This window comes from Podarcis bocagei (assembly GCF_964188305.1).
Source record: "Podarcis bocagei genome assembly, chromosome: 1".
Lineage (NCBI taxonomy): Eukaryota > Metazoa > Chordata > Lepidosauria > Squamata > Lacertidae > Podarcis > Podarcis bocagei.
This window is the reverse complement of record NC_138125.1, coordinates 61186604-62229621: the sequence shown is the minus strand read 5'-3', so window position 1 is coordinate 62229621 and position 1043018 is coordinate 61186604. Positions and strand designations below refer to the sequence as shown.

The following is a 1043018-nucleotide window of genomic DNA, read 5'->3' as shown; positions in this document are numbered from 1 at the left end:
TAAATAGATTTTTAAAATAACAATTTTAGAGTTTCTTTCCAGAATCCACTGTGTGCAAAAAGGACATTTTAAAATATAGACAATGACATTAGTTCTTGGCGTTTCTGAAAACATCTTTCATCAGCTCCAGTCCTGCAAGCTTGGCTGCTCTGTTCATTGGGCCTTTTCCTGCACTCGGGTAAAGTTATTATCCTTTTTTTATATACTGCACTTCGTGCCCTTATGAACCTGTTGAAAAGTAGTGAAAGAGAGTTGAAAAGTACCACTGGCTCCTAAAAATAGTGCTGACTATGAGGCAGAAAAGGGGAACTCCGGTTTTATTCAGTGCTAAAGATAACACCATACAGAATGATAGACTCCTCTGAATTGTTTGTTCCCCTTCAGCTATTGTTTCTCCGTCACTGAATGAGCCTCTTAGCCGCACTTGAGGGCCTGTCACAGGTAGGCAACCAACAGAGATAATTCCCAGCCTATGCTTGATTGCCCCCTTATAGACACTCACTCATGATTCTGAAAAGCCTCAGACACTGTTGAATAAACTCCTACTCGCTTCCATAAACTTTTTCTCCCACTGAATTTTCCGGGGATGTGAGCAGCTCCCAGCCAAGCCTGAGGATGCTGCTGAATGCACTCCTGTTCTGAATCAAAGTTTGACAACCCCAGCCTCTTTATAAAAGCAAGAGAAGAAATGGGGCCATCCTTCTGGAGGAATTTGCTTTCTTCTGCAGGTGAAGGCAGAGCCTCTGTAACTTTTGTTTTTGCACTCTTCTGCTCGGCACTTGAATATTTGCAAATTTACTTTCTGCAGCGTATCCTTCCAGAAGTGTCTGGATGGAAAGATGCTTTGCAATTCTAGTGTTTTGGGTGATCAACCGCAATGAACAACACTAGCATGTGGGTGTTCATCGGAACAAATGCCTGTCTCTTTCGCTTGTTCACTTTTGCTGCTGTAGCATGGGTGTGACTGATAGAATCCGTGCCACATCTGATGCCTGGTGGCAGATGTTTGAGGCCGCAGAGCCTTTTAAGTCGGCCTTTTGGAAATTTGTGAAAAGAATCAGTGTTACGGCACAGGTTTGAGGAGGGAATGCAGCTCAGTGGCAGCGTTCATGCTTTGCATGCAGCCAACCCTGGGTTTAATCCCTGGGCATCTGCAGGTAGGGCTAGGAAAATACTCCTGCCTGAAACCCTGGTCAATATAGACAATACTGAGATGGAAGTACCAAAGGTCTGACTTGGTACATGGCAGCACCAGCATGTATGTTTTAAAACATACATTGGTTTAAAACAGTGAATTTGGCGCTTGTTTTACAAGTAACATACAAAGTACAAAAGATGTTGCATGCCACAATACTACTACTGCTACTATTCAAGCACATGTACAAAAATAAAAGCATGTTCATAGCTGGCATAGTCTCAGTGATTTATTGATTTCATTAAATGTATACACTGCTTGACTGCAACAACAACAACAACCTTCAAGGCAGTTTACAAAAAGTATCGCATTGACTGAACTGTTGGATAATGTGCAAAAGATGGTTTTGAGTCAATAACAGAAACTAGTGATACAGAAATATTTTGGATCTAATGGCATATCATTGATTGTACCAGCCTAAGAATAAATGTATAGTAAACATATGCTACTCATGCTGCTTGTTTTCTGAATATTTGATATTGGGAGATTCTTAGAGATGGGTTTCGATTTATAGAAGCTAAGGATTTCCAGGATACAGTAGTTACATAATTGTTTCATCTTGCAGAACTAGCTTCTTCATTCTGCCTTATATTATCCTGAAGAGATGTGAGAGGAGCCTGAAGGTATGGAGCCTGACCCCATGAAGATTTATTCTGAAGTAATTTCTACTGAAATCAAATAAACATGCACAGGATTTTAGCCTTGGGTTGTATATATAGACAACTTTTTTTAAAAAAAAGAATAAGATCAGATTATACTATTTCTGGGACTCCAGGCTTCTCCCCTCCAGATACTCCTGCAAAGCCCTCATGTAAATAGGATTCCCTTTTCACTTCAGTGGAAAGAGACTTCCACATGTTCGCTCCTTTGCAGACCCCACCCAGTGAAGCGAATAGATGATACGTATTGTGGCTTGCTTGTAAAGCTTTTCTGATTAATTTTTAAGAGCTGTTTGCACAGGGTTGTGTTCTTTGTGAACAAAAGTTGTGTGCTGCATTATTTATCTTTAGCCAGTATGCTGGCTAGGCAGTAGCTTGCCTTGTACAGTGGCAGAATGGTGGGACAAACTTTTGCTTCATTCCTCTGAAGGGTTTGTTGTGGGTTTTTGGCATCTGTTTAGTGTGCTAAACTGTGACAAGCATCAAGTTTGTTTGTTTGTTTGCTTGTTTGCTTGCTTGCTTTTAACAACCAATTATCTATGTTTGTACTGTGCACAGAACTGCAAGAGGCAGGTACTATGAGGCAGGGACTTGCAAAAACAGTTTGCTCTTCCTCAAACAACTGAAGCTGTTTTCCCCTAACTTGGCAGTTACCTGACTCCACAGAAAAGAAATGACATGGAGAAGTAGTGGTGGGAAGCATTTACGTATAAGCACTCCATGTGCCTTCTCTGCTTCCAATTAGGCTCTGCATTTATCCTCCTCTATGCAGCTGGTGGCTATAAGATGTCATTTAATTGTTGAACTGTTAACCGGAGACAGCTAGTGGGGCATAGTGGCCAGAGATTTGACTGGGCCAGGTTCAAATCTCACTCAGCCATGAGGCACACTGGGCCAGTCACTCTCTCAGGCTATACCCACAGGGTTGCTGGAATGCTGAAATATACAGCACATGAGGAACTTGTAGGAAAGGCTGGATAGAAATGTTAATGATATTGTTGCTGTTACTAGGCACTTTTCTATGGGGTTCATCTACAGAAAGGCCTACAACCACTTGGTTGGACTAGTCATGTAGACCTTTGCCCTGGAATCAGCACTTCACCAGAGCTGCAGGTTTTTAAAAATTACCAATGCCCTTCATTGAACCCACAAAAGAATGCCTACCACACTATAATTTTTAAATGGCACTTGAGGAAGCAGTACTAACTCCCCACAATCTTCACTCCTGGAGGGGGTTATGATCCAGTGGATGTCGTCTACAGGCCTCCCTCCTTTGGCCTCCACTGGTGTAGGTGATTCATTGCCACAAATGTATTCATTGTATTCAAGGGAAGCACAGTGGAAATAATGTAAGACATGTCAGGGGTACAGCTGGCCCAGCCAAGGATCCTCTGTATCCTAGGCTAGTTCAACTCTCAAAGAGGCTACCTGTCCCTACCCGGACACCTTACTATGGACCACAAATGTTTTTCTAAAAGTCACACAGTGATGGAAGCAAAAAAAGTGGCACTGCTCTTGTAGACCTTGTTTGCACAGAGCATTAAGCCAAACTATGTCTAAGCATGAATGAGCCAGCATGCAGGTACTCAGAACAAAAATCTTAGCTGCTTTGCTTCTTCCCTAGTCTTGCTGCTGCCACACTACCCCAAACTAAGCCATGGTTTGGCTTAGCATTATGCCTGAACTTTAATGTAGTTAATCTTCACATATACACTCAGTTAGGAAAACTCTGTATTATGTATGAACATTATAACACAAAGATTATGGTCAATCAGAAACAGAAATGCTAATATCCTGAAATGTAGTTTAGCAGTCTAACCAAATGGCATTTCTTGAATACAATGTCCATATTTTGCACTGGTTTTTGTACCTTTGAAATGAAACCATAGTTTTCTTAAAGTAGCTCTACATGCTGCTCTGTTTAAATTTGCAGTGTTTCCAGGCTATGTAGTAGCATTAAAGCATAACAAATAAAATCTTATAATCACTTCAGTGCTATGGATACAGGCATAGTGAATATATGTGGTAATGACACACAAGCAGTGTCTCTTTACTTGGTGCAAGGTTGCCTCGAAAATTTCAGCAAGCTATTGTGCATCTTGTGAAAAACCTAGTCATTTGGGGTGGCGCTTATGCCAAACATAGACTAGATAAACTCTAGTCATCACCTCACAATTCCTTTTTATTATTATTAATCTTTAAAAGGACAGGCTGCTGGTTAACTGAGAAGTCCCTTGCTTGATTGACAGTATCTGTCAGAGGCAATGAACTCCACTTGAACATTGCCTTTATGTTGCTGTGTAAAGTTGTTCAACTGTGACCCTTCCATCTGTTCCAGCTAATCTGAAAGTCATTTAGACCCGCTTTACCATTCATCCTAAACATAGCGCATTCTCCTGTTAACACACATATGCAAAGTTGGGCTGTCAGCAATGCAAGGGATTTTTTTTCCTCCATAAAAGTCTCATTTATGGTATGTATGTAAACATTTAGTTTACGAATTCATGAAAAAAACTGTTCACTTGAATCCACTTCATATCGGGTCAATTTTTATTTATTTGTGTTCATGACTCAACCAGTTTCCTAGTTATCAGTCCTTAAAACTGATGTATTTTGAGATACATATGCAACTTTTAAAAGATGTAAACAGATATAAATTTCTGCCGTTTTAAATGTGTGTCGCTCTGGTTTTTAATAGTGATTTAATCTCTTATATTATAGCAGTTTACATCATAGATCGATAGGTAGTTTTCTGCTTTAGCTTACTGAAGCTGATCATATGATTTTGAAGAGCAGGTTTCAAATTCACAGACTTGAGGTTGAATATTCATTTCATTTGATGAGCATTTGAATTTGCATTATGTGAATGCAAACAAATTGTTTAATTCAGCATTTACAATAAAGCTTTGTCTCAGTGCTAATTTACATGTCTAAGCATTGCTTTCATAAAAGCAGTAAACAGCTTGGGTGTTGCAGACCTCAGAAACTGCCTTCTCCCTTATGTCTTATTGCAATCCTTAGAGGCCACTAAGAGCTGCTCTCCAGTCATGGCATTTGTTGGGAAGCCAACTCTCCTGATTTTGTCTGGGCAAGCCAGTAAAATCATTATCATTCTAAAGAAAAAAGTCTTCCCTTTCAGGAAAGGGAAATATCCTGGATTAAAAACAACATGCAGGAACAGAAAATAATACTTAGCTTGATTCAATCTCTCTTTTAGTACACTTTTTGTAAGGTACATATAAAGTGCTTAGTTATGAAAGGGCTTCTGTGTTTATTGCAGTGATGGGGGTGAGAGCAGCATTGTGCAGGAACCCTTGCCTGGATAGAGTTTCTTTACCACCAAAGGGGGTAGGGAAGTGATCTCATGTTGGAACTTCTTAGAACTGTGCATGTGTTGCTTACGCATAGATTCAATTTATAACACAATAATCTGGCTCCACCCTTCTGCTATGAGTGTTCAGTATAGTGACAGCGCAGTATATGTGTGTTCAAAGTGTAAACACATTTGCAAGGCATTTCAAAAATAAATACACTCATATTTGTTCTAATCTTGATGTCACATTTGGTAGTTTCTGGTGAGCCATCCAGAACTCAGGTTGTTTGGGATTGGTTTCAATTACTGTGGCCTGGGGATTTGGACAAGAGGTTAGATGGAGTCTGGCCTACTACTTGTTCTCTTGACCCTTGACTTTTAAAAAGTAGTCAAAGAGGTTGATTATGTGGGTCTAGGAAGTAGTGAATGTCACACTCCAGTGTGCATGTGTTGTTCCTTCCACCTTAAAAGTGATGGTGATTCCCTCTCTGGACACCGAGGTTTTTGTAGCACCTACCATCCAATAACAAATATTCCTTTTATAGTGAAAGTTCTTGAGAGGGTTGTTGACCAGGCAACTTCCGGCATGTGCAGATGAAGCAGAATTTCTTGATACATTTCAATACTGTTTCAGCACTAAGATAGCTTGGGTCACTCTGGTTGGTTTGGAATTCTGCATCATAGAATCATAGAATCATAGAGTTGGAATAGACCACAAGGGCCATCGAGTCCAACACCCTGCCAAGCAGGAAACACCATCAGAGCACTCCTGACATATGGTTGTCAAGCCTCTGCTTAAAGACCTCCAAAGTAGGAGACTCCACCACACTCCTTGGCAGTAAATTCCACTGTCAAACAGCTCTTACTGTCAGGAAGCTCTTCCTAATGTTTAGGTGGAATCTTCTTTCTTGTAGTTTGGATCCATTGCTCCGTATCCGCTTCTCTGGAGCAGCAGAAAACATTTCTCCCTCCTCTATATGACATCCTTTTATATATTTGAACATGGCTATCATATCACCCCTTAACCTCCTCTTCTCCAGGCTAAACATGCCCAGCTCCCTTAGCCGTTCCTCATAAGGCATCGTTTCCAGACTTTTGACCATTTTGGTTGCCCTCCTCTGGACACGTTCCAGTTTGTCAGTGTCCTTCTTGAACTGTGGTGCCCAGAACTGGACACAGTACTCCAGGTGAGGTCTGACCAGAGCAGAATACAGTGGCACTATTACTTCCCTTGATCTAGATGCTATACTCCTATTGATGCAGCCCAGAATTGCATTGGCTTTTTTAGCTGCCGCGTCACACTTTTGGCTCATGTCAAGTTTGTGGTCAACCAAGACTGTTGTGCGTCACCAATATGCAGATGACACCTGGTCCCCACCCTTGTCATTTCACCTGAACCAAATGAGGCTATGTTGATGATGAACTAGTGCCTGGAGGCAGTAGTGAGTTGAATGAGGGCTGACAAAATGAAGCTGAATTCTGGCGAAATGAGGACTCTGCTGGTGAGAGGGTCCCATGTTCAGAAATTAGGTGTGGGGCCTGTTCTTGAAGGGGCTGCCCTTCCCCTAAAGGAGCATGTCTGTAGTCTTGGGGTGGGGTCAGCGGTACCCCTGGATCAGTGCTGGAACTTGAGGCCCAGTTGACTTCATGGGTGAAAAGTACCTACCTGTTCTGTCTGGTGCTCCAGCTACAACCATTCCTAGATTAGGATAACCTGGCCATTGTGGTGCATGTTTTTGTAATCTCACATCTAGACTACTGCAATGTGCTCTCCTTTTGGCCTCCTTCAGATATGATCCAGAGATCTGTTGTATTGACGGATGCATTGGCACTTAGTTTTACAACATTCAGTTCCCCATTCTGTGAGAACTGCAATGGCTGTCAATTTAAGGTATTTAGTGTCGACTTTTACAGCTCTAAATAACCTGGGACCCAGTTATTTGTCTGAGTGACTCCTCCCTTATCAACCAGCCCTGACCCTACAGGACAGGGCTTTCTCTGCAGCTGTGTCCTGACCAGGGCATGAATGATGACAATTTTGTTGCAATGCTTCTGTCAAGTTCAAGCTTATCTGTTCCCCTGGACCTTTGGTGGAAATTGGGTCATTTAGCTGTATAAGGTCTCATGTTTTAATCTGCGCTGCTATGCTTTTATTGTAGATTAGTTTTAATTACTGTATTTTACTGTTGTTTTTATGGGATATGATATTGTTTTACAATATGTTGGAAACCACCCTTGGTCACTATTTGTGATTAAGAGTGGTCTAGATATTTTGTAAATAAGTATTCCTAAGTAACATCTGCACAGTCCTCTTCTGTGCATCAGGAAACCAAGAAACCATTGGAACAGGAAAAAAACATTTGTACTGTTAAAATAAATTATTTACTCTCTTCCTATATTCAGGCTATGAGTTTCATTTCTTATGTAGCCAAAATGATACCATCCATGCACAAGAAGAAGGTGCCAACATGTTTGGGGAAACCAAGGGTTTCCGAAGGACCAAAAACCACCCAAAACAATATTTACCAAAAAGAAACCCCCCCACTAACGTTTTGTAGGGACTTGGAAAATAGCTGAATTATGAGTGAGTGTGCTCAGGGCCACTGGCCATGAAATACTGAGGGGCCATCTGCTCTATATACTTTTAAAACACCGTTTTACCATTTTAAACAGCCATGGTTTTCCCCAAAGAATCCTGGGAACTGGAGTTTGTTAAAGGGGCACTACTGAGATTTGTTAGGGGACTCCTATTCCCTTCACAGAGCTACAATCCTCTGAGTTCTTAGATTGTAAGAATCCACTCAGTAGCAAAGGTCTCTTTTCTAATGCAATTTTTTTTAAAAAAAAAAAAAAATCATGTAGTATCAAGGTCTGTGGTTTTGTAGTGTCTGCAAACTATTCTGGATTGATGCTTTTCCAGTTTTAGAAATTAATTTTCCTGGGCATCCCTGTTCTGGGACTGCTAATGGAGTTATCATGTTTATATGGTCTTTGGGGAGGGGGGCGCAGGAAGGCAGGAGATTGGAGCATCAACCTGCTTTCCACAATCCCATTTCATTCCAGCTCTTCTATTCTCACCCAATGATCTGTTCCAGTGACCTTCTTAGATAATGAAAATATGTTTTAAAATGCAAACATTCAAGTCTACATACTAGCAAAAAATCCATATTTGACCACCCATTCAGATCCACTAATAACTACCAAAGCAGATGAGAGCTTTGAAGATTTGCATTTGCTATGAAAAAGCATCTCCATCTAGGTCACAAGTTCTTCTTTAACCCACCACTTCACACCCAAATGAGCAACATCGTAGCTGAATGTACTGCAAGCCACAAATAAAAAATTAGGACATTAAAAAGCAGTCTAGCTAAGGCAACATTATTTTGATGTATTTGTATATTTGTGATTTATGCCTGTTGTTGTTGTTGTTGGACAGTTTACAGCATAAAATACAAAATGAAAAACAGAATTCCTATCACAACAACAACTACTACAAATAACCACCCTCCCACAAACACATTTAAAAGGCCACAGATTGTTTATTTAGCCATTAATATCATTACTGTCATTATTAATATGCCTTAATGAAAACAAATGCTTTCAAACATTTCAACAAACGTTTACAACAAATGTAAACAAATGCTTTCAAACTCGAATACCATACCGATTTCTGGTTCTCTGAAACAGACATGTACTTATGCAACTATTGTTTACAAAGTATATGTCTGAACCCACATGCATGGGTACCACTCATGTGTATTCACACACACTATTAAGAGGTTAAGGGCTTGATACACATAACTCAGGCATACTTTCAATGAGTTCTTTTTGTCTAATGACTGTTGGCCAACTCCTTAAATGTTAGGTTTGATATTGCAGTTTATCCTTGGTCTTTGTCACTGTTTGCCTCCTTGTTGGCTTCTCTGCTTGACTTTGTCACTAGGAGGGCCATGAACCGCTGCGTCCCTGATGGAATCAGAGGCATGCCAAGAGTATGTCAAGAGGAGTTGGCAGCAACCGGGAGGTAGCCCAGATGGCTGCTTCTTCTTAATCTGTGATCAAGTCGTAATCAGTTAATCAAACCAATTAACTGATTATTGCTTTGCTCTGGGCAGAAATCAGATCATCTAATGAATCATTTGAAAACTGAAAAAGGATTGATTAACCTGATAATTCATCCACACACTGAATAATTTAACCAATTTTATATGGGGAATATCTTGTGTTAAAGAAAATTCAGCGTCTTGATTTGGTGAGATGTTGAACAGCAAGACTCAAAGAAATATTCTATCCAATTAGTTCCCTTGCAAGCCGGAACTGGAAAGCAAGTATCACTGTACCAATGTCACGGTTTAGAATCTGATAGCTTCACACTAATAACTGCAGTTTATTTGTGTCTGTGTATGACATAAAATAGCTTCATGGCATGAAAATGAAGACATTAAAAGTGCATGCTCAATGGAATAGAGAAATAATTGGCCTGCCCATTGGAAAGGTTCAGTATAAAAGCTTTAAATTAGGTTTACAAAACAACAGCATTTGTCATTTTCATGCCATTGCATAGAGTGGTGCATTTAGTTGCAATCCACACCAACAGTCATTTAGGTTGGCTTGCTGATTCACATTACCCTAAATGTCAATTGATTAGACTATGTGCTAAGAATAGAATTCTGAAGCAGAAGGCATCCCAGTTGGAAATATAGATGCTGACTCACCCCAATTTTAAAGGGGAGAAAGGAGTTATTACCTTTTGTTTAACTTCCACTGCCAAGGTCATTGGTATAACCTGGTCTAAAATCATGGGATAAGTAAGAGATATTTTAAAACAAATGATATATTATGTATCATTATATTTCTCTGAAAATTTGTCTTGATATTGAAGCCAAAATTAACTTGGATTTAATCCTAAAATAGATCATAAGCATGCTTACCCTCACTAATTCACATATATATTACTAGATACTACACTCTGGCTTCTGTCACGGTGTTCCATTGCACCAGAAGCAGTTTAGTCATGCTGGCCACATGACCCGGAAAGCTGTCTGTGGACAAACGCTGGCTCCCTCGGCCTGAAAGCAAGATGAGCACCAAAACCCCAGAGTCGTCTGTGACTGGACTTAACCATCTAGGGGTCATTTACCTATTACCTGTCTTATCTAAGTAGCTTGGGTGATATCTATTGCATTTGGATGGTTAAATTTAGATGAAAATGAACATTTAGGTTTCTCATGGAACTATGGAGATGATGACCCACTTAATAGCAACTTTCCCACATGATATAAATCTTGGAATGGGAAACAGTGACTGCAAATCCAACCTCCATGCATGCATAACCATGTCTAAAAGCAGCTCATGTGCCCTCCTAGTCTTGTCTTTCTTACAATCATATGATTTATGAAAGGGGGTAATGAATTTTCATAATAAGAACTGCATATTATTAGCAAAGATGCTCAATGGAGGTGAAAGGATTTAGTGATGATAATAATGCCAAAAGGGTATTGATGTTTCTACAGCAACCAGAAATGTACACCATTGTTTCAAAATCATTATGTGTAATTCCGTTAACAGCTTTTTCAGCAACTACAGTTGTAATGTGAAAACCAATGTAAAAGGTAGCACAGCCAAACATAAGGCAAGTCGACTGAGCTACTGAATGAAAACGTGTGTTTGTATCCCACCCCCCATCCCCCGGCTTCATTACATTAGCAGGGCCTATGTTAAAAAAAAGTACGATTGAAACTTCATTTCGAGATGATTTTTCTGTTTTGCAGAAGACTAGAAATACCTCAGATATGCAGATGACACAACCTTGATGGCAGAAAGTGAAGAGGAATTAAAGAACCTTTTAATGAGGGTGAAAGAGGAGAGCGCAAAATATGGTCTGAAGCTCAACATCAAAAAAACGAAGATCATGGCCACTGGGCCCATCACCTCCTGGCAAATAGAAGGAGAAGAAATGGAGGCAGTGAGAGATTTTACTTTCTTGGGCTCCATGATCAGTGCAGATGGTGACAGCAGTCACGAAATTAAAAGACGCCTGCTCCTTGGGAGAAAGGCGATGGCAAACCTAGACAACATCTTAAAAAGCAGAGACATCACCTTGCCAACAAAGGTCCGTATAGTAAAAGCCATGGTTTTCCCAGTAGTGATGTATGGAAGTGAGAGCTGGACCATAAAGAAGGCTGATTGCCGAAGAATTGATGCTTTTGAATTATGGTGCTGGAGGAAACTCTTGAGAGTCCCATGGACTGCAAGAAGATCAAACCTCTCCATTCTGAAGGAAATCAGCCCTGAGCGCTCACTGGAAGGACAGATCGTGAAGCTGAGGCTCCAATACTTTGGCCACCTCATGAGAAGAGAAGACTCCCTGGAAAAGACCCTGATGTTGGGAAAGATGGAGGGCACAAGGAGAAGGGGACGACAGAGAATGAGATGGTTGGATGGTGTTCTTGAAGCTACCAGCATGAGTTTGATCAAACTGCGGGAGGCAGTGGAGGACAGAAGTGCCTGGCGTGCTCTGGTCCATGGGGTCACGAAGAGTCGGACACGACTAAACGACTAAACAACAACAGAAATGCCTATTCAGTCTTTTCACACTCCTTCAGCTGTTGCTTTGCTGCCTCCCTAACTCAGTATTTTTGGTCAACTCTGAGAGCATTTGCACTCGCTCTCACCAGTGGACATGGAGTCTATGAAAAGTTTTGTCTGTTTTGCCTTTCTTCATTATTTCAGAACATGACTGCAACAACACTAAACGAATATCAGCTGCCTACGCTGTAAAACATCTTACTGTGCTGCAAAGGCTCTTCACTGCCTTAAAGTCTCTAATTTTCCAGCCCTGGTCCCAGGAAATATGTCTATGTGGTCCTTACGACATCATTTCTGGGTGACATGCCAAGCAGATGAGCAATAGGGTGGGAAACATTGAACTTCATCCATTAAGAAGTATTAAAAGGCAACTTTATTAAACTTAACATTTTTTTATTTTTTATTTTTTGCAGTGAGGTAACAGCTTATAGTGTCTTGCAAAGAGATATGAGAAAGGGCAGGTTTTTCTTATCTTTTGTTATTGGAATTGACCCTCAGGATCTTTAGGCCTCAGCGAGAGCTTAAGCAAGCTTAGATCAAGGAAGGATTTTGAAATTGAATTTATTCAGATTAGCAAAACCTTCCATGACAGGATTTACTCTCAACAAGCTGTTGCCAAGTTGGAGCATACAAAGCGCAACCCATTTTGCTGGTATACAATCAACTCGTTCTAGGGAGGGAGGGAAGGAGGGAGAAAAGAAAGCTGCTGGCTGGCATCAATAAAAACATATAACTGAAATGTAAATATAGGTACTGGAGGAAAATGTTTTCTATTTGATCTTCCCTTTTCTGTGTGTGTGTTTTTAATTTAAAAATGTATTGTATATTTTCTTCAAAGAAACACTAGACCAAAAATCAAAATCATAGCTGAACACTGTCTTCAGTTAAGAAGGATCTTAACAAAATTAACAAACATACAAAAATTATACAGAAATGAGGGATGCAGCACCTATATACACACTTGCCTAGAAGGAAACCCCAGTGAGCTCAATGAGACCTATTTCTTCTGAGAAGACATGTAGGACTGAAGCCTTCAAAAAAGATAGGCATAGATTTAAGAAATGCTCTATTGAAGAATTATTGTTGAACTAAGAAATAATCATAAACCATTTACCAGAAAACAGTTTGCTTAGGGATGGAATAGTAGAGCTTCTTTCCATGTTTTGTTATACTGTATTATCTTAAAGTAGGGACGCGGGTGGCACTGTGGTCTATACCACAGAGCCTAGGGCTTGCCGATCAGAAGGTCGGCATTTCGAATCCCCACAACGGGGTGAGCTCCCGTTGTTTGGTCCCAGCTCCTGTCCACCTAGCAGTTCAAAAGCACATCAAGTGCAAGTAGATAAACAGGAAGGTAAACGGCATTTCCGTGCGCTGCTCTGCTTTGCCAGAAGTGGCTTAGACATGCTGGCCACATGATCCAGAAGCTGTCTGCAGACGAAAGCTGGTTCCTTCGGCCTATAGAGCGAGAGTCGTCCGCAACTGGACCTAGTGGTCAGGGGTAACTTTACCTTTGTTATCTTAAAAATAAGGTTACCATATTTCAAAAAGTAAAAACCAGGACAGCTTGAAAGCCAAAATGGGGCCTAAACCCCAATTCAAATGGCTCTTGAAAATCAGTTTCCTCCAAGAGCACCTGAATCTAGTCCAACTGGGTATGCAGCAGCTGAGGTGCACTTGCAGAGTCCTGTTAGAAATGCAGCAACTGCTTTCCAGCCTTGCCAAATAGACTGGTGCAAGAAGAATTAAATTGGGTAGACCTTTTTCCCCATCCCAAAGAGCTGATCAGCATGATCATTGATTTTCTAATGCACTTCAGCATCCACAGCACAGGTAGCTGAATTGGAGAGAGAAGCAGCATATAGCAGCCATTTGTGTGCCTGCTTCCTCATCCAGCAAGTGATAGCTGTACTCCCATGGATCATGGGAATATAGGAAGCTGCCTTATACCATTGGTCCATGGGGCTCAGCATCATCACTTCTGACTGACAATGGCTCTCCAAGGTTTCAGGCTGGAGTCTTTACCAGCCGCACCTAGAGACTCTACCAAAGATTGAACCTGGGTCCTTCTGGGTGCTAAGCATGTTCTCCATCACTGAGCTACAGTGCTTCCTCAAAAGCACAAATCATATCAACTGGATCAAGTCATAAAGATTTAGCTGGCTAATACTAATTAATACTTTGCATGTCTTAAATTTTCATGATAATCAGTACTGGGCTTCACAGAAGAAGTTTGGGGGCCTCTGTTCAGTCACACATGATGTTTCAAAGCCCTTATCTGTGCTTGAGATTGTCCATGGAGGACTCACTCTGGTACTCCTACCCTCAGAGGTTAAGTAAGGACAGAATCTGTCATGGCACCCAATCATGGAATTTCCCCCAGAATCGTTGCTTGTGACCTAAGCACTCTTCATACACACATACTGTATCTGAAGAAGTGTGCATGCACACGAAAGCTCATACCAAGAACTAACTTAGTTGGTCTTTAAGGTGCTACTAGAAGGATTTTTTTTTAATTTTTGACTATGGCAGACCAACACGGCTACCTATCTGTAACTGACACATACTGTATGTTAGAGTGAAAAAGAACTTTATTTCAGAAGTTAGCTCTAAACATATGAAGGCCTGGGCAGAGCCATGTGACCTTGGGGGCAGGACTTAATTGGCCCTGCACCTGCTTTGTATACATATTGCTCCTTCATGTGGGTAGTATGGGGAGTGGGCTTACTTTATTATCATTTAGGCATCTGGTGGAAACTGTTTTGGGCTGTTATTCTGTCTGCATACTTATTTAAGAGTAGACATGTAAAATACTGTCTTGTTATTCTTGTTTCCTGCTTGGCAGGGGGTTGGACTCAATGGCCCTTGTGGTCTATTCCAACTCTATGATTCTATGAGTCTATTGTTCCAACCTTTGCAGTGCTATATTTAATTGTGATCTTTTGGGTTTTATTGCCATGGTGCTGTAATTTTGATTTTTAGCTGTTAAGTGATTTTAAATTGTTATTTTTTTATTCTATTTGCATACCCTTAGGACGTCCTAAGGAAAAGTGGGACATTCTGGGATCAAATCAGAAACTGGGATGACATCTCTTAATCAGGGATGTCCCTGGAAAATAAGGACACATGGAGGGTGTGTATTTGTATTATTGTTCTTAATTTCTGTTTGTAACCTGCCACAAAAGCTATGTGCAGAAAATAGGGAGATATCTTACTCTGCAATCTAATGCATACTTACTCAGGAGTACCACTGTGTTCACTGGGGCTTATTCCCAAGAAAATGTGCACAAGAAGCTTATATAAAAATAATAACTCAGCTCCCAAAGAGTTTAGTTTCTTTCATACCTAGAAATTAGCAATAAATATTTAATTTTTAAAATTTAATGTGACTTCTGAATAGAAATGAATAGAATAGAAAATATACACTCATTTATTTTATTTAGAATCATTTATTTTTTATTGTTTTAATTTATGAATTGCCTTCTTCATGTGTGTCAAACAATTTACAAGTTATAGTTGTAGAGTAAGAATATCGCACCATATGTATTAAGTATTCTAAAGCCCAATAATGTTTATTTTACAATGTTTATCTTCTTTTTATTTTTATATTCATGTAAAGCCTAAAGTTTATTCAGCTCAGATGGTAGATCCATTCCTGGGAAATCTAGAGACTTTTTTCTTGTTTCGTTTCATCCTTTCCTATTAATTCATGCTTTTCAAACCCTGTTTAGGACAAATTGGATTTTCTTTTGATTTGTAAAACCTGTTACTTCATATATTTAATGAAAGGCTAATTTCCATCCGTAAATGAAATGTTTTTAAAAGAAAATGGTTTCCCTTACCATTAACACATACTTTATAAGTTATTTCTGTGTGGGGGTTTTTAATACCCATGAAATACTTGTGCCTTGAATAGCCCTTTTAAATTTAACCAGAATATCTTTTTTTATAATTGATTTTAGCATTGAGTACTATTTGGCGCTACTTCAATCAGCTTCTCTTTTAAAACAAAATAACTAATTCTCCTGCTTTTAAGAGCAATTGGATTATTGCTCATTCAAAGTCTATTATACTCTCCAACCCCATTTTTGTTCATAAATGAGCTGGAAGTATATGACATATTTTGAATGAGTTAAAACTGGATGGGTATTCAGCAGTGGTACAGTATAAAATTATTAATAAATTTAGAATATTAAAGACAAACAATGTTCCATGCTAAAACAGAGAACTTCTGCGGGGGTTTGTTTTCAAATGTTTCAACATCTGTTAAGTTCTACTAACAATACAATGCTTGGATACAAACCTTCCAACTAAAATAAAATGCTTGCTTCATGCAAATACAATAACCTTGCTTTTAAATTTGAAAAAAAAAGAAACCTGAAAGGCGCTATTTTCACAGACTGCTTTATGTATACAAAATTGAAACCAGAGAATTAATATTAAACCGACCGTAATTATTAACCTTGGATTAAATTTTATCTTTTATAGAGAGCCAGAGCAACTGCCACCAAAATACACTGGAACAGTATTTTATATATGAGCTCACATAACTTTCTTGCTTCCCTGCTGGAGTATACGTATGCATAGATTGCAAATTATTAATTTGTATACATGCCTAGTTACGATTCCATTGGCTCTGACATTAGGCTTGTTTCTCATAATAAAGGCCACTGTTGTATGTATACTATCTTAAATGGTCTTTTTGTGACCTTGGTCTGTACCCTCCAACAAATGAGCAGGATTTTTTTTTTCCTGATGGACATTGGGAGGGGGGGGGGGGAATCATCATTATCCATGCGGTGCACCAAGGCATACAAACTTCCTTGTGACCGTATTTAAAGAAACGGACACAAAGAAATAGTCATTGCAGTTACAATAGGGGAAATCTAGTATGCATTTCCAAGGAATCACATTTTGGGGAGAATTACAGAATAATTACACATATGCTTAGATCACGAGCATTCAATGAAGCGGACAATATTTTGGGGATTTAAGATGTTGGTGTTGTGGTCGTCTCTAAGAAACCAGGATAATTCAGACATTCAAATGCAAAAATGCACCATTTGGAGAGTGTAATGCGGTCTGTTCTGGTCAGTGTTACAAATTCGGAAAGGATTCCCTGGCTGCAGACATTAGCCACTTAATACTTAAATCTGTTTCCAAATGTAAAGCATAGAACAAAAGTGCTTTGCATTAATGAAATGTATCCTAACACTAGGTGTAGTGACACATTTCATTAATGTGTCACACTGGTGACATAAAATATAATTACAAAAGATATGCCTGTCGCAGAGACTGATAGAATCTTTGGATTGTACCAAAAATAGATAGAAATGTCTGAAGAACTTTAAATAAAAGCCAGGATGTGCAAACTGTTAACAGGAGTTTTGAGAGCCATGAATATGTGCATTGACTTTATTTGGGTTATAGGATCAAACCATGAAAAATAGTCCAGAGCAAAACAAATAAGGGGGAAAATAGAAGTAGGCAATAATAAAATATTTCTAAATTATTACAATGTAATTGGCACCCTGTACTTAACTCCGAGCTCTCTGAATTTTGCCTTCTAATTCCCATTCTTTCTCCCTAGCAGATGATTGGTGATTTTTGCATACAACCTGATCAGAGCTAGCTCTGCATGTGCAACCCTGACTCCTCAATCAAACGTCCAATCCCTGGGAAATGTGAGCACATAGCTGTTTGTGCGTACATTTCCTGCTGTTGGATCAGGGCCAACAAGTGCAGCAGCCTTGAGAGTATAACAATAAGCAGCATTGAGTTATGAAAAGTGCATTTGTGGTAACTGGTATTCAGAAGTGACCAGCTTATTTTTTTCCATAAGGAGGGATATTAACAGCAATATTGATTGTGTAATAGAAGGGAGCTCATGTAATGTTAAAAATGGTTGGCTAATTTCAGCATGTAAGTAGGGCTTTCAGAAGGATCACAGCATTTCTAAACCATTGTTTTTTAACACATTGAATTATATACATAGAAGGAAGTTAACTGGCTTCCTTGGAGTTCTGAAACAGAGAGAATTTAGTAGTTAGGTAAAAATAGCAGTGCTGATAAGCAGTCCAATCCAACTTATTGAAGAGTTATTAATTCTCTCTGATCACCGAGAATGTTAATACCAATGTTAACACCATCACCATATTTAATTAATTACTTTTAGGTGGATTCAAGTTACAAGCAAGGAGATTCCAACTAAACATCAGGAAGAATTTTCTGATGGTAAGATCTGTTTGACAGTGGAACGGACTCTCTTGGAAGCTGATGGACTCTCCTTCCTTGGAGGTTTTTAAGCAGAGGTTTGATAGTCATCTGTCACAAATGCTTTAGTTGAGATTCCTGCATCACAGGGGGTTCGACTAGGGGCTAGATGATCTTCAGGGTCTCATCCAACTCTACAATTCTATGATTGTATGTGCTGTTGGAGGGAGAGATTGAGAGAGAGCTTAGTTTGGGCTTTGTAAGCATCTTAGGGTGCTGACTTTCCCTAGAGATCTGATATGTTTGAGCAGTGATTCTGGTCATCTGTGAAGTGTTCAAGCTGCGTGTTTCCACTTTTGCTCAACCTGTATATCTATAAAGAAACATCAGTATTGCAAAATGGCAATAAGCCTCCAACAACTTCCTTCCAAACAGAACCAAACCCGAGTTATTGCTGCAATCCTGAAACGTCTTACCTCAGTGGGATGAGCATGACAATATCATTACAGGTTTGCAAAGTACAGTAAGAGTAAACAAATGGACCTAATTCGTAAACAACTAAATGCCAACCATAATTCATAAGAAAGAAAAAGCAAGTGTGAATATATAAAAGCACTTGTATAGCAAGTTTTGTTCAGGTGTAATATTTAGTTACAGCAGGTTGCAACCTTAATTTTTTAAGCCTTGTCATTCCTGCTGCTTTTCAGTTTGTCAAGAGGACTGAAGCTTAAACATTTAATTATTTTGATCCCACTCTCCACACATTAGTCTTAAATGCTCTTAATTTATTCTACTTGGAGTTGATAACTGTTTTTTCCATTGCACTAGTTGATCATGAGTGTGTGCATTTGTGCATCTTTTTGCATTTTGTTCTAGTTCAGATTCAGGTTCTGTTCCATTTTTTATTTTGTCTCAGGCTCAAGTTCAGTTTGAATCCCTGCTCAAAGGAACTGATACACACGGGGAAATTTTCTTTTGTGTACTCTTGCCCCTGTGTATTGAATGTGAAGCTGAATGCCAGTAAGTTCAGGAGTTATAACAGGAAATTGATCATTCCAGCATACATATGAAATGTGCAGTCATAAGTTTAAGGTATTCTTTAGGGAACTGGATAAATTCATGGAATATGGCTCTGTCAACAACTATTAGCTAAATGCAAGCCACCGAATACTAAATTCTGAGGAGCAACAGCAGGAAACATCCCTTTTTGTGACCATACTGGCCTTCGTTGACTGCTATTAAAAACAGGTTAAGTTCTACAGGTTTCAGTGGTGCTTACTCCCAGGTAAGTGGAAATAAGATTGCAGCCTTAGTTTGATTTAGCAATACAAGACCTATAACCTCCTTGCCTCTGTCACCAGATGGCAATGCCAAGATCTTGTTGACTTGATCGTATATCCTGATAACCTCTTACCAAACAAACAGATAACAAAAAGGGATGCTCTTGGCACCATCATTTGCTCTTCCTTTGCCTTTGTTTTCGCCTCAAGAATAATTAACAATGTCCTTTCCTCAGGTAGGCTCCTTTAAATGTCACGGAAAGAGCACATCAACCAAGACACCAAGCAGGGGAGGAGTGTGATTCTCTTTTTGTCTAAAGAAGTAAGACCATTGATTCAGAATGATTAACCTTTGAATCACACATATTCTGGCTCCAGGAACATAATAAACATATCTTAAAAGAGTCTGGTGGGAGCAGATGCATGTAAATGCAGCAAGCATAATCAGTGCTCACTTCTTTGCCCTGCAGATGGCTCCAAATACAAAGGGAGCCAGACACAGGAACACAGGAAGCGGACTCAGTATGAGGCCCATTGGTCCATCCAACTCAGTATTGTCTACACTGACTGGCAGTGGCTCTCCAGGATTTCAGGCCGGAAATCATTCCCAGCCCTATGCTGGGGATTGAACCTGTGACCATCTGCATTGCATGCTAGGCAGCTGCCCAACCATTGAGCCACAGCTCTTCATAGCTACTAGCCATGATCTCATGGACTCATATGTCAGCGGAATAGTTTAGATGTGCAGAACACATATATCCATATACAGTGATACCTTGGGTTATGAACTTAATTTGTTCCGGAGGTCCGTTCTTAACTCGAAACTGTTCTTAACCTGAGGTGCGCTTTTGCTAATAGGGCCTCCTGCCGCTGTGTGATTTCCGTTCTCATCCTGGGGCAAGGTTCTCAACCCGAGGTACTACTTCCAGGTTAGCGAAGTCTGTAACCCAAAGCGTTTGTAACCCAAAGCATTTGTAACCCCAGGTACCACTGTACCTGCATAAGAAAAAGGCTAAGAAAAAGAAAAAGGCTCAGGATTTGCATCTGGTACCCTTGCTAATTAAGAAGGGAAATATGAAATCTGCTCCATACTTTGGGGTAGATTTTTGTGCTCCTTATTCTTCTAGTGAAAAATTAAGTCACTTAATTTTTTGTTTTGTTTTTGTTTGTTTTTCTGCTAGTCTAGACATGGTAATGCCAAGCATTCATACCCAAAAGCATGGAAAAAATCTATGAAACTTCTGTCTTCTCAGAGAAATAAAGCAGCAATCAGAAAGAAGTCTCCATTTGTGCCAGTATCCTGGTGGCAACACTTTAAACAGGTTTATGAATGTGCTGAACAAAGGTCAAACCGAAAGACACACAAATAATTAAGTAGCTGAAGGCTGCATTTGGGTAGTTCTGAGTGTAGTATTTCTGTGATTTCTGTGATTGATAGCTCTGAACTATACCTGGGGGTTTCAGCAGTATCACTTTATTCCAAAACAAATTCACAGCTATTTGTTTACAGTTGATTCAGCCATTTTTCCTGAGGGCAGAGTCTCTGCTGTAAAGGTACCAGAGTTTCCCTTCCTTCAAGCTGCAATATTTTATTGCTTGAAAAATGACGCCTCCTATTTTGTTAGGGCAATCTGTGCTAAAACAGTTGTTGAGTGGTATGTGAGTGTGTGAAACTGTCATGGACCTACCGTATATGTGGTGTGAGTGAAATTATAGGACACAGTATCCATTCTGCTGTAGGCTGACCCTGCCAGTCACATTGAGCTGTACCAGACTAAACATTTGATGAAGTTCAGTCTATTTCAGGTGCATCAAGGAAGCCACTACCATCCTAAAAGAAAACATTACATAGGAACTCTGTATAGATCATGTGTCCCCCCCCCTTGTCTTTTTCTCGAAATGAAATAGCCCCATATGTTGTAATCTTTTATCATTGGGTAGTTGTTCCAGCCCATTGATAAAAACTATGCCAACTCCACCATATCCTTTTAGAGATGCCCTTTGGAACCAAGATCATACCCTTAGCATATGCCTGTCATCAAATGAAAAGCTAATGGACATAGAAATAGAAAAGCAGATAGCTGAAGTGATGGAGGTATGGTATCTTGGGGACACCAGGGTCTAGCAAATTTGTCATTTATGGTTATACCCTCCTCCCAATGGTTATCTTACTTAGAATCATAGAGTTGGAAGGGACCCAAGAGTCATCTAGTCCAACCCCCTGCAATGCAGGAATCTCCGCTAAAGCATCCATGACAGATGGCCATCCAACCTCTGCTTAAAAACCTCCAAGGAAGGAGAGTCCACCACTTCCCAAGGGAGACCGTTCCACTGTTGATCAGCTCTTACTGTCAGAAAGTGCTTGTAACTTGAAGCCATTGGTTCAAGTCCTACCCTCCTGCTCTTCCTTAGTTGCTGCCTACTTCCCCTGGTTGTGGGAAAGAGTGGGAACAACTTTTTAGTTTGGCTATGGTAGTAACTTGAATCACACCACCATTATCAGTAATATATAAAACAGTGAAAAATGTAAATTGGTGGCATGTCCATGGTACAGGTATATAAACAACCAGAAAATAAGGTGAGTTTTTGTTGGTTATTTTATTTTTATTTTTATTGTCCTTGTTGAAAGATTAGTGTAGTAAGTTGTGGCCAATTTAGTGCACCATATAAGAACAAAAGGGGGAAGAGGGAAATGGAGCATTTTGCAGTGGAATCCTTTCCAGTGCTATATTTCTAGAAAAAGAAGCGCCAGAGCTTAACATGAACTTCTCCCTTGTTTTTTTGAATGACAATGGTGCCCACCTGAGAGGTGCCAGAGCTGAGCTCCAATGAGCTTCAGCTGGGGGGGGGGCAAATCTTTCTATGAGTATTGTATACTCCTATGGCTGTTACTTGCATTGGGAAGAAATTTCCTATTGGCATCAACATGTCTTTTCCCTTCTATGCAAATAGCATGGGGGGAGGTGAACAATACTGGGACCATGCTGAAGGAAAGGGTTACATCCCCCCCCCCAGGCCATGGTTCTGATCTGGATCCCCCCCTTTCCACTCAACAGTCTGAAATTCAGAACAGAGAGCAGAATCTAAACAATTAGATGATGTCTGGGACATCCCCTTGGCTGTGGCCTTACTCTTAGGAATACTTAACATAATGGATAATCAAGCCCTGCTTCAGCTGCACTTCTGCAATGAGACAATCTGTAATAGCAACAGCTTAGACAAATTGTGACCGGAAGATTAATGCTACTTGATATAATATATGGCAGCACTGAGCAGAACTGAAGGAATACATTTATTTAAATTTGTTTATTATCATCTTGCCAATTAAGGCAATGTGCAGTTTGCCAAAATATGTATCAAGCCACCTCTCTCCTTGATTGTGACTAATCTCATCCTGTTCATTTTTATTGTTTGGTCCAGATATACATCATACAATGCCCAAGGGCCATTCATATTTGGAAGCTGATCAGCTGCGACTGATTGTAAAAGAAAATAAAAATAAATGCAATCTGAGGTCATCATAAATACTTATGTTCTGCATTTGTAAGAAATCAATCATTTAGCATGGCAACACCTACACTCTAAGGGACGCGGGTGGCGCTGTGGGTAAAACCTCAGCGCCTAGGGCTTGCCGATCAGAAGGTCAGCAGTTCGAATCCCCGCGGCGGGGTGAGCTCCCGTCTTTCGGTCCCAGCTCCTGCCCACCTAGCAGTTCGAAAGCACCCCTAAGTGCAAGTAGATAAATAGGTACCGCTTTATAGCGGGAAGGTAAACGGCGTTTCCGTATGCTGCGCTGGTGCTGGCTCGCCAGAGCAGCGATGTCACACTGGCCACGTGACCCGGAAGTGTCTCCAGACAGCGCTGGCCCCCGGCCTCTTAAGTGAGATGGGCGAACAACCCTAGAGTCGGACACGACTGGCCCGTACGGGCAGGAGTACCTTTACCTTTAACCTACACTCTAGAACTCACTTCCTTATTCACATCAGGCAGGAGGTGCCTAAAAGCATTTCTGTTCAGGCAAGCCTATCCAGACATGCAGAAGTCAACATGTGTTTGAAACTATTTCTAGCTTTTTGTAGATTTTCATTATTATTACTTGTTTTGTGTTTTTTGTGTTTGTTTGTTTTTTGTACATTGTTTAGAGGTTCTGTTTACAATCAAGTATTATATACGTTATGATAAATGAATGAATGAATGAAATTTTATAATCTGCTTTAGTTACAAATTTAGCCCATGCAGTCCTTCTGAAGTTAAGAGTAACCTTTCCCAGTCAAGCCACCATTCACCAATGGTCCCAGGGTAGGTGGCTTATTTTGTAAAACTGATTAAAATACGGCATACCACTTAATGGTGAATGGCATGGTGGGGCGGCAGCTGCTTCAATGTGAAGAGTGTGCATGTATTTCTGTGGAGCTACTCAAAGCTATCCGGAACCTCTAGGAGGTTCATGTTTTGAAAATAGTTGGGCTTAAAGTGCATAACTAGGTTTAATCTTGCCTTTATGGGCATCGAAAATCTCATTCTTTCCAGCAATTGATGCAATTACTGCTACACAAAAAGAAAATGACAAAATGTTATATAGCACTATTGCCACAAATAGACCATGGACAACATCCTACTGATCCCTACCTCCACTTACCTCCCTTATCTGCTGTTCTTCCATAGCTGTCAACTTTTCCCTTTTCTTGCGAGGAATCCTATTCGGAATAAGGGAATTTCCTTTTAAAAAAGGGAAAAGTTGATAGCTATGTGTTCTTCCTGTGCTGAATTTTACCTTAAGGCTCCTTCTGGCAGGGGCCTGTCATATTCTATATGCTCTTATGCTCTATGCACACTGTCAGCGTTGTATAAAATATTGTGATTGCCTCATGTTATTTTACATGGTAGCATTATATTCTCTGCATAATAACACTTCCAGCTTGAGTTATTCTAGCATTCCATAGAAGCAGACTACCTCAATATGACAGGCCAGAAGAAGGACACCAAACAGCCTATGCACACCAAGTAGCTCATGGCTTTTCAGGCCTGGATGAGTAGCACTTAAGGATTGGTGCAGTTCTTCCCAACATGGAATGACCAGGGAATGGAACGTTCTTACCTTCCTGCTCTCTCTCTCTCTCCCCATGTAACAAGGAATAATACTCAAGTCAAAGCTTCTCTGTGTACTCTTCAGTATCGGACCCAACCTTGAATGTGCCTTGATTGAACTAATTATACCGCTAGGGGGTAGGAGGTTGCAGTTCATTGCAAATGCACATGGCAAAATAGAGATAATAAAAAAGGCTTTTATATCTCTAATCTCCAACACAGCAGAATCATTTTATGAGGCTTTAGAATACACTCTTGGTCTTGGTGATGCATAGAGGGGGGAAAGCAAATATTTTAGCCAACTTTCAATAGGCAAAACCAATTATAATGTAGCAAACAGTCTTACAATATGCAAGTTCACTGGAATTCTTATTCCATCCCTCCTCCTTTTTTGCTTCTGTTCTTCAAAGCCTGTAGATCACTCCCACACACTGACGGAAGGGAAAGCTGAAATTGTGAACAAGTCACTTTTCTTCTTTGCCTCTATTTCCTTTTCAACCCTTTCTTTCTTTTCGGTGTAAGTTGTAAGCTCTTTGGAACCAAAGCTGTCCTTTTCTATAAATATATGCCATGTCTAACACAATGGCCCCCATGATCTCGCTTGTTGCCTCTCAGTGCTGCAATAATACAAATAATCATGTCTTTCTACTAGCTGTTCTAAACCTACATGCTTCACACCCTCTTCCTTACGGTGTCCGCTTCCATTTGTCAGGGAGTGAATGCATGGGTTTGATTTATGCGGAGAAAGCATGATATAGACAGCATCACTTATGCTGAAACTTCATCTGTGGCTCCTTGCAGCTTAAACCTACAAGACCCAGTCAAGAAATAGACAGGTGGATTTCATCTCCTGTGCTGAGCACAAATGTTCCTTCTCTGCAGTTGCAGTTTTCGTAGAATTAGATTTAGATTTTGCCTTCAGGGCTGATCCACATGGAGCTCAGCTTTGGTACACTTTTCTAAACATGATGTAAATGTATGCTTCCCAGCTAGTAAATCTGATCACTCTGACATCATAGATTGAGAGTTCTGTTGCATCACTTCAGATTCAAATGCATGCTTTCAAGATGTGCAGTGTGCTTCAGATCATGCTGGTCCTCTCCCCACTAACCTGAGTCAGTATAAAGAGTCTAATCCATATATATCTTGTTGCACTAATTATGGCAAGGAAACTGAAAAAACAAACATCCATATTTTGCTAGGACAATTCTGCATTGTGTGTTGTATGCTCACAGGAGGAGACCTGGTAGCCACAAATCTTTCCAGGACTGTGGAAACGAATTATGTAGTGAGTTCAATTCACAAAAGGTGAGCACTTGATAGGTGCCACATAGTAGGAAAATGATCTGTGCAGTCAGGAAAAGTTATTTCAGATTCAGAGCACTTCATCATTCACGTTCAGGATATACACAAGAATGTAAATGCTCATCTAGTTCCTCTGAAAAAGAATTCAACTTGACATTTTCAAAATTAAACAGAATATCTACCTACCTACCTACCTACCTATCTACCTACCTACCTACCTACCTATCTATCTATCTCTGGGGCTCAAACACTGACAATGTAATCGTTAAGAGATTTTAATGGCATTGTCATTTTGGCTATTGACACAGTTTTTTAACCTGTTCAAAAGTCCTTTGTGAAACCTCCAGCTTGCCTGGGTTACATTGCCCTTTCAGTTTCCAAACCCCTTTAAAGAGAAGCAAAATTGGTTTCATTTAATAGGTGATGTTAAAAGACTTCCCCAGTGAACTCGATAGAAAGGAGGAATAGGGAAACCCAACTTTTTGCCCTCTCTGACAGAAATCATTCCAGTTTGACCACCTGATGGGCTCTTGGGGTTAATTAGAAAATCCCCATCAAGAGCTCAGAGGCCAATATCAGCTGTCAAAATCCCACATTCCCCTTCTTTCAAGTGCAAAACAACCTGTGTCTGAAGATGTGCCAGAGTATAAAAGGGCACGCCACCACCACTGTGGGCTCTGACTTAGCTCTATTCACAGCCTCACTACTATGAATACAGCAAAATCTCAAATGAAAGTTTTAATCTCCCCAATGCATTCATCCCAAAGAGAAAAGGGTTTCCCTTTTAACAATTTTCCTCCTTAAACCTTTTGTGTTGGTCCGCTTTGGTGCGTGGGGGGAGAGGTTTTTACTCTGACCCAGCAAGGGCTTTTGCTATAGAAAGCACTGCACCTCACCCTTTTATGCTGGAATCAGAGTAAAGGTCTCCTCAGACCAAAAGTAACTAACGCAAAAGGGCTTAAATGCAGACTGAACATGGCCAGAATGGTTTTTTAAAAAACACACACACACACCCCAAGAAAGAGGCACCTGATTTCAGTAAACTTACCTATTTGTGCCTTTCCACCTTTCTCCCATCAATCTATTAGCAGCCAACGTGCTGGATAGGAATTCCTGTGTAAAGAGTGAGAGACCTTGATGGAAAAAATAGTTGGGGGGAAATGGACAGCAGTATACCTCTCCACAGAATGCAAGTCTGAAGCCTGCAGCCCCTCTGCAGAAGAGGCAAATCTGTAAATAGTAAACCTAATTTAATTATTATCAGAGCTACACAGAGCATGACCAAAGCCATTCCGATATCAAATTTACTAATGGTTAATTTCACCTTTCCACATCACGAGAAGTTAAGTTTATTGCATTTTAGCTTTTCTTTACATACTGCAAGTTATCTTAGCTATATAATGTTTACATTACAGTGGTACCTCTGGTTACATACTTAATTCGTTCTGAAGGTCCGTTCTTAACCTGAAACTGTTCTTAACCTGAAGGACCACTTTAGCTAATGGGGCCTCCTGCTGCCGCCGCGCCGCCGGAGCCCAATTTCTGTTCTTATCCTGAAGCAAAGTTCTTAACCCGAGGTACTATTTCTGGGTTAGTGGAGTCTGTAACCTGAAGCGTATGTAACCTGAAGCGTATGTAACCTGAGGGAACACTGTATATAAGAGAGAAGAAAAAGAAAGGCCAGCTTACAAAAATGCCCCTAGCTTGCATTGCATCCTTTTGACACTGAGTGACTTATTTTAAACAAATTTTCCCTTAAGTTCAGCATCTAGATACAGAAAATAGCATAATTAAAAAAAAATATGGGTTAACCAAAACATCCAACTTCACTTATTAATCCTTATTCAGGATTGAGAACAACCTCTTCTGCCTAATCTATGGAATGGAATATTAACAAATAATGTGAAAGATCTTGAAGATTCAGATTCACATAAATAACATTATTATTGGGGGGACAGGGCAGAAATGTGCCTCATTCTACATGCAGCACACTCATTTTAACTATTTTTTTTTAAAAAAAAAACTAGCTATAGGCCACTGCTTATATATGTCACCACTTTGCCCACATTTATACATTTATGGCAAACAAAATTTATCTGTGCTAACATGTCCTGTTATAAAAGAAGCACCTACTATATATCATAAGACCCCAGCGTTTGCATTATTATGGCAGAGAAGTGTGTGTGTGTGTGTGTGTGTGTGTGTGTGAGAGAGAGAGAGAGAGAGAGAGAGAGAGAGAGAGAGAGAGAGAAATCCCATAGCCCACATTCGTTATTTTAAAAGGCATTTGTAGAGATGTTAATGGTGGATATCCACGCAGGCAGGCAGGCGTAGTGGAAGGGGTCTTTGTATTAAAATGCATCTCCTCTGTGCATCTTTAGAAGTGCTACTTGGTCTTTTTGAGGGTTATTTCACTGTAAAATGCCCACCGATTGACTCACAAAACCAAGGCAGATGCTATTCCAATCTCATTTAGAATAGCTCGGTGCTTTCAAAGAGCTCTCCCGACCCCCTGAAAGTACCATTCGAAGTCACCTTTTGTACCATGTCCCTCTTACTGATATGAAGGAGGCATGATTTTATGAGTGAGTGAGAACACTGCCCTCCCCTCCGCAGGACTGAGCTCCCTTCAAGTGATTATTGTTTTGTTTCTTTCCCTCAGAGCAGTAACACCTACATTGTATGAGGAGAGACAGAAAGCATTCATACCCTTCAGAAAACCATTCACTTAAAGGCAGCTGGACGGACTAAAGTGTTCAGCTTGCCCCCTTCACTCTTGGATGAGTTTTGTGCAAAGCCCGGGCTTGGAGGCCTTCCCTTCACAGATCCGAGCAATTAATGAGAGAATGATTGTATTAAAATAAAAAAAGGGGGAAAGGAAAATGTTGTAGTGTTTGGTCTGCCTCGATCATTTGGGTTTGTAATTAAATTATACTCCTGAAGTCCCCCACCATTATGGGGAAATGGCTGGTCTTTTCCTTTCTTTCTTTTTTAATGCCCGATGAAAAAGTAATGCTGTTTACGTAATTAATAGCCATGTGTGGCTTTTCTTTCATATTAAAGGGCTAATAAGGGTTTGAATATAGGGCCTACTGTTAATCCAGCAGCAATTGGAATTAATACTTCCCCAGCCAGATTCTTAGTCAAACAAGATGCAGGGGGAGGGCATTAATTTAGCATCACTCCCCCCTTAATTCTGACAGGCTAGTGAATCAGTTCCTTTCAAAGGAAGTTTTTGTAGCATGAACAGAGTTCAAAAGGTCCTAACGGAATGTTAAGGACCTCTCTGCCCCGAGGTCTGTGTGTTACTGACCAGGATCACATTCCCTAGAAACACTGTGGCTGTTCACTTCTTAAAAGTCCATTAAAAAGACAACAATCCTTTCTCTCCTCCTGCTCATCTCCCTGTCTCCCCGCTTTCATTTTCAAGCTAGTTATTCCTGGCAAGACATACTGCTTGTTTTTTACTTTTCACAATGCAGTCGGTATATAAGACATCCTACCATCAGATCACTTGACAATATTTGACCATTTTTGTAAGCTAGTTTGCACTCTGGCTTCTCTTTCATCTGTCAGCTTCATGAGATTTATTTTGGCTTCTTCCATATGTTGGATTGTCGGGTCACCACCAGTTCGTAGTTTCAGTATAATTCTACCAATAAGGAAATAATAACAATAGTAATAGTAGTAGTAGTAATAGTAATGAATAGAATATATTTCTGCCATTTCTATATGGTGGAACTGTGTGTCTGAACTATCAGTTCTGCTTTTACTAATATAATAATGACTATGATGCATGCTGGAGAGAAATGGACTTCCAGATGCAGCAAACAACAGATGTACATTCTAAACTCTGCCTCAAATATCACTATGGGAAAGGAACATGGCTCAGTGGTTGATCACATGATTTGCAGGCATAAGGTCCCAGGTTCAATCCCTGGCTTCTTCAAGTAGGAGTGGGAAATACTCTTGTCTGAAACCCTGGAGAACCACCATCAGTCAGTGTAGACCAGGAGTAGCCAACACGGTGACCTCTAGAAATCTTAGACTGCAAATCCGATCTGCTCCAGCCAGCATGGCCAGTGGTCATAGATAATGGGGAGCTGCCCTCTGCAACATTATTTGTTTTTTGGTGTGGGGGGGTACCCAAATGGTATAGGCAATACCGAGTTATAAGGTTGGATTTGGTATAAGCTATCTTCCTTTGTTTCTAATAAGGGTAAATTATTTGATAGACATATAATACATAATGTTATTTTTTCCATATTTTGAAAAATGGCATTGCTCTATAGGAAAATAAGGGGGGATTGTGGCCAGTTGGAACTGTGACCAGTTTTCCAGGGCCATATGACATGTGATACTGGAGAAAAATGGAAGATCACACCAAACAGGCCTCCATGGAATAGTTGAGGTGGTTCAGTTGACATGAGAGCAAACTGTGTGATACTCCTCCCAGTCACTGTATGCACCGTAACTAATTCTGCCTTCTATTGAAACTTCTGGTTGCAAGTAGTAGATATCATGGCCCACTTTGCTGTGATGGTTCCAAATCGCACCAGCCTGGATGCCTCTGAAGATATGATCACCCAATTTGGAGTGACAGTTCCGAAGAGTGAGGAGTGGGTTTTGGTCTACACTTGAATACTGTTGACTCCAGGTGGTGGACTGAACCATTCCAAAAAGATGACTGTTCTGAACTATGCCAATTTGGATGCTTCTGAAAACATCATGGCCCAATTTGGCATCACATAACCCAATTTGGCATGATGGTTCCAAACTCTGCCAGTTTAAAATGCTCTGAAGATATCATCATTCCAATTGGATGTGATGGTTCCTGAGATTAAGGTACAGGTTTTGGTTTATTGTTTAGATACCATTGGATGCCTTTTTGAATCAAGGTGGCAGACTGAACTGTTCCAAACCGCAGTGATTTGGACATCTCTGAGGATAATGTTGCCCAGTTTGGCATAATGTTTTTCTGGACATGAAGAAGCGGTTCTTCATGAGCAGCCTCACCACCAAATTATTAATGACAATTGAATTTTTTGCCTTTCACAAAGAGATGTTTGTTATCTTCTAGATTCAGCTGGTCAACCCACTTTTGCTAGTCAAGAAGGACAATGGTCAAGAAGACATATAGCAGGCCACATTCATTCAAGCCCCCTCTTCACAGCCCAAAGCTGCAAAAACAAAAATGCATCCCATAACCCCATAACTTAATGGTGCCATAGATACATCCACTGTCTGAAGTTCTGAACAAGTCCAGGTCAAGGTAAATGCAAAAGCCTTTATTTTCAAAGTACTTAGCAAACTTATCTTAGTGACTCTCCAAAGTTTCTCTAATGCCACCAATTTGCCCAAGTTGAAGTAGGCCCTGAACAACTTGGAAAAGCGCCACTGGGTGGCACCCCGAGGATGCAATGGTGGCTTGACAAGTCATGCTTTTTCACTGCAATCCAGGGCCAGCTGCCTTAGGTGGCATTTCTGTCGCATTGTCTTCTGCCCCTTAAGCTAGCCTACTGCTCTCAGATACCATGGAAGATGCTGTTGGGTCACCAGTGTTGAAGGAACATTAAGCTGCTAGCTTTATTAGCCATCATACATGGACTGGGTGAGACACTATATTTTTCATTGCCTCAAGCAGCAAAGGACTTAAAATGGCTTTGTCACCATCACTGTCACTCAGTAGGCTCAGTAATGAGCTCTTTTCTGGCTTCAGTCAAATTCACTTTGAGACTTTCACCATTAATATTGTACTCATCTCTTAGAAAGCTTCACTGCTTGGAGCTCCTCAGAAAGCCAATGAGAAGACTGAGCTCTGCAAAGTGGGAGAGGCACTTGGGAGTGATGGTGACTACCACTGCTATTCCAGAGAGGAACCATGACTTCAACAGGCATTCTGAGGGCAGTGAGGAGAGAGAGAAGAAATACAAATCTTTCTGCAACCAGGTGTTCTCCTACAACTCCCATCATCCATGACTATTGGCCATGCTGGCTAGGGTGGATGGGAATTGTTGTCCAAAACATTTGGAGTACACTAGTTTAAGGAAGGCTGCTATAGGCTATAATGCTCTCTCACCAACCAATTCTCATGCATATATTAGTGTTATAGGGAAACTCAGCTGACCCTAGGCAAACACCGCTGCTGAGAAATCAGTTTCTCCCAGCTTACACACCCACATCTCAGTAATACACAGTATGTCAGTTCCCTTACTCATGATTAAGTCATGGGTGGTAGGTATATAGCCCTGAAATCAAACAACAATTCTCCAGGGGCCTTATGACAAGTTGGGAGGGAAATTTATGTTACGGTGGCTGGAGGAATAGTGGATGGACCTCAAATGTTGATCCTAAATATCTTAACACAGATTTAGTTATCACAGACAAGGTTTCTTTATAGCACTAATTCGGGGGATGCCAATGGAAGCCAGCACAGTGGTAAACATATCACAATAGCTGCCACTTCAGTTATCACATTAATTAGCTATTTGCTTCTTTATAAAATGTCCTGTGCAAAATCTGAGATGCAACTTTGCAGAATAAGGTGGCTTGCTTGCTTAAAATGGATTAATTTATATCCTCCGAGATTAAGGTCATATCGATATCATGCATGATCTCTATCAGCTTTACGGATTCCTGAACTTAATGTTCAGGCTCACTAAGGCCTATTCATACTTGGCAGATTGATATAGGAACTGACAATTCATTGCCACCCAAGTGTATCTTAGCCTACAAAGCTCACATAAATATTGCTGAACATATCCCATTGTAGAATGGCTAGTTAGTTATGCTAGTCATTCAGCTTCCTGCAACTCTGAGTAAAAGAGCATTTTCCTCAATGATTCACCTAAAAGAACTAAATGTACTATTGTTCTTTTGCTGTTTTTTTTTCTTCACCAATTAATAGCACTTAAGAAAATAGATTTATCTGTCAATCAGCGGAAAATTGAAGGAAGACGTGGAACAGGACCTGAAACTGGATCGAGGGGGGGGGATGATGGGAGTAAGATGGAAGCATAGTAATAATAATAATAATAACAACAACAACTATTACTAATGGTTCACTGAGCATTCTAGTCAAGCACTTTCTAGTTTGGCAGGTAGCAGTTCTCTAAGGCATCAGACTATGTCTCAACTTTCCTGAGATCCTTTTTATAGCTGGCCTGGGTGCTGAATCTTGGACATGAGTCACAGTACATCTGATGATATGGACTAGAAGAAGAAGAAGAAGAAGAGTTTGGATTTGATATCCCGCTTTTCACTCCCTTTTTAAGGAGTCTCAAAGCGGCTAACATTCTCCTTTCCCTTCCTCCCCCACAACAAACACTCTGTGACGTGAGTGGGGCTGAGAGACTTCAGAGAAGTGTGACTGGCCCAAGGTCGCCCAGCAGCTGCATGTGGAGGAGTGGAGACGCGAACCCGGTTCCCCAGATTACGAGACTACCGCTCTTAACCACTACACCACACTGGCTCTACAAAAGGTTATGCCTCAATAACGCTTTCTTCTACAGGATACTTATTGGTGGTTAATACTAATGGTTGGGTCACCTTCCTAAATCAGTGAAAGCTGGACTGCTTTAATTCCAGGCAAAACCAAGTGAGCCAAAATCAATCATTTTTGGTACAAAAGTAACTGGCTAATTGGGCTAGAAAGTGGTCACAGGAAGAAGATGGGCTTCTGTTTGGGAAGCAGATGTCTTAGTGTTTGCCTCAGTATTGTTTGCTGATGACAAACACCACAGCAAATCAGCAGGGCCACCATTATCCTGTGACAATGTTCTATTAATTAGGCATGCCATTCTAACTTTTAAGTATACAGTCAAAAGGCAGCTGTTCTATAAGCACTGTTATGAGGCAGTGAATTGGAGGGACCACACCTGGTAGCCAGAGCCTTAAGTGTCATCAAGTCCTGCCCTGAAGAGATCGCTCTCCCCCCGCCCCCCTACACGCACCAGAAACTTCAATTTGTGAGGAAAATCTGAGCTCACCACCAGTTCCCTCAAGGCTAATTCAAGCACCATACTCATGTCAGATTCACTTCAAAAGTCCCTCAGTTACTTCACTAATAGCCCCCCCAAAAAGAGAAGGAAATCCCAAAATGCTGAACAAACCATGAAGAACATTGGTGGTGCCTAACACATTTTGGTTATATAATGGCTGTGTACACACCATACATTTAAAGCACATTTAAAGCATATGACTTCCCTCAAAGTATCCTGGGAACTGTAGTTTGTCAAGAGTGCTGGGAACTATGGGTCTGTAAAGTACATTTTCCAAGATTCTATGGTGTGCTCACAGTAATTTACCCACCTTCAGAGTTCTGCCCCAGTCCTTCAGAGATTAGTTGTTTTTCCTTCTGGGTTAATTTTTTTTTTTTTTTTAGAATAATGAAGGTAATGTGAGATTCCCACTTTAACAAAGTTCCTTAAATCTTCTGAATCTATCTATCTACCTACTGCATTTATATCCCACCTTATTCTCCAAGGAGCTCAAGGTGACATAGATGGTCCTCCCCCTCCTCATTTAATCGCCACAACAATCCTGTGGGGTAGGATTAGACTGAGAGGCAGCGACTCGCCCATCTTCACCCAGTGGGCTTCATGCCTGAGTGGGGATTTAAACCCCAGACTCCCAGTCTGGCACACTAATGACTAGCCACTCCACCACACTGACTTTTGCATCTGGAGAGAAAGCAGCTCTTGCACCTTGTGTTTACTCCCTTCCCTATCTGCCATCCCTCCCACCAGACACAAGCATTCTTTGTGCCATAGAGCAAAGGAGTAAATGGAGGCTGATACTACAACTGACAAGAGAAACAGCAAGAAAAAGAAACTGCTTTCATTTTGTTTTGGGAAGTTTAAAGGAACCAGCCTATTGTCCCATTTGTAAGGTAATACTATGTAAGTAAGAGTCAAGGGCAGAAGGTAAGAGTTAAAGGATAGTAGCTCTCCAGCTGCGAGAAGAAACTTTTCACCGTATTGGTCCTTGTGTGTAGTATATCCTTTCTGTCAGTGACCAATACCTTTCCTTGTCTAACCAACACATGAAAATTGGTAGCAGCCATGTAATAGTCAAGAATGAATAAATATTCAGAGAAGAAATTAGGCACGTATTCATTTTCTGGTACGCAGTATAATCCAATGTAAATAGCACCCCATTTAGCTAATCTTCTGATGACCCACAACTATTTAATAACTTCAGGCCCATTTAGCTTAATGAGATTATACTGTACATTATTCTGAGGCAATCAGGTTTGATAAATCATACTAAATTGCTCTGGAGTTGCAATTTTGTCCTTCCCTCCTTCCTTCCTTCCTTCCTTCATGCATTCTCTCTCCAGAATAATGTCACTGTAAAGGATACTAGAAGCCAAAGCAAATGCTTCTCCTTTATTTTTTTTTTAAAAATTAAATTTTGCAAATGGTAGGTGCAGTAAATTCTATATATTTTAAGGGACAGGGGAAGGTCACATTCCAGTCTTTACACATGACAGAAACAGAAATCAACAAATGTTATGCAGGCTAGTTGATTCCAGAAGATAAAAGCAAATCCCTATATTCAAATCATAGACTATAGGGAAAGTAAAATACAATGCATGCATATGTAGCAGGAGGCAACATCTGCTTCTGTAGAAGCATGAGTCTCCAGTCTGTAAAATATAACAGCAGTGTCACCTAAAAAACTAAGGCTGCTTCATACTATACCTTTAATGCACATTCAAACCATAATCTTTCCCTCAAAGAATTCTGGGCATTGTAGTTTACCTCTCACAGAATTACAATTCCCAGCAAGCCTTAAACTACAGTGCTCAGAATTATTTGAGGGGTCAAAATGTGCTTCAGATGTCCTTTAGAGGTACAGTGTGTGCACAGTCTAAGGTTGCAGTCCTCTGGTCTCTCAGAGGGCATCCCAGAGGCTGTTAGACTATTTTGCTTCTCTCTCTCTCCAAGAATGGAGAAAGAGGTCCCTGGAGATAGTTGGTGCTCTACCAACACCAGATCTTAGACTCCAGAAACGGCAAAAATAAGGCATTCTGGGAGAAACTGGATCCCAAGCTATCTTGTTTCCCCAAAACACTCATGGAATTGGGGAATAGCATCATTTATTTCCCAGAAGAGAAGCCTATGGCTACCTTGGGTTTGGATATGAAGCTTCCTCTGCCTTTGATTCCTCCTATTCCTACCCCAAAGGATTGCTCTATAATTCCTGTACTGTATTTTGGAATGAGCTACTGCATCAGATGCTTGTCTTGTAAGCATCTGTGGGTGTGGAGTAGAACAATGACCCATTTACACCGGCCGACAAAAAAACTGCAGCAACAAAAAACCAATGACCCATTCCTTATTTTTATGTAGGAATCACTATTTAATGTATACTTGCATTAGTACTACTAGTGAGAATTCCTAATTCTTATTTATCCATTAATCATGTGCTTATAACGCCAATCATCCTGAAGAGGGGTGACCTGTCTGGACATGTATTATTGCATCAAAAGCGTTGCTGTGGTAAATGGCCCAATATGCCTTCAGCCTATCTTAGTATATGGTCCATGAAAGAAAGAAAAATGGTGGGAATGGAGCACACTTTTGAAAGCAAAGGACACACAACAGACATAAAGGAGACAAAAATGCAGCCCTTTTTTGGTGCAACCAAATTCAGACACCCTTAGAATTTAGCCCATCGGCCTCTTTCTAAAAATGGCTTCAGAAGCCCTATAGAGGTAGTTCAGCTTCTCTGACTTCTCACACAATATTCTTTTAAATGAATTTAAAGCTTTTCAGAATCCCTGCAAAATAACCATGGTGCAGTTCCCCTCGTACTATTATGCAAATAGATTAATCAGCCAATGCTTCAGTAGAATTAATTTATATTTGAATCAAATGAGCCCTAGACGCTTTATAATTGAACCCTTAGGCCAAGGCCTGGGCTAGGTAGCAACCCCATATTATTCATTTGACGAAACGTGAACTGACATAAATACTATGGCTAACTTTCAATCCGATTACTCCGTTACCTCACATCAATGCTATCCCAGCCATCAGACTCTGGCGTCCCTCCTTTCATTGGCTTTGCTAACAACTGACAACTCCTGCCTGATAAACAAGCACCCACGCTGCCATCTCGTACCCCCTCTCTTAACCCATAATTCCTGCTCAATGGGCCCTATTCGACAAGGTACTTTATTTTGTTTGTAGGAATCAAGGACTAAACAGGGTGTGTTTTGTGCTTTTTTTAAATTTTTAAAAAAAGTTCTGTTGGTGTGGCTACAATTCAGAACTTCTCACTCACAGCTGCTAACTATTTTGAGTCCTAACAACCAAAAAGCATGGGTGCTCAGCTCTTAATTTTAACAGTTATCCAAATTTATTATGGTCTTTTAAAGTCTTCCCACACCTTCCTTTATATGCCATTTTTTGATAACTGTGAGTAAAGGTCAACGTAAAGTGAACCCACATTTAAACAGCACCCGTATACCAAACTCATGTTGACAACCACCACATTCTTTCAATTGCATTGCACAGGAACTTGTATGGGGTGTATGTTTTAAGGAAAAAAGTTTTCCCCCTGTAAAGCCACAGGCATTTAAAAAGATTGACCAAACAATCCACCAGGTGTGAGAAAAGCCTCCCCCCGCCACTCTCTGTAGGCAGCTCTCTGGCAGAGAACTTACACTCTCTAATTAGATTATCAGGCCAGCTTTGAAACTCTTATCAAAACATTTTCTCTGCTGTACTGTTCATTGTGCATAGTTGATAACTAAGCTTCTCAAAAGCTCCAGTTAAAAACCTGTTTTCAAATAAGTTGAAGGAAGTATGGAGAAGAAAAAGAAAACAAGACTTCCATTTACTTGAAAAAGCATGGGTCGCTAGGGATTATTTTACAAGGCATGTTCTAAACATATCATATGATTTGTAGTTCAGCCTTTAGGGTGCACATTACATAGGGAAGGTTAAACACAGCCATTCAAAGCTCTCTTAAAGTTGGCCCCATGCTACCATTTGTGGTGAAGAGAGGTCATCTTTGTGCGTGGTACTATGCAAAGAGGTAGGCGAGGTTGCAGTGAGCACCAAAATACTTGGGACTGTGAAATTTCAAGCAGACTGTGAATCATTCCAAAAGGATTTATTCACACTATATTCAATGCTGCTCACATTTTTCAGTCATATATGTTAAGGGGGTATAAATTGTCTTCACCCCACCAGAAATAAACCAGAGCTGAAAACTCAGTGAAACTGAGGAATTGAAAATTTTAAAAACCAAGTGTTTTAATATTACTCACTTGCATAAAGCTTACATAATGTCTATATACAGCACGGCCATTGTTGTTGTTGTTTAGTCATTGAGTCATGTCCGACTCTTCATGACCCCATGGACCAGAGCACGCCGGGCACTCCTGTCTTCCACTGCTTCCCGCAGTTTGGTCAGACTCATGTTTGTAGCTTCAAGAACACTGTCCAACCAACTGGTCCTCTGCCGTCCCCTTCTCCTTGTGCCCTCAATCTTTCCCAACATCAGGGTCTTTTCCAGGGAGTCTTCTCTTCTCATGAGGTGGCCCAATATTGGAGCCTCAGCTTCAGGATCTGTCCTTCCAGTGAGCACTCAGGGCTGATTTCCTTAAGAATGGATAGGTTTGATCTGCTTGCAGTCCATAGGACTCTCAAGAGTCTCCTCCAGCACCATCATTCAAAAACATCAATTCTTCAGCGATCAGCCTTCTTTATGGTCCCGCTCTCACTTCCATACATCACTACTGGGAAAACCATAGCTTTAACTATACGGGCCTTCTGGTTTGGTTGTCTAGGATATTATTGAATGAAGGGAAACTGAATATGGTTATTAGTGATCAGCTGGGTTGAAGCACCATTATTACGAAGAAAAGCTTAAGAAATTATGTATTTATATATTTCTAGAATATCTGTATACCACTTTTCAACAGTATGTTCTCAACATGGCTTAGATAGTACAAAGTAGCTTATGAATGTTTTAATAGCATTTACAGTCTCAGCATTAACATAATTCCATGTGTAGATTGTCCACCCTAGAACAGTTTCACTCTCATTAGGATTTAACCAGTATCCAGAGATGGTACATATACCTGACATATACTGGGTCTCAACTGGTATTAGAGTGAATTGTATCAATGCTGTGCAACAAAGGTAAGGGCCGTATTGAGTGCTGGACTAGATGATCCTTTGGCAAGCATTTATTATGTTCTTCTAGTCCAGACTTCAGTTACTGTAATCATTGATTGACCTTGTAAATGTGGTGCAGGAAATCACAGCAAGGATTGCAAGAGCTTCCTAAAACTTAGCATTCAAGATTATGCTTGTTCTTGTGTTAGTATGTATCATACAGAAGGATTAAGTCTTGCTTCTTACTTCTGTGTAACTTACTGTGTGATCAAGTTCTTCAGTGCTGATGGAGCTGTAGTCCTAAACATCTAGAGAGCATCAGGTTGGGGAAGGCTGGCATAGGCTGTTGATGTGCTCATCTGACACATTAGAAACTGAAACTGGATGAGCAGGACTAGGTGATGGACTCCCAATGAAGCTGATGAGCTTGAAGCCCTATGCTCCGTCTACTTGTGGACCACAGTCATGACTGCTCAGCTGTTTGCAGGGGGAAGGCTTGGACGATGCTTAATCTCTGCTTGATTGCTTTGCGTGGCTTAAAAGCTGAGGAAAATATATGTAGAGATAGAGATCGAATTAATACCAACAATAACCAGACACATGACAAATGGGAAAATAAAATTCAAAGTAGACAAGAGAAACACATTAAGAAGAGAAGGGACAAATTAACTAGCCTCACAGTTGGCCTGGCAAAGAAACAGGGACAAAACTCCAGTGAATTACTTTTGACCTGATCACATCCTTCGTCTGTGTATTTGAGAACATGGTCGTTCAGGGTTGGCCAGTCTGAATGGAAGGGGTGGAAGCATGTAACTCTCGCCTCCAGGTTCCTTTGCCAAGTCTCGTCTCTGCTGTTTTATCCGAGATCCCTTCTTTCTTTGGGGCAGGGAGAGAAAAAGAAGAGAAAAAGGGGGGGAAACACCACACAGTTAACCACCTGTCAGGGCTGAGGACACAATAAGACAGCCCCCAAAAGAGCTTTTCATGCATGCGTAATATATTTGTTCAGCTATTCACTTAATGAAGCTGATAAATGTGATGCAAAACAATAGTCAAGTTAATCTATTTAGTAAAATGTTTTGAGACTTTCAGGCGATGTTAAGGAGGGTAGTGTATGCAAGCCATTTTCATTTCAATGCACTCATCTCTCCCCCCTCTTTGGGGGAATAGAGGGAGGAGGGGGGTAGATTCAGACAACCTATGTGAATATAATTTCTTATAAATGTGTCTTTAATGGGTTTAATTCACCCTTGCCAGCTGTTTTTGGAGCTGGTTTGAAAGAGCAAAACAAACGTGCCAGGTTTGGAAAGCTAGTTAAAATTAGTTTCGGTCATTGGGGCCAAGCTATATTTCCTGCAAACCATCTGCTTGATTGGCACAATAGAGGGATTTTCAAGGGGGGAAAAACAGGGAGGGAGGGAGGAGGGAGGAGGAGGTGGTGGGGGAAAGACCAGCAAAGCTTTGAAGGACCCAACAGTTACTGTTCCTTGTGCTGAATTCTAAAGGTGAACGTCTTAGGTGTCTTAATACAGCATGTCCCATTCAGGTATTCAGCAAGGCCAATGAGCATCAATAAGGGCACCTAGAAAGGTATTAAAACTCCACACAGAGAACCTTCATCCTTACCTGCCCCCCTCTAGAAAGAAACAAAAATAGAGAAATCTCTCTGTGTGTTTTAGATAGCCTAGAATTGAGCGAGAAGGGCATTAGCCAAAGGCGCCCGGGTGGAGAAGCCTGGCCACCAGCAGGAAAGGCATTCAGGTCCAAATGATTTCCTAGCCTCTCTTGTTCCATCAGATGCTAACGTGTTTGGAATATGAGTTATCACAGGAAGGCAAAACAAGCAAAATGTGCCAAGCAGTTGCTTCTTCCCCTGCCCCTAAACTAAACTTCCCCTGCCCCTAAACATTGCAAAAGGGTTGCCATCAAGAGCAGTCTTATTTAAATGGATGATGCTTCCTGATTTGGACTTGGGTTCTAAGCTCCCTTACCTGCCCAACCTAAACATAAATTAAATGACACACATCAGCTTACCGGAATCGCTGCATAAATGAGTTCCCATAGTGGTCTGTGCTAAGCTGCCAAGGTGAGCCCATTCACAGCTATTTCTGCATATAGTGAATGTCATACAGCAGACGGGTAATTGTTGATGTTTTTACTGCTCTTGCATGCTGAGGGACCAGGCATTGTTTGGATTGACCCTGCACAAGTGTAACCATTCACAGGACTGGGCTTGTGTCACACCACTGTCAACCCACAATTGCTTAGTGCCTTTTAAAACAAATTGTTAGCAGTAGGGCTTCTAGGTACCCAGGTTTGATGGGGGTGTATGCACAACACTGGCTCCCTAGGAAAAGTTATGTGCAGCAATTGCAAGGGAACTTCCAGCAGCCTTCATATGCCTGTATGTCCATGTAGTAGGGCTCAATTTGAACTCTCTGTAATGTAAGCAAACGAAAGATAAATAATGGAATGTACTTCCATTAAAATTATGCATAAATCGTTCCATGCCAGTTTACAATAGGATGATAGACTACAATCCAAAACTTAGTTCTGTAGTAGTAAATGTATCGTATCTATTTTCATTGATGAATTATTATTTACAAGCGAACCTTTTCAATGTTTCAGCCAACCAGCCATGCCCTCCTGCATATTCCATTCCGTTTATCCAGCCTCCAGTTTTCTGCCCCACCATAAATCATAGAATTATAGAAATAGAACTGTAGAATTGGAAGGAACCCTGAGGATCATCTACTCCAACCCCCTGGAGACACACAGCTTGAACACTTACTAGATGGCCAGAAGCACAGCTCAGCATATATCAGATCTCTAGGGCAGGCATGGCCAAACTTGGCCCTCCAGCTGTTTTGGGACTACAGCTCCCATCATCCCTAGCTAGCAGGACCAGTGGTCGGGGATGATGGGAGTTGTAGTCCCAAAACAGCTGGAGGGCCAAGTTTGGCCATGCCTGCTCTAGAGACACTCAGCACCCCAAGATGCTTACAAAGCCCAAACTAAGCTTCCTCTCAGTCTCTCCCCCCTCCCAACAGGACATAGAATCATAGAATTGTAGAGTTGGAAGGGACCCCGAAGGTAATAAAGTCCAACCCAACTAAAGCATCCATGATAGATGGGCATTCAACCTCTGCTTGAAGACCTCCAAGGAAGGAGAGCCCACCACTCTCTGAGGGAGTCTGTTCTGCTGTCAAACATACCTTACCATCAGAAAGCTCTTCCAAATGTTTAGTCAGAATCTCCTTTCTTGTAACTTGAATCTGTTGGTTCAGGTCCTACCCTCTAGAGCAGTGTTTCCCAACCTTTTTTGGGCAAAGGCACACTTGTTTCATGAAAAAAATCTCGAGGCAAGCCACGCCCCCTCCAGCCAGCCGATTGGCTGGCCAGGAGGCGTGGCCTTTGATTCCCCTGCTCTCACGGGGGCTGAGATGGGATTCCCCGCTCACGTGGGGGCGGATGGGATTCCCCGCTCACGTGGGGAAGGGCGTGATGCCCGCAACCCCACCTCCTGGGGCAGGCCCAGTAGCGAGCGGATGCGCAGGCCAAGTAGCGAGCGGCGATGGGATGTGGGAGCTCGCTCGCTCGTCGCCCCGCGTGTGCTCGCCGCCGCCGCCCCGCCTCTCACCGCCCGACTCGCCCGCCTCCACGGAACACAAGGCAAAGTTCCACGGCACACTACTGTGCCGTGGAACACCGGTTGGGAAACACTGCTCTAGAGCAGGAGAAAACAAGCCTGCTCCATCTTCCATGTGACAGCCCTTGAGCTATTTGGAGATGGCTATTATATCTCCTCTCGGTCTCCTCTCATCCAGGCTAAACATACCCAACTCCTTCAACTATTCCTCATGAGGTTTGGTTTCCGGAGCCTTGACCATCTTAGTCACCTCCTCTGTACACATTTCAGCTTGTCAATATCCCTCTTAAATTGTGGTGCCCAGACCTGTATTCCAGGTGAGGTTTGACAAAGGCAGAATAGAGTGGTACTATTACTTCCCTTGATCAGGACACTATACATCTGTCAATGCAGCCTAGAATAGAATCTGCTCTTTTTGCTGTGGCATCACACGGTTGACTCATGCTAAGCTTGTGGTCCACCGAGACTCCAAGATCCTTTTCACATGTACTGCTGGCAATCCAGGTGTCTCCCATCTTATATTTGTGCAGCTGGTTCTTCCTACCTAAGTGTAAAACCTTACATTCATCCCTATTGAAATTCATTTTTTTAGTTTTGACCCAGTTGGTCAATCTGTTAATGTCATCTTGAATCCTGATTCTGTCCTCTGCAGCATTAACTACTCTTCCCAGTTTGAAATCTGCAGATTTCATTGTCATCCTCTCAGTTACTTCATCTAAGTCGTTTATAAAGATGCTGAACAACAAAGGACCCAGGACAGAAGTCTGTGGCACCCGTTTGTCACTTTCCCCAAGGATTTGGAACCATTAGTGAACACTCTTTGGGTTAGGTCAAATAGCTACAAATCCAGTTAACAGGTACCTCATCCAGCCCACATTTTACCAGTTTCTCTGCAAGAATTATCATGGGGAACTTTGTCTTACAGAAATCAATATAGACTATTTCCACAGTTTTCCCCTGATCCACCAAGCCTGTAACTTTATCAAAATTTCATCTAGCATGACTTGTTTTTAAGAAACCCATGTTGGGTCTTAGGTAATCACAGTATCATTTTTTAAGTGCTCACAGACTGACCATTTAATTATCTGTTCTATGACATTTCCTGGTATCGACATCAAGCTGACCAGTCAATAGTTACCTGGCTTTTCTTTTTCCTCCTTTTTGAAGATGGGGACAACATTTGTCCATCTTCAGGGACCTTATCTGCAGGTCCAAGATAATAATCCCCTTGTTGCTTCTTTCCCCTTCTGGGAAATGAAATTGTCAGCGGAGCAATTGAAAAATTCGTTGCATATTACATTATTGGCAGAGTTTGAGTTCCAAGAGATATCAGGGTAGTTGAAGTCTCCCATGACTGCTATATCTCTCCTTTTTTAATGTTTGGTGTTCTGCTGCAGGAAGGCTTCATCCAAGTCTTCAGTCTGGCATGGTGGTCTTTAGCAGACACCCAAAGTAATGTCTCTGTTGTTTCCCTCTCCTACATTTTTACCCATATGCTGTCTTCCATGCTCATGGATCTCTTTACAAGTGTATACATCCTTTATATATAATGCTGCTACTCCTCACTTCCTGTTTGAGCTATTCCTTTTGAACAGGTTATATCCCTCAGTTTCTGCATTCCAGTCATGAATCTCATCCCAGTAATGCCCATTAGGTAATATTTACCATCCTGTATTAAGAGCTTAAATTTGTCTTGCTTGTTTCCCATACTCTGTGCATTAGTATAGAGACAACTGAAACCATGAGTCATTCCCTCCAGCTGCTTCCTTCTTGTAGTTTCCTGCCCTTTAGCATGTTTCTGTAGCACTACCTCAGTTTCCTGTGCATCAATGAAGCTATTATACCCAGTACCAGGTGTTCCCCTGCAATCTGTAATATTGTCTCCTCCCCCCTCAGCATTTAGTTTAAAAATCTCCTGATCAGGTTCACAAGACTCTAAGCAAACAGATTGTTGCCAACTACTGTGAGGTGTAACCCATTTCTTGCCAGAAGTTCTTCCTATATTTTGCTATACCAGTGAAACAGCATGGATCCTGATTGTTCTGCTTCTATGTGTCACGCTCCTCCAGGGTTTCATCTCCTGCAGTGGATGATCTTCCTTCTCTCTAGGGGCAACCCATCTGCCTCACTGTTCAAGGACAGTCCACTCTGCTCTATCAAGAAATTCGTCATCTTACCTAGTAGCTCAAAGTGTGGATAGACAAGCCTCAAGTTGCTGTACCTTCTCTACTCTTAGACCCTGTGCTCTAGCAGAGGCCACACACAAACAAACTTACAATCAAACCTCCAAACAGCTCAAGCAACCAGCCTTAATCCAAAAGACACAAGCTCATTCTCTTCCTTCTCCTTCACCAATCCCTGACAAACATCCAAGATGGATGTAGTAATGGAGGTGAAACTCAGGAAATTAATGTGGTAATAAAGAACTCTGAGGAGACTGGTTCCAGAAGAACCATGGATCTAGGCGAATTCTAAGAAACTGACTAGTACATGCTATCAAACGTCCTACCAGGGATGTCCAACAGGTTGATCGTGATCGACTGGTCAATCCCTGGGAGGTTCTGGTTGATCACTGGCTCCTTTTCCTTTGCGGTGGCATAAGAGCATCTGGTCCCGCCCCCTCACCCCGTCCTCCATTTTTGCATGAACGCTGGAACGGAAGATGCAGATAGTTTCTCCTTAGCTGAACCCAAAAAACCCAGGAAATTCCTCCCTTAAAAAAGCTCAACAACTTTGACCTGAAACACCCCCCCCCAAAAAAAAGGGGTAGATCACTGCCAGTTTTTTATCCTGTGAGTAGATCACAGTCTCTTGGGAGTTGGATGTCCCTGGACTAGGACAACTAACTTGGCATTTTGGGTCAGGAACGGCTATCACCCACAGTGCCCTTTTGGTTAGTAGTTTCCATCAACCTTGCATAACAGCTGGCCCTGTAGATCCATTGAAATTGAAAAACTTGAAGTTGTTCTACTCCATTCTTTCCACAGGTCTATGCTGTGTATAACTGACATTGGGTCCAGGAACTCTCAGCTGGCCTCCAAGCAGCAGCTTTACTGCCTGGAGGGTACAGGCAGGATCAGAGCCTGGGTGAGGTTGGGGTAGCAGCAGAGCACAGACAGAGCCCATCTGGCGTCTCACCAGACTGTCCTGGTAAGTGGCAGGGATGTTGCTACTGAAGCACTGGTCGGTGGCACCAATCTGTTGTGACTGGCTGTTCACTGCCTGGAAGTGGAAGAGGTGATTGTGGGCTTTGGGGACCTGGAGCCTTAATGGGAGGGGTGAAAGATGCTTAGTCCCAGGCAACAATATGTTTTTGGGGCCGGGCCCTGCCTGGATCCCTCCATCCCTCTGTGCATGTTCCAAGTTCCACCAGCAACACCCCCCAATTTGATATTTTTTTTAGCCATAAAGGGGAAGGAGAGGCGGACAACGGCAACAAAGCCGCCGAGTGACAGTTAAGGAAGAAAGTTGGGAGATCAGGACATGGAAATGAATGGTAGGACGCAGCACCCCGCCCTCTCCCCGCGCCGCCGATCCCAGGTCAAGCGGCATTCGTCACAGGTTTTAGAGGGAGAAGTCCCTTCCCTTCCACCCCCAGCGCCTTTGAAAAGACACTTCCAAAGGAATCGCTGAAAAGGAAGATCCTTTCCCTCCGATTTCTGGGCTTCTTGGGCGGCGGCCTTCCCTTCTCAATAGCTCCTCGGGCCCCTTTCGCCGCGCTGCTTAAGAGAAGTCTCCTGCGCGCCCCAGAAACATAGCCCGGGACCCGGGGCCACGTGGGCGCCGCCGCGGGCGGCGGACCCAGATAAGAGACAATGCAAAGGTTCGCCTCCCGGCAGCCCGACGGGGCCATGGCAGCTCCCACGAAAGGGCATGCGCCTGCCTGCCTGCCTGGGACGCAATTCCGCCTTTCGCCTCCGGTTCCCTGAAGCCCGGGCAAGTCGCTGGAGCTGCAGTGGCGCGTCACCGGATCTGCGCTGATTCAGAAGCCCGTCCTTCTCCCTGGGGGCTCCGCGGGTCTTTCCGTCGGACTGCAGCCTCGAACGTCACATATTTTCGGGGTTGTGAATGGGGCTGGCAGACACGCCAGACCTGTCTCAGAAAGTTATGGCCGTCACCTGTTGCCTCCAGGTACCCCAGCGTCGGTGGGACTGTGGATTGCGCTCCGATTCTTGGGATGTGGCGCCTGCTCGCTCACTGCGTTTACACGCGTTATGACCAAAGCGAATTATAAACAGAAAGGTTTCTAAGGATAACAGCGCGTAAATACTTTCCCATTTTAATCACCTCCCCACCCGAAACAATGGGTTGTGGCAATCTGCATCCTCCTAGCGGCAACCAGATCCTTCAAATGTCCCTATTTTCCAGGGACATCCCTGATTTAGAGAAGCCATCCCGGTTTCTGATTTGCTCCCGGAATGTCCCACTTTTCCTTAGGATGGCCCTGTTTTCATTGGAGAAATGTTGGAGGTATGGAGTTATCCGACCCCTGAGCTGTCGGATAGGAGGGTTTTTTAAATGTTTTATTATGCTTATATATATATGCCCAGATTTGCTGGGGCAACCCAGTAAGATGTGTGGGGGTATAAACAGTAAAATTATCATTATGGAATGGGACGTCCTTCTTTTCATCGGAGAAATGTTGGAGGGTATGCAAAACATGAATGGCCAAGGGGTTCGGGTTTTCTGAAACTCTTGCGCTTAGAAGTCTGCTCACTTCAAGAAGGTCGGGGGCCTAAGTCGGACTAAAGCCTATTGGGTCGGCGTCCCAAATTTGCTTCAAAATGCGGTCGCTACCCATTCAGCTTTATCCCAGGAACGTCTGTTCTCACTGGCTTGATTTCTTGACATGAGTTGAAATAACAGAAATATCGTAAACCGTATCCCCCCCTCTCCATTTCCTCGAGGTATGGCATTAAATAATGGCAAACCTTTAGTAGCCCAGCGTGAGGAACCACAAATGCTCTTCCTTCTTTCCAGTGCTAGAAATAAAATAAGCGCAACCTGAAAGTGAACATGCCCTAAAGGGCTAGTAGTTACGCACTACAGCATGGGCGTAGCCAAGGGGGGGCAGCTGCCCCCCATTAAGTAAAACAATAGAAATACTTAAGTAACTGACCAATCACATCTGCCCCCCCTAACAAAAGTCCTGTTCCCCCCAACAAAAATCATGGCTCCGCCCATGCGCACTAGTGACTCCTCAAGCACATTTAACCAGCTTTGTCTTATTCATTACCCGCGCGTAAAGGATGGTAAGGATCCCCTCCCTTCTTGTGCTTATGAATGACCTGGTGATTTCTCATTCGTATCAGGAAGTACAAAGCCGGAGTATTTGTTTCTGATCAGTTGCTTCATGTCTGAACTTGAGGAAGGATCATTTCCTTAGGTTCAGCCTAATTCTGAGCAGCCCTTTCTCTTCCAACAAAGATAACCTCATATCCTTTAGATCCGTCTTAATTATTACACCTAAATAACAGCCGCTATATAATTATTGCACCTGAATAACAGCTGCTATGTGCAGCCTGTGCCTTTCCATGACTTAATAGGACGTACTACTAAGCAAATGTCCTCAGCGCAAACACGAATAACTTTCCAGTCTCCAGAAGCGCGACTGGATGCCAAAGATCGAATAAATCTTCTGCAGCTTCCAAATGCTAACCTCCAAAGACTTCCAAGATTTATTTATTTTTAAAAGTCATGGTTCTAGTGGTCTTCGGTGTCCTCTCTCATTTACTTACATTGAATCGGTCTCTGCAAAATTGTTGCAAAAAAGGAACCACACTAGAAACAAATCCGAATGCTATTAAGAACTCTGCAGCAGCTTTTGACTTCTCATTTAGAACTGCTCCGGAGTCAGTGGGTGCCAGGAGCTAGCCTGGTCCGTTACTACCTGGAAATATGCGCCACTGGATTCAGTGGGATGAACTTGTACACCATCCCATCCCCACCCCGTCAATTAGCCATACTCAGTCCTGTCCATTAATTTCAATGGGTCTCCTCTAACTTAGGTCTCCCCACCCACAAATGCCCCTACCCAACTGGGAGTAAGTAAGCACTGGCCCGAGGTCCATTGATTTAGTGGGTCTTTACTGAGTATAGCCAACGTTGGACACCACTCAAAGGGGACTTCTCCCCGCCCATCAGTGCAGCTTTCCAAATATGTCCCCTTGGCATCTGCGCTATGGGACTTAATTCGAAGTCACTGCGCTTGAAGCTTCGGAGAGCATTTGCTCCCTCCCTCCCCCCTTGCAGTTTACGATCAAGCTGCTAGTTAGAATAGTAGATGGAGCAGTGGAACTTCCTGCCGCAGGAGCACAAAAGAGCTGCGGAGCCACAGCGAGAGCCAGCCCACTGCGAGCATTGGAAAGTGAGGATTATTTATATTCAGAGCCCAAACTCTGCTCTTTTTGCAAGAGATATCCGTTGTCCCCCTGTTCCATATCTTAGGCTTTTTTCTTTGTTTTCACCAAAATACATAGTAATGCGTGGAAATCGCGCCTTAAACCACTCGATTTGCTGTCAGCTCGGGCCAATGCTTACTTACTCCCAGTTGGGTAGGGGTATTTGTGGGTGGGGAGACCTCGGTGGGAGCAGGAGGGGCTTCTAACACCACCATATTATTTCGTAGACTAATCCCCTTCGCCTTCCCTCAAATAACTTTTTGATTTGTATCGAGGGAGAGGTTGAACAGACGTTCTTTCTTCGCTAATGTGATATAAATCACAGATGCACTTTCTCCCCCCCCCTCCGAATGGTTAAAGCATGGAGACATGGAGATCATGAGCGCACGCACGCACACCCCCAAGAAAGAAAGGAAAAGACGAAGGCCCGGACCCCAAAGGAAAACCACCGAAAGAAAGTAAAGCTGGTTAATAAGATTTTTTTGGAAGGAAGAAAGCTTTGTGTCCCCAAGTTAAAAAAAAGAGGGGTGTTGAAACAGCTGAAGGTGACAGTTAGTTCATGCTTAATAGGATCAGGGCTGCCTGCCTCGGGCTGCACGCTTTTGCCGGCTAAAAGTTCAGCACCAAAAGGCTGAATAGGGTGCTTTTAAAACATACGACGATTTAACACATCTGTTAGAGATTCTGCAACGGAGAGGTTCAAAAAGAGAAAAGAAAAGAAAAGGGAAAGAAAGCCTTTGCAACGACCTCTTTGCAGTGTTAACTGCCCTCAATTTTCGACTGCCCAGCACGTTTGGGTTGGTTTTTCTTTTATGCATTCACCCACCAACGATTTTTCTTGAATACCAGAATATGGCTTTTTTTCCAGTGAGTTGGGGTAGGGGCTTTGTGCTAAATTTCCCATTCGATAGCCAGGGCAGACTTCCCTGTTCGCAGTCTTGCCTCTCTCCCAGACACCTGCAATTCAGCATAACGATGCATCTTGAGGAAGTGCGCTGCAGCACGCGGAATTTCTGCCATAATAAATGTGTCAGTCTTCAGGACTCTTCGGTCTCGCTCCGAGCCTAGTCCTACTGCCCCTCCAGAGAGGTGTTTTCAGAAAGTCTGCTAAAAAGCCGCTTAGAGGCTAGAGGGCTGAAACATCAAGCAAATAGTTATGCGATCAGCCTGTACAGGGAGCGACAGTGGCAGTGCAGTCTTGTCCACTGTTCCTCGGAAGCCAAGTCCCATCGCATTACATATTGGGCATACGCCTGGGGCTTACCTTGGTGTGCCTTGCAGCGTGGGTCTGTTTGAAAAGAAAGCGCCGTTGAGATGCACAACCCAGTACGATGGCAGCAGCCCTTGCGGCTGACGCCGATTTTGGTCGCCTCCAAATGGAGGCGAATCCGCTTGAAATCAAGCAATGGAACTTCGACGTGAGTTGAAATAGGAACTTACCTTCCATAACAGCAAATAAATGGTTTTGTTTCCAAGGAACATATTTAGGATCGCAGCGCAAATCGGCTAAAGTCTTTTTTTTTAAAAAAAGCGATGCTTTATTTTATTGCCCAAAATAAAACATTAAATTTAAAAATCGGTACATAATATGAATTAGTAATCGTATGCGATGTAAGGCTGTTTCCCAAAATGGGTAAGATTTTGTCTTCAGCAAATTGTTTTTTAATAAAGAAAGCTACATTTTTGCTTTCCAGGATGTCTCAAAGCCAGGCACAAAGTGGTTACGACGAACATGTAGTTCTAATTTCCATTATATACAGACCTATATATAGTTTTGCTTTGGATAAGTTTAAAATACACACCAAAACACTCCATCCCAGAACGCTGATTTATGACTAGGTCTTTAACCGCAGCAATCGTGGGAGCCCGTTTAAACCTTAGCAACTGGAAACTTGTTCCGAGACGCAGACACTCTGGGGAGCAGCCCAATTTAAGTTTAGCAAGTAACACCCCCCACAACAAAGCCCCCGCAAATGCACAGCGGATCATATATCATATATATATATAAACCTTTTCATCTGCGGCAAAGATTTCACTTCACGTTGCCTCATTTGTATTTTCTATTCTGCAGAAAGCTCCGTGATAAGTTTATATGAATATTTATTGCTTTATTTCCTGAGAGCCAGCGGGGGTGGGGGTGAGAGACACAGAGAGAGCGCGCGCAAATAAATTTAATGCTTTTCTTAAAATAATTCCCCCCTTTTTCCCTTAGGAGTGTGGGGGAGAAAATGTCCCTGGAAACTTTTTGTAAATATATAAATAAATAAGAAATACGCATTTAATTATCCGTCCCGTGTGCGCGCGCCTTGCATCGGAACAAAACCCCGCTGGTCGCCCTCGGAGCGACGCCTTTCCCCCAAGAGGCGGTCAATATGCAAAATTGATGCCTGCCCCTTCTTTGTGGCGGGCCCATTGTGCGGGGCTTGCAGATGAAGCCTAATCCAATCCTAAATTGCGCCCCCGGACCAATCAGGGAGCCCCGAGTGCCCGATGAATGAAACTCAAGGGGAGAACCCCATTGTGGGAGCTGTCACTTCGGGAAGCGCCTGAGCGGCCTGGACCCCTATAAAACCCCATTGCGCCAGAGAAAGGCCGAGGAGAAGAAGCCTGCCAGTCTCGCTTAGGTGGATCTCGAGAGAAAAGGAGACAGAGCAAGACCATTTGTTTAAAAAATAAAAAAGCGGGAGGGGGGAGGAAAAAGGAAGCGGGGCGAAGACTACTTTGGGAAAGCAACAGCCAGCCCTTCCAAGTTGAGGCTTGGACCCTTGGCCAGGCGGGCGCTTCCTCTGCCTCCCTCCCCGTCTCCTGCCATGATGTTCCCCAGCCTGATCGCGCCTCCCGCCGTCTACCCGAGTCTGCTGCGGCCCACGCCGACCCTCACGCTGCCGCAGTCACTGCAGTCCGCCTTCTCCGGCCACTCCAGCTTCCTGGTGGAAGACCTCATCCGCATCAGCCGGCCCGCCGCTTACCTGCCTCGCGGCGGTGGCGCCCCGCCGCCGGCCAGCCTGTCCCCACCGCCACCGCCTCTGTCGGGCGCCAGCCCCGCCCGGACGGGCCCGCCAGGACCCTCGTCGGCCGAGCCGGCCAACTCCGACGGCGCTGCGCGACGGGGCTGCTCGGCGCCCGCCTCCGCCTCGCCCGCCAGCGACGCGCCCTTCCTCAAGTTCGGCGTGCACGCCATCCTGTCGTCGGCGCCCCGGACAGGTGAGCGCGCTGCGCCGTCGGGGGGAAGCTGAGGGAGGGAGCCTCCGCTCGGGTTGGCTCAGGGAAGGAGGCCTTGCCAATGGGAGGAGCGGGGAGGTGCCAGGTGTGTGTGTGTAAGAGAGAGACTTGACGAGAGGGGCAGGAGCTTCCTCCTTTGCGCACCCATTCAGGCGAGAAGGAGCTGGGGGGGGGGGACAGACACTCGTATAGCAGTAGGGAGGATCGCGCCACAAACCAGGTGTGGGGAGAGTTAAAAGGGGGGACGATTCTCGGGGGCTGGGTTGGGAGAGAGCCTGCATTTGCTCCTTTAGCACCACCGACGTGACAAAAAAGAGAGAGATGTCACTTCTAGTAATGCTTTGTCAATGTGATTCATTAGTTGCACAGGAAGCTAGGTGGAGGAGGACCACTGTCCCAGCATCGTGACATTGTCTCTCCGGGGTTTCAGGCTTGGGAGGGGAGAGGCGTCTCTTTCGATCCTGCTACCTGGAGATGACAAGAACTGAACAATCGGAAACCCTTAGCATTTTAGTGCCTGCGCTCTAACCACTAAGCCGCAGCCCTTCCTTGCCTTCAACCCGTCCTTACTAATGTGCATTTTCTCTGCTCTCCCCAGAAACCTCCCACGCGCTGATGCAGAACGTCCCTCCCAAGACTTTCACTTTCCCGTATTTCGAAGGATCCTTCCAACCTTTCATCAGGTCTTCTTATTTTCCAGGTAGGTCTGGGGTCCTCCTCCTCGGCGCTCGCCCCCCCCCCCCCGCCACCCACTGCTCCTTCATTGTTGCAGGCATCAAAAGCGAATTATATCTTTCGGAGGGTCCGGGAGGTGGTGGCGGTGGATGGGTGGTGGTTGGGGGAGGGGGGAGGCCGTTGCTCGTCCTCCAGTTCAGAGGTTGGACGGGATACAACATTCAAGAATCCGTCGCGCCAATTTGATGCCCTATTTAGCACAAGCGCGGTGGCTGCTTGACATTTTCGTTCCCAATTTCTCTTCTCTCCCCCCCCCACGCCCCTCCCCTGCTCGACAAATTAGCTGGGATTGTCACGGTCCGAATGCGAGGCGGTTCAATTCTGACACAGAAATGCTGTCCGGCCTCCTCTTCAGGGCGGCAGTTTTCCCACAGAGCCGGTGATCGGCAACAAAAGTTTCAGCACCATGACCAATTTGGTCAGCTCCCTCCGGGCAACCACACACAGACCAAGCGCTGACTCCGCCGTGCTGCTGATAGACATTTACCAGCCATGGGCTAATTTCCCTTTAAAGGTCATTCGCTTTGCCAACGTTTTCACAAGGCCACATGGAGCGCTCCCTTGTTTGGGAATTCGGTGTGGCCGAAGCCAAACCCCCACCTCCAAATCTTTTGCTCTGAGAAAGTTATTACCTACCTCCATCTCAAAGGGACCTCAGAAGCAGGTGGGTCCCAGACTCTGCAGAATCAGGCTGGGAGGCCAGGACCAATTCACACCCTACTACCTTGATGATTGCCAACTTTCCTGCTAAATGATGTTACTTGACCATTGCAACCTCTGCCACCCAAAGTATTAAAACTCAACATATAGCGCCTGGTGTGAGCCTGGGATCACCTGGTGCTACAGCATTGCTACAGTTAGGCAGGTGGTTTGGAAAGGAGATCAATAGAGCCTTTCCCCAGGTAAGCTCCCCCAAGTTTTCAAAAGAAAGAGAGGCACAAAAGAAGCACCTATAGATACCACATTTCCACACTGAAGTTATGTTCCACCGCCAGTTTGGGTTTTCAACTTTTTCTATGGAGTGTGTAGAATCCTACACAGAGGATACCTCTCACATTACACATCTATAATCCTCTACTGGTGTCGAACTGAAATTAAATATGTTTAGAAGAATATGCCCCAAAATTATCACACACAGATCTACTCTAATCCGCTGTTGGTGTTCAACTGATTTGGAGCATATTCTTTTAAACATTTTCAAGTTAGGAATGCCTAGGCAAGTTAACTCCAAATCTTAATTTTGAAGCTGAGAAAAGTGACGGTTAAGAAGAATGACTCTCAAAAATATCACTCTACCAACAAGCTGCTAATATACTTTGTACCAAAAGCCAAGAGCTCCTTCATTCACTCTCCTGATAATGGAATTTGCTTCCTTTCTCCAGCATTTGAATGGCCCAACAAAAACAACTTGAGCCTTATATATAGCTTTTCATGTCCATTTAATGAAAATGATTTGGGGAAAGAGAAGGCTGTGTCATCAGTATTCTCTCCAAGGAGCTTGGCATGCAGTTGTGTTTAGTTTGAAAGTGTAAATCTCTTTTGTTCCAATAATATATGGCTTTAGCTGCTTGTCCTCAGTCTTTTTCTGTTAGTTCATTACTACACAATTACCATTCACGCTTCATTAGAATCTCTGTTTCTCTTTGGGAGTTTTTCTTTCCGCTTAAAGGCGAAACTCTGCCCTTTTTATCATACCAATTCCATTGGGAACCAGTCAATGTGCTAATTAGCTGTTACTTTTCATGTCTCCAGAGTGAATTCTGCAAGTTTTGTAAGGAAGAGGTGGGGGCAGGGGAGGAAAGATTCATATATTAAAAAGATGAATACTGATTGATCAAAACTTGCCACTTAAAAGGACTTTTTTGTTCCTGTAAGAAAAGTCCCTTATTTTAATCTGGGGTAAAATAAAGTTCCTGCAATGGGGGGTGGGGGCGGGGGACTTCTGAACATTTAAATACTCAGACAAGAGAGAGAGAGAGAGTTCTTACCCCCTTCCCTCCCCCCCCCCCTTTTAAAAGTATACCTCTATCTTCCTGGCCTTTTCTTTTGAAAGTTAAGATCTTTGAATCTGGTAACAAAACAAACCAACTATAGATACATTCACTTGGTGTATCTAATCAAATCTGGTTACCATTGGCTGAAAAGGACAGTTAAGTTAAGCGTAAACTCCCTTTCACAAAACCAGGTTCATAGGTGCTGATCTGCTTAATTCAGCCGAGAGTACAGAAAGGAAAAAAGAGATGGCAAGAAAGAGAAAGAAGAGAGAAATCTATGGGCATGCAAATGAAAGGGAGATTTGCTCCTTGACTTCAGTGGGATGGGGATTCTATCTTTTGGAGCAGGACTTTTGGAACCAAGCTTGTCTTTCTTTAAAAAAAAAAAAGCTGATCCAGCCTGTTTCAGTGCTTTCTTTTTTCCTTTTCTCACAGCTTCATCTGTGGTGCCTATTCCTGGCACTTTCTCTTGGCCTCTGGCTGCCCGGGGGAAACCACGCAGAGGTATGCTCCGCAGGGCTGTCTTCTCAGATGTGCAGCGCAAAGCCCTGGAGAAAATGTTCCAGAAGCAGAAGTACATCAGCAAACCAGACAGGAAGAAACTGGCAGCCAAGCTGGGCTTGAAGGACTCCCAGGTAAACTCCTCTTCTTTCTCCCCCTAGACAATCACAGAGAATGTGAAGCCACAGGTTGGAAAGAGGTTGGCGGTGGTGGCGTTAGACATTTAACCTTCACTTCTCAAAAACAAGACCACTCCTCCTCAAAGAGAAGTGTGAGTATAAGGAGACTTTCTGAACAGGAGCCAAAGACTCCATCCAGATAATGTTGGCGGCAGTTAAGAGCAATAGACATGACCCCCTGGCTCTGTGGTAGGAGGAACTTTGAACCTGACAATCTGAAAGTTGCTCAGTGTGGTATTGTACTCCCACTGACTTCAGTGAGATGTAAGCATGACAGTCTTTTGATTACTGGCACTTTTTAAAATGAACAAATTTATTATAGTTATATCAGGCATCCCCAAACCCAGCCCTCCAGATGTTTTGGGACTACAACTCCCATCATCCTTGACCACTGGGCCTGTTAGCTAGGGATGATGGGAGTTGTAGTCCCAAGACATCTGGAGGGCTGAGTTTGCCTATGCCTGGCATAGCACTATACTGTTTACCTGCAAGTAGGCCCCACTGAAATAAATGGGACTTAGTTTTGAGTATGCATGCATGGCTACCTCTAAGTATTATTATTTCTTAAATGGGGCCATGGAGAGTTTTGCATGAATAGGTTAGTCTCAATCAAATCAATGCGACTAATTTCTCAAGTTGATCCCTGGCTTGGGCTTGGGGAGGAGAGGAAGGGGAAGTCTCCTTCCTTGTGTGAATGAAAGGTCATTCTGCAAGTAGACTGTTAGGTGTCATACAATTAGTTGCTGAAAACAAATAAACAAAAAACACTATATTATCCTTTATTGCATTTCTTGGTTGCTTTCCACCAGAAAATGGTCTCAAAGCAGCTTGACAGAATAGAAATGTTTATTGCAGCCCAATGCGCATCACCCTCAGGTTTATTTTCACAGTCCCCTTTGAGAATTTCATGAGGTCTCCTTGGGCTAGTCCAACATATTAACTTGCATTTCTGGCACAAGGGTGGGGAATGAGATCTTCACCAAGGAAAAACCTGAAAATTGGTAAAATTTGGAAGTGCTGGCTGCCACCAGATATATGAGCTTTCCTGAGTTGCTGCCCTGAATGCAGACCTGGAGCACCTTAGAATGGTAGTGTCTATTATGCATACTTTAAAAAAATGCAAAAACTCCCACTTTCTTGCAACAGCGAGGCATTAGCTCATGAAACTTGACTTTCCCTTCTCTCCACCCCCTTGCATCCCTCCACTATGCCCCCCAAATCTGCTTTGGAGGCCCCCAACCTTTAGAGCAGATTTTGAGGGTGCACAAGGGGCTGCAGGGAGGAGGGAAGGAAAGTCCCATTGTGCAAATGCATGCTTCTTCTACTGCCACCACATTGGGACAGGATATAACCCATTTTGTTTTTGGACAACCCAAGTAATTTTCAAAGAATTGTACGACTGTTTCTTTGTGGAGTCATCTTTGATGCTTAGTGCAGCTCACTTAGGGAGTGGCCCTTGAGGATCTTGTGCGGGGTGGGTAGAGGTAAGGATTCTGCTCTTCAAATGTGTCTCCGCATGTGTACTTGATGGTTGGTGTTAGTCATGTAGCAGTTGCCTTAATGCTGCAAAACCTTATTTGTGTACCCTTGAAAACTCTAGGTGAAGATCTGGTTTCAAAACAGGAGGATGAAGTGGAGAAACTCCAAAGAGAGAGAGCTGCTGTCATCTGGCGGCTGCCGGGAGCAGACTTTACCCACCAAGTTCAACCCTCACCCAGATCTCAGTGACGTAGGCAAGAAAGGTTCTGGAGAGGAGGAGGAAGAAGCAGCCTCACCCCGGTGCCCAGCCAGCCCCAGGCATTCCTTAACATATCACCAGTCCACAGATGACCCACGCCTGAGAGACAGGTTGGACTCCCACATGCTCCCTTCCCCCACCCATTCCAGCAGCCCCAGCAAACCGTCAGACTTCTCAGACTCTGAGGAAGAGGATGAAGAGGGGGAGGAGGATGAAGAAGAGATCACGGTCTCATAGAGACCCTTCTTGCTATCATGAAAGGGGACATTGCAAAGATGTAAATAAACTAAGGGCTATCTAATTGAAGAGGTGGTGTCCTTCCACACCCACATGGTTCAAACAGACAATGTACCGATCATCATGCAACCTTGGGGTTTCTGTATGACATATTCCAGAACTACCCTGATTAGGAACCCCTTGCCTCAATATCCTCCTGTTGTGATCACTGACTAATCACCCAGCCTTGCACTTTTCAATTGAAAACTATAGACTAGAAAGCCATTAAAACATACACACCCCTTTGGTATTAAGATCATGTTGATTTAGAAGCAGAATAACTAGCCTAATTCAGTTGTGATTCGCTTAGCTAATTCCAGGATGTGTTAATTTCTCTGAAAATAACAGCAATCTTTTTCCCATAAGCCCTAATCTGTTGCGATGCTGATGCGATGCTGCAAAATCCAAGTGGTTGTTAATGATTTGAGACCAGCCTCGTGTGCTGAGCTCTAAAATGCAGCCAGTGTGAATTGGGGTGGTGCTGGTGGGTTGCTATTCCAGAGAGCACACTTACTGAGTGTGGGTATGTGAACTGGAGCTGCCCCTGAAACCATCCATGTGCACCCACAAGAACCATGGCCCCTGGCTTGGTTCCAGTGTTGAACATCTCTGTGTTAATTTATGCATCTGTCTGCTTCATACCATTTCCACATTTGTCCCCAGCTCTTTGGCCATCTCCTTGTTTTGTGACTGATGCAGGTGCAATGTGTGGATGCAGGGAACTGGACCTGCCTCTTTGATTGTTGACTGAACTTTGCTGTCTTTGCACAGCTTCTATGATCTGTACACTATTTTGTACTCTTACACTGTATGGATATTTTATACCAAGGCAATTGCAAGTATGCAGATGGAAGAATATTATATTTTGTCTGGGTTGTCTTTTTTTTTTGGTGTGATTTTTCTTTGGGGGGGGGTTAACTCAAAGAGAAGCTTAGCTTCTAACTGTGTAACTTATAAAAAAACATTGTCTATTTTGTATTTTTACTTTGTACATATTTTAAATATGTATATATAACAAATGAAGCAAATGCCAAATTAAAAAAAAAAAAAGGTGTGCAAGGCCTATCATTTCTGAAGCTTGGGGATTACATTTCATGCATTCCTAGTCATGCATTAACAACCATAGCCTGGCTAGAGTGGTGCATATTCTAAGCTGAAGTGGGTCGTGATTCAGAACACACTTTATGTAGAAGTAACTTCTGTTGATATCAGATGTGCTTAAAAGCCTCCTGTCGGTGGAACTCCTGCATGTTGATACTGCCCCAGTGGCTTTCCTATGCATGTGCAAATAGCTGGATTAGTGGTGCTAAGCCATCTGGAAACAGCACAGGATCACAGGACATGGACCCTTTGGAGGCAGCAAAAAATGAAGATGAGCAATTATAATGTCCCAGAAGAAGAGGGGTGTACCTGCATGTTCCACTTGGCTGTAGCAATTCCTAGGATGCAGCTGCATTTTGCACACATGGACAAATGTCCTTCAACAGATAAAGATGTTAAATGATCAGCAGTGCTGGTAGGGAATTTTAAACTCTGGACTTTATGGTCTTGAAAGGCACGCCCCTTGCTTTGGATGGTCATGTATATTACTTCACTTACTTCAACATTTACTTATTCAGGACATTTATTTATCACTTGATTCCCCCCCCCCAAAAAAAAAACCCCTCCCTCCCCTCCAAGCCTTACTCCATTGGGGGCCCTGGGTGTCTATTTCAAAGTCTTGTCCTGATAGCACCACTGAAAACAGTTCTTCCTTTCCTATGGGGGAGTCTGTGCAGGCAAGAAGAATTTGGAGTGGAAGGGTGACAAGTTAACAGGGCTTGCTGACAGCTACTTCCCACTGACTTGGGAGCTGCATCAGCTTTAAAGGTTGTTTGTAGTTTTAACAACAATCCTTTCTTTGAAATGCCTCACCTGCATTGATCCTGCTAATCTCCCGGCCCTCTATTTCCACCAGGGATGATGCTCCATACAAAAATATAAAAATTGCACAGTCTGAAAGGGAAGCATGAAGATCCTGCATGCAGGGTTACGTATTCAGATGCATATTGCTCTTGCAGCCTGCAATCTTCAGGTATCTTCAGGAGGAAAGTGTGAGATCTACAGTATTACTTGCAAACAAAGGAAGTAATTAAATACCCACATGACATATAGAAAACATAAAATTCCAAGGTGTATTAAAAACAAAACGAAATTCAGGAGGGTTTTTCTCTCTGCCACTTTGTCTCATTATACCTTGCACTAGTGTAAACTTTGTGTGTGTCTGCAGAAGTGCAGGTAAATGTCAGGTGTGACTCATAACCAATTCTCACATTAGTTATCATTCATCCTGTGATGGAAAAAGCAATGCAAGAAACAAATCTTCAGACAAGCCCTTGCTACCCAACTATGTTGTAATATTGAATTAACAACCACTGTGGGGGGAAATGGTCCCTGGATAAATTATGAATTTGGTCTGAAAAGCGAATGAATCAGAAAAGAGTACATAAAATAAGCACAATTAAAAATGTATAATTATGCCATAACACACACTTCTCATCTGTAAAAAGATAAATAATTTTCATTTTATAATGCTGTCAGGGGTTTAGGAGCAGAGGCACGGGCAAGGGAGGAAACAGAGAGCGAAGGGGAGGAGGCAGAAGAAAAGATGAGTGATGACGACGACCCGAGATCTCCTAGTCTTTCCAGTGAATCAGAGGATTCACAGAAAGGAGCACCAGTGGCCAGGGCAAGGGGGGAGTCAAGGGGGGCACCCCAGGAAGATAGAGCCAGAAGGGACTCAGGGGGGAGCAGCTGGAAATCGGGACCAGCGTCACCGCCAGGAAGCAGGGAAGAGGAAGGGAGCCAGGGGGGAAGCGCTGGCAGCTCACCACAGGAGGGAGGGCATGAGTCAGGAGTGGCCACACCTCCATCGGGGAGCGAAGAAACGGTTAAGAGGAAGGTGGAAGGTTGGGCGCGCGCGCCAAGTTCAAATGCAGAGGAAGGCGGCGCAGTAAGCAGCCCCGAAAGGGAACCAGGTCCTAAAGCCCGGCGCAAGGAGGCAGGAGGGTCCGGGTCAGCGTCAGAAGAATCCCGGAAGGAAGAAGCCCCGGGGGGTAGAGGGACCCAGAGGAGGACAGTCAGGCGGAAAAGGTGGAGCAAGGCTAGGATATTAAGTTGGTGCACACGGGGCGGAGACTCAGACGGAGCTTCGCCGATCTAGCTACTAGACGTAGAGTTTGCGCGCAGCAGCGTGAGAATGGAAACTGTAATTCAATAAAGACTTTTACTTAATGATCGCTGGCTAGCGTGATCCTCTGTGAGCTAGGATCTTCAAGCAGCTCTGACAGTAAGCTCCGTCTCACCATTGTGGGCATCTACAGCCTCGAGGAGGGGAGAGAAACAGGTGCCTACTAGCGAGCTCACGAACGGCAGACGACATGACGGCTGAGCAGCAGATAGAGGACCTCAGAAAAGCAGTGGCACAACTGAACGCCGAGGTTCTCGCATCCAGGAAGAGAGAGGAGGAGGCAGCTGCCGCCTGCAGGGATCTCCAGGTCAGGTTAGACGTGCTGACAAAGCAGACACCCCGGCAGGAGGGAATTGGGTTGGCGAGACGGACAGGCGGGCTGGTCTCTCACTTCGATGGGAACCTGCAACAGTATCCCAACTTTAGAGCCGACGTACTGTGTGCACTGCAACTGCTGCATAAAGACTTTAGAGATGAACAAGAGAGAGTGGGGTTCATCATGTCCCATCTGCATGGGGATGCGAAAGCATGGCTACGCAATTTATGGAGAGATAAGGATCCGGCGCTCCAGAATGCGGATGCCTTTATTAAAGCGATGGATGGGTGCTTTTTATCAAGTATTGACGTGGATCTTGCACGGAAGGAGGTGCATGGGCTGGGACAAGGGAGGGCCAGCGTCAGGCAGTATCATGCCCGCTTTTTCGCCTTGGTCAGTGCCCTGGAATGGGACAGAGATTCGGCTCCTGTAAGAGACCTCTTTTGGGAGGGGCTGCACAACTCGATTAAAGATGAGATCGCGAGGGGGGAGAGACCCCGAACCACCCAGGAGGTCGTTCAGAGGGCACTGGCAGTGGGGGTGAGGCTGGAAGGACGTCCGTGGAGCAAGGACGAAGGGCGTGGAGGGCGCGAACCAGCCGGGGGCCCCTCCTTCCTTCCCAGAGAAGCAGCGCGGGCGCAATCCACGCCTCCGCCAGGAGGAGGAGCCGAACCTATGGAGGTTGGAGGTGCAAGGGCTCAGTCAGCAACCAGAGCCCTAGCACCGGCAGCAGTGAAAGCGAAGCCTCCTAGAGGGAACAGGAAGTGTTACGTCTGTGAGGAACCAGGGCATATGGCAAAAGAGTGTCCCCAGAGGCCCCACAAGCTCACTGCAGCCTCAGCAATGGTGACTGCAGCAACGCAGCAAGGAGGACCACAGCAGGGAAACGACGCAGTCTGGCTGGAGGAAGAGGCACTGGGGCCCAGCCAGACGTGTTAGTGACGCAGTCCCCAGAGATTTTACAGCCCGTGAACCCCCTCCCGCCCAAACCAGTAGTGAGGCTCACAGCATCTCTCCAGCTGCCCAATGGAATCACCATAGACGTGCCAATCACCATTGACTCAGGCAGCAATGCGGACTTTATAGGGCAGGACTTTGTCGACAGGCACGCTGTGCAGTTGCTGCCGGCCACACTGCCCCTGCAGGTTGTCACGGTGGATGGTAGGGAGCTGCTCGGGGGGCAAGTGGTGAAGCAGACGCCACCAATGGTGATGCGCCTTGGGAATCACAGAGAAATCATCAGCTTCAACGTCACTCAACTATCTGACACGCCCGTTGTATTGGGCATGAGTTGGCTGGACAAGCACAGCCCAACGATGGCTTGGTACCAGAGGCAGCTGACCTTCGGCTCTTCCTTTTGTGCTGAACACTGCATCGTGCCCAGGCAGGAAGGAGAGGAAGAGGAGTCACAGCTGCTGCTAGGCACGCTGCAAGCGATTCCCCACAAGTACGCTGAATTTTTGGAAGTTTTCTGCGAGAAGGAGGCAGACAGGCTACCCCCTCACAGACCATATGACTGCAAAATTGACCTGCTGCCGGGGGCGGCGCTGCCTAAAGGGAGACTGTATTCCATGTCAGAGGACGAACTGCAAGAACTCAAGGAGTTCATTGATCATAATTTGCAGCGCGGCTTCATCCGGGAGTCCAAGGCAGTGGGGGGCAGTCCCGTATTCTTTGTTAAGAAGCGGGACACGCCCCAAAAGAGACTCGTAGTGGATTACAGGATTTTGAACAGTGTGACTAGGCCATCGGACTTCCCCATGCCCCGAATTGACGACCTCCTCGCAAAGGTACGGAAGGGCAGAGTGTTCACCAAGTTGGACCTGCGGGGGGCGTACAACCTCATTCGCATGCGGGAGGGGGATGAGTGGAAGACGGCCATGTTCACGCCACTGGGGACCTACGAATATAGAGTTATGCCTTTTGGATTGCAAAATGGCTCCCACGTTTTTCAAGCATTTATGCATCACGTGTTGGCGGGACTTCTCTACAAGACGTGCGTCTGTTTCTTAGATGACATCCTGATCTTTTCGGAGTCGCAGCAGGAGCATGACAAACACGTCAAGGAAGTGCTGAGCAGGCTAAAGCAACATAGGCTCTACGCCAAGCTGGAGAAGTGCCAATTTGACGTGACGGAGGTGGATTTTCTGGGCTACAAGCTGTCTGACAAGGGGCTCGCCATGGACAGCGCCAAGGTTCGAGCGGTGTTGGATTGGAAGAGCCCGCGCAACCGGAAGGAGGTCCAACGGTTTGTCGGCTTTGCGAACTTCTATCGCAAGTTTATCAAGGGCTTCGCGATGCAGACGGCGGCCATCACTGACACGCTTAGCTCCAAGAAAAAGAAGTTCATTTGGACAGAGCAGGCGGAGCAGTCCTTTCAGGCACTCAAGCGTCTCTTCGCGTCGGAAGAGCAGCTGCTTCATGTCAACCCCAGCAAGCCGATGAGGGTGGAGACAGACGCTTCGGACAGAGCCGTGGGGGCGGTCCTGCTGCAGAAAGACCCGCAGGGGGTGTGGCGACCGGGAGCGTTTTACTCCAGGAAGCTCAGCAAGTCCGAGCAGAACTACACCATATGGGACAGGGAGTTGCTGGCCATTCACGCAGCGTTCAAGGCGTGGAGGCACTTTCTGATCGGCGCCAAGCACACGGTGCAGGTTTGCACGGACCACAAGAATCTAGAGCACTGGCGCACGGCACAGTTCCTGAACCAAAGGCAGATACGTTGGGCTGAGTTCTTTGCGAACTTCGACTTCCGAATAGAGTATGTCCCGGGGGACACCAACATCATGGCAGACGCTCTCTCCCATAAGCCACAGTATCTGGAGGACGCAACACCAGCGGCCGCCATGCACATCTTCGCACCGACAGTGTGGGCGTGCGCCGCGGCGACCGTGGACCTAGAGGCGGTGCGACGAGCGTTGCAGGATGACTCCTTCGCGCAAGCAAAGATGGCAGAGGTGCAAAGGGGCAAGGCAGCGGCCGACGGTTTCCAGCTAAGAGATGGATTGCTCATCCGTAAAGGGGCCATCTACGTGCCGGGAGACGAACTTCGAGCCAAGGTGCTGCAGCAGCTGCACGACGCGCCCACGGCCGGGCACTTTGGCAAGGAGAAGACGGTGGAATTAGTAGCCAGGGATTTCTGGTGGCCTGGAATGAGAGGGGAGGTCGCAGACTACGTGGCGAGGTGTGACACCTGCCAGAGGGCCAAACCAGTGCACAAACCGCCGGCCGGACTGTTGGAACCCCTGCAAACTCCGGTCGAACCTTGGGAAAGGGTGGCCCTGGACTTTGTCACGGGTCTGCCCAGCTCAAGGGGCAAGACGGCAGTGCTGGTGGTGGTGGACCTGTTTTCCAAGATGGCCCATTTCATTCCGTGTGCTAAGGTGGCCACGGCGGAGCAAACCGCCAAACTGTTCATAGACCACGTGTTCAAGGTTCACGGTCTGCCACGGTCTATTCTGTCCGACCGGGGGCGGCAGTTCATCTCGAATTTCTGGCAGAAGCTGATGGGCTTCCTGAACGTCAAGATCAACCTGGCGTCGGCGAGACACCCGCAGACCAACGGGCAAGCGGAGCGGGTCAATGCCATCATGCAGCAGTACCTGAGATGTTATGCAAATCAACAGCCTGCGACGTGGGTGGATTACCTGCCGCTTGCCGAGTTCGCCTACAACAACACGAAGCACGTGTCCACGGGGGTCACGCCGTTCTTCGCCAACAACGGAAGGCACCCCAGAACCTTCCCGGGACTGGAAAGAATGGGGGAGGGGGAGCCGCAGACAGCAGATGCGTTCGCGTCGGAGCTGCAGGAAGTCCACGATCAGCTGAGGCGCCACCTGGAGCTGGCCAAGCACGCATACAAGGTACAAGCAGACAAGCACAGAAGGGTTGGAGAAGAGCTCCACGTGGGAGACTGGGTTTGGTTAGCAGCCAACGCAGTGCCGGCCAGGTCGTTGGCCAAGAAGAAACTAGGGCATAAGCAACTGGGGCCCTACCAAGTCGAAGAGCAAGTCAACCCGGTAGCTTTCAGACTGGCACTTCCGGAGGGTTCCAGAATGCATCCGGTATTCCACAGATCGGTGCTCACTCCCTACAAGGCACCGCACAGGTTCCAGGAACCCGGAACGGCGCCGAGTCCGGCCAGAGACAGAACAGGGCACGCGGGAGTGGCACAGAAGGAGCGCATCAACGAAGTCACGGAGATTTTGGACTCCAGATGGGGGGAAGAGGGGGTAGAATACTTTCTCGCCAAGGAGGGCACCCCGGCCAGTGCGAACAGCTGGGTGCCGGGCTACGCCTTAGACGAACCTCTGCTCAAAGACGAGTTTCATGCCCTCTTCCCACATAGACCTATGCCAGCAGACTTTTTCGACGACTGGCTTTTCACGCCCACGCTTTCGGCCAGCACGTTCCGGGGGTTCGACTCGGACGAGGAACCGACACGAGACGTCCGTTCCCCGGAGGGGTCACCCTCGGGATCCGCCTCAGAACCCTCGTATTGGTGGGACGATAGGCCAGAGGAGCAGTTCCGCAGAAAGTGGCTGGAATGCTCAAGACGAGCAACGCCGCCAGGAGGAAGTGAGGGAGAGACGGACATGGACATTTTCGGGGACGACCCTGGTTTCGAGCACGGCGGCACAGAGATGGAAGCGGAGGTGACCGTCGTCGACGAGAGCAGGGAGGAAGAACCGGAAGACTTCAGATGGAGGCCCGCCACGGGAAGCGACCGATATCCGACGTTCGTCCCTTTGCAACAGCAGCCCCCAGCTCCAGCACTGGAAGGAGGGGAGGGGGGAATGGGGGGCTTCGAGGGGGGGATGGATGTCAGGGGTTTAGGAGCAGAGGCACGGGCAAGGGAGGAAACAGAGAGCGAAGGGGAGGAGGCAGAAGAAAAGATGAGTGATGACGACGACCCGAGATCTCCTAGTCTTTCCAGTGAATCAGAGGATTCACAGAAAGGAGCACCAGTGGCCAGGGCAAGGGGGGAGTCAAGGGGGGCACCCCAGGAAGATAGAGCCAGAAGGGACTCAGGGGGGAGCAGCTGGAAATCGGGACCAGCGTCACCGCCAGGAAGCAGGGAAGAGGAAGGGAGCCAGGGGGGAAGCGCTGGCAGCTCACCACAGGAGGGAGGGCATGAGTCAGGAGTGGCCACACCTCCATCGGGGAGCGAAGAAACGGTTAAGAGGAAGGTGGAAGGTTGGGCGCGCGCGCCAAGTTCAAATGCAGAGGAAGGCGGCGCAGTAAGCAGCCCCGAAAGGGAACCAGGTCCTAAAGCCCGGCGCAAGGAGGCAGGAGGGTCCGGGTCAGCGTCAGAAGAATCCCGGAAGGAAGAAGCCCCGGGGGGTAGAGGGACCCAGAGGAGGACAGTCAGGCGGAAAAGGTGGAGCAAGGCTAGGATATTAAGTTGGTGCACACGGGGCGGAGACTCAGACGGAGCTTCGCCGATCTAGCTACTAGACGTAGAGTTTGCGCGCAGCAGCGTGAGAATGGAAACTGTAATTCAATAAAGACTTTTACTTAATGATCGCTGGCTAGCGTGATCCTCTGTGAGCTAGGATCTTCAAGCAGCTCTGACAAATGCATATAAATCAGAGAGAACAATTACGTGCAGCTAAAAATAAGGTCCTACATTTCAGTCTTCATTGCTACTGTCACTCAACCTGTGAGTGAGAAAGTGCCAAGAAGCTGATGACCTAAGAGACTGATGAAAAGCAGGGTAGTAAGAAGTGGGAACAGAGTTGCTATTTAGTGCCATCAAGAAAGAAAGAAAGAAAGAAAGAAAGAAAGAAAGAAGGAAGGAAGGAAGGAAGGAAGGAAGGAAGGAAGGAAGGAAGGAAGGAAGGAAGGAAGGAAGGAAGGAAGGAGCACCCAACTCTGGGGTTGTACTGTGTGGGGGAGCTAACAACCACCAAATGACATGAATGCTTCTCCACAAAAATATTAAAGGAGTGAGATGGTAAACTATGCTGTTTGCAGTGTGGTAAGTGTTACAAATGCCATCTACTTCACTCCTGCCACTATGTTCCATACAACCATCAAACAGGATGTGTCATCAAGGGGAAAAAAATCAGACACTGCACTTTAGCAGGTTCAACAAACTCAACAAAGCACTAAGCAGATTTCTCTCCTAGCACAAGCATTTCTGCTTGTGTGCTGTTCTGGGGGTTTCCCCCACTAACTCAGAGCCAATTTGGGGAGGGGGGCACGCAGTGGGCTAGCGGAGAGGGGATGAAAGCCCCATTGTGCTAGCAGAAGACTTGCATAAGCTTCTGCTGGGTGGGGCTCATTAGTTAAATCTCACCCTATATATGTTTAATTATGGATCAATGCGACCCCCCCCCCATTCCCCTGACACAGCTACCAAGTTCCCTGGGAGCTGTAGCTCTGTGAGGGGAATGGGGAGTGGGGGTTCCTCAACACTTTCCCATAATTTTGGGGGTGAAGCCATGGCTGTTTAAAGTGCTGCAATATTGCTTTAAATGTGTGGTGCAGGCAGGGCCTCAGTGATTTCTAGAACTCATTCCAGCCATGCAACAGAGGTGTAGCCAAAGCAATCTTGAGCAGTGTTTTAGCAGTGCATTGCATTTATTATTGTTATTATTATCCTTCCCTTCATCTCAGAGGAGCCCATACTGTAGTTTTATTGTGGTTTCTCAGTTTCATTGTTATGATGTACTTGTTATTTTGTAAATTACTTCGAGAGACTGCCTTAAGTATTAAGCAGTATATTTGTTGTTGTTTAGTCGTTTAGTCGAGTCCGACTCTTCGTGTCCCCATGGACCAGAGCACACCAGGCACTCCTGTCTTCCACTGCCTCCCGCAGTTTGGTCAGACTCATGTTTGTAGCTTCGAGAACACTGTCCAACCATCTCGTCCTCTGTCATCCCCTTCTCCTTGTGCCCTCAATCTTTCCCAACATCAGGGTCTTTTCCAGGGAGTCTTCTCTTCTCATGAGGTGGCCAAAGTGTTGGAGCCTCAGCTTCATGATCTGTCCTTCCAGTGAGCACTCAGGGCTGATTTCCTTCAGAATGGATAGGTTTGATCTTCTTGCAGTCCATGGGACTCTCAAGAGTCTCCTCCAGCACCATAATTCAAAAGCATCAATTCTTCAGCGAGCAGTATATTACTATGTAAAAATAAATTATGGTCAGCCTGTGTAAGGCATCTTCCCATGTTCTAAAGGTATACAAAATGTGCCCCCAAATCTCTTATTTTGAAACTTTTAAATGCAAGTGCTGGGAGTGTACATTTTCTTTTTTTGTGCACTTCTAAATGCTTTAGTGTTTTCAATGCAGTTTTTAATAGAGTTTTTTGTTTTGTGTTTTTTACACTGCTTGTGTATTTTTAGTTGCATTTGTTTCCATTCTTGTTGTGAGCCACATTGGGACCTGCACTGGGAGAAAGGAGGGAGGGAGGGAGCGAGCGAGAGCGAGCTTGAGTTTATATGAAGATTTGGTCACTTAAGCAACCAAGCAAAGCCCAATTTCAGTTAGCTTGAGTTTGCTGCCATCTGGTGGTCAGGTTGAGATAATTACAAGAGCTGAGAGCTCTTCATATCCTAATGTGTGTGTTTTGGAGGGTGTCAGTCTGGCTGCTGTCCTGAGTCCATTTCAACTATTGCAAGGCTGCAATAAACCAGTTCCTTTGTTGAAGTAATGATTTGGGCTAGCTAGTAAAGTCACAACAATTAGCAGAACCGGAGATGTTGCTCTGTGCCATGGAACAAATGGATAGGCTTTATCCCCACCCCAAACTAGCTGTCAGAGTGACTGAGTTGAGCTGGAAGCAGACTGGAAGCTGGAGACACAGGGACATGCTTGCTCTGTGCTGGAGCCAAAGCTGTGATTAATGGAGAAGCAAGATCATTGGGGATGTTAATGCTGTGAATCCCTCTCTCATATGTGCAGGTTGTATATATGTGTAAACAAACCATATATCCTATAAAAATCCCAGTCTTACTAACCTTCATTCCAAAGACTCCAAACCCGGGGCAAACACTGGAACCCCTGGATTCTCTCACCACTCAGAGACAGGGACGGTGTACATAACAATACTAAATAATTTTGGGATCAAACCAGACAAGGCTAAGCAGTTTTATAATCCTATTCATTAATGCTTAAATCACTATAGCTTACACCAATGAGATTTAAGGCAGCTTATTTTCTGGATCACACGTCTCATTCACATTGTAAATGACTGGATTCTATGCTATCTCTAGGTTTGCTGATAAAATGCTGCCTACAAACATTTGAACGCCTCTACCTCACCTTTCTCCACTAGTTGTTTCCCGAGGACAGTTATGGCAGAAAAACATGTTTGATCATTTAGGGTGCAATCTTGGACTCAGTTACCAAGAAGAAAAGTCCCATTGAACTCAAAGAGGCTGCCTTAACAACATAAGAACCTTGCTGGTTCAGATATAAGACTCATCTAGTCCAGCATCTGCAGAGTGGTCAACCACTCAGTACTCTACTGCCTGATACTAGAGGTAATGTAGACACCATGACTAGTAGACATGTTTCTCCATGAATTTACTCTTTTGGCAGCAAATTTGTAACTTGCTCTATGTGCTATGTGAAGAAGTACAGTGCTTCCTTTTTTCTTTGTATCCACTGTTTCCCACCATTCAACTAGGGTGGTGCTGTGGTCTAAACCACTGGGCCTCTTGGGCTTGACGATCGGAAGGTCGGTAGTTCGAATCCCCATGATGGGGTGAGCTCCTGTTGCTCTGTCCCAGCTCCTGCCAACCTAGCAGTTCGAAAGCACGCCAGTGCAAGTAGATAAATAGGTACCAATGCGGTGAGAAGGTAAATGGCATTTCCATCTGCTCTGGCTTCCATCACGGTGTTCCGTTGTGCCAGTAGCGGTTTAGTCATGCTGGCCACATGACCCAGAAAGCTGTCTGTGGACAAACACCGGCTACCTCGGCCTGAAAGCAAGGTGAGAGCCGCAACCCCATAGTCACCTTTGACTGGACTTAACCCTCCAGGAGTCCTTAACCTCTTTTCTTTTTTTTTAAACCATTCAGCTTTATTGGATTACAAATGGTTCTAGTTCTTATGAGGGAGAAACACTTCTCATGACCCACTTTCTTCAGCCCATGCGTAACTTTACACACTCCTACAACATGTCCCCTTTTCACTTGGCACTTTAAAATGTTTTTACAGGAACACTAGTAATGTTTGTATACTTGCAGATCCCATGTGGGCAAGTGGGAGACCCATGCATTGTCCACCTGAGTGGACACTGCAAACCTTGTTTAGGGTGTGCATCCCTTGGCTTGTGACTCTGCACAGTTAAAACACTCTGATTCATCAAGTATCTGTTCTTAAAGTTCTGTGGGCTTGAAATGAGCCTTGAACATTCTCTTCGGCAGCATGTGCAGATTGTTGTTGCTGGGAGTATGGCAACGTGGCTTTAATAATAAAGAAGATGAAAGGATCTGAATCCAAAACACACAGATAATTGGACTGGTGAATGCGGCACATCACCTAACTACTGCTGCTATTATAGTTTATATGGCATATGAACTATGGGGAATTTTGCTCCAACCCTTACAGCAGTAAAAACGGCAGTAAGACCAACCAATCTGAATAAATAATCATCAAATTTATTGAATCATGAATAATTTAAGACTGGTACAATCATTAGCTTTATTCTCCATGACACAGGACAGGGGTGAGAAGGGCAGGCCAGAGGGAGGCATGGTCCAGAACAGACCAACGGCAGATTCCAATCCTAAATGGTAACAGAAAATTAAATAGGGATGGTAGGGCGGAGGTAAACATCATACTGTACACAAAATACTCAATTCCTAGTTTTTCTCTTTAAAAATGGCTAGAAAAAATTCATCAAAATGCAGCACTTGTAATCAAATATTTACAGTTCTATGTTACAATGAAAAAAAATGTACATCTTAAAAGAGAACTTTTCTCATAAATGGTTCCACTGGAAACAACTAGATCAAAACAGCAACCTTCCATTTAATCTCCACAATTCTTTTCCATGTGTTTCCCCCCCCCCTCGTTCTCTCCTTTTCCTTAAAAGGGAATTGTCATATTTAGACAAGTTTCAAGACACAGAATATCAAAAATGTCAGCATCACCAATGCAATATTGTAAGGGGTTTATTTGTCTCTCCAAAATATACCAAAAAGGAGGAGGAACTAACCAACCCCTCCCTGTTTCTGCACCATCACCCTAAAAAAAAAAAAGAAATCCAATATATGACTTGTACAATTCTTGACAGTTATGAAGGAAAGAAATATTTTGCATGCTTCCAATTTATAACAAAACACGACTGTTGCATAGAGTCTTGCACTAAAAACCAAGAAGTAATTCCAATTTGTGGGGTGGGTTGAGGGAAGGCAAAACTGGAAGCAACTCAGATGAATTATTTCATCATTCTAAAAAGGGAAGGAATTTTTAGTTATCGATGTTGAAAAGAAGAGCTAGGTAAGAAATGTGCACAACAGGTAACCCCGAATCCCGAAGTTTCAGAAAGGATACTGAAGTTGTCTGATCATCCAAAAGGATGAAGTTGCTCAATGTAAATTATTTTTCAGTGACACAAACTATGGTAATAAGAAGATAGAATTCATTTCCTGTTCATGGCAACAGGATATGCAGGAGAGGGGAAAAACCTGAATACCCAGCATAAGAGATTTTGTAAAGGGAGTCAAATAGGCTATATATCTGATGTCAGTCGAGATCCCACATACTGCTTTCCCCAGCCACATCATTCCTGTAAATAATTCTTGTGTGTCTTGATGCTTGTGAAATCTCAATGCTCCCAATTCAGTCTGGCTGGACAACAAAGCCTTCAGCTAAATAAAATTTCTCCACACATTTCACTGGAGAGATCAGCTCCATACGTGGTTTTTGCTTTCTACATATGAAGAGTTGCTCTTTCCTTTGAAATGGACCAGACAGCAGAAACATGCATGGAATCACTGCATCAGGATAAATTTGTGGCACTTTTATAAGAAAGTTTCTGGATTTACGCAACAGGGTAAAGTTGTTAATGTACCTTCACAGAAACCACTTTTCAGAGGAGGCAACTTGACTGGAAATGACAAATAGCAAACTTTAAATGTCAATTCCAAACAGATACAAGGGGTGGTGGTGGTGGTTGGGAATCAAATTGTATAATTTAACCACTGGGGCACAACTGTAATAAACATTGTTTACCCAGATTTATACACAATACATTTATTCCTCAGGCCAGTTTCTATATTGGGTAAGGTGAGCAGAATCCTTGAATGTTTCTTATGAGCCTATGCATACACACATCAAGAACCCGATTCCACAGTTCCCTTAGGAAAAAAGTCCCCACTGGCTGGGAAAAAAACCCCTCATTGGTTGGTTTACTTTAAACAGGATCCCTCTGTTTTTAGCAGAGAAAAGGCAGGAGATGATGGGAACCCTTCTAGGGCATACTTTTCTTGGCACTATTAACTATGTGGCAATGATGCTTTCAGCAAGACTTTAAAATGTTGCATGCTAAACACATGGCAGCTGGGAATCACTCATGCTACACAGTTCCATGCAGATCTTGCCATACAGGTACAATGCCTGACTCCAACCTGCACTATATCATCACTTGGGGTGGACTTCCAACACTGTGCTAACTGGGGTACACACGCAGGGAACAAGGTCTGCTTGCACAATGAGTTTTCTTCTTCTCTCCCCTGTACCCCCCAAACCTGTTCTATGGTCTCCCTCAACCCTCCAGAACAGATTTATGGGATGCAGAGGGAGGAAGGTCCCATTGCATGAGCAGACCTCATTCATTGTACACAGCAACTTAGGTGAATCTTCCCCTAGTTTGTAAATCCCAGACTTGGGGGAAAGCCTCACATATACAACAAAATATATTGCCCGTAAGACGTGCACCTCCTTCTAGGCAAGCTCTGGGTTCCAGGTAGGGTGTGTGGTTGCTACTGAATCATGCAAGTCAGGGTATGAATTTAGGAACTCTGCAAGACTCCAGACGTATGGGTCGCCAACTACAACATCCATGGGGTGCGAAACAGAAACTGCTTAAAAACATGCAATGTAGAAACCAATCTCCAATGGGACACAGATGGGTCTTTCCCAATGCAAGTGGTTTTCCTCTAAACTTCTTTTTCCTTCAAAATTATTTCAACGGAGAACACATATTCCTATGAAGGAAAGTGCTATGCTGAAATAAGTCCAGACTGTGTTCAATGTTGGGTATGATGAATCTATTCAAACATTTATAAAAGGCATGCAGTACAAATTTCCTGGGACTATACCATTCAAAATGTACATGGATCTCCTATTTTAATGCTGGTTCTTGGTTTGTTTGTTTTTTTTAAAAAAACCTGCAAGTGTAAAGATAGCACTTCAGGGAGAAGGCAAAGAAAGAATCATTTTCTAGGATGATGATTTCCATATGAAGGGAACTTTTGACCTGGGAGAACCTTTCAAATCTGTCCCACAAGAGGTTCTAAGAAGCAGGGAGCTAAAAAACTAGCTTTCTCCAGCATGTTAGACGGATCTGCTTAGGGCTGTGGATCACTGTGGCCCATTATCAGCAACCAGGTGAGAATTAAGAAGGTTAGCTAAGTACCCTCCTTCTATCTTGTTATGATGAAACACTCAAGCAATTCTGGTTCAACAGTTCAACAGGCCATTAGTTCTAGAAAAACATAATGGGAGCAAGTTCACAAAAAACTCCAAAACACAACAGATTAAATTCACACGTCACCAAAAGCAGAAAGTTATGAGGTATAATAAAAAAACCCTTACTCTTTCATGAGACATGGTAGCATAACCATAGTCCTCTTCAGGCATTACAAAGTTAGAATCACAGGTGATAATTAGAAACATAGAATTGTAGAGATGGAAGGGACTCTGAATGTCATCTAGTCTGACCCACTTCATTGCAGGAATCTCAACACATGGTCTCCCATTCAATTTGAAATCATAGCAGATCATGCTTAGCTTTGCAAATCTGCTAGCAGTTTCATTGCTGCACCACCAGGTTCTGGATGTTTCGGAGGCAGGGAACACTGTATAGTGTTCCTGCTCCCCTCCACCCGACTTTGCTGTGTTGAATGGTAAGAATTGAAGTGGGATTGTAAGTTTGCTCACCTGAACATGCTGACAAACCTCTGCACAACTGGGGTTCCTGATTGCAGAGAGGCTTGTAAATATGCCCAGGGGTGTCCATTTACAAGCCCCCTATACACCTTGCTGCTCAACACAACAAGGTTGGAAGTGGGGCAAGAGCTCTTACGTTGCCCTTTGCCAGCCTGGTGCCCTCTAAAACTTCTGGAAGGCACCAGGTTGCTGAAGACTGTCTTATACGCTTTGACATTTATAATGTCTGAAGAGGGCTCTTGTGTCTGTTGCATCATATTAACCCTACAAAGATTTAACACTTTCTTTTCAAAATGGTGACAAACATCTAACCTGCATGTTCTAAAACAAAACAAAAGATTCTAGCAATGATGCTGCACAGCATCCTAGAATATTTGTTTTTGCCTCCATTAGATAAACATCTGTCCAATGAACTGTTAGCTGTAAGTTGATATGGACATTCTGAAAAGCCCTCTCCCTCTCTTATTTTTTCACTCTCTTAGTTATTGTCACATTTTTTAAAAAAACAACAGAAGAAATCTCAATTATCTTATTACAAACAGTACTCACAGCAACTCACATAATTGTACTCCAAGAGATGACTCCTATAGCCCTGTTTTGTTTAAATAAAAAACCCCCATCATATGCAGCACTAATGGAATTCAAACACAATTAGTAGAAAGTAGGTAAGGCATCACTTTAAAAAAAATCAGCACCCAAAGATAGCTGAAAAGGCGTGTGTGTGTGTGTGTGTGTGTTTTGACTGTGGCTCTAGCTGTGGTACAGCCTGAGACAGCTGACTAGTTGTTGTATATTTCAAACAGAAAAACACAAACCAGAATGCAATTCTTTGTGAGGTGTTCTTGTTCCCCAGCAGAAGCACCAAGATTAAAAAAAAAAAAACAATTCAAAAAACACGAATCTTTACTTTGTGCGTTTGGCCAAGGAGGAAAAGGAGAATCTGAGAACCAGATAGGTTCAAAAACATGACCCTTCAAAGAAACAAACAAAATATTTAAAGACACAGTTCTCCTTTACGCAAGACCTGGCTTAATAAAAATGATTTTAAAAGTTCCAGGAGTCCAAATAGGCTTTAGAGTTTTTGTACTGAAAAACAGTGGATTCTCATTCCTCATGACAAGTGGCTTTTGAAAATGAGGGCGTTTCAAAAATAGTTTATTTTGAGGCATGAGGATGAAGTGTTAAAAAACTGTACTTGGGCAGCGTGAAGGCTAAACAATTGCTGCCTCAAAACTTTTGGTAAATGTTTGTGTTAAGTAACAGTGTAACTAAAACCGGAAGTGTTCATTAAGGGTGTTTTCACCCTTCAGGTATGGGCAGCTATGCAAAGAACAGATGTGCATCCATGGGTGATGAAATCCACACTGGAGTTTTGCTTCCAGTCTTCCCTGATGCAGATCCTATTCCTGAAGAGACAAGCTGCAATCTAGTTTTAAAAGCCACTTGCCTTTTCAGTGGTGACAACTGCTGAAGCAAAAAGTGGAAGTAAAACACAGGTTGTGGGTATGTTTGTTTTCTTACGCATTACTTTGAATCCTGGCCAAAATGGTCGTAGTCCACAACATGCTGCTGTGGCTCAAAGGTTCATGGCTCCATTGAAAAGTAGCAAATGATGTGCAACATCTGTGTTCGGGGTGGATTAAGCCTCACATCTGCAGCTATATAAAGAAAACTAAATACATAAACATAAAAAGCCAGATCTCTAACTAGAGAACACCCATAAGTGTGTGTGTGTGTGTGTGTGTGTGTGTGTGTGTTTATGTGTGTGTGTGTGTTTGTGTTTGTGTGTGTATGTGTTTTCCCTGTTTCTCAGCTCTTTGCCTTTTGTGGAACATTATCAAGGCAAGCAAATATTTTATAGCACCAGAACTATCTGTAGATGAGGTTAGACTGAAAGATGATGTTTAAGTTCAGCGAATACTGAATGAGTTTGGTCAGAAGCAGCATAGGCAAGATCCACTCCCTTTTCTCCCTTTCTGGACAGTACATGGCACAAAGCTCTTTTGCTTCATAGCTTTGTAGGTGAGTATTTTTTGTTCCTTCTTCCCCCACGCCCACCACAAATTACTATGACTAATGTAATTGTTGGTATGGAAAAAAAATATGTATTCAGTGTCTTAGGCATGTGAGCTCACAGCAATGTCGAAAAAAACAAAAACATAGTAGTGCAGTTCTAATTATCAAGGAAAATAAAAACACAATTCAAAAACATCAACTGGGTTGCCTGCACCCATATTTGAGACTGAAAAGGGGGTGGTTGGGGGAGAAACAGAAGGGGCGGAATAGTGTCTCTATTGTTCTTGCAGCTCTAATACTGAGATGTCCAGCTGGACTAAAGACCAGTGATCTTCATGGTTTGGTGATTATGTCTTCTAATCAAGGCAGGAGATGGACCATGGGAAATAACCCACTTCTGCTATTGTCACATCATAATGTTGATTCCAGAGATGAATCGAGGATGTCGTCGTGATGGCTATTGCTGTTGGAGTCACTGTCGTAACTCTGTGGGCTTGAATAGTTAGCTGCCTCCTGCAATCTCATCAGCATGTTCATCTGAGGAAATATCACAAGAGGACAAGCGGTGTTACTTGAATGTTGGCTCTATTTCCACATTTATTTATTGGCCTGTTTAAGCACTTGCTCTGCTTGCTGCATAAGACCCACAATTAGCATTCAATGCCACAAGAAGTCCAGCACCTATACAAGCAGGGTAGACCCGGCAACCAATTCCTCCTTGGTGTTTATGGACTACTGGCAGTAGCTATGAGGTGGAAACAGAATTGGAGTTAGGCTGGGCGGGGTGGAACTAGCTTGCTGGACAAGCTAGAAAAACCCTTCTGTCCTAGTAGCAGATCATGCCAAACATTTCAACCTTTCTCTGGAGGTTATAAATTACCCATCTCCATCACATCATGCAATGCAGGGTCAGGGAACACTTGGATCTGTTGCGGCTCACATGCCAATGTTGGGCAGGGCGAAAAACAGTGTTTGTCAAGGGTCCACCCCTTCCTTTCCCTTCTCAGTGGGCTGCCAGGGAAGGGTTTGATTGCTCTTGCTGGAAGTGTGAACTGACTGCTTGCAAACACCCTCCTTCCATCACTTTGTTTATTTTTATGTTCTCCTGGGTCCGTCCCCCTGCCCCCGCCCATCTCCTCTCTCTTGGCTCCTCAGACTTGCATCAAGTTAGGGATGCATGCAGTCTCAGGGGATTAGATTCCCCACCCCTCATCTAAGTCCCTTTTGCAAGTCACATGTAATGTCATTGATGCTGAAGTGGTGTTTTTTTGCAGCCAGTTGAGAGTATAAGAGATTTTGGGTCCCACGTGATTGGTCCTGCCCATTTGTTTGTAATGGGCAAGACCACTCACATAACAGTGCCATCTGATGAATCCATGGAAAAAGCAGCTTCTGTGGTGCTGTTGTAACATGAAAAGGGCACCATTCCCATAGTGTGCTCAGTGAAAGAATTTGCAGACGGCATGGCCTTGAGAGAAGTTTCCAAGCTGGTTTGTAATCACTGTTTTACTCCCTCCAAAACTTAAGAGATGCTTCTCAAAGAACATGTTTACGGTCAGGACAGCATACACAAAGCAATCACACAGACATTGCAAGCCAAGTAGACACCATCACATCTGCAACACAATTCTAAACTTCTAGGATGAGCCACAAACCACACATGGTGCTAGACTGGAGTCATCTGTGTGTACATTATACAGACCACCTGTGCCTTCCTGGACCAAGTCTCAATGCTTTCAAATAATACAACATTCAACACAATAAAATTTGTGCTGCTGACTAGCTGAGAAATCTCACCAGAGGATCTCCTTCGGCATCACTAGGTGGAACTTGCTTGCTGGTTGAACCTTCCCGAGGCATGGAGTACCCATCAAATCCAACATCTTCTGGCCGCAGTTGCAGCAAAGGAGGCCATTCGTGGTGTTGTGGGGTGGCTGCCCACGGGTAAGTGTCCATTACCCATTTGGCAGGGTCTTCCCATGGTGCTCTTCTTCCATACAACTGCAAGCAAGAACAAGACATGGTCCCTCATTAAAATATAATTTTTTTTCAATATACAGGTCCTTTAAAAAAAAACAAAAACAAATTTCTATTAAAGATTTCCTAGTTTTCAAAAATATGTGCATTGTCTCATTTTTAAGTTGTGATTTCTACAGATCAGTTTTCTTTGTTGCGAGGAATTAGTGCTGCATGCAGTATAAAGTTGGAAAGAAAAGAGGCGGAGGGGTGGAGGATGGTGAGTGCGGTGGGGATATATAGGCCTTTAAGGTATAGCCTCTTGGTTTGTCATGACATTTCACAAGAGGAATCTCCCATTGTGTAAAAAATGTCTGGGCCAAGAACAGCCAGAGCTCTGTGTGCTTCCTCCTTTAAGCACCAAGCTCTAACTGTTCCTGGGTTGCCTGTTCATTGCAACTGATGTGGAATGGTGATTCCCAAGCATTTGGAGGTGTCCGAGCATCTAGATTTCTAGGTACCTAGGATGAACTCTTAGTACATGTGAATTGAAAGTAAGGACTAATGGGGCATGTGCAACGAGTCAAGAAAAAGAAGAATGCACATGGAAGTGCGGGATAACATTTGGTTTCACATAATGTCATCAGCGCCTCCCCCCCACAACCCCTCAATTCATAATGAATGGTCTTTAAATAGTCTCCCTGCAAACAAATCAAGATGAATGCTCAATAAACAGGTTGTCTGGAAGCACTCAGGGATAGACAACCGTCTCCTCTGAGAATTTGTAAACAACATAAGAGGTATGAAGCTTCTCTGATCTCCTGTCCTTTTAGACCAAATGTGTTTAAAGCTTCAGAAGTGCCCTTGCCAAACTGTTTGCTTGAATGTTTGGCTTCAAAGTCATCAAAGAACTACAGTTCAGTGTTTGGCAAGCTTCCCCAGCTTTGGTGCCAAAAAGCTTCCAAGGAACAGGTGATTCCACACATTTTAGTCTTTGACTTCAAACACGCATGCCCTCGCCACTTTGAAGAGGCGGTTTGATTTGACTGTAGCTTGCAAAAAGACACCACAAACCCTGCTCTGTGGAGCCATGGCTTTTTGTGAATGTATTTACATGAAGCGTCTTGGGCCAGCCAAAACCATTTGAGCAAGATGAAAGCTGAAGTTACAGAAAGTGGTTTCTAGAGGAAAATGAATGCTCATGTTTTCATGCTTGTAATACAGTTTAAGGTGGCTGCCCTTTTGGGGATTGTTTTTCACTTGCTATGCTTCTCTGTTCTGACAGCTTACATGGTGGAACATTAAGCAGACCCACCCCACGGGGAGCAAAGATACATTATGAGAACATCAGAATGTCATTAGCGTTCCAGGCATAAAGATTTCAAGAGCAACCCATGACTGCAGTGGGTTACATGACAAAAAAAAAGTCCTATTCCTATTCATCTCTTTCATAACCTAAGTGTTAAATTTTAACTTAAGTTTTAAAATAAAATACTGGAGAGCTCTCAACAGTCTTCCTTCGAACCAGTCAATTAGTTAAAACAAAAATCGGGTGGTACATTTATTCATTTGGCCATTACAGTCTCTCTCTCTCTCTCTCTCTCTCTCTCTCTCTCTCTCTCTCTCTCTCTCTATATATATATATATATATATATATTATGGTGAACATTCTCTTGCCCAAGGCATTTAGAAACACAAGAGGGGGAAATACTGAACCATACACTTGAGGTAGACGGAATCTCTGTCTACGTATTTCGCTACCTTTGGATTCTGACAGTTTGAAGCTTCTGTAGGACATATCTGATTTGACAACATTTAGGAACCTATATAGCATGGTGTTGCTACAAAGTATATTCTTCCTCTATCCAGAATTGTTCTACAAACATTACGGTATGTATGAAATAAAACAATTCTATATACAGTGAAATATGCTTTGTAGAGATTTCTCAGAAAGCAGGGTGTGTGTTTAAATAATTAACAGAATTCACGCTTTACTCTGAGAGCACGCCAAATGGTTACTGAGCAAATTTGTCCGCTAGGTGGTGCCATGTAATCCAAAATCAGGGACTCTCACCCAAACAAATGGTATGTCAGAAGAACCCACCATGAAGCACAGGACACCAGGTGGAACAAGGAGAGAAGAGGATATCTACTCCAAAGACAGAGATTCAACCTGGCAAATGGATGCTTATAAAATTCCAGTTCCACTTTCAAGTCTCCTTTCCCAAAAATGTGGAATAATATCTTAAATCTTAAAGTTAAGGTTATAAACTTATCACACTATTTCCCCTTTTCTTCTTCTTTATTCAAGGCCATTTAAGTGTCTGAAATATGCTTTCAGATCACCGTGCATCCAGCAAGTTATGACACTGAAAAACCACAGGAATCCCCATACATTCCTATGGGAAACAATCAGCAGCAAATGGTGTCCTTTCTTACAAGACTGAGATGGTTACTGACTTGTTGAGGATGGGAACATGAAACACAAAATAGATTAAGATGCAGAGTCACCAGCAGTTATCATGTCTGTTTCACAGATATGCTGGCTGAGATAACAATAGCAGTGTTGTCTGAGCTGATTGAAACTGCTGAACAATTAGAACTTGTAATAAGATACTAAGCACTATCAGTTCAATCAGTCCTAAAAGACTCCTAAATCACTTTAATGACTCCTAAAGCACCATAAAGGAATTTAATATATATTTCTTTTTTTAAAAAAAAACCTCTACAAAAATGTTACAACTAGTTTAATTACATTGCTTTTGCTTTGTTCTTCTGAATGATAAGACAAACAAAACTACCTGAATTACGGAGAGAAGTGTCCTTTCCCCACATCTTACTCCAATGCAAAGAATACTGTGTTGTTAAAAAGATAGTAACAAATGGAGTGAGATAGCTCCAGACATGTGCTTGCATGAAAAGAAAAGCTAATTTAGTTAGCAGAATCTGATCCAGTGGAGGCTCCAACACTGTGAGTGTCGCCCAACAGAGCATAGAGAGGGCTGCAGGAGGAATTGGTGAAAATCGCTTTCCTCCAGTAGATGAGTCCCATTAACAGAGTTGTGTTCCCACCAAGTCTAGGTCTAACCCACTGGGTATTGGTGCAATTCCTTTCCAAGCTAAAGAAAGCATTAATGCAAGTCTGCCTAACTCGTGACTCCAAAAGCCAAACAATGTCAAAAGTGGGGGAAGGAAATACTCTTCTTTTCAATGCCTGTCAGGGACTTGTTGCTGAGTGAGTTTGCCCAACATTAATGCTCTCATAGGTCTGTGACTGGCTTGAAGGAGAGACAGTGTGGTGTAGTGGTTAGAGGGTTGGGCTGGTACCTGGGAGACCAGGGTTCAAATCTGAGCAAATAAAACACACCTGGGGGCGGGGGAGCAGATCTTGGGCCGGTCATGGCCTCTCAGCCTAAGCTACCTCCCAGGGTTGTTGTGAGGATAAAACAGGGAGGAAGAGAACCATCTACACCACCTTGAGCTCCTTGAAGGAAAGGTGGGGTATAAACAGAGTAAAACAAAACAAATAAATGAGACGTGAAGACCTAGGTTGTGCTGTATCTGCTATTCCCCCATGCCCACACTCTTTGAGTAGGTGTAGTTCATATGCAAGCTCCTTACCTGTAGCCCTTCTCTGACAGCCTCAAGAAGATAGGGAACAATAGAGTAGTTCCACAGGTCAGTAAACCAAACCCTAGAACCGTCGACATCTATAGGGCAGGAGAGAAAGAGTCTTGGACCTGTGAGAAAAAAGGAGAAGGTTACATATGCCAAGCATCTTTGGTGAATATGGATTTAATTACAGCCACAACATCAAGCAAAAAATGACAAGAGAGGAGAAACACTTAGGATAAAGCACTGCACCAACAAAGGAGCCAGTTAACCCATAATAATAGACTAGGATTTATCTACAAGTTGAACATTTGCTATGGCATCTTTAGTGAGCAGGCATTTAAAATCAAGCTCCCTCAATAGTTGGGCACAGCCTATTTTTATAGGGTTCACATTATAACAAAAAGCGTAATGTACCTGATTCCATGCTTCATAAAGCTCTCATTTTTAATGTAATTAGGACACTAAGGAAAAAGTAAACTATTATCTTATGTAGAGATGAAATCTATGTTCTCGACCAAGTGTTTAGAAATGCGTCAAGAGCTCTAACAGATAATTCTGAGTTCTCACCAATAGTAACATCTGAAGAGCTGTGGGCCTCTAAGAACTTGTTGAGATGCTGCCAGACTTTGGGAATCCAGTCTATAATTTTAATTAGTTCCGCATTTCTCATACGGCCACCAATCTCCGTTTCAATGAGCTTTCTTCTCAAGAAACGGCCAAGGAAGCCCTTGACTGGCTCAGTGTGGTTGGCACACAGCACCCATCTGAAGTTGTGGTGGAGCTGAAGGTTTGGTGTAGAGGAAGTTGCCTGGTTCATAGTTCCAATAATGTAGGGGCTGTGGGAAACAGATCAGTCAGTATTAACGTCTAGAAAACACAGTATGTAAAAAAAAGAAAAGAAAATCTTTAAGTAATCACATTATCTACTTTTTTGCTACTACCACTGGCATGTGAAGGAAAACTATCTGAGCCTAAACAACAATGATCAGACCTCTCCATCCCTCACACAGTATTGGCTGAGAGTATCTGTGATTTTACAGAACATTTCAGAATATTTCATCTGCTTAAGAAACAGAAGGTACAGAATCTGTGAATGAATAATGGGGGGTGGGGGGAGAATACTGCACAGGGTGGATAAATTCCACATTTTAATATCAACTAACCCACCAGCCTACTAAATCTTTGGTTGCAGGTCTTATACATTTTATTTATTCTGGGTTGGACCAAGATGGGCAGAAAAAATCAGCCCCCATGCCAGGCTGGGGTGGTGGTTTGGATTAGGCAGAGATGTCTCTCCACAAGCTTTCCTGGCTCAACTAGGCTCCTGCTGAACATGCCGGTGGTCAGGAAGCCCCATTACTGGGGTCTTCACTGGCATGAACCACCAGAAAGCCTCAGAACTGGGTGTTCCAAGGGTGAGGCTGAGCAAGCGCAGGAACCACTGGATCCCAAGCAAATCTTAATGTCATTGAAAACAGCATGGCCTCGAATTATCCTGAACCCTGCACCTTCTGCTGCCATGACTGATAGGGCTGAGGATGAGACAGTGGCCTTGCTGCTCTGCAAAGCCACACTACTGGTGGTATTGGGGAGTTTGCATTACGCCCTAAAAAAGGTCACTTCAGTTAAATCCCACTGATTTCAATGGGAACTAAGCCATGGCTAATTTTTCACGTTTGATTTCAATAGTATCACGAGCAACTAATGAGTTGGATCCAGCCAGGTCAAGTCTCAAGGAATGCTCCTGGAGCAAACACACTTTCCTTTCATGAAAGTTTGAGGCAGAACATGCTGTTACCATTTGTGGTACTTGCAGTTCAAGAGCCCATTGAAGATCTCTCCCAGGGAGCTGACATGGTGCAAGTTGTCCAGGATGATCACAAGAGGCATCTCCACATCATTGTTTTCACTATTGCATTGGTCGGCAAGGTTGGAGAGGTATTGGCGGAGTTCCTGTGATGCAGATGCAAAAGAGAAAATTGGCTTTCAGACATTTCTTTTGAAGATCTTGAAAGAAATGAAAGTGGCTGGATTCAGTGGTAGAACAGTCTTCTGTTAAGGGTGTGATAGCAAACTACACAGCGCCAACATTCTCCCAAGAGAAATAAGCTTTTGAATAGAGTGTATAATAGCTCAGATAAATTTGACATCTTGCTTAGAATCTTAATTGAAAAGCTGACTATGATCCCACTAAATGCTATTTCACACGAGACAGGAAAAGGTGGTCCTCTTTCATTCTGGGGCAGTTCACAGATGTCCCCTGATACCCCTAAAGAATTGAGATTGCCTCTGTAGACATTAACAGATCTCTCTTGAAGTGATCATGTAATGAGGGGTGGTGTCTGGGGACAGGGTGAAGCCAGGACCATGAAAAGCATGCATTACATGACAGGATGAGGGTAACAAAATTGGGGCTGCCAGCTTTGGCCAGGTAAAGTCACCAAGGTATCAACTAGTTTTCTGCACAAAGCCTTCTACAGAAAGCTACCAGGTCCAAGAATGTCATTGCACAGGACACAGGCTCAGAATTACAAAATGGAGGACTCCTAGGAGGACATTAATTAGTAACTGAATACTATTCTTCACTAGACAGAAAAAGTGGTCCTCTTGCAGGCCTTTTTCCACATGGCCTGGGAGGGCAGGGCCCTGACTGATTCCAGCTACAAAAGCTAAGGCTGCTGAACAGAATCTTAGGCTGAGGTATTGTTGAGGGCTTTTTGTTGGGGTGTGGTTGTTGCTGCTGTTATTTTTTTGTATCTTTATTTCAGATCTTGTGATTTAGGTGGAAATCTGGCTCCATTTGTTATGTTTGTAGTTATGTAACTTTTTATACGTTGTAAACCGCCTTGAACATGGTCTTAAAGTTGGAAAGGCAGCATACAAACAAAATGACTGACTGGTTGATTTCATGCTGGGGAGTTCACGGGTGTCTCCTAAGATTACAGTCCTTCAGATCCCACCTAGAAGAAACATCAGCTCACCCTACAAGAATAGTGTCACCTGCATGCCTGCAAGGCAGGCAAATGCATCAGAGCCTTTATTGCACCAATCAGCTGCTCAGGAACAAATTATTTTGATTTGTAAATAGTAAACTTGGGGGGGGGGGAGTCAATTATATGAATACTCACCTTACTGGACTTGTGATCCACATTAAATGTTGCAATAGCACCATCAGCCAGCTCCCTGCCCTCTCTAAGGACCATGTACTCTGACAGACGATTGGCTAGGTAGGTCTTTCCTGTGCCGCTTGGGCCAGATAAGATGATTCTCCTGTGCTCCATCAGGAGTGACACATAGCGCTGCAGAATAGGCTTGGGGATCAGGGACTCAAACACCAGGCAGTCCAAACTATTCTCTGCAATCCCTGTAACAACAGAAGACATGGCATTCAAAACTTAAGAACTAAAAGTTATCTCCAGAAGATTTTATTTAACAAAATTTATAGACCACTTTATTGTAGCACAATCTCTAAGTGGTTTACAACAACTATTTAAATTATAAGAAAAACCATTTAAATATAATTTAAACCAACCATAAAATAGATTAAAACACTTCAGCATCTACATGTCTGGATAGGCTTTCCTAAACTTGCTCACTTCAGGGGAGTGCAACTCTGTCCAGAACAAGCTGCCTTCCCACCTCTCAAACTGAGGATACTTAATACACCTGTCTGATAAGGATTCAGCTTTAATGTATTCCACCATGGCCAGAACACACTTGAAGTCCTGTGATTATCAAGGGGCTGGAAATCAAGCTTATGAGGAATGGTTGAGGGAGTTTAGCCTGGTTAAGAGGGGAGGAGATCCGATAGCCATCTTCAAATATCTAAAGCAGGCATAGGCAAACTCGGCCCTCCAGATGTTTTGAGACTACAATTCCCATCATTCCTGACCAGCTAGGGATGATGGGAGCTGTAGTCCCAAAACATCTGGAGGGCCGAGTTTGCCTATGCCTGATCTAAAGGACTCTTGTATGGAAGATAGAGCAAGCTTGTTTTCTCCTGCTCCAAAGGCTAGGACCCGAAGCAACGGCTTCAAATTACAAGAAAGGAGATTCCAACTAAACATCAGGAAGAACTTTCTGACGGTAAGAGCTGTTGAACAATGGAATGAACTCCCTTGGAAGCTGATGGACTCTCCTTCTTAGGAAGTCTTTAAGCAGAGGTTGGACGGCCATCTGTCATGGGTGCTTTAGCTGAGATTCCTGCATTGGGGTTGGACCAGATGACCCTTGGGGTCTCTTCCAACTCGATATTTCTGTGCTTCTAGATAATTGTTATGTACTTCTAGGTTTACAGGAGGGAACACACCAGTGCCTCCATCAAGGTGGATGGTACTTCCAATGAAGCACTGATCACTTCCTGGACCCACACAGTAGTCACTCCCCTTAGACTAGCTCTAAGAAGCCAAGGCTCAAGAGGGTAGATTCATGCTTCCAGATTCTACACATTTACGATGATTGTCATGTAAATATGCCACATTTTGCTCACTTTAAAACAGCATCCCCGCCTCCACCCCATAAAAACTTCCTCTGAATTCAAAATACTTCTCTTTCCCCTGAAAAACCAAGTGATATGTTGAATCTTGTTTTGTACATTATGGGATAAACAAGGGAGACTACAATGAAACATTGCAGTGTGGATTTTTTCTGTTCAGAATTCCAACTAGCCAGCTAGCCATGGCAGGGTTCTCATTAGCCACGACAATTTGTTCCATTGCCCCTTGCCCCTTTTCTGTGGGTTCCCCCTCCCTCCAACTGATATTCAATATTTCATGGTTACCCCAGGGTGGTGGTGGTTCTCTCTTAGCTTTAAAAATATTTTCTTCCTCCATATTTTTTTGTTTAGAAATGTATCTGCACACATATTTTTGTAAACCAAGGCATTCTTCTAAGCATATTGATACTTCCCTTCTGTTTCTTAGTGGCTGTGTTTTGACTACATAGCTGTTGGCACTCGATGCCAAAGTTTAATATTAGAGGGAATGTTATGTTTTCTGGCAGAAAAACTTCCACCGGGGGGGTGGGGTGGGGGGAGAGAATACAAGCAATGTCAGCAGGGAGAATTGACTGTGAAAAAGGTCAGCAATTCTTAGAATCCCGCAGATGGAACTTCAGCTGGGAGAATACATAGGGATGGAATGTTTATCACCTGCTAAAAATTATCAAGCTTAAACATTTGTATGAACAGCTGTATATCTGGAAGGTAGAAATGTTACCATGAAACGACTTAAAAAGCACTTTGATCGTATAAAAATATATGTACTATAACCTGATTCTTAAAATCCAGCATTAGCATAGTTCTTGAAATGCCTAAATAAACAACTTGAAATATACATAAATATACATAAAGTCGAAGCTTGCCTGATAGTCAACAATTACAAACAAGCAAAAATACTGGCTGAAATTCCATCTTCTATACAGCAGTTCCAAGGTGTAAGATCCCTGTTCCTTTTTTTTATGCAACCACCCTAACGTCAGTGAACATGAATGCTTCTTCATTTGGAACTTTTCACTCAAAGAAAGACATGAAAAGGATAGGAAGAAGAAAGAAACTCATGAAAATGTCTCTTGCTCCTCTGAGGTTTCTCCAACGCCTGGCAAAACCTGTAATTACAAAGAACAGTAACAAATGGATCACCTATAATTTACCTTTGATAGTCACCGATATGGTATTGTTTTCACCAACCAGATAGCCACAGGGAAGCAGCTCAGGTGTCTCCATGCTATTTGTGCGAACGATTTCCCCAATGCTGTATCCCAGGACGCTGTCTGAGTTCAACCCTAGCTGACTCGCAGGATCAACATGAATGATGTATTCCTGTGAAAGGGAAGTAGAAAAGAATAATAACAATACATCAACCTTATCTTCAAGGGTCTTGGTTCCCTAATATTGAAATTTCACAACTGCATTTTTCATTTTGAAAATGAACTAATTTGTGCAATGAAGAAAGGCAAACCCAAAGTCTACTTTAATCAAAGAGTAAAGAGAGGGAAAGGGTAACAGATATATGCAAAAACCACATAGCATATCAGCAGACCCACTAGAGATTTCAGTACTTGTTGCACCATCACACTCAGTTTCCATGTAAGAGAGTTAATATAGGACTTTTCTGTCTATGTGAAATGTATTGTATATGCACTGTATATTTAAATTAAGAGGTGCAGACACATATGAAGCCCTGTATACATTATGAAAAGAGGCCAGGTGCTGGACAAAAACAACAGCAACAGGGGGTGTTGCCATCTCCCTACACTGGTTGTGAACTTTCAGAGGCATCTGGCAGGCTACTTTTGGACAAGGTGTTTCCCGGATGTTGAGTCCTTGAATGTTCTTGGACTCCCAGCTCCTATCAGCTCCAGCCAGCAAAAGCTTTAGAGATGATGGGAGGAGTGGTTCAACAACATAGGTGGGGAAGAATGAATTAGGTGGAATTTTGACCTCACCCAGCAAGGTATTTCTTACAGTCCTCCATTTCAGGCTATGGCATAATGCATGAAACCTCTTCCTTCAGTGAGATCACAAGTATCAGAGGAAAAGTGTCAGTTGCCACACTGCATATTACAATGGAAGTACAGTGGTACCTCGGGTAAAGTACTTAATTCATTCTGGAGGTCCGTTCTTAACCTGAAACTGTTCTTAACCTGAAGCACCACTTTAGCTAATGGGGCCTTCCACTGCTGCCCCGCCGCTGGAGCATGATTTCTGTTCTCATCCTGAAGCAAAGTTCTTAACCCGAGGTAATATTTCTGGGTTAGCAGAGTCTGTAACCTGAAGCATATGTAACCTGAAGTGTATGTAACCCGAGGTACCACTCTACAGGTCTTGAATATCCTCAGTTGGCATTTATTTGAACCTCTGGAGCTGGGAGGCTGCAGTGGTCAAGAAGGATGTACCATATGACCAGATATACATTGTGCATTTGGTCTTCTCTTTTGCCTTTTTTTGTTTTAAAGATAGGAATGTTGAAATAAAGTAAGATTATTTAGCACACACTGCAGCCAGTACTTAATGACTTTTCAGAAGCCTACATTATATACGGTGTAAAAAAAATAATGTATACAACATAAAGAGAAATACGATGCTCCAGTTAGTATGTTTTGCAGGCTGCGGTACATCAGGCCTTGGGGAAGCCTCACTTTAAACTGATGAAGCAAAGGAACCTGTCAGAAGAGTTTTCTGCCTAAATAAAAAATAATAGCTTTCAAAGCTATCCAAGTTGTTAGAAGTAACAAAAATAACAATGTTCACCTTAAACAGCCTTCTAACAACGCCATCAAGAACATCCCATTTGGTCTTTCCACTGACGCCTATGCAGCCGATAAGGAAGAGGCGAGGCCTGGAATCCTAAAGGCATACAAATATGTTAAAAGAAAGGCAAATATGGTGCTGTTGCAGCACTATATAAATTATTTCACCATCATCCAAGCTACTTTGGTGTACATCCCTGGGCCGAGACATAACCCCTACATGTGTGCCATTGCAGACCTGATCTATTCTTTGACTAGGAAAGCATGTACGCTGGGGATTTCTCACGCAAATAGGGCACAAAGAATTCTGTATGCTCACTGGCACCTTGTCAAATTATGTGCCAAGTTCCTAAACACTATTGCAGTCAATTTAACCACTTTGCTAACTGAAATATATGGGGGGGGGGGTTGTGAAATGATTTATTGAATTATGACCAGAATTAAATTATATCCAGAGAATTTCCATAATCCACTAATTTAGGAATCCAATCTAAAAACACAGGTAGGATTAGTCTGGAAGGAACCATTTGTGTCAAACCTGTGCTGACTTCTGCAAATCATTCTTACCATGAAGCTTACAACAGATCCCTTTAGAAGTCAAAAAATGTGCTCCCATGTGACATTACAAGCCTTCTAAACCTAGGAGGCGAGTTCTGCAGATAAACAGGTGCCTCTCTCATTACCCTGCACCTGATCTAGGTCTTGGATCACTCGTCACTAGTAATGTTTATTTTAAAAGTTAATTTAAAACCAGTGAACAGGAGAAAGGGCATGTTTCAGCTTATACAAGACAGATCTTGAAAACTTCCTCCAAGCTAAGCATGTTTGGTTCAATTCCTCTTTTATTCATGCCAAGTTCCTAGGGTACTAGCAGGTCTGGACTTCACAACATCCATGGCTGCTGGCACTGTGTCTAGACTAGAACTCCAAGCATATTCATCCCATTAGAAGCCGTGATAAAGGAAAAGTCCTAGTGGGAACCAGGCCAAAGCTGATCTTTTGAGAATGGAAGTACTTCTGAGGGCGGGGTTGGAGAGTCCTTTTTTTCTTAGTCTTTGAAAACTAAGGAAATAGTTGGATGCAACCCACTAAAATAAAGTTTCAACAGAGCAGACCCACTGAAATGAATTGACCTAGGTTAATCATGTCCATTCATTTCAATGGGATTACTCAAGAGTATGACTAATATTGCATACAACTTATTTCTGTAGATTTTCCACTGGAGTATTCCGTAGTTCTGCTCTCCCCACAAGGGGAACTTTTTTATGCAGCTGATCAAAGGATTACAGCAAAGCCCTGAAGGGATTGTCTTTGAAGTTGTTTCACCTGAAATCAGGTGAGTAACAGGTGGTCAGCCAAAATTGGTCTCCAGGGGTTGGAGGAGTTCAGGATCTGGCCCACTGGCCAGATCCTCATTTTTGTTCCTGCATTAAACCCTTTTTTGTATGCTTCAATAACCTTCCATTCATTTAAGCATAACATTATTCTTATGATCAGCCATTGGGTCATTAGTCATTTCCTAGAAGCAAACTTCTAGGGACGCGGGTGGCGCTGTGGGTAAAACCTCAGCGCCTAGGACTTGCCGATCGCATGGTTGGCAGTTCGAATCCCCGCGGCGGGGTGCGCTCCCGCTGCTCGGTCCCAGCGCCTGCCAACCTAGCAGTTTGATAGCACCCCCGGGTGCAAGTAGATAAATAGGGACCGCTTACTAGCGGGAAGGTAAACGGCGTTTCCGTGTGCGGCTCTGGCTCGCCAGAGCAGCTTCGTCACGCTGGCCACGTGACCCGGAAGTGTCTGCAGACAGCGCTGGCTCCCGGCCTATAGAGTGAGATGAGTGCACAACCCTAGAGTCGGACACGACTGGCCCGTATGGGCAGGGGTACCTTTACCTAGAAGCAAACTAGTGACAAAACCTGAGTCTTGACTGCATTGCTTCAGACTACAGATAGGACTTCAAGTGACAAAAATACTTAAAATAGTGAACGATGTGGGTTTCCTCGCAAAAACTTCAGTCTACGTAGCATGCCAACAGACCTAGTCTCTGATAACGTGTAATGGAAAAAGGTGAAAAGCAAACTCCACACATAACTCACTTCTCTCCATTTAACTTCATCCTGAAAACTGACAACTATTTTAACATGCCTGCCACCTTCTTTTCGAGAAGAACCATCGCTGGGGTCATCCAGCAGCATGTCTGTTGACAGGAAACACAAATTCTTTTTTAGTTACAAATGGTGAGCTGGGAAAATACGCTCATATGGTTATTTATTTCATTTATAAAATAATTTACGAGTTGGCTTTCAGCTCAAAAAGGGTCCCCGAGCTACTTAAAGGTTTTAAATTTGTAACTTTTTTTTTTAACATACAACCCTATCTAATTCTACTAAGAGTGGACCCACTGAAATTAATAAGACATGAGTCTATTAATTTCAGTGGGTCTTCTCTGAGTAGGACTAGCATTGGATACAACCCAAGACAATGACAAACAGATTCAGAACAAAGGTGGGGGTGAGAATCACCTTTGAAGAGAGAGAGTAAAATGAGTGACATTCAAAAGCTGTGTGTGGACCAAATAAGTTTTAAGGACCCACCCACAACTAAAGAAAGATGAAGTCAACCTAACCTCTCCTAGTGGTGAGACAAATAGCAGGACTTCTGAAGCAGATATTAATTTGTGAACTTAAAGGGCAGGTTCATAGTCTTGATTTACCCTGCTACAAAAAAATAAAAAATACCCTACAGTATTACTCTTTTTGTGAATATATGCAAGGCTGTGTTTACTCCAGCCCTTACAGATAGATGAAAATTATGCACCAAGAAAAGTGTAGGTGCAAGTGTTTATATTACACAAACTTTCAAACAGTTGCTTGCTTTGGATAATTAGGTTTTTAATTGCTTGATTCTGTGAACACTGCCAGGTTTGGTGCTTTCGAAATTGTGAAGCGCACACTTCTTGGAATGTACGTAAGACCTGAAATAATGGAAAGACATTCCTCTCGCAATCTGGAACAGACATGGAAGAAATGAGGGAAGACCACAGAAAAATTAACAGCGTTTTCTCTCGAAAGAAATTTTATTTTGGCAAATCGGTGCAATTAAACCGACTCCCAACATGATTTTGCACAGCTGAAGTCATAGCTGGAATGCTACGCTTCAAAGTGAAACAGAGCTGCCAATGATATTGTAATGGAAGGGTTTGTCCCAGCCCTTCCACCTTCACACCTTAGCCACCAGCGATTATTTACAGCTATTATTTATTTACGGCTACAGGATAAAACCTGTTGGCTGCCCTACTCACCAAGACTCGCTGACTCTGTGAGGTTCAGGCTGTGCTGGGAAAGACCCATGGACTGCCTTGGAGAGGATGAAATGGAAACCTGAGATTGGGCCCTGCTGCAGCTGCCTTGATTTTCTGACTTCAGCCGGTCATTTTCTGCTTTTAGTTTCTCGATCTCACTCTACATTAGAACAAGAAAACAGCCAGTAAAGGGAATGGAAGGTGGATGCCCTTTCAGCTTTTTTTATACACAAAGAGAGATAAAAATCTCTTACACACACAAAACAAACAAACAAACAAACAAACAAACAAACAAACAAACAAACAAACAAGAGATACAGCTTACCAGCTGGTTAACTGTCTCTCACTATCCCCAACAGCTTTCAATCAAAGTCGTTTCCTTTTCAAGCTTTGCTAGTAGACCAGGCTTCCCCACTTTATCCATCCCCTCACCTTGGCCTTCCCAAAGTCAATCTTCCCCCAATCAGGCAGAATTACACATGAGAGCTGATAAAATTTTCATGGCAATCTTCTTTGAATTGTAATGAGACCTGCAGGGATCTCTGCACTTTTTGTAGCTGTCCTGTTTTTTCTTTCTGAATGATGTGGTGGCTGTTGTGCCCTCTCTCTCTCTCTCGAGTAGCCACTGAACCTCAAGGCTGAATGGGGATCTGAACTCTGGCCTCCCAGGTCCTAGTCCAGCACTCTAACCACTACACCACACTGGCTCTCACATTTCCATGTAACAAGGCCCAAAAGCACAACAGAGATGCACCAAAAGAGAAGCTAACTTCAGAGAAACACATTTTTCAAGTCTTGCTTTAAATGGGCTTTCTGACAATGGGTGTGGTTCTACTCTGCTGCATATATGGTTTTTTGGTATTATCGTTTTCAGAACATTTTCTAGGTTTTAATATATGTTTGGATGTCACTTTGAACACCCATGTTGAATAAATAACAAAGCCATAAACTGCAAGTAAAATAAATGAATTATAATTAAAACGGTGGGATCGAAGAGCCAGATTTATGAAGCGGAAATGACAGACACGTGGGGATGTATAATATCTATATATTCATGGCAGAATGTAGCCAAAGAGTGACCACCTTGCCTCGCCCTATGGCTCATCCACACACTTTGGTGACAATTAGTGGCCACTTTAATGAGCATGGCTCAAGGGTCTTGCCTTGGCATTTGCTCTGGAATGAAAAATATAGTGTTACGTAAAATCTTTACAGAGAAGCTCTAATTTTAGGTTTGGCGTGTAGATGTGTGTGTTGATATGGATCAGTAACAACTGAATAAACAATAGGAATCACAGAGTAAAAATAAACGGACAGTTTTCCCAATGGAGATATATATATATATAGGTAGTGTAGTTCCCTGAGGTTCAGTTTTGGGAATTGTGCTTTTTAACTTTCCACAGATTATATGGAGTTAGGAGAGAGCAGTGAGGTAACCAAGTTTTGTTGGTGATACCTAACTGTTCAGGGCAGTTAAAACAAAAGGTCGTAGTGAGATGCTTGGAAAGGATCTCTCCTAACTAGGTAAGTGGAGAGGAAAATGGCAAATGCATTTCAATGTAAGCAAGTGTAGAGTGATGCGGGGGGGGGGGGACTAAATTTCACATATTTGCTCATGGGGTCTGAACTGACAGTGACTGACCAAGGAAGAGACTCTGGGGTTGTAGTGCACAGCTCGATGAAGGCGATGACCCAGCGTGCTGCTGCTGTGTAAAAGGCAAATGCCACGCTAGGGAATTATTAGGAAAGGGACTGAAAATAAAACTTCCGATATCACCTTTAAAAAAGGGAGACCTGATAGAGGTTCGTAACATGATGCAAAGTGTGGGGAAAGTGGATATAGAAATGTTTTTCTCCTTCTCTCATAAAAGCAGAGCAATGAAGGACAGTTCAGGAGGGACAAAATAATGCTTTGGGAGTCAGTATGCCTCTGAACGCCATCTGCTGAGAATCACAAGCAGGGAGAGTGATGTTGCACTCAGGTCCTGCTTGGGGGGGGGGGTTCCCACAGGCATCTGTTTGCCCCTGTTTGTGAGAATGCTGGGCTAAGCAAGCCCAGCAGGGCTTTTCTAAAGTTTGCATGTGTGTTGCTGCAGTTCCTTCCTACCTGCATTCTGTTCATAGCTTCCCGAAGTTGGTCAAGTTGGTGGGCGGAGCTGAGGGCCTCCAAACGGATATCAGTTAGCTTCATCTCTTTGTCTCTCAGCTCATTTCGCAACTGCATGACTGTTTCCGCTTCACTATCGATACATTCTGAAATTCTGGGAAAAGATAATAACGAGCCGTTCACCGAAGAGCTTGAGAAGCAAAAATTCTGAACGTCAGCAAAAATCAAAAGTGTCATTGCTCTGCTTTCAACCAGATTTTTGTTTGTTCGGGGGGACTTGGCAAAAATGGTGAGATGAAGGGGACCCTATCATTAGGAATGGTCTCAGCCTGCCCAAGGAAAAAAAGTATGATGACAGCCAGCGGAATGAGGGCAGAGAAACTACCATTTTGGTTGTGACCTATACAGAGTTTGTTAAGCTGCTGTTAAACGTACAGTTGTTCATTGGGAAATCTATTCAGCTTGAAAATCTCAGGTAAATTAAGGAGGCATAGTAGCAGCAGTCATTTGGAGATTGATGGCCTCAAAGAAAGATTTAGTACTCAGCAGGTGTAGTGCACAGCTGGGCGCCCCGTATGATTCTGGAGGGCTTTGGAATCCTATACCTTTTCAGCTTACTCTGAACTGTTCAGGCTTTTTTTAAAAAAGAAAGAAAGAAGTACCGTATTTTTCGCCCCATAAGACGCACTTTTTCCCCTCCAAAAATGAAGGGGAAATCGGGGTGCGTCTTATGGGGCGAATGCCTGCAAGCCTCGCACGCCCGGCAGGAGGTCCCACCGGGTGCGCGAGGCTTGGGGCGGCAGCCTGTCGCCCGAAGCACAGGGAGCCCTCGGGAGGGCTCCCCCTGCTTCGGGCGAGTGTCTGCAAGCCTCGCGCACCCGGCAGGAGGTCCCACCGGGTGCGCGAGGCTTGGGGCGGCAGCCTGTCGCCCGAAGCACGGGGAGCCCTCGGGAGGGCTCCCCCTGCTTCGGGCGAGTGTCTGCAAGCCTCGCGCACCCGGCAGGAGGTCCCACCGGGTGCGCGAGGCTTGGGGCGGCAGCCTGTCACCCGAAGCACGGGGAGCCCTCGGGAGCTGCGCTGCGCTGGGCGGCCGCTGCGCTGTCCCTCCCCCAGATAGTCCCTCGCTCTCTCTCCGCACCGCACGCCTGGCACCCACCCCCTCCACGGTGGGCGGCGACCCAGCGGCTCGGATCGGATTCGCACAGCCAGCACTGCAGTGAGAGAGAGTGAGTGAGCCAGGTAGGGGCAGAGAGCTGCGAGTGCGAGCGCCCCCCCAGATGTTGCGGCCGGCCCCCCCTGCACCCCCCACGCTACGCCACTGCCTAAGCCAGTGCCACAGCGGGCTCCCTCTGTGCCCCTTGACCCATGTGCTATTTAGATACTGCCATATTAGGGATGCTTCCCAAGTTCTTTCAGTTCAGGCTAAGAAACTAACTTTGAGGGCCTGCCTCGAATGCAAGGATTTTTTTTAAAGTTTGAGGTTCTTTTGTTCCAAAGTTGTTGAAGCTGGAGAATTCCTAGCTTCTCCTTGGCTGTTTCTGCTAGCCTTCCCCTTCTCCAAAGATCATCCTTGCCTGCTGACATCCTTCAAACCATATCCCCCCATCCTTTTCCTGCCTTGAAGCTGCTGCAGTAGTAGCAGCAATGGTGCATGGTGAGGGGAAGAGGAGGGTGGTTCCCTCCCCTCTCTTTCAGTCTCCCAGACTTTCTGGGTAACAGTGAGGTGTAAGACCATGGAGCACTATGGAAAATATTGCTTCTAACTACTTTCCAGTCCAATGAATATTTTTAAAAAATCCCTTAGTTTGGGAATTCTGTGTTCACAATGGAGTACTTGCCAACTTTTGGTTTTGTTAAGACTGACAAAACTGATGACAGAAACATAAAGTGCCGAGGACTAAGTGATATCAGCAAAGTGCAACCAACTCAAGAAATTCAACTATATAAAGAAACTTTGGATTTCAAGCATTGATACAATACATCTTGATAAAATACAGTCTTTGCTTACATGACTGTCAGGCTGAAAATATTATGTAGGCTGAATCTGGGTAACATTAACACTACATATATCTATTCATAGTGCTCTTCTGCTTTCTAATAAAGGGTACACTCAGAAGCCAAATAAATCAGTGCTGAAGCCCTAGGCAGCCTAGTGCTCTGCTTTTCTCCTCCTTAATTCTGTAGGCCTGTTTATTCCTCAGGTACTTGGTACTTGTCAAGACACGTCACATGCATACTTTGACTGATGACAGGCACCATCATAAAAGACATGATGGATTACATGGCTTTAAGCTTTTGCTCACCATTCAGTACTACAGGGATAGGATAGGCTAGTTTCAGAGTGATGAAAATGAGATAACATAGATAAGTGAGAATTTTAAAAATAAAAATATATGATTCTATGATATCTTAATCTACAGGGCTTTTAATTTCAGGAATGCAAATTTTAGTAATGCCTGATTTTCTCAGAGTCAAGTATTCCCTGTTTTCTAATCTCTACTAAATTCTGTATCTTACCATCACACAGTGATGCAGTGGAAAATCATCTTAACCAAAATCATCTTAACCATGGAGGTTGCATGGAAGAAGAATATTCAACCTTTGCAACACTGTTTACATTCACCATTTCCTGAACCCCTTCAACAACTTTTGACAGCTTCTCCTGAGCCTTATAGTCTTCCTCAAAGCTACAATCTAGAGTGGACGTTTAAAAAATGTCCTCTCAAGATCACTTTGGTGACTTCTGGGTCTGATTTAGCAATTTAAGGTATACTGTGGATAAGTAAGTTTCACTGTATAAATGAACAGCCAAAAGCAAGCAAGAAAAAAGATAAAGCAAATACCCACATTATAGTTGGCCCTGGCTTCAGGTATCTGACTAAATAAACCTCAGCTGAAGAAAATCTACTTAATCCTTAGTGTCTTGTTCTTTTATAGAGTCCACAGAAAAACGGACTCCAATTCCAGCATAAAACAACAGCAACATATCAACAGGAACTCTTTTTTAACATGCAAACTCAACTCACAGTGAATTAGAATGGGACGTTCTCAGTAATGGCGTAGAGACAACTGAACCATTGTGATGCAGTTTTGGCGATGAAGGCAGGGAACAATCCGTCATCTCCTCAATATCTGAATGAGAAGATGCTGATTTGGGGGACTTCTTTTTACCAAATGCTTGTTTGAAGGAACTACGCAGCTGAAAGAAAAAGAGCAGAACAAGAAAGATTATACATAAAACAAACTCTGCTTTATGACGATAAGTAAGGAACAGGAGAAAATAGTTAGCATGCAACACTTTAAAAAATGGTTACAAAAGTCCATTTTGGGCAGTACAAATTGACAATGGAAGTACAGATTGCCACCTTTCTGTTCTGGAAATCTTTACACTGTGTTTAAGAAGGACATTGTCTGAGACACTGCAAAAGTGCTGGCTGTTGACAAGCCCTGTTCTGAAGCACACCTTTCCACTCTGAGACATTGCAAATTCTTTTCGGCTCAAGGACAATTTTATTACGGTGTTATCACAGGTTGCAGTTATGAAATGACATGGCTCAGATGAGGTTATTGATGCTGACAGAGTTAATCATGTAAATGGATTAGTTAGCTTTGTATTTTAAAATTTAAAATACATCTTTCTTACCTCGTTGACCTGCCAGAGGAAGTACAAGCAAAAAGGGAAGCGGGAAGGAAAAAAAGACAAGTTTTAACAGATAAAGCCTGTGACAGGGAAAGTGCCGGATTTCTCAGACAAACATGAACCCCACCCATCCACAAAAGCACACACACACACACAAAACAAATCATTTTACCATGGAAAATAATATTGTAAAGCATGTCATCTTATGATCAGAATAGGCCTGGGACATTTCACAGAGCTGAAAGGATGATGTACAGAGTTCAATATAAATTCACATTGGATGGGATTCACCTAGCCAGTACTGTCAGCAGAAGCCCTGTGTAAGGAGTTCTGCTTGCACAATTGTGCTCTGCCTCCCTGTGCCCCACCTGAAATTGGCTTGGCTGGGGTCAAGGTAACCCCCAGGACAGCATGTGGCGGAGAAGAGGGGGTATTGTTCCATCAGGGAAGCTGCAACGCTTATGCAGACAGAATGATTAGAAGAGCATTATGATGAATTCCACCCATTATATTTTGCAAGTCACCCAAATTATTTCCTACCAACCCAACAAAGGATCTCACATAATCCTTCAAAATGACTTTGCACAAAAGCACCATTCTCAACTTCTCCAACATACATTTGGTCAAGTGCACATTTGTCGGATCTGAACATAATCCCTCAGAATTACTGTACACAAAAACTCTATGCTCATATTGTCTGCCACACATTCTGGTAAGTATATATTTGTAGGGCCTGTACACATGACCATAATCTCTCAGAATCACTGTGCACAAAAGCCCTGTACACAATCCATCAAAGTTACTGACCATAATAACCCTATTCTCATTTTTTCAAGCACATGTTTTGTCAACTATACATTTGTAGAACCTCCTGCACACAACCAGGTCTCCAATCCTGAACACATGCCCTGCATGTATAAAACTGTACATGCGTAGAGACCCTTTCCACTCTTGGTCGGAGGTGCAGAGGTCAGGGAGCCTCAAGGGGAGACAATTCCTCTCCATGTGCTGATTAAAAGAATGCAGGAGGTGAGACTCTGTAAAGTTTCATTGTTGCAGGGGTGGGGAAGTCAACCTTTTCCAAGGAAAAAACCTTAGTGGGCTGAATAGGATCTACAAGTCTTATGTTAGCTAACCCTTTTTATAGGGATAGGAGGCAACATCTCTTTATTTGCTTACAACACACAAAATCCAAAGATGCAAAGGGACTACAGGAACTAAGTTCATCTGTTCAAACTACGATAAAAGCAACGTCACGATGGCAGAGGTAGTATCACAAAAAACGGGATTCGATATCAGATACCTTTCCTCCAGCACATGGGACCTTGCATACAATAAGCGGCGAGCAATGAAGAAATGGGAAGTGAAAATGGTTATTTTGAAGGCTTCTACCACAAATTAAGTTTAAAGACTGATACACGTAGGTCTCACTTTCCGAACGCAATGCATTCCCAGGAAATCATTCATTAGGTTTGCATAGTGAGTTGTTTCCTATGGGAACACTTCTATTCAGTGCTTTCTCCTGCCATGCTTTTTTGCCCGAAATTGCAGCCACCAATCAGCAAAAGCCAAACAAAGGAAAAGCTGATTTGTCCAATCACTCCTGCTCCCTGATTGTACCAAACTCTCTCCCTCTGCCTGTAATGGTTGCCACCGACCAGCAAAAAAACAAGGACGGGTTGGACAAACTCTGGCTATTTGGATATCTGAATCAGCCAATTGTATAGCAAGGTTTGGGTATAATTCTTTGCATTTGGACAACTGAGATTTTGGATAACAAATGTTCTGGTTGCAGGACCTGTGTGTATTTTTGTTTTGCCAAGGCAATAGTCAAAAGAGGGTCCAAGCTATAATGAACATAATACTTTTACTAAGACTACTCAAGAGAGTGGAGCTTTTCCTTATGCAGACAGCTTACACACACATTTATCATGGACACAAATACTAATTACTATGTGACTGCTAGATTTTAGCAACTGATTTCTATTTAAAGTAAAATCCACCACTTCCAACTCCCTGTGCAGATGAACAGCATAACACTCAGTCATAGAATTACTTTATGCTATACTTGATCTTAGCCAAAAGGCTGGTGATTACTTTTTGATGTGAATTCTTAACAAGTATTGTACTGAAATTCACATTTCCACACCTATGGCATGAAAAATTCATCTGGAGGAGCAGTGTGTGTGTGTGTGTGTGTGTGTGTGTGTGTGTGAGAGAGAGAGAGAGAGAGAGAGAGAGAGAGAGAGAGAAACTAATTCTTCCCTTGCATACCATTTTTCCAGTCAGAATTCTTTCCCCTTCTAGGCTGCTGTTGGCCCCATTATATTAAAAATACACCAATTTTGGTGACCATAAGCTGAGACAGAGTCCATACTTCACTGAACAGCACAGTGTAAGGGGTTAAACCACCACTTCAGCTGCTCTGAAATTAGAAACCTTGTAGATGCATTTCAGGGAGGAGGGGGGGGGGGAATTGAGAGATCCATTCACAGATCTCCTGTGGTACATGTTGTCTGGATGTCAACCACTTCCAGCCAAAACTTTGTCAAGTCCTAAAAATGGGCATAAGTTAATATTTATTCACTGGATGTCCATCATACTCATTTTAGTTCAAGGCAGTGCATTTACACAGACTACTTGGCTCATGTACTGTGTTTTCTGTAATGCTGATAAGACACACACACTTCAGTTCATTTGATCTGCTCTGTTGAAGCATACATACCCAGTTCTTTCTTTTCTTTTTCTTGGAGTCACATTCTATGTTGCTTCCCACACTGGAATGGCTGGTTGCGCTGTTAATGCTAGAGACACTGTCCGAGGAGTGCTGCCTCCGGATCCGCAAATCAGTGGTTTGCGCAGTCCCACTTCCTACATGGTAATTAAACCTAGTTAAATGCATTCAGAAATGGCATCTTCCTTTTTCTTCCTATACATGGACATTCTCCCTTGCTGCCCCTTGCTATCACATGCAATCAAAATTGCCTGCCCCACCTTCTTCAGAGCCAGCCCAGAGAACTATAATAGTCCTGTGCTGGTACTGGCTGGGGCACATGATACCGTATTTTTTCGTGTATAAGACTAATATAAGACTAGGTTTCCCCCCTAAAAAATAATGTCAAAATTAGGGGGTGTCTTATAGACGGATACATCCCCCCACTTTCTTAAATCCGAGTCCCCCAAAATAGGGGACGTCTTATACATGGGGGTGTCTTATAGACGGAAAAATACGGTAGTTGTAGCCAAAATATCTGGAGAGTTTAATCACTGAAACTCTGTTCCTCCTACCATACTATATCCTAGCATGGATCCAGAATTGGCCTCCATAGTCACTTACGGACACATCATTAAGACAGTGTTCATGGAAGACAACCTTACTTGGCCATGATTGATTGCCAAAGAAGAAGAAAGAAGACTATCCTAGCATGGCAGAATAACATCACTATGTGGGTGATGGAGCAGGAAGTGAATCTTGACTGCTGAAACAACAGAGCAGCGGTGGTTATGTTAGATGGAAGAGGCAAAGCAATGCTGACTACTGGGTATGGGGACTGTGGCACTGGAAAAGAAACTGCTAGGGAGATGTGGGTTGCAGCAAGGGACTCTACTGTAATATTGTGGGGATTCCTAAGCTACAAGTCTATAAACAGTATTAGTAACAATAGACCTACCACTGCAAGAAATAAAGTTCAGTTTGATGATTAAACACATAGCCTATCTCTGGAAAAAGAACTCTGCAAAACTTTGCATCAGCTATTACCAAGGGGATGAATGCCCTCAGAGCGTTACACTGTTATTGAAAGGGAAGGCTGAAATCTTTCCTTTACCTTTGCAGGTGAGCTCAGGTGTGTTAATTACACCATTTATGGCAGCCTGAGCAGCAGCGTTTTGTTTTTTCAGTAGTTCAATAGTTTTTCTTAACTCATTCAGTTCTGAATCCTGCAACACACAAAAAAACAAACAAACAGAATGAATGAATGAATGTTGCCTCTGGATTTTCTCCAAAGAGTGGCCAAGCAGCCTGTACAGCACTAAAAGTTGAGACCATGCAGTCAAGCTGGATGGATGTTTAATGGGGACTCTAAGGTGAGTCTGAATCTAGTACCTGAGCAGTGGTCAGCATTCGTAACCTGAGGTGTGACTGCACAAGATAAAATTCATAGAAAATGCATTATTTGTAGTTTGCATATATATTACAAACACATGCAAAAAAGCTAAATTAATAGTAATAAAATACTAAGGGAGTGTAATATTAGCCCAGAATACAGCCTGAAGACATCAGTTGGTGTTCTACTGCTGGAACTAAGCAGGTCTGGTCCTGTAAACTCTCTTGAGAATGAAAGACCACCTGGGAACCAGAGGGAAGCTGCTTAGGGCTCTTTGGAGGAAAAACAGGATACAACTGAAATAAGTATTTATTGCTTCCAGTCATTGCATAATTGGTCTCTGCGACCCCTCTAATGTACAGGCACTGACATGCTCATTTTGTGAAAACGATGAGAGACAGGATGAATGTCAGGTTTAAAACATGGACTCAAGAAAGTGCAGGGAATAGGAACTAGTGTCACCAGATAACGTTTAGTTGCTAGTGCAAATGGTCTAATACCTCATTTTCACCCCACCACTAACCAGAGAGAAAGTTTATACTCAGTTGTCACTGGAACGTCAGCAGCACATAGATGCCTGAGAAGTTTTGCTTTATTCTGCAGCCCAATCCCAAAGACATCACTTTACTGCGAACCCAGTTTTAAAAGTTCTACTATGGAATCTATGCTCATGAAAAATGTACAAGGGAGCTTCAGACTTGCCTTCTGTTCTGCTGTCATGGTAAGGCTTTGTAGTCTAATGGTCATATTTCCTAAGCTCTGTTCAAATGCTGCCACGAGGTGAGCCTGTAAGTTGAATTGCATTACACAATCAAGACTGTACCTTTGTAGACTGTTTGCAGAATAATGCAGAAGATAACATGCATGCAGAATGTAATCCACAACCAGCTAGTCAAGAAAGAACAGCACAGACAATTGAAACCTGGCAAACCTAACATTCCTGAGATGACAAAACCATCAAACTAAGTACAGTGGTGCCTCGCAAGACGAAATTAATTCGTTCCGCAAGTCTCTTCGTCTTGCGGGTTTTTCGTCTTGCGATGCACGGTTTCCCATAGGAATGCAGTGAAAATCAATTAATGCGTTCCTAGGGAAACCGCCTTCAGACCAGGTCCGGGGACAGTCTGTCCCCGGACCTCTTCTGAAGGCTGGGGGGGGGACAAGGGCTTTTCTTCCCACCCCCAGCATTTTAAAAAACCCCGGGACAGCGGAGGACTTCTCCGCTGTCCGGGCGATCTTAAAATGCTGGCGGGCGGCATTTTAAAATCGCCCCGGGACAGCGGAGGACTTCTCCGCTGTCCGGGGCGATGTAAAAGCCCCTGGGAAGGCAGGCAGGGGGGACAAAGACTTTCGCCCCCCGCCCGCCTTCAGATGGTGTTCCCGCCCCCCCGCCCGGCTTCGGAGCAGCGTTCCAAAGCGGGGCGGCGGGGGCAGGTGTTCCCGCCCCCCCGCCCGGCTTCGGAGCAGCGTTCCAAAGCGGGGCGGCGGGGGCAGGCGTTCCCGCCCCCCCGCCCGGCTTCGGAGCAGCGTTCTGAAGCGGGGCGGCGGGGGCAGGTGTTCCCGCCCCACCGCCCGGCTTCGGAGCAGCGTTCCGAAGCGGGGCGGCGGGGGCAGGTGTTCCCGCCCCACCGCCCGGCTTCGGAGGAGGTCCGAGGACAGTGGGGAAGACACGATGCGCTTCCCCGCTGTCCTGGATATTTCCCTATGGGCTGTCGTCTTGCGAAGCAAGCCCATAGGGAAATTCGTCTTGCGAAGCGCCTCCAAAACGGAAAACCCTTTCGTCTAGCGGGTTTTCCATCTTGCGAGGCGTTCGTCTTGCGAGGTACCACTGTAGCCACAAAATAACCACTGATGCTTCTGCATCTGGGTCTAAGTGTCACCTGCCATGAGCTTGCAGTTCCTGGCTTGGAGCTGTGGTAACTGCTCCAATCAGTCATAGCAAAGTGTCATAAACTGACCTATGAAGTCTCTTCTGGCCTCAGGTATGTTTATACATGGTGAATCAGCTTAGGATGGCAACTTTATAACCACTTCCTCCAAGCTAAGGAAAAGCCATGACAAATATTTATCCCGTATCAATGTGGTACAGTAAAGCCTTGTGCAGTCATTCCAGCATTGTTCATCATCAGCACATAGTTGCCTTAACCTAACTAACTGTTCTCACATTCACCGTGAAAACAACCATGAAGAGTATGATAACACTGGGATATGTGGCTCTTGCTCCCTCTGGCCCCTATAAAAACAAGCCTGGCTGAACAAGTGAGAAAAAAATGGGAGAAAATAAAACAAGCTTAGAATTGACTACATGTGTTATGAAGCTAAAATGTTTACTTAAAAAATACTGGAGCGAGTAATTCCCGCTTGAAAAGATCTGCCAACAATTCAAAGAACCAGCGAAGAGTCTCAATTCAAATATTAGTAGGAAAAGAGGCATTTAAAGGGGGAACAGTTAGTACATTCCAGAGTGCTGATTAAGGTGATCTCTCTGTTAGATTTGGATAGTTGATGTGAAACCAGCCCAAAGGATCAAAAGATGTTGCTCTTTGACAATTGTTCCAAGGATAATATCTTAGTGGGTGTTAATTAGTACTGTATTAATTAATTGATCAACACAACCACCCCACCCTATGCCCCCCCAGATCTACTAGAGGGCTTGGGGAGCCCCTAGAACAGTTTTAGGGGGACACAGGGAGAGGAGGGGGGAGAGACTCTGCTGCACAAGCGTAAATACTCACAGTAATGGGACACATTATTTGGATACCACCCAGTTAGTCTAAAATGTGTTATGTTTAATAGTTAATGTATTTTTGATACCAAACTATATCCGAAATTCTTATAAACCAGCTCACTGTTTATCACCAGATTGCTTCTGTCTGTCTGTCTGTCTGTCTGTCTGTCTATCTATCTATCTATCTATCTATCTATCTATCTATCTGTATTGTACTCACATTGGCAGTCAACTGTGTTGTCAGAGCCGAGACTTTCTCTTGGGATGCATCCAACTCCCTCCTTAGCTTGCGAATCTAAGTATTATATTTCAAAGGAATATTTTGTTTGATGAAACAATTTTCAAAATTAAGTTACACAAAAATGAGAAAACGTATCTACCTGCTTTTGAAAAAGATGAGAGAGGAAAATGTAAACAGGAATCCATATCCAGACCAAACTTGAAATGACAATATTCATAAACTAGTAGGCAGAGGTTGGGAATGACTTTTTGGCAGAGGGCTGGATCAAATAGTGCCCAACCCTCCACGAAAGCAGCTGGATTTGCATTTGGCTCCAAATTTAAACAGCGATTAATGTGAGCTGAGGTTGCAAAGGAACAACTGGGCTTGTGTGGCTTAAGGCTGTGCTTCTGATTGTTCCTTTGCAGCCATGCCTTGCATTTGGTGTTTTTAAAATCTGGTGCCAAATGGAAACTGTGCTGATTTTGGCAGGGATCAGATTCATTTGGGAAGTGTGACTGGGAGCTCTTGAGCACAATCAATCCCACCTGACAGAAGTGTGGCTTGAATTTGGTGCCAAACTGAAATGGCACACCACTGCTGCAAAAGAACTCTTGGGCCTCCACACTGTTTTTTAAAACACAAAGGAAGCAGCTATACCCACACCATGCAAATTAGATGATAAGGTCTGTAGAAAACTGAGATAAGCACTAAAAAAGAAACCCAACAAGGAAATTCAAACAACACACACTTAACAGTGTGAAGAATACTGCAAAGCATACACACTGGTGGGTTTTCTCTCTCCAGCAGGAACTGGTAAGTACTGATCCCATGCCCAGTTCTTTGCTGAGGCAGGGCCAGAGATTCCTAAGGTATGTTGTTTGACCATGACTGAAGGATTGCTTGAACTGAAGTGATGGTTTGAACTCCATCATTTTTCTAGTCTTCCCCCAGCTCTTGTCACTGAAACAAAAGTTTACACTTGAAGATGGGGAGTAATATTACTGTACAGATGCCTAGCCAGGCTGTTCAGTGCCTTTAATTCCAGTGTGTCTAGTCTAGTTTTGGTCTGGAAAATGAACAGCCTGAAACTTGGAAAAGGAGACACAAAATAATGGGTGCCAAACTGAGTCTGAAAACATCTAAGACCAGTGATGAACTGCGGACATCAATAAGTACAATAGCCTTTTCTTAGCCTACGAACTTAATGTAACTCTCAAGGCCAAGAAATACAAATATGCAAGAACCTTTTTTTTGTATGAGCCAGTCTGTGTACCATTTATGACACTGGGTACATACAGCCCTCTTACATGCACAGTTCTGCATATAGGAGGGAGCCTGACAGAGTTGGCAAGAAGAGATTTACTCATGTGGGAAAAACATATGGGAAAGGGCAGGATACTGCAAGACACTGTCTTAGGGTCATTGATTTTACAAAAGCTGAGACTATTGCCACCATGAATGCCAGACATGTTATTTTTTAAGTGTGCCTGCCACTGAAGGTGGAAAGGTTACTAATATGAAAGACAAGGAACTCTTCCTTACCTCTGACTGACATTTCTCTTCAGGCTGGAAAAAAGAATTAAAAATGCTTTGTTAAAGTCATATGGATTATTTATTTGATACCAAATAATATTGTCCAAAAACAAAGGGAGGAAATTAGATGATTTCACATGCTTACGTATCATAGAAAGTAACAGGATGTAAGGGCACTGCTAAGCACAGAAATTCTTTTGGTGCAATTTAAGTACCGTATTTTTCGCACCATAGGGCGCACCGGACCATAGGGCGCACCCAGTTTTTAGGGGGGGAATTCAAGAAAAAAAATCTTTTTCCCCCCCGCAGCCCCAAAGAGCAGCGTACAGGCTGCACACAACCTCTCCCTGCCGGAGGGGTTGCGTGCAGCTATGGATCAAGCCAAGGCAGCGAGCGGGATGGATCCCGCTCGCTGTTTTGGCTTCCCCTAGCCCCGTGCAGCCTCTCCCTCTCTCCTTGGCAGAGGGGTTGCGCGCAGCTATGGAGGAAGCCAAGGCAGCGAGCGGGATGGATCCCGCTCGCTGTTTTGGCTTCCCCTTTAGCCCCGTGCAGCCTCTCCTTGGCGGAGGGGCTGCACAGGGCTTTCCTGGCTTTACTGGGAGGTGGGGGGATTCCCTCACCTCTCCCAAAAGCTCGCAGAAGCCGTGCAAACCCTTTAAAGAGATCGCGGCTTCTCCTGGCTTTCCTGGGAGGCGGGGGGATTCCGCCGCCTCCCGCAAAACCGGCAGAAGCCGCGCGCCTTTTAAAAGGGCTGCACGGCTTCTCCTGGATTTCCTGGGAGGCAGGGGGATTCCCCCGCCTCCCGCAAAACCGGCAGAAGCCGCGCCCCTTTTAAAAGGGCTGCACGGCTTCTCCTGGATTTCCTGGGAGGCGGGGGGATTCCCCCGCCTCCCGCAAAACCGGCAGAAGCCGCGCGCCTTTTAAAAGGGCTGCATGGCTTCTCCTGGATTTCCTGGGAGGCGGGGGGATTCCCCCACCTCCCGCGAAACCGGCAGAAGCCGCGCGCCTTTTAAAAGGGCTGCACGGCTTCTCCTGGATTTCCTGGGAGGCGGGGGGATTCCCCCACCTCCCGCGAAACCGGCAGAAGCCGCGCGCCTTTTAAAAGGGCTGCACGGCTTCTCCTGGATTTCCTGGGAGGCGGGGGGATTCCCCCACCTCCCGCGAAACCGGCAGAAGCCGCGCGCCTTTTAAAAGGGCTGCACGGCTTCTCCTGGATTTCCTGGGTGGCGGGGGGATTCCCCCACCTCCCGCGAAACCGGCAGAAGCCGCACGCCTTTTAAAAGGGCTGCACGGCTTCTCCTGGCTTTCCTGGGAGGCGGGGGGATTCCCCCGCCTCCCGCAAAACCAGGCTCCCCCCCCGCCAGCCTTCTAACCAAGTCGGGGGACAGCGGGAAGGGCGCGCTGCGCCCCTGCCGCTTTCTCCCGAGTTTGCGGGGCTGGCGACGGGGAGGAGCAGGCTTCTCCCCCCGCCAGCCTTCTAGCCAAGTCAGGGGACAGCGGGAATGGCGCGCTGCGCCTCTCCCGCTGTCTCCCGAGTTTGCGGGGCTGGCGACGGGGAGGAGCAGGCTTCTCCCCCCGCCAGCCTTCTAACCAAGTCGGGGGACAGCGGGAAGGGCGCGCTGCGCCTCTCCCGCTGTCCCCCGAGCTTGTGGGGCTGGCGGTGGGGCTCTCCTGAAGCCTGGAGAGCGAGAGGGGTCAGTGCGCACCGACCCCTCTCGCTCTCCAGGCTTCAGCGAAAGCCTGCATTCGCACCATAGGACGCACACACATTTCCCCTTCAGTTTTGGAGGGGAAAAAGTGCGTCCTATAGTGCGAAAAATACGGTATGTTTAACATTTTGTGTGCCCAGTTCTGAGCATTAAGATAGTCATTTCCGTTTTATGACACTCACCGTTGAGTAAATAGATGATGTGCTTGAAACCAAAGAGAGAGAGGATCCATGCACTAAAGGAAACATAAAATAAGCAAATTGCTCAACTGATTCCTTGTGTACAACACAGTAAATGACAGCAGATAATTCACTGTGGATGCTGCTAGCAGGTTTAACATTTCATCAGCAGCCTATTAAAAAATTGCATCACCAGTCATAAACATATTTACTCAAAAAAATCTTTGCAGAAGTGTCAAGAAGTAAGCTGAAATAAATGGAAGCATTATACAGAGCATACCCAAAAATGATCTCAAAATAAAGCTTTTTTTAAATTTAAAAAATCATTATTGGGATGTAAACATTTGCCTGCCTCTTATGTTTCATACATTACAAAGTTATGATAGTGCATGAAAAATGAAACAGAAGATGATGAGAAGCAGACAAAGTAAAGGTTAAACTGACCAGTCCAGTTTCACCATATGGTTGGCCTGAAGCATAAACAGCAAAAGGGAGTTAAAAGGTTTTATAAATAAAGAAGGCTGAATATTTAGGTGTTAATATAGGTAAAGACTCATATTAAGACAGCAAAGAGGAAAAAATGAATATATTTTGACATTTTCTCTAGTGCGGGTTTCCCCATTCTGGTGCCTTCCAGATGATGCTTTAGCCGAGATTCCTGCACTGCAGGGGGTTGGACTAGATGTCCCTTGGGGTCCCTTCCAACTCTACAATTCTATGATTCTAGGGACACAATATTAACATCTGGAGGGCACCAAGTTGGGGAAGTCTTTTCAAGGGGGATAAAAGTGGGGGAAATACAAAAAATATGCTATTGCAAAATAAACAATTCAACTGGTTTAGAAACAGATTTTGCTGTAAAAAGTAAGTTTCTTCTAATGCTATGAGTACGCAATAAAGCTGTGTTATGCAAAATGCAATTGCCTTAAGCATGTCTAGATATGTGGCTGAAAATCTGCCATCAGCAATAACTAGTACAGAGGCCACGAGACAAGCTGCTTCATTATTGGCCATCCCACTTCTCTCCCTTGCAACAAGACAGAACCTATAGATCCTGTTTCTTTTACACAGGATCCCCTTAACCTCCCTCCCGCCTCTGTACCAGAAAAGACGTTTCAAACCAAGGTCCCAGCATGTTGCTTTTCTTATAAAACACATTAATAGCCTGTGCTACTTCAGAGACCGCTGAACTCACATCAGTCCAAAGAGCACAACCAATGTTCAAGGATGATGAAGTTGCAGTCCAACACCATCTGGAGGGCCACAAGTTCCCCATCCCTGCAGTAGAACATTAAAACACCCACCCACCCACCCACCCACCCACCCACAGGCTTTGGGCTAATTAAGCAATTTATGCCTTTTAAACCATAAAGTATTGTTTTTGTTTGTTACTTATGTTATGTATTTTTTGTGCTTTTTCTATCGTGAACTGGCCTGTGATCCTTGGATGAAGGACAGTATAGAAATTTAATAAGCAAAATAGTAAAATAGCAAATCAAAAAGAGCTTCCCTGAGGCAAGACTTAACAACTGCGTGTTTATTGCACTAAAGAAAATAAATAAATAAAAATCTGGAAGTGCCAATAAACAAACAACAAACAAAAGGGGGGAAAGCCCCAAGAACCAATCTGTATTATTAAAAACGATTTCCACAATGACAAAGAAAGAAGTTTAATATGCAATTTACATCATGGGTTGAATCAAGTTTAGAGTACACAAACTAAAATCAATGGAACTTTAAACTGGAAGTGGTTCTATGCGCATGATACAAATTTAGCCCAGTTCAGGAGCTTAGTCCCCATGGGACTATTGAAAAGATGCAGGCTAGCTCTACCTGAAGGCACATGATCAATTTTAAACTGAAGTGGGCTTGGTTGTATGGTCATTCTACATGGATGGGAATCGAAATCCCAATTGCCGTCCTTGCTGAAGGAGCATCACCTGTGTGCATCCATAGCTCTGCTGTCCTTCAGAATGATGCTGACCACATGTCATCTGGATGTGTGGCTGGCATATGTCTCAGTGTCAAAGGGGCACAGCTAGCCTGTGCGTTCTCAATATAGTGGTACCTCGGGTTAAGAACTGAATTTGTTCCAGAGGTCTGTTCTTAACCTGAAACAGTTCTTAACCTGAGGCGTGCTTTCATTAATGGGGCCTCCCACTGCCGCTGCACCGCTGGCACGCAATTTCCGTTCTTGTCCTGGGCCAAAGTTCTTAACCTGGAGCAACCACTTCCTGGTTAGCAGAGTTTGTAACCCGAAGCATCTGTAACCAAGCGTCTGTAACCCGAGGTACCACTGTAGAGAGTACCTGATTCGGGCTACAGTAATATTACATTTCACAAGCCCAGTAACCATATATCATTAAGTTCTTTCTTTCAGTAGCAGCTCCATTCTGCTATGTCTGGCTTCTTTGGAATTTTTTCTTGTAAATTTGAAATAAGATTGTGTTAGACATTTCCAACTATTTGTAAGGGGACCTTTCCAGGAAAATAAATTCTATGGTGTGCTCATAATCCCCAAGTAAGAAAATGATTCTGTCTTAAGTAATTTAATTTTAAATTAATCAAATACAACTAATATTTTGGTAGCTTCTTAGTAGACCTAAATGTGTGTGTGTGTGTATAAATATATATGAAAATCTGAATACTGATTGTGATTTTCTCTTGCTTCAGAACTGTATATTAAATTACTCTACTTTTGGACTTATATTAATCTTGGCATGCCAAGCATTTTGCATATTTCATTCTGTATTGTGATGGGATGATTAGCTGCTTGTGCGTAAAATCGTGGTCCCTCTGAGTTTGTGCAACTCCACAAACCGCTGTGTGTGACAGAGCTCCTCAAACATGTCTGCCCTAGTCACTTGTAGATTCCGACAGTGGTTTTTTTCGGAATCGTCTCCAGCATAAGAGCTCCTTAACGGAAACCCGCCTTCTGGACTCACGGCGTGACAGTTTCCGGCGAGGCGTGGGTCTCCCTATGGGAGCTTCAGATACCTCCCCACTGTTCTCGCTGGAAGCGTCTCTGAGCCCTCCCTCCTGCTCGCATTCCCTCAGAGATCCACTCCTCCCCCTGCTGGTTCCTGCTTCGGCTGTTGAGTCTCTTCCTTCCTCCCTGAGCCCCTCCACCACCTGTTCCTCCGATGGCAGTTCCCTGACATCCACCTCCCCTCCAGGGCCCCCCTCACCCCTCCCATTTCCTCTCCTCTGGGAGGTGAAGAGGTAAAACCCCGAAAAGAATCTTCTTCATCTTCCGACGTCTCGAACAATTCCCTCCATCGATCGCCGTCCTGGCTCGCTGAATCCTCCTCCTCCTCGGAATCTGTGAACCCCTCCAACTCCTCTTCTTCGTCGGTGGTGGCAAAGTATTCCCTCCGGAACCTCGCTACAGGCTGAGGTTTACGTGGGAACCTCTGATGAAAAGTTTCTATTAAAACTTCGTCATTGACATCCTCTGCCCTAACCCAGGTGTTTTCCGACTCCGGTTCCCCTTCCCACATTACCAAATACTCTACTTGATCTCCCTTCCACCTGGAATCGAGGATCTCCGCTACATTGTAGCTTTGTTCCCTTTCCTCCATTGCTGGTCCCCGAGTGACCCTCCCTTCTCTGTCCCCTTTATACAGTGACAGCAATGACCTGTGGAAAACTGGGTGCAGCTTCATGTGGTTCGGTAACCGGAGTCTGAAAGCCACTGGATTGACCTGTTGTGTGATTTCAAATGGGCCCAGTCTTTTGGGTCTTAACTTCTTACAACCCCCTTTGAAGGGTAACCCTTGGGTTGACAGCCACACTTGGTCCCCCACCCTAATGGTTTCACCTTCTCTCCTGTGTTTGTCTGCCTGCCTCTTATATTCCTCCTTGGCCCTGTCTAAGTTAAGTTGGAGCTGGCGATGGATAGCTTCCATTTCTTCTACGAACTGTTCGGCAGCTGGAACGCTCCATCTCTCCCCTTCCCCCCCTGGGAAAGCCCTGGGATGGCACCCGTAATTTGCCAAAAAGGGGCTCATCCCCGTGGACACGTTCTCCGCATTGTTGTAGGCAAATTCCGCCAATGCCAACTTCTCCACCCAATCATTCTCTCTGTCATTGACGTAACACCTCAAATATTGTTGGAGGATGCCATTGGCTCTTTCCGCCTGCCCATTGGTTTCAGGATGCCGGGCAGTCGAGAAATTTACCTCTACATGCAGTAAGCTCATGAGCTTCCTCCAGAACCTGGAAGTAAATTGTTTCCCCCGGTCTGAAACCACCCTCAAGGGGGCGCCATGCAACCTAAACACATTTTCTACAAACAATTTAGCGGTTTCTTCTGCCGTGACCGCATGCGAGCAGGCTATAAAGTGTGCCATTTTGGTTAACAGGTCAACCACAACCATGATGGCTGTTTTCCCTCTGGACCTTGGCAGATCAGTCATGAAATCTATAGCCACTGCTTCCCATGGTCTTTCTGGTGTGGGTAGCGGTTCTAATAACCCTGCCAGCGCCCGCCTTTACCCTTTGGCTCGCTGGCATTGGTCACAACTCCTCACATACTCCCGCACGTCTTCCCTGACCTTAGGCCACCAAAATTCCCTGGTCACCAGCCACATGGTTCTGTGTTGCCCAAAATGCCCCGCTGTGGGGCTATCGTGCAGCTGCTTGAGTACCTTCCCCCTCAACTCTCCTTCAGGTATATATAACGCTCCCTTGTAGTACAACGCCCCGTTTCTCTCCTCAAAACCTCCGGGTTTATCTCCCTCCCTCCTGAGTCCCCTGAGTTTGTCCTGTGCGTATTCATCGTTCTCCGTTCCCTCTACCAGTTCTCTTTGCCCCACCAATGCCGCCCCACACACCCAGCGGTCCTCTGGAATGACATGTCTCTCTTCGGGTGCTCCCTCCCCCTCCAAATATTCAGGTTTACGTGAGAGAGCGTCCGCCCTAACGTTCTCTGGGCCTGGCACATAACAAATCTCAAAGTTAAATCTGGAGAACTCCTGGGCCCATCTCAACTGCCGTTGGTTGAGCACTCGTGCCGTTCTCCAATACTCTAGGTTCTTGTGGTCAGTGCACACTTGCACCTTATGTTGTGCGCCAATTAGCAGGTGCCTCCATCTCCGAAAAGCCTCATGGATAGCAAGAAGTTCTCGATCGTACACCGTGTAGTTCCTCTCGGATTTGTTCAGTTTTCGTGAAAAAAAAGCACACGGTCTCCACTCTGACTCCTCCCCCCCTGGCTGCAGGAGAAGCACCGCCCCAATGGCTCTGTCTGATGCGTCTGTTTCGACTCTCATCTTTTTTTGTAAATCCACATGCAGAAGTTGTTCTTCAGAGGCGAAGGCCCTTTTTAGCTCCTCAAAAGCTCGCTCCGCCTCCTCAGTCCAAACAAATTTCTTCTTACTGCTGAGACAGTCCGTTATGGGCGCCGTCAGGTGGGCAAAGTTTCGGATGAACTTACGGTAAAAGTTCCCAAACCCTAGGAACCTCTGCACATCCTTCTTTGTTTTGGGAGTTTTCCATTCCAGCACTGCCTGGACCTTGCCGGGATCCATAGCCAATCCCTTGTCTGACAGGCGGTATCCCAGGAACTCTACCTCCTTGGTATGAAACTGACACTTCTCCAGTTTCACCCACAGCCGGTTGTCTAGCAGCCTGCGCAACACTTCTCTGACGTCCCTCACATGCTGCTCCTCATTCTCAGAATACACCAACACGTCATCCAGGAAGGCCACGCAATTCTTGTAAAGCAAAGGCCCTAGTACGTGGTTCATCAGCGATTGAAAGCACGCTGAGCCTGCTTGTAATCCAAATGGCATAACGAGATATTCAAATGCCCCCAAAGGGGTGAACATGGTGGTTTTCCATTCATCCCCTTTCCTTATACGTATCAGATTGTACGCCCCCCTTAGGTCCAGCTTGGTAAAAATCTTTCCCTTCCGCACCCTGTTCAAAATGTCATCTATTCTAGGCATGGGAAAGGCCAATGGTTCTTACACTGCGTTTAAGGCCCTAAAGTCACACACAAGTCTCGGCTTGTCCGTGTTTTTTTTATCCACAAAAAACACTGGGCTACCTCCCACTGCCCTTGACTCTCTGATGAAACCCCTCTTCAGGTTCTTGTCAATGAATTCTCGTAACTCCTGCATTTCTCTGTCTGACATGGCATACAACTTGCCTGCGGGGAGCTGCGCCCCAGGCAGTAAATTGATTTGACAATCAAAGGGTCTATGCGGGGGTAGTTGGTCAGCTTCCCTTTCGCTGAACACATCGCTGAGATCTGCGTATTGTCGTGGTACCATCACCTTCTCCGTTACTTCCGTCCCTGCTAGGGTAGCTTGGGCTCCTGCTGAACCCTTTCCCTCCCTGCAGTGTTCTAAGCAATGTGCGGAACCAAAGGAAACCACTCTCTGATGCCAGCCCACCCGTGGATCATGTAACGCCAGCCAGCTCATCCCCAAAATAATGGGAGCCCCTCCCAAGGTGGCCACATTAAACGCTATCAGTTCTGTGTGCCTTGCCACCTTCATTATCATTGGGACGGTCTGCAAGCTGACTTCCCCTCCCAACAGCTCCCTGCCATCGATCATAGTCACCTGTAGGGGGTTGCTTAAAGGGATCGTCTGTATCTGGTGCTCAGCTGCAAACTCTTTGCTCATGAAATTGCAGGAGCTGCCTGAGTCCAACAGCGCCTTAATCTTCAGAGGGTATCCGTTTTGCAACTCTAGTGACACTTCTATCACTAGGGCAGGTTTGGGAGGTTCTGGCGTGGGCACTTTCACTGCTCTTTGGCCTGGCTGCTGTGCCCCGACGGTGGCAGCCAGGCGTTGGCTTTTACTTGCTCCGATATCTCTTCCACTCCTCCCTCAACAGCTCCCACCATTCCTTGCCATTCCTTCCTCTGGGGGCAGACTCTGGCAAAGTGACCTGGCTGTTGGCAGAGATAGCATTTCCGGGCGCCTTTTCCCTCCTTCCTACCCCCTTCGCTGGGCTTTGAAACTGCGCGCGCGCTGTTCCGATTTCCATCGGCTCTGCCGGCGGGAAAGCTGGCTCAGGAATGTCTGGAATGCGGAACTCCTTCCAACGTTCCCCTTTACCTTCCCGCCTCTCCAAGGCTCTCGCCTCCTGGCGCGCTCCTATGGTCAGCGCAGATTTGGTCAGCTGATCCATAGACACCGCCCTGGGGCTCCGGGACAGTTCGTCTTTCACAGCCGAAGAAAGACCTTCTTCAAATAGCATCTGAATGGGTGCCGCCGATAAGTCCCACCCCAATCTGTGAACCAGCATGGTGAACTCAGTCCAGTACTCACGGACAGATCGGCTTCCCTGCTTGCAAGCCATTAGCTGTCTGCGCACCACTCCCTCCTCAATATCGCTGGAAAACATGAGATCCATTGCACGAAAGAACTTCATGGTGTCCTTTAGGACGTCATTGTGTGTTGCCATCAGGGGTCGAACCCAGTCCCTCGCTCCCCTCTCAAGATGCCCAATCACGAAAGCAACTCGCGATTCCTCGTCAGGGAATTCATCAAACTGCACATTGAGGGCATATTGCATCTCTGTCCTAAAGGCATGGTAGTCCTTCGGGTCCCCCCCAAACTTCTGCACCAATCCTGGTACCTTTCTGGTGAACTGGGTGGCTCTCCCCTTCTTGTCTGCATCCTGAGCCCTTCTCTCCTCCAGCCTAGCCGTCTGCAGCGCCAATTGGATTTCCAACACTCGGTACCTTTCTTCCAAGCTTGGACCAGCTCCAACCCCTGCTCCTTCGGTTCCGGCTGGGTCGCTCATGATGCCTTCTCCTGCACAGGCAGCGTACAGAGACTGTCAGAATGCTGTGATGGGATGATTAGCTGCTTGTGCGTAAAATCGTGGTCCCTCTGAGTTTGTGCAACTCCACAAACCTCTGTGTGTGACAGAGCTCCTCAAACATGTCTGCCCTAGTCACTTGTAGATTCCGACAGTGGTTTTTTTTGGAATCGTCTCCAGCATAAGAGCTCCTTAACGGAAACCCGCCTTCTGGACTCACGGCGTGACAGTTTCCGGCGAGGCGTGGGTCTCCCTATGGGAGCTTCAGATACCTCCCCACTGTTCTCGCTGGAAGCGTCTCTGAGCCCTCCCTCCTGCTCGCATTCCCTCAGAGATCCACTCCTCCCCCTGCTGGTTCCTGCTTCGGCTGTTGAGTCTCTTCCTTCCTCCCTGAGCCCCTCCACCACCTGTTCCTCCGATGGCAGTTCCCTGACATGTATGCTCTCAATTTCTCCTTTATTACAGGTTATAATTCTCATAGCGTGCCATAGCCAAAGGAATGAAAATAGTTTTAAATGCTATTATGAATTAAACTAAAAATACATTCATTGCCACTGTTGCATTGTCCACATAATTTGTGGGAAAGGGCAAATCAGAATATCATATTGGCCTATTGATGATTTAATAGTTTGACATGAAAGTCAAGAAGCAAAGGAATTTTTTTGTCTTAACTCATGCCCTTAAAACAACTATTTGTTTTGCTTTCTTCCATGGCATTCATAATAATTTTATAACATGTATTGCAATACATACAAGGACACAGCAAATTCTAACTTTGGCTGGGAAATTTGGCAGTGTGAAATGGAGCGGTAGAGCCACCACCATATTCGAAGCCCTGACACTAATGCTGACCAAGTAAGGAGGAGGGGGCACTGTTTTTAATTTTTTCACTGTACCAATTCCAGGCTGATGCAGCAAACATGATTAGAGAGCTCTTTGAGAGCCAGAAACCAGCAGTTCCTTGAACGGTCCACCTTCACCCGACTGCCACCTATTAGGGCCTAGAACTGCAGCACGAAATAGCCAACTGATTGATCTCTCTCAGCAAGACAATGCTTAAACTAGGTGAACAGGTTATGAATCCAAACCAGCACTTCAGCTTTTGAAAAATAGCTGGTTTCTAGGCAACATTGCAACTTCAAAGGAAAATCCTGAAAATATGATGTTGCATGTGCCATAACTGAACTTTCTCAGGTGAAATCATTATCCACAACGACAGGCACTCACAATCGACATCTGACAGACAGTATGAGAAAGAAGCCTGAACTATGGAAGACAAAGATCTACACTGTTCAAGTTGGGAAATTGCTACTTGGAACATCTTGAACTGAAAGGTAAAGGAAATGAATTTTAGAGGCTCTTAAAAGGTACAGAAAATGGCACCATTCACATTTATATACAGAGGGAAACAATAAGCAGTTGATTATGAAATGTTGTGCATCTTAAAATGCAAGGACACAAATATTTATGCAAGGATATTATTTAGTAAGAACCATTAGGATTTTACGAGGTATTTGACAGAATGTGTTGACATCTGAAAGCAAAGGTTAAATGTTTTAGTGGTCTTAGGCAAATTAGTATCACATTAGGACTCAAGTAAAACATTCCCATCACCTCTGTTTACCTCAATTAACAATTTTTTTAAAAAAAAAACACCTAGATTTTATATTTGCAATTTTACTTAAATATAAACAAGTCAATGTTAATCAACATTATGGTTAAACACTTGAGAAACTTTAATAATGTTTGATTCAGTTTATCCCCCAGCAAATTTCAATCGGAAACTTGATCCAACTTTTGAAAAAGATTTTCAGCTCACTTACCCTCTTCAAAGCCATCCCGGAATGACCCCGAACGGCTCATTGTCCTGCTCTTTTCATCCAGTGACATTGAGCTGTTCCGGAACCGGGTGTCACTGTAAGGATCATAAGGGCCATCCGCATTAGAAAGACTGTGCGTCCGTAGCATGGTTGGGTTTGACAAGCTCATCTGGGCTGCTGTGGTGGGGCTTGCTAGAAAGCAAGGCAGACACAGAAAGTTCAAAAATCTATGCACATGCAACTACCAAAAGCAGCAACTCTATCACTACAAAAAGGTATCAGTCTCTGTCTACATCTAATTAACTGAAAAGCTATACAAAGCCGACAATGGTACACAGTTGATTTCAACACATGACATTGAGCTCATTGAGCAATCTTCTAATCACAGACATTCATATTCCACACAGCCTTTCATGTTTCCTCCTCCCCTCACTCCCATGTCCCCTTGAATTTTGGAGTTAGCTTGGTTTGGGTTACTCCTGCATCAGCATCAAGACTAATTATGATTTGTCAAAATGTTGCTATAGCACTAGCTTTGAGCAGTGATCAAGGCAGAGGGAAGGCAAGCAAAGGTCCCCAAGAACTCTGGGGTGCAGAGACAAGGATTGCAGATGCCTAGGTACAGGCCCCAACACAACTCCAGACCTCACCTGAGATGGGTCCTTCTGAGTCAAAACCCCTAGAACAACACTCCTGAGTCAGAACATATTTAAAAGAACCACTACTGTCATCACTAAGGGCCTTTCTATCTTCAGTCTGCCACCTGGCAAAGAAGCTAATGCACCTGGGCATATATAACTGAGCAGCAAAAGAGTGCAAAGACGCCGCTTTAAACATTTTTAGATACTAATGGCATACGGGAGTGGGTGGCGCTGTGGTCTAAACCACTGAGCCTCTTGGGTCTGCCAATCAGAAGGTCGGCAGTTCAAATCTGTGCAACGGGGTCAGCTCCCATTGCTCTGTCCCAGTTCCTGCCAACCTAGCAGTTCGAAAGCATACCAGTGTGAGTAGATAAATAAGTACCACTGTGGCGGGAAGGTAAACACCATTTCTATGCACTCTGGTTTCCATCACAGTGTTCCGTTGTGCCAGAAGCGGTTTAGACATGCTAGCCGCATGACCCAGAAAGCTGTCTGTGAACAAATGCCAGCTCCCTCGGCCTGAAACGAGATGAGTGCCTCACCCCATAGTTGCCTTTGACTGAACTTAACGATCCAGGGGTCCTTTACCTTTTACCTTACTAATGACATATGTGGGTCTTGTTTGAGCAAGGTGTCTTGCTTGGAGCTGTCCATGGTACTGCTGTCCCTACACATTCTGACTGATTAATAGTTGCCATCCCTTTGACTTCCTAACACCGTGTCTGTTTCCTACCATCTACTGAAACCCTATTCTACCTACAGCTGCACACTCTAGCTTGGAGCTAATCCAGATCAGTGAAAATACTGGTGAAAGCATAATACTAATTATGGTTAGCTCCAAAAACCTTAAAGAAGGGAATTTTACATGCAAGAGCAGGGCAGAGAAAAGAGTGCAAGTCCATGGGGCACTCAAGTACAGTTAGAAGACTGGATGGCATTATACCTACACTGGTCTTCATTGGTAAGCTACATCAAACAAATGTCTCCTCATTTCTGTCTCCGCATCAATTCTGTAATCATCAGTGGAATAATTTTCTATCAGACAAAATCCATCACCCAAAGTAACGAAAATGATGATTTGTACAGAGAATGAGTGCTGCTTGTAATTCATTCTAGTTCCAAGAATTAAAGCTCCACTTCCCATTTCATATAGAGTTAGCACTAGCTTAGAATAAAATGGACTCAAGTTTTCCCATCATACTAGCAAATCTGATGGGACGAGAGAAACAAAAAGCAATCCCTGCAAAAGGCATGAATCCTAAGTTGTTCACTGCAGGTGTGGTCTGGCTTATTTCTTCTATCCTTTCAAGAAAGCACAAGTTCTAAACAAGCAGTAAAAGCTCCAGGAACAGGCAATATAGGCTTGCATCTCTTACAACATGTGTTTTAATCAGATTTTATTGCAGTGTCTTGGCATTTTATTGTATGTCATTACTGTTGGTAGCTATGTTAGGCACTGGTTGATGGAAAGGTGGGGTACAAATTTAACAAAGAAATAAATTATATGGTAAATATATAATCTTAATCAAGAACTTTGACACTTTATTAACAGGATTCCTTGAAATACACTTTTTAAAAAAGCTCCTTAAAGATGGAACTACATCAATGCAGAAATCATTAAATTACAAGGATAGGCAACAGGTTTCTGCAAGTCACAAAGCAATGCCCCATGGGTGTACACTTAGCTTTTTCATATACTTTATAGTCATTCTTGTAAACTGGTGAATGTATTTAAACAGTCAAACAAGAGCAAAGTACTCCAGGGTTTGTTTTTAGGGAGATATCAAAAATGGAAACGTACAATATTTCATAATTAGTATCTGGAATTAAGACGGGTATATATGTATGGAGTTTTCCTTCTTGAGGTAAGGCATTTACAGGACTGTGTTCCCAGGATGAAGACTGTGTTAATATAGCTGGAGCTCAGGCTATAGTCCAAGTGAGCTTTAAAGGACAGGAAGAGTATGGGGTTTGAGAAACCTGAATGCGAATGATATGGCTGTTAAGCCACACACTGATAGGGGAGGTTCCTTACTGGTTTGTCAAATAACACTTTTTTAATATTCAAGTTCATAAGTTTACTGTTCTAACCCAATGTCATGACAAACTTATAGAATTAGTGCTAATACAATAATACAGAACATACATCACCAAAATAAGCCAACTTCCATGATGAAAGACAGGGAAGATATCATAGACACCAACAACCTCAAATCTAGCTTGATTTCAGATTATACCTCCAAATCTCCAAAACAACTTATAGCGATTTTTCCCATCTTCTTTTTTTGCAGCCACTGCATAGAGGGCCATTCAAGATTACTTATTTTGAAAGAAACCTTCAGGTTTTGTTCTAAGATTAGCTATAATGTTCCTTTTTATAACACTTCACTTCTATTGTTACTTATTGTGGCAGATCATAAAAAATCTTAATAAACTGTTGAATATTAAGTATCTATATATGCATTAAAGGTAAAGGTAAAGGTACCCCTGCCCATACGGGCCAGTCTTGCCAGACTCTAGGGTTGTGCACTCATCTCACTCTAGAGGCCGGGAGCCAGTGCTGTCCGCAGACACTTCCGGGTCACGTGGCCAGCGTGACAAGCTGCATCTGGCGAGCCAGCGCAGCACACGGAACGCCGTTTACCTTCTCGCTAGTAAGTGGTCCCTATTTATCTACTTGCACCCGGGGGTGCTTTCGAACTGCTAGGTTGGCAGGCGCTGGGACCGAACGACGGGAGCACACCCCGCCGCGGGAATTCGAACCCCCGACCATGCGATCGGCAAGTCCTAGGCGCTGAGGTTTTACCCACAGCGCCACCCGCGTCCCATGTATGCATTAAATAACCTCTATTTTTTATATCAGCAGCAATGCCATACACATCCACAGGGGAAAAAATGCCTAATTAACTACCCTTCCTACTTTTCTTCTCCTGGAATTTCCTGACAACTGGTTTTGTACTTCACTCTTATTTTAGTGATTTACTTGGCAACCTTGGCAGCAAATTTTCTTAGCATCTCAGTTATTTGGTCTCTGGACCAAATAACACTGTGGCAACATGACTACACAAACAGGGCAGTAGTATCTTTTGCTAGCATTAGATGTCATCAGGCAAGAGCAATTAATGCCATATATGGAGTACCATCAGTGTGAAGATCTCCTTGGTCATGGAGCATGGATAAATTGCAATTAAGTGTGATTAGGACTGTTGTGTAGCAGAATCCTCTGCTCGCAGAAGAGAAGGGCGTGAACTGAATATCACCCACAAGAGATGGCAGCTACTTCCCTTCCCAAGCTCTGAAGCTGGAATGGCCATTGCTATTCAGGCCCTTTTCGCCATGTTTGGTTAAATTATAGTCTCTTTGTTTGAGATGATAGTGCTACAGCGCCTACTTTTGCCTCTTGCCTTACTGACCACCATTGTGTGGCCCTCAGATGGCTGTCCAGAAGGAACTCTGGCCCTTGTTTCCCACCCCGGGAAACATCCCATGCTAATATACCCTTAAGGACATGACAAAACTGCCTATTTTCCCTCTGGCACTCTCCTCTCTCAGATTGCTAGGCCAGTTACTGCTGGCCTTCTTAAGGCCTCCTTTGCAGATACATCTGTCCTGGGTTTTAAAATCTTTGTGTTTGGCTTCTCTCATGCCTAACTCTCTGTACTTGCCTACGGACTTCCTAGCTTGACCTTTTTCCTCTGATTACGGTATACCTCATAATGTAGCCTGCCATATTGAAAGGCCTAGAGAGTTGCTAAGCATTCCATTCTGGGCGATGAAATGATAAATAAAACATTACAGTGATGTAGAGGAGGGGAACAACTGAATTTAAATAAAATTATTTTTAGAAAATATTTGATTCTGAGTACTATCACCATACAGTTGTGCAGGCAGAGATCCCACTTTAGTTTGTGGCGAGGAAAAAAATCAATGCACTATCTGCTACTTTGCAAAGGTAAGCATGCTAAACATGTTCCAGTTATGAAAAGCAAAGAGTTCACTCACCCAGTTGGGAGAAGTTAAATCTAGTTCCAGAAGGTGATGTGATGCTGGAACCAGAGGAAAATGGAGAACTGACAACTGTATCCTGAAGTCCTCCTGCAGAGTGGGAACGCAGCCACTCTTTTGCTTCTTCTTGACTGCGAAGTTGTGATGAAGGAGTATACCTGTGCAGACAAAATAAGCTTTAGCATTTGCTCAAAAAATGTTTCGTTTACCGAAAATCCATAAGCACGTGTACAGGAAAACAGGCAGCGAGCCTGAAAGAAGTCTCCTGCCTACCAGAGGCCTTTTCTTTTCTTTTCTACATTGGATTGTGCCAGAAGGAAGTTAAATGGGGTGGGTGGGGGAGACTTTGGGAGTCTTAAAAATGGCTTTTCTTATATTCAAGCCATGTAAATGATCAGAATTTCACTTTTCACAAGACAAAATGTTTTAATTTCATTTTACAAATGTTGGCCGAGTATCCAATCTCATGTGAAATGCTACTTTTCAGCACAGGACAAACATGTTGTTGGAAAGGTGGGTGAAGGATCTGTAGAAAGAGGACATAGTGAAGCAAAATGAGATGCATATAAGCATCCATGAAAAGAAATAGTGTGAATTGAGAGGAAGCTTTCACATGGCTAGAGATTAACAAAGCAATCGCTTCCTGGGGCTGCCCAGCCACAGGGATAATTGGAGTGGAGAAATCACAACTGCATCCTAAGCTTCAGACTGGTGTGGCAGAGGAAACCACTCAGAGGAGCCCAGTTCCCGCTCAATGGGCTGGCTCAGGTCCCAGCAGATCTTTAGCCTGCCCTGCTCTGCTTCACTTTGAAAGACCTCATTGAAAGGCCTTGTGTTGGCTTCTGCTGATGGCAAGATTTCTGGCAGCAGCTCCCAAACAGCCAGCATTTCCTGTGGCGGCGAAGCCTCCTTGACTACAAAACCTGGCAGAGTTGGTCAGAAGGACACCTTCACCTAATCATAAACCCTATCAGGGGTGTAGATGTATCCCTAAGAAAGCTACACCAAGCTTGTAAATAGGCACTTACATAAGGTGCACATAAAAGTACAAACTGTCTCCAGACAACTGGGCAAAGATGTTAGCTCTTCCCTGCTTTTCGGGCTGCTGGTTAGAGTATAGGATAGGGTTGCCATACATCCAGAATTTCTCAGATATAGCTAGAATACGGCAGTCGGAAGCAGTGTCTAGGCAGAAATCACTGTAATGTCCAGATGTATGGCAACCCATGTCAGAAGTCTAGATTTTCAGATTTTGTAAAAAAAAGAAAGCAAGCTCAACAACTTTTTGTGTGTCCGGATTTTCACTTTTTGAAATATGCCAACCCTAGTATAGGACCAGGAACGGAAAGACTAGATTAAAATTCCCACTTAATCATGAAAGTCAGTGGTAAGCCACTGTCATTATTGCTCAGTTTAGCTAACCTCACATGATAGTTGTATAGGTAATGTGGGGCTTGAGTGAGGGTGGCGGGGTAACATCCTCCCCATTCAGGGAGAAAAGAATATAGAGCTAATAAATTTTAAAACACACAACAGAGGTCTACTGGTATTTGCAAGACTGGGATTACTGGTCCTTACAAAACAAAAAGCAACAAAAAACAAAAAATGGGGAGGAGGAACCCAGGTAAAGCCTATTTATATGCAAATATAAATTTTGTGCATGGCAGGTTCTGGATCACAGTGATCATCATCACATCCTCAGTTATTTTTTAGTCTTTGAAGTAAATGAGAATGCACAACTTTTAAAAGGGTACTGGCAACACCACTGTCTTCCTGCCATTAGCCTTGAATTTTGAGTATTGGTTTCAGATACTGACGATAAAAGTCATTCATGTGTATAGATCTTTCAGGGATTGAAGCCATAAACAGGCACACAAAATTTAGCACAATATGCTAAAGAACAAACATATAAATACCTACCTCTTTGACATTCAAATACTTTAAACTTAAAAGATGTCATTCATTATTTAGCTGGAGACATTTGACAGGCACAGAAAACAATTCAGACCGACCAATCTCTCCCCACCATCACCCCACAAATTAGCAAAATGCTTTTAGCACCTAGCTCAGTGTGACAATCAAAGCTGCTGCAAAGAACAATGTCTTTGTAGTGCAGAATAAATTGCAGCTCTAATGTAAAGCCATCATTTCTGTTATCTAAAAAAGTATTTATAATACAGTCTGAAATTGAACTGTTTTGCCAGATACTTTCCACTGAGTGAATTCAGCACTTTCATTTTGTTGTATTCAAGTTAATGAACCTAGTAAACCTAGTAAACATGTTTAAAGTCTACTTTCTTTACAAAAGAAACATATTCTTCTGTGTAATTTCTCTTAATGTCAAATCACATGTATTATATGTTTTGGAAGCAGACATTTATGGAGCACCTGATTGGTTTGATACTTTTTTGTATTTAAAGTACTAGTACAGCTCCAACTGTTGTATTGTAAAATGTGCATTTTTAATGACCTCTAAATTCCTCTTGATCCGCATTTCAGAACTTACACTGTGAGAATATCATCAACTAGTTACTACTTTGGTCGTAAAAGCTGCAAATTATTGCTTGCAAATCAAGCTCAGTGATGGTTTGTGAGATGCACTTTTCGAAGAGCCAGCCAGCTACTGTTGAAGTCCCTGCTCAAGCTGAGACGTTATCAGATGGAAAGAAGCATGTAGGGTAAAGGAAAGGGGGCAATGACCTGCTTCAAAGAGGCTGAGGGAGAAAGGAGGAAGAGATTGCAGCCAGGCACTGCAAAAGCTGAGACCACCACCACCACCAGCACTACTGACGGCCACAAGAGACACACAAAGCAAAGCTCCAAAAACCACATGGAAAACTGCTTATGCTATGTGGAAACACCAATACCTGAGTCCTTTCTTAGGCAAAGTGTTCCTATCAAGATGAGGGTCGCTGTAGAAAAGTTAAAAGAAAAGAACTTCAGAAGAAAAGAACGAAAAGAGGAGGATTAAAGATCAGCTTGAAAGAGAGGAGAATTTACTATTAAACAGCTGCACCATGGTACTGGAAAAGATAACGAGAGCCCCTGCCAAGCTGACATGCAAAAAACCTTCTTACCACGTGTGGGTTGTGTTATATACAGAACATGCACAAGGGACCATGCAAGATGAAGACTTTGGACCCTCAAACCACTTAACTCCGTGTAAGCACCATTTTACTTTTATATGACTTTTTATGGTCATTTGAAGGTAGGGATCACACAGTGACCTCCCTGTTTCTGGATGTGGCTGGAAGAAGCTAGCTTTTAATATGAAGTGTACATGCCTAAGATGAATGCATTTAGGACACAGATGGCCACAATCTTTTTTTCTATCTCTAACAAATGCACATCACTGAAAATGGCGACTAGGCAAATGACCAACCAACAGGGATCCGAGTTTCCACTTTCAGGAGACCAGGGTACTACTGTGGTGCAGATCACATGTGATTGTTCCTGGCATCCTATACATAGTAGGAACGGCTACTGTTATAAATTCTCACAAGGGCCACCAATAGCAACAAATACATTTGCTTTAAATAAGGTGTGACAGGTGGGTGTTGATAATGCCACTGTATGATACATTTAAAAAGCAGTTGCAACAAATGCTCTTAAAATATACTGCTTTAAACAAACTAATAATAACAATCTTGGATTCTCCAATCACAAGACTTTCAATCTAGCTGAAAAGGTTTCCCCACCTACTGAAATCTGAAATGGTACCCGTGCAGGAGACATAGAAGCATTAGAATTAATTCTCTATCAGTTACTGGTGTCAGATGAACAAAGCACAGATGACAGCAACAGCACTTCTGACATACCTTGCTTCCTTGCATTTACAAGGACACACACACACCCCTACGATCCTCCCTCTCCCACCCCACAAGCTAAAATGGGTGAGCATCTTGTAACAGGAAATATATTTCAGCCACGGTGGGAGGTTGGGGGATAGAGGGATCAAGACAAAAAGGTGATACGGCCTGAAACGTGAGGGAAAGCAGCATGCCACCAGAATGCCGAAATGCTAGTGAGAGTTTACGCTGGCAAATAAAATTATGGAACTTTAAAGAGATTGTTCATTTTGTTCTTGGAAAAACTGCCTCTCCCCAGAGTAAACTGGGACACAGTGCTGTAAAATGGTCTCTCACTGGCATGTCTTTTGAGTGACGGTTTACACATCCCAGTGAAACACACACACTCTTCACTGAGCACAGTCTTGCACAATACACTTTTGGCTTCTCAAGTGTGAAAATGAACCTTCTCGGCTGTTTGTGCATTCTACTGCCCTGAGACAGCATTACCTGTCCTGCCTCCTGGGTAAAGTATTTCTGCAGAATTTGGGACTAGCAGCAGGGGAAGAGAGAGGGCTAGAAGAATAAAGTCCAACAAGACAAAAACAAAAACAACAAAAAGAGAGAGGAATATTAGCACAAAAGGAAGAAAGGGAAAGAGTTTTTGTATGTTACGATGCCACAGCAAATTAGAATGTTCTAAGTGGGAAAATGGTCTACAACGGGGTTAGACAGCTTCAAAATTTCTTTCAACTCCTGTGGTTTTCACTGGAGAAACATTTAACATCAGTTCCAACTTCTTTGTTTTGTGGTTTCTTATCCATACAATGGTTGCATGAGAACCATTTTCCATAGGAATGCAAACTGACAAGGATCTTGAACAAATGGGTAAGTTGGCATGCCGTTGCAGATCCATGACCATAAAACGAAGTTGATAGGTGCCATTCCCAAGCCAAAACAATCTGAGGAACTGCAGATACTAGAACCCAACTTTTGCTTTGAGTGGTGAACCAACCATTGAAATGGATCTGGGAAAGATCTAAATACATGGGTCTGCCTATTTCTGGGGTGGATATGGAGGGCAGAGAACAAGTGAGAGCATTCTGGTGAAAATGCTTTTATTTAGGACAACAAACCTCCCCAGCTGCCATAGCCCAAGGTGGGTAGGAATCGTATCATTCCTATGTTCTGTAGAAGGCTCAGCACATCTCTTTTGCAAGAAAAGGTAAATGTAGCAATATAGCTACAGCAGCAGTAGCATAGCACAAAAGCTCATACTATCATCAATTATACAAGAAAAAGTGACATATCCAATTTGTCTTTGTTTAGCTCCTGGTGCCTACCTTCTAACTTGCCCTTACTCATCAGATCAAAATTGTGGTAGTAAGTAAGATCAATGAAAATAGCTCACTTTTGCAATCAAAATAAATATAGGGTGACAAAATTAAACTGGATTACTTAGTCATCATAACTGTGATGGCTATGTCCAGAAAGGAACAACAGATACTAAATCTTAGGGCCAAACTACACGTGAGGTTAAGAACATCATTAAATGCATCTTTGCAGCTAATGTCCAGGTTTCTAAAAATACAAATTACACCATATTGATAATTAATGGGAACAGAATAGATATGAAGAGGGAATTTAAGTCTTTCATCTTCTGCAATCCTAAAGAAAATCTCTCTTCTGAAGTTGGTATTTGCTTTGGGTAAAACCTCCATGGGCATTAATGGAATAGTTTCTTCCACATCAAATACCAGCAACACAGGAAGGATTTTTCTCAGGACTGCAGCAGAGGCTTAAATTCCATATTCTGGTCTGTCCTGGTCCAGTTAATTATTTGTTAATTAAACCAGATAATGCAATCTGCATTTATTTTAATGGCACATTAAATGTCGTATGTAGTTTGGCCCCTAGTATTTCAAAGTACTTAACATTCATTATCTCAGTAATTACCAATAGGCCAGTATTACTGTCCACATGTTAAAAAGGAAAGAATAAAGTGGATTGATAATGGCTTGCCTAAGATTATCTAGCAAATTTGTGGCTGAGCTGAGATTTGAACTAAATCCTTCCCAACTCACATCTCTCCCTATGTCTCGGGCACTATGCTTTATGTTGAGTTTTTATGCCTTGATCTATGAAATTATAACCTACACTGATTTATTGGCCTAATACAGTACTGAAAAGTAATGTACTGATGTGATCCTAGCTGAGATCTAAATGGCAGAACAGGATGCCCATCGAATGGATGGACACGACAAGGCATGCTGCTCTTTTCAAGCATTGTCTGACAGGAAATAAAGCATGTTCTTCATGGTTGCCACACTATGTCAAGGTGTATGCCAAGCCTTACTCATGGCTGTAGTTCTCACTGGTGAAATCTGACTTGTGACGATACAGTTCATATATGAGGTGGTTTGTTATTACCCGTCTGAAAATCTAGGCACTTTTCATCATACATGTTTGGGAGCCCAGAGTTAACAGAGATTTTTTAAAGGATGACAGGCACAGTGGGCACAGTGATCACAGCCATCTGTTGAACACCCTAGATTAATTCATGCTTGCACAACAACTTCTCCATCAATCCTTATTTACCTCATAGGAATGTCAAACTGAACAAAAATAAGTTATCCTGAATGACACTTGAACTCAGTGGGAATAATTCACAGTGAAACATGTCATGATTAAGCTACCGATTACATAAACCACAGTATGTATCACAAAGGTCTTCGGGGGGGGGGGCGGAATCTCACCTCTCTGACAATGTTGTCTTTACACTGTTGGTTCTAACAAAGGGAGTCAGCGAGTCATCTTTAGAAGCTGCAATCAAGCCACTGGACGAGTTGTGGCTCAGGCCGCCTCCACTGCTGAGTGAAATATCTATGGATTCACAACTGGTGTGCAGGCTGCTAACAGACTGGTATCCAATCCCATCCTTGCTAACAGCAGAAGAACTACTGGCATTAGTGCCCCAGGTTAAGCTGTTGGAAGGAGCCGAATGAGCTGAACTGGGACTAGAAGCTAATGGAGACTGGTTCATGTCTGCATTCTTGCTATAAAGGGGACTACTACCACCACTGCTCAGTATGCCACTGCCAGGAGAATCCAGGTTCCCCTGTTGGTTCATGGTTGCATGTGGGTTGGAGATGACCACTGAGTTTTTCATGCTTTCTGCAGTAGTGATGGGAGCTTGTTTACTTGGCTTTCCACCAAAAAGTCTGAAGAAGGGAAGAAAAGGAAAGAAAGTCAGGAAACATACTAAGAACCTTTGAGTTTAAACTTTTTTTTCATATTTTACTTGGCTCAAACACATTTGAGAGAAATCCTTATTTGTCAGATTAATGGGATACATTAGAGATTATTTCGTTCTGATCTATACTGTGTGTAGATGGACATCCACAGAGTATAACTTGCACTCAAAATAGGCAAATTGGTGTCAGTGCACCAATGAGTGAGGCATACTAATGCTGACTTGGATCTGAATGAAGTGTGATAGCTTCCCCCTTTCCTCTATGTTCACCTCTGTCACTAAATGCTGGATCAAATAAGGTCATTCTAGGATTTCCCTCTGCCCATGCACACCTCTAATTATTCTGCCATTGTGTAAATACGTAAGTATTCATATTAACATACTTTTCAGGATGTGCATCATGTACTTTCTCCTAGATTCATGTTGGGCAAGCTACTGTCCCACTTAATATTGGGGGGGAAGGGGGAGGAAATGGGCACCAAGCTCACCTATAAAGTATATGCAATCTTGGCTAGGATCACCAGAATGACTGTTTCTAGCTATGAACAGGTCTGCAATGACGGTGTTTTAGCAAATCTGGCATGCAAAACATGTATTCTTTACAAAAGGAAAGGAAAATTTCATTTTCAGAAGAGGTGATCTTTTGGATTTCATCCAGAATGGCAGTGTAACAGAGGATTTATTGTGGCTAACGTCGTTCCCAGAGAATATTTCATTCAGTGTTTCACTCTGTTTTTACTTTATACACTGCTTTTATGGCTTTATGCCATGAAGCTGTCTATACATCATCATCATCATCATCATCATCATCATCATCATCATCATCATCAATTTCTGTTTAAAGAATGTCAAAGTCAGAATATAACCCTCCAAAGCGTCTGAACTCCTTTCAGGCACTGCACAATTGAACAAGCTCTACATACCTGCGCAAGGTAGGGGAGGCTACATCTGGGTACTTGACTCCTTGCTGGTGAGCACTCTGGGATGCACTTGAAACCGGCTGAGATGCTGGGTTCATTTTAACAGAATTACAAGAGATTACACTTTCGTTGTCCGATGAGATCCCTTTCTCTTTATCCGTTTGGTTGACTAAACCTGGCAGAGAGCTCCCAAGGGCAACTTTGGCTGGCTCTCTCATTTTAGGAACAGGCAAGCCTGCTGACTTACTACTTATGTTGGAATCTATGCTACTGGTGCTAGATCTATTGCCAGCTCCGCTTCTGCTGCTGGATTTGCTGGGCCTGGGTAAACTCCGGTACTGAAGATTGCTTCGAGTACTAATGGCTAAGTAACCATCGTCCTGATTCTGTGAGCCATCAACACTAGTCTTCCGACCAGTAGACCGTCCCATAAGTCCAGATGACTTAGGGATTTTGCCCAGGGTAGCTGATCTACTAGTGATAGCTGCCCCACTAGCTGTTATTATGGTCATGCCTACAGCTGACCCACTCTGTTTTTTAAATCCAAATGCATTTGTGTTAGCAGCAGCTGTTCTAGAGTTATTTGCAGAAGGTTTCTTTGATTCATCACCACTGCTCCGTCCTGCATCTGATGGGGAACGTTTAATGTGTCCGGATTTGGGAGAAATTCTACCCTTTTCCGATACCTTGGCATCATCAGTTTTTCCTAGGAAAAAAGGAAAGTAAGTTCAAATATTGGATGGTACCAAACACTGTGCACATTAGTATAACGAAGTGATGAAAAAGCTTAAAACACATGAAAAACAAGAGTATGTGGAAGCATTCTAATTTTGCTTAATTTCTAGAAATCAATAGCACTATGCACAGGAATGACAGGATAATATAACTGCTCTGTTTAAAAGTGAAATTTGAGCACATGGGCCCAATGATTCAAACCAAGTGAACACGATATCCTTAGGGCAGATGTGGCAAAACTTTGGCTCTCAGGTGTTGCTGAACTACAACTCCCATTGGCCCCAGCAAGTACAGCCAATGGCCAAGGATGATAGGAACGGTAGTCCAAAGGTTCCCCACACTTACCCAAGGGCAGTGCTATTTTTCTAGAAAATGAGGTGCCGGAACTAACCATGAATACCTCCACCTGAGAGGTGCCAGAACTGAGTATCATTGAGTTCCAGGTGAAAAAAAGCCCTGCCCTAGGGTATGAAAAATTGGGGCAACTGGAGGTGGTTGTGCAAGAATGAGGCAAGGCAGTGCATCAACCACAGTGGTCGCCTCCAGCCACACCCCTCCTCTCCTCACCCCCATCTCTTAGTTTAAAGTTCTTCTGTCCATACTAACATGCCAGCAGCCCTGGTACTCTCACTCTCCCTTGCTCTGAACAGGGGGTGCATCCTAAGTGCAAGGCCTTCTGGGTGATGTAGGCCACAGAGAGCCTGTGCTGCTATTGTTTCACAGTGGTAGTTAGAAAATACTTTTTTGCACTTAGTTTTGAACAGGGGGCAGCAAACTACGACCCGCGGGCCAGACATGGCCCATGGGGGTCGTTAAATCGGCCCCTTGCCCTTGCCGCCCGCTCAGTCAGTCCCCGCGTGGAGCTAAACCAGCGCAGTGCGTTGGTTTAGGTCTGCGTGGGAACTGACTTCCAGGACGCAGCCACGGCTTCCTATTGGCTGCAGGAAGCTTCTGCAGCCAATAGGAAGCCGCAGACGCCACCTCCTCCCTCGCCATGGCTCCGAAAGCCCGCGGGGAAAGAGCAGTGGGCTGACACACATTTGCACGGGTGCGCACACTCCCATGCACGGGTGATCCGGCCCACCGGCGGAAAAGTTTGCCAACCCCTGGTTTAGAACCTCAAAGTTACTTTAAAATTAAGGGTACCTATAAACCAGGCTAAAGGTGCCTACACACTCAGTTTCTCTTGCTATATTTCATTTGCAATGGCATGCAGTGTTAAGAAATGTGCAGGGACAATTAGTTATCACAGCTGGATATGATGCTTGCAAGGCGATAGGTTGCATATGCAACTTAGACACATTTTCTAATTAAGTAGATTGTTATTTTAAAAAAAGAACAAGCTGGTCTTAACTAAGCATTCAAAGGTGCCTTCAGATTTATTTACACTTTCAAGAAAACACATGAGTTCTACTGCTTAGCACATACATCATCCATTCAATTTCACCCCAGTTACAAGACACTATTGAGTCGACATCATTGTTGGCAGGACCTCTTCAGTTTGGCACTGGTACACAACGGCAGAGATTTATTGCACAGTTCTCCATCAAAGACAAGCAGAGATCAAAATGCAGTTGAAATCCTGACAGAGGAAATTTTCTTCTAACTGCACAAATTCTTGGCCTGCATTGCTTGTCTGTTGGCTGTGCATTCCTCACCTGTTCCAGGTGTCTTCAAAGTTCCTGAGGTGGCTGCCGTTTTTGTCCTTGGTGTGGTAATGCCAACCTGAGCTGACATGCCCCGTCTCCAGGAACCCGTCTGCGAAATGACTGTGTTCTTCCTCCCAGAATTGCTTTTATCAGATTCATCAGACACATCAGAGGGATTCCTTCTCCATTTAGACCCAGGCTCCATCTTCACACCACTGTCTGAGCCACCATCGGATTTCTTGATTTCGTCGCCAGACCACAAGGAATTCCGCTCCACTTGGGAATGCTTTTCAGCATCAGTCTGAAGAGAAAAAGGAAATCATAAACTTGTAAACTTTTTCTTCCCCCAGCATCAAAAATCTAACCCTTGAAAACTTCACTAATTATTTAAAGACCTCACTAAGGACTTTTTACTTAAGTTATTTTTTCTCCTTTACAATATTTTTTTTTTTAAAAAATCAGTTCTAAATACAAACAATAATTAAACTGAATCACATTTTCTGTAAATTCATTTCTAATGCACTTAAGCAAAAAAAGTCACTAAATAAAAGACATAAAAACAAGATTTATAAAGGTGAGAAATCAACTGATTCATCCTGAGCTTCCTCACAATATCTTTTACTACAAGACAGGAACCCACTTCAAATCTGTGTTGTGAGCTTCTTCCTTTGTTCTGCTTTCCTATCCCCTTACTGGCAATGTGATCTGTGGAGTATGAAGAAGCAGCTTTTCGCAAGACTGAAATGTGTGCTTCCCGCACACCCACAGCCTCACTCTAACTTTATCATCAACTGAGGTGAGAAATTTTCAGAAGTGGCAATGCTTCACATCTGATGACTAAATTTAAATTTGTGATTACCTAGAATCTCCTAAAAGCCTGGTTTATTTATTCCTCACAATTAATTCTCTCCCCTTTTCCTCCAAATGAATGCTACAAGGCAGCCCTGTTTCGGGAAGCTTTTAATGTTTGATGTATTATAGTATTTTAATATTCTTTTGGAAGCCGCCCAGAGTGGCTGGGGAAGCCCAGCCAGATGGGGGGGTATAAAAAATAAATTATTATTATTATTATTATCATTATTATTATTATTATTATTATTATTATTATTATTATTATTACAAGCTAGGACCCTTCAAGTACAATATTATTATTTTTTCTTCATATGATAACCAAGGGAAGGGACCCTTTTCTGGGATGTATTCTTTATCTGCACTCTTTTGTTTCACTTGCACTGGCTTCACCATCCATCCGAAATGATTTGCAATTCAAATCCCCCACATGGAGACTGACAGCCACAAATGCCAAAATAGCTGAAAAAGCTGTGAACCTGCTACACATATGGGAACCCAAAATTGCAGGCGCTGGGGGAATCTGTGTCTTTGGGCACTCTATTTATTCCTTATCCTGCTGAGTGGGTCCTTTTATTTCCTGCCCTGTTTACATAAATAAAACATTTCAAAATGCAAAATAGGCAACATTTTTCTTCAGACATGAGGCATGATCTTACAAACTAAAGGTGACCTGGGCTCATGTTTCATGGGTGGGGGAGCATTTTAGGCCATTTTCAGATGTGGAAGGAGAGCAACTGCCACATTTTCAGAGGGGTGGAATGGCAGAGGCTTCTATTTTCCTTTTTTAAATAAAACATTTTTTAAAAATAATTCTGCCACAGCAGCTACACTCCTCCAAACAGCCTGTGAGGAGCATCCCTGTAATGTATCACCTGAAAACATGACATCATGGTGTATGATTGTTCTGAGTGCACTGGTGAGGGGAAATATTCTTTTGACCAAGGAACAGCAGCCATTTCCATTCAAGGAAGAGAAGCTGCACTCACAGAAGGACTCATTCAGTTGAGTGCAATTCTTGAAAATACAGTGGTACCTCGGGTTAGATACACTTCAGGTTACAGACTCCGCTAACCCAGAAATAGTACCTCGGGTTAAGAACTTTGCTTCAGGATGAGAACAGAAATCATGCTCCGGCGGCATGGTGGCAGCAGGAGGCCCCATTAACTAAATTGGTGCTTCAGGTTAAGAACAGTTTCAGGTTAAGAACTGACCTCCGGAACGAATTAAGTACTTAACCCAAGGTACCACTGTATAATGAAAATGCTAGATGCAACCCACAGTCCTACTGATGCTAAACCTCACAGTGTAATCATACAAATTCGGCAAACTGAGTGAAGGTGCACATGCCCTGAGGTGAGGCAAGAGGCTTCCCTCCAGAAACTTAGCTTACTTCAGCAGCCCTTACTCCGCTGGATTGGTTTTTATTCTGCAGGTCTTCAAACTGTTGTATTTTAATAAACATGACCTTGCCCTGACACGCTGTGGCTTGTTTCCTCTTTTGGGGTGTGGGGGCAATGGTGCTTCTGCCTTTAGCAGGCATGGGTTTGGCCCACCCACCCCTCACCTAGGAAGAGACATGATTTGTTTTCTCCTGGGGTTAAGGGTTGCTAGCTCACCTGGGCTGGAATGCTCAGTTAGGAAAGGCAAGACTGACTGGATTCACCAATGTCATTCTTCCCCCTGCTCATTCTTAAATAATTGATTAACCTTTATATGCCACTTAAGGAGCTCCAGGTGCTGTACATGGTTCCGCTTCTTCCCTTTTCCCTTCACAAAAATCCCTGTGAGGTATGTTAAGCTGAGAGGCAGTGGCTGGTCCAGTGAGCTTCACGGCTGAGTGAGGAGTCGAACCCTGGTCTCCCGGGTCATAGTTCAATGCTCTAACCATTACACCAAACTAGCTTTCCTTTATTTTCATGGTGCGTGGCCTCCTGCCCTCTTTTTCACAGCCTGGGCTTGTGCTAGCTGCTTTTCTAGAGGAACTGCATAGGAATTTTGTGGGGAGCCCCTGATTGGCATCTGGGACTCCTCTTCTTATTGTTACATTTCCTCAACTTGTCATGTATCAATTCTTCTGGGGTGTGGGGGCAACTAGGCACCACCAATTTAAAACACACATGAAAACTCTTGATGCACAACTAGAGGCAAAACTCTTTAACGCAGCCACAGCTATGCACTTCATGGCAAGAGAACGAAGAGTAACACTTCATGGCAACCGAACTGTTATATTAAAAACTGCTATTAAAATATTTTCACGTTTCAATTAAAAGAAAAGAAAAGAAGTGAAATAATAGCAGCACAGAAATATTTACGAAACAGCAACGGTTAGAAAGCATGAACAAATTGCCTTTGACTTGTGAAAACCCCTAAATTATTGCATTCTTCAAAGAAGTTTTAGATGTAATCAGGTTGTATCCACTTTGGAAAGCAAAAGAGAATGCAAATTCTTACAGCTCATCTTGGGGACAGAAAATTTCCAAATTGCATACTGATGCAAAATTCTTTACTGTTTTTGGGTCTGTTGGCTAGGAACACTGGAAGCTCCTAGAATGCCACCTACAGACATTAAATATAAATTTCTTGTGAAACGCTGCCAAAAGACTGGATAGCTAGTAACAACATGCAACCTTGGAAAATAATAGTGCATTTCATTAAGTAGACAGGTTTACATTTCCGCTGAAAGTGTAATCATCTTTACACTTTTATTTGAACTAAATTAAAAATCTATTCCTTAATTAATAGTAGATTATACAGTTTCAGTGTCAAAGAAAGAAAAAGAACTATTTGTTAGATGTGTGTGGTCTTACTCTTTTTTCAAGTTCAGCACCTAATTGTTACATTTCTGTGGAAGCTGAAAAGCCACTGATCCTCAGCACAGACAAAGGTTGCTGTGTCTTTCAACTCTCAATGCTGGGACACTGCCTTGAGACAGACTGCAATAGGTGAAGTGTGTTTTTATTTTAAAATAGTTGGCCTTGGATGTAACCTCCGTTTGTGACAACGTGAGAAAAGGATGTCTGTGTATATTTCACACTTGGTATGTATGAGTGAAGTCTCCATGAAAAGAAAAGAAAAGTTTCTAATCTTGAATGTGGACCTTTGGCATGTTCAGTTGTATATGTGTAGATAACACATGGGTTTGGGGGGCAGAGGTAGGCAGAATGGTCTAGTCTTACTCCCCCCCCCCCAATATGTTTGGTCAACAGTCAATACTCTCTTAACCACACAGTTTAAGGCAATTATTTCATTCATCCAGACCAATGTAAGATCATTCAGGGAAAGGAAGAATCGGCATATCAAATATTACTGAAAGCCACCTACTGTAGCGCAACATAGGCAACATATAAAATAAGCAAACATAAAAAATATTGTATCAATTTTTAAAAGCACATGACAATCACCAAAACATATAGGGGCATCAACAATTCATTATTCTAGCCTGGTCGTGTCTCTGCTCTGATCTCTAGGAGCAGTCAGGAAACATCAGAATCTGGAAACTGATCTATGTTTTCTTAGAAGTAGGTCCCATTGTATGGAATGGGGTATACTCTTTAGGACGGCAGCCTTGAAATGCAGAAGCTTCAAATGAAATAAGTCCTTAATTCTCTTTTGGTAAAGCAACAATATACACAGGCTCATGAGGCACTGAAGGTAATGAATATCTCCAACACTATTAAAACATGTCTGATATAGAAAGGAAACCTTACCTGGGAATCTATATTCTTACGAGAGGATGCAGGTGTGTTGGCATAGGAGCTGATGGAGGAGCTTGTGTTAATGTCATCGGTGCTGAGGTTATCTATGGTGTCACTGATCCCACTGCTGACAGAACTGCTGTCATCCCAGCTGAGGGGAGGAAAAAAAGCCACAAAAACTTCATAACTCAAACAAACAATAGCCACAGCTACACCAAGAAGCCAGGTGACACACAAGGGAGCTTTAAAACATCTCAGGGTCTCACAGCAATTATTGATTTAGGCCTCTAGAAACAGTTTCAAACAGAATCAAATATCAATTCAGGCAACTTCCCTAAGTGCTTTTTTTTAAAGAACGCTGACATTATTGCTGTTGTAGCTTTCTTACTTTTACACAACACAAAATCATGCTAGCAGATTTTAACACAGAAAGTGAGAGAAAAGATGGCAATTTGGAGGAAGGTGGGCAATGAACTTCATTCTGGATTTTTGCTAAAGTGAAATGAACCACTTGGAGCTTGGTATTTCTTTACAATGTTCTGGCATAGACTTACTTCTATTACCTACCGGTTATTTTATCATTTTGTTTTACAGTGATTTACAGTGGTTTGTCTGTTGGGAATCCTGTGAGGCAGACAATTACTAGTTACAAGTTACAGAAGGGGCAAAGAGCTAGGGGCTTGCTCCTGACCACACAACTGAGGTGGACCAATGGCCTGACTCTGTGTGAGGCCACGGCCTATATAGCCCTCAGGAAGAGCTTCTGGAAAAAGTAACACATGAAGCAAATCTTTACCGGTTCAAAGACAAATGTGATCTCATACAGAAGGCCTCTCTGTGCAAGTCACAGGGTGCTCTTATTAAGTGTACCTGACAGGATGATATGCCCTTTCATCAACCTCTCAAGAGCTAGATATGCAGTATCACTTCTAAACTCAGTTGGGGTTGGCGGGGGGAAGGCGGAGATGAAGCAGAAATTCATTCAGGAGCTGCCAGCTGGATTCAGTTTCTAAAGTTACACCATGCGCAAAAACAAAGACTTACTATGTAAGACTTGCCTCTTCAAGCAAGAGACAATAGTGTGTTTTTTAAATCCTCCGAGCATGGAATGCAACATAGAATAAAAGCACATATGCAAAAGTTGTAACTGATAACACATGAACTGATTTAAATATGAACTACTAGTGGAGAGATTTGTAAACAGGAATATAATATTTAAAAAGTCTTCAGAGAAGGCCCTAGAGAATTATTAGGCAGTGGCCCAGCTGTTTGCAATATGTTTTGGGACATATCGCATAAAGGACAGCTGGGATAGGCACACTCTAAACTCATCCCCCTGGGGTTAAGTTTCACCAATTTCAATGGAAGTTGTGCCAGACTAAGGTCTGGTTCTGATACTGTATCTTTTATCTCCAAATCATGGCTTGGAAATGGGACATGAGCTACTGTCTTGCAGACTCCTCATTGCTCTCAGAAAAATGCCCCCTGCCTTCCAGTTTGCTTTAGCCACTCTTCCAACATGTTATTTCAGTTCTGGTTCACAGTGAATGCAAAAACTGGGCCCCTGATTAGCGTTAACCATGTTTATTTTTGTTATTAACCTTGCATTGAGCTAAACTGTGTCAGTCAGCAATAAATAATAGGATCACTATCTCCTGAACAGACAGACACAGACACACAATTTGGAGAGGGAGAGAGATTAACAACTAACCATAGTTAAAACCATCAGTGACTTCTGCATGCAAGGGGGGGAAAGACTGGAGGAAAAGGACTCTACTTCCATGGTTCACATCCTTAATCATGGTGAAAGAACTGGCAGTGTTCTTTACTTTTTACTTAGATAGCAGCCAATTAACATATTAGCTGCTGCAGAACTAGAGAAAGGTATAAACATAGTACACAGTAGTTGCTTCATAATATTTCTGTGTTATTACACCATTAATATTCCTTTCCTTCCAGCAAACATAGTCTTCCTAATGAACTGTAAACAGCATATAATCTAACCAATAGAAGAACAAGCTCATGAAAATTATGGACAGCAAAATGTTTGATAGATCTAAGAATGCACGCAAGCACTCTTTTCCTCAGTAGAAACCAACTCCAGAATGTAGTTTTATACCAATTTTATACCACTTCATTACACATATTGTTTTAAAATTTTGCCCATGCTTCAGTTTCTCAGTGGTTGCATTCAAACGCAAATGGAAAGGAAGGGAAATGTAACAGCCCTCCTAATTACAGCATTCTATGCTCGGTGAACAATGATAAAATCTTCGTAATTTAGCTGGGGCAATCAATAACTTCTGATGCCAACAAAAGTCCACTCAGCCATAACTTGAGACCCTGTCTTATTTCCTTTTAGTCACTTGATCAATCAAATGAAATCTACTTTCAATGCTGGAAAATTATGTGAGTGCTGAGAGACAAAGTCATTTTCCTTCCTGTTGTGGAAAGCCATTTTAAAACTGAAAATAAAGCTGAAATTCAATCAGACAGGTAAGACATTACAATTTGAAAGAGAAGAAATGAAGCCTCATAAGATGACTGAGGTAAGTCCTCATATAGGACTGAACTTGTTTAAGAACGCAAATCTTCCCTACTCCAGCCTACAATTAAATAAAAATTGCAGGTGCCAAGTGAAGAATGAAGGATTCTGTCAAATAGCACGGGCTCAATCCCAGAAGGGAGGGGAGATTTGTCTAAATATCCAAATCTTAACCAAAACCTTTTAAGACCTCAAATATTAACCAAGAATCTGTTCTGTTTCAGCCAAAATACTAGTTTCCTGTGAACTTTGGGAGCCCCCCAAAAACAATCTCAACTGGTCCTTAACAAACATTTCACTGCCAGATTCCTAGTACACAACACGCAGCCACAAAAAATGGAAAGAACATTACCAGAAGGATAAAAGACATGTTTAAACATGCAGATTAGTGTAGCAATCAAAGGTTAAAAGCACTATCACTGGCTAGTACATCGTTAACCAGAAGCCTTTAGCCAAGTTAGTCTTCTGCCTGCCTTACCTCTAAGACACTTAAAATTATTTGGGTCTCCAACATCATAACTGATTCTTTACATTTACGTATTAATCAAGTCTCAAGCCCATGCTTCTTTCAATAGTAGGTTGAGTCATTTATCTTCACTGAAATCCTGTAAGTTAGGTGTACCTGAAAAACTGTGATTTCCAAAAGCTATCCAGTCAGTGAGGTTTTGAACCTAGGATTCCCCAGTCAAACTCAACACTGTAAACACTACAACCAGAAAACTTAAATCTGTAGAGGTAGTAGCTTCTCTGAGCCATTAGCTTTTACTTTTCCCAAGTTTCAATTTACAACAAAGAGTAGCTCTTCATTGGCTATACACAGGGCAATGCCGCATACGCAATGGTTAAAGTCCATCGCATTTGCCATAAAAAAGTACCATATGCAAGTCGCATATTTTTTGTGACATGCTCAGAAGTAACGCTCAACTGAAAATCTGACCTCAGTTAAAGGTTCTTGTGTAGTGTTGGCAAGTGCACCACTGTATTTTGCTCATACTATCATATTCCTCCCATGCCAAATTGACTGTTTACAAACTTTGCTAGATTTTGAATGCTCACTGCAGCCAACCGCAGGAATCCAGCCTCTTCAGAAAAGGAATATAACAAATTGGATCCTTTTAAATACCAGTTGGTGGAAGAAACAAACTTGATTCCCAACAGACAAACTATTCAAAGCTCTGCAAATACCAAAACCACATGTGTATACACAACTGAAAAAGGTAACTTTAATATGGTACAGTCCATCATCATTTTACCGGGATGCATAATTACTACCTTTCGTTTGTTTGTTTGTTTGCATGGCTTGTCTACTGGGAACATGAAGGTGTATTTATTCTCCCACAAACAGAAATTCTCCATGTCTCTTCTATTTCAAGCAAGAGGAATAAGAGTAATATACAGGTGCTTTTTGGATGTTTACTGACCTGGAGAAAGGTGTGACATATTTACACATGTATCACCAACCAAGTCAGATATTAATAGTCCAAGTTTAATATGGAACTCTCCTATTAGTACCAAAAGAAGGCTATTTTACACTACATGGGCATGCAACATTTCAACTGGAAACTTAGTGATTCTTCCTAAAACATTAGCTATTCATTTGTTCAATGACAGATACAAGACATCACAGCCTAAAAGAGAAATTCTTCTGAGAAAAGAAAAACCACAAAGCGTCTTAAACTGTACTATAAAACAAAGTGAGAATAGCTGTTTCCATTGTTTTTCTTTGGGACACCCATCAGATGCTGACATCACGGCACGAGGAATTCTAGGAACGATAACAATGACTGCATGGGGTTTATATCAAAATGTTGAATCATCCGTCTGAAGAATAAATGATGGCATGATTTCAGCTCCAAAACAGTTGCACAGAATGAATACACAAACATACACTCATGGCAGAGCTTGGGGTGTGTGTGTGTGTGTGTGTGTGTAGTTAATATGATTATCAAAGCCAACTCAAATGGAAACGTCCATAAATAGAAGGCAAAATATGAACATGACAGGGTTTAATAATTATGGTTTATTTCAAGGTTGTTGGAAACTGTATCCCAATTTGACTATGTAACAGGTACATGGTTTACCACTCCAGTACAGTGGTACCTTGGGTTAAGTACTTAATTCGTTCCAGAGGTCTGTTCTTAACCTGAAACTGTTCTTAACCTGAAGCACCACTTTAGCTAATGGGGCCTCCTGCTGCTGCCGTGCCGCCAGAGAATGATTTCTGTTCTCATCCTGAAGCAAAGTTCTTAACCCGAGGTACTATTTATGGGTTAGAAGAATCTGTAACCTGAAGCGTATGTAACCTGAAGTGTATGTAACCTGAGCTACCACTGTAATCATGATTTTTTCTCTTATCTACACGCTGATGATGGTCAGGGGTGTAATGGGCAACACTGGTCTCTGTCCTTCTTTCCTTTCCTCCCTCCTCTAGCATCTCTGCCTCCCAAAAGCTTGAACAACTGTTTGTTGCAGCAGCCCTGGCTACAAGCTCCCCAGGCAAATGGTGTCTCTGGTGCTGACCAGGGGGTGCTTCCCAGGCCGTTGTGGGGCAGTGGGAGAGGGGACCTCTCTTTGGGGCAGGGGGGCAGCTCAGAGACCAGGGGAGGCAGCTGTGGATGGCCAGAGCACTCCCAAGGAGAGGGGAGAAGAGAGGGGCTGAGGGAACACTCCACAAGGGTGTTCAAAAAAGGGTGAGGGGCTTCTCACAGTTGGCAGGGGGGTTGGGGATTTGCTGCAGTGTAGGCACAACCTCTCCCCAAGCTAGCTGTAAGCAGCCTTCCCACTGGCAGAATATAGCAAGAAACCCCAAAGTGAGTCATTTTGGGGCAGGGTTGGAGTGGGATCCCCCAAGGGACCCAATCGTCAGTTCCTAATCTGCAACAACCCTTGATTTGATGCAACAAAAATGGGCACATGCACCCTTTTCTTTCCTGATTGACAGTAGCCGGGGTGTGTGTGGATACAGTGGCTCTGCTGTTTCAGTTGTCCCAGGCCCATTCAGACAGCTCTGCCCATTCTCATCTTGCTGACATGTGAGTCTGCACCAGTTCCTCTTCTATACACACTGTCAGGTATGCAGAGGTACACACTGGGAGGGGCAGGGGGAGAGAATGTTGCATTCAGAGTCTGCAACATCCATATGGTTTTCAGTCTAAATACTTTCATACCTACTGCTTTCTCAGTCTTCCTAAGCATGTGATGAAAAAGATACTTAAGTTGATTGTGGCACGAGTTTTCACATGCAGCATCAGCCTAAGGTTAGTTTCAGCTGGGTTAAGGGTTCTGCACTGAATTGTGTAAACTTTTTTGCTACTAAAATCTATTACTGATATTATTCCAAGACCAAGGGTGTACAGATTTGATTAAGAATTCACTAAGCAACTACCAGCATAACAGAATACTTCAAAGAAATTAAAATACATGTTAAAAGAAGATTTGGCAATGATAAGATTTTTTGTTTAGGCGAAGGCATTGCTCAAGAACTGAAAATGCTGAGGAGAAACAGGCTCTCTGCCTCCCTTATCACAGCCCGTTTATTGGTTCTTAAATACACTGCCCCTCCTCTCTCTTCTGCTCTTTTCAATCTTCACTATGCTGTTAACCACCAACATTACTATCAGCTGATTTAAGTTATAAACTCCACTATCAAAAGATCACAGTAGAGAATAATAGAAGTGCATTTTTAGAGAGATTGGGATATTTCTCAAATTGAAAATGAAAACTCAGTGTAATAGGATAAGCTTTTTCTCTTCAGCTTGCACTTATGCTTGGAGAATAATTCGTAACTAGTGGAACTTGTTTTCTGGGAATCATTCAACACAAAGCTTTCCGAAATGCCTTAAGGGACAGGAGATAAATCAGGAAGTAGTAAAGTGTCAAACCCAAAGGTAGGATTAACACTAACCTGCAGAAAAGAGATCAGAATACTATGCAAAGATTTCATTCAGACATATTATGGGTAGGTGTGTTGAATTCATGTTTTAATTCTAAATATTTGTGTGAGTCTCCTGACTGGAATGAACATCAAGGATTCACTGAAACCGTGAAAGGGTCTCACTGAAACTGTTGGGATTTAAATGTGCTTACCATTCAGCTGGTTCAAGACTATGTACATCTGGTCTATTCCTAAATCTCCGGGCAGAAAGTGCTGAGCATCACAGACAACTGAAAGTCTTGCTGCTACAGACTGAACAATTTTAAAGTTGTACAGAAGTATGGGACATAAATAGCTCAGTTTATTACTGCCAAGACTGCTCCCATTTTATACTATATACAGCAGGGGACTGCACATTCTTTTCAGTGACCTGGCCTTTTTAGATTTTCTCTTCACAAAATCACCTCCCTCCCCCTTATATGAGGTCCAGGTCTCATGTTCATTTTTGCCATGCAAAATCACTGCAGTGGTGGCTTTTAGTCACTTATTTTTGAGTTAATATATGTACTGTCAATTATTGTGATAGATGTGTTATGTCTACTGTTTTTAAGGTCTGGTTTTATTGCTATTTTAGTTTATCATATGATATGCAACATGCTTATGTTTTTAGAATTAAGTGGTGTGTACACACACACACACACACACACACGTATATCCATAATGTTTGCAGTTCCCACCCTACCCTGAGGTGGTTGCTGAGAGGCAGTGCATACGGGCTGAAAGGGGACTTGGCAAAGATTGACTCCCGCTCCCTTTCTCAAATGTGCTTCCTCTCCTGGATCTCTGTGTAAATGGAAGAGGACTTGCCATCCATGGAACAGACCATTTCGAACCAGCCCTATGCTTCTAATGTGTCATGAATGATGACTCCAACATTAAAATAAAAGAACTAAATAAAAGAGCACACAAAACTTATTACAGTAATTTATACACTGGCCCACAGCCTCCTAGGAGACTAAGGATGACATCATCAATTGTCTGCTTAAAATAAATGGCATAGTGAAGTGTTTTATCAGGCAATGCCCTATTTCCATTCCACCAAGCCTCCAATGACGCTTCTCCTCATAGCAGACCTTTAATATCTTATTTCCATAGTCAGTCCCCCCCCCCCGAGAAAGGGTACCAGATTTGCCTTAAGGCATCATTTATAACTCTGGGCTCAAGTGCACAATTACCGGTACTTCTTAACAATAGTGGGGGAGGCAGCTGTAAGCTTCCAGCCTACCTATAACCTAAGCAACATCCCAGAGAGAAAATATTTCAGAGATAAAAATACAAGAGCCTGGTCTGTTGGGAGTTGTTAGGAATGGAAGAAATCACCAAAAAGAGCATTTTATGAAGAAAAGAGAAAGACTGCAGAACTATATCAGCACTTACGTTACAATGTGAAAAAATGCCAGAATACCTAAGAATTCCTGAGCTTCCCTCACTGTAATAAAGCCCTGCCAAGTTGTTTGCTAGGCTGGATTTCTGCTGGTTTAATATAAATAAAAAGAGAAGCCTATTAATTATTGAAGTCATTTCTGCACCATGCTGCAGTTCAAAAATTTTCAAAGTAGTTTGCAATAACTCATAAAACAAAGAATAGTAAAAGTTGGATCATACACACACACACTCCACTCATGAACCGTATTGACATATATATATATATAATATATATATATATATATATATATATATATATATATATATATGTGTGTGTGTGTGTGTGTGTGTGTGTGTGTGTGTGTGTGTGTGTGTGGATGTAGAAATGATGAGATGGAAGGTGCATGGACATAGCCAGCAGTGATTTCCATGATCACAACATGATCTAAAAGCAAATATTTGATGTATATATAGTGATTTTGCTTCATATACAGATCCGGGACATATGCAGCTACGTTTATCAGAGGCTTTCCTCAGATTATGTAAAATAGGCTACATCAGCCCAAGATAGGAAAAGAGGTAGTAAGGGAACACCTAGCTACTTTAAATGCATTCAAATCTTCAGGGCCTCGTGAGCTGCATCCAAGGGTACTAAAGGAGCTTGTGCATGTTATTTCAGAGCCTTTGATAATTATCTTTGAGAATTCTTAGAGAACAGGTGAAGTCCCTACAGACTGGAGATGGGCAAATGCTGTCCCCATCTTCAAAGGGGGGGAGACCCAGGTGAGTTTGACATTGATACCAGGAAAGGTCCTAGAACAGATCATTCAACAGTCGGTCTGTGAGCATTTAGAAAAGGATGCTGTGATTACAAAGACCCAGCATGAGTTTTTCAAAAATAAGTCATGGCATACCAATCTCTTTTTTGATGGAATTACAAACTTGTCCACCATGATATTCTGGCGAGGAAGCTGGTAAAATGTGGGTTGAATGAGGTAACTGTTAGGTGGATTTGTAGCTGGTTGACTGACCAAACCCCAAGAGTACTCATTAATGGTTCCTCGTCATCCTGGGAAAAGTGACAAGTGGGGTGCTGCAGGGTTCTGTCCTTGGTCCACTGTTGTTTAACATCTCTACAAATGACTTGGACAAAGGAATTGAGGGGATGCTCATCAAATTTGCAAGTGATACCAAACCGGGGGGGGGGGGGTTTGCTAATGCTGCAGAAGACAAGCAGAATTCAAAATGACATGAACAGATTGGAGAACTTGGCACAAGCTAACAAAATGAACTTCAATAGGGACAAATGTAAAGGTCTGCACTTAGTCAGGAAGAACCAGATGCACAAATATAAGATGGGAGACGCCTGGCTTACTAGCAGTACATGTGAAAAGAATCTAGGGGTCTTGGTGGACCACAAGCTGAACATGAGTAAAAAATGTGATGCAGCCGCCCCCCCCCCAAAAAAGCTAATGCTATTCTAGGCTGCATCAATAAAAGTATAGTGTCCAGATCAAGGGAAATAATAGTACCACTCTATTCTGCCTTAGACCACACTTGGAATACTGTGTCCAAATCTGGGCACCACAATTTCAGAAAGATGTTGACAAGCTGGAAAGTGTACAGGAGGGCCACCAAGATGATCAAGGGTCTGGAAACTAAGCCTTATGAGGAGTGCTTGAAGGAGCTGGGTATGTTTAGCCTGGAAAAAGAGAGACTGAAAAAAGATATGATAGCTATCTTCAAAAATCTTAAGGACTTTTACATGCAGGAGGGAGCATGCTTGTTTTCTCCTGCTCTTGAGGGTAGGACTCCAATGGCTTCAAGCTGCAAGAAAGGAGATTCTGACTAAACATTTGCGAAAACTTTATGACAGTTAGAGCTGTTTGGCAGTGGAACAGACTCCCGTGAGAGGTGGTGGACTCTCTTTCCTTGGAGGTTTTTAAGCAGAGGTTGGATGGCCATCTGTCACGGATGCTTTAGCTGAGATTCCTCATTGCAGGGGGCTGGGCTAGATGGCCCTTGGGATCCCTTCCAACTCTATGATTCTAAATTCTATAAAACTGCAATATCATGATGAAGTATACAGAAAACTATCAAGTTGCCAACGGATCTTAAGTTTATGGCTACCTACTTTTGAAGAGGAAAAAAATGTTAAACATAGCATCATCATCATCTGTTAATAATTACTTTACATTACTTCTTATTTTGTCTTGATGTTGCTTGTTGTTCTTTAAAAAAAATCTCCAAACAAACAACTGTACAAGAACTAACAACTGCCACCTGATTTCAGAGCTTTTTGCTGGCTATATCAAAGTAGTGACTGTCTCACACATTTCTCTACATGATAACAAGCACACCCAAAGCAATGCAAACACCCAGCTGAAATCATTCTCCTGGGGTTGCCTGGAAGCAAATGTTTGGTTTGGGAAAGGGACTGCTGCACAATTCCCCCACCCAGCTGTTCCTAGATGTGTAGCCAGTACACAGCAGATGCCTGCCACTGCCTCCTGCACTTATTGCAGAGTTTTCTTTTAAAATGCACTGAACCTGCATTATACAGTACCACCCAGTTTGTTAACAGCCACATAGAGACCAACACCAAATACGCACATATTTTATATGGAAGACTGAAGTGTCGCAGCTGTGACAGAGTGAGAGCCAGGAGTCATTATGAAGCTGCTAGTGGGCAGCAGCTGGGATCCAAATCCCATACATATTTGCAGACAGTTTCTGGAATTGCGATCAAATTGGTCTCAGTCAGTCAGGCCTATCTGAGTATACCCTGAAGCAGTATGCAGAAACTCAGTGACTGTCCATCAAGCAAGGTAAAAGTTACATCAAGATGAGAGAGGGAACGAACAGGTAGGGGACACTGCTCCAGATTTTTGTAGCATGGCTGCTCACGTTGTCCACCACCGGCTGGGCCACCCAGGTTATTTATTCATTTAAGATCATTTCTATACCACTTGATTGTAAAAAACCTCAAAGTGGCAAAAGAAGAAAATCAGGGGGTGGGGTGGGGAAATCACAATAATACTTTAAGATGTAGGTAAAGGTAAACGGACCCCTGACCATTAGGTCTAGTCATGACCGACTCTGGGGTTGTGGCGCTCATCTCGCTTTATTGGCCGAGGTGAGGGAGCCAACATACAGCTTCCGGGTCATGTGGCCAGCATGACTAAGCTGCTTCTGGTGAAGCAGAGCACCGCATGGAAACGCCGTTTACCTTCCCGCCAGAGCGGTACCTATTTATCTACTTGCACTTTGGTGTGCTTTCGAACTGCAAGGTTGGCAGGAGCAAGGACTGAGCAACGTGAGCTCACCCCGTCGTGGGGATTCATAGAATCATAGAATCATAGAATCATAGAATCATAGAGTTGGAAGAGACCACAAGGGCCATCGAGTCCAACCCCCTGCCAAGCAGGAAACACCATCAGAGCACTCCTGACATATGGTTGTCAAGCCTCTGCTTAAAGACCTCCAAAGTAGGAGACTCCACCACACTCCTTGGCAGCAAATTCCACTGTCGAACAGCTCTTACTGTCAGGAAGTTCTTCCTAATGTTTAGGTGGAATCTTCTTTCTTGTAGTTTGGATCCATTGCTCCGTGTCCGCTTCTCTGGAGCAGCAGAAAACAACCTTTCTCCCTCCTCTATGTGACATCCTTTTATATATTTGAACATGGCTATCATATCACCCCTTAACCTCCTCTTCTCCAGGCTAAACATGCCCAGCTCCCTTAGCCGTTCCTCATAAGGCATCGTTTCCAGGCCTTTGACCATTTTGGTTGCCCTCCTCTGGACACGTTCCAGTTTGTCAGTGTCCTTCTTGAATTGTGGTGCCCAGAACTGGACACAGTACTCCAGGTGTGGTCTGACCAGAGCAGAATACAGTGGCACTATTACTTCCCTTGATCTAGATGCTATACTCCTATTGATGCAGCCCAGAATTGCATTGGCTTTTTTAGCTGCCGCGTCACACTGTTGGCTCATGTCAAGTTTGTGGTCAACCAAGACTCCTAGATCCTTTTCACATGTACTGCTCTCAAGCCAGGTGTCACCCATCTTGTATTTGTGCCTCTCATTTTTTTTGCCCAAGTGCAATACTTTACATTTCTCCCTGTTAAAATTCATTTTGTTTGTTTTTGCCCAGTTCTCTAATCTGTCAAGGTCGTTTTGAAGTGTGATCCTGTCCTCTGGGGTGTTAGCCACCCCTCCCAGTTTGGTGTCATCTGCAAATTTGATCAGGATGCCCTTGAGTCCATCATCCAAGTCGTTGATAAAGATGTTAAATAAGACCGGGCCCAAGACAGAACCCTGTGGCACCCCACTAGTCACTCTTCTCCAGGATGAAGAGGAACCATTGATGAGCACCCTTTGGGTTCGGTCAGTCAGCCAGTTACAACCTTCTGATCGGCAAGTCCTAGGCTCTATGGTTTAACCCACAGCACCACCTGTGTCCCATACTTTAAGATGTACAAAAGTTTAAATACAAAAATGGATTAAAATTACCTCAACTTTCTAAACCTCTGGGTAGGCTTGTCTAAACACGAATGATTTTTAGCAGGTGTCAAAAGGAGTACAGTGAAGGTGCTTGCTTGATCTCAATAGGCTGGGAGTTCCAGTGTGCAGCTGCTGCCACAGTAAACAACTGAGTTCTTACAAATGTGGAATGGGTATAATGTGGCACCTGTATGATGTTTTCTGACCACCTGAAAACTTAAACTAGTTGATATATTCATCTGAGTCTGGTTTAGCACAAGTTTGCATATGTGGCCAAGAGTCTACTATAAATGAAACAATGCAGTTTAACTGGTCTATCATATGTTGGGATGTTGTCTTTCTTGCATCAAATTTACAAGACCTGCTCCCACTGAAAGGTAACTCGACTCTTGCACTCAAAACAGCAACAAGCAAAACAAAAGGCAATGTGCTTCACCTGTAGATTGGGTACAAGTCAGGCACAGAGTCCAGCAAAAAGCCGCCTAACAACAGGATACCCATTTTGTGAGGTGTCATCATCATTACCATCATTTTTAATAAAAGAATTTAGATACTGCCTTTCATTTTGAGAATGCCAAGGTGGTTCACAAGCAAATAAAAGCAAGCAAGAATAAAAGGAACATACTTGGGGATTCCAAGTGTACAACAATTTTAAAAGCTTTTCAGAATGTTTTGTGGTCTGCCTCCCTGGCTTCTTTGGGAGGAAAGGGAGAATAGAAATGTAACAAACAAACATGCCACAATAGCCAGCCTCCACTAGGGCACATTTTCATCTAGATTTACATACAGGAATAAGGTACATTGCTAATTTTACAATGTAAGGCTTTCCTGGTGGCCTGTCCTCATATAGGGGATACCAGTGTGGATACAAGACTTATCTGCCTAGCTGTCTAAAACTATCACAAGTCCAGTTTCAAGCACTTGGATTGGGACACAATATGATTGCATTTGCTATGGGAAACTGGAGAATCTGAACAGATTTCAGCCAGGTAGACAAAGCAAACTGTAGAGGAGACCGCAGGTTTTTATCCTAGGGAACAGGAGCATGGGCAGAGAAACTTCAAAGAAAGTCTCCACCTGCAGGATAGGGAAGGGAAAGCATTTGGAACATCAAGCAAAAGAAGTCTGGAATTGCTGGAACATTATTCTTTGACTTGCAAAGTCTTTGCTGTGTTTGCCATCACAACAATCCCTCTGAGATAGTTACTGTTCCCGTTTTTGTACGCAATACTTGCTGCAGACCACACAGCAATGTGGGTTTGAAACTAGTCCCAATTTACAGTCATTGAACAATAACTCTGTTGTTACACACACATACATGGGGGGGGGGAGATGTTTTAAAAACCTGACTACGTTCCAAATATCCTTATTGTTAGATGTTTTGACTAATAAGTGAATATAATTGTAGTAAGTTGCACAAGAAAAGCATTTTTAAAAAAACATTCTCACTCTCTACTTCCATAGTAGAGAGCAATTTTAATTGTGTATTTAGATTATTATTTTCATTTATATACTGCCATTCTTCCTAAGGACCCCAAGGTTTCCATCTGTCAACTGCACACATCCACCCCCTAAAATGCGTTTATTACATTGAAAATCAAAGTAATAAAAGTCAGATTTCATTCATTGTTCCAACTTCAATTCGGTGCCGTAGCTTACGGCATTTCAGCAAGGAGAATTCTTACGCCAGTGCTGCAAAGATTCAGTCACCTACTCAAATAAAATCTCAACATTCCTCCTTTGCTACTCTCCCTTTACCCACCACATGAAGACCATCCTTATTCGAAGTGCAAAAAAGAAGTAGAATATTCCTACCTTGCCAGGTCCCTAGGCCAAAGCATTTCTCCACTTTGCTGCCCATGAAGAACTCTAGAGAAAGGGGCCAGATTTATTTTACAGGTTGACACCTTCATTTGGCTGCCATCAAAACACTCCAGCAGGAAGGGGTAAAAAAAAAGAGTTTACGATCTTGGGATGCCCGGTGACACACAGGAGAAAACAAGGCTGCTTCTCTCAAACAGCACACACAGTGGCTCCGCACGAGGCTGGGAAAGAAGCAAGCTAGCTAGAAGGTGGATACTATAAACGGCCCTAGAAAGTAATCTGATCCCTCTGTGAAATTAACCTCTGAAATGCTGGGGGAGAATGAGACCGAGCCATTTCCCGGGACTAGGTCGGCTGCGGAAGAGTTTCGACACGCCTGGCTTTCAAGAAGCAGACAAGGTTGTGCAAAGCCTTCAGATCAGATACAGTAACTCTGTTACCCTCATGTGGGCAGCACAATCTGATCACAGCCAGCAGACCTCAGTCTGCAGAGAACAAACAAACCAGACCACATAATCCTAACCTAGTCTGATTTAAAACAGGTCTGATACACTTCTCAACATTTCCAGTGGATTTTATCAGGCTGCGCCCAATGTAACCTTTCTTTGTTTCTCCGTAGAGAAAAAGCTGTAGAGAAACATTATTTTGGATTTTGAAGAAAAGGTCTCAAAAGCAGAGATTCTTGCCTTCTTGGAACTTCTGTGAAGGGCAAACAATACAATCAGAACTGGCCCTCTCAAACACTGAAATCACTGTACAAACACTTGCATTTGAATACACTAAATTCCTTTAATATTTTCGTTTGTTAGAACATAACTGATATGTTGCCCAGTTGCCTTGCACAATACCATACATCTGGCCTTTTATGGACACAACGCACAGAGAACACATACTTGATTGCTATAATTTGAGTGAGCGATATAAACCGTACTGGAAAAACCACAAGGTAGTACAGCATCAGGCTGAAGCATTGGTTTGATCCGAGTCAGAATACGTATTATTATTGGCTCATGCAAGCAAAGTCCCCGGTTTAATTTGCTAGTTTCACATTCTGCTTCACATTTTGCGGGCCACAGACCCCGCTAGCCACAGGTATGGCCGCAATAAGAATGGGCCCTGTGTGTGTGCATCTATTGAAGTTCTCTAGAATTGTCCTGACTGGTGTAGAGGATCCTTCCTTACATGAAGGAACTCAACACACATCTCTTTCATGGTCACCCAACAAGTGGAGGAAGTGTGACCATTGCATGAGAGGATTGATTTGAACTCTTCTGTTATTGACTGCAACACATTCAACAATTTTCCTTGAAAACTGAGACACTGGGATGAAAAAGTGAGCACATTCATGACAAAGTTCTTTATCATAATCATAATTAAGGCATTTGAAGTGTGGATTGTTGAACACTGTGCTGTTCATCAGAATTGACATTAATTCCTTTTTACAAATAGCCAAAAGCAGGCCTGAATCACCTGTGACACAGCAGCCTGACTGCAGCTGACCAGACTTGTAATTATGGTGTTGAGGTGCTTGAAAACCTCCCTGTGGCTGCCATATGCAATTGGTGAGTTTTGTTTGGCTTGTCAGGTTGCAAGGCCTGACTTAGCCAACACCTTGAACCTGAGATGAATACACCTGAGGTATGCCAAGCTTATTAATACACAGATTTTGGAGTGCTTTGCATCCTTTTTTTGTAACATTTGGTTTCCAAGTGAAAATTGGTGGAGAATAATTCAAAACCCGTAACCTTTAGAAAACCAAAAATAGAGAACACAGGTCATTAAAAGCCCTTCACAATTCTCATTTTTATTTCCATACTTAGGCAGTAATGGCTGGTTCTTTTCCTAGGGTTGCTTGGCTCAGAACTATTTCTCCAAAGACTGAGAAATAGCTTGGTTTATTCCCCAAGTGATCTGAATTGTGTTTTTGCCCACCCTCACCGCTTCTACACAGTCACTTCTACCCCCTCCATCGACCAGTTCTCCAAACTTCTTCCACCTTTCCTCTGAGTCCACTTACTTTGCAGTGGCAAGAAGCAACAAGCAGGAGGAAAAGAAGCCATCTCTCCCCTCTGGCATCTGTTATTTAATACCACAGGTGCAAACAGCCTCTGGAAAATGTAGTTTCCCCCAGGTACGGTACCTGTATTGTCACGTGTGAAAGGGGGACAGATCTCCCTCCCTTTCCTTCTGCTGTCCGAAAATAAGTGGGGTAAGGAAGACAATAGGGCCTTGGGGGTGGGGTGGTTCAAATTGAAAGGGGGAAATTTAGATTAAAATCAAACCTGTACAATAATGCAGAGGGTCGTAATGATTACCTCATATCTGAGGAATGCAGTACAAGCTTGCAAGCTTAATATTTCCGAGCCAAATACAAGTTTCGATAGTGTCATTAGCTTACTTGCTAGCACAGGAGCAAGAATTCCCCATCCCCTGCAAAAAAGGATGGGGGGAATTTGGCAGCTTTGGGCAAATAATGGCGCATTCTAATAATTCAGGAGGAAGGTTGCATTTGAATTCTTATAATTGGAGAGACACTGTGGATGAGGTGCCTGACAGTTTTTTCTTTTCTTTTTTTTTACACACACACACACACACACACACAATTTGCTGCCACTGGCAATGCTGATAGTAGCCTTCCTAATTAAAAAAACAGATTGTGTCAATGGGAATGACACTGCATCATGATGTAAAGCAATTCCCAGGGGCACTGGCTGCTCCCATACACCCCCAATATAATAATAATAATAATAATAATAATAATAATAATAATAATAATAATAATAATAATAATAATGGCATCATGGTGGCAGTTGTCATTTCCAGTTGATTATACACTTATCAAGTTCACCTCTGTGTAATGTGTGCCATGCACTTAAATCACACCTAAAAGGTTAATTGTTTCCAGGCTACGTAGTTTGCCATGATGTAAAACACACAACCTAATAAATCCTAAAGACTTTCACTGTTTTAATGGGTTAAAACTGTATGTTCTCCAAAGAGTTATAAAAATACCGACTTCAGGAAACAAAGAACTGCAAATCTAATTCAATATATATGCCTGCACTTGCCTCTTCTTTCCTCAGTCTATGGTTTAGTGGCTATTGTGTCACTATGGCAACATGAAAGACTGCTTATTTAGAGGTTGCATGTGACAATTTGCTATTTTTAAATAAACAAAAAAAATCACAGCCGTTCAGAAAAGCCGAGTTTAAAAAAACCAGATGATTGTGTTTTTAGGATGAAAAGAAAGAGTGTTAATGAAATTCCTTCCTGCAGCTGGACCATTATCGCATTAAACTAGATTAGCTATGAATATAAAAAGACAGGAGCGCTCTAGTCTCTCGCCACATATTTGTATAATGACAGAGCTAGGGACTGTCTTAGCTGGGTGGATGCTAGATGAGTAGATATCAAAGGCAGACTGTGAACTGAATGAAATAGCTGCTCCTTCATACAAGGGAGCGTCTACCACCGAGATTGATTTCTCTGTGCAAGAAAAATAATGTCTGGTGTAACCTCTGAAGTGTGACACTAGAATTTTTTTCTCCCTAGATTATACAAACTGGGCAGCCACTGCGTACGTTGGTTGCCTGATCAGTATACCTCCGGCAGCAAAGTAAAACAGAAAACAGAAAACAACAACCATATTTTGGCAGTGACATGCTAGCAAATGAAGTCCAGGGCCAATTCCTGCTTGCTGAGGGGTGACATCTGCTTCCCTCTCTGTCCAGCTACCAAACTAGATGCAAGAGAAATCTGTGAAAGGAGGAGTGCTGGCTGGGGGTGGGGGGAGCTTTGGTCCACCATTCTTCACTGCCTCTTCAAAGCTGACCCCACAGTCACTGAGGATGGACTTCATTAAGGAAATTCCAAAATATTAATCAGTTTATGTACAGAGGTACAGTCGAACCTTGGATCCCAAACGCCTTGGTACTTGGACGTTTTAGCTCCCGAACGCCGTAAAACCAGAAGTCAGTGTTCCAGTTTGCGAACGTCCTTTGGAACCTGAACATCCGATGGGGCTCCCACAGCTTCCAATGGGCTGCAGGAAGCTCCTGCAGCCAATCAGAAGCCATGTTTTGGTTTCCGAACATTTTGGAAGTCGAACGGACTTCTGGAATGGATTCTGTTCGACTTCCAAGGTACGAATGTACTTTGAAATCCTGGATTATAACACGCATGCTGCCTGAAAAGTCTCAAACCCCTGAGAGATAGATTTTTTTTATCTTGATTTTTTATTTTTATCATTCAAAAAAAAAAAAAGTTGAGACTGGTCAAAACTGTCCACTCATATTCCATATACACTGAATCACAGTACCAACAATAGCATGTTCTAAATGTAGTGCAGTCTGTACAACTAGAAACTCATTGGCTCCTTCCAGTGACAAGGCAAACGAAAAACAGCATCTTGCTTAATAAAAATAACTGCACTGCCTGATTTGTCCCAGTCCATGAAGCCCCCAAACAAAAGCATAGCCTATGAGCTTCAATGAGTTTTAATTTTCTTGAGCTCCTCTGAAGTCAGATGAATTTGCTGCATTTATTCAGTGAATGGAGAATGAACATGTATTTATTTTACTTAATAACCTGTGTGAGATTAGTTGTGAATCAGTTTATAAGGATTTGGTTTATAACAAGTGTGTTTGAAAATTATAATTAAAAAAAAAATCCAAATAGCAAACCGGTGAGTAAGTTTTACATTAAAGGTCTGTTCCAGTAGTTAAAATTGTGGATAGAAGTAAAGAGGCCCCAGGTATTAATTTACCTAAAGAGCAGCTGTTAGAAAACACACTGCATTGTGTCATACATGCCTAGTGTAATGAAACCACAGACAAATAAGCCAAAGAATCACTGGTTTAGGGTTTAAGCCTCCTGCCTAAGCATGTGTTCAGCTCCTTTATAAATTAATGGGAACTGGATCCAGCCTGCACTGAAAGGGGATTGTGGCACATTACCACAGTAATGTAAAAAGTCAACTTAATACTTTTATTTCCTGTCTTGAAGTGCAAAGTTTGGTGTCCATATTGAACCCACATGAAGTTGGAAATCATTTCTCAGAGAGCAGGAGAGAGACTTAACACACATTTATTTTAAATTTCTTATATATATTTCCTGCCATAACTTGTTTCAAATTATCCAGCTTGACTTTATCATTCCTTTGGACTAATTCAGAACATGACCCTACTAAGTATCATTAAATTTATTTTAAAATGTATTTGTTGGGGTTTTTTTCTATAAAGCACATGAAGAAAATTAAGAAAACAGTTAAAAGTATATGTGGTGTTTTTAGACATAGCACCATATATACAGCTTAATTCATCTTAAAATAGGTGATTGGCATGCCTTTTCCCAGCTCATTCTCATTTACCACTTGCTGGGGCAGAGGAAGGAGGTGCGGTGGGTGTGGACCACCCCAGATGTCACCACTGAGGGGGGTGACAAAATGTTGGGTGTCTCTCACCATGGGACCTGCAGCTCGCCTGAGCTACATGTCTCTCTTGGGAGAGACACTGTGGCTTGGGCGCGTGCAGGCTCCGCGCTGCCCAAATGGTCCGCCTGCTGCCTCCTCACCAGCTGTAGGGCAGCTGAGTGGAAGAGGCGGGCAGACTCCAGAGGCCCTGCGGTGCACCCTATCCCTCTGGCAGGTGACAGAGCGGCTTCCTCTGCTGCTGCCACTTGCAACCCTTTCTAGAAAAAGCAGGTTTTGCCTCCTAGCGCACCCTGGCTACATCCAAAATAAACTACTGCAACAAGCTCCAAGTGGGTCTGCCTTTAAATAGGATTCAGAAACTTTGCATGGTAAAGAATACAGCTGTTAGGATGCTTGTGGCAATAAGTATCCAGATCATGTAATATCAGTCAGTACCAGCTGCACATGACTAATTTAGGCCCATTTATTTCAAGGGGTCTACTCTGAGTAAAACTTAGTTGAATATCATTCTTTGGAACCAGGTTATTTCAAGGACTCCCTGCACCCTCAAGTTCAAGTCTCTGTTCACAGCCATACTTTCAAGATCCATCAGACAGATGGGCACGAAAGAAGAGTTTTTTAGTTGTGGCCCCATAATCCAAGCAATACGTATGACCTAATCTTTCTTAGTTTTTTGGGCAGACCTCAATAATTTACGGTATTTGCTTCGGCCTGGAGTCTGTTAAAAGTGTAGTGAGTTTAGTTTTTAGCTTTTGTTACTGGATCGCTTCATGTGTAGTTTACGGAACTCTCACTTTTTGAAAAAGTCTTTAAAATCTTGTCCCTTCTCTAAAGCTTTTATTAATATGTAATAGGTGAAGGCGTCTTACTGGGACATGATTAAGTTGCTGCTGTTCTCAGGCTTGTTTTATTTTATTGTGGTTACTCGCATGTGGTTCCTTTACTTACATGTGGTCCGTTTGAAATATGCGGCTTTGTGAAGGAACACCTCAAAAAGCTGTGTATTATTTTTTTAAAAAAAATATTTATTAAGTTTCTATACCACCCTTCATCCGAGGATCACAGGGAGGTTTAATGCAGTAACACAAAAATGCATAAAATAGTTATTAACAAAAACAATAACCCCACTCCCAGTTTAAAAGGCCATAGATTGTTTAATTAGCCAGAGGCTTGGGAGAAGGGGAACATTTGATGATTGAAGTTAGGCTATCCCTGTGCAAGCAGGACCAGCAGCCAAAATTGATAGAAGACACTCTGCATGGGCACGGCCACTTGAGCCTCAAGTGACAGTAATGAATCCAGAAGTCCCCGCAAGTTGCGTACCCGCTACTTCAGAGAGTGTAACCCCATCAAGAGCAGGACACTTCCCATCCATCCAGTCTAGGGAACCGCCCACTAACAGTGCCTCTGTCTTATCCGGATTGAGCCTCAGTTTATTGGCTCTCATCCAGTCCATTACCGAGGCAAAACACTGGCCCAGCACATCCACTGCCTCACCTGCAGATGTCCAGGAGAAGTAGAGCTGTGTGTCAGCATATTGCTGACGTTATACTCCAAAACTCCAGATGACTCCACTCAGCAGTTTCATGTAGATGTTAAACAGCATGTGAAATAAGACTGAACCCTGAAGAACCCCACACTGATAGCTCCACAGGGCTGAAGAGCATGCCACAAGCATCACTCCTTTGGAAACGACATCCAAGTAGATCTGAAACCACTGCAAAGCAGTGCCACCAACCCTTAATTTGGACAGTTGCTCCAGAATGATACCAATGTTGACAGTATCAAACGCTGCTGAGGTTAAGGAGAATTAGCAAGGACACAGTCCCCCTGTCTCTCTCCTGACATAGGTAATCATACAGGGTGACCTTTTAAAACTTGTTTATTTGGTTTTAAAAATAATTGTTTCAGTTACCATGTGTAAGCCACCTTGGGGAGGCTTTACACTGAAGGGAAGCACACAAGTACTTTAAATAAATAAATATCATCCAGAAGATTGCACCCCTAATATTTATTTTCATTTATTACATTCATATCTCACCTTTTCTCCAAAGAGCTCAAGGTTCTTCCCCTTCCACCATTTCATCCTCAGAACAACTACACAAAGGTTAGGTTGAGAGAGAATTATGCCCTCTCTTTCCAAATTATGTCTTTTATTGTAATTTGTTCCACCTAAAATGGATTTTTCCATCTAACTTTGATTTTAACCTAAATTCGATTCCTATAGCATTACACAATGTAAACTGTGAAGGATAACTTTCCAGATTAATTTCCTTGGTTAAGGAAGAAAATTCCATTATTTTAGGTTAATGCAACAGACCAGAATATTACTTTGCTTTCTTATCCTACAATACCCCCTTGTCTTTTGCAGCTGTTAATATTTGACTAGGTCCTCTGGACTACAAAAAGGGTTATCAAAACAACTGAATTCTCTCCCCCTCCCTACTGCCCTAGTTTCAATAGTAGTAAAGTATGAGGAACTATGATCAATACGGTAGATTATGTAGAATAGTATTTAAATAAACAATCCACCTGAATCTGAGTAAACAATTGTGATTGTTAGTGTTTGGGATTCAGTCTGGTTAATTAAAGCTCTGAATTACAAAAGAAATTGGCTAGAGAACAGTCCTAAAGTATTTCTGAGCCTAACACTATTCAACAACTAACACTAACACGTCTTGGAGTCAATGGGTGCTTCTATCCAGGGCTTTCTTTTAGAATTGGACAGTCCTTTTTTTAAGAATTGGACAGTCCTCAGTGCATCCAATCACAACAGTAAAAGGCCTTGTGGCTACAGTTACAGGATCAATTCCTGATATCTCCAGACTAGGCTGAGACAGACTCTTGTCTGAAACCCAGCTGTCAGTCAATGCAGACAGTACTGAGCTAGATGGACCAATGGTCTGACTCAGTATAAGGCAGCTTTCTATGTTCCTAAGTAGCAGCCAAGCCATGAACACTATCCACTGTCTTTTCTTATACGTGTACATGTGCATGACAGAAGGAAATAATGACAGATCTAACAGGGGTTCAAATATTCAAGCCATAATGCATGAAGTATCAGCGCACCATTTATTACTGAATCTGCCAAAGGTCCTACCTGGACATGACATGATTCCCGGTTTCTTTTCTGCCTCTCCAAGCTGTTTTTATTGATTTATATCCCTTCATGGGCTCAAATAATAGATTATAAAAAGGTAAAAATAAAGGACCCCTGGACGGTTAAGTCCAGTCAAAGGCGACTATGGGGTTGCGGCGCTCATCTCGCTTTCAAGCCGAGGGAGTCAGCGTTTGTCCACAGACATCTTTCCAGGTCATGTGGCCAGCATGACTAAACCACTTCTGGCTCAATGGAACACAGTGACAGAAACCAGAGTGCACGTAAATACCGTTTACCTTCCCGCCGCAGTGGTACCTTCGAACTGCTAGGTTGGCAGGAGCTGGGACAGAGCAACGGGAGCTCACCCTGTCGCAGGGATTCGAACCGCCAAACTTCTGATCTGCAAGCCCAAGAGGCTTAGTGGTTTAGACCACAGCACCAAGGAGATTGTGGAGTTAGGATGCATAATAGCCCTGCCCACTGCTGCCAATGTTTGTGCAGTCCATTGTGCAGTGCAGTGACATACGCAGACATTGGTATACATGCAGAGTTCATTCAAATGGCTGCCAAATGACCACCTGATTGGAGTTCTGGACAGTGCATATTGTCATGACATGAAATCATGTGAGCATGATCCTGCAACCCTCTCACACTTTCTTGTAACACATGATATTTAACAATGGAATCATTTTCTATTCACATATAAATCTCAGGCAGGAATTTTTGTTCATGCAAGGGGGGTGATTTCAAACTATCTTGGGAGTTTGTATATTCTTCCCCCTTTAAGTCTTTCCATGCAACAGGTTTCATACCTACAATAGACTAGTTGGCCCTCAGGGTCCCTTCCAACTCTTCAATTCTATGCAGTGGAACTTCAATACATATGTTACTTAAGACTTCAGATAACTTCATTTCCTCTGTCTTGCAAAATTCCATCATGCCCGTACACGAGCTTGATGTTTTCCTCTCATTCTCAGTGAAAGAATAGCTTATCAGAAATATGACAAGCATTATTTCTTCCCAACAGTAGTTGTCTCACAAGTGAACACATTTGAAAAGGAAACCCCTTTTCAGACTGTCATTGTTGGAGCTTTAGCTCATAACACTAGAACTCGGGGACATCCAATGAATCTGAACGCTAGAAGATTCAGAAGAGACAAAAGAAAGGACGTACTTCTTCACACAGAGCATAGTTAAAACTATGAAATTCACTTCCCCAAGATGTGGTGATGCTCACCAACTTGGATGGCTTTAAGAGGATTAAACAAATTCATGAAGGGTAAGCTTATCAGCAGCTACTAGATGCAAAGGCTTTCTTCTTCCTCCATGCCCCTGGATGCCAGCTACTAAGAACCACTAGTGGGGAGAGTGCTGTTGCATTCAAGTCCTGCTTACGGGCTTCCCATAGGTTGTCCACTGTAAGAACAGGAAGCAGGACTAGACAGGCCATTGCTCTGATCCAGTACGCTATTTGTATGTTTTTATTAACGAATATAACAATTCCATGCCTGTCCCCATCTAGATGACATACATCCTTATAATGAAGCAGGAAGAGATTCCTAAGCTTCCTAAACTAAGTAAAGCTTTGAAAATTCCGCAAGAATTCAAGCCACTGAATTGAAATATGCCCTAAATGAAATCTATTCAGCCTTACACGACCACTTACACATTAACAAACTGTTACAGAGAACTATTGTGTAATAAAATATCTGGTCAAGCCCTTTCTGTTATTTGAGAATATTAACAGTCTTACAAGGCAAGGTATGACTAAGCGTATCAGCTTCAATGAGTTTTATTGGAAAGAAACCACAGCCCACAAAAAATGCAAAGATCAAATGGCTCAAATTTTCACTTCACGGTCAGTAAGCTCTTTATTGATAGCTTTGCACCGAGAATTAATGCCTCCTCTCAATTCTTGACAAGCCCTTTTTTGGCGCCCAAATGGTATGGTTGCTGTACATATAATGGGGGGAATGATACCTAATGGTAAATTATGCAAAAGCTACCCATAAGGCTTTCATTTTTCCAAATCATCCCGTTTTCCATGTAACACATAAACATTTTCTGAGATTGTCAGGCTTCTAGAACTTTTAAGTGTGCAAAGTACGGTATCGCTTGACTCACTACCATCAAATTCCTACTGGTTCTATTTTTCTATTCCTATTTTTTGTGCTATTTGCCTTTCTGCAAGTGACTTCAGGTATTATGTTAAGGTGTTTAGTAAATATGTGAGGGGGTGGGGGAAAGCAGGGACAAGTGTACTAACTCTACCTTTCAGAGTAATAGATTCACTGAAGTAGAGAGACCCTTGAACGTCTAGAGGCTCCCTATACATTTTAGAACTCTGTTTATAAAACATACATGTAATCTCCAGGAGTATAGGAAGCCCTCCACCTCAGATGGCTGCCCTCTTACAAATATGGCAAGCAGAGCTAGAGAGCTCCTCCCTGGTGCCTCCTTGTGTGTTTACTGAACTGAAGAGGGCTTATCGCTAAGTAAGATTTTAGCTGGTACACTGGTATTAGAAAATTTATACAATGGATTCAGAAGCTTGTCAGGGAGCTTCCAGTGTATTCTGGATGTGCAGTGACAGTTGCCTTCCAGTCTCAATGCAATACACTATCTGTGTAACAAAGCTCAGTACCGTATGTAAAATTTCTTGCACTCAAGCACATCAATGACTTCTGTGGTGCAAAGTAACTTAATCAGGGCCGATTTACCTGCCAATCTCACCGAGTGGTAATGCAAATATAGAGTTGCTTCAGGAGATGAAAAACTTTACCATGAGTGCTCCCTGGCAATAGAAAGTGCATCTCATGTCATTATTATCAGACTGACAGCTCTGGCTCGATATGGAGAAAGGGTTCAACAAATGCAGTTACAGTGGTACCTCTGGATGCGAACAGAATCCGTTCCGGAGCCCCGCTCGCATCCTGAGTAGAACGTAACACGCGACTGCGCATGTGCAGGTCGCGTTTCGCCACTTCTGCACGTGACGTCATTTTGAGCGTCTGCGCATGCGGCGAAACCCGGAAGTAACGTGTTCCGTTACTTCTGGGTCACCACGGAGCGTAACCTGAAAACGCTCAACCCGAAGCTACTTTAACCCAAGGCATGACTGTATTAAGGTGGTGATATTTTCTTTACTGAAGAGTGCCTGGTTATAGGTAGCAGAAACACTGTAAGAAGAAAAGCTACTAGTTTGTTGGTAACATGAACTATAATTGTTTTGGCCCAACTAATACCTTTGGCTTTGTGTATTTAACAGTTCTGCTTATTCACATTTTTTATTTTTTTTATTTACAAGATCACTTCACCAGCATCTCATCAGAGATCTAGATTTGTTAACGTGATTCATGTAATGTCATCTGACAATGATCTGCAAAACTATTTTCTTTTAGCTGCCTATAAAGTAAATGTCTCCATTATGTACCTTATAAACGGAGTTAAATATTTACTTTGGATCGCCATAAGACAAATGTCCGTCTGTAAGAAACTCTTCCTCTTACCCCTCATTAAAATTGTTCACTCAAGCTTTTAATGAGTGTCACCAACTTAGTCATTGGAAGCAAGATACTATCTGGGAATGAAAACTCCAGTAAATATTTAAGCAGACAAGGTAACATAGAACTAAATAAAGACCTAAAAATGACTATTAGCTCCATCTTCTAAGGTAGTATACCTTGGAATACCAGATACTGTAGAAGAACAACCATGAACATAACTCTGTGTGTTATATTCTAGAGACATCTCAAACGCTAGATAGCTATTTGATATAGTAATGATTCAGTAAGGCAACTCTGAGGTTCAGTGGGAGATTACATGTTTTTAGTGTGAAAATGGCAGTTTCAACTGCACCTTCCTTTGTACTGAATAAAGTAGTTGTAATAAGGCCTCTACAACAGGAATTCCAGCTATGCCAACTCTTTTGCTTGCCTGCTATGAGCAGGCCATGATTCTTCACACAAGTGAGGAAGTTGCAGTGCTTCTACAAAAGCCTAATAACCCTGCTATTGGCAGCATTATGGTAAATAACCAGGTCAAAGAGGAGAGATTATTGCAGCTCCCTATTAGCAGCTATCTGCTTAAGTGGAAATCATAGGCAGGCCAGTCTTGTGTATCTGATGGATGGTATTCTTGCAAAATTGGAATCTTTAGAAATATCACATTATACATGACACTGTACTGTACTGTACCTAGAGGAATTCTGGTATCATTCAAATTTGTGGTTCTGCTCTGTAATAGACCCAGGATTATTCCAATAAGGTTCCTACCTTTCCTGTGCTCCTGGGCCTGCCATTTCCTGTAACGAACTGCGTTTCCAACACTGCTCCCTCTATGGGATTAAGGGGAGGTACATTTCTCTTGCCTGAGCCTTAACAGACATAAACTGCTCCTGAAAGCTTTAATGGGCCTTGCTCTTAATTATTAACACTCAAGATATTGACATGTGTTGGTACATCTTATATGCTATATGTATTTAGGAGGCAGGTCTCAAGTGACCAAGGAGAGAGAAGGAACAACCCATTGCCTTATGCCCTCCATTGTTCCACTGTTGCCAGCTTCATTGCTTTCCACATGTTGGGAGGGATGATACGGGGTGTGTGGCACAGGGGAACTGGAGAATTGGTGAAAGATGTCTTTCGCCTCCACCAGCTGGGTGGAAAAAGCAAGAAGGGAAAAGCATTTCCATTCATAGAACACAAAGTAAGTCTGGATCTAATTTTATGAAAATGGTTAAATAACAGAACATGAATATATTAGTTATAAATGTATGGGGGTGGGTGGGAATCAGGCATAAAGGAAAACATGTACAGAAGCTAGACCCAGCTTACTCCTTCCATTGTCTCCATCCAAAGTACTGCTAACTAGCTGAACAGAAAATAATTCAGAACCTAGTATTATTAAAGAAGATAAAACTGACTCCAGCTACAAAAGCTGAGGCTGCTGAAGAGGCCAGAGATCATCTTGGCTGTGAGTCCTGGAAGACCTGCTCCCTGCCTTGCAGGCCTTTCCCCACCTGGCCTGGGGAGTCAAGGCCCTGACTGATGACTGGCTAACTATAGCTACAAAAGCTGAGGCTGCCAAACAGACTCTTGGGCTGGAGTATTGTTTAGGACTTTTTGTTTGGGGTTGTTGCTGCTGTTATTGATACTAATCTTTATTTGAGATCTTACTATGATTTATGTGGAAATTGTTTCATTTGGTTGTGCATTTTTTAAAGTTTTATTTATTGTTCATGACTACTTTTGTTGTCTTTTTTTCATGTTGCAAGTGGGCTTGAGCATTGGTGAACTATGGAAATAAAATGATGTATGCTTGAATAGTTAGACTAAGAAAACAAAAGGTAGACAACAGTGTGAAGTGACAACACATTGAGCTGAATGCCCCACCTGATCCATTAGAGATTTTTAAAGTGTTGACCAAAATAATTTAAAGCTTAAATCTTTACTCAGATAGACTCAAGTGCTCACTTGTCACCATTTCAAGCTATTCATTGACTGTTCAAATCCTGATATACATCAGTGCAGCCTTCAGCAATGTGATAATTTCCAGAAGGTCAGTAGGTCTTAGTTCCCAAAGCACGTACATCAATCACATGAGAAGTGATATTCCTTTCAAAAACATCACCATACTTGCTTTTCTTGCAGTTTCTATCAGTGGATCCAAGAACTCAGCACATCACCCGCCGAGGTCAACAATGATGCAAAACAACATGAAAAACTGACGTAAGGACAGTCCTTGGGGTGAGACTGTACAGATTAGTCCGATACATGTTTATTTGGAAGTCCCACTGGTGCTACATAATAATTCTCACTAAATCTACTGCACCTTAACTTCCAGCCAAGTGTAGTTATGCAGCCTTAGCTTATCACTGTTACTTGAGAGCGCACAATTCACTGACAACTAATTATATTGCATGCCTTCATCCACAAAAGTAGAGTTCATAAGGGTTGAAAATTAGGCACACCCTTCCCCAGTGATTTATCATATATTTGCTTGAATGCTCAAAAGTGCACTTGCTTGTTGTTTGATTGCCTTTACATATGACCTTATTGCCTCACAAGATACCCAAGTCCGAATGAAAGCTCCAAATGTATGAAAACAGTGTTTGCACTTTGGAAGCTGAACAGATAACCTCAACAACAGGGAAATCCCAGGATCAGAGGTTACTGAAGCAGCTGTCTGGAGACTTTTGTTGATGTTGTTGCCATTAGATGTGAAAAGCCAAATAACAGTTTCTGCTCTGTGTCATCCTTCAGCTTGTCTTGCAAAGCACAAAGGACCTGCCTACTGTGCTTAATTTTGGATAGCAAACCTACTTTGCCCACTTGCTCTGCTGAGTTTGAAAAGCCACTATATGTTAATATTTGCAGTGATCTGGTAACTTCCTGACTAGATTACTATAATGCATTGTACAAGGTGCTGTCCTTGAAAACGACTCATAGGCTTTAATTAGCGTAGAATGCGACTGCCAGAATTTTAAGTGGGGCAGTCAGATGGAATCACAGTGCTTATTTTTCCTGTTTTCAAGTAGGATACATAGAAGAGGATGGCCATAGTTGGATGGAAGGCAGATATAGTTGTACTGTACTAGGAATGTCTTTAGTACAAGCCTAATTTCAATGCTCCTTACAAAAAAAAGATAGTATTGGAATATTGTGCCCTGTCCATGTCTTTGTAAATGTGCATATATTTTAACTCAACTTTTTGACACAAAGGTTAACGCTGTTGAAAAGGCTGCACTTAAACCTTTATGCTTGACAGAATAGTGCTATCCTATCCACCTTATTGGGCTCTAAAGGAGAAAAAACGGGTCTATAATTTTGGCAGCTAATCCAAACATTGTGGTTGTCAGGATTCTAGCCCTTCACCAGTTTAGAACCAGAAAAGGTTGGCAGGGAGCTTGGAGCACCACAGCATCCAAACAGCTCTTCCTCCAAATCTTGAAGCTGAAGGAAGTTAGGGAATCACTGTCCAGTTGCGAGGATGATCCCCTGCCCCTTCTGTAGTTTTGGCTTTGGGGGGGATGCTGGGGTTCTTCATGCTCCTCAAAGGGTAACTCTGGGGCGGGCATACTGAGTTAAGGCATACGAAAAATCTCACCTATAAAATGAAGGCCTTTTCTATTGTTATTGCTAGTCATTGTAACCAGACAATCATCTTTCTAGAATGCAAGAGTTCAAAAGAACTCTTGATGGGAATTCCCTTTGTTCTTCTTTTTGCATCTGATTTACAAGATAAAAGTTGTCTTTCTAAGGCAGAGGGAGATTATCTCTCCATGCACTCAAGTATAACTTTACTTTGAGAGCAGGGTTGTTTTGAGCCAGCTGATAAAACCAAACCAGACAGCTACATGAGGAGTGGGGTTTTCTGGGTTGAAGGTTTAAGTGGTCCTTTGATTTCTCTGTTACAGCAGCTATAAATATTCATATATTACAGTCTAGGTGGCTAAACTGGGATACATGATCACTTCCAAGGGCCAGGGTGTCAACAAATACCCAGAGATGAAAGCCAGAGAAGAGTAGTGATGCTGCTCTGTAGTAGCAAAATTACAGAGTGTTCTGCCTTGCTGTCTCATAATGCAGCAGCTGAACCAGGCTACGATCTACAGTAAAATGACTTTAGTTTTACCTGTCTGACTTTTGTGTTCTTTTGAGCTCAGACATAATCCAATATCCTTCAGTCTTGCTGAATTCAGTGAGATAAACACACCACTAAAAGTTTATATGCCAACATGTTCTGGCTTAACTTTGTGGCTGCTTATTTGATGTGTTCAGTATACTTGTATCAGTAATGAATCAGTGATGGGACACCTGTGTCCTTCCAGGTATTGTTGGAGTTCAATTTCCATCAGCCCCAGCCATCCTGGACAGGGATGATGGGTGTTTAGGTACAACACTATCTGGAGGGCCACAGGTTCCCCATTTCTGATTTATATCCTGTATTCCTTCATCATGAAACTCAAGGCAGCATAAGTAATGTTCCCTGGCAGTTTCCCATCCAGGCACTGATCACACCATGACCCACTTAGCATTAGCAAGACACTGCATCACTTTCCTTAAGATCATGCATCTGAACAAAACTGTTCTTTATTACATTTGATAATGCCCTTCACCAAAATAGCTCAGGTCAATGGACGTTGTCCTCCTCTGGTCTCATTTTACCATCACAACATCCCTGTGAAGTAGGTTAGGCTGAAAGAACGATGGAATAGCTGGCTCATACAGAGCGGAGAGTTGAATTTGTGTCTTATTTGGTCCTAGTTTGGCACTCAAACCACAGTGGCTTCTTTTGTGAAATGAAAGCCAGGAAAGTGCTATTTGCAGCGGAAAAGCTATAAACAAGAAGAGGACACTTATCCTTCCACTTGCTTCTGCACCTCCACCCAGCTCAGATCTAGACTCGTGTTACTTTTAAAGGAGCCACAAGTCTTTTATAGTGTGTTTGGGATATAAGAACAGTATACCCCTCTTTTATCAAAGATTGGGTATCATGCCCTAGAGGGAACAATAAAGAATAGACTTATTAGTTACATATCATATTTTTTCCCTGCAAGGTATATCCACTAGCTCCATCAACTGACTTGTTTGTACTTTGCAGGAAACAATGCTTGATTTCTTTATGTGCACTTACAAGATATCAAAAGATATTACACGATTTGTCAGCTACAAGAAATACTGCTTTTCACAAGAACATTCAGAAACATGTGTTAAGAGATGGTGGATTAAAATATGGGGGCATGAATGAGAGTTGTGTAGGTGGACCCTACATGCCACACATATATTTAGAGTTAAAGATATACTACTAAAATAAAATTTCCCACACATTGACTTTGAAAGCAGCTGCCCATGTATCCTCTAAGCTTATAAAAGCATGGACAACTTTAACGGTTAAATTAAATTATAGCCCAACAGTTAGCATAATGAATTATAAACACTCCCTGTCATGATATAGGCCTATAATTGCCATGGTTTCTCAGGTCTGGCCAGCTTCCATTTTACAAAAAGTGGAAACTCTACTGTGGAAGTTAACAATGCTAGCAAAGCAGTTAGTCCGACCAGTTTGAACGCAGTATGTTCCATTCCTTTGTCTGAATCCTGTTGTCACCTACAGGGATTCAGGTTGTGGATTGTCCTCTGCCTGGCCTCATGTTTTTGCAATGTAAATACTAATTAAAGCTGCTGCTAGGCAGAACTCATTTGTCCTGCTCTAGTGCATGATGTCCTGCATGCCTTCCTCTGTCTAACTGGCTACAGGCCTTTCCTCCAGCCTATTTCAACTGTACATTTCAGAAGAGTATTTTATCAAAATTTTGTACAGGCGTCCCCCCTGCCCCCACTTACTTACGCACGATTGATGTGTATGTGTGACCATATATATGTGCAGGGCTGGGTTCTTATTGAAGAAGGTTTAACAACAACAATGCAGCTATAAAACCCCCCCAAAAAGATGAAAGGCCTTTTAAAATAAGAATGTTTTACTAGCCTCCTAAAAGAAGAAAGAGATGAGGCCTGGAGATCCTCAGTGGGCAGAAAATTCCACCAGAAGAAGACAGAAGAATAAGAAAGAAAACAGCGAAGATTCGGAATTTCTTCCTATCCTGACAACCTTTCCCTGTTAAAGGGTGGCACCTGGGAGGTGTGCAGATCTGGCAGCTGGTGTTTTTCCAACCTTCTTGCACATTCACTTTTGTAACAAACAAAGGCCTTGGGATCTAGATTTGGAAAACAGAGTTTAATTCCTAGAACTCTGTACCTACACCTATGTCTCAGGGGTGATGTATCCCGTTTTGCCACTTGAGGCAAAAGGGGGAAATGCTGCCCTGCTCCACTGCCTCTGGCGGTCAGCGCTGGTTTCTGGCCAAATATCACCAATTTCCAGTGAGATTTTGCCGGATATTGGCGCTGCTGCTGCTATTTCTCCAGTAGTGATGGGGTGGGTTGCCGTCGCCTGAGGCAGTGGCTTCACTCTACCTCTTAGGAGGGCCGGACCTGGTATGTCTAGTCTCTTTTACCATTCTGTGACCAAAAAAAGAGAGAGAAGTCTTTGGCTTGCACAGGTGTTGAAATTAATTAATAACTCCCAGAACCAGGTGGGTAAACCCAACACAGTAAATAAAGAAAAGCTGAAACTATTTTTGTCTGTTTTACATCCTTTTAAAATAAACAAAACAAATCTAAATTAAAGGGGGCTTTCAGATGCTATTCATTGTGAGTGGCGTGTATGCCTGTGCACACAAAAATACAAATAAACTGGTAAGCTCAGCTGTTATTAAGGTAATCCCCATTAACCTAGCAATCAGACATTAAATTAATTTTCCACATCCAGATCTGCTGGTCTGCTGCAAGGGGAAATGTATCTTGTAAGGGCCATGTTTGATGCTAATACAGTTAATATGGAGAAATCTTCATTCTATCTACAACTAATGAGATAGCACAAGTAAGCTGAGCAGCTGGAAACGAAAAAGCTCCACTGGGGATATCTTAGCAATAAGCCATTTTACTGTGACATTCAAGTCCAGTGTTGGATTGGCTCAGTCTTGGGACATTCAGCTTTATACAGTTTCAAAGGGAAATAAATCCAGTCTCTAGAATATTCTTTCATAAATCATGATTAAGAGCAAGTTAATAATGTTTTAATTATAGCTAGGGCTGAGTGGAAATGCCTCTCCAACAAATTTGCCAGCCCTGTTCGCAAATTATGTGAACTGGAATGGCAATTTTGGCAGTTTTCGGAGTTGGGATTAAGTATTAAAAATTATTTTGCAGGCCGTGCTGTTTCCTTTCCCCTCCCCTCATCTTTCTAACAGTAATGCTAAATATGCTGTCTACTGCTACCCCCCTCCACCCTTTATGTTTGAAAGTCTAGCAAAAGTGCCACTTCCCACTACTGTGATGTGGCCAGTTGCCACCATTTTTCTCTCAAATGCCTTACAGAGTAAAACAGCATAACACTACTAGCATTATAATTAGAGGGGTTGAGATTCAAGATGGGGGAAAATATGGTGGCAGACAGAGTAAGGGTTGTTTTTTCCACGCTTTAAAAATCTGTTGACATCACAAGAAGAAGAAGAAGAGTTTGGATTTGATATCCCGCCTTTCAGTCCCTTTAAGGAGTCTCAAAGCGGCTAACATTCTCCTTTCCCTTCCTCCCCCACAACAAACACTCTGTGAGGTGAGTGAGGCTGAGAGACTTTAAAGAAGTGTGACTGGCCCAAGGTCACCCAGCAGCTGCATGTGGAGGAGCGGAGACGCGAACCCGGTTCACCAGATTACGAGACTACCGCTCTTAACCACTACACCATCACAAGTGAAATTCAATCCAGACACAAAAGTTGTTGAGCCAAAATCTACACTTCTGACATGGGTTGCCATACGTCCTGATTCTCCCAGACATTTAAGCTGTTTCCGCCCAGGCACTTTTTCCGATGGCCAAATCATGGCTATGTCCAGGAAATTCCAGACATATGGCAACCCTATCATAGGTTGACTTTGGGTATTGGGAAGGATAGAGCTGACTTTGAATAATAAGCAAGTTATCTCTTGGTGTGGCTCAGGAAAAGAGTTTGCTTTTTGGTCTCCAGGTCTTATGGACTGGCATGAGGTCAGAAAAATACGTTCCCACAGTTTGACTGAAGACTCTGGGGCAGGGTGAGAACTTGCATGGCCTTCTTCAATTGGTTCAGCCATACGGCTTTGTTTTCAGTCAACGTCTCTACACTGCAGACACCATTTATTTATTTATTTATTTATTTCATTTCATTTCATTTCATTCTGAGGTCACACAGTGCAGGGGAAACAGGGTAGATGAAATCTCACCTCTGCCACAAACTCTTCAACAAGCTACTGTGTCTCAGTTTTATTCCATTACCAATTAACCATCAAAATAACTGTCCAGATGTGCTGTCATAGAAAATGTGCCTAATTTCCACTCCACTTAAATACCTTAACTCAAGTATCCTCAGAAGATCCCACTCAAAATCACAACGGCCAAATTCCACTTCCTTGCAATATATTCGCAGGCTATTCAAAAGGCACAAGTTTTCCTTTGTGCTTGCAGTGGAAGACAGTTCATAAGAGTGTAAAAATACAGAATGTAAAAATAAAGAATGGCAGGTGCAGGCCTACCTGTCTGCATCGCCCTGGCCCAGCGAGGTGTTGCGTTGCAGAGTTTCCCGTACAGCAGCCATCCCATCCGGAAGTCGGTTTAGCCTTCGAGTGTAAAGGCCCAATCCACCATCTGTCATGTACCTTTGAAAACACCAGAAATACATTTGTGTTGCAAGTTTACCAGATCAGTCAACCTAGCTAGCTAGCAATTCATTTTTATATTATCCTTCACCAAAAAAGTCAAAGGGTAACAATAGGATAGAAAAATGCATGCACATCATATAATCACTAAATTCAACACTGAGAGATGTAAAGTTGGAGCACATTTACTTGAAACTAAATTTTGCCAAGGAATAAAACACAAGAGCTTTTTTACACGTTACATTTAGCATGAATTCTGTTAAAAGTCAGTTTTAGGGGGGAATGTGGCATGTTAGAAGCTACCTTGATGTACTGAGCTCTGCAGGTGAGGGCCTCTTGCAAATACCATCTTATCAGGAGGTCCATTCTGCACAATATAGGAACCAAGCATATAGTATTTTAACATCTACCCTTCAGAATTCCCTTCCCTTGAATATTAGATGACATATCTGCTGTCTTTTTTGTGCCTACTGTAGACTTTCCCATATCGTTCTCAGTTTACATGTGTACGGGAATTGCTTTTAAGTTGTTTTTATTGTATGGACACTTCTTGTTTGCTGCCCTGGGCTCCTTTGGAAGGAGAGGTAGGATATCAATGTAATTAATTGATTGAGTAATAATGTCTTCCAACTAGGAATGGGCTGGTAATATTGTGAGGTTATCTTCATAAGTAAATGGGTAAGAAAACTTATTTTTCAGGCAGGATTATCCTTCCAGTATCTTCATATAATTGGGAATACAGGGTAAAAAGGAAATTATTCCAGTGGTAGCAGGGGCTGGTAATATCAGCAATAGACTTCTCATTGCCACTGGGTGTCATACAGCTTGCATAACATTTTGGAATTGAGAGGCTCTTGCTTGAAAATGTTGGAATTACTACTGCATATTTTCTGTCATCAAAACACCCACTTCCATGTCTGCAGTATGCAATCACACTCACACATGAACTCTTCAGTATATTAGCCGGCTATAGCATCACTATGTTCATTTCATGGAGTTTAACAGAGTGTAAATTTGTCACACTTAAGAACTTAAAACAAGTTATGAATATAGTTTATCTCTTTGGAAAAGACAGGATAAAATAAAACACTGGCATTGAAATAAAAGGAGCATCTCTGACAAACAACATTAAAAATGCTTTATAATGGTTTAAAATGATAAAGTAAGTGTTATTACCATCCTTTACCCCTAAAGAATAAATATCTATATCAAACCAGTCCAGCTGAAATTAAAATATATCTATTAAGCTGAATATATTAAAAGTAAAATAAATGCAAATAATTCATCCAAACACATACACATGTAAAATATGCTTGGCTATAAGATAGAGATTGATGCATATATTGTTGTTTTTTGCAAACAGGAGTATGAATGAATAAGCTTATGAACACTGGAGAAAAAACTCTAAATGCATGGTATATGTGCACTTTCCCCCTTCTTCTAGATTGTTTCCAAATTGGCAATACAATCCAAATCTACATCAAATAAACAATAGGAAAACCAACAAACTGATAAGCTTGGTAAACTTCCAATAAAATAACATACTTGACTAAACTGTAACCTGAAGAGCTATTTCCTTCCAATGCAGTTCTGGAAACAGTGACCAAATTATCTGAAGAGGCTGAAGACGTCCTTTAGTTTTGCAAAGTTCATTGCCACTCACTGATTTTTCTTCTAGAGACTTATCTTTGCTCGTGAGTAAGAGAAAAAGAAGCCTTCCCCCATCACACGGCCAGTCCAAATGCTGTTAAAGTTGATAATCTTGAAGTGACTAACAGAAAACAACCCTTAGTCCACAGAAGCACTAACCCATTTTTTGAAACCCTAGTGTTATAATGTCAACATTAAGAGACAAAACCTGACTGTGCTGCCTAACTCAATTATTAAACTTCTCATGCAACAGGAAGGCAAGAAAAAAAGTGCAATGGATGTAAGTTAGCTTTGTGAGTCTCTACTGGGTTCAAGAACAAAAGACAATTGCCCCTCTGGGGTTTCACAAAGAGGTTGCTAAGCTAGTTAAACTAGGGACAGGGCTATTCTCAGTTCTGCTTTGTCCATGGGGACAAGACACAATACTTTCTCTCAACTGCATAAACAAGGAGTCCAGTTTCAATGGCACTAATAGAAGCTAGCTTGCCACTAGTCCTCCATTCATTTATTTGTCAGGAGCTTACAAAAATCAACCTTTAAAGTGGAAGAAGAAAACTCAGCAGTTATGTAACAGACCAAGTTAAAAGTGCTCGTATTTAAGGACATTTCATTCAACATGGAATAAGTGCCACAGAGAACATATACACAAATATAAACAAATACACACATATATTCCACAGTAACTAACAGGTTTGCCACCAAGGCAGTATTTAACAGAATACTGCAGCCATCCTAATGGTCTGACCAATGTCTTTCTTCCATGCACATTAAAACACCTTTTTGTTGCGTTCAAACTTAATGTATTTAGATGTATACAGTTTTAAAATCTCAGGTGCACATACAAAATGTGTACTAGACAAGTCAATCAAATCTGAGAACACTGAAACCCTGATGATGTCAGTGGGGCAGGAAAGCACATGCTTAAATCTCTCCACTGATATCAATCGGATTTTGGCCAACAATCTATGAGGCTAGACTTTGTCCAATCAGTTAATATACATTTTAGAAATAAACAAAAGCATGAGTGAACTCCATTTCTGTTATTCCAGCTGCTGCTTACCCCTCCCCTCAACAGAGTTAGCTTCTCTTGCCTAATAGGCAGATCCTTTCTTGTTTATAGACATTTCCATCTTATCCTTCCAGTTCCTATTCACTTAAAACCACTTAAAAACACTAATATAACCACAAGCCTCTTTTCCTGCACCAGCAACGTTTGCTACGGCGCTACATTGCATTGAAAAAACGAAACACTGAATGAACTTTGACTTTCCCACATGTCACAATGACAGGGCATTCCATCCCCAACCCCCCTTTAGGTAGTTGGTGCCTATTTATCACCACCTTTCTGGACATACGTGTTGGAACAGGAAAGGAAACAGAACCTCATGAGTGTAGCTCAAATCAGTGGAATATCTGCATGTGTGTGTGTGTGTGTGTGTGTGAGAGAGAGAGAGAGAGAGAGAGAGGGAGAGAGAGAGAGAGAGAGGCCATCTTTTTAGTTTTCATTATTTTAAGTGAAACACGTGTGCCTCTTTTGGCAGACCTATGCAGACAGAGCACATGAATAAGAAAAATGGCTTTCCAAATGTATGCATGTTTATGGTGTAATCTTTGTGCTTGTCCGAAAACAGCAGCAGCCACCATTCTTCACTATCAGGACATATTTTGTACCCAAATATTTGATTAAAAATAACAGTGTGAATAGCTATGAATAATGTGCTGTTCTGCTTCCTTCAACAATAACACCCCCCTCACCAAGATACATTGTGTGTATTTGTGTGTAGGCATCTTAGATTTTGCAATTAGCAAAACTATTGGGAAAACAGAGCAAATGGACTTCTCATACCCAATAAAGCTCTCTTTCTTAAGGTTGTCATAAATGAAGAAGCTATTGATTTGGGGTTAGGGCCAGTGTGCCAGAGGAATTGTAAATAACAAATTCCCCCATTTGCTCTGCTGAATTATTGCTCCACAGAAGCACAGCTTTTGAGGGGGAAGTTTACTTAACTTTAGCAGGCAGGTTACGACAAAGTCTGTGACCCTCTGGCACAACAAGAAGTTGCAACATGTATTGGAGATATAAACAGAGATTTGAATGATTGGTTATCCAAAATGTATTTCACTGGGATATGTATTGAACTCATCTGTGGAATCCTCATACAATCATGAATACAAACAACCAGTAGATGAAAATAGATTATGGACATATTTAATGATTGCTACCTGGTTATCTATCTATCTATCTATCTATCTATTTATTTATTTATTTATTTATTTATTTATTTATTTATTTATTTAATCTCACTATTCTAGTGCAAAAACACCAATTTTTTTTAATAACACATAACATTACCATTTCATAAAACAATTGCAAGAAAGAGGTAGTAATTAAGCACTGTGATGCTTAGATGCTTCTGTTTCAGAACTTCCCTAACAATCAAAAACCACCTTAGAGAACCAGTATGATATAATGAACAAAATGCACCAGTTTTTCAGTCAGCCTCAGTAACTGTGTCTTTAACAGCAGCAGCATGCAATAATAGGTGCCTTCTTTTAACCAAATGTAGAAAAAGATTATCACTTGTGGATGGTTACATAGGAAGCTGCAGTTAAAATAATGTCTACAGAGGCCTGGTTCCCACAGTCATGCTAAGCCAATTCACTTTGTTCCTTTCCAGTCATTTTGCTGCTACACTGAGCACTGGGTCATGGCTTAGCTCTCCCAGACAAAGCCCAAACTGTAAACTCTACAGGACAAATCTCGGGTTACAGTTTGTGGTCAGACTCTGGAGAGAACTGAACCATGAGCCAGGGTTCAGAGAGCACATTAAGTCAAACCATGGCTTACCTCAGCACAGTACAGCAGCAACAGCAGCAGAGGTGCAAAGTGGCTGCAATTTCCTCTTCCAGAGCCTACGTGCTCATTTAGGCTAAGCCATGGTTTGCCTTAGCATAAAGTACAAATTAGGCCAATGTAGATTGAAACGTTGATAGCTTTAGGATTGGACTGGAGAAGTATCGGTTAAAATCCGGATCAGCTGTCAAGCTCACTGGGTGAATTTAGGCTATTCAACCTAACCTACCCCACAGGGTTCCTCTGAAGATAAAGCATGATGGCTATATTCTACTTCCAGAGTCAGAAGCAATATGTCTCTGCATACCATTCACTGGCAGATACAAGTGGGGAAGAGTGCTGTTGTACTAAGATCCTGCTTGCAGGGTTTCCATAGGCATCTGATTGACCGCTGTAAGAACAGGATGATGGGCTAGATGGACCTTTGATCTGATGGCTTTTGTGTTCTTAAAGTAACTCAACACACACTGCCTAAACCCATTTGAATAATGGAAAGTGCAAATGACACACTGAGGCATTTTGGTTTTACAGTGGTGCCTCGCAAGACGAACGCCTCGCAAAACAAAAAACTCGCAAGACGAAAGAGCTTTCCGTTTTTGAGTCGTTCCGCAAGACGAATTTCCCTATGGGCTTGCTTCGCAAGACGAAAGCCCATAGGGAAATCTCCGGGGACCTCTTTTAAAATGCTGGCAGTCGGGAGCAAAGACTTTCGCTCACCGCCGGCCTTCAGAAGAGGTCCAGGACCTCTTCTGAAGGCTGACGGGGGGCAAAAGTCTTTTCTCCCCCCCCCCGCCTGCCTTCCCGGGACAGCGGAGACTTCTCCGCTGTCCCGGGCGATCTTAAAATGCTGGCGGGCGGCAGCGAAGCCTTTGCTGGCGTGCGGCAGCGAAGCCTGTGCTGCCGCCCGCCAGCATTTTAAAATCGCCCCGGGACAGCGGAGGCTTCGCTGCCGCCCGCCAGCATTTTAAAATCGCCCCGGGACAGCGGGGGCTTTTAAAATGCTGGCGGTCGGCAGCAAAGCCCTCCTGTCCCCGGAGCTTGCGGGGCGGGAGGTGGGGAGAAGGGCTTTTCCTCCCACCACCAGCCTTCAGAACAGCCTTCTGAAGGCTGGCGGTGGGAAGAAAAGCCCTTGTCCCCCCCCCCAGCCTTCAGAAGAGGTCGGGGGACAGACTGTCCCCGGACCTGGTCTGAAGGCGGTTTCCATAGGAACGCATTGATTGATTTTAAATGCATTCCTATGGGAAACCGTGCTTCGCAAGACGAAAAACTCGCAAGAAGAAAAAACTTGCGGAACGAATTAATTTCGTCTTGCGAGGCACCACTGTATTGCATTTGGGGAGCTAACCCAGAGAAGCCCTTCAACTTTTGTGATTTCTATGCAAATTATTAAATTTCAGCACTTTCTCAAAACATCTAAAGGGTGTTTAGCATAGCTTAAAAGTGGCAGATGGGAATGACAGAAATTAATTAATGAATTAAGCATAAACTACGAAAATAATTCTCTGATTCATTTCCTTGATTATCTCAGGATTTTTCTCAATGACAGTGCTATTCTACAACTAGTAATGGGTCATAAAATTCATTTTCTACAGTCGCATTCAGTGTACAACCTTTATTTATCCAACTGTTATTAATAGAGCATTAAAAGGACTTACCGCAAATGGAAATTCAACCTCATACATATATTTATATATGCTTTTCTAGGCAAAAAAGGGGGGTGCTTCCCCCCTCCTCTGTTCCTAATTTACTGGCATAAACCAACTGCTTCTGAGTTCCCTTGGCAACTTAAACTCTTGAACTTTTCTCTCCTTTTGCCAGCTGCTTGCGCCTCAAACATTTTGTTTGGTACAGCAAAGTCATTCCAAGTCATTGTTTGTTTTTGTTTTTTAAAAAGATGCCTTAAGTAATGCTTTTCACTCCTACTTCCATTCACTGAATGAGATCAAGTACAGTAGGTTTCAGTTTAGCAATCTAAATCTTGCCTATTTTTCAGTTGCCAATTTACAGGAGCACCTGACATTATCTAATGCAGAATCAAACCTGTTGAAAACATTTTACAAAGAGATGACAACAGCTGGAGGAATTGACTAGACCTTCTCTGTTATGGAGCCAACATTCTGGGATGGGCTTTTGGGGGAGGTATATAAATGATGGCTTACGCTTTCAGATAGGATGGAAGATAGTTTGAGGGAAAGTGCATCAAACAGCAGTATTTCTCCAAATAACTGCAGGATAGGTACAGATTGTGGCTAAGGTCATGTGTACACAGCTTCAAACACCAACACTGGGAGTGTGCTGGAGCCTGAATAACTGGCAATGTGTACACAGCCTAAGTTTTTATTACTATTTTGTCATCACTTCTCTCCTGTCCCCTCCTCCTCTGGTGGTTTTATGTTTGACTTGTGTTTTAAGTAATTTTCTTCTATTTATAAATATAATTCCTATTAAGGTGAACAAAGAAAGTTGAATGTTTGAACCCATGTTTACTTTGTTCTAGTCTGCCTGGGTTAAATCCAGTGCTGACATGCTGGTTGAAGAATGGCTTTTGATCCAGCACAGACGTCGGTTGACATAAAAAATGAGAGGTGGTTTTCTGTGAATTCATCTTCCCTCTGCAGTGCTACCTTTCATTATGGAGGGTCCTCCAAACCTAGGACATTTGTCACATGGATTTTTTACTCAGCAAAATTTATATACTGCTCTCTCTTATTTTTAATAAACAGCGTATATAAAATAATGACACCACAGATAAAATCAGCAATTTTTAAAAAACAAGTATATGTAACTAAATTATATGTCTGAGTAGGATTGCTGAAATAATATTTTTTATTAAGCAGGCGTCTAGCAAGGGTGCCCACCACATGAAAAGATACGACTTCTAACTGTGGAATGAACATTATATGGAACTTGTAGAAGTGCAAGTTCCACAGCTTGAAGTGGTCAAGTGGGCAAGTATGGAGCAAGGCAATCCGTGAGACAAGCTGGTCCCAAGCTGGTATGGGCTTTAAATACAAATAGGAAAACTCTGATTTGGGCAAAATTTTGGAGGAGGTCAGGGGGGTCCACACAAAAGTACAGAGAAGATTCCCCTTTCTCTTATGCCCTCCTTTGATTTTTGGCCTCCTACAGGGTGCCACTGAAATTTGAAAGACCAAAATCCTGATGACGCCCACCTGCTGTCAAGTGAGGTGAGGTACAAACACAACTACAAAGGAAAAACTAGGAGCTTAGAGTGTGCTCCTAATTGTTCCTTTGCAAGCAGGGATGCTTATTTAATATGCTGTGGCTTTGGGTGGGTTATCCATTAAATCACAATTGGCTTCCCAACTGGAATGCAGCAGGAGTTGGATTTGGAAGTCCATGTGGTAACTTTAAAGTAAGAACCTATGCTGGCCCACAAGGATTGCTGTGCCAAAAGATGGGCAGCAGCGCTCAAAAAAATGAGAGAGCAAAGCCCCATAATTTCTCTAGAACTACTGGAAACCTGACACGTCAGTTCAGAATAGTTTTGTTTTTCTTTCTTTTTTTCTTGGCTAAATTTCTGTGCCAAACCATATTTTATTCCCTTAGTCTGTCAACCCATCAGTCTTAACTGACCACCATCTCCTTTCAACTTGATCTTTCTGGACAAAGAGTAGTATGTGAAGTCTGCCCACAAGTTTTGTCAATGTGAAAACTAAGAAATATATAGCCAGATGGCTAGGGTCAATTCAAGTTTTAGTCTACAAAACTTGAACTGATGAATGAAGTCAGGCAGAGTGTAGTTTGGTCATGAACTTGTCCATGGCTTTGTCGTCATAAGGCCACAGTGTTTAGTCAACTCCAAAGACCTTCTTTGAGTACATATCCACGACGAAGAGTGAGGCCGAGGAGGGGCTGGCGCTGCCGTATTAAGGCTGCTGTACACGCCCCCTCGGAGGCACCTGGTTGGGTGCCTGCCGATGGGCATGGGCACCAGCCAGGTGAGTGGGAAGCAGGGGGCTAATGCCCCCTGCTAGAGGCGGGGCTCGGGCTCCCGCCCACAACCACTCCCCTCCCTTCAGGAGGAGAGCCTTTGTCACAAGGCCACAGTGTTTAGTCAACTCCAAAGACCTTCTTTGAGTACATAGCCACTCAACATACTCTAAGCATTAGCTTTTAATCTAATAGTACAATCTAGCCTTGCTATGTGGTATCTTAGATGAGCTTCAAACTGCATAAGAAATTGTTTTGTAAGTGGCATAGTCTGAAAAATAAGCTTATAGGAAGGGAAGACCTATGAGGAAAACAACCAAGACAAACAGAGGTCACTGAATATTATGACAGGGATGTGCAACAGTCCCTTGTCCTGGCAGAGCCCCCACAGAAAAGATCACTGAGTCACAAATCTTCAGGAGGCACCATCACATGCCTAGAACATGAATGAAGGATATCTCTTTGGAGAAACGTTGAGACATTCATGTCCCAGTCCTCCATTGCTCTTTGAGCTCCGCTTCACAAGCACACCCAGCTGTATGGGAGCTGTTTCACTGTGACATGATCCCCCACAGGTGGAGAAAGTGTGTGAATATTAACAATCATGATGGTGGGGTTTATCCCACCCAGTCAGCATCCTGCTAAGATCGATGGTGACAACTGGGCTGTTCTTTCACATTGCTGGAATAGGAAATGGGATAGTGAGTATGAAACATAACAAAGTACAGTGGTACCTCGGGTTAAGTACTTAATTCGTTCCAGAAACTGTTCTTAACCTGAAACTGTTCTTAACCTGAAGCACTATTTCTGGGTTAGCGGAGTGTGTAACCTGAAGCGTATGTAACCTGAAGCGTATGTAACCCGAGGTACCACTGTACAATGCCACTTTCATTTTATTTGTTTATTAGATTTCTATTGCACCTTTTCTCCAAGGAGCTCAAGGTGGTGGTATACATGCCGCCCCAATAAATGAATGCCATACAAAAGTTATTACTGTTATTGTAAAAAAATAATACTTCTACAACGTGTGTGTTTGTGTATGTATATACCCAAAAAAACCTAATTAAAAATAGAACCCAGGGTCCTAAAACCACATGATACCTATTATCCATTAGTGCTATGTTGGCTTGTGGTTTCAAGGTAGGAATTTCAATACAAAGGATATCAAAACATAACAAACTTTAAGAACTTGGTGCTTCTTAAAATATATGTTCACTGGATTGTATAACAATAGATGCCATTGGGATTGAATGAGACATATATTAGGTCAAACAGAGCTTCAAAATTTATCTCCATAATAATGAGGTTATAATGTGTTGCCCACCTGCACCCCCCCTTTAAAAAAAATATTCAGCTGAGGAAGGTTAAGAACAAAGCGACTTTTGCCTAGAGTCGGTTTTCAGGCCTAGTATCGCCCAGCTTGTTTGAAATGAACAGAGATGAAACTGCGTGCACCCATTTTTCTGTATGGCCAGGGGCAAATAAACTTCCAATGACCTCACGGTGGGGAGAGATTTGAATTAAAATTGAAAGCTCAGGTATGCTAAAAATGAAATAACCAGCCTGTTTTTCTGTTATCCCTTTTCAGGCTTAAGCCAGAAAACAAGTACTGAAGAGACAATATTGGTTTTACTACCTTGAGGAATAAAACAATGGAAAATCTCAAACAAAATATGCAGTCCGTTGAATTCCACTGACTTGCTGTTCTTGATCACATTTCCCTCTAGTGGACACATCCAATGTACAGTATTGTAACAGGCAGCAAGCCTTTCACTGAAATGGCAGCAGCATGGACTCATTAATTTATTGCCTATATATTTACAGTGGTACCTCGGGTTAAGTACTTAATTCATTCCAGAGGTCCGTTCTTAACCTGAAACTGTTCTTAACCTGAAGCACCACTTTAGCTGGGGCCTCCTGCTGCCACTGCCGCCCTGCCGCTGGAGCACGATTTCTGTTCTCATCCTGAAGCAAAGTTCTTAACCCAAGGTAATATTTCTGGGTTAGCGGATTCTGTAACCTAAAGCGTATGTAACCTGAAGCATATGTAACCCAAGGTACCACTGTATCTCACTTTTCATTACACAAGGAGACACGCCCGCCCCCCGGACTATTTATGCGTAGCATTGAGAACAATCTCCTGCTTATCACAAATACGGATCTAGCTCTGATCTTGCAACAGCACCAGTATCTTGAGAGCTGTCTCAAACCCTAGCCCTCAGAGCTGACGCAATGTAATGGAGTGTATGGAGGTGAAAAGGGAAGTATGTGCACTGACATTCTGGAGAAGAGTTAGCAGAAACTCCCAAAGCCAGCCTTTCTGTCCCACTGTGTATTTAGTTGCAATGCTTCAATATTTAACAAAATCAGCAGAAAGCCTGCTCCAACAGAAAGCAATTCAAACAAACACCACATTCAGAAAAGATAACATAAATGACATTGTAATTATTATGAATCACGTTGAAATCATACAGCCATATACGGTATATAAGTAGAGTTTTCAGCTCTCTTCATTAGTCAGCAAGATCAAGTCCTGTTCCTCTAAGCCAAGCTGTTTAATGTTACTGTGCCTTTTGAACTGACCAAGTTGCGCTAATTTATTTTTAACACTGTTGAGGGGCCCCGGTATGAAATGCTGGAAAGGTTACAAAGTTCAAATTGCACTTGAGTTTGATTACACTGCAGTTCAGCCTTCACCAAGTGAGATTTGTTAGCATTAGGATCTAAGCCAATTGCTTCAGAGTTTTGGACCCTGAAAATCTTCCACACACGTCTCAAGGCAACAGACAAAATGCAATAAAACAAACCCACAGAAAACAGCAGATAAAATGTAAAAGCAGTACCTAGTAGACACCCGTGGCAGAGACCTATTCATCCAGCTCAGAAAGCTCGTCAGAACAAATATATCTTCACTTGATTACAGAAAGTGCAGAGATCTTTGGAACTTGCAGGAGAAGCTCTCCTGCAGACCACAGTGACTTACTGGATATATAAGGAATACGGCAGTCTCTCAAGTAACCTGGTCCTCAGTGACATAGGACCTTATATATTGGTGCCAAACCAATTTGAATTTGGCCCATAGCAGATTGCCAGTCAGTGCAAATCCTACAAGCAAGGTGTTCTATGCCAGTGGTAGTTTGCCACTACAAATAATCTGTTCTACACCAGCTGCAGTCTCTGGATCATCCTCAATGGTAGCCCCACATATAGAACACACTGCAGTAATCCAATCTTGGGGTTACCAATGCATGGCAATTGTGGTAAAACTATCCTGGTTGCAGCTTTCTTCCCAATTGATGTTGAGAACAAGACACCTGTGCCTCCAATGACAGATCTGAATCCAGGAGCACCCCCAAACAACACACTCGCACCTTCAGTGAGAGTGTGACCCCATCCAGGGCAGGCAAGTTAACTACTGTACCTCCTAAACCCGGAAACCACTCACCCACAAAGGCTCCATCTTGCCAGGATTCAGCTTATTAGCCCTCATCCAGCCTACCACTGCACCCAGACCTGAGCCTTCTCTGCCATTCCCAGTTCAGCTGTTACAGAGAAATAGAGTTGGGTATCATTGGCATACCAATGATACCTCACTCCCGATGACCACCCACAACAGCTCCATGCAGATGTTAAATAGCACTTGAAACAGTAGTGCTGTGTGACACCCTGTAAGAAGATAAAGAGAGCCTGCTGGCTCAGGCCAATGGCCCATCTAGTCCAGAATCCTGTTCTCGCTGTGGGAAGCCAGCCAGCAGTATTCAAGCACAGGATCGCTCTCCCCTGCTGTGGTTTCCAGCACTGTATCCAGAAGCATTTCCGCCTCCATATGTGGGGGCAAAGCAAGCATAGTCATCATGGTTAATAGCCATTGATAGCTGTCTCCTCTATGAAGCTGTTTAATCCTCCTTTAAAGCCAATATTACAAGGTTAGCTCAGAGGGAGGAGGCTGAGAAACACTCAGCCAATGCTACCTTCTGGAGCCATGGTAGACGGTAACAAAGACCAAAAAGATGTCTCGTAAGAGCAACAGGATCACATTCCCCACATCCCTCTTCTGATAACAGTTCATTCATCAGGGCAAGCAAGTCAGATTCACTCCTGAGCCCAGAGTGGAATGGGCCTATATAATCATTTTCACTCAGGAATGTCTGTGGCTGCATCGCCATGGCTTTTTGAGTATCTTGCCTGAAAGAGGGGGGTGGTATATGTGATCAGGTTGTAGTTGTTAAATACCATTAGGTTAGGCACTTATTTTTTTGGCTTACTAAACTCTATAGAATGTCATACACATTCATGGACAGGTAGGTGGTATGGTATCGTTATTATTTATATTCCTCCCCTTTTAAAAACCCCTAAGCTTCAGCTACCCAACATTTACAGCATGATGAGTACAAGGGGAAAAGGGAGGGAAAGAGCATGATGAGTCAATGTATAGAGATGAATATAAAAGGCATTCACCCTAAGCAAAGATTAAATAAACTCTCAATCTAAAGTGGCAGGTGGAAATGTACAGCTGATGCTTTCCAGACAATATTGACATGAACAATGAGACTGATATGAAGCATCCATCACAAGGGGCACCAGACACACATCAGAATATTGCTCATGTTACTCAACACTCAAGCAAATCCACGCTCTATCTTGCTTCACAAGCACTGCTACATTCTTATCTCCACCCAAACAAATCTAACATATTCAAACTCAACTTATGACCTACTTCAACAACCATATATTCAGTATGGGCTTTCATCCTCTAGATCAGTGGTTCCCGATTAGCTAATTACTGAGGACCCCCTATTTTTCAAAAGTAAAGTCACAGACCCCCTACTTTTGAATTTTTTTGATAACTCTATGGTAGTTACCTCTGCAAAGCATTTATTTAAAAAACAAAATGTGGGGTAGCCTCTAATAAGCATTGGACTTTTGGTATACTAAAAAACAGACTAGGGCTGAGCAATATCTGGTTTTCAGCATCATGATATACCAGCAGCTAAACACTGCATATCATGATGTCTGAAACTGGAGATCAGGCGTGCGGATGAGGGAAGGAGCAGTCACAGAAATAGCATTTACCACCATTGATGCAATGCAGCAGTGGCACAGGCATTCTCTGGGGCCAGCTTACCTGCAATGCCTTATTCTGAGGAGGGGCCCCCAGTTGTGGTGGTCTGAAGAGCACAACTGCCAGCTGCTTTCCATTATCAGTAGAAAGACTCTAGGGTGAATGAGGGCGAGTCACAGTTGCTGCCACCACTGCTGCCACCGCAACATTAATCACAGTAGGCAGAAAAGTAGGCTGCCAGCCAACCATGCTGGTGACAACAACAGGCAGCTTCACAGACAGCAGATGGAAAGTGCAATTTGCCAAGACGCACACCTCATTATATGGTTGGCCTTGCTCACAAATCCTTGAATTTTTAAGGGGGAAGGGACATCAACTGATAGCTGCGTGATGTTGCTCCTTTAAAGTTCTCTTGTAAATGCAAGCAATTGGGAAGCACCTCCTAGTGTTTACATTCAGAAACCTGTACCCTCTGGCCCAGAGTGTAATTAAGGAGCTCATACATATTTTCCAATGTCCTGTGAATCATCAGATGTTCACACGCATACTTAGGTGGAGACAGAGTTGAACTGGTTGTAAAATTTATGTGATTACATTTGTAAAAAACAGAAATTAGCACTGCTGTGAAAAGTCAGGTGCCCTGTGCTGGGCTTAGGAACTACAGTCAAACATTGCACATCCAAAAGAAGATGTAGTCTGAGCTGCACTGTGCGAATGGGATGTGCTTTCTGATATGCATCCCAATCCACTTTTTTTTTAATGCATCACTAGTTGCACATTTACAGCTTGTGTTACACATGAGTAGGGCTGGATTTGGCATACTCTAAAGAGAAGATAGAGATACACAAGGATCTTGTTTATATCCCCTCTCTACATTGCTTGGCTGTGTTGATTTCTGGTATCTATGGCAAAGCAACTCCCCTGGGTGGGTCAACCAGTTTCAGAACAAGCACCTGTGGCCTCCTAAAGTTTGCAGAGGCATACAAGGTCATAGATATATTCAGATATTTACAAACCAAGAGGAATTCAATTCCTTCTAACCTCAAGATACCAAAATTGCTGCCTGCCAGAACTTTGCTTGGACAGACCTGTAAGTGAGGCCTCACAAAATTTCCCATGACCCAAGATAGATCAGCGAGGGATCTGAGAACATGTGGCTGCAATGGTTTATCTTGGCCACTGGGTTTGTTTTGGCTGTAACAAATATTTTGGCTCACTTTCCTATCTAGTTGCCAGTAAAAACACAGATACTTGCCATTCTGAGAATGACAGTGGAGCACATGCCAGCTGACAAAAGGGCATTCGTACTGTAATTTTTTTTCAAGCCTCCTGTTATTATCTGTACCCCAAGACACAGCAAAGAATTTGTACACATTTGTTCTGCTGCTTCTCTCAAGCTGTTTTCATACTAGTCCCTCTTCTCACTTTTAAGTGCCCTTGTGGGGAGGAAGAAACCTTTTTTGAAACCTACTTAATTAATCCTGGAAGCAACTGTTCTTTGCTCCTCAGTTTAAATCAGAGCAACATGCTTCTGCCAATTAACCAAGGCTAGTGTGCAACTCCTGTTTGTCTGATATATCAGTGGTTTTTGCTCCACCCTCTCGTTTCACAAGATTTCTTGCAAAAGACAACCACAATTTTTCTCCCATTTCAGAAAGTGAGCAGCGGCCAAGCAAGAAAAGACTGTTATAGGGGTTACATGAGTAGAATGAGGGTGTTGCAACATTTGTATACAGGAATTAATAGCAAGCCTCATCATTGCTCTTTTCCAAAGAAGTGCTGCTCCACATTTTGTGGGGTAGAGGCACTTTCAGCATGGACACCATGAGTGATGCTCAGAAGTGGGGTGTATACCTGGAAACAAATGAGAGATGTGCAACTGACATGCTTTAGGAACCACTATTGAAAATACCTGGCCAAATAAACAAAAGTTCACCTAGTTTAGCATTATGGCCACATTAACACTATACATTTAAAGTGCTATGATACCCCTTTAAACAATCATACCCCCACCCCTGAATTCTGGGAACAGTAGTTCGTTAAAGTTGCTGAGAGTTGTTAGCAGACCCCTTTCTTGCAGAGCAACGATTCTCCGAGTTCTTTGTGGAGAAGAGTTGATTGTTAAACTACTTTGCAAACTGTAGTTCTATAAGGGGAATAGGGGTCTCCTAACAACTCTCAGCAACCTTAACAAACCACAACTCCCAGAATTCTTGGGGGGAAGCTATGACTGTTCAATTTGTATAGTGGTGCTTTCAGTGTAGGATGTGAATGTGGCCTATGTTTCCCTCAGTAGCCAGCCATCTCTTCTGGATACTCTCAAAGAGGGCATGAAGCAAATTGTCCCCATCATCTGGTACTCTGAGACACGCTGTTTTCAACATATGAAAACCAAAGCTACCTGGCATGGGGAGAAGGTTGTGTGATAGGGAAGAGCCATGGAGCTGTCCTCTTTACACCAGTATTCTTGCAGCTTACCCAGACAGTGCTGGCGGGAGTAGGGTGGCGGATATGCCAGCAGAACCAACCTGGAGGCACTCCCACCTGTCCGTGCATCTACACAGTTACAGCCCTGACCTTGCTGCCACCCTGTTCTACCCCAGTACTGTCCAAGCTGCGGTGATGCTATGCAGTGCTACCCAACCACACCAGCTGCTACTGCATGCTTTCCCCCTGCAAGCCACATGATGGGTACATTGAAAATACACCTGAGTGAAACACCCAGGATTGTTTCCTGGGGCACATCTAATTGTGCAGATGTGCACAGCGGCATTATTTCTCTCGCAGTGAGAAATATGGCTTCCTCGTTTTCTCTTGTCGTGTGTTGCGGATGTCCAAAAGCCATGTCTCATGAAACTGATGCTACAGAAACATCTGTTTGCACTGCAGACAACCCTCTTCCAGCAGTTTTAGGTGCCTGCATTGTTCGCTAAGGTAACACCCTTCCCCTAGAGGCGGAAGAGTTTATGTCCCATAACAGTTTTTGAGATGTTATCCAGTTGCGTCATTGCAACACGGTACTGGAATGCTGCCTTCCTCTGGGGCAAACATGAATATGAGCTTATATATCAAATTAAAAAGTCCAAAATCAACACTGCTGGGATTGAGTTTCCCTGCCCCACCGCTACAATTTCTTGATTTCAATTGCTTCTAAGCAAATATGGCATTTGCTTATCCCCAAAACACCAACAAGCTCATATTCAGTCATTAATCTAACAGTCCAAGGGGCTTGCCAATGGATATGAGTAACTATCAATCTGTCATTTTATTAGGCACAGAGCCAGAGAGAGGGAGTCTAGCTTGGCTGGCTGCTGGTAGAGAAGGAGTATTGGACTATACAGACCTTTGGCCCAATCCAGGAAACCAATACAATTGTGGAGTATAATTATTTCTCTGCGTCTGTTAATGTTTAACCCAGAAACTCTTTCATGAGCACCAAGATAATTGCTGAAACATATACCGTCTACTTAACACTGGAATTGTTTACAAAAACAAAACCCACACAATGAAATAATATGTGTTATTCCAGTCACATAAGTAAGGATGCACATATAGAGTAGTATTATTAGCTAGAGTGTCAAACAGATGCTTATGGGCGCTGCTTGGAAAAACCAAGATCGACTGACTGCCTTTCCATTTTTTCACACTATATTGGTTTTATTTCTGTCCAGTAAACTGCATAACACACTGTTCACGCTAGATACATCTGTTTATTTACTCAGAGATTTATATTCTGTCCTGTTACTGCATTCACAGCAGTTTACAGCAATTAAAATAGTTAATAAGAACTACAATATATGAAACAAACAGTAGAAAAATGCAAACATTTTAAGTGGTAGTAGCTACAGTTCAGTAATTGCAGTCAGCATTTGCTATGTTGGATTTACTAGTTATAATTATGCTCTGCAGGCAAGCCACAAGTTAGGAAACTACCAGTCTGTGGTAGAAACAGTGATGCTGAATTTTTCATCTATTTTTGCTCCTGAGGGTTTCACATTCAAGAATAGGAAACTGCAATGCTACCTGACAGTAACAGGTTTGCTGTACAACACTTGAGTTTCACAGGCATATGCAAATATATTAACGAAATCATCCACCACTAGATGGAGCTACAAACAAACAAAAAAACCAAAACTTGTACAAAGCATAGGCATCTGTCTCTGCAAGTGCATGTGCAAAGGTATCCTAAGAAATAAGACAACCATCTATAGGAAGCCTATAATTTTCCCCAATTCAATTGAATGTGCATATGCATATATTTTATTGACCAAAGACATTCCTTTGATGAAAGGATTCACAATCATTTAAAATAAACTCTCTTGGAAATAAAATGCATTCCAAATGCAGTTTCAGGTAAAGGTCATTTGCTTTGCAAATATTAGCACAAGAAACACTGAAAAACAAAGTCTTGCACTACTTTATTTGCAGAAACATGGGGTGGGCAAGCCGTGTGTTTGCTAGACCACTGCTTGCTAAAGGGTTCTTTTGATAATCATTTCCTAAACCTTTTGCAGGATAGAATTTTTATTTGTGTGCGTGTCCGTTTTTTTTTACAATGTGCTTTTGAAACTGTCAGAGTAAAAATCAGCAGCCTCAAATTCAAGATGTTTCAGGTAAGGACCAAACTAGACAAGATGCCAGGAGATCCATGATTACATTTCCTATGGACTTGAAGTTGTTTTTAGTTCAAAACAGTCAGAGGGATGATTTGATCAGGGAGCCAATGCTGGACCAGGGCACTAAATCCATTCCCCTCCACTTTTTACCTTGGTGTACCTGCAACAGTTTACATTTATATGGGACTGACACACCTAAAACCCATGGACAAGACAGTAATTTCAACACAAAAGTCACTTCCATGAAGGCACCAGCCAAACTGTGATCCTAGTGTATGTGGTTTGTACCATATACTGAGACTAGCCAACTGGCAAACAGGTAGTACTTGGTGGGAATTTTATGTCCCTTAAATCTGGCAAGAGATCCTAAGGAATCTCTACTACTTCTTTTTATCTTGGCCGATTAATTTGATCCATAAAAACTGTTATAAACCATTTCTTGAATCAAACACACATTTCATTTGCACCTGCTCTCTACTTAATGACATCAGATTGCGATAGGTACATCTGTATTTAGGGGGGCAAGGAAGGAGAGACAAATAAGGATGGGGTCCATAATGTTCAATGTGTGGAGAGCCCAGATTTTGTAACTGAAGTTTTTTAGAGGTTCTCCTGGTCCGACACACCTTTTAAAAAAGCACCAGCCTTTTTAATTCTGTTTTCTTGAAGTAATTATTTTCCTATAAAGATGTGTGTTTAAATAAATAACATTATTTGGTTTCATAAAACGGATTTGTATACCATGTATACAATACTAAAAGTGATCATTTTCTGATCAATGTTTCCTTCCTTCCTTCCTTCCTTTTCTGTAGGAATACTTCCACATTATTAATGTTTTTTGATAAATCATTTCACTGAAGGCCCATCAAGTGTATTCAAAATCTTCACCTACAAGCAGTATATGTTGCATAACAAACATAATATCCACGTAATGATAATCTCCTGTATTAACTTGCCAGCATCTAGATTTTTAAAATAATTCTGAAAAAGCTCTTGTTGAACTAAGAGTAGAAATATGCACCCCCTTGTGGTGTCAGGGAATGGTGCAGCAATTCTTTTTTAAGGAAAAGGTAAAGGTACCCCTGCCCGTACGGGCCAGTCATGACTGACTCTGGGGTTGCGTGCTCATCTCGCTTAAGAGGCCTGGAGCCAGCGCTGTCTGAAGACACTTCCGGGTCACGTGGCCAGCATGACGAAGCTGCTCTGGCGAGTCAGCACCAGAGCAGCGCACGGAAACGCCGTTTACCTTCCCGCTATAAAGCGGTACCTATTTATCTACTTGCACTTAAGGGTGCTTTCAAACTGCTAGGTGACCAGGAGCTGGGACCGAACGGCAGGAGCTCACCCCACCGTGGGGATTCGAACCGCTGACCATACGATTGGCAAGTCCTGGGCACTGAGGTTTTACCCACAGCGCCACCCGCGTCCCTCTTTTAGACACCCACTAAAATACAACACACCCCTTCACTATAATCTGCTTGAGTGCAGGAAGCTTTTGCAACCAATCGGAACCGTGCGTCAGTTGTCAAACATTTCGGAAGCCAAACAGGCTTCCGGAATGGATTACATTTGACAACCGAGGTTTGACTGTATAGTTAAGGCAGAGGTGTTAAATTTAATTCTACCATTATAGGCTGTGAGCATTCTAAAATGTTTCTAAAATGCAAACTATTTGTACAAATTTTCTGAAGAATGGTGGCAAGAAAACATATCCCCCCAAGAATTTGAAACTTTATAGTAGTCAATAATTCAACATGCTGCTTCAGTGTCCTACCATGCCACAATATACTAGGGAGGAGTGGCGTGTTTGCTGTGGGGTGTCCCATTAACCTGAAAAAACCAAATACAGTGGTACCTCAGGTTACATACGCTTCAGGTTACATATGCTTCAGGTTACAGACTCCGCTAACCCATAAATAGTACCTCGGGTTAAGAACTTTGCTTCAGGATGAGAATAGAAATCGTGCAGCAGCGGTGTGGCAGCAGCGGGAGGCCCCATTAGCTAAAGTGGTACCTCAGGTTAAGAACAGTTTCAGGTTAAGAACGGACTTCCAGAACGAATTAAGTTCTTAACCCAAGGTACCACTATAACTCAACCAACTGCTTTACAGATCCTTGTAATAGACTGTAGTGTTCTTAAGAGACATATCACTATAAAAGTGTCTGCATCAGTCATGCATAACAGGAACAAAATCTACATTCTTATGGAAGTGCTTGAACATCTGCATCCTGTGTCAAGCAAACAAAGTACATCTGATAATTTATTAGTCCTGATGCCTTTATGGCCACCTGCAGCTCTTCTTGCTCCTCCCTTCTCCTGTAGGGAAGAGCCTAAAATCTAGACTTGGATCATCAGCTTCATGGAACCAGTTGAAGCTACCATAAACACACACGTCCATGTATCTTTAATACTACGTATTTTCATAAAGTATTGTAATGGTTATAAAATGCTCTGTGAGCCAATTCTGGCTTAAAGGAAGATTATACAATTATTATTATTATTATTATTATTATTATTATTATTATTATTATTAATAATAATATTATTATATCAGTAAACTTGAATGTACTCACCCACTTGTAATATCATCAGTCCTTATATTTTTCCCCAGAACGTCTCCATCACTCATGTAACCCGTGGCATCCATGTTGATTCCTTCAAGATCTATTTCATCACCTCCTTTGTCGGTGATATCCACATGACAAACGTTACTGCCCCGCGATGCTAGCTGTCTTCTTAAGGGAGCTGAATACATATAACGCCCTGATTCTGCATTGATGAACCGGCTGGCATTGGCTCTTGGAGGATATCCATTGCCAACTGATGGAGCATCACCTGCCTGAAGGCGGGGACTAGACTGCCCAAGTCTCCATGATAAGGGTGTTGGCCTTCCGGTCATACTGAGAATACTGCGTCCGCTTATTTCAGTGGTGACATTGGTATCAAAGGTGGTCTCCAAGGTGCTTGAAAGAATAAGAAATCAAAATTATGAAAGAAATTAAAACTGGGAAACTTTTAATCAAAATGCATTGCATTTGTAGTGAATAACAAGCCCCCCCCATTGTTACAAATACAGCTGATTGTTTGTACTTGCAATGTGCTACACTTTGAAGACCCTATCAGCTGATAGTTAGGACTCCAAAATGTCTTGCAAACCCCCTTTTGGGCCAAATGGGGCTGCTTGGAAGGCCTAATCAGGCCTTTGGGAAGGAGGTTTCCCATGCCTGTTATAAAGGGATTTAATAGAAACACAATTGTATTTTTAAAATACTGGATTCATTTCAAACCTCTTTTGCTGAAATTATGCTTAGATACATTGAACTCTAGCCTAACTCTTAAAAAAACCAAAAACCTAAGGGTTAAGTTAATATTCACTATTCTGGTCTCCCTCATTCCAATTTTAACCTGCAGCCTTGTTTTGTGTTAAGACCTCTATGACCTACAACACTGAAAGGACAGAAATATATTTGCATATACTGTGAATATGGAGGTAGGCACTTAATTAAAAATCTTCATCCTTGCTGAAGGAATCCTACAGGGAACATATTTGAGCAACACATGCTTCATCACTGTGACTAAGTGAAAGCTTTACACCTCTCAAGACAAGAAATACTTTAAAAATACAATTTAGGCTATTGCATTTTTTCCTTGGAGGTTGAAAAGGGAGCTTGGATTCCTAATGTTATAATATGGTGTGCTGGGTGATTTAACAGCTGCAAATCACAGAATGTCACATTCTTGTGGTTTTATTAGCTTCCTTTAACAGTTAGCTGAAATGCTAATTTGATCATCAAAAAATTGGATTAAGTGTATACAATGGCCTGGATTCAGTGATATTGCGAATGAATTTTATGTTTGATTTCATTTCCCCATCTGCAGTGCCCTATGTCCCCTGAAAATCTGCGCTGGAATATTGAAGGACCCTCCAGACCTGTGTGGTAGGTGATCCTGGAAGATGCAGAGAAAGGATGGGAGGAAATTGCCTTCACTATATTGCCAGCCCTTTTGAAAATGGAAGGACCACTCTCGTCCCAAGGCAGTGTTTTAAGGTTTCTTGCAGTAAGATCCAAGTATTCTTCCAGATTTTATATTTGTTTGTGGATGTGTACTGGGAGCAGCCTTTCTTTGATTAACAAGAAACATTGTACACTATTCTTCAATCATTTCCTACAGTTACTGCTTGAAAAGAGGAACTTGGGAATCTGAGTTATACCATGTCAAACCATTGATCCATCAAACTCCATGTCATTGAATGGTGCCAGGTGTCCAGGATTTCAGGCAGGAGTCTTTCCCAGCCCTACCTAGAGATACTGAGGCACATTTTGCATGCAAAGCATTTGCTCTACCATTGAACTATATGGGTCTTCATTATTTCTTTTGTGGCTGATTTTATTTCCTAGTTACATAACGTATACTATAAGAACGGGCACTGAAACATGCAAAATGCCTCCATTCTGACTATCTGCCAGAACAATAAGTATTCTACAGGGTTCTGAGCAAGTCTAATGACTCCATAGTAATTGTCATTAATCACACTGAGCCACTGTATTAATTTAAACTTCAAAAGGAAAACTGATGTGCTGGAAGTTCCTAAGTGCAGGAACTAAATTAATTGAATTTTCCAGGCAAACTTTCAAATGTTGAATTCATTTGAGATCTTATGCTAAGAGGTATCCAACCGCTTAACAGTCAAATTAAACTAGCTCTTGAATGTCTTTGCACGTCATATTCCTTCCAAAACCTTTTGTTAAAAACTTAAGTTGGCAATCTAACTGAGTATTGGCTTAACAACAGACATTTTGTTTTATCTCTGAAATGTTACTGGAGAGTCCTAAAAGTTGCTTTTCTCTTAAAAATCATATACATGTACATCACTTAAAAAAATTATAAGGCTTTGTTTGACCAAAGAGCAGGTAGGAATTCAAGCTATGCACCTTATCAAACAGGTCACGTAAAGTTCAGCTGCTTGTTTAAACACAATATTGTAAATCTGGTAAAAATGCATTGAAGTCTCTCGTAAGTAACATTTTAAGTAGTAACCTTTGCACATTTTTATTCAAACATCACCTAAAGTATGTAACAAGCATTTATTGAGGGTTAGGCTTCTATATACAGTCTGGTTTTCTCCACTAGCAAAATTTACTCCATCACCTTTAGACAGTTTAGAACCTGGGCTTTTAGTTTTAAAAAAGAATAAAGCACAATACATACTTAGTTTAGTCAATGCTTGTCATTACCAGTCTTAAATCGTTTCTCGGGGCAAAAACTGAGTCAAGGACAGGAAAAACAGGCCCCCACAGTTCTTCTTCTATTTGAACAGAGAAGCAATTCATTCCTCCCACCTGTGAGAAACCTGGGTCCCGCGTAAGCTTGACATGGTCTCCTCCAAGTTTTGTCGAAGATCAGCGATATTCTTGACAGTTCGCAATCGTCGAGCTTCTGGATCTTCCCCTATGAAAAAATATAATTGTTAGAGAGGAAAACAACTAGATTTTATTACCAACAGAAATTGTCATCTTTTTATGGCTCCAGCCCAAATGTAGTTTCCTTCTTTTACAGTTAATGCACACTGGCATCAGTTTTATATGGAATGGGTACCTACTGTTGATGTACAATAGCACATTAATGACATTAGGAGGATCCCTTCCACAACGACCAGTATCAAATGCTTAATATACCAAAATATTATTGTTGCTTCTGACAAGGTCTTTTTCCTAAGCCATATTCTTGATCACTTAATTGTTAAAGCAAATAGTGCATTTCAGAAGAATATAGTACAGCACAATAAAGACTGTAGTTTGAAAGCGCTGATAACTGGAATACTTCAGTCACTTTTGAACATAAGATGCTTACCTTTTTAAAAAATAAAATAAAAAATGCTGCTTATAGGAGCCTGAACAGACTTAGTTGACCAAACAGTTCTTTAGCTTGAAAAATTATGAATTTTCTCGCTCAACACATCCTTGCATCGTATCAGTTATCATGCTGGCTGACTGAAAGGGAAACAACTAAACCCTCACCAGTATGAGGACTGTAACAAAGGATCATATTCCAAAAATCTACTTTTATGAGTCTTGATTTAAAATGAACTACAGAGTAGCTTTTGCAATCCTGTAAGTTTTAGTGATCCAGGTTTTTTTGGGTGTGTGTGTGTTAAAGACACTACGAGGACTCCTCAGTCTTGCAAAACTGTTATTCTCTTTTATAATATGAATTCTTGTGCAAGAAATTAAAGTAGACATCTTCTTGGCATACTTTCCTCACATTTTGAATTTTGTAGGAAAATGTGGAAGTTGCATAATATTTGAGGAATTTTTAACAATGATCTTTTGTACAACAAATACTTGTCTTGCAAAACGGAAAGGAGAACTCTGTTAATTCATGGAATGAATCACAGATTCAAAGTGAAAAATCATTTTCATGTGTTCATTAACCTAAGTGAACCCTGAGTTTTTAATACATTACTTATTTGATCTGATGAGGGTACCCTAGGAAGAGATGAGAAAGCTTGTCCTAAAGTGGTTTTTATTAACTATACAGATTCAGAAGCTCATTCATTCTTTATCTCCATACTGCTTCTTCCTCACCCTAATTTATTTTGCTAGCGGCCTACAATTTATAAGACTATCTGCTGAATGCCACTAACCATCTGTCTTTGCGAAACTGTTGTCCCACTTCTCATGGTGCTTGATCAAAAGTTACAGTGTGCTAAAATAAAACATTTCCAGTTTTGATGACAAAGGACCAATACGAGTTAGCTATTATTTGCTTTTTGTAGATGTGTAACTCAGGTCTGGAAGATTTCCTGAGGCACCACTACATGGGAAATGCATATCTTTCCTTACTGGTTATGCTGATATGTGTTTCTATATACCTTAGGTAGCCAATCTCTCACTAGAAGCCCAGATGGCAACAGTTGCTTGGCTTGCCCATTGTCATTTCAGTTGGTTCAACAGCTATGATCACTCCCAGACAAGAGCAGCCTCGCCACAGTTGGCCATGCACTTGTAACCCTCTCTAGATTACTGTAATGTGCAGTATGTGGAGCTACCCTTCTGCCTAGTTCACCAGCATAATCTAGTACAAAGTGGGACACCCAGCTTTGCACAATTGCACTGGTGTTGAAAGATCCTGGCTACAGAGCCAGGTTCGATGCTTTGTTGTTGATATTTAAGACCCTGAACAATTGCTTAGAAGCCATATTGGCAAGTAAGTGGTATATAAATTAATAAATAATAACAGCAGACTGCCTCCTCCAGCATAGACCAAGATGAGCCTCGAAATCTTCTGCTGAAGCTCTGCTAGCAATTTCTTAACCAACATACTATCACTTGGTTCCAGCACAGAAGTGGACTTTCTTGGTGATAGATCCACCATTTGGAATGCCCTTCAGTTAGTTCAAGCAGCAGAGTAAAGTAACCAGCCTTAATCACCTCTTTAAGTTATGTATGTCTAGTCAAGCTTTCCAGGGCTCTATGCACTGCTAAGTATTATATATGGTATATAGTATTGCTCTGCTTGTATTTCGCTTTCAAAAAGTCTTATTCGAATATTGTTATTCTACTTTTATACTGATACCTTCATGGTTATATTTTATGTAAACCATATAGAGATTTATTTTTACATCAACTAACAAACGTATTGAATAAATAAACAGGACTCCCACTGTTTGCCATGGTGGCAAAAAGGAGTAATAAAATAATAAATTTAATGAAGACAGAGAATGTTCTCTACTGGTCATGCAATGTGAATCTCCCAGCCCCTAAATTTTAAGGATTTATCCAGCCCATCCTGGAAAAGTGGTCCCCACATTTGCAGCCAAAGAACAGGACTGGGAAGGTTAGGCAGGGCCTTTTCACCCAGAATCAGAATAAAAATGCACACTAATCTCCTTCCCATCACAGAAGGGAGATAGTGGTAACTAATGATGTCATTTAGCCCCATCCTTTTTTCCTCTGTATTAACAAAGTCAACACATGTAAGTCTTACCAGAAAGATCTTCTAAAATAGGCTGTGTAGTTTTAGTGTAAGGAGCAGAATCCATGCTCGTGCTCATCCCTCCAGTGCTGGGCTCAGCCGTTACATTCCCTTCATTGTCTGTCTGGGATCTTAAGTTCAAAATATGAGAGAGAGAGAGAGAGAGAGAGAGAGAGAGAGAGAGAGAGAGAGAGAAATGTAGTCATTCATATGGCAAAAAAGAATTCCAGCACCAATACAAGTACACTTGCCATCTCGCATTGTGTCCTCTCCCCAGGATATACTAGCAGACTGACTTTACATAATTCATTAGTCCCATGTTGAGCTATGTCCTAGAAATGGAAACAAGCACTCAACTGTAAAAAATATATGAAATATTCACTGTCAAATACAGGCTTTGCAGGCCCACAGACTGGCTATACAAATACCTTCACATTTTTAAATTAAGCGTTCAGCCTGGTCAACAACCTTTATTGCTGTTTTATGATCCAGCCATCACTGATGACAACTTTAGGCAATGTGATGCAGGCTGTTTGTGTCAGTTTCTTTTTTTATTTAAAGTATTTGTTCCATTTGTATACCACCTTTCCTCTAAGAGGCATAGTGTTTTAGATCTATCATATTAAAGCAGCATATAACTTCCTAGTGCTTTAAAAAAAATCTCTGTTAATTTTTATTCTAGAATTTAGGGGCTGGTTTACTTGTGATGGTGACCACATGACAGCTGCTATAACATGGTTCACTCTTTGTGTGAAGTGGCTCAGCATGTGGTTTGGATGATTTTCTTAATGCTTGTGCAAGGTTGGTATAGAAGAAGAAATCAACTCCTCGGCTGGGTTGGGTATGAGCCACAATGTGTGAATAGTTTACTCTTGACTAACAATCAGTGCATGTCAATCTATGCTGACTTTCATGTTGGAACTATACAGAAGGTGCCTTTCTTTACATATCCCACTGCCATGTGAGAGATGCTAAAACAGATAGGAATCCTTTTGATGCAAAGTTAAGCAGATGGCTTATTTCCATGGGCTCATTCACTACAGAATGACATATGCTGGGAAGGAGTATTCTTATTATGAGCATTCCTATTTATTCTTATTTTTAGAAGGATTGAATATATCTTATGTTCTCAAATGAACACAAAGTATCAGAAAATCCAGTCTAGATATTGCTTCATTTATGACCCTCTAAGTACATTACACACTTTGTCAGAGTCCTCAGAAATAAATCAAAGATGTTCCCAATACTGCAAGAAGAAATTTAAAGTCATCAGCAACGTCCAGACATTACAAGAAACTACGTTTTCTCATGACAGCAACCAGCTAATTTCCCTTAAGCTTGTGCACTCCCTAGTCTGCTCTCCTCCTCCAGTGAAGCCACAAGGAGGAGTTGGGAAGCTTTCACTTCTGACTGCAGCTAACCACGGTTTAGCTTATGTCCAAACACAAAACTGTAGTTAATCTTAACTATAGGTTGTTGAAGCAAGCTAGCTTCATAAAACACAGTTTGAAATTGGCTTGTTTTAAACAAATCACAGTTTGGTGGGTTCAGACAACCTGATAAGATGCAGTGAAAGCTTCTGAGAGCCTCATCACAGTTGCATTGGAAGAACCTGCTGGATCAGACCAATGACCATCTAGTCCAGCACACTGTGACAACCCACCAGATGCCTGTGGGAAACCCACAAGCACGACCCAAACCCAAGAGCACAACCCCCTCCTATGGTTTCCCTCAACTGGCATTCAGGAGCATTGCTGCCTCCAACTGTGGAGAGGGGCAGGGGAGTGTACAAGCCTGGGGGGTACTATATGTGCAGTTTATCATGATAGTGGGATGTAGCCATTAACTGATTAGTCTGTTAACCTTGAATTAAATGTTTGTGCATTTAAAAAAGCATTTCAGCCAGAGTCAGTTGATTAACTTTATGAATTGCCACAGCAATACAGTAGAAAATATATAAACCTATTAAAAATATAATAAGAGAAAATGCCCAGGTGAAAAAATCTTTGTCTGGTACCAAAACAATGCCAGGTTGACACCAGGCTGTCCTGGGGAGAGCATTCCATAGATGAGGAGCTCCTACAGGAAAGGCCTGCTCTTTCACTGTCACTCTCCAAACCTCCCCTGAAGGTGGCACACAGAGAAAGGTCTCACATGATGATCTCAGGTTCTGGACAGATTTATATGGGGAAATGCAGTCCTTTAGGCATAGGAGTCCTGATTTGTATATGACAGTAAAGGTGAAAACCTGCACTTTGAATTTGGCCCAGAAACAAATCAGCAGCCAGCACAATTGGGTTAGAACTATATGGTAATGCCTTTCTCTCCCAGTTAACAACTGAGCTCCCATAGTTTTGCGCTAATTGTAGTTTCCAAACCAACTTCAAAGGCAGCCCCATGTACAATGCACTGCACTAGTCTAACTTGGAGGTTACCAGAACATAGGCAGCCAAAGCCAGCTGGGCTTCCAGCCAAAGCTAGTAGGAGGTGCTTCATACCACTGAGACCCCTTTTGCATCCAATGACAATGCCAGATCCAACAGTATCCCCAAGTTACACAGCTACTCCTTCAAGGGGAGTGTCATTCCATCCAGAACAGGATGTAATTTACTCATCTAGGCTGAGAAACCTACCACTAACAGCATCTGTGTCTTATCTGGATTCAGCAATCTGCTTTAAACATTTCTGCCAATTTCCAAACATCTCTATAATCGCTATATAGTTGTGGTGAGGGATTTTTCATTTTGTACCTTGAACAGCCCCGTGTTATTAAGGTTTGGCACAAAATGTAACCAAACCATAATCTTACCATTATTATTATTATTATTACAGTTGTATTTCTTCTTTTGTGTCGCTTTCACTGTTAACTTGAGACACAAATAAAAAGAAGCTCTGTCCTACGCACACCACAAGTCTGCTGCTTATTAGGATCTGGAACGCTCGTTTGGGGTGGAAACCAAACTCAAGTTGTTATTGTAGGTTTTTTCCTACTTCTAGAGAAAGCATGCCACAGAAGAAGCAGACTAGGCTAAGCGAGTCAGACTTGACACACCCTGCTTAAAAAGTTACTCCTACCTGTACATGAATGGTGCTACTGTGGCAGTATTCGGGTGGCTGTATTGCTGTTGCGGATGAGGTAGCTGAACACTCACAGTATTGCTTCCTGTGGTCTGTGTGGTACTGCCTGTGGGCCCATTGACAGCCTGGGTACTGCTACTAGTACTCAGAGCAGGCACCCCTCCAATGCCTCTCCCTTCAGAGGAGGCCAAACTTGACGTGGAACTGGAATTCCTGCCGTCCAGCTGGGGCTTCTGATGAGAGAGGCCTGAGGCAGGCTTCCCACTGCGGCTTCTCTCGCCATCCTTTGCCGAACAGCTTGGGGCACTTGAGGATTTCCCTGTGGCGGTTTTCAACCCTGGTTTTGGTATTCCACTGTGCGAAGGGGCAGGTGCCTCCTTCTTGGCACTGTTTAGCTTTCCTCCTTTAGGGATAAAGCTTGCGATCTTGGAGGATTTTTTTGGCATCTCGGTTGTAGCTGGTGGGATCTGTTCTTCTTTCGGCTCCTCTTTCACGTCTGCTTTCTCGGTTACGGATATTCTCTTGGCAACGTCTTTGCCCTTTTCCTTTTCTTTATCCTTCTGCTTCTCTTTTTCTTTCTCATTGCCCTTTGGGGAACTCTTCTTATTGGTCAGTGCCCGACTGAACGTTCTTTGTGCAATTCCCTTGAGTGCAATTTTGGGACTGTTTGATGGGGGGTTGTTTGCGTTCCGATTCGCAGCTTCAATCTCTTCACTTTCCTCAAAGCTAGGGAGGGCCTCTAGCCTTTCACAACTAGTGTCCCGAGACCCCGGACATTCAAGGGATGACCCTCCTGCTTTGGAGCCCCCTTTTGTATTAAAAAGTTTCAGCTTTTCCAGCATGGATTTCTGACCGTTGGGAGTTGGTTTGACCATCTCTGGAGAGGGTTTCGGAGGTTCCTGGACCTGCTGTTTTACTGATAATATGGAAGACGTAGCTGTGTGCTTGGCACTGAGTGACTTGCTGCGCCAGGGTTTAACGGCAGAGTTGGGCTGAGGGATGGCTGAGGAGTTATTGCAACCGGCAATGTTGTTGCTACTGCTGCTTTGGGTTGAAGGTGGTGCATTTTCATTCATTCCTGTGGGCGGAGAGGCTAAATTGTCTGCTGGCTCTGGAGACAGAGAACAAAAAGAAAAGAAAATCATGATGCCTTGGTTTTTGGAAAGTCTTCAGGTGAACACAGCTTGCTTTCACAAAATGCTGACATCTAACAGCAGCTATGAAATACTGAGGTAACGTTTTATATGACCTGAACACAACACTATGTCATTCAAAACAAAATCTGTTTTATTTTTGTTTTGGTCGTGGGGGGGGGGCAGTAAAATAATAGCATGATCAAATCATCAACAATTAAAATTGTTAAGTTTTGTTTTTTTAAGCCTTCTGGCAGGGACCTTCTGTTTCTTATTGCTATGAATCACCTTGTCTACTTTTAGTTGCTTACCAAATAATAGAGAATAATGTATTTTAGATGTTACCTAACAGCAATTACATTCAAATAAATGCACATGGTCAGTGTGTGTCAGAGTATCCTGATCAGACACTAACAGCATACTATCAGAAAATTAAAAAATATTAAAACTTTATAACCCAAACTGTCTGCTTTATACTGAGCAGAATTAGCTCTGCTGAAGTTTGCGACTTGGCAAAAATCCAACTGTAACATGGATCAAACAGCACAACACACACATGCACACTCTATCAGAAGATCCTTCTGATAACTGCAAGCTCAGTTTCTAGTCCAGTAAAACACTGAATCAAACCCAAATCCACAAAACCGAAACTCATCATATCCTTATTCACGCAGCAACAATAAACGATACTTCTTTATCTCATAATTGAAACCAGCTGGAGTAAAAAGAGCTAGCTGAAAATGCTTCCTTGGCAAGTCCAAATCTCTTATTGATTCTGTCTGTTTGAAAGCGTCTCATTCAATGAATACGAGAGCATAAGAACCACACTTGCTTACCCACCTCTTGAGAGCCACTTCTTTTCTAAAGTTACTCTTTGCAAACTCTCTCTTCTGGAGACATTACATCCCAATTACTGCAAATATGTCTTCTGTTATGCTGCTCATGTTTCCAATTAACTTTTGTCATCTCTGACTGTTAGTCTGCCCAGGAGCTTGCTGGGGATTAACGGCTTTTACCTGCCGTCCCAGATCCTCTAGCAATAAACGGCATATAGCGCTTCTCAAGCTGGTTTTTTTATAAAAAGAAAAAAAGAAAAAATTTGAACTTAAAAATAAACAACGGCTGAGAGTGAATGTTTGCAGCAGTTTGTGGGGGGGAAACTGTGAATGCTGTTCTGTGAATCACTAACTGCTGCTGCAGCCACACAGAGGCTGTTTTGCTTCACTTTTGGCTGCTCACTGAAGATAAAGCTCTGTTAACCTCCCTCGCATGATCCATACCAGACCACCTCAAATTTCCAAGCACACCCATCTTCCTTACGTAGCAGGGATGTGAATTTCCAGGAGAACCCTCTTGTAATAAGCCCATGGTCATTTCACACTGTTACGTCCTAACTAGAAGAGCAGATGTGTACGCTTGTTTTATAGAAAGAAGGCATTGCTAGGATGTGGGAAGATTTCCAGTGTGTTGGATTATTAACCACAACCCGTTAAAACTGGACGGTCTCTGCTGCAGTTTCCTCCCCAGAAAGCGTTATGCCAGGAGCCACAAAAAGGCATGGCACAGGAGAAATTTTATTAACAGACCCAGATGCAGGGAGAAGAGCCTTTCGTGGATTAATTAGCACACACATTAAATTGGTGAATTGTCAACCCATATGGGCTCTTTCACAAGTTATGCTAAATGCACCTAAAAAGGCAGAGCTCAAGGGTACCATTGACTGTAAACCAACATACAGTGGTGCCTCGCAAGACGAAATTAATCCGTTCTGCAAGTCTCTTCGTCTTGCGGTTTTTTCGTCTTGCGAAGCATGGCTATTAGCAGCTATTAGCGGCTTAGCGGCTATTAACGGCTTAGCGGCTTTAAGAAAAAGGAAACAAACTCGCAAGAACTCGCAAGACGTTTCGTCTTGCAAAGCAAGCCCATAGGGAAATTCGTCTTGCGGAACGACTCAAAAAACGGAAAACTCTTTCGTCTTGCGCGTTTTTCATCTTGCGAGGCATTCGTCTTGCAAGGTACCACTGTAGTATGTGCACAGACCTCAGATCTGTCTTAATGCCGAAGTGTCAATTAAGCCTTTAAGCCACTAAGGATTTATTGATATGTTTCAGTAAAAGATGCATTCTTACTATGTTTTTCATGTAGTTGCCTCTGATAAGAAAGAATCAAATCTAGGTAGGGCTAAATGCTTTTCGGTCCTCTCAACATCTAGCAATGAATGAGCAGCAGGCTAGTAAAAGTTCCTGTTCACTTGTAAATTTGTAAAATTTATTTGCAAAAGCTGCTGTGGTGTTTAAAGGAGAGATTTTTGGAAACTTTTTTGTAATTTATTAAGTAGCCCTGAACTGTGCAAAGCTATTCTTCATCCATCCCACCCATAACTTGTTGTCTCCTGTACCATTCCCTGATCCTCATTTTCTCTCTCCCTACTTACTCTCAATTCTTATCCTCTTCTCCCATCTCCCACTCTTATTTTATCTCTCTAGTCTTCCTTTTCCTCACAACTATAAACTGCAGCCATCACACATTGCCTTCTCAATTAAAAATAAACAATGCCCTCATCCTTAAATCTGTTATATCTGTATCTGTATGATGAGAATTGTATCACCTCATCATAAAACCTAATGGGGATTGCTTTTATGTATACATTATGTTTTATTCTCTGAAGAAACTTCTAGTGGTCAGAGAGCGGAATATGGGAAACTTTAAGCCACAACTTTGTTATGGATGGACTTGTCTTGCTCATCATCAGCTCCCAATATGGAGTTTCTGGAAGAAGATGCACTTGCCTGAGGACTTTACCACATGCCTGCCTCCATCTCTTGGTCAGTTTTTACTTAAAAAAATTTGCTGCTCAGTGTGGTAAATTGTTTTGGCCCTATCTCAACAATACATCATAAAAAAATTCACTTCCTAAAGAAAGTTTCATTTCAATTAGCTCTGACTTTGTCCTGCTGAACACTCAACTGATTTTATGATGAGTTAAAATCCCATTTGTCTTATTTTGTGAAGCTGTATTCTTTTTGCAGAACCATTGCTGACTTTTAGCGACAACAAATGAAATGTCTTCAAATTCAAAATACAGCTAGGCTGAATAACCACTCACTTTGCCTCTTTCATAGACAAGTGCTGTGCCTAGAGTTTATTTAATTCCAAGTGTTTCTGTTACACAGATGATGGTGGTCTTGTTTGAATGCCAATATACACTGCAGTACAGCTAGGTTGGATTTCATCCGCTCCTGTAATGTCTTCACTGCAAACGCAAGCCTAACCATTTGCAATGAGAAGATGCATATGGTTTGAATTGTTCTGTGAAATGCTAGAGAGATTGCACTATAATAAATGCCACAGAAAATATATGCAATTTCCCATCATTTGTCAAACACAAGCTGCTCTCTCACTATCTATGTAACTTTGCTAGAAGTAACCAAAAATGCCTCTAAATATTACCAAACATAGTTCTAGGCAGACTCACAGTGAGTACCCAAAAAGAAACATAAATATAAGAGATTTTCATAAAGCAAATATAGTTAAATGGTGTCTGGAATTTATCAACACAAGAAAGCAGAAACTAAAGAAAATACAGCAGAAAATAAAATTAGATCAGTTTAACAATTCTTTAATGCATATGACTATCTGGTCTATTCGCCAAACACCACTCAGAGCATGCTGGGTTGTGCACATAAAGTAACCTGGGCCAATTTCATTCACACACAGCAGATTGTGTGAAGCCAGACACCATATGACACAGTTCAGGTCTTAGTTAAAACACATAAAGGGAATCTTCAGCAACAACTTTACATTTTAGTCTACAAAAATAAATATACCCAGAGATGGAAATACAGTAGTCATGTTACTAATTCAGAGAAAAAAGCAGTGCATTTCAACAGAGATCTGGGTGAGGCAGGGGGAAATAGAAGCATGACTGATTCATGCTTCTGATTAGCTACATCTGCAGTAACATTTAGTAACATAGGTGCCATCTTGCACTGAAGATTGTGGGTGTCTGCAACATAATGCAGATGTTTAATGTCACACAAACATCCTGCATGTAGTACATGTGATGTCACACACACCGACCAGCAGTTGCGGCTCCTCTTCTTCCTCCTCCCTCACTGACCAGAGCCAGACACAGCAGTCCCTCCTCTCTCACGTTGAAGAGATGGGGACAGTGGGGAAGGGCTTCAACTTTGCCATTGATTTTTTTGGGGGGGCAGCCCCCACATGTATAGTATTGTGGGTGCCAAAGCACCCACGGCCCCCTGGATTTAGCTCCAGAGTTTAATATGGAGATCTTAGATGAGCCATAATGAGATGCATGAACACCACCTTCCCTCAGGATCTCCCTGTAGCTACTACGTCAAAGTCATACTTCGAATGCCACTGCAGAAGGGAATATTCAGTCAGCTGGATCAGTCATGAGGTTCCAACTTACTGAAGGACATTTGGATAGGTAGATGGAAAGATAGCCACCCAACATTTCCACCCTGGCTTTTGTCCTATTGCTCAAGGCGGTTGGTTGGCTTACAGTAAGAAGCAAAAACAATGCACAATAATTAAACAAAAATACAGCAAAAATGACAATCGGAATCACAGATTTAAATGACAAAACAGACTTTTAAAAGGCAGTAAATGATGGACACATTTATTCAAGGATCTATGACCTAATTTATTTTGATAGTTCAGTTCTGAAAACGAAACCCAAAATGTGTCAGTCAAAAATACCTATAAAGAAGCACATTTCCCTCTTGGATCTAAAGCAGAACTACACCAAACTAACTATCCCTTGATAGTCGCCATTCCATCAGGGAACAATGTGAAGCAAGGCTGTTCCATCAGCTCTGCTGTGAGACCAGCTTAATTTGGCTCCTTTTGTCCCTCAACCATTTCCATTCCAGCTGAGAATCAAGAACTAATATGTTAAGAATTGGTCCTTGGGCCTACTTGTTTCCCTCCTTCCTCCTCATCCCCCCCTTTTTTTTTGCTTCTCTGCGATTTATTTTCCACTGCAAGCCTGTAAAAAAAAAGAGACTCCCTTGTTTTTATTTGTTCGTTTTATTCACTTTGGAAATCCTTTTGGCTAAAAAGCAGGGTAAAAACACTTTAAATTGACTAATAAATAAGCAAACTTTAACTGTTTGCTTACCATATTTTTCACCCTATAGGACGCTCTTTTTCCCCTCCAAAAATGAAGGGGAAATCTGTGTGCGTCCTATGGGGCGAATACAGGCTTTCACTAAAGCTTGGAGAGCGAGAGGGGTCGGTGCGCACCGACCCCTCTCGCTCTCCAGGCTTCAGGAAGCTATCAGCAAGCCTGGGGAGCCTCCGGGAGTTCCCACAGGGCTCCCTAGGCTGCAGATAGCAGCCTGCCACCCGGCGCGCGGGGCGCCCTGAAGCAGAGCGCCGTGCGCACCGGGCAAACATCCGCAGCGTGGGGAGTCCTGCGGGAGTTCCAGGCAGACATCGGCCAGCCCCACAAACTCGGGGGACAGCAGGGAGGCGCAGCACCGCCATCCCGCTGTTCCCCGACCTGGTTTTGGGGGGGAAATAAAGGAAATTTCCCCCCCTTTATTTCCCCCCCCAAAAAACTAGGTGCGTCCTATGGGACGGAGCATCCTATGGGACGAAAAATACGGTATTTCATTAACGTTTCATTGTTCCACCAAGCTGTTTCCACCGCTAAAAAGCATCTTGTTTCTACACATAATTCTGGCCCTCTATATATTATCACAGGCAGAAACTCATATTATGTTTCAGTAAATATGTCACCCCATGGTGCTTCCGAGAAGAAACACCATGGCTGGGGAGATCTGCCAAATTGAAAAGATGTGAACTGCCACTGTACAGTAAATATTTCCCAGCCCCTCTTAAACCTGTGCTCTTTTACTGTAGCTCACTTGCTTAAGACATTGAGTAGTAACAGAGAGTTTTTAGTCATACGATATTGTCTATACCCTTAAGAGACAGTGTGGTGCTGAAGATGGGACTTCAACCATGGAGAGCAGATGTCAACTCCCTGCTCTGCAGGGTCCTTGGGCTACTCAGTGCCTCGCAGTGATAGCTGAACCTTCCTCACAATATTGTTGACAGAATGAAATGAGGGGAGGATGCAGCCCTGAGCTTCCAAGAGGATGGGTGGGGTGGGGGAATATAAATGCAATAAATAAAATGGAACTGTGCTTACACAGAGAAGAAAGGGGCTTCTGGCTGTGAGAACTACCTTTGAAAGGTGAGGAGGGAACCCCACAATGCTACAATACAGGCATATTTATTTCCTTGTCTGGCCTTAAGTGACTACAATTTCTTATTGTCTTTGTTTAAACACTGTATAAGTACTTGAAATGCTAGAGGCACTCCTATCATCCCATTATGCAACAATAGAAGATGTGAGGTGCTTTTAAAAACTGAACAAGACTTGCCCCTCCATGTAGTCTTTCAGGATTTAAGTCATTTGTAATAACAAACACTGACAGGTTTGAGATGACAGAGCCCTCCAAAGAGCCCTTGGAAGGCTGATTCTCCTTGGACCCTGACTGAATGTTTTAATGAAACTCCACAGAGAGAGGTCTGGCATACAATCTATAAGGCACTAGAAAGACTTGAAACAATCATGGAAACCTGTCAGTCATGGGCATCAAGTTAGACAACATTTTTGTCACTGAAGAATAACCAGGAAATGAAAGCATGCTATAATAATCCAGATGCAAAAAGAGAAAAGAGTAATCAAAATGTTTGCTTCAAATGGCATTGAAATATTAAAAACAGCAGGGGTTTAACAAAGCTTTTATTCCTAGATACAACCAACCCAGCAAATACCCACACTTTGCTTTTCTTTCAGTTCTTACACCTGCATTCTTTGCTGTGTTCAACCACACACATCCTTATTACATCCCTCCATACACATTCATCTGTGTTAGCCTCTATTTTTAGTATTCTTCAGCTAGCTTCTTCTTCCTGTTGTTTCCTTCTATACACATCCCTCTCTGCTCTCGTGGACGCAATCATACCTTCTTCCATAGCTCAATACCAAAGTATCTCACACTGTAGGACATAAAATTTTGAGTGCCATTGCTGCTTCATAGAGTCATAGAGAGTCAGCAGCTTCATAGTTCCTTGGGTCACCTGACCACTACTGATCTGGAAGTGATAGTATGACTGAGTTGCCTTCTGCTGCCCTTTCCTGGAGAACACTGACCAGATCCCTATTCCACACCAGTTGGTCACTTCAGGATTGGATTACTAGAGATGAAATACTCCAGGGAGCAATAAAGTTATGGCCATTTCCTACCCCTCTGTAAAGATACCACCATAAAGAACTCTTCAAGGCTTCCTACGTGGATTCTACCATGCTTTTCACTAATTTGGATAGCTTTAAACAACAATAGACAAATTTGTGGAGGCTGCAAATGCCTACAAGCCATAATGGCTATATGCTACCTTGACTGTTTGAAGCAGCATGTCAGAAGCAGCTTCTGAATACTAGCTATCAGGGATCACAAATGGTGAGAGAGCTTAGGTCCTGCTTGTGAGGTTTCCACAGGCATCTGGTTGGCCACTGTGAGAACAGAATAACAGACTAGATGGGCTCCTGATCCAGCAGAATTCTCCTTATGTTCTTAGACCTTTAAAAAGGCCCATAGGTGGGGTCCCATTATGAAGGTTTAGTTTTAAATCTGTTTTGTGGCCTTTTTAAAAGGGTGGGAATTAAGAAACCTACATCAACTATATTCCTTGGCTCTTGTCAGTTCATTGAAGTGTATTTAAATATAGTTTTATTTTACTCTAATATTTCAACAAGTTTATACCAAGTATGGCAAAGCTTTCACTATTTCAGCTGCTATTGAAACTTTAGCCTCTTTATGTTTAAATAAAAGAACTGGGTATGTTTCAAAATGCCAAAAAAGGGCCAAATTTAGCTTGTTAAAAGAGACATAAGATTAAACAGCATGATTTACGGCCTGCTTGTATCTTGTCCTCTAACTGCATTGGGCCTTGGATTTGCTGTGCCCCATGGCACATCTCCAATATAAATAAGCTGTCAAGACTGACTCAGACAAGCCAGTTGTATTCTTAAGATAATGTTAATAAGTCACATCAAATAATAATAGTATAACGGCTGTAAGAAAACTGAAGTATCAATAGAAACAATTGAACAAAAAAGGGCAAGATTCACATTCCTGTCTCAACTGCTTAATTCTAGTGACTATAATGGAGGAAGGAGAATATTAGCCAGCCGCTCCTATCTAATAAATATTTTACAGAATTGTAGAGTTGGAAGGGACCCAAAGGGTCATCTAGTCCAACCCCCCTGCAATGCACGAATCTCAGCTAAAGCATCGAACAATTTCATCACAGTTTTTCAAAAACTGTCCACCCTCCCAGCTAAACACCATCTAAAACACTAGGTGTCCTTACTGAGACTAACTATTGAAGGGCAGCATCCAAAAGACTAGTCACAGGGCAGCCATCTTCAGATATCTAAAGGTCTGTGACATGGAAGATGGAACAAGCTTGTGTTCTCCTACTCTGGAGGCTAGGACGCAAACCAGTGGCCTCAGGTTACAAGAAAGAAGATTCCGACTAAACACCAGGAAGAACTTTCTGATGGTAAGAGCTGTTCAACAGTGGAGCAGGCTCCCTCCAAAGGTGGTGGATTCTCCTTCCTCGGAGGTTTTTAAGCGGAGGTTGGATGGTCATCTGTCATGTATTATCTAGCTGAGATTCCCGCATAGCGGGGGGTTGGGCTAGATGACCTTTGGGATGCCTTCCAACTCTACAATTCTATGATTCTATAAGAGGGGCTTGTAGTTTCCCAAACAGAATTTATCTTACTGCAATTGTTCTGCAGCCTGTGTTTTATGCTCAGTTGGGCTAATGGGACAGAAACTGGGAATGTAATGATTACAAAAAAGAATCCCAATGTGTGCTTCATAATGAGGAGAGGAACTGAATGCACTAGTTTATAAATATGTTGTCTATGCCATTTTTCTATAAATTGCTATGACCTATTCACTGTGCTGTATTTGCTATAGTGTTCACTTTTTTAGAGCAGGAGCTTCTGCAGTGATTGGACTGCAGTGATATCGACTTCTAAGTATGATAATGTAATGCTTGCTTAGCACCCAACTGGGATATAGCACTTTAGACAGTTATTCGGCACATGGACACATAAAAGCAAGCCTGCAACTCTGATATGCACACTGGTGCTGCTGCAGTTTTACTAGACAGAAACCCAGCACTGGACTCGATGCCGCACCATAGTTTCAAACTCCATGTTCTTGACTGAAAATGCAGGAGAGGTTTTCAGCTTCAGTTTAGCTGGCATTATTTTTCAGCTTGGGTTTTTAGTGCTTTGTGATACTAAACATGTGTTTCTGTGGCTACAAACCCTTATAAATAAAATGCAAAAATATTAATACTAAAAGCAAGCATTTAGGAAGCAGAATCCCATTAAAAACAGAAAGCATGGTGAAATTTTTATAATAAGATGAAAAACTTACCACAGCACTTTAAGAAGTAAACACCGAGAAAGATCAAAGTAAATCGCCCACCGTTTTCCAAGTGTATGAAATAGTAAAGCATTCATCCTTTTATCATGAAGGAAGCTAAACATATTTAACTTACTGCTTTGGAGTGTTTGAGCCAAACTATTTCGTTCTATAATTGCTGCTGCTGGTTTCCCTCTGCATGCACTAATGCAGCATTCACCAACAACTAAAACGATCTCTACCTAAAAACCTCTACTTAAGTTTTGCAGCTGAGCAAACTGCTGTTAATCCCGTTCAGTTTCTGAAAATTTATCATCATTCCCCTCTCACCCCTCCTCCCTTGTCCAGCTAACACACTTGGATTCAATGCTACAGGGAATTTGGCACAGTCCAAAATCAATTTCACTGATGATCTGGCAGTTGTCCAGAAAGGGTCACTGGCTTTTCAAGATCAATTAAAGTATCTCAGAGTTCTCATTGGCAAATGACAATAATGTGTACAGTTCACAAAAGAGGCCAGTACAGATATCTGTTTCCACAGTTATACTTTTCTTTCATATATCAGATGCAAATTTATTTATAGTGGTAAAGAACACCAAAAAACCTTTCTGGAGATAACGAAGCTGGTTAATAGTACTTTCTCCAATGAATATATAGATTAGCTAAGAAATATTGACAAAACAAATACTGATGAAGCAAATAAAAGGAAAGTTTTTATTCACAAATTTAATAAGGAAAAAAAGAGACAGATGAGAAGCCCCTCTCAACATAATAATAATTTACAAAAGTACTAATAATAGCACTGTATCTCCAGTGTGAACTGATGGTGGTCTACTGTTATTATTGATTAAAGAAACTTTAAATAAATACATCCAGAAGATTGTCAAAATTATTATTATTATTATTATTATTATTATTATTATTATTATTATTATTATTAATACTCCGCCCATCTGGCTGGGTTTCCACAGCCACTCTGGGCAGCTTCCAACAAAATATTTAAAATACAATAAATCATCAAACACTAAAAACTTCCCTAAACAGGGCTGCCTTCAGATGTCTTCTAAAAGTCACATAGTTGTTTATTTCCTAGATGTCTGATGGGAGGGTGTTCCACAGAGTTTTGGCTAGCCTCCATGGTAGGAAGTTTCATTGTTGTGAACAAGTCACTGAAATTATTTTTAATAAATTCTATCTGTACATGGGTGCGATCATCAAATACCAGGAAACCCAGGTATTCTATCCGATATTCAAACGTACTTTTAATAGAACCTCACAGAAACAATTACTTTTTTATTGACATTTAATGAATACTCATAAGAGAGAGAACATTTTTAGTATGTAACAGAGTAATGGTCACCTCTGTTTTTATTAAATATACCACACATCCTACATTAACATTTAATTCTCACTGAAATGAAAATGATTTTTGGTTTCATCTGCATTTCTGCTGCCACCTGCAGGATTATTTTCAAGTCAGTATTTTATAACAAAGTGAAGCATTTCAAAGAAAACAGTGTTCTTTTGTTACAGAGCACTGCACAGGCGTGCTAAGACAGATTTACAGAGCATAGCTTTGTGGTCAAGTAAAGGTTGGGGCACAACCAAGACAACCAAACAATGCAGTTAAGCAAGTGCATTGACCAGTCAGAACAAGCTCATAGCACTGAAGTTTGCTAGTCCATATGAACAAGACATATGAGCACTGCTGTTTTTCTTAGCTGTTTCTTGCAATTCAAACTATAAAAGAAACATCCATTTTTAATGGGAATATACCTCTGGATACTGAACATGGATTGGAACAACTGTACTGTTATTTAAATGACAATATATAATGAGAAATATCTATAGGAATATGAAATGCAAAGAAATATATGTACCTCAAGGGACAAAGCGCAGACTGATGAATGAAAAGGCTTGCATGTAGTGCATGTTTGTTTAGACTGCACAGAAATGTCTCAAGTAATTAAGAAGAATCCAACAATGACCTTGTCCAGAGGGCACATGTTTCTTATGCTGTGGTTTATTCACAGTCTGTCTTGTAAAAGAGACAAACCAGACAGGGGGTACATTTGGATAAGCAATGGGTAAGTGACAGTGACAATTCAGATGTGGATTACAAGGTTTTAATTACACAGAAGCGAGTGGGTGACATCAGAAATCACAACCTTGAATGCTTCATCACTTTCTTTGTAACCCTAAGTTATAATTACAGCTCTGCTCAGCTGCTTGACCATTAAAAAATAAACAAACCCAACCCTTCACCAGGCCAAGTAGTGCAACAATTCACATCAAAATGCAGTGTCTAAACTGTGGATTGCTAATTAAAATGCTATTGAGCACAGTGAAAATGAACGGAAAAAATTAAACTAAGGAAGGTTATGGCATAATTATGCTGTGTAAGGAATTTTCACTTTCAATTTCTATTCATAGAGGTCTGTGCTTTAACACAAGGAGTTATGAAATAACATGTGGAGCACACAGGACACCAGTGGAGCTTTTCTTCTAGGTGGATTTCAATTTCTGATAAATGTTAGCAATGCGGTGTTATCAAGGCCACTGGTACTACCATGTTTAAATAGATGTCCGTATCGTAAAGGGGCTTGAGATACAGTATAGTCTTTTCAATTTACTTGCACAATTTTAGGTCATTTGTACCTTTAAAAAATGCTTGGGCTGATAGAGCATTCAACCTATGCTTGCCATTCTCCTTCGGAGGGCTGTGCTCCAATAGTCTTGGTGGATCAACTTCCACTGATTACATGCACCTTATATATATTCAGAGTGTAGTGGAGTTCTTACTTTGTGCTATATTTCTTCTCCAACTTCCTAGTATTTATAACTTTTATTTTATCATTACTGAATTACTTCTTATGAAATACAGTATTACTGGGAGTGTATGTCAGGATCGTCCTACTCGCGTGTAGGACCCTGGCAGAGACACATGCCCGACTGGCATGTTCTCTCCCTCCTGGTCAGTCGTTAGGGAGCTTCAAAAGCTTTCTCCAGCCCAAACATCACAGTGACTGATACCAAAGGGCATCAGCACGCTTACGGAACCTGCAGAGTATTAGCGGTTTGCATAACAAACTCAGCAGCACAGCAGTTCGGCTAATCTACTTTTATTTACATATAATACACTCGGAGCATTCTGACTTAGCTCCTTCCTCTTTCTCATCAGACAGCAAAGAGAAAGAACAAAGGACAATAGTCCCACAACACAGAAACACAGTAACACAAACATCCTCTCTCCATCACTTCCCACTATGTGGAATGAAAACATACACCGTCATGTGACATAAAACAATCCCATGACTGCAAGCACAGAGCAAAAATCCTAACATGGGGAGGGGGGGGAATGGAAAGACTTGGAGACTGTGGTTGGCTACTTCCCACAGCTATATTTGTGATTGTTACACTTTTATCAGCACCTTGAAAATGTTCTGCAGTAGTTTGTAAGGGCTCATATGAAATTGACCACTTCTAGAAAACAAGAGGAAGGCCTCTTTGTGTAAAGGAGGCATTACTGAATATGGCATGTGGCTTTGGCAGAGAACCTAACTTGGAGCTGTAGGATGGCTAGAGGCGAAGAGGACACATTTTCTGAAATATGGTTTCCGTTTACTGCGTATGTTCACTTCAGTGGCAATGTGCCGTGGTCCCCAGCCTCTCAGGTGTATTTCTGGATAGATTCGCTCATGAGATAAATTACTGCTAGTGCTAACCTGTTATGGACTATATCGCTCCTTACCTGCTTTTTCTGCAGGCAAAAAACTGCAGACATGTACTGTTTGTTTACTGTTTCTGTTTGTTGTTAAAAGTCAATAACAAGTCAGGTTTTTTTTAAAAGGAAGCACATGTTGCTATGAGCTAAAGAATGGTAAAAGGTAACAAAACTGGACAGAATCTAATCATGCGCTTCCCAGTATTTTTGAATGCACAAATATTGATAGACTTCATCAAGCACAACTATCAAGCTTTTGCTGATCTTATGTGAATGTGCAGCCTCATTCTGTGAAGTTGCTTGAAAATACAAGCTCTGGTAAACATTTTGAAAATATAATAATGTACAGAGAAAAAATACACCATATGGTAAAAGTTACTTATGCTATGCAAGTACACGAAAACTGCAGCTGTATCTTAAATAAAATCAACCATGTTACATACACAGTATTGGTATACCGAAAGGATGGGTAACCTGTGGCCCTCCAAGTGTTGTTCAACTCCAACTTCCATCAGCCCTAGCCATCATGGCCAATGGTCAAGGATGATGGGACTTACAGTCCAAAAAATGTCTGGAGGGTCTTGGCTTCCCCATTCCTGAGCTAAAGTATCAAATCTATATTTTAGTCCCTGGAGAAGTTATATCAGTCTCTCTCACTAGGGGGCAGCAACATTTCAAACAGGTATGTTCTCTCACTTTCTTCTACACCATCTTTTCTACATATGGCCACCAGATGCAGGCAGTAGCTGATTTTTGCTAAGCATCCAGTGACAGAAGAGCAGACAACAATTCTTTATCTAACCACTTTTTTTAAAAAGTACATGAGGAGATGAAAGAGACATTTGCCTGCCGGCCAGTCACATCATAGTATTCCAAGTTGCTTACGGCAGTTCACATGGGATTTTTATCCTCACAAAATGCCTAGAATGTAAGTTAAGCTTCCAGATCATGATTAGGCCAAAGTCACCAAGGGAGTTTCATGGCTGAGCAGGCATTGGTCAAATGCTATAACCCTATGTGAGTAGGCCCCACTGAATTCAGTAGGATGTCAGCATGGGCATAGCCAGGATTTTTGTGGGGGAGGCAAGCTTTTGCTAGGGGTGGGCAGAACCTCAGATTTGTATTGATTTCTATTGATGTTTATTGATGGGGGGCAGATGTCCCCCTCCCTCCCCCCTTGGCTACGTCCATGTATGTCAGATACTCTGCCCACCATATCTCACTGGTACAGTGGTACCTTGGGTTACAGACGCTTCAGGTTACCGACTCCGCTAACCCAGAAATAGTACCTCAGGTTAAGAACTTTGCTTCAGGATGAGAACAGAAATCGCGCAGCGGCAGCGTGAGGCCCCATTAGCTAAAGTGGTGCTTCAGGTTAAGAACAGTTTCAGGTTAAGAACAGACCTCCAGAACGAATTAAGTTCTTAACCTGAGGTACCACTGTACTCATGTGCTGCTGGTGATTAGAAGCTCCTCCAAGGATTACAAGACAAAGAAGCAGCATCCCAAATACAAACAGCCAGATAATTGCAGAACTGTAATTGTCAAATGGGAAAGAAAAGCTGGCCCTGATAACATTCAAGCAGAGTGAAGTTATGAATAGAGACAGCCCAGCTTTGTGTGGAACAAACAAGTTTTTACAGAGTTTTCAACTCTTGCTGAAGGTTTTTTAAAATATGTTTAGCTCTTCTGCTTTATTTTCCATTCTTAGTTTTACCTGACCTTAGTTTGGAGCTTGTTTTAATTATGCTGTATCACATTTATTATACTATTCTATTACTGTTGTTGTTGTTTACCTGTTTGCCCTTTTTGTGTAAGTGGACCTGAGAATTTTTTTTTTATTTGGTGGCCTATGCACTTTTAAAATACTATTATACTACAGATCCAGGCGCAGCAATCCAAAGCCCCAGCCAGGAGCCATTGGGTGGAATGGGGTGGGGGGCAGATTCACTGCCGAATGAGATTCATTTGAAACCAGGTAACAGCCAGGCAGATGGTAGGAGGAGGAGGAGGAGGTTACTTTATCTTTATTACTGCACTTGCTCCAGGATGCCTGGCTTTCACTAAGAGCAGAGGAAGCCTCCACAGGGCCAAAGGAATACCTTTTTCTGTTCATAAACCCCCAGATTGAGGGCTAGTGCTGTACTGTAAGACACCAGTTCAGGTTCTGAATATCTTATCAAGTTATTTAAGTTTGGTGAAACAACCATTTGCGGCGGGGGCGGGGGGGGGGGCGACCATATTCTCTTAGGGAAACACTGTATTTGGCATTCATGATGAGCTGCCTCATTTCTCTGTAACATTTATAAAGCTATAGCACATCTTCAGCTATCTAGCCTGTATCCAATGATCCTTGAAATTAAATTTAAATCAGGTACATTTGGTACTTTTTACCCTTGCTGTAGAAAGTGGAGGAGAGGAGAGGGTGGAGGCAACAGGCTTATTTGTCATAGAAAAAGTCTGAGGATGTCTCCACTGGTTATTTTTCAATTCCTGTTAATCAAATATATCTATCTATATATTTATTTTTTACTTCCCATTTGCCTCCACTTTTAAAAAAACCAAAGTAAAAATCACAGGGCAATAGGAGTCATTGGCAGGATTTGCAGGCACATATATGCTGATGAGGAAGGTTGTTTAACAATAAGGAGATTTGCTTCAATTATGCTGAACCACAAATATATACACTTTGCGGCTGAAGTCGCCAGCTGGTTTTAAATGGTAAATGCTATACACATACCATTCAATTTATCTTTTTCTCTAGCAGCTAAGAACTATGGTACAGAGCAGGGTTCAGATAGTCAGCAGGAGTAAGAGTAGGAGAAATTCATTTGCAGGTGCTTGAATGTCATCTACAAAGAACTTTCTAATAATTGAAGTGACCTTCCTCCTTTCAGCACAAGGACTAGAGATTAAGCATAAATGGCTCTGTTTTCTGATAGCAGAAGGGCAATATGAAACAGAAAAGCAGCAGTGGGTGGGTGAGGGTGTGCTTAATGCTTTTCCCAACTAGCATGTTTCTGTTCTATATTCCTGCTGGAACTGCATTTCCTTCTGAGGCCCCAAGCATGTATTTATCCCTGCAAATGTTCCTTTGGAAATCTGCTGTGGTGTTGGGAAGTTCTTGGAAGAAATGATTTGGAGAAGTGCTATAATGGATCACAAGCAGAAAGCAGACACAAGCGTAGCGCACTGTTTCAAGGTGCCCACAAAATAGATGACAAGCTTCAAGGGGGGAAGGGAGGACAACCTAGCTGAAATTCCATGCCAGTCTCTGATACAACAAACAACTTGACTAGATAGCCAAATCCAACCATCAACTTCCTCTGATTTTGGGGTCAAGATTTCCTGTTTATTGAAGCCACTCTTTTCCTGACCTCCAAGTATTTGTGGAGCCATAACTGTTCCCTCCCACCACATGGCAACAAATCTAAAAATATCAGTGTCAAAAATTTAATCCAAGCTCACTTCCTAAATGTTATGAATAGTGTTATTTTGTATCATTTGCTTACATATGGAAATTTATCAAATTTTCTAAGCAGGAAACAAATGAGACCAGAAAACCATCTGAACTCTGCTAGATCCAGAAACACATACAAAAGTTAAAATAAACTCCATGTATGGTAATTTCTGTGGAGATTCATTAGACTACGAACTGTATTATGGGAGAGTCTGTGAGAACACTCCAGTCAAAGTAAAGTGCATTTGAAGTTGATTTGATTTCAATAAGACAAATGCACATGTTTTAAATGCTTACTTTTGAATACATCACACCCTGTATTTCCAACTGTTTTTAAAAGCTAGATAGATATTCTACTTTTGAGAGTACAATACAGATCAGAATAACATATACTTCACATACCTTTCTCATTGCTATTTGATAGAAGGGATGGTGGGCTTGTGGGTTTGGATTTGTCGTAGTTGTTAAAGCTCTGGCTGCGCCGGTTGTTGGCATTAACTGAACCACGAGTTTTTGCTTCGCTGCCTGCAGCTGAAACCCTCGTAGGACCTGGAAGTCTGTTTTTGAGGTTGAAAAAAAGAAGAATAAGCAAATGTTTCCCTAAAGCACATGAATGAATTCAAGTTAAACACAGTCAAATTGGAGGAATGTTTACCTCCCGTAAAAGACAACTTGCCAGGTGAAGAGCTCCGTGTGTGCCCTTTTGTTTACATGGAGCTCCAATGAAAGGACTTTCCTGGTTACTTTAGTGGAGAGAGCAGTTCTGTGCATGCAAATAATCTGTCCATGGAACTTGAGTATTGAGTCAATGGAACTTGAGCTCTTGAGTATTGGAGCATCCACTAAAATGTAGCCCAGAATGACTAGGTATCCAGTCTATGTCATTTTGGAAGCTTGACTAACTGCAAATGATTTTTGAAAAGTTATGCTATAAGGTTGCCTCAGTGGATTCAGTTATCTTAGTGGATTCAGGTGCCAGTCAATTTCCAGTTGATCTTCATGCCCACTGCCTAGTTGATTTTAATGCCCCCCAAAGGTCACCATATTAGACTTGGTGTTTCCCAGTTGGAACCTGGATAGTGTGCCTAACTGAATGTTGCAGAGGTCATCTACAGTGGTGCCCCGCAAGACGAATGCCTCGCAAGACGGAAAACTCGCTAGACGAAAGAGTTTTCCATTTTGGAGGTGCTTCGCAAAACGAATCTCCTATGGGCTTGCTTTGCAAGACGAAAATGTCTTGCGAGATCCTGCGGGGTTTTTCCCCTCCCCCCTTTTTTCTAAGCCGCTAAGCCGCTTATCAGCTGATCCGATAAGCCGCTAAAAGCCACTAATAGTGCTAATAGCGCTAATCTGCTAATCCGTCAATGGGCTTGCTTCGCAAGACGAAAAAACCGCTAGACGAAGAGAATCACAGAATGGATTCTTTTCGTCTTGCGAGGCACCACTGTACTTATGAAAATGCTTGATACATTAGTTGGGAAACATTTTTTCTTAGCTGAATTTCACAAACTCTGAGATGTCAAAATAAACCGTTAGCCTGTATGGGTCTAGATACACTGGCTGTAACATTGCACATGGTTGCATTGCCCTAAATCACATTGGGTGATATCCAGTTGTGCCCATTGCTAGTGGAGCAGACTTTTGCTCATGCAGTGAGATGTCCCTTCCTATCTTATCCCCAAAAGTCTCTCTGAGTCTGCACCCACCAATTCTGTTTGAGAGGGGTAGGAGATCCTCTGGGCCATATTTGGGGAAATGTGGAGGCTGCAGGAGAAGGAGAGGAAGGGGAAACCAGCTTGTACAACACTGGATATAACCCATTGATTTCTACCAGGTATAACTACTATATGTGCTTGATTACAGCCCTAGGCTACAATTCAGAGAATCAAATCCTTGCATAAGCCCATTGACAAGTATGCGCATGAAACACGAGCTAGCAAGGCTCTTTTAGCTAGCAATATGCATTCCATTCCAAAGGTCCAGAGCACAGAGTTTCCATGCAGGGCCCCAGATTGTAGCCATGCAACATAATCCAAAACCTCTCAATTCAGAAATCAGTATGCTTAGAATTTCTGCCAAATTTTTGAAGCGGTCATTTGATCAAATCTATACAGTGCAGTAAAACTCAAAATGCAAAACAGTGCACTAGATGGAATGTTGCAGAATTTTTTGAACATAATACTGTGTGGTGGTCCTTTTTGTTCTAAGGCTTAAAAAATAAAAATAGCTCACTTTGGTACAAACTGCCTAGATTTCCCCCCACCCTGCACATCATACAGGTTGTTATCACAATGGCTTGTGCAGGAGTTCCCAGTGGCCAAAGGCTTTAATTTATAGTAGCAAATTATTTACCCCATTGTTTTAATGAATTATAATATTATTCAATAGCTTACTTTTTTCCTTTTACTTGCTCAATACAGAAGTAAACCATAAAACCAATAGGCAGCATTGATTCGTATACAGTTTCCTGAAGGCAGAATTCCCATCTGATTAGCAACATTACAAACCTTTGGTACTTGAATGGCACTTTTAGAGCTGGGAAGAAAAGAGGATTAGTGATTTCTTCCCAACAAATTCATAAGATTGATCAGAAGGAGGATAGATGGGGAGAAGAAAAGAAGCACATAAGTCTCAGCAAATACATGCACATGCTTTCAAAGCTTAAAGCTGGCAAGTTTGCACGCAACCCATTTAGTTCCACATCACCACAGACCACTAAAACATAGAACTGTGTAAAGTTTGCTTCCTTGCTTTCCCAAAGGCAGACTCTTCTGCTCTCAAGTGCATGTGAAATAAACCTAGGAAACCAAAGCAAGAGGAACGCTAGAAAGTTTCACATAGCAGTCATCACAAAGACACAACCAACCAACCCTGGATACAGAAACAGCCCACAGAAAGGCTACAGAGGAAGGCACAGAGGAACCCAGGGTGAAAGGCTAGGGAAAAATAAGGTTCTTTTTCACTTTCCATGCTTTTGTGTAAGATTTGACACTGACATGGCAATGACATTCATGCAGAGCTCATGCTGGTTGAAAGGTAAAGAGAAAAAGTGTTGAAGCATAATCTTTTCACACAAAAGGGACATTTCCCCCTAGTCTTTATCTCCCCACCCTGGCTTCTAGGATATTTGTTTGTCTTCCTAAAAAAACATATAAAGTGTTCTCCCACTAGGAGAACCCAGACATGGACATTAAGTATGTGGCCAAACTTTGTAAATGTGTAGGAATTACAAGCAAAAGAAGAGATTGACTACAGCAATGATGGAGAACTGAGATGTCAATCAAAGTAGAGTGGAAGTGTTGACAATTCTCAAATATTCACCTGGTAAGGATAGTTTTGTTTTGCTTTTTGAACATCTCGCTTTTTGTGACATCTCTCTAAGTACCCCATCATTCAATGTTTTAAAGTGGAGGGACTATAGGAAGTTGCAGATATATCCCTGTGAATTCTCAATAAAATAAAATTATCAGTAAAAGAAACCTGTATATCTCCTTTGCAAGGAGAAAAAAAGCTTGGAGAGATCAATTTGATCAGAAAAAAATAGACTGCACAAGGAGTTAAGTGCACAGCATCAGTAAAATTTGGCTCCCATCACTTCTACTTCTCTATCTCAGTCTTAAAATAAGTCAGTAGGTTACTCCTGCAAGGACTCATGTCTTGTCCAGTTTCTCTCTAAAACTGTGAAAGAAGTTGTTGACTGAAATGCTGAAATAGGTGAAAAGGCATGAATTGGTAAATAATTGAGATGAAGGAAGATTAAAAATCAGTGAAGGAGAGGGGATCCTATACTAGTACCAAGGCAAAATTATGGAACAAAGAATGATTTAGAATAAAGGAATCTAAATCACAAAGTAAAAATATTATAGTATAGTTTGCGCACAAAACAGGATAAACCGTGGTGCCTTATATAGAGAGAGGTGTTAGGGGTATTTCTAATGCAGCACAGCATGGTAAAAGTAGCATTCATCTCAAGAAAACCTAGGATGAATATCACAGGTATTAATAAAGATTAGAGCTGCATTTTTGAAGTGCTGCAGTGAGGTGCTCGTAGGAGTCAGAATGCATGTCAAGCTGTGGCTTAGAGCAAGATAAATGGGCTGAAACACCTATTATTCATTCTCAGAGAGATTAGATGTTCCCCAGTACAGGACACGGAGGAATCCAGAATAGAGACGACACACCTATCTACGCTGCTGTGTTATATTATCTGATAGTAGTCATACTCATTACTCTTTTTCACCCATGAGAAAATAAGTTGGACCTTACAAGCGTGATCTATAAACAGAAATTAACAAGGAAGTTAGAGCAAGGGGAAGGAGAGAGTGTCCAAACACATTCATGTATTTATTTTTTCAAGACGGAAAATTCACAGGAATTGAGTCCCCTTCACACGTGAATTGCCAGAAGGGAATATAATGCTGTTAACTACGGAACGCACTGCATTGTTGCCCCAACCTAAGATGTCAACGAACGGCATGGACAACTGAACTGCCAGTGCTCATGCATTAGCTTCCTGGTGTTCAGCACTCAGATCACATGGAAGCCTCCAAACAAATAGCTGCTCATGCACAAGCTTTGTCAGTTCAGTCATCCAGGGACAGGGGCAGCACTGTGCAGCACAGAATGAAGATCACGTGATGCGCTCATCATGTGATTCACCTATGAAGGGGGCTATTATGCTACTATCCCCCAAACTAGCAATATGAAGTACAGATTTTAATTGTGAGTCATTTCAGGACATATACTGATGACATTGTTGTTAAAAAAAACCACCATCCTCAGCCCCAAAGACAGGGAGGGGTATGATCAGGGGTCGGCAAGGTTTACCGGCCATGGTCTGGATCACTCCCATGGAGATCATCCATGGGCTGGACTGGTGAAGTGCGACACCGGAAACCGTGTCTGTGCATGTCCGCAGCGCCGGAAATCGTGTCTGCACATGCCCAGATGCCGAAAATCGCTTCTGCACAGGCGTGGTTTTTGGCATCTGAGCATGCGCAGAAAATTTCCGGTGCTGTGGACATGAGCAGACGCAATTTCCGGCGTCACTCGGCGAGTCCCCGCGCCGTGATGCGCTGGTTTAGCACAGCGCACGGGGGACTCGTCAAGTGGGTAGCTCAGTTCAGGGGCAGCTTATAGGCTGGTAAAACAGTCTTCATGGGCCACATCCGGCCCTTGGGCTGCATGTTGCCGACCCCTGGGTATAATACAGAATAAAATAGCTCTCTTTGCTTTGGTTTTTTCTTAAATGTTTGGTTTGAAACCAACAGGTAAGCAGTGGTAAGGTGAGCCTTGAGACATGCAAACTGGGGTTCTTGCAAGGAGGGTTTTCCATGCTTTGCATTAGAGGAAGAAACGCTAACCTAGAAGCCTTTTTCTGACCGAGAGTGAATCGGATGATTTTGCTTTGAGATGAGTCCCTGGGTGATGCACTGCACAACAAGAAAGAAAAAAAAGTGGAAGATGTGAGTGAGTAAAGAAGATACATTCGCACATGAACCCACTGAGCTGACAAAGGTGTGGGGGGTTTTTTGGAACGAGATTAATCCAAGTGTTTCAGAAGGGAAAAACAATCCCTCTCAGCCAAATAAAACATTCAGGTGTAGTATCTTTGGATTTATCAAAGCAGCAATAGTAAGAGAGGCAACAGTATGCATGCAAGCAAATTTACTTCAGGGTCATGTGAATGAACTTTCATAAAAAAATGCTGTCTATATGCACATTTCTGAATTTGAAAAATATCCATGGTATGATCTGATGTTCACCATGTCGAAGAGCACATTTTGGTCAAGCAGACTTTCCTTTAGTTTAGTTTTTGTCGTGGTGATAAATACCATATTTCACCACATGAGGGTGTGTTCCAATGAAAGCTTTCACCTTGTAAAAGGGATGAAATTATTTATTTTCAAATACCATGAAAAGGATACAAAAAGTAATGCAAGACTCAAGCTTAAATGGTACATTATAGTTCAACATTTATGATCTCCACATTCAAAATGTATATAAAATATTTATCATCTGGGTTTTAATTCTGAGGAAAACAAAATTCAACCAGCCAAGATTCAGTGATAGCAATTTTGTTACAAAATGAAAAAGTAAGCATTCAAAAAGTTTTGATTTTTGAGTCAGCTATATAATTGGGTTGAATTTAAGTCTGCAAATAATTTGTAAGGGCTATAAAAGGGTTTTATAGCTCAGTTTGAAATTCGACAGAGATCATATATACTGTTATGTTGAAAAATATGCAAACTGTGTGTCATGTATGGATATATTAAGATTTCTATATGAACACATGCTTTGAAGGTATTATGGAAGGTTATTCTGCAGAGAGGCTATTTCAAATAAACCAGAAAATATTATGTTCCCCAATTCATTAGGGCTGATCAAAAGAACTGAGGTCTGGATCTGATTTAACCACAATCTCTGTACTGGATCACAAGAAAAAACAAAAGAGAGACAGCAGAAGGCATCTATTTAAGAGCAGCTTTTTGGGGTGTGCGTGCATGAATTGGCTCAAGGGAAGGATCTGACCAGTATCATTTTTTTTCAAAAATCCACCTTGCCAGAGTTGCTATTAAAAGACAGGTGCTTGTTTCTCCTAAATAGTAAAGCTAACAGGAATGGGGAGGGCAGGAGGAGGATTTCAAGTAGGAGGTGGCATGTAGGAGAAAGATTAAATTGCTCCTCCCTTGAGCCAATTTGCCCCTGTGCTGCTTTTACGCTTTAAAGGAGACCCAGTCATGGATCTCCCACATCAAATGTATTTTGGGTCTACAAGTACATTGGTACACCTTAAGCATCACAAATGGAGTATAGCACATGTAGCTGAATGGAGACTGAAGAATCAGAATATGAACTCTCCAATCAATCATTAGCCTGCAACCACACTGAATTTACACATAGCCAATCCAATCCAGCTGGGGGTCATGTGGTTCTGGAAGAAGGATTCAGCACCTGTATCCCAAGGAATGAGGAAATCTGTGTGCACAGGGCTGCTGCAGACACAGTTCCTTTAATAAAACAGGAATTGCACAGCTAGCTGTTTAAGAGGAGGAGTGCAGGGACTCGATTGAGCAACGCCTGCTCCCACATCCACACCAAAGCACTCAGCAGTGTACACTGGCCTTTCTAACTTCTATTTTTAGGATGTTTTCTTTTGTTCCACCTCTATCTGATGCATGCATTTTAAAAAATTGACCGACATTCCAAATCCATTACCCAGGTGAAAAAGAAATAGAGCTACTTCATGTTAGCTACAGTTATTTCCAGGCGCAAAGATTTCAAAGTAAGATGCTATTTTAGCATCCGTGAAACACTTGACATTTTAAAACAAAAAGAAGATTTTGAAAAGGAACACCCACCTGGACTGCATTTCTGGTTGTGCTTTTAACTGAGGATGTGGTGCTTGCTGGGGTTGTTGGCACTGAGACTGGGGTGATGCTGGCACAGATTGTGGTGGTTGCTGCTGCTGCTGCTGCTGTTCTTGTTGGATTTGCTGTTCTTGCAGCCCAAATTGGCACTGGGATGGAGGCCTTACTTGCTGGGGTGATGTGGGAGGTTGCTGGGATGGGTGGGGCTGTGAATATTGTTTAGGGGGCTGCTGTTGCTGCTGCTTATATCGTGACAGACTGAAGAAAAGGCCTAAGATAGCCTTTAAATTTCCATTCCTGATTTCTGCAAGACAAATCACAAGTCATTTATATCAGCATCCAATGCACTTTATACATTCAGTAGAGTTGCTTGTTTAAGCCTTAACACTATTCATAGTACTACTGACAGCTCCCTGAAAACCTAATTGCTGTCACAATTGATTAAAACTGGGCATCATCCGCTGAGCAAATTAGTTATTTCTCCCCTGCAGAAACTAAATGCAGACAGGGAGCTTGGTACTATGGCAGAGAAGATTTAGTGAGCTAGGCATCCATCAGCACTAAAGTGCACAATGGAACCTGCCATGCCTATGGCAGATCCATTCCTTAATCCAGACCAGGATTCCAGAATGCTCTGGGCTAAACATAGTCTACTTCATTCCAGGACTTTCAGAGAATTATGCAAGGAAGAATCGTAGTTTGCATGTAACCATAAGAAAAGAACTCTGAAATAAACCTTTCCGTCTAGCAAGCATAGTCTGAGTCCAGGTTCTTATTTCTAAGACTCCCAGGCCTCTAAGCACAATATGACCTACTGCAGGGGAAGGGGGAGATATATATTTCACTTTCCTTGGCTCCTTCTGAAGACATGTCAATCCCCATGCAAGCACATTTCAGGATCATGGCAAACACTTCTCAATTAAAGAAAAACCAAGAAGAATATACTGTTAGGCTGCATTCACATGGCAGTTTATTCCATTTTCATGATGTTTTGCTAACTTAATTTTCACATTCTATTTGAGCTTTCACATGATGTAAAAGCCACTTCCAGAACAATAGTGGAAATGGAGTGGAGTGGAGAATGCAATGCTAATAACCAATACCAAGGATGAAGGTCTACCAGGCTTGCATGTTGAGCATGCTGCTTTATGGAAGAGAGTCATGGGTAATTTACACCTGCCAGGACTGATGCCTCAATACCTTTCATATGTGCTGCATCATGAAGAATTTGGACATCCCATGGCAGGACAGTCTCACACAAAGATGTGCTCTCCCAAGTCCACATTCCCAGCATGTTTGTACTTGAGTCTCAGAAATGTCCTGGTCATGCCCATAGAATGGAAGATGCAGGATCCCCAAGGCTGTGCTCTACAGGGAGCTGGCTTTAGGCACCAGACCCATTGGCAGGCTAGCTCTGCATTACAAAGATGTCTGCAAACGTGGCATGAAGACTGACAACATTAATCGTGCCGTGTGGGAACCCCTTGCAGATAACCTATCAGTGCCCATGGCAGCTGTGGATATAGCGAATGGCCATGTGAAGTGGCCTTTTCTTGCCACAGGGTCAATCAGGATTCGTAATTTGCATGAGGGAAGACTGCATAATTCACATAGCCACCAAACACTTGGCTGGTGAGAGAGGCAAGATTATCCTATTGGTTTAGCATGCACAGGGCTAGCTAGCTGGTGAGACTCCACAAACCCTCTCGTGTGCTTTCAGTGAGGAAGTTCATGTGGACCCACCCTATGACATTGTGGCCAGAATAACTAGATGAGTGCCAATTAAGTTCTAATACAATTCATGTCCCAGTAACATGCATCTTCTGATAAGCGATACAGGTAACACACCCTAAAAATTAAGCCCAAGCCCAACGAACGGCGTAGCAAAATATTACAGTGGTGCCTCGCAAGACGAACGCCTCGCAAAACGAAAAACTCGCAAGACGAAAAAGTTTTCCGTTTTTGACTCGTTCCGCAAGACGAATTTCCCTATGGGTTTGCTTTGCAAGAAGAAAGCCCATAGGGAAATCTCTGGGGACCTCTTTTAAAATGCTGGCGGTCGGGAGCAAAGACTTTCGCCCACCGCCGGCCTTCAGAAGAGGTCCTGGACCTCTTCTGAAGGCCGGCGGGGGGCAAAAGTCTTTGCTCCCCCCCCGCCTGCCTTCCCAGCATCGGAGACTTCTCCGCTGTCCCGGGCGATCTTAAAATGCTGGCGGGCGGCAGTGAAGCCTTCGCTGCCGACCCCCAGCATTTTAAAAGCCCCTGGGGCAGCGGAGACTTCTCCGCTGTCCCGGGTGATCTTAAAATGCTGGGGGGCGGCAGCGAAGCCTTCGCTGCCGCCCTCCAGCATTTTAAAATCGCCCCGGGACAGCGGAGGCTTCGCTGCCGCCCGCCAGCATTTTAAAATCGCCCCGGGACAGCGGGGGCTTTTAAAATGCTGGCGGTCGGCAGCAAAGCGCTCCTGTCGCCGGAGCTTGCGGGGCGGGAGGTGGGGAGAAGGGCTTTTCTTCCCACCGCCAGCCTTCAGAACAGCCTTCTGAAGGCTGGCGGTGGGAAGAAAAGCCCTTGTCCCCCCCAGCCTTCAGAAGAGGTCGGGGGACAGACTGTCCCCAGACCTGGTCTGAAGGCGGTTTCCATAGGAACGCATTGATTGATTTTCAATGTATTCCTATGGGAAACCGTGCTTCGCAAGATGAAAAACTCGCAAGAAGAAAAAACTTGCGGAACGAATTAATTTCGTCTTGCGAGGCACCACTGTACTGGACTTTGTAGAGTGCTGGTTTAAAAGTAAGCCATAAACTAGGTTTCAAATAATCGCTACAGATGCATTTCCTGTTAAGTTATCTCAGGAGATGGACTGAGGTAATTCACCTGGCACTATGCCACTGGACTTTGCACATAGAGGGCACATCAACCTCTTTGTTTTTTGCCGACTAGTACAGTCTGAATTACTTCCTCTTGCTGCTCCCTTCTGTCCTGTGTGTCTGTTTAAATATATACACATAGGTTTTGTCGGTGTGAGTCTGTAGCCCAGTCATTTCCATTTTGGCCACACAAAAGGGTATTTTTAAAAACTGAAAACAAAATACTGCCAGATGTTCTGGGGTTTTTTAGGGCAGGGAGGGTTTCTTTTTTCAGTCTGGTGTTTGGAAGCTTCCATGCTGTGAGGTTTCTGTTGTCTTGGATGCCTTGATCTCCTTTACTTCAGTTTTTTATATTATTTCTCGTCTTCTTTTCCCCTTGTGACACAAACCACTCAAATCACAATTGGGAACAAAAGAAGCCACACAGAAAGTTAGCTGAAGAGGCTCAGTACTAAGCAAGGAGGAGGAGGAGGAGGAGGAGGAAGAGAAGAAGAAGTAGCAGCAGCATGGAGGAACAGACTTGCATGTGAAAATGTGCTTTCCTGGGAGGACTTTCATATAATTTTATATCAACAACATAATGCTTTTCAATGGAGTCACTCAGCTGCGATTCAACAAATTTTGATGGTGTAAAGGCATGTGTGAACCAGCCCTTAACTGGAAGAAACCCTTTCCTGAAAAACTCGAAAGCTATCATGTCCTTGTACAGGGAAAAACAAAAAAATGACTTGTTGAATTTCTAGGCTCCCCTTGTTTTGGATTTGAAAGTTATATTTTGTATGTACAGTACTTGTCTGCCACTTAGTGCTCTTACTTTAAACATAAACATAATTCAGCCTGAGAGTGGAAGACAGAAAGAAAAAGTATAATTATCCCATTGGCATAAGCAGCTGGGATTCCCTCCATGCTCAGTGTTCTTGTTTAGAGCCAGGAGATTCCATTTGCTGGCAACCGGGATTCTCCTACCCAGGGAATGAGGGAATCTTTCCCATGTCAGCCGAGAGTTGATCTGTTGATCTTCCATTTAAGCATTCTGGCAGCTGACATGTATAAATGTGCTCTCAAAGCAGCAGTGTGAACTCAAGGAAATTGTGGCAGCTTTTGCTGTCAAGGTAAACCTTATTCGCAAGTAAAAATGCATACAAAACTCACACAATCTGTCTTTCACATAAATGACCAAGAATAAAACAGGCTCACCTGTATTTGCAAATCCAACTGCTAATTTTGAGAATAGTGAGGAGGGGTAAGAGAAAGCGTTCAGCGGCAGATTTAACTGCCATTTATTGAAGTGGCTCACTCCTGCTTCCGCTTGCAAACATGCAAGTGAAAGTAAAATAGCAACTCAGAGCTGTGATGAACATACAAATAGCTTCGCCACGCAGCCCAATCAAGGATCACCTTTTGTGTGCACAATGACTCTGATGCAAACAAGAGTTTCCCTATTGACCTCATAGCACCAGGAACAGCTCAACGTGTCTATCCCAAGTGAATATCAGGAGTTGCCCACAGAGCTTGGATAAGAGCCAGACAACATACAGCTTGTTTTTAATTAAGCAGGCATGAAACATACCTAATTCATGATTATGCCATGAAGGAGTTTAAACAATTACAGTCTGAGCATTGGATTATTTTATATCAGCACCTTTAAGACATATGACCTCTATAGAAAAATTAACCACAAAGCACAATTCATTGCCTGAATCTGGTTTGGCCAACTGAGTGCACACAAATCAGTCAAAGTCAAAATTGTGTCACCGTTACAATGATAAACAAGCTAACTTCTATTTATACTGTACACCTAGTATTAGGTGAAACAGATACACTGCTATCTTGAACTCTAATAGACATGAATGCAGGTTACGATATAAAATATTTATTCACACTGACAGTGGTTATTATTATTATTTTGTCATCATCGTAATCTATAAGACTGTCCTGTAGCTCCACTAATCTTGTTGCTATATAAATACTACAAATACGGACTCACCTTCTGCAGACAGTCCCTGTATGTTTATTCCTTTGGCAGCCAAAAAACTCAGGCACGCATCTATATTTTCAATCTTAAAAAGAGAAAAAGAGGGAGAAAGAGAGAGGGAATGAGAGATAAATGAAAATGCATTACTGCACCCTTTGGACTTCATTCTACTATTCATGTGAAATCAACTTGTCAGGCAGAAGTTCGTGTCAAAATCCTCTGCTTAATACTTTACGTTACTATTTATTACAATTATAATCCTCCTTTTCTCCCAAGGAGCTACACCAACATGACACCTTCTGAACAGGCCATAGTGAATTGCTTATGTTTGTCACAATACCTTATGCTCTTATCACTCACATAATAGAAAGACAATGCAGACCTGCCCTTAACTTGTATTAGATACCACAGGGAGAATAAGCCCCATGGGAAGTGGTTTGTGTGACACAGTTCCACATGTGGTTCGGGTGGTTCAGGTAACAAAATCTTTATTTGGGGGAACCTTTTTATGACACAGTTAAGACTGCCTCAACCAAATAAGGATCTCTCTCTCAGACACGCATATGCCTGCCAACTGATTTAGAGCCAGTTTGTTCCCAGCTGTGCCACGCTACCAGCCCAATATACAAATGGGTCCCAAGAGTAACTTTTCCAATGTTTCTTGTCACTGTCTGCTGAAAATAAACACGGGGCACCATATTTGTTTGATGTGAGGAAAGTTTCTCATTTACTCCTAAGTGGGACAGCTGGCAGAAATTTCCAGTCATGGAGGCAGTAGAATTCAAAAATGGAAAATAGAAACCTCAACTGGAATCCAGAGCATGTTTACTCACATCATTCTCTAAATGGTATGAATAGCAGCTGATTACTGAAGGCAACGGCTGTTTCTCATGGTGAGTCTCTTCTTCATTTAAAATAAAGAGAACTACAATATGGGATATGCAGATACAGTGGTACCTCGGGTTACATACGCTTCAGGTTACATACGCTTCAGGTTACACACTCCACTAACCCAGAAATAGTGCTTCAGGTTAAGAACTTTGCTTCAGGATGAGAACAGAAATTGTGCTCTGGTGGTGCGGCAGCGGCAGGAGGCCCCATTAGCTAAAGTGGTGCTTCAGGTTAAGAACAGTTTCAGGTTAAGTACGGACCTCCAGAAGGAATTAAGTACTTAACCCGAGGTACCACTGTATTTCTCTCTGTCCTCTTATTTAAAGGCACACCAGCTCCAAGTTCAATTACCACCAGGTATCTAAACAGAAACTGAAAGTATTGCTTTTGAGACTAAAGAAGAGCTATCCCTCTCTCCTCTCCCCCAGCAAAAAATATCTCTGGGTTTTCTAATTTATATGACCTGGTCAAGACACGCAGAAGAAGGAAATAGTAGAATCCTGAGGTGATAAAGTGAGCTATGCCACTTCAGGCTGAAGAAGGGGAGCACCATTTTTAATGCTCCTGCATGGAAACCAACAACCCTCCAGAGCAAAACCCAAGACCCTATTATTAATGTTTTTAACCTAGCCTGTTCCTATTGTGCTGGATTTCTTTTTGCAGGAGGTTTTTGTTTTCTTAACACAAGAAATGTGATTGCCTAACTGCAGTTGGTATAATCCATTCTACCAGGTGAGAATTCTGCTACCTTATTCTTACCTCATTATGCTGTGTGTGTAAACCAGGCCTATATTATGCAAGAGAAACTTCCGCAACTTCTAACTGCAAGTAAGGGAACCGGTTTTGAAACTAATCCTCCATATAAAAAGCTCATTATGTACAGTAAAATAGCACACACAATAAAAATGTTTACCCTAATATTATAAAACATTTTAGTATATGACCACAATATGGATAGTATCATATAGTTTAATCAGTAGGTGGTACTGGAGTTATATCTGGGTGGAGTGTGAAGTTTCCTGTAAATGTTCTTGTTTAATGCACAAAAGAGTTATTGGCTATGTACACACTTCAGTTTACTCTGCATCCTGTATGCTACCACTGCTGGTTTGGGAAGCAGTGTACACGCAACATTAGCCACAATCCATATCTATCCTGTTTTTTACTTATGAAACACTGCATATTGATGAATTTCCCCCAAAACCAGCTTTGATCCAAATTAAGAAAAGGAATGTCTGAGCGGCATTTTACGCCTGTAATGTGACTCAGTCCTTGCCTTGCTATGTGACAGTCTTCATCCAAATCTTCAATGACAAACACCATACATCTGTAGTCCATCATTTATTCTGCACATTCATACTAAAACACACACTTTCAATTTTACTATACAGGGCTTAATGTTTTACTGTACACACACACAGTGCTTTTTTCTGGGGGGGACACACGGGTACATATACCCCTAAACATTTTGTGGATCTAAGTTTGGCCTCACTGAGGGACAGTATTTCAATATGAATAGGAAAATGAGAGTACCCCTAAACATTTATTTAAGAAAAAAACACTGTGTGTGTGTGTGTGTGTGTGTGTGTGTGTGTGTGTGTGTGTGTGTGAGAGAGAGAGAGAGAGAGAGAGAGAGAGAGAGAGAGAGAGAGAGAGAGAGAGAGCTACAACTAAAACTATATTTGGTCACATATCGTTTAATAGCAAACCTGCCTTGCTGCAAAGTGCACATAATGTAGGCTTAAACAGCAGCCAATAAAGATCTGAGCTGGAAAAAGCATAAGTAGTAAAATCTTTCTAGCTTAGTAAGCATGTCTGGTAAATGTCACTAATCACAGCAGAGAGAAGACTTAAAAAACGGTTTGTGTAGCCTCTTCTTGGCCATCAGTTAGCACATCTAGAGTTAAGATACACTGTTCAATCTATTCTTTCACCTCAGTTACCATTGTCTAAGTCTGACAAATATGAAAAGTGAAGAAACCAGGAAGAGAGTGTGCAGAAGGTTGCATATGTTTCAAGTAATGGGTGTTAAACAAAGTATCCACATGGGAGTCCGGAAATGCAACTAGGCATGCCCTATTTCCTTGCACAGTCACAGCTGATTTCAGGGCATCAAAATTGTTATTAAGACCCAAAATCCACTATGAAGCATGAAGGAACCAGAAAGGTTCGTTCTGTAGTGGCTTCCTGCATCCTGCAACCCTCCATTGTCAGAATCCTATGCAGCTGATATACAAGTCCCATCCTCTAGCTTCCAAGTGCCCAGCATGAAATCTAGTAAGTTGCATACCCTTAACAAATGATGTAGGACACTGTGGACCATCTTGGGTGTGAGTCCTGAAAGACCTGGCTCCCTGCCTTGCAGGCCTTTTCCACCTGGCCTGAGACAGCGGGGACCTTGACTGACTTCAGCTACGAAAACTGAGGCTGTTGAACAGACACTTGGGTTGGGGTATTATTTAAGGAGTTTCTGTTGAGAGGAGGGTTGTTGCTGTTATTGAAAATATTTTTTTGGTATTTTTATTTTTAGATCTTATTATGATTTAGTGCGGAAATTGTTGATTTGGTTGTGTACCTTTTGATGCGTTGTTTTTATTTTTTATGACTATTTTTGTTATATTTGCAAATTATGAGATTTTTTTCATGTTATGCATGATCTGAATTATGGAAAGGTGGCGTGCAAAGAAAAGGTGTGTGTGTGTGTGTGTGTGTGTGTGTGTGTGTGTGTGTGTGAGAGAGAGAGAGAGAGAGAGAGAGAGAGAGAGAGAGAGATCCTAACCCAACAGGACACCATCATGTGCACTTGGTCCTCTGACCCAAAGTTTTTTTTAAAAAAGAACTTTTTGTACTCATTTCAGAAAGCAACTAGAGCTAGTTCACAAACCCTGCCAGTAGCCATTTATTAAAGACTTGATGTCAGATCAGACAGAAAATAAGCCAGCACCCATAGAAGAAAGGGAAGGATTCATCCCTTTTACCCTCTTCAAATATATGATTGGTTCTACCATTGCTGAATACAGTACTGTGCATGTTTCACCAATCCAACAAGAGGAACATGCTTGCAGTTGTAGATATTTGGCAGGAATACAACAAAGAACACCCCGAATATATATCCTGCTGGAGATAAAGGAACCCAGAGAGATGCAGCCTTTGATGAATTGGGGAGATCATACTTTTAAAATGTGTGTGAAAGAGTTTGCCCCATGATACATATGAAAGATCTTAACATTAAAAAAAACAAAACCCTAAACTTTAAACATCATTCAACTTGGCTGGAAGCCAAAATGAAGCACTAAAAATTCAGGTGGGTTATTTACTAAGGCAAGCATCTTGACAGTGCAGATATTTCTATTAAAAACAAAAGTATTGAGGTTAAAAGTTTACTGATGTTAAGTGCAATTTTAAATAAGGCCCACAAGACTCATTGTCCTCCTACATAATTCTATTTTGATGCCCCTTTATTAATACAACTTGAATGCTAGTTCCTGACGGCCACCAGCATGTTTCTTCCAGGAAATCTGTTTTGATTCATAACATTTGAGTGGAGCCCCAAAATATTTTACAAATCACAAAAGGGCAGGACATCACTGAATGTTTGTTCCGTATCTTAGAGACAAGAAAAATACCATCTGTTGTGGCAGTTGTCATGGTATCATTTTCCTAGGAATACTTAACACGACAACTTCATGTAAATTATCCATGCTAGCAGGATAGGACGTGGAGAGAGAGAGAGAGAGCCATACCATTGTCTCAAGCTACATCCAGCATTTCAGGTACAACAGTGAAAATGCAAAGTATATAAAAAGACTTGAAATCATAACAACAGCACTAAAGTGTAGGTGCCTGGAATATTAGTTTTCTTTGGACACCTTTACTTTTTACCAATAAAACCAACAAAAAACATTAAACAGATTGTCCATTAGCAAGTTCTTTACCGATCACTTCTTAAAACATTGTTGATACAGCTTTTTTAAAACCTGAGTGCCACTTTAAGGTACAACAAAGAACACAACTCAGATTTGCTGAAACAAATATGGAGTTTTACACCTGGGTAAAAGCTGGTTTGGCAAGCTCCTTTTGGACTGGATTCTACAGAGAAGGTGCCATTATGGAGTAGGCCAAATTCTCTGCCACAACTTCATGGCAGCGACACTCAGAAAAAAGGCCTCCATAGTGAAAGGAATTCAAGCAGAACTGAAGTTCCTAACAACTTTGCAGGACTGTGAAGCCAAACCTTTCAACCTATGTGTGTTCTATATGGTCCCTATTCCTGATAAGGCTTAGTTTCCAGACCCTTCATCATCTTGGTTGCCCTCCTCTGCACACATTCCAGCTTGTCAATATCCTTCCTAAATTGTGGTGCCCAGAATTGGACACAGTACTCCAGGTGTGGTCTGATCAAGGCAGAATTGAGTGGGACTATTCCTTTCCTTTATCAGGACACTAAACTTCTATTGATGCAGCCTAGAATAACATTAGCTTTCTTTGCTGCTGCACCACACTGTTGATTCATGTTAAGCTTGTCATTCCCCATCTTCTGTTTGTGCAGCTGGTTATTCCTTCCTAAATGTAGAATTTTACATTTGTTCCTATCAAAATTCATTTTGATAGCTTTGGCCCAGTTCTCCAAACTGTACTCATGCAAGATTGTATGTGCATCTAGGCAGCCTTAAAGAGTTGCTTGGCTGTGCAAGAAAGTCTCTGCAGGGATGCAGCTTGCACAGGTGTGGGAACCATTCATGAACTTTTTGGACCAAGGGTTTGCCTTATTTACCCTTCTACAACACTCCACAGGCTGCATGCCAGTTGCAGGTGTGGCCACCTTGTACTCGTGCATGCACACACACACAACACACACACATAGGCAAGCAGATCACCCGAGTGGGGAGGATTACTGCCCCTCCCTGCTCATCAAATTATTGGTCTGATAAATCTGTGACAGGTGTCTTGCATCACTATCAGGGTACTGAACTGGGCAGAGAGTTTAGATCAAAGTGCTGGTTTTGACCTATAAAGCTTTTAACAACTCAATACCGCTATACCTCAAGGACCGCCCTTCCCCATATAAACTGCCCCAGACTCTGCATTCATCATCCGAGGCCCTTCTTCACGTACCTCCTCCATGTGAAGTCTGGAGGATGGCAACACAAGAACGGGCTTTTTCTGCAGTGGCTCCCCATTTGTGGAATGCTCTCCCCAAGGAAGTTTGCCTGGCGCCATCATTATATATATATTTAAGCGCCAGGCGAAAACACTCCTCTTCAACCAGGCCTTTTAACCCACAGCCTTTTAAATGTATCTGTGGGAAGGGGAGGTGTTCTTGTTTTGTTGACTTTAATTATTTACTTGTGTTTTATCTTGTATTTTATTATGTGAACTGCCCTGAGATCTTTTGATGAAGGGTGCTATATAAATTTAATTAAAAATAATAATAATAATAAAATAATAAATCCAACACCCCAGCGCTATGTCTTTGTAAAACAACAACAACACATATTTTCCTCCCACTGTCAAACAGTGGCAGGGGAGGGGTGGCTGCAGGGGGGGGAATGCTTAGTGGGGTTGAATCAGGCCTCCAAACAGAGGACTAGTCACTCCTGCATCAAATGCTTTATTGTACAGTGGTACCTCGGGTTACATACTGTCAGGAAACTGACATCGGAGCAACAGGAGAAGGAGAGGCTCTCCGATTCTGCAGGAGAAGGTACCAGCACAAGGGGGAGACGCAGCTTGATAGAGGGGGAAGGAAATCAGCGTAACACCAAGGATCCAGGAGAGCAAATGGGGGAAGAGGGGAAAGGGCTCCGGGATTCTTCCCTGGATGTCAGTGAAGAGAGCACTGGTCCTCCACTACCCACGCCCTCCCTGCGCAGAAGACTTCCGCGCAATGAGAGGCGGAGACGATTGGGTGTCAAACAGCTTTTATGCTGGCAAAGGTTTAAGAAACGCCCACAGACAGATTCTGCTAGCGACTGAGACAGCGGAGATGGGCTGTGCAGTCAAGACGGTTTACCCAGGCCGTTAAGCTCCCAAACAGGGACAGTTTACGCACGAGTAACTCCAAACCACTACACATACGCTTCAGGTTACATACGCTTCAGGTTACACACTCCACTAACCCAGAAATAGTGCTTCAGGTTAAGAACTTTGCTTCAGGATAAGAACAGAAATTATGCCCCGGCGGCGTGGCGGCAGCAGGAGGCCCCATTAGCTAAAGTGGTGCTTCAGGTTAAGAACAGTTTCAGGTTAAGAACAGACCTCCGGAACGCATTAAGTACTTAACCCGAGGTACCACTATATGTGTAGGCAGTGCTTATGTGATGGAGGCTTTTCTGAGTCTCCTTAGTGACCTCCTGGCTGGCTCAAGCAAGTTTCAAGCAGTGGCTTCTTTGCTCACCCTCTTAGCCATGTCATTGCAGCAGTTTGTAACTTCATGGTAAAGGAGTGTATTTTCGTGTGTTGTATGTTTTTGGAGAAATGCAAATGTGGAAAGCAATCCTATAGTTACACAGCTATGGGCAGGGGTGTGGGGAGTGATGTGTGAATCAGCTCCCAGTTGGGAAGGCCTATACCAGGGGTCAGCAACCTTTTTCAGCCGTGGGCCGCTCTACCGCCCCTCAGAACATGTGGGGGCCGGACTATATATTTTTTTTGGGGGGGGGGGATGAATGAATTCCTATGCCCCACAAATAACCCAGAGATGCATTTTAAATAAAAGCCCACATTCTACTGATTCCCGGACCGTCCGCAGGCCGGATTAAGAAGGCGATTGGCCTTAGGTTTCCTAGCCCTGGCCTATACTTAAACCTTTCATTTCTTAAGTTTTCTGCCCTGGGCCAAGGCTGCACACTATCCAAAACAAACACAACAAAGTCTGTTGATTTGCCAAAATGAGATTCTGTGTTTTCTTTTACTTTTTGAACAAATCTGGCATCCAGTTCTGATTTTCAACAGTCCTGCACCTCCTCCTCATTTTGAGGGCCACTTTATAGTACAGCAAAGAAAAAGAGGTAGAGATGAGCACTGGAACACTCCCTTTCTAAACACATGGGCAGAATCAGCACCAGAGAATTGAAGGGGGGCAGATTGAAAAATGGCACATCCAGAACAATGTTGCTTTGAAGATGAACATCTGTAAACAGTTCAAAATACCTCAAGATAAAGCGCAAGAACATGGTGTCTGGGTGCTATTATATTTCTTCTTAAGACTCTGCAACATTGTTTGAAGAGCTTTGCTATTTATTTGCATGAACTCATATCCTGATTTGACCTGGAGGCTTGTCCATTGACTTCACTTGGTCTACTCTGAGCTCTACTCTACATCACTCCAAATGCCAGCCAAAAAAGAAAGTTCTTATGATCTTTAACATTCATATTGTAATGTGGAATAATCTTTGCAGGTATTTCTGCACAGCACCTGGTGGTTTCCAGTCAGATGGGTGGCATATAAATGATGCTGATGCTGAATAATGTCCACAGTTTTCCTTCTATCCATCATGTCTGTCTAGAGAAGCATAATGGCTGTAATAGCAAAAATGAAATACTTCCTGGCAAATCTGGTATGTGGTAAGAACTGAGATGGTGAACCTGTAGCACTCCAGATATTGTTAGACTATGGGAGGGATTCACCTAATGAATCCTGTTGTGCAAGGTCTTCCACTTGAACATTCCCCCTGTCTTCTCCCCATGCACCCCCTGCAGGTGCATAGTTGGGGGTCAGGAAACCCCAAAACAGCATGCATGGGAAACCCAGCCAGATGGGTGGGGTATAAATAATATATTATTATTATTATTATTATTATTATTATTATTATTATTATTATTATTATTGAAATCCTTCCAACTGACAAGCTGAAAAGCTTGCGCTGATGGAATGCTCAACATAGTGCAACATTGAATTTCATCCTCTGAGTCCCATTATTTCTGAAAATTGGCCAGGTGGCTGCAGCTGAGGCGAGTTGAAGGCCAGCAGCATCTGGAAGACCACAGGTTCCCCAGACCTGGTGTAGTCTCGGTGAGCCAGCAGAATTGCCCTAACCTACATGTTGCCGCAACCCCAGAGTCGTCCACGACTGGACCTAACGGTCAGGGGTACCTTTACCTTTACCTTTACATGTTGCTGTTAGTCCATACAGTGAGGCTTCTGGTCTATACAGTGAAGGAACCTGATATATGCAGGTTGAACTTAGCACCTGCATTCTGACTAGCTTACAACACAAAGCTAAAATTCTATCTCTGCGCACGCCAGAGTAGGCATACAATCATGCCTTCTTCTCCCAGCATATGAATGGCTATCCCCAGATATGCTATTGTGCCCATGTCTAGCTTGCAGGCTTCTCACAGACATCTGGTTGGCCACCGTGAGAACTGGATGCTGGACTAAGTGGTGGGCCATTGGCCTGATCCAACAGGCTCATCTTATACTCTTACATGTTCCAGTGGGTTTGTGCACAGGTCCTTACCCTCTTTATAAAATGTTTTCTTTACTAACCAGTAAAGAGGAAGAAAGCTCAGAAAGGTGGACCAGTTACTGAGATCCATCCCAGCCAGATTTATTCCAGTTCATTTTGTGTTTATACACTCCACCCTGGGGAGAAGAAGCAGTCTTTCTTCACTCCCTTTTGTGGCCACCCTTTTGCTCTCTGCCAGGATCCATTTCCCATATCTGTTTAAAGTAGAGAAACTATTGTCTCACAACAAATATAACTGATCTGTAGAAAACATAACCTGAAAATAGAGACAGTGCGTGTGCTTTTGTAAATGAGAAAAATATTTAATAAAAAGTATCCTTTAAAAAGGTAGAGAAACAATTTAAAAGTATATTTAAAATGAGAATGTCAGCATCTTACATTTTAAAAATGTGAGCTGGATTTATATGCAATACCAGAATCATCACTAGAAATGAATATGAAAAATACCAAACAGGAAATGGAAAAGTCTGGCTGAATGTGCTGAAATCACTGGGCTCAGATCTTTCAGCTGGATACATGCATCCCATGTATGCTTTTCTTCCAATTCCCATCTGTGTCCATTCCACTACAACTTGGAAGAAGTCTCTGTCTCGGTTTTGATTTTTATACTCCCTGCTATGCATTTCTAAGATTTTGTACTAAAACAGCCCCACAGGATTTTGTTGGCCACACAACTGACAAACCTGCTGTGTTAGAAAGACAATGGAAACACACTCAGGCTTATACAAGAAAGTAGGAAAATTTGACTCTTTAACTCATGGGTAGGCAAACTAAGGCCCGGGGGCCGGATCTGGCCCAATCACCTTCTAAATCCAGCCCGCGGACAGTCCGGGAATCAGCATGTTTTTACATGAGTAGAATGTGCCCTTTTATTTAAAATGCATCTCTGGGTTTTTTGCGGGGCATATGAATTCATTCATTTCCCCCCTTCAAAATATAGTCTGGCTTTCCACAAGGTCTGAGGGACAGTGGATGTCCCCCCTGCTGAAAAAGTTTGCTGACCCCTGCTTTAGCCCTTCACAAGCTATAGCACATAGAATTATGGGGTTGAAAGGTAAAAGCAAAGTCTGAAGCTAAAATAGACAGGAACCTATAAACTGCCTTATGCTGTGTTAGACCATGGACCCTCAAGTCCGTAATTGTCTACTCTGAGTTGAAGAAGCTCTTCAAGATCTCAGCACAGGTCTTTTCCCATCACCCACTGCCTGGTCCTTTCAACGGTTTGAGCCCAGGACACAGAGCACACAAAGCTTGTGCCCTGCCACTGAGTTGTGAACCATTTGTGCAACCATGCAAGAGAGCCACACGCCTCCCAAGGGGTTGCAAACACATTTCCCTCCCAGATCACAGGTGTTTTCTGCAACACACACTAGTGTAACACTTGGAGCCAGTTCAGACTATCATAGTTCATATCAACACAGGCCTTCAAACTGTGGTTTAATATCCTGGTTTGTTCTGAAGCTGGTAACCATCGTTTCCTCTTTTGAATGAAAGGGGGAACTATGGTTATTTAGAAGCTTCCTGGTTTTACTGCAGCTCATATTACAAGGGCAGGGGTTACAAGGGCAGGGAAACTGCTTATGCATATCTTGGTTTTGCAAGCTAAGATAGACTTGTCCAAATGCTTGATGTAGCTTGAATACCAAATAAAGTGTGAAGCATTTCAAATTTAGAATGTAGCTCAGAACGTTTGTGACATGCAGAGGAATCCTACACTTGTGTACATTACTGGTCTTCTAAGGAGCATTAGTTTGCATAGGATGGCAGCCTTGGATATATGTAAAATTCTGAACCATTCTAAATTTTTAACAAAACATTCTAGAAAAATATGTAAAATAATCAATGCAGGAAGACCCTTACTGCAAAGTTGAGGAGATCTCTATTTCTCAGCACAGCAACAGAACAGGACAATGCTACTAAATTGTGGCCAAAAGTGTTAAAAGTAAATTGCAAAGTAGTAGTAGAATAAGAAGACTCCTTCCATTCAGAGGATTTAGGAGTTTGGAAATATAGAGAAAGGATATTACTTCTGCCTTCAATAGAATGCCAATTTCAGGTGTGAAAACCTCAGTAGTAGGTACTCTATAAATAGAGGCATATTTAAATAGTCAGAGCAGCCTAGGTGGAAGCAGTTGTATAAAGAGTTCTGCCATAAAATTAAATCCCTGTCAAGGTTCCCCCCTCACATTCTGATGTGGCACGAAGAATTGCAGGCTGCCTCACTGTATATTGTTTAACAGACTATAGAAATAATAGGGTTCTATTAATATAATCCAGAAACCAGAGCACACATTTGGAATTAGAAAAAGGCATTTTGGACTATGCAAGCATAAGCATTGTGGATCCGTCTAAATTACAAAGCGCTGTAGCCTCCACATTTTTACTTGGGAAATGCTGTGTACAGGGATAACACTTTCCTTTCCACACAAACAATGGATGGAATTCAACATAGCACTAAGTGGGATGAAAGCATCCCAAATGCTAGGTGAAGGGTTATAGCATTCCAATACAGTACTCTGATGTCATACACCTTCTGCCAGAGACAGTTATGGCAGTTGGTACAGTTATGGCAGTTATTAACGGTCTTTTTGAGCAGCTGAGAAGTAGGTCTGTTCTGTTGTGCTGCTGTCTGCTTCAGAGTTAATCTGCAACAGTTTTTGTCTTAGATACCACTCTATGTAATATGTATTAGTAACATAAGTAACACCTGCCTGTCTTGTATCTTTAAACCGACAAGTGCAAGTACACTGAGTAAAAGTTATTTGTTATTTGAACTTTAAAAGAGAGTTTCCTGTGTATTTTTTAGGGAGGGAAAAGGGAACTAATTAAAGGGTGAAACTACCCGCTCTCTTCCTTTTGCATAGCTCTGTAAATGGGAACTAGAATCAAATTCCCACAGGGAATACCTATGGGGAACAAGGTCTGCTCGCACAATGGGACTTCCCTCACTGCCCTCCCCAATGCCCTTGTAGCTGTTCCACAAATCTCCAGAGCAGATTTAAGAGGTGCAGAGAGAACAGGAGGAGGGTCTCATTCTGTGAGTGGACCGCATTCCATGAATGCCACAATTTAGTGGAATCCCACCTCTAAGGCTGTAGGAGTTGCTAGGAGACCCCTGTTTCTCTCGCAGAGCTACAATTCCCAAGATCCTGGGCAGAGGGATTAGTGCTGAATATCGTAACTCTGTGAGGGGAACAGTACCCTTAACAAACTACACTTCCCAGCGTTCTTTGGTAGTTAAACCATGATAGTTTAAAGTGGTATGATATTGCATTAAATGTGTAGGTCAGATGGAGCCTTTTAAAACAGGGATTAAATCACAGACCCACGGTTCCCAGCACCCTCAACAAGCTACAGTTCTTGGATTCTCCATGAGGTGAAAGTGGTATAAGGGTGCTTTAAAATATGATGTAAATGTGACTTCAGGCACTTAGCAGCAACTGTGTCATCTGAATTATGTTTGAAGCAGGTCTAGGTGTAACGCAGGTGGCTTATATTCTTGTAATATTCAGAATGCCCCTTCTCCTTTCAAAGAGTATATAGATGTACTTCGAAGGGTATTTTAACGTCCCTACTGTAGCTAAAGATGCTATGACCATACTAAAAACTTGGAGCCCCTAAAGCAAGTCCCATTGAGTTAAATATGGCTTATTTCCAATTAAGTTTGCATAGGTTGCAATTTTACAACAGCTGCTTGGTTCAGAATACTACTGCCAGTCTCTTGGCAGGGGCTAGTCATTTGGAGTATGTGACTCCACTGCTATTTAATCTGTGTTGGCTTTTGGTATGCTCAATTCAAAGTGATGGCTGTTACTTTTAATATTCTATATAGTTTCAGTCTGGAATATTTGAAAGACTACCTTCCCCCACATTACTCTCCCACCTGTGGAGACTATGCTCTCATCTTTCTCCTATCTGAGATATGTTTAGTGCATTCATTGGGACAGGGTCTTCTCAGTGGTGGTGCCTACACTCTAGATCTCGCTCCTCAGAAGGCTCATTTAGCACTTCCCCTCCCAGCCGTCAAGAAGATTGGCAAAGCAGTCTTGTTCAGTCATGCTTTTTTGTGCTGTTTGAGAACCAGAGTTTTATTTATGATGCTGCAGTGTTGCTCATTTTAAAAACTGAGGTTACTGTTATTGTTTTCTTATATTTACAAACTGCTTTGAGAGGACATGCTGGGGTGAAAGGCAGCATATAAATATTTATATTAATAAATAAATATACATTTGCAAATATATATGAAGTAAATGAGAAAGTTTAACTGAGGATGTTTTTTTCTGGGCAGGGGGCGGTTGGTTACTACAGCTATACTATTGCTAATGCTTCTAAATACATTCCTGTCTGGAATTTGCAGGGCAAAAAAATTGTCTCTAATGCTTTTGAACTTTTTGTTGCCCCCTCTGTGATTCCCCTGTAACAGTTTTCAAAGCCAACTAAACCCTTGGTGTTAGAAAGATGAATTTTATTCTCAATCTTAAAATTCTCCTGGGAGGGTTTCATTGTAATAGTTAGTACAGCTGGCTACATTCATTCAAACTGCCTCTTGAAGTCTTTAGGGTGTGATATTTCAGTAATCCCAAATTGAGATTAAATGAAACAAAAATTGGTGAGAATGTACAGCCACAGAGAAGCCAAAGGCACCCTCTCTATGAACATCTAGGCTCAGCTCTGCACACTTTAGATTCACCACTTTACCACAAGCACCACACAGTCACCACAGTTATTTCCTGTTCTTATTATAAGATAAATTTGTGGTTTCTTTGTCAAGGCTGCATTTCTTTCTGCCTGTCTGATATTACTGCTTGGATGTTCCACAGCTTCTTTCACTTTCCTCTGGCTACATCTCTCTTTCCTATCTTTTGGTTCAATTGTTCTGCTTTCTCCATCTTTCATGCTGGCCTGATACAGAAGTAGTGTTAAACTATGTGCTCTAATGAACGTTCTGTCAACTTTAAAAGCAAGTTTTACATCATTTTCACTCTAGGTATCATTCGGCCTGTTTTATCACCTGTAACTCCTCAGAGTACTAAGGAGTATCACAGGTCCTAAGCACAAGAAGGGGCACTGGGGAACAATTGTGTCAATGGCCTATCACATTTCACCATTCCAAGGTGACATTAGAACCTCAACAGATTATTTATTCACTTATTTACCACTTAAATGCCATTCATGTCAAAAAAATTCCTAGGGTATTTAGGAATCCAACAGATTTCATATGTCTCCAGAGGTGGACCATCTTAATGGAGCCACAACTTAGTGGAGGAACTGCCATTGTTGACCAGGAAATTGTCTGACTATGACAATGGGATTATCTCACCTCCTCCTATCTCCACACCATCACATTCATATCAGATGATTCAAAGACTAAGGGCAGGCAACAAAGTCCCATGGTTGTCATGAAGGCCATGAAATCTTGAGCTGGATCATTAACGGCAGTCTCAGTGTGAATGTTGAAGTTCCCCAAGACAATGGTCCTGAAGTTCTTCAGCATCATGCCAGAGACCACCTCAACCAGCTTCACTTTCCTAGGGTTAAGAATAACACCCAATGCTTTCTGGCTGTGTTAGCCTTTTAGAAATGGTACCTGCATCTTTTTCAAAACTTAATCATTATTATTTTTATTTTAAAAAAACACTTTCATTTTATTAGCAGAACTTAAAAACCATCATAAAAACCATTAACCCCAAAGTCCTAGCTCCATATATTGAACACATAGTTCATTTATTTGAAATAGTTTTAATCCAGCCTTTATCAATACATGATAATAGGGTGGGGTGCAATCACTTAAAAATCAAACATACAATCAGCATGCACCAAGATAAAGGGACCAGACAAAATCATAACCAGATTGGCAGTAGCAGAAAAGTTAACAAACAACAACAAAACTGGTCAATTTATTTTATCATCATAAAAGCCCACTGGAATAAGTTGCTGTTCAACCGTCACCTGAAACTACTCAAGAGATGGCACCAAAAACTACTCAGGATTGGCACCAGTCATATACCTGGGGGGCGGCATTCCATAATCAGGGTGCCATTGCAGAGTAATCCTAGTCTCTGGTTGCCACATAACAGATGTCCTTTGGGTGCAGAACAACTTAACTTTAATGCCATTAACTAAAGACAGGGCCTTCATTGAACATACAAGGGATAGGATAAAGCACTTTTTGAATCAGCCTTTAAGATAAAGGAGGTTATTAATGTTATGTTTTTGATGGCTCAGCCAGCTGTACCATGTCATATAGTAATGTGACTTTAGTTCATCAATGAAAACTTCCCAGCCCTGGATGGAATTCAACATCACAGTATTACAAGCATTCCATTTGCATAAGGATATAAGCTTGCCAGACAGAATGATTCCCCTTTCCCTCCCATCATGTGCTGTTTTTTTGAGTTATTCCCCCCCCCCCCGAGTCTACTTCAGAGGGAATAGGGGGTGCACACAGGGGAAGGAGAGGGGGGAAAGCTCTATTGTGCAAGCATATAGCATAGGAAAAATGTATAACTTTTAAGCGAACGGTTCACATAACAAATATCAATGTAATAAATGCATTACATTGATGTATATTAAATGTTTGCATACTTTCCCCATACTATTTTTAAATATTCTATAAAATGAATTAAAAACTCTACGTCCAATACACTTGCATTAATATTCTAAACTGTGCTGCTAAACAAGCCTATACAGTAGGGGTTGCAGCTAAGATTCAATCACAATGTGTGAATAACAAGTTAATAAACAGAAGATGCAATTATTGTAATTAATTTAATGATTTCCATGTGATCTGATTTGATATATTGTATGGCTGTGCAATAAAGCAATATTGGTTGATTGATTAAATGTTAAATATGCCATCATGTCTGCAGCTAAACCCAAACAGGTTTCTTCAGAAGTAAGTCCCACTGAGCTCAAAGAAACTCACTTCCTCTTAAGTATGCCTAGAGGAAAACACAGTGAAGACAAAACACATTTAATTTTTCACTTACCATTTGAGATCTATTCTTTGGACAGCCATTGATGTCTTCGATTTTCTCATTTGCTAAAAATGAACAGACAGAATTATTTCAAAACAAAACCTATTGTAAAGACACCTGGTGCAGTTATTCTCAGAGCACTTGTTGCAACTAAATCAAACAGCCTAGAGCTATGGTTGCCCAATCAAAACAAATGTGTGAAACACCCAGAGCCATCCGGTGAAATTCTTCTTCTGAGCCATTCCTCTAGAGACAGCTGGAGAAGGTCACCACCATTTCAAAAAGAGACAACTGGGCTGACAGCAATTCTTAAAGTGATGGGTAATCTTTGCCAGACCGATTGTTTCAAATCTGGAAGCCACATCACTCTTTATGCATGAGTGCATGGCTGGTTTGCTTAATAAGCCATGCAGATGTACAAGTCAGATGTAAATAAATTACATTTTTTAAAATTCTCATTTACTTTACAAGCAGTGGGTGAAGTCTGTTGTTGATGACACATTTCCAAGATCTAGCAACTAACCTGAACCTACAAAGTATAAATGCACATGGTGCAAATATATTCCGCTACTGTGCAATTTAGTCCAGAGGTGTTGATGATACTCAATATTCTGATTCACAGGATTCCACAATTCCTTGACTCAATCATCTTTCTCTCCCAATTCTTTCAAAGTATTTTGTGCCATCATAGTTGTTGGGACAGTGGCAGCATATGAATTAAAGGAGTTGGGAGGCCAAGACTCTGAGGCCTACCCAGTTGATCCTATGAATTGTCATAAGGAACTGAAAGGCTGTGGGCTGGTAACTGAAGAAGTGTTAACATATTAAGATAAATCAGGAATGCTCCCACTGGCTACACCCCAGATGCTGATGTCCACCTGAACATGCCTCCAGGTGGCTACATATCTGATTTTAGTGAGAAAGTGGCCTTGCATATGTGTGGCATATGGCTCCTCCATAACTCTGGCCTGTGCAGCAAATCTAGTTTACCAGAAAGTTGTAACCCCTAGTACGTTGTACATGTTGGGATACTGCCAGGGAGACATCATCCATCAAAGCCCCACATCGATTCCGGATGATCCATCGGTCTCCCGTAGACACGCAGTATCATTCAATTAGCGACACGGGCCCCAGAAATAGCTTCCCACATTCCAGAGCTCTTGCACGCTCTATCAGCAGATAAGGCACAGCGAAAGATGCACGCAGGAGAGCATTATTTACAATTTTATTCAGCGTTGGTCAGAACAAAGAAAACATGACTGCCTGCTTTGGTGTCTCAGGCACAGAGAGAGAAACGAAAGCATAGACACAACAGAAACATCCTGTGAACAGGAAATACGCAGGCTGTGACTCACAACAGCCTGTCCCGTTTTTAAGGTGGAACGGAAATATCCTAACAGTACATGCAGAAGGGCCCTCTTCCATTACTGCCAGATGTGCAGCCACTGAGAGCCCAGAGAACATGCTGGCATCAGGAGGGGTGGCCAGTGGGCACACTCCCACTCACATGGACATCCAGTGACTCAACTCACAAGTTTCACACAGGCCATTAGTGACAAAACATTGGCTTCATTCACACATCATAGTAAGCCGCAGTCTAAGAAAAACTATGGTTTACCACAGTGTGATGTGCACGCTGGTCAATCGTGGCCACTTTGCTCCTCTCCGGAGACAGCTCAAAAACAAACTGTGGAGTGGCTGGCTTACTGTTCTGTGTGAACCAGCACTTGAGGCTTGTTTCTCTTGAAGTCAAAGTTTGTTCTTGGCTTCGTGTTGTGTGGGTTCACACGTAGTGGTAAGCCAAACACTGTACAGTGGTACCTCGGGTTACATACGCTTCAGGTTACATACGCTTCAGGTTACAGACTCTGCTAACCCAGAAATAGTGCTTCAGGTTAAGCACTTTGCTTCAGGATGAGAACAGAAATCGGGCTCCGGCAGCACGGCAGCACCAGGAAGCCCCATTAGCTAAAGTGGTGCTTCAGGTTAAGAACAGTTTCAGGTTAAGTACGGACCTCCAGAACGAATTAAGTACTTAACCTGAGGTACCACTGTATTATTTGTTTTCTGGCTCTGGTCAGGGTAGACCAAAGCAAGCATGGTTCGGAACCATGCACCAGCACTCCACTCATTCGTGGTAAGCCACAGGTTATTTCTAGCCATGGCTTACTGTTACAAGGAAAGAGGGCAGTACGTTAGCCAACGGCTTCAAAGTGGGAGAGAAAGCAGAGAAAGAAATAGTAAGAGTGGTAGACAATTATTTTAATATTCCAGATGGCTCGAGAGATATATCTTGCTCAAACAACTTCATCTAAACAATGTATCTTCAACCTTTTCAGACCCAGGACCCACATTTAACCCAAACATGCATTTGGGACCCATTTCTCAATCTTTTACCATATAGCTGTATGGTGGTAGCCTTCTGTGACCCACCTTGCATCAGGGTACATGATCCACCAGTTGAAGACCAGTGATTTACACTATAGGTATAGGTTTGGATTTTAACTGCAGTCTTTCAGACACAAGTACAGCATATCATCCAGTAGAACACACTAGTCCCCTACTTTTAGGGCAAAAAACTATCAGTTTAAGCAGCATACTATACAGATATTAAACAGATCTCTGTGCATCCGCTCTCTAGCATAACAAGAACAAAATAATTGCATGGCAGAAATATCTACATTCGCAAACAATATTTCTGTTTTCTCCCACTATGCTACATGCTACACATACATAAATATGGCAACTGGGTGAAAACATGCCTTAAATAAAATAATGGTCTTTTTAAGTACTCATTCCATACATTCTCAGAAGATGAATTATGGCTTCTTTCTTCTTCATGTCAAAAGAGCAAATTAAATGGCTTAACTCCACATTAAAGCAGACTGTGGATTGGCCTAACTTTTGCTTCTCGTACACTGAGCGGATCAAAAACTGGAAGGCAGCCTAAAAGAGTGCTTTTCTTCAACTCTTTGGTGACAGGCACATTCCAAGACTACTAGCTTCTACATGGAGACGCAGAGTATTAAATGTATATGGCAACATCTCCTCTATGCTATAAGCGACAGCGAAGTATTCCTGAAATAGCTTTGCTGGGCAGCTGCTGGTTTCTCCAAACTTATATATAGAAATGAAAAGTCACCAGCAAACAAAATCCCTTACATCTGCCAGCAGCATTTTGCAGGCTGTCTGTAGGTAGGATGAACCTTGTTTGGTCCTGCTTTTGCATGGATCATACCATATTCACAACTAGATAAGTACATGTAGGAGGGTGTCTATCCATAGTTAGCAGAAAGTTTTATCAGACTACCATGCTCTCCACTTCCCTTCAATCATAAAATACAACCATATGCCATGAAAGGAGGGGCTTTCAAACACTAATGTCGTGTTCAATCTGTTCCTTTCCCATGTAGGAGTCGGGGGTGGAATCCAAAGGAGTGAGAGGATGGAGTACGAGTAGTGAAAGCACTAAGACCAGCCAGTCAAAACCATGGCTCTCCTCTCACAAAAAGAAAGGGAGGGGACATGAGCTGTGCAGTGTAGGACCTGGAAACTCACACAAGAGGTACTGATGCATATGAGCCATGATTAATGCTCCCCTGCTGGTCTCAGCAAAGCCTGATGATAACGCATGCTGATGGCTTTGAGATGTGGTAGCAGCTGAAAGCTGTCTTTTGGGTGTTCACAATTCAAAATGATAATCACACTAATAGGGTGTGTTAGGGCCTTTTAAAAAAATGCTCATTCCAGTGAATTTCTTCCAAAATTATTATGACTCTGGCAAGTCCTGGAACTGTGTGTGTGTGCGTGCGTGTGCGTGCACACGTACGCGCGCACACACTTGCATAAACTGCCTGTTGACTTGGGAGATATAGCTTGAGCAAGAGATTTGTCATGCTGTTCTGATCCATCTACACAGTTCTTATATTCTTCTGGAGGTCATTTTGCTTCTTTATAAAGTGCCCTCATTCATAAAGAGCTGCATTATACATTTCATTCACATTAAAAGTAAATTTCCTTTATAGGTTTTTCTTATTTTCCCCCCAATATGCAGTCTGTATGAAAGTGGATCTTTTCTGTACTGATTAAAAATCCACTTCAAGTTTTCCACAAGCTCTAGTATATCAGAATCTGGAGATGTTCCAATCCAGGTTTTATTGTGGACTGAGTCTTTCCATTGACTATTAACAACATTCATTTACAGAAGAGCTAAAATATGAATTTAGGGTCATGTGTGGAAAGGTTCTAAGTGGTAATTTTGACTGGTATGAAGTGCAACAGTACTAAGGATGTTGGTGAACATGGAGCATACAGTAGTGTGTCAATAGCAGTCTTCTCAAAATCTTGGAAAATATGAAGACATACTGAAAGTTTATGTTCGTGCTGCCCCTGCCAGTTTAATCCTTGCACGTCTCTAGTCATCGTAGAATTGTCCAAGAAAAACAAAACAGTTCTGATTGTCTTTTTTAAAAGAATAACAATACTAGAGACAGGGTAACACCCCCTCCTCCCCAAGAAACTTGAACAAGAAGTAAGCTGTTCTCTCTTCTTTCCATTCATCACAAAACTGGCAGCAAACAAGTATATTTTCCCTCTTCAGATTGCCTACAATGGATTAAGTATTGCGAAGTACCTTCGCCAGGACTCCTGAACAAATTCCAGACAAACCATGTTTGTCTGTAGCAAGAAAATTCCAGACAAACCACGTTTGTAGCAAGAAAAAAGGCAACACACACAAACACACACACCACCACCACCACTAAGTAACCCATGGTATTTTAGGTCATGTTCATATATACAGGTGGGGGTTATGTTCTGGGCCCCGACATGCATAAGTGAAATTGCATAAAGAGGGGAGCAGCCTCTAAATGCCTATTTCACCCTGCTCTCCAGCTCTCTCTCCTGCTATCTCTCCAATCCAGACCAATATATCTAGAGCTCTGGGGTTATCTTTCTGGATGAGTTGTGATGTTGTAGCTTCCATTTCATTAGCTATACTGAAACTGTGATCACAATCACTATAGGTGCTTATTATCACCTCAGATGTGACAATGATATTCACTTTGACTACAGCTAGTACTGTATATGGGATACAAAGGACTACAATTTTTTAGTGTCAAATTGAGAGATTAAAATAGGAGCAGGTGTGCTTAAAGATGAGTTTTCTTTTTAATGGAAATGGGTGGTGGTAGAATCTTATGTATTAACAATTCAGTGTTCTTAAACAACTGAACCCAAAGGTATTAAAGCAATGGGAAGAGGAAATGGAAAAAGTGAATCAAGTCAATTGTTCCTACTCTTGAAAATATACAACTTTCTTTCCTGTCTATATTGTATTTTTCATGGGTAAAAACTATTGGTCTGCACGGAAGGCAAGATTTGGTTTGCATTCTGTTTTGGAAAATGGGTCAGTTCACAAACCCCTCAGACAGCTTTGAGTACCACTTTGCTTTGCCTTGGGTCTGAAGCCTTGCTTTAGAAAATCAAAGGTTTCAGATGTATATGCATTGAATAACATGAATAAATACACAGGGGAAACCTTTTTACTTTCTTTTCAGAACTAGGTGAACTTTTCAGGAACAGGAACAGTTTCTGAGTTATAGAGGCTGCCAAATTGCATATAAATATGTGTAGGAGGTTTTTTGTTGTCGAAATTTACAGTTTGAGGGTTTGTTTTTAAAGTGAAACTTATAACAGAAAAGATATAGGAAGAATTGGATGGAATTTGCAGACATAGCCACCCCTTCTGAAGGGATGAAGCTTGCTAAATTTCAGGCAAAAGGGTTTTTATGCAAAAGTCTTGGGGAAGTGGATTTTCATACCTAACCCATATGTGATTCTGGGGGCACTTTTTATGAAAATGGCATACATAGCACAGGTAACACTAGGTTAGTAACTTCCAAAATTTCAGAAAGATAGGTGCAGGGGTTATGGAATTATGATGAATGAAAACCCATGTGAGGCTGTGCTTTTGCTTTATGTTCATTTAACAGTAAGTGGTAAATTCCTTCCACATTCTCTCCTGTTCTGCTGGGACTGGGGCCCTTGGGGATACATGGTAATGAATACCAGAGCCTCTTCCATCCCAGGTCTGGTTTGGTGGAAGGCAAAGCAAATCAGGACCCTGGGCAGCTCCTGGTAGGCCCTGCTAGTTGAGTTCGGGAACTGATGCATTAGTTGAACTGATGCATTAGTTGAAATATTCTTGTTGAAGTTAGGAAACAAGAATTGTACACCGTGTTCAAAGTTTAGTCACACCATAGATTTGTATAACAGCAGGTAAAGGTAAAGGACCCCTGGACGGTTAAGTCCAGTCAAATTCGATTATTAGGTTCACTTTCTTTTCTTTTTTTAAATAATTTTTATTAACCGGCCAATCACATCAAATCAAATCACATCACATAAATTCTGAATTACAAAGCCGAATTTTAAATTTTGTTGAGGGAACCCATATTTCAAGATCCGAAGGGGGATTCTGATCATCTTCTTGCTACTGCGTTAATGTCCAAATCAGTCCAAACAAAGTTCATAATTCTATCCAGACTTATCTTGTTCATATATTTTCTCTTTTTTCTTTATGATCTCTTCTGATAGTCTCCTTAAGCCGATAAACACCAATAATAATCCTGTGTGAATTTTTCCGTTCTTCCAGTCCTCAAATCAAGATGGTTTCCATATATCATCGCCTTCATAGATAACAGCGCTCTTTCCATCATTAATTACAGAACTGTCATTCTTAAGTCCCACTGAGGAGTTTCATCCACAATATAAAAACAGCTCTATTTCTCTATTTCTCCTCTCAGACTTAAGTCCTCCAACAGAACTTCCCAATATGGCGACGGTATTTTTAACTGCGTCATTCCAAAGCCCTTATACATTTCACGCTCTTGTTAAAACATGCTCTGGTTCAAAAGTTTATCTCCACACAGCCTTAAATCCACAGCTTAAGTCCTTAAAACGACATTTCTGACTTGTGGGTGGGAGGGATTCTTGTTTAATCACATAAAGGAAAGAAAGGAAAGTTTTTTCCCCCTCCCCCATCAGTCCCTTTGCCATACCGAGTCTTGGCGTATCTTCTCATGATCTATACTTATTCCTCCGACTCGTCTTGTTTTATCAGAGATCTCTTCTGTTAGCAGTCTTTACTCCCCCCTTCTTCCTTGAAATATGTGCATTAGCTTCATCCAAATTATTTCTTTTGAAGTTCTTGCAGCTAGTGGCGCAGAACAGAGACGGCGTCCAGGAGTGCCGAAATCCCACAGGAGGGCATTGTGCCTAGTGCCCCCATCCCCACAAATTCGGGGGTGGTATAGGGCACAGCAGGCAAGGGCAGTCCCCCACCACAATCCTGGGGGGTAGGGAGGCTATTTACTCCCATCACAGCCTCCAATTTACCTCGTGTGGGTCGGAGAGATGTTATTGTCAGCCATCTTCTGATGCGCCCCTAGTGGTCCCTTATTAGGTTCACTTTCAGGCTGAGGGAGCAGACAGTTTTCCCGGGTCACGTGGCCAGTGCACAGAACACTGTGATGAGTGCCAGAGTGCTCAGAAATGCCATTTACCTTCCCACCGCAGCAGTCCCTATTTATCTCCTGTGCTGCTTTGCCTTCAGACTGCTAGGTTGGCGGGAGCTGGGACAAAGCAAGAGGAGCTTACCCTGCTGCACGGATTCGAACTGCTGACCTTAGCAGTTTTATTTTCAGTTCCTTTCCTAATTATCACTAACCTGGAATTCACCTTTTTCACAGCTGCCACAGCTGGGTTGTCATCTTCATCCAGCTATGCACTATGAGCCCAACGTCTCATTCTTGGTCAGTCACCATCAGTTTAGACTCCAATAACCTATTTGTGAAGTTAGGATTCCCCCTCTCCAATATGCATCACTTTACTCTTGCCTGCATTGAATTACAGCTGCCATTTTAATGCTCATTTAGTATGACAAGAGCATTTGGTGTTCCTCAGAACCCCATTTTTGGGGTTTTGGCGGCTTCATTGATCACCCCTAACTCTAGATCATTTAGGAGGAAGTTAAAAACCAGAAAATGCTGCTGAGATTCTCATTTTAAAGTCTTCTTTTGACAATGTGTATCTGTATTTTTGTGTGTGCTTAAATTTCGGGGTTAACTTTTAAAATTGGGTTAGGAATGTGTAAATTAATCAGATATTAATATATTAAAAAGTTGTTGGTGAAAGGAACAGACTAGCTAAAGCACAATGGATGTTGATGAAATTGCATATATGTCACCCATGTCCAGGCAATGTGAGAGAAAAGAAGTGAATGAGGTCAAAGATGGACCACCCCTGAAGCCTCTCGCTAGTGAAGACCCACTATGTCTCTTTTAGTGCTTTTGGCAGAAAATGTCAAATGTCAAAGTTCTTCTCTTGTTCATTCTAATTTGTGCTAATGGACTTCTTGAGTGTTCAGCTCACTGCTATTTCATCCATGTGGGCAACAAGACCATATGGATGGATCACTAAAGGAAATAATTAACTTGACAAACTGGCAAAAGTGGAAGAAGAGCAGGAAACACTACAGTGCTGTGAGCTGCAGTACATCCCTAGTTTCTGCAGATCGCAACCTGAGCTGATGATGCCAGCAACATATGGAGCTTTTATCACTACAGTACTGAGAAAATAAATATACCCAGCTTATTCAGTTGCAATAATCTTCAAGGTTGACGAGGCCCATGCTATTTAACAAACAAGTGGGGGCTGGTTTATGCAACCAAGTACATCATTTGATTTCTCTAGAGTTGCTCACTGTGCTCCTCATATAGGCAGACTGAAAGCTGCATGTACAAACTGGGGCTCAAAAACAACACAGTATGCTGAGTGCATAGCAAGCAGTTATGTGTCTTGCTTTTCTTAAATTAATTGCAGCTGTAGAGAATCCCTGATTGTTATCAAGATCACAGCATCCACAGAGAGGAGGTTTATCTCCCCCCCCCCCCAGTTCCCCAAGAAAATCTACTCTGGACAGCTATGGGTTATAGTAAAAAGTTTTTTTATTTCATTAAAATTATATACCACTTGATTGTCTAAAAACAAAACCTCAAAGTGGTTTGCAGAAAGAATAAAACAACAAAATTATCAAGAAAAACTGTTAAAAGTAACAATTTTAAAGCTTCAAAAATATTGACAATCAATAATGAGCCTGATTAAACTGATTAAAACTGATTAAAACATGTCAACTTTCTGAATGTCTGCATAAAAAAGGTAAAAGTACAGACAGTTAAGTCCAGTCGCGAACGACTCTGGGGTTGCAGCGCTCATCTCGCTTTACTGGCCGAGGGAGCTGGCATTTGTCCGCAGACAGTTTTTCCGGGTCATGTGTCCAGCATGACTAAGCCGCTTCTGGCAAAACCAGAGCAGCGCATGGAAACGCTGTTTACCTTCCCACCGAAGCAGTACCTATTTATCTACTTGCCGTGCTTTCAGACTGCTAGGTTGGCAGGAGCTGGGAATGAACAACAGGAGCTCACCCCATCATGGGGATTCAAACCACCGACCTTCTGATCGGCAAGCCCTAGGCTCAGTGGTTTACACACAGCGCCACCCATGTCCCAAGTCTGCATAGACTTGCTTAATTAAAAATGTTGTTGGCAGGCACTGAAAAGAGCTGGTGTGTCTTCCTGGAGCCAACAGGCAGGGAGTTCCAAAGTTTTGGTGCTGCCATGCTAAAAGGCTGGTTTCTTACAAATACAGAATGAGTATTATGTGGTACCTGTAACATTCCAGATCTGCAGATCAGAGTGGTTGAGTCTGAAAATATCTTGCAGGTAAACTAGTCCCAAACTGTTAAGGAGTTTAAATACTAGTATTAGCACCTTGAACTTGACCTAGTGACCAATCAGCAAATAGTGCAGATTTCTGAGTGCAGGAATTATATGCTGACAAGGTCTTACTCCTGTCAACAGCTGTGCTGCAGCATTCTGCACTAACACCAGTTTTTGGGTCAAATGCAAGGGAAGCCCAACATAGAGAGCACTGTGGTGATCCATTAGTTCCCATCACTGTTAATAAGAACTACTTCTTCATCTTTTACTAAAACTCATAGCTGGACAGAGGGGATTTCTTTTGGGGGGGACAGCAAGAGAGACAAAGGATAAACTTCCTCTCCCTGCATGCTGCAATCTCAAAACCAAACAAACAATCACCACTGCTGCAATTAATTTAAGAAAAAGAAGAAACATAGCGTCAAGTATAACAGCTACCGTACTTTGGCCCTGACTCTATGAGGAAAAAACTTTGTATTTGAAGTGATATGAAATTTCTATCTTATATTGATTCTGTGATTGAAGGTGTAATTACCAAGTGATGAACTTGAATTTGTGAACCAGAACTTAAGAGTGCGATCCTATGCATGTCTGCTCAGTTGTGCCACTGAATTCAATGGGACATCCCCAGGCAACTGTATAGGATTGTAACATTAGAAACTTACAGTATTTTCAAGGATCTGCTAGTTCTTGCAGTTAGATCTCTGCTTTGATTCATATAACCTCTCAGATTTAAGTTTATTTTTTGTAAAACTGAAATAATAATAATTTAATTTATGAATTGCTTCTTATGAAGCATCTCAAAGCAATTTCACAATCCAGAATAGAAATGTTAAGAACTCTGTGCATAAACACTACCATCTAATACCCACTTCTGAAGCCAAAACTATAGCAGACGGCTAGCTAACTCATCAATTATTTCAATATTAATCAAAAAGAAAAGAGGAAATAATAAAAAATGGAATGCTCAGTAGCAGTTATTTAAAAATCCAATGTGACTATTATAAAGTGTGTCATCAGCTTCTTTTTGGCTTTAGTTGTGTGCATGATATACTGCTTTGACAGATCATTTCAGCAACAAATAATTACCACAAACCATTCCAATGACTTTTTTAAAAATCCAACTAATAATTACAGCATGCATGCCCATAGCACTATCTATATGATTTTAGAAAGATTTCCCCCCGATAATTATTATTATTATGAACATTATATCTGACTTTCTAAGCTATTGTGCTATGAATATATGTGTGCACTGCCTTTAAAGGGCTGTTTTGGCCCTGCAAAGCAGCACAAAAATATTTCATTAAACATATTTGCTTTTTCACAGAAAAAATGCTCCTGATGAGAGAATTGTGGCTGTGATATAACAAAAGGCAAACTTACTTACCTACTACCTGGATGATTTCAGCCAGTAAAACTCCGTCAGTCACATCTTGTTGCAGATCTTTTATCAAACGTTTATGACCAGATTTTGCTAGATAGTGATTGGCCCAGTCTGTATAAATCTGTAAAAAGCAGAGAGGGGATTAAAAGATACGTATTAATCACATTGTCTAATTGGCTTTTTAAACCATAATTTTATCAAGCAAACTAGCTAAAGCCAACCACCAAGGTTTGCAATCCCTGGACTATAACGTTTCTCTTCTTTTTCCCTGAGCTGATTGAAACAAAGTTAGCAACATTAAAATTCAAGGCATTGTGCTAATCAAGTATTCAGCTTATTATAGCAGGTCTTTCTTGTATAGAGAAATTTGACATCAGAGCTGGAGGAAACTAAAGAAAGCTTCTAAACATGCTAAAGCCTGAATGGGTTATCAGACATGGAACTAAACAGTCTGCAAGAGAGACTGGGCTGAATTTCTCTATTTATGCTAAAGAATTCAATGTCCTAGTACTGAAAAAGCTGAAGCATATTTTTTGCAGCAAACGTTAGACATTTTTACATTTAAAAAAATTCTGTAAATGATCCACAGTATTTTTAAATCAGTTAGGTTTATTTAAATTGCTAAAGTCTTTTTGGATGCAGATAGCAAGAAACCTAAATGATATTGCTATTCACTTTACATGTGAAACATTCTCCTTACACATTACCAGCTCACAGTTCCAAAGCTGGTATCCCAAATTAGATTTGTGAAACATATATCCTATTCATACTAAAATATCCTCATATATCTATGAATATCCTCACTGGTAACATCTAATATTGTTTCTAAAGCATTTATATATTAGTCCTGAATATACTTTGCGATCTTTCTGTGTAAGGACTTCAGAAAGAAATTGGAAAAGTTCCTACTTTGATAACATTCATATCCAAGTTATATTCCATTTTTTAAAAAATATCCTATGTATTAAAGATATAGCCTTTTTTCAAATGGCTGACAGTACTGCGCTAATTGGTGACATAACCTGAATAACCTTTGTATGGTAATTCTATCCTGCACATAAAATATAAGACATTTGCTTGCATTATTTTTAAGAATGCAAAAGCACATATAGACCAGAGATGAGATATCTGATCGTTGCAGAGTTGTATTGCATGTTGCAAAAACATTCTTAGGAAACAAGCTCTTTTAGTCAAGAAAGAATATTGTGTTTAAACACAATTCTTCAAAGAAAAAGTCAGCCATCTTCACACATCAGAAAGAACCATGTGGCAGGGGGCAGACTGTGGTTACATGGCACCCTGAGTGTTGCAAAATTTGGTGCTCCCCAATATTTCTTATTTTCATGCCCTCCTTCCTCTCGCCTTCCATTCTGCACCCCCTTGTCTTGGCACCCTGGGGGGGGGGGAACCACCAGCACCACCCTAAATCCAGTGTTGCATGGATACACTGGCAACTATCTGCATGTAATAGTAAAATGTGCTTTGGAACATTTATAATGACATCAAAGAATTCATTGGTAAATGCTGTCCAAATAACAGTAATTCATCAGATCTAGGCAGACAGGATGAATGATGTTTAGCAGGTCATTTCATTTTGTCACTGCTATGATTTTCATATTTTTAATCAAAGCCGCCCCCACCCCCTTCATGCAAACCTTCCTCTTGTCATATCACTTTTACATCACTGTTGGAAACCTAGTTCTTTAATGCACTGGAAAGATTAACTAAACGCAATACCAAAAAAAACTGCTACTAATAAAGCAGTTGATAGAATTACAATGAACAACCTTGTTATTTAGTTACAAACTCAGATAGACACAGAATGCTCAGCATATTTGCCAAAAAGAAAATAGTTTAGATATGAGCTGATACAGTCTAGAAAAGGACAGGGATAAAGCTACATCTTGACACATTTGAAAATGAGAATTGTTATTAATATCATCCATTTGCTGAATACAAAATTATTCAACCATATGCATATTTGAATCTAATAGAATTATTTGTAGTGGAAGGAAGAGATGTTGCCTGTGTTTTTGCTTTACAGCACAATTCTATGAATGCTAAATTACCAAGGACACAGCTCATTTTAAGCAACACCTTACTTTACATGAATTGCAAGGTCTTCTTGCATGCATTAAGCTAATTATGGAAGCATTGCAGAATACAGGCAAGAGATTGCTTGAGTTTGCAGCTTCCTCCAGTTTTGCAAGACCCTAGGAATTTCATCAATCTAACCCTAGCTCAGTTATTGCAGAAGATAGCATCATGTGATGCCCAGCATTTCCCCATTGTCCATTGATAAACCAAAATCTGCATTGCAATTAACATGTTCAAGTGGCTGAAAAGATCAACAAATAGATAGACACAGTGACAGAACTGGGAATATTATGCTTATTACTGTTTATAACAACAACAACAATCTATGTATCAATTTTTAACAAGACATTAAGTAACTGAATCTAGTCAAAAACTCTGAAGCATTGCACAGAGTTCTGAAAAAGTGTTATAATGAATCAAACCATGAGTTCATCAACCCTGGAACTGTCCTCTCATGACTGGCAGTGCAGTCCAAAGTCTCAAGTCCAGACTTTCTCCAGTTCTTCTACCAGAGATTCTTTTAACTGGATATGCAAGAAATTAAAATTGTGACTTTCTGAAGGCAAAGCAAGTGCCTTGCCAGCAAGGGACAAGCAAGATTTGAGAGTGGCAGTTTCCATCTCTAGCTTACTCTTCCCATAGTTTCTGTCTACCACCTCAAGTGCTTTCCTCCATCCCAGTCAAGCTTTCAGGTAGGGCTGTAGCTTATTGATAGAGCATCTGTGTTTGCTGTTCCATGCTTTCCAGATTCAATCCTTGGAATTTCTAGGTAAGGCTAGGGTAGACTCCTGTCTGAAATCCTGGAGAGCTAGATGTTGCTGAACTACAACTCTCATCACACCCAACAAGCATGGCCAATGACCAGGAATGATGGGAGTTGTAATTCAACAACATATGGATAGCCAAAGGTACCCTGCACCTTCTGTAGACTAGTGGTCTGGCTCAGCAAAAGGCACCTTTCAATGTTTCCCTTGTTCCTCGGATAATGAAAGTGGCTTAGGCTGGCGGGGGTGGGAGGACAGGGATGGAGAAGTACTTGGGGAGAGGAGCTATAATTGGCAAGGAAGGACAATAGTTTACTTTTGGTCCAATTCTGGCTGTTCAGAACTGAACCCTGTGCATCTCATTCTGCATGATTGCTGCCATCCAATATGGACCTTCTGTTCCCTGTAGATTTTTTTCAAATGATGCTAAAAACATGTATTCATGGATTAAAAAAAACTACTATTAAATCACAACAGTTGCCTCTAACACATATATGATGAAAGAGCTATATGTGAAAAAGAGTTCCACACACACCCTTTTCATACTCTGGGTTTGAATTAGGGATGTGCCAGGTCAATATTGTTTTTCCAAATATAACCCAGCATTTTTCAGTTCACTGCTGAAAGACTAAAGACAGAGCAATCAAAGTTCTGACAGATGACCTCATAAAGTCAATATAAACAGGACACTGCCTGTAAGAAAACAAGAGTAAGACCTAAGGAAACAACTATATTCTAAAATTCGGAAGCTTAAAGACACAAGTTGGGGAAAATATGTAAGGGTGGCTGTCAAACATGTGGCCTTGTCAAATGCTTTGACTGTCACACACCCACAACTTTTGGAGGGCCCAGAACAATGAACTGGTTATGACAGGTGAACTGGATTTATTCAGTAGACAAAAGACTCTTCTATCATGTGCACAAAAGTTCCCATGGAAATTTTGTTAAAAACTAAGCACATTTATTTACCCTTAGTTTCATCAAGCTGACAAACTCATTAATCAAGCGCTGAGCTGAACTTCAATTTCTTAAAAGCTTAAAAGAGTGACATGATAAATGAGCAAGAGGCCCACTCAGGAAATATGCTTTACTTGACGAGAGAAGGGGTGGGGTGGGGAAAGAAACCTACCAAACCATGGTTTCACTTGAGTAAACCTCCACTGGGATCCTAGTCACTGGGACTTTTCATTTTAGAGAAAAGGTGAGTAAGAGGCAGGATGACAGAAATGTATAAAATAATACAGGTAAGGAGGCAGGGGATAGACAGAAGCTTTTCTTCATCTTTCTAGAACTTGTGGACATTCAGTGAAGCTAAATGCTGGAAGACTCAGAGCAGACGCAAGAAAGTATTTCTTCACAGAGTGTACGGTTAAACTATGGATTCTGCTTCTATGAGAGGTAATGATGGCCAGCAGTGTGGGTAGCTTTAAAAGAGGATTAGACAAACTCATGGAGGATAAAGCTATGAATTGCTACAAGTCATGATGGCTATGCTTTGCCTCCACTTTCAGGCTATTATGCACCTGAATAGCTGCTGCTGGAAAGTACAGGAGGGGAGAGTTCTCAGGTCCTGCTTGCAAACTTGTCACAGACATCTAGTTTTCCACTATGAGAACAAGATGATGAACTAGATGGGCCTTTGGCCTCATCCAGCAAGCTATTATTTTGTCTTTGTTCATACAGATGAGGGCTGCGTTATAAATATTTTTAATTAAAAAATAAATCAAGAACAAATAAGAATGGTTTACACATACATAAGTGCAGATCAAATGTGCATTTGGAAGCTCCCTTGGAAATTTTTATTTGTCACACACAACTACTTTCTGTAATGAAATGCCTGTGTTCCTGACTTTGCTTCTCATTGCCAGTTACTAACAATGAAATGCATTTTCTTCTGCTGTCCCTCTGAACATTTTCCTTTGAAGAGATGTGTGTGAATCAGACACTCATGAGTATGACTCAAGGAGATACCACAGTAACAGCTGAGCACTGTATTTTTGATAGCAAATACCATAATTAGAACTGACTAAAGAGTGTGCTCTGCTCCTTGATGGCTGACAAGGTTAGTCACAGAAAAAAAGCCCCGCAAAAGAAAAGAAAAACATGTGTTAAAATGCAGTGCCTCTCATGGTGCTATCTAAAACCACAAGGGACTGTTGAGATTCACACTATGCTTAAACTTAGCATCAGCACTCTGAGGTGATCCTCACAGGAACATTCACATTTCCTGCTTGTCACAATCCCAAGTGCAAAATAAAGTGTAAAACACAGCCCTGGTCAAAACTTAATTTACCTAAAGGGTAATTTTAAATTGGGAGTGAGAGAAGATGCCTCTGCCTTAAACTCCCACTCCCTGTTGCCATCAAATTCTGAAGCTACAAGATGCCACGCCTGTCTCAACTCTTTTCACTCTCAGTTGGCGATAAATAATCCTCAAGGGGCTGAACTTGGCTTAGGAACTTCCAGTTACTTGACTCCTATTTTAAAGTATTGTCAACTGGTACTTTTGCTTTTGAATACCTTGCTGCTGAATCATATTTTAATGTCAATGTTCTCTCAGCTGGCCTCTTAGTTGAATAATGTAGTGCTTAAAGTGCTGGATTAGGACGTGGTATGCCAGTGTTGGATGGTATATCAAATTCTCACAGAGGCATGATGAAGTTCATTGAGTGATCTTGGGCCAATCACTACCTTGCAGCCTAACCTGCTTCACAGGGTTACTGTGAAGAAAAACAGGAAGGGGAGAGGTGGGAATTCTGGTCTTTTGAGTCTGTTTGTTCAACTTGAGGGAAAGTTGTCTACTCCTGGGCTAGGAGCACAATCCAGGATTCCTCTTAACCCCCTGCCAGAGCTTGTTCCCCTCTCACAAGTCATCTGGGGAACGAAGGGATGGGCCCCTTCTTCTGAAATTCCATTAGGAGACTTTCCCCATGCTAAGTGTCCTCTCCCACTTGAGTAAACAAAACAACCGCTGAGGAATAATGGAATAACAATATAACAAGTAACTGTGCTACATTTTTTTATTAGTTCTTAATTTTTAACATTTATTTAAACTTACTTAACTAATACGCTTTTAATTAAACTTGGGGGGGGGGGAGAAGCCAAGTGACAGTATTGTCATGCTTCAAAAAATGATATAGGCTTGCATAATTTACAGTCTAACCGTTTTTGTCATACGGAAACACTGGCAAAATCTTATGATCAAATTGCACTGGTTGTGTTACCCCCAAGCCACTCCCAGAAGTCAGCATAACATTTCTAGGTATTTGGGCAAAAAATCCCCATACATATGAAGGTATTAGATTCACCTCTGAACTAATTTCAAACTTCTGTGCAGATGTGTGCTTATGAAACCAAAAATTATTCCATACACTTTAACACAGTTCAGAAATGTGAACTTTCTTACTGCAATGCATCTTGTGTCTTAATTTATGTCCTCAAAAAATAGGACTCTCGTATGTATTTCCATTATTCTTAATACTCAAGACTACTGCCTGAGCATCCTCCTCTCCCCACAAACCAGGTACTTTATGCCTTCCATATACCTCATTGATTTATTTGACTCTGCAATTGCCTTCCTTGCACAGGCTTCTGAAGCATGGGTGTATAAAGAAATAGCAGTTACCCCTTTTTAAATCTTACTCATTTTTTTAAATTATATCTTTTTTGCCTCCAGGAATTTGAGTTCCTTTAAAAATTTATGATATTTAACAGTGTACATATTCTTGCTATATGCTGCTTGTATTTGTTATAGGAAAAAGTGCAATTCAAACATGTGTAGCAACCTTCACTATCAGAATAAGCACTTCCGGGTATATGTGCATGCAATCATCTTTTTTTTTTTTTTAAAGGGTATCAGAAATAGAAACTTGTCTGTATAGATGGAACACATGCCTTGGGTGAGTAGCAGCAATACTTTTAACTGCCTGAAGGATTTTTTCTGCCTCCAGAAAATGATTTTTTTCTGACCTCAGAGCCAGTCCAAGACATTTAGCAGCCTGAGGCAAAATAAATAGTGCTTCCCTTTACATCAAGGTACATGGTAATAATCAAAGCCAGCCAAGTTATTTTGACATCTGAGGCAGAAAATCCCACAAATGCCACTCCCGCTGTAAAGATACAACCACCACACCAATTAAATAACTAACAATATGTGACATTTCTCAAGGCTCCAAATCAGCTGCCTGAAGCAGCTGCCTCCCTCTGCCTAATGGTAGGGCTGGCCCTGGAAGCCTCTTCTCACATACTGTAATTCCCTTACAATACAGCTTGCATGCATTAAGCTGGCTTTAGAGTCCTCAGGTATTACTCCTTTAAAACAAACAAACAAATCTGAAAAACTTATCTGAAACAGGCCACAGACAGGAATTCACAATAAACATGGAAACTGAATTTCAGAATCTCAAACAGACAACATCAACCTCAGGGTAACACCACAGTAATGAGAACAAAACCAATCTACGAACTGCTTACTCTTTTATAGTGATCATAGGAAAATTTACTTCGCTCACAAGCTGGGACCCGGAAATTCATACTTATTGGCATAATATTTAAAAGGAAGGTAGAATATCCATTTACAATGCAGCCTGCTCTTCTTTGTCAAAGGATGTACAGTGGAGGGTGAAATATATGCTGGCATGTGAAGCCTCAGTAGTTAATTTTAGTGGAGGTCATGAATGCACCCTGATCAGATATTCTTACACAGGAATGTTTGTTGCATTAGTATACCCACCCTGACACAGCTCATGCATGTCTCTCAGCCCCTATAACCCTGTCACTGCCTCCTTTTCTTTTCAGTCTTCTTCTGCATAATCCTGAGCACCTTTTAAAATATCCTTACTCTATCATTTCATAACATGTATATACTGCTTGATTGTAGGAAAAAACCTCAAAGCAATTTTTTTACAAAAAAAGCTAGAACAAAATTTTTTCCATTAAAACAATTACAACCATAATTTACAACATCCAAAAGGCTAAAACTGCAATAGAATAGATCTAAACAAATGAAAACTTGTACAAACATTCTAAGCACTGGATAGGCTTATCTAAATAAGAATGTCTTCAACAGGCACCAAAACAATACATGAAACACCTACTGTTTTGAGGAGAATATATCCAAGCCAGTAAGCATTTCATAGCTGTGAAACAGCACAGCACATGCCAGCCCCAATATATTACATTAAGAAGTACCGTATATGAAGTTGTTATATCCAATAGTGTGCCAATTATCAGTTATTTGCCTTTGATTTTAATGGGGTGGTGGTATGCACAGATTAGATATACAGTAATAAACTAGCACAGCTTGCAATTGTTTTACATTTAAACAACATAAGTAAATGTGACTTTAAAGGCAATAATTCAGCTTTTGCACAATTTAAGACAACTGTCCCTTCTTCTCACTAGCCCCACCCAAGTGTGAGTTACAAATCCTACTAATTATGTGAAGATGGGCTAGAGTAGGCCATTTTTTTCAGAACATGACAACAACAAAAGTATTAAAACCAAACACCAAAAGTCCCTTATTGCTGAAATGTTCATCTAACTGTGAGCAGACAAAAGAAGTTGAAATGTATATAGAACTTTGATCTGGGGATGTGCCTATGTTGTATTACCAAAAAGATGGCATATTGCCATCTTCAAGTCGTAACTCGTTCTCTAACATCTTGGATGATATTCAACATCACATTGGTGAACATCACATTGCTCATGCAATGGAACTTCCTCTTCCTCTCCTTCCCAATCTGTTCTGGAGGTCCCCCATACTCTAGAGCACAGATTGAGGAGTCACGTGGAGGTTACAGGAGGGAGGAGTGGAAGATGAAGCCCTGTTGCATGAGGAAAACCCATGGACACAATAAGATGCCACCCTTTTTGCACTTTACAAGTGTGCTCTATTAGAGACACTGTCCAACTTCCACTGTCCAATTTCCATTAATTTTATTGTAGCTGAATTTAATGAAGCTCAATTCATTGCAGAGTCTCTCAGATACCGTATTCTAATAGGAGCACAGCAGAGGAAATTTTATCATGTTGTGCAACACAAGTTTGACTGAACTGACGGAAACAACATTCAGTGGAGATGAATTCTACAGAATGTACTGTTGAGATATAAAAAGAAATTCAAAAGTTTGCAATACCCATTCACATATGCTACTCTGTACTTGGAAAAGCAAAAGATAGGCCCTGTAATGGTACAAAACTTCTACAGCTCAGTGTTTAAATAACATAAATGTTTAAAAATAGGAATTTTCATTTTCTCCCTAGACAGTTTGATTGTATGGCTTTGAGCTCCATTAAATAGCATACATATATTAGTTTTGCACTGCTCTACTACACAGTTTGTAATCAGGTGTCCTTTGTTTTGGGTATATAGTCCTCCATTTATCTACCTTACATTGCAATACAGTGAGGACAGGAATTGCATTTGAAATCCCACCAACTCAAGTTAATACTGCCATCAAATATTTCCAGCTAAATGCCTGCTGCTAAATAAGAGGTATTTGATATTGCAACAGACTGTCAGTTGATATGGCTACCTTCCCACCTGTTTTCACCCACCCTTTCTATAATACTTCATCCTCATTTTTCTCTTCTATAGTTCTCTTACTCCCCCTTCTCAGTGGGAAAGTCCTTTATAGCTGTCCTTAAAAGAGACAGGAAATTCCCTCTTAATCAGGATAGATCCCTTCTGCCTCAACAATCACAGCCTGTTGCACAATCTAACTCCCTCACACAGCCTCCTTGCTCCCCAAGGAATGCATGTTTCAAAGAAGAAAGGGGGAGACAACGTTGTACCTGAAGAAATGTTTCAATCTGAAATTAGTGCTCTGTACTGTACTTTAAGACAGCCCAATAAAACCAGCCACCACATTTCTTGCTATCTGTCTCTACCTGTTTAGACTGTAGCTTCAAAGAATTTGGAGCACAAAAGCATTTCAAAATCAATGTTATCCTGTTAAAGCAGAAGTCTGCAGCCAATAAAGCCTTAGCAGGCAGTGAGGCTCATGAAGGATTGGAGTCTGATTCAACTCCATCCCCCAATGAGACTCACTGACCTGTGGCATCAGGATTTGTCAACTCAAGTCCTGGGGGATCTGTATCAAAGGAAAATGGGAAAATTTCCCTGGGATTTGTGTTCCAGTGGCTCAGAAAATGTACCAGGTTGGAAATAGACAAGTCAATACAACTTTAGAAAGTTGTACCCCCAACCCACTTCCTTCCTTCTTATTCTCTATTTTCGGATTAGAAGGCTAGATGGGATGTAAATCAGGAATTCTTCTCCAGCTCAGATTTGAATTCAATCCAAAGAAGAATTCAGGGTGTCCTTAATGATTTCCTCAAAAAGGAGTTGAGTATTTATAACCCCCTGAGCTGGTAACTGGTTCTGATCCTGGTGAAATTTGCTGCCAGTGCTTTCAGCTGAGCTGGTCTAACCTTAAGGTATAAATAGCATACAGTATATAGTAGAGAAATCATTTTGCTTTAGTGCAGAAGACGGGACTGGTTGGGCCTTCTAGCTCTAGAAGTTCATATATTTTGTAAATATTATATAATCAGATTGCTTTTGTCCTCTTTTCCAAAATATAAACCACCTTACTCTACTCTGCCCTCTCAAATACTTGTAACTATCAGCAGAACAGCAGAACTTTCTTGCTTAGAATCAGATATTTCCCAGTGACAGCAAAACGATGCTACTTAAGAGTAAAGAAAGTAGCCACTTCAGTTGTTGATAGCCAGAGTACATTGCGTCCTCTGCAAAATGCATTATATTTTTGTAACATATTCCTCACCCAGTTAGGAAGTTGGGGGAAAGCCTCTAGAACGTTTCTAAAGAGGGAATTAATTCAGACTCATGTGGGCAGATCAAATTATTTACTTTTCATGAAGCAGTTAAAACAGCTGTAAAGCGTTACTGAGTTCCTTCATAAAATAAACAGTCAAACTGTCATGCTCCTATCCTTTGGTTTGGAAAGCAAAGAGGAGAGACTGTTGCAATGTGTGTATCATTTAGGTATGAAATTCAAGCAAGCTTGGGTTACAAGAAGGTAGTGTCTCTCCATAACGGGACGTGGGTGGCTCTGTGGTCTAAACCACCGAGTCTCTCTCCTAGTTTCAAATGGAGCCAGGAACTCTTTCTAAGCAAGTTTCATGTGTTCCAATGGGCTTGTGCAAGACTTTCTGCTGATGCACCCATAGAGAAGTCCATAAATTGATTGTTTAAAGGAAAACATAAATTGGGATAAGAAAATGTGCATGGTCTACCCCATGAACTGCAGTGCAGTTAGAACTTTTCAGTTTTGGACTGCATTTTAAGGATGAGCCAAATGTCCTATGTGGCCAGCAGAAAAGTAACTAGTAGATCTTGGCAGAATAAGAGTCAGGTGCTCAACAACTTAAAATAGAAACACGCGGAGAAGTTATATTGGAGAATTTGGTCTAGAGTACTTCAATGAGGAGCAAGTAATTGTTGCAAGTGCTTTGTAATGACAGATTAGAGTAAAATAAGATAATGGTTGAAAAAAACAGTAGCTATCATACATCAATAGATGGCAGCATTTATATTGGTGTATTGTCATACCTCATATACTTGGCAGTCACCAGATGCATAATTTAATATGTTCTGGGAGTTTCCCAATTTCACATCAAAGAACAATGTTGCTGCCATAAATCTCCTTAGTTAGATTGTGTTAAGTATATCACACAAGTTTTTTCAAATAATACGGTGCTGAATAAATTTCAAACAGGCATAAAAGATCTAATCAAATAATCTTGTATTTGGCCATCTGTTTCACAGATGTAAACAAAAGCAAATTTTCTACTGACTGATAACTTTCTAAATTAATTGTCTGTTGTGAACCTGCTGTCAGCTTGGTTGCTCTGGCTTCTATTTAGAGGTTTCTGGGTCAAAATACATTTTTTCATTACAAATTGACACTCTTTAAACTGTCTAGATTGTTGCTGAAAAACAAAACTAGAGCCACGAGGAAGGTGAGGAGGGTATCACGTTTTTCAAATTTGCCAGATTTCCAAATTTGCCCAGTAGGAAATGGGAAAGAGCTTTTGAAGAGTAATTACTTCTGTCTTCATTCAGTAATTTCATTCATTAATGGCTTAGCCCATACTGGCAACGTATTATTTAGAAGGCATACAGAGAGAGAGAGAGAGAGAGAGAGAGAGAGAGAGAGAGAGAATGGAGAAGATAAAGAATAAGGTTTCTTACTTCCCTAGTGATTAAAGGTGTTCAGAGCATTACAATTAATTTTACAGTATTGTTGTTGTTTAGTCATTCAGTCATGTCTGACTCTTTGTGACCTCATGGACCAGAGCACACCAGGCACTCCTGTTTTCTACTGCCTTCCAGAGTTTCGTCAAATTCATGTTCTATAACACTGTCCAACCATCTCGTCCTCTGTCGTCCCCTTCTCCTTGTGCCCTCCATCTTTCCCAGCAACAGGGTCTTTTCCGGGGAGTCTCCTCTTCTCATGAGGTGGCCAAAGTATTGGAGCCTCAGCTTCAGGATTTGTCCTTCCAGTGAGCACTCAGGGCTGATTTCCTTCAGAATGGATAGGTTTGGTCTTCTTGCAGTCCATGGGACTCTCAAGAATCTCCTCCAGCACCATAATTCAAAAGTATCAATTCTTCAGCAATCAGCCTACTTTATGGTCCAGCTCTCACTTCCATGCATCACTAATGGGAAAACCATAGCTTTAACTATACGGACCTTTGTCAGCAAGGTGGTATCTCTGCTTTTTAAGATGCTGGTCACAGTATTACTATCCCTAAATTGCAGGCATGGGGAAAGGAGCTGAAAGTGACAGTGGTTTGACTAAAGCTACCTGATGAGTTCACGGTTCAGCTGAGGCCGTCACCAGTACCCCAGGGGCAGAGAGGAGGGGCCATGCTGGAGTTGGATCCAAAGTCCTCCCATTTACCTAACATGCCCCTGAGATGGCATACTCCATTTCTTTCCAGCTGGTTGCCCACCATACACACACATCCACCTTGGCAGCAAGACCAGCAGGTTTCATGTTAGCCAATTGCTCTGCCAATGATCGATTGGGTCAACTTAAGTCTCTTGATTTCCGAAGGTACAGCCAAAGAAATTAGGTATTAGTTTGACACTCCCATTGCCACAGACAACCCAGTAATGCTCTTAACCAGATGGAAGCAGAAGATGACAACTAAAGGATGTTTGGATTGCTCCAGCAATTAAAACTGATGTTACTGTTGGAGAATTGTTCTAAAGTAGGGGTAGCCAACTCCCAAGAGACTGCAATCTACTCACAAAGTTAAAAACTGGCGGTGATCTATCCCCTTTTTTGGGTTCAGGTCAAAATTGTTTTTTTAGGAAAGAGGAAGACCACTTTTCTTGGGGTGCAAGGCTTCTGGGGAGCAGTGATCTACCAGTAGATCTCAATCTACCTGTTGGACGTGCCTGTTCTAAAGTATAAGGAACCAAGAATTAAAATGCACATAACTAAAATGCTATGCAGGATTTTAAAAAGAAGCTAAAAGGAACATTTGAATGTGAAACCGGTACAAGTATAGAAAACAAGCACTCAGCCCATTAAGCATTTAAGAGCCTGTACTGATGACAACACTTAAGGGCTTTTTGCTGGCACTTTGTACTGAGGTGTAATTTGCTTTGAATGAACAGGACTCTTTGTGCATTAAATGATGCTTGAGATTGACATTGGTTATAAGTAAACTGCATATATAACAATGGCTTGGAGCCAGACATGGAGTAATACAGTTGGCATAAGCATGAAGAAACCCATCCTATTCCATTATTTGTGTCACATGTCTCCATTGCTTAATTCATAAGATGACAGGTGCATGAACTCAAATGAAGCCTTGCATACATTTCATTAAAAGTGTAGCATATGTAAATATTGGTTTCCTGGGAGCTGTAGTTTAAGGCTGCTGGGAATTATAGTTATGTGAGGGATGAATGTTCTAAGGATTATCTGGGGGTGGGGAGAATGCTTTTAGTGTGTATGCAGTCCTAATTGTTGTATGGCACACTCTCTCATTTACAAAAACAACGTAATAATAATCACTAGCCTGTGTGTGTGAGAGAGAGAGAGAGAGTGTATGTGTGTTTTTTTAAAAAAACATTTTAAATTTACAATAAAAGGTAGTTTATTTGGATAAAGTCTAGGTTTTCTCCGCTCACAAAATGTAAATTTCTGACTTCCGGGTTGGCGCGATCGGGAAATGGCGGATTCCCTCCGAGCTCCGGAGGGAATCGGCTCAGCGGTGGATGGGTCTTTGCCGTGCCGGCGACACGGGGACCCTTAAAAACCGCAGGCGCGGAAGCCTGCGGACTGAAGACTCGGCGGGTGCCTTAAGCGCCCCCCCTGATTCGCAATGAGCCTTTTTAAAGGCTACGGAGGGGATACAGGGGACGGCGTGGCACTGAGAGTCGACCGCTACCGCCGCTGAGCGAAGCCGCGAGCCATAACTGGAGAGCGCTGACTTCCTTCCTTGAAATTCGGACTGAAAAAAGAACCCGTGAGTAATTTGGAACTGAACTTTAAAACTTTTACCTTTTGAATTTGAGACGACCGGGGGGTGTGCTAAAAGGAAGTCCCCACACCCCCCCTTGCAGACGATCCAGAGCAACGAAATAAGAACTAAGCTGGAGTGCCTACCCTGTAAAGGGTGAGTTTTAAAAAGACAGTAACTTCCAAGATTTAGAAAGGTAAATCTGAGCAGGAGAGTGGAGTGTTGGAAGAGTCTTTGTTTTATGGTAAACAACCCTCCCTCCCGGGCCCGGGAGCGACCTGCTTTGGAGCCTGTATAGAGGAGCAGAATTTGACAGCTGTCAAAAGCTGTCAAATGGACTATTAATAGTGAAAAAAATTGCTGTTTAAGACCTCTCCGGATTAAAAGGAGTTACAATTGAACTAAAATTTTGAGAAACAAAGAAACAATAATAGGACAGAGGATTGTTGGAGAAAAGGTTACTCAGTAACCAGATTCCCTCTAGGGGGAATTCTGTGGAATTACAATGGCTGTGGGTGGAAAGATACTGAGAGAAATTGAAAGAATGTTCTCACTGGTGGGAACCCTACAGGAGCAGACTACAGCTATGAGTAAACAATTGACGACCTTGGATTTGGGAACAAGTAGTTCTGCTGAAAGTAATGAGGGCCTGAGTGAGAAAGAACCCACAGCTGAATTTGAAACAATAAACAAAGAAGAGGAGAAGACAAAACAAGAAAGAGAACAAGTTATCTGGGAAAGTACTAACCAGAAGCCGACATCTGGAGAACACAAGCAAGGAGACTATTGGATTAAATCCACTCTAAGCCTACGAAAGATACAGAAGATGAAAGTGGAGGCCCTGGGACTTTATGGAATTCAGGAGTTCGAAATAAAGAAGTACAATTGGGGCCTCCACATAGACTTTGATTTTGACTATCAGCAAGACTTAGGCCTTGTGGAAATTCCTCAGCAGTTGCCTTTAAATATGGGAAGAGACTATGGACTGATTGGATTGATTCTTAAGGAAATCTTTCGAGACTCGATGATAGACAAAAAGGACTACCAACAAAACCGGCGGAGAGGGACTAAAAGAGAATTGAGAGCCTCGGATATCCGGAATCCAGGCTAAAAACTGTTAATTTGGACATGTCTCGGGAAAGGACGCAAAGCGGGGAGGGGAGGGAGGGAAGAATCAAATTTAAACAACACTCAAGACCAGGGGGTTTAGTATTAAGAAAATTATGTAAGAAAAAATGAGAAATCGAGGGAAGAGAATTGGGGTCCAACTTAGGGAAAATTTACTTTTGTTTTTTATAAAAGGACTAATATTAAGATGGAAGAAATGCCAACTTGCTGACATAAGTTTGGGAATAGGGATGCAGGGGAGGGGGTGGGGGGAAGTCAAGGACTAGGGTTAGAAAATAAGATTTTCGGGAACTATTCATGTTCGTTGTTTTTTATGTTTGTTTTGGTGTGTTGTTTGTGTTTATATAAAATGTGAAAACCCAATAAAAATATTTAAAAAAAAAAAAACAAAATGTAAATTTCTAGTTAGCCACATTAACCTATGGTTCAGTGCTGAACTTCACTTTTCAACACAGCAGAGCATGATTCCAGTCAATGCACCAGGACTATTTCCTGCAGCATTAACACTTTAGTTTGATTCAAAGAGTTTTATCAGCACAGTGTCCAGTTTATTTATTTATTTAAAAAGGTCAATCAAGCAAATGTTTTTGATAGGCAGTGGTTTTTGATGTGATTAGATGTCTCATGGAAGCATGACAGAATAACAAGAAATGGGTAAAGGAAGATAATACTGTCTTGAAGTCCAAACTGCTATAGTTCATAATTTCTCCTAGCTGACATAGGTAATCTGGCAACCTGGTCAGATTAAACAGAGAGACATGAAATCAAGTCATGTGTGACACATCTGGAGGTTTTTATAACTGGGAAAATGATATAGAGAATTAGTAGGTTTGCAACAATCCCTGCTGTAGAACACCGTGTGTTGGTTGTGCATAAGGGGCTGAAAGTGCTTTTTCTTCTTGCCTGTGGTATGGCAAGTTGCTTTTGAATGGCACACAGCGGTGACCAAAGCTGAAAATCTTTTGAACCACCTCTCCTTTCAACTTTTAGATTGATATCAGATGGTTTCTCTAAGATAAAATCTGTTAGGGATGATGACAGCAAAACCATGATTATCCCAATGAAATATAATTAAATGGTCAATTTTCACATAAAATTGAGATAGCATATTTAACTGAAACCAGTTTCAAAGCTAACAGAAGCCATTAGAAAGAAAGATAAGTTTTTTTGCTTGTGTGAAATGGAAGTGTATATATGATAAGACTACACCAGTCAGATCAAAAGCAGAAGCTTTGGCAAAGTCACCCTTTGTATGCTCTATAAATATAGTTCTACTAAATGTTTTGCGAAGCCTACTTTGGATGTTATTATTTATGTGGACTCCAGGCTTGTCTATGCCCAAGGGATCAGGGCAGGTAACCAAGATTTAGCCTTTAATATTAAAAACAGGGACAAGACAAATAAATTGATTTATGTCTCAAAAGGGTTCAAAATCTAGTTTGTCTGGACAGGAAAAAAATTGAAAAATATTTAGGCATAACAAAAGAGCCAACTGGAGAAGTCATACAAATTAGCAAACTATCTGGTAGCCACATCAAGAGTTGCAGTATTCTTTACCATCCTCCAACCTAACCCACCATGCATATTGGAATAGGTATTTCATCTTTTGCCAACCAGCCAGAATTGGCTTCAGCACTCCTTGGGCAGTTGCCAGGACCCCAGTGCACCAGTAGGGCCCATCACCAACCTCACCCCTTTCCTGTGCTCTGCTGAGCAGTGGGGCAGCTTAGAGATGCTATTTACATTTCTGACAGTGTCCAAAAGCTGCCCCCCCTCAATATAGCATTGCTCTCAGGATGCAGGAAATTCTGTCCTGACTTACTGCCAGTTAAGTCCACTGGGGTTAATTGGGGACTCTCCATGTAAAAGAAGCCCACTAAAGGCCCCATCAAACCATGATTTGTCCTTCTGCCCAACAGTTGAGTTTTTGAACAAGGCTGTTTCAAAAAACAACACCTTCAACGCATCCTCCCATCCATTATTCCTGATTAAAATCTGCCTTATATTTTAATCAGATCATTGATCCCTCTGGCCCAGTACTGTCTGATTTCCTTGGCTGTTTCTCTCCATGGTCTGAAACAGAGATTTTTCAGGACTTTTTCATAGCCCTTAGAGAGCAAAGCTGAACTGTTTCCATCCTGGGCTATCATTTTAAGAACAGTAGTTTTAAGAACTAAGACCCACATTTGCCTTTCTCCCCTTCCTTCCTTCTTCATTTCTTTTTTTCCTTTTATGTCTTGTAGACTGAGACCCTGATGACAGGACTCTCTTGTTTTTATTAATCAGAAAGCCACTCTGGAAGCTTTTCAAGAGAAGAGCTAGGTAAAAATGCTACAATATTTCTTTTCTAGGCTATATTTTAAACATTTCTGTTACGAGAAACTTGGAAAGACCCAATTATTTCATTGAGTTCTGCAATCTCCGGAGAGAAAATAAATGACCAGATTAATGGAAGCTGCTACTGCTGTGCATCCAACTATGACTTACAGGCTTCATAAACAGTGCTTATTGGCAGTTGGGCCAACTGATTCCTTATGAGAGGATTATGCACAATTAGCATTAGTTGTTTCTAAATGGGTAAGACAGCTGTCTGACAACCACCAATTTCACAGTGGCAAATGGCCCAGCCTCTTCTTCCTAACACTTAGTGAACAAAACACTAATTGTTTGGGGGTTCGTCTTGAGAATTCCTCATTTTCCAATCAGCCGCATTGCCCAAGATGTCTTGTCAGCAATGAAAGAGACTTTCATAACATCCTCCAGTGAATGTTATATTAACCAAATTTAAGAACAAGAACAAATTTAAGAAATGGGCACAAATTCATGGTCTCACTCACACTGCTATTAAATGCAAGGAGACAAGCCCCCACAGTGGCCCCCCTTCAAAGTGACCCCAATTTAGGTCTTAAAAGGGCTTAGTGGAAATATCTGCAGCCACCATTCAGTATTAAGGATATCATAAGATTATCCTGAAGAAGTGAAAGTCAGCCCAGTATTTAGAACTATTTATATGGTCTAAAGCTACAAAGGCGGCATTCTGTCATAAGGATTTAAGGGGCTATTAATATAAGTAGAATATCTACAGAATTAATGCAAATATTTTATATGTGTGTATTTAACAAAAATATAATAGGCAGGGCTCATGCCTTCAGAAAGAAAGTAAGTGACACTGGGAGCAGCCGTGACTTCCACTTTGATTAACCAATTCACAGTTTCAGAGGGAGGGGGAAAGGAAAGAGTTCTGTTTTCTCAGAAGAATCTGTACTGAAAGCAAGGAAGGACACTCTGCTCTCGTTTTAAAAACCTTGGTCCTCACTCATGTTCTTTGAACAACACTTGGACTGGGGAATAAGAGGTGCCCCTGCCAATTTTTCTTCCCTCCCAACACCAAATGGCTAACCAGCAACACCTTTTCCTTTTTCCATTCCCTTCTTTTGCCTTAGATTATTAGTAACTGGTGGGCCAAGAGATGTTCACTCAGGGGCCAGATTGCTGACTTTTTACAACATTGGGAGCTGGATTTGGATCTGTTGTAAAGGGTATAAATACCCAAGTACCTTACCTCAAGTCTGTGCATTGATGAATGCTGATGTTTCTCTCTTCCTAGCTGACCACGAGCAGCAAAGGCATTAAGACTGTTAAATTGGGGGTATCTTTAGGCACCATCTTCACTGTAGTTCCCCATGTTGTTCCATTCACAGTATTGCCCATTCATTTGAAAACAGATCTCCAGCAGCGCAGTCCACTGAGTGTATGTGTAGGCCGTTGCCATGAGTTGAAACCTGGAGAGCTCAGGGTTCCACTTCACAGAAGCAACCTACTCATATACAGCAGACTGCTCTGCTGTAGGTAAAGGTAAAGGGACCCCTGACCGTTAGGTCCAGTCGTGGCCGACTCCAGAGTTGCAGTGCTCATCTCGCTTTATTGGCTGAGGGAGCCGGCGTACAGCTTCCGGGTCATGTGGCCAGTATGACTAAGCCGCTTCTGGCGAACCAGAGCATGGCAAGAAAATGCCGTTTACCTTCCCGCCGGAGCGGTACCTATTTATCTACTTGCACTTTGATGTGCTTTCAAACTGCTAGGTTGGCAGGAGCTGGGACGAAGCAACGAGAGCTCACCCCGTCGCAGGGATTCGAACCGCTGACCTTCTGATCAGCAAGCCCAAGGCTCTGTGGTTTAACCCACAGCGCCACCCACGCCCCTGCTCTGCTGTAGACATGAGGGTTGTGTTTGAGGGGCTGTCAGGGATGCTGGTGGTGCAGGACAAGCAGGCATGGCCCATCTCTCCTGCCTCACATAATTACCATTGCATGTAAGCTGCAGGAACTATACAGTGACACAGAATTAGTTCTTAGGATCAGGTAGTTCTTTCACTCTAGGGGATGATCTTCCTCTCAAATAACTGTCAAGCTGAAGCCACAGGACAGAACAGGAAGCACAATGGTCAGTGTTAAACTAAGGCAGCTTGCTATGGCATGAATTGTTCTACAGTGGAGCTGCATGACTGGGTGTCTTCTCCCCAGCAGGCTCCAGCACTGTTGTACAGGAACTTGATCCAGTCTCCCCAATACCTTGTGGGACCACATGACAAACCAGATGAGGCTTCTAAAGAGTTGGTGAAGTTGCTGGTGCATTACTGAGCCCTCTTTAAAGTGCTTTTTGACCTTCAAAGCCTTAAATGAATTGGGTCTGAGTTACCTGAAAGACCAGCGATGGAAGCCCTTTTCCAAGAACAGTTAAGTTGGCAGAGACAAGAAAAACAGCATGTAATGTAGTGGCCTTGCAGCTCTGAAACACGTAACCAACTGACCTTTTCCAAGACACAGCACTTCAAGCAGTGCCGCATTTAGGGTGGTGCAGGCGTGCAACATTCAGAAGATCCATAATTGAGAAGATCCATTTGGAGGCACAAAATTTTGGCCTTGCACAGGGCACCATATTATGAAAGATTACCAAAGTCCACCCGTTTCAAGGGGAGGAATTCAACAGCACACTAAGGTGATAGTTCCATTTCAGCTTGCTCCTGCCCCTGTCCCATGGATTCTTCTGACCCCTAAGCCAATTTGGGGGCGAGGAGAGAGAGGGAAAAGTCCCATTGCGCAAGTGGAAAGCCTTGCAAAGTCTTCTGCTTACAGAACTCATTAATTTGACCCTTTCCTGGGTGTTTAAGAAAGCATCAAAGCCTTGCCTGTTTTCATTAACCTTTTCTTGAACAGTGCTCTATTATGTTATTATACTATGTTCTTCTACTGCTGGTAGGTTTTCTTAAGAACTTAAGGAGAGCCCTGCTGGATCAGAGCACAAGCCCATCTACCCCAGACACGTGTTTCACAGTGGCCAACCAGATGCCTATTGGATACACACAAGCAGAACCTGAGCACAAGAGTCCCAGGAACTAGAGATATAGATATAGATATAGATATAGATATAGATATAGATATAGATATAGATATAGATATAGATATAGATATAGATATAGATATAGATATAGATCTTCTTAAAGTTATACAGTATTTATTTAAGTTTGGGGCTGCTTGGTTTTACCATTGCCAGTTTTATTGGAGTCTGGATTTTTTTGTGGTATTGTATTACCGTATTTTTCGCTCCATAGGACGCACTTTTTCCCCTCCAAAAATGAAGGGAAAATGTGTGTGCGTCCTATGGAGCGAATGCAGGATCCTCAGCTTCGCCGCGAGGCGCCTGACCTGGAAGCCGGAGGAGGAACAGAAGGGACTCCTTCTGTTCCTTCTCCAGCTTCGCTGAAGGGGTGCTGTGCCTTCTCCCTCTCTGCGCAGCACCTTTCCTGTGAAGGAGGGGCGCTGCACAGAGAGGGAGAAGGCTCAGCGCCCCTTGAGCGGCGCGCCTGCCATGCGAAGCCGGAGGAGGAACAGAAGGGTCTCCTTCTGTTCCTTCTCCAGCTTCGCTGATGGGCGCTGCGCCTTCTCCCTCTCTGCGCAGCACCTCTCCTTTGAAGGAGAGGCGCTGAGCAGAGAGAGAGAGAGAGAAGGCGCAGTGCCCTTCAGACGCGCGCCTGTCATGCGAAGCCGGAGGGGACACAGAAGGGTCTCCTGTTCCTTCTCCCGCTTCGCAGCGACGCGCCTTTCCAGCGAAGCTGGAGGAGGAATAGAAGGGTCTCCTTCTGTTCCTTCTCCAGCTTCGCTGAAGGGCACTGCGCCTTCTCCCTCTCTGCGCAGAGAGAGAAGGCACAGTGCCCCTTCAGCGACGCGCCTGTCCTGGCTTCTGCTTTAGCCCTGCGCAGCCTCTTCGGGCAGGGGGAACCTTCATCCCGCTGCCCTGAAGAGGCTTGGCGCGGTTATCCCAGAAGCCAGAACAGCCACAAGGTATCCCAGAAGCCAGATCCCTCTTGCTGTTCTGGCTTCTGGGGTTCAGAATAAGTTTTTCTTGTTTTCCGCCTCCCAAAACTAGGTGCGCCCTATGGTCCGGTGCGCCCTATGGAGCGAAAAATACGGTATATTGTACTGTATTTTACTGTGTTCAATTATGGAGGACATCTCGAGTTTTACTCTCAAAGGTGACCTACAAATGTTTTAAATAAATGAACAGAAGGATTATATGGCACAGCAGCAAACAAAGTTTTTGCAAAATAGCTTGTAGTTGTTGGCCACACTTCTGCTCTCTTGTACATATTTCAAGGACATGCACCCATTTTGTCTTGGCAGTAAAGGAGAATCAAGACTGCCACACAAGTCTGTAAAAATCAGCTCAGTTTTCTTTGGGTTTTGAAGTAATCACTCAAAAAAGCTATTTACAAAGGTGATTATGGTTATTATCATTGGCAGCAACATTAGTGTAGCACAATAAGGAAGACAGCAAATTATCTTCTTGCAATTCAGGCCAAGAGTGATTTGTCATAAAATAGGAGCAAATCAGACTAGGAGCATGAAGTATGACAGACAAATAAGGCAAAACCATATTACAGGAGATAAACTTGCATATTTATCTTCAGAGGAAAACTCTTTGACACAAGCAATGTATCTTTTTCCGACCAACTGCTCTAAGTTCAGCAAAGTGTATTTATTTACCGTAACTCCCTACTTGTAATAGCACTAGCTAATATTGACTGAAAACATTTCTAGAACTTTCCAAAAGTTCAATTGCACTATATTAAAACCAAAATAAAATAAAGACAAAAGGCAGTATTCAACTAAACAATTGCATGAGTCAAATGATTTCCACTTGAGAAACGGGACTTCCCTTTTGCCCTGTGATGTGTCCAAATCTGTTCCAGAGGATTGGGGGAACCCCTAAAATAGATTTAGGGGACACGGAAGGGGAGAAAGGGGGTGAAACATTCCATTGTACAAGGAATATTCCATTGTCCTTGTGCTAATGGAACTTTTGCTTCAGCACTGCCTTTAATTCCATCCAAAAGCCTTATTGCAACACCAGTAATGACACCCTCTGCCTCTCATAAGACACTATAAAATAAAATAACCTCTCTTTAATTGATCTTAATGCCTAAATTGTACCCTGCTGAGAAGTCATTCCAGAATCCCGAGACTACAACTGAAAAAAACTCTGTTATTTCCTGCAGATGATTTAATCTCCCAAACTCATTGCAATAGGATGGGGATCCCAACAGGTTGGTGATTCATATTGTGACTGACTGACCCCAGTTTGGGGTTGTGAGTGTTGGACCATGAAGCTAGCTGGATGACCACTATCTCCTCAGCCTAACCTACTTCACAGGGTTGCTGTGAGTTTAAAAAGCGGAGGAAGAGAACAATGAACACCATACTGAGCTCCTTGTAGAAATGGTAGAATATAAATGTAATTACGTTTAATAATATGCATTTCCCATGCATATTATTAAACGTAATTACATTTATATACTCTACCTAGTCAGATCATTGTGCCATTTAGCTGATTTACTGGAAGTTGCTCTCCAAGGTTTCAGACGGGACATTCCCAACCCAAACTAGAGGTGCCAGGGATTGAACCTGACCAGTGCTATTTTCCTAGAAAAAGAGGTGCCAGAACTCACCATGAACACCTCACTCATTCACTTAGAATGGAAATGATGCCCACCTGAGAGGTGCCAGAAATGAGTTCCAGAGAGTTCTGGCTGAAAAATAGCCCTGAACGTGACACCTTCTTCATGAAAAGTGGATGCTCTACTAAGGAGCTATGGCCCTTCTTATTCAAATGAAACAGTTTTAATAAAATCTGATTCTAATGAATAGTTTTGTTCTATCATACAGAGAAAGGAAAAACTTTTGAGACTGTAATATTATTTCTTAAAATTGCAGCTATACTTTGCACATATGTGTGCGAGTGAAATACAATAGGTGTTAAAATAGCTAACAAATGTATGTCAGGCGGAGGACTCTGCTGGAGAAAAATTGGTTGATCAAATCCTAATTCTCCAAACTCCATAATCTCTTATCCTCTTGAATCAGTTCCTCCCTTGCAGTTTTAAACTTCAGCATGCAAGAGTCTTTCCAAATGTAATTACTATCCCTAAATAAGCATTCCGTCTTTGGCAAATTCTCCTCAAGAACCCAGAAGGCACATAGTGATAAGAGCATTAAAGACATATTTTGAGCAGAAAGTGAAATCATGTAGAACAGATATCCGAGCCTCAGTGATATAAACCTTTTTGCACTCTTCAGAGGGAGCATTCTAAATTAGTTCAAAATTTACATGAGCAGAAGTTAAAACTTTTTGAAACACAAGCCAAAATTCACTGCTAAAAGGCAGTCTAGAGATTCAGGGTTAGTTCAAATGAAAGTTTTTGGAGGGGGTAGTTATTTCTAGGTTCAAAAGATACACATTGCATGCTTTAATCCGAACTACACACACACATTTGCAGCTGCTTGCCTCTTGAGAAATACACATTTGTGAGGGTCTAATTCTTTCCAAATAGCTGTTGGACTGGAGCTAAATATACCCATGAGCGCATCTCAAAATTAGATTTTAGGCCTGTACTTTGTATTATGGGAATCACACCCATCATCACACCTGTACTTTGTATTATGGGAATACAAAAATGCCTTGGTTGAAGTGCCCTGAGGCTTAAATGAGATGTACTGTACCCGAATCCCATTATAAGAATGCTGATCCTTTTCAGTACAAAATTGCGTGACCAATTCAGGACTGATTTAATATATGCCCTTACCTTTCTTGATTTTTCTACATTTGATGGCTGGCAGAGCAATATATGGCATGATTCCACCAAAAACACTAAAGGTGATGTTGGGAAATGCTGGTTAATATACTCAATGGCCCACTCATTCGAGGAAGTCATCACTTGATGATGCAGATTGAGTACTGGATATGCCTGTCTGAACAAGCCCATAATGGATTTACAAAGCTAATTTCCCAGTCATTCTCTGCACACAGTTTGTGGTAGAGGACCCATTATTTCCCCAGACTTTTCATTATTTTAGTGCTTACTAGTTTCCTCCCCGTTTCAAGATTTGGAGGGGGAGGTATACTGCTGTGAGATTTGCTCTGTTACTTGTTTTATTCTGTTTTAGAGTTCATGTGTTATGGTTTTATCCAAGTATTTGATTGTCTTCAACTTTAATTCTAAGTCACAAAGAGAACTTCTCTTGTTGAATGGCATATATATACTGCAATCAAACACATAGGAAAGCTGTGTAACCCAGTTTTTTTAACAGTTCTTCCTCTCACCTCTCAATACCACATTACAGTGGTACCTCGGGTTACATACGCTTCAGGTTATATACGCTTCAGGTTACAGACTCTGCTAACCCAGAAATAGTACCTCGGGTTAAGAACTTTGCTTCAGGATGAGAATAGAAATCGGGCTCCGGCGGCGCGGCGGCAGTAGGAGGCCCCATTAGCTAAAGTGGTGCTTCAGGTTAAGAACAGTTTCAGGTTAAGAACGGACCTCTGGAATGAATTAAGTACGTAACCAGAGGTACCACTGTACTAAACACCCAATCACAAGGCCAGAAAATTGACATACAGATCACCTATTTGCTAGAATATAAATCAGAACCAATTAGTCACATGGAACAAGTAGAAATTACAACTGAAATACATCAGGTTGGCTGTAGCAGGGTAAAGTCTGCACTATCTGCTTCCTATTCTTTTTTTTTTAGGCAAAAGAAACTCTGTGCCCTTGTTGCACCATCTACATTTCTACTAAAACTGTTGGCCTGACTCACACGTCTCCCACTTGCAGCCAGAAAGTCAATGCTATATGAGTGGTTCTCATCGTCCAAATATTTCAGGGAATTTTCTGGGTCCAGTAGTCACGTATGCAACTTTGTTTGGAAGGCTCACAACAGATGTGGCAAGTTTTTACTGGCACTAATGTGCCAGTAATTTTTTTAAAATTTATTTATTTATTTTGAGAGAAAGAACCATGGGGGGAGGGGTATTGCTGTGGGTTATGGGTCACACAACAATGCCCATAAATTTTCCAGTGCACAAAGTTACTCCACAAACAATTGTTGGCTATCACTACAATACAATGTGCCAGTCACGTCTAATGGCATTTTATCACTTCAAAAGTAATGATATGTTTCATTCTATAGTTATCTATCTGGATTCCCGTTACAGATAGGTATACATAGGAGCCAGCTCCTAGGGGCTAAGGTTCCTTTGGACCCCAATTAAAATATTTGAGGGGGTTGGGGGTTGCAAAGTTGATGGGCATTGCCATTCAAATGGTGTGCATGCACACATCTATGTGGAGCAGGACTTACCTGGCGTCCCCAATATTTTATTTGAGTTGGCACCCCTGTATGTAAACAAGACTGAGACAGTAAAGCACAGAAGGCCACATGGTGAAAATGTAGATGAGTAGAGATTTGAACCCCATTTTCCTATGTCCAGATCTAGCATTTTTACTTTATGGCCCATTCTGCTACAGAGGAAGGGAGGGAGGGAAATAGGTTATACTCACTTGGCTTCAACCAGCGAAATGTTATCACTCACATCCAAAACTCTGCTTCACACCTACATACATCCCAGCCTGCCAGGCACTGTAAGGGCCCTGCTCAGTTATTAAGGTTAATCTCTGAGTGTCTGAGTTGGGGTGATAGTGGCAGGTTCCACTTGCTGCCATATGTGCACTGCAATGTAGATTTGCAGTGTGCTTTGGTGCATATGCATGGTTGTGGGGAACCACAGGATCTGTAGCTTTGTTTTCTCAGGGTTCTCAGCTGTGGTGAGTCCTGCCTTTACACCTATGTTGCAGACGTGTATTTCTAAACATGGATGGTGGGGAGTAGAACCTGCTGCTAACCATCACCTGTACGTTCCACATTGTCCCTCGTAACAAGGGTATGTAACGCATGCAAGGGACAGAATGGGGAGTAATGACACATGATTGTAACCATTTATGTCCCGAAATTAGCCTTAGCCAACCATATGTTCTAGACTGCAACTCCCACCAGCCTCACCCAGCCACGTAGTTGTGGGGTAAAGAATAAAAGATAGACAAAGTTCAATTCTCTACTGCTAGTATTTCAGCAGCTTGTGAGTCAACAGCCTCGGAGATTCTGTTTGTACAGGACAGAAGTGAGTGAGTCCTTCCACAAAAACAAACAGAAATCCCCAAAAGAAAAATATGACCAGGGCATAAATGTTTTCATCTCACAACTGTTCTTAAAAATATGTCCGTGTTTGCAAGGATATCCCTGCTGCAATGATAAGAATCCAATTTTGTGCCAAGAATGTTCACAGCTAAACAAGTTTCAACCTTTCCTTGAAAAGAATATACTGTAGATCAACATCAAACACATTATTTCCTTGTTGGTTGGCAACAATTTTTATTGGCGGACCATCTAAAATGTGGGGGCTCAAGGAAGCCTGATGTGTTCCTGGCAAAGACAGCTATCACTCTCCTCTTTCCAGGAGAAGCAAAAAGCAAGAGGACATCAGCAGACAGAGGGACCCTTCTCCTCTCCCTTAGCTCATTTTGGTCTCAGTCTCCCTTTCCCATGACCTTTCTAGGAGACAAACTCATAAGGAGCTGCTTCCACGTTGTTGTTGTTGGTGGTGTTGTGGGCCCCAGAGTTCTATTTCTTTATGTTATTGTATACTGTCTTTCCACCAAATGATGCTCAAGTTAGATAACAATAAAACACAAATATAATTGTGCAAGGCTTCAGCTGATGGGGCTCATCTACTCAATAAAAATATATAATGAAAATTGCAATTGGTTTCCAGTTCATTCCTGGGCCCCATTCAAGGAGCTCATATTAGTGTTTAAAGCCCTAAACAGCTCAAGCTCCAAGTACAGTGGTACCTCAGGTTAAGTACTTAATTCGTTCCGGAGGTCCATTATTAACCTGAAACTGTTCTTAACCTGAGGCACCACTTTAGCTAATGGGGCCTCCTGCTGCCACTGCGCCACCGGAGCACGATTTCTGTTCTCATCCTGAAGCAAAGTTCTTAACCCGAGGTACTATTTATAGGTTAGCAGAGTCTGTAACCTGAAGTGTAGGTAACCCAAAGTACCACTGTATCTGAAAGACTGCTTCCTTCCCTACAAACCCTGTGTGAAGATCAGCATAGGGTAGTTTCTCCACCCTCAAAAGCTTGGATTTGTCATGACCCTGGAGAGGGCATTCTTTGTTGCAGGCCCTAACTTGTGAAACTCCCTCCCCACAGGGAGCCCTCATTATGTAGTTTCTGCCACATACTGAACATCAACCTTATTTATGTTGGATTCTCTCTCTCTTTCACACACACACACACACACACACACGTATAGACCCATCTTATTACATTTATTGTAAACTGTTGTATTTTAAATTGCTGTAACCCGCCCTGAGACCTTGTGGCAAAGGGTGAGTAAGAAACTGAAATAATAAACTTAAGAACAAATCAAGCAATAACATAGTAGAAACAACCAATTGAAAAAAACACTTTCAACTGTCTAAGTCAGCTTACAGGCCAAAGGACTCTCTAAATAAAAAATGTCTTTGCCTGCCTGCAGGTCATCAGAAAGGGGGATAAACCGTTGTCCTTTGGTAAGGAGGTCCAGAGTCTGAGAGAAGTTGCTGACTGAAAATGCTGCTTACACTTATGCAAATGTGTTGAGGATTGCCCTGCTTCCTTCTTGAAATGTTCTCAGTTTCTTCACTTGGCCTTTCCTTGGCAGATTCAAACAGATTAGAAAAACAAAGCAGGAAGGGTTATCTGACGCCTATTAGATCCAGTTACATTAGTCATCATTCTTTTACTGATGTAATGGCAAAAGGTTAATCTAAAAAGGAGCAGGATGGATCTCAGGTTTCATACACGTACTAAGCTGGCCGCATGGAGTGTTAAAATCCTTGTGTCAAGAGAATTCAGATCAAAAGTTATTTGTGGCAGTATCTTGCATTCAGAGCCTTAAAAACAACAACACCTGAACGGCACGTCATTCTCTGCAAATATACAAAGCAGGCGGTAGCAAAGAGGTCATAGTAACCTTGCTGTGGTTATGATAAAAACAGAAGGTGTTGCTAAGAGACATGCAGCCTACGTGGAGTTTCTGATGGAGGGGGAGAAGTGTCAGATTTGGGGTTGTCAAAAATGTAGGTTGCTGGCATTACTTTCAATAGCTGTAAGGAGCTGGGAAGTTTACACCATGGTGCTAAGACAGCCTTCCAAGCACACATTCTAGGGTCAGGTCTGTGTTCTGACACCTGCATAAACAGGCTATTGTGAGGGAAATGGGAGCATGAAAATGCAATCCTGGGCTGGCAATCCTCCAGCAAGAGATTACATCTCAATGAAATCTATTATGCAGGCTGTTTGTGCAACAGCATTGTGGCTGAGTGTAAAAATTACAATGTCGGCCTTAGGGTGGTCACAGAAGAGAAGACTATTGTGGCAAGCAGAGCATTACCAACAGGAAAGGTCCAGGAAAAATTGCACCATCCTTTTTTAAGTACAGTTGCAACACTCGTCTTCTATTTCCTTTTAGGTTGTTTGCATAGGCGCCGACTCCATGGGGCTTGAGGGGGCTCGAGCCCCCTCAAAAAAATTTTTTGGGGGGCTCAGCCCCCCCAATAATCTCGGGCGGGCGCCCTTTCAGCAGAGCGCCGCCGCCGTCCCCCGCCTCCTCCTCACCTGCTCCTTCGCCAGCCAGCCAGCCGCGCGCCCTAATCGGAGGCACTGCCGGAAATCCCGCGAGAACAGGGGAATCCCGACTGGCCACACCTCCCAGCCAGCCAATCGGCTGGCTGGGGGGGCGTGGCTTGCCCTATTTAGGGCCGGAGCCACTTTATTTGCATATTCATGAGCTTATTTATTATTCATGAGCTTTCCCGGGGCCCCCCCAATATTTTTTCTAAGTCCGCGTCCCTGGTTGTTTGCACAGGTCACATTTAAGTCACTGTCAGATAGTTGTGCTGATGCCCACTATTAGCATTGCAACGTTTCTTGAATGAATGAATTTCTATTCTGCTTTTGTGCTAGATCCACAAAGCACTTACAATATTACTACGAGTTTGTGGGGAGGCAAATTATCCTGAAAGTCCTGGGTACCAGATTCCCAACTCCCTAATTTTTAGACTTAGTAAATGTAGGAGATTACTAAATGCTTGAAGTCTTCACCTGTGTGCGAGACAGCTTAGCAGTGTAAAAAGGCAGGCTGAGTCAGCTTTCTGACCAGGAACTGCATGGCAAGAAGAACCATGGGCGATTGACACAAACGGTTACCATGTGCTGAACAGCAGAGAAGTGTGAGCCCCTCCTCCCATGAGGGGATGGTGATCAGAGGCCAGGTTTAGGATTTCAGTGTTTGATGATATAAGCTGGGAGGGGAAGTTCCAGGTGGGCAGTAGGTGGGGATGTAGGCTGGAGGAAAAAATTTGGCATTAAAAAAAAAAAGTTTGGAAATGGAGGGCAGGGGAAGAACTTTGGGCAGGCTGGCAAGTTGAAGGAGAGACACGGAGATGGCACTCAGGATGCCTTTGAATCCAATGCTACACTCCTGCAGGAATGCTGTGAACTCCAGTAGACTCAGGTGTAAACATGTGTAAATAAACCATATTTCACAAAGACACTACAGTCTCCACTGTGCCTCAATTCTGAGGGAAACACAAACCCTGGTTACGTGCCAAGACCCCCTGGAATCTCGTGCACCACTTGGCAGAGATTGGGGTAGCCCATAACAATATATAAAAAGTGCTAAAATGCTTTTGGCTTGCCCCTCTGGGTATTTTTGAAAAAGTCCCACTAAGTTCAGTAGATCGTACTGCAAAGTAAGACCATATCACAGCCTTTATTGAAATACTACAGGCACCGTTGCTTTTAAGAACTCGCTGTACCTGGACGAGGGAAGAATTCTCATAGCCACTCCCCTCAAGTCAATTGACCCCGTCTCCCCTCAGTGCTTGGGACAATCTAAATTTGTGGCAAATGTATGCAATGCCTAAATCTATTGCCATAAGAAGAAGTTACCAGTCAACCCACATGTTACTTTTTGTCTCATGCCTAGCCAAATAGCAGCTTCCCTTCATCTAGCAAACCTGTTCATTGCTAGCATAGATTGCACAGCGGTGCTGGTGGGAGAGGAATATTGCATAAGTCATGTCAAACTTTAGATACTATTTATTGGACTTATTATTCTCTTGTTGCTTAGAGAACTACTTAAAATAACTACATCCAAGCACAAGTATATTCAGAGTCATTCTGCCCTTTCTCTCTCCTTTCAAACATTTTTTTCTTAGAACATTCCTGTGGCAAAAAACCCCCACAATATCCTGGCCTCTTAGTGGAAGGTCAGACATACAGTTTTGAATCAGTGCTGCCCTCCCTCATTCTTCTCCTAGCTGCAAGTGAATGAGATGGGGGCAAATCACATTAGATGCTCTAACACTCCAAACAGTAGCCTGAAGAACTTTAAACAGGCAATAAATAAATACAAATCAAACTTGTTTTCCCACTAATTTTGATTAATGTTAACACACTCACTTGCCTTTGATCTTTGTTCTTTCCATGGTACTACTTGGCTTCTGAATATTGAATGAGTCACAGAGATGCTTTCTGTTACATTGATCTCAGACACAGACACCACACGCAAGTGATGTTGCATGCAAATCAACCCATTCTGAGCCCACACAAATCCATAAAAGGGTTTTCTCCAGTTACACTTTAGCTTCCAAATCAGAAATATGTCTTTTTTGGAAAACAGACTTTCCTGTTGGGATTTTAAGAAAGCTTCCTCCCTGCACCCGCCTTCTATCATAATTCTAGAACTCAGGGGCACCCAAGGAAACAGAATGTTGGAAAGTTCAAGACAAAAGAAAGTACTAATTCACTTGCCACATAGATCCAATGCTAAATTAGCACAAGATGCAGATGGCCACCAACCTTCCAATGCTCAAACCACACTTTTGCCAGCTGGGCTTTTTGCTGAGAGATCCCAGGCATTTGTCACTTTGAGATCTACCTGGGAACTATTACATACTCCTTCCATGAGCATGGTATGTGGTTCTGAGAATGTGAAAAACATTCCACTCAACAGTCTTCTAACATAAGGGTATGTTTCAATCTATGCAATTGCTTACAGGTTGTTACTCCTGTGTACCATGTGGCTGTCAACAGTAAAGCTGAAGTCAAAAGCCCACTGAAACCAATGGAAAACATTTCCATGGAATAGCCTACAAATATGTGATATGCACACCAATATTCGTTGTGTTGTTATGAGGTGCTGTGTTGCCTCCACAGGATGTTTTGTGGTTGATCTTGCAGTTGTTTTCAGGAATGTTATCATCTGCTCTGTTACTTTGTTGGATTGCTTATATTTTAGTTCAATTGTAACCTGCTCTGACATTGTAAGATGAAAGTGGGGTAAAAATATACTTAATAAATAAAATTAGAAATTCCTTCCAGTAGCACCTTAGAGACCAACTAAGTTTGTTATTGGTATGAACTTTCGTGTATTTTGTTTTGACTATGGCAGACCAACACGGCTGCCTACCTGTTAATAAATAAAGCTATTATTGCTATTGTAATAGCTGTAGTGTTTTATTCAGTCTTTGATGCATTCAGCCCTGTTAGCCATTGATCATTCCTATAAAAGTGCACCTTACTAGGCTGGAATTAGTAGTGAATTGGAATCAGAAACAAATATTCCCTTGTTGAGAAACAGCAAAACATTCCCACAGTTGCAGGGGGTAGGGGGAAGGGAGCAGGCAAAACTCTACAGCGAAAGTGCTACAGAGTACGCAACTGATGGAGGGGGGATGTTAACACTGAAGTGGTACTTCTGCAACAGAAGCAGTTCAGAGGTAAGCCACCTGTTCAGTTCCTGCCTGCCTCCCGATTCCCAACAGCAACCCTATAGAATTCTAGGGTTTATGCCAGTGTTGGATAAAGAGATTCTAGACATGAAGAGGAAAGCTTGCCGTGCTTATTTGCATGTCAATAAAAGAAGAGTGCTTTTTCTTCAGCTCACAGCTAGCAGAGTCTTGGGAACAAACAGAAAGTGGGGGTCTCTCACTTCTGCCGCTGCCTTGATCTTTGCCAGAGTGAGGTTTCAATGGCAAAATAGTGGGTCAGTTTGCACATATTCCCATCATACTCTGTGGAGCATGCAGTGCTATTAGCAGTCGGGAAGCAAATGCAAGCAGTAATTGCGTTTCAGAGAGAAACATAAATGTGGTGCTTTCTCGGAAAATAGCAGGTTATCAGTATGATTAAAGGTCAGGTCCCCTTTTAAAGGCATAAAAAGATCATTATGTTTGCCTTGTCTAGAATTTCACATAAACATTTTTTCCATGCAAGGCTTATCTTCCTACATGTAAACTGATAGCAGATGGTAACATAAACCTTGATCATGTTTCAAAGGAAGCATGGTTTCTCTATAAAGGAATTGGATTAATCACTTCTGTATTTTAATTGTCTTATATTTGTCTTAATTGCACTTTTTTTAAAAAGGGGGGAGAAGAAGAAAGATTTACAATATTAATATGTAACAATATATTTCAGAAGCAGAAATAGTAACAGCATCACTAAAGCTGCTAGCAAGCAGCTTATATAGCAGCCAGAGTCAGAAAAGAAGGCATGATACACAAGAACAAGCTGAGAATGAGAAAGAAAGGGCATGTATGTAAAATAAATAAGAGTTATGAAAGTGGGAGGTGGAGAGAGAGAGAGAGAGAGATAGGCTAACAAAGCTTTAAAAGGGGGCAGGCAAAATCGTAGAGGATAAGCCTATCAATGGCTATTAGTCATGATGGCAATATATGCAAGCATTGCATTCAGAGGCATTATGCCCCTGAATACTAGCTTCTGGGGAGCAATGCTGGGAGAGAGCTGGCTATGCAGTTGTAACTGATCGCAGCTCGTGCAAAGGTGTGCTCTCTTTTTTGGAAGCTGCTAGAGCCCAATATAACAGTGGTGCAGAAGCACATGTAAAAAAGGGGGGGGGGAGGGCAGGATAGTTCCACATGGCCATCCTCGTGCTTCAGAAACTGAGTTACAGTTTCCTATGCATGGATAAGTGCACATTGCACTGGTGCCCTAACAGAGTCAACAACACAATCTAAACAGTGCCATTTGCCATATGGAGCCTCACATGGGGACTCTTGGGGTTTTGTTTTAATACCCACAACCACTTCTGTATTGAGTTTCCATGCTATGCAAAGACAGTGAGAGGGGCTCATGCTCCAACCCTTTACTATTGCTTTGAGCAGGGTGGCTAGCCTTTTGGACCAGAGAGATGCATTCAGGGTTGGCCAATCCTTCAAGGAGTCAGTGCTTCTTATGGCCAAAACAGTTGTGACCACAAAACTCCCCTCTGCCCACCATGAATTCCTACTTATATATGCTTTTATACTATTGTTTTTCTGGTTTTATGTCATATTTTTGTTTTAATGATATTGTTTATTTTTGAAATAAGCCATTTATAAATGTTTTAAGTAAATAAATGAATGTGCACACAGAAGTACACAGGTCACGCTTGCAGACCACACATACACACTCTCCGCATATACACTCACTTTCTCCTCCACACCTGCACAAAAACAGACATACATTCAGGTACACATCACATGCATGCACACCCACCCACATGGGTGCATAAACATGCACATTCATACACATAGGAGGAAGATTGGAAATAGATGTGATGGAGAGAAAAAAAATTCTTTCTTTGCTTCAAAGATTGCTGTTGAAAGAGTAGAGACAGTGATTTTTATCTCCCCATCAGTACTAAGTGGGGAGGAATATGTGATGAACCCGACCAAGTCTTGATTTTGATTCAGTAACTCATTCCATTTTTAGCCCTCTAGCCATTTAGAAAGATCAAGTCATAGTTGATGATGTACTTGTTAGCACCTGGAAACCTTTCTTGCAATGGGCAATCTCCAGGTGTTGAAAGACTGATATAATCATCTACACATATATTTATATACCTTGTAAAACTCCTGTCCTCACAGCCCTTAGAGTAGAAAGAAGCGACAACTAAATATCATCTAACTGGAATCTTGCAATTAACAACAGCCCTCAGCACAATAAATAATTTCAGCATCTGTTTCGGTCGGAATGGAATATCCACAAAGTGTTAACCTCTGCTTTTCTCTCTATAGCAGTGTGGGTCAGCATGGGCCATGAAAGAGAATCAAGCCTTTTATGGAAGCACAAGCTTTTCACCTGTTCCTCATAACAATGCTAGAGGATGAGAGGGGTTGGGGAAACACACATGCACTCTGGCTTGCACATGCAATGCTAAACCATAGTTTAGCATTATAGGAGAACTAGGCCATCTCCACTGGAGGCTGGTCCATTAAGGCAAATTGAGTGCTGCCTCACCAATCTCATTCTGTCTTCAGCCAGCCCCTTCTTGCCTGCCCAGCCCACAAGGTTGCCCTGCCAGCTTCCTCAATCTCAGTTTTGCCCTTGTGGAACCAAGAATGGAAGATGAGGTTGAAACTAGAAATAGTTTACTTTGGCTGCCTCTCATTGACTCTGGCTCCACCTTTTGTTGGTTCCATGCCTAAGTAGTTTTGCCCCCATCTTCCTCTGCAGAGTTGCACAGTGATGATACTGAGATTGAGAAGAAAGCTGATAGGCAGTGCTACCTCTTGGGTTGGTTATAAATAAGAAGGCAGGCAGGTGGAGGCTGGCAGCAGGAAGACTAAGGTTGGTGAGGCAGCATCCCACTTGCCCCTGAAGGACCAGCCTCCATTGATTTGTCATCTGTCTTTGAGACATAACATCCAAACTTGTTGTTTTCAATAAAGCAGGCAGCTCATCTGTTGCAGCAGAAACAGAGGCATTCCACATAGCTTCAGCCTTATTCCCTGGACAAAATGACTACAAAAAATGGATACCGGGGGAGAAGAAATTCCCTGAGGACAGCCACTAAATATTTAAGACATATAGTAAATCATCCAAGAGGAACACCATGACATGCACACCAGGTGCAACAAAGTGTAGAAAGCATTTCAGTGCTCTTCTACGCTCTGTGCTATCTGTAATAAAGCAAGAGAAAAGTGTTTACAACATATACAGAGCACTGCCACCATGAAAGAGGAGAGAAGGAAGCAATTAGGTTTCATGGAGTCCAATAAAACCATGACAAGCAGGCAGATTTGCCTACACAAGGCAGGAGTGGCTGTAAAGCCACTCAGAAGAAACTTCTGAGCGCTATTTGATCCATGAACCAGAACTACAATGTTGCTGCTGCTTTCTAAAGTGAACTGCCAGCCCTCACTAGCTGACTTCAGGATTGTCACCGATGCTTATTGGGCTGATATGTCATGCAACATCGTCAAACTTTGTCATTTTGGAGCCAAACTGGGACATTGCACACAGATGCATGTAGCTTTCTCTCTCCCCCCCCCCTTTCCTAATGTGAAAATAAGGTTTCAGAGACTGCCATCGGGACTAGAGGAATGGTGATGGGGAAGAGCGCTCTTAATCCTTTCCATGTAGCCCCTCTGTATCTCTTAGCCCATAGAAGAAAAGCAGCTTGGTAGGTGTCAGGGATTTGAGGACAAAAGCCACTAGATCCATCCTATGAAGGGCTCCTACTTTTTGAGGGGAAATCCTAGCGGATACAGGTTCTCCCTTCATTCTAACACAATGACAACAACAACAACAAAAAAGTCACAATATGTAAAATTATCTTTTCTATGCAAATGCATACAGAAGCTCTTTCAAGACATGGACCTGCAAAGCTAAGAGGTAGTGAATTCCAACAGGCAGAGAAGAGAGGAGACTGATCCCAGCTCACCAACAATGGAAAGAGAAAGGTAGGTCCAGCAAGCTCCCTCTAGTGGACATGGAGGTAACATGGACCTGGGCAGGGTTCCATATCCCACATCAGCTCATGGTTGTGACATCTGTGCCTTTCAGAGGTCAGACCTTTATTTACCGAGTACTGCTGCCCATGAGCTGGTGTGGGATATGGAACCCTGCCCAGGTCCATGTTACCTCCATTGCACTTTCTGGGCATTGGGCCTTTAGCCTATTATGTGTGGCTGTAAGCTTTCACTGCCAGAGCTTAGCACATCATTGAGCTAAATAAATATTAAACAGCATTAGTTGTATCTGATTATCACTAAAGCCCACAGAGGAGCCCATTGTACCTACTGGATTCTCAAAAGCCCATATAAAGGCCAGAGACAGTCAGTGTTTCTCAGATATCCTCAGCATTCATAGGTAATTTGTAAGCACAGCACTGTGCCTTGCTGTCTGTCCTGACAGAACCTATTTTTTAAAGTCAGCAACCACAATAAAGGAAAAATAATCACTGAATCACCTGAAGTAGTTTATGTCTATCTATCCAGTAAAATGGGAGGGAATTTTCTTGCTTGTCTCAATTTGCTTTAGATCTTTTTATATCATAAATACAAACCTATCAGTTATTCTAGACTTTGTATCTTAATTTTACCTCTGTGACCCCCATGAGATATGATCTCACGGATCTGCTTGTTGAACCAAGTGTTCTCGGCTATTTGGCAAAATATCAAGTGCTAAAATTGCTGGCATACCCCGCCTTGCATTTTTAAAGCTTCTTTCCCCTCTTTATTTTTTAAAGCTGGCTCAGTTTCCCCATGCATTTAGTTCCTCCTCTTTGTTTGGGAGGCCCACTCCAAAGTGGCTCAGATGTTTATGTTTAAAGAAAGGGCTTTTGCTACACCTGCGTAGCCCATTCTCTTAGCTTCCTGATTTCCGGAGCATAAAAAGGCAGGCTGCTGGAACAGGAGCCACCTCTCATCTCAACATGCCTGGCAGCAGCTCAAGCCATGCTTGGGCAACCCCTGTGCTTAACATGCACCCTTTCCTGCCAATTCAAAAACAATAATAATTCAATTTTCTAAGAGGCACTCACGCATGCCAAATCGGAAACCATCCTGATCTCCCAACCAAGAATGGCTTTTGTATCCAGTTAGATCATCCATAAACTGATTATGACTGCACAAACAGTCCTTCAAATGTAAATAATTTTTTAAAAGATGGGAAGTAATTTTGAATGACAGCCATAGAGATATGGGTTTCAATTAATGCTCCATGCGAGTGATGCTCTTAAGGCACTTTCTACACTACTGTACCAATTTCCCAGGCATACATACACTGGTTTGGGGCCCCTTGACACTTGGAACAAACCCTTGGTATTGAATTCTAAACTTCATAGGAAACATATTTAAAGTGAAATGTGCACAGGAGTGCAATTTCCATTGTTTAATATAATCCAATAGATGGAATAAAGAATAACACTCTTTAAAAAGAGCAGTTGCTGGCTCAGGTTTGGAAGCAGATTTCCAAAAGCCGCTAATGTGCAGACTCCCTAAGTTTTTTAACCCACAGTTCCAATCTTGGCACGGGGAGTAATTGGAAAAGACAGGCAGACGTTTGGGTTTCCTGATCTCATTTGCGCTGGGGGAAATGGGAAACCCACAAACTTTCTCTTTGCAAACAAGGAGCTGCGGTTTCTTTTTAACTCTCTTGGGGAAATTAATGGGGAGGTTTTTTTTTTTTTTAGAAAAACGAAGCGATCAGCAAACCTAGCGCCCAAATGCCTGCGCTTGAGGAATCCTTATTACAGCAAAGGGCACTGAGGCAATCCAGAGAAGCGGGGAGGGAGAGGAGGAAGTAGCTGAAGAACAAAGTATAAGCACCATCGATTTCTATTTTTCTGCTTTGAAAGAAGCTTAAGCTAGGAAAGATCAAACTACAGGCGCAGCCATGCGTTGAGAGAGAGAGAGAGAGAGAGAGAGAGAGAGAGAGAGAGAGAGAGAGAGAGAGAGAGAGGAGGATCTGTGGGGAGATCGGCCTCTGCTTCTGCACTCCTGCTTTGCTTAACAACTTTATTCTGAACGCTGCGCCGCTTGGAGCCAAACTCCAGCAATGATGCCCAGAAAACAGCACACACAAAAATGCCATCCACACGAAATGCCCAAGGCACATGGCGAGAGGGTCTCCAGCAGACTTCCTCTTCACAGTTATCACCAGCGTGCAATCGGAAATCCTTACCAACTTCATGGTCATGTTGTTCTGTTCCCAGCGCCATAGCATCACACTCATTTTCCTCGGCCAGCGCACCCAGCCAGCAGCACCTGCCCAGAGGAGCCAGCACCCAGCCAGGCTACGCGTCCATCTCACGCGTGCTTCCAGTACCTTAACATCCCGCCGCTACAGAGAGCTTCATTCCCCTCTGTTGGGTTAAGGAAAGCCTCTCTCATCTTGACGGTGTTCTCTGCAAACTTAGCTCTCTAGTCGTGCACGGAGCTGAGCTAAGACCATGATGCATCAACTCCTCTCTCTTTCTCTTTCTCTCTCTCAAGCCAAATCAAACAACTCCTCAAATGAGCTGGAGGAGGCAGCTGGGGCTGCAGGAGTGAAAGAAGGACAAGGAAGTCTCCCTCCCCGCTCCCCCCCCTCCCCGCAACCATAAGCACTTCGCAGATTGGGCATTCCTGGTTCAATGGGCCGTTCATCGTTTCTGAAGAGAATCCCGTTTAACCCCTTCGGGGCGAGAGTTTGATCCGTGAACCGGGGAAGAATGGGAGCAGCGCGCAGAACAACGGGCCCGCATGCGAGGAGGGAGCGAGGGCAGGGCAGGCGGGGAGTTAAAACGCCCAGAATTGCTTGCTCCCTGCTTCAGCCGATTTTGCAAACGGAGCTGGCGATTTCAAGAGGTTTTGTGTTTGATTAAAGAAGAAGAAGAAACTAGGATATAAGCCATCAGCTGGAAAGGTAGCACATGCTCTAGGGTGACCTGGTGCAATGGGACTTTTATTTTCCTTTCAAATTTGGACAGGTGTACATCCAGGGGGAGCGGCACTGGATGACATTTTCTCTTTTGCAAAACTGCAAGAGGAATCCTATCTCAATCAAATCACAGAGGTGGAAAGGGAGCTCGAAGTCCAGCCCTCTGCCTCTGCAGGGAATCAGTTGTTCCAGCATCCTTGGGACATATGAAGCTACTGGATGCTATCAGACATTGATCTATGCAGCATACTCTCTCTGGCAATGGTTTTCTAGGGGGGCCATCAGGGATAGCAGTTTGGGGCAGAAGTTTGGGCCCTCTCAGCAGGATAATCAAGAGGACCCTTAAATGCAGCAGAGCAGGCTTACACATTGTGAAGCAGCCTGCCAGCCCACCCCAACCCATAGGAATGGCTGAGCTTTTCTTAGGATGGAGTGCAGGCAGAGTAGGGTTGGCGACCAGGTACACTTGCCCCAACTCTCGGAGGGCTAAGCAGGGACCAGCTGCTTTTTTTGTTCTTTATTTTAACAAGACTCCCACCCTGAGCCTCAGACAAGCTCTGTACGGGCCTGAGGATAGGTGTCTCCTGGCCAGGAACTGCTGGGGGCAGGGGAGTGTCCTTGCAGTGGGAAGAATAGAATGGTAGAATTGGAAGGGACGACAAGGGTCATCTAGTCCAACCCCTGTAAATGCAGAAATCTTTTGCGAAACATGGAGCTCGAACCTGTGACCATGAAATTAAGAGTCCCATGCTCTACTGACTGAATAAAAAAATTCCTTCCAGTAGCACCTTAAAGACCAACTAAGTTAGTTCTTGGTATGAGCTTTCGTGTGCATGCACACTTCTTGGTATCTGAAGAAGTGTGCATGCACACGAAAGCTCATACCAAGAACTAACTTAGTTGGTCTTTAAGGTGCTACTGGAAGGAATTTTTTTATTTTGACTATGGCAGACCAACACGGCTACCTATCTACTACTGGAACCATGGAAGGCACCACATTGAGCCGTATCTGAAGAAGTGTGCATGCACACGAAAGCTCATACCAAGAACTAACTTAGTTGGTCTTTAAGGTGCTACTGGAAGGAATTTTTTTATTTTGACTATGGCAGACCAACACGGCTACCTATCTTCTACTGACTGAGTTATTGCTGGTGGTTCTCCTGACAGTGATAGCACAACCCCCTCTGCTTTTTTTTTTTTTTTACATGCAAAGCAGCCTTTGTAGTAATGACAGAAATTCTGAGATAATTTGCTTCTTTTTTAATATACAAGCCCCCAATCTTGTTCCTTCTTTCAGGCAATGTTTCTTCCCACCTGCCTTCAAACAGTGTTGTTGTTTAGTTGTGTCCGACTCTTTGTGACCCCATGGACCAGAGCACACCAGGCACTCCTGTCTTCCACTGCCTCCCGCAGTTTGGTCAAACTCATGTTCGAGAACACTGTCCAACCATCTCGTCCTCTGTCATCCCCTTCTCCTTGTGCCCTCAATCTTTCCCAACATCAGGGTCTTTTCCAGGGAGTCTTCTCTTCTCATGATGTGGCCAAAGTATTGGAGCCTCAGCTTCAGGATCTGCCCTTCCTGTGAGCACTCAGGGCTGATTTCCTTAAGAATGGACAGGTTTGATCTTCTTGCAGTCTATGGGACTCTCAAGAGTCTCCTCCAGCACCACAATTCAAAAGCTGGAGGAGACTCTTGAGAGTCCCATGGACTGCAAGAAGATCAAACAGTGTAAGACAGCCTAAAGGATGCTGCCGATGAGCCAGTTAAAGTTACAACACAACCAATGGTCAAGCGGCATGCACTGCTTTCATCTGTTAAGGGCCACATATCCTTGGGGAAATGCCAGCAGCTGCATGCCAGTGGTGAGTTGAACCAAGCCCAGCAGTGGGTGGGACACCTGCTTTCTCTATTCCTTCCTTCCACCACCTTTTTCTCTCTCTTTCTGATACATGCATCTCCTTCTCTCTTCCACCCCACCCAGCCAGGCTACAGCTGTATGGACAAGTTGCTCTTGCAAGAACTGATTCCTTGCAATGGGCTTTTCTCCTTCCTCCTTCCACTGCTCCAACAGTTAGGGCTTTTCCTGTTCCTCCCCCCTTCCCCTTCTGTTATCCTCCCCACCCATATATGCACTGAAAATAAGCAGTGGGCCATGTATGGCCCATGGGTCAGCCACTCCTGCCCCAGGGGGATGCACACATCCCCATTCTTGTCAAACAGTCTTCTGGTCAGTTCAATAAGCTGTGACCAAGCATGTCCGTGCAGATGAGGATGCACATCCACATCAGATGCAGGAAGGGAATCCTTCTTCCACATGCAGATCTGCCTTGTGGATTAGGCAGCTGGGTTCAGGAAATCAGTATTGTACAGCCACCCACACTCATTAAAACATCTGCCAATATCTGAAACTGGCTTCTGTGTATGTGCAGCCATTGTAGGTACACATCTATATGCATTGTCATTGCAACACTGAACCGGGCTCCACTGAATTCACTGGGTGCACATTTTCATGGTGAATTGTCTGGATATTCATGCCCATTCAGGGCCACTATCCACTGCTCACAACTAGAGTCTGATCAGAAGAAGCTGCTATATCTAATAAAGATAAAGATATTGCCCAACTTTGGAATCCAGAGGGGTTTTTCCCCCTTATGGACCAACACAGCTACCCTTGGTTTTGAGGAGTTTGGGGTGGGTTTCTTTTTTATATTTAACATAGATTCTTCTGGGCTGGTGGTAGTGCAGTATGCAGTATAAGGTCACCATATCAGATATCCAATCAATGGAATCTAAGGAAATTAAGGATATGTCCAGCTAGCAGATTTCTATGCTTTAGCCCAGGACTAATCCAGGAGCACGCAAAGCACATTCTCTTTCTTATCCCATAACATGCTATTGTACTCTTGAAAGGATTTTCTGATCTGCTTGGCAAGCAAAACTTTTGCCAGCCTCAGAGACCAACAAAGAAGTCAAAAGGTTTCCCTGAGCTACAGTTTTAAAGCAGATGAGGACAGACACCTGCACAGTTATATCAACCTTTAAATTCATCAGGTTCATTTGGCCATTATAGAACGAGCTTTTAATTCTTTCTCAAAGGTATAAAGGACTCTTCTTCATTTGCTTTTGTGGCAGCAAAATACCTTGCACTGCAAAACCTTCTGAACTAGCCGGAGTGAGTGCCCCGCTGAAAGGTCACCTCCAGGAGGTTGGAAATCTGAGGGAGAAGGTCGCAGCCTGTTGGCGGGCTTTGGAAATTAGATGCACGATTTGCAGGGGGGGTCAAAGGCAGCTACAATGAGCCAATGACAAATGAATAGAGAAATGAATATGAGGAGAGGGGGAGAGAACCTTGGATGTGAGGCCAAAGGGATTTCTATGGGAATTACATAAGTCTTCTTAAGCACAGTGCTCACGCAAACTGCCAGGCCCTTCAGAGCTTTCCTTTTAACTGAATTTAATTTGTCCCTTCCGTGCTGCTGCTGACCCAGTGGAAGCACTACACAGCCTGCCACTTAGGATGTTGTCACCCAGCTTCCCAACTGTGCCTCAAGGAGGTTCAGGCCAGAACGTGCAGCTCAGGGAAGGATATGGAAGAAGGCTCTGGGCCATATCTGTATTTTCAGTGCTTCCCTGTGGTTTTCAGCAGCTCCTTGAACTAAATGGATGTGACCCAGGGTTGCTCTGACTTAGAGGGGAAGAATTAGAATGGCCTCCTAAACAGAAGCCAATTAAGATCCAATAGGGCCCAGCTGGCTGATCGACAATGAACCAATAAGCAGCTCTTATTTCCTCAATTATTTCACCATCCGTTCATATAGCTTGCTTGCTCTCTTGTTTTCAGTCACATGATTCCTTACCCACCTCCCTCCTGTCTTATTTTGTTTTCCTTACCGCCCCCTACTTCTGATAGCCCCAATACTCTTTCCCCCCAAACCCCTGCAATGACTGCTGTTCCCCCTCCATAGCCTTTAGAACATAGGAACATAGTAAGAGATTGCTGGACCAGGCTAGTGGCCCGTCTAGTCCAGCCTCCCGTTCTCACAGTGACCTACCAGATGCCCTAAAGCAGGCTTGGCCACACTTGGCCCTCCAGCTGTTTTGGGACTACAACTCCCATCATCCCTAGCTAACAGGACCAGTGGTCAGAGATGATGGGAATTGTAGTGCCAAAACTAAAGAGAAGCCTGCAAGCAGGACCTGAGCCCAAGAGCACTCACTCTCTTCTTGTGGTTTCCAGCAACAGGTATTCAGAGGCATTACTGTGCCCAGCTGGGGAGGCAGAGCGTAGCCATCATGGCTTGTAGTCATCAACAGCCTTATCCTCCACAAATTTCTCCTCTGTCCTCTCTGACCCCTGTCACTCCTTCCTTTGCAATGATTGTGCTGCTGCCCCTGCCTGTCTTAACAGTGTTACAGCATGACAGTTTATTGAAGTCTACCCACTTGACATTATTATGGAGGCCTGTTATGGAGACCTGATGTCAGCCCGCCCCAGAATCTCAGACAGTCCTAACATAAAATCCTTGCCAACTACCTTTGGTGCATTTTCTACTTCTGGTGACTTTGTTTGCTATATCAACTTGAATCTCTTGGAACCTGTTCAAATCTCCACTTAGCTATGAGGTTCACTGGGTCCTTTACTGTTCCTTCTTCTCCTTCTTTTTTACTTTCACTGGGTGACCTTGGGCCAGACACTATCTCTCAGCCTAACCTACCTTGCAGGGTTGTTGAGACCATAAAATGGAGGGTGAAGGATAACTATGTACACTGCTTTGAACTCCATAAAGCATGGTGAGATATAAATGGAGTAAACAATTAAATGAATATGCAAAAGGCCAAAAAGTTATTGGGGGCCCATGGTAGATAAACTGCTTTATCACTTCCACAATCATTTTCACCATTCCTTCAAAGCAGAACTTTTTCTACAATGATTTTCCAGAGATTCAATTCACAATTTCAGCTACAAGTCACCAAATGTTGGGTAATCTGTTCATGCATGGATGAACCATCCCATAACTTCTACATGTCAAACTCTAAGAATGCTCCTACAGTAACAGATTGTGACTATTATGCTGTACAATATACAAAGCATACAAGATATACAAAGTATGCTAGAACTTCCTATGATAGAAAACACAGGGACTTTGATCAGCTTAGAAACACAACAGAATGCAGTGTTACTAGAAAAAAATAAACCAGAAATCCTATTTTGTTCCCATCATTTTCTAAAATACAGCCCATTTTGGACACATTCATTTAATTGAGCTTTTTTGAACTCAAGATGTATTTTGCCTCCAGAAGAAATCCTGATAGCATTGCCAGGTGTAATTGACACTTGTTTCTTTCCCTTTTAAAATAAAAAATAAAAAAGCAGTAAGGCTTTGGAGTTTCTTTCATCCTCTTGCAGAACTTCCCTAATAAGGAGCTCCTTGAACAAAATGGAAGAGATAAGATTGGAAGTGGAGTTGGCAAAATCCTTGCTATGACCTTTTCCCTCCTCCCACAAGCAACCTTTAGATAGCTCATCCTCCAGTGCTGCGTGTTTGACTCCACAGAGACATGCGGCTCACACATTCTGCCTTAATTTAAAAGGGTAGGATGGCAAGGGTACATCCATACAATTCCTTTAAAAAATAGCATTTATCAGGATTTCACAAACCCTTTTCTTGAAACTACTGACATTTAGCAAGGAAGGATGGAGGTGGGGGTGGCCAAGGAGCTTTTTACCAGTACATGAAATGCATGTCAGACTAAAAAGCTTGTTAGCAGCCCTAATGGGATGTTAATGGGCACTTAAGCATCCCAATTAATGTGCAAAATAATGCTCTTGTTATTCATTGATGATTCTTCAATGACACAGAAAACAGGTATGAGTCCTGCATTCAGCCCCCTAATGAATATAATTCTAACTCCCAGGACACAAAGGATACTGTTGGGAAAACAAGAGGAAACAGATGTTGGGAAAATTATGAATGAATTCAGAACACATAAACATTGTCAATACATCAGTTACTAGAGGGAAAGAAAAACCCATTAACTACTTACCCATTGTGTTGCCATGAAAACTATGCATAACAACAACTGGCTAGCTAGCATTTAAGATTCATTACAATTACTTTGGCTTTTTATTTCTGAGTTCTCTAACTCAGTTACAACTATTCATTAATTAATGCATGAAGCCTACTAATAGAACACTTTGCCATTTACACTTGCTGTTTTCTTGAGTTATAACATCAGGCCTAACCAAGCCAACTCAGAAATAAGCCCTGGTAATCTCTCTCTCTCCCCCCCCCCCAGTTTGTTAGTGTTTAAAGTGCCATAAGGCTTTTTGTTGTTTTTACTGCAACAGCTACACATCTGGACTTTGTTCTGGAGTGACTTCACACATGTTTTCTGAGTCTTGTAACTGCAATTTTATTGTGGTATGAGTCTTTGTAGACAAGAGCCTGTGTCATCAGATGCAGATAAATGCCAGGTTACGAAAGCTACTGCCTATAAAGCAAAATGTTTTTGCATGGGATTTTCTGATGGAAGTTTTCCGGAGAATAATGAATAAGATCACAGTGACAATTACTGATGCGATTGAAAATATAAAACTCTTCCCTCTACAGCAGAATCTATGGCCGAATCTTTTCAAAATAAAGATGTTTCCATCAGGATTTCCGATTTACTGTATATGCTGAATTGTATTTTTATTTTATCTATTCATAGAACTTGTTAGTTGCTTTATCCTGCCCAGGGCAGCCTAAAGCAACTTACAACCAATTAAACAGACAGACAAAACCCCTCACATTAGAACCTGGGAGGGGGTGTTGTTGTTGTTGTCGCTGTTGTTTAGTCGGGTCCGACTCTTCATGACCCCATGGACCAGAGCACACCAGGCACACCTATCTTCCACTGCCTCCCACAGTTTCCTGCCTACTTCCAAAAGGCCACAGATAGTTAAAGGCCAAAGGCTAGTTATAGAGGGAAGTTTTTGCCTGGCAGCTGAAGATATTTAACAATGGCAACAGGAAAGCCTCCCTGGAGAGCGTTCGTTCCACAAATGGGGAGCCACCGCAGAAAAGGTCCTTTTACATGTTGCCACTCTCTGGACCTCCCATGGATCCATACCCCTTAGAGAAAAGATACAAATCTATCTATCTATCTATCTATCTATCTATCTATCTATCTATCATCTATCTATCTATCATCTATTTATTTATTTCATATATATTTTTAATGTTGCTTGACTGTAAGGGAAAAACTTCAAAGCAGTTTACAAAACAGATAAAACAATAAAATGATCACTATGAAATTTACAACCATAATTTAAAACATAGGAAAGTTAAAACTGCAACAGAATTAGCTGAAACAAATTAAACTTCATACAAACACCTGGGTAGACTTGTCTAAATAAGGTTTTCAGCCTCCGCCAAAAAGAATACTGTGAGGGTGCCCACCTGAGATCAATAGGCAAGGAGTTCCAAAGTATCAATGCTACCACACTAAACCATTGAGTTCTTACAGATGCAGTGCTTAAGACACTAATATTTGTATTTTAATGCACTACATGCATATTAAGCCAATGGGCCAATTTTATTCTTGTTATTTTTCTGTTGGTTGCTATTTGTTCTTTGTGAAACATCTTGGTATTTCTTTAAGCTAACAGCAATAACAATGGACAGAATTCAATGTAGTCCTAAGTGGAGGATGCATACATGGAACAAGGTCTGCTCATGTGACTGGGTATTCCTCCTTCTCATCACCCTGTTCACCCCCTAAATCTGTAATGGGGTTTCTTCCAAGCAGATTTAGGGAGTGCAGGGGATGAAGGGTGAGGAGGGGGGAAGTCCCATTGTGAAGGTGAAATTCCCTCCCTACACTTGGTCCCTCCAACGACTTTCTGGCATCAACTAAAGACATACCTGTTTACTCAGGTTTTGGGGTGATAAAAATGATAAAGACCCTCAGATTGCATGATGGAAATGGTTTGGACTGATATATATGATATTTAATTTTTACATGTTTTGATTTTCGTTAACTGCTTGCATTTTATGTGATTGTGCTGTATACCAGCCTAAGTTCCCAGGGCAGAAAAGGCAGTCTAGAAATAAAATAAAACAACACAGCACATGACCCTCAACAAAATCTGTATGACAGAGAAAAAAGCTTAACTGATGACATGCATTCTTTATTTCTCTTGCAGAAGAGGACAAGTGGTGCTTGCTAATCCTTTTCAGGAAGTTGAAAAATCTCTCTTGGTTTCCCTAATAGTGCTTCCTGGATCAATATGCCCAGAAGCAATGACTGAAGAAGATATAATTGATCATGTTGATTTCGAGGGGTGGGTAAGTAAGTCTTGCCACCTGCTTTAGAGGGACACACAGGAACACATCTGAGGATGGATTTTACATGCAATAAAATTGAGATCAATGCAAATAAATTATTTATCAAATTATTTATCATTTGCAGAAGCATTAGGAAATGTCTTTGAACAACATTTTAAACTGTAACAATGAACATTAATTTGCAGGGTGTTTTGAAGCAAGAAGTAGGGTGGATAAAATGAAATGAAAGTCCAACTCATTTTTATTTTTTTACAGGCCAAGAATCTAACATACATCCCTTGTATAACTAAGTAAGAGATGAGATTGTCTGAAATCTTGGCAAGTTTGAGTGCAAATGTTGTAGGGAACATAAGCTGTGACAAGAAAGCAGCTGTGGAAATGGATGCCCTTGTATATTGACAAAGCTTCTGTGGCTGCTTCATCAGCCCTTGAAAACCAAAGGCCACTTCTAATGAGTCAACAGTATTCCACATTTGCTTTTATGTTCCATCATGACTGCATCAGATTGTGTTGCTTTGATGGATTTACAGCCCTGTCCATTTAATTTTGGCTGTTTATTACAGCATTATCTTTGAAAGCATTCAGGGTTTCCCTGCAGCAGTGACTCACCAGATTTACTGAGGCTTATCATTCAATGATCCCTGGGATGACATCAGCATCCCCAAAGCTGGACAGTTCCACTCACTTCAAAGATTTTCTCCCTTGCTCTTCTCCCACCACCTCCCATGCTCAGAGAGATTACTCAGAGTAGCTGCTAAATGACAGTGTATTATTCACATAGTTTTCTCTATAGTTTGGAGCAGCTCTTCATGGAGCTTCATATTTATCCCATCCCAAATCATAATGAGGCTAAAACTCCAAGAGGAGCACAAAAAGTTCTGGTTTGGAGAGATTTAATCTATACACATTCTAATAAAGCAGCTGCCTCAAAATACCTGGGTGTATGGAGAATATAAATGGGACTGAGATTTCAGTTGGCGCATGAGAAGTTTAAGTGCCAAACTGAAGAGTGGGGGGCGGGTGGCATATCATCTGATTGTCTTGCAGCTTTGCAGTACTGTCAGGATCTGGTTTGGGTCAGCAAGCTCTGATGGAGGAAGAGGTAGAAGAAGCAGAAGAGGGCTGAATTGTGGGAACCTGGGTTGGAGGAGGGTGGGGCCTCCCCTTTCCATCCCAACTTCATTTGGAAGGGGAAACAGGGATGCCCACTATCCCCTTTGATCTTCCTGGAGATAGGAGAACCTCAATGGAGGCTGGGGAGGGATTTGATCAGCTAAGGAGGAGGCTGAGCAGGAGATGGCAGTGACTGAGCAGGAGGGTACAGTCTTGTCACCTAGAACAGCATCCACCCAACCCAACGAAGAACATGTTTGCAATCTCAATATTCCTACACATGAGTGTAGCTGGCGGGGCAGCTCCCCCCAATCCACAAAAATTATTGAAAAGCATTGAAAGTACTTAAATAACTGAGGTTCTGTCCCTCTAGCAGAAACCTTTGGCTACCCCTTACAAAAATCCTGGCTATGCCCATGTTCCCAGAAAATGAGCGAGTCTTATGAAGGAGTATGCCATGCCTTGTCTTTAAAAGCTTGATTGGAGGGATGGAGAAACTCATTGGGACATCTTCACTACCTCTATCCAGTTATGAACTTCTTGCCCTACTCCTGAACTTCTGAACTGTGACTCCTGTGAACTGTGTCTGCTGCTGAGTCTGTACGGTTACCTGCCTGAAATAATATCTCTCTCTTATTTAGCAGTAAAAGTCTCTGACTGTGCATGTTGGGTGGAGGCCAGATCATTCATATCTTTTTGACAATTATTTCATGATTTATAGCCTCATTTATTACAATGTGATTTAAGTGCAACTATCTCTCTCTGGATTTGGACCTTTTTGCAAAAAGCCCTTGATATAATTAACAAAGTGAAAAATGCTTTAAAAGAAAAAGAAAGTTTTGTATTCTATGGCTCTGATCCAAAGAGTTTCCTGCATGAGTGGAAAACACTTCCTGCTTGTATAATGGTGAGTTACTGATTCCACTGATTTTCTTGTCTAGTGGGACTCCCTCTCTGTGTGCTACTTCCTACACCATTCTGGATGGTTTCCTGAGTACCAGGAGCTGCTTTTCAGTTTGGGCACATGAAGATGCAGGGCCAGGAATTCACCTGTTTCTCGATGAATTCGAGCCAAAGTAATTAAGCAAAATCATCTCTCTCTCTCTTTCTTATTATGATCTAGACAGTTTTAGAAAGGATTATTATGATTTACCTGTTGGGTGGGGTTCGCTTTATTTATGCACAACTTTTATCAGGATTCTTTCAGAAGTCAGCATTGCAACTTCCTGCTTACATTTGATGAAATGAAATATTACTTTGTTGGATACAGAGCTTTCAGAGATGCCTTCCATGAATTATCTCCAAATGTCACTGACAGACCTCTATGGAGAGAGAGACAGTGCAATGAACTCTGCTTATTCCCATTTCTGCTCAGGTTAGACCATTTAATTTTGAAAACTGGTTGCAACCTCATTAGCCTGATTTTTAAAAACCCAAAACCCAACAACCTTGAGTTAAAATAGTCTTGAAAGAAATATTATTTCCCCCTTTCTGAAACAATTTGTTCAATTACCCGATTATCACCTCCTCTTCATTTTCCTTTACTTTGATTATATTCTGACATGGTGAAGCAATTAAGTCCTGGCAAGACTGGAGAGGTTTTAGGTTACAGTGTTAAAGCAGTTTCAAACTGTATAAGCTGCCCATGACCTTCCGAGAAGAAACTTTACACATAGAAGCCTACCTCTGAAATAATGATTTAGAATGAAACTAACAGGAAAAATGACCGGAATGTTTTCAGCGGGCAAAGTGAGGTGTGGTCAAGCAGGGCAGCCAACACAGACCTGCTCAAAGATCATTGCACTGGAGACGGAAGTTGCAGGATGCAGACTGAAGCATGGCATGGTTTCTATCCAAAAACAGCAAGCAAAACTGAAATAGCTTATCTTTTATAGAAAGGGCACACTGCGCACTGTCTGTATATCTAGTCTTGAACATATTTTAACTTTTAATATTTAGTAGTCTAAAGTAGTAGCCCAAGAAAGGATTACATAAAGCTGGTACATGCAGGCTAGATTTCCTAGGTGCCTTTAATGCTTGCTTAGGGTGGAGAATTTTGGCAGGCACATCTTCTCATCTAACTGATCTTTAAGAACATTCCCTTTTTTCTGGGAATACATTACAGCAGGACTTTGGGGGGTGGGTTCTCTTCTGATTGCAACATCCCCTTGCTGCATGAAGAGTTAGTTGGGAACCTACAGGGGACTTTATGTGAAGTAGCTCCACTTTGACTAGGATGTTGGGTAATCACACAAAACTGCCTGGGTGTAGAAAGAGAACACTTTGGATCCCTGCCATTGGTTAAGGTAAGTTTCTACAAGGTAGTTCCAGCATGGGAGAGTGTAGCTCTAAAGACTGCACCAAAAAGAAAATTCCTTGCAAAAATTCCCAAAGCAGCACTCTGGTAGTAAATGACAAAGTGGGGTAAATTTTCCTGCAGTTCTTAAAGGTATGTACTACAATACTCTACAAGTCATGATCTAGGAACTTTAATTGAGTGTAGGTGGTGGGGGAGCTATTCACTGATACTTGAGAATGTCAATGAATTCAGATGTCTGATGGGAGTCTCCACCCCCATCGTGCACACTGAGGTCCAGCTCTTAGGACCTTCTGGCAGTTCCCTCAATGTGAGAAGTGAGGTTACAGGGAACCAGGTAGAGGGCCTTCTTGGACGTGGCGCCTCCCCTGTGAAACGTCCTCCCATCAGATGGCAAGGAAATAAACCACTTTTAGAAGAGACCTGGAGGCAGCCATGTATCGGGAAATATTTAAAGTCTGATGTATTACAATTCTTTATATATGCTGTAAGCTACACAGAGTGGCTAGGGAAACTTCTTCTTCTTCTTCTTCTACTACTACTACTACTATTAAATGTTACAACATTTGATCCCCATATTACTTTGACTATAACATCTGTCAGCAACCTCTACTATAAATGTTTGTTTTGCAATTGCTACAAAGGATGTATTTCTTATAATATCAAACACATTTTAATAACTGTTCTAATTCCAATTATGCATGAACAGATCTTTCCCCCCTTCTTTTTCCGTCTCTAAAATTTCTCTGTCTCAAATAAAATCTTGACGACTTCCCCACCCCTCCATTAACCTGGTGCACCCTGGATTTTGCTTGTGGCCAGACCCATGGATCACAATGTTTAAAGCTCGAGGGATGTTGAAATATAAACTAGACACAAACATCTGTTAGGAAGTGAAAGGGCTATTTCAGGCTGCCCTGGAATATAAAAGAAAAGGCACACAAAAGGTCAAAAGATGGTATAAGAGCCCCAGGAGGTACCTCCTGGTAGAGAAAAAAAGATTGCAAGGTGGTGCATTCCTTGTAATAAAACAAGAAAATTCAACAAAGATACAAAATTGAGATAAATGGCTTTTACAAGGTTTGGCTGGAAGCAAATGCAGCTCTTTTTGCTTCAGTCACACAAAAAAAGTAGAGCCTGCAACCACTCATTTTTTCATCCAAATTACAAATTGGGAGGAAATGATTGTATCCTTGATGATCGTGATAAAAGCAACTCAGCAAAAAGAAATGAGTAAACGTTCTTTTTAATAAATCCATAATAGTGCTTTTGAGACTGCAATCCAAGAACACTTGGATAGGGAACAAGCCCCACTGAACGCTGCAGGACTTACTTCTGAGTAAACAAGATGCATAGGCTTGTATTGCACATGCCTACACAACCTTATTCCTGAGCCTCAGGCTCAGGCTCTTTCCCTTCCCATCTCTTCTTTCAAAGTGGCTGCAAGGAGATCAGAAGCTAGAAGGAAGAGTTCAGAGAGTGTTCTCAGTTGTGACACTCTGACTGTGGAATGCCTCCATCTCACCAATTTGATGGGCATCAACTCTGATGGGTTAAATAGGTTGTGGAGGGGGAACAACATCTCCTCATTAGACTTCTCAATTCATTATATTTGCTGCCGAGTTTTAATGTTGTGATTGGTTTATATATATTGGCTTATTTTTTATTATATTTTGCTGTGCCTGTATAAATATTTGTGGGAAGCCCCCACCTCCAGCAATAAATTGGGTTAGGCTGAAGGTCAGATCTCTCTTCTCAGTGTGCAGAGATAAAGCAAAAAATGCTGAAGGGGAGGGACCAGCTTGATGAGGAATCAGAAAGAGTGAAGCAGGGGAGTGGGCAGAAGGAGAGAGGATTCTTCCATCCTGCTTGCAGAGCCAGCAGTTTGTGGGAACTGACAGGAGGAGGTGGAGCCCTTTAAAGCAGCACCCGAAGAAAGATGTAAGGAGAAATGGGATTTGGAGGGCACAACAAATAAGAAGGCAACAAGCAAATGAGATACTGGAGACAGGGTCTGGGACAAAAAGATTGGGAGAATATAAGGAAAGCAGGGGTTGAAAGCAGGCTAAAGGACAAGGCCAGGGGAATCCTGTGATAAAAAGGGAGCCTGCACTCTTATAGTGATGGCCCCCACCCAGTAAATTCTGAAATATATTGGCACTCTGAAGATCCTCCAGCGGTTTGAAGGTGGTGGAGAAACAGAATGAGTATAAAACCCACTTTTCATTATTTTTTAATGAACTGAGCTACAAATGCCTTAAATGTAATTAAATTGTTGAATTAAAAAACAGTAAGTTCATTGTTATGTACCAACTTTAAACCAGGGAAGGGGAGTCTGTGGCCCTCCAGGTGTGGCTGAGCAACAGTTCACATCATCTCTCTAGCCATTGGTCATGCTGGCTAATGGGAGTGCCATCTTGTGGGAGTTGGCATTCAAGAACATTCTGAGGGCTACATATTCCCAACACTGCCCTAACCTGTGGTATGGTTTATTGAAACAAGCCAGTTTCATAAGCCATGGTTTGAAACTAGCTTGTTTCAGTAAACCATGGTTTAAGGCTAACCACATATTTTCTAGGTCTGGATAATAATGCTAAACTGCAATTAGTTAAACCTACAAGCAAAAACATCAAATGGCGCATGGATGGGCTAGAGGAGAAAGGAGCTGGGAGCTGATATACCCAAGTCTTATTCATGTAATGAGAAAACATAGTTCATTAGTACATTCATATGCAGCCAATTAAGGGACAACAGGCAACATACAGGTTGTTCCCTAGGATGGCAGCTCAGAAGGACAGCAACACGTCATTAAAAAGATCCACTTTAACAGATACACAAATCTCAGATATAGTATATGCATAACTCTTGGTATCTCAGTAAATTATTTAAAACACTCATTTGCCAATCAGTCATCAGTAAAGAGGCTCAGACCTTGCTATTATTAACCTAGGCATTTGCTGTAGTTTGTCTTCATAGTTTCAACTTTTTCTAAGGATTTTAATAAAGACCTTAAAGATGAAAACCCTAGAATTATCATTTTATAGGCTTGGCCTGTGTCTAAAATCATGTCTGCAAAGGTTTACACTGAAAAAACCATCTTTTTCAAAATTAGTTAACTTATGGGTCAGTTTAACAATCTGGCGAAGCATCAAAGTCAAAAGACCACAGTGGTTTGTTGCTAAAGCAAGCCTATGAATTTTGGTGCCCTGAGCTTCAAAACAAATGTGTATCTGACTGATGTATTGTAGCAACACACTGGGTTTTTTTCCTTCCCTAAGCTTTCCAGCTGGAAAGGATTAATTTGCCCTATTATCAGTGTCTTTTTTCCATTACAAAGCAGGCATAAACTTCTAATTTAAATTGCAATGAGGAAAAGCGAAGGCCCCCATGCCCAGCTAATCTTGAATGTATAGGACAGAATTGCAGGTATATGAGATAGATAAATCTGCTTGGCAGAAAACAAATCAATTAAATGAAATCAGTTTTGTAGAATCCAGCAGAAAACCCACACAGCTAGGGTTTTAGATTCATTTTGGGAGTTCCATCAAGGTTGAAGAAAGGATTTACCTATAACGTCTGCTGTTTAGACAAACATATTGTGTCAATAAATATTTTCTAGAACTATGAAGAAGAGGCAAGTTAAAAATAAAGCACAACTTCAAACATGAATATGGGACTAATTTGGCACTCACCTGAAGGATTGGGGGGGGCACTAGAGCACCACCAGGTGTGTGTTGTCTAGCTCTACAAACTTGAAGAGAGCGAAAACTTCATTCTTTCTGGATGTAAGCCCTTCTTGTAGATGCAGTTCCCTTTCTGCCCCAGCTATGCTGAGTCTTAAGTTAGTCATTCAAACATTCCTACAAGGATTCCTACTCAGGATTCAAGAGGTCAGTTATTATCTAGGTATTACTTTGATAGTGTTAGCATAATACAGTAGTGCCATCTCCCGGTTTTCTAACGATATTTGTACTTTTCTCAGTCAGCACTGGGCTCAACCCTGCATTCTGTTATTATGCCATATACTGCCATTACAGTGGACCCTCCGGATACAAATTAAATTTGTTCCGGGGGTCCATCCGCAACCCAAAAAGGCCGTAGGCGGAGTCGCCGCTTCTGCGCATGCACACAAGATGAAACCTGGAAGTATACACTTCCGGGTTTGCCGCGTTCATAAACCGAAAGTTACGTATCCAGAGCAGTATGTAACTAGAGGGTCCACTAGAAGCTTATCTATTAATACCAGAAAGTATTGAAGCACAACACCTTTAATACAAAAAGGGTTACCTTCAGCACGAAATGTCACCTAAAAGGTATCTCAACATCACAACACGCAGTGATGACTCTCCCCAGCTGTCACCTCTTGTTGTGCCTTACAAAGGAATATATTTCTATTCAGCAAAAATTAAGATTACGGTCCCATGAGGCATAATTGTGGTCCAATAGGAAAAGCTTGGGGGGGGGAAATAATGGTTTCTATTCAATTTTCAGTCGATACCTACTGGATTTTGCAGGTTCTGATGGTATTTCCTTGTATTTCAACCACTTGTTTCTATTGTGGACAAAGGCTTCTAAAACTGGTGGTGGAAAGACCTCTGCCAATTCAAGTGTTATATAGCAGAAGTAATGATGTCTTTGTCTGCAAGAGGGCGTTATTTGAAATGGTCATAATGGCAGTGAACCCTGGGTGGTCTAATGCAGAGGGAGGTGGAAAAGGAACAATGTGCTTTAGCTACCTTAATGCAGTGCTAATTTCTTCTAAATGACTAAAGTTGCAATCCCTTGCATAGTTAGACTTCTTAGTTTCCTAATGATTTCAGTGGGATTGAAACAACCTGACTTTGTGCAGAACTGCAATGTGGCTTTCCATATTCATATGTTAAGTACTCACTAAGTATGTCTTAAGCAAGGGATGTGGAACATTTGGCCTTCCAGATGTTGTTGGACTACAACTCTCATTATCTTTGCCCACTGGATACACTACAAGTGTTTGATGAGAGTTGGAGTCCAACAACATCCGAAGGGCCACAGGGTCCCCAATCCTGTATTAATCCCAGAACTGGACAGAACTAGCAACTCCATGGTGTCTATAACTTGGGGCACAGGGTTTAACTTCTCATGGATTGCATTCAGCCTTTAATTCAGAGAACTTCCCTTTTTTCTATTCATTTCAGAATGTTGCTGTGCCTCTCAATTTTGTCTCACCAGCTGTTATGTTACCAATTCGCATATCGCAGTTTTATTGCAATCATTTGTCTTTCTGTTTTATGTATGCGTATGCCCCAAAAGAGGCATATACATAAATGTTTATAGATATGTACTTGTACACATATACATAAGGGACGCGGGTGGCGCTGTGGGTTAAACCACAGAGCCTAGGACTTGCCGATCAGAAGGTCGGCGGTTCGAATCCCCATGACGGGGTGAGCTCCCGTTGCTCAGTCCCTGCTCCTGCCAACCTAGCAGTTCGAAAGCACATCAAAGTGCAAGTAGATAAATGGGTACTGCTTCGGCGGGAAGGTAAACGGCATTTCCGTGCGCTGCTCTGGTTCTCCAGAAGCGGCTTAGTCATGCTGGCCACATGACCCGGAAGCTGTACGCCGGCTCCCTCGGCCAATAAAGCGAGATGAGCACCGCAACCCCAGAGTCGGTCACGACTAGACCTAATGGTCAGGGGTCCCTTTACCTTTACCTTTACCTTACATAAATGTTTACTATCTAACTAACTAGCTAACTTTAACTCAAAGTAGATGTTCAGGCTTAAATGGAAGCCCAAAGGTATTAGGATATGAACTATAACAACCTGTATTTATTTATTTATAAAAAAACTTCATCACACAGAAACGCATCCAAACAGGCCAATCACACAGCAAAAAAGAGATGGAGGATTTGGACTAACAATCACTGTTTCGCTCAGAGGATCCTGGGAACTACATGCTTATGAACCTTGTTAGAATTCTCAGATTCCTTTAGAGATCTACCATACATTTATGTTTCTGTGTGTGCAATAAATGCAAAACATTACAGCTTACTGATTGTGTGCACATGAGGGGTTTTTTTTTAACCACAGGCAACCCACCACCCAGTCACTATCCTGTATGGTATCATACAAAGGACTGTACTTACTCTATACTGAAATAAACCAAATCAAAACTCTCTGTCATGATAACCTAAATACTTTATCAAGAAAAGAGAGCTTCAACAACTTGTATGCCTTATTAAAATTAAGAAAAAGTAAACCCTGAATAATCAGGGTGTAGATCAAGCTTCCCCAGCCCGGTGTTGGGGCTGATGGGAGTTGTATTCCAATAACATCTGAAGGGTACCAGGTTGGGGAAAGCTGGTGCAGGTAGTTGCTGACAGTATGCATGTGAATATGGGACCATGGTAATAATATTTGACCAGTAAGTAAGTAAGTAAATAATTCTTATTTATTTCTACCCCGCCCATCTGGGTGGCTCTGGGTTCAACAGAACACTAAAAACAGAATAAAACTTCAAACATTAAAAACTTCCCTACACAAGGCTGCCTTCAGATGTCTTCTAGAAGTTGGATAATTGTTTATTTCCTTGACATCTGATGGGAGGGCATTCCACAGGGCGGGCGCCACGACCGAGAAGGCACTCTGCCTGGTTTCCTGTAACCTCACTTCTTGCAGTGAGGGAACTGCCAGAAGGCCCTCGGTGCTGGACCTCAGTGTCCGAGCTGAACGATGGGGGTGGAGACGCTCCTTCATGTATACTGGGCCGAGGCCGTTTAGGGCTTTAAAGGTCAACACTAACACTTTGAATTGTACTCGGAAATATACTGGGAGCCAATGTAGGTCTTTCAGGACCAGTGTTATATGGTCTCAGCGGCCACTCCCAGTCACCAGTCTAGCTGCCACATTCTTGATTAGTTGCAATTTCTGGGTCACCTTCAAAGGTATCCCCACGTAGAGCACGTTGCAGTAGTCTAAGCGGGAGATAACCAGAGAATGCACCACTTTGGCTAGACAGTCCGCGGGCAGGTAGGGTCTCAGCCTGCGTACCAGGTGGAGTTGGTAGACCCTGGATACAGAATTGACCTGTGCCTCCATGGACAGTTGTGAGTCCAAAATGACTCCCAGGCTGCGCACCTGGTCCTTCTGGGGCACAGTTACCCTATTCAGGACCAGGGAGTCCTCCACACCAGCCCATCCCCTGTCCCCCAAAAACAGTACTTCTGTCTTGTGAGGATTCAACTTCAATCCATTAGCCGCCATCCATCCTCCAACCGCCTCCAGGCACTCACACAGGACCTTCACTGCCTTCACTGGTTCTGATTTAAAAGAGAGGTAGAGCTGGGTATCATCTGCATATGGATGAACACCCAGCCCAACTTTATTTATCCTAAAGTTATATAGTCCTTGATAAATATATCTCTGCTGGCTTATTATTGCTTCAGCAATTCACAGAGAACATCTCTGACAGGATATAACATGATTCCCTCAAAGCCATGGCTACATAAAACCATTCCTTCAAACAGCACCATAACACATGAAAAGATTTTGCAGACGTGTGTGTGTGTGTGTGTGTGTGTGTGCTTTAGAAAAGTTAACAGCTTGGAATGAGGATGAAGGAACAAGTATAACACAAAATGATTGGAAATAGTGCTTGTATGGTTAGCATAAGTGCTATTCTTACTTTAGAATTTCAGCACAAAGTTCTGTCTCACTTTGTTTAAAAGTTTGTAACACGCAGAAAAAGCTGTGCAAGTGTTAAGATGCAAGCTTCCCAACAAGCTAACCACAGTCTGCATCTGAAACATTCAGGTCAGACATTGTTCTCTTAAGATGATTACATCCAGCAGCTTGAAAGCCAAGGAGCAGGTAGAATAGAAGATATGCTTATAAGTCTACTTTTACCTGTGATAGCTCAGCTAAGTACTTCATTTCAGGCTTTCAACCTCAGTGACGAGAATGTCACTTGTGCAGTTCTCCCTCCTGAATAGCTTCTGGTCCCCAATACTGTTCTAAGCTGGCATCTGGTTCATCTAAGGAGCAGCTTCGTTGCCCCCTGGGGGTGGCATGATGGCCTATAGCTCCACCTTTCGACTATTATATCCTAGGAGGAGGATACATGGACTGGTACAAGAGAGGTAGGGGTGTTTAAGTCTCTCTCTCTCTCTCTCTCTCTCTCTGTGTGTGTGTGTGTGTGTGTGTGTGTGTGTGTGAGAGAGAGAGAGAGAGAGAGAGAGAGAGAGAGAGAGAGAGAGAGAGAGAGAGACGGACAGAAGGCTTAGGGTTAAATGAGGCCACTCATTAGGTTTCCTGGATTTAAGATGAGCAATTGTTACTGTGACAACATTTCACATCTTCGACTGCTACCAAGTGAACATTTATTCACATAAGAAGCCTTTGATCATGACAGTAGCCATTTGTCTCCAAGAAGAGTTGCTCTGACCGTGGCAAGTTTGCACAATTGGTACACAGAACGAGGCTCTGAGAAACGTAACCTTTTGCAGTTTCTTCAGCACCCTTGCCAACTCCTCTTGTCACTTGCACTGAACTTGCTGTGCTCCATAAAAGAGAAGGGAACATTCATCCCAAACCACAGCCTTCTGCTGAGATAAACGGGCATTGAGTCCAGCATGTTTGTTTTGGTCCGCTCTAAAATGTACACTGTTACGTGAGACTGGCTTGTACTACTGCCGTTCCATTAATTTTCGAGTGCTGCAGTGAACAAACAAAGTGAAGCTGGAAGGAAGGGAGGAGGGTCAGAGAGGAGAAAATACTGCTGGCTTTCATTTCAGGAAATATTACTAATTCAAGTGGCACTTGCACACACCTGGCTGCTCTCTTTCCTGCTGGTATGACCATGCGCTTCGTTCCGATAAGCTATTAGTAACCACAAGGCCTGAAATGACTATATACTGTCTGGTCAAAATAGTCTCTTGGGTTAAAAAAAGAAAACACCCCATAATACAATTGCTAGTTTTGGCAATGAGAGAAGGCTTATAGCAAAAAAATATTCATGGAAACGGGTAATCCAGTAGCAGTTGCTCCTTTTGGAGATATTTTAGGGGCTTCTCGTGGTTTATCAAAAGGGAAGGGGGTGGGGATCAGCCATGCAAAGAAGGTGGTAGAAGTACAAAAGCAGTCAGCAAGCAAATAAATGAAATGAATGGTTTTTCAGTAGTCAGTGTTTCTTGTCCTGGCCCCAGAGGGCAGAGGTTCATTAGCTACAGTTCCTCCATCTATAGGTCAGTGGGACAGAGATGAAGGCTGCTGGATCTATCTTTGGGAATCATGATTGGCAGCACAAGATGGAACCAAATCAAACACAAGGACTTGTGTGGATGAATGAGAATTGCAAGTATTTTGTGCAGTGAGAGGGGTTTTCATTATAATTGCTATTCTAGTTCCCAAATTCAAAGATTGGGGGGGGGGGACTCCTGAGGATGTATGGACATATCTAATTGCTTACCAAATACCTTTGGTCATTGAAAGGCAAGGGGTCAACATGCCACAGCCCCCCCCTCAAAAAAGCACTTTTTCAGCCATGGTGTCAGTGGCCGTGTGTAAGCCCATTCCACCCCATCCTGCCACCTTCCAGGGCCAAAAGCGGCATGTGCCTTGGCAGTTGTGTGTGTTTTGGTTGTGCACAAAATAGCTGTTCCCTGTACTGGGAACCTTTGGGCAAGGATCAAAATCTGGGTTCATTTTGGGAACCTAGCAAAAGTGGGTTGTGCCCTTGAATTTGGTTGACTGGATACAACAGATCTTCTTTTTTTACCTTCCCAGAGGCCTAGGGGTAACTTAAGCTGAGAGACAGTGACTTCTCCAGGGCCACACAGTAGTTCATGCCCTAATGGGGACATGATTCATGATCTTCTTGGCCCAAATCCAGCACTTGATCACAACATTATATAAAGGCTCTTGACTGAGACCAGTTCCAGTTCATGGAGGGGCGGAGAAGAGCTTATTTCCAGTCCAGGCAAGTATTCACCCCCCATTACTAAAATTGTTGAAATGCCGCTGTGTTGTTGTTTTGTTAACGCTTAACTGAAATTCAACTTTTATACCCTCCCTAGCATTTTCTACCACAACGCTTTTGCTCTGATTTTAAACCTCCCCACCCAGAAAGCTTTCCAGGTGTGAGTCTTGAATACACATGGGGGAAACAGAAATGTGGGTGGTCTGATATAGCACAACATCTGAAATCTTTATAGGAATCTTTTTTAAAATAATCTTCCTTTCAGGGCGTTCTTCTTTACCCCTGAAGAACAAGGGCTGTATCTTCAAAAAAAGACGTAATAAAAAGTTAAACATATGGGAGCTTTCTATTAAAAACCTTGGGGATATTGAGGTGGGAAGCTTCAATAAGTGAGGTCACGGGCTTTCCTTAGCCATCCCATATTGCTCCTTTCTAGAGTCTCACTCCTTATTTCCCCTGTCTTTACCTACAACAGGGGTAAGGAATTTGATCTGACCAGCAGGCCAGATCATTATCTCCCCCACCCTGCAAGGGCATAGTTGTCACCTATGAGGAATCCTATTCGGAATAAGGGAATTTCCCTTTAAAAAAGGGAAACGTTGACAGCTATGCATAAGGGCCAGGTTTGACAGGTGGACAGGACCATGCACCTGTCATCACCTAACACCATAATGTCATTGAGTGACATTTTTTCACCACAAATCCCCTTCCTTTATCTTTAGGCATAGATACAAAGCTCTGTGCACAGCACGTTGCAGCCATGGCTGATCAGATGATGTCATATACCGGTACATATCATGTGTAGGGCGGGGGTAGGTGTGGCCTGGTGAAAATGGCCCCATGAGCCAAATGAGGAGGCCTGGTGGGCCTGATTAGGTCTGTGGGCTGGAGGTCTCCCACCTCTGCCCTGTAATCTCAATCTCTCTCTCTCTCTCTCTCTCTCTCTCGCTCTCTCTCTCCATTTTAGAGATGCAGCTCCTCGTGCATCCTAATGGTTTGGCAGTGGAACAGAAGTCAGTGGGCTCTTTTCCCAGAGGGATGCTGCAGTTGCATCCTGCAGTGGTGCAATGCAAGCTGGCCTTGATAATCTCCAAAGTTCCTTCCAACTATGACATTCTATGTTTTTTTCCTCCCAAAACAGAGTGCATTTCTCCTGCGTGTCCTTAATAATAATAATAATATTTATATCCCGCCCACCTGGCTGGGTTTCCCCAGCCACTTCACTAAACAAACCCATGGCATATAAGTACAAATTGCACAACAAATAAACAACCACCATTATGAAAAACAAATGGGCACGTGCACGCTAAGTATTCAAATTATTGTCTTACAGGAGAACGTAGAAGGCAACAAAGGCACATGGATCGCAGACAGCTTTGGGAATGTCAGCAGAGGCCGGGGCTTCATGCAGAGACAGATTTTATTTTAGAATATATAATGATGGCTGGTGTGTGCTCAGGAACGAAACATTATTCTACAATCTTTGCAAGAAGTGTCAAATCCACTCGAAGAGAAACGTTGCAGAATAGTGCCTTCATTTCCCCCCTAATCCCACCAGGTGGCGGTAGCAACCAAATTAACCAGGGAACTCCCATCCTTATCCTTTATCTTCCTAAATACACAGGATAAGGCTCAGTTTAATTTTCTAGCAGTTAAATTCCCTGTCAGCCTAATCATGTGTAAAAAAGGAAACCATATGGCGGTTTTCTCAGCACTTGGGATTCCAGCGATGTCGGGGAACAGCAAATACATCCTCTCCGAATGCAATTATCTTTGAAATACAGTGCCCAGTTTGAAAAATAATTATGTACCTTGGACCAGGTCCAGGGCTAGGAACACCTCTCAGTGCCCTGGGTTTTCAAAAGGGGAGAAAAGGCAATTGTGTTGGCTGTTTTCTGACATGCACATTAACATGATATTTGACTTCTTTCACGTGCGACTTTGGCTCTAATTTGCAGGGGCACTAAATCCAGCCAAACAGCAATGCTGCCAGTTTCCAAGATGCAAAAATAAAAATATTTTTTAAAATTCCCGTGCCCATCAAGTAATTGGATTTCTAAAATTAAATTCTATACTTTAAACCATGCCCATATCCGTCAGTCAGTGAACATTTGCTAATGAAGGATAGAAACATAAAGCTACTCTGGCAGCGGACGTTCTCAAGAATTTAGGAAATGATCCAAGTTAACAAAATTATGCTTCTACAGTGCTATAAAGGAACCACAACATTTGATAAGAATGCAGTTTAGGAACTGCCTGCAGGAATTGTCACAGCAAACATATATTATTGAGCATAATATGAAAACAGTGTTCTGCCATCTATATTTCTGTGCCTGTAGGTGGCACTTTTTTATTACATACCTAGAAAAATAGAGATTCGGTAGAGAGGTAATCTGAGAGCAGCTGACAAATTCAATGAAGCACCACATTCATAAAAAGTATGCAAAATGCAATTTGCATGCCAGCCTATATACTGCATAAAAAAGCTAGACTATACTAATAAGCTTATCTCCAGTAGAACCCATTTTATCCTCTATTCAAAGGATGATAGTTCTTGATAAGACTTGAATGAATGGAAGTCTGGAGAGAAGATTAGCTAAGACCTACATCATTTTGACCAAATGCTTTGAGTTCTGCACTCCACCTTCAGGAAGGCTCATCCTCTTAGAAAGCATTTAGGTACAAGAGATCTGGACAGATTCTAGGACTTGCTTTCTAATGCCCATCCATGTATTCACATCCTGCCTAGAGCCAATCAGTATTCTTGACCCTGTTGGTAGCAAGAACTTCCACATACCCCACAGGAGTATTATTTGGTTGCAGCAACAAGCTACTGTGCAACATCTGGATGTATTTCAGCTGTTAACTGGACGACAGGGCACTTTAACAAGTTTTGGACACTTACTGTATTTTTCGCTCTATAAGATGCACCAGACCATAAGACGCACCTAGTTTTTGGAGGAGGAAAACAAGGGGGGAAATACAGTGGTACCTTAGGTTATATACGCTTCAGGTTACACACTCCGCTAATCCAGAAATAGTGCTTCAGTTTAAGAACTTTGCTTCAGGATAAGAACAGAAATTGGGCTCCGGCGGTGCAGCAGCAGGAGGCCCCATTAGCTAAAGTGGTGCTTCAGGTTAAGAACAGTTTCTTGCTGCACAGCAATCCCTCTTGCTGTCCTGGCTTATGGGATAGCCACGTGAAGCCTCTTGAGGGCAGCAGGAGGAAAGCTGGGAGGGAGCGTGTGAGGAAAAGGGAGCGCTGAGCAGAGCCTCCTGTCTGCATTCGCTCCATAAGACGCACACACATTTTCCCTTACTTTTTAGGAGGGGAAAAGTAAAGTGCAGTCTTCACACGATGGAGAAGCAATTCTTCCCTCTTGAAGAGGAGGAAAATCATGTATTGAAGCTTTGACATGTAAGTGCTTCTGTGTGAAGCACCCGTGGCACATACTATTTTGTTTGCATAGTGAAGGGGAGAGGTGCATGCCCACCACTCAGCGCAGTGTAGTGGTTAGTGTGTTGGACTAGGACCTGGGAGACTAGGGTTCAAATCCCCACTTGGCCCCTCACTGGGTGACCCTGGGTCAGTCACTGCTTCTCAGCCTAACCTACTGCAAAGGGTTGTTGTGAGGATTAAACAAGGGGCGCGGGGGGGGGACTATGCACACCACTTGGAGCTTCTTGGGAGAAAAATGTGAGGTATAAATGCAATAAATAAATAATTTGAAAAAATCAGTGACTGCTGCTGTCTTGCTGCTGATCAGGTAAGTGTCGGAAGCAGGCAGGCCACACTGGGCAGATTTGCTTTTACATCTAATAAAGCCCCAGAGGATTTAGTGCAGAGATCCTATATCAAAGGTTTGCAAGAAGCAGCCCTCTGTGTTCAACGCTCAATTTTTGTGAGGTTCAGTTTTCATCTAAAGTGCTGACCTGCATGTGTGTATGCAAAACTGTACATGAAAAATACCCTCTTTTGCACATTTCCCACACTCGCATGTAACTCTTGTTCTCCCACCGGCTGCTGTCAATGGAAGAGAGAGGGGTGGGAGAGATGTGAGAGTGCTACCCAGACCCAGCAGCTATTTTCACAACATCTTGACCAACTGGGAAAGAATGTAAATGAGGATGACCATTCAGATGTGCATCCCATTGAAAATAATGCATAGCTATCAGTGGACAACAACAAACCGATGTATGGAAAACTGTTTTCATTTGTTCATGATTAGAATTAGAAACATAATGACAATCTTTAGCTGTCTTCTTTGTAGTAGATTATTTCCCTTTTCCTGTTCTGATGAGAATGCATTATAGCAAAAGGACAAAAAAGGAGAAAGGAGAAAGTAATGCACTGCAGATGGGTGACACATGCATTGTGACATACATCCTGTATATCTAGATGCTATTAAGTCATCTTAATAGCTATACCTTCAGTGAGATGCACATCCCAGCCTGATTTTGCCCACTTCTGAATGTTCATCCACATCCTGTTCTGTGCCAATGTAACTGGATTGTGGCAAAGGGGCAATGGGATTGACAACCCTTTGCCACATTGGGTTTTTTTAGTATGACTTCCAACTGTGCCTGTGCCATAAATACAATGTCTAGGTTCATGGGATGGCCAGATTCAGAGATCTGCAGGAACACACTCCTTGAATAACCAGCAGTGTCAGCTTTGACAGTGCTGATCACCTGTTGAAGCAGGAAAAAAGAAACCTAGCTTGTTTTGTCGCTCAAACAGGGTTAAATTTGGCAACTGTCTTCTTGGCACTAGTAGTGGTTGGTGAGTTGGCAGCACTTACCTGACATCCCATCACCAGTGTCGCTGCAGCTAAGTGAGAGGGAAGAGGGGCAAGGAAGCGGTGATGCAGGCATGGTGCAAATGCACTGGCAGAGCCAATCTTATCTTCTGCCAGTACATTTGCTCCACACTGACCTCATAGCTGCAGTGGTGGGAGATCAGGTAAGTTGCTCCTGCCCTGCTGAGCACTATGGCTCAAAGGTCAGCACATCATCCTGGTCCAGCAAAATAAACTACACCCATAGTTGCTGTGTTTTGAGGTATTTCAAACATGGAAGTTTACTTCTGTGTGCAGATCATTCTAGGTGGATTGAGGTGTTTTATGTGGCTCGTGACCTCCGTGCAATACATTTTGAGGGTAAAATGGCTCAACTTCACAATGACCTTGATGCTGTTACTATGGCATGGGCTGATGAGCCCCCAATATTCCATTTAATCGACTTTTGTGGGGATCAGTTTCAGTTGATGGAGCCAGAGGATGTGGGCAAGGTGCTTCCTAGTATGCATCCATGCACATGCACTCTCAACCCTTGCCCATCCTGACTGATTAAAACTAGTCAGAGAGGTTTGACTGTGTTGGTTCAGACTATAGTGAATGTCTCATTACAATAAGGAGTAATGTCCCTGGTTTCATAGTATGCAACCACTACACACACACACACCCCTACCTAGTTGGCAGTTTATAAATATTCTAATAAAATAGCAGAAAAAAGCTAAAAATTTATTTTGATGAATTACATGTTCCTTTCCCATCTACATACCTCCAACCAAAGCTATAAGAACGATTGTGTCGATGTGGCCAAAGATATGTCAAGTGTCCATTAAGGGAATGAGAGAGCTCAGTTGGTTAGAGCATGGTGCTGATAACACCAAGGTTGCAGGTTCTGTCCCCATATGGGACAGCTACATATTCCATTGCAAGGGGGTTGGTCTAGATGATCCTCACAGTCCCTTTCCAACTCTACAATTCTATAATTTCTTCTAACGCTATAAAACCGAATCTGAACCTAGGAAAAGCCCATTCTCCTTATTCTCTCTTAACTAGCCAATGGTTCTCCTTGAACCTGCATGACTGGGCTCTGGAACCAGGAGCAGGGCTGTGTGCTGCCTGGCCACCGTATTCCTTCAGCCTCTTGAGTGAAAAACCTGTGCAGCCCCACACTACCTGGTTGGCCCTGTATGTGAGAAGGCTCACATAATTGGGGCTTTACTTAGTGCTCACTTACATTTAGCATTTTCAAAAGCTACACAACCTGCAGAGTACAGATATGTGCGGTAGCACTGCCACTTTGCTAGGAAGGAAGCTATTTTTAAACACTTGCAGCAGTGGGAACTGCATAAAATTACCATAATTTCAGCCTTCACTAACAGTTTTCGGTTTACAGCATGATATGGTATGAATTAATGGTCGGCAACATGCACTTTCCCTTCCTTTCATGTGGCCAACCAAGGAATTCATCTGGCAGTTTCTGGAACCTAACCTTCATCTACCACAGAATAATTTCAAAGATCGCCCCCCTCCAATGCCCCGCTGCTTCCCACCTCCCTCCCTTTTTGCAGAGAGATAGTATCAAAGATTTGGATTTCACTACAAATCCTGAAAAGTCTTCATGTCTAACCGGTGGTTATGTGACTTGATAATTGCAGGACATCCTGCTATTTTCCCCTATGGTGGTATTCCGCTTGTGGGCAGATGGCATCAAAGTGCAGTACAGATGGTAACCCGCAGCCCACAAGCTTCTCGTTACTGTTTCAGATTCTGTGCACAGGCCATTTTGATTCTTATCTTTGCTTTATAATATTTTTAGAATTAAAAGATGCATGTGGTGCTGCTCTTCCGCAAGCGGGACCAAAATAACAATGCCTTGTTGTTTCTAGTCGTGTGCAAAAACCTTCCCTTTCAGCAGATTAAGTGACTTGAAGTACGTAGGTTTTTACAAAAACCATTTATATCCTGCCTTTGAGCCCTGAAAATAAACCTGATAGCAGTTACATACACACACCAAAACACACACACACACCTCAATGCAAAGAACCCACCTCCCTAGGATAATATCAAAGCCAGAATAAAAAAACGGAAAAACCAATCTCATAGCCTGCAATATTACTATACTTTCGTTGAATAAAAAGTCTTCGTCATCCGCCTCAATGATACCAATGAAAGGGCAAACCTAATTTTTCTTAGGAAGGAATTCCACAATTGGGGTGTTGGTATGATAAAGGCCTTGCTTGTCCTGGGAAGGGCCATAGCTCAGTAGTAAAGCATCTGCTTGTCATGGGCATCTCCAGGTAGGGCTGGGAAAGAAGAATTTGGATTTGATATCCCGCTTTATCACTACCCGAAGGAGTCTCAAAGCGGCTAATATTCTCCTTTCCCTTCCTTCACCACAACAAACACTCTGTGAGGTGAGTGGGGCTGAGAGACTTCAGAGAAGTGTGACTAGCCCAAGCTCACCCAGCAGCTGCATGTGGAGGAGCGGGGATGCGAACCCGGTTCACCAGATTACGAGTCTACTGCTCTTAACCACTACACTACACTGGCTCTCACAAAGGCCTCTGCCTGAAACCCTGGAGAGCCCCTGTAGTTTGGATAGACAATACTGAGCTAGGTGGACCAATGGTCTGACTCAGTATCTTCCCATGTTCCCATGTATCCCCCTTCAATTGCAGCTCTCCTGGTAATGGACAATGTCTGCAGTCATGACTACAACTGATGGGCAGATTCATATGGAGGAGGCAGTTCTTCAGTTATCCTGGTCTCACTCCTTATATAAGCAGCTCCTTGAACTGGTGTCATGCTTCAGGGAATCAGATTCCTATCCCCGTGGCAGTAGATATGCAGAACAAAGGAAAAGGAATCTTCTTATCAGAAAGTTTAATAAATCACAGTGAGAGAACAAAGAACCCACCTCCTAGAAATGGCGGTGCTCCCAATTAAGAATCCCACCCCCTTATGTCCCTATATCTCTGTCACTTCTATTTCTTGTAATCTGAGCTTGTACCCTCTGTGCTTTGTGTGCTTTCTGTTCTGCCACCTTCTGAGCTCTTCTTAACCTTGGGGAGAGCGGAGGAATGCTTTCCAGAGACAGTGAATCTGTTAACCCTCTCTCTCCCAGTGTTTCTTCTCCTAGCTGTTCCCCATCCAGTATTTCCCAGCTTCTGCCTTCTGAACTTTGTCCCTCTGCAAACCACTGTTACAAATCTATACTGTCCTCCTGTTCCTGGGAAGATTCAGGATCTGGATCAGGAGCAGGGGAGGGGGTGGCTCCCACCATTCCTCCTCATTGCAGCCCTCCTCCCTGACAATCGGACTCAGAAATAAATCAGGTATGGTTGATTAGAATCCATAAATTACTTTAAGTAAAGGTGAGGGGTTTTTTTAAGTCTTTGCATTTCCTTTTCAGAAGACTTGGCAACTTTGCAACGAATTTTGTTCTCATGGACTGTTAGTGTGAAATGGTAATGGAATGGAAAGCCCCCCCCCTCCCTCTCTCATTAGAAGATGTACCAACCTCAGACTGAAGCAGCCTGAAGGATAAAGGTGTCATCTACACAGCTAACAATGTCCTCATCTTCCATGTATGATACAGCACTCAGCTTTGGAATGAGGCAAATAAGAAAGGACATGATACAAACCAGGAAATCTATACAAGTTTAATTGAGTTATTTTGCACCTGGTTTCCCCTTAACTCTAAATAATTTAATCATTTGGCAATAGACATTAGTTTCATTAAATGCAGACCTGCCATGGTTGTGAACACTAATAACTCCACGAGGTAATTTATTCATGCATGGGCAAGGTAAGATTTAAATGACAGTCTGTCTCATCCATGAAGGTCAATTTATCTTAGTGCCACTCACAAGGGAATCCCCCTCCATAATCTCTTTAGAAGTTTTACTCTCAGGATCAGCACCCAGTTGCCAGACTTTGCAAGAAATAATTCACATTGAGTAGGAACATGGTAGTACAATTTCAGCATTAAAAACATGCTATAAAAAATAATTATTTTATCAGGACCACCAAGGGTCCCAGAAAACTGGTTGAAACGGCAGGTTGTATTTGTTTGGAATGTTATTATTTTCCCCCATTTCATTTCTATACCACTTTATGTTGTGATAGGAAAGCATTTCACATAGAAGACAAATAGAAACCATGGTGCCATAACAACATTTTTAAGAATAAGAAACAAGAGAATTGTTCCCTTGCTAAGGTAGTGTATACAAAATCAGGGTTTCCCAAATTTTATCAGACTACTGCTGAGACTCTTAATCTCAGGGTCATGGATTTGAGCCCCACATTGGGAGAAAGTTTCCTGCATTGCAGGGGATTGGACTTGATGACTTTGTGGTCCCTTCCAACTCTACAAATCTATGATTCAATGATTCTAATTGTGTTGTACCCAATTCTGCCAATTGCTTAAGACGGTCATTACGAAGCAATTATGAGGTTCCAAATTAGACTTCTTAGATGTTGCTGAACTACAAATCCTATCATCCCTGCCACTGGCCACAATTGCTAGGGCTAATGGGAGTTCAGTAGCATCTGGAAACCAAAGATTCCCCACTGCTGATTCAGTAGCCACCTGGTCTAATGTGGAGGAATTCCTGGCAGTAATCCACAGCCATGTTCCAGAACTCCCACCAAAGGTGAAAGTATGAACAAATCTGCACATACTCTTTCCCACAATAATGACAATAGTTTGGATGTCCTGGTTAGATTCAGACTGCCCTTTATTCATTGGACAAATTAGTGAAAAGGGCCATGTTAAGATATCCTGCTCTCTTTTTAAAAAAAGGCAGATTGGAGCACTAGAGGGGTAGGTGAAGGAAGAAAGAGAATGAAGGGGGGTGAAAAGAGGGTTGCAAAAAAGGAGGTAGTGGAAGGCATCAGAATGGGTTTGAAGATGAAAGCAGGGACATGAAAGGGTCTGAAGAACAGCAGCGGGTGGTGGCCTCATAAGCTGAAAAGGGTGCTTAGTAGTTGCAATGCATAGGAGAAGGAAGATGCAGGAGGTTACCATGGGGGCGGCTTTGTGTGTAAAGGGGGTTGCACAAAAGGAGGGGGAGGCACATACAAAATGGGGGTGCAAAGAAGAAAGAAGTGGCTTCAGAAATGGGGCTGGGTAGGCGAAAAGGCATGGGGTGGGAAGGGGAAGTTCTAGGGGGTTAATGGGGGGGAAATGGCAGAGGGGTTGGTGAGCAGGGCAAGCAGCGGTGCACCCACGAGTACCAACATACATTCTGTGGGGCTTCCCATATGACACACTGGTCACAGCTGCCTCCTCAGGAAGCACTGCCTTCTTGTAATATGGTGAGTTTATAAGAAGGCAGGTATTAAAAGATTATACTCCCACTATCCTGTCACTGAGGAGTTTGTGCTAATTATCTGGGGCAGAAAGCAAATTCTTTGACCCATTAACTCTTCATTCCTGCAACATTTCAACAGGGAGGGGGACATCCTTGATGCAGGGAATAAGTTGTAGCAAGTTACCTTCCCAGGTACTAATCAACAGATGGCTGTGGCAGCAGCATTATGCTAGTCTGCTCACCCACACAAAAAGCTCTTGTCAAACTAAGGAGTTTGGACACCCCCAAAGTTGTTGAGCTTCTTCTTCTTCTCTCTCTCTCTCTTTTGGAAAATCGCCCCCAAACGTCTTCTGGAAATTTCCCCCTGAATGTCACTTCTGCTTTTGGAATCCCAGACATATGGCAGCCCTATGGTATGTTAACATGTTCATGGAGCCAAAGGTACAATACTGTTCACTGAGCACACAGGTCTTCAAGGATAAGGGAAGCAATTTTTCCTAAGTCTGCATTTACAATAACACCAACAAGATGCCAGAGGTCAACACGAACTACTTCACCAGGTAAATTGGGTTTTCCATAATGTAAATTGTTGACAAGACTGACCTTTCCCCTTGTGGTTTTAAGATATGTATAAAATCCCACCACATTTTCTCAAGAGAGATTTGGAATTGCAGTACCGCAGGCACATGCACAGACCAGCAGAGGGTGCTAAAAAGTAAAACTGCTTGCACATCTCATCCCACTCGGCTCCCCTAAAAAGAAATGACTAAGCACATTGCAGCTTGCCAAGTGCTCCTGGTCATGAGCCAGAATTAAAGCTGCTGTGGAAGCATTATCTTTGGCAAGCAAGCCTTAGAATCTTTCCAGGTTTACAGATAGTGGGTGCTTCATTCTGTAAGGGTAAAATCTGAATAGCATGCCCTGATCTTCTATCTACACAGGAACAAACTGGACTCCTCCTGTTAACCAAAACTCCTGTGTTATATGTGCAGTGTTTCTGTGGGAATGTGTCCCATTCACAGCAGGAGAGTCTTCCTTTGGCTTTCATAGTTGTGCAGGGAAACTTCAGCATATTTCTGCAACCTAGAAATGATAAGCTCTCCCCATCAAAATCCCCTTGTGAGTAAACTGCTACTAAGGGCACAGGAGCACTGTCCTTATTGCAGCTGATCACCCTAGATCCAAATGCTGAGATTCCTGTATCCTTTGGGTTTTTCCATTATATTCCAAACTAAGCTATTCCCAATGCTCCATGGGGAGGTGTACTGGTGGAAGGTGCAGACCTACGAATGGGTGTCAAAATGCACCTAACTAACAAGACAAAGTAAGGCCCGTAAGAAATGACTCCTGGCTTTGAATCTAAATAGGCCTGTTCATTCTTAGTAAAAACAACTTCACAGGGTCATGTCAACAATATAGTGTCTTGCCTCTAATAGTAGTCAATTCTGGACGCTCTAAGTGGAAGCATATGGCCGCATTGGTTGCTTTGGTTATGTCTGCACCAGTGTCCCTCTGCGGAAATTCTTCATGTTTTGCTTTGCTATGTTTTGTCTCTCTTCTGCTCTTTGCGAGTGTCATGTCAATAGGTGCTTCTTTCTGTTGGGATTGCAAGATGCTCTAAAAGTGCTAAAAGGAGAAGGGGATGTGAACTTCCAACACAGTGTGCATCAAGTTAGAACTATATATTAAGTTAGAGATGAAGCTGCTTTTAAAAATTGTCTATCAAGTGCTAGGAAAGTTGGAACACCCCAGTGGTGGTCATGGGGATGACAATGTAAAGGTAGAGCTACATATCACACGGGCCACAATGGGACCTCCATGTCAATTTCTCATCATCTCAACACTGAAATTCAGATTTAGAAGAAAACATATGTAGAAATAATTGCTTGATATGCAGAGTAAAATGAAGGTATCTTTGTGTTTGTTAATGCTGCATTCTTTATGTTGCCTAATAAGGTTTTTTTAAAAAACAACAAAACTTTGGGATCCTTTAGTTTCAGAACTCATAATTGAAGTTTATCACATCAATAAGAAGTTTACAGCATCATCAGATTTTACTTTCACTCAGTAATGAACTGGGAACTCATCCGAATTTACAAATAAATCTCATAAGCCTGTCTCCAGCCTTCTTAACACTGGATAGGCATCTTTAAATCTAAACAAGTAATGAAGCTTCTGTAGGAAAAATAACTTTTGTCCATATCATCTGCACTGCAGGAATCTGCAATTTTGACAGATGGGATATGAGAATTATTATGACTTCTCCGGCCTGGATCTTTTTTTTCAAAGCGAGTTAGATTAGATATGATTTCCTTACTACTGACATCTTTAATGTTAATGCAGGCAGACACAGGAAAGGAAAGGAAAAGATACAGATAACATAGGTAAGTATTTTTAATGTTTAATATCACTAGGACTATGCTTGCTTTCCGAAGCATATGTAGGAAGTCTGCTGAAATATCAAAAGATAAAATGATTTTATAATGTTTCTCACTTCTGGGATATGCAGTGCTAGCTCTAGGATTTGGGGGGGCCTTAGTGTAGTTTTGTGATTTCTAAAGAACAAGACCCTGACTGCTGTGCAGGATCTTGTTTGCCAGATTTCTTCTTTATAAACAGAATAAAACTTCTTTTGAGGTTTGTGTCAATGAATTCCGGCAGCACAGCTAACTTCAGTTCTGACAGGGAGCAAAGGGGATCGGGGCTCCTAGGATCAGCTCAGTGGTACAATTGTAGGAACATCGAGGTGCTAACTGTCCTGCCTCCTTCTTGCAGAACACATCTCCAAAAGCCACATATTGAGTTGGGAGTTTCTCCTTCTCACCTGTGAGGATTGGCAAGGGATCTCCAGAGGGCTGTGCCACAAAGCCTAGGATGGCTATGGTCCTCTGGCAGTGCTGCTGACAATAATGTGAGGAAAACACAAACAAGAAACGCATGGATCGTGTAACGTTAGTCAGGTCATTCCCAGGATGATCAGGAAGCAAAGCAGGGTCACCTGACAGAACACCAGCTTCTCTCAGTGGATGGATAGGGGAAGTTTGTGGGTGCTGGCACCTGATTCCTAGGCAACAAGGGTGAAGTGGATGCCAGCTAGGTACCAGATTTACTCTCAGCCACCTTCCCTGAAAGGAAAAGCTCCTGTGTAGCAAGGGGAAGTGCTGAAGGTGGCTCCTCAGCTAGAGAAGTTAAGGATGGGCAGTAAGAGGAGGCACCAGTTTGTCTGAGCCCTTGAGGAGGGGAGAGTACATGGATATTCACCCTATAGCCCACTGGGATCAGATAATTGGAGTTTCGAATCTACTAACCCCCCCAGCTCGGCCTATCTTCAGGGTCCTCCAGATCTAGCTCACTGAGCCATGCATGTGCTCTATTTATCTGGAATGCTGTTTTATACTGTATGTGTGTATTAATAATCTCTCTCTCCATCCTATGTTCCCTGAGTCTGCTGGAGAATCTTCATGGGCCCTTGAGTGTCTTAAAAGAACCCCAAATTTAGCTGGTACAGTATTAGGAAATGTGGTTCACTTTTTATGGTATGGCACCTTCAGCGGAGCTCCCTAACCTGGAAGTGGCAGGACAGGTAAACTGAGCGTTCTTCTAGGAATGTGGAAATGCTAGTACACTGGACCCTTGCTAGACTTGGGGCCCTGGCAAATACACAGGCCTTGCCACCCTCTGGAGTGGGTCCTGGTGATAAACAATGTAGATTAATATTAAATCAACACCAGCTTAACTGGAGACATTACGATGATTAATGAGAATTAGAAGAAGCAATAAAACATGTAAGAGTAACTTTCAATTTATACTGATGAAAGACAGAGTCTCTGAGACAATTACTCCCCTGGTCTTTCAGTACTGGAATAGCATACAAGATGATCATTACTGAATTTAATAGAACTGTTTGTACTAAATCAGTTTTAAAATTCTCAAGTTGCTTTTCTAGGCTAAAATTCACTACTCACACAGTTATATGGACACTTATGTTCCACTGAATTAAATGTGGACTGATTTCCTAAAAACCAGATTCTCTTAGGCGTGCTATATCACATATTTCTTGACAATGCCATAATGGAAATTGTTGAAATTAAGCCTTGCACGTTCTAATAGAGGACAATAGTAATACATTTATACTGCTAGAGAACTGTAACGTGTCTTAAAATGAGATGTAGGATATTGGCCGGTTCAGATATGATACGGTTCAGATATCACTTTAGCCCTGGGGCCCTGGGTGTCAGAGAGAAGGCAGAACTGCTTAACGCCTACTTTGCTTCTGTCTTCACCCAAAAGAAAAGCAAGGCCCAACCTGGTGATAACAGAATAAATGGTGCAAGGAGGCAGCTGTGGCCCAAGATACAAAAAGAGGTGGTAAGGGAACACCTAGTTTTAAATGAATTCAAATCTCCAGGGCCTGACAAGCTGCATCCAAGGGTACTAAAGGACCTTGTGGATGTAATCTCAGAGAATGTGGACTGGAGGCGGGCAAATGTTGTCCTCATCTTCAAAAGGGGGGGGGGAGGAGAAAGACACCAGGAACTACCAACCTTTCAGCCTGACATCAATACCAGGAAAGGTCCTAGAACCGGTAATTAAATGGTTGGTCTGTGAGCACTTAGAAAAGGATGGTGTGATTACTGAGCCCCAGCATTGGTTTCTCAAAAACAAGTCACAGACCTTATAGTTCACAATAATAAATTACTCTTAATAAATGCTGCTGCGATGATATGGCAACGGGAACTGCACAATACAGGAAAACAGAACCTAGGTTCAGTTTGATATTCCTGTCCCAAATAATCTAAAGTGCACAAACTTATTCTGAAGGAATGAATTTCCAGATAATATTAGAAGCTTGCCAGTGAAGTGACAAGTGTTTGACTATGTTCCAGTTCTTGGTGAATGGAAAACCAGCAGCTTCCTGTTACAAAATGTACCAACAGCCCATGGCTAATAATACACACTGACACTGGCAATTTATAAGCTTGATATATAAATGTTTCTTTTATTTTTTATTTTTAAAACTGAAACCGGTATATTTTTAGCAAGGTAAATAAGTCTGAGTTAGACTGGTTTCTTCTATGGTTCAGCTCACAGAGTGGAATTTGAAAGGCGGTGTTTTGCACGGAGATACAGAAGTGAAAATTCAGCCAGGACTCAATTAGAGAATTTCCTGGTCTATGCTGTGTTTCCTCTAGTGGTAAGTGTCTTGAGACTGCAGAGTAGATCAGTCTCCACCAATCAGATGCCTTGGAGTAAAACTCCCATCAGTCTCAGCCAGCATGGCCATGTCATCTAGGATTGATGGGAGTAGTAGTCCAAAACATCAGGAGGGTACCAATTTGGCGAAGTCTAGAGAAGAGAAAAAGGGGACAACATTGATGCCTCAGTTCCTAACATACGTAGATTATGTTGGTTCCTTCGCATTAATGCTTTGGGTCAGGTGTGCCTCATTTGTGTGTTTCCCTATGCTTGCTCTGGGTGTGCCTACCTGCTTGCTTCCCTCTCCTTTCTCTGCACTGACCCTCCTTGTGCATCTGCCCCATCTTCCCATTCATCTCTGGTCCTAAAACTATCAGGTCTTTCATTTCAGCTCCCACATGCTTGGCTACTTACAGCCCAGTGCTGCTGACACTAACTCCATCAATGTCACTGAATGAGCTGAATTAGTAGCATTTTCCTGGGAAATCCGCGTTACTGATGTTATTCAGTACTGATGCAGGGTTGACAAAGGTCACAAAGCAGAACGTAGCTTAACACATTCAGCTTGCAGAAATAGAAATTAAAAAGAATCAGGTCAGCACTACTTGACAGGGTTCAACGTTTTAAACATGCTGTATAATCTAAGAACTGAGACTGTCTCTCTGTGTGTGCGCACATGCACACACACACACACACACACACACAAACACACACACATGATTTTATTGCTTAACCTCCCAGCTTTTCCCAGTCTACTTCCAGGCAGTGCCAGGACCAGTCCAAGACCTTTTGCTGCCTGAAGCAGAGACCAAATGGTTCTGCCTCCTCACACCTTTGCTAGGCCGAAAAGGTTAAACTGCATCATCAGATGCCAATCCCTTCCCACATGTTGCTTCTCCTGTAGCAGGTTGCTTTACCCTGCTGCAGGGCAAGGCTGGCCCTGCAATAGAGGTGTATTGCAAACTAAATGGTATAAAAGTTGCCCATAATTAACACGAGTCTTGGCTGAACCTAAGACCTATGAAGCATGTGCTCTACTACTCAGCTATGGCCCTTCTGTGGCAGGGACAAGAAGAGAAGTGAAAGTAAGTAAGTGCATGAAGGATAAAGAGCATTTTATAAGCTGCATGTCAAGGCTTGTCACACAGACAAGGAATTCCCACAAATAGGAAGCTGATATAGGGAAAGGCATGGGCCTGATGGAAAAGTAGGATCTTCCGGTCCCTGAATTTCATTAAGGCCAGCAATGGAACTTAGCCACCAGAGACCAGTCTAAAATTCAAGTCTACCTCCCACTGCTAGTCCTGCCACAACTTCAGCATTTTTCAACTGACCTTTCAGTTTTGTCTCTCTGCAAGTCCTTTAATATTCCATTAGACACCAAAGTTTACTAGCTCCAACAATACCATATGGGGCCATAAGATTAATGCTGAGCTCTACTCTTTTTATCAACAGTCCTTTCCTTGGGGCTCTGCCCAGATACTGGATTTATGTATTCCAAGAGTTGAGAACATGAGAGGAGCCCTGCTGGATGAAACCCAAGGCCCATCTCATCCATCTTTCTAGTCCAGACCAATGCCCATCTAGTCCAACCAGAAGCCAATATGAAGGTCATACATATGAGCAATGGCCCTCTTAGAATCATAGAATCATAGAATCATAGAGTTGGAAGAGACCACAAGGGCCATCGAGTCCAACCCCCTGCCAAGCAGGAAACACCATCAGAGCACTCCTGACATATGGTTGTCAAGCCTCTGCTTAAAGACCTCCAAAGTAGGAGACTCCACCACACTCCTTGGCAGCAAATTCCACTGTCGAACAGCTCTTACTGTCAGGAAGTTCTTCCTAATGTTTAGGTGAAATCTTGCCTCTGATACAGGAGGCAGCATGTAGCCATCTAGTAGCCACTGATGTTTACAATACTCAGAAACTCCCCTAAAGCTTCCATTCCTGTTGAACTCACTTCCAAAGCATTATCTTGCTATTTAACACAGCAGCATAACATTGTGACAGATTGTAGTCTTGGAGTTATTTGCTTCCAATTTTTGATTATTAACCATGCTCCAGGAACACCTGGAGAACAAAGTCAACAGTGATTCGTGAAAGAAATAACAAAAAAATAACTAGTGAATCCCAACCTGCGTATTCAGATCCTTGCTTTGCAATCTACTGAATGGAGGTTTCTGTGGAAACAAGTTAAATATTTCCAAAACAATTCTGTCCATATCACAGTATAATTTATTTCCGTATGTTTGTAAAACTGACCATTTAAACATCAACAAATCAGTTAACGAGGAGGAAGCTATTGTGAGTCATGAAAGGCAGGCACACGTTACTATAACTGGACAGGGTAATAGCCTGTGTTTTATAATGGTTACAACTGAACAAATATAATGGAGCGGTTGGCAACTTCATGTGGAGGAGGAGGGGAGAGTAAGGATCCTTCATCTCCTGCACTTTTCTCTGAAAGCTGTTCCCCTAGCTGCTTTTCATATGGCTGGGACAAAAGACAGGAAGGAAAATCTACTGAGACAGTTCATCGGGGGGCAGTTTGGAGGTAAGTATGGGTGCAGCAGGAATTCAGCACTGTATTTTTATCTACTTATTTAAGGCTGTAATCCCATAGTCACTTACCTGGGAGTAAGGTTCATTAAACTCAACAAGTCTTACTTCTCGGTACACAAGTATAGGATTGCTCTGCAAATGGCCTCTCTACTGTTGGTATGATGAGTCATATACTTTCTAAAACAAAGGTATGTTACATCTATGTTTCCTCAGGTTACAGTTTTTTTATGCCACATTCACACTAGACGGCAACCTGTAGTCTCAACCCTTTCAAACATTATTTATTGCTTTAAAATGTCAGTACTGTACTACACTGCAGTTATCACATCCATTTATAGATACAATAAGAGAGGAGTAAAGGCCAAAATTCTGAAAAGGAAATACTGGTTTTGATGCTAATACAAAAGTCTAGACTACAAGTCCATGCTGAATATGAGAACCTGACAGGTTTATCAACAGCAGACCATCCTCAAGCCTAAGTAAGCCTCACTACCAATGTGACCTCCATGACATAAATCCTTACTTTGTTTCCTCACTGTCGCAGCCCCACACCCAATGAAATAAGATACAGTGGCTAATGATGCAAGAATTACCTTTATGGTTTGTCAAAACAAGGATAGCAGTGGCCAAACATGGCCATTGTGGAACTCAACATATAACAGTCTGTAGCTTACTGTTATAAAGGAGGGGGAAACACATGGAAAGTCTAGTGGAGGGCTTTTAGTAATGTTTTAAGGGTCTTACTGAGCTGACTGATCATGAGGGGGACTGAAGCTCAGTGTTGGGATGGGTGAATCTGTCAATTTCAGTTTTCCTGCTTCTTATTTCCCCAACCTTGTTAAGCTCACAGGATTTCTGTTTGTGGTTTATCTTATTTTAAAAGTCTACATGAAAAATTGTATGCATTTTCTTGTGTATTTTTCCTAATATACACATTTCTGTACACATTTTTGCCAACGAAGTGCGTTTTTCAATCAAAGCAATGTTGCATTGTACATTATTTTCACCAATATATACATTTTCGTGCATGTTTTGTGCAAATGTGGAGAAGTACAACCTTCAAAGGCTACTGTGTTTTGGTTCTCTTATCTGTTCTGAAATGGCAAATTTAGATACATTCACATTAAAATGCAAACTGAACAAATTTCTACCCCATTCCTAACACATGCAGAAAACCCCAAATTCAATCCATGACATCTTTTGTTCAAAGCGTTGGTGCTGACCTTTAAAGCCCTAAATGGCCTCAGCTCATATACCCAAAGGAGCATCTCCACCCCCATTGTTCAGCCCAGGCACTGAGGTCCAGCGCTGAGGGCCTTCTGGTGGTTCCCTCACTGCGAAAAGTGAGGTTACAGGGAACCAAGCAGAGGGCCTTCTCAGTAGTGGCGCTCGTCCTGTGGAACGCCCTCCCATCAGATGTCAAGGAAATAAACAACTATCCGAATTTTAGAAGACATCTGAAGGTAGCACTGTTTAGGGAAGTTTTTAATGTTTGATGTTTTATTCTGTTTTTAATGTTCTGTTGAATGCTGCCTAGAGTAGCTGGGGAAACTCAGCCCTTGGGTGGGGTAGAAATAATAAATTTATTATTATTATTATTATTATTATTATTATTATTATTATTATTATTTAAAGGGTTAGATAGCAGATGATTGAAAAGTTCCTCATTGGTGACTCTAGAAACCACTGTTAGTTAGAGGAGACAATAATGGGCCAGATAGATGAATAATCTGACCTGGTATAAAAACACCTTCCTAAGTCCCCTTGCAATTGACGGATCCCAGAACTAGTAAGACTTCTTTAGCAATGTCACTAGAAACATACCCACAACATAAAGACCTGCTGGCTAAGTAGGCAGCCCCACCATCATAACTGCAATCGGGGCTGGCCCAAGACATTTTGGCACCTATGGCGAATCACAAAAAGGCAGGCCTCCCTTCAAGGAAGAAGGGGTGAGCGAAGATCTACATCAAGAACATGGGGAGGAATTAAACATCTTTACCCAATGGTTAACGTGGGAAGTAAAGGCCATCAGGGTGGAGGGGACCTGCTCTGAATCACTCTGGGCAGGTGCAGACCCCAGGAGACCCCAGAGGGCAGCTCCCACCAATTCCTCCCTAGGGTTTGAGGAGACTAGCAGAGCCTCCTATTCACCAAGAGGCTGCTGTAGAGGTGGCATGAGGGTGCTACCAAGGAGGGAACAGGTCTGGCCTCCAAGGCATGCACTCCTTGGAGACTGGATCTGCTGCTCCTGTGGATCCTGCCTCCTGAGGCGATTTTCTCACCTTGTGCCATGAGTGGGTTGGTCCTAATTGTAATGTATAGGATGTGTAAATGGCTTTTAAGAGCACCTACAAATTTTAGTTTTTCTTTCCTCATGGGAACCTGGGAAGAGTCTCACTTGTTCAGTCACCTTTTCTGTCTCTCAGTGCAGGTCTTGGAGCTGCTGAGATAATGTGTCATGTGACCCCCTCAGAAGTTAGTACCTCTTCATGTTTGGTGTTTTTCATGTTTCATGTTTTGTGGAGGTACCCGAATCTCAGGGCGTTTCCTGGTAAGCAAAGCCTAGGTGTGGACAATAAACTGAGCAGGTAGGTTCCCACCATAGTCATCTCACCCAAGAGCCATTACACTATGCAGCCAGAGCCATACATTATTTGAAAGGGAACGGCATGGTGTGGTGGGGATGGACATCTCTACTACCCCATTTATCAAGGTCAAGTACTTCAGTTGCTACAATGCAAACTAAATTGGAACACTCAGAAGTGGCTGTGGAGAAGATCTCAAAGCTGTTCTTATGGTATCCAAGGGACTCACCAAAAGAACATTATCCTTGCCAATAACTTACTTGTCATTTGGCCTAAGCATTTGTTCCCTAGGCTAAGCAGAGTCCTAACATCACCCCATAGCCTGTTGGCTAACACTCATACCCCTCTCCCAAAGCTCTTACAATCCAGAGCTGAACTCTGACTTGGGGATCTGTATTCTTCAAAGTACACCCCAGAGGACAAGAGGGAGCTTTAAGCATGGACAGCCTCCAGATGTCATTGGACTCCAACTCTCATCAGCCCCAACCAGCATGGTCAATTGTCAGCGATGGGAGTCCAACAACATCTGCAGGGTCCCATATAGTTTTGGGTTCCTGCTCACTTACAGACTCATTGTTAAAACCATGTTTATGGAAGACACTCTTACTCGGCTACGAGTGATTGCCAAAGAAGAAGAATACCAGGTGCAGAACTGCCATAGTTTGAGGGTCAAACTAGCACAGCCATCTCCAGCCTGGTGCCCTCCAGATATTATTGGACTACAGTTCCCAACATCCCTGACCACTGGCCATGCTGGTTATAGCTGAAGGATCTGGAGGACACCACAATGGAGAATTCTGGTCTGTCACAATGTGATCCTCTTCTAGCAGCAAAAAGTAAAAATCACAACTATATGCACAGTGTGACTGTTTTGGCAGGCAAAATCTCTCCTCCCCCCACCCCATGAGTTTCAATGGATATTACCAGACCCATGACAATACTAGAACTCTTGAGCGTTTATTTGGTGCCAACAGAACCCATAGGTTATACAGCAGCTTCCCTTGCTCTTGATTTAGCACAATGGAGGAGCAGATATTTTGAGATGAAGAGCACAAGGAAAGATTAACTGGAAGCATCCTAAAACAGGTGAGGTTGTGATTGTCTTGAGAACAACCTGCTGAAAATGGGTAGGAATGGAAAACAAACAGAAAACGAGCAGTATACTAGGCATAAATGCTATAACCAAATGACCATTATTACCATCATTGAGGCTACATTCAGACTAGTAAAGCTACATGCTGAACTCTCACTGAGCCTTGTGTTCTATTACAACTATTGAGATTTGTAAATGTGAAACATTTCCTCGGGCTTTGAGCTATAGATTGGGCATGCGAGTTATCATTCCTCCCCCAAAGCAAAATCCAATTAGCACCAATTGATTCAATTTCGAGCTCCTAACACATACACCATTCAGTGATTCAGTTCTCAGCATTTAATGTGCCACGGATAGGTGCATGCTAGACTTCTAAAGCCCTCTTAAGAGTTATAAAATCAACTCACCCACTCCATCACCCATATCATATATTCTTATCAATCACTCCTTCAAGCACCAGATTATCCCCCCTCTTTTCCCCCCTTTTTTCTTGGGGGGGGGTCTGTAAAAGTTGAGGTTTTGCCAGTGCTTTGAAAATGAAATATAGAAAATCGAAAGAACATTTGTAGCTCTCTCTGGAGTGTGATGTGATGCAAAGGTCAGTCTGTCTGCTGCCACTACCCTGACATCAGTACTATCATGTCTCCCTTCTGGTTCTCAAGCCCCCGGGAACTGGTAGTGTTGCATGAGTCGTGCCGGATATGTCACTCTGCCTGCCAGGACAAGAGAGTGCAGCATCCCCTAAAATGCAGGGCAGGAGGCCAAGCTCTGTCAGCAGCCGTGCTATTCCTTAGCAGAATAGGTTACGAGGCCACAGACTGCAAAACCTAGATTTGCAGGGGTGACCTAGTATTCCCCAGTGGTGGGGAAACAAACCAATAGCATTCTTTCTAAAGCAGCTAACTTCCCACCCCAACATGGCTGCACCATTTGCTACCAGGCACAAACGTCTGCAGAAGAGGCTTGCAGCATGCAAAGCCGTTTTGAGAATTCATGATCTGGCCACACGGCAATCTCTATCTAGCTAATGTTAATTAGTCCCATTTGTGGCAGCAGACCATCTGCTTTGCTCACTCAGTAGTGTGTGAGCGTTTACTATCTGCTTACGCTGTTATTGAGCATATTAAGGCACTGGTGATGCAGAAGCAATCTGATCCATCCTGAAAATACTAACACACTCACAAAAATAAAGCAAGTCAGAATTACACAGACAGTTGCAGCCTCTCGCCATATAAAGCAGCAGCATTTAAAGAGGCATCTAAAAATGGGTTCAAGCCACATTTGAAGATGGTTATATCCAGGATGACAGGAATATATAGTGGAGAGGAAATTCCAATTAGCCTATTTTTTCCCCAGGCATCCAAGGCATGGACAATGTTACTATATTTCACACACACTCACTGAATCTAAATGCATGGTATGTTTAAACATCAGTATATTTCATGCATACCATAATATAGATCATGCTTCACCATCATTTTACACATGACTGCTACACACACACACACACACACACACACACCACTCCCACAAGCTCAGCTACATAAAGCAGAATGATGCTCAGCTACACACAGCAGTGCAATCACAACAGGAAACCTCCGAAAGCAGCAAACCCTTGTGTTACCAGTATGATGCACAAACACACCCACTGCAACCTGTACCACAACAAACCGGAATCGTATATATTGGCATCGCAAACAAAGCACACACTCCACTACTGACAGCCCTGCTTTAGTGAAATATTCAGGACACCACAAGTAAGAAGCTACCCACCACAACTAAGAAACATTATAAGAATATCTATGAACATCCAATTCCCCCTTTCACTATAATATATCTGCAAAAATATGATTTCCTCACCAATATATGCAACCACCAGGAATATAATACACATACATCCCATCAGCATTGCAACACAATCTGCTCAACAGATTTCCATAAAACACAGTACACACACCCATGCTGTTACCACGCTAACACCATTTTTGCTGACCTGTGTGTCAAAGCCATTTTCCATGGAGCTGCTCTTCTTGGGTAGGAAGCCATCTCCTGCATTCTCATGACCATTGTGTGACTTGAGAGGGATCTGGCTGGAATAGGATGACTTGTTCACCTCCACCTTGCTCCCAAACTTCAGGTAGCAGGGTTGTGGGATGGTCCTTGCTGCTGGAACATGAACAATAGGAGTAGCACTGTGGACAGGTTTAGGTAGTCCGGATTTCATTTTGGAGGCTACCAGGATGGCTGGCATTTTTTCTCTTTCGGCTTTGTTAACACGTTTCTGTCAGTAACAGCAACAGGACCAGCAACAAGCAGCAGCCAGGGAACAAGGTTAGAGGCAGATTTTGCAAGCTGGTGATGCTGAATCACACACACAAATACAAAATGAGCAGAGAGTGGGGGGGATAAAGGGGGGGGTCCCCACTTTAAAGCCCGAACTAGCTCTGACAGGTGTCTCAGCCTTCCACCTGTTTCCTCTTTTTCCTTTTTGCTGTTGATCTTTATTCTCAACCAGTGTCCTCCTTCCGCCTTGTCCTCTTCTGCTGCTGTTTAACTTGCTGATTCCTCCTCGGTAGCTGATTCCTGTAATTTTCTTTCTTGGAGACGAGAGGCTCTTATTTCATTATCTTTTCACTGGAAATGGGAAAGTGAAGCAGTCTTTTGGAATTAAAGAAAGAAAGAAAAAACCTGCTGCAGCATATGCTTCTTGGGCTGCCTGCCGTGTGTGTGTGTGTGTGTGTGTGTGTGTGTGTGTGTGTGTGTGTGACCACGCTAGAGAACAAGCACAGGAAGGATTTCCAGGCTTAAGATGTCTTTCTTCAGTCTTAGCCAAGAAGCAGATGTAGTTCAGTATGTTAACAGCCGATGCCCTTGGATACGAGCCTTAGAGAATCCAAGCTCTTTAATCTTAATATCTGTGAACAGGACCAACGATGCCGGAGCAGAGGGAGAAACGTCCATGGATGACATTTAAATCATAAGACGGCTGGTGGCAAAGCGATTTCTCAATGCTGCTGCTGCTGCTGCTGCAAGCCTAGAAGGAGAATTTCCCCTGTCAAAGCTGCGGGAAAAGCAGCTTCCACCTCATTTTTAAGCCTCAGCAGTGAAACAGGTTTCAGAGCTGAATGGCTAATAAGAGGCTGAGCTATGGTGTGAAAGAGTGAGAGCGAGCGAGCGAGAGAGAGAGAGCGGATGTGTGTGAGTAAAGGCAGCCTGCTGTGGACTACGCCAAAGAAGGCTACCCAGATTAGCAAGAGCGGGAGAAGGTTGCAATCTGACAGTACAGTAAAAACAGTGCGAGCCTCCTGATTGGTCCTCCCAACTCAAATCAGAAACAAAATATCTCTGCAAAAGAGGAGTGGCTTCAACTCAAGTGACTGGCAGGAAACTCTTTCCCCTCCGCTCTAGTACAAAGCACATTCTGTAGCAGCTCTGCGGCAACACGGTGGGTCTCTGGGCTAAATGTAAAGGATGTACGGGAGGAGTGGGGAAGGCGGGGGTGGGAGGGGGGGCAAGGCGAGGCGAAAATTCCTAACCATCTATGCTGCTGTTTTGTGTGTGTGTTTTTAATGGAAGGCCCTTTCAAAGAAAAACACATGAGGGTGAATCACAATTCCGTTTTTACTGACTACTCATTCAGGGAAACTCCCACTGAAAATGCCAACAAAAATGTGGGTGAATAAAGGCTGAGTTATTTAACACAATCAAGTCGGAGCTGGGAATGAGCAGGAGCTTTGCACAGGTGGTTGTAGACCATCTAACCTGTTCTATCTCTCTCCCCCATCCCCCTTCTCCCCAGAGTTCCTTGTGAGCAAAAAGCTTATTTGCACATTACGCTTCTGATGTGTGGCTCTGTAACATTCCACACACATGTGCTTAGCTGCATAATAATTACACACGTAACAAACACATCAGCAAAACTGCATGTACTTTACTGCTACATCTTCTGGGGGCAAGGATTGGGCACAGCTCACCTGTACACAGCTGTGCAATGTGTGCAGGGTTAGACCAGTTGATGAGGAATAGCTATATAGCAACAAAGGCAGGATGCCGGGTGCTGCGGAAGGAAGATAGCTGCCAACCTCATGCAAACTCATTGTTGTTGAAAACATTACATTAGCGTAGCTGGACTTTGATCTGACCCAATAAGCATTTTTGACCCTCTTAATATGTGACCTAAATGACTTTAATGCCAAAGGTCACCTGGCAGCTGCAGAAAGGAGTGAAAACCAATGGGGTCACTTAAAGACAATGTCCAAATAATGTTCTGGACTAGTTTTGTGATAACAATGTTTGTTTGTTTTTAAAACACACGGCACTCCCCTGTTGGCTCTCATGGGTTAATTTTTGGAACACCATGAGGCATAGTCACCCTGCTGTTATTTTTGTGACCTACTTATCCCAGGGTGAAATAGAGATCAGAGGAATTTATTCATTTGTTTCTTTCCTTATTACTTAACAGTATTTACTGGCTATCCTATATCAGACTTCTTAGGATGGGACACAAGAAATATATATATATATATATGTGTGTGTGTGTGTGTGTGTGTGTGTGTATACACACACACACACACACACACACACATATAGTGGTACCTTGGGTTAAGAACTTAATTCGTTCTGGAGGTCTGTTCTTAACCTGAAACTGTTCTTAACCTGAAGCACCACTTTAGCTAATGGGGCCTCCTGCTGCCTCCTGCTGCCGCCAGAGGACGATTTCTGTTCTCATCCTGAAGCAAAGTTCTTAACCTGAAGCACTATTTCTGGGGTTAGCGGAGTCTGTAACCTGAAGCGTATGTAACCCGAAGCGTATGTAACCCAAGGTACCACTATATATATATATATATATATGTGTGTGTGTGTGTGTGTGTGTGTGTGTGTATACACACACACACATATACACGCGTGCACACTAAGCCAGTGGTGTGGCATGCCATACTGGTGTGGCAGGAGGGGATGGCAAATGTGGCAGAAACATTCAAGGACAATCAAATTAACATTTAAACATTTCAGTGTAGTGTAGTGTGGTGTGGTGTGGAGTAGTGTAGTGTAAGGTAGTGTAGTACCGTGTCAAAATATTTCTTTTTATTTGCAGAATATGGATAGATATCTTTTGAAAACGAGAGCAAGAGCATCAACTAGAACAATCCTAGTTGTGATCCAGAATTGCTGTTCAAACAGCATGTTGGAGAAGACTCATATATAATTATATTTGGGGAGTAATTCGTATTCCTATGTAGCTGCGATGTTTTATAATTTCTGGATGTCTCTTGATCACATTATAAAGCAGTTTTGTTGTATGTTATAAATCAAGCACTGCTAGGAGCTGTTTCTTTTTGTTTTTCAATTTATTTCTTGTCAACAAAAAAATTGGTGTGGCACAAGCAAATTTTAAAAGTGTGGCCCAGAGAAGAAAGTTTGAGAACCACTGCACTAAGCAAACAGCAATAAAAGTATAAAGCAGCATTAAAAATAATCAAGATAAATGTGCATGCCAATGAATGGTACAGCCTCCTCCCCCTCTCCCCCAAACCCCCGCATACACATTTCAGAATTGCTGTGGCTTGTTCATTATTTAAAACAGGGTTGGGGATACTTTTCCAGCCTGCAGAGAATGTCCCCTTGCTTTCCAGGGGCTGCATGCCAGTGGTGGGTGGGCACAGAGGCAAGAGTGGGAAAAGCAATGGATGCAAGCAGATCCCACTGGATTAGGCCAATGGCCCACAAGATCCAGCATCCTTTTCTCACAGTGGTCACCCAGATGCCTATGGGAAACCCACAAGCAGGATTCAATCACAAGAGCACTCTCCCCTCCTGTGGTTTCCAGCAATTCAGAAGCACGACTGCCTATGATTTCTCCCAACCAGTCTCCCCATGCTCCCTCTCTCCCATTTGCTGTGGAATGAGATTCAACTTTCTTCAGCAAGTGACTAGGGAGGATAAAGGGATTGAGGGCAAAGAAGGCCGGGAGAAACCAGGGCTGCATTGAATCTCCCTGCCAGGCAGGTGTTGATTTTTTATAATTGAAGTTTTTATAGACCACCCTTTCATATGAAATATCACAAGACGGTATACAACCTGTATGGGGTGTTAGGAGAGGGGTAGTACCTTGGGGGGGACACATTATGTTGCTTCTGGGGTAGTTCGTCCACCTTTGGTCCCCACCCTGAACTCAGTTCTCAGCTGTGGCTCCCAAAAGCTGTCAGTATGCTACAGCGGCTACACCCCACAAAACGTCTTCAACTGGCCAGCTAAACCAGGTGAGGGTAGCTGATGGGTCTCAAGCCCTCAGTGAGTTAAGAACTTCCCCCTGAATGTGAAGACAGGCACTGGTGGATTGAATGGATGAGACCAACAGTGGGTCCAACAGTCAGGAAGGCAGTTTCTGCACGTGCTGTAGAGGAAAGTGAGGGGCAGATGAGGCTTGTCAACCTGAAAAGGTAGCCCATCTAGGAGAAGGAAAACTCTGGTGCTAAACCTCTGATGCTTCACAGGTTATCTTCAGGAGGTAACCCGAAGGAGTATTTAAGGAGTAAACACTACACAAATCCAGAGTGAAGTCCCCAAGATGGTTGGATGGCACCTTGTACACCTCCTAGCAAATTGGGAACCATTGCAGCTCTTTCAGCAGCAGAGTAACATGCTGGCAGAAGCCTACTTCTGTGAGCAGGCTGGCCACTCCATTCTGTACTAGCAGCAACTTCTGGACCAAATACAAGGGATGCCCCACATAAAGTCCAGAGGTTACCAATGCATGGACCACCATGGTCAGACTATCCTAATCCAGGAATGGTTGCAGCTGGCAGAAGCTGGTAGAAGGCATTTCTAGCAATAGATGTCACTGGGGCCTCTACTGACAAAGATGAATCAAATCGCACCCCAAGCCATGAACCTGCTCCTTCAGAGGGAGTGCAATCCCATCCAGAACAGGCAATTGGCCTATCTTCTGGACATGCACCCATGCCTCCATCTTTCTAGGATTCCAGCTCAATTTGCTGGCACACATCCAGCCCAACACTGCATCCAGACACTGGTCCAGGCCTCACATAGTCTTTCCTGACTCATATGTAATGGAGAAATAAAGCTGGGTTTAATGAGCATACTGATAACACTTAATGATATATTATTCCTCTTCAGGCATTGGGCCCTCACACATTCAGCCAACACCTGTACATGATCTCTCATGGGTTATAAATGATCTCTGTGATCAGGAAACTTGTGGCTTATCTTATATATTTCCATAGGGAACTATGGTAGATTGACAGGCCTGGCCTGCAACACGGAGTACACCTTTCAACTGGCAATAGAAATTCTGAAAATAGTCCTTAGTTACAGAATGACTTACATAGTTTTCCCTTTATACGGACATTGCTTTTTTTATATGGCAGGTGTTATTTTATGGTATGTTTTATGAAGGGGTTGTCGTAGCATTGTTGGTGGTCTTTATACTCATCTGAAAGGCCTACAAAACCTGTTTTAGCAGGACAAAAGTAATAAATGTGTTTACAAGGGAAAACAGTGCTTCTATCATACCATTTTCAGCTTTCCACTGTCCATCTCAAGACAACCAGCAAAAAACACCTGAAGGTTCTTGAGAGCCAAGATTTATACTTTCCGTTCATTTGACATGCCCCTGGTTTCTAATCTCAGTTTCCATGCTCACTCAGTGGGTTGCCTTGCATTAACGCTAAGTGGGTAATTTTTTAAACAGGAAATGTGTTTTTCCTCTAGTCTCCTTTGTCCACTAATCTCAGATTACAAAGCGCTCATCTCTGTTCTTCCATCTCATTCAGGCAAACCTTCCAATGTTTTCTCTCTTGCCACAGCGTGAAGCACAGCTTTGAGCTGAAAATGATTGTGAACAAAGATTTCAAAGCTTTAATAAACCTGACAAGCCAGTGTCAGATTTTGCCAGATGAAAAGAGAGGTGGTGGTGGGAACCGAGACATGTGTTAAGAGTTACTTCACTATTCCCATTTGTTCTGATACTTTTTTTAAAACATCGATTTTAAAAAAGAAAACACCATAGGGATCTACAGAATACACGATTCCAATGCAAGGCTAGTTTTTAATCCCACAGCTGTCAATTTACTGACACTTGGTTTACATAATTTTGCAGGAATTCAAGGGACTCCGTATCTGTAGGAATAAGTGTCTGGTGACATTTGTGCTAATTCTAGTGTGAAATTATAGGATGGTTTGGTGATCGTCACATAAAAGAGACAAAGTAATGATATGATAATGTAAACAGTGGAAACCGTTGCTAATGAGTGAGAATTGAAGCTAAAGTACATATTGCCCACGTGACAGCCAGTACAAAGTTTCTGCTGCTTAAGAGTGAAAGCATAGCTCTTGGGAGGGATGGAAGAATCTGAGTGATTGTTTTCTTCCTCTAGCACAGGGGTCTGCAACCCGCGGCTCCGGAGCCGCATGCGGCTCTTTTACACCTTTGCCGCGGCTCCGGGGCGGATACTAGCGAGGGGAGGAGGCGCATTGTGCGCCCCGACACTCCCCACTGTGGCGAGCGCTGTACTGGCTGTAATGTCGCATGGGGGCGGTGCGTGCGTTAGTCACGCACCGTCCCAACGTCACCTTCCCGCCTGCTGTCAGATCAGAGGGCAGCGGTGTGCATGCTTTAAATGTCACAATGATTTTGCGGCTCCCAGGTTTTTTTTTCTCTTCGGAAACGGGTCCAAGTGGCTCTTTTTGTCTTAAAGGTTGCAGACCCCTGATCTAGCACAACCTCAAAACTCCAAATCAATGTGGGATCACAATCAGAAAATGGGTTGGGATACAGAACAAATTAAAGCCACCCAAACAAATTAAAACCGCCCAAACAACCTAAGACAGCATCACATGACCAAAGCACAAGCATTAAGGATGAGACGAAGACAGCAAATAAAACAAGTTTAAAACTGTAGAAAAACCAGCCTGCCTAGATGAATGGGTCTTAATAAAGTGGCAAAGAGAGAGTGAAGTAGGAACCAGATGGAAATCCTGGGGCACAGCATTGTCACCACTACAGAGAAGGCTCTCTCCCACATGCAAGTGAGCCTCTACAGCATGGGTAGGCAAACTAAGGCCCGGGGGACAGTCCAAGAATCAGCATGTTTTTACGTGGGTAGAATGTGTGCTTTTATTTAAAATGCATCTCTGGGTTATTTGTGGGGCTTGGGAATTCGTTCATTCCCCCCCCCAAAAAAAATAGTCCGGCCCCCCACAAGGTCTGAGGGACAGTGGACCGGCCCCCTGCTGAAAAGGTTTGCTGAGCCCTGCTACAGTTTACCTCAAAGGGTGGGGGACACCCAATGCCATTAACATAGTTATCCTTGGGGCTGCAAACCTGTGCTACTACTGTTGGAACCTTAGGCTTAGATTACTATAAACTCCTCCAGTAAAATGAAATCTCTCCACATAGAAAGCTGGTAGGTCAGGAGGACAAAAGGCTCCAGTTTAATCTTTTCCCTGATATCTAGTTTTCTATGTGCATGGAAGACATGCACACACTATTAAATACAAAATGCAGCTCCAAACTTTCTATATTTATACTCTAGCAGAGAGGCTTCACTAGACTGATGTTGCAGCCTTGTCTGTGTAACTTCTTTCAGAAACAAGCGAGATATTGTAGGCATTTTCTTCTGATTAGGCAGATTACGAACCCTCATCCCTAGGAAAAAGTCTGTTTGTTACAGGAAGACCACCGCACACAAACCCCATCCAAGGGGTCTATTTTAAATTGCCATAATGCCCCCCTGCGTTCAGTATAACACAGCATCAAAAGTTGCAACTCTAAAAACTTCTGACACATGATCTTTCTGCTTCACTGTGGATCAGATTCTTAAAATTGCACCAGCGATTTTTGGTTGGGTCAGCTTAGTATTTAATTCCTATCATGAACAGAAGAAGAGCCTCTTTGATCAGGCCAATGACCCCTCCTGTCCAGCATCCTGTTCTTACAGTGGCCAACCAAATGCCTGTGGGAAACCCATGGGCAAGATTCATAAGCCATATGAATCAATATTTCATGAAAAGTTAAAATTACCCCCCTCCTAGGCTCATTTCTTGAAAGCATTGTTAGACAATGGTGAGGGCAAAACACAAGAAAACGGCCCACTTTCTGCTATCCATTGTTGTGCCAAAAATTTAGGGCTGAGTGAAAACAGTATCCTAAAATACTCAACTCTATTCGCAGGTGGAAAACTTGGAAGAGAATCATTTCATCAAATATTCTTGTGGGGAAGAAAATTATCTGAAAATTTCCCAGTGCGCCCCTACCATTGGTGTTTGAAGCCACAAACACATATCTGCTTGATGTATTTTCCCTCAGACCAGCTAATTTGAAAACTTAAGCCACAGTTAAGATGAGGTGTGTACATTTGAGACAGCTCTTGCCTATGCACAGATGATAGTGCATGTGCAGACAACAGCTTCATTGAATAGGGGCTCCAGGGGTTGCAGGCAAAGGGAAGGAAATCAGACAGTACACATCAGGTGAAAGTGTCCCTTGCCCCCTCTCAGGTGTGCACAGCAACACGCAAACATGACTTGAAACACACCGGGAGGAAACGACCTTGCTCTGTTTTAAGGTAGTAATACGTAGCTGAAATGAAACAACTTTGTTGTTGATACTGGTTAGTGAAGGGTGCCAGATCCTGGGGACCGAGCCCATTCCATGCCCCGATATGTTTGGGGTGGGGGCTGGGACTTCCCAATGTCCAAAAAGCATGGAGGGGAAGCACAGTGCGGCTCCAGTGGCCAGCTCTTCCTCCTCTGCCGCAAAGGGGTTGAAGCAACTTCCTCCCACCCTGGTGGCAGTGCCAGGAAAAGGGAGGAACCTCTGGCCATTGAAGCTGTGTTTGGCTCTGCCCCCAGCTCCTCCCAACATCAGGACATCATGCACATGATGGTGGCTCCCCCAATCGACCTCACAAGCTGGTGCCTCTGATGAAGGAGCCGCATACTTAGAGAGGAAGACTGAGAGGAGTATAGGATGAACTCGTTGCTTCCTTCAGTAATGATTTCAAAATATATCTCCATAGTTATGTCTGAAATTCTATGTCCTAATTGTAGGTGGTGAAATATTGCTGAATATTCTCCAGAGATGGGTGGGCTGAAACTTTCCAACACTTCAGAGGAGTCTTGAAATAGAAAAATACGCCCTCCTGAAAAATTCAGGCTAGCTATAGCTGAATATATCAGGAAGGCAATCAAGAGCAATAGTATCCTTTGAAACAGTTTCCCAGGAGGAATTCCAGAAAGCCCCCGGGAATAGAACAGATACACACCTCCTTGCAGCCAAAGGCAGCAGTCTGACCATTAACATGTGTTGCTTTTCTTCTCAACTTAATGAGAGAAAAACTATGTCTTGGGAGTCCAAATGGAAGCTAATATAAGCCACGATTCTTGCTGACCATTCAGTTACTGGAGAAAACTGCCATATACCCTTAGTCCCCTCCCCTGCCCTTATGCTTTCGTACTTGCAAAGAGACAACATGGTCAAGTGCCTCTGTATCTCAGACTTCCCAAAGGGAATTAGTTTCACCAGACACTTGTAGTCTGCACACTCTCCTTGTCTCCCCATGTGTTTCCTTTTTTATAGGATGAGAGAAGATTAAATTCCTTTTAAAAGGATCCAGCATAGCATTTCGCTGGTAGTTTAAGCTTTAATAATTAGCTTCACCTCTTACAGCAGACGTGGTACATAACTACTTTAAGTTAAGTGGTTTTGCTTACTTTATTTTATTACCAGAGTCGGTGGCTGCTGCTATTTGTCAAGGAGAAAGGACATTGTGATGGCAAATCTGCTTTCAACACTTTGGTTAATATAAGAGCAGCTTTACTTTGCTCCTCCCCCCCACACCACCACCACCACCCCGGCTGCCCCTGGTTTCTAAGCTGCCATCAATATTTGATCTATCTTGCTCCATTTTTCTGCAAATTTTTGCTGCCTAAAAATAGTCACTTTGTCATTGCCACAAAGGCATAACTGTATACTGGTGTAGTTCACATTGCAATGTCAAGTCTCCAAATCATATGCATGGAACAATACATGCAAAGGGCACCTATTGTGACCACAAAGCAGAAACCTAATTAAAAAGCATTGCAGTTCTAGATCTGGACTATAAGATTAAATGAAGTGCCATGGCTAAAACATTCAAAAGCACAAGCAATTCACACTGCCCACACCACTAGATTGCCTCAGTGATGCTTGAAGCTATATTCCTGAACACATGTAACCTGGATGTTAGTCCCATTGAACTCAGCTGGGCTTACTCTCAGGTAGACATGCCTAGGAATGAGTTATAAGTCTTTACCAGGGCTCACCAGGTGTGAATACGCAAACTTCTTTTAGGACTCAGTTGTGTAGCATGTAAAGTAGTAATGAAAATGAGTCTATTAAGCATGAACAGAGAGCCTCTGCCATAGCATAATTAATAAGCATGCAATATGTAATCTGAGCTGTAGCACTTATCAAAAAGGAATGATACACACACCTCTCTGTAGGATTTTTTGTTTTTGTTTTTAAAAAAGCACACAGCACTAATCAACCTGGATTCCTTATGACTAAAGCAGAAGAAATTCTTTTTTGGGGGTGTCTTCCCAATTCACTCTGAAACTAGAACAGAAATCCAAATAGATGCTAAACTCTTGTTCACGTTGAGTCTCATTTTGGCTCATCTTCAGAAATGGCTGAATTTTAAATAGCGTACATTTTAAAACAAGCACCCTGGATTTAGCCTGGAAATAAACCAGGATCCAGTAAAAGTGCTGTTATGTCCAGGAAGCTGTATCCCTATTTCTGTCTGTGTCAGTAATGTAGCTGCTGCATTCTGTGCTACCTCCACTTTTGAAATGTTTGTCAAAGAAAGCCTGGCATATTGTACACTGCAGAAAGACAACTGGGATGTAACCTGAGCATAATGACTGTGGCCAGACTGGTGAAAGTTGCTTCATGCTGCTAAAGTTCCTAGGTTCGTTCTCAAAAGAATGGATTCTAGTAGTCCCCAGACTCCAAAATGGATTCTTTTAGGGAAGTAAAATCCTTTCCTGACAAGCAAAACACACCTCCCAGCACAGACAGACCATTTATCAACCACATCTTCAACTTAGCAGGTTTTAGTTTCATTTGTCCTCATCATGTCCATTAACAACTCCAGACACTGGTTTAACACATCCCTTGCTTTGCCTGAATTACATGAAAAGGAGAAAGACAGTTGAGTGTCATCGGAATCTACAGCCTAAGTGACATCACTCAGCAGTTTGCCATAGGTTCTGAGAAGCATGGAGAACAGAGTAGGGCCCATTGGCATTGCCATGGATCGCGCTGCCATGGATCAGGGCAGCTGTGTTCCAACACCACTTTCTGGAAACAGCTGTCCAAGCAGGAGCAGAACTAATGGAGCAAAGTGCGCACAGTTCTCCCTTTGAAAAGCCACTCTGAAAGGATACCATGGCTGATGGCACTGAAAACTGGTGGGAGTTCCGAGAGAATTAGCAGGGTGACACTCAGTAAGAGCTGTTTGACAGTGGAACAGTCTCCCTTGGGAGGGTGGGGACTCTCCTTCTTTGGAAATTTTTAAGCAGAGGTTGGATGGCCATCTGTCATGGATGCTTTAGCTGCGATTCCTGCATTGCAGGGGGTTGGACTAAAGGGCCCTTGGGGTCTCTCCCAACTCTACAATTCTATGATTTTATAATTCTACGATTCCTCCTGGATGGCATATGCCATCCATCTAGTACAAGCAAAGCAGTTCCTGTGCCAAAACCAAGTCAAAAACCAATATGAAATGGATTTATATCGAGGAAACCAATGTTATGTCCTCCTGATGTTGTTGGACTACAGCTCCTATAATCTCTGACCATGAGCCATGGTGTCTGGGGCTGATGGAGTACAGCAACACCTGCAGAGCACTGTATTGGCTATCCCTGATTTAAACAGTGTCACCCAAGAGTACATGGAGCTATATAACAACCAGCTGCTTAAGCTGATTGCCAAAAAGGGGTATAACTATTGCAATGGGCCAATAGTTGGAATGATCCAAGGCAAGCTTTTTTTCAGAAGCAATCTCATGACTGCTGTTTTCAAGCAGTGGAAGAGCCACTTACTTAGCACTACTACAGGATGTGGGATTTGCAAAGGTCAAGCCAAGCATGTTCAAAATAGGAAGCTGCCTTATGCCAAGTTGGGTCTATCCAGCTTGTTATTGTCAATATAGACTAGAAGCAGCTCCCCAGGGTCTCAGGCAGGGGTCTTTCCCAGCCCCACCTTGAGACATCAGATATTGAACCTGGGATCTTTTGCAGGCAAGGAAGCTGCCCAAGCACCGAGGTTCATCCCTTTCCCAAACTGTACACAAACTGCATTCATTTTTCTCAATGGAGTCAGAACATTCGCAGAAACCATAATGAAGTTATTGCTGGTACCTCTGTTTTGTGTGCACTGCTGGTTATCTGAGACGAGCCATTCCCAGAACCATGTGGAGAGCAATCAGTGAAGCTGGTGACAGCTTGTTTTAGGCACAAGATGCTCTTTAATAGGAAGTTATTAAACAGAAACAGCTGTGTTGATTTCAGCTCCATTCAAAACACAAGGAAGGGAAAACAATCAAAGTCTGACTAATAAAAAGCACACAATGTACGGAGACATGTGAGGGTGTTTTTTATATATAAAAGAAAACCACCACCCCCATTTTACAATTAGGAGTAGATTGACCTTTTACCTACATTCTGGTACATCTGGAAAAGATCCACTGCCTTGTCTTCCTGGAAGCCAACCCAGAATGGTCCTGCCAGCTGGCTTGAGAGTGGTGCCCATCTGCACTTGTCCAGAATCCCTGTCAGACCTCCAGGCCTTTTACTAGCATATGGCGTTAGTCTCCTAGTGGGTAAAATGAGGTAAATCTGGAGGGCAATTTCTGATATTTCACTCATTTCTTGCTTTGAGGGGGTTTTGTAATCATGCTGCCAATGAGTTATCCAGGACTGTGTACCAGGTTCTTGATGCCCTCTCATTCTCACAGCTTCTAATGAGATATTTCGGAATGATTTCTATTTCTTCAGCAGATGGCAAACCAAGGCTGAAAGATAGGACCTGGCACAATGCCACTCAGCAACTCTGGCTAAGATTTTATTTGAGCAGAGGTCTCCTCAACTATCTACTGGCACTGTGAGAAACATCCTGCAAGGATCCTGAGGCTTGCATATCTCCTCTTCCCTCCAAGCTTTCCTCATTAGAGGCAAACTATAGTTTGCCACTTTGTCTGTGTTTGTCCTGAAAACCAGGACTATAAATAACCGTCTGATCCTGCTTTCTTTGCTTAGTTTGTGGTGGAAGTGCAATGTATAGTTTGCTGGTTTGGATGTGATGGCAAGCTATGGACCTATTCAGGTCAGGTATTATTAAATTCTACTTGTGAAGGGGATGTACCATTCCTGAACTTCATGGGTTGAGTGAGAAGGTCTGGATGTGGCTGCAGTCTTCTCTGTGACTGGGAATCTTGAAGGGCTTCTTAAATATCTTGAACCAGGAAGTGATAAGTGGGTTGCGGGGGACACATAAAACTTCTTAAGGCTTCATTTTCTTAGAACAGAGGTGAGAAATCTCAGCGTGGGGGCCAAATGTGGCCCTCCAAGTCTGTCTATCCAGTTCTCTGAATGACCCCCAGGCTAGACTCCAAGTGCTTGTGCCTGGCTGGAATATGTCCTGGAACTGGATAATGCTTCTTGTTTGCAGGGATGAAGGTTAGAGAGGGGTGTGAGAGTACTCGCAGAAAATAGCCTACTCTACAAAGGTACAATTAACATTCCTTGCTCTACTCACATTTGCCCCTGGTCCTGCCCACCACTGGCATGTGGCTCTCAGAGCAGAATTCAGCCCTCAGACTGCAAAAGGTTCTACCCCGCTGTCTGTTGCATCTGTACCAAACCAGTGATACCTATACTACACATGGCCTGGATAAAGAGAAATAGAAATGACATTCCCAAGGTTGAGGAGACTAAAATATTGCTCAGCACCTGGCCACTTATCCAGCAGGGTATTCTTGAGATGAAATAGGTTACTAGCAAAATACTAGTAACCCTTGGTGATGAATTGTCCTTAAGGAAACTGTGGCACTGACACTCCAAATGGCTTGCAAAGTTCCTTCAGTAAACCATACTACCTACTATACAGAATACTGTATACCCTGCAGAGTGGCGTGGGGGGGGGGGAACAGTGTGGCACTTCACTATTCTCTTTTTTTAAAAAAAGAAGAAGCAAGCATTCATTTCTAAAGGGGAGCAAACTTAGCCATTAATATAACCTGCATCATGGACCATAGTGTTGCCAAGCGCCACACTTACAGGCTTAGTTTACATTGTATTTAGCATCTTACATGAATTTGCCCATTGCTGAATTCTCTGGAAAACCTAATAATAATAATAATAATAATAATAATAATAATAATAATAATAATATATTTATACCCCACCCAGCCACTCTGGGCAGCTCCCAACAGAATATTAAAAACACGATACAACATCAAACATTGAAAACTTCCCTAAACAGGGAACATTTAGAAAACATTTAGAAAACACTGGAGACCCCAAGCGACTATGATAATGAGCCAAGCGCTTGAGCCCTGGAAACCCTCAGGATAAGGTCAACTCTGACAGATTAAAGTTGTGAAAATGTAGCTTCTGCTTCTACTACCAGAGATCTCGCTGAGATGGGGGACTGAGGCTGAAGTGCAGTGCTTTGCCGAATGCTACTCAGGAAGACAGTGGCATACGCATCATCATTCTCCATCATTCTTTTTCTGGATTTTCTCAGCTTGGTTTGGTGCTTCAGAGAAGACCTGATTGCAATGGTCAAGTTCATGCCCCTGAAGTTCAGCAAGGTGGTGCTTGAGTGCTTATCTAATCTCAGTTTGGGAGGGAGTTGGGCTCGGGCTCACTAGAGTGAGTGCAGGATTCAGACAGGACTGCCACCTTTCATCTCCCACCTTCCATGGATCAGACAGGCCTGGAGAGATCCATTTGGTTCCCATGCCTGAGACTCTATCCTGGATTTAGGGTAAGTGAAAACAGCTTCCCAAAACTCTCTACCTTAGATGCAGGAAGTGAAATTGGAAAGGGTATTTTGTCAAATATTCTTAGAGGGAAAGGCAGCTGGGGACAAAAGAGCAGAGGAGAAATTGTCAGAAAATTGCATTCTGAGAAATTTCAGCTCCATTAATGTTGAGGTGCACCATGAACAGGAGCAACATAGATGGTAATGTTTGTCCCCCCCCCACACACACAAACATTGATGACTGCACATAAAGGGTTTTTGGAAGATAATGAAGGAGTTTTGGCTTCTTTCTATCCATATAAGAATGGATGCTTATTTTTCACTATGTAGTCAATTATAACATTATCACATGACCATTTTAATCTCCTTGTGTTAATTCTCCCCACAAGCTCACCAGCAGATAAGCAGTTCATCTGACTACATCTTTAGTTTATACTGAAAAGTTATCTCTCACAAGCGAGTGCTAAAAATGTTTCCGATTGACAAACTGCCTACCTCGAACACAGCGCAGGAAGAAACAGGTTTTCTTATTCATAGTTTTATACAGTTAAGAGTGAAATGGTAAATGTGTAGAGCTGTACGTTTGCCTTCGTCGCATTTGTATTCCCTTTAAAACAGAGTTATGGCTAAGAAACCGAGAGCAGCAATAAAGGGGAAAACGTTGGAGGCAATGCAAGGGGCACAGCCATCACAATGTCACTTCAGCTTGCTCTTTCACTGTGCTGAGCAAGCCTTTCCAAATCAAAAGAGTAATTAACATTCTGTAGAAATCAGAGCACTGGCAAATACCAAAGCTTTAACCTTGCATTGCATCAATGTGAAAACAGGACTTTAAGCCCACTTGCTGTTCTATTGTATTGGGAGCTGAGGGAGCGAATTTTGTGTGGCATCTACAAAACCACGTTGCAAACTCTGGTGGAGTCCTGAAAAGCACATCCTGAAGGCAAGGGTATTGGACATGTGGGAGCTTGACAATGGAACTTTTGCACCAGCAAAATACTTTCTGGCCACACTAACTAAACCTACTTATACTTCAGGGAAATCTACCAGCCCAGACTTTCTTTGTTCCCTTTCGGGTTGATCTGATGTGTAGATGCTCATCTCGTCTTGATGGATGCAACAACAGTCAGATCCTGTTAGGTCAAGAAGGTACTTAATCTCTGGAAAAGGAACTCTACCTCAGCTTTGTTGTCATTTGTTCTGAGCCAGACTCTGGGGTGACCATGGAAATCTGGGACTTAGATATGAAGAGGTGATCTTTCTTGAAAAGCTGGATTAACTGGAACAGGGTGTACAGTAGACCAAGCCTTGCAGCTCAAAGTTCCTCACTGATCTGAGAGGGCTTAGAGATCTAATCATCTTCACAGAATGTTTTGGGGTTTGGAGAGTGAGTATGAAGCAGTACTGTACATGGAAGATAGCACACAACAGCATGTGATTCCTGGTGGCACAACCACTACCTGGGAAGTACAACTAAGAAGTGAAGTTTTGGGGAAAGCCAGATTAAGAGCTGTTTTGATATGCCCTTGCCTAACTCATCAAAAACATTTTTTTGAAACCCTTGCATAGCTAGGTTTTATCTTGTACTAAGTACTGTAATGTGAGTTCTGGTTATGTTACTGACAAGGATCCTTCTGCGTCATTCGAATCACAGCCCTTTCTCCCTTCCATTCACTGTTAAATATTGGCCAGGGAGGGGGCTGTTCAGGGACAAGAGATACAAACATCTGAACAAACACAGAATATTTCCTCCTGTCTTTCTCTCCAGCATGTGTCTGCTATTGCTTCTCTTTGCAATCTTGCATGGGAGTCACCAGCCCATCAGGGTGCGCGCGCACACACACACACAGGCATAGCCAGGGGGCAAGGAGGGGCAGCTGCCCCCACCAAATCAAGTAAATCAATACAAAATATTTAACTGAGTTTAGCTTGCCCCCCCTCCCAATAAATCATTTCAGTTTTAAAAATTCAAAGACAGCTAAGAACCTGTTTTAGCTGTTTTACTAATTTATTGTTTGGTTAACATCTTGTAGAAGAATGCTGGGCGTGCTCAGTATATTTTAAATGGGAACAGGGATAGGTAGATAGACAGGTATGGAAACAGAAAGTGGAGTTGACCAGAGAGTTGTTGCTAAACTAGCTTATGGAACAAAAAGTAGCAGCATGAGGGCATTTCAGTGTATGGGCCATAGCATCATGCACTTAAAGCAAGTAAGTATAAACGCTTCCTGGGGTTAGCGTTTGTTATTAGCCCAAACAAAGACAGAAAAATATGCCTCGCCCTGCATCTACCTTTCATAGTAACTGGTAGTTTACTCCTACAAGAACCTGCTTGTCCTGCCCCACCCCCACTCCCCCTCCCAAAAAATCTCAGGTTGACAAAGGATATTCATCTAGCTAGGCAGTTTATCAAAGCAGCAAAAGCACTAAGCCTTTCTTTTAACAGCTGTCAAATCAACGTCCTAGAATGTAGTTCCAGATCACTGAAGGCTTTTTTTTTTAAGGGACAAATATCAACATAGTTAAAGGCTTGAGCTCATTTTCTTCAAACTGACACTAATCCCCCCATGCCATGCTGACCTGCGTGGCCAGTAAGGAGGGAATCCCCTTACTTAAGGATGTCTGGCAGGCAAGGAAGGGTCAGAGGGATGTCACACTTCTCTGGTCATGCCCTGTGCAGTAATTTTCATCTTCATGAGCTCAAGATGATACAAACAACAAAGTTGTTCAAGCTGCTTCAAGGGCTCTGGAGCTAATCCTCAGTATAGCATCCTAAAAATAACCCCACTATAGCTTTAGGAATGGTGGCATTTCAAAAATTAATTATGTGTGTTTCTGCAAAGAAGAGCTATGTTTTCTAAGCATTTTCTAGTTTTAACCCGGATTTTGTTTTATTCGTCACACAAAAGCTGGGATATACAGCAGGCCTTGGACCTTTGAGGCTAGGCTAAACGCTTCTTCCTCTCATGCTAGTTTTCAGCATGAACACATATTGTAACATCGGCAGCATTTAAATAGCATAGTACGGGAAAAGGTTTGTTTGTTTGTTTGTTTGTTTGTTTTATTACCGTATTTTTCGCCCCATAGGGCGCACCGCCCCATAGGACGCACCTAGTTGTTTTTTTTTGGGGGGGGGGAATAAAGAAAAAATATATATTTCCCCCCCAGGCGCAGGGCTGGTGCGGGGGAAGCCCGAGCTTCCCCAATCCCAGCCCCGAGAACAGCCTGCTATCCGCAAGCCTAGGGAGGCCAGCGGCAAGTCGCGCTGGTCTCCCCAGGCTTCGGAATGCAGGCAGCTCTGCGCAGCCATTAGGAGGCGAATTTATCCAGGGGTGCAGCTATTCAGAGGGCCATTTCCCTACAGAGTAAGAAACACAAAGGATGCCCCTATTCTCCTCATAAAGCTACAATTCACAGAATTCCCTGGGAAGAGCAATTGTTTGTTAAACCACTATGGGAACTGTAGGTCTGTGGGGAGAGCTCTTAACTCTCAAAACTTTATCAAACTTCAGTTCCCAGGATTCTTTGGGGGAAGCTAGGACTGTTTAAAGTGATTTGATATTCCTTTAAATGTACAATGCAAATGGGGGCAGAATCTAAGGCCACCCGATCCTAGTGAGCTACTGTGCTCCAAAACTGAGTCCCAGGTATTGCTGTTGATTTTCAAATAGCACATGGGTCATGAAGACTGCACGCTATTTTGGTCTGCCAACAGATTATTCAAATGCAGCCACCTTATGCCAAGTCAGAACACTCATCTATCTCACTTAGTGTTGTCTACAACAGAGATTGGAGTCAAATCTGCAGGGTTTCAGGCAGGAGTTTTTCCAAACCTCTGCCTGGATTTTCTGGGATCTTCTGCTTGAAAAGCATGTTCTCTATCACCAAACTACAGTCCCTTCCTATATACAGCGGTGCCTCGCAAGACGAAATTAATCCGTTCCGCGAGTCTCTTCGTCTAGTGGTTTTTTCGTCTTGTGAAGCAACCCTATTAGCGGCTTAGCGGATTAGCGCTATTAGCGGTTTAGCGGCTATTAAAGGCTTAGCGGCTATTAAAGGCTTAGCGGATTAGCGGCTAAAAGGCTATTAGCGGCTTAGCAGCTTAGAAAAAGGGGGGGAAAGCGGGGGAAAATCGGAACACTCGCAGGACATTTTCGTCTTGCAGAGCAAGCCCATAGGGAAAATCGTCTTGCGAAGCAGCTCAAAAAGAGAAAACCCTTTCGTCTAGCGGGTTTTCCGTCTTGCGAGGCATTCGTCTTGCGGGGCACCACTGTACTAAGGGAAGCCAGGGATATTCTATGCAGCTTGTGTCATATCAGATTCTGCATGGTGTGCTCTCACTTGAAAGCATTCTGGAGTAAAAAAATAACAACAATACTGGAACCAAATAAAGTAATATTTGTATATGATCACCACAAATCTGTGTATCAGCAAAGAGGCTTGTGCTTTGCTCCTGATAAATCCTCAGAGCTGGTGTATAAACAAAGGCAACTGGATACCCCCAAAGGCTGCTATGCAAAACGAGGTGGTGGCAGTTATGCAAACAACCCTATTAATATATCTAATCCACACAAACACAGAGCAGGAAAAAGGGGGTGGAGAACTGAAGCCTGCCAAGTGGAAAGAGACCGAAGTCATTAGGGAGAAAAAATATGGCCCAGCTTCTGAGAGGGTGCTATAGCCAATAAAAAGTAAAAACAAATGTATAAAAGCTATATAAAACAGCTTTAACAGCTGCCTCTTTTCATGTGGAAATATGCCTTGATGGGGTGCTTTGTGTTTAAAGGAGTCACAGGCAAACAGGGGGTGGGGGTGGGGGAATGAAAAAAAAACAAACGAGAAAACATCATAAAAGTAGCACTTGTGAGGCCACGGAAAACAAATGGAAATTGTTGTTTGTTTTTCCTTTAACCCCTTTGTATTTTCAGTCCCTGCCTCAAAAAACAGGGCAATAGGAAAGGTCAAGTTTGAAATGTCATCAGGCAATCCACCCAGTCGCCTGCTTCAAAACAAGGTTTAATGAATATATGCTCTCCCTCCCTCTTCCTCTTCTCCTCTCTCAACACACCAACAGGTATCAGTCAAACTGAGGACAGCCCTTTCAAATGATGTCTGAAGCTGCATGTGTCATAGAGCTGTGTGCAGGAGCAGATAACTGAAGGAAACAAAAAAATAATAATCTGGGACTATAATGAGCAAGAAGGCAAATGTGGCAGCAAAGGGCAATGGCTGATTAGTGAAAAACCAGCCCCGGGAAACAAGGATTACACCAGGTGTCAAAGCTATCTTTCCTGCTAGCAGAAGCTAAGTAACAGAACAATGAGCACAGGAAAGCCAGCTCCAGGAAGGCCCATATTAAGCATTGCAGAGTATCCCGGAGAGGCATTCTGCTTTGATTTCCAACATGATGTAGAGTTTGTGATGCTTTATGTTCTCAAGGGTACAAACAAGACTCCATAGCGTTTGATTAAAATGTAACCAAGAGAGCTCCGAGACCCAACCTGATGAGCAACTTAATACAAACCTAGTTTGGGGACTGCAACACCTCCCAAAGCAAGTGTGATAAGAGTACAGGCTTCATAAAGTTGCCACTGCAAAACAGTCATTCCACTGTGGGCAGAGAGACACTAGCAAGAGGGACCACTTGAGGGAAAGTGTTGTATACTATAAATACACAAAAAGAAGATTAGAGGCAATTATTTAGGACGCCAGTCAGCTTCCCCTGTCAATACATGAACAGATAAAATGGGCATCAAGAGTTCAGAGCCGGTAGTGAATATGATCACTGCAGGAATAATACTTTGTTCTTGCACTACACCTTTCATCAATGGATCTCAAAAGAGTTTTTACAGCATTAAGGCTGCAGTCCTATGCACTGAGAGTGCCTGGGAGCAAACACCACTGAATACAGTGAGAGTTTCTTCTGAGTAAACATAAACGGGATCATTTAGTAAGTGATTGAAAACAAAAACCTAAGCACACCTTTCTGGCGTGTGTATCAGAAGTGAGGTTACAGGGAACCAGACAGAGGGCCTTCTCGGTAGTGGCGCCCGCCCTATGGAACGCCCTCCCACCAGATGTCAGGGAAATAAGCAGATATCCTATTTTTAAAAGACATCTGAAGGCAGCCCTGTTTAGGGAAGTTTTTAATATTTAATGCTGTATTGTTTTTAACACTCGATTGGGAGCTGCCCAGAGTGGCTGGGGAAACTCAGCCAGATGGGCGGGGTATAAATAATAAATTATTATTATTATTATTATTATTATTATTATTATTATTATTATTATTATTATTATTATTATTATTATTATTATATAATGCATCCTAAAACTTCACAAAACCACAGAATCATGCAATGGAATAGTTTTAATTCAATGGAATACATGCAACTGTGTTCGTCTGATTTCTATCTTGCACATTTGTCTTCTGTTGTTGCTTCAAAGAGCTCAGGGTATACTGGGTATTTTGTAACTGCTATTGGCTACAACCAATTACAATATGGCTGAATGAAAAAAATATCAGGTGTTTTAATCATATCCTCACAACAACTTTCTGAGGTAGGTAAGGCTGAGAGAAAGTGACTGCCGAAGGTCACCAGTGAGTTTCACAACTAGCTTATTGTTGAACTGAAGTGTCCCAGGCCAAGTCTGATACTAGGTATTCTATGCAACACTGTTTCACAGTGACATGCACTGGTCTATATAGTATCTGTCAGCATTGAATAGATAACATGCAATGTTGCATAGTATTTGACAGCTCTAGTATGGACAACTATTTCAATTATTGGGGACATTTCTATGTGTATATGGATTGCCCATCACCCTACTTGGTCCACACATATCCAGCATCATTGTTACATATGCAAGTACATCTAACTATGTACACTTCTGCTTCATAACCTAGGGCAAGCAACTCTGAGCAAATTTAGTCCGATTGAATCAGGAGCTCTTGACAGAATGTTCTTCTAATTATTTAACCAAACTCCAGCATATGAACAATTGAGTTCCCCAACCTGAGAGCATCAGAAAAGCTGACAGCACAGAATTCATATGAGGATAATGTATAACTGGAAAAGAAGTGACAATGGACTTGTGAGGCAAAGGGACTTCAGTAAGTTAAGTCTCCATTAAATGCTTACATCTCAGGCTGGCTCTTAAATATCCTACAACAAGTGTAGAAACGAAAGAATAATATCTGTAAGTTCCTAGAAACAGCTGAGTGCCAAGCATGGGGTTACCACATCAGCTGTAAGTGCTATAAATTAAGAATGAAAATTCAAAGGCTCTAACACAGCCATTTCCTAATCACTGTTATTATACTCCAGACAGGATATTTTCAGTTGACGAGAGGATTTTATTATCAAAATGCTGGGTGTGTGTAGTGTTATATATATTGAATGTGTAATTGTAAAGACCTTTCACTTCAAAGCATAATTAAAAAAAATACCCCAAGCTCTCATCACTGTATGAAACAAAGCAGTCCCTCAGTTTTACAGGGACAAAGGAGAAAAGTTCAAAGGATTTATATGTTTTGTCAGAGATGTACTGAAACATCAGCGTTGGAGTTGGGGTTCAGAGTAAGTGTGCCTTGAAACCCCACCCAGGACTCCTAACACTCCTCCTCAAATATTCGTGTTGAGCAGCAGTAGTAGTTAAGCCTTAAAAGGTTCCAGCCACTTTAGCATATAATAATTATTATTTCTATATGCACTATGATTTTTGTTCTGGGGCAGTCAGCTATTTCAAAGTAATACCAATAAATATATCTGGATTCTTCCAGCTGGTCATGTTTTGAGGGAGGAGAGAGAGGTGCTTTGACAAGGATCCACCGTATTTCATTCTCATTCTTAACTTTAGCATGGAAAGGGTCAATGCTAGGCAAGCACTCCTCTGGATCATCTTAGAAAGCCCACAGTTCTCCAGAGCTTTCTCAGAATATCGCCAGAACAAACATGGGCACTGGCCAAACATTCCCCAAGAAAACAAGGGAAAAATAAACATGGATGGGATGACTCTACCCTACCACCAACCTATCCATGAACATCCAACTTCATCCCATACTTCTGTCAGCTATTATCAAGAAGGCCTCGTTGCCTCTCCCTCCTCCAGTACCTGGTGTGCTGTTATACAGACACTGGAGGGGGATTTGCTCTCTGTTCCTCTTCACAGATGGAGGAGCAGCAACTCAGTAGGCAGATGACAAAGAAGGAACTTTGGGGACCATTTGGGTAAGAGAAAGAGAGTTGATAAGAATGGAAAGGGCTGATTCCACCCCCACCCCAGCCCCGGCTTGCTAAAAGCACACCCATTCTAGTGAACATGCATTTGTCCCCACAATAACTCAACACATAGGGAAGCATGATATATTTTGAATGCAGGAACAAAAGTCTGTGTGACGTAAGCAATGTAAATCAGCATGGCTCTTGCTAACTCCAGTTATCTAATTCCAGGAACTTATTCCTGGGATACATAAAGAATAGATAAAAGTGCCCCAAAAATGTTCAGTGCATTTGCCACACTCTGTGTCATCACTCATCAAGGATTAAGGGAAAGTCTTCTAGACTGGTGTATGTTGTTTCCAGACACATGACCCCAAAAGATCTCTGTCTCTCGCTCGCTCCCTTTTAAAGTACTGAATGCTAAGAGTAGCTTCAAATGATACTTTGCTATATAGTAGGGATGGGGAACTGTGGTTCTCCAGATGTTCTTGATCCATAGTTACTACCACCCCTGACTATTGGCTAAGCTGTCTGGGATTGGTGGGAGTAGTTGGAGGACAGCAACATCTGGAGGGCTACAGTTTCCTCGTCCCTGCTGTATAGAAATTGTTTGAACAGTCCCCCATGCTTCCTGTTCTTCCAATACAACAGAGCCTTTGCTTCTCCCATACCTGTGAGAGTGCCTGAGGATTTCCTTGGGATATGCAAGACTATATTTCAGATGTACATTGCTGTGGAGCAACAGAAAGTGTGGGGAAATTGCCATGCAAGAATGAGGGCCCAGTGCGTTTGAAGTAAGGTGTTGAAATGGACCTCATAGATCTCAACAGATGTCACCTGGAAATCATGAATCTCATTACTGTGGAGATCCAGTAGGAGCCAAATTTTAAGCTGTTCTAACTGAAGGGCATCAGAGGAGCAAGAAACTTAAAATAATGACCTGACTCTGGCTGCCAGGCAGGACATAAGTAGAACAGCTGACTAAGTAGAAAAAGCTAGGAGGATGCATACTGGAATTATTGATGCCAAAGGTTTAGTTTCAGTGTCATGAAGTACCTTTGAAGCTCTTGCCAGCTGAAACTAGATTATTGTTGATGATCTGACAATAGTTTTAAAGCATAGTTCTATGGACTGAAGCTGGGAGGGGCATCAACAAAGTAATGGCTTTCACCAACCTTTGAAGAATAACAGTTAATATAAAATATACCCATCTGGATTCTCTCTCCCCTCTCTGTTGAGTTAAATATACAAATATCACAGTTATGGCTCACTGTAGTCCACAATGTGAAAGGGACATAGAGCTTGAGACATAGAGCTTAGCATGTACAACTGATGCCACTAGGTCATGACTATATCAAAATGCTCCGAGTACTGTACAACCTTACACTTCCAACTGAGTTTTTACTGAAGTCCTGCTAGTCTTTTCAAAAATCAGTCAATCAATCAGAGCCTTACATTATTTTTTAAAAAAAATTCAAGCAGCTCTTTTACTTACTTAGCCTAATGTAGCAGCAATTGCTGCTGGATTTTACACTGCAAGTGGGCTGAACCAGTTTTTATGGGTCTCAAATGCCTTCACTCTGACTGCAATGCAGATGGAGTTTATTTGCCAGAATTCTTGCCAAAGGTAAAGGGTTCAGAGCACATGGCTGCCATGCCAAGAGAAACCGACTGCCTTCCAGCAGTGCAGTCAAAGCTACATTTTAAGAACAAGACGGAAGGAATGATTATGTCATGGTAAAAAGCCAACTTGAAGGACTTAACTGGCATTGCGAGTCCTCTTTGAGGCTCTTACCTTCGCAGCACAAGCTTAAGAGGAGGAAATGGGAAGAGCTTCAGGATTGAACCGGCATGTAGAAGGACTTTGCTGTGTTAATGGGAACCACAATAATGATCTTAAGACTATACAGTATGAAGATGAAGACGCTACAGGGGAGATCTTCTTGTGTATATAAGTATCTTAAAAGGGATCACAAGGATTTGAGAATGGATAAAGTTGAACTAATTGGTCTCAGTAAAACATGTGGAGTTTTATGCAAGTTAAATGTACACATATTAAATCTGAAGATTCTTTCCTCCCAACCAACATCATCAGTATCTTATTCCAAATTCCTCTCTGCAGCAAGTAAGTGCTGTTTTGAAGTGGCAAAGGATATGGAAATGAATCTGGATAATTACACAGATACTAGTGATATCTTGTGGTTTAAATAGGATTACCAATGGCTTAACAATGATGATTCTTGTTTGCACGCACAAGATTGAACTGATGGCTAAACTGAAAAACAGAAGTACATGTGTGTCAACTCCTAAGTCCAAATGCGTTCAGTGGAACTTATTTCCTAGTTAATGAGCTTTGGCTTGAACTTTTAACTAGATAATTAATACTGCATAAGTATCAATCACCAGAAGAAAGCAAGGGTAACTGAATATCTTCTTTGAGATCTTAAGCAACCATTTAATACCATCCAAAGATTATGTTGGAGGAACCATAATAAAAGTTCCCGCATCAAAAGCACAGCTCAGGTATCCAAAAGAAAGCAAGTATGGATAATGCTCGTGAGCAAAAAAGAAAAAAAGAAAAAAAGGCAGCAATATAACAAAATCTTGACATGACCAAGAACAGCAGATCATTTCCACCACCTTCTCCCCAACAGCCCCTCTCTCCATAGCATTCATCACTAATCCACAGCTCTGTTTCTCATACTGTTATTCTACCTTCATGCAACTCACTCAGCCATAAGAAGAACATACAAACCAAGTAGCCAGGCAAGATTTTTTTTCTCTCGGCACAATAATAAAGCACAAAGAGGAAACTCCTAATTCTATAACTAAGCTATAACTAAGTCCAGTGCCACCTACTGACTAAAACATAAGACACTAACAAAAACACATTTCTTCCTGAGCCTAGTCTTGGAGACAAGAAGCTCTATAATCATCAGGGTCAAACTCCATGCAACACATTTGTCAGGGGCTCATGAACAGAGGCACAGGGGAGAGAGGAAATGGAGAGCGAAGGGGAAGAATCTGAGGGCAGCGTAGGGGAATATGGCAGTGACCCGAGAGATTCCATGAGCTTCTCCAGCGAATCAGAAGATTCCCAGAAGGAGGCGCCGATGGTCAGGGAGAGGGGGGTCCCAGGGGGGACACACCAGAAACAAGGGGCCAGCGGGGACTCCCAAAGCAGCAGCTGGAAATCAGGACCAGCTTCCCCACCAGAGCGTAGTGGGGGGGAAGAGTCTCATGTGTCAGGGAGAGAAGATGAGTCAGGGCTGACCACGCCTCCATCGGAGAGTGGGGGAACGGAGGGGAGGTCGGGTCCAGCTAGCCTCCCCGAAGGGGGAAGCAGTGACAGGAGCAGTGTAACGGTCAGGAGAAAGGTTGCCGGCTGGGCGCGCGCGCCAAGTTCAAATGTACAGGTGCGTGGGACAGCAGAAAACCCAGATTGGGAACTAGGTCCTAAAGCCCGCCGGAGGCAGGGAGAAGACTCAGGGGATTCAGTGTCAGAAGAGTCTAGGAAGGGCGAGACCCCAGCTGACAGGCGGAGCCAGAGGAGGAAAGAGCAAAGGAAGAGGTGGAGCAAGGCTAGAGTCTTAAACTGGTGTCTGGGGGGAGGAGATTCAGACGGAGCTTCAGCGGTCTAGAGTTTCAGACGTAGAGCTGCACGCTGCGACTGTGAAAGCAACACTGAACTTCAATAAAGACTTTTGTATATAAGAACGAACCGGCGTTGGTCCTTTGTGAGCTGGGACCTCGGGCAGCTCTGACAACATTTTATAGTAACTCAAGAGCAACACTCAAATATAAAGAAAACTGCTTCAGAAGAAGATAGTTTGGAAAGGGTAAGGACCTTCTCTTCTCCCTCTTTCATTTCTCTGTCCTTGTCACATTTCATGAAGTGGCATTTCCTGTTTTGGTACTATTTCACACACTTGCGCATAACCTGTAATTTTTATCAGCCTTATAGCTTGCTCTTCTGTTGCAAGCTCCAAAATGGCCCAATCTTAGAATGTTTGAGTAGGGTGGTGCTATTCTGGAATGGTTGTGTCGCACATCATTAGAGTAATACTTCAAATGTGAGACCATGATGGGCATATAATAATAATTCTGTGTGCTGCAGCCCTGCCCATCCATGATGATGGGGTGGGGAGCAGGAGCAGCTCATGCAGTAAGATGGTTCTGTGTTGCCACTTTTCTGCCAGTGGTGTTGCTACTGCATGGTACCAAGACAGTGCTGGAAAGGGTTAAGTCAGGGCTGCATGGGTGCACTGGTGGGAGAGGCAGATTGGTTCCACTGGTGCACCTACTCAGCCTCAACTGCACTGCTACTCTGACCCTATGCTGGGTGGGTACCATCCTGATAAGTGGCAGCAATGTCACTGTAGGAGGACAGCATCCCCACCCTTCCTTGGTCATCTTTTATGAAGAGTAACATATTTTTTGTGTGTGTGTGTGAGTTCCTTTTGCTGTTTTGCTGTTTGCGAGGAAAGGTGAGATAGAAATGTAATTAAATAATAATGACAACCATATCATAGGTTGATAGATTGATTTAGAAGAAGAAGAAGAGTTTGGATTTGATATCCCGCCTTTCACTCCCCTTCAGGAGTCTCAAAGCGGCTAACATTCTCCTTTCCCTTCCTCCCCCACAACAAATACTCTGTGAGGTGAGTGGGGCTGAGAGACTTCAAAGAAGTGTGACTGGCCCAAGGTCACCCAGCAGCTGCATGTGGAGGAGCGGAGACACGAACCTGGTTCACCAGATTACGAGTCCACCGCTCTTAACCACTACACCACACTGGCTCTCATTTATTGGCTGTTTTTTTTTGTTTGTTTGTTTTTTACCACACACACACACTTACTTTAAAATCAGTATAAAAGAAAACAAAGCAACCCTGTTTTTAAAAGGCAGGATCAAAACATCCCATCCACTCAAGGATGCCACAGATAAGTTAAAAGCCAAAGGCCTGGCAAAAAAGAAATGTTTCTGTCTGAAACCTGAAACCTATGCAATGATGGTGCCAGGTGAGGCTCCCCAGGGAGAGCATTCCACAAGCAGGGAGCCACCACTGAAAAGGCCAATTCTTGTGTTGCCATCTGCCAAATCTCCTGAGGAGGGGCACACAAAGAAGGGTGCCAGATGACAACTGCAGGGTCTGAGTTCATTCATATGGGGAGAGGTGGCCCTTGAGGTATTAGGATCCTGAACTACATAAGGCTTTAAAGGTCAAAACCATTAAAAATATATATATTTAATATATTTTAATATATAATGCAAGAACCACTGAAGATAATGCAGCAATAGACATAGAATGTAAAAACTCTCACATAGTGTAAGAACAGGCATTTCTACCATACCATTGAAAGCTCATGAACTGTCTCTGTCTTGCACTTCCTAGCAGCTGCACTTCAGTAACTTGAAAGCTGTATACAGTACAGTATTTCCTAACTTGATATGCAGTTTGCTAGTGACTACCAGATGTGCAACTATGTTGAAGCTTACCAGACATACACATCTGTTCATCAGGCAGGATGTTACTGATCAGACTTCACTAGACTTCACAATTTTTCAAGCATTTTGGAAAGTCAATGCATTTTAGGATTTAGTGTTCAAAATGCATATTAATGTACAAAATTCACACATGTATTTATGTGTAGTGTATTTGAGAGAGACAGAGGGGCAAAGGATGAATGAATGTGTGGTCTCTCTCTCTCTCTCTCTCTCTCTCTCTCTCTGTGTGTGTGTGTGTGTGTGTGTGTGTGTGTGTGTGTGGTCTGAGTGAGAGGAAGAGATGTGTATGTGGCTGTGTATACATATGATGCATATGAGAATCTGGGAGTGGGAAAGATGCATGTATGTCTGTGGCCTCTATGTGTGTGGTGAATGTGTTTTTGTGCTGCCAGTGCAAGAGAGAGTGTGTGCGGTAAAGACACCTTTTATATTTTAACTGGCACTGGAAAATGTGCCCTGTTGTCATTAGGTTGTAACAGCATCAAGTTTTGTGTATGTCTAGCAGAATCAATATTGTGTGAACTTCACAATCAGGACCAGCAGGGCATAGCTGACAATGACTGTACTTTGTCTAGTTTTGTGTTGTGCCATGCCCCTAAAGCCGTCATTCTGTGACGGGTGCTTACAGCACTTTCTCAAAATTCAGAATGTGCCCACTAGTCCAGAAGGGTAGACAACCTCTGCCTTAACCTCTTTCTCTTTGTTGAAAGGAATGTTGCTGTTCCTGATTAGTTTGGCTGCAACCAAGAATTTATGCACATTTGCACAGAGAATGGTTTAAATGTTTTGCCACAGCCCTTTCATTATTTCAAAGTGTTTCCCAAAACAATTTAAGTGCAGATCTGCTCAGATTATATGTATCTACGCCAACAGAGGAGAATCTGTGGAAAATGCATTAGTTACATCACACATCCTAATCTTCTGCAAGATGCAACCCACTCCTTAGTAGCTCTTTGGCAATGACTAGTCATGCAATGCATCAAGAACTGTAAGTAGTTTTGTTTGTAGGCCAAAAGGTATATTTAAATGCCTCCTTAAAATGAATTCAAAACAAAGAGTTTTAAATAATGTTGTCTCAAGTCTCTCTCACATGTTAATTTCTCCAGGAAAGTAATGACATCAGATTTAAAACTAAAGCTCTCTCCACCTGGATTTGCTGTCAAGCAAATTTAGCTAAACAGAGGAGAATGTGCTGCACTAGCAGGTGAAAAGGTGTCAATAAAGGAATTTGTAGGGTGGGATAATAACATTGGCCTATTTATTTCCACTACCATTTTGCTTCCTTGTCTATGATTTGACAGTGGTTCAGGAGATCAGAGACAAGGATAGAAAGGTGTATAAAAGCCTCAAGGCAACCCAACTTCACTGACCTGAGAGTATTGATCATAAGATGGCTCCTTGAAATCTTATTCCCTCCTGCCCTACAGTTTTGGTATTATAAGGAGTATCCATGTATAACCATTGATCTCTCCATGACAGGTCAACATGCAGTGGTTCACCCACATCATTTGCTGCCTGTATGCCTTCTCTGGACAGAAAGCAGCCACACCTTTTGTTCATTGAGGACACCAGGGACCACTAATATTTTCTGATTAAAACAACAACCACTAATACTAGCTGATAATAATGTTCTGGCCTGCAGCATCCTTGGTTTTCAAGGTTATGCATAAAAGAAAAAGGGGAAATAGTGCTATCCTAAGAAGCGGCATATAAATAGCAGTGATAATTGGACCGTGAAAACATGAAAAGCAAGGACAATATGTATTTGGTTTCTAAATCACCTTTCTTTTCCCAGATTAATTTTCAAAATGAAATAATGACTTGAAGCACTCAAGCTTTATTAAAGCAACCCAAGCACAAAAAAGACAAAGTTAAATCTTGGTTCTTACTAACATATGTTCTTCATTTGAAGGGTAGAGCTTCATTTTCATGGACAACTCTTTTTGTAATATTTCCTCATATAGACTATCACAACAAAGTCCAAATATTAAAGCATAAACCTACAATTGAGCACAGGAGCTAAATTTTACTGCAATCCACTGGATGGAAGGATTTTATTAAACACTAAAATCCTAACACTGCCCCAAAATTCCCACTTAACTGATATCAGAAGTAGATGTTAAGACAAGTTTCAGTGAGGACAATATTAAACAGCACCAGCACTTTCATCTAAATTATACCAGTTTTCTGTTATCAAAATGGTTTTATCTTGACAGCATCAAAGCAACTTACAATATTGGATATAGCTCCCTGAAGGGGCTTCAACAACTTTTCTCATATGGCTCCTTTGCACCTTGAACCAAAATCCATAGTAGGGCAATATCGTCAGAAAAAAATTACAGAATGGTGAACAAGTTTCTGAATTCTCCAGAACTTTTTATCAGGCTAGAAGCAAAGAGTGGTAGGTAGTTAGGCTGGTGTAAAAGCCATAGTTAGACCCAGATGGGTTAGTCATACTTTAAAGTAAAAGTTAAAGGTACCCCTGCCCGTACGGGCCAGTTGTGTCCGACTCTAGGGTTGTGCGCCCATCTCACTTAAGAGGCCGGGGGCCAGCGCTGTCCGGAGACACTTCCGGGTCACGTGGCCAGCGTGACGAAGCTGCTCTGGCGAGCCAGCACCAGCGCAGCACACGGAAACGCCGTTTACCTTCCCGCTATAAAGCGGTACCTATTTATCTACTTGCACTTAGGGGTGCTTTCGAACTGCTAGGTGGGCAGGAGCTGGGACCGAAAGACGGGAGCTCTCCCCGCCGTGGGGATTCGAACCGCCGACTATGCGATTGGCAAGCCCTAGGCGCTGAGGTTTTACCCACAGTGCCACCCGCGTCCACAGTCATACTTTAACTTCACTTAAATAAAGCGGACTTGTTAGTCATGACTAATATGACTTGTTGATATCAATGGAACGAAAGCATTACTGAGTTAGTCTGGATCCAATCTGTTAAGCCTGCACTGGTCTTTATCTTAATATGGTGCATAGGAAGAGCGAGCAGATGTACCGTAATTGGGTTATAACTCTTTTAAGCAGTGCTGTGATTAAATCTGCCCTTCAAATTGCTCAGAAGTTTTCTTCCCCTGTGAAAGAAACTGTCGTTTTTCAACCTCTTTCTCAGAACGTGCCTGCTTTTCTTTAGAAGTCTATAAATTCTAGCTGATTGATAGATTACATTTATATACCAGCTTTCCTCCCAGAAGCTGCCTGGTTTTCCCCTTCCTCATCTAATCCCCAAAGCAATACTATGAGGCAGGTTCGGCTGAAAGGGAGTGACTGGCCCAAGGTCACCCTGTAAGCTTCATGGCCAAGGAGGGATTTGAACCCTAGTCTCTTAGGTCCTAGTCCAACATTCTGAACACACTGGCTAAAGATAAGTGTATATGTCTGCCTGATAGAAGATTAGTTAGCAAAAATGAAATAGGCTATCTTAAAATAAAACCTGCTATCAGTTAGTATTTTGGCAAGACAGTCATTCCAATTCCAAAAGATTTTTTATTAACTGTATAATTGCTTTATACGATCACATATGGATGGGCTATAACAAATATTTTTAGCTTTATATTCAAACTATCTAGGCAATTTGCCCACAAATGGCTCCCTCTAAAGCTTGTATTAGCCTAAACTCTTCCTTGGTGCTTTGCAAACAGCAGCCAGTCTAGCTGTAAATTCTTTAAAATAGCCTGTGCCATTAAATACGCCCTGCTGCGTAATTGAGCACCACTGCTAAAATACTGCATACATAATGGAAAGAGAGGATGAGCCTGAAGATAGTAGCAGTAAATCCTAAAAAGCACAGGCAAAATATTTCAGAAAGAAAACTGAAAAATCGTCCTCGGACATTCTATTTTAAAGGAAAGGCTACAAGATTATTGTACCTCGTACAATGGCTGTATCCAAAGAAATCATCCTACCAAGACTTGACTTTTAACCCTAAGACAGAAATGATGGCAGTCCCTTTCTGAGGGAAAATGGGTCCAGAGATTCCCTCTACCAGTTTCTATCAGATGGGAAAAGGCAGTGCTGGTGAATCTAGAGATACGAAAGCAGTAGCCTTTACAGGTGAGGACTTCAGCTCCAGAGACACTTGTATGGCAATGCACGTAGACATGTTACGTGTTGTTGCTATTGTTGTTGTTGAACATTACAGGCTCATTTGGGAGCTGTGCCAGTTGTGCAATTTTGTTTCTTCTTAATGTGTGTAATTCCAACATTGCAATGTGTATGGGAGCAAGAATGCTGGCGGAAGAGTCCAGGACCTTTTTGCAGAGCAGGAACAATGACGTGGTCAGCAGGAGCACCAGGAAAGTCTTACTGTACTCTTCACTCTGCTAAGTGAATGGGGTGATAACAAGGCTTTCAGGTTTTACCAATGTCTGTGACAGATTAGCACACAGAAAGTAGAAAAATGTGTGAACTAATAAAACAAAGGCTGGGTGCTTCTCTTGGTAGGGTTCCCAGTTCATACTAGCATTTAAAAGAGTAAATGCTTCCATGAAAAATTGTTTGCTGATCTAATTAGAAGCTCAAGGTTGCATTTCAGCTGGCTGAAGAACTTTTGTTAAAGCTCCACGTGTTTTAAAAGTTGAATTTATGTAGTCAAAAGGTAAGCACCACTGAATTCAATGAAGCTTATTGTCAGGTAACTATCCATAGGATTGCACTTTGTCACTCTTTGCCAGCTCATTATTCTATGACTACCAGCTAATCCTTTAAAATTGAGCATTATGTGGTGTACTGCTGCTCTTTGAGGAGTGGGGTGTGTATGCATTGGCCAACAAACACAGTTGTCTGTATGTTTGGACACCCATTGTGGCTGTAGCTATAGAGCCACCATGCACTTCAGAATTTATCATTACTCCACTGCTCTTGGATTGTGAAAAGAGCATTCATTGTTACTTATTTGCTCCTCTAGGGACATGGGTGGCGCTGTGGGTTAAACCACAGAGCCTAGGACTTGCCAATCAGAAGGTCAGCAGTTCGAATCCCCATGACGGGGTGAGCTCCCGTTGCTCGGTCCCTGCTCCTGCCAACCTAGCAGTTCGAAAGCATGTCAAAGTGCAAGTAGATAAATAGGTACCGCTCCAGTGGGAAGGTAAACGGTATTTCCGTGCACTGCTCTGGTTCACCAGAAGCGGCTTAGTCATGCTGGCCACATGACTCGGAAGCTGTACACCGGCTCCCTTGGCCAATAAAGCGAGATGAGCTCCGCAACCCCAGAGTCGGTCACAACTGGACCTAATGGTCAGGGGTCCCTTTACCTTTACCTTATTTGCTCCTCTATTGCTAAATATGTTGTGCATGTGGAACACAAGTGGCACTGTGGCCTAAACCACTGAGCCTCTTGGGTTTGCCAATCGCAAGGATGGCAGTTCGAAATCACACAATGGGCTGAGCTCCTGCTGCTCTGTCCCAGCTCCTGCCAACCTAACACTTCAAAAGCACACAAGTGCAAGTAGATAAATAGGTGGGAAGGTAGATGGTGTTTCTGTGCACTTTGGCTTCCATCACAATTTCCCATTGTACCAGAAGCAGTTTCGTCATGCTGGTCACATGACCTGGAAAGCTGTCTGCGGACAAACGCCGGCTCCCTCGGCCTGAAAGCGGAGATGAGCTCCACACCCCATAGTCAAATTCAACTGGATTTAACCATCCAGGGGTCTTTTACCTTTTTTTTACGTATGCATGCAATAGGGCAGATATCATTTGATGAAAAATGCTACTTTAATAATATGGTCCTGGACTTTCAGTCCATGATCAAAAAACTGAGAATGCACATATGCAAAAAATAAAATCTACAGAGGCCAAAAGAAATCCCATAAACTCAGATCCAAGGAGAATAGCTTGTGCCAATTCACCATAAATTTATATTTTCGCACAAACCACTATAGGCCACCTATACTGAAAGGTGGTTTAAAAGCAAGCTTTCTCTTTAATTGGCAGTTCTGCAAATGTTATTAACCTGAGTTCAATGAACAATGAAATCCTACCCTGAATTTTTAAACTTAAAGTAAACCTTTAGAGCAATACTTTTCTATGCCATATATCCAAACACCTATATTCTAAATATTATGCACTATGTGAAACTAAAGGTATGATGTAACATGTGGAATCTTAGAAAGGCATACATTTGGTATCTTTAGGATGAATGTTGGTCTCTGGAAAGAAAAGAAGCAACATATTTCTATTCCAGTTGGGAAGTATATTTGCATTCCCTACATTCCCATTGTTAGTATTTGATACAAACAGAAAAGGCCAAGAAAACTGGAATCCATCCTGCCTTCAATAGAGAGCTGCAGATGGTTGGAAATCTGGCATTATACTGAGAGAAAGACATCTGTTAAGAAGTGGAGTTCACAGCGCCTGCAATTTCCGCCGCCCCCCCCCCCAACGTCAAACGAGCTCATGTTAAAGATTAGGAAACATTTTTGATTAGGAACAACTATGAAATTATAAAATGGTATGTGAGTGGAGAATACCTATGTGAAAGTGCAAAACTCTCAGGGATAAAACCAGGCAAGAGGTATCTTCCTGACATCTATGATTTCCTATGTGGAAGTAATTTTTAAAAGAGGGGAACTGAGCTATATGAAGTGGCACAGCCCAGGCACAGATTTACCATCTTATTTGCTATTTGTGAAAACTAGGCTTCTATCCCAATAAAGTCCTGAACCTCACTGCATAGTCAATGGAGGGTGGCCCACTGGGGCACAATCCCACCACCACCACTCCTGGTTTCATGAAAGAATGCAGGAGACAGGCTGTGATGCTGTAGGGGTTTGCCCTGCCCACAGCCAACACAGCTGGGGGCAATAAATCCCACAGTCTGCACATTTGGCATATTTGAAAAGGGGCTCTCTACCAATGCATGCACATAGAATTTTTCCATACAAAAGAGGAATCGTAATATCAGTTGGGTCCATTCTGATTGCTCCTACTATGCAGACAGCAGGGAGTGTGCTGCTGGGCACAGTTGCAGTGGGGTGGCTAGCCTGAGCACCTCAACAGCTCTCCACCCAGTTTTGTTCAATTCATGGGAGGGATGGAGGACTGAATCCTAGGAGCGCACATAACATCTGTGGCATAGCAGTGGGGTTAAAAAGTGTGATTCCTCCACTATGTAACCACTACATAGGTCCAGCTCCGAGGGCCTTTGGGCGGTTTCTTCACTGCAATAAGTGAACTTACAGGGAACCAGGCAGAGTGCCTTCTCGGTAGTGGCACCCACCCTGTGGAATGCCCTCCCATCAGATGTCAAGCAAATAAACAACTATCTGACTTTAAGACGACATCTGAAAGCAGCCCTGTTGAGGGAAGTTTTTAATGTCTAATGTTTTACAATTTTTAATGTGCTGTAAGCCGCCCAGAGTGGCTGGGGAAATCCTGCTGGATGGGTGGGGTATAAAACAACAACAACAACAACAACAACAACAACAACAACAACAACAACAACAACAACAACAACAACAACAACAACAACCTCTTGTTACATGTTGGGATTAAAAGGTGTTTTCTGGGTTTGGAAAGTCCGAAGAATGCTGAGAGCAACAACATGACAGATGGATGCTCAGGACAGAACTGCACGCTGAGAATACATTTCCCAAGCTCCTCATTTTGTAAAAATATGTAAAAATAAAGAGTAGAATTGGCAAGTGGGAGTGGAAACCCTTTACTGTAGATACAGTTCTCACCTCAGGCCTTCCCTTCACCTTACTCAGGGCCTGGGGTGGGGTGATTTCAGCAGGAGAATTAATGAGTAGGAGAATAATTAAGCATTTCCCTCATGTAATTACCTTTCACAATTCCCCACATTATGTTATGTAGCCACCATGGGTTTTGGAACTCAATGTTGCTCCACCTTCACAACCATGTTTGCATGTGTCCACAGCTACACTTATTCCTTCAGTCTCTGGAACTGTCAAGTTCAGCACATTTCTAAAGCACTGAGCTTAGTAATTAAATATTAATAATAATGCTACACAGCCATAAATAACATGGAAAAAATAAGACCACAGAAGAGGCTTCAAAGTGTAATCATATTACATATGGTTGGTTGGTGCCCAATGACTCTACTACCCTCAATTACTTTTGGGAGGCTACAATATATTTTCTGACATTTCTATAATTTGAATAAAAACAAAATATCCAGGAAGGCTGCTTAAGCTAAAGTATGCCAGAAACATCTGAGAAAACAGGCACTTAACATTAGTCAGTTTAAACTGTAAATCCTCTGACTTTCAGATGAGTCACTGCACTGCTAGGCAAAGGATTCTTTAATTTTTATCTTTTATGAAATGCAAAAATTTGGTAATACTGCATTAGGGAAAATGATCCGATGTTTGATGTTCAAAGGAATTAAGGCTGATGTGACTAGCAGCCAGATCTGACAAGTACAGTAATAACAGTAATATTTAGTAACACTTCAAGGGTAATTCTGGGTTGTCCCCAAGTCTGAGCTAATGAGAACCCTTCCCATTCTGGGAAATGGAATAATCATCATGAAAGTGATGACTTTACCCCTCCAAGGATCTAATTCTGGCTCCAATGATGAAAGAGTATCTATTCAGATGCAGGGTTTCCTGCTGCACGTTCAAAAGTCTTTCTGGAAGTTGACAGCTGAGGGTCCCTTTTTCCTCATCCAGGAAAAAAGTGACAAGTGGGGGGGGGCTGCAGGGTTCTTTCCTGGGCCAGTTGCTCTTCAGCATCTTTATAAATGACGGATGAAGGTTATTGAAGAGATGCTCATCAAATGTGCAGATGAAACCAAACTGGAAGGGGTAGCCATGCCGCTGAAGACAGAATCAGGATTCAAGAAGACCTTAACAAATTGGAGAACTGGGCCCAAACAAACAGAATTAAATTCAATCAGGACAAATGTAAGGTTCTACACTTAGGCAAGAATAACAAGCTGCACAGATAGAAGATGGGGGACACCTGGCTCACCAGGTACATTTGCTGCAGCAGCAGCAAAAAAAAAAAAGAAAAAGAAAAAAAAGCTAATCCTATTCTAGGCTGCATCAACAGAAGTAGAGTGTCCCGCTCTATTCTGCCTTGGTCTGACCACACCTGTGGTCCAGTACTATGTCCAGTTCTGGGAGCCACAATTTAAGGATACTGACAGGATGGAAGGTGTGCAGAGCAGGGTGACCAAGATGATCAAGGGTCAGGAAACCAAGCCTTATAAGGAACAGTTGAGGGAATTGGATATGTTTAGCCTGGTAAAGAGGAGACCGAAAGGATATATGATAGCCATCTTCAAATATCTAAAGGGCTGACACCTGGAGGATGGAGCAAGGTGGTTGTCTCCTGCTGTAGAGGGTAGGACATGAACCAGTGGCTTCAAGTTACAAGAAAGGTGATTCTGACTAAACATCAGGAAGAGCTTTCTGACAGTAAGAGCTGTTCAGCAGTGGAGCAGACTCCCACAAGAGGCGGCGGTTACACTCTCCTTCCTTGGATGTTTTTAAGCAGAGGTTGGATGGCCATCTGGCTTGCATGATTTAGTTGAGATTCCTGCACTGCAGGGGGTTGGACTAGATGACCCTTGGAGTCCCTTCCAACTCTACAACTCTTTGATTCTATGATTCACTTATTACATTTCCATCTTGGGTTTTTTTTAAAAAAATAAGGAAGTGTGAACGTGACACTGACAAATTCACTAAAAAAATCATTCAAGACACTCTGTAACGAGCCAGGGTTGCCAGTGGTCTAGGATAGAGGTAGCTGGTGGTGATATTCTCCAGGTATGGTTGGACTATAGCTCCCATCACACCGAAGCAATGGCTGTGCTGACCAGGGCTGATGACAGTTGTAGTCCAGCATCAGGAAGGCACCACTTTGAGTGCTGAAAAATGGGCAACAAGTCAAGTTTACAGCTGAGATAAAGTCACTTGAGTGTACATCTACTTCCCCCTCTGTATCTTTGTGTGGTTTTGCCTCTATGTTCATTGAGCAGCTGCACAGTGTAGGAGAAGCAGATAGGTGTAGTCTTAATGCAATGCTGCCACCAACACCTACTATTTGTGACACTTTTAGCATGCAGGTTACAGACTCTACATCAATGATCTATAGCAATCTGCCGCAGTAACTATAGCCGTAGCAACACACCATTAATGTAGACTCAAAGGCATGCAGTTGTATGCTCTGCAATAGCTTTCCTCAACCTACCAACTTCCAGATGTTTTGGACTAAGACTCCCATCAGCTCCTGCCGGCATGGCCAATAGTCAGTGATGGTGTAAGTTGCAAACATCTGGTGAGGGAAGTCTGCACTACAACATGTTGAAGACATGGCTTATTCTGACGAGAACACTTACAACCCATGTCAGATGGGGAAAACATAAAGTGAGAACATAAGGTAAGGAAGGATTAACTGACAGCAGACGGTGCACAAGAGATTAGGCTGTGGTGATTCCGGAAAGGCTGCACTTCAGTAAGCACCTTGTCGTCTTTCCGCTTGTCTCAGCTGAAGTGATTCCAGCTTCCCCAAGCAGCCGTTGTGGCATATGCCCATCTAGCTACTTCCTCTTAGGCAGAGCTTCTCTGTGGGTGGGAGGACAAGAGTTATGCAAACATTATGCAGGGAGCTAAATTATCCACAAGGATAAACAGCAAGGATTTGTAGGAAGAAATGTTCATTTGCAGACTGATAAAACTTTGTCAACATACCAGTCGAAGCTAAGGGAGGTCATATAAACATATCAATGAAACTGCCTTATATTGAGTCAGACCATTAATTGCTCTGTGCTACACTATCAGCTAATTGTCAGGGCTTTAAAATGTCCTGCAATGCTCTATTAAAGCACCAAGGACCGATCAACTGGTCATTGGTGCTTGCGCAGAGCCCTACACAGCACTTAGAATCACCAACAATTAATTGATTGCCAGGGCTTCAAAGCCCATGCAATTTAATTTCAAATTGTGCAGGCAAAAATGAGTTACCTGGCGTAATTGACAGGTGACCAACAAGTGTGTGGGCTTGGACCATAGAGGAAGGGGGAGATAAAGTTTCAGCTCACCAGCTGAATCCAGTTCTCCACCCCTGCTCTATAGCATGGCCACTCATTGCTTAAAAAGAGGAAATGGATCAACGTAAGAAGAGATTTTTTTTAAAGGGCACTGATTTGTATGGTCAAATTTGCATATGTAATTTATAAGTAATAAATGTGTCTTACCCGGTAAATAATCAGAACTGCTGTAACAGCTTCCTGGCAGCGGTGTCACTGTTGCATACTAGGAGGGAAAGGCAAGGTGGTAGGAAAGTTAGGGTTGCACAGGAACACCAACGAGAGTGCTAGATTGACTCCAAATGTGTGCCCATGTAGCCCTGACCTCACTGCTGCCTTGCTCCTCCTGATACATCACAGTGACTCCCTTTCTGATAAGCTATTGCTGCAACTCTGCCCCAAGCTGCTCCTTTCTAAACAGAAATAATATATCTTCCCATAGTAGGGAAGATTGTGACCAGGGAACCTGTGTTCCAGCTCAGTTTGCTTTCCAGGTACTAACCACTGATGACCAACTTCAAGATCTTTCATTTTCCTTCCTATTTTTGCTTATCTTTAAACTGGCCTTGGACAGAAAGCTCTTCATACAGAAGACTGACTTCTATAAAAAGCAGTACACTTGGCGACCCTATTCCTTTATTCAGGATCTGAGGCTGAGGTCTATACTAGACCTACTGCTTCTGACCCTTTAACTAAAAGTGACAGGGACTGACTCCGGAACCTTCTGCCTAGAAAGCATGTGCTATCACTGTGCTATGGCTGTTTACACTCTTAACCACTGATGGCAAAGAATCAGGATGGGGTCAGCCTGCAGCAACCGATATGGGAACTATACATGGTAGCCAATATGTACACGTTCACATACTAATTCCAAGTGACAGTTCGGGCAAGAAAATCAGAATATGTTAAGCCCAAGCAAAAGGGGGCAGGAGGAGAACATGGAACGTATTCTGCTCTAAAAGTGTCAAAACCAGGGAAATCTGTCCTTCAGGGTAGGTCGTGGATCTGCAAAGATTAAGACTGGAATGATTGGTTAGTGCAAAACTGGAGTCACAAGATCAGGAAAGAAAGCAAGAGTCTAGGTAGAATCCAGGAAAGAGGTGAAGCAGCAGTAATCAAGGAAATGACCTGCTGTATCATCCAGAAGTAAAAACAATGACCAAACAAAGCTCAAAACCTAAGTCATTCCCTGTGCTAATTGTTGATGAGCACACAGGTCTTTGTCTGGAAGGCCAGAAATTAGCCATGGCCACCCTAGAAACATGGCCTGTTTCTTGGGAGAAAAGCAATGACAAACCTAGACAGCATCTTAAAAAGCAGAGACATCACCTTGCCAACAAAGGTCCGTATAGTTAAAGCCATGGTTTTCCCAGTAGTGATGTATGGAAGTGAGAGCTGGACCATAAAGAAGGCTGATCACCGAAAAATTGATGCTTTTGAATTATGGTGCTGGAGGAGACTCTTGAGAGTCCCATGGACTGCAAGAAGATCAAACCTATCCATTCTGAAGGAAATCAGCCCTGAGTGGTCACTGGAAGGACAGATCCTGAAGCTGAGGCTCCAATACTTTGGCTACCTCATGAGAAGAGAAGACTCCCTGGAAAAGACCTTGATGTTGGGAAAGATGGAGGGTACAAGGAGAAGGGGATGACAGAGGACAAGATGCTTGGACAGTGTTCTCGAAGCTACCAGCATGAGTTTGACCAAACTGTGGGAGGCAGTGGAAGATAGGAGTGCCTGGCTTGCTCTGGTCCATGGAGTCACGAAGAGTCGGACACGACTAAATGACTAAACAAAAAACAACAACAACCCTAGAGAACATAACTTCTCTCAAGGCAAACTGATGCAGGTTGATTCTCTGCTGCCCTAATAGCTAAATGGCCTTGGCCCAGTATATTTGAAGGAGCATTTCCACCCCCATTGTTCAACCCAGACAATGAGGTCCAGCGCCAAGGGCCTTCTGGCAGCCCTCACTGCAAGAAGCGAAGTTACAGGGAACCAGACAGAGGGCCTTCTCGGTAGTGGCGGCCACCCTGTGGAACACCCTCCCATCAGATGTCAAAGAAATAAACAACTATCTGATGTTTAGAAGACATCTGAAGGCAGCCCTGTTTAGGGAAGTTTTAATGACTAATATTTTACAATTTTTTATGTGCTGTAAGCTGCCCAGAGTGGCTGGGGAAACCCAGCCTGATGGGCAGGGTATTAATAATAATAATAATAATAATAATAATAATAATAATAATAATAATAATCTCAGATATGTAAACCTCATTGACAATAAAGAGGCCCTGATCTTCAGCATTAGCTGCTACTGTTCACTGCAGTGATCTGTGATGATGTTTTACAAGCCAGACAAGTTTTCTCCAGACTGCATTGCTATAAATTATACGTACATTTGGCGATGGAGAGACGTGGGTGACTCAGCTAATAAATGGATCCAGAAATGGTGGGACCAGACCTTCCGTCACCTCATGTGAAAACAATTGGGCAATGCCCAGTTCTCACTTGTGAATCATGACTCTAGGACTGTGCACTTTTCTATTATTAAGATGTCCCTTATTAAAGTTAGATGTTATAACTCCCTTGAGTAGAGAGAGTTGGCCCGGGCAGTGATTTAGCATATTTTGCCAGCAGTCATACTTGAAATCAACACAATTTTTCAGGATTAACCATGTCAGACAAAAGGGGCCAGCTCTGCTCTAAGAATGTCCAAAGAGAGAGGCAGAGAAACATAGCAACTTTGGACTATAGCAAGCAGACCTTGGTGGCTCAAATCAGTCATTGTTTATGCTCAGTATTGCAGGTATGGTGTATTGTGCTGTCTTCTTGTACACTGTGGAGGTGAGCCATACATTTATAAATAAATATTTTTAACTAGGTCTTTATTTATGTAAAGGTAAAGGTAACGGGACCCCTGACCGTTAGGTCCAGTCGCAGACGCCTTTGGGGTTGCGGTGCTCATATCGCTTTACTGGCAAAGGATGCTGGTGTTTGTCCACAGACAGCTTCTGGGTCATGTGGCCAGCATGACTAAGCTGCTTCTGGCAAACCAGAGCAGCACACGGAAACGCCGTTTACCTTCCCACTGGAGTGGTACCTATTTATCTACTTGCACTTTGACACCCTTTTGAACTGCTAGGTTGGCAGGAGCAGGGACCGAGCAATGGGAGCTCACTCTGTCGCGGGGATTCGAACCATCGACCTTCTGATCGGCAAGCCCTAGGTTCTGTGGTTTAGACCACAGCGCCACCTGCTGTGCATGTATGTAGGTATGTAGTACCTGTCAATTGCAGCATTTCTTCTAATAAAGGTGCTGCACCATACAATACAAATGTAACCAGCAATTCGTGGGAAATCCTCATTCATGAGGAATAACTGCAATCCTTAACCCCCGACCCCCTCAAGGCTTAGGCTGAGAGGTTTTCAACCTGGGACTCTCCGGTCTATGTCCAACAAACAGCTATATTACACTGGATCTCAGAGGAGGGGTTTAGGTGGGAAGCTGAATGGGAAAGTTGAGGAAAGTAAACTCAGCTAGTGGCGTGTGCTCTGTAGTGGAGCACTATAGGAATATGCTGCTGGAGCTGTAGGCCTTTAGAGGGAATGCACCATACTTCTTTCTTCTGCATATTAGTCTTGCTATTTGGGGGAACGAAATACATAAATGACCAGAGGAAGAAAACATCACTACTGAATAATCCTGGCAAAGTTATCTCTTGCTTGTTGTATGTCAGGCACAGGAAACCTGTGGCTCTAGAGGAATTGTTGTATAACCAATTGATGTCAGCCCTACTTCCAGCAAGGCCAATATTGAAGAAAGATGGGAGCTGTGGTCCAACAACATCTGGTTCCCCATGACTGACTTACATAGAGTCCTTAACAAAGTGCGCCGAAATTATGGTCACATCATTAAAGTTGTATCTATTAACTGCCGGTGTTGACAGCAGATGTCTCAAAGGGCCAACAACACAAAATACAGTATAATTATGTGTGTGAAAGTTGTTGCTATAATTTTTTTTGCTATATATTTTATAATGGATTTTGCTCATACTTCAACACAATTGCTTTCAATGCATTTAGCAGCCAGAAACCTATAAATTCTCAGTAAAGTCTTGGTAGTCATATCCAAAATTCTGTTGTCAAATCAGAAAACAACTCCAGTTAATCTGCAGAATCCCCCCTTTCTTTAAGTGGAAGGTATATTGGCTGTGAGTAGTAGTCACTGAGAAGTAAACAACCCAGAGCCATTTCCTCAAGCAGACTTACACAATAATGTTACAATAAAAATATTAACATTCTTTCCCAATAAGAATGCACATGGAGGCTTGTGATGGCTGGCTGGGATATACCGTATTTTTTGCACCATAACACTCACTTTTCCCCCTCCTAGAAAGTAAGGGGAAATGTCTGTGCGTGTTATGGAGGGAATGCCTACGGATGGCGGGGGGATCTTCTGCAGTCGTGAGCAGAGGATCCATGGTTCCCCTTCCTTCCCTCCTCCGTGGCTCGCTTTGAAACAGCAAAGCGGGAGAAGGGCCGCTGAGTGGGGAGGAGAGAGAGAGAGAGACAGAGACAGAGAGCCTGCTTGCTTTAAAGGAGCAAAGCGGGAGAGGAGAGGAGCCGCTTACACGAGTGTAAGCAGCTCCTGTCCGGTTGGCTCCTTTAAAGCAAGCAGGCTCTCTGTCCCTCTCTCCTCCCCACTCGCTAAATAGCAGCAAAGATTTTTCAAGCAGGCTCTCTGTCTCTCTCTCCTCCCCACTCGCTAAATAGCAGCAACGTTTTTTCAAGCAGGCTCTCTGTCTCTCTCTCCTCCCCACTCGCTAAATAACAGCAAAGTTTTTTGCAAGCAGGCTCTCTGTCTCTCTCTCCTCCCCACTCCTCTTATAAGAGCCTTCTCCTCTTATACCCCTCTTCTGCATTATTAACAGCATCTTTCTCCACCCACCCCACGCGTGTTCCTTGTCCCTTGAGTGCTTTTCCTTCCCTCCCCACTTAAAACATGGTTACAAAGCACGGATCCACATGGATCCTCAGGATTTTTGCACTGGGTCACCCCAAATTCACCATCAGATCACAAAGCATGTCCATGGCTACAGCTTGCACCAAAAAAATCACGCACCCACTGTTGCCTGAGGCCGCAGTGGTGCAAAAACATGGTTACAAAGCATGGATCCACATGGATCCTCAGGATTTTTGCATTGGGCTACCCCAAACTCATCGTCAGATCACATGTCTGTGGCCACAGCATGAACCACAAAAATCATACATCCACTGTTTCGTTTAGAATATTTTTTTTCCTTGTTTTCCTCCTCTAAAAACTATGTGCGTGTTATGGTTGGGAGCGTGTTATAGAGCAAAAAATACGGTATATCCCTGTTTCTCCTTTCTGCAGCAGTGTCTGGACTGGAAACATTTCAGCTGACGTAGTTCTAATAAACCATCAACTCCTAAAGGAGTTGAGGAGAGCACTCTTCTATAGGTAATATAGGCACATGGTCTATTGAGCAAAGTACTACAGCTAGCATTGACTCAATCCCCTGCGGTAGAATCAGAAAAGGGCAACCCAAATAATTAAGGGGTTGGAACAATTCACCTGTGAGGAAAGTGGAGGAAAAACAGGACAGGCTGCAGGTAGCATACTAGCCTAAGCTAATGTAAGGCTACAGAGGCTATCTGGGTCTCCAGTGACAAAGCTGGATCTACCCACTTAGAAGGACCTTAGTGCATACAGAATCACAGACTTGCAGAGTGATAGATAGCAATGTGTTTCCCTTCTTGGAAGAGGCAGTTGTGGCTATCCCAAATTAGTCTCCTGTAGATCTGCAGGGTGTAGAGTATATATTTACGACCATAGCACACTCCAATAACTGCTCCAGCCATGCGGATTCTCTGCTGTCGTCCCTCTCTGACAAGATAGGCTGCTGGGTCCTTTGCTTCTAAGTATGTAGATTATTATTAGCTCAATGTAGTCTGAGCCACATGTGAAATCCAGTCTGGAAAACCCAGCAGTTTCTCACAAAAAAATGGTAGACTGACTTAAGCTACCGTGTTTTACAAAACACTTCAGGCATTTGAACAGTTTTCACCAGCATATTTCATGTGTCACTGTTGCCTAGTAGGCAAAAGTGGCTCATATGTGACTCACAGGTCTGTGATCACCTGCCCAGATTAAGACCATGTAACCAAAATTTACACCCACTGGAAGCTCATCCTAATTTGAGAAATACTGAAATGCTGACAAAAGGCCACCTGGCATTTGAATGGGACAAAAAACTTCAGTCCTGAAATTAAGACAATAGTGGTTGGTTATGCATTGCCAAAAAAAGAGGAACCACATGACCAGAATTGAGGACAAAGTTTTGTAAGAAATGTGCAACATGTCAATTTCTATGTTGTAAATCAAACTAAAGCCAGGCAGTCTTTAAATAGAGAACATCTTCAAAAGAGGGCTTCAAATGTGGACTCCCCTCTGTAAAGTAGGATGGACAGTCCCTGGAACTGGGACTTCCATTTGAAGTTGCCATGTGCTGGATAAGACCACTAATCTTTATAGGTCAGCATTATTATGTCATATAGAGGAGGGAGAAAGGTTGTTTTCTGCTGCTCCAGAGAAGCGGACACGGAGCAATGGATCCAAACTACAAGAAAGAAGACTCCACCTAAACATTAGGAAGAACTTCCTGACAGTAAGAGCTGTTCGACAGTGGAATTTGCTGCCAAGGAGTGTGGTGGAGTCTCCTACTTTGGAGGTCTTTAAGCAGAGGCTTGACAACCATATGTCAGGAGTGCTCTGATGGTGTTTCCTGCTTGGCAGGGGGTTGGACTCGATGGCCCTTGTGGTCTATTCCAACTCTTCTATGATTCTATGATTCTATGATCTAGTCTGCCTAGCGGTTGTTCCCCAGAGTCTCAGGTAGAGGGGTCTTTTCCAATCCAGCTAGTTCCATTGATCCAGCCTACTCCCAGCCTCAATGATTTAAGCAAAAAACCTATCCCCTGATCCCCCATTGCACATAGACTCTAGGAACCACACACCCACAGAGGTTCAGGGCACACTGTGCAGCATTTATATAATTATGTCTACTTCTGCTGCTTCATTCTTAGGCTGTATTTGGCAAAAGCTGTAAATAAAAGAAAATAAATGTCTAGGGAATGTGTCCTAATCTCTTTCCTGTTTTGGAACAAATAAACTGCAGACTAACAAAAATTTGCCTGACAGTCCTCCTTTCCTGCCATGCCTCTGTTGTCTATTCCAGCAAACTGCTCACTGATTTACTGACCTGTATCCTAATGACAGTCTGTCTTTATTCACATTTTCAGGAAATCTGCTTGATGGACAAGTGAGACATCTGTCTTGGAGCAGAAGAAAGCTTACAACTCACTGTCTGTAGCCTTGGGTTATAGGTGAGGAAACAGCAAGACCTTGACAGATCGCCATGGCAAGTCAGCCTACTGCTGACCTGATTTTTTTAGCCTTAGGAAGAAATTGATTCCTTTCCCTTCATCTTAATAGATACATATTCAGAAAAATCTACTGTGTGTTGGGATTGGGGAAGGGGCATAAAAAATGCAGATCTTGGATCTTTTTATATATTATTTAAGCTTTCTGTCCAGTGGCTGAATGGTCTCTTCTTGCAAATCCAGCTCAAGAACCACTTTCTTTAAAACTGCTAGAAAAAACTGGCTGAACTCCTAATCTAAATTCTACCATATTTACATGAATTTTTAAATTTATTTTCATCCAAATATAGCCCAGGAAATAGCCTTTGGTATTGTGATGGTTAAGTAAGTACCTGGTGTCATAGTAATGGTATTCTTTAAGGTTTTCTATTCTGAGGGTCCTATGTAGGTGGAAAGGTGGGAGAAATAAATGAGATGGATGGTAGAGGTTTCTTTACTTTAAATGCAGATTTACCACTCTACATTTTTTGGGGGGAGGGAAATCTTGCATATAAGAGTATGCAACTGTTCAAAAGCCTATAGGGATGGGTAATGAATAATCAAAGCAGAAAGAGATTTGAAATTAGGCAGAATAAAAATATATTAGAGCGCATCTATTACATTTGGAGTCCAGCCAAGATATTCTTAGGTTGATGCTACTTATTACCCATGAATGCATGTAACAAAAGTGTAGCAGCTGTTTTTTGTTTTTGTTTTTAAAGGGAAAAGCCATTTCCAGAAGCACAGTTAGAAGCAGAGCAGTGGTAAAGAGAAATGGTGCTCAAGCTTCCTCCCTCCATTGCTTTTTTGCTGAATACACACACACACACACACACACACACACACACACACACACACACTTCCCTATGAGCATGAAGATCTGTGTTTATACTTGCAGACATGGCTCTGAAGCCTAAAGGGGAAGGAAGCAATATGGACAAGCAAACACAGGTGAGGCACTAACACTTCCCTGCCACTCTCCCACTTTAAATTGTCCCTTCCCAAACCTGCTTTTCTTTATGGCACAGGAAGTGGCAGTCAGGTTTTTATTTTCATGCATTTGCATGCAGCTCTGAATTGTTCTCTGGAATGATACTAAGTCTTTAACAACAATGCAAACCCCTTATTCATTCATTCATTCAGCAGCTTTAGCAACAAGGAACCCCTTGGCTGTGAACAAGTGTGGTGGCACTGACTGGGCTCAAAAGGGAAGAGTGGCACCCATCGAATGATGCATGTCACTTGTTCTGCAACCTGAATGTTTCTTTGAGATTTCTGATTCACCCACTAAGCCAACTTGATTCTCTTCAGCTTGCTAGATCTGACAAGAACAAAGCCCCTTGTTGTTATGGCTGCAGGCATAATTTGAACTTGGGCTATTAAAAATTGAAAACCTTCCATTCAGCCTGTTCACTGGCACAGTGCTACTTTAAACCTGTAACACTGCTTTGTGTATACTGAGCTGTTCCCTGGGAATCCTTCTTGACTCAGGTCAAGAGCGGCGCACTTCATGTTTTATAAAAGGAGCAGGGCTGTATGGAAATAGGCCGCCGGCTTGAAATAATGATCATCTGTAATGTTTGGCTGAGGTATCTTGGGACATTTATACAATGGACAGGAACCACAAACTCTGCTGAATCCCACACACGCTCAGACAGAAGGCATCCACAGAACCGGTTAAGGGTCTTCTTAGGTCTATGTCAACATACAAAGGAAAAAGGAAGAAAATAAATGAAGTGATGCTCAGCTTATTATTCTCCTCTGCATGACATGAAACCTAGAAAGAAAGACATACAAGGAGGGACTTTCACATGTTATCTCAGTAAAGATTTCCTGGTAAGCAGAGCAAAACTAGCCAGAACACTTCTCAGAAACTCTGTATCACAGGGGCGGCCAACTTTTCCCCCACCCTTACAATGAGGGCTGCAGTCCCTTGGAACTAATCTCTCTGGAGCACATGCTAGCATTGGGGGGATCAGAGCTACCCCATATGCAAGAGAGGGAGAGGGAGAAATAGTGTGGGGTAGTGTGTGTTTGAGTGTGTGTATGATATTCACTCCCACCCACTCCCTAGAGCTACATGAAATTAGGATGCATGCCACATGTAGCCCAAAGCCACAGGTCATGCACCCCAACTCACATATACTTTCAGTTGCAGATGTTGCTGATCTGCTTTCACAACTCACCACAGAATCTGGCACAAGGGGTGGGGCAGGGAAAGAGGGCTCTTGCAGCTCTACCAAAGACAGTTGCCTGGTGCTGGGATCTGAGGTACCACCAGGTGACTCTAGTTTAATAGCTCCCCCTTCATACAGTACACAGGGATGAAGCAGAAACTCCCAAATAGTGCTGGTTGCTGTTGCTCAATTATGTATGTGCCTCTTCTATTTACTACAGCAGAGATCAAAAGGTGGTGCAATAGAAGGAACGCTCTTTTAAGGCAGCAGCAGAAAATTAACCTGTCAAATAATAAAGGCAATTGCTCACTGAAAACTAGGTTATGCCTTATGAGACTGCTTATTAAGAAATAGTTATAAACAACTCTAAATGTTGTCAGTGAAAAGGCATTATCTGGTATTAATAAGGAGAAGCAAACTGCTCTGCCTCTACTATGAGTTTTGATTAGTGATGCTACATGCAGAATTTGGAAACAAATCTATGGTTCTGGCTGGAAACCTACTGGAATATGGTGCAATTTCACCCTCATTCTGGAGACTTTACTGATACAGTAGGGCTGCTGCACATGGCCAGCAAAGTCTACTGTACTGGAGAAAAGTTATCAGCATCCCTCTTCTCTCACTTACTTGTGGATGTTGCATATCTAGACCTGTTCCAAATTAAATCCAGGGTGTTCAAAAGTTAAAATGGTGCTTGGGATTCTGAAAGCTCAGCAGGTGAAAAAATATGATGAAAAATTTAGGTCCACACCTTTTCCACCTCACATCTCTACTTTTCCCTATCTTGTACATTTCCAAGTATTACAACAGTTCATCACTCTTCAATAAAGATATGGCTTGATGAGTACAAGGTAGATCTGCAGCAAAATATTACCCTGTAACCTCACCTCCTAGCTATTGGTATTTGGAACTAAACTGCTCAGCAGAAGTTGAGGTTAGGTCAGAAAGGACAGTCTATGAAACTTGGAGCTTCTTCTATCTACTCTTTCCCATAAAGACACACCAGTCTTCAGTACAAGCTGAGTTGCATCCCATTGCTTCCATCACTAGCAGGAGTGCTTCCATTTAGGGTTCCAGCCAACCACCATGCCCTCCTCCAGGTTATGTCGTCAGGGGCTCAAGTAGGGCATTCCACTGGCCCTTTTTCAGTTTCCTTTTTCCAGCATGCAATGACTACTGAACATGCTCGCTGCATCAAGCTGTTGCAAGAGTCTCTCTCTTAAAGTTTTTAGAAAATATTATTGCTGTTGCTTGTCTGCAACCTTCAGGCTCTTCCCAAGCATTGAGGTTTTTTCAAATGGCCCCATTTTGGTTGTGATCCTGTTAGCACTCACTACTTAGGTTTGCTATTGGAGGGAGTGATCTTTATCTTTGGATGTTGAAGAAATAAGACGGCTGCTTTAATCCACAGCAATACTACTACATTTTAACAGGATGGCAGTAGGGCATGCATCCATGGCAGCTACCCAGGCAAAGATGGAAAAAGGCAAGTGATTCTTCCCTAGAGCACTTCCATGCAAACAGCACGGTGCCAGATATAAAGGCTGCCCATCTCCAATACCACCCAAGGGCCTCCACACAAAAGTTGGGATCACATTCGACATTCTGGAATGCACTCACTTTGCAAGGGTAGCCAGCTATGCTAAATGCAGCATGGAACCTCAGCTGGGACCCTGCTTCTGGTATGAAGAACATTCCTTTAATTAAATGGCTCCAGGCAACTATCTATTCTACCTGCTTGGTTGAATCAGTCCTGCACAGCTGGGGAAGAAGCACTGCATGGCAAAGCCTCAGGCATGTTTATTTGGTGTGCATGTTAAGACACCCTGCAGATGTGTGCTGGGTGAGTTAAGAGCTGCATGGAATTCAGATAATTTCAAATAAATTCCAAGGTGGGCTTGCCCCCTCAAGCGAAGTTTTAATTATGATTGTTTCTCAGACTCATGGAGTTAAATCTTACTAATGTTAGAAATTGCAATCTACCGTCATGCTGCATATGTTGTAGAGCAGGCACCTGCAGTAATGTAAATTATATGTGCACCTCTCTTTGAAGAGAATGTCATTCCATTGATCTGTGCCAGCAACACCTGGTTATTTTATTTATCTAAAACATTTAAGGATGTAATAATGCAGTCTATCCCTCTCTTCACTGCGGATCACAATCAACACAAATAGCATACCATACCATAAGGCACAATTAATTACAAATAGAAGAGCACAAAACTGGCGTCACCACAGACCTAGTCAAGCATTACCTGGTGCAAAACAATGCAACAGCACTGGCATATTAATCCATGTACTTCTCTATCTATACCACCTTGAGATACCACCTTCATAACATATATAAGAAGCAATTGAATTTTCATTGCTGTCAAAATAATCAGCAGCTAGTTCTACTTGCTTGACATAGCTCTAATACTGATGCATGGAGATAGCTTTTCAATGGAGCTAATTATGCAGATCATGCTAATTACCCAGCACTTTTCAAATACCTGTTTTGTTCAAAATGGCTATCTTTAATCTGTGCTTTTGAGAACCAAAGTCAGAAATGTAGTTTGGTCCAACTTCCCTTCCCAGATAGAATGCAAGTTTAGCAAGTGACAGAAAGGCGAAAGCCCTTGCAAATGTTGGAGGATTGCAGAGACAATGGATATTGCTTGTTCTGCTAAGGATGCTGCATTATCCTAGTTACAGGGAGTTTGTTCCCTGCTGAGTGCTAACAATAGGAGCTTTGCCTGCGATGTACATGATACGGCTATAATTTTCTTAATGGCATCAGTGAAGAAGAAGTTCTTCAAATAATAAAGCAAAGCAGGAAACCAGAATCATGCGTTTATCAGCACAATCAGTTTCATAGTTAATGCAGCTGGATTGATGCTGCCTTCCCCATCCTTAACTCTGAGAAATCAATATCTAATTTTACAACTAATCTTCTAAAAACATCTTTCTAAGATGAAGAGGTTAGACTAAAGAAAGAAAAAAGCCCACCTACACATGATTTTTAAAAGAAAGAAAGAATTTTTTTCCAAGGCCATCATGAAGCATATTACTCATCATGGCACAGGGCCAGCCAGTAGCACAAGGCTCATCTTCAGTCAGTTTAGTCAGGTGAGTGAGGATGTATGTTACAAGCACCATGCTGAAATCAGCTGAAAAAGTAGTTTCTGGTAGGGATGGAAGTTTCTGGTTCTAACCTAATCAAGCTTTGCCTACATTGGACCACCTCTTGAATCAAGTACCCGAGTTGCTTGTGGATTGCTGGTTTTAGATACCTATCTACTCAGAAGTAAGCCATGTTGAGCTCAATAGGGATTTCTTGCAGGTAAGTGTGGGCTTAGATTGTGGGTTTAGAGCAGCCGCTATGGCACAGAGAGTTTACGCACCGTTACCAGCCAGCAGCAAGGATATTTGCCCATAGTGTGAAGGCTCTCCAGAGTCTATTGTGCAGCATGCAGGTGTCATAGGGAACATATGCCCCAGAGAAATGTATTTCGCTATTGGGGGGCCACTCTTCCTCCCCCAGCAAAGGGAATACTAAAACTGAATTGGAACAAAAGGCAATCGGGTTTTCTGCAGTTTGCTGTTTGTTCGGATTCTCTGGGAAAGCTACAGCGCAAACACAAAACTGCTCTGCCCTGTGCGTAGAAAGCATGGGAAAAGCAGAAAGCCGTTCAGACCCAAGATTTTTAGGCATGGGGCAAGCAGAAGCGTGGATGAGCTGTCAACCAGACTAAGAGGCTAATCCAGATTTTAGCCTATGCCAACAGCAGCTATCAACCCTTCTGGTCTGGCCTGGGCACTGCTGAGCACCAAGGTGCAAAAATGGGACATCCGTTTGTCTTCATTATGAACAGTGTTTCAGGAGAAGGGTGCCAGGCTCATTACAAAAACAAATATTACAAGCAGTGGAAAAATGTGTCACAAGCTCATCATCTGCAAACTCTGCCAGTATCCCATTAGCAATAGCATCAGCGACACTGAACCATGATTGTATTTGAGAAGGGGAAGGGGAAAGGGGCTTTACAAGCAGTAGGCAGAGGGAGGAGCATGTGGGGCACTCCCAATCTTTTAACCATGGCTAGGAAATCAAGTGTCCCTTAATCTTTTTAGTGCCTCTAGACATTGTAGCATGCCAACACATCTGACGTTGCTAGAGATTAGTTCTGAGGGACATTTTCAAGGGTATAATGAAAAGCTGGTCCACATGTCAGCTGACTCCCTTGACATTATGATCAGTGGTTATTAATATACTGTTTTATTTTTCAGTATATGAAATATAGACAATAGTAGAAGACTGGTTTTGTAAGGGAAACTGATAGCATTTTATTTTCCAAAGGATTCATTCAGATTGATGTGTCTGACTACCATTTGAATTAAATTACAGTTCAAGCACCAAGTTACGCAGAATATTTGTTAAATGTAACCTGTCAAGAACTTCTTAGTGGCAAATAAACAGGTTATCATTTAGCTGTCAAGGAAATAAATATGGATTAATCTGTTGAAATATGTTCACTGGTTATCACTGGGAATACCCAATATTTATATAATTTCCTATTTCATTACCATATAGAACTTCTACATTTGCTTCCTTAGCAAACAAAACCACTTTAAGATGTGTGTGTGTGGAGTGCAGAGCAATTCTGCCCAAAATTTGACATATTTGATCTCTGTTGCATTCTCCAATAAAGATACCATATGGCTTATGCACTCAGGAAAAGCTTGGGTAATAGAATTCATCTTTCAAATTGTCACGGGAACCCAAAAGCACATTGCCTTTAGAATAAATCATTTCAGGAGGCTGTAAGGGTTAGAGACAATTAGGTGTTCTTGGTACTTAACCTAGAGGTGCTTAATGTGCCTCAAGGACAAGAGGGATAGTAATCACTAACAGCAATGGCTGCACTGGGATTCTAATAATCATATAATAGACACAACTCATACGACTGATATGTAGCAACATCTGTATCTGTTTCCAGAAATACAAGCCCTAATAACTGTTCGTTTCAAAAACCAAATTGGCTAGAAAGCACTCTACTGAAGTAGTCAAAGAACATGAGAGCTTCCTGAGAGTTTCTGCTCCCTGAGCTACAAGATTCCTGGGGTTTTGCCCTCATTCAGAAACTGCTCTGCTACATATTATTGTGTGCAACCCAATCTCCAAGCAGCAAGAGACTGTAAGGTTTACAGCACTTACACAAGGGTTGCTTTCCTTGGAAGGAAGGTGTCTTTAGGTCATACGGTTTCATTTACACCTTTATACAACCTGAGCACAGGATGGAAGGGCTCACAGCACTAATGCTCTAACCGATCTTGGCTCCCCATCAGGTTTTCATGCATTTCCACCCCACACCCTGCCCACTGCAAGCCATAGCTTTGGATTCAGCACACTGTGAGTGTGTAGTGTCTTTGTGTCTCTTGCACCACCAGCCTAAACCCACACAGAGACTAGCCCCTACTGGTCCATTTTCTTCCTCCTCCTCCTCCTTCTTCTTTGGCGATCACTCGTAGCAGAGTAAGATTGTCTTCCATAAACATGGTTTTAACAATGAGTCCGTAAGTGACTGTGGAGGCCAATTCTGGATCCACATGTCCTTCCACAGTGGGGACATTGGTTTTCGGACGGGAGTTGATCACAGTGTGGATTTGCCAAGCGTGCCTTCCTCTTACCATGTTTCTCCCTTGCTTCCTGATAGGGTGGTGTGGCATCCAGCGAGGAAGTGGTGGGGAGGACAACCATGTCATCTCTATGGCAACATGGTTCACTCTTTAAGATGCTGGCTACTTACCTGGGCCAGCGAGGGCCATTATCTTATAAAGAGACTGGCTTGATCAGTTGAACAGGTTTTCTATACAGTGGTACCTCGGGTTAAGTACTTAATTCGTTCCAGAGGTCCGTTCTTAACCTGAAACTGTTCTTAACCTGAAGCACCACTTTAGCTAATGGGGCCTCCTGCTGCCACTGTGCCGCCGGACCACGATTTCTGTTCTCATCCTGAAGCAGAGTTCTTAACCCAAGGTACTATTTCTGAGTTAGCGGCGTCTGTAACCTGAGGCGTATGTAACCTAAGGTACCACTGTATTACAATCACTGGCTTGGGTGGGGCCCATGGATATCATCCAGGCAAACACCCAATCATATAACAACATTATTATATCAGCATTGGTGACTAACGCCTGAAAAATGAAATTCTGGGACATGGGTAGAATCCTGGGGTTGGAGTGTACTGGGGGTATGGTCACCCGGGGTGACAGAGCTGCAAGGCCCAGTGGTAACCACCCTGTTCACCCAGGTGCTTATGGAGTCACTTGCCATCAAGCAATGTCAGTACACAATGCCGCTCTTACATCATCCTTATGTGGCTGTGCAGTCCCAACCTCAATGCTCTGACCCTGCACTATCTTGGTAAGTTGCAGCAATGTTGGTGCTGGGCATGGGGCAGCTCCACAGGGGGACCCTCCAACTATGCTGGCCATTCCTGTGACCTACCTTTAATTTAATTGTTGGTGCATTAATTCATTAAACTAATTTGTTTCAACTGATTCTGACAAGTGTTGGAAAAGTTGCTGTTTCTTCCAGGGGTTGTGGAATAATTACTTGAAATTGTAGGCATACTCCAGGGAAGGCCAGACATGCTTAAGCCCCATTTCAATGCAAAGGGTTTAAGCACACATTAATAACTTATATCTTGTTTATTTCAACTGAAGCAAAGCAAATCTAACTTTCTCCTGAGTTGTGTTCTTTGCATATTGCTTTCCAGCTTCTGGCTCAGGCTGTGCTTGCAGCTAAGTGTCAGGAAGCTGTATTACAGCTAAGAAATCAGATGAACATATCTAGAGCTGAAATGTATTAGATGACAGCCATGAATTTACATGGTTCAGATCCAGATTTTGCACGGTGAAATGCATATCTCTTCAGCTGCAAGTATCTGAGCTACAAGTATTCATGCGGGAAGATTAGGGTAGCAAAACATAGTCAGTTGTAAGTAAAACATTGCTCAGAAGCAATTCTTATGTTTCAAAGTAGGTCTATGTGTGCGAGAGATGCAGTATTAACTAGTGTAACAAATGGATACCACTTAAAAGTGCAACTCACTTACCTGGGGGGAAGCCCCAGTGGCCTTGCTTTTGAGTAGACATGTATATACCGGTAATTGCACTGTAAGTGATGCTTCTGAGGTCATGAAAGTTTGTCAATTATCTCTCAGCCTTGTTGCAAAGATAACATGGGGGGGGGGGAAGAACCATGTATACCACCCAAAGCTCAAGCCTGGGGTCAGAACCCAACACGCTGGGACACATGGAGGGGTCCACAGCCCCCCAGTGCCTACTGCCATTTGGGGAGGGGGCTGTCTTGAGTCCTGTGGAGATGTAATGGAGAGGATGATGGGATGCTGAGAAGGAATGGAGAGAGATTGAGGAGTTAGAAAACCTCGCAGAGGGTCCAAGTGGGCTGGGGGAGAAGATCCCAGGCCGCTGGATGTGTCTGATTCTGAGGAGCAGCATGAGAGGTGGAGATCTGGATCCCAGTGAAGGGCCTAGCAGGCTGTTGGAGGGGCATCTGGAGACCCCCCAGCCTGATGCCTCCTGCTGTGGAGCTGCCTCTCTTCTAGGGAGACAGCTGAGATTGGGTCTGATGTCAAGCTGGCTCTGTCTCCATCCCCCAGGCCCCCATCACCAATAATTTGATGGCATCAGCACCTGTGCAAACAGGCCTGCAGGGCCAGCCTACATAAAGGTATTTGGGACACTTGCCCTACAAATAGTGGTGCTTGTCCTGTACTTTAAAAGGAAAGTGCAGGGGCGTGGGTGGGCATTGCTTTTTGGGTGAATGTCTTAGCTTGTGCTAAGGGTGTGATAAGGAGCAGGAGACTGCCAGGTGCACTACCAGGGCCCCAAAGTGGCAACAGGAGCTGGATGGGACACTAAGGTATGCTTGCTGTGGGTAACCAGCCTAGGCTTCCCAAAAATCAGTAGCTGGATCTGCATCTCTTGGAGGAAGGAAGGAAGGAAGGAAGGAAGGAAGGAAGGAAGGAAGGAAGGAAGATAGAATGTATTATTTCAGGAGCGACACAGTGACCTTTTAGTCACAAATATTACTAATATACATCTTTGAATAAAAGCCAAACAAGGACCACCTTCTCTGTCAAAGAGATGCTACAATGTTTGGCTCTGCAGCCTTCTTGGAGGTATATTAGGTGTGATTTCATTTTGTTGATTGGCATAAGTTGCAGGATAAGAAAAAGCCTTCTCACAAATGCCACCGTGGTTCTCCCCACCTCAACAAACTGTCATGAACACCCAGACTGATTTAAAGTAAGCCCCCGAGTTCCAGACACTGTGACCTTTATGACACAAATGCAGAAATACCCTATGAATGATAAACTAAAGCTGACAGTCAGTCAGGCTCCTCCTGCACTCAGCTGCCTGAGCCTTCCGATTCAATATTACCATAGAAGCAGGAATTTAACTACAGGGCTTCTGATTCTCTTTGAGAAAAGAGGACTTTCGCATGCCGTTCTTTGTTTCAAGGTCTGCCCTGTGTGGTTTCTAATGGTGCCACTCACAGACTTCTGAGATCGGTTAAAGATACCTCAGACAAACCAAAAATCAGAGCATTGTGTCATTTGTTAATAACAGCCGCATGTGGACAATAAATCGCTTCTGTTTCCTTTGCATGGTATAATTATCAATTATCACATGGTAAGTCCCCTAGAGAAGGCTGCATTTGACAAAGTGAAGGTTTCTGCCTCCTGGCCATCTTTGCTCATACACAATGGCCCAGGTTGGTTCTGAGGCAGCTGCTTCAGGTGCTGGTGGATACTGGAGGAGCGCTAGACGACACAGCTGTAAGCATGCGGGATGGCCTGGTTTATGTGCCCCTCCCCTCAAGATAGCCTGCTTCCCTCAGGTGCAGCAGAGGATTTTTCCCCTATCATTGAATCTGCTTGTCTTCAGTGAGGCACCTTCTTGTTCCTTTGCCTCAGGCAGCAAAATATCTGGGGCCAGGCCAAACTATGGCCATGTTAGGACAATCAAATCTCACTTTAATAAGCTGAGATGTGAATGAGCTTCATGCACTCACACACAGGTGCTTAGCTGCTTTCTTTGCATAAATGAGGGAACAAGCCAGGAAACTGCACAGATTCCTGTTATATCTAAACTAGGAATATGAAGCCATGGTTTAATACTGGCTTCCAAACTAGCCAGACTATTGTTTCCTGGTTCAGGAGTAAAGGAAATACACAGTTCACTGCAGCTTCTTGGCTTGTTTTCCTACTCATGTGAAGGCAGAAGCAAAGCAGCTGTGTGCAGGCGCATGAAGCTCATTCATACTATTCATAAATAGCCTTGCACTGGCATTAGGGGTCGTGCCTATAGCTCCCTTAGTACAGAACAACAGTGCTATATACTGGTACCTTGGGTTACAGACGCTTCAGGTTACAGACGCTTCAGGTTACAGACTCCGCTAACCAAGAAATAGTACCTCGGGTTAAGAACTTTGCTTCATGATGAGAACAGAAATCGCATGGCAGCGGCGCGGTGGCAGCTGGAAGCCCCATTAGTTAATGTGGTACCTCAGGTTAAGAACAGTTTCAGGTTAAAAACAGACCTCTGGAACAAATTAAGTTCTTAACCTGAAGTACCACTGTATGTTCCCTTGGGGGGGGGGAGATCTGCTGAGGAAGCTCTGGAATGGCTTCCTTTGACCAAAACCACAGGAACAAGGTCCAACTGTACTCCTGAGGTTTGATTGGTCTTCACTAGAAACAGATCACTTAGTGAAACAGGCCCTGCTCAGCAGAAGGACAACAGGAACCATCTCTCCCTTCTGCTAGATGTCTTTAGAAAATGATATTGTTTAGACAGGCCTTTGCAATATGAATTTTCTATTTTTAACCCATCAGTATTTATTGATGTTTTTAATGGTGTTTTCATCTATAATGTTTTTCTGGTTTTATTCTTTGTATGTTGCACGTGTAAATGGCTAAGAACTGGGACAGAACTGACAACTATTGTTCAGCTGTTAGCTTGTGTAAGATGGCCGTTGATTTCCTTGGTGTGGAAAAGCAGCGAGACTCCAAGGAGCAGCGAGACACAAGGAAAGCGGCAAACAGCTAGGCAGTTTAATTTGAGAATTTGTAATGACTCTTTGAATAAGCAACCCTGCAGAGACAGCGGTGACATAAATCCTGCTGCTAGGAGACAAGTTGTGTTTGCCGCACACTTAAAGCAGCAGAAAGGAGGCGGGAGGCAGAACCTTCACTCCATCAAAATGCAGCCCTCTCAATGAGGCTGAGGAGCAACCAAGTGATAATTAATAATTATCCCACACAGAGAGAACAAAAGTGATTTATTTTCACATGTGGTTATTAGCAAGTGACATAAGTCTGTGTTATTAGGACCCCTAAAAAGGAGACTGTGACTCCACTTACAAATGGTAACTGTTAACTGTTAACTGTTAATATTAATGCACCCAAATGCATCTTTTATTTGCTTCTTGGTCAGCTTTTTCTTATGGACACATTAAACCAAAATAGGTTCATTTCCTTATGTTGCTATGGAGATTCTTTGTCAGATATAAACTTTATAAGATGCTATCACTCAATATGAATTAACCATTTAACATACTGTGATTTTCGATTAGCTGAAATGCTGTCAATTACCACCCCTCTGTCCTGTTTTTGATGGACATATATGGGGTAAGTATGTCATTTAACACTGACACTACCAAAAAAGCCCTGAAGTCTTTACTGACCAAAGCTAATTTATTGGATGAAAACCCATCTTCTGTCAGCACACTGATATAAATGGAATCTATCTCGTGCTTATTCAATAACATGAAAAATACTGACCATGGTTATCCCTTAATATCTTTATCAACATATTCAATGAAATGAACACTTAAAAAGCAAACTGTTGAAGGACTAAGGCAGTATAAATCTGTGTGGATGGTATGATGAAGACTCAAACAAATGAGCCAATATAGTCCAGGGCAAAGAAACAGACTTGAGGACAATCCCAGCTTATCTGAATACTCTACTGTGTGACATCAAAATGAAATTTCCTTGGGGTGGGAGGATAGCTGCACTGATAGGAGAGGGGTTGCTACCCAATAAACAAGTGTTGCTTGTGAAATAATATTCTTAGCCCAAAAGTCCATCAAAAACAGGCCAAACTATTTGTCCCAGTATTTGGCCAGTATTGCCTATTCTTTCTTGTCAATGATCTTTCTCATCATAAGAACAGCTTGCTGGGTCAAGCCAGTTGCCCATCCAATCCAGCAAACTGTTCTCAAAGTAGCCAACCAGATGCCTGTGGAAAACCTATAAGCAGAACCTGATCACAAGAGAACTCTTTCCCTCCTGCCGTTTCCAGCAAGGAGGTATTCAGAAGCATGACTGCCTCCTGTGGTGGTGCTGAGACACAGCCTCCATCACGATCCTTCATTTGCTACTGTGCTGTGGAGATGCCTTGGATTGGGGCTATAAGGACACATGAAATCAGGATTGTTAAAGTCCAAGTTAAAGCAAAAGGACTGATTTGGGGGGAAAGAGGATAACAACCTAAAGGTGCAATCCAAGTCCCATTGCAAAGCTGGTTGAAGGGAAACAGGAAGTGGCATAAGTCATATTCTGCTGGCGGAGATGGAGATACAGTGGCACTGCAGGTTAAGAACTTAATTTGTTCCGGAGGTCCGTTCTTAACCTGAAACTATTCTTAACCTGAGGTACCACTTTAGCTAATGGGGCCTCCCGCTGCTGCCACACCACCGCCACGCAATTTCTGTTCTCATCCTGAAGCAAAGTTCTTAACCCGAGGTATTATTTCTGGGTTAGCAGAATCTGTAACCTGAAGCGTCTGTAACCCGAGGTACCACTGTATACTGGTAGGCCAAGACTTAGGCTGCCAGAAATGCATCCACATGGTAACAGAAATCTCCAGCAGTTTAGAAATTCCTCTGATGATGTTGTATTAATGGAGTAATGAGAAATGGGGTGTGGTGGGCATGGCTACCATGTCATGTACAAAGCCCCTTATGGTTCCATGTAATGCCCACATAAATAGGGCTGATGAAATTAATTCCTTCCCACTGCACTAAAGGGGCAGGGGGAGAGAGAAAAAGTCAAGCCCCCACTTCCTGCTCTGTCCAAGGCAATGGATGGTATTGGTTGCCAGCTGGGCACTTGTAAGGAGGACTGGTGTTTTCAGTTGCATGGATTCCATGCGTCTGCTCCCCTGAGCAGTCAGATCTGGGACTTAGCTCCACTACTCTGCTGCAGACGGCTATCCAGCTCTAAGGCAGCAGTGGGGCTGGAACTAACTACAGGATACCTAACTATATTAACATTTCCTAAACAATGCATCTATTAATGGTGTGATCCTTAATTGCTGCAATTTTGTGGCATTTTGGAGCTTAAGGGAACATGAGAAGGCCTGAACGCAGTATGCTAAGCTGAAAGGTTTTTGCTAATTGCATGACATTTAGGAACAGTGCAGAAACTGAATAAAGTCCCTTTTACAGGGTGCCAGGTGGTTAGCACTCTGAAGTCGTCACTTGAAGGAATCTTATACTGAATCCCTTAATTGACGCTGTATGCATAATTTCTTTCTTTCTTTCTTTCTTTCTTTCTTTCTTTCTTTCTTTCTTTCTTTCTTTCTTTCTTTCTTTCTGATATATTTGAAACATACACACTACCGTCAGCATTCCAAAGGCGTTCTGTTTGCCTCAAAAATCTGGTCTTCACAAGCAAAATACAAATGATATTCAGGTGATACATGTTACACTCTAAAAGCAATAAAAATGCTACACCTCTGGGTAAGTATTGTGAATAGTAAGAAGAATAGTACTAAAATCCCTTAGCTAAGCAGGATATGGTGTTTAATGTACCTATATAAGGAAAACCGCTGTTGCACCCTTGATACAAATTACTGTGAGAGAGGGTTGCTATCACAGCCTTAAGCTGTAATCCTTGAAACCTCTCCCTTGGGCCCACACCTGATTTGATTTAAGTGAAATTTGCAGTAGGCACAGGACTTTCCAGGGCCAAACAACCTACTGCGAGGAAGTAAAGTGTGCATGTTTCAGCCATATGACTTCACATAAATTCTTTATAAGATAATTAAAACACTCCCAGGACTACACACATATGGCGCAAGCATGCAAAAACCTGAATGTAGATTCTCCAGATCAACAAGTGTTTATTCAGGCAGTTAAATATTAGTTTTTCTTGCATTTTGTTCACGTGAAACCAAACGGGGGGGGGGGCTTTATTTTGTCTAGATCCCGATTTCCCCTGCCCTGTTATTTGTGGGGTGGGGGGTGGGGACACTACAGTTAAGTGAAACCATTACATGTATGTTGACCCTAAAATATTAATCCTTTAAAGCAACTGCTATTCCATCTTGTTTCCTACTGGAAACAAGGGGAAGAGATTTAGCCAAATGCCAAATCTAACAAAACTGATGTTCAGCTTCTATCTCAGTGCTGTATTCTGCTAAGATCACAAGTGGCTGGTGCAGTGGGGTGGTGCCACAGAACCACCCTCCCAATTGTGTTATCTCAGTTACATACTGGGATAGTGTGGAGGAAGGGCAGGGCAGGGCAGGGTGGTGAGGTTGGGGCTACAAAGGCACACGGTAGGAGCTAATCCAATATTCCCACCAGTGCATCTGCAACAGCCCCATCCTCCACACCATCCCAGTTAGTGGCAGCAACACCCATGTTGGGAGGGTGGCTCCTTGACCCTGTCCCACCATGCTAGTTGCGCCTGGTTAAAGCTCTAGATGAATTTTAAAAACATTAGAAACAGAACTGTGAGAATTTCTTACAAACTACCTGCCTATAATTATTCAGCAGCTCCTAATTCTGTGAAATAAAAAGCTGCTGTAAATGTACCTGAGAGAATTTCTCATTCTTTTAATTGTCTAAAGCACTACACAGAGTTGTGATTACTTAAACCTGCAGATCATTTGTGAAATCCATACATACTGCTGGGATTTAAGCTGTGTTCTGACCCACTTAATTCTGTGCAACAGGAGAGAAAAAAGCACAAAACTGACTAATAATTTTAATGGCTGCTTCATTGTCTTTGTTTCCTTTTTTATTTTCACATTCCCGCAGGATTTCTCTCTGCGTGTCTACATATTCTGAACCAAGGCATGACGGAAGGAATTGCCAAGTATATTACATTAGTTATTTAAAGGGAGAGACAGCAGCATGCAGCTAGAATTGGAAGTGCTGGGACAGGAGATAGTGTGCAAGATCATTAAAGTGTTATCAGTACCCATAAACTAGTTATTAATGTTTTCTGCCTATTGTGAGATAACAGCAGGGGGAAATGTAAAGGTAGGTCTCTCCTGTCATGATAACATTAAATGAAAGGGGTGGGGTAGGGAAATCAAGCCAGTGGTTTTGCATGCTTGCTTCATTGCCCTTTGTTCTCAAAAAAATACATTTAGCATGATCCAATAGGACTTTTGAGGTGTGTTCAAAGGCTTGTGACACCACTGGAATTTATTCCCTCTTGGTTGCAATGACGGATCCACAAACAGTGGACTAAAAAGCACACGTTTGTTATGCATCACAAGAGGAGGAGGGCTGTTATTCGAGGAACAGAAGAAGCCGAAAGACCTATTTACAGTCACCCCAATAGTCTGACGTGGTGTAAGGCAGCCTTCTATGCTGCTATGCTTCCAGTTCCTATCAACCTCAGTCAGCATGGCCAATTGGTAGGGATGACGAGAGCTGCAATTCCAACAATATTTGCAGGTCGACAGGTTTCCCCCCTCTGACCTAGTGTTAAAGAGAAATCAGTGAGCTAAACACACTTTCCTTTTAGCATAAAGTTGTGCTGTTTGCAGTAACTGATGTTAGATTTAATACTACTTTTTATTTTGTTTAAAAATGGTTGCATGCTTTTATAATTTTGCAACTTTGGGGCTCCTTTTGGAACCAAAGGCAGCATAGAAATATTAGCACAAATAAATATCAGAACCAAACACTGCATTTTACAGAGAAATTGAAAGCTCTCTTATTTCTCTTATTGCTCACTGGGATTGGGAAGGAACATGGAAAGGTGGCTCTGGCCAGACTGGGGGAGCTTTGGCTTGGTGATGGTTGTCACATAGGTGCATGCAGCCCTGCAGGGCCACTATGACCCTGCCACCACCACCTTGCCCTTCCAACAAGCGCAGTGCAACTGCTGGGAGGACACCACTGCTTCTTCCCTCTCCTCATGAGTCACTGCTCAGAGCAATTAGCCACCCCAGCATTAGCAAGTTAGACTTGACTGTACTGAGGGTCTTCATGTTCATTGCTGCCCCATACCCAGCACTCACTGATAATTTCCACCATATCTCCCAGAATCCTTAAAAAGGAACAATAAAGCTGGGTATCATCTACATATGTCACTGTACTTCAGACAACCTCTTCCAATGGCTTCATGTAGATGTTAAAAATTATGGTGTACTGTGTACAAGAAGGAACTGTGCTTTATCTCATAGAACATATTCAGTGCGGCAGAGAAGCAGCCCTCCAGCATCGACCTTCTCTAGGATCTATCCGACAGTTACAGTGAAATAAGGTGTCTTTACCTTCCTGCATCTCCCCTCACAGCTTGGCAACCCAGAAGGATATGAAGGCTGTCAGAATAAATAGCCTCACAGTGTAGTCATGCAGCAGGCTGATGAGGATCTGTTCCAAATCCAGGCCCAAAGTCAGATTGCTAAGGAATATGATCAGTTTCATCCACAAGACCCTGGAGCTGCCTGTGGTTAGCTTCATAACCCGTAGCCAAGAGAACAGAGATGAATTCAGTGTTGTTTGGGACTATAGACCATTATTTTGTGCTGATGTTGATACTCTCATGTGGGTGTTCTGTCATCCTTAGCCTTTTCTGTACTACAGAGCATTGTCAAACTGCAGGGAAAAACCTTCCATAATTGATCTTCTGCCTTTTCAAATGGAACACAGATTGCAGCCTTGTGCTCTTCTAAAATGCTTTTGTTCACTTGAACAGTTTTCAATATGTGAATATTAATTTATGCATCAGAACCCAAATTCCTTAGAAGGGGGATTATGACTGGAGCTTTTCATTTCTACTGAATTATATTCACAAAGAATAATTTAATTGGTCTAGAAACTCTGCCTTGTGTTTTTTAAAAAAAGAATTATTTATGCACAATTAATAAAAGTACTTCTTGTTACGTATATAAAAGACTAAAAAACAAAATTATGTAAAACACAAGCATATTTCATGTCATTCAGGACTCTGAAGAATTCAAAATATGTTAAATTGAACTTTAATGTTACGAGATCATTCTCCTCTGTGTTTGTGCTTTAGGCTATCAACTGAGACCTACACAGACTAGCAAATACTGTAGGACCATCCCTTTAGCTCTGTCACCAACATTGAGGGCAATCTCCTCTAGTGAGGAGCCTCCTATATTTTAGGAGCCTGATGAAGACATTTGCTTGAGAAGGCTTTTCCTGAGTATTCCTCATTTATGGAATACTAAGAGTATATCCACAGAAATTGTTTCAGTTTTTAGGGTTTGTAGAAAGAATTTTAATTGTTCTTAGAGTTTGTAAGAGTTCTTAGAGAGCCAGTGTGGTGTAGTGGTTAAGAGTGGTAGACTCGTAATCTGGTGAACCAGGTTCGCGTCCCCGCTCCTCCACATGCAACTGCTGGGTGACCTTGGGCCAGTCACACTTCTCTGAAGTCTCTCAGCCTCACTCACCTCACAGAGTGTTTGTTGTGGGGGAGGGAGGGAAACGATATTGTTAGCCGCTTTGAGACTCCTTAGGGCAGAGATAAAGTGGGATATCAAATCCAAACCCTTCCTCTCTTCTTATTGTATTTTATCTCATTTTAATCTTACACACCACTTTGATAACTTCAGGCTGTGAACTGGTTTATACATTTGTAAAATAAAGCAAAAAAAAGAAAGAAAATCACAACATGTATATCATGTCCTCCCTAAAAGAGGGCAAGTGTTGCAGTGAGACCTGGAGACTGACCTCCTGTGTTGTGAGTGGGTTGGATTGGTTAGCCACAACAACCGATTGGTAGGTCCCTCAATGTTGGGTTCAATCTGGCCAATGGGGCGCAGTCTAAACAGATCGAGGGACCTATATATACCCGTGCATGAGACCCAGAACTTCCTCTTTCGGCTTGTGCATTCGGAACACCCGCCCACCTCTTCCTATTTTTAGGGCTTTGTGCGATTGACCTTGCTATGCCGTCATGTGTCTGTCATTGGGACAGGAGCACGGTAGGAATTTCCCCACTTGGCTGATTGGCTGTTGCCATTTGGGTTTCACCTGCCACGTAGCAAATCATCACAACTTGTAAGGTTGCAGATAGGCACTGGTTTAGGTGATAGGGATGGGACAGCAGTCTCGCCATCCCTATGTGAAGGGTATTCTGTTAAAGGAATCCAGGGACTCAACTGGTTTGGTCAACCCCCAGGAGGGGGTTGTGCCTGTGCCTGAGTCCAGGGGGCATCTGTGTGGTGAACATAGTCTGTTCCCAGCTTTTCACCTACCCAGGTGTTCACCCTTGGCTGACCTATGCTGGTGCCCTGGGTGCAGGGAGCTAGTCGAATCAGAGCCTATGTAACCACTCACCTTCTGTAATCAATAAAGTTGTGGCCTAAATTCTGCCAAAAACCAAAACTAAAATTTGAGTCAAGTGTGAGTTTCTTTAGGGGGGAGGTCTCTGGGTCTGAACACGCAAATACTGCTTAATGAAACCTCAACATGGTTTGCAAAAAGAATAAAACAATGAATGAATGAAAACTTCACTGAAATACAGTATGGGTCACTTTCAAGAAAAGACTTGCTGGAACAACCAAGTTCTGATCTGCCATCTAAACCACACTACAGATGGTGCCAGACTAACTTCAGTGGGCAAAGGATTCCATAATCTCAGTGCCTCTACACATTAGCCACCTCCCGACCATCCAAAGACAGAGCATTCAGAGAATGACCTTGGATTATGATCTCAGTTGCCTGGCATGTTTATGTGTTTTTCTGTGGCTGGTTTATCCACACCGTCCAGCTATAACCAGAGGGAATAAAGTATATGTATGTCCATTGTTGTGAAGTAGGCCCCAGTGAACTCCATGGCACTTACTTTTAAGTAGACATGGGTAGACTTGTGCTATAAATATAAATCCCTCTCTTAGTTTTTCCTTTCTACTATATCATGCAACAAGAAAATTATCTTTGCTAGAATATGTGGTTTTACTGGAGTGGAATTTGTAGAAGCAAAATTCCTCAGCGATATCATGAGAAGACAATCCAATAAAAATTTCTTAAATTCTTGTGTGGAAGTCAGTTCTGTCTTCTGAACATATATCCATGAGCTACTGATTGAAACCAATCAGACATTAAACTCATCAAAAAGAGGTGTCCAAGCTTTCTCATATGTTTGAACCACCCAAACTGCAAATGATAATAAAAAATTGTACCCTTTCTCAAAGCGCTTATGCTTATCTTCAAGCCAAAAAGAGATGTAGGAGCAAATCCACATAGACTAAATATGTGCTTTACATTCCCTTTCAAGGGGATTTATGAGAAAGTCATGTGCTTACTCTTGTCCCATATATCAAATACAAGTCAGCCTGAGCCTTTTTTTTTAACAATCAAGTGGTATTTAATTTCATGAAATAAATAAATGGCCCCTCGCATTTTTTTAAATAAGTCCCTGCATGAACATGTAATGTAAAAATGTTCTAGTCTAAGAGTTTTCTTGATACATAGTTTTGAATGTGCAAGGTGATTTTAACACGAGAGGTTATTAAACATGCAACCCTCCACTTGCAGCCTGAAACAGTCCTGCAACAGATTTGCCATAGGAGCACGTGGTCACATCCGTCAAGTTGCCATTCTTTACTGTCCTTTTGTGTACGTGTGTTTCTTTGCCAGCTATATTGATAGAACATGAAGTAAAATGTGAAACTTTGAAGTTTCATCTTGAGAAGTCACCATGGGACAACATGCCGTGGCTGGAGACAGCTGCAGCACAAACATCTGGCAGTGCAAAAATAGCAAGAGACAATAGCTTTGATCAGTGGTGGGAAACCTGTGGCCTTCCAGATGTAGTTGGACTCTAACTCCCATCAGCACCAACCAGAATGGCCAAAGGTTAGGAAATGTTGTACAGCGACACCTGGAAAACCATGTCACCACCTCACCCTGACCAGCTTAGTTTCTACAGGTTAGAATCAGTGTCTCTTGTAAGACCTCCTTGCTTCATATAATCTCTAATAGATGCAGATATGTCTCACACTGCACATCTTCCTTCATCCCAGGCTTGCCCCCTTCTTAGCAATGATAACCATAATCACAGCAAACCTGTGATTTCCAGTGTAGGCACACAGCTCACCATAGGTTTTACTCCATTGCTTGTTTGTACAGTCATGCTGTTGCCACTATAGGAAGCAAATGACAGCACACATCTACACGGGGAGATGATGGCATGTCATCCCTCATCATTTGTTTGCACATGCATTTGGAAAGCTGTAGGTTTCATCTCATGTGGTCTCATACAAGCAAATCATCCTGGCGTTTTTTATGGGGAGTAACAAGATTGATGACAGGACTGTTGAATTCTGTACTTAGCAGCAGCAGCTTGCTGTGAAAGGGGAGTTTCTCCCTCCCCTCCCTGCCAAAAAAAGCTAGCAGTGGAGGTAGTAGCACTGCAGTAATAAGGCATCTGTGACTATAAAGCTTACAAGTTATTGTTTTCCTAAAGCACAATGCTTGTATGTTTTGTGAGTAAAAAAAGTACTGCCTCCAAAATAAGCTGGTTGCTGTTTTTTATGAATTGTTCTGAATTTACCAAGTGATTACCAGTTTCTCTGACATAGGCTGGATCTAGACACATCAAAAACGTGTTTCAGTTAAACGTATTGCAAATTTAAACAGGGAAATCCGGTAGGGAAAAATGAGACTCCACAGTGCCATATAGTGGCATAATGTTATATCGCATATACAACACAAAAAATGGTTTTTTCTTTACCAATCTAGCTGAGACCATAGATACATAAGATGCAGATTCTATCTATCAAAGTCAACTTATTTCTACTGGCCAATAACTCCTATTACGTATCAAAGCATCTAAGTCAGGGATGGAGAACCTGTTATTCTCCACTTGTACTGTACAGCCAGCATGACTAATGGTTAAGGAGGATGGGAGCTATGTTCCATCAATATGGGGAGAGCTCTCCATCCCTAACCTAACAAAAGATTTCACACCTCTACCAATGTTTTCAATGTTAGCAAGGGAAGCTGTTAAAGAAATCAAGCCGGTTTCTAAAGCAATTCACAAATACATTTTTTTTAGTAATCCTTAAAATGGCCCTGCAATGGACACCCATTCTTGTTGTCCACAAATAGCAGATGAAAAATTGAAGAAGAGAAACCAACAACTTGCAACAAGATAAAGCTTGAACCGAGCACTTTTTCCAAGATGACAGATCTCTCAAATCTGCATTTTATGCCATTTATAATTCCACAGAGTTATGTGAGTTTTCAGAAAATGAAATCAATAGAAATAGTTTATCCCTTTGAATCATTTGTTGTTTAATATATCTTGCTTGCTGTCTGTTGAAGCTTTTGGTCCTTATAGGAAAAGCACTGATCTCAGGCTGCCTTCAATGTCAGGTAGATTTATTTCTCTTGGGAGTAGTTCAGTGTGAGCAACATTTTGGCTGCAGTCCTAAATGCATTTACAAGGAAGTAAGTTCCACTGAACACAGTGGAACTTACTCCCAAGTAAACATGCACAGGACTATGCCAATATCTCTCAGTGCCCCCCCCCTTAAAATGATCCCTGTGCCTCTCTGCCTTGAAACTAATATTGCTCTCTCCAGTACTCCTTTATACTTCACTTCTTTTCCTGTTTAAGTCTCTGTTCCTGACTTTGTCTGGTATGGGGAACTTTTGTGTGACCATAGTTCAAGCTCTACCCATTAATCATTTTGTATGTTAATGGGTGGTAAACATTTATTATCAATGCTCTGGAAACAAAACAAAACAGTTCATTACATCAGAGATGTGTAGGGGACATGCTATGTGAACTATTCTTCCACTCTGATGCATATTTTAGGATAGTTCATGGCTATGATTTGTTTATATAATGGCATTCTTTCAACTTAAAATAAAAATATTTAGAAAGAAAATGTTCCCAAGTGGTCTACATAGTCTGCTCTTCCATCATATTTTTGTCCATTACAGAATCATATTGTGTTAGAGGGAGGAAAAGAAGTATTTAAAGAAAATATATATGATAAACTCCAGATAATATTGATTTGGGCAGAAATGCTAGCATTAAATCACTTTCCCAATCACACAAGTAAACAGTGACTGAGGACTTTGGGAAGTTTCTTTCAGGGTTACATTTTTGAAATTTCTTTCTCCTAACAATACAGATTCATACATGGTTCTTTTTCTAGGATGCTGAAAGAGTAGCATGTACAGAACAAAAAACTGGTAGCCAAAAGATGGTAGTGGATCCAGGAAACCATTTCATTCCCATTGCACAGCTACCCTAGAGGTCCCGGGTCCTAAGCAAGTTAGATTAGCCTCAACCAGAGCCAGGGCCTTTTCAACACTGGCTCCGGTCTGGTGGAACGCTCTGTCTCATGAGACCAGGGCCCTGCAGGATCTGATTTCTTTCCGCAGGGACTGTAAGACAGAGTTGTTCCACCTGGCCTTTGGCTTGGAGTCAATTTGATTCCCTCCCCCACTTTCTTTTTTCCTTTCTCCTCCTGTGATGAGGCTGCATTTTAATGTTTTAATGTTGCATTTTAATCTTGTTTTTTTAAGTTGTATTCATTCAACTTGTTTTTATTATTGGTTGTTAGCCGCCCTGAGCCCGGCCTTGGCTGGGGAGGGTGGGGTATAAATTTATTATTATTATTATTATTATTATTATTATTATTATTATTATTATTATTATTACATTTGCAAGCAACCAGTGTTGTAATCCTAGTGTCTGAAGAGATGCATCACCAAAAGTTACATATTTGCATAAAATGTGCATATGTTAATTTGTAGGGATAGAGGCACAATTGTTGATCATTTCTATGGAAATATACTACTTTTTCTACCCTTGATGGGGGAGATTGTGTTGAGGTGACCTGTGTCTATATGATCATGGAAAATATGATATGACACATGAGTACTGTGACTTGCCACAGATATGTAATGAAGGTGCCAGGTGAGCATTCCACAAACAGGGAGTTACTGCAGATAAGGCTCATTCTCATGTTACCACCCTCCAGACCTCTCATGGAGGGGGCACATGAAGAAGGACCTTAGATGATTATTGCAGGGTCAGGGTCCAAAGCTAATGGAAGGAACTCTGCACCATGCAGACCACCTGAGCCTCAAGCAACAGCAATGGATCCAGCTGCATACCCGCTCCTTCAGAGGGAGTGACTGTAACCCCACCATAAGCAGACCACCTCCCATCCATCTAGTCTAGGAAACCACCCACTAAGAGTGCCTCAGTCTTTGAGCTTCAGTTTGTTGGCTCTCATCCAGTCCATTACAGACAATGGTCCAGCACATTCTCTGCCACATCTGCAGATGTAAAGAAGAAGTAGAGCTGTGTGTCATCAGCATATTGCTGACAACATACTCCAAACCTCTGGATAACCCCACTCAGTGGTTTCATGTAGATGTTAAACAGCACAGAGGATAAAACTGAACCCTAAGGAACTGAAGGCTCCACAGGGCTGAAAAACACTCCCCAAGCATCACCCTCTGGAAATGTCCATCCAAGTAGGGCCAGAACCACTATAAAGCAGTGTCACCCATCCATACTTCCTCTGCTCCAGAAAGATACCAGTGTTGATGGTATCAAATGTTGCTGAGGTCGAGGAGAATTAACAGGAGCATATTTCCTCTTTCTCTCCCGACAGGTCATAATATAGGATGACCAAAGCAGTTTCTGTGCCAAAACTGGGCCTAAACCTCAATTGAAATGGGGTTTGATCTCATCTAGCAGAGCTTTTCTTATACTACATTCTTAAAATAATTTGTCCTAGTCAATTCATCATCAGCATTAAAATCAAGCAACTAATGTGAACTTAACACTTGATGAGGTGTACCTTGAAAGGTATGCATCGACTACAGGGCTTTCTCCCCATTATTTGTTAAGGAAAGTGTTGAGTCTGTCATGGTGACAGAGTAAGATTGATTAAAGTCCTTAAGGTACCATTTCTCTTGGTTTTAAGTGACTGGACTTCTGCAAATTATGTGCCAGGAAACTATATTGTCATTACATTACAGCTATGGCTAGTTTTTAAAAGAGTTCCTTTTTGGTTCATTGCAGTTTGATTATACATTGTCATCACTTTTATGGGGCAGTGAAGAAGAAGAAAAACAAGAAGAAGTTTGCAAGCTGATTTGGACATTTAGTTGATTTTCACTATGAAACCTTATGCTTTTTGGCAGCACAATGTGTTAGAAAGTCTCCACAAATGCTTGAATTACCCAAATCCTAAATTCAGAACACTTGTGACCTACTTTCTCTGCCCTGAAAGGAATTATCCAACAAGCCAGACAATTAGCCCCTAGCATCAATTCCGGTCACCAGTCACCTCAGCAACAAGAATGCAGTTTAGGGTAAAGAGCAGACTTCAAGTTAATGGGCAAAATCTAAACTGGTCTCTCTCTCTCTCAGCTTGGTTGGGATTGTAGACCAAAAAAGGCCTTTGCACATTGTCAGGTTTTGCATATTAAAAACCTATTTAAAAATATAAGGATATAACACATTTTTAATTCAATTTGTATTCTTACTTATAGGCTGCCTTTAAGGGCACAGTTCTTAAAAATCATCAAGATGGACAACAAACAAGTGGTAATCACAACAATTAGGACTGCATCTGACTAAGTTATGCTCAGAGTAGACCCATTGAAATCAACAGACTTAAATTAGTCATTACTAATTAGGGTCCACTGATTTCAATGAGTCTGAGAAGGCTTTGTCAAATATAACCCTTCCAGCACAATCCTATACATGTCTACTCAGAAGCAAGCTCCACTGAGTTCAAGGCGGCTTGCTCCCAAATAAATGTGTATGCTAGGAATATTGCTCAACATCCAAAAAACCAAAGTACTGCACCAACAAGCACAAAACAACACCTCTGCAGCACCACAAATGCAACTCAATGGAGTAATGTTGGAAAGTATTGATCACTTCTCTTACCTGGGCAGTTATCGTTCCACAAGGGCCGACATTGATGCCAAAATCTAGCATTGCCTGAGCTCTGCAAGTGCAGCTTTCTCCCAATTGTAGTACAGAGTGTTTGAGGACCAGGACATTTGCAGGGAAACCAAAATGTTTGTTTACAAAGCTATTGTACTACCAACCTTACTGTATGCTTGTGAAACATGGACCACTTATAAATGCCATCTCCAACTCCATGAAAGATTCCATCAATGGTGTCTCTGAAAATTTTTACACATCACTTGGGAAGACAGGCAAACTAATGCCAGTGTACTGGAAGAAACAAAAATCACCAGTGTCGAAGCAATGATTCTTCAACATCAACTTTGTTGGACTGGTCATATTGTTCAGATGCCTGATTATCGTCTTTCAAAGCAACTACTCTATTCTAAACTAAAAAAAGGGAAGCGTAATGCTGGTAGTCAACAAGAGAGGTTTAAAGACGCTTTCAAGGCAAATCTTAAAAAATGTAGTATAAACACCGACAATTGGGAAACACTGGCCTGTGAGTGCTCCAAAGGTGTCATGGACTTTGAAGATGCTCAAACTCAGGAGGAAAGGGAGAAATGTGCTAAAAGGAATGCACATTTGGCAAACCCTCACTGTGATCAACTCCCACCCAGAAACCTATACCCCACTGTGGAAGGACATGTGGATCCAGAATTGGCCTCCACAGTCACTTAAAGACTCACTGTTAAGACCGTGTTCATGGAAGACAATCTTACTCGGCTACAAGTGAACACAGAAGAAGAAGAAGAAGAAGAAGGAGGAGGAGGAGGAGGAGGAGGAGAAGGAGGAGGAGAAGGAGGAGGAGGAGGAGGAGGAGGAGAAGATACTAGGAATACAGCCTAAGGATCCTGTGCATTACAACTAGGAAAAAAATATATAGCCTTTGTAGTTCCAGATTAGTGTGTGAAAACATTAGTGTATTATGTAGTACAGGCAACTCTCCATTTGCACATGATCAGCAGATACAATATATATATTGTAGAGCTCTCCACTCGAATGCTACCTAAACTACATCTGATAAATGATAAAATCTTGCCCACTAAATCAATCTTTAAGATTTCACAATATTCTTTTGTTGTTGTCCTTGTTGTTGTTTGCTAATCTACAAAGCAGACACACTTATTTATTCATTTTTAAACTCATTTACCCTGCCTTTCAATTAAAAATTTATAATGTGGTGTACCATGATATTAAAATAAACAATAAAAACAACATTATAGCCAATAAACTACAGAAAACAAATAAAACAATAGGAGATGCAGTAAAGACAATAAAAACCAGGGCCAATAAAACCAATAGTAATAAAACAACAAAATTACTTTGTATGAAAAAGCCTAGGCAGATAAAACCTAGTGCCTTTGTTCAAAAGGCACAGTGTTCAGCCAAGGCATAACAATATTTATCCGCAACAGCAAAGCATGGTCTACTTTTGCCCAGCTAATTTATGTGAACCTATTTCTAAATAATGAAGTACCCAATAATGAGGTGTGGTGTTATGCAGTGGAGAAACCAGAGTTCAAATTCCTGCTTAGCTGTGAAGCTGCAGCCTTGAGCAAACCACTGTCTCTGAGCTTGGCCTACCCTACTGGGTGGTGTTGAGAATAAAGTGTGATCCCTAGCGCCATGTAATAATGGAAGAAGTATGAATATGATTAATATCTGACTGTCTTAGGAATCTCTCATTCTCTGCATAATCTGACTCCGAGTTTCCAAAACAACAGTGACACTCTCTCCCTGCTTTCATAAAGCACTTGCTTAAATATTTCCTGTGTAGCAGCATCAGTTTCAATTATTTCCCTGTCTTTGTGCTCTTTCCTTGTAAATAAGTACATGCACTTATTGCAAAAGAAAGTGAGGGTACTGCCATCCCTCCAATCCAAGCACAACGGAGTGACGAAGAGATGTGATTTTTGTGGCACTTATTTGCAGATGGATGTAGTGGAAATAAGAAACATTTTGCCAAACTGCCGCATATTGGAATACTCTGTCTAATTAAAAGTCTCTCAGCACATATGGGAATCGGTCTTTTGAGTAATTGTACTGAAGGGTGTATTCCAAAATGCAGGCACAACAGAGAATACAAAATACAATAGCAGCTTTAATTAAACATGTTTTATTTTCCTTCCCATCTAAATATTTGGCATGTAAAGCCGTTTTGCTGCAGCAAAATGTACAGATGGGTGCCAAACTGGGTAATTACTTTCTTGGTGAATGCCACTTGGACTGCCTGCAGAATGTAGAGGCTAGTGTGAACAATGGAGACCAGAGAACTTCTATTTGATTATGTTGTTTGGTGGACTGATCCAGATAAGCATTTAAAATGATCTCCCATAGCTCAGCTCCCTTGGAGCTGTACTAACCCATAATATCCCCCTCCTCCAAATGCATATGCAAATCAATAGTCAATATTTGGGTAGGGGATTCCATACAATGTCTGCTGCCCCTTTCTCTGTATCCTGTAGATGTGTGCCACCTATTTGACCACTGTCCTTATATGCGTCAAACCAGAAGCAATGCCACTAGTTCCCTGTACTTAAACATGGAACTGCCCCAATCATGAACAAAGAGGTAGGGTTCCAATTTCAAAGGTAAATGGCTTGTGTGGCTGTAGTATCGAACAGTCCCTCCTCAAGTGGTGAAGTTCTGCAGTTTTAGATTCTGGGCATTAGGCTTCTAGCCCTGTACTCTGCTTGATGGCACCTCTACCCTCCTCCCAAAGCTAACCCCTCTTCTAAAGCTATATTCTCCCAGCATTTGGACAGAGAAGCTTCTGGAAAGGAAAAGGATCACCTCCTCTCATTTGGGCACCTTTTTTTGCTGTTAAAACCGGACCCTGCCTCCTTCTTTCTACAGACTGGGGCAATTCCATGTTAAAATGCATGGAATTGTCACTGTCAGGGAATGAGCAGGTGGTGGGTGTCCCCTATTTGATTCCTGTGCTGGGTCCCAAATAACAGGGCAATAGATTTAATTTGGGGTTATTTTACCTGACCCTGAATCAAACTGCAATGTCAACAAAGTACCATGAATACTATTACTTCTACTACTACATCATTATCATTATCGTTATCATTATTGTTATCATTATTTATACCCCGCCTTTCCCCCAGATTGGGACTCAAGAAAGCTTACATAAATTTAAAAAACACAGACAGAAAGCTAAAAACAAATAAAATGTTATAGTTAAAAAGCAGCTAAACTGTAACAGAATTAAAATAATATTTAAACAAATTTGTTAAAATACAGAGAGTAAAAATAGCACAGCACTATTAAAAGCAGTTTCTTTACAAAACAGTCAGTTCCCCGATGCCTGTTAGAATAAAACACTCTTTACTTGATAGCTGAAGAACAACAAGGTGGGAGCCAGTTTAGTTTCTCTAGAAAGGGGGTTCCAAAGTCTGAGAGCAGCCACCAGGAAGGCCCTCTCCCATGTCCCTAACAAACATGCTGGTGAAGGTGGTGGGTCTGCCTTCTCTGAATATCTCAGAGCCTGGGCAGGTTTTGTATGGGAGAATACAGCCTTTCAGACAACCTGGGCCTAAACTGTACATATTTATTTATTTTTATTTATAGGGCTTTATAGATCACAGGCAGTGGATGAGAACAGTGGGGGAAGTAGGGAGGGTCAAGAAGGGAGACAAAAGAGGACGGCCACAATCTCCCACAGTCAACTGGCTAGCGATTCTGGTAGGAAAAGGGAAAGGATGAATGTGACCCCCTCTCTCTCAACTACAGCCACACATGACCTTTTTGCCTCACAGATTCATACATCTAACATGGCATACATGTCAAAGATTCTTCACATTGCTAAGAATTTAAGTCTCCTTTCTTGAGGACATAAAATCCAGCTTTTGCAGCAGAGCAGCAGAGGATGAATTATTGCAAAAGACTGAATTGATCTGAATTTCTACATTCTGACAATGAGACAGAGAGAGTGATTGAAATTCTGTTGCATTGGAAGCTTTATTAACGGTGGATGCATATTAGCGCTAGGCAAATGTTGTTTAAAAGACTGCTATTTTGGAGCGTTGCTCTTCTGTCTGCATTGCCATTCAATAAATGGAACTCTAAGGAGTCTTTAATTATAGTACTCAGGATGAAAAATAACATGGTGGTCACTGGCACTTGGGCAGATATCGAAAACGCCAGATTTTTTAAGAGTATTCTGGTAAGAAGAGATTTTGTACACAGGAACTAATTAATTAACGTAAGAAATATATCCAAGCCAGAAATCTTCCTAACCAGAGATTAGATACTTCTAGGTATAAACTTTTTGACTCAGCAAACTTTTTGACCCATAATTTAGAAGAAGAAATAAAATCCTTTCTATTTCCTTTTCCTTTTCCAAGGTATGGAAACCCTATGATTAGTGTCATAAAACACACCACTATAAAATATATGAACATTAAAATAGTTCTGACCACACTCTTAACTATTACAAAAACAGTCAGATCAGCCCAAGTTCAGGTCAACAGTTTAAATACAGTTTTTAAAAACCATACTGAAAAAGTCATAAAACGATCTTTTTGAGCTATTAATATACGTTAACCACATGTAAAAAGCAGAAACATATACTTGGTCCTTCAAGATGGGTAAAGACTGGCACTTCTGTTTACAGGCACCATTCAGGTGTGTATAGTCTGAAAATGATACTGTGTTTGCTGAACACAATATATGAAGGGTATGCTCTCCCCAACAAAGTTGCGATTTACCAGTGGAAATGATTAAGAGATTAAGCAAGTTGAGATATAAGCCAACATCATAAACTCAAGGGATCCAGTGATTTTAACAATTCAGCAATCAGGTAGGGCAAACCAACAATGGAAGGAATCTGATCACATTGAAAACTCTTAACTTGCTAATATTAAGCAGTCTGAAGTACACGGATTCCACTATTGTTGCCGTCTATGGGTTACTTCAGTTTCTGAAAAAGACACACGAAGACTCACAAATTTTTCATCTGCACCTTAGAAGTTCAATAAACTGAAAAGCTACGGTAATCCAAATAACAGCTATCAGTATTGAATAACGGAGCCCCCACCCCATGTAGTGTATGTGCTTTGGAAAAGATTTGTAAATGTTTCCACTGTGTATTGCTTGTAAAACTTCAGAGCCTGGAAAGGTGCCCTGGATGCTATGTCATTTTGTGTGCTGCCAGAGATAGAAAGAAAGAAGAGGGGCTAATAAAATCACCATTAACAGGGGAACACAATGTGAGAGACAGGGTCTCAGCAATAAGGCCTTGCTTCAGAGCTAAGAAAAAGAGAGCAAAGCTTGCAATTTTGAATGCCATCCTCAAAAGGGGGAAGGGTGGGTGAAGGGGAGAGGAAGAGGGAGGGAAAGATATATGCAGGCAACTTTCCAAGCCATTTTACACATTCTTTGGACCAATGAAACTTTCTTACAGTGATCACTGACACCGAGCCAAGGAAAGTGGGCAATAACAGACTCATGTGTTTGCTGAATACTCAGCCTGTTCTTCAGCGTGATGCATGAGCTGGTAATGAACCTAAAGAAGATTCTCAATGATTCAGTTAAAAAACACCACCACCCTAAAACTTAGTCAGCCATTTGGGTTTAAAGAAACAAGAGATGCTCTTATTGAGTATATTAAAGGGGAAAATACCCAATAAAGTACGTAGTCTTTTCCTTTACGCAATAACAGCGGCCAGAATAATTTATGCCCAAAGGTGGAAGGACAAAAATGGTCCTGCAAAAGTAGACTGGCAGAAGAAGCTAATAGAATCTGTGGACTGCAAAGATAAGAAATCAGGATGAGTTGGATATAAAAGAAGATTGGGAATACTTTGGCGAATATTAAAAGAAATATCACAATCAGATAAACTTCCAAGTGGGGTTAGATATATGAGCAGCAGTTAAAAATAAGCAGAAGAGGGGTGGTAATGAAGGAGATGCAGCTTAAATAAGACCCCACAGATGGATGTGTATGGAACGTAGAGTGTAAGATAAACAATGACAATTGAGGTACTAAGATATGTAAAATGCATAAATAAATTAAAAAAACAACAAGCAAAAACTCTGCATTTAAACATTTGTTTATTTGATAAATGCACAGGCCAGCCTTCAGTCCAAGACCCCCAGGGCAGTGTCCAATAAAAGCAATACAGTAAAACACCATATAAAATCAATACTAATCACAAAGCAACAGCCAAGTACCAGTAAAATCAGCAAATCTATAAAACCCACCAAGCCATAACAAACACCACCAACATGCTATATAACACATTGCTGAATTGCCTGGCACAGAAAAGAGATCATAGTTGGAAGCAGTTGAGCTTCTCGGGGGTGGGGGGCATACCACAAACAAGAAAGACAGCACCCCTCTCACCGCTCGCCTCTCTCTAGATGAGTGCCTCTGAAGACGATGAACACAAGGAGATGACTGAAACGCCAGACTGAAACAAACCACGGAAGTGAGGGACAGTTGGCAATTGAGGAAGTGGAAGGGATTCACTGGTGTGAGAGCAGCAGAGCATCTATCAGTGGCACCATTTCTCCCAGAAATAACATCATTCTGGGAATTGGGGGGGTGAGGTTCCACCAATAGTGGCTGCCCCAATAATTCCCTGAAATGAGGCAAAATCTGGGTATTCAAGGAGGGGGACAAAATGGCAGCTACCACCAGAAAAGTCAATCATTGGTGGTGACCTGCCACAAGTGCCAAAGAATAGTGATCTGCCTGCGGCATTCAGGATCATGCTGGTGAATGCCAGGTGGTGACCTTTAGCCTTAATTTGAGCAGCAGGCCCATTCAGGTGAACATACACTTTCTTTCTACATTACAATAAATGTGTAATGAGGGAACCATGGTTTTGCATCTGCTGTCCTTACTTTCACATCCTACATATGAATTCTGAATGATCTTAGGAACATACAGATTACAGGGTTCCCAACTGCAGGCAAATAGTTTATGTTCTTATACTTTGAACGTGCATAGCTGTTTCAGAAGTTATGTTATATACATGTATGATTCGGGAGCAACGATTATGGACAGAGTCCCACTGCCTCCTCTGTGTACATTCATAGTAGCGCATGAAGAATGCTATAGTCTTGAGACAAATTCTGGAGAAGCCATTTGTCAGTTTCAGCACATGCACAAATCCCAAGGAAGGAGTATTCAGACTCTGCCTCGAGGCTTTAGAAGCTGCAATCCCATTGCAGTGAAACTGACAAAAGGCACCTCCAGACATTATCTTGAAACAAGTCAGTTTCAGTTCACATGGGAAGTCCTTTCTTTGCAACTTGAGTATGCACTAGAATGCATATCACCTAGCCTTCAGGGCGCTTGTCGGGTATGTAGAGAGACAAATAAGATATCAACCTAAAACACAGATCTGCAGAAAAGTAGCAGTTGTGCTGACCTGATATTCCCCCATCTCCTAAAAAAATAAAACTGTTTAAAAACAAACAAATGCTGAGGTAAACACAGGCTACCACAGCGGTACCTCGGTTTAAGAACAGTCCAGTTTAAGAACGATTTGGTTTACAAATTCTGCAAAACTGGAAATAGTGTCTTGGTTTGAGAACTTTACCTCGGTCTAAGAATGGAATCCGAATGGTGGAAGGGCACCGGTAGTGGGAGGCCTCATTAGGGAAAGCGTGCCTCAGTTTAGAAAGGGTTTTGGTTTAAGAACGGACTTCCAGAACAGATTAAGTTTGTAAACTGAGGTACCACTGTATATTTTAATGCTTCGGAGCGTCTGACTGAGGACTCATCCATACTTCTGCTTGCCCCATGGCTAGAAAGCATAGGTCCAAGCATGAATGTTGCATGTATAGAAGACTGGGGTGAATGTGACATATAAAGCAATGTGTGAACATGTGTATAGTGTCGTGAACAGGGTGAGTAGACGTGTGATAGAGAAGGTGTTATACACTTCATCTGTATCAATGAATATATGCAGGTTTCAATATTCCATTAAAAATATTTAGAGGCTGATTTACTTTATTTTGAAGCGTCCTGATATGACTTTGCAGTTTAGTAAATGCTATCAAAATTAAAAAATAAATAGAAAGCACTTGTTTCTGCATTTAAACAGTTATTATCCCAATATATTATCGCAGAACACAGGCAAATTACAATACTGTTCATTTATATGCTGAGCCGCTCTTAGTCCAATTTACACTTAAAAAGTAGTGGGTTTGCTTCCTGTTCATACAACTTTTCTGCTTATGAAGTGGAAACTCCTGAAGCAGATAAATTTGATATCTGTCTCTGCAGGGCTATGCAAGATATATATTGACAAGGAGGTATATGCTTTGAACTATCATAACACAGAGGGAAAGCTTCATTAATATCAAGCAGCAATGATCCTACCAGATGGTATAAAAATAGAAAGAGCCTGTAAGATATACCTTTTGGGTGGCTGGAATATCCATCAATTTCTCTTCGCTTTGATTCAAAGTAATCTGTTTCTGTTCCACAGTGGAGGTATCTTTACCCTTGCCAATTCATTGTTACAGCTCCCCAAGGAAACGCAACATGTTGCCTCCTGAAATTCCATGTGACATCATTGAAGACACGATGTCAGTTTAAATAAAGTTTTGCTCTCCATCCTTTCACTCACATTTCTCACATCCATGAGACCTGTATTTATTGTGATCTGAGCACATGGCTTAACAAAAGAAGTATACTTACAAAACAATATTCTTGTGAAATGGAAACATTACTGCTTTGTTTCACTGAACAGAAACTTAGGCTGTTCGGATTATGACCCTGTCTTCTTCTGTGAAATAACTAATAACTATTTTAGTCTTAATTTGAAAAAAATACAAAAATCATTTATATCCTGCCTTTCCTCCTGCCCATTATTATTATTATTATTATTATTATTATTATTATTATTATTTCTATACCACCCTTTATCTAAGGCTTACAGGCATTTTACAATACAGTATCAAAACACAAAAATGTAGTAACAAAAACAATACCTACCTCATCTCAATTTAAAAGGCTATAGATTGTTTAATTAGTCAAAAGGCCAAAAGACAAACATAAATAGGTCTACCATATTTGGGCCCAAACGAGCTTTACTTCAGCAAAGTGCCTGCATCATGTACATTCAGCACATGCCCTGGATGTTTTGGCAATAAAAAGATATAGGGAGCTCATAAACCAGCTGGGAAGCTATCTATCTGAAGTATCATCCCATGTGGTACAAATGTCACCACTCCCGTTGTCGCTGGTGTAGATGTGTGGTAAAATTCTCCTCAATGCATAAGCAATGACAAATGACTAGTTTCCCATGATATGTGGTGACGGCTACTTACTCAGGTGACTTTAAAAGGGGCTTAACCAAATTCATGATGGCTAAAGCAAACCATGGCTATTAGTCATGACGACAGTAGATTCACTCCCGAATCAAAGGCAAGGTGGTTCGGAATATAAGTTGCTGCGGAAAGGCAGAAGAATTACATTGTGCTCATGTCCTGCTTTTAGGCTTCCCTCAGGCATGTGGCTGGCCAGTGAAAGTCTCCTAATACAGTAAATTAATGGGCATCTGTAGGAATCACTTGAACAGCACCAGAAAAATCTCATCATAGTCTTGTGGTGAAAAAATAAAATAAAATATTTTACTCCTGTTCTTTGTAAAGTTCTTATCTAATTTCTGTTCCTGAGAGCTAGAAGAATAGAAAACTTATGTTCATTTACTCTCTTTCAAAGTGAGATAATTGATCCTAGGCATTCAATGGTGCTGAAAATAACAGCTACAGAAAATTAAGGCATGATATAACAAAAGAGTAGTATAGCTAGAAACCATAAAAACCAGATTGCACATCAATCTCTAAGGGCCAGATCGCTATCTGAAAGCTGGCCTAAAGGGTCAAGCAGGAAGAGAAAGGCTTATCTGACTCAATGATTATATTCTCCTCAGGGTGAACAAAAGTATGATGGATCAGTAGGCCCCATCACTTCTGCATACTGTTAGTGCTGCTGCTGCTGCTACTGGATACTGGTGTGAAATTTTGGAGGAAAGGTGGCACAGAAATATTTTCAAATGAATAAGCAAAAGAAATGTCAAATAAAACAAAACACACAGCCAGTTCTCCAAGGTCTGAACAAAACTGCCCGGGTTGCTTAAAGACTGAACTTGCAACTGACCCCAGACCTCACTCTCCCTTGCTACAATCACCCCTGAATCTCTGCGAACGTCTATTCAGCATTACAATAGTATTTTTAGAAGGCAACCCAGTTGCTCTATAATTAATGTGACATGACACCTGTCTTCACAATTCACATCAGAGCTGGCTACATGGTGTAAAACAACAGAGAGAGAATTTAGCCTTTGACAGCTCTGGTGGTTTTGGCTGCTACTCTGGTGTCTTGTTTCTTTGACTAAATGGGTTTTAAAGCCCCAGCACAACATCACGCTGGCCATAACATTCAGCTGCTGGGGAAAATGACATTCAGCTAAACCAATATTTGAAATCTTGAACAGCTGTAGAGAGGGCTATGACATTGCTGGGGAGACTCTCCTGAAGATCTGAGTCCTCAACTTACCACCCCCCTGCCCAACTTTGGTCTTTGTGAGGTCTTAATATATAACACCCCTAACCCTAGTCCACTGTTATCTGTGCCATGTGCCTAAATTAATAAACTCTTTCATCTCATTCTTCTGGTTAACCCACTACATCTTATAACATAACATCCCAAGGAGGGCAGCACTGGCTGATAGGCTGGAACTCTGAAACAAAAGCATTACTTCTAGGAGGTGAGGATAAACTGCAACATCTTGTTACAGGTGCCACTTGTCTGCATACTGATTTCTTGTCCAGGGAATGGAGTGGGCCAATTTTTTTTCAAGGAGCCAGACAACAAACAGCCAGAGCAGTGTTGATATGGAACAAAGAGAATGTGCTTTATGTGAAGATGCCCTTCAGAAGTTGTGGTTAGTGCAAAATGTGCTAGGCTGCTCAGTGGTGCATCTTACTGTGCACATATGACACCTGTGCTAAAGGAATTGCACTGAATAGCAAGATGAATTTAAGGTCTTCTAAGGTCCTAAACTGCTTAGGATCAGGCTAAGTGAGTGTCTTGTTTTGCACAATCCAGCCAGTTCACTGAGATCATCTGGTTACTACTCAAGGGCACTCCTCTGCAGTGCCTACTCCCTGCTTACAGATACATCAGGCATCTCCACTAAAGATATTCCACCAATTGGTTAAAACATTGATTAATCTTCTTGCAACGGCATTCCCAAACCGTGTTTTTAGAACCACTTCTATTGGACATTGGTGGCATTTCCTCTTTACTTGTATTGGTTTTATCCTGTAAACCACCTTGTTATTTTATATGAAAGGTGGTTTATGAATGTCTTAGCACATAAAATAAATTGGAGCTAGTCCTCCGCAATCCCTGACAGTAGCATGTGAATATAGCTAACAGGTAGGGCTTCTGATAGTAGAGCAAAGTGTAAAGTGAACCCAAGCGCAGAACCTGTTAACATCCCACATGAGATGGAATGTGATATAATGGACAGTGTGCTGGGCTTGGATCAGGAGGACCTGGATTTAAATGCCCAGTCAGCCACTGGGCAGATCATGGCCACTTTGCCAATCCTAGCTCATGCGATTGTTGTGAAGAGAAATTCCACCTTTGGGGGGAGACTGGGATAAAACAGTGATGAAGAAACATTCCCATCACTGTGAAAGGAACAAGTGTTTTGGACCACAATTAATAGCACTTCTAAATGTTCAGTCAAGGCTGTAATTGCGAGTTATGCAATTAGGATCTATTTCATGCATCCATTTATGCTTTCTCTTGCTGCATAAAGATGCCTACTTGTAAAGCTTGTGTTATGATTGTAGCTGCAATTTCCAGTCATGGAAACCCGCTGTATCACATCTTCTTCCCTTCCAAGAGTATGAAAAAGAAGATGTCAGCATTTTAATAAAAACGAAGCCTTTGATCAAGAAAAATGTACCTAAGCAGGAATGCTAATACAGCATTAAAAGAAAATGTTGTCCACATGGCACTGTTAACACTGAATTTCAAAAATAAGGGTAAAGTTATATTATGGGGCTGTGGTTTGGTCTGTGGAGTTCTATGCCGCTTCTCTGTTCTGAAATAACAAGGAACATTTCCATTACAGGGGGAAGAAAAGAATATTCTTTATGATCAGCAACATCTGGCAAATCTAATTCTCATTTGAGAAGAGAGGGAAGGCTAGTAAATACCAGAGCCTAGTTTAAATGAACACAGTCAATTTATATGTGAGGCATTTCGTGGAGCATTACATTTTCCAAGCCAGAAAAATAAACACTCCCATCTCCTTCTTGAAGTCTCCTGTACTGGTGGTGTGGGTGGCCCACAAGGTTCAAAATCTGTTTCTTAAAGATGACAATGTTAGTGGAGGGGAAAAAACCATGGATTATGAAACCATGATGTTCTCTCCAGAATGTCTTTTTAAAAAAATTAATCACTTTCCTTGAGGAAGTTGAACAGGACATCCAATATGGAACTGAATAGATGCTGCAGGAAGACAATTTTGGAATCAGCACCAGATTGACAGGATGCACTGAAACCAAAAATTATACAAGAGCTCTGCTGCACATTATTTTCTTTAAGTACTCATTTAATGTAAGGACCACAGAACCATCTGCTTATGATTATATATGAAAACCAATTTACAAAATGGCTTGATTTAATTATCGGAAGCAATGAAAGGTGATATCCAATTGGGGCAAGTGCATATGGACACCTAAAGGTGAAGAAAAAAACTTTTTAAAAGCACCTGAACTACACAGATACTGTGCCTTAAAGCTACTGTCACTGAAATCCCAGATACAGTTGTGGCATCTACCCAGAATTTATGTTTAGATTCTCATTTTCATGTATGTATTGGACTCCTGGTTTGTCCCATCCACAAAGTTTGGCTTTCCCTAGGTACCACATGTCAGTTTGAATAAAAAAAAAATTTAAAAAGTTTCCAGAAGACATTTAGCCTCAAAATTATTTTACCCACACTTCCACTGACACAATACAGTAGCACCTCCCTTTTCTGTGCTCTCCCCAATGCACTGCACTGTACTGCTGGCTTTAAGGAGCATGTGCATCTCTTTCTGCCCACCTGTCAAATTTGGCCCACAAGGCTACATCCTGATGCGTATCCAACCTGTGCAGCCAAAAAGGTTGCCTGCCCCAATACAAATGTAAGTGAGCACAGGGGACAAGAGCAGCTCCTGGAAAACCCTGCAAGTTAGCTCCCAAGATGCAGAGCCATAGTCCCATATTTCTTCTCTCTGAAATCAGCCTTGGAAGGAGGACCTGAACATAGTGCCATCAATCCCTAACCCTCAAAACCTTCCAGGAGGATATCATGGGCAAAAGCCACAAAGAGGGCAAGTTGTACCCCCACTGCCCCTCTTCTAGCAAAGGTCATCAACCAGGGTGACCAAGGCAGTTTCTGTATCCTTGCTGTTTCCTGTCTTGAAGCCAGATTGAAATGAGTGTACATGAATACATATAGATGATTTTTTAAACTTAATGCATCACAATTTGCTGTGAACCCTGGTATGGTGCAGTTAATCACTAAAATAATACATTTATTACTGTGATTAATAAAACATAGCCTAACTTTTTCATATATGCATGTGGTATAGAGAGAGAAAGAGAGGGGGGGATTTATGCTGGTCAGGAACTACAACAATATTGGACAAAGCGGAGGATTGTCGTTAGCCACTCAACAGAATCTGTATAAGGCCTAGAAATCCAGGAAGGACTCAGCTGGTGTGTGGCACAAAGTTACCTCTCAGTGGTATCTTTGTTCATCACTATAGATGGCCCAAAGTTTATCTAGTAATGGTATTAAAGGAAGATGAAAAATCCAAACAAATTTATGGTTTATTTATTTTCCTTCCCAGCCACAACATATGTAGACAGACATAAATATGCTTTAACTCAACCGCTTCAAACTTTTACATGTGAACCAGTCTCCTTCCTCAACCATTACACAAATGCATCTGCACTTTTTCTGGAAGGTTTTGGTGTTACCTCTAGGCAGTGTCCCCCCCCCAGGGGTACTCAGGGGTATGCAGCACCAGCACCTCTTCTTGTTGTTGTTAAAAAGTGTGACACTTACTGTAACAACTTCATGGTGAGTATCGGTACCTGTTTTTCTAGAAAAAAGGCACTGCCTCTAGGGATGGGGAAGCAATCTGTTCAACTGGCCTTTGAATGTGAAGCTACATAATTTGCTTTCCCCAGACCAATGTATGCAATGAAACACAGCTAGCCTTCAAAATTCACACTTCTATGAATTTGTGATGTATTTCTCCACCCGCAAAAAATGTATTAAAAAAGCACATATCAGTATGGAAAAGCATATACAAAATCACGCATATTAGGGAAAACAACATACAAAAATGTGTACAAATTTTTATGCTAGCTTTTTTTTTTCCTTTTTAAGAACTAAAGGGTAAAAAGGTAAAGGACCCCTGACAGTTAAGTCCAGTCGCAGTTTGCAAAACTGGTGTAGAAACGAGGTGAGCTGAATTTAGGACTGGAAAGATGACGCATTTAGTACATTCTTAGTAACGTTCAATGCTGAACTGAAATAAAGACTAAATCATAATCTTCCAAGTGCAATAAAACCCAAATTCATGAATTGTCACTTGCTCATAAAAGCCAGTGGAAGCAATAGGGTGGAAGCACAATGCTAGTTTCCAGGCAGCAGTGTCACTGCTGTTTACTGGGTGGGGGAGGGGCCAGCTGGCAGTGAGGTCAGAGCTGTGTGGGTGCCCTGGCAGGAGCACTGGACTGATTCTGCTGGTGCACCTGCACAGCTCCAACCTCTCCACCATCTCACCCCTCTTGGTAAGCAGCAGTGGTGTCACTGGGAGAGCAATGTTGCAGCTTTAGGCAAGCCACTTTTGCTTGCTCAAATTTGTCCCTTGATACTTCTGGGGAGGGGGGCAGCAGGATGGAGAAAGAGAATGGGAAGTCCTGTCATATGCACCAAAGTGTGTTGGATGACACCCGACAAAAATATTTCAGTTAAAGTGGGATTCAGAAGGGCAAGACTCAAATCTGAAGAAAATACTCTTGCTGTATGAGGATAATATTCTTGTAGCAGTCTAAAACTTTGTTTTTAATGCCAAATGGTTTGCTGACTTTAAAAAAGTAGCATGGATTTAAACCTTTCTTGTCTGAAAACCTATGATTATGGAGGCTGTAATCATTTTACACTATCTGGTTGCTTTTAAACGTGTGTTTCAGTCTATTGTTCGCCATGCACTGTGTTCTTATTGAAGTTTCAGTCATCCCAAGTAATAATTAGGGGTTAGAAGAGGAAGGCGTTTGGAAAACAATAGTGATAAGAAGGAGGGGGGAACCTCTCCATCAATATACCAGCGGTACTGCATGCACTTTACTGTGCTATTTTTAACTTGTCCGCATACAGCTCAGTTTAGCAATTTGTAGGGCTAAGCTGAAAGGGAGAAGATGCATCTGCTGATGCTTTCATCAAGCATGAAAAGCTTTTCCCTTCCCTTTCATCTTTTTTTTTTCTTTTTCTTTTTCTTTTTTGAGATGGTGAAAAAAACTGCCTGGGTCAATCTGTGGGATGTCCTTTACCAAGAGAGAGATGAGGGGTCCCTTAAAATATGCAGTTTGTACATGAAATTATTTTTGCATATGGGAATAAAACTACATGCCAAAACATGGAGAAGTGCATTATCCAACTAATAGTTGCATTCCAATCTACAAGCAAGTTCGGAAACACTGAATTGGGAAGGCCTACTGTGAAGAGTGGACCAAATTCTCCCTCCATCCCTTACACTCAATGAGATTCAGCGCTGTTACGGTATGTTTTCCAGTAGTGATTGTGCTGTTTTGTTTGCAACAGCACAATGAATTCATCTACAAGGTTATCGCTCCCATTAATGAATCGTGCCCAGTGGATCACTGTAATGCAAACCCTTCTAGATGCAATCATATTTATTTTTTATTTTTTTACTTTTTACACTTGCTAGCCTGAGGTCAGGCATTTTATGCAGAGTGTACAGCACTTGTTTAATTTACAGAGGACTCAGTCCCTAGACCAAGCCATAATGAAACAAATAGGGAAGGAAACATGGTAACCTCCCCACCAATGAAAAGTAAAGAAGTATCTTGAAAGTAAGAAAAGCCAAAATAATCAAGAAGGAGCTTTCACTGTTTGTATCCATTCTCCAAACAAATTAATCAGAGGCTACAATGTTGCAGCCTTCACATAATGTTAAATAAAAGACCAATACGGTGGTACCTCAGGTTAAGAACTTAATTCATTCTGGAGGTCTGTTCTTAACCTGAAACTGTTCTTAACCTGAAGCACCCAGACAAAGTGTCATTTCCCTTAATGTATGCCATGCCACAAATAACAGATGAGCTGCTTGAATCTTCTGCTCTGGTAATTCTGTGAGGGGTTCGGTCCCAGCTCCTGCCAACCTAGCAGCTTGAAAGCACGTCAAAGTGCAAGTAGATAAATAGGTACCACTGCAGGGGGAAGGTAAACGGTGTCTCCATGTGCTGCTCTGGTCTTGCCAGCAGTGGCTTAGTCATGCTGGCCACATGACCAGGAAAAACTGTCTGTGGACAAACGTTGGCTCCCTCGGCCAGTAAAGTGAGATGAGCGCTGCAACCCCAGAGTCATTTGCAAATGGACTTAACTGTCAGGGGTCCTTTACCTTTACCTTTTACAAACACATTGAATTGTGCCTGGAAATGTACTGGGAGCCAATGTAGGTCTTTCAGGACCACTGTTATGTGATCTCGGCGGCCGCTCCCAGTCACCAGTCTAGCTGCCGCATTCTGGATTAGTTGTAGTTTCCGGGTCACATTCAAAGGTAGCCCCATGTAGAGTGCATTGCAGTAGTCTAAGCGGGAGATAACCAGAGCATGCACCACTCTGGCGAGACAGTTCGCGGGCAGGTAGGGTCTCAGCCTGCGTACCAGATGGAGCTGGTAGACTGCCCTGGACACAGAATTGACCTGAACCTCCATGGACAGCTGTGAGTCCAAAATGACTCCCAGGCTGCGCATCTGCTCCTTCAGAGGCACAGTTGCCCCATTCAGGACCAGGGAGTCCTCCACACCCGCCCACCCCCCTGTCCCCCCAAAACAGTACTTCTGTCTTGTCAGGATTCAACCTCAATCTGTTAGCCGCCATCCATCCCTAGCCCTGAGAACAGCATTTTCCACAAGTGAGGAGCCACCACAGAAAAGGCCTGTTCTCATGTTGCTGCCCTCCAGACCTCTCATGGAGGAGGCACACAAAGAAGGGCCTCAGATGATGATTGCAGGGTTCAGGTTAGTTCATATGGGGGAGAGGTGGTACTTGACATACTGCGGTCCTGAGCACAGGCTTGCATTTGAGCTCCTTCCACACCTTCCATTCCACAATTTAATGCAATTGCTACTTGATATACAAGAAGCAAGGGGACGCGGGTGGCACTGTGGGTAAAACCTCAGCGCCCAGGAGTTGCCGATCGCATGGTCGGTGGTTCGAATCCCCGCGGCGGGGTGAGCTCCCGCCGTTCAGTCCCAGCTCCTGCCCACCCAGCAGTTCGAAAGCACCCTTAAGTGCAAGTAGATAAATAGGTACCGCTTTATAGCGGGAAGGTAAACGGCGTTCCGTGTGCTGCTCTGGTGCCGGTTCGCCAGAGCAGCTTCGTCACGCTGGCCACGTGACCGGGAAGTGTCTGCAGACAGACAGCGCTGGCTCCCGGCCTCTAGAGTGAGATGAGCGCACAACCCTAGAGTCTGTCAAGACTGGCCCGTACGGGCAGGGGTACCTTTACCTTTACCTTTATACAAGAAGCAATATTGTTTGCTAAATTCATGATCATGAACTAACTTGAAGTTCAAGTACTACTAAGCAGGCATGCTTATTACTGATTATCTGCAACCAATACAGTGGTACCTCGGGTTACATACGCTTCAGGTTACATACGCTTCAGGTTTGTCTCGGTTCTACTCAATTGCAAAAGAAAAATTATGTCACTAACAGCACTTACATGCTGATTGTAAGGGAGTGACTATCAGGCATGGCATGTCAACTCACTCAGAGTAGCATTTCCTTATAGTGTGCAATCTAGTAATTCCACATGTCATTTCTCCCCTTATTTTGTGCCATTAAACTCCAAGCAGCTAACACAGTTAATTAAACAACCATTGTTCAAATGAGAATGCTCCCTATAGCTTGTGCCTTGCAATAAGAAATTGCTTAATTGAGATATTTGTCTTTACCTAGAATAGGTTTCTGCTGTGAAAGATAGCCATTGGCAAAACAAAAACAACATTATGAATAGTTAATAAAAATGTTCTTTTGATTGGAAAACACTAATGGAATTCTGAAAAAACACATTGCTGTTACATTTGTCTTAGCAAGGGAAATAGACTGTAAAAATTCTGAAGACTTCAAAGAAGAAGAAAGCATTCTAAGAAGCAGCTTTTTTTAAAAAAAGTTTATATACAATTATATATAATGCAAATTACCAGCTTACTGATCAATCCTAAACATGTTTACTTGTTCAATGAATTTATCCAAATACAATTATTTAGGATTGCAGCCCCAATCATGAACACAAGTTACTGGTTGTTATACTTGATTACAATCAGGTAGTGCAAGGGGTCCAGAGTGGTCAATTCCCCACCAGAAAAGCTACATTGTCCACCCTTTCCCACGCCCTAGCTGGCAGAAGGTCTGCTGAGCACTAGCCTGCCTCCAGCCACACAACCCTGACAAGACAGCCACTGGGCACAAAACCTATGTTGAACGTGGGCAGACTTCAGACTTATGGGATCTACTTTAAGCATCTCTTTGCATAACTAAAGAGTTGACCACATGCAGGTGCATTGCCATAGAAACTAAACTGAGCTGCTCCCAGAAGATGACCTAAAGTGAACAGGCCTCCCTCAATTCCCTGGCTGGAGGTTTATTGTTCTATGACTAATCAATAAGAACAAGAGAACAATAAACCCAGAAACCAGTTGTGTTTTGGACTAAGGAAACCAATCCCATTATATCTGCTTAGACCCTTGGGATCTCCTCCCACATAAGAGACTGGGGTGTGTTAATCATTTTATAGTAGGAAATATATCACTTAAAATGCTCATTCATGGAGTCTTACATAACTAAGCAGCTACCAGAAAAGTGACCTTCCTTTCTGGCAGATGCTATTGCATTATTTTTTTTAAGCTGTTCTCTGCTCCCAACCAGTATGAAAGCTGCTCTTAGTGGCACTCAGCCTGAAATTTGATGAATGGAGTGTACAGAGAGCCCGAGAGAATCATAACAACTCCTACATATTATAATTTGATGAAAGCTGTAAATATATTCAGGAATATAAACTAATTGCAAAAAAGCTGAACCAGAAGAATAGAGATGCTGTTTCCTTGGTGTTACAAACTGAATCTTGATAACATTTGTCTGGCAGATGGGCCATCTTTCAAGAATTATCAGCACATCTGAAGAATTAAAACTGTCCTCTGGGCCAGTCGATACAGAGAGCAAGGGATTTAACGCAGCCTTCCTCAACCTGGTGCCCTCCAGCTGTTTGGGACAAGTCCCATTAACTCCAGCCAGGTTGGTGGCTTGGGAAGTGTGACTCTTGTCAGAGTTTATGAGTCTAATAACCATAACGTATAATCCATTTACTTCTACACCTGCTCAAAGCGCTTAAACCTACAGAGTTGAACACCTGCTCCCCCCCCTCCCGCCACTAAGTGACCACTTCTTGGTTTCCATGTGAAATTTAATTTGACCATAAGCCTACATCAGCACAGTCTGCTTTAATATATTTAGAGCATTCATGATGGCTGCCAACCATTTATTGCAAAGAAATCCAATCAAGGGAACATGTGCAAGCATTACGTATGCTTCCTGCTTCAATTCACCAGTCAAGCAGCTTCTCCATTAGGGTGAGTTGGCAGGATGACTTAGAGCATACTGTATTACAATGCAAGATATCAACAGGCTGGAAATTCTTCTTGAAAAAGTGGAGTAAATAAACTCTCTTAAGTAAAGCATTTCCGTAGTTTGGTTTCATGATTTCTTTTTAATTTGCAAGTTGTAGTGAAAATGCAAACATTTTAATAGTTTGGAGGGAGGGGAGAAATCAAGGCAGTAATAATGATAAATGGAACATTGCCTCCCTGCAGGTCTGTTTCCTCCTAATTTGATTTTTCAAATAGGCCTTTGAATTGCTTGTGCTGGAAACACTGACATCAGCATAAGATTGTGTGTGTGTGTGTGTGTGTGTGTGTGTGTGTGTGTTCTCTCTAAAAGAAGAAATCAACTTATCAAATATAGCAGGGGGAAATAGAGCAAGTCAACTATGAAATTAGTCTGTTAACCCTTCACAAAAACCAGGCTTCAATTTTTTTCTCTACTGTAAAAATTCTAAGCCATGTAATGATTAAAATCTGAAATAATATCTAACACCAAGCTTCTTATCATGTAGCAATGATAAAAGCAAAGAAAGTGCTTGAAAACATTCAGGAGAAATCCCAAGGGCTTTATCTCTTCATGGTTTTACAGCAAAAGCATATCCCTTTACAACACCCTGGAAATCGTATTTACTTTAATTTGCTGGTATTTGTAACTAACTGTCATATACTTCTGTCAGATTGATGAGAAAGCTACATCTCCTGCATGGAATTCCTGCCTTATTATTTAGCCTGCTGAGATAAGGCCTGTTTCTGGGTCACTCCTATGGTGTGATCTCATCATCCACTGTATACAGGTGTCACAAAACGTGAAGCAAACATTTAACACTGAGAAGAGTGGACAGTTCCTTTCTTAACATGCTTTAACCACCCTCTTGATTTATAAAAAATCCTTCCAGTAGCACCTTAAAACCAACTAAGTTAGTTCTTGGTATGAGCTTTCGTGTGCATGCACACTTCTTCAGATATTCTTCAGGTATCTGAAGAAGTGTGCATGCACACGAAAGCTCATACCAAGAACTAACTTAGTTGGTCTTTAAGGTGCTACTGGAAGGAATTTTTTTATTTTGACTATGGCAGACCAACACAGCTACCTATCTGTAACTGGAACTCTTGATTTATGTATTTAAGACTAATGCATCTTTATTTAGCAGACTTTTTAGTCTAATGTCTGTGTTACTAAGCAACATGGTTTTCCTCTAAAATTTACTTCCATGTCGTTGGAGCTAAGAATGCATCAGCACAGAATTCCAACCATGCAGGAACATGTTTTGGGCAGGAACCACATTGGTGTATGAATCCGGAACACTAAAGCATTCGCCTCAAGTGTGCATGTGAATCTCGACAATGCTAGCAATTGTGGGAACAGATTCTGAGAGAGTGGGCTCTGAACTGCTTCCTTCAATTAACTACGTGATATTGGAATGCAGAATGCAAGTATCATTTCTCTGGGCCCATCTGGGATTCCCCCCCCCCAACTTGTAACATGGGCCCCTTGCCACTCCATGAAAGGCTTTGTCTGTTTTGAAAAAATAAAGAGTGTCTTCTAGTTTTTCTTGTTTGTTTGAGCTCCTTACATTCCTGGCTGCCTGATCTGTATATTTGAGAATGGCATGTAGGGTTCTGTCTTGGGCCCGGTCTTATTCAACATCTTTATCAACGACTTGGATGATGGACTCAAGGGCATCCTGATCAAATTTGCAGATGACACCAAACTGGGAGGGGTGGCTAACACCCCAGAGGACAGGATCACACTTCAAAACGACCTTGACAGATTAGAGAACTGGGCCAAAACAAACAAGATGAATTTTAACAGGGAGAAATGTAAAGTATTGCACTTGGGCAAAAAAAAAAATGAGAGGCACAAATACAAGATGGGTGACACCTGGCTTGAGAGCAGTACATGTGAAAAGGATCTAGGAGTCTTGGTTGACCACAAACTTGACATGAGCCAACAGTGTGAGCGGCAGCTAAAAAAGCCAATGCAATTCTGGGCTGCATCAATAGGAGTATAGCATCTAGATCAAGGGAAGTAATAGTGCCACTGTATTCTGCTCTGGTCAGACCTCACCTGGAGTACTGTGTCCAGTTCTGGGCACCACAGTTCAAGAAGGACACTGACAAACTGGAACGTGTCCAGAGGAGGGCAACCAAAATGGTCAAAAGCCTGGAAACGATGCCTTATGAGGAACGGCTAAGGGAGCTGGGCATGTTTAGCCTGGAGAAGAGGAGGTTAAGGGGTAATATGATAGCCATGTTCAAATATATAAAAGGATATCACATAGAGGAGGGAGAAAGGTTGTTTTCTGCTGCTCCAGAGAAGCGGACACGGAGCAATGGATCCAAACTACAAGAAAGAAGATTCCACCTAAACATTAGGAAGAACTTCCTGACAGTAAGAGCTGTTAGACAGTGGAATTTGCTGCCAAGGAGTGTGGTGGAGTCTCCTTCTTTGGAGGTCTTTAAGCAGAGGCTTGACAACCATATGTCAGGAGTGCTCTGATGGTGTTTCCTGCTTGGCAGGGGGTTGGACTCGATGGCCCTTGTGGTCTCTTCCAACTCTATGATTCTATGATTCTATGTATATTAATTATCCTCGGTAAGAAATGCCTATTAGATGGGGTTCCCTGTCCCTGAAATGCAGGATCAGCTCTTCTATGCACTCTAGAAACTGGAAGTACAGGTCATTTGCTCAAATATATTCTGAGGCTGGTAAATCTCAATGGTATCCATAGATGGGCTTTGGGCACCAGCCTTGCCCCTTGCATTCCAATCTTCCAGCACTGAGCAGGGAGGTAGGTTTGAAGGGAGATGGTAAGCACATTAGGTTCCCTCACCCCAGCAATCAAGAACCCTGGTAGCAAGGTAGACTACTGATTACATTCAGCCAACTGCATGCCTCAACACAGGATACTCCAGGTAGAGGGAGTGGTGGAAGCCCTGCATTTAATTGCAGATGCAATTATTTAACATCCAAATAGTGTAGGTATTATGGTGCTTGACCAACCCTCCTAGCATGCCCCAATGGCCCCCCCAGTTTGTGCACAGAAAATGCTTGCGGAAATTAAGGAACTCTGGGACATATTGTTCTTGAGAGAGCATATCACATAGGGTCCTACAAATCTTTCTGTCACTCAGACTACAAGTTCTAAAATTTCCTGTATAAGATCTCTGTCTCAGCGATGTTGCTTGTTCTATTCCTACAATACTTCTGATTGGCTCCAACAATTTGCACACAATCTTATATGACTTAGATACAGAGGAATAATAATTTAATAATATTAATTTATTATTTATACCCCGCCCATCTTGATTAAATATAATCAAGCATGATCTTCAATATTGCTCTAATTCTTCTCTCATGGTAACGGATTTTCAATCCAGGATCTACCCACTGAGTAAAGTGTCAACTTTCCTAACCCCATGCTTGGAACTTGTTGAAATGCTCCTATGGGCAGAATTCTCTTTAAAAATACACAACATGTTGAAAGTGTCTGCTACTGGGAAATATGAGCCCTGCCAAGCAGATTCAGAATCTTGACAGTCACTGCTACCCGTGTTCCTACTCTCCAAAGATGAATTAGCATCTTAGTCACTTTGGTATTACATTTAAGTAGAATTTTAATAGTAAATTAGTAGTAGTTAGTAGTGGTGGTAGTAGTAGTAGTAGTAGTAGTAGTAGTAGTAGTAGTATTACCCCGCCTATCCGACTGGGTTGCCCTAGCAACTCTGGGTGGCTTACCAACATATATAAAAATATTAAAAAATTAAACCTTAAAAACCTTAAAAATACAGGGCTGCCTTCAGATGTTTCCTAAATGTTATATAATAGCTCATCTCCTTAACATCTGATGGGAGGGCATTCCACAGGGTGGGCGCCACTACCGAGAAGGCCCTCTGCTTGGTTCCCTGTAGCTTCACTTCTCGCAGTGTGGGAACCACCAGAAGGCCCTCGGTGCTGGATCTCAGTGTCCAGGCTGAACGGGGTGGAGACACTTTTTCAGGTACACAGGGCTGAGGTTGTTCAGTGCTTTATAAGGTCAGCACCAACACTTTGAATTGTGCTCGGAAATGTACTGAGAACCAGTGTAGGTCTTTGAGGACCTGTGTTATGTGTGACAATAATGATTTCACACACACATGCACAATGATCTTCTTTCTTCTTTGGCGATCATTCGTAGCCGAGTAAGATTGTCTTCCATAAACATGGTTTTAACAGCGAATCTATAAGTGACTGTAGAGGCCAATTCTGGATCCTCACATCATTCCACAATGGGGACATAGGTTTCTTAGTGGGAGTTGATCATGGTGAGAGTTTGCCAAACGTACCTTCCTCTTAGCTTGTTTCTCCCTTTCATCCTGAGTTCGAGTGTCTTCAAAGCCCATGACACTTTTGGTAAAGGCTGTTCTCCAATTGGAGCGCTTGTTTCCCAAGCACTAGTGTTTCCCAGTTGTCAGTGTTTATACTGCACTGCCGACCCCTGATAGGAACTCTTAGACTTTAAAACCAGCCCCCCTTTAAAAAACTGATTTTAAAGCAGAATAGGACTAGGAATATAGAAAAGACAAAAATAAATTTAGAGCATCAGGTGGAATAGTATTAGGAATGGTCTCCAATGGACCAGAGAAGAACCAACTGTATTAAGGTAGAAAACCTATTCTAATAGATGACCATTAGGTCAATGTGCCGCCAGCCATCATTGCCTGCCACGAATTACAAGTTGTTAGATCTCTAACCTCAAGTTTTAGCTGGATAACTGAACCCAAATACAGGAATAATTGGTGGAATTATTTGCTTGTTTGGAAGATCTTAGATGGGGATATTTTTTCTGCCCCAGTTTATTTTTCCCCAAAATTACAGATGGAAATAACATTTTTCTTTAAGAAAAAAAAGGAAAAAAGAAAGAAAGAATGGCATCGTATTCAGTACTGGCAAATACTGTATATTACACAAAATACCATAAAAATAACATTTAGTCGCATGCTAACTTGAAATGCAGAAAATGTCAAGTATGACCACAAGCATCTCTGCAACATCCAGAACTGAAAGCTAAATACTACAGACCAGCATCTGCAATTATTTTTGAACTAATATGAAACAAATTGAGACTTACAGTTAACAGAAACCTTTCTTCAGGCAGCGGTGAAAAATGTAGCTGGCAACGTTCTCATCCTTAGCTTGTAAGCAAGTGACTGCCTGTAATTCTACATCTAGGGCTCTAACGTCTGAGATTATACAGGGCTTCTTTATAGTTCTCCAAAAGATATTTGTCACATTTGAGATTTCTGTTTAAGTCACTCATACATTATTCAAGACATTCTTGTAATAGAACTGCAGAGCTGAGTCCACACACAAGTGTTTTCCACTGTTACAATTTCTATTTGAATGTAGCAGATCTTGAGTTACTATACACACACACCCTGCCCCGTTCTGGACTTACTAAAAGCAAGCTGTGATTGACAGATCACAGTTTAGGATTGCTCTCATAATCGATTTCTGGCTACTAGGAAAACATAATGGGAGATATAGTCTCCCTGCTTTCCTCTGAACTGCATGTTATGGTGTAGAAGTGTCATGCATAAAGTAGAAAATCTGAAGTGCCCCTCTTTTCATGTACTCAACCTCTCTTTCCTAGTCCATACACACATGGAACCGTATCAGTATCATGCCACATCTGGAAGTGGACTTAGGAGATGGTTCAAATGTAACCAGGTCCTGCATATTACATATCAACACAGGGTGTTTGCAAGCATGATTGAAAGGAAGACACAGACACCATTTGGAGCAGAGCAGTAATCAAAAGCAAGGGCTTTGAGCTAAACCCACTCTGGTTGAAAATGGATTGAGCCATGAAATCAATGGGTTGCTTCAACCCTCTCTCCTCACACCTTCAAAATGGTATCCAAATGAACTCACAAAGGGGGTATGGCAGACTAGAGAAGAATTAGTTTCCCATCACCCAGGTTAAGTCATAGTCAAAGGGTTTCTGAAACTTGGGTCTCCATCTGTTTTTGACTACAATTCCCATCATCCCTGACCACTGGTCCTGCTAGTTAGGGATGAAAGGAGTTGTAGTCCAAGTTGTAGAACTGAGAGCATTCAACATCGCTCCTTGGCCATGCTGGCTGAGGTTAATGGGAGTTGTAGTTCCGCAACGTCCGAAGGGCACCACACAAGGTTGTGGAAAGCTATACATCCCTCTGTATCTAGGGATACAGAGCTTGATGCATTCGATGCTATCTTGTGTTTAGAGGATGGAAGCATACAACTGAATCCATCCTAAATCCACAACTGATTCAAGGCTGGAGTACAGGGGGGTCACCAAACCTACCCAAAAGAATCTAGCTGGTTGTTTAAGCCCTAGTGACTTCATGTGCATGTTGCTTTCTCTTACCAAGGATTTTCCTGTGAAATTTTTTGGAGTGCTGTCGAGTTTTTAGACAGCAGCGTGAGATCTCTGTGATGGAAACTATCAGTACTACATTATAAGTTACCTTGAGATTCCTTATCTTTTAAAAAAAGACTAATAAGTACACATAATAATAACAACTATAAATTCACACCAGCTCTCCCCGCGTTCACATACTCAGAACAAGCACTGCAAATAGGAACTTGATTATACCACTGTAAGGTCACAGCATAGCTGTAAGGATTTACTGACTTAATATATTTCATGCCAAACATTGTGAAAAAGAGATTTCTAAATGCTAAGTGTTATTATATTTGATAGAAAGCAGTAATTTCCAACATACAGTTGCTCTAAGCTCTCCAGCTGCAAAGGATTTGGGATTTGTTTCTGTGTGGGTAAATAGGTAACCATCCAAATATTATAGTTATTCAGAAATTCAGAACAATGGCACTCATGTACATATGGAAGTTGCTTTCTTGGAACATGAAACTAAATTTTAAACCAATATCAAAAAAATATAAGTCTCTGAGGTCTTAAATATTAAAAAAAACTTCTTCCTCTTAAGTTTATACCTTCATAAAAATCCTTCATAAATTGAAATGTGCTCTCGGCTATAAATAAATCTATATGAAGTTGGTTTGATATCGTAACTCCAACAGCAAATGGCTAAAGCTGCCATTATTGGAAAACTTACTCTTTTTAAAACTTGTCTGCTTCTGATGAATCCTTCATAAGCACACATATAATTAAGCATATGAGACTGGTTTATTCAGTGATAGGAGCCCAGCTCAAATGACAGCTCTGGGATTATTTTCAAATGCACCAAAGTTCTCCCTGGAGCTTTGGAGGAGAATAAACTTTTCTGCATGTATTGACCATGAAAAGGGCACCTCTTAGAAGAAGCCAGCTTTTCACATTTATTTCCTTAGGGGTTCTTAGTTTATTAATCCTGGCTATATGAAATCACAATTACAGCCACACTCGAAGGAATCAATGGGAGTTCTGCTTCAGGCTCCAAGGCACAATCCGCAATCCTCTTGCTATGAAGCAGCCCAGCTGAAATCAATAGTGTGTGCAAGCCGTCATAATTGGATGAAACTTTTACACATAAACTGTGAATTTCTCCAGACTGTTTACTGTTGCATGTATAGTACACTGGGTTGCTTTGTACTTGTGGCCACTTAAGATGTAAATGCTTTCAGAACTGCACTTAGAAAGCCATGTTTCATTATAAAGGCTCATACTCATTCTCATGTACCACACAAGTCATTTTCCTGCTGTTTGCAGTTAACGTTTGAAGATGCCTTAATTTGCTTTTCATCTCATACCAGTTTTAAGTACTCTGTCTGTGACCTACTGGTGCCAGGAGATAAGCAAACGGAGATCTGCACAGGATTCTTGGTCTTCAGTATCAGAAAACACCCACATATGTAATGGGATGGTGCATAAGAAGCATACGAGAGTCCTGCATGCAGCTGGATTAGGTTAATTATATAGTAGTAAATTACACGAAGGTCTATCTGACATGTAAATAGAATGCATGTCCAATTCTTATATTACAGGAGCTGTGGGGTGGCCTGGGGTTCCATCCCAATGCCACTCTGGTATTGAAATCATCTGGGAAAGGTTGCAATCATATGGAAAGAATTACATGAGTGTCAGAGGCTGGATTTCGGCAATCTGCTAGTGTGGAGCCCCTGAAAGTGGGACAGCAATGCCACTGCAATATTGCAAAGCTTAGATGTGAAAATCTAGTACTATGAGGGTCCTGCTTGGTGGCTGAGAAACAATGGCTCAAAGTGGGGTGGAACAACAGATCAATTCAGAAGCAAAAGTCCCATTTTGTTAGTGTAGGGTGAGATGGTATGAATCTTATGGCAAGGGATACTTGCCATTGATGGTTGATCCTTAACCCTTTCCACATCCACTGATTCTCTGTTGCAATTCTTTCCAAAGGCCTTTGTTTTTCTCCAGTTAAGAGTCTGGTTTCAGAGCCAAGCTTGGGGGTGGGGTCATAGCTGTCAACTTACAGATTTGAAAATAAGGGACCAGCAGCCTTGAAAATAAGGGACCAGCAGCCAAAATAAGCGACCTGCAGCCTCACCTGTTCCAGGCACTCCAGTCTTCCTGTCCTCCTGCAGTCTGGTCAAACTCATGCTGATAGCTTCAAGAACACTGTCCAACCAACTTTGTAACCAAAGGTTCAACTGAATAGAATTGAATCGCATGCACCACAAGGCCTATGCAGCCTCAAGTTAAGATGGCTCCCCGGCCTGGCTTTGCACTGCAAAGTTTGCAGCAGCACATGCAACAAAATGGCGTCCAGAATTCAAAAACCCCCTCAGCTTGCATTAACTAGCCACACACAAGGCATGCAAGCTCCACCCCCCAGTCGTTCTTAGACTTCTTATTGGGTGAGCAACACAGCCAAGCAACACAGTTGGAGCCTCCCTCCTCCCTGGCTGGCAGGGAGGGAGGGAGAGGAGCTGCTTCCTTTGAAATTTAAGGGACATCATTTAAGGGACATTTAAGGGACATCCATCAATAAGGGACAGCAGCGGGACATGGCGCTGGAATAAGGGACTGTCCCTTCAAATCAGGGACACTTGACAGCTATGGGTGGGGTAGGGATATCTTATGAAAAAGACAAAGGGCACATTTGCAGGGGAGAATCATGGGAGGAAGTTTCAGCAATGGCTACCACCAATCTGTATTTTACCTGCAAATGTCCCTGTCCTGCTACATTTGTTCTAGGAAGCAGGAAAAATAGAGTCACACTTTCCTGGTAACATCTAGTGCTACCCTGACAAAGTTATTGTCTTCATATTGGTGACCCCTATGTCCAGCACCCCAAAACAATGGCAATTCTCCCTAGGAGAGCCCCTAGAACAGGACATGGGGGGAGGGGGAGCCGATATGCTTGTGCAGGTGGTATGTTTGTAACAGCACAATCTTAATGCCACTCATTTTATTCATGGTAAAGGCTTTGGGGGGGGGGCGGAGAATGGGCACTGATCAGTTTCACATCACTGGAGACCTGAAAGCACCGTTAAAGCATTTGCTACTAGGTGTTGGGATGTGAACCCCTCTCAGACTGCAATCTATATCCATTTATCTGAGAGTAAGTCCTATTTAGCTCAATGGGGCTTACTTCTGAGTGAATATAATTAGGATTGCCCTGTTAAAGAAAGTTTATACTTGTAGAACACAACGGGGGGGGGGGAGTCACCCCCCAGAGCTATCCTCTTATGGACTGTCTCCATTGCTAAACTTGGGAACAATGCTACTGCACCAAATGCTTGGTAAAATCAGTAGTGACAAGTGTTGTGTGAACATAATGGGAACATGGGTTTTAATTTCTAGATTTCACTACATACTACATTTGCCTCTGAGAAGGAAACTATACTGGGGAATCTAATGAGATATCTAGTGATTTTGTTGACACATAAAACAGGATGCTTAAAAAAAGAAACATAAAACAACTCCTCCTTCCTGCACTGTGTATTGATTTGTGAGACCCAAGCTATTGATAAAGCCTCTTCTTCTGATCTTACCACTGAAGGCAAGAAGCAAATTACAAAGCAGAACTGAACATTGAATGACAAATCTCACATGCACAATCCCTTATAATTTTGCGCTTATATTTACATCAGATACCACCACAAGAGCAGTTTCCCACACGATCGTGTAAGTATATGTGGAGAGGTTGTGCAGACTGCAGCACATTTCACAATTTGTAAGGCTTTATTGCTTTTTATCAGTCCCATTCCAGATAATTCCAGTTTCTGTCACATTTAAAAAAAATACATAAAAAAGTGAATGTTTGGACAGAAATCTCCAAGTCCCATTCTTTTTGGCCATTGTTCCAGATTTGCGATTTCATTAGCATCATTTGGTTCTTTTGTATGTACAGAGTACATGCAAACATACAAAGACTGGTTCTGGAAGAGCATAAAACAAAAGTGAAATGGAATAAATGTAAGAAGATTGACAGCACAGCAGACACTCACGGGGTGTAAATCCCCCCCCCTTGTATATTTCGTGTCATTTCAGGTTGCCCCTTGTTTTCTCAGTATTAAATGTAACAAACTTCTTGTATTTATGAGCTTTTCTCTTCGGGAATTCTAGATTTCATTTGTACTATTGTACCCAGGGACTGAGGGGACATCACAAACCATTGTGGCTTTTATGAGTACTCCTTTGTGGCACTCAAAAATCCTCAAGGGGTTTTGTGACTACTCGCAAAGAATGCTGATGAAAACCTGAGATGGCATATTGCTAGGCTCTCCTCCCACCCCTTTTGCAAAAGAGAAAATAAATAAATCCTTACCATTGTGAAAGAGGATAACCACAGCGGGAGAGAGCCTGACTCAGTACCAGACAAGCAGGCTTGCTGGGCAGCTGCAGAACTTGAAACGATGGTTCTGAGCATCCTCAGAACTGTCATTTCCTGCTGGGCGCAAGGAGCTTTTTACTTTTTCATGGGCAGAGAAAACTACAAGTCCCTTGATTTGGCAGGAAAATGACAAGTCTGTCATTTCAAGTCTGGAAGCAGGAATGCCTGCCAGTAAAGCAGGATCCTTTTCACTGCAGATAACCTGAAATGACCATAAAGCGTCTGGATTCACAAAAATTAGGAGTAATTTTCTAAATAGGGGCTTGACAAATTTGGTCCATTTCCAATCAGAGTACCTGTGATGGGCTGGACAAGTGAACTGAACCTAGCAGCATCAGTAGGTACTTAGAAGTCTTGGGACAGAAGCCCATGACACAAAGCAGCCTCTGGGCAAGTTATGAGGGCAGGTGTCTGAGGTCTCTCTGGCACTCTGCTTTGCAGTGTGTCCAGAAACCCAGTGTAAACAAATCTGGACTTAAACTATGGTTCGCCCCACCACTCAAGATGCATAAGACACACATCCCTAACTTTCCATTGTAAGCCACCTCATTTTTTGGTTGAGAAGTAGGATATAAATGTGAGGAATAACCAAATTAAGAGCTTCATTATTATTATTATTATTATTATTATTATTATTATTATTATTATTATTAATACCCTGTTCATCTGGCTGAGTTTCCCCAGCCATTCTGGGCGGCTCCCAATCGAGTGTTAAAATAATACAGCATTAAATATTAAAAACTTCCCTATACAGGGCTGCCTTCAGATGTCTTTTAAAAATAGGAAAGCTGCTTATTTCCTTGGCTTCTGATGGGAGGGCGTTCCACAGGGCGGGCGGACGCCACTATTGCACAAGAGTGCAATTATGAGATAAGATTGTACAAAGTAAGAACTAAGGGGGAAAGGGGGGGGAGAGAAGTAATGGCTCTGTACCTCCAGGATCAGAGGAAATATCGCCCTGAAGACCAGTTACTGCAGAGAGCCCTTGCCCTCATGCCATGCTTGTGGACTTCCCATAGGTATCTTCTGCTGCAGGTCTCCGCTTGGTCATTGTAGGATACAGCATGTTGGACTAGTCTGGCCTCTTGGTCTCACCCAGCAGGCCTCCTCCTATGTTCTTGGTGACAATGTGTAAGGTCCCTATGGTAAATTATTGGTGTCATTATTGAGGGAATAGCTTGCCCAAAAAGCATTGAGAGGGGAGGAACCTCCAATAAATGTTTGGGAGAATGCCTGGGAAGTGGTGCAAACCCCCCCCCCCCCACACACACACTCAAGAAGGCTTGTACCTCCTGAATGAGCCAGTGAAGACCAGAGTGGCCTAGTAAACAGGCAATCGAGGACAGATGTGAGCATGAAATGGTATCCTGGAGATACCCTTAGCATCACATTTCATATGAGATGTTTTCCAAAGTCGGCAAAGTGATAATTAGAGTCAGATATAGGACCATTAGCTCACATTTAGGGCACCGTAAACAGTTTTATCCTTCTAAAATACTGTTTGGTTTTTAATTAACTTCACTATTTTCTCTACAGCCAGCTTACAGAATTAATTCTAGTTTGCCTTTTAATTACAATGTAATAGCTAATTAAACCGAGGGGGGAAATACTTAAAACGTTAATATCACAGATTAAGCACTATAAAGCTCACTATGCTAAATATCACACATTATTTTTATGCATCTCCAAGGCTTCCATCGCAAACAATCTCGATTTACAAGTGTTCAAAGCAAATCTCCATTTCCTTATTTAGACAAGAGGCTTTTAATTTGCAATGGAGATGAAGATTGTTTTTAAACATGATGAAGTTGAGAGTCCAGTCTTGACACCCTCCTCAGAAAGCACCATATGATCTGCTCCTTAAAAGTGGAGAATGAATCATGTTCTTACTCTGCTTAATTATGTTGGCCAGATACAGAGAGAGAGAGAGAGAGAGAGAGAGAGAGAGAGAGAGCAGGAACTCCTTCACTTTAAATAGTACTATAGAAGAAGGAATTTTAGCAGGTGTAGCTTTCATGATAAGCTACACTTGACAAAAAAACCCATATCTACACAGCTAAGTGGCAGGAGCCCTGCCTTCTGTTGCATCTGGTCAACCTGGATTTAATCACACAAACAAAACCAGAATCCATATTAGTCAAAAGCTTCACAATGACTGCAAACTTTGAATGCCTCCAGACCATCCATATTTTGTAGAAGGGTATTTTCTCTCGCTTTAAATTTGTATTGTTATATTGGAAATTAATAAAAAAATTTTTTGCAGGAGTGGGTCAAGTACATACTGAGAAATTAAGTTTGTGCAATTAACGCAAATTAAAGCACTCTATTGCTCCAGTGCAACAGAGCCACTTTTAAAAATATAACAACAACAGACTGTTTGCATTAGGAAAGTGTTGGGGAATTGCACTGAAAAGTTCAAATAAAAGTTCAAAATGTAGCACTGTAAATATTATCTGATGCCTCCAGCTGTGATATTACATATTTCCATTGTCTGCAAGAATTGATCACAGACACACTTGTCTCTTGAAGATTCCCACAAAGGGAAAAGAAAACATAAGAATGGCAAGGCAAATTGAGATTTCTCCCCAACACCTGAAAAATGCATCCTTGATTGGATGTACCTTGGGCATATGTGCACTAAATAGGGAAAATTCCCTGGGGATTTCTTGCCAAGAGATCTCAGCAACAATATGGCACTACAATTCTAAGCATTCTGAAGAGGAAGACCAAAGGCGACTAATATTACTTTAGAGTTCCCATCCCAAAACATTATGGTCAATGAGAGCACATTTGCATCAAATGTTCCCATTGACTAACACATAAAAAAGGGGAAGTTTGATATAGGTTGCCTGAGAGAACTTTTGAACCATGGATCCACTTTCCTGTCAATGCCTGCCTCCTCTCAACCCAACAGAGCCTTTTTTCCAGTCATGATCTATCAGGGTGGAATTGCTCTTGCTCAGTGTCTGCCCTTGATGAATTGCTCAGCAAAGGGAAAAAGGGAAAGAGATGTTAGGTAAGCAAAGAGCTTGTCTTGTTGAACAGCAGGGAATTTCCCTTTTCCTCCCAAAGGCTCCGTTTTTGAGAATGAGCACATTAAAAACTGCTGGAAGATGCTAGCTGCCTTCTTTTTTCTTAGATGTATTCCTCTTCATTATGCATTCTCTGTTCCAATGGACTGGCAGAACGCATTTAATTAATAGGCAGAAATTGCTGCTAAGAGAAAATAATTCTCAGCAGCTCAGCTGTGACTGTTATGAGCTAGAATCATGGAGTTAGGCAACCACCCAGATTGCTGTTTACATGAACCAATAAAAGAAATAAAAAATCATAATGGATCCAGAGTAACACTGAAAATGGATTATCCCATGGTTTGAGATTGCTTGCTGCTAATTACATTTGTCTGGTCTAAGAGCATGCACTGCTACATCTGTGTTTGCATACAGCAGGTAGGGCTGAAATGTGTGTTGTCACATTAGCTTGGGAAGTGATGAGCTGCTGCCTAATTTATGGTGACATAACTACATACTGAATGCTTAAATCTGTCCTGTTTTCCCACTGGATCTCCACTTTGCAGGTGTCCCATAGAGACAAAAGTAGCTGAATACCATGACATCAGAGGGTTGTGTATTTTTGTCCCCTTGCTGGGATCTTGAATAGCACAACCATGCTTCCTAACAGGTAAGAGCAGTTATGCTGAAATCCTGTCAAGCTTCTACCACTGTAATTCTCCCTGCTTGCTAAAGAACACATTCATGAAAGGATGTTTCCAGATGTTAAGCAGCAGAGAACTAAAACAAACTCCAAATGTCAATCTGGATTGTTGAATTGTTTTTGCTCAGGTTCTGTGGCTGATGCACATGAAAGTGTTGAAAATTATTCTGTGGATGCATCATTTCATCTGTATGATCGAAGTAGTTGCTTCCTGTTTATTAATGTTTCCATGCCTAATTATTTTGGTATAAGCTGCAGGTATTCAAAACAAGGGAGGTTTTGCCTTTGAATTCTACAGGACAGAGAATCAAAGACTATTACCCCCTCTCTCAAAGTCCCCCAGGAAGGATCACATCTGAATGATATATTTTGTACTGATTAAACTTTATTACTAAATTTGAACTATTTTAAACCATACTTTAAGTAGAATGAATGGGCACTTGGAACACAGTTGCAAGAGAAATAATGAGGCAGTTTCATTGATTTAATTGATTACAGAATATTGGGGGAGAAGTATATACTGCATTTTTAACGCCAAGTAATGTGATTAGCACCAACTTTCCATATTGGGAAGAACACATGGGGGGAAGACACATGACTGTAAGAAACCCACTCGGAATAAATGAGAGATACATTGGGCAAAAATGCCCTAGTAGGGTCTTTTAAATCTCCTTCCATATTGGACTAGTATCACGAGTGACATCAATTACAGTTTATGATATTCTCTTTTGATACACTGTGCCAAAAAAGCATCTGTTTTCTATGCAGTTTCAAAGGAACAGATTTGCTTCTACTTTGTGCTCTCCATACAGGATGGAGTGTCTGAAAGGCATTATTGGTGCTAGCCTGTCCATGTGTTCATTTGCAAGACCTAGATGATTGTAACTGGGACTCTGGTATAAGAAAACTACAACAGACACAAAATTCCCAGTTTAAGAGAATGTCAAGAAAACAACCTTTTCAAGTGATGTGCACGTACGTACAGGACAGTTCTGTGGTTAGAATGCATCTTTTAAATATAAGTGTCTGAACGATGGACTGAGTAGCAGCCTTCATTGTGTATTTCCTTACATTTGCTGGATCCATCACGTTGATGTGATGTCAGTTTTCTATTTGATTTTCTGGAAGCAACAGAGGTTAATTGCCTCTGGGTTATTTTTTGCAGCAGTGCCACACACACACACACACAAATTACTTTGCAGATGCTGCTTTAGCAGAGCAGCATTGTTTACTGAAGACTGAATTGGCACTGATTCAGTGCACACCAGAACACAAAGCTAGAGTGAAAGTTATAATAGATAGTGCAGTTTTGTAATCTGTATTCTAGATTCTATAAAGCAGGAAGGACAACAAATTCCATTTGTTCTTCTTCCCCAAATCAGAAAAATGCAATTTAACACAAATATATATGGTTTGCTTTAGATTGCTGAATCTGATGTTTACCTGAGGAAAGAAGATTGTGTCATGATCAACAGGATCTGTGACTGTGGTCTTGTTATTTTTTTGATTGCCAGATATTGGCCTGGATCCAATGAGTTACACAAGTAGTTCTGTGCATCCAACAGAGCTATGGTTTTGTATTTCTTGAAGACCTCCTCATGATGATCACTGAGAAGAGCAGAGAGAGAAGAAATGCCATGGTGCATCTGCATCAGCACAACTAGACACGTTCATCTGCCCCTGCTGCAACATAACACATCTCTCCCGTATCGGCTCTACAACCACAGCAGGCGCTGTAATTCTCCAGTGGTTTGACTAGAGGCACACTCCTCCATTGTCTCCTGAGACAGACAGATGCTAACAATCTCATGATGCAGGAGAAACTTCTTTTGAAACTGAAAAGCTAACAGGATAAAAAGCAATTTCTGAGAAGTCATGCCTCTGGCCACAACTAAGGCCTTGCATCACACACACACACACACAAATGATTTAGAGTGCTTATTCTAAATACATATGATAGAAGGTGTTCAAGGCACTGATGTTGCCAGATATTGCCAAAGAGTGCTGTCTAAATCTGAGTGCAGATAGTGCTGTCTCAGCAATTGGTGCTACATACCTTTCCCAGATCATTTATTGATCAATACAATTAGAACCAACCCAGTTCAAGAGCATGTGGAGGACATTTGTAGAGAATGGATGCAACATTCAGAGCTGCTAACGAGAACGTCCTGCATAGGAGTGCATCAGGCTCTGAAGGCAAATGGAGGGTTGCTCGTTTGAAAGCATTCTCCCTATCCAAATTCTTTAAGATAAGTTCACACCCAAATATTTAACTTTTTTCACAGAAACAAGGCCTGTCCTTTCAAAAAGGATTTTTCTTTCCTCGTTATCTAAGTTTTTTTTCTAAAACTTTGGTTTTGCTCTTGTTTAATTTAAATCCTGCTACCTGCCCAAACTCTTGAATCAGCTCCAGTGCTTTTACTGCACTGGTTTCTGGATCTTGTAAAGTTAAGACCAAGTCATTAGCAAAGGCTTTTAATTTTATATTGCTTGGATCCTACTACAATGCCTTTAACCTCCTCCTCTTTCCTCAACATGTTTAGTAAAACCTCCAGAACAGAAATAAATAGCAGAGGGGAAAGCGGGCACCCTTCCCTGGTTCCTTTCTCAATTCTGATTTCCTCTGAGACCACATTATTAACTATGATTTTTGCTTTTTGTTCAAAATAGATCGCATTGATACCATTTAAAAATTCCTGGCCAACCTCGATTTTTTCTAGGTTTTTCATCATAAATGACCAAGAAACATTATCAAATGCCTTTTCAGCATCAATAAACATTAACATTGCTTTACAATTATATTTCTAATGTTATCTTTCATATGTCTCCCAGGCAGAAATCCTGCCTGGTCCTTTTGCATATAATCTGATAGAACCTTTTGTAGTCTATTGGCCAAGATATTTGCAAAGATTTTATAATCCACATTAAGTAATGAGATTGGTCTATAATTTTTTACATCAGATCTATCTTGATCTGTTTTTGGGATCAGAGTAATAAATGAATCTTTCCAGGTTTCGGGAGCTTTGTCCCCTCTTAGAATCTTATTACACACATCTGCCAACGGTTGAATTAGCCAATCTTTCAATATTTTATAATATTTTGCAGAAAGACCATCTGGTCCCGGGGCTTTGCCTAACTGCATCTTATTTATTGCCATCTCAACCTCCTGTCTTGTAATCATGCCATTTAGTAGGAACCTTTTATCCTCGGGAATTTTCTGCATTTCATTTGCCTCAAGAAATTGCTCAGTTTTATCCTTATCTTCTTTACCTTTTTTATACAGCTGTTTAAAGTATTTCTGGAAACATTTTCTTATATCTGCAGGGTTTTCCATAGATTTCCCATCAGATACAATATTTGTAATAGTACTTTGCTTCTGTCTCTTTTTTAATTGCCAAGCCAACAATTTCCCACATTTATTCGCAGATTCAAAATTTCTGTTTCATCATTTTAATTTTCCATTCTATTTCCTGGTTAATAATTTGAGAAAATTGAATCTGCAATGCTTTAATTTCTTTTGGAATCTGTTGACTCTTTGACATTAATCTTAAACTCTTCTCTTTGTCCTTTATTTGAGACAGAATTTTCTCTTTTTTCTCATTCTGTATCTTTTTCTTTATCGAGTTCTGTTGTATGAGAAAACCTCTCATTACTGCCTTACTTGCATCCCAAATGACTCTTGTTTCTACCTCTGTGTTCAGATTTAGTTCAAAATAGTCTTTTAGAGTCTTTTGGGCCTTACTAATCATCTGTTCATCACCAGTCCCATTCCAGAAGGAGAAGCGCACAGTGGTAGAAGGTGCTGAAAGGCTCTCATGGGCAGGAGTTTGTATGACTGACTGTTCAAATCAGGGCCGGTCCACCTATGAGGCCCCATGCGGGAGGGGGCACCATTTTGAGGTCTGCCTCAGATACCAAAATGTATTGGTTCAAATGACCATTCAACTTATGCTGAACTGTTTGGGCACAAGGGCTAGTTCCAGGATAATATTTTGCATCTACTTGCTGGAAGCTTTGGGGAACAATCCCTGTGGCTACACAACACATCTGAAAATACTTCATTCAAAGATGATCCTGTGAACTGGATCTATTCAGCAATTCAAATTCATAGCAAAGTCTTCAAAAAACTTGTGTGCATGGTACAGTTTGAGAATGCACTATTGCATGATAAACATGAATGTTGAAACTCGCTGTTAGGAGTTTATAGTGGGAGAAGATGCTTCAAGGCTCTCAATTTGTCTTCTGCCTGTGGGATCTGTTATTAACATACACGTAGGCAACATATATGTAGGCTACAGCATCAAGTGGTAACAAGCCACACATTCACAGGGACTCTATAGCCAATAGTTTCAGGCTACTAAGAAATTCTTGTTGGTAAACAGAATACCCTTCCTAAACACAACAACAACAAAATAGCTTTTCCATTGTGGTTAGAGTGCCAGATTATGATTTTGGTTCAAATTCTCACTCAGACGTAAAGGATGACCTTGAGTCAGTCATCAGCATAGGAGCCAACTCCAGGGGATCCTGGGTGCTTGGGCACCCACAATAGTATAATTGTGGGAGCCAGACACCCACAAAGTCAATGAGAAAAGCTGGCAGGGGGCAGTGGTGCTGCCTCTGAGAAAGAAGCAGTTCATCTCCATCCTTCGCAGCCAGTCAGCGAAGCATGCTTTTCCAGGGAGGGGTGGGGGCTCGGACTCAGAAGAACAGAGACAGAGAGGGAGAGGAGTTGCTGCTGCAGGCATGTGTGCATGTGACATTGCACACCTGCATTTTGGTGGCAAGCACCCACAATCCTGAGGGTGAGATGGCACCCCTGGTCACCATCTCTTAGCTTAACCTACTTCACAGACTTGTTGTGAGAATACGACAGGAAGGAAAAACCATGTACACTGCTCTGATATCCTTGGAGGAAGGGCAGGATGTAAGTGTAATTAATATAATCATTTGTTTTTATCCATCAATATAAATGTTAATTTTAAGAGAAAAGCATCTAGACTTTATTTTAATTGCTGATCAGGCTATTTTAACTAGCAACTGAATCAAGGTAAGCAATCTGTACGAGTCCACTAGATCTAATGTTTTTAGCTGTAAATAGTTATTCCCCCCCCCCTAATCTCTGGAAAGTAGGAAGGACGGCAGTGACCTTGAGGCACAAATTGTACCATGTTGTCTGTGTGTCTCAACATCATTTTCTAATGAAAAATCCCCAAAAGTAACCTTCCCCCTCTTTGTCATTCAGGCAACATGCTTAGTTGTTGCATCAGCTTTGAACCCAAATATTCATCTACGGTAAGTAAGGGGGAGGGCAGCAAATCTCAACAGGAAACCTTGATTGATTTTACCACAACTTCCACAGAACCTGTGGCTCTACTGTTGTTGGATTCCAACTCCAGTGGCCAATTGCCAGGGATGATAGAAGTTGCAGTCCAGCCGCATCTGGACGACCACAGGATCCTTAGCCCTGTTCTAACCAAGGGAACATGTTCCTCTGTATGTTTTACGTGTGTGTTGCTTCACATGCTATCTATTTAACAGCTTCATTTCCTTTAGTTTCAACACACCTTTCAACAAAATGTGTTCCATCCTCCTCCCCACCCCATCCCCAGCACAACTATTTTTAGCCTCTTATCACAGTTATTTCCTCCAGTGAAGTTTCCTGGCATTGCTGCTGGAGCATACTGATGTTCAGAATGGGGAAAACACATTGTGGTACAGTAGGTGCCCTGCATGTGTGTGCTGTGTGTGAAGGGAGAGCAGTGGCTGCTTCAAGAGAACAGCTTCTGCAGCGGGGAGGAGGGCACTCTGCACACCTCCCACCCCAACACACACACACCAGTAGCATTTTAGAACCCAAGATGTAAAGTCATTCTTCCCAGGGTGCCCAAGGAAATTTGAAAATGAGCTTTTTGATTTGTTTTCTCAAGGGTCTCTCATCATTATTTTATCAGGAGAATGGCCCCTGCCCAAATGCTTGTAGTGAAGAAAGGGAATGGGGAAGGAAGCCCTGGGTGGGGAAATGGATGGCAATGCAATTAAAAATCCAAATGCTGTAATTTGTCAAACCTATGTACTAGAGGCGAGAGGGAGGCAGCAACCAAGGCAGAGGCATAAGGCATGAACAGGAGAGCAACTGTGATTGTGAACTGACCTACTAAAGAAAGTGGAATGGATGGATGGATGGATGGATGGATGGATAAATAAATAAATAAATATTCAGTTGTAATGGCCTACACTAAGATCATCTACTTGGATATGCATCCCCCCCCATAAAACACAGTAATGCACACTAGATGGGATGGTCTTTACAAGCTATTCCTGGGGCATATTTGTAAATGGTTAAAGAAAGTGCTAGGCATGTGTGGGGAGGACATTCCACATCTCGGGTGCCACAACTGAAAGGCTCTGTCCTGGTGGCCACCCATTTCATGTTGCAACCAGGAGACAACTTTATTTGGCTGACCTTAATGCAGGGCAGGATTATGCTGTGAGAGCTGGTTCTTCAGATATTCAGATCCCAGGCTGTTTAGAGTTTGACAGATCAAAAGCAGCACATTGAATTGTGCCTGGAGACAAACTAGAAACCAGCAAAGCTGTTTTGACTCTGATAGGGTCAATAACACCAAGTGGAATCCCCTCCCTTGGATGAACTGTTGGCCACAACACTGGTGCGATTCCATCACAGGGTGAAAACTTATCTGTTCTCCTGAGCTTTTGAATGCTTCACCCTGGCAGCCGAGTTTTGGGATTGTTTTATACTGCAGTAGCAATTATTTTATTCTTACTATGAGTTACATTGTCAGTGCTTTAATTGTGTTTCATATATTCCAATATATTTTTTACTTGGCATATTGGAAAGTGCATACAGTGGTGCCTCGCAAGACGAAAAGAATCCGTTCTGTGATTCTCTTCGTCTAGCGGTTTTTTCGTCTTGCAAAGCAAGCCCATTGACGGATTAGCGGATTAGCGCTATTAGCGCTATTAGCGGCTTTTAGCGGCCTATCGGCTTATTGGATCAGCTGATAAGCGGCTTAGCGGCTTAGAAAAAGGGGGGGAGGGGAAAAAACCCGCAGGAACTCGCAAGACATTGTCGTCTTGCGAAGCAAGCCCATAGGAGATTCGTTTTGCGAAGCACCTCCAAAACGGAAAACTCTTTCGTCTAGCGAGTTTTCCGTCTTGTGAGGCATTCGTCTTGCGGGGCACCACTGTATTGTGCTTACTGTGTGGCCAAACGCAGTATGTAAGTGCATCTAAGCAGGGCCGTCTTACCCATAGATGCTAGGGGTGCAGGGCACCCAGGCGCTGGGCTCTCAGGGATGCCAGGCTGAGAGTCTGGGGCCCGAAAGTTGAGTCCGGGGAAGAGCCCGTCTGTCAGTAGGAGTACCGCAGCAGGCTCTTCTGCTGCAGGCGGCTCTGCACCGCGGGTTTGGGGGCGACCGAGCCAGCGAGACGCTGACGCTGAGGCGGCCAGCCAGCTCTGCCCTCCTGCGCGCCTGGGAATGGGCAACCTGGGGGGGGGTGCCGGGCGGATCTTTGCACCCCGGTGCCACATATACTTAAGACAGCCCTACATCTAAGATAAATAAGTAACCAGCCAACTAATGACCTGCAGATATTTTTCAGGACTCAGGAAGGCAGAAACAGCTGAGCACCTTTTCCCATTAGAGACTGGAACTGCAAACTCTGGAATCCCCAGTGAAACTAACATGCAGAAAAAGATGCTCAGCTAGGCTTTTGTTCCACAGCTTTCCCGTGGAAAACATGCTCCTCACCGCTGAATTGGAACAAATGGTAATCTGCAGAAAACCTGATTGTTCTTTGTTCCCGTTCAGGGGTAAAGAGGGCATTTTTCTGGTGATGGGGGAAAAACAGCGGGGGAAACAGACGTGTAGATGAGCCCTAAATGTGAGTGTTTGCAAGTGCTTGCACTGAATCACAATCACATTTGGAAGGGACCCCAAGGGTCATCTAGTCCAATCCCCTGCAATGCAGAAATCTCAACTAAGGCATCCATGACAGATGGCCATCCAACCTCTGCTTAAAAGCCTCCAAGGAAGGAGAGCCCACAACCTCCGGAGGGAGACCTTTCCACTGTCAAACAGCTTTTACCTTCAGGAAGTTCTTCCTAATGTTTATTCAGAATCGCCTCTTGATCTCCCTAGTCCTGTTTATCAAGAGTGGTATATAAAATAACGATCCTCAATCCTGATATTTATATTACATCAATAAATTACACTTTAGCAACTAACTGCTGATTTTAAAGAATGTGTATTATTGGTAACACACTTTTTCTGCCTGAAAGCATGTGGTGGGTGTCTGATTATTATTTATTATTATTTTCATAAAATTAGGTTTTATTAGTTAGAAGGGAACAAGATTTATTACACTGGTGACTTTCTAACTTTACATTTTTATGTAATTTCTGGGCATCCAGTCACTTCTTATACTTGCTATGTTGTTTTCTTTTTCTGACCAGATGTTCAATTTGTGTCTTCTAAGCATATTTCATGCAGCTGGCTTTAAATCCAAAAGCTGAATGTTGATTGCTTTTTTAAAGGTATGTAATTTCTTTCTGAGTTTGGGCCCCAAGGGTAAAGGACTCCCCCCTCCCTGATCAATACTTGTTAATGAGCTGGCAAGCTTTCTGCTTTTTAATTTAAATTGGATTCAGAGGGGATGTAGAATCCCAGAATTTCAGTATAGTACTAGAAACGAAAGAACCAGGACTTGCAAAAACATTGTTGCATATCCTCAGGAGTGTTCTTTTCAGATTTCCAGACAGTCACCACACCCTCCTCTAGGACACTCCACTCCAATACCACCTCTGACTTTTATTTTTCAATTGATGCTTAATATTCCATTGATACTGAGCATGCTCAGTCCACTTCAGGGCTTTTTTCTTTTAGGAGAAGCAGCTGATCTCTTTGTTGTTGTTGTTTTCTTTTCAGTTGTATGTCTGCAAACCTCCCTCAGGTTATCCCCAGGGCAAATGCTTTCCTCTTCCTTCTTAGTGGCCCTATTTTGGCTTCAGTCTTGTTGGCACTTACCACCTGAATCAATATTACAGGGAGCAATATTGTTCCCCAGAAAGCAGCTTCTTCAGAACAGTGGACACCTTCTCTTATTTTGTGCTGAACTGGCAACATACCATTATTGACTTTCTGAATGAGCAGTAACTTTAATGTAGTTTATTCCTCTCTCTCTCTCTCTCTCTCTCTCCCACTCCCACTCCCACTCCCACTCCCACATACACACACAATGTCAAAAAAGACATGCTTTTGCTTCCCTGTGTAAAGCAGGGATTTTGGTGATTTCTTACATCCCTTCATGAAATATTTCCAGCTTGTCAGCTAGCGTCCCCATGGCTGAGACATACCTGGACCCTTATCCAATAATACACATGATTGAGGATGCCTGTGCATATTCCACTGAAAGCAAGAAATGCAGAATAGGCCCATGACATCCACTTCTAGGTGTGGATCTGAATTCTATCCATCTGCATTCATAGAATCATAGAATCATAGAGTTGGAATAGACCACAAGGGCCATCGAGTCCAACCCCCTGCCAAGCAGGAAACACCATCAGAGCACTCCTGACATATGGTTGTCAAGCCTCTGCTTAAAGACCTCCAAAGAAGGAGACTCCACCACACTCCTTGGCAGCAAATTCCACTGTCGAACAGCTCTTACTGTCAGGAAGTTCTTCCTAATGTTTAGGTGGAATCTTCTTTCTTGTAGTTTGGATCCATTGCTCCGTGTCCGCTTCTCTGGAGCAGCAGAAAACAACCTTTCTCCCTCCTCTATATGACATCCTTTCATATATTTGAACATGGCTATCATATCACCCCTTAACCTCCTCTTCTCCAGGCTAAACATGCCCAGCTCCCTTAGTCGTTCCTCATAAGGCATCGTTTCCAGGCCTTTGACCATTTTGGTTGCCCTCCTCTGGACACGTTCCAGTTTGTCAGTGTCCTTCTTGGACTGTGGTGCCCAGAACTGGACACAGTACTCTAGGTGAGGTCTGACCAGAGCAGAATACAGTGGCACTATTACTTCCCTTGATCTAGATGCAATACTCCTATTGATGCAGCCCAGAATTGCATTGGCTTTTTTAGCTGCCGCTCACACTGTTGGCTCATGTCAAGTTTGTGGTCAACCAAGACTCCTAGATCCTTTTCACATGTACTGCTCTCAAGCCAGGTGTCCCCCATCTTGTATTGTGCCTCTCATTTTTTTTGCCCAAGTGCAATACTTTACATTTCTCCCTGTTAAAGTTCATCTTGTTTGTTTTGGCCCAGTTCTCTAATCTGTCAAGGTCGTTTTGAAGTGTGATCCTGTCCTCTGGGGTGTTAGCCACCCCTCCCAGTTTGGTGTCATCTGCAAATTTGATCAGGATGCCCTTTAGTCCATCATCCAAGTCGTTGATAAAGATGTTGAATAAGACCGGGCCCAAGCCAGAACCCTGTGGCACCCCACTAGTCACTCTTCCCCAGGATGAAGAGGAACCAATGATGAGCATCCTTTGGGTTCGGTCAGTCAGCCAGTTACAAATCCACTGAGTGGTAGCATAGTCAAGACCACATTTTACCAGCTTCTTTACAAAAATATCATGGGGCACCTTGTCGAATGCCTTGCTGAAATCAAGGTAGGCTATATCCACTGTGTTCCCTTCATCTACCAGGCTTGTAATTCTGTCAAAAAACGAGATCAGGTTAGTCTGACATGACTTATTTTTCAGAAATCCATGCTGACTATTGGTGATCACAGCATTCCTTTCTAGGTGCTCACAGACTGTTTGCTTAATGATCTGCTCCAGAATCTTCCCTGGTATTGATGTCAGACTGACTGGGCAATAATTATTTGGGTCCTCTCTTTTCCCCTTTTTGAAAATAGGGACAACATTTGCCCTCCTCCAGTCTGCCGGGACTTCGCCTGTTCTCCAGGAAGTCTCAAAGATGACTGCCAGTGGTTCTGAGATCACATCTGCCAGTTCTTTTAATACTCTTGGATGCAGTTCATCTGGCCCTGGAGACTTGAATACATCTAAACTAGCCAAGTATTTTTGTACTATCTCCTTAGTTATTCTGGGCTGTGTTTCCTCTGCTGAATCATTTGCTCAAAATTCTTCAGGTCGGGCATTGTTTTCTTTATCGGAGAAGACTGAGGCAAAGAAGGAAAATGGCTGTGTATTTGATGTGCTTCACAATGCATATCCCAATCCACCTTCTGTCACAACTAGTCATTGTAAGATATGACTAGAACTGGATAAGGAAAAATCCTTGCCATGCATTGTTGCTCCCAGGTTAAGACTGCACAGGATTGTGTTCTTGCATAGGTGCAAGATGATGTGGCATCTTAAACTGGATTGCCCAGTTGACTCTTGACTAGAGGGAAAAACAGGGACAGGCCAGTGAGAAGATAGATCCTGGGACACAGTTTAAGCATCTCCTGGTGTGTATCCTGCTATATACACACTGCTCTTTATATTAGCAGGGGAAGATAACGTTGGAAAGCACATTAAACATGGAGCCAACCAATCCAAATTTAAATTTCTTTTTGTTTAAATGCTTCACACATATGCTACCAATCCTATGTTTATTTTTATTTATTAAAATGATGAGGAGTAGTGCCACAAAAGTGATACTTGATAAATACTTAGTTAAATGCATTTCTTTTAACTGCCTTGTCTTCTGAATATTTTCTTAGCTACTGGAATGCCACAATTTGCAATGTATTAATGCGTTAAATATACATGCCTTAATACTGTCCTGACATTTTCTATTACCGCACAGTGGAGGCTTTGATGGATCATGTTTTACAAAATATGTCTCTATTATAATTGGCACTTAGTGACAGATAACAGTAGTGGGATGAATACTGCTATTGAGGGGCCCCACTTCATAGTATAATGTGCTATTCAGAAAATCTCAGCAGGTGGGCGGAGGTCAAGTCTCTGTCTCCTTCTATTGATCCTTCCCTTATGTAAGCAAGCACTGCTCAAGTGAAACAAAGACTCTGCTGGGCTTGCATTAATAAAGTTGCTCCATTGTGTTTTTTTCTTTCTTTCATGTAACTGAGCACACTGCTTAAGAAGTTTTAAAAATATAGGGCCCACTCCACATTAGCATGCTCTAGCCTAGCAACCATTTGTTTTTATGGTGCCTTCCTGGTGAATAGACTATGGCTTCATGAGTAGCTCTGCTTTCTTTGCTAAGGGTGTGATCTGCATACCTATTTGGATGGGAAAGGTACTATTAGGGACTCTACTACCAGGTCTAATGACAGCCACTTAAATCAGATTATGAGAGTTTCATACTTAGAGTCCAAAGGTCAAGAGATGGCAGTTGCTATGGAGATTTTATCTCAAACCATTATACTTGGAAGTAGGACCATAGGCAATGTGCAGAAGACTCCCCTCAGGTATTTTATATAAACAGAAAATTCAAAACTGTCTGTGCTATTATCTCTTGGAGTTTTCATTCTGAAATTTTCTACAATGATATAAAGTGTATTCCATTTCTTATCACTGGATATCACTGAAAATCCTTGGAAGTTATTGATTTGTGAAACACAGCTGAAGAGGTGGGGATCATTAGCAAAGCCACTTAAATAATGCAGACAGAGTCTAAAGAGGAGAGTCCTGACACGCTTTACTGAGAAAACTGAACAAAACAGTGTATTATTTGAGGAGCAAGAAACAAAAATGTTTTGTCTTTCTTAGGTCAGGCCTTATACATAGCAGAGATAGAACCACCAAACAAACAGAGGAAACGTTCCCTCAAAACTACACAGCCACTAAGGGCACGTTTCCTCAGTGAAGACCATGCCACTTTGCTTGGTTTCTAAGCAACATCTTCACCTTCTGCCCTTCTATTGGCTAGTTGACTTTAAACATTAACAGGATTAACACTTACATTACACATGGAATGATCTTGGCTGTTGCACTACCAACAGAGAAAAATTGAGCATTGGATCCAAAATGTAATGAATATAATTTAAAGTTACTCCTAGTGACCAGAGGAGAAATGCCTGGTGGGAGGAGAACAGAGAGAAGAAATGCCATGCTGCATATATAACCGGAAAACTTACGCCTTCATCTGCAATGAAACATGTGTCCCTCATATTGGTCTCCACAGCCACAGCAGGCACAGTAACTCTCCAACAGTTTGACTTTATCCCCTCACCCCCACGGTGCACTATTCCATTGTCTCTTGAGACAGACAGATGCCAACAACTGAGAACTCAAAGTGTGTAAAGTCATGGACCAGTGTCTAATTTAGGAACAGCCAAGGACTTTTGTGCACTCTGTAGGATTTTGTTTGCAGTATCAGCACAGCTTGCTTTTAAACCTCACCCAATTTTAAAAGCAGGTTGCTGTGCAGGGCATGGGGTGGCTGCTGATCAATAAAGCATAATACAAAGCCCCTATTTGCATGCTGCTTTAAATCTTGGCCAATGATGTTTTGTTCCAGTACGGTACACCCCATTCAAAAAACAATGAAGGCTGACTTTCATTATCATTGCATCTTGCTAAATATGTTTTACCACAGATGTTGCATATCCCAGTGGTGTTTTTAGAAGTGTTTACAAACTCGCTTGGGGAATCATTCTTGAAATAGCTTTGCTCATCCTCAAAGACGAGTGTCTTCATTTTACACATTCAAAAGCGTGAGCTTGGCATACTAACTGTCCATTAGCAAGTTTCTTCCCCCTAAAAGTATCTGGCTGTCATTCTCTGGCTTGGTTCACATATCGCATTAAACCGTACTTAAAAGCAGACAGTGGTTTGATGTAAGGTGTGGTGTTCTGCTGCAAGCTGTTGAAGAAATATCGCTTCACTCCTTCCCCAGGCTGCTTGGAATGTTATCCAAAATGTACCACAGGCACTATGCCAAGAATAAACTTTGGTTATCATTCATTGCTTGTTTGGAGAGATGTAACAACAAGCCGAACGCTGGCTTGTTTCCTGGCAGTGCAGCCATGGCAGTAGGGTGGGGGGGTGGGGTGGAGCAAGCATGCACTTCCATGCTGCACATCTATTATGTATTTTGTATTATGTATTTTGGAAAGTGGCTTACCTGAAAGATCATCGCCAAAGTGTTCCCACTGCATGAGGGTTCCCAAGGTGTGAGCAGCACTCTTCATCAATGTTTGGATGCCAGGTGCCATTTTGAAGCAAGATGGTGGATCAAATGTGACCTTGATGTGACTTGGCCCTTTTTTGGCATAGCCTTTCAGCCACCTATCTAGATATTGTCTCCAACCTCGGCATGAGCGTTCCCGGGGGTGGGGGGAGGTAGTGGACTCTTTCACTGTTGGAATGCTGGGCACCATTTTGAATCAAGATGGCATACTGACATGTGACTTTTTCAACAAAGGTTTGGTGCCTCTTGAGATGTTGTTGCCAAACTTAGTGAAAGGATTCCTGAGGTAGGGGTAGAAGTCTTCATTACTGTTTGGATGCTGGGGGACATTTTGAATCAGGTGTGACTTTGGCATGACTTTGCCCCCCCCTTTTCCCATAAGCTCACCCGTCTTTTGACATGTTGTTGCCAAACTCAGTGGAAGTGAGGGATTTCATTAACATTTGGATGCCAGGCACCAATTTGAATAAAGAGGATGGGCCACAATGTGACTTTGGCATACTGACTGGCAGCAAGTCAGTATGCCAAATCCAAAGTCCAGAATTCATTCCACACAAGTGAGTCAAAAATCCAGGAAACACAGTCCAGGGCCAATCCAAGTAGCCAAATCTGAAGTCCAGTAGATAGGAAAGAGTCCAGAATCAAACCCAAAACACTGTCCCCTAGAGGTCCAGTTGCATCCAAGTCAAGGGCCATCTACATGGGCAGTTGAGCAGCTCTGCTTCCCTTCTGTGTTTTGCATGCTGATTGCAGCATCTGGGCTTGATGTGACCCTCCTCTGTTCTGAGCCTACTCCAGCTGAGGAATCACATACATTCCCCCAGAGCTAGTGAGCCCCACCTGGCCAGCTAAGGAGCTGAGCTATGGGCCTTTGCCTGCTTCAGCCTCCTAGAGCACCCATCCCTCTGCTCCCTAAGCCTCAGAGTCTGCTGTGTTCATGGAGACAGGGGCTCCTCAGGCTCTGGTGACGGGTCCCGCTGCTCTGGTTTCTGGGTGCTGACCCCCATCCCCTGCTTGTCCCGGTGTGTCCCAGCCCTAGCTACATCCCTTGCTGGGATCCCCTTCTCCCTCCCTGTTGTCCTGCCAGTTCAGGACAGCATAACCTCAGCTGATTTTTGGTATGACTGATCTAAACTCACAAATCACACTATCCATTTAAAAATCATAGTATTTTTGGGTTTCTAAAAATTTCTGGCCGGCACCAGGCACTCTCTTCTAGTTCACGATAAACCACATTTTTTAAAACTATGGTTTAATCTGATGTGTGAACCAGGCCATTATTAGCAACTGATAACCTTAGCGTGTTAGCAGCAGCAACAACAATTTTTCATTGTAAATGGCAAAGCAATAGCTGATCTGGTCCAACCTATAAATTATAGATTTATTGCTGATCCCCTATCCATTTGGCAAGGATGACATGACAATGCTTTAATAAATAGGAGCTAAACATCACAGTTTATGCTGAGTCTGCTACAGAGACGACCCTAAAAGTGGGAGAAAATGACCTACGTTCCTTATGAGTTTGTAGCAGTTAGTTTCAGCCATATGCGCACTAATTTAGAAATCCCAGTGAAATCATTGGGGTTTACTTCTAAGTAGATATGGCCAAAATTCTGTCCCCAATTACAAGAATTGTAAACTCTTAAGGGAGAATTTGCACATGACACTTACAATTTTTCTCCTTTTTTGTCTTATTTACCATAAAACCTATTATGACAAAAGCACTCATTCAGATAGGAGACACCTCTCCTCTGCCTCTTACTCCACATCAGCAACAGTCAAACATGAAAGAGATTGAAAGGAGAGATACTCCCCATGCACAGAAATGCTTCCAAGCAGGACTGAAGTGTGCATAAGCAAACACAGAAGTTCAGCCTGTGCCTATTTTCTGGTGTGATGAAGAACGGTGGAAGCAGTAAGCCAATGTTTAGAATGAATAAACATTTCCATATAAAGTGTATATTTTTTCATTCTCATTCTATAGACAGTTTCACCTTACAGCCAGAAAGAATATGTCACCATACTGGAGGCTGTTAGCTTTTAAGTTAAAACGAAACAACGATATATACCATAACTGTGATTAGAAATATTTGGAAGCAGAGCCTAAACAACGACTTAAAAGGCAACCTCTTCTTACAGATTCAGATCTTGGACTCATCATTCATGCCTTCAACTTTTCAAAACTTGACTACCGTAATGCACTCTGTGGGGAAACTATCCCTTGAAGACAGCTTGAAGAATGAATCACACGTAACACTTGCGTGTCGAGGTCCCCAGGTCCACCCCAATAACTCACACATCACACAGAAGTTTTTGTTTAAGATTTTTGGCATAATTTTGGCCACAACTTTATTAAAATACAAATTTGTGAGTGGTTGTGTAGGCATTGGTTGCGACTATCTGCCCCCACCATGGGGGACAGACTAACATTCCGCACGATGCGAAAGTCAGAATGGGGGAATACACTTGGGGGTTACGCGGAGCAGGGAACCTGCCCTCACCCCAAATGCAACCAGGAGCTCATTGCTATGGCCCGAGCCCCCTTGACAGAGTGGACAAGCAATAGTTAGCCCCCAATTCCTTTAACGGAATCCCTTGCAGCAGCAGCATTAGAGGGGCAGGCACAGCCAATCCATGCCCCTCAACCAACCAAACCATAAACCAATGCCTAACCGCGAACCTTACAAGTTGTGACGATTTGCTACGCAGTAGGCAAAAACCAAATGGCCCCAGCCAATCAGCCAGATGGACAAAATTCCTACCAGGCCCCCGCTCCAAAGCAGACGACCCCATGACAGGCATAGCAAGGTCAAAGCGAACAACCCTATTCTAGGGAGGGAGGACGGGCAATCTGATGCACGGGCGAAAAGAGGAAGCTCCTAGCCTCGTGCAAGGAGTTTTACTATTTCTGGCTGTCAATCAAAAAATGGCAACATTAACTTCTTCCCAACAACAAGGGAAGCCCCAATCGTATCAGTGGCCAACGATCAATTAGCCCGCCCCCCAACTTTGGAGTGTCCTGGCAGCCCCCACCGCAACACGTGCTCTCCATGAAGGAGAACACGCTATTACAAAATGTGTCTCTGAGCCTACTTTCTGTGGCTTTTGGAGCATATGTCAGGTTCTAACTTATCACTGATACATTTCTCAACAGTTTTGTTTAGGTAGATTTTACAGGTGATTTCCTCACCTGCAGGGCCACAGTTCTGTGACTTCATCTCCCACTTGAGAACCACCCCCATAGGAGCAATGGGCAAACACTACCAGCCACTTTTCAAGTCCCCATCTGAAAAACAGGTCTCTACAGAGACTGAGTTTACAAAAAGGCTTCCATTTCAGTGCAGCCCTGAGCATCACAAGTTGGCAACCCTAGTTAACTTGCAGGACTTGGAAACAGAGCAGGAATTGCCTGAATTAATGGATTACACACAGTGCTTGCTGTAAATGAAGAAATATAATAGACTTTCTCCTTGGTTATTTTTGTTAATGCTGCTGCTATATTGATGTAAGAGCCTTGCCCCACAATGACTTTATCATGTAAGTGTGCCTTATTAATTTAGCCCATATTCATTAAAAGTCTTAATGTAACACACAAACACACACACACACACACACAGAGAGAGAGAGAGAGAGAGAGAGAGAGAGAGAGAGAGAGAGAGAGAGAGAGTATATCTCAGGGTGGTGTAAAAAATGTATCAAAATAAAAATACATATAATAGTAAAAATACACCACAATAAAAGCCATCACCAAAAAGTTGGCAGTAAAAATCAGTTGGGCCTTTAACAAACACCAGAATAGTGGCACCTATCTTACCTTGTGGGTGCGGTTGTGATTCCAGAGGCTAGGCACCGTAACAAAACAACAACAAGAACCAAACTGCAACAAAGGCCGTTGCGTAGGTTGCTACTGGATGTACCTGTGCAGGCAGCAGAACAACCAGAATGCCCTTACCTGCAGATCTCAGTGGAGAGACAGGCAGGCATTTTGAGGGGAAGCCATTCTCTCAGGTAACTTGGCACCAAGGTTTTAAAGGCTTTATCATCAATAATAGCATGCTGTGCTGACAGCTCCTTGCCATGCAGTGTAGCCCCCTAACCAGATGCAGAATGTGCTCACTATATGCTGCCTCAGTTGTCAAGCTAGCAGCCACATTCTGTACCAGCTGCAGCTTCATGACCAACCTCAAGGGAAGCCCCACTCAGTGTGCATTACAGCAATCCAGACTCGGCGTTATCAATGCATGGGCCACTGTCTTGCGCGTCTACCATAGCTCTGAAAATCCTGGCCTATATCGTTTCATAGCCCAGCAGCATGAGAATGCAGATATTCTGGGCTTTAAAGTCAGATTTATATTTTGCTCTGTGTTGTGTATATTTGGAGCAGCAGTTCTTTTTCTTGCTTGGTATCAGAATTCAAATCAGAGCGAGGCTCACAAAAGGTATTAATCGAAGCAACAGAATCCCTTTTTACTCCTTTCATGGTTAAGGGAAGCTTGCTCCTTTTTTATTTTCTAAGTATGGTTAGGCGCCTCAAGCATGCTTGTTAGGATGGAAAAAGCGTGCAAATCCCAGACCAAGGGCTCTGCCAAAAGTCTCTTTAGACAGGCAAGGCAGCCAAAAGTATGCTGAGAGCATGCCAGAGCCATACTGGGTGGCTAAAATTAAATAAACAGTTAATAAAAAGATTTTAAGTCAACCAAGATGAATACAAACTTGCAATCTATCTGCTTTATGAAAAAGGGATCTGCCATAGCAATTGAAGTCCTCCACACTTACATCTCTGCACTTAAGACAAGAAAGAGTGAAGCTAAAAGGCGATCTCTATTTTGCATGCAGAAAAAGAAAGGGAAATGCACATGAACAGATCAATGCATCTTCTCCCGCAGTGAGGGCTTCCCCTTTAAAACCTAAACCCAGCCTGCCCCCTGTTGCCAGCAATTTACAAATTATATCCTGCAGCAATGGGCAAACATCAGGCAACTGGTGACATCAATACCAATAAGTCTTTTGAAACAAAAGATGGCCCATATCAGGAGATCACTTCATTATGCACATCTGAATGCAATATATGTATCATTCCTTCATTATAAAACATGGTCAGTCCCTAACCAAGAACACCCTCTGATTGCATTAGCCTCTGATGTAAATGCAGTTGTGTATGGGTGTCCATGAAATTCATTCTCTATCAACAATAAAGATGAACATCACCCAGGATCAAAAAATGCCTCCATAAATATCAAATGCTGTGATGCGTTTTCTATATCTATCTATCTATCTATCTATCTATCATCTATCTATCTATCTATCATCTATCTATCTATCTATCTATCTATCTATCTATCTATCATCTATCTATCATCTATCATCTATCCCTTTGTTCAAATCCGTTCTGGTATTATTTATTTAGATGCTAGTAATAAGTGCTACTAGAAATGATAATGAATGTGTAGCCTTCCAGGAAAATAAAGTGTGCAGGGTGGGGGTGGGAGTTCACGAAGTATAATTTGTTTCTGCTACTGCCACTGTTTTAGTTAACACTTCATGGATTGCTTTTTAGTCAATTCAACTCTCTTAGAATTGAACTACAAGAGATAAGATTGTGGCAGGTGAACAGGAAGCAGTTGGGTTGAGTGGCTTTTGATACCATGGGCCATCAGTAAGGGATGGGGAGAAATTCAATTCCGTATGCATTCATAGGCAAATCTCCCTAATTCACACTTTCTGTAATAAAATGTGAAATGAAACACAACCGTCCTTTGAACTTCTCCAAAATCTGCAATGTGGTTCTCCAGCCAAGGAATATGTACAAAATGCACATGATAATAGAAATGCAAATGTTCATGAAAATAGCATACCAAAAGTGCCTTATAAAAGGGGGAAATTGCTATGCAAAAATATATATTTGTTAGGCAAAATTGTACCCAAAGATGTGATTATTAGGAGAAAGTTACACTAAAAAGCTGCTGAATTTTCATAAAGATTTGTGTGTTTTTTAAGAAGTCTCGAACTGCTGTGAAAATGCAGAGAAATGAACATAAGAATGGAAAAACGGCAAAATTAAATTGAGTGATCCACCCATCCCAACCTGGTGAGATTGACTTTGCTAGTTGTGTGCAGAGTGTAGCTTCTGGTGTCTCAGACTCCTTTGGGCAAGGATGCCTGGGGTCTCTTAGTAGCTGTGCTATTGCGGCTCATGTATTGAGCGTGCTGTAATGTCCTTGTGTAATGGTCCTGGTCAAGCATCCAGTCTGGGTTGGCCCCCTCCATTTCTGGGCTGCCTGACAGAGTAACCTCTGCTACCTACTGAGATTGATGAGCAATAGTGGGTTTACCAAGGATACCAAAGGCATTGCTGGGGATATTTTTGTGATCCTGGAGAATATTCTTGTGGCAGCTTTTAAATATTTCCTGTTGATGTGTTTCACCCTCCCGTTCTATAACTTGTATTGGATATAGTGGCTGTTCCACCCATGTAGCAGCAACGTATCTCCAGCCACACATCACCATGGAAGCACAGGATTGCTGTACTCATCGTATTTCCCTATACTAACCTTCTCTCTCTCTCTCTCTCTCTCTCTCTCTCTCTCTCTCTCACACACACACACACACACACACACTCACACACAGACACAAACACATAGCGAGAGCATAAGCGCAAATGAGTTGGGCTTAATTAAGAGCATGCTATTTTTATATTTTCACAGCTTTCCTTATAACGTTTACTTCCTTTAAGCTATGAAAGATGTCCAAACATTTTGAAGCATACAGCCAATGTTACCAACATGAATAAATAAAAAAATATTGGCAGGTGCATGCCTTTGCTGTACTCTTCTCAGCACCTGTCAATTACATTTCTGTTCAGATGTGTAGAAGCCAACAAGTGTTTTACTCTCTTTTTTTAAAAAAAGCTTACTGTTGATTTTAATTATGTTTTCATATTTTGAATTAACTGTTTTCAACTTAGTTTTTTTATTGACAATTTCAATGTTTGTTATACTTTTTATAAACTGCTTGGAGGCTTTATCTGCAGTTAATCAGTATATAAATTGTATTAAATAAATACTGATATGGAAAGCAAGCAAAGTTAAGTTATAGAGATTCAGGAACCGATTATATCACTTGCTCATTGTTTCAGAGGCATATGTGGCTTTAAAGCAGTGCTTTTTTCTAAAAAAATGTTTAGGGGTACTTTCATTTTGACTCAAGAAAACCACCATTTTATAGTTCAAATCGGGGAAAATAAATACAGTAAATGGACAAAAGTAAAGAGATTCACAAAATGTTTAGGGGTATGCATCCCCCTGCATCCTCCCAGAAAAAAAGCACTGCTTTAAAGTATTCTTTTTTTTTCATATTTGATTGTGCATAAAATCAATATATTTGTGAAGATAACAAACACAAATGCATTATATTAGGAAGAATTGCTTGCAAGGCTTTCAAAATTCACACTAAAATTTTGATGAATTTTCATGAGGATGAAAAATAAATAAATCACAAATGGTTGCAGAAATTTGGAGAACTGAATTTAAAACTTGAGAAATCCTGCCATCCCTACTCCCACCTATTCTCCAAGTGGCAAAGTACTAAGGTATTATTTCATTTCTGCTGCACTGGTCTAGTTAAATATAGACCATGAGACATTTTTCAAAAACCCACCAGTGATGGGTTATGGGGAGTTGAAGCAACATCCAGCAGGTCCCGAGTTGAACCTCAAACAGGAAGAATAGAAAGGGTCAGACATGAAGCTAAGGTGGAATTTAGAGCATTATAGACAAAACACAGGAAGAGGCTTCATTTCAGGTCCAATTGTTTGCCTAGTCCGATATTGTCTATTCTGTCTGGCACCAGCTCTCAATGGACTGATCACCTGTTCTAGGCTCCTTTGTATTTAGCGAAGCTGAGACATTTGTACGCAAAGGATGCAATCTACCATTGGGCTATGGTTCCTTTCAGATTTTGGAGTCTGGCAGAATGTAGGAAGCTGACCTGCCATTAAAATGACAGCTCTCCACAGACTCGATTCCAATGAAAGAGTTGCTGAAATGAAATTTGTTCAGGAGTCATCTGTTGAACTCAACAGGCAGAAAAGATATAGAGCGGATGCTCTATAATAGCACATTTCAAGTTTTTTTCATCCACTTCATATGCTACGCTACCACATTTTTTTGTGGGTGTTTTTTTGCTTCTTCTCTTCTTTTATAAAAACACTTTCAGAAATATTTGCTCTTTATTGAAAGTATTTGTTTACTAAAAAGTAGAGGAGTCCTCACAAGGCGGTGCACCATTCTAAAAATTGCATGAGAATAACATAAAATCATCAGTTCTAACACATGTTGACCTTAAACTGAACAGTGCAAGTTAATCTAAAGCACAACAGTTAATAAAATGCAGAATGAAAGAAAAATAAAGCAAAATATTGCTGGCCAGTAACAACATGCTTGTCCATATTCTATCCATATATTGGATATTTGTTTTTCATTTTTCAAAAACCTCTATGCCAGTCTTCTCCTTATTTCTACACAAATAGACTCAAGAACTACAAATTTCCCAGAATCCATGCAACAGTGCACGAGCAAATAAGTACCCAGAGTGGGATGCAGTAGTGTCCTTGTGCCAACATCACTCCTGGGATACAAAACAGAGCCAATACAGCCCTGCAAAATGTGTTGCCACTCATTCCCAAAACTACTGTTATTTGCCAGCTACACCGGCTATAACAGAATGAAATAATGAAAAGCAGTTGGAGACCTTCACCGACACTTTATATCAGGGACGCGGACTTATAAAAAATATTGGGGGGGCCCGGGAAAGCTCATGAATAATAAATAAGCTCATGAATATGCAAATAAAGTGGCGCCGCCTCCTCGTGAGCGAATAGGGGAGAGCGTGCTGCGCCTATTAATCAGCTCCGAAGGAAATTGGGTGGAGCTTTTGCTCGGGAGGGAGGGCAGGAGGCATGCAGCCCGACCCTGTGCATTTTGGGCTGGGGGAGGGGCGGCGATGGCACTCTGCTGGAGGGGCGCCGGAGATTATTGGGGGGGCGGAGCCCCCCAAACGAATTTTTGAGGGGGCTCGGGCCCCCTCAAGCCCCATAGAGTCAGCGCCTATGCTTTATATGTATGTTCTTGTGGTTTGCAAGTGTGCCTGATTTATGCCCTCTCCCCAGTGTGGAGGACTCCAACTCCCATGAGCCACAACCAGCATTACCATTTGTCAGGGGTGATGGGAGTTGTAGTCCAGTAGCAACTGTAGGGGGGAAATAATTAGGTCCGTTATTTGGAATATAACTTAGAGACAAACTCGTGCCACTGGAATGGATGCACAATGCAGTGTGCACCCAGCAGCTTCAATGCTGAGTGCCGTCTGCATGAACCTGCATTAAGCAGAGACTCTCCCCTCCCACCCCCTGTGTTCTTTTATTACACACAACTCTAAAATAGAGCTGTAAGGTTTTGAAAAGGCCAAGGGTGGGAAAATGCGAAAGCAATTATAAAAGCAAATCAAAAGTAGGAGGTTCAGCAGGGAGCAAAATGTAAATGTCAGAAAGAAGTTATCAACAATAATTCAGCCATGGAGTCATGAGAAAAAATGCCCACAGGGAAAGAAGGAAGCTACTGGAAAATGACAGCAAGCCCCGTGATCCCAGCCACAGAACTAGGTCTTGCTTTTTGAAAGCAATGATACTCTGCAGAGTGCGGGACCATTCATTGTTTTTGTCGAAGAATTCCTCTGGGCAGTTGTGGATGAGCAAGACTTGCTTAGTATGCAGCTCAATCCTATACATGATTACTTAGAAATAATTCCCATTTTGTTCAAGTGGTTCACATCCACGTAAGTGAGCACAGGATGCAGTCATATAGAAACTGTCAAGACGGCAATAGACAGACAGATGAATATCCAAACATAGTTAGATATCAACCATAACTAGGAAGCTGCAAATCAACTACAAGAATTTTAACAAATCCTTCCTATACATAAGGCTGTCATCATGCAGCCCCCATAGGAGGATTTGTAGTGCCATATCACAACCCTTCATTTGCATGAAGTTAGAGCATAGTCTGCATTTGAGGATTACTTGGTTGAACTATCAGTCCCAGGTTCATAGAGAAGTCTTCAGAAGCTTGTTCTCAGAAATTTGTCACAGGTGATTTGGGTGCTGCAGGGCTCCATGGTAGGTCACTGTCTGAGAGGCCACAAATCAAAAGCTGCCTTATACCAGGCCATTCTATCTGTCCATCTACCTCAAGATTGTCTACTCTGGCTGTGGCTCTCCTGGGTCTCATGAAGGCATCTTTCACATTACCTGTTATTTGAACTGACCATTTCACCTAGAGATGCCAGGAATCAATACGGGGACTTTATGCATGCAAGCATGTACTCTACTAATGAGCTATGGTCCTTCCACTCACCTCCTCTAAAGGCATACGGAATTTAACGGAATGCAGCAGGCTATTTCAGCTATATCTTAGCCCAAAGGGTCTTGCTCATGCCGAGTCACAGCAGGAGACTTCAAATGCAGAAAATGCTTTTCCTCTCTTGAAGTGAAAAAGGTTAAGAATAATGTAAAAGTGCACAAGAGAAATGCAGAAGCCCATTTGCAACAAAGGCAATTGGCCAACATGTTTTAAGATACAGGTGAAAAGATTGCCAAGGTTGTGAAATTTCAAAATGACACGATCAATTAACTGCACTTAGGAGAGTGGGCAATGGTATACAGAGGACCACATCCAGATGGAGCCATTAAGCAGCTCCCAATTCACTGATCATCTGAGATCATCTGGGGGGAAAGCAAAAGGTTTTGTAAAGAGCAGTTCAGCCTTAAGGTCTTGCCAGAATCTTCTTGGAAGATTGTCCATCTATTTGTTGCCTTAAAAATCTCCCCCTGCATAAGGATAAAGCATGCAAAGTCCTAATACAAAACAGTCTCTGTTCTAAGGTTTTCACTCCAGTGTGAAAGGCCAGGCAGTGCTTCTTTCTTTAGTTGCACCATGTGAATAAATAGAAGTTGCTGCCCGAGCAGCCAACTTGGAGGAGTAGAAAGAAACAGCAACTTGTAACACTTGGCTGTCTATATAATATTTGAATTTGCAAAAAAGAAGGAGGAAGCAGCCATCTCCTTATATTCCAGAATAATCCATTATATGTTACCCATATTCTAACCTCTAAGACTAAACTTGATGAAGGATGAACATTAATATTCACAGTCTGCAGCATCGTCACAGATGTGCTGCAGGACACATACAGTCCACCAAGAACTCCTAGGTTTAGGTTTACTGAATGAATTGCTCCCCACAAAAAAGTCCTACAGCAAGAATATAATAATAATAATAATAATAATAATAATAATAATAATAATAATAATAATATACAAGCATGTTAGAAATACAAGACTAAAAACATATGGTAGTGGTGTCGGTCTTTGACTGGCATGGAAATGATGACAAAGTTGGCATCAGGCAGTCGTCCTTGGGGAGAGCATTCCCTAGACAGAGAGATACCATGGAAAATGCACATTCTCTTATCACTACCCTACAGACCTCCCTCTGAGGTGGTGCACAAAGAAGGACCTCACAAAGAAGGTTTAGGATCAGAGTTTTCCTTTTCCTAGATGAGCTACCTTCTCAGCATGATGAGACCCATCTGCCCTGCTAAATATATAAGCCAATCATTTTAAATTTTTTTTAAAGCTTGTCAAAAAATTTCAAGAGAAATTGCAACAAGCTACCAATGAGTAAAGGAGAAATCATTGTTATTTTCTGACAAACTCATTATCTCTCCTCTCCCCCTAATCGGATAAAACAGGCAGCTAAACTGCCATTTAAACTGACTGCATGAGCATATGCAGAAGAGACAAATAACAAGAAGCTTTCATAAAATATGCTTGATTAATTCAACTGTGAGAAAAGAGACAACCAGAGCAGATGTAACTCTTGTTGATTATAATGTAAGGGGTCCTGACCACAAGCGGAATTCTGCAGAACTCAAGCATGTTAATTCTGCCATGCTCTGATTCATCCCGGGAGGTCAAAGTGAATAAAAGTGGGTCTTTCTTTCTCCTGGTAGTGCTGTCAAAGTTATTCTACTCCTGGCTAATGGAGGGGTTAGGGAAGACCTGGCATCTAATTAATGTCGATTACAAACACTGAGTCTCCGGAAATAATAGTCCTAGGGGGAAACAAAGGGCTCACACGAAGGAAACATCTGTAGCTCAGTAGACAATACTGAACATGTAGCATAGAAGAGTACCCGTAGGTCACTCTCTAAGGTTGCAGGATGTTATTTACTGCCACCTGCAGGCCACATCATACATAAATCTGGTAACACAAGAAATAATATAAAAAAGAGATTGGATTATGAATATGTGCATGATTCAACAGGAAAGCATTCCTTTTTTGCCTCAGGACAATTAAACTATACTTCTAGGCTTGGCATTCTCCTAACTCTTGTCTCTGTTTCTTAAATCCTCCCCAAAAAGCTGATTATGTTAAAGTAAGTGAGGGGAAGCCAAGGGTATCTTCTGAACAAGAAAATGGATTTTGGCTACAACTGCAACCACAGGAGATGCAGAAAGAAAGCTAAACAAAATAGATTTGTCTGCATCTAAATTACAATTCTTTCATAATCAGGGATCACACAGACACTTTCTGTATAAGGGGAAAACTTGTTTACTAAATGGCCTGACACAGCATTCATGTAATCAAAAGATGGGTGTTCATATAGGCTTGCCACATATACTAATAGTGATAATAAACTCAGTTCTTTCAGTGCCAGTCCTTATTCAGCCAAAATGCCACCATCAACATACACGAGGTATCAGCAGACTTGTGAGAGGCCTAACGTTTGCAGAAATACATGTTAAAACAATATTTTAGGAAAAATGCAGTATTGTCAAAAGTGGCCAACATTTGCAAATGCTAGTGTGAGATCTAGCAATACTTTTGTTACTGACTGGTAAGCTTTAAGAACCTATTTTCAAGGTTGGTTTGAACAACGGTCCATTTCCCAATACTGTTTAGTTCTTTAACGCGAAAAATGTTGCTGAGGTTTCATGTGCCTTTTAGGAAGGTGTGGAAGAAATATATGGTGCTTCCAGACTATCGTTTTATTGTGGGATTCAATCACCTACTGGCGAATTCAGGCAGCACATGGCAGATTTGGAGCTCTTGCGCAACAAACCTGCTTTCCTTTCAAGATCAGACTATATTGTGACAATGAAAGTGATGGGAAACGGCAGTGGAAAGTATGAACCTAACAGGAACATGTTGGATCAGGTCAACGACCCATCTAGTTCAGCATCCTCCTTGCAGGACCTGAACACAAAAACAATCTCCCTTCCTGCAGTTTCCAGTGACTGGTATTCAGAAGGATACTGCCTTCGAGCACAGAGGTAGGGTATAGACAAGGTGGCTTAGAGCCATTACCCTCCATGAATTAAGTAAGTAAGTATAATTAAGTATAACACTTGCTTTGACGCAACATCATCTAACCTCCCTGCAAAGAAAACCAATGTGAATACAGCCCTCATTAAGTAGCAAACACCATCTAATATTCCTGCAAGCAAATCAGGATGAAAGTTCAACAAACAGGTTGTCTGGAAGTACCCATATCACCATCCACCTGGCAAAAAAGTAGGAATAATTCTAGGTGTGAGAATGAGGCCAAGTTGAATCAGAACAGTCCATTTTCTTATCAATAGTTAGGTAAAGGGAACGACCATAACTGAGTTGGGACAAACAGAAGAATCAATGAAGGTCGATTGTATGTTTATTGGAAACAGTCCTATTGTGTTATAATCTAGATTTTAGATTTACCAGTATTTATTTCCTTACCCCATGTTTGGGTTACTCATTGTGATGCAAGAGTAATTGTATTGGGTATAATCCTGTATATTGCTCGAGATGACTATGATTAATTAAGCAGTAGGCAAATTGCTGAAGTAACTAAATAATAATATTCAAGATCTCTCTCCTGCTAGCCTCTAATAAATGTAGCAGCAGCTACGTGCCAACACTACGGGCCCCTGGGGAAAGGTTTTGCTAGTGCTCCTGAATGTTTTTTTCTGATACTCTCTGTACTTATACATTGCAAGTACTCACTTTCATAAGTAAACAGGGGAAAGTCTCAAGATAAAAGCTCAGGAGAGTGTTGCCTTTAGATTCAGTCAAATGATCAGAAATGTTTTGCAAATCATATTGCAGTTTGCGATAATTTTTTCAATTGGCCAAAGTTTGCATTTCTTGTAAGAAACCAGTAGAGGGCACTTTATGATCTCATATGAGGAAATTAATGAACAAAATGTATCTCCCCTTGTTTTATCAATAATGTGTTCTGTTATTCAACATGGAGATATTCTTGCCAACAAGATCTTGGGAACATTTCTGTAGATAATAGGTAACACCTGTTCTTTGCCTTCATAACAAAGTTAGAAATCCTTTTCGGTAAAAAATAGTCTCAGTTATGCACTTGAAACACATGCAACATTGATATCAGATACAAATATACCCGGACGTTGGATATACATTAAGAATGGAAGTAAAATGCTGCCTTTTTATGTTTGTTGGAGTTGTGGACTGTTTTTTATTTTACTTGATATGCACTCTTTTGTATTGTTTTTGAGTTTTTATTTATGTAAACTCTTCTGGGGCTTTATTGGCAAAGGGCAGTATATAAAATGGCTAAACAAACAAACAATAATATTCTAAATAAAATAAATGTTATTTAAAAATATTTGCTAGACAATTTCATTTCTTTTGTATCTTAGGTAAAGTGAAGTTACTATTGTAAGTCCTGCTGATATACAGCTTAATACAGTTCAGTGTGGATTGCCAGGAACAGTGTAAGATTTATCAGGCAGCATCTGTCTGACAAATTGATCTATTCCAAATTTATGGGGGTGGGGGGACTTATGACAAGAACTTCCTGACCTGAAGAAAAATAAAACTGTGTTGGATCATATCTGGTTGCCAGAACAACTTCACCAATGATGTATGCAAATACCTTTACAAAGCCATTCAGTTAGAGAACGGTAGCACCTCAACCCAAAACAATGTACAAACCAATCCACAAACAAAGGCAGTTTTATCTGGCATATGCCACAAAATTCACTGGAGGCAATGTATTTGATAGGCCAGTTTATGACATTTATCTATATCTGTGAAACGTCAGCAATGCTTTACAGGTTAAAAAATCTCTGGGTGGTACAATTCTGTGGGACATCTGGAAATTGTATTAGAGATCACTTACCTTTTCTAATACAACTATAGTTCCCAGGTCTTCCATGGCTGGAAGCCAGCTTGGAAACTGTAATAAAGAAACAGGCATACATTCCCTCAGGTCAGGGAACCTACATTTTTTGTGTGTGGAACAATGTGTTTTCTCAGTTTGGTTTGGTTCAGCTCCTCAGCATGGCCACCTCCAGGTTTAGTAGGGCTCTCAGCAGAAACCACTACATATTCTTCCCCTCCTGTGGTCATGGTGTCTGATGGTGTGTAGTCCAGCGCTATTATTTTTGCCACTATGAAAATGAGGACAAAGTGTTAAGAAATGCTTAAATGGCAGCTTCCGTTTCCACTCTGCCTTAATGGAGGCAGCCCCCATGACAGCGGGATACTGTAGGTTAAGGAAAAACAAGGGTGATTAATAGTAAATCATCCTTGTAAATCCCCCCCCCCAGGGACAGGGGGAACGGGCTTCACTCGCAGTTCGTCTCAGTACCTGGCTCTCACCCTGGCATGGAATGTGGGGGGTAGGAAGGCGCTGAGTGCAAAAGCACCTCACCTGGTGAAAACTCTCCAACGTTGCTATTAAGAAGCAGAGGTTCTCCTGTTAACTAGAGCTTAATTTGACTAAAGTACAGCTGCATGCTAGAAGAGATGAGATCACAAACTGCAGAACAAACCAGCTGCAAGGACTTTAAGGTTTGAATTTGAGATAAGACTTCATTCAGTGCAAAAGATGTGGGGGGGGACCTACGGTTTCTTTATTTAAAGTTTTCTTCTCTACATTTATAATTTGGCAACCATCCCCTGAATTGTGGTTCAAATTACATTTGTACAAGTAAGAATGAAAGAAATTGGATTATAAATAAGGAATATAACATTAAACAGAGCTGTGTGAATGTAAAAAGGGGGGGGAGGGAAGCTCTATTTTGCAAAAGGTTTATGATGGAAAATTAAGAGCTGACTCTTCCCAATCCTTTATTATATATGAAGGGAACTGAATAATGCTAAGAGGACTTGAAATTTAATTTAATTTAAGTGGAAGGATAATTGGCCATATATCCCCAGCTGGAAGGAAAGTTGAAAAGAGTCTGTGAGCTGCTAAGGAACTGACTAGATTTTTTATTAAGTCATCTGCAGTTCGACAGACCACTCTTCTTCCCAGGCTGAGGGGGAAAATGGTGACAACAGTTTATTTACTGGGACAGAGCAACTTTTGCAGCTGTTGTTAAAGTTCTCGGTGCAAACAAGGAAGCACGGGATGGAGCAATGGAGAAATTTCTGGAACAGCAATAGGATATCATCTCCACCCAAGGTGTGACAGATAAGAGCAACCATTGGGGGAAAGAAAGACATAACATCTTACAAGGACAGGAAGAAACAACATGGACAGAATAATTGCCACACACAGGAAGAACAAGGATATAGAGTTCCTCACTTGAAGTTTTATAAATCATTTAATGTGTTAACACAAATAGAAGTTATTAATATTGCAGTTGTTGTATAAGGGATTATTATGATGACCGAAATGTGATGGAAACTAATAATATTTTGGAACGCAGAAATAAAGAAAATCATCAAGTCTAGCACACGGGGAACCACTTTAACTAAATTATATAATTCAGTATTTGAACGACTGATATTAATAATTATTAAAAAATGGTACTGTTATAATGAGGCCAATATTGGACTGTAATTGAAAACTAATAAAAATTATTATATAAAAAAAAGAAATGCTTAAATGGCAAGCACTAGCTTTTGCTGCTGCCTACAATATTTATTCCCCATAGCACCACTGGAACTGATGCTAAGTCAGGACCATGAGGCATTGTGCAGGGATTAAAATGGTGGCTTCAGCTGCCCAGAATCTAGAATGGTTAAATGAGAAATGGTGGCCACCTAGCCCTGAAGGAAATGGTGGGCCTAGGTGACTATAACTGCCATCTTGAGTCAGTAGTGGGCCCTGTTGAGAGACTGGGACTGTCAGCAGCTTCAGTGATCTTTTCTTTGATGAACATGAATCTGCATGTCAAAAATGGTATTTGCATTTTTTCTTATGTATCCTTTATTCCTCATACTGTAGAATGTAAGATATCTCGATCATAAAATCATCTGCTTTTATCTGGTTGACCATTGTGATAACAAGATGATGGACTAAATGGGCTCTAGGCCTTATCCAGCAGGCTGCTCTTATGTTTTTATCAAACGAGTCATTTCAAAATGAAATGTAGAACAACTCTTCACAGCAGAAAGGCAAAGTACTTGGTTTCCAGGAGGATCAAGAACTGCATCAGTTCTCCTGGGATTTGATCCTGTGGCATTAAGGACTATAAAACATTTCACAACTGAGACTTCCTCCTGACTGCTTTGTACTATACATACAAATAAACTTACAATTAGCACTACTTTTTACCACAGAAAAAACTGCAAGAGAAACAAGTGTTTTAAATATTCATTTTTACAATCCTGGTAATTTATAGCTGGAACTAAGCTCTTTTAAAAAGAAAGAAAGAAATTGAAATCCTCTAACTGTTGGTGAATTCTAGTTTCTTCCTGAAGAGGTATTAGCCTGTATGAATTTTAAAAAGCAGAATCTTCAGCACTGAATAATCTGGTTAGCATATTCATTTATTTCTCTTCTCTCTTCCTCTCTCTCTAAAAAAGGGGGGAAAGTGAGGAAAACACAGAATATGTCATCATTTGCTTCAGCTGTTTTTAGTGGATATAAAAACTTCCTCAAGGGTTTTGCAGCAAATGAGCAAATTGAGGCTTTTGCCAAAGGTTCCTGGTATCTATCGTGTGTAGAAAGAGCCCTATCTCTGCTTTGCCTCATGAATCCTAAAAAGACCATTAAGCACCAGTGTCATAAATTGCCTAACTGACAGAACACTGTGTGAACATTAAATGTGCAGTCATTTCCTTCCCCTATTTTTGCTACATGGTAACTCAACTAAAGTAGCATTCAAAATATTGCCTTGATGGTGATGATGGTGATGATTATGAACTAGGGAAAAAGTACTGGCAAAAAAGATGGCCCCAAATAACAGGCACGAAAACCCAGCATTTGTTTCATCCAAGCCATGGAAATGAAGGGGAATAGCATGATACTGTTCCTCTGCGATCCAGGTTTTTGCTGGTGGAAGGACCTGAGGCAGAAAAATAACTCCAGCAAATCTGCAAGCTGCTTATCTGAGTACCTCCCCCAACCTAACATTGTGCATCAACTCGCTGCCTAAGGCTCCTTGGTGTCTTCTAAAGGCAGCACCTCCAGCCTTGGCTGACCATGTGGCTTCCATTTAGCAGCTTCCATTAATTATTTACAAGCTGAATACAACAGACAAATCTCTCTCCCCCACCCCCGGCAAGACCCCACAGGAACCAGTGCCATTCATGCTCTCTTCCTTCTTTTGCAGACAAAGAAAAGTCTCCTAATATGACTGCCTTGGCACGAAAAAGATTTTTCTAATGCTGCGAGACCGGAAAGAATACAGCATTTATGAATCCAATGAAGCTGTGGAGTGAATCAGACCAGCAAAACAGAATGAATGATCAAATAAAAAAATTAGTGACAGATAAGAAATGTTTAATTGCTGCTATAGATCAGGGAATCCAGCCTAGCAATCAAGCCTGGATCAGACATATATTTAGGAGCACAGATTGTCACAGCTGTCAGTGAAAGCTAGATTTACAATATCTATTTTGTGAAGCAAATTGCTATAATATAATTTACTGCTCTGAATGCCTTTAATGGCTGGAATTTAAAATGTAAGAGATGTTCACACAGGCTTCTGCATTGCAATGCTGTTTTGACATGACGTCTGTTTCAAAGCAATTAGTGCTCTCTAATTACTATTTTTACTGGTTTCTAAATTTTTTAAAAGGCATGTATGAGCCTGGAGAACGTTAGCTTGCAGTTTGCTTTCAGAGATGACAGAGCAAAAACTGGGAGGAAAACACACTCCCACATTGTTCTCTAGAGGTTTAAGTGAAACTTTTGAACGTAGCCAGTAGAACCAAACTGGTAGTCCTCTCGGGTGCTTGGGTTTGATTTGAGTGACTGCTTTATGTAGTGAGAATTTGTGCCATCATTGCTTCTTATTATCTAAAGGGTATTCTGTCTGATGAATCAATAGTGAACCAATGCACTCAAAGTGTGCAAGTTAGCAGAAGACCAAGAAATGGTGGGGGTTGACTAGAGGGAATTTGGCATTTGATTTGTGCCATAGCTAACTTCCCTATTAAATCTTTTGGAAAGGGCTGTTCTTATAGTGGTGGCAGTGCAGAAGGTCTTCTTTTCATTGCATTTGCAAATGAACTCTCCACATGGTACTGTAACTAGGGTTATAAGCTCTTGACTTCTGATATCTGGGAAGGGTTTTTGAGATACTGTGCAGAGCACAGCTAGTGCAGGCAGAGTCTAGGTTTCTTTGGGGGGAGCGCAGATCTAGAGCCCAGCTGTTTTGGTGGGGCCAAACAAAGCTAGAGCCTGGCACTTAGGGGAAGGTCTGGAGGTGGAGTCTGGTGTAAAAGCTATCTATTCACTTTTTATTATTTAAATATTTATATTTATTGAAATGTTTATAGTTAATAGTTATTTCTAGTGTCAGTTCTATTCCCACCCTGCTTTTGTCCTCTGGGTTTCTGTTCCCATGTACATGGCTAGTTTAACCCTTACATTGATCAGTGTCAATACTCAACACTGGCAAGAGTTTGTCAGTGGCTCCCTAAGGAAAGGCATGCCTGTCAAGTGCAGCCATCACAAAAGCAGCCAATAAAAGGGGCATTGCCTAATAAAAGCAAACCGACTCTTTGCCGTTCATTTCTTCCCCATCGTTGTCTTTAAATAGATGGCAATTACATCTAGGATGCTTTTAATCAGCACAGTAATCTTGAGGAAATGTCATGAACTGTTGTAACTGTAATTGAATGAAATTTAACTACACAAAAGTGTGCTTGGCTGGTTTTGTTTTCGTCTGTAAAACAGGGCTGAGACTAGAGGCCTTCATCCGCCATGCAGGTGAATCCACTTCCAATAATCAACAGCACTTTCCTAAATGTTATATCTTCCTCTTCAGATTATGGGCTGTTAAAAATAATACTAAACCTGCAATTTCACTTTTGCACCTGTACACATAGAAATCACTGGTGCAACATGAAAGTTTCAGAACGTCACTCTCTGCAGATTTGGAGTGGCTATTTCATCTTTTCTTTACCAGTGGCTTGGCGTAAAGGTTGTGGTTACTGCTTAGACTGCTGCCTATATACTTACTGTACTGTAAGATAAGTTGCTTTTGAATAGAGAGCCTTCTTCTTGATTTGTGATTCTCCAAATGGATTGTCATTTTAAATTACTGGCAGAGAATGTAGAGCCAGGGAGCAGTGCTGGATTTGGCATTTCAATTACATTTCGTATTTTCAATTAAATAAGAAATAATATGTAGGTTTGAATATTAATATGTAACCATTAATTCAAAAATTGCCAGAAACCTGGCAGTTTCAGGCGATGAAGGAAGATATGAAAGGAATGAAAAGTAGTAAGCTCAACCATAAGAAATATTTCGAGATGACCTGCACAGGTTCTGGTCTAAGGATTAAATATAATGTGTTAAATTAAGCTGATGTTTACATTTATTTTCATATCCATCTGGATTTTGTTACATTTCATTGGTCCTGGTAATGGTCCAAAAGGCACATCAAAATCAACACTAAAGCACATACATTCTGCATTCTCAAAAACAAGTAAATAAAGGAAATTACAGAAACAGGCCAATTCTACAGGGTTTGAAATAGCACAGTGCATAACTTTTCAAGCATTCTAAAATATATATACGGTACACACACACACACACTGAAGGAATGGGAGGGAATGGGAGGGAAAGGGGTAAAAGACTATGAAAATGTAGGTGGAGAGATGTGCTGCAAGAACAAGGAAAGTGAGGGCATAATTCAAAGGAAGGATTCACATATGTAGGGGAGAACGGTGGCTTCTGATATTAGTAGGGTTAGTAGGAACATGCTGTTTCATTTTTATCTTTAAAACATCAATATATTTTAAAACCTGAGGAATGAGGATGCATTGTGCCTTCATAGAAATGCACATATTAGAACGGGGAAGCATTATAAACAAACAGGGGATACATACAGTGATGACAAATGTTATTTTGCTTGCTATTGTGAGATCATTTGTGAGCTAAAACATTATGTGCAGATCAGGCTCTACTACAGTGCATGCAGCTAGGACACCAGGTGGTATGCAGCTCAGATCAATAATGGTGTCCAATTGTAACAAAATAAAATGACCCACTGGAAGAAATGGCTCCCATGGGCAGTACAAATCCCAGAGACATCTCTCTTCTGCTGGCATGTTCTGCATTCTAAGCCCTTCTGATTGTTTCCAGAGCCACAGACCTGTCATCTCAGGCGTGCATTAAACGGATGATTTTTTTCCTGAGGTAAGCACCTACACAACCCCATGTGTAAGCGCATGACACATGGATAGGATGAACCTCTTCACTCCCTTGCGGTAGCTGACTAGCAACATTATGTGCTCCATAGGTAATTTTCATATGACACTTTACTGGTCTTTTGTAATTATTGGAAATACATGGGGAAAGGTGGGCAGAACACCATTTGTAGGCTGCATGATGTTTCTGAGGAAGTACATATCTATACCGTGGGGTGGCAGACATTGACATGACCAAGAGAATAAGATAATAAAATTACCAAAGGGCTAAAAAGAAAAGAAAAGAAAACCAGGAGGGCAAACTGAAAGACGCTCAGATTCATGCGGAGTCTTTCAAGTTGTCAGTTGCATATCACAATTTTGCAAAGGCTATGTTTAAGTTTTCATGTTTCAAAGTAACAAATTTAGAGCCATCAGAAATGTGTAAGGACAGTGGTGCCATCTCAGGCCATAGAAATCACTTGTTTTTAAAAGGCTTCCATGTCAAAAGCTCTCTATACTGTACTTAGGAAACCAACATGTTTCAGGGAAGGCTTCAAGCATCTAGGTATACAGTATACCAGCCAGAAGTCTTGAGATGGTGGAAGAAATTGGTTGGTTTTATCTCAAATCTGACCTTTCAGTCCTATGTCTTCCACCTTTATGGCTGTCTTCATCTTTTTGCCATGTTACTACCTCTGAGGTTTGTCTTACCCACTAACGCAGTAGAAGAGATAGGCTGGTTCTGTTCCTCTTCCTATCAAGAAGAGTAGCACTGCAACTCTGCAGAAATTGTCAATGTGCTTTTTCCTGTTCTTTTGTGGGCAGTGAAGAGCACTCACTGTCAAAACCCTCACCACCAGAAAAACTAAATTAAATTCAAAGCCATGAAATTGTAAATGACATCATTGATTGCACCACACAACCTCAAACTATTGTTGCAGAGCACTAGCTGGGTAGAGATCTGCATTTTACCAGCGACAAAAGATTGCTTTGTGATTACAGAGAAAATGTGTTTTACTTGCCAAAAAAAAAAAAGGTACCTTGATTCTCAGCAACAACTATTACAACTGCTCATTTATAGTGCAATAAACCTCCAATCATCTGGAAAGGCTCTGAATGTGAAAGCTTCTGAGACTATGTGCTATGTCATTTGCCTGACAAAAACTCCTCCCCATTATTGTCACTTTGCACATGATATGAAACTTAAAATAAAATGTGAATACAATAAAAATGCAGTAGTTGCATGTTACATTAACTTTCATTCCCACAAATTACATGATTGTGTCATGTAATTGCAGGAATAACCTCAGCATAAATGGTTTAGTATTTCACACACACACACACACACACACACACACACACACACACGGACATCCTGGAGCTGTTGAAGAATTTTGTGGTTCAAATATACAATCTTGCTAGAAAATGCAAGCTAGTCAATATATGCAGCACTATTTAGCTTTCTTCTCTTAGATTCAGGATATAAGGAACTGAATATTTACCAAATAAAATTTAATACAACCTCGTGGTTGGTTGGTTTTTTTTACATTTACAGCACTTACAGCAAAGAGAAAGAAACAAAGAGCCCAAATCATAATAATAATTTATACTTCTCAGGCATCTTCCATCCTGGAGTTTCATGTCACTTAAATATTAATGATTATCATGCATAACATATCTAGGAGCACAATGTAGCTTTACTCCTATTCTGAATAAAAAAATATTCAGCTGAAACAGATTTGCACACACAAACACATCATATTCTCAGTTGGTAAAAAACACACACACCTCAATATCATTTTCCATGTTGTTTTTGTAAAATGTTCAATGACTACCCCCCCCCTTAAAACATTATTGATAGTTCTGAAATACTGTATATGCATCTGGTTAGGAGGCTGGGTGTGTCTGGATTCTATCTTGTTCTTTCTTCTATTCAAAGCAGGTGGGTGAGATCATGTGGAGATTTCCAAGGAGTTTTCATTAATATGATGATGAGTAATACTCCATCTTGGTCTTTTTGCTTATATGACCCAATTCTTCTCATGAATTATCTATCTGTAATGAATGACTAGATGCTGCCCTGAGTCCCACAGAGGTGTCATGGAGGGAGAGGTCAGATCCTGAGGAAGAATCAAAGCAGACTCCAATAAGTGTCAGAGCCCAGGGAAGGGCCAATAGCAGGATGAAGAGCAGAATCAAGGGGAAGGACCAAGCAGATTGTCAGAGGAGTGTTCTGTTCCTGTGCCACCAGACACTCCTAGGCAGACCCCTCCTGCTGCAGAGCTACCCTGGCATCTCCTGCCAGTGGAGAGCCTCCTCTGGAGAAGAAAGCTATGGGCAGCAAATCAGACACTCTGCTGGCACCAACTCCCTCTCCAAGGACACAAAGACACCAGCTCTGGCACTAATGGACTTCAAAAGCCCAACCCACTCAAAGGGGTGCCTGCTTGCTCACCCAGTCCCGGGACTCCACTTTATTGTCACACTAAGTACTGTGCCCATCCCGTCCTTCAAAATGAAAGTGCAGAGGGCATGTCGCTTGTTGGATCAACACCTTAGCTTGCACCTAGCCATGTATCTAATTCTCTTGCATACCTGCTGTACCTCATAACCATGTTCTCTGCTCTGATTTAACCATTGAAGTCCTTGGCTGAAACTGAGCTAGGAGTTTTGAGTTCTTCATCTAGCAATGAGACCCGGGACTGATGCAGGTGATATGAAATTGACTCCAAAGACAGAAATAATTATGGCAGGTTCTGTAGCTTAAAAGAGTACGGTCACCTCACCTGCCATTGAGCATAAGAGCTAGAATCCCATGAACAGCTAAAATTCTCCCACTCAGAGTCCTTCTAGACCCGGAAGAACTTGTGACTCTCCAAGCTCAGCACAGTCCGCTTGCCACTGCTGTCAGGTGCTTGTGACCGCCCTTGTTTTTGCAGTTTCAGGCAGACAGCAACAATAGGAGTTTTACACCAACTATATATACATGACCTCTGTAAAAGCCACATTTTCAATTATGTAATTAGGATTGTCACTGAGATCAAAAGGAGTAAGGTAAATTTAGTAGCATGTTAGATGTCAACAAGGTCTAGATCAGCAGAGGGAAACCCCCTGCAGTATGCTTCATTAGGCTACCAGGCTATTAGGACAAGCTCTGCCCATCTGCCTATCAGCTGAAATCACAAACAGTATAGGTAATGCTACGGCTTCAAATGGCACTGAATTCACACCAAAGGTGCAGAGCCAAACCCAGTCACGTCAAAGGAGAAGACTTATCTCATTTAAAAGGAAGGCTCCAGTCATATTCTTGGCTATACTCTTAGTCTCCCTTCACATCAGAGCTGATAGGTGAGCATACCAGCAAATCAAAAGCACAGTGAAACTTTAAATCTTGCCCCTTCCCAACCTCTCCCTCCCTTGTTGCCACCTCCTACTGCCCCAGCTGAAGGCAGTATTTAACAAAACACTGTGCCCCCCCCCCCCCGGTGCAGGAGAAGGCAGCAGAGGAAGCAGCAGTGCAGCAGGAAGGGCAAGCAAGGAGATGTGCGAGATTGATGGGAAATAATCCACATTCCATTTGCTTATATACTTGTCTGAGAGGATCAGGATTCTGTGAAGGCTCTGCAAGCTTAATATATTATGTCTGCCTTCTCCCTTAGGCCAGCATGGTATGGGTTTAAACACCAGGTCCACCTCAAGTTTTGAATGTCTGGGCAACAACAAAAAATACAGTATCATTTTTGTTGTGGTCAAAGCCCACCACAAACCCCGCCTTTGCATTAGATTCTTTAAAGACTTCCTCTATATCATCTGCCATTTCTCTCTTTATTCTTACCCTCATTAGAGAAGTGTTTGCTTAACATTACGCTTGCCAGCAGCAAACCACTGAAATGTTTATATCGCTCTTGGTTTAGGTCTCTTTTATTTGGTTTGAAATAAATGATGACAGCAGCTATAGAGCACATATACACTTTCTCAGAGCTCTTTCTTGAGGTTAGGTCACAAGGGACAGATGAACCAGTGACCTCACTTAATGTGGTTCGTGTGTGGGTATGGAGACTCAAATGTAAGCAAAACAGAGGAATTCATTACTGATTTGCAATAAGTAAAAAGAAGAAGCTAAATTCTTCAGACCATGGTAAGCTCTGCTTGCTTGCATCACTGCATTTTAAATGTCAATAGGGAATGAAACCAAGTTTCTAAATTACCAGACACTGTGATCAAAGGAGGTGGCAGCAACCACTGAAATGTGATTTATTAATAAGGGATAAAGAGAATGCAAATAAACTAATTATAAAGAGGGATTTGCATTGGAAAAATTCCCAAAGTAAAATTTTAAGTGATGTTCAGATGATTATAATTATAATTAAGAACACATATACATGTTAACCAACCTCAATATGGTTAACATTTTAAGTCCTGACCCGCCCACATCCTTGACTTACCAGCCCCCTATGAGACAGGTATTAAATGCTAGAGCTACAAGTACAATGCTCAGATTGCAGATTAGACATTTCTGAAGGCAGGGGTTGAATTCAGGATCACACATAAGGAATACTAATTGAGGCTCAGCTAATTGGAAAATGTTTTCATCTATTGTAAATATCTTCCTTCCTTTCAAATATATATATATATATATATATATATATATATATATATATATATAAAACAAAATAATTTGTTGCAATAATTTCATCTTTCCTACTCTCCCTCCCCCCCCCAGACTGTTGTGAATTTGCAATGTGGGGTGACTGCAGTCTGTAAGATATGAAGCATGTTTGTCATGGGCAGCCAGGAGTCCAAGGCGTGGGCAGAGAAGGAAGGGGGACAGGAGGATAAGCGAGAGGAAGGGCCCAGTGATTTGTGGGGTTCTGTGCCACCTGTAAGGCAGAGGGAAGAGGAAGAGTCTGAGCAGTCAGATAGGAGAAAACGAGGCAGGGGAAGATGTGCAAGGGAGGCACAGAGGTGACAGTCCCAGAGTTGGGTGTTTAGAATCTCCTTTGTCCCCTCCACCACTGTCTCCAGGAGGGGCTTAAAGCAACAGGAGCAGCTGGAGGTGCTGCACAGGAGAAGTTGCCAGCTGCTTGAACCCACTACATCAGAAGAGGGGGTTTAAGTGTGCTGAAAGGGGTATGTTTGCGCTCTTACTCCAGCTGTCTGGGTCAGAGCACAAGTCAGAAGAAGGAGATGCTTAGCTAGTGAATTTGCAAGAGTGGTGCATACCGGTATATCCCTTACATGTAAGGAGCTGATATAATTACGGTAAATGCTTTGCCAATAAGGAACTAAACTTCCAAATGCTTGTCTTCATTGGGGCTGGGTGTGCTGCTCAGGACAATATTTAACTTCTGTTTATCTCAATGGATAATGGAAGAATTAAGAGGACCAGCAAACAGATCCTAGGGAGCTGGAATCTCCACACATGATCAATAAATATGCATATAACAAAAAAGGAAGGACATCTGAATCTCGACACACTTTAAAATACTTATTATTGTTTATGTCTTTATCACCAGGAGCAGGAAGTAGAGGGGGCAACAACACAGTGCAGAGCTTAAGAAGACGACTGTGCTTTGACTCTCACTTGGAAGAGCTAAAGCAAGCCAGGCCAACAGCCCTAGGAGATCTACGGTCATATCACTCTTGCCTTCCATCCCTTTGGGCAGAGTAGAAAGGGCATACATACAGAGAGAGAGTGCACGTGCAAGGGAGGGAAGGGGTAGCACAAGGGCCCCTGTAACTTTGGAGCTGCAACTCAGTGAAATTTGCTCCTGGCTGGGCCATGGAAGGAAGCAGAGGGAACGGGCAGAGGAAAGACATTGCTCAGCCCAAGGCATGGAGAAGGATGGACAGGATCTCTTGGCAGAGTTTGAAGCTCAGTTTTGCTTCCCTTCACACGCCTTCGAAGGATAACAGTTTCTGGCACTGGAAGCACCCAGCAGCTACAACACATTCACTACCCTTCCGACTCACGGGCAGCTTAAGTTTCCTGCAGCACTGAGGAGAAGGTGATGAACCCCAAGCACAAGGCAGGGGCTCAGAGAACACATTTCAATCAAATCAGGCAGACTGACAGAAGATATCTGTGGTGGGGGCTATTTTACAAGCTTCTGATCAAATTCAAATCAAGTAGATAGGCAGGTCAACCAATAGCTCAGTTGGTTAGACTAGAGCTTGGTGGTGATAATGCCAAGGTCGCAGATTCGATCCCCGTATGGGACAACAGCACATTCCTGCACTGCAGGCAGTTGGACTAGATGATCCTCAGGGTCCCTTCCAACTCTACAGTTCTATGATTCTAGTTTTTTCAGACTATAACTTAACCACACAATTTATACATCCAAATTCTGTCAATATTCACCTTAGGATGTTTTACTCCATTTGTCCCATAAGCCTATCCATGTTATACTAAGGACTGTATCCAGTGAGTTTCCTTTTTCTCTTAATTAGTGATCTTGTTGTATTGTTATGCATGTGTTTCACATTTTCTTTTTTTAAAAAACAGTTTTTATTTATTCCTGGAACATGCAGACAGATCTCATTTTGAATTAAATTAATACATTATGGGTATTTTTGGGGTGGCTGATTTTGCAAATAGGCCCCCGGGCAAATAATTATCTATCGCTGGAATAAATACAGAGAAGATATGACCCAGTTTTAAATTTATTTTATTTGGTGCCTGAAATGATCTGCCCCTTAGTTAATTAACATATAGTGAATACTTAGCTGATATGTATGTGAACAAAGTAGAATCACAGAATCATAGAACTGTAGAGTTGGAAAGGACCACTAGGGTCATCTAGTCCAACCCCCTGCAATGCAGGGATCTTTTGCCCAATGTGTGGCTCAAACCCACCACCCTGAGATTCTTAGGGCCATTTGGAAACAGTTATGAATAAATCACTTCATGGAAGACTGGTGGTAAGTCTTACCAAATAATTTGTGAAAGACTGCAAACTATACATTTCTTGGCAATTTATATATGAAACATATCAATCTAAAAATAATAAAATGCAAGATAAAGTGCACACCAAAAACATAGTTGCAGGGCAAACATTATTTTGCCATCAAAACTGGTAGGTAATCTCTGATCGGATTCACACCTCCTACACTAATAGGCAGATGTTGGAACACTTTAATCCATTTGGAAACTGGATGGAATTGACATATCAGTGAACATATGCAAAAGTGACAAAACAAGCCTGATTTGTGAATCCCTAATGAAAACAGCTACACGTCTAGCAAGCGGATATGTACCTATTAAATAGATACATTTTGACACATGGCCATATTTCCATTTGTTATGGAGATAGAAGTAATCTAGCATTCTTAGTGTAATATCAGTGCAATCACTATTGAAACTACTGCCATATAAGTCATTGTTATGTTTATATCTCACGTTAAACACTGGGATCCTACGACCCTCCAGATATTGTTGGACTCCAGTTCCCATCAACCCCAGCCAGCATGGTCAACAATCAAATATGATGGGAGTTGTAGTCCAATAACATCCAGCAGGCCACAAATTCCCAATCCCTGCACTAATCCTTAGTTTAAGTGTGATACGAAAAAGTTTAGGCAAGCCTCAGCTCATGCATTCTCTCCCCCCCCCCCAATCTTTTCCTCATCTACGTGGGAGGAGAAGTTTGAAATCTTTCACTTCTATTTTTGCTTAAGTGTGGTTTGTCACACTGTCTGAACTGACAAAAATCTGATTAACCATAACTGTGTTTAAAACATGCCAACTTCAAATCATTGGTTATGAGTTGGCTTGTTTAGACAAAACATAACTAAAAAGCTGCCGTTTAGGGTTCATATGAAATGTTTGGTTAATGGGAAACATAAGCAAAAGCTTTAAAAGACATCCTCCTAGCTGTGCAATATCTGTAGGTCTGATTTATAATGTTGTTGTTGTTTTTGTTTTTGTTGTTGTTATATGGAATAAAATCTGGTCAGGTTTGTTTTCATTATAAATGAAGTCAAGTAATAATAATAATAATAATAATAATAATAATAATAATAATAATAATAATTTATTATTTGTACCCCGCCCATCTGGCTGGGTTTCCCCAGCCACTCTGGGCGGCTTCCACAGAAACCAAAAAACACTAAAATATCATACATTAAAAGCTTCCCTGAATAGGGCCGCCTTAAGATGTCTTCTGAATGTCAGGTAGTTGTCCATCACCTTGACATCCAATGGGAGGGCATTCCACAGGGCGGGCGCCACCACCGAAAAGGCCCTCTGCCTGGTTCCCTGTAGCTTCGCTTCTCGTAATGAGGGAACCGCCAGAAGGCCCTCGGCGCTGGACCTCAGTGTCCGGGCAGAACGATGGGGGTGGAGACGCTCCTTCAGGTATACTGGGCCGAAGCCGTTTAGGGCTTTAAAGGTCAACACCAGCACTTTGAATTGTGCTCGGAAACGTACTGGGAGCCAATGTAGGTCTTTCAAGACCGGTGTTATGTGGTCTCGGCGGCCACCCCCAGTCACCAGTCTAGCTGCCGCATTCTGGATTAGCTGTAGTTTCCGAGTCACCTTCAAAGGTAGCCCCACGTAGAGCGCATTGCAGTAGTCCAAGCGGGAGATAACTAGAGCATGCACCACTCTGGCCAGACAGTCCACGGGCAGGTAGGGTCTCAGCCTGCGTACCAGGTGGAGTTGGTAGACAGCTGCCCTGGATACAGAATTGACCTGCGCCTCCATGGACAGCTGTGAGTCCAAAATGACTCCCAGGCTACGCACCTGGTCCTTCAGGGGCACAGTTACCCTATTCAGGACCAGGGAGTCCTCCACACCAGCCCGCCCCCTGTCCCCCAAAAACAGTACTTCTGTCTTGTCAGGATTCAACTTCAATCCATTAGCTGCCATCCATCCTCCAACCGCCTCCAGGCACTCACACAGTGAGTATGCAGCTGTAATGGCTGATCAGTATTAACAGCTGCAACAACTGCAAGTCTTAGTCTGTACTGAGGAACTTCCTCAACCAAAGGAACAATTCTATACTTAAAATTAATCACCATTAGTCTGAAGCATTTAATTTTAAATGATTGTGCCTAATTCTCTGATGAGTTAACAGAAACCTCAGAATATGATCCTATTACCGTGCTCCGATTACCTGTTTATCTCAGTATTTCCTGGCAGGGTTCAGTTTTGGGTGCTTTAGAAGACAGCATAACAGTATCAGGGTAGAGGAGATTAGCATTTAGGAATGTGAGGCTGTGTCCTGCCTAATATCCATTTATATTCCCCCTGTCATGTGTGCATTGCATGAAGGAAGCATCACACAATTACAAGGAGTGGAACCAGGCCATATCTGCCAGATGTCCACATGTTGGTGTGAGCTATCCACACAGGGGAAGCCTCCTCAAATGCAGTTGCTCATGCACAGGCTGGCTTCCAAGCAATCAGAACTTCCCTGGAAGAGGGGGCAGCAATATGTCCAATGCCAGGAGGCAGACTAGTAATCAGGTGTTGGCCCTTTTGTGTTATTACTGCATGAAGGGGTCTGTTTTGTTTCATGGATTTGTGTAGTCTTTTCGAATTTAAGATACTGGATGTGGCTGCAGGTGTCATGTCTCATAAGACTTATCTTGTGTGTCATCTTGCTGGCTCAGAAGCATCAGTCAGGGCTAACACCTCCAATGCTACTCCAAATGAGGGCTTGTCTTCTCTTCAACCAACTAATGTACAAAATACCACTTTTTTCCCTTTTGTACCCACTATTCTAAGCCTGAGTGGCATCACTTCTAGTCCATTCTTGCCTCTCTTCCTGCTGCCACCCCCCACCCCGACCCACCGCTGCCACCACCATCTTTTGACTCATAGGGCACTTGACCCCTTGACATACTAGTTACAAATCTTACTACCACAGCCTTCCTGGGCCTTCCTTTCCAGAGTGTAGTGACTCAACATAGAGATCAGATAACTTTTTCCCAAGGGATCTCAACCACTATGGTTTGGTCATTATGTAGTGGCAATATATCGTACTGGGATGCCTGTGGATCAGATTAAGGAAGGCTCTGCCTAGGAAACTATTTTGTATGCAATATGGTGGTCTTTTTCTTAGGTAAAGTGTACTTTTCATTATCCCCTACTCTTGCATGCATGACAATTGTTTTATATATCAAAATTATTAACTTTAGTGTCCTTTGCAAATTTGGGGGGGGAAATTCAAAGATTTTGGCTATGTTACATATTTCCACCCTTTCGAACAGCTGATATTCAAATGAGGTAAACCAGAAATCACAACCTTAAAGGAAGCTGTATCTCTCATAAGTCTTGAAATGTCATAATTTTGAAATGTTTTAAAATGTCTTCCATTGCTTACCGAATACGTAAATAAATTATGTAAATAAATGCATAATAAGTGGTGCGGGGTAGAATAGAACAGGAACCAGGTGGTAGCAGAGGAGAGCACAGCGCCAGGTCTTTCTTTTTTGAAAGGAGCAACTATCTTTCAGGAGGGGAATTAATTTTAGCAAGTGAGCAAGTCACCTGCACAGCACCCATTTTTCACCTATGCAGTCTCAGGTGGTAGTACTAAGCACTTTCCTGCAATGCTATCATGTTTCTAAAGATGGGGACATTCCTGTGAAGAAATTAGTAAGCACCAATAAAGCAATGGCAACAACATATGCATAATTCATTTTGTGTAAAATTGCTTTATATGCTCGGTTTTATGTTGCATTTTTAAAGTTCAAAACAGCAAAAAGGCTCTGGAAGATGAGTACAGGAGGGCATGTTATCATTACCATGAAACCAATATTTAACGGTGTTTGAATAATCCAGTCTTATTATACATTCATGCTGTCATCTTAAAGGTTACATTAAACATGCATCAATCTTGCAAAAGAAAAAAGAAAAAAAGGAAGCAGCAGCAAATATTCATTCATAGATAAAATATATAGCCCTCCACTGCAGGGTACGTCATTTTTGGAGACATGACACTCTGTTCTGTCCTCCCATAGAGTACTATATTCCCACCATTCAGTGCTAAGTAAAGTAAAATTATCTTATTGGAATTGGAAAAAGTAGAGTTTCCAGAGATTTTTTCCAGCTTCTTTTGTTGATAGATGGAGAATAGAGCGGAAAGAACAGATGCTACAGAAAGTGTACAAAAAGAAAAGGAAGGAAAGCATGGGATGAGGTGGTTCCAGAAGTATGAGTTCGCATTCATCAATATCCCTGAAATCCAAGTGACAGGTGAATCACTTGCATTACCTGGGAGTAAACCCTACTGAACTCAGTGAAACTTGCTTCAGAGTAGACATGCCTAGACTTGCACTGTAAGTGCTCTAGTGAGCACCACCAGCTCTTTGTCCCGCCTTTTGATATTTCACAAAAACCTTCGACCATAGCATTGAACTGGAATGACCCCAGAAACTTAGCCTTCACAATTATCTGTGGTGTCTTTTCACTCCAGGAGTATCTTCCTATCCCATTACTACTTAATCCCTTTATAATCCAATCAACCTCTGTAGCATCATGTCAGCTCTTCCTGTCAACACTGTAACCTCATAATATTTCATTCTTGCTGGAGAAGAATCCAAGCTCCTATGTCTAGAGGAGCTGTAATTCTTACCCTTGACCCAGCTTAGTGAAGGATTCACCTTCAATTAGCATAACCGCATTTAAAAAGATAGATTCCATATTCTGCATTATTTTAGAAAGAATGGAAGGTGATTTCATAACAGAATTCAACACATGAGCTGAGCAGATTTTTATATATAGTACCTTTAGCAAAAAAATAAATGCAAATCAGGCTTTAGTGCTAATGTAACAGTGAATATAATGAAAACGTTGCATACAACACATCATAAATTCACATTTTCCTATTTCTGTATCTGAAATCTGTTACAGGTTCCTTAAGGAATTTGTTTTACTATTTATCTTCATGCTGGGAAATTAAACTTACTGCAAGAAATTGTGAAGCGGACATAGCTAGCAGTTAAATCAATTAGAAAATTCACGTAGGGAACAAATCGTATGTGGCCATTTTTAATTAAGCTTTACTCAAGAGTAGACCTTTTGAAAGTAAAGAACATCGCTAAGTTAGGTCCATTTATTTCAGTGGGCCTGTTCTGAGGAAAACAAGTAGTTGAATACTACCCTAAATTATTCTTAAAGCATTTTATTGGCAGTGATGAGTGCCTTTTCTTAAAATATTTCTTTACTATATTTTTATCCTGCTTTTCTGACAAATATTGTTTATTGTTGAGACACACTGAATGAGGATCAGGGATTTGTCAAGGAAAATGCCATACATAATAACTGCCAGGTGCTTCTGACGGCTTTATCCAGAATGCTCCCTCTAAGAGAGATTCCTGGGCGAGGAAAAATGACTGGCTTTCATGTTTGGTGTTTGCATTTTGATACTAAAAAAGATGTATTACTTTGTTATTAATTGTGCTTTATAGAATACAGAAATTATATGGGGTGAGTGCGTATTTGCTGTTTATTTCAATTGTTTTAATTAATTATTGTGAACTGCTTAGAGTCCTGTTTAATTATAAGTGGTAGATAAACTGACCAAATAAACTAAAATAAAAATACTAATACAAATCATGAGTAGACTTATGATATTAAAACAGGGCTTTCCTGCTATCATCCATTCCAAAGCCCTGGTCATGAGCACCAAGGAGCATTCTAGAACAGCACTTGATTGGGGGGGGGGCATGAAGCTAGGGAAAACTGACAGAAACCAGTGACCCAAGCATTGCATGACTGGAAATGGCATTCAACTCACACTGGGCACTGCTGGATCCAAGCCGCTGGAAATTAATTCTAAGTATTTTGACAAGTTTGTTTTGTCACCTATTTGCTATATTCTGGTCAGGTTTATTAACTGTTTCAGAGTACTTTTCTGCTGTCTAAGTGACAAAGATCTATTTCCTCAAACCCTGCCCGCTTCACCTGTAAGTCATTTTATGTGGAGATATTTTTGTTGTATCTTTAGTACTCGAAAGTTATTGACTTCAGTTACATTTTTGTGATGTGCCCGGAATATTTCAAAGTTCTATATAAACAACTAGTAAGATGTCTACCAAATGGTAGGAATGGGTAAGGACATGTGGCCCTAAAGGTAGCTGTAGCTGTATGTAGCTGTTTGCTGCAAGCTTCAACCTCCTTTCCCAGCATGCTTTGCCCACACTTTCTTTCCTTTGGTCCCCATTTTCTTCTGTCCCTTGAGACCACTCTCCCTGCCTCCCTCAGTCTAGTACTATTACTCAGCAATGTTTCCCACTCTATATGTCAGGAAACGTTTTCAGCAGGCGGCCAGTCCACTGTCCCTCAGACCTTGGGGGGACGGACTATATGGGGGGGGGGGGAAATGAATGAATTTCTATGCCCCACAAATAACCCAGAAATGCATTGTAAATAAAAGCACACATTCTACTCATGTAAAAACATGCTGATTCCCTGACCATCCGCAGGACGGATTTAGAAGGCGACTGGGCCACATCTGGTCAACGGGCCTTAGTTTGCCTACCCATGCTATATGCTCATCTCTATATGTCCCTGTTATAATGGAAAGGCACCACCCACTCCAGCACTAACCCTATGGTTGGGTCAAGGCTTTGAGCGGCAAACTACTGTAGAGATGGAGAACTTAATTTCCCCCCTGCCTGTTATGCATTTGCTCCTGTAGCTTTTCACCAGTGGCTTGTGCCATGGTTCAGTTGCACCTCCACTGGCATCTCCAGAGCTGGGAATATTCCCTGTCTGTAACCTTTCAGAGTTGTTGCCACTCAGTACAGACAACACTAAGCTAGATGGACCAATAGTTTGGTTCAATATTAGGGAAGCTTCATATATTTGCATGTATTTTCCATAAGATGTTTGGGAGTGGCAGAATGCAGACATAGTGGGGAGGGGGAGAGTTAAGGATCCCCTTTTCCCAATTTTTCCCCAATCAAAATTTTGGCATATGTGCTTTTATTTTTTTTTTATGCAATGCATCATCAGCCACTTTGCCCCATTACTTGGTATAAGGTGCTTTGAGGACAAAATGGCCCTTCATAGTCTTTCCCATCATGACCATATTAATCTCAAACAATTTTGAACAGAATTTGAATTTCAAGCATGATGTGAGCAGCATTTTTTTATGTGCAGTTAATTGCTAGAATTGTTTCCTATTATAACTGTCTGCCAATCTGTACCAAGCAAATACATCCATTTAATCATGGAATGGAAGCCAAAATATCCCCTAAAATGAATCACTGCTGGTACATTAAATTGAGATATTAATTAGACTGTAACCAATGGTTCAGTGTTTGGCAAGTTTTAAGATTATCACAATTGCAAAGATGTAAAATGCCTGGAAAATGATCAGTTTATATGACGACAACAAAATTATATTTTAAAACATTTTAGCCATGACAGGGTATTTTTTGGTAATCATTAAGAAATATAAAGGCAACATTTTATGAATAATATTTTTTTTGCATAACTCACATATGTCTTTATTTGTTATAATTGTTCTAATAAAAATATAATGCAAACATACTGTTATCCAGTCAAGATACAAATGCAAATATTTTCTCTGGAAGCTGATAATTACTAGCATATATTAGTTTCTGCCATCTGTATTGGGTACACAAAACTCAATTCATATTATTTTGTATAATTTATTTTAATAATTCCTATTTATTTAATAATTCTAGGATATCTGCTAACAGAACACAGGGATAATATCACTGTAGCCTTACAACAAGCCTGTCAAGGAGGTTAGGCTGACAGGCCCACCCAGTAAGGAATTTAAACTTAACAGACCAATCCTATGTATGCATTTCAGAAGTAAGTTCCACTGAGTTCAATGGGGCTTACTCCCAGGTAAGTGGTATGGAACTGCAGCCTTAGAATCCCCAGGCTAAGAGAGGCAAACTGGGTGGAATTCAAGGTTGTGCTATGGCAAACATTTTTGGCTTCACAAGCATATCAGCTTGCCACATAGAATGATCACCCTTCCTTCCCCAAGCACTGTTCTGGGGTTTCTCCTGACTACCCAAGGGCAATTTTGTAAGGTGCAGAGCGAAAGCCCAGTTGTGTTTGTGGAACCCACTGTGCAGCACTTCTTCTGAAAGGGTTCATTAGGTGAATCCCACCCACTGTCTCCTTCACCCCTTATGCTTGGTTAAAGGGACCCCTTACATTAGGTCCAGTCGTGGCCAACTGAGGGGTTGCGGCGCTCATCTCGCTTTATTGGGCGAGGGAGCCAGCATACAGCTTCCGGGTCATGTGGCCAGCATGACTAAGCCGCTTCTGGCAAACCAGAGCAGGGCACGGAAAAGCCATTTACCTTCCTGCCGGAGTGGTACCTATTTATCTACTTGCACTTTGACGTGCTTTCGAACTGCTAGGTTGTACACAATACTATAACCTAGTAGCCTTTAACAGCTACATGTTGTTGATGGCATCTGTCTGTATCAAGAGACAATGGAGTGTGCCCTTGGGGGTGAAGTCAAACCACTGCATCAGCAGTACCAAAATGACCTCACCAGGATGCAACCATGGGCAGTGTGTGTGAAGGTCCTGTCTCCTGGGATGCCCAGACAGCAAGACCCCACTCTCAGCTTTGCTGACATGGTCCAAAGGAAAGGAGAGCAATACGTTTGGTACCAGTTTGGCTTCAGGAGTTACCAGAAGGAGGCGTACAAGGTGCTGTCTTAGGGACTCCACTCCTGATTTGTGTAGGGTTTACTTATTCTTTCCCCTTTCCTTCTTCCAAAGATATCCCACAAGGCAGTGGAGGTTTAGGATTAAATCTTTCCTTCTCCTAGATGGGCTACCTTCCCAGGTTGACAAGCTCCATCTGCCCCACACCCCTCTACAGCACATGCAGAAGCTGCATTCTTGACCATTGGACCCACTATTGGTCCCATCCACTCAATCTGCCAGAGCCTGCCTTCACATGGAGGGGAAGTCCCTGATTCACCAAGAGTTTGAGACCCATTGGCTCCTTTTACCTGGTTTAGCAGGCCAGTTGAAGCGATTTCCCAGGGGGTGTCTGCTGTTGCACGTTGTCAGCCCCTAGGAGCCACAGGTGTGAGGTGAATGCAACACCCCGTACACCCCACAGCTGCATAATGGATTGAAATTTAACAGGTGGAGTCTTCCCCATCACTATGCCAGGAGAAGTTGCACTTTCTTTCTGCCCATCATGCTTTGTTAAGATACACAGCAACTCTCAGTGTTTTCTTTTTGTTGAAAAGGAATGATGTAGAGCAGTGCTCGCACTTTCAGAACATATGTAATGTGCTATCAAAATGATCCTTTAAAAAAATCCAATCATCTCCAGGCTACCAAAATTATTCTTTGCATTTAGAGCAACAAAATTAAAAATGGCTTGTGGTCTTTGAGTTGCAACCTGACATAAAATGCAATTACCTGGGATCAACCCCCATTAACACAATGGGACTAACTTAAGAGTAAACATGCAAAGGATTGTGCTGTTATTTAATTGTTGTGTTGCCCATGGGCAATATCTGCAATCACAAAGCAAGACGCTTGTTTTGTTATTTATTTATTTATGGACATAGGGTGTTTTTTGCCTCATTTAATGAAACAGAAAAATATATATTTTTACTTACTCTCCTTTCCTCCAATTAATCCCAACAGAAACCTTTTTCTTTTCTTTTTTGCTTTTTAACCCAATCAGTAGTACAAAAGGAGGATGTGGGACTTTATTTTTTCCTTGTGGTGCTGGTACTACACAGAAACGAGCACCATGGGATCCATAAAAGTGCTATTTACCACAATTAGCAGATGAGTGATGAAACAGTAGTGACAGACTGTAGTAGCCTTGATTCTCCAGCCAGTCAACACCCCGGCTGCTAGAGTTATATGGATCATTAATTATTCCGTGCCCTCAGTCCCTCAGCCTTCTGCTGAGTTCTACTGGTCAATTTCTTTTAAACTTTAAATATATCTGTAGCTGATTAAAGTATAACATGGCAAAATGTTGTTCCTTGTCCTGTGATTCTGCTCTTGGAAGTCCTGTGACTACTGCTGTGTGTGGCATATAGGTGTTTGCAGGATGGGAGGGGTTTCATTTGCTGTTTATATATATTACATAGAATGTGTACCACACATTGGTTCATCAATCTATTTTAGTGCTTGATTAATCTCTAATAGATTTCAGTTCTGAATTTCTGGCACAACAGAGAATAAATGGGTTGTATCCAAAGGTTCTCTTCCTTCAACAGAATAAGTATCCATTTGATGGAAGACTCTTTCTGTCAAAGAAATGGAACCTTTGTATTCAATCCAATTCATTTAAGAAAGATGTAATGCATAACCAGGGCCATAGGGAGATGCAGTATTAAAGTATTTATGATCTGAACACTCTTTAATAGGACAAATAACTCTTTAGAAGGTCTGAGATCCTACAAAATAATGGACAACATGGTGGGGTGAGTCTCTAGTTACTGAGAAGGGGAGGGACAAGGCAATGACAAGGCTGGCATGGTGCAAATACCAGCCCAGTCTGGAGCTCCTGCCAGGGCATTGGTACCACTCTTCTTTCTCTACTCTATAGTCTTTCCCCTCTGCCTCTCAGTCTTGGTAAGCAGCAGTGATTCACCTGTCAGGAGGTCAGGTAAGTGTCTTCACAACATCACACTCCCCATTGTCCTAAGTACATATATGTAAGTACCTTACTAAGGCTTTGGTTATCAGATAATCTGAATCTCTAAAATGGCTCTTGAAAATTTCCCAGAAACTAGAAGGTGAAACAATGATTTGAAATAATGGAGGCTATTAGGTTACTATCCTGGCTTCTTGGTGTCTTTTTTATGTTTACAGTAGTAGTTTGATTGTTGTCAAGCTGAACCATTATCTAGTCATCAGCCATTCTCAGTAATCATATCCTTTAGTTGTCGTCACTTATGATTACTGTACACTTTGCACCTCTTTACGTAATTCCCACTTGGCTTGGAATTATACCCAAGAGCACTTGGCAACATGCTTTCCAGGTAATTAAATCATCACCAGCAGTTTCTTAAAACGTGGAAATTCACAACGCAGGCTTCAGTAACCACTAATGAAAAATGATAACTGTTTGGCAGGAAAATAGAAGAAGGTACATATGGTTGAGAGAGAGACTGAAAGTGGCCAACAATGGAAAAATGAGAAATCTACAGAGTGACTTCCTTGGATTTAATGTCACTAGGTCAAAGGTCAGTGAACTTAGGAAAGTAACATAAATTTGCTAAGTACATTATGAATACATGGAGCAAGCTGCAAAGTAGAAGGCAGTGCCCTTGTTTGCTCATCATGCTAAGCCCAATAAATAGCTTAGTGCAAATTCAGAGAGGAGATTGCAGCTACTTTGCTTCTCCCCAGTCCTTTGATTGCTGTGTTGTGCTAAGCCAATATTTGTCTTAGCATGTCAGAGTCATGGCTTACCTCTCCCAGACAAACCACAAGTTGTAAACCATAGGACAGATTTTGGTTACAACTCATGGTTTGTTTTGAAAGAGTAAGCCAAGGGCTTGGGTTAAGATAACATGCTAAGCCAAACCAAGGTTTAGCTTATGTCCAAGGAGGAGCAAATCAGCTATGATCTTCTCTTGTACACACAAGGGGGTACGATGGCTGCATTTATTTTATGCCTAAAACATTGATATTTCAGAACACATGGAGCTTGTAGGAGAGGCAGATGCCCTCTATAAACTGCTTGAGAAGAGGGCTTATAAAGTCCATGTTTGGACACCCAGGGTTCACAAAAAGACAATGAACAAATGTGGGAACTATTTATGAAAGTTCTCTACTACAGTTGATATGATCCATTCTTCTCACTCCTTTCGCAAAAACAAATTGAGGAAAAAATCTACCCCAATAAAGAACACTCTGTCAACAGACTCCATGAGAACTAAAGAAAGATAGCACTCCATTTAATTTTGCCTCTGGAAGAAAAGGAATGTGTTTAAGAGATTTTCCATAACTGTCCAAACAAAGGGCACCACATCACAAACCCAGTGAAATTGGCACTCCATGATGTGGAGCAAAAGGGCCAGAAGGAAAAATAGATGCCAGAGAGCAGTAAGGAGTCTATAAGCAGATGTCCTGAAATTATTGCCAACCTTGTGTCTCAATGATGGAGGGACAGCATTTGAACCCCAATGGAGTAACAGCATATGGAACTGAGCTCTGGCATGCCCTTTTCAGGAAAGAAACTCCAAGAGGAGGCACCAAAGTCCTTTGATGGAACAGCCTGTCTGTGAATAGGTTTATGGATTCTCTAAAGGACTCAGTTAAAACCATGTTCAGTAAGGCTCTTAAACCCCTTCTTTTCAGGTGTGATCAACAACAAAAGCCTCTGCAGAACCTTTACCTTATCATGCATCTCAGTAAGAACTACAGATGTCTGAGAAATTCAAGTCAGTGCACATTTAAAGGTGAACCTATCTAATTTGCACTATCCAAAACAATGCCTGAACCGAAGCACAGCTGTCATTTAAAATTCACCCTTCCCTTGAATTTTGCAAGGCAGTTCTCCAGCAAAGTACTGTAATGTGTACACAGAAAACCATATACTGTGATAAAGTGTGTGCATACAAATGCAAACAGAAGAGAAAATAACATACAAAATGCATTGTATTAGGGGAAATTGTTTTGGTATATGCAAATGTGTATATTGGAAGAGATTTACAGTAAAACATTGTTGAATTTCCAAGATGCCTTTTAAAAATTGATAACTGATGCAGAAATGTGGAGAACATAATTCAAGATGGGGGGGCGGGGAGAAATAGAGAGAAACCAAAATTGACAGATCTGTCCATCCTTAGTCAGAGAACAATCCGCAGGATTGTGGGGTTTAATGAGAGTCATTATAGCCAGTTCCCTATCCCTAAGGAAAGCCTCATAAAAAGACACACATGTTAGGGCCAACCTGGAAAAGTTGCCATGTAGACAGTTAGCACCAGAGCCAGATCAGGACTCTAGCATGAGGGGTAGGGAGCCCTCCACCCTCCCTGTGTCTGCAATTTATTTTTTTAAAAAGCCATTCATGCAATTCTTAATTACACGAATGACATCATGCCTTGTTTGGTCCTTAGTCTGTCATAAGCTTCTTATCAGAAAAATTATATTGACTCCTGTTCCATGGTTCAGAGTTCATAATGAGATATGCTTCTCTAACCCCACTGCTCATGACCCCCCTCAGAGATCAGAGTTCAGTCAACTAATGTAGGGACAGTGAAATCATGATGGATAGCTCTGCCCCCAACTTCCACTGATTGATTGAATGTAACATAACAATGCTCACCCCATGCAGATACTCCATGCATAGTGGCTGCATTTGCAGCCACAAATTCTGGTGCAGCTGTGTTTTCTGAACATGTGCATATACCTTACATGTGAACATGTAAACCTTTAGAACCTGTTCTTATGTTTTGCCCAATGCAGGAAAGCTAGACAATGGGGCCAGTGGCTGCACATAATTTAAGGGTGCAGCTAGTAGTTGCAATCCCACTCCTCTCTGAACGCTGATTAAGCATGAATGCTGATTAATCCCTGAGAAGAGGGATTTGGTTACTTTAAAGTTTACCAGAAGCTTCGGATTCATATAAGCAGCAAAGTTTATGTTATACACTCAAATCTGTAAGTAGCATACTCAAGTATTTAGCATAACGTCTACATTTAAAACATAAACAAACAAAATTCTTCAGCTATTTTACTAAAAGCTGAGAAAGGCTTGATCACGTAAAGCCAAAGAGTTGCAGCTCAACACTCTTGCTTTCATGTCTCACGTAGACTTATGGAATAAAAGTGCATATTCTCCACCATGTTAATACATCCACTTGGTTAAACAGTACTTCTACAATAAACTCAATTTTGGAATACAGGAGATGTCATTGATTACTGCACATGATAATGATTTTCTAAAAACACATTACCTGTTCATTTATTTTAAACTTTTAATGCCAGCTGTTCCCATGAGAAGGTTGACCATCATTACCATACATTACTCTGGGGAGCACAACATAACAGCTGTCACTTACAGTCGCCATAGCAACACTTCTGTAACCACACTGGATTTGGTCAGCAAGGAAACATACACACACAAGCTGCTTATAGTAGATTTGCAACACAGTGTAAGGGATTTTCATTCAGGCCACCATTTCTCCTGTCTGCTCCCCCGCCCCCCTCATCTTTGCAACTCCTTTCCTGTTTCTGTTCAAACTAATGTCTTCAAGCCTAGTATAGCCTGGAAGTGCAGTGAGTGATGTTGCTATGGAAAAATCAAATAATCTCTGTACACTGAAGCACAGTGCAATCGGCTATAAGTTAGCAAAGGAAATTCTGTTAGCGCAGAAATTCTGCTCTCACTCTCTCCATCTTCTGTCAAAATATGTCTTCCCACTTTCTTTCCCTTTAGATTCTGACAATATAGAACAAGGCATTTGGGGGCAGGTAACAGTACAACTGCCAAACACATAGCAGTACTGCTATTGCAGTTATTAATTCACAAAGAGCCAAGAATACCAAGTGAGCCATTTTATATCCTTTGCAATTATACCCCACCTTTCCTCCATGCACCTCAAGGTGGCATACATAGTTCTCCTCTCCATTTTATCTTTGCAACAACCCTGTGAGGTAGACTAGGCTGAGAGACTGTGACCATCCAAGGTTACCCAGTGATCTCCGTTACATCATCATCATCACCATCATCATCATTTATATACCGCCCTAAACCTGGAGGTCTCAGGGCAGTTCAAAGAATAAAATCAAAATATAAAACCACACAATACATAATCAAAATAAAAACAATAACACAATAACCCCCACCCTACCCAGTTTAAAAGGGCATAGGATATCAATCAAATTAACCAAAGCCCTGGTTAAAAAGGAACATTTTTGCCTGGCACCTGAAGGTGTATAATGAAGGCACCAAGTGAACTTCCCTGGAGAGAGCATGGAGGCACATGAAGAAGGGCCTCAGAAGATGATCTCAGGGTCTGGGTAGATTCATATAGAAAGAGCAGTCCTTGAGGTATTGGGGTCCTGAACCGTTTAGCGTGACAGAATGGTAATTAAAACTCCTGTTTCCCAGGGTCTAGTTTATCACTCTAACCACTACACCACACTTGCAACACATTCCCCACAAGCTAGAACACCTCCAGGAATGATGTACTCATTGTGAGATGTGTCAACTTTAATACTCACCAACGCATAAGAGTAATTATGAGTAAAAACCAAGCTAAATTTTTGGATTTACCTTATCAATGAATGAGGAAGAATGCAAGTGGGGGAAAAACATTTGCCACCACCTGGGAAGGTATATGATATTTTTCAATAAAATCTTGGGCTTCTATGAATCAGAATGCAAAGCAGAATAAACTGACAAAAGTAGTTGCAAAATGATAATGCAGTTAACCTATTCATAGCATTTGTTTAATGACAGTAAGTAAGTTCGGGTTCAGTTGGGCCTGCTCTTCAGTAAGGGTGCTAGGATTCTAGCTTCAGTAAGGTCTGCACAATAGTAATTGACCAGGTGCATTCTCTGGTAAGCACAAAGAAAGGCTCAAGCTAACAGTGGATAAATACATGATTATTTGCCCATTGGCAACTCACCACAGTGTGCATGTAACCAAATGTGAAACAGTAAAACTTCCTGCAAAATTGGTAAGACAGTGCAACAACCAATAGATAAGTGGTTGCAAGTCCACTGTGTAAAATTGCCAACTGACTACTGGTCATCTGTATACATTCATTTATTTCCAGGTGAGAATTTGAGGAATGGAGATGGTAAATGGCTTGTGCTTGCATACATCTTAAAGTTACTGTATAATGCCAAGAAGTACAAAGGTGTCAACTTCTGTTCCATAGCTTAGATTAGATATGATAAGTGAATGGTCTTTGTATTATAATTTCCATATTGCCTTGCTACTGTTAATCTATTTTTATTTTTCTGCATTTTTCTCCAGCTTTGTATGCAGACTCAGTTATCTTAATACGATGTCTTTGCACCCTGAAGAATACAAAATGTTTGCATGTAAAGCTGAGATTTAAATACACATATTTTTACTTTTTAAAATGTAGCATTTACCCCCCAAAATGAGACTTTTTTCTTATTCTCATCCACCCTAAATGAGCTAGGAAAAATTTGTATATTTATGCATGGTATTTCTAAGAAAGAGGCATGGGTGCTGCAGTGCTTTGTGCAATTAATTTCAAAGCACACAATACTGCCTATGGGAAGTTTCAGATTTTGCTTATTTCTTATTCATGAAGTCACATTTTCTGTCTTCATTTGCATTAAGCAATTTTCCCCCTACCTCTCACAGCCATCATATAAACCTATATTTCCTAGAGTATTTTGCTGCTTAAAGCAAAGAGAGGTGAGTAAGTGATCTGTACATAGATAATGCTCTGAGCTCATCTGTTGTTGCTGGTTTGAAATCGAATTCTCTGCAGCTATCAAAAAGTGATTTTTACATGAATGGGGAGGGGGGGAAGTACTCAAGTGAAAGTATCTCTTCATGCATAATCTCATTCAACTGTGCAAATGGTTTTAAATTGTTGCAGCAAAATAAGCATCTCTTGTTTGCCATAACTGGCATCAGCTTTTGTTTTACTAAATGAAACATGTTCAGGGAACAGAACCCAGAATCGCAGCTTAGTTTGTCCAAATACAAAAGCTTAGGGCTGGATTCTTAGTTACAATAAAGCTTTCTTTGTACATCCCTGGTCATGTTTAAAAGGCCTTCAAGTCATTTTGTGTGGTATAAAAGCTGTAATTACAGCAATTTGACAAAATCAAATAAAGTGACCTCAAAATGTATTAGCAATCCAGAACCGATGTCTGTATGCTTGTCTGCAAAAATGATACAATTATAATCTTTTGATAGTGTTAAATTATGAACAATTTTAAAATGCTATCAGTCTCAGCCTCTGGCTAATTTACTTGGCTGGTGACTAAAACTGCATAATGAGGAAAAATTACATGAAACATCTTGAAACAAGATGCTGCACTTTGTGCTGGTGCCCCAGAAGCTACCTGAGATGTGAATATCAAGAGGATGATTCCACAAGCAGGGAGCCAACCATGATGTAAATCCAGTCACCTTACTGACCTTCATATAACTGGTGACAAGGAAGAAACATTAAAACAACTTTGCTAGCTTTTGAGCCAGAAGGCATCAATAGTATTAAAGGAAACATAATCTCCGCTTTCCCCTAAGATTGGACCTTCATGTTTCATTTGTATTATTGCCAATATGTTTAAGGCATAAGGATGAAGGAAAACATCATCATCCTGTGGAAGAAAATGCTGAATGGAGCCAGTCTCTTGTGCCTTCATTGATGGGCAATAATTATGGTTCATGGTTGCTAAGAGGCTTCTATAAAAAACCTTTAGGAGTAGCAATTAATAATAATTAACAGAACCTCAGATACATTTCAAGCTTTTGGTCCTCAATTCTTTATTTATGAGCCTTTCAGAAACTGTTCCAGCACATTAATTTTCCAATTTTTAAGCAAATTACAAACACAGCCTGCCAACTGAAAACAAAACAATCCAGAGTTCATAAATAGTGGCTAAACTCATGCACACTGCCACGGCATTTGCGCATACTTTTTAAAAAAGCCATATAAATTATGTTCAGGCAATACATTTCCCTGCAACTAGAGCATGTCCTACATTCCATCACAGAAGGCTTGCATACACTTAACCATAGTTAAGTCTTAGAATGGCTTTGCACATGTGATCACAGTAGAACAGGCTATATTTTTACCAATGTGCATTTACCAAAGTATCCCACCCCACAAGCTGAACGTCACTAGTGCTACAAACTGCAGGGGTCAATGGAATGATCCACATGACTGTTTTGCTTGCAGTGAATCCCATGTAAGTGCTGTCCCTAGAACCTCTTGTCACTTGGGGATATAGAGAACACATAAAAATGCAAGTGACTCCACATCATCTGTGGTTTTACAGAATATGTAACATATATACTTCACTGATAATTACTGAAAGATAGACTCTGCTTCCCATTATGATGTTTTCCTTTCTTTCTTGTTTGAGAATCTAGCTGGAGTTTTCTACAGGTCTAGCTAGCTGGCTATCATCTTTTGCAAAAGCATGTGTATTATAGGCATTTCTGTTGTAATGCATTCTTAATGCTTCATATTTATGAGCAAGGCATCAGCAGAAACAGGCAACTGGCCAGTTTCCCAAAAAGGAGGTGACTTTCATCAAATTAACTTACTTGTGTCAAGGGAAATGTGTCAGCCAGCCCTCAATTAAAGTCAGAAAAGATGTGAAAGATGTTGGGTATCTCAAGGCTTCGCTTATTTGAGCCAAAAAAATCCCTAGTCAATAAGAAAATGTGGAAATGTTTGATATATGATTGAATTGGGCCATTTAGCTATAGATACATATGAGGATGGAAGCTGCAACTTTTCAGTCTTAGATTCACTAAGATACATTTTATTAAAAATAAAATTGTGGCAATACAAATCACAGCCCATTTTTTTAGTCACAGCCAAATTTTGTTCCCTGCCTATAGAAAATTAATACTTAACATTTGGCAACTGCTCAGATAACAAATAAAAGAAAGCAAGTATAAAATAAGAAACAAATATTCGGATAAAGAATTATCAGTAAAGAAAAACACAAAATCCCTTGAGTAGGATGGAGTGTGGGGAATCCCTGTAAGGTGATGAATTCTGGAACACAGTAACAATCTGTGATAACGTTTAACCTCCTGCCCTCAATTTAGAGCCTATAAGACATTAAATGAATGCCAATAAGTCAATAAACTAGGATAATCACAAAGGCAAATTTAATGACAAAACCTTTCCCCTAGTAATAGTGCTGATTTGCTTCTTGGATCATACAAGGGGACTCTAAAGAATGGAAATTATTGCCTTTGCAGGCTAAATCGGCCTGTAAAGAGTTAAATCAGTGAGAACACTCAAGCACCTGCGGCAGCCTGTTCATCTGCTCGCTGTATATAGTGGCCCGGCAGGTCACTGCTCTTTAAAAATTGGTCTGCTAGCACCAAGCCAATATCTGTCATCACCACAGCTGTATTGTACACCACTTGGCATGAACAATATAATTCCCTGTTAAGAGGGATTTACAAAATATGCAGAGTGCTAACTAAATATTTGCAGCTACTGGTTTTTTAAAGCTCCCTTTATTTATTTAATATTTACAAAAGTCTGCCTGTACCAATTTTTAATTTTCTCACATGCCGTATGTCTCCTTCCTACTGAACTCCCTCAATCACACTTAAGTGGAACAAGTATCAGTGAAGAAAAAAATGAATAAAGTTTCATAACAAGAATCTTAATAGATTTTCCTCCTCATATTTTGGTTAAAGACCATGGCCAGTGGAAGCTGAGAAGCTGCTGTTAACTTGGAATTAAATCTCAAAGTGGCTTTTTGTGCTATATTTTGTACTCAAACACCAATATCCAAGTGGAAGATCCATGCACACAGCATCAGTGAAGGATGTACACAAACAAAAATTCACAACTTTCCCCCTTTAAAATAATTTGTTCCCAGACATTTCCCAGCTGCTTTAGAAAGAAAAAGGGAGATTTATAAGGTATGTACACTATTAAGAATGTACACGCAGTGAAATTTTGACCAGAGGACAAAGTGTTGTATCCAGCACTGTTCATGCACAAGTAGAATGAACTTCCACTTGCACAACAGGACTTTACCTTCCTCTCAGCCCCACCGCACACCCTCAAAATCTGTTTCAGAGAGTTGAGTGACTTTCTGGAGCAGGCGAAGGGAGCACATGGGAGGCTGCAGTGAGGAGGAGAGGAAGCTGAAGATGTTTCTGCCCAGAATGTAACAAAGGAAATACATTCAATTATACTGCTGTCCTGTACTGCAAAGGTCTCCTGAACCACTAAAAGCTTATGGGGAGATCAGTTTTTCACAGGAAAAACTTTGATGAAATGAATGTGGCCAATGGTCTATGGACTGTATGTTTAGGTGCTAGACATCAGAGAACCATTGGCATGGTCTGGCCAATACCATCTCCCCACACCGCTGCCCATACCCTTCTGCTACCACTGGAGCTGCCCCCTTTGCCCTTCGCTTTGTAGTGCCACTGTACCACCATTCCCCTTCCCCTGCTGTTTTCCACCTGAAATGTTGTAGCTGTCACAGCTGTGGTTGTATGAGAAACAGAGAAGGGATCAGCAAAGTTTAGCAGGGCCATAACATTTTCAGAGCTAAGGAAGTCTGCCTTAAACTAACTTAGCCTACCTTAGCCTAGTAAGAGCAGCACAAGGAATGGACAGGCACAAGCCTGAATAGAGCTGGGCCCGAAGCAATCAAGGGAAAGCAAAATGAACAAGAATAAAAGGGGAAACAATATATTTAAGCAGAAGCATAATTTCTACATTATACAGGCCCCACCAATGAATGGCGGTGTGCATTACGGCACAGAGCTCTTGAACATTTGTTATTCCTTACATAGGAAACACTCTTGATAGATTGTGCACTAAATTAACTCTGGACATTAAAAATTGCAAACCGGCCCCCCACACCACACTTGAAATGTTGCCTTGATAATTGGAGTAAGGCATGACTGAGCACGCAGCAGGGGTGATGGATGCAATGGAGAAGAGCATGTTTCTGCACACACCTGAGATAGGCTTCCATCAGCATGGCTCCGATGTAGCTTCGTTTAATTAGTGGGAACAATTTACTTCTTATTGCTCCCAGTGCTGCATTTTTACACTGCCTTGCCCTCAGATTTCAGGGGCTAAGTTTTATTTTCAGCTCAAATTAGACGCTGCCGAAATCTGTCACTCTTTCTTGCCTTACTGCGCAGAGAGGCATTTCTCTCAATGGGAGGGAAGTGAAAATAGGCTTGGTTGCCTAGAAACCTGATTATCATCTCGCAAGATGGAACTTCAGGCCTGTTGATTCAGTAACCCCGAACCACAACTAGGATACAGGCTTGTTGCCAGCTGCTCTCCTTCTGCCACTTGCAGGAGGGTCTTCGCTCTTCCTCAGGGGTACTGGGCCAAAAACAACAACAACAGATTTAAAGCCAAATATGCAAATCCTTCTGATCCCGTAATACAGAATGTTAAACCAAGGAATGACTTGTTTCTATAGCAAAAGAAGACATCTTGCCTAATCAAAGGCCTCTCTTCCATACAAGGTGCCTGCAGTGAGGCATTCTCCTTGCCAGTGTTGGATAGTGATAAGAATTCAGATGGTGGAGATCCAAATGCAAATAGCTTATTAAGGTTGGTAGGATAGCCTTTGGAAGAGACTGCTCTCCATTCTAACTGTCCTCACTGTATAGCTGTGGAGAGGAGCAAAAATAAGTCAAAGGATATAAATGCTATAGCACAGGGCTTGACAAATAGAAAATAGGGAACTACTGGTAGCTCTCAGGATAAACTGCAGTAGATCTGCAAGGGTTCCTGACTGTCATTTTTCTAACAATAGAAACAGCTAAAAAGTTGTTTTTTCTTTCTAAATTAGACTTCTCTAATCAAGAAAGTTTGGGGAGAAAACTTGGAAGAATGCAAGTGGTGTAATGGATATAATTATAAAACCACATTGAGACCCAGAGAAGTGAAATTTGGGGTGCCTTGTTAACATAAATAAAATACTATTAACACCGGGCTTTGCTTGTTGAAAACTTCTTTCCATTTCAGTAGGCATTTTAGGCAAGGTTTCCTGATTGTTATGGTTAATTTTAACTGAGTTTATGCTGTATCCCCTTTTGAATTCTCTCTTGTATCCTTATTGTACAATGTTTGGAAATGTGGGTAAATTATACATCTGTAATTTCATTATAGCAGTTAAACTACGGGACAAAAAAAATAAATGACAAGCCAGCCAGTTTATATCTCTGCCATATTGGCAGATTAATACTGAAGAAAATATTAGTAGCACCAAGATCCAAACTATCCCGATGAAGAAAATACACCTCTGAGAATAACTTTTCAGGGTGCTTTTTTAAAAAAAAAGATACATAAGCTAACTATATATACACACACACACAAACATATTCTGTTCAGAGATCTAGATTCTGTAATCCAGCCTCCCAAATGTTCCTGCTGAATTGATTTTTTTCTGTTTATTTATAAAATATGAACTGAGTCCAGATACATCTGATGTGCATCCAGATAGGTTAGAAAGGTTTAGATGATAAAAGCAAGAATGGGGTGGCAAGAGGGTGAGGCTGAATATAGGTATAAATGTTTAGATAAACCACCAGCACAATGGAGAACAGGGTCAGCCCAGTTCTCAATGACTCTCACTGGGACACAATGGCCTGAAACATAGGCCATAATAGATGGGGGGGATTGCTTATTTCTCCAGATTTGTAGATCAAAACAGGCATGTTTAGACTCCAGACTAATGATGACCCAGGAGGCACAGTTGTATACTCACCTCTTAGGAAGAACATAAGGAATTAAGACAAGTGTGGAGATCCTTTGGTCCTCCAGAGGTTGCAGGACTACAGTTCCCATCAGCTCTACCAAGAAAGGCCAATGGCCAGAGGTGATGAGAGATGCAGTCTGGCAATATCTGGAGGGCCAAAGGCTCCTCACACCTAAATAAAAGCAAGGTATCCCCTATGTAAATGAACCGCTGGTAGTCATATACTTTTGGAAAATGTGATGTATTTGTGGTGGGGGGCATAAGAAGGTCCTTGCTGGATCCTGTCCAGCATCCTGTTCTCACAGTGGCCAATCATACATATGTCTGTGAGAAACCCACAAGCAGGACTAGAGCACAACAGCAAGTAGCAGTTTAGCAACCCATGAAAGGAGCCAACATGCATCTTCCCCAAACCTCTCCACAGTGTTCAGGATTTCACACATGAATCCTGCCCATCATAGTTACATAGTTAAAATATCAAAATGGATTATTTTCCAGATACAAATTTTATTTCAGGATCTTTATTGGAAGTCTCAGCTTTGCAAATCTTCCATTATTGTGCAGGCATGACCAGTTTGTCTTTTTTCTTCTCTCTTCCTTCTTTGTAAGCTGCCCTATCAATTGAAGCTTTTTTAAAAACCCTGAACAAGCCTACTTTGTCAAATCAGCAAATCTGATATGGATGTAATATCTTCCATTAAGAAAAACCTGACTTGCCATTTAATGAGATAATTAAATTGGGGGAGGTAGAATAGTGAGATGAAAAGGATTGCTTTTAATTACAGAAAACAGGTGCACATTTTTAGAATATCTTATGGCTTATTAAATTCAGTGTTGATGGTGGAGCTTATTAAATTCAGAAGCAGTATTGAAGCAGAGCCCAAACATAAGGAAACTTACGGGAATATCTATGGATGGAGAACAGAAAAGAGCTGTTCTTTAAATGCACATCATTCCATTACAATACTAAATAGTCAGAGGCTGGAGGTCAAAAGTAGTTATGAGGAGGCAGTAAAATATAACCATGGATGACCCTTTGCATTACTAATGATCGGAGTGAAATGGCTTATGGTTGCAATCAGTGGACTGTTGCATGATTAGGAACACAATTTGGACTTTGTCGTGCCTGTGATGGTTGCAGATTTTGGAAGGGTGCAACTATAAAAGTCTGTCATACCTCCAAGGTTGTATTTTTGTCTTTACACTCTCTTACTGATAGATGGTATCCTGTCCCTAACTCCTGCCCCTTCTTCTTTTATAAGTGATTAGTTGAATCAACCTTTCTAAGCCCCAAGTACTGTATTTTTCAAAAGGTGGAGTTTACATTATTCTCCTTAACACCAAAGTGTATTTACATACATGTAGGACAACTGTGTCTTTATAAGTCTAACTTGTTCCAGGAGACTAAGTGGCAGGAGAATAAAAAAAAGTGTCAGTTTTAATCAATATCATCTGACATTATGGGAATTGAATTTCTACCTTTCTGCTAATACATTAGCTATATTCTGGCTTTATCTCCTCCTGCAGAATTGATTTGCTACCATTCAATTCACTTGGCTCTTGTCATGCAAATTGTGGTATTTCTCCCCCATTGACTGTGCAAGCTGAGATTAGAGTTGAAAATCAAGTCTCACTGACCAGCTGCTGTGTATTTTTCATTTAGTTTCCCCCCTTTCCCCTTCCCTCCTCAGACTTAGTTCCATTCCCTTGTTTTCACCTTCGTGCCTGGTAATGTGCTGATAATGCTGTCTCTAGGGACTGGAGGCCAGGAAGCTGTTGGGAATCATTTTGTGTGCAGCTGTGCCTGGAAAGAGAGCAAGTGCCTGCTATGATGCTTAGGTGTGAAGATACGGATATTGGAATAGTTTTAGGAATCAGAACTTGCTAAAGATTCCTAGCAGTCCTGAGTATGAGCCCTCTAACATCGACTTCTCTCCTTGTTGGAATGGCACTCATAGTTATATAATACCATGCTACAGTTGCAGTATAGGCACTGCAGTGTTGGGTAAGATGACTGCTCTCTTCACTGCTTTTACTGAATGCAGTCGTTGATACAAAGCCACTGAGAATTGTCTGGTTAGCATAGTACAGTAGTTGTATTTACTATACTGTACATATTGGATTTTGATTGGTATTTATATGTTGCAAACCATCTTGGGATTTTTAATGAAGGGTGGAGTAAAAGTGTTTTAAATAAATGAAACAATAATCCTAGCATAGGCGTCATTCCTCTGATGTTGATGGTGCACAAAGAATTTGCAGTGTGTGCCTGTCTCTTGTCTTCATCCACCAACTTTCTGTATCCACACAAGTATTTATGGTGGCATGGATCCTGGGAGCCTCCTTTCAAATAAGTGCATAAGGACTACACGGCTTTGGCCCTGTATACCTGATGGAGCATCTGCATCCCATTGTTCAGCCCAGACACAGAGGTCCAGTTCTGAGGTCCTTTTGGTGGTTACCTCACTGAACTGAAGTGAAAATACAGGGAAACAGACAGAGGACCTTCTCAGTTGTGGTGCCCGCTCTGTCATATGTCAAAGAGATAAACAGTTATACAACCTTCCATAGATGTCTGAAGGCAGCCTTGTTTCAGGAAGCTTTTAATGTTTGATGCAGTATTAGTGTTGGAAGCCATCCATAGTTGCTGGGGCAACCCAGTCAGATGGCCAGGGTGTAAGAAATAAACTACTACTAGTAGTAGTAGTAGTAGTAGTAGGGTCATGAACTCTGGAACATGAATTCCTTCCCATACCCATGTCATATCCTGGGCTGTGTGCTTTAATGGTTTTTTGCTTCTTAAAATCTGTACCAAGGGTAACTAAATTCTACTACCTGTGTTACATATGCAAATTAAGTAACTGCATATGTTTGCTTATTTTAGATCATTTATTCTACTCCTGCTATTCTTAGAGAGATATCCAGTGTTGTGCAGGAATCTTTTAGGTATCATAATTCATTGTGGTTTTGATGTATTTTATTGTCTTTCATTACACATTGTAAGCTGTCCCGCAGGACGATAAGGTGACATATAAATTTTATATAAGAATAAAGCAAGTTTCCACATGTCTGTTCATATGCAATTCCACCTACCATACACTACTGTTTGATCCACTCCGAAACAAACTTGTGGGCTAACTCAGATAATATCCTGGTGGCACAATTACCATGTTAGTGCTTAACAGTAGATTTTGCAATGTTTTACTTCATTTAAAACATTTGATTCCCACATTTCCATTATCAGCCCTTCGTTAGTAGCCTTAAATAGATCCTCACAGGAATCAGTGAATTTTTCAGCACGACAGGGATTATAGTGAGCAATGTGGTGTTCCTAGCAGAGTAAAAAAAATGGCACAAACTATGCAGGTACTACTACAAATGTGCTTAAGGTAGATGCCAGAGCAGTTCAGAATCCTAGCAACAACACTGCTGTAATAAACATTTGTGGCTGCCAAGAGTGCTTTCTGATGTTACATTTAATAGGTTGGTAGCTGAGAGATACAGCATGGCTCTTCTCTTAGGGTTGCCATATTTCAAAAAGGGAAAATCCGGAAACAAAGTTTTTTTTAGTGTTGTTGTTGTTTGACACATGGCAACCCTAGTCTGAAATCCCTCATTTTAAAATAGCACCTTTTCTCTCCCTCCTGCCTACTTAAGGCTGCCACCCTCCCTTGCAGCACCTCAGGTACAGACAGGAAGCCATCGTGAGGAGCTTTGTGCACCCCTTTCGCCAAGCGCCTCCTTTCCCTTCTTCCCTTCCTCTCTTCCTCCCTCTTATCCAGCCTTTCACATCCCCCAAACAGAGGAGGTGGTTGTTAAACTGAAACCTGGATCTGCCTCAGTCTCTTTTGGCTCTCAGCGACGCCTTCTCAGTTGCTGAGCATGAAGGCCGTGCTGTTGACTCCCCTGTGGGGAGTGAACCATCACCACTGGTGGCAGCGGCAGCAGACCCGCTAGCTGTGCTACAGGCAGGAGAAGCCCTATGAGGAAGCAGAGGCCATGGTAGGGGGAGAGGAGTTGGGGAGGGAGAGAGAGATGGATGGCCTGCGCACTAAGCTTGATGTTTTTGAGCTATTTTTATGGAAAATCAGCAAAAACAACACTGCTGACATGGGTTGCCATACGCCCAGATTTTCTCGGACATTTGCCCAATTTTCGCTCGGACACTGCTTCTGACCGCAGTCTTCTGGGTATGTCCAGGAAATTCTGGACGTACGGCAACCCTACCTTCCCTGCACAAGAGAAGGCAGCAATGCTCCCAACAAGGCAAACTACACTCAACCTGACAAAAGTAGATCGAATGGTGAAGTGAAGGAGCTGCAGTCACAAAGAGGTGGTAGCCATTGCTCATTATATCTGTACCAACCAGAGCGTAAGGGGAAATGGCAATCATTCCTCATGTGAAGGATTGAGGGTTATCCAACTCTACAATTCTATGATTCTATGTCCTATTACATTTTTCTTTACAAACTGTGCTGTGGCTCCTTTCACAAGCTCTTTCACTCTAGCATGAAAGGGGGGATCTTTGGGGTTTAAGCAAGGGGAGATAAGAAATCCAAGGACATGCACAAAGCTTGTGTCAATGTAGCTAGGCATTGAACAGTTTATATATCAAGCAGTCAATGCATTGCCTAGCTGAGAGAAAAGAAGGTTTTGCTTTACTGATTTCCTCTCGATAGTTCCCCAGGGAAATAAACCTTTGCAAACGGTACTACAAACAATGGAGTTTCTTGATAAATATTGCAAGGTTTGAGCTAATGTGATTTTTGAGATGACTATAATCCCAAAAATATACTGCTGTGGTTATTATTTCTGGTGCCCAAAATCTCTCAACCTCTTGCTTGCAAATTCGGAGCCTTTATATTTAGTTACAGAACATGATAATTTAATTCAGCAGCCTGGTTTATAAATAGATTGAGGCATCTTGGTATTTACATTTCACACTTTCAATAGTCTTTCTGGTCTGCTGAGCTTTACATTTTCTTGACCGAAGCTTCCTTGTTACTTGCATATTTATTTTTCAAGATAATGCTTAACACAAGCCTGTGAATTGAAAATGCTGGACATTTGAGCACAGAAAGGGCCAAATCATGTCACAATCGCAAAGCACTTGGCAAATACTTCCTACATAATGCAATATTGTGGCATAAAAACAGGAAAATAATAATGGGAGTAAGTCAAAGATAGTTGCTGTTTTTGCTAGCACTCCTGAATGCAGTTTGTGACCCTTGAGGAAAGACCCTGTTTACCTTGAGGATGGTGGTTGGAAACCAAGTGTCATTGTGACCTTATTAGTGTCAATGCTTCTCTGTAATAAAATTACAGAGCAAAATTCAAAACTTGTGGGGATGTGAATGATACAGCTGCTCTCCTGAGGCAGTGGAGGCTGAAATCACCCAGAAGAAAAAGTTCCATGGGCCAGCTGTGACTCTGGATTGCTCTGCTTTATACCTGCAATAAGGTGTAGATACAACATATATGAATGTGTCAATACTTACATGACCTCTTCCTTCACTGCGAGCTAGCTGAAACACCCCATGTCTTGTGGGTCAGAATTAAACAGGTAAAATGAATGAACAGCTATCTCAAGGGAAGCAAGAGCAGCAAAGTTTAGAATCCTCAATGAACAATGTAACAAGGCAGCTTGAGCTGGATCTTTCATGTGCCTTTGAAAATGTGATAGAGAAGAAGCTGGGGCAAAAACGAAAGCCAGGGTGGGGAGGAGTGGCCTTAGCAACAGTTCCATGGGAACTGTTTATTTGGCCCAAAAGGCATGACAAACCCTACTTCTGATCTACCCTGATCATATGGTGGCCACATGTCAGCTTAGAAATCACAGAAAGACCTTTGAAGTGAAAGTTATACCTACAATGATAAACTACAGTTCTATGGCAGTACAATGCTGACATCAGTAATGGCTCCCCGCCCTGCTCCCTCAAGGATAAGGCTCAGCAACTGTTTTCTTTGTTCTACTGCCTTTTAGTCAATGGTCCAGCAGCCTTAAACAGTACCCTTGCTCCTTTGCACACTATAATACAAATTCTGCATCTGTCTAAAGCCTAACCTGCAGGTATTTCAGCTCTGACACAAAACAAACATTTCAGTTCAGTGATGCTGGCTTGCTTTCATGCCATCCTTGCTGCCCTTTGCTATGGCTGGATGACAGACCCGTGTCGCAGAGGGCCTTTAAACAGCAGATGTCTGTGGCCTCAGTGATGTAATCAGAATAACAGTAAAGTCTGGAGTTCCAGGGGGAAAGGCACCTTTTCCACCTCTGGCCGTACAGCTTCATTAGCAGCACAAAGCACCCGGCTTATGTCAGGATCCCTGCTCCCCTGAGGCAGTGGAGGCTGAAATCATCCAGAATGCAATATTTCCATGGGCCAACTGTGACTCTGGATTGCTCTGGTTTATACCTGCAAGCAGCTGGCAAAAGGAACTTTATATCTAGGAGCCTGCTTGAAACCAATTGCAGAGAGATTCTGGGGTGAGGGGATACAGATAACAGAAGGTGCAAGTCAAAGTGATGGGCAAGAGGAAATAAACTATCAGCACTACCCTTCCAAGCCCATAATTATGTTTCCTTGTTTCATTCCCACAAGGCTTAGAATTTAATTTATGGCTTTATAAATGAGCCATGGGTGAATTTTCAAGACAAAACACAACCAATTTTGTGGTTGTCTCTCCAGGAAATAATTCCATCTACAGAGGAATTTAAAAAAACCAACACCTTCCATTACATTCTGTCACCTGATTGCAGACATTTGGAAATCCTTGCCCTTACTCAGAAATCAATATTTCACTGGCTTCTCCTGAATGGAAAACTAAACATATTGTGGCACTAACCCAGCAAATGATACTTGAGTCCCCCCCGCTTCCATTTCAGAGACATTGCAGTGTGTGTGTATGTGTGTTTGTATGTTTAATGATAAATCTGTCCTGCTGTGCTAGCTTGTACTCTGTCTATCAAAGGCTTTCCAAGCAGCACAAAGAAGAGTGTGTGTGTGTGTGTGTGTGTGTGTGTGTGTGTGTGTGTGTGTGCCTGAAAGAAAAGTAGGGGGAGAATAAAAGCATTAAGGAAGTTAAAAGTGTGGTCATGGTGGATCTGCAATTTTCCGGTGTATCATTCTGCATCAGAGGAGTAATCCATCTTATGGGACCGTCTCCAAGAAAGGGGCCATCTGCTCTTGGCATGAAACTGGCCACGGCACCTCCACAGAACCTTACCTTTATAACTGTATTATCAAAAGTCCCTTTTTGGAAGGGGGAAAAAATGGCAACCCTGTGCTCTTGAAACAGATAACATTGCAAGCTGCTAAGCTTGAAATGATAGCTGTGATAAAGCACTTCACTGTTTCAGTGTGTTTAACTGGCATTAGCTGCCTTCTGACACGCACAACAGTGCCATTTGGCACAGAGGAAACAAGGGATTACTCACAGCAGAGAATGGATTTTTGGCAGTGAGATCACAGCATAAACCGTTACCTGTGTATTTGGTTTAAAAGACAGACAGACACACACACACACACACACACACACACACACGGAAAGGGGCTTTGTTTTAAGATTAAGTTCCAACAGACTCCTTTGCTATTTTATCACCATGGAAAGGAACCATATAACAGGAATCTGACACTGTACTTTTTCACATATTTTGTAAGAGGTCTTAATCCAATTGACTGCATAAAAGCCAGTTATCAGCAATTCATAGTACTAAAAGTACAGTTCTTGGGATACTTTTGTTGTCCTGTAAAGCTATTATTATACAAAGCTAATCTGACTCTTCAAAAAGCAATCACACAGAGGACCTGTTTTTCCCCTTAAATTATTCAGTAAAGCACCATATAAAACAGTGACATTATATTAAAAAGAAGTTGAACTACCAACAGCAATTTAGAAACATCCATTTATACAAAGCTATACAAAGAATGGGACGCGGGTGGCACTGTGGGTTAAACCACAGAGCCTAGGACTTGCCGATCAGAAGGTTGGTGGTTCAAATCCCCGCGACGGGGTGAGCTCCCGTTGCTCGGTCCCTGCTCTTGCCAACCTAGCAGTTTGAAAGCACGTCAAAGTGCAAGTAGATAAATAGGTACCGCTCTGGCAGGAAGGTAAACGGCTTTTCGTGCGCTGCTCTGGTTCGCCAGAAGCGGCTTAGTCATGCTGGCCACATGACCCGGAATCTGTACGCCAGCTCCCTTGGCCAATAAAGCGAGATGAGCGCCACAACCCCAGAGTCGGTCACGACTGGACCTAATGGTCAGGGGTCCCTTTACCTTTATACAAAGAATGCTGAAAATATCAGTATATTGGGTGTGCTCCTCAAGAATGTAAGCAGACATTTCCATTTACCGTATTTTTCGCCCCATAAGACGCACTTTTTCCCCTCCAAAAATGAAGGGGAAATCGGGGTGCGTCTTATGGGGCGAATGCCTGCAAGCCTCGCGCGCCCGGCAGGAGGTCCGACTGGGTGCGCGAGGCTTGGGGCGGCAGCCTGTCGCCCGAAGCACGGGGAGCCCTCTGGAGGGCTCCCCCTGCTTCGGGCGAGTGTCTGCAAGCCTCGCGCACCCGGCAGGAGGTCCCACCGGGTGCGCGAGGCTTGGGGCGGCAGCGGACTGCTTGCGCGCACCTAGAAGCTTGGGGCGGGCTGAGCTCAGCTGGCCCCAAGCTTCTAGGTGCGCGCAAGCAGTCCGCTGCCGCCCCAAGCCTCGCGCACCCGGCGGGACCTCCTGCCGGGTGCGGGAGGCTTGGGGCGGCAGCGGACTGCTTGCCGGCATGCAGAAGCTTGGGGCGTGCTGAGCTCAGCACGCCCCAAGCTTCTAGGTGCGCGCAAGCAGTCCGCTGCCGCCCCAAGCCTTGCGCACCCAGCGGGACCTCCTGCCGGGTGCGGGAGGCTTGGGGCGGCAGCGGACTGCTTGCCGGCATGCAGAAGCTTGGGGCGTGCTGAGCTCAGCACGCCCCAAGCTTCTAGGTGCGCGCAAGCAGTCCGCTGCCGCCCCAAGCCTTGCGCACCCGGCGGGACCTCCTGCCGGGTGCGGGAGGCTTGGGGCGGCAGCGGACTGCTTGCCGGCATGCAGAAGCTTGGGGCGTGCTGAGCTCAGCACGCCCCAAGCTTCTAGGTGCGCGCAAGCAGTCCGCTGCCGCCCCAAGCCTTGCGCACCCAGCGGGACCTCCTGCCGGGTGCGGGAGGCTTGGGGTTGCAGTGGACTGCTTGCCGGCACGCAGAAGCTTGGGGCGCGCTGACCTCAGCTTGCCCCAAGCTTCTGGATTAGCGCAGCGCACCTGGGGGGGAAATAAATTTTTTTTCCTTTATTTCCCCCCCTAAAATCTAGGTGCGTCTTATGGGCCGGTGCGTCTTATGGGGCGAAAAATACGGTACTCACTTTGCAGTAATGAACTCTGGAAATTCATAGAATCACAGAACTGGAGACTAACAGTTCACTAATGATCAGTGTGAGCTTTCCTCGTCTTGCAAATAGCAGTTGAGGCGGGATGAATTCCTGTGCCATAATCTTATTCCAGCTCAGCACCACTACCCCTTGCTCATTATTTGCTTACTTTTAAATCAGACATGCTAGGACAAACTGCATAACAAATATCTCACCGAATACGGCCCTCAGGCTAAAGATGTCATGTACAGCACATATAGAATTATCTTCTAAACTATTTTACAGGAATTCCCCCATCAATCTTCTTCAACCTCTCTCCAAATTCCAAATATACCAGAGCAGAATCCTCAAAACTCACTTCAAAATTTGGCTTCATCACAGTTTAGTGGTTGGCTCTATGCTCTGGTAACCTTCCCAATGGATCACAAGGTTAGCCCTGCCCCTTATCATGCCCTCCTGATGTTGCAGACTACAATTCCCAATTCCCAGTCAGGAGCAGGAAGGAATGTCTCATTGGTCATGCTGGCTGCTGCTCACGAGGGCTGTAGTCAGCAGTTTTCTTTCTAGAAAAAAATGGGCCAGAACAGTCCTCTCACCGCCACCGCCCCCCACGCCCTGCTATTTAATGTGAGCTTTCACATTTCACCCAAACAAAATAATGAACTATCCTGTACAATAAACCAATTTAACAAGGAGGGAAAATGTATGCAGGAAAAAACAAAAGAAATTAAGTGTACCTGCTCAACCAAAATACCTATCTATATTAAACAAAATATTAAACAATATTAAAAATATTAAACAAAAATAAGAAATATTGATAAACTTGATAAAATACTAATATGGCAAATGCATATTCCCTCACTCCCTTTAATTTCATTGCTCCTTTTATCTTCATTTGCTTTTAGATTTCCAGGAGTTAGCACAGCTGATTTTTTTAATTCATTTCATTGTACCCATATGCCAATGCTCTAGTCAGGTAGAGTAACACATAAAATACGTAAGGGATAACTATGGAGGTCACTGTTATCTAATGCAAGCAAGGTTGAAGGAAGCACACATCCTTGCCCTCGGCCCTTCTTTACCTCCAACCAGCGCAAGGCATTATTTCACTGGCAATTTCAATAACCTGCAGAAAAACAAAGTTAGCAATAGTAGCGTCTGGTGTTTGTTTTTCTTTGACAATAATCCACCCTTGCAGTTTATCCTGAGGGACCCAGATTACTGTCATATAGAACAATACAAAAGCTAATAACACCAGCTCTTAATTCTCTGCATGAGTTGACAACTGACACAGCCAATATCATTTGGGAAGAGTGGGATGATCAACAGTGCAGTAATTAACTTGCCAGCCTTTCTTTGTCCTGACATTTTACTTCCATATAATATTTTGAAAATCAAGATAATGCTGTGCAACATGTCCTGCCTCTGATTAAAATGTGCCAAACTTCCACGTATTAAAAGGTATAAGAAGCTTTGATGTTAAAAGAAAACACTGAAGGGAGTGCACTGAAGGCTTTGGATGGTCATGCCTGCATAAAATATCTGAGAAATGCTCAGGGGGACGTAGGAAGCTGCCTTATACTGAGCCAGACCTCTGGTTTTTCTAGTTTAGTACTGTGTATGTTGACTGCCAGCAGCTCCCCAGTCTCAAGAGGCATTTTAAATCACTTGTTACCTTTTTAGCTGCAACAACCAAGGACTGAACCTGGATGCAGAACATGTGCTTTACCACTGAGCTATGGCCCTTCCATGAGTTTTAAGCCTGCACATGCAAGATGTGAAGCCAGGCTGTTGGTCAAGCCATGCTGTGGCTGTCCATCAGCAATGCATGTCCTGCTGGGAGTCCAGGCCACTGCATGCTATTGGCAAAGCTGGTGAAAGCTAGGGCAAGAGTTGTCACCAAATTTTGCCTAAAGGCTTCGATGTAAATTTGGAGGTGAAATTAAGCAATCTAAAAACCTAAGCCATCCTAAATTCAAAATTATTAATTTTTAATGAAATTGGATTATCGACTAAAGACCCAGGAGGGCAGGCCTTCTGTAGGGTTGTAAGTCACTGCAATTAATCTTGGAAAAATTATACTTGCTTTGATTCTTTAGTATGAGATAGTATTTATTTAGATATTTTTCATCAAACAGCAATAAATGAAATAAAATTAGCATACCCTCCAACATTTGCCAGATGAAAATTGGAGCAGATGAAAACAGGGGGAAGCAGACTCTTCCACCTCATTCCCAGAGCCCAGTAAGCCCTCGTCTGGCTTTGGGAAGGAGGCATGGTGCTCTGGCAGGGTCCAAGAGCCCTCCTTCTCAAAGCCCTCTAAGTGCTTGCCAGCTTTGGGAAGGAGAGAGGAGTAGGGCTGACATATGCCCAGAATTTCTCAGACATAGCCAGAATATGGAAATCAGAAACAGTGCCCAGATGAAAATTGCTCAAATGTCTTAGAAAATCCAGACATATGGCAACCAATGTCAGAAGTCTAAATTTTGGCAAAAAATAGCTCATTGTTATTTTTTTAAAAGATTTTGCAGAAAAAGCTCAACCTCTTTTTGAAATATGGCAACCCTAGACAGGAGGACTCTAGGATCCTCCCTGTGACCCCACCTCTACCCGGGCGGCCTGGGCCTGCTCCATTTCCCAGACATTCCTGGAACAAATCAGAAGCAGCAATGGCTTCTTTATTTCTAGAAATGACACGGTTAAATACTGACAGTTGGAAGGTATGACATAGTGTTTTCACAATTGTCATACAAAGTTAGAGAGAGAGAGAGAGAGGGGGGGGGGGACCAATTTTGTCATGGGGAATGTATGATCCTCTTTTGAATGGTTCCCTTAGGGAAACGTATTTATAATGCCCATTCTACAACCATTCAGTCCTTTCATGTTGATGATCAGTTTGCTCACTACAGAAATACAGCATTGCACTATATACTATGCACTGCCCAACTGTGGGTGTGTCCAGGCATAAAAAAAGGATGAGGATAAAGAGAAACAGCACTGATAAAGACAGAAATAAATGGGGTAGTTTTTGCTATCAGCTACATGCAGGTTTTGGTGTGCATCATTACACTGGTTTATATAATCAATTTACATTTTCAGAAGCGGCTACAAACATTGGGCATGGGCCAGCCAAACTGGAGTATCTGATGACTCATTCCAAGTCTGCAATTCCATGATTCTATGATTAATTTCAGCCCAAGAATGAAGAATAAGCTTCACTCCTTTCTCCCGAAGCTAATAAATAGGCCTTTGACTGGATCATGCCCACTGTAAACAATTGCAGGATGGCTTTTTAAAAAGCATCTACATTGGAAGGACTGTATCGAACAGTTTGAGATCTGAAAGAAAAAACATGCTATTTCACCCCACCACCTCTTTCGAAACCTATCATTAAGTGCCAGCTGGAAGCAGCTGTGTCAGCATTAACACAAAGTATTGAGCTCAGCCTCCCCGTTACTTCTATGCCACAAAAGACTAGGAAGAATCCGACCCTAAGTAACTTGGCTGAGATTGCACATGCAAACAGAGAATCTGCTAGGCCCAGAACCAGATCTTTTGAACTGCCAGGGGCATTAAGAGGCAGACACTGCCTCAGTCAATACATGAAGAAATTCCTGCTCTTTGCATTACAGATCAGCCCACTGATTTCTATATAAGGCCATGTAGTGCCGCCGAGATGACATTTTTTGGCACAGTTGCTTGGCTCTGCTTTTCGCTTTCACAACCGATGTGTATGCCTGTAAGGATAAAGGCAAATATAGCCTCTCTCACCTAGGGGCATTCTTGCCATTTCGTCCACTTGAAAATCATTAGACCAGCGTATGCAGATGATAGTGATATAAAGTACTCTTGATCTAGTATCTCAAGACACTATTCCAGTCCGTGCCTGTAACTGGTACTCTGGTCTCTGCCAGTGATGCTGGCTGTTACACACACTGCCGGCACTCCTGTGTGAGGCTAAAGGGAAAAAGCGTTCTTGTTCCATGTGTTCTCAAATAATGAAGCCCATCTTTGGACACCAGCCCTGGGCAACGAGCCAGCAAGATGGATGAGCTGTGTTGCTCTTCTGCTCTGTGAACTTGAATAATGAGATTCAGAGGAAAAGCTTACGGTAGCTGCTGTGCATACTAGGAAAATGTCAGAGTTGTTACCTGATTGAGGAAGGTGCGGAGGGGATAAAGAATAAACTAATAGATTGAGGTGGGGTGTTTCTGCATCAGGAAAGGTTAACCCGGGCTTGGGGGGGGGGGCAAAAAATAATCCTACACGCATATTAGAAGGATTCAGGAGTCAAATAAATATCTCTGGTAAATAGAACATTTTCTTCAAACAAAGGGGAGGGGGAATCTCACTACATTATTCCTTTGGGTGTAATGACAATTTCCAGGTAATCTGCAGGGGGCATTATCATCTGCCCCCTATGGATCACATTTCTCATAATTACTACAATGGCCATTTAACAGAGGTCCCTGGCCTGTTGTGGGGGCAGGATTTGCCGGTACACCAAATGTGAAAGCCATAGAAGCACTGATCTAAAATGAAAGCAGCAGCATTAACTATTTAAAAGCAGTAATAGCCAGCAGAAATTGTTACAAAAACTAATTAAACAAATTAACATAGCTATATTTTGAATGAAGCTCATGAACCACTGGTGGTCCGCAGACCATAATTTGGAACCCCCAGCATAGATCATTTCTCAACTCCAAAAGCAAATGAAATCCATAAACACCGGCTCTGCTGAGTTCAGGCTGTAGTACAGTGGTACCTCGAGTTACAAACGCCTCACATTACAAACACTTCAGGTTACAAACTTCGCTAACCTGGAAGAGTTGTACCTCGAGTTGAGAACTTTGCCCCAGGATGAGAACGGAAATCATGTGCCGGCGGCACAGCAGCAGCAAGAGGCCCCATTAGCGGAAGAATGCCTCTAGTTAAGAATAGTGTCAGATTAAGAACGGACCTCCGGAATGAATTAAGTTCATAACTAGAGGTACCACTGTACTAAAGTTACTATAGCCCCCTATTAAGAAACTCAAAACCTATTTCTAGATTCTCAAATTGATATGTTTTTGGTGATGCGGATGTCATTTATAGGTTTGCATTGTGACTTTTCACCGCATGTAGTACTTGCTTTTACTATGAGTCAGGAACTTTCACCCTATAATTCTAGCTCCATTTGTAATTAATAACAAGATAAATTGTGACCTGGTATCCCACTGATATGGAAATGTGGAAAGGTGAACTTATAAGTGGAAAAAGGAAAAACTGAAACCGAAAGTGAGTCACCCATCCCTACAAATCACTGTATGATACCAACATGTTATACATACAATTGTTAGTGCTGTACTTAAATGTTTTATTCCTCCTTACTGCAGAGAGACTTTTATTTAAAAAAAACTTCTTTAAAAAAGAAATGCAAGGCAAGCTATTGTAATAAAAGCTTTTCTCTACTGGCTTGGGGAAACTGATGATTAATCTATTTGAAATTTAAAAAGGAACTTTAAGGGAATCAAGTCAGATCTCGTGCATAGCACAAACCACAACTTCTAATATGGAACAAGAGGCCAGGAACTAATTCTGATTTAATTGTTCTGAGTAACAGAGAAAACTTGACAGCTTCATTGATTGAGCCTTGATAGGTGACTTTTCCTCACTGTTGAAATGTTATGTGCTCTGCTGCCAGTTTCAGCTCATCAAAGTGCAAACTTCCAGCCGCTAGAGAATTGTCCACTAAGCTAAAGAGCTCTTTCGTATTAAATAACTTCTCCTGCAAGAGGAAGATAACAAGAGAAAAATCTAAAGAAAAGGATGGGTTTCTGCTAGGAGGATTGAGAGTATGGAAGGTACTGCTGAACCGCTGACTATGAGGCATTCTTGAGTTCTGATTGCAAAGGACTCTCTGATAAGCAAGCCAATCACCCTGGCGCTATAGAGGAATATTAGCTAGTGAAGAATCCCAAGTAGTCGTGCATAATACATTTCATGCTTGCGCTTCATTTAATGTTGGGCAGGTTTACCCTCTTTCTGGCTTGTTCCAAGCCCTCCTTCAAGTGTACACTGAACAGCATGGGAGCTACTTCCAGATGCTGAGAGTGTTTCTAGAGAGTGATGTGTATACATGAATGCCAAAAGCCACATTGGTTGGGCTGATCATGTTAGTCTTTGCCACTCTTTGGAAGAGTGCCAGGCATGTAGTAAAAACCCACTTGCATTTCTGCAGTATTCCCTCCCCCCCCCCCACATACACATACATACACAGCAATCATCTGGAATATCACTGTGTAAGAGGAGCTCCCTTGATGTGTATGAGATGGGGCCTGAGTCCACTGGCATTAGGTGAACATTTCCACTGCCTTCTGGAAAGCATGGGTCATGGCTCCGTAGATCTAAGTCCATTACAGGAAAGAGGATATTTCATTTAATCTCGCACATCTATCCATTTACAGTTTCTACTTCTCTGCACAGTTCCCAAAGGGAAGATACAAATTATAACAACTTGGATCAATTTAGTATCATTAAATGCTTTGCTAAAGTGAGATTTCCTCCCAAACCATTCCCATGCTGAGATGTGTATTACTTCTCTTGCAAATATTGTGCTGTAAAATATTAAGGATTTCATCTCCCGCATCTTGAAAGGCAGATCCTGCTAGAGCTGTCGGGCAACATGGGAAGGCAAAGAGAAAAATTCACAGTTCTTAGAGACACAGTTTTATGGCTGAAATCATGAGGCTAAGGCAACTGCAATATAAGAATACATTGGAAAACAGTGGCTGGAGTGGAGAACTGGGAGTGAGAGATTCCAGCTGAAATCCTCATCCAGCCAGGAGGCTAAAACAGTGGAGTTGAGCAAGTGTTGTTTTTTAGATTGATTGATTTAGATGAGAACTGCAGTGTTCGAAGCTCCTATCGTTCTAGGTGCATTTTGCGACAGGGAATTTCATTGGCACGAGCAGTTTCTGAGCTCTGGGCACAGTACTGTGCCTCAGATTTCAGATTAAAGCTGCAGAGTGGAAGGAAAGGAGGACCTTTTGCTGCCTCCCCACTTCCAGCTATTCTCTGAAGACTGGAGAAGAGTCCTGCTTAAGAATATTAGGGGGGTGGGCAGGGGAAGGACTAGACCATTTGAAATATGAACATAATATTTTAGGTGCAGTTCATTCATTTTCAGTTTTGTATTCTTGTTATAAAAATAGCATGCCCAGACATTCCGTTGTTGCACCCATAACCTATGTTTAAGGTGCCATTTAGCTCCTAGCTTTCATATCTCAGTTTCTAACACTGGAGAAGTGTAATATACTTTACTCATTGAAATGTTTCACAGATATAATGGGTTGTTTTCAAATGGCATCCCTCCACAGATGGAAGGCTCATTTGATCAGCAAAACAGGAATCCCCCCCAAATCTGCTCCAGAGTGTTGGGTTACCCTTTGAAACAGCATGGGAGGTGGCATAGACAGCATAGCTAGCTGTAGTTTCTAATGGCCAAGTTCCACAAGACCTGGACAATGTCAATTTTTGTTCTTGTCATCCTCACAGCTTTAAAAAAAGAAAATCAACTATAATAAACAGCAGACATAAAAAGCAAAGGACTAAATAGGAGAGATCACAAAATCAGACACATAAAATTCAGAAGATCTAGCAAAACTGAAGTCAATAGAATGGATTTGGCAAGCTTCATGCAGGTGGACCTTCTATAAGACAAATGCCACACATAGATAATGCATCATTTCTAGTAAGTCACATGTTGCGGTAGCTTCCAAACTGCATTTTAATTTTAAGGAATATTCAAACATGAGAAGATATTTCCTCCAACATTTAAAATTTTAATTCAGGGGTGAGGGACATCTGGCATGTTATGTTACTGGACTATGTTTGCATCTAGACCTGTGGGCCGTGGAACAAAATAATTTGTTATCCCACCTTTTATCATCTCCTTAACTTTTCTGAGCAATTCATAGTTATGCTCAACTCTTTTTACAGCTAAGAAATGTAATGAGAGGGTCAAACTAGATGTCATTTGGCACTGACTTATCTATCTATCTGGTAAGAAAGGCACAAAGGTGCATGTCGAGGGGAACTTAAAAAATGCAAAGGCTATTGAAGTGAATAATGTCATGTACAGTGGTACCTCAGGTTACATACGTTTCAGGTTACATACACTTCAGGTTACAGACTCTGCTAACCCAGAAATAGTACTTCAGGTTAAGAACTTTGCTTTAGGATGAGAACAGAAATTGTGTTCCAGCAGCACGAGGCCCCATTAGCTAAAGTGGTGCTTCAGGTTAAGAACAGTTTCAGGTTAAGAACGGACCTCCAGAACGAATTACGTTCTTAACCCGAGGTACCACTGTACCTCTGTACTTAATTCATTCCGGAGGTCCGTTCTTAACCTGAAACTGTTCTTAATCTGAAGCACCACTTTAGCTAATGGGGCCTCCCGCTGCAAAGTTCTTAACCCAAGGTAATATTTCTGGGTTAGTGGAGTCTATAACCTGAAGCATATGTAACCTGAAGTGTATGTAACCCAAGGTACCACTGGCACCCAAATCCAATGCCTGCTTTGCTACATCTTGAGCAATTGTATCTGTTTAAAGGAATGTTTTACTCTGGGACACTATTCTACATCTGCTGGGTTGACCCTCCCCAACATCAACTCTAGATCCAAACTAAAACTTCAACTATGTGGAGCTTCCTTTTCTCTTGATCCAGAAGCTTCAGTAAGTGCAGAATGCTGCAGCACAATTGCTGAGCGGAGTGAGGCCTTGTCAGCATATAACACCTGTGGTCAGAGTTCTGCACTAGTTGCCAATTTGCTGTGGGGCCAAGTTCAAGGTGTTACTATTAGTATATAAAGCCCCTGCATATGCCCACTCGACCATTTCAACTGGCGGAATTGGCACTACTACAGGTGCCACATAATACATGCTTAGTGTGGCAGCACCTACACTTAGAACTTTCTGCCGTATTGAGATCAAGGAGGCAACTTCACTGTACCCTTTTTGGCACCTGCTTAAAAAATGCATGTTTAGACAAGCCTACCCTAAGGTAATTGTAATCTGTTTTAGTCTTTTAACTTTTGTATGTCTTGAAGTAGGACTGGGATTGTTTCTTGACATTACTGCTTTATCTTTTGTAAATCTCTTTCTAAGGCTTTTTACAATCAAGCAGTGTATAAACGTTATGAAATAAACAAACTCATACTGTCCCTGGCTATTTGCCATGCCGACTGGGGAGAATGGAAGATGAAGTCCGACAACAACAAGAGGGTCATGGGTCATCCCTGCTTTAACAAAATGTGGGAAGGCTAACCTTGCTTTCAGGGAAGGAGGAAGATAAGTTTGCCCCTTCTTTGCACAGCTGTAGATGTATACTGCATGAAAAAAGATGGCTTTAAAGAAAACATTTATTTAAAAATATTTTCAGACTATACCTACAAGGAGAAGGCCTTGTGATGATCCTACAGTAATGTCAGGGGTGCTGCCACTCACCAACAGGGATTTTTTTTCATCCTGGTAAAAAGACAATAAAACTGTGTGTTGTGATGGCTTAAAGTCCAGTCCCAAGCAGAGTGTGCCTAATTATTCATAGGATAGCACAGCTGCAGGAGCAGCAGGTTGCAAACTTGCTCAGTGGAAATGGAAAGGCACTCTGTATGTGGCTCAGGGGTGCTTTTACTATATTCCTGCTGGCTGCTAGAAACAATTGTTGGTTATCAAGCCCTGACACATTCAGTAGGCACTACTAATACAAACTTAACTGCCATCCCCAACATGCATGATCGTCACACTTTCTGGAGTGAAGATTTCTGTTTCCCAGCAACTATACTCAGTGCTTTGCATCCCTAACTGAGGCATAGTGATAGAAATCCATTAGGCTGCTCCTGAAGAACTGCAGCAGCCCAGGCAGGAAATGTATCAATGCTGTTCCTGATGCAACACAAAGGTTAAGAGAGTCATGTGTAGCCAGCCACTATGTCTACTGCCTCATAAATCTCCAGCACTGCACTACCCTTAAAAAAAAACCCTATGCAATCACATTAACCTTTTAAATTTTACATACAGAGTTCATTACAAATATGTTTTTGGACATTGTTTTTTAGATGCCAACTGTTCTGACAGAAAAAATCCTGTAAGATTCATTTCACTTGTTTCCAACATCAAACACTCCTTAAATCTGGGAAAAAATCATCTTGATTGTAAACAGCAGCTGAAGCAATTACAGAGGGAGGGCTGTACAGAGACCCATGGCAACAACCTGCCAACTCCAGGCTATTTTGAAATGTCAGATAAAGAACTAAGCACATTATTCACACAGGGATATTTCCACTTTCTAAAGAGAGAGCCTTGTTGAATTCTGTGGGACTTCCTTTCAAGCATACATGCCCAAGATTCCACTGTAAATATAGATTCTTACAGTGCAAACCTAACGCATGTCTACTTTGAGGTAAATCCCACTGGTTTACATGATGCTTACTCTCAGGTAAGTGAATACAGGATTGCAGCCACAAGGAAACTAAGTGTGCTCACCCACCTGATGCCACATAGAGGGATTCTGTTTCCACTATTAATTAGGAGAAATAAGGGGAGATTAAAAATATATCTGAACTGAAATTGCACTCCACAGGAAGCAGCTCTTGAAGAGATAATAAGGTTTCATACAGATTAGTTCTAAATAGACAAATCAGGACAGACTTTGGGAAATTTCCAAAGGTACAGCAGAAAGAAAATAGGCGTGAGAACAAGCTGAGTGTGCTTCTGCTTGTAAACACAAGATGGGTGTGAAAGCTGCCAGCAAAGCCAGACAACCCAAAGGGCATGGAGCAAGGCAGAACCATGGCAATATTCCCAGTCTGTGTTGAATGGCAGACTCTGGCTAGGCAAGCAAAAAAGTCTAAAACATATGGAAAAAGACACCCCCACAAAAATGCTGGATCCAAAGAGGACAGAGAAACTTACTTCAACAAGGGCTAAACAACTTATAACACAGCAAGCTGAACATGGCCTGACAGCCATGAATGGCAACCCACAAGCGGCTCAATAGACCTCTTGTTGTTGCTTTACCATTTGTACAGATGTTCCTGAATAAGAGAATGTGCATCCAGAAGAACAAATCTCAAAACAACCACTTTAACAATGACCATTGTTTATCTGAAAACGTGTAAGGCAGCAATCAAAGGTTCAGCCGTGATCCAAAAGGTGATGCCTGGCATTCAGTGCTTCCTGAGCAAGTTAACAGGCATGGAGAAATTTCAAAGTTGCTTGTACAGGGTACAATAATTTTACAGTGCTAAACCAATAATTTGACAGTGCCAAAAAAAGCAAAAAAACAATTAGCCCAGCTCCAAATGACTATACAAGATGATGAATCCCAGCCAAGAGAAGGTCTGTGATCCAGCCAACTTTGACCGATGAATAAGAGAAATGGTCAGAAGACAAACTAGCTCCCTAGGTTTCTCTGTTTCTTACGCAGAATAAAGCCTGTGATTACTGAAGCTCCAGACACAGATATGCCAAACGTCAATGCTTTGATATAATCATAAAAATATTCACTGATGATAGAAATACAACTGGTGCAATAAATAAGTTTGGGTTCAATAAAGAGTGGTATCTCTTCTTTCCTTCTAAATGGAAGAGCAAAAAAGAAATCAGAAAATTGGCTTGGATTCAAGCACATGGATTATATAACAGGATGAAAACTAAGGCTTTGATCCCAACACCGTTCAATGTAGCTTAGTGCTCTATGACAGGCTTTTTGTACGTGACTGTTACAGATTGTGGGTTGAACTCAGTAGTTAGCTGAACTTGGATCCCGCTGAAATCAATAATCCACAGTTGGGCAATACATTTATGGGAACCAACTAAGATGTTAGAAGTGTGTGACAAGCTTTTGAGTTCTTTGGAACTCTACATCAGACAAGATACTATGGAAAGTGAGGGGGGTGAAGAAGAAAAAACAAAAGCTACCTTTTAGACCCAGTTCCAAAATAGAAATTGCAGGCTGAACAAGTCCCGTTTCCCCCCCCCCAGCTGTTTTGGATATCTGTTGATAGATTCCAAAATAAAGAAGCAAAGGCTACTAGTCATCTATGAAAAAATGCAGACTGGCTTGTAACCTAGTTCTGTCCCAAACCTTGCATAAAATCATGCCATCATGACCAACTTGTTCATTTAAGCTTGTAGACTTCAATGAATGCAGCAGGATCTTCCTTTCCTTTCCTTTCCTTTCCTCATGTGTCCTCATAATGCTCCTCCAACCCTCTACAGCATATTTTGAGAATGCACAAGCTGCTACGGAGGAGAGGAGAAGGAGGCAAAATTTCTGTTGCACAAGCAAAAATCTGCTATCCTATCAGATTAGCACTGGATACAAACAACCCTTGCAGTGAGGAGCTTAATTTCTCTCTGCACGGGGCATTTGGGCAAGACACTTCTCACAGCTCTACCCATCCAAAGTTTCCTCCCCCCTGCCCCATTCCAGTTCCATCCATGGAAACCACTCCTACTAGCCAGGATAGGGCACCCAGGCCTCATACTATGTACTGTTGTAGTACATCACTGAGTACTAACTGTAGGAGACACAGGCATTTTTGACTGGACACTGTGTTGAAAGCAGAGTGCTGGAGTAGATGGGGACAAGAACAGAAACTGCATATACATGACACCAAGCTTCCAAATCCATTGCTGCATTGCCACTGTATGCCATGCTCCTTTCCCCCTGCTTCTCAATGTTTGCAGAGGTGATAGAAAAATAAATTCCAAAAGCCTCACAGAGGCACTGTCAACTCTGAGGGGGGTCCTTCGGCAAGTTTACTTTCCGACCTGCTCACTAGCTGCTCCAGTGCCCTCATTAGCCCCCAAACCCCAAAGATGGTTTACTCTAAATAGAGTTTAAGACGGAATCTGGATTTTTACCCACTCTTGCAGTATACACTTGTGCTTCCTAATAGCATCATTAATTATTTTTATTTACATAAGCCAGCCAAATGCAATGTATTTGAGCCCGTAAAACATAAAATATTAAAATACAATTATATAAAATATAATAACCCAAAACAAATTGCTGCATGAAATTTCTTGCTGTCAGCAAGCAGAGTAAATAATACCAAATTAACCGCAACAGTAAAATAATAATAATAATCACAGATTTAATATTACAGTTTCGAATATTCAAATATAGGGATGGGTGAGACATTTGTTTGGTTCACATTTTAATACATGCCCAGCTAAGCTGCACTTTCCAAAACAATACACAAACCGAAACACAGCTGTTCTTTGAATATCACTGAATTTAGTGATGTAGTTCTCCAAGCGAATACTGCAAACAAAAAGTGCATAGCATATTATTGAAAATAAGTATAGAGAAAAACATGTTATATAAGAAGAAATTGCTTGTAAAAATGTGTATATTAAGTAAAATTGCACGCAAACATGTGAACGTAGGGAGAAATGCACCAGAAATGCCTACGAATTCACATGCATTTTAAAAAACAAAAAACAAAAGCCACGACTGATGAGAAAATGGGGTGAACTGAATTTAAGGTTAGAAAAATTGAGCAACTAAGAGAAACCAAAGTTGACAAAGTCATCCATTGCTAGAGACATACTGCATCCCAATATGGAACTACCAGGGCTCAAATAAGCACTGATGGACAAAGAACCTCTGAATTTCCATAAGCTCTTTTAAAGTCATCTAAGCCAGTGGACACCTTGTGGCAGCAAACGCCCTAAGCATTACCCGCATATGGAGGCAAGTGAATTGCAAGAGACTATTAATCTTGCAGACTGCTATCATTTCATCAGAGACCCATGACACTTCTTGTATGCAGTCTCTTTTTCACAATCATCACTGCGCCAGGACAAATATATACCTTTCTGCTAAGCCATTTCTATAAAGATTTCTGATAAACATCACAGCAGCACACAACCACAGGAACATCAGCACCATATTGATTGTCCCAACATAACATTTGTGCTGTAATTTATGCCATTTATCTTCTGTGAAATACCTAATATATTATTCTGGCACCACAGAACAGCTTCCGATCAAGCATTGCTTTTAGAATAGTTTAACCAGTTAACTCTCCATCTCTCATCACCAGCTAATATTATTATGCTATTTTGGGATGGACCTGCTTTTTGTTTGTATTCAATTTCACACGCAGTACTGAGAAGTTAATCCTACTAAAAAAGTGCCAGAAGCCATGCAGTGAGTCTGTGGATAACCTGACATTTCTCAGCCTTTGCAAGTCTACTATACAGCTTATTGCACAGGTAGGTAGAAGGCAGATTGGGATCAACTGGTAAATCTATGGCTGATCTGCAGGAGATTGGTGTCAGTTTCAGATTCCCAATGGTGTGGATTTCTGATTCCCAACTGTAACATTTTTTAACCTAAATCACACTGTTGAAATTAAGAATGCTAATCAAAATTGAAGTTTCATGTAAAGCAACTGTGATTTCAATTCAGTTATGTGTACTGCAAACAAATCCCGAGGTTCAGGGAATGTGCTTGGAGCCACCCTGTTATTTTATATGAATTGTAACTATCTTTTGCACTTAACTCTGACCTTGAGATTCTAGAAAAAATACAAAGTACCGTATTTTTTGCCCCATAGGGCACACCGGCCCATAGGGCGCACCTAGTTTTTTTGGCGGGGGGAAATAAAGGGGGAAAAAATACTTTTTCCCCAGGTGCGGGGCTGGGGAAGCCCGAGCTTCCCCCGACCCCAGCCCCCAGAATAGGCAGCTCTCCGCAAGCTGTGGGAGCCCAGCGCGAAGTCGCGCCGGGCTCCCACGGCTTGCGGAGAGCTGCACGAAGCGCACTGAACTCAGCTCGCCCCAGGCTTCAGATGCAAGCAGTTCTCTGCAAGCCGTGGGAGCCCAGCACGAAGTCGTGCCGGGCTCCCACGGCTTGCGGAGAGCTGCGCGAAGCTCGAAGCCCAGGGCGCGCTGAATCCAAGGAATCAGAAGTCTGTCCACTCCTGACTTATATAGTATGGGCTTGTTAATTGTTTTGGATCAATGAATAAGCAAGCCTATTAACTGTTTTAGTTCAGAGAAACAGCGGTAAAAAAAAACCACCAGTACACATGGATAACATCTGCTGCTACCTTGGGATCAGAGTCAGCTTCTTCATAAGAGATATTTGGGGCAATGCTCTTTTATTTCTTATTCCAAAGTTATTACAGCTAAAATAATTTCCACTTCTGACAAGCACAACAGATACAAATGAACTGAAATAATTGTTTTCCTCGCATTCCCAGGACGGATTCAAGATGTTAGCTTAAAACTGATCACCTGTTTCATGTTTTGGTTTTTGAACCACCCCACCCCCCCAGCTTACTGCCATATGTTTCTAACCACAAACAACCATAATTTTCTGAAATTATTTTCATCTTGCTTCAGAGACAAAGATTCTATAAAACAGGGAGTCTAGTAGTTATTCATCTCATGCTCCAAGATAAATGCACATTATGAAACCATCACTGCTTCAACTGGTTGCTAATGTCTACCAAGTTAGAAGATTTCCTCACAAATATAATAATACTTCCCCCTATTATTTAATCCCCTCAAGCTATAGCTGAAAAAATGCTAATCCTGCCATGCCTTCTTGAAGCAGACTATTTTCTCATGTGCCTCAAGGAATCCATTCCTTGGAGTTCTTCCAGTTCATTCATAAAGGAATTCAGTCTTAATTAAGTTAAAGTAGGATCTCAGCTAGATGATCATACTGCGCACTATGAAGCTAGGAAAAGAGAAGTGAAAATAGGTAACCTGTAATTCTAAACATACTTAACTAGGAAGTAAAACTTATTGAGCTCAGTAGTACACACGAGTTTAGGACTGCACATCATGAGCTGAGGACAGCCTTCCCCAACCTTTCGCTCTCCAGACTTTTTGGACTTCAACTCCCATCATCCATAATTGTTAACAATGCTGGATGGGGATGATGGGAGTTGTAGTCCAAAACATCTGGAGGGCACCATTTTGGAGAAGGCTGCATAATTTAATTTGTTTTTCAGAACTTATGTGTCAAAAGGATATCTCCACACTGAGTGAACAGGCAGTAAATTGACAATTGCAATTCAATATGAAGAAGTTATGCACGTCCATGCAAAAAAACTTAACTTCACATGTACACTCATGTGATCTTCACTGGTGATAACTGGACAGGAATGACATATTGGATCCATAATCAACAGTTCGATGAAGATATATTAGGAAGTTGAATACTTATCTTGCTGGCCATATAAATAAATTACAACCCCATGGTTAGACATCTCCACATCTCTCCAAAAATTTATCCCAAGTATTGCTCCCTGAGCACTTCATATAAGGAACAATATGTAATAATATGTACAAAGTCTTCAACTCTGCATAAAGTCAGATGTATTCAGAATGTGGCATATTTCTGAGCCTTCCTTCTAAAACAACTGTGGGAAGCAGATTTAACTGGGCCTTCCTCCTTGCAGTTTCTGCAAATCCTTAAAACAACAAGAGAAGAATAGAAATGCTTTAAATGAATAAAACAATCCCATAAATCAATTTCTTCATTGATGAAGTTTATTACAATATGTTGATGCTACTGAAGTGGTGTACAATTGAAACAAAAACTGAACAATATTTAAACCATTGTTAAAGACACCTAACAAAAATAGTTTTACTCAAAAAGCTTGATGGAATACACAAGTTTTATAAACCTTGCCAAAGACCATTGACAAAGCTTTCCGGACTCATTCTGGAAGGAGGTTCCATAGTTTGGGGGCTATTGGGGAGAGGCTTGACCTCTATCTGCAGCTGTTTGAATGTGTCATATAGATGGCACAGACAGCGGTGCCCACCACCTTGACCCCAATTAGTTGAATGGGCTCATATGAAATGCAATTCTATTAATCCAAGGATTAACCTCTGTGTGGGAAGTGGAGTCCTTATCAGCTTTGGGATGATCAGAAGCAACAGTAAGGTATGTGTACCCAGAGTACCAACTCACGAGCAGCTGCTCATGTATAAGAAGATGGAGGGTGAGTGGCCCACAGGCATGGCCGTGTTCCAGCCTCCACACATTAGCCCTATGCATGGAAGGGACGCATGGATTGGGCTATAGAACACTGGATTTGAACACTGGCAACACGATGATTTGCCTTCCTCTTGTGAAAACGAGAAACATCCCAAGATATATCTCAAGGTGACCCAAATACAATAAGAACAACAAGCAAACAATATATAATATGATTGCTTAGTAAACAGCAACAGCAGTAGAAAGCAACAAAATGAGGAGAAGGGGAGATGGAAATATTTATTGAGAGATTTGCCAAGAGATGGGTATTCTGAAATGTGAGTGCCAAAGGAACAGTCCGGCTCTATGTTCCTGTTAATCTCATTTCAGATAAGGGAGGGACATGGGCACAGCAACGTAATTCTCAATTTAGCATTTCAAAGCATTTAAATAGAAAAATCAAGCGCCATGTAGATGAAGAATTTTCATTTCATCCACTAAGTGATTTGCAGCATATTAAGATTATCATGACTTTTACCACCAAAAGAGCATGCTGGCATATCACAGAACTGGAAAAACAATTAATTTAAAAGAACTCATTAATAGTGTAACAGATGAGATAAGAAAAAAGTTTGGCAGCATTTTTATTCTCACAGCATTTGAGAATAATGAAAAGAAAGTCATGTAGCAATCTTGTATGTTGTGAATACTGTATCTGGTAACAGAAATATTACCAGTATAATATTCAAAATTACTTAGCCACCTTGAACTTGGCTTTGGTTCCATTTGGACATAACAATGAACTCCAGTTTATCATTATGGGCATGAGCTACAGCAAGTCTCAGACTCTTGCATTTCCCTCACCTCTCCTAGCACTGCTGCGTTAGGATCAGAAGTGTTCATATCCATTTCAATTACTAATAGTTTAGCCTTACACCGTATTTTATATTGCTGCAACTTGTCCTGGAACCTTCTGGTGAATGGTAGGTAATATTAATAATAAATAGCAACAACAGCATTGAAGCTCAATATAATTTGGCATAAAAGAAGCCCAGGAACTGTGGTAACAGGAAGGAATATACAAGTGCCTTGAAAAGTTATAGGAATTTTCTTGAGTTTTTCACACACACACGCGCGCGCACACACACACACACACACACACACACGCCCCTTAGAAATTCCTTTAGTGACTGCTCTAGATCATGCCAATTCAACTAATAAGTCAGCTGTTAAAAGAGTTGGGTTGTTTTTTATTCTTATTTAAATATCTTTCCTAAAATCAGGGACGCGGACTTATAAAAAATATGGGGGGGCGCCCGGGACAGCTCATGAATAATAAATAAGCTCATGAATATGCAAATAAAGTGGCACCGCCTCCTCGTGAGCGAATAGGGGAGAGCGTGCTGCGCCTATTAATCAGCTCCGAAGGAAATTGGGTGGAGCTTTTGCTCGGGAGGGAGGGCAGGAGGCATGCAGCCCGACCCTGTGCATTTTGGGCTGGGGGAGGGGCGGCGATGGCGCTCTGCTGGAGGGGCGCCGGAGATTATTGGGGGGCGGAGCCCCCCCAAACGAATTTTTGAGGGGGCTCGGGCCCCCTCAAGCCCCATGGAGTCGGCGCCTATGCCTAAAATACACAACAATACTTTAAAGGCTTAATAAAAAACGCTTTCTGTACACAATGGGTTTGTACCAAATAGACATTTTATGTTCATCTTGTCTCATTAATATAGCTGTCAAAAGCACCTTCTGCTCCTAGGCAGTGCTCTTCAACCAAGCAAAAAATAAATGTGTACTTTGTATTCAGAGTTCTGGTCATGGTCTGGAAGCTTGAAAAACAATGCCTGGCATCAAGACAAGAAAACAAATTGTGTGTTTATAAAAACTGGTGCAGCTGAACCAAAACTGAATTAGCACAACATACTACAAGCAAAGAGAGGGGAAAGGTTCAAAAACTCTACAAAGAGAACAAATATGTACTCTTTTTGCTACAAAGTGTTCTTTCACCATTAGATCATTCTAGCAAACAGTGAAGTAACAAATGCATAACCAGGTAAGACTTCATGGCTGTTAGGGTCCGCAGAAAAGGCATCTCTTAAGTTCACTCAACATGGTAAACAAATCCTCCCCCACCCCACCCCCAAAGCCACATTTATTAGATCCAGATAATCAAAATACTAAATGTTCTGGTTTTGTGGCTTTTGTTTGGGTTCAGTTGTGACTGATGGTAACCTGGTTCAGTTCCAATTCAGGACAATAAAGGTTCAGTAACCGGTTCATGGGGTGGTGCAAGTTAATGAATCTAATTATCACAACTATTCACACATTCGGTACATGTGGATAATGAACAGAAGATGGGGCAGAAGCATTACATTGCTAGCCATGCCCCCTGCACACTAACACTTGTGTCAGCCACTCAAAGATCCTAGTAGCCACATTAGTAGACAAACATTACCCAGGCAATGCTATCATAGTCCATTCTCCTCATATTGCAGGTTGCAGACATTGCTGACAAAGTAAAAAGTGCACCATGTTCCTATAATGTTGTGTTGTTGTTTAGTCGTTTAGTCGTGTCCGACTCTTCGTGACCCCATGGACCAGAGCACTATGTAGACCACTATTAATAATTTTCTAAAATGCAAGGTGAGGGGTCTGATCGTTTTCCTGTCTTCACAACTGTGTATGTTAAAAGTAAACATTAGATTTTTTACTTGATTAGTCCATGTAGTCAGAACTCTAAAAACTGCTGGAAATAAAGGAAAAAGGATGTGGTGTGTGTGTGGGGGGGGTGTTTTGTTAGTTGCTCCAGAGAGTTGTCTCTTCCAAGACAACCAGGGATGGACTGGGCCCAAGTCAATTCCACATGTGCTTATTTATTAGCCTGTTCCATTCTATTTCTTCATTAATCTGAAGGTTTTATAAAATGTACACTAACGTTCATATTTAAATACGTATTCTGTCACAAAATATGTATTTAAATATAACTTTTATCTCTACATATAAGCTAGTAAGTGCACCCTACCCTAAAATGTGCCTTTTTAATGCATTTTCGTATCTTTCTTTTTTCAGCCAAGAACTTTACCATAAAATTTGAAAATGTGCAAAATAACAAGAATAATTTATTCCTATCTTTATATTAGTTTTTAAGAATCATGTAAGGTCACATTTGAATTCACAAAAATCCAATTCCTCATGAACTCTTTGAGAGAACTATTACAACATGTTATCTGTTTCATTTTTCTTTTAGTGTAGTAAGCATTGTAAATTGCTCCCATACGCCGCATGAATTAAATAAATAGATAACATGTTAGATAATAGATAAATAGATAGCATGTTTGAAATATGTTACTGTGGTATACACCCCTCTTCATTCATTCATGCAGAATCATATGAAACATTCCTGATATCCAGAAATGATTGGGAAGATAACCCAGGATATATACAAACAGCACCCTGGTTCACAATAAGACATTATTAACTGCAAGGATCATCAACAATGGAAAGAAGGCACAGCAGCCGGACTATTTTCTCTTTCAAGTCTGTATACTTTAGACACCAGCCTATTTAAGTTTTTGACAGCTGATCTGCAACAACCTTGCAAAGATATATATTATGTTGTACAAGATCAATGGGAGAGATGAAAAATTATATTGGTCGCGTGCCTGGTTTAACAGCATATAATGCCCAGTTGAAGGGCAGCAGATATGAACAACATGCTCCAATTATCTGTTTATAAATATTGTGAAGCTACACTGATTGCTGAGCATCACGGAGAGAGGGAGGGAAAGAAACACAAAAAAATTACATTCTGGACAAAGGGTTTCTTTAACCAAGCCAGGCTTGCCCTTAAGCAAATTACACTGCTGCAGTGATATGATCTAAGATTCTAAGTGGAAGGATGCTAAAGGCAGTTAATTTCTACCTTGGTATAGATTCAGTAGAGTACCTGTCCTTTGACACAGATTGAAAACCAGTCACTATTCACCAAGAGTTGCTACATCACTTGGATATATTTTCTAAGGAGAAAAACAGACAGGGCACAAGTTGCCTGGTTTTTTAATTATTCCTTTGTACAAGTCATATATTGTCACTCTGGATATAATTTGAAGATAATCTGATTGCATGGAGAGCATTTAAGAAGTTTTTCCTGAAGAATCACTGTAAGAATGGATGGTTTTTGTGAGATGAAAGATCCCAGCTTGACTCTCAGAGCACAGTGTGAACTTTTACGGCTGGCTAATTAGTTAAAATAAATAAAAACCGCTTTGCATTCCGCACATATTCTGATGGATCAATGCAATTTAAGTCTCAACTAGAATGAAAGTGCATTCCTGGTGTTATATATTCTGAAGACATTTCTCCAGAGATGACATACTAATTGGTCTTTTCCACAGCCTGGACAATAAGTGTAAGACAGAATTAAGAGAATCATAATTCCAACTTGAAAGGCAGAATTTCTGCAAAGCGTAAGGAACTGTACTGAGATTCTCTATACAAGAAAAGAGAAAGGTGAAAGGCCAAAGCCCCTTTCAGATGACAAATGAATACATCTGGAAGAGGGAGAGGGTAATGGGATTGGGTTGGCACATTGTATGTTGTCCTTTTGTCGTGAATTCATTTGAAGGTTGGAACACAGGCTTCTCTCCATACAATGGAAAACAGAAAAAGCATGGAGAGATCCCTGAACCTGTGCAATTGTAGGGATAGAGGCCATGTCCTGACCTTCAAATGAATGTGCGTAATTCAGAGACCAGACCTACTGCTGCAATCTTGCTCCCACCCCCCACCCCACCCCACTCCCTCATGCATATGTTCATTGCCCCAGTTTGCAGATAACACTAAACCAAACCATGGCTTAGCACAAACAATATTTTACACAGTAAAGACTATGGCCATTTGACTCTTCCCATGGCCTCCTGCTGCTGGATTGCCAAGGGCTAGGTCATGCTTTGGGCTTAGCTTTATGTCCAGGATTCTTGGGCTGTTTCTCCTGGACAAATCACAAGACTGAACCAAGAACAAAACCTTAGTTACTGCTAGTGATTTGTCTGGAGTGAGGCAACCTACAAGTCCAGGTTTGGATATAATGCTAAGCTAAACCATAGCTTAGCCCCAAGTAGCCCAACTGCAGCAGGGCTGGGGGAGAAGTGCAACAGCCACAGTCTTTGTTCAAGAAACCTGCATATTTGCTCATCGGCACTAAGTCATGGTTTGTTTTAGTGTTTCATGCAAACTAGGACATAACGTAAAAATGGCTAAAATAATAAAGTGGTTCTTGGAGGCTATCTACAAATCACGGGAACCCATTAGGATGACCCCAAACCCTCACCATTCCATGCTGTCATGTTTTCTGATGACACAACCTTTGTGTTAAGATATTAACAACACTGTTCTATGTGAGTTATATGTAGCTATTTGCTTTGAATTTGCCAAGAAGCTCCACCTGGCTCCTGGCTCCTAGTGCTGGACTTCCCGCTGACAACCACCTACACTTCATCCATGGCAATAGACACCTGCCTGTAATCTGACAGCTCTCTGCTTGTGATCACTATGGTCTGGATTATCCAAGTTTATCCATGGAGATCAGGTATGCAGCTGTCCCTACTTCAGATGGTCAGCAAACGTTTTCAGCAGGGGGCCAGTCCACTGTCCCTCAGACATTGTGGGGGGCTGGACTATATTTGGGGGGGGGGGAAATGATGCAAGAGCACCACGAGCCCCAGTGGCTGCTTACCTGTGACTTGCGAGCAGCAGGGGCTGACGGCGGTGGTAGCGGCGGTGGTAGCGGCGGAGGGACGATGAGCGGCGCTGCTGCTGCTGGCACCAACAAAGCCTAGCCCCCTTCCTCCTCTAGGCAGGGCAGGGAGAAGCCAGGAGGGAGGAGGCACCCGCACCACCATAAGAGGGAGGGAGAGGAAAAGAACGTGTACGCTGGCGATCCACACAGCGATTCCCAGACCATCTGCGGGCCGGATCCAGAAGGCAATTGGGCCTGATCCGGCCTGCAGGCTTTAGTTTGCCTACCCATGCAGCAGATGATTTGAATAATGTACATTTGGTGTCTGTGTTCCAACACTATAATTCTCATTGCAAATACACTTTTGCAACAGCCATAGTTAGAATCACCTTACTATCCTGCTCTGTATGGTCAGATATAAGCAGTTGCAAATGTAGTAACTGGAAAAGTTATAATGTTTTAATACACATGAGCAGAAACGTTGCTTTCTCAAATCTCAAGATCAGCTATGCATGCAAATGAATAAGTGTTTTAAAAACACTAATAAATATTTCCTTGTAAAGATTTGCATTGCCACATTGGTTTGCCATCCACAGAAAAGAACATATTTCCCTCCCTTCCATGCATAAATTGCAATAAATTAGAAGATGTTATTTATAAACACTACTAAGCCTTTCTTATTTTAAAAAGAAACAACAATGCCTATGGCTTTTCATCTGAGTATTACAGATAACAGTACAAAGTATTTTGTTGATATTAATGCGCTTACAGCTTATTACACTAAATTAATTAAACTCTGAATAAGGAAAAACCTGAAAATTCCGCATGTCTAATTTGTCCACCAAAGCGGCTTGTATAATGAATAGCTTTGTAAGAGCATTATGTTATCACAATGGAGCATATGATTCTACTGCTGCTCTGTTCATTTTTAGAGAGGACTATTAAAAGCTGCATGGCTTTATGGGCAAACCATTAGCCTGTTATCCCCTGGGGGATATGAAGAGACACATCTGCCTGGAACAAGACAGCCCTGATGATCTCAGCCCACTCTTCATCGAAAACTATCAGTTAGCATGCAGCAGAACCACAAATGACCACCCCTCTTACGATGGCAGGAAAACTTAAGCCATACAACACAGAAGGTCAACGGCAAAGCTATTAAGAGAGTACTGAAAGAAATCATTAAGAAAATGCTAGACCAGGCCTGTGCCACTTGTGAGCCATGAAGCGGAACACATTATGCAATTGTGGCCTGCCAGGAGCCTTACAACCCCCTGTGGCTGTAGCCCTGAAAGGCAGCAACATCAAGAGGCTGATCAAGCCACCTAAGGGCCACACTATGCATAATAGACATATGCATTGTCCAAATTATGAACCTGCTACTGCTGCTTTCCTGGGATGTGGAGGAGAGGTGGGTAGAGGCACAGTCTGATTCACCATGCATGGGAGACTTGATCAGTAAGTAGTAAAGATATATGATATGATGATATGATATGATATGATATGATATGATATGATATGATATGATATGATATGATATATTATTATATTTTGTATACTGCCCTATAATCACAGGTCTCAGGGCAGTTCACAAGATAAAATCACAATATAAAAACACAGAATACATAATCAAAACAAGAACAGCCCAGTAACACCCCCAAAAAACCCACACACATTTTAAAAGGGCATTGAATGTCAGTCAACCAAAGGCCTGGTTAAAGAGGAACGTTTTTGCCTGGTGCCTAAAGTTGTATAATGAAGGTGCCAGGCAAACATCCCTGGGGAGAGCATTCCACAAATGGTGAGCTGCTGCAAAAAAAAGGCCCGTTATCATGGAGGAGGCACACAAAGAAGGGCCTGCCTCAGAGGATGATCTCAGGGTCCAAGTAGGTTCATATGGGAGGAGGCAATCCTTGAGGTATTGTGGTCCTGAGCCCTTTAAGGCTTTATAGGTCAAAACCAGCACTTTGAATTGGGCCTGGATGCTAAACATGAAAAGTTAGCAGCGTCCAAAAGGCACTAGATGGAGAATTTGTTACAGGTAAGTTGATAGGCCTTTCAGTAGCATAATAGAGGCTAAACTATTGGGGAATTAGAAAAACTGAATTCATAAAGCTTTTTAGCAATGGCATTATTCATACATTTGTAACTTAATGGAATGGCAGGGATTAACTTGGTAAGATAACACAAAGCGTAAGTTTAGAATTTATCCAGACTGAGTAGACAGAGATGAAGGGTTGCATACAATGTTCCACCTGCATAGTTCAGCTTCCATTTCCGAAGCCCCCACCACACAACCCCAGAAATGTACACTGAAGGGTTCCCCAATTCTAGAGCAAAAGTAGAAAAGGGTCTCAATCAGAACTGCCAATACCTCCACCATTCCCAGATTTCTATCTTGGAGCTCATGGGTCTTACGGTGGTTTAACGTTATTTTGTGATGTAGATGGAATCTTATTGAACCGCACCCCAAAGTTGCAGTTCTGCAGCCAGTGATATGTTCCTAAGTAAAAAAAGGAACTGGACACATAGTTGCAGCCTCAACGTTTTTCAGGGTTTTATTTTAATTTTATTTTTAAAGTGTTATATTAATATAGCCTTTGCATTAAAAAGTGTGGGCATTACCTGGAACAAAGTTAAGGCTAATTCAAAATGGACTTCAGATGAGGTGTGCACAGATTAACTTCTCAGGGACCTTGAAGCAGTCTTTTACTACTGTCATTGTACACATTTTCACTTTTTCCTGTTCTGCTGTGATGGTCTCAGGGCAAACTGTCCTTGCAATGCTTCAAACAGTAGCCGTGGAAAGCCAAAATTAGCTCCCCAAAGTGTGATGCATACTGCTTATTGTGGAATATTATGGTGTCACTGATAATACCCATGGCATAATACCCATAACACATACCCCCTCTGAATTCCTCCCCCACAATAAAAGATGTACAAGGGCAGAGGCTGTTGTTACTACAAATAAACGTATAAGGGTTCAATTACCGTATTTTTCGCACTATAGGACGCACTTTTTCCCCTCCAAAAATGAAGGGGAAATGTGTGTGCGTCCTATGGTGCGAATGCAGGCTTTTGCTGAAGCCTGGAGAGCGAGAGGGGTCCGTGCGCACCGACCCCTCTCGCTCTCCAGGCTTCAGGAAGCTATCCCAAGTCTTGCAAGCCCGGCGGGATGTCCCGCGGGCTCGCAAGGCTTGCGGGCAGCAGCCTGCACCCAAAAGCTGGGGACAGCGGGGAGGTGCAGAGCCACCACCCCGCTATTCCCCGACCTGATCTGGAGGCTGGCGGGGGGAGAAGCAAGCCTGCTTCTCCCCCCCCAGCCCCACAAGCTCGGGGGATAGGGGGATGGCGAAGCGCCGCCATCCCGCTATTCCCCGACCTGATCTGGAGGCTGGGGGTGGGAGAAGCAAGCCTGCTTCTCCCCCCCACCATCCCCACAACCTCCAGATCAGGTCGGGGAATCGCGGGATGGCAGCGCTCTGCCATCCCGCTATTCCACGACCTGATCTGGAGGCTGGGGGTGGGAGAAGCAAGCCTGCTTCTCCCCCCCCCCCACCATCCCCACAACCTCCAGATCAGGTCGTGGAATCGCGGGATGGCAGCGCTCCGCCATCCCGCTATTCCACGACCTGATCTGGAGGCTGGGGGTGGGAGAAGCAAGCCTGCTTCTCCCCCCCACCATCCCCACAACCTCCAGATCAGGTCGGGGAATCGCGGGATGGCAGCGCTCCGCCATCCCGCTATTCCACGACCTGATCTGGAGGCTGGGGGTGGGAGAAGCAAGCCTGCTTCTCCCCCCCCACCATCCCCACAACCTCCAGATCAGGTCGGGGAATCGCGGGATGGCAGCGCTCCGCCATCCCGCTATTCCCCGACCTGATCTGGAGGCTGGGGGTGGGAGAAGCAAGCCTGCTTCTCCCCCCCACCATCCCCACAACCTCCAGATCAGGTCGGGGAATCGCGGGATGGCAGCGCTCTGCCATCCCGCTATTCCACGACCTGATCTGGAGGCTGGGGGTGGGAGAAGCAAGCCTGCTTCTCCCCCCCACCATCCCCACAACCTCCAGATCAGGTCGGGGAATCGCGGGATGGCAGCGCTCTGCCATCCCGCTATTCCACGACCTGATCTGGAGGCTGGGGGTGGGAGAAGCAAGCCTGCTTCTCCCCCCCACCATCCCCACAACCTCCAGATCAGGTCGGGGAATCGCGGGATGGCAGCGCTCCGCCATCCCGCTATTCCGCGACCTGATCTGGAGGCTGGGGGTGGGAGAAGCAAGCCTGCTTCTCCCCCCCACCAGCCCCACAACCTCCAGGCTTCAGGAGAGCCCCACCGCCAGCCCCACAAGCTCGGGGGACAGCGGGAGAGGCGCAGCGCGCCCTTCCCGCTGTCCCCCAACTTGGTTAGAAGGCTGGCGGGGGGAGAAGCCTGCTCCTCCCTGTCGCCAGCCCCGCAAACTCGGGGGACAGCGGGAGAGGCGCAGCGCGCCATTCCCACTGTCCCCCGACTTGGTTTGGAGGCTGGTGGAAGGCTTCCTCCTCCCCCGGCCCCGCAAGCTCCCAGAGCGATGCCAAAGCTGCGCGCAGCTTCGGCATGGCTCTGGGTCCCGTTCTGGGGGAGGGGGAAGCTCGGGCTTCCCCGCCCCTGCCCCGCGCCTGGCGGGGGGGGATAAATTTTTTCCCCTTTATTTCCCCCCCCCAATCTAGGTGCGTCCTATGGACCGGTGCGTCCAATAGTCCGAAAAATACGGTAAGTGTGATAAAACATTGCATTAAGTAGACATCAAAGCCTGTCTGATGGAGAAAAACAGAAGATTTACTAAGTTGTGAAAGCCACCAGTTTGCCAAATGTCTGTCTCAAAAGACTTGAGCCACATCCACCAAGACTCTTAGAAAATGTTGCCATGATCTTTGAAATCCTTACATGTTTTAATTCCACCACTGATATAGGAAATGGATCTTTCCCAACACGATAAGAGCAAATGAATGTACCTAAAACATGATTCCTGTGAATTCTTCCCAAGATAAAATCTGCTATGAGAAAAATAAATCCATATATAATATATATTGAAATAGGATCGCATATTGGTTCACCCAACATTATTTGCTCTGTCCTACTGACTTCAAAAGGAACAGGGAAGTGCTAACTGGGCAGGGGATTGCTGCCTTTGTCATTTTCACTTTCCGGCGCAGATCAGTTGCCTGTCAGCTAGTGTTCATTTCAGCTTATGTGCCAAGTAGAATGAAGAAGTGACAGGCTGCAAATATCCCTTGCAAAGACAACTTCATTCTATGCCCGAAGAAAGTGTCTGGATAAAAATAAAAATCGTACAAGTCAGTGAAATAATACTTTTTAAAGGACTAATCAAAGTTTACAATGGCCCTGGGCTCACACAAAATGACAAACCAAGCATTGCTTACCAGGACCATACAAATGTGGGGTCTTCCAGAGAGCAGCTGGCAGCCACTTTACTCCTCCCTGGCCTGTTTTGCTCCCATACTGCACTGAACTAAACAAAGGTTTGGCTTAGTGTGTCATCTGAACCTAGGTTAATTTTTAAGTTCTCGCCTCTTTTGAATGTTGCAGAGCTTAAATCTAGAAAACCATAATTCTTCTAGTTCAACATCATAGACTCCTTAAAATACACAAAGAATGCAGAGAAACCTAGAAAACCTTCAGCTTCTCACTAGCTGTAGCAAAATGGAAACCTTAGACCACATATTTTGTCCTGTCCCCCATTTATTTTTACTTTCTTAGATCAGATTTGTGAGTTTGAAGTATTAAAACATCCAGTGCTTTCCTTTAAGCAATTAATATTTACTATGTAAGACCCACATCCTCCCACATTCAGCCACTGAACTACTTTCATTCCATTGCAAATATCTCCATCTTACCAGAATTCAGTCAGCCCTCATTCAGTCCACGACTGCATTCAGATCTTGATCCAGAACTTTCACAACATCTCCTGATTCAGATGTTATGGAGAAATAGAGCTGCACGTCATCAGAGGCTCACCTGACACATTCATTACATATCTTTAGGTGCCATGCAAAAACATTTCCCTATAAGCAGACTCTATGGCTTTTTAAATGTGTTTGTGGAAAGTGGGGGTGGTATTGGTTTGTTTTTGTTTTATTGTCTGTTTTGTATTTTCATTTTGTATTTTTATGTTGTGAACCACCCTGCGATGTTCAGGTGGGCAGTATACTACTTTAATGCTACTATATCCAGACTACTGAGCAGATGGAGCAGAGATGAGGAACCTAAGGTCATCCATATATATAACTACGGCTTCATTAACCTTACTATGCTGGCTGGGGGCTGATGAGAGTTGGAGTCTAGCAACATCTGAAAGGCTGCAGGTTCCCCTCCCTGAGATAGAGCAATCTACAGCTCCATTGTAGAGGCAACAGACTAAGTGGAGGAAAAACACAAACACAGTCCTCCTCTACTTCCAAAAATTAAGGTGGGGAGGTGGACAATTGCTTTATGAATAAGCAGGCTCAGAAGAAGCAGTTGCATCCACCTTGAAGTTCCATCATGACCTCTATGATCAACTGGGAACACTCTCAAGACTACTCTTGGTGTAGTGTTAAGACTAAAATAGGCTCTCAGCAATTGGCTTCATCATCTGTGCCTGAGAATCCCCCCAAAGCTAAGAGGTTATAATTTAAATGGTGCTTGAAGTCTGAAAATGGAGGAAAATGCTTAATAATTGCAATGACTTTTATGGCTTTAGCATGTTGTTATGCACCCTAAGCCTTTGTCTGAGTCTACAAATCAAAATCAATGAAGAAATAAAAAAGAAACATCACGTCTCTTTCCCTTTCTCTAATTCCTAAGTTTAACCTTTCTGTCAGGGTGGCTTTTGACATTTAAGAGCAGAAACCTGTTTTCCCTTCCCATGAAACAATTTTAGGCAGGAGGGATAAAAACAAAATCAGACAGTGGAAGAAATGTTCTCCAACATGACAGACAAAAATGGCGTGCTGCACTTGTGTTCTATTCAATTTGTAGCAGAGAGGAAATGAAGCAAGAAGTCTTATTTCCAAGGGGGTCTGTTAGCTGTACCTCCAGAGATTTTTGTCAAGTGTTGGCTTCAAATTATGCTTCCTGAAAGCTAGAAAGTACATCATTATACATCAGAAATCTGTATAAGTGCCAAACAGCAGTAGCTTCTGTTGCCAACTCTATATTGGCATTTTAAGAAAAGTTTGGCCCACTGGCTAAACAGAAACTGAGGGTGCTATTAGCACAAAGTCCTAAACCAGGGATGGAGAACCTCTGGCCCACCGGACTTTGCTGGATTGCAACTCCCATTATCTGTCACCACTGACTATACTGAATGGGACTGATGGGAGTTGGAATCCAACTTCATCTGGAGGGCTACTGGTTTCACATCCCTGCCTTAAACAACTTGGGTTCAACAAGTAGTCCTCTCCACTTCCAATGATCCAGAAATTATAAATGGCAGAAGATGCCCTATTCATTATCTCACCCGCATCAGAAGCAAGAAGAATGGTGACATGAGACAGGGCATTCTCAGTCCCTGGTCTATGGAACTCCTACCTAGGTGACATTTGGTCTTCTCCATAGCTGACATCCCCAAGCAAAGGCTTGATACACTGCTGTCTGCCCAGGCATTCAGAACATGGATTTTGTTGGTTTGGTGTTGTGGTTTTATAAACTTTCATCACTGTTGTTTATTGCAGTTTTGTGGCTTTATTGAAGTTGTGTGGTTTGAGGATGGGCATAATGAGATGTCTCACATAATGAGATGTCATTATGTGGTCTGTTTTAGCATTCCCACCCACAGCAGCCAGTGATAAGGAGAAGAGCATCAGGAAACACAAGGACAGTGAAATGGGCCCTGACAAAATGCCATCAGGTAGATCCCTTTTGACATCAGTGCCCCTTGACAAGATTACCAGCAGTGGTTGGAAGCAGCACAGGAATGCTGTCAGCCAGCTGCAATTTTAACTACCCACAATGCACCAACAGTGTTGCACTGGAGCACTGTGAGAAATTTTAAGAGGTGGCAGAGTTCATGCTGCCTGCTGTTATCACTAATTCAGTCAGAACCCAGCAAAGGAGCCCAAAGACCATGTATTAGCACCAAAAGCACTACACATGCTACCATTTTGGGTGGCAGGTCATGTTTTTGCAGCATATTTTACTATGTTTTATATATGCTGTAAGCCACCCAGAGTGGCTAGGGTGGGGTATAAATAAATAATTAAAAAAATTATTATTTAGTTGTTCACTGGTCTTCTGAAAGTCAAGATAATATGGTAATTCAACTAGTAATTTAACATATATTTTCTAATAAGAAAGCTTATTAGCAACATCATGTACTGCTGTGTACCATGATTAAACTATGGAACTGGCTCCTACAGAAGGCAGTGATGGCCACCAATTTGGATGGCTTTAAAAGAGGATTGGATAAATTCACAGAGGAAAAGACAATCAATGGGTACTGGCCCTGACAGCCATGCTCTGACTTCACAATTGGAGGGTAATTGAGAGTAATGCTTCTGGACACCAGTTGCTAGAAATCACAGGGTGGGGTGAGAGCGCTTATGCTCAGGTCCCACTTGCAGGCTTCCTACAGTTTGGCCACTGTAAGGACAGAATATTGAACTAGATGGACCACTGGCTAGATCCAGAAGGCTCCTCTTAAGTTCTTATTGAAATACTAACATCAAGGCACTTGGTAACTTGTGTTCTTTATTTTCAAATCCATCCTTAACTCTGGTTTTCTCCTTACATTCAAACTAATGTGGAAAAATTACTGCCTTGGCTAGGGGGGTGGGGAATGCTAAGGCTTACTGGCAACCAGTCTGAAGGCTTCTATCACTTTTTCATTATTTTCTCTGTGACAAGATTTACGTCAAGGCTTATTCATGAAAGCAGAGATTGATCCTGGAGGAAGATTCTGCCTGCAGTTTCTCATGCAGATGAGAAACCTGACAGACAAGCAACTGGGTGAGTATGTTCACAGGAAAAGTATACGGTGGGGTGGGGATCTGGGGTGGGCAGGAGGTGAGGAAAGAGAAAAGAATCTGAAATATACCAAACTGCAGAAAACTGGTAGTAAATTTCACAAAAGATAGAGAGGTCAATTAACCTAAACCCTAGGAGTACTGCGATATTCCTTAGCAAATATATATTCAGTTGTAACAAAAGGAAAATGACTCTTGAAAGCACATACTACTTTAAGAGGAAACAGACAAAATTCTGTTCCTAGGAGGAACTGGAAGCCCAGAAGCTCCCGAGAAAGCACTGAATGGAGATACAGTGGTACCTCGGGTTACAGACGCTTCAGGTTACAGACGCTTCAGATTACAGACTCCGCTAACCCAGAAATAGTACCTGGGGTTAAAAACTTTACCTCAGGATGAGAACAGAAATCGCACGGCGGCGGCAGGAGGCCCCATTAGCTAAAGTGGTACCTCAGGTTAAGAACAGTTTCAGGTTAAGAATGGACCTCCGGAACGAATTAAGTTCTTAACCCGAGGTACCACTGTATAGTATTCCCAACAATTACAAGTTGTTGCAGTTTCTTATCACAGCTAAAGGCAAACAGCATCTGCTAACTGAATCAGGAATGACAGAGATAATTGACTAAGAGAATTAAAACATGTGGAGAGAGAAAATAAAAGCAGATGCTTGATCCAGCTCTAGTTTAACTTTTAAAGGTAATGTAAGCATGATTATTTATTACCCCAAAATGTGGACGGGGATGTATAGTTAAAACATGTGCTTCATTGCACACCCCATTGAAAGCAATGCAGGAATAGCATTCTAATTTATATTTGCAGTTCCAGCTCCAATTATGCATGCATAGGTCTCCGTAGCTTGGGATGAGACGGCACTAACACAGAATGAAAGCTATTCTGATTCTGAGTCTCTCCCCCCCCCCCCCGCCACTCCCAAAAATAATAATCATAATTACAGAAAAAGACTAGAAAAGACCTGGAATTTTATAGAATTTGAGTTATTTTCATCCTGAACTTCATAAAGGCCACTTTCCCCCATGTATTTAACCAGCAGGGTAATCTTTCGCTAAAAAATAAATAAAAAGAGTGAAGGTGAACAGATTTTCTCAACCTCTGTCCTGATATTTCATGGTTCATGGTATGCAGCCCCTTAATGGGATTCTGAATCTCCATGAGTGCCACTATCTTGCCAGTAGCATTAATGCTTGCATAATGGTATCAGAAGCTGGAGGCAGATAGCTGAGATTCTGCATGGGGGACAGACAATTGCACCGAAACATTATTCTCATGACAATAGGGCTAAGAAGCAAAATTTAAACAGCTCTTGAAATATGTGAAATTGTTTTAGAAGTCAGTTTTGTGTTATTGCAATGCTTACTCAACTGGTTGCATTCTGGATCAACTATTCTACATATCTGCTTTGTTCAGATAATCTGTCCACTTTCTCTTCATGTTTGCTGCAGTGTAACAATGCATGCTGCAGTATAACACAATAAATATGAAAAGCTTCATGAATTTCAACACAGGTGTGCCTTTATATATTGAATTTTATTTTTAAACCAAATCATTATTCATCTTCCATGCAAATATCTGTATAGAGAATCTCCACTAGGCACAGAGGTTAGAAAATAATTTCTCTGTCGTAACTACTGTGGTAAATGCTAACTGATGACATTTAATTTCACAGGGATTCACATCTAATTCATTTTTTTGCCTGAGACTGAAAACTACCGTATTTTGCGTCCCATAAGACGCTCTGGCCCATAAGACGCACCTAGCTTTTTGGGGGGGAAATAAAGGGAAAAAAATTTATTTCCCCCCCCCCAGGTGCGGGGCTGGAAGAACCAGGTCGGGGAACAGTGGGAAGGCACGCTCTGCCTCCCCGCTGTCCCCCGAGCTTGTGGGGCTGGCGATGGGGAGAAGTGCACCAGTCCCGGGAGGGCAGGCAGCTCTGCGCCGCCATCCCGAGCGGGGCAGGACTTAGCGCCCCGCTCGGGATGGCGGCGCAGACCTGCCTGCAGCCCCGGGACGGCAGGCAGCTCTGTGCCGCCATCCCGAGCGGGGCGGGACTTAGCGCCCCGCTGGGGATGGCGGCGCAGACCTGCCTGCAGTCCCGGCAGGGCAGGCAGCTCTGCGCCGCCATCCAGAGCGGGCGGGACTTAGCGCCCCGCTCGGGATGGCGGCGCAGACCTGCCTGCAGTCCCGGGACCAGCGCAGCTCTGCGCCGCCATCCCGAGCGGGGCGCTAAGTTCCGCCCGCTCTGGATGGCGGCACAGAGCTGCCTGCAGTCCCGGCAGGGCAGGCAGCTCTGTGTCGCCATCCAGAGCGGGCGGGACTTAGCGCCCCGCTCGGGATGGCGGCGCAGACCTGCCTGCAGTCCCGGCAGGGCAGGCAGCTCTGTGCCGCCATCCAGAGCGGGCGGAACTTAGCGCCCCGCTCGGGATGGCGGCGCAGAGCTGCGCTGGTCCCAGGACCGCAGGCAGCTCTGCTCAGCCACCGGGAGCGGGGCGGAGCTTCTCGCCCGGCTCCCGGTGGCCGGGCAGAGCTGCGCTGGTCCCAGGACCGCAGGCAGCTCTGCACGGCCACCGGGAGCGGGGCGGAGCTTAGCGCCCCGCTCCGGATGGCAGCGCAGAGCTGCGCTGGTCCCAGGACCGCAGGCAGCTCTGCGCGGCCACCGGGAGCGGGGCGGAGCTTCTCCCCCGGCTCCCGGTGGCCGGGCAGAGCTGCGCTGGTCCCAGGACCACAGGAAGCTTTGCGCGGCCATCTGGAGCGGGGAGGGCTTCTCCCCCGGCTGCCGGTGGCCGCGCAGAGCTGCGCTGGTCCCGGGACTGCAGGCAGCTCTGCGCAACCCTCGGAGCCGGTCTCCCGAGGGTTGCGCAGAGCTTCCTGAAGCCTGGAGAGCGAGAGGGGTCGGTGCGCACCAACCCCCCTCGCTCTCCAGGCTTCAGCGAAAGCCTGCATTCGCCCCATAAGACGCAGGCACATTTCCCCTTCATTTTTGGAGGGGAAAAAGTGCGTCTTATGGGGCGAAAAATACGGTAAATCCCCTGTGTCAGCGGTTGCCAACATGATATCCTTCAGGTGCTATTGGACTCCAATTCCCATCATCCTTGCCTATGCACCATGCCTGTTGGGGCTGACTGAAGTCGGATTTCGGCAACATTTGGAGGACACCTCTTTACCTACTTCTGCACCTTCTATGGGGATTTTAAGAAAGCATAAGTTTGTTTGGAGTGCTCCCCCTCCAGTGTCACTGAAGAATAGTGCCATCCAGTTGTGCCCATCCACTAGCAGAACAGACTTTTGCTTATACTATAGGACTTCTCCCTCCTCTCCACCCCAACTTCTGTCCCAGATGCCATCACAAAATCTACTGCAGAGGGTTGGGAGAGACTTTTTAAAAATACCAGACTGTCACTCTTGCCACAAACTCACTTTGGTAGATCATCCTCAATGCTAGAGACAAGCAATGGACTTTCAAATCTGCTAACACTTGGCTAATTTGTAAGCATGCTTATAAACAGCACTTCCCTCCTGAAACTGGCTGGCAGTTCTGTATAAAATAAGTTACTGTATAAAGCACTCAGTAGGTCATTAGCTTGCTAGAACTTCAGACTTAATGGATCAGATTTCCTCTTTCATAGTACAACAACAATATTACACAACAATATTTGGACAAATTAATTTTAGGTTTTATCTCAGAGTAATATAAAAATCAGCATTTTAACTAATTTAATAAGATAAGCACCTTTCAATAATGCATAAAGAATATAAAATATATATATTTAAAGTGACAAATGCAGGGAATAAATATTTTATGTGCTCTAATCTAAATGTCTTTAAAAGAGTATTGATTACTTCCTATATCCATTAGAGGTTACGTTGATCTAAAATAGCTGGAGACAGTCTGCAGGGGGGCTCAGGAAGAGCATTTTTATGTTATTTTGGATGCTGTTGGTTCCAATATAATAAAATCTAATTATCACAATTTTCATGACAGAAGCTCACATGTAAAAAAAGAGCCTTGGTTTTATCTTTTAATCTTCTTTCTCCTTTGCTCAACATCTTTAACGCCCATCCAGCCACAGCAAATCAAGGGATCCAGTTCATTAAGAGGCATAAGCTGCCAGTCACAGAAGAGGTGCTCATCCCTTTTTGGCCTTCCATGTCCCAGGAGTCTCCACTCTATGGTTCACAAACCACCTTCTCAAGGGAGAGGAAGGTAGTATTATCAACACAGGCTGATACTGTTGCCTTTTCCTGGGACAAGGGGGAAACTAGTACAAGACTTAAGACTACTAGACTTCAGGCAACAGAATAAAGTAAAGCAGCAAAAATAGGCTTCTGGCTTATCACTTGTTGCTCCCCTGCCCAAATATAGACTGAAAAAACCTAGGGCAGGCAAAACAAGAAAACAATAAGGGAAATACCAATCAAACAGGAACCACCCCATGCTTCCAAAAGACATCAAAAGTACCAAAAGACACCGAAAGTACCCATGTTTGTGAGAAAATACAAGGCAAGTGTTAGAAAACTATCATCAGGGATGGAAACTCCTGAAACTACAATAAATTACAAGGTAATACATGAATATTCATTAATATAGCATGTAATTCACTGATCATCCTGTAGTATTATTAGTATTAATGGTAATACTAATAGAGCCAACCCGATCTTCATGACTGGTTCTATAAATCCTTGTGAAACATACCATTCACAGTAACCCAGAAATGAAAAACAAGAGTATGAGCATATTGCCCAGTCCTCCTGAACAGTTTAATCAGTCAGCCACATCTGTGAATGTAAAAGTTTATGCAAATACAAATGGTTAGTTATCATCTGACCTCATAATGATATCAAGTGACTGACAGGTGGCCAGCCCCACCCACCTGTCAAAATTAGCCTATAGGAAGAGTGGGGGAAGCAAAGATCCAGCCCACAACTCCTGCTCTAAAGCTTTGCCTGTGATACTTCTTGCTATATTTTCTGAGGTGATGTGATGATAACAGTACTGTTGTTAAAAAATATATCTGGAAGAACTCTTAGTGGTTTGTTATAAGTGCAACAGGCGCATAACTTTAGCAAAAAATGCCCTACAAAGGAAAAAAAACTACCAACAGGAAAAGAAAAGTGTAGCATGAAATCATGGAAGATTTGGTCTCCTAAGCTATCTCAGGTGCCTAGTAAACACTTTCAGAACTTCATTTTAGTCAGCCTCCAAATCATGCTCTAAAGTTTATATGTAAATTCCCTAGAAATTTTGAAGATAGAGAGATTGCTATTTCTCTCTTGGGAGCTATTTAAATGCATTTTCAGAAATAAAGATTAAGGTTGCTGCTTTTAACTTAATGTATTCTTATGGCAGAGTGGAAAAAAGCAATGCAGGAATGAGGCAAAATGTATGTATATGTTAGGTCTATTTATGGCTAGATGTAAATAGGATGGGCCGTGAAGCACCATAAGCGAAAATCAATAAAACAGTTTAATTATTACACCCCAATCAACTAAGGGAATTCAAATGATGATTCACAGATTGCTTACGCTGGTGTATTTTCACTCACATTTTTGGGACTACACCACACTAAGTACTTTGTGATTCTGCTAAAGCATATAATATAAAAGCAAGTGGTGTGCTTGCAAGCCTAGAAAACAGGATAGTCACCCTATCCTTTTTGTTTGCAATTTCACAAAATAGAAACCAGGTTACAAGCCTTCCTTGATCTTCTGTTCCCCTAGAACAGCATCATTTATCATAACACAATACATGTTCCAAACACATTTACAGAGTGATTGATGACACACACTTCAAAACCCTAAAATCAGGGAAAGGATCACCTGGTTATTATTCTACGAGGCTACACATTTAACAATGATCTTTAAAAATATCACAAAAGGAAGACCTTGGAAAAAGAGTACCCCATTGAATCATTTTTTAAAAAAATAAAAGTGAACTCAGCACTTCAAAGCAAATTATGTGATCTCATGCAGGGGTGCAGCTTTCCTGAATTATCACAAATTATCTATATATGCACAAGGGAAAATAGCTGCCTTTGCTCATAATTTATCTTCTTAAAGAACCCAACCTATGCCAAAGACCACAATCTGTTATTCTGAAAGTTTAAATTTCACCAGTGACTTTGAAAGTGTAATTAAAGGTTTTAATATATATGGGGTGCAGTCCAATCACAATTCAGCACTTTGAAGTCTCATTGATTTCCATGGGAGACTTAAAGAGTTAAACATCTTCCACTTAAATCAGTGGTATGAAATACTTTTGTTTATTTTACTTTGAGTTGCGGCCATAACATTATTCACTCAAAAACAACAAGATGCTTGTCTACTGGAAACTGCAATTATCACATTGCAAGGGTCTCAAAAATGCAAAAAATCACTTTGTGGGAAGAGAGTTCAGTTGAGGATAGAATACTGGTGGGGAGAGATATCTTTGTCATTTTCTGCAGATGCATGTACTAGCTAAAAAGTATTGCTCCAAAACCAAATTGCAAGGACTTGTTCCCTTAAGGAACCTCCTAGTTTGCAGTCAAGAGGTACGGCATTGACTCTTTACAACCTGGGTGCTATCCTAGGTCCTGCAGACCCAACATCAGCCTGGTACAGTACTTATTGACGGCTTTTGTTACCTGCTACGTCAGGGATTTGGAATCCATGGTCATCATAACTCCTGTCATCCCTAACTATTGGCCACAGTGGCTGGGGCCCATCAATATTCTTATCTTTGTACTGTGCACTTCCTGTTCTGACACCATTGCTTGGGCCTCACCTCAAGTCCCACCTGCCTCAGCCGGTACCAGCACAGGGCAATGCAATTTTTGTCATCTAAGTAGCACACTTGTCCTGGAAAAAGAGAGTTCAGCCATTCTGACTCACACAGAGCACTTAACAGCCAATATTTAGGAAGCAGCATGATAAAGCCTTCACCGCTGAAGCCTGTTAGAGGATTTCAGAACTGTCATACTAGAAACTGTAATGAGCGCTGCATTCCAGAAACAAAACTAGCAAAGAGAAGGGAGGAGAAATGCAACCTACAGAGAAATGTGCCAAAGAAGTCTCTCTTAAAAGCTGACATGAGAATTGCCAGGCAGGCTTTCATTCTATTGCATTTGTTGTGCTCATTTAGTGCAACTGAGGTTTGGAATGCTGAAGAAGCCAGAAGTGTGTTGTTTTTACCATTGAACAAGATGAAAACAATGTCTCAATAGCTGATAATGAAATACTAACCCACTTATGTGATCCATTTGTTTGTTTCACAAATGTCTCATTATTCAAAGGTGGCTGCTCAATCTAAATTATTTATTTATTGTAGGTTGGCAAAATATGTACAGTACTCAGAATTGCTTAAGAGGGCAGAACAGGGGATCACTATAACAACTTCCATGAACTGGACTGAAACAGACACTTCTATTCATAAATCTAGTTTCAAAAAAGTGATCCATAGTACACCGATTCATAAGACCTTGATGAATAGTTCAACCTAAATATTCATAACAGATACAAAAAATAACCTGCTGCTCTTGCTTCAAATACCACTGCATTGTTGAAAGGGATGCTCTGTACAGCGCCTCTTGCAGTGCCTTAAATTCTGTAAGGAAAAAGACTTGGCATAGGAGGATAGGATTGGTAGGCACTCACAGGCCATGAGGGGGGAGAAGCAGAATTGCAGGTGTGAGGAAAGAAAAACGGAAGAGTCCTGGGAAAGGAATCAGCCTGCAAAGGATAAAGCTAGAGCTCCTGCAACTCCACCCATCGAATTCATGGGCCATAATCACTAGGGATGTGTGGTCCAGATTATGAGGTGGTTATGATGTTATTAAGAAGAACAAAGAGTGGAAGAGAAGGAACTGCATGTGCAATACTTAAAAGGACAGGAGTAACCTTAGATGTGCTGTTTTCCCCATTTCCCATGTAAGATAATTAGAGCATATTATAAGGTATCTTATAGTTAAGTTGGAAATGTATGCCCAAATCCCCTGCTTGGCTGTATTAAATCTGGTTCTTTTACTATTTCAAGCACCTATAGCAACTCAAGGGGTTTGAATGCTGTGACATTCAGACTATAACTTTTGTCCCAACCCAACCCACACACAAAAAAAACTTGCTTTGCAGGGTCAATTGTTTTTCCTTCCATTATCACATTTTTCTTCCTTGTGCAGAAATGTGAAGATTCAGTTCTTACTGGACACTTTCCTTGCACTGAACCCTCCACAGGTTAGGACTAGAAAGTGACCTTTGCAGCTCAAAGAAATAAGGTTCTTTTTTCCTCTAGTCTCCTGAGAAGCCTACCGAGTTATTCAACCTGTCATCAGAATGTTTGAGATGAGAACAAAAGGAAGTCTGAAACTCTAAAACTAAAAGAGAAAATATGGTACGTTGGAAGAGGCCGTATGGGTAAGGTCAGACACGGGAGATTCTACATTTGCCAAAGATTCTAGGTAAAAATAGCCTGAAGGTCCTACCTTCTTTAGAGAAAATCACTATGTTTTGGAATCCACTTTTTAGGTAACAGAGGTAGAAGGTGACACTAAAAAGCTTAGGGTAGTTTGAATGCTAGTTGTTAAATGAGAAAAAAATAAAAGAGAGACATTTTACAAAAATTATAAACCAACTGGATATCTGGAACCAGGTTTTCCAATTAGCAGAAAGGATTGCACCATTAACATTTATCTCCAAGTGTTGTTATATAAGTACCAATACATAACAGAAGCGTACTGCAGGAAGCAGGGGCCTAGGGAATGAATGCTCTGGGAATGTCTGCATTTGTAGCTGGTTGACAGCCCAAATCCAAACAGTGCTCACTAATGGTTCCTTGTCACCTTGGAAAATAGTGGCAAGTTGTGTGCCGCAGGGTTCTGTCCTGGGCCCATTATTGTTCAACATCTTTATAAATAACTTGGATGAAGATACTAAGGGGTAGTCAATGCCACTGAAAACAGAATAAGAATTCCAGAAGACCTTAATAATATGAATTTCAATAGCGACAAATGTAAGGTTCTGCCTTCCTAAGAATCACTAAAGCCCCCTCTCCCCGCCCACATGACCTGGGTTGCTGTGCGTAAGAGGAACCTGGTGGACAGGCAGCGGCAAGAACAGGTCCATCTGCCTCATCCAAGCAAGTCTCCATTAAACATGCCAGGTTAATTCCTCCATCTACACTTAATAGTTGGCAGCGGTCTTGTGAACCATTGACCTGGCATTGCACAACAGCAGCTTATGGTCATGTGGGGTACTCAGTGCTTTTTTCTGGGGGGATGCATTTTGTGAATCTTTGTATTTTTGTCCATTTACTGTATTTATTTTCCCCAATTTGAACTATAAAATGGTGATTTTCTTGAGTCAAAATGAGAGTACCCCTAAACATTTTTTTTAAGAAAAAAAGCACTGGGGACACCCTTGTTGATTCTGGTATCCTTCTGGTCAGGACCCAACATGGAGGCAGGGACAGTCTTCTAACAATGACTAAACCTGCCTCCTCAGTAATGACATGGTCTGGTCCTAGCGTAATTCCTCCTCTTACCCATGATCACTGAGATCGGGTGTCCCAATGCATCCCCCCATTGGAACATGCCCCAGCCATCCTATTGGCTAGGGCCCACTCCCAGGGCAGTCCTGAACCTATCCCTTAAAACATGGGTAGGCAAACTTAAGGCCCGGGAGCCAGATCCAGCCCAATAGTCTTCTAAATCCAGCCCACAGGCGGTCCTGGAATCAGCGTGTTTTTATATGAGTAGAATGTGTCCTTTTATTTAAAATGCATCTCTGGGTTATTTGTGGGGCATAGGAATTCGTTCATTTCCCCCCTCTCCCAAATATAGTCCGACCCCCCACAAGGTCTGAGGGACAGTGGACCGGTCCCCTGCTGAAAAGGTTTGCTGACCCCTGCCTTAAAAACAAGTTCTCTTAAGGCAACAACAAACCAGTAAACCAATAGAAAATTTAAAGAAACTCAAAACACAATTGTCTACTACAGACAAGATTAAAATAACCGCCACCTCTATCTAAGCATTGAAAACAACCCTAACCTAACTAAAAAACAAACAAAAAAGACAGGTAAAATTTGAAACCCCACAGATTAAAAACTGCTTAATTTTTTAAAAAAACACTAGACACTGGGAGCAGTGAAACAATAGCAAAACACCCCACCCAGCACTGCCCCAAGAGTTCGTTCCAGTGAGCCCGCCCCCAGACCAGCTGGGGATAGCCTTGCAAAGGGAGCAGGCCCTGCAGTCCTCACCACAGCTGATGGTCCAGCCTTCACTGCAGGAGTCTTTATAGCTGGGAGTGTGAGGGCCTGCCCCCCTCCCCGTAGGCCAGATGGTGAAGGTCTTGCAGAGGGAGCAGGCCCTTCTATGCTCACCGCAGCATTAAACCGTCAAAGGAATTAACTCCTCAAATTCGGTTCAATTTGTAGAAGCATCTAAGCTCAAACCAGGGTCTTTCATTTCATCTCCTTGTAGGCAATCAGAGGCGGGAAGGGACATGGCATTTTGCTGCACCTGATGAAAGGGCAACTGTGGGGGGGGGACAGTATTCACAATACATGGCATTTTCCAATCAGATGTAGGTAGAGCTATAATACAAAGCCATAAAATTACAATCTTAAATGGTCTATTAATTCAGGCAGCTAACTCTTTAGACAGATTTAATAGATGTTATCAGAAGCCGGATCTCGGCAACTGTGGGGCCAACTAATCAGCTGGAAAGAAATGAAAAGAAAGGGAACAAAGAGAATCACATTTGTGGTATGAACAAGTAGTTGATGTAACTGGGATGGTGGTTCAGGCATTTCTCTTGAACCAAAGGACACCATGCCAGGTAAAGTGGACAAAGGGAATGTTTATGATACTGAGGGGGAGGAGGGGGAGGAGGGGGAGGAGGAGGAGGAGGAGGAAAGAAGGCAAGATTCCAGTGCAGCCAGACTGTCTTGCTATTTGAATTTCTATTGAATAACAGATGTAAATTTGAGGTGTTTAGTGAATCATTTCACTGCGCTGAATGCAAGTAGGGAGGCAGCCTTCTGTTCAGAGCAGCAGTGTTTTTGGAAGCTGGTGCTAGACTGTATAAAGAGCAGCAAATCCAAGTGATTTATAAACATTTGGGGAATAGAGGCAGGCAGACAGACAGACAGACAGATATCTGGCTCAATATGCCCCCTGGATTACAGTTCATAAAAAATGCCATGAGTCATTTCTACTGCCATCTTTTGAATTGATTGCTCAAATTCTAGAGTAGGTAGAATTTCCAGCCCTCTTTTTCAGGGGACTGTTTCCACATTGCTCACAGGGTTTCTCTCCATCAATGCAGGACACATGGATTTCTAAGAATGCCAAGGTTCTGAATGGGAAATGCAAAAACCCAGAGGAAAGAGACACTGAATAATCCTTAGAGTAGAGGCAAATGAATGGCAGCTCAAAAAAAATAAAATCCTTAAGGCAATATTTTTTATTTTTTAAAAAATTGCTTCCATGGAATAGACAGATAATAGAGCCTCAGGGCTGTCTAAGAAATTGGAAAGATGCTTCAGTATAGCCAGTTGGCTGCCATATGTATTAATTGCATACGAGTTGGAAGCGACCACCATCAGCAGCAAAAAAGTCAAATGATGACAGCTGTGCTCCAATTCCCTTGGCTCCATGAATCCAACAGACATATGAAATTTGCTTTATAGCCTTTGCCTGATGCATGTATAATCATGCTGCTATCCAATCCATATTAACTGCTAAAGATGTTTTGTTCTGGCCAACCAAGATTTCATTTCTGCCACTAAGTGAGCGAAAGCCAGATTACTGTTGGCATGCTCCCATATTCACTAATTACAGTTATGAGTTTTCTGTTACTAGCAACCTACTTTATGTTTTGGAATTACTTAGTCACACTTACATATCAATAGAACAAAGAATTGGATCTTAATCACACATTGTTGTTCTTTCTTGATATAACTGGAAAGGCAGTTTCGTTTGATGTGCTTAGCTGCCGGAACAACACACCCTCCCTATGACATAACAATAACAATAATTTTGTTATTTTTACCCCCACCCATCTGACTGGGTTGCCCCAGCCACTCTGAGACAGCTTCCAACATTCTCTGGCACCCACTCACTTTGCTATGGCCATTTCCTATATGCAAGTTCTTCCCACATTTTCTACCACTTCTTCCAACATTACATGTTCTAAGCACACTGGGCCTTAGAAAGCACTGCAAATAACAAGGCCAGTGGAAGTGATGGCATTCCAGCTGAACTGTTTAAAATTTTAAAAGATGATGCTGTTAAGGTGCTACACTCAATATGCCAGCAAGTTTGGAAAACTCAGCAGTGGCCAGAGGATTGGAGAAGATCAGTCTACATCCCAATCCCAAAGAAAGGCAGTGCCAAAGAATGCTCCAACTACCGCACAATTGCACTCATTTCACACGCTAGCAAGGTTATGCTTAAAATTCTACAAGGAAGGCTCAAGCAGTATGTGGACCGAGAACTCCCAGAAGTGCAAGCTGGATTTAGAAGAGGCAGAGGAACCAGAGACCAAATTGCAAACATGCGCTGGATTATGGAGAAAGCTAGAGAGTTCCAGAAAGACATCTACTTCTGCTTCATTGACTATGCAAAAGCCTTTGACTGTGTTGACCACAGCAAACTATGGCAAGTTCTTAAAGAAATGGGAGTGCCTGATCACCTCATCTGTCTCCTGAGAAATCTCTATGTGGGACAAGAAGCTACAGTTAGAACTGGATATGGAACAACTGATTGGTTCCAAATTGGGAAAGGAGTACGGCAAGGCTGTATATTGTCTCCCTGCTTATTTAACTTATATGCAGAATTCATCATGCGAAAGGCTGGGCTGGATGAATACCAAGCCGGAATTAAGATTGCCGGAAGAAATATCAACAACCTCAGATATGCAGATGACACAACCTTGATGGCAGAAAGTGAAGAGGAATTAAAGAACCTTTTAATGAGGGTGAAAGAGGAGAGCGCAAAATATGGTCTGAAGTTCAACATCAAAAAAACGAAGATCATGGCCACTGGGCCCATCACCTCCTGGCAAATAGAAGGGGAAGAAATGGAGGCAGTGAGAGATTTTACCTTCTTGGGCTCCATGATCAGTGCAGATGGTGACAGCAGTCACGAAATTAAAAGACGCCTGATCCTTGGGAGAAAGGCGATGGCAAACCTAGACAACATCTTAAAAAGCAGAGACATCACCTTGCCAACAAAGGTCCGTATAGTAAAAGCCATGGTTTTCCCAGTAGTGATGTATGGAAGTGAGAGCTGGACCATAAAGAAGGCTGATCGCCAAAGAATTGATGCTTTTGAATTATGGTGCTGGAGGAGACTCTTGAGAGTCCCATGGACTGCAAGAAGATCAAACCTCTCCATTCTGAAGGAAATCAGCCCTGAGCGCTCACTGGAAGGACAGATCGTGAAGCTGAGGCTCCAATACTTTGGCCACCTCATGAGAAGAGAAGACTCCCTTGAAAAGACCCTGATGTTGGGAAAGATGGAGGGCACAAGGAGAAGGGGACGACAGAGAATGAGATGGTTGGATGGTGTTCTTGAAGCTACCAGCATGAGTTTGATCAAACTGCGGGAGGCAGTGGAGGACAGAAGTGCCTGGCGTGCTCTGGTCCATGGGGTCACGAAGAGTCGGACACGACTAAACGACTAAACAACAACAACAAGCACACTGCAGATAGCAAAATGAGAGACAATGCAAGCATTTGAGGACAGGTGTTCATAAAGCTGAAGACCTGTCTTCAAACACTCACAAGGAAGGTTGGTGCTCAGTCCTGCAACCAGCTTCCACCTTTCCACTGTTTGAAGGTGAATATTAGAAAATAAAGTTGTGAAAGGCCATAGTGAAGATGCTCTCAGGTCACAGGAAAAAATGGTCTTTTCCAGCTGAAGACTGAGTGGAACATGTTATGGGGGAATACTGTAGATAGTTTTCACTGAGGTCCACATATGTAAATAAAGAATTGAAAGTGACGTTCACTGATTGGATAGTTTCAGAAAGTTGTTACTGTTGCGTTGTAGTGGAGCTCTATATAAGCAGGCTGGCTGAACCGGTCAGTTCTGTTCTGGCCTGTGAATAAACAAGAGCTGTCTGAAGAATCGCTGTGTCATCTGATATGTTCACCCACAACTTTAACAGAACACATACACTTTCACTTTCCTCTTTATAGGTCCAGCCTCCATCTTTGGTGGGAAAGACACTCTGCTGGAGGCTGTGAACACTCAGTGGTGCCCCTGCCTTTCTCTTCATCTATTAGATTGTAACCATTCCCTTCAGGTAGTGGAAGAGGGAAAGCATGGTGGAAACCTCATGGGTATGTTTAAGAGCTCTCTTGGAACACGCACAAATAAAGATACTTGTGCATCCCTAACCAGAATGCAATTGGTTTTGTGGTAATCACCAACAGAGGACCAATATTTCTATTTTAATGAGAAACTGAGAGAATTTACTGAAGAAGTTAGATGCAACACTTTTCTTGCCCAAAGTAAAACCTCCTGCTGCCTGTAACCTGCTGGGCACAGCTCATGATGTGGAAGGGGCTTGGTAAGAAGAGACCATTTCTAAGAAGACTGGCTTTGGGGCAGGCAGTCCAAGACAGGACCCTGAAGGCATCAAAGGTTTTACAGCAGGCAAGTCCAAAATCCATTTCAGGGACCTAATCTGGCTCACCGGTCAGCCCCTGTGGTAAAATCCTAAAAAACGTTCAACAAGTTCAATCTTTAAAAAAATGTCAACAACTTTGGTCAGCCCTCACAGCCCTTCATTTCAAATCTGGCCCTCTTTGAAAAAAGTTTGGACACCACTGTTTTTCAGAATCAGCAAGGATAACATATGGAGGACATATGAAGTACAACCCACCCCCTGAAGAATGTAACCTTTTGTTTTGTTGTGGAATATGCTAACACAATCTTTCTGAATCTTTTCCATCGAATATCCTTTTCCTAAAACTCTTCTTTTGTGTTAGTAAACTTTTTGTTTCCTAAGCCAGTGATGGACTCATCTTATTTAGAACACCCCTAGAAACCATAAATTATGCTACCTTAAGAGGCTTCAAGGGGATGCGTGTGGCACTGTGGTCTAAACCACTGAGTGTAGGGCTTGCCAATTGGAAGGTCGGCGGTTCAAATCCCCGTGACAGGGTGAGCTCCCGTTGCTTGGTCCCAGCTCCTGCCAACCTAGCAGTTCGAAAGCACGCCAAAAAGTGCAAGTAGATAAATAGGTACCGCTCTGGCAGGAAGGTAAATGGCGTTTCCGTGAGCTGCTCTGGTTTCACTAGAAGCGGCTGGCCACATGACCTGGAAAAACTGTCTGCGGACAAACGTTGGTTCCCTTGGCCAGTAAAGCGAAATGAGTGCCGTAACCCCAGAGTCGTTCGCAACTGGACTTAACTGTCAGGGGTCCTTTACCTTTACCTTTTTAAGAGGGTTCAGGGAGGTGCTAGGAAAGATTTTAGGAGGATTGATAAAGGGCAGCTTAAAAAAAAATCCACTTTATCTGGTGGCAGCAGGTTCTTAAGTGAGGAAGGACCAGATTTGTGTTCAGATCCCCCTTCTCCAGGCATCCCAGGACTCAAGGTGGCTGGGATGGAGCCTACACACACACACATATTATGCAAAGTTTCACAAGTATGAAAAGTTTCTGAGGCATTCTACAGGGTTCTCAAGCATCCTACAAACTGAATCACTACTGCATTTAGGAACGATGAATATGTGCAGCAAAGAAGGAGACAATTAAATGTTTGAATAAAATTACCTGGCAAAAATGTTGCATTAGTGAAATGATATTTATAAATAAACATGCCCAAAATACACAGGCAGTTTCAGAGGATACCCTGTAAATGCTAATTTCCAGAGCTTGTTCCAATTTAGAAACCTCAAGTCTGCAATTTTGAATCTAACACTTTCACTTTAAAAACAAGTTGCAGGCAGCAAAACCCATCATATAAAACACAGCCTACTTTCTAGAACTGAATAATCCCCTTTTACCCATTCCATTATATGCTTACCTAAAAGCTCTAAACATCAAAGAAAAATATCATTGGACAAATACTGCCAGAAGAGCTCACAGCAAGCATTAAACCAGTACAAAATAGTCTGGCATCAACTGGAGTAAATAAGGGACAAGCTGACCTAACAATAAAAAAGGTTACGTATATTTTAGGTGTATGCATATTAAGACTACCATATGCCACAGAAAACTCTTCAGCTGTGAGCATTAACGTTTTAAAATAAGCTCAATTGAAATGAAATTCCTCTGGAAAAGCGTACTGTGTGTATCTGTTAACTGAAAAAAGTTGAAAAACTTGTTCATGAAATATTTATCAAGGAATACCGTAACTCTGAGAAAGATTACGCAGGATCAAGCAGTTAGCCTAATACACCATTCCCTGAAGAAAGAGACAGACATTTCAGTTTCATGGGCTGAGCCACTGAGAGCTTCGGCAGCAGACCACCTCGTACAATCAAGCACAAGTACTTCTTAAGCCACTTGTCCAGGACAAGGGAAGTTTCCTTCTAGATCAGCAGCTTCCCAGAACCACTGCTCAAGCATCCCTGGAGTATAGGAGTACTAGAGAAAGTTGAGCTTACGAAATGGCTGGCAAATCCTTTGTGCTGTACTCACCTGCCCCACTAAACATGGTTTGGAGTGCTAAGAACAATTAAGACACAACTGATCTGAGGAAACATCAGAAAGATGCATGCATTTCATTCTAGTCCCAGCCCCGATACAGAAGCAGCCATTGATACTGCTGCACCACTACTCCCAGACATGTACCGGTATTTGAACAGCAGTCCTTAAGCAACAGGGTAAGTCCCTACACGCTTGGCATTTTGGTTTTTGACAGCTTTGTAGGGTGGGTCCCTATTAAGCTTGTTTGTGACGCTGGAGCTAAAGAAGCCTCTTCAATTTGTGTTTTAGGTACCTCGGAATACAACATTGCCTTCATTATTGCAAATGGGTGTATATCATGAACAAATAATGTTTTCTGGGCCTTTGGGTTGCCATGTGCTATTTCAGGGTGAAATTCTGGTCCCTCTCACCCAGGGATTTCAGCATCTGGCAGTGAGGCCATCTACCAGCAAGCAGAATGTGTGTTAATAAGTGCCGTGCCAGAATCAGAATCGTAACATGCTCAGAATGTGAGGCGGCGAGATGGCTTTAAGAAAGATTACAGAAAGGGGGCAGGGAACCAGTGAATGGCTATAAAAACCCCAACCTTATAAATTTGTCAGAGTTTAAAGATCCAGCATCTGTACATTTCAAGGTACACTTCTCCTGAGGGACACTTTTGACAAATGAAAGAAATACTGGAATCTAAAAGAAATGTTTACATATTTCATAATACATTTCATTATAATATTCTGACATTTTTTAAAAAAGAAAATTGCAATATGCTGTTGACAACATAGTTTTGTAAAATCACTGCTACTGTTCTTATATGAATTGCTTCACCCATAAAATTTTCATGTACCAATTGTAATAAAAGACAAAAGATCCATTGTTTTGAACTCCTTGTCACGTCAATTTGGAAATCCACTTGGGACAAGAAGTTTCAGTATTTAAAAAAAAAATCTGACTAAAAGTATCCTCATTCCAATAAAAAAAGAAAGAAAAGTGAGAAAGTGTCTGTTATCCAAGCAAAATCTTGCATCATTTAACACATCATCTATTCAGGGGAGCAGTTCAGTAATTATAGACTAAACGGAATCTCCCACATACAAAGACAGACTGCCCTGGTTCAGAATATTATGGTTTATGAAGCTAGGAAAAAGTGTCAGGGCCAAGCCCTCCTCTTCTTGCCCCTCTTCTCCCCTCTCCTCTTGCACCCCAGCTTTGGCACTGTGATCCTACTTGTATTGAGATGAAAGAACCAGGCTGGTTTGTCCTTTGCCCCTTCCCACAAAGGTCTGTAGAGTGGTACAGTAAGTGGCATTCTTATGGAACTGAATCAATCACAAAGTTTGCAGTCCAAGCAATTAAAATCCATAAGCAACCTTTACACAATTGTAAATGGGTAATGGCCAATTTTAAATTCATTTTAATCTTGTTTTAAATGTAAAAGACATCATTAGTGGGGTGCATGGGGTGTTAGGGAAGGGGTAGTACCTCTGCTGGGGGATATGTCATGCATCTCCTGGGATAGTTTGTCCACCTTTGGTTCCCACCCTGCACTCAGCTCTCAACTGTGGCTCCTAGAAGCTGTCAACATGCAATAGGGGAAAGATGGGAGCTCACCAACCTGCGAAGGTCGCCCATTTAGGAGAAGGAAAACTCTGATACTAAACCAGAAATAAGGGCCTTTATTTCTCTGTCCAACTGGTGTGTTTAGAAGTCTCAGTTACTGAACATATATACAGTTATGACAAAGGGCTGCACCTCAGTACCTCTGAACAGCCCTGAGACCTCCAGGTATTAAAGCGGTATATAAATTCAATAAACTTATAAATAAGTAAAAATTTCTGTAGAGTGTTGAATTCTTGGCAAGCAGTTGATACTGATTTTCTACAGATTCATTTTGTTTAGTTTAAAAGTTCCATCTTGCTGCTTATATGGAAAGTTTAAATTATCGGTGGCATTATCTGCATTTCCCCCCAAGAAAACAAAAGGCAGTGTTTGCATTTAACTCAGCAGATATGAGCTGATAAATGTATTTCATTATTTCTACAATTAAATTCCTTTTTTAAAAAAGTACCCAGATATAGCTATGGGGAGGGGGGAAATCTTCAGATTGTTACTCTCTACTGACACATGAAAGGGAAGTAGCAAGCTGCAGTTCTTGCCTTTAAACCTGATAGCTTACCCTGGTACTGGGAATAGCTGGCAAAAGTAATAACCTGGCAAGCTCTGCCAAGGGCTAAGAATTTATTTTCTATAGTATATTAGAAACCTTAAGTCAAAATGGTAAGCTTAGGCAAACATTTTTAAAAATATAGAGAAAGCTTTTTATCATTCTCCGCTCACTCTCTCCCTGCAAGTATATAATTCACATGCTGATCCTGTAACTAGAGAATATAATATATAGAATATTTAGGATGCTGATTCATGTGTTTTCACCACAATCAACATCACTCTCCTTGAAAATAAAGGGTTAATAATAAATAACTTCAACACACACAGTATACATATACTATATGCACCAGCTGACTTTCTTTTTCTCGTCTCCTGATCAGAATCTTATTTACATTTTGAGCTAAAGCAGAACTTGGAGGAAATGATGCAAATTCATGAGGCAGCTAAGCATGAATGAGCTGCACAAATTCATACACCAAGTAATTATAAATTCCAGCAACATCACTAACAATAACTAACCGGAACGGCAAAATCACCTCTTGATCATCAATGGGCCAGGCAGAACATGCAGTATGATAAACTCTAAATGAGTCAGATTTGCTCTTTTGCACAAAGCAATGAAAAGACCTAGCTTGCTGCTGTTTCCTGCTTTGATTCCCTGGCTTTACAGGAGCCGGGTCCAACAGACATAGTAAATTTACATACCACTTGATATCAGACCTCTAGGATACACACTTCCTGTTGTTGCACCAAGACCACCAGACCACCCCACCCCCCCACTACTGAATGGTTGGGAAATTATATATTGATCTCAACTTACATGCCTCTACCCACCCCTAATTCTCTTTCAATGATGATTCTAGTAAAAGGGGGAAAGACATGAACTGTGAACTAAGCTACATCCTTAGGGTTTTTTTCAGGCTTTATTCATCGGGAAAAATTAAGATTTCTTGCTCCTCCTCTCAGATTCTGTTCTGTCTGTTATCAACACATATAACCTTTGGGCACTTACCGGTACTTTTAGAATGACCACTGTCCTTTAAAAACCAGCATAGTGCCAGAAGCATATGTCAGCTTATCTAGCACATGACAATACAATGATTTTTCATGGGTTTAAGAATGGTTTGAGAGGTAGAAATATCTTCAGCCATTACCAGCCACAATTTTATATAGCTTACATATGGCAAAGCTTGTTACATTTCACTCTTTCTTCCTTTAAACTTAAAAAAGAGTGATCAGATGTTTGTTTTCAACCCGCTTGTGAAGATTATCAGAGATCACAAAGAAAGGAATATATGAAAACAACAACAAGATGAGGAAAATAACAAACAGACTATCTGGACAGAACTGGATAGAACTGTTTAATTAAAGCAGCAGCAAGAGTGATGTTTGGATCCCTTTCGGAGCTTGAAGTACGGGTACCCCCAACAAAATTTTAAAAATCTGGCTGTATAATTTGGAACTAATGTGATTTGGAATTAATGTGATTTGATTGGCCTGTTAATAAAATTTATATTTAAAAAAAAAGAGTGATCAGGTAGTCAAATTGTTTGAAATGTTGTAAAAAAAATTTAAAAAATTGAAATTCATACAAATGAAAACTATAAATAAAATTTTTATTTTTTAATGAATGCTGCCTAAACATGGACACCAAAAGTACAATAGAGTTGACAATATGAGAAAGCATTCGTTGTTTCCATGTTTTGCTTATTTTAATATTTCTCACAAAATAGGTATTGTCCACAGCCAGTGCTAGAAATTCAGATATTCAAGCTAGATGCCAAATGGCTTATTAAACTAGTGTTGCCAAAATCAAATGTTTAGTTGCCCTTTTTGGACCAGACAGCCCAAAAATTTTGGTTCCTGAAATTCATTCTGATTGTGCAGATAAAATATCACAGATAGAATTCAACAGGATGTGTCAGTGTGTGAAAATATGTTAGTGTGTGAAAACAGGCAAGACCCAAGGATCCCCAGGCATGCACCTTCAGATGGTGGAGATGTCAGGTGCCATCCTGGCACCTTCAACTGGTCACAAGTGGCCAATAACCAGGTGCAAAATGTGCCTAGCACCTGGTGAATTTTTAGCGCTGTCCACAGCATAAAGGGTTTCATTGTCCTTCATATCTCTCCCTGTTCTTCATCCATTTAGCAACTTATGACAAATTCAAGTTGAAAGACGGGAAAGTTTCATTTTTTCCTACACAGAGGGCTTTTGACATGGTTCATGAGGCAATTGGAAACCTTTAGTTCTGGTGCTAAGCTCTTAACTAAGTTTCTGGTTAGAAACATCAGTGGGGTTCCTCACACATGACATTCCCAACAACTGAAGTGAGAAAGGGATGGGGGATCCTCCAGAGAAGGATGAGAAACAGAGCAAGCAGCTGCAGGGAGAAGGGGAGATTGGGACAAAGAGTTGTCCCACCCTTGTACTCCTGAGAAGCCCCATCAATTCCCAGTTTCCTCCATGAACAGAGGCATGGTTTTCCATTCAAGGATAGCTAGTTAAGATACAAGCCTATGTATTAAGCCAAATGTTCAGGAAAATTTAAAAACCATTAAATAATAAAAGGTTCACTGCTATCATTCAGTATTGTCAAAATATACCATTATATATTTGTGATTGGAAAAGAGCAGGAACATTTACGTAACTTGGCACTATGAGCAGCAATCCACTGGTGCTCAAAAGAACAGTATTTGAAGCATGCAATGAAAATTTAGGAGACAACATATGTATGTTTCTGACTAACCTTTTGATTTTTACAGTCAAAGTCAATGAAATAATTATCACAGAATCAAAATCATGAGAAGGGCATAAATGGGGCTCTAAATCAGAAACCAATTTCATAGGTTGTTCCCTGCCCCCCCCCAAAAAAAAATCATGCCAAATGAAGGGGTCCCTCAAGTAGAACTTGGAGGATTAGCAAGGCAGAGGATGGCTATACCACTGCTGTTGCAAATAATCAAATCTTAATGAAGCTCTCTTATCACTATGCCAGCATCACAGCAAATAGAAACGCTGGATTTTCTATTGCCTTAGCAAACACATCGTGCTTGCAATGCGTATCAAAAAATTCATGGCTTTCACACCTTGTTGTTGTCATATGTCTGTGGCTGAACTGATAAGACATATACAGCCCTATTTTGACAAGCAACAAAGTAGGAAAACAACCAAACAATTGCTTTGTAGGAGCCACATGTTTCACTGGCAATAACTCATGGGAACATTTTTGGACAGGAACAGAATATTTAGCAGTTTCTGTAGCATTATCCTGATACAAGTCTAAAACATTTTATGTTAAGAGAGTTGCTTACTAAGCCATCTAAAGTGGCATGACTAATAACTATGTATGGGGAAAATGAAAGGCAGCCCCAAAACTGACAAAGCAGGCAGAAAAATCCCTTCAAAGATAGAGAGAGAAAATATGATGGAATACTGTCATATCAAGTTGTTGTTTTTAAGGAAAGAGAAGATGGGCCCTGGACTGAGACCAGCTTCAGCATATTTATCCTAAACTCATTATCTGAAGGTAAGCCTCATTTATTTCAATTTAAGATATAGGCATTAGAAGTTTGATGTTGCATCCCACGTATTCAGAGACACAAAAATGTTAACTTTTGCAATTCTAAAAATGAAAACCAAATTGCCCAGAACAGATGAACTATAAAATAAATGTTGGTCAGCAAGTGAAACGTCCATCCTGAAATCTAAGAATTCTGGGCAATTACAGCCTTATTAAAATGCTGCAAGCTCTATCTTTTCCACAGATCATAACCTGATTGGTTTTGTTCCTCTTCACACTCTCATCAGTGGCAAGAAGCTCATCTTAATTCTTCTCACATGCCTTGGCATTGCCTATCCTGGTTATAATCTGACAACATACAGTGGTACTTCAGGTTACATACGCTTCAGGTTACATACGCTTCAGGTTACAGACTCCGCTAACCCAGAAATAGTACCTTGGGTTAAGAACTTTGCTTCAAGATGAGAACAGAAATCACGTGGCGGTGGCGCGGCAGGCCCATAGCTGTCAACCGTCCCTTATTTGGCGGGAAACTCCCCTTATCCCAGCACTGTTTCCCGCTGCTGTCCCAGATTGATGATGTCCCTTAAATTTCCCGGGTTTCAAAAGAAGCAGCTCCTCTCCCTCCCTCCCTGCCGGCCAGGGAGGAGGGAGGCTCCAATGTGTTGCTTGGCTGTGTTGCTCACCCAATAAGGAGTCTAAGAACAACTGGGGGGTGGAGCTTGCATGCCTTGTGCTGATCAAATCGGCCGCATTGCCTGAGGACTCACCTTTGCTCAGCGCTTCCCAGCGGAGAGGTGACGGTGGTTTTCCTTTCTGCATCCCTTTTGCCGGGTTGCTGTACTGTGGGAACCACCGCTTGAGGCTTTGTTTGGCTGCTGGTTGACTAAAATCCCTTATTTTGGCTGCTGATCCCTTATTTTCAAGGCTGCTGGTCCCTTATTTTCAAATCTGTAAGCTGACAGCTATGGGCAGGCCCCATTAGCTAAAGTTGTGCTTCAGGTTAAGAACAGTTTCAGGTTAAGAACGGACCTCTGGAACGAATTAAGTACATAACCAGAGGTACCACTGTAATACAAAATGGGTATCATTTTCAAGTATGATCAGCATTCAAAACAAATGGCAAACAGATCAAGAAACAGTGAAGAAACAAAGCATCTCTCAGTAGAGTACTCATCTAGGATGGTTATCTGCTAAAATTAAAATATGGAGCTAGGTTTTGCCCCACCTGTGCATGCCTCACACATACTATTCCACACTGGAATGACACACATACACTGCTGGCTCTGGGTGTAGGGACCTCAGGTGCAAATTCCTACTTAGCTCTGAACCTCCTTGCACATCCTAGTTTCTTAGCTATGGGGTTCTGTCCTGGGCCCACTACAGTTTAACAGCTGCATACAAGACTTGAACAAAGAAATGGAAGCAGCAATAAATACCTTTGGGGATAATAAAAAAGCATGCATGATCAAGACATAATTTCTCAACCATTCACTAGTGGTGGGCTCTACCTTTAGGTTGGGGAAAACAGATTCACAAATAAAGGATGGGTGACACCTGGTTTGACAGTAGTACATGAGATCTAAGATCATGGAGAGTCCAAATAAGTAAGGTTATATAGAAACAAAAATATTTTAACACTGTGCTAATCAATCTGATGAATATTTGTTTTAACTTATTTAATAGGAAGCAGCAGGGGAAGAGTAAATGCAGCCAGAGGTCTAAAGAGGCATAAGTAAGAGAGGGTCACAATTCAACTAGACTAAGATACGTGGATAAGAACTCTAAAATCCCTGGCCTATTTTTATTCCAGAGGAGTGCCCAGGAGAACAGAGGAAGATTACTTATCAAGGCAAGCCCCCTCCACAAAAAATGGGTACGATAGTATTATTTCCATGCTGAAATTATGAGCATTCCTGCAAACAATTCACCTCTGTGAATATCATACAAGATATTATGCAAGAATATCATTTCTGTCACAACAAGAACCACAGTTTCCATTCATTTGCGTGTAATTGTAAGCATGCTGTGTTGATTATTATCTGTCCACAGTATATAAATGGAATTGAAATGGTAGTTTCAACTGCAGTACGAATAGGGATGACATTTTTTTTTAAAGAAGAATGCTGCAATTAAAAAAATCTGAACACAAAACAAAATATGCTTCTGCTTTTTCATTTTTTTATACAAAGAACAATGAAAATCTCTTATTTGACTCTGAAAAATCACCCTTAGTTTGTTTGGCTATCTATCAAAAGGTAACAAAACACACAACACTCATCCTTGTTCTGGGCAAAGATCCAATAGAAGAAAGAGAGGCTCCATGTGCTGTTGTGTACTTTGTGCATGATTCCCCCCCCCCCCGAAGCTCAATCTGTGGTGCCCTAAGCCAAATCCAGCTCATTATCCATTTATGGTGGTCCAGTGTTGGCTGCCTCCATTTTCTGCTAGCTCCCTGGGATTGCATGAATAGTAAAGACTAGTGATCCCCTAGACCAGGGCTAGGCAACCTAAGGCCCGGGGGCCGGATGCGGCCCAATCGCCTTCTCAATCCAGCTTGCGGATGGTCCGGGAATCAGCATGTTTTTACATGAGCAGAATGTGTGCTTTTATTTAAAATGCATCTCTGGGTTATTTGTGGGGCATAGGAATTTGTTCATTATTTTTTCCCAAAATATAGTCCGGCCCACCACATGGTATGAGGGACGGTGGACCGGCCCACGGCTGAAAAAGGTTGCTGAACCCTCCCCTTGACAGCCAGCATACATGGATTACAATGCAACAGCTTGTCTGTGTTCCTTCAAACCCCCTGGTGGGCAATTCAAGACAAAGTCAATCTGCATGCCCCCCACAGCAAAAAGTATTAATGCCTTACTCTGCCACAAGGTTTGGGGATAAGCCTCCTTAAGTGAAGAACAGGAACCCACAGTTCCACCAGTAAAAAAAAACACACATTCACCCTTGTAAGCTCTCAGCAAAGAAGAAAAGCTGAGGAACTCCTAATTTCCCAGTGCCAAGTAGCATGCTGTGGGGCTTGGCAGTCAATAGAAATGCTGTGCGATTTAGGTACTCAATTGACTACAAAGCAGGTCCAATCTTGCCATGGTGTTGTCACTCAAGAGTTCTCTATGTCCTACAGAACTCAACCTTGCCTTGTTCTCTGGAAACAGATTAAAGGGTAAAGGTAAAGGACCCCGACAATTAAGTCCAGTCGCAGACAACTCTGGGGTTGCAGCCCTCATCTCGCTTTACAGGCTCAGGGAGCTGGCGTTTGTCCGCAGACAGTTTTTCCAGGTCATGTGGCCACCATGACTAAGCTGCTTCAGGCAAAACCAGAGCATCGCACTGAAATGCCGTTTACCTTCCCGCTGGAGCGGAACCTATTTATCTACTTGCACTTTTTGGCGTGCTTTCGAACTGCTAGGTTGGCAGGAGCTGGGACCAAGCAAAGGGAGCTCACCCCATCGCAGGGATTTGAACCGCCAACGTTCTGATCAGCAAACCCAAGAGGCTCAGTGGTTTAGACCACAGTGCCACCCGCGTCCATCTGTCTCTGGAAACAGATTAGCTATCATCAAATATCTACTGGCAGGCAGTTGCTGGATGACATCTTCCATTTCTGGTTTCCATTCAAGTATTGCTCTGTGCCTCACAGGCTGTCAGCTGGCCCAATACCAGGGGTAGCCATGGACATTTTGGCAACTGAAGCAAAAGTAAATGCAGCTGTCATCCTTTTTTTTTCTTTTTTGGGGGAAAAAGAGGTACACAGAAATGCAGGGGGGTATGAAAATAGCAAATCTGCACCAATGTCTCTACATAGCACAGAACATTTGTTTGCTATTGACTGATGCAGGATTTCTCATTGCCAGAGAGACACGATGCTTTTCATACTGAACAACTGCAGGTCTCTTCAAGAGTGCAATTGTTGTTGCAAAAGCCTGTGCTTGTGATATTATTGTTATTTATTGTTTGCAAGCCGTGTTGGGATTCACTTGGGTGGAAAGTGGCACAGAAATGCAATAAATCAATCATAGCAGCAAACAAAGCTCCAGTTATAGGTATGCTTCTCTTCCATACCTATGTGCCTGATCTTTGGATCCCAACCTCAGTTTGTATTTGCAGACATCCCTTCAAAAGTAGTAAAGTGTATCAGATGGCAAATAAGGCATGTCCCGTCCTGCGCCTGCACGGACATTAGGTCGTGGGAACTCATCAGTTGATGGGAACTGATCAGCTGAATTTTTTATTCTGATGGCTCCAAGAAGTCTCTTTATTTTCACATAAACCTGGGGGGAAATATAAACATGTTCTACCTGAGCCTGAAGGCTACTTATCATTGGAGATCATTTTGCATAAATTACACCCACATAATACCCACCTATAATTTTGCAATCATGAAATTCTGTTTTTAAAACATTTGCGTGATTCTTGACTGTGAAAATTTATGCATGGGATATCATCTGTACGTTAACAGAAATGATTGCTTCCCCACCCCAGCAAGAAGACAGTTTAGAATCAAGGCACAGTTTCAACACCTCATACAAAAGAAACCCAGCTAAAATCTCCAGGGCTGTAGAATAAGTTAAGGTGCTTCCCTAATTAGATATTCTTTTCCCCATTACCTAAAGATTGGTGTTTGATGCAATGGGAAGAACATGCATGGCACATTACCATACATTCAATAATGAAAAAGGTCACATAGACAGCTACTCATCGTTACAGAATCTGGGCAGCCAGCCAGCAAAAGAGAAACAAAGGATCAATGGATATTAAATTATTATCAGACATTATGAATAGTTTCTTGGCTAGCAAAGTTCAACAGTGAAAACATTTGACACACTATTACTTCTGCTTCATAAAAGCTTTCATTTACTTAAAAGGCTTTGATGGTTAGAACTTCTGACTTCCCATGAGATCTACTGGAGAAGATGAATTCTGGGAGTCAGAGATCTCAAAGCAGGAGGGGGAAATCCGGCTTGCTCAGAGTAGGGGATCAACCAAGACACTTATGTAGTATGGCACTTAACACACCTCCTTGAGGGTCACTACTAAATTCCTGGGAGGCTGGCATCAAGAGAAGCTCCACTAGGAAAGGATGTCGCTCAGTGGCAAGACACATTCTAAGCATGCAAGAAGTCCCAGGATTGATCATTGGCATTCCCAGAGAGAGCTAAGAAAGATTTCTATATAAAACCCGGGAGAGCATCTGCCAACCAGCGTAGATAATACCAAACTGGATGAGCCAATCAACTGATTCTACAAAAAGGCAGCTTTCTGAGATGTCATTGGGCGTACCATATGGAGGAGCCTGGAAAAGGAGGTATCAGGAGAAGGATTGGCAAGTCACACGAATGAGCTCACTTCCTCCCTCTGGATTATTGTTTCATTTTAAATTTCCATTTCACACTGGAGAAAGTGTGTGAGGAGTGCAGCAAGCATGCCAACTTGAATAAAACATTGTGGGAGGCAGGTAAGCCCCGCCCTGCCCAATCAATCACAAGATGCAGTGTGTACACATCACTTGAATGGCAATGCCTATCAACTGGGAGTGAGAGGCTCAAATGTTTTATTGCATGGGCTAAAGGGAATTTGACCCCTAGGAGTTGACTCCTATGAAGTGCAGCATTTCTGTGCATGGAGGTCAAGCCATGTGGAAGATGGTGAACCCTGTAAGGCTGAATGTTCTGCAAGTTGCCAAAGGGGGAGGGTGCTGAGTCATCTTCTTAACAGATTCCCCATAATCTCCAGCACCAAAAACAGACCATCAGCATAATGTAGAGAATGCCTCTCCTTGTCGTATTACCAGATCTTGGGCTGGCTCACTCTGCCAGAATCTAGGGTGCTTCTCTCAAGGAATTATATATTGATTTAGTCAAAGGCCTGTTACCAATATAGTAGTAATCAATGCTAATGAGGGGCATAGTGCAGATGTGCATAAACAAAAAGGTCTGCCTCCAATAGAGGCTATTACTTTGACTTTCATACTGTGTGAGGAGGAGTCTCCTGTAAAGAGATCACAACCTTTGACCGAAGCTTCTTGTCTTTTGGTCAAACAATCCTCTGGAGCCAAAATAAAAGGGGGATGGGGAACATGCAAGACAACAACAGCAAAGTGCCACTGAAAACAAAGAATCCAACACTCAGGAAAAAGTGTGTGCCCAGCACCAAGAGGACAGCCGGGCATCTGAACCAGAGGCCACTACAGTCAGAGCTCACAAACAGCCACCACTTCAAAAGCAAACTGTCACTTAGTTTGTCAAAGCCTAATGCGCAGGACATCTCTAGCTGAGAGATGCTTCTAAGTATCTAATGGGAAATGATTCAGAAACTCTGTCAATGTGGGAAACATCCCAACAGTTGTCATTGGCTTCGAGGCATGCGAGCTGTCAGATTGCCATGGCTGAACAAATTACCAAATCTGGGCGGAGAGATAAGTCCAACTTCTCATGCCTGTTAATTCTCACAAGGCCAGCATGCAAGCAGTTATCAAACTTGTGGAAGAACAGGACAGAGATGACAAAAGGGAACGTTCTGTGTTTTCTGTCACTGCTTATGATCATTTTGCTTTTGAAATGCCTGTGCTAATACACATGATTCCAACAAAACTAAATAAATAAAAGCAGTTTCCAATATTTCTAATGCCCTGGACTGTCCCACCATGAAAATCTACTCTGAGGATGTATGGCCTGATCCAGAGGGGAAACACACATACCTCCCCCCCCCCCCGCCCCAACAACTGCACATATAACTGCTGGTGAAGGGGGGTGCTAATGATAATGAGCTAAAGCTTTCATGAGCTTTAAATGGAAAATACCCAAATTATCTGTATCCAATAGAGACAATCTGCATGGCAGAAACCTGAATTTTCCTTCTGGATCAGGTCATATATAAGTACAAAAGTGTGTTGGGGCAAAGCTGAGGGGAAGGTAGAATTGGCAGGTACCAAGAAGTCCTCATACGGAATGAGATGTGCTCTAGGACAGTGTTTCCCAACCACTGTTCCGCGGCACACTAGTGTGCCGCGAGATGTTGCCTGGTGTGCCGCGAGATGTTGCCTGGAGGGAGTCGGGCGAGTCGGGCGGCGAGAGGCGGGGCGGTGGCGGTGAGGAGAGGCTGCCCAGCGCAGGGCTCTCGCCGTCTGCCTGCCTGGCTGCCTGCGAGCTCAGCGGGCAGTGCCTCCGTCCGCAGCGCCCGCCTCGCGGCTCTCATTCCCTGCCCCTGCCAAAGCTCACCCAGCCAAGCCGCGCTCTCCTTCCTGCCTCGCTTTGCTGCCTCCTCCCCCCCACCCCCAAAGCTTGGAGGTTCCCCGGCAAGGGGGAGGGGAAAAAATTGAAACTTACACTTTCGTGCGTCCCTCCCGGCGTGACGCTGCGCGCTGACGTCACGGGGCTGTAATGGTGGTGTGCCTCGAGATTTTTTTCATCAAACAAGTGTGCCTTTGCCCAAAAAAGGTTGGGAAACACTGCTCTAGGATCTCTCTCATTAAATGCTAACTACTGGGAGATGGGATTAATTCAGACACACTAACTCTCACTTCCCAAATATATGACCCACATAGTCACTGAGGATAGCACCCATCTCACTTTTGTATAAAAAGGATCTCTAGAATTGAGCCTTTCTCTTCAGAATTTCTACATGAAAGGTTTTCAAAGCTGGTTAATTTCAATATTAATAATGGAAAATGTATTTCAATTATTTTTTAAAAACAAAATAAATACTTTATAGCAAACATTTTCCTAGATTAAACATTAAAATTGGATTCAAGTTTTTTAAAGCACACTATTAGAATATGCATTGCACTTTCCCCCCCTCTAAAGATAACAAGGTAACCCAGCTTAACAGTGACAGTTATGTAGAAAGCATTTCTAGATTTGTAATCTTAATTGCCAGCAAAAGGTTTCATTAAATTGCACTGTAGGAATTGATTTGCGATGGGCAATTTAAATGGGCTATAATCTTACAGAGGAAAATTAGACATTGCAGACTCATGGAAGAATATAGCCTGAACATTCAGGCCTCTGATAGATTTGCAAACGGTGGGAGGGGGTGGGTTCATATGTAAGCTTTTTGAAAGAAATCTAATTGCATCCTGTTGTAACCTCCAAGGACTCTAAGCAGCAGCCTTTGTGTTGCCTCTTTTAAATAGGCATATCCATGTTCATTGACTACAATAGCCAATACCTTGCTACAACTTAGTTTTCCAAACCCAACACAGCGACTTCAAAGTAATAAACAAAAAAAAATTGGTGTGGCTCATACGTATACACCAATGTATAAAAATATTGTTGCAGCATTATTTTAACTTCATCTTATTAAGGTGTCAGATTGTCTGATGATTTCTCATATAGCCCAGGACTTTAGACAATTTTATCACACCTGGCACTCTATAGATGAATGCTAATGGCACTATGATACAGCTTATTTTTCAAAGTTTGTGGAGGAGAATTACTGTGTGCCTGCTATTGATGATTCTGAGAAAACTGAGTGTCTTTTCCCTGACAATATAAGAAGAGCCTGGCCCTTAAGCAGCTTTATCAAGCAGCAGTGGCCCCCAAGGTTCAAGAACAGTCCGTGATCTTCAAGCATAACATGACATTCCTCAACACTCTTTTATTATTCTGTCTCTAAGCACAGGCCCAGACTGAGGAGGGCAAAAGAGGGCACATGTCCCAGGAGGCAGGTTAGGGAGTGGCAAAATGGCAGCGTAGGAGATAGGAGCACTGCAGCACACAGTGACTCTTTACGTTCCGGCCAAGTTCCACATACTGTATTAGAAGAGGTGGGGGGGTTATCCACCCATCTCTTCTGGTAGGAAGCTCAACCCAGCTGGAATGTAAGGAGTCACTGAAAGTATGCTGCAGCTGTGCAGTGCCTCTCCCAACTTTCCCATGCCATGTTGTTATCAGGGCCTTGCTCTTCCTCCTAGATGTTCCAGCTGGCTTCCACTATTTTAAAAAGCAGAGATGGGTGGCAATAGAAAGTTCTGCCTGCTCCTTGCTCACTCCCGCAGGGAGAGGAAGGCATGAAGCTGCAAGACAGGGCATGAGTTTGCAGACTCCCTTCTTTTGGTGGTGGCAGTGGCAGTGGCAGTAGTACGGGAGGCAAATGGGAGAAAATACTTTCTCCCTTTGTCACTGTCCCACTGCCAACAAGGGAAGGAAGCCTGCATGGGACCCAAACGGCAGAGCTTTGTCCAAAAGCCAGCACCCATCTCTGCATTGCTAGTACAGTATTATAAATTATTCTGGGAAACTGAGATGAATTAAAACATTTATTGAACCAACAGTGATACAGAGAGAAGCGAATGGATGCATCCCTCCTTACCCGCTTCCAGGAAAGAAAGACGGGGGTGGGAAATTGCACAGATGGGTCTCCTAGGCTTTCTACAGCTATGCAGCTTTCCCCAATATCACTCAAGGACAAAAAGAACAAAATAGGTTAGCATGGGGGCTAACTATCTATTCTCCACTACAGCCCTCATCACATGTCATGGGTACATATTGAACCTGAGCATCACACCAGAGGCCACAGGCGTTTGGAGGCCTTGCATTTCGTTTGGAATTCAGAAAACTAATGGTCTGAAACAAATAGCACTTAACCTGCTGCATCTAAAGATGTGGTTACACACAGTGGACTGTAAAAGCACAGTTTAAAGTTCTGCACAGCTGCTATGGATGAAGGTAGCCTGCTTCCTAGCTGAGATCCGCCACTGGGAGCACATGCTTTGGTGCTTTGTCTGTGAACATTTCCAAGTGCTACTATTGCATTGTGAAGCCCTTAGGAAATTTGTGCCCATCTCACCTAACAAACTACAATCTCTACATTCAGACCAGAGCTTCCTCTTCCCACTGTGTGCCAAATATGAACACAGATGCAGATATTGATCATGCTGGTCCCTTATTAAGGAGTTTCCTTTTCATATCCTCCATGGGACAGAGTCCCTGAAAGCCTGATGAGAAGCATGTGATATGGCCTTGCCACTCAGCTGAGTTTCAGCCCCTAATATCAAGCCAATATTAAGTATTTTTAATCTTAAATCTTTTCAGAATTTTCTGGTTTTTAACTAGAACTGCTGCTGTATATCTTACTTTTCAAAACAGTGAATCCTTAGGACAGGGTAAGACAAAAGCCTACTCAGTACAGTGGTGACCCGCAAGACGAACGGCTCGCAAGACGGAAAACCCGCTAGACAAAAGGGTTTTCCGTTTTGTTTTGTTTTTTTTATAAAATTTTTTATTTGGTTTTCTGCTTTTATATAAACAAGACACACACAAAGAAAAGACACAAGACAAAAACATGTATAAAATCAGCAAATCCCCATTTCATAACCTTGTTCCTTGACTTCCCCCCACCCCCCCTCGTGCATCCCAGTTCCCAAGATTATATCAGCAAGTTGGTGTTTCTCCTCTTAACCATCTTATTCATCTTATTATCTCTTTTATAATAAAAATTGATTTTCCTAAGTTGGACTTAAGTTCTCTTCCATCGATTTTCATTTTGTCTTAATTAAGAGTCATATTAACCAAACCTAAAAGTCTTAAGAGTTTTTAAGAATCTCCTCTTCCCTCCCTCCCATCCCCGGTTTTTGTCCCTTCCCAATAGAAATCCAAATTCGAGATTCTCAGCCTGGGTTCCTCACGTCCGAGGCTTTCAAGTCTCTTTCAGTCCCTCTCCGCCTGTCTTGTTGGTAGTCCTTTATGTCAGTCGTCGAGTCTGGAAAAAGTTCTTTCACCATCAAAGTGTATTCTCTTCCCACAAGGAGATTTGAAAGTAACTGCTGAAAAATTTCCACAAAGCCTATATCTTCAGAATCAAAGTCCGAACGGAGGCCCCAATCATATTTCTTTATTTTAAGTTCCTGTATTCCATATTGTCCCGGGACCTCCTCCTTCTTCTTCTGTGTCTTTCGCAGACTTGTGGTAGATATGTTCCCAGCATCTCCTTGCTTGTGTTCCACAGATGTCAGCTTTTGGTCGTTACTTCCCAAGGTTACTTCTTCTTTTTCTTGTTGTTTAGTCTCTTTCACCTCTGTAGATATTGTTTCCCATTCAGCTGTGGATTCTTTCTCATTCAGGTCCTCAATACAGAGAGCAGAGTTGCCTGTTCCCAAGGTCATAGTCACAAGTTGTTTATTCATGGCCAAGCTCGGCTCTTGTAAGATTCCCATCAATTGAAACATCCTTTCGATTTCCACTAGTAACTTTCCTTCCACAGCCATTGTATCCATTGTAGTTTCACAGAATTCCCCCTAGGGGGAATCTGGTTACTTATTAGTCTTTTCTCCAACAGTCCTTTAACTAATTATTATTACTTTGTTTCCAACAATTTTAGCTCAATTGTAACTCGTCTTAGTCCAGAGGGATCTTAGATAGCGATTTTTCCACTTTAAACCGCTCGTTTGACAGCTTTGACAGCTGTCAAACTCCGCAGCTCTTACACAGGCACAAAGGCAGGACGTTCCCGAGCCCGGGAGGGGGGGTTGTTTAAAACAAAAAGAGGGTCTCCAAAACTCCACTCTCCAGCACAAAATTTCCTTTAGCTAAATCTTGAAAGTTAGTGTCCTTTTTAACTCACCCCACCAAGGGTAGGCTCTCCAGCTTAGCTCTTATGTCATTGCTTAGATCGTCTGCAGGGGGGGGTGCGGACTTCCTTTTAGCACACCCCCCGGTCGTCTCCAATTCAGGGTAAATTTTTTAAAGTCCCAATCCGTCTTACTCACGGGTGATTCTTTCAGTCCAAATTTTCAAGGAAGGAAGTCAGCGCTCTCTGGTCATGGCTCGCGGCTTCGCTCCACCGAGGTAGCGATCGACTCTCAGTGCCACGCCACCCCCGTATCCTCTCCGCAGCCTTTAAAAAGGCTCTTCGTGAATCAGGGGGGGCGCTTAAGGCACCCGCCGAGTCTTCAGTCCGCAGGCATCCGCGCCTGCGGTTTTTAAGGGTCCCCGCGTCGCCAGCGCGGCAAAGACCCATCCTCGGTAGAGCCGATTCCCTCCGCAGCTCGGAGGGAATCCGCCATTTCCAGATCGCGTCAACCCGGAAGTCCTCAAGGGTTTTCCGTTTTGGAGGCGCTTCGCAAAACGAATTTCCCTATGGGCTTCCTTCGCAAGACAAAAGCCCATGGGGAAATCTCCGGGACAGCGGGGAAGCGCAGCGCGTCTTCCCCACTGTCCTCGGACCTCCTCCGAAGGCTGGCGGTGGGGCGGAGAGACCTCCTCCCGCCACCAGCCTTCGGAAGGCTGCTCCGAAGCCTGGCGGTGGGGCGGAGAGACCTCCTCCCACCGCCAGCCTTCGGAAGGCTTCTCCGAAGGCTGGCGGTGGGGCGGAGAGACCTTCTCCCCGCGCCAGCCTTCGGATGGCTGTCCTGAAGACTTGCGGTGGGAGGAGGGTTTTCCTTCCCACCGCCAACATTCAGAATGCTGTTCTGAATGTTGGCGGTGGGGAGGAAAAACCCTCCTCCTACCGCAAGCCCCGGGAACAGAGGAGAAGCGCTGCGCCCCTTCCCCTCTGTTCCCGTAACTGTCCTGAAGGCTTGCGGTGGGGAGAAAAGCCCTTCTCCGCACCGCCAGCCTGGCAAGCGGTTTCCATAGGAACGCATTAATTGATTTTCAATGCATTCCTATGGGAAACCGTGCTTCGCAAGAAGAAAAACTCGCAAGAAGAAAAAACTTGCGGAACGAATTAATTTCGTCTTGCGAGGCACCACTGTAAATAAAACCTAACCCTAACCCATTTTTCACCAAAAGTTATCTTAAAATATGCCAGTGATGGGGAGTGTCACTAGTGTTAGGGAATCAGAAACTGCTCCTAGAGTTACTGGTAAGTATTTAGATCCTTCCCTTGAGATCATAAAATAAAAAACAAAAAAACTCAGATACTTAGCTAAAGCAAACAGTTATCACTATTCCCCTGATGGTTTGAGCATTCCTCTCAAAGTATAAACCTAGGAAAGTCACAAATGCTTTTAGCCTTACAGCTTTTTAATAATAATAATAATAATAATAATAGAAGAGAAAGGGAGCAACTCTATTCAAATTCTCAAGTGAGAAACATGAGACTGCATTGCTTCCCTAAGGCATGCACACCCTTTATTAAAGTTCTGACTGCCCCCATTGTCATCACAGGGTATATTCAGATGAACCTAGAACAAAGTAAATGCTTGCAACACTTTTTCCACGCTGTGCCTCTGCATGCAAAATGTGCAATGAATACATTTCTTAGGCATGTCAAACACTCTGCTATCTATTATTCTCTGATACTTCAGAAGGAGGCTTTCTCCTTCTGAATTCAGTCCTTGCTTTAACGGGGAAAAGCTGAAAAAATTCTAAGCCATACAAATCATAATACATAGTTATCACAATCAGCCTAAGCTCAGCCGACAAAGGAGTAGTTAACATTCAGGTATCAACTCCAAAAAAAGACACACACAAAAAATCCCTAGGCTCCAGAACAATGACATTTTAATGTCATCATTTCAGGCTATTGTCTGGGCCAGATTATGCTTTCCAAGATTCGTATGTATAGGAAGCAGCTTGGGGAATAAAGCACTATTGTATTACCAGAGTGAGGATTGTCCTTGTGACAATCTAATTCTAGACTGGTACAGGAAATCCTAAAAATCTGCCAGATCTCCTATATTTAAAGTCTAAAGGACAAACAGTGCAATCCTGTGCATAACTGTGCATTCAGCGGAATGTACCTCCCAGATAAGTCCACACAGGATTGCAGCCTTATGTCTCTTGTTATTAGCATAGAAGCAGCTTCCCACCTAAAACTAGTAGTAGTGAATGATAATGAATTTGAGGAGCAGGGCCTTAGGCTGTATTCCCTATCCCTTCAGATGAAAGCTCTATAGGGATTTTACTATGAAAGAATGCCTTTCATTAATGTTGTGATTATACAGGTGCATAGGATTGCAGCCTTTTTGTGTTAAGTCACAAGCCTTTAGACACAACAAATACAGGCATGAGGAAACTCCCTAGTTGTGTTTGTGGGATCTGCATTCTGCTCATGTGCTGTGGCTGAACCAGTCTCTTCCATACTATTCATACCAGATGCTTCTTTCTAAGCTAAGCATCTGGCTCTAAAAACAAGCTAAGGTAATAAAAATGATACCTTAAGAACTAAATCATTTCTACCTGTCCTAGATTTGCTAGTCATTACCCCCTGGCTCTGCCTACTATTAACTCTCCTGCTTTCTGACTCAGCAGCAGCAATGGACACCGTGCATTACTGTAAAATGTACCACATGCTAAAACTGCCAAATATTTAAGCAGGGAACTTAAGAATAAAAACAAGAAGAAATGCAGCAACCTGAATTAAGCAATAAGAATAGCTCAGAAATCACCAAGAGGCAAGACCCTAAAAAAATTAAATATGTATCAAGCAAACATGTATAACCTCCACACACTAGTCTCTTTTGTCCCCTACTTCCAACAAAGCCCTGAAGGAAGATGAGCCACACAGGGTGTCTTAACAGCTGAGTGACTTTTCCCTGACCTCACAGTATGATTATCAAAACAGGTATAGGGCATCTTCAGTTTCCCACAGATTTCAGGGAACAGTTACTATAGAGCTCTATAGCCATACACATCCTAGGATGTAATATTGCGGTCTGTTATGTTATACCATATGTAAGGTTTGCTTGGAGCTATGCAGCACCTATTTACATGGTACTGACCTATTCCCTTGAACAGGAAGCCAACAAACTGGTGAATTTTGCTGTGTGATGTCTAAGAAATACAACCAGGCTACACAAAGAAAGAAATCTTTATATCAGATGCCTAGTTAGGCAGACTCTAAAATGGGGACAGAATAAAAATGCTAGTAAGAAAAAGAAAAACAGCCAGTGCATACATATTTGCTCCAATAGTGCTATCTCTATTCATAAAATTAGTCTCAGTGATGACAACTTTAAACGAGAACAGCTGCCCGAGTCTGGGTCCAGTGCCCTATCTTACTGCACCTCATTACAGCTCTAATGGCAGAGACTCATTCGCATATCCCTCAGAATTTATTTATTTGCACCAAAATTATTCACAGAATTCATTCAGTCACGCATCCCCAAATTTCAAGCCCAGTTTTCAAATCAGATTTTAAAACGTGAGCTCTCTCTCCTTAGGATTCCTGTGATACACGCATCAACCTTTCATAAAACTTCACACCTTCCACCCTCCAATACGGCAAATGTTGGAGAATATAGGAGGTGAATGGCAGGGAACTGTCTTATTCTAAACTGCCCCAGGCAAACTTTAAGAGCAACAGCAGAAAATCAGCAAAATTATTTCTGTAAGTGTATCTCCAAAGTTAACACCAGAATCCAAACAAGTCATACATGAGGCTCCACATAACCACAGCGATACTGTTTGTGTTATTGTTGCTATTAAAATTTATGGACTGCTTTCTATATCCAAGGATCCCAAAGCAGTCTGCAGAATAAAATCACAACACTAAAATGTTTAAAACTTATAAAATCAAATAAGCAACCAGATGGACAGGGTATAAATATTTTATTATTATTATTATTATTATTATTATTATTATTATTATTATTATTATTATTATTGATTTTATTTACATGTAAATAAAATCAACAGCAACTAAAAAACCATGCCAGAGATATCTGTGTTGGTTCCTATCATCAACACACACCTTCCATTAAGCCATTACTGAGGACTGAGGCCTCTGAAGCAGTATTCAGCGTGACACAACATTGATCTGGAAAGAGAAATTATGCATGCAAGGAAATGTCTTAGGCACATACAAAGCTCTATGGATCCCAGTAAAGGAATCTGCTTAGGTCTGTAACAAGAATATGGGAGCAATTTGTGTTGTTCTCATATTAATTTCTTGCAGAATCCAGGATGTCTATAACCATAAGATAAACTTTATTAACTATTTACAGAACAAGGAGTCTCTGTTAAAGGAAGCCATAGCTTCTCTATTTCTGAATCATTTTCCTACCCGGAGGCTCATCTGATTCACTAAAGCACAACCCATTTAAATTGATAGTGTCCTCACACAATACACTGAGTAATCCAAATTAATCTAAATAGCTGCAAGGAGAAAAGGACATTTAAGAGATGTTTTACTGAATGCAGGTGCCAGTTCTGTCCATGGTGCTATTTTTATGCAAAGCAGCATACTCTTGAGCTTTCCGCAAACACAGGAACCAAGTGTCTCAGAATTTAGCAAGGGCTGAAAAACTGCACCTGCACAATAGAGGCAGGTGGAATTACAGAACTGGTTCGTAAATGTTTGCTTTTTGTTATTATTCTGATAAAATCTTTTTAAAATTGCAAAGCTCTTGTACAGTGTCTTTGCCTTCTGTCTGTGAGCATCCTAATAAAAAATGAATTAGAGAAACCAGTGGCAGCAAATGCAATACACTTCAGATTCTAATCAAAGCCCTTTCGCATTATTGCTGAAGTAAACTTTTGAACAACAAATGGGAACAACCAAAGCAAAACTCCCTGCACAACACAGCACGAGTGTGGAATTTTTGGCCATAGTATTACAAAAAGCATATATTAATGTGAAATCTGATGAACAGATAATGTTATGACCATTATTATACTGAACTATGCAAACTAAAATAAGAATAATCATCTCATCTCCAGGGTGCAAAGAAAGGAAGGAAGCTATTCCTTTCCCATATTCAGCACTGCATGATTGACTTGGCATATTAATGTAGGGATTGATGTGCACTTTTTTCTCTAAAGCATAAGATATTGATCTCTGCCACAGGCGGGATACCAAACCAGATGGACCACTGGTCTCATCTGCTCTGTCAAATCTTATCAACACAGTGTTAATCTCCAAAAGGAAAGAAAAAGAACAAGATCACAGTTCCATGATCAGAGGAGCCCAGACTGAATTTTTTCATAGTATTTCCCTGCCCTCCCCCACTTTTACTACCAGAGTATCAGAGAGGAGCATATGTCACCTTTAGACAAGGCTCAGCATAGACAAATGGTCATAGTGTCATGCCGCCACCAGGAAAAAGTGATGAGTTCCTTATAAAGTAAATTGAGCTGATCTTTAAATATTGTTAATCAACAGAGAGTTAGATTACATTATGCATGAAGATTTGTAACATTGCTTATTTCCACAAATACTCTTTCCAAGAATGGCTGCACAAGTTCATATGAGCCTGGATAACTCAGTGAGTTAGACCATGGTGCTGATAACACTCAAGGTTGCAGGTTCGATCCCTGTATGGACCAGCTGCATATTCCTGCATTGCAGGGGGTTGGACTAGATGATCCTCAGGGTCCCTTCCAACTCTACAGTGCTATATGACTGCCACATATGGAATGTCATACCGACTGCCTTACATCCTCTCCAATACATTGCTTAAGATACTTCGTCTATGTAAGTGTATCTGAACGCCATCTATAAATTAACTTAAAAGAATTACCTTATGTAGGTTGACATGGGTCTTAAAGGGTTTTTTGCTCATAAGTTGTTCCAGTTAGCCTCTTCTGTTCTGATATCTAGGTCTATTTCCCCGTAATTGTTTGGTTGCTGAACATTGTCCAGCAGTAAGGTCACTAAATATTTTGTACAAAATTGACAGGATCTATTTAGAATGTTCAATCGTATTCAAAATTAAATTTTCAAAGGGCGCCAATGACCAAAGGGTTTGAGACTTAAGTGTTGAGCTTGAAATAAAATGTACAATTTGATGAATAAGTAGCCAATTCACATTGCATCCTCTATTTGTTCTGCTGTGAGGGAGCTGTCGTTTCATTAAAATTAGCCAATATTTATAAGACTTTTTCTTTCTATTTCTTGCCAATTCGATTTCTGTCAGGCATGTAGAAGGAAGGGTGCTATCCAAAGGTATTAATGGTGATATAGATAGAGCTAATTTGGGGGTCTAAATTTGTCAAATCTTTAATTTTGCTTTTTCGATTTTTGCCATTTCTTGCCATTTCTTAAGGGTTTCCACTGAAAAACATATAGGTAAATTCTGAAACAGAAATAAAAACTTTGGAAGTACCATATTCTTAACTGATGCAACTCTATCCATCCATGACAAAAATGCCTTACACCAAGTTTTGATATTCTTATTAGTGACAAAAATTGAAAAGTTGTGTCCAAGATTTTGTATTCCCAAGTACTTAATATGATGTGGGCAAAGGCTGAAGCAGTTGTGGTGGGCCTCGCAGCTTCCTCTTGCCACGTGACGTCACATGTGCATGTCGTGCGCATGACATGCACACACACTGGGCACTCCCAAAGTTGAGGAGAACCCATACCCATGCCAGATGCTGACCCCGCTGAGTGCCAAGTCCCTTTGGACATGCTGATTGGTGGGTTTGACTCTAATTGCTTTTTCAAATGGGTTACTGGCAAGACAATAAGGGATTTCCATTTTAACTCATTTCATACCCTTCTCCTTTTCATTGTGTTGTCCAGCCCATTCACATTAACACCCAAGGTTACATTTTGGACAAATACTTTTTATTTTTAATGCTAGTTCCCATAAAAATTATTTTGGTTGCCACATATGCAAAAATTGTTTTGTCCCAGTTCCAAAATTTGTTTTCATTATAGCTTGAGGAAAAATTCAGTAGATTTCATTTTTAAAAATTATTTTCAGTGTGGCATAAGTAGAAATTGTTTAGTCTCCATTCCATTCCCTGCTCCCCCATATGGAGCCTCCCAGGAGAGACTCAATGTGGATCTTAATTAAGGGTCTGCAGGTAGCGAGTGTATGAACGGAATGAGCAAAATCACATTTAACTCTTTCCCCACCCCCACTTATACAACATTCAAACAGATCAACGTATTGCAATGTTAAGAAACGGTATGCCCTTTCACCATCTCTTCTAGCAACTGCAAGCAAGGGTTTCAGAGTACAATGCAGGTTATAGCAATAAAAATGAAAAAGCCCAAGACAGGTTACAGGAGAATGCTGTCCCTGCTTTCCAAGCAAATTCTTGAGTTTCTTATAACTACAATCCATCCTGAGGCATGCATTATCAGCCAAAGTAACAGCATGCAGCTCAAAAGGCAAACTGGCAAAAGTCCAGAGAAACAAACATTGAGGTATGTCTAAACTTGCAAACTGAACACTGGCGATACAACTCTGCTCTGGGACTAACAAAATTAAGCCTTCTTCATAAGGCGTAATTCCAAGTGATCTGAAGTTCTTCATCACAGTGTTGCAGCAATACAAGTAGTATACGCTTGAAACTGTGGCAGCAATGAGAGGGAACTTGGAGATTAAGTATAACATTTTGTAACAAAAGAAATAAGGAAGGGAGACAAGAAACCAGAAGGATAGAAGACTCCAAGCAGCAATCGAAAACAACCTATTCATTTTTTGAGTTTCCAAGCACATTGTGCAACTAAAATGCTGATTATTATCCACAAGGCATTGTACGGTTGTTGGCTCTTGAAAAAGAAAATAATGTGAAGATAATGAGTTCCTTACAGTGAGAGGCGCAAGCATTTTGCTCATAAAAACCTGAATATTAAGCTTTCACCTTAACACATTTAAACAACCTTTAAAAAATGTACAAGCAGCTTATTAATTTTACAGCAAGATGGTAAATCTGAAACCTGGAAAGAAGAAAAAAAGAAATCTCAAATATAAAAGCTGAGCTCTTCCAATGATATAGGTAATTACTACAAAAGGGCACTATTAAACTGTCAGAATTCTATTTGAATTTAACCCAGTCAATGATCAGCTCTTCTCTCTCTCTCTCTCTCTCTCTCTCACACACACACACACACACACACACACACACACACACACTGAATAGGACAAGATCTTGAACAGGAGTAAATCTGCAAGGCTTCATCAATGTCATGTTGATTTACACAAGCCTTAAGCAAGACCCATTATTTCAACACATTTAAATCACTCGAACACTACAAGAGTTTGATAGCCGAGTATTAGAATGACTCACAACAAGAGTTTTCTGCTCACAGCAGGCCTGTAGCATACATGCTTCATAATTGCTAGCTTATTCTTTGCATGTTAGGGGCAGATTTGAATTTAGAAGAGTGTTTAAGTCCCACAGCCTAGTCATGCATTGCATTACTATGCTGCAGAGATGGCTCAGTCAATATGGGAAAACTCTCTGCAGGAGATAGTAAGACTGAACAATGCTCCATCCATCCTAACATAGTATGTTCCTGGCCACTGTCCTTAATCTCAAATTCATAGAAGAGGCACCACGGTAACTCACTGGCCACACAAACCACACAGATTATCTTTTGAGACTCTTAACCTGGTGGAACATGCAAACAGCTCATGCTATTGGAGAAATAATCAAAAAGATATTTCTGTTGCATGTTAAAATTGGCACGGATATGTAAAACTCAATGTGCTATTGCACTCATGTCATGCTTGTGGGCCTCTCATAGACACCTGGTTGGCCACTGTGAAAAAGGAATGCTAGACTCCATAGGCCTTTGGTCTCATCCAGCAGGGCTTTTCTTATGAGACAAGAACCCCATAATTTATTAAGTGTCTAATCATGTGCTACTCTTACAACATTAATTCAGCCAATCTAATCATACCTTAAGAAACATGAGACCTAAACATTCTAGTTAGTACTTCTTGGACCACCTAATCTATGAAATTTGCTTTGATTTATGGTGAGGAAGTGGTAAGTTACCTCCAATCGACTTGATGATACAGAAGTAACTAATCAAAGAAGGGGTACCCAAAAATCACACAAATCAATGGTGTTACTAGGAAAGAAGAAAAGTCCCTATGCATCAATTAGATTAAATCATGAAAAAACTTTAAAATGCCTTTTAATGCACATTTAATTAGTTTAATGCACATTTAATTAGTTTAACTAAATGTTTGTTTCACTTATGTTCAAATTCAGTGGAAATCTGGAGAAAGGACATAGCTGTCAACTTTTCTCTTTTCTTGCGAGGCATCCTATTCGGAATTAGGGCATTTCCCTTTAAAAATGGGAAACGTTGACAGCTATGAGAAAGGAAGAAGGTGGAGAGGTCAAGGGAATTCTGCAAAAAAAAAACAATCTGGAGTAAGAAGCCATCAATTTCTGCTCCAACCAATGCTTGTTGCATGCAGCACTGTTTCCATTCTGCTGCAATTCAGCTTCTAACGAACACTACATTATTGTGCTTGCTGTTCACTGTGGCTGAATTTTATATAATTAAGTTATTATTACATTCATTTCAGTACAAATACCATTAATTTCAGTGCAAAGGAAACAATGCAAATTGGGGGAAGGGAACATCAATTATTTATCATTTGCAGACTGAAAGCAACAGCGAAGACCAGTCATATGTACCAGTCACTGGATTGATTTCCTCTCCAGACATGGGATGAATTGAGTGTACACCAGCAATTTCTGCTACCATTTCAGTCAGACATCTCTGACATCCCTAGCCTGGAGCTGCTTTTAAAAGAATACACTCTTAAGTCAGTTCTGCCTTAAGTGATTGTGCACTAACTCAATGAACCTAATGGCATAACCAGGCATATCAAAAGTCCTGGGCAAATTTATGCCTAAATTTAAAACAAACAACAGTTCACCTCAAAATGTGAACCAAGTAACATTTATTAATAACAAAAAGAAACATTTTGACAATACCCCACCCCCTGGCACTGTTTTCAAATCAATGCACGTCTATGAAATTCTGAATAAGAAACTTAGCAAGGAAAGGAATCAATCCAAGAGAAATCAATACTATTGTGTCACAGAAAATTGACGTCTTGCATCTACACTGGTTAAATAGATTCTTACTGAACCAAACAATGCTGCTTGTTCTTCCAGCAATTTTTACGTGGTTTATTGTGGTTTCCAGGAAGTTTTTCCTCAGTTAAAAACAACTATGATGCAGCAACCCTAAGCATGCTTACTGGGAAGAAAATCCCTATTGATTGTAGTGGAACTTACTTTTTATTAACATGCATAAGATTGCACAGTTAATTTATGGCTCATCCCTGAAACCAGTAACCTACAAGCCCCCAAAATTATGTAATGCTATCAGTAGCAAAAACTTATTTCTTTGCCCATAAGAATAATTCTACTGATTCCAGCAGATCTATTCACATGGTTATTTAGGTTATTAATTTTTAACTTTAAAATGAAAAGTTAACCAGGATTTAGGTATGTAATTCACACCAAAGCCATTAAAAATTGTATGGCTAAATCCACTTCAACTGTGAACATGATTAGTGTCAATCCCATTTTAATTCTGTCTGGAAACTAATAAATCAGTGAAAAGCTTCCCTTCTACCATTACAACTCAGGGGTGGGGGCAGGAGCAGACCCCAATTTTCTACAGCTTTCTGAAGGCCAATCTATAACAACAAAGCTAGATGAGATCAAGCTGGAGATCAGGGCTAAGAATACTAATTAAATTCAACACCCACAAAATGTGGTTATGAAAAAAGCATATTAAGGGCTGAGCCTCAAACATATTCATGGGGTAGTGTTCCTCTTCCCATTCCAATTTGCACAGGCAATGTATGTTACAGAAAAGAAACCACAAAGAACATGGGCACATTATTTTCTTTCCCTCTATAAAGGTGGCTAAACCTTTACAGTTTTCTTCCAGATGGAAAACAGGAGCATGTGCTAATTTAACACCATTTCTTTCCTATTTATTCATGTAGGAGACCAATTTATTTCCAATGAACAAATCTGTTCCAATAATTAATTATTAATGTTAGACAGCCGTCAAATACACAACATCTCTGGATGAGTATCTCGCAAAGAGGCAGGCAGGTAGCACACATTCAGCCCAAGGATTGTGGTCCAAAGTGCTTCTTTCTATAATCCTAAATATGTTTCACTGAAGTTTCTGACCCGCATCCTTTTCCCTGGAAAATTCAGCCAGGAAGGAAATGTAATAATACCCAATTCCCTGTGTTATTCTGCAAACACAAGTAAGAGAGAGATCACCCAAGCGTGAAGAGTCATTAAAATAGATCTTACATATATCATTATAAATTTAATAATCTCCATGACGGCTAGAGTTCAAGTTAAAATGAATGTCAGCTAAGCATGACCAATTGATGTTATCCCAGCTGCCACCGAGCCTCACTTGGGGTTATATTATACTTTCAGAGGCCCCATTTTACATGTGCACCAAACACCCAGAGCCAAGAGCAGATGGAAGATGTAGGCCTCCATACTTATCAGAGTTTCAGTCAAAACCGCATATTAATATTAGTAAACCAGCTCTACAGTATCTTAGTGTCAAGAACACCAAATGTTTGTCTCATAGAGCACAAGCCTTGTATACAGCAGGGCTTTAAAATATATTAAAGGCCTCTAAGAGGAATTTTCTTTCAGTGTCTATTGATTGTTATTTCCACCTCCGAATGGGGTTGTGAAAATGGGAGAATGAAGGGTCCTTGTCGCCTTCAGCTGATATAGCAAACAGGAGAGAGGGAGGGAGAGAGATTCTTTGGGGAAGGCTCCCTAAGCAAACAACTGCATTTTCATCTTGTTGAGAGAGAGAGAGAGAGAGAGAGAGAGAGAGAGAGATCTATCCAAGCTGATTTTATTTCCAGTGGAAAGTAAGTTTTATTCTTCAACAGACTCAGCAAAAGAAAATCAAGACACATAATCCTTCTTGTTTCACTGTATCGCTGGCATTATTGAAAAGGAGAAGTAAAGCTTGATGCTCAATTTACAGCTCAGGCATATTTCAACAATTTTCTCAAAGCGATGCATTTAAGTCACAATGAAAAAAAGGGCTCTCCAGACGAACCAGAATACATTAGTGTACCACCAACTAATCCCTGTGGACTTATGTAGCAACAACACATCACAATTTGAACCAGTAAAATAAGTTTAAAATTCAGTTGCTCACTACTTTCAATTACTACTAATGAATGACAACACTATATTGGATATAGAGTCACATGTCAAAGAAAAACCCAAGGCATAGTTTTCATCAAACTCTTGCTGGCCAATGAAAAGCATACAATTATTTAAGTATACTGTCACTTTTCTCAAACACATGAGACACGAGGAAACATATAGAAACCATCTTGCAAATCCACGGGTACCAAATATTCCATTAAGGTTGCAATCCAACACTCACTTACCTGGGAGTAAATCCTACTGAAGACGGAAGAACTTACTCCTATGTAAACATGCATAGGATTGCACTACATGACTATTCATTTAAGATCTTACATAGAAAACAGTCCTTTATGCATTTTTATTTTTTAAAAAAACCCCAGCACTCACCAACAAATGAAATAGTAAGTTAGCTTTATCTTCCTGACTAGTGTCACCACGTGACAGCAGACTCATTATAATAACTAATCATTTTCCTGCTTATTTTCCTATTGCTCTTTGAAAAACAGCTAGATGCTTCCCAGTTCTTTGCTGCTCCCTTACCACTCAGTGCCAGCCAATTAAACTAGATCAATGTTCAATGTTCAACCTAAGAAAGCTCATCCACCACCAGCTACAACACTGAAAATCTGCGTTGAATACAAAAATTGTAAGTGGCATTTGAACTCCCTGAATCATGCTCAGCAATTTAAGCACAAAATGCCAGTGGTGAAGTCTTGTCACTTACTCTTTTTTGATCTTCCAGTCCATGTGTCACAGGCTTTCTTTTCTGATGCTGGCTAGACTCTGATCCAGATTCCATTTCCCAGTAACAAATATCCTGCGTGTCTCCTGAAGCTTTTTCCTCAAAATCCACAGTATGAATAAGAAAACATTAATGTGAAACGAAAAATAGAGAGAACCTTCAAATCTCTTCCTTGTTTTTTATAATCCTTTCAGATCTCTGGTTTGCCATCTCTGCTAATTATCTTAACAGACAAGCACTGTAAGCCCTTTATTCCCTATTTTAGCTCAGATGTAGAAATCCATTGATGTGCGTTATAGGGAGTTGGCAGAGCTGAATCCATATTTGACAGTCTGTGCCACATCATTGCTTCACCAGCATCTTCCTTGTTGCTCCACCAGCATTCTTGGCATGGATAATATATGTGTCAATAAAGGTGTAAATGTGCATTTAATCCACTGTGTTGATATTATCAGCATCCCTCTCCTAGGCCACCTTCCTCCCATAAATCAGTGTAAACACTTCACAATGATAATTGCCTTTTGCAAATCTAGGAAGTGTAAATTACATAAAATCATCCATGCAACGGTGTCGTCGTCATCGTCTTCTTCCACACAAGCAAAGGCCTAAAAGGGGGGAAACACATATTTTATCTGTTTGACAGATGAAAGGATCTTTATTGCATTAGCAGCTAAAATGTGTGATAAAATCAGAGCTTTGCACATATAACACTTCTTATGCACATGGTTAAGAACACACTGTTGCTAAAATAATGGGTAAAATGTAGTATCAGATGAGCTGACTTGTGCAACAGGGCATCCCTTTCCTCTCTTCTCCTCTGAAATCCCCTCTAAAATCTGCTCCAAAGTGTGCCCAGCTCTCAGAAGCAGTTTTTTTTGGGGGGGGTACATAGGGGACTGCAGGGGGAAAGAGAGGAAGGGGAAGTCCCACTGCATGAGTGAAAGTCAATTCTCCTCACATACATATACCACTGGATGTCTCCCAATATGTAGGCCCTCCTTATTTTGGCATTTAATTTAACAGAAATGATATCAATGTTGTTTTACAAGAGTAGTTTAATGTGCTCCAACATTCTTTCTATATACTTTCACTGTCATCTAAATTTCTTTCTCTGTTTCAGCCAAATATAGCCATCTGTGAAAGGCACATGGAAAGCAATAACATATTTTGTGTAATAATCACCACGTAAGTTAATGTTCAAGACTGGACAGTTCCTGGCTCTACCTCTGCAACAAAGAAATCCAAGAAAGACACAAACACATTATCTATAAGCCAAATGAACTATTGTTACTCGGTGAAAGAAAAACAAAGTTACTATCATCTAAAAACTGTATTTTTAAACAACTCATTCCCTATTCTAATTTTAAAAAATGATTAGTTGAGACCCTGCAGTATATAATCATGTGTCACCTCAAAGGAAAATTTGAAAGGCCAAATTGTAATATTTATTTAGGTGGGGTGCCTTGTTGTCTAATTGGTTCTTTATCTAAACACAAAAATGAAAATGGGTCCCATAAGGAATTATTTACAAAGAAGTCTAGATAAAGAGCAACAAAGTCTCCTTTTTTGCCATACAGTCTCCTTTTTTGCCATACAATTACAATTCAACTCTACCTGTCACTGTCCACCTGTCAAACTTTGCCTGCAGGGGAAATAAGGCTCCAGCCCACCAGACAGATTCAGTTCCCCAACCCTTTTCTACCAAGTGGTTGTCATAATTTTACCAGTCTTCTGCATCTCTTCAAAAATCTCCAAGGAAGCAGTAATCTAGTAAAATTCTCCGCAGTTCTTGGATACACATACAGGTTGTCTTGTATTTACTCTGAAGGAACTCATTCACTCTTTCTCAATCTACATAACACAGGACTACAACTAATCCCTATATTGCTGGTCACACTTACATTGTTTCCGCATCCTCACTACTGGCAATCAATTATTTGAGGCAGGGTTAGTGAAACACATAATGAAGGCCACAGAACAACATGGGTAACCTTGCCTAAGCATTATGAGTTCTTCCCATAGGGCTGTAATTTGTTGAATATATCTAGTTCTAGCAAGCAACTACCATATATAGACTACCACAGCACTGTTCATGCCATCTGAATGAATACACTCAGCTGAAAAGAGAATGTGGCAGAAAGACTCTGTCCCATGCACATTGTTGCTCATATAAACAGACCAAATGTGTTCCCAAAAGCAGCAAGCTTATAGGCTTGTCCATGTGGATCTGGACCCTGCTTTTCAGGTTCCTTGATCCTGCATACAGAGAATTCATTTGTATTTACACTGAAATACAAATAAATAGAAATTTGTCTCACCAACAGTATGTTGGCACTAGAACTACCTCTGTATTAAATGTTGATTTATATAACATACTCTTACCATTCCAGTGTTTAATAAAAAGGCCCTGTAAATATGTCCCATACTTTAAAACACCAATAATCTGAAGACAGTGGATTATTTCTAACATAACTTCTAAAGCATGGAAACCTTTAAAAGTTATGTTAGAAGTCAAAAGGGGTTCTATTCCTGTTGCACCTAACCATTGTTGACACATCACTCTGGGTAAGCTGATTGCACCCAATGGAAGGAAGGGGCAGTATGGGAGCAGAATTCTGTGCATTGAGCCAGCTGTGTGAATAGGCTCAGTGTAAATACAAATTGCTACTTTGCATATTTCGTTTGTCTGTTATCATGGGGAAAACAGGTTTCCATGGAAAAGTTTTTTTAAAAAGTTTTTCAAAAACCACTAAAACTCAAATGTAATAAAAAAAAGGCAAATGTTGGCATGTGCAGCTTTTTGCTCCCAGAAGCACTATTGCATGCTGGCTTATTGCTGACCAGGAGCAGCAGGGCTGAATGAACCAGCAGATGCACCGATAAATCCGAAGCCCTGCCACACACCCTGCCCATCAACCACACTGACTGGGGCTCAATGAAACTGCTGGGCTTTGGCTGCACTAGCTTCAGGCTGGCACAGTGGAAAGGCCTGGATTGGAACCATCACTGGTAGAACCTATGGCCAGTCCCGAAACACCACACTTCAGAGGTTTGTGGCAGTTACTGCTGCTGAGTAAACTGATGGTAGTAGCTTCCACCTGTGTTTTTGGTGAGCATAGTGGTGACCTGCATGGTGACAGACCTCCCACTGTCAGAGCCTGGTGGAGCCAAGTGGATGTAAACCTCTCATCCTCATTCAGCTCCCTCCCACAGCACATCAGATTGAGTGGTAGGATTTGCTCCACTCACCAAACCTAATGAAACCCCTTCTACACAACTAGCAAATGTTATGGAAGTGGCTTCATCCAGTTGTGACTCTGAACCTCCACTCATGCAAAGCAGAGCACCCAATTTTTGCCAATGACTTCCTAATCATGACAGCCTCCCCATGGCTACTGAAAGCTGGCCCTGAAAGTTAGATGACCCTCTGGAACAGTATCAATATGGTATGGAAGACTGAAGTAGGGAGGACTGGTGAATAACAGGCATCTTGCATTCTGAGATTGCAAGGACTTTCCACTAGTACAAAGCCAACATTGGACACAACCCCATTTGTCACACTATCAGGAAAGGAGCTATACGTTAGGATCGCTGTGGGAAATACCAGCACCACACAATGGTGAAGCTGCATGCTCCGGCACTGGGGGCGGAGAGCAGGCGGGGGTGTGGCACGCTGCCCACGGGGGCATGGTGTGCGTCCTGGGGGCCTGGCATCTGGCGCGTGGGGGGTGCACGGTGTGGTACCCCCTCCCCAATGGTGCCAGGAGTGGTGACCGCAATGGTACCCCCTCCCCAATGGTGCCAGGAGTGGTGCGCTCCCCCCGTTCCTCCGCCAGTGGCACCACACCAGTGTCTACTACAGCCAATGCATCACGCATGGAAGTAAATGTGTGAGTGGCTGCCCTCATTTCCCCAGATGTGTCTACACAGATCTATGCACACATATTTTATTTGCACACTACATGCTTTCTTTTTATAAAAAAAAGTGGTGGTGCAAAATCAACATTTCCCATAGCAAGGTTCTCTGGCAGCAATATATACATGTAGCAAGATGGCAGCGTATTGTTTTAGCTTAACTGCACCGTTACAGGCACAAGCTTACTTTGTGGAAAAATTACTAAAACAATGGAGAAAAACTTTTTTTCGCCCTTCAGTGATTTCACCATGATGTGGCACACGAGACTGCATCAGTCACATCACGTTATACCATGCTGCAATAGCATGACATAACCAGTGCAAGTAAGGACAGTGTGAACGATCCTCTGAAGCAGAAAAAGTGCAATCTCTCCCTCAATGTCCCTTTGTATTAAAATTTCCAGAATTTTTTTTATTACTTCTACACCCTTCAGATTAATCTCAGGACATGCATGAGTAGAAATTGGAGTTTGCAGGGAAGCCTTAGGGTGATGCTCACAGCCCTTTGTACAAAAAATAAATCTATGGAGTTGAAAAACTTTTTTTAAAAAAAACTTTTACTACCAACTGGGGAGAGTGATCCATAGCTAAATGCTTTTAAAAGACCCCAAATATTTGCAATATACACAGTGATTTGTTTTATCTTCCCAGGAAACAAAGCTTGTTTTGTTAATGCTGTAAGAGGTTAGTTTGGCATGCTAAAGATTGGTGAAGAGGAAAATCAAAGAGAAACTAATGGCACTTCAAACAAAATTTTGACTATTTCAAGACCGCCTTTCTATCGCCATCAAAAGCAACAATTTGATGTCACATCACCTCTATATTTTTATGCCATCAACTTACTAGAGCCTCTCATTCGTGATGGTCAAAGGAGTTTTCCTCCATTTTATTCCTGTGCAGTATGTTAAGCTGAGAAACTGACTGGCCCAAGAACAACTAGCTGAACTTAGGTTTCCCTAGTCAAGAAATCTATCCACTATGTCACATTAGCCCTAAATACAAATCTGAAACATTGGCTATCTCACAAAATTATATTGAGGCTAGATAATAAAACCCTGAAAATGTGTTCAAGTGAAGCACCAGATGCTCTACAAGTTGAGCAAGATTGATCCGTGTAGGAACTTTTCTGGTTCCCAATTAAATGCTATACTTAGAATATATCTGCATTTCAGAGGTTGGGTGCAAATCATAGCACACTTCTGATTCCCACCAGCCATCAATACCAGGTCATTCAAACCCTGCTAGTACATAGCAACTGGTCACTGCAGACTCCATACAGGTGGTAGAAAGCTGTAGCTTGCCATGGATAAAAGGCATATGCCGTTTCCCTTAGAAGGCTCCCAAATTTCTTTGTGGCTGACAGCATACCACTCCAGGAACACAGACAGTTGTTGTGCCATACACTAATAGAGTGCTACAGGGTCAGGAATCAACAACCACATTGGCAGAGGCTACCCAGTACATTCATGAACTTTCCAAGTACACAGAGGACCACGTGAGCTCTCTCTCCCTCTCTCTCTCATTCTCTTTGGCCTAGAATCCTAACAGTCAAACAATACAGTCTACCCCCTGAAGCAAAAAAGAATTAAAAATAACCTTGTCTACTTCAAGTTAGAATAACCTTTCAAGAGATTTCAGCCTAGAAATATAATGTTCGGATGATTAGCAACTAGAGAAAGAGAGGAAATGTACTAGTATGCCCTTCTATCATAAACCTTATTAAAATGCTGTAGAATCAAGAATCAGTATAACATTAAATGCAACAAAGAGACAAAAACCAAGATAAATCATCTTCCTTTAGGTTACAAATGAGCCTGTTTTTGTATAGATGCCTCAAACAGGAGCCAACTATGAGCAGTGCATTCTCCCTCCCTCCCTCCTTCCACCCCAACCCCTGGTCCCCATCATTCAGTAATATGCCTTTATGTGCAAAGCAAGTGTTCAGACAGGATGTTTATACGAACCTGTGTTAGGTGAACTTGAGAATGTGCTCTTGCATTAGTCCAGCATTCTTTACAAGAATCCCAACAACCAGCAGGCACTGGCTGGTCCAGCAGAAATAGCCCAGTGGTGTACCAAAGAACCACAATTCACCTCCTGCCAAACCTTGATATAGCAATCTTGCCTGCTAAACAATACTTAGTAGAAGGTATCTAGGAAAAAAATATCCAGGCCTTCTCTCTTGACTAACCTCATAAAAACAAATAAACACACGCCTTATAGGATTCAGAGACCATGCTTAATTTGCTGGATGCTCTTTTCACAAATACACAAAACTAATAACCAACCTGGGTAAAAGAAACCAGGACTGGCATACAGGAGCTACCGATGTGGTTAAAAGAGCTTCAGAAACATCGATGAGCCAGCCTTCCCTCATTTACCTTCTTGTGCCAAGGGAGGAAGGCAAAAGGGTACCAGTTCTCCCCTCACCTTTGCCTGCAAGGCGAAGACAGGCAGAGAGAGGCAAAGAAGCGCCACCAGCTCCGCGGCGGGCAGGAATAGAGATGATACAAGCTGAGGAGGAGCCGCTGCTCCAAGCACCCGGCGCCTCCCGAGCTACCGCGCGCACCATCTACCTCGCCGGCGCTGACGACTGCTCGGCTGCCTGGCTGGCTCCTTCGGAAGCCCCGCTCAGCTCCTTCTCCCCGGCGAGGCAGCGGCTGTTGTTGCCCTTTTCACGCAGGGAGCAGCAGCCCCAGCTGAGGAAACGCCGGCAGCCAGGAGCGGCGCCTGTCCCTGCGCCCCGCCTCCTCTTCTTCCCGCCACCTCCTCTTCGCGCCTGACGGGGAGCGGCCGAGGACGGCGCTTCTGGGCACTTGGGGAGGCTGCCCCGCCACTTCCACAGCTCAAGAGCGCAGCCGGAGCCTAGTTCCCTGCGCTGCTCGGGGAGGGGTACTTAGTATTATTCGTATTATTAATAAAATGATAACAGCAGCAGCAGCAGCAGCAGCAGCAGCAGTAGTAGTAGTAGTAGTAGTAGTAGTAGTAGTAGTAGTAGTAGTAGTAGTAGTAACAGTAGTATCCCTCATCTGGCAAGCGGGGCAGCCGGCGGCAGATGGGACTGACAGCAGGTTGCTTTGCCGGAGACCGCCAACAAACCGCGCGCGAGGGCTGCCCGTCTCGCTCTCAGCCCCTGCTGGGAAGCGACCCACCCACCGCTTTCCCTCAAGCCGCGGCTTAAAACTTTCGCATTCTTCCGCAAGAGCCGGCAAAGAGAGCCTCTCCGGAGACTAGAAGCCGAGCCTTACCTGCGTCTCCGGGCTCGCGTTCCTCCAGAGATGTGCCCTCAGTCACCCTCTCTTTGCCCCGCCGCTGCGCCCCTGGAGCCTCCATAACCCCCGGGGTGACGAGGGCCACTATCCTTCCGCGGGGAGCGGGGGCGCTCTTTTAGAGCCGGGGCGGGGGGGGGGCGCTCCTTACTCTTCCCGGTTACCGTAGCAACCAGCTAGCCAACCAGCCCAACCCTCTGGGTGCGCACGTGCGCGCACGGCGGCCAATGGCGAGGGAGCGGGGCGCACTCCGGTAATTGAAGAGCCACTTTCAAGTCGGAGGAGGAGGATCTGGGAAGCGCGCGCGCCGGCGGAGGGTGGAAGGGAGTGGAGGGCGCTGCTGCGATGGGTGAAGGGAAGGCGCATGTAGGGAAAGAAGTTGCCTTCTCCAAGGGAGGAAATAAGTTACTCTCAGCTAAAGGCGGGTATCCTCAGGAGCAAGTCCCGCCGAACTCTGCGTAACTTGCTTCCCTCAGTGAATAGGCGCGGGCATCGCGCTGCAGGAATAAGGAACTCGAGGAGGAGGAGGCAACCAAATTAAAGAAGGATTTATTTTTCTTTTACTGTAATTTTATTGGTAGCTTATTTTTGCTTGGGGACTGAGGAGCTGTTACTGGGCAGCGCGTATGCGTCGGAAAGGTGTGCCGATCCGAGGTAAAAGGAAAAGAAGTAATGAGTTTTTACGCACCCGATCAAAGCAACTACGGGGCAGCCTCTTACTTGGCAGGAGTTGCTCTTTCGAACCAGCACAGACTGGGGAGGGACAGAAAGCTTATTCTGATTTTAATTTAAGGGGAAACCTGGGTGGCAACTCCAGATCAAAGATCATTGGAGCGACACGAGGCTACAGCGCCCTTCTGTGGGCTTAAGCGGGCAATGCAACCACAGCTTCCCTCTCCTAATTTCTGGTTGTTGCCCTTGGCCTTGGAGTAATTGTATGGCTGGGCTTGCCTGCCTTTCGCTTGAATACATACAGCTGTGTCCCGCTGAATGAACCTATGAATGCTTCCAGGAGGGAGAGTTGCTAAGTTTTCTTCAGTAGGTATGAGGTCTAGCCAAATAGTTTGATCACTGGAGCTGACAAGTCTGATATGGAAGGACAGAGAGAGACATCAGAAAGGATTCTGTTGATGGGGTGGTGTGCACAAATTGGTTGGACTCCAGCTCACACCAGCCCAGCCAACATAGCCAAAGCTCAGGGATGATAGTAGTTGTCCAGATACCACTGAACACAGTATTTTTCTGGAGTGGCTTCAGGAGGTGAGGTTGGGGGCACTGTACTTCAGTGGTTCCAGTCATTTCCAGAAAGTAGTTATGGAGCAAGGGGTTCAGTGCTATGGAAACTTTCGTGTCCTCCAGGGTTCTTTTTGGTGAGGGGCATGCTGTAAAACAACTCCATGAAGTATTTGGGAGCTGTCACCAGGAGTCTTGGAGTGAAGTGTCCACAATATTCAAATGACACATAGCTCTATCTCTCTGTTTCTTCTGAAGCAGGAGACATGGCTGTGGTGCTAAATAGGTGTTTGAAGGCAGTGGTGGGCTGGATGTGGTCCAACAAATTGAAGTTGAATCCTGTTGTGTTTTCAAGGTTATTGAGTCTTCTAGGAGATGAGAAGATTGCCCATTCTGAATGCAGTTGCACTTTCTTGGATGAAGCGGGTTCATAGCTTGTGGGTACTCCTGGATCCAGTATCGCTACTCGACACCCAGGTAGCCACAGTGGCTAGGGATAGGAGTACATGCTTCCAGTACTGGCTGGCCCACAAGCTACAGCCCTATTTAGACAGAGATGACTTGGCCACAGTATTCCAGATTGGCTTATTGCTATGTACTCTATGTGGGGCTGCCCTTGAAGACGACTCAGAAACTTTAACTGGACCAAAGTGCAGCCGTCAGAATCCAGACTTGGGTTGCCTTTAGAATTAAAACAACCCCAAGTAGTTGTCAGTTAGCTTCTGGGCCTAGTCTAAGGTGCTTGTACTAGTGTTTAAATAACTTAGGCCCCAAATATCACAGAGGTGCCCTATACACTCTGCAGATTTGGCAAAAGCTGAAGACACACCTCTTTAATCCTGGTCATTGTCACCTGAGATGTGTGCTTTCAGCACCCAGCCTATTCCTGTGACTGTAATTTAACTGTTTTTAATACTGAATTTTAAGTTGTCATCTGCCTTGGGACCTGCTGACAAAGGGCAAGTAATAATCTTGATGATGATAACACAATTAATGCGATATGGGGCTCAACCAAAAAATGACATTATTTTCTTTTACCCACATAGAGGAGATGCAGCCATTTTCCACCTCCAGGGGACAGGTCCACAGTGTATATGCCTGTGCTTAAAAGATCCCACTGTGAGGGAAGAGGGAAGTCCTCCAGGGTCCTCAGTCTGGAAGAATTTTACTCTGAATTCTCCAGTAGCTAATATTGGCATATTCCAGGCTCCCAAAGCCAAGTAACAATTTGCATATGATGCCAATCAAACTGCTAATTATACATATCAGTTGCAATACATTAGCATACCTAATTTGTATAATTTCCAACAGGTGCATCACTTCAATGTCTTCTATGTATGTACTTTTTTTGAATCTGCTTCCCCCCTCCTCCCACTGTCAGAGCAGTAGAGCTTCTCGCTTTATCTCCATTTCTGCTCTATACTCTGTCCCTGCCATCCCTATATTGCCATTTGATTTCAAAGGTACAAAGTGGCTTGTGCAAAATCTGTTAAAATGGCCTTCTAAAAAGCCTGCAGAATTCGATTAAAAATCCCATAATAGCCACAGCAGCAGCATTGATAGCAGCTGAAAATTAGTGCAGTGCTGAACTGGGGTGTCGAACATTTCTGTACTCCTTGAAATGGGTTGCCCCCATTTTGTGGCTGGACTAGAAGTGGGACCCTTATCAGCCATATGTCAATCTTGGTTCAATTCCTAATCCCAATAGCAAACTATGTGGTGGAGTATCAGTGCTCACCTGACCTCCCAACAGTTGAGTCACTGCTGCTTACTGGGATGGGAATGGGCAGCCATCTCCCCACTGCCTTACCCTTCCCTTCCCAGGTAGCAGCAGTAACTCATCCATCAGGAGATCAAGTGGGCACAGCCACTTCACCATGCCATCAGCTACTGTCTAATTTGCAGCCTATCCTATCTCCAAGGATAGTTAAAAGGACAAAAAAGAAGTAGCAACACCTTATATGGTACAATGAGCTTCTTGGAGGAAGAGCACGCTAAAAAAATGCCTTTGTTAGTGGGAGGCATTCAAAAAAGTGCACAACCCTGTGAGAAAGGCAGGGAAGGGAAGATCTCCCTAGGTGGGAGGCTGGGAAAAGAAAGGGAAGCTCCCAGGTGAGTGTTGCGAGTTTGTGTGAGACAAGGATTAAGATCTACTTTTGAGAGATGACTTTGCATTTTTTTTCCATTTGGATGAGTTTGTTTTTTTTTGTATTAGGAAAAAGCCTTAATAAAATTTTTGGGGTGGTACACAAAACTTACGTTCCAAAACTTTTTGTTTGTTTACAGTGCAGGCATTTCTGCACATTACTGCACATCATAATGGCAGTGCACAGATACAAGGTGGTGTGTGTGTGTGTGTGTGTGTGTGTGTAACGGGCAACGAGCTTCACTTGCCCTTACTGACAGCACCATGGGCAAATCTGATTGGGTCTGTAGAGCCACCCTATTATTAACATACTGGTACCTGGTTTTGATGGGCAAATTGATGTATTTCTTAACATTAAATAGGTTTATCTTTGCCATTTTTAGGAAAAAAATGTTTCTGTTCTGATGTTCATCAGGGGGCAGGTCTTATATCTTGACTGGAAATTGCAGAATGCACAAAAAGTATACATTACAAACTTGTAAGGCTGAGTTGGACAGCATTTTTCAATTAGAAATTATCTTATTACCTTAAGACTAACCAGGCTTAATGGAGAGGCTTTTCTCATCTGTAACCTCACTGTGCAACTCATGCCTTAGTGTCAAAATGGAGTGGAAATAAGCAGCAGAAGGAATGCTTATTCAAAGATTTCTATCCTGCCCTTGCAATGCATTCACTTTACTCAGTGTGGCTTATAACAATGAAAAATATTTCAAATCCTATTATATATAAAATCATACAAGATAAAATTGAACCAGGCTCTGCAAATAGAAGCCCTAAATTGGGTTCACTGTAGGAAGACAACATATGCCCAGTAATAGGGTTGCTATACGTCCAGAATTTGCTGGACATAGCTGGTATTTAGCCTTTGTAAACAGGGTCAGGGCAGAAATTTCTGAAATGTCCGGGAAAATCTGGACATATGGCAGCCCATGTCAGAAGTGTAATTTCATTAAAAATAGCTCAAATACTTTTTTTTACTTTTTTAGAATTCCCTCCCTAAAAGCTAAATAACTGGAGTGGCAGCGGAGCTGGCGCGGAGCCGGACAGCTGAGCGTGAGAGAGAGCGTGTCCCCGACGGCTGGTAACGGCATAAGTCAAGTGGATTTTTTTCTGCTACACTCTCAATCATCCAGGGGAGCAAACTGCACTCTGCCCCTTGTGGCTCTGTGCTGCCCCCCTCCCCCGCCGGATGTAGGGCAGCTGAGTGGGAGGGGGCAGGCAGACTCTGGAGGCCCCGCAGTGCGCCCCGCCCCTGCAAGGAGCTCAGAGATGGCACCCAGGGTGGGCTGAGAGGAGCAGCCACCATTACACAGCTTGCCTCACTGTTTGATGTTTAAAATATTTATTTCTTAATTTGGGGCTCAAAAAATAGGGGTCAGCTTATACTTGAGGGCAGCTTATAGACGGAAAAATACGGTAATTTCCCACTTGCGAAATATTTGCACAAAGTTCCTGGTAGTACACTGGTTCAGGTTCTTTCATGATCAGTTCCTAAGTTCATGTAACAATCACAATCTATCACACAGTAATCTAAAATAAGAACATTCCACAAGCAAACACCATTAAATAAGTGCAGCTTGAAAGTGCTTGCAGCAGTGCCTGCAAATCCCACTTTTGGCTTCGCTGCACCTTACCTGCCTCATTCCTGATATCATGTATGATATGATATCATGTATGATATGTAGCTTGGGTCGGGACTGGTGGGCCGTTGTTCACAAGTACATATATTCCCCTGAAATGTGTAGACAGATCCCCCACACATCTGAAATAAAATTCCTTTTTGGTGTGTGTGCACAAAAGCAAGCTGCATCCATGCACATGTCTCACACATGCAGCAATGTCTGAAGATTCATAGATATTCCTCAGTGTCTTAAATAAAAGAAAACAACACTGAGGATTGAGCAGCCAGTCCCACTGCCAGCAAAGCAACTGTACTTAGCTTTTCTCAAGTACACTGTTCTAAGAGGCTTTTATAGTGCTTTATTGGTAAATGTAAATCATGAGAACAATCATGGGCATTTGTATGAGCATCTGTTAAAACAATAATGATGCTTACGGTGCGATTTACAGACCACTTACATTGATGTAGTCCCATTGTCTTCTGTGGGACTGTTCCAGTCCTAAGTGATCTCTGAATCATTCCTTTAGTGGTTTTAATGTGCAAAAGCTATGCATAGTGTTAATTAATAAAGGCAGTATCTAGCAGCAAACACAAGCAGAATTTGAAACAGACGTAAGTTAGAAATACACTGATCTGAGACAATGGGAGTTAGGTACATATTTAAAGGTAAAGGGACCCCTGACCGTTAGGTCCAGTCGTGGACGTGTTAGTAATTTCAAATGAATGAGAGCATAAGAAACGATCTCTAGACTGAGCCCAGAAGATGGAAGTAAGATCAATTTGATGATTCTTGATTACTATTATACAGCTTAGCAGAGTGTGACCTACAAATTGAGGGGGTTCAAAATTGGGGGGGACAAAAGTGGGTATTTGAGATTTTGGGGATTTAGTCAGACCCTTCTCCTTTCTTGCAATGTTTTCCTATAGCCAGTGGACATGAATCAGCACTGAGAAGAACATCCCAGATTCCCTATTTTGCCCACAGTTCCTTAAAAAAGACACAGAACAAAAAAACCAAGCAAATTTAGCTTAGCAGACATAGGATAAATCAAGTCCTTTTATGGATCAGTAACTAGTTAAGGAACAGGAAGCAGAGCATAGGTGCAGTGGTTAGAGTGCTGGACAAGGACCTGGGAGGCCAAGGTTCAAAGCTGATGCACAGCCATACTGAATGGGCCCTTTGGAGAAGGATCATAGCTCAGTGATAGAGGATATTTTGCATGTTAAAGCTTCCAATACCTGGCCTCTCCAGGTAGGACTGGAGATGTTCCTGTCTTCTTGCATTTCTCTGCAAGTGCAGATGCAGATGTGATCTACCTACATAGCAACACAGGAAGGTGCCTTATAGCAAATAAAACCATTGGTTTATCCAGCTCATTATTGCAGCAGCTCCCTAAGGTTTAAAATAGAAATCCAAACACACTTCCCACCCATTTTTCACAGAACATTTGTGTAGAAATTAAATAATTCTTACCATAATCTCCAAGAACAATACAATCCTTGAATCTTTAGGCTGCAAGTGCAATACTTGTAGACTGTATCATGGATAGAACATTTTATTATAGAAAATTGGAATTAATGGTGACCCCGGAGGATTTAATCAATTCTTTAATGAATCCCAATTATCTTGAATTGAAGTAATTATTGAATTAGGTTTAATTTATGAAGTATAATCTCTCTCGCCTAATCAAACAAGAGCTCATAACGGTATTGAGATATCAACTTGCTTGACTAAAATAGTAGTGGAATATCAGCTTGTTCAGGCTCCTTGAGAAAATTTAAATAATTCAGCCAGTTGTGACGCTTGATAATATAATGTTTGAAAGTGCCATACTACTTGTTCACTCAGTTTAAATGAAGATTTCCCCTTTTATTTCAACATTGAGTTGTCTTGTAGGTGTTCTGACTGATAAAGGATATACATAATAGGATATAGACATAGTAAGATTTACTGTTAATCTTTTCCAGTTTCCTAGCTCCTATAAACTTTAGAGCCTGTAAAAGTAGAACACCAAACTACGAGTTTAGTGTTCCATCAAAAAGATATGCTAATATAGTGTTCCAAACAGAACTATCCTGTGCATGCTTACTTGGAAGTGAGTCTTGCTGTGTTCAGTGGGGCTTACTGCCAGGTGAGCATACCTAGGAATATAGCCCTGTTACGCTGGAGTAAGCCACACTTGGCTGTAAATTACAGATATGGACCAGGAAATCTGTTGTTCCAAATCTTTCTTCTGCAGTGTGCTAAGTGGATGGCCTTAGGCAGGTCTCTCTCTCTCTCTCTCTCTCTCTCTCTCTCTCTCTCTCTCTTCTCTCTTTCTCTCTCCACACACACACACACACACACCTCTGGCCATAATGGGGTTAATGATGTCTCTCTTATCAAGTTGTTGCAATGATAATTATTATTGTTCATTAAATTTGCATACCGCCCTTCATCCGAAGATCTCAGGGCAGTTCACAGCATAAAATACAATATAAAAGCACAAAATACATAAGAATAAAAAACAAAGCAAGCCAATAGACCATGATAAGTTTTATTTTCTCCCTGCCCCCTGCCACCAGCCAAACTGCCACTACACAACAACCAGAGAAAGTTGGGGGTGCTTAAAAGACTGTGTTTTACCTAGGCTGTGTACATACAGTTGAGGGATTTCTTTGTCATGCAAACAGTTTGGTGGAGCTACTATCATTCTTACTAAATCAGAACCTGACCGTTTGCATGTAAAGCCTGATATATGTAGATAAAATTAGCATATAAATCAAAATCTAATTAACGTGGTGTTAGCAGCAACTGCATGGCTAGTGTTCAGGGTATTGTTGTTATTTAATATGAGACCAAGCATTAAACAAAAGCCTTAATTAGAAAACAAAAATCATTTAGGAACCCCATGCAATCCATCATCCAAAGAATGTTAATCATTTAACATTGGACATTTTCTTCTTTGATCCTCAGATCCTGCAAGCCAGCATTTCCTGAGGGGTTTACAGAGACTTTCAGGTCAGTCTGAGGGTTCATTGTTTCCTAGATATGTCTGGGGGAAATGATCTCTTACTAAGGCCATGCAATGTACAAACGTTATGAAGTAAAAGAATGTGACAAGGATACAGACACATATATATTATTGCATTAGCCAGACTCTGACCGTTTTGGCAGAGTTTCCATAATGCCTACTAAAATTGTGTTAGATCAAAAGGTTATGGTTTCCAGGCTCAGCTAATATGAGATGTGTATTAGAAAGCACTTTAGCACTCTTTGTATTGCTTGGCCTTTGATTAAAGGCCTGACTACAAGTTGTAAAGTAGCCAGGCTCCGATTCTTGAGAACTCTGAAGGCGCCCTCCAGACAGTCAACACTAGAAGAATGCTTGGAAGTTTTTGCTTGGCCAGCCTCATCTTGCTGAAAGAAAAAGAAATGATGGTATCCAAAAAGCTTTCATCTCTTAGCATCTTGCTCAGCTAATTCCCCCCCTTTTTTGTTATTAAAGTTGCAATCCTACCCTTAAAAAGGATGGCGTGAAACTCTTTATTTTCTGAGGGAGAGGGAAGCCCAACCCTTGGAAAGGAAGGTCTGATCAAGGAATCGTCTTTGCAGCAGCAGAGGAAAAGTCTGCTTGCTGCTTCTACAGTGAAGGTGAACAGTCATGGGGCAAAGAAGAGTGCTCTGGGGTTTGTGGCTGGGGCAAACTGGGTAAGGATGGACCCTGAATGCCACCATCCTAATTCATTTGGCATGCCCTTGGAGGAGGAGAGATAGTCCATCACCCCGAGGCACCCTCTCAATGACGGTGATAATAATAATAAAAAAGACCTAGCAAGCCCTAGGATTTTGCCATTTATCCACCACTACACCTCTCTCCCCTGTCCAGTAGGATTGCTCTGAACTGTATAAAACTCTTCCTAATATTGATCCTGGGCTTATATGTTGTTGGCATCTGTCTGTCTCGGGAGACAATGGAGGAGTGTGCCTTTGTGGGTGAAGTCAAACTGTTGCAAAGTCACAGCATCTATGGAGACCGATACAGGAGAGACATGTTTTGTTGCAGCTGGAGAAGATGAAGGAGTCCACTTGTGCTGCTGCAGGTGTACCATGGCGTTTCTTGTCTCTGCTCTCCTCCCAATGGTCATTCCTCCTCTGGTCACCGCTATGGATGCACAACCTGTATGTCTCCAGGCACTACGGTCGTCTGCAAAGGATTCCCACACAGCAGGGTTGATGTTGCTAGCCTTCATGTCTCGGGCTTATTAACAATGTGGTTTAAAATAAAGCAGCAACACCTACAATCCATAAGTTGGAGGTAATAAAACAATCACTAGCACAATACACACATGTGAATCTGAATGTTAAAAAGCAACATTTTAAAAAAATCCAGCGTTTTATAATATAGCATCCTCCCTATGCTATTTTAATTGATTAAAAAAACCTGAGATAATAAAATGTATTTACCTGATGCCTTAGTGATAGCAAGGCAGATGCCAGGCAAGCCTCCTTAGGGAGGGCATTGCACAACTAGGGCATCTTAGAAAATCTATGTTGTCATACCCCATCTCTCTGGTGGTGGTGGTGGTAGCAGCAGCACTACTGAGAAGGGCATTCATGCTTAGGTAGGGAGAAGGCAGCCCTTGTGGTATGCCTGTCTCAAGGTGTGATGGCTTTAAAGGTCAAACCAACACTTTGAATTGACATTGAATATAATTAAAATATAATAATAATAATTTATTATTTCTACCCTGCCCATCTGGCTGGGTTTCCCCAGCCACTCTGGGCAGCTTTCAACAGAACATTAAAAACAGTATAAAACTTCAAACATTAAAAACTTCCCTAAACAGGGCTGCCTTCAGATGTCTTCTAAAAGTTGGATAGTTGTTTATTTCCTTATTTCCCTTTATCTGATGAGAGGGCGTTCCACAGGGCAGGTGCCACTACCAAGAAAGCACTCTGCCTGGTTCCCTGTAACCTCACTTCTCGCAACTGCTAAAAGGCCCTCAGCACGTGAGGACCTCAGTGTCAGGGCCAAACGATGGGAGTGGAGACACTCCTTCAGGTATACTGGACCGAGGCCATTTAGGTCAGCACCAACACTTTGAATTGTGCTCGGAAACGTACTGGGAGCCAATGTGGGTCTTTCAGGACCGGTGTTATGTGGTCTCGGCAGCCGCTCCCAGTAACCAGTCTAGCTGCTGCATTCTGGATTAGTTGCAGTTTCCAGGTCACCTTCAAAGGTAGCCCCACACAGAGCGCATTGCAGTAGTCCAAGCGACAGATAACCAGAGCATGTACCACTCTCGCAAAACAGTCCGCGGGCAGGTAGGGTCTCAGCCTGCGTACCAGATGGAGCTGGTAGACAGCTGCCCTAGACACAGAATTGACCTGCGCCTTCATGGACAGCTGTGAGTCCAAAATGACTCCCAGGCTGCGCACCTGGTCCTTCAGGGGCACAGTTGTCCCATTCAGGACCAGGGAGTCCCACCCACCCACCCTCTGTCCCCCCCAAACAGTACTTCTGTCTTGTCAGGATTCAACCTCAATCTGTTAGCCACCATCCATCCTCCAAATAAACCAACAATAATTGTAAATATCTCAAAACTGTCATGATGCGTTCCCATCTGTCCTATTCTGGCCAGACTCTCAGCTTCCAGGCAAAGTAGACTGCAACAACACAATCTACTGGTGGGGCAGCATAATAGCAAGTAAGACAGGCTCATTTCCAATAGGGTCAGGCCAGGCAGAGTTACATCTGGTAAGATCAGGTCAAGGAAGGTAAGGCAGAGTCTGTTTTGGGCAAGGCATCAGTAGTCAGGACCTTGGACAGAGCATTGTAAGAAAGCTGGCTGGAGTATTTTCACACATGGAAGAAGAGTTGTTGCATCAGTGAGCTGTTTATTCCTACTATTGGCCTTACCCTCTTGAGGTCTGTGCCCTTAAAAGGTCACTGCCTTGCTCTAGAGGAGTTGGCTCCTGCTTCATGGAAGTGGATCTGGAAGAACTTGGAGCAGAGGACAATAATGACTCAACTCCTGATTCAACTCTATTCATGTCCTCCTTTGTGCTTCAGTGTGAGTCAAGACTAGGGCACATGACACCAGCAAACAGCCTCAGGCAAATTGCAGTATTTTAAACTTCTGAACTGTCTTCAAGGGAAGCGCAATGTCTAGCACATTGCAGTCGTCTAAAAGAGCTGTCACCAGACTGTTGCCAAACTATCCCTGTCTAGTAGAGGTCCCAGTTGGAATCCCAGTCTAAGCAGGTAGAAAGCACCTTGTGCCGCTGAGGACACCTAAATCTCAATCAACAAAACCAGATCAAGAAGTATTCCCAGGTGGCAAACCTGATCTTTCAGACAGGGTTCAATCCCATCCCACAAAGGATGAATTCCTTTCCCCTTCCAAGACTGGAGAGCTATTCACCAATAGTACATCTGTTTCAGTTTCATTCACCAATAGTACATCTGTTTCAGCCCTTTATCAAGCTCAGACAATGTTCAAAATTTTCTATAACTGCACCTGATTTTCTACAAATCCACCATGGAGAAATAAAGCTGACTGCCATCAGGATGCTGGTGACACCTAACTCCAAATCCTGGGCTGACCTCCTGCAGCAGCTTCATCAATATGTGAAATACCATGGTGGTCAAGATGGAACTCAGGAAGTGCAGCTAAAAGCCCACTGCCCAGTATCATTTCCTCCTTTCTCAACACAATGCCACCAAGCTTTCATTATGGAAGGCACCTTCACTGCTGTAGACTTTTGTATTTGTACCGAAAACAGTTGTGCTCCTATTTTGTGATCTGGACATAACAATTAACTTGCAACCTGGTGACAGCATCTCTGGATTCTTAGATGGGAATAGCTATGCAGCTCTTTGGTGGGCAACCTGAAGGAACTTCAGAAACAGCTTAGTACTTGTAATTCCATTGGGTCTGGTTTCACTAGCTCCGAGTTTATGCTATGAATAATTGATTAAAATATAATTTTGCAGTTTGGTTTGGGAAAGGGGGAACAGCAGAAGCCTCGGAGCAAAGGAATTACATGCACTTTACATGCATTTGGACTCTGCTATTGAACAAAAACTGCACTTCAAGAGAGGCCTCATTACATGGGCACAATGTACATGGCCCATCTGAGATACAAGAGCAGCTTCTGTCTCAGTTCTGAATTTCACAGGGAAGTACAAACATGCATGGAGGAGAGAGTGAATCTGTGACAAATGGAACTTCAAAGAAAATGTTCATGCTGCTAACCGTCAAGGAAAAAAGAAAGAGGAGTTTGGCTCATACCTGTTTTACTGCTGCATTTTTCTGAGCCCAGATATAAGGCAACTTGCCTCGCTTCTGAGACACAATGTAATAATAACAACAAGTTAGCTTGAGATTATTATTATTATTATTATTATTATTATTCAAATAAATGCCCACTGCAGAATAACTTGACAGGCACAGTTAAGGTGGTAAGACCATTCACTGCCAACTGACTTTTCTGCACCAACAGATTAATTCTTATTGCAAATATAGTCCTGAACATTCTTGAGAATACATTTTGAGTTGGAATAAACCTATTATAGTAGATAAAACATATTAGACCTGGGGGAGGGGTGGAAGAGAGAACTAAAAGACTACATTAGATGTTGCAATAACTTCACATATTGGGGGGAAATGACGCCAAAACCCAGCTTTGGAAGTAGATTTAGGGCACAATTCAACCCTACCCTCTTCCTCTTTCATACAGAAGGGCTGAATGTAGTGACTGCATGGCAGATGGGGCAGAAGGTGGGAGTCAGGCAGATTGGCTCAGAGATCAGGTTTGGATCAGTGAAACCCATTGGCTGGCTCAGCTCCTCCCTACTCTTGGAATGCCCCATTTTGGAGCTTTCTGCTTGTGCCACCAGTGGGGATCCTGCCTGTTGCCCCCAAGCAGCCAGAGGGAAGGTAGCTGAGCCAGGAAAGCTATATGGAAGGACGTCTCCACTAAATCCACCTCTACCCAAGCCTAGCATGAGCAGGGGGTGGATTGCTCTGTTAGCGTCTGGAAATACAAAACAATCCACAAAGTACTCAACTCAGAAACAGGAGTTGCTTTAAACTTCCTAAAGGATAAATTAAAGTTTAATTTTGCCACCCCAGTCCATCATAAAGTAGACTTCCCTTGAAAGTTGTTGCCAGCCGACAGCTCCCACTAAAGTCACCTGTGGCAAGGGAGTAGGACTGATCAACCCATGATAATGTGGCCCAGGAATTTGGGTCAAGCAGAAAATAATTTAATTAATTATTTGCATGTTGGGGGAAAAGGCTTGGAGTGAGTTATTCCACTGATATTAGAAGTTCAAAAGTGCAATTCCCTAAATTGGCACAATTTATCACATTAGGCTCAAAGAAATTAAGCTTGTGGGCTTGATGGTGTCTCTCTTAGTTTTGAACACACAATTATAGTCAAGGTCCTTTATCGCCATACTGCCATTTAGCTGATACATTGATTGTCAAATAGTGTATCCTGCTGTAGGAAATTGTTGTCAACACTTCCAGTATCTGACATATATTTTGCTATTAGGGCTTTTGGCCTTCGTGGCTTTGTATTCATGGATGTTTTTCTGACACTTCAGATAATGCAAGGCAGTCTATCATGCCTGGAACAAGTGAGCTATTTTGGTTACTTAGACCTAGGAGAATAAAGTAAGGGCTAAGCTGAAAATCCAGTTTTTTCAAAGACCCAGGTCTATAAAATTGAAATGGGAAACATTAAAGACTCCTTGTTTGAGGTTCCTTTAAGAGGGAGGCTAGGATATATTTCATCTCTTGCTTGGTTTATCCATTATTGCCCACCCTGACTGAAGTACAAACTCTTGAGACTGAGGGGGCTTTCTGTTGGCCTCTTTATTTAGCATTTATTCTGATTTGTTTGCAGGGCGGTTAGATGATGTGGCATCAAATGAATCATTACCCCACATTTACCTGTACATTTGCTCATCACTTTTCTTGAAAGTCCAGAAAGTCTTATTTTTTAGCTTTGTTGCACAACCTGAATTTGCCAGGATGTGATTGAATCCCACCCCAAAATAGCAACAGTCTGCATGTGCCCTGAAACAGAGAGATGAGAAACATCTGAACCCACCATTCAATTAGTCCCTTTCTGCTTTGTTCCTTCCCCCATTGTTCTCCCTGTGATTGGATAATCCTTAATGCTGTTATTTCTTATGGATTTCATAAGCATATATTTTTCTGCATTTTAGAATTTTTATCTCACCACAACTGACATTTTAAAAAAAAAAGTTTTCTCAAGGTATGTTGGTCTTCTTGCGAAATACAGATATATAGTCATCACAGCAGCACAATCCCTCTTCAGTCTTTGCAGAAGCAAAAGTCAGGGGTATAATGGGACCCATGCAGCTGATCCAAAGAGATGTGGCTTTTTGATAGCAGTTCTGCCTCCCTTTCCACTCCTATCCAGCTCTATTTTCCATCATGAAAAAGAGCCAGTGTGGTGTAGTGGTTAAGAGTGGTGGGCTCATAATGTGGTGAACCGGGTTCGCGTTCCCACTCCTCCACATGCAGCTGCTGGGTGACCTTGGGCTAGTCACACTTCTCTGAAGTCTCTCAGCCTCACTCACCTCACAGAGTGTTTGTTGTGGGGGAGGAAGGGAAAGGAGATTGTTAGCTGCTTTGAGACTCCTTAGGGCAGTGATAAAGCGGGATATCAAAACCAAATTCTGCTTCTGGTTTGCAATGCTGGGGTAACTGTGACAGCCACTGCACTAATAATGGCAGAGATGGCTCGGCCCAAAACACTGGGCCAAGGACACAAGTTGCCTCCTTTTGACCGAGTTGAAGTCATTATATTTGGTCATATGAATGTTGAAAGACTCAAGACAGACAAAAGAAACTACTTCTTCATGCAGCACAGAGTTAAATTATAGAACCCACAGATGGCTTTAAAAGAGGATTAGACAATTTCAGGGAGGATAAGGCTATCAGTAGCTACTAGCTATGATGGCTGTGCTCTGCATCCACAGTTGAAAGCAGCAATGCTTCCGAATACCAGTTTCTGGAAACCACAAATCCTGTTTGTGGGTTTCCCACAAGCATCTGGTTGGCCACAGTTTCTTCTTATGTCCTCATGTGGCAGCACATCAGTACAACTGACTCAACTGCATTTTTATACTACAGTATAGTCTAAGAACAAAAGCTTTGCAGAGCATGCATGGAAAATCTCCTGGTTTTCTGGTCCTCTGAAATGGACCAGTCCCTCAGATTCTCAATTTCACCCATGTGCATCAGTAAATGTTTCCTCGTAAGTGATTTGGGAGCCAAGGCATCAGAGACCTGAAGTCAACATGCTTAAGAATGTTTTGACTGGGTTTTGACCGGGTTTGCAACCTCAAAATGGAAAACACAATAAAATTTTTATTCCCGAAACTCAAGCCACCATGACCTGACAAACATTGTATTCACCTAATAGCTTCCATCAATCCGCGCTGTTTTCAAATTAGCCTCTGTGACCTTTTCCATTCCTGAATGCTGTTGCAACTGTAGGGCAACATCCTGCAAATTTGCTGTCCAAGTCCATGGAAACAATGTTTATTGAATTACACTGGCTTTTGCACTGGGAAAGAATGAATCAGCTGAACTGCAGAATGATTTTTGTGTCTGCTAATACAAGACCTATAATTAAAATAATCTTGTTATCTTCTATGCAGTTGATTTTTAAATAAGTATATATTCATTTTGAATATATCTCTTATCACTTTGAAACATCTGCATGTGGCCCTCAGCAAGCAGTTATATCCCAAAATCTTGTGAATGATTTTAACTTCACAAAATATTAAAATATCAGGAGGGGTCTGTGTGGTTATAATGCCCTTCATACAGTACTGATCTGATACTAAAGCTTGATAAAGATGGAAAATTAACCTTTTGATTATTTTATTGGAAATCTGGCCGTTATGTATTTTTTTCTCCAAAAACAGTAAATCATATGCTTAAGTAGGCAGCATAGCACTTGAGTTACAAATTCTGATTTAGAAATAACTGAAATCTGAAGTTTGTTTTCCCTCCCCTCTCCCTTGTGAATTTTATTCCAAAACAAAGCATAACAAAGCCATGGCTATAAGGAAAGCAGAAACCACAATTTTCTGGAAATCACGATTTCTATTCTGAAATCTTTCTAGTTTATAATCCCAGATACGTTTAGTCATTGGTGAGGGAAATGCACTCCAAACATGTTCAGGAAGAGCCTGTTATTATTCTACATCTACCACAACAGAGCCCTGGCATTTGTAACAGATTCCTGGACATAGCCCTAGGGACTCCTGGCCGAAAACCCCCAGAGAAGTCACTTAATACCTAAAATGGTATAACGTGTACAATAAAGCAAAAGGCATGAGATTCATTGCTTTCACTTTAGCTTAGATTGATAGGCTGCACCTTTTTGCCTGCTGCGTCGTGTATGAGAGAATGTGCAAGAGTATGATGAGTGAGTTAGCTGAGGAAGACTATTGTGCCTATTGACCTGAGACAGTCTCCTGGAAATAATCTAACAGCAGGGAGCAGAGAATCCTTTTTAAAATCAATAGAGCAAGAAAACGCTGTTGACTAAGTGTCTGTGTGTCTGTGTGTGTGTGTGTGTGTGTGTGTGTGTGTGTGTGTGTGTTTAAAGGAAGGTGTGGAGGGGAGGTAAGGAACAAACAAGGAAGAGCTTTCCTTTAATGCTAACGTTAATAATTCCTCTGATCTATCCCTTTTTACACTATTTCTGCTGGTAAGAAACAGTTATCCTGAAAAAGGCATTCGTATATTCCCAGGCTCTATAAGGTGAACTATTTGACTACCTAAGAGCAGAGCATTCTTAGCCTGCCATAATACAGCACAAACACTTGTTCCTGCTATGTAGGCAAGGTATAACCCTTCCCAAAATGAACACAGATAGTTTTATGGAGTAGTTTTCTACCTCAAGGTGACTTCCAATTTATCTTCAGGTTGTCGAATGTCTCAGACAAGGCCACACATGCTGAAGCAAGAGAAGAGTACTTTAATCTGCTTCCAGGAATCAGCATTTGTTTGAAAACCATATGGAACATTCCCCCTCCCCAGTACTTTAAGTCTTGAAGAGAAACTCAGAAACAGGCATAAACTGGTTGAGGAGGTTTTTTTCTCCACCCCTAGCCAAACTCAAACGTGTGTCAGATTGGTCATGCATCCCAGAAATGAAGCTATGTGTGGTATGTCACAAGAACACTAATCATTTCTGGATCAGCTTCCACTTGAAAAACTGCATGGGATCTTTCTTTTACCCCAATATGTGGAGCAAGAAACCAAGAACCAATAGATTTCATGAGACGTGTTTTGCCCTGGTGTCTTTTCCAATTTGTGTTCTGTAAGCAAATGGATGAAAATTTGGGGACTTTGTTTTCAACCATTGTGCAGGGACTACATCCTAGAAGGGCTACTTTAGTGTCAGTTCTGCAGTGAAATGGGACCCCAGGGTGTATTTCAACCCCATTCTGCTTGTGCATCAAACTTACATGCACGGGAGCAAAGCATAGCCAGGGTACGGGCTCTGTTGCCATCCTCACTGACTTTGAATTCATGGAGGGTGAAGACCTAAAGCAGGGAGGCTCCCTGTGAGATTTAGGACCCTACATAATTGGGGTTCTATATTGTATGAGGAAGCTATGTGGATACAGCAGGCTCCCAAATTCCCAACTTCGCCCTGTGAATTGGAGGGCAATAGGGTTATGATGCTCAATGCACCCATTCCTGCTCTCTCTTCTCATGCGTAAATTTAACATATGAGGAAGTTCCAAAATAAGGGGCAGTTGGGTAGGAAACCTATGCCAAAGTCCTATAGAGTTATCTATATAGGTGCAGCTGAATCCAGCTTCAGGAAAGGCATAGTGATTATTTTGGTACATATACATGCAGAAGAGCAACATGAAATTACAGTAAGAGGCGAATAAACTCTTCTGCTACATGACTACACTGAGTATTCAGTGTTTAAGCTATCGTCCCCACAGTACTACAGAATGTAGAGTTAGTGCTAACAATGGTTGTTACAAGTAAGGTTTATCTTCTTTTATGGCTTTAACCTTGTATACCACTCTGGTATTGTGAAATGGTCGGTGGTTTATAAATATAAACAGTAAATCAAATCAAATAAATAGCACATTTTCTAAAGAAAGTTTTAATTCAAATGAAAACTATGTGCTAAAAATCTGGCCATTTCCAACAATCTGTATATGGTCAAATAACTTCAAAATGTCAGTAGCTTAAAAGTGTGTGTGTGTGGAACTTTAAATATAAAACACAAAAAACAAGTACAAAAATGAACCCAAAGGTTAATATATTCAGATAGCTGTAAGTGCATGAAACAGATGATTTGAACAGAAGTGCCTCTTCATACATAACTCCAGTGTCACTAACATAAAGCTATAATCTTCTTTTTTTCCTGTGTTCTGACTATTATTGAAGTGCTAAGTGTCAGGTGGGAAGGTGTAATGCAAGAATCTTCACTGGAGTGGAAATTGCTCATCTTATGATATGTAGTAGTGTAACAAACAATGGAAGTTTTCGTCACTGATTTCAACTGATCCTCCATTTATTGCTGCTTTGACAGCCTTTTAAGGAGATGGACTGTGAAATGAAATCTCACTTTCACACTCTTGCTAATAGACTAGGAGTGCCTTTTCCCATCAGAAATGGCAGTTTCAGTGCCATAAAGGAAGGTTAGATGGAGGTCCTACAATGACAATTATTGAGAAAGTAGTGGTCGCTTGTGTTTCAGCTCCTTTAGTTTAGTATCTGGCTGCCTCAAACTGTGTTATAGAAAGTTTACTATTTGAGGACACTTAGTTCCTTGAGTCTTCTCAGAACAAACAATGTGGCTGGTAATTTTCTCCAGAGTTAGCCTTCAGCATTTTGGCTCCTTGGACCCAAGGCCAGCCCAAGCCATGTTGCTATCTGAAGTAGAGCATCCACATGCACAAAACAACATAGTATCCAATGCCTGAGAAATTATTTTGCCACCCAAAGCAGAAAATCCCACTGGCACCTCTCCCACTCCCTTGATTAAAAAAAAATGGGTGAATATATTTAATAAACTATCTGCTGCCCTTTCATGACACCCAAAAACCAGCCACCTGAAACAGCCACCTTATTTTGCCAGTAGATGGGGAAAGCCCTATTAAATGATAGAATATTGAGCCCAGCCTGGCCTAGTAGTCTGCCAAGACTCAACATGGTTTCCATCGCTCATCTAGTCATCCAACCATCCTTATCTGGCATAAGGCAAATTAAGGAAAAAGGCATTAGTAGGATTCAAGATTCTTGTGGAAGTCTAATGAAAAAAGAAATATAGTCCACTCGCCCAAAGTAGCATCAATCAGCACAAAGGCAACAACCACTCACATAATCAGTCATGTTGTATTGGCTAATAGAGATGGAGGGATGGTTAGCATGCTGCTCCCTGTTTCTGCAGAAACATTGCGCTGGGAGGAACTAGGGAGAAGCTTGTAGCTTTATGGACAATGATTTGCATTGTAAAGAGATCTTCAGCCCATTGTGAGAGAACCATGGGTTTGGAATTAATTACTGCTTGGGAGGAATTGTTTTATTTGTCTGAAAAGCTCCTGCCAATTCATGACTTCTAATTCTGCATAAATATATAAAGCTGCATGCAGTGTTGGTTCTGCCTCCACCTTTCATCAGACTGCTGACTTTTATGTACAAGTTAATTGTGCGTCTCTTAAAGTCCATTTATAGTACTCATATTAGAGCAGCTATCCATATTCCTTTACTCAGTACTTACTCCACTGTCTTCAGTTTCTGAGAGCTCTGATCACAGAACTCTGTGACTACTATTGCCCTTCTTAAGTCTACATAGAATTTTCACTCTGGCTTAATTAACATGGAATAACTACCACCTTTGGTTTTATATTCATAATCACAAATGTGGACCAGACTTTTATTCAGTCATGTAAGCCCATAATAGTCATTGGCTTTCATCATCCTTGTTGACTTTCAGATATGAGCTGTACCATTCCTCCGATTCCAACATTTAGTTCTGCGCTGATTACCTATTGACACTTGAACACAACTGCAGCTTCATCTCCCAGTGAAGACATACTCTGGCATGGGAAATAACCCCACTAATTGGGAAACGGCTAGGAGCTGTGCTTGCCTGTTATGCTGAGACTTAGATCCCAATCATTTGGAGAAGGCTTTCATAGCATCAGAAGCCATATGCCATAAATAAAGTGCCCAAGACTCTTCATCTAAGCCAAGTATCATAAACCTGTAGTCCTCCAGATGTTTTTAGAATACAATAATATATAATAATAATAATAATAATAATAATAATAATAATAATAATAATAATAATTTTATACTCCACACATCTGGCTGGGTTTCCCCAGCCACTCTGGGCGGCCTCCAACAAAATATTAAAATACAGTAGTATATTAAACATTAAAAGCTTCCCTAAACAGGGATGCCTTCAGATGTCTTCTAAAAGTCTGGTAGTTGTTTTTATCTTTGACATCTGGTGGGAGGGTGTTCCACAGGGCGGGTGTCACTACCGAGAAGGCCCTCTGTCTGGTTCCCTGTAACCTCACTTCTCGCAATGAAGGAACCGCCAGAAGGCCCTCGGCGCTGGACCTCAGTGTCCGGGCGGAATGATGGGGGTGGAGACGCTCCGTCGGGTATCCTGGACCAAGGCTGTTTAGGACTTTAAAGGTCAGCACCATCACTTTGAATTGTGCTCAGAAATGTACTGGAAGCCAATGTAGGTCTTTCAAGACCAGTGTTATGTGGTCTCGGTGGCCACTCCCAGTCACCAGTCTAGCTGCTGCATTCTGGATTAGTTGCAGTTTCTGGGTCACCTTCAAAGGTAGCCCCACATAGAGCACATTGCAGTAGTCAAAGCAAGAGATAACTAGAGCACGCACCACTCTGGCGAGACAATACGTGGGCAGGTACGGTCTCAGCCTGCGTACCAGATGGAGCTGATAAACAGCTGCCCTGGATACAGAATTGACCTGCACCTCCATGGACAGCTGTGAGTCCAAAATGACTCCCAGGCTGCGCACCTGCTCCTTCAGGGGCACAGTTGTCCCATTCAGGACCAGGGAGTCCTCCACACCTGCCCACCCTTTCCCCCCAAAACAGTACTTCTGTCTTTTCAGGATCCAACCTCAATCTGTTAACCGCCATCCATCCTCCAACCGCCTCCAGACATTCACACAAGACTTTCACTGGTTCTGATTTGAAAGAGAGGTAGAGCTGGGTATCATCCGCATACTGATGAACACCCAGCCCAAACCCCCTGATATTATCTGCCTAAATTATAATACAGCATAGAAATGATCCATGAATAGAAAAAACCACCCTTGATGCTCAGCAGCTCTCAAAGCAGACAGGGTGACTTCAGTAATATTTAAACCCAGCCATCTGTGTGACACACCCACCATCCTGAAAGTGATGAGGCTGGTATTTGTGCGGTACCTCCTTGCCCAAACTCACATTGTTTCCTAGCAGAAGCAGTTGGAACAGAACTGTGACACTGTCAGATAGAAGGAAAGAGAATGCAGCCAAGGGTGGATCATTGGACTCCCCAACAAGAAGCTCTCCAGCTCTTGCCAGGGACACCCTCTCCCCAGTATTTCTTCAAAGTCTTGTGGTTCTTCACTTGTAAGCTACATATGGCTGTTCAGCACAGAAGACACTGGGTTGTGTTTTATCAAGCAATTTTAGCTCTTCAATCTGTAAATTCAGCCAGAGTAATTTTTATAATATGAGCAAGCCAAAGGAATAATAAAAGCAAATGCAGCCCTGTCTGCTCTGGCAGCAGTAATCAATCAGTATTACAGAAGCAGAAAATTGCAAAGAACTTCAGACCTGAAGCCACCCATTACTGACTCAAACATGGTTACCTACAATCTGGAGGAACAGCTTTCTCCATTTCACCCAGGATGGATCATAATTGCAGGCCAGGAGGTTATATATTCTTTGTCTACCTACGTTTGCTTATGCTAAGAATTTAGTCATTTCCTCCCCCACTTCTCTCTCTCTCTCTCTCTCTCTCTCTCTCTCTCTCTCTCTCTTTCACGCACACACATGCACCTTAATCCAAAGGAAAGCAAAATGCTGAATGTATTTCCAGGCCAATGAAATTCACTCTACATTTTCTATAATTAATCCTGCTGAGAAACTCATTTTGAAAGCAGGATTTTTTTCTCTCTCGAAGAGACAGGAAAACAGATTAATTCCTTGGCAACAAAATTCTAATTAATTGAAAAAGTGGCCCTATACTTTGCTTCTTTTGCTGTTGAAATTATATTACTGATGCTATGTAGAAAATCAGGTGGTTCTTCCTCTTTAATTATAGAAGTAAGAATTAGGGTTATTATTGACTCTGTACAAGTGTTTATCTTGCTCCATGGCTCACTGATTACTAGACTAAATGATTTGGAAAGAGCATGAGGACTCTCTGTAAACATTGCACAAGCAGTGATTATCTCCTAACTGATAGGCTGCCAATCATCTAGTAAAACAGCCGAGTTTTAATTTATCATCACATTTCTTCCCCTCAGCTTTGTCTGCAGCCTCAATAATGCAGAAAGAAAAGGACAGAAGTCCTTTTAAACATATCTGATCTTCATGAAAACCACCTTTGTCTCATTTAAACATATTCACAAATCTTTGCTCGTTCTTAACTATGTTGACTTTCTAATATTAATTCATGAATTGCAACACTTTGTTCTATCCTGTTTAAATAAGTACTCCCTCCCTCCCAATAAGATGGGCACGATCCTGTTGTTTGAGTTTTAATTTAGAGGCAAGCAAAATCCTATTTTTTATACATTGTAGTGGATGCCAGAAATTAGGTGAAACCATGACCATTAATATGCGAATAGTGACAATTCTAAATTAATTTTGTGAATGCCTGAAGCTGTGGATGGGTGGATAAACACACACACACACACACACACACACACACACACACACACTATTTCCCTCTCAGTATTCAGTGAATACAGTGGTACCTTGGGTTACAGACGCTTCAGGTTACAAACTCCGCTGACCCAGAAATAATACCTCGGGTTAAGAACTTTGCTTCAGGATGAGAACAGAAATTGTGCAGCAGTGGCAGGAGGCCCCATTAGCTAAAGTAGTACCTCGGGTTAAGAACAGTTTCAGGTTAAGAACAGACCTCCAGAACGAATTAGGTTCTTAACCCGAGGTACCACTGTACTGACAATCACAATTAGGTGACTGTCAGCATTCACCAGTGTATTTCTAAATTGTCAGACATTTACCCCCAAAAAATCTAAGATTGTCAGTACTCCCTTGCAAATGCTTATGTACTATTGAATGTTAGGGTCAAACTAGTTGTGATGTGGGGCTGCATTTTAGAGCTGCCCACATCATTTTCTTTCTGAAACTGTAGCTGTGCAGTAGGGGCTATTTGGTTTGGAACCACAGTGTCAGAAGAAAGTGAATTTTAAATAATAATAATAATTTATTATTTGTACCCCGCCCATCTGGCTGGGTTTCCCCAGCCACTCTGGGCGGCTTCCAACAAAGATGAAAAATACACTAAAATGTCACATATTAAAAACTTCCCTGAACAGGGCTGCCTTCAGATGTCTTCTGAATGTCAGGTAGTTGTTTATTGCTTTGACATCTGATGGGAGGGCGTTCCACAGGGCGGGCGCCACTACCAAGAAGGCCCTCTGCCTGGTTCCCTGTAACTTGGCCTCTCGCAGTGAGGGAACCGCCAGAAGGCCCTCGGAGCTGGACCTCAGTGTCCGGGCAGAACGATGGGGGAGGAGACGCTCCTTCAGATATACTAGACCGAGGCCGTTTTTAAACCTTTGCTTCCATGCCACGACCCCAAGCCAAATCACTCTCCCACTTCTCTAGCTCCTATTAGTTGCAAAAGCGATAGCTAGAGTGGGTAACAGCCTGGTTTCACCTGGAAGGGAGTTGCATAGGTGATGTGCTATGTCAAACTTACTTGGAAGAAGGCTCTCCCTATTCCAGGTAACAAGTTCAGAAATACCTAAAGGCTAATAACTGGAGCTGGCTAATGGAAGAAATGACAGACTCAGTTTCAGGACTGGGGAGAGCTCCCAGGGAAAAGCAGATGTTGATTCAACAATCCAGCATTTAATAGAGTTACTGTACCCTATCATAAAACTTGCCAGCAAACTTGATGAGAATGTAAAGGCATAACTTCCTTTTTTGTCTTCTGTTTTTTTCCCTTTGGGTGATATGTGGTCTGACCCCCCTTGTATTCAGGATCTGGTAGCTTGTCCTGCTGTTCAAAGAGCTTCTGAAAGCTGTGTAGATGACCCTGGCATGAAGTCAAACTGCAATGAGTTACTAAAATAGTGTCCTGGGTTACCACAGAAATGAGTGCATGGTAAAATGTTATCTATTAAGAATGGTTAAGCTTGAAACATAAAGGATTTGTGTTTTCTCCTTTTCCATTCCCTGATTTTAGCAAGCTAGTGACAAAAAGAAAAAAGCTCTCAGATCAGCCTAGATTTTGATTAACAAGGCATAAAAAACCACCCATCCTGGTTTTGCTTCTCTCAAGTTCAAGACAATAATTTGGGTAGACGTAGGCAACTGACAGTCATGACAACTAAGCATATTAGTGGGACATGCTCTCAAATTTCCCAAGGGTGGTTGGGACAGTGAGAAGCTCAGTGATTAACATATTGTTTGAAGTCATTTCATGCTCATACAAGATCTGTTGGGCAGGTTTGTAAAACAAATGAGTTATTTATAAGGATAAGACCAGGCCAGATATTATATGTGCTAGAAAAAGCTGCTACATTCGAGATCTGGATTTTAGGGATACGTTTAATATCTGGCTATCTCTTGAAAAAGAGCTAGCCAGAACATACAAACGTATCTAATCCAGTTTTTTTCCAGCATCTTTTATTTGTAAAGGTAAAGGTAAAGGGACCCCTGACCATTAGGTCCAGTCGTGGCCGACTCTGGGGTTGCGGTGCTCATCTCGCTTTATTGGCAGAAGGAGCTGGCGTACAGCTTCTGGGTCATGTAGCCAGCATGACTAAGCCGCTTCTGGAGAACCAGAGCAGCGCACGTAAATGCCGTTTACCTTCCCGCCGGAGTGGTACCTATTTATCTACTTGCACTTTGACGTGCTTTCAAACTGCTAGGTTGGCAGGAGCAGGGACCGAGCAACAGGAGCTCACCCCGTCGCGGGGATTCGAAACGCTGACTTTCTGATCGGCAAGTCTTAGGCTCTGTGGTTTAACCCACAGAGCCACCTGCCTCCCACTTTTATCCATACCTGAGGCAATAAGACTTAACAATTCCATTCTTTTCCCAATGGGGCCTGTTTTTTAAATCTAAACTTGTACAGTACTTTTTATTGTACATTGGTACCTCGGGTTAAGAACTTAATTCGTTCTGGAGGTCTGTTCTTAACCTGAAGCACCACTTTAGCTAATGGGGTCTCCTGCTGCTGCTGTGCTGCCGTTGCACGATTTCTGTTCTCATCCTGAAGCAAAGTTCTTAACCCAAGGTAATATTTCTGGGTTAGCGGAGTCTGTAACTTGAAGCGTATGTAACCCAAGGTACCACTGTATAAGAATTGACACCGGGACTGGGCTGGGGAAGAATATTCCCAGGTAGCTAAACTTAACAATACATATCCCCAGAAATCAGCACCAGTAGCAGATATAGAAATGTAGGACTCTTGACTAAAATTTGAAACCCTATCTCCTCCCTTATTTAATGAAGAACACAATAGGCACAGGCCTCCAAAACTAATTCAGGACAAAACTACACATAAAAAACAGAGCTACTGCCAAATATGTCTGGTCTGTGTCAATTTCTCTCCCAACCCACTTCCTAGTAATGTGTAGCACTACTATCCTGATGGCACTTCCTCTGATGTGCATTTCCATGTTAAAGGGAAGGAGGAAAAAACCAAGGACCTTAGCAGAGTAGAAAAGCATGTAACAGAGGTCAAAGGAAAGGAAGGTGTTCTCTGCTGGAGCTATACTCCATGTTTCCAGCAGAGAACACCTTCCTTTCCTTACCCAGTCAATTCAACACTTTTGCATCTGCCATTGGCCCAGGGAACAAGAGCTGCTGGGTCACTTACAGTACCTCTATCCCAGAAAGATCACCAGCAAGTAAGGAGTATCAGCCTGGTTCCAACTGAATATAAATGCCAGTTAACATCTCACCACTTAGTTCTGGCATTGCTAAACTCAACTTCCTCCACCCCCTTGTCTTGTGTGCCTTGTCTTTGAATTGGTAAGTAGGGCCTTTCGCTCTCGCTCCCCCTTTTCTGATGGTGAGTGAGACAAAAATATAAACTAACAAAGCACACTTTATAGTTACATTCTTCAGATGGGGGCTTACTTTGCAAATGGGTCATTGAGATACTACAAAAAGGTCGCAAGGGACAGGGTGTTGTGTCTTTACTTGGAATGGTTAAATGGGTGTGTGCAGACTATGGACTGATGCTATGTCAATGCCAAAATCTTGTGGATACTGCAAAAAAAAACCCTCAACTTGTATGGATGAGGAGCACCAATTCCACAATAAGCACCTGTCTGAAAGCACTCATGTAGCCAATAGTGCAATAATATGGATGGAGATTTGGAAGCACTGCATCCTTGGCTGCACACAGTGGCCTCATTCCAGAAAATAATAAGTAAGTCACTGCTGTGATGGACCTTCATGTGTGAACCAGCCCACAGAGTACAAAACTAATCTTGTGTGTATAGTGGAAAGCGTAATGAATTACTGCCCAATCCAACTTTAAACTGGCACACCAATATCAAATTCAACCACTCTCTGTTCTGACAGTGATTGAAGATTTACACCCCGACCCTTTCCTTTAGATATGGCAATACATTGAGGTGATACATTCTGGTTTTTTAGCTTCACAATGAAAAGCTGCTTTTTACTTGAAAGGACGCAGTGAGCTGTTCTCAGAACAAATGGCCCTTGAAAAGGTGCCAGGATGATTGTTAGCACTATCTATTATACCTCATATTGTGAGCCTGGTATGCCGAGTGTCTCTCCACCCCCTGTCATTTTAATGGACAACTCTCTATTGTGGCTAAACAAATGTCAGTGCCTTTAGGGGGAACTGCAGCAATCTTTTCCGAATGATGTGCACCTGACTGACAGGGAAGGATTCGTGAGGTTGGGAGCTAGACATAAATTCATATCTGAAAGCAAGACATACAACCACAATCTTCAGTAGATGCAGATTTTTACTCTGCAAATATGACTTTACAAAGAAAGGTGATTTTGGATGGCAAGGAAATAGATACTACAGAAACATTTATCTCCTTTTTTATTGTGTTGCAGCATGACAATATCCTCAAGAAATCTATTGTTCTTGGGCAAAACTACTGTAATAAACACAAAGCAGTTCATCTTGATGGGCTCGTATATAATCACTGTGAGTAGCAGCATCATTGTTCTCTGACAGTGCAGAGACAAATGCAAGCATCCTCTCAAAAGCAGGACGTTATGGGAAGAGGTACCTCTACCACATGAATGGGTTCCTGGAAAAATGTTTCATAGCTACACTATCTTTAGCATTCTGTGTGGGGCAACCCTTGAAGAGTGCCCAGGAATTGTAATTAGTACAACATGTGGCATTAAGGCTGCTGACAACAGCCTGATCATATAGGCATATTTATTAGTTGCACTGCCTCCCAATGAATTTCAGGTCGAAATCAAGGTGCTATTTCTTACTTGTAAAGCCCTAAATAGCTTGGGGTTGCCACATGGCTATCACAAGCCTCTCTTGAGTGTCTACGGTATACCAATATAATCTAGGAGCTTTTAGCACTTTGTAACTTAGCAAAGTTTCACCTCCTGTCCAACTTTCTGAAGCATGTGAATCTGACTTTTGAAGAGTTTGTAAGTAAACCATTTTTAACTTGCCAAACATGTGGGTTTTTTCTGTGCTGGGGGAAGAGGGAAACTTTGGAAGGAACTTGGAAGAGCAAATTTTAAAGGTATAAAAGCCTATATTTCCATGCTTTGCTTTGCTGCATTTTATTTATTTTTTAATCTGTGCTGGGGTTCTCTCACCAAAGAGTACTTGCTCCCAGCCTGGATCTTGGCATGCAGAAAATACTCCTTCTATATATTATTTTTCCTGGAACCAACACATTCTCCACTGCAGATATGCTACAAGGCATAATTTCAAGCTTGATCTTTTCATTGGTTGATGTAAGGTGGAGTTGGCAAAACCTATAGTTACAGACTGAAGATGGCAATAGGTGGCAGCACTGACATATGGGTAGGAGGCAGAGGTAAGAATGTAGTTTGGTCAGGAGGTGTTTGATGTTGTAAACTGAAACTGCCAAACTTGCTCATAGGAACATAGATGAAAACAAAGCAGGACTTCAGAACTAACAACTGGGCTTTGCTTAAGACTCCTACAAGGTAGGCTGGCTTCAGACTTGTTTACTCAGTCTTGGGAACAGAAGAGCTCTTTCTTAACTCTGCAAGTTAGCTCTGTTGCTTGCAATAATAAACTGAGTTTGAAGATCAATGCCTCATGGCATGCGTCATAACACGGTTCATGTCTGCAGTCTGTTACATATTCCCAATTATTATGCAGGCAGTGGTTAAAGGCTACATCCTGGACTGCGATGCTACCCAGTGTGTAGCATCCTTCTCACATGCTTGTATAAGCAAACCTTTCTTCCTTGGGAACTGCAGCAGCTTAATTATAAAAGCTCTGGTTCTTTCTCAGTCTCAAGGGGGAGGGGCTGTGGTGAAATGTGTTATCTCTATATGGAATTAAATCTGCCAGCGGATCAAGCTGTACTCTGAAGATGGCTGAAATGAAGACTGTACAGATTTCTTCCTTGGGACTGTGGTACCCTTCAAACTTGAACATTGTTCCACCAAGACCATCACTCAAGGACCAGCCACTTTAACCTACATATTGATACCACAGTCTGCAGTTTGGAAAGGATACCTTCTGCACAGGTGTTTTGTTCCTCCATCTGTCAGAGGCATCCCTTAATAATCCCCAGCTCCTGGGCTTGCTGTCATGACCCCAAAGTTCAGCAGTGATCAGGACACCTTGCCAAGAGCCTTGGATAAGATGCCAAAATGGTTTTCTTCATCTAAGCCTAATATTGCCAATCGGGAACCCATTCATCACAAAGTGCTGGGCCCCATAGAACCAGAGCCAGGACCTTTAAGGGCACCTTCTCTTGAGCCACCAAATGCCTCCCACAGTACCTAACCAGTCCAACAGCACAAGGAAAGCTCCAGGCAGAAGGCCATGGGATGAAGAAGTACCAATCTTCAGGGTTGGCCTCTTAAATGATTTTAATTCTCCAAAGCTCCCTTGAGGGTCCTTGAAGAGGTAGACTAGAGGCAGAGGCTCCAAAACCCTCAGTTCACTTCCAACCCTTCTAGGAGCAAGTTGCTCACTTGAAGCTCTCTGTGGTGCTGTGACAACTTACCTGCCTTGCTGCCATTCTGACGGACCAGAACAAGACATTTCCCACACATTTCTTATGTGTGTGGCAACCCAGTCAGATGGGTCATGTACAAATAAAAGTATTATTATCATTATCATTATTATTATTTCTCAAAGGCATGGTTCCCAGGTAGCAAGCTTACTAGCCTCTCTGCGATGTGGTACATCAAAGTTCACAAGGTATGATGGAGCTATTGATTATGCTCCTGAGACATAGGGTAGAATTCAACATAGCACTAAGTGAAGCATGCATGTGGGGAAAAAGGTCTGTTCACACAATATGGCTTCCCACCCTTTCACCCACGTCATAGCTGTCAACTTACAGATTTGAAAATAAGGGACCAGCAGCCTTGAAAATAAGGGACCAGCAGCCAAAATAAGGGACCTGCAGTCTCACCTGTTCCAGGCACTCCAGTCTTCCTGTCCTCCTGCAGTCTAGTCAAAGTCATGCTGGTAGCTTCGAGAACACTGTCCAACCAACTTTGTAACCAGAGGTTCAACTGACTAGAATCTGAATCACATGCACCACAAGGCCTATGCAGCCTCAACTTAAGATGGCTCCCCGGCCTGGCTTTGCACTGCAAGGTTTGCAGCAGCACATGCAACAAAATGGCGTCCAGCATTCAAAACCCCCTCAGCTTCCATTAACTAGCCACACACAAGGCATGCAAGCTCCACCCCCCAGTCGTTCTTAGACTTCTTATTGGGTGAGCAACACAGCCAAGCAACACAGTTGGAGCCTCCTTCCTCCCTGGCCGGCAGGGAGGGAGGGAAAGGAGCTGCTTCCTTTGAAATTTAAGGGACATCCTTTAAGGGACATTTAAGGGACATCCATCAATAAGGGACAGCAGCGGGACATGGCGCTGGAATAAGGGACTGTCCCTTCAAATAAGGGTCACTTGACAGCTATGACCCACGCGCCCCCCCAAACATGTTCTGTGGTTTCCCCCAACTCTCCAGAGCAGATTTAGGGGGTGCAGGGGGAGGTTCTGTGGCATGAGCAGCCTTCGTTCAGTGCACACAACAATCCCACCCTTTGAGCTACAAAGCAGCCTTATCATTTTGTCCCCTTTCCAGGATATGCCTCAGCAATGAATAGTAGTAATTACGCTGAAGGCTTGCATTTTTTTAGGTGTTTCAAATGTATTTATATTGGGCACTGTAAAAAATAATCAAAGGATCAAATAGCAAATTTTTCACCCAAAACTTTCTGAATGGAGCATCCAGCCATGAATTTAGATCCAAATTGAAGTCTGTTGCAGCACACAACATTCTTCTTGCCCTTGGCAGGAAGACAGTGCAATTGCCAATAATTATTGGAAGATCCCAGTGTTTGAAACTTCCATTGTTCTAGGCGCATTTTGTGACAGGGAATTTCATTAGCGCAAGCAGTTTCTGAGCTCTGGGTGCAGCACTGCACCTCAGATTTCAGATTAAAACTGCACAGTGGAAGGAAAGGAGGGCCTTTTTCTGCCTTCCCACTTCTAGCTACTCTCTGAAGACTGGAGAAGAGACCCTCTTAAGAATATTAGGAGGGTGAGCAGGGGAAGGACTAGACCATGTGAAAAATGAATATAATATTTTATCTGCAGTTCATTCATTTTCAGCTTTGTATTCTTGTTATTTAAAAAGCGCACCTAGAAATTCTGTTGTTGCACCCATAACCTAGGTTTAAAGTGCCATTTAGCTCCTAGCTTTCATATCTCAGTTTCTAACATTGGAAGATCCTACAAAATAACACGCAGTTTTCTCCATTATGTAATGACAGGTCTTTACTAAGTAACTCAATTTGTACAGACCCTGAATAGGAACCCAGCAACCCCAGTTAGTCTTACTTACAAAGTGGGCTGCAAACCTGAACCTATTACTGAGGGTCTTGTTCTAATTCTACGCATGCACTTCTAAAAAGGAAAGAAGCCACTCATGAGAGGATTTTGAGAACAGGCTTTAAAAGAATGTGTGCGAAACAAATGAATTGTCAGACATTAGGGAGAAAAGAACTCGGGGAGGAGGAAACAGAACAGATACAGAAGATGAAAGGACAGTTAAATAGATAAAAAGGAGAATCTGGTCAAAATGTATAAAGCATGAGATGCTAAGAACAAAGCAAAAAAAAAAAAAAAAGACAGCTTTTCAAAAATAACAAGTGGTAAGAGAGAGCAAAGCCAGAAGAAAATAATCTGATAGTATTTTAACACTATTGTAATTGCACACCGAGACTGCAATCCTATATGCATGTAGGGTAACTCTCGCTGAGCTCATTGGGACTTACATTGAAGTAGACGTGTATAGATTTGTGCCATAAGAAATGCCTTCTAGAAAAATGCATTTCCTGTGTTCATAATTTGATGGTGCAATTCCTCAAACACCAGATGAGTTACATGAAGGATTAAATGGTCATTTGCATGGCAGCAAGCAGCATTATTCACTATAAATCAAGAGAAGGGTGAATCCAATCTGGACCTCAGCCATTAATATTGCTAACAAATTCCAAGTTCAGAGAATAATGATATTTTAAAAAATCCTCAGTCGTGTTCACCTCAGTTCTTAGACACTTGTTTTGTTAATCCGTTTATAACAATTGAGGTTTTGTAATCATGCTTCTAATGCCAGCAGTGACTTTTCCCACAATTATTAGTCTAGGGTAGCTTGTGTTAGAAGTGGTTATTAAAATATGGATGAGTCTGTTACAGATGCAAAGAAGAGGATTGCACATTCTTAAGGCTTTATTGGCCAGCCTGACAGCCTGCACAAAAGCTTCCAGATTAGATTCCACTTAAAGACATTGTTCTTTTTTTCTGATTCTGCTACTTTGGGTGTAATCCTCATAGCACATTTGAAGGAGATGAATGTACAAATCCATGAACATACAAGCACTAGCAGCCACCTTTCTCCACACCCCCAGAAGAAACTGAGATAAGCATTGAGCCAGCAGAAACTGAATTGTCCAGAAAAGGTGTGGGAGCCATATAATGGTACCAAAATGGGGGGTGGGGAGCATAGAATCCTTCTTTCCCCTTTTGTCTAATAGAATAGCAAACGGCCCGTTTGCAGCTCTCCTACCACTTGAAGTGCAGGCAAAACTTTTTGGGGAGTAAAAATGAGAAATGGGCAGAATGCTCTGGTGGAGCTGATCCTGCCAGCAGGCTGGATCCTCAGTTCCACCATGGGCCACTTTGAAGGCTGACAGCTATGCCCACCTGCCACTCACCTTATGTCACCATGACATCAAGCAATCCATCTTCAAAGGAAATAATTGGGAGCACACTATTAAGCTCACTATCCATTCTTTTCTTCCTTCCTTTCTTAACCGGCTTGGATTCAAGCCAGGCTGCAAAGAAAGATTCCTGCAGAAAGCGAAGCATGCAGTCCGATCAACACTGACCACAGACCACACTTGTGAAAGGATTGCATGTTCCAGGTAAGGTGTGGGAGTTGCTTGGGGATAATGGTTCTATGGACCACATTAGGACCCTTGATGGGCTTCATCTGGCCTGCAGGCTGCAGGTTCTCCATGTCTGCTCTAGCACCTCTTTTCAAAACGGCGAGGAGGCATCCCCTTTTTTGTTTTTTGCCACCAGGCAGCCAAATGTGGGTGACAAAAGTGCCTCCAGACTTTCATAGGGAACAACTAGTCCTGAAGAAGTGAGAGAAGATATTTGGGACAGCTAAAATTTGAACTAGCTCAGCTATATCGGAAGCCTCTTTGTGGAGACATTTTGCCCTGAAAAGCAAGGTATAAATAACTAAAGAAACAAAGGGAGCAATTCCATAGCACAACTCTTACAACCTTTTTGCAGAGTTCTGTATATTGTGCTATAAATGTACACTTGATTCTATTTTTTCTGTGCGCAATGCTTATATTTTCTCTCAGTTATTAGAAATATTGAATTTTCTGAGCACACAAAACACCATGTTTCACATTTGTGAAAATGCTTTATAACCTTCCCTTCTGGTGCATGCAGAGTTCAGGAGCGCTGCTTTTGCTTTTTGAGGTATTTTTCTTTTCTTTTTTCTTTCCTTTTCTTTTGGAGGAATGATGCTGCTTTAGGACTAGCACTACTTAAGTGCCTTTTTCTCCTCACCAGCTGAGCCTGTGTATTTGTAAACAAACCAATACAAACCAAAATCCAAAGTCTCCAATATTCTTTCCCTTTTAATTCGAGGAATAAGCAGCACAAAACAACACAAAAGAAATAATTCAGATCACTATAAGAAAAGGTGATCTCTCTATCTTCAGGACTTATAGAGCTTCAGATACTTAAAATATTAAATTTCGTGGCACCCTGGTGACAAAAGATACACTATAACTCTAGCTATTATCGTCTGATCCCAGTCAGACCAGTTCAGTCACTTCCATTTCCCTGTCCAGTCAAATAATGTGGAAATATACATGGTACAGACTGCAGTACGGAAGTGGCTGTTAGTACATATCTTCTCACTTTTGTTTGTGCCGCCTTCTTAGCATTCTCTCAGCGTCTTTCCAGCTGTATGCATTAACTTTTAATTAGCATTCCCTCAAACAAAGCAAGAATCCTATTATTAACCACTGGAGGTGTTAATTTGTTTAGGAATCAGGATTGCCAGGATCTATCTCTCCCTCCTCTATACCTCCACCCTTCTTGCATAAGCAAAGCTCTGAGACAAATTGATTTGACTGGGGTTTTTTTTCTCCCCTTACAGGATCATGTAACAATTAAAGCAAATAAATGAAATTAAAAGAAAATTGAAATCCGCTCTTTCGACAATACTTCTGATTTAATTTTATTCATGCTAGTGAATAAAACATGAGATTCTTCCCCAGCCTTTGACTGAATGAAGTAAGTTGCCTTGTGCATCATACAGCGCCGCCTGCTGGCTGCTAATTTCTCCAGTGTTTGCTTTTGTACTTATCTACCCTTTGAGATGTTAATCACTATTTACTTATCATTACGGAAGTACCTTGAAGCATGTTAGAACTTGTTTTCCCAGGATAAGGAGCTAAAACAAGACTCTCTAAACCGCAAACTTTATAATCTGAGCTGAGATGAAACAATGAGTGTCGATAATATAGTGCTGGGGAAAGCATGAAGCATTCAGAGATAAATGAAGGTTGCAGCAACAATTCCTGTAGTTACTGAGGTCAAACTTATAGCTGAAGAAGGAGTTCATATGAAATGTATTTATTGGTTTAATAATAATAAGTAACAAAGTACAACAGTTCAGGGATGGGGAACCTGTGACACTCCGAATGTTGTTCAACTCCAACTCCCATCAACTCCTGCCAATATGGCCATTGGCCAATGGTCAGGGATAATGGGAATTGTAGTCCAACAAAAAACTTTGCCTTAGACCAGGCATAGGCAAACTCGGCCCTCCAGATGTTTTGAGACTACAGTTCCCATCATCCCTGACCACTGCTCCTGATAGCTAGGGGTGATGGGAGTTGTAGTCCCAAAACATCTGGAGGGCTGAGTTTGCCTATGCCTGCCTTAGACCCTTTTAAAAATGGTGTCACCCATACAAAATTATTCAGATGACCCTGTAGCAGCATTAAAAAAAAGATCCGTTGCTAAGACACACACTGAACCTCGTTCTACAAAAACCTGTGGAGAGGGGGAAGGGAGACCATTTTTTAAAGGGAGAGATGATATCCTGATCTAGGTGAGTAGGAGAGATCTGTCCTGTAATGCAACATGCCAGGTACAAACAAGTCTGTTTAATACCAAACATAAGGTGTGTTGGTTTGCAACAAGCCAGCTGACTCAGTGATATCTCAGCATCTTATAAACTGACACATAGTGAGTCACTCCCCAAGCCTGCACCTGTCATGCCTTCTCTTCCCATAATGCAGGAGCAGGGAACTTTTATGAGTCTGAGAGCCTGATTACCTGGGTTGGAAAGTTCTTGGGGGCTGCATTTCAGTAGCAGGTGAGGCCAGACTTCACACAGACACACACCAGAAACGTAATACATTAAACACAGATGCACACAATAACACACACTGTAACACCAACAGGGGAGCCCTTTTCACAGTTCACAGGATGGAATTAAAGCGAGCTCACGATCCAAGCTGAACCCTGCATAGCAATGTTGATCCATTGCCTTGGCAGTAGATCAAATCAAAACAGATGCGTCAAATGTAAAACAAGAAAATCCTTAATATTTTTTTTAATGTCCACTCCTGTACATAATTCATATATCTGAGTACTGTTTAATGGTGTAACGGCAATCTTAATCTTGGCCTTTTCCACTAAATACACACACAAAAATTCTAAAAGCTAGAACTGTCAATTTAAAAGTCTGCTCCTACCACACCTCTCTGTCTTTAAGGCTACAATTAACAGGATCACACTACACACCACACAGATTGTCACAATCTAAACTCAAGTGCAGCAAATTGCATGGGACGTTGTATTTTTATACTACAACAGAAGTTTTATTAAGTTTAAAGTATTGCAGAAATGTCCAGTTTCTTAATTGTACATAATCAATCTATCTCTACACAAAACAATAATTATCTCCAAAAAGAGCACAAAATTTTAAGTAAAGAATTATTGCCACACTTTGTTGATAAAATAACCCAGTTGGTAAAATGCTAAAAACTTTCCAATGGACAATGAGAGCTTGCAAGGGAGAGGTAAAATGTCTATCTTGGCTGAGTCCACCTTAAAAACCAGATCAGTTTATTCAAGATGAACAGGTTTCTTGGTGAAAATTTCCAGTAACTGTTTTGCCTGTGGGTAAGCCAACCTGTTTCAGAGAGGAAATCTTTTCGGAGGAAATATTTTTTTACCTACATGTATCTTTAGGAATGAGACACAAATATCAAGGCTGATACAAAGCTTGGCAGCAAACTCTGTGGAAATAATAAACGTGTTTGCAAGATTTGTTTGACCAGTTGTGATTCCCAAGATAGCTGCCCAAAACTGGGAATACTTCAGAAACTGAAGATTGCAACTATTCATAGTCATTGTATCTACAGCATGGTAATAAGCTCTATTGAACACAACGGGGCTGTTAGGCTGCAACTCTATGCACATTTACTGGCAGTCTTTCTCACAGTTCCAGACAGGAATTTTGTCCAGTCCTATATGTGGGAATATCAGAGATTGAACCTAGAATCTTCTGCACAGAAATCCAAATTGTCTTACAGCGAGCATTAATTTCCAAGAAACACAACTTAAATTGATGTCATGTCTATAGTCAATGCTGTTTTCTCCAAAATAATGAAGGCCAGTTCATCTTATTAGGTATAGCAGGAAATCCTGACAGCTGGGTCAGCTGTACTGTTGGGCCGTGTGAGGTAGCTGCCTCAGGCAGTAAATGCTGAGGGAGAAGTAATGTCCCATCGGTAGTGTTGAACTAAGATGCAGCTACCAGTCTGGCTGGTTTCTGTACATAAAATGGCTGGGGGTGCCATCTTGTCCTCTGTCTCAGACAGCAAAATGTATCGGGCTGGTCCTGCCTACAGATTTAAGATTTCTGGACTGTGGTGGCTTAAAAATTCAAGAATGTCTTGAAATCTGCAATATACAAGGATCCAGAGTGACTCTGTTATATATCTGGAACCAGATAGTACACTGTAACCTCCTAAAGCTTTGTAGTTTATTCCTGGCTGCTAAAACTTTATGGGTAGGGTAGTTCTCTGTTTCACTCTCACAGAGGTCAGCGTCACAACAATTTGAAAGTTATGACTGTGGCCCAACTTGGTTTTCAAATCTGTGAAAAAAGGAACACTGTATTCTAATACCTTTCTCATTGTCTGCCTCCTCTTCTGAAAACATCTGGAGAGAAATTAAGCCATCACAATACAAATTTATCACTTTGTATTCATATTTAAGTGGTTTCATGTTATGAAATGAGTTTTCTTTCTACTACAGTATCTGCACAAAGTTTTGCTGTTTTGCTTTTTTGCCCAATAAACACAGTGCATTTATTACAAGATTTCCCAGACAATATGGACAGTTTTTGTTTTAAATCAAAGTGACGCCACCATGCAAGATGGGGGACCAGAAAAAGTCTGAGTTGATAGGCAGGCAGCCACCCACCCACTATACACCCTGTTCCTCTCCACCTCTGTATATCATCCTCCAGAGATGAGGCCAGAGTACAAGATGGTTAACTCATTTTCTCCCCCTAACAAAGCTGAGATAGGTTTATAGAACGTGATGATTAGCCCAAGGTTAGGGATTCAAAACAAAGTGTAAGTGTCCATTGTCTGATCCAGACATTCTGTTCAACTACTGTGTAAACAGAGGCCTGAAAGGGCCCAAGGCTGATTAGTTTGCATACTTTGTTCAGCGATCTCTCTGCAGTAGTTGCCATCTCTTGTTTCTCTCCATTTGCAAAGCTCCTGTAACTTCCAAAGCTGCATGAATAATTACACCAACCTTATATTAAACAAATGCAGCTTACTCGCTTTGGAAATACAGCGAGGAAAAAAGGGAAAGCTTTACCTGCTGAGCATCTGCCTGAAATGCAACTGAGGCGTTCCCGCCCCAGAGGCCGTGCCAAGGCAAACCCTACCAACCCTGTGAAAAGGAGATGCCGAGAGCCGTGCTGCGGAAAGACCAGCTCCTTCATCCTAAAGATGAGGGGAAAGGTGGTACTCTGCACATGCTCAGAGACAATGACATTCATTCACAGACCTCAGGACTGAACCCTCACCTTCCTAAATTTAGGGCTCTCTAGGGGACCCTGAGCGCTAAGCCGGAGAAAGCCGCGCTTGGCGTCGCGCCCGCCCCCCAGCCTCCGGCTCCCCCACTTCTCGCGCCAAACTCCTCCGAGTGAGCGCCCAACTTCACACACACACCCCTCGCGCGCCAACCCCACCCGCTTTCCCTAACCGAGGATCATCGCCGATTGGCTGGGGCGCAAGAGCCTCCGCGCTCCAATTGGCTGAGGGGGCTCGCCTCCTCCGCGCTCCTTTCCACGCCCACCTTCTCCTCCCTCCGCGGGCCAAATTCAAATCGCTGACACGGGCGGACCAGCAGCTTTCAGCCTAGCGAGGGAGGGGATGGCGCGCGTTTCGTCTGAACGGCGACCGCCGCGCCGCGCCCGAGATTCCCCCTAAACTGGGACGGAAAGTGAGGGGGGGAGCTCACACACACAAAAAAGGTAGGTGAGGGCGGGGCGGGGATTATTCAGCTCACGGGGTTGGTGGCGCCAAACGATTTAAACTGGACCAGGGGAGGTCTCCGCCCCGCTCCCATCAAGAGCCAATCAGAGGCGCCATGCGCCCGAAGGGTGGGAGGAGCTTATCCCGAACGAAAGAGCGCGGGTGGAATCCCGGGGCTGGAAGGAGGGGAAGGTTGAAGTGGAGGAGGAAGGGGGGGGGTGAGTGACTTGGCAGAGAAGGAGCTGTAGCAGAAGGCAGAGGAGACCTGGGGGGCGTACTTGAGAAAGTAGCTTGCAAAAAGGTGATTTTAAATGGGGGGCGTTTTGGGGGGTGTTGACAATAAGGTTTGGGTTGCAGCAGCGGGATCCTTTTTATTTATTTATTTTAAAAAGTGCTGCTTAATGGTTAAACCGTATTTGCTGAACCTTGACGATATTAAGCTCAAATCTGATTGACTTGTACTTTGACACATGCACCATTCTTTGGTTGTTTCTGATTAAGGAGCCTCTATCCTGTGAAAGTGTGTGTTGTGATAAGCTTTGTACATTTTTATGGTATTTGGGGGCTCTTTGCCTCGTTTTTGCTACAACTGGCTTCTGCTTCTGTGATTTGTAACAAATAGAATGAATTGGACCTTGGAGGTAGCACAGGGCACACTGGCCAGATTCAGTTCCTCCAACAACCATGATAGCTGCTGTACCACTGGGGAGAATATCATTGCTGCATATATATATATATATATATATATATATATATATATATATATATATGCTTTCGTAGATTTTCACGGGTACAGGAATGCAGGTTTTGGTATCTTCGGGTGTCTTCCCGTGTAAGAGTTGGGGTGTCTAGGCGACGTTTCGACGAGGTCTCACTCGTCATCTTCAGGCTGGTGCTTTCGGCTTCTTGTTACTGGAACAGAGCAGGATCTCAGTGTTTGAGTTCCTATAAATACTGTTGAGGGGGTGTGGTGTATAGCCTCCAACGTTCTGGGCAGAGAGGAAGTTCCCAGGTTAGTGTGCCTTTTCTTCTTTTGTTCATTAATTACTTGAGGGATATCTTGAGTGATTTCTTGAGTGATATTCTGAGTACCACTTAGGAGGGTCATTAGGTGTGGATTAGTTGCTAAAGCTTTCGTGTCTTGACGTCTTGAGCTTGTGAAGAGTTTTTCTGAGAAGATGGCTGTACTGCACTTAGTTGTGCTCTGGCTTGGCTTCGTGTATAGGGGCGAGCTGTGGTTTTGTGCCCTGTGCCAGCCAGATCTGTGTAGGGATCCTGCAATCCCTACACAATCCCCCCTGCAATCCCTGCAAGAAGGTAGTGATGTGCTGCCTACCATGTTGTGTAATCTGTGGTTATCCATTAAATGGTGGGAACAGCCTGCTGCACCTTGTTAAACAGATATTGACCAGTGTTTGCCAGTCTGGTGCACTCTAGATGTTTTGGGCTACAGCGCCTATCTGTTCCTGCCTGAATGATAGCGGGGGCTGGTGGAAGTTGTACTGTAGTTCAAAACATTTAGGGTGCACCAGATTTGTGAAGGTTGGTATAGACCTTCCTACAACCAGTTTGGACAGAAATCTCATGCTTCAGTTTCGGATCATCAGCCTTTATTATTTTTCTTTATTGTTTTTATGTTATAATGCTGATTTGGCAAGTTCACAGTCACCAACTTGACTGAAGCAAGAAACCTGAAACAGGATTAAACAAAACTAGTGCTACTCTAGACACATACTTCACCAAATTGCACCAGTCCCCTTCGTGTAAAGACATGTGACTGTAGGAAGACAAATTTAGCAATATGTGAGAATAAGACTCATGTAGACACATTCTTAACAATGGAGTTGGGAAATCTTTTTACAACCCTGCAATCCTAAGCATGCTGCCTATGGAGTAAGTCCACCTAAACTCAGTTGGCCTTCTGAATACAGGTGCTTACTGCTGTGTGGCACATTTGACATCTGAATAAATGGCCAAAGTTCTCATTCTAGAGGTCTTGCACCAGTATTCCCACATCAGATTTGTTTCAGCATCTCTGGTAAAATGATGTCATCATCACCCCACCTTTCCTCCATGGAGATTAAGGTGACATACATGGCTCGCCCCCTCCCCATTTTTTCGCCACAACAACCTGTGAGCTAGGCTAGGCTTAGAGAGTGTCCTGAGGTCACCTAGAAAGCTAACTGGCTCAGTGTGGACTTGAACTCTGTTTTCTAAATCCTAAGTCCAATACTGGTCACTGTACTATCACAGACTTCCATCTACCGGTATTCTGTTTTTTGTTTTGTTAAGTGCATATACATAAACTAATTTTCCATTTTTCTTCTTCTCAAAGAATGCTGTAAAGGTTGCCCAACCAACAAAGCCCTTATTCTATTTAATTCAAACGAATATGAATAAGAGAAAAGCTTGCAGTGGCAAAATGAATGCTGAAGACAAGGTAACCTATCTCCCACTTTATCTACCGCATAGCAAGTATTGGCTAGAGGTTCCTGCTCAATGGGTTGTGGCCGACACAGCTCTAAAATAAACAGTTAAGAATTGCAAATTACATATGAGCAGCCATCACTATGCTTGGCATCTTCTGTTTGTTGTTTGGTTTAACTTCAGGTTTTACTTCAGTCTTGATAAAGAACTGGACCTGAAGAATAGTTACCTTCGCTAACATTCAGTCATTTTGTTCTCTGCATCTGTACGGAGACAAGTCACTAGTAAAGCTATTATCGAAGGAAGTTCTGGACCCAGCAATGGGTAGAAACAAAACCCCATCAATTTAACTCTGTGTATTTTATCAGCATTAAAAATGGCCATTCCTTTGACTTTGAAATTAGCTGGCCAAAAAATGTTATTCCAAACTTAAGTTTTCTTCATATAATTTTCATGTTCACTAGTTAAATGAGTCTCCTGGAAAAAGCCACTGTGAGAAGAGAATGCTTGTTTAGATAGGCGCTTGATTTTATCCACAGGCCTGCTGTTATGTTATTCAGCTATTTTTTCTCCCTTTATCAGGAACTTGTTTACACTTTTCGCTTTGTTAGCAAATATAAAATAGACAAAAAAACTAATTTGTGTTTTGACGCCATCCATTTTTTTGTCCCCAACATTCAGTCATGTAGAAATGCATGATGTTGTATATCAAAACACAAGTAAGTTGTACACATTATGCGGGATAAGGGTTTGGCTGCAGCCTTCTTTTACTGCAGCATGTATTTCTGCCCTAAAGCAAAACAATCAAGACTGACTGAAATACATAGGAAGTCTGATAAAATCCCCTAGGAACTGAACAGGTGAAAGTTTTGACATGTTGGTTTTCAACTGGTGGTATACTGCAGCCTGATCTAAGATGGGTCACAACTACCACCATAAAAATACATGGCAAAATTTAAAGGAATGTGTCCTTTACATGTTTGGGCTAAAGGTGGGTCCCAGGTCTGAAAACATTGCAGACTACTGTTTTGACAACAGGCACTTGATTGATTTCAACATTGGTTGGTTTATTGATTAAAAACAGCTTTGTTTTCATATTGCTTTTATGCCTGGCATTGCTGATCTTGAGTCACACAGTTTCATTTCTTTTTGGCTCAGGAAAATTGGACTTTTGAACCACATGAAAGCACATTGAAAACTCCTCTGAAACAGGCAGCGACCTCCAGCTGGCTTTTGGCCGAGAAGCCGCCTCCTGCTTCTGGCCATCTGACACCACCACCCAAGCCTAATGAAATCTCTCCTGGAGACCCATGGACACCGACAGCTAACCTGAAAATGCTAATCAGCGCAGCTAGTCCCGAGATTAGAAATCGAGAACAGGAAAAAAGATTGTCAGACAGCAGAAATGAAATCCCTGAGGTAATTTTTCCCCCCTTCTTATCGCTATAAATATTATTGAGCGCTGTACTCAAAGCTTAAGTATGCACTTGAAAAGTAGCTCAGCTTTGGTTTGTTTCAGTATTTTGTGCTAGACCTCAAATCTGGAGTGTTAGTTATTTTTAGAGATTATACTGTGTGCATAGCAGACGCTTCAGGGTAACTCTATTATTTTGAGGCTCACCAGCTGTCACCAAGAAGGCACTTGGCATTGCACATTGGCCAGAAATGCTGTTACTAAATCTGTCAAATCTTAATATTTTTCGTTTAAGGCGTTACCAATTGGTGTTTCTGTATTGTTTTCTTTCCGCAGGACCATTTCTCAGGAGACGAATATGAAAAATCTCAACCCAGCCGTAAAGAGAAAAGTCTAGGGTTGCTTTGTCACAAATTTTTAGCTCGCTATCCTAGTTATCCCGACATCTCTAAGAACAATGAAATTTGCCTTGATGAAGTAGCAGAAGAGCTTAGTAAGTTTGGGACTAAGATCCAGTGTTTATTACTGGAAAAAGCAAAACTCACTTCACGCTGTTCAAAATGATAAGTGAATTCTTATAAACAACTTTATAATGTGGTTCGGTATCCTTATCATGGCTGTAAACGTTTCCCTTTTTTAAAGGGAAATTCCCTTATTCCGAATAGGATTCCTCGCAAGAAAAGGGAAAAGTTGACAGCTATGATCCTTATACCCTCACTGTAGCTGATACTAATGTTATTACATTAATAACGACTGTTTTTATTTATTTACTAAATTTATATATTGTCCTTCATCCAAAGATCAAAGGACGGATTTTATACTGTATTTTGACAAGACACATAACATGATACCCTCCCCACCCACCCCAAATACCCCCATCACATTTTAAAAGCCACAGATTGTTTAAGCAACCGAAGGCCTGGGAGAAGGAAAATGTTTTTGCCTGGTGCCTAAAGATATGTAATGAAGGTGCCAGGCGAGTCTCCCTGGGGAAAGCATTCCACAACTGGGGAGCCACTGCAGAAAAGGCCCATTCTTGTGTTGCTTCCCTCTGGACCTCTCATGGAGGGGGCATACGGAGAAGGGCCTCAGATGATGAGTGCAGGGTCTGGGTTGGTTCATATGGAGAAAGGCGGTCCTTGAGGTATTGCGGTCCTGAGCCATTCAAGGCTTTATAGGTCAAACCCAGCAATTGGGCCTGGAAAGTTACAGATCAAAACCAACACTTTGAATTGGGCCTGGAAAGTAATTGGCAGTTAGTCCAGGGCTGGTGTTACATGCTCACACCATCTTGCCCCAGTGAGCAACCTGGCCATTGAATTCTGCACTGACTGAAGTTTCCAAACAGTCTTCAGAGGCAGCCCCATATATTGCAGTAATCTAACATAGAGGTTACAAGGGCATAGAAAACAGAAATTTGGCTATCCCTGCCCAGATATGGAGGCAGCCGGGGTGCCAGCTGAAGGTCATCATACAGGTCCTTACAGCAACCTTACAGCTCCTTACAGCAACCAGGAATTTGAAACGGGGCATGTTATAGCAAGGCAGACTATGTGGAAAGAGCACAGTCTTCAATTTTCCAGTCCTCCGGTTTTCACAGGGAAGGAAGATATAATCATGAGGGTCTACCCACCTTCCAGAATGTGACAGGATTAAAAAGCAGGTGGAAAATATTTTTTTTAAAATTGCCCTTCTTACAGATGTTGAACGCAGGCGCATCTATGACATAATGAATGTACTGGAAAGTCTTCACATGGTGAGCCGACTTGCCAAAAACAGGTATTCTTGGCATGGGCGTCATAATCTTAAGAAAACACTACAGATTTTGAAAAAAGTGGCTGAGGAGAACAACTATAGTCAGCAAGTTGAGCTGATTAAAAGAAGACAATATGAAGAAGAGCCTGAAGGGGATGACCAGAAGATTCAGTTGATGGCAAAGCATGTTAGGCCAAATGACCATACAGACATCTGCTTTGTGGAACTTCCTGGGATGGAGTTTCGAGCAGGTACATCTTTGCTTTCTAATTTTGGCATGCCAGTATCTTCTATGATTTGAATTCGGTTGGTTCCAAATGCTTGCATTTGGGGCAATGTTTAATTAATTATTTGGATTAATTTGTTTTTAACTCTCCTTATGATTAGCTTGTATAGTAACCTGACTGGGCAGCAAATCATTTTTTCTTTAGAAAGACAGCATATAAATCCTTTAAATAAACAAATGGAATCTGCATGGAAACATTTATTGGGGGGAGTGAGTGAACCCGAAGCCCAGGCGAGTTAGGAACAATGATTTCAAAGCTCTCATGACTTGGATTATATTCTGCCATGGTTATCTCTCCGTACAGCTTCAGTAAACAGTCGTAAAGACAAGTCTTTACGGGTGATGAGTCAGAAATTTGTGATGCTGTTTCTTGTTTCAACCCCCCAAGTTGTGAATCTTGAAGTCGCTGCTAAAATATTGATTGGCGAAGACCATGTTGAATATTTGGATAAAAGCAAGTTTAAAAGTAAGTGGCAGAAATGGCTATTTCCATATCTTCTCTATACTGTGTCTTAATTTTTACATATTTAAACACTTTTTCCTGTAGCCCATCAATACAGTGGTACCTCAGGTTACATACGCTTCAGGTTACAGACTCCGCTAACCCAGAAATAGTACCTCGGGTTAAGAACTTTGCTTCAGGATGAGAACAGAAATCGTGCTCCGGCGGCGCGGTGGCAGCAGGAGGCCCCATTAGCTAAAGTGGTACCTCAGGTTAAGAACAGTTTCAGGTTAAGAACGGACCTCTGGAACGAATTAAGTACTTAACCCGAGGTACCACTGTACAAGACTAAAAATATGAAAAAATTAAGATAGCATACTGAGAATGTAGGTGTTTTGCAACTTAGCATGCCCTTAGTCCAAGTGTTCCCAGGTGGGTTAGATGTTAGCTCTTAATGGCCAGGTTTGGCCCAGTGTTGGCCCATGAAACTGATTTATTAGAATAAACTCAAATAATGTGTCCCCATGTTCCCTCCCCTTTGCTCATCTTTGAAGATATCATTATTTCTTAAATCACAGTTTCCTATGATGTCCATACTGGGAGACTGTGGTTTAAGAACCAGGGTATCTAACAAGCCAGGCACACAAAAGTAGGATTGAATGCACAAGCACACACCTTTCGGTTCAGTAAACTGGCTGATTGGACCTAGATAGTGACTCCTGAACCAGGCCAGTATATGATGTTGGCCTCCTCATAATTCATGGACAGGCTGTCATTTCTTAACTGGCTAAGCAAGTCATGAATGACTCCAGCCTCCTCTACCTGCTCCTATCCTCCTGCGCAGCCAGGAAGAATTTGGGAGCCTTCACTTCCACTCGGTTAACTGCAGTTTGTTGTGTTATACAAACTGATAAGCGGTGCCTTATATCAACTATGGTTAGTTTGAAACAGGAATGTGTAACATTGGCAAATGGTCAGGGATAAAGAGTTGTCCAACACCAGAGGGCCGCAGGTTCCTCATCTCTTGTTTGAAACAATCCAATGGCCTGCAGCGGTTTTACCATAGCTACAGTTCTGTGTTCAGATGAGACAGCAAGCTGCAGCTAAGTTAAAGCTTGTGGATGTGGGAAAGATTACTCTTTTCTGATCCAGCCTCCATCTAACAAAGCAAGGTGTCTGTTGAGAATGTTCTTCGGTGGGAACACAGTTCTTTGGACTCCTACCAAATTTAATTTTCCACAGTTTCCTAAACCCCACCCTTTGGTCATTCACACAGAAGCTCATTTAAAAATATTGAGCATATGGCTTGACCAAGGGACCAAAATTTAACTAACCTATTTGTGTACTCCTGTGGATCCTTGGAACATAAATGACCCTGTTGCTTTTGTTTTGTGTGTTTAAAGCACCATTTAGACTAATAGGAGAAGAAGGGTGATGTTTTCATAGTACTGAGCCTCTGCTTAATGGTGATGTAGTAGTACTGCATTTTCATTAGTCTTTTAAACTTATTTCAGCTAAAATTCGAAGGCTGTATGATATTGCAAATGTTCTCAGTAGCCTTGAGCTCATCCGGAAGGTTCACGTTACAGAAGAGAAGGGTCGCAAACCAGCATTTAAATGGACAGGACCAGATGTTTTTTCAGAGATTCTGGGTAGGTGGACTATTACTTCTGTACTCTAGAATTGCAGGCAATTCCCCATTTCCGCAGGGGTTTTGTTCCAGGTCAAAGCATGCATTGACAGAATGTGTGTAAATGTGCCCCGTTATGCCACTATTCCTCCCTCTTCCGGGGTCCGAAAGGACCCGCATGTTGGTGGTTACATGTCAGTGGTTGCATGTCAATTGGACTCACCTAAAATGGTCGCTGCCTGTCACTGTAATGGTGAAGCTTTCTTATCTACTGCTCCTTGCTGCTATCAACCAAAGAAGGCTTTTTGTGAAAGGCATTTTTCACTTATATGTAGATGTGATTATTTCCCAATAGTTTTGCCAAAACAAAGGCTTAATAACAATTTTGTGCACGATTGATTTATAGCTGCACAGCCTGTATCTACACCCACTGCGACTGCTTCATCTCATCCTGCGGAAGGGAAGTCTTCCAAAGAGCATTGTTCCAAGAACCTCTTCCCCACAAGAAGCAAGCAAGGCTTCATACGGCACCCATCTTTAATGAAATTGGCAAAGGGTGCACAAAGCAATCCGAGGAAAATCAGATCTGCTCCAAGCAGCCCCGTCAAGAAAAATGCAAGTACGTAGTTGAAATGTAAACTCTATTCAGTGTCATTCCGGAGATGCTATTGAAATCTTGAATGGTTCTGCTTAATGCCTTAGCGCAGAAAAACAAACAAACCCCAGTATATCTTGCAATCTCTTGAGTTGTCTGCTCCTGAGCAGCCTTACTAAGTTTGGCTAGACTTATACAAAGTGGGAAGGTATGTGCTATACTCAGGTTGGAAAGACTAATGGGTAATGGTGTTAGGTGCAGTCACAGGTTCCATTTTGAAGCTTTGAAGTGTAGTAGGCTCCATCCCATGGCATTTCCAGCTGATGGCTTTGAGTAACAAGGCACTGAAAAACCTTGAGTCCTTGGAGATGCTTTGTTGGATCAAAATGCTCTTAATATGACAGCTTCATGGAATCCTATGGACTTGTCCCACTGTGTCAATGGCTGTGTGTGTGGCCAAATCCAGGCCACAAGACTAACCATATACAACACCTTATGAGCAGTACCATAAGGTGTTGTCCTTCCAGTGACGGACTCTGGAAGGCCATGAATTGCTCATCCTCAAGCTATGCAAACAGTACGGTTTTAGTGAAATCTCTTTATTTATCTCTTCCCAAAGGTCAAATTCCACCAAGCTTTCCAAGCAAGATGGCTCAACTTGCAACAATATGCAAACAGCAGCTGGATGAACAGTCAAGGTACGTTCGTAAAAGAGATGCATACAAAGTCTGCCTATTGAAAACAAAATTTCCCAGCTAGGTGAATCCTCCAGCAGCATATCACACTTACAGTGGTACCTCAGGTTACATACGCTTCAGGTTACATATGCTTCAGGTTGCAGACTCCGCTAACCCAGAAATATTACCTCGGGTTAAGAACTTTGCTTCAGGATGAGAACAGAAATCGTACTCTGGCGGTGCGGCGGCAGCAGCAGGAGGCCCCATTAGCTAAAGTGGTGCTTCACGTTAAGAACAGTTTCAGGTTAAGTACAGACCTCCAGAACGAATTAAGTACTTAACCCGAGGTACCACTGTACTAACACTACTCCTCAACAACAGGACTAAAATTAACATATTTGGTGTAAGAAGAGCATGACTTAATGTTTGGCAGTGCTTTCTTTTCTAAATAAACAGAGCCAATTCTACTGTATCGCTTTGGCGGAGCCATTTTGGATGCAAGGGTTTTAATGCTATGGATTTCTTTTCTTAGGGATTTCAAGAAGAGAAAAATGAAACTGGAACATTCTACTTTGCCATCCCCTCTAGGACTGCCACCCAAAACTCGTTTGAAGCCTAAACCATTCTTGTTACCTTCTCAGGCTGAGATCCTACCTCTGATCCACAACTCGGTACCTCCAGCAATGCTACCTCTCCATCCCAATGTGCCCTATGCATTATACCTGCACCCTTCCCAAACACAGCTAGTGACAGCATACAATCCAAGTTTCACGGTGCGGCCTGTCCACTGTGCTAATGTGGCTGGAAGTAAGTCTCCCACGGCGCCCAGTTCCCAAGTAGCCCCCGGTAAAATATTTATTGAAGACAGTGGCAGCAATGGAGAAGGAAGTGCTTCCTGTGCTAAAGGCCAGGACCTCTGGCTGGCGAAGGAGCAAGAAGGTACAAAGGATGACGTGGTGCCTGAGAGACGTCTTAAGAGACGTAGAATGGAGGGCAGTCCAATGAAAAAATGTGCGAGTGAAGAAGCGGCACTGCATGATGTGCTACTGGTAAGCTGTATTAAAGTGCACACTCTTTCCAAATACTAAATGGGCGGCTGAGGCATGAAATGCATGGGATAGGGCTCTCTAATTGGTCGCTGTGGAAAATCAATTCAATAGTTAAGGGTTCCTGTGAGTCAGGTTCATGCACAGGGTCTACCTTTAGCAGTGGCAGCGGCAGCTTTTTCAAATCTCAGCTGTGCCACAGGTAGCCACACTATCAGTAGAGCTCCCCTTCTGACCGCCTGACCTCCACTCTCTTTCTACACAAAGCCTTAGGAGCAGAGAAAGAAAACAGCTTAAGAAATACAGTAGTTTTATTTTTTAAAACAATAACAGCTGAAAAAGTTCTTGCCAACACCCAAGGTGCCAAATTCATTTCCTCCTCCCCATTCATCCCTATTGCAAGCCCACCTAATGCAGGGTTGCCATATATCCAGACATACCTGGAATACTGCAGTCGGAAGCAGTGTCCGGACATATGGCAACCTGTGTTGTTTTTGGCGATTTCCCTTCAAAATAGCTCAAAAACTCCTTTTTTTTGCGCTTTTGCCAGAAAGGCTTAACAACCTTTGGCAAAGCTAAGGAAAAACTCGACAACTTTGGCCCAACAACTTTTGTGTCCGGATTTTCACTTTTTGAAATATGGCAACCCTAACCTTATGGAGGAGGCCATCTGCTCAGGCTCCCTTTTAACTTCCAGGTAGCTTTGCTTTTGTGGTATTGGAGCATCCAGTTACTCCCCATATAGAAGGACAGCAGTTACCCAGCCTCAGAAGAAGCTGTCTTGTGTTTTTGGATGAGTTACAGCTCTGGGCAGGGCTTCTTTTCAGCAGGAACTCACCAGAACTCAGTTCCAGTACCTCTCAGGTGGGTGCCGTTGCCATTCTAAGAGAACAAGGGAGACGTTTGTGGTGAGCACCTCTTTTTCTAGAAAAAGAGCACTGGCTTCCAGCTGGCAGATATATTCAGAACTGCTGCCACACACACGAACACGATCTAGCATCTTCTCCTGCCGGGGGAGGGTGCGTGGAGAGGTAAATCATACTTCTTTCACCCTTTACAGATAATGGGCTAAAGTATGCTTTGGGAATTTGTGCCCTAGGTGCTGCAGAATGGTGGGACACATATTACAGAGTGCACTAAGTTTTGGAACAAGCCTATTATTTTCTACCTGACAAATCAGTAATTGCAGATTATCAGTTGTTGCAAAAACTGCCCTCCTTAGCGACTGGCTTGCTAAATGCAGAGCTCTTGTGACCCATATATTGAGCTGCTTTTTTTAAATAAGAAGTTGATCCAAAGGTGTGTGTCCAGAAGTCTTCAGTCATTGAGATGGAACATCAGTCAGCACAAAGCAGTACACAAGTAGATCACATTCCTCAGTTGAAATGAATGCAGAAGGCATTAAGAGTGGAGGAAATCCTTTTTTAAAATTGGGGCATCTGCCCACAGAACCAGCTGCTGCATTAGGGTTGTTTCCTATTTTCCTAGCCCTGATCAAATGTTCTGGAAACAATATCAAATGTATTTACTGTGTGCACTTTGATGATAAAGCAAAGTATTGTACTAGAGTATGTTTGTACTTCTCTCTTTTCCTTTTGCACTTTAGTCAGGTTCATCAGCTATTCCCTATTCCTTTTCCCACTCCTCCTTGAGTCTCTTGGACAAAGCTAGTTCTGCCTTTTCTGCTTTTGTTTAAATTTCATAACCTATTTTTACTTTCCCTCTGTCTTGTTACTTTTACTGATTTTAAGCTTGGGATTCTTCTGTATTATTGGTGCTTGGTGGCAGTAGCCAGGATTTTTATACTAATTTTGTGGGTGGGGTGTTGGTGAGGTCTAGAACAGGGGGTTGCTGTGGGCAGGATTGGCAAGTAATATGAGGGGGTAGAAAACTCCTTAGTAACAAATAAGTGACAACGTGACTAAAGAAAGATGAAATAGACCTCTGTTAGGAAGGGTTACATAAGGATGACAACTTTTGTAGAGGCACATTTCACCAGCTTTGCTAAGGTAAAGAATATCTTGAATCTGACTAGTGTCTCGTGTGTAGAGACCTGGGAATTTCAATAGCCCCAATCAGTTGCTTTTATAGTTATGTTTTCAAGGCACTGTGTTTCTCCATTTATTTATTTTTTACTCTGTACTGTATTCCTGTTTTTCTGAGTGATGACAGCCAGTTGCTTGTTTCAAAGAATCTGGTTTGATATAGATACAGAATTCTGGGAACTGGATATCTCTCAGTTGTGCTTTGAGCTGCTTTTCCAGGAGTGCAATAGAGGGTGGGGAAAGTCCAGCCTCAACTTGGGAAAAGGGAAAAATAGGAATTGTGTTGGAGGATGGAGTTGACATGCAGAATGCGGGAGAAGAAGGAGAACAAGAAGGGAGAAGGCACCTTTAATATTACTCATTCAGAGATAAGCTTTCTCTCTCTCTCTCTCTCTCTCTCTCTCTCTCTCTCCCCCCCCCCCCCTCTGTGTCTGTCTGTGTCTGCCTGCCTGCCTATTCTGAATGGGGTTTCACTCACTCTGAAAGAATAGATTTGGGGCTGCTCCCCAATCGAACTTTGTCACTGAAAACTTAGGTAGCCTCGTTGGGGAGGGGTACCTATTATTATGTACATCCAATATGCCAATGACAGTGATTCTTGGACAGGAATAGTCTTGCCATAGTGAACCATGCCTTAGTAGCCTCAAGACTCAGTTATTGCAATGTGTTTTATGTAGGGCTGCACTTGGGCCTAGTCTGGAGACTTCACCTGTTACAGAACGCTCTGGCTGTAGTGCCGTTGGGGAGAGACTATCACCAGCACATAACTCCAGTAGCACTGGCTGCCTGCATGCTCCGAGGCCAATGTCCAGATTCTTGTTTTAACTCGCAAGGCCCTTAACAACTTGGCTTTCAAGGACCACCTGATTCATTATATCCCTGCCCAATCACTGAGGTCTGAAGGGGAGTCACTTGTTAGTGGTCTCCCATGGCTTGTATCCACCAGGAGTCACACATTCAGCATTGTGGGCCCAATTGTATGGGACTCCCTTCCAGTTGAGGTCAAACAGTCCCTGCCCTTTGGTTGAACTTCCATCACCTACTGAAATTCTTGTTTATTCCAAAAGGCATTTTAACTGAATTCTGATATTATACTTTTAACTGGTTTGTTGTTGCTGTACTGAGTTACTTGTAAACTTCTTAGAGACTATTGTAATTAAGCAGTATATAAATTGTTGAAATAAATAAATAATATCCATATGTGTGTGTGCATCCACCTCTAAATTAGCCTTTGGTTATTTTGCATTGCCCCCACCCCAGGGAGTATCTGTTGAGAGCAAAAAATCCCGATGTCCCATAGCTTCGCGTCTTGACCAGGAAACCTTAACTTCATCAGCTGTGAAACAAAGTAAATCTGAAAAAACAGATCAACACTTGGAGGGTCAACCTAACCAGCAGAGGCAAGGGGAATTTTTGGAACCCAACAGTATCACCACAATGCAGGAGATGCCCGCAACATTTGCAATCGCTACACACAAGGTATACTTCCCCTTAAGCACATTTGTCCTGTATCTTTGCTCTTCTGAAAGGAGCACTGAATGTCTTAAAGTAAGCATTTTATGCTCCATCTTTACAAAAAAAGAAAGAAAATTAGATCACATTTAGGACCAATGTAGTATCTGATAGGTAGCTTCAGCCCATGGACATTTTCCCCTCTTTTTATATTTTAATTAAGGACTGCTGCTGAAATTTACTGTATTGCATTTCAGACAGACCCTTGCTATTTGGACAAAGCACATGTTTTGTGTGATCCGTGGGCAGAATTGTAGAATGCAATAATGGACATGTCATACTGTCCAGCAACATATTAAAATTATCCTTTATAAGACCCCAGGATGAAAAGTAATGATCTTTTAAAATATTTTATCATCTAAAAAAAAATTAAGAGATCAGAATGAAAAAGAGTCATGCATTCTGCGTGCTTGTAGAGCACAAACACAGTTGCATTTTTCTTAAAAGTTGAATGTTGTATTTATCTCCACCCACCCCAAATATGTTTAATTTTCATCATTATTCATGGATGCCTTTTGCTTCATATACACGAGGTCTTTGTTTTTAATGTGGCATGGAAAAAGAGGAAGAAGGAAAACAGAAGTGTGGCATGAATTGAGCGTGAGGTGGTCCAAAATTGCATCGGGGTGGTTGTTGTTTACGATCTTCTCCCTCCTATAAAGTTATCCATTGCAATATTGGACAAGTGCAATATCAAACTTGGGCTTCCAAATATTGGGTTACAACTCCCATCTTAGTCAGCAAATCGTCCAGGATGATGGGAATTGTAGTCCAACCTCAACATTTGGAGATCCAATGTTGAAGAACCCCCCACCCACCCATGGGTAACAGTTGCTTTGCTAAGATGGTTTTCCATCTTAGAAATGGCATGGCTAAGTTCTCTTACTGTTTTCCTTCAGTCCCAGTGGCTTCTTTAATTGTTAAGACATCAAGAGATCCAGTCATTGTTCTGCCATGTCATATCTATTTTGGCCCTTTCTTGTTTAGGAACAGTGCAATACCTGGGCTAAATCTATGAAATTTGTGTTGATTATTGTTGTGAATATAAACACTACATTTCCCCTTGTTCTTTAGACTTGGTTTCCTTCAGGATACCTTATACCTCTTCCTCACTGTACCAAGCTTGGTAATGAGACCATTTTTTCTAACAAGGAGAAAGCTGAGATGTGTGCAGCAGAACAGAAGTCTTATAGTTCTCCTATTGCTGGTGTGTATTCATTAACTGTGCCTCTAAAGTATTCCAGACTTGTTTATATCAGATGACTCCTGTCAGCTATTGATGAAGATGGGAAATTTAACTACAGCTATTGCATGCCTGAGCCCTGTGCCCTCCTCATTCAGCTTTTGCAATGGTGGCTTGTTCCACATGGTTCCACTTTCTGTGACCTGAAGAAGATGGATTTAATACAATATGTATTAACAGTTCTGAACTCATTTACAGAGGGCTTACAAAACTACAAATAAAAGCTAACATTTTTGTTATCCATTTAACAATTCATCAAATAAATGTTCTTATTGCTGCCTATAGCTCTCATTTCCTTCAAACACTTCTTTTTGTTCGCTTATTTCATAAAATTGATATGCCGCTGGATTTTTTGTTTTAAAAAAACAAACCTCAAAGCAGTTTACAAAGTGAATAAAACAATAAAATCAGTAATCATAAAAACAACACAGCAAATCATTCAAAACATAAAATCAACAATAAAGGAAAAAACCGATTGAAACAAACATCCACATTCTACATATGTTCCATGTTCTGATCTTGAGGGGTGGATGTTTTTTCAGTTACTGAATGTATTTAAACCAATGTTCTAGGTGAGTCATTTTGTTGTTGCAGGACCTTTTCTGAGTTTCTTATAATGTGATAGTTTGTGCATTAATATTCTATGCCAAGGCTTAATTGCATTCATTTGAAGCCTGCTGTGGCCAAGCTCCTGGTATTTGGCTGGACTTGGTGTCCACGCCTGCCAAACATTGGCCTGTGCTCCTTGATGCAGAAGTATTGTCATTTGTGACGGTTTATTCTTTCTTTCTCCTTCTCATAGGTGGCATTCAAGTGACATCTGAATTTACTGCCGTTAATTTCCCTGCTTTTCATATAGCACCTGTGAACCTAAAGCTACCCGCATCTTCTGTAGCTACTGTCCCCGTGGTGAATGGCACTGCTGTGACTTCAGACCAGGCTGACTCAATCCAAGCCCCAAGCACTTCAGTTATGAACTTTACACTACAACACTTGGGACTGATTCCAGCCAATCTACAAATGTCTGCAAATCAAGTACTTAGATCTGGCCCAGTTTGTCAAGGAGCAGAACATGCTAGTTTGGTTTCAGAAAGTGTAGGCTTCAAACAGGAGAAAGCAATGCAGAATGTTTTACCACCGTACGGTGATGAGTTAAATGGTAAATCAGTTTCAGCAGCTTCTTTACAGCAGGTAAGAGAGCTTTTAAATAATAGTCTGTTTCAAATAAGACTGATGGTTTATTAACACATATACTTGCCAGAGTGTACAGTCGCTCATAAGCAATGGGGCATTTTACATGATTTGGTAACAGGAGCAAGCCAGCAGGAAACCACACCCAGCAATTAGGAGTTAACTTTATTAGCAACAACAGGATCTGCAAGCCATGAACAGCTTTGGATACAGATGTCAGAAAAGTGGGTTTTCAGTAGCAATAAAAATTTCAGTATAATATGATGTTTTATCTTTGCATATCTGTGCTTGTAGAAATTTACTTGGTTAAAACTGTTAAAAATGCAGACTCTGTTAAAAGAGCAGTACCATTGTGCGAAAGGTCTAGAAAATTACAGAAGGGATGCCTAATAAAACATTGTGAAATTGGCTGTTATATTGGCAAACCTCTCCGTATTTACAAATGGACCAGTGGACCAAAAGCATTAATAGAGCATGCTAAGAGAGGATAATTAGTAAGACTTACCAACAGTGTCCTTTTCACCTGCTTCTTGTTTCCTTCTCCGTTGTTCCTGTTTCTTCTGCTTAGTTACAGTATTAGAAAGCCCCAAACAGGGTTCTAAAATACATTTTAGTTGTTTCAGTCTCATCACTTGCAAATAATTTAATTTTCTCTTCCATTCAGGCCACTGTTCCTGTTACGTCCAGCATTCTGGATAATTGCCATGACTTCCAAGCATCATGCGAGTCAGCTGTAGTTCCTGAGTTTTGTTCATCCTTTCATGAATCAGATAGATTATCTCAAGCAACACTAGCAATTCCACAAAGAGAACATGGTGTTTCAACAGAAGATAAATTTTGAGTTGGTATAAAATATTGTTGAACTCTTCCCCAAACTGATATGATTGAAACACTTATTTCTGGTATTATAAATGTGTACTCTGGAAATAGTATTTGATCATAATGATGACTTCTTCGTGCTTGAATATATATATATATATATATATATATATATATATATATATATATAGTAAGGACACACACCATTGTCTGTAAAAACACCACTTAAATGTCTGACTTCATAGTTGTGTGGAATAAGAAAGCTCTTGTTCGTTATTTGTAAAGAAACATACTAAATAAGTACTGGCACATTGCAAGTACCAAACATGTAATATATTGTATTTTTTAAAAAACTATTAAGGAGGCTCTTGTTACTTAAGTTTACATAACATTTTAATTTTGTGTGTTCTTTAATACTGTTGCAAAGTTTTACAATCTTAATCACGTCTGTGTAAATTTTAAGGTTTATTTAAGGGATTAATCAATTTCTTCAAATTAAATTTTGTGTCAGTTTTCTAACTTTTATACTTGTGGGTTGTTTCTTGGCATTGAAACAAAATGAATATGCACAGAAAGAGCGTGCAGAAGAACATGCCATATGTATATCAGGAAAAGTATGGATAAGGATAAAATGCTGCATAATGCCTTAAAATGGACTGGAGTGTGTGAGGATTAGACCAAAGGGTCCATTTCTCCAAGCTCTCCAACTGAGGTGGCCTCCCACCAGGTGCTGTCAATGGAGTGACAAAAGTGTCGCCAACATGGTTGTATCCATGCTTACAGGAGTCAGCAGAAAACCCCAAAATGGTGTTTGGAGGGTACGACTGAGCCAGGCCAGGACCCACTGGATCTCAAACTGCCCTCAGTTTTCGTATGCTGGCATTGGGTTCAATTACTGCCCTAGCCTGGAGTTGTCACAGTGATGAAGCCCAATCATTCATCCCCTAATTTCTGTTATGGCTGTACATGCAGCAAAGCCTGTGTGTGTGTGTGTGTGTGTGTGTGTGTGTAAAAGGTTAAAATCTGACTAAATCTGACTAAACCCGTGCCAAGGTTCAAAACCATGCAACCTAGTATGTGGATGTCATTTGAAAATGGCTGCAAAGACTTGCTGCCACCTGTCTGTTTGGGTTGTAGCCAGAACTACTTGGTTTTTACTAGCTTCTCCTAGCTCATGCCCTTCCCCCCCCCCCCATCTGTTGAATGTTGTCTTAATATATAAATTGAGTAATAGATTGCATCTAATAAAAGCAAATGGAATCTATGGCACAGATGCGAGAGACTGAAATCTCTTCACCCCAGCAGCTGAGATTTTTCTGTATAGAAGTCATGTTTGAAATCACTTTGACCCCAAGTACTTTTTACTATAATTTTAATCATACTATTAATAGTATAAACATCTTACACCCCAATCCTAAAGTTAGTTATCTAGAAAAAGAAGCTGTATTGCTATTTGTAAATAAGTTTGTTTAGGGTCATTGCATCAGAGTTGATATAAAGCACTACAAAAATATGAATGGAAATACTACAACGGGCCTTGTATCAAATCACATTTATTATCATTTTTCGGGGGGGGGGGACAAGCTAGGTTTTGAAAAGAATAATTAATATCTGAACAAAATAGTGAGTCGAGTGACAAAGGCCTGGGACAAAATCATAATCTTCCTGTACTTTATCACCCTGTACACTCAGTGTTCAATAAAAGATTGGCTTATCAGTTTATATTTTTGCAGTTTCTGCTGCTGATAGTTGAAAAACCTCACCATTCTTTCAGAATGAAAGAGTGATCTCAAGCCTACTCTGATTTGTACTTAGTTCTAAGGTCCTGGGACCTTAAGGGTAGGTAAGAAATTGAATTAATGATGATGAGGCAATAATTATGCCAACCAAATTAGCCATCTCACCTTATTGCCTTCCACCCTACAGAACATTAGTCTGTCAAATATTTTGTCTACAGAGTCTCCATTGTTTTATTCATTTGAAAACTGCATTTTTATCTTGCCCTCTACTCACTTCTTAACTCCTGCAGGTTCTCGTTTGATACATTTTTATATGAAGGAATGACTTAGAAAAATGAACTACTGTACACCAATTTATGTTTTGTATAGAAAAAAAAATACAGTACTCTTCTGTTTTCTATTGAGCCACTGCAATATCAAGGCTTCCTGGCTCTGCTTCTGAAATAATAACTTCTCTAAAACTTGTTCTTTTGTTTCTTCTTTTTAATTTCTTGGAGGTTCTCTGGTTCACGTTTACAACATGACAACCTTTCTGTTATTTCTTTCCTATTTCCTATCTCTTAATACCATCGGTGATCTGCTTATCAGACTTGCTGTGCTTTTCCGCCAGCCTGACTTAAAATATAGTATGACCTGATTACCTCATTCACTTGCCTGCCTTGGGAAGTTCTCTTTGATCTTGGGTCTGACTTCATGTTCTTGATGTGCAGCTTTCAAACATTTCAAAGGTGTTCGTAGACTCTGCATATATTCCGTCAGTCCAAATAACTACATCTTGCACTTCTAGTGATTGAAATAAAAATTGAAGCAGCTGCTGTGATTCATTTGATGAAAAACAAACCTCCATTTACACTTAGATTGAAATAAATAGAATCTATGGACAAAAAGAGACACTTGTGGTTCCTTTGAAGACTAAAAAAATTATTATAGCTTCCATGTGCTCGTGTCCTGAGTTATTGCTGTATATACACACGTGCTAGAGTGGCAAAATTGTAAACAAGCTTACAAGCTTAGCCCCTGGCAATTTTGCTATATCTAAAGCAAGTATATACTGACCCTGAGGTCAGTAAAAGAATCCTCCACTGGTAATTGGACTAAATCTAAATCTGCATTTTCAGAGAAACATCACCACATTTCTTCATAATGTTTTCTCCAAAGGGGCACTTTGGTCCCCTGACTCTGAATTCTAATTGGCCAAATGTCCCTTGTGACCTCCCTGCCTCTTTGTGGCAGGAAACCTACAATGATATCCCTCATATACACTCCATACATGCATTAACTAGCAATTAATGTTCCTTTCTCTCCAGCACTATCATTAATCTACCTCTGAACTAGAGCTAAAACTCTTCAGGAAATGTCATTCCTATTACTAAGTAGTTCAGATTCCCAAATAGTTTAGCCTTACAGGTTTAACACTCACTTGGCCACTCTACATCTCTCTTCAACCCTTCTCTAACCCCTGGATGCCTGCAGGAGCAAAACGTCTTCATTCTGGCTCAATCCCTTTATGTCTGCCTCCTCTACTACAGTATCTTCTTGTCTCTCAGCCATGATTGTTATTTTCTTTGAATTAGTCTGGACTCTTGTAAGCACAAGCCACTGTTATACTTTATTCTTCTTGTAATGTTGAACTAGAGTTAAAGGATTGTGAAGGTTTCATTCCACTTCTAAACTTCTTCACAGTCCTCTCCTGGTTCCTTACTTTTGCAATGCCTAACTGCCCACCAACATCTTCCAGGGTTCCAGGTCTCTGAAACTGTTTCATTCTCTTTTTCTCTCTTGAGGTTTCAAGCCTTCACGTTTCTGACTTCACAACCATCTGACTAATTGATCTATTGTTAAATATGACCTATATACAGTTGTTTTTACTAACCCACCCCCCTTTTACCCAAACAGGAGGAAAGGAAAATCTGGGTTAATTTTCTATTTTCCCTTAATTTCCAGATGCCTAGAATGAAACTTTGACCCTCCCTGTGCAAAATGTTGTAAGCAAACCATCACCTCTTAGATTTCTTACTCTTCTGTGAACAACTTCCTCTGAACTTTGGACTCTCCTAAGCAGGAGGTGTCCTTGAAGCAAAAAAGCAACCACTGAAACCAAGTAAAAACCCAGAACAAAATGTCTGAAAGCCCTGTTTCTTCACAAAAAGTGAACAGAGCATTCTGTAAGGCTTTGTCAGAAGTGCTGCAGCTTGACAAAGTAGCAATGAGTGCCAGCTCCATGGTTGATACCTGACCAACTGGCTCGACTGTTACTGGCTTTAGGTTGTAGCAACGCAATTCTCATATTATTTTCTTTACGCAACTTAGTATTCATGTAAGGTATTTCCCTAATGAACATTCATCGTGGCTGTGGACACCGTCATACTGCTGCCTATATTGTTGATCAGTGTTTCTGCCTTTAATTTTATTTTTAAAGATTCAATCATAATTGACCTCTCACCTAGCACATGCCCTGTGTGACACATTGATTTATTAAATTTCTTTATATCTAGGCAGCTGCACTTGGAAAGGGCATCTGGGTGTAATCGGAGGGCCCTGCATTGTTCTGCAACTTGCTCATAATTGGTGCTCAATCCAAGGCTTTGTCACAAGTTATTTTAAGCCACCTGATAGCAGTAGCATTGCTCACGTACTCTTTCTCCTGTGCCCCTTCACACACACACACACACACACACACACACACACACACACACTACTCCCCTCACCCTTTCCTAGCCAAAGCTTGTAACTACTTAGAAGTATTTAAAGACTTCCAGATCCTAGCTTAAGCTATTCAAAAAGACACAGAAGACAAGGGGATACAGCTCATCCTGGTAAGTCATGATGATAAAGTGTCAAAAGGCTCCAATTAGGTTTAATGAGGAGCACGTTGAGCATTTTCCTTTTCATTAAGAGAATGTTTTTCCTATATCTCATTTAATTTACAAGCCAAGGTAGTGCTCTGTATTTTAAGTTTGCGGGGGCATGATGCTTTATGTGAAGATTCCCAACATGTTGATTATTAACATCTTTTTTTGGCTACTTCCAAATGTGTTGTGGTTCTCTGAATTTTTCTTCCAATAAATGAAAATCTATTTAGGTACAGCACAACTAAAAATGTAATGCTGGCAAAAATTATGTTAAGAAGTGGTGGTTAGCATCTTGATATCCAAAAATTCTGAATGATAGATTTTTAAAATACCCTTAGAAAGATGAACATTATGTGCTGTGCAGTGTCAAACCTCCGATACTGAATGAAACGTTTCCTGCTCCTGATACTAGCACTAGTAGTAATTTCATTATTAGATGGTGTTGTTTTAAACTGGAATCAGGCCTTAAGTTTCCTGATAGAGAACTGTGGGTGCACCAGGCAACTAATTATCTTAGCCATCTTATGTCACAAGAAATAGTAATTCAGTTGTTTTGCTCTAGCCGAAATCGTTTAAGAGTTATATTTCTGTGTTTTTCTTCATAAAGAAATAAAGAAAATAGAACTTTATTGAAGTCCATTTGTTCTTTAAAAGACTCTATGACAGTAGTGTTCCTAAGTCAATATTTCCCTAAACTTGAAATCTTCAGTATTCAGTATCATCAAATGCATTCAACATTTATGTGAGAGAACAGGTTTAGTGTAATGCTCTTAGAAATGGCAATATTGATAGTCCACAGCAGTTCTTCTATAGGTTTCCCAGCATTATGTTTTCTTTATAACTCATATCAGCTCAGATTATTTTGGGGTGGTTTTTTTCTGCTTTAAGCTGAGAAAGAATCAAAGCAACTCCTTTTTGTAATATATCAACACAAAATCTGCTCCATATTCTTTTTGACATTTAGAGGGTAATTTTTATGAAGGAAGGATAGAACTTGATAAATCTTTCACTATTCAAAATCCTTTGACTCTGTTAAGAATACCTCAGTTGTGGTTTTGTCTAGTACCACTGAGAGAAACTCAGCACAACTTTTATTTTGGCGGTGAGGTTGCTATAGTAAGAAAACAACTCTCCTGGCAAGGACTGGGTCAAGAAGAACTTGACAAATGTTGATGTGGTGTTCTAATGTCAAGTTAGCATTTGATCATCCAAGAAAATATGACTCAGAGACATCAAGAAAGCGCCATGAGCAAAGCAGATACCCACCTACTAGATTCTGCGGTACATCTGAAACATGAGTCAATGAAGAGGACATTGTGCTTACTTTTTTGCCACCAGCCAAGCAGCTGTGATTGTATTTTTTTAAAAATGATATTTATTGAAAAAAGATTATTATTTTTTAAATTACAAAGAAAAAAGACAAAAACAGAAAAATTAAAAAATAAATAAAACCATCATTCTCAAATTCTCCACTTTCATTACCTTCTTTCCATGACCTCCTCCCATCTCTTGTATCTTGATTAATAATTGTCACAGCAAATCCTTTCCATAATTCATAATATTCTGTCATTACATTACCTTACTCTATTTTCATCTTATCTTATAAAAAACCTTAAAACTTAAGACTTAAATCTTATTTTTACCAGCTTCTCATAACCATTACCTTTTTGCCTAATTCTTTAAACATTTTTACAAGAGCCAAGCAATTTCATTTCAACATTTTTCCAACGTTCATAAAACATTTCTAATGATAAAAAAAAGAAAATGAAAACAATCCAATCTTCTTCCAGCGTCCTCTCCCCCCGGTCCCGGGATTGTCAGTCCTTTTTATCCCATTAGTCTGGCACATTAACCTGGTGATCTTATATCCGAGGCCTTCAAATCTCTTCCATGTCCCTTCCGCAGCTCTTCTTCATATTTTCCTTTCACTCGTGGGAACTCCAGCTTGGTAATGTTTTTGACCCTTTTCAACAAATCAGCCCCTTTCCCATAGTCCAGACTAGACTCCATGTGGTATTTTAAAACATGCTTCAAATTCCCTCCAAAATTGGAAGTCCCAACAGCTCCAAACCTCTGACGGCCCATTGCCAGACTCTGAAAGTCCAAACATCCCTGCATAGGGGGGTCAGTCCAACCCCCCATTTCCAAATCAATCCAAACTTTGTCTTTCCAAATCTGTTTTTTTCCAAGTTCATTTGTCAAATCCAAAGGCTCATTTTCCTGCTGGGCCAAAAGTCCCTCAATCTCTGGCGCCCAAGATTCTGCAACGTCCTCTTCTCTCATCTGCTCTGTCAGGACACACTCCTGTTTAAGTTCCTGGGTGGGCTCCATATAATTTCCCACTGCCTGTTCAAATCGTCTTCTGACTTAACTGATCCAATAGGGCATTTATTTTACAGAAAGCACCCAACAGTGCTTCTGAAAACATTGTCCTGCAAGGTCACAAGTCCTTTCTCACGGTTGTAATCTGTGGCAGCTGCAAGCTCCCTAGAGTTGGTTACAGTTTCACAGTCCCCCTCTAGGGGGAAAACTTCTGGTTGTTCTTTCTTTTAAGGACAATAGCAACAAAGTTTCTTTTTTAAAGATATTTTGTCAATATTTGTTCCTTTAAAATGTGAAAGGAAACAGTGGAATCACAATGTTACTCTTCTTTTAACTATCTGTCAAAAACATTTGTCTCTGGTCAATGGCTTCAAAATGTCAATTCTGACACCCCGCTCCAGGGTCAGGACGGTGGAAAGTTACTTTACTTTAAAGTCACTTCTGCAGGTTTAAACAGTCCAAAAAAGATCCCCCTTCTTCTCCTGCTACCGAAGGGGGGTTCAACGATTTTAAATGGTGAAAACCGATCCTTTAAAAGTGATTTTCTAAGCTCTAGTGTACGTTATCTTTCCTTTATTCTGACTACAAGGAAACGGAAGGCTGACTTCTTGTTTAGACCTTCCCGTTTCAGTACCAAATTAAGGTGAATTTTTAAGTCCAATTCCTTTCTAATCGCCAGTTCTTATTTGCAGACCAATTGTTCAATGTTTAAGTACTCACGGGTGATTATTTTAGATGCCAAATTGTCCCAGGAAAAAGGCAGCGCTCTCCGGCAACAGCTATGCGGCTTCGCTCCACGGAAAAAGCAATTGACTCACAGCACCGCGCCACTTCCCCCTCTTCGCTTCGGAGCCCGTTAGTGGGTTCCTTTGCGGGTTGGGGGGGCACTAAGGGTGCCCACCGAGTCCCACAGTCACAGGCTTCATCCGCCTGTGATTTCTAAAAGGGTCCCCGCTTCGCCGCAGCGGAAAGGACCCGTTTCATGTGGAGCTGGTCCCTCCAGTTCAGAGGGAGTCCGCCATTGCCGATGGCGCCACCCCAGAAGTCCGCAGCTGTGATTGTATCACCTCTCCATGCTCACAGAATATAGCCAAAGTATTCATTTCCCCTTTTATCTCTGAGTTTAATGGACAATGCCAGTCACCTAAGATGAAGGACGTATCTAGACCACGGGTAGTCAACCTTTTTATACCTACCACCGACTAATGCATCTTTCTTGATGGTAAAATTTCCTTACCATCCACCAGTGCTCAATGGAAGGAGGATTCAGCTTGTGCAGTAGAACCCACTACCACCCACCTAAAATCCTGAAACGCCCCCTAGTGGGCAGAAGGGACCAGGTTGACAACCCCTGGTCTAGACCCCTTTTCTCTCTTCCAGCCATTACCAAACCTAAGAGGTGATTGGTACTGTAAAAGCATGCAGCATGATGTGTGGTTCTGGATTAATTTCATTTTGACCTCTTAAATACAAAGGTTAGCATAACTAAACACATTGCCAGGTCCAGATTTCAAGGATCCCCTCTATACAAGATACTTTCACCAATCTCCTACTGAGCAAAGGTCCTCTGCACAGAACTTTAACAGAGATACCTGCTAGATTGCTTTTGCTATGTGAAATTTGTGCCTGGGCCCTACAACCAAGGTGAGGCAAATGATCTTTTTCTTAGGCCTTGGTTGCACCATACAATTAAAGCAGCATCACATCAGCTTGAACATCCAGATATTTGGCTTCTCTCAAAGAATCCTGGGAACTACAGTTAGTAAGAGCTGAGAGTTATTAGGAGGCCTATATTTCCCTCACAGAGCTACAATTTCCAGAGTTCTCGGGAAACAGGGATTGATCGTTAAGCCACACTGAGAATTGCAGCTCTGTGAGGGGAATCAAGGTCTCCAAATGACTCTCAGCACACTTAACAAACTGCAGCTCTCATAGTTCTTTGCGGGAAGTCATGACTGTTTAAAGAGGTATCATACTGCTTTAAATGTATACTGCAGATAGGGCCTCAAAGACATTCACCAACTGTGAGAAGGTGAAACAACAGTGTGGGAGGCAGCATGCCTTTGAATACCAGCTCCTGGGCATCACAAGTGGGGAGAGTGCAGATATGCTCATGCCCTGCTTGTGAGCTTCTCATAGGTTGGCTACTGTGAAAACAGGATGCTGGACTAGATGGGCCTTTTGCCTGGCCCAGCAAGGCCTTCTTAGGTTCTGAATGTGCCAGTGCTGCGAAACAACACTTCAGAGTTGGAGATTTGGCCTGCGTTGCTAGCAATAGCACAGGTGATCAGCATCGGCCAATAGATAAGCATGCATGCTATGTAACTCTTTGGAGCAGATCAGCTACTTATTTTGAGCTTGTTAGCACTGATAATTAGATAACTGTAATTAAGAATGTCAAACATCTGTTAAAGGTCCTGCCACAGCTTGAGTACAGTGATGCAGAGACCTCTCATGACTGCAACATGTTGAAGAATCTGGTAATAACAGCAGTAATGGAACAGTAGAAATCATGGGCGTAGCCATGATTTTTGTTAGGGGGAAGCAGGCTTTTGTTATGGGGGGGGGGTCAGAACCTCAGATTTGTATTGATTTGGGGGAGCAGGTGCCCCCACCCCCTTTGCTATGCCCATGGTAGAGATAGTGGCTGTTGAACCTACTCAAAAGAAGACTATTAGGAGTGATCAAGCTATCCAAAGACATGTTTATGTCTAGTGCATTTATATAAGTACGCATTTTAGAAAGCGTGTGTAAGTCTGTGGTAAGCTTTCTAATGTTAGAAGTGTCACTCAAATCTATTATTGTTCGTTTTAATCTTAAAAAAAAAGAGGGAAAGGGGAAATGTAGTATAGTTGTTGTTTATTTATGAATAGTTATTTATGAATACTCTTGCAGGACCGTAGTTTCCAGGAGAGAAACTGGAACTTTTCTGTAAGAGTTAGAAGAAGAAAATGGAAGCCAGGAAGTAGACCAGGGGGTAAAGAAGGAGCTGACAATTTCAGGACTATTACAATAGGCTACCCTGTGGCTCTCCCTTCATCATCAGCCATGCTGGCTGGGGCTGATGGGAGGTGGAGTCAAATAAGATTTGGAGGGCCACAGGTTAGCCACTCCTGTGGCACAGGAATAAGAGGTTAAAATAGGGTTGCCATATTTCAAAAAGTGAAAATCTGGGCACAAAAGTTGTTGAGCATTGGGGGGGGGGGAGTTATTGGTCTTTTTTTGAAAAATCTCTTTTCCCCCCCATGAAGTTTTTGCCTATTTTGGGGAAAACTTGCCAAAAAATCAGCACTGCTGATATGGGCTGCCATTCCTCTCGGATACTCTTTTGTACGGATGAATCCCAGCTGTGTCTGGGAAATTCCGGATGTATGACAACTCACTATTGAGAGAGATTTCATTGTTGGACAAACCTCAAAGAGACACAACAGAAGGAAACTGCTCCATTATCTCACTCTTTTCACTGCTTACCTGCTCAGAGAGGACAACTGAACAGGCAGTGAGACTGGCCCTGGGCTCTAGGATTATGCAAAGGAGAGGACAACTCTTCTCTGTTTATTTTCTCCACACCATGCATAATCCAATAAACCTCTGTAATGTGTCTTTCCTCCCCATTTCCCCCCTAAACTATAAACCCCTAAATGTTTTAACCTCTCCTCATAGGGCATTTGCTCCAGCTATTTGATAATTTGGGCTTTTCCTTTTCTACTTCTTTTCCAATCCTACAATATCCTTTTTGAGCCGATACACTTTCAAATGCTCTGCGCAGACATGTGCATCGCTGTGCTGTAAAATCCAGCATGTGGGAATTCATTCTGCAGTCTGCCTTCATAACCAACCGTATCATATCAGAGACACGATGCCTGCGGGAAAGAATTCCTTTTAACTTCCGTCGCTGAGCAACACCACATAGCAAGCTGTGATAAAATAGCATCTGCTCAGGGGGGAATAAGTGAGAAGACTGAGCTAAAGAAAGGAAAGGAGCTTAGCTAGAAACATAAGGTGGCAGAGAATAGAGCTGCCTACTGGATAGGGTAGGCAAAAGAGGATACTGATGGGTGGTTTTGATGTATAACTGAAAATTTAGGAGGAAAAAATGGAATAGAAATGTGATTCATCGCACCATGGTGGGAAAGACTCTGACCAGCTGAGCTGTGTGGCTGCTTAATCTGCCGTCCAAGTGCTGTTGATGGGCAGATTCAAGGTCCCTTCACTCTCTTATTTTTAACCTTTAAACCAGATTCGGACTGGACAGACTTCAGTCAGAGGGCTTTCTTCCAATGACTCCTCAAACAGAAGTCTGTCCTCTTTAAAATATGATGCACAGCCACACTCGGGTCCAAATGTAGCTCTCCAGACCTCTTTGTCAGGCCCAGGCCACACCAATTACTGGTTTTGCTTCCCACCCCAAGTGTTTTTGCCTGGCTGGACTTTGTCCTCAACCTCTGATAATGCCTCTTGCTTGCCTGGATGGAGGATAGAAAAGATAAAAATTGTATTTGTTATTACACTCACTTTTGCCTCTGACCCCACCCACCACTGCCAGGTGGTCCAGAAGAGAACTCAGCCCCCCCAGGCTGAAAGTTTTCCCACCCCTGTTTTAAATTGATAGAGTTATCCTATACCGTTACAATGGCATATTTCTCCTAGCAGTTTACTAGGGACTGGACTGCCAGGTATACCCTTATTCCTGATGAATAAACATGGTCAGGAGTACCCCCAATGTATCATTGCAAGAGTCAGTTCCAATGTTTTAGGAATACAACTCTATCTCCTCCTGGGCTGAGTACGTGTAGTTAGGCAACATTTCCTTTTCAAAGGCAGAATCCTTCATGTCCCCTTAATAGGCACAGCATATTCCCACTATAATGTGGCAGAGCCATTACTTTATTCTCAATGTGGAGATGAATCCAAAAAGTTCAGCAGCGCCTTAATCTCTGAGGCAATTGCATGCAAGTGGAGTAAAAGAGAAATACTTGGAAAGAATAAACTGCAGTTTGAGAAGGCAGGTGTGAACACATCACAGGCTTTGATGAAACGGTAATTGGAGCAGCAAGAGATGTCAGCTGTGTACCCGGTTCAGAACTGGAGGGGATTTCTGTACCATTAATAGATGCACAGAAGGCAACATTTCTTGGAGTGCATCTTTTTTTAAAAAGGCAGAGCTGAAAGTTAAATTCAGCTTAAAATGTCTGTGCAAAATTGGCAGGAAAATTTGGGGAGCTTTGCAAATTAAGCCCCTATCCTATATGGTCACTGAGATTGTTGGCAGTGGGGTATTGTTGTTGTTAGATTTTCCTCAAGGGCCGACATTGTTGCCAAAATCCAGCATCACCTGGCCTCTGCGAGTGCAGCTTTCTCCAGATTGAAGTGCTGTGTGTTTGAGGACTGGGACATTTGCAGGCAAACCAAAATGCTTGTTTACAAAGCTATTGTACGACCAACCTTATTGTATGCTTGTGAAACGTGGGCCATTTATAAATGCCTACTCCAACTCCTTGAAAGATTCAATCAACAGTATCTTCGAAAGTTGGGAATACACATCACTTGGGAATACAGGCAAACTAATGCCAGTGTACTGGAAAGATCACCAGGGTTGAAGCAATGATTCCTCAACATCAGCTTCATTGGACCAGTCATGTTGTACAGATGCCTGATTATTGTCTTCCAAAGCAACTACTCTATTCCGAACTTAGAAATGGAAAGCATAATGCTGGTGGTCAACAAAAGAGGCTTAAAGACTCTCTCAAGGCAAATCTAAAAAAATGAAGTATAAACACCAACAATTGGGGAACACTGGCATGTGAGCGCTCCAATTGGAGAACAGCCTTTACCAAAGGTGTCATGGGCTTTGAAGATGCTCAAACTCAGGACGAAAGGGAGAAATGCGCTAAGAGGAAGGCACGCTTGGCAAACCCTCACCATGATCAACTCCCACCCAGAATCCTATGTCCCCACTGTGGAAGGACACGTGGATCCAGAATTGGCCTCCACAGTCACTTACAGCCTCATTGTTAAAACCATGTTTATGGAAAACAATCTTACTTGGCTACAAATGATCGCCAAAAAAGAAGAAGATTGTTGTTGTTAGCGTTTCCCACAGAAAGGTAAAATTCAGATTGGGGGGTGGGGGATATGGTCTGGCCTTTTGATGCCAGAAGGAGATTTGATGCAGTAGCGGTAGCAACCTCTGCTTGCCTTTCTTTTCTGCCACTGCCACTAGAGGTGGTGGAGCTCCTCTGAGTGGTCACCCTCTAGGAGCCCACCATTGCTTCCCCCAGAATACTCTAGAATAATGCCACATCATGACGTAGCTTCCTTCTAGGGGGCATTATGAAGGGCTGCCGGAACACTGACCACTACTGAAGAGAGAGGTATGAGAGAGCTAACTAGGTTACTAATATGTTCTCAGTCTGACTCATTTGTATTTTGGTTTAAAGGTGTCATTGCAAACCAGTTGAAAGTTTCAAGGATGCCAAACTGGGGAGGTGGAGCCAAATGTGGTGCGTGTGACAAGACTGTCTACCATGCTGAAGAAATCCAGTGTAATGGCCGTAGTTTTCATAAGACGTGCTTCCATTGCAGTAAGTGGATCTCTGCTATTTTATTTCACCAGCGAATCCACAATGTACTACATTAAGGTTACCAGATTTTTTTCAATGAATCCGGGAACACTTTTCAACTTCAATGGATTTTGTATGGGGACTGATTTGTAAATCCAGGGACTGTCCCTGGGAAATGGGGACATCTGGTAACCTTATACTACAGTTGATTGTGGCACTAATCCTACTCGTCTAAACTGAAAGGAATATGTGGGAAATGGAGGTTTATGGTGGAATAGTTATTATCTGAGGGGTAGAGGAGGTTGTCAACCTGGGAAGGTAGCCCATCTAGGAGAAATCTAATCCTAACCCTCTGCTGCACAAATTCAGGGTGGAGCTCCAAAGATGGTTGGATGACACCTTGCATGCTTCCTTCCAGCAACACCTGCAGCCAAGCTGTGCCCAACATATTGCTCTGTTTCCTTGGGACCACATCAGCTAGGTCGAGATTGGGGTCTTGTTGCCTGGGCAGCCCAGAACCTCCATACACACTGCCCAGGCTTGTGCCCTGGGGAGGTCACGCTGGTGCTGCTAACACAGTGGTTTGACTGGAGGCACACACCACTGTCTCTTGGGACAGACGAATGCCGACAAGTTATGATCTTCAGTGAAGAATAGGGAAGAAATTACACTCAGTTTAACTCAACAACAACACCTTTATTATTTATATGGGTGGTGCTGTGGGTTAAACCACAGAGCCTAGGACTTGCCGATTAGAAGGTCGGCAGTTTGAATCTCCGCAACGGGGTGAGCTCCCTGCTCCTGCCAACCTAGCTGTTCAAAAGCACATCAAAGTGCAAGTAGATAAATAGGTACCGCTCCAGCAGGAAGGTAAACAGCGTTTCCGTGCGCTGTTCTGGTTCGCCAGAAGTGGCTTAGTCATGCTGGCCACATGACCCGGAAGCTGTACGCCGGCTCCCTCGGCCAATAAAGCAAGATGAGCGCTGCAACCCCAGAGTCGGTCACGACTGGACCTAATGGTCAGGGGTTCCTTTACCCTTTACCTTTTACATCTGACAGGGCTGCTCCAGCTACTCTGGCTGACTCCCAACAAAATATTTAAAAACAATAAAAGCAGATGTTTCAAATCAAACAATCATCAGATAAAGTTAAGGGGGAGAGGACAAGGTTAAAAAAAGGAATTGCTTAGCAAGGCATGGACAGAGAAGGATTGATGGCTGGCAGATAGTAGCTTGTTTTCCTTACTGATTGTCCCTGATTGGTAAGACATTCTCCTCTAATGTTCAACCCTCATTTACTTTCCCGTAATTTAAACTGAGATCCACTGAAGATAGGATAAAGAGTGATGGTTTTAAAGTACAGGAAAGCTGAGTTGTGGTTAAACTTTAGAAAGGACTTCCTGCCTCTACAACCCTGATCAGTAATTATTTTTCTTGCTGGCTCTCTGAATGACAGACTGACAGTGAATGGTGCAGGGCAGGTCTACCCACACTTTAAGTGGGCTATTCACAATTCAGTTTCTCTGTACATAGTTTCTGCCTCTGATAGGGAGTCGGGCAGCACTCTGCCTCAGCAGGTGATGGCATTTCTCTTCCTGAAAGTATAAAAAGGGGGGAAAGCCCAAAGATGTCCTCTACCAACAGTAAACCACATAAACTGATATCAAAATCCTGTTTTATTGGAATGAACAGAAGCATTTGTGAAGCACATGCTACTATCATTAAAGACATTCTATCAGGTTGAAGATGTCAATACACCTTTTATGTTACTGGATACAAATTTTATGTTATAAAGTGCACCAATTCTGTCCATCTTGAGCTTCATGCCCTGTTGGCATAGCCAGCAGGTGACTATTGCCAGAAATTGCAGATACCCTTTGTTTGAAGACTTTGATGTAAATCTAGGTTTATTGCTGTCAGTTGTGGGCTGCAGTCCCATACATTCTTACTTGGAAATTAGTTCCATTGAAGTGAGCAGGATTTATTTCTGAGTGAACATGCCTTTACTTGCATTGTGAATGTGTAATATCTTCTAGCTGTGCTGCTGTTGATATGGTTTAGATTATACATTCTTTTGCATTGCTTTTTGAAACTTTGTTAGTTTTATATGCAGAGGAACCTCGGTTTTTTAGCGTCTCGGAAGCCGAACAATTCGGAATCCGAATGCCAAAAACCCGGAAGTAATTGCTTCCGTTATTGAACACGCCTTGGAAGTCAAATGGCTTCCGTGGCATGTTTTTCCATTTTCCCCATTGAACTTGCCCATTGCTTTTCGATTTTCTCAGTCTTCTGGAATGGATTACATTTGAAAACCAAGATCCCACTGTATATGTATATAGTATATGATCTTATGCTCATGCTGTACAATATGCTGGCTACATTATTCAAATACGGGGGCATAATTAATAAATTAATATATTGATTATGATAGCAATAATAATAACTTAAAGCAAAGCAACAAGAATCTCGATTCCCCGGGTAAAACACTAAAACCACACCAGTCCATAAAAGTAACAAAATCAGCTACAGCAAAGATTCAATCAGAGATTAAATAAAAAAATCATCAAAAACTAGAGAGGTAAAAGCAGCTCATAATGTGCCATCAAATGCACAATATCACCATCCTCTTCCTATTTCTATAGTATAATGCAGGCAGAAAAGTACCCTTCCTCCATTTTTTAAAAAATTAAATGCCCACTTATTATCTGCAGCCCTGTGACTGACTTGAAAGATACACTTTCATGTGTGGCTTGCTATTTACTTACTTCCCAGCTGACTTTTACTTAAAGCACATCTGTGGTGGACATGTGGCATGATCACAATTTGTAAGCCTAAAACTAATTCATGGCGGCTGTGCTGCCTCTGCCAGCAGATTGACGAATATCTCGGAGCTGTTTCAACAATAGCACTTCAAGGGCTTTGACTCCATCTGTTGCAGCAAACAGATACTCTGTCCCAGAGGGGCCAGAAATAGAAGCACTTTATCTGCATCACTCCCCTTATACACACAGACACACAAAATCATTTTTTCACAGAGAAGAATGCAGAAAAGGGACAGATCAGCTTCATATAGTGCCAGAAATGTTTTGCTTTACTGGTCTTAATTTTAGGACAACAATGTAATCCCTGGAGCTGAGGGCAATGAAACAATCGTTGAGATGGCTAGAACGCTGGTGGCGGAAAACTCAGTCTGAATTGGACCGGACACAGGTTAGAGCTCAATGCCGAGCCTGCCAAGTGGCAATGGCGACAGCGAAGAGGACCTTCTTCATTGCCTCTATTGCACTTGCAGAAAACAGCAGCAGGAGACTCTTTCAGGTGGTTCGCAATCTATCGGAACCACCTTCATCACCGGGGCCTAGTAGGGACCCCAAGATCTCCTGCAATGCTTTTGCAAAGTTTTTTTGCAGATAAAGTCGCTCAGATTCAGAAGGAGGTAGACTTCATCGTGGGAGCAGGGCCAGGGCAAGAGAGTGCTAGAGTCCTGTTACATGGGATCAATTCCAATCTGTTACCTCCGAGGATGTGGACAGGCTGCTTGGACGAGTGAAACCGACCACCTGCCTCCTTGATCCTTGCCCCTCCTGGCTGATAAAAGTGAGCTGGGAAGGGCTGGGTGATGGGCTCTGCGGGGTGGTGAATGCTTCCCTCTGTGAGGGAGCCTTCCCAGACCCGCTGAAAGAGGCGGTCATTAAACTGTTTCTTAAAAAAAATCTTTAGACCCAGCCAATATGGCCAACTATCGATTCAGTCTCAAATCTACCATTCTTGGGCAAGGTGATTGAGCAGGTTGTTGCTGTACAACTCCAAGCACGCCTGGAGGATGCGGACCATTTGGATCCCTTCCAGTTGGGATTCAGGCCTCACCATGGGACTGAAACTGCCTTGGTTGCGCTGGTCGATTATCTCCGGCGGGCTAGGGACAAAGGTGAGAGCTGTTTCCTAGTTCTACTGGATCTCTCAGCGGCCTTTGATACCATCGACCATAACATCCTTCTGGACCGTCTAGAGGGGCTGGGAGCTGGGGGCACTGTTATACAGTGGTTTCACTCCTTTCTCCTGGGCCGTGTCCAGAAAGTGGTGTTGGGGGATGAGTGTTCAGACTCCTGGGCTCTCACTTGTAGGGTGCCTCAGGGTTATGTCCTCTCCCCATGCTTTTTAATATCTATATGAAGACGCTGGGAGAGATCATCAGGGGGTTTGGGCTTGGTATTCATCAGTATGCGGATGACACCCAGCTCTACCTCTCTTTTAAATCAGAACCAGTGAAGGTGGTGAATGTCCTGTGTGAGTGCCTGGAGGTGGTTGGAGGATGTATGGTAGCTAACAGATTGAAGCTGAATCCTGACAAGACAGAAGTACTGTTTTGGGGGGATAGGGTGGGACTCCCTGGTCCTGAATGGGGTAACTGTGCCCCTGAAGGACCAGGTACGCAGCCTGGGAGTCGTTCTGGACTCACAGCTGTCCATGTAGGCACAGGTCAATTCTGTGTCCAAGGTGGCTGTCTACCAGCTCAATCTGATACGCAGGCTGAGACACTACCTGTCAGTGGACTGTCTCGCCAGAGTGGTGCATGCTCTAGTTATCTCCTGCTTGGACTACTGCAACACACTCTACGTGGGGCTACCTTTGAAAGTGACCCGGAAACTGCAATTAATCTAGAATGCGGCAGCTAGATTGGTGACTGGGAGTGGCTGCCGGGACCACATAACACCAGCCCTGAGAGATCTGCATTGGCTCCCAGTACGTTTCTGAGCACAATTCAAAGTGTTGGTGCTGACCTTTGAAGCCCTAAATGGCCTCGGTCCTGTATACCTGAAGGAGCGTCTCCACCCCCATCATTCAGCCCCGACACTGAGATTCAGTGCCAAGGGCCTTCTGGCAGTTCCCTCATTCCGAGAAGTGGGGTTACAGGGAACCAGACAGAGGGCCTTCTTGGTAGTGGTGCCCGCCTTGTGGAACACCCTCCTGTCAGATGTTGAGGAAATAAGCAGCTATTCTATTTTTAAAAGACACCTGAAAGCAGCCCTGTTTAGGGAAGTTTTTAATATTTAATACTGTATTGTTTTTAACACTCGTTTGGGAGCCGCCCAGAGTGACTGAGGAAACTCAGCCAGATGGGCGGGGTATAAATAATAAATTATTATTGTTATTGTTGTTGTTGTTATCATCATCATCATCATCATCATCATCATCATCTAAGAGTAAATCCCATTGAACTCTGTAGGAATTTTGGTTTCTCTCTTTTCCCTACTCTCCTATTTCTTTACTATGTAGGACTGGATCCAAAATCCAGTGATAGAAAATTAAATATCTCCAGTGGCATTTCTTCCATTTTATACCACTCATGGTATCAGGGTGTTTTATGTCTGAAGAGAATATGGCATTTTCCACAACTGAAGCAAAGTATAAATAAGAATTGGAGCAGGTTACAATTCTGGTGATGGCTTTACTAAGTTCTGTTAATATGTGTAGAGGTAATAATCACTTTTAGAATCAGAAAGCAATTACTTCCCAAAACGGTAGCTTAGATGTAATACACATTTATGAGACACAAGCAAGGCTTAATAAGACCAGACCTTAAAAAATATATGCAGCATTTATGAATATCCAAAGCACTTCACATTGATCTTCTTAGTAATCTTTACAACAGCCCTGTAAGGTAGACCAGTCCTGTTACTCCTGTTGTGGGGAGGGCGGGACTGTATGTGGTTTGCCCGAAACAACTTAAAGAGTTTGTGGCTGAGGACAGATTTGAAACAAAGACCTTTACCATTTAGTATTTGCTCTCCTGACCAAACTGTGGGAGGCAGTGGAAGACAGGAGTGCCTGGCGTGCTCTGGTCCATGGGGTCACGAAGAGTCAGACACGACTAAATGACTAAACAACAACAACAACATTTGCTCTCCTAACTTTTCTGGGCCATTTACCTGTAATTTTACTAACATCCCAGGTGTGAGTAGCATATTGTTCCACTGATTATTAAGTAGCTTTTAGTAGACCTTTAGGCTCCAGGAACCCTCTCCTGTCCAACTCCCCCAAACCTATAGCAAACTGTAGGTGCATATGTTTCAGTGCATTTGCTTCCTTTCCAGTGGCCTGCCGAAAAGCTCTGGACAGTACGACAGTAGCAGCCCACGAATCTGAAATCTACTGCAAAACTTGTTATGGGAGAAAATATGGCCCGAAAGGGATTGGCTTTGGACAAGGTGCAGGCTGCCTCAGCACAGACACTGGAGAGCATCTTGGGCTGGATCTACAGCAGTGAGTGGAATCCTTGGTTTTGAAAAAAATAATAATAATTATGGCCTCTGTTGCATCAAGTCACTTCATTAGTTTCCATAACAACACGCAGGGGGAGCTGTAGCGCAGACTTTTCTTCAATAGATCTAATAATTTTTATCCATTTTAATGATGTTCTGTCCCTGCAGAATATTACTTGAAAAAGATTTCCTATGCCAGTGGGCAATTACACTACAGAAAGAGCCCTTGCTTTACATATTGTCACAGTCTTTACTATTCACTGCAATTTTGACTCATTAAGTGCAGTACAATCAAAGGGATGGGTTCTCAGTACAATGATGAAATTATTTTTCTGCGTTGCACTGAGATGTTATTAATACTTGAATAGCCACAATGCAATCTATATTGTCTAAGGAAAGCGGGCAGAAAAATGACTGTGGGCATTTTATATTGGGGGGCGGGGGCTGTTTCATTTGGAGAATTCTATGTTCATAAAGAAATGGAATGAAAGGTTACAATTGCAACACAGTAAGAATAAGAAAAGGAGCATTACAAGATGTGTGGTGGCATAAATATGTTAATTCCATAAAGATTTTAATCACTTATAGAATCAGATTATTATTATATCCCAAAGCTGTAACCTTAAGGAAACTTATTTGAAAATTGATAGGACTTACTTCCAAGTACAGTGGTACCTCGGTTTTTTAATGTCTTGGTTGACGAACATTTTGGTTTTCAAATGCCATAAACCTGAAAGTACCGTAAATGCTTTGGTTTTCGAACATGCCTTGGAAGTCGAACATGCCACACAGCTTCCGCTGAGTGCAAGATCCTGAGGCCTAGCTGTTGGCTATTGAGTTTTCGGTTTTTGAATGTTTCAGAACTCAAACGGTCTTTGGGAATGGATTACATTTGAAAACCGAGGTACCACTGCACGTTACATCTCATGGAGGAGAGGGTTATTGAAGGGTAATAGGCATGGCGGCGGGACGCGGGTGGCGCTGTGGGTTAAACCACAGAGCCTAGGACTTGCCGATCGGAAGGTCGGCGGTTCGAATCCCCCGTGACAGGGTGAGCTCCTGTTGCTCGGTCCCTGCTCCTGCCAACCTAGCAGTTCGAAAGCACATCAAAGTGCAAGTAGATAAATAGGTACCGCTCTGGCGGGAAGGTAAATGGTGTTTCCGTGCGCTGCTCTGGTTCGCCAGAAGCGGCTTAGTCATGCTGGCCACATAACCCGGAAGCTGTACGCCGGCTCCCTCGGCCAATAAAGCGAGATGAGCGACGCAACCCCAGAGTCGGTCACAACTGGACCTAATGGTCAGGGGTCCCTTTACCTTTACCTTAGGCATGGTGGCTACTTTCTGCCTCCACAGAATGCCCCCTCTTTTTGTATAAAGTATTTGTATTCTTCAACCAAAAGTGATTATTGTTTTGTTACGGATGCCACGACACGTCTTCTGCTTGTAGTGCTTAATTTAGCTGCTCCAAGATAAAAAGCTTAATGTGCACTGAACATTCTTGTCATCAGCTCACCAAAGCCAGCTCGTCCTTCCACTCCTACCAACCCTTCAAAGTTTGCCAAAAAATTTGGCGATGTTGATAAATGCCCTCGTTGTGGGAAGTCAGTGTATGCTGCAGAGAAGATAATGGGAGGAGGAAAGGTAAGAAACGAGCTAAGCAGGTAAAGTGCCATTGCATTATAGCAGAGGGGCAGCTGCCAAAATTGAAATTTTAATCAAAGAGAATGGAAAGCGCATGAGAGTGCTAACTGCTTGGTGTTGCTTCTGAAAAGACACATTTAGGATTGACTTGTAAAGGCATGTTTCTGTTCTACATTTAATTCAAACAATCAACTTCCCTGTTGGAATAGCTAAGCCCATAGACCAGATTAAAAGAAAACAAAATAAGCTGCATTTAAATTCCACATAGAAATAAAATGTTTTAAGACTTCACATAAAATCATATACAACATAATTTTACTAATTTTACTGCAACAGCTTTGCTTTTATTAAGGCAACTAAAAAATATTATTTAACAAATGTAAAAACCATTCTAAGCTGAAGCCATTGAAGGTGGGAGTACAAGATAAAAATAGACTAAAACACAGCTCTAAAAACATCAAACTCTATAGCCATCTTCACAAATTCTTTTTAAAAAACACAATTAATATTCCACAAATGACTGGGTCAAACCCCAGGGAAAAACGTATTAAACAAAAATGTCTTCAGTAGGCATGCAAACATCTTGACACGAATGCTCTTGTCTAATTTCAGCTGGTAATTGAGTTTATATCCTTAAAACTCAAGATTTCTACCATAGTTGCCTGAAATGGATTCTAAATGTATTTTCCTGAGGCTGGAGGGCTTGATTGCAGAAGACGCTAACTTCCCAGTCAAATACCGATTAGCTTCTTGTAATAGAAAGTTTAATGTTTATTCCTCTCCCCAATATTTCTGCTGCCCCACGGAAGGACACCAGTGCAATGGGGCTTTCCAGTCTCCCCGCACCTGCCACATGCCTCCTATTTGCTATGGGGCGGGGTTCTCTGAGAACCCCCAGAATGGTGAGTGGGGGGAGAAGAGGCGAGATCATTCTGTCAGGCAAGCAGAACTGCCTGTACTAACAGCATGTTTGTAAAAGCGTGATGTCAAATTCCTCCTATGTTCTGTATAGTGTACTCCAATATCAGGAAATGGAAATTGGTACTTGGTGTGAATAGATGGAACTGGAGGACATTCTCTGGGTCAAATGATGTCTCCCTCTAATCATGATAGGCAGGCCCTTCCAACTCTTTTGCCTCCTCTTCCAGGAAGAGGAAGTGTCTTGCCCTCCAGTCCAAACCGTCAAAGGAGGAACAACTCACGTGTTGAGATTCCAGCATTGCAGGGCGTTGGACAAGATGTCTCATGGGATCCTTACAACGCCCTAGTCCTATTATTCCTCAGCCCCCACAAAACAAAAATGCACAGGAACCATATAAAACATGGAAACTTAGAAAGTAGATCAACAATTGGATGGAACAAAACAAACACAAGCACTAAACATGATATGTATGATGCAGGCAGAAGCCCTAAAACCCAGCCCACACCAGAGGTGGTCTCAAGAGGAAGGAGAGGTGGGCAGAATGTCCTCCAACACTTATTTGAAAATAGAAATTCACTTTCCATTTATACCAGATGGGGTTGGAGGCCATTCTTTGAGTAGAATATAATAAAGCCGTGTCCATATAAATCCAGGAAGACTTTGTCTGACAAACAGCTAGGCTACCCTCTGGAGAACCTTCCTTCCAATGGACAGATCATCTGAGGAAGATGAGTCAATCTTGGCATGTGTGTTGGGATTGCCAAGTGGCTGCATGACAAATGTACAAGAGAGGAAAGCAACCCAGTAGAGCACTGAGGCAACAGTCCCTTTCAGAGAATGGGGCATCATTTCTTTGGGTGTCCACCAACCCCATCTTGTAAATAAAGCTAACATCCAATCAGCAAAGCAATTCATTATATTATTGAAATCCTTTCCAAGATGGCGTTCCCACCTTTTTCTTTTGCTGTGCCTAGATCAGGGCAGGAAGCCTTCCTCAAGTGGCAAAGGCAGGGAGTAGATCGGGAGTTAGGGGGTGGTCCTGCCTCTGATGTCTTCCTCAAAAATTTAACTTCCTGCCAGTGGTGAGATAGGCAGAGACAACCCATATCAAGGATCACATTTCCTTTCTACAGGAGAATAATAGATTCCATCGCTTCCAGTCAGTCTGGTAATAGATTTCCACCTGAGCTGTTGAAAATGTGAAATCTGGGGAGAGGTGTGTGGGTGTCCGTGTAAAGGGAGTTAATCTCTTTATTTACCAATGCAAAAATCTTGGAAAGGAAAACCTGCAATGTCTATGATTTCCTTAATACTCTTTTGCTTTCCGTTTCAGCCGTGGCACAAGACATGCTTCCGATGTGCTTTCTGTGGGAAGAGTCTAGAGTCTACAAATGTCACAGATAAAGATGGAGAGATTTACTGTAAAGGCAAGTGTAGTTGTCGTGCCTCAAACCTAATTCAGACAAATTAACGTGCCTCCCTTGAAGACCTGTGGAGTTACCAAAAAATCTTTTTTTCAGAGTGAAACTCCGCTGCCACTTGGTTTTCTTAAAGGTCCTTAAAGAAAGAGGCTGCCTCTACTGCTCACATTTGGGCTGCAATAGCACTGGGTTCCTACCAGAAACTGGAAATATTATTAAACGAAAAGGGAGGGGGTCAGGATGGGAATGCTAGCTTTATGAATTCTAGGTGCAAATTTTCACAAGATCAAATTGTCTTCTCAGGGCTGGGCTAAACTAAACATGCGAGAAAACATATTGAGCTCCTCCCTCAAGTATGAGATACCCCCATGTCTTGACACCACACTATTCTGAATCTTCCCACCCCAACCTGCCAGTGATGCTGAGGCAAGGAAATGCAGGATACCCTCTTCCCCTGGCGTCTTTCCTCTCCTTCTCACCCATGCGAAACTAGGCAAAGGGCCATTGATCTGTTAGTACAGTGGGGTTTTGCCTCCACCCCAATTGGCTCTTCAGGCTCAGAACCCCAGAACAGCACACAGGCAGAGGGGAGGGGGATCATTCCATCTGGCAAGTGGAAAACCTTGCAGTTTTTGTAGTGCTATACTGAATTCCTCCCAATCTCATTTAAATTACACATACTTTGGCTTAGTTACAATATGTTATTGGTTGTTCCAAAGGCTTCTTTTGGAGAAGCTGAGTTTCAGGGACGGCATTGAAGGAAGTATGGGATATGTGTTTTGTTGAGTGCCACATGAAAGCAGCTCAAACTTTATGCCTTTCTTTCTTTTCCAGTTTGCTATGCAAAGAATTTTGGTCCTAAAGGAATTGGATTTGGCGGCCTCACTCAAGTTGAACAGGCTTAGGCTTGTCCAAATAGTAACACATGAACAAGAACGTATTAAGAATACTTTTTTCATCTGAAGTACTCTCCTTTCTTCCACAAGTTTTGTAGAATGGTGCAGGAAAGCTTGTTGTGAGAGGTAGTGTAGGAAAACATTTACTTTCTTAACAGCTACTGTTTAATATCTTAATTTCTGGACTGTTCACAAATAATTTCAGAATTGCTACCTATTTTAAATAACAGGAGCACATAGGATACCACTATAAAGATTACTGTTTTTACATCAATGTTAAAGAAACAGAACCTGATTCCTATTTTACATTCTGTTGCTTATAAGTGCCAAAATAGCACTTTTGAAGATGTGTTGTTGGTATGTCATGAAATAAAGATATTGGACTGTGAGCAGCCACAATAATAATGTTTTTAAAAAAGCACTGTTCCAGTTACTACCAAGTTCATTTATGAGGATTATCTCATATATATTTTTTCCAATTTGAACCTCTCAAAACCATGCCATCTCTCCTTGGGAAAAACTTGGGATGGTATTATCTCATCTCCAAACAGATAATACAAGGACAGCACTGAATGTAGAACCACTTGCATGTTGGCAGCCTGATTTGAAATAAAAATATGCCTTACAAGTGCAGGTGCTGAAAAAAAGGATGTTATATTTACCGCTTGGATTACCAGTGGCGTAGCGTGGGGGGTGCAGGGGGGGCTGGCTGCACCGGGCGCAACATCTGGGGGTTAGGGGGCGCAAATCCACGGGTTAGGGGGCACAAATTACTTGCCTTGCCCCGGGTGCTGACAACCCACGCTACGCCACTGTGGATTACAACTGATCATTTCTCAAATTCTTCTGAGTGTCTAACAGAGCCTGTAATGTAATTCCACAATCCTGACTCTGAACTCTACAACCCTTCTAAAAATGGACAGCACTTGTAATTTTAGCAACAGAAGCCCAGTTTGATGCCACCGTCTTTCATCAAGAAAAAAACTTGACAGGAATAAGAGTGAAAACAGTATTAAAATCAAATCATGGTCTGATTCCTTAAGTTGTAATACACCACATGCTGCCTTCTAAAATGATACATTGTGTACTAGTGCAAATAAGTCCATTACTGTATTATATAGAACTCAGCTACAAGCGAGTCTCTCACCGTAATTTCATTATTTCTACTATTACATTTATATTATGCCTCTCCTCCAAGCTCAAGGAAGTGTATCTGGTTCTTCCTACCCTATTTCAACTTCAACAACCACTGGAGGTATATTAGATTGGTTTTTACTGTATTCTGTTTTGAAAACTTTCAATAAAAAAATCAGTTGTTTTTTTAAATAACAACAACAACCCTGGAGGTAGATAAGACATAGAAAGTGAAGGGCCAAAAGTCATTCATTGTGACTGAGTTTCAGAGGTAAATCCAGGTTACATCAGTTCTGACATTTTAACTGCTATTCTATACAAGATCTTATTTTTCACCCAGCCCTCAAATGTTGTGCTTGTATGGGAACTAAGCCTCATATCCAAAGCAAGAATTATACTTCAAGACCAACAAGCTTGGACTAATTCTATAATCTTAAACAATATATGTTCACTGATTATTAATTTTAACCTCCCATTTTTCAGTGTGACTTTTTTTAACTACAGTATGAAACTCAGGGTACACAGGGCCCTTGCTGTGTGTCAGGTCCACCGAGACGTATGATTTGTAGTATATAAGAGCTGCACACTCCTCTTAAACTTTAAGGTGAACCACAAACCTGTAGTCTGAAACAAGCCCTTCAAACGCCATGAGAATTTTGCAAACTTGTATTGAAGCTGTTGCTACCTGCTTCTAAATGCATTAGCACAACTGAGAGAAGTATTTCAGCCATTATTCATCATTATTCAGTGTATCAGGGCCTTAGCCACGGTTATTATTTCATATATAAATGTTTTCCCTTGATTAGTTGAAAAGCCAGTAATTACACTTGTAAATACAAAAATTTTCTAATTTAATAAATGTGAGCATGAATATATTAAATCTAAACAGCCCTTATATACAGATTTACAGATCAAAGAGACAGTTCAAATTACAAATCAGTTTTCATATACTAAAATATTTTGAAATTCAAAGCATCTCTCCCCACCCTTAATTATCAAGTGCAAATTTTAATGGACACGTAAGAACAACAATGGCTAGGATTTCCAGGCTGCTTTATAAAAAAGGCCTTTCATTAGCAATTTGAAAAGTGACATTTCACAGTTGTACTTACTTCCAACCTATTGGAAGATTTAATATATGAACTACAGTTGTCCCAGTGCATTATCCACTTTGCTGCAGTTTGTTCACATAAAACAACCTTTCCCAAAATAACAGCGATACAAATATAGCAAAGGAAATTCTGAAATAAGTTGCAAACTGTAAAATGTATACCAAATATCCATATTTATTTCAGCTTCCAGCTGATTCCCAAGGACCGGATGTAGGTTATCTTCACACGGCGTGAACATTTCTATCCTTCAATGAATGAAACGTTAGCGTGTACTGCTTAGTCCAGTCAATGATGTTGGGCTTGAACATTCCAAAGCATCTACACTGGAAGAAGTCTGCTAGGTTCTGAAGGCAGCCATAGCTAGGAAGGGGAAGAGAACAACACAATGAGAGTGGAAATACTTTCCCTTGCTTTGCTAATAAACAAAGTGTTTGAAACATTTATGATGGCAACAGGGAAATGTCCTGGAAGGAGAAGGGGACTGCTGAGCGGCACTCCTGTGAAGGGGCTGTTTGTGAGAACTAGTTTCTCAACATGCGGCTATAGTCATATATGCCCCATATAGAGATACTGGTTTGTATATACAGTATGGCACTTCCACACTGGCCTTTACATACTTCCAAGGTACTCAAAATGGACATAAGTAATGTATTTATACGCTAAAAGAAATTGATCAGATTTAGCGATATGTGACAAACTTTTACAACACAGAAACAACATTAAAACTAAACAGCGCCCCCCATATTTCTGAAAAAGGTTTCTGACAAATTTTGGGACACATTGGTTGGTTCTAATAAAGGCATTGAACTCTTGTGAATATCTATGAAAACAGATATTAGAAGAGCTATCAACTATATCCAGGAAAGGAATGCAAGCTTGTGGTCTATTTCAGTCTGCAAGTCCTTGCCATAGATGAAGGGATCCAGCTCAAGACTGAGACCTCTCTTCTTCTTCTTTGGAGATCACTCGTAGCCGAGAAATATTGTCTTCCATGAACACGTCTTAACAGTGAGTCCATAAGTGACTGTGGAGGCCAATTCTGGATCCACACTTCCTTCCACAGTAGGGACATAGGTTTCCAGGCAGGAGTTGATCATGGTGAGGGTTTGCCAAACGTGCCTTCCTCTTAGCACGTTTCTCCCTTTGGTCCTGAGCTTGAGTGTCTTCAAAGTCCATGACACCTTTGGTAAAGGCTGTACATCCTTTAACATCCCAGTTTGAGGGGTGATGGTGGAGGGAATGAATAACAGCTTTGTTTCTCAAGGTCACTGCAGATGCTTCAAAGCAACATGGTTCTTATGCACCAAGGTTAGGTGGAGGTCCCCTCTATATCATGCGAGTGATGCAGACATGAAACAGAAACTCTCCCAGCAACTCTTCCCTAATCTTGTGGTCTCTAGAAGTTGAAGGCATATTGGCTTGGGATGATGGGGCCAAAAGTTACTTACTTATATGGAGTTTTCCTGAGTGAAACGGGATGCTTTGAACGCTTACTCTGCTTCCAGAGGGCACTCCTCTCATGTGAGGTCAATCCAAGAAAGGTAATCTTGAAAGAAACAAAAACAAAACAAAACAGGAAATTGCCTATTACATGCAATTCAGGAAGAATACGGAAAGAAATGAAGTACCTTGTTTTTCGCTCCATAAGACACACTTTTTCCCTCCTAAAAAGTAAGGGGAAATGTGTGTGCGTTTTATGGAGTGGATGCAGGCTGCGCAGCTATCCCAGAAGCCAGGACAGCAAGAGGGATTGCTGCTTTCACTGCGCAGCGATCCCTCTTGCTGTTCTGGCTTCTGGCATTCAGAATATTTTTTTCTTGTTTTCCTCCTCCAAAAACTAGGTGCCGTCTTATGGTCTGGTACGTCATATATAGCGAAAAATATGGTATTTTAATGAAGCCATAAAAAACAGGGCCCCTTTCAGTTATAAGCATATTAACAGTGGAAAAACTGTGAGAGCGGTACCACTAACAATTAATGCTGGGTTCACCATCCTAAACTATTGACAGAGGTCTCAATATCAAGCTGTTAGAATTGTGTGCTTGAATCACTTTCTGTGTAATGCTATTAATTATTCAGCAACTTCTTATTGGGCACAAGATACCAAGTCAAGAACAGTATCAATCTTAACTAAATTCTGTAAGCAGGCATTCTTACTTAAGATCATGTATTTTTTCCCCTGTGCAGTTTTAATAGCTCAACTAGAAACACATCTCCAATCATTGCCCCATATGCACAGTTCAAAAGAGTCAAAATCAGAAGAGAAGGGTAGATCTCAGACTCATGCCAGAAATAACTGTCAGGGGGAGGGAGGCTACAGAATCCCCTCCTCCTTAGGTTGAATGTGCTCATGATGTTCAGCACATTCTGCTTGATCACAGCTTAAAGAAAATGAGCTAAGATGACCAGTTTATGTATTTGTTGCTAATACACTTTTCCATGCTCGTTCCTTGGCTGAAAATGAGTGCACAAGTGGCTACTTATGCAGCCAAGCTGGCATCCTTGATTTGTAATGGCACAAAAATAAAGAAGAGGAAAAGGTGACTTAATGCTCCCAGGCAGCTATCTTCAAAGGTCATAAAGGGTTTAGCATGGAACAATGATGCACAGCTGAGCTGCCCAACAGTGTTCAGTTCAGCACTAGCCACTCCACTGGGCAGGATCAATTATTCATACCATATTTTTAGAAACTGGCAACGGGACTATTTTTCTCTCAAGTCCTTCCATCCGAACATAACATTCTCAACAAGCATTTGCTGCGCATGAACCTTAAACTAACAGCCCAGCTTTAAAGGTCTAGTTTACTTGCTGCAGTTTGCGATCCTGCAGCTAGAGCAAGATCCCAAATCTGGAAGCAGGGCAATTAAGAGCAAACCGGGCATGCTACACACCAGGGCAGGGGATGACTGAAAATGAGAGCAACTCTGTTGTACAATCACATTAAGTGGAGGACTTGTGCAATATTGGCTGCTGGTGTGCTGGGATTAGAGTTGGAACCAGTCCCATCTCTGGCACTGGGACACCAGTTTGTCTCTTGTGCCAGTGCTGAAGCTACTATCCAATCCTCTGAGCTGCTGCATTTCCATAATAACTTAGATTACTGGATCATCATTCTATCTATATCCAAACTTCAGAGCTGAGTGTGGATCTTTATGTAGTCAAAACACACAAGAAGGGTATCAGCAGGCCTGGAGGAACTCAAAGGCCTGGAGAAGTACAAAAAGTCTTTTTGGGGGGAGAAATGGACAGGGAACGGAGCCCTCCAAAACAGCCCAATGAGAATTTCAGTAGCCAAGGAATTGTTTTGGGAGGGAAACCAGAATGAAATATCATGAAGGAAGGTGTGGATGACTAACAGAACAGAAGCACTCTGCACTAACATTTTGTTGCAGATGTACTGATTCACAGATACACTCTTGATTGGCACCTACTGGTTTGAGATGTGATTAGATATTAGTGTATTTTTGGTCTTTGTGGAAGCCGCCCAGAGTGGCTGGGGAAACCCAGCCAGATGGGCGGGGTACAAATAATATTATTATATATTATTATTATTAGATCTACACACAAAACTGAGGTTCAGTATTGAAATATTAATTATAGGGATGCAAGGGTAGGTTGCTGAAGAAATATTACAACTGAAAAACCTTTAGGACTAAACCTTAGATAAAATCAAACAGTACCTGATAGAGCTGAAGGATTAGCAACAACATAGCCCATGACGTGTGAAAAGATATTAGTGTGAAAATGTACAACACCCATGGAGAACAAGACACAATCTGCGTGAAGGAAGTCCATGCTCCATCTTCCCAGTATGTTGTTGTGCAGTGTTCTGACCAATCTAGGACAAGGAATTTTTATTTTCAGTTTTTAAAAAAGGTTGCTTGAGAACAGATGATGGTGAGCTACCCACAAGATCCAATCTGTACATTTACTACAAAAGTATTGTTCACATATTTAACAACCCACAGGAACAGCTGGATGTAAAGATAAATAGGGAGTGCCGTTCTCTCAGTGCGGCCAGGGTCAAAGATCTATTTGTAGCAGAACTCTTTGAATTGAAAATTAAAGCTTTAGGGAGAGATATTGCTCAACGTGCGCAAGCTTCCCTAACAAAAGGTAACCTCCATTTGTTCCATTGCCATTTACATAATATTTTGTGTGTGTATGTCAGAAGCTATGCATTTTGCAAGTAGAATTGTTCACATGGTAATTTCTCCTGATCTCAACTTTACATATTCCAGATTAGGACTCCAGAGTTTTTTTAAAAAAACATTTTTAGCTGGAACATGAGACAGTGGAATTTTCTAAAGTGCTACGCAATACAGGGCTAGGTATCAATATGTAGCAGTTTGTGGCAAACTAATTAGTGAAATAAGTGTAGGGAATACATACACAGAATTGTTCCGTACAGTGCCCAGATATTCACCATTGTCAGGAAAGCGAGAAACAGGACAAAATAAGAATGGTTGCCAACACCTAGATTAGAAAAGTTAGTAAGGATTTGTTTATACCACAGCCACAAGGCAATTCTTCCACACCGTATCCCCAGTCATCAAAAAATGCACCCAAGTAATTCATGGAAACAAAACTAGTTCAGGGAAATTAATAACTAAAGTTCTACATGTTTTCTGCTGTAAGAATTCAGGAGTTGGCCATTTGAGATCCCACCCAAATCATGGTAGTGTTAACAGAAAAAAAATGTGCATGTTTACTCTGAAAAGCTCAGTAAGGCTGACTTTTATATGTATAGGATTTCAGCCCAAAACTACATAAAATGTATCTTATGTACTTCAAGCCAAGCTTTTTAACAATACCCAAACTGTGCAATGTGCATATGAAACTACTCTTATATTCTAACTGGTTGCGGTTCCCTGTGCAGCTTGTCAACATCCCATCACATAGCACTCAACTACTAAAGTTTCTCTACACGATCTATTAAGGGCTCTGCTTTGAAGTCTCCAGAAACATTCCTGGCACTAACAACGGACTTCTAGTTCTTCTAAAATAAGCTCACCTATGCATCGTCCAATCCAAATGCAATGCTGGTCATATCTAGCTACGCATGAGTTGCAAGTGTGGCAGTGCATGGATCTCAACGGTTTTTTCACCTTGGGAAGAATGCAGGGGAAAGTAATTAACTCATGATTTAGACAATATATTCACAGGTGTCCTGCTTAGCTTTAAATCTTCATCCTTGTTTACTTACAAAACCACACAAAACCCAACAATATGAGCCACCACTTTGGGTGGCCAAGATCATGGCTTGGTTGGATTCAGAGAAGCCTGTGTGCACATGCAAAGTGCTTCCACGTATGAATGGGAGGCGGGAAGGAAGGAAGTTCCCATTCATGTAACACAAAGGATACCATTCTGAAGATGCCCATTACCTTTGGGGAAAGGGTTTTAAATCTGAATGCAGGCCAAGGCCAACAAGCAGGCTGCAAGAGCTGTTTGTTGCCACTGATGGACCACTTTTGTTGGCACTCCTATCAGGTCTTACAACCCCTAATTCACGAGCTGTTAAGACAGCAGAGCAGCTTGCAGGATTGGGCTGCAAAAAATATCACATATTATATAGAGTGGTACCTCAGGTTACAGATGCTTAAGGTTACCGACGCTTCAGGTTACAGACTCCGCTAACCCAGAAACAGTACCTTGGGTACTTTGCTTCAGGATGCGAACAGAAATTGTGCTCCGGAGGCATGGCGGTGGCAGGAGGCCCCATTAGCTAAAGTGGTGCTTCAGGTTAAGAACAGTTTCAGGTTAAGAACAGACCTCTGGAATGAATTAAGTACTTAACCCGAGGTACCACTGTATATTGAATGGGGTATGCATGCACATTTCACACATCCTCTGGGATGTGGTCAACCTGAAATCAAACCAAACTGCTGATCTGCAAGTGCTGTTGCTTGCATACTTCTGGTGGGCACCTTTGATTTAATCCATCTGGGCTCTTATAACACTTAGGACTCCTGCCATAGGACTGGGCTCCTTGGTTTTAGTCTCAAGAGAAAGCAGGGAGGAATTGTGCAAGAAGGCCTCCACTAACACTTGGCCCTTCTGCTTCGATGCTTGCTGACCAGCTGAAGAATAGAAGGAGGAGCACCCATGCTTCTGGTGTCATTCTAGAATAGCCATAAAGGCACACCTGTGCAGACACACTTTTCTCATCCCAGTATATAAAAAGCTCTGTGTGTAATTTCTTATATACCAAATTAAAGATATATCTGTGGAATTAAAAAAAATATCAATACTAGAACAAAGCATGACTTACAAGACACGATGTGCAAAAGGTTCTGAAATCCAAGGAGCCAGATTCTCCAAGATTAATAATATTCTGAAAGACAGATATTTTGCAATCATTTTATCTTTTTTTTGTGAATCCTCATAATGGCATCATCCTGGAGAGATCCTACATTCACCTTTATATACTTCTGTAACCCCACTTTGGGTGCTGGGAGTGGGATTTTCATTCCTTTCAAGGCAGCCATGACATCCCAATCTAAAGCAGTTTATCTCTGCCTGATTAGTATCAGAAGCTTCTCCACACCCCTTCCTGGATCCTTTCAGCTTTAAATGACCAGAGCCTTAAAAGTTTACAGTATCTTAGTGCTGTGTGTGTGTAAACAAAAGAGTGGAAGGATGTTGGCAAAGAAGTATGATGCTGGAGCAGTGTTTCTGAAACTGGGAGGTATCCCCTACATTATTATGGCCCTGGAGAGTCCTTTTACTTGTCCTTGTATATCTGACACAAGTTCCTATTTTCTTGAAGTGCTGTCAGGTTTCCTTGCTATAGTCTCACAATTTCCCCAAGTTGCTATCACTGGTGGTGAATATTTACATTACGAGGAAAGTGCTAAGTAAAGTATCTCCAAAATGCATTGTTCTCAGGTGACAAATGTATAAAAAATACAATGTATTACAGGAAATCATGGCATACATTTGATGTAAGCAAAAAATACCTTTTTATTCTCTTCTTCTGTAGTCTTAATGAATCCAGGATCAGTTCTGATAGTTTTGTATAAATAATAGAAAAGACCCACTATACCAAGAAAGAAGGGAAGCCGAGAAATCGTGCCTGAAAAATCTAAGCTCCAGTTAAGGAATACGTCTAAGAAGGTGAAGGATTAGATGAGCCTTTGTTATGAGCCAGGAAGGCTCTTTTTATGCTTCCCAAATTCATGTATTGCTGCATATTAAGCATCCCTCTCCAAGGACTCAGCTAGACTGGTAAAGAAAAAGCCATTTATATGCGTTGTATAAGCAATATAAGTGCCTGGTGTGCTCTGGTCCATGGGGTCACGAAGAGTTGGACACGACTAAACGACAACAACATCATAAGCAATATAATATTGTGCCACCAGATGGCAATGTGGAGTCCCATTTTTCTCTACTTGTTTTCTGTTTAAATTTACAATGCTTTAAACTGAAACGCTTCTTTGATGTGCCTAGATCCAGCCCAAGCTACGCTTCAAAGTTGAATGGATGCCTTAATGCCTGCAAAGCATGCTACAATAACAATATTTACAAAATTGTTGTAAATAAACCACAGCATAAATAAATAAACCACTGAAGCAGCAGTAGCGCCACTACTATAAAGTATCTTTATTAGAAGCCAAGCAAATATATGCATGCATTTTAGCTGGAACATGCCCAAGCAGTTCACAGGAATTAATCCAGATAATTGTATTAATGAGATCTCATTAGAAACCATGCAAAAAGAAAATACCACTTGAGAGATGAAGTAATTAACATTGAAATGCTATCTAGTACTAGAACAGATTAAAGATGGCTTAAAACAGTAATTATTGTTGCTGCTGAATCTCTGTTATCCCTTTTCATAAAAAAACAAAGCCCCATGTGCAGAAGCTAAGCAAAATAGAGGGCTGAAAATACAATATATGAATATCAGGATCATGTCACTCGCACAATGCAGCCATGTGAATTAGCAATTCTATGCGAAATACAGCAGCTGCGAGCGAGAACATACTGTTGTACTAGGACAAATTTAAAGGCAATGTGGAGACAGAGATGTTTGTTATGCTGCAACCTAGCTGTTGTCTACCAAAACATGGCTAATCTTTCGCACAGTGTATCAACATATCGGGCTGCTTACACCATTCTCTCACTGAGTGTTGGTAATGCTTTGCTAGTATTCACCCAAACCCAGTAGGAATAAATTACCTGTATTTTATCTACCCTACATATATGGGGAAAGGATGCTGTTGAGAAGGAGGCGATGCGGACTGTATTCCAGTTAAAGACAAGGGGAAACTACTGGATTCATTGGCGGTATCTGCTTTCCTTTCCTTTGACGGCATAGCAAGACATCAGTGTTGTCAGAGGCCAACAGCCCTGACAGATGGGCGGTGGTACATGTTGCAGAAACATGACTCTTCCTTGATAAGAAAAAGCCCACCTATTGCCCCAAGCTGTCAGTACATTGAAAACTGTATTTTATGTTTCCACCTCAACAAGTGTCTTATAGCAGCTTCCTATAAAAATGTTAAAAATTTCTTAAGATTTCTAGAGAATGAAAGCATTTTAATATCTGAAAGAACAAGACCAGTGTTTCTTCTATGCAATAAAACACAAAGGATATCAGGCAGGAACAAGATGAAACAGGTCCAAGATATCCAGAAGACAGAACCAAGCAAGAATGCTAATGGGAAATATTGTAGTTTGTTGACTCCTACAAACTGCCTGAAAAGGAAATTTGAAAAATATTTCCATGAAGTATACAACATTTAAACATTCAAAATAACATCTGACATTCAAACATTCAAAATAATATTTAAAAATATTCAGCAAATTTATTTTTCAGGTTACTCAAACGACAGTTCTGAGTTTATATGTACCACAGAACTGCAGTTTGTTCTAAACTGAATTAGAAGCTTTCATTATTTCCCTCTTCCATGAAGACAGGGGATGAGGAGTCCCAAAGCTCATGCAGGCTTATCTACAAGATGGGAAACCACAGTTTCCTGTGATGTCTCAACTGAGCCTTCCTAAATCCCCCACCCCAAAACAAACAAACAAACAAACAAACAAACAAACAAAGAGAGAAAGACAGACAGACAGACAGACAGACAGACAGACAGACAGACAGAGATTTAAAATACACTGTTTACACTGATGTAGATTTGAATAATCTTCCAAGGCTGTTTCACACAGTACTGTTTTTTCTATACAATAGAAACTTTCAAAATATATGTAATCACTTGTAAGCAGTGCTACAGACATGACATGTCTTGCGCATCCACCTGGTGCACACATTGTGGGAAGCTGCAGTCAATTACTGCTGCATGTAGCCAATCAATGACACATATTTCACTATGGAAGTAATTTCTATGTAAGAAAGCCATAATGTGTCCGGCAGAACTTTTTTCCTTTGGATTCTATTCAGTGCCATCTCTCCATCCAATACTCCAAGTGCCACAAGTAATATTATTGAAAACTACCATCTTAATCATGAAAGAGGGCAATGCTTGCTGTGGCTCACAGTTTAGGAGGTGATCATCTTAACCAGGCCATGTATAATCATGTGTTTTCCCTATAACTTAAAACGAGTTCTTTGTTGATCTTCCAGGAACACAAAGCATAACTCTTTGCAATGTAGAAATAACCACAAGGAAGCTAGGGGCACCTACCTTGCAATCAGGGACATGATAACAAATATGAAGACTAGCAAGCTTCCTTTCAACAGCCACGAATCTGAATTTAAGTCTGCTACATATCCTATAGCCCATATCAACGCCAACGATGACACTAGCAAGAGTAAGAACTACAATAAAATAAAATAGTATCAGTTTCATAACTGGAAGGAAAAACATGTGAAAGTTGGAAAAAAGATCAGAATAAGCTGATGCTGAAGAATGGGAAAGGGAGAGAAAAATCGTATCTCACAACACAGAAATGCTTGAAGTTGCCTTGCTTATCAGCTAGAAAGTAGAGCCTATCTGGCATCACTCAGGTACATCCAGTGCTTCCCAGGGGGTACTCAATGGTACTCAGTACCAGCACCTCTTTTTTGTTGTTGCAAGTGTGGCACTTGCTGTAACAGCTATTTTTCTAGGGGGGAAAGCGCTGTGTACATCTCTTCACTTGACTTCTGCCTCTCTCGGTGGGGAGCAAGATCCCAGAAGTACAATTTCCCTCTTTCCCAGCCAGATAACAATCATTTAAAGTTTTTTTTAATTGTGCAAAATATTGAAGGTCAAGAGATGCATTAAAAAAAAACCCAACAACTTTACGATTAGAGAACCATAGCCAAGTATTTGGCGGGTGTGTTGAAATAAGTATGTGATTGTACACCCACTACCTTGTTTGTCTCTTTGACCTTAATACAGTTGCGAGGTTCAGACCCTAAGAGGACTCTTGTGGCTGTCAAAGAACGGGAGACTTTGCCTTATTTGACTTTCCCCATGACAGAGCAACTGTGTTAGAGAAAGCGTATCGGGAGCAATTTTCTCTTCCTTTAAATTTAAAGGAAGCATCCAATGGTCTGAACCAACAACTCTGCATTCCTTGAGTCTGCTAATTGTCCCCTTTCTTTCTACCAACAATACACAAGATCTTACTTTCCCTAAACCCATCACGAGGTTTCTCTCCCAGCTACACTTTCTCCTTGCTTTCATCAACTTTTTGCCTCCACCATTCATTCTTTGAGGTTGACTCAGCCAGCAAATTCTATCAAGTCCTGGTTCAATTTCAGACTAAGTGGGAATCTGCAAGCATTCGTAACTCAAATGGGTTTTCTTTAAAAGTGCACTGCTGCATGCCAAGATATGTATCACTGTACAATACCTCATACTTTCCCAGAATCCTCAGAAACCTGGAATTTTTTCTGGCTCTCAGTTTTTCTTCTTCACAAAGCAGATGAACAAGTAAGCGATTTTTAGTTTGATGAGCAATGTCAAGTGGCCTCTCGCCCTTCAAATAAAAAGTTTTAAAGTTCTTTAAAAACCAAGTAAGAGGAAGAAAAGATCAAAAAGGTTATGTAGCTACTTCAGTTTAGAATTCCAACTACCTGACAGTCCTAAGTGTTATATTTAGACTGGGGTTATTCTAGAGAAGGGCTTGTCAACCTTTTTGGGCCCATGGTCCATTTGCAAACTGGAGAAACTGTTGTGGGCAGCACGCGCGCGCACGCACACACACTGCAAGCAAGCACATAGCACAACGTCTTCTATTGATTAGAACAGAATGCTTATTTCAGGCCTAATGTCAGCAACCCTGCAGGTGTCAGGGAATGCCTCTGTGGCCACACATGAGCTCGTGGGCACCATGTTGGCAACCTTAGTTCTAAAGAAGCTTGACAAAACAAACCCTTAAGTTTACCTTTTAAGAAGAGAAACTTACGGAAATGTTTAAAAGTTAAAGGGTGTGAGGAGATTAACAGATATATTAGCTTTGTGCAAATGAATCCAATTATGAGAAATAAATGAACTATTGTAACATCAGCACTACAAATAGATGGTTTTTTTAATAGCAGCCCTCTCTATATGCCATGCAGTCCTAGCTCCAAACAAAGTTAAAATTAAGTAGTGCTAAAATCCCGAGAGATACACCAGGATACTCAAACGGGAGAATGCTTTTAAGTATTCTGCAAAACAATAGCAGCACAGATTAAATGCCTTATCGTGTATTGTAATGCTACACTCAATTGCCTTGAGATCTACCATATTATACTTTGGTTTATGTGTACGGTTGAATTACTGTCAAAATCTCGTATTTATTCAGCTACCCTATTTAAAACCACAATTCACATACAACTGTGCTGGCTAGGGCAATGGGAGTTATAGTGCAAAAACATCTGGAGGGCCCCAGGTTGTCAAAGGCTGCCGTAAAGAGAGCAGGTGTTTTCAGAGACCAGGTGTTCTACCTGTTCTACTAATAAGCTATTTCTCTCCCCGCACTCCACAAAAGATGACCACTTATCCTCTTTACAAAAATTTCCTCAAATTGATTTCCCTCACAAATAATTATGAAGCTACACTGCTCCATTTTTTCGAACAGAACAGCCATACAGGTGAATGTGGTGTTTTCCTCTACAAGTATTTCTTAAAGTAATAATAGTAATATTAACAGCTGGTATCCAAAGGACCATATCCAACACAGCAGCTCCACTCACGCCAGGAACTTCCCTGCACGCCACTGAACTGCCTCTGCTTCTCCTTTCCACTCGTTTCCCACATGCCCTCAAAATAAGCTCCTAAGGGTTGGGGGACCCTCTGGAGCAGGAGGGGGGGCATGGGAGAAGAAGAAGAAATGGAAGTCCCACTCTGCCCATGGAATCCTGCTGGTGTAGTGTTGAACACAACCAGGGAGTTGTGCACAAGGGCTTGGGCATGATCCATGGAATCGACGTTTCCATGCCATATCATAACCTACTTTTGAAGGCACCAACAGATTCAAAAGTGGTTATCCACATGGCACGGAGAGTGTGGCCGCTGTCCCAAGCAACACAAGCCCCAAGCCCTCTTGGTTGCACAGTCATGGAGTCCTTTGGATCTCACCCAACATTTCTTCTGCATTCCAAACACTACAAAGTACTTTACAATACACAATTGCAGTAATCTTTACAACCCTGTAATGCAAAGTTTTTATTATCCCCATACTGTAGATGGACATTTAAGCAGGAAGATAAAGCCATTTTGTGAGTTTAAGATGAACCAGGGACTTCCTGACTCACACTCCAAGCCACTATACTATAGCAAATAAATAAATAAATAAATAAATGGTTCAATATGATTCTTTTTCTTTTATTTTTTGTGAGCTGCCCAGGTAACCGATATTGTTGGATGGCTTATATACAAATAGTTAGCAACAACAGTGCTAACCATGCTTATGTACAGGTGAGGCATCTAGATGCACATATAGAGAACTTCTGACCACCATGGGGAGTAATACTATCTGTGATTTCAGGAAACAGAACAGCATAACTCTTGTGGCTAGCATTGCTCTTTGCTTTGAAACAGAAATAAAGATATTTTTGCTTTTGATGGAAAAAGACTGTAGCCCTGAAGCTGTGCTTTGAAAACTGTATTGTGATTTTAATAGCCAGGAGGCTCTTTATTGATGAAAACAAACTCATACCTTGATATTTCTGATGTCCAGACTCGACCCAGCTTCTAGCAACACATCTACAGCACTAACATTTCCTGATACAACAGCCCAGTGCAATGCAGTGTTTTTCTCTATGTTGTCTACAGCTTTGAGGGAAGGATTAAACTTTAACAGAAAACGAGTAGGTTCCGTCCTAGATGAAAATATATACAAGTCAGCAAAGAGAAAACACACCACCTTTAAAATGTATATATTTTAATAATTTATTTTATTAATAGTAACTCTGGTATGCTGTTACCTAGGAATAAATTCTAGAGGTGTACTCATGTGAACCTGTTACTGCAAACAGAAGAATGCGGTACATTTAAGATTTAAAAAGTCTTAATAAATTTGGCATAATCAATCTGTTCATCTTTAAAGTACCACAGGACTCTTTTTTGAGTCACTTTGAAATAAGGACATCTAAACATCTGAATAAAAAAATTCCTTCCAGTAGCACCTTAAAGACCAACTAAGTTAGTTCTTGGTATGAGCTTTCGTGTGTATGCACACTTCTTCAGATACACTGAAACAGAAGTTGCCAGATCCTTCTATATAGTGAGAAGGTGGGGAGGGGTATTACTCAGAAGGGTGGTGGGAATGGGAGATTGGCTGAGATGAGCCTGTTGACGACTCTTAACGACTGTAATAGGTCTTACAGGAAAAGGCAAGGGGTGAGAAGGTGAGAAATGGCTTAGTCATGTATAATGGGATAAGAATCCAATGTCTTTGTTCAAACCAGGTCTCTCCATGGTTTTAAGTTTGGTAATGAGTTGCAATTCAGCAGCTTCTCTTTCCAGTCTATTTCTGAAATTCCTTTGTAGTAAAACAGCTACTTTGAGATGCTACTGGAAGGAATTTTTTTATTTTGACTATGGCAGACCAACACGGCTACCTATCTGTAACTAAACATCTGAAGTAAGATATTCAGCGCAGGACATAGAAGATTCATGACTGCAATCATTTTTCTGTGTTTTTGACAGAGGAAAGCACTTCAAGAGCAGAGAAGGGGCATCGTTGAGCTGGACAGGATGCATAGTGAATAGATATACATGTTTGCCTATTTAAAGAAGAATTTGTACATGGTAGAAAAAGTTATAAGCAGCTTACGAGAAATAGCAAAATTACAGAAAGGAGAAGAGACAGAAATACTTAGGATTATGTTATTATCTGTCAAAATGGTTTCGCCTGCAGTAGAGAAATAAGTGTTCAACATGGATGTATTGATTTCATGACAGTTACACTTATGGGAACTCATCATATTTTCCATTATAAAATAAACTCTGAACAATTGCTTTGGTAATGAATATGTCACTTGGTATTTCTTCATGAAATATTTGAGCTGTTTTGAAATAATACAGGTTAAATGCTGCAATCCTATGCATACTTATTCAGGAGAGGTCTCAGTGAAATCAGTGCAACTCACTTCAAAATAAACATTTTACGATTATACAGCACCTTAATTATAATCATTACTTACCCAATTACTTTGTGTGCTGACAGCATAAGAGGTGTTTGTCCATTATGATCAGTTGTATCTACACTCTAAAAATGAAAAGATATTACCATTTCAGGAAATGAAAGCCTAAGCCAGATGTACAAACAGAGCCAGAGCCATAAATTGACAATCCTGCATCAAATTAAATTAAGCTACTTATTTCATTGAACATTTACAGCTGAATAACATTTTTGTATGGCCCACAGGCCCTGCCTTTCTTACTCTGGTATATATGATATGTATCAATTGTTCTCATGAACTGGGAGTTCTAGAACTGGTACCACTAAAAAGCAGCACAGCACACTCTGGGAACTTTATTTTCTATAAATATACACACCAAATCAGAGACATTAATAGGAAAAGGCGATATATCTGAATGGCTTACCTTCAACTGTCATTTTTTGTTAGACTATTAAGTATTACAGCATGAAGTATTAAATAATAAATTACATTAAATGAAAATAAGATGTGCTAGGCAGAAGCGGTCTGGTGCATCTAAAAAACCACTAATATTACTAGGAGGATTTTTCAGCCCTGCCCCAAGCTGGCAATTCTTTAAAACAAATTCATCAGTGGTTCAAGATCCTACTTCAGCAGCCGCATTTTGCAATGTTATCAGTGATGAAAATGGGAAGAAACTGATATGTATGGGATCTGAGAAAAAAACATGCATTTTGATGCACTTTTTAAACTGACTAAGTATGATAGTATGAATTGGGCTGACAGATAAAGAAATATTCAAATTGACATGTTAAGCACTGAAACAAAGGCTAAGAGGTTGAGAAGCAGTACCAGACTCCTCTGGTTATCATGATAGAATAACAGCAGTTTGTGCAGTTGGATCTCTAAACGAAACTGGAAAATTAAATAGACTCATCCAAAAGGCTGTTGCAAAAGGAAGTAAACATCTGTGGCAGGATGTAGTGATTTACTTTTATCTGTGCAGCTATGAAATGGGATTTCATAACAGTACCACTATTAGGACCCAAGTCATCAGTAAAGTTTCATGTCATAATAGCACCCACACAAAGGAAGTGCCCGGTGTAATATTATCATACTAAGAACATACCTGACCCTTTGATATGAGGTAAGCTATGACGGGCATGTGCTGAAAAAGCACAGCTAAATGCAAGCTGCTATATCCTTCACCATCAATTAGAGTTGGGTCTGCTCCACATTTTAACAACAGTATGACCATAGACAAATGCCCTTGTCTGGAAAGAGACAGAAGTGTTTAGTTTTAGAACACTACCTGATATAGAAAATATAATGCATCATTTCTTATGTAAAAGAGAAACACTGATACTGCCAACTGCCAGCTTTAAAACTGTAATTTGGAATTACAATTATTAGCACAAAAATTATTGATAGCAACCACACTATTAGTCACTAGCAAATAGAAGAGAGATATTCCTATTGCTAAGTGACTGTGTGAGGTACAGTAACTGATGAAGCACTGATCAGATTAGAATAAGAAATGAAGATGGAAAATTGGGCTGGATTCACCTAACCAGCCCCATCAGCAGGAGCCCTGCAAAAGGATTTCCACTTGTACAATATGACTTTTTCACCCTGTCCTGTGCCCCCCGGAAACTGGCTTGGAGGCGTCAGGAGAGTCCCCAGAACAACATGCCCCTGGGTAGGAGAGCAGGAATGGTTTCATCTGGCAAGCACTGCAGTTCCCACATAGAATGGTTGTGCTATGTTGAATTCTACCCACAGACTTTATTTATTTATGGAATTTTTGAATGGACATATTAGCAATAATTTGGTTTCAAATGAGAATGTCAATTCTGTGAGCTTGGCCATCTTCCTTTTTTCTAGGTGTATATATATTGAGGGGTGTAGAAGTGTTTGACTAGTACATAGTAAACCAGGTGCAAATTCACATTTATTCGTGTAGCTTACCTTGGGCCAGTCACCAGCTCACAGCCTAACCTAATAGGGCCCAATCGCACTGGCTGCCAATTAGTTTCTGGGCCCTATGCAAAGTGCTGTTTTTGACTTATAAAGCCTTAAATGGCTCGGGACCACAATACCTCAAGGGCTGCCTCTCCCCATATGAACCAACCTGGAGATTCGGAGGGTGCCAACATGAGAACGGACCTTTTCTGAGGTGGCTCCTTGTTTGTGGAATACTCTTCCCAGGAAGGCTTCCCTGGCGCCTTCATTACATATCTTTAGGTGTCAGGTGAAAATGTTTCTCTTCAATCAGACCTTTGGTGATTAACCTTCTATGGTCTTTTAATATATATTTTGGGGGGGGGCTATTGGTGTTTTTCTTCTAAAAGATTTTGTGTTCTCATTGTGTATTTTTATGTTGTGAACCGCCCTGTGATCTTCAGATGAAGACTGGCATTAAAAATAAATAAACAATGCAATAAATAAATATTGTGCTCATTTAGAAAACTGTATTAAAATCCTGAAATTGAATGAACCATTAAACCTGGGCAACAACTTTGCCTTTTGTTTGTGTTTCTTAATTTTTATGGTCAGCTGACTTTTTGCCAACAACTGAGGTGAAAGAAAAGAATAGAGAAACAAATGAGATGAGAGAGAAACAAATTAGTTGTTATATAAAATTAGTAGTTATGTATGGGTCAGGGGAGATAACAAGAGAGTGAAAACTACACCTTTCTAGCAACATAATTTTCACAAAAGCAAAACTATGTTTCCCTCTTGTATCACATGTAACATGCATACACTCAAGAAGTCTAAAGCATGATTCGCTCTTCATTAATTCCATACCTAACAGCCCAGTGAAGTGGAGTGGAATTTAAATCACCTCCCAGTTGATCCACCACTGCACCTTTGGAAATAAAGAACCTGTGGTAACAAACAAACAAAACGACAATGCATAAATAAAACTGAATGCTTGTTCTAAAAGTGGATCGTTCACTGAACATTTGCCCACAGTAGATTTTAGAAATAAATTTATTCAAGAATTAGCAATACAGTATTATAAAAAACAGAATTTTAAACACTGTCAAAATGATGACTTTTTCTTCAGTCACCCAAAATGCATTTTGAAAAATAACCATTCAGTGGTTATCATGGCAGTTTTAATAGCTAGAAGTATACCACTTCGGGTGTGAGAAGGAACAAGTTCTTGCAAATATTTTAATACACACCTGAGATACTAACATAAATGGCACTCTGTGCTGTTGTTGGGGAACAACAGCAGAGAGCGCTATTGCCCTTAAGACCTGCTTGTGGGCTTCCCATAGGCACCTGGCTGGACATTCTGGGAAACAGGAGGCTTGACTAGATTAAGCCAGTGGTCTCCTTAAACTTGGAAGGAGTGACAAAATCCTTTCCTGGCCTTAATTGCAAGGTTGTTCTCCCAAATGAACCGGCACAAACACTAAGTTGCTATCAGAGTCCCTGTTCATGTACTTTGACCCTCAAAGATGCAGCAGACAGGGAAAAGGGTCGGGAGATTTCCTGTAATGGCAGTAAGAGTCAGAAATAGCCTCCCAAGAAAGGTCAGCATGGGCTCATCTTTAGATAGGCATTTTTATTACAATAGGCCTTTGGGTCCTTTTGTCAATGTATTTTGAGCGTTTGGTTCTTAATCTGTTTTGGTTGGTTGTTATTAGAGTTAGTTTATGCCTAGTTTTCCATTATTATATGACACAGCAAAGTACAAACGTATAAAAACAAAAACATATGCTTGTAAAAAGACAAGTGGCTAATTGACAAATATCATGGTATTGTTTGGCATTCTGTGTACTCAAAGGCGGCATCTGGAAGAAGAAACACCAGTCAGGCAGGCTAAAAGATTTTGCACTGCTTTTACTGGTTAGCTGATCTTAAAATATAATAGTATGTTGTCTTTACCCTGACTGAACCGGGACTGCTCTGAACGTTCAAAATGAGGCTAACTGATAACCTCCATCACAAAGCATTTTGGAAAAAGTTTTGAAAATTTTAAAGAGCCATGTTTTCTATGAAGTAGTTTAGTGGAAGACAGAACACATAGGCTTGATCCAAGAATAATCAGTGGAAGAAAAATAACTGAATAATGCACTAGCCCTTACACAAGAGTTTACAGGTGGCTTTCTGCAGTGCAGTGTCAAACTATATCAGGGGTTGTGTTAAAGTATAAGAAACAGTGTCTTGATTATGAAAGTTTCTCCTAGCAGTCAGATTCTTGTGCAGAATATCAACTTAAATATCTGACTCATGCAAATGGCTATTTGGATTCCACCCACAATTCAAAGTAAGGCAAATAACAAAACTGCAGTTACTGAAAACTAACATTTTTTATATTATCTGTAACCATTATATCAATTATATTTGATCTTAAGACTCAGAAGCCTCACAAAGGTCACACTAACAAATGTGAATAGTAATAAAATGAAGTTTTACAGGCATAACTAATGCACAATATGGACAGGTATTTCTAAAACTAAGCAACATATTTTATTTATTTAAGGTGTTTGTAGGCCACTTAATCATTAGAATTTATTAGCATTCTAATATAATATTCAATTAGATAATTTAACACATTACAAAGAAAAAAACCAAACAATTTTTTTATCTGTTTCATTTATATACAGTCCAAAGTCCTTACACATGCAATCACTGACAAAACTTACTTTACAAGATCAAGCCGATTATTGATTGCTGCCCAGTGAAGAAGAGTAACATTTTCTTTGTCTGGCTGTCTTACATCATACCCTGCGTCTACCAATTCCTGACACCGATCCAACAGGCCATATCTGAAATCAGAGTAAGATAAATTTGAATGGCAAAGAGTTATAGCTTTACTCTAAGTCATCATTATGTCTAAATCTGACAGTAAGAGTGGACAATACAATATATTACATGCACCAACACAGAGTCTCTGGAATGCAACTTTTATTCCAGGAAAGCATAAAAAACACAATCTAGCAGGGGAGGTGAAGAAACAAATCATTTTTGAGCAACAGGGAGAGAAATAGCTAGGCAAACACACACTCACACTCACACACACACACACACACTACATATTTAAATGCTGGTTACTAGTACCTTGCTCACTTATACAACATACTGTAGCTGAAATTCAATGCATTACTTTATAACACGTGAATTATTCAAGAAACTTACTGAGTTGCTTTGACAATATCAAAATTACTGTAGTCCTCTGCAAAAGGAAGCACATCTTGTTCTTTTGGTAGATCTTTTTCTTCATACATGTTAGACCAGCTATGTCCATGATGGCCAAGGGGACCGTGGCTATGATTTTTACACTGTTAATGAACAATTAACATATTTCATAAGAAATATTTTACCCGAAAACATTGTATTCTTAAGAGAGGCTGTTGCTTACTTGCAATTTACAATATGTATTCCTGCTATAAACCATCTGCCATATACAAAAAAACAAAAAAAGTAATGGAAGCATTTAATCCAAGCCTCTGGGTAATTTGCATTCCTACCCATGTGTGAACGTGATGGGAATTAGGGCAAAAATAAATAAACAACAATGAGGGAGCACATAATCCCATCCCAGTTCATGGTCAAACATATCAACTTATGCATCTACAGTGGTACCTCGTGTTAAGTACTTAATTCGTTCCGGAGGTCTGTTCTTAACCTGAAACTGTTCTTAACCTGAAGCACCACTTTAGCTTATGGGGCCTTCCGGTGCCGCTGCACTGCCAGAGCACGATTTCTGTTCTCATCCTGAAGCAAAGTTCTTAACCCGAGGTACTATTTCTGGGTTAGCAGAGTCTGTAACCTTAAGCATATGTAACCTGAAGCGTATGTAACCCGAGCTACCACTGTATACAAAAGTACACATGAACCTGTGTCTTATCCTATTATCCTGTGTCTCTTCCTATTACACAGAGCTAAGCAGAGCTTGTCTTATATGGAATGAAAGTGGCCACTAGTGAATCAGGCAGAAAGCAGTGCAGGCTTAAAATGTGGGGGGGGGGGAGCTTGAATGCAAATAACTGAGATTTGAACTAACACAAGGAGTGAGAGACAACTGGACTAAGGAACGGAAAAGGGCCTAAGGAAATGAAATAGGAATTGGTTGGTTGGCATCCCTTCTGTCTTGGATGAAGGAAACACTATTAATGAGTGTCCCAAGGAAGGAAGACAACAGAGAAACAAGTTCAGTCACACGTGTACAGTCACCGCTGAGAACAGTTTCTGACAGCAATTAAAAAAGGGGCAGGGTGACCAAAGGTAGGCAAGCCTTTGCAGAGAGCCTCTGAGCCAAAGGCTGATTTCACCTTCTTAGTATTTTTTAAAAGCTTCCTTTTGGATTAGCACTGGCTTCTGCTTCCTAATTAAGCTGAAGAAACAAATATGACTGAAAACCAAGATGGGGAAAGGAGGCAATAAGGAATTTAGATAGGCTGGAAAAAACATTGCTCCCTAGTATGAATATTTATGGAAATCTCTGCACTATTAATGAAGGAATGTATCATAATCAGTTTCAGATGATATTTTGAATGTTAACTTCATACCATAATGACAGATTCATAGAATGTGAATATTAATCATTACATATAAATATTAGTACTTTCACTACAATATATGTAGGAATGTTATATGTATATGTACACACACACTTAAAAGTCTTCTTTTAAAAGTAATAGGAAAGTCACTGGAAGGCGTAGGCTCTAAAATAAAGGGTGATCTCATTGATGACAGAGATGGATGGATGAGCCATTTAATGACAGGAAGTAAAAGCAAGGATTACAATACAATTTCCCTCCAGAAACTTGCAGGTGACAAAGAGTCTCTGGCCAATCAGAATTCAGATCAGAAAAGATGGAGATGTTTCCCAAGGAATGTACATTGACATCAGTGTAAGATGCTTGCTGGAGGGAACTTTCCCAAAATTAGTCAACGCATAAAGACATCCAAGCAATCTAGAACATTGCCATACAGGTTCCTAGAACAACATGGATACACCAAGGAGAATAGCAGTATTTGCGAAAGCTTCCTCCCTGAAGTTGCTAAGCGAGCACCCTGCAAGGGGTGTAGGATGTCAGGGTAGCTGCTAATCGGTGCAGCTTCGCTCATGCACCTTTTCCATTATGAGCTTTTCTACTGAGTAGGGCTGGTGTGTCTCAGCGGAGCACCTCTCCCCATATCAATAAGAATCTTTGATCAGGATCATTTAACAACAGATCATCATCTTCCTTTATACGGCATCTCACATTCATTTCTGGTTATATTATATGCCTCATCCAAGTTCTCTCCATCGTTCTCGGTTGTCTGAATCTTGCATCCACGTAAGCCCTGCTCCTAGTTTTGTATTGTCCACACACAAATCAGTTAAGCTGAACACTCTTTATTTGAGGATGGAGGGAAATGTCTGTAAATGCAACACCTTTCGTGGAGGAGGGTGATTTCAGCACGTTACCAAAAGGAGGCTTGAGTCAGGTCCGCCCATAGTTGAGCGGAGGAGAGTGAGGAAACTGGGATCCTCTTCCCATCAGCCCAATACCAGCCAAGATCCCTTCAGCCCCCCCATAAAACACTTGAGGGGCTGCCCCCCCAAAGTTGATGGGCATTGCCATTCAAGTAGTGCCACATATTGTGATCGATCATGGGGGCGGGGCTTACCTGCACTCCCATATTCTAGTCTAGATGATACCTGCAGTTTCACACACTGTGAAAGGATAGCAGCCGCGGGCTCTCCTATACCGGTTGCTGCCTCGGCCCCCAACCAACCTCGCTATGGGATCAGATGGAGTATCCTCCATGCCTTCCCCTTGGGGTTTTGCTTCTGATCGTTGGGCGGTGGGAAGGAGCAGGATCCGCCCCCTCGGGAAACAACTCCCCACGCCCCGTGCTTTCCTTTATTCTTTTTTGGAAGGGCACAAGGCGGGGGGGGGGGGGGAGTAGGGCCAAGGGACGCCATCTCCTCCTCCTCCTCCTCGCTTTCTTCCGGCCTTACTGCTTCGCTTCTAGGCCTCTCCCTCCTCGGCCCTCGCTTAGCAACCCCTCCAGCCTTCCCCCAGGCCAGCGGCCTCCATTTCTGCCCGCCGCCCCTTTCGCGACCCCGGTGCTCACCTCACGCCCTCCGCAGCCTCCGCCGCCGCCCTCCATGCCAGGCCGCCAAGACCAGGCCCAGCCTCGACTAGAGCCGCTTCTTGGCGCCGCTTCCTGGTTACCGACGCGCACCTTCCCCGCCGCTCTGGCCCAGGAGGAGGAGGAGCTGCTGCTGCTGCAGGAGACGGCCCCTGGCGGCGGGGAGGCAGCCTGCAAGGCTCCCGAGGGGGAAAAGCGCCTCTGCCTCCGCTCCCCAGTTGTATCGCACGCGAGTTAAAGCCGCCACGTTGCGCTCCTATACTCGCGGTTACCTGAGAGGAGGCCCCATGGTACACAGGTCTTCATCCTGTGCATACGGTTGTGTTGTGTGGGTAAGGGGGCCAGGGGTGGGTCGGGGTGTACATATAGACACGGAGGACAGAGCTCATGCAGTGACATGTCCTCTTATTCCTGTTCTCATTTGCTCAAAGGCTGCAACGCTGCACGCCGTCTTTGGGAGGAGAAAGCCCCTTGGAGCAGCCTGAAAATAACAATATATTACTTATACCCCGCTCATCCGGCTGTGTTTCCCCAGCCTGAGTCTGTCTGTTAGCCGAGAAGCAAGAGCTTATCGTGGGGCAGCTCTTACTCCCTGAGTAAAACAAGGCAACTAGTTGGACTGAAAGTTCCACTGAAAGCAATGGGGGGCTTCCGTTTTGACTAATTTGTTCCTTTTCATTTCGGCTGTAGAGCTGAAAGGGAATTTTTAAAACCTAGCTGCTATGGCTGCAATCCTGTGCCTAACCCTGCAGGGCGCAATTGGAATACCCTGCCTTCTTAGTAATCATGTATATAAGAAGGTCAGATCAGCACACGTGATTTTCTCTAAACAACAATCCGGTGAGGTTGATGAGTTGAGAAAGAAACTGAATGAGCATTAGAACCCAAGTCTTCCAGATCAAAATTCAACAGCCTTAATGGCTGAAGCCCCTCTGGCTTCTTTATGTATGGAACTGAGCTATAAAGATGTTTGCAGATGTTGTTCAGATCAAGATAAAACAGAGCAAGTATTCAAAAGGTGGGGAAGATGCACCTCGTAACATTGTAGTTTAAGAAAATTAAGTTGATCACATTATTATTATTTATTAAATTTGTATACCACCCTCCAAAGATCATAGGGCAGGTCACAACATAAAAATACAAATGGAAACATAAAATACATAATAAACAAAAGTAAAATAAACCAGTAATTATGGTGATCCATAATTTTTCCATTACAATTTCTTAAGGTGATATTTTCTTAGCACCACCAGCAATAGTAGGAATAGCCAACCTGATGCCCTCCAATTAATGGACTACAACTCTCAGCAGCCCCAGCTACCAGTTATGGATGATGGGTGTTGTAGTATGACAACATCTCGTGAGCGCCACCAGCTGCACCTGCAATACTGTGAATAACGCATGGTACATTTGTGTGCTTCAAAGCATGCGGCATGAAAAATCTGGTTTCCACATCATTCACCATGTAAGACCTTGTGTAAGATACTGCACAATGCTTTGCTTCTACCTATACAAGCAAACTATTGGATTTGCATTCTCTGTGCTTACATAAACTTACTGGCACTAAATTCAGAAAAGTCCATGCGTACAGGGAAGAGACCTTATGCTTGTGGAATCCAACCCAATATCCCAACACAAATCAGTTGAATGTGCTTGGGGCTTAGACTATTCATGAATCACAGGGAAGTGTACTGTATTGTATTTATAACAATAAAGATATTCTGTTCTGGAAAAGATAACATTTTGGAAGATCAAGGTAATCCTTTTATTAAAAACATGCTTGATTTCTACATAGCAGACCGATAGTTTCCCATCTGTCCATCTGTCAGTGGACTTGGTGAGCCACTGTTGTTATTATGCTATGTACATATGTGAAAATTATGCTTTCCTAATTACGAAAAATATATTCTTGCATGTGAAAAATGTGGTAAGCAAGCAAATAAAGCAACTTTAATTCCGTGGCACTATAGCTGGGTGGGAGCAGATTTAAAAAGACAGGACAGAAGAAAACACTCCACTTTATTTTTACATTATGTCACTTAATGCATGAATGGGAAGAATACTCTGCCTTCTTTCTTCACCTTTGAATTTGATTTTGTGAAGACACTATTCCAGCACTGTTTTCACAGTAAACAGAAAGCATCAAAGCCACCTAGGGCCAGGCAAGGGAGTTTTGCATTAACTATAGGGTAAAGCCTTGATGTCCTTCACCAGCTAGTCTTCCTCACCCTAACATTAAGCTGTATAATCAAGAGGTGTTACTGGAAAGACTGCATATGAAGTTTAGGCTAGGTGGTTCCTTGTCAAACAGGAACTTAGTTCTCAAAGTGGTAAACTATCTGCATCTAGTATGCAATTTTGAAAAAGGTAGGCAGAAGTGTTGCTATTCCCACTTAAAATATATGCATTCCCATAAGAGGGTGAACTTGTATGCAGAAAACATCTATGATAATTAGTGAGGGCAGTATTCCAACACATTTCTAGAATGTGATTTTTATCACAATTAACAGAACTGATAAGAGACCTTCTACCAACCCAGCTGTCATGTTTTAGAATCATGTCCCTTCGTTATCCAGTATGCATTTAGAGCTTAACTACTGCTCCAGAATCTCTGATGTAGTTACAATAAGCCTATCTGAAGACCAGATATCAAATGATATTGTAACTGGATCTCTGTTCATTTATAGCTGACCTGAACAATCAAACTCCGATTGAAGCTATCAAGAATCACCACTCTTCAAACCACAGGGGAATGAATAGAAGTTTTAAAGGGCCAGTCATTTGCCTGTGGGTTGTGTCCCAGAGTGAAGTAACATTGTAGATTCAGTTACAACCAGAGGCATGTTCACACACAAATGTTCCAAGTGTAGATGGACGCATGGATGTGCATTCAATCCCTCCCCCTAGCATCCTTGTGGCCAGCACACAAGCAAACCTTGTCCCCAAAGTTCTCACGAGCATCTTGCCCACCACCCCATTCTGGACCTCCCTTGTGTTGCCCAATGGAAGTCTGCAGGTGGCTTCTACTTCTGTGAAGTTGAACAGGTGAAGTTGAGAAGAAACATCTTCCATCATGTGCAGTTAGTAAGGCACTTTCAAGCAGATGCAAGACCTTCCTCACACAACATGAGGACAGGTAGGACAGGCAGGGGAAAGATCCATGAGGACACTGGTGGCAGGGCTTGTGTATGTATTCCTGTCCCTGTACACACTTTGGAATCTGTGTGTGTCCAAGGTGTCAATCTGAATGCACCTCAAGATTCAACTTTTTAATCTGAAGCTTTGTTGGTCAAGGACAGGGAACTCTTAAAAAACAAAACAAAATCCACACCTTTAAAAAAGTTAGATCATTTTAGTGGCACAATGACCTTAACAGATATTAGAATCGTGTCTCATCAGGTGCGCTAAAAAGGTGCTGCTTTTTAGATCCTCAAAACTTGCTGCACTGAAAAGATAACTGTTCATAAACCTTTTGAAGTCGAGAAATCAAGCATTTAAAAGAGCCCAGGAATTAGCCGGTAAGGTACTGCATCAGTATACTTCTTCCAATTGTTGCCATACTTGCTGGAGCATCGGTGTTCATCCCGGACGCAACGGTGAACCAGAAGAATGGTCATATAAATTATGTAGAAGTAAGGCAGAATGTGTTCAAAACCACAACATAGACAGTATGCCAGGGAGCCCATCAAGTCGCCTGTATAGTTAAAATGGCGTGCCACTCCCCAGAAGCCGGATGTCAACAACTTGCTGTGGTGTTTGATCCCATCCGTTGACGTATAGGAGCATTCAATGTACTTGGGCTTCATGCCCCAGATTTTACAGTTGCCATCTGTACGACGAAAGAGATCTTTCTGATGATTGGTCATTCTAAAGATATAGTAGCCCACTAAACCAAATAGTAGAATCCCAATTGCACTGCTTGTAGCCAGATGGACAGGGTGGTAGACCAAGTATAATCCCTAAAGAAGGAGAGAGAAACATACCCCATAAGCAAACGTTTATACAGAATTGGTACCTGTCAGCTTTCATTAGAGGAGCCCATACTAGAGAATGAAGCTGTTGCCAGCCGGGGGGGGGGGGGCTGCTCTTATGATGAATACTCTATAACACAGATAGATAAGCCACAGATGACCCTGCAGTCACTCGCTTTGTTATAATGAGAGCCAATATGATGTAGTGTTCAGACAGCTGGATGAGGACTGGGGAGATCTGGGTTCAAATCTTCACTCCGTCATCAACTCTCTGGGTGAGTTTGGCTCAATCACTACCTCTCAGCAAAATCTTCCTCACAGGGTTGCTGCAAGGATAAAATGGGATGGAAGGAGACCACTTGTATCCTGCTTCTTAGGGGGAAAAAAGGGGCAGGATATAAATGTATTTGGTTTGGGATGTCAGGAGCCACAGCATGTGTCCAAAGCAGTCAATAAAATTGAACAGGACCTTTACTGTAGCAGCTAATAATGCCACTGTTGTTACTACTGTTTCTAGGGATTAATGAATTTCACATCATGAACATATGAAAATACCTGCAGTGTATAGAGATAAGGAAGCCAAACAGTGTCTCCCCAGCCCAGGTACCATCCAAAATGATCGTGACAGATGTCCATCGTTTTCAAATACCAGGCTTCATTCCAGAAAAAATCCAAAACATATATACCCTGAAAAAGAACACAACAGAGATCACTAGGGCTAGCCATAGATGGTCAACTGTGAAATCCTTCCTTGAAAATTTAAATGCTTAAATCGCTAGATTTTGGCAGTATAGTCACATCAGGCTTCTTTTGATTGCTTCTGCTGAGTCTCATCTTACAAATTTTCTCTTATTTGAGATGGGATAAAAGTTTTTGACAAAAATGCAGTTCTAGGCACTCTACACTTCAGAGAATCAAACTTCCAATATTTGAAAGTATTGCTAGCCCCTAAACTTGATGGGCACACACATGCACACTTATGTGAGCCATAATCCTTTACCGCACTGAGATCAGAACTTATTAACTTATACTGATTATGGGCTACAAGTGTTAGCTTGAAGGCACATGAGGTCACCACTTTGCTGAAGTAAAGCAGATCTTGTTCTGTTCAGCACCTGGATGAGTGACTGGGAATCACATGTACGCTACCTTGAGTTCCATGATGGAAGAAAGTTGGGATATAAATGTAAGCAGGAGCAAGGGGATGAAGCTAGATATATGGAGCACCTATTAGATCCTAAATTCCATCAATTTATATATTCAGAGCATTAACATTCACTTGGCATTTAACAAGGTCTTGGCTTACCTGGAGGACATTGACAAGTATCATTGAGTTAGTTACTTGTCCATATAATTCTTGTTGTTTCGCTGCATAAGAGAGGTTGATCAGAGTCCATGCTACAATGCCTGGGCGGCCATTGAAGAACAGTTTGAAATCAAACCACTTTCCTAAACGAGGATTAAATTCAATCCCCATCATGAAGTCGTAGAAGAAGTTACCAGTGAATTTGCTAAAATTGTTTAAAACAGATACAAAAAATTGAAAAGATTAATCTAAAATCAATTTCAAAACATGATATAGAGAAAATTCTTTTAAAAGGCACATAATTACAGTGGTAAAAGGTAAAGGTAAAGAGTCCTCTGACCATTAGGTCCAGTCATGACCGATTCGGGTTGCGGCGCTCATCTCGCTTTATTGGCCAAGGGAGCCGGCGTACAGCTTCCAGGTCATGTGGCCAGCATGACTAAGCCGCTTCTGGCAAACCAGAGCAGCGCACGGAAACGCCGTTAACCTTCCCGCCAGAGTGGTACCTTTTAATCTACTTGCACTTTGATGTGCTTTCGAACTGCTAGGTTGGCAGGAGCAGGGACCGAGCAACGGGCGCTCACCCCATCGCAAGGATTCGAACCGCGGCCTTCTGATCGGCAAGTCCTAGGCTCTGTGGATCAACCCACAGCGCCACCTGCGTCACTTAATTACAGTGGTACCTCACGTTAAGTACTTAAATCGTTCCGGAGGTCCATTCTTAACCTGAAACTGTTCTTAACCTGAAGCACTACTTTAGCTAATGGGGCCTCCCGCTGCTGCCGGAGCACGATTTCTGTTCTCATCCTGAAGCAAAGTTCTTAACCCGAGGTACTATTTCTGGGTTAGCGGAGTCTGTAACCTGAAGCGTATGTAACCTGAGGTACCACTGTACTTACTGACTAGTCTAATGAGTTTACATGGTTGTATGCTATAATGGACAAATATTAGATTCCTGCATCTAGGATGTCAAGTGGGAAAGCAAAAGTAGGGTGCTACTGGATTGATTTGTTTTATTTATCAGAATGAAAAATGCTCATCAAATGTGCAAACACCATAGATGTAGTAATATATGCAATGCCAACATACCGATCTTCTGCATTAGTGGGGAAATAGTAGGCTTTTATCATTACAAATATGGAAATGGCATAGCCCAGGATATTTGCACACCACAAGAGAGGAATCCAGTTGTCAAAAATGATGGTGGGCGAGAACCAGTGGAAGTGGTAAGCATTTGCAAACCAGAGTATGTGCGTGATAAGCCAGGCTTGAAGTCCATTGACCTCATATTTGAGTACTGCGCCTGAAAGGGAAGAGAGTTGCATGGTCCAGTTTAGTGATGGCACTTGACAAAGAGGTAGGGAAGTCAGTGTGATATCCAGTGGTTGTGAACTTTGCAGTTCTGTACCCTGTTTTCATAAAGTGATGCAAGTCTTCATAGCATAGAGTTTTGGAGTGGGGAGGAACCAGCTCATCCTACCCAGTCTATTTTTATGAATCTGCTTTGAATGTAGTGGAACATTTTAAAAATCACCCACTATCCCAACCTGTTCCAATAGTACAACATGGGCAACTGTGTACCCAGATGTATTTGTAGACTGCCCTTTCGCAAGAGTTCTCAGAATGGTGAACGCTTGACAATAAAATGCTAAACAAAGCATTAGCCATAAAACCTATTTTCTGTAAAATTGAGTATCAACTACTATTAGCCAGGATAGCCAAATGGAACCTCCATGTTTAACAAACACATAAAGAAACAGGAATCCTGTGTTTCTCATGTCCTGCTTGTGAACTTCCTGGAAGCATGTGCCTGGCTGTTTTTGCAAACAGGATGCTGGATTGGATATATCCAGCAGAGATGTTCTTAGGTTACATTGGTTTAGTTCTCAATCCTTAATTTGACATTAGGATGCTCTCGGAAATTCAGCCAATATTAGGATGACCTTGATGAAGAGAAAACGTTTCCCAAGTGATGGATGTCTTGTTAGCTTTGTGGAATGCTACTTGCATTTTTATCGGGGACCTTGTAATTGAGCTTTTGACACAGACCTCAAACCCACAGGCCAAACGTGGTCCTCTGGTCTCTGCATCTGGCCCATGGGACACCCTAGACCACAATCCTTCCTGTCTGGAGCATGCCTTTGAACTATGATACTGCCTCTTGCTTGCCTGGATGTAGGATGTATGCGAACAAAGGGTGTGTTTGTGTAGCAACATCACATTTTTGTGTGGTTGGAATGTAGCCTGCCTCACAAAGTTAAGCGACACCTATTGCTCCAACCACATTTTGCCTAGGAACCCACCCACGTTTTGCTTCTGGCCCTACCCATCACTGGCATTTGGCCTCTTTGAAGGTTACCCTTGAGGTAATGTAGACCTTGGGCTCCCTGCCGCTGCTTTAGCACTTCATAGATTTTCTGCTGTCAAGCTTTCTGGGATCAGTTGGCATTGAGCTGGTGGCCTGTTGCATGTGAATCACTTTTGCAGAGTCAAAAGGGTTTCTATAGTACAATGCAGCATGCCCAAGCATGTATACACTTCACTGTAGAAATTGATTGATTGATTGCAACTTTCCCAACTTTCCTGCAAGGAGTTCAAGGTGATAGACATGGTTCTTTGCTGCCGCCCCCCCCCTTTATCCTCACAACAACTCTAACCGCTACCCCATACTGACTTCATACAACCCTCCGAGGGGCAAAATCTAAGCAGCTGAAAGACACAGATCCCACATTCTAAGAATTCCTTTGGGGTTTAGTTGTAAACAATGCCTTTTCTCCTGCATCACAAAAGCAACACACTTAGTGGGTTGAGTTTGCCTTTTTAGGTCTCTGCACATGGAACAACAAGAGTAGCCCATGCCATCATTGTTCCCTGACCCATATTTCTTGGCAATGCTAAAAAGCCTTGTGAAGAAAAAGTATTGGCAAAAATGAGCTTACCAGCGGGTGTGACAGCCCCTTCATGCACTCCTCCTCGAAAATAAGGAAGAAATTTGTGACAAAAGTCAGGAAGCATGTACAAAAATACCTGTAACAAAAATTAATTTGTCAGAAGCATCTTAGAATCAAAGAATTGTAGAGTCAGAAGGGACCCTGAGGGTCATCTAGTCAACCCCCCTACAATGCAGGAATCTTCGTTATAAAAACGTTAAATGATTTCTGAACTGTCAGGTAGTTATGAAGGATGGGTAATTTTGGCTCGTGTTCTCAATGCTCTTATTTCTGACAGTTGTGTTTTTTCTTCCAAATCCCACCTTGATAATTTCTACTCCCTGCAGTTTCACGCATTATTCTATGTTATCTACATTTCTTCTCCCTGTGTAAATTCTTATGTACCTACAGTCTTTCTAATGACTCAGTAATTGTATTTGGTGTGTGTATGTATGTAGAACATGAGTGGGAGGACAGTACTGGAAACAGCAATACAAATGAAAATGGGTCAGCAGTAAAATTATCACACACAGGTCCAGAAAGCCAGGGGTCTTAACAGCTGATGCAAATTGGGTGGTGACAGAATGCTGAATCCCAGAGTCTTGGGTTGTTGCCAATATCATTCACAGGATAGTAATGGACAGTCTATATTCCCTAGTTTCATGTGTGAGCTTTGATTCTACCAATAAAATACTGTTTCGTAATCAGAAAAGCTCAGTTTTGATCACATACCTGAGACTGCCTTACTTATGCCCTATTGGATTCTAACAGAGAAGCCTCAAGGCACATACCTGGAAGATTACCCAAGAAGCATAGAGGGTCGCAGCTTTCCAAGTCAATGGTGGTGTCTTGTGCCAGATATCCAAGAGACTGGCTTTCCCCGTCACCAAGTCAATGGCTGGCTTAGTTAGAGAACAACTGTACTGATCACATGACATTATGAAATAATATACAATGAAGGGTGCAAATAGGAGTAGAAAGATGACACACGCCAAGGAAAACCAGTCGACTTTCCTGAAACGTAAGAGAAACAAGAAACCGAATAGTTGCAAGATGCTGCTGCTTTGATTATGGCCTGATTTAGACACAGAGATAAATAATTTGTTTATTGTGCAGTGCTCGGGGTCTCAAGGATGACAGTAGAATTTGCAAAACCAGCCAACCTACACACACCCATAACAACTTATTTCACCTAGGCTCACTTCCAGCATTTGCATCCTCTGAAAAGCCATAGCAAGGGACAAATTTCAAGGAGGTAAGTGACATATTTGGGGGAAGGTTCAGCATCTCGCATCTATTTTCTCTTTACTTCTAGAAATGGGCCTGCTCCCACCATATTTATTTTGGCATTGATCCCAGATCTGCGACTCCAAATAACCCTACTAGGGGTACCTTTCTGTTTCTTGTTCATAAACATCTGCATATTACTGTTAGAATATTCCGTTCCACCTTAAGGGACAGGCATGAGACTGTTGTGTGTTACATGTCTGTTTACAGTCCAGCACAGCTTGCTGGGAACTTCCGTTTGTGTATAGCTTTTGTTTTGCTGTCTTGCTTTGGACATGAAGGGGAGAAGACATGTTTTCCTTTTGTCCTGATGTATGCTGGAAAAACTGCTTGTAAATATGCTCAACACAGCCTCTCCATGCCACTTCTGTTGTGCAGCGTTTTACTCTGCTGAGTGTGTGTGCCCAGCTTCTGAAGGCTTTTGAAGCTAGGGTCACAGTTTCATGCTGATCCAAGGACTGGAGATGGCCTGGCACACTGGCTGGTGGGCTGGGGCCAGCCAATTGCCCCCAATTCCTTGGCTGCATCCCAACAATTAACCGATGTAATCAATGAACCTAACTTAGCACAAGACACCTCCCTGACCTTCCTGCTCGGGATCCAACTCATATAATAGATAACCCCTCTAACACGGGCCTAGGTAACCTAAGGCCACATGCAGCCCTCAGTGTAAGGTCCAAAAGCCCTCTGCAAGCAATGAGTTCAGGCCTCTGGAAAGAGGAATCTGCTTCTCTCCCCACAATCCTTCTGCATGAGGAGAAAGAGAGAGATGGGGGTGTCCCTGCTCTGCCCCCCCATTCTGGCCCTGGTCACTGCTGGCATATTAATACCCCCCAAGCAATTATCCCTGAGGGAATGTGCCCCCCACATACAAAAAGGTTGCCCATCCATGTTCTAAAAACTTCCAGTACAGGAAGATCAATAATCTGTTGAACGCCTTAATCATGAGGATTGCATTGATACATAAAAATCCAACACTGCCTCAAGTGTGGCAACTTCTGAAAATTTTAATTGTATTCTCAGCTTCCAGACTATCTCAAACTATACCAGTTAGAGAGGATGTCTCCAACAGGTTTCCAAAAGAGGCTTTTGAGCCAATTTCTTGCTTTCTTTGGTACACAGATAACTTTTGATACACATAAAACAATGCATCTAAAAGGAAATGAAGACATTAATCTGAAGTGGAGCCGTAATTTGCTCTGGAGAATGGGTTGGACCTACATTACCTCTAAAACACAGCCTTCCAGCCTTATGATCTGACACTTCTTCATGTTGCAGTACTGGAAGCAATTTTTATATAGCACCTAAAACTATGTTAGGGCAGGATTCTCTTACCAGGCCCTCCCCCATTGTCCTTGAGAGGTTCCAGCTCCATTCATTACGGATTTACTTTTTCCTCCTTCAGAAAACTGTGTTTGCCGACCGGCAGCCATTGGAACCTACAGGGAGAGACGATAGGAAATTCATAAACTGTTGAGTGCAAAACAATAACACACCCCTGCCCGAAATTCTGTGACTTGCACTAACTTCTTCTGCTTGACTATGGCAAATCAGAGTTTGCTATCTTATTTGCAGGGGGAAATAATAGTTAGCATTTGTCTACAAAGCATGAATTTCATGTTATATCAATACAACATAAATAAGCCACCAGAGTTCCCAAGCATTGGATTTTTTTGCAGGCCTTTTCCTGGCACTTCCCACAACATTAGGTGCTGGCAATCTTAAAGCTGGAGTGGGGTGGGTCTCCCAAAGGCTAGCAGAGTCCTTTGCAAATCTCCTGCTCCTTTAAAATCACAGCAAGTTCGGGCTTAAGACTTCTCTCCCCCTTCAGCCGGATCTCACTCCAGAGTGAAAGGGGTTTTGACAGGTGGGGGCCCCCTGATCAGGATCTGGTCCATGGAGCCTAACAAGTTCTGCACCCCTGGGCTAGGCTCTCCTCATGCCCATATGGAATTTCTTAAGAGACACGTCTATGAGAATATCCTACACACACTGCCATGTTTAGGATTCAGAGAAGGCTGAGTAGAGTTCTGCTTGCACGACAGGCCTTCCCCACATACTGAAGCCCTGAGAACTCCCTAAAAATCACAAACATTGTGCAGGAGGGGATGTGGAGAGCTGTGGAGGGTGGGGGAGAGGAACTGGCAAAATTTGGCCAACATAAAAGAGACCAGAAGAACGCAGCAGCAAGCTGCAGGGGATCTCTCAGACCGAGGCACAGCTTCCTGCATTTGTATGTGTGCTAGAGATCATAAACATGGAACCAAAATGGATAGGATCAGACCCAAGCAGCAGCCTGGAGAGTCCCTGCAGTACTTCTGCCACTAATCGTTTTGGAAGCCCTGGGCCTAGCCCACAGCTGTTTTGCAGAGGCCTACTATATCCACTCCAGTTGGAGAACAGCCTTTACCAAAGATGTCATGGGCTTTAAAGACACTCAAACTCAGGATGCAAGGGAGAAACGTGCTAAGAGGAAGGCACGCTTGGCAAATCCACACTGTGATCGACTCCCGTCCGGAAACCAGTGTCCCCACTGGGGAAGGATGTGTGGATCCAGAATTGGTCTCCACAGTCACTTACAGATTCATTGTTAAAACCGTGTTTATGGAAGACAATCTTACTCGGTTACGAGTGATCGCCAAAGAAGAAGACGACGACTACATCCACTGCTGTCATTCCAAACAGCTTTTACAATACTCAGGATTATGCCACTATGTTTGCATTGTTCTGGCTCACTGCTGCATCACACAGTTTTGACAGCTACAAAATGCAAGGCTCCCTTTGCCTTTAACAAAATCAGTGACCTTTTAACAAAAAGGTCATCGCATACAAATGCAGAAAACAAAGCTCTAAAGTACAGATAAACAAGCCCAAGCTTGTACTACACTGTACCATTGTATACTACATATTTCCAAGTCTGACATTTAATGGTTTATTGAGGCTGTCATTGCTAAACAAACCTTAACCTGCCCAACACAATATAGTTCCAAGCAGTGCTATTTTTCTAGAAAAAGAGATGCTGGAACTCACCATGAACAATTCTGCAGTCTTTGCTCTTAAAAAAGACTTCCACATATAAAAGTGAAAATACTAGGTTTCCACCAGTGTGGTACAGTGATTGGAGTGTCAGACTATGACCTGGGAGACCAGGGTTCGAATCTCCACTCAGCCAAGACACTCATTGGGTGATCTTAAGCAAGTCACCGCCTCTCAGCCTCACAGGATTGTGGTGAATAAAGCGGGGAGAACCATGTACACCACCTTGACTATCTTGGAGGAAAAGATGGGATATGAATGCAAATAATAACAATAAATTTACCCACGCAAGCTCCAAGGAAATCAAAGTACCTTACAGTTTCCCACTAGGCCAATTGCTACAACCCAAAATGGATTATGCACACATAACAGGCTTCTATCTTCAAATCAAGTCTTCCTCTATCTGTGGCTTGTTGGCTACAGCTGATAGTAGTTAAAGAAGGAAAATTTCAAATAAAATAATGGTGCACACAGGTTTGTAGACACTTTTTGTCTTTACTTCTTCTTTTCTTTATGTATTTCTTAAGCCAAAGCAAGACAACAGCTTATGAATTAAAAGTTGACCCAACTGACCAAAAACATCCTTACAAAAAGAGGTCTTAATGCCAAAACTGCAGTTAATAACGAGTGGTACCAAAAAAGCTTCCTGAAAGGTGCATAAAAATGGGGGGAAAGCCCTTAAAACCTCCATCTTATAACAAACTGTTTTCATGTGAATTTTTAAATACTGAATTCAACCTTCTCATTTTTTCCCCCTCATGTATAAAGAGTTTAGACTTTAGTAACTTAAATTATCTAGGACTGCTAACTTCAAGAGGGTAATTTTATTACCCCCTTCACTGGTGAACAATGAGCTTCTCTCCCAAAGGCCACCTTTTCACAATTATTTTGGATCTCATTGATTGGACTCCAGTGCATATATTACTTGCGACGCCATTGAGGTGATCAGCTTCACTCTAAACTACTGTTTTGAGATCAGGTGGTCTCCGAACAAAATGAACCCAGCCTGGTCATTTTAAAAATAATATAGGATAGGTGATGTGGTGCTAGTCTTCCCAGGTTCCAAAGCTTCAGTTAGCACAGGCACAACATTACCTTGCTGGGATGGTACACAGTGTGTTAAACCAAGGCTCCAAAATCTGCACTGGCTCCCAATTGTTTACAGGGAAGATTAAGGCACTGGGTGTTAATCTACAAAACTCTTCATAATTAAGAATCAACACACCTCTAAAACCACACCCTTTATTCTGACTGTGTTCTTAATATCATCTATGTTGCGTGTTTTGAACAGCAAGGCATTCAGTATGCTCTTCCCACGAAGGTCTGTCAAAACCTGGCTCTGAAAGCTGTCTAACAGGTAGGAAACCTCCAAGTCCATCTAGCACTTCCCAGACCTTACTCAGGAACACAGAATCGCCTGACTAGAATGTGCTCTTCAACAACAACAATCCCTCTTGCTTGCCTGGTTGAAGAAATACCTGTTTGTGAATGTGTAAACGTGCCAGTTTTTCTACAGCTGGAATGAGTCACTGTAAAAAGTAGGAGACACATCTGTTGCTCTTGCCCTGTTTCATCTCTGGATTCATCTGACACAAGCCTCAGGCTAAAAAAGGTTCCCATGCCTACTATAAAACTTTCAGTTGCGAGAGCTAATAGAATAATAATTTATTATTTACATGCTCCCCATCTGACTGGGCTGCCCCAGAAAGTTTCAGGGAATCTTCATTATATCTGGGATATATAAGATCAATATATAAGGTTATATTATATACAGGGTTATGTAAGTTCCAGCCCAAGGGAAGGACGTGAGGCAAAATTTTAAAAATGGCCCTCTTCCATAACACCCTCAAAAAGTGTCTGGCTGTTTTTATTTATTAATTAAATATATCATCCAATTAATATAAACATTACATGTGCTATATGAACTCCAAATGATAATACAAATATCAGCAAAGAATATCATACAATGTAACACATCCTGTTATAGAAACCTTTCAAGATTCCTACTGTATCTTAATACAAAACCAATCTGATATTCTTAAATAAATATATGAATTATCTCAAAAAATCTCCTTATTGAAAGGGATGGGACACTTCAGTGTGATAATTAACTAACATTATTCCCCCCCCCCCATTTTTGTTTGAGAAGGCCAACATCCCATCTAGTCTAGCACCCGGTTCTTACAGTGGCTGAACAGTGGCCTATAGGAAAGCAGCAAGCCGGTTTGGAGCACGAGAACCCGCTCTCCTCCTGTGGTTCCCAGTACAGTACAGTGGTACCTCGGGTTAAGAACTTAATTCGTTCTGGACGTCCATTCTTAACCTGAAACTTAACCTGAAGCACCACTTTAGCTAATGGGGCCTCCTCCTGCTGCGCGCCACTGCTGGGCGATTTCTGTTCTCATCCTGAAGCAAAGTTCTTAACCTGAGGTACTATTTCTGGGTTAGCGGAGTCTGTAACCTGAAGCGTATGTAACCTGAAGCGTATGTAACCCGAGGTACCACTGTACAGTGGGACCTCGGTTTTCTGTTCCGGAATCTGTTCCGGAAGTCCGTTCCAACTTCCGAAATGTTCGAAAACTGAAGATCAAAGGGCTGTCAGCAAGGTGAATGGAGAAAATGGAGAAATGTGCCTCGGAAGCCATTCGACCTCCGAGGCGTGTTCGAAAACAGAAGCATTCACTTCCAGGTTTTCGGCTTTCAGCTTCCGAAATGTTTGGCAGCCGAGATGTTTGACAACGGAGGTTCCATTGTACTTTGCTTCTCTCTGTCTGCAGTAGCTGTTCTGAAATGCAAGGGCAACGGGTGCCTTATGCATGTATTTAATAAAATTTATACACTGCTTGACTGTAAAAACAAAAAGTTCTCAATTTCATAGAATCATAGAGTTAAAAGGGACCCTGAGAATCATCTAGTCCAACCTTCTGCATTGCAGAATATGCAGCTGGACTGAACCTGCAACCTTGATGTTTAGCAGCACCACACCCTAACCAACTGAGCTATCTAGTGTGACCCATTTAAACAAGTCTAAAAATATAAGAAACAGTGTGTGCTCTTCACTTCCTCTTTCTTTGTCCAATTTTTAAGGTTACAAAACAAATGATGTAAGATGAAACATAGAAATGCATGTTTCCGCTTGGTACATTATTTACAGAGTAGAAACAACCCTGTCCAGATAGTTATGTTTTGTAAACTGCCAAACTAATTATTAGTCAGCAAAGAAGTTGTGAAATATAAAAAACTTATGACTAATAAATATTTAGCCTCTACATAGTGTTTAGCTGTGTTTGAAGTCAAGAGAGAGTGACTTGCATGAAACTACCCCAAATAATTCATTGCTATAGCAAATACAGGGACTTTCTGGCTCACAGCTGACTGCTACTAGTTTGAGGTCTGCTTCAACAATATTTGCGCACATTTTCAATGTCAGCTTCCTCTAGTCTTGCTCTGGATTCATTCTACACATTTTACAGAATAAAGTATTAGAATTCTGGTTGAATTCTGTATCACTTCAGATACAGGGACTTGTCCATGCTCTAGAGCAGAGGGGGTTCAATCTGGGTGTGAGGCAATTTCCTTCAAACCATGTTCAGTCACTGACATCACTCCTGATGCTGATTGGTGGGCAGGAGTGAAATCCTGCATTGGCTGCATATTCCTGCAATCTTCCCACCAGGGGCACAAGGCAAAGCAGCAGGATTGAACTCCCTGCTAATTCCAAATCGTCTAGCGTCCGCCTCGTCGAGTGCCCATTCCATCAAATGTCTGTGGCAAACCCGGAAGTACCGGAATGGGTTACTTCTGGGTTTGGCACGCGTGCGCAGATGCGGTGCTTTGTCCAGCGTCCTTTTCTGCCAGCGACCGGGGCTTCGGAGCAAATCCTGGTTGCAAAACAAGGTACTTCTGTAATATAGGGTGTTAAGCAAGGATGTATACTTGCACCCTTCCTATTTAATTACTATATAAATACAGCGGTACCTCGGGTTACACATGCTTCAGGTTACAGACTCCACTAACCCAGAAATAGTACCTCGGGTTAAGAACTTTGCTTCAGGATGAGAACAGAAATCGCGCAGCAGTGGCGCGGCAGCAGCGGGAGGCCCCCTTAGCTAAAGTGGTGCTTCAGGTTAAGAACAGTTTCAGGTTAGGAACGGACCTCCAGAACGAATTAAGTTCTTAACCCGAGGTACCACTGTAAAGATAAAGAAGCTATTGCACTGTGCTGGAAAGAACATTACCAGCATCTCCTTAACTGCAACTCCCCCGTAGCTGCTGAGGTCCTCTCACAAATTCCGTAAAAACAAATTAAAGATGAGCTTGCAGTATCTCCAAATCTGGGTAAGTTGTGTACAGCTGTTAATCGAATGAAAAACAACAAAGCCACCGCACCTGATGGGATACCTGCCTGAAGTCTTCAAAGTGGGTGGAAATGAACTTGCACAACTTCACAAGCTCATGAAAAAAATCTGGGAGAGGAGATCCCAGCAGACTTAAGGGACGCCAAAATAATCAATCTCTTAAAAAAAGGTGACAGAACAGATTGCGCAAACTGTCAAGGCATCTCTTTATTAGCTGCGGCTGTCAAAATTTTTGTAAGGATTTTAGCAAACCGTCTCTTAACAATATCTGAGGTGACCCTTCTTAAATCCCAAAATGGTTTTTGACCCTCTAGGGGGGCAGTGGACATGATTTTCACCTCTCAATAGCTTCAAGAAAAATGCAGAGAGCAAAGCCAGCCTTTTTATATGGCTTTTATTGACCTGACTAAGACCTTCGAAACTGTGAATCGTAATGCCCTGTGGAATGAACTTCTGAAAATCAGCTGCCCAGATAAATTTGTGAACATGCTTCGGCTCCTCCATGATAATATGATGGCCACAATTGCAGATAACAATGGCTCTCAAAATGAACCATTCACATTGAGATCAGGTGTTAAACAGGTTTGCATTATTGCCCCAACTCTATTCATTATTTTCATTGCCATGATCCTACACTTTGTCAAAGGGAAACTCCCCTCGAGAGTAGAAAACATATATTAAACAGATGGAAAGCTCTTTTATCTGAGCAGGCTGAAAGCAAAGAGTAAGGTTACTGTACCTTTCATCCTAGAGCTTTAGTATGCTGATGACAACGTAGTGTGCGCACACTCAGAAGATGACCTCCCAACCATCCTAAATATGTTTGCAGAAGCTTACGAAAAGTTTGGCCTATCACTCAACATCCAAAAAATCAAAGTGCTGCTCCAAAAAGCACAAAACAACCCCTCTGCAGCACCACAAATCCAACTCAATGGTGTAACGTTGGAAAATGTTGATCACTTTTCCTGCCTGGGCAGTAATCTTTCCATAAGGGTCAACACTGATGCCAAAATCCAGCATCGCCTGAGCTCTGTGAGTGCAGCTTTCTCCCGATGTGCAGAGTGTTTGAGGACCAGGACATTCGCAGGGAAACCAAAATGCTTTTTTACAAAGCTATTGTACTACCAACCTTACTGTATGCTTGTGAAATGTGGACCATTTATAAACGCCATCTCCAACTCCTTGAAAGATTCCATCAACGGTGTCTTTGAAATTTTTTACATATCACTTGGGAATACAGGCAAACTAATGCCAGTGTACTGGAAAGATCACCAGTGTCGAAGCAATGATTCTTCAACATCAGGTTCATTGGACTGGTCATGTTGTGCAGATGCCCGATTATGGTCTTCCAAAGCAGCTACTCTATTCCAAACTTAAAAATGGAAAGCATAATGCTGGTGGTCAACAAAAGAGGCTTAAAGACTCTCTCAAGGCAAATCTAAAAAAATGTAGTATAAACACCGACAATTGGAAAACACTGGCCTGTGAGTGCTCCAATTGAAGAACAGCCTTTACCAAAGGTGTCATGGGCTTTGAAGATGCTCAAACTCAGAACGAAAGGGATAAACGCGCTAAGAGGAAGGCACACTTGGCAAACCCTTACCATGATCAACTCCTGCCCAGAAACCTATGTCCCCACTGTGGAAGGACATGTGGATCCAGAATTGGCCTCCACAGTCACCTAAGGACTCATTGTTAAAACTGTGTTTATGGAAGACAATCTTACTCAACTACAAGTGATCGCCAAAGAAGAATCACAATTAACAGAGGTGTCAAGCAAGGATGTATACTGGCACCCTTCCTATTTAATTACTATATAAATAATTTAATCCCTGATATGGAATCCTCCTCCTTTTCTGCCCCCACCCTTGTGAATCGTAAATTGTCAATTCTGCTCTACACCAATGATTTAGTTTTGTTATCTCAGAATAAAATTGGACTTAGGAGGGTGCTGGTTAAATTGGACAGCTGTGTAAAAACAAACATCTAAAAATTAACTATGATAAAACCAAGGTCACTGTATTTGGCAAGAGGACTACCAAGTCCAGGTAGACTCTAGATTGTTGCACGCTTGAGCAAGTACCCAGATTTAAATATCTAGGATTACTTATTGATGGAAAGTCATAATGGAAACACCATCTGGAAGCAATTAAGCTAATATTTGGTCACTACTGGGTATGGTTCTTCCATTCAAAGGGTGGCCAGTTAATAAAGTTAGCTATTAAGATCACTGTCTCTAAAATCATTGCCCAAATGCTCTACTGGGCTGAGATTTTGGGAACTGGTGTTAGATCTGAAATAGAGGTCCTACAAAATAAATTTATGAGGCTGATTTTTGGGACTTCCTGGCAGAACATCGGGAGACCCACCACAGAAATGAGTTGGGCCTTCCCTCACTAGCAGCCAGAATTGATCTAGCCTATCTGAGATGCTGGCATAGGCTAAATGCCTTCGAGGATCATACCCTTACTAAACTCTGCTAGTTAGAGCAACTAAGGATAGAGGGCTGGGCACAAAAGTGCCAAGATAAGCTTAGGGCTTATAATCTTCAAATTGAGAACTACTTAGTCCTTAGCCCAAGTGACCTGTAGATAGATGGATACAACTACAAGTTGCCAGAGTCACCAATACTGCAGCAATCAATAGCCTCCTGCTTTCCTAATCCCAACAAGAAGTACCTAACTACTTCCATTTCAACATCTTTCTGTACTCTCTCTTAAGCCAATGCTTGCCTCAGGAGGAGGCAAAACCTTTCTAAGTGGCAGCTACCAATGCTCCTGATTTGTAGTGTACAATCCAACACACAAGCAATCTCCCTGGATAAAGCAGATTACCTGTTGCTCCTCTCCCGAATCATCTTTATCCTCATATAGATAGTAAAAAAGAAAACTGATGACCCATCTCTACTTCTGTCCAAGAACCAATTCCATCTGCTGTATCAGCAAGCATCTGGGCCCCTGCACACACACCATGTGTGGACAAAACTAAACTAGATTTTTATATTGCTATCTGATCTAATTCACTTGCACCAGAATTAAACCAAGGAAATCTTGTGTCTATGATAGGCAGAAAATCCACAGGCACAATATTTTCTTCTCTAGATCTGAGTGTCTGCTGAATGCTTGACTACTGCTTAATTCCTAAAAGCTCAGGTACCATAGAAGAAAGAAACTGGCAACTTAGTACAGCTATATCAAAAGTAGGTTGTTTTAACAGATGTAGACTATGTTTTACTTGTGTGGTTTGAACAGTTCAAAAGGTGAGCTCAGACCAGCCCTGAGTGTAAAGAAAAGGAAACACCCTACTGCATAAACCAATGTATTGTTATTTAACTGGAGCATTGTTACTTAACCGTATTGTTACTTAATGGAGCAAGTATTAATGCACATGGCAAAAAATATTTTAAAGAAATCTAATCTTGTCCAAGCACGAATACAGTACACAATACCACCAGTAGTGTAAAAAAGTAATTTATTGCTAAGCTCTAGGTAGCATTATTATATAGAATAATATAGGAACAGTGGCCAGTGATCTGCCATCATTGAAAAACAAATTATAAGATTGCCTACCTCCAATGGTACAATTGTTAGGAACATCTCATTTTCTTTTTGTGCAATCTTTAACATACAGTGGAGAATGCCAACCTTGGAGTTTTATCTGAGCCTCAGGGCTTCCAGCACAGATATCTTCTCAAGGACACACATTTATTACACTCAAGTACTTTTTATTGGCTTTTACAATTCCTTCTCCTTAGAGTGAGCAGCACGAGTGTGACCTTTCCTACTGTTTTGCTCCTAGGTCACTCTCAAGACAAAAATGGTACCTAAAACAGGGGTCAGAAACCTTTTTCAGCTGTGGGCCGGTCCACCGTCCCTCAGACCATGTGGTGGACAGGACTAGATTTTGAAAAGAAAAAAAAAGAACAAATTCCCATGCCCCACAAATAACCCAGAGATGCATTTTAAATAAAAGCACACATTCCACTCATGTAAAAACACGCTGATTCCCAGACCGTCCGCGGGCCAGACTGAGAAGGCGATTGGGCCACATCTGGCCCCAGGGTCTTAGGTTGCCTACCCCTGCCCTAAAATTACCCATTCTCTCCCCTTATCCTCCACAAGGAGCATCCGAGATTAAGAAAGAGCCACTGTTCAAAAGACACCTTCCTCCTTGGGAACTTTTACTGGTACTGATGTAAATGAATAGGTAAGAGTCAATGCTACTGACATTCTACCTCAAAACATGCCCCAAATCCAGTAAGTTGCAGACCAGGGACTCGCAAAGAAAAGTCCCACTAATATATATATCCCCAAACACTCTACCTATCTCAAGGAAATCTTGTTCACTTATTGGGAGGGGAGAAGAGAGTAAGTTTCCATTTAGCTAGTTTTCTTTCAATACACCTTGAGGGAATTACTGTTGCATAATGGGAGGATTTCATTCCCACACTTCTTCCAAAGAGTTTAGTACATTTACCGAATTCACCTTTATCTGTACAACAACCCAGGGAGCACGACGAGCCCAAGGATGCTCGTGGAAATTTAAGTACAGGGTGGATTCTTGAACCAGGGTCATGGTCCAAAACTTGCTTGAGAGTAAGCCTCACCCCCACAGTTGTTCATAATTTTAAACCGCATGGGGGTGAAAGCTATGTAGATGCAAGTATAACAATAGCATTTTCCGCCTGCCTCAGAAGCTGCGCCTCAAGCAGAATGCCGTCCTGCCTCCCCTCCCAGGACTACGATAGTGAACATGTTAGAGGTCTGTTTCATCCACAAGGACGTTAAGCAATCTGCACGATATGCAGGGCTTATCTCGGTGCACAGGTCGTCAACCAGTCAGATGCTGAACACTTTGAACTCCGTTCAAAAGAAGGTAGAAAAAAAGGGGGCTCTGTTTAGTTACCGGTATACCAACCTGTTATGTACTCTGGCTTGGCAAACACACAAGGTCTTTCTTTTCTTTACAGAGCAGACGGCATTATTGCTTCAACTCTACAATCCCCCCCACTACATTGGTAGGATGCAAAGTTAAGAAAATAAAATGGAATTCAAGCCATTGCAGCCTAGAGATAAAACTGGCCACCGTTAACAGGAGCCTAAAATGACCCCCTTCATGCCTAGTGCCAGTGTTAAAACGAAGGGACGTTATAGGAAACATATTCAATTTCCGCTTTTTTTATAACTAGAGCATATGAAACCTGTTGTCCGCTCTTTTTAACTCACAACAACCGCGACGTGCACCTTCTCATCGCCGGAAAACCACCCAAGGCGGGCGCCGCTTTATTAATAGCATGCAAAACTATTTATTTTCTGCTTGCTTCGCTACCGAGACCTCGATTCACTCCAATATCCCATTTCGCTTCGGGTTCCAGAAACCGATTCCCCCCACTTACCTGCGCCGCTGCTGTGCAGCCGCCCGCGAACAAGGGACGCTTTTGTTCGCTCCAGCGCCGAGGGCTCGAGGCTCACTCTTCCCCTCCCGCCTCCTTCACCCTCCTATCTTTGCCACGCCCCCTAAAAATAGCACCCTGCACCCACTGCCCAATCACCTGCCGGGTTTGTTCAGCATCATCCCGTGCTTCACCGCTGGATTGGTGCATCTGCCTCAAGCCATCAGCTGAGCCGATGCCAGTCACCATGGCAGCAGCCGCCTGATGAATATTGCGAAGCGGAGGAAGAAACGCTTTGTTGATAAAGAGTGCGCGCGCGCACGAGCGAGCGAGCGGCTTGGCCGTGGTGTGCATAAAAACGAATGTGGGAAATCCAACGGAAGCCTCCTTGCACGTGTTGCAAATCACTAAGAAAAACATGCTTCTTGGTGTGGCATTTTCTAGGAATGAGAAAAAGGCTTGCAATCCCGAAAAGTTTAAGGAAAGGGGCAGATGAAATGGTCAAGGGACAAGAGAAATTCCTATAGGAGGAAAAAAGGTTGCAGTATCTGGCACTTAAAAGAAAAGTAGGGCGCTGGAAACAAATAAGACAGGACACCAAAGGTGAACAGGCTTCTTTGAAAATATTAGGACACGAGAACGTCTGATGAAGCTGTATGTTGGACGATTCAGGGAAGACCAAATAAAGCATTATTTGTTTGAAGATCACAGGGCAGTTCACAACATAAATGATCAACATGAGGACACAAATTACTGTACATTAAGGTTATCAGATTTTTTTCAATGAATCCGGGGACACTTTTCAACTTCAGTAGGAATGATAGGATTTTGTGTGGGGACTGATTTGTAAATCCAGGGACTGTCCCCAGGAAACGGGGACATCTGGTAACCTTACTGTACATACCACCCCCACCAACATGCTAATAACCTCCTTCCCAGACAAAGCACATCTTCATGCAATGCACAGCTAAACCTCAGAATTCTCTCCCACAATATGTGGTGGCTATCAGCTCGAATGGCTTTCTAAGTAAGTTAGACAAATGCATGGGGAGAACAATGGCTGTATATTACAATGGTACCTCGGGTTAAGTACTTAATTCGTTCCGGAGGTCAGTTCTTAACCTGAAACTGTTCTTAACCTGAAGCACCACTTTAGCTAATGGGGCCTCCTGCTGCTGCCACGCCACTGCTGCGTGATTTCTGTTCTCATCCTGAAGCAAAGTTCTTAACCAGAAGCACTATTTCTGGGTTAGCGGAGTCTGTAACCTGAAGCGTATGTAACCCGAGGTACCACTGTACTTCCAAGATGAGAGGCAGCATGGGTGTAGCCATGGGGGACAGGGAGGGGCAGTTGCCTCCCCAAATCAATAAATGTCAATAAAAATACATGGCTAACTGAGGTTCTCTCCCCCCCAAAGGCCTACACCCCACTAACAAAAATCCTGGCTACACGCATGAGAGGCAGTATAATTGCTGTGATTCACAAATTGGGCTGCTGAGCTCATGTCTTGACTTGCATGTTAACTGGGTCTTTTCCCCTTACATGGGCTCTATAGTTATAACTTCTACATCACAAACATAAATTCAACAGGTTAATTTTTGCTCTTTCCTTGTCTTTCCGTGTGAGATGGCATAACGCCAGCTCTGGAAGCAGCTGTTCTACATCTATAGAAGAAAATATGGGGGAGATGAGCATAGCAGTCTGGGGGATTTGGGCTAGGGTTAACTTGAGTCATGGTCATCCCAAAACTGCTGTCAGTTACAAGAAAAAAAGGCCACATAAAATGGGGGATTCTTAGTAAAGGAGAACATATGTGACTATTTTTGCACTATCACAGCAGCCCCAGAACATATAAATTAGAGAACATTGCTTTTTAGTCAGATTTGTCTCCTTTTAAGAACTACCAAGGAACATCCATGCGGGAGAAAAAGTTGCACAGGGAGCAAGCCTCAGTGGACACACTTGTAATTACTTCCATGTAAAAGTAGGATTGCACTGTTTTAATATTGTGTTTTAGTGCTGTAAACCTGCCTTGGGACCTTAGGATGAAGAGCGGGTAATTTAGAATAATAACAGGCCTCCAGGGGAATGCAGCTATGTTATATTATGTTTTCCATATTTCAGATACAGGCTGTGGTTGTTAAACGCCTTACAACTTTATAATAATGGCTTTGTAACTGTGAGTTGGTTCACTTTTGATTGGTGAAATTGTTTTCCGAGACCAAGACAGACGAACGCCAACCATAGGCGCCGACTCCATGGGGCTTGAGGGGGCCCGAGCCCCCTCAAAAATTCGTTTGGGGGGGCTCAGCCCCCCAATAATCTCGGGCGGCGGTGGGCGCGTCCGCGGCTTTTATAGGGCGCCCGGCGCGCACCAGCTCGATAACGGGCACCGGCGCGGCGGGGGGCGCCGGGCCGGGGGAGGGGGGCGGCCGGCCTGTCTCCTTGGCAACCCCATTGAGCAGCGCCGGCTCCCCCGGGAGGGCCATCCCCCCACGCCGCCGATCGCCAACACCGCCGACGCTGTGGCTGCCCGAGCCCGAGCCCGAGCCTGAGCCCGACCCGAAGCCCGAGCCTGAGCCCGAGCCCAAGCCCGTCAGTCAGTCAGTCAGTCAGGAAGGAAGGAAGGAAGGAGAAATGAGGAGGGAGACGAGGGAGGAAAATTGCGCGCAGGGTGAAGAAAGGAGAAGGGCGAACGAGACGAGCTTCCAACCCAAAAAAGGGCTGGAAGACTGGGAGGATGAAGGATCGGGAAAGAAAGCGACGCCTTCCCCGCCCGCGACGTCGCCCGCTTGTCATTGGCAGCGCAGCGGGCGCCCAGAGGGGCTGGGCACCGGCGCAGGGCCGCTCCGCAGCCGCGGAGGACAGCTGCGCGGCTACCAAGGTGTGCCGCGTAGAGCGCGGCCCTTGTGTGGCCCGGTGGCCAGGCAAGCTCGGGCGGGGACCCCCATGCGAATCTAAGACGGGAGAAGAGGGCAGAGCAAAGGGGGTCCCTTCCCCCAACCTCCGGCTCTGAGACTTCCCTGCGCCCCAGAAAAGCGAAAGGATTTTCTCTCTTTTTTATATATATATAAATATTTTATTAAGTTTTCAAATACAAAGTTAGAAACATACACTGAAGAAAAAAGTAAAAGAACAAGAAAAAGAAAAAAAGAAAAAGAAGAAAAGAAAACCAACCATTCAACACATTTTTTATATAACTAACTGGACTTCCTCGCATCTCCCTTACCCTGCATTCTTTATAATAAAGATATCAGCAAATTATTACCTTGTTTCGTACCTTATTTTGTACTTTTCAAATACTATACCTCTAAATTTAACATACTTTTCATCAGTTACTTATATCTTAAATTAAACATAGTATTACCTTAGATTTTGACCTTTTCTTACTTAAAATATAATTTCCTGTTTCCCAAATCTAATTGCTGAAGCTATAGTTTCCGAATCGTGTAAATTTTTAACATTCATACAACTTATATTGTTTTTGTAAATAGTCCTTAAATTTTTTCCAGTCCTCTTCCGTTGTTTCTTCTCCCAAATCTCGGATTCTGCCAGTCATTTCAGCCAGTTCCATGTAGTCCATCAATTGCGTCTGCCACTCTTCCAGTGTGGGCAAATCTTGTGTCTTCCAATATTTTGCGATAAGTATTCTTGCTGCTGTAGTTGCATACATAAAGAAAGTTCTATCCTTCTTTAACACTTTCTAGCCAACAATGCCCAAGAGGAAGGCCTCTGGTTTCTTGGGAAAGGTATACTTAAATACCTTTTTAAACTCATTATAGATCATTTCCCAGAAGGCCTTCACTCTCGGACAGGTCCACCAAAGGTGAAAGAATGTTCCTTCAGTCTCCTTACATTTCCAACATTTATTATCATGCAAATGGTATATTTTTGCGAGCTTGACTGGGGTCATGTACCACCTATAAATCATTTTCATAATATTTTCCTTCAAGGCATTACATGCCGTGAATTTCTTTCCGGTGGTCCATAACCTTTCCCAGTCCTCAAACATGATGTTATACCCAATATCCTGAGCCCATTTTATCATGGCTGATTTGACTGTCTCATCCTGAGTGATTTTCTCTTCAACCTGCCCTCCATCCTCTTGCAGAAAACTCTTTGCCTGCCCTGCCCGTATCTCGTTTTTGCTTTTTAATTCCACACACGCACCCTTCGGACTTCGTGGCAATCGGGCGCGCGGGTGCGTTTCCTAAGAGAGTGAGGACCCCCGCCCCCTCCCCACCTGCTCCCTCGCCAGCCAGCCAGCCGCGCGCCCTAGCCGGAGAGCCCCGGCCGTCCCCGTCGCGCAATCGGCTGGATCTCCCTTCAGCAGGCCGTGCTCACAACTCGGCCCAGGGACCCCCAGCAGCGGATCTCCGGCTCAGCTGAAGAATCCGGCAACAAGCCCCCTCCTCCCCAATCGCTCCGCCGAAATACGCTCCAAAACCCCCCAGATAGGCCGCCGGCCGCCAAGTCTAGTGGCGCCCTGAGCGAGGGTCTCTCCCCAACACCGCCACCTCGAACTGCGTTCTCCCGGCTACCCGAGCGAACCAGCGGCAGGACCCCGGTATGGGCCCCCCCAATATTTTTTATAAGTCGGCGCCCCTGACGCCAACCAACCATGATGCAACATAGACACCACTAAAACAACTACACAGAATATGCAGATATTTCAAGCACACTCATTTTGCTAAGTGCATTTAATTGAACCGAAATCTCGCACAATCATGCTTAAAACAGTACAGATGCCGAAAGAGACCGGGGGGGGGAGCCAAAACAAACCCTAGACCTGAAATCGCAGCAAAAATGCCAATCTGGTTTAAATGACCCCCTCCATCAACCCCGTAAACCTTCTCTCCACCCCGACCCACCAATCTAGCGCTCTACAGGAGACAGACGCGAGTTCAGCTGAACATAAAGACTCCGTTCATTTATTTACACGGGAACCGCATTACAGTTCTCAACCATTTCTGGCCGTGCGGGGAGAAAACTGAAATACCAAAGGAAGCCAGGGGGGCGCGAACGCGTTACTAATGGCGTCGCGTCGCGCTACCCTCTCTCATCTCTGTGGTGAAAACCCTCTGCTTGGCGCTGGGATAACGAGAGTGGGAGGTTTAGTTCCATTTTCGAATCCCTTCCTAGCTCTATGATTTATCCCGGAAGTGCCCCGCGGGGCTTATGTGTGGATTCTCTCGCCCGGCCCCCCGGAAGCGAAAGGGTCCGCTTTTGCTCTGGGCTGGGGCTGTTGCTGTGTGTTGTTTACAGCCGACCTACTGTCGCCCAAGGGCTCCCGGGAGAAGCGAAGCCTCAGGCACCGAAGCACCATGGGCAGGAAGGTGACTGTGGCCACCTGCGCCTTGAATCAATGGGCGCTGGATTTTGACGGCAACCTGGAAAGGATATTGAGAAGTAAGGCAAAGCAAAGAACGCTGGTGTTTCTTGGGTGAGGGGGGGGGGCGTGTGTGTGTGTGTGCGCGCGCGCACATATATATGCATGCAGTGATTCTTCAACTTCATTGGACTTGTCATGTGCGGATGTCTGATTATCGTCTTCCAAAGCAACTCTATTCCAAACTTAAAAATGGAAAGCGTAATGCTGGTGGTCAACAAAAGAGGTTCAAAGACTGTCTCAAGGCAAATTTTAAACAATGTAGTATAAACACCAACAATTGGGAAACACTAGCCTGCGAGTGTTGGAGAACAGCCTTTACCAAAGATGTAACTCTGCAATGAATACCTTCCAACTCTGCAATGAATACCTAACTATGAAAGGCCGGCACTTCTCTTTACTCTGTGGTTGTGGTGGAGTTAGCTTGCCCTGTGCCCCACAGCAGCACAACAATTATGCAAGTGGTAATAAATTATAATAAATTATGTAATGAGATGAAATAACAAATGCAATGAAATAATAAATTATGCAATAAAATGTTTCAGACACAGGTGCTCTTGTTCAGGGTGCCATGCAGGTTTTCCCCTTCCAGGATTCTGTTTCTTTTCTCTTTTTTTAATTATATTTTATTAAGTTTCAACATTTTTAGTATATACAATCAAAACACATTTTCATCTTTTCTCCCACCCCGTTTTCCATGGAGTTGTTGTTTCTCCCCTTCTTCTGCACCCTATCTTCTATCTATTAAATCATAGTCACAATATTATAATGAATTGCTTCTGTTGTTCATAACTCAAATCCTGCTCAAGACTTACCAGGCTTCTTTGTTGCACCTCTTACAGTGGCTCTGTAAGGCATGAAGCTGGCATGAGTCTTCAATGATGATCTGTGATGAGAACTGTGATTCAGTTTCCTATCTCTTTAAATGTTACTAGGATACCTAGTGATGACTCTTCATCATGTTGTCAAATTGGGCCCTGCATATTTGATTGGCTCAGCTGGATTTTTTTTTAAAATTGAAACACTGCTGTTTTTGTTTGCAAACTGCAGTTATGGCAGAATTGGTTCATGTTTGTTCCCTCACAAGGTGGAGGGTGACTGACATCAGGTGGACCACAGAGGCAGGACTATCGTGATCTCCAGCTGGCTAGCCCAGCACAGACTGGTTCAAGTGGCAATTCTGAGCAGTTCTATTTTTCTAGAAAAAGAGATGCCGGAACTCACCATGGAGTTTTCTTGTTCTCCTTGTTCCCATTGTTCTCTTATAACAGCAATGGCACCTACCTGAGAGGTGCTGGAACTGAGTTCTAGCGAGTTCTGACTGAAAAAAGCACTGGTTCTAAGTGATAATGTTGCTGGGAAACAACAGCAGGAAAAGGCTGTTATGGTCAAGTTCTGTTTGTAGGCTTCTTGCAGGCATTTGGTTGGTGTTTGGGGAACAGGATGCTGGACTAGCTAATCCTTCGGTCTGATCCAGAAGGACATTTCTTATAATTTGTAAAGCTTGTATGTTCTGTGTAAGCTGTAAGAGAGCTCTGTGCATAGTTATTGCTCTGTGATAGCCATTTCATGCACCTGTGTTCTCCACTGATTGCAGTTAAAACAGTTCTGTGAATCTGAGTTGTACATAGGGCAGTAAGTACCCCATTGGAAAAAGGAAATATTCTGTACCAAGAAAAACAGATGCTGATGACAATTTGCATGTACCACGTCCTCTCAGTTATTGAATGCCTTGATAGTCTCTGGTTTTTGAGATTTCAAAATGGAGTGCTCTTGTATTTTCAAGCACTTTTTGTACAACCATAAGGGCTGGGAATTTGCTTTAACAAACCCGAGATTCTGAGGAGGCTGTATTGAGGCATCACATGCTGCCATTTTTTGTGCTCTACTGAGTCGTATCATTCATGTCGCTATACTTGAAGATGTAGGATTCTTCCCTTTCATGAGATTGCCAAAGATTAATAATTATAATTTGATATTCTAGGTATTGAAATTGCTAAACAGAAGGGAGCAAGATACCGGCTTGGGCCAGAACTTGAAATTTGGTGAGACTTGCTTAACCATTTCATATATTTTATTATCCTCCATGCTGAAAAGACATGTAGTCCTTTTGCAGGGAAAAAGAGAAATATGATTTTCCTAATCCTCCATAACCTTGGGAAGTAAGGATATCAGGTATGTTAGAAATATGTCAAAGTAAATGTAACAGAAATGTTTCTGTACATAGCTATAGCTATTGTAATCATACTTAAGTAAAATATTATTTTGCATTGCTTCTGAAAATCGTTCAGATACAATGCTGTGCAAACTTAGCAGGGGTGGCATCCAGAGCAGTCGACTAGTCACCAGAATCACATTCCACCTTCTTGTTCCTGTCTTTAGATGGGAGAAGGGAAAGCCAGTTTTCATCTGCTCACCTCTTCAGACAGGTGATCAGCACTTTTAAAGGTGACAGTGTTAACACACACTGCCATGCTTACTGGTTTTTGAGTTGGGGCATGTAATGTTTGAAACATTTATCCTTACGAGATTAATTGTCCTCAGCACTTCTCTTCTACCTTCTGAAATAATGTGCAAACTTGTTTCTGTCCATTTGTGGAGCAAAGGGGGGGGGGTTGGAGGGGAAAGAGAGCCATCTCATTCATGCCAATAGCATAACCAGTAGCAAATTTGATCATGGACAGCAGAAGGATGGGATAGAGATTTTAATACAAAAAGGAAATAATTCTGTATCCTACATACTTATTTCTTTAATGTCAATTACCACTGGAGTAATATAAATGTAGTTAATAATATACTCTTGGTTCAAGTGGTTGCTTCACATTAATTGGTACAATTAATGTACAATTGCCTATGATGTAGTGGTTCTGCTTTAGGTAATTTCTCTTGCGAAAGCTCAGAACTAATTTCTTGGTATGATAATATGTGTTTGTCGATATGATTATTGTTTTCATGCAGTGGATATGGCTGCTCTGATCATTACTATGAGTCTGATACACTTCTACATTCATTTCAAGTTCTGGCCACACTTTTGGAATCTCCTGTTACTCAAGACATAATCTGTGATGTTGGAATGTAAGTTACCTTGTAATTACAATGTGCGTACATTAGCTTGAGATCCATGGTTTATTTATTGGCTTTATACCCCATCCTTCCTCCGGAAGGAGCCCAGGGTAGCAAACACATCCACATTTTGTTTTTAAAAAAGGATTCTAAAACAGGAAAAACATTCTAACAACAGTTTCAGTTAAAAATACCTAAAAACAGTTACAATATGCTAGTACTAACCCTTTGAATTGGGCCTCGTAGCTCACTGGCAGCCAGTGGAGTGCTTTCAGGATCAGTGACAGATGTTCCCATTGGGCTGCCTCAATTACCAAACTAGCAGCCACATTTTGTACTGGTTGCAGCCTCTGCAGCATCTTCAAATGCAGCTCCACATAGAATGCATTACAGTAGTCTAAGCAGAACACTAGAGCGTGGACAACTGAGGTCAGGCTGCCCTGGTCCATGAATGACTGTAGCTAGTGACTCAGCCAAAGCTGAGCATATGCTCTGCTCGTCACAAATATGTACTCTACGTGTAGCATTCCTAGCCACATGCATGTCCTGTTTTGCTATGCAGCACAACCTCTCAATTATTTTCTGTGACCTCATTTCCTCCATGCTATTCTGTGAACAGAAAAAGAAGTACGTAATAATGTATTTGGAGCAGAACTTCTTCATAACTGGTCTGTAGTTAGGGGTGAGCAGTGCAGTGACCAGTTTTGCTGATAATACTAGATTCTTTAGGGTGCTGGAATACAAAGGGGTTGCGTGGAGCTGTACAAAGATCTCTCCAAACTCTGTGAATGGGTGTTAAAATGTCAAATGTGGTTCATTGTAAGCAAAGGATGCACGTGGGGGCTAAAGAACAACAACCCTCAATTGTTCTGACTTCACACATGCCCTAACGGGTTGGTAACATTGCAGAAGCAAAATATTGGGGTTGTGGGAGATAGCTCAGTGAAAATGTTGACCTGGTTTGCTGCCCCTGGGGGGGGGGAACAAACAAATTATGTGGTAGGCATCACTAGCAAAGGGATTGGGACTGAAACTAGCAACTTGATTATGCTTTTATATGAAAGTATGATATTGTGGCCAATTTTATCCCAGTGGGTGATGAAATCACTGCCTTGAAAGTGTGTGGGTCTTGTAGAGAAGGAAGCTCAGGACAATTTTGACTTGTTATTAACTCTTAACAACCTAGCAGTACATGATGCTATTTTCATTTCATTCATACTTTTGCAAGCACATGGAGGGGGCAGCCCTTGCACGACTAGTCTTGATTAAAGGGGGGGGGGTCCTGGCAATATACGTCATCTTCTTTAACCTGGTTCTGTTCTTCACTGGATGCTGGCTTCTCATAGCTCTCTAGCCTTTTTTATTTTTCATGACCTTGTTTCCACATTCCATTCTCTTTTTGCAGCTGTTTCCTTCAAAGTACACACTGTTCTTATCTCCTGGTCTTCCTGTTCCGGCTGGTTTTCTGACAACTCCAGCAGTTTTTGGTAGTACTAGACTTCTAACCCCTTGTTAAAGGGAAAAAAATACATGTTCACCCATCTGTGCCGTATTTCATCCCATTATTTCATACGTTTGTTTCATAACAATATGACCCTCATTTGAAGTACTGGGTTGTATTCAGTGTAGTGCTGAGGGTATGGTTCTGTCAGTGCAAAGATTTTCCTTTTGTGGCTGAACCTTCTCTCCTCCTGTCGCACACCATCTAAATCTGTTCCAGGGGTTCCCCCAACCCTTCAGAGCGGATTTAGGGATGGAGAGGGGGAATGAGGGGGAATTCCCACCATGTTGGTAGGAATCCTTGTGCTGGCTTCCCCTAGTGCAGTTAGTTAAAGATGGCCCATTGTGTACACTTCTGGTCAGTACACGTCAGCAGAGATGTTGTAGAGTTGGAAACGGTACAGAACAGGATAGCCAAAATGATGAAGGGGCTGGAGCAACTCCCCTATGAGGAAAGTTGAAGCCATTTGGGGTTTTAATTTTTTTTTTTAAAAAAAGTAAAATGATTAACAGAGATTCCTCTTCTCCAATACTGAGCACAGTTGTACAAGCTCAGTCATATATAAATGAAGTGGGATCTGCAGAAGGCTAGAATCTAGTTTTGCCTTGCCTAGATGATGGGCATGCAATGGGGACGCCTGCAGCACTGAATTGGCTGTTTCTGGCAAGGTGGGGTGATAATAGAAAGAGTGACAACAGTGAGAAATATTTCTGGTGTGTGCTATAACTGAGACGTTTTGAGTGCATCAGAGTTAGGTGTGTGAAAGATATTCAAAATTCCATTATTTTGTTCAGTTCCTCTCATATACATATATATGTGAATGTCATCTCTTGATTACACTGATTTTTATTATTTCTGCAGGCCTGTTATGCACCGAAATGTTCGCTACAATTGCAGAGTGATCTTCTTAAACAAGTACGTGACTGTTTTCCAATCAAAGTACTCTTCCTCTCTTTTTCAGAATGTGCCTCTCTGGGATACTCTGTGTGCTTGTGTTTAGGTGTAGATTTAATCCCCATTTTTAAAGTGGAAAAACTAATGCTTAGGCCTAAGTATATGTTTGATTGTTCTCTGTTGAAATAAGCAGATTTCAAAATCCTTAACTTTGGCTGGCTTGCAGTAAAAGAACATTTCTCAAGGGCCTTGTTTTCATTTTGTTGCGCTGCATGTCCTCATGGTAGCTTTATTTGTTTTATTCAAGGAAAATACTTCTGATACGACCCAAGATGGCACTGGCAAATACAGGAAACTACCGGGAGATGCGATGGTTCACTCCTTGGAGTAGATCGCGGCAAGTTCCTATACTTTATTGTGATAGGCATTCTAGAGAATTGGGTTGCTTCTTGACGTATATCATGCCAAACCTCTGTTAGAAGATCTTTCAGGAGGCTTTGTTGTGTGGCTTGTCTTAAACATCTTTTTTTAAAATCATTGCCAGAATTGCACCCATGCTGACATTGCATCCTGGTATAATACTTTGTCATGAGGACCATGTGGCATGCAAGCCATGCATGGCAGTCCGCCAAGGCTGTGTTTGTCCTTTGCATGGGACTGCAAAGCCAGGAGGGTTGTCCTCTCAGGCTGTAAAGCTGCCCTTGGGGCTGCCCCTGAAACTGACCTAGAAACTCCAGCGGGTGCAGAATGCTGCAGCAAAACTCCTTATGGGGTCCCCGCTGCGGTATCACATTCACCCAGTGCTATTCCAGCTGCACTGGCTCCCAGTGGAGTACAGGATCAGGTTTAAGGTGCTGGTTTTAACCTTTAAAGCCCTATACGGCCTAGGGCCCTCATTCCTGTGGGACCGTCTCTTCTGGTATGCCCCATGGAGGATCTTATGGTCTGCTAACAACAACACCTTGAAGATCCTGGGCCCTAGGGAAATTAGACTGGCCTTGACTAGAGCCAGGGCCTTTTCGGCTGTGGCCCCAGCCTGGTGGAATGCTCTGCCACAAGAGACCAGGGCCCTGCAGGATTTGACATCTTTCCGCAGGGCCTGCAAGACAGAGCTGTTCCACCAGGCCTTTGGGCAGAATGCAGTTTGACTTGCTTTCCTTTGTATAAAACAAGCCCGAAGGAGGCCCCCAACCCATTCACAGGTCCTTGTATGATCAGTGGAAACAGTTGGTCTTGGCAAGTATTAACCACTCTCAATTCCACCCTGATATTTGCCACCTGCCCAGATTTTAACTTGTCTGAATTAATTTTAAGATGGATTTTAATTAATTGATGTCTGTTTTTATGTTTATTGTGTTGTTTTTATGATGTTAGCCGCTCTGAGCTCAGCCTCGGCCGGAGAGGGCGGGATACAAATAAAAATGTATTATTAATATAATATAATTATTATTAAAGTTGCATTTGACTTTTAAAATTATTATTATTTGTTGAATTTGCATACCACCCTATACCCATAGATCTCAGGCTTGGTAGGTTGCAAGTTGTGCAGGCCTCGTTTATGAAAAGCTTCTGCTTTAACTTGATTTTTTTTAAAAAAAACCCCTCTTTGTCACAGAGTTTTAGCTGAAGAGGTTTGGCAGTGTGTTAAAATTTAGTATATGGAAAAGTGTGTTTAAGTGCTTATTTGTCACATAATTTCCCCCCCATACCTCCTTTAGGCATGTGGAAGAGTATTTTCCTCCCAGGATGATACAAGAGATAACAGTTCAGGTACAATGCTTTGATACATATGGGGGATAGCAGTATAATAATAATAAAATCCACCACCTTTGACTGTCGACCATGGCTGGATCTAGTCACGTCAAAGAAGCGATTCAGTTAAACGCATTGTAAACTTCATACAGGGAAGTTCTGGTGGCGAAAAATGGGACTCCACAGCGCCATCTGGTGTTATAATGCATATAAAGCGCTTTATCTTTACAAATGTTGCCGAGTCCCAAGGTTTAGATACTAGCAGTTTAATGTTACAGGTGCTAACTGGTGATTTTTGTTCTCCTTTCTATGTTCTTATATTTGGAATATAAATAAATTCAAAAACTAAAGTTGATTGAAAACTCATGTATTATTACTGTTAATGGGACATGCATAGCCTTGCACTTCAAATTTTCCTGAATAAATGTTACCTCAATATTTCTACACTGTATTCTCTTGCCAAAAAGGCAGTTTCTGCAGTGTACAAATTTAAAATGAAAGCTCATGTAAAACAATAGGAGCTTTTGGAGACCATGGGCACATTTGCAAATCAGGTGAATGGTTGTGGGTGCCACACCATATCCTATTCTTCTGGCTAGATTCTGCAGGAAGAGGGGACCCTGAGGGTAATAGTGAAGGCCTCTGTGGTTGTCATGTTGGCAACTCTCATTTAATTCCATTAGCTTTAAAACACCGGTTATGTTAGCATAGCCCTTAACCATAGCTGTTGCTCATCTGGATTCACTTTCAGACCAGGGTTTGAAGCAAGTTTAAATTACCTGATTTAAACTAAAACCTTGCTTAACGTTAAAAGTTAACGCTAGACTGATTGGAGAGAAGGGGCAGGAGACCCTGTGAGGAGGAATTGTGAAACCCCATAGTCCACTTGTGATACCTTTTATCTTGGTTAAGGGATCAGAAACATGCCTTTCGGAAGCGCAGTTTCCAGAGCTTAATTTCCTGACATGTTTTGTAGCTGAGAGCTACTGTGCCCAATATTACATCTTGTGACTTGGATTATAATTGGCCATCCCTGTGTTATGGTACAGTATGTTCCAACTAAAAAAATATAAATGATGTAAATTCTAGTTTCATAACCTTTATGAGAGGTGTTTTTATTAGGGTATTGTGAGTCAAATTGCATACGATAAATGCCTTTATCACAGCTTTAGATGGATAATTTTGTATGTTGGTCAATCACATTATTTTTTCCTATTCCAATGGCCCATCCTCACTCCTTGCTTGTCTTAGGAAAGTGTCCCATTTGGTGATGCAGTGCTGGCAACTTTAGATACCTGCATAGGAAGTGAAATCTGTGAAGAACTGTGGACACCAGTCAGGTAAGAGAGGTGAATTAAGGTTTGGAGAGGATTCCCAAAGCTGCTAAAATAAATAAAATCCAAATCAATTTTGCAGTTAACATTGAAGACCCCCTTCACCCTCTCTCTCTCTATGTGGAACATTCTAGAGAAGAAGTCAGGTTAATCAATAAGATGGCAATATGGAGAACTTAAGCTTTCATTGTAGATATTTCTGTATCCACAAATGTCCTTAAATTGTTTATTGCTTGTTTTATACACTGAATACAGTGGTACCTCGGTTTTCGAACTTAATCTGTTCCAGAAGCCCGTTCTTAAACCGAAACCGTTCTTAAACCAAGGCGCGCTTTCCCTAATGAGGCCTCCCACCGCCGGTGCCCTTCCATCGTTCAGATTCCATTCTTAGACTGAGGTAAAGTTCGCAAACTGGGACACTACCTCTGGTTTTGCAGGGTTCATAAACAGGGCTGTTCTTAAACCGAGGTACCACTGTATTTAGTAATTTCGTGTGGGGGTGGGGGCGGTTGAGCTTTTCTAATTTGAGGAAATAAATGTTCATATCCAAAGTCACTGATCATAAATACCAAACTTAAACCATAATAATACAAAGAATGATGGTAGTAACAATAACTCTGTATGCATAAAAAGATATCTGATAACAAGCATCAGTAAATCATTAAATCAGAGGGTATCTATGATTCATGTAGCTTGAGGTGCTCATAGACTATGCCCATGTTTTTACCAGAGCTTCAGTTTACATTTCATATTTGCACAATAGTTTTTCTTAATTACTTTATAAGGTAAGCATGGGCTTGGCATTCGTAAATTGACTTTTCTAAAGTCAATATATGGAGCTCAGTCATCCATAAACATTTGATTCAGTGTAAAGCAGGCATAGGCAAACTCCTGCCCTCCAGATGTTTGGGACTACAATTCTCATCATCGCTGACCACTGGTCCTGTTAGCTAGGGATGATGGGAATCGGAGGGCCGGAGGACCGGAGTTTGCCTAAACCTGGTGTAAAGCTACAAGGCATGTGGGACCTTGCACACTGGCTGCAGCGCTCTAGATTGGTGGCACTATCTCATACATTGGACTTGATGAGAGGCACTCTTACCAAAGAGTGGGCAACACTCACATAGATGACGGTTTCCAAATGAAGACTTCATCCGCCTTGCTGCGTACTCTACTCATGCAGTAATGGTGTAAGTGGCATTTTCTGTATGGGTATATTAGTTGTACCTGAGCATCTGTTCCCTAGAAGAGCACTTTGGCGGCAGCGAAACTGCATTTTCCATGCAGTCAAACAGCAAGCTGTTGCTGCGCTAAATTTTGATCCAGTAGCACAATGTAAATTTTGGATGACACACAGCTGCAAGCTTTTCACTTAATTTGTGGTTCCTCAATTTCATAGTCCTCACATTGAAATGGGAATTGATGGAGTGGAGATCTTCACAAATTCTTCAGCAAGTCACCATGTATTGCGAAAAGCTAATACCCGAGTGGAATTGGTAAATTTTACAACAGCTAAGGTAGGTCAAATATCCCCACATTTTACCTGATTTTTTATTAAATGGTGTGTGTGACATTGATATCTAATCAATATAATTCAAGGTGGCAAATGTAGTGTTGCCCAAAAGTCTCTGTTCCCAGAGTCAGACTTCCTTGGGGCCAGCAAGGCTGCTTCATTATCTGTCTTCAGATCATAATCTGTAAAGTGTAGTCATGTTGAATTATCCTTTATAACCTGGGACTTGATTTTAGTGCTTGTGAAAAGAAAGAAACCCTGGCCATGGTAGTTACCTTTAAGCCAGCGATGGCCAAACTTGGCCCTCCAGCTGTTTTGGGTCTACAACTCCCATCATCCCTAGGACTAGTGGTCAGGGATGATGGGAATTATAGTCCCAAAACAGCTGGAGGGCCAAGTTTGGCCATCACTGCTTTAAGCAGATGATCAGTTTTTGGAACCCTGACAAGGAAACACAGGATAAATTTCCACAAAAAAACTGATTACTTAATATCTTCCTTCAGTATGGATTCTCTTGTAAACTGAGATACTCTGCAGTGGCCAGAAGTTATTTTTCTGATCGCAGCAATTTGGCAAAGTTTCCCTCTTGATCATGGAAATGAGCTATGGTTCTTTGAAAAGTATCTGTATTTGATGTCTGGCTCCCACAACCTCCCCGACTTCTTTACATAATTCTGTAACCAGGAGCAGATTGTGTGGGGAGAAGTAAGTGGCTGAGTTGTGTGGGTGAAAGCAAAATACTAGGCCTTTTCGCTTTCATATTTGCAGAGCTGGTATTGTGAAAGAACTTCCCACTGCTTGTTAACTTGCTGTGGCACGGGTGGCCCTAGTTGTTTGTAAGGACTTGTTGAGAACTGCCTTGTCTTTACACTGATGTTATTAGTGTACTAATATTAGTGTACAATATTAAACGTATTGGAGCTAGACTACTAGACTAGGCAGGACTACCCTTAAAGACAGTTTGAAGATGCTAGTGTAGAATGCAGCCACCAGAGTACTGACAGGCACTTCTGTGCAATTTCATAGAACATCTACTTTGTGCAATATGCGCTGGCTGCCACTGTGTTACCAGGCCCAGTTCAGGGTGATAACTCTTAATGCATAGAGCTCTGAATGACTCCAGGCCTAGGTATCTGATAGAGCACTTCTCCCCATATCAGGCACCCCAAGCTCCGAGATATGGGACAGGGACTCCTGCTTGTGGTCTCACCAGTACATTTAGCTTGCTGTGCAGGGACCTTAGAGTAGGTCGTTTTTTGTAGTGGTGCGCCGGCTGCAGAGCTCCCTGCCCTGGAGGCATAGGTGGCCACAACACTGATAGAGATTGCATCACTTGGTGAAGACTTGCTTGTTTTTTGAGTCTGCCTTGAGTCTGCCTGGTATTATACCACTGGTGTGTGTGTGTGTGTGTGTGTGTGTGTGTGTGTGTGTGTGTGTCTTTGTTATTGATCAGGCATAGGCAAACTCTGGCCCTCCAGATGTTTGGGACTACATTTCCCATCATCCCAAACTAACAGGACCAGTGGTCAGGGATGATGGGAATTGTAGTCCCAAACATCTGGAGGGCCGGAGTTTGCCTATGCCTGTTGTTGATGCTTTAATGTTGATGTTTTAATTGTATTCTGTGAATTTTTAATAATATGGCTTTGTTTGCTGTATGGAAATTACTTTGAGGGCACTTGTTGATGAAGCATTCTGTTGACGGACAAAAATGTGGCTTCCCATAAGTTACTCACAGCAGCTCTCTAAAAGTAGAATGGAAAGCATTTTTTTTGCTATGTTATTTAAAAGGTTAATGTTTTGTGGCAGTTAGTGACATATAGGCTGAATTGTCTTTTTAATAATATGTGTGTTCATGCTTTTTTAGAATGGTGGGATATATGTCATGGCTAACCAGAAAGGCTGTGATGGCGATCGTCTGTATTATGACGGCTGTGCTATGATCTCTATGAATGGAGACACTGTTGCTCAAGGACTTCAGTTTTCTCTGGATGATGTGGTAATGCATTTATTTATTCATTAAATTTTAATATACTAATGTATCATAAAAATATCTCACAGTGGTTTACATCAGTATAAAACAAAACAAAACAAAACAGTAAAATAATAAAGAAACAAGTTAATAACAAACATCAGTTGTGGAAGATGTACTGTACTCTTAATTACCTGCATAGGCCTGGTGGACTACAAAAGTTTTCAGTAGGTGTTTAAATGCTGGCACAGAGGAAGGTGCTCACTTCTAGGAATTGTGTTTGAGAGTGCTGCAAAATATTCTTAAAAGGACACTCTTGTGTGTTAGTGTGAGTGGATAATGGGAGTTTTATTTATTACATTCAAAGTAAAAGTATGTTAGAAATTCTTATGCCTTTAGTATAAATGAGAAAACGCATCAAAAATGGTTCTGTAAACTCAGTACCTTATTACAGGTTGATATCGCTGTCGTTTTTTAGGAAGTGTTGACTGCCACACTGGACTTGGAAGATGTCAGAAGTTACAGGGCGGAAATATCCTCTCGAAACTTAGCAGTAAGAATTTCTTATATGTGATTCCCCTCCCCACAAGGTGTTCGTTAGCTTAGAAACTACAGCCAATGTGAGCTAAAACTGAAGCATCCAGACAGATACTGTATTCCAGAACATAAGAAAACAGCCTGATTTTCTACAGGTAAAATGCCTCTCGTTTTCTGAACCTTCTCTTTTTCCGTTTTAATTGAGCAGGGAAGCAGAGTGACTCCTTACCATAGAATAAAAGTAAATTTTGCCCTGTCATGTTTTGATGACGTATGTACACCTGTGAGCGAGCCAATCCAGTGGAGGTATCATAGTCCTGAGGAAGAGATCAGGTAGGCAAAATTAGGAAGAAGCCTGTCTCCTTGTATAACATCTCCCTGTCTGATGCAAACAGAGCAGAGTTGGACCGCACCACTCCACTTTTCCCCTCCATGATCAGTCCCAAAAGCCTTAGTTTGTACCCCTGGGCTCCCCAACCCCCTTTACTAGATCAGCCATGTGTCTTTAGAGCAGGGAAAGAAATCATTAATTATCCTTATTGGAGATTTAAAAATGAGATATTGAACTTCTGAACAAAGTGTTCTACAAAGTGTGCTCATTTTCAAGGCTGATATTTCTGCAAGCTTCCCTCCAAGGCTGATAGCTTAGTAAACTGATTTGGAGCAGTTTGGAACTTAATAAGAAGCAACATTTCCATTCTCCATAACTGAACACTGTTGAGCCTCAGCCTTCTGCTAAGCGGACATTGATTCTCTGTAGTGAAATGTGATGAACAATGACAGAATGCTTCTTACAGACTTTTTTCCAACCTTCATTTTTGTACAGTCTACCTTCTAATTCCATTTTTCTATGATTATTTTTAATGCCTTAAGTATTCTTATGGATAGTGAAAATTATGTACTACAATATAGCCTTCCCTCACCCTTTCCCATTGTGTTCAGAAGTTCTAAAAATTAAAATCAACAGGCACACCAATACTAGACACATTTAAATGGAATTTATTTCAGAGGAATTGACTTCCTGAAATAAAATACAGATAGAAGCCACATGTGAAGTATCCGTTGCTTGGACATTTCAGACCCTTGCTACCAGGAGCTTCTCTTCATTTGTGCTAATTCTAAGCAAGCATATGTAGGACTGTGATCTAAACCTAGTTCTGAAGAGCACATGTCTGATGTAACAGTGTAAGGTCGTTCTGTAGGATAGATTAAGGATTTGGTTGAATAATTGGGAATATAGCGGGTATACCTAAAGGAGCATCTCCACCCCCATCATTAAACCCGAACACTGAAGTCCTCCTCTGAGGGTCTTCTAGCAGTTCCCTCACTGTGAGAAGTGAGGTTACAGGGAACCAGGCAGAGGGCCTTATTGGTAGTGGCACCCACCCTGTGGAACACCCTTCCTTCAGATGTTAAGGAAATGAACAACTATCTGACTTTTAGAAGACATCTGAAGGCATCCCTATATCAGGATATTTTTAATGTCTTATGTTTTACAATTTTTAATATATGCTGTAAGCTGCCCAGAGTGGCTGGGAAAACCCAGCTAGTTGGGTGGGGTATTATTTATTTATTATTAATTATCATATGAGTCTAAAACTTGGAAGCCCAGATTCAAATCCCTACTCAACTATGGAGATCAGTAGGTGACCTCAGCCCAGCATAATCTACCCTGTGAGGACAAAATTGTTTATTTGTGTACACACATGTGTGTGAGAGAACCATGTATGTTTCCCTGAGCTCCTTTGGTAGGATACAAATAAAATAAAAATAAAAATAAAATAAGCATCTTGCAGGCCTCTTTTTCCATGATTTTAGCACTAGGGTATGGATAGGATGCAATCATTTCTCAGTTCTGAAAAAGGAACAGTTCCCCCAGCCCATCTCACTAACTGTTGGTATATCTGTTGAAAGAGCAAAGCTGTGGTTTATATCTAAATGTGCCCTTCATAACTGAAATGAAATGCCTGGATCCATTTCAGTCTGAGTTCATGTCCCTGTCACGATACTGAAACTGCCTTGGTCACCCAGGTTGAAGACATTTGTTGATGGAGTGTGACCGTGCTCATTCTCCTTGTCCTCTTCATGGTTCTCGATACCATTGACCAGTTTAAGTAACTTGCTCTGTAACCCTGTGACACCTACCTGGAAATAAGTCACATTGATTTCATTGGAGCTTATTTCTGAGTAAATATGCACAGGATTGTGCTGTCAGTTTTGTGTGTGTGTATGTGTGTGTGCGTGCGCGTGCGCAATGTAAATAGAGACCATGAAATTCATAATAAAATATAGGGGCTGCCAAGGTGCAATCCCAGGAGAAGCTCCAATGATTTTGTGAGAATATGCCTTCTTTCCTCAGTCATCTTGAAACAGGTGCTCTTTTGCTTTCAGCCTTGGCCCTGCATGTTGGCTCTGGGACTATTTACGGCGCAGTAAACAGGTAAAGACTTCTACTCCCTCATTCAACTAAATTAGCCTTCCCCAATCTTATGCCCTTCAAAAAAATTGGACTACAATTCATCATCCCTGACTATTAGCTGTGCTGACATGAACTGATCAGAGTTCAGAGTTCAAAATATCTTGGGGGCACCGGGTTGGGGAAGGCTGATTTTTTTATTTAAAGAAGTTTAATGGAGAGTCTGCATGGATTTTGAGATGAAGATACTTTTAGCTTAGAATTGCAGGTTGCCCATTCTTGTTTCTTTCTGAAATAGGTAGCAAAACTGGTATTTATGGAGTGTTCTTTACTGTTTAAAGATGTTTTGACTTAATTTGATCTGCTTGATTTCCCCCCATTCATAGTATTCCACAGCCCCTAATGTCTTAAAGTTAAGCAGACAGCTGGGGAAAATCAGTAAAGATAAGCTTGGTGAATTGCCTTGGAAGCAGGACACAGTTTTGCTTGCCATGAATAGGGATTTGCTGTGCTGACACACTTCTTTTGTTTTTTAAAATTACCGGTATATTCATATGCAGGCAGCTTTATTATATAATTACTCTATCTTAAAAATCAATGAAGTGCCCTTTGTCCAAAAATGCATTACAGGGCAGTGCACACTTTTTTAAAAAGCACCCAATTATAAAAAAAACAAACCAACAACAAAATTTAAGAGGAATAAAACCACTTAACCGGACAAAAATAATTTTTTTTAATGTCTGGGTAAGTAAAAATGTTTTAATCCGGTGTTTTAAATGTTTTAATCCGGTGCCGGAAAGAAGACATTGTTGATGCCATGCGTATCTGCCTCAGGAGGGCATTACATAGTTGTATTGCCACCATAGACAAAGCCACCTCTGGAACACAGAGAAGGACCACCTTGGACTATCATAGTGCATAGACAACTTGGTGTGGAAGGAGGTGCCTCTTCTGATACTTGGGGCCTGAGTTGGTATGGGTTTTTAAAGGAAAGCACTAGCACCTTGAATTGCCTGATAATGAATATGGAGTCTATGGGTGGTATTCAGCTAAATCATTGTGCCAGTTTCCCACCCCTACTTCAGAACCACATGTTCAGGTAATATGGCTGCTTCCAAGTAAATCAGCCAGAAACAAAACAAAAGGCCTACAGTGCTATTCTACCCATATCTACTTAGAAGTAAGTTTTATTAGGGTTAGGATCGCAGCCTTACAGTATAAGAGACGTGATGCATAAGGGGAAAGGAATGAGGAAGGCATTCCGGTACCAACTGTTTCATGCCGTTCACAAACGCATTGGATATTTTTGTTATCTACTGTGTACATCACCTTGAGGTGGTTGCTTAGAAGGTGAATGATATATTGATTATGATGATGATAGTCATTATGTAAAAATATTATTATCCGGAAGGATCACAGCAGAAATAAATTCTGAGAAGGGTAGAGTCAAATGGGAGTTGTTCTCAGCCAAATGACAGAAGGGGCCTTGTTTTGTCACCTCTCCCCTTGCACTTTCCAAAATCATATGAGAAAAGGTATGCATTTTAATTCTGATCTGAGAAGGGAGACTTGGGACGACAGCTGGCCAGAAGTGAATAAGATTAGGGTGGATATATAGTTTGTGCAGCGGTGGGCTGAATAGTCAGATACATGGTTGCCAACACTGTTCTGTTTTCTTTCTTTCTTTCCCCACTCTGTTGCAATTCGTTAAGGGAGGATTTCTTTTGCCACTTAGTGGTGGCGTGGACAGTTCTTCTGCAGCCTGCGTTGTGTATTCCATGTGTCTTCAGGTTTGTTATGCAGTACAGAATGGAAGTAAGTGCACTTGAATAGCTGTGATGACTAGAGGTTAGCTATAGATCAGAGATGTGATCCTCTGGATGTTGTTAGACTCCAGAATTCATGAGCCCTAGCCAGCATGGCTAGTGAGGGATGATGGGAGTTGTAGTCCACCAACATCTGGAGGGCCACAGCTTCCCCATCCCTGTAGATGCTGGGGATGTTTTTACAAATAATTTGTTTTCAAACTTTCCAGGAACTCTTTCCAGTTCCGATCCGTTTGTTGAATGTATGAAGCTGACTTAGACTGAGTCAGACCGCTCGTCTGTCTAGGTCAGTAGTATTGTCAACACTGACAGACAGCCAATCTTCAGGGTCTTGGGCAAAGAGAGGACTTTCTCAGAGGATGCTAAGAATCCTCTGCATGCGAATCATGTGCTTTACTATTGAGCTGCAACCTTTCTGAGCAGCTGGCCCAGTACCTGTGCATGTTACAGAGGATCATGTGGCTTCTCTTAGGTCACACACACAGCTCATTTAGAGCATATGGCAAGCACTGAGAGTGTACTCTTAATATTCCCCTGAAGTTGTATGTTGCAGAGGAAGTTCAGTAGTCTAAGCATGTTGTCTTTCAGAGAAGGTAGTCCCGCGTTAGTGGTCTTCTTACTGAGATGCTCCTGAGGAGCTTTCAAGAAACCTAAGCAAAACAGTTTTGAAAATGTCTTTCAAAGTATGTCTTGCACTTAGAGTCTATGCTTTAGATAAAGGTGGGATCTGTTTTACAGAGTGGGAACTAGATTACAAGACTCTGGAACAAGAGGGAGTCAATACTTTTAATTTGGCCTAGCCCCCTTTGTAGTGTTCAAAATAATGGAAACAATTCTTTTTGATCTTTTGAGTCACACAGTTTGTTAGGCTGTAATCAGCACAGCTTAGAATCATACGCCCAAATTGCTTAAGACTGCAATCTTAAAACATACTCAACTAAGGAAGTAGGTCTTGTTGAACACAGTGGAATTTATGTCCAACTAAACATGCATAGGATTGTGTTGTTGGTGTGTTAGAACCAAAAGCAAATTGAGCTCCTTTATTGAACCAAGGCTGTTTACCAGATTTTTCTCAGGTTTAATTTCTTTATTTTATTCATAGATTTTCAGTTATACGCTCTTATCATTTTACATTCTTGTTCAATAATTCTTTTGGACTTTCCACCCAGCATACCATGACAGTTCTTTGTACATCTTAATTAGCTGCATATACAGTAATACCTCCACCTGATTTTCAGCCTTGTCACCCTCAGGTTTAATTTCATATCACTTACATTGTTTGGAACAAATGTAATCACATTTAAGAAGTTCTATTCTGCTACCAAGGAGTGGTAAAGAGTCCAAACTTTTCCCAAAAAGGGAGAAATGCTTACTTCAAATAACTTTCCCCAAAGTATGCATTTTCATCTTTAAATTAAATATTTGCCCTTCAGTTTAAAGTAAGCTTACCAGCATCAATAAACTGTATTCAGAATACTTACCAACACAGAATTATGTTACTTTATGAAATTATGCAGCTGCTATTAGTTCTGATACACTCAGTTCATCTCTCATTTCCCGTCTCCCTCCTTTCTTACTGTTTTCAGATCAGAGTGTGCTGGATGATGTGCGCAAAATAGTAAATGATGAGGCCTACACACCAAAGGAGCCTCAGGAACTTTGTGGACGTGTCTTAACAACTTGCTACATGGCTAGTGAAAACTCCTCTCAGGAAACATGCAATAGAGCCAAATGTTTGGCTGAAGAGATAGGCAGGTATATGAATGATAAATGCTTGATAAACTGTAGGTTGTGATTAAAAACCTTGATACAGACCTAGCAGTACCATTAGACAGGGGCATTACGTTCAGATACGCATCTGCATTAGCTACTAGCCATGTTGCGTATGCAACAGTTGCTGGAAACCACAGGAGGGAAGAGCCAACCCTTGTATGGGTATGGGATTTTCTCCACGTGGAGATAGCTGCCCCTACATTAGCTGTCTCCAGGCATCAGTCAAGATGCATTTGTTTCTTCAGACCTCCGCAAATCGTTGATGTAAAGCCAAAGATGTTGCTAGATTATTTCTGGCTTTTATTTTCATCTTCTGGCTTGTATTTTTTATGTATTGCTGGTTTTTCAGTATTTTATTTTGTTAGTGTATTTTAGAAATTCAAGTCACTTTGAGGTTGGTTACTAGACTGCCTCAAATACTTAGTAAGTGTAAATAGTAAGAACATTGTTTGCCAGGCTTTTCGTGATTCTTAGGGGCCTCTGCAGGTTAGATGAGGAGACAGGAAGCTTTCCTTCTATGAACTTCCTTAGGTTAACTTATATTTGGCTCCAAGCCTTTAATCCTTGTTAGACAGTAAAGTATGTTAAAGCAAACTTATGAATTTTATCTTGATGAGGTAGAGAATGCTTTTCTTTGGTGGTAAGTATTTGTTTCTTCTCTCAGTTATCATATAAACATAAACATAGATGGAGCTGTAAAGGCTGTTTGGAGCATTTTCAATGCCGTAACAGGACGATTGCCCCAGTATAAAGTACATGGAGGAAGTGCCACAGAAAATATGGCCCTACAAAATGTGCAGGTAATTTTATCTATATTTATTTTTTCCTTCTGATTTACTGGGGACTTGGTGATTCTTCTGACTATGGTAGACAGCTGTTGAAGTCAGATTTCTCTCGCTTTAGACTGACACCATATAATTTCTCCTTCTTGCAGTTTTAGTTCTCTTTCTTCGCTAGCAACATCTATTGCCTACTGTCCTTAGGAAGAGGAGTTGGCTCTTTTGCACTTCTTACAATACAGAGTAATTTACTAAACCTTCCAATAACTGACCTTGCTCCCACTTACTTTGTTATGTCAGGAACCTCAGGCCTGGGAGCTGAATATGGCCTTTCAGGCCTCTCTGTCTGTCCCTTGAGACTCTCCCCAGGCCACACATCCTCCTTAGGCATGTCCTTGTGAGTTTTTGCCTGGCTGGAATGTGTCCTTGAACTCTGATAGTGCCTCTTGCTTGCTTAGATAGAAAGGGGTGCATGAATTTCTGCGTAAGCACCAGCCTACTGATATTCATTGCCCCACCCACTTTGGCCTCTGCCCACCACGGGCATGGGCCTCCAGAAGGCTTCCCAGAAGGAAATGTGGCCCGCAGGCTTTATGTAATTCATACTGTTCTTAATATCCTCTTGCTGAGACTGATCGACCTGCCACAACCTGCCACTTGAGAATTCCTTCTTCCTTAAAACCTGGTTTTCTATATTTGACTTCTAGGCCAGGATAAGAATGGTACTTGCCTACCTGTTTGCACAGCTGTGCCTATGGAGTCGCGGAATGCCAGGTGGACTGCTAGTACTTGGAACATCTAATGTGGATGAAAGGTATGCATCTTAGGGGTTAGGAATGAAACTCTCTAAATAACTTCAGTAGATATCTAAAATGCTGGTAGAGACAAAAATATCATTGATGGGTTTGGGTTTTGTTACAAAACAGAGTGCTAATCTAAAAAACAAAACAACAACAACTTGTCCAGTTTTCTTCTGTATTCCAGTTTGGTGCCTCAGCAATCATTTAGTTTACCTGCTCAGCATTTTGGTTTTCTACAATCAGCTTGTGGGTTTTGTTTCTGCTTTCTCGTTATCTTTTGTTCCACGTTTGTTAACATCGGTTAAACAGTTACTGAAAACATATACATAACCATTTAATTGGATATAGGAAGTGGATTGAGAAAGTTGTGTGTGTAGTACACACCTTTTACTTTCTCAATATGTTTGCTTAATATGTCTGATTAAAAATGGATGGCAAACTGTACTGATCAAGTAGAGTCCATTAATTCAGTTATGTAATATCTGTCAATTATTACTCACCATGATGGCACAACATCCAGCTGTTCAGGGCTGACCGAAAGTGGGAAGTGGGTCATTCCAGGAATACTAAGGTTTCTCATGTTTTGTCTGAAGCAACTAATAGATTCTCCTTCTGTGGAAATTTCAAAGAAAGGAGTTGTTCAGACGGTCATGGTCGTGAATTTCAATGCGTCTACTCTGGATAAACATTAGTTGAACACAACCACTAAAATGTTTATACTGTTGCATGACAATGTGTAAGAATCTGGACCTTTTTCTCTCATTTCCTTTCTGGATTAAATGCAGAGTAAAAATACTTGTGTTCTGTCTGTCAGCCTCCGTGGATATTTCACAAAGTATGACTGTTCCAGTGCTGACATCAACCCTATTGGTGGAATTAGGAAGACAGACTTGATCAGCTTTATCCAGTATTGCATCGATAATTTTCAGCTAACGTCGCTCAGAGGGTAAGACATGCAGTGATGAAGCTTAGGCTTTCCTTTAAACTGGACTACACTCTTGACACCACAAACTCTCCTATGATGGTTGCATGTTAGTATGATTGAAGTCTGACCCCAATTAGGACTGTTGACTAAATTGCAATCCGTTTTTGAATGCCAGCAAGAAACAGTATTGCTTACCCTAAAGAACGATTGTATTTGACAGCTTACTTGACCAATGGGAAGTAGTTTCCTGAGGCCAACTGTATTCCATCATCTTAACATTGATTGACAATTTATGCATGCTTGCCATTCAGTAGAAACAAAACCACAAAGGAGATAATAGTGGGAACTGCATGTGACAGACACCCACACTTAAAATAGGTGTGGGTAATATGTTTTATTGGATAAATCCCTCTGTGTATTCTCACAGCAGACATTTTCATGTAACTCAGAGGACCTAAGTAAGATTGAGGCACCTTTACAACAAAACCAGAACTTTATTTGTTTACACTTGAAGGGGGGTTATAGCTTAGTGGTTACCTTTGAAAGGCACAGCACTTTGTTTCAAACCAACAGTCTTTACAGAAGATTTAAGACCTTCCTTGACTTCACACTTAAACCTGTCCTTGGAAAGTCATATCTCCCCCTTGATAATTGTTCTGGGGAAAAGGGAACACAGTGAGTCCTTGATGTAAATAAGCTTCCCCCTTGCAAGAAGAGCTAATTCTTCAAAGGAGACCAAAAAACTAATCCGGCTGGATTCTTTTTCTTTTTCAGTGTTGTGTCTGCACCACCAACAGCAGAGTTGGAGCCCCTGAAAAAAGGAGAGGTCACTCAATTAGATGAGGTAAATGACAGCAACTACAAAAACCCCTTGGAAGCCTGATGTGTAGCTGCTTTTTCCTTGTTTGTTTGTTTAATGTTCCTGATTACTCTACATTATGTGTTGGTTTTGTGACTTATGCAGTACAAACAAATCAATGCAAATGTGCAAACATCACATCTTTTCCTTCAATTATTTCTCCAGCAAACCAATAAGGCATCTCAATTATAATATCTTGCATTGGACATGATGTCAGTGAGGGAAGCTTCTGCGCAGCCGAGAAGGCTTGGTCTGACAGCTCTGAGTTAGTTTGTGGCAGCTGTGAAAAAAGGGAAATTCCATGCTCTGGATCAATAGAAAAGGAGTTGAAAAGAAAACTGCCAACATCACAGTGCCATCATGCAAATTTACACCACACCTCCTTCAGGAATACAGTGTACAATTCTGGTCGCCTCACCTTAAAAAGGATATTGTAGGGTTGGAAAAGGTTCGGAAAAAGCCAACCAAAATGATCGAAGGGATGGAGCGACTCCCCTATGAGGGAAAGTTGCAGAATTGGGGAATTTTTAGTTTAGAGAAAAAGTGAGCAAGAGGTGACGTGATAAGAAAATTAGGCATGCTATGGAGAAAGTGGTTTTCTCCCTCAGAAACTTGTTGACATCCAGTGAAGCCAAATGTTGGCTGGATGGGAATAATTCTTTCTGCCTTGCTAGTTTTTTAAAAAATGACAAGAGTTGCTTCTATACGTGAAGGAGCATTCAATTTGCTTTTTATTCTGCTGTGTATAAAGAAAAGTCTCTTTTCCAAGCTTCAGAACAGATGATAACTGGGCTACGTGTACCATGGGTCTGATTCGGTTGATGGTGGCTCCTTAGGAATTCACGGTTTTTATCTTAATCTATGTGATTTCAGGAAGACATGGGGATGACGTATGCTGAACTCTCTGTATATGGCAAACTAAGGAAAATAGCCAAGTCTGGACCGTACACTATGTTTTGCAAGCTAATCACAATGTGGAAAGATATTTGTACTCCAAGAGAGGTAATGAGAACTCTTGTCCCATGTTGGGAGTTGGGATGCTGTGGAGATGAGTGACATGATATTTTGCAGGCAGGGTGCTAATGTTGGGCATGGTGCTCAAAGGCTGCAGCAATGAAATTGTCAGCGGTAGGAAAAGCTTAATGGCAGAAGGACTTGAGGTTGTCGTTTTCTTTTGAGTGTAGAGGAGGAAGAGAATTCCATTTGGTCTGCATTTTTAAGCAAATGCAGGACCTAATTCTCACCTCCCAAACTAATACATTGATTAGAATATAATTATCTTTCACAATTCATTTAAAAATGCATATTTTATGATGAAATGTATTTTAAAATGTGTATGTTAAGATAAAATACATATTTAAAGTTGCATTTTATTGCATATTTAAATACATTATTTGTAAAAACATATTTTTAAAATAGCAGATTATTATGGAAACAGAATAGAACTGATTTATAAATATATATGAGAAATTGACACAGGCTGGAAATGGACTGATGTGTCCATTCCTATTGAGGACTATATATATTCAGAATAAAGGAGGTTGATGAGTATTTGGAAGAAGACAATTTTATCAATTAATTGGCCCAAGATTGATGCATTATGGGAATTTGGGAGTGAGTTGGACACTTTCTCTATTTCTGTGTGTGCCAGACAGAATTTGGCCACCATTTTGGACAGAGGCCATTTTTTATGCACATGTCATTGGCAGGCCCTTCAGCACAGATACTGAGGCTCAAGAACTTTATAGATTGTTAAAATTTTACCAATAATATATAAGGTGAAATATCAATTCAACCCTGAGAGATGCAGTGGCATAATTCAGACATCTTGCCAAGTCAGGATTGAGGAAGCTTGGTATCAGTATGTTCTGATACATATTCTGATGTGTATTCTCATTCTCTTGCTGCATCTAGTATGCTATACTAAAAAGACCCGTCTTTTAAGAGCCCTTTTCCAATCTGGGATTCTGATTGCGGTTGTGAAGCACCTTCAGGTTGTTTTATTCTGAAATTTTGTGTGTTGTACACCAGGTGGCGTCCAAGGTTAAGCATTTCTTCCGAATGTATTCTATCAATCGACACAAAATGACAATTCTCACCCCATCCTACCATGCAGCAGACTATAGCCCTGATGACAACCGTTTTGATCTGAGGCCCTTTCTTTATAATACCGCCTGGTCCTGGCAATTCAGGTGCATAGATGAACAGGTAAGTGGGAGCCTGTTCTTTATTTAGCATCAGAGCCCAAGTGCAGGGAACATTTGACCCTCCAGATGTTGCTAACTGCAACTTTGATCGCCCCCTAGGCCTAGTCCATAGCTAAGGAAGATGGGAGTTGTAGCTCAACATCTGGAGGGCAAAAGGCTTTCCATAGTTGTTGACATCATGGTGATGCATAATATACTCAGTACAATGGTACCTTGGGTTAAATACGCTTCAGGTTACAGACTCCGCTAACCCAGAAATAGTACCTCAGGTTAAGAACTTTGCTTCAGGATGAGAACAGAAATTGTGCTCCAGTGGCACGGCAGCAGCAGGAGGCCCCATTAGCTAAAGTGGTGTTTCAGGTTAAGAACAGTTTCAGGTTAAGAACGGACCTCCGGAACGAATTAAGTACTTAACCCGAGGTACCACTGTATATGTATAATGGAAGTGTGGTTAGTAATGTACATCTCCAGTAGAGAGAAAGCAGTGTCCATTACAAGGAGCTAAAATATTCTATAGAAATGGATGTCAAAATATTGAAGTAGTTAAGTGTTATGGAGACCCTTATAAGCAAGCAGAAGTTCATTTAATGTACGAGCTATTCTTTTGTGCATCTATAGGCACCCTTTCTCTTGAGGTTGGTCAGTATGGCAGATGTTACCATAAAATTTCATAGCCAAGCAGGGATTGGAATCTGGGTTTCTTGGGTCCATGGACAGCAGTTTAGCTGAGAGGTGGAAAACCTATGGCCCTCTAGCTCCCATCAGCCCCAGACAGCATGGCCAGGGATTAAAAAAAAAGGGGGGGGGTCTGTAGTCCAGATTCCTCACTGTTCAAGCCTACACTAGTACAGTGATGCCTCGCAAGACGAAATTAATCCGTTCCGCGAGTCTCTTCGTCTAGCGGTTTTTTCGTCTTGCGAAACAACCCTATTAGCGGATTAGCGCTATTAGCGGTTTAGCGGCTATTAAAGGTTTAGCGGATTAGCGGCTAGAAGGCTATTAGCGGCTTAGCGGCTTAGAAAAAGGGGGGGGGAGCGGAAAAAAATCGGAACACTCGCAAGACATTTTCGTCTTGCAAAGCAAGCCCATAGGGAAAATCGTCTTGTGAAGCAGCTCAAAAACGGAAAACCCTTTCGTCTAGCGGGTTTTCCGTCTTGCGAGGCATTCGTCTTGCGGGGCACCACTGTAATGGGATTTGTTTACAACTATCTAGCTTTCGGACCAAAGGTTGATGTCTGTGGATGTCAAAACTACCTCTTTTAAGGGGTCCCAAGCGCATTTCCTAACTTGCTTTTCCTTTGTGGGGACCATTGGGTGAGGAAGCTTCTGAGCCATTGTCTATCCCCTCCAGTACAGGCAGAATGGATAGCTTTATGTAGCCTTCAATTTTGGGTACATGAGTGGGGAGAAGACATGTAGGTTGCAAAGCTTAGGCTCCCTCCTGAATTTACCTGTAATGAATGTGGTGGGCATTCATGGCCATGCTCCCTCTTTGCCTCTGTCTTTTGCAATACGATTTCTGACACCCGGATAAATGGGAGCTTACCCCAGCCAAGGCCTTGATTTAAATAATAATAATAATAATAATAATAATAATAATAATAATAATAATAATTAATAAGCTTTTGTGGGGCTTGAACTGGCTTTCTTGCCCAAAGCAAGGTTCATTAGGTTCGTAGCTGAAGTCCTGCTTTGCTGCAGCATTCAGCCTGATCAGTGGAGTTTTAGACCTGGATATGGTTCTGTTCCAAGGCAAGGTACTAGAAGGTATGGAAAAGATCAAGCAGGCATCATAATTATGACTTGCTTGTGGTCTTCAGTCACAGCCGTAACATTATTTTAATGTATTTTCTTTTGCTGGACAGAGGAATGTTAACACCTTCACATTTTCCCTGCCAAAGATTTTTACACCTTGGTTGCCTTTAATAGTATGTTTATGCATGCAATAAAATACTAATTCCCACCTCCCTGAAATGCCAGACATGCTGTAATAGTATCTGACTTCCTGGAAACGCAAGATAAAAGATGCCATGTGGTCCCTGCTTCTTTTCTTTCTTTCTTTTAAGCTTTGTATTGTTTTTCCATCATTTTTTCCACAACGTAGACCTGACCCAGTCTCATTGAAGTCAAAAGGGTGCGGGGGGGGGGGGAACCTTACTAGCTTCAGTGAGAGCTCGTTTGGATGTTATTGCGGGGTCATATTTTTAAAATCTTTCTGTGCCTGTAATAATTTATGGGCATGATTAATCGGGGCTTAAGTATCTAATTACCCGGTATATTGGTGTAGTCATTAGCCTTTGCCAGATGCCTAGGCAATATTGCCAGGTCTTGCAGCCTTATGTGGAGCTTGGACTGCACACAAGTGTTATGCTGGCAGCCGGATTGCTCAACTTAAGCAGTTTGAATTGTCAGGAAGGATGACATTCCTAATATATCATGTATTCAGGAGGCTAGAATTGTAGAGTAGGAAGGGATCCCAAGGGTCATCTAGTCCGGCCCCCCGCAATGCAGAAATCTCAGCTAAAGCATCCATGACAGAACACCAGAATGATTTGTGTTGCAGGTCCAGGATCCCTCTTCCCATTCCCTGCCCCACTCACTTACTCAGCTAGTTTCTGGGGCTAAAGCTCCAGACCCCTGCAACTCTTGGCATTTCCCTTTTCACTCCTGGCTACTTCCCTGCCAGTGTCCCTTTGAAGGCCACAACTGGCACAGAGTTGAATTGTTGGTGTGAGCGAGGTGCACGCTTTCACACCAAACCATTTCTAGGCCTCTCTCGTGGTCCTTGGGATGCCGTAGAAAGACTGCTCTGCTCTCTTCCCATCAGAGCCATGAAGTGACTTTAAGGGATGTAACTCTGCTGGGCAGGAGAGAGGGAGACATCCTGATACAGCAATTTCAATTGCAGCTGCTCAGATCCTGAACGCTAGTCCATTTCCTACCACTAGAGTATGAGCACCAGTTATGTGTCGCCACTATAGCCCTATGAAATGTTGAAAGCAAGTACCCATTTAGTGTGGAAACTGTGGCTCATTGGGAACATGCTCATCATGACGAAGGGGCATGTATAGTGACTATTATGGGACCTGAAGAGGATAAAGGTGTTTTCTTTTAATAATAATAATAATTTATACCCTATCCACCTGGCTGCTTTTCCCCAGCCACTCTGGGCGGCTCCCAATAGAATATTAAAGACACCATAAAATATCAAACATTAAAAACTTCCCTAAACAGGGCTGCCTTCAGATGTCTTTTAAGATTGCCTCGACATCTGCTGGGAGGGCGTTCCACAGGTTGGGCGCCACTACCAAGAAGGCCTTCTGCCTGGTTCCCTGTAACCTCACTTCTTGCAGGGAGGGAACCACCAGAAGGCCTCGGCACTGGACCTCAGTGTCCGGGCTGAACGATGGGTGTGGAGATGCTCCTTCAGGTATACAGGGCCAAGGCCGTTTAGGGCTTTAAAGGTCAGCACCAACACTTTGAATTGTGCTCAGAAACATACTGGGAGCCAATGTAGGTCTTTCAGGACCACTGTTATATGGTTTTTTAGTGTCCCTTGGTGAGAACAGACAGGGCAGAGCTTTTGCGATATGTGTTAAGCTATTTTCATGCAAGAGGAATTGCCACAGCCTGCTATGCCAAACAGCCTGGGGTGCTTGCTTGCCTTCTCTACCAGTAGTTCTGCTCACAAGGAAGCACCCCAGACTGCCATTTGGAACAGCATATTGGGTCCATTGACTCACAAAATCATTTCTGTGCTTCTCAATTTGTTTCCCTGCTGCTTGGAATACTGGTTGTGATATTTTATCCACAAGCAGATCTGTTTGTTGGGAGATATTCCAGGTTCCCTGCTTTAAACTGAAGGTTGAGGTATGTTTGTCTTCCAAGCAAAGTGTGTTACGTGACAAGCTTTCAGGAGACAATGTAGAGAAGCCGTGGGCTGGAAGGACTAAGAACCCCACCTGCTGATTCTGTTCCACTTTTTCTTGGAAGAAAAGGCCACAAGGGTTGGGGAGTTGATGCAGTTATTTGTGCATAACGTATAGTTCAGCTCTTAATTGGAGTTTTGTCCTGCCTGGATCTTGATGAAAGGTTAAATAGTTGCTTGAACTTCTGATTTACAGGTTTCAAAAGTAGAATCCAAGGGAGTGAACTCCAAGCTTGAAGATGTGGCTTGATTCCTCTCACTCTTGTTCATATCTTGAAGATCAGAATTTCTGCAGGTTCCCTGAATTATTTTCATCATTATTTTTGATTATGTTACTGATTTATGTTACTGTAATATCAACAGTAGTAAACTATTCAAACTGAACACATAAAGTATGATTATGATTATAAAATTGTTCCAATTACACAGTTTAGTATGTTTTCTTGGTTTCTGATTGTCTCTTTATGAAGGGCATTTTAGTCCTTGTTTTGAATCATCCCTCTCCACAGTTTGACATGAGACAGTCTCAGCTGTTTTTTTAAAATCAATAGCTTTTATTTTTTTTAGAAAAATCAACAATCACCAAAAATAAATTAAACTAAATGTTTAAACAGAAAAGAAGAAAAAGCACTGACGCAGAATAAAATTGCAGAATTGAATTGAATCAGTCTATTTTCTAAGAAATTGCTCTTGCTATCATGAACCTGTGAGATAGAAGCGCCAAGTTTACGAATTCTAAAGTTGGTCAGACTCTTCACTATAATCAGTAACATGTGCAGAATTAAGACCAACAAAGTAATAATTCAGTTGCACTTTTTGTATACATTAAAGATTTAAGATGGATCAACAACATCTTGGATGACTGTTCCAAAACTTTGGTTACTTACGGGTCATATAATATGATTTGGCCATTTAAGTTGCCTGGATTTATTGCAGTGTTCTGGCTGGGGTGGCAACTTTTAGAACACGAGTAGTAGCTGTGTCTGAGGTTTTGGATGAAACATAAAATGTTCAATACTTGGAAACCATTGGAATATATGGAAATAATTAATATGACCAACACCAGTCATAGCAACTCAATCTGTAGTTTGGGAAAATATTTGCTCCTCTAATGAACAGTCTGCATATGATTTTTCTCTTTTAACTTGTTGAACTGAAATCATAAAATTTTACAGTCACTGGCACATGTGGACGTGAAAAATGATTTTTTTTTCATTTTACTGTGCAATAAATTCACATTTTAATGAATATAATTGGCTCTGTTTTTATTTTTCATATTTTTTGTTATTTACATAGGTTTAACTGCTCTGGTCTGGTGGCTAGGACAGCAAATAGAGGCCCTGATTAAGCCTGGTAGTGGAGTATGTGATTAACTTTAAACACGGATATAATCCTGCTGACGTCAGAATGGCCTAAACAGGGACTTCTGGGTTCTTTGCTTGGCACTTTTGATATTTAATAATTTAGTTAAACATTAAAACCCTTGAGAGCTTGCCCCTGCATTGCATTTTTGCATTGCTACCTAGGGTAGTTCCCATCTGCCTCCATTTTTATGTTACAGTGCTTATCTCTGATGAACTTTACATAGTAGTTAGAGGCTAGCATATAAGTTATTGCCTTTTAGTGACAGGACTGGTGGCTTGATTTGGCTCCCAGGTGCTTCATCTCTGGCTGCCAGCACAGCCACATCTCTCTTTCCCACCTACTCTAACCATCTGCCTGCCCTATTCTGTCCCTTAGCTTTTCATTTCCACTAAAAATTGGTTCAACCCAGACTCACCTCTGTAAGAACTAGGCTTTAGAACACCATATAGTGTGCAAGAAAACATCATATGCTTTGGAGACAAAAGGAAAGTCTCTCCACAGTGGGTATGAATTCGGTTCATGGCCTTATTTGTGTATGAACACCAGGGATTGTAGACTGGACAACCAAATTCTGAAGAAAAACAATTTGTTACTGGACTTTTCCAGAGAATTTATGTAGAAGGTTTTGCTTACCAATAGGCTTGGGGGGGGGGGGAATCAGGTAAGAGTTTTTGTGCTTAAGTAAACTTCTGTGTTGGCAGAACATGGTTGTGCAAGTCTCCCCACACACAGGAAACGGGGCAAGAGTGTGGAACAACTGAAGATTTAGAAAAGAGCCAAGTTCTCACAGTAGGAGTGGGGAGCTTGGAGACTCGAAAAGCATTTCAAAACCCACTGAGAGATGATGGTATAGAATATGTCTGTTTGTTCATAATATGTACATAAACAGAAAAGAGATGATGAATAACAAAGCTCCCATTTAAACTAAACTCCGTCTTTTCAGGGTTGCCCATTCTTGGCCTGAATGGTCTTCTTGTCCCTTGTAGAATTGTGTAGAAACTAATCTGTGGCTTCTAAACCATCACGCTCCATACTTGCCTATTTGCCACACTTTTTTAAAAAAAGACAGTGGAGTTACTTTGACAGGAGGAGACAGGTTTGGAATGTCTGAAAAGCTTTGCGGTTCCTGTACCCATAATACTCTCCCTCCCAAGTAACTCCACATATGAACACTCATAAGTTGGCCCATTGAAATGCTGCAGGCCTTATTGGGATGGCTTCCAAATAGCGTCTCCCCAGGGTCATACTTAATGTTGTGAGTGAAATTGGTCCATGCGTGTATTAGGCCAACACATGAGAAGGGCATTTTCAAATTCTTGGGGACTGATGTTACAGAGGTGTAACAGGGCTTTAAATGCCAGACGCAGATTTTAGCAACCGCTGTGCACAGTCTGTAATGCTCAAATTGGTCCTTGCTTTTCACCTGCACACCTCCTCCACATGTCTACATCCCCATGTTGATTGCGTTTACACTGACACCTCTGCAGTCAGCCAGGCACCCTTGTATGTTGGGACCTGCAGGTACCTCATGCAATTGGCACACATACCTGGCAAGGACTTTTGTCTCTGCTTCTTCCATATTTAATGCCTGGAGAGCTGGGATATGGAAGCAGTCATTCATATTCATTTGCTTTTTGGTCTTCATCAAATAAAAAACTTGTCAAAAATGTTTAAGAGGTGATGTGCCAGAAATATGAAGGGGGAAAAAATGAAATGGGTCTTTTATGTTTAAGAATAGCCCAGATGTGTGAAATGTTTGCTTCAGGAGACTGTGACCAAGTGTTCCCACCAAAATTTCCACAGTCACTTACACAGACTGTAAGTCATAAGGTGGTCATGTGACACCATTGTTTGGCTATGCTGTCTTCCTGGAATTGACCTCATTACATTTTTTAAAAATACGTTGCATTCTGAGACACTTAAGATTCATATAAAGCTAGATTCTTTTGAAAGTTCCACAAGTCTCTCCTCTTGGCTCTCCCTCACTGTTTTTAGCTTACTTGCACTAAGGTTCACAGTGTCATCTGTGTCTTGCAAGTGTGTGGCCAAAATTATAGGAAAAGGGGAATGAAATAGTCTCTCTTGATTTTTTTTAGGGGCCTGGAGGCCAGCTAATTTTTAACGAGGGCTATATTTTTTAGCTGAATAAGGGTAGAATAGCCAGCAATGTTGGCCCATATGTATGAGCTGAGACATAGGCAAAAAGCTCATTAACCCTCTTTCCCTCCCATTGTGAACAGAAACAGAGGCACTGACTTCGTTTACTTCGGTGCCTCACTGCCATTTTCTTATATCTTGGCATGAGCAAAAGAGTTTTTGGCTGAACTAAAAACAATAAGCCTTGTGGCAACTTGGAAGGCTGTTTTGGTTTGCTCATCTCATAAGTTTGTTGACTGGAAAAATAGCCTTTTGGGTAAAGAGATGCCTTTATCTGCTGCTGCAGTGGTCGGAGAAAGGATATAAGTGCCTTCTGCCTTTGTCTCTGCTTAGGAGGAAGTGGCTGGTGTACATAATGGGGGCATGGAATTAGGTAGGAGCTATGCAGAGGGTGTGAGAGAGAACTTGGAGAGGGGCTGGATCTAAGCCTTAATTTATCAGCTAGTGAACACTGAAACAAGCACATTTTCCCTTAATGTGGCACCTGTGCTAGCTGGTGTGAACACCGCACTGTTTCATCATCATGTCATAGCTGATACAGTCTCACTGCAAGTGTTTGCGTATTTTAGATTAGGGTGGTGTATGCTGCAGTGCTAGATTATAAGAGTTCAAAGCCCTCATGAAATGGCAAACCACACTTTTGGGGGGCGGGGGCAATGTGTTTGAGAGATATGGTTGCTGAACAGAAATCGTGAGAGATCCTGAGAGGCTTAAAAAATGTATTCTGTGATAAACATCTTAAGAATAATCTTATGCCTTCTAGAAGAAAAGGATAAGAAGAGCTTGCTGGGTCAGGCCAATGACTCATCTAATTTAGCATTCCAGACCCTCCAAGTGTCCCTATTTTCCAAGGACGACCCTAATTTAGAATAGCCGTCCCGGTTTCTGATTCTGAACCGGAATATCCCACTTTTCCTTAGGATGTCCCTATTTTCATTGGATAAATGTTGGAGGGTATGGAGTTATCCGAATCCTGAGCTGTCTGAAGGCAATCCTGTATCGGGAAGGGTTTTTTTATGTTTAATGTTTCTCTATGTTTTTATATGTGTTGGAAGCTGCCTAGAGTGGCTGGGGCAACCCAGTAAGATGTGTGGGGTACATATAGTAAAATTATCATTTTGGAATGGGACGTCCCTATTTTCATCAGAGAAATGTTGGCGGGTATGGCATTCTGTCCTCACAGCGGTTGACCAGATGCCTGTGGGAAACCAGATTGTGGTTTCCAGCAACTGGTATTCAGAAGCATTGCATAGCCATAATGGGTGGTAGCGATTTATAGCCCAGACCACCATGAATTTGTATAATCCTCTTTTAAAGCTATCCAGTGCCTCCTGTGGGAGGGAGTTCCATAGTTTAACTATGCACTGTGTGAGGAATTGTCTAATGAGGGCCAGAGCAATGCGTACCAGAATTTATATTTTGCAGGTACACATAGCTGTGAAACTGTTACCCACAGATCTAGTGGTCACACAAAATGACCACTATCAATGAAATCCTGTGCGTTTCTCCTCAAAAGTGCCATAGACTTGACTCCGGTAAGTGTGTACAGTATGGGCCACACAATACATTTTAAATCACTCCCAGCAGTGTCTGGTTCTTTGCAGCAGCAGCAGCCTATTTGCATGCAGCAGTTTGCAGAGTTGATGGAAGGATTCTGTCCCAGACCATAAGTGAAAGAGAGTTTCTTTTGGTGGTGTAGGCAAAATCTCCTGCCTAATCCATCCCCTGAATGGCTTGCTGTGTGGAAAGAGTGGCTGAGCTGCGGGAGGGCAACAATATCCATGTGGTGAGTCCTTATGTGCACTTGGCTCTTACTTTAATTCTAATTGTTTTCAGACACAAAGGATTAGGAATGAGTAAATAAGATTTTACTTATCCCCTTTGAAGGGTCAGCAATTAAGAACCAGCCTCTGAACCTGATCTTTTTTTTTTTTAATGATCCTGCAGCTTGAGAGCTGCTTCGTGTAACTAGAGGCTTGCAAAAGTGAAAAAACATGGGGCTTAAGGTTACCTGCTACTAAAGAAGGCTTTCCCTGAAGTATGGCCCAGTCATTTTATGGGAAGTGCCATACCAAGGACCACCTGGAGTCTTGTGCCAGCCATGGGGCTGGCAAATCTGTGGCCCTCCAGAAGTTGCTAAACTGCAACTCCCATCATCCCTGACCCCTGGCCATGCTGGCTGGAGGAGATGGGAACTGGAGTTCAACAACACAGGGCCACAGGTTCCCCACCTGACTTAGATAGGCTCTCTGTGTATGTCTCCCTTTTTTGTTCTCTTGCAAAGAAGAATTCAGAGACAGAAGTTTAGTGTTTTGTTAATGTCCTCACTGTGTGTCTTCAAGATAAAGAAGGAACATAAAGTTCTCCTGATAATCTATTTTTGGGCAGTCCAATTAGTTGCTTGCTACTGCTTTTGTACTAGAGAGCAGTTTATCCTTCCTATCAGCTAAGGCTATACCTGGTCTGTTCTCCTGGTCTCAGATGAGGCAATAGTTGTTTAACAAAGGTGCTTTTTTTCAGTCAACAAATGTATTTTATGAGGATGGCCCAATAAAGATACATGTAAAGCTGTTAGGTCTTTAAAATACCACAAGACTTTGATGGCTTTGCTGCAGCAGATTACCGTAACTTGGCTGCCCTGCTGGGATATACGCACAATCACTTTTAAAGGACATGGTTTTTCACAAACCTCCCAACACCTGCTTCTGCCAATCACACCCAAGCAGTGTTAGAAATCCCACTGTTTCTTCCTTTGCTGAAAATTAATGTCACCTTACACATGCCAAATCATCAAATATAATGTCGGTCTCTTTAAGCCCATGTTGACTTAAAAATGCATATGTAACAATGCCTCATCCCATTTCTTTTATTCCTTCTCCTTTCAGGGCTAATATTAGCCTGTTTCTAGCATATACACACACACACACACACACACACACACACACACACACTTCTGGAGATAGTAGACTTTAAAAAAGGTGGAGGTGGAGAAGCTGAATTTAAATAATGGCTCTCATACATGCATCACAAATTATTCAGTGGTACCCTGATTCCCAAACATAATCCGTTCTGGAAGTCTGCTCCAAAACCAAAGCGTTCCAAACCCAAGGCGCACTTTCCCATAGGAAGTAATGCAAAACGGATTAATCCATTCCACACTTTTAAAAACAACCCCTGAAACAGCAATTTAACATGAATTTTACTATCTAACAAGACCATTCATCCATAAAATTAAAGCAATAATCAATGTACTGTACTATAAAAAAGACAGTATTGTAGATGGTAGAAATTAAAATTTATTTATTTTCTTACGTGCACTGATGATAGTCATTGTTTGGATGGAGAGCTTTTATCCATTTCCGCAGTTGCACAATCAATCAATCAATTATTAGCTGAACTGGGTTCCACACTGTCACAAAAACAAGTCACAAAAATGGAGTCACAAGCCACAGCCACAAGTCAGTCCCATAAAATGAATAACAAGTCACAGTCAAAAAAACAAAAAAGCCGCACAAACAAAAATGCAAAAAAATAATAATAGCTAAAACGAAAGCTCCAAATATCACCACTGTGTTGTGTGGGTCCTCAGGACTCAACAGCCAACAGACTCATCAGGAAGCCTCTGATTAGCAGTGGGGGACTCAATTTACAAACGGAACACACTCAACAGGAAGCGGAACATGTTCCGCTTCCAAGGCAAACTTCACAAACCAGAACACCTACGGTACTTCTGGGTTTGCAGCCTTCTATTTCCAAGTTGTTCATAAACTAAGCTGTTCTAAAACCAAGGTACCACTGTAATGGTGTGTGCAAAACAAAGCTCAAGTGAGACTTTTGCTCCCTTCCTTTCATTTCCCTATGCAATAACATCTCCTGAGTTACAAATTGGGTGGTTGTGTGGCATTAGACTACAATGGTACTAGGCTACAATGTGTCTGAGAAAAGCCCCACAAATGGTGTTTTCAGAATGGTGCCGTACTTGAGTTAAACACCAAACATCCTGCAGATCATCTGGTTACCAAAATGTAAAAAAAAGCCAAGATCTAGTTTACATCAGAAAAGCTGTTCCTTAAAATATCAAATAATTAAATATTAAATAACCTGCGTTCCCCAAAGTTACAAGAAGTTTCAGGGTTGACACTACTTGGTAGTGTCTTTGTAATATTTATTTTTAAATGTACAAGCTGCGCATATTTGAAGCAAACAGGTACTCCAGCAGCTGACAGCACAGCCGCTAAATCTTGCATCAGATTTTGACTTCACCAAACTCCAAGCTCTCTTTACCTCTTGTGATTGCTTCAAAACCGTACTCTGTCCCCTCTCAGTAACTGAACATTGTTACCTTTCAAAGTCAGATTACATTCTAAACACCGGGCAGAGATCCCCAACTATCAAGAGAACCACTTCTCATTGATGAAATCTTGACTGGTTATCAGGCCACCAGTGTAAGAGTATTTTTACTCTTGTGTGGGTTAAAAAAAATAAAAATCATTACCTAATCTGACCTGTAGCTGAACTCTTCCTCAGTAACTTCTCATTATAACTTATTTCATAATGAACGAAGAAAACTCCACTACTAACTCCCACAATATAACCCATGTCCAGCAGTAAACTTTTTTTAAAACTCCTAATTATTGTGTAAGTTATCATGGGAACAATGATGTCATCATTTATAAACCAATAGCCAAACTATGATTATTGCATGGAATAAAATCACTATAGGCCTAATTACTAATGGGATTTTGGCTATTATATAAGAAAAAAACATGAATTTAAAATGCCAGAAAGGAAAACCTAAGAGTTTCTCACCATGTACAGGCTTAAACTTACTCAAATTTTATTACAGTGGTAAGAAATACTAGCCTGACACATTTGAAATTAGTGGTCCTTATTTGTTTCGGTGAATGGGTCCATTTTGCTTTTCTGTTAGATCAGATTTAAATAAGAAAAATCATTTATAGTTACTTAAACTAATTTGGATCTCAATGATAACAGATGTCTAGAAAGAAAAATGAGGCTTTCCTAGTTTGATATTAAAATATTGTTAGCTAAAGGTCACACAAGATCTCAGTGAAGTTCTGAAAGGCAAAGTTTTTTTTTTTTTTTACTTTGGCAATATAGGAATTAAGATATATTACCAGATTGTTTAGCCACTCACAATTATTTTGTAAAATCCTACCTCTTGGGAGCATTATTATTTAAAATTTGTGGTAACATGTGCTTTACCATATTTGTTCCACTAATTTTCAAAAGACCCCTCCAAAATGGATCATGTTTCCAATTTTCTAGACGGATAAGAGGCAAAGAGCTCATCACTCTGCTCCAAACAGGTGCTTAATGCTAATTTTATAATGAAGCTATTCATTTTTCTTATTGCAAAAGTTGTTTTTCCAATTCCTTTTAAATTATTTAATATTGTAGTTCCATTCTTTTCAAAGTTCCATTTCTTATGGAATCAGCATTCTACTTAGATGAGGGATAAACTGTTTAAGACAGAGGGTTGTATCCAAATAGCCTTACTCTGAGTCGACTCATTAAATTAATTGATATGACTAAATTAGGCCCCTTAATTTCGATTTCATTATGTCTGCACTGAGTAGGGCTTATTTGGATACAACCCAGAGTCAACATTTTCTATGCAAGGGTGATGGATATAGACATAGTAGCATTTTCACTTTGAGTTATGCGTCAAAGAGGTGTGCCAGGTTTTCTGTCATGGTAATTTATTGATAGACAGTGGGAAACAGTATGGTGAAAAGAAAAATGGGATAGTAGAGTTTGAACCAGTTGAAAATAAAGTATGGACATATATCATTCAGAAATATTAGCTTGCAAATTATAATTATCATTGGTTCCTGACACTTCAAAAATATAGTTTCAATAGTGGGAACATACACAGATCATCAAAATACTCCAGGTTGGACCCTTTTGTCTGAGTTAGTTTGACCACCTTTATTAACGTGCTAAAAACATGGAAATGTGTGACAGATTGTGTGGTTTAATGCTCATTTGTTTGTGGGCACCATGATGCTGGTTATGGAAGTAAAAATTTGTTCTATTTTGTTTCTACTGTGGCCATATAACATTTTGCTGTTGTTTTCCTTTCATTTGTGTTTTTACACCTTTTGCCTGATCTATGCATTAAACCGAATTTTTATCTTTTTGTTGCTGGCTTCTATGGCTTGGAGAATTTGTTCTACTTATGCTGGCTAGATACCCTTGTAGGAGGTAACTGCATAGTAATGCTTTACAATGTTGCCCAGCATAAGCAACAGCAACAAAAAAAGGCTGGCATATAGAATTGTATCTGTGGACATAGGATAAAAATCTGAATGAGATCATCTTTATTTGGATGAGTTCACCTTCGTGAATGGAATGCTTTTATCATCCTAAAAGCTTAGGCAACGAAAATGCTGGCAGCTGAACAAACCTGAAAAGCTGAACATGGAAAAACTACTCACTGATTCACTGACAGCCAAAAATGATCCATTTTGAAAGAAGGAAGCTTTCTAATTAATTAAAATCCTATATAATAATGTTGAACAAAACCACTTTGCATGCGAGGACAAGTGTGATCAGTGAGAAATGATTGCCAGGGCTCCCATACCTTTGACAGGAAATTTCAACAGAAATATACTGGGCCGAGCATTCTCAAGAAAATAGCAGTAAAAGGGATAATGTGTGGAATTTAAACTACCGGTAATTCATTCTGCCATAGCCTTAGAGAGTTTGGTAAAGTTTCCTTCTGGGAAACCACCACAATTTAATGCCCACTAACGGTGACATGTGTGAAAATGAAATACATTGTTGCTAAAATTAAATTAATGGAAAAGTTACTAACTGATACGACCTTCAGTAATAAATCAGCAGCAAACTTCTCCAGTTACACACACATGAATTCCATCCAGTGTGTATTTAGAGCGTATCTTCCCCTGAGGAACCCTCCCAGAGCTACCATTTCCAACACACCTAAACCAACCAGTTCTCAGGGGTCGGGAGTCATGTGCTTGAAATGCATGGTGTAGACCTGCTCAGAGACACAACTAATGAGCACATAACTCGTCCCTATTCACTCCCATTTAGTATACAGTTGCTCCTCTAGCAGCGCAATCCTATGCATAGAGTGTTCAATGGGGCTTGCTTACTCCCAAGAAAGCGCTCCTAGAACTGCAATCCCAGACACATGCACAAAGGGGTAAGTCCCAATGAACACAGTGGGATTTACTACTGCAGACAGGTTTTGGGATGGCGCTGCTGTTAATGCGTGGCTGGGACAGCACATCGCTGCGGCAATGATATCTACCCTATTGAGTTAAGTCGGGCGGCGGATGAGTGGGTGGATACCTGCATTATAGGATGGAGCAGATACTTATACGGAGGTTGAATTCGCCACTGACTGGGTGGGGGTATACAGCTGTGCGGGACTTCAAAGCGAATCTGTTTCTGCCTTTGGTCACACGATGAGAGTTCCTCTGAGCATGAACAGAAAGCACCTCCCAGCACAGCCCGCCTGGAAGCATCTGGGAAATTGCACCCGCTTTTTAACGCAGGCCTGAGCTCCGGAGCTCCTCTTTTTGAATGGCAGAATAGAACGGTAGAGTTGGAAGGGACCGCGAGGGTCATCTAGTCCAACCCCCTGCAATGCAGGGCTCTTTATTTGCCCAACGTGGGGCTTGAACCTGCAACCCTGAGATTAAGATCCACATGCTCTATCGACCGAAGATTCTTAGGATCAGGGAAGCTCCCGCGGGTCTGGCCCTTTAGCCCGCCTCTCAGCAAGACCAGAATCGCACGGGAGTTCGACGGCAGAAGAGGAGCGCCCGCGGCTCAGCAGCGCTGCGAAACGGGCGAACCGCGCGAACTGCCCCCTTCTCTCCCTCCCCCCGCGGAGAAGCCCCGCCCCGCCCCTGACTATTGGGCGACACAGCCGGAGCGGCACTGAGGCGACAGCCCACCCTGTGGGGAAAGCGGCTCCTCCCCCCGCGCGGCGCGGACGGAGCGCCCCGGGCTCCGCGCCAGAGTCCCGCCCCCTCGGCTCGCCCGGCTGCCTCCGCCTCCTCCAGCTTTGGGAGCCGCTTCCGCTCGCCATGGAGGAGGCAGGCAACCCCGAAAGAGAGCCTCTGCTGGCGGCGGCTCCTGGCGGCCCCCGAGGGCTGCGGCGCCTCTACTCGGGCGGGGACAGCGCCGCCCCGGGCGACGGAGGAGACGGCGGCGGCTCCGAGGCCTCTCGGTCTCCCCCGGGCGGGAACGGTGAGCCCAGGGGGGCGTCGACGTCGGTGGGGAATCGACTGCTGGATCCTGAAGCCAGGGACGCGGGCCGGGCAGGGCTGGTGGGGCAAGAGCGCGTCCACTGCAGGGCTCGAGTTCTGACCCTGGAGGTGCCCGGGCTTGAGCCAACTTCGAAGTTGCATTCTGGGATGCCCAAGAGCCGTCCCTTCATCCTCACCTGCAGGGGGCTGATTGGACGGGGGGGGGGTGAGGCTCCTGCAGCACAAGCCTCCGCATGCGCTCTCTCTCTCTCTCTCTCTCTCATTTTTATTCAATTTTCTGTTTTCCCATTTAAAATACCCATTTAATCACCCTTAAAATACCAGTGACTTTCCTTCTTCTCTTTCCATGGCTCATTTTGCATATCGTAAATCCCTGCATCTTTTACAAAAACTAAACCATTCATCATTCCATTATTACATCCATCTCTGCATGCTTTCTCTCAATAGGGTTTCCTCTCCCGGGTAAGTAGGTGTGGGATCACAGTAGCTTTCACAACAGAGTAGTCTGTTCCTGCTCAGGGAGCCCTTGCACTGAAAATGGGCGCCCTTGGTCAGTAAGGCCCTAAAGTGCCCCTGAACATGTGCAGACAGGAGGACTCAAGGTCCGCTACCAGCACCTCAGAGATATCGTGAGGCATTTTCAGAGCAGCAAATGCAACTTTCTCAGGATTAGAAATTAATCGCTGTTACAGGCTTTTGCCCCACCGTTTGCTGTGCTGTAACCTTAGCCTCCTGTTTATGACAGTCTCTGCTAGGTAGGTGTCGCAGCATTCCTTCTGTTTTACTTCTTTGCCTGCTTAAATATTGCTGGGTTGGCTGGAGTTGCGAGAAAGAGCAGAGAGAGAGAAAATTACATTTACAGCATGTAGGACAATACCTATAGAGCCTGTACTTTAGATGGTACAATGAAACATCAACATTGGATGCATATTTCTTGTGCCTTGTGTCAACTTCTGTGATGGAAGTGGTACAGCAGATCTGCTAATTGACTGTCTGCATTTCTGGATTACAGAGCCATTTACTAATCCATCCATATTAAATCGTACAAACGATTCCATGGCCTAGAATGTTGCAGGTCCAGTGCCACATCCCCAGGGATACTGGGCTGTGAAGTGATACACTCCCAATAAATACAGAACAGTAACTCCACAGTTCACATAACAGTAGGAAAGCAATCAATTTTCATAGAACATGTTTACATATTGTTTCAGCAAGGATTCCATGCACTCCCATCTGTCATTTGCATTTGCAATAGCTAAGTCTAGCTCAGACTTTTGTGCCTTTTCCCTGAATTATTTGAACTCTATAAAGTACTATAGATGCACAGTGCTAAGATAAATGTCAGCGTAGTGACTGGCACCATTTAGATCCAAGTTTTTAACAGACGATTCCTCTGTGTTGGTGATTAGTCATTCAGTTCCACATCTTGAGAAGTCACTCTCCCTATAATCTCTAGGGCACACCCAAGTTCCACCCACAATAACATTTGGAAATCATTTGTTCATACTTTCCTGGACAATGTGAATACTTGGCTTAAGAGAAGGGCACATCATTTTTAGAACAGGGTGGCTGCGTTTGAAGCATCTAAGAACATACAGAGAGCCCTTGCTGGATCATGCCAAAGGTCCATCTAGTCTAGCATCAGTGGCCAACGAAATGCCTATAGGAAATCCGCTAGAAGGGCATGAGTGCAGCAGCACTCTCTCTATATACATCCCCAGTGATTAGTATTCAGAGGCATACAGGGTTCGAAATTAGCAGGGTGCCAGGTGCATTTTGCACCTAAAGATTTTCCAATTACGAGCACCTCCGAAAGCCTGGGTGCCATTTTTTGCACCTGGCTGACACTCAAGGATTACTGAAATATACGTTCTTTGAAGCTTCGTAGTGTATGTTAAGGATAGACAATATGTTAAGGAGTTTAACAACAAAGAGTAGAGTGCTTTGAAAACAGAAGTATGGTACCAATTATTATTATTTTTTAAATACCAAATTAAACATGTATTAACAATTTATGTTAAAAATCTAGTATTAACAATGTGTCACAATGTGAATTGCATATTATCAAAGTAATAAATAAAAAGTGTTGCCAACTCCCCCCCCCCCCCGCCCCGGTGACTAGACATTCTGTTTTGGCGCCCACAACTCAGGTCCCAGGAGTCATTTGGCTCCTAGCTTTTCTATCCCAGTTTCTAACACTGGAAGCATACCACCTTCGACACTGAAGGTACATCACTGTGTTCAGTTCAGATGCACCATTCCTTCTAATGTGGAACTTTGTGTGGTGGTGGGAGTAGTTCTGCAAGTTTGCAGCAGAAGTTTGTTTGCACAAGACTGATTGACTGATGGCCATAGTCTAGCCCCCAATTTCCTCTTTTTCCATCTTCAGGGCAATTTTGCACTTTAAAACGTTTCCTTTAAAAAATATTAATTGAATAGATTAACTTGCAAATGGTGCTTTTTAAAATGTTGGGCAGCCTGTGCAAAGCAGCGTAGGGACAAGACCCATCATGGCAGCATTGGCATTTGTTTCCTGCTATATACAGCTGTCACTTAAGTTGCAAAACTGGAAGAAAGGGAAGCTCACTGGGTATCTGAGCTGGGCAGCCTGCTGTGAGCTTTGCAGTATGTTCCAAAATTTTATCTCCTGCAGACAAGGAGCTAGAACATGGGAAGTCAATGCGCCTTGCAGATGTGGATCACAACTTCCATTATCCCTAACCATTGACCATTGATGATGCAATTTGCAGTCCAAAACATCTGAAGGGTACTATGTTGGCTATGTCTGGGATGGAGGTTCCTTCTCCTGAGCTATTCTGGCTTTAGAAGGGCAATGCATAAATATACACTTGTCTCTTGAGTGCTTCTGTTGCATTCCCTGGTGTCCACTTTTAGGATTTGGACCCCAGTCCACCAAGAACTTCTTCACAAGCTTCATTACAATGGATGGGAGTGATGCAAGAGCACAGCTCTTCTCTTAACATGCATGTTTGCTTCTAGAGCTTCTTATCCCATAGAGGCTGATATGTGATCTTGCTTGTTGGCTCACTGCCTATTTTGGGTGCAACTTTGTATCCAAAAGTCTCAGACTTGCTTGTTACAGGAATGGTTTGTTGCTGCTTTCCTGTAATTCCTTTCACCATGCTGATTTGTCAGTACTACCTCTGCTAATTTACTTGCCTGCATGCCCTTGGTGGAGGAGAGTGAAAGTAAGGACAGCACTAAATGAGGGGTAATTGCTGCAACCCTCTATTTACAATTGCTGCTGTTTCCTTGAGTTAAACCCTTTCATCTTAAACAAGAGGGAAGTGGTAAACAGTGTGAAAATTACCTCATGTATGAGGCAGTTTTGAAGTAAATCAAGAGTGTCTTAGGTTGCAAGCCTAAGAAGACATATTAGGGAGGAAGCTCTGAGGAGCACAGTGAGAATTACTTCAGAGCAAATATGCAGAGCATTGCGCTGCACGTGAAATTTCTCACTGGACATGCTTTAGCATGTAGATGTGATCGCAGCTGGAAATCAGAAAGGAAATAGGTGGGAGCCAGAACATTCTTGTCGCATCCTGTTAACCAGGAAACTGTCCAAAATGACTGAAATCATGATCAAAGGGGTAATTGTGAGTGGCCCCTCATATTCCTTCTGGACCACTCAATCAACATTAGTTTTTGAAGGTTCAACCACACAAAAAAGCTGAAGATTAGCCAGTAATTCAAAAATACTTTTTTTCTTGATGCCAAAGTTCCTGAAATATGACTATATAGGATTCTGGCTCTTTAGAAAAAGAGGACTTTTTGGGCACATTAGCAATAAACTCTGGACCATTTTTAAAGGAAACTAATGAAGTAGTATGGTGTCCTGCCATTAAGACGATTTCACCCACCCATTAGGATGATGTTACCAAATTGTCAGGTGGCCATGGTTTAAGAAAAATGGTCTCATGTGCCATATTGGAACCCCTGCTGGACCATGATTTGCCCAAAGGCTGAAGGTTCTCCATCTCTGCTTTAAGGGGAACATTACAGATTTCTCCTCAATTGATTTTTGTTTGTTTGTTTTAGCACAAATTTGGCACTGGTGGCATCTTCAGTCTTCCTTCCTAATATATGCAAGCTCAGCATAGCAGAGATAGGTATAAGGCTAACACATGAATGTTCACGTCATTACTGCTGTGATATTGGTTTAGATAACCTAAAATCCAGTGCTTGTATTAATACACAGAGCCTTGTCTTAATCCTGATGGTAGAAAGGCTCTCAGCTTCCTTTCCTCCTTCCTTCTCCTATTGTATTCACTGAAAAGATGCTTGAGATGTGATGACACATAGTCTGACAGCCTCAGCAGCCAAAAGGCTAAATTAAGCAATACCAACACTTTGTGTGGGATCTTCATGATTAATGAAACTAGCTATTAGCTTTGTTGAGATCACAGAAATGACTGTTGTATCTTTGCAGTTGCCGATGACCAAAATCCCTACTTGAACCAAGCAGTAGTGTTCATTGAAGATGCAATTCAGGTAAATTTCTCATCTGCCAGGCTATGGCCAAAGTGGAGATAACTGATTAGTGCCCAGCAAAATAAACTATTGCATAGGACTTGAGTGTTTTGTTTTCCTGGTGAGCTGCCAGTTTGTGGCACACAGTTAAATTAATGTTAGGCTCAGCAGACCAGTCTTACCAGCTGTGCAGTAAGAGACTGCCCTAAATAATTTTAGGGAAGCTTGATTTCTGCATATTTGTGTTTTCATCTCTTTGGACAACCGGGATTGCATAATTATTGCTCATGACACTTGTAAGAGCCATTCCGTGTTGGGAAATCAGCTTGTTTAAAGGTTAGTGGATGTTGCCTTGAATTGTGCATGCCTGTATAAATTGATATGGCTTGACTTAGAATAGCAGAGCAATTGTGATGCCTGAGTGATCAATCTTGCCTTTCATCTCTCTAGTATCGTTCCATAAATCACCGTGTGGATTCTTACTCCTTGTGGCTTTATCGGCGGTATTACTCAGAAGTTTGCCAATGGTGAGAAACTGGGCTCTTTTCTCTTGCTTATCTCTGATGCTTAGAGCCTCTGTCACTCTCTGACTCCACAAATCCTTGGTTCCTCTGTCAATCCAAGGCATTTTTGTATTTTCCTAACTATCCCTCTTGGGATTTCCTATCTGGCTTCTGCAAGTCAGCAGCTACGTTGGCCACTTTCATTTTGCAGCAATAACCATGATGCCTCTCTCCAGCACTCCCAAGTTGGTAGGCTGGAGAAAGAGACCTTTTGCTAAACAATGTGACATTGCTACAAATATTGCTGGTCATCACAGATATAAAGCTGCCCCTGTCCAACCAGATGCCTGTGGAAAACCTCACAGACAGAATGTGAGTGTAGCAGCACTCCACAGCGGCTGTTCCCCACCAACCTTTAGTCAGAGGCCTTATTAGAGTGTTTCAGCCACATTTTAAAATTCCGTTTAAGATGAAACGGAATTTGCACTTTTGCCTGCTCTTGTGATAGCATAACACCCCACTGGTTGAAAGCAGAGGTATGGGAAATCAAAAATGGTTGAATAGTTAAGACCCAACAGCACAATCCTATGCATGTCTACTCAGAAATACAACCCACTGCGTTCAAGAGAACTTACTCCTGGGAAAGTATACATAGGATTTCAACCCACGGGTTGAATTCAACATAATGTTAAGTAGAATGTGCTCCTCCTCTGTGCCCCCCCTGTATCTGTTCTGGGGGATCCCCCAACCCTCCAGAGTAGCTTTGGGGATAGCGTGGGGAGGAGGGGGCAAACCCATTGTGCTGGTGTTAATCCTGTTTAAGTGAATACCACCTACATTTCTTATTTCTTCCTTTTTCTTTTTTTGGTTATTTATATTTTTTTGGAAGTTATTTCAATTAAAAGAAATAAAGTGAAACAGAAAAAAAGAAAGGAAAGTAAGGGGGAAAATAACAACAAAGACACATATGAAAAGAATAGATAGATAGATAGATAGATAGATATGCAAAAATGAAATATATTTCCATACATTCTTATATAAATTGATATTGTGTTATTATCCTTAATACTTACAGTATGTAAATGTTAATAGCCTACTACATTTTGCATAAAGTCCTTCCAAATATTATCGTATTTATCCAAGCAAAGTCTGCATCTGTAAGCATTCTGTTCACAGGTTGCGAGTGGTGTCATATTGTCAATTCATTTTTAAAAAGAAATCCTTAAGAAAAATTCCCAGGATTACAAAAATAAATGCAGATACCCTCTACCCTGTTTTAAGTTGTGATACATTCCATGTTATTAATCATCCTTTATTTCTGCCCTTCTTCCCAAAGTACCCCAGAGTGCCAAACAACAAAACAAATTTACTTGTTTAGAAACAAGCCAAATATCCTCACAAGTAATCATTTGAAAGCTGTCAGAATGTATTTTTCAGCCACCAAATGCGTGAGAGAACAGGAATGCTTTAAAATCCTGCCTAAACATTAATAATGTAGGCCAATGACACCCTCCCCAAGGCGTTCCATAGGTCATGGGTTGCTACTGAAAAGAACCTGTCATAGTTCAGCACCAGTTCCCGACTTTGCCAACCTTCATCTCCTAAGCTAGGAAAATGTCACATTTCCAGATTCTTACTATCACAAGCTTAGTTGCAAATGGCAGGAATGCCAAAATGTGTCGGTGATAATTTAAATCCTCATGGCTTGAAAGTGAGGAATATCACTGAAATACATGTGGTATCTATAGCAGGTGTGGGAAATCTTTGGTCCTCCAGATGTTGCTGAACCACAACTTCCACCAACTGTTGCCATTGGCAGCACTTGCTGGTGTTGATGGGAATTGTGGTTCAGCAACATTTGGAGGGCCAGAGATTCCCCATGCCTGATCTGCAGTGTTCGCTATTGCAAAAAAGGGCTTGGTTTTATCAGCTACATTTTTAAAGGCCTCTCTGTGAGCACTGCAGCAGTAACAATGGTACTACCATTAGGTCATTGTCCTGTTGCGTTGTATATTTGATAAAGGGGAGCCACACTGGGGTGAAGGTGTCCTCCTTTGATTGTCCCTGTGCTAGTTTAAGTTTGTTGGTTAACTTTTCTAGTAGGGTGGTTGCCTATCCCCCCAACCCCCCCCCCCAGCATACAAATCAATATGGCTAATAAGACCCAACATTCGCCCCTCTAGCGCATGTAAACAAACCATGTTGCAACCAACCAAACACAACCAACCAAGCTCTGGAACATCTCCATCCCAATCTCTAGCAATGCCAATAAAAATGAACCCATATATAAATAAAACACCTACTTGGGTGATGCTGGCCCAAAAACCCTGCACAAACACTATGCAATAGAATAAAAGTTCATTATCCCACCCTCTCCCTCCCTCTCTCCCCGCTTTCCCCCAGCTTCACGGTGTCTCTGACAATAGTGTCTCATACTGAATGTAAATGAACTGTGAAAAAGATTCTAAAGTAGAGACACTATATGTACTTTCCCCTGTTAGTTTGTTTTGTAACAGAAAAAACCTCAAATAAAAACTAATTTTAAAAAAATGGTCTTACTATTAATAGTCATCGTATCAGCTGTTCACACTGTTGTAGATACAGTGACTTCATCATGTATCAGTCCACACAAAACTTTCACCCTCTTCCAAGCGCAAGCTATCCTTACCAACCTAAGATATGCATTCGCCTAACAGTGTAACATGTGAACCAAGCAATTGCAGGTATAACTGGCAGCAATAGCTGGAAAAGAAATGGTGCTGCAGTTGGCTGAATTTTCTGCTCTCGTCGTTCGTATGCCTCTCTGGTCCTTGTTTAGAGAACAGTGAGCACTACTTGGATGTGGAGCAAAAGCCTGTTTGAGCTGATCCTGTGAGCTGAAGCCATTTTTATTTGTTTTTGGAAAAGCATGTCATTGAATGTACTAGGTGATGCCTGAATGGCTTGGCCGGCTTTCGGTCCAAAGAGATTGGAATGAAGGGCTTGATCTCTTTCTGCTGTACTATCACTTTGCAGGGAGGTAACAATCGCACATCATCGTGCTATAAAAAGGCTTTCAGTTGTCCAGTTAGGCTCAATTCCATATACTATGCGTTTTGACTGCTCCTGATATTAAGCGATTGTATGGCTGTATATTGCACAGTTCTTTTTGGCCAAGTAGCTTTTAGGAGGATATGTTTTTCATTCAGTAATCACATTGATCTCCCTTTGCTCTTAAAGGATTTTGATTGCCACCATTACACTAATCCTGGCTCTTGCTTTCATCGAAACACCTTCTTCATTTACTGTCACATCGGACATACGATACCGCTTGGAACCCTGGGAGCCTCCTTGTGGCTTGACGGAGAGCATTGAACTGCTTTGCTTCCTTGTCTTTATAGCAGATGTCTCTGTAAAGGTGAGCAATGACACATTTAATGCCACTTAGAAAATCTCCAGGTTCATGAGGTGCATTTGAATTGCCCACACTTCCCTATGTGGAATATATGGAATAACCAATGAATTCCAACATGATTCTGGGCTCTATGCTTCAGAAGTGGGAAAATTAGGAAATGGCTCTTTTGAAAAGCCTCCCCATCGGCGAAGGCTTCATTTTCACGATGACTGGTCCAGCCGTTTTTAGAAAGAGTATATCAAAATTAGTCGCACTTTAGTTTTGTAAATCTTTCTGCAAAAGAAAATGTTACAATGATCTAACGACTGTTTAAACATGTATTGTATTGCTCCATCAGAGTTACTTAATAGGATGGGAAGAGTTTCGGAAAACCAAGTGGTTGATGGCATATATCGTGGTGCTAGTAGTCTCCCTTGCAGACTGGACTGTTTCGCTGAGCTCTTCCTGTGGTGAGGTAAGGATTCTATGTGTGTATGTCACTGAGGCAGGGGCTACAGGGAAGGAGGGTCAGATTGAGCAAGTAGCACTTCGCAGTTGAGCAAGCAACAAAAACATTTTCACTTTTGCAAAACTTTTGAGCTTGTAATCTGAGAGCATCCTCTGCTTATATCCTTACAACTTGGAGCAAGCACAGCTCAAAGTCCCACTCTGCTGTGAAGTTGTTGTCATTGGCCTTTTTATCCTGTCTTCCTTCTCCTAACCTCTCCCTCCACCATGTTATCCTCATGACAACCCTGTGAGGTAGGTTAGGCCCAGTCACCGAGAGCACTTCCTATCTAAGTGGGAACTTGAATCTGGGTCTCCCTCATTTCATTTTAACACTCTAGCCTTCATACCATATTGGCATCTCAACTCAAAGTTCAAATCTCCATTCAGTCCTGAAGCACACTGGGTAACCTTGTAATGTTTAACTTTTTAATTTTATTATATTTAAAATATCTCTATACAGTGGTACCTTGGGTTAAGTACTTAATTCGTTCCGGAGGTCCGTACTTAACCTGAAACTGTTCTTAACCTGAAGCACCACTTTAGCTAAAGGGGCCTCCTGCTGCTGCTGCGCCACCGGAGCACAATTTCTGTTCTCATCCTGAAGCAAAGTTCTTAACCTGAAGCACTATTTCTGGGTTAGCGGAGTCTGTAACCTGAAGCGTATGTAACCCGAGGTACCACTGTACTACTTTTCATTGACACGATGCTGGAGCAGTTCACAATATATAAACACAGTACAACAAAATGCCCATAATAGCAACACAATGTCATTCAAACCACTGTAAACAATAATACATTATAACCAAGCTGTGAATTACTAGCCGGTAAACCCCACAAGGAGAGGCCATAGCTCAGTGACAGAGTTTCTGCTTTGCATGCAGAAGATTCTAGGCTGGAACAAGGCATCCCTAATATGCGGTTGACACCCAGTTCTATAACAGCTGAGCCAGGTATGAGTGTTTGAAGTTTGCTTTCTTTGGAAAGTATGTTTGTTTCAGTGGTGTTTCTACTTGCTGCATTTTTTAAAATGATTTTGGAAACATCCCTTCTGGTACCTGTACTTTCTTCCTGGAACGTATGCTGACTAGAAATAACTCCCACACTGGAAATGAAGATAACCAAATGAAGAACTAAAGAGGAAGAGTTTTGTGCTTTGCTCCATCTGCAGAATTTTATGCCAAGGTTATTATTTCAATGACTGCAAAAGATATAAACTTTGCATCTGATGAGCTGATCGCTTGGAGAAGGCCTGAGGTCCTTCTCTCCTTGGCTAGCTGTGTGAGGGTTCAGTATGCCACTGTCAATATCAGTGAAAACAGGTGCAGCTGAAGCAAACCATCTTTTCCTTCCTCTGTCGGACTTCAAAGCATTCTAAAGAATTCTCAGGTTAACCTGTTCTAGCAACAACAGCAACAAAGAGTTTTCTAGTGGCATTTAGCTAACATATGAAGTCTTAAGTTGGAAAGTGTCTATTTATTTATTGAAAACATTTTTATGCCACAATTCAGCCACAATTCAGCAGAACTTCCAGGGCAGTTTACATAAAAAACCCCCAAAACCAAGATACCCCAAAACCAATTCCCCTCTCTGCAGCAATCTGTTAAAAAAAGGAAATACATTAAAACACCTGAAAGAACACACAAGTTTTCTGCATGGCCCTTAAATGATAGCATTGTTGCTGCCTGTTGGATATCTCTGATGGGGGAATTCCACAAGGAACACAATCACTGAGATGGCCCCAAAATGAGCATTCACCTTGGTTAATCGTTAATGTTTTCCCCGCCCCCAGTTAATTTGTTCAAACCTTGTTTTTCTTTCTTGTCATCCATTTATACACTGGTAGTCATTACATCATGTGGGTGATCAAATGTTGCCTGTTTGTCTCATTACCAGCCTTATAAAGAAATTATTCCCTTTTGTGCTTGCATTATATTTTGCAAAACTAAATTTTACTGTTCAGCTTGAGCAGCCCATGTGGACATTGCATTAAAAAGCAAATTCATTCTCTGGTTTGGATGCTGGCTTTTTTGTCATTAACAAATGCAAAATTTATCCCCTTCAATCTTAGAGTCTGAGAATCCGGCGAATCCTCCGTCCTTTCTTCCTCCTTCAGAACTCTTCAATGATGAAAAAGACACTAAAAAGCATCAAGAGGACATTGCCAGAAATTACAAGGTAATAAGGAGTAATAGAGCAACTATCTTCCAGCCTGCAGATAAGAAATCAATAAATACTATAGGCTTTACTTCCCCATAGTGGCCCAGTCTGCACACCACAGTTGTTTACCATGACATAATAAAAAAATTCCTTCCTGTAGCACCTTAAAGACCAACTAAGTTAGTTCTTGGTATGAGCTTTCGTGTGCATGCACACTTCTTCAGATACACTGAAACAGAAGTTGCCAGATCCTTCTATATATAGAGAAGGTGGGGAGGGGTATTACTCAGAAGGGTGGTGGGAATCGGAGATTGGCAGATAGCTGAGATGAGCCTGATGAGCCTGTTGACGACTCTTAACGACTGTAATAGGTCTTACAGGAAAAGGCAAGGGGTGGGAAGGTGAGAAATGGTTATGTCATGTATAATGAGATAAGAATCCAATGTCTCTGTTCAGACCAGGTCTCTCCATTGTTTTAAGTTTGGTAACTTACCATGACATGTCAATCTGTGATGTTTTGCTGCTGCCCGTAGTGTGTGGATAAAACAACCCACATTTCATGTCCGATTTGTTTTTGGAATGATGATTATGGTTTGTATGAGCAAAACAAACCATGGTCCCCACTTCTTCAGACATAACACTAAGCCAGGGACAGAAGGTGGTTTTGTCTTCTATGAACCAGTGGGAAGTGAGAAAACAACCCAGATTATTGTGTTCATGGTAAACCTGGGGTGGGGAGCCTGTGGCCCTCCAGATGTTGTTTGACTACACCTCTCATCATCCTTGGCCATAGGCCATGCAACATCTGGATGGCAGTAAACTGTTAATTATGATTTACCATAAAGTATGACTTGGGTCACCACACTACCATAACTAAGGGTAGAAATTGGGAAATGCCTGAAGGAATGACTGGTTGGGAATCAGTTGGAAGTGGGGAGAAGCCAGGAAAACCATCTTGATGATAATCTTCTGGCACAACATTTGCAAGTTGAGGGTGAATTTTGGGGTCTTTGGAGTATAGTGGAAACTTGTTGAGAGGGATCTATCAAGGAAAAGTTCTACATTACCATAGGAAGATGTACGAAAGTACTATATTCTTATCCTCATTCTTCCCAGGTTTTGACTAAATTTGCTATAACTTAAATGCCTCAGCCAAAGAAATTATTTCCTGAATAGAGGGCAACTTCTTCTTCTTCTTCTTCTTCTTCTTCTTCTTCTTCTTCTTCTTCTTCTTCTTCCTCCTCCTCCTCCTCCTCCTCCTCCTCCTCCTCCTCCTCAAAAAATGCTGTATTCTGGTTTATTTGAATGTTGTAGTCTGACATCTCTCCATTTGCATCCTTCTTATATTTTAATGAAAGAACTAATTTTGGCATTTGTGCTTTCTCCCTAATAGTGTTATGCTGCTATTAGCTGTTCACCTGTTTCTCTTTACCATGTTTGGCATGCTGCTGTTTGCTCGAACGAAGGTAACTAACGTGAACGATTCATGTAGGGTTTGGTTGCCTTGAAAGCATTGTCAGAAATGTTGGCAAATGTAATAAGTTTTTTTTGGGAAAAGTATTGACCCTTTCTGAAATGTCTGCTATCTTTTCTGTGTTTCAGACATAGTGTTATGATAGGTCTGGATTATTTTCCTCCTTTCTCAGAAGGAAATAAAGCTTGTGTGTACACACTTTGCTTTCCCAGAGGATCTTTGTAAAAGTTGGATCCAGCAGAATTAGCCTGAAAAGCGGATAGAGCTGAAAAAAGTGGGAAAGAGTATCACTCCTCCAGCTTCCCCTTTTCAGTTCCCTCCCTCAGCTCTTTGCACTTTCCAAGGGAGAAAATGGTAATCCCCCTTGCCATATCATGACCAATCATATAAGAGAAATTACATATATGAAACGCTCCAGCATGATAGCTTTTCCCACAAGCTGTTCCCTCTAAGAAAAACTGAGGTGATAGTTACCACATGCAAACCACCACAAACTCCAAAATAAATGCCTGTGTAGAAGACGGATGTCTTCATTTCAGTGTGTCTTTCTTGAATCTTTGCACTCTGAACTTTGCTGTGCATTTAAATACAGAAGTCTTATTCCTGTGGGTATATGTTTGTGTATGTGCGAACACACACAAGCCCATGTATATAGTCCCAATATATATTTGGTACCAATTCTCTTCCAGCATATTCACTTAGAAGCTGACTGCTTGTAAGGAACAAATCTCTGTAACACAGCTCCAGTTCTCAAGCAGAAGCGGATACTTAACCATTTTGCTGCTTGAATATTTTCTATTCTAAGTGCCCCCCCCAGCTGCCTTCCTTCCCTCAGGCTTTTAAAAATGTGTTTGCTTTCTAAATACAATATTGGAAAAAATAAGAGTCCATTGGTTTTCTTGGGTTATAGTTTGCAAATCTGCTAGTTTATTATAACGATACAAAAATGATAAAATGTTGAAGAATTATATAGATATTAAAATGCAATATTATATCAAGAATATTCTTCTTCTTTTTTTTAGATTCTAGCTTAATTCTAGTCATCTTAGTATTCATACACCAGTTCAGACAAAACCACTTTGGGAAGATGCTCATATATGATGTTGTTATGTGCAAGTAGAGTAGAAAAAGTGCCACCTGAGACTAGTTGTATGTCTTGTGGAAATTTAACGAATATCATGTTTTATATTATATTTTTCTGAAGTACTCACCTGTCTATCTGAAGTCAGAAGTAACTGCTTTGATTGTAACATTGTGATGTGTGGCCCCAATCTTCCACGGTCCTATTCTGCTTGATAAGCTAGTTGTGTGTGTGTGTGCGTGTGTGTGGCATCACATCATGCACTTGGGTCAGACAGTGTGATCCCAGGACTTGTGCATGCTTCTTAAATGGCTGTGGCAGACTCTTGGCATTGCTTTGCTAATGGCTTGGCTCTCTGTGACTAGGATGCCCAGCAGGACAAGGAATGGCAAGGATATTTTCACAACTTGCCAGATTCATTAACTTCCCTGCTGGTACTGCTGACAACTGCAAATAATCCAGATGGTAAGCATAACTTTCTAAATGTATTCTCTCTCCCCCCCCCTTACTTTCTACTGTTAAGAGAATTAAGATTTGAGCAAATTCATGTTTTTCATGGTGGTGCAAACTTTGAGACATATGGCTAGGAGTGTGAACGCAAATTACTTTAGTTTCACTGTGTCTCAGGCCTGATTTGACTACCATAGAAATACAGAAGACCCCCTCCCCCACTCCAGTTTTTCTTTAAACTTATTTACTTACGGATTGGAGTTCATAATGGGTTTTGACCTGTAGAGTAAGCTCTTATCTACCCCAGTATGAATTGAATTCTGATTGCCTTTTTCAGTTTGCCTCTCTTCCCCATGTTTCATGCCGACTAACTGCTTCTTTTGTCTCTTCAAACACCTAGCGTGTTTATCTGATAGGTGTTCCTTGGTGTTTGCCTTGATTTTTTAAACACCGTTTGGAGAGAAGAAGTTGGCTTTGTGACTGGCATAAAGGCTGGCCATTTAGTATTGTGCAAATCTGGCTTCTAGCAACCCCCCCCCCATAAGTAGAGGTTCACCCTGAGCTTTATCTGAAAAATAATTGTATACATATGTTTTAATGAGCGCACTTCTTCATTGGCCCAACAGAAGCAGTGTGTGTGCTTCTCTTTTTCAGCATTTTATATATTCATTATTACTTTCTAACCTTAAAAATTGTTGTACAGTGATGATTCCTGCCTACTCTAAGAACAGAGCATATTCCATCTTCTTCATATTCTTCACTGTAATAGGTAAGCTGCCACTTCATTTGAATAAGATCCCTATGCAAGTCATTCAGTGTGACCTTTGTTTTATTTGTCTCTATATAAGGGTGTTTCCAGACTTCTGTGAGATTGGTATTCCTCATTCATGCATTTTCCCCTCACAGCATCCAAGGACATCATTGGCATTAAAATATACCTCTCCCCATTTTAACTCAGATTTACATTTTTGATCGGTGGGGGAGGAATCTCTCTCTCTCTCTCTCTCTCTCTCTCTCTCTCTCACACACACACACACACACCCACCCACCCACCCACCCACCCAACCAGTTTGCAAATTAAGCCTCTGTTTGGAAGCGCCCTAACTATACTCCCCATCCTCCCCTGTATTCTACCGAAGTTGTGGCTTTTTCTGGGAAAATAAAATAACATTTAGGGACAGAAGAAATTACCTCCCATACACTATTGACACTTAAAATACACCTGATTAAAATTCATTATACTTTCATACATCGTAAAGTTATCTAAGCCAGTCTTTTAAAAAAACAAGGTACCTTATTCCTTCCTTTCTTTGGAAAGAGTGTACTAGAACGAACAGGTTTTAAAATGTGGCATTCATACTTGTGGTAAAATGATTCTAGCAAATTCCCATTTTACCAGCTTACCTTGGGAATTCTGCTTATTTTTGCAGTTTTGATGCAAATTCTTAGGGCATTCATATGGGTCTCTGTTCAGTTTACAGTTGAACAAACACAGCACAGCTTCTATATTTTTTTAAAGTAAATATTTTTTTCTTTTCTTAAGGGAACTTATTTCTGATGAACTTGCTGACAGCAATAATATACAATCAGTTTCGTGGCTATCTTCTGGTGAGTAAAGCCTAAATGACATATTGTTGAAATGATGAAACCTAGCATGGACTTCTGCGCAGGAAGTTCCTGCTGTTGGGGTATTTCAACAGCCTTCAGGAATCTGGGTTTTAGGGAGTCTTTGGTAGAAGATTTTGGCTATGGCATGGACGAATACAGCTGTGGCACAGTTGGCTCTCATGTGCTTGTGTTGTATGTGTGGCTGCTGCTGCAAGCACATGAGTGGGTGGTTAGGGTCTTTCCCATGTGATTGCCACCTTAGGAGGGAGATGGCAGAGTGAGGAATATCCACACGATTCGCTCCCTTCCACATATACATGGTTGTGATTTTTACGTACACATTGCAGCTGTCTTGTGTGATGGAGGTAGAATCGTATTCTTTAACGTTTCATAAACCAAAATTGTGAGCAAACATTTCCCAAGGAGATGCTTATCTGGCCACCTCACCTGCAAGAGTGAGAAAATCAGTTCAGCCAATGAAGATGTTCTGAAGGCCAGGAGCTCATGATGGATTTTCCCCCAGTGACTTTTTGTCTTGAACTTGCACCTTTGATTTGTGTTCTGCTCCATGTGACACTTTCAAAACAGAGTGACTCTTCTCTAGTTCTTCGTGTTTTTCATGCCTGTAGCTTTCTCCTATGTGTTGGCGGATATATTTTTTCTTCCCGTTTCAGAAATCGGTTCAATCCTCACTTTTCCGAAGGCGCTTAGGAATCCGGGCTGCCTTTGAAGTTCTTTGTTCTCTGAAGGAGACTTCTCTCAATAAGAACATGTGAGTGAAAGGCGTCAAGCACACATAGGGTGGGTAGTGACAAGGAACAGAAAGTTAATGATTCCTTCTCACACATTGTAACTTTGTTTATGTAGCTTGCGTGTCCAGGCGGAGACCCTAGCTCAAGTTCTTCATAGAGTAAAAATGGATCCTGACTGCAAGGAAGCAATCATTAGGGTAGGAATTACCTTTTTTACTTAATGAGAAGTTGGATTTCATTCAATAAATGTTCTTGACATTGGTGTGTTAACTTCCATTTTCTCTTGTATATGCAGAACCTTGAGTTGTGTCCCCCAGGAGGTCTGACCTCTGCTCAGTTTCAGTTACTCTTTGATGAACTGGACAAACACAAAGTTAAAGAGGTATGGACCTGCCTTTCATTTATGCCAGCTTTTCAGGTTCCCTCCAGGTGTGGTGGCTGAGGCAGATAGGAGCTATGGCCCAAAACATCTGCAGGGTACCAGCCTGGCAAATGCTGATCATACATTTGGGGCTGGTGTACAAGTTTACTGAGAGTCATGCTATGTGTTAGTCATGAAAGTTGCATCTGAATCATGCATGTAACTTTCCTCCCTTTACCTGGCATAAAATGTAAGTAAAGGTAAAGGTACCCCTGCCCGTACGGGCCAGTCGTGTCCGACTCTAGGGTTGTGCGCTCATCTCACTTAAGAGGCCGGGAGCCAGCGCTGTCCAAAGACACTTCCGGGTCACGTGGCCAGCGTGACGAAGCTGCTCTGGCGAGCCAGCACCAGCGCAGCACACGGAAACGCCGTTTACCTTCCCGCTAGAAAGCGGTACCTATTTATCTACTTGCACTTAAGGGTGCTTTCGAACTGCTGGGTGGGCAGGAGCTGGGACCGAACGACGGGAGCTCACCCCGCCGCGGGGATTCGAACCGCCGACCATATGATCGGCAAGTCCTAGGCACTGAGGTTTTACCCACAGCGCCACCCGCGTCCCTATGGCATAAAATGTAGAATTTACATATTCACATTTTCTAGCTTTGTTGAGTCTGAGTACTCTTGAAGGAGCTGCAGTTAATACTGAGTTGTTCTAATAAAGAATTGCTTGGATAAAGTTAAAGTGAATAGTTGCGAATAGGGATTTGTTTGTTTTTTGTGCATTTGCTTCTCTGCAGAACAGTAACCTTTCAATTTCTGTTTCCTCTTAGCTCTAATGATGTGTCTACTTGAGTGTAGGGCACTCCCATACTTCAGTAGGAGTGGGGCTGCACTGTTTCTACCTCAATGGGCCCTTCAGGCAAGCAGCTGCTCACACATCTAAGCTCCGTGCAACTGGAACACCAAATGGCATGGGTGTCCTGTTTGTGTAGAGCCTCTGTGCGTGGGCTGCTCTTCTGCAGTGGATTCCCTTTTCAGACCTCAGTGCTCAATATGTGAAGGTTGAGGGCAGTTTAACGGCAAGGGCATAACATCAGTGATGGGAATAGATGTGTGGCCCCACTCTTGCTGCTACCCAGGAGTGTTCTATATATGGCTCACGAATGCATAGGGCTCCTGTGTTTCCTAAATCTCAAAGCATATTTGGAAAATTGCTGCTCCCCTACCAATAAAAGAAAGCAAAGCTGAACAGAATACCGTATTTTTCGTCCCATAGGACGCTCCGTCCCATAGGACGCACCTAGTTTTTTGGGGGGAAATAAAGGGAATTTCCCCCCCTTTATTTCCCCCCCAAAAGCAGGTCGGGGAAACCAAACCAGGTCGAGGAACAGCGGGATGGCGGCGCTGCGCCTCCCTGCTGTCCCCCGAGCTTGTGGGGCTGGCCGATGTCTGCCCGGCGCGAGGGGCGCTCTGCATCAGGGCGCCCCACCTGCCAGGCGGCAGGCTGCTATCCGCAGTGTGGGGAGCCCTGCGCACTGACCCCTCTCGCTCTCCAAGCTTCAGCGAAAGCCTACATTCGCCCCATAGGACGCACCCAGATTTCCCCTTCATTTTTGGAGGGGAAAAAGTGCGTCTTATAGAGCGAAAAATACGGTATATTATAGCTGGTCAGTGAGATATGAATCCCTGCTTTCTGAATAGGGTCTGACTGCTCCAAAAAATGTGCAGAAAATTAAAAATTAAGATATAAGACAAAGATCCCCTATGCCAGAGGTTTCCAAACTTGGGTCCCCTGCTGTTTTTGGACTACAACTCCCATCATCCCTAACCAGCAGAATCAGTGGTCGGGGTGATGGGATGTGTAGTCCAAAAACAGCTGGAGACCCATGTTTGGGAAATGCTGCCCTATGCATATGAAAACTGTTCAGAATATACCTTTCTGCCAGTTATATAAGGTTCCCAGAGAAGGACTTCTAAAGATTCCCATTAGTAGTAATGTTGAGCTGGCTCATTGTGGTAAGAATGGTTTTTTGTTGACTGATTGGTGTAAATATGCCATAACCGATGCAAGAGATTTGTACAGTCTGTCATTTGAGCGAGATCATCTTCTAGTAACTGTACCCCTTTGACTGATGATCAGTGCTGATAACTGGACCTTTTGTTCCATTTTTGGGTGGGTTTTTTTTTTGACATTTTAAGCAAATAAATGATTAACTGCGGGTATTGTGTTGTGCCAGGGAATTAATCTTGTTGCACTCAGAGATTTCTGGGTAGGGATAGCTTCCCTGTCACCCTTTTCTTCTTGGTCTCTAAGGAGGGGCTGCATGCAGGTGTGGAGCTGTCACAGTGCTGTTGCAGCAGGCCTCAGGGATACATATCCTAAGCCAAAGAGATGCCTCCTCAAGGCCATGTGTTATTGAAGAAATAACAGGTCATGTTGACAAGACTCATATCCTTTCCTTTCAGCGTCCTCCCAGGCCAGATTATCAGTCACCTTTTCTACAGAGAATCCAAATTGTCTTTGGTCACCGTTACTTTGGCTATTTGGGGAATGCTGTTGCTGTAGCAAACGTTTTGTCTGTGTGCGTAAGTATAACATGTGTCAAACAGTAGTGATTTTACATTAAGGCAAGTTTAAACAGGGCAGTTTAGTAGCCCAGTTCCCTCATCGTTTTCTGTGAAGCAATTGTTCTCATAAGAAAAGCCCTGCTGAATCAGACCAAGACTCCAGGAAGCATCCTGATTCCCCTTGCAGTCAGGCAGATATTCTTAGAAAGCACAGCGATAGCCCTTTCCTGTTGTTTCTCCCCAGTAACTGATAATGTTGTGGGGAACCAGTGGCCCTCTAGATGTTGCCACACTGCAGCTTCCAGCAGCCTTGACCATTGGCCATGCTGGCTGAGGTTGATGGGAGTCCAACAGTATCTGCATGCCAATTACAACAACACAAAGCAAAAACAAAGCAAATCAGATAGCTGCTATTCTTGCTGGCCCTTGAAGTGCAGTGGCTTTTACTGCACAGCTAGAGATTTCTTGTCTTCCTATTGGGGGATGCCTGAATCTATTGCAGGAAGGGAACGAGAGATGCATGGATATACTGTTAGGTATGTCCCAACTGTTGAAGATTCTCGAAATATTTGACTGCTGCCATGGTCAGTGGGCGAGAATGCAGTCTTTATAACATAATTACGGTCTGGTCCTTTTTCTATCTTGCTTTATGTGCTAGGCATCAAGTCTGAACAACTTTGCTCTGGACACTTCATAATGTTGTAGTTTAAAAGTTTGGTGCCAACTGACCAGTTTCCGTTTCTCTTCCCCTTAAGGTGGTCATGGTACTAGATGCAGATAAGCAACCTGCTGCACGGGATGACTTTTTTTTAGGGGTAAGGCCACTTTCTCTGTCTTTCTCTGTAAGAGCTGCTCTTCCAAATGCTCAATTCTTAATGTGCATCTCAATTCTAAATTTTCAAGGTTATAAACTGTGTCTTCATTTTCTACTACCTCCTGGAAATGTCATTGAAAATTCTAGCACTGGGATTAAAAAGATACATATCTTATCCAAGCAACATATTTGATGGCCTTCTGACTGTAGTTCTGATGGTGAGTATTGCTACACAAGTTCCATTCTGGGTTGTTGTTGTTGTTGTTTTTACTGTAAAGATGACCACTGACCACAAATTGCTGGCTGCCGGATAGGATAGGTAAAGAGAATGTACATGTGACTTCACCTAGGCTGTGTGTGTGTTTTGCACAGTCAAATCAGAAAATAACTTCCTGTTTGTAAGAGTTTAAAAGTATGACTGTGTTGGTTATATTTCCTTCATGGGTGAAAACAACTTTGTTGGATGCAGAGAAAAGAAAGAAAGAAAACTTTTAGGACCTTGCTTGTAGTAAAGATCCTTCCCCAGCATGTTAATAGGACATTTGTTTCTAATAGATATTTTATACTACTTAAATTTCAGTTATTAAATAACGATTGAAATTGCTATAGCTTTGCTCTGTTCCTTCTTCTCAAAGGTTTTGGAGGTGTCGACATTTGCTGTCTATGGATTTCCTCACCGAGGCTGGTATGTGCTCTTTGTAAGCAATTTCAGCTTTCCAGAAACCAGCAACTTTTGATGCTTTAACCAACATCCACTTTGCTTCTTGCTAGAATTCTTGCTGGAGGAAAGTGGGGCTAGAAACTTGTGACCAGGAGCTGCCTCACATCCAGCTCTAAAATCAACTGCAGTGGTGCCCCGCAAGATGAATGCCTCGCAAGACGAAAAACTCGCTAGACGAAAGGGTTTTGCGGTTTTTGAGCTGCTTCGCAAGACGAATTTCCCTATGGGCTTGCTTCGCAAGACAAAAACGTCTTGCGTTTTTTGCAAGTTTGTTTCCTTTTTCTTAACACCGTTAATACAGTTGCGACTTGACTTCGAGGAGCAACTCATAGAACGCGGTGTGGTAGCCTTTTTTGAGGTTTTTGGTGATTTTTGAAGCTTTCCCAAAACTTTTCCGACATCGTGCTTCGCAAGACGAAAAATTCACTAGACGAAAAAACTCTCGGAACGAATTAATTTCGTCTCGCGAGGCACCACTGTGCTTTGTCTGATAGTGGTTGATTCTGGTATCTCTTTATTTGTAGGAATATATTGATGATTATGATGATGTGACACTGTAAGGAGGGACATAGTGGTTTATAATCTGTATTACATGGGGATCTGAAAGTATCTGCAGTGGACAGTGGAAAATTCTTTTAGAGCAAAGAGCAGGCTTACAGCCATGGGGCTTTTATGATCATAGCCAAAATGTTGTATTTCTCTTCAGTCTCAAGCCCCTTTAAAATGGAGTTTGATAAGAGGGTTGCAGGCCAGTTGGAACATTGTAGCTTGGAAAGGATAGCAAATAGGCTTGATTTCGCTCGCTGCACCCTCCCCGCTGCCATATTAACACTTGAAATAGTCACGTCACTGTGATCTGAGGATGGGTAAATGACTGTGCCATTACCAGCTTATAACTCTTAAGGCAAAGGTGTTATTTTAAGACTGTGTGGCATTTGTTCCTTTTTCCAATACTGGCATGAACATCTTGCTTGAGTAAGATCACACTTTTAGTTGGCTTAGAAAAGCAGTTGTAGTTTATAGTGTTGGTTCGTTCTCCCAGGTTTTTGTTTTGTTTTGTTGGTATCTTAATTCTAGGAGGCCTGAAATGTTGGGCTTGCTCTCGCTGTGGGACATGGTTCGCCTGGCAAACATGCTGATTGTGTTCCGATTTCTGCGGATCATCCCTAACATAAAGGTACTTCTGCTTCACTGTGTTGCTTTTATCTGAATTTTGGTTATAGTCTCTTAAGTATAAGAACTATTTTTAAAATTAAAAAAATCCTAATGATTCTATCTCTTTTTCCAGTTCATGTCCTTAGTTGCCAGTACACTGTTGGACCTTGTGAAAAACATAAGATCTTTCGCAGGGATCTTAGTGGTAAGTGAAAGCCAAGAAAGATTCATTTCTCCTTCTATGTTTCATCTTAATGAAATAGATTTATAAAACAATATTTGGCAATGGAATACATGTAAGCAGACTCTGGCCACCCTAGTGGGATCAGTATGGTCACCATTATCACAGCATTATCTATAATAATGTGTGGCATCATTTATGGTTTGTTTTTTTTAATATACAAGATGCTTATATAAAAGTAAAGGGTGGTAGTCAGCTAATTTTTACTCATAGTAAATCCACTAATCAAACCCATTGGGTAATCAGAGTAAAACTTAATTGGCTACAAATAAGAGGTGTCGTAAAGCAGAGCTTCCCAAACTTTTCACCTTGGTGGCACACTTTTTAGACATGCATCATTTCATGACACAGCAATTCAGTTTTACTAGCAAACCGGAGGTTAAACTAACCCCTTTCCAGCCCCAGGAGGAGCACTTACACACTGCGGCCAACACACGAATGTGTTGCTACACACAGTTTAGACAGCTCTGTCCTAAAGGGTGAAGTGCCATCTGTTGACATATTTAGGAATTGCAAGGTGAAGATAAATCCCTCAAATAGCTTGTCAGACAATTAGTGGGAGTTTTCTATCACCGAAGCGTAGGAACAGATAACTATCCCAGTAAGGCCAGAAGCAAAAGTTTGTTGTTTTTGTTTTAAATAGCCACTTTCCTCCAACTGCCTGTTCTTCTGTTTCCTATCTTCCTCTCTTGTTTCAATGTGCCTATATTTTAGATGGCAAATCCCTTAGGAAAGGGGCCTGTCATCTCTGATCTGAACATAGATAGCTGTTGGAAATGTTCCTATGATTTATTTATTTATTTAAAATTGAGCAAAGCAATCGTGGGTGTCAGGACACTGAGAATCATAATGTGGCCAATGATTGTTCCACGAACCATAAGCTATGTGCTGCAGACAAGCACAAGCTTCCTTTTTATGTGTCTGTATCTGTATGTGCCAGTGGGTGTAATTAGGGCTTTTAGAAAGTTTGACCACAATCCTCAAAGCCAGAAAAGCAAGGCAATAAACAACACCTCTCACCCCACAGGATAGCATCTATAACTTTGTTTCAACCATAGACTTATTATACTTTTATGGACTTTCAAAGATTGACAGATGTGTGTTCATTTGTTTTTGAATATATTAGAAAATTTACAAGTGTACACATTTTGTTTTTGTTGTACTAAATCATGTATATTATGCAATAAGAACTACAGTGCTATCTAGTATACTGGTCTTGTTGCTTGTGTTGTTTGTTGTGTTAAGTTTGCAACACAGGGGTTTGTTGTTCTGTATTAGAAAAACAAGGCAGGCATTCAGAAAGGGCACATGATGCTGTCATCTGAATAAGCCCAGAAGGCACATGAAGGAGCATGCACCAAGATCCTGGAGCGAGCCACCCATCCGTGTATGAATCTGCTCCTAGGGCTTGTATTTTGCTTCAGTGAGATTACTACAGAGCAGGTGCTTTGAGGTTTTGCTGTCTTCGCTTCTTTTCCAAACTGCTTATATTAAAATTCAAAAGTGAACAAAGATTAGCGTGCTCTGGAAAACGTTGAGCTTACCTATAAAATGACTACCGTCTTGCCAGTGACTTTGCACTGGTAGCTTAGCAATAGAAAATAACTGATGCCCAATTCATTCTTCTCCAGGTGGTTTTCTATGCATTTGCAATAGTAGGGATGGAGCTGTTTAGGGGTGCCATTACTCCTACGGGAAGCATCAGGTAAGTCTCACTTAAATGTGGCTTTAAGGCAGAATTTGTTGTAATTTCCATGTGCAAACATAGCCAGCTGCAGAGCAGCATCTCAATAATGAAACTACTTTACGCTTATTTTCTGTTTATAGCGGTGTCAATGCAACAAATGCCACTTTGCAGTGCGGCACCTTTGAACAGCTGCAGTATTGGCCAAACAACTTCGATGACTTTGCAGTGAGTGTTTTCATTAGGGATTTCTTGTCATTTTCAACATTTACCCTACCAGTTTGAGACCTACCAGTTTCCTCTCTTTGCTGTTGCTTCTAAATCTCAAATTAGAATAATCTCCATTACGGCTCATTTTTTCGTTCTTGTCCCTCAGGCATCCCTGGTGACTTTGTGGGATGTGATGGTTGTGAACAACTGGCAGGTTTTCTTGGATGCATATTCCAGATACTCATCTCCGTAAGTAATGGGCAGAAGCTGTACATTTGGCAGATGTCTCCAAAGTAAAAAAGATCTTTGCATTTTGGGGGGAAGAGAATTGGTCTGCTTCTGCAGTATGGAGAGTGCCATGTGCTGCTGCTTCAGAAACTCAGCACGGAGAGATGCATTTTGTAGGCTCTTTAGAAATAACCCCATAGCAACCAGCAGTTAGTCCCTTTATCAGGACCAACCAAGTGAGTGAGGTTTCTTAAAGTTCTCTACAACATTTTGTTCTTTAAAAAATAAATACTTTTATGGATGATAAATGAAACCAATAAAAACAGCAGAATGAGACAAATTGTACTGTTTGGTGGGCAGGCGAATGGGGTGGGAGAAAGAGGCACATATCAGGGCATGATAGGAAAGCTCTAAAATCTGCGGTTTTAAGAAACAGTGTAGGAGAACCCCCTAATAGAGATCAGGCTGCATCCAGGGTTATGGGGACCATGCTTGTGATTTCATTTTTTGAAAATGTGTAAGCTAGGAGACCTATCCCCACTAGAACACATGGATCCCTTGTGAAGTCCAGAGCAAAAATAAAGAGAAATGGGATAGTCTTAAAGGTGACCATTCTGCTAGACAAAAAAGAACTCGAATCTGCTCCATGTCCACTTACCAGGGCTAGTCTGTATGTTTTGAAGCTCATGTCTGTTCACACAGGCATACATATTGGAAGAAAGATTTCTTGGAATGCTGTGTTTCATCTTTCATGACTAGGGAGAGCTGGGATTGGAATATGCCCTGATTGTGGAACTTGCAATGCGGTGTTTTTTGAATGACCTCCTCTGAAGGTCTGCCAGTGTGTGTGGGCTGCATGTCCACCTGCATGAGCAGCACTCATTGGGTTGAATCTAGAGTTGATCATGCCTGACTAACTTAAATCCCATTTATTTCAATGGCCTTAGCCTAAACATGATTAAGTCTGGATCCAACCCATTCATTTGGAATAATAGGTGCTATTTGATTATCTTTAAATATATGTATCTGTTTCCCTCCCTAGATGGTCAAAATTATACTTTGTCTCCTGGTGGCTGATTTCCTCCGTCATCTGGGTCAATCTGTTCATTGCTTTGCTTCTGGAGGTAATGCCGATGGGCTTAATTATCACAAGAGAATTCACTTTTTGTTCTTCTTGAAATAGCAAACCCTCTGATGGATAAATGGAATAGGCAAGCTATGCTATTGTACAGGCAGTATTTGGAACACAATGTTGTCAGTATGCGGATGATGCCCAGCTCTTTCTCTCCATTCCATCTGAATCAGACTGGGCTGTTCAGTTGCTGAACCGGGTGAGGGTCAGTAAACTGAAACTGGAGCCTGACAAGAAGGAGGCCCTGTTGGTCCTTAGGGCTCAGGTCCAGGCGCAGGGCTGTCAGCCTGTTCTGGACAGGGTAGCAAATCACCTGAGAGAGCAGATATGTAGCTTGGGGCTGCTCCTCAATTCTAAGCAGTTGTTGGAGGCAAGGGATGTCACATACACCCAGATAAAGCTGGTTCACTGGCTGTGTTTACTCCTAGACCAAGAGGCCTCAGTGGGCCTCAGTGACCCATGTTCCTGGATGGATTACTGCCATTCCCTCTACATGGGACTACTATTGAAGATGTTCCAGAAACTGCAGTTAGTGCAGAACACTGCTGCCCACTTGCTGTACGATATGGCAAGAGATATACCACCCCCTTCCTCAGGGAACTGCATTGCCTGCACATGAACTACTAGGCCCAAAGTGTTAGAACCAGTGTACAAAGCCTTAAATGACTTGACACCCAAATACAATGAAAACATCTTTTTTATTTTATTTTTCTGATAGCCATTTAGACATATCTGTCTAGCCCTACAATACCTCTCCCAAACAATATTTAGATTGATTTCAAAAGCCTTGTCCTTGCCTGGGCCACCTTACATCCTGAGACTTAGAGTGGGTTCAAACTGTCTGTCTTTTACTCAGCACGGAAAGGCTGCTGTGGTGATTAGGGGCAGGTAAGTCATGGAAGTTTCACCACCAACTTCCATGAAATCTGGGAAAGCAGATTTCCCCTGCTCCTGGTGCACCTCACTTTTATGAGGCATACAGCTAGGCTTTCATGAATGGTTGCTTCCATGAGTAGAGTCATGCTTGCCTGGTGGGTGTGGAGATGAGAACCTCTCAGAAAGACCACCTGAAATAGCCCTCTTCCCATTCTTTCTCTTGACTGGCAGAATTTTATCCATAAATGGGACCGTCTCTGCCATCGACCATCTCTCTCAGAAGTTGAATACCAGATGACAATGGAACTCATGTTCCGGTGAGTATGGAGTGCTTAATCTTATTTCCTGATTTAAAACACGTTTTAAGGAGTAGTTGAATGGCTGTTGACACTAGAATTTCCCTAAGGCAGTGGCGTAGCGTGGGGGGTGCCAGGGGTGCCGGCCGCACCGGGCGCAACATTTTTGGGGGCGCGTTTGGCCGGCCCCCCTCGAGGAAGTGGGAACCTCTCCAAGGCACAGCGTGCCGTCGGTAGAGGAAAAAAGCCGCGCAGCAGCAGCAGCAAAGTCGGGAGGAGGAGGAGGTGGAGCGAGCCTGCTATTTCCTTGCAAAGTCGGGAGGAGGAGGAGGTGGAGCGAGCCTGCTAATTCCTTGCTGGGAATTAAGCGGCTCAAAGAGGCAAAGGAAAAGAGGTGGAGCCGCTGGCCCGGAGGGGAGGAAGCTGGAAAGAGCAGCGCGCCAAGCGCACGTGACGCAAAGGGCCTGCCCAAGTGCAGGCTGAGCTCCCCGTGGCAGGAGCGGAGGGAGCCTCCCTTCCTTTTAATGGGCAAGCATTTTCACGCGGGGAATCGACAGCAAATCCTCGGGCAGCTCTCGGGGAAGGGGGCATTTGGAAGAAGTGTGGATACCTCGGTTGGTTGGAGCGCGGCGATGAGAACGCCAAGGTTGCGTCTCTGATCCTCGTGTGGGACGGCTGCATATTTATCCCTGCATTGCAGGGGGGGTTGGACTCGATGACCCCCAGGGTCCCTTCTAACTCTATGATTGGCGGGGGGGGGGGACTGAGAGGCTGGCCTTAGGGACAGAGGCAGATCTAGCTGCTCCAGCGCCCGGAGCGGTGCACATGCCATGGGGTGAGTGTCCCAGGGGGAGAGATGCCCATGGGGGGGTGGACCGAGCTGTCCATGCTGGGCTGCTTCCTGGGGGGTGGGGAGCCATGTCGCTTTGCCAGCGCCCTTCTTCCTTTCCCTCTTCCTTTTAACAGCTATGGGGAGGCTCCCCCCCAAGCAGCCCGGAAGCGAGGGGCAATGGCGCGACGCCGGCCCACAACTCCAAAGCCTCCCCCAGCTGTCAAAACAAAGGGGGAAGGTGGGGAAGGCCGCTGGCAAGGCGGCGCATCTCCACCCCTTCCCCTGACGGCTCGGGGTAGGCCTGGGAGTCACGGTGCGCCGAATGTCATCCCCCTCAGTGATGACACCTGGTGTGGACCGCCCCCACCGCCCCCTTCCTCTGCCCCTGCTTAGGGACAGGCAGAGCCTGGGCTCCTCGGAGTTGACAAATGGAGGGGTGCACATGGAGGGACCAGCAGCTGGCCAAAGAGGGGAAATATTATTGACTTATTCGCAGAATCTATAGCCTTCTCTACAGCTGAATTCTCCCCACTCCCAAGAGTGGGGAGCAAAGTAATGAAAACAAATAATAATAATAATAATAATAATAATAATAATAATAATAATAATAATTTATTTAAGCCCTGCCTATCTGGCTGGGTTTACCCAGCCACTCTGGGTGGCTTCCAACAGAATGTTAAAGTACAATAACCAATTAAACATTAAAAGCTTCCCTAAACAGGGCTGCCTTCTGATGTCTTCTAAAAGTCTGGTAGTTGTTCTTCTCTTTGACATCTGGTGGGAGGGCGTTCCACAGGGCGGGCGCCACCACCAAGAAGGCCCTCTGCCTGGTTCCCTGCAACTTGGCTTCTCATGAGGGGACCGCCAGAAGGCCCTCGGAGCTGGACCTCAGTGTCCAGGCAGAACAATGGGGGTGGAGATGCTCCTTCAGGAAGAAGAACAATTTACAAAATCTTTTAAACAGGTCCATTGAAAAACTAATCAACGTCCTATTTGTCTGGGGGGAGGTGGGGGGCAGTGCCTGCCTGCCCCTTTCAAGCACGGCTGGGAAGAAGCGTCTGCAGGCTGAGCAGTGGCGTAGCGTGGGGGGTGCAGGGGGGGGGGGCGGCCGCACCGGGCGCAACATCTGGGGGTTAGGGTTAGGGGGCGCAAATCCACGGGTTAGGGGGCGCAAATTACTTCCCTTGCCCCGGGTGCTGACAACCCACGCTACGCCACTGCCCTAAGGGCTATGAAATTTGTGTTCCACAAGTGATTGTTTCTTAACTCTATTAAAGACCAGAATATTCAATAGGGACCAACCTTATAGACACAGTATGGTCAAGACACAGTGTGGTACCAGATTTTAGAAAGATGTATTATTTTCCCTGACTGAAAGAGAGTGAATCTCCTTTTGATGTTGGATTCTTTTATATTCTCTGCAAGGGCATATGGGATAACTGTAAAACATTTTGTGGGTGAACTGTACCTTGAAGACCAACTTAGAAAGTGTGTGCCACCACAGAGGTTATTAATGTTCAAGTGACTGTAGAAGTTGCATCTAGAGTATGTAAAGGTAAAGGGACCCCTGACCGTTAGGTCCAGTCGCGGACGACTCTGGGGTTGCGGTGTTCATCTCACTCTATAGGCCAAGGGAGCCGGCGTACAGCTTCCGGGTCATGTGGCCAGCATGACTAAGCCGCTTCTGGAGAACCAGAGCAGCGCACAGAAACGCCGTTTACCTTCCCGCCAGAGCGGTACCTTTTTATCTACTTGCACTTTGCCTTGCTTTCGAACTGCTAGGCTGGCAGGAGCAGGGACCAAGCAACGGGAGCTCACCCCATTGTGGGGATTCGAACCACCAACCTGATCGGCAAGCCCTAGGCTCTGTGGTTTAGACCACAGCGCCACCCGCATCCCTCATATCTAGAGTACATAAAGGTGTGCAAAATCTGCGCTGAGACATTAGCTCTGTTGACTTCTAATGGCTCCTGTTTTGTCCTTCTAGGGATGTTTTGGAAGAACCTACAGAAGAAGAGCTAATTGAAAAACTTCACCAGCACCCACATATGCATCTATGTAGATGACACAGGTGGAAGCAGCAGTTTCTTCTAGTCATGCCTGCATGCAGGTTTTGTAGCAGAAGGAAAGATATCGGGAATCTTTCTGAAAGAAGTACTCTATATCTTTGATTTTATTTTTGAATGGTGCCTGTAGTACATGGTCTTTAAAGGTTTGTTTTAAAAGGTTCGTTTAAAACATTTTTTTAAAAAAAATCCTAATTTGACTTTATTTTAAGTTGACTTTTATAAGCTTATGGCACTGTCACATTAAAAATACAGAACTTTAAAAATCTGGGAAATAATGTGACAGAGCAATTAAGTCTTTTAAAGAAGGGAAATGCATTAATGACACTGCACTTTAGAATGGAAACTGTGGAAGATGTAGAACTACTATGCTGGCTTGCTGCTAGCATTTAAAAACATAAACTCTGTAAGTTGGACTTAACTTTTTCTGTTATTTTTGTGTGTGTGATATGCCACGGACAATGCCTTGATAACGGGGAAAGTTCTTGGAAAATAGCATCTTTTTTCTTTTAAAAAAGTAAATATTTAATGCAAAAGCGTGAGGATTGAAACAAGACGCCATTATCCTGGGAATTCTTTTCCAATATCACCTGCTCCAAAGTGGTAAATCTATGACTGTGTTTACGCACATCAAAAACGCAATCTTCTCCAAAATTCTAGGTGCTGTAGTTTACCCCTTAGAGAACTGCATTTCCTATCATCGATGAATGAACTATAGTGCCCAGAATTCTTTGAGAGGAAAATATGCTTTGAATGTGCTTTAATGGTAAAGTGTATATGCAGCCTAGGTTAGAATGAAGAATAATGCAGTACCAGTACAGCATCTTCATAGCAATTGCACTCAGTTGTTCCTGTTGCTGGGTTTACACTGAAGCAGTTTGAGAACCGCAGACCTGCTCTCCCTATTTTAAATTCCCACACATGCCTTATTAAATGGATTGGCAGTTTCACAATAGTTGAGCTTGATGGATGGTGCCTCCTTGTTGTTGTTGTTGTTGATACACAGATATATATATTTATATGCCTTGTTGCAATAAGGGAGACATGTGCATTGAAGCAGGCTTCTGTGCACATATGCCATGTCTTGGTTTGGGAAACCTGTGGGCAAATTTGATGCTCACCAGGTTTCTAGGAGGAGCCACCTCATTCTTGTAGCATGGAGGAGAACACACAGCCTCATTTGCTCTCTTAGGCCGCTATCTGATCATGCGCAATGCCTTGTGGAACATGACTGCATCTGGATTTGGACCACTATGGTTTTTATATGGCAAGTAGAAGATGAGAGGGAGCACCCCTTTGCTCTTAGGGGTTTTGCTTCTACACATTCATAAAATTGTTAGACTGCTGAGTGCATGTTTCATTCCTAATTGTACTACCCTGCCATAGTTCTGGCTATTCCCATTAGCATCCTTGTGTTTCTCAGGGGGTTGGTTTTTTGCTAGAAGGTTACATACAGGATCTTGAGGTTGCATGGAGCTGTAACTTCCATACATTGCCATGCTTATGAAGACTGGTGCTTGAAGCCATGTTTCAAGTGTAGACTGAAGTTATTGGCAGTGTGAAATAAAACTTCTAGACAGCCTTTGGTATTTGGACTATTGCGTTGCTGCTGAATCCCATTAGTCAAAGGTGAAACCAACATCCATTTTATATTAGTAAAATGAGAATTCGAGGCTGCTGTGCCATCAAATTTAAAAAAAAAACAAAAAATAGAATTACAGTAGGAAAATCTCAGTGCTTTTAATTGTAGTAGTAGTAGTAGTCTAAATATTTGTCTTGGGCATTTAGACAAAATTCTCTTGTGCAGGAATGAGCTGTGGTTCCATCACAGCATGTGTGCAATACCTTGGGATGCGAGTCCTTGAAAGAGTCCTAAAAATACAGTTTTAGAAGTAAAAGTAGTTCATTACACCATGATATAGACAGCAGATGTTATGGAGACTATCCCTGCCGGTTAAGGAGTTCTGTGTTGTGACACATTGCTTCTGATATCCATTCCTGTGATTCATTTAGTCAGCAAGAGCTATTAAATAGCCCCTTTCTGTTATTTTCATCATAAGGCATCCTCTGCCCCCTTTTCCCCATTCTCCTTGTGAACTTCATCTAGCAAGTAGATTCTAGATTCATAAGCAGTTCTAAACCAAGTAACCTCTTGGCCATTGCAATCCCGAAATTTTAATTTCTTTAAACTGTCTGTTGGGATCCCTTTTCCTCTTTAGACATGCTGTGCATAGCTTTGAGGGTTTATAACTTGGAGGTTCCGTGCCAGGCCCCTGAGAAGTGCCACTTGTCCCCAAACCACAACCTGGGGGGGAGTGTACAGAAAACCGAACAGGGACATCAGAATGTGTTGAATAACCTGCTGCACAAATTAGGAACACTGACATACCACGTTCATTCCTCAGGAAAACAGTTGCAATCTTTGCAGTTGACGATCAAAGATAAATGGAATTGTAAAAAAGAAGCAATGAGTAGTGATCCCTTTGTAGCAATTTCACATATATGCTCCATTATACCAGCCCTGGGATTATTCCTGTCTTAGCATCAGTAGAGCTCTTTCAGGGCAACATACACGTTCAGTACAGTCATATGGTAGAATACTTCCAGCCAGGGCTGGATTTAGGTTTGATGAGGCCCTAAGCTACTGAAGGTAATGGGGCCCATTATATGTCCAGCTGTCCTTTGTCAACAACAAATTGTCACTGTTTTTTGTTTTGGATATATTCTATATGGTAATTTATGGACCTAATAGGTATTTAGAACCATTTGCACACAACAAATGTATTTTATCAAAGTTTTTGATCCAGGACATCCAGTTTATTTTCCCTTTACATTTTTGGAGGACCCCCAAGAGAGCGGGCCCCTAAGCTATAGCTTGTTTAGCTTATACGTAAATCTGGCACTGCTTCCATCACTGCACCACTTCAGACTGCACATAAAGGATTGCAGTTCTGAATGCTCCCCTCATACAAAAATAAAATAAAAATATGCCTGTGTGTACAAGGCTAGCACATTGGGAATAATGAACATACCATAGCTGTCTCTGTGACATGCCAGATTAATTTACCCGGTTCTTCATTTATAATAAACTCATGGGAACTTTGGGACTGTTTTTTATGTACCTCAACCTAATAATGGCTAGGTCATGTCTTAACTTAGTTTCACCTTTAGTTGTGAACAGTATGTCTCTGTAATTTTTCACCTTTTCAAATTACAAGTAAAATGAGCATTTTTCTATACGCTTAACACCAGTTGGGGCTCCCAAAACGTTCCTCTTATGCAACTTTCAATAAAATAAAATAGTGCCATTTGACCAGTACAATGTGCCCAATATATCAATGCAACATACCTTTTATTCATTCTCTGGGATCTTTTATAGAAAAACCACTAGGATTGTGTATTTTGTGATTTTTAAAAATGCATTAAAATTAAGTGTATCAATGCAAGTCCATTACTGAGAGCACAAGAATTTGAATGTAATTACTTGTTAATATAGTAAAATATTTTTGAAACAACTGGAATCCTCCCATTTATTTTGTGTGACTGCTTGTTTGAAATTGGGCTGTCTGAAATATTAAGCTGTCCTCTGGTTTTCTGAACATTTTGAGCATCTAGATTTTTGGGGGCAGTTTTGTCTGAGGTGGGTTACTGTCAACTCTTATTCGTGCATTGTTTAGCTCAATTGGTGTTGCCACATTTTTGCTTAAATTCCTGCCTTATGAGTCGGATTACACAAGCAAGCAACACAGTAATATTTGCTCATTCATTTTTTATCCCGTGTTTCCTCCATGGAAGTCAGAGTACCATCTCTTCCCATGTTTGCCAAATCAACTATATCCTTAAAACATCCTTTGAGGTAAGTTAGGTTGAGAGTCACTCAGTGAGTTTTATTGCTGATCAGGGAATGGAAGCAAGGCTTTCTCAGTGTGGTGAAGGGCATAGCTCACTGGCTGAGCTCCTGCGTTGCATCTGAAAAGTTCAAGGTTCAATGCCTCTAGTCAGAGTTGAAAATGTGTGCTACCTGAATCCCTGGAAAGCCATAGCCAATGAGTACAGACAGTACTGAGCTAGATGGACCAATACATTGACTTGATATAAGGCAGCTTCCTGTGTCCTAGTCTACATTGCATGGGCTCTCATTGAAGATTGACTTTGATAATGTCAGACCAGTGCAGTTATTTACTGTACAGTGGTACCTTGGGTTACAGACACTTCAGATTACAGACGCTTCAGGTTACAGACTCCGCTAACCCAGAAATAGTACCTTGGGTTAAGAACTTTGCTTCAGGATGAGAACAGAAATTGCACAGCGGCGGAGGGAGGCCCCATTAGCTAAAGTGGTACCTCAGGATAAGAACAGTTTCAGGTTAAGAATGAACCTCAGAACGAATTAAGTTCTTAACCCGAGGTACCACTGTATATCTAATGCACAGAAAACTACTCAACACAACAGAGTCCGATGAGGATGAGTGTTTTTACTTTTACCAGGAGGGAACTGGTGAACTGTACAAGAAATGACAGTTCAAGGCCTTTAAAAGATTCATGTTAATGTTAGATTTGTATAAAATGTCGTATTCAAAGAGAATCCCCTCCCTTTGTCAGCCATGTATACTTGGAAGTATGTCTCCTTCGTTGTAATGGGTACAATATTGCTGCCTGAGGAAACAAGATGGTTTTATAGTTTTCTATGCAATCTGCGTGCAGGTGTTATAAGTCGTAGTCACAAAGTAGACCCATTGAAACGAATGAAAAAAAGCAGCAAGCCGGAGAGAGAGAGATGTTTGATTTCTGTTTGAATCCAAGGCTGTGGCTTTGGGGAATCAAGTCTTTCTGGGGTGTTAATGTTGTGAGCCCCTCCAGCGTAAACGCTTCTCACCTTGTTTATTCAACATGATCCTGTTGGCATCTGGGGGCATCTGATTGGCTCCAGCTGGATCGTCTCCCTCTCAGCCTTCGCGCTGCGGAGATTCATCAACCTATGGCTCCGATGTAAATCAGTGACTCAAGCTTGCTGACTTTACTTAGCACAGTAAACTGCACAACAGAAGAGGCTTGAGGCTGTAGATACATACTAAAACTACGGATTTATTTTACATAAATCAGAACAAAGAAACATGTCGTCTGTCCTTGCCGTCCACTTGGAGAGAGACTAAAAACAAAAGCAATACACAGAGCGGATGTTCCGCTCACGGGACCCAGCAGTCTGTGCTGGAAAGGAAACAGAATGTAAACAGACATGTAACAATCCCACATATCTGCAACAAAAGGTGGAATAGAATCTCCAACATATCCATCCTCATGCCCTGTAGAAATAGCTTCAAAATCATTATCAGTTTTTACCATAATCTCCCCATCTACTTATGCTGGTCTATGACTGTAATAAAGATTTGATTTGATTTGACTCCTCATCTACTCAGAAACAAGGGTCATTAAGCTCAGTTATGCTGACTCCAAAGTAAATGTGCACAGGTATCATCTTATACCAACATTGCTCTTTTCACTGTCTACCCCATTGTCATCTGGTAGAACAGAACAAGTTCATCCATGGGGATAGAATTTAGTGCAAAAGATGACCCCTCCAACTGGTGTGTATGTCAGGTTGACATGCCAGTGGTGTGTAGTGTTTCTGCATTTTTTGTTTTTCTTATTATACCAAAGGTCCCAATTCATAGCAATCATGCAGGCATCCATGCAATTCCCAAGATGACTCCACATCTGAAATTGACTGCAAGACAGATATCTATAATTCTGCAAAGGTAGACCTGTTAATCACAATTTCCATTTTCTCGTTCATCATCTTGGACTCCCAACTACTAGAAAATAGGAAACTAGTGAACCAGCAATCAGGTATGGCCAAAGAAAGGAACCTAGGAATGTTATTTATTTATTTATATCCTGCCTTTCCCCCTGACAGGAACTCATGGCTAAAACAGAAACGGCTAGAAAACATATGGGGGATGATGACAATCCTATTCATGAAACCTTAAGAGGCTAGCGTCAGCTGAAAGTTGGCATAAGAAAGAAAGGAAATATGTTAAATTGTTACAGTCTAGAAGACAGACAAGTTGACTTCCTAAAAGAGACATATTTTGTCTAGTGAAAGAATAAACAAATGGAATCGCCCCCTCTTTTTTCCTTTGTCAGCATGGAAGCTTGGCTAGATGGCCGTTCTCTTTCTGGTCCTGAAATGTACGTGAGAACTGTAGTGCAGGATTGGGCCCTGGCAGCTTGGGTTGCATTTCTATCCAGCAGAGGAGTGTGGTTTTGTTCCACGGAGATTTGTGATGCAAATCTGTAACACTATAGTGTTGAACTGCCACGGCCTTGGGTCATGTCAATATGGTGGTAGCTCTTTACAATAAAGATCTCATTGAGGTGAGCAGGAGAGCCTGTCTAACCTGTATTATTTTACTCAGTTACATCTCCTTTCTGCATTTTGGGTTGAACCGGTTCCAGCCCTAATGTGCTGCTGAGCTGTTGCCAGTGCGCTTTTTATTAAGCAATGGTCTTAGAAAGTAAAACCCGAGTCTTTAATGTGGCCTCTCCTACCTGTTTTAATACTGGTGAGAATAATCTTATATTTCACCAAACCTATGTGTATTTAGTTTCTGGCTTCCTGGATAATTGAGGGTTCCTATTAAAAAGGCCTGAACAATCCTTGCTATAGAAAAACGGCTCTAAAGACCTTCTCTGTTTGGAATTAAAGGTGAAGGTGTTAAACCCAGACAATAAAACTCAGATCAAAGTAGCCAACAGAAGGAGGCCACAAGAAGAGCAGATTGTCCTTTCGACTCCATCACATCACAGAAGGTGCCACCTCTCTCTTTTCGTAATTGAATTTCATGAAAGAGGCAAAGCCATTCTTCCGAAAGGTAATTCAATCGGGCCGCTGGCTGGATCGACAAGGAGAGCACCTGCTTTGTTTGCTTTAGATTTTGGGCTGCAGACCCTCCTGGCCTGATGGGGGTTGGCTAATCCACTACCCCAGCTTGCGGGGGCAGCAACAACACCTGTTGCCCAAGTGTGCTGTTAACCCAGTTCATATTAGGCAGGTTTTGGATTCTGTAACTATGCTGTGAAGGACGTTCATCCTTCCAGCTGTGTCGGCTGCAGGAGAGTCGAACAGCACAAGACCATAAATGTTGATAATGGCTTTTTTTTTTTGTATGGCCATAAACTTGGTCACATGGGGGGGGGAATAGAAGGCTGAAATGTCTGTTCACAAACTGGAATTATTCTGGGCATGATGTATCATATGGATGGAGAATATTCTCCAATACAAGTCTCATTTTATTTTGGGCCTGGCTGGCAGATTCTGCCTCCTCCTACAATCAGGGCCTGAGGGAAAAGCCTGTAACCATGCTCACACAACCATCGGGTGACAGCCAACTTAATTTTACTCCTAGTAGACCCATTGAAATTAATGGACCTAACTCGTAGAATCATAGAACTGTTGGAAGGGACCACAAGGGCCATCTAGTCCAACCCCCTGCAGGAATCTTTTGCCCAACATGGGGCTCGAACCGTTGACGTTGCGATTAAGAGTCTCATGCTCTATCGACTGAGCTATCCCAGCTGACAATCAAATACTACCCTTATTGGTTCAGATCCTGTCATGCATTTGACCCGTGTCAGCAAAATGATAGTTGAGGACTGCCTGCAAGAAAACAGAACAGATATTTTAAAATGCACATACAATGCCCTGCCCCCACGTTATTATTACTTCATTAATAGGCTCATACAAAGACTGCTGGTGGAAATCCTTTTTGCTTCCATAAATGCTTCTGTTGGTCTGTCATTTATGCAATTGTCACTGTCTCTATTCAGTGTATTTCAAGCACTATAGCCGCTCTGTAGGCCACAGCTTTATCTACAAGACCTTCTGGACTACAGCGACTGAGGTTTGGGCGATTTGAGGCCAGGCAAATGTTCTTAGCTTGGCTGGAGAAAGCCTGAATATTTTATCAGACTCATTTCTTTATCAATAGTTATTGGATACAATTCCTACCTCATTGCTAAATATGGAAAGTGGAATCCCCCATTCAGCGCAAACCAACTAATTCAAACATCCTGATCTATTCTGCGGACTGGAATACAGTTATTCTTCAGATTGTGTCATGTAGTTCTCAGCTCAAAGAAACATATAGGGAAATGCATGGTTTAGGAGGAAATTATACAAGAATGCATATTATTGGTCAAGTTTAGGGGAAGTAACTACAATAAAAATGCGAATTTTCTGCAATTTTTTTTTTTTAAAGGGATGGAATAGATGATGACTGAACACATCCAAAGCTAACATGAACTGGAAAGAGACTTATTCATTTATTCCCTAACCCAGCATAGGTCCCACCAAGAACGAAGTGCCTCTATAGGCCATATACATATGCTGCAATGCAGGGGAAGTACAGAAATACGGTAACTCAGATTTCAGCTTCCTGAGAGTCAAAGTTTTTATTTTAAATAAGAAGCAGGTACCTATCTTTTAAAGGCATGTTTAAAGGTATGGCTGATGCTTTCTGAAATCTCAGAAGCTGTGCACCCATCTTTTCTAACTATTCTCCAGTCTCCTGAAGACACAGATAAACTGCCTTCCTTTGCAGACCAGCAGATTTATTTATTTTATATAAAATGTCAATTCCACCCTTCTGGTACTTGCACACCGTTGTGTAAGTCTGCTGAAGCAAAAACAACAAAACATATTGCGGCAAACAAATTTATTGCAGCAGATTTGAGTCCATTTTGTTAGATGCATAAAGTGTTACGTCAGTTGGCAGATAGATATATTCACATACTTATCCCCCCCCCCATTTCATTGCCGTTTAGTACCCCCCTGCAGCCTCTCTCTCTCACACACTGCTGTATCCCTGATGTGTATATATAGCCAAGCAAAGATAATACTTCCTGCATCTGATGAAGTGGAGTTCAGTCCATGGAAGCTTATGTGACAATAAATCTGCCGAGGCTTTTAATCTGCTGAAACTCTCGGCACAAAAATAAATCTTTATGCTTATATCCTGCAGAGTCATCCTGTTTGAGCAGGGACTTCTGCTTGTTCAGTTGAACTTCCTCTCTTTTCCTCTCCCCATGCACTCCCCCAATCTATTCTGGGGGAGGAGAAGGAGGAGAAATTTGATTGTGCAAGCACAAGTCTTTGCATGAATGGGACAACAACTTGATGGCTCATGCTCATGGTAGCTGCCTTTTGCTCCTTGTTCTGTTTCGATGCTGGGACAGTTTGTTGATCTTGCATGCCATAAGGATTACATGAAGAAGGCTCCTGAATGCTGGCATGCAAGGCTTCAGGCTTACATTGGTGTTGGAGGAAGGAAGGCCCTAGACTTGTGTTTTTCAAACATTTTGAAGTGGGACTCGCCACGAAACTCACTCACCTCTCCACACGTTGGATGCCATTTATTTTATCTTTCCGACATTCATTTCACACCCAAATTAGCATGAATGTGGTTTCTAGGCACACTCACTCATCCGAGGAACTGACCAGACCCAGAACTGCTTAGCATCCACAAAGTGGTGGCCTCATGGGCCTTGAGATCACACCCTGGAATCTGGCATGCATGGAGGGCACCACTTATGTGACAACCCACTTATCAGGCAACAGGAAAAAAGTACCCATTTGTTTCACCCCACTGCCTGATAAGGGGGATGTACACAAAGGGTTCCTTTTTTTCAGGAAGGGAAGGATCTGGTCCCCTTTTCCAAATCTTTTTACAGAGGATGTCCAGTGAATGCGCTGACTCTAGTATGCTTGACATCCTCTGTAAAAAGTTTTGAAGAAAGAGAAAGAGACCCTCTTGCCACCTTCCTGCCCCTTGGCCCATCCCTTCTCACCCCACCAGGGCAGTGGCAGAAATCTGTGGAACATCTTCTCTTTCTTCTACGTTTTACAGAAGTGGATGAGCTGGCCCAGTTGCGCCTGTGCCTCTGGGAAAATGATGATGGCAGCCACAACTGTATAGACCCCCAGCCTGGAGCAAAGCGCTTCCTCTGTAAAAAGCAAAACAAAGAAAATAAAGGAAAGATGTTGTGGCGACTGCTGCCATTGGGGTCCTGTAGTTTGGGGTCCTCTGGACTGCAGGGCCCCAGACCAAGGTCTCACAGACTGGCCCTTGTGGTGCCACTGCAAGGAACGGGGTAAGGTGGAAATAATGTGGTTTATTTAACTCCACCCATTGGTTCAACTCAATTGAACCAGGGAATATCTTGGCTCAGACCTCACTCTCTTAACTACCACCTTTATTCTGGTTTTAAGGTCAGGTACTTCATATCTAGGGAAGAACATCATATGTCTAGATTTGTAGGCCTGAGGCTCTGCTGAGTTAGGTTTCTGGAAGCCAGAGTTTTCCCTGCCATTTGCTTTGTACTTTGCCGCATGGGGTTATTATTTTTCCCTCTGTTTTGAATGGTTGCCATAATGTTACTGTGCAAATACAATTATCAGAAAGCTCTCCGTGTTACAGAAGATACCCTGAATATTTCCTTAGGGTCACCTAGTTCATATTATTTATCGCCAATCATATGACACAGCAGGTGCTGCCTTCCTGTAGTCCAAAAATGCCACTGCAGTGAAAGGGTCACATGCAGTTTGGGAGATGTTGCCTTAAAGTTGGTTCTGTGTTTAGCCAATATTCTGCGGAATGCCAGTATGTTGTTGGCACAGACAGATCCCTAATTACTATCTCTTTTAAATACATTTAAAGTGCTGTGCAAATCAAAAAGTAATTGCGGTGCTTCCATGCAACAAAATAAAAACGCCTTTGCAACTCAAGTATTTCTGCCCACGGGGCATTTACCAGAAAGAATATTGAGAAATGTGGGTTTGATTCATGTAATTGGCTTTCTGCATTGCCGCCATGAAGGGCTTGTGCTGTTCTTTACATCAAAGCATTTTCACTTATCCTGAGTGCTCACTGAGTAGTAAAGAGGGTGGAGTTGTATTTGGTGCCAAACCAATTTTGGGGGTTGGCTGGCCGCATAACCAAAGATGTGTCGATATGGAATTGCCTGTGTCTGTTGGGTCCCCCAACCTGAGCAGCAGTCTGGGCTTTGACTCAAAACTTATCACCATGAGATCCAGATCTGAAGCTGATCAGCAGATTGGGATGGGGGGGGGGGTTGGATGCAGAGAACCCTGAATAGGAACCTCCAGAGTCCATACCTTCCAAGCCTGCACTCCCTGAGAAAATGTATGGGCAGCAAAAACTACTCCTGCCCTCCCCCCGCAGGATCCTGGGAATCACAGTTTACAATTACCAGTGTCTTTAACAAACTACAGTTCCCAGGGTTTGTTGAAGATGCCATGGACTTTAAATGTGTTTTGAATTTAGAAATTGTTGACACAAATTGTTTTCTTGGAACTTTCCATGGTGCAATCCTTTGGGCCTCTTATCTAGGACATTTTCACGGAGTTGGCACATCCATTTTGGAAGCATGGCAGTTTAAATTCTATCATGCAATTGTGCACTCACTTGATTGATTCCATGCATGTTCTACTTATTTCTGAAAGCAAAATCAGTTTGGTTACTTACCTGTGCTTCTGGTTGGAAACTATAGCATGCAGCTACAGACATGAGAACTGCCCCTGGAAAAGCTAATTGTCTGGACATTCTCTTGGACTTATGGATTGTACTGATATGCCACAGGTGTTCCCAGATATCTAAATGTCAGAAAAGGATTCATTTCCGATCAGTGGACATCTCAAAATTTGTTGCTGAAACCCAGTAAGGTTCTGCTTTGTTTTAGTCCGTTGCACTATAGGCTCCCTGGACAGCAGTAATCTGGTAGAATTGGGCAAGCATCACAGAACAGTAGGGGAATGCTGTGGATGTAGTCCATCTTGATTTCAGTAAGGCTTTTTCACAAAGTCCCCTATGATATTCTTGTGAAGAAGCTGGTGAAATGTGGGCTGGATGAGGTAACTGTTAGGTGGATTTGTAGCTGGTTGACTGACTGAACCCAAAGAGTGATCACTAATGCTTCCTCATCAGCCTGGAAAAAAAGTGATGTGTGGGTTCTGCCACAGGGTTCTGTCCTGGGCCCATTGTTGTTTAACATCTTTATATATGATTTGGTCGAAGGAATTGAGGGGATGCTCATCAGATTTGCAGATTACACCAAACTGGGAGGGGTAGCTAATGCTGCAGAAGACAGAATTAGGATTCAGGACTGATTGGAGAAGTGGGCCCAAATAAACAGAATGGATTTCATTAGGAACAAATGCCAGGTTCTACAGTTAGGCAGGAACAACCAGCTGCATAAATATAAGATGGCTTGCCAGTAGTACATGTGAAAAGGATCTAGGAGTCTTAGTAGACCACAAGCTTCACAGGAGTCAACAGTTCTGGGCACCACAATTTAAGAAGGATATTGACAAGCTCAAAGGTGTGTTGAGGAGGGCGACCAAGATGATCAAAGGTCTGGAAACCAAGCCTTATGAGGAACAGTTGAAGGAGGTGGGCATGTTTAGCCTGGATGAGAGAAGAGTGCGAGGAGATCTGATAGACATCTTCAAATATCTAAAGGCTGTCACATGGAAAATGGAGCAGGCTTGTTTTCTCCTGCTCTGGAGTGTAGGACTCAAACCAATGGATTCAAGAAAGGAGGTTCTGACTAAAAATCAGGAATAACTTTCTGACGGAAAGAGCTGTTTGACAGTGGAATGGCCTCCTTCAGGAGGTTGTGGACTCTCCATCCTTGGAGGCTTTTAAGCAGAGCCATCTGTCATGGATGCTGTAGCTGAGATTTCTGCATTGGAGGGGTTTGGACTAGATGATCCTCAGTATCCCTTCCAACTCTACAATGCTATGATTCTATGCCATACACCACTGATGCACTATTATTATGTCATGAATGTGTTGCAGAACACCCCTGTGATAAAACACCAGGTGGTGGTGGTGTTAGAAATACAGCTTCCCACTGGTGGAAGGGCTGCAGTAGTAGAGGACATACTTTATATACATAAGGTCACAAGTTCAGTCTCCAGCATTTCCAGGTAGGGTTCAGAAAGTGTGGATAATACTTAGCACTTTGGACCTGTGCACTGATTTGGTGTAGGGCAGCTCCCCATCTTTCAAATTCTTTAGCCTTCCTTCCAATTTGGGGATGTGGCATGATGGAAGGTTGATGCTGCATCTGTGACCCATGCCACCCATCCCATGGAGTTGACATTATTCTGCCTGTATGTTTCCAATGTGCAGTTTGGCAATGTGCTGGGGAAGGGATAGCCCACTCCTTTTCATGTGCCACAGCATGATGCAAATTGTGTGCATGTGTGTAAACACACACACACAAGCACCAGCTACCAAGGAGGGGGGATGCATCCCCAAATCTCTGAAGTCATGGGTAGTTTTGACTCCCAGTGGGTCTGAGATCCCGAAGCTCAAGACACCAGATCCAGCAGCAACATCTCGTCCACTTTATTGTTGTGGTTGGTGGGTTCAGAGCTGGAATTGTTTCCCCTGTTGTCACTTTCTTTTCGGAATGCCCTTTTGTCATTTCAGCCTACAAGATGTTGCTTGTACTTAAATATACCATTGCCACCTTCACTGAGGTACCACAAACAGGTTGGCCTTTGTGAGAAAGCAGAACCATTCTGAAATGAAAGCAATGAGGGAATATCTGTGTCTGGCATAGACACAGCCTGCAAAAAAGAAAAGGGGGTGAAAAAAAATCAATGCTTTGATCATCTATAAAGAATAACAGCTGTGTTGAGAAGGTTTGTGGTGGTTACCTGGCATTATCTCTTTTTGCAAAGGAAAGTACATTGTAAACCGGTAAAAATTAACTGCCAGAGCACAATGCTGTTTTTGTGACTTAGGAATTCAGATAAAGCTCTGCTTCTCTTGGCAAGCGGATGAAAAGAACAGAGTATTTGCATACAGGTGAGGCAAGGCTGTAGTCCAAGCCACTGCCAGGTATGCAAAGTCCTTCCAGCTGTGAGTGCTATATTTTAATTAAACTGGATAGATTTCCACCTGACCAGTGTGTGGGAGGCTTCAGAGATGGGGCAATACCAAGAAACGTCATTGGATGGCAGCAAAGCATTTGACACATAAACACCTGGCACATCCAAGTACCACATGGTGACGTTCCAGCGACTGTCAGTCAGCGAGCTGGAGACTGTGGACCCAAACTCCTAAGCTGGCTCGAAACTCTGACATACAACAGAAAGAGTTTTGAATGAGCCGTTCTCAAACATTGTCATAATAAGCCTCTGTTAGCCAACTGTTTAGGGCCCTCTATCTCCGAAAGTCGCCGCCTCCGTCACCAAAGAAGGTTACTGTACCTCCAGTAGCTGTCAGGGCTGCCCAGCCTGTGTGTCACATACATTTCTGTGTGTCACATACAAGACTCCCACCAGATAAATTGGCCAACGGATAAATTGAAGTAGATTAGTAAGGAACAATGTGGTTGGCAATGCTCACTCTTATTCTCCCAGTCAGGCATGCCAGGCAACAGATAAAAGGAATAGCCAGAGAAACCCAAAACCACACCTGCAATTCTGTGTACAAATGAGACACCACTTGTATACTTGTAAATGTCAAGCATTGATTGAGCTTTTCAAGAGGCTTTAAAACTATTCAAATGATTGAAATCTACAAGGTGTTCCCAAATGCTGCAAAAGGGCAATTTTAATTTACCAAAATTTTCCATGACCCTGTAGCGTTTAAATTCTAAGGTCTCTGCTGTTTGCCTTTAGTACACTCAGGACTTGTGTGATATTAAAAGCATCTAATCCAACAGGAGTCAGAGGCAGGAAGCGAATCCTTTGTTTGCCTTGGCTTGCTGTGACATCAGAGCAGGTTCGCCAATGGCATAAAAAGAGATGGGACAAGAAGAGTTCTCAGAGGAAAAAGATTTTACAGGTGACTAAAAACACAGCACAGCATATTAACAGGCCCATTTCTCAACATTATATAATGTTGTGCATTTACTTGCAAGCAGAGACACAGGCAAACCCTGCCCTGAGGAGCTTACAAATGAAAAAGAGCAAGATTAAACATGGAACAGCTTAGATAAGGAAGGATATGAGCATTATTTCATTTCTGTATACATTTAAGCCGTAATCCCAAACAAGTATGTACCTATTCCCTGACAACTATTGTAATTAAAATAGGTATTCAAAATGCTATGAACAATAAGAGCTTGATTCTGCCACATAGGAGGGTGTCAACCCATCTAGCAACTTAAAAATCTTACCTGCTTGCTCAGAGAAAGCTATGAAAAACAAATTGGTTATTGTAATTTGGCACTGCATGCCCCTGGTTTGGGCTTTGGCAAAGGGAAGCTGGCGGAAATTTCCACAGCTTCATCTGTGAAAGTTCTTCTTTCTAGGCAGCTCTTTGATTGAAGGGGTAGTATTAACTCAGGCACAGCCTGGCAGTGTGTGTGGGGAAAGATTATTCCATGCATAAAATGGCATAAAATTGTGATCTTTCTCTCCCCATATTCCAATTGGCCAGACTCCCAAGGAGCAAAATATCATACTCTCAGACTATTTACTGATCAGTGGCCTTTTTAATGGATTTCTCTTTTTCAGCCACGAAATAACCCAAAGTTCTAGACTGGTATTTTCTGATGTTTGACATAATAATGATAATGATGATGATAATTTATTTATTTATACCTCACCCATCTGACTGGGTTTCCCCAGCCCCTCTGGGCGGCTCCCACCAGAATATTAAAAACACGATAAAACATCAAACATTAAAGACTTCCCTAAACAGGGTTGCCTTCAGATGTCTTCTAAGTTGTTTATTTACTTGACATCTGCTGGGAGGGCATTCCACAGGGCGGGCGCCACTACCAAGAAGGCCTTCTTCCTGGTTCCCTGTAACCTCACCTTTTGCAGTGAGGGAACCACCAGAAGGCCCTCGGAGCTGGACCTCAGTGTCTAGGCCAAATGATGTGGGTGGAGACACTCCTTCAGGTCAGAATATAACTTCAACTGAATAATGGACCTCAAAAGGATGGGTAGCTCCTAGAATTTGGCCAACATGCTATTTACTTGACTCAGTACTCACTTCTTGCCTGCAGTAATTGATGCTGAAAAGGCACCAGTAAATATGGACTGTGAAATAATACTCCACTGGTACTGAGCTACAGGGTGCCCTCAACCCAGGGGTGTATGGGTGCACACATGTGCATGTGAGGGAGCTGAGATGACAGGGCTCTTCTGTTTATAACTGCAAATTTTCTGGAGAAATTTCTATAAACAGGATCTGCTCAGCCAAAGTAAGGTTAGATTACTGGTGTTACATAGCCAGACCCTTTCACGGTTTAGCTAATCACTTCTTCATTCATTTGGAAACCTCAGGTAATTCAGGAACATGCTTGAATTTCAAGAGTCAAGGCACACAAGAGCTCATTCTCTAGGTAAATGTCTCCTGTCTAGCATTCAGATAAAACATGATGGTAGGAAACACTGGATTTATTTTGTAGGCTGAGGACAGGACATAGGCTTAGAATGACGTTCTTTTTTTTCATCTAGCCAGCAGAGTTGATTAACTTTAATAACGTTGCCTCTAATGTTTCATTATAATCTCATTTTAAGGAAATGTTTGAGCATTAAGTATTTTTTCCCACAGCACTAAAAACAATATGCCTTTCCTTGCCAAGCATTGCATTTGCACATATCCTCTTCATTTCTGCAGTGTGGAGGTAATGTTTGGAGGTTTTCCATCATCTGGCTGCCAACTTACCATCATAGATCATTATCAGGATTCATTTGACTGAAGTATCTAACGCATAGGAAGGCGTGTTCCTGACTCGCTTGTGATTTTAGCTGTTGCCCAGATCTTACTGCCAAATGCTGCTTTGTCCAACACAATATAAGGTAATGCACATTGAGTTGCAGCCAACCCAAGTTTACTCAAGAGTAGACCAATTAAATTAATAGACCTAAACTGGCCATGTCCATTAATTTCAATGGGTCTACACTGAGTGTGACTAACATTAGATACAACCCGCTGTTACCTCTCTCTTTACACCAGTGTTTCTCAAAAAGGGCACTTGTGTATCTCTAAACATTTGGGAACAGACAGTAGGCATGCACCCAGGAAGCAGCAAAGGTTGGGGTTCCCTAGAATGTGTCTGTCACAGCTTTGGAGATGCTTGCCTCTGCTTTTCATTACGTAATCTCCACAAGAAACACCCCATGTAACAAAAGTACCTGCAGAGAAAAGCTAGTAGAAGTATTACATTATTTCAATTAGATTTGGGGCTATATGGATTCTGAAACATTTCTCCATAAACCACATGTAGGCAAAAAGCTCATACTTTGCTTCATCATTAGCCAAGGTCATCACAAAGCCCCCTTCCTGGTAAGCCTTCATTAGTTCGTATTTTCTCCAGATGCATGTGTTCATGTAAATTATGTTGTAAGCCTTCTTAAATTTCCCAAACTTAATATTTTGGGCCCAGTTGAGTATTGATAAATATCCCAGTCTATAGGGATGGATGGATGGATGGATGATTTCTGGTCTGTGCCAGTTTTGCTTGAGTCCACAAGTCTGTTGTGATGTATGTTATGTCCTGTTCCCACATCAACGTGTGATTTCTTTCTTTCTTTCTTTCTTTCTTTCTTTCTTTCTTTCTTTCTTATACATCATGAAAATTTCCATTATTTATGAATTTGCCTCCAGCGCAAACAATGTGCATTTATATACATATTTTAGTATTTTTTTGTTTAGCTGCGAACTGTAGTACAAAATTCAGAGAAGTGTGAAAGCTGAAGACTAACTGCATTTTCATCTGCATCTTAGTTTGGGAAATGCAAACTGCCTTGATCTCCCTGATTGATGACTTCTGCTGGGAAAGAGATAGGAGGAATGCAACCCTGTTAATTCTCTTTCACCTCTCAGCAGCATTCAATAGCATTGACCATGGTGTCCCCAGGGGTGCTTTTGAGGACTGGGTGTTGGAGACACTATTCCACTGCAGTCTCTCTGGATAGCTCTAGAAAGTGGCAATGGCAAGTGGCAATTGCTTGGCCCCACTGAACATGACCTGCAAACCTGATACTTCAAGGGAAGCACCCCCCCAATCCGCATCAGCTCAAATCCCCACTCCAAAGACCCTCTCCTTCCCATCCAGAAGCTCCTTAGGATTAAGCCTCCATTTGCTAGCCCACAACAAACCCATTGTGTTCTGCAGAAACCAATTCAAAACACCAAGCTTCCTTGGTATTAGATGGAAAAAGATAAATATATGTCATCCATACATTGGTGGCAAAGGGTGCCCAGTCCCCAGATGATCTCTCCCAGCAGTTCCATGGGGGACAACACTGAATGTGGTGGAGTGCCACAAACCAATGGTCAATGTTCTGAGCGGGAATCTTCCAACACCACCTCCTGGAACCAACCCTCAAGACTATTCCTGTCAAAATGTCCAGACATTGATGGGAATGAACATTGCTGAGAGGTTCAGCAGAACCAACAAGGACATACCCCCATGTTTAGTTCCTTGTGGAGATCATTTCCCAAGGAAGCCAAAGCTGTCTCAATCCTGAAAACATGATTGAAGATGGCTTGAAATGGTCCCAGGTAGATAATCTGGTTCATCCAAGAATGTGTATGTACTGGAATTGACCAACCTCAGATTAACCCAAGGCAATGTGAACATTCTGATGGTTCAAATCAAGGAATAGATGTGTCACAGACATCACATGGCCAAGTGCTTACATTCTTGAAAGCCAGAAATTTCAGTTTCTAGCACATGCAGTGTGCAAAAATGTGTGGAGGCCATATGTGCCAAGTCACACACAGTGCCCTGAGGGTTACTCAAGCTGATGTAGCTTGACCCCTTCACTGAATGGGAAATTTCAAGGGAGACTCTAACTTAACATATATTATGACCTTTGCTGTTTCTTCTTCCAAATTAGCCAGAATTGCCTGCCTTGGAAATGTCTCAGTGATAGATTCCCTAAGTATATAATTTAATTTTACTAAAATATAAAAGAATGTCAGGAGCAGGTCTCATAAACCAGAACCATTTACATATTCTCAAGTAAGCTAGAAAACACTGAAGTAAAATAAATTTATTGTGGTGCAGGGAGTAAAGGTCACATGGTGTTAAAACCAGTAGCTAGTACTAATGCAGATCTAACCAATCTGTTAATAATGAGTTGGATCCAGACCTTTGGAACATTCCTCATCTCCTTACCTGATGTAGGAAGAAGCAGTTCATAAATCAACATATAAATGGGCCAGAGGTAGCTGCCTTCCAAAACATCGTTTTAGTTCTGCATTATGGCACAATTGCTGTTTATTTATTTATTTTTACTTCTAATTAATGTGGGATGTTTATTAGCTTTCCCAACCTCTTATCCTGTCATTGCTCTGTGTGAATATTGAAATAGGCAATGTAAAATGCTGGGGACTCTATTAACTTCTCAGTCTTAAGTTCAGTACAAAACACACACAGTGTTTTAAGCAGCGTGATGTCACAGGATTAAAAAAGTCAGTTTCTGGCTTTTAAATCTGTTGAAGAGTACTCCTATTCAAAAGCATAAATAGTTGCTTTAAAAAATATATATGTTCTTAAATACATTTTCTCTCATTTTTAAATTAAGCTCTGGTGGTATAACTCTCTTTTTATAATTTGGCACAGATGTAAAATGGGAAGCTGTCTTATGCTGATTGGTCCATCTAGTTCAGTATCACTCACATTAGGGCTCTGTGCAAATGGCTTCTCCAAATTTTCCACTCTATTTGCAGACAGAGGAATTGGAAGGACCATTTCACTGAATTTCTCCTAGAGATGCCGTAATATCAAAAAGGCACAAATGCTTATCAGTTTTGCCCACTCAAAAGATCTCATGGAAATATAATTTTTAGCAAGTTTCCCAAATGCATCTGAATGAAAGAATGCTCTTTGTGCAAGCAAAAGACAGGACTGCTTGCCTTCTTTAATAACATGCTGGCTTTGGTTTGGGGAGTCACACAGCTTGAGATGTTCTTCAAGAATACAAGAATGTATTCTTGTATGTTTATTAGCTTTCCCAACCTCTTATCCTGTCATTTAACAGGGAGAAATGTAACAGGGAGAAATGTAAAGTATTGCACTTGGGCAAAAAAAATGAGAGGCACAAATACAAGATGGGGGACACCTGGCTTGAGAGCAGTACATGTGAAAAGGATCTAGGAGTCTTGGTTGACCACAAACTTGACATGAGCCAACAGTGTGACGCGGCAGCTAAAAAAGCCAATGCAATTCTTGGCTGCATCAATAGGAGTATAGCATCTAGATCAAGGGAAGTAATAGTGCCACTGTATTCTGCTCTGGTCAGACCACACCTGGAGTACTGTGTCCAGTTCTGGGCACCACAATTCAAGAAGGACACTGACAAACTGGAACGTGTCCAGAGGAGGGCAACCAAAATGGTCAAAGGCCTGGAAACGATGCCTTATGAGGAACGGCTAAGGGAGCTGGGCATGTTTAGCCTGGAGAAGAGGAGGTTAAGGGGTGATATGATAGCCATGTTCAAATATATAAAAGGATGTCACATAGAGGAGGGAGAAAGGTTTTTTTCTGCTGCTCCAGAGAAGCGGACACGGAGCAATGGATCCAAACTACAAGAAAGAAGATTCCACCTAAACATTAGGAAGAACTTCCTGACAGTAAGAGCTGTTCGACAGTGGAATTTGCTGCCAAGGAGTGTGGTGGAGTCTCCTACTTTGGAGGTCTTTAAGCAGAGGCTTGACAACCATATGTCAGGAGTGCTCTGATGGTGTTTCCTGCTTGGCAGGGGGTTGGACTCGATGGCCCTTGTGGTCTCTTCCAACTCTATGATTCTATGATTCTATGAATCGACTGAATTTATGGATGAATTCCGTGGTGGCTTCTTTCTTTCTTTCTTTCTTTCTTTCTTTCTTTCTTTCTTTCTTTCTTTCTTTCTTTCTTTCTTTCTTTCTTTCTTCCTTCCTTCCTTCCTTCCTTCCTTCCTTCCTTCCTTCCTTCCTTCCTTCCTTCCTTCCTTCCTTCTTTTAAAGGTAGGGTATGGAGCTTGCTCTCCAAAGCCATCTCCTAATGCAATGTTAATGAATAGAACACATATTTTGACTTTTTAAACATTTGTGGGACACTCTGCTCTTCCAACAATCACCTTCTTCCTTTCCTCCTTTCCTCCTTGGAAGATAATTTCAGTGAAAACAGTGTCCCAAGGACACAGCGTCTGATAGGTTATCAGGGAATCTGACTGCCTGACAGATCCACAGGCTGTCAGCACAACTGCTGAGCTGGTTGCCAAGAAGGTGAGATGCCAAATACCAGGTGAACCTCTCTGCCAGCTTAGCACCTCGAAGCCATGTGATTGCTGCCTGGCAGAGGGCTGCTTTTACACGCTAGCAGGAATGGAAAAACAAGCGTGCTGCCTTAATGCGTCTCCTCAAGCAAGATGATGATTTACATGGGGAATTTAAAACGCCAAGTTAGGCATTTTGCAAGTTGGCATTTGCAATGGATTTGCAGTGGCTGTGCTGTGGGCTGGGGAGAGACACCCCACTGCAGTAAACTGCTCATGTGCCTCTGGCCTAAGCCTCACAAACAGCAGATGAGGCGCTAAACCCATGACTGCACTGTGAAATCTGAGGGCCAATCTGCATTTTCCAGAGGCAATCAGTGACTGGGTCTCCTGGTGTCTTTCATTCTTCTCCTGGCTGTAGGGAGCACTGAATGTGATCAGAGCAGCACAGCTGAAGGGACGGGCTTTAACCGCACCCGCTTGTTGTTTTTCTGGAGGAGGGGTTGTAGCTCAGAAGATTCTGGTTTCAGTTCCTGGCACCAACAGGTTAGGGCTGAGAGAGACCGCTTCCTGAAAACCAGGACAGCTGCTTCCAGTCAGTGTAGACAACTCTGAGCTAGATGGATGAAGGCAGCTTCCAATGTTCCCTAATCTATGTCACTATACCAAAGCTGTTGTAAGGGAACAATACAAACGAATCTTTCCCCTCTGCAGTTTACAGCCAACGTTGGAACTACAGGGAGCTGGGGAGGGACTGTTTTGTGTTTTGTGCTGCCCACCCCCCTTCTAGTTTTAGAAGACTATAAGAAGACCATGATTCAGCCAAAATTTGGGATAGCAAAGAGTTGGGGGTTGTGGATTTTATTAAAGTCCCCTAAATTTCCCTTCATAATTTGCGCCCTGTTTGGGGGAAGGCATATAGTCCACATGCACACCATACCTTTAAAGCATGATGCTACTTTAAACAGTCGTGGCTTCCTCCAAAGAATTCTGGGAGTTGTAGTTTTTTAAGAGCGCTGAGAGTTATTAGGAGACCCCTATTGCCTTCCGAGAGCTTCGATTGCAGGAATGGTTTAATAGTAAATCCCTCTTCTCAGGGAACTCCGGGAATTCTATTATTATTATTATTATTATTATTATTATTATTATTATTATTATTATTCATGGAGAATAAAGCTATCAATGACTACTAGCCTCTGATAGTGGCTATGTTCTACCTCTACAGCAGTATATCTCTGGATACCAGTTGCTAGTAATCAGAGGCAGCTGGCTGGTCACTGTGAAAAGAGGGTGCTGGATTAGATGGGCCCTTTGTGTGACCCAGGAGCAGTGGCGTAGCGTGGGGGGTGCCAGGGGTGCCGGCCGCACCGGGCGCAACATTGGGGGGGGGCGCGTTTGGCCGGCCCTTCGCAAGACGAAAGTCCATAGGGAAATCTCCGGGACAGCGGGGAAGCGCAGCGCGTCTTCCCCACTGTCCTCAGACCTCCTCCGAAGGCTGCTCCGAAGCCTGGCGGTGGGGCGGAGATGCTCCGAAGCCTGGCGGCGGGAGGAGGGCTCTCCGCCCCACCGCCAGCCTTCGGAAGGCTGCTCCGAAGCCTGGCGGCGGGAGGAGGTCTCTCCGCCCCACCACCAGCCTTCGGAAGGGGCGGGGAGACCTCCTCCCGCTGCCAGGCTTCGGAAGGCTGCTCCGAAGCCTGGTGGTGGGGTGGAGAGACCTTCTCCCCGCGCCAGCCTTCGGATGGCTGTCCTGAAGACTTGTGGTGGGAGCAGTGGCGTAGCGTGGGGGGTGCACCTGGCGCAACATCGGGGGGGCGCGCGGAAGAGACTCGAGTGCTAAAATCCACGGGTTAGGGGGTGCAAATTACTTGCCTTGCCCCGGGTGCTGAGAACCCACACTACGCCACTGCCCAGGAGGGCAGTTCTTATGTTCTTAAAGCTACATAATGAAGTTGCCAGACACACCTCTGTGGGATGGGAATTCCACAGTTTATCGGCTGCCACAGAGACTACCCTCTTCTGGGCCACTGCCCCAAGCTTCTTAGGGTGGTTGAACTACCAAGAGGACAACTTTTGCCATCTTAACACCTGAGGTGGTCTTTCAGACGCAACCTTTAATGAATTCACCTATTGTGGGGCACTCAGAAGAGATTCGAAAAGCTGTCCTCTCTGGTTCAAATTAAGCCAGTGCTAGGATAGTTGTATCTGTATGGCTGGGAGGTTCCAAGTGATTCATGATGTTACGAGATCACTAGACCTAGTTGAATCTGTGCGTAGTCAGGAGTTTTCTGTTCTTTTTGGAGAAAGTTCTTATCTCACTTCCTGACTGGTGTGGCCTCTAAATCTTCCATGACAACTGGATTGCAACTCATGGGTTTTGGCATTGCCATATTTGTTTGTGAGCTAGTAACTGAGCAGGCAAGAACCAGCCTGCCTGCCTCCTGCTCCCTCAGCAATTCCCCAGACTCTATTCTGTTCTGCAGAGACCTGCAGCAGAGGCTGTGATGAAAACCAGGATGTTGACCAGACAAATCAGGACCCTGGGCAGCTCCTAGTGGGTCCTACTATGTACCTTTTGGAAGATGTTGTTTTAGCAAATGCACAGAATCACAGCAAGCCTTAAAAAACAAAAACCTTCCTGTGGCTTCTCCCCTCTAGGAAAGCTGTTTGCAATATTGAAAGGCCCTGTAGTTTATTCTGCATTCATATGCTGATGTGTGATGGGAGAGCAGGAGAAGTTGCAGTGGAATGATGATTGAAGAGCAAATTGAACCCTGCCCTCTACCAGTAAAATGGCCTCATGGGCCATTTTGAACCCTCAGGTAGGCCAAGTCTGACCTGTGGGCTGGAGGTTCAGAACACCTGTTCTAAAAAAATTATTTCACCATTTGACCACCAACAATGAAAAAGGTAATTTAGAACAACCCATTTCATAGTCAGTGAAATGGTTTTGTAATTATTGTTACTATTTTGGGTCAACTCTAATTCAGTTACTTGTGTAATCCACTACTCTTCTGTTTGTCACAAGATTGAAAAAAACTACCAAGAACTTCCAAAGCATTTCTACAAGGCTCTCATGTTTGTTACTTGTTTGTTCATTATACCTGTTAGCAACAATTCAATTATACCTGTTAGCAACAATTCAATCCCCAAAGAGAAAAGAAGTTCTTGATTAAATTGTTTCTGACAGATATCATTAAGCATGAACATGTAAACCCAGAGAAAACATGTGAAGGTACCAAGCCCAAGATGTAATGATAAAGACGAATGCTGCAGCCAGATTTTTATTAAACTTTATATAGTCAATTGATGGAGTTGCTTTGAAAATTAAGGGTTGAAATAACCTAAGGGGCAAAATATTGCATGTACCAGCTAATTAGAGGACAATACATCATAAAAAATAAAAGTTACCTTACATAAAAAAGCAATCCATATCATCATTGTTTAAAAAGGTCAGCCATCTTTTGGCTCAGTATATCATGCACTTCAGTCTTCATTCTTTATCCAACATTTCATGTGCATGAGTTAATTTGGTTGAGTGGACAATGAGCATAGCCATTTAGCCTACAACAGGACACAAATTGCTTATGAAATTCATTGAAATAGATACCACCTACCACAGTGCTCATACTCAGTTAATTTGCATTGCTTAAACAGAACAATAGTTGCCAACACTATTGAAACAACACTAGCACCAGATAACTTCAAATCTCAGATCTGGGTGATAATTAAAGAGATGCTTAATGGGCATTACAGAGATGTTTAAAAGAAAACATTTAAAGCTCACTTAAAATAAATGAGGGGCAGAGCAATCCAAACCCTTGTTATCCTGGACTGGTGTCGGGGTTGGATTAAAAGGAGGTGTCCTTCTACTCAGCTTTCCTGGCTCAGCAGCAGTCCTCCTGCCAGGGTGGGTGTGGATGAGGAAAGCTGGAAGAAGAAGAGGAGGAGGAGGAGGAGGAGGAGGAGGAGGAGGAGGAGGAAGAACTTGGACTTGATATCCCGCCTTTCACTCCTCTTAAGGAGTCTCAAAGCGGCTCACAATCTCCTTTCCCTTCTACAACAAACACTCTGTGAGGTGAGTGAGGCTGAGAGACTTCAGAGTAGTGTGACTAGCCCAAGGTCACCCAGCAGCTGCATGTGGAGGAGCGGGGAAGCGAACCTGGTTCACCAGATTACGAGTCCACCGCTCTTAACCACTACACCATGCTGGCAGTAGGTTTCTTAACGGTGGGAGCCAGTGGAAGGTCCCTCAAATGAGGTTTAGATATTGGAAGGTCTGTCACCTGCATGATGGAGGAAGCTTGTTTTCCGATGCTCCAGAGGGTAGGACCCAAACCAATAGATTCAAATCACAAGCAAGGAGATTCTGACTAAACATGAGACAGAGCTTTCTGATGGTAAGAGATGTTCTACAGTGGAATAGACAACTGTGGTGGACTGTCCTTCAGTGGAGGTTTTAAACAGAGGTTGGATGGCCACCTGTCAGGGATTCTTAAGCTGGGATTCCTGCTTGGCAGGGGGTTACACTAGATGGCCCTTGGGGTCCCTTTCAACTCTACAGTTCTGTGAGAGAGTGAAGGGAAAGCAGGCTGAGACAGCCCAGGATCCACTGGATCCTGAGCCAATCTCACAACCATCGCATGACAGCACCATCTGGCCTTGATTACTGCGCCACCCTGGAGGTGATGCAGTGATTGGGTCCAGATTGGGACAGGTGATTCTTCCACCAGGGCTGCTGTGAGCAGTAGGGCTGCGAATGCAGTGATGGCCTCATTACTCTTAGCTGGGTAGAAGTTAGAATGCACCTTAAGTAAGAAAAAAAGAAAGAAAAAGAAAAACCACCAATGAAGAGGATTGTATCCAACTAAGCAATACAGTAGGGACGTGGGTGGCACTGTGGGTTAAACCACAGAGCCTAGGACTTGCCGATCAGAAGATCGGCAGTTCGAATCCCCGCGACGGGGTGAGCTCCCGTTGCTCGGTCCCTGCTCCTGCCAACCTAGCAGTTCGAAAGTGCAAGTAGATAAATAGGCACCGCGCCGGGGGGAAGGGAAATGGCATTTCTGTGCGCTGCTCTGGTTCTCCAGAAGCGGCTTAGTCATGCTGGCCACATGACCCAGAAGCTGTATGCTGGCTCCCTCGGCCAATAAAGCAAGATGAGCGCCACAACCCCAGAGTCGGCCATGACTGGACCTAATGGTCAGGGGTCCCTTTACCTTTACCCTTAAGCAATACAGTAGATCCATCCACTATTCAAAATACATTGATGCCAGTCATGTCTGCCTTAAGTTCATTGATTTCAACAGGTCCTATTGCACCCTATCTAAAAAAATCTAAAAATTCCGAAAGGAAGGACTGTGAACTGTTCATTAAAAAAAAGAAAAGATAGCTGGCAAAAGGATGAATTGAGCCTGATTCAGACAATGTTGTGGTGGGGAGGGATGCTTTAACCCTTTACTGCTGCCATGGCTCCAATCAGAATTTTCCCCGCCCCCACCTGTTTGTGAGCTACCTCCTTATCGGTCAAGAACTTTATGCAAAATTCCGCTGGTAACAGCTGGATTTGCAGGTAAAGTCCAAGCAAGTGACTTGTGCATTAATATCCTAGCATGTGCAGTTCAGAGTCCAGTCAGATGTTTTCAAGATTGACGTCCACAGCTGAGAGCAGCCAGTCAGATGACTAGGATTCTCTTCAGTGGCTTCTAGGTATGCCAGGAGCGTGTTTCTGAAAAAGGACTGACCCAGTCCACCCCTCTTTTTTTTTATAGGCCGGGCTCAAAAGACATCTCTAAGCCAAAAATGAGAGTGACTTAAAAATTAACATTACATCTTATATATTTTGATGTCACAGAGTGCATATCTGTGTAGATATGTCTGTTTGGCTATATTTTTTAGGAGCTACCAAGTCCTGCTTTGTGAAACGTGAGTGGATCATTTCCATCCAAGGTGGTTATTTAAAAAACAACAGCAACAACTTCATAGTCTTAAACATTTGGTGCCTGATTTTGCTTGTTTTCCTCTTCCCCCATCCCCTTACCCCTTGGTATCATGTCGTTTTAGAATGTAAGCCCGGAAGCAGAGAGAGTGATATTTTTATTGATTTGCAAGTCACCCTGGGAATTTTTCTGGCTACAGAAAATGGTGTGTAAATGAATAAATCACTGAATGAAGAAGCAAATGAAGTCACCTGTGTGATCCTTGTTATGCACATGATGGTCCAGACACTTTTATTCTTGGGAAGTCCCTTCCCCCCCTTCTTGACAATCCTAAAATCCCATGCTCTCTTCTCCTGTGCTTCAATGGGAGCTGCATGCCTAAGGCCAGTACTCGGCACAACTTGAGCAGCTTCAAACATGAAATGTTCTATATGCAGGCAACTCAAAGAAATGCAGGTAATTCCACTCTAACACATTCCTTACTGAAGGGCAGCTGCTCTTTCTATCACCTCAGTTCTATTGTACCCTTCAGGAGCCAGAAATGTACCCCCAAGCGTGTGGAGAGCGACTGATGCAAAGGCTGGAGGCAGGTAATCAGAGAGCTGACAGCCATTTGAATTGAACGCTGGCTGCTTTTGGTGAGCACACTTAGCCCAATTTCACCACGGGTTAATTAGGTTTTGCAGGGTTTTGTAGTGTTTCAAAAGCCTACATAATCTGTTGGACCAGAGGCGCCCAAAGGACAAAAGAAACACGTGCGGACACTGTGGGCAGCGCACAGGTCTCTCAAAAATGATCGCCCAGCTCTAGCCTCAAAGGACAGTGATGTGTTTGGTGGTATTGCTGTCACGCACCCTGAGCCCAGTAGTTGTTGTTGAAGGGTGTGTGTGTGCCAACTTAAAACCCCTCTCATTTTTGGAAAGCAAATCCTCTGCTTCCGTACTGGCCCCGCTCAGGCATTTTATACTTTGGAGCCAGCAAAGAGACTCGGGGGAGAGAGGGCCTTGACAAAAGGCTAGCCAGGAAGCCAGTCGCAGTGCCTGATCCTGCTGCCACCGAATACAATCTGCCTCTTGGCACCCAGGACTTGCAGCTGCCAGGCACTCTCCTTATGTGGTCACTGATGTTGGCTCCGAGGCAAGAGCAGACAGAGGAGGAGGGCGAAGGCGAGCTCATTCATCACTGCCAGGAGAGAGAGAGAGAGAGAACGAAGCCAGTGCCAAGTCACTATGTAACTAGGCACCTGTGCCAATTTGCTCAGTAATTGGATTGCTATTTGAAAAATTAACACGGTCTCTGGAGCCTTTTGCGTTTTGTGTAAAAAAAAAAGTTTTTGCAGTTGAAATGGCAGAGTAGGCAGAAAATAAGCTGTGCGCGACGCCCGACTCCTCGGAGGAGGATGGAGAAGAGGGGCATTTTTAAAAGAAGTCATTTGGTTGCCTTCCAGAATATTATAATGCCGCTTCTGAATCCACTTGACTATGCTGGCAGATGCGAGAGACAAAGGACCAAAATACAGTATGCCGGAAAGCTGTGATCTTACTGCTTGCATGAGGAATTAACTGGCTTCCACACTGCCATGGTCCAGCAATGCAAACATGGCTAGCTTTTTTTTTTTAAAGAAGAAAAATAACGAGAGAGAGAGAGAGAGGCTTTAATGCCGTTGGCCTATTCGCCTCCTCAAAAGGGAGAAAATGCAAATAGGTATGAGATGCCAATATTATATGCAGATGATTATGTCATGGAATTATGCCCAAGGTACTGAAGTTGTGGTTGGCTCGAAGGTTGCGAACGTCTCCCAACCTGAACTGTGCCACCTGAAGTTGGCATGATAGAGGCATCATTTCTTCTGACGTCTTCCTGCATGTCTCTTTCCCTCCCTCCAACCCTCAGTTGTCTCTGGGAAAGCAGCTTGGGATGACAGTCAAGTGCAATGGTTGGTTTTCTTTTAGCATATGACAACATGGATTCCAACCCCTCGCCACCCCCCCCAAAGTAGTACATCATTTAAAAAAAAATATTCAGATTTATTTAGATCTATATTGCTCTTCAACAACAGTTTTCAGGGCATTTTACAAATGGAATGAATGAAAAAAAACCATTGCCATACAGAATTATTATTTTTTGTAAAGATGACCAAATAAAAAAAGGAGAAATAAAAATGGAGATGAAAAAAATCCTTTAAGAAAAACAGCTGGGTTAATTTCTGAGAAAGATGCAGCATAGGTACCAGGCATGGATATTCACTTCTGGAAAAATTAACATGAATGAAACATATCCATGGTTAGGTGTTCGAGCGAACCCAAGAAGAGCAAGTTTTTACACAGAACGCATAGTGCTGGGGGTGGAATGTCACACTGTATATTGCCTTAACTTAGCTGATATCAAGGAAAATTGTGAGCCTAGAGATGTCTCGTCTGGCTTCCTAAAACTGTGCCACAACTCAAAGCAAGGCTTGGGGTGGGAAGGGGGAAGAAGATGAAATTTCTGCCCCTAGATGGAGTAATCTGCACATTGGAATTTTTGACATTTTGGGAGAACATAGACAGCAATGTGTTTAGAAGCCTCATGATGTTTCTTGTCTGAAACTCCCCTTATTTTAGAATTATTCATAAAAAAAACCTTCAGCAACTTGGAAAAAAGAAAGTACAGCTTTTATCTGAGCTGAACTGGTTGATCAATCTAGTTTCATTATTTGGCAAGCTACATACCCCATGAAATGAATGCTGTTTATTGCTTACGTGGCATAATGCTGTTATTTCTGAATTAAAACAATCCTTATGGAAGAGAGCTGGATTTTGTTATTCCACTGCATCATAATATCTCTTATTTACATTCTAGCGGGAGGCTGTCACTTTTTAGAAGCTGTTTTCTTTGTTGTCAGATAGAGAAGTAAATAGGAAACTTCATATTGCAGTCCAGACAATCAAGCCCTTATTCATTCTCATAGATAGATAGATAGATAGATAGATAGATAGATAGATAGATGGAATGGTCAAGTGATGAAGAACTTTAGCTTCATCCTCCTTCCCCATATCCTAGCCCTTGCTAACCTCCCAAATCGCTGCTCTGCAATCTTAACACAGGCTTCTTTGACCCTTTCCCATCTCTGCTACTCACCACAACATGTTGAAAGAAGTCAGAAAGGCATGAGAATGTCTTTTCAGCTTGGCTATATTGCAACATGACACTGAACACTGAGGTGCACTTCTACACATCAGCTTTTCACATGCCTAGGATAGCTCTCTCGCAGTGTTCTGCATCAGTTTCAAAGGCTTAGGTAGCTCATGGTTTTCTTGCCTTGGTGTCAAATGGTCAGGGACCATTTCTGGATGTTACGCCGGAGGCAGAAGAGATGGGCGACACACTTTAGCTGAAACGATTCCTACTTAGGTGTAACATGCAAAGCCACTGAGTGAGCAGTGCACAAGGGCCACAACCTTCATTTAAATGTGTCACTTCTATCATTTCAAGAACACTGTGGTTGTGTTTTGTCTAAACATGGACCTCAATGTCATCATTTGAAACTCTTCTCTGCATGTCACCTCTGAGGGAGGTTGAGAGAGAGAGAGAGAGCAGGCCTTTTCCATGGAAGGCTCTCCCCAGGGAAGGCCACCTGATGCCAACTTTGTCAGAGTTTTGACACTAGGCAAACACTTTTTTTTGTTTTCTCAGGCATTTGGGCTGTTTTTACTCTGATTATGGGTTGTATCTAATGAAGTCATCCTGTTTGTGCCAGGATGCAATGGAACCCCCATCCCTCCCCTCTCCTTGTGCCCCCCACCTGCTCCAGAGGGTTGGGGAACCCCCAGAATAGGTTTGTGTGTCTGTGGATAGATAGTGGAAGTTCCATTGTGCAACTTCATGAACAAGACTTGGATGGATACAATGCTGATTTGAACACAGTGGCGTAGCGTGGGGGGGGTGCAGGGGGGGCCAGCCGCACCGGGCGCAACATCTGGGGGTTAGGGTTAGGGGGTGCAAATCCACTGGTTAGGGGGCGCAAATCCACGGGTTAGGGGGCGCAAATTACTTGCCTTGCCCCGGGTGCTGACAACCCACGCTACGCCACTGTTTGAATATGCCTATATATTTTCTACCGTTGTCGTGTGTTATTTTTGCATATTGCTTCAGGACTGTCTGTTGTGGGATGCAATTTAAGTAACTAAACTGTTCAACTTAAAAAGAAAAATTAATGGCAGCTTACATAAAGCAATTAAGCAGATGAAGCTTTTCCTAGCGCATTATCTGTTGGTCTACAGGAAAAACTGTGTGTGTGTGTGTAAACACCTAAAAGGGAGGGAGGGAGGGAGGGAGAGAGAGCTCACTTTTAATGCTGGAGAAGTGGGACCAGGCTTAGGTTGGAGAACAACCCCCTAAAAGCAATCAGCCAGCAAGAGCAGTACTTGCACAGGTTAGTTCATTCTTCTGCCCTCAGCAATGAAGAGGGAAAGCTGCCTGCAACTAGGCCCTTATGGTTCTGCTTGCCAAAGGAGAAAGACTGTGCCTTAATTCAAATGGGCTGTAATTGGTCTCTTTAAATGACTAAGTAGATACTTGTGCAGTGGGCGCCACCGGATTTTTTTTCTTATCAATGAGACGATGATGGGCTAATACATCTCAGCAACAGCAGCAAATGGGCCTTGCAATTGCCCCCCATATAAACATTGGCCTGGTTTTAGGAGCATGTTTGACCTTCTCTCCCTTTCCCTGCCTTCTTCTGCTTCCTGTCCCTGTTCCCTGAGGTCTGCCTGCTCTCTATTCCTTCCTTCCTTCCTTCCTTCCTTCCTTCCTTCCTTCCTTCCTTCCTTCCTTCCTTCCTTCCTTCCTTCACAGCAACCCACCGTGTCTCACACACAGCGCCATACCTCACACATTTGCCACTGCTAACAACAACCTGTCAGCTCTTTCTTTGCACTGTGCTAGGCGCTCTTTGTTTTCGCAGCCCAGCAAGCCTTGCAGCTGTTGTCCGAGGCCTGCTCCGCCAGCCTGTGATCAGTCAGCTGCAAAATCCTCCCTGAACAACTCGGTATTCACAGCTCTAATCGGGCCAGCGGACTGTTTCCTCCTCTCTTGCAGTAAATCTTGATCACTTGCGCTCTGCTCGTCAGTTAGTGGCGCCAGCTCTTTGGGCTGTTCTGTCCTTTTCCCATACTCTGCGGCAACGTGTGCTCTGAATGCTAACGTCGGCCTTGTTTAGACTCGCTGCTAACTCAGGGCTGTGATCCACAACTTGGAGAAGTCCAAATTCTTCTCTCTTTTTTTATCCCCCTCCCCGCCCCCCCACCTCCCTGCCCCTTCCTCACAGCTTGCACGTAGTAGAAGCAAATTTCTCGCTCTTCCAAGGGAAGGAAATAAACATTCCTAAAGGATTCCCTCTGCCTATTTCATATTTTACCCATATAAGTTAATTATGCGATTGTCTTTTCATTTCCCTCAAGGAAGGCTGCTGTTCTCTGGACTTTATGGAGTTTTTGGGCCAAGGATGAAGATAAGCTGTACTGACAGATGCAATAACTAACAGCAAGACATCCCTACAGGAAACTGGCACAAACATTAATCGGACCACATGTCTGAGTTGATTAACAGGCTGCATCGTTCGTAATTTAAGTGACTTGTATCTGATTCACACATTTCTTTTCATCCGACGTAGGGAAGTCGGTGTGTTAATTTTTAAGGAAGTTTTACTCAGCAACAGTCACTTTTGACTCTTAAAATGTGGTAGTCCTTTTCACATGATGGCCACATCCCCGCATGAAGATGGAAGGGGATTGTTGATGTGTACTGTATAGACATCATAGCATCAGAAACACCCATCTGCATCCCTTTCCCCTTCCATTTTTGCTGACAGAGGCAGTTTCCCGTCGCAACAACCCTTTGAGCTAGGTTTGGCTGCCCGAGATCAGTAAACATATAGGTGCATAATTATTTGAAGCTGAACCTGATTTCCCATATTCAAACCCCAGTTTGTCCGGGTTGTACCACTAGGGCAGTGTTTCCCAACCGGTGTTCCGCGGCACACTAGTGTGCCGTGAGACATCGGCTGGTGTGCCGTGGGAGGAAGGCGGGCGAGTCGGGCGGTGAGAGGCGGCGGCGGCGGCGAGGATCCGCGTCGAGCCGGGGGCGGCTCCGCGGTGGTGGTGCCGAGCGGCGGGGCAGCGCGCGCAAAAGGGAGGATCGCGAGACAGCGGAGGAGGAGGAGGCCGGCATGTCCGGGCAGCAGCAGCAACTCCCGCCGCCGCCCCCTCCTCCGCCCGCTATCGCCGCCACCACCACAACAGCCGCCGCCGCCTCAGCTGCCCTCGCTCTGCTGCCTCCTCCCACCCCGGCAAGGGGGAGGGAAAAAACTTTCGCTTTTGTGCGTCCCTCCCGGCATGACGCTGCGCGCTGACGTCACGGGGCGGGGCTTTAATGGTGGTGTGCCGCGAGATTTTTTTCCGGCTAACAGGTGTGCCGTTGCCCAAAAACGTTTGGGAAACACTGCACTAGGGACTCAGCTAGATTGGTAAAGAAAAAGTGTTTTATATGTGTTGTATATGCATTATAACACTGTGACACCAGATGGCGCTGTGGAGTTCTATTTTTGCCATCGCCATTTTTCATACAAAGTTTAATGCGTTTAACTGAAATGCTTCTTTCTTGTGTCTAGAGAGTGCTATTGTGCTTGAATTCTGCTCCCTGGTTTCCCACAGGCACCTGTTTGGCCACTGGGATAACAGAATGCTGGACTAAATGCGCCATTGGCCTGATCCAGCAGGCTCTTCAGGAGGAATAAAAGGAGATGTACGTGGTTCTCCGCCTCCTTATGTAATCCCCACAACAACCTCATCAGATAGGTTGGGCTGAAAGGCCATGACTGGCCCAGGGTGAGCTTCATGGCCAAGTAGGGATTTGAACCCTGGTCTCCCAGGTCCTAGTCCAACACTCTATACGATATCTTTATTGTCATTGTCCCTTGCGGAACAATGAAATTGAAAACTACATAAAAACTACATAAAACTACCACAAAAGTACATAAAACTACATAAAAACTACATAAAACATTCAAAAACCCTATATCTAACCACTATATCACACTGCTTCTGTGGTTCTAATCATAGATTTGCAAAACATAAACAATCCAAATTGCAATCATTGGGGTTGGGTCCAGACTAGTCACATTGGGGTTCCATTAAAAGCAATGGGACTGCAGTTTGACATTACTAACTGGATCCGTGATCCACATGGGACTAACTCGTGACTAACTTAGACTAAACCCAACCCATTGAATATATTCTGGGTGAAATTTGTAAAATGACCAATTGCAAAGAAAGTGCTCCACGTTTAATAACAGAAACAATGTAAATTATACAGTACCCATTTCTAAAGTCTGTTAAAAAAATTCATTGAAAATTATGCAATAAGCCTTGCCTATTTTATTGCTGATACAGAACAAAACTCAAAACATGCAGAGGACCTAATTTCTCAATATAGTGCTGATTGCATTTGTGGCTTTATGTTCTTTCTAGGATGCTGGAGGTTCGGCCACTCTGTTTGCTCTTTCTTTCAGGGTAGAGGGAGACTGTCAAGAATCACACTGTGTTATAGTGCTTCAGACATGAAGAGTGCTTTCTTCATAGTGTTTGTCACATGAGCATTTGTCTGACTGTTTAGACGTGTGGTATTACAATATTATGTATGCTTAAGGCTGTAAAGGTAAAGGGACCCCTGACCATTAGGTCCAGTCGTGGCCGACTCTGGGGTTGCGGCGCTCATCTCGCTTTACTGGCCAAGGGAGCCAGCGTACGGCTTCCGGGTCATGTGGCCAGCATGACTAAGCCGTTTCTGGTGAACCAGAGCAGCACACGGAAACGCTGTTTACCTTCCCGCCGGAGCGGTACCTATTTATCTACTTGCACTTTGACATGCTTTTGAACTGCTAGGTTGGCAGGAGCTGGGACTGAGCAACGGGAGCTCACCCCGTCACGGGGATTCGAACCACCGACCTTCTGATCAGCAAGTCCTAGGCTCTGTGGTTTAACCCACAGCGCCACCCGCATCCTGCTTAAGGCTGTAAGCAGTTTTAATTACTGTATCACTGCCCCCCTCTTTCTAGTTCAACCAAAATTTGTTGTGAGCATTCTGTACTGAACTCAGTGAGAATTAGGTGGCAATCCCAACCCCAATTACCTGGAATTTGGTCATCTGTCATGCATGCTGTAGCTGAGATTCCTGCATTGCAGGGGGTTGGACTAGATGACCCTTGGTGTCCCTTCTACAATTCTATGAATAAGCCCTACAGGATTCAATAGGATCTACTTATGACATGGTTAGGATTGTGCTGCAAGTGCCTTCAGAGTAGAACTAGGCGTTTCTGGAAAGCAGTGAGTTGTGATGCTACAACTTACCTAAGACACCATGGTTGTGGGATGCTGGGCCATCAGGATACATCTACAGTCCTCAAAGCTTTATCCTGTTTTTGCAATTAGGCTGCAATTCTGCTCAGGCCTACTTGTGAGTAAGTCCTGTTTAACACAATGGGGTTTGCTTCCGAGGAGACATATTACACCACAACCCTACGAACATTGACTCAGAAACAAGTCCCATTGATTTCAGTGGCTCTTACTTCAAAGTAAGTGGTAAAAAGGCTTACCTTTACCTTAGCTGTGTAAATAGGCTGCAGTAACTTTGTTATTTTTGGCCAGCTCTGTTACCAGCTTCTTAAAACGTCAGGCTGGATACTTCCTGGGCCATCCAGAGGTTTGGCCATTGACAGTCCTGACTGCTGTTGTAGCCAAGCCTCACTTCCTTCATATTGTCATTATTTATTACTTATATAGAACCATGTACATGACCTGGCACTTTTCCATGAGTGAAAGACTGCTCCCTGCCCCAAGGGGCTTACAATCTAGACATATGCACAAGGGAGATAACAGAGGAAGGGGAAGGAAATGATTTCATTCTCCCCACAGGCAAGTCTTCCCTAATGAATCTTCAGAAGAGTTGGACCTAAATACCTAATCGGCTATGGGCAATGCTCTGATAATTAAGTGGAAGAAAATGTTGAATGTGGCTGTTTGGTTTCAAAATTAGACATGTAATAGAAAGCAATATAAGGAGACTCTTGTTCTTTTGCAGTGTGAAATTCATGCAATGTGCATAATATATTTAACCCTAGAGAGAGGAATGTTAAGTGGATGAATTTTTGTGCTTCTCTAGAATGGATATCCTTCAGGTATCTCGTGTGTGTGCGCATGCACACACACACACACAATAAGAATTTCAGCATTGTCTTCTTTCATTTATTTATTTATTGGCTTGTCACAATAACATTAAACTTCTCAATACTAAAGACTGAATTAAGGGAGGAGTGGGGTATTTGTAACTGGCTCTGTGTGATCACATCCTTTCCTCCTCCCATAATACCTTCTCTTGAATCTTGCTTCACTTCTCTCACTTAAAACAGAGTGAGGAGGAACTGTAGAGAGCTGGTTATATCTTTGATCAGTGTTTTCTCTGTCTCTCTGAATCATTAGGTCATCTCCTCATTTTCTCTGTAGAATCCTTGTTTTGTATGGTGTTTCAGCATGCGGGCATTTTTTTGTTAAGATTGTGGCCTGATGATCACTTCCTTCCTTTACAAAATTGTCTTTTTTAAAAAAAGAAAAGAAAATGCTTAAATAAAAGAGTAATTCTTTTCTTCCTCTTGCAGCAACAGCTCTTTCCTTCTTATGAAAAATAAAATGTCCCATAGTCAGAGATTATTTTCAAAATGCTTATTTTGGCCTCTTTACAATCCAAATACATCCTCCTCCTGTAAACGCTTCTCTTCAGACTTCTAATCAGTTTAAGGTAGTCTTATTCATAGGCTATGGCTAGTACAAACCTTGCCTTCTTAATTTTTACAAAAGTGTGTTTGTCACCATGTAAACCTGTGAATGCAGTTTGAGTTCTTTCTTTCTTTCTTTCTTTCTTTCTTTCTTTCTTTCTTTCTTTCTTTCTTTCTTTCTTTCTTTCTTTCTTTCTTTCCTTAGACTGCCAAGTATCTGAAATAGCTGCAATCAGAAAGTTGCTTTTGTCTGTAAGGCGATACAGTTACTTTTCACCTCCTTGACTGATTTTGTATGTTCTCAAAGGGAATGAGGAAAAATCATTCAGGTATACTGTTTTTCCAAAAAACGCAACAGAACATGCTTCCTGCTTCCTGACAGCATTCCTGGTTAACAGCTTGATCAGCCAGAACAAAGTTACATATCAGTTTTCAGTGGAGCTTGCTGAAATGGACTTTCTTTCCTTCCTCTCTGCCCTCCTTTCCATGTTCAAAGAGATCGTAAACATAATCTAGATAGACCATTAATGCTAAATAAAAGATCAGAAATGGGTGGTGCATTAATTCCCTAAAGGATATTATTATTATTATTATTATTATTATTATTATTATTATTATTATTATTACCCCCAACCTTCACACACAGGGAAGATTACAACAATTTAAACCACAACATTAAAAACAGTTTTTAAAAACTTACAATTACATAAAAAAGCAATTACAAGAAATAGGGTAGGTCCTGAAAATATACAGGGAAAATATACAACTTAGGGGTTTTCACAGAGAACAGCCTCTCCCACCCCAAACCTCTGAGGGTGGTGGAACTACCAACATGACTGATTTCAACTCCCAATAAGTTGTCTTTCATGTATTTAGGACTTTAAATACCTTGAACTGGGCTTGGAAACAAACTGTCAACCAATGCAGCTGTTTTAAAACAGGGGTTAGATGTGATCTAAATGGAACTCCAGCCAGTAATTTGTCTGCTGTATTTTGGATCAATTGAAATCTACTTTACAGTCGAAACAGTCTCGGGCATGAGCCTGAGATGGACCAAGCAGAGGGCACGTCTGCCCCCATTTCTGGTCGGAGAGAGAGAGAGAGAGAAGGAACAGGAAATATTTCTTTGATTCTTCCTACTCAAGAGACATGGGGAAATGACATCAAATAGAACCCTCTCTATCAATTACATTTCTATGGTCTGAGTCTCTGCCAACAGCAATACAGCTCTGTGGTCATCAGCACCAAAACATACTAAAAAGCAAGAAAATGCATTGTTGGATTTGACTATAATCTCCCACACTGGATGGGATTGCACTTCTCTGAAGAAACAGGTATATAGGCTGGGAGTATGCCTTCATCTATCATTGCCACTGGATTGTTTTTTATCAGTTTTGGCTGGTGTGCCAGCTCTGACTGTTGCTGGATAGAGATAACTTTGCTACAGTGCCCTATGCCCAGGTCACCTTGTAACATGGATCATTGCAATGTGATCTATGTGGGGCTCCCCTTACATTGATTTTGGAAGTTGCAGCTACTGAAGAATGCAACCCTTTCCCATTTTGACTCCCAAATTGCTCCCTTCTCAAAATTGTTCCCCCTTCCTCCTCCCCCTTTCAATACTCCCCTTTTCACCCTGTAGGTATGAGGGCAAAGAGCTGCATCTGAGGTCTCTTCTCCTCTGTCACCGCTCTTACCTTTATGGGCCAACAGCCAGGTGGACTACCTTCTGGTGCCTGTCATGTTGAAAACCAACTCTGGGTCTGAGGCCTAGTAAAATACCCCTTCAAACTAAGAACCGGTTCCATTGGTTTTTGGAATTCTAGTACATGGCACCTGGGCATTCTATTAAAATGTTTTATTCCATAGTCAAGTAAGTGCTAGACTAGACGTCTACTGTGAGATAATTGGCTGATTAGTTCAAATAATATTTGCCTCCCCCCCCCCGCTGCTTTTTGAGAGTTATACTGGCCAACCCACAACGAGAAGAATCCCTTGGCATAGTCTGGGTGTAGCAATTAGTCACTCTATCTTGACCAGCCTTCCTAGTATGCCTTTCTTTTCCCATCAAAGCATATAGCTCCCTCAACCTTAAATGCTTTGAAACTGAATGCTGTGACTCCTTCTTTGATTAGTCCCATTTTTCATTTCCAGTCCCTGCTGTCTTTACTCTCAAGCAAGCTACTATTCCTTCATGTCCCTCTAAGTCCTTTGCCTGCTCTGTAATCTCCCTTCGACCTCCTTAATTTCTAGGCTTCCTGTCCCTTAGCTTTGCTATATCCCCGGGCCACCTCTCAGTCCTCAGCTTCCCTCACAGAGTGTTTGTTGTGGGGGAGGAAGGGAAAGGAGAATGTTAGCCGCTTTGAGACTCCTGAAGGGGAGTGAAAGGCGGGGTATCAAATCCAAACTCTTCTTCTTCTTCTTCTTCTTCTTCTTTAATCCCAGCCATCTTGACAGCATTCCCTTCCCTCACAGAAATAAATGGAATGAAGGCTGATGCACTCCTGAAGCAACTGAACAGTTCTTGCCACCACACCAGCTCAGAATTTATTATTATTTATTATTTATTATTTATACCCCGCCCATCTGGCTGGGTTTCCCCAGCCACTCTGGGCGGCTTCCAAAAGAATATTAAAATACTATGATACATCAAACATTAAAAGCTTCCCTAAACAGGGCTGCCTTCAGATGTCTTCTAAAAGTCTGGTAGTTGTTGTTCTCTTTGACATCTGGTGGGAGGGCGTTCCACAGGGAGGGCGCCACTACCGAGAAGGCCCTCTGCCTGGTTCCCTGTAACTTGGCTTCTCGCAGTGAGGGAACCGCCAGAAGGCCCTCGGTGCTGGACCTCAGTGTCCGGGTAGAACGATGGAGGAGGAGACGCTCCTTCAGGTATACTGGACCGAGGCCGTTTAGAATTGATGTCACAGGTTTGATCAGCACTCCCACACAATATGATGCCAATTTGATTAAAATGCAAGGACGATATTAAAATGAACTCTTTTTTTTAATCTGGGGTTGAGGGGGAAGCTACTCTTGCATAGTTTCTCCTTTAGTTTCTATCAATGCTTGCCTGTTCTCTCAGTACTTTTGTGACATTTTTCGTTGCCGAAGAGTAAGTAAGAGGCATGTGGTTTGTGTCCTTCTCGGCACAATGTAACATTGAAAGAACTTGGAGCATGCATATAATCACAAGGTCTTGAAACAGTTGTTTACTTTGTCAACATTTCAGATTTTGCCCTTTAAAGATAAAACTCCTTGATTTGGCTTTTAACAGGACTCCTCTAAAAGGCTGTATTGTTTTCACTTCATTGTACAGGGAATTGTGGGACCTTAGGTAAATACATTGAAAAGAGATGCCTTTACCTTTTCAGTCTGATAAATGTAGGAAACCTGTGATGCTAAGGGATAAGCATTGGCAATCTCTGGGTTTTTTTAATTTAAAAAATCTTTAAAAGAAAACTTCAAGACCTCTGTATTAGTCAAAAGGCCCTTGCTAAGTTTGTGTTGCTGCCTTTTCCACCTTCTCTGAATATGTGACTAATAAGAGTAAGTTAAGTATCCTATTTCCTTATTCTTTTAATTTTGTGTTAAGATATAATTTTCACCAACTTCATACGTTATTTATTTCCTATCGTGGTTAGCTTGTGGTGATGGTTAGGATGTTTTAATTGTCATTTTCTTATGAGCTGTAAGCACCTTGAAGGTAATTTAAATGAGGCGGAAAGGAAGAATGTTAATATTTCAATACAAAGAAGTAAAATAAATTTGTAACACACACACACACACACACACAGACACACAGACACAATTTTATGGACTAGAACCCATTGCAGTTGATATCGAACATAATCCTTGTTTACTGTTGATATTGAATGTCAGTAATTTTTGTTTGCAAATTGGAGGTCACCTAAAATGTAATTATTATTTTTCTGATTAGTTGTTCAAGTATCTTCCTCCTGACTGCGAGGTTTTTAATTCATATGAAGATCAAAAATACTGAATCTGGCTGTTGTTTTTTTTAAAAAAGGCATATAATCGAGACACTTTGACAATATATTAGTTATGAGTATATCACCATTTTTCACAGAGGTGTATACAACATACATTGACCACAGTCCCATTGTAGTCAAGGAGATCTAGTTATACATAACAACTGGTGGTCTGGAATGGGGGCGACACGCAGCCACATTTGCATCAAAAGATGCACTCAGCCAGTTCGATAGGATAAGCATAATAATGTTCACAGTCCATCCAGATGAAGATACACATTCAAATCAGCTGTGCACGCGGATCTGCCTTACTGGATCTGGACAAAGATGTACAGCATGGGGCTTCCCATCCCATGAATCTCCCAGTGTGTGCATTTCCCATCTCATACATGGAGCTAAAATTACCATAGTATATTGGGACTATTTCTTTCTTATGGTGAAGCAGAGGAAGGATCTTCAATTCCAGAAGAGGGAGGTGTGAGGCAAAAGTCAATGCTGGACATTAAGGTTGCAACCCTATACACTTGGGAGGAAATCCATTGTACTTAATGAGATTTTCTTCTGAATAGACATGCATGGGATTGTGGTGCAAAAGCCAGAGAATATACCCCCCAGAAAAGTAACTTGCTCCATTACTGTAAAACGATGCCTGTTATAATCCGTCCCCCAGGATAATTGTGAATAATGAAGTCAACACTGATATGTTATAAGAAGAATATATCCTGACACAGAAATAGAGAACTAATACAATTCTCATCTGATCCCCATTAAGCACAATGTGTTTGTTGTGTTTATTGCATCTAGGGATCCCCTTCCCTTCAACTGGGCCACTAGCCACACAAAACAGAGGCTTAAATCGAACCCAGAATTAAGTTTGCATAACTCTGTTGGCTTAAGTACCCTCATGCTGGGTTAGATGTAGACTAAAGTGAAGTGGTTGGAATAAACCTGTTTGGTTTAATGAAGTTCACTGAACTAGTTCAAAAATCTCTGAAATATACCTGAAAATAGTTCCCATTATTGCTGGATGAGTTAAAGGTGAATTAAGGTTATTTTGGGGTAGAACTTTGAATGGTTTCTAGTTAATCTTCATGTTCATTCCCCTTTTCCACCCCTTGCCTCCAGTAAGAGGCCTGTAAGCTTTCATATTTTTTAAAAAGTGTCAGTTGAAAGTTAGAAAACAAAACATGGAGGCAACATTATGTGTCTTATGAGGCAGATATGGAGGTGTTGCTGTTGCTATGGTCACTCAGTCACCAAAATCACTGTTGCTAAGCAAAGAAAGAAGGAATATGAGGCATTTCCAGTATCTTCTCTGCTGAAGAGATTCATTCTCTTCCAACAGGTGGAGCTTGCAGTGTGAAGTACAGGTAAAATAACAAAGTGAATGCTATCTTGTGCCTGCTGTGTAGCAGGCAGAAATTAAACAGGTAAGTCTTTTCCAGGATAGAAATAGAATTATGGGGAAAGACAATTCTGTCTTTTAGATATCTTATTACTTGTGTGTAGCCCCTGATTTACTTTTGGACCCTATACTTCAGCTTATCATATTCTGAATGCTGATTTCCCACCTCCAAAGAATTAGTCTTTCATGAACTAAAAAGTCCATTTGGATGAACTTGAACCAAACTAGTTTGTTTTATAAAAGTACGAGCTTTAACTTGAACTAGTTCCTTTTGGGACAGGATGAACTATAACCTTTTATAAATGAGTTTTCTAAGTACTGCTAAAGTGTGACTAGTACTGGACTGGTGACTATGAATTATTGTACTTCCATAAAATTGTAGTATGTGTTGATTTTTTTTCTTGTATGTTACATCATTCTGAAACTTTATCGTAGAAATCTGAGTAATAAAATTGTATATGTAAATAAATATGATTTATTTATAATTTGATCCCATGCTTCTTAAACTCAAAGCAGTTACAACTACCCAAAATTGCCAAGACCAAAACATTATTTCAAACCAGTACATATTGCATATGAAACGAAACACCAAAATGAATACAACTTCTTTGGAAACCTTGATGAAACTGAGAGGATTTCCAACCCATGTGAAAGGGCAGTGGAGATGAATCTTCCTTACCTCTTGAGAAGCTCCAGGCCTGTGTGGGGTGGGGCGGGGGCGGGGACGGGATGGGATGGGCAGCTGGGCACACTTGCCCCAGGCCTTGGAGGGCTAAGCTAGCCAGGGGGTCCCATCAGAGACCCTCTGCTTTTTTGTTTGCGTTTATAACTTTATTAAAACAAGACACCTGTACTGGTCCTCAGACAAGCTCTACACAGGCCTGGGAGGTTTCATGGCTTGGGGCTACAGTTAAAATGTTCAGTCTTTAGCTGATGATATCTGAACCTGCCAAAATGTCAGTGTAAACAACAGGCCCAGCCGACTTGACCTCAGCTGGTTGTGAGTTTGGTCAATATGTGAAGAAAAGATTTACTCCAACCATATGTTTTAATGCAGGGATGAGAAACCTGTATCCCTCAAGGTAAGCCATTGGACTTCCATCAGTCCCAGTGAGCAGAGTCTCCAGTCAGCATGGTCAATGATCAAAGCTGACAGCAATTGCACTCCTGCAACTTCTGGAGGTTCTCCATTCCTGATGTAAAGGCAATTTTTCTAAGAATATATATATATATATATATATATATATATATATATATATATATATATATATATATATATTTGCTTTCGTAGATTTTCACGGGTACAGGAATGTAGGTTTTGGTGTCTTCGGGTGTCTTCCCGTGTAAGAGTTGGGGTGTCTAGGCGACGTTTCGACGAGGTCTCACTCGTCATCTTCAGGCTGGTGCTTTCGGCTTCTTGTTACTAGAACAGAGCAGGATCTCAGTGTTTGAGTTCCTATAAATACTGTTGAGGGGGTGTGGTGTATAGCCTCCAACGTTCTGGGCAGATAGGAAGTTCCTAGGTTAATGTGCCTTTTACAACTCTTACACGGGAAGACACCCGAAGACACCAAAACCTACATTCCTGTACCCGTGAAAATCTACGAAAGCAAATATATATATATATATATATATATATATATATATATATATATATATATATATATATAATCTCAGAGCTAGGAAACAGTCTGACAGTCAGTCTGCTAACAATAACTAGTGACCTAGTGACCTTTGGTCCTGACAGGGACCAAAAGGCACCTTGTTTGGAGTAAAGTACTGCAATAAACCAAACTCGTATCCCTCAGCTCTATTGCTTTCAAGGAATTGAAACTTCAGTGGGCCAAGTAGCTGTATCATACCCTACCATGGCAGAGCAACTGAGGCAATAACTACGGTTCAATCTGCCTCTGCCTCAATATCTAGTTTCCCATGAACCCAACCTGTTTTATTTTCTTGAAAGCACAGTAGCTGAGTCTCATTTGCACTGGTCTACAGTAGGGCTTTTAGCAAAGTCCCCCTCCTATTTATCTCCACCAATAGTTAGCAAAACCAAGCCCCACAAAGCTTCGTTTTCCTATTTCACTTTGCTACAAATAACAATGCCCCTAACACAGAGAAGCAAAGACCAGCCTTCCAAGAACTCCTTTTCTTGTACAGTTTTTGTAACTCTGAGCTTTGCTATAACAAACAGTCTTTTCTGTCACATCTGCTTAACATACTGACCGAAACAGTCTCCCAAAGAGAAAGTGAGCATTTCCCTCCCCACCACCACCACCACCACCGACCGCCTTCTTCCTCGCTATGAGACTGACTCTCATGGGTGCTTTTGCATGCGGCCCTGGACTAATTGATGAGCAATGCATTTTGGGAAATTTCTGTGCTCTGATTTGCTTTCCCCCTTCTTCTCCCTCCCTTCTTGTTCCTTTTTAATTTGTCTAGGAAAGGAAAAGAAAAAGCCCCTCCAGTGTTGTTTCCTGCAAAGACTGTTCTTAAGAGCCCGTTGGACAGCGCGGGGGCTCTTGAAGTGATAGCTAATTGGCAAAAGAAAGGCCCCAATTGTCTTGAGGGGGCTGGAAAGTGCCGCGTGTGCTTCTGAAAAGGACTAGGGAGAAGGTGCCCGGTTTCGCTAAGCAGCTGCTGTTGGAGATGTTTGGAGATTACATCAGCATTGGGAAAAAAGAGGCTGGAAAGAGAGAGAGAGAGAGAGAGAGTGAGTCTAACTTCACAGGGTGTGTGTGAGAGAGAGTTTATGGAGGTCCCCCCCCTTCTTCCCCTTCCAAAGATCTTCTGACAATAATGTCATTGTCAATATAAGAGTTGTTAATTCTTTATGAATAGTACATGGGGCCTCTTGACTAAATAGTACATGTCCCAAATCTGTCAGCTGGACTCTTCCTTCACATGCTAGTGAGATCACTTTGATTGGAATGTTACAGGAATGGCTCCATCCGCCACACAGCCCTGAATACGACATTATATAATTAGATCTCCCAGAGTAGTGATAGTAGTAGGATTAGTATCCCCCCCTACCCCGTTACCTCATTATTGTAGCTTAAATATGGGATCAGGCCCTTTGATGATTTTAGTGGTTGTAATTATATTAACGCGATTCATTTTATGGTCCTGTTTCAGCGCTTATTTAGATTACAAACTGTCCCGTAGGTTTCCTGAAAAGAGGAAGGACTCTTGAAAGAGCTCATATGCATTTTCAATGAACAAATGGTGCCTTACTGGACAATGTCATAGAACAGGACACTCTTTTTTTAAAAAAAAAACTTTTCAAAGGGGCTAGTTAATGATTCTTTTCTTCATAGGGTCAACTGAGTTTAGGGTCCATTTGTTTAAATAGGCCTAGATTATAATAAGCAGCGAATTGCAAAGTAGTCCAGTCAACTGGTGTTCATGAAGTTGTTGCTGGAACAGACCTGTAGCCATTTGCCACCTAAGTATTTGGATAGGCTGAATGCAATCTTATTGAATCCAGGCAGCCAATTGGACAATTCCACTGTCTTGACAAAGTGAGATGACTTCCTTCCTGTTGCACAAGTTGTTGACCTGCTGCCTGAGTCTACAACAGCTGCCTATATGCAAAGACTCACCCATACCAGCTTGAATCAGGAAGAGCAGCATCCCTCTGAAGCACTGATGTAAATAGTTGTTTCTAAAAAAAACAAGATGGGCATGTTTGGAAGTGATTGTTTAGATCTCAACATTCTAAATGGATCTGGGCTTTGAAGACATGCCATTCGAAAACTGTTTAATTAAAATGAACCCCAATGGTGACTGTGAATAAATGGCTTGGCTTGCTGTATATACTTCTTTTCCTTCCTCATTTGCAGGGATTCAGAAGTTGACTAAGTGGTACAATACCAATGAAGTGATCTTGGTCTGAGTTAGACCATTGGCCCACCCAGCCCAGGACTGCTTATTCTGACCTGCAATGGCTCCCCACGTCTTCAGGGCAAAGGTCTTGCCCAGTTCTGCTAACGAAAACTAAAATATCAATCTCTGGAAATCCAATACATTGAATTCAACAAGGTTCCTTTCTGAGTAGACATGGTTAGGATTGTGCTGTAATATACTTTGATATGCCGGTGCTAAGATCTGGGATTTTCTGCATGCAGAACTTTATCACAGATATATTTGATAGATGTTGCCAGTATGCATCCACAGATGTCCATTGCATCATGCAGAGCCTCCTGGATATTCTTTGCAGACCACCAAGAGCAACATGCATTTCTTACGGAAAGGTGTAGTGACATATTGGGGTGTGTGTGTGTTAAAATTGCAGTCCTGTTTCTCTGTCAACATAGCAAGGCATGAGTAACTCATGAATAAGGCTCTGGTCATTGACTGCCTAAGACAGGCATAGGCAAACTTGGCCCTCCAGATGTTTTGGGACTACAACTCCCATCATCCCTAGCTAACAGGACCAGTGTTTAGGGATGATGGGAATTGTCTCAAAATATCTGGAGGGCCAAGTTTGCCCATGCCTGGCCTAAGAGGAAAAGATAGGAAGCTGCCTTATACTGAGTTACATCATAGGTTCATCTAGCTCAGCTGGCAGTGGCTGTACTGGGTTTCAGGTGAGGGTCTATTTTAGTCCTACCTGCAGATGGTGGAGACTGAACCTGCAACCTTTTGCATGCAAAGCAGATGATTTAACTGCTGTGCTAAATGGTTCTTCATCTTCTAAGATTCTCTGCCCCAGTTACAGTTTTTGAATTGGCCCTACTCCTATTATTATTATTATTATTATTATTATTATTATTATTATTATTACTCTCTGCCTTTTCCCCGACAGAGACTCAAGGCGGCTCCTACTTTTGCCTTCTTAGCCTGTTTCTCAGGGCTCACTCAGAGCTGTCTGATACTCTCCTTCCCTTATTCCCCATGGGCATGTATTTCTCTAGGTTAGACTTACCCTAGAGAGTTCTATCATTTCCCCCTTGATTCAGAAAAAAGAGACAACCACACATCTGCCTCACAAGTGAGTTGTGCCCATCAAAAAATATCTTCAGGGTGGCTTCCTACCAAAAAAATAAAAATAATAAAATAAAATACTATATATAATAATTAAAAGAAGCAACAAACAATTAAAGAGAGCAGCAACAGCAGATCTTCCTTGCTCCATCAATTTGTCAGAGACAAAAAAGATGTTAAAATGATTTTAAAAATATTGAAAGGCACAAAAAAGAAGAAGTATTTGCTTGGCACTGAAAATACAGTGATTTAGGGGGCACTTGGAGAATAGTCTCTGATGATGATCTTGGGGTATGGTTAGGCACCATTCGGTACTGAGATAGGACTTTATAGGTCAAGACCAGGACCATGAATTGGACCCAGAAATGAATTGCAAGCCAGTTCAGGTTGAGAAACTTATAATGTCACATATTTTGGTTTCGATAGTCATCCATGAATGGTTTGATATCCAAACCTTGCTTAGAATCCCTTTCCCAATGTCTGGCACAGAAGATACTCTGTCTGATTTGTAGCTGTTGTCTCTGTCTGACCTTGATTTTTCTGGCAGAGAAGCATATGTACTTGCATTAAAAAATACCATTCAGATAAGAAAATGAACAATAGAGCTCCATGAAATTTCCTAATCGCAGACTATGGTGTTACATAACAGAGTAGCAAGGCATGCAGGACTCATCCTGAGCCATGGCAGCAAATTCCCACATTGGCAAAACAAATATTTGATATGCCATAAATCTCATGGAATGCGGTTTGTGTGACAAATGGCACTAGGATTTAGTTATCTACTGGTTTTTTAAAAAATAAAAATTAAACTAAGTCCCATTGAGCTCAATAGATTGTATCCAATGCTAGCTCCATCCAGAGTAAACCCACTGAAATAGATATGACTAACTTGGATCCATTAATTTCAATGGAGCCGCTCTGAGCAGAACTGAGTTGGACACATTAACACTAATAAGAAACTAACACTGTATATACAAAGCTAACAATTACAGGAGCAGTACAGATAACAACCTTTGATATTCCAAAGGTATTGATATGGAGATTGATTAAGACACCCAAATTTCTCCCATCGATGCAGACAGGTGAGTTTGTGCACTGGGTCCAGTTTGTGCATGAAGTCCCACCAAATGGCTTAAAAGTGTTCTGGGTTGTCTGTGCCAGTGGAAACTTTTAAATGATTTGTATATATATATATTTAATTACAGTTGCCCACACATTCTTATACCAGAGCGTGATTTGCTAATCCTTTATGTCTTTCTATTTTCATGCAATTGAAATACGAGTTTCAGTCAGCATCTATGTTACTAAATCCTTCGTGAATGGAGTACCTACAAGCCCATCCCATAAATACAACACAGCAATCAGTTTTACAGACATTAGATATTTCTTTATAGACATTAGACCAACATTTGGGCATTCCCACCATAAATGGTGGAATGTACCTTTACCTCTACATCAGCACCAGCAATTTGGTGAGAGTCCCTGATGTCATTCGGGAAAGTTGCACCACTGTGCAGTGTCCCCTGTGGGTGACTTTGAATGTACACTCCCTTCTGTATGCTGAAACTGACCAATACAGTCTAGATAACCAAAGTTTATGCCACCTCTTTTCAGTTACATTTGTCTGGACAGTGGTACCTCAGGTTACAGACGCTTCAGGTTACAGACGCTTCAGGTTACAGACTCCGCTAACCCAGAAATAGTACCTCAGGTTAAGAACTTTGCTTCAGGATGAGAACAGAAATTGTGCTCCGGTGGCGCGGCGGCAGCGGGAGGCCCCATTAGCTAAAGTGGTACCTCAGGTTAAGAACAGTTTCAGGTTAAGAACGGACCTCCAGAACGAATTAAGTTTTTAACCCGAGGTACCACTGTATATCCATTTCCCAAACACTTTAAAGGCCTAATAAAGGTCCTGTGAAAACTTCCAAAAGTTTACCATTGGGAGCTGACACCAGCCCCTTCCATTGATTTAGGAAGAATGCCTTGAATCCAGTGACAGTTCTAGATGCTTGGGCTTTTATGGACTGGCTGGCTGGAAGATAATGGAAATGGCGTGTTTGCAAACAGTATAGGACCATTGTCTCCATGGTATGTTATGGTTGGTGTAAGGTCATTTACCTGTGCCGTTAGTACTGACGTAATAATCTAAATAACTATTTAAGAGCATAACAAGAGCCTACTGGATCAGGCCAATGGTCCATCTAGTCCAGCATCCTGTTCTCACAATGGCTGAACAGTTGCCTATGAGAAACCAGCTAGCAGGATTCGAGCACGAGCACTTCCCACTCCTGTGGTTTCCATCAACTGGTAGCATTCCCTTCCCTGGATGAGACGGAATTGTGCATCTGCCCAACCTCTGGATGGTGACCCAATGGCAGCCGTGGTGAACCTACACACAATTTTTGTTTCCTCCCATCCCTTCACCATTTACTCTTCCCTACTAAGGATTGTGCTGATATCATTTAACTTGCCATATACCCCCTAATGAACAGCAAACAGATAGCTCAAACCATGTAGAAATATGAATTTCATTGTAGATATTTCTATTTTGACATTTGCTCTAAGACTCTGAAAAATGCGAGCTGGAAGAGTACATTATTGTAAAAATAAACTTATTTTCAAATGTACAGATTTTATAATGGGCTTAAAATTGGCATTAAGCGCCTAAGGTAAAGGGTAACAAAGCCATAAACTTATACTCTAGTGAGCAAGTTGTTATTATTGATTAAAAGAAATCTACAACTTTATTTACAATGCCATTACAATGGCATGCTCTTAAACAATTAGTGTCAAACCAAGTTACTGAGTGTTCAGCGGGGCTTCCATAAACAGAACTGGCGATGCAACAGGTGGCTCAATTACTTTAGGTATGTCCATTACAGCCAACCAACAGCAAAGAGAGGCTGAAGATATTAGAGTGGGGGGTGCAATTATGTTGACTCATAGAAGGAATCTGAACAGCTGGGGGCCTAGTGTCTTGTCTGCCAACTGCATACAATAAACTCCCCGTCACAAATGAGAGCTTAAGGGGAAATGCTGTAACTGACAAGAGCTGCTAACATATATGAGAAGTGCTTTTAATTCGGATATTGTCTCAGAAACTTGGAGCAGAGAAGTAGATGCTGTTACCCAACCAATGAAAGACCATTGTCTGCAATGTTTCTTCTTCTTTAATATTTTTTATATCTAATACTTTTAATATAGAGACATAAAATTGTTCTCTCTCTCTCACGCACACATGCACACACTTTATATTTTAAGGAATGTGTTCTTACTTTATTCTAATTCTCCAGCAGTTGTGAAGGCATTGGGATCTTTTTGGATGTATGGCGTCTCTGAGGCCAGTCTAGATCCACATTCTCTGAAGCGGCTTTGTTATTAGTTCCTTATGGGATAAAATATCTAGTAACATGCACTTAGTTGGGAATACAATTTGTTCTTTTTCAAAATATTTAAAAGTGCTATTTTCCATCTTAAGTGCATTGATTTCAATAGGTTTATGTAGGCAGATGTAACCAAGACTGCAACCTCCATATGTTGATGGACTACATCTCTCATTAGCCCCAGTCAGCATGGCAATTTAGCAAGGATGATGGGATATGTAGTCCAACAGCATTGAGGTACTACAAATCAGGTATCACAGGTAATGTGTGAAAAGCGTAAATGCAACAATTCAATCCTTTCAATGATTACACATAATGTGCAAAATTGCTTTTGACTGAGGCAATTGCTTTATGGTTCACAGTAGCCACTTTCCCCAGTAAAATCTCAATTTATAATGCAAGTAACAACAACAAAAATTACTGTGGATTATGACCAAACGTATTGTGAACTTTGGAAGCACATAAATGAATGAACTCACTCTCCGGAAGACATGCAGAAGCAGTCAAAAAGGTGAATTCCAGATAAGGGATCATTAGGGAAAGGATTGAACATAAAATCTCAAATACCATAAGTCTATTACACAAATCAATGGAGCGACTGCACTTGGAACACTGTGTCCAGTTCTGGCTGCCTCACTCCGAAAATGATACGGTAGAGCTGAAAAGGTTTCAGAATATGGTAACCAAAATGATCACGGGGCTTGAGCAACTCCCCCAAGCAAAGGTTACAACATCAGGAGACGGTTAGTTTAGAAGGAAAAGGTCAGCAAGGACTTACTAAGGAGGGACACGAAAGAGATGCATTAGGTTGCACATGGAAAAAGTCAATAGAGAAAATATTTTATTCTCCTGCAAACCTAGAACTCAGGGTTATCAAATGAAACTGAATGTTGGAAGATTCAGGACTGACAAAATGAAGCACTTCTTCACACAGTGCATAAACTATGACATTTGCTTCCGCAAGAGGTAGTAGTGACCACCAGTTCCGATGGCATTAAAAGAGGATTAGACAAACTGCTAGGATGAGGGTATCACTGGCAACTAGCCAAAGTGACTAGGTTCTACCTCCCATGCAGGTACAAGAAAACATAAAATACTACAAAAATGACACAAAATAATCATTAAAATGTCCGAATAATTGAAAATTAGTAGACTGCCCTACATTCACATATTCTTTCTTCTTCTATGGACTCTTTTTAATTTTTAAAGCACAAACTCTGTCTTCTTTAACAATCACCTGTGGAATCGCTAGGACTAGTGTAACATTCTGAACCTCATTTTTTCTCAAAAGCTTCTTAGAGAGCTCTCTGTTTATCATCTGGCTAGCTATGGATGAAGGGGGTTACAGAGGAATGTGGTAAAATCCAACGGACCGTGAAGAGTTCTCAGTACTGCTTCTATATTTGCTAATGGGTTTTCCTTATGTAAGGATGTTGGGATGATCCCCGATTTCATTTATAAAGACATGAAAGAAACGTTTAATAAAGAAGGGTTTTTCTCCAGTGATGCAAGAGACCCAATTTCTGAAACTGGAGTACCAACAGAGGGGTGAAGTTATTAAACAGGGATGCACAATAACCACAGAATCCTAAACTACTAGTGTCATCACCTTAGTAACAGACAAACAGGTTTGGGTGTTTTTGTTGTTGTTGTTAATTAAATTTGTATACTGTCCTTCATCCAAAGTTCACAGGGCGGTTTACAACATAAAAATACAAAATGAAAACACAAAATACATAATAAAACAAAAGCAAAACAATCCAATAACCCCTTCCGAGCTCTTGCTGTGTTTTAATAGGATGCAATAGGCTAAAGAATATAAATTTCTATATATAGCTAAGTAATGAAGCAGATATATTGTTCTGCTGGGCCTCTGTAGACCAGCTGGACTTCCTGTTTATCTTATGTGGGGAAGATAAACTCTCCTGTACATTCAACTGTTGTGTGTTTGAGTGTGCATTGTCAGTTTGGGTTTCTCCCTCATTTACAATTTTTCCAATTTTAGGTTCAGTTCTCCACATTTCCACATAATTTGCATTTTTAATTTTTTTAAAAAAGCCCTCATGAAAATTCATCAGCATTTTACTGTGACTTTCTCCTAATGTACACACTTTTGTATGCCATTTTGCCTCATATACACATATTTGGAGAGCCATTTCCCTTCAAATAATGCATTTTTGTACATTATTTGACAAATATATGAATTTTAATGCATACTTTATGCTAGCATATGCATGTTGTACACCTCATTTGGCTGGAGAACTGCATTGTAAAACTCAGAGACATGCACATCTCAAAGGACGGCTGTGTTCTAGTTCCTGTATGGTTTCAGAAAGTGTGAATTAGGTAGGTTTGCCTTTGAATGCGAACTGCATTGAATTTCTCTCTCCTACCTAGTGGGAGCAGAGTGCTTGAAAATAATGAAGTCCCCAACTTTACAGGATCAATGAGAGAGGAAAACAATGTATTGGAGAATCCTCTTCAGGGTGAGGAAACATGTTACTTCCAAGACACTGTGCATCACCAGTGTGGTGTAGTGGTTAAGAGCGGTAGTCTCGTAATCTGGGGAACCGGGTTCGCGTCTCCGCTCCTCCACATGCAGCTGCTGGGTGACCTTGGGCCAGTCACACTTCTCTGAAGTCTCTCAGCCCCACTCACCTCACAGAGTGTTTGTTGTGGGGGAGGAAGGGAAAGGAGAATGTTAGCCGCTTTGAGACTCCTTAAAGGGAGTGAAAGGCGGGATATCAAATCCAAACTCTTCTTCTTCTTCTAAATACATGGGGTAAGGGGATCACAAATTGCCATGTGACTGCAAGCCCTCCCTTCCTGGGATGTCTGAAAAATAGGCAAATACCGCAGTGCTCTCTCTCTCTCTCTCTCTTTCTCTTCTTTATATCCTCTTATAATTGGGTTGTTGCTGGGAACCATGCATTCCAGCAAGAGCACAGCTTAAAGTGCTAGGCCCAACAACAGCAAACCATCAATCTTGATGCTATCTATCTTATCTACAACCATTTGTAACAGCCATTAGCTGTGTGGCAAGTCTAAATCTCAGCTACAGAGATCAGTTTTCAAAGAGGGGAAAACATTCATTAGATCTCTCCATTCTTCCCTCTGTTTCTTTGCCGCTTCCAGTCCATTATTCCCTTGGTGCCTGAAATGAAACCACAGGTTCATTTGTTGCCATAATGTTCATCATGGTTCATCAAGGGAAGAGTCCACAAAAGCTTTATTTTGAATGCGATCATTCATGGCAGATAGTTTGTAATTTATTTTTTTAAGCCATTTTTTAAATGGCTAATTTTTTAATGCCAAAGTGTTGCATCCTTAATAATAATAATAATAATAATAATAATAATAATAATAATAATAATAATAATAATTTATTATTTGTACCCCGCCCATCTGGCTTGGTTTCCCCAGCCACTCTGGGTGGCTTCCAATAGAAGATTGAAAATTCATTAAAACATCAGTCGTTAAAAACTTGCCTAAACAGGGCTGCCTTCAGATGTCTTCTAAATGTCATATAGTTGTTTATTTGTTTGACATCTGATGGGAGGGCATTCCACAGGGCAGGCGCCACTACCGAGTAGGCTCTCTGCCTGGTTCGCTGTAACCTTACATCTCGCAGTGAGGGAGCCGCCAGAAGGCCCTCAGTGCTGGACCTCAGTGTCCAGGCTGAACAATGGGGGTGGAGACACTCCTTCAGGTATACAGAGCTGAGGCTGTTTAGGGCTTTAAAGGTCAGCACCAACACTTTAAATTGTTCAATAATGAGAAGAGCATCAGTGTAATTCTGTTCATTTTCAGGACAATTTTTCTACATGCAGGGATTCCTTTTTAGCAAGTCCAGATATGCCACCAGCATGTCACAGATGCCCTAATGTGTCACGGATAGACTAATGCCACATCCTATACATGATGACTTGGAAGGATGTCCCCTTGCATTCAGTGATGCCTACTCAAAACGTCAATGGTCAGGCTTGCGGCCTGCAGAAGAAACAGCAGTGGAGATGTATGGAAAGAAAGAGAATTATATCATGCCCAATTTGGTGTTAATTGCAGTGGTGCTGTTTTAATGAGCATGCTCCTTTCACTTTGTCCAGCTGTTGGAGGGAAAACACATGATGTGGCCATTATTTTTATTCGCTCTGTGCAGAGCTCCTGTAAAAGTTGCATGTGTGGTCTGCCAAACAGAATCTACTAACTGCAGACGTTAGCTCTTGGATTGTGGACATGACCTTCACCCTTGGACCCAAAGCGATTGATTGGAAGACACAGCCTCCCTTTTCTGCACCCCCCCATGGCTCCCCCAATCCATTTATTCCAGCGGAGAGACAACACATCCTGTGTGATGTCAGCAAGTGCAGTTGGCTCTCCCGTGCTTTTTCCCAAGGTGAGGATTAGAGAGCATCAAATGCTGTTGGAGGGAGAGAGGAAATCTCGTGTAATGCTTTTGTTCTGCTAACAGCTATGTAAAGAGCTGCCTGGGAGTTTTGGAATGGAATCTGTCAGCACTTTAATCCTGTTCTAGAAAATTGTGATGGAGACAGCGCAGGGAATGATGTCATTACAGACCCGCAGTAGACGAGCTCCCCCTGCTCCAGCCATTTTGCTGTCCAATCGATTCCCTCCTTTCTCAAACTCCGGCTCGCAATTGGCCGGGCTGTAGACTGGCATTAGGGTTGCCCCTCCTATACAGCTGTGTTAAAATTTGAAACCCAGATATATGAGGAGTAAAGCTAATACAGAAGGGAGCCTGTTCAATGCTATCCACAGACTTCAGAGGCATTTTTGTGCGCTCTGTCTTTGGCACTATGTGCAGGAAATTCCTCTCTGGTCTGTACAATGCAATAAACAAGCCTCCTGTGTATCAGCTTAAGCTTTTAGCACTTCCATCTCATCCTAGGGAGAGCAGTAAATCTGCAAAGAATATGCCCATTCGCTTTGTCAGGATCAGGCTGCACCCTTATGCATAGGCTGCATTCATTCAGCACCTGTTACTGCGTGAGGCCTTAACCCTGAAATATCGCTGATAATATATGCACATCTAAGCCATGATTATTACGTTTGGAGACTTGCTGATTGATTACATGTGTGAAATAGTAACACCGAACATAAGGCTATGAACCAAGAATTCCTGCATTCTAATTGTGGCTTGGTTAAAGCTTTACAGCTTTGACTAAATACCATATTGAAACGGTTTCCCATGCATCTTTGGGTAGAGCTGAATCATGCTGTTCCATGGGCAACTTGGTCTTCATTTCTCTTCCCTCTGGGTCCCTTGCCCACAGATTCCATCATATATTGGCCCAACTCCTTTTGGTTGAGGATTTTCATTTATTTGCTTTGGCTTTTTTTAAAAAACAACAACACAATAGCCCGTTGACTTTTAGGCTCCATTCAGACTTTATTCCATCTTCCTGATTTTTCCTTACCTGATCATTTCCACATTTTATGCAATCTTTCACATGATGTAAAAGCTGCTTCTGGAAATCTAGAAGAAGTTTAGCTCTCATTTCCATGCTAAATTTCCCCTGAAAACAAATCCACTTGCAACACCATGAACTCAGAAAATTGCAGGAGTTTTGTGTTGCGATTTCCACATGGTTTTCATGATCATGTTGCCACTGCTCGCTTGACACAATCTGGTGTAATGTCTTGGTGTGCAGTTTTTTGCTGCTGTTTAGAATTTAGTGTGACATGGCGGGTATATTGATCAAAAAGCCACCATTCCATGATGCAGCAGGACTGCAGGCTAAAAGGAAGATTAGAAATCAGGACAGAAGCATTAGCATTATACACAGTAACATTAAGGCAATAAACCCCATGTCCAAGTCTTATTCAGTTTTATTCCCGAATACATTCTGGGTCTTGCAACTCTTTTTGGCTGAAATTCAGTAGTAGCAGTAGCAGTAGCAGCAGCAGCAGCAATATGCATAGGATTGCATGTTTTAAGATGTTTTCATTTTCCCCCCTATTGTTTTGTCATTAATGGGTTCAACTTCCTGGGTTCCTTTGGAAGGAAGGGGTAGATAGTATTATTATTATTATTAATTATTATTATTATTATTATTATTGTTGTTGTTGTTGTTGTTGTTGTTGTTGTTGTTATCATTTGTTATTATTATCTGTCATGCCTTATATGTCTGTTCTTCTAGTTTAAAAAATCTCTAGGAAAAGAGTAGCTTCACCAAGAATTGCTGCTGAGCCTGCTAGCTGCTGTTCAGCATTAACAAAGATGAAAGAAATGTGTAATAGACAACCTATCAACATCATAGGATAGCAATAGTTCACCTGGTTTTCCTGTATGCAGTCATCTCTACCACTGACATTTTGGACTGATGTGGTCTGCAAGCTGTTCTAAAGACCACCTCTGATTTTATAGTATTTGATGGAGAAGGCAAAAGCAAACTTAGACAATGGTCTTCTGCATCAGTTTGAACTGAGTACTAGTTGTTATTCTGATAGCTCTGCTCCCTCTTTAGCCAAGAGAAACTGAGCAGATAGCGGTGGGGTGAGGATGCAAAGCAGCCAAGAAAAGCACCCCTCATCCACCAGAACATGTATCTCCTCTTTGTTGTTTGTAAACAGAAGCATTATATATGTAAAGAAATGGCTCTGAACATTAAAATGTGGGCCAAGGCCTCTTGATTCTAAACCTGGCACCATTATAGCTTTCTGGTTGGGTGATGAACTGCAGACAGCTGGTTGGGTAAAAACACTATTCTGTTGTGCAGACAGCGGTGGGGAGCAAGATAAGTGAAAGCTCCTTTTCACTAACTGGAAACAAAATTCAATGAAATGCTCAGAGCCAGGTTGGCTTTTTGTTCAAATGGTTCATCGTGGTAGAATGTACATTAGCCTAGTATCAAGAATCACTTTGGACAGGAGCTGCCTTCATAGCATTTCACCTATGGATCGTCCTGTATCGTTGACCACTAGGCACTTATAACAACAGGATTCAGTGAGTGCAAAAATTATTCTCCAGCCCCGGCTAATTCTGTGCATATTTTCGTCCAGCTTGGGAAACAGTGTCCAAAAATGTGCACATTTTGTAGCAATCTGATGTTCGCTTTAGGTGCAATTGCAGGACATATGCTGAAACAACAGTTGATACTTAATAGTGTGGCAATAAGCAGATAATTCCCCACATTTCCCTGTGGAAAAATTAGGGATAACAATTTTTACTACTGAAGAATGTTAAGGTGAAGGAAAGTGTGTGTCTTCAGTAAGTTTGCTTTATCATGTGTAAAATCCTGGCCCCACTGAAATCACTGTCAAAGGGTTCTTTCATGTTGTTTTAAGGAGACTAAACTTGCCCTTGGAAAAAGAGCTCCTCTCTACTAACTGGAAAGAAAATCCATTGCATTGCCCAGAAGTAACTTGACGCTTCCCTCAAAATGGCACCTTAGTGGGACGCACGCTAAGATAGAATGTACTGAGTCACTCTGTGTTGTTTTTTTTTAATGCCCTGTGCAGAAAATGATAGCTAAAAGGGTTCACTGTTTAGAATATTAGACCGGTCTTCAAATATTTGAACTTTCCAACCCTTTAATAATCCCTTCAGACATTTATGGTCCCACTAATTATTTGCTGAAAAACTCTTGTCAATGACAGATATTTTTCTTCAGACGGCATTAATTCCTCTTTTTGCTTTCCACATGGCTGAAATTTTCCCTTTTGCTTTTCTCCCAGGGCTGCATTTCACTAGGAAGGTTAAGCAGCTAACTGGGAATCCTCAACAGAAAAACTATTAAAGGGTGATAAATCACCGGAGAGAAACCCAGCGTGCAATTTTTCAAAACTGCAGCCACCAGTGGTGGCCCATGGGGCTGCAGGTATCAGTGACAGGGAGCAGGGGGAGGTATTTGGCATTCCAGAGGCCTACCCAGGGCACAGAGGTTTGTTTATATTTCTGTTCCACTGACTCCTGTGAAATGCTCTCTGTCTGAACAAGGAACACACATTGAGCTAAGGAAAGCATGCCTGGCATTTCTTGGAACTTCAAGGCTCTGATGCTCAAAAGGTAATTTGTGGAGAGAATTACATGGGATTACAGAGTCACAAGTCCAGGGCTGATTGCACCAATCAATGTTGTATAATTATACTGAGATCATTATTACAATCCTTTTGGCAGCAGTGGATCAAAAAGCTTAAAAGAAACCCGCACAGTTCACCTCTGTATTCCATACCTTCTTTTCTCTGAACTTGCTCAGCTTGCAATCCTCAGAGTACGAGAGTGAAGAAGAATATAGGAAGCTGACTCATACCAAACCAGGCCATTAGTCTATCTAGCTTAATATTCTCTACACTGACTGGCAGCAGCAATCCAGAATTTTAGACTGGGAACATCCCCAACCCTAACTGAAGATGCTGGGGATTGAACCAGGAACCTCTCAAATGTAACGCAAATGCTCTATCCCTGAGCCACGGCCTTTTCTCATCTCTATGGCAAATACTTTGATGAAGTGAAGGAAAGGAATTGCTCGCTCGCTGGGAGAGATGTTCAAAAAGAGAAAGACTTTAAAAGTTACTCTTATGTGTTTATTAATTGTTTTTGATACCTCTACTAAAAATAAATAAATCAAAGTGGTTTACAACCATAAATCTATACAATAAAAACCACATAAGATTTAAAGTCATCCACTATTACAGTGGTACCTCGGGTTACATACGCTTCAGGTTACATATGCTTCAGGTTACAGACTCCACTAACCCAGAAATATTACCTCAGGTTAAGAACTTTGCTTCAGGATGAGAACAGAAATCGTGCAGTGGTGGCGCAGTGGCAGCAGGAGGCCCCATTAGCTAAAGTGGTGCTTCAGGTTAAGAACAGTTTCAGGTTAAGAACAGACCTCCAGAACGAATTAAGTTCTTAACCTGAGGTACCACTGTACTGATATTTTCTTAATTGCCTGCATAAACTTGGCAGTATCAAAAAGTTTACAGAGGACATGTAAGGGTTAAAACAGAAGGTGCTTGGGCCAACGACACCAAAGGCTCAGCTTTTTGGTGGTAATGGATGAGCCTCATCAACTCTGGAGATGTTCAATAATGGTCCTGCAGAAGACTTACTTGGTTTTCGATTATTGCTGCTTGCTGTCTTGTGACAGAGTGCTGATCACTTTATGAACAACTTGAAAATGGTTTTAGGAAGCAGATACATACCCCAGGCAGAGCCAGACCTGCGTAGCTTCAGCAAGTTGGTGCCCTCATGTGCGTCCAGACTGTAACCTGGAACCACGTAGACAATTACCAGGATGAAAGGCCAATGATATGACTCAGCATAAGGCAGCTTTATATATTTATGATTTCAGGTTTAGCTTGCTGATACAGGGCCCTGTTGTGTACCAACAACCCGGTCAGTCATGCTCGCTTCAACACTGTTTCCAAAGACGACTGTAAAATTTCACTGGGCAAAAGTGACTTGTAATGCCTGTTGCTACGGAGTATAAAATAGAGTAGAGGTGGACACACCTTGTAAAGATGGGGGTCATAAAACGAGGCAGTTGAAAGGAATCTGGAGAACGGAAGTCTGATAAGGACCTTTAGTCAACTTGCAAGCATTTCAGCCAGAGTGATGATTTCCAGATGCTCACTCTTCCAGATGTTAGGATTTCCAATTACGGCCTAATTCCTGTTCTCTGTATATGTGGGGGAAGGAGGAAGGAAAGAGAGGCTTCCCATAGCCCTGGATGCTTTTAAAAATGAAGCCAAGAAACACCCAGACAGGACAGCAGCAGGATTGCCTATAAAGTGAGTGGGCAAGGGTGGAAGTTAAAGCAAAGCAAGACAGGGCAGAGGGGTATAATACTTCCCACACTCACAGGTCTGTGTTTTCCCACCTTGAGCAGCCTTAAAAAGCAGTTTGTCTCTTGGCAAGGGTGATTTTTGGCCTTTGGGTACCATTATGCACCCCTCACCCCTTTTCCTCAAAAGTTTATAGGAAGGAAATTATGGACAAGGGAGAGGTCAGTGTCTTACTCCTGCCTGCCAATTTATTTATTTATTATGTTACATTTATATCCTGCCTTTCTTCTGAGGAGATCACGGTGGCTAACAGTGTCCTTCCCCCATCTTATTTTCACAATAACTCTCTGAGGTAAGTTATGCAGAGAATTGGTGACTGGTCTGACTGACTGGGGATCTGAACCCAGGACTCATCCGTGCTGGTCCAACACTCTAACCCCTGCATCTTGTAAGAATTCAACAGCAAACACTGTTGTCTGCTTGAGTCTGCCACATCCCTTTTAGCCCCGCTGTTTCAAATTGTGTGCGCGCCCAACATTACTTATTTATTTACACACACACACACACACACACACGTCACCTTTCCCCCCAGTCAATCTACATGGTTCTCCCCTCCCCATTTTATCATCACAACACCACTGTGAGATAGGTTAGGCTGAAAGACAGTGACTGGCCCAGATTCCATTGATATTTTTCTATGGGACACATAAAGGTAGGTTATGTGTTTTTTGTTTGGGGGGGGGGGTGAAATTTGAATTGGAAAGTTGGCATGCGGGGAAATGATTTACCACTTTTTCTTTCATTTCTATGTGGCCCGATAACTGAAGTTGCGATAAAAACAAACCAACCAAGATTATAAGATAATAAATGCACATGAACTCTGAAACAGCAAAATAGCACAATGTAAAACAGAATACGATCCAGGGGCAGAGGAAACAGCAATGCAGCAGATCTAGAAAGCATGAAAACTCATTTCCTAAAAGGTGCATGAGAATTTGGGGAAAACAACAACTTTATTCACCTGGTGCCCCAGCTGCCTTCATCTCAATCAAAGTTCCCTGCAGGTTGAAGTCATCCTTTTAAAATAGCGACAGAGACCTGATCGTCAGGACAGATGAAAGAAAGTACTTCTGCATGCAGGGCATAGTTAATCTATGGAATTTTCTCCCACAAGGGGCAGTGATGGCCACCAACTTGGAGGGTTTTAAAAGAGGTTTAGATAAATTCATGGAGGTAAAGGCTATCAATGGCAATTGGCTATGATGGCTGTGCTCTGCCTCCACAGCTGGAGGCAGCAATGCTTCTGAAACCACAGGAGGGGGGGAGAGGGGTCTCGTGCTTGAATCCTGCTTGCTGGTTTCCACAGGCATTTGGTTGGCCACTGTGAGAACAGGATGCTGGACTAGATGGGAGTCAGCAGGCTCTTCTTATGTCCTTATCACAGAGCATCTCCAAGCTCTCTTGCCTAGACTCGCCCTAACATCTTGTCCTTAAGATAACAGCAGCACCATTTCAGGGTCGAATGGTGGGAGAACCTTGTTTATTTTATTTACTGAGAAGATGGGGAGGCTTATCATGAAAAGGAGTGGATAAGAACGCACAAAGTTTTTCTCTTTGCGTCATTGGAAGAAATGAGAAGTCCAGCCTTGAGATATATTTAAGATTAAATTGGGTTAACGAAGCAACATTTTTGGGAGGGGGGGATCATTTGTTGGAGCCAGGCTGCAATGTGGAGCCCACATACTTAGGTGCAAAAGCCACTGAATTCAATAGGACTCACTTCTGAGTAGGCATTGTTAGGATGGTATGGTTTCTCACTTTCAGTGACTCATAGATGCCTCTCCTGAGGGAGGGCTGCTCCCCCACCCTCTCTGTGTGATGCTCAACCCCCTCCACATCTTTGCTTAGAGGGCAGTCTTTCAGGGCAGAGGGCATGACACTCGTGGAAGGGGTGAGACCCTGCACCTTTTGCTTTAAGAAAGTAAGGCCAGGCGGTACAATCCCATAATGAGCAGAAGCCTTGAGAGAGGCATTATCCCCTCTTGTGATCTGGCCCTGTTATTGATAAAAGCTGCCTGTGGACACGGAAGGTCAAAGCAGTAGCTCGGAAGTAGACCGGGGTCACTGTGCAGGCAGGAGAGACCTCTTAGAATTACACTTAATTTAGCAGCAATCAGCCCCTAAGTAGATGACAAACAGGAAATGTATCTTTAGGCGCAACATGAAATAGTACGGCTGTCACCTTGAATGAGAAAAGCCAACATTTTTGGAAGCAGCGACACATTTAAACAGCCCGTAGGGTCAAACGCTGCTTCCTTTGGACCTCTGATAGCTCTGCTGATAGTGGTGACTGCTCTATAAATACCCTCAATCAATAAGGCTCTATCGCTGCTGAAAGCAGGCGTGTTCCCATATCACAGCAGATGGGAAGGGAGCAAATAATATTTGTCTTGCCTTTCAAATTGATTTCCTGTTTTGAGCGAGGCAGAGTGTGTCCATATGTTAATCAGATCACCAGGAGAGATAGCAAAGTTCAGGTCAACAGCCCACCACTTGACATCCCATAAAAGCGGAGGATGAAAAAGGCCTTTCATGACCGTAAGGGATCCCTGAAAGAAGAACTTTTAGATATGGCAGAGGGCTGTGTGAGATGATCAGCTGTCCCTGGGCCAAGCGAGGGCTCTCCTGCAAGACACTGAAAGCTCCTCATTCACAATGATATACATTTTGGCCCCTGGGGTGGGAGAAAGCCAGTCTGAATTCATGGCCATTTGGCTGGTACAGTACAAAAAGCAGTACCATTTAGTGGTGGCAGCTGGGAGGGTGCCATACCCATACCCTCCAACATATCTCAGATGAAAATAGGGACGTTATTTTATTCTTTGGTAGATTTATAAAAAGAAAAGCACACACCAATAAATAAATTTTAGAAAGGGGCAAGATTAGATGTGGACGCACAAAGTATTATTATTTTTGAAACCAAGATACCTTGCACTCTGCTCAGCTCCCCCGTTCTTCCCATCCAGGGTGGCCCTGCCCTCTGCATGCTTCTCAGAGCCAGTGCGCCATGTAGGGCTGGACTTCAGCGGCGGCAGCCTCTGTTCCTCATTGCTCACTCTCCAGCAGCCGCTAGGAGCTGCCCAAGGGAGGAGGCTGGCAGCAGCAGCCCCGGAAAGGCAACAGGACGCTTCTTTGCTGCCACCACTGCTAGGGACAAATGCTAGCTCATTCTTTTATCCGAGCTCAGTGGTGGCAGCACTGGCAGGGGAAACAGGGCATTCCGGGATCAAATCAGAAGCCAGAATGGCTTTTGTAATTCTGAGACTGTCGCTGGAAAATCAGGACCCCTGGAGGTTATCTCTCCCTACTCTGGAGCCTACAGCTTCATATATGGTATCTCTATTCCTCACAACGCATGAAGAACGAAACATTCCATGACATGTTGTGTGAGAAAGCCCCTGTCATAATAGGAGAATGCCAGGCTTCAGTGAGACAGTGTCATTCGCCGCTGCAATTTATTCGCCTAGGCCTGCATTTCCCATGGTGCTTGGCACGGTTGCTATGATGGTAAGCTCGACAAATCAGCTTTCCACAGCGAGGGAATGACTGAGAGAGACCGAGAGAGAGCAAGAGCCACCTGCTTGTCATCTGTGGGAAATTTCTGAAAAGCATATTCTGTTCCCAGGCTAATTTGTCTGACTAGGCCTAATAAAGTAGGGGAGCATCGAGAAAAAGATAGATGGAAGTCAAATGCAGCAAAGTATTCCCAAGCGATTGTGCCTTTTGCAGGAATGTTTCTCTTGTGGAAATTCTTTCTCAGATAAAATGCACTGATGCAATGAGGTTATAGCAAGGGCATATTTGCATTACAGGAAATCCCTGGGCTGGTTTGTGTCGTTTTTGGTACACAGTGCTTTGCTAAGAGCCCATTTCAATTGTACTGCCTGTCCTCTGCTCATTTTTTCTTCCTTCCTTATGTCCATGAATATTGTTGTGTTGGGCCTCTCCTGGGATGAGGCTGACCCAGGAGAGTTGCAGAGAAGGGCCAAGGGCCAAATGTGAGGTTTGATTCATGGGATTTCAGTCCACATACATTTATTTATTTTTTTGGAGATGAAAGATGAAAGTAACTCTTTCCTGACTTACACAGTTTTTGCAAAGTGGCCCATCTGGGCCCAAAGTGGTGCCCAGGTGCCTTCAGTGGAGGTTGCAAGGGTTGCAGAGGATGCTGCAGAGAAGCTTCAGTTTGACGCTAACCTATGAGCAAAGACATTGCTCAAGCATGAGCACCCATCATTTTGATGTGTGATATCCCTGAACTGATTGTTCTACACATGTGAAAAAGCAATTAGGCTTAGTATAGAGCACAGACTTCATATGAATGTGCCCATACATTCTGCAGAGGTGCAAGGAGATTTTTCTTACTATGCAAATGTAGAGGGTTGCATCCAACTGCAGATCCTCAAGTGTTCCTATTTTCCAGGGACAGTCCTGGATTCACAGAAGCCGTCCCAGCTTCTGATTTGATCCTGGAATGTCCCACTTTTCCTTAGGACGTCCTTATTACCACCAGAGAAATGTTGGAGGGTATGGAGTTGTGCAACCCCCAAGCCAAGGAGATAAGCAACTATACAACCTTTAGAAGACATCTGAAGGCAGCCCTGTATAGTTTTATTATGTTTTTAACTATGTTGGAAGCTGCCCAGGTTGGGGTAACCCAGTCAGATGTGCTGGGTATAAATAATATAATTTATTATTATTATTATTATTATTATTATTGACTAGGACATTCCTATTTTCATGGGATAAATGTTGGGGTGTATGCAACTGTTTGTTACTATGTTAAGTATTTTTTGTGTTTTTATACTTAAACCACCCTGTGATCCTTGGATGAAGAAATTTAACAAATAAAAAAATAAATTAAAAAATAGAATGGTTTAAGGACTACTTACAAAAATACTATAAGTTATATGAATCTTAAGAACTTGCATGATTTGGAAAAATTAGCTTCAGCAATAAGATTTGATGATATGGGAAATTAAGTTATAATTATGAAAGGACTAAAGTTTAAGGAAACATTATATTTATTTTAGGGCAAGAGTAAATTGACAATAAGTATCTTAAACCTAAAATATAACTATTTGGAATTATAAAGGAATGCACGAAACAAGGTAATAATTTGCTGACATCTTTATTGTAAAGAATGCAGGGTGAGGGAGATGTGGGGAAGTCCGGTTGGTTATGGAAAAATGTTTTGGATTGTTGGATTTCTTATTTCTTTCTTCTTTTTTCTGTTATTTTCTTCTTATATCTGACTATATAGCTGTATCTGAAAAATGTAATAAACTCGAAATTACAAATAAAAAATAAAAAATAAAAAATAGAATGGTTCAGAGTAGAACCATTGGAATTAATAGTTCTAAATTAGCCACACCCATTAATTTGAGTGTACAGGATTCCTTGTCTCTTTTTGGTTTCTGGTGTACGAAAGGCTGTTCTTGGAGGACAGCCAAATACTTTGCCATCTAAACTAGAGAAGAAGAGAGACTTCTAAGGGAAAGTGTCTTGCCCACAAAGGCCACAACATACTCTCACCAGCTTCCTGACTTTCCAGGGCACACATCTCATTTTGTATTCCAAATCTCACTTTCGATCCATACTCACTTTCCATCCATCCATTCAGATTTTGGTCTTGACTCCCTTCAGTTTTGCATTCAGAGGAAGCAGAAGCAGGGGGAGGGTGGGAGAAATCACATATCGATGATTGGTTTGTATCTGTTAGCATGTTTGCTTGTGCCACTGCCTATGTAAGTCTTCCCAGACACGGGGCCTGCAGTTCTCTGCTGTTTTATATTCCCACTACCACAATGCCCCCTGCAGTGGATCTGCTTGTTGTTGCTAAAAGGAGAAAACAAATAACTCAATTATACTCAGCTAAAGCAATTCCATCAAAAGGATTGTCTCAATTGCACAAATGGCTAATATGAATTGAACTGCTAAGAGTGGATGCATTAAGAATAGGGGATGGTTTTGGCAAGTTGAGAGGAGACTAGGTGCTTCCTGGGCAGAGAAATCCTGGCTAGGGGGTGGGGGTAGAGAGAGAACATGGCAGAGAAGTTGCCATTTCCAAAGCTCTTCTGGGCTTGCTCTGATCAGGGCAGAAGGTGTGTGGCCTGCCTCCTTCCTTCCTTCCTTCCTTCCTTCCTGTAGCTTTTTCTATTTCTTCATTTCCTCTCCCATTGATTTCATCTTCTGGGAACATGACCAAGAAATCAGGAGGGCTTTAGATTAGACAGATATAAAGCTGCCCCTGACATGTCACTGAATTGCTCCATTTTCGACCCCACCACCCTCAGAACACTGTGGGGAGTAGTGGTCAGCAGTGACAGTGGAGCTTTCCATGTTTGCGTTGACCTCTATCAATTGATCATCTTCCTTTCCTACTATTGAAAGAGATCAAGATCTAGAACAGCTACCTTCCAAGGGATTTCTCTCTTATGAATGGATTAATTAAAATGCTCATATTTCACCATTTGGATTAAAAAAAAAGAAATCAACAGGGGAACTAATTTCATCATAATAAGCATAGTGCCATGTTGAATACAGTGGACGCTCGGGTTGCAAACGTGATCTGCCTTTCAGAATTTGCCCTCTGTGGTGAATTTGAACCACTACAAAACAACACCCAATAATTTCAAGGTGGTCTAGATTCTAGAAGGTAGCCCTGGTTGACAGCTCAGGACAGAATCGGGTCATCTACCAGAACAGCTAAAGCATTTTCCACCCCCAAACCAGATATGAAGCCAGACTGAAAACTCTCTAAATAATTATAATCCAAGAACCCATTTGTTTGTGATACCATGACCCACTCCAGCAACTTACCTAAATCAGAAAGAGTGGAAACTGGTCTGAATTTCTTTCAAGGCAATGGATCCAATGACAAGTTCCTCTGGGATCATACAAGTATGATTCTGCAAATACTTATTCTGTTGTATGTTTCATTGATGTTGAGCCACCAATATTATTTACAGTACAGTGGTGCCTCGCAAGACGAAAAGAATCCGTTCTGTGATTCTCTTCGTCTAGCGGTTTTTTCGTCTTGCAAAGCAGGCCCATTGACGGATTAGCGGATTAGCGCTATTAGCGGCTTTTAGCGGCTTATCTGCTGATCGGATCAGCTGATAAGCGGCTTAGCGGCTTAGAAAAAGGGGGGGGGGAAAGGAAAAAAAACCAGCAGGAACTCGCAAGACATTGTCGTCTTGCGAAGCAAGCCCATAGGAGATTCATTTTGCGAAGCACCTCCAAAACGGAAAACTCTTTCGTCTAGCGAGTTTTCCGTCTTGCGAGGCACTTGTCTTGCGGGGCACCACTGTAGTTATGATCTAAAATATGGAAGCCATTTTTATTCTTATTTGTTTATTATTATTATTATGTTGTTAATAATAACAATAATAAAGTCAAATCATCGCAAGAGGTGTTGAAATTTTGGGAGGTTGGATAATTACAGTGGGATGGTCTCAGTGGTGGGGTGCACATTTTTATTTTTATTTGTTTATTATTATTACTTTATCAAAATAAAAATAAAATAAAATATGGAAGTGCCCCAAAATTACATGTAGCAGATAAAACTTCTCAAGTTATGAAAGTAGCTTCAAAATTGGTATACATTAATTTTGAAATGATGCCACGGGCTAACAAATATAACATGAGAATGATTTTGGAATCCCTTTTCCCGTGTGTGTGTGTTAAGTTAAAGGCTCTCCCCCACAAGTCCAGAAAGAGGCTTTTTGAAAGCGACCTTTTTAAAAAACAAACTTACCTTTACATTGCGGGTGATTTTAATCGATATGTGAAGGGCACATGCGGTGCCATATGCTCCTTGCCATCCATTAGTGAGTAGCAGGTCATTAAACTCCCACTAATGTTTCCTAACTATCATCATTGTGGAAGGTTGCCTGCCCCCCCCCCCACTCCACCTGCTTTGTAGCATATGAGCAAAGAGGAGCACTGGTGGCAGATTGCCTTGAAGACAATACGAACTCTCATGCAGGGTGCCTGCTTGTTCAGGCGCAAACAATAGAGACGTTTTGTGGTTACCATTTGCCAGCTACCCAAGGGTTTTGCCAGCCCCCACCCCATCCCACCCCTTTCCTCCCTCCTCCTCCTCCTTCTCTTTGGTGCAAAAAACCAATCTTTCTTTTCCAGTCCCCTTGAATTGACCTGTGATGTTGCAGTGTCATTTCGAGGAGAAATTATTGGAGTGAGAGTGGATCATAACAATAGGGGCCTTGTGCCAGACACATGACAGGACAGGGAGGGCTGTTGGTGGCTCTTACTGAGGAACAGGACGGCGCTCTGGCAGGTGCTCCCATTGTTAAAATCCGCCCCCGCTCATAGACAGTGGTCACAGATGAGTTGATGTCGTTTCATTCAGATTCTTTCTGCATGGAAGTTCTGTGATGTGACACTGGTCAAGTGTCCAGCCTAGCCTTTCCGATATCCGCAGCATAGCCTCTTCTGTAACATAACCCCCCCCGCCTCTATTACTAAGATATGTCAATGTTCTGCTAAGCCATATGGCTCCAAGCTAAAGTAACTTTTATACTTTCTGAAGGGAACATAATAACTTAATGTTTACTCTGCTAATATGGGCTTGACAGCCGCCAGTGATCCCGACATTACGCCTTTAAAATGCCATTCAAAAACCTACTTGAGTTCCTTGATAGAATGCTTATTAATTAATTTCACTAACTTTTTTTTTAAAAAAACAACAACACTAGGGATTACTGCTTTTGAGCAGAGAGCTCTTTCTGAATGCAGCAACTCCAACAAGTTTTGCTACAGCCCTTTGTTGTAAAAAATAAAAATAAAAATCAGTATTGTCAAAATAACATGAAAGATTTTGTTTGAAAAAACAATTCAAGCCCAGTGAACACTATTTGTTAATGTACTGGCTTTACCCAGTGCTGCTTCTGTTATCGGAGCGAATAAAGTCATGCCATAATACATCTGCTTCTGTTTTACTCATTGTTTTGTTCCACTTTTCATTCTGTAGACACTTGCCTTCCTCTGAACAAAACCAAGAATCCTCTTTGGTAAACAATCATTTTGTTTTGTGCAGTCAATACACCATGAGGAATTTAAACTGCGCTTTCATATGGACACTGGCCATTTTCAGCACGAAAGGGAATGTAATCCAATGAGAATGAAAAGCATTGAAAGATGATTAATATACTATTTAAACTGTACAGTGGTACCTTGGGTTAAGAACTTAATTCGTTCTGGAGGTCCGTTCTTAACCTGAAACTGTGCTTAACTTGAGGCACCACTTTAGCTAATGGGGCCTCCCGCTGCCGTCACGCCGCCAGCATATGATTTCTATTCTCATCCTGAGGTAAAGTTCTAAACCTGAGGTACTATTTCTGGGTTAGTGGAGTCTGTAACCTGAAGCGTCTGTAACCTGAAGCGTATGTAACCCGAGGTACCACTGTAATTCTCCAAGGAAAGTTGTGTCTTGGAGCACATCTGTATTACTAGTTGGAAGCAGTGTGTGTGTGTGTGTGTGTGTGTGTATGCAAATTAGGGTTCCCTAGTCCCATCATAGTATAACAGTTTGCAGGATTCTTTGTTCAGGACCCATGACAATTTTAATCAAAGTAGGTTAAATTGGTAGTATAGAATCAAAGAACTGTAGAGTTGGAAAAGACCTTACGGGTCATCTGGTCTAACCCCCTGCAATGCAGAAATCTTGCCCACAGCCATTCCTTGGTCGGCATGAACCACCAACCTTCTGGTTAATAGCCAGACATACTCACGCGTTGCACCACAGGGACCAAATGCAGATCATTATCATGGCAGCAGCAATGTAATGATTATAATAGCTTAATGATAGGGACACAGCTCAAGCCATACTCCCATGCGTACATCACAGTTCCTGCCAATGTAACCTTCCTGGCAGAAGTGGATGGGGAAACTGCTTGTGTGCCGGAGTCCCTGACCCCTGCAGTGTGCTGAGAACTGCAGTCTTGTGGCCCAGTCTTTGGAGTCGTGAAAGCATTAAAGCTGTGTGCTGGATCAGATGCACAGCTGTTTTCACTGCAACTGGTCAACCACTGGAAGCCTGCAAGTGGGACATGAACATAACAGCATTACCACCACTTGTGATTTCCAGCAATTGCTATTCAGAGACGTACACATCTGACAGAGGAGGAGGCAGAACATAGCGTTGTGACTGATAGCTCTCTCCTCCGTGAATTTGCCTAATCCTCTTTCAAAGCCATCCAAGTCGGTGGCCATCACTACATCTCGAAGCATCAACCATGTCTCTTTGTGCCGCATTCATAGAAGGACATGTCAGGCACAGCGAAGGCAGGTTAAACAGTTGTGATTTGGTGCCCAGCTTTTCCGATAGAATGTTTTGGAGGTTGTGTGTATTTGCATTGGCAGGAGGTTCAGTCAGTTGGCTTTGTCTTGCTTGGCAGACATAAATTGCCACTGTAGCTGTGATAGCGCAAGCCAACTTTTCTGTTGCTGCAGCTATGGGGATCGAGGGAACTGGGCTTTAGAAAAGGGAGGAAAATCCCCAAATATCTGAAACATATAAGAAGATTAAAGAAGAGGAGAGACTGAAAACTGATTAAGGGGTATTATAGTTTAATGACTATTAAAGTCTTCCAAATGCAGCTGGATTTGACAAATGCAACCGAGGAGGTTTTTCTTCTTCTTCTTCTTCTTCTTCTTCTCCTCCAAAATTACAATAATTGCATAGGAGAATGCTCTTACATCAGTGCCGAAAAACGGTATCATCTGTAATTGGAGATTCAGAAGTATTAGCCATAGCCAATGAACTGTAAAGAGAGTTTGGGTGGATTTTTTTAAAGTCCATGTTTCCAATGCATTTAATTATAATATATACTTGGGTAATTAGTACCTGTCACATCAAAAAATAGAGAGAAATTCAATGGCAATCACCCTCACCCAATAAGTGGACAATTAAGGTACATGGTTAAGGGTTGTTTTAATCCCATACACATGGAAATATGCTTGGATTGCTCAATTTGAGAAATAAGTCTATGAGCACCTGGTAGGGCTCTGAGCCATCCAGAGTGTCCAAAATGGACCACAAAGGCAAAGGCCATGGTGGTTCTTTGTGAGCTACAGGATCTGAACATTTGTGATTGTGGGCATCTGGCCTTATCCAAAGAGCAGACTTCCAGCCATGACCTTCTTTTTATAGATGGGAATGAAATGCTGCTAATCTGGTTGTTCCAGTTCTCAGCAGGTTAATGGGGTCCACTGGTAATCTGACATACTACTTTTCAAGCTTGTAACCAAATGTTTTAGGTGGAGGAAAGGAAGGGAGGCAAGCTGTATTGATCCATTACCTCCTATGCTGAAAGCCAGTGTGGATGAACATCAAGAGGTAAGAGGAACAGGGGGAATAAAGTTGGGATGGAAAACTGAGGGACTGAAAGTTGAGGGTAACTGCTTTCTAGGAGTGCTGTGGCTAGATAGTCCATGCCAGTTCTTTCCTGGACATGTTCATGATGAGGACAGTTGACCAACCTGGCCTGTATATATTAGCTTATTAGCAACATCACAATTGTATATGTCGGCTGTAAAGTCATTCTATATCTTTAGGCACCAGTTGAAACATTTATTTTCCGCCAGGCCATTGACTTTTGGGTGGGATGTTTTAATTTTGTCTTTAAAAAAATATTATTGTCTTTTACAATTTTATCTGTTTTGCTTTATGCTGGTTTTATTGTATGTGCTTGTTTGTTTTAAGTCACTTTGGGTCACTTTTTTAAAAAAAATGTGACCAGTAAGTTTAAATGATAATGGTGATGTAGCTTTTATTCAGTACTATCATAGTTTTCAAAGGAAGGAATATAGGTACAGCTGCCTTATACTGAAGCAGACAATTAATTCATCTAGTTCAATACTGTCTACACCATGGGTAGGCAAACTAAGGCCTGGGGGCTGGATACGGCCCAATTGCCTTCTAAATCCAGCCTGTGGACGGTCGAGGAATGAGCGTGTTTTTACATGAGTAGAATGTGTCCTTTTATTTAAAATGTATCTCTGGGTTATTTGTGGGGCATAGGAATTCATTCATTATAGTCTGCCCCCCCCAAGGTCTGAGGGACAGTGGATTGGCCCCCTGCTGGAAAAGTTTGCTGACCCCTGGTCTACACTGAATGGCAGTGACTCTTCAAGGTTTCAGAGAGATCTTGCCTACCTAAAGCTAGGACTGGAGATCTGCATGCAGTGCAAATGTTCTTCATCTGAAATACTGGGATTTCCCAAAGATATGCTAAATATCTAAATATCTTCTCGACATATTGTTATATTTCAGTAGGATCTCATCTTGAGAATTTCACTTTCTCCACTTTAGGATTATTCAAATGCTGGAAACGAGATGATTCTTAGAAATCTGGAGCACAGAGAAGCCATCGTATCAATTTCTGTAAGTCCAGTCAAGAACATTTTCAAATCCCCACTGCATCCATGGCTTCTAGTGCTGCTTAATAGCTATAAAACTGTTGAAATGTCTGTTTGTGTACAATAAAAATCAACTATATATGTTGGAAAGTGGTTTGTTTGTCTATTTCGTCTTTCTGTTCTCCATAGATTTAGCCTCCTCTCGAGATATCATCACCAACCTTGGCATACAGTTTTCTGAGCTGGGGTCATTGCTGATGTTTGGACACTGGCCACCATTTTAATTCAATATGGCAGATCTAAATGGGACTTTGGCATGACTTCATCAATATTTTGGCATGGGCACTCACTACCTCTGGAGGTTCCATCACTAGAAGTTTCCTGAGGTACAATTCTGAATCAAAATGCCAGACCAAAATGTGAAACAAACAAATCACACAGCCCGTTTAAAAATCACATTATCTTTGGGTTTCTACAAATTCCCTCTGGCAGAAATCAAGGGATGCATATGTGAACCCATGCCCAGTGCCCACCCATGTGGCTTGCGGCTGCATGCATGAAGTTGGCCTGGGAAGCCAATGACACTAAAATCTAGCTTGATAAGTGGTTTGGCTGGATTGATCATGCTGCCAACAGATGAAACGTGCCAGTGCATTTCAGCAGTATAGTGAAACCTATGAATATTAAGTATTGGCTAGTAAATATGGTACATAATCCTGGCAATGCTCAATATTTTAAATGCTCTGGTCTTGAAGCATTATCACATTGGGGACACACACACACACACACACACACACACACACACACACAGTATATTCTAGACAGTGCAAAGGCATGAAATGAAAACAGAAAAGAGCATATGAGAAGGTTATCATCCACAATGCAGAAAGCAAAGTTTCAAAATGGGTTTAGAAACACTAGATGCTTGCTAATTTTGGGGATGGGAGAGGGATTTCATAAACAAGAAGAACCACAGACTGGACAGGGTGAAAAGGTTGCCCATAACCAGACTTTTTGTTCCTGAAACAACCGGGACCATTACTGAACAACAGACAAAAGTGAATAAATGGTGGGCATCATTGCTTTGTTGCTGCTCCCCAGTTTAAGGATACTCTTGTCCTCCTTCTGCCCCATCTATATTTGACAAGTTTGCTTTCAGCAGATATGACAGGCACTGGTGGGGGTCACTGGCCCAGTTCCACATTTCCACACTTGGCTTGCTCCAAGTTCACTGGCCTGAACTAATATCTCCAAAGGAGGTCGTACTACTGAACATTATGAGTTTTTGCACATTAAACATGCATTGGTGGCTCCCCTCTGCTGATCTGACAGCTGTAGAAAAATAAAGAAAATTCAGTTTGAACTTTTTAAAAAGCAGGGGCTTAATTTATGTCCAGTACTTTTGTCCCCCAGTTTCTTTTTCATGTGCCAATTGCAAAGCTCAGGGGAGATAATAACATGGAGGGGTTTCTGCTCTCGGCTTCCACGTGCCTTTCTGAGCTCGTGTCTCAGGGGCTGAGCCAAATCTACAGCGGAGAGAAGAGTTTTCAGATGGAAATTGGATGAAACAATGCAATCATCTGTCTCACAATCTGCTTTTTTATATCTATCTCTCTCTCTCTCTAAATATCTATGAAGAAAGTATTTTTTTCCTCCCCCAAGGGAATTTTTTCTTTCAGAGGGTTTTGTATAAAAAGGGAGGCTCATGAATGCTGATGGAAAGGGACGGGCACCTTTGTGATTTCTGCGCAGCGACGATAAAACGATTTAATAAGATCAGAAAACACAGATGTTGCTTTGAGCATGTTTGATGTCTTTTTGAAATAGCTGGGAACAATTACTTTTTTTAGATCAACAATAGGAGCTCATGACAGACAAACTCGGGAACGTCCAATGAAGCTGAATGCTGGAAGTTTCAGGACAGACAAAATAAAGCACTTCTTCACACAGCGCACAGCTGATCTACGGAACTGGCTCCCTCAAGAGGCAGCGATGGCCACCCTCTTGGGTGATGACTTTAAAAGAGGGTCAGACAAAATCATGGAGAATAAGGCTATCCGTGGCTGCTTGCAACAACAAATAGGTGCTGCCTCCACTATTAGAAGCAGTGGCTGGGAAACACAGGAAGAGAAAGGGCTGTTGTGATCATATTCTTTTTGTGAATTTTCCATGGGTTTCTGGTTGCCTAGCATGAGAACAGAGTGCTGGGCTGCATGGACCTTATGTTCTTAAGGGCTCTCCCAAACCTGGAGCTGCTATTGTAAAGGTAAAGGGGCCCCTGACCATTAGGTCCAGTCGCGACCGACTCTGGGGTTGCGTCGCTCATCTTGCTTTATTGGCCGAGGGAGCCGGCGTACAGCTTCTGGGTCATGTGGCCAGCATGACTAAGCCACTTCTGGCGAACCAGAGCAGCGCATGGAAACGCTGTTTACCTTCCCGCCAGAGCGGTACCTATTTATCTACTTGCACTTTGACGTGCTTTTGAACGGCTAGGTTGGCAGGAGCAGGGACCGAGCAATGGGAGCTCACCCCATGTGGGGATTCGAACCGCCGGCCTTCTGATCAGCAAGTACTAGGCTCTGTGGTTTAACACAGATCCCCACCCGCGACAAATCCTCTTAGAACTGCATACAATTTTTCCTCCCATCCTTCCTTCCAGTAAAACAAGAGGTTGGGAACGTCAGTCCTAGGGGCCAAATGTTGCCATGTACACCTTTGTGTCTGATGCTTGGGACTCTCCCTAAGCCACACCCCATCTCCAGTCAGATGCTCTGTGCCCGGGCCATATCTCTTCTTGCCTTGTTTCACATCCTGCTTGAGTGTCCTTGCCTGGCTGGAATGGGCCCTTGAACTCTGATAATGACTCTTGCTTGCCTGGATGAAGGATAGAGAGGGGTGTGTGTTGAAAACTAACCGAATGAACAAAGGCAACATTTATATTCATTGCTTAGCTTCCACACTTGGTAGCTAAGAACTATTCCCTGTGTTGGTCTTTTCCTCCTCCCTCCCAACCCCTTTTCCTTTTGTGTTGTGTCTTTCAGAGCCTGAGGGCAGGGAATGTCTTCTTAGTATTCATCTTTGTAAGCTGATATGGTGGCTTTCATTTCCTCCCCTCTTCCATAGCGCCTTGAATATTGCATTGTTTGGGGGCATTCCAAGGGGAGGAAAAGCCATTAATCGCCCCCCCACTTTTCTTTTCCCTATTCCCCCATTACAAAAGAAAGAAGAAGAAAAAAGGAACATGAGGAATTAAACAGATGGCAATTGAAGAAAGAGCGATGAAATGAACAAGTCTTCAAAAATAATGAAATGATTAACGGAGTAACAAAATGAACATAGGGAGAGAGAGAGAATGAGAGAGAATGCTCATATAGTGACAAACTTTGTCACCTTTCATAGTGCATCACATTCTCATGAACGTTGCCTTTGTTTGTATTTAATTTATTTCTTTGAAAGCTAATCCCTTTCCCTCAGTAGTACTGGAGAGCCCATCTACACTGGCTCCCTCCCTGCAAATGAGACAAAAACCTGTATAGCTGACACACCTCTAAGAAACCTATCTCCCCAGCCATTGCATGCGAAATGTATCTATGATGCTATTTGGGGGCTGTGGAGCTATGACCAAAAGATGGATAGAATGCGGTTGGATAATCCTCACTTTCTCCTTCCCTGTAACAATCATACCTGATGCAAAACCAAACGCTCAGCTAAACACAGAACAGCTTTTTGCCAGCTTTTTTTTTGTCCTTGTGCCTTTTCTCTAGTCCAGGACTACTCCTCTGCGGCCACCTGTTCACCCCTGTCGTTTGGTCCTCCTCCATCTTTGCAACACAAAAGCGTTTCAGAGCTATAAGTGAATAACAAAAGGTCATCAATCCACTCAACTGCATTAACGACTCTCTGGGTGCCACTAATGTGAAGCGTCTTAACTTCCCTGTGGGGTGGTTCACCCTGGGTGATTGCGTCAGTGACCTCATTATATTCATGGCAGCCCATTATTTTATTATCATTTATTCATTAGGCTGGCACAACCTAATCCTTAACTTCTAGAACAGGTTATAAACAGTCTAGGGATGTTCTCGTCCAGTGGTAAGAGAAGGGCTTGTAAGTGTCCAGCATATTTAATGTTAATATACTGAAAACAGTGTTGCTACTTTTACAAGGGCAAATAATATAGCCGATCCTTGTTTAACACATGAGATCTGCAACAAAATGTTGCAGCATGGAGTGCTCTCATTCAGGTTTCCAGTTGCAACATTCTATTGTCCACCCCATCTTTTCTTGCCTGGCCCTCAGTCTATCAGCATTCTGTGACCAATGAGTATTCTCATTTCTCCTTGAGCTGTTCTGGTTTTCTTTCTCCTTGGGATTCCCACCCCGTAAAGTTTTATTTTGTACTTCTGAGAATCCTTGGTGTTACCTCAAGCCTGCAGACGTGTGTGTGTGTGTGGTGCTGTTTTGTCTACCTAAAAGCATAGATAGCATGACAGGGCGTCAGCGACACTCACTTGACCTTTGTTTGGTTATGCTGTTGCTTTATGGGAGGTAGGGAAGCAGGTGGCTCTGTGATCTAAACCACTGAGCCTCTTGGGTTTGCCGATCGGAAGGTTGGCAGTTTGAATCCATGCAACAAGGTGAGCTCCCAGTGCTCTGTCCGAGCTTCTGACAACTTAGCAATTCGAAAGCACACCAGTGCAAGTAGATAAATAGGTACCGCTGTGTTGGGAAGGCAAACAGTGTTTCCATGTGCTCTGGCTTCCGTCATAGTGTTCTATTGTGCCAGAGGCGGTTTAGGCATGCTGGTCACATGACCCAGAAAGCTGTCTGTGGACAAATGCTGGCTCCCTTGGCCTGAAGCGAGATGAGCACTGCACCTCATAGACACCTTTGACTGGACTTAATCTGCCCAGGGGTCATTTAACTTTACCTTACCTTTATGGGAGATAGAATGGATGGGGCAAGGAGGTGCCTAGGTCAGCGTGGTGCAAACACATCACTGGGAGCACTGGATTGGCTCTGCTCATGTTTGCACCATGCCTCATTCCCCACCTTCTGGTAAGCTGCAGCAGTGCAATTGACTGACTTGAGGTCAGGTGAGCATCACTGCCCCGCCATGCTGGCTGCTACTGCCCACTTATATTTATTGTTACTAGACATGAGGGTGTGTGGGCAGGGCCAAATGGAGGAGGGGGAGGAGGAGGCAGATGTCATTGTAATTGCCCAAGTGGTCTTGATCAATGTAGCATCACTATAGGGCATTGTGGGAATTGCAACAGTGGTTGCAGTACACTCATTGGAGTCCTGGTAAATATGTCTCAGTGCAGTGGGGCCAGCTGTGGGGTCTTGTGTCTTCCTTTGAGATGAGAAGGAAAACGTTACTCTATCATATAGTTAATAGGATGCTGTTTTGCAAAAGGTATCTGGACTTCTACTTTCTTTCTGGCTTTTTATGTGTCATTTATTTGTGAATTGCATTTATATTCCACCTTCTTCTCCAAGGAGCTGCAGGTGGTGTACATGGTTCTTCCCCTCCTCATTTAATCCCCACAATAACCTTGTGAGATAGGTTAGGCTGTGAGGTAGTGACTGGCAGTGAGCTTTATGGCTGAGTGGGGGTTTGAACCTTGCTCTCCTATGTCCTAGCCCAACATTTTAACCACTACAACACACTGGCTTTCAACAAACTTCTTAAATAAAGCCCATTCATTGTTTCCACACAAAATTTACTACTCTGCAGTGTCTTTTTCTTCTTCTGTGGTGATCACTTGTAGCCAAGTAAGATTGTCTTCCATAAACTGGTTTTAACAGTGAGTCCATAAGTGACTGTGGAGGCCAATTCTGGATCCACATGTCCTTCCACAGTGGGAACATACCGTATTTTTTGCTCTATAAGACGCACCGACCATAAGACGTACCTAGTTTTAGAGAAGGAGAACAAGAAAAAAAATATTCTCTCCCTCTCTGGGCAGGGCCCCTTCAGCGAAGGGGCAGGAGAAACGGAGCCCCTTCCATTTCTCCTCCCGCTTCGCTGAAGGGGCGCTGCGCAGAGAGGAAAAGCTGCGCAAGCGCCTCTCCAGCAAAGCGAAGCCAGGAGAGCAAGAGGGATCGGTGCGCACTGACCCCTCTAACTTTCCTGGCTTTAGCGAAAGCAATGCGAAGCCATGGAGCCTGCATTCGCTCCATAACACACACACACACATTTCCCCTTACTTTTTAGGAGGAGAAAACTGTGTCTTATAGAGCGAAAAATATGGTAGGTTTCCAGGCGGGAGTTGATCATGGTGAGGGTTTGCCAAGCATGCTTTTCTCTTAGCACATTTCTCCCTTTCATCCTGAGTTTGAGCATTTTCCAAACCCATGACACCTTTGGTGAAGACTGTTCTCCAAGTGGAGTGCTCTCAGGCCAGTGTTTCCCAGTTGTTGGTGTTTATACTACATTTTTTAAGATTTGCCTTGAGAGAGTCTATAAGCCTCTTTTGTTGACCACCAGCATTGCGTTTTCCATTTTTAAGTTCGGAATAGAGTAGTTACTTTAAAGTCTATACAGATGAACAAATGGAACAGAAGCACCTTCTGAATTACAAGAGAACTTTGTAAGTCACAGATGAATTGGAGCAGACCCCCCTAGCTGTATACATTTATTTATTTTTGGCAAAGTAAATGGAGAATCAGGTGATAAAGCGAAATCAACAGATGGGGAAATTGGGGAACAGCTAAAGGACAAACAAACAAAACAGCAAACAAATGGCAGTGGCAAACAAACTTTTGGAAGAAACAGATTTTAAAAGGCGTTTGCCAAATGAGCAAACTTTTCTTTCTCTTGCTGGGACATATGTAACCTGTTTTTCTGTCTGTTTTTGGATGCGAAGAAGTGAACACATGCTGGGCTTTAATAAATCTTGTTGCAGCCACAATAGGCAAGGACCAAACTTGATGCACATTTGCTTAACTGACCAATAGCCTTTATTTCAACCTTGTTATCCTTAGGCTTTAAAATAAATGTTCGACTGAGCTGCTGGTGGAGGGCAACTAGGGAAATGTGCAGAGGAACAGAAAAATGGACTTTGCATTTCTGGACATCTTTCCTGCCTCCTCGTTTCCTCTGCAACGCCTTGCACCCACCAAATGTGCTGTTCCTGGGGGCTGGGGGATCTTTGTGAGCATTGTGGAATATAATGTGTTTGGGAGGCCACAGATGGAAGGAAATTGCTCCCTCCTTATTTGAATGGAGGAGCAACTTAAGGTCCAGTCCAGAAGGATTTTCTTGTGGGATCAGACCAAAGTTTGTCTAATCCAGAGTTTTGTTCCCCATCACAGCTCACCAGATGTTTCAGCAGTGCATAAATTGCTTTTAGGTGATATAGGAATGCCCTTTAGTTTCCTGTAGGCTGTGTATGTTTGTACAGAAGCATATATTAAGGGTGTCCTGCAGCTTGGTGTGTACCCCATCTAACAAGACAAATACAGTGGTGCCCCGCAAGACGAATGCCTCGCAAGATGGAAAACCCGCTAGACGAAAGGGTTTTCTGTTTTTGAGCTGCTTCGCAAGACGATTTTGCCTATGGGCTTGCTTTGCAAGACGAAAACGTCTTGCGAGTGTTCCGGTTTTTTTTGCTCCCCCCCTTTTTCTAAGTCGCTAAGCCGCTAATAGCCTTTTAGCTGCTAAGCCGCTAAGCCTTTAATAGCCGCTAAACCACTAATAGCGCTAATCCGCTAAGCCGCTAATAGGGTTGCTTCGCAAGACGAAAAAACTGCTAGACAAAGAGGACAGATTAATTTCGTCTTGCGAGGCACCACTGTAGCTGTGATTCCTGCATTGCATAGGGTTGGGCCCTTCCAACTCCAGCAGTCTCCTTCTATTTCAACTTTCAAACGTCGACTTAAAACTTTTCTATTTCACCAGGCCCATGCAGGCAATTAAGAACCTATCATTTCATAATAGTTATCAAATTTTAATTGTATAATTTTATGTATGGTTGTTGTGAACTGCATTGATATTTTCTTCATGAATTAGCGGTACAGAAATAGTTTTAATAAAGAAAGAAAGCTATGAATAGCCGTGAAAATCATAGCAAGAAACAGAAGCATTTGGATATCAGCTTTTGATATTCCCTTGTAGCTTTCAGATTCAGCAAAGCTCTACACGCACACCTATACATAGACTGAAAACATTATTCCAGATATAAACAATTTGGCAAGAGCAGTGGAGCCCTCTCATTGTATAGTCACATTAACACCCCCCCCCCCGCCCGGGTCAGCATGATAAATTGCTAATTTTGGGCCATGCATTTAACAGAGCAGAACAAAACAATGACACCATGGAAAATCCGAAAGGTATCTGGGGGACTGAGTTTATATTTACATTTGGCACTCTCAGGAAGCAGTCACTAGGGTGGAAACACCACTGAAGAATATTAGGCTATAAGTGCAGTACTCGGCTGTGTCTCAAATCCATAGATGCACTGTGGATTAAAAACAAGAATAAGCGTGTTGGGGGAAAACACTCCTTAGTTTTTAGATTTCCACAATTCTTCCTCATCTGGCTAGTTATTTCCTGTCGTTTTAGAGTTCTTACGTATTTGGAAATTTGGAAAGGTTGTTTGTTGCTTGGAAGCAACTACTAAATTTACAGAAATAGAAAATCTTGCCACTGCAGTTGTCATAGCCTAGAGTAAAAGTACTTGTACACCTCATCAAATCCCTTTTTGTATGTTACTGATCTGTAGAGGCAAATCAAGTTAGCCCTATCCCAAAAGTCGTGCTGCTCCTCTTGACCCCACTGTGGTTGTTGGGCTGAGAATAACACATTCAGTAGCGAGCCTTTTTATGTAGGGAGGCGTAAAATGAGCCATTTAGAATCCTGGGCAACCTGCGCTTTAATCATAGAGAGAGCCTTCATGTATAAAGAAGGTTCCCCACTGCAGAAATTATTCCACAGCAGTAGAGTTAGGAGGACCAAATGTGACTTTGCAGGTGGGACTAAATCCCAGCGCCAAATCCCCTTCCCCTTCACACTCGAGCAATACATGAGGAGGGCTTAAAGAATCTGAAATGATTTCATAGCTAAAAGCCCCATTTGTTCAGCTAGGGGATGATCTCTATCTGAGACCTGGTCCTCACCAAGAAGTAGAACTGATTGATGAACAGGAAGTACTGGGGACCTTGGGAGGAAGTGATCATGACCTCTTGGGTTTCATCATACAGAGGCAAGGGAAAGCTGAGTGTAGTTGGACATGCACCCTTGACTTAAAGAAAGGCCGATTTCAGAAAGCTTAAGGAGCTAGTGGGTGAGATCCCATGGTCAGAAATACAGTGGTACCTCAGGTTACAGGTGCTTCAGGTTACAGACGCTTCAGGTTACAGACTCTGCTAACCCAAAAATAGTACCTCGGGTTAAGAACTTTGCTTCAGGATGAGAACAGAAATCCAGAACGAATTAAAACCTCCAGAACGAATTAAGTTTTTAACCCGAGGTACCACTGTACTTAAAAAGAAGAGAGTCCAAGGTGGAAGGGAGACTCCTCAAGGTGACAAATGCAGACAATTCCAACAGGAAGAAAACGTGGGAGACATATAAAGAAAACCAGTGTGGCTGCGTAAGGAGCTTACAAGGGAAGTAATAGTACTGCTCTGTTCTGCCTTGGTCAGACAATGCCTGGAGGACTGCATCCAGTTCAGGGTGCCACAGTTTAAGCGGGATATTGACAAGCTGGAATGTGTGCAGAGGAGGTACTATGAAAGGTACTATTCTTTTTCTTTGTATTTTGAGATACAAGCACCCCTCTTCAACACTACTTTTAGGTCTAGTTGAAGTGTCAATGAATCTTTTAGTAACCTCAGATTTGATTTGATTTTTGGAAAAAGCATGCGAACCATTGCAGTGCACTGTGCACTGCTGCAATCCCATTAACACTTACTTAGGAGTAAGCCCCATTGAACTTAATAGAACTTACTTCTGAGATGACATTCTCCCTTGGTTAGGTTTTTTTTTAGTATGTTTTAGTATGTTAAAATACCATGTATATATAGTTTTCTATCCTGAGTGATCTAGGATCTGTAGGTATGGGATATAAATTCTGCAGTTAAACAAGGAAGCAAACATAAAATTTTAAAAATCTCAAGATGGAAAAATTGCAGATTAAGAAATGCTGACCTACACCCAACTGTTGACTTGCAATCAGTGCCAGTCAAAGCATATGCAAATCCTTGTGGATGGTCTAGTGAACGGAATGCTGTTTTCTTGACATGAATTAAATGCACACGGAATTAAATTCCTGTGCCCTTTGATTGTGATTAACATAGGCTCCCTTATCATTGAGTCCTTTATGGAATTAGAAGCACAGTGCTTCTTCTATAGACCTACACCAGCTCTCCTATGCTAGATTTTTGTTTTGTTTCACAATGGGTGAGATGCATTTAATTTATTGTAGGAAACTCTTAAAGATGCAGGATCTTTTAAGAGCCTTTTACAATAGACGTGAAGCACTTATTTAATCCCATTGAATGGGGACTAGATTTACTAGCTGAGCCAGACATGATTTTTGTTCAGGAGTCATCCTGGAGTACATCGAAGTTTAAAGAGCTTTTTAGAGAAACCGAGGCGAAACAAAAGAAGTAAATTTTGAGAAAGGACTTTGTCAAGAAGGTTTAGATGTTAAACACAGAGAGAAAAGCACGGTGGCTTGACTAAAATGAATGTTGGGGTTTGCCGAATCGCTGCCGATACTGCAAGAGATGCTAATGAAGCACTTTAAATGCAGGCCCGGTGTACAGAAAAGGGGCAATTTCATACGAAAGTGCAGCAAGGTTAGGGAATCAAAGAAGGTGCACTTCAGAGCTGCAAAAAACGACAACGCTCCATTGTAAGGCCTTTTTTTTCTTCTGGCTTCAAACATGTTTTAAGTACACCATTTACTAACTTGTACAACCTAGATTGCTCACTGATTAAGAATTTATGACCAGAAACAAACCTGTTGGGGAGGATGGGGGCGGGGGAGCAAAGTTTTGATCCTTACAGTCGCAACATAGCACAGTTTGAATGAACTTAACCTGGGCACTGTGGGGGGCGCACAATATGTTTTTTAAGCTCAGGGGCCTAGCGCTGGAGCTCAAATGGAATCTCGTCTTTCAGTAACAATTAAAACAAAAGCAAGGGGGAAGCGGTGGCTGGGGGGTGTGTGTGGAGAGGAGAAATGTTGCAGACCATCTGTGACCCATCAACCTGCCACAATGCGGGCTGTTTCATTTTGGGTTTAATTTATCCACTTATTTCTGGATTGTGCCCCAATTGACCTTTTTAGCTCATGAGCTTCCCCCGCTCCCTCCCCATTTTTTCAAAAGCTCATATATATACACACACACACACACACACACACACACACACACACACACACTGCAGGGATGGTTACTGCAATCCTGCTCAGTGGACTGATTCTGCTGGTGAAGATGTCAATGGAGGTTGAAGCCCATCAGCCCCAGTTCGGCCAGGGTTGCCTTCGTGCCGTACTGTCCCCAATTCCCCAACAGTGCGGTCGGCTCTCACATTTTGCACCTGAGCAGCTCAGAACAGGGATAGGCAATTTCGCTGATTTCCATTTCTCATGTTTCTAGTCATAAGACCAGCTCACATCATCATTTTGCTTTTTTAGTCATTATAACTGGTCAGCATTTTGATGTTTGTTACTAAAGGTGTTTTGAAAACAAGTGCTTGGTCCTGTAGCCTCTCCACCAATTCATTTTGGCAGGCAGAACACTTGTCTCCCATCCTTCCTTTGAGGAACTCTGAGCTTTTCACACATAGCTTGCCATGCCAGAAAAGTTATCCTGTGTGTATGTGTTAACCATTCTACCCAGTATACCTGAGGGAGCGTCTCCACCCCCATAGTTCAGCCCGGACACCTGAGGTCCAGCGCCTCAGAAGTGAGGTTGCAGGGAACCAGGCAGAGGACTTACTCGGTAGTGGCGCCCACCCTGTGGAACGTCCTCCCATCAGATGTCAAAGAAATAAACAACTATCTGACATTTAGAAGACATCTGAAGGAAGCCCTATTTAGGGAAGTTACACACACACACATACAGTGTGTATATGTGTGTGTGTGTGTGTGTGTGTGTATGCTTTTTTATTCTTTTGGGAGCTGCCCAGAGTTGCTGGGGAAACCCAGCCAGATGGTCAGGGTATAAACAAACAAACAAACAAACAGACAAACAATAAATAAATAAATGAATGAATGAATGAATAAATAAATAAATATTATTCTCCATCAATAGATGAGAAAAGAAATTGCATCTGAAAATGATCAAAGTACTGTACAGAGAAAATTTCACTGAAATTATACTGGGGTGCAATTCCTTTGTTGCTTTGACCTTGCTTTTGAAGTGAATGAGGAATGTTTGCAAGTGTTGTTTCTTCTATTCTATAAACCATCTTAACAGTGGCTTGCACTCTGCAGCCTTCCCAGGTGCCCATGCTTCAGCTAAAGCCCAAAGGAAGATATCACGTGGTAACTAACTCCACCCATGATCCCCGTCCCCTGTCCCGAAGAGAAATAGTCACAAGCAAGGCACATACCACCTTAGGCTGCTTCACAATAAAGTTAAGCTCAGAATCACACACTGACTGAAATTCAAAAGTGCCCCCAGAACGAGGCAGAAAAATGGAAACCTGTTTTGGTGGAGTAAGTAGCCTTTTGAAAAATTGAAGGGCGGATTTTAGCACAGTATTGGTAATAGGCATTGAAGTGAGGAATTGTGGATGACCGAACCTGTGCAGTTTCAGAGAGCGAAGTGCAGCAGGAGTTTCTGTTGCCATTCTCCTCAGAGCTTTTCCTTTGGAGACTGAAGTTATCTGCAAAACGGCATTTATTGCACTCTTTGACTTTTTAGTTGTGTATTGCATGGAAACCTTTCTCTTGACTAGGAAATCACAGTTACAAGACAGTATGAGCTCTTAGAAAACAAAACAAAACACCTGGCCCACTTATTTTTGAAGATGTTAATGGTTCTACAATGATTTCTTTGTTGTTCATTTTTATTTAATTTACTTGTTTAATTCATTTTAAGCATGCTACATTCTCCCGTGGCGTCTCACAGTTCAGAAAGAAACCATGCAATCAGGCATTTAAAAATACCCAATACAATGGCAACCAGTGGTGTTTCAGTCGTGAGAGCAATATTCCACATGGTCAGGCACATCATCACTCCCATGCTTGTGCCTGCATATCCTGCAGATGGGCTGGGATCCAAGGCACCTTCTCACAGTTACCCTGAAAGAGGTTTGGACTCCCGCCCCCATGAAAACATGCTCCTTCATGCCCCCAAACAGTAGAGAAGCATTTGGAGGTTAGTAGTGCGTAAGGTTAAAGCCATGGTTTTCCCAGTAGTGATGTACGGAAGTGAGAGCTGGACCATAAAGAAGGCTGATCGCCGAAGAATTGATGCTTTTGAATTATGGTGCTAGAGGAGACTCTTGAGAGTCCCATGGACTGCAAGATGATCAAACATATCCATTCTTAAGGAAATCAGCCCTGAGTACTCACTGGAAGGACAGATCGTGAAGCTGAGGCTCCAATACTTTGGCCACCTCATGAGAAGAGAAGACTCCCTGGAAAAGACCCTGATGTTGGGAAAGATGGAGGGGACAAGGAGAAGGGGACGACAGAGGACGAGATGGTTGGACAGTGTTCTCAAAGCTACAAACATGAGTCTGACCAAACTGCAGGAGGCAGTGGAAGACAGGAGTGCCTGGCGTGCTTTGGTCCATGGGGTCACGAAGAGTTGGACACGACTAAACGACTAAACAACAACAAGCACGTAAGAAAGACAGAAGTGAAGTCTCTTACAAAAGCATGCACAGGGAAGTCGATAGATGCAGTAATGGTAGCCAGTTTGGATGATGACATAGCCACTGTAGGGTTCACCAGAGGAAGGAGCTGCTGGTATATTATCAGTTTAAATACCACCACTGGGGCCCAGCAGAGGATGGTATTGCCACTATTTTTGCAGTGGTCCAGCCATAGGACAGGCCAATGATATTCCACTTGGTCCTCCATGGCTCTTGACTCTGAGCAGCTCCTTGACCCGAGATGCTCACAGCCTTCCTGCTGATCAGCTTAAAGCTATGCAGTTTCCTAACGTTGCTACCTAGTGGGAACTACCTGCTTGCCTCCCAGACCACCAGCCATGCCTGTGGAAACAGGTATGCAAAGAGAATGCAAAGGTTCTGAAGATATGCCAGTTTACAAGCTGGATCTGGATTGTCCCAAATAGTTAGAATTTCCAGATCTCTGATGTTCATTTTGCCTCCCTTTTGTGTAAAAGCTGCACTCAGTTGTGCTTCCCCCAGTTGGCTCCCAAGTTAGCTATGTCCTATAGCTGCTTTATTATGTCAAGCATTATCCTTTAAAAGGGCTTATGATGGCACATGCTTGTTCTGTTTATACATGTTACAGAATGTATATGGTATGTGGCTAAAATTAGCTTCTCCTAGCTATAGCAATATATCTTCCTGGAGTTGGGGAAACGGCACCATCTAGGTGGTTAGAAACAAAGAACTGGAAACTAGATGGCAGTATGAACTAGTCCTTAAAGGCTCTCTGCAATCAACCTTGTGATGACTCATGCTCCACAGAGGAATTCGAAGGATATAGAACTTTGCATAAGCTTTGCATGCTGCACCCAGCCAGCCACCTCTCCCCTTTAAAAAGACAATTCAGAGGACTAAAAGTTCATGTAGATTTATTTACTTAGACAAAACATTACAATGTGTTCCCCTTCAACAAACAGCGGGGAGGAATAGTGGGATCGGAAATGCAAATCCCAAAAGAACAAACAAACATAACTGAACTAGTAAAAATCATGCATATTTATTTATTAATTTGTGTAGTTCCTAGAACACCCTTCAATAGGAGGTCTTTAGAACACTCTCTCTCTCTCTCTCTCTCTCTCTCTGTGTGTGTGTGTGTGTGTGAGAGAGAGAGAGAGAGAGAGAGAGAGAGAGAGAGAGGGAGAAGAGAGAGGGAGAGAGAGGTGTGTGTGAGAGAGAGGGGGGGATGCTTTCAGCCAGTAACAACAAGAATAATTATTTTGGTTAACTTTGTATTAAAAAGGTAAAGGACCCCTGACAGTTAAGCGAACGACTCTGGGGTTGCGGCACTCATCTCACTTTACTGGCCGAGGGAGCCAACGTTTGTCCACAGTTTTTCCGGGTCATGTGGCCAGCATGACCAATCCGCTTCTGGTGAAACCAGAGCAGCACACAGAACTGCTGTTTACTTTCGCGCCTGAGCAGTACCTATTTATCTACTTGCACTTTGATGTGCTTTCAAACTGCTAGGTTGGTAGGAGCTGGGACCGAGCAACGGGAGCTCATCTCGTTGTGGGGATTCGAACCATCGACCTTCCAATTGGCAAGCCCTAGGCTCAGTGGTTTAGACCCACGTCCATAACCTTGTATTAGTGCTATACTAATGGCACGGGTGGCGCTATGGTCTAAACCACAGAGCCTAGGGCTTGCTGATCAGTCATGCTGGCAACATGACCCAGAAGCTGTCTGTGGACAAACACCGGCTCCCTTGGCCTATAGAGGGAGATGAGCGCTGCAACCCCAGAGTCGTCCGCGACTGGATCTAACAGTCAAGCGTACCTTTAGACTTTTAGAAGACACCTGCAGGCAGCCCTGTTTAGGGAAGCTTTTAATGTTTGATGTATTACAGTATTTTAATATTTTTTGGGAAGCCATCCAGAGTGGCTGGGGTATAAATAAATTATTATTATTATTATTATTATTATTATTATTACTATTATTATTATTATTACCTTTACCTTTAATGGCAGTTCCTTCCTTCCTTCCTTCCTTCCTTCCTTCCTTCCTTCCTTCCTTCCTTCCTTCCTTCCTTCCTGTCATTTGGTTATAGGTTCTGCAACACTTCATGGAAGGGCAGGAGAGAAGACTTAAAAGCAGGTTCAAGGGAGACTTCTACCCTTCTGAGAAAAACCCCACCCTACCCTGCCACTATATATAAGGGTTGGGTGGCTTCTGTTTCAGTGTACAGTAGTACCTCGGGTTAAGTACTTAATTCGTTCCGGAGGTCCGTTCTTAACCTGAAACTGTTCTTAACCTGAAGCACCACTTTAGCTAATGAGGACTCCAGCTGCCGCCGCGCCGCTGGAGCACGATTTCTGTTCTCATCCTGAAGCAAAGTTCTTAACCCAAGGTACTATTTCTGGGTTAGCGGAGTCTGTAACCTGAAGTGTCTGTAACCTGAAGCGTATGTAACCCGAGGTACCACTGTATCTGAAGAAGTGTGCATACACATGAAAGCTTATACCAAGAACAAACTTAGTTGGTCTCTAAGGTGCTACTGGGCAATTTATTTATTTATTTATAATTTATTTATTTAATATTTATATATTTTGATTGCATCAGACCAACACGGCTACCTACCTGAATTAAGTCTTTCTCTCCACCATATACAAAGAGTGAATGGTCATTCTCATGTTCTCTAACCATTCTTATAGCTTGCTTGACAGGTTACTACTATGTTCTTTGCTGATTGGCATGGGGTAAGAGGTGGCAGCTGGGACAGTTGCTGCAGTGGATGAGTTTAGGGAAGGGTGGGGGGAGAGAGATATCTGGCAGGTGATCCTATTGATGACCCAGTTTGGAGAAAGGAAGGATTGGGTGGTCCACTTTTTGCCACTACCTTCCCCCTGCCCTGGCAGCTGTCTGTACCATTCCCCTGCCCACCGTTGCTACTACTCCATGAGGTTCTTTTCTCTCTCGTGCACAAGAATATACATGCACATCAGTGTTGGAGCACTGATTTATTTTTTGAAAAAAAGATGGTGAAATTGGCAATGCCCTCGCCATAGTCATCTTGTCAGTTTCACTAAAGGGGGATCAGAGCTGTGAGGTGGTTAAGGTAATAGATCAGGCAGGTGCGGGCCACCTAAAAAGACCAAATTATCCTATTAATAAAGATTCATCATGGACGATTTCTGTGTATAGTGCATGAGAGGAATATTTTTGGCTGCCATTGAAATCAGTAGGCTTAAGATTGCTGGAATGTGTGTTGAATTGTGGCTGCCGAGTTTGGGAGCATAATGAATCTGTAGTTAACAAGATTCAAAACATCCTGATTATTTCTACAAATTTCAGAATAAATCCTAACAGAAACATTTTGCTTCATTTTTATTTTTATTTTTTTAAAATATGGCTGCATTTTAGCATTGACTTTTACTTTCATATCCATTCATTCATTATCACTTGCATAAAGTCTAGCTTGAAGGAATATATCGACCAATAAGAAAGCCATCCCCAAACCCTCTGAGATATGCAGGCAGTGATCAATTTATAATGCTTAATTATAGCTGGAATTTCAAGGTGCTCTACTCACCACAATATGATCCTAATCTCCTTCATATCCTGTGATCCTGGTTTCACTTTTCTTTGAAACAATTGCAAGGTCACATTTAGTATCATGACAAACTTTAGGTAAAATTCTTCAGTCTCGGGAGTAAAAGCTTATTTTAAAACCTGGGCAATCTTGGCCATAGTTTCACCTAAACTTTGGTAAAAAATTGTCAACTGATAAAAGAATTTTCAGCTGATTAAACATTTGCCTCTTAAAATCAATCAATTACTCTGTTAATATAGTTAGTTTTGAGGTTTGCAAATTAATATAAACATTATTAACAAGTTATTATTAGAATAAAAGGAAATTTTATTATGTGCACTAATGATTAGAAGTTGCCCTAAATGACTAATGGCCAAACCAGGTGTGTGTGGTTATTTTACATCAGGTGTGGGAAACCTTTAGCTTCTCTGATGTTGCTTAACTACATCTCCCATCATCCTATGATTTCTTGTTTATAAGGTGAGGTGGAGGGTTTTGCTGTTACCACCAACTGGAGAACATGGTTGGTTATGAAGGCAAAACTGGTACTTCCCCTCTAGTCCAGTTCCAATCCCAGAAATGAGGCAACTGAGGGAAAATGTCTTCAAGCAGTGAAATGCAGAAAGGGAAGGTGGGTGCAAGTTTGCTCACTTCCTTTCTGAATTCCATTTAGTGATAATTATCAGATATTCTGATTTATCATCTCATATTGCAGTGCATTGGAAATCCAAAGGAAGACACACACATATAAAGAGAAAGGTCTATCAGTTAATTGATTGGGTCAAATTGATTAATTAATTGAGCCAAGTTGTACTCAAAGGTTAGACTAAGAAGCTGACAATGACAATTTGATCTTAGGCTGCTGTGCAGCGTCAGATGTGTGGCTCAAACTGATTTCATTTCCATTCCTCCTTAACCCCCAAATATTAGGGTAGGTCCATGTGAATTTGTATGTGCAAATGGCCAATTTTTTTTGTTGGGAATTCTATCCCTCCCGTGCTGCAGATGTGTGGGATTGTTACATGCCACATGTCTGTTTACATTCCAGCACTGATTGTTGGAGTCTTGTGAGCGGAAAGGGAGATACACTGTTTCCGCTCTGTATAGCTATTGCTTTTGCAGTGCTCTCTCTGAGGAAGAAAGACGGAGAGAGAAGCCATGTTTTTCTTTGTTCTGTTACGTTTGATTTAATTTGCAATAAATTAGGCTTAGATGTTAAACCTCAAGGCTAAGCGTCTGTTTGGACTTGCTAGCCGTGTGCTCATGTCCTTGGATATGGGTCACATCAGTGTGATGGGAGACTGAAGACTGGGCGATGCTATGTTGGTGGGGAGGCACGAGCCTAGGCATTATCACCCAACATTTTCAAATGATGGTGAACCCAAGCCCACGTTTTGTGTGGTTACAATAAGAAATCTCCAGTTTGTGTTCACAAAGCCTAATGGCGGAACCTGATGTCTGTGAGGATATTTCAGTTTTAGGATGTAATCTAATAAGCTTACAACCCCTCGATTTATTTTTGCCAATTTTGTTTGTGTATTCATTTTGGATCACAGAAAACAGCAATAGTAGCTGCAGTAATAATCATGGACAGGAAAGCTTTGATAATTTGTTTTGATGAAATGCACGCAAAACAGATTTTCCACAATACATAACATAATATGTACCGTATTTTTCACCTCATAGGACGCACTTTTCCCCCTCCAAAAATGAAGGGGAAATGTGTGTGCGTCCTATGGGGCGAATGCAGGTTTTCGCTGAAGCCTGGAGAGCGAGAGGGGTCGGTGCGCACCGACCCCTCTTGCTCTCCAGGCTTCGCGCGGTTCTCCGCAAGGCGTGGGAGCCCTGCACTGGGCTCCCGTGGCTTGCGGAGAGTTGCCTGCATGCTGAAGCCTGGGCGCGCTGAGCTCAGCGCACCCAGGTTTCGCACAGCTCTCAGCAAGCAGCGGGAGCAGGCTCTGGGCTCCCACAGCTTGCGGAGAGTTGCCTGTTCTGGGGGCTGGGGTCGGGGGAAGCTCGGGCTTCCCCCGCCCCAGCCTCGTGTCTGGGGGGAAAATAAAAATTTTCCCCTTTATTTCCCCCCCCAAAAACTAGGTGTGCCTTATGGGACGGTGCGTCCTATAGGGCGAAAAATACGGTATATCCTTTTTGTTGCTCTGCTGGTATTGTTGTTCATGTGCTGTAAGTAAATAAAATACTACACTTTCCCCTCAAATGAAATAAGTTGGAAATGTGTATTTAATACAGTGCCAACGACTGACAAGATCCCGCCAAACTGATGTCCCATTGATTTCCAATGGGAAAATTAAGTGTCTATTCAACTCTCACCCATTGAAATATACAGTATACACAACATACAGTGGATGGATGAAATATACAGTATACACAACATACAGTGGTACCTCGGGTTACATACGCTTCAGGGTACAGACTCTGATAACCCAGAAATCCTGAACTTTGCTTCAGGATGAGAACAGAAATCGTGCTCTGGCGGCACGGCAGCAGCAGGAGGCCCCATTAGCTAAAGTGGTGCTTCAGGTTAATAACAGTTTCAGGTTAAGAATGGACCTCCGGAACAAATTAAGTAATTAACCCGAGGTACCACTGTATATCAGTGGTAAAGTTTTTATTTCATTTTGCAAATCATATTCCTGCTTTGAAAAAAAACAGAAGCCTACACAACCTTTCCTACAAATTACTTGTGTTACACAGATCATTCATTAGTGCATTTCCATTAGGGCTCTGATTCACAGATGCATTTACAGGCTTTGTCAGCCGTCTGCATTGCTTGGTATTTAATATCATAGGCTGAAAGCCTGAAACCTCTTATTTTCTGCTGCTGTGCTGAAATCTGAGGCCATAATTTTTAAGTAGGAAGGTTTTTTTTTAAAGGGATATAAAAAAAATCACACTAGTTGAACTTCAATTTGTTTTGTATTCCTCCCCGTTCCTAGATAGTTTTGGTCAGCTTTTTAAAGCAACATCGCAACTGGAAAAGATGTGTGATGAAGTAAATCTATATTTATGTGTATAAGGCATTTCACGGGTCTTTTATCTTTGCAAACCTTCTGTCTAGTGAATGGCTAAGCCCCAAAGAAGCAACTTAAACGGCATAAGCAGAGGGATAGAATAACAGCCAAAAGAAAGATATATTATTACTCAATGTGGTATTGGTTGGGCCCCATCTGGAGGGCTATGGTTCAATCCCAATGGAAGATATGCTAAAAGATCTTTGAAATCCTTAGGGACAGGTGTTCAGAGTACAATTGCAGTCTCCACCCCTCTACTTGCCCTTTGGAAAGATTATACAGAAGCGCTCAGTTATATGTACATGTTTTTTATTTTCGTTCTTCACACACACACAAACATTTTTGTCAGTACTCTGAAATACTTGGGGTGGGTGGCTGGGTGGGTTCCTGACGTCAAAGGGTGGGATCCTTAAATGGTGCCACTGCACTGATGCTACACACAAAAACAGTTGATCTATCCCTCCGTTTGCCCCATCTCTCTGCAATTAGCAACAAGTGGTGGAACTGATGTGATTGGCTGGACCATTAGCAAATGCTCCATGCCAGGTATGGAGCAACCTGGAGCTTTAGGCTTTTGGCCATTCAATATGGTGACCTTTGCCATTGGTCACAGTGGTGTCAGGTGCTGCTGCATGGCCTGTGGGTCATACGGTATCTTGACCCCAGTTATATGTGGGGTTTTCTAAGGCTGATGGGGCCCAGGAGGGAGTCACAGCAGGTCATAATGGACCATGCCCTAGATTTTGGATGACACTGCTCACAAGTCTCTGGGCTGATCTTGCCCTCTAAATTGTCCAAAGGTGTTCCTGGATTTCATGATTTAGTGCTGAGAAACATGGTGCTAGGCACAGCACTCGGTATCTGGAGAAGCTCAGCTTTCATTTTTAAAAGTGTACAAATTTCCATCTCTCCAAATGTCTGTGTGTGTGTGAGAGAGGAGAATTTCAAGTGATAAGTTACATTTCTCCTTACAATGCTACATTCTGCCTATAAGAACATAGCCTCCAATGTATGTGACTTCAGCTTTTCTTGCTGCAGAATTTATGTATATTTTGCAGAAAAATTGGCAAGTCAGACTTTACACATTTGGGGAGCTGTGTGGGGTGTATAAAGATTCTCCAAACCTTTACAGTTTGATGGCGTTGGAAGTATAATCCCCTTCTACTTCCTTCACAGGCTCAAGTACTGAGTAATCAAATATAGAGAAATCAAGCAATAATCGCACAAATATGAAAAGCCCAAAGAAACTGGGGGGGGGGGGAGCCGCAGTCTGCTTTGGGGTTTGATAATTTCCTTTAATACAGAAGTGAATACATACTTGATTTCTTTCATATGTTTCTATAGCATTAATTTAACACTTTAAGTCTGAAAAAGCTTATTATTCTGGTTTTAGAATAGCAAATCCTTGGATATGCCCTCCTTCCCTCAGCTCCCCGTTGTCATGAGATTTCCATCCTAATTGTCCAGAGCCAGGTGGTCTTTGCTTAGAAGATGTGATGTTCATAGAGTCTTATCCAAATGGAACTTCCAAGGACTGTGAGGTTCCTCTCTTGTTAAAGTAGGCGAGGAAATGCTTTTAATTTTGAATGAAGAAACCATTTGTGGGTCTTTGCCCGCCTCCCCCCCTCCCATCCTAGAGCCTCCTCAGAAAAATGCAGAGCATGCCATACATGTGAAGCTCATGAAAGATATGGATGACTGTATAATCACTTCAGCCCCTGGGCGGATGGTTTGAGAGTTGCTTCCAGGGTCACGTACATTGTCGTGAAAGGCTTATAGGCCTGCCTCTCCCATTATTCATTCTCTAATCATGGCATTATTCTCAGGGGGAGAGTTCTTGTTTGATGAATTCGTGCAGTATGTTTTCATCTGGAGTAAGTTTTAATGCAAATTCCTCTCTAGCCTGTGGGTCCTTCAAAATGGGGAGTTCCTACAATTGTAGGGATTTCAAACCCGCCCTCCCCCCCCCTTTTCAAGAAAATTCAATGACTTGAAATGTGGGAAGAAAGGGGCCTAACTTCACATTGTTCATAGCCAAGGAACAGATAATCTGTTCCACAGAAAACTTCAGCCCGTTATTCAATTCAAAGAACCACACACACACACCCATCTAATTAAGAATACTCCTTTTGGGAAAATAATCAGACTTTGGATTTCTGTAGATCACTAGATGATCTCACAGCACACTTAAACCACATTCATTAAGGAAGCTCCAAAACACCCCCAGAAAGGAGAGCAGGTTTTAGAAAGAACCAGTGCAGAGCCAACTAGAACGGCAGAGTAGGCCTAGAAAGACTAGCTGAAATCCCTTCCCACCATTGAAGATCACTGGGTGACCACGGGCAGTCACACACACACTCCATCTAAACTAGGTTTAGTCCAACAGGGATGCTGTGAGGACACTAGGGTTGGAGAAGCAAGTACGTTGCCTTGAGGTAACTGTCTGGGATGTAAACCACCAGCCTGTATGAAACCACAGGTGTATGAAGCCTTACACAGCTTGTTGATAGCATACCTAAGAACATAAGAAAATCTCTGCAAAGGCCCACCTAGTCCAGCATTCTGTTCTCACAGTGCTCAAGCAGATGCCCATAGGAAGCTCCTAAGCAGAACCTAAGTGCAGAAGCCTTCTCCTCACCTGCCATCTCTAGCAACTGGTGTCCAAAGGCATATAGCCTCTAACAATGAAGGTGCAACAAAACTTAAGAGCACAAGGAAAGCCTGCTCAATTTGGCCAATGGCCCATCAAGTCCAGCATTCTATTCTCACAGTGGCCAGCCTGCGGGAAACCCACAAGCAGGATTTGAGCACCAGAGCAATATCTGCTCCAGTGGTTTCCAGCACCTGGTATTCAGAAGCATTGCTTCCTCCAACTGTGGAGGCAGAACACAGTCACCATGACTGGTAGCCACTGACAGCCATTGACATAGAATTGTCTCACCTAATAAACACCCAGTCAGTCAGTGCACTTTGAAAGAGAGGGTCTCCTGCAGATACTATCACATCAGGAGCTCTGCTCTTTGGACATAGGAAACAACTTTTTAGTTTGGTGACACCAACCCTTTGAAACTCCCTTCAATTACATATCAGACAGATCCTTTCAGCACTTTTTTCAACTGCATTTTTATATTTTCTTGTTATTGTTAATGTGAAATAGCTTTATGGAAGTGGAAAAAAGTATGGACTCCATAAACTGCATAGAGATTTGGGCTTGAGAATCCATGCGAGAGCCAGGCATAGTGCTGGACCTGAAATGTAGAAGTTATATTCAGGCTTCCTCAAGACGGTCCATTGCCCTACACCCTCTTAAGATAACAAGTGTATAAAAGCAATCAAGCCTTATTATTGCTATAATACTTGTTAATATACAACGTGTACATTACAGCACATGTTGCACATTAACAAATATTATAGCAATAATAACACAGTAACTTTATCATAGTAAATAGTTCTCACAAAAATCCCCTCTGAGGGCTTATCCAGGCATGATCCGCGATTTATAGCTCCATGCCTGAGTGCCCCCCTTTTTTTGCTCCATAGCTTTTCCTGTGAAAACCCGCTCTTTAAACTTCAATCGGAGGAAACATAAATCCATGGAATACCCAAATGGATGTTTTCTCCGATTCAGCTTTAAAGAGCGGGTTTCCACAAGGAAAGCTCAGGGCAAAAAACAACAGCGCTCAAACACTGAGCATTAAACCACAGACCTCTGCTGGAAAGAGCAGGGCACAAGGTGCAGCCCTCAATGTTACCTCCCTTGCTCCCAACAGATGCTGCCCCAGATTTGGGGATGGGGCAAGGGCTGCAGAAGGAAGGGGGAATAAATAGAAAAATGCCTCCCAGTGTCCTTTCATGGAAGCCTCCACTGGATCAAAGAGCTTCTATGAATGTTTGCAATTGCGGGGGGGGGGAGGGGGAGGGGGGAGGGACAGGACCCAATGGCTAACATGTTTTGATTTGAAAGACAGTTAAATTGACCTTTTAATCTACTCTTTGACAATACCTGATGGGAGCTTATTTTCAAATGTTTTATTACAAATATTGTGTGTTTTAAATTCTATTTTCGCTCTCTGATTATTGGGGGGGGTTGTTGGGTTTTTAATTTGCTTATGAATTTTGTGTTTTTATATTGTAATTTTATCACGTGAACCTCCCTGAGACCAGTGGGTATAGGGTGGTTAATAATAATAATAATAATAATAATAATAATAATAATAATAATAATAAAACAAACAAACCCTGAAATGTGGTGTGGACCCCAGCTTTCCTTCCATTTTCATGGAATGGGGCTTTCCTTCTCTTCCCCTTCATCCTTTTATATTCCCTCCAAATTTACTCATGGGAGTCAGAAGGTCTTTGTGAATGGGGCTGGATATGGGACAGGACTGCAGACAGAGGGGCAGGCTGTCCAAAACCACACCAAGCTTTTCATATTAGGAAGCTACTGGCCACAGTGGCTCTGCTCCGTTTCCATGGATGAAGGCAATGTGCTTCTGAATACCAGTTGCAGGACAGGAGTGTTATTGTGCTCAGGTCCTGTTTCCAATGGACGTCTGGTTGTCCACGGTGAGAACGGGACGCGAGACTAGATGGGCCACTTGCCTGATCCAGGAGAGTTGTTCTTATGGTGTCTTATGGTGAGTCAGATCATCTAGTTCAGAGCTTGTTCTGCACCTAGAAAGCATGGGTCTGAGCAGTTTCCTGCTGACCCACACTTCCTTGGCACAGGTCTGAGTGATTTTTCTCCTGCCCCTTTCCTTTCCCAGAGAAAACCCGCTCCTTAAGTGCTAAAACGAAGCAAATGGCAATCTGGAGAAAACCCAAATTGCTGTTTGCTCCGATTTAGCACTAAAGAGCACTTTCCCCCTGAGGGAAAGCAGCGAGACATGTGGAGGTGTGGATGAGCCCTCAGTATTGTCTGCACTGAGTGATAGTGGCTCTCTAGGGTTTCAGACCAGGATCCTTCCCAGCGCTGAGGATGTCAAGGTTTGAACCTGGGATCTTCTATACACAAAGCATACACACCATCAGATTCAACTGTAGTTACACCCCTAATAGTCAGTGAAATGGTGGTGTAGTGGTTAAGAGTGGTGGACTCATAATCTGGTGAACCGGGTTCGCATCTCCTCTCCTCCACATGCAGCTGCTGGGTGACCTTGGGCTAGCCACACTTCTCTGAAGTCTCTCAGCCTCACTCATCTCACAGAGTGTTTCATAGAATCATAGAATCATAGAATAGAATCATAGAATCATAGAGTTGGAAGAGACCACAAGGGCCATCGAGTCCAACCCCCTGCCAAGCAGGAAACACCATCAGAGCACTCCTGACATATGGTTGTCAAGCCTCTGCTTAAAGACCTCCAAAGAAGGAGACTCCACCACACTCCTTGGCAGCAAATTCCACTGTCGAACAGCTCTTACTGTCAGGAAGTTCTTCCTAATGTTTAGGTGGAATCTTCTTTCTTGTAGTTTGGATCCATTGCTCCGTGTCCGCTTCTCTGGAGCAGCAGAAAACAACCTTTCTCCCTCCTCTATGTGACATCCTTTTATATATTTGAACATGGCTATCATATCACCCCTTAACCTCCTCTTCTCCAGGCTAAACATGCCCAGCTCCCTTAGCCGTTCCTCATAAGGCATCGTTTCCAGGCCTTTGACCATTTTGGTTGCCCTCCTCTGGACACGTTCCAGTTTGTCAGTGTCCTTCTTGAATTGTGGTGCCCAGAACTGGACACAGTACTCCAGGTGTGGTCTGACCAGAGCAGAATACAGTGGCACTATTACTTCCCTTGATCTAGATGCTATACTCCTATTGATGCAGCCCAGAATTGCATTGGCTTTTTTAGCTGCCGCGTCACACTGTTGGCTCATGTCAAGTTTGTGGTCAACCAAGACTCCTAGATCCTTTTCACATGTACTGCTCTCAAGCCAGGTGTCCCCCATCTTGTATTTGTGCCTCTCATTTTTTTTGCCCAAGTGCAATACTTTACATTTCTCCCTGTTAAAATTCATTTTGTTTGTTTTTGCCCAGTTCTCTAATCTGTCAAGGTCGTTTTGAAGTGTGATCCTGTCCTCTGGGGTGTTAGCCACCCCTCCCAGTGTTTGTTGTGGGGAAGGAAGGGAAAGGAGAATGTTAGCCGCTTTGAGACTCCTTCGGGTAGTGATAAAGCGGGATATCAAATCCAAATCCAAACTCTAAGTGAGGCCAGCACGCAATGACTTACCCAATACCACTCATGTTTATGGGTGATAAGGAATGTCCACCAATATCTCTTTGGTATAGGCTTAGTACTATGAGAGCTCCCATTCCCCAAGCCTGACTGAAGGAATAGGGTGGGGGAAGAATCATTGGGTCACTCCCAGAGTGAAGTGAGCCCGGCTGAAGTTGTGTGTCTGCATCAGCTGGTCTTAGGGCAGATCTTCATGTCTGACTTCTGCCACGTCTTTGTGGCTCCCATTCTGGAAGAGGCATTGTAGGTGTTCCTTGGCTTTCTGGGGCTGAGTAGAAATCCTGCCTCCCCCAGTTAGCCTGATTGAGCTTGATTGAGAGGGAGCCAGGTTAAAAAGGTTGATCACATGGTGGTGATTTGATTTGGAGGAAAGAAAAAAAGGAAGCACTTTTGTGGTGATAGAGGGATTCCTAATATTTTATGCTAAAGTAAGGTTACCAGAGGAGGGACGGGGGGGGGCGCTGTGGGTTAAACCACAGAGCCTAAGACTTGCCAATCAGAAGGGCAATGGTTTGAATCCCCGTGATGGGGTGAGCTCCCGTTGCTCGGTCCCTGCTCCTGCCAACCTAGCAGTTCGAAAGCACGTCAAGGTGCAAGTAGATAAATAGGTACCGCTCCGGCAGGAAGGTAAACGGCATTTCTGTGTGCTGCTCTGGTTCACCAGAAGTGGCTTAGTCATGCTGGCCACATGACCTGGAAGCTGTATGCCGGCTCCCTCGGCCAATAAAGCGAGATGAGCGCCGCAACCCCATAGTCGGTCATGACTGGACCTAATGGTCAGGGGTCCCTTTACCTTTACCTAAGGTTACCAGATTTTTTTCCAATGAATCCAGGGACACTTTTCAACTTCAATGGATTTTGTATGGGGACTGATTTGTAAATCCAGGGACTTTCCCCAGGAAACAGGAACGTCTGGTAACTTTATGCTAAAGGTATGTGTGGCTCAGGGATGGGGAATTGGACCTCCTCTGGGACTCACCCAGAGCATGTACCTAAGGTGTTGGGGCTTGAGGAAATTGCGTGTTAGAAGGGTTTCCCTCAGCCAAGAGGTGGCAGGCCAGGACCATATCCTGCTTGAGCTTAGTACAGGGTTAAGCTTACCTTTAAGACACAGGTAAGGAGAGAGTAGCAAGGCTACTCCTGTGTTCACAGTAGCCTGCACATAATTGTATTTATTTGCAGTTTCTATCCTGCAACTTCGACATAGATTTATGTTGCCAGAGTGGCAAATAGAGTAGTAAGCAACAAGAGTTCTAATCGTGCACCCGTTACAACAGTATACTAAAACAGTGAAAACCAATGCATATAGATAGTCATCAAACAGTTCTTAAAAGTCTGGGGAAACAGCAGTGTTTTTGCCTGTCACCTAAATGATAGGCAGGCCTCCCGGGGGATGGGCATTCCAAAATGGAGGAGCCATCACAGAAAAGGCTCTTAAGTTGTGGACCTTAGTTTACCCATCACACATATCTAGCCTCTTTTTTCTGGGATTTGGGTGCCAACATAACAGCGATCATTTGTTCTAATTCTGTAATAACCAATGGACAAGTCACACTTCTTTCTTCATGCATAATACAAATAACAACTTCAGCATAAGTGAGTTGCGGATTGTGGCCTTACTGCACTTTGCCCCTCATGTATCCTTTTTGCTCAGTTACCTCACTGTTTGTGGCCTCAAATCCCTGCAAGTGTGCTGTACACAGGGAGAAAGAACATAGAAAAAAGACAAATTCAGACTTGTTTTATTCTTGGTAGATCACCTCATTTTTTTAATGGCGTGTCAGATATGCATACAATTTCCAGATATAAGCCATCTTTGATTTAATAGTCATATGAGTCAAGAAAATTCTACCTGTCGGATTTATTTTGAAGTTGGATTCACACAGTCATATGTTATGTATTGGTCAATAGGAAGGTGAATTTTTTTGCTGTGCATTTGTTCCTATTGTTGTGGATAGTCCAACATTCTGAGGACTTCTTGTGAGCTGGACATAGGTTGAACCATTCTGGAAAACAGATTGACATGCATCATCCCTGGGACAAGCCACAACACCCTAGGTCCATTCATCAGGGCATATCCTGCTAAATGCAATTCAAAATAGAAGTCAAAAGAAGATCCACAAAACACCTGGACATCATACCTCAAGTTGAGCGGAAATACAGCATCTGACATATCTCAGGGTAAGCTTTGCAGCTTCTTGACTAGACTATATTTGTGCTCTGGACCCTCATAAACAGGCTACACCATCTAGGTTTTAACCTCCATTACAAACTCTGGAAACATAGGAGAATGAACTCCAGGCTTCTTCACAACACCCTATTACAGGCTTCTGTAATTATGCTTTTAATATTTTAGGGTATGTGAAAAGCAGAGTGTACAATTTGCACCCCATTTCAGGAACAAAGAAGAGCCTGACCCCACACAATATTTAGTCAGCCCACTTTTAAGTCAGAAACTAACCATGTATATAAGTGATTGTTCTTTTATGAACCACCCATAGCAGATACTGAAGAACCTTGCTCTGAAATCTCGGCCATTAAATGTATATCTACTGTTATAAAAAATGATTTTCCATAAACTTTTGCCATGCTTTTCTTTGAAGTTACGGAACTTTGTCCCAGTAAACTGTTTATCGCACAGATAAGAAATCAACTCAAGGATATGCAGGGTGGCATTGTAAAATGCTTCAAAGGATATCCCCAATAAACTTGATTCTTGCAAGCACATTGCTTCTACAGTTACTAAAGTGGGATTCCGGGAATGGGCAGGCAATAGAAAAATAAGGTCTTTAGGATATAGAAAGTGTAAGTTTGTATTTATTTTTATATTACAAATGGTTTGATTAAAAATGGTATTTGGAGATAGATGTCATTGGACAGAATTTAGTTTATTTCTCTGCAATGTTCTACATCTTTAAGGTTCAAGAATGATCATGTGAAAGGAATGAAAATTCTCTGCTTAGCCCAAAGGCTGCCCTACAACTGCTAACAGAAAACAGAAATTAACAGACTGTGCGTGTGTGCAAATAAAATGTTCCATTGTCAAACAACTAGCAGACAATATGCCATTTCAATCTGGAACTGGCCATATAGCATACATGTATTCTTTTTTGCCATTTTTGCCATTTCAATCTGGAACTGGCCATATAGCATACATGTATTCATTTATAGAAACATAAAGTGTTAATGTGTAGGTCTGCTCTTGTAGGGTTTCCTGCCCCCTTATCCAATATGGTTCCTGAACCATGAGTAATACTATAGGTGAAGAACAATATTAGGTGGGTTTTCATTCACATAGGAGCTGGGGAAATGTTACAGGTATGGGTATTGTGCGTAAGCATTCCCAGAATTAATTGTGCCTGACAGCTCAAGAATTATGGCCCGTTTTCAGTGCCCAGAGTGAAGTTTGGAGTCAATGTTTGCTCTAGACAAAGTGGAGCACATTTTGGTCAAACACTGGAATCTTCCCCATTGTTTTTTCACATTGCTGAAATGGGAAATAGAAATTATAGAAGGTTTAGCAAAGGTAAGCCCTACAAAAAGACAGAACGCATGCTACTAAGAACATCAGCCATACTCACCAGAAGGAGTTCTTGTTTCAGTGCCTGGAAAACCTACATACTTTTTTCCATCCTAGCTGCTTCTATGAACAGGGATTCTCCTGCTAAAGGAAAGTTGCTTAGAGAAGAAAGAGACTGGCAGCTTTTCCCAACTTGATGCCCTCCAAGTATTTGGGACCACAATTTCCATCATCCTGACCATTGGCTGTGCTGTCTAAGGTTGGTGGGAGACAGGAGTCCAGCAACATCTGGAGGAAACCAGGTTGGGAAAAGCTGCCCTGGTTCAAGTCAGGACCACCCAGAGTGATCTGGGGCTGTCAATGGAGGAAGGAAGATATTAAAACATGCAGGTGGCAAGGAGATGGGCGAGGAGAGAAAAGGAGATGATGCAGGCAAGACTCTCTTCCTTGCATCATCTCCTTCTTCCCCTCTCTTTACCGCCTGACCCTAGGGCAGTGCAAGTCCCCCAATTCAGTTGGGGGTCCAGAGTGATCCGGACTGGATGGGGGCCCAATCAGGATCTCCAAATTGGGGCCCAAACTAAACTGGGGCCGCTTTGCACATCCCCCATGTAATCCAGACCTCCTTTTCCTCTTCAGAAGAAATGCAAGAGAAATACAAAAAGGAGATTAATGTTCTTGCTTTTCAAATTGCTACAGTGGTGCCTCACAAGACGAAATTAATTCGTTCTGCGAGTTTTTTCATCTTGCGAATTTTTCGTCTTGCGAAGCACGGTCAAGTCGCAACTGCACCTCTTCAAGCGGTTTTAAGAAAAAGGAAACAAACTTGCAAGACGTATAACAAGCCCATAGGGAAATTCGTCTTGCGAAGCAACTCAAAAAACAAAAAACTCTTTCGTCTTGCGAGTTTTTCGTCTTCCGAGGCATTCGTCTTGCGAGGTACCACTGTACCAGATATATAATATAAAACATAGCAACATCAAGTCATAGGATTGTAGAGGTGGAAGGGACACAATGGGTAATCTAGTCCAACTCCAACCCAGAAGCAATTTATTCAAGCAACAAGCAGAAATTGATTCCATAATAATTTTTTTACTCCTTGCATATCTTAAAAATTAGATAAGTTTTCAGCTTTTTCTGCAGCTATTGTGCCACCACTGAAAAGGCAATGTTCCTGGGCCGCCCTCCCTTCCCTATGAATGTTTTATTACAACGAGCAGAAAACCAGTGCCACTGATATGATCTTAAGGCTCAGGCAAGTTCATGTGGGCAATGGTCCTGGGTGACCTTGTCCTAGGTCACTTTGGACTTCACATCTACACTTTAAACTGTGGCTGGCAACAAACCGATGACTGATATATTTAATGTAGAATTGGCGTAAACCAGTTCTTCTTTCTAAAAGAAATGTTTAGGGGTACTCTCATTTTCCTGCTCATATTAAAATACCGCCCCTTAATGAGGCCAGACCTAGAATCACAAAATGTTTAGGGATCCCCTTGAGTCCCCTGCAGAAAAAAAGCAAAGGTGTAAACAGTCCCACTTTATTCAGGGACTCATTTCTTTTCTTCCATCCATTTTGAGATTTCAATTAATTAGCCAGTTGTGCAAACAAAGAATGCAAGTTATGATATTTATTTAGCGGAGCCCAATTGATCATATGCAGAAGTCCAGAGTGCCCCATGCTCTTTTCATAGGCCTTATTATCAGGGTTGCAATTCCAGCACATTGTTGTGTTTGCATAAATCCGATTGATTTCAGTGGGACTTCTGTAGGCTTATGGTGAAGGATTTCAGTCTTGGATACGTTATTCTGTACTGGAGGGTAAGTACTGTATATGAGTTAATGGTAGCAGCAGGACGAAGGAATGAAGAGAGATTTACAGCCACGAAAAGTGCCTCCCTCCTTTTTTCTTTCTTTTTCAGATGCAGCACATGAATCACCAGGAATCTCTAGGAAAAATGTAAGACCTTGGAAGCATTATCCTTCGCTTCTTGGTATTTGGTTTTCATTAATTTTTTTTTGGGTGGTGTCTCCCCGATCCTCTCTTAGATTAGAAATGCACAATATTCTCTTCTCTTGAGCTCACGGATACTCTTTATTGCAGTATTTCCTCTTAGTAACTTACTCCACATGTTGGATATCCTCTGTGTCAAGCTGCTCTGTCTAAACTCACTTTGTGTTCCCAATTTCCCTAATTTTAAAGTTACATCTGTTAATGCTTGCCCCTATATATTCATGTTTTTTCTGTTTTCCATCGAATCATGGAAATTACAGATGGAGAAATACCAATAAGTCACACTGATTCCATCTGGCCTTGAGACGCTTTTCCCTTTCTTCACTTGTTTCTCACTCTTCTGCTCCCTCACTCTTATATGTGTGGCTAGTCTGCATTTAATCACAAGTCTTTGTTCCTTTGCCTTTGTCACCATTTTCTTTCCATTCTCAACAAGCCAGGAAATTGTTAAAACGGGGTCCAGAGATGACCGCTATATCTTCCATTTTGAAAATGGAAATCTGATTCAAGTTAAGGAATCATCACATTCACATTTTTTTGGCTTTTAGAAATCTGCTTTACTGCCCTCCCCTTCCATCTTTGCAGCAAATTGGTGACTTCTCCGTTAGCAGCCTGTACATGGAAGATAGGCCTGTTCTATGCTTTTTGCCACAATATCTAAACAGAACCTCCACGTTCAACTACAGTGTACCTCTGAGTATTGGACACTGTGGATAAACAACAGGGCACAGCTGTAACCGTATTTATTTATGTTGCACCATCAACATGCATGGTGTTTTACGAAGTACAAGAGAACAGATCTCTGCCCTGTGGAGATCACAATTAAAATGTGATATGGGGACAAATGGAGACCAGGTAAACTGAGCTGTTTCCAAAGCTGGAAGCAAACTGCTGGACTAAGGGATTATATTCACCCTGAACTAACAAGATGGTCCCTGCTACCAACTTTTTATCAGCAAGGGAAGTGATGTATTCTTTGTTACTAGGCATTAGGGAAACTTTTAATTCAGTTCCCATTTAAAGGCAAACCTATGTCACTTACCCTTTCCCAAACAATTCACGAACAGAAACACAAGCCATCCTTCAAGATTTGCACTTCTCTGAATTTTTCATTCAGTTCTCCAGCCAAGTAATTTTTACAAAAAGGAAGTACTAGGGTAAAGTGTGTCTGCAAATGTATGGAAATAACATACAACAATGTGCTATATTATGAAAAATTGCTTTGCAAAACAGTATATATTAGGATAAATCCACACCAAAATGTTGTTGAATATTCATTGAGACTTTTAGGGGAGGAGGAAATCTGATGTGGAATTGTGCAGATCTGAATTTAAGATTGGAAAAATGTGGAATGGAGAGAATTCAAAACTGACTCCTTGTCACCTAAACCTTGTGGATTTACATGGTTCCATGGTCCCAGTCCTTGGGCTGTATCTACGGTATATACACAGTTACCTGGCAGTAAGCACAACTGAACTCAGTGGCTTGGATCCTGAGTAGCCCTCTTTGGTGAATGTGAGGGACGAGGACTTCTCTGATCCAGTGGAGCTTTCGTCTGTCAAAAAGGAGGGAAAACAGAGTTTTGCATTCACTCTGCAGACCCCAATGTCACTTAATACTGTTCTGGAGGCCTTCATAACTCTCCAGAGAAAATTTTCTCAGAAGGCTGGGCTGCAGGGGGTTCACCTCCTCCCACTTCCACCAGTGAGAGTATCCCATGAGCAGACTTCTGCCCACAGGAACTTAGGCCCTGAGCCAATGTGATGCACTTCTGAGAAGATGCAGAACAATGTGTAGTTCATCTATCAGCTTCTGTCTAGTGGTGAGGCTGCCTCCCCCTTTACTGAGTCAATCTGAAATTTCAGCAAAAGGGGGTTATCTTATATTGAACTTTTGTGCTTTATATTCAGAGTAATATGTGGCTCAACTCTACATTACATCAGTGCTGAGAGCAGACGCAGTTTAGTATCCCTGTTGGCCGAGAATTTCTGGCTTCTCATCTCCCCCTCCCCACTGAATCAACTGAGTCAGCTTTCAAGTGGCTGCAGTGAAAATACATCACAACATTTCCTGCATTCCACTGCTACAGCTATCCTGTTTCTTGCTTCAAGTACAACAGACATCCAGGAATCAAGGGAAATTTGCCTTTCCTTTTCTTCACCCCTCCCCTTTCTCTGACAAGAAGCAGAGACTGCGGAACATTAACAAACGCACTTGGACAACACAATCAAATTAGGAACTAATTTCAGTATGGTTTCCACCTTTCTTTGTTTGCAAAGTATCTCTGGATGGGAAGAAATATTTGCAGGCCAAAGATGCCCAGAGAACTCAAATGTTGAAAGTGGATCCAGACTTCCATCATGCTTAGAGTAGACCCATTCACATCAATGGATCTTGGTATTATGACCGCCTTAATTCCTATTGATGTCAACGAATGTTCTCTAAGGATGACCATGCTTGGAGCCAGCCACAGTGTGTTAATGATCCCGTTGTTTTTTATTCTTACTTTTTAAATGAAAACTTCAAGGTGCAAGTTCGCTTACCACTTTGGTTCTGTGACGGTGAGCAGTTTAATTTATTGTTTCTAGGTTGCCATTTAGAGTAAAGCCCTCACAAGGAGACAGACGTGAAAAGGATAAGGCACTCGTCCAATGAGGTACAGTAAAAGTCACAATGGTAGTTAAAACACGCATATGTGTTCCATTAGCTATCAAGAGCAATTAAAAACCTGTTGGAAGATGATTAAACTTTGGAATTCGCTCCCTCAAGAGGCAGTGATGGCCGCTAACTTGGATGGCTTTAAAAAAAAGATCAGCAATGGCTTCTAACCCTGTTGGCTGTGTCCTGACTCTGCTGTCACAAGTAGTATACCTCCAAATGCCAGTTGCTGGAAGCACCAGTAGGGGAAAGTGCTGCTGCATTCAGATTCTGCTTGTGGGCTTCCCACATGCATCTGGTTGGCCACTGTGAGAACAGGATGCTAGACTACTGTTTCAAAAGAAATAATGCCACAGAAAGATAAGGCCATGCTAAAATCTCCCCAAGTGAAATCAGTGGATTTCAGTGAAACTTAGGGTTGCATTCCACCAACTTACTCAGAGTAGACCCACTGAAATTAATGAACCTAAATTAGTCACGACCATTAGCTTCAATGCATCTACCCCAAGTAAAATTTAGTGGAATGCAACCCTTAGATGTAAACTTTTTGACTGGGTCGTTTCCAACACCTTTACAGCACCCTGACTAAAATTGCCACATTGGACCCACTGACGTCCAGTAGGCTATCCCCGTAATCTATCCAGTAAATCTAGCTATAAAGAGCCCAGGAGGAAAGTGTCTGCATAAAGAAAACAAAAGCATGGCATATGAAAGTCATTAGCTTCTCAGAAGAAATGGACAAAGGCCTGGCAGCTGTGTGGGAGGAGAGGTGTAACTGTGGATTTCTAAGATGGATGAGGAAGAAAGTGAGCAGAGAAAGGGAAGGGAGGGCAAGAGGTCCAGCTGCAAGGGTTGAGAATGTGGGTCTAGTTACTCAAGTATCCAGAAAGGGTGTGCACATTTAACAAGTCAGAGAGTGCAGTGACTGCCAGCATCCAGGTTGCCAGTGACTGCAGCATCCAGGTTTGTCAGGCAACCCGCAGGAGAAAAACAAAACACAAGGGTCATGGTAGGGGAGACCTAGAGCTGGTTAGATAGGCAAACTGAAATGCAACAGTTTAGGATTGCACAGGGATGTGAATTTAAACCCTCTGTGTAAATTTATCTTGAAGAAACTCATTTTGGAAATAGTGAAACCATTGATCCCATAGATGTAGGACTGGGGGAGAAATCTGGTTCATTTGGGGTTTAAAGGTGAGCATATGCCATATGCCCTTCCTGGAACAAGATGTGAACTGAAACATAGCCGTCCTTCAAAATTCATTGATTCCTGAATTTTGCAGTGCAGTTATCATGCCAAGTATGTGTACATAACTGTAGTCCCTAGGCTAAAATGAGCATTAGAAATGCATGTATTGATAATGTACAAAAATGTGTTATAATAGTGAAATTTGCTTGCCAAAATGTGCATATGAAAAAATGCATACATAAATGTGTTTTTAAGGAGAAATTTGCACTGAAATGCAGGTGAATTATCATAGGGACTTAAATCACAAACCGATGTGAAGAAACAATATTAAATTTGAGGAAATGAGAAGCTGAGAGAAACCAAAATGGACAGATTCCCCAATGGGCATTGTTCTCTTAAACTCTGCATTTCTTAATATAGCCACTATAGTAGTAAACATACAAAACAATTGCTTAGTGATGGATGGATAAAGAGTTGAGATATTTGGAAGACATTAAGTAAAGTGATGACATCACATACATGCAAGTATTAATTATCTATTTGAGAATACTTTTTAGTCCATCCCTCCTTGACAACAAGCCTATGGTGCGGTACAATCAGTGCTTTTCTTTCCTAAAAAAATGTTTAGGGGTACTCTCATTATCCTACTCATGTTGAAATACTGCCCCTCAATAAGGCCAAACTTAGATTCACAAAATGTTTAGGGGTATGTGTATCCCTGCATCCCCCAGAAAAAAGCACTGGGTACAATAAAACAACAATAAAACAAAACCCGTAATAGAATCATGGAATTGTAGACCTGGAAGGGACCCCAGGGGTCAACTAGTCCAACCCCCCGCTATGTGGGAATCTCAACATTTGAGTCCCTTCTGAGCTTCTTGCTAGTGACATGAACAGTCAGGAAAGGGTGGGGGGAGAGGGGAGTGATGATATAGGCTGCCTTTCCTGCACAGATATGGTGCTGAAGACATAAGGTGTCCATATGTGTACATGATAGGGACTGGCTGGGGAAGGGGCTCAGTAGGAGAAGCGTATAGACCAAATGGAATGGGAAACAGGGAGAACTGCATTGCTACATTAATTTTTAGCTCTTTTATGAATGGAAATGGATTCGCCAGAGTTCATCCTAGGTGTGTCCATAGCCATTGTAGTGTGCTTACATTGCTTTCCTTCCCCGCACCTGATAACCCGAAGTCATGCCAAAAGCCTTGCCTTTTCCACCTTGTGAAAGCTGCCTGGGGAAAGCCTGGGTAAGAGCACCTGCTGCCATGACACCTGGCCAGCTTCAGCTGCTGCTTATCAGCCGTGTGCTTTTTTTTTATGAGCACCAAAGTTCAATGTTAAATAGAAAGAACAAACTTCACATTTCCACCCTGAGAAGCGTTTCCGGCTTTTCCAACTCTTTCTGACAGAAGGGTGCTAAAACTTGGCTGGACAGCACCAGCTCAATTTTCCGTGCTGAGTTTTAAGAAACACCGATAAAAGTGAAAAGCGAGCTCCGCGATGCAAATACCAACAGGCTGCTGAGCTCGTTATTTGCATAAGGACAAAGCCTCATAGTCTCTTTTCTCCTTGGGAGAAAGAAAAAAATAGGCACAATTTAAAAACAGATGGCTTATGAAACAATTCACAGAAATTGGGTAAAGTCACTTAAGAATCCTTCATCTGTCACGAGAAACACTATTATGTACTGCTTGCAAAATTCATTGAACACTGGACAAAAGCTGGAAAACAAGCAACAGCTTGGAGAGGCTGGGCTATTTGGAGAGGACGAATAAATGGGGCGTGGATCTTTTCATTACTGTATGAGGCAGCCACGGCTGATGCCATGTGGTGGCTGGTGCTCAGTGCCCTGCGTGCATTCAAGGGGGGGGGGTCTTCAGCTTTCCACTGATCACCACTACCACCACTGCTGGCCAATTTATGATTCCTAGACAAGGCCTCAACAAACACCTTCAAAGGAAGAAGAGTAAATAATAAATGAAAATCCAGCTATCTTTGTTTTTATTTATTTTTTCAATTTATATCCAGAATAAAAATCTGTTGTTGTTTTAATTGCACGTGATATTTTATCAAAGGACTGACAAACACTTATGTTGAAAACCTGCCAGGTTAACCACCAGAATCATGTTTGCTAGGGAATCACTTGAGAAGGTAGAACTGGAGTTTCAGCACATGAAATTTCATTCCACCAGTAGGTGCTTCCCACTGAATCAGAAACCTCAAATGGTGCCTTCCTGGCCATTCAGTGAATGAAATTTCACTTATACTAGTCATACCAGGCACAGCCACCAAAGGCCAAATTAGGGACCAACTCAGTATTTCTGGCCCCAATCCCTTTGTATATAAACAGATACAATGATTTAAATACATACCTAAAAATGTAATCGATGGTCTGAACCAAATGTGTTTGCAGGGCTGGCTCAATACATTTTGCTGCCTGAGGAGAAGGCAAGATGGCGTCCTGCCCCAAAGCACATAAACCAATTGGACTGGTAGTTCATTCTTACTGCAACACTGGTGAAAATATAGTGTCTTTCACTGCATTTGAGGGCAGCAGACTAGTGTAGAGGGCACAGGGCACTCATGGTTCTGGCTACCCCACCTCTGAGTTTAATGTTAGCAGCAAAATGCAGAAATCCATGCCCTATGCAGCTTTCAGCTTTCTAGGCACCTTTCTCAAGAATGGTGAGCCTTTAGGCTAGCCTTGGTTAGCTTACAATCTTTGGAGACTCTGTGCTTCTCCCATCTCTGCCCTGAACTAGGCAGCCTAACCTAGTGCGTTGTATTTGACTTGACAGATCACAGTCGCCACAGGCCTGTTCTTGCTTCGTGTCGAAAAGGCGGGTCAGTTGTTCCCCTGCTCCAATTTAGCCATATAATTCACATATGTTCTCATAGTTCTGAGCCAGCTCCTCATCCTATATATAGTCTACAGTGTTCTCATTATTTTTGGTGTTTGCTTCATTGGAACAGCAACCTTTGAATTAGTCACTGATTTCCTTTCGAAAGGATGGAAACACCAACTCTTTGTAGCTAATAATAGGAATAACATTGTTAAAGAGCAACATTAATATAGATCTATATATTTTTAATAGGCTCTTCATCTGTGTCAAACAACGTCTTCAGAAAAGGGCTCTGTTTTATTGTTTTGTGTGCTGTGTGAGTCATAGGGAAAGTGTTAATCTTTTCAAAATCTTCAAGATCGGAAATGAATCATGTATTTGTGCCAAATCTTCCAAGGCCAGATCTGAAAACCTAAACACATTATGGGTCTAATTCGATGTACACTTTCTTGGATGAAAAGAACTGAATAGTGTTTTTGCGTAAGCATACATAAATGTTGGTTGTAAATCCATTTAGTGAGCATCATGCAAAGGGGGAATCCAAAAGGAAAATAACAAGCAAATGTCTGCCTTATTTATACCAAGCAGCTACTGTAGTGGGGGGAAATGTGTACTGTGTCTGCACAGTACAAAACCTAGGAGATTTACTAGTCCAAATTATGTAATTGTGGTCCAAATATTTGCTAGAGACAGTAAAAGAATGTAGGTTATATAATGGCATCTTCATACAAAACCTCCTTGGTGGTTTTGAACTAGGAGGGCATCCCGAGGAGATGGGAGGGGGGCAGGAAGTGAGGGGAGGGAGCATGTGTGCAAGAGAGATTATTGCAGAGTTTAAACCCAAATTTCACAAAGTGAGATGCCCAATTACTTTTCAGCGTTTTCGAAGGGAAAGCTGTCAAACAGCCGAGTTGGCCTGTGTCTGGAGATCTACTATTAATCACAACTCAAAAGCCCAGCAGGATTTCCTTCTCCTTTTTAAAAAACAAAAAAACTGCCTAGGTTAGTGCTACTTTGCTCATGCTGAATGAACATAGCGGAGTTATACAAGCACAGCTAGAAGGCAGGAGGGCACAACCTTTCCCTCCCCACTTCTTTCCCGAGAGAGGCCATTATTAATGACGCCGTCCAATCTTTACCCATTCTGACATCATTTTCTGTGGGTTACTGTCTGCTTATCACCCCTCTTCTAATATTTTTGGACCAATTTGCTCCACTCCTCTGAAGCGAGTCTGACAAAAATGCATTGCAAAAGGCACAATTTACTAAATGCCACAGTGGTAAAACTTGCTACTTGCTAAATGAAATCAATAGCATTGTTCAAACATTGGCCCAGTTCACTTGTAACAATATGCTAAACCATGGCTTGACGTGAATGTTTGACTGTTTGGGCTCCTCTTTGGTCTAGCTGCCACTGGTAGCTAGTCTGAGTGGTTTCTCTTAGCGTGTCATCTGAATTCAGGCTTGAGGTTTGTCTCCTCCAGACAAACCATGAGTACCATGGAACAAACCTTGGTTACAGTTCATGGTTTGTCTGGAGCAATACAAACCATGAGCCTGGGTTGAGACAACATGCTGAACCATAACTTGGCTTAGTGTTACGTACGAACTAGGCCATCGTGACCTTGGTCTGATGAACCATGGGTTGCAGTCTGTGGTTTCAGAAACCTCTGAAGAATTTAATTCAGGCACAGAGGGAAGGCAGGAGAAAAGGGAAAGAAGCAGAATATAGGTGCAATGCGCCTTATTAGTCCAATAAAGCATGCTTTATCAGACTGAAATCATTACATCTGATCCCATGCGTCATTCTTGTATTAATTTGCCCACTGCCCATATCTCTAGTCATCAGAAATATCAACAAAACACACCAACTGGATCGATTGAAGAATCTCTGCCTGTAGCAGCCACAATTCTGTGTAGTTCTTCTGGTCCTGGTTGAGGTCAGCAAATGCAGCATTTTTCAGCATGCCTGCTACTGCATTCACTAAACCCTTTATGTCTTTTGTTGGAGGATAGTGAACTTTGCTTAGGTGCTCTCTTTCCCCCCTGCCAGGCATCTGCTCTAAAGGTGCTCAAGGTTTTGCCCAGTGTGAAGCTGGTTATGGATGCTAGAGAACTCTCCATTTCCAGCACTGCTTCCAAGTGTGACTAAAAGCTGTTTTTATTAAATTCCTTTCTAGGTAAGCAGAGGTGAAACCCTTGGGAGAAATTCATCAGAAACCTGAATGAGTCCAGATTTAGGTCACAGGTATTCCTGTCCCCAGCAGTTGAAGTCCTCTCTTGTGATGATAGCGATGAGCCACTGCAAGCTATTCAGTATGTAATGATGTGCAGAGGCCTTGTATAAGCTCCTTTCAGCAGGAGAGCATATGCCTTGCATGCAGAAGATCCTACATTTAATCCCTGGTATCTCAGGGTAGAGTTTCTGCCTGAAACCCCGGAGAACCAGGCACTGCCACACCATATAGACCAGTGTTTCCCAAACTTGGGTCTCCAGGTGTTTTTGGACTACAGTTACCATCATCCCTGACCACTGGTCTTGCTAACTAGGGATGGTGGGAGCTGTAATCCAAAAACAGCTGGAGACCCAAGTTTGGGAAACACTGGTGTTGACAATATTGAGTGACATGGACCAAGGGTCTGACTCAGCTTCCTATGTTCCTATGATAGTTCTGAAGGTGTGTTGAATTTTGGATTCTTTGGTACTCTACCCATGAACCACCGTGACTCTGGGGATCGTTCCACCAGCGCAGGTATCTTTGCTTGACAGACAGAACCATCTCAGCTCTACTCCCCTTGCTTGCTGTTTCGGGGGCTTTCCTGACCCTTCCAAGCAGATCTGAGGAGAACGCAGGGGGAGTGGGGGAAAATCCCATTCCACTAGGTGGACTCATTCTACTAGCTTCTACGGGCACAACAGCTGAGTTGAATTTGGTCCCCAGTTCCTGGCATAAGCAGAGGGTCATCTAAAATAGTTATATAGAGGCCTCAGATGCATTTTCTCCCTATAAGCCATTCGGAGACCATGTGAACCAAAGTTCCCAGGAACCAATTCATTTATCTCCACAGTGCGTATATTCTAGCGCTACAGCTACTTTAGTGAATACCTTTCCAAGAAAGGAAGATTTAAGAATGTCCGTCATGGGTTAGAGTCTTCAAGGAGATTCTGCAAAGCTCTCTGCTTATTTTCAATAGGGAATTGTTAGTATAACCTGTCACCTTCCCTAGCCGGAAAATTTAAACTTTGTTGCCTATATTGTCTATATGTTAAATAATGGACGTGTTTAGCGGCTTGTACTAACTGGGGCTGTACTGCATGTTCAGCCAAACTTTCTTATTATTATTATTATCACAAAAAGGGGCTGGGAGGGGAAAGGAAGGGGGGGGGTGTAACATGTTTCTCAAGAGTTCCCAAATGCCTCTTTCTTTTGAGCTTGTTTGGAACACCTTAACAGCCCTGACCACTTTGTTTTTGCAACTAGAGCCCATTTCAGGCATTCTGGATGGATTGCACAAATTCATTGATTGAGTTTTGGGCTGGGGGCTAGCTCTGTTCTGCACTCTATACCTTTCCCTTTGCAATTCTTCAACACTCCTCTATGCATACGCATCGATGCCCATAGGCACTTCTACCCCCAAATAGGAGCCTATGCTGGTGCAAGATTTCTCTCTCTTCCTTTTGACATTCTTCTTCTTCTTTAGTTGAAAGAACACATTCACAAAGTAGCTTCTCATGTGTCCAGTCACACACTTTGTTGACTGTAATTTTTTAAAAAATAAAAAACCTCTTGTATTCTTTGAATTTGGGTTAAGAAAGGAGTGCTCCTCTTGTGGTACCACTCCAGCATGAGGTCATTCATCTCTTAAATTCTAGTTCAGAAGATGTATTTTGAAATGTAATTTACAATGCAGTCCTGCATATGTCTACTCAGAAGTAAGTTCTGTTGAATTCACTACAGTGGTACCTCGCAAGACGAACGCCTCGCAAGACGGAAAACCCGCTAGACGAAAGGGTTTTCCGTTTTGGAGGCGCTTCGCAAGACGAATTTCCCTATGGGCTTGCTTCGCAAGACGACAGCCCATAGGGAAATATCCGGGACAGCGGGGAAGCACAGCGCGTCTTCCCCACTGTCCTCGGACCTCCTCCGAAGCCGGGCGGTGGGGCGGGAACGCCTCCTCCCGCCGCCGCCGGGCTTCGGAACGATGCTCCGAAGCCGGGCGGCGGGGCGGGAACAGCTTCTGAAGGCGGACGGGGGGCGAAAGTCTTTGTTCCCCCCTGCCTGCCTTCCCGGGAGAGCGGAGAAACACAGCGTGTTTCTCCGCTGTCCCGGAGGGCTTTTGAAGGCAGGCGGGGGGAGCAAAGACTTTCGCCCCCCGCCCGCCTTCAGAAGAGGTCCAGGACCTCTTCTGAAGGCTGGCGGGGGGGGGCAAAAGTCTTTGTCCCCCCTGCCTGCCTTCCCAGGGGCTTTTAAATCGCCCCGGACAGCGGAGAAGTCCTCCACTGTCCCGGGGCGATTTTAAAATGCCGCCCGCCAGCATTTTAAGATCGCCCGGACAGCGGAGAAGTCCTCCGCTGTCCCGGGTTTTTTTAAAATGCTGGGGGTGGGAAGAAAAGCCCTTGTCCCCCCCCAGCCTTCAGAAGAGGTCCGGGGACAGACTGTCCCCGGACCTGGTCTGAAGGCGGTTTCCCTAGGAACGCATTAATTGATTTTCAATGCATTCCTATGGGAAACCGTGCATCGCAAGACGAAAAACTCGCAAGACAAAGAGACTTGCGGAACGAATTAATTTCGTCTTGCGAGGCACCACTGTATTTGCTCCCAGATTGTGTCAAGGACTGCAGCCTTAGTTCTTTAACCATTTATTTATTTATTATTAATTTGTATCCTGCCCTTGGAGCCAAAGTTTCCAAAGGCAGGGCATAAAAATAGTAAAATATCCGCAACACAAATATCACGAAACCAACAAAATATATAAAACAGAAAATAAAAATAAAAAACCAGAATTCAGAAAGAATCTAGCAGCAAATTAGATCATCAGTGATTTCCACAGGCTAAAGAAACAATTAGCCTGTTCCTTTAGGGGAGTGCAATTCTACTCAAAACCATCTCTTCAACTCTTGGTATTAAAAAAATACCACCTACCTACCAAAGTCCAGTGTTTTACTTGAAGCGATATACTCCCTGGACACCTTTAATTGCCACTATTTAATTGCCACTAAGCTCATTATGCCAGCGATGTGGACACATCAAAGACCAATCTAATGGCACTTGCTGTTTTATTTGAGATCCTTTTCCTTAATCATTCCTAGCATTCCATTTGTCTTTTTCACTGCAGCAGGGTAGAAATGATTAGGGGCTGCTGCTGCAATCCTATGCACACTTGTGTGGAGGTGAATTCATCTGACAACAGTGAGCTGCATCTCTTTTTACTGTAAGTAGCTGTGGATTGAGCAGTCTCAATGTAGCAGCGAACAGGGAGGCAAGGGTCTGTTTGAGGGGCGGCCAGTAACAGCCCCAGTTTGCACTGCTCCTGTGGCCCATTGAGGAACATTGGTTATATATAACCCTGAACCTCCATTACGATCCTCTTTGGATGCCCTTGCCCAGGTGTCCCTGCCTTCTGAGGCTAGGCAGGTGATGACCAGGGAGAACATCTTTACTACAGTGCAGGGCAGGGGGACAAAGAAGTGCTACAAGTGTAGTCATAATTGCATTATACGATCAGGAAACCATATGAGCTGCCTTAGGCTTGGAATAAAGCTCTTGCAAGCAAAACACAGATGCCTTATGACAGTGGAAGAAGATCACTTTGTGTTTCATCTCTTACATACTATTCTGGATACACAAGAAGAGAATATTTCATTAATTGGCTTAAAGCCGTGAACCACGCAGTGATTACTGTGTTCCTCTGGCTGCCGAAGATCAAAGAGCTGACCATGGTTTGTAACAACAAATAGCTACATATTAATATAATATATAATCTTTTCCAGCTTCCTCCTCATTTCCCAGAGATGCACTTGATTCACCATCTTTGCTTGAACAGCTGTGGCTGTAATATGATTGAACTCTATTTTATCCTTTCTTAGTAGCTCCGCAGAGCTTGGAAAGAAATCAATCCAGCAATACAACGCCATAAGAAGTAATATTTATAGATCCGTTTAGGCACAGTCTACCAAGCCTATCTGTTGTGGGAAAAGAAAAGTCATTTCAGCTGAATTTGGTTTTCAGTTTCCAACAGGTTCCACTTATAAAGCCGTTTGACTCCCAGACACTGAGAAAAGCAACACTGGAGAAAATTAAACTTTCATGGTGTCTGGGTTCCTTTTTCAAAGACAATCCTAATTCCTGAAGCATGTGGGGGAGGGAGACAGTGCTCCTGAAGGTAGGAGTCTATCAATTGATGAAGATGATCATCCAAATGTCATAGACCAAATGGAGCAAACAGCACGCAGACCTAGTGGTGGGAGGAAAAAATCCTTAAATAAGAGACACGGGGGAATGATTAATGGACTTCAGTGTCTGTACACTAATGCGCAAAGTATGGGAAATAAACAAGATGAGCTTGAGCTCTTGGTACAGCAAACTAAATATGACATAATAGGCATAACTGAAACCTGGTGGGATAAGTCCCACGATTGGAATGTAATAATGGAGGGATACAATCTATTTCAGAGAAACAGACCAGACAAGAAAGGAGGAGGAGTGGCATTATATGTCAGGGATGTGTATACCTGTGAAGAGATTCAAGATTTAGAACCTCAAAGCCAAAGTGAGAGCATTTGGGTCAAAATTAAGGGAGAGAAGAATAACAGTGACCTCATTGTGGGAGTTTACTATAGATCCCCAAGCCAAACAAAGGACATAGATGATGCCTTCCTGGAACAGATGGCCAAGCATGCAAAAGGAAGGGAGATAGTGGTAATGGGGGACTTCAATTACCCGGATATTTGTTGGATGTCAAACTCAGCCAAGAGCATAAGGTCAAACAGATTCCTCACTGGCCTTGCAGACAACTTCATTGTCCAGAAAGTGGGAGAAGCAACAAGAGGAACAGCCATTTTAGATCTGCTCCTAACCAATGTTGATGACCTGGTTAGTGGGGTAGAAGTGGAAGGATCATTAGGCGCAAGTGATCATGCTCTTCTGAAGTTTACTATACAGCGGAAAGGAGCGGCCAAGCATACTAGGACTCAATTTCTTGACTTTAAGAAAGCCGACTTCATAAAACTTAGGGAAGTGCTGGGTGAGATCCCATGGACAGTAATACTAAAAGGAAAGGGGGTTCACGATGGCTGGGAGTTTGTTAAGAGGGAGATAGTAAAAGCACAACTTCAGGCAATACCAATGAGACGGAAACATGGAAGGTGCCTAAAGAAGCCAGGGTGGCTATCTAAAGAACTTTTAACTGAGTTAAGATTTAAAAAGGATGTGTACAAAAAATGGAAAAGGGGGGAAACCACCAAAGAGGAATTCAAACAAATAGCCAGCACGTGTAGACACAAAGTCAGAAAAGCTAAAGCACAGAATGAACTCAGGCTTGCTAGAGAGGTTAAAAGCAACAAAAAAGGCTTTTATGGGTATGTTCATAGCAAAAGGAAGAACAAAGAAACAGTGGGATCACTCAGAGGAGAAGATGGTGAAATGCAAACAGGGGACACAGAAAGGGCTGAACTCCTCAATGCCTTCTTTGCCTCAGTCTTCTCCGATAAAGAAAACAATGCACGACCTGAAGAATTTGGAGCAAATGATTCAGCAAAGGAAACACAGCCCAGAATAACTAAGGAGATAGTACAAGAATACTTGGCTAGTCTAGATGTATTCAAGTCTCCAGGGCCAGATGAACTGCATCCAAGAGTATTAAAAGAACTGGCAGATGTGATCTCAGAACCACTGGCAGTCATCTTTGAGAATTCCTGGAGAACAGGCGAAGTCCCGGCAGACTGGAGGAGGGCAAATGTTGTCCCTATTTTCAAAAAGGGGGAAAGAGAGGACCCAAATAATTACCGCCCAGTCAGTCTGACATCAATACCAGGGAAGATTCTGGAGCAGATCATTAAGCAAACAGTCTGTGAGCACCTAGAAAGGAATGCTGTGATCACCAATAGTCAGCATGGATTTCTGAAAAATAAGTCATGTCAGACTAACCTGATCTCGTTTTTTGACAGAATTACAAGCCTGGTAGATGAAGGGAACACAGTGGATGTAGCCTACCTTGATTTCAGCAAGGCATTTGACAAGGTGCTCCATGATATTCTTGTAAAGAAGCTGGTAAAATGCGGTCTTGACTATGCTACCACTCAGTGGATTTGTAACCGGCTGACTGACCAAACCCAAAGGGTGCTCATCAATGGTTCCTCTTCATCCTGGAGAAGAGTGACTAGTGGGGTGCCACAGGGTTCTGTCTTGGGCCCGGTCTTATTCAACATCTTTATCAACGACTTGGATGATGGACTCAAGGGCATCCTGATCAAATTTGCAGATGACACCAAACTGGGAGGGGTGGCTAACACCCCAGAGGACAGGATCACACTTCAAAACGACCTTGACAGATTAGAGAACTGGGCCAAAACAAACAAGATGAATTTTAACAGGGAGAAATGTAAAGTATTGCACTTGGGCAAAAAAAATGAGAGGCACAAATACAAGATGGGTGACACCTGGATTGAGAGCAGTACATGTGAAAAGGATCTAGGAGTCTTGGTTGACCACAAACTTGACATGAGCCAACAGTGTGACGCGGCAGCTAAAAAAGCCAATGCAATTCTGGGCCTCATCAATAGGAGTATAGCATCTAGAGCAAGGGAAGTAATAGTGCCACTGTATTCTGCTCTGGTCAGACCTCACCTGGAGTACTGTGTCCAGTTCTGGGCACCACAATTCAAGAAGGACACTGACAAACTGGAACGTGTCCAGAGGAGGGCAACCAAAATGGTCAAAGGCCTGGAAACGATGCCTTATGAGGAACGGCTAAGGGAGCTGGGCATGTTTAGCCTGGAGAAGAGGAGGTTAAGGGGTGATATGATAGCCATGTTCAAATATATAAAAGGATGTCACATAGAGGAGGGAGAAAGGTTGTTTTCTGCTGCTCCAGAGAAGCGGACACGGAGCAATGGCTCCAAACTACAAGAAAGAAGATTCCACCTAAACATTAGGAAGAACTTCCTGACAGTAAGAGCTGTTCGACAGTGGAATTTGCTGCCAAGGAGTGTGGTGGCGTCTCCTTCTTTGGAGGTCTTTAAGCAGAGGCTTGACAACCATATGTCAGGAGTGCTCTGATGGTGTTTCCTGCTTGGCAGGGGGTTGGACTCGATGGCCCTTGTGGTCTCTTCCAACTCTATGATTCTATGATTCTATGTTCATGCACCTCTTATAGAAGCAATCCTGTACATGCAGTCCTCAGAGTAAGTCCCACTGAACTTAGTGTGGTTTATATCTGAGGAAGTCAATTTCCCTCACAGGGAGTCAGCCTTGGGGGCAGATCATGAGCTTAGGTAGCTCCGTGTCACAGGGAGTCCCTGGCTGCGTCTTTTCATATCTGCCAGTCTGACTGGCCAAAGGGGGTGTGGCTTAACCCATTTAAACAAGCCATGGCCAGGCTTGCACCCTCTTTTACCTCGCTCCCACTTGCGCAGTTCTCCCTCCCTCCTGTTAGGTCCTTATCCTTTGACCTTGCTATGGACTTCGGTTGGTCACCTTGGTTGTCCAGGGGGCCTGGTAGGATTTTTTTCCACTTGGCAAATTGGCACCAGCCACTTGGTTTTTTGCCTACCTCGTAGTAAATCATCACAACTTTGTAAGGTTTGGCGGTTAGGCATTGGGAGTATTTGGTTGGAGGTGAGAGGAGGTGGCGGCCATCACCTACCCCTCCTATTTCAAGGGTATTTCGTTAAAGGAATCTAGGGTGTGTGTCCAAAGCCTAGACAGGGGCCAAGGCCATAGCACGACCCCTATCGGTGACCCTGGGGGAATTCCTAGTTGAAGTGCATCAACAGGACTCCCCCTATCGGTGATTAACCCTTACTAGACTCCCGGCAGGCGGGCAGGAGTCAGATATAGTCATTGATTCCAATGCCTAAGCCAATACCACTCACATTCTGTAATCAATAAAGTTGTGGCCTTTTTCAGTCCATTAACCTAAATTCTGGTGTCAAGTGTCTTTATTCTACAATGGGGGAGGGTTCAAGACCTTGCCACGCAATGCATGATTGCGCTGTAAGACCCACGCTGCCTTCTCGGGGTAGCTCTGTACCCCAAAGATAGCATGGCTATTTGTGCTAAAGGAATCAAGGCCAAGAAGAATTCCAGGATGCCCGCGTATGATGGGAATGTGCTTTTCCTAAGAGGAAAACAACATGTTTCATTGTTCTTAAAAAGTGTGGTGAACAGTACCCAGGTAATAATTTCTGGAGAAAACGGATAGAGCAAAGTTTTTCTCCTGCTTTTACAACACTAGAACTCATGGAAAACCGATGAAGCTGAAGACTCAGGACAGAGAAAAGAAAGCACTTCTTCACACTGCACATAGTTAAACTGTGGAACTCACTCCCACAGGAGCCATGAACTTGGAAGGCTTTCAAAGAGGATTAAACAGCTTTATGGAGGATAAGGCTATCAATGGTTAATCGCCATGATGGCTATTCTCTGCCTCGATGATCAGATGCAGGAATGCTTCTGAATAACCATTGCTGGAAACCGCAGGAGGGAAGAGAGCTCTTGTATTCAAATCCTGCTTGCAGGTTTCCTGTGGGCATCTGGTTGGGCCCTGCGAACACAAGATGCTGGGACTAGATGGGCCCGTGGCCTGATCCAGCAGGCTCTCCTTATGCAGCCATCTTAGTCTGTTGCAGCAAAAACAACAACAGAGTCTTGTAGTGTGTTAAAGCTGGACAAAATATGGCACAAACATTTTTGGACTACATGAGATGCATGCTCACCTCACCTCACCTCACCTCACCTCACCAGGTGTTCACTTCATCAGGTATGTGAAAGTGTTATCCTGAAATGCAGGCATTTGGTTGGGAAGGGAATTATAAACAGCGAGGTCAGTGGAAAATGACCTGCAGAAACAACGAAGGCAAGGGTAATTAATATTTATTATAATACTAATATATAATTTTATATAATTATAATTAATTTTAATATCAATATATAATTATATTGTTATAATTAATGCTTTATATTTTATTATATTAAAATCAAATGTCTAATTAATATTTTATATTTTAATTAATTATATTAATATAATATAGTTAATTATATTAATAGTGGTCATTGACAGAAAACAGTTGCTGATAGTACAGGCATCCTGGCATTGGTAAGTTACCTTTAAATACCAAATTTCTTTAATCTTCTGTACTATCTTCCCTTTGCTTCCTTACTAAATCTTAATAAAGATACCTAATACTGTTTTCTTACATTTGTATGAACACAACCTTAGTGTCTAGGCATGCACTTCGGCATCAGATTACCAAAGTTCACATTCCCATAGTTCTCTGCACATGACGTTGTTCATTAGCCTATCAATAATCAATGTCCCGTCTTTTGTTCTTGGATGCTTCTTGGAACACCCATGTGACTTTAGACTGTAACTGCAAGAAGCTTTTTCATATTCAGGAATGTCCATTCTCACTCCTTTACAGCCTACTTGACCTTTGTAGGGTGTGGAGAATGTTACTGAGATTGTACTTGCACTATGAAACAGTTCACAGAGTCGGCCCTTTGATTGGTAGGTGTAGGAGATAAAAGAGGGGGGGGGGAGTCATATTTACTAGGGCATAAGCGACCAGAATGTGCCATATAAAAGCAGTAACGCAAAACTGAAAGTAGATTAGTTTGTGATTGTAGATTGTGGTTTCTCAGCAACGTACCACTTTGCGGTGAAGAAGACAGTAAAAAGACCGAGCATTTTGCATTTCCTTTTTCATGCCTGAAAACTCTCTCTCCCTGCAAAGAGAAGCAAAATCAGAATACCATGCCCGTTAAGCAGCCGGACTCTTCAATGGTCTGCAAAGGCCGATAAAAACACTGACTCACTCACTTACACTGTAATCTCACAGTCATGCCACTACAATGCTATTTTCCTGAAGATGTATATGAATCGCCTTTCGAGCGACCTTTTCACCCCTGCAATGCATAGCTAACTCGCTGGGGTCGTTTGTCTTGCTGGCACCTTTCTCCAAGGCACAAGCTCTCTGACTATAGCACACTGTTGTCTGGAATTAAAAGGGCTGACGGGGTTGATGGTGGGAAGTGGTTTGTGGATGGTCTTGCATTGTTGTGGGAACAGTTTGGGGCTCAGGTTCAGTTTTCACTCAGAACTAGAGATCTTCAGCTGAGGTCCTGCTGTTGGCATCTCCACTATTGGGAGTCAGGCAGGGGGCTAGTAGTGATGGGGCAAACTGCCCTGGTCAGGCTTAGGAAGCTATGACTGTTAAAGTGGTAAAATCCCACTTTTAATATATAGCACAGATAGGTCCATAGATGGTTGGAAGCCATGTGCTTCTGAATACCAGTTGCTGGGGGATCTTGTACTCTAGCTTCTCACAGGCATCTGAGTGGCCACTGTGAGAATAGAATTCTGTACTAGTTGGAAATAATGTTTTTGTCAGATGCAGCAGGCTTTTTCTGTTCCTATGTTGTTATAGGACCAGTGCAGATAACAGCACAAAAACACTAGGGCTGGCTTGTGAAATTAGATTAGTTCACATTTTATTGCACCCCCATCTTAATTTCAACATTCTGAACCGATAAACGAAAAGAAATGCTGCTATCGTTTTGTGATATAGTTCTCCAAACAAAGATGCATACCGAAAAGAAAAGAAAAGAAAAGAAAAGAAAAGAAAAGAAAAGAAAAGAAAAGAAAAGAAAAGAAAAGAAAAGAAAAGAAAGAGTATATTGGGGGAAAGTATATTATGATGTATATTAGTGAAAACAGAATACAAAAATGCATGATATTAAGTAAAATAGCATGTAAAATGCAAATATTAGGGGAAATTGCATACAAAAATGGTGAAAAGGAGAAATGGTCATAAACATGCTTGTGTGTTTTCTTCTCTTGCAAACTGTTGCAAAAAATGGGGTAAACTGAATTTAAGATTGGAAAATTGAGGAACTTGGGAGAAACCAACATTGACAGATTCATTCATCTCTAATAATCCACTATGCAGGAAATCTCCCCTTGCCTTCTTCCAGGGACTATTTTGAGTCTGCCACATACCAGACTTCCTTCTACAACTTGACATTTGGGTCATATTTTCAGTGATTTTACTTCAGTATATTTACTTTAGAACTGCATATTTCATTCCCAACAAGACTGAAGGCTCACGGTGCTTTTTCAAAAGCCTAATCTGTCAGCTTTGCTAGGCACATTCTCTCTCTCTCCAGCTATTAACACAGAAATCTCCAGACAGTCTTGTTCTCCTTTGCACAGGATGGAATAAATCTGAACCTTCCACTTGACTGCTGTTTGTCACCCTGGGACCTCACTGGCTCAAACCTGTCAGGGAGTTTAACATGATGTATATGACCCATTTAAATCGGGATACATTTATCACCTGTTTGGATCAAAGCAGGGCTGCTTCAAAGGCATCCGCTCAATTGTGATGATGTAAGGAGCTGACTTTATCTATTGTTTAATGAGTATATCTTTTCTTTTATATCTGGCATTCAACATGACAAAACTCCTGCAAGGATTTTTCCATTGCTGGAGGTTATATAATATACAAGTTCTTCCTCAAGACGTCTTTACTCATGGGCAACTCCCAGTATGCAATGTGCTCCTCTCTTTTTATACCAGACTAAGACGATTGGTTTCAGAGAACAAGGGAATGCATGCAGAGTAAAGCAAACACCTAGTAAACTGGAACTGTTTCTCTTCATTCAAATATTATGTTGGTCATTGTGCGTGGACAATTTGGAGAGGAAACTCAGATATTGGGAAATCATAGGGCCACAACTTTTCTGGCTGAATTCAGGGTGGGGAGATTTTGCAGCCTGTGGTTACATCCACACTATCCATTCATAGCATTCTTATACCAATTTAACTGTCATGGCCTCCCCCAAAGAATCCTGGGAACTGTAATTTGTTAAGGATGCTGGGAATTGCAGCTCTGCGAGGGGTCTCTTAACAACTCTCAGCACCCTTAAACAAATTACGGTTTCCATTATTCTTTAGGGGAAGCCAAGTCAATGTAATGAAAATTGACAGCCCCACTGCAGTTCTTGTGGTTCTAAAAACTTCCAGAATTTGTTATAAAATATGTTAACACGGAAAAGGCTAAGAAACCTTAGTTGGGGGGGGGAGTATTTGTATGGTACCGAAAATACCAGAGTTCAGGGTAGGTGAGCCCCACTGGGGAGAATATTCCAAAGCCAGGAACCTCTCTTCCTAGTAGCCACCACTGCACCACTGGAGAGGGACTCTGAACATGATCTTAAGGTCTGAGTAGGGCAACTGGCCCCAAGGCATTTACAATTAACTTCAGCCGATTAATATTATTATGCGGTGTACAGTAGCCCCCCTCTAATATCCAAAATATATGTGTATATTGGAATCCATCTCAGTCCCCTAACAGTGACCAGCATTAGCCTTCTGGACTACAAGGGAAGGATGGCGGGTCCATAGTCAGAAAGTAGGAGAGGAAGCAGATTTGGCTTATATAGTCCTGCGGAGACTGAACCTCCTTCATTGGCTAATTCAAAAGAGGTGGCAAAGCCCCGCCACCAATTGTATTGTGAGGTTGGGAAAGGGAGCCAGCCTGGCAAAGGAGAAACAACTCAGCCTGCTATTAGTGATTATAACTGGCATTTTCTGCACCCTTCATCATCTGGATGCTGGTAATGTTTTTAAAGAGAAGTGTGGCTCCTCTGTATGTACTCTGGCTCTTCTCTGAACTCAACCACAGTTATCCTTAAGTACAGTGGTACCTCGGGTTAAGTACTTAATTCGTTCTGGAGGTCTGTTCTTAACCTGAAACTGTTCTTAACCTGAAGCACCACTTTAGCTAATGGGGCCTCCTGCTGCTGCCGCGCCACTGGAGCACGATTTCTGTTCTCACCCTGAAGCAAAGGTCTTAACCTGAAGAACTATTTCTTAACCTGAAGCACTATTTCTGGGTTAGCAGAGTCTGAAGCGTATGTAACCTGAGGGACCACTGTACAAGGATAGACAAGATTTCTCTTTCTACCCATGCCTGTTCCTCCTCATTACTGCTTTGCTCTATATCTTTCTTCTGCCTCCAAGGAGTTTGCTGCCCTTGGAGAATTAAAGTGTGCTCAAATCTTTCTCATTGAAATGAACAGAACTTCAAGAACTTGGGCAAGATCACTGCCTGTGTTTAAAATGCCAAGCGAAAGTCCTGCATGTTTCCCATTAATCCCCATAGAACTTAAGTGCATTTTACTTAGTTTGCATTGCACTCAGTGTTACGGAAGTGAAGTCCTGATCCTCAACACATTATGTAAGCATAGACTCCACTGAATTGGTAAAAATCACATTTGTGGAATCTGTTTCGTATTAGTAGAAAACAATCTTCAATTGATGCTTAGTTTTCTTTATCATATTTCATTTTTTTAGGGGGAGTCATTTTAGGTAACAAAGCAGAGCTATTTCTAATTATGTACTACTTTGTCATTGCTTTTATACACCTACCAACTGGTTCTCACTTCAGTATAGTTAACTGATAAGGTTGGAAAAAGGCATACACCCTTCTGTGTTTAAAATGTGAGTGCAAATATAGTTATAGGAAATGAGACGCTGTTAATGTTTATTGGTCAACGTTTATGTTGCCAGGGTGACTTTTTGGGGCAGGGAAGCGAGGAGGAGCAGTTTTAAAAACTGATGGGTGAGATGGGAATTCAGACATTCAATTTTTGTGAACGGTGGTAGGATTGTTATTCTTGATTTTCAAAATCTTCACTCTATCCAAAATGCAAACATTGTAAGGCAGTAACATTCATTGAATTGTTAAGTGGAAGTGTCCTTGCTTTGATAGCTTCTAAACTTTTTTTAAAAAAATCTCCTCTCAGTATAAAGTTGCCTGTTACCAACTCTAGTCTTTGCAACAGATACATTGGATACGTTTTATAATGTATATAATTGTGCAACCCTAAACAAGTTTACTCAAGTGGCAGACCAATCCAACTCTACCTTGCTAGAGTGGGCAGCTTGTTGTTTTCAGTCTGCAAATAATATGTAAGAATACATAATTGATGACTCCTCCCAATTTGCGTTGAGTTTGCTTTGCTTTGTGATGAGTGATGTGGAATAACATAATTAGTAAGGTGAAATTTCACCATTGTGAACAGTGAGGCAAATAATGTTTTTGTCAGAAACTAAGCTGCAGTGGCAGGGAAACAGTGCTGTGTGCAAGAAGATGGGATGGGATGGAAATCGATGCATTCTTACATCCCTGCTTATGGATACCTCCTGCAAAATCCTGGTGGGTTTTACATTTTTAAAATGTTTCTCCTTTTGGCACTCCATCCCACGTATTTTCCATCTTGGAGTTGGCCTTCCTTATTTTGATTCAGGAAGGAGACTGTAGGCCTGTTTATGGAAATTCAGTCTTAATGTGCTCTGTTCCCTTTTGGCTAGAGGCCCTTGTGCATTAGCTCCAGCTAGCTCTGTGCCTCAGAATTAGTGGCAACCCCACAGTTGTCTTAACCCTGACCATGAACCCCTGTGACATTGTTGTGTGTCTGCGTTTGCATTAAGAAACTTTAATCTTTCCGGTTTGATAGATCCACAGGAGCAACAAATGTGGCTTCTTGCTCATAAATTAAGCCCTAATTGATTGCAGCAACACTGAGTATATTGTAAAAGTCAAGAAAAGGCTGAAAAGGTCCTTTTAGAGGACCCATTTGCTGAAGATGTTTGGATAGAGGCAGAATAATTTGAGAGATTTATAAATCCAGAGAGATTGATTTATTGTGGCTTTTGGTTTAAGGCCTCTTTGCAAATATTAATTAATCCTAGCTCACTATCTTGACCTATCCAGTTCTTAAGAAAAATAAAAATATGTAGTGGGCTTTTCCTTCCTTTAGACCTTGGTTATGAAACCAGAGCTTACATGCAAATTAAGTAACAAGGGATTCCAATGTGTGGTGTTCTTAATCTCCCTTCTCTCTATATCACATTAAATTTCATTGAATGTGCCTTTCATTTCCCCCTTAAAGTTTCCTTAATAAAGGACTACTGTTTGCTGAATATCACCACAGAGCAAAAGCCAACCTTACTTTGCAGTTTGCAGTCCTAATGTAAGTGCTCAGAACAGTGAGATTTGATTATTCCAAGATTAAGGAACAGGAGAATGTATTTGCCATTGCAATTAAAAACAGAAGAAAAAAAGAATTGCCTTGCTGGATCACATCATGTCCAGCATTGTGTCTCCAATTGCAGCAAGTCAGATGTCTTGAGGATCTCACATGCCATGAGATTAAGATGGCAACCCTCTTTTGTTTGTCCCTAGTATCCAGTATAGGCATAGCCGATGGTGCCTTCCAGATGTTGTTGGACTACAAATCTCATCAACCTCTATCAGCACAGCCAATAGTCTGAGATGACGGTGCTTGTAGTCCAACAATGTCCGGAAGGTGCCATGTTGACTATCCCTGAATCATGGTGGGTGGACTTGCAGCTGTCCCAGTAGTCTCAGCCAGGACAGCCAGTGGTCAAGGATGATGGGAGTTGTCGTTCAGTAACACATGCTGGGCCACAGGTCTCTCACCTACTGTATGACTTAAGGATGGTGTCACATCTTTTCAAGGAATTCCTTTTACCTGTAGCTGCTGGTTGACCTATCCTCCAGGAATTTGCCTAATCTAAACTGATGGGCGCCACCACATTGCATGGCAGTGAATTCCATATCTTAGTTAAGCATCTTTATGAGTAGTGTGTCCTGATTCACATTGTGCACAACTACCTTAGACAGCAGTGGATAAAATAGTGGGTGAACATTGGCAAACCAGTGGCGGTAGCAGGGCTACTCAAAACCTAGCATCCTTGAGCAGCTGCCTAGACCACAGCATTCTGGCACGCACCACCACTGACCACTAGGTATTGTCATTTTAATTTGTGACAATGGCATGAATGATATTACACTGTGAACATTTAAATATCAGCTAGACCCTGCATCCTGTCTCTACTAGGAGTGGGGCTGCTGTTCTTTGCTGCCAAGTAAGTCACTTTTGCCCAGGTCCCTTGCCTATGATTAAAACTGTTCCTCAATATACTGGCCATCTTTTCCTCACAAAATGTACATGATTATAGTGCAATCCTGTACCTGCCTAAACAGAAGTAGGTGCCACTGAGTTCAACAGAGCTCAGGAAAATGTGTATGGGATTGCAGCCTTGGTCTTTGAACGGAGATATTTATAGTTATGCATTGATTATGATCCTAAGCCATAATCCAAAAATGTATGTCTTTAACTTCTGTTAGGATCCCTGTGGGTTCAACATTAGTTTTGAAAATTCTCTTAGGAACATATGAAGCCAAATCTGTCCATTGGTCCATGTAGCTCAGTATGCCCACACTGACCGGCAGCTCCTCCCCAGGGTTTCAGGCAGGGGACAGCCACAAAGTCACAGTCCTAGCAAGAGATGCTGGAGATGCTCTGCCACTGAGCTATGGCCTTGCTGATGTCTTATAATACAAATGTGGTTTTTGGAACTGACGCAGGGGCTCAGGCTGAAATGGTTGACTGCGCAATTTATCTAGGTCTGACAAAACAAACATAAGAAGAGCCTGATGGATCAGATAAAGGCCCCATCTAATCAAGCATCCTTTTCTCACAGGGGCCAAGCAGATGCCTAAGGGAAGCCCATGGACAGCACCTGAACACAACAAAACTCTCCCCAGTTGTGATTCCCAAGAAACATGCTGCATCCCAACAGTGGAGGTAGTTATTAGGGTTTTTGCTGTGTGAACCTATGGTATTCAACAGAAAAGATGTTAAGATGGAGATGATTCACAGTATTTATGAATTAACAATAAAAGGCTGCACGCATTCCAATAGTAATGTAATGTTCAGCAGCACATCTTAAGAGAAATAAAAGATGAAATAGCTGAAACATGTGACTTCCATGTGAAAGTCTTATTATTGCTGGCTTCTCTTGGTCTCATTAATGACCCGATATAACCGGATTTCAGCCCATGTAACTGCTGGGTGGAAATGCATGTCACAGCAGTAAAGGCATCTGCTTCCTTTAGTTCAAAGTATCTGCCGTGTTTTGTTTGAATTTAAATTGGTCTTAAAAAGTTGCTTGGAAAAATGTGTTTAGTCATCCATATTTAATTTTTTTTGTGCGTGTGCAGGTTATTCAGCAGTGGACTTCAGTCATATTCCTCCATTATGTGCATACTAGTTTGCCTTCTTTTATGGCCCAGTGAATGAGTTTGTTGTAGTTAACACCCTGAACACCTGGGTGGCTCTATCAAATGATGTGGCATTTAATTCATAAAACTGCTGTTAACATTGTTTTCTGCGGTAGTACACGCACCAATTACCTCCTACTTTTTCAAAGAAGAAAAGTTTATGAATGGATGAGTCACCAGTGTGCAGATTAAGATAGCAAAAGGAAGCAGTAGATACATACAAATATTTAATGTTGCTTCTTAGCAGCTTATGCATACACCTGGTGCCTTTAAGCAAACAAAGGACTGTGCCAGGGTTTTTAATGCCATATAAAAGAATTTCTAGAATATCCTTGGATAAAAGTGTATAAGAATCTCCTTGCAACATGGCTATGCTCTTGTGCACATCAATTTGTTTGTAAGGTTTCCCCCCCTGGCATTTTTGTTTTGTTTTGTTTTAATGCCTCGTGATATTTGAGCCCCCTTTCTCATTGGTAGATGTTTTCTGTGTCCTGAAGCAGTCACCATAAAACAAAAAATCGCCAGTTAAAAAAGCAAGTCAATTCTAGCACAATTGCTTTGCAGCTTTTAATAGATTTTTTTTTTAAAAAAGTAATACTTTTAATTTGGTTTTAAGCATCCCCTCCCCCCATTTGACAAAGTTACACAGAGAAAACAAGGAACAAAATAAACAATGGTACACAAAGGGAGGAAGATGTAAGGAAAGTCAACCTAGCTGGGGTGTATTCATTGGTTGCATCAGTGCTATTGAAATCCTCCTAGTACCTCCTTATGCAAATATGCCTGTGTGCAGAGTCCAAACAGCAGATGATTTCCCTGCCTCTTGCCACCCATGAAAAGACACTTTCTCATACCAGTTCAAGCCTGTCTCGGTTCTCAAACAAAATCCATTCCGGAAGCCTGTTCAGCTTCCAAAACGTTCAAAAACCAAGGCACAGCTTCCCATTGGTTGCAAGAGCTTCTTGCACCCAGCAGAAGCCGCGTCACACGTTGGGGTTCCAAAAAACGTTAGAAAACGGAAGCATTTACTTCCGGGGTTTTGGTGTTCGAGAACCAAAACGTATGGCAACTGAGGTGTTCGGGAACCGAGGTTCCACTGTACATATGCTTCAGGTTACATACGCTTCAGGTTACAGACTCTGCTAAGCCAGAAATAGTGCTTCAGGTTAAGAACTTTGCTTCAGCGGGCTTTCTCCCGGGCAGACATTTGTCTGACAATACGAGGAATATAATTAATATTCTAGAAAAACTACAAGTGAATATTAATACTAAAGCAGTCTTGATATTTGTGGATGCAGAGAAAGCCTTTGACAATATTTCTTGGAGTTTTATGAAGAAGAATCTACAGGGGATGGGGGTAGGACAAGGTTTTGAAAATGGTATAGGTGCAATTTATTCAGAACAAAAGGCAAAATTAATTGTGAATAATGTGATGACAGAAGAGTTTAAGATTGAAAAAGGGACACGACAAGGTTGCCCAATTTCTCCATTGCTTTTTATATCGGTCCTCGAGGTTTTGCTAAACATGATTAGAAAGGACCAAGAGGTTGAAGGTATACAGGTGGGAGCTAAACAGTACAAATTGAAAGCATTTGCTGATGATTTAGTATTGACTTTACAGGAGCCAGAACCTAGTACTAAAAGGGTATTGGAACTGATTCAAGAATTTGGACAGGTTGCAGGTTTCAAGTTGAATAAGATGAAAACCAAGGTTCTAGAGAAAAATTTAACTATGAATGAGAGAGAGAAGTTTCAGGAGGAGACAGGACTAACATTGGTTAAAAAAGTGAAATACTTAGGGGTTAACATGATTGCTAAAAATGTGAACTTATTCAAGGATAATTATGAAAAATGTTGGACTGAAGTGAAAAAGGATTTAGAAGTATGGACAAATTTGAAGTTATCATTGTTAGGCCGAATTGCTGTGATAAAAATGAATGTGCTGCCAAGGATGTTATTTTTGTTCCAAACATTGCAAATTTTGGATAAGATGGATTGTTTCAAGAAGTGGCAGAAGGATATTTCTAGATTTGTTTGGCAGGGCAAGAAGCCTCGAATAAAATTTAAGATATTAACGGATGCTAAAGAAAGAGGTGGATTTGCCCTGCCAGACCTTAAACTTTATTATGAATCAACTGCTTTTTGCTGGCTGAGAGAATGGCTGCTTCTTGAAAATACTGAAGTGTTGGATTTAGAAGGTTTTAACAATGTATTTGGTTGGCATGCATATTTGTGGTACGATAAGGTAAAAGTACATAAAGCATTTTAAAATAATATTGTTAGAAAAGCATTGTTTAATGTTTGGATAAGATATAAGGATTTGTTAGGGAAAAAACCCCCAAGATGGTTTTCACCAATGGAAGCGAAGGCACAGAAAAAACTCAGTATGGAGGCCAAATGGCCGAAATATTGGGAAATTCTGGAACAAGATGGAGAGAGAATAAAATTGCAGAGCTTTGAAAAACTGAAAAACAAAGTGCGAGATTGGCTCCATTATTATCAAATAATGGAGGCATACAAATTGGACAAAAAAGTTGGTTTCCAGGTGGAAAAATCAAAATTGGAAACAGAATTGTTAGATCCAAAAACCAAGAATTTGTCAAGAATGTATAACTTGCTGTTGAAATGGAACACTCAGGATGAAACGGTGAAATCAGCTATGATTAAATGGGCACAAGATGTTGGACATAACATAATGATGGCTGACTGGGAACGGTTATGGACCACAGGTATGAAATTTACGGCATGTAATGCCCTAAGAGAAAATTTAATGAAAATGATTTACAGGTGGTACATGACACCAGTTAAGCTTGAAAAAATCTATCATTTGCCCGATAATAAATGTTGGAAATGTAATGAGACTGAAGGTACATTCTTTCACCTTTGGTGGACGTGCCCAAGGATTAAGACATTCTGGGAGATGATATATAATGAAATGAAAAAGGTATTTAAATATACATTCCTTAAGAAACCAGAGGCCATTCTCCTGGGCATGGTCGGCCAATTGGTGTTAAAGAAGGATAGAACTTTTTTAATGTATGCAACAACAGCAGCAAGAATACTCATCGCGAAATATTGGAAGACACAAGATTTACCCACCAGGGAAGAATGGCAGATGAAGTTGATGGACTACATGGAACTGGCGGAAATGACTGGCAGAATCCGAGACCAGGGGGAAGAGTCGGTGGAAGAAGACTGGAAAAAGTTTAAAGACTATTTACAGAAATACTGTAAAATTAATGAATGTTAGAAAAATGTTGGAATGAAGTTATATGGCTTTAGTAGAAATGTTATAAGGAATTAAGTATAAATAGATTAATAGAGCTTTAAAGGGAAAAATATGGTTAGAAGGTGTTAAGACAATTATAGGATAGAAAACAGAGGAAGATGGAAAGGAATTGCTGAAACAATTAACAGAAGTGGAATACAAAAAGGGAGGTGTGAGGAGGTCGAGGAAATAAGGGAAAGAAAGATAAGATTGTGTTTTAAATGGTTTTTGTTTTGTTTTGTTTGTTTCTATTTTGTTTTGTAGTGTTGTGTTTAATTTGTTGGAAAACTAATAAATATTATTAAAAAAAAAAAAGAACTTTGCTTCAGGATGAGAACAGAAATCGTGCTCCAGCGGCGCGGCGGCAGCGGGAGGCCCCATTAGCTAAAGTGGTGCTTCAGGTTAAGAACAGTTTCAGGTTAAGTATGGACCTCCGGAACGAATTAAGTACTTAACCCTAGGTACCACTGTATATGCAATGTTTTGTAGAACCAACACCTTTGAGGTCTACATTTTGAGATAACTTTGAGCACATCCAGGCGTTTTACGTGTTGCCTTCATTTAGAAAATGGCATGGTTCTCTGGATTCAATGTGTAATCCATATGTGGTTTCTCCGACTGACTTCCTAGATTTTCTGCATTCTTGCTGCACTTGAAAAATCCTGCTATGACAGTCAATAAATGATTTTGCATCTGTATTCTGGTAGCTCAAGCAGCACTTCACAAACAGTGTTGCTGGAAGAACTTCACAGCATAAATCAAGGAACTCAGTATTTGAAGCTAAATTCTAATCTAGGAAGCTACCATAGATTTCATAGGCAAATTGAAAAGGCACTGAATGTTAAGAAACCACCAGCAGTGCACTTTAAAGTTTGTTCCTTTTGCAGCTGTTTCTGCATCTGCTTTACACATATGACATCGCAAGATTTCATTGGGGTATGGCTTGGGGAAAATGAAATAATTTGGAACACCATCTGGAGTTTGCCCATGCTTGGCTTAAATACGCAGTGTCTCACTCTCTTTCTTTGCTCTGCAACATCCATTTGGACACAGGTTGCACTGTGGTCTAAACCACTGAGCCTCTTGGGCTTGCCAATTGGAAGGTCAGCAGTTCAAATCCCTGCGATGGGGTGAGCTCCCATTCCTCTGTCCCAGCTCCTGCCAACCTAGCAGTTCAAAAGCATGCCAGTGCAAGTAGATATATAGGTACTGTTGTGGCAGGGAAGGTAAACGGTGTTTCCATGCACTCTGGCTTCCATCATGGTGTCCCATTGCACCAGAAGTGATTAAGTGATTATGACCCAGAAAGCTGTATGTGGACAAACGCTGAAAGCAAGATGAATGCCGCACCCCGTCCAGGGGTCCTTTACCTTTTAAAAAAATGTCCATTTGACCTATTCTGATGGCTAGTGGAAGACAGCAGCTGAAATCGCTCAGCATCAGTTCTGAACAATTATATGACTTACACTCTGCCCCCTACCATAACAAATGATAACTTAAAATGCTATTGTTGTTTTTAATACCAGGGAGTGAAACAAATGGGCCCCATTCAAATGTTTCTTTCATTACAAATGTGATTGCACACCCTTTCCTGGAAGATACGGCTTTCACTGGCTACTACCTATGATGGCTGTGTTCTGCCTCCAGTATCAAAGGTGGTATGTCTCTGAATACCAGTTGCTGGGGAGCACAACTGGAGAAAGTGTGGTTTACACTCTGGCCTTGCTTGTAGGTTCCCCATACAGAATGCTTTGGTCTGATCCAGCAAGGACAGATTCCCCAATGTGCATTGTTCTCTTAAACTCTGCATTTCTTAATATAGACACTATAGTAGTAAACATACAAAACAATTGCTTAGTGATGGATGGATAAAGACTTGAGATATTTGAAAGATGTTAAATAAAGTGATGACATCACAGGACTTCATACAGGTATTATTTATTTGAGAATACTTTTTAGTCCATCCTTCCTTGACAACAAGCCTATGGTGCGGTACAATCAGTGCTTTTTTCTTAAAAAAAAAAAGTTTAGGGGTACTCTCATTTTCCTACTTATATTGAAATACTGTCCCTCAATGAGGTCAAACTTGGATTGACAAAATGTTTAGGGGTATACGTACCCCTGCATCCCCTCAGGAAAAAAAGCACTGGTTTCACTGATGTTTATATCTTACCAGTCTTTGGCTATTCGCTTTCCAATGTGACCCACAAGGGTCAGAAATGTCGTCTTTTTGCTTTCTCTCTCTCTTTTTTTTTAAGTCAAAGCATTCGGATTCTGCATGCAGTCATAGCAATAACAATATTTGAGAACTTCCACATAGTAAAACTTTCCCTTCCCTATACTCTTTAATTTCCAGTTGAGTGAGGTGGTTAGATCTTCCTTTGTTGTATCTTTCTATTATTTTCTGTTGGTTCAGAACCTAGCAAAAATTAAGCTTGCCTAAGGTGCATTCAAAGTTGTACCAATATCTGAAAATATGCTGAACCCAAAGAATGTGAACTTCTTTTTAAAGCAGTTATGAGGATGCTAAGCAGTAGTGCTGGGAAAAGAATATACTGTGGTTCTCATTTTTCTTTTTATCATTTTACTGCTTGCTGCTGTGTCCATTACTATCATAGAAACCATTGTACAGAATTGGTCATTCTGTCATGGTAGGATATTTTGACATTTCTTAAAAGAAAAAGAAATGCTTGGAATGTATTATCTACGACAAAAGGACAACATTAGCATTATGCATCTGGACATTTCCTTTTAGCAAAGAAAGTATTCTTTATTCAAGCATCTCCAGTGCTCAAAAAATCTAAAGGGCAAAGGGATAAAAAGGATGGAATGAAGGAAGAAAACATTCTCAAAGATAAAAACAATGCATAGGCTTCTGAAGTCCAACTGCATACAGTGGAATTTAAGCATCCCAATTCTGCATGAGATTGCAGCACACACTGGGAAAATAAATTACAGAGTTCTTGAGGACATGTTTAATTGTTTATCTTGCTTCAGTAATTCACATGGGTAATTTCTAGATTCCATTTGGCCATGTAGATTCATCAGCTTGTTTTGTTAATTCACTATCACTTTGGTTAGGATGGCTTAAGGCCTGGAGGGTGGATCTATTATGGTGTGTAAGTCAACCTGGAAGGTGAACAATGCTTTGTGGAAAAGAAAGGGCACTGAATTTGATTACAAGCATTATTCATGTGGCAATACCAATGTGTGGAGTAATTAGATAAGAAAATCATAGGAATAAGCATATAGATAACTAGATTGTAATCGCCATGTTTCCTCCTTTAAAGCGATCCGAGTCTGATTTAAAGAGAAAGGTCTATAATAATTATTTTTTATTGAATTTATATACCGCCCTATACCCGGAGGTCTCAGGGGGGTTCAAAGAAAAGATCAACATTAAAAACCACAATATATATAATCAAAATAAAAACAACAACCCAATAACACCTCCCCCCAAAGAGCCATATTTTAAAAGGGCATAGGATATCAATCAGATCAACCCGGGCCTGGTTAAAAAGGAACATTTTTGCCTGGCGCCTAAAGGTGTATAATGAAGGCGTCAGGCAAACTTCCCTGGGGAGAGCATTCCACTGACAGGGAGCCACCGCAGAAAGGCCCATTCTTGTGTTGCCACCCTCTGGACCTCTCGAGGACGAGGCATACGAAGAAAGGCCTCAGAAGATGATCTCAGGTAAGTTCATATGGAAAGAGGTCAAAAACCAGCACTTTGAATTGGGAAACTGCAGTTGGACCAGGATTGGTATAATATGTCCAAACTGTCTTGCTCTGGTGAGCAATCTGGTCACTGAATTCTGCACCAGCTGAAGTTTCCAAACTGTCTTCAGAGGCAGCCCTATGTATAATGCATTGCAGTAATCTAACCTTGAGGTTACCAAGAAAGTAGAGAAGTTGCCTTCAAGTTTCAGTGCCCAAACCAAGCCCAAACCCATATCGAAGATGATCCAGATAACCTGTGCCCATCCAAAAACACCTGCAGTTGCGTCGCCGCCACTTTCTCCAGCGTCTTCCCCAAGAAAAGGGTACTGGCAACTAGCTGGTAGCTGTTACACATTGTTGGCCCAGGGTGGGCTTTGTAAGGAGTGGTTGTGCCCCACCACCTCTTTAAGGGCAGGTGGCACCTCTGCATCAAGCCATCACAAGGCCTTGGAACCGCCAGACCACCCCACCTCAGCTAGTTTTAACCAGCTAGAAAGGGCAGGTGTGTCCAGAGGACATTGCAGCATTTGCTGCCACAATATTACTGTAGATAGCTTTGGAGGAGGATTACCAAAATGAATAGACACCATTGATGACTAGTCATGATAGCAGCAATATGGACCTTGAGGTTTGGAGTACCAGTTGTTGAGTAGCAACGATGGGGAAGCATCTTCACTTCATATCCAACTCATAGGCACATGAGTAGCCCCTGTTGGAAACTGCAGGATGCTGGGCTAGATGGACCTTTGGCCAGATCTAGCAAGGCTCTTGTGTTCATGACAGAAAGGAACAAAACCTCTCTCAACCTTCTTTCTGAAAGTGTAACATAAAATCAGTTAACAATTAACTTACATACCATGTTGGTTAAAACAGGTTTTAGGTAATGATATTATTAGCGTATAATAATGAAGGCAAAGTCTGTGAGGGTCTCTTGAACCACAGAGTTAGTAAAGGTAGAGGAAATTATGATTAATATAATATGCTGCGCTTTGTTGCTTGGCATATAGCTCATTTCTGTTTTTCAGTAGATATGCAAAATGACAGAAATTCTGAATCCATAGGGGGAAGTCCACCCCTCCTTCCGAAGTGTAAGTGCCTATGCATGTTTACTCATCAGTGAGCTTCACTTCCTGCTAAGTGAGTATTGTTAAAACCCAGGCAAGTGGGGCTTGAGGTCCCATGTACCTGCCCAAAGCATGGCCTTTCTGTCATAGCTAAGTGGCCGCACCATCGAATTCCAGGGCTGACAAGAGGGCGTTGGAAAAAAATACTTTCATCAGGACCTGAACCCTCTCTTGGTGACCCTGGCAGTGGGTGCATAGGTGTGCAGCAGAGGAGGCTGGCAGGAGTGGCATTTTCCATTTTGCTTGTAGTGGTAAAATGTCCAGGGCCGGGGATGAGTAAAGAATTAAGGTCCCCCAACACCCTGTCTCAGAACAATCTTTGGTTATGAGACACACAGTATGAATAGGCATGGCTGAACTTCTCAGCCAAATAAAGGATCTGTACTTAATAGCCATATCCAGAGGCTGCTTTAGGCTAAACCGAAAAGAATTGAGGGATAAAGCTGTTTATTCAGGTGGCAACAAACAAATGCATACTGGGACAATAACCAACACAGGGGAAATTTCCTGGTATTTCTCTTTGTCTCCTTTGCCTAACCATCCCTGCCCTTGTTCCATCCTTTTGCCTTTTAGTAGTTGTTCACGTTGTGTCTCCTTAGCTTTCTCTCCTACCCCTTAATTGCATTTGTACAAGATGCATAATTCCCATTGACCACCTGTTTTGTTGTCCAATCCTGAGTAATGCCTCGCAAATGTCAATAGACATATGGCAATAGTCATGTAAATAATAGTCAGTGCTTCTTTTCTGGGGGTACTGAAGGGTACACAGTACTGGTACCTCCACCCCCATGTTAAAAGTGTGGCACTTACTGTAACAACTTTATGGTAAGTACTGAAACCTTTCTCTCTCTCTAAAAAAAGCACTGATTATAGTCCTGTGCTCATTATAAAGGTAAAAGGTAAAGGGACCCCTGAACATTAGGTCCAGTTGTGGCCGACTCTGGGGTTGTGGCGCTCATCTCACTTTATTGGCCGAGGGAACCAGCGTACAACTTCCGGGTCATGTGGCCAGCATGACTAAGCTGCTTCTGGCGAACCAGAGCAGCACGCAGAAACACCGTTTACCTTCCCGCCAAAGCGGTACCTATTTATCTACTTGCACTTTGACGTGCTTTCGAACTGCTAGGTTGGCAGGAGCAGGGACCAAGCAATGGGAGCTCACCCTGTTGCGGGGATTCGAACCGCTGACCTTCTGATTGAAAAGTCCTAGGCTCTGTGGTTTAACCCACAGCACCACCCGCATTGGTACCAGCATATATCCCACTCAGGAAACGGGCTCCTAAAATATTAAAATCTGTTAAAATCTGGCCTGAAGGTGCTATTCACCAGCTGCAGGACTGTTTTGAGAGAACCAATTGGGATATTTTCGATCGTTCGGACCTGGAGGAGCACACGGCGGCAGTTCTGTGCTATATCAATCACTGCACAGACACTGTCACAGTAAATAAATCCATCCGGTTTTATCCTAATCAAAAACCCTGGATGAATGCAGAGGTCCAGTGCCTGCTGCGGGAAAGGAACAGGGCTTTCAGGTCGGGCGAGGTGCAGCTTTATAGTGTGGCAAGAGCAAACTTGAAGAGGGGCATTCGACGGGCAAAACTGGATTATAGGCAGAGGATTGAGGATAATTTAAGGAGCAACAACATAAGACAGATGTGGCAGGGGATTCAGCATATTACCAACTACAAACCTAACCTTGGCGCTGTCGACGGCGACCCTTTGCTGGCGGAGGAGCTTAACCTCTTCTTTGCTCGCTTCGAGAAGGAGCCACCTGAGACGCCGGTATTACAGCCACCAGCCCATAGGGGCCCCTCATTCACTGTAGAGGAGCACGAGGTGAGACAAGTATTGAGGATGGTGAATCCGAGGAAGGCGGCTGGACCTGATGGCATCACTGGAAAGGTGTTGAAGGGCTGTGCGGATCAGCTGGCGAGGGTCTTTACTACGATCTTCAACAAGTCCTTACACCAGTCTATTGTCCCACCCTGCCTGAAGTCGTCAACTATTGTCCCTCTGCCTAAAAAATCCACAATCAGTAGTTTGAATGACTACAGACCAGTTGCACTGACTCCAATCATCATGAAGTGTTTTGAGAAACTGGTGCGCCGTCATATTATTTCTTGTCTTCCATCAACTTTTGACAACTACCAGTTTGCATACAGGGCAAATAGATCCACAGAAGACGCTATCACCACCACTCTCCATGCTGCTCTGTCCCATCTGGAGCAGCCGGGGAATTATGTGAGGCTGCTGTTTGTGGATTTTAGCTCTGCTTTTAACACTATCCTCCCCCATAGACTGGTGTCCAAGCTAGAGACGATTGGACTCCCCAACTCCACCTGTCTCTGGGTTTTGGATTTTTTGTCAGAACGTTCTCAGAGGGTTAGAGTAGGGTCACATGTGTCCACAGCCCTTAGCCTTAACACCGGCTCACCACAGGGTTGCGTGTTGAGTCCCCTGCTCTATGCTCTCTATACGTATGACTGTACAGCCATCTACTCCAGCAACAAAATCATCAAGTTTGCTGATGATACTACGGTGGTGGGGCTCATTTCAGGAGGGGATGAGTCCGCCTATCGGGACGAGGTGGAGCGGCTCTGTGTTTGGTGTGGAGAGAACAATCTGGCTCTTAATACGGCTAAGACCAAGGAATTGGTGGTGGATTACAGGAAAAAAAAGGCGGACATTCAGCCCTTGTATATCAACGGGGAACGGGTGGAGAGGGTGGCGGAATTCAGGTTTTTGGGAGTGACTATGGATCAGGGCATGACTTGGAGCACAAATACCACTGCTCTGGTGAAGAAGGCCCAGCAGAGAATTTATTTCCTCAGACTTTTAAAAAAGAACAATCTGAGTGAGAGACTGCTGGTGTCCTTCTACCGAGGCTCCATAGAGAGCATACTCACATACTGTATTTGTGCTTGGTTCTCCAGTTGTACAGCTAGAGAGAGGAAGGTGCTCCAGAAGGTCATAACCACAGCCCAAAGGATTATTGGTCACCCTCTCCCACCTTTGGAAGAACTGTACGGTTCCCGTTGCCTTAGGAAAGCAAACAACATCCTGCAGGATCCATCTCACCCGGGATACAGTCTGTTTGCACTACTGCCTTCTGGCAGGAGGTATAGAAACATCAAGTCAAGGACAAATAGACTGAAAAACAGTTTCTATCCAAGAGCTGTGGCCTTTTTGAATGCTGTAACTCGATAGTGAGATCTGGGAGTTTTTGGGGGTGGGTGTGGGTGTGGTTGGAAGGTGGTTTGTTTGGTTGTTGTTGTTGTTTTGCTTTTACTGTTTTTAAGGGATGGCATCCAATTTCGTTGCACTTGTGCAATGTTGCACTAGTGTAATGACAATAAAGAATCTATCTATCTATCTATCTATCTATCTATCTATCTATCTATCTATCTATCATCTATCTATCTATCTATCTATCCCATTTGCGCTCATTATAGGTCCCAATTTAACAGCTGGATGGATTGAAAGCATCTCATTTTCACAAACAGGTGAGGTGGCAAACATTTAAGGATTGACAACCTCAAGGGTATATGTTCCTTTGCACACAGAAAGCTAGATATCATTGACAATATTATAGTCTAGCCTTTTTAGTGATATATTAATTTTCCATGTATACTTAATGATCTTTTCCCAAAGAGCCATGAGATACCCCGCCTGAAATCTTAAGCAGAACAAGCCAGGAACAAAGGCAAAGAGGAAGGAAGAGCTTTTGCACTTCACAGCCTGGAGCTGCTGCAGAGAGCTGCCATTCCACCCCTTTCCCCCATAACTCACTTTGCTGTGGTGCAGGTTTGCTGACACTAGTGCTACTGGTGTGCCTGTGCATGGTGGTGGTGGGGCAGCCACAGCACCAAGAGGCAGCACATTACATTTCACCTCAGGTGCCCTGGTTGGAGGTTCCCTACACAAGGAGGCTAGGCAGGACCACGAGAACTGCCCCAGTGCCTCAATGGGTGTCTCATGTGAACATCTCATGTGCCTGGGGCAGTGGACTGGTCAGGGCGATGTCCTTTGAAGCTAGAAGAAGAAAGAAGAGGGTAGTGTATAAAGGACAATCCGTATGAAGTCCTTTACTTCAACTAATGTGAAGTAAAGACACTCTGTAAATGTATGGATAAGTCCATTTCTGGCCAGTGTCTAAGAACTTAAGAACCAACCAGTCTATAAATATGAACAGAGTGCTTTTGGAAAAGAAAAACCTAAGAATAGTTGATAGTGACTTAATCTTCCCAAACAGTTAACATTTGAAGAAGTTTTTATTTTATTTTAATGAATATTTGTTATTGATTCTTTGCCATTGCGATTTAGAGAAACAAAACACAAAGAACTTCTTTAGCTTCACACATATGTGATCTTTCTCTGTTGGTCTGAACAGAGCATTTGAAGCGTATTTATTTTATTAATCCTGTAATGTATGCAAAACAACCCTGCATTAAGCTAATTTTGTTATGATTGTTCCTAATTATCAGGTGTTATAAGTTGTTCTTGGATGTAATATGTACCGTATTTTTTGCACCATAACACTCACTTTTTTCCTCCTAGAAAGTAAGGGGAAATGTCTGTGCGTGTTATGGAGGAAATGCCTATGGGTGGCATGCCTACGGATTTTCCTCCTCTAAAAACTACGTGCGTGTTATGGTCGGGTGCGTGTTATAGAGCGAAAAATACGGTATATTCTGTGTAGCAGCTTTTTAATCCATTCCTCCTTCCTTCACTCCCCTCCTTCAATTTGATGTCTTCAAGGACAGTCATTTCAAGATGCTATAAGTAAGCCCTTTCATTACTAAAAAGAGCAAATATCTATCAAAAGCTCTGATCTTCTGCATATTTGGAGCTATAAGTTGCCTGACAACTGTATCTATCTCTCAAAAGAGTTTTTTAAAAAATAAACCCACCAGGGCCTGAAATTAGCATATCTTAATATATGTAATGTCTGGTAGTTAACCTACAGTTCAGAGATTTGCATATATGGCATGTGGGAGAAATAATAAAGACCTTGTCATAGCTGATTTTATTGGGAAGACCTTGAGAAATACTTTAACACTTCTGGGGGTCTTGCAAAAGTCAGAAGGAAATGAAAGTTATCCATTGAAAAAAGATGGAAAAGGCCTTAGAAAGTTTCCTTTCATAATTGTTGTCTGTCTGTCTATCTATCATTATTTAATTTCCGAAAAGAGAGCAAGTGTGGAACAAGCCTTTCTTCAAGCTACATTCTGTGACCTGAAGGCTTACTCCAGTGTTCTTCAACCTTTGATCCCCAGTGTTGTTAGACTACATCTCCCATCATCCACAACCACTGGCTAAACTGGCTGGGGATGATGGGAGTTGTAGTCCAACAATAGCTGTGGAACCAAGGTTGAAAACACACCGGCTTAATTTAAATATCTTCCATTATTTTTGTCAGAATGATATCTGCTTATGCCTAGAAAGGGATGATGTAATTTTCATCACATTGCTTTTTAAAGCCAATGTTGATGGAAGAGTTCATTGGTGGAGCACCTGTGGGACACCACCGCTAACTCAGAGCTTTCCTGACCTTCGTGCTGGCTCACTTCTCCTCATCCCATCCCATCCCTGTCCTGGTGGTGATACCACCACTGCCAGGAAGACACCACTGCCATTTGCCCCATTCAAATGCACCATCCCTGATAGCTAGATTGTAAGTCAATATACATTTGCAAGATAATGTTAATCACTCCACTGTGACTGAATATGAGTGCAGGCTACCAAGCATATGGAAAGTTTAGCTGGTGCATAGTGCCATGACCTACTGAGCATGTTATATCCATGTTCTAGCAATTTGGATGTATTCCAGCACTTTATGGGCACAGTTCTTCAAGCATTGATTTTGTTCTATTAAACCTGTAGAAAAACTAACAAAGCACTCCAGGCAAATGTATGAGGGGAATCCTAAACTCTTGGACCTTCTGTTCCCTGCCTCCTGCTCACCTTGCATTGCAGCATTCGAGATTGAGAACATTTTCTTGATTGACCAAATTTGTGTTCCAACCTTGCACCATAAAAACACCTAGAGAGGGTGCCTATAACCTTGGCATTAACTTCCTTTACTCAAAACTGACCAAAACCTGAACTCGATCATGTTCTGGATGTAGAGCAAAATTTTACTTTTTTGTTAAGGCTGGATTTTAATGTCAGGCATTAAGCAGGATCTTAGCTATGACTGTCAGTATTGAGTCTTTTGCTACATAATTAAGCAATGGGCTGTGGTGGAGAACAACAGAAGATATCTATCTTCAGGAGGCCTTGTTGGTGAGTTTCCCAATGTTGGCTGGTGTGTGTGTGTCGGGGGGGGGTACTTTTGGAGCCAGAGGACTATGCTGAATGAGATCCAGAATGTCTTGGTCATTTTGCAATCATGTTCCATGCTAAACAGAGATTTGATTCTCCTTTAGAGTAGGCACTGTACCTTGTTTTTAGCCAAAGGCACAGAGCACCCTGCCATATTCAACAGAGGAACAATGGTTAATTTTAAAATAATTTCTTTTCCAAGTATTTAATATATGCCAAAGCTGAACTTTGTCCTTGAAAACAGGTAATGGAACTCAATCCCAACTGATATTAAATCTTGGAAATGAGTTTCTTTTAAATTCCTGTATAATTTCAAAACTTTATTTTAAAGTGCACAGTGAAACATATTAGGAACATATTAGTTGTGCTTTAGTGTCCTGTTAGCTTCTGGTTCATCTTCTTTTGCCCCATTTCTATGCTCTAGCATTTGCCCAAGTTCTGCCCTAAAATATTTCCTGAGTTTTTCTTCTAACCCTTTGTTCTCAAGGGCTCTACCAAAGCACTGCAAGACTTCCCAATTGATCAGATTGAGAGAAGACTCTACTGAAAGTATCTTCAAACAGCTGAGATCACATAAAACTGGTCTTGAAAGACCTACATTGGCTCCCAGTATGTTTCCGAGCACAATTCAAGTGTTGCTGCTGACCATTAAAGCCCTAAACAGCCTCAGCCCAGGATACCTGAAGGAGCATCTCCACCCCCATCGTTCAGCCTGGGCACTGAGGTCCAGCTCCAGGGACCTTCTGGCAGTTCCCTCACTGTGAGAAGCGAAGTTACAGGGAACCAGGCAGAGGGCCTTCTCGCTATTGGCGCCCACCCTGTGGAACACCCTCCCATCAGATGACAAGGAAATAAACAACTATCTGACTTTTAGAAGACATCTGAAGGCAGCCCTGTTTAGAGAAGTGTTTAATGTCTGATGTTTTGCGTGGCCAGGTGGAGACCCCGTGACCCCAGGAGCCACCCGGGTGAAATGAATGACGCATGACAGTGTGTTATGGGATTAAAATTGGCCCCGACTTTATTTAAACTTTCAGATGTAGGAAGACCTTGGCTTATCATTGGGCATTTATCCCTCTCAGTCCCCAGCCAGGAATCTGAGGCACATCAGGGTTAACAGATCTGTCTGGGGTGTGGGCTGGCTCTGGAATATGTATGTTTAAGCAGAGAGGCTGCCCCCATTTCACCACAACACAGGGGAGTGCACTGACAACCTTTCAGTGTATGGCCAGTGACCCTCTTCAACACAGCCCCTTTAACGGGAACCCTGGGATCACCATCACGGATGGGGGTGTGTATCACCGCTTCACCCCCCCCCCATTTAGGGAAGATAGACTAAAGGATTCTGCCCAAGGCCTAGAACCATCAAAGTTGTGACGTTTTGCTATGGGGAAGGCGAAACCTGCCAATGCAGGGAAAATTCCTTCCTGGTCCTTTAACAGCAACCATTGAAAGACTGTAGCAACGCCCACATACCTGTAAAGAGGTTAACCTTCAATATAGAGCATAAACAAACAGAGGGTAGGGCGGGTGAAGCTCTGGAGCCGATTGGGCTCCCAAGTAGGCTCTGCCCCCTTACATGTGTGAAGAGCAGACTGGAGTGAAGATAACCCCTTCTTGGTCCACTCTCCTGGCTCCACCTCCACCCGTCATGATTGGTTCATTCTGAACTGAGGTTTGGCAGGAACCTCAAGGGATGTGACATGGGAAGGTGGACCAGGAGCATTCTGCCGGGAGCCTTGGAGGATTGGGGGTGCTGCGCATGGCCATGCAAAGGGTGCCCTCCAGTTGATGGGGAGAGCGATCATTATGGTATTTTAAATATTTTGTTGGAAGCCGCCCAGAGTGGCTAGGGAAACCCAGCTAGATAGGTGGGGTATAAATCACCACCACTACCTTCCTATGCTGGAAAGTTGCTCATGTGCACATTTGGCAAACATGTGCCGATCCATATAGATTCCAGTGCCATATACTTTCAGTTTTGAAAGGCAATTCTTTATACAGGGGCCAATGTGCCTACCTGGCACTTTCCCTTTTTGATGTATTCTCCTCTCCCACCTTCCCACGTGGAATTCACTTCAAAGCTATTTTGAATAGTTATGTAATTGGCCACTTCAGCAACTAAAAGCAAACTCTCAGGCTGCACACTGTGTGTTTACCCTTCACCTGTAAAGAGTGTTTCATTCAGAAGAAATTGCCATTGTTTCTTTGTCTTCCCATGGGAAAGCTTCGTTTTTGGAAGCCAGTCAATAAATGCAAGGTATGTAAAGCAGAGTGTAAAGACATGACTAGCATTTGCCAAAACCTTTGTTTATGGAGAATAGTTAGCAGTCACTTTATCTCTTTAATACAAAAGCCCAGAGATTTTAATGCATTCTTCTGTAGACTGAGACTTGATTTCTTGACAATCCAGGCGATTGTTTGGCTCCCTTATTTGCTATATCAGTGTTCTTTATTTCCCCATGGATTCAAGCAGGGCCTTAAATGGGATATCAGGGACACACCTTAGTTAATGCATTATAAAATGTCTGCCCAGGCTGCAGAATAAGAAGCATGACTACACTTGCACAGTCACGCACTGCTGGGAAAAATGCCACTACGCAATGTGACGGCTCACAATGGAGACATTCCGTTTGAAGCTCTTAATATTTCAAAGGCACTAAAATAAAATAAAAATAGAATGAAGGTTTGTGATCAAGTGAATGGATATGAAATACAAACAAGAGGAAGAAGAGGAATTGGGATGTTGCACAGCTGTGAAGGAGCAATGTCCTAACCACACAACCTTGAAAGCCATTTCTGTTGAAGTCAAAGGTTTTTTTGAAGTTATTGTGCATTTGATTCAGCTGTTGGAACATAAAGTTTATTGCAACTGATGGCTGGTGTGCATTTAGCCAGACCTCAGCACTTCTCAGTGTCATTAAGCATGTGCTCAGCTTTATCCCCTCGGAAGCTGATGACATGAACATGCACTTCATGGTAGCTGAACTTCACCCATTAATGCTGCTTCTTTCAGATGATGTTCTCTTCCAATGTGTACGTTTGCCCCAGTTCATCTCCCCTTGACCAGTCACTGAAAATGGCATGAAGAGCTGATGCAGAATGTGGGATACTCCACCAAGTATCCTGTCTTCAGCTGTCTCTGACCAACATTTCCCTTTTGGGCTTGAAGCACGAGGCCCTGGTTTTGTTTGTCTTCTGTTAAAGCCTTCTGTTAAAGCACCTTTTGCTATTACTTTGGACCAATTTATTTTGATGCCCTTCATCCATGCCACTGTTCCATCCTTAATAATGGGATAGTGATAACGAGAGTCTTTCCCTTTCTAAAATGTGAAGCCCATTCAGGACAACTTTCATCCTAGACATCTTGTCAATTGGGGGTGGGGGAAGAAAGGAGATGCTTTGGGGTGCTGCATGGAGATAAACACTATGCACATTCTGAGCCATTTGTAAGCTACAAGGTATCATGACATGTGTGCCACAAATATGCTGTGGGTTTCTTATTTTGTAAGTTTGGGGGAGGGGGGCAGAGAGGAACCTGCCAAGTTGGAAACATCCCTCTTCCTGCTTGATATGGAGAAAAGTGTTGGGGGACAGCTGCGAACCTGGGGATACCTAGATTATGTGATCCAGTGGCAAGATTAGCACAGATAACAGAGAGTATACCATGGTTTCAGTAACATTTCTTGGCTTCTAATATACTGTGACAACCTTGCTGTAAGCCAATAATCAATGGGACTTGCCTATTCACTGTTTGAAGACAGTGGCTTTTGACAATATAATTAAGCTGAAGGCCAAAGCCACGTTCCCAATGAAGCAGATATATATCCGTGGCTTTTCAAAGGTTAAGGAAATAGTTCCTTGTTCCCTTTTGTAAATGTTAATGCTTGCACCTTCAGAGCAATGATGGTTGGGGCATGACAGGTTAGGAAAACTGCCAGTTGCTGAATGGCTTGGAGGCTGAGCAAGAAATTTGCCATTAGTATCTATGCCAGGAGAAATATAAAACACAGCACACAGGAATTAAAAAACAAAACAAACAAAAAAGGTACACTGCCTACCTGAAAAAGGAAATTCCCTACAAATTCTATAGATCATACTTTGCCTAACAATGTAAGACCAGGCCAAATCTGAGAGCTGTCAAGCATGTAGTTCTCAGGGGAACAGCTCCAAAACCAGACACCACAATTTGGCTGGAGGAGAATGTGAGCTTTCTTTATAAGGGAGCTCCAGTGCTGAGCTGAAATGGCTGAGAAGGCCCTGTTCCATGTCTTCACAGTCCAGACTTCCTGGAGAAATTGACTCAAGAACAGGGCTTTGTCTTAATAGAAAAAGGAGTTAATAAAAGAATGGACTTCTTCTCATCTTAAATTGTGGCAAGGAACTGGACAGCTGTTTGATGAAGAATTGGTCTTGTATAGTTCCTTCACTTTCTCCTGTGTGGAAAATGAGTTGCCACAATTGGTGCTAGCTGCAGTTTCTAAAGTGGCTTCAAGGATAGTCTCCCTTATTCTTCTATTCCTTTAAGTGTAAACACTGAGGAATGTGAGCCATAATGTACAAAAAATCCATGTCATTAATATACTACAAACAGGGATAGCAAAGCTGACAATTTCAGTGTCTCTCCGTTTCTCTTTTTCCAGTTCGCTTTTTTTTTTAAGTTCTCAAAATGCACCAACTTTTTAGGGTGAAATTCTCTTAAAATAAATATTTTAGCAAATCAATTTCCGCTAATATAATGCTATTCTGTATGTTATTTTCACCAATATATGCATTGTTATGGGCACTTTCCTGCAGCATGTGAATTTTTGTACAAGGTACTTGTCCAGAGAAGTAAATTGGAAAATTCAGAGAAGTGTGAATTTCAAGGTGTAGCTGGATATTGTTTTGGAAAGTGAGAATTCCGCAAGTTAAATGTGAACTGAAACAAATTTCTCTCCCATCCCTAACCACAAACTATGATTATATTCCAAGGATCCATAAGTTTCCTGTTGAGTAACAATCTAACAAAGAAATATTTGGAAAAATATTTGCAAAGTAGACCACTACCTCCTTGAAAGAGGGCAGCCTAGATGTTCTCTGAAAGGAGAATATTTAAGATCTACAATAGCCATTACTCATACTGAGGAATTTCAAGCCAAGCTCTTTGTGTATAAAAAAAGCCTTGACTGGTATTTTCTCAAGGATGGATGGAACTGCTCTCGCAACAGTTGCATCGCTACAGCTTACCCAGATGGGGCAAGGGGGTGGCAAGGTTGGGGACATGTGGAGCCAATCTGGGAGTCTCACAAGTTTGTGCACCCTTGCTTTGCTATTGCCCTGCTCCACCCCTCTTCAAGTAACCTGTATTTATGCTGGTGTTGGGAAGGCCCCACCACACTGGCTGGTACTGTATTTTCTTTAATAAAAAAACAAATCTGGGGAAGGAGAGAATTTTGAGCAGAACAGGAATAGCACCTAGCTAATGGACATCAAAATCCTATACATGTTTATTCTAAAATAAGTTCCACTGAATTCATTGGCTCTTACTCCCAGCTGAATACAGTGGTGGGTATACACTTGTGTAAAGGAACAGTTGGTCATATATATTTTTCTAGATTTTTATCTGTATTAGCATATTTTTAAAAGGACAGAAGTGTCTTCTCAGGAGATGATATTGTTAAGCATAATGCATGCTTGTGTGTGTGCAATAGATATTATCTTGTTAGAACATTACTAGGAAATCTCTTTATTGTGCTTTTGAAATTGTTGCTGATGTTATTGTGCATTTGAAACCACTGTTGAGAATCCCTTGAGAGTTTCTAGAAAACGATACAAAGCAGCACTGGATAGACAAGTGTTAACCCTTCTGGATGGCATGGGCATTATTATGGGGTGTAGGCTGCATGCTAATAACAAAGCCACTCTTGCTGCATTTCCTTATCACCAGGAATGTTGGTCTGGGGAGAAATATGTCCTAGCAGCAAATACAATAAAGGTGTGGTGTTGGTACATAAAACACAAAGTCTCTGTATTAATGATTTCAGGAAGAACAGAATCATTTCCATGGAGAGGTGTGGTGGGAATGTGCCACCTTACATGAAGGAAAGTTTGTGTGATGCTCTGAAACACATTTTCTTGTTAGCGAGGTCAAATAATTTCAATGGAACTATTGAAAGCTCACCTCAAGGTGACTTTTTCATGTTTGTCTGAAGGTCACTTTCATTTGTGCATGCTCTCATTTAATGTTGCCCAAAACATACCCTCCCACATGGCAAAGGTGAAAAATAGGAAGTTATACATAGGAGTTGCTAGGTAGGGCCAGGGTTGAGGTTAAAGGACTTGAAGGGGTTGGCTCTAGCAGATAATGGTGAAAAGTGGGCACAATCTGACTGCAAATTAAATCACATCAGTTCAGATGGTTAGAGTGCTGAGGAAGGACTTGGGAGTCCAGGGTTCCAGTTCCCACTTAACTGTGAAGCTCACAGGTGACCTTGGGCTAGACACTGTCTTTCAGCCAAAGCTACCTCACAGGGCTTTGAGAATAAAATGGAGAGGGGAGAACTATGTACACCACCTTGGAGGAAAGATGAGATGTAAATGTAATAATAAATAAATGTGAAATAAAAGAAATATGCCTGAAAGTGTAAGGGCCAACTGACTATCTTGTCAACCCATCCATCTGAATATATTTTGACTCAGCCCTATAGCCATATAAGTGGTTTTCAGACCTAATTTAAAACCATCCTAACAAAAATACCGTATCATGATACAACTAAGCAGGTCAATCAAACCTTACAACTAATGCTGTACCGGGTGATTACATTTCTTACCTCCCACCAAACTCCGACATATGGGAGCCGAACAAAAGAACTCATAAATACAGGCAATCATGTCCCAAGGTGGACATCACAGCCCTGTTTATTTTCTTTCCAAGAAAGCATGAAAAGTTTTATGTTAAGTCTGCCTGAGAATTCCTGGTTGCATGGTAGTGTTGGGGAGGAGCGGAGTCTCCTACAAGCTTGTAATTCTGCTATGGGCCAGCAGCAAGCTGGCAAACATCCTCTCTCCCCAGTATCCAGGAGGAAGCACTTTGTCATAAGTGGCAGAGAGCATTAAATGGTCAGTTCAGCCGCCTTACATCCAATGAAGGCTACACATATGGAAACCGCCTCTTGCTTGCCATCAGGGAGCTGTTTAAATGAAACCTAGATGTAATAGTTTCCAGTCTTACATTCACGTTCATTGCTCCACCTATACTGCAGTAGCTAAAGTTTATTCATGCTGATCTTTGCTGACCCTCAGGAATTAGATGTTAGCTCTATTATTAGTCATTTCACTTGGACACATATTCAAAGGGATTCCAAGGAGTCCTCCCCATTATAACACTATCGTCTTTTGTCGCATTAACTTAGGTCCAGACTACGTACACATAGATATAATAGTAAGATCTGCAGCTCCATCAGACAAAAAGAAGCCAATTCTGTAGGGGGGGCATCAGGGAGGGGGCAGAGGAGTGGGTGTTTAATCCTTTCTGCACCTGCTTTTTCCCTGCTCCCAATTGCTCCCAATCGGCTACCACCCTCCCAGATGAGGTAACTGCAGATGGAGAAAAGATTAATAATATTTGCCAGCTCCCTCTCCTCTTCTGATCACTCCCGCTGGAAGGGACTGTTCCTCATTTAAAGGTGTTGTCTTCTTACCATTATAGCTATGGCATGTAAAGGGTAGCTTGAGCCTTGAAGTAGATGGGAAATGAAAGCTTTAGATGAGATGAAAGCTTTAGAACCTTTTCCATAAGGTCCCATAAGGTTACTACAACAAAATATACAAGTATAAAACAAATAAAACAGTTACAACCGCAAAGCAAGAAAAGTGCAAAAGCAATTAAAAAAACAGTGCATATATAAATCTTTTAAGAACAATTTCATATATAAAAACAATACTTCACACACACACAAAACCAAACAGTTAAATATAGTAGAGATGCAGATGCAGACTGGGATAAAGATCTCTGCTTAAAAATCTTGTTGAAACAAAGTCTTCAGTAGGCATAAAAAGGGCAACAGAGACAGTGCCTGTCTACTATGTGTTGGGCAGGAATTCCAAAGGGTAGGTGCTGCTATACCAGGCATAAGCAAACTCTGGCCCTCCAGATGTTTGGGACTACAATTCCCATCATCCCTAGCTAAAAGGACCATTGGACAGGAATGATGGGAATTGTAGTCCCAAACATCTGGAGGGCCAGAGTTTGCTTATGCCTGCACTATACTAAAGACCTGATTCCTATATCATGTAAAGGTAAAGGACCCCTGAAGTTCAGTCGCAAACGACTCTGGGGTTGTGGCGCTCAACTTGGTTGTGGCCAAGGGAGTTGGTGTATGTCTGCAGACAGTTTTTCTGGGTCATGTGGCCAGCACTCTTCTGGTGCAACGGAATACCGAACTCAAAGCAGTGCACAGAAATGCTATTTACCTTCCCGCTGGAGTGGTACCTATTTATCTACTTGCACTGGCATGCTTTCGAACTGCTAGGTTGGCAGGAGCAGGGACCAAGCAACCGGAGCTCACCCCGTTGCGGGGATTCGAACGTCCGACCTTCTGATCGGCCAGCCCAAGAGGCTCAGTGGTTTAGACCCTATATCATACACAGGAATATAAGAAGAGCTCTGCTGGATCAGGTCAGGGACACATCTAATCCAGCATCTTGTCCTCACAGTAGCAAACCCATAGGCCCATGGGAAGCCCTTAAGCCAGTGGCGTAGCGTGGGGGGTGCAGGGGGGGGCCCGGCCGCACCGGGCGCAACATCTGGGGGTTAGGGTTAGGGTGCGCAAATCCACGGGTTAGGGGGCGCAAATTACTTGCTTTGCCCCGGGTGCTGACAACCCACGCTACGCCACTGCCTTAAGCAGAACCTGATCGCAACAGTGACTCTCCCCTCCTGTGGTTTCCAGCAGCTGGCATTCAGAAACATACTGCTTCCACCCATGGAGGCAGAGCTAGTAGCCATTATGGCTAGTAGCCACTGACAGCCTTATCTTCCGTGAATTTGACCAATCCTCTTTTAAAGCCATTCAGTTTGGTGTCCATCATGGCAAATTCCAGTTTATCTATGTACTATGTGAAGAAGCACTTTCTTTCTTTTTCTTAGACCAATGTCCACAAGTTCCAGTGTTCAGAGACAAATTACAATGATCGATTTGGGTTCACCGAAGAGTAGGCACTTCAAATAGGCTTGAAACTGAGTGAAAATGTGATACACTTTATTGGAATGTTTGACAGCATATTATAACTTGCTTAGCGTTATAACAGGTTGCTTATTGTCTTCAGTTCGTCCTATTTTGTTGTGTGTTTTTCCTTTATGTGGTTTCCTTGTTGACATATTTGCATATGTTAGACAACTTATCTGTTAGAATACAAAAAGAGGAAAATGAAAGCTTTGCAAACAAGAACTATTCAAAGTCAACATCACGCCTGCCTGTCAAATCTGCTTATAAGCACATCTGCTTATAGGCAGATTTGGCTTGGTTTTGTTAGTCATCAACTGGCCATATTTTGACTTTCCAATCCTGTTACAAACAGCAACCATTGGCCATTCAGAGCATTGGCCAATATCATTGAGCAGATATTGCCTGTTCTTGAGCACCTGGGTATACAGCCTGTGGTTGTCATGCACAGTTTAAACTAGCTCAGTAATATTGCATGGCAGTTGATGGAGAGACTGATGAATGAGGTGATTTGGTACATTGGCAACTCATGTCCCTAAGGCACTCAGGCTTGCTGAGGAAGGTACTGGAGGTAGGGATATTTGGTTCTGCCTCCAAGGTGAAAGGGTGTGAGTTCCCCCAAGCCACAGCCCAAGATCTTTCTATCTTCCCAGCTTTGTTACCTTTCTCACTCACACTGGTTTTGAAGAGCAATCTACATGCCGACAGACAGAAATAGAGAGCATCTATACAGGGATCATTATACTGACCAAATTTACATCACAAATAGAAATCTCACCAGTTTCTTGCAGTAGAATGAGTTGTTTAAATGACAGATTCATTGCAGCCCAAGAGGCACAATGGGGGGGATTAACCAAATATTTTATTAAAGGAAGGACCACACCCTACTTAGGAATAGTTCCCATATGAAACATAAACAATGCAATGAGCAGAAAAGCTGCCATAAAAGCTTAGTTTACCTTCTGTTCTCTGAATACTCTGCAACTTAAAGGAAATTCACCTTGCCACAAATAGCTTAAGAGATGTGAATATGTTATTGCAGAGCTTTCTTGATGAGTTTCTACGTGTTTGAGTTGGGTCAAAGCTGGAAAGACAGTGTGTGTGACAAAATGGGACAGCTTGATTTCTTTTGCCCTGTTGCCTTTTATTGCTTCAGTTAAAAACACGTTAAGCTAACCTCTGTTATGAATACAATAAAAACTGTAAAGTGGTATATACTGTACTTGATAAGTAGCTATGCCATTCTGCATCTGCTTTTTGAAATGCCAGCTTATTTCACAGTGGAGCTGATGGCATAAACCAAATATTCACCCCACCCCAATGTACTCCTGTTTCACCAAGCCAAAGCCATTCAGTCTGTACATGATTTGTAGCCCACGTAATACTTTGTGTTGAATTGTCTGAATGTGTACTTTGGCATCTGGAAAGCGTACAGCATTTATGCAACTCAGGATGCCTGCTGGCATGCATACCTAGAATCTATATTACTATGTAGATTAGAGAGGCTCCTTTGTGGCTGCTGCTACTATCTATTAATATAGGTAAACATGCATTTTGGGGATACATTTGAATTTCAAAGCACATAACCATGTTTCTTCAAGGGTTCCGCTCAAGTGGATAAGCAAATGTGGTTTTTTAAGGTTAAGAATACCAAGCAAATACATTCCTTTTGTTCCAGATGAATTTATTTAAAATTATTTTTCAACACTCTTACCTCCTTGTACAAACTCAGCTAGCCATGATGGCTATGGCTCTGCCTGCAGCATCCCTCTGAATAACAGTTTTTGGGAAACACAAGTGGGAAGTGTGTTGTTGTGATCAGGCCCTGCTTTTGGGCTTCCTGTGGGCAACTGGTTGGCCACTGTGAGAACAGGATGCTGGACTAGAGGGACTATTGGCCTGATCCTGTTATATTCTTTTATGAGCACATCCTTCCATCCATTTAGAAAACTTCGTGCCCTTCAACCTAGGAATTCCTAAAATAGCTATCAATAATAAGAATAACCAGGGCTTTTTTTTCTGCCAGAACTTGCTGGAACTCAGTGCCAGAACCTCTTAGTTGGGTGCCATTGCATAAGAGAATGAGGGAGGTGTTCGTGGTGAGTTCTGGCACCTCTTTTTCTACAAAAACAGCGCTGAGAACAACAAATTAAAACATACTAAAATGTTGTATTAATAGCGGAGCAGCAAAAAACAAGTTAAAAGAAAGTTAAGAAAATGTCAGAGACACACCACGGAAAAAAATCAGAAACCTAAAACAAGAGTACTTAGAAGACCTAGGCATAGAGAAAGATGCTGAGGCAAGTCACTCCAGAGAGTATTCAGATACAGAGCACCATAATTGAAAAGGTCCTTTCTTGGATCACCATTGTCTCGCCACTGAAGGAAGTAGGGTCCAAAGAACAAGGACATGAGGGGAAGAACTTAATATTTGGTCAAGGACTATCTCACTGAATAATCCAATACTCTGGAATAAGTCCCATTGAACTCAGTGAAACTTACTCCAAGGCATGTGTGTCTAGGTTTGCAACCTAACTTGATTTTATAAGCAGTAAAAAGGCATTTTTTCCAATCCATGTACTTTAGCTTTGAATTATTGTTCTGAATGTCAGTAGTGGGATGGATGTTTTTTGTTCAATGCCTTCAGAAGTAGTATGGGAAGTGTGTGTACCTGCCAGGTACTGACACTAATTCCTCATTGTTGCAAAACCTTCTGGTGAAATTTGATGAGAGTGAAAGCAATCTCCCTCCGAGGTGGCAACATCAAAGGGTTTTGCAAATACGAACTAGTTCACTGTCACAATCTTCCTGAGATAGAGATTGCAGGCTCAAAATTAGAACCCCTCCTAATTATCCTGAGCGCAAAACAAATTCTTACCTGCGGTACACTGTCCCAAGAAATCAAACCATTTCACAATGACATCAGAAAGAATACTTGTTTTAAAGTGCCCCGTATTGAAGTCTATTTGTATATGGAAAAATTACATGATAGTTGTCCTACTGAGGTGTCAATCTCACACATAAGCAAACAAATGAGAAGGGGGGGGGAGAGGCTCCCTTGTCCCCTTGGCAAGGACCTGTATTGCCCGCCCCCCGTTCCTTGTGCCTGCCTTAAAACCCTTGAGAGCTGCTGCCAGAGAGTGTAGATGAGCTAGTTAGCTAGCTAGATGATCTAACTCATTTTAAGACAGCTCCCTATATTTATTTACTTAATTATTTAGAGAGGGCATCCACAGATGGGCTGAATGATGAATGAGTCTCTCTTCTTTTTACTTTATTTTACACACACAGAGTAAGAGGACATTGCCAGTTGGAGGCGAAGGCTCAATTTTTCCAGGTGTTTCAAGCAGTGAAGAGGGCCCAGTCAAGTCTGTCCATCCCCACTAGTGGCAAAGAGGAACCCAGTTTCCCCACCCTCCTCTTCGTGGCTCTACCGCCCTCTCATTTCAGTGGGTCAAGTTCCCCAGATCCTGACCAGAGCAGTGCCTCCCAGGTTCTGTCTTTCTCCTCCTCCTCCTCCCCTCACACCGGTGATACCGTAATGGATGTAGTAGAGCCGCCTCTATGTTACATGGCGCACACGCATGCACACACACAGATAGGGGAATGTGTCAGCAGCTGCTATTACTGCAATTGCAGTCATGCTGGAGATAAGCATACACCCCTCCTGCTGTCTGGGGTGTGGTGCTGGTGGGAGCAGTGATCCCTAGTGAAGCTTTGACTATGGTCCCCGTCTGTTTGGGGTTTGGGGTGGAACCTGGAAGAGGGTGGATTCACACACTTATCAGTGGCATGATTTTTGTGCCCCCCCCCCCGGGCCTGCACCTTGGCCGCAGCCAACTTTGCCAATGGCTTGGTGTGCCCCTGCTGGGGGAAGGACATCTCTGCTCTCTGCTAAGCCCTGCTCCCTTTACTATAAGGGTGTTTTTTTTAAAATAATAATAATAATAATAATAATCATCATCATCATCAAGCAGTGTATAAATTTTATGAAATAAATAAAAGATATGTAGTTTACCCACTAGTTGGCCACTGCTTGGCACTGACTTTGTTGCACCTGGGTGGAGTTAGGAGTTTCCTGTTGCTGTTGGAGTGAGACAATAAAGTTCTTGTCTAGCTGCTTGACTGATGTTTCTATGTCAGTAATCCTCAACCTTTTCAGACCTGGGACCCACTTTAAATCGAAACATGTATTTGGGGGCTAGTTTCTTGATTGATTTCAAATATTTGTCTAGTGGTAATACTGCTGCTGCAACTCGCCTTGGATCAGGTTGTGACCCTCTAAGCCTTCTAGGAGAGGTGTAGCTCTATGCAGTTCAGCCCCCTGCAGAGTAGCTTCTGGGTAATGTCTGGACCACAGCCCTTTTGGGCACTTTTGGGATGGAAATGTTTCTTTGAGGAGAACCTGGAAGTGTTCTGTCTAAGGAGACTGGGAAAGAGTTCTGAGGAGGTTCAGAGGGTCCCCCACCCCCTTGACATTTGGAAGGGAAGAGTTGTAGAAGGAAAGAGAGACCGAGAAAGCTACATGAGGGGTGGGGAGGTAAGAAGAGCCACCCAGAGAAGCAAGTAGAAGAGACAGAGAGTAGCCACCGCCTTCTGCCCTCACACAGTGTTCCTCCAGCAGCAGTTCTGTAGCCAAAGAATGACTGAGACTGACGCCTACAGCTGCATTCCACGCCCAGACTGCGCAGCCAGAGACAGGTCTGAGAGACTCTTAAGTGCTCTCCAGTGGAAAACTACTTTATTGGACTCCACCTCCTCCTCCTTTGGTGCTTAGAGGCGTATCTTAAATTCTGTATTCATCTGCGATATTCCTTTTGGTTCCTCCGCTTGTTCTTCCTCACTGTCGGATATAGCCTTGTTCTTGTTCTTTTGCTGTTCTATTGTAGCACCCAAGTTTCCCTCACCACACGTCTCCTTTTTTGAAGATGTGGGGCTGATGGTATCACACACTATTTTGGAGGCCCTGGCATTCTCCCTGCCCACCTTGTCTACTTGATTAAAGTTGAAACTTGGGTCCCAATGTTCCCTCTGCATAAGGGTGGATAAGACGTTGCAAGGGAAACAGGTAGGTATGAGGAGCTTAATAGGTACCTTTGCACAACCAAAAGCCACTTTCCTATTTGATGGACACAGATTGCTTGCAGCTTCAGTCTCAGTTCATACGTCAAAGGATGAGGCTGAAGGAGTGTTGAGTGCTTTGACCTATTTCTTTGTTCATTCTGGATGGTTTCTGGAAGCAAACTGTCAGCAAGAATGTTAAATGCCAATAATCAATTACACAAATTTTGCAGTAGGTAGAATTTGGTGGCAACCATATAATTAAGATTGATATCACTTTGGTTTTTCCTCTGATGTACAGAGAAAGAGCAGTAGCTCACAAGCAGGGCATTAGCCTCATAAAGTCCAAACCTAAGCATCTCTAGGTAGGGCTGGAAATTTCCCCTGTCTAAAACCCCGGGGAGTCACTAAAAACATAGGTTAGTACTCTGACTCAGGCTGCATTCAGACATCATTTAATTTCATCCTCATGATGCTTACATACTTGTTCATTTTTTTACTTTTTCTGTGATTTTTCTCACAATGCAAAGGCCACTTCTGCAAATCTAGTGGAAACCAGCAGAAATTTAGCGCTCATTTCTGCATTGAATGTTTCCAGAAGAAATCTGTTTGCACCCATGGCAACTCAAAAAATTGTGGCAGTTTAGTGCTGACAATACCTTTTAAAATTTAGCACAACATGGCAGCATATTGGTGGGGAAAAATCCCTACAAATCCATACCACAACAAGGTACACCAGTGTAAAAGCAATGGCAGAAATTGAGACAGAAGCAGTAGCATTAAAATCAGTAAAACTAACGTGATGAGCCCATCTGAGTACAGGCATAGTAGAAGACACCTTCTTATGTCCCTAGAATATATGATGTGCATGAAGAAAGCCACAGGCTCTATCTCCCCAAGCACCACAGGTAATGGGGATGAGAATGATATCTGCCAGAGCTCATAGACCCCACTGCCAATCAGAGTAGGTGATATTGACCTACACAGAAGGTCCCAGAACAAGGTGACTTCACATGCTTATATTCTGTGATTCATTCTAATTCATAGTGGATGCAAGGACTCCACATTACCAAGCCATGTTGTAACATTTTATCATGAAAGGTAAGGTTGTGTCAAATTCTGTCTAGTACCTTTTTGCTTTGTGAGACTCCCACTTGGTGAGTTCCTGTTGTCTATGCAGCTTGTTGGAGAGTTAACGAGATTGGAGAAACCATGCTCTTCTTCCTAATGGTGAGACGGATTTGCTATTGCCCTGAGCTCCATTGGGAGGAAGGGTGGGATAGAACTGAAATAATAAACAAACAAACAAACAAACAAACAAAAACAATCTTTTTTAGAAAATGCATAGCTGCTAAGCAGGTATAGGTGGGGGAAAATCTGAGTCAGTTAATATTTAAATGCAAACTTGCCTTTAAACAAACCAAAACACAACCACTCGTTCCAATTCGGACTTCTGTGAATTTTGTAATGAAGTTCTCCAACCAAGGAATGTCTACAAAAATACATTAATAGGGTAAAATACAGGCATGCAAAGGCATATTATTAGTGGAAAATAGCATAAAACTGCAATATAAGGGGAAACAGCTTTGCAAAAAAAAAGTGCACAGTAGGCGAAACTGTGTTCATTAGGAAACATTTGCACCAAAATGCTTCATGAATTTTCATGAAGATTAAAAAATATATATCAGAAATTGCTGCAGAAAAGAATGGAATTTAAGATTGGAGGGGAAATGAGAAACTGAGAGAACTGAAACTGACAGATCTGTTAATCCCTACTGATAAGTAAGCAAGGCTACATTCTGATACTACTGTTGTGGCAGTATTGTATCAGATGGAGAAGGAGTCTCATCATGGCCTCTTCCTACATGGATCAGGCAGTGAAGGATTGAGAAGTGCTGCAGCAGATTCCATCCACCAAGAAAATACACCAAATGGGCTCTAAGGAAATTTATGCCATGTGTCCAGTTTGGTACCATAGGCTGTGTTGTACGTATATATATACGTACTGTTTCCCTCATATGTTGTAATTAAAAAATAGTAATTGAGCTTCTTTTAGCCAGGGGTTGCAAAATACGAGTCACAACTATTGCTTGAGTCAGAGTAAAAAGATAGATTCACCATGAGTAAAATTGCTGACATAATGCCATTGGCAGTTTTGTTAAATTATATAGCACCAGACCCAGCAGATTATTAAAATCCTTTTGAAATGTCTGTGTTATATCATTAAAAAAGACATCCCTATCGGTAAACAAAGAAACCGATTGTCACCCTCGCAGATACTTCAGTAATTATAATGCTAAACTCATAAAACACAATTGTTGCATGCAGACATGCTAGATCTTGGCAAGTGGAGAATGGATGATACCCCCGACCTCAAAGGAAACGAACCTGTCATACCTGGATTAAACGTTATGGGGTGTGTGTGTGAAAAGAATGTGGTATATGTTTTAATTGACATTACAAGCTTGTGATTTATGCTGTCATGTGAAACAAGATGTCAGTGTCAGCACAATGAAGGCCTCCCAGTTATACAAAATAGGAACAGAGGAAACTCTCTTTACCCACCTAGTTCGATATTGTCTTCCCGTACTGTCTTGACTTGCAGTGGCTCTCCAAGGTTTCACACATGAATCATTTCCAGACCTGCCGGGAGACGCCATGGGATAGAACTTCTTGGAACGTCTCTGTGCACAGCCTGCGCACTGCCACTAAGCAATGGTCTATGAGGGACTGGTATTAACCAATTGTTGTTGATTTATCATTACATCTCGCCTCTCCTCCAAGGACTTCAAGGTGAAATGCACAGTTCTCCTTCTCCCCATTTTATCCTCATAACAACCCTGTGAAGTAGGTTCAGCTGAGGGTGAGTGATTAACCTAAGGTTACCCAATGGGTTTCATAGCTGAGTGGGGATTTGAACCCTGGCCTCCCAGATCCTAGTCCGACACTCTAATCACCACACCACATTGACTCATAATTATAATAACCAGTATAAAAAACATGTATTCTAGTACTGAAGGGGATTCTGAAACTGGTCAATGTGCAGTCGGTGTTAATTTGAAGCGGTCCCTCAGATGTGCAGATGTATGCATGTAGAACTCCCTCAATGTCAGCAGGAAACTTGATTATCCCAATATTACACATTAGCTGGGCAGGGCCATTTTATTTGTAACAGAACTTCCCTCATAACTGAATCTATCTCAAGGCAATTGTATAGAAGCCGATTAATCAATTGATGATGGTGGTGGTGGTGATGGTGATAGAGTGGCATATACAGGGCAAATAGGGTTAAAGTCTCACATGTTCCTGGGGGAAAGGGGGGGGCAATGTGACTCTCTGGGAATGATCCTTTGGGAATAGTAAACCAAGGAAGGCTGACATCTGTTGGGTCATCTGGGAGAAAGACTCCTGGGAACAGTTGGGAGCACTGCTGAGGGAAAAGAGCCCATTAGGAAGAAACCCCTTTTAAGACCTGACCTCCATGCTCAGAGGAGAAGTCTGGACAGGTCAGCAGCTTCAAAGGAGTGGACTTGTTTGGCCATCCAAGATTTGGAAGTAAGTGCCCCACAGCATCCAGATATAAGTTGCCAGCCACATCCTGCTCAGGTAAGGGATAAAGATTATCTCCATTTGCTACCTGAGCTGCAGTCAGGTCTATTATGAGGTGGGAATTTTGACTTTGTATGTGTTAAATCAAGCATTTGATAACTTGCCCTAATCTCTCTTCTCCCCTCCCTCTTTGTAATAAAATACCCTTTTGTTCTCTATACTATGAATCCTGAGAGGATTGGGAGGGGAGTAGCGAGGCAGGGAAGAGTAAACAGGCAACTGGTAAGAGGGGTCCAAGAATGGGGCTAGGGTGGTCATGTGTCCTATTTTGCAGGGGACAGACCTCTATCTGAAGAGCTGTCATAGGAAAGTCCTCTATTTGAAGGAATCTTCCATTCAAAGGAATATCCAACTCAGAGATAAAGAACCCTAAGGGACAGCAGGTGCCTTCAAGCTGCCCATCAACCGTTAACACCTCGACAGCAGACTGAGCAGTCACCTTTCTTAAGAACTGGCATGCAAAATATATATTCTGCCATTGAACTATGGACTTTCTTCTGGACTGAAGTCATTTGCTGCTGGAGTGACAAAGTGTGCTCTCTGATATCATGTGGTAATGAGTTTTCATGAGCTCCAGCTCCAGTTCCATGCCTCACTGGGGCCAGTGGGAACCATTAATTCCACTTTCCCTTACCCAGCAGTACAGCCCAATGGCCCAGCCAGCCTTGCTTGGAATCAATAGTCTTTCCAAAGCCAGACAATTGAAGGGACCATAATCTGACCATCTCAGCAGTCTCATGGTGGCACAAGAATATACCATGTACGAGGCTCTTATTTTTCCTTCCTTTTCTTCTGATCTCCCTGGTGCAAATGAAGGAAATCCCTCTCTTTGTTTATTACTCCTGTCCTTCCTCTTTTCTTTTAATCCCGCAGAAACTTTAGTCTGTATGGATTCAACAAAACAGAGTGCCACAACTTCAAGGTGCGATCCTAAAATGTTGGACCTGGCAGTAAGATTCAGGTCACCCTATCCGTGAAATATGCATCATTGCAAAAAGAGTATATATCTGCTTAACACAAGGCAGAACAGTGACTACGTTGTCTTAAATGTCCATCAAAGTAATGTACAAGATAGAAAGGGGATAAAATACAAAATGTACAAATTCTGAAAACACTAAATCAATAGAACTATTTCTATAGATGTACAATTAATAATCCATAAATTACTGGTTAAGAAGGGAAAGACTTATTGAAGAAAAACATCTTCAGTAGGTTCCTAAACATCAGAATACTAGGCATTTGCCTACTGTAGTTTCAGCTGGCAATTAACTTCAGAGAACTGGAGCTGCTACACTAAAAACTCCTTTTCTAATAAACACTATGCACATCTCTGGGGCACCTGGTACTCTCAGCAGTGCTTCACCTGAGAACTGCAGCTGCTAGGGTGAGGTGGTCCCTTAGCTAAGAGACAAATATGAATAAATACGCTACAGGTTGCATAAAACTATCTCAGTGATTACATATGATCTGCAGACATAAATAGCGCATACCCATAAAATACATAGTGCATTTGATAATTGGATTGGAACCAACTCATTCCTTAGAGTTAACTCCTCTCTAATCAATGGCTTCTGACCATCAGCTGACAGAGTGCATCAGATACCCTGTTGTACACATGTACTTTTCCATTATTATCCTTCCAAGTGCTTTGAGTGCTTTAATGGTTTGTTCAGTGGTAGAAGAAAGAACAAGGGCAGATAAGCAGAGACTGTTGATATTGTTCAGAGATGTAGTATATGTGTCATTGGTTTTCTCAAGCTAGCACTTAGCCCTGATATTGTGATGCTGTGCAGGAACTGTTTTTGAAATGGACAAGACCCAATTGACACTTTTCAGGAAAGAAACAGAAGCCAGCAGTTTCCCAACAGTGATTTGCCCAATGAACCAAAAGAGGAAACCTTATCCGTCTCTGAAATGCAACTCTAAACCACTATTTTCTTTCATGATCATTGTGTTGATCATTGTGCTAGGTAATTATTTATGTCTGAGATTCTTATTGTAGGCTGGTACAGGCAAACAAGCAAATGAATTAAGAACAGTGGTCTTCAAAATGCACATGGCAGGTGAAAAAGCTGGGGCAAAACTGTGATGTATCTTATCTTGGCTGTCGGAAATTGATGGTGAATGGATTCATGACACTCGTAAAGGAAGTCCATGCATTTATTAGAGTCGATCCTAAGCTTTGCGTTTTGAGGTTGTTGGGGTTTTTTTAGGGGGGAGAGATAAAGCTTTAAAGACCCCTTCCAGCACTAGAATAAGTTTATACTCTACCCATATTTCTCTTTTATTCATATGTGATTCTCATGCCTCTCTGTCATTCCATTTTGTTTTACATTCACATGGAATCGATTAGTTCTGAAATCTCCCATCCTATCAATCATTCCTTGCTGGGAAGCTGTATATAGATAATGATTAGGAATGCGTCAGTTTTATGTTTACAAACTCAGTGCATTTTCTCTCTTAGACATTGTACTGAAATGTTATTGGTAGATTACTAAAGATTTTTCTATTGTTAGGACTTTTCCCTTCCCTTCCCTTCCCTTCCCTCCTTCCCTTCCCTTCCCTTCCCTTCCCTTCCCTTCCCTTCCCTTCCCTTCCCTCCTTCCCTTCCCTTCCCTTCCCTCCTTCCCTTCCCTTCCCTTCCCTCCTTCCCTTCCCTTCCCTTCCCTTCCCTTCCCTCCTTCCCTTCCCTTCCCTTCCCTCCTTCCCTTCCCTTCCCTTCCCTTCCCTTCCCTCCTTCCCTTCCCTTCCCTTCCCTTCCCTCCTTTACTTTCCTTCCCATCCCTTCCCTTCCCTCCTTCCCTTCCCTTCCCTTCCCCCCTTCCCTTCCCTTCCCTCCTTCCCTTCCCTCCCCTCCCCTCCTTCCCTTCCCTTCCCTTCCCTTCCCTCCTTCCCTTCCCTTCCCTCCTTCCCTTCCCTTCCCTCCTTCCCTTCCCTTCCCTTCCCTCCTTCCCTTCCCTTCCCTTCCCTTCCCTCCTTCCCTTCCCTCCTTCCCTTCCCTTCCCTTCCCTCCTTTCCTTCCCTTCCCTTCCCTTTCCAATTGCCATTCCTCAGAAAGAGCCCAGGGTGTTGCACATCAAGCATATATACAATACAATAAAACGACATTATTTTTAAAAAATACATCTATATCTATATCTATATCTATATCTATATCTATATCTATATCTATATCTATATCTATATCTATATCTATATCTATATCTATATCTATATCTATATCTCAAATCAATTAAAACAGAATTACAGACATTGCTGATCTCTTATTTATCAAACTATACGCGGCTGGGCAAATGAAAGATGTCTGCAATTGTTATTGGAAAACTAACAGTATGGTAGAGAGATACACCTCCAGAATTACGACCCTGCTATGAAGAAAGCCACTCTACTTATGTCCTCATCTTGAATCCTGGCAGGGAGTATGAGTAGGTTGATCTTAAGGATCAAGTATTTAGGCATTGAAGTTGTTTTTGCAGATATTTGGGCTGTATAGAGGGGATTTTTTTAGCCATCAATAATCTTGAATGGAGCCCAGTAGCACACAGGAAGCCAGTGCAGAGCTCTTAGGATAGGTGTTACTTGATCCCATCTCATTGGCCCAGTTAATAAACTGGCAGCTGTATTCTATACTAGCTGCAGCTTTGGTCTGCTCTCAAAGGGCAGCCCCATGCAGATCATGTTGCAATAATACATATGCAAGGTCACTAGAGCATGGGTTACCAATAGCAGACTATCCTGGTCTAGGGGTATCAATCGCGGGCCATACCTGGCAAACCAGACGTAGCTGGAAATAGGCACTCCACTACGCCAGTGTGGTGTAGTGGTTAAGAGCGATAGACTCACAATCTGGGGAACCGGGTTCGAGTCTCCACTCCTCCACTTGCAGCTGCTGGGTGACCTTGGGCCAGTCACACTTCTTTGAAGTCTCTCAGCCCCACTCACCTCACAGAGTGTTTGTTGGGGGGGGGGGAGGGAAAGGAGATTGTTAGCCACTTTGAGACTCCTTCGGGTAGTGATAAAGCGGGATATCAAATCCAAACTCTTATTCTTCTACTCTTCATCAATGCCCTCTTGGAATCCAATGACAACTGTGGATCAAGGAATACTCTAAACTGCATACTGCTCATTGGACAGGGTGCTACCCCATCCAAAACATAGACCAGACTAGACTAGGCTAGAAACCAGGGGTAGGGAATCCTCCAGATTTTATTGGACTCCAAATATCATCAGCTCCAGTTAGAATGGCCAGTGTCTAATGGTGACTTCTGCTTGTTCAAGGAAAGACACCAATTTCCGTCAATGCTTCCCTACCCACTAGTGCCATGGCATCTTGTAATGTGGCTTGTTCAAGTGTGGGGACAGTGAAAACTGGCACCATCCCTTAGGAAAGTGGAAGCATCTTTAAGTAGAACAAAGACACCATTGGATGCAACCCATGAATGCACCACCACTGAGTTCTAGCAGAAGTGGACTGTGCATATAAACCTTTCTAGCCCTACTGGCACTTGAGTTTCTCTCACATCCAGTCAAATATCATTTTAGTTTTGCTTTGAACCGTGCTTGCTATTGACCAATGACATGTTGTACAAAGATCTGATAGGATCACAATATATGCCTAGAGATTGTTAATTGAAATGATGGTCATTCTTGACAGAAAGTTTATTTCTTCAGTTGATTCCTCTTGAATAACGAAAAGGAACATTTCAAGTCAAATCAACAAATGTATCTTGCTTTGTTTCTGATAAACAAAGTACTAGATATCTGAGTGTTTTTTGTTCCCAGTTGAAAATGCTTCTAGGGAATACACTGGTCTTCTTCTCCAGTCTTTATTAGCATCTGAGAAGGAGGGCAAGCTTTTTTCATGCATGGGCCTAAGTACTCCCAATCTCCACCAAATGACTTTCACCCTTAATCACTTGGTTTCAACTTCTGGCACGTCAACATCCAATCATTTCTTAATTGTCCTCAGCCCAGCATTTGGGAACCAACAGTCAACAGTATTGTAAAATATTCCCAAGGGTTATTCAGTCACAGGGCAGGAAGAGATAGGATGTTAATTTCTCATTCTGGCTTTGATTATAAAACTTCAGACTGATATGAAGAAAGATTATTGTCTCTTTGATTGTCTTCTATTGCTAGCACTCTTGTGGTTAAACCACAGAGACAGACATCAAGAAGCCTGGCTTCTATTGCATCTCTAATACAGGCTAATAATTTGGACAAGTCGCTCAGTCTTACAGCTTTTGTGTGAAATGTAATCCATTGATATTCCATAGTGTGGTGAGTCTTAGTTCTTTATACTTCACATACTAGATGTGTTTTTTATCCAGAGCAAGCTGTGTCAAAAAGCTTAAATTTAAACAGATATATCTGTTTCGTTTCTGATGCACATAAGTTGGTACACTTGCTTCTTCAGAGTATCAGATGAGATATGTCTATTCACCAGTTCAGTGATTCACATGACCAAGGCCAATGAATGCTCTAATACTAAAACACAGGATGGAATCCCTCTCTCATCCACACCATTGGCATCCCTGCCCATTGATTTTAATAGATGTGGAACACTCATAGCAACTTCCATGTTATCTACCATTAGATATAGCATAAATAGCGTACTTGCCATGATAGTCTACCATTTGGTCAAATCAAACGAATATACATTTACCATGGCTGTGCCGATGCCAAAATTATTTTTAACTAAATGGATAAGCTATTAGTGCTGAGATTTCTGGGAAACTCTGCAGTGTATTCTTCCTTCCAAGTATATATTAAGCCTGCAATCCCGTGGCAGTTACTCTGGTACAAGTTCCAAACAATTCAATGGAACCTTTACACAGCTTAAGGTTGCAATGCACCACAGCTTGAACTTCCACCATAACTAATGGGTCTTCAGAGATGGATGATGATCATAATGATGATAATTTTATTATTTGTGCCCCATCCATCTGGCTGGTTCGCCCCAGCCACTGTTTCTAACACATATAAAAACATATCAAACATTAATAATAACAATCTGACCCAATACAAAGAAGTCACAGTAATTTGAAAATAAACAACTTACAGGCAAGTGATCCAATATGACCCCCTTCTCCTTCTGCTATATATTTTTCTCCATATTCCTGTTAGTTGTTTGCCGTGGTATGGAATACATAGTGATGGCAATCCACCTGGTAAACAACAACACATGAATGTTTTCCACCAAGTGAACCAACCACAACATATGGTCACCATATAACAGAACGAGATCTAATGAATTTAGGATACGTAAGTATAAGATGTCACCGACAGTTTACATGTAACACCAACTCCAGGCACTCTAAACTGATTTTATAGATCCAAGTCAATCTGGGTTCAGGGCTGGTTTTGGCACTGTGACCACCTTGGTTGCACTGTATGATGATGTCATAGGTCCAGAGATGGACAGGGGGAGTGTGCCCCTGTTGATCCTTCTTGACCTTTTAGTAGCTTTCAGTACTATTGACTATGGCACTCATCTTGGGAGACTCTCCAAGCAGCACTGTATTTCAGTGCTTCCACTCCCATTTGGATGATGGTTTTCAGAAGGTGATGCTTGGGAGATGCTCTTCAGCCTCATGGGGGCTTCAATGAGGGGTTCTACAGATTTTGATGTTATCCCCCACATTGCTTAACATCTACATGAAACTGCTGTGTGACGTCACCTGGCATTTTGGAGTGTGTTTTCACATCAATATGCCGATGACACACAACTCCACATGTCCTGTACAGCTTTTCCTTTACAGCTCAAGCAGGTGTGGCGGTGAATGTGCTGGTTCAGTGCCTAACGGACTGGATAAGAGCCAACAAACTTCAGCTCAATCTAGATAAAACCAAAACACTGTTAGTGGGTGGTTCCTTTGACCAGATGAGTTGAATGCATCCTGTTCTGAATGAGATTACATTTTCCTTAAAGGAGCAAACAAAATGTTTTTCGTTTTTTCTGGGCACTTGAGCAGCACCAAATGAGATGAAATTGGATTGTTAAATCTGTTAGTGATATGTTCTCATTGTGTTATTTTTACTTGTAAATTGTTTTGGGACTTTTTTTTTTTTAGTGGGAAGTTACATACAAACCAGCACAAGGTTCCGAATTAGCACCATTAGAATTGAGTCCTAAATGTGTAAAATACAAACTGGCATGATTGGCTGAAAGCTTTCCTTCTTTATTTATGTTTTAGCAACCTGACTGCATGATGAAAATATCCCCTTTTCGTTCAGTTTCATTGGTTAATAATTCCCTTCCCCTCACCCCACTAAGTGACACATCATTTTTATATCACAGAAATTGTCTGTCTTATTTCCAGCTTGGTAATAAGCGTATTTGTCTTCATTGTCTTTATAAGGAAACCCAGCCAGATTGGTGGGGTATAAATAAATTATTATTATTATTATTATTATTATTATTATTATTGCTCTCTCTGCTTGATCTCGTTTTTAAAAGCATATTGCTAAAGATAGCAAGGTTCACGTCATTTATTTATTTTTAAAAAAATCTTTATAACACTACAGAACACTGGAAGATACAAAAGTACCATTAATTGTACAAAGTACTTCCTTTAGGTGGTGCCATTGTGTCTTTTACAGCAAGCTTGAACAGTCCATCCAGGAGAAATAATTATTAAGGAGGAAGAAATGTTCAGTGGATTTTTTTATCCTTAGGGACTCGGAAATATCTGAGGGTATAAAGGTATCAGTGTACAGGATATAGTGCGATGTAGTTTCACAGATGGCATTGACAGAGGTAAACAAACAAGAAACAAAAAGATTTGAGAAAGCAAAAGTGAAAGAGAGACAAGGTAATTCAACCCTATTTGCATTCAGCAAGATTTTTCTTTGAAAAAATGACATAAAACTTAAACTTCAGCATAGAAATGCTGATTAACAGGGAAGATATTATAGCATTATTACCAGAAACACATTAAAAACAAGTATCATTATTATTTAGCATTTGCAGTCGTGTAGGCAAGATTAACTTAAACTTAAGACACAGAACATTGAAGAAAAACTGTTGGAAGTTATTAGTACCCTAGTGAACAAACCAGTTAAGCCTGAATACTTTGATCTGCAAACTTGGATCAGTCTTTTGATAAACTGGAACTTTTATTAACAGCAGCAAATAGTGTGAGTACATTTTTCTTAAATCGTTCTGCCAATAACCTCTGCAAACCTCAGCAATTAGATTTATGTAACTCATTACAATGTTTTGAAATTACTGTCTCAAAACGTGTAAAGAAGTTGCCATGATCCACAATCCATTTAATTCATTGTGCGCCTCCAATCCATCTAGCTAAATTCCAATAACTTTGAATGGTGTGCAGATCACAATCTACGTGAGTACAATACACTCCCTTTATACTATCTTTGTCCACTAAAAATGGCTATCTCTATGGTCCACCAATTAATTCCTAGTTGCCATTGAAGAAATGGCTAATCTGTCCATTATAGAACAAGCATACTGTGGGCCAGATTATTAAAGATAAAGTTGGTCAGATATCTTCTACATTTTTCCTTAATACATGAATGAAAAAGCAGTATGTACCTGATGATTTCATACATCTCATGTCCTCCGCTTGAAGTCTGGCAATCAAACAGTACAGTGGTGCCTCGCAAGACGAAATTAATTCGTTCCGCAAGTTTTTTCTTCTTGCGAGTTTTTCGTCTTGCGATGCACGGTTTCCCATAGGAATGCATTGAAAATCAATTAATGCGTTCCTATGGAAACCGCCTTCAGACCAGGTCCGGGGACAGTCTGTCCCCCGACCTCTTCTGAAGGCTGGGGGGGGGACAAGGGCTTTTCTTCCCACCCCCAGCATTTTAAAAAACCCCGGGACAGCGGAGGACTTCTCCGCTGTCCGGGGCGATCTTAAAATGCTGGCGGGCGGCATTTTAAAATCGCCCGGGACAGCGGAGGACTTCTCCGCTGTCCGGGGCAATGTAAAAGCCCCTGGGAAGGCAGGCAGGGGGGACAAAGACTTTTGCCCCCCGCCCGCCTTCAGAAGAGGTCCTGGACCTCTTCTGAAGGCGGGCGGGGGGCGAAAGTCTTTGCCACCTCGCCTGCCTTCAAAAGCTCTCCTGGGAAGGCAGGCAGGGGGGAGCAAAGACTTTCGCCCCCCACCCGCCTTCAGAAGAGGTCCTGGACCTCTTCTGAAGGCGGGCGGGGGGCGAAAGTCTTTGCCCCCCCGCCTGCCTTCAAAAGCCATCCGGGAAGGCAAGCAGGGGGGAGCAAAGACTTTCGCCCCCCGCCCACCTTCAGAAGAGGTCCTGGACCTCTTCTGAAGGCGGGCGGGGGGTGAAAGTCTTTGCCCCCCCGCCTGCCTTCAAAAGCTCTCCCGGAAGGCAGGCAGGGGGGAGCAAAGACTTTCGCCCCCCGCCCGCCTTCAGAAGAGGTCCTGGAGAAAGGCTGCCTTTCTCCGCTCTCCCAGGAAGGCTGCCTTTCTCCGCTCTCCCAGGAAGGCAGGCAGGGGGGAGCAAAGACTTTCGCCCCCCGCCCGCCTTCAGAAGAGGTCCTGGACCTCTTCTGAAGGCGGGCGGGGGGCGAAAGTCTTTGCTCCCCCCCGCCTGCCTTCAAAAGCCGTCTGCGATAGCGGGAAGCTCTTCCCTGCTATCCCGGACTGCTTTTAAAATGCTGGCGGTGGGGAGCAAAGCCTTTCGGCCCCCGCCGGCCTTCCTGGACCTCTTCTGAAGGCCGGAGGGGGGGGGAAGGCTTTGCTCCCCACCACCAGCATTTAAAAGAGGTCCCTGGAGATTTCCCTATGGGCTTTCGTCTTGCGAAGCAAGCCCATAGGGAAATTCGTCTTGCGAAGCGCCTCCAAAACAGAAAACCCTTTCGTCTTGCGTGTTTTCCGTCTTGCGAGGCGTTCGTCTTGCGGGGTACCACTGTATTACCAATAAAATGCACAGTAGCAGAAAATTGTTTCGTTGGCCAAGAGTGAATAAGAAAGGCATGCCTTTTGGGATATATTTATTTTCAGATGGAACTGCTGTGGAATCTTAATTTGAGAAATAATGTTCACAAAAAAGCTAAAATTTCACCCCCAAAATGAACACGAGCACTGAGTTTGATAGAGAAATATCTTTAGACATCCAGTGCTAATCTGAAATTTGAACATCTGAATTATAACTTCAGCATGCAGATTTGGAATTTATGTATGCTTTTAAGTCCTTGTAGTTCTAAGCTCAACGGAGTTACTCCAGATTTTATCCAATGAGAGTGCTGGGTTAGCCACTACTAGAAGCCAGACTTTTTTTGGAGCAGATCCAGTGTTATGGTATGAGTCATAGAACATCTTCCTTGCTAATTTTCTGAAAAAAAGCAATTAAAAAAATATTCAGGTAGCCTTCGAAAATTAGCTGCTTCCTTTTGTGTCCATTATATGAATATTATTGCTATGCTGTTCTTTGCTGATTTTTCATTTTTTTTAAAGAATACAATGAAAGCAACATACAGAAAAAAGAAGAGAAAAAGAAGGGTTATTATGTCTTGATAATTGTGTTGCCAGTGTTCTTAAATTTCTTCTATTTGTACTCATGTCAATACATTGCCAGTTCAAATAAGGACAGGGAGCGTACATTGGTAATCCATTGTCGTATGGAAAGCAACAGACTTCTCCTTCCAGTGCTGAATCACCATTTGTTCAGAGCGCCCACATGACCCATTGGTAAATTTTGGGGGATGTAGCCTTTTCTTTCTGGGAGAGAGAGATCCAGCAGGGGAAAGGGATGGTGGAAAAATAGCGTATGTCCCAAGGAAAGAGGAGGAGGGAAAATTTCACCTCCTGGAAAAGATCCTGTTACTGGGTGGAGGGGGTGGTTCTATCTTCCTTCTGAATTTTGGGGGGCACAATGAATATTTCTTCATTGCTTGCATAGGGGGAAGGTATAGGTCCCCATGAAAACAAAAACAGAGAAGTAGCCAACAGAGTCAACCCACTGAAATTAATGGGCCTAATATTGTTAATATAGTTATTTACATTCAATTCAGGGGGTCAACTCTGCATCACAAAGATGTCTGCAATCATGATATGAAGGCTGGCAACATTAACCCTGCAGATAATCGCTTTGCCTCGAGACAGACAGGTCGCGTATCCACAGCTGTGACCAGAACAGGAAGGAGCACAGAGAGGGAAAAAACAGCTGAAGTAGTAAAACAGGATGCCTTCATCTGCCCCACCTGCAATAAAGCATCTCTTTCCCGTATCTGTCTCTACAGCTACAGCAGGTGCTGTGATTCTTCAGCGGTTTGACTTCACCCCCAAAGGTGACAAGAGACAAGACGGATGCCAGCAACTTTAGACAGAGTTTGACTAACATTGGATACAACCCACATTTTAAAACCCTCTCCCAAATGAATAATAATAATAATAATTTTTTATTTATATCCCATCCTCCCCAACCGAAGCCGGGTTCAGAGCACAGGGCACTGTGGCGGGAGTGCCCAAGGGAAAGAACTCCCTCTGATTAAATGCCCATCAAAATGAATATTTCCATTCTTAAAATCACAGAATTGTAGAGATGGAAGGGAACTCCAAGGGTCATCTAGTCCAACCCGCTACAATGCATGAATCTCAACTAAATAATCAAGGACAGGCGGACATCCAACTTCTGCTTAAAATCCTCCAATGAAAGAGAGTCCACTGCCTTCAAAGGGTGTCTGTTCCATCTTCCATGTTTCTACCCTCCAGAGCAGGAGAAAACAAGCTTGTTCCCTCTTTCATGTGGGAGCCCTTCAGATATTTGCAGGTGTCTATCATATCTCCTCTCACTCTCCTCTTTTCTTTCCTAAACTTACCCTGCTCCTTCAACTGTTCCTCATAAGGCTTGGTTTCCAGACCCTTGATCATCTTGGTCACCGTCCTCCTTAGCACCTTAGTACTTGTGTATAAAGCTGTTTGGCTAGCTTCACTGTCAATATTTTGAAATTTACATTTATTAAAGAAATAGGCCAATAATTAACAGATGAAAATGGTTCCTTCCTAGTTTTATGAAGCACTGAAATGTAAGTTTCCTTGAGTGACAGTGGAAAGGCGCCTGTCTCCAGGGCCTCATTAGATAACTCAAGTAGCTTAGAGGCAAGTGGGTCAAGGTGTTGCTTGTACCAGCTTGAAAACCATCTGGTCCTGGGGATTTGCCATCTACTCATATCTTTTATTGCTAGTTCTGCTTTTTTCAACTTCAAGTCTGCCTGAGATTGATCTAATTGTGAGAAAGTTGTTTTGTGCCAGGAATGAATGAATAGCTTGATCTCTCCCATTTAAATATAATTTGGAATAATGTTTTTAAGTTCATCAATTGCTTCTAGGGGTATACAAAGCTGATTGCATGTGGTTTTAATTGCTGGGATTAATTTTCTATCTTTTCTGCGTTGAAGGCAGAAGGTGAACAATTTACTAGACTCCCTGCTCCACTAGACTCCAAGTAACTTTGCTTCACGCAGGTTAATGCCAATCTTGCTGCTGTTGCATGGTGCATATTTAATTAATATTTTTATTAGCTAAATAATGGGTATAGTCATACTGTTAAGAGTCATATGGCACTCTTGAATCCCTTCTTTTTATTTTCAGCATAGGGAATAGTCTTGCCCTTCACATATGTCTCAGGAGCACCCTGTATCATGGTTTCATTAATCAACTTTGATTAGTTTGAAAAAAAGTCTTATCAATTTTGGATACATTTGGGTACTGAAGCCCTAACTGTTCAAATATGATGAACTGAGCTACCATCTTGGCATAGAAGGAACAGACATACCAAACTATATGTTCAGAGAAACATATAGAGGGTGATAGTGCAGATTTTCCAAGTAACTTAAATATGAAAATGTAATCTAGCCAAAAGTAATTTTAGTGTACGGAAGAGAGATACTTATTGTTTCACTACAGGAGTTTTTAAAGTGTGAAGGATCTGCATTCCCTAGCCTATGATGTTGATTCAGGAGGATAGTTGTTATGACCCAAAACTGGATCTAGCATAACACTGAAAGCACTTTGGAGGTATCAAAACTGTTATGAAAATACGGTATGATGGGGAGTCTATATTGGAGCCATAAATATTTATGATAGCTAATATTAGACCTCTCTTCCTAGTCAACAAAAATAATGTAAGAAACCTTAGGGTCCTTAATTTTCTTCTTTCCTCACGAAGTATAATTCTAGGGGAATTAAGACAGCTATCCCTTTGGACTTTTAGATGGTCACAGGCATAAACCTTGCCTACCCAGGCAACACATACTCAAGTCTTTTGTCTGTCTTGGGGATAGGGGTCTCTTGAATTAGGACAACACTAATTAGATAACTATTGTCTCTGTTTATTGGGACCTCCCAGGCCGTTAACATTCCAGGAAATTAAAGAGGTAGACATAGCAATGTTCTCAGGGGAAAAAAATAGTGTAATGATGGAGTGGAATAGGGAGAGAAGCCCTATCCCTCACCTATTGGGCCCAATAAGGCTCAGTTTTATATACATTTATTAAACAAATAAATAATAAACATTACCAGAGGTTGTTGTTGTTTAGTTGTTTAGTCGTGTCCGACTCTTCATGATCCCATGAACCAGAGCACGCCAGGCACTCCTGTCTTCCACTGCCTCCCGCAGTTTGGTCAGACTCATGTTTGTAGCTTCGAGGACACTGTCCAACCATCTCATTCTCTGTTGTCCCCTTCTCCTTGTGCCCTCAATCTTTCCCAACATCAGGGTCTTTTCCAGGGAGTCTTCTCTTCTCATGAGGTGGCCAAAGTATTGGATCTGTCCTTCCAGCGAGCACTCAGGGCTGATTTCCTTCAGAATGAATGCGTTTGATCTTCTTGCAGTCCATGGGACTCTCAAGAGTCTCCTCCAGCACCATAATTCAAAAGCATCAATTCTTCGGCGATCAGCCTTGTTTATGGTCCATACATCACCTCCATACATCACTACTGGGAAAACCATAGCTTTAACTATACGGACCTTTGCTGGCAAGGTGATGTCTCTGCTTTTTAAGATGCTGTCTAGGTTTGCCATTGCCTTTCTCCCAAGGAGCAGACGTCTTTTAATTTCGTGACTGCTGTCACCATCTGCAGTGATCATGGAGCCCAAGAAAGTAAAATCTCTCACTGCCTCCATTACCAGAGGTGGAGGCAAGGTAAATAGAAAACCACATGACATCCTCCACATCCCAGAAGAAATAAGATTCTGTTAGATTTTAGTAGCACAGTCTGTTAAACATTGTCAAGGTCAGATCTTTTTGAATGGACAACAGCCCTGGTACAGTATCTGTTCTGAATGCAGAAGGTCCCAAGTTCAATCCACAGCATATCCAGGTAGAGAGCTGGAAACATCTCCTGCCTGGAACCCTGGAGAACCACTGCCGGTTGGTGAAGACAATACTGAGCTCGATGGACCAATGGTCTGACTCAGTATATAAGGCAGCTTCCTAGAATAATTAAGGATTAAAGGGGAGGTTTTAAAACAGCAATAAGGAAAAGAGGGAAGCAAGTGATAGGAAGGGAAGCAATCCGTCCAACTTCTACCCATACAGCATCTCTCTTGCACATCAGAGAATGTTGGTGAGGAACTGGTAGACTTTTACGATCAATGCATGAGGGTGGCCTCCTTCCCTTGGTGGTGAGTTAGTAGCAGTGGTTACAAGCCCTTTCCAGATCAAATTTATAGAAGTAAATGTAGGAAGTCAGTGGAAATTGTGGGGTCCCCATGTTGTCTCCTCTCCAATGCCCATAATTTATATATTGTTCTGACAAGAGTGTCCATCAAGCTCTAAGGATTTTTCAACAGAGAGCCTGCACATGTGTTAGAAGGCTCTCGTTCTTTCTCCTTCCACCTTAGTGTAGTGTGGCCACTGATTTTTAACATTTTTAAAAATAAATGCCCTGCCATGGTTTTTCATTGTGGAAAAAAATTCCTTTCCTGTCTCCTTTGAGGGAGGAAGGTGGATCGTGCTGCTATTTGCTCCCCACCCCCCACCCCCACAGAGGAAGCCCTGAAGCCTTTAGGGGCAGCAGAATTACAGCCCATTTGCACATTAAATGAGGGAGATTAAGTTGTAAATGCCACCCCTCTGCCTTCAATAGGGTTCAGATGAATTCAGAAGATCTTTTGCCTGTAGGCACTGAGAAATGCAGCTATGGTCGGGAGTTCACTAAATTGCATTTGGTCTTTGCAGGAAGTCCTTGTGAACTGTTTTTGAAATTAATGTGAAAAAGTGGCATAGAAATAATTTTAAATAATAATACTCCAATATAATAATAATAATAATAATAATAATAATAATAATAATAATAATAATAAAATAAATAAATAATAAATTTTATTTATACTCTGCCCTACCAGGCCAGAGCCGGGCTCAGGACGGCTAAAACCAGTAAAATTACAATCAAAACATAATGGGGGGGGGGAATCCAATTTAAAATACAGGTTAAAATACAATTTAAAATGCAGCGTCGTTTTAAAAGTAGCCCATAGATCAAAACCATAAAGGGAGGGAACCATAAGGGTCAGACTGAGTCCAAACCAAAGGCCAAGAGGAACAGCTGCATCTTGCAGGCCCTGCGGAAAGATGTCAAGTCCCACAGGGCCCTAGTCTCTTGTGACAGAGCGCTCCACCAAGTCTGGGCCAGTACTGAAAAGGCCCTGGCCCTAGTTGAGACCAATCTAACCACTTTGTGACTTGGGACCTCTAAAGTGTTGTCATTTGTGGACCTTAAGGTCCTCCGTGGGGCATACCAGGAGAGGCGGTCCCATAGGTACGTGGGTCCCAGGCTTGTTCCACTTGGAATGCATCTGCTGTCAATGAAGCTCCTCAAAGCTGAACAACTGATATAAAGATAAAATCAAGATGCCTTTGTCATGTTTGACCCCTGAATCTGTGAAGAAGAATCTGTGTGTGGCTCAGTGGAGACGCCTCCTTTCCCCTCTTTGGCTGGTCTTTGGCATGTATGTGCTGCAGTCCAATGACCACTGAGTAGCCTGGGAAGTCACCATCCATTTCACTACACTCATCCAGTTCCTGCTTCTCTCTCCAGTGTACCAGCCTGCAAGCTGTTGTTGTTGTACAAATATTATTATTATTTGTATATTATTTGTAATTTGTATGCTGCCCTCCAACCGTAAATTTGAGGGCAGTACATAAAAGTTACTGAGGTACGTTAAGTTACTGCTCTGTGTTCTAGCCTGACCCTTTCCTTGGCTTGCATCCGCGCCCATATTGGAGAGAACTACATCAAAAGAGGTTTCCCCCTCCTCTCAGAATTGTGGTGCAACTCTAAAAGAGAGCTAGTATACTGTAGTAGTTAGAGTGTCTGACTAGGACCTGAGAGACCAGGGTTCAGCCATAAAGTCCACTGAGTGACCTTGGGCCAGTGAGGATAAAACTGAGAAGGAGAGAAGTATATATGCCAGCTTGAGTTCCTCAGAGAAAAGGTGAGATGTATTTTTTATGCTTTATTGAGATTAAAACGAAATAACAAACAAAGAGATTAACCAGAAGAAATAAAATAAAATAAAAATGTTTGTTACATCACATCACATTGAGTTCTTCTTCTAACAACTTCCTGCCACCCCATTGTGCATCTACCACTTAGTGCAGTATTTATCGTTTTCTTTTGTTCATTTCCATCAGTATTATATTCTCTTATAATTATCTATCATATCACAGAAGTCATTCAAGGCCTGCCATTGACGTCATGTTATTACAATAATCCTTGAGATATTTTTTGTACATGTCCCATTTCCTAATAAATGTTGGATCATTGTGACCTCTCAGTTTTTCTGTCATTTTTGCCAACTTGGCGTACTCCAACAGTTTACATGCCAGCTCGAGTTCCTCAGAGAAAAGGTGGGATGTAAATATAATAAATAAATACTAAATAAATAAATAAATAAAAGAAGTAAAATGTTGCCACCATCTTTTCGTACGATCATTTTCTTAAGCAGTTTGCTATGTGAAACATGATAGAATATGTGCCTGGAATTAATTACAAATTGTAGTAAGGTGTTAACTCTCATTCAGTGACTACAGGTACAGTTCTGATCTTTCTTATTCCAATTGCTACCACAATGTACAATTTATTTTCTGACTAAACTATGTTGTAAATCCTATAAGTAGGCATTAATTTGCTCTGCAGGTGCTACTGTTTTATCTCTCTGGTGATAAACTAGTACTGTAATTCCTTCTCTTTTTTTAGCGCATCATCACTGTAAGTCGGTTAACAACTACAGGAGACCTAACAAGGTGCAGAACTTCAATGCATCTGACTTTGGGCCCTTTGCTTAAGCTCCTGACAGTATTTTTCCTCATTCTTTTTGCCTCTAGGTTGGGTTTTCAGCACAGAATATCCTTTGTGCTAGGTCACTGGATAATTGCTTCCTTACATGAGCAAGTCTAGGGTCTATTCCTTCAAATCCCAGCAGGTTTGAGTTTCCCTGCCAGTTTTACATGCTATTTGTAGATAAGCTTCTAAGGCCCAACTATACATTAAAAGAAATGTGCAACTGAAGCTCCATAGCCTTGGATTAGGGAAAGTCGCTTCCATTTGGGACAATCAGGAGCAAAGAACAGCAACTGGAAGGACAGATCCTGAAGCTGAGGCTCCAATACTTTGGCCACCTCATGAGAAGAAAAGACTCCCTGGAAAAGACCTGGATGTTGGGAAAGTTTGAGAGCACAAGGAGAAGGGGATGACAAGAGGACGAGACGGTTGGACAGTGTTTTCAAAGCTACTAGCATGAGTTTGACCAAGCTGTGGGAGGCAGTGGAAGACAGGAGTGCTTGGTGTTCTCTGGTCCATGGGGTCACGAAGAGTCAGACACAACTAAACGACTAAACAACAAACAACAAAAAATCAGGAGATCAGAGGAATGCTTGTCTAAAGCATTCTTGGAAGTGGAAGCATTTCATTGGCTTAAAAGCCAAGTGGTTAATCGCTTTGAATGATATTCAGTGCTAGACCTACTCCAAGCAGGTCCATCAAATTAATGGACGTGATTGGTTTAGGTTTATTTATTTCAGTGGGAATTCATTAATTGCCACTCATGCTAACATCCTACAAAGCAGCTTTTGCCAGCCTGGTGCCCTGCAGATGTTTTGTACTACATTCCTATCAGCCTCAGCCAGCTTCTCTAGGACTGAAGCTCCCAAACATCTGGAGGGCATTAATTTGGAGAAGGCTGTTATAAAGAGTTGGTCCCACCATTAGGCATAGTGAGGTGGCTTCTTCAGGTAGTCAAAGCTGTGGTGAGACCAGTGGCGTAGCGTGGGGGGTGCAGGGGGGGCCGGGCGCACCAGGCGCAACATCTGGGGGTTAGGGTTAGGGGGCGCAAATCCACAGGTTAGGGGGCGCAAATCCACAGGTTAGGGGGCGCAAATTACTTGCCTTGCCCTGGGTGCTGACAACCCACGCTACGCCACTGGGTGAGACAGCGGCAGCAGCTCCCTGGAATGCCTTCTGCAATTTACGAACTGCCTACCTAAGAATCACTTGGCCCATCTCTAGAATCCCCGATAATAAGATGCTGATCAGGAAGTGTGTCTTCGGGTTTTAATGATAAAACCTGTGTTGTGTGTGAAATCACCTGGCTCTTATTTTCGCCTGTGAGTACAGTTGACAGTTGCCGAGATGAATTGCACAACATAACTGAAAGGTATGTTGCAAAGAGGATTGAGAGACCTGCATCACAAGAACCTGCACCGAGCACAAGCTGTATACCTATGATGCCTTTCAGCAGGTATGTGCGCTAAACAGGTGTTCTTCTACAGGCACATCTCAAGATCCAAGTATGTGTTAGTAGACATAGCACAGATCTGACATTCCTTCTAGGGACTTGGGAAGGAGGAACTGGCGGTCAGGGGGGAGAGGGAGAAGAGAAGCCAATTGAGCAGAGAAGTCATTTTTATCAATCATATTTGATTTTGTTCTCTTTTCTTTCATGCTTTGATCTGTCGTATAAAACTGATACTTTGGATGCTTTCCAGACTCTTAACTTTGCAATCTGAAAGGGCTTTGGACTAGCTGCTGAAGGTATGTGTTTGCAATTATACATTTGAAAATATTTCCCCCTCCTTCAAGATAACATTCTTTTTGTGTTACCACACACTTCTGCTGTCTCGTTTTTCTTCTCCCATGGCACTGAAGGCTGTAAGCCTTCATTGCATTGCCCCCAGCCCTGCAACAAATACCTGAAAATTGCAGTCTCGAATGCCTCTGTTCCAGAGCAGTCCCACTAAAGCCACCATATGGACTGTGGTCACTATAGCAGAGCAAGAATCTATAGGTCAGGGAAGTTGGCTAGAACTGAACACCCCAATCGATAAACAGAGGAATGCAAAATCTGAACCAGACTGGAGGTCAGTGTTCCCAATGGACATAAATAACTGCCTCAGTCCAGGTGGTACTGCTTTCTACTTTGCCTGGCAATAACTGGGGCCAAGCTGGGGACCACCTGCCCTGCCTCAGATCTAGTCCCGAATTAGTTTGGGGGGGTGGGTGGAGGCAGGCCTAAAGTTTTATTAGGGTACAAAACCGCCTACTTAAGGATATGGGTGGGAAGGGCATGGGGGAAGGAGACATTGCATCTCCCCCTTCCCCGACAACCAAGAACAGTGGATGATTTCTGGATGGTGATTCTTTGCAAGCTAGCTCTCAGTGAGGACAGAGGTAGTTTTAGAGTAGCACAACCAGTTGGGCCATACTGGACACCAAATCACAGGGGATGCCATGCCAGTGATGTAGAATGGAGCGAGAGAGGTAGGGTGTGCGTGTGTGCATGCCAAATTTTACCGTTGCATAGGGCACCACTGAAATTTGAGAGCCCCAAGTCCACCACTGGTGAGGAAGGTGGAACCAAACTATAATTCTAGGGTAGTGGGGGTGAGAAATGTCTTTAAGCTTATGGTGCTCATAACAGACACACATTCTGAGCCAAGAAAAAACCTCCGAAAATGGACAATCTTTAATTAGAGACATTGGGGAAAACCAAGTGCCCAATGTAATTATGTTTCAGAATGCAAATTTTTTTTTTGCTTGTTTGTTGCATTTTCTCTCTGACAAAATGGTTTCCACAAGTCACTGTGATGAGCACGGGGGCCAGCGGAAGAACCTTTTTCCGTAGTGGCCCCATGTCTGTGGAATGACCTCTGCAGTGTGATGCATCTCTCCCCAGCACTCCTGCCAAGTTGAGCAGCACAGCCTGATAGGGATCAGAACGGCTTCGGAGTGTGGGATGAGTTGTTTTTGAGATCTGTCGTTGTATGGTGTTTTTAATTATCCTGTTTATGCATATAATTGTTTTAATGTTTTCATTTATTCTGGATTGTGCTTTGTATATTATCTTTTGCGGGAGGGAGGAGAGGGGGTAAACCGACCTGTGAACATTTTTTTTTTGGGGGGGAGGGCAAATCTCTTAATAAATAAATGTTAAATTAACGACAACCAAATTAGTCTAATTAGTCATATAAACAAACATAGACCAGTGTGTGGTCTCAATAGGTGTCATCGCTCTTAAGCTATTGGAACTGTGCCAGACTGCATCTCCCAGAAAACTGCAGAGCACAACCGCCCTCGTTCCTCTTGCGGCCTGCATTTTTTGTTGCACCAAGCATGATCAAGGAGATGTCACCGGATGATCCCTCAGCTTCTTTTCTGACTAATTTCTTTTCAGCGTGGGAACAGAATTCTGACACGCATGACACAAGTGGAATCCTTGTGAATTAGTTCCGCTAAAGCCATGCCATATGCCTTGTGGCTTAGGGGCAGCGGACATAGGCGAGTGCTCGACAGCAGGCTTTTCCTACAGCCGCGGAGGAGATGTGACCAGTGCATGTCCCTTAATTTGTATCCTATTTATTAATGCGCATGGGGCAGGGGTGGACTTTTAATTAAAAATGACATCATCACCAAGCTGCTGCTGCTGCTGCTATCCCTTTTGGAAAGGCAGCCCACATATACTGATGCCTCCTGTTTTCAGTTTTCAATGATCCTATTATGAATCGTAACCTCATTACACAAATGCAGCTAAATGGTGGAATTTCAAATGGGGTTTTGTGGCTTTTAGAACCTAAACAGCTAGAACAAGCACAAAGGCAGTTGCGGTCGGACTGCTTCCTCTCTTACAACAGCAGTTGTGGGGATGCCTTTCCAGTGACCACTTCTTGTACAATGAGTCAGTTTCATTTTTAACAATCTGACTCAGTTCTCTTCAAAGGAGGGGGGAGGGGAAGGGGGAAGCATGTTATTCCAGCATGATTCTTGTATGCCTGACTTTATACAAAGGGGTCAAAGCAAATGTTAACCCCTTGGGATCCAGCCAGAGAAAAGGCTATGGCCAGCTGTGGAGTTCCTGTCTTCTAGAAATGGCAGCATTTTTTTTAAAAAAAATTTATTTAAAGCTGCATCTGCAAAGCCTATGTCAAATATGGCCTTGCATTTTCAAGAGTTCTGTCTGATCTGCAGGGAGTATTTGTGTGCGATTAGCAGGAACGCCGGATTTTGAGAGCGTTCATGTTTTTGAAATAGGAAGGTTAGAATTTAGGATTCAAAAATGTGGTTCCCTCCTGCTAAAGTTTGAAATCTAGAACTCATTCTAGATCTCATTTTATTTTAAACAATTGTTTATACTGTACAATGGCAATTTCATACATTAATCTTCTCTGTGGTTTTAACTCTGATTTTCATACCCTATTTCATTCCCCACGTAAAGTCATAGGCTGCGGTTTCTCTTTGAAGCCTTTGCTTAGCCAAAGTGATCAGTGTAGTGGTTAGAGTTTCAGGCTCCGTGAAGTTTGGTGCATGACCTTGAGCCAGTGATTATTTTGTGGTGTCGCCTATCATTGCTGCCAAGATAAAATGGGGGTGAAGCTAGCAAACCATGTACATCGCCCTGGCTTCCTTGGAGCAAGGGCAGGATATTGTAAAAATGTAAATAATAACAAACAACAACGACGATAACGACAACATCAATAGAAAATTATTCATAACCACATTTTAGCTATACAGCAAAAGAAGCCTGTAAGAGTTTGCCTTGGAACCTGCTGCAAAGGAAGAGTTGAAGGCCATAATGCTGAACACAGTTGCTTCAATCCAGCAAAGGAGACCTAGAACCTTCAAAATGCTTCAGATGATTCTTTGTGCATCCATCCATAGTGATTTCCAGGCCTTAGTGAATGTGTCTCAAAGTGTCTTTCACTGCACATCCATATCTGGCACCATTAGCTGTTGCACATGACCAAGTTGTCCACAATAAAAGCTGGAATGTGACCAGCATCTCCAATAAGCAGCCCTTTTTAGGTATTCATTATAGGGAAGAGAAGGGGCCCTTGGGAATGAGTGGACCATCCCTTCCTCCTAGCTTGTGCTTTCCTGACTGATTCATGATCAACATCAGTAGGATGTTCCCTAAAAGAGGACAGGTTCCTCATCAAGCAAATTTCTGTCCCCATGGAGAGACTGACTTCTGCTTGGGGTTGAAGCTAGCCCCCTCATTCTCAAAAGCTCCTTCCTGTGTTTGTACCAAAATAAAGCTAAGTTCAATTTTCCTTAAGATAAAAATAAAACAGCACAATTTTATGTCTCTAGGAGCATCACAGTGCTTCGATGAATGGTATCGTTAGCAGAACTTCTTCCAGTATGCTAGCTATGCTGCTATTCATCAATGAATTGCCACATCAATTCATTAAAAATTGTAAATTTAGAATTGCACCAGAAATGCTCTTAATGCAGTAAGCAGCTGCAGACCTTTCCTATAAATCCGCAAACAGAGAATGCAGCAGTTTCTAAACTTTCATGAAATGTATGAATGTCTCTTTTTCTCTTCAAATGACTCACAGTTTTTGTTTTGAAGTTTCTGAGCTTCTCTTAAGGTTATGGAGTGGTCAAGCGAAGCGGAACAGGGTTTTTTGAAATCAGGAAGCCTGGCTGCAGTTTCATTGAGAAAAAAGGCCATTCCTGTGTTTGATTGAAAAATAAATCTGCTGCTCTCAGTGAACCTTTGAAGTCCCCCAACCCAGTAATTGTTTCACGACATTTGCAGCTTGAGGCAGCAAGAATGTTTGTGGTTGTTTTAAAGGCATCTGAGTGTGGATTCCATATGGTTTATTTTTTATTTGGGGGTTTTCTCCCCCCCCTTTAACTTTCCCCATTTGGAGCCTCAAGCCTTCATTTTTTGCCCTATACCCTGCATGAACTGCCTTTCTGTGAAAGGACTGAGTACAGCCATTGTAGCACAAATATTCAAGCATGCTAAAGTCGGACCGAATCTTAGATTGCCTGTTTGAGTCATAGCTGATTTTAAACTGTGCTCTATCAATACTGCATTTGGGAGTTTTTGTTTCTTCAAGCATTCACTAGTTCAGACAAAAAGCCTCTTCAAAAGTCTACACTGAGCTGCTGATAATTTGATCCAAACCCCAGTGAACATGATTAAATGGCTCCCTCTCATATCAATGTGCTTTTGATCAGGCATATTTCCTCAGTACAGTACGCAGCAGCCCTCGCTCTTCTTAAGAAAGCAAGAAGGACCAAATCTGAAAGTTGGTGGAAGGACTGGACCTTAGGAATAAAGAGGTTGCACCATCATGCTTCTTTGCAGTTTTTGTCAGTTTTAGATATGGTTGTAGCAACAGTCCTACCCTGCAAGCACTATGCCTGCAGGGGGCTTCAACAATTGTTTTGACTGATGCCAACTACTGCCATTATGGAATACTTGGTGTTTGCCATCTACACACTTTTCAAGTGATTCTGTGGGTACAATGTCAGCTGGAAGAAAGGATACAATCGTACCTCGGGTTAAGAACTTAATTCGTTCTGGAGGTCCGTTCTTAACCTGAAACTGTTCTTAACCTGAGATACCACTTTAGCTAATGGGGCCTCCCACTGCCATCACGCCGCACAATTTCTGTTCTCATCCTGAAGCAAAGTTCTTAACCCGAGGTACTATTTCTGGGTTAGCCGAGTCTGTAACCTGAAGCGTCTGTAACCTGAGGTACCACTGTATTAATTTCTGTTCTATCTCCTTGACATAAATACTGAAGTGGCTTCTTTATGGCTAACGGTTGGGGAACTGCTCCTCTCCACTTTCCGGATAGATTCAGGGTCCAGGTCAAATTGCCCATTTGACTAATTGTGCTTGGAAAATAAGCTTTCAGGTGGCACATTTCTCCCCTGCCATGCAGGCACCCCCTCCCTTCCTTTCAGCTTCCCAGCTAATGAATGGTTAGCATTACAGCTGCATCTGTGCTTTCGCTACCCATAGTTATTGCCAAACCACCACTCGCAACCATGGTTATAAATGTGTCTGCTGTCTTTGGGTTAGCTTAACTGTAGTTAGCCAAATTGCAAGTGCAAGCATGAAACTAGCTCAAATTAGCTCTATAAATGAAAGAGATGGATGCAAAGAATTGAAAGTTTCTGATCTCCCTGTGGTGGAGGAGACCTTCTCCCCACATGTCCTTCAAACGATAGTATCCCAGGCACCAGCGTGATGGGCTCTCAGGCTTCCAAAGCTCCTTCTCCATTGTCAGTATCATTGCTGTAGCTGCCACCAGGCCAGGCCAGTTGAGGGAAGAGGGTGGTGGGAAGAAATTGCATTGTGAGCCTGAGGATGTCATCAAGAGTCCAAAATGAGGTTTAAACATTTATAACTAATTTTCTGATCTCTTAGATTTACTGAGTCCTGTCTCACAGGGATGGGCTTTGCCTATCACTAATTAACCAAGGAGCAGAAGACCAATACAACAGGAGAATGCAACTTTAAGGATACTTGGCTCCCTTAAAAAACAAACAAAAACTATTTCGTTACGCACAATGTACGACAGTAATAAGTTAATACTGTTGGGAAATGTGTGTTTATTATATAATATATAACAATTGTTAAATTATAAATATAGACATCACTGCAAATAAATTGCTCAATTGGTTTGATGTCTTGAAAAGGGCCCCATAAATTCTCTCACAGGGGGCCTCCAAATTTCTTGCTGCAGCACTGCTTGCAGACTACATTTTTTTTTCTCAATGAAAATGATTGAATCAGAACCAGATGTTCTCTGTAAGCACAATAGAACACAGATTCCTTGAATGGAATCTCTGCCATATTATTTGTGGGGACGTAAGGTGGTCCCTGAGAGAAGAGCTAAAAAAACAGATCAAAGTTAGGGGGTGTCATAGGATTGCAAGACAATTAAGGGGGGGGGAATACAGGTCATTGTGAGTCTGAAGACTGTGGAAGAACAGGTTTGGTCGATGGCAAGAGGTGTTTCCATCTCTGGTATCCCAACAGTTGTTGCCGATGCCTTGATGGGCTGATAGCAACTGTATTCCCTCTGCTTCCTCTTTGGAGGAATGTCTATGCCTTCTCCTGTGTTACATTGTAGCATACAAATGGGTCTTCTATCCATGGTAGTGAAGGTATGCTGCTACCAAGAGGCATTAATTGAGGTTCCCAACCAACTCACACCTACTTTTTTTCCTGCAAGAGCAATAGGGAATTTATCAGGTGCATCTTCTGCGTGAGTTAACTTTTGCTAGGAGGACATTCTGGATGGCTGTCCATGTGGACATCACAACACGGAGGTATGTGACAACAGGAAGGCTTATTAGTTAGCACACAAAGTCATTACCTATCTTTGCTATTGTAGCCTATTTAACCTTATCTACTGGGCTGGATTTACCTAATGAGCCCGATCAATGCAAGTCCTTCATGAGGACTTGAGCTTGTACAATGGGGCTTCTCCCCTCCTACCCCAGTGCTCCCTGGTACCCTCAAAATTGGCTTGGGGGGGAGTTGGGACAGAACAGTGTGCAAGGGAGGGATCATTCAGTGTGGCACGTTGTAGGGCTTGTGCTGCTGGAATGTTCACCATTGAGTTCTATTACAACACTGAACATTTTAGCTTTAGGATGCAGCTCATGATTTAGACCGGCAAGGTGAAGATAGTTTTCTGTGTAAATGTTGTACCCTGGACCAGTAGTTCTCCATGTATCATAAATAAATGAATGAATAGTAAGCAACATAGAGCCTTCTAACCCGCATACCATTCCATTCTATTAATAAGATACAAAATTAATCTGAAGCTAAGGTTTTGCAGAAACATATTGATGATCTAAGGATACTGACTAAACTGCCTATAAGGTCTAAGTGAGAATATTCCTATCCCATTGAGCCTTATCCTCCTTACCTGGACAGAACTTTATGTTGTAAAATTACTAGTGATGGTTTCAGCATACTTCTAGTGCTAACCAGTAAAACAATAAACAATCTTGTAGACCAGCCTTACCCAACCTGGTGCTCTCCGGATGTTTTGGACAGCAGCTCTTATTATCTCTGACTATTAGCCATGCTAGCTGGAGATGATGGGAGTTGAAGTCCAGCAACATTTGGAGAGGAAAGTGGTAAGGCTTTCCTAGAACAATAAACATCAGAAAATTACTTATTGTCATTTGATGTTTAATTTAAATGAGAAAGCCCCACAAAGAGAATCTTACAAATTCCTGTGTGAAATGACTGAAATGCTCAACTTGTTACCATCAGATGAAGCAAAATTCGCTGCGCTCTGTGTATTTGTAATATACATCATATGTACCCCCATTATAGACATGCTGTTTCATTTATGGAGGCCAACAGAACTTAATTGCAAATCAATGCAGCAACAAAACCAAGGGGAGCACATTCCTGTTCCCTTTGACGCAGCAATAAATTTTGTTGAACTCAAATGATACTCAAGCTGCAAGCCTCAAATTACTTGCATTGGGATTGCCCCCATTGAAATCAGTGGGAATGCTTTATTTATTTTTGTAAGGCATTTAACCCCAGAGTAAGCAGCTTGAGGAGAGCCATGTCAACATACCATTTCCCTTTTTGTTTTAAGTGACATCACTCCATTTCCTTTCAGTGGAACTCAAGGAGCTGAACATTGACATTTAACAGTCACTTTACATTTTGCATATTATCCCTAACCTGTTTCTGTATGCATGGAGTTATATGAATGTTTATTGTCTTTGCTTTGTTATGAAAGAAGAGATGGAGAACAATTGTTCTCTGGGGCCACAGGTGTTGGACACAAGGGCAACAGTGGCTGAATGAAGGGAGGGATCGCTTAAGGAAATTTAGAGGCCTCATCACCAGACACCTTCCAATTTTAGACAAATCATCACTCCCATTGAGTCTAAAACAGCAATTAAAGAGGTCATCTCAAAAAGCAAGGAGTTTGGGCATGAATCAGATCTGATTCACATGATCAGTTTTGAGATAGAAAGGCCAGTTGCCTTCTCAGTTTTGCCCGCCCTTCCTTCCTTCCTTCCTTCCTTCCTTCCTTCCTTCCTTCCTTCCTTCCTTCCCCCCTTTTCTCTAAGGAGCCCAAGATGGAGTACAAACTTTCCCACCTCTTCATGTTATCCTCACAACAAACCTGTGAGGCAGGTTAGGTTGAGAGACAGTAACTGGCCTGAAGTCACCCAATGGGCTTCATGGCCGAGTGGGTATTTGAACTTTAGTCTCCTAATCCAGCACTCTAACCACTGCTTCCCTCTGGCTCAGGAAGTTCTAACAACATGAATAGGAAGGACACTGATGGGGAGAGCAGGCATGTTCCTGCCAGCTTATCCATTGACATTCACCTATGGGACAGAATGTCTGTAAAGGGGAGCCTTGTGCTCAGGTGAACATTCCGCCCTTGATGGGGAATGTCAGTCACACAAAAGTTCCTAATCATGGGCAGAGTTTATGCATGCACAGAAGCATACAGACATTTCACCCAAAATGTGGACAGGAGGGGACTTTGGTAATATGGCACCCTGAGTGAGGACAAAATGTGGCGCTTCCCTACTAAATATTTATTACTTTTCACAATAAATGCTTTGGGTACAGTTGCTCTTTAATGGATCTTCTCAATAGGTTCACTGAAACTTCATTTTATTACAAAACCAGGAGGAGTAGTTATTTTGTACCCCCTCGGCTTGGCAACCTGTGCTGGGGAACCACCCCCACCACCCTAAATCTGGCTCATAGAATCATAGAATCATAGAGTTGGAAGAGACCACAAGGGCCATCGAGTCCAACCCCCTGCCAAGCAGGAAACACCATCAGAGCACTCCTGACATATGGTTGTCAAGCCTCTGCTTAAAGACCTCCAAAGAAGGAGACTCCACCACACTCCTTGGCAGCAAATTCCACTGTCGAACAGCTCTTACTGTCAGGAAGTTCTTCCTAATGTTTAGGTGGAATCTTCTTTCTTGTAGTTTGAATCCATTGCTCCGTGTCCGCTTCTCTGGAGCAGCAGAAAACAACCTTTCTCCCTCCTCTATGTGACATCCTTTTATATATTTGATATTTTATATATTTTATATTTTATATATTTTATATATTTTATATATTTTATATCTCGATGCAGATGATAGGGCAGGACCAGCAGACACAGCCCCACACTCGCCTACCACTAGGAATGGGGAAGAAATAGGATTCAGTTCACATTTTAAAGCAATTCTACCTAATTCACACTTTCTGAAACATTGCATAAACCAAAACACAGCCATTCTTTGAAATTCACACTTCTCTGAATTTTGCAATTCAACTCTAAAAGCCAAGTTATGTCTAGAATTGCATATAAAGTGTGCATGAAATGCATATATTACTGAAAATGCATTCTGTTAGGGTGGAAACTGCTTTTCAAACATGTGTATATTGGGCAAAGTCATATAATGAAAATGTACCTCTTGTGAGAAATTTCTGGTGATTTTCATGAGGACTTTAAAAAAAAATTGCGAACTGATGCAGAAATGCAGAAATGCAGAGAACATAATGTAAGATTGGGAAAATGAGAGAAACTGAAATTTACAGATTTGCCTATCCCTTTTCTGCGTTATTTTATCTGTGTCTGTGTAGTCAGGCTGAACGCCTTAAAAAGGCTTTTCATGTCAAAGAATGATCCTAAAAAGCTGAACTCAAATGGTCAAGTTATCACATATTATGGTAACTTGTGAGAAGTTACATAGGATGTATTCCTTTAGTTGGCTTAGAAAATGACTGGAGTTATTCAGCCCTTCCCCTTCTGGCAATTTCTCTCCTCATATTAAGAAGAGGAATCCTCCCAGGAGCAGCAGCCAACTTGAACAATGGTGGGCAGCAACAGCAAACCTTTTGACATTCACAGACAACAGGTATTTTTTAAAGACTGTTCCCTCTCTGCCTACTTCAGCACCCACCACCCTCCAGCTAATGTTACCAGACCTGTTTTTCGTTTGGCACAAGCTAAGCATTTGAAATTAAAAGACAATTGTGGCAATATTGTGCCCAGTGTCCTTGCGTGCTCCAGGCCTATGGAATTGTGTTCACTACTGCAATAATCCTAAGCACCCTGTAGAGCAAGCAAGCATTCTTACCCAAATATTACAGACTGGCAGAAGTGGGTAGTGAAGCTAACAGACTAGGGCAGCATTTTGATTTCAAACATTGTGGCATTTTTGACAGATACAGAACACAATTATCGTTCAGTAGGAAAGAAAGTGCAATACAATTCCCATGGCCCTAGCAAAATGGTCTACTCTTTGCAGATATCAACCATGTTTTAGTTCGTACAAACACAGAAATTAAAAGGTTATAATTTGTTTTTTTGTTTTTTAAAAAACACTTCATTTTTTAACAGATAGATCCAGGGGATTCTAGCTGAAGTCAATATCACTCTACGGTAGTTGCTGTAACACTGGCAACAGCTTATCAGCTGCATGGCCATAGCTCAGTCTCTATCATGACAAATTCCTGCTACCACCACAAGCACTCCTCTCTACCAGTGGAGAAATCTATGTGTCATCCAACACTGCCAATCACCACTGCCGTGTATGTGTGTCTGCACATCTGTGTGTGTGGGATTCTGCTCTTAATAAACAACAACAACATAAAATTCACCCACCCATAGTTATGTTTGTGAGCTGCTTTGAAATTTTCAATTTTAAAGCAGGATTTATTTTGGAATTTTATAAACACACATACACCATGCTGATGCAATGCTGAAGGTGCAAATGACTAATGAAAAGCATCACACACACGGCAATGTAAGGCAACTCGAATACTTTGCAATATTTGAACTGTAGTGGATCATTCAGATACAGTGGTGCCTCGCAAGACGAAAATAATCCGTTCTGTGATTCTCTTCGTCTAGCGGTTTTTTCGTCTTGCAAAGCAAGCCCATTGACGGATTAGCGGATTAGTGCTATTAGCGGCTTTTAGCGGCTTATCGGATCAGCTGATAAGTGGCTTAGCGGCTTAGAAAAAGGGGGGGAAGGGAAAAACCCCTGCAGGAACTCGCAATACATTTTCGTCTTGTGAAGCAAGCCCATAGGAGATTCGTTTTGCGAAGCACCTCCAAAACGGAAAACTCTTTCGTCTAGCAAGTTTTCCGTCTTGTGAGGCATTCGTCTTGCGGGGCACCACTGTATATGAGTCGCCACATAATGTTGCAGCCATCAAGTGATGGACATGCATGCTTTAACTAGTTCATGTTATAGAATAACGTGTGTAGGGGCAGGGGGAGATCTACTCTTACTTTATTTTTCTGACTGTGAGAACAAATTGTGTAAACAAAAGAGTCATAAATTGTATAATTATCTATTATTGTTTAGTGGTTTTAAGAACATCCAAATGTATGGTGTGCTGAAGTGAATCTGCTGAGTTTGAAATTTAGTCTTATTTGATTCTAAAAAAGAAAAGAAAAGACCCCCAATTACATCGTGTGTGTGTGTGTGTGTGTGTGTGTGTGTGTTTATATACTATGTATCACATAGTAAGTGAAACTGAAAACTTTTCTAAGAATCCATGCAGTTAAAACCATGAGTAAATCTTTGACAGGAAAATTCATAGTCTATAGCAGAATTGCTTTGGATCGACTTAGTAAGCCTTGTAAGAAAGTACTTCAAGATTAACCTACTAAAAGCCATATAACCTATTGTTATAGAGTGTATTATAGAGTGTGACAAAATGTGGGCCCAGACTTGAGATATATGTATATTGATTCTTACCCAAAGTGAGCCAAGGGGAAACAACCATTAGACTAAACAACTGGAAGGACTTGCCAAACATCACAGTCAGAATTCAAACGGCACACCATAACTCATACAATAGAGATATAATCTGTTAGCATTTGGCTTAATTCATTTCAAGAATCATTTCATTACAAACAACTGCAACAGGAGTTTAAGAAGCTGCCTTATGCTGAATCAGACCATTGGCCCATCAAGCACAGGATTGCCTGCAATGGCAGCAGCTACCAAGGGCTTCAGACAAGAGTATTTCCACGCCCACAAAACAACAGCCGCTTTTTATGTGTAGAAATATGGCTGTGGAATGAGGACACTTTGGAATTTCAGATGCTCACACTACATTTCTAATTCTCTGGAATACCCATGGAATGGATAACTAAGTTGGTCTCAGGAACATAAGAACCTAAGAAGCTTCCTTCTGCTGTCAAGACTGTGAGGATGCCGGAGAAACTCATTTTAATGTGAACCTGTGTAATTTGCCCTTCTCAAACCAAAATGCAGCTATTCTTTTGCTCATAGCAAAGCATAACCCAAGATCTGCATGTGTGTAAATCATGTGATAGAAGCCTTAACATGATATAAGCCAGTGTAGTGTTGTGGTTAGACTGTTGGACTAAGATCTGTGAGACCATAGTTCAAATCCACTCAGCCCTGGACCTCACTGGGTGACCTTAGTCTAGTCACTCACACTCAGCGTATCCTACCTCACAGGGTTGTTGCGGCAATTAAATGAGGAAGGAGGAGAACCATGTATGCCACCTTGAGCTCTTTGGAGAAGAAGGTTAGATAGAAATGCGATAAATAAATGGTGGAGTCTATTTGTAGGGGCTGCACTATTCAATTGTCTGTTAATCCAAGGCATTGTCCTGTAGCCTGCTCCGTAAGAACTGCTTTATAAACTGCATTCAAGCTCCATATTCTGGAAGCGAAACTGTTCACAGAGAGAGCACAGGTCTGCAGAAACGAACCCTTTTAAAGTCAGACCTGTTTTAATTGGAGTAGTTCAGTTATGCTGCTGTACTTCAGGATAAACTGACTCTCCTGTAGAGTAAATCTGAAAAGCTGCAGGGGCCCCATTGTGGTCAGGCAAGCTAGGAAATGCCTATAAAAGGCACACTGTATCTCGACAAGACTAGACTACATTTGTTTTGTACTTTAAATTCCCCTAATTTTTCATGTCTTTGAATTAATTATTCTTCCTTAGACATCAAAGAAAAATGAAGGGCATTTTTACTTTTAACAGTTTGTACTATAATAATTATCCAATTGCTCCAATAACAGGGTTGCACACTTTTTAGGTTTTTGAGATTACAAAAGGAAATGCAAGTAATTACAGTCTGAAATAAATTACAGTTCTGGTTACTTATGTTCTTGGTCTCATTTGCTCACACAAAACTGAGACCCTCTGTGTGGAAGCTACCTTCAACTGATACTTGGGAGTCCAGGTGGAAAGTTCCACTCAGGCTTATGCTGACACTGGTCAATGTTGCTTATTGATCTGATTTCCAGAAAAGGACACACCTGTAGTAAAAACAATTGGATATAGGAACTCCAACTTTGGATCATTTTCAACTGTTTTTGTTGAACGTGAATCCCTCCACTCTCCCCAAAAGGAGCTATGTATAACTTTTAATTTGGGAGGGGGCAAAATTAGATTGGATTTGCTGGTGATGATGCCCCTTCTGTGGGCATAGGTCAGGGGTCAGCAACCTTTCTTAGCCGTGGGCCAGTCCACTGTCCCTCAGACCATGTGGGAGGCCGGACTATATTTTGAAAAATAATATGAATGAATTCCTATGCCCCACAAATAACCCAGAGATGCATTTTAAATAAAAGCACACCTTCTACTCACGCAAAAACACGCTGATTCCTGGACTGTCCGTGGGCCAGATTGAGAAGGCGATTGGGCCACATCCGGCCCACGGGCCTTAGGTTGCCTACCCCTGGCATAGATCCACCAAATTTCAGAAGGAAAGCTGCAGTGGTTGTCCCACAAGGACAGCCATTGCAGTTTTGGGGTGGATAAAAAGGTAATCACTTAACGTCCCAAGGGCATGAATCAGGATGAGAACTGCTGTGATTTTCTGGCAAGATTGATCCCTGCAGGTGGGCTTTTTGGGGGCGGGGGGAATCACTCAATCTTCTCTATTATTTTGTGTACAATTTGTCTGAAAACTACAGACCAGAGAGAGGTGTCCCTGGATAAAAACAAAAAAACAAAAACCTCTGCCAAATTTTAATAAACCCAAACATTTATAGGTTTCCCAGTCAGCTCTGAAGATGGCCACAGAGCTGCCCTGTCTAGTTTGGGGCTTGAGATTAATGAGGATGTTGTTTCTTGCTTGTTGGAGGAAGAAGAAGTCTGGATTGCATAGCTGTGAATTCCTCCTACATGGTCTTGTTTCCATAAACTCCGCCATTACTTTCCTGTGCCATTTTGAATACCAAGGGTGCCTTCAGATGGGATCCTTCTAGCAATGATCGGTAATTGCCTTTTGCTGCATTGAAAAATTGCAATGGACCTTCCACACCACCAGGAATGTAACATTTGTAGAGTGGAATACAGTTATGACCGAACACCTCCAAAGTGACTTGTGTAATAGGCAGCAGAAACTAGTGGAGAAAATTCAAATTGCCTACGAATTCTAACCCTCTTGAAGGAAAGGGTGTATGCAGGCTGAAGAGATTATTCTTGGCTTTTTTTTTTGCCTAAACCGTGGCTTCTTTTTTTGCCTAAACCTATATGGGAAGCTTTCAGAAAGATTGGGAACAGTACACACTGAAGGGTAAGAAGCTCTCCAAGCAAGGCAATGGGCACCTCACCTATTTTCATTTGAACACTTAGATATTTGGATTCAGTCAAGGGGCTATTGTGTTGATTTGAAAGATTAAACAGCTAGGGAATAATCATAAAGTGCACTGCACAAAGCTATTTAAGAACAGCTTATTTCTACAGGTCTATTTTACTTTTACTTCAGGAAGAGGTGGGAGCAGCAGCATTGAAATGTTCATGTATTATTATTATTATTATTATTATTATTATTATTATTCAGTAACACACACACCCTGCTGCAAACCCCACATAAAGAGTATTCCAATCCCGTCTGGAGCCATCGGGTCCCTCTATAGTATAAATTGTAACAAGAAAGAGAGACATTTTTCATTGATCTTTTAGGAAATGTAACTTGTTTGAAGGAAAACTGACAGGTTTATGTTGGGAGGGAAAGAACCAAAAGCCTTTTGAGGAAGCAGTGAGTGCAAGCGACAGCTGGAATTTGTGCAGGCTGACAGTTTTGTCTGGTGCCTTTTCTCTCCCCCCTCCGTCCATGTGTGAGAGAGTGCTGCTGCTATAGGAATGTGGACACACTGCTGCTTTATCAAATAGGTCATGTGAATTTCAGCAATAACACATGATCTTCCTTCCCTTTGAGGAACAAAGCTGCTGCTTCCCTACATCTATTTTTAAGCTCTGCGCCCGATTACATCACTTGCTTCCCCTACAATGATGTGAGACATTTCATCAGCGGATTCTTTAAAAACACCAGGGGGAAAAACGCACTCCATCTTATGAATGGTGGTGGTGGACTGAATCGATCTACAGCCTAAAGAGGCTGGATAAGGAGGAGGCATTGATTTGCTCTGCCTTGGAATTAATTTAGTCTACCTAGTGTGGGGTCCTAGGAAAAACTGCTAGACGTTTTGGTATAGGGAGTAGAGGAGAAGTGCTGTTAAGAGTTTTGGCATCTGCTGTGTGTGTGTGTGTGTGTGTGTGTGTGTGTGTGTGAGAGAGAGAGAGAGAGAGAGAGAGAGAGAGAGAGACTGCTGTCATCTGTAAGTAATGGGATTAGACTGTGAAATGAAGGAAGCTATTGCCAGAAGTTCCAAGAAAAGTGTTTGGCTATAATTAGTGTTCTGTAACTTGCTAGTCCTGATTCTTTTGTTGCTCAAGAAGACCGTTCTGAGTGTCCAAGTAAGCACCTGTTGCTACTGTTCTCCTAGAAACCCCTCACAGACTCTGTTAAACAAGAATGAGCCCACAAAGAACCTCAATTTGTACAATATTTTTTGTTTTGATTAACACCTACATCACAGTGAGGAGTTGAACTTTGTTTCGTGGATATGCAGTGGGGAATCATATATGTACAACCGGCACAACAATGTTAGGAACGCAGCTTGAGTGGGTCCAAAGTTCAGAGTTCAGCACCTGATGAATTGGCAGGATGCGTCTCCACCAGTATTAAGGGTAGCACTGGCTGCCAGAAAGTGGCTTGAATGGTTGCATGGAAATTATGGGTATGGCCAACAATCAGATGAACTCAGGTCCACATGCCAAAGTCTGCCCTGATCTGTTCCACTTACATTTACTACAGATCAGTGTTGATGTGCCTTCATGGACACACACTAAGGTGAATACACAATGGTATTCTTCAATGTCTTTGATGTCTTCACTTACCTGTCTACCTTCTGTTACTTTTGCTATTTCAGCATTGACAATGCACTTGTAAGAAAGACAACCCTTGAGTGAGAGCCTGGATACTCCCCTGTTCAAGTTGTTGTTGTTGTTGTTGCTAGGCCTCCTTACATCTGCCTCCAATACCCTAAAGTGGCTTATCCAAAAAAATAACATTTCTTTTTGTGTCCCCCTTTTTAAAGCACTTGTGGGTTGTCTTCAACTGTGCCCTTCCACTGATGGAAGACTCTTTGGTCCAGTAAGACTTTCATTGGTGGAAAAGTGAAGAAGGTGGTTTTTGTTGATTTCCCTTTTCCTATTTGATTGATTTCCCTTTTCCCATTCAGACCTTTGTGTGCTCTCCAAATCTGGGGGACCAGAGAGCTGGGAGGACTCTCATGGAAGGTGATGTGGGGGACTGCAGGAAGAAAGGAGAATTTGACCTCTCTCTGGTTCAGTCATAACAAGATGTGGTCACAAATGATTGCTTTTTGAGCAAGCAGTGATTCCAGAACTTGATGCAAAAAAGTATTTCTTGCCTTAGAGGGACAGGAGCCAGAACTGTTCTTGTGACCCACAGCAGCTGGAGCATGCTATGTATGTCTGCTTCACCATATCTGCATCTTAGAACAGTTCCTGTTAGTATTGTCAACTTTTTCTATTAGCTCCTGTGCATTTAACAGGAGCTATTGCCAGAGAGGGGTGGGGGGCGAGTAGCAATTTGATTCAGTATATAGCTAAGGCCAAATCATTAAAATCCACACTTTTCAAAACAATGTGCAAACCAAAACACAGCTTGCCTTTGAAATTCTCATTTATCTGTCCTCATATTGTATGCGAACACAGTAAGGTGCTATCTGTCCCCATCTTCAAAATGGGTGTGTGTGTGGAGAAGACCAGGTAACTACCATCCAGTGAGATTGACATCGATACCAGGAAAGGTGCTAGAACAGATAATTCAACAGTCGGTCTGTGAGCACTTAGAAAATGATGCTGTGATTATTAAAACCCAGAAGCTACAGAAGACAGAATTGGGATTCAAAATTACCTTAACAGATGGAAAACTAAGCCCAAACTAACAAAATTAGTTTCAATAGGGACAAATGTAAGCTTCTGCACTTAGGAATGAAGAACCAGTTGCACAAATATAAGATGGGGGACACCTGGCTTACTAGTAGTACATGTGAAAAGGACCTAGGGGTCTTAGTGGACCACAAACTTAACATGAGTCAACACTGTGATGCAGCAGCAAAAAAAAGTCAATGGTATTCTAGGCTGCATCAGCAGAGGTATAGTGCCCAGATCAAGGGAAGTTATAGTACCACTCTATTCTGCCTTGGTCAGACCACATCTAGAATACTGTGTCCAGTTCTAGCTGCCACAATTTAAGAAGGATGTTGACAAGCTGGAATGTATGCACAGGAGGGCAACCAAGATGATCAAGGGTCTGGAAACCAAATCTTATGAGGAGCATTTGAAGGAGCTGGGTATGTTTATCCTGGAAAAGAGGAGACTGAGAGGAGATATGATAGCCATCATATAATATCTCAAGGGCTCCCACATGGAAGAGAGAAAAGCTTGTTTTCTCCTGCTCTGGAGGGTAGGAACAGAACCAATGTGTTCAAGTTGCCAGAAAGGAGATTCCAAGTAAATATCAGGAAGAATTTTCTGACAGTAAGAGCTGTTTGGAAGTGGAACGGACTCCCTTGGGAGATTGTGGGCTCTCCTTCCTTGGAGGCTTTTAATCAGAAGTTGGGTGGCTATCTGTCATGGATGCTTTAGTTGAGATTCCTGCCTTGCAGGGGGTTGGACTAGATTACCCTTGGGGGTACCTTCCAACTCCTTGATTCTATGATTCCATGTTTCGATGAGTCTATTGAACTTTTGCCTCTCATGCAGATATGTGGAATCCAGTAACATTGTCAGCTTTTAGGAAGCAGCCTAAGGCATTCCTGTTTGCCCAGGCTTTGGGCACTTAATGTAAACCATACTGTATATATCTTACGGCTTATTTGTGGTGTTCATCTTTTAGTGGGATGAAATAAGTTTTGTTCTTTTTATTTTTGTTGTTGTATGGACTACTTCAGAAAGTATTTGTTTTATTCAATAGTGATTCTATATCTTTCATTTAAAACCTTACTTTTAAAACCTTAAAATTGTGGGCACATTTTAAAAACTTGTGTTGGATAGAGTGTGTGTGTGTGTGTGTGTGTGTGCGTGCGCGCTACTTTGGGACATTTGCAAAAAGCAATTGATGATGATGAGGGTGAGGATGCAGCTCTTAAAGACACAGCACTCCTGTCAGAAAGCAAGATGGCCACCCAATTTTGTTTGCTGTATTTGGGTAGCTCTATGAGGTGTCTGTTGCTGTGTACGTGTCTAAAGACACTATAATCTGTTCATCTTTTCCTTTACAGAACTGATGTATTATGTTCTCAGAGAAAACGGTTTGTTGCAAATAATTTGAGGAAGGAACTCAGCAGTTATACATGACAGAACATTTTACTCCTCCAAGTTCCTTTCCCGTGATAAACACATTTAGCTATCAGAGCCTTTCATGTTCAAGGACACCATTTGTCTTGACAGAAAATATAGCTGCGATCACCTCAGTGAAGCTGGGTGGGAGTGGGGTTGGAAATGCCATGGAAAAAAAGGGGGAACAGCTGAATATTTTTTCTTCAAATCATTTTATCTCACTTAACACATCTCAGGATATCTAGGAATTAAAGAAAGGAAATATTTACATACTAATTATATTTCTGTTTATTTAATTAAGTTATTATGTGGCCCTGGCACTCAGAAGTGTCTCTCTTAAGCTCTTCTTCTAATGTTGCAATTATGGCATTATGAAAAGAATTTGAGGAATAAAAACCTAGGGGAGAGGAGGCAAATTGCACTGAGCAAAGGCAAGCTATGGAACTGATTGCTGGAAGGATCACTTCTGTAAAAAAGAAAAAGAAAAAAAGAGAGTCAGACATCTGTATGGGGCAGAAGCCCTGGCAATCCTGGTGGGGGTGAGGAGTGAAGGGCTCCTCTCAGAAAATGTGTAGAAGTCTCGCCCTAGTTATTAAATAGTTTACATTGGTCTGCATACAAGAAAGTATTTTCCAATCCATCCACGTTGCCTTCTAAGATAGTAATTTTTATGTCAAAGCTATTTATCTTAGGAATCCCACAAAGCCACAAGCTACTTTCCATAGACGCAACCTGTATGGATCCATATATAAAGTTTCCATTAAAACACATGTAGTGCTTTATTTACAGCTTGAGATTTGGCTGTTCGTTTTCAACCACTGGTTTACTATTCCTTTCAAGAGCCATTTTTTTACCCCCAGGCAGCAAGCTGAAACAGTGAAGGTACAGATTATGAAAAGAGAACTCTCTGGTCGGAGTGATTTTTGAAGATTTAGCCAGGCGATTTTCACCACAGGGAGAATTCAGCAGCAAACTTGCCATCTGAACCAGGCTGACGGAGATGGAACGGATTGGGGACTTAACTGATGCATGCTGCAGTTCCATCCCAGTCCCATAAGCTTCTGAGGCACAGTGATAGTCACTCTGTCTGGCTCCCAGTCACAGTAGCTAAATGGGACCCGTATATTCCACAGCAATATACCTCTGAATGCCAGATACTGGAGAAAAATAATGCAGGGGTGAGTCCTGTTGCATTCGTGACCTGCTTGTGAACTTTCCTTAAGCATCCGTCTGGCTACTACTGCTGGGAAAAAAATGCAGGACTAGATAACTATGATTCAGCACCTCACCATCCTTTTATATGTGGGTCAGTTGGTCGGTGCTTCCGTCCTACTGAGAGCAGCATTGCTGCCCCTTATGAGATACTGTACTGGAATGATGCAGGGGTGGCGCATGGTGGAGATAAGGTTGGGGAAGACCAACGCCATACTGTATTCGAAATTCCTTTGTAAAGTATGCAAGACTTACTTCAGTGAAGATGTTTTTTGCTGCAGCGTAGTGGCAAATTCTGAGCTGCAGGGTCCCTTCGCCATGGCCTCTCACAGCTACACCTTGCTTTGCCAAATGCCCCCCCCCTTCTTTGCCTTCCTAAGGAAATAACAACATCTAAAATGTTGTCTTCTGGGCTAAATACCTTCACCTCATGGGCTTCCATTTGGTCTTTAGTACAAGAATCTTAGAACCAGAAGCTAAATGAGGCTCCCTGGGCTTCTTGGCCTGGACCTTGAGACTCCTCTCAGGCCACGCCCTCTCCCCAGCCACACCCTCTTTCCACAGGCCACACCCCTCATCAGCTCCACTTCACACCCTCCATAAGTATTTCTGTCACACTGGAATTTGTCCTTGAACTTTGATAATACTACTTGCCTGTCTGGATGCAGAAACTAGCCTAGGGTTCAACATTTATATTCATTGTTCTGCCTACTTGTTCCTCTGGGCCTGCTCACCAGTGGAATGTGGCCCTCAGAAAGTTTCCCTGAAGGGAATGTGGCCCTTAAGCTCACCAGCCCTGCTTTAGGGGAACACAGAGGCATGCAGGGAACCGTAGGCACAGGGATACAAGTGTCCTTTGCTTCCTGTGAGTCTGGGCTGAGCTCACTTTTCATTTTCTCTGCCGGTTCAAGTTGAAAAGTTAACAACCGAACATTGCTTTGGGATGAGTGTGCAGGATCAGATCTCGGGGGTTTCCCATTAATGTCGTTTTGCCACCACCCAAGCTGACAGCTGCCCACTTGGCAGAGAATATGGCATCGAAAGTAGTAAGGGAAACTTCTTGTTCCAGCTGGCACTTCCTTATCTAACAGTTAGAGCTTTGTAAGTGTAGACAGCTGCAGTTTCAGAAATTGGCTCCGTCTGTATCAATTGGATTTGTGAAGTCAGTAAAAGGCCATGAGGCAGATTCATGGGATTTCCTGTTAGTATTAGCAAATGGAATCTACTGCAGAATTTTAAGGGGAACAGAAGATGCAGTTTATGGCTCCCTTACACGGAGGCTGTGGTTTAAGCACAAGGCATAGAAAAATGAATGTGCAGGAGTTGGTGATTTCCTAAGAAAATGTAGCTCAATTCTATTGGTAAAAACAATGAACTGCAGGTGAAATAGACTGTGCGGTGAGTTTACCTGAAACCTGAGAGCTACCCAATAATCAAACACAGGAAAAAAGCAATTGATGTGGCCCCTGATGATTGGTTTTAGCTTTCCAACAACATCTGCAAAATGAAATGGGAATAAATCTACTATCCTGTGCAAACTTAAGTAAGTATTGTTGAACTCAGCAGGACTCACTTCTGCATAGAGTCTGGCAATCAATGGTTGCTATTTGGTTTGAAATAATTATCTTATGAATCCGAGTGCACATTGGGATTCTTTTAGGGATTATCATTTTATTCTATTTTTATTTCTATTTGTTAGTCTCTTAGAGTCTGGACAAACAGACAAAAAGGAAAAATCCAAAATTAACTAATTAATATTTTATTTAGAGATTTTTTTTAAATGTCCTTTTTCAGCTGAAAATGACTCAAACAGCAGCTTGCAAATATCATAATCTAAAAGTCATGAATCAAAAGGGAAAAGAGAGTGGAGGGAGGAGGAAAAGTGGCAAATTCAGACTCTGGTTCTTAACTACAAAGTTCTTTTTTGTGTTTCCAGTCTCATCTAAGCTTTAAACTATATATATATAAATACCTGGTGAAGTTTCCCTAAAGATCAAGAAGCAATCTCAGAGTCTAGATGTTTGCTGGTTATGTTTGCTTATGTGCCATCTGACAGGGGTTTTTTTAGGTCCTGTTCACAACTCAGGATGCTTCACTGCTTCTGGTATATCCTGACTGATGCCAATATACTATTACACACCACACCTATCTCTGAGTGGTGTGAGATTCTAGGGGTCCAGACGCTCACCCAAGCTTGTGTTTCCTTTTGGGAATGAGGCAGTGTGGAGACTGCAGTGTTTTTATGATATATGGTTTATTTACACATATATACAACCTGAGCCTATGATAGAGCAGTTCACAACATTAACACCCCATTTGCTAACTGGCATAGAGTCTTTGCTTTCCTGATGGCAAATCTCTCTGTCTTTGTTCTCTGGTAGTGGCTCATCTCTCAGGTGATCTCCTGAACATGGAAACCTGAGTCCAGTTGTTTACAGTCTGATTTCAAGTTTAACTCCCCAAGCACTGATTTAATTCTAGCACTTACTAAATCCAGGAATTATGTGTGTCTGGCACCCACAAACTCATAATAGTACTATACTTATGCATGCTCATATTTGAAAGATGCTGTTTTGTTTTCTCCCTTCCATCCTGTAGAAATTGACTCATGTTGTTGCTCCAAGCCTGTGAGAGATTGTCCTTTCAGCACAAGGGAAGAAGTCCATCAGAGACCAGATACCTGCAGATGCTTTTTCTCCAGGAACATAGGAAGCTGCTTTCTACTGAGTCAGATCATCGGTCCACCCAATTCACTTACCTGTAGCAGCTCTCCTGGATTTTAGACTGAGCATTTTCCTAGCTCCTCTGGTTTTCCTAATACCTGTGGTGTTAGAAATTGAACCTGAGACCTACTGCAGATGATCTGTCAATGAACTATGGCTCTTCCATAGTCAGAGGGTAATTGCAGGAGGCACTGTAATTCCTTCATCTTGTATGAACAAGTGATGGAAACAGATGCTGCATCTTATGTTTGTTAGAGACTGGCTGGACACTGAGGGGTTGTGGCTGGATACTGAGGAGTGGGGTGGTGGTTTCGCTACTGAGTTGGAAGAAGGGATCAGTGTTCTTTGGGAGCCTGTAACAGCCAAGAGAAGACAGAGGCAGGAGAAGCTGCAGGATTGGAGAGTGATGAACAGGTGCAGTAGGAGGGAGAGATAGGTCAGGCTGTGGAAGAGTCAAGGGCTTCTACACCTCCTCCTGCTCCCACCTCACCTGTTCGGCTCATAGGAGCCAACTCCTAGGTGCTGATGGGTCTCAGCCCCCCTCTAAAATATTTGAAGGGGCCACACACACCCCAAGTTGATGGGTATTGCCATTCAAATGGTGTGTGTGCACTGCATCATGTGATCGATTGTGCAGGGCAGGGTTTACCTGCCCCCCCCCCAATATTTTATTCAAGTTGGTACCCCTTGTTCCACTGTCTCCCGCAACCAGGCAAGAATTGAAGAGTTCTTTCAATTCAGAACTTCAAGAACTAAAATGCAGAAGGAGGTTACATGCAGTCATAGTCTTTGTCTGCTTGTGTGTGGCTTGGGTGGGGAGATACATAAGCAGAAGTCGGAAGTGGAGCCTCTCTGTTGCTGCAGACTGCCTCATCAAGCGCACACCTAGGAATAGCTGAAAGACGCAGGAGTGATGTACATGCCTTTTCCTAACTCTTAAGTGTACTTTTGACAATAAAGAGTTAATTCCTCACTCTGGACATTCGTGACAATGTTTCCCCTTTTTACTTTAGTTCAAAAACTAGTGCTACTGTTTTACTATTTAAATTACCATTACTTTAAAAAACAACAACAAACCTCTATATAAATCAAAGAAGGTGGGAAGCAGATATTATACTGAGAAAGCAATTCTATGCATTGAAGAATGCATTGAGACAAGGTTAGGGTCAAGAGCTGTTGTGGTTCACAGTTGGCGAGGCTGCAAGTTCACTAGGTTTCAAAGTCCAATTGTAGGAATATGATACATACCTATTACATTTCTTTTAAATATTGATATGCCTGCTTTCTAGAGCATGTCCACCCAGTGTGGAAAAGAGCAACGTAGCCTTCAAGTACAGTAAATTGTAACATGACACTTTTAATGAAACCTTTTTAAAATACAAATTAAAAAAAACCAACAACAATACACAAACAACAATCTTTTACAATATAAACTGGTACAAAACTATTTCCAACCACAGGTGTAATACAATTTAACAGTAGCATGCCCAGTGGAAAACAACAATTAAAAGCAATTTTAAATAGGTGGATATTAAGAACTGTGTATTTATGAGCTGTGTTTTGTTTGGCAGTTTGTTTAGAAGAGATATCATGGTCTACGATGCTGGTGCAATTCCTGTGATATCTAGGTACAAGCTGTCTCGATATAAATCTTGTCATAAAGAAATTAATCATTGGAAATGACTTATTTAAGACAAGATCCTACCTGAAAAAATCTATTGGGGTTAGATGGGAGGAAAAAAGTCAAAGGGGGTGGGGAGTAAATAGAGCAAACTTCAGAATTATTGCTGTGAGTTAAAAGTTTGGGGCTGCTTACCTAACTCCTTCAACCTTCCTCATCCAAGTTATAAGCAGCAGTGGTTGGCAGGGTGCAGGCTGGACAGTGTTGTATACTTGGCTTCCTGATGTTGAGCAACACTACTGCTTATCAAGAGGGGGAAGGGAAAGGTGAGCACAGATTGAGTGTGGTGGTGGAGGCAATCTGATGCCGCTGCCTCTGTGTGCACATCACACCACGCCTTTGGTCCCCACAGCCTTCACCTCCCCACCATGTTAAGTTGCACCAACCCAAGGTATCAGGGAGCCAGGTGTGCAATGCTGGTTGTAAGCAGGGATGCTGTCGGGGACCGTGCTGAGGAGGGCTGCACTGAGGAAGAATGGTGGGAGCCACCCCCTTCCCAGGAGCAGGAGAACAGTATAGAATTGTAACAGTGGTTTGCAGAGGGGCATAGTTCAGAAGGCAGAAGCTGGGAAATAATGGGAACAGCTAGGAGAAGAAACACTGAGAGAGAGAGGGTTAACAGATTCACAGTCTTGGACAGGATCCTTCCACCGCCCTCCCCAAGGTCAAGAAGAGCTCAGAAAGTCTCAGAACGGAAAGCGCAGAGGGTACAAGTTCAGATTTCAAGACGTAGGAATGACGTAGATTAATAGGGATTGAGGGGGTGTGAGCCTTAATTGGGAGAACCGCCATTCTAGGTAGATGGGTTCTTTTGTTGCTCACTGTGATTATTAAAGAATTTAACTGATAAGATGCTCCTTTTGTTTGATCTCTTTTTATTTACTGCCACAGGGGAGGAAGCTGATACCCTGAAGCCTGAAAGACGCTTGAGGAATTTGAGGTGAAAGTTGCACTCAAAGTCCATTTTGGGTGGATATACAAAATATAAAATGTCATTGTTCAACAAAATCACCAGAGTCTGAGTGTCGTTTGCTATTGAGTCTATTCATTTCTACAGCTCTGCTCCGAGTATGACTAATGTTGGATCTCACCCTTGCTCTTTGTGCATTCTAGTACAAACTGACCTGATCCACACCTCTCAGTGAGGATGTGGGTCAGAACAGACCTTTGGATCATTGCACTACTCTGAAAGTTGCACCACAATAGTCACCTCAAAATGGAAATCAAAGTCCATCTAAAAATTCCTGTTTTCAGATGAAATGCCAAATATGTTCAAAAGTATGCATTTAAATGAAGATCTAGACACAGTTTTTGCATGCAGGTTTTTTTTATGAAGATCAATGTGGACACAGGCTGGATTTATGAGTGAACACATGCAAAAAGGACTTTGATCAGGAAAAGAATTATTTTTCTATCCCTAATTGTAGTGCTCCCCACCAGCCTACTGCGTAAAAGTCAAATCTGGCCCTGCTGACCACTGGCCTATGCCCAGGAGGGAAGGTAACCCTTGGGTCTCAAAATGTCCCCACACCTGCTATAAGCGGTACAGAATTAATCAGCTCCCTCTTTCTCAATGAGTATTGTGCATAGAATTAAGTGTTTTCCAGCACAATACTAGGCACATTTAGAAGTTAGGCTGTGGTTTCATACGGCATATATCAGCACCCACCAGATATTTTGGACCAGAGCTCCCATCAGCCCCAGCCAGCACAGTGTGTCTCAGTAGACATGTGTAGCATTGCACAGTTACTGACATTGATTTGTATTTTCAGGCTTTCTTTCATCACGAATCGCAAATGCTTTACCAAAGCTAACTCAGTCCATTAGTTCCAGTGGCGGTTGATGCTTTAACCAGAAAGGATGTGGCTGAATTCTATAGCAGTGAGACACACACTCTTTCCCCATGTTACATAATGTGGCCCTGCACACTCATTCTTTGGAAATTTACTTTAACAACTGCTGTCCTCTCCCAAATTGCCTCATTTTGGAGGCATTGTTGGGTTGCACAGATTGTACATTTTATTTTATATTCCTTTATGGAAAGCACTGCCGGTCTTATGCTCAATTTGTGCCTTTCCTGCAAGGTGATTTCTTTCTGGGTGTGACAATCTCGTTTATGTGACTATTCCAAGATCTTTTTATTTCTGGGAAGTGAAAGCTTTTGCAACCATGGGTAGATGAGAAATCCTGCTGATTGTCTTGCGCACTTATAAGCTGGCAGGTGACAAATGTCACATCTGCGGGCTGTAAGCCACTGGAATGGCATAATGGATGAATCATGAAGTTGAAAGGCTCCTAATACAACTTGGTTGCATCTTTTAGAAATGTTGTCAAAACTTTTTGCTTGAAGTTTGGCTGGATTATGAGTCCTCAGGTTAAACTAGCACAAGATGTATTAATGCTTCTAGAAAGTGGGTTTTAATTACATTTCAGTGGATTGTGGTACGTTTCTTAAAATAATGTATTGGTGCCTACTCCCAGACTTTAAGGTAGGGCATGATGCACTCTGAGATCAAGAAATAAACTTCCAAAGACGCTTGCATTTGTACTGAATTATATAAATTATTTTTATATATTATCTATATAATCTATTTAAAGAGCTCAGCAACCGTATAGCCCATGATGTTTTCCACAAAAGAAGTAGAAACTGCCAAATGGCAAACAATAAATTGGGGTCTTCTAGTGCTTTTGTTTCATCCACACAGACTTTTGCTTAATGCATTGCTAATGGCCTTTGTGAGCAAAGGTGGTATCATAGAATGAATACTCTGAAATGGATGGGAAGTCAGTTCAAGTCCTATTCCCTGCCCATGTATCACTACCCAAATATGAGCACATACTAGCCTGACAATAGTGTCAAGCAGAGTGCAGATGCAAGGAAAAAGAAAATCTGTGTCTGCATGAGCTATTATTGCATGATCTGTCAACAGAAAGGGATAAGGATCTAGTGCCGTTAAAACTTTGCCCATTGACTTAACAGTGTTTCTATGGTTGAATGCCAATGATATGCATATTACATATTTAAGCCTGTTTAACTACCATGGTTCTTTACCAAGCAAATTAAGTGCTACTAGCTTGGCCTTTACTAAAGGTCTTAAGCCTATCACAAATTGCATTTCCCAAAATTATCTGAGTGAACCCATGACATTTAATCTGCATTCAAACTGGTTAAAAAATCTGTAGTGCTACAAACAAGTTGAAAAGATACTTAGCTTATATGTACCTTATACTGGACATTCTCCTGACCATCGCCTACTAACTTAAAGCCCTTTTTCTTCATTGTTCCTGACTTTTTAAATATAAAAAAAACATTCCAAACAGTGCTCCTAATCAGATAATTGGTTCAAATAGGCAACAAGCAAATTATGGTTTTAGAAGACATGAATTAATGAGATGTATTTCACAATTACGCTACTTTATTTTTTAAAACAGAAACTGCCTTAATTGTTTGTGCTAGTAGGTTGGTACAACTTTATCAGGGTGGTATTTCCTACTGCATGTCCAGGCACAGTGAGCCCACCACCAGCAGGGGCTGAGGTGGGGAGAGGTGCAATAAGAATAGGACAAACATGTTGGAATTAAACAGGCCACAACTTTATTGATTACAGATGTCAGAGGTTTTGGTGTAGGCATTGGATGTGTATCCTGAACATAGCTGTCAACCTTCCCTTTTTTGGTGGGAAATTCCCTTATTCCAGCGCCGTTTCCCGCTGCTTCCCGCTGCTATCCTGGATTGCTAGATATCCCGTAGACCAGGGGTCTGCAACCCGCGGCTCCGGAGCCGCATGTGGCTCTTTTACACCTTTGCCGCGGCTCCGGGGTGGATACTAGCGAGGGGAGGAGGCGCATTGTGCGCCCCGACACTCCCCACTGTGGCGGGCACTGTACTGGCTGTGACGTTGCGTGGGGGCCGTGCGTGCGTTAGTCCCGACGTCACCTTCCCGCCCGCTGTCAGATTGCAGCTCTGGAGATATATTTGTTTTAAATGTCGCAGTGGTTTTGCGGCTCCCAGGTTTTTTTCCCTTCGGAAACGGGTCCAAGTGGCTCTTTTTGTCTTAAAGGTTGCAGACCCCTGCCGTAGACTGTCCCCAGGACAGGTGAGGCTGCTGATACCTTATTTTCAAATCTGAAAGTTGACAGCTATGAACCTGAATCACCAACCCATTTACTGGTTGATTGTTTGGCAGTGCTACTCCTGGGTTAAGAATCACCCTATTTTCCAAAATGTGCACTTTTCCAATTTTTTTGATGCAGTTCTTCAGCTGTATGTACAAAAAGTGCATATATTAGGGGGAAAGTGTGCATAAAAATGCAGGTATTCATCAACATACAAAAATAGATAGTATTAGGGGGAATTGCTGGCAAAAAAATGCATATATTGATGAAAACTGCATCAAAAATGTGCATATCAGGAGAAAGTCGAACTAAAATGCTGGCAATTTTTCGTTTCAATTTTTTTAAAAAATCAAATTGCTATAGAAATGTGGAGAAATGAATTTAAGAAACTGAGATAAACCAAAATGGCAAACAGTGGTGCCCAGTGTGACCACACCGGCAGAGCCACCCTAAAACCACCTCTGTTGTAAGAGTTGCCCATCCCTAGACATTGTACAACACTCAACTGACTACACCGCACCACCTTGGAAATAATTTTACTAAAGCTGAGGTGCCTTGGCGAAATTGGGATTATGTAAACAAAGCATAGGAAACCCTTCAGAACTGCGGCAGGTATTTTGAACTTGTGAAACCTCTGGTGATGTTCTTGCTTTGTTATCTCAAATCAATGCTTTGGAGAAGCAGCGGGTAAGAGAGAGGGGGAGACAGGGAGGTGCTGAAAGGGAAACAAAATCTATAGAGTTTTTCACCACACTCTTTACCATTAGCTCTAATCCTTCTGGTTGAAGCTTGGCTGTTGGCCAACTGACAGTTAAGCATCTGATGATCTTTTATCCAATGAAGTGTGCTTTTTTTATTTGGAAAATATGATTAGGGAAGCTTTTTTTTTTTTTTTGCTACTTATTTCCTCTGACTTAGTGCAGCCTTTGGCTGTTTCCTGAGCAAAAATGCTGCAGCTAAGCAGCCTCCCCACCCCCCACCCCCCTATCCTGAACAGCGTGTCTCAACATTTCCCTCTCAACCATCATGTAGGTCTCATTGCATTGTTGATTCCCATTCTGCCTCTGCTGGGATGTAAATTACTCCAGTCCCCCATCCCCTCCCTCTGTTCATGTACTTTCAAGGGGTTTAATCTGTGAAGGGGACCTACTTCAAAGCCCTCTGAAGCAGCTCATTTCTTGAAGGAGAGAAGGCCAATAAAACCAAATTAGATTTTTATCTCATTGTCTCTGTAGGAATGAAGTATAATAATTATTTCAGGCAAATACATGCCGGAGACGGTAATTAAGATCCCTATCATGCCTTTATAGACAAGTAGATTCTAAAATAAGCATTAGTAATAGGATTAGACATTATTGTGGTACCCCTCTCCTTCCCCAAGTGCTTCACAAATTTGAATATACAAAGTTGTTCAAAGGGGTGGAGAGGGGGGTAGAAAGGAAGGGAATCTACTCGGAGGTATCAATGTGATTACTTCAGCTCCTGTGCTTGTGGATCATTTTATTCCTTAATCTGTGTCGTGAAAATTTGTGGGAATGTTGAAGACAGCAGCTGCTCAGTAGGAGCGGGGTGGACTCCAGGTGTTAAATTCCTTCACATGTAGCACAATGCTAAGATAGCAATCCACTAAGACCAACCTTTGGTCTGCCCACACTATGGAGAAATACAATAGACATTCTAAATCAAGGCAAACACAGTGAACTACTAAATTCGAGGTAGGCCTCAATGGCAATAGGGCACCGTTGCTCAAAAAAAGCATTCATTGCAACAATCTGGACAGAGTTTGTCAACAGCTGCAGAACTGACTCTGGGCGTACTGGCACCATAGACAAGGATGGGATTGAGGAAACATTTCTTCCATTTTCTCTCCTTTCTGTGAGGTTTGTAAAGTCAATCAAAAACTTATTTTCCTCCTCCTTGCTGTTGCTTCCTGTCTCTGAGCTAATGACCACTAAGATCAGAGCAGAAACATTCACATCCCTTGTCCGTGCTGACTCTCTAGGCAGTGGAGTCTGTTGGGGCCAGAAAATGAGGCAAACAAATGGCTAGTAGCAACAGCAGCAAGGATAAGGAAGAGGTATGAGTCTCAGTCATGGGGGGTGGGGCACTGAGCATATCTTACCTGTGACCCTACAAAATCTGGGACTGGTACTGCTTGTGTTGCCACCAGCTGTACTTCAGAGAGGCGTGGGGCACATAACAATATTCTAATATTTATTTATCCAAATGCATAACTCTACCTTCACCACCTAGTAGCTGCAGGGTAGCTTCCAATGAAAGGCTCCCACCTGCTGACCAAAGTGCATGGGAGGAAGACAGTGTCAGGGAAAAGGACAGAAGCATTCCTCAGTGGTAACAGAGCAAGATGCAAGGACATTCTGTATCCATAGTAGATTATCAAAACCACAGGACTATAGGAAGCTGTCTTATACTCAGTCATACCATTGGCCCATGTGACACAACATTTACACTGGTTAGCAGCAGCTCTCCAGTATTAGAAATAGCCCTGATATGTTTGTGTACAAATGTCAAATAGCATAATGCAAAACTAGCGTTGGCAGCAAGCAAAGCTCAAACTACACTGCATGTCTCAGTCTTCAGAGCCAAGATAGTTTTGAAAAAGGACAGACAAGGATTAATGGAAGGGATAGAGAGGCGCAGGCGGCTGTGAGTGGCTGCTAAACTATATAATTCATTTAGTGAGAAATCAGCTTGGCAAACTGCAGAGGTGGGCCTTAGTAGCAGTTAGAAAAGCACAAAACTAGACCGCTTGTGCTTTGACCACTTTAGCATGCCACTCACCTTGGAAGCAGATCCTGCTTTCCAAGGCAGTATTTGTTTTGGTCTCCGTTCTTAAATTTCCATGCTCCTTTTGCAGCAGCATCAGGTCGATCCAGGGCTGGTTGCACAATGCTTGGCTGCATTGCCACAGCTCACTCTTCATACTTTTGTATTATCATGACTAATAATACTAATACTTAACAAGCAAAGTACATAGCATACTATGGTGCTCGAACAGGATGAGTAAGGCTTGCTTCAAAGCAAGCCCTCCCCCTCCCTGTGGTTTTGTGGCCAATTTGCATGCTTGTGGTTGTGTGACTGTATTACACATATACACAGTGCTGAGTAGTGGTTGGTTACTGGACAATTTTTAGAAGGAATGCTAGGGGAGTTGGGGAGTTACAATAAAAACTTTTATCAATATTTAAACTGAAACTAATCAGCCTCCAAATAAGTTTTGAGAGCAGCCTGGTTTTTTTCTGACCAGAGTCACTCTGCATAGAGACAGTTTGAGGAGTTCCTCTACAACCTGGCTAGATTGTTACAGCATAGCCCACATTCTATGAATAAAATAAAATCGTAATAACGTCAGTGTATCTTGAGACTGTGCTCCAATATTTCTTTTTAAAACAAAGGGCTGTATTTTTTCAGTGCAGCTGAAGGCTTCTTACATTGCCTTATATTGAGAAACTATATTTACAGATGGTACAAACTGGAGCAATACTGATTCTCCAAATCATTTCCATGAGAATATAAAATTGTTCTCGCAGTAGTCTAATTTGGTATAACCTGATGAGGCTTCCAATTCTTTCTTTGGGAGATGGTGCTATAGTCCAATAAGCTTTGCACATAGTTGCTATTCACTCTAAATGGCCTTTGTTCTAGGCCATCCTGCTACTATTCATTGGGTTTCTCTCATTAATTCTTCTCTCTTCTCAGGAAGCGATTAGAACTTCCCGGATTAGTGATGGTACGCCTCTGCCTGTGGAACATAGAAGTCACTTTGCTTTCATGGACAATCATGATATTGCAAGATTATGCATGTTCAATACTCTATTCACGATGCCCCTCGATATTGGTGCTACAGCTTGTTTTTGTAATAAAAAAATACTTCCACTAATTTTGTACTCTGTGCAACCTTTTCCCTTCTTACTTGATCTGTAAATATGAATGATAACAGTTTGTGTGTACATAAAAAGAATTCCTCGAGTTAATTTTCCTACCCATGCAGATCTAATTCGGTTAATGTAAGCCTTAAGAGTCTAACTTAGGCTGCAATCCTATATGCCCCCTTACCTGGGAGTAAGCTCCATTGAACTCACTGGGTTTACTACTGAGCAGATATCCACAGGATTACACTGTAGGTTTTGGTGAATTCAAATCAATCTTGCCATTTGAAAGGTATCATAAAATTATGCTTCATGATCACACCACTTCTTTTGAAAAATTAAGTCTGGTAACAAGTTCAACTGCTTTTTTCCATGTGGTTGGTGAGGCAGGACACTAACAGCCTAATTTGAGAAATTTGCAGATAGTATTGTGAGGACACAGTCTTTGGATCAGTCCAAAGGCCCAGCTAACTGAGTATCTTGTTTTCCACAGTGACCAGCCATATGTTTCTGGGAAGCCCAAAAGCAGGACATAAAAATAACACCCCTCTTTTACTGCTCCCCCAGGAACTGGTATTCAGTGTTATGCTGCCTCTGTTCTATTTAGATTCACTCACAAGTTTTGCTCTAGTTGTAGACCTGGGCTCTGGCTCCTATCCTCTTCATTTTGGTTAAGCTGAAATATTTGACAGCAATTCCTAAATCAGCCTTCTACCAGCCATCTAGCCTTCTGCAGCTCCCATCAGCTCCAGCTTATGGTCAGAGATGATGAATGTTGGTGTAAATAAAACTTCTGGAGGGAAACATGTTGGGGGAAACTGATGTGAATTGTTTCATCATCACAAACCATCAAAACGTTTTTTAAAAAGCAATACAAAACTCTCTATATTTTTGCCACAATATTTCTGAAAAGTTTGATGTCAAGCAATAGAGAATGACCCACATGCCATCATAAACAGCAGAGGATGCTGTGCACTGTCTACCTTTTAGATATGACAATTCAAATAGCTGTTTCATCACATCTGAGCATCATGGAATACTGATTCTGAATATAAGGAACAACTGTCCTTTTGACAATATCTGAGATGGGTAAGCTGGGAATATTTTCATGTTCCACAATTTTATTTATATGAGCTTTAATGATGCATATTCATTGCTTATTAAAGTACTGTGTTAACAGGTATCACCCCAGCAGATTTCTCCTGTCTACCTCAATCTTGATCTGAAAGGACCACCTGTAGGGTAAAATGTTAGCTTGGTATCCATGGTCCATTCATTTCTTGGCCACTCTGATGAACCCGCCAATTAGTGCCAACTGTGGTGGTAGATTCTGTGATTTGGACACATGTTCATTGGAAAGGAGACTGAGATACCCAATTCATTTCACATAGCACACAATGAGTTCTTTGCTTTACGCTATACAAGTGAGGATTGTCGAAAGCTTTCTTCACTGTTAGCCTCTGTACGCTTACTGAGTGTAAATAAAAGGGAAATTGGTGTTATTGCAAAGACAAATTAGCACCAGAACTGAGCTGTATTTTTAAAAATGTGCTGCTAATTGTGTCCAATTTATGCTGCAAGTCTCGCTCAAATGCAAAAGCACAAAACCAATGGAAGGTGCCAAAGCAAGCTTGCACTTTTTTTCTTTGCAAATTATCTATCTAGTTTCACACTACAGTAAGTGCCAAAGGGTTGCAATAAGAGCTTTATCTGGGGTAATCAAATTAGCACTGCATGTTAGTAAATGGAGTTTAATTTACAATGGGTTAGCTTTGCCACAGACTACATGGGCTGTCCAGGAGACAGGTTTAAAGATTTCACTTTATATATATATATATTTATGAGGTTTCCTCTGATTCTTTCTTTAAATTTAAATACACATAAAGCTGTTGAAATGGAAGAAATGAGGCAAGATTGTAATTGTATTCCATTTCCACAGAAGCATGGATTAAGGGTTGCAGATGTTACTAAATCTTTTAGGTCAGGCCTGAATCTGACAGCCAGAATGTTATAAAAATCTAAGGCATGAGTTCATTGTCATTTTACCCAGTAGAGTCTTTCCTTTTCTTTATTTCTTGCATTTCAGACATTTTTCCACCTATGAGTGAATCCGAGCTCCTAACTGATGGGAACTTTGAAATTATTCCAATGGTTTATGTTGGAGTGTGCCTATTTTTATAGTGTAAATAGAAGGCTTGGCCTAATTTAGACAGTGACCGAGGACCCATACAGACAACCAGTTAGCCCCCAACAGCTTCAACTATATCTTCCTGCCCAGTGGTAACAAGTATTCAGTTAAATGGGTGGAAATAATAAGTATGGTAGATTAGTTGCCTGTAACCAGTGCTTTTTTTCTGGGGGAACGCAGGGGGATGCATACCCCTAAACATTTTGTGAATCTTTGTACAGTGGTACCTCGGGTTAAGTACTTAATTCATTCCGGAGGTCTGTTCTTAACCTGAAACTGTTCTTAACCTGAAGCACCACTTTAGCTAATGGGGCCTCCTGCTGCCGCCGCGCCACCAAACTTTGCTTATCCTGAAGCAAAGTTCTTAACCTGAAGCACTATTTATGGCTTAGTGGAGTGTGTAACCTGAAGCGTATGTAACCTGAAGCGTATGTAACCCGAGGTACCACTGTACTTTTGTCCATTTACTGTATTTTCCCCAATTTGAACTATAAAATGGTGGTTTTCTTGAGTCAAAATGAGAGTACCCCTAAACTTTTTTTTTAGGAAAAAAAGCATTGCCTATAAACACTCTGATAGGTTTATATCCAGGTACTTGCAGCTCAGTGCTGTAGCAAATATCACTTAGACACCAATCTGTGCTGTACCAGAGCACTCCTTCAAACATAGCTTGCCACCCATTGTTTGCATTGCTTAAAGTTCCTGAATTTAAAGGTTCTTTTTTTTTAAAAAAAAGCCTTGTACTCACTTCATTGTAAACAGCTTTTTAATCAATCACAAGGTTTTTACTTAATGTAGCCAGCTGACTAAATATGACAGTCCTACTTTGTATCCCTTAGGAGTGAAATTGAGTAGACCAGAGGCATTTCCCACCTATCCTTTCATTTATATGAGACCTCTTAAGTTGGTTGCAACTGGGGAAACTTTCTTCTTCTTTGCAGAAAATTCCTCTACCATTCCACCCCGTGTTATATTTTTGACCACTGCCCACCTGCCATTGGTGGATCAGGGTTTCTGTAACTATAGCAGTAAGGGGGGGGGGCTCACTCGTACTCCTCTGCAGGAATCCTCATCTATATCCAAAGAAATCCCACCAGAGATAGTTGTTTCCTTTCTATGCATGTGAAGTGCCTGGGAACATTTTAACGATTTCTTGATGCAGTTAAAGGCTTATTAATCAGCTTTGATTGTGGTCGGATCAAGAATTCCCAATGAGACGAGGCAGCCTTCCAACAATAGAAGCAAAATAAGAACAGAATCAAGTATGGTTGCGGAACCACCTAGGAATAATAGTCAAAATAGCGCTGGACGTTGCATTTCTCAAACACATTGGATAATAGTAAAAACAAAAAAGCAAAAACAAGACCCCTGTGGTATGCAGAAGAGAAAAATCAGATTGATTCCAAAGGAACTCTTATTATGGAACAGCCGTTTGTATAAAACATGTGTTCTGCACAATTATAGTCACCCACATGCTTGATGAAATAGCATAGATACTATTCGTCTATGGAGCTGGATTGGAATAAAAGATGAGGGTTCCTCCCCCCCTTTTCAGAACATCCTCCTCAGTCCTCTGAACATCCTCTGATATTAAGCCCCCACCCTCAATGCACTTTTACTGTGTGAGCCAAAAAGATTGCCCATTCTTTTGAACAATGCTTTGATGCTAAATATATAAAAATGTTTGATAACTCTCCAAGTAAAGAAGGTAAAAATAGGAATTTCCAGCTTCGGTTTAGCCTCCTTAGCTGTGCTGATAGGGCAACTAATAGGACCAGCACAAGTGAGCTGATTCCTCCCAGACCAAACTGCCTTTCCTTGAATCATCAGGAATGTCAGGATTGTAGGGTAGAAAACTTGGTGCTCTTTGCGATAAAGCAAAGGGCTCTCTCAGTGCCTATGCAACAGTTCTGCAAATCAGCGCACAGCAGATAGGTGGCTTAGTCCCATTCATTCCTGTTTATTAATGAGCATTTACAAAATGTATATAACATTCTTTTGCTTAGAAAAAGCCGCACCTTTAATTATTGCTGAAGTTTACAGTATGACTAAGGTTACCTTGCAGTTACTTGTACTTTGTCTGCCCTGAAGGCATTTACATGTTGACTTGTCAGTCAGTTTTTTAGGATCTTAAGATAATGGGGGGGGGGGTAATTTGTGTGTGTGTGTGTGTGTGTGTTATGTATTTTATGTTTTTATACTGTAAACTGTCCTGTGAACTTTGAATAAAGGGCAGTATCTAAATTTAATAAATAATAAAGCTGAAGAATATAAATATATACTGTATATATACTGCTGCCAACTTAGATTTGAATTGGCATTGAATCTTCTCTCATAAAAGAATGAATTGGATGGACAACAGTGGCTAATATCTGCCTTGGAGACTTATTCCAAATTACCTTTCCAAAAACACGAGCACATTTCCACATTGCACCAGCACTGGAAAACAATGAATGTGCCATCCAGCTGTTCCTTTCATCCCCAGGGCCCAGCCTACAAGTTACTTGTGCTCAAAGGTATTTGGTCCAGTTGTATCACAGGGAAAAGAAAATGTCCGTGCCTTGCATATGCCTTCCTTGAATGTCTGCAACGTTAAAAAAAATTGCTATAAAGAATCGCTAACCATATACTAGAATTTAACACAATTTGTAACATGACATATCTGCTAAATTAATCTAATATGAAGAGTTTATCTCAGGGCAGTGGCGTAGCGTGGGGGGTGCAGGGGGGGCTGGCTGCACCGGGCGCAACATCTGGGGGTTAGGGTTAGGGTGCGCAAATCCACGGGTTAGGGGGCGCAAATTACTTGCCTTGCCCCGGGTGCTGACAACCCACGCTACGCCACTGTCTCAGGGGAAGGCACCCTAAGGCCCAGGGGCCGGATGCGGCCCAGTTGCCTTCTTAATCTGGGCCACAGACAGTCCGGGAATCAGCGTGATTCCCGGACTCTCCGTGAGCCGACGTTTGGGCCAGATCTGACCCCCAGGCCTTAGTTGCCTACCCATGGTCTAATATCTCAAATCTGAGTGCTACTTTTGAATGCTGTGTTTCCACACCTCGTGGGTCTGAAATCCACCTAAGAACAAGATCTAGTGGAAGAAATCAATATGTGTTATTGAGTTAAAATCTAGTCTCAACTTTCCCATTTTGCCTTTGGTTCCTTTCCCTTTGTTCTGTGGATATTTTGCTACTCATAAGTTATAATTGTCTTTAATCCTTATGTGTACACCTTTGTATCGCGCCCACTGGAAGGCTTTGATGTTCTTATGTATTATTGTTTGTTTTTAAATTGAAATAAGGAACAAACCCCCAGTAATTTCAGCCCTACCTCACTTATGTATTCAAGGAAGTGTGCTATTTACATCAGGATTTGCTTTTCTTATCCCTTTATTTCCACTTAAAGCAATATAGGTGTGTTTGGTAATTATGAGAGCTTTCCATTCTCATACCAAACTACACCCACGCAAGTCAGTTCCAGTTCCAAGAACTAAAGGTTATTTGGATGGCAAAAGGAACAGGAAAAAGCCTCATGCTCCTCTTAAAAATAATTGCACAGGAAGTTTTTATTTATTAAAAAGAGAATAATTAAGTTGGGCAAGGTAGCTCTTTCTGTAAAAAATGAAATTATCAATCCAGCCTTTAGCTGCCTTGAAATAAGCAGTGTGTGCGCATTTTAGCAACTGAAGCACCAGCCTTTGGTCAACAAATGAATGAAATTCCAGGTGGGTAGGCATGTAGAACTTTGATACTAGTACTGACATGTATATGTTATAAGCTAAGTAAGTATTTTATCTGTCCTTTTAATCAGAAAGACCTTAGTTCTCTCTCTGGTGTGGGTGAGGAATCCTGTAGGTTGTTTTTGGAAACATAAGAAATGAAGATCCACCAGGTAGCATAGAAATATTCCAGTGGTTCTTTGCCTTTCCTGATGGGAAGTTTATGAGTTATCTTCTCAGTGATTGCAATGGTGATTGTACCATGATTGAAGGGATAAGTCATAAGAACCAAGTTAATAATTCCTTTGCAGGAATATATATATATATATATATATATATATATATATATATATATATATGCAGGTTTTGGTGTCTTCGGGTGTCTTCCCGTGTAAGAGTTGGGGTGTCTAGGCGACGTTTCGACGAGGTCTCACTCATCATCTTCAGGCTGGTGCTTTCGGCTTCTTGTTACTGGACAAGAAGCCGAAAGCACCAGCCTGAAGATGATGAGTGAGACCTCGTCGAAACGTCGCCTAGACACCCCAACTCTTACACGGGAAGACACCCGAAGACACCAAAACCTGCATTCCTGTACCCGTGAAAATCTACGAAAGCAAATATATATATATATATATATATATATATATATATATATAATATTATTATATTTATTATATTATTTTTATTATATTTATTTTATTATATTATATTATATTATATTAGAGATCCATGGACATTTCCATCCAAGGTAAAGAAATGTACCTTTCTGCCCATATTCCCTCCAGCAAAATTCAGATGAATGAGAATTGATATACAAAATTTGAATTGAGTGTAGGGCCACTTATGAATTACTTTTACAGAGTTCTCATGTATGTATGTATGCAGACTTCAGAAGTTTATGTGACCATGTTCTGTTCCATATAGAATATTATGTTTTAATGTTGAGGTCTTTCCCCAAGACATTCTTAAGACTATTTAGTGGTCCTGTGGTTAAGTCTAGAAGTTCTTGGTATATAACAGAGACCAGACCTCTATCTCTATGTCCTCTGCTTCAGATGATTAATTAATTTTAAATTTTATTAGGGGTCTGGTAGCTTGTGTTGCCAATGCTTTACCTGCTAATAGATGAGAAAACTGTGTTTCTTGTAGCCAGGACTATCCCTGATTTCCTGTATTAATTTTGAATTGTTCTTTAGGTTTATCGTTAATGTAAAAAATTTCTGAGTCTAAATAGGTGTTTTTTCTACCATGAAAGAATAACATTGTGCAGAGCTGGATCTTGGACCTGGGAGTGCAAGTCAAGTGGGGTCAATGGACCAAGGTGTCAATGAACCAAGCTGATGCTGCCATCTTTTCCAAGTTTGTGACATGCTTAATGTGTATGGATTGTGAAGTGTAGGTGGGTTCCCATGAGGCAAGACACAGTGGTAACAGCAAGCACCTTTATTGAACTAACAGAACTGGACAACAAGGGCAAAGCAACTGCTTATATACATTTCTGAAGGCACGGGCCACTCCCACTCCCAACATGATTGGCTGTCTAAACTTCCAAGCTGCGAATCATGACTGAGAATTTCAGGGCCAATGGCAGAGGCCCAAATCCTGAAATGTTCTGTAATTTGATATCATGTATCAAATCAGAACACAGGGGCTCAGAATCCTTAGTCCAGACTCAAGCTCAGGCCAACACAGGCCACTGAATACATAACAGATTGTGTATTGTTTTAAACATATTTTCAGACAATTCAATAAATGGACATATCCAATGTCCAAATTTTTGTGTCTGGAATCATTTCATCTTCTAGGTCGAACCATTTTTTATTTGCCTTGAGGTAATAAAGCTCAAGTGGTTGAGTTGGAAGGCATCATAAGAGTTGAGTGTGGTAAGCTCCACCCACCCCTTATAGCCTTCCTATAATGATTTTTCATAGCCAATCTGGGCTTATTCTTATTAAAAGCAAAGCTATTAAGCATGACCTGCCAATTTTTAATACCTAGGAATAGATAGATGAATTTTGGTATTGCTTTACATCGCATCCCTTTATTTTATCATCTTTTTCACATATGCTTCTGAACCAGCCTAACCAGAAAAAAGGCTATTGAAGGACAGCTAGAGAAGTGAGTCGGCCAACTCTGCTTCTTGCAGCTAAGCAGCTTTTAGACTCCTGGGGCCCAGGCAGGTTGCCAGGGCTCTGGATGCAATGCCACTATTGCTCCACACTAGCTCAGCTTAGTGTGTGTGATCTAATGTGTCTTCTAGGGACCAGGGAGCCCCATGAAATGCTCTACTGCTGTAAATGCACATGTCCTGAGAAGTTATCAAAGAACAGCAACAGAATCACACATATGGTCAATATTACTCTTTACTGAGGCTGAAGTCTAACATTGCCTTTTAGGAGTCTCTACACATAACAACAGCAGTAAGGAATAATCAGTCCTGATGTAATACCGGGAACACTTGCAACAGGGAGTAAGCCCCAATGAGACTTACCTCTCAGTAAACATACTGAGACTGTACCATGCCATCTTATGCACGTTTAATTCAGAAGTAAGTCGAGCTGTGTTCAGCGGGGCTTACTTCCTAGGGAGTGCATTTCATATTGCAGATTTAATTTGCCATCTCCTATCAACCAGAAATTCCCTGATCTATTGCTATTTATTCAACACACACTGCCTTTTACTAGGACTTTACAGTAGGAACAGATAATAATAATAATAATAATAATAATAATAATAATAATAATAATAATAATTATTTATTATTTATACCCCGCCCATCTGGCTGGGTTTCCCCAGCCACTCTGGGCGGGGATTATGATTTTCCATTTTTCTCAGTTTTCCATTTTTCCAATTGTTTGCCTCATTTCTGCAACATTGTGTGATTAAAAAGAACTCAACAAGAAAAATATATCCAGATTGACATATTATTGTTTGTAGTTTCCCCTAAGAAGCCTATTTTTGAAATTTCTCCTAATAAAATGCAATTTTTGTATGAACTTTTCCCTAGTGTGTGTGTGTGTGTGTGTGTGTGTGTGTGTGTGTGTGTGAGAGAGAGAGAGAGAGAGAGAGAGAGAGAGAGAGAGAGAGAGAGCGCACTCTATTTTTTTCTTGTTGGATATCTGCATTGCAAAATCTGGAGAAATATGACAGCTGCATTTATGTTTGCATATTGGTTTGGAAAACATGAATTAGGTAGGTTCATATAAAAAAAAATGTGAACTGAACACATTTCTCCGTCCTCCCTGCTTTAGAAGTATAAGATTGACTGGAACTAAAAAAGCATTTTAAAATTGGGATGTCAATACCTATTCTCAATGAGCCCTTGCCTTAGAAAAATGAAGTGGTCAATCCACTGGTTGTTCAGCTGCTTGCTTCCAGAATGAGGCCATTGTCAAAATTCACAGGGTTGCCATTTGCAGTTCGATTTATGAATTGTAACACATGGCTATGTTAAGAATTCTCACTGGGCACATATTTTATTTTATTACAATACAACATGCAGATTAAACAATCAACCGTAACATTCGACTCACAGACTGCATTGGCAAATCACTAATGTGTCTTGCATGGCCTAATCATAATCTAGGCTGGTATTAAAGACAGATCAGCAAGATTCTTCCAGCTATTAGCAATTTTCCCATATGTGAGCCAAAGGTGAACCTATAAACGTTCCAGTTTTCAAAAATCCTAAAGAGGGAGAACCTCCCCCTAATCCTGTAGGGGTCCCCCCAATTCCTTGTACCCATAATGGAAATAAAGAGAACATTTACAATGGTTCAAATCCTTTTTTTCTACCGAAGCATTTAAGATCCTATATATCGCTATGATTTAATGATCAGCTGTGAATGAAGAATATTGTTCACTTAGCAGTTTTCTCTGTTCTAGAAATTGCTTGCTTAGCTTTTATTATCAATCAGCTCAATGAAAAAGCTACATACTAGTTAATGAAAAGTATTTCTAAATATGAACGGCCAGATGGGTCAAATCTTGAAAGTTCATCTTGCCTGACTTCAGATTTGCACTGCATAGTAACTAACAGTAAGTTATGTAGTTTGCTTACAAATCTTTCAGAGGAGCTGGTGTTTCAAAACATTTTATTTTGATTTACCAAGCTTATCTAAGTTTGGGGGCAATTTATCTTAATTGACAATACCAGCACTTAAGGAAACATTATTTCAGAGACCTGGTCTTGATCCAAAATAAATCAGAAGATTAGGTCAAAAGAGAGCTTTTATTCTAAGTGGGAGAACAGACAAGCTTAGAGCCAGTGGTGTCTTTTTATGCATTTGATGTCAGAAAGAGAGTCAGATACAGTGGTACCCCGGGTTAAGAACTTAATTCATTCTGGAGGTCTGTTCTTAACCTGAAACTGTTCTTAACCCGAGGTACCACTTTAGCTAATGGGGCCTCCCGCTGCCACCGTGCCGCTGCTGCGTGATTTCTGTTCTCATCCTGAAGCAAAGTTCTTAACCCGAGGTACTATTTCCGGGTTAGTGGCGTCTGTAACCTGAAGCGTCTGTAACCCGAGATACCACTGTATGTCTATTTGAATTGTGACCCAACAACTGAACTCATCTGGGAACAAGGAAGTGTCAGGACAGGCGCAGGGCTCAAATTCACCAGAGGCAACAAGGTGGATAATCTAAAGTAGGGATATAGTTTTAATGGAATTTTGTGGTTCTGACTCACATTGCTTTGCTTCCATGTGTTCCCAGACTGCACATCTGGTTTCCCCCATCCAGAACAAACCGAGTAACTTATTTCGGGTTGGATTTCCCACCGACCAAAACTTCTCCTATCTTGCCTGGATTAAGTATGCATTTCCTTGGACTGAGTTTTGTAATTTGGTGGTGTCTGAAAACCATCTAAGGCTGGTTAAGTATGAAAGATGGATTTCTGCTGTGTATACTCAGCAGCTTTCCCTGACGATAAAGGGGATTTGAGGGTTTAATAAATGAATAAATAAATAAATAACATGGAAACCCCGCAAACCGGGTATGCAAGGGAAAGATGGAACAAGACACGATAAATGCTTTTATACACCTTGGGAAGCAAAAGCTCTGTTTACAGCCACTTGCAGCTCTCAGAACCAGGATCTGTCTCCAGCCTAAGCTAAACGGAGTGAAACAATGACAGCCAAACAAGTAAATTCTGTGTGCACGCGCGCATGGAAACACACACACGGAGCCCACAGGCTAGGATTAAAACTGGAATCCATCTATTTCCAGCGAATTTGACAACCCTGAGCAATGAGTGTTTCCTTCACCTTTTTACAGACATGTGTGTTCTAAATATCTAAAGGCAATCTTTAATTGAATTGTAACCTTATCTCTTTAGCTTACTTCCGCAATCAGTAGCAGTCGGTACGAAAGCTCAGTCCTGATTTCAAGATAAATAAGATATATCACAGCCCTCCTCTCGGCCCTGCATCCAGAAATCCCTCCTGACTCCTGCCATGTTTATCTACACCACCCTGGTGGTCTCCTCAGTGCTGGTGGCACAGGCAATGATAGCTCCCTGATGACTGCCAGGTCCACTCCTGTGTTCTCAGAGTGGGGCTACCAATAATTACATGTCTCTCCAAAGGCTCCAATATTCTCACGAGGCCTAGCACGCTGTTTGGAAAGAAAACAATGGTCATGGGATACTCGGTCCGACTGGGGGTTTCAGCAATACTTCACAATAACAATTAAAAATAATTAACCCTGCCCTCAAGAATAGCACATTCCAAATCAGAGTGTTCAGTCTCACTCACTGAAGGTCTTAACAAATACATCATAAGGTACAAAGATCAGACCACATGAACCCAAAGTGCCCTTGCAGCTTGAAATCTGTCAGTGACACCTATTCTGACACCATATTGAGAATTTAGGGATTTCACTTATTTATTTCTTTTTTAACAAGATGTAAGCATTGCTCATATATTCATATATATATATATTCTCATATATATATATATATATATATATATATATATATATATATATATATGTGTGTGTGTGTGTGTGTGTGTGTGTGTGTGTGTGTATATATCTCAGTGGTACCTCGGGTTAAAAATGGACCTCCGGAACGAATTAAGTTCGTAACCCGAGGTACCACTGTACCAACCCTCTAGATGATTTACATAAAATAATGCAAAATATCCATAAGAAAATACTGATACTCAACAGACTTTAAGTATGAAGAATACATCATAAAGTTATTGAAATATAAATTACACACACACACACAATCTATATACTGTATCTGTATCTGTATCTAGATAGTTGGTAGACAGACAGACAGACAGACAGATGATATAGTGTGTATTTATGGGTATATATAGCCATAAAGGGAATAATTCAGTGTATGTGGCAATTGTTCCATCAGTGCAAGTTTTTCAACTTGCCAGATGGAATGATCCCCCCTCAACTCCCGCTGTGCAAGGAGCTCTCTGAACCCCACCTCAATATATTTTGTGTGGTAGGGAGAAGAGGGGGTGAGCCCCCTGGCACTAGCAAAGGTCCTTGCATGGGCTTCCACTAGTGGGACTAGTTAGCTGAATCCCAACCAACCAAATTACATGTGTGGATAGGCTTGCATTATGGTAACTAGGGCTACTGTCTTCCACCCTCTCACTCAGGAATAAGCCTCATTGAAATCAGCGGGATGTGTTCTTAAGTAATATACGGTATAGGTGCCTTTGGTGAAGAAATCTATTTCCCCTCGCTTCCCCCCCAAATTATTACCCATAGCGGGACCAATGGACTGAATCTAGACAACTAGGTTGTACCAGAGTTTTCTTCTTCCACCTGGTCTCCTCTCTTCAGTCGGCAAACGAAAGGCTCTGCCCAACATCCCCCATCCCCTGCCAAAGTTGCTAGAGCATGGTTTGGACAAATAAGCAAGAAGAGTGATTTGGTTTAAAATGTTTAGTTTGGGTTTAAACAAGTTTGGAGACTGTTAGGATGAAATGTCCGTGGTGT

The 1043018-nt window shown here is 42.3% G+C and overlaps 8 protein-coding genes and 8 long non-coding RNA genes across 37 annotated transcripts; 9 read left to right on the top strand and 7 right to left on the bottom strand.

The window, feature by feature from the left end:
• Positions 1 to 24563: 24563 nt before the first annotated feature.
• On the bottom strand, positions 24564 to 39972 carry LOC308584718. Of its 2 annotated transcripts, XR_014006985.1 has the most exons (4): positions 39498 to 39972; positions 39036 to 39317; positions 26690 to 26754; positions 24564 to 25604 (listed from the first exon to the last, which is right to left on the bottom strand). It is a non-coding gene; the product is annotated as an uncharacterized lncRNA (long non-coding RNA). The 2 variants fall into 2 exon arrangements; XR_014006986.1 differs by lacking the exons at positions 24564 to 25604; positions 26690 to 26754 and adding an exon at positions 38357 to 38465.
• Positions 39973 to 51439: 11467 nt separating this feature from the next.
• On the top strand, positions 51440 to 58502 carry DBX1 (developing brain homeobox 1). The gene is made up of 4 exons (XM_081189682.1): positions 51440 to 52028; positions 52645 to 52746; positions 55211 to 55410; positions 57056 to 58502. The coding sequence occupies exons 1-4, from the start codon at positions 51635 to 51637 to the stop codon at positions 57428 to 57430; spliced, it is 1071 nt and encodes a 356-aa protein (XP_081045808.1). The 5' UTR covers positions 51440 to 51634; the 3' UTR covers positions 57431 to 58502.
• A 12100-nt stretch (positions 58503 to 70602) lies between these two features.
• Positions 70603 to 606144, bottom strand: NAV2 (neuron navigator 2). Of its 9 annotated transcripts, none has more exons than XM_081213978.1 (38): positions 605533 to 606144; positions 259308 to 259425; positions 248154 to 248206; positions 231815 to 231887; positions 226955 to 227267; positions 224957 to 225025; positions 219996 to 220150; positions 201786 to 202899; positions 198723 to 198841; positions 196076 to 196184; positions 193307 to 193696; positions 172474 to 172596; positions 137652 to 137790; positions 133102 to 133393; positions 130712 to 131414; positions 129292 to 129756; positions 127046 to 127111; positions 125615 to 125659; positions 122745 to 122905; positions 118105 to 118293; positions 108503 to 108555; positions 106621 to 106644; positions 105076 to 105150; positions 102830 to 102913; positions 101849 to 101960; positions 100747 to 100892; positions 97408 to 97580; positions 94382 to 94535; positions 92275 to 92434; positions 91070 to 91170; positions 88978 to 89073; positions 87378 to 87546; positions 84857 to 85092; positions 83527 to 83681; positions 82296 to 82564; positions 81735 to 81853; positions 77955 to 78158; positions 70603 to 76694 (listed from the first exon to the last, which is right to left on the bottom strand). In XM_081213978.1, the coding sequence occupies exons 1-38, from the start codon at positions 605605 to 605607 to the stop codon at positions 76569 to 76571; spliced, it is 7227 nt and encodes a 2408-aa protein (XP_081070104.1). In that variant the 5' UTR covers positions 605608 to 606144; the 3' UTR covers positions 70603 to 76568. The 9 variants fall into 9 exon arrangements, with proteins under 9 accessions (XP_081070104.1, XP_081070099.1, XP_081070105.1 ...); XM_081213973.1 differs by lacking the exon at positions 605533 to 606144 and adding an exon at positions 344221 to 345435; XM_081213979.1 differs by lacking the exon at positions 605533 to 606144 and adding an exon at positions 298223 to 298354.
• LOC308571620 lies at positions 235468 to 282610 on the top strand. Of its 4 annotated transcripts, none has more exons than XR_014001553.1 (4): positions 235468 to 236466; positions 251555 to 251706; positions 277045 to 277123; positions 282357 to 282610. It is a non-coding gene; the product is annotated as an uncharacterized lncRNA (long non-coding RNA). The 4 variants fall into 4 exon arrangements; XR_014001554.1 differs by lacking the exon at positions 235468 to 236466 and adding an exon at positions 244252 to 244397; XR_014001555.1 differs by lacking the exon at positions 235468 to 236466 and adding an exon at positions 244252 to 244540.
• LOC308571855 lies at positions 371263 to 392298 on the top strand. The gene is made up of 3 exons (XR_014001600.1): positions 371263 to 371335; positions 391322 to 391405; positions 392164 to 392298. It is a non-coding gene; the product is annotated as an uncharacterized lncRNA (long non-coding RNA).
• LOC308571681 lies at positions 566478 to 573283 on the top strand. 3 transcript variants are annotated; one of them, XR_014001575.1, is made up of 3 exons: positions 566478 to 566569; positions 566873 to 567096; positions 572844 to 573283. It is a non-coding gene; the product is annotated as an uncharacterized lncRNA (long non-coding RNA). The 3 variants fall into 3 exon arrangements; XR_014001576.1 differs by having other exon boundaries at positions 566494 to 566569; positions 566931 to 567096; XR_014001577.1 differs by having other exon boundaries at positions 566528 to 566569; positions 566818 to 567096.
• A 15682-nt stretch (positions 606145 to 621826) lies between the features above and the next one.
• LOC308571822 lies at positions 621827 to 643037 on the bottom strand. Of its 2 annotated transcripts, none has more exons than XR_014001595.1 (3): positions 642634 to 643037; positions 626681 to 626806; positions 621827 to 621921 (listed from the first exon to the last, which is right to left on the bottom strand). It is a non-coding gene; the product is annotated as an uncharacterized lncRNA (long non-coding RNA). The 2 variants fall into 2 exon arrangements; XR_014001596.1 differs by lacking the exon at positions 621827 to 621921 and adding an exon at positions 625018 to 625066.
• Positions 643038 to 648394: 5357 nt separating this feature from the next.
• On the bottom strand, positions 648395 to 650933 carry LOC308571734. Its single transcript, XR_014001583.1, has 3 exons — positions 650675 to 650933; positions 649954 to 650002; positions 648395 to 649923 (listed from the first exon to the last, which is right to left on the bottom strand). It is a non-coding gene; the product is annotated as an uncharacterized lncRNA (long non-coding RNA).
• A 231-nt stretch (positions 650934 to 651164) lies between these two features.
• E2F8 (E2F transcription factor 8) lies at positions 651165 to 668941 on the top strand. Of its 3 annotated transcripts, none has more exons than XM_081164138.1 (14): positions 651165 to 651334; positions 653670 to 653776; positions 654922 to 655182; positions 655514 to 655670; positions 656878 to 657183; positions 657523 to 657684; positions 659175 to 659312; positions 659697 to 659909; positions 660505 to 660583; positions 661095 to 661611; positions 664914 to 665132; positions 666240 to 666372; positions 667211 to 667599; positions 668264 to 668941. In XM_081164138.1, the coding sequence occupies exons 2-14, from the start codon at positions 653729 to 653731 to the stop codon at positions 668438 to 668440; spliced, it is 2799 nt and encodes a 932-aa protein (XP_081020264.1). In that variant the 5' UTR covers positions 651165 to 651334; positions 653670 to 653728; the 3' UTR covers positions 668441 to 668941. The 3 variants fall into 3 exon arrangements, with proteins under 3 accessions (XP_081020264.1, XP_081020265.1, XP_081020263.1); XM_081164139.1 differs by lacking the exon at positions 651165 to 651334 and adding an exon at positions 651547 to 651637 and having other exon boundaries at positions 653672 to 653776; positions 657607 to 657684; XM_081164137.1 differs by lacking the exon at positions 651165 to 651334 and adding an exon at positions 651547 to 651637 and having other exon boundaries at positions 653672 to 653776.
• A 3874-nt stretch (positions 668942 to 672815) lies between these two features.
• Positions 672816 to 693423, top strand: CSRP3 (cysteine and glycine rich protein 3). Its single transcript, XM_081166853.1, has 6 exons — positions 672816 to 672973; positions 681772 to 681915; positions 687989 to 688157; positions 689665 to 689797; positions 692053 to 692146; positions 692975 to 693423. The coding sequence occupies exons 2-6, from the start codon at positions 681804 to 681806 to the stop codon at positions 693043 to 693045; spliced, it is 579 nt and encodes a 192-aa protein (XP_081022979.1). The 5' UTR covers positions 672816 to 672973; positions 681772 to 681803; the 3' UTR covers positions 693046 to 693423.
• Positions 693424 to 695004: 1581 nt separating this feature from the next.
• Positions 695005 to 718064, bottom strand: ZDHHC13 (zDHHC palmitoyltransferase 13). Of its 2 annotated transcripts, none has more exons than XM_081164967.1 (17): positions 717913 to 718064; positions 714982 to 715124; positions 714489 to 714611; positions 712636 to 712713; positions 710957 to 711101; positions 709870 to 709934; positions 708381 to 708543; positions 706089 to 706214; positions 704933 to 705066; positions 703876 to 703985; positions 702245 to 702360; positions 701557 to 701619; positions 700297 to 700390; positions 699675 to 699758; positions 698963 to 699120; positions 696731 to 696828; positions 695005 to 695642 (listed from the first exon to the last, which is right to left on the bottom strand). In XM_081164967.1, exons 1-17 carry the CDS (start codon positions 717946 to 717948, stop codon positions 695504 to 695506), a joined length of 1875 nt encoding a protein of 624 aa, XP_081021093.1. In that variant the 5' UTR covers positions 717949 to 718064; the 3' UTR covers positions 695005 to 695503. The 2 variants fall into 2 exon arrangements, with proteins under 2 accessions (XP_081021093.1, XP_081021094.1); XM_081164968.1 differs by lacking the exon at positions 717913 to 718064 and adding an exon at positions 717494 to 717631.
• A 1607-nt stretch (positions 718065 to 719671) lies between these two features.
• DHCR7 (7-dehydrocholesterol reductase) lies at positions 719672 to 740388 on the bottom strand. 2 transcript variants are annotated; one of them, XM_081165053.1, is made up of 8 exons: positions 740370 to 740388; positions 728760 to 728863; positions 726929 to 727151; positions 726147 to 726234; positions 724297 to 724510; positions 723208 to 723412; positions 722457 to 722588; positions 719672 to 721889 (listed from the first exon to the last, which is right to left on the bottom strand). In XM_081165053.1, the coding sequence occupies exons 2-8, from the start codon at positions 728855 to 728857 to the stop codon at positions 721425 to 721427; spliced, it is 1425 nt and encodes a 474-aa protein (XP_081021179.1). In that variant the 5' UTR covers positions 728858 to 728863; positions 740370 to 740388; the 3' UTR covers positions 719672 to 721424. The 2 variants fall into 2 exon arrangements, with proteins under 2 accessions (XP_081021179.1, XP_081021180.1); XM_081165054.1 differs by lacking the exon at positions 740370 to 740388 and adding an exon at positions 740214 to 740320.
• A 4928-nt stretch (positions 740389 to 745316) lies between these two features.
• On the top strand, positions 745317 to 774338 carry NADSYN1 (NAD synthetase 1). Its single transcript, XM_081164748.1, has 21 exons — positions 745317 to 745620; positions 747585 to 747645; positions 748559 to 748675; positions 751026 to 751079; positions 751366 to 751455; positions 752777 to 752828; positions 754062 to 754150; positions 755544 to 755661; positions 757525 to 757656; positions 758108 to 758182; positions 758375 to 758499; positions 760558 to 760606; positions 762295 to 762397; positions 763995 to 764163; positions 764846 to 764981; positions 765668 to 765774; positions 766575 to 766706; positions 767460 to 767529; positions 768418 to 768546; positions 769576 to 769752; positions 773876 to 774338. The coding sequence occupies exons 1-21, from the start codon at positions 745536 to 745538 to the stop codon at positions 773927 to 773929; spliced, it is 2124 nt and encodes a 707-aa protein (XP_081020874.1). The 5' UTR covers positions 745317 to 745535; the 3' UTR covers positions 773930 to 774338.
• A 10950-nt stretch (positions 774339 to 785288) lies between these two features.
• On the top strand, positions 785289 to 818569 carry TPCN2 (two pore segment channel 2; the record flags this gene model as incomplete). Its single annotated transcript, XM_081164565.1, has 25 exons — positions 785289 to 785451; positions 789922 to 789983; positions 790413 to 790489; positions 793685 to 793862; positions 794197 to 794313; positions 796417 to 796523; positions 797899 to 797971; positions 799426 to 799525; positions 800214 to 800279; positions 801054 to 801118; positions 801793 to 801890; positions 801986 to 802067; positions 802166 to 802252; positions 804698 to 804817; positions 805555 to 805614; positions 805703 to 805831; positions 806249 to 806298; positions 807412 to 807511; positions 807623 to 807694; positions 809362 to 809435; positions 809558 to 809642; positions 809791 to 809873; positions 810895 to 810976; positions 812092 to 812177; positions 814976 to 818569. The coding sequence occupies 25 exons, from the start codon at positions 785289 to 785291 to the stop codon at positions 815052 to 815054; spliced, it is 2295 nt and encodes a 764-aa protein (XP_081020691.1). The 3' UTR covers positions 815055 to 818569.
• A 36774-nt stretch (positions 818570 to 855343) lies between these two features.
• On the top strand, positions 855344 to 860510 carry LOC308591310. Its single transcript, XR_014010103.1, has 4 exons — positions 855344 to 855600; positions 857389 to 857473; positions 858506 to 858646; positions 859891 to 860510. It is a non-coding gene; the product is annotated as an uncharacterized lncRNA (long non-coding RNA).
• A 109482-nt stretch (positions 860511 to 969992) lies between these two features.
• LOC308571653 lies at positions 969993 to 978905 on the bottom strand. Of its 3 annotated transcripts, XR_014001568.1 has the most exons (5): positions 978864 to 978905; positions 977537 to 977811; positions 976102 to 976223; positions 975005 to 975154; positions 969993 to 970089 (listed from the first exon to the last, which is right to left on the bottom strand). It is a non-coding gene; the product is annotated as an uncharacterized lncRNA (long non-coding RNA). The 3 variants fall into 3 exon arrangements; XR_014001569.1 differs by lacking the exon at positions 969993 to 970089 and having other exon boundaries at positions 974630 to 975154; positions 976102 to 976228; XR_014001570.1 differs by lacking the exon at positions 969993 to 970089 and having other exon boundaries at positions 974630 to 975154.
• Positions 978906 to 1043018: the final 64113 nt, after the last annotated feature.

Coding starts and splice junctions, on each gene's coding strand:
- DBX1 (XM_081189682.1), top strand. CDS start 51,635: ATGATGTTCCCCAGCCTGATCGCGCCTCCCGCCGTCTACCCGAGTCTG. Junction 52,029..52,644: donor GTCGTCGGCGCCCCGGACAG/GTGAGCGCGCTG, acceptor TGCTCTCCCCAG/AAACCTCCCACGCGCTGATG. Junction 55,411..57,055: donor TGGGCTTGAAGGACTCCCAG/GTAAACTCCTCT, acceptor TGAAAACTCTAG/GTGAAGATCTGGTTTCAAAA.
- E2F8 (XM_081164138.1), top strand. CDS start 653,729: ATGAATAAGAGAAAAGCTTGCAGTGGCAAAATGAATGCTGAAGACAAG. Junction 655,183..655,513: donor GCAGAAATGAAATCCCTGAG/GTAATTTTTCCC, acceptor TTCTTTCCGCAG/GACCATTTCTCAGGAGACGA. Junction 660,584..661,094: donor CAGCTGGATGAACAGTCAAG/GTACGTTCGTAA, acceptor TTCTTTTCTTAG/GGATTTCAAGAAGAGAAAAA.
- DHCR7 (XM_081165053.1), bottom strand. CDS start 728,857: ATGGCTGCCGGTCGGCAAACACAGTTTTCTGAAGGAGGAAAAAGTAAA. Junction 724,511..726,146: donor AGGGGCTGTCACACCCGCTG/GTAAGCTCATTT, acceptor CTTCCCTTTCAG/GCGCAGTACTCAAATATGAG. Junction 723,413..724,296: donor CCCACTAATGCAGAAGATCG/GTATGTTGGCAT, acceptor AAACAATTTTAG/CAAATTCACTGGTAACTTCT.
- ZDHHC13 (XM_081164967.1), bottom strand. CDS start 717,948: ATGGAGGGCGGCGGCGGAGGCTGCGGAGGGCGTGAG. Junction 715,125..717,912: donor GAGGCTGCGGAGGGCGTGAG/GTGAGCACCGGG, acceptor GTTCATTAACAG/TGTAAAAATCATAGCCACGG. Junction 706,215..708,380: donor TGGACATCAGAAATATCAAG/GTATGAGTTTGT, acceptor TTTTATTTGAAG/GGCGAGAGGCCACTTGACAT.
- NAV2 (XM_081213973.1), bottom strand. CDS start 344,478: ATGCCAGCCATCCTGGTAGCCTCCAAAATGAAATCCGGACTACCTAAA. Junction 91,171..92,274: donor CACAGAGTCAGCGAGTCTTG/GTGAGTAGGGCA, acceptor TCCTGTCAACAG/ACATGCTGCTGGATGACCCC. Junction 89,074..91,069: donor ATGAAGTTAAATGGAGAGAA/GTGAGTTATGTG, acceptor GTATGCCTTTAG/GATTCCAGGCCTCGCCTCTT.
- NADSYN1 (XM_081164748.1), top strand. CDS start 745,536: ATGGGCAGGAAGGTGACTGTGGCCACCTGCGCCTTGAATCAATGGGCG. Junction 758,183..758,374: donor TATCCTCTCGAAACTTAGCA/GTAAGAATTTCT, acceptor TTAATTGAGCAG/GGAAGCAGAGTGACTCCTTA. Junction 764,982..765,667: donor TGGCCCTACAAAATGTGCAG/GTAATTTTATCT, acceptor TTTGACTTCTAG/GCCAGGATAAGAATGGTACT.
- CSRP3 (XM_081166853.1), top strand. CDS start 681,804: ATGCCAAACTGGGGAGGTGGAGCCAAATGTGGTGCGTGTGACAAGACT. Junction 688,158..689,664: donor CTTGGGCTGGATCTACAGCA/GTGAGTGGAATC, acceptor TCTTGTCATCAG/CTCACCAAAGCCAGCTCGTC. Junction 689,798..692,052: donor AGATAATGGGAGGAGGAAAG/GTAAGAAACGAG, acceptor TTTCCGTTTCAG/CCGTGGCACAAGACATGCTT.